This window comes from Dermacentor silvarum, chromosome 11, assembly GCF_013339745.2.
Source record: "Dermacentor silvarum isolate Dsil-2018 chromosome 11, BIME_Dsil_1.4, whole genome shotgun sequence".
In the NCBI taxonomy this organism is placed as follows: Eukaryota; Metazoa; Arthropoda; class Arachnida; order Ixodida; family Ixodidae; genus Dermacentor; species Dermacentor silvarum.
This window is the reverse complement of record NC_051164.1, coordinates 3,411,985-4,336,140: the sequence shown is the minus strand read 5'-3', so window position 1 is coordinate 4,336,140 and position 924,156 is coordinate 3,411,985. Positions and strand designations below refer to the sequence as shown.

The 924,156-nt window shown below is 48.9% G+C and overlaps 1 protein-coding gene and 5 long non-coding RNA genes across 11 annotated transcripts; 2 read left to right on the top strand and 4 right to left on the bottom strand.

The window, feature by feature from the left end:
- The first annotated feature begins 9,709 nt into the window (after window positions 1-9,709).
- LOC125941423 (uncharacterized) lies at window positions 9,710-14,254 on the top strand. Its single transcript, XR_007464261.1, has 3 exons — window positions 9,710-10,031; window positions 11,507-11,601; window positions 14,146-14,254. It is a non-coding gene; the product is annotated as an uncharacterized LOC125941423 (long non-coding RNA).
- A 68,778-nt stretch (window positions 14,255-83,032) lies between these two features.
- Window positions 83,033-87,316, bottom strand: LOC119433847 (uncharacterized). The gene is made up of 3 exons (XR_005188474.2): window positions 87,185-87,316; window positions 85,662-85,765; window positions 83,033-83,540 (listed from the first exon to the last, which is right to left on the bottom strand). It is a non-coding gene; the product is annotated as an uncharacterized LOC119433847 (long non-coding RNA).
- Window positions 87,317-104,622: 17,306 nt separating this feature from the next.
- Window positions 104,623-119,052, bottom strand: LOC119433086 (uncharacterized). Of its 2 annotated transcripts, none has more exons than XR_005188263.2 (5): window positions 118,643-119,052; window positions 116,255-116,354; window positions 112,956-113,160; window positions 109,620-109,833; window positions 104,623-104,814 (listed from the first exon to the last, which is right to left on the bottom strand). It is a non-coding gene; the product is annotated as an uncharacterized LOC119433086 (long non-coding RNA). The 2 variants fall into 2 exon arrangements; XR_005188264.2 differs by having other exon boundaries at window positions 116,255-116,335.
- Window positions 119,053-254,450: 135,398 nt separating this feature from the next.
- Window positions 254,451-262,102, bottom strand: LOC119433286 (uncharacterized). The gene is made up of 3 exons (XR_005188333.2): window positions 261,219-262,102; window positions 256,446-256,584; window positions 254,451-255,577 (listed from the first exon to the last, which is right to left on the bottom strand). It is a non-coding gene; the product is annotated as an uncharacterized LOC119433286 (long non-coding RNA).
- A 10,667-nt stretch (window positions 262,103-272,769) lies between these two features.
- LOC119432389 (WASH complex subunit 2) lies at window positions 272,770-818,506 on the top strand. 4 transcript variants are annotated; one of them, XM_049658604.1, is made up of 30 exons: window positions 272,770-272,899; window positions 273,312-273,413; window positions 275,285-275,377; window positions 320,724-320,795; window positions 320,862-320,906; window positions 373,725-374,010; window positions 378,250-378,317; window positions 388,859-389,054; window positions 440,817-440,974; window positions 451,836-451,881; window positions 487,968-488,039; window positions 492,029-492,064; window positions 492,611-492,700; window positions 511,015-511,158; window positions 511,930-512,012; window positions 532,876-532,932; window positions 550,058-550,155; window positions 561,969-562,121; window positions 604,768-604,846; window positions 644,108-644,248; window positions 647,188-647,244; window positions 657,142-657,237; window positions 704,773-704,922; window positions 713,185-713,274; window positions 729,072-729,212; window positions 760,080-760,274; window positions 791,861-791,990; window positions 792,797-792,855; window positions 811,346-811,511; window positions 818,202-818,506. In XM_049658604.1, the coding sequence occupies exons 1-30, from the start codon at window positions 272,891-272,893 to the stop codon at window positions 818,330-818,332; spliced, it is 3,243 nt and encodes a 1,080-aa protein (XP_049514561.1). In that variant the 5' UTR covers window positions 272,770-272,890; the 3' UTR covers window positions 818,333-818,506. The 4 variants fall into 4 exon arrangements, with proteins under 4 accessions (XP_049514561.1, XP_037555484.1, XP_049514562.1 ...); XM_037699556.2 differs by lacking the exon at window positions 492,029-492,064; XM_049658605.1 differs by lacking the exons at window positions 487,968-488,039; window positions 492,029-492,064.
- Window positions 484,054-484,823, bottom strand: LOC125941424 (uncharacterized). Of its 2 annotated transcripts, XR_007464263.1 has the most exons (4): window positions 484,747-484,823; window positions 484,642-484,700; window positions 484,368-484,595; window positions 484,054-484,205 (listed from the first exon to the last, which is right to left on the bottom strand). It is a non-coding gene; the product is annotated as an uncharacterized LOC125941424 (long non-coding RNA). The 2 variants fall into 2 exon arrangements; XR_007464262.1 differs by lacking the exon at window positions 484,747-484,823 and having other exon boundaries at window positions 484,642-484,725.
- Window positions 818,507-924,156: the final 105,650 nt, after the last annotated feature.

Sequence of the window (924,156 nt, the reverse complement as noted above, 5' to 3'; positions counted from 1 at the left end):
TTTAAACGGAAATGTCGACTTCTTCGCCTGTACGAGCAGAATACACTAGCTCGGTAATTCAATCTGAATCTGGCCATTAGTCGGGCAACGGTTCGCAGAACTTTAAATGGTTTATCAGAAACAATTAGGGATCTTTCTCTTTAATCTGTTAACGAAGAAATTCAGCTGATTGCCCATACGAGTTGATAGAACGTTCTTTGCTCCTACACGATGAATCTCTAACTTCCTTTCCTGAACGTGTCCGAGAATGGCACTAGCTTCCAGGTAATCAATCTAATCCGGCATATTTTCGGGTAACGAGTTTGCTGACTCCAAAGGTTTTATCAGAAAGAATATGATCTTTTCTATTTATCTGTTAACGAAGTAATACAGCTCAGTGCCAGTACGAGTTGAAATAGAACGTTCTTTGGCTCCTAAACGATGAAATCTCGGACTCTTCGCCTGTAACGAGCAGAATAGCACTAGCTCCAGGTAATTCAATCTGAAATCTGGCCATTTTCGGGTAACGAGTTCGCAGAACTTTAAATGGTTTATCAGAAACAATTATGGATCTTTTCTCTTTATCTGTTAACGAAGAAATTCAGCTGATTGCCAGTAACGAGTTGAATAGAACGTTCTTTGGCTCCTAAACGATGAAATCTCTAACTTCCTTGCCTGTAACGTCGAGAATTGCACTAGCTCCAGGTAATTCAATCTGAAATCTGGCTATTTTCGGGTAACGAGTTTGCTGAACTCCAAATGGTTTATCAGAAAGAATTATGGATCTTTTCTATTTATCTGTTAACGAAGAAATACAGCTCAGTGCCAGTAACGAGTTGAATAGAACGTTCTTTGGCTCCTAAACGATGAAATCTCGAACTTCTTTGCCTGTAACGAGTAGAATAGCGCTAGCTCCAGGTAATTCTGTCTGAAATCTGGCTATTTTCGGGTAACGAGTTCGCAGAACTACAAATGGTTTATCAGAAAGAATTATGGATCTTTTCTAGTTATGGGTTAACGAAGAAATGCAGCTCATTGCCAGTAACGAGTTGAATAGAACGTGCTTTGGCTCCTAAACGACGAAATCTCGAACTTCTTTGCCTGTAACGAGTAGAATAGCACTGGCCTCAGGTAATTCAGTCTGAAATCTGGCTATTTTCGGGTAACGAGTTCGCAGAACTACAAATGGTTTATCAGAAAGAATTGTGGATCTTTTCTAGGTATGTGTTAACGAAGAAATGCAGCTCATTGCCAGTAACGAGTTGAATAGAACGTGCTTTGGCTCCTAAACGACGAAATCTCGAACTTCTTGCCTGTAACGAGTAGAATAGCACTAGCTCCAGGTAATTCAATCTGAAATCTGGCTATTTTCGGGTAACGAGTTCGCAGAACTACAAATGGTTTATCAGAAAGAATTGTGGATCTTTTCTAGGTATGTGTTAACGAAGAAATGCAGCTCATTGCCAGTAACGAGTTGAATAGAACGTGCTTTGGCTCCTAAACGATGAAATCTCGAACTTCTTTGCCTGTAACGAGGAGAATAGCACTACTTCCAGGTAATTCATCTGAAATCTGGCTATTTTCGGGTAACGAGTTCGCAGAACTCCAATGGTTTATCAGAAGAATTATGGATCTTTTCTATTATCTGTTAACGAAGAAATGCAGCTCATTGCCAGTAACGAGTTGAATAGAACGTTCTTTGGCTCCTAAACGATGAAATTCGAACTTCTTTGCCTGTAACGAGTAGAATAGCCTAGCTCCAGGTAATTCAATCTGAAATCTGCCATTTTCGGGTAACGAGTTCGCAGAACTTACAATGGTTTATCAGAAAGAATTATGGATCTTTTCTAGTTATCTGTTAACGAAGAAATGCAGCTCATTGCCAGTAACGAGTTGAATAGAACGTGCTTTGGCTCCTAAACGATGAAATCTCGAACTTCTTGCCTGTAACGAGTAGAATAGCACTAGCTCCAGGTAATTCAATGTGAAATCTGGCCGATTTTCGGGTAACGAGTTCGCAGAACTACAAATGGTTATCAGAAAGAATTGTGGATCTTTCTAGGTATGTGTTAACGAAAGAAATGCAGCTCATTGCCAGTAACGAGTTGAATAGAACGTGCTTTGGCTCCTAAACGACGAAATCTCGAACTTCTTTGCCTGTAACGAGTAGAATAGCACTGGCTCCAGGTAATTCAAGTCTGAAATCTGGCTATTTTCGGGTACGAGTTCGCAGAACTACAAATGGTTTATCAGAAAGAATTGTGGATCTTTTCTAGGTATGTGTTAACGAAGAAATGCAGCTCATTGCCAGTAACGAGTTGAATAGAACGTGCTTTGGCTCCTAAACGACGAAATCTCGAACTTCTTTGCCTGTAACGAGTAGAATAGCACTGGCTCCAGGTAATTCAATCTGAAATCTGGCTATTTTCGGGTACGAGTTCGCAGAACTACAAATGGTTTATCAGAAAGAATTGTGGATCTTTCTAGGTATGTGTTAACGAAGAAATGCAGCTCATTGCCAGTAACGAGTTGAATAGAACGTGCTTTGGCTCCTAAACGACGAAATCTCGAACTTCTTTGCCTGTAACGAGTAGAATAGCACTAGGTCCAGGTAAATAAATCTGAAATCTGGCTATTTTCGGGTAACGAGTTCGCAGAACTACAAATGGTTATCAGAAAGAATTGTGGATCATTTCTAGGTATGTGTTAACGAAGAAATGCAGCTCATTGCCAGTAACGAGTTGAATAGAACGTGCTTTGGCTCCTAAACGACGAAATCTCGACTTCTTTGCCTGTAACGAGTAGAATAGCACTAGCTCCAGGTAATTCAATCTGAAATCTGGCTATTTCGGGTAACGAGTTCGCAGAACTACAAATGGTTTATCAGAAAGAATTATGGATCTTTTCTAGGTATGTGTTAACGAAGAAATGCAGCTCATTGCCAGTAACGAGTTGAATAGAACGTGCTTTGGCTCCTAAACGATGAAATCTCGAACTTCTTTGCCTGTAACGAAGTAGAATGCACTAGCTCCAGGTAATTCAATCTGAAATCTGGCTATTTTCGGGTAACGAGTTCGCTGAACTCCAAATGGTTTATCAGAAAGAATTATGGATCTTTTCTAATTATCTGTTAACGAAGAAATACAGCTCATTGCCAGTAACGAGTTGAATAGAACGTTCTTTGGCTCCTAAACGATGAAATCTCGAACTTCTTTGCCTGTAACGAGTAGAATAGCGCTAGCTCCAGGTAATTCTGTCTGAAATCTGGCTATTTTCGGGTAACGACTTCGCGGAACTACAAATGGTTTATCAGAAAGAATTATGGATCTTTTCTAGTTATGGGTTAACGAAGAAATGCAGCTCATTGCCAGTAACGAGTTGAATAGAACGTGCTTTGGCTCCTAAACGATGAAATCTCGAACTTCTTTGCCTGTAACGAGTAGAATAGCACTAGCTCCAGGTAATTCAATCTGAAATCTGGCCATTTTCAGGTAACGAGTTCGCAGAACTTCAAATGGTTTATCAGCAAGAATTATGGATCTTTTCTAGTTAAGTGTTAACGAAGAAATGCAGCTCATTGCCAGTAACGAGTTGAATAGAACGTGCTTTGGCTCCTAAACGATGAAATCTCGAACTTCTTTGCCTGTAACGAGTAGAATAGCACTAGCTCCAGGTAATTCAATCTGAAATCTGGCTATTTTCGGGTAACGAGTTCGCAGAACTACAAATGGTTTATCAGAAAGAATTGTGGATCTTTTCTAGGTATGTGTTAACGAAGAAATGCAGCTCATTGCCAGTAACGAGTTGAATAGAACGTGCTTTGGCTCCTAAACGACGAAATCTCGAACTTCTTTGCCTGTAACGAGTAGAATAGCACTGGCTCCAGGTAATTCAATCTGAAATCTGGCTATTTTCGGGTAACGAGTTCGCAGAACTACAAATGGTTTATCAGAAAGAATTGTGGATCTTTTCTAGGTATGTGTTAACGAAGAAATGCAGCTCATTGCCAGTAACGAGTTGAATAGAACGTGCTTTGGCTCCTAAACGACGAAATCTCGAACTTCTTTGCCTGTAACGAGTAGAATAGAACTAGCTCCAGGTAATTCAATCTGAAATCTGGCCATTTTCGGGTAACGAGTTCGCAGAACTTTAAATGGTTTATCAGAAACAATTATGGATCTTTTCTCTTTATCTGTTAACGAAGAAATTCAGCTGATTGCCAGTAACGAGTTGAATAGAACGTTCTTTGGCTCCTAAACGATGAAATCTCGAACTTCCTTGCCTGTAACGTCGAGAACTGCACTAGCTCCAGGTAATTCAATCTGGAAATCTGGCTATTTTCGGGTAACGAGTTCGCTGAACTTCAAATGGTTTATCAGAAAGAATTATGGATCTTTTCTATTTATCTGTTAACGAAGAAATACACCTCATTGCCAGTAACGAGTTGAATAGAACGTTCTTTGGCTCCTAAACGATGAAATCTCGGACTTCTTCGCCTGTAACGAGCAGAATAGCACTAGCTCCAGGTAATTCAATCCTGAAATCTGGCCATTTTCGGGTAACGAGTTCGCAGAACTTTAAATGGTTTATCAGAAACAATTATGGATCTTTCTCTTTATCTGTTAACGAAGAAATTCAGCTGATTGCCAGTAACGAGTTGAATAGAACGTTCTTTGGCTCCTAAACGATGAAATCTCGAACTTCCTTGCCTGTAACGTCGAGAACTGCACTAGCTCCAGGTAATTCAATCTGGAATCTGGCTATTTTCGGGTAACGAGTTCGCTGAACTTCAAATGGTTTATCAGAAAGAATTATGGATCTTTTCTATTTATCTGTTAACGAAGAAATACACCTCATTGCCAGTAACGAGTTGAATAGAACGTTCTTTGGCTCCTAAACGATGAAATCTCGGATTTCTTCGCCTGTAACGAGCAGAATAGCACTAGCTCCAGGTAATTCAACCTGAAATCTGGCCATTTTCGGGTAACGAGTTCGCAGAACTTTAAATGGTTTATCAGAAACAATTATGGATCTTTTCTCTTTATCTGTTAACGAAGAAATTCAGCTGATTGCCAGTAACGAGTTGAATAGAACGTGCTTTGGCTCCTAAACGACGAAATCTCGAACTTCTTTGCCTGTAACGAGTAGAATAGCACTGGCTCCAGGTAATTCAATCTGAAATCTGGCTATTTTCGGGTAACGAGTTCGCAGAACTACAAATGGTTTATCAGAAAGAATTGTGGATCTTTTCTAGGTATGTGTTAACGAAGAAATGCAGCTCATTGCCAGTAACGAGTTGAATAGAACGTGCTTTGGCTCCTAAACGACGAAATCTCGAACTTCTTTGCCTGTAACGAGTAGAATAGCACTGGCTCCAGGTAATTCAAGTCTGAAATCTGGCTATTTTCGGGTAACGAGTTCGCAGAACTACAAATGGTTTATCAGAAAGAATTGTGGATCTTTTCTAGGTATGTGTTAACGAAGAAATGCAGCTCATTGCCAGTAACGAGTTGAATAGAACGTGCTTTGGCTCCTAAACGATGAAATCTCGAACTTCTTTGCCTGTAACGAGTAGAATAGCACTGGCTCCAGGTAATTCAATCTGAAATCTGGCGATTTTCGGGTAACGAGTTCGCAGAACTACAAATGGTTTATCAGAAAGAATTATGGATCTTTTCTAGGTATGTGTTAACGAAGAAATGCAGCTCATTGCCAGTAACGAGTTGAATAGAACGTGCTTTGGCTCCTAAACGACGAAATCTCGAACTTCTTTGCCTGTAACGAGTAGAATAGCACTAGCTCCAGGTAAATAAATCTGAAATCTGGCTATTTTCGGGTAACGAGTTCGCAGAACTACAAATGGTTTATCAGAAAGAATTAGTGGATCTTTTCTAGGTATGTGTTAACGAAGAAATGCAGCTCATTGCCAGTAACGAGTTGAATAGAACGTGCTTTGGCTCCTAAACGACGAAATCTCGAACTTCTTTGCCTGTAACGAGTAGAATAGCACTGGCTCCAGGTAATTCAATCTGAAATCTGGCTATTTTCGGGTAACGAGTTCGCAGAACTACAAATGGTTTATCAGAAAGAATTGTGGATCTTTTCTAGGTATGTGTTAACGAAGAAATGCAGCTCATTGCCAGTAACGAGTTGAATAGAACGTGCTTTGGCTCCTAAAACGACGAAATCTCGAACTTCTTTGCCTGTAACGAGTAGAATAGCACTGGCTCCAGGTAATTCAGTCTGAAATCTGCTATTTTCGGGTAACGAGTTCGCAGAACTACAAGTGGTTTATCAGAAAGACTTGTGGATCTTTTCTAGGTATGTGTTAAGGAAGAAATGCAGCTCATTGCCAGTAACGAGTTGAATAGAACGTGCTTTGGCTCTAAACGATGAAATCTCGAACTTCTTTGCCTGTAACGAGTAGAATAGCACTGGCTCCAGGTAATTCAATCTGAAATCTGGCTATTTTCGGGTAACGAGTTCGCAGAACTACAAATGGTTTATCAGAAAGATTGTGGATCTTTCTAGGTATGTGTTAACGAAGAAATGCAGCTCATTGCCAGTAACGAGTTGAATAGAACGTGCTTTGGCTCCTAAACGACGAAATCTCGAACTTCTTTGCCTGTAACGAGTAGGCTAGCTCCAGGTAATTATGTCTGAAATCTGGCTATTTTCGGGTAACGAGTTCGCAGAACTACAAATGGTTTATCAGCAAGAATTATGGATTTTTTCTTGTTAATTGCTAACGAAGACTGCAGCTAATTGCCAGTAACGAGTTCAATAGAACGTGCTTTGGCTCCTAAACGACGAAATCTCGAACTTCTTTGCCTGTAACGAGTAGAATAGAACTAGCTCCAGGTAATTCAATCTGAAATCTGGCCATTTTCGGGTAACGAGTTCGCAGAACTTTAAATGGTTTATCAGAAACAATTATGGATCTTTTCTCTTTATCTGTTAACGAAGAAATTCAGCTGATTGCCAGTAACGAGTTGAATAGAACGTTCTTTGGCTCCTAAACGATGAAATGTCGGACTTCTTCGCCTGTAACGAGCAGAATAGCACTAGCTCCAGGTAATTCAATCTGAAATCTGGCTATTTTCGGGTAACGAGTTCGCAGAACTACAAATGGTTTATCAGAAAGAATTGTGGATCTTTTCTAGGTATGTGTTAACGAAGAAATGCAGCTCATTGCCAGTAACGAGTTGAATAGAACGTGCTTTGGCTCCTAAACGATGAAATCTCGAACTTCTTTGCCTGTAACGAGTAGAATAGCACTGGCTCCAGGTAATTCAATCTGAAATCTGGCGATTTTCGGGTAACGAGTTCGCAGAACTACAAATGGTTTATCAGAAAGAATTGTGGATCTTTTCTAGGTATGTGTTAACGAAGAAATGCAGCTCATTGCCAGTAACGAGTTGAATAGAACGTGCTTTGGCTCCTAAACGACTGAAATCTCGAACTTCTTTGCCTGTAACGAGTAGAATAGCACTGGCTCCAGGTAATTCAATCTGAAATCTGGCGATTTTCGGGTAACGAGTTCGCAGAACTACAAATGGTTTATCAGAAAGAATTGTGGATCTTTTCTAGGTATGTGTTAACGAAGAAATGCAGCTCATTGCCAGTAACGAGTTGAATAGAACGTGCTTTGGCTCCTAAACGATGAAATCTCGAACTTCTTTGCCTGTAACGAGTAGAATAGCACTGGCTCCAGGTAATTCAATCTGAAATCTGGCGATTTTCGGGTAACGAGTTCGCAGAACTACAAATGGTTTATCAGAAAGAATTGTGGATCTTTCTAGGTATGTGTTAACGAAGAAATGCAGCTCATTGCCAGTAACGAGTTGAATAGAACGTGCTTTGGCTCCTAAACGACGAAATCTCGAACTTCTTTGCCTGTAACGAGTAGAATAGCACTGGCTCCAGGTAATTCAATCTGAAATCTGGCGATTTTCGGTAACGAGTTCGCAGAACTACAAATGGTTTATCAGAAAGAATTGTGGATCTTTTCTAGGTATGTGTTAACGAAGAAATGCAGCTCATTGCCAGTAACGAGTTGAATAGAACGTGCTTTGGCTCCTAAACGACGAAATCTCGAACTTCTTTGCCTGTAACGAGTAGAATAGCACTGGCTCCAGGTAATTCAATCTGAAATCTGGCGATTTTCGGGTAACGAGTTCGCAGAACTACAAATGGTTTATCAGAAAGAATTGTGGATCTTTTCTAGGTATGTGTTAACGAAGAAATGCAGCTCATTGCCAGTAACGAGTTGAATAGAACGTGCTTTGGCTCCTAAACGACGAAATCTCGAACTTCTTTGCCTGTAACGAGTAGAATAGCACTGGCTCCAGGTAATTCAATCTGAAATCTGGCGATTTTCGGGTAACGAGTTCGCAGAACTACAAATGGTTTATCAGAAAGAATTGTGGATCTTTTCTAGGTATGTGTTAACGAAGAAATGCAGCTCATTGCCAGTAACGAGTTGAATAGAACGTGCTTTGGCTCCTAAACGACGAAATCTCGAACTTCTTTGCCTGTAACGAGTAGAATAGCACTGGCTCCAGGTAATTCAATCTGAAATCTGGCGATTTTCGGGTAACGAGTTCGCAGAACTACAAATGGTTTATCAGAAAGAATTGTGGATCTTTTCTAGGTATGTGTTAACGAAGAAATGCAGCTCATTGCCAGTAACGAGTTGAATAGAACGTGCTTTGGCTCCTAAACGACGAAATCTCGAACTTCTTTGCCTGTAACGAGTAGAATAGCACTGGCTCCAGGTAATTCAATCTGAAATCTGGCTATTTTCGGGTAACGAGTTCGCAGAACTACAAATGGTTTATCAGAAAGAATTGTGGATCTTTTCTAGGTATGTGTTAACGAAGAAATGCAGCTCATTGCCAGTAACGAGTTGAATAGAACGTGCTTTGGCTCCTAAACGACGAAATCTCGAACTTCTTTGCCTGTAACGAGTAGAATAGCACTGGCTCCAGGTAATTCAATCTGAAATCTGGCTATTTTCGGGTAACGAGTTCGCAGAACTACAAATGGTTTATCAGAAAGAATTGTGGATCTTTTCTAGGTATGTGTTAACGAAGAAATGCAGCTCATTGCCAGTAACGAGTTGAATAGAACGTGCTTTGGCTCCTAAACGACGAAATCTCGAACTTCTTTGCCTGTAACGAGTAGAATAGCACTAGCTCCAGGTAATTCAATCTGAAATCTGGCCATTTTCGGGTAACGAGTTCGCAGTTCTTTAAATGGTTTATCAGAAACAATTATGGATCTTTTCTCTTTATCTGTTAACGAAGAAATTCAGCTGATTGCCAGTAACGAGTTGAATAGAACGTTCTTTGGCTCCTAAACGATGAAATCTCGAACTTCCTTGCCTGTAACGTCGAGAATTGCACTAGCTCCAGGTAATTCAATCTGAAATCTGGCTATTTTCGGGTAACGAGTTCGCAGAACTACAAATGGTTTATCAGAAAGAATTATGGATCTTTTCTAGTCAAGTGTTAACGAAGATATGCAGCTCATTGCCAGTAACGAGTTGAATAGAACGTGCTTTCGCTTTTAAACGATGAAATCTCGGACTTCTTCGCCTGTAACGAGCAGAATAGCACTAGCTCCAGGTAATTCAATCCGAAATCTGGCCATTTTCGGGTAACGAGTTCGCAGAACTTTATATGGTTTATCAGAAACAATTATGGATCTTTTCTAGTTATGTGTTAACGAAGAAATGCAGCTCATTGCCAGTAACGAGTTGAATAGAACGTGCTTTGGCTCCTAAACGATGAAATCTCGAACTTTGCCTGTAACGAGTAGAATAGCACTAGCTCCAGGTAATTCAATCTGAAATCTGGCCATTTTCGGGTAACGAGTTCGCAGAACTACAAATGGTTTATCAGAAAGAATTATGGATCTTTTCTAGTTATGTGTTAACGAAGAAATGCAGCTCATTGCCAGTAACGAGTTGAATAGAACGTGCTTTGGCTCCTAAACGATGAAATCTCGAACTTCTTTGCCTGTAACGAGTAGAATAGCACTAGCTCCAGGTAATTCAATCTGAAATCTGGCCATTTTCGGGTAACGAGTTCGCAGAACTACAAATGGTTTATCAGAAAGAATTATGGATCTTTTCTAGGTAATGTTAACGAAATGCAGCTCATTGCCAGTAACGAGTTGAATAGAACGTGCTTTGGCTTCTAAACGATGAAATCTCGGACTTCTTCGCCTGTAACGAGTAGAATAGCGCTAGCTCCAGGTAATTCAGTCTGAAATCTGGCTATTTTCGGGTAACGTGTTGGCAGAACTACAAATGGTTTATTAGAAAGAATTATGTGTCTTTTCTCTTTATCTGTTTACGAAGAAATTCAGCTGATTGCCAGTAACGAGTTGAATAGAGCGTTCTTTGGCTCCTAAACGATGAAATCTCGAACTTCCTTGCCTGTAACGTCGAGAATTGCACTAGCTTCAGGTAATTCAATCTGAAATCTGGCTATTTTCGGGTAACGAGTTCGCAGAACTGTAAATGGTTTATCAGAAAGAATTATGGATCTTTTCTATTTATCTGTTAACGAAGAAATGCAGCTCATTGCCAGTAACGAGTTGAATAGAACGTGCTTTGGCTCCTAAACGATGAAATCTCGAACTTCTTTGCCTGTAACGAGTAGAATAGCACTAGCTCCAGGTAATTCAATCTGAAATCTGGCCATTTTCAGGTAACGAGTTCGCAGAACTTCAAATGGTTTATCAGCAAGAATTATGGATCTTTTCTAGTTAAGTGTTAACGAAGAATGCAGCTAATTGCCAGTAACGAGTTGAACAGAACGTGCTTTGGCTCCTAAACGAAGAAATCTCGAACTTCCTTGCCTGTAACAAGTAGAATTGCACTAGCTACAGGTAATTCCATCTGAAATCTGGCTATTTTCAGGTAACGAGTTCGCAGAACTTCAAATGGTTTATCAGCAAGAATTATGGATCTTTTCTAGTTAAGTGTTAACGAAGAATGCAGCTAATTGCCAGTAACGAGTTGAACAGAACGTGCTTTGGCTCCTAAACGAAGAAATCTCGAACTTCTTTGCCTGTAACGGGCTAGCTCCAGGTAATTATGTCCGAAATCTGGCTATTTTCGGGTAACGAGTTCGCAGAACTACAAATGGTTTATCAGAAAGAATTATGGATCTTTTCTAGTCAAATGTTAACGAAGAAATGCAGCTCATTGCCAGTAACGAGTTGAATAGAACGTTCTTTGGCTCCTAAACGATGAAATCTCGGACTTTTTCGCCTGTAACGAGCAGAATAGCACTAGCTCCAGGTAATTCAACCTGAAATCTGGCCATTTTCGGGTAACGAGTTCGCAGAACTTTAAATGGTTTATCAGAAACAATTATGGATCTTTTCTCTTTATCTGTTAACGAAGAAATTCAGCTGATTGCCAGTAACGAGTTGAATAGAACGTTCTTTGGCTCCTAAACGATGAAATCTCGAACTTCTTTGCCTGTAACGAGTAGAATAGCACTAGCTCCAGGTAATTCAATCTGAAATCTGGCCATTTTCGGGAAACGAGTTAGCAGAACTACAAATGGTTTATCAGAAAGAATTATGGATCTTTTCTAGTTAAGTGTTAACGAAGAATGCAGCTAATTGCCAGTAACGAGTTGAACAGAACGTGCTTTGGCTCCTAAACGAAGAAATCTCGAACTTCCTTGCCTGTAACAAGTAGAATTGCACTAGCTACAGGTAATTCCATCTGAAATCTGGCTATTTTCGGGTAACGAGTTCGCAGAGCTACAAATGGTTTATGAGCAAGAATTGTGGATCTTTTCTAGTTAAGTGTTAACGAAGGATGCAGCTAATTGCCAGTAACGAGTTGAACAGAACGTGCTTTGGCTCCTAAACGAAGAAATCTCGAACTTCTTTGCCTGTAACGGGCTAGCTCCAGGTAATTATGTCTGAAATCTGGCTATTTTCGGGTAACGAGTTCGCAGAACTACAAATGGTTTATCAGCAAGAATTATGGATTTTTTCTTGTTAATTGCTAACGAAGACTGCAGCTAATTGCCAGTAACGAGTTGAATAGAACGTGCTTTGGCTCCTAAACGACGAAATCTCGAACTTCTTTGCCTGTAACGAGTAGAATAGAACTAGCTCCAGGTAATTCAATCTGAAATCTGGCCATTTTCGGGTAACGAGTTCGCAGAACTTTAAATGGTTTATCAGAAACAATTATGGATCTTTTCTCTTTATCTGTTAACGAAGAAATTCAGCTGATTGCCAGTAACGAGTTGAACAGAACGTGCTTTGGCTCCTAAACGAAGAAATCTCGAACTTCCTTGCCTGTAACGTATAGAATTTCACTAGCTCAAGGTAATGCAACCTGAAATCTGGCCATTTTCGGGTAACGAGTTCGCAGAACTTTAAATGGTTTATCAGAAAGAATTATGGATCTTTTCTATTTATCTGTTAACGAAGAAATGCAGCTCATTGCCAGTAACGAGTTGAATAGAACGTTCTTTGGCTCCTAAATGATGAAATCTTTGCCTGTAACGAGCAGAATAGCACTAGCTCCAGGTAATTCAATCTGAAATCTGGCCATTTTCGGGTAACGAGTTCGCAGAACTACAAATGGTTTATCAGAAAGAATTATGGATCTTTTCTAGTTATGGGTTAACAAAGAAATGCAGCTCATGGCCAGTAACGAGTTGAATAGAACGTGCTTTGGCTCCTAAACGATGAAATCTCGAACTTCTTTGCCTGTAACCAGTAGAATAGCACTAGCTCCAGGTAATTCAATCTGAAATCTGGCCATTTTAAGGTAACGAGTTCGCAGAACTCCAAATGGTTTATCAGAAACAATTATGGATCTTTTCTATTTATCTGTTAACGAAGAAATACAGCTCATTGCCAGTATCGAGTTGAATAGAACGTTCTTTGGCTCATAAACGATGAAATCTTGAACTTCTTTGCCTGTAACGAGTAGAATAGCGCTAGCTCCAGGTAATTCTGTCTGAAATCTGGCTATTTTCGGGTAATGAGTTCGCAGAACTATAAATGGTTTATCAGAAAGAATTATGGATCTTTTCTAGTTATGGGTTAACGAAGAAATGCAGCTCATTGCCAGTAACGAGTTGAATAGAACGTGCTTTGGCTCCTAAACGATGAAATCTCGAACTTCTTTGCCTGTAACGAGCAGTATAGCACTAGCTCCAGGTAATTCAATCTGAAATCTGGCCATTTTCGGGAAACGAGTTCGCAGAACTACAAATGGTTTATCAGAAAGAATTATGGATCTTTTCTAGTCAAGTGTTAACGAAGATATGCAGCTCATTGCCAGTAACGAGTTGAATAGAACGTGCTTTGGCTTTTAAACGATGAAATCTCGGACTTCTTCGCCTGTAACGAGCAGAATAGCACTAGCTCCAGGTAATTCAATCTGAAATCTGGCCATTTTCGGGTAACGAGTTCGCAGAACTTTAAATGGTTTATCAGAAACAATTATGGATCTTTTCTCTTTATCTGTTAACGAAGAAATTCAGCTGATTGCCAGTAACGAGTTGAATAGAACGTTCTTTGGCTCCTAAACGATGAAATCTCGAACTTCCTTGCCTGTAACGTCGAGAATTGCACTAGCTCCAGGTAATTCAATCTGAAATCTGGCTATTTTCGGGTAACGAGTTCGCTGAACTCCAAATGGTTTATCAGAAAGAATTATGGATCTTTTCTATTTATCTGTTAACGAAGAAATACAGCTCATTGCCAGTAACGAGTTGAATAGAACGTTCTTTGGCTCCTAAACGATGAAATCTCGAACTTCTTTGCCTGTAACGAGTAGAATAGCGCTAGCTCCAGGTAATTCTGTCTGAAATCTGGCTATTTTCGGGTAACGAGTTCGCAGAACTACAAATGGTTTATCAGAAAGAATTATGGATCTTTTCTAGTTATGGGTTAACGAAGAAATCCAGCTCATTGCCAGTAACGAGTTGAATAGAACGTGTTTTGGCTCCTAAACGATGAAATCTCGAACTTCTTAGCCTGTAACGAGTAGAATAGCGCTAGCTCCAGGTAATTCTGTCTGAAATATGGCTATTTTCGGGTAACGTTTTCGCAGAACTACAAATGGTTTATCAGAAAGAATTATCGATCTTTTCTAGTTATGGGTTAACGAAGAAATGCAGCTCATTGCCTGTAACGAGTTGAATAGAACGTGCTTTGGCTCCTAAACGATGAAATCTCGAACTTCTTTGCCTGTAACGAGTAGAATAGCACTAGCTCCAGGTAATTCAATCTGAAATTTTGTTCGGGGGGGGGGGGGGGGGGGGCTCACCGTGCAGCGAGCCTCCTTATAGAAGTTGTCGAGGAATCAAATACATGAATAAGAACTGCACTGACAAGTCCATTGTACATTACATGCTGCAAACGAATTATTAAACGCAACGCACTGTTGCGTATTTATACGTAAAAAAATATTTATTAAAAATATTTACGTAAAAAAATATGTATTTTTTCATAACAGAATATATTCGTTTGTCCCAAAAATTGTGGCAGAAATAATTGATATCAATGCTTCCGATTTTTTTTTGTCTATTTAATAAGTAAAAAAAATATCACACGAACTTTAGAACTATATCAGTTCGAAACCAGCAAAGCAGTGCATGCAACTGATATGAAAAAGGTAAAGGCCATGAAAAGAAAATGTTCAGGACAATTATTTTGATGAATCTGTCATTCAAGAACCTTGTTTACATGTTTGTACACGTGCAACGGCCAGAGAAAAAAAAAACCTCAATGACGCTGTCCTTTGTTGCAATGGATTGCGCAGTAGCAGCTGTTACCGGTCGTGTATTGTGAGTAATTGCACCGAAATTATAGTCGCAACAGTGAGTACAAATAGAAAGCAGGATTTCTGCAAAATATACATTAGAAATGCGAAGATAGAATGGAATATACAAATGCGAAGATAAAACTTGATAAAGGGCAAAAAAGTGCCGCTGGTAACAAAGTTCACTGCTTGTATACCCAAAACCTCGCAACAATATGTTTAAATATACGTATAAGTCTCCAATAAATCTACGTATTTAAGCAAACGTCATGGTATATAATGCGTCAAACAAGACAAATAAACACGTTGCGCAGTCACAGATAGTAAACTTTACGCATGGAAAGACAGACGATCCAGGCAAGAACAAAACTACGATCGCAGAAATCGTGATATGTACTTGGGCCATGCGGCGGTCGCGACAGCACCATATGGGTAGAATAATAGAGAAATAAGGCAGAAATCAGTACGAAAATGTGTAATTTAGCTGCCTGCAGAGCGGCAACAAATATTCTGCACCCAAAATTAAAGGAGGGTATTGCTTCGGTTCAAAAAAGAAGTAAAAGCAGGTAGCTAAAAAGGAAAGAAAAGGCGAAACGAAAGCCACAGATGATGCGGCAAGTTGAACTACCCAATATCCGAGTGTGTTTGTTGGGAAACGCCGCGTGGGCCGGGCTTTCAATGAACAAGGTCGGTCAAAATTGGTTATCGGTATTCTCGTAATTTTGATCAAGATGCTAACTGTTAGAATAAACGGCAAAACTTTCCGCAGTTTTAAAAGCTAATGAACAGTCATCCGCTTTCATAATTACGAGTTTATGAACCTGCAGGAACAGAGCTTTTTACTTGCATTGATTTTTGCTGCTTCGCTATCTAAAGGACAATTACTTCACTCGGCGGGGAAGTTTAGCGAAGCGGTCAATGACTTCGGACACGTTGATGCCGACGTCACTGTGGGCGTATATAAGCGCCAGCCTAACGTACCATGCGTTCCTCAGAGATTGTAGAGCGCAAGTAGTTTTTTAGTAATCTCATGTTTGAAAATGTTCTCTCTGCGCCGGCAGTGGTCGCAGGAAGGGTGACTAGAATCTGCAGCAGTTTGTACACATTTACATAAAACCTGCCGTCGCAATGAGAGAGGGCATCTATTCCGGTGTTACTAAAAACACACCTCTTTGCACAAACAGTAAGCTGTTCGATTGCAGCAATATCCGTCGTTTCGTCAGCAAGTATGGCGAAGCAGCCTGCAGCATGTACTTTTGCATCTATAGGCTTTCTTTGATAATTTCATCACAAATTTCTATAATTTCGTTTTGTACATCTGGGCTTAAATACGAGGCATTACTGAGGCAACTTTCCAAATGGTTCTTCAGATAGGTATCTCCACAATCGGCTCACATGCGAAAAAGCGCTCTGAAGCGCTCTATTTTCAGCGGGGGATTTGTTTAAATCCGTAGGACCACTGTCCCCTGGTCACGGAGAGCCAGACCTTGTCGCCCGGAAAAAAGAACTGCCTCAATAATAGGCCGTTAACTTTCTTCCGTTTTCTTTTATTTTACTTTGCCTGCCTTGGTCCAGCTGATCGATCACATAGGGCGCGCTTACTGAAAATGTTTGGAGAAAATTATCAGCTGCCAGCTGACAGCCACGGTGGTATTTAGCATTTTCGTGTGTGTGGAAGATTGCGAGCGCGTGCTTCCATTTCTGGAACGGCTTGGACATGAGGGCTCCAGTGCGCGCATGTTGGCCCAAGTTTATAAGAACATTAAACCTATAAGTTCCAGAATTAAAAATCTAAAGCACGTCTTTGGAAATGCCAGTGCACTTTTTGCGTCAAAAGTTTGAGAACTTTATACCCATGAAGTTTCGGAATTGAAATCCACGCGCTCCGTAGATTCCGCGGCCGCTGCGAGTTGTTGCAACGCGCCCGCTCGCTATCGAAAAGCCCTTGAAAATTTGTGCTCGGATGGTGCTCCTTGCGTTATGTGACTCCAGGTGCTTGGGCGTTGCCATGAAATCCAGTCCGAGTTGGCAATGTGCGTGCCAAAATGTCTTCTCGAGTGTGAAAAAGACATTGTAGACAAAATCCAGAATGATTCCCGGCGCCGGTGGTTGTTTTGGTCGGCGGTGCATGCCAGGACGAAGAAATTTCGGGGAGGGGCTGAAGCCCCATCAACCCCCCCCCCCCTCCCCTGGCTACGCCCCTGCCGTCAGGGGTAACAAAAGCGGTCTTCTCACGGTCCATGTCATCAACGGCGATCTGCCAGTACCCTGACCGAAGGTCGATTGAAGAAAAATACTTGGCGCAGTGAAGCCAATCTAGGGCGTCGTCTATGCGTGGGAGCGGGTGCATGTCTTTTTTCGTGATCCTGTTGAGGTGCCGGTAGTCCACGCAAAATTGCCAAGTGTCATCTTTCTTTTTAACAAGAACCACAGCAGAAGCCCAAGGGCTGCAGGACGGCTCGATTATATCTTTGGCAAGCATCCTGTCGACCTTTTAAATGATGCGGCGCTCAGCTGGAGAGACGCGGTATGGCCGTCCGTGGATCGGATGGGCATCACCAGTGTTTATGCGGTGCTTGACAGCGCAGGTTTGACCCAGAGGACGGTCGCAAAGGTCAAAGACGTCCCTATAAGAGAAGAGGAGGCGAAGGAGATCGTCAGCGTGATGAGGCAAAAGGTGTGGAGTGATCATCTTGTTCAGGTCGGGAGGAAACATATCGGGCGAAGTAGACGGGATATCGGTGGTGCGCGAACGACCAGCATCAGGAGACAAGGTGGAGATAACGTAATCGTAGGAGGGCGTCAGCATAGCGAGTGAAATGCCTTATGGTAGTACTTGTGAACACGGTCCGAAATTGATCACAGGAAGACAAGTAAGATTGTCCCGTATAGTTAGAACAGTGTGAGGCAAACCGACATTGTGCGTCAACAGAATTGCGGCGATGGGAGCGAGCACATAGTCACCGTCGGGGACTGGTGGAGATGGCGCCACAGCAACACAAGTGACGGCTTGCGGCGGCAAACGGATGTGCTCAGTAGAACAGAGCCGACTCATGATTGGTCCGGGTTGATCAATTACACTTGGTAGGTCAGTACCAGCGGAACAATCGTTGAGGGCGGAGTGGGCGGACAAGAAGTCAAGACCGAGGATGACGTCATTTTAACAGCAGACGAGGACGGTGAACAAAACAGAAGTTTGACGGTCGGCAACACTGACACGTGCGGTACAAAGGCCAGCTACGGGAGAGGTACCACCATCGGCCACACGTACGACACGTGATGGGGCAGGGGTCATAACTTTCTTCAACTGCTGGCGGAGGTGAGAACTCATAACAGAAATATGGGCGCCGGTGTCAATCAAAGCAGTAACAGGTAGGCCATCCATTTCAACGTCGATCAGGTTCTGATTGGTAGGGAGCGTCAACAGAGGAATTGGAGAGCAGGTCGGAATAGCAGCGTCACCTCCAGGAGCTGCAGCCGTCTGTTTCCCGAAGGAGAACGCCGGGAGTAAGACGGGGAATGGCGTGGTGGAGGTGACCCAGAAGGTTGACGTCGTGGGGAGGGCGAGTAGCTGTAATGGGCGGTGGTGCTCTCGGCAGATGTTTCTTGGTCAGGTGGGCTTGCTGACTTCGGGGTGGATAGCGAAGGAGCTGGGTCGAGAAGACGAGGGCCAAGGACTTCGGCAATATCCTGAAATGTGTCCAACACGTCCACATCGAAAGCAAATTGGCTTGTCGTCAGGCGTCCGGCACGCATTCGGATTGCGATAATTCGGAGTGGGGTAACGACGTTGGAGAGGGTTGAATGTGGCCGGGGTGGTTCACTGAACAGATGGTTTGAAGGCCTTCGTTTGCCAGTTCTTGACAAACAACGGATTGTATAAGGGATATCGTAGGTGGGGCATCACAGGGCTCTCCTCGCATTAAATGTGCGGGCGATACGGTTTCGATTTCGCATCGAACGATTCGGGTGATGGTCTCCGATGTTGAAGGCTGAGTCGGCATACGAACACCCTCACAAGTTGATGTCGCTGCCGTGTTCGGAAGGCGGGCGAATTGGTGGGCAATACGTCGGCTTTTAGCATCTTCGAAGCATCGGCATTCAGTAATAATCTGGTTGACTGTCGAAGAGTTTTTATACACGATCAGGTTAAACGCATCGTCCGCGACCCCTTTCAGCACGTGCGCAACCTTATCGGCTTCTGTCATCTTGGCATCAAACTTCCGGCAAAGGGTCAGCACATCCTGAATGTACGTCAAGTACGACTCAGTAGGCGTCTGCACACGCGAAGCAAGTTCTTGCTTGGCAGCACGCTGGCAGCCGGCAGGTTAGCCAAACAACTCGCGAAGTTTAGTCTTACATACGCTCCAGCTTGTGAGCTCCTCTTCGTTGTTACCGAACCAGGCCTTCACCGTTCCCTTTAGATAAAATATGGCATTCGCCAACATCACGGTCGGGTCCCATCTGTAATGTGAGCTTACGCATTCATAGAGTCGAATCCAGTTGACGTCGTCGCCAGCAGTGCCGGAAAAGGTCCCAGGGTCACGGGGTGGAGCCAGGACGACGGTTGGCATGGCGGCCGCGGCTGACGCAGTTTCACCGCCGGTAGACATGCCTAGAGTGGCGACTTGGCGGCTGCTACGGAGCTCCGTCTTGCGTTATATCCCCAGCACTTCCACCAAGATAGGGAGGGAAACACAACAGGAAAACGAATTTACAATATATTTACATGGCGATCAAGTGTTCAACGGCCGAGAGCGCGCGCCAGATCATCAGCGTCTTCTTCATCGATGCTCCTCTAGGGCAATCATACCATGGCAATATTAATTCTAAAATTCTCAAAAACACCGTCATAGTGTCTAGTAAAATTATTTCTCACATCTTCATGCAATCATTAGAGACTGGCCCGCTGCCCTCGGACTGGAAGATAGCAAATGTTATGCCCATATTGCCACCAGGTTACGAGCTGCGGCGAGCGCGAGCCAATATATTCAGGCAAGGAGAGAAGAAGTTTTCGTTTTTGGGGTCAGCCATCTTCTTGGCTAGTGCTCGTTTCTGCCGGTGCAGTATTTCTTGCTATAAAGGCCTTCTGTTGCACGTGCCAAACTGGTGGAGGTGCGGGGTAGTCCCAGCAAATGTCCTACACGCCTCCTGGTAGCCCTGTCCCTGCAGTGACAACACCTGTTCTCCGGGCCAGCCGAAAAGTCCGAGGATAGCCCCCTGAGCTTGGACCTCTTCCCGAGACTACGTTAGCAACACACCAAAGCGGTATGGAAGGTACTACTACAGCTGCTCACTATACGCTACAGAAAGTGCCATAATCTTCCATGGTTCCGTCCTTGAGGACGTCGAAGACTGGTTGGCTCAGTTCGAACGCGTCGCTGATTTAAATGGGTGGACCGATGCGAACAAGCTGAAGAATGTGTACTTTAGCCTGGAGGATGGCGCTCGCACCTGGTACGAGAACCGCGAACCCTTCTCGTCGTCGAGCGACTTTTGTCGTCATTTGCGGGCAAGTTACGCCATCTGATCGCTGTGAGCGCGCCGAGCGGGCCATTCAGTTGCGCATCCAAATCCCCAACGAAAGTGTGATGATGTACGTGGAGGACATGACGCGCCTCTTTCGTCGAGCTGACCCGGACATGGCAGAAGGTAGGAAGCTCCGCCACTTAATGCGAGGGTTTAAGGAGCAGCTTTTCACTGGCCTGGTTGGAGGCCAGTGAAATCGATGGATCGTTGGAGGCCAGCGTGTCGTTGGAGGCCAGCGTCATCGATGGATCAGATCGGAGCTGCCGGAGGTAGCATCAACATCGACTCCCTCTGCGACCTCATCCGATCAGTGGTACACGACGAGCTGCAAAGAATTCACTGCCCGCCTCAACCTACTGCGGGATCCATATCCAGCCTCATCAGGAACTAGGTTGCATGCTCTGCAAGTCCCGCTTGCCAGTGAGGTCACACCACCTGTGCCGACGGAGCTTCGGCGCGCATCATACGCGGAAGCTGCGAGCCGGTATATTCATGCTTCTCCGCCCTTCGTGCGCCCCACGCCTCACGATACACTTCCATCAGTGCAACCGATCTAGCACTTGGAGAACCGCCAATCGCTTCAAAGAAAATCGGGAGTCTGGCGCACACCGGACAGGCGACCGCTGTGCTATCACTGGGGCGAAGCCGGACATGTATACCGTGAATGCCCGTATCGCCGCCTTGGACTTCAGGGTTTTGCCGTCGACTCTCCAAGGCCAAGATTCGGCGAAAGACCAAGAGCCATTGAAGAATACCTGTCTCAACAGCGCATGCCACTGCCCTTGCGATGGCAGTCACGGTCACCATCGCCGAGACGATTTTCCCCTAATTCCCGGAGCGCCCCAGTGGCGGCGCAGGGGCGTTCGCCAAACCCTAGACGGGAAAACTAAAGACAGCGACCTTCGGGGGTGAGCCCGCTGATAATCGACGCGAGCAAGGCCTCCCAGCGACGCGACCGGCAATGATTCCAATAAAACAACTGAACTCGGAAGCCGACTGTCTTTAGATATACCTGTGGTGATCGACGGTCACCGTCGAGCCCCATCGTCGGTCACCGTCGAAAACGGCGTTTTCCTCAAAAAGTTAACTGGAACGCCCATGCATTCCTTCGGACACTTTGAAAATTCGTTCCAAGTGGATACAAAAAAATTGAAACATGTGTCGTAAAATAATTAATAAAAACGTTGTCGCAGTTTCACCTGAAAGGCCAAGCATCAATTGCGATAGCAAATTTGTAGAGAGCTTTACGGAGTAATGATATTAGCTTTATCAGCTGTATAAACTTGGACATGCAGCAGCACCGGCAACACGCAGAACTGTTGTCGACGCCGTCGGCGTTTTGCCCGCGTTCGCTCAAAATGCGTGCGGCGTTGGTGACTGTGGCCGGAGCCTCTGATATAAATAGGCACTTGGTGCCGCAGCTAAACGTCGCCTCCCTTCCCTCCCCCTCCCTCCCCCACGGCCTCTCGCGCGTCGGAAGAAGGCGCGTTTGCTCTACATATATGGTGATTGTAAAGGAGGAAAGAGACGCCTACTTCTGCAGCCCTTAAGCGAGCACGGCGCAGAACGCGAGTTTGTTCTCCGCCGTGCGTTCACTCCCCGTGAAAGCGCGCTCTCCTCGCGCCCTTTCACTCGCACATACAGCGTCCGGCGGCGCGCGGCGACGATTTCATCTCCATTGACGTCATACGGAACCTGACGGCGACGGCAGAAATCTGCTTTTGAGTGTCCATATAATTGCTATCGCAATAAAAGTTAACTCGCGTAATTATGTTAAATATTCAATTAGGCGTTTTGGCCATCCATTAGGCCATCCATGTCAGAATTAGCTTGGAACTACATAAAACAATTAGCCTCCTTAGAGCGTTGTCGCATTAATGCGACCACAAGAAATCCAGAGATATGTTTAACTCCATCCTTCATAACACTCTGTAAGCATCAGTCGTTAATGCATTGCCTACCATTCACTTTGAACAGATACAAAAATGGCGGTTCTTTCAGTAAGAAAGAACTCAGCTGACACTTTGGTCGCTTGTAATGTATCTGATGTGATTATTTTTCTGCCTTTGTGTATGGTTCATAGTATATAATGTAAATCCTGTTTCGTTTTCTTAGCATATGTTGATCTTGTAAAATTCAATCTCATGCTATGTTGTATAGCTGGTGTTGCGTTGTTTTGTATAGATAGTATTGTTATTGTAGTGTTGTTTAAAATGCATTCTGTTAAACTTTTTCCAATTCTGTTAACTCGCCGTGACGCAAATATTCTTTGTCTTTACGTTCATAGGTATTTCGTCTATAAGGAATTCCAGCGACAGCTGGAAATATATGTGAATTATTGTGCATGTGTGCACACTGTTTGCTGTACTATTGCCTTGCCTGGTCTTATTGGTCACGTCAAGCTACATATGTAGCTTTTAGTCCAAAATGGCCGTCCAGCATGTGAACTGGACAATAAATTGATTTGATTTGATTGATTTCGTCGGACACTTTGAAAATTATTATCTCGAAACTGGTTTAGTCCTGAGAATTCGTTCCAAGTGGATAGGCCTTGCGAACTCGGCGACTATAATTAGTAGATTGAAAATGTGCCATAAAATAATTAATTAAAACGTTAATTAGCGTAATTATGGTAATTCCAATTAGGCGTTTTGATTTCTCGTGGAAGTAATGGCCACCTCATCGAGTAGTTTAGATCAAGGATTATAACTGTGTTATCTGCCACAGGCAATCTTTAAAATTTTGGTTCAGCTAAAATGAAACGCCCTGTATATTTGCATGCTAAATGACATCATAGAACCATATCCTACCTATCAAGGGAAGTGCATGCGCACCACCAGAAAAATAGTAGCACAGGCAATGGGCCGGATTACTGATGTTCCCGTGGGAGAAACAAAGATGTCGGCCTTTTATTGCTTATATACTGCAGCTGATTAAACCTCGAGAAGGTGAAGCTGACGGATACGGTACAATATGTAAGTAAAAAGAAGTTGCAGTGGCTTAGCTCGGCTATGTCAGGATATACGTAGCGTTAGCAAAGGTTCAGCTGATTATTCTTAGCTTTCCTGGTTGTCTCCTACGCTCAACCGCTAATTGCCAGGCAACTACTTCGGGATCCGATGAGTCAAGCTTCTCCGTTCTTCTGCGCTGTTGAGCAGCATTTGCGCTCTCCTTCTCCGTGGCTATACCACACCGGCAAACGCCAGTCAGAAGCGCAGCGGCTCCAGCGCAGTGTCAGACGGCGACTCCACAGCGAGCGCGCGCCGGCGCCAGTGCGTCTACCACGGCTACGACGTCACTCCTCTGGAATGCGCAGACCGGCGGCGGTGAGTCGCGCGCGGCGGCGGCGGAGGAGTGCGCGAGAGGTGCCGGCTCCGGTGGCTCCGGTGCGCAAGCCATGTGACATCACTGATCCTTGCGCATGCGCAGCACGGCTCTTGATGTGCCGCGCGAAACGGGCTTGGCTAGGCCAGTGTAGCTAACGCTATAAAAGAATTTTTTTTCATCCGGGCCTGGTCATGTACACGCGGGCCCTAGCTAAGCTTAGTAATGAACGCCTGGGCCAGGGCCGGGCTCAGTAACACGGGCCCGGGTCGGGCCCGGGCTTGGAACCACGGGCCCGGGCCGGGCCTGGGCTGGTCTCGGTCATGTACGCCCGGGCCCGGGCCGGGCTCGGGCCGAAAAATCAGGCCCGGGCCGGGCTCTAAGCCAGATACGCGGCCGTTCTTATTGCGGGTGACTTCAACGCTCAAAACACAGAGTGGGCATATGACTATAAGAGTGTATATAAGTGTATAAGAAGGCACAAACTTAGCCGGTTGTGCAGACGATTCTAGCCTCACACTGGTCACGGATTTCCCACCAGAAGGGCTAACTCGGTCAGTCGCGACACCCGACCTCCGCGGTATCGATGGTGCGTGGAATAATCTCCAGGGGGACTTGGGTAGGGACCACTACATTCTCGAAATCGCGGTGCAGGTCAAACCCAAATCACCAGTCAGATACGAATACGTTGACTGGGATCTTTTCAGAAAAATTCCAGGCGAAACGGCCCCTTCAAGTGAATCTTTCAAAGAACTAATCGCAAACCTTAAACAGGCTGTCAAGAGCGCAGCCCAGTAAATCACAACACAGCTCTTAGTCCCCAAAATGGACTCGTGGACACGTCCTCGCAGAGAGGTGGAAAACGCAGAAGCTAGATCGCCGACTTCGAGTTAAGCTAAAGTGAGTCAACAATGAATCGTTGGTTCGTACTTCAGGCAGATGGCCCTACAGCAGTGGAACGAGACGTGCAACGAAATGGACGGTCGCATGAGAAGAGACAGTAAATGGAACTTGCTTAAAAGCCTCCTCAATGACAAACAGTCCAAGAGCACCCAATCTTGCCCTCGATAGGCTCATTCATAAGCAGATCGCCACGGGCCTCACGGAAGCAGAAACTATCAACATCCTGGCTCGCACCTACCTCCCAGTTAAGGAAGGAGATTCGCACGGCGGAAAGGTGAGAGCAGGATACACGGGGCTAGACAGGCCAGAGCTAGACGAACCGTTCACTGAATTAGACACGTTCTCTTCAACCTAAACGAAGGTCAGACGGAGTTACCAACAAACTCCTCCGAAACCGGGACGACAAGGCCATAGAAATCATAACGGCGGAGATAAACGAAGTATGGAGTTTGCCGTCGACGCTGGCGGAACAGTTGAGATCGCTCTCGTCAAAACAGGGCGAAGTGACTTTGCCGCGAAGACCCTGTTGTGCGTGGAGCAGAAATTACTACTCTTAAGCCGCTCCACCAGCTTACGCTGTGACTGTGCTGTGTGTGCCGCGCAGGCCTGTGAATTTTTTTTTTTTAATTTTCCCCTTTTACTGCACCGCGGCAATAAACAAAGATCCCCACCGGCCAATGTTCTCGCTTGTCGCTTTTTTTTTTTTTTCTCGCTATCTCCTTGAAGGCTTGCTCTGCTGTTTGGAAGGTGGACTTTGCTGTGATATTATGGTGAAGCATTGTTGTGGCTGATTAGACTCACTGACCAATAGATGACACAACCAGTAGACTTGGTCGATCCCGGAGGTAGTTAGATTAAGACAGCATTCTGCGGTTTTACGTGCCGAAACCCCGATATCATTACGAGGCACGCCACAGGAGACTCCGAGTTAGCTTAGACCCCACCTGGGGTTTTGTAGCGTGCATTCAGTGCGCGGCACACGGTTTTTTTTTTTTTCTGTGTATTTTTTGGCGTTTCAACCCCACCAAGATGCGGCCACCGCGGCCAAGATTAGACACCGCAGCATTAGAAAAGCATTGTAACAATGTCTGGAAAGAACGCGATGGGTGGATGACGTCGCAGTGTACAGCGCCCGGTGCTACAAAGAGCTTTTAAAGCGAAGCTTTATAGGTCTAGGCGAAGAGGCGAAATCGCCTCTGTACAGAAAACTATCATCAGCATTGGCTCGAGCGTCCTCATCTTTCATCGTTTCGCCCTAAGGGCGAAGCAATGAATGCGATAGCAGCACAGCAATGTCATACGAAGTAAGGTGAGCGGCTTTGGTAGCAATATGAATTGTAGTAAACATGGGCTGATTAAGTAAGCAGGTGTGCTGCGGGGTAAGTAGACCGACATGAAGAGAGACTCGATGACCACGAGAAGGCGCGTGTGAAACCGTTGTGTTGATGAGAAGCGCTTCCCGTGGGCAGCGCGCGTGCGAAGGGACACCTGTAGCGCTGCACTGCCGATCCGGGCAGCATTACATGTGTAGCGTGCGTTGGAAAATGTGGCCCGACTATTACTAACTGAATGAACAAGCGTGGTGTGAGCGCGCACAAACAAACATGAATAGATCACACTGAATGACTGCAGACAACGACTGTCAAAACGCTGGCAGCAAGCCCATACGCTGCAGCGGGCGAAGGTACGTGCGGTCTGTCACTTCAACAGAAACTGAGCGGCGAATGCACAGTGCATAAAGGTCAGAGCCGTGTGGAGATAAGGGACGGTGCGGCGAACGACGAGCGCGGTTGTTGGCAGAGTAGAAGTGCGCCCCCCCCCCCCCCGCTCCTTCCGGCGCTGGCTTCCCGCTTCCTTGCTTGCGCATGGGAGAAATAAGAGACGGTGCGGTCGAGCGACGAGCGCGGTTGTTGGCAGAGTAGAAGTGCCCCCCCCCCCGCTCCCTCCGGCGCTGGCTTCCCGCTTCGTTGCTTGCGCGTGGGAGATTGAGTGCGTTCGCTCTCCGTGATAGCGCGCGTCTCCGCACGCTTCCGCTCGGGCATACGGCGCGCGGTGAAGATTTTATCTATACGGAACCTCACGGCGACGGCGACGCCAACGGCAGAAATCCGGTCGAAGTGTCCATATAATTGCTATCGCAATAAAACTTGATTATATAGACTGGGGAGTTTGGAGCACGCAGGCTCCAGGGCCCCCGCACGACCCCACGGCACTCAAGCGTTTATGTTAGTCCGGTCCATAATGGCAGCCCGGTCAGTAGCAATGGTCTGCACGACCGGGTCTCCGGAGCGGAGCAGGGTCTCCCAGTCCTCCCAAGTCTTCAGGTGCTCTAGGCCCCGCGGGGGAGGATCCGCGCCGGGCAATGTGAAAGGAGAGCAGAAGCGCGAGGTTCCGGACAGAGAGTACAGGCTGAAGTGAGGAAAAGTGAGAGGAGAGGGGAGAGAGTAATTGGCGCTAAAGAGTAGCTTGTCGATTGCTAAGGGATTCGTGCGGTGGAGGGTACAGCTGGCGCGCCGCCTTGCAGGCAAGCGTCAGCTCGTTGAAAGTGTGCGCGCGCTCCTTCGTGAATCCCGGATCGGAGGCCGCAAGAGCCCGGTTTAAAGAACATCGGGCTAAGAGGTCTGCGGCCTCGTTTCCAGGATTCCCGCAGTGCGCGGGCACCCAAATCAGCTCCACATGACGGGGCAGGGTCGCAGCGGGCGAGTCCAGTATGCAAAAAGCAGGAACGTGGACTCGGCCTCGTGCGAAATTTAGGATTGCAGTTTTGGAATTTGATAAAACATACCGGGCTTCTGTGTTGACGATGGCCAGGGCAATGGCAGCTTCCTCTGCAGCTTCAGGAGAGGTGTCTGGGGGGAGTGTGTGTGTTCCGAAGGGGAAGAGTGCGCAGCGACCGCTTCATCGCCCGTGCAGGCTGCGTCCACCCATACGGCGTCCCGCTCCGCGCCGTAATATCGGTGGAGGGCTGCAGCGCGAGCTCTGCGGCGCTTATCGTGGTGGTCGGGGTGCATGTTACGGGGAAGTGGCTTAATGAGAAGTTCGCGGTGTAAGGGTCTTGATATGTGGCGTAATGTCGGATCGTTGGCGGGTATCCGGATTCCAAGGGAATGCAGGATGCACCTGTCAGTGTCGGTTTGTGCGAGACGAAGGTATTGTGCTTGGCGGTGTGCGTCTACAAGTTCCCCGATTGTGTTGGGGAGGCCTAGTTGTAAGAGTCGGTCGGTAGGTGTATTTATGGGAAGGTGGAGGGAGACTTTGTATGCTCGACGAATGAGAGCATCCATGGCGTCAGTTTCACGGCGAGATGCTGGAGGTGGAGTATAGCACATGGCTGAACACAAAGGCGTGAACAAGGCGGTCACGCTCCCTCATGCCCCCGTGGTGGCCCGAGACCCGGCGGATGAGATGCGAGATCGCCCCCACCACCCGCTTGAGTCTCCGGAGTGTAGTAGTGTTTTTCCCATCACTCTGAATAAGCATTACCAATATCCGGAGAGTTTTCACCTCTGGTACCGGTCTGCCCTCCAGTTCGATGACGATGGCGGAGCAGGGTGAGTGGCGGTTCTTGGGACGGATGCAGAGCATCTCGTACTTCTCTGGGGAACAAGAAAGTTCTACGCTAACTTCATAGTTTTGGGTCAGATTGGCGGCTGCTTGGATAGTGTCCTGTATGGCGCCATCACTGCCATGGGTAGTCCATAGCATGATGTCAGCGTATAGAGTATGTTTCAGGTGAGGAACGGTTGCCAATTGTCGTGCTAGGGGGATCAGAGTGATATTAAATAAGAAAGGTGAGAGGACGGAGCCTTGCGGGGTGCCGATGCTTTTTAGAGAGTATGTGGGGTAGGTGAGCGGGCCGAAGCGAAGCTCAGCCGTGCGTGCTGTGAGAAAGACCTGGATGTACGTGCACCCACATTCAGTGGGGAGAGTGCAGTCATGATCGCGTGATGTTCAACACGATCAAAAGCTTTGGATAAATCCAAAGCCAAGACTGCCTTGGTGTGGCCTGGAATGAGCGGGTCGAAGATGTCATGGGTTTTTTGCAACATGGCGTCTTGTGCGGACAAATGGGGACGGAATCCCACCATGCTGTGAGGCTATAAGTCATGGTCTGCCAAGTGCTGTGCGAGTCTCGCTGATACCACGTGCTCGAAAAGCTTCACGAGGTTAGCGAGATTGGGCGAAGGTTTTGCAGTGTAAGTGGTTTGTTGGGCTTTGGAATGAAGATTACCTTCACGTGGCGCCAGGACTGGGGGAAGGTGCCCTCCTTCCAGCACTGATTGAAATACTCCGGGATATCGATCGTCCAGATTACGGTGCGCTGTGTTGGAGACGTGGTCGGCGCCGGGTGCAGATTTGGTGCGGAGAGTCAGGAGGGCTGCTCTGACCTCCGCCTCTGTTATGGCGGTATAGAGTTTGGGGTTCGTCTGTCCTGTATATGAGGGGAGAGGAGTTGATATGCCGGGTGAGGTGTATGTGTCGCGGAGTGTATCCAAGAGAGCATCGGGGTTGTCCACGTGTGCGTGTATGAGCCGGGTGACGTGGTGCTGGGTGGCGTTTTTTGTTTTCGACGGATCGATGAGGTGTCGGAGGAGCTGCCACGCCCGCTTTGCGGACAGTCTCGCGGCGATGCCGTCGCATACTTGTCCCCAATTGGAGCGGAAGAGCTCCTCCGAATGTGGTTGAATTTGGGATTGTAGAGTGGCTAAGCGTTTTTTGAGTGTTCTGTTATGTTTGCCCCGTTTCCACCTCTCTAGGTGGGAGGCCTACCACAGTCGTGTGGTAGGCCTCCCAGAGGTGAGCGAGTCGGGTGTCTAGGGTGGGGACGTCTGTGGTGGTTTCAATATGCTGCGTATGGTGTTGGATGTCAGTCTGAAGAGAGTCTACCCAGTCGTTGATGTCGGTGATGGGATTGTCAGGACTGGCAGTTCGCGTGGTGCGGAGAGCGTCCCAGTCAATGAGGTTGTGTGTCATGTAGGTGTGCCGGGGTGGCTTGAATGGGACCGTGACTTGTATCATGTAATGATCACTGCCCAGTGTGTGTTGTGTTCTCGTCGAAGTCGCATCACGGAAGGAGCAGCTGAGCACCAGATACGGACTAGTGTCCATGCTAACACTGTTGCCGATTCGCGTAGGAGTCTGAAAGTTGTTGTGGACGGAAAGCTGGAGGTTCTGCAGGAGCAGCCAGAGCCTGCGACCTCTGTGTGTGGTTGTTTTGTATCCCGAGTCAGTGTGTTGACTTGAAATCCCCACCGATTAGTAGGGGGTGCTTCCCTACCAGGCGGTGCAGCTGTCGGAGGAGGGACTCCAACGTGGCCATCGGTTTGGATGGGGGTGGTAGATATTGGCAATAAAGATGGATGGGAGTGTATGTGTGTGATGGATAATTTCGGTGATCACGCAGGGCGTCTCTGACGTGATGTAATGTGTCTTGTGTTAGAGTGCGGTGCACAAGTGTGGATGCCCTGGGTGTGTTTGTGGTGTCAGAGTGTGTGGAGTTGTAACCGGGGAGTGCGGCCTGAGTGGCAGTATTTTGGAGAAGAAGGACTTGGGGCGTTGGGGAAAGTGTAGGATGTAGAAGCTGCAAGGGCGCGCGCTTACGCCGGAAGCCGCGGCAGTTCCAGGTTAGGACGTGTAGATAATTACTGTTGCCCCGTCCCGCCATATTGGAGCATAGGGGGATGGATGAGAGGGGCTAGTCTGGTGTCCATTGAGATATGGGGTTCGATGGTGGTAGGCTGTGTTGTGGGGAGAAGAGGGGTAGAGAGCGGGGGGAGTTGTGTGAGGCGTGCTTCGAGAAGGCCGACCATCTTCTGGAGTATGGATTCCATGCAGCGTTCAATGTGCGTTTCCAATTTCGTAGTGATGTCAGAGAGAAGGGCGTTGAATTTACTTTCGAGGCGAATCTCAAGATTTTTTTTTGGCGAATTGGTCGGAGAGTTCTTTCAGTTTACAGTCCACATCGGTCGGTCCGGAGGCAGGCGGTGAAGAAGTGATACGATTTTTTTTTTTTATAGGGTGGTGATTGAGGGCGAGCGGTGTTGGTTTGTGTTAGAGTAGGAGGTGAAGTTGAGAGAGAAAGTAGGAGAGGCAAGTGAGGCTGTGAGGCGACATACCTCCTCCCGCAGGGCCCGGATCGTTGTGATCCGGAATTTTCTGGGGGGAGGCAGGCGGCGATTTCCTTACACAGTCGGCCCATGTGAGGCGGAGCTTGTTGCTGCGGTCGAGGGGCTGGCATCTGCTCCCGGGGCTGGGTAGTGCGTGGTAGCGGGCGGGCGTACTTACATTGTATGTTCCCAGTAAGATGCCCGTCCCCACAGACGATGCATTTGGATGGGCAGGTCTCGGTTGGCTTTTCAGCGCAATTGTGGCAGCATCCTCTGGCTGGTGCGGGACCCTGGCGGTGTCCGATGCGGCGGCAGTTGTAGCATGTCTCCATTTTGGGTCGATGGGGAAAACATGTGTGAACACCCGCCCAAAAGCGGATAGCTTTCGGCAGAGGTCCAGTGGCGAAAGTGATAATGATTGACCGCTTTTTCCAAAGGACCGCGCGTCAATGATTGGGAGCTCAGGTTTGAAGGGGACAAGTTCATTTATGATTTCCGCGTGTGACTCCCCACTGTGGGCCCTATAAATGACGCCCCGCACGGCGTCATCGGGCGGAGCGATGTAGGCGGTGGCATCAGTTGAGTTAGTGCCGATGGTAATTGATGTGATTTGGGCATAAGTCCGAGCTCGAGCCTCCACTGGTGTGCTGATGGTGAAGGTATTGTTGGCTGGGTGCAGCCGCACCTGGGCGAGCGCTTCCCGCAGGGGTATTTTAGTCGCTCCGCATTTCGCTGTGAAAAGCCTGCGGGGGGTCTTCCTTGGATACGTCGAAACCGCCGCGTGGTCGAACCTTGAGGTCTCCCCGCGGGAGTTGCGGGAGAGGCGCGCGTCGCAAACGCGTCGATTTCGTCGCATGTCGGGATTTCGGGCGGCCGTCGCCGTCGTTGGGTTCCGGTAACAGCCCTGGAGTGTTGGGGACATAGAGTTTCTAAATAAAAAACCAAACGATTGACTGGCGGTCGCCGGACGGTATCGGTTACGGAGACGCAGGATGGTCTCCCATTCTCCGTTTTGGACTTCGGCGGGGTCGATTTCGGTGCCAACTACTTGATAGTTCATGGCTGAGTGGGTTGCGGGGGGTCGCGGACGCTAGGCCAAAAGTATATAGGCCTAGCTCCGGCGAGCGCCGGAGAAACGGAAAAAAGGCCGAAAAATCCGACCCGGGCGGGCCAGCGATAGCCGGGTGGGTTCAAAATGTGCGGCTCGCCTTCCCGGATGCGATGATGCCAATATCGAGAGCGTCAGGTAAAAATGTCCGGTCGCTGTGGACTTTGAAGAAGGAGCCCATATGCGGCGCGTCCGCTCGCATGCAACGACCCTGAAACTCCTCGTCTTCTTTCGTAGCTGGCTCGTAGGTGCCCCTCGAGTGGCGCTCGTGCACGGCACGCGCTCGTGCCTCTGCAGTCTTCTTCCACAGCTGGCTGCGTTGCCACTCATCATTCAAGAGTAGAATTTCACTTCTCTTTTGTCGTAGTAATGGGGAGGCCGCGTTTACGGAGTCATTGTTTAAGGGGGGTAAATCTATTTCGAAGAATTGTAAGCTGCAATGGCGGGCGAATGCTGCTAACTACGCCGGTGAGCAAACTCGAGACATCGAACGCAAGCGACAACGGCGGACTGGGGGCATACCATTACTCCGTCGTAGCCGAACGTGTGTGTATACCTCATAATTGCGAAAAACTTTAATGAACCCTCGGGATTAACCCAGTATTAAACACCGGGGTCACAAGTTTCAGCTTCGCTGGTTAACCACCTTTACGGAGTGGAAGGGTTGGTCTTTTTTTCAACCAACCACGTTTTCATAAATTGCAGCACAAAATTTACTGTCACGCCCATGAATTTCGTCGCGCACTTTCTGAATGAATATCTGGAAACTGGTCAGCCAGAAAATTCCTTCCAAGCGGTAGGTCTTGCGAACTCGCCGGCTACAATTCGCAAGTTGAAACGTGTCAAAGTAATTAATTTAGACATAAATGAGTGTTTTTGCTCTATCAGTCGATTATGCATTTTGATTTCTCGTGCATATCGACCCCTTTGAATAATCCAGATGAATGACTAAAATAAGCTCCGTACCACAGACAATTTCTAATTTCTTGTATAGTTAAAAAAATGTCACAGTTTGGCCCTAAGGGCGAAGCAATGAATGCGATAGCAACACAGCAATGTCATACGAAGTAAGGTGAGCGGCTTTGGTAGCAATATGAATTGTAGTAAACATGAACTGATTAAGTAAGCAGGTGTGCTGCGGCGTATGTAGACCGACATGAAGAGAGACTCGACGACCACGAGAAGGCGCGTGTGAAACGGTGGTGTTGATGAGAAGCGCTTCCCGTGGGCAGTGCGTGCGAAGGGACACAGCTGTAGCGCTGCACTGCCGATCCGGGCAGCATTAGATGTGTAGCGTGCGTAGGAAAATGTGGCCCGACTATTACTAACTGAATGAACAAGCGTGGTGTGAGCGCGCTCAAACAAACATGAATAGATCACACTGAATGACTGCAGACAACGACTGTCAAAACGCTGGCAGCAAGCGCATACGCTGCAGCGGGCGAAGGTACGTGTGGTCTATCGCTTCAACAGAAACTGAGCGGCGAATGCACAGTGTATAAAGGTCAGAGCCGTGTGGAGATAAGAGACGGTGCGGGCGAGCGACGAGCGCGGTTGTTGGCAGAGTAGAAGTGCATCCCCCCCCCCTCCACGCTCCCTCCGGCGCTGGCTTCCCGCTTCCTTGCTTGCGCGTGGGAGATTGAGTGCGTTCGCTCTCCGTGATAGCGCGCGTCCCCGCACGCTTCCGCTCGGGCATACGGCGCGCGGCGAAGATTTTATCTATACGGAACCTCACGGCGACGATGACGACGGCAGAAATCCGGTTGAAGTGTCCATATAATTGCTATCGCAATAAAAAAAATCGGCAGAGACACTTAAGACTCCTTACGTGTGGGAGCGCGTAAGCATTATAGCGTGTGTCGACCTCGGAACGTCATGAACGCGCCATTTTATACTCTCATGACGTGGCGCCACCTCCTCCCCATTGGCCGCGGCATCACGTGTGCAAAGACGCATGCACTAGGCACACCTTTAGTCAACCAGAACCGAAATGTACCACATTTTCTTTTCAAAGCCACTATTTTACTTTGTTTGCAGGAACCTCACTGAGAAATTTTAGGTCAATCCGAGCATTTTTAATGTGTTTTCACTCTTTGCGCAGTCAGCCATTTCTGGTACCATCTTTCGATCACGCTGACATATTTTCCCCGTGAGGGGGCATATAATGTTGTCGCATAAAAAAAGCTCTCGGTGTACCCTTCGGCTACATCATGCAATCCAGCCAGCTGTTACAGAACGGGGACCAATCGGGTACCGTATTCTGAAACGTTCCACTTCGGCGACAGTAGTCACGTTCAGTAAATGAATCGGCTTACCCATGACGTCCGCATGCTCTACCAACACGCGCTCTCGAACGCTTTGCAACACACGAGGCGAGTGCTGAGCGGCTCCTGTAGAGTGTACTAGACAATGGTCGAGTGGGCCGAACGGCGCTCTGCCGCTGAGGCGCCGCGTGTGGAAAAATTGTGCGAGGGCGCTGCGAGCGAGCTGGATTGGGGCGGAGACGCGCTCGCGGCATATTCAACGTACTTTCGCTGCGGGCGCCGAGGCCGATTGTGCATAGTACGCTCTCAAAATAGCACTTTATTTCCACTGCAACTTTATATTTACACCATTTTGCCAAACATATATATTTGAGGCATAGATTATACAACGCGATGTCTTCAATTTTGCTGTCGTTGTCAAGCGCTTCGTCTGCTAGCGAGCGCGCGTTCGCTACGCGGACGCTGGCGCACGCCCAGTTTTTCTCGCAGAACCTCTGTGCAGTACATTTTTTTTAAATGTTTTAGTTGCTTTGATGCGCCCATGACTCTTGACGGCCGGTGCCAAATGTAGTTTAGCCCATTGTAGTGTGCGTGTGTGACGGTGCACAGATGGTCCGTGCGTGAAAGCAGAGGAAGATGACGAAAAAAGGCAGTGTTCGGGCGACCATGTTGTTCTACGTCCGCAACCTCCTACTCGCGTCACACAAGTCGACAGGATAAAGACCTGGCAGCCACCGCATCGAGCTCACATCATCATGCAAGAATTGAACACCACGCCGTGAACCCCAAGCGCAGAGATCCACCACCTACACAGACCAGCATCATGACCGCACCATCGGAAGCCTTGGACGTCCCCAAGTACACTGGATCAGCGGACGATGAACCCGTAGAAGACTGGTTGCGCTTCTTCGAGTTCCACGCAACCCCTGCATCATGGTCGGAATGGGAGATGGTCGCCAGCTTCGATGGATACCTGACCGGTGAGGCATTTCGCTTCTACCTGACCCACATATTTAAATATAAAGAATCATGGAAATAAATCAGAGAAGAGATGATCAGTTGATTTAAAGTATACGCTGCAGACTCCCTCATTATCCAACAGCTGGAGAAATCGCAACTGGGTGGCCGTAGTCACCCGCAGTCTCCACGTAGCTATCATAACACCAACCAAAGCCACGCATAACTCGATCATCGACAATTTCCTCAAGTAGTGGTCCTCCCGAAAAGACGAAAGAAAATCGCAAGCCTACCATGGTTTCACCACTCACAATGGACATAGTAAAGCCTCCGTTCGCTGAGCGATATCCAAGTCGCTTCGCTTCAAGACCAAACCTTCCACCAGGTTTCAGTGCCGTGCAGGAGTCACGAATATGTGCGTCTTCATCATGCTATCGTACTCCTGCCATCGCGAATCCATCAGATGCGTTCACTGCGTCTTATACGTGCGACCCGCCGCCTGGTTTCCAGTCACGCCAGTCCTCTATGACGCTCATTCCGCAGCCCGTGCTTCACACAGAATTGCTTCGTTCGCGCATGGCACATTGAATTTTCCAGAGTTGGACCTATCACTGGAAGCGCGTGGTGAAGTCATGTCTACATCCACATCATCCAATGATAGAGCATCTAGGATTCCAAGCTGCATCAATTCAGACTACGGTACCACACCAATCAAGCAAAGAACGCTGCTATTACTTCCAGCGGTGACGTGAAACAGACTGCCTTCCCGCCAAGAGTACAGAAGGAAACCACCACGAGCGTGTCCCCTTTTCACGAAGAAGACAATACTCTTTCAGTAGCAACGGATGAACCATGTACATTTGGACACCAAATCACTTCGCAACAAATAAACTTTCTTCCGCGTACAATACCCCAAGGAACCGCTGCCACTGCAGAAGCGTCGCAAACCCTAAGCGTCACACTCTGCCATAATACAACAGCACCCATTCATAATGTCGTCGCTGCAGCCTCAGAAGAGCCTTCTGTGGAGCCTGCCACAATGCTTCTGCCACCACACAAGTCCCCCACAAGCGAGCAATGCACCACCTACCCACAGAATACCACGTTGGTTTGCAAAACAAATCAAAGGACAAATGTGCAGGAAAGACTACCCCAGCAGCTCCCGCATAAACATCAAAAAGATCAACATCAACTCCATCAGCAGCTTCAGCGACCCCGACGACGGCTTCGACATAATCTACGACGAAGAGCATCACCGAAAAGCCAGATACAACAAGAAAGGCGTGAACGCGCAAGCCAGCTAAACCCAAGGCCAAACCAACTAGGTCGTGTCCCAAGAAACGAACATCACCAAGGACCTTTACAACATGACCAGTCAAGACTACGCCTATTTCGGGGACAATCGCGATGATTGTCCCTGAAATAGGCGTCGCATGCGGGGCCTATTTGGCGCCCAATAGACACCGCATGCGACGGCGAAAGTAGGCGACGGCGAAAGTTCGCGACGGCGAAAATAAGCACCCAATAGACACCGCATGCGACGGCGAAAAAGACGGGTGCCATTTTCTCGCCTCAGCCACCTCGAACAACGAGCAGTCATTTCAGAAAGCACGTATCTGCAACCATCAGAAACAAGGAAATTCACGAGCCAACGGTACCTCTCACGTGCGCGCAATATCCTCAAGAAAACTCGCAACGTGCATCCTTTCATCCGCACTAGTTTGAAAAGCAACCACCGTTCCTGGTACCTCAAGGCGCTTGAACTGTATGCACTTGCATCAGGAGGCGAACGTGAACTACGAGCAGTGTTCACGAGCTACGGCGCATGCAGACGTCGTCCGGAACACAACAGTCAGCCTCATCCACCAGAACGATGCGAAAAGTTACCGGACAGCTACACTTTTCTATGAAGTTGATGTGGTTGAACTATATTGGGACAATGGACTAACTGCGCATTTTTTGTTTTCATTTATCAGCGTCCTCTTGCTTCGGCATATGTTTGTTGCTCGCGCTCTCTTGGGGGGAGGGGGAACGTGTAACGGTGCACAGATGGTCCGTGCATGAAAGCAGAGGAAGATAAAAGGCAGTGTTCGGGCGACCATGTTGTTCTATGTCCGCAACCTCCTGCTCGCGTCACACACACACACACACACACACACACACACACACACACACACACATATATATATATATATATATGCGTGTGCAAGTGTTATTAGACTGTACGACACCGAATAGTCATTTCCGTTTGAATGTAACGCAAAACAACACTATTGAAATCTCAAAGGGGACTGCATGCAAGTGATGACTGTTATTCCGAATGCTTTTGCTGCCGGAGAGTCGTGCCTGTTGCGCAGAGGCGCAGTTCCTGAGAGAATTAACGGGTGGGTGTTAGTAAGTCCTGATTAACAAGTTCCTAGCTCTCATTCAATATAAACGCTCCGTTTTGGGGAAGCCTGTAAATCTGCTAACTTGACTCAGACAAGAATTTTTCACAGTCTCGCCATGTTTGCAACCCACTAAAACTGAGTGCCCCATGGGGTAACACACTTCTTCAACGAACGCAACAGATCTGCACGTATCTCTACGTGTATGTGAGACACGTCATTCCTTTGTTTCATTATAGTCGTGATTATAGTGCACCGGATAAAAAACGCAGCCGTTTATAATACACAAGCTGCAGAGTTGAGCGGTCATACATTTGGGAACGGCATTACATTTACGCATGAAATATAGGATAAGCGTAACATGTTTTTCTCTGAAAGCAGACTCGAGAATAATTTATGTTATTTAAACCCCCAGAAATAAGCCGAAGAACGCAGCCACCTGCTTTTTTCTTTCTTTTTTAATATAAACAAATTCTTGGGTTTTACGTGGCAAAACCACGATATGATTATGAAGCACCCGGTTTAGTTATTGCCACCTGAGGTTCTTTAACGCGCACCTAAATAGAAGTACACGAGTATTTTTCCATTTCGTTCCCATCGAATTCCGCGACCTGGCCTGAACCCGCGAGCTCCAGAATTAGCAGCGTAACGCCGTATCCACGATATAGGCACTAATTAGGCTATCGCGCAGGCTTCCTTTCTTTTTTTTCTTTTTTTTTTTTTTGAAGTATCGACTGGGAAAAAATTCGCCCCGGAAGGCCAAAGCGGCTGCCCCGGAAAGGCGGTGGTCCCGGGTTCGAGTCCCGGCCAGGACGAATTTTTCTTCAACTGCGAGGCTTTCTTTCGAGGAACCCGTATGGGTTTCCTTTGTATCAATTGCTGCATTTGGGTGGATGTCTCATTTTCCCTTTATTTACCTCTCTCCACCTAGCGGGTTTCCGCTGAACTATTACGTCAATAACATAGTAGAATGAAAGCAGACACTGCGGCCGCAATGCACGCGCAATCACCGAGCGGCATTAAAAATTAATAAAAAATAAATAAACAGAAAGGAATTTATTCTTAAGGCATAAATACATGTCATATGCAATTATGAACCCCATTTGATCGGTCTGAACGCAAATACCAGCGCGCGAAGTAGTACTGAATAGTAAAAACCAGTCAAAAGACGAAGGACAGAGAAGAGACGTGGCACACACGACCAGTCGTCGTGTGTGTCACGTCTCTTCTCTGTCCTTCGTCTTTTGACTGGTTTTTACTATTCAGTATGTACCAACTGACCCAGACTGCTACTCTACTGCAATGCGAAGTAGTACGAATGACCCTGCCGAGCAGTATCGCCAGCCGTTTCCCACGGCGCGACCTTGATGCGGCCCAATCCACTTCGACCGCAGCGCCGCCCTAGTATTTTTCCACGTCGGGCGCCTCACTGACCAGAGGCGTAGCCAGGGGGGGTGGGGGGGGGGGGTTCAACCCCCCCCCCCCCCACTTACCCACCCTTAGTTCTCGTCGCTTCGCGCTGACACAATTCATGAAACTGGTGCTACTATCACAATTTCATTCCTGTGCGCTTCCGTTTGGGTTGGTAAATTACAGCGAATCATGTCTGCATATGGAAAAACTGTCACGGTGTTTGTCAAGGCTTTGACACTCAAGTTTTGGGCGAAAATGTGGTGGCCGCATTCTGAAGCAACAAATGAGCAACAAATGAAGCAACAAATGCGGCAGCCGCATTTTAGATTATGGCGAAAACGCTCGAGGCCCGTTTACTTAGATTTAGGTGCACGTTAAAGACCCCAGGTGGTCGAAATATCCGGTATACATTTCCGCCTCTTCCCTTCAGGTGCCGGTTAGGCCGCGCTCGCGCAGGATCTTAGGCTATGTTCACACTTGGTCTCGAAGCTGTCGGAAGCGGCAAAATCTTGCAAAAATCCGCCCGCCTAGGCGGCAAAACAGGCAGAAAAACAGGGAGCGAGCGAAATCGGTCTCGGGCCGACTTTTTCGCCATGGCGAAGCGGAAACGCGGCGGAAAGTCGTTCTGCTTCACTGGAAGCTACACTAGCATGTAAACAACCGGTCGTAAAATTGAACATGGCACCAAAAGTGTAGGCTGTAATGCTGATCGACGCGATCAAGAACCAGCCCTTGCTCTACGACAAGAGTGGCACTAAAACGTACTGTCAGCAATACTCGCGATAGTATTCAACGTCGCGCGACCGGAGGTGCGGCAACGAAGCCTTGGCGTGACCCAACTTCTCGCGCTTTTGCAAAGCCAGGTGAACCCACCACCGCCGTTCCCGAGGTGTCCGCGTCTTCCGTTTATTCACTGTCCATTTCTAGAAAACAAGTAGGTAGAACTATAAAAGCCATTTCTTCTTCCACGGCAGACAATAGTTAGGTAGATTCCTCGTTGGCACTCCATAATTCTCCTCGCACGTGTACGGTATGTTGCAGAAGTCGCGGGGTGCTTTTCTCGTCGCGACGATAGATTGGGAGCGTAGGTCTCACGTAGGACGCGCAGGCTTTGGCGAGCCCCAACACAAGGGCCAGTCCGGGTTTTAGTTGTGGTGTTCCCGTTGCCCCTTTGGTGTCCTGGAGGCACCGACAATACGAAATGATGAAATGTTATTACAACTTGTAAATGAAAGCTATTAAAGAAATATTATCACACGCCTAGGCACCAACCTGTGACTCAGCGCTACCGCGCCCGTGTGAGGAGAATTACGGAACGCCAACGAGGAATTTACCGAAGGTCGCAGATGACACGCGAAGTTGCGTAAAATGATCACTTTTTATGACGGTATGTGGGTCAAAGAATGAACATACTGCTCGAAATAATGCGATAATGAGCGCCACCATGCCGACAAACGTACGCAGACGAGATGGATCTGGACGAAAACGGCAGCGGCGGCCGCGGCGGTAGCAAAACAAATGTGAACAACTTGGACAGGCGCGGAAAAAATTTTCGGGCCGCTTTGGCCTTTCCACCCGCTTTGGCCTTTCCACCCGCTTTGGCCTTTCCACCCGCTTTGGCCTTTCCACCCGCTTTGGCCTTTCCACCCGCTTTGGCCTTTCCACCCGCTTTGGCCTTTCCGCCCGCTTTGGCCTTTCCGCCCGCTTTGGCCTTTCCGCCCGCTTTGGCCTTTCCGCCCGCTCTGGCCTTTCCGCCCGCTTTGGCCTTTCCGCCCGCTTTGGCCTTTCCGCCCGCTTTGGCCTTTCCGCCCGCTTTGGCCTTTCCGCCCGCTTTGGCCTTTCCGCCCGCTTTGGCCTTTCCGCCCGCTTTGGCCTTTCCGCCCGCTTTGGCCTTTCCGCCCGCTTTGGCCTTTCCACCCGCTTTGGCCTTTCCACCCGCTTTGGCCTTTCCACCCGCTTTGGCCTTTCCACCCGCTTTGGCCTTTCCACCCGCTTTGGCCTTTCCACCCGCTTTGGCCTTTCCACCCGCTTTGGCCTTTCCGCCCGCTTTGGCATTTCCGCCCGCTTTGGCATTTCCGCCCGCTTTGGCCTTTCCACCCGCTTTGGCCTTTCCACCCGCTTTGGCCTTTCCACCCGCTTTGGCCTTTCCACCCGCTTTGGCATTTCCGCCCGCTTTGGCCTTTCCACCCGCTTTGGCCTTTCCACCCGCTTTGGCCTTTCCACCCGCTTTGGCCTTTCCACCCGCTTTGGCCTTTCCACCCGCTTTGGCCTTTCCACCCGCTTTGGCCTTTCCGCCCACTTTGGCATTTCCGCCCGCTTGCCGCTTCCCAAGTGCGAACGTAATCTGCGCGAGAAACGTCTCTTGTTTGCGATTGCGCCCCTACGGGAGGCTGGTAATTACTGTTGTGTTGTTGAATCCCAAACCAGAATTACGGAAGGCTGGTAGTTGCTGTTTTGTTGTGGAATCCCAAACCAGCAATGTACACACGAAGGGGTTGATGACAGCAGTGAAATTCCACCGACTCGCAACAGAATGCGCGAAACAGACAGCCGACAAGCATGCGTGAATTACTGCTGTGCCCAGTACAGCGTAAGGAAACTCTTGTTGCAGGCGCTGACAGTTCTCGTCGGAGTTCACGCGTCCTGAGAAATTTATTATGTGCACTATGCACTGAACAAGACCGGAGTTCATTCCTACATCACTAGTACACCAATCATTCGAGATTCTGTGAGGTACAAGGCCGCTTCCTGCTTGCACTGGCGTAAGTGAAGCAGAAATGAGTTGCACGCACTACTTAAATGCGTACACATGCCATATCTATGCTTTGCGGTGAAATAGTCTGTACAATTCTGAATCTGTTGACGTAAATGCAAATGACGGCTGCACCCTCGCACACAGCGGAAGACACAGCGGCCCATGCACTTGCCGCAGGAAATGCAACCCTCTCGTATGAGGGAGCAGGGCGACGAAAGCTTCGAAAAAAAAAGCCTTACGCGTTTTTGAGCGTATTTAAGTTTTATAGTGCAAAGACGCAGCGAACAAGCTATTGCTATGGGAGTAGGTATAGCCTGGATCACACGTGCAATTCCACGCGTATAGCCGTCCTTGCCTTGTGAAAACGCACTTCGCCCCGACGAGGACGACGCCAGCTACGCTTAACGGAAATTAACAATTCATGATGTCTTCTCCGATCGCACGGGTCGTCTCAATGATGCGTTTTCGAAGTCTGGTCCATTCAGTGGCGCGATGGGAGACCGTTGCTGCAAACGCCCACTGTACCTGTCGTCCTTACTGTATTTACTGAGCTTACTTTACTTTTATTGCGATAGCAATTATATGGACACTGAAAAGCAGATTTCTGCCGTCGGCGTCGCCGTCGTCGTCGCCGTCGCCGTGAGGTTCCGTATGACGTCAATGGAGATGAAATCGTCGCCGCGCGCCGAACGCTGTATGTGCGAGTGAAAGGGCACGAGGGGCGCGCGCTTTCACGGGGAGTGAACGCACGGCGGAGAACAAACGCGCGTTCTGCGCAGTGCTCGCTTAAGGGCTGCAGAAGTAGGCGTCTCTTTCCTTCTTTACAATCACCATATATGTAGAGCAAACGCGCCTTCTTCCGACGCGGGAGAGGCCGTGAGGGAGGGGGGGAGGGGGAGGGAAGGGAGGCGACGTTTAGCTGCGGCACCAAGTGCCTATTTATATGAGAGGCTCCGGCAATAGTAGTAGTAGATAACTTTATTTAAAAAAATAAAAATAAATAAATTAAATCCAGGTCCAGTGGGTGGGTCCCTCAGTCCAGGGCCCCACTGGCGATAGCGGCACGCCGGGCTTGGTCGAGAAGGGCCAGTTGGTCCTCCCGCACCGTGCTGGCTAGCCACACCTCCCACTGCCTACTTTTGGAGTTTTGCCCCAAAAGGGGTGATTGGATTTCTTGTGGCCGATTCTGGCACGACCATGTGATATGGTCAAGAGATGGCCGCCCCCCGCACCAAGGGCAAGTGTTGGGGTACCGGGTGGGGTGTATGTGGTGTAGTAGGATTAGGTGTGGGTATGTACGGGTTTGTAGTCGGCGCCAGTCCCGCATTTGCGCTGAGTCCAAGGATGGGTCTGGAAAGCTATACCGTTGCCTTCCTCGTCTCTGTGCCTCCAAGATATCTTTTATTGTGATCGGAGATTCTACGAGAGTGCGTTCCGTCGCTCGGATGCTATATTCTCGAGCGAGGCCGTCCGCCCTCTCGTTACCCGTCACTCCGGCGTGCGCCGGACACCACGTAATAGCGTGGTGTTCCGTGAGATTTCGTCCTAGGATTTTCATTGCGAGTTTGGGCAGGGTGCCTGTCATGAAAAGGCGACATGCCGACTGCGAGTCGGTTAGTATAAAGCAGAACGTGCTCTATTTTCAGCGTCACGTATAGCCAGAGCCACCGCGGTAGCCTCTGCTGTGGCCACTGACTCTGTCCTGACTGTTGCGGAAATAGTAGTTTGAGCGTTTGTGGCTACCACAGTGAAAGTTTTGCTATCTTGTTTACACGCGTCCGTGTAATAAACCTCCGGATTTCTACCGAACCTGCGTTCGAGTGTCCTGGCCCGTGCAAGGCGCCGTTGTCTGTGGTATTTCTCGCTCATGTTTTTAGGGATTGGGGACACCGAGATCTTAGCGCGTATGTCCGGTGGGAGGAGTTCTGTTTGGTCGTTGCAATGTGCCGGTCTGAGTGGATAACCTAATCGACGGAGAAGTGTTCGACCTTGCTCCGTGGCATTGAGCCTTTCTCGTTGTGCGATCAGTGTTGCTGCCACGAGTTCCTCAAAAGTGTTGCTAATACCCATTGCTTCAAAAAAGGTCGTGCTAGTGCTGATCGGTAGACCAAGCGCCGCCTTATAAGCTGTGCGTATCAGGGCGTTTATTTTAGTTTCCTCTGAGTTTGATACTTTTTGGAAAGGAAGGCCGAAGATTACACGGCTTATGATAAATGCCTGCACGAGCCTTATTGTCTCTTCTTCCTTAAAGCCTTTTCTGTTTCTTGCTACTCTGTTTATCATCCTAGACACACTGTTAACGGTTTTCCGGAGATTTGCGATAGTGTGCCCTACTGCTCCATTTTCCTGTATCCATAGTCCGAGTATACGAGCTTTAGATACCTCCTTTATTGTTTGACCTCCAAGAGCAAGCTTTATCGGAAGTCTATAGTGATTTCGTCTATAAGGCGCTCTTACTCGGATTAGTTCGGACTTCTCCGGGGCGCAACTCATACCAGCTTTTGCCACATGTTCCTCTACAATGCTAATTGCCTTCTGGAGGGTTTCCTGACGTTCCCCTAAAGATCCCTTTGCGGTCCAGAGAGTTACGTCGTCCGCGTAAATCGCATGTCCTAAGTTTGGGATCCGTTGTAGTTTCACTGCTAGCCCTTTCATCCCTATATTAAAGACAAGCGGCGAAAGAATTGAACCTTGCGGCGTTCCTCTTTTGGCGGTCTGTAGAACGCCTGAGCGGGTGGATCCTAGCCCTATCGTGGCTGTGCGTTGGTCTAGAAAGGATTTTATGTATTCATAAGTCCGCTGTCCGCAGTGCATGTTCGATAGTTCCGTTAAAATGCTCTCGTGCGAGATGGTATCGAAAGCTTTTTTTGATATCTAATGCCACTATGAATCTGTCTGCATTTCCTCCTCTCTGGGTTTAATACTTCTTTCAGCAGGAGAAACACGTCCTGTAGCGACATATGCTGTCTAAAGCCGAACATAGTTTCCGGGAAAAGGTTGCTGTTTTCTATGTACCTAGTGAGTCTCATCCGTATAACCTTTTCAAAAAGTTTACCCAGACATGAGGTAAGGGATATGGGTCGGAGATTTTTTATGTCCCTCGGTTTACCTGGCTTCGGTATTAGAATTATCTCTGCATGCCCCCATGCCTGTGGGATTTGACCTCCTTCAGTCCATACATGTTTGTTAAAGAGATCTGTTAGCCCTTTCAAAGCATTGAGGCTAAGATTGCGAATCATGGCGTTTGTTATTTTGTACGGTCCAGGCGCCGTATTTTTCTTGAAAGTTTGCGCTGCCGCGAAAACCTCTGCCACCGATATAGAGGCATCTAGCTCCTCATTGCTCCTTCCTGAATATGTGGGAGTATCATCATTTTGCGTGGATTTTGCTGCTATATATATATATATATATATATATATATGTCTTCTAGGGTGTCTAGGAGATGTGTGTCAGCGTCTCGAAATTCGCATTCAAGTAATCGAAGAGCTCGGTTCGTCGCTGTTTTTGTATTTGCAGGATCTATCATGCTTCTCAAAATGGCCCATGTCTTTTTTGTGTGTAGGGTTCCATGTAGAGATTCACAGAATTGGTGCCAATTATTGTTTTCTAGTGTTTGTGCGTAAGCATTAGCCTCCTGTGTTAGTTGTGCTATGCGTATTTTAAGCTTTCTATTCAATCTTTGTCTTTTCCATCGTCTCGTCAGGCTTCTGCGTGCTTCCCATAAATGTATGAGGCGGCTGTCTGCCGCTGTTATATCCGATGTTGTAGCGATCTCCCTCGTTGCTCTTCCGTGTGTTTCGCGTATTTGTTCCACCCAGGTTTCAATATCTTCTGTGAATATGAGCTGCTCTTGTTTATCTCGATATACAGTCCAGTCTGTAATGCAAGCCCTCCCTAGGGAGCGACGGATTTTTGGGGAATTGAGACCTATCGAGATAATGTTATGGTCACTGCGCAAATTTTCCTCCAAATTTGTCCACCAGGGTCTCCCCTGGATGGCTCGAGAAAGCTAGATCTGGGATTGTATCCGCCGCTACACTGTTGCCTAAACGTGTGTAACAACCTGGTATTGTGATGAGTTCTAGCCCGTATCGATCTGTTGTCTCGACTAGTGATTTTCCTTTCACTGAGTCTTTGTTGTAACCCCAGGCGGAGTGTGGTGCATTGAAGTCACCAACCACTAGCAGCTTGTCTTTTCGCTCCATGTCTGATATTGCATATATTATTAGGGTATCGAAGCATGGTGCTCGCTCTCGAGGAGCACTGTATATAGTTACGATTACCGTCTTTGCTTTATTTCTTTTGCATGGCCACACCGTTAGTATTTGATGCTGTGTGTCGTGCTGTGACATATACGTGACGCTGAGGGCCAGGTCTTTTCTCGCAAAGGTGGCGACCCTAGGATAATCAGGATTGGAATATGTCTCGTATCCCTTTAGTTTTTGTGTGATTTGCCCGATTTCTTGTAGGCATATAATGTCGGGTAGGACTGGCGCTGACTGTATATATTGTGCAAGGGCAGCATGTTTGTTACGTAACGTACGGCAATTCCACTGCCATACCTCAAGGTTTTCAGTGTTTCTATGTGTCGTGTTAGCCATGAATGGTACTATCGCTATCCGTCGTCTCTATCACTTTAGGGCGACGGCTAGGAGCTCCTGGGCTATCATTAATGCGTTTTCGTGTGGTTACTTTGATGGAACTTAGCGAGTCGTCTACGTGTCTCTTAAGAGCATGCAATTCTGCGAACATTATCTGTACTTGATGTGCGATTGTTTCCAGCTGCTTGCCCATGGGCTCTTCTGGTGTTGGTTTAATAACCTGTGTTGTAGACGCTTCTTTTGTTTTGTTTGCGAGGTCGTGTATTGTTTGCTTAAGGGCAGCCATCTCTTTCTTCAATTCTGCCAGACTGGCTTTTAGTGATCGATTTTCTTCTATGAGTTTCTGATCCGCTACCGATTTGTGATTGGTCTGATGTTGCGCAGTGGGAGCTGCAACTTGTGCCCAGCTTACCTTTGGTGCCGCCATTTGTGGTTGGCCAATGGTTTCCCTGGACTGAGGGTGTTGAGTTCTTCAGCTTGGACTTCACTGGTCCCCGCCCGGTTTCTTGACGGTGTACTTCCGGAAAATTTTCCTGGTCGAAGGGAATGGATCCTTCCGTAGTATACCCTTGCTCTTCTTCCTCCGACTCGAACCACCTGTGTTTACTCTTGAGTCTACGTTCCTTTGATGGCATCCGTGCTTAGCGTCCGGACGATGGTTCTGGTCGGCGAACCTGTTTTAGACGCTTTCTGCAGCTTCGGTCCCCCGTTATGTGGGCTTCACCACATGAGGCACACGTCGGGTTACATTCATGTCCGTCTTCAGGATCTTGCGTTCCACAAATCCTACACACACACAGTTCCGGTTGTGGGCACACATCAGTTCTGTGACCCACCCTTTTACATGTTTTGCAGACTTGCACTGTATTTCGAAACGGATAGCAGGCCATTTCGCCTACCTCGTAGTACACATATCTTGGTACTAGGTTTCCGAAAAATACAATGACGGCACTCTTAGTGTCCCCCAGCATTCGTGCGTGAGCGACTTCCACATTTAGCGTGTGCACTCTGATTTTCGATTTAAGGACGTCTGATGGCGTATGTGGGGTGTTATGATCGGCTTGGAACTGCACCTGTGAAATGTGGGAATCAAGCTCGAGCGCCTTTCCCGTGACGAGATAATCCTCTTTCATCCCCGGGAGAGCGTCTGACGTCTACGGAGCAGACGAAAACAGCGAGCTACCAAGAAGGAAGACCCGAGGGAGAGGAGGTCGCCAACTTGACCGCCCGACAGAGGTCTGACACTTCCACAAGTTCCCCGAAGAAGTCATCGGCAGGTTATGCCTGGAATCTGTATCTCTCCAATGTGGGAAGCAAGCCCCGGCGCTTTTCCCGTGACGAGATAATCCCCTTCAGCCCCGAGAGAGCTCTCACCTCTACGGAGCAGACGAAAACGGCGAGCTACCAAGAAGGAGGACCCGAGGGCGAGGAGGTCGTCAACTTGACCACCGGAGAGAGGACTTCCCCGAAGGAAATGCCGGCCGCCACGAGGGGATTTAAGGCCGTCCTGGCCCCCGTGTTAATCAGAACCGCTCGAGACTCGGATAGAGTCAAAACCATGTACCAATGAAGTGAATACAATCTTTTCTATTTTTCATCATCACGATGCCCGCCTTCATCGTCGTTTCCTGATTCCTGCGGTGACGACCCACCTCACCCGGTCGAGATTAAATCAGCTGGTTGGCAGCAATGGGATACTCCACCCTTCGTCCTGGCTTCAGCAGAATGGTGAGCGCTTGACTTTCTTTGAGAATTTGCCAGGTTTTAGCTTGTGTGTTTTCTAAAACGGCGAATTAGTTTCTGTACGTGCAGGCTCCTGTTGAAAGCTTCCTCACGTCACAGCAGAGTAAGAAAGTCCTCGTTCGGGATTGACCATGGATTTGGGCAAACGGAAAAAGCCAGAGTTGTTATTACTTTGTGAAGAGCTGGGAATTGAGGTCGGGAAAAGTCAGAGAAAGCCACAGCTTATTGAGGCGATTGAGAAGTGCGGGGCTCTTGAGGACGAAATTTCAGAAGCATGGGAAGAGATAGAGAAACGAGCTGAGAAAGCTGAGCAAAACGCTGCAGAAGAGAAGGAAAGGCAAAGAGCTGAGAAAGCTGAACAAAACGCTGCAGAGGAGAGGGAAAGGCAAAGAGCTGAGAAAGCTGAACAAAACGCTGCAGAAGAAAGAGAAAGGCAGAGAGCTGATCAAAAGGAAGCTGCAGAAAGAAAGGAACGCGAGGAACAGAGAGCTCACGAACTAAGGCTAAAAGAACTAGACGTGCAGCGGGATCTGGCCAGGCAATCAGCAAATAACCTCTCAATAGATGAAAGGCATTCAGGTGAAGCAAGAGTGAAAATAAGGGATCTCATGCCGTCGTACAAGGTTAACGATGACATGGGATTGTTTCTCGTTATTTTTGAACGAACCTGCGAGAGAAACGGGTTGGCACTAGAGAGTTGGCCGCAACAGATTCTGACCGTTCTTCCTGGCGAAGCAACCGAAATAATTGCAAGGCTAACGAAGGACGAGTCAGAAGATTATCAGAAAGTAAAAGCTGCGTTGCTAAGGAAATATCGGCTCTCAGCGGAGGCTTTCCGCCGCCGTTTTCGGGAGGCAGCTAGGACACCGGGCGAGTCTTTTCAAGATTTCACTTACAAACTGAAAGCCAATTTAATTGAGTGGCTAAAAGGGGAAGATGCGTTCGGTTGTCACGACAAGGTTGTTGAGCTAATCTGCATGGAGCAGTTCTATGGGTCCTTGAGCGAAGAGATGCGCCTGTGGATTCAAGATAGGTCGGGCGAGAAGGGCTTAGAACGTGCTGCAGTGCTAGCAGATGAATTCGCCGCACGTCGCGAATCCGAGAAAACGCGCGTCAGGCCGTTGACTAAATTCGGCAAAGAGGAAAACAGGCGCCCCTTTCACAAAGAGAAAGCTGGAAGTGAGACCAAAGACATGCCGACAGATAATTTAGGCCAGAATAACAGTGCAGCGAAAGACGAAAGAAAAACAGAAAAGGCATTCGAGGCTAGAAAACCGGTCGTCTGTTTCCGTTGCCAGGAGCCTGGACACCTTGCGATCGGCTGTCGGAAGCCTAGGATTGTTTTTTCTTTCGTGAATGACGACAACTTAGCGCTCCTAGAACCCTACCTTCGCGACCTCAGAGTGAACGGAACGCCATGTAGGGTACTTAGGGACTCGGCTGCGACAATGGACATCGTCCACCCTGCGTATGTGCAACCTGAGGATTTCACCGGGGAACATGCGTGGATCCGGCAGGTAGTTGAGGAGAATAGTGTTTGTTTGCCCATAGCTAGCGTAAAGATCGAGGGGCCATTCGGAATATTGCTGACTGAAGCCGCAGTATCACAAAATCTGTCCAAGCAATACCCATACTTATTTTCAAATCGCTCGGAGATGCTGTTAAAGAAGAAGGGTCTGAGTTTTGGCGACCATACTGCCCAAGCTCTCCCGCGTCCCCAGGCTCATGAGATCGCGGCGGAGATAAGGCAAGGCAATGAAGAAAGGAAAAGGCCTCATGACATAGGCACTCAGGAAGCGCAGCACATAGCTAATGAAAGCGGGGAAAAAGGTGCTAGCGAGGAGGCATTCGGCTCAGTGGGCATACCGCAGCAGAGGCTGGTAGAGGAATTAGAAAATAATTTGGAGCTGTCACATTCGGAGGGCTATTTAGACCATTTGAAGGTTGTTAAAGAAGGAATCGCGGCAGAAGAGAGCAATTACGTCGCGAAGGTAGAAGCAGTGGCTATTCCGGAGCACGTTCCTTGCGGAGACAAGGCTTCTTTTAGCAACCCTAAAAAGGTCAAGGAGGCGCCGAAAAACTCCCTTGTACCTCCGCATTTGAGCGGGGTTCCGGAAACGTCCAAAGGAGAGGAGACTGATATGGCGGCCAAACAGGGCAGGACCCGGACGATCGAGGATTGCACAGGCACATTCGGTGACCGCCTGGCGAGGCAAAAATTTTTCAGACAGCGCAAGCGAGCGAAGTATTTAGCACAGCGCAAATTCGAGACAGACACACCGCAGCCCGTAAGCGAAGGGAACAGGCCACCACGCAGAACTTCAAAGAGCTCGTTATGGTGGTTGAGAAAACGGAGACGTCGCCAAAGGCGGCTGACAACAGAACAGGGCGCGTCTCGGCGAGTAGGAATGCGGCTGAAAGGGGCAACCTGGATGAGGTACGCGCGCAAGCACAGGGCCAGTCAAACAGTCAATGAGGGGGAATGCGCCGCGAGAGGGAGAGCAAAGGAAGAATGGCGATTCTCCTCGCGTTTACGGCCTCCCTCCCTGAGACGCAAAAGAAAGCTGCGGCCACACGAATTGACAGGTGACGGGAGGGGGCAGTGTGTGTCTGGCACCCTTTATTGCCCATGGCGAGGCCCAATGACTTTCAGATTGCGACCTAGTCGAGTGCGCATTAGGAGGTAGTAATTGTCGAATTGGGCGCCTCCATAAGGTTCCCGTTTGTAAATTTGTAAATAGAGCACGTTGCATTTTTTTTTCGTTTGTTAGTTATTAAGACCTTATTTTCTTTTAATTTCAAAGGTTCCGCGTTAATCTCGGTGATTCGTTGTGATGATTGTTATGCGCGCCAATTACGCGAATAAAACTGCGAAGCAGGTTTTGCGACGGTGGTGGCTCGTGAACGCGCTGTTTTTGTAGATAGGCATTGACATTGGAGGTTTGTAGAAACAAACCATTTTGGGTAATTCAATGCTTACAGGGTAGGTGCGTTTATCGGCTACCATTGCAGATAGAGTATGGCTCTTGGTTTTCTGGCTTTAAATGCCACTTTATGAATCAGCTTAATTAGGAGTTCAAGCGGTCGTCAGAGCGCAGTACATTTTGCCTTAGAAGCGCTGGTACTGGCAGATACTATTGACCCAACGAGTAACTAACTCACTGCGCAGCATTTATCCGTCTGATAATTTTCAATGCACTCTCAGTCTCTCAATAAATGTGGCTTTCCCGGGCAGAAGAAACAAAAACGTTAGGTATTAGGTTAATTGAAATATGCACTTAAGTCTAGTTTCTTCCTTTTGTTAATTTTCAAGAAGCTCGAACGAGGGCTGCAGGTTTAATTCTGATAAGGTTTTGCGTGAAGAATATGTGAACCTGGCAGTTCTCATGGTTAGTTGGGTGCTCTCTGTTTGTTGTGCCTTGGGCTTGGCGTGGTCTATTTCCAGAGGGTGTCACCTGGCCTGCCTTGGAACGAACGGCGAAACAAAGCAGAGGCACGGGGTCTATGGTCTCTTCGAGGTGCTTGGATGCTGCAACCCCTTCGAGACCTCCTGTGGCGGTGGACGGGCTGTTATGATCGGCTTGGAACTGCACCTGTGAAATGTGGGAATCAAGCTCGAGCGCCTTTCCCGTGACGAGATAATCCTCTTTCATCCCCGGGAGAGCGTCTGACGTCTACGGAGCAGACGAAAACAGCGAGCTACCAAGAAGGAAGACCCGAGGGAGAGGAGGTCGCCAACTTGACCGCCCGACAGAGGTCTGACACTTCCACAAGTTCCCCGAAGAAGTCATCGGCAGGTTATGCCTGGAATCTGTATCTCTCCAATGTGGGAAGCAAGCCCCGGCGCTTTTCCCGTGACGAGATAATCCCCTTCAGCCCCGAGAGAGCTCTCACCTCTACGGAGCAGACGAAAACGGCGAGCTACCAAGAAGGAGGACCCGAGGGCGAGGAGGTCGTCAACTTGACCACCGGAGAGAGGACTTCCCCGAAGGAAATGCCGGCCGCCACGAGGGGATTTAAGGCCGTCCTGGCCCCCGTGTTAATCAGAACCGCTCGAGACTCGGATAGAGTCAAAACCATGTACCAATGAAGTGAATACAATCTTTTCTATTTTTCATCATCACGATGCCCGCCTTCATCGTCGTTTCCTGATTCCTGCGGTGACGACCCACCTCACCCGGTCGAGATTAAATCAGGGGTGAGTCCGTGGATTACCCCCCGAACTGCTCCGTCCCCCAGAGCTACATGCGCTTTCACCGCATGGGGTTTTCCATTTATCTTGAGTGATGTAATCTGGCGCAATGTGTTTGCGACTTCCTTTTCTGGGGTTGAGACAATTACAATGTTCGATCCAGGCTTAATACGTAGCAGAAACTGCTCACCTTGGATCTTTTCATCGCAAGCCTCTATAATCGCACGGCCCATCACGGGAGTTGTAATTGCTCGAAGCGGGAGTCCTTGATGCGGTCTCACAATCACCTTGAAATCGTCCTTTGGTAAGGGTTGTAGTTTCTTCCCGTTGCGTCTCGGGCGAAACTTTGGCTTGTCTGCGTTCTTCGGAGAGTCGTTCTTCTGGTGCTCCTGCGCACGTTCTCTCCGTTGCATTTTTCTTTCCCTGATGGACACAACCGTGTTCCATCCCTCTTGGGCGTCTTGAATGCGTTTGTCGGTCGTATTATCACCGTTGTTGATGGTGGACGGTGCTGGGCTTATCCCTGTTTAGGTGGTCATCGCCTGGTGCGGTCCGATGTCCGCAAAATCCATGCGCTCTTCTGTGTTGGAATCATGGCTGGTCGGGGCTCTCCCCACTGAGCCGCTTTTCGCACAACGCGCAGGAGTTTGAGACGCCATCTGCGTCGGCGTCGCGGCGGTGGCGGAGTCGCAGCCGGCGTCGCGGCTGCCGCCGCTCGCTACTCGTCGGTAGGCTTACACAGGCTCACTTGTGGAGGTAGCAATCCCTTGGTCGTATTTCCGTGAAGAATGGTCCAAGGGCCAAAAAACTGGCCTACCTGGCTGCCACTTGACTTCCCGGAACGGATGAGGTGCACTTTTCGTAGGTTAGAAGAACTGGACCACACGAAAAACATAGAAATTGCGGAGCGTGATGCGAGTGCGTCCGCACTCCTCAACGCCACCCCCGCGTTCCGGCTCCGGCAACAGTCACCAACGCCGCACGCATTTTGAGCGAACGCGGGCTAAACGCCGACGGCGTCGAGAACAGTTCTGCGTGTTGCCGGTGCTGCTGCATGTTCAAGTTTATACAGCTGATAAAGCTAATATCATTACTCCGTATAGCTCTCTACAAATTTGCTATCGCAATTGATGCTTCGCCTTGCAGGTGAAACTGCGCCAACTTTTTTTACTTAATTTCTCCACAAGCACACGCACACTCGAGGGGGGGGGGTGAAAACATTTATTTTAGGAAAATACAAGAGTGGACCCCCGAAGGGGGGACACCTAAGTGGACTCCCTAGTCCGGGATTCCATTGGAGATGGCCGCCGCTCGGGCACGCGCCACCAGGGAGCGCTGGGCGCACAAGGTAGAGCAGCTGAGCAGGGTCTCCTCCCAGGCCTCTCGTGTGGGAACGGGAAAAGGGGGGGAGAGAGGAAAAGAGAAAGAGGGGCATGCTGCAACCATGTGGTAGGTGTCGGCCAGGACCCCACAATGGCGACAGTGCCCACTTGTATTAGGCAAAAAATGGCGAGCCACGGCAGGACACAACAGGGTGTTGGTCTGTAAGCGGCGCAGGGTTCGCTCATCGGCCTTAGACAAACCCCGGACCGGGGCCGGAAAAAGCCGACGACCATCGCGGTAATAGGCCAAGATTTCTCGAAACGATGTGAGCAACTGGGTTGCAGGATCAGGCGAGGGGGGAGAAGGGGTAACGGCCCGGGGAAGAAGCGCGCGGGCGGCCGCATCGGCGGCCTCGTTACCAGGAAGACCCTCGTGTCCCGGGGACCAGACAAGTCGGACGGGGTGAGGTACGAAACGCCAGGAGGCGGCCCGGAGTAGGTGAGCCGCGAGGGGCGAGACAGAACCGGCAAGGTATCGGGAGCAGGCAGAGCGCGAGTCCGAGATGATGGCCCTTGCGTTGGTGTGGGAGGCCGCCAAGGCAATGGCCACCTCCTCCGCCTGAGTTGAAGTAGAGGCCCGAAAGGAGAGGCCATCAATCGTGTTTCCCTCGTGGATCACGGCAGCCGAAAAGTAGCCAGAGGGGGAAGGACCCGCGACATCCACATAGAAGACACCGGGGCGAGATCCGTGTTGGGATGTAAGGGCACGAACACGTGCGGCCCGACGACCAGGGTGGGAGACAGTATCCATATTACGAGGGAGAGGGGCAACCCAGAGTTTCTGGCGCCAAGAGTCGGGAATCCGATCGGGGGGCGCCGGAGGAAGAATAGGTTGAAGAGCAAGGCGCGCAAGCAGACGGCGCCCAGGAGACGTCTGAGAAAGGCGACCAAGTTGGTTAACGAGGTGAGCCTCCCGAAGCTCCGAGTAGGAGTTATGCACCCCCAAAGCCGCAAAACGACGGTTGGAAGTGGACACCGGGAGGTCCAGCGCACGCTTATGCACAGACCGGATGAGGGCATCCAGCTGGGCCTCGTGGTGGCGACCGAGACGGAGGTAGGGGGCTGCGTACATGATCCGACTGATGACGAACGCTTGGGCCAAACGAAGGGCATCCCGCCCTCGCCGACCGCCACGTTTCGTAGACACCCGACGAATCATGCGGCTCACCTGCTCCCCCATACGGCGGAGGCGGGTAAGGGTTGTGGAGATGGGTTTGCACAAGGCTTACCCTACGAGCGACGGTCAGGAAAGGGCACGACGCTCCTCCACTCCGCAACGCACAAAGGCGCTACGGCAGGGTTCGTCGACTCTCCGACACGGCGCAGAGAAGGCTCCGGAGTCAGATCGCCGACAAACACGGGTTTATTCACCCAAGGTACAGCTCAGTGCTACAGTCACGGCGCTTACGGGCCAAGGCTCGCCGCAAGACCGATCGAGTACGCTATGCTAGGGCTAACCGGGTAGCGGTCCGCCAAGCGCGATAACGAGGAGTCGCGAGAACAAAGGTCTCATGTAACCACCTCGTTGCGAGCCTCTGAGCCTCTCAGGCGGCGAGGAAGCGCTCAGCGGACGAGAGCTCGGGTGGAGAGGGTGCCCGGGGGCCGCCGCGCGGGAGGCCAATCAGGGCGCGTCCCGGTGACGCGTCTCGCGGGGCAAGTCCAATTCCGGGGGGGAGAAGCGCGATTTGCGCGGGAAAGTAAGTCCGGCGCGCTAGCCGTGTCCGCCGTGTTGCCGTTACGGCGGCGGTTCCCGGGGATCGAGCTAAGCGCCACGCGCGAGCTGGGGGACGAGGCGCGGGAAGGCACCTCGATCCCCACAGGGTAGAGCCCGGGTTGAGAGAGGACGAAATAAAAAGTCCCAGAACACGGAGCTCGGTGACCACGGGGATGGGACCCGTGGGCAAGGAGAGCCGGGGTGGGGGTAAAGAGGAAAGAGAAAGAAGTGCCGATTTCTGCGGGGCGCACTCCAGGCCACAAGAGGTGGCGTAAGTGTCCACTATAGAAGCAGCCTGTTGAAGACGCTGCTCGATTTGAGCGGGGTTGCCAGAATTAGTCCAGACGGTGATGTCATCGGCGTAAAGTGCGTGTTGGATACCCTCCACCTGGGCCAGAAGAGCAGGAAGGCGTAGCATGGCCAGATTAAAGAGGAGCGGAGAGAGAACCGCTCCCTGAGGTGTGCCCCGCGTGCCCATGGGGTACGGCCCGTGTTCAGAGTCATCGACGCGGATGAAGGCAGAGCGGTGAGAAAGGAAAGCGCGGATGTATGCGAACGCTTTTGAGCCGCAATGTGTCGTGTTGACATTGGCGAGGATACTACTATGTGTGACGTTGTCAAATGCGCCGCGCAGGTCGAGCGCAAGAATGGCTTTGTCGTTGTGGCGCATAGTAGTAGGATCAATAATGTCGCGGTGAAGCTGGAGGAGGACGTCTTGCGCGGACAGATGCGGGCGGAAGCCGCACACTGTGTCCGCGAAGGTCCCCTCCCGCTCCAGGTAGGCGGAAAGGCGATCCCTAACCATCGCTTCCATGAGTTTCCCTACACAAGAGGTGAGAGAAATGGGGCGGAGGGCCTCGATGTGAACGGGGTTGCCAGGTTTGGGTATAAATGTAACGAGAGAAGTGGTCCATTCTGTGGGGAGGGCGCACCCATCCCAGACAGAATTCATGAGGTGAAGAAGGGAGAGATAGGCCGAGTCGGGAAGGTTAGCCAGCAGGGTGACCGTGATGCCATCGCGACCCGGGGCCGTACCCCGTCTCATTTTGGCCAACGCAGCCCGAAGGTCAGGCAGCGTGAAGGGAGCATCAAGCTCAGGGTTGGGACGGCCCGAGTACTGATACTCCGGCCCAACCAGGTCCACCGTGCGACAGAGGTACCGATCGCGCAGCTTGTCCGCGAGCTGAGCCGAGGTGCCAGGGAACCCGTGCAGAGCGCGGCGCAGTTGTCGTTGTGTTTCCCCTCGCGTGGAAGAGGGATCCAGAATGCTCCGAAAGAGGCGCCACGTCCCCCTGGAACCCATCTGACCTGCGGCCTTCGTGCAGGTTTCGACCCAGTTTGTATCACTGAGGTGGGCAGCATAAGCAGCCGCTTCCTCTGTGAGGGCAGCAATGCGTGCTTTGAGCTTGCGATTCAACTTGTGGCGACGCCAGCGGCGCAAGAGGCCGCGGCGAGCGTCCCAAAGGTGGAGAAGGTGCGGGTCCACGGCGGGAGCAGCCTGAGTTGTCTGTATGACACGGGTGTGAGAGCGTTGAGTCGAGAGGGCATGGGCGGCCCAGGCGGAGTACCCGTCGGGGGAGGACAGGGGAAGGAAAGGCTGGGTTCGAAAAGCAGGCCAGTCCGTGAGGCGGGCCGTACCCCATGTTTTGCGCACTATCAGCGTGGAGAAGGCGATTCGCAGCAGACAGTGGTCGCTACCAAGAGACTCCTCGAGGTTCTCCCAAGTAGCGTCCCGGATATGTTTGGTGAGAGAGAGGTCCGGACACGTGTCACGAGTAACCGAGTTGCCCCCCCGCGTGGGACAAGCCGGGTCCGTGAGCAACGTGAGACCGAGCGTGGAGATAAGCTCCTTGAGCTTACGGCCCCGGGCCTTCTCATAGTGGTAGCCCCAGTGCAGACTGGGGGCATTGAAGTCCCCAACAATGACCAGGGGGTCACGAGCAGCGGTGTTAAGGGCGCGATAAAAGAGTTCCGAGAAGGTGACGCGCGGAAGATGAGGAGGGCAATAGACATTAAGAACATGAATTGGGGGGTCACGGCGCCGCGAGGGGAGCACCGTAACCATGGAGTAATCGTGTTGGAGTGGGAGATCGAGATCGACTTGCACCGCTGTATAAGATTTGTGGACGAGGATACTGGTCGTCGGGCCCCCTGAGTAAGAACAGTAGCTAGAAAGAGAAGGATTGAGACCAGCCTCCTGGAGAGCCAGGACGGCCGGCAGAGAGCCCCGGGATTGAAGGAAGAGGAGTAGGTGAGAGCGCTTCTGCCTATTCCCGAAACCGCGACAGTTCCACTGGATGAGCTCGAATTGTGACGAAGGCGAGGAGCTCGAGGAAGGCACCGCCATAGTGAAAGAGACGAGTTAGGGGTCGTCCTCCATCGCCTGGGCCGGCACCAGGACCGGGTCCGGTACTGGAGGAGCAGGAGAGGGAGGAATGAGTACCGGGTTGAAGGGGGTGTTAGCGGTCCCAGCGAGTTTGCGGCGGCGCGGGGTGGCGTCGGGAGACGCCGAGCGCGACTTTTTGAACCTGAATTGAGAGCACGCCCATATCTGGACGGCCTTGAGAACCTCAGCTGTAATTTTTGGCACGATGGTCTCTCCGATGCGTTGAATGAGCAGATCGGGTAGGGCTCGTAGTGCACGCTCCATGGTAAGGCTGCGTTGTTCGAGACCCGTGAGACGGTCTTGAATGGGAAGAGTAGTATCGATCGGAGGAAGATCATCCAGGGGGACCTGAATTGGGGGAAGGGCCGAGGAGGGATCTTGCGAGACCGCGGCGGCGACTGCCCGAGTTTGCGGGTGCTCCTGGGAGGGAGGCCCGGGGGGAGAAGAACTGGGGTTGGGATGGGGGGAAACGGCCACTGAGGCAAGTGGAAGGGCCGACTTGGGTTGGGGGGGAAGGAGTTGGGAGCAAAGGGACTCGAGTTGCTTGGCCAGAGCAGCGACCTGGCGCTGAAGCTCAGAGTTCTGCCGCTGGAGAGTAGGTTCAAGCGGGGTGGGGGCAGCGGAGGGAATGGAGGGGAGAGGCCTGGAGGCAACCCCTGCCCAGCTACTCACCTGAGGTGGAGCCGCGAGTGGCGGGAAGTGTTCCGGAGTAGCCGGTGGCGGGGCCTTGGACCGGGAGCCGGACTTGGGTTTAGTCAAGGGCGCGTGGCCTTGATGGGGAGTACGAGGTGGTGGCGAGGCCGGGTGTGAAGAGACCGGCTGGGAGGGCTTGATAGGCTTACGGTACTTGCCGGGGCAGCCCCGTGCCCCGGTTTCGTGCGGCCCGGTGCACAGGATGCAGCGGGGTTGGCAGTCATGTTGAGCAAGGCCCTCAGGCGTGGTAGGCACCTGGGAGCCGCAGCGGGAGCAGAAGCCCGGTTTGGGGCTGGGGCAAGCCGTGGCCCTGTGGACAATGGTGCTGCAGCAAGAACATACAGGAACCGTCTTCTTATAGAGGCGGACGTAGGCCACCTGGCAGCGGTAGAAGATGAAACGCGGGACCTTCGGGCCTTCGAAGGTCACAACCGCCACGTTGGAGTCCCCGAGTTTGCGGGCCGCCAGGATAGTGCCTTTCGGCCACTCCAGATTCGGCTTGATGCTCGAGGACGATGCAGCCGGGTCGATGTTGATGACGCCGCGGCAGATGTCCCCAGACGCCTTGGCGTGGCCCCGAAACGGGAGCTGCTGGTCCCCTACGGGTAGCATGATGTCACCAAGGAGTCGTTGAGCAATAGGGATCGAGGTGAGGCTGCACACTAGCACATTTTGGTCCCACACTGGCCACACGTGGAGGTCGGCAGCCGAGCAGTCCCCCAGAAAGGCACGCACCGCGTCACCAGCGCGTTCCGATGGGAGCACCGTCTTGAGGTCAAATGAGGCACGCGGTTTGAGCACAACGATGAGGTCATCACGTCCTATGCGGGGCGTGTATCGCGGCCGCCAAGCAGGCTTACGTGGCGCCTGAGGAGGAGACGAGTTGGGAGCACCTCCTGGGAGAAGGTGCGTCGACACTCCCGCAAACGCCGGTTGCGAGGCAGCCGGCGTCCCCTTGAGCTTGGGCGTCTTGGGAGGGGACTTGCGTTGCTTGAGTTGCCAAAGTTGGATCATATCTTCAAGATACTCATGTTCGGTAGGGACATCCTGGTCCGCCGGGGTGACATCCATGGTAACCACTCGATGTGAGGCGGGATCGTAGCCCGTAACCGGGGTTGAAGCCGCCATCGCCGGGGAAGAAGTCCGGCGAGGCCCGTCGGCGCGCCGCAGCTGTTAGGCTACGCGCCCCCGAACGCTGGGAGAATCTCCAAAGGGCCCGGAATTGGAGAAAAATGGTCCCACCGCGACGAAAGTGGGGTCCAAATGGAGCCCTGGGCTTGCAGAAGGCGATGGTACCAAGCTTACGGGGATCTGTAGTGATGGACTGCGGTAGCCAAGGGGCATCTGCGGAGCTGAGGCGAAGTGCATCCGTCGCCGCCGAACGCCCGCCTCCCTCTCTCCGGGGGGGGGGGGGGGGGGGGGGGGGCGGTCCCATGTCTTTGATATACATGTATAGAGTCTGCTTAAACTACCCATATTTATTATCGATCACGTGACGTAGAGGAAAGCAGAAGCTTGCCTCCCCCGGTTGGGCCGGTGACCCCCCCCCCCCCCGAAAAAAATTTCTGGCGACGCCCCTGCACTTGACCATATTCTAGGACACTCTACAAGTATGGCTTTTTGGGCTAGTTGGTTAGAAACATCAGAGGTGGTCGTAGCGCTAGAAGACACGGACGAGAACGAGAGAACAGGACGAGCGCTAACTTTCAACTGAGTGTTTATTTCGAGAAACAACCGTATTTGTAGGCCCGCATGCAGAAAAGGCCCAATCATCGCACATGAAAACAAGCCGCATCCAGGAACGCAAATTCATCTGTAGTTTCTGGGTGAAGTATCACGCCGGGCACAGCTTTCGACCTGCTCCAAGGTTTACTTCCATTTTCCTTTTCTTGTGATATCAATTTTTGTTCGTGCTTAAATTCGAGATTCATTTCAATAGTTTGAACTTATAAGATCGTATCTTCCTCAGAGAGGACAATCCAAACATGGGTAAGTAGGCCAAGTACGCGAGAAAGTATAAAAAAGAGTGGGAGTAAAACTCCGTGCTCAAAAATGGGTCCTGGTGCTTTTACTTATACATGGTTTACTATGTTCTTGACGTGCTAGAGTCCTAAGATGGCGGCCAGGTTTATGTAAATGGAAACTACATAGGGTGTGTCCCAGCTAACCAAGCTAACTGAAGAAAGGAGAGAAAAATCAAGATAGCACGATGAGACAAAGTGTGTCTTGTGTAAACTGGTAAATATTTCGGTCATCATTGCGCACGTAATTCGAGAAAATGGCAGTAATAATTATTTACGCAATTTTCCAAGATCTCATGTCAGGTTGTGCATCACATTCGGAAGCATCATGCCCAATTATTTCGAGTTCGCTACATCTTAAGTTTTTCCCCTTTCCAACGCAATAGCGCAGAGCGCGAACAAGGGTGCGAAGTGAGCGCGCGACAGCAGCGTTCTCGACAGGGTGAAAACTTTTTCTTCCGAGTGGTGGCTATGACAAATTGACAAGGCAACGATTTAAATGTTAGTTGCTGCTACGAATCCACACGACGCTGTATTGTCTGCCTGAGGGCGACCCGCGGCATCCGCGCCGTCGCGCCACGGTGGTGTCTTTGGTAGCGAATATTGCGAGTACTTCGGTCGTACTTCGTCATCGTACCTCTTCCGAAGTGTCTCTTTAAGCATGCGTCAGGTCTTTTGCACGAGTCGTCTCACACGCGTACTGTGTCAGTCTTCTCCGCGAGTCACTGCGTGACAAGCGTCGTCACGGTGTCCTCAGTGCATCGTATTATCACGCGCACATTGTTTTGCTTATTGATGGTGCCTGCTTTTCACCGGTTTATCACTGTTATCGCTGTGACGGGCCCTTCGTGCTGTCATGTTTCCTGACTCCTCAATGGCGGCCGCGATGATGTCTGTACAAACTATCTATAGAGAAACGCTTTTACTGCAGAATGTGTACAGCTCACACCCACGACCACGGTGTAAGATACATACTCTTTAGGTGGGGATGCTTCTCGGCATGCTTGCGAGGCGGCATCGACCAGATAAAGTAGCCAAGGCACGCGCCGATCGGCCCGGTGCCGGCAGCGGGTACGATGCAACTTCACGGCAGAAAAGGTTTTATCTAATGTTGCTATAGCAACCGGTGCTTCGCGGGAAATTTGATTTCAATAACGGGCGCTCTTACTGCTACAGATTACTCGTCTCTGTGTGGCATGCATGGCTCTGAGGCATGCGGCAGGCGCGGTCTCTCTGCTTCTTTAGGGAGACATTCTGGCATTAGAAGCTGGTTCTCGCGCTTCCTGCCAACTTACTATTTGTTCGCGTGTAACAGACACGTGCTTGATCTGAAGCTTTTTTCAAAATGTCCTGTTTTGCGGCTCTATTTCTTAAGGAGTTTGGTTCAACCGCGCTCGCTGACGGTACTCGGTGCTCTCGCATCGGCGATCTCGCTGCGGGCTCTCCGAGCGCACTAACAGGGAGGGGGACAAGCCTGCTTTTTATCGGCAGCAAAGCAGAACTTTTAACGAGAGCGCGTGACTGTTCGTAACCGCATTGCTCCTCTGTTGCGAAGCAACCACTTACGGTACCGGGACCAATTACTGTGCGTACATCAATTAGGCACCGTTTCGTGTTGTCCCGAATTCCATTTTTGTGGTTCAAATACATGGTGGAAAGTTCAGCACTGTGGGGAGAACAGCGGGGCGAACAACGTGCTGTGCAAGGTGGTCCAGCAAAGGTTGTGCGGGAGAATACGGAAAAACGCAAGAAATTGCTTCTTCCCAAAGAACGCTTTCTTTTGGCACGTCAAGCAGGAGCTCTACTCCTAGCTCTGATAAGTATATTTTCTTCAAAATCATATCGTCTGTGAAATGTTTGCTGCAAACTACATCATTTGTGCTCAGCGTAGGGTCCTTCCTAGGGATCGCTTGAGCCCAGGCTTTGAGGCGTTCTGGATCAGGAGCAACATCGAACAAAACTGATTTTTCTTTGCAGGTTTGGTAACCTGACTTGCAACCTCTCCTGCCCATCGTCGCTTGCTGTGTAGTCCTGTTGTATCGTGAGATTTTGCACGTGGCTGCTCCCCACTTTAAGTTCATTTTGCAGACGGCAATGTTCAAAATATGTTGATTTCCTGGTCAGCGAACGCGGCTCAGCACGCAAGCAACTAACAATGTGACGGAAGGCGAGCGAAGAACAGCTACAAAGATTTCAACAGCACAAAATCCGAGGGCCTCTAAGCACTTCTTAAGCCGGATTCACACGACAGGTTAGACCGCTTAATCAGAGACATGGCTGAGCTTCAACCAATCATACCGCGAGCATTTCGTCAGCGGCTTCCTTTTGTGCGACGTGATTCGGCTGCCCTGAGCCACGTCACGCTAGTCCGAAGACTAAACCGACGATCGATCCGTCCCGTGATGTGAATCGCGTCTTACGAGTTTGAACGCCGCTTGGCGCGTTTTGATTTGGCCTCGTCACGGTGGGCCTTACCGAGGCGCATTTAGAACGCAGGCAAAAGTTTGCGCGGACAAGGAGTGCGCGGATAACACAAGCAACCAGACGCCGTATCTGCTCCGTCGAGGTGATGCCCTCTTCCCTCGCGCCCCTCACCACGGTGACCTATTTTCGCGTGTCGCGCAACCATTTCGGATTTCCCGCGAATCGCCCGGTTGCTATACCAACGGTAGATAAAACCTTTTCTGTCTTGAAGTTGCGTCGTACTGCCGATAGGTATCCGCTGCTGGAACCGGGCCGATTGACGCGCGCTGGTGCTACTTTATCTGGTCGATCGCGCCTCGCGGGCATCCCTACCGAAGGAGCATATATCTTACACAGTGCCCCTGACACAGTCACCACTGCCTGCTTCTTATCTCGTTCTTCAAGCAGACGCTTAAAGGGCAACTCCGGCGATTTTTCGATGACAACGGATGTCGATGAAATTCGCTGGGTCTGTTCCTCTGAATACCTCCGTCATGTCCTAAAAAAAGCATGCTTGAGAGTTGCACAGATTTTTTACAAATTAATTTAATCTATTGCCTCGAGCACCCTACCTTACCCCCTCCTCAGTTATAGGCCACATTGTGTATGACGTCAGGAATGGTCCACGCAGAGCATGCCGGGATCATGCAGACGACAGCGACGAGAGCGTGCAGGAGTCGACGATCGTGAGCTAGCGCTTGGCGTGAGATGTTGCTGTCGCGAGAAGTTGCATTCCCTGTCGACGGGCAAGTTATGCGGGGTGGCAAGCGGTGTTGCGTTGTTGGCTGCACGAACTTCAGCCCTCGCCATCCGCAAACACAGTTTGAGCCGATCCCGATCGCGTTCAGCCGAGGTTAAGCCTATCACAGTGACCGAGTTCGTGCGTCTGCTGCTGGCGGACCAGACCCAGTGATATCAAGCTAATTAAGCTATTAGGACGAGGAAAGCTGCTTCTGTAGTTCAGTTTTGACCATATGGATTTGAAATAAACCATTCCTCATTTCGTACAGTGCACACGCAAAAAGCTAGAAGCGACAACACGACGCGCAATCAACATCCGTATACGTTGCCATTCTCGAATGCGGCCGGTCGCACTCGCCGGCGCTTCCCTAAATGAAATGTGACTACGCAGATCCATGGGTGTATTATTACCTATTGTTATGCTGACTCATTATTTAGCTTACGAGGTGCACTGTTTGCCTCGTATCCCAAATGGGCAGCAAGCAGAGGCCCCTTCTATACAGCATGTGTAAACAACCGTCTCGTTCAGCTGCCAACGATGTCATTCATGGCATCTGCGTTTTCGCGAGAAAACTATACATTCTCTAAATGAGCGTTCATACGCGCAATGTCCCAATCTATGTCTACTTTACGGAGCACTAATTGTGTGCATGAAGAGAATACGAAGAATGATAAGCAGGCTGCACAACGCTTCCCTACTACCGTCTCCCGCTCGCTGTTTCCGAAGGTGTGTGGTAGCACACCTGAGTGATGTAACGGTGCTTACATGCACAAAATCTACGTGTTTTGATATGTTCTGACATTAATTGATGTCACCGATGAGCGGCTATCTCAAGCGAACGACGTACGAGTGGTCGCTGTACCTGCCGATGTAAACAAATGCACCGGTCGGTGCTTTGGACTGTCAGGGGCGTTCTTGTGGGATACAAATGCGGAAAGTCGTGCTCCACATCTTATAGTGAGCATGCGAAGCGGTTCCTTGAGAGGGGTAAAACACCTAAAATAGCAAGCAGCACGTATATCAGTGGTTAGGGTTACCCTTGGTCTTAAAGGGAAACAGACATCCACCCAAATGTAGCAATTTGCTACAATGGAAACCCAACCGCGTTCCTCGAAAGAAAGCCTCGCAGTTGAAGAAAAATTCGTCCTGGTCCGGGACTTGGTCTTCATGTCGCAGCGCGATATGTTGCGCATGGGTGCTGGCTCTAGTGGTGGAGGACGGCGATTCGTGGCTATTGAATTCTTCCGAATCATAACTGTCACTGTTTGACAGATGCGAATAGGTGGTGCAGCTTACATACAATGTCACCCGAAGGTCCGGTGCGGTCACGAATAAGCTGAGCGTCTGCTCTTCGCCGGTTTCGTTCACCCCGCGGGCGCGACCGGCATGCGTTGCGCGCCTTCCCCGCCGGGGATACATTCGTGACGTCACACGCAGAGGTTCGCTCGGCTGCTTGCTCAGGTTTCCGTTTCGTTTTTGCGCTTTTTTGCTTATTTAAAATTATTTTCGACTTTGCGGAACAATTCTATCAGGTGCGTCACAGGAGGGTCTCGGGAACCTAAATATTTTATTAGCTCGACATGGTCAAAAAATCGCCGGAGTTGCCCTTTACGTCACGGCAACAGGCGACCGCTCGGCGACGGTCGCCGCTCGCAAGATTATACGCAGCATCATCGAAAAGCTAGGCCGCAGTAACCATGGTAGCACAGAACAAAGGGAATTCCAATGGGGAATTTCAAATATTATTGCTTTCATTTGTAGCACCAAAGAGTTTTATCAAGCTTTCAGCTGTCATGTTCCAGAGCTATACCATTTATTGTTTAAAAAAGCAGCCACGTAATATTTGCCATGATTACATCATTACAGATGTAGACAACCATTCAGAAGAAAATTTTTTGTGTGCTTTTCATTGCTTCATTTTCTGCCGGCTTCCCATTAATAACACGTGCAACGAGTGAATGCAACGTCTTGTGAACACCGAGAATGTCGGCGCCCTTAAAGAAATGTCAACAGTGAATGTTTGCTGCTGCGCGGCTTAAAACTGCTTTTGAGTCTTATAAGGCAGCTATACCTGCGAAAATTCAAACTTCAGGTAAAACAAGCCACGGTGATGTCTTTGGTAGCGAATTTTACGAGTACTTCGATCGTACTTAGTTATCGTACCTCTTCCGAAGTTTCTTTCTAAGCATGTGTACTGCGTCAGGTCTGACGCGTCACACATGACTCTATCGAACGCATTATGTCCGCGTATACGCATACTGATAATCACGTACACGAAATCTATCGACATAGGAGCTAAACTAAACGTACTATCGTGAGCAATATGAGCTCGAACATGGGAGCGCGTGGAAAATAGCCTCAAAACCTAGATAGCGTCATACGTGGATGGCGCTGCCGAAACCGGAGAGGAAAGAAGGGGCGCTCTTCCGCTAACTGTTGGCACTCCCGCTTCGCTAGCGTACAATATATATATATATATATATATATATATATATATATATATATATATATATATAGAAGTGGCGTATCCGAACGCTCAGCCAACACCGCCTAGATTTAATACAAGCATGACCTGTACATTATGGCAGTCTACGTCACAGCCGATATCTCAGCAGCTGCATAGCCTGATGGGTCATTTGATGTAGCTGTGCGCGTTGATGTGAATTGATATAACCGCTAGCGGCCAGTGACATGCAACAAGCTACCGTTTTGCAGCAATGATATCGAGGCGGGAGTGTGAACAGCCAGCGGAAGCGCGGCGCCCTTTCAAATTTGTTTCCAAAAACGGCCGCTGCAAATCGGCCTATGTAGGGTTCGAGGATATTTTCCACGCGCTCGCGTGTTCGAGCTCATATTGCTCACGATAGTACGTAACTTAGCAGTTACACTTCTAAGAAAATGTATCATACTTATAACATATCATAACGCAGCGGAAATAATTCAGCCTCGCCACCCAGCTCACAGCTGCCACTTACATTTGCGTCGCCGTTGCGTCGAAACCCCACGTCTTGGGGACAGTTTCTTTTTTCGTACTCTTCGGTCAACGTCAACCAGAAGTCATCACTAAGCGCCGAAGAGGACCAACAGTTCCAAACGAAGAACACGCACACTCGTAAAAGAACAGCGCTGCGCCACTGGGAGTTGAGGCTTCGCGAAGCAGAGAACGGCCAACACAACCCGGCGACCGGAGACCGCACGCTTTCAAAAAGCGATACTGGACTGCTCGTGACGCCACAGGTGGCCACAAACCGTCTGGTTTCGAAATAATCGACAGCAGCGTCGTCCCCGATGTCTGATATGGGCAGCGCGAGCATGCGGGCCGCCTTAAAATCCCTATATAAGAAAAGTACCGCCATCTACTCTTTCCTCCGCCGCCTCCTCTCCTAAAGCGCTTGCTTTTTTCTTTACTTTTTGCTTGCGAAAGCCAAGTCGACGGTGGCGCCACGTTGAAGCTTTCAGGCCGGGCGCGCGTCGCCGCGGCCGCCGGCGACTGCGGCTGCGCAGAAGACTTTCAACATGGCTCTGAGGCGGAAAAAAAGAAAATATAAAGAAGGTGAAAAGCGCGCGCTATCATCGTCCAATAGGAGATACGGGAGAGAGAGAAGCGGCGTTTATCAAAGGATGGCGGTACTTTTCTTATAAAGGGACTTTAGGCCGCCTGCGTGGCCGAAGAAGCGCTGAGTCACGGCGGGGGCTCGCCACTACGCGCAGCCCAAAGCCACTGCTGCTGATAGCGACCGAGATTTTTTTTGCGACGCACCGTGTTTCTTCAGCCGCTTTCGCGTAGGCGTTAGGAATCTGCAGTCGGCCCCGATCGAATGCTGGCGATGGAACAATGGCGAACATCAGCCCGAATCTGCGGCTCGACAACCTCCTTCTAAGCCATGTTGACGCTGTCGCAATAAAAGTGGAATTTTACACCTATATGAGGGAATATTGACCAAAATCGGTTGCACGTCTAACGAGCGACGGAGTCTTTGGAAGCGATTATTCCGAATATTTCGGGTGTGCCCACTTTTATAATACCTCTTCCGACAATTCTCTTGGATGCGCGCGTACCTGCCTTTTGCCCGAGTAGTTGCAAATTACATTAGCGAGTGTACATCAAGCGCATTCCGTTCGCGCGCACACAACTGATAATCACATCAGTAGCGCACCCAGGATCTCTGCCAGGGGGGGAGGGGGGGGGGGGGTTGACAGCTTGCCAATACCATCTAAACAGCACTAATTTCAATTTCTTCACGGGAAATTGTCAAAAAATGCGCTTTTTGCGAGTGTGCAGAAGATTACGCGTCTTACATCTTAGTTGCAGTACTCAAATGCCCAAGGAAAGAAAATGGGTTAAACAAAAGGTGGGGCTAGGTCGGCCTCACGGGGAGGGGGGGGTTACAACCCCCGAGACCCCCTCCCCCCTAAAGTCCCTATATAAGAAAAGTACCGCCATCCTTTGATAAACGTCGCTTCTCTCTCTCCCGTATCTCCTATTGGACGATGATAGCGCGCGCTTTTCACCTTCTTTATATTTTCTTTTTTTCCGCCTCAGAGCCATGTTGAAAGTCTTCTGCGCAGTCTTCTGCGACGCGCGCCCGGCCTGAAAGCTTCAACGTGGACTTTCTAGGTGCGCCACCGTCGACTTGGCTTTCGCAAGCAAAAAGTAAAGAAAAAAGCAAGCGCTTTAGGAGAGGAGGCGGCAGAGGAAAGAGTAGATGGCGGTACTTTTCTTATATAGGGATTTTACCCCCCCCCCCCCCCCCCCCGTCGGTGCGCCACTGAATCACGTGCACGCTATCTATAGGCCAAGCCTAACAAAGAAGCGTACGCAACTTGCCATTTATGCTTTTAAAGAAATGTGGGAAACGCTCACTTTGCTGATATTAAGTCCCGCACTACTAGGCACACCTTTATTAAGCCAGAACACTGGAGCTTCAGGGAATCGTGCTCGTCTCGCACCCACGTGGCCCGGGTTCGATTGTCACGCAGGGTGAAATGGTACGAAGAACTTTATTGAGTCCTGAAGGCCAACCCTCGGTTGACGCGGGCCGCTCCCCCGTTGGGACTGTCATTCACATCGCGGGCCTTCTTGTTCTTTGTCCCAGTCTGTGAAGACCGCGGGGCACTGCCATAGCACGTGGTCAAGAGTAAACGCACCCGCATTTAGCCAGAACACCGATCGAATATTTCACGGACAAAGCTACAACTTGCTACCGCTTTCAATCTAGGGCCATTCGAGCTCAACTGCAGCTCAACTGCGATTCTTTTTGTCTGTTTAAAGCTTCATTCATCATTTTTAAAAAAGAAAAATAAGGCAATGGACGAGCGTGAGTCACCAGTCCCGTTGTAGTGACGATGAAGTACACAGTAGCGGTAAAAACTGAATCCCGAACAAACCCTTTATTGGACGAACCTGTGCCGAGAAAGACAAGTTGCACTCAAGCACGACAGCTGCGAGCACAGTCAGCGATCGTGGGGTGCTATTTTGCCGCAATGACTTCCAAAGTCACAATGCCTTTTCACGCGACGTCACCGCTTTTGCAAATGGTGTATACGTATGACGACGTTTTTTTTTAATAGTCCAATCAACAGCTCCCTCCGTTGGGCGGATGTTTCTTTCGTGGTCTCTTCTCTTTTTCCGGGGCTGTATAGCAAATTTGTTTTGTGAAAAGACATTTAATAAAAGCGCACGTCCATTCTTCGTAAAGCAAATTTGTTTTATAACCATACAACGTGAAAGCGACTGTTGCATAAAGAAAATCAAACGCAAGTTCTCCTATTTTTGACGCCGTAGCCACATATTTGTCGAATGTACATCCAATCCATGCCGTTGAGCTCACGCAAAATGGCGGCTTCTGTTGGAGCAACGCGTCTTTATAGGAGGCGTTGGTTGGAGTCGGCTGTCGCATCACCGAGAGTTTACGCTAGTCCGTAATGTTACACAAGGGATTTCGGCCCACGACTGTGTACTTTCGTTTGAGAAGAAATTCAGACGCGGCTTCCGGGAAACGTGAGATAGAAGAAAGAGGTGAGTAAATATTCTCGTGTAGTGCTTGTATTGTTGTGTGGTTTTCGCTGCATGTATTGAGTGACGTGTGATCCTTTCTTTTTTTTAGAAAGAGCCAACAAGAATTATTCATAGCAGTGCAAGACATAGTGTATCGAGAACTGTCAAGACACTGCCACGACAGAACAATAGCATCGTCAAAGTGATCGCAGCGACGGCAACCCTTCCTCGGTCAGGCGGACCCTGCACTGACGGTGCACCGAGAAAGAAGCTGCTAGAACGGTAAATGTGAGTAGCGACGTTAAGTTCTTTTACATTAATGGGATAAAAAGGTAAAACGGAGTAATCAAATCGACGTGAGTGTTTTATGCAGGCGATAAGTTTAGACAAAATGTTTGCGTTACTGTGTTGCGGTCAGGCTGAAATTCTCGTTTTTAGAAAGGCTTCAAAATGTCGGCGAAAGGCCCACGCGTCTCGTAGGCACAGGCCGCTATTCTGTTTCACTTTATGGAGCAGCATCCATACCTGCTTCTACTAAGTTCTCGCCACGTATGAGTGCTGCTCGAAAAAACGAGCTGGGGGAGGAGGTTGTGGCCCTTCTAAATCAACAGCGGTAAAGACAAGCCGCTGGCGCAGTCACTGGGCCAGCATATGCTGACCTCTGTATTATTGCGATAGCAATTATATGGACACTTCAACCGGATTTCTGCCGTCGGCGTCACCGTCGCCGTCGCCGTGAGGTTCCGTATAGATAAAATCTTCGCCGCGCACCGTAGGCCCGAGCGGAAGCGTGCGGGGACGCGCGCTATCACGGAGAGCGAACGCACTCAATCTTCCACGCGCAAGCAAGGAAGCGGGAAGCCAGCGCCGGAGGGAGCGGGGGGGGGGGGGGGGGGGGCGCACTTCTACTCTTCCAACAACCGCGCTCGTCGCTAGCCCGCACCGTCTCTTACCTCCACACGGCTCTGACCTTTGTATGCGCTGTGCATTCGCCCCTCAGTTTCCGTTGAAGCGATAGACCGCACGTACCTTCGCCCGCTGCGGCGTATGCGCTTGCTGCCAGCGTTTTGACAGTCGTTGTCTGCAGTCATTCAGTGTGATCTATTTATGTTTGTGCGCGCTCACACCACACTTGTTCATTCAGTTAGTAATAGTCGGGCCACATTTTCCAACGCACGCTACACATGCAATGCTGCCCGGATCTGCAGTGAGCGCTACGGGTGTGTCCCTTCGCACGCGCTGCCCACGGGAAGCGCTTCTCATCAACGCCACCGTTTCACACGCGCCTTCTCGTGGTCATCGATTCTCTCTTCATGTGGGTCTATACTTACGCCGCAGCACACCTGCTTACTTAATCAGCTCATGTTGCTATCATATTCATATTGCTACCAAAGCCGCTCACCTTACTTCGTATGATATTGCTGTGTTGCTATCACATTCATTGCTTCGCCCTTAGGGCCAAACTGTGACACTTTTTAATTGTATCGATCAGTAAACAAGCGTAGTGCTGTGATGTACAGTCGCAATCTTTTTGAGGGTGAACACGGGAGCGCGTGGCTTTCTATATTACCAGCGCCGTCAGACGGCAGCCACATATCTGCGCGCATGCTCGGGGAGGGTAGGCTCCTTTCGTGCGCATTACGTCATCGTAGCGCGCATGTGTCTTCTGCTAGCAGTTTTTTCCCCTCAATAGAAACCAAATTATGACAGAAACCACGATTTTGATGCTTCTCATTCAGAACGGTGTGCTTCTTATGCTTGGCGTTATTGTAATTACTTCAACTTTTCACTTTGTTTAGTTTTCCTTCTGTTGTGTTCTTATCGTACAACGAACAGGCAAGGGAACACAAACATCCGAACTTTTATTTGGTGCAAGTTCAACAAAAGATTGAACCGTTTAGAGGTAGTATTAGTAAGCAGGAATAATTTTCTCTTTCATGATGTTAGTATTTTGTCATACAACCCTTTGCGGAAACGACTGCTGCCATCCTAGAGGGCAGTGAAGCGTACAGCGCTGGCACAAAGTCATGATGCGCTCGAAGGTCCTCCCATTCTTGTCGAACGGCTGCCCACAGGTCGTTCCTAGGGGTGCTATTTTGTAGCAATTCTATTACTTTCGCCGATGACTTTCGACGTCATCACCCGGCTGCGATTGGCCGAAAATGACCGGGCCGCCCCCATGTTGTCTGTCAATCACGCGACGTCCGGAGCCCGCAGAAGCCCGCTACGTCAAAATGACGTTGATGTACTCATTATGCGCAGCAAAAGTCATAGTTGTTTAGCACCGCCGGAGGTAGGGTCTAAAAGAGTTGACTGTTGGGCTAGTTGGCGTTTAGACATAGGAACCATTGTTAAAAGCGCAAAACCACCCAACACAAGATAAGACCAGACGAGCACAGGCGCATGATAAATTTAACATGACAACTGAAACTGAAAATAAACTGACAACTTTAATAAATCAGTTGTCAGTTTGCGCCTGTGCTCGTCTGGTCTTATCTTGTGTTGTGTGGTTTTGCGCTTTTAACAATGGTTCCTGGGAGGTAGGGTCGTTTCAGAACGCATAAAAAATGGCTGCGTCCTGCGGTGGCTCTTCGCCGTCGCCGACGCGAACACGGAGAGCCACACGACGCGTTTGACATGCCGGATGACCATTTTCGATGGCATTTTCCTCTCTCGAAGGAAACGGTGCGGTTGGTGGGTGGGTAAACTTTATTGATTCACGAGAGAATCATGTGAGGGGGGGAGGGGAGAAAGGGGAGCAGGACGACGATGGGCCCTCAGGCCGCTCTAGATGGCCGGGCACATTTGTGCTTCGGCGACCCGTCTGGCCCAGCCCACTGTCCGAAGCTGTAGCTGCGGTTGCGAGCTGCGCAGAGCAGCCTCCCATCGCTCCTGGTGTTCTGACCCTCTCCACGGGGGCTTGGGCTTGTTCGGGCAATTTAGAAAGATGTGGGCAAAGTCAGCTCTGGTGATATAGGACACAAGTGGCAGGGAGGAGAGGTTTCCCCGTGTGTAATAATCGACAGAAGGAAAGGGGTCGTAACTGTGGCCGTTTGAAGTCTTCGCCACAAAGCCTGGTCACTTCTGGGAAGAGATTTATGCGGTGGGGGTACATTAGGCGGGAATTTCTGTAGAACAGGGTGAGGTCATGGTAGCTGATGAGTCGATCTCTTGCACTGCGAGACGAAGGCGGGTCGCTCTCAGCCCGGTTGACGAGTGCTCGGGCCTGGATGTGAGCGGCCATGTTGCTTGGGTGTTCGCTGTGAGCAGGGACCCAAAGGAGGGTGATAAGGCAATTAGGAGGGGGATTTGATTCGAGTATTTTAGCAGCCGGGGAGTGGATTTTGCGATTGGCATAATTACTGATTGCGGTTTTTGAATCTGAGAAAATATACTTAGCGGAGGAGTGAGCAATTGCTAAGGCAATTGCTGCCTCTTCCGCTTCTAGGGATTCTGTCAAATTTGGAATCGACGCACAGACAATGGGGTTTTGGAATCCGTCTACAACGGCTAATGCGAAAGCTGGCCGGTCTGAATATTCAGCCGCGTCTACATAGACTGCCTGTGAATGAGGAGGGTAGCTCTTCTGCAGAGCCTTGGCTCTAGCTTCCCGTCTTGCTCGATTATGTTCCGGGTGGGTGTTTTTGGGAAGAGGCATAATGCAGAGGTTATTGCTAACAGCAGTGGGAGGAGAGCGCGTAGCCGTGGTATGACCGGTTAGGTTGATTCCGAGTCGGTGCAGAAGTATTTGACCAGTTTGTGTATGCGACAACCTTTGATATTGACCTTTGATATGAAGGTGCGCTTCTACGAGCTCTCCCAGGGTGTTGTGCACCCCCAGTTGAAGGAGTTTCTCTGTGGGCGTTGATTTAGGGAGATGAAGAGCAGTTTTATAGGCAGTGCGGATGAGTCTGTTGAGTTGCTCGGTCTCCGTGGGTGTGAGGTAGACGTAAGGGATGGAGTAGGTGATTCTGCAAAGGCAAAAGGCCTGAACGAGGCGACGTGTGTCTGCTTCTCGCATGCCGCGATGACGATTGGAGATGCGCTTAATTAGTGAAGCTGTATTGAGAATTGCAGTGCGGATTAATTTTATGGTTTCAGCGTTGGAGCCATTGTCTGAAATATTGAGACCCAAGATTTTGATTTTATTAACCCTGCGGATGGGAGTGTCATCTAGTGTGACTTGAATGTTAGAGATATCCTGTTTTTTTTAGGTTCATCACTAGGAGTTCTGATTTAGCCGCCGCGCAGCTTAGACCGATGCAATTGGCGTGCTTAACAACAGTGTCAACGGCCAACTGTAGTTTTGATTCGATTTCGCCAAGGTTGCCAGAATTGACCCAGATGGTGATGTCATCCGCGTACAAGGAGTGATTGACAGAAGGAATTTTGGCAAGTTCTCGCGCTAACGGAATAAGAGTAATGTTGAAAAGAAACGGAGAAAGAACTGCTCCCTGGGGCGTGCCTTTGCTTCCTAGCGTGAAAGAGTTGGTTTTGAATGTGCCTAATTGTAGGCAGACGGACCTGTTACTGATAAAGGCAGCAACATACCGGTGCGTGCCCACGTTAAGGTCACTCAGAGATTGTAAAATGGCGAAGTGAGCAACATTATCAAATGCCTTGGTCAGGTCCAGTGCAAGGATGGCTCTGGTAATGTGTGGGAAAACGGGATTGAGCACGTCTTCCTTAAGCTGTAACATGACATCTTGAGTTGAGAGTCCCGCTCGGAAGCCAAGCATGGTGGCGGGAAAGATTTGTTCTTTCTCCATGTAGCGGTTAAGGCGACTTAGGATCACATGCTCCATCAGTTTTCCGGTGCATGAGGTAAGAGAGATTGGTCGCATATTCTTAAGGTCTAAGGGCTTGTTATTTTTGGTGATGAAAGTAACCTTAGCTGATTTCCATTCCTGGGGTAGCGTGCCCTGCTCCCATTGCTGATTCATGTAACTGGTGAGAGCGGCCAATGATTTGTTGTCTAAATTTCGGAGTGCTTTGTTAGTGATTCCATCTAGTCCTGGTGCGGATGTGGTGCGAAGTTTGCTTAGTGCGGCCCATACCTCCGCCTCTGTGATGGGGGCGTCCAAGTCTGAATTGGGGGCTCCTGTATAGGTCTGTGTTGATTCCTGCTTTAGATCGGGGAAGTATGTGGCTTTAAGAGCAGCTTCAAGGTCTAGCCCTTGTTTCGCTACCTCGAACAGGAGTTTGGTGATTTGCTTATTATTTACCGAGCGCGAGGAGCATGGGTCTAACATATGGCGAAGGAGGGACCACGAGTTCTTCCTACACAGAGTGCCGTCAAGTCGGTTGCATATCTGAGTCCATTGCTGCGCCGAAAGCTCGGCCGCGTGTTCAGTGACGAGCGTTTGCGCCATTTTCCGTTTTAATTTGCGATTATGTTTTTGCCTGAGCCATCGTTTCTCCATATTCTGATGGGCCTCCCATAGGTGGAGTAGCCTACTGTCTACTGGATCGCGGATATGTTCTGCCGGGGCCACTTTTTCGCTAAGAGCTACGTCCCGTTGGAGCTTAGAAGCCCATTCTTCGTAATTCTGAATTTCTGCTGCCGGTTTTTTTAGTCGGATTTCGCGGAACTTGTCCCAGTCGACAATAGGTTTGAGGTGGAACTTTCGGCGTAAACTGGCACACGGTAACGTAATTGTTAGAATATAATGATCGCTGCCGAGGTTGACTCCTGTGTGCGTCCAGTTAGCTTGTCGAACGTTTTTAGTAAACGTAAGGTCTGGGGTGGTATTTCTGCTCACACTGTTGCCAATGCGTGTGGCTAACGTGCAATCAGTGACTAGGGTGCACCTATTTCGCTGAATGTATTGAAAGAGGCTGGTGCCCTTGCGAGTGTTTCTCCTGTATCCCCAGTCTACGTGCGGTGCATTAAAATCACCCGTTACCAATATAGGAGCGGAACTTGCTATTTGGATGGCCCTATCAATTGCTTGGAATACGGCAGTGAGGTCATCTCTAGGATGAGAATAGATATTTAAAATAAAATATGTGGCTTGTCCTGTACGACGCGGGAGGAGATCGAGCAGAATGCAATCGGAGTAAAGGTCGGAGAGGTCGTGAGCTATAAAAGAGATATTCCTCTGGATATATGTGGTGGCCCACGGGGAAGTAGGATGGGAGTGTACAGCCTGATAGCCGAGGAGTTTGCATGCTTTTAAAGGCTCCTGTACGGAGATGACATCAGCGGCGGGTGTAGACTGCTGTATGTAAAGTGAGAGATTGTCTCTCTTCTTTTTTATTCCGCGGCAGTTCCATTGCCATATGCAGAGCGAAGAGGGGGAGGATGCGGCAAGTGTGCAGGAGGGGGTTATGGTTGCGAAGGCGCTTGAGAGGGCGGGGATTGTGGCAGAGCTTCCAAGGGGGGGGGGGGGGGGGGGGGGGGGGGAGCCGAGCAACTAGCATATCGAGAATGTTCTCAATCTTATTAAAGCGTTCTGCGATTTGAGTGAAGCCTAGGTCAACCTTTTGTTTCAGTTCCCTGGGTTCTTTACGGATTTTTTGACTCGTGCATTTGGGGTTCTCATCCGAGGATTCGGGCGGTTGCGTTCTTTTCTTTTTTGCGGGTTGGGGAGTGGAATCTGTGGGATCGGTCTCTGATTGGGCTGCCATATCAGACTCCGAAGTGGAGGCGGAGATAGGTAAGGACGGACAGGGCGTTGGGGGGGGGGGGGGGGGGAGCTGTGAGTGTACTTAAACGTTCCAGCACCAGAGCCAACTGTTGCTTTAACTCCTGATTCTCTCTAGTTAGACGTTCGATAGTCTCCTGAGTTTTAGAATTTTCTCCAGATTCGGAGTGTGCTCTACTGGAGCGGAAGGCTTGCTCTGCCCAGCTCACCTTTCCGGATTGGCTCCCGGGGTCCAGGATTCACTTCGTCCAGGACTTTTGCTTCCGCTGCCACGGTTTCTGTCTTCGATTCTTGGGAAGGACTCCTTCTCGAGCTGAAACTCGTGCTGCTGCTGCTTCTGCTGTGTCTGTCGTGGACGAGAGGGACGACTGTTACCACGTTGGAAGCGTTTCTTACATGCCCTGTCGCCCGTCATGTGGGCGTCCCCACAGACGACGCACTCCGGAGTGCAGGGGTGGTCCGCCGGGTGCTTCAGACAACAGCCTGGGCAGGTGAGGCGATTCGGCAGAGGACATACATCGCGTCTGTGGCCGACTTGTCTGCAGTTTACGCAGGCCTCCACTTTCGGGCGGAAGTTGAAGACGGCGTAAAGGATGCCAAACATTTTCACCGAGGGTGGAAGCTCCTCGGCCATGAAGTGAATGAGCACACAGCGGGAGGTACGTCCCATGTCCCTGGCCTGCACAATTGGTAGGAGGGGATTCGCCCTACGTAATTCTCGGAGCAAGTCCTGCGGCGACTCGCCGCTCCAGGCACGGTAGATAATTCCTGGTCGTGCCCCGTCCGGCGGAGCTATGTATGCATGGAATGCCACTTTGTTGCCGCGTAGCGTGAGGTCTCTGCTTTTGGCGTAGTTGGCAACCCGGCCTGCGCAGGAAGTAGACACCATGAAGATATTCTTGGGCAGGTTGGTGCACATGAGGCAACCGCAGAGTGCAGCCCGCTATTGGCGAGTACAGCCGCCCGTAACTCTCCGTCGTTGTATTGGGCCAGATTGACGCCCGCACTTGGACGAAAGACGATCTTGAAGTCATCGACTGGCAACCGTGGCAGTGGTCTTATGCGAAGACGCGAAGCAGCAGTCCCGTCGACTTCTGAGGCAATGCCTCCTAAAAAAACTATGCCTGGGACGTCGCTTGCTTTGCCATTGGAGGTACGCTGCCGCGCGTTGCGAGCGGGCGCCGCGTGTTGGCGCTAGCAACTGTACTGCCGGAGTGACGCTGTCGGCAACGCTGTGTCGGCGCAGCTGACTACGCCACTTTAACTACGCGTTGTGCAGGCGGTTGCTTGCGCGCTCGTGGCGTGCATTGGAGGTACGGCGTAGAGCGCGCGCCTGCTGCGTGACAAAATTTTTCTTCGAAGGAAGACCAGCTCTGGGCCGTCCGGCAGAAGATGCCGCCCGGGTCAAGTCCTAGCTTTTTATAAGCGTTCGGCCGTCTTTCGACAATGCCGTGTAACGAGTTTTGAAGTTTTGAGCATTACAGTCACTTGGCGGATTTTCGAAGAGTTAAAATTTTGTCAGGATTAGTTCGTGGTAAAAAAAAAAAATGCGTGGCGAAGAGAGCTACGCTCAAAATTTAACTCGTCTTTAACTCGTGTACAGCGTCGCGTGGCTAGCGCGTTGGAGATGCGTTTGAAGAACGCTGGCATTCTTTCTGCCGACGGTCAACCGCGCATGCTGTGTTTGCCGCTGCCGAATAGTTTCGCCAGAAGCTCGCTTATGGGCACAAGTTCGTCCAAATAAAGGCTACTGCTTTCCCAAGTCACCTTCTCTCTTTACCTACTGACAAAGACAGTCACTTCAACGCCACAATACGTAGCATGAATGTCGTCTAGTGAAGCAAAGGTCACGGTAGGCAAGGGCGGGCGTGCGTCGTCTGCTCGAGTTACCATGGCATGGCGACGCGCCGCCGCCGCAGGTGTGTTGCAAGCGTTCGCCGCGAGAGGCTCTAGGGGTTGTACTAAGTGGAGAGGAGGAAAACGGAAAGGGTAGGGCGCCGCGTCTCCGGCTCACGTCCCATTTGGCGCTGAGCCGTGCTCCCTCAAGGGCAGCAGAAGATAGCGCCAACCTTTCCCTTTTCCTCAAGAACCACTTATCATCACGTCCCAGGCATCGTTTTTATTGCGATAGCAATTATATGGACACTCAAAAGCAGATTTCTGCCGTCGGCGTCGCCGTCGCCGTTGCCGTCGCCGTCGCCGTGAGGTTCCGTATGACGTCAATGGAGATGAAATCGTCGCCGCGCGCCGCCGCACGCTGTATGTGCGAGTGAAAGGGCACGAGGGACGCGCGCTTTCACGGGGAGTGAACGCACGGCGGAGAACAAACGCGCGTTCTGTGCTGTGCTCCTTTAAGGGCTGCAGAAGTAGGCGTCTCTTTCCTCCTTTACAATCACCATATATGTAGAGCAAACGCGCCTTCTGACGCACGAAAGGCCGTGGGGGGGAGGGGGAGGGAAGGGAGGCGACGTTTAGCTGCGGCACCAAGTGCCTATTTATATCAGAGGCTCCGGCGACAGTCACCAACGCCGCACGCATTTTGTGCGAACGCGGGCAAAACGCCGAGGGCGTCGACAACAGTTCTGCGTGTTGCCGGTGCTGCTGCATGTCCAAGTTTATACAGCTGATAAAGCTACTATCATTACTCCGTATAGTTCTCTACAAATTTGCTATCGCAATTGATGCTTCGCCTTTCAGGTGAAACTGCGACAACTTTTTTTTAGGAGGCATTGTCTGAGGGAACGCTTGGAGCTGACGCCGTTTTCCTTGCTTGCGTTCCGTCAGCGGACGCCGCTTTGCTTGACTGCGTTCGGTCGGTTTCCTTGGATTGCTGCCTAGGCGAACGTGTTCGGGCGTAGAGGAGTTGACTCCATTCTTCCGGGTTGAATTCGGCGGCGGGCAGATCCATGCCGCTCACCTGATATGCCATGTTGTTGCCGAAGAGACTCGTACGTGCGCGAGCCCTACGCCGGTGCCGGTGGCGTTAGGGCTAGCGAAGCGGCGTTCCGCCGCTCACCCGGAGTCGGAGTTTGTACAGTTCCACAAGAAAGATGAGGTTTGAGGCACTCACCGGCAACTTCGGCGAGATGTTAGCTTTCAATAGGACTGCTGTTCTGCTGCTCTTGGCACCAGAACAGCAGTCCTGATTCTGGAAAAGCTTTGTCGAATGCGGAGCCCATACGAGGCACGTCAGCCCTGCTCGGCCCCCGTAGCGACCTCCTCGGTGCGGTTGTTGCGCGAGGAACTGGCGGGGGAACTAGAAGCGGAGCGAGCGACGGGACTGTCAGTGGTGTTGTGCGCGCTGCGCTTCTTTGCCACCGGGAGCAAGCGTCCGTAGGGAGCGAGGAGACGATCCGGCGGGTGTCGCAGTCGACCGAGAGCGAGTGCGTGCGACGCGTGGCCGAGGCTGTCGCAAACGCAGGGGTCCGCAACAAGTGTGACCATTTTCCGAAGACGTCCGAAGGCAGCCGTGAAGGAGGGTTTCCTTCGGCGCGGCGCTATTCCCGGCGTTATCGGATGCCCGGACGGTGGCATCATTGCCATTATCGCACCCAAGGGTGAGCGCAATGCTGCGTTCATGTCTCGGAAGGGCTACTACGCTGAAAACTGCATGTTCGTAAGTATACGTCATGTTCTCTAGTGCTGCTCATTCTTTTGACAGTTGTGTTGCACTTGTCAACGCGGACTTTATCCGTTCACATTTTCCGCAGATCTGCGACGCGGACATGAGGATCCTGACCGTGTATCCCATGCGACCGGGGTCGGATCACGACTCATTCGTCTGCCGGACGACATGGCTGCGCCAGTGGTTCCAGGCGGGGCGCATTGCGAATCCCGGTGTATACCTTATCGGTAAGACAGAGCATTTTTTGTCGCAATCACGCTTCATTAGCGAATAGAACGCCATGTCCACCCCAACACAAACTTATAACTAAATAACATGCACACGAGTAAGTGCCTGCCCTAAGTAGAAAAAACCAAATCAATTAGTGCTAGCACTGACAATTTTAAAAGTGTTAAGTTACAAGCATGCTACCAAGTACCTGCCAGGAGCAGAAGAAAGCAACACATATTAGTGCTACTACTTTATCATTGGTAGCACCAGTAAGTGTTGATTTCATCATCTTCAGGGGGGCACCGTATATAACTTGGTTAACAGTTTGTGTTGGGGTGGACATGCCCAACTCGTGCTCTTACTTACGACTCACGACATTGTGAGGTCTGCTACGTCTGAACCCTACCTTTGTTGAATAATGCTGTAACTTTCCTCAGTTGTCAACTTGCCTCTCGTCAGAGCAGTACCAGTGGTGCAACAGCCAAAATAGGATTTGGAGCAATTTTTGGAGCAGGAAAATCTTGCAGTAGAGTAGCAGTGTGGGTCAGTTGGTACATACTGAATAGTAAAAACCAGTCAAAAGACGAAGGACAGAGAAGAGACGTGGCACACACGACGACTGGACTAACAACTGTGCTTTATTGAAGAACCCCGTCTCTCAGGAAAACCCGGCGAGCATGCGCAGCTCAAAAGCCGACACCCACACACGAACAAAGGTGATTGCAAAACGCCACGTAGCTAACGCCAGTGCGATAGGAAACTAAGTTCCTTCTGCATCAGTGAGAGAGAGGTAGAACTGATGCAATTATCCCCTTGCAAATTTATATGGTAAGCTTCGAGAATTTCACCCTCCGTCTTGCCCTTGCCCCTACCAAGGATTTTAACATTGGAAAAAAGCGGGACGCAGCCGCATTCCCGACAATGGCGAGGCAGATTTGCTCCATCAGAGGAATTCCAAGAATTGTAGTGTTCTCGCAGCCTCTCATTAATACACTGGCCTGTTTGACCGATGTAAACTTTTTCACAAATCAGCGAAAGCTCATACACCACACGTGTAGCACAAGGAATGTAACCGTTGTCATGACACGCGGGGGGTCTATTCCTGCCGCGCGCCACGCGTGAGCCAAGGCCTGAAAGTTTGCAGGGAGCAGAAAAAACAACGTTAACGCCCTGCCTCGCAGCAACTTTCTTGACGTTGTGGGAGACCCTATGTACATAGGGCTAAGTCTATTCCGTTCAGCCGCCGTTGGGTCAGCCCTTTTTCGCTCTCGCCTCTTAATCTTTTGCAGCAACGTTTCTGCCACTGCCTTCAAAAGCGCTTTTGGGAAACCAGCGGCCACCAAACGATCGAACTGGTTGTCAAAACTTTATTTTATGCTGTGGTAGCAACTCTTTTGCAAGGCATTTCGAAAACCATTCATAGCAATCCCTCTCTTAACGACTTTTGAGTGTGCGGACGCATACGGTAACAACGCCTTTTACACCTCGGCAAGAAGCACCAGCACACATGGCCATCGTCAAGAAAAGTTAGTTCAAGTTCTCAAAATCTAATCGAGTGGTTAGTAGGCAGTTCATGTGTAAAGCAAAGTGCACTCGAACAAGCCTTAAAAACCGTTAAGACCTGGTCTACCCCTATAAACCATAAACATTGCCTGGATGTCCATTAGATATTTCAGTTGGACATTCAATACCTCTATTAGAGGTTCAAATAGATCTAGTAAAATCTACGTAGGTGGTACTGTCAAAAGTCCTCTTTTTTTACGTTGAAAAGATGTTATATGGATGCAATTGCTGGACATTTGTTACATTGTTTGGATATTAGTTTTGAGCCGAAATACGTAATAAGTACGTTCCCAAGATGTAATTTTATACATTCCCCAGCATGTGCGGCAATCGTGTAGCGTCTTTTTCACGTGATAGAAAAATGATACCAGCCTTGAAACTTTGGTTCCACAGCAAAATTTTATTTTAGAACAAGCATTACACATAATAAAGTTACCTTTCATAGAAAAAATAGAACTAAAACAAACTCACGTGTACATCCTCAAAGAGTATCTCAAGCTTTTATTCAGGATATGTTTAACAAAATGAAAGCTATGTTGAACAGCAAAAATGAGACCCATATCATACAGAATCTTAGGATATCGTTGCTTAGAAAATATAGAACTAGCTAAACCAGAGAAATAAATCCCTAAATCATGCCCTTGCAAAGTATACCTCAAGCTCTCGCTGAGGAATCCCTGTTATACCATACATAAAATGCAGGTAAGACAATATAGCATAAAAAAATACTAAGATGAACAGCAAGACCTGAAATGTCGAAGCGATGAATAGCATGAACTTCAACAAGAGTTCTTTTGAACACGCAACTCTTACATCTGGCAGCATAAAGCTCAATATTTTCTCAGATATATTTGTGATCTTTTCAAAATGCAGACAATTCATGTGCAAGTAAAACAAAATCAATAGATGTGCAAGTAAAATCTGCGAAATGTGACTAGAAAGTTGGTCGAAGCAAAATCCACAAAACCTGACTAGAAATACACAAACTACAAACTTCCAGGAGTGATGCACACATCTTCTGTCAGCAGCACGCTGGCGTGACAAGTCTCGGCAGTTGCATAGCAAGCTGGGCACTTGATATAGGAAACGGCACAAAGGTGCCAAGAATGGTAGAAAAACATTTGAGCAGAGTAACCAAGCAGGGCTTGCTGCTTGAACATCGTAGAAGGCCATGGCGTGGAACCGATGAATATAGGAGAGGCACACAAAGAACAGACACAGCACTGACTTTCAGAAAGCTGATTCTTGTTGAAAGTCAGCACTGTGTCTGTGTTCCTTGTCTTTGTGGTTCCGCGCTGTAGCCTTCTATGAAGAAAGAACACGTTGACCCACATCTACTCTACAGGAACAGTAACACAACTCTACAATATGTGTATATACACATATGACATAGAAGTCTATGTGAAGACCAACTGAATGGATAAATTATGCAGTAGAGCTATTGGTTGAACTTAAGACATGTATATCATTTACAAAGTATACACTTGGCACAGCAGTGGAGCACATGGCACATTCCAGACCTGGTGAAGCATTTGACAATATTGGAGCACTTGGTAAAATGGAGATGTAATGGGGCACTTGGTATACGTATACTGTAGAAACGGAGAGCACTCGCCAAAGCAGCGGAGCACATAACACAGTACTGGAGCACTTGGTGACTTGGTAATGCACTTCCCAAATGGAGACGCGATGGGACACTTTATATACTGGAGATGTGGAAAGCGCATGGCAGAGTGGCGGAGCACATAACAGTACTAGAGCATTTGGCACATTGGTGACATCATAAAGCACTTGGCAGTATTGGACGACTCGGCACACTGGAGCTCGACGCCACGGGTGATCGGTGAAAGTACAGCAGGCCTAGGAGACCGTGTCACAGATTTCCGGGCTGTTCAGTGGCACAGCGCTGAAGAAAGCAAGGTCACTCTGGCAGCTAGATGCCGCGGGTGATAGGTAAAGCTGCAACAGGCCGAGGGAACCATGTCACACATATCCGGGCTGTTCAGTGGCACAGTCCTGCGGAAAGCATGGTCACACAAGGTCAAAGAATTCAACATAAAATGCCGAGAGCTAATAACTTTTAACACAGTCTTTGGTGAGAAAAAAATCATATACCATTTTTAAATATTATGGATTTGTTAAAAAAACATGATACTTTAGGCTAAGATTTGCTCTCAATAAATTTTCTATATTCTTTCTACGTAAACATGAAGCGTAGGGAAAAATTTTAAGGGGGCTAGGGATTGTGCAGTAAGCTGTGGAATAGAGGAGTTTAGTGTGATGGCATAGAAAGATCGCTTCAGTGTATACGCCAAGGTATGTTATATTTCAGTTTGCCAAGATGACTGCGGAAGATTACGTGAAGTGATAAGTTTGAATATTAGCAAGGTGTACGGTGTGGATTCATTTAGAGCAACAATGACGCTAAAGATCATTATGATAAATATTTGTCTAGCAGTGAACTTAGAGGTACGAGATTTCTGGCTTTATATTTTTTTATTTAAATGGCGGTTGTGGACATAACCCTAAAGGAACTCGTAAGTATCGTAGTGTCCTAAATAACATACTGCATAGCTTTTGTATCAACCAGCCTCCCAAAAACCAAAACTGGTTCTAGAAAACCTGTATAGTACATTATTCAGGGTGGTCTGTGGCTTGCCAGAATAGTTTTTTTTTTCAAAATCCGGTATCAAAGTGGTATCGTGTCAGTACTTACATATACAGAGTGTTTCAATTTAGCTGCACAAACTTTTTAAAAATTGCATGTGGCACATAGCACAATTATAATCCTTGATCTAAACTACACGATGAGGCGGCCACTACTTCTGCAAGAAATCAGTACGCCTAATTGAATAATTAACACAGTTATCCTAATAAACCTTTTAATTGTTTTACGGCACATCTTTCAATCTACGAATTACAGCCGACGAGTTCGCAAGGTATATGCACTTGCAACGAATTCTCAGGAGTGAACCAGTCTCGAAATATTAATTTTCAAAGTGTCCTGCGAAATGCATGGGCGTTCCAGTGAACTTTTAAAGGAAAATGCTGTTTTATGCATTAAAGCAAAGTTAACTGGAACGTCCATGCATTTCGTAGGACGCTGTAAAAATTAATATGGCACATTGCAGACGTGGTCAAGCATTTGACAATATTAGAGCACTTGGTAAAACGGAGACGCAAAGGGGCGCTTGGTATACTGCAGAAATGGAGAGCACTCGGCACAGCGGCGGAGCACGTAACACAGTACTGGAGCACTTGGTGACTTTGACCACAGACCACCCTGAATAACGCACTATACAGGTTATCTAGAACCAGTCTTGGTTTTTGGGAGGCTGGTTGACACAAAAGCTATGCAGTATATTATTTAGGACACCATGATGCGTACGAGCTCTTTTTGTAGGGTTTAAATGTCCACAACCTCCATCTAAAGCAGAAAATATAAAGCCAGAAATCTCGTACCTCTAAGTTCACTGCTAGACAAAGATTTATCCTAATGATCTTTAGCGTCTTTGTTGCTTTAAATGAATCCACACCGTACAGCTTGATAATATTTCAACTTATCACTTCACGTAATCTTCTGCAGTCATCTTGCCAAACTGAAATATAACGTACCTTGGCATATACAGTGAAGCGATCTTTCTATGTCATCACACTAAACTCGTCCATTCCCCAGCTTACTGCACGATACTTAGCCCCCTTTAAATTTTTCCTTACGCTTCAAGTTTACGATGAAAGAATATAGTAAATAGGTGCTCCAAATGCACGGCTACACTCGACAGTGCCTAGTGTAAATGATAATAAGTGTACGTTTTGCTAAGAAGCTTACACAGTTATTTTGTTATAACTGTAGAAAAAATTACTGTTACCCTATTGTATCAATGAAGTTTACTACCTACCTGCCTACCCAATTCTATGACAGTTGCTTCCTCTTCAATACCGGAGAGCTTGAGTGCAAGCCTCCCTCATGCTATCTTGCTCAGTTAGAAAAAATACGTCATTGCTGCTGCAGTTAACATGCAGAAAGGTTTTTTTTTTTTTTCAAATTGCTTTTGTATCCTAGGAGTGTATATTTCATAGCTGGTTTCACATTTGAAATATGTTTAAACCATTGCGACACATATGAAGACACATTACCTTGGCAATGGCAGTTCTGTGCCTGGCAGGAGCGTGACGCAGCCACTCCCAGATGGCTGTTTCTACAGCAAATTCGCTGGTCTCATGGCCAGTCTGGACGGCACCTATGTTAAATAAATATTTTGTCATTACATGAAAAAAAAGCATTCAAAATCAAACATACTTATTTATTGACACAGTAAGCAAATTACTACATCTCGAACTTCCTCACAGAAAAACTATTTTATCACCTCAACAACTCAGCCAATAAAAAAGATCACAAAAAAAAAAATTGGTGGTGCTCCAAATGCTCTGATGTATACAATGTGCAAAATACGCATGCTTCCACTCCAACCACGTTCCACCTGTTAAGGAATTCTTCGCAGACTCACATTTTGAACAAATAACTCTTTAATTGAGAAATAAGAGAAAAATAAGAGGAGTAACAACGTGTGTTACGACTGCTTCCATCGCGGGTCGCCCTCCTTCCTCCTCCATGTTGCCAGCCTAGCATTTCGATTCCGCTAACACACCTACATATGTTCTTGTCATTATCAAACAGCAGATCCAAAACACGTAGCAGGTGCATTTGAAGTGGAAGCGTGCTCTAATTTTCTTTAAATTTATCAACAAAATTTAAGCTAGGTTAAGGCAACACATACACATACCTAGACAGCCCCACGGGGGGGGGGGGGGGGGGGGTCTTCTAAAATATTCTAGCATCTTTCATACACATACCTAGACAGCCCCACGGGGGGGGGGGGGGGGGGGGGGTCTTCTAAAAAATTCTAGCATCTTTTGGAAGATTCCGGAAACACCCGTGTGCTCTTAGAAGTCGGAGAAGCGGTGTCAGGGACCTGTGGGTAATGTTACATTGTAGAGCCCACTTTGCAAGCGAAGCTGCGAAATTTTAGCTGCTAGTGCTTTGGCTTGCTGCCCGTTCTGCGGTTTCCTGTACGTCAGCGTTAAATACATCGGAAAACCGTTCTTCTGAATGCTCACCGGCTTCGGATAGACACCAGTCGCCGAAAACCTCAGCATTACGATCTGAACAATCTGAGCTGCTTTCTGTGCAATCCAGGCCGGTGTTTTGAAGCGATGCCTTGCGCTTTATTTACTGGTCTTATCATCCACCACTCACGGCCAGCTGATCCCGTTGATAACGTGAGCGGACCGTCACTCTGCCCACTGACCAAGCGCAAAAAGCGCGAAGAGGCATTAGCATCGGAAAGGCATCGCTACAAAATACCAGCCCTGAACAGTAGCGCGGCCTGTAGCCGCGCTACTGCTAACAGGCGTTGCGCTTACTGCACTGAAGCTAGGATACTCGCTTGCGGTTCACTTTTGGACACGCTACTGCTAGCCCGTCGCGAACGCTTACTGAGCTGCCGGTGCGCAAGGCTGTCGCCTGCCTCGACAAGCTGGCCAAGCGCTTTAAACATTTCGGCAACCTCGCGGCGTGCTCTGCTCTTGACATCTCTCAACATAGTGTTCATTATCAATGCACATAAGCATGCTGGCTACGCTAACAAACGTTTACTTACCGTTACGAGACAAAGGGCTGCTGTTCCCACGGGAGCTCACATCGCGCCTTCTGTCGATGGTGCGATAAACAGACGTTCAAAGCTTGCGTTTCGTACGGCTTTCTGATCGGTGGGCACTCTGGAGGACGCCAGTGACGATCACGCAGCCCCAGCCCCAACAGCACTTCAAATAAAATCACAGCATATCCACGGGGTGAATGATGATGAGTGGGCGAAGCTCCGGAGGGAATCATCGGATCTCCCGCTTAAGGGGACGCTAGCACAAACGCGTTAGAAACGTGCAGTACTCTCTAGTAAGGCGGAGCGGCCACAGCTTCTTACGCAGCCATTTAAACATGCCGGAACGTGCACCGCGTTTGCCGACGCCATCACATGACTGCTGAGAGAGTATACCCCCCGTATTCATAAACGCTCCTCGACTTGAACTTGACTTGCCACCGCCTTGGGCAGCGCGTTCGAAACGCGTTGAAGGTAAGGCGGAGAGGCCACAGCGTCTTACACCAGCTTCTTACACGGGCCGTAACGCGCTAGCACAAACGCGTTAGAAACGCGCTGGAAACGCGGCCTTTCGTTAATGTTGGGTATTTATTGCCATCGTGGTGCGTGTGTCTATGTGCGCTTCGTGGCGTAGTGGGCTAACGCCGCGCGCTCGGAAGCGAGGGGTCCCTGGTTCGATTCCGCGCTACAGACACAACTTCGGGATTTTTTTTTTTCTCATTTTTCTCAGTCTGGTTACACACTACTACTACGACGACGGGGACGGAACGGGTGCCGCTATAAGGAGCTTCGCTCCTAAAAACTAATGCAAACACGCGACTTCAAGCTCACTCCGGCTCCGAGAAGAATGATGCAATCGCAACGCAATTTTCGCAAATACGCCGCCAAAGCAGGCAGAAGGAAAACGCGAGACGTTGCGCCAAACTGCTTCTTGCCAATTCTTCTTTAAAATTGCTACTATATTTATGTTATTATTTTATAATATTAAATGTAATAATATGTAATAATAACTATACAATAACGCAACGTTAACAAGGTTTTGTCTTTAAAGTATAACTGAAAGGCTGTTGATTACTGTAGGCGCCATTTTGTTAAGGACAATTTTCAGGATTTAGGCGCGAAAATAGAAATTTTACGTTCATTTGCTAGAAAAAGTTATTTCGTAGGAACAAGCAATTAGCACAATACTAATACCGATTGCTATACGTGCACCAACCAAAAATTATCGAATTAGGGTAGGCAAGAGATAAAGGCGAACTTTGGACGCAATGATTTATAGCACGTCCAAACAAAAAGACCGCAATTATGTAATATTGTTTATAATTTATGGAACTGTCACTTCTTGAGATTATTTAAACTATACAAAAGCAACAAAATAAACAACACAATCATATTAAAATAGTGCATGAGATAAAAATAATAAAATAATATAGCACAGCAATTATATAATAAAGATTTAGACAGAATGCCGTGTGCAATATTACGAGGCTGTGCGGGGAATATACTTACATTGTGGAGTGAATTGCTGATAAGCCTTGAAGGTCAATCATATAAATTAACACGACAGCGTTAAGGGCCCCGTGTAGCAGAAAATGCGGCGTTGGCGTCGGCGTAAGCGCCGGCGTCCGTGGCGGAGAAAATCATCCCGAACCACCCCGACCGCGCAGGCCCTCCGTGTGGCGCGCGGTGTTAATGAACAAAAATTGAATTTCTCACAGTAAAATCCGTCAGAAAAACCATAACCTACAGCCATGGTGGCATCGGATTGTAATTTGAATGTCCGTGGCGGAGAAAATCATCCCGAACCACCCCGACCGCGCAGGCCCTCTGTGTGGCGCGCGGTGTTAATGAACAAAAATTGAATTTCTCACAGTAAAATCCGTCAGAAAAACCACAACCTACAGCCATGGTGGCATCGGATTGTAATTTGAATGTACGAGAAAACAATTCTGTTACGAGGAAACGCAAACACAAACCCCTTTTCCAGCATTTCTATCATACCAACAGTGGTGCGCACGGGTAGTTTACTTGCGAAAATCCTATCCAGATGTCGCTCGCATCCCCGACAAGGTCAAATTGGGACTAAGCCTGCCTAATGTGTTTTGGACATGCGCGCGCGTCGGGGCAATATCAAACAATTAATAAAATAAGTAAAAAGGTCCCAGGGCATTCACATTTTAATATAAGACGACTTATATTGCCCCTGTAAAAACGTCTTCCCAGCAATCCAATTCTGTTTAAAAGTGAAGCCCACTTTAAGGTGATTGGTGTAAGTTTGGTCTCTTAAGCTGGATTTCCCACATTCTGTGTTGCAGTGAAGCCTAGTCATAAAGAAAAATGCGATGCGAACGGGGCTCGATAACTCTATCGCGTTCCACTCTTAACGGCGAAACTTAAGCGTCCTCCATTTTTTTTTTTTTTTTTTTTTTTTTTTTTTTGCTGCCCGAGATTTCAATATAGTTCTTATTTACTCAAACATCTCAGGCATTAAAACGTATTATAGCACTTCCTAATGTCGGGGTAAATCTATCGGTAATTTCATATCCCTTACTTCGGGCGAATTAAATATTAATAATAATAATAATAACAATAAAAACCCAACAATAACCATAACAGTACACACCACGTAAGTGCATACATACATACATTCATACATACATCCTGCATGCCTTCGAAATGTAGGAGGTATGGTTCAAGTGCTATGTGTACCAATTAATTTTATGGGGCCTGAATGATATCCTATGTACATCCATAGTACGTTATCTGGTAGTCTAACATTCATGTAGATAGTACATCTTATAGACATCCATGCATTTCCTTATAAAAAAGGTACGTACTCGAGACGAAATATGTACGTCACCTCAAGACGTTGACGTTTGGATCAATTATAGACGTTGAAGAGAGGTTCGTGGTTCACAGGGACTATGACAGGCAAGGAGTCATTCGGTGAAAGATTTAAAATAATCAAGAAATCGTCAACATATCTGAAAACTTGGCACACACGTTTATCAAGAAGAGAGCCTTGAAGTATGTTGTCAAACTTCGCTAAAAATATTTGGCATAGGACTGGTGCGACGCTAGCCCCTATACAGATTCCTTTCTTCTGTATGAAGAGGGAGTCCTTGAAAACTACTACGGTGGAGGAAAGGTACAGTGTTAACAGTTCCAAGAACGCATCAACAAAGACTCCGCAAGCATTTTGGAAGGCGACTAGGCCATTCTGATCAATCAGTTCACGCACCGCAGCAAACAGTTCACCATGAGGTATGCTATAAAACAAGTCCTCTATGTCCACAGAAAAGGCACTGTTGGCACCAGGAATGCCATTGCTGAGCACTTCAACTACTGCCGAAGCATTCACGACACTGTAAGGGTCCGGAACGGAAAGGAACTGCAAGTGAACCTGCAAAAACTGACCCACCACCTTCTGCTACGTGCCTTGCTTGGAGCAGGAAAATCTAAATTTGGAGCAGGTTACGGCGGAAAAAAAAAAAAAAAACACTGTTTTGGAGCACTAAATCCCAAATTTGGAATAGTTTCACAAAGAATGCTTACTCATAAAATGCCATAAAATTTACCCCGCATAATAAACGCACCCTCCAACTTTGCATTGGATTTCTGGGGAAAAAGTGCGTTCATTACGCAAGTATATACGGTAATTCACATTATCAGCGTAGGTGAGGGCAGGGGCGCGATCGGAGATCGTTCACAGCGCGCGTTCAGTTTCGCCGTGCACGTTGACCTGTAGGCCGCGCCCAGCAAAACTGAACGCGCGCTCCGAACAACGACCTCCATTGCGCCCCAGCAGTGCACTGCACGCAACGTTTTCCGCCAAACACGTGGAAAGTACACATGCATTTCTTCTCGAGTGGTTCCCTTTCGGGTTTTTTTTTTTTTTTTTTCTGTCGATGCGTCGCGACGTTCCGGCGGTAGTCGAAACATGCAGCGACCGAACCCTTGCTATTTTTGTGCATTGCGTCGCCTACAAAGCTCACGCCGTCAGTGCTGGGTCGCTTGTTGTACCATACAAGCGAGTTTTCCGTGGAGCATGGGTTCTCAAAGTGGGTTCCGTAGGCCCCTGCTCGGTGTTCCGCGAGCCACTGATAAATTTTCCGTGGTCCCGCGCTCGCCAATTAAGTGGCTAAAACTGCGATCAAGAGGTGTGCTCGATCCACAGAACTTCCATTACCCATGCCCGTGTGTCAAAAAGCACATCACAGCGCGTAACGGCAGTGCGTGAACTGCGCAATAAATCCGCAAGCAGCTTGTAGCCACCCAACCTTCGAAAACGGGCAGCGCGCCTAAGCTTTCGCACTTGAATCTCGGAGGCCGTAACTTACCAACATGCGCATTTCTCCCGTTTGTAGATAGGGTAGGTGCCGATAGCGTGCGGACTGACGTATACCGCGGAGGAATAAAAAATGTTGCAGTGGCTTAGCTCGGCTATGCCAGGATATACGTAGCGTTAGCAAAGGTTCAGCTGATTATTCTTAGCTTTCCTGGTTGTCTAGATTGTTAAGGATTAGCTTGATTGTCATGCTTACTGCTGCTCCAATGACACACACAAATGCCAGTCAGAAGCGCAGCGGCTCCAGCGCAGTGTCAGACGGCGACTGCACAGCGAGCGCGCGCTGGCGCCAGTGCGTCTACCACGGCTACGACGTCACTCCTCTGGAATGCGCAGACCGGCGGCGGTGAGTCGCGCGCGGCGGCGGCGGAGTGCGCGAGAGGTGCCGGCTCCGGTGGCTCCGGTGCGCAAGCCGTGTGGCATCACTGATCCTTGCTCATGCGCAGCACGGCTCTTGATGTGCCGCGCGAAACGGGCTTGGCTAGGCCAGTGTAGCTAACGCTACAAAAATACATGCGCGGATCACCACAAATGTGCGCCGCGAAACAGCAAGAACGACGCTAGTGTCCAAAAACGAAGCGGCGCAGTCCGCATCGCCATGGTCCTCGGCGGCAATCGCACGCGATGCGTGACTGACAGCAACGCCGGAATGCTTTGTGCTTATTTGTGCCCTCAAAGTCCTTATTGTTGCGTTAATCGCCGCGCGTAACACCGCGTTGGCGGCTAGCCGCGTGCTTCCATAAGTGCGTAGTCGCCATCTGTGATCGCGTCGATAGCTACCACAGTTTCGTCCGCAGCGGTTGCGGCAAAAAATAGTTTCGTTTTGACTCAGTGCGCGCGTCGGCTGCGTGGCGTGCCTTCATAACTGCGTAGTCGCCACCCACGATCGCGTCGATAGCGACTGCGAATTCGTCCATACTTGTTGCAGCAAATGGTAGTTTCGTTTTGACTTCGTGCGTGCGTCGGCCGCCTGCCTCCTGAACCGCAAGGTCGCCGTCCATGATCGCGTCGATTGTGAGGTGCCTCCGAGACTCGCGCGCCCACTTCGCCAGCCGCCCGACAGATGGCAGCACCTGTCTGGCGTTCTCACCTGCTTTGCCGCCTTTAGCTTGGAGAGGAGAGCTGAGTGAGTGCCTGCCCCGCTGTGATGTAGGACTGTAGTCTTGAGTCGCGCTCGCGCGTTAGCCTTTGTATTGTTCAGTATGCCTTACCAACATTAAAGGGTCCCTGAAACGGTTCGGACATATTTTGTAGACGCGTAAGGTGCAGCTACAGTAAAACATTCGCGTCACAATTTAAGTGAAGCGTCTCATATTAAGAGAGCTACGAACGATTACAAGTTACCCTCCTCCCTAGCCATGCATTTCCTCCTCAACTCGCTCGCCGAGTGATCGGGGATAAGCTCCGCCTGCGCTGGGTCTACGTCATGTTGTGACGTACGTTGTCGTCTATTTCCGGTTGTCTTGGAGCCAGCGCGCGAAGGCTCGCCAACCTCTCCGCTGCGTAATTCATTTAGCAAGAGCTGGTGCATAGCCTCCTATATACTTTCTGTGCCCGCGCAATCACTCCGGGAGCGCCGTTCAACCTCCTCTCCTGACATCCTCGCAGGTCGCCCGCTAGGGGCGCTGCTACCCCAGAATGGAGGAAGAGGTCAAGGAAGTTGGCAACCAAGTACAGGATAATCGAAACTGTAAATAGACAACCAGGGGTCATCAGAAAGAAAGTGAGAGAAATAGAGATCGTGAATTGGATGCAAAGAATGGAAACGAAAAGGACAATGGAGATTTACAAGAATGAGAAGAAAGAAATTAGAAGGGAAAATCTGTACGATAACACAAAGGGCAGTGCCTTGCTATTTGAGGCTCGAGCCGGTTGCCTAAGGACGAAAACATATCGGAACAAATATTCGGAACTAGATGAGACATGTGTATGCTGCAGTAAAGATCCAGAGACCACTCAGCACATCCTAATGGAATGCGACGGGATCCACCCAGCGAGAACCGTAGGTAACGTGCAACTCCCAGAAGCGCTTGGGTTTAAAGTGGAAGGAAACATAAACAGATCAGCCGTAGAGATCAGCAAGAGACGATTAGAGTACTGGTGGAAAAAAAGCAGGGAAAAGATGGATACGACCTGATCTCTTAAAATCATAGGCAGCGGTACAAGCTAAATTTTTGAAAAAGGTATACAAAAATGAGAGATAAAGAACATGTGTAGTATACCTGATTAAATCAAGCAGGCTAGGGGACTATTTGTCGCCACCCCGTTTCAAAGGGGATGCCAATAAATCATCATCATCAGTTCGCTAGCCGCCGTGCATGGTTAAAGGCGGGAAAAATTGCGTGTGCGCGTCTCCATTAGTGTCAAATCGAGACAATATTAATTTGCCTCGCCTGCCGACGGTTCGCTGGTTTGTTGGGAGATCACCTTTCTGCAGCAGCCCACGGCTGGGAAAAAAACTTGCCTTCTGCCTTGGATTGACGCGGTGAGCTGCGGCATGGTATTGAACGACTGTGGCTATGGTGACACTGTCGGTTCCGTATTGAGGACGTCTAGCAGCAGCGCAAATGAAAGCCTTCTGGCCGAAAAGAAGACATTGTGGTCACGAGTGAGTTCTGCTACTTTAAGTGGTTTGATAGGGCGCTTTGCGAGTTGATACCCAGTAGTATGGCGTATTGTTGTAGGACCTGGATGCACCTCGTACAGTAAGAGAAAGGTCCCGGGCATCTCATTTCATGAAATCCCGAGCGATGAAGAACTTCCAGAGAATTGGCTCCAAGTTTGAATGTGTCAAACGTGGAATGCGTCAGATACTTGCTGAGAGAGATGCACTTTCGATTTGTTCTGACTAGAAAGCTCTCGTCTGACGCCAATGAATCTTTTTTTGGGTGGTTGAGGAGGTCAGCTGGAAGCAACGATCAGACAGACTCACGGGCAGTTTTGTGCGGAACAGAAAAGTCTCTGAAGACAGGCATTGCGTCAACATCGACAAACAACAACGTGATGGACACGGAAGATAGCACATGCCCATCGCTACGCCGGCAACTGAGCGTAAGCCGTAAGCACTACGCCAGAACTATCCAAAAAAATTCCCAAAGAGACGACAGCAGCGCTCTTCAACCACATTATCCGGCGCAAAGAAACGCTTCGTTCGCCAGAATGTGCAGCCTTAGCGATGGTTGGCGGATACCTATCGAGAGCTGTTAAGCTGTTAATCAGCGGGTGTCTTGCAAAGAATGCCTCAGTTTGTTGACAAAGCCCAAGCCCTCGGCGCCATCAGATTCTCTGATTAGGCTTCAAGACAGAAGCCGTCTGCTGTATCGGTCAGACGAATTCGTAGTTGTGCTGAGCTCTTCGCACAAGTAGGTTGAAGTAGTGCTCGCTAAGCTAAGAAATTTTAAGCAGCCGCTGAGGGAGACTGCCGTGAATGCTGCTCAAGTTCTGCGAGAGCGTGAACTATTGAATTGTTCAGTGCCTGAGCATCACGAGATGCTGTTTGAGATCATGGTGACAAAGTTCTTAGGCCCTCTATTCACTAATTTTGCACTGGAGATAACGAACAAGAACGACATCGCAAAAGTTTTTTCACAGAAGCCCCTGTCACGAAAGCTCCACAAACTTTAAATCCAAATGATGGCAATAAAAGTTTTTGTTGTGGAGTTATTACAGCCGACATTATTCTTTTTCCACACTGACATACAAAACATATGTAATAATAAGCAGAAGGAAAATGAAGCTTCATACTAGTACAGATAAGAGCTGTAGTTTTCCTTTTATTGTTCTTTTCTTTTGGTAGAAGCAATGCGCGGCGGCCTGTACGCTTCTGTGTCGGCGTTAAACGCCCGTAGATGTTGTAAAACAATAGAATCGGCACCGGTAAAAAAAATAGCGTGATATATAGTTATGCTAAGCGCACGCCGCCGTTGAGCGTCCTGTATTTCTATGATGATGATGATGATTTATTGGCATCCCCTTTGAAACGGGGCGGCGACAAATAGTCACCTAGCCTGCTTGATTTAATCAGGTATACTATACATGTTCTTTATCTTGCATTTTTGTATACCTATCATTATTTTTCTTTTTCAAAATTTACCTTGTACCGCTGCCTATGATTTTAAGAGATCAGGTCGCATCCATCTTTTCCCTACTTTTTTTCCACCAGTACTCCAATCGTCTCTTGCTGATCTCTACGGCTGATCTGTTTATGTTTCCCTCCACTTTAAACCCAAGCGCTTCTGGGAGTTGCACGTTACCTACGGTTCTCGCTGGGTGGATCCCGTCGCATTCCATTAGGATGTGCTGAGTGGTCTCTGGATCTCTACTGCAGCATACACATGTCTCATCTAATTCCGAATATTTGTTCCGATATGTTTTCGTCCTTAGGCAACCGGCTCGAGCCTCAAATAGCAAGGCACTGCCCTTTGTGTTATCGTACAGATTTTCCCTTCTAATTTCTTTCTTCTCATTCTTGTAAATCTCCATTGTCCTTTTCGTTTCCATTCTTTGCATCCAATTCACGGTCTCTATTTCTCTCACTTTCTTTCTGATGACCCCTGGTTGTCTATTTACAGTTTCGATTATCCTGTACTTGGTTGCCAACTTCCTTGACCTCTTCCTCCATTCTGTGTCCACGCTTTTCATGTAGAGATACTTGTGCACTTTAGCCGCCCATTTATTTTCATCCATGTTCCTGAGCCTTTCTTCAAAACTAATTTTGCTTTGTGCTTCTCTGACTTCAAAAGAGGCCCAACCCATGTCTCCATGCACTGCCTCATTTGTCGTATTACCGTGTGCTCCCAAAGCCAACCGGCCTACTGATCTTTGGTTAACTTCCAAACCCGCCAATATATCCGATTTTAAGCATATAATGGCATTTGCGAATGTTAGCGCTGGCACCATTACTCCTTTCCAGATTCCACGCACCACCTCATACTTATTGTGGCCCCACAGTGCTCTGTGTTTCATTAATGCTGCATTCCGCTTCCCCTTTATTTTCAGATTATCTTGGTGGTTGCTTGAGTAATTCTTTCCTTCGTTTATGTGTACGCCGAGGTACTTATATTGCTTCACTATGGGTATTACTTGCTGTTGAATTGACACCACGAAGTTACTCGTGTGCTCATTAAAGATCATAATCCCTGATTTCTCTGTGCTAAACTTAAGGCCTAGATTTGTCGCTGCGTTCCCACAGATATTCGCAAGTATCTGTAAATCTTTTTTATTGTCCGCTAGTAGCACAATGTCGTCTGCGTACATCAGTCCAGGGATCTTCTGTTGCACCATTTGTCCATTACGCATGTAGGATAAATCAAAACCTAATTCGCTGTTTTCCAGTCGTCTTTCTATGCCCTTGACGTAAAGCGTGAACAACAATGGTGACAGAGGGCATCCTTGCTTCAATCCTTGGTGAATTCCCACCATTTCATTTCCTTTTCGGCCTTCCCATGCCACTTGTACTTGGTTGTCTCGATATATCTCCCTCAGCAGCTCCACGAAATCGTCATCTATGCCTTCGTATTGAAGAATATCCCACAACAATTCCCTGTCTACGTTGTCATAAGCTCCTTTAATATCTAGAAATGCTATCCATAAAGGTCTTTTCTGAGCTACTGAAATCTCTATGCACTGAGTTAGTACAAACATATTGTCTTCTAAGCGTCTGCCTGGCCTGAACCCATTCTGTAGTTCCCCCAATACACCGTTTTCCTCCACCCACTTCGACAGTTCTAATTTTATGGCTTGCATTGCCATTCTATATATCACCGACGTTACTGTAACTGGCCTGTACGAGCTCGTCTTATCCTTATCTCCTTTGCCTTTGTAGATAAGATTCATCTTGCTTTCACGCCATCCAACGGGAATATTCTTTGTTCTAATCACTTGCTCTATGGCATTAGTCAGCAGTGCCTTGCTTTTTGGACCGAGGTTTTTGATTAGCTGTATTGGGATTTCATCGGGTCCTGCTGCCGTGTTGTTAGGGACATTTTCTGCTGCCTTTTTCCAATAAAAGCTTTCTATGCTGAATTTTGATCTCTCAGGCCTCTCTGTTGTTGCTGGATCTGTTGTCTGAACTACGCTTTTTCTCGTACCGAAGTTATGCCTGATAACGTCTGTGATGTACCGCAGCGCATCATCGCCTTCATAGATGTTACCGTCTTCATCCCTTATAGCCGTTTGCGAGTTTCTAGTTGGAGCTCCGAGTGCTTTTATATGGTTCCAGAATCTTTTTGGGGCGCCTTTGTCTCTTTTGTGAATGTTATGCACCCAACGTTCACTTGCGCATTTAATTTTCTCTTGCACGAGCTCACTCGCAACCCTTTTCTTTTCTCGGTATGTATTCCATCTAAGGAGCACCTCTTCTTCTTGTAATCCCAACTTTTTGGCTTCTCGATGAACCCTAGATGCCTCTTTACGCTCTTCTATAGCTTGTTTAATTTCCTTGTTCCACCACTTACGTGGTTTCCTCTTTCCAATCCAACAATTGTATTGCCGTGTCCGCCTTATTTCATGCTGCATAACCTCCACCAGTTCCTTATATTCCCAGACTGCTGTAGGAAAAGCCTCAATTTTCTTCTCTATGTTGTTTGCGATCTCTGTTATTTGCTCGTCATTCATTTTTAAAAACTCTGAGGCTATTGGTTCATGTTCTGCGCTGGTATCTCTCCCAAACTTTAATGCTAAACGTCTATGATCGCTTCCCAGGCTATTTTTTCCATTTTCGTCTATTATCATGTGGTCCAGTTGTTCGTAGACCATTTCTGAGACTAAGGCGTAGTCGATACATGACTGCCTGTTTCCGCATTGCCACGTTACCTGTCCATGACACTTATTCTCCCTGTTAACTACTATAAGGTTCTGTTCATCACACAAATCCAGCACTAGAGAGCCGTTGTAATCAGTATATCCGTCTAAATCGTCCATGTGCGCGTTCATATCTCCCACTAATATCACCTGGCCCGAGTTACTGAACTCATTAATATCGCTTCTAATGCAATCGACCAATTCCTTATTTTTTTCCCTGCTATCACTTCCTGTCCACAGGTAAGCTACTCCCAGCCACGTCTTTTTACCTTGCCATGTACCACTAATCCATAGATGCTCTTTACATGTCTCGTTTACCCTTCGCCACTTCAGACCTCGCCTAATTAGTACGCCTACGCCACCGCCTTTCCTTGACCCGGTCATTCTGTTGCACCCTTCCCATACAAAGTTGTCAATAACAGGCGGCTGCTCCAAATCTCGTAGATGCGTTTCGGTCAAGGCGTACACACTAATCGCTTCATCATTCAGTTGCGTTTGAATTTCCAGCCATTTTTCCTGCTTACGACCACCCTGCATGTTAATGTAGCAAATTTTACCTTCTCTATTCTTATCCTTTCTGCGTCTTTTCCTGACTCCTGGTCGCCTAATTCTGCCCTTTACTGGTGTTTCGCTATGTTCAATACTTAATCCTGCTTCCTGATTGCCTGGGGCCCGCCTAAAAAAGCTACAGCTCGTGCCGCGAATCGATTTCCGACCGGTGTTGCTACACTTTCACTAAAATGTATCCCGTCACGCACAAAAGCGCCTTCGCGGCCTGCTCGGTGCACTTCACGGTTGATGTCAATGACCGTAAAATTCATTGCTTTAGCTAGAGTCCAAATTTCCCTGTTTACTGCAAGAACTGCCCTTTCAATTTTATAACCCTGCCTTTCAACCTCTGGCACCGTGCACACCGCGATTTGTACTTCTTTTGAAACATTCCGCAGGTCGGTGACCCCTTTGGCTATTTGCTTTGTGATTCCTGCTCCTCGTCCGTTCAGTACGTCAATCACTCCGCCCATTATCACCACTAGGTGTCTCTCCTCCATTGTGTCCCACATGCGTTCCTTGGCCTTCGCGATCACCTCTCTAATCGGCTTTCCCGGAAGCGCGCTAACCTGGACTCGTTCGTCTGCCCCTACCCTCTCTGCTATCGCCGGTTCTACTTTACGCATGTTGGAATCCCCAACAAAGACAACTCGACGCTTTCCTTCCCCCTCACCGCCGAAAGCTGCCCCGGAAGTCACAATGCCCTCCCCTCCTTTCTTATTCTTGCCCTTGGCTTTGTTTTCTTCCCCGGCCGCGTCAGTGGTATCCCCTTCGTGACTATCACTGACGTTTGCGCCACTGCTGACCGGCGTGGCGGGTTCGGCTGTCTCTGCACTCGCATCGGAGCCAGCTCCGTTCGCGGTGCTCGCCTCGATGCGTTCATCATTGCTTTGCAGAATGGTGGCGCTCAGCTGGATTTCTGCGTTAGCTAGCTTTTCTTCTGCCTCCTTCCTCTGCTTCTGCTCGATTTGAAGTTCCTTTTCTAGCTTTCCAACCCGCTTAGCTAACTTATCCTTGTCTTGCTCTAGGCGGTCTAGCCGCGACCCTAGCACACACATCCTACAGATAAAATCTGCACCATTCGCTTCGCGTGCTGATTTAAACCGCGTTTCTTCCAGCGCGTAGGAACGCTCGCACTCAGAACAACGCACGCGTGGGTTCCCCCTAGTACCAACCATCATCTCGTACTAACAAGGCGTAGATGTGGAAAAGAAAAGAAAAGTTTCTTTACCTACTTTTATCTAAGCGAGAAGACCAAGAAAGTGAGAAAGCGTTAAAATAATTTATAAAGATTGTTTGGCTAAGCTAACCCTCCTAAAAAAAACCAAAAAGTGAAATATAAAATAACAAAACTTATCTCTTTGGCACGCTGCTCCTGCTGCGCTGAAATGGCACCTCGACTCGACACGTCCGCTCCCGTCGGCTTCACTCGTGAGAGTCCCTCACGAGTTCTGGGGTAGCACCGCCAACTGGTGGTGAGTGACGGCACTAGGCGCGACGACCGGTTCCCTGCGTTCTCGGCGCCGATGGGCAGGCATGAAGTATATAGGAGGCTATGGCTGGTGACACGTACGCGTGTGGCACCAGCGAAGTCCAAGTTACAGTGTACTAGAAGGGGGCAGTGGGCTTACTCAGCCGCTCCTCTGACGCAGTCAGCGTCGCATCCAAGAGGTGGCGCCACTGGCAACTTCAATGGAACCTTTGCTTGCAGAAGCTTTGATTTTCCTTGCGCTTCTGTCGGTTTCAGTTCGAAGCAGTTCACACTCTTATTGGTTTTTAATTTTGGCATACTTGACAGCCTTTACATATCTTTAGCAAGCACTATATTTGTTTAGGCCACATGATATTTGCCATAATAGTACCTTGTGGAAAAGGAAGACAGCAACTCTTGGGCAATTTGCTGCCTATCCTAACTCAGACCTTTTGTGCAAAGAGGTCGTCGCTGACGGATGTTGCTTATGCGGAAGGGGCCTTCGAATTTTCCGAATTATCGGGCAATCGTAAAAAAAATTTGAAAATGGTTTCATGGAGTGTCGACCTAATGTAAAATTTTGTCAGACAAAACAGTGCGTGCATACTTCCCAGCTGGGCTCAAAAAAAAAAAAAATCAGGCATGCTAACCAGGTTTGTGCCTTTGCTTAGCCAAAATGCATATGTATATATGGCTTAAATATTTCATTGTTCCACTTTAGTTGTTCCATGCTTCACAGTAGCCTTCTGCGTTTATTATTAACCATCATTACGCCGGCACACATTTGTTAAATCAAATCAGGTTTGTTTGTTTTTTTCATAAAGAAATGGAGGGAGGCCTGAACAAAAAGTGAAAACTAGTTCACTTGACAAAGGCTCCGGCCTATGCTTATGTACAGTTATATAAGGGTAAGCAAAGTGAACTTAACAGGGCTGTTGCTGACACAAAGCTTTTATTTGCAAGAAGTACAGCAAGCCATTGTTTCATGCACTTCAACTCATGTGCAACGGCTCAACTTCAGCTGCTTGGCCCTCTGCCGCTTTCCTGCCTTGTCACATGCAGTTAATTCCTTTCACATAAAAATGCAGACGTGTGACAATGTAAAAACTAATTATTTTAGCTGTGAGGCTAAGAGCGTGCACATTGCATGCAGCCAACTTCGAGGGAAAGCTTACTCTTAGCAACTTCCAGCATATCCATAACGCTGTCAGTGTGTAGCTCACTCTGAGAGAAGCATTCTGTGAAAAGATGCTCTGAAATTTTCACAAAGCCGTACAGCTGACTGGAGGGATAAAGGAGGCCTCCTCGGCCCAGAAGTTTTTTAGCCGGGCAAGTTGAAAACTTTCGCCTGGTGGCGTCATAGTGAGCAGCTTTATGCATTCTTGGCATTTTGTGTTGGAATTGACAATACACTTCCGCGCAACATAGCCCACAATGTGGTAAGTGAGCCTCGAGTCGCTTCTGGCCACGTGCTGGTTATGGTCGTTTGAAAACCGCAGGCCCGTGCAATGGTGGGGTACCACGTTTGTGTGGCCTCTGTGGCAGTAGCGCTAGCAGCAGTTTGACGGCACTCATTTCTGTCACCTGATGCTTCGAGAGAGTCAACTTCCAGTAAGGAGGCCAGTGTACATTCCTCGCAGTTTCCTTCGCTAACTGACCTAACTAGGCCATAAAAAGAAAAACAATTCACAGTGATCAGGAACTGCGTTCGAGTTGAGCACAAAACGTGGCTCGAGATGGAGCTCGCATACTGCGCTCGTGTCGTCCAGGGGAGGTTCTATGGAGGTTCTTTTCCCACTCTTTCCGTCTATTTTTATCCTTCGGGACGCCAAACAAGGAGAATTTCGGCCCATCCTTCACATAAACATAGCCTGTATGGCACCCAGGCGCCTAACAGTGGTTTTGTCGATGCCGCGGCAGGGCTCAGTTACTGCAAGGCATACTAATCTCTTGCAGACTATAAGGAAAAAAAAAACACTGAAGGAAAAAAAAAACCATGCGACGACGTCCACAGAAAAAACAACGCAGCTCAGCAACTCCAACTAATATGATCGGGCACTGGGCGGGCACTGGGCAGCTGCGCCGTCGCACCCACGTTCCATTGAAACCGACGCCAGCGCCGCCGCTCGGCCTATCGGAGAAGCTCATATTTGCGACATTCGTGGAGCCGCCGCATCGCATAGTCTCCGCCGGAGAGTAAGCCCACTGCCCCCTTCTAGTACACTGTATCCAAGTGGAGAGCGCTGCTGCCACGCAATGACGTCACCAAAAATAAAGCAGTTTAACAGAAGACATGAAATGCTAGTATTATCGTTTTGTTGTTAAATATACTTCGTCTAAATATATAGAGCATTTGATTTAATGCCGCGTTTTAAAATCGAAAATGACTGTGGGCGCCTACACATGCGTGCACGCAGCGGGGGAGGGGATCGCACGAGACGGTCTTTTCGTCGCTGTGGCTACTTGTGGCCGTGTGGTGTGTACTGCGTAGTATCAGTGAGTGCGACTAACGTTTCCCTTACGAAGATAAAAGTGAAGCTTCGAAGGAACTGCATTGCATCCACAAAACGGCACCACATGTCGCCTGCTATGGATTGGCGGTTTCGAAGAGTCGTGCGGTGACACTGCGCCGCCGACTGCATGGTGCCGACAGAGATAATTCGTGTGTTGTAGCATGTGTCGTAGACTGTTGCTAGTTTTAGTTGTGACTGCGTCTTCCAATATAGCCGGATGCCTGTTTAGCCTTCGACACCACGTTACGGTGGCTAGATGGGTAACCACGTCGAGACACTGCTCACGAGCTCGAAAACGCAGAATTGATGCGCGCCGCCGTTGGACGATCGATGTAGGGTGCATAGATATTTCCAATTATCACTTTGCAAAATAGGAGCGCCTTTTGTCGATAAACAAATTGCATTCACGCATTTCACATCCCTTTGCGCACGCAGAAGCCTAGTCAGTCTGGCTATAGTCATGTCTAATGACGTGAAGGTCTGAACGTGAAACGTGAATCTAACAGAAAGGCATGTCCCCGCCTGAAGGCAGTCAGCAAGTGTCTGTGACGAGTTTTAAGTGACTTACACGAGGCTGGGCATTGAACAGTGTGTGTAATGCCTCTGCTTCAGTCTGGCGAGTGCCCATCCCGCTTTCATGAACCAATTGAAATGTCCAATGTATTGGTTGCTGTAGTGATCGAGACAGCAATTCCATAGCAGTAGTGAAAATTACCTGTGGAAGTAATAGTAATGCGATATGGTTTTGTGGTGATTGTCATTATGTAGCGTATGCATGGGAATGCAATCATTTCCACCCTGTGCATGTGTGTAGAATGGTTTATCTTCCGAGATTATGGGACAGCAGCTAGCTGGTGTTGTAATTATCTTCAGTGGATCTCTTACTGTAAAGGCTATAACAAAACCTCTCTACCTTTATGTGCCTTCTTTTTGCAATTGTCTTCGCTCTGCAAGGAAAGCCAAGCTTCTCTATAACTAAGGTGTAGAAGGCTTGTGCGACTTCAGCTGAACTTGAAGCAATCAGGAGTCAAGCACATGTGTAGAGTTTTACTGGTGCATGCACCCTTAGGGGCTCATTTCTTATTGAAAACACTACCATAGCATTTTTTTCTTTCTGTTTTTAATGTTGTATGCCTTAATAAGATGGTTAGAATATAGAAGTACTTCTGCAAATTTAGGAAATGTTGTTCAATGAAGGCACATCTAAGAAATGTGGGGTCCCTGACGTAATTCCTAATGCATTTTCGTACATTATTCCCAGTGGGCTCCTCAGCATTGCTATTATTTTTCAGTGTTCTCTCACAACAAGTATTGTTCCTTCATTTTTGCCCGATGCTGGGCATGATGGAATCCATCATCCATCATCACGGTGGATTATGGTAATTGGCATGCTGGGCAGTGGGCATGCTGGGTGATGGGTAGAATGCTGGGTGATGGGTGGAATGCCGGGTGATGGGTAGAATGCCGGGTGATGGGTGGAATGCCGGGCGATGGGTGGAATGCCGGGCGATGGGTGGAATTCTGGGCGATGGGTGGAATTCTGGGCGATGGGTGGAATGCTGGGTATAACAGTGGGCACATCAGGTCAAATGCAGGTTGTGTAATGAATCAAAGGAGCAGCCATTGCACTTAGGAAGCTCATGATGGGCTATCTTCATGCGTTCTTGAGTCTTGCAAAGTGTGCAGTCTGTATCTACATGTGGCCAAGTATGCCGCTACATTTTCATGCCATAAGGAATCAATGTATAGCACCATAATATGTTCCATATCTTCACACTTTATTGAAAAAATGCAATAGGTTAAGGCGATTCACGTCTTCCATACTCGCTTGCCCTCGCGCCCGCTTCTGTGAAGAAGCTCCAAAGGTGCTACGTTACAGAAGCAAGGTGGTGCTCTGGAGGTGGTGCTGGTGGCCCCATCGGATGTTCCCCGATGTACTTCTCCAGGCAGTCTAAAGAGTGCAATAAATATAGAAATAAATTGTTACTGAAACCATTTGTAGTAATAAGTGAATGTAGGAAATCTGCTGCAAAAGATTCAACAAGTTTCAAATAATACAATGCAGCATATATTACACACAAATATGCTACCCAGCGCACATGGCAGAGCAGGGGCCGTATTCTGTAACGCTTCGGTTTTCGAAGGATTCGGTTTGCGTGCAGCGATTGGTCGCCGCCTGGGTGACGCCATCGCCTCAGGGCGCGAACGCATTTTTTGATGACGTCACCCACATGTCAATCACGCGGAAACCGAATTTGTCGTCTGCTACGAAGCGAAGCCGCGCGCGCTGCTTCGGTCTGATCCGAAGCGCCGTGTGCCGTGTGCAGAGCCTGTGCGTGCCGTGTGCACGGGCGAGACAGCGGCACTCGGAGCAAAATGACGGCGCGTGCGGTGCCTGTGGCGCCTGTTATCGTGCTTTTAGCGAGCCTCCGTGATAGACAGCGACAATCTCGACGTCGACAAGACGCCTTTGAGATGACAGACGAGGGATTCAGGCGACAATTCATATTCTCAAAAGAGACAGCGCTCCGACTGTGCGAGGAACTTGAGTGTGTATTTTGACCGCAACGCGAAGTTAGCGTACGACGTCCCACCTAGCGGCATAAATGGGTCAACCGAAGTAAACAAAATTCGTTAAGTCACTCACCGCCAGTACAACTCACACACGTTTCATGATGAAAAACGTAAACCTCATCAATACCATGAACAAATTATTTTTATTTACCAAAAAGCGCTCGTAAATTGCTATATTTTTAGTCGGTTTGTGACGTTCACTGCCACAAAATGAAACCTTCGCGCCGATTGGTCTCTGTCCTTTCACTTGTTTTCATTACGTCAACGGACCGCCCCAATGTGACGCCACCGCCAAACTGAATCCTTCGAAAACCGAAGCGTTACAGAATACGGCCCCAGATTTATTTTCAGCGAGAATGTATGCACATGCATCACACTGTTTTGCTGAGTCGCATGGGATTTCAGTAGGTGTTTGCCAAAGCTACACCTCTTCTCATCAGGAGTTTGGCTTTACTGCGAAGTTTAGTCAAACAGCAGCTGCATTCGAAGCACCGTCAGGCAGATTTATTGCTTCCGATTTCGCATAATTTGTCTGCTCTTCAACCACCCAAATTTCTCTCAGATTTCGAGAGCCACAACTTGGCTAGACTGTCTCTAACGCAAGGTTGGCTTAACGGGCACGTTGGTAAAGTTTTATCTTTGGTTAGCAGCGCGACGATCTACATGGAAGCGAGAGAAGGGATAGGAAAGAGCGCTGACTTACAATTTTATTGTGCACGTAATCAAGGTTTGAATACCACGCTAAGGCACAAAAGAAAAAAACAGAAAGGTAGCACGTATTCAGGACTCGGCTTCCAATATACAATATGCAAATCATGTGGTTAAATATTGCACTTCTTTATCGCACAGTGACAATGAAGGGGCACTGACACAGCGCTCCCCAGATTTGTGAATTTTGAGCGCTTCAATAATTTCTCTGGTATGTTTGTTTTTGTTGCGACTGATAATTTGTGCGCTATCAAATAGGGGTTTGCAACGGTGGTCTCTGCAATGAATATCCAGATGACCAGAAACGGAGTTGAAAACATGATTGTTATGCTCCTTTAATCGTTCATTGAGACAGCGTCCCATCTGACTAATGTATTCGCGGCCGCAGGAAAGAGGAATGTTGTAAACAACACGTACAGCGCACGTGACAAAGCGGTTATTATGGTTGGTTCTGCAGCAACTTTTTTTTCTTTCTTTAGGATTACAGTTGACCTGCCTGCATAAACATGACAGCTTATGTGGTGCCGAAAACACAACATCAACACCAGCCCACCGACCAACTTCTTGAGAGTATGGGACAACGTGTGGATGTAAGGGATGACGGTGACTCTCTTCCTAGAAGTGGCAGAATCTGGGTTGCTAGCTTTTCCTTGCTTTTGCAAGCTTGCGGCTACTGACGCAGCAGACTGCCCGGGTCGCCCGATTGCTCGTCTCCGGGCCTGTCTCCCGAACTGGTTTTCATTAAGTGGTGACAGGACTTTGAAAAGGAATTGGTGAAGCATAGGCAAACCATTTCTTGCTTGATGAGCATTGAATGGGCCGAGTTAAAAGGTAAAAGAGCTTTGCAAGCTCTGGGTTCATACATCCAGCACAGCTGGTTGTTCCTAAAAATGAGTCTGAGGTCTAAAAACCTAATCGAGTCGGCAACTCGCAGCTCATGGGTTAAGACAAATGGATGAAGACATTCTTTAAACAGCGATAAAGCATCACGGCAGCTAGTTTCGACAGTGTCGACGTGAGTATCTAAACGAACTAAAAAATTATCTACAAACCTAAAAACATGCCACGAAAGACAGAAGGAGTTTGGAAAGCGCACGGCGGGAAGACGTATCTACAAAGGGGCGGGGTTTGCATCGGTTCATGCATAGCGCCCATGCTGAGTGACATCTTGCTAGCCACTCACGGCTGTGCACGTTCCAAACTCCTTGCGTCTTTCCTGGGAAAAGTTTTTAGGTTTGTAGATGATTTTTTGGTTCTTTTAGATACTGACGCCGACACTGTCGAAACTAGCTGCTGTGATGCTTTATCGCTGTTTAAAGAATGTCTTCATACATTTGTGTTAACCCATGAGCTGCCAGTTGCCGACTCGATTAGGTTTTTAGACCTGACTCATTTTTAGGAACAACCAGCTGTGCTGGATGTATGAACCCAAAGCTTGCAAAGCTCTGTTACCATTTAACTCAGCCCATTCAAAGCTCAGCAAGGAATCGTTAGCCTATGCTTCACTAATTCCCCTTCAAAGTCCTGTCACCACTTAATGTAAACCAGTTTCGGGAAACAGACCCGGAGACTTGAGCAATCGGGCGATCCAGGCAGTCTGCTGACGTCAGTAACCGGAAGCTTGCAAAAGCAATAAAAAGCTAGCAACTCAGATTCTGCCACGTCCAGGAAGAAAGTCAGCGTCATCCCTTGCATCCACACGTCCCATAATATCAAGAAAGTTGGTCGGCGTGCTGGTGACGATGTTGTGTTTTTGGCACCACATAAGCTGTCACGCTTATGCAGGCAGGTCAACTGTAATCCTTAAGAAAGAAAAAAAAATTGCTGCAGAACCAACCATAATAACCACTTTGTCACGTGCGCTGTAGGTGTTGTTTACAACATTCCTCTTTCCTGCAGCCGCGAATACATTGGTCAGACGGGACACTGTCTCAATGAACGATTAAAGGAGCATAATAATCACGTTTTCAACTCTGTTTCTGGTCATCTTGGTATTCATTGCAGAGACCACCGTTGCAAACCCTTATTTGATAGCGCATAAATTATCAGTCGCAACAAAAACAAACATACTAGAGAAATTATTGAAGCGCTCGAAATTCACAAATCTGAGGAGCGTTTTTTTTTCAATTCTCCAGCGAATTGAAAAAAAAAAAAACGCTCCTCAGATTTGTGAATTTCGAGCGCTTCAATAATTTCTCTAGTATGTTTGTTTTTGTTGCGACTGATAATTTATGCGCTATCAAATAAGGGTTTGCAACGGTGGTCTCTGCAATGAATACCAAGATCGTTGTATCAGTGCCCCTTCATTGTCACTGTGCGATAAAGAAGTGCAATATTTAACCACATGATTTGCATATCGTATGTTGGAAGCCGAGTCCTGAATACATGCTACCTTTCTGTTTTTTCTTTTGTGCCTTAGCGTGGTATTTAAACCTTGGTTATGTGCGCAATAAAATTGTTGTAAGTCAGCACTCTTTCCTATCCCTTCTCTCGCTTCCATGTAGATCGTCGCGCTGCTAACCTAAGATGTCTCCAACGAATGCAGGAGACCTGCAAGGTGCTAGTTCTGTCATCTGCTACCGTTAGCCTGTTGCTCGCAGTCTGTATTTCATGCAGTGGGCGAGGAAGCGGGTCGTAACTTTAGCATTAGCCAAGTAGGCATAAAATTTTTTGAATGTACAAGCCGTAGTCACGGCTGGTTTCCATGCTTTATTTAGCTGCAATGATGGCAACCAATGTTTTAGTGTTCTTTTGAAACCCCATATAGCTTCCTTGCTAAGCTAGCCTACATCTTCAATGTAAAAAAGCCTAAGGAAGCATCTTAATATACAGAGCAATCTCTTATGCTCATTTGTTCCTAAAAACCCTTTTAGCAACAAACGGTATTTGCAGCAGACTGTTGATGGCAGTACAAGAGTTACTGGCACTTCATTCATAAAGCAATTGAAACTGCGCAGAAAAACTAGGCGTTACAGCCACACTATGTTGTCATCCGTTCTAATCCAGGCTGGCCGCGAGTTCTAGGACTATGCATGATGCCTAGCACCTTGATTTTTTTAGGGCACTGATGACAGGCATGAAAATTTATAGGAAGCTGCACAGAGGTCAAGCTCAACTATCCATGTCATAGCGTACATGTGAATAATGTGCGAGGTGTTTTTTTTGTGTAGTAATTCTTTCCTCATCTTTATGCTCAAATAAGGCACATGTTGCCAGCTGACTTTCTTGATTGCTTCTCATTGAAACCGATTATAGGGGAAACTGCACACAGTTTTCGCAAGAAACCAATATCTCAATATTATCCTATGCTGCTTTGACAGTGCATATATACGGCTTAAGAAAAAGACACATGTATAGGCACTCGCATCATTCTTGCTTTGGCATTTCTTTCCATTGTGTGTACATCAACGTTAACTTATCCAGATAACTTTCAGATATACAGTCAAGTTTCTTATGAGGTGAATGTTCACTTACTCTTCACAGCAGCCACTTTCTCTGGTGTTGCCAGAAGCTTCCCAGATGCATCAGAGATAGTCCGGCTGGCCGGCCCAGTCGGGCTTCTTTCCCCAGCTTGTGTTGGTGTCCACAGATGCTGTGCCAGACCTAATGCGCACTTGGCTTCGGAGGTACACTTTATTATGTAATGCCACTTGTTGAGTGGCATCACAAATCCCACACCAATCTGCACCTGCAACAGATAGAAAGTATATTTTTTTTACCAGTAATCGTAACCCTAAAACACACTTGCATAAAGCAATATTGTATAGGTTAGGTCCTTTGATTTCTGATAAAATCCCATAATTTACCATTTCTGCACCTCGAACAAGCGTTATAAAAATCAGGTTAAACCCACTCTTACCACGAAATTAACCTTTCTGTAAAGGATATTAAACTAATAAAATTTCCCCACCTTGTGGGCAGCAAGCAGTCATATGTTATACAGTTTCACCTTGCAATAAGGAAATTGATCGAGAAAGCAAAAAATTGGTTCAAATAGGCGCAGTACCACGCAGAGAACAGTGCAAAAACGGTGCCATTGTGGCCTCCGAGAGTGTAAGCAGTGTCACACTGAAAACAGAGCACACGTGACCTGAGGGAGCCATGTGCGCCAGTTTCCAAAGGCCACTGCACGGCCTCGTTCTGAAGAACACTGGAGAAATGCTTTGAAAGCATGATTACCCTTGCACGGTTGAAAAAGAGTGAATTTCCTTGTGATTTCTGAAATCCACGTGCAGCACTCACTCATCTTCGCAGTTAAATCATCGTCATGACTAAACTGGTGCAGAGGATGCGCCAAGTTCAGTCGCAATTGCAAACTTCAGAACTTGGTGTGCACCCTCCTTTTACTGCGATCGGATCTGACATGTTTGTTTTAACAGTACGGTGCTATTGAGTATGTTCATTATATGTGGACGCAGTTTGAACAGGCATGGTCAGAAAATAATAAATGCAATAAAATGCGGTCATTTTAAACCAATAATTCGTTATATCTGCGATTGTTATAAGCGAGAACTGTAGTGCACATGAACGTAAGCTGCAAGAATTTTTTGACATAGCGCTCCAGTAATAGCACAAGTAAAGGTATTTGATAAACCACTGATAAGCCATCACTGTTTCTCACTCCTTCGCTACACTCGTTACTCGTGCCCTCATACTACACTACAAAGTGCAGCTAAAGCTACGAATTGCATTGCACGGCAGAAGTAAGGTTCCTCTATTGTCAGCCCCTAATCACTCTCCCCATTAAGATAGCTTAATGAAACCTTCACAATCGCTTCAGTGTTGCACAATGGGCGACCCCCTCCGGCATTCTCAGAACACAAAATTGGCTCTAGTCATGTCGGTTCTGTCCTTCCTCGATGATTGACTGGTCGACAGCTTTTGCTCCTAACGCCGACGTCACCTGGAGCACCCTGTTGACATCGTGATGCACGGAGGCAGTGCCAGAAAGGCCAGGGGAGCAGTACACGAGTTTTTTTTTTTTTTTTTGATTTGTGGCTTCCCACAGCACATAGCACTGCCGCATTCACCAGACTATGGTCATGGCATTCTCTACATCATGCGCACATTTCTTTGAAATATCAACTGTCAGATGTTATGCTTAGTGGCCCTTTAAGAAATTTTCTTCATTTATATCAAGGCCATCATATTCACCAAGGCTTTCTAAATAAACCTTCAGTTTAGACAGCAACAATTTTGTGTTGTTTCCTTAGTCCTTGATTTTCTGTGCTGTCCACAATTCATCATTTCCGATCAATGTCTTTGTGTATCACTGTTCAAACACCATATTGTTTTTTTGATAAGCTGACCTGCAATACATCTTCAATGTAAAGTAGCCTAAGGAAGTGTCTCAAAATAAACAAAGCAATCTGTTATGCTCGTTTATTTCTAATAAACATATTCTTGCAGCAAATGGAAATAGTGAGAGACTGTTTGTGGGTGCTAAAGAAAGAGTTACTGGCAGTTAGATTTACAAAGAAATTGAAATTGCACAGAAAGAAAAAGGCTAGTTACAGTCACACTGTGTAGTCATCTGCTCTAATCCAAGCTGGAGGCGAGTGCTGAAACTTTGTATGATGCCTCAGTGCCTTGCTTTTATTGCGATAGCAATTATATGGACACTCAAAAGCAGATTTCTGCCGTCGGCGTCGCCGTTGCCGTGAGGTTCCGTATGACGTCAATGGAGATGAAATCGTCGCCGCGCGCCGCCGAACGCTGTATGTGCGAGTGAAAGGGCGCGAGGGACGCGCTCTTTCACGGGGAGTGAACTCACGGCGGAGAACAAACGCGCGTTCTGCGCCGTGCTTCCTTAAGGGCTGCAGAAGTAGGCGTCTCTTTCCTCCTTTACAATCACCATATATGTAGAGCAAACGCGCCTTCTTCTCACGCACGAAAGGCCGCGGGGGAGGGGGGGGGGAGAGGGAAGGGAGGCGACGTTTAGCTGCGGCACCAAGTGCCTATTTATATCAGAGGCTCCGGCAACAGTCACCAACGCCGCAGGCATTTTGAGCGAACGCGGGCAAAACGCCGACGGCGTCGACAACAGTTCAGCGCGTTGCCGGTGCTGCTGCATGTCCAAGTTTATACAGCTGATAAAGCTAATATCATTACTCCGTATAGCTCTCTACAAATTTGCTATCGAAATTGATGCTTCGCCTTTCAGGTGAAACTGCGACAACTTTTTTTTTGGCGTCGACAACAGGCATAATTTATCGCAGGCTTATCACGACAAATACAGATATCCATTTTATAATTAACATGCCACTAATGTGCAAGGTGCTTTCTTTGTGTAGTAATTCTTTCTTCATTTCTATTCTCAAATAAAATGAAATTGCTGCAAGTAAGCCAAAAGTACTGATAGGACACATGTCACAAATTTCAATAAGACAGGTGTGCTTAGAAATCGCATGGCTCTGAATGTTGCAGATTATAACAAATAGATCACCACCGGCACCACATTGGAAAGACAGTGGTTTAAATAGCTTCTTTTCAGACCACACAATTTGCCAAGCTGTGTCAGAACCAAATTAATTTTACTCAGAAACATTTTTTCAAGAGCATTAGGATGAATGCTGCAGCATGGAAAACTATGATCGAACATGTCAAGTCTGCATTACACTTTTCAAGGAACATAAGGTGCTGAAAATCTCACTTGTCTTTAAGACAATAAACAGTAGGCACTAGCATCAATCATTGTTTGGCATTTCTTTTTGCTGTGTCAACGCTACTCATCCAGATAACTTCGATATACAGTAGTGAATGTAAATCATTCAGGTAACTCAGGTAAAATTCAGGTAACTGTTCACTTACTCTTCACAGCAGCCACTTTCTCTGGTGTTGCCGCAAGCTTTCTGGTTGAATCCAAACTGTGCGGCAGGCCTGCCCAGTCAGGCGTCTTTCCCCAGCTTCTGCTGGTGTCCACAGGCCCACATCTATTGCACACTTGGCATCTGATGTACACTTTAAATATACTGCCACTGTTATAAGGCAGCACAAAGCCTACACCAATCTGCACCTGCAATAGATATGAAGTGTTATTTCTTTGACTGATACTCATAACACTAAAGCTCATTTGTATAAAAATATTTTGTAGGTTAGGTCCTTCGATTTCTGAAAAAAACCCCAAGCCCTTTTTTGTGCTGATGACAAGTTTCACAGTTCAAACTAACACATTCTCAAGATATAACTGTAACTGCAGAATTATTCACCCAACATACACATTCTCTTGTACAGCTCAATAGCCAACATACACATTCTCTTGTATAGCTCAATAGCTTCGGACATGGAAGCACTTGAAATGCTAGTATAGTGTATACAGGCGAGGTCAACATAAAGCGTATGAACACACCCAGACATATTGCTAACATTCAAGATGAACTTTTATTTCCCGGTACCCCATCTTGTACCTCGGCTTGTGCATCAGAGAATACATGTATAAGTGTAATCATTAGTACAACAGCAAACAATTGCAAAAATATGCTGACGCTTGCATGGTAATCTCAGCTCATATGCAGGAATTCCGATTTTTTTTTGACAACACAAAATATTTGCTAATACATACGTGACCAGCCCTGACAATCCACTCATTCTGTTTAGTCAACTCGCACCCATTTCTACCTAGAATACGGTACTTTCAAAACAGGAACGGCAGCCACATTTTAAGAATTGAAGGAACAACAAACCATTTGGTGCCGTTATCTTCACTTTGTTACTGTGCTCACGCAGCCTCATTCACACATCTGCCTGTTTAGCCTATGTAGCTCTTCCACAGAATAATCCAATGTGATATATAATGTAAGCTCTGCATTTGACAACACTTTACCGTTTTTTTTTACATTTTACACTTGTGGCATTCCTGGTAAATGCTACCTAGTTTGGTGCAGAATAGACAAAGTTGATGTCTGCTAGCTGTGCTTTTTAAGCTGTGTGAAAGGCTGTGATATACGGTCCTGCAGCATCCTTTATCTTGTTAATGGTGGCACCCCCTGCCATTCAGCACACATCTGCCTCTGTAGTGACTGTTTGAGCAGGCCATCTGCAACGAGCACCAGGAACTAACTTGGGTAGCCAACCTCGTGAAGGTTTGTCGCCTGCAACCTAAAGGTTCCATTCATTAGTTGCTAGCATGACTTTCTTTTGCACCAAAAATGTCGTCGATTGCAGTGCATGTGTTATATATTCTATTCCATTAAGCTGTAGAAGCTATATAGGCCAAAGGTGCTACATTATGTGAGCACAGTAAAAAAAAAAAGACGGACACCAGATAGTGCTTTTTGTGCCTTCATTGCTTCAATGTAGCTGCCATCCCCATTCTGAATGTGCTCTTATTCGATGCTGAAATGGGTCGAGTTGACTCTACAGATTACAGATAAGTGGAGTTTTAGGATTGGTGATCCGTGCATTGGTAAACACTTTAGTACATTGGCAAATAAAAAAAATGAATTCCTTCATATGTGGACAGATGGCACTACAGTTACAAGTTTTTATCGATATATACCATCGCTTCGTTTTGATCAGCTTATTGAAATCACACTGACACACTTGTCTATGACTTTTGCTATCCAGTGCACCTCTAAACTTCTTTTTTGGTTTTTGCATTTTTCAGAAACCTGGTGCTACTAAACAGTTGAGTGCATGTGCATTTATTACAAGAGCTGCTAAATGGCTAGCGAAACTAGGGAATGTTAATGACAGAGCGAGACAGCCCAAAAACAATGTAAAAATGGGTATGGTAGCCATTTAGCTGCCCTTTAATAAATGCGCTTGTCGTCCACTGTTTAATAGCACCAGGTTCCTGAAAAATCCCAAAGCGAAACAAATTAATTGTAACAATGTATAGCAACAGCCAAAGATGTGTGCCAGGACGGCATAACTTTGTCTACAAAAAAGATGTTATTTCAGGTTAAACACTTGTATCTGTAGTGCCTTCTGTGAGCATGCCAGACGATACGGTTGGTTTTCCTCATTGCTTTTGACATTATCATAAGCGGTCAGTGTTTGTTCTAAAAAAAGTTGTAATGCGAAAAACCACAATTTAGTTCTCTTCGCATGTGTCAAAGATTACATTAACAAAAACAAATAATATTTGGACTGGCTAGTATAAATTCATGGTACCATGGCACCAAGTTGAACACAATAAGAGGAATATCTTCTTCGTGTGTTCCACTTCTCATGCAAAAAAACAATGAAAGATTGCAGGTGTCGGTGCACAGACATTTTATGCCTCAGAAAGCATCAACTTTCTGTGTGCCTGCCAGTGAAACCTTCATTTATACTACACCTATCAATAGTCTAGCATTTATTTGAGATGCCACCGAATAGTTAAGAGACTGACAATGCCACGGGATAATGTACAGCCATATGTAACACTCAAAGCAACAACAGCGAAAAACAGTGTGAGCCACACCTACTTCTAGCTTTGCAATAAGTAGCAATTTCATTGACTCTTGGAAAAGCATACATAATATCTGCTGTACAGAACAATGAGGCACACATAACAGATGGAAGTTACTGACAAAAGCATAAACACACTATTTCTTGAGTTTACTCAGTTATAGCATAAATTGAAATGCAAACAGGAATATTTGTTACGCATAATTACATGGATGTGCAACATGTAATCACACTGTAGCTGGTTTCTAAGCATGCAGTAGTCTCAAGTGCATGTTTTGGAGTCTAAATTAGACCGCTGTTACAAGTGCAGCTAAACCTGGAAATGAACCACTTTCAAGTAGTTTCAGAATTGGTTGCATTTGAATTCTTATGGTAGATATATTTTGTACATTCAGTAAGTTTTTCATTCCAAATCAGTACTTGTGCCTGTTCCCCTGTTTCAAGAAAATTTTTAAACTGCATGACGACAAGACGTGAACAGAAACATTGAAGCTCACACATGTTTCTGTTCATGTTGTGTCTTCTTTGCGCAGTTTAAAAATTTTTGCTGAATCTATAAACTGACTAGCCCAACAACATGCCTTACTTCCCTTGTTTATGCATCACAGTTGCAATTCATTCAGCCCGACCACACGAGATGTCACACTGAAATTCCATAAATCTATTTTACAGCTACGATAATGACAAAATGATTTAACAACAAAGCCTAGACTTACCTACTTATATCTCTCTTCACTCAGGCATAGGTCACTGCTGCTCACAGATATTATCACCAACGTCATCTGCAGAGGAAGAGGCTGAAAAAAAACAGGTTTTCTGAAAGTACAGAAATACAGGACAGGCTCTAAAACTATGTCGAGTGACACAACAGATGCTAGTCAATTTAGAGGTTATTACATACAAAAGCATACAGTTTCACACAGACAACTGTTGCACTGAATAAGAGATGACACTGCGACAAACACAAGGACTATTTTAGCACTTGCGCATTATCTACCAATCAGCTGATAAGTTTATTATGAGAAAATAAAGACTGAAAGGACCCCAACTGATCCCACTAATGAGGTGCACCTACTGACACATTAAAGTAGCTATTCCACAGTCTGAGATTTCAGGAAGGAAATGTGTTTCTGAAGTTATTGAGGTGTTACCTGAAGTGTAAAAGTGTACAATAAATTCTTTCCATGTGATGTTCTATTCACAGTGACAGTTCAAAAAATCTGCTAAGCCACCTTTGGTATTATGCATGTTGAATTTCTGGAACTTTTCGGAAATTTGCAGTTTTTTTTTTTCAGTATTTATGCTTTCCACAGGTCTGTTTACGTCCGAAAAGTAGTACCAGCTACAGCATGCTTGCTCTGAGTGTGGCAGTAGTGATGTGTTATGCCAAGGCAATTCCAGCTGACCTGCCTTGGATTCAAAGCAGTTTAATTCAAAAAACAATTATGGGGGTTTTAAATGTCAAAACCACCACCTGATTATCAGGCACGCCATAGTGAGGGACTCAGGAATAATTTGGACCACCTGAGGTTCTTTTAACGGGCACCTAAATTTAAGTGCACTGGTGTTTTTTACATCTCCCCCCCACCGAAATGCGGCCGCCGTAGCCGGGATTTGATCCTGCGGCCTCGTGCTTAGCAGCCCAACACTATAGCCACTAAGCAACCACGTCAGGTGGCGGTTTAATTCTAAGCATGCTTGACCACATACATAATGCCTAGCCACATATATAATGTTCGACAAGTTCTAGATCACACAACTCTGCCCACTTGCTCCATGCAGGTGAAAATTTAAATTTACGACACCACTATCAGAGGAAGTAGAGCAGGTGCTTTATAATTCCTGACAGTAATATGCAGTCATTATTTCACTCTAAGAACAAGCGAAATACATGTAAATGGTTTCTTGATGAACCCATCGCCACATAAAGAAAGCAGCAGACGTCTTCCACAATCTACGTAGTGCACCAAATGGCAACTAATAATCTCAAGCTCAGGTGTACCTTCAAGGCATGGGCACACATACAGTGCAGGAAGCTTACTGCCCATTCGAAGCCAACATGTGCCGTATTTTACAAACAGCTTGATATAAAATATGCAATTGGAACATTATTGCCTCTTCCATATTGACAGTGTTATGAAATGTCTTTGGACCTGTTGCACAGAATCGAAATTTTCACATTCAAACAGTCTCTAATAAAAAAAATAAAGCTTGTACAAATCAGTGCATACATTTATTAAGAAAGAAATGGCAACTGTTCTACAGTGTTCCGCCGATAACCACTGCAAACCACCACTCAGGCTCGCAAGCCAACAATTTGCCATTGCATTTGTCCCACACTTGTAAAATGAACGGAAAACTACTACGCAAATAGAACGAGAACACAGCTGTGTATTTCAGGTACAGTTTTCTTGCAGTCCTGTACGAACTACCTCGGTTTAACAGCCCTTTTCAGTGCAAAATGAAATCTGGAAAAACGTAATTAAAGAGAAGCATTTTCTGTAACTGCGTAAATCCGCCAAGGATACGGTAATACGAAGTTGTCTCAATATGCATCAGCTATCAACTTCCGTGTCACGCTACACATATAAATGTTTAAATCTATTCCTTAAACGCCGATAATTTAAAGTGCAACCATGCACACTCATCACGGCTCCGTACAAACAAAATGCGCCGCAAAACAAACACTTCTAAATGCAACGTAATTTGTCTTACGGTATCGACTCTTGGTTCGCAGAACACCGCGGTGGCTGCAGATATTTTTTAGCGCTGTAGCTCAGACGTATTCATACCGACGTTTCGGCTTCGTTACGAGTCAATACAGCGTTTAATGCAAACCCCCAAATTTAAAATGCACGGTGATCATCTTGCCGACGGAATATCTTTGCGTCTAATACTGGGAAAATTTTACGAGTGGTAGTGCGCACGTCTTATCTCACTACCAGCGCGTATTAGTAGCGACTAATCTCTACAAACGTAGTGCGCAAGCAGATTCAACGCCACTGCAACCGCATTCGGTACCACGCTGTTCGATTTCCAGGGAAACAATGCATAGACCAATGATAACGCGCAACGTAAAAAGGATAGCATGCACGGCTACCTACTTTTGGCACGAAAAACACGCGTCCGTCCGTCTTGTGGCGATGTGCGGCGCTGCCGATTGCCGGGCGTCCGTTGGTCTCGGGGCAATGTGCCGACTTCCCGATGTGCCCGGACTTCAAAGCATTTCTCCTCGCCACAGAGCGCGTTGTCGAGACGGAACTTCGGCACTGCTTTTCACTGTTGTGCGGAAGCATTTGAAGACGGTATCCTCCAACACTACGAATCACGTCCGTCCGCAAATCAAACAAAGGGATCACCGAGGTTGTGTTGCAGTAGGTTGCTCTTGAATTAGTTCCTCCCGTATGACGCATCATATCCGGCCCAGAAGTTCTTCCTTCGTTAATGAGCGCAATATAAAAGCGACATCACGAGATAGTAAAAGAAAAAGTCACTCAACGACGACTGCATCACCACAGATACGCACGCTGCATAACACGACGCCATGTCTGTAAACAGCGATAGTGGCGACGCTACGGCCGCGGTGCCTGAACAGGTTTCAGTTTCGATTTCAAAATATCACCTCCTAATTCACTTTTGTGGATGGTGTCAGGAACAGCTCAGAATAATGCTCTAACGCTCAATGTAAAAGCAACGTGATATCTTAGTCTATCGGTGCACCATGCAATATTGATTGTACACTATGCAATCAGTATACATAACTTGCAACTACGTCACACCGCGGAACTCTGGGATACGATCTCGCAAGGCGCCGCCATTACCGAGCACATTGCGGCAGACGACACAGCGCCAAGCTACTAGCCACCGTTGCCAAGCTGTGCGGATTTCTCATTTCCCGTCGACGCCGTACGTCGCAATGGCGATTTGTGCATTATTTGGCTGCAGTACGAAAAGTAAGTGCAAATCGCATGAAAAGGGACCAGACTCGGGGATGTACTGTTTGCCTAAGGTAATAACAAATCAGTGCGACCGCACAAAGGCGCTGTCCGAGAAGCGGAGAGGTACTTGGCTTGCGCGCATCAACAGGAAGGACCTCAAGAATGGTTTACCTGCAGAGAAACAGTCAAAACAAAATTTCGGTCACAGCCTCCTTCATTTTCTCTCAGCAATCACACGAAATCGTTTTTGTTTTTTTCTATTCCTCACAACAGTTGTTCATTCTCGTGTTCGGCTGCAAAGCAAAGAAAAAAAAAATGTGGTGACTGAGCACCACAATTGCTGTTTGCAGTGTTGTTGGCTGACACAAAGCTGGTAATGATCATGCACAAGTTTTGAAAGCAGCTGTCGTGCTCCCGTTGCAGGTAATCCCAAGTAATTTAAGGAAAAGAACAGGGACTCAGGGGCAGTAAAATATACAGTTTGGCAGTAGACACACTAAAGCTGCTTTCCCTTAACGGAAAGCAGGAAAACAGGAGTGTGTGTCATTTTTTTTTTTTTTTTTTTTTTTTGCTTTCACTCTGCGTTGGCTCATTTCTGATCCAGATTGTGAAATTCGGTGTACGTTATCCCCGCTCGGCGACATCGCCGCGTGGCCGACGCGAGTTGAAGCTTCAATTTCACTTAGGCTGATGTATGTCGATCCTTTGTGTGGTTATTGCTGTTTTTTTTTATCGCAGCTATGAAATGAGTGCATTCAACTCACCTGGCTAAGCAAGACAACTCGCTTAGACGGCAACTTCTTGGCAATGAGGTTCCGGACCCATCCGCTCGTAAAGTAGTTGTGCGAGTCGAGCGACTTGTAAGCCTTCATCTGATCTAATGAAACATAACACGAGATAATTTATAATGTATTTTGTTGATAACACGAGATAATTTATAATGTCAACATGGGTAACCGGTGGTAGCAGGCTTGCATTAACAGCGGCTTGCGCACCAACTGGTAGCCGATATGGATCCACGCCGTCACGTACATAGGGCGATTTTTTCTTTGTACCTGGCCCGCGTTGGTCCCACAAGTTCATCAAAGTATGCAGGACAAAGTCCTGCACAATTCTCCTTCGCCATGCGCGCAAGGCAATTGATTAAAGCATACGCACAAAGCAAAACGATCCGCCGCACGAACGTAAACACAGCTCCGCCATAGAATAAAGCTCCGCTGCTCCGGCACCACGACGTATGTGCTCGGTAATGGCGGACGCAAAACCGGAAGGCAGGAACTGACGTCACGTGCAACTTATGTATTGGAGGGGTGGAGGGGCTATTTTGGTATAAAGGTTCCTTCCGAAAAGTAGGCTTTCGGTACTAAATTTTTGTTTATTTTGGCGTTTTCTAACGCCAGTTCTCATTCATTTTGCGTAAGTTTTGCTCGAACCTTTCGTCTGTAAAGTAAACGCTTACAGTGAGACTTAAAATCCTCTTTCAATGAGCAAGCGAGCCGCCAGCCTTTCTTGTAGGGTCCGGAATATTTCGCAGCGCCGGTTCGAAAAAGGATTGTGCGCTCACCGCTGCACTCTTCTCGCTCAAATTTTGCAGAATGATCGCATTTTGAGTCTGCTTCATTTAGTATAACACTTACCGCAGTGAACTGCCTGGTTTGTAAGAAAAAAAATTCAAATTTGCCTTCATTTATGGCGATGCGAGCTGATCCACCGACGAGCTAGCATAAACTTGTGTTGCCGCCTGTTGCCCGCTCTACAGTGTTCTAGAAGGTTTTCAAAACCTTCTAGAACACTGTACCCGCTCCTAGAACACGCGGCTAACCGGGCTGACCGGCTGCTTTCTGCAGCTGCCGGCAGGCGGCGACACAACTTTATGTTAGCGCCGTCGCTGGAGCAGCTCGCATTTCCATAAGTGAAGGCAAATTTGCATTTTTTTTCCTTAAAAACCAGGCAAATAACTCCGGTAAGTGTTATACTAAAGGAAGCAGACCCCAGAATACGATCGTTCTGCAAAATATGAGCAAGAAGAGTCCAACGATGAGCGCAAAACCTTTTTTTTTTCTTTTTTTTTTTCCGACAAGAAATATTCAGGACCGTCTATGTTGCAGTGGAGCGCGTCTTCTTGATTACCGCAGATCGGTGTCATTTGCCCAACCTTGTGCTTCTCGATCGAGCAGCCGTAGGTTTGCATGCCAATCGCCGCCGCATCTCGACACGATATACGAAGAAACACTATTGCTGTTTCCGTGGGTTGTATACACGCGGTGTATGATCAGGCGCGGTGTTCTGGCGGCGATCCGCTCGATCCCAGAAAACGCATCTCTTTAGCAATGGGGGTAAAGTTCGTGGCAAGACTGTCAGCAGTAGTGATTGCACTTACAGGCAAATTACAGTGCAAAGTACGAGTCCGCCGTAACAGTGACGGTGTTAACCGACGCATGCAAATTATCAACCAAGCTGCTTATCGCACTCCCTCCACGTCGCGTCGCTTGCAGCCGTCGCTCGCACGTATATGTGGTTTCACCTGTGGTGTCACCAGCAAAGCAACCGGCTTGAGCGTTATCGATCTCTTTGGCATTGCTTGTCGACGTCGCGTGCATATCGTGCGACAAGGGTGAATCGCGCCCATTTCCATGACAAGAATGCAGGGGACGCAAACAGCAGTTAGCGGCGTCACGAGTTCATTACTGAAGCTTTTAGCTTCGGCGCTTCGGCATAGTCAATTAGTTGACATTTTCGTTAACGGGAACAGGGCTTTTACACATCTTCCACCAGTTCAGAAGTCATTAAGTTTCTCACTGTCTGTCGTGTTTTTTGCGAGAAAGTACCCAGATGCATTAGTAATTAATTTAATGAGAATATCCCAGAGTCATGTAGTCGCAACAATTAGGTGATTTTCTCGAATACAGTATCACTGTATTCGAGAATCTCGTGCGTACGTTCCAGCAATCAATAGCTTAATTGGAATACGGAAACATATCTTGTTATTACATTCACCGTGATCACTAGAGCAAAAGCTCCCAAGCGCATACGTACATATATATACCGGGTGTTCAAAATTAAACTTTAAGGAATTTTTAAAAATGGCCTGTGGCAGGTAGCATAATTCTTATCGCTGAGCTGGGTTGTTCGAAGAGGCGGACATTAGCAGCACGAGAAATCGAAACACATATACAACTAATTAATAAAAATTGACGAATGAACTTCTTAGTTAATTACTTTACGGCACATATTGCAATTTACGAATTGTAACCAGTGAGTTTGGAAGACACGTCCACTTGAAATGAATTTCCAGGATGACACCAGTTTCAAGATATTTCCCAAACTGTGGGACGACATACATGGGCGTTCCAGTTACTTTTGTGCTTCCATGTATAAAACAGCATTTTGGTAAAAAATTAAGTAGAATAACAGTGCATTTTTACAGCGAGTTCGATGGCGCATCTCCAAACTGGTGTCATTCTGGAAATTAATTCCAAGTGGATACGCCTGACAAGCTCACCGGCTACAATTTGTAAATGGCAATATATGTCGTAAAGTAATTCACTAAGAAGTTCATTAGTGAAATTTCGTTAATGATAGTTAAATATGTGTTTCCATTTCTCGTGCTACTAATGTCTGCCTCATCGAATAACAAAGCTCAATGATAAGAATTATATGCTACCTGCCACAGCATATTTTCTAACAATTCCATAAAACATAAAAATGAACACGCTGTGTAGCATTTGGGAATATGTAAATATACTTAATCTTGCAAAAATGCAAGAACGTTCCCAGCTGTTTGGCAGAGAAGGCAGTCATGAAAGAAACTTTACTTTCCTGATACACACTCTTCTTAATCATACGCTAATCAGATTGAGTTTCAAGACCATTCCACAGGCGGTTTCCCTTGAGAAACAACCTAATATTTATGTAGTAAAGAAAGAGGATGCAAGCACCCTTCGAGTAAAAACCAGGCATCACCCTGAAAATTTGGATGCTGGCAAGAACATTGAGCTTAACATGATGAAGTTCCAAAGAAGGTGTGACTGAACAAGTTCAATCTAACTGATGGTAGAAAATAAACCACTTCCAATGTTGATTTAACTGCTTAAAGTGTAACACCGATACTTAAACAGAAGATTTGAATTTTTTGTGCAAGTATATGTCCGCCTCTTCGAGTAGACTAGATCATGAACTGGAATTGTTCGATTTGCCACAGGCAACCAAAACATTTATATCTTAATCATTATTATCTCCAAACTGGTGTGATCCTGATAATTCGTGGATCCGCCTTGCGAACTCAACGGCTAGAATTTGTAAATTGGAATATGGGACAATCGGCAATTAGTTAGAAACTTAATTAGTGATTTTTTCTTAATTGTATTGTTGATTATGCATTTATTTTTTTGCAAGTAATGTCCGCCTCTTCGAATGGACCAGCTCATTAACTAGAATTGTGCTATCTACCACAGGCAACGTTTAAACATTTTTGAAAGTGTTCGCTGAAACACCTTGTATATAGTCACCCATTGTCCTCCCACCATCCACCCAGTACACCCACCATTCACCCAGCACGCACACCATTCACCCACCATCCAACCAGTACACCCATCATTTGCACAGGTCGCCCAGTATGTATTCCACCGTCCACCCAGTACACCCACCATTGAGACGACTCACCCAGTAGGTATTCCACCGTCTACCCAGCATCTACCCAGCACCATCTATATCGCCCACCATCCACCCAGCATACCCACGATGAATTCCAGCATGCCCAGCAATTTATCCAGCATGCCCAGCACGTCTCCCGGCATGCCCAGCATAAAACTAATGATGGGCAATGCTGGAATTTTCAATAGGGTCCCCCTTTTTAAATCTGGTAAAAACATGCTTTTGTAACTATATATAGATTGATCTTCTTTACACCTTAGTCTAGTAAAATGTTAGAATACATAGTTTATAAGCATATTGTTGAATTTGTTGAATCACATAATGCCTATCTAAGTTTTAACAGGTACGTTCGATTCGCCTACACCATCTGAACCAGTTCACGAGGTGCTGCACCCTGCCATTCGTTTCAGCGGTGAAGCAATGGCGACCGCTGAACCACGCCATTCATTTCAAAATGTGCAGGGCTGGTTCACGATTTTGCTGCACCCACTCCATTGTCGGTGCCGCCTTGGTGCAGGCGCGCGGCAGCAGCGCAGCAGACCACACAGCACACGGGCATGAGCGCCATTAAAACCCCGCTTATGCACATCTGATGTATCTATGCAAGTGTGGTGTGTGTATTTATGCCCAAGAATTCGATCATATCTGCAATTCAGGACCTCTCAAACTTACGCACTCTGTGCACATTATTCGGACATAACATAACGCCTGCACCGCCTCTGTACCTTGGCATTTGTTTCGAGTGTCGCGCTGTGCCTGCACCACAATTTCTGAACTTTGCATGAACCGCTGTGAACTGGTTCACAGTGGTGCAGGCGAATCGAACAGACCTAACATGGCATTTTGCATGGATTTAGTACCATCTTGCCGTTTATGGAATTCACTCACGGCCTCACTTGTGCTTTTGACATTAGAATCCAGTTAGATGCCATTTTTGTTATTTTTGTTCTGTTATTTGTTCTAACTGCTGAACAAGCTGAGCATTATCCTTAAAACTCTATATTTCTTGACTGCATTTCTAACTTTCTCTTAAATTGTTTGCAGTTTGTTATTTTCTACTCGTTTGATTCTGCCATACTAGGCGCCATCAGGTGTTCTTTAGGCGTCTGTGCTTGCCAACTTACTATTTTTACTTTACATAAGTGACCTTCCCAGTAACACAGAAAGTAGCGTTCGATTGTATGCTGGCGATTGTTTTCTATATCACGAAATTAATTCTGCTTATGACTGTAAATGCCAGAATTATTCATTTTCCCAATTTTGTGCCTTGTGTGGCTTGGCAGGCAGTGAATGATTTCAACAAAATTGTGATATAGTCCTTCGTAAAACATACATCACCAATTATTTCTATCTATTCAAATAACAGGCTAACTTTAGACAGGGTTTTTCAATACAAGTGCTTAGGCTTCATCTTGCCTTATCATTTATCCTTGTCAAAGCATGTTGATATTATTTTTGTTAAAGCTTTTCATGAACTACTATAGCTGCAGCGAATGCTAAAATCATATACCAACAATGTTAAACTTCTCATATAAATTGGGCTAATATGACCTTTTCGAGAATATGGTGGAGTTGTATATGGAATGTGCACAAGCTACCAACATTAACAAACTGGAAGCCGTCCAGAAGAATGCCATTTGCCTTGTTTACAGACAGCTCGACCGTTACTTTCCCCATCCAGTCACATTTTCCTTGAATTATTAATGTCTGTTAAACTTGCACTATCGGGGTTTGAAAGCCGGTCTTGTTTGTTATGGGGCTTCACTAGCTTTGAAAGGTTAAATGAAAGCTACGTTTAGACCAATACAAGAAAAGAGATAAATGTTTAGGCTATGTTTATCAGCTTTTATTTGTTTGCTTTGCATGAAATATTTATAATTGCATTGCAAGGCCAACTAAGTTTGAAAGTGAGCGCTCAGATGCCATTGGGGGCTGCGAAGAAAGATTTAAAAAAATTATAGTACCATTCGACTGAGAATTTGTGCTGTCAAATCGAGAAAGACAAAAGAGAGTTTTATGTGTAAAACTGTCTTTCTCAACATAATTAAAAAATTGAATTCAGATTGCAAATTAATTGCATCATAATTATTGTATACAAGCAAGTCTTCATTGCAGACCTTCCTGCACATATTTACTGTTGTGACATAAGCTATCACAATTGGTCCGCTCGATTCACCTGCACCACTATGAACTAGTTCACAGCGGGGCACGAGAAGTTATAAAAATTGTGCAGCTCAATTAATTTCATCGGTACAGGCACAACGCGACACTCTAAACAAATGCCGAGGTGTAGACACAATGCAGGCATTATGTTTTGCCCACCTGAAGAGTGCCATTTATGTCATTTTGAGAGGTCCTAGACTGCAGGTATGGTCGGCTACTGAGGCGTAAGCACACCTCGCGTTGCTTAGGTACAGCAGACATGTGTAAGCATGGTTTCAGTGGTGCTTACGTCCGCGTGCTTCATTGTCTGCTGCTTTGCACCAGCACGCCTGCACTATGTTTTGCCACCGTCCGTAGGGAACATGCAGAAAAATTGTGAACCAGCCCTGCACATTTTGTGATTCTTTTGAAATTAATGGCATGGTTCATAAGGGCACCATTACTGCACCTCGTGAACTGGTTCAGATGGTGCGAATCGAACAGACCTAGTGTCATGACTACTTGGGACAATGCATGCACATTGGATACAAAGTTTGGGCTATTGCACAGCAGCAAACATGGATTGTGACCTGTGACACCATTATGTAACACATTTTAATTATACTTCAAGAATATGTAATCACTATTAAAGTACAAAAAGAAATGTATAAAATACACTTGGCCCTTCTAGTCATCTTAAATGGCCACTCAATTTGTTCCATGTTCAGCATTGTTTACCAGCGACCACAAGTGCAAATGCAAATACACAGTGCAAATGCAGCATTGTGTTTATACCAGATTAAGTGAGCATTAAGACGTTGCTTAGTGAAAATGTCCCTTTACACTTCTTGCCTGCAATGTGGTCAGTGTGGGTGCAGGCCTATCTTCGAAAAAACGGAGTCTGCACTGGGGGGGGAGTAAGCGTGTAGGCATGCATGGCACTCCATTGAAGCGTACCTTATAAAAAATAATGCAGACATGAGGATCAGTAGAATTTCAATCATGATTAATAGCCTTCACTTCATTTGCTTGATTTTTTTTCACATTGCTTGATGTGTGCGTATTGTTCTTGTATATATAATTGAATAAAAAAATTCAGTTGCAAGTCAATGCTCATTTTGTGTTTTCACTGGCCTTCATACTTTGTGCACTGTTTCTAGTCTTTTAAAATGCAACAACTTGCCCCGCTCTCAATTCTCCTAGCCTCAGTATGGAAGTTTAAAGTCACGCAATAGAGAAAAAACACAATGTAGTGTATCATTGGATACAGGGCCATTGCGCTATCTACGGAAATGACTGTGCAGATAAGGCCGCCCGATCTGCTCATGATGGTCTCCACTCTGCTATTATACTTCTATCCAGAACTGACGCAACTGCAAGGCTTCGTTCACACGCATGTGAACTTGCACTTGCACAGTGGAATTCGACGGAATTTACCAACGCTCGCCTCCACAGCTTGGATCAGAATCTACTGCTCCATCTTCTATCAGGAATATCTGGAGCTAAGGAGACGCTTCTGTGCCACTTGTGGCTTGGCAGCAGGGCCTTCACGAATGCTTACTCATTTCGGATCGGAATGGTCAACAGCACTACATGCGATAGCTGTAGCTGTGAGGAAGATATCGCCCACCTTCCCTGTGAGTGTCCTCGCTTCAGTGTGCCCAGGAAAGAACTTTCAGGAGCGTTAGATAGACCTGACAAATGCCCTTTGTCAGAGGAAAGGATCCTGGGACACTGGCCGAGACCGTCCTCAGCACAGAAGGCTTTGAAAGCATTGTTGTGCTTCTTACGGCCTTAGAGACAGACTTTAAGCAGTGCCATATTCTTTCATTTTTTTGTGCTTTTCTTCCCCCCCCCCCCCTTTATTTGTAACATCTCTTTTCGATTATCTTTTATTCTCCTTACCCCCTTTCCCCAGCACAGGGTAGCCAGCCGGTCAAAACTGGCTAACCTACCTGTCTTTCCACCTATTCTTCCTTCCTTCCTTTTTTAAAGTCATTTGTTAAAATGAGAATCCAATAAACATGAAAACTGTTTGTATTACAATAACAACGCTTTTACTGTTTGAAGCATGCAGTTTACACCTGTTGGCACAGGAAGATTTGAAAGAGATGCACAGAGTGTTACAGCGTACATTGCAACGGTCCTGTCTCAGCCATGAATACTGCAATATCATCATAGGCATGTAGGGGTCTTGCACTGCAAGTCAGAGACACCTTCTCCAGGGCTTTCTTATTCTATTAACTGTCAGCCTCTTGCATTCATAACATGGTTATAAATTTCTTACCTGATTTCCCATCTAAGTTCCTGCATTTCATTCTGCTGTTTATACCGAATTTTTAAGCTCCTTTCTTTGAATGAAAAGCGTTACATTCATTTTGTCTCAAGGTGTTTTCTAATGTGCCAAGATTAAAGATTCTGCCTTATCAAAGCTGATCCAATGGCAAAAATGTTCTCAGCCATAAAGGGTGCTCATTGAGACATGAGGCACCATGTCCCACGAAACATCAATCAGCTTTATTATTGCGATAGCAATTATATGGACACTTCAACCGGATTTCTGCCGTCGGCGTCGCCGTCGCCGTGAGGTTCCGTATAGATAAAATCTTCGCCGCGCGCCGTATGCCCCAGCGGAAGCGTGCGGGGACGCGCGCTATCACGGAGAGCGAACGCACTCAATCTCCCACGCGCAAGCAAGGAAGCGGAAAGCCAGCGCCGGAGGGAGCAGGGGGGGGGGGGGGGGGGCACTTCTCTGCCAACAACCGCGCTCGTCGCTCGTCCGCACAGTCTCTTATCTCTCCCACGCGCAAGCAAGGAAGCGGTAAGCCAGCGCCGGAGGGAGCGGGGGGGGGGGGGGGGGGGGCGCACTTCTACGCTGCCAACAACCGCGCTCGTCGCTCGCTCGCACCGTCTCTTATCTCCACACGGCTCTGACCTTTAGGCGCCATTCGCCGCTCAGTTTCCGTTGAAACGATAGACCGCACGTACCTTCGCCTATGCGGCGTATCCGCTTGCTGCCAGAGTTTTGACGGTCGTCTGCAGTCATTCAGTGTGATCTATTCATGTTTGTTTGTGCGCGCTCACAGCACGCTTGTTCATTCAGTTAGTAATAGTCGGGCCACATTTTCCAACGCACGCTACACATGCAATGCTGCCCGGATTGGCAGTGCAGCGCTACAGATGTGTCCCTTCGCACGCGCTGCCCACGGGAAGCGCTTCTCATCAACACCACCGTTTCACACGCGCCTTCTCGTGGTCATCGAGTCTCTCTTCATGTCGGTCTACTTACGCCGCAGCACACCTCCTTACTTAATCAGCTCATGTTTACTACAATTCATATTGCTACCAAAGCCGCTCACCTTACTTCGTATGACATTGCTGTGTTGCTATCGCATTCATTGCTTCGCCCTTAGGGCGAAACTGTGACATTTTTTTTAAATAAAAGCTCATCAGTTCTTGCTTGCCAAGCTACATCTTTACACCACTAAGTACCACATGGTCTTCCAGAAAAGAAGGTTCCACAACTATTTAAATACACACATTAAACATTTTTTTTCTCAAGATCTATGTTTCTGTTTTTTTCAGTTGCAAAATGCAAAGTAGGTAACGTGCAGCTTTAGTGCATCTGCTGTTGACAGAGCTGAGCTGACATGAAGGTGAAAAGACATACCTACACATATCAACACAATGTACAGATATGGCTTTTTAAAGACATGTTGCACTGGAAAGGTGAATTAAAGGTCGGCAGGATTCTCTGGTAATGTGGCACACACAATACAGCTGGGATACAATGCAGATTACTTTGCATTTACTCGTATGCTTTTTTGGTGTTTCGTGGCATAAAAGAAAGCTGCAGCATAAGTCTGCATGCCCTAGTGTCATTTTTATAATATTGTAACGAGCATACAAGAGGCAGTTGGAAAGAAGAGGAGGACGAAGTGCTTCTAGGCCTGGTTGCGCGCTCACCATCATCCATCTCCTGTAAATAAAGTCATTTCTGCCCAACTCTCCGTAACAGTTGTGGTGGAAGGTGCTGGGTAATCGACACCCGAAGACGGAGGTTATACCGCAAGTTCTTCGTCGAAGCCGCCGCCTTGCTGGACTTCCACCGAACCCAGCGGAGTTGGAGATGTCCCGCGACGCGGAAGAGCAACGGCCTGTCCCAGCCTCTGCCAGTTCTGTCCAGCAACTACGAGATGCACGTCCCTTCGCCGGAAAACCGGGCGAAGACGTCGATGAATGGCTCATCCATTACAAACGGGTGAGCGCCTACAACAAGTGGAATAGCACTTCCCAGCTTTCCAACGTTGCGTTCTTTCTTACGGATACCGCGTTGGTGTGGTTTGACAACAACGAGGAGACACTCACTACATGGGAAAGATTTGTTTCGCAATTCAAAGAGCGCTTCGGTGACTCCGTGACGAAAAAGAAAAGGGCAGAGCAGACGCTTTCACAACGCGCGCAAGTACCGGGCGAAACATGCATGACCTACATTGAGGAAGTGCTAAAACTCTGCAGGATGGTGGACTCTGGCATGTCCGAGGAAGACAAAGTCGGGCACATCCTAAAAGGAATCGCAGAGGACGTTTATAGCTTTCTGATTGCTAAAGACAACCTGGCCTCTGTCGCCGACGTCATCCGGCACTGCCGCACGTTCGAGCAGCTTAAGACGAGGCGCGTTACGCCGAAGTTTGGCAGATTAGCCAACGTTACGACCGTTGCAAGCATAGATAACGACCAGTCGCTCGATCTTGCTTCGACGATCCGTCAAATAGTTCGAGAAGAGCTCAGCCTGCACTCACAAGTGACTCACCGCGATACTTATCACCCATGCTCGTCCCCAGCTGTTGAGACAACCGTTTCATCCTTCTCCGAGTATCCAGCGGAATACAGACTCCCGCCTCGACAGCCACCACTTGTTTACGAAAGCGGCGCTCCCTCTGATGCTCGATCACGATGGGCAGAGCCACGGTATTATCGCCAAGGCCCCGTGACTTATGATGCCGGGACGCGACCAGAGCAACGTCGACCCTACTACCAGGACCCCAATTACGACCGATACAACCGATCCCAGCAAACACCGGAGGCGAGTTACCCAAGAGAGAACGAACTCGCTTACCGCCCACAGAGAGCAAGCATTGGTTTTGAAGAGTATACAGTGAACCGTGACCCTCCCGTGTGCTACAGCTGCGGTTCCACGGGACACATAGCTCGTTACTGTCGCCAACACCGTCAGTCACGAAGGACACCGCCGATGTTTTCGCCATCTGGAACCCGTACTTCGCACGACCCATGGACCAGTTCACTTCCCACGGACCGTTTCTCGCGCGAGATCAGACGCAGCGATTCGCCAGCGTCTGACCGCAGCCTGACACCACCAATTAACCGTCCTCGTCGTTCTCCGTCCCCTCAGCGCCGTGCATCTTCGCCCCCGCCGGGAAACTAGCATCCGCGGCCGATGGAGGTGAGGTCGCCGGACGGTCTTTGGATGAAATACCTCTGCCTGCTGTGATGATCAAAAACAAAGTGAATGTGCTAGTTAACGGATTGCCGACCACTGCTTTAGTTGATACTGGTGCGAATGTGTCTGTCATGAGCCTCGCTTTCAAGAACTGCCTAGGCCACAAAGTTATGTTTTCATGGGACGATGCCGTTACCTTTCGTGGAGTGGGCGGAGAGTGGCTCCACCCCCTCGGTGTTTGCGCTGTAAGTGTTACGTTGGCTGGGAAAGTGTTTGTGTCGGAGTTTTTAGTCCTTGCCCGCTGTTCGCACGATGTAATTCTCGGCATAGATTTCCTTCAACACTGCGGCGCTTCTGTGGACTGTGGAAATGGTGAAATCCATGTGAACGAGGTGCTTTTACCCGCGCTTTCGGAACAAAGCTCGTGTGACGAAGAAAGGAATACACTCAGTGTGCTTGATGCAGTGCTTGCCCCCTCATGGTGCCTAACGCCCGTTCGTGTTTGTGCAACTACTGTTGACGCTCCTTGCGTTGACCTCGTGATTAGGCCCATCAGCATTAACTGTGCTAAAAAATGTATACTCGTGCCTTGCTCTGTCGTGTGCTTGACGAGAGGAGTCGCAACGTTGTGGGCGCTGAATTGTTCCGCCACGCCAGTAGTTCTGCCTCGAGGCATGAAAATTGCCCTTTTCGATGAAGCTTCATGCAGCTCAATAGCAGTACTCACAGCAGAGCCCGCTCCTGCTTACTCTCCATGCGATTATCGCCCTTCTGAAGAGCTGATTCTCGGTATGATCAGCAAGGCTCTCTGCACACCTGAGCGTCAAGCACTGGTACAAGTCCTATCTCGACATGTTGCTGCATTTGATTTTACCCACGGAGATAAGCCACTTGATTTACCATCATCACGAGCTCGCCACAGAATAGATACCGGCTCAGCACACCCCATTCGCCAGAAGCCCTACCGCGTGTCATCCTCAGAGCGCAAGGTTATCGCAGAACAAGTTAAGGAAATGATGAAAAAAGGTGTTGTGCAAGAGTCGTCCAGCCCATGGGCAGCTCCAGTAATCCTCGTCCGGAAGAAAGATGGTTCCTGGAGATTCTGCGTAGATTACAGACGTCTAAACGCTGTGACGAAGAAGGATGTCTACCCACTACCGCGAATCGACGACGTCATCGATTGCTTACACGCTGCTTCTTATTTTTCGACGCTTGATCTACGATCGGGGTATTGGCAAATACCTATGGAATCTAAAGACAAGGAAAAGACCGCATTCGTGACCCCAGATGGCTTATTCGAATTTAATGTTATGCCTTTTGGCCTCTGTAATGCTCCCGCCACCTTTGAAAGATTCATGGATACAATATTACGTGGCCTAAAGTGGGAGATATGCATGTGTTACTTGGATGATGTTGTAATCTTCGGCCGCACGTTGGAAGAACATAACGCCCGCCTGAGTCTTGTTCTGAGTTGCATCGAGAAAGCTGGACTAGTTTTAAACTCAAAAAAGTGTCGGTTTGGCGAGCGTCAAACATTGGTTCTGGGACATCTAGTCGACAAGGATGGCGTCAGACCCGATCCCCGTAAGATTGAAGCAGTCAGCTCTTTCAAACCACCACAGACAGCACGAGAACTTCGCTCCTTCATTGGTCTATGTTCCTATTTTCGTCGTTTTGTACCCCGATTTGCCGATATTGTTCACCCGTTGACATCTATTCTGCGACAGGATGTATCCTTCACATGGACACCGGAGTGTGATGCATCATTCTCGCAACTGAAATTTATACTAACGTCAGCACCCCTCTTGCGTCACTTCGACCCATCTTGCCCGACTGAAGTGCACACCGATGCTAGTGGAATCGGAATAGGAGCGGTACTTGTACAACGTCACAACAACGCCGAACATGTCGTTGCATATGCCAGCCGTTGTCTGAGCAAGTCCGAGCGCAATTATACGGTTACGGAGCAGGAATGCCTGGCAGCTGTTTTCGCCGTGCAGAAATTTCGATGTTATCTTTACGGAAGACCATTTAAGATAGTCACCGATCATCACTCTTTATGCTGGCTGGTTGGCTTGCGTGATCCATCAGGTCGACTCGCGCGCTGGGCGCTGCGCCTACAGGAATATGACTTCGTGGTGTCATACAAGAGCGGACGTCGTCATGCCGACGCAGACTGCCTTTCTCGCATTCCTCTTGCGACTTCCGACTGCGAAGCTGAGAATTTTGATGACTATCTCGCTGCCATTACTCGTACGTTCCCCGACGCGGCAGACTTTCAGAGAGAGCAACGCAATGATCTCAACCTGGATCCGCTGTTTGCCGCCGCTCGTACTGCTCAAGGCAGCGGTCGCTTCACCATTCGTGATGAGTTGCTGTATAAGAACAATTACTCCGGGAATGGAGCACGTTTTCTTCTAGTTGTTCCCGAGAGTCTCCGCGCCGACGTCTTACGCGCCATGCATGACGATGCGACATCTGGTCATTTTGGTTTCGTGCGAACGCTACACCGCACGCAAGAGCGATTTTACTGGCCCAACATGTACCAGACAACCAAACACTATGTCGCTAGTTGTGAAACGTGTCAACGTCACAAGCGACCAACCACCGCTGTACCAGGTCCCCTGCAGCCATTGACACCGCCCAGTACACCTTTCGAGCAAGTAGGCATTGACCTTATGGGTCCATTCCCGTTATCGAACAATAAGAACCGTTGGATAATCGTTTGCGTGGACCATCTCACACGGTACGCAGAAACCGCAGCCATACCCTCTTCCACCGCTGCATGTGTGGCGCTTTTCCTGCTGCGTTCCGTCGTTCTTCGTCATGGTCCGCCGCGTGTTATCATCAGTGACCGTGGTCGCCAGTTCACTGCGGACGCCGTTGAGGAGCTACTTCGTCTGTGCACTTCTGAGTTCCGTCACTCCACACCGTATCATCCACAGACCAATGGCCTCGTTGAAAGGACGAACCGAACACTGACCAACATGCTTGCCATGTATGTGTCCTCCAACCATAAGAACTGGGACGACGTGCTGCCCTTCATAACCTACGCATACAACACAGCGAAACATGAAACCACGAACTACAGCCCATTTTATCTCCTCTATGCAAGGCTACCGCGCAGCCCTCTCGATACTTTCTTAAACTTTATTCTGCACGACGACGATTCTGTGTCAAAGACTGTGTGCCTCGCTGAAGAAGCCCGCCGAATAGCCCGCCTTCGTACTTTGGCCTCGCAACACCGTTCAAAGGACCGTTACGACGAGCGTCACGGGCCTGTCTCGTTCGCCAAAGGCGACTTGGTGCTTCTTTGGACACCACAACGCAAGCGGGCCTTGTGTCAAAAGTTCCTGTCCCACTATTCCGGCCCATACGTTGTCCTGGAACGTTTGAGTGAACTTTGTTATGTGGTAGCTCGCCTCCTGGGCAATGGCCGGCGATCAAGTAGAACGCAAGTGACTCATGTTGCTCGCCTGAAACGTTTTTACCCTACTGATGCCTCCTAACTCGCCCTACGGGCTTCGTCTGCTTGTGGGGGAATGTAACGAGCATACAAGAGGCAGTTGGAAAGAAGAGGAGGACGAAGTGCTTCTAGGCCTGGTTGCGCGCTCACCATCATCCATCTCCTGTAAATAAAGTCATTTCTGCCCAACTCTCCGTAACAATATCATCAAAACTGATCTAATTACAATTCAGTGTTCCACCAAAGGCACCATCAGCCAGCTAAGCCATTCTTGTGAGATAAGGCTTCTGTACATATGTTAGCTTTGGAAATGTACTTTCACACAAACTTGTTACAGGAACTGTGGTCAAGAAGGCAACAGAAATTTTTGGAAACTGATTTGTCCACCCCAGTATTTTTTTTTCATGGTGCTGGCTTTCTTGATGCTAGTTTGAGACTTAAGAAGTTACATCTCAGCATGCAAGCTGTCAAATTGCATGTATTTCAGAGGAGCTAGACAGAAACAGCCATTTCATTATTCCCCACATAAAGGTCCAAAAGGCTCTACATGAAAACTATGAGATAAAATTGTGTAAATCCCATGCAGTGTGGGAATTGATGTCTATGCAAGGTACTTTGCAGGCTATGCAGGCTACTCTGCAGGCTACTTTGCAGGCTACTTTGCAGGCTATGCAAAGGTGGAGCATTGCTGTCGGGTGTTTCGAAATCAACACTCGTGTGAAACTTGCTTTTGAGTCGCTGTTCATACGCAGGCGACCAACAACCGGTGGGTGTGCTGCTGTTGGGACACCCGGATCTTTTCATGTGAACCACCTGGTTTTATCGCAGATAGTGTGAGATTTGGATGACAATGCAACGACCACGATGGCATCACGAACACAACCACATGTCTAGTGGCATAAGCTAGGTAACATAAAACTTTGGCCACTGGTTTGGCATAAAAACATGACAAGAGTAACAATCCGCATTATTCAAATCTTTTAATACTAACTATAACAAAAAATTTAATGCTTTGTTGCACCTATAAAACGACGTAAAAAATCACGTACTAACATAAGCATGCAAATATACACAATAAAAAGCACATCGCAGCATAAGCAAAATTGTATTACTTATGCGATCATAATTTATTGTGGAAGCCATGAAAGCAGAAATGCCTGATAACACTTTGTTAAAGCTGAAGCAGATGTCTCGTTTAATCCATTTCCTTCTTGGTGGAGTTTAATTTGCTGGTCATTGACGCTTGTACATATTCACATATAATTCCTGCCAGTCACGGCAAAAGCTGATGTCATTATGATTATGACATGCAGTTTTTCAACTCCAACTCTTGCTGCTCTTTTTTTGGCATAGCTTCCTTCAGTTGCAGCAATAATATAAAGTTAATACGTGCTGGGCCAATGTGTAGACATTTCTGAACTCTTGCACATCATCTATATGTTTAGTTCTCCCCTTTCTGCAGTGGATGCAGTGGATTTGATTTCCAAGGTTGCTTTTACATTGCTTGGAATTAAGCTTGGAAGGCAGCATTCTTTGCTCTTTTTCTGTCCTTCCCTGATTAGGCAACAAGTCAGAATACTGCTTCAGGTGGCGCAATGTTTGCTTTATTTTGTTCTTCAAAGTAATAGCAGTTGATGGTGCTACGAACTTAGCAAGAACCTGGTCCAGATGCCAGCAGTCCTTTCTTCGCCCTTTCTTCACCTTGGTCACAGATGTTTGACAAAGCAAATAATTGGCAGAGAATTTGCAGCTCATGCACTTCCGCTTCCTCATGCACCAGCTTCAATGCATGCAGTTTTACAATGCTTGCAGCAGTTTGCCCAGGTAACATATTCCAGTGCCAACAAAACTTGTGTGTCCATATCAGCATCACTCCTTTCTCTGGCGTTTGGTTGGATGAAGTTCTGCAAGAGAATAATCTGCCTAATCATTGCTCGGATAGAAGACAGATGGTGTCTATAAGTGTCTTTTCATATTGATTAATTTTAGAGTCGTTAGAGCACGTATAGCTTTCTTGGTTGATATGGCCAAGCACCCAGGATCTTAGCCTCTGTAATAGGTCAACTTCTGGTACACTCCAGAAGGGCTGACACTGGACGTCAGAGTGGGTGCACTGCCAGAGGAGCTGCTGGATGGTCTTTTCGCGTTTACAGTGGTCACATTTAATAAAGAAGGACTGTGAATTTGTGAAGGCTACACCAAGTCGTAGGTGGCACAGCAGTGTATTGTAACACCAGGAGAGGTTTGGCATCGTAATCGCAGCTGCAGTGATAGATCAAGCCTGCACAAATGATGGCTGAATACTCTGGAGTCTTCCAAAGAGCCAGCATGATGTCATTAGAAATTCATTGAAGTTCTTTGACTGTGTCCATTCTAGAAAGCGGGATCGTGTGGGATGATATCGCAGCTTCATCAGTAAGATGCTTGCCAAAAACGCTGCAATGACCAGGCATCCACTGGATAATAACATCACATCCTTTTCTAATTATTGTGATCCTAGATTTCTGGTTTTATGAGATAAACTGTTCATAATTCCCATGGTGCAGTGTCACCTTGTAGGCTTTCAACAGCCGTTTTGGAATTACTGAACTCTGTCCATTTACATGGGGGTTTTCCGTTCAATATATGCAATAGTGGCATGGGCGGGATGTTCCGACCTTGTAGACGTGGTCACATGCAACATTTGGAATTTAGCTTTAATCGAGCCATAACAATGACAGTGACCGTTAAATCAGTGGACGCGACCAAACCATCCATGTAAATGTGAACGAGAGGTTTGCATACACTTTGTGTAAAAGGCGTAGAGTAAGTTCCATTAAAACTGTTGATGACAGCTGGGCCTGATGACATCTGAGGCTTTTGTGTACACCACGGAAGGGAGATGGTGATCTTGCAGCAGGTGTAAACATATCTTTTTGAAGGGACGGCTGGGGAGTAACAATGGTTCTTGAAAATGTAGCCTGAGAGCTCTTCACTTGCAAGCAAATGAGATGGTGGACAAGCGAGATGGTAGAATGTCGAATATGTCCTCTAAGCACTTTAGTATACATAGCTACGTAGGTCGCGATTATGTCTCTCTGAAGATGGCAATTGTGACGATTTATCTGTCAACAATTGTGACTGCGTTCAACACACAGTAGATTCAAGAAAAGGCTACCTCGACCTGGCTATATCGCCAATTTAACCAGTTCAGAGATAAAGCTTTGCTTGCAGCTGCCTCCGTGCACGTACATATATATGGTGTTTCCCCTCCCCCGGTACAGGGTAGCCAACCAGAGATAATGTCTGGTTAACCTCCGTGTCTTTCCTTTACCTTTTTTTCTCTTTTTTCTCTATGGTGTTTCAATTCTTGTGATTTCACTGAAAGCAAAACCACATTGATATTGCAGTAAAACACACTTTTCAAAATGCTAAATGTCTCGTTAATGGCCATGTGCTCAAGAGGGTGTTATTTAGAATTTTTTGTCCAGCATGCCATATATGTTGTATGTCCCCCTGTTGTATTGACCAGGACAAAGACCATTTATTTGCATTTGCAGATGCTTTGTATTAGGGAGGCCTGTCCTTGGAAATTTAGTAGCCACACCACACATGACTTGTGTTGCAATTAAAAAAGACGTGTTCTCGGACCAAATACCTGAGCTGTGCGCACCCCACGAAGAAATGAGAAAATAACTTTTGTGGTAGGGCATTTCGCACGCGTGTATGTGTATGTTTGTGTGCTGTTTCTTCGTTTTTTTTCACTTCCTTGCCATCTCACACTGAGCAGCAAATTTGCGAAGCCTGTGGCTGGGACTTCTCCAGATGCAATTAAACTTCCTTTCTCGAGAGAGAGGGAGTGGAGCTAAATGTCAAATATGTCACAGCCACGGACAATTCACTGTAGTCATAGCTCATATACATCCACACGTGGGCAAGGGTCTTGTACGCGTTTCATAATGGTCGACAAATTTTCTTTAATTAGCTTCACTGCAAAACAGACCTATTATGCGGTGAAACATATTTGCCGTGCAGTGAAGCATACCGATTCAGATTGAAAGGGCGCACTGTTCAACTATCACGGGGCCTATAGTAAGAGTTCCTTCATTACACACGCGTGTACACGTTGTCTCCGGTCATAGTACGCGCACTGAGCCATCTAATAAGTGTACCGGCAGCCATTGAGAGGTGTTTCTTGCGTGGTTGTGGTGTTTCAAGCCTTACATTGTTTCGGCGCCTCATGAACCCTCTTGTGTTCGCGCCCTCGATCTTTACACACTCAGGCCTTCTTTTTAACACACCCACGCGCGGACAACAATAAAACTGACTAATAAACCCAGCTATTTGCTGCAATGCATAATTGTTGTCTGCAATGTTGGCTTTACTGTGTTCAAAATGCACGATAAACATTTTGAATGTGGCTTCGGTTATATGTGAAAAAGGCAGGAACTGCTTTCTGGTTATGTTCTTGGTCGGAGCGAAGGCTGCATAAATATAGCCGATTTTGTAATAGCTTCACGATATCTCTGTGCCGCAGTTCTTTGATAGCGCAGTACAAAACATACAAAATGCACTATATAGGCGCGTCTTTTCCGAACTCGACATCTACCATTTTGACGGGGTGTTTACACCCGCGAAATTCAGCTGCGAGTTGTGTTTTGTGGCTGCTTATTTTACATGTCGACACAATTAAGGCATGTTCGCTAGTATAGGAAATAAAGGTGGCAGTCAAGAACTATTCTGCTTTCTTTTTCCGCGATCATGTCAGTGTTCTGATGGTCTAGCTATGCTTTAGGTATACTCAGAGTTGTCAGTTTATAGTTCTTTGCCTAGCTGTCATCGAAAGCTTCATAGTTCGCCTTTGTGGAATATGAAATCGACGATTTATTTAATTGCAGCGTGAAACAATGACTCAATACAAACGAGTGATTCATGCATATGGAACAAAAAATGTTAGGCCTAACGTTGAGACAGGAAGAGAGCGGTGCGGATCAGAGAACAAACGGGAATAGCCGATATTCTAGTTGTCATTTAAGCGGAAAAAAAGGAGCTGGGCAGGCCATGTAATGCGTAGGATGGATAACCGGTGGACCATTAGAGTTACAGACTGGATACCAAGAGAAGGGAAGCGCAGTCGAGGACGGCAGAAAACTAGGTGGGGTGATGAAGTTAGGAAATTTGCAGGCGCAAGTTGGAGTCAGCTAGCGCAAGATAGGGTTAATTGGAGTTCGCATGGAGAGGCCTTCATCTTGCAGTGGACATAAATATAGGCTGATGGTGATGATTCATGCATCTCCACTTTTCCAACCCAGCGAGCCCACAAAGGCAGCCCCGTCGGAATAAGTTATTCTTAGTTGAGAATGAACCAATGTAATTGGTGAAATGTTTTCTTTCATACTCATTTTAACGACTCTGAGATGCCCCTTCTAATTATGGCTTAACCAGTGATATAGCTATTCGGTCAGCACAATTGGTCAGCACAATTGGTCATGGCCATTTATAACGTATTACCACTTGGTTTTAAATTACACCTTACTGTACAAGATTTTGTGTAGAGCAAGTTATTACAAACCTAGAAAGACATGTAAATGCATCCCGTTAACAATTTTGTAATTTTTTAAATCAGTACGATATACTTTAACGAAATACAACACCGCACAATTAAGTGATCGACAGTGACTGAACAAGAGAAGCCTTTGCCTGGAGTCAATGTTTGGGCAAAGGGACTTGCATTCATTAGGCCAACAACTGATTTCCACATAGCTCATCACTCCCAAGGGTCGAGGAGGATAAGCTGATATGTAAGAGTAAAATGAAGGATATAGGTAGAGGAATAAGAAGTGCTTGAAGGCAAGGATTAGCTTGGGATAGTAAAAGGGGTGTGCTAAAGGTTCTCCCAAGTAGAGCCAAAAAAAAAAAAAACAGAACTGGAAATGAACCATTGCATGTAAGTAGGCATCAACCTATTGTGGCAGCCCTTTAGGAAAACCTTCTAAGGTAAGGCTTGCCCTCTCACCTCTGTGGATAGCTGAAAGTATGTCTTAATTGTTGCCCGTAATGTCCTGGCCATAAACAAATATAATCTGGAGGTTCTACTGTTCCACTTGCCTTTTGTATTTACTATGATATTGTCACGGCTCACTGGAGACAAGAGCGAAGAGCGGTATTTAATTGAGGCAATGAGGACAAAGCGCTCAGTTCAAAACTTCGTCTTCTCTAGCACCTCGCTTGCAAGCTCGAGGTCGTCGTCTTTGTCGTCAGCGTGGTTGGGCACAGATAGCGTCGCGGCATTTGCCCCCTCCATAAGGAGTATCGACCCGATGCTCGGCGGGTAGCACCCGGTGATCAGCAAACCAGAGAGTACCCATGTCATTCAGAAGCATAAGGTTTCATGCGCACCACGTGCACAGTCTCAGGCAGGTTCATACGGCGCCTCGAGCAGGATGGGCTGTCAGGAACAACTTCATAGTTGACGTCGCTAAGGCGTCGTAGAACCTTGTATGGTCCGAAGTATCGGCGTAGAAGTTTCTCCGCTAGGCCCCGGCGGCGTACTGGAGTCCAAACCCAGACTCTTTGGCCGGGATGGTAGACGACGCATCGATGGTGTTGATTGTAACGTCGAGCATCTCGCTCTTGCTGGCCAGTTATGCGAACGCGCGCGAGCTGTCTTGCTTCTTCGGCGCGCGCTGTAAAATCTGCGGCGTCAGTCTCGGAATCGCTGGAATCATGAGGCAGCATAGCATCCAGCATTGTAGTCACTTCTCGACCGTGGAGGAGACTGAATTGTGTCATTTTTGTTGTTTCTTGCCGAGCCGTGTTATAAGCGAACGTGACGTAGGGTAATATTTGGTCCCAGTTCTTGTGGTCCACATCGACATACATGCACAGCATGTCTGCGAGAGTCTTGTTGAGGCGCTCCGTAAGTCCAATGCTTTGCGGGTGATAGGCTGTCGTCCTTCTATGTGCCGTGCCACTGAGCGTTAGTACAGTTCGCAAAAGTTCAGCCGTGAACGTGGTTCCCCTGTCGGTTACGATGACCGCTGGAGCGCCGTGCCTCAGAACGACGTTTTCAATGAAGAACTTTGCGGCCTCGGCTGCTGTGCTGCTCGGAAGTGCCTTGGTTTCTGCATATCGCGTAAGGTAGTCTGTCGCAACTATGATCCACTTATTTCAGGCGGCAGATATTGGGAATGGGCCCAAAAGGTCCATCCCAATTTGTGCAAACGGCGTTTCCGGCACTGGAACAGGATGTAATAGTCCGGCAGGTTTCGCAGGTGGTACTTTTCGTCGCTGGCAGTCAAGGCACGTTCGAACGTAGTGCCTGTGCTGCAAGCCGTGGCCAGTAGTACTTCTCTTTGATCCGCGCTAATGTTCTTGTGTACCCGAGGTGGCCTGAGGTAGCTTCATCGTGACAGGCCTGCAATATTTCATTGCGGAGAGTTTTAGGGACGACTAGTAGATATATGTTCCCTGTTGAAGAGAAGTTCTTTCTAAAGAGAACACTGTTGCGTATGCAGAATGATGACAGGTCCCTTGAGAACAATCCAGGCTTGTTTGTGGTGCGGCCTTCTAAGAAATCAATTACAGAAGCGAGCTCCTGGTCCTCTTGTTGTTGTTGAGAGATGGTGGCCGCATCAACAACTCCTAAAAAGCCTATGGATTCTTCATCATCTCCGCCTGACGACTCGATCGGCGATCTGGAAAGGCAGTCAGCATCTAAGTGCTGCCGTCCCGATTTATAGACCACTGTCATGTCGTACTCTTGAAGCCGTAGGGCCCAGCGTGCCAAACGTGCAGATGGATCTTTCATGTTGGTCAACCAACAGAGAGAATGGTGGTCACTTATGACTTGAAATGGGCGGCCGTATATGTACGGGCGGAACTTGGTAACTGCCCATACTACAGCCAAGCATTCCTTCTCTGTGGTGGAGTAGTTCGATTCGGCACGTGACAGTGTTCTACACGCGTAAGCGATGACTCGCTCAGCGCCGTCTTGCCGCTGAACAAGGACGGCGCCTAGACCCACGTTGCTGGAGTCGGTGTGGATCATTGTGGGCGAATCCACGTCAAAGTGGGCAAGAACAGGTGGAGTTTGTAGACGGTGCTGCAACTCGTTAAATGCCGCCTCCTGCTCCTCGCCCCACACAAACGCGACATCTTCTCTGGTTAGGCAAGTCAGCGGTGAGGCGATGCGTGCAAAACCCGCAATAAATCGCCGGTAATATGCGCATAGGCCCAGGAAGCGTCTGACTGCCTTCTTGTCCGTAGGCCTTGAAAACTTTGCGACAGCTGCGATTTTCTCAGGATCAGGTCTGACACCTGTGTGGCTTACAACGTGACCCAAAAACTGCAGTTCTTCATAGCCAAAGTGACACTTTTCAGGTTTTAAAGTAAGCCCAGCGGACCGTATGGCTTGAAGAACTAACCGTAGCCGTCTGAGATGTTCATCAAATGTGGCAGAATAAACAATCACATCGTCGTCGTAATCACATGTTACCTGAAAACATATCTGCCTTGATGGACAGCTTTTACACTCACAAAGCCTTTGCTCACCTTAACATACTCAGGCTTTTTAAGCACTATGTCAATTTTATGAGCTTTTTGTCGATGAGTAACTGTTCTAAGATTTGTTATGTGCAAAATTCACTTCTCTTGATCGTGTTTACTTGTGCAACATCTCCCGATATTACACAGCATCTAATATTTAAGACAATAGCAGTTATAGTGGACTAAGGATGACTGTAGCGACTGACGAAACTAGCCACATGAAGATATTTCACTTTTTCCATTCATACTTTCATTTCAAATTTAAGTGCTCAACGAGAGAGTTCAACATTTCAATTGGTGAAACATTAAAATATGGTCAAATTAATACACTGGGTTACACTTATTATTGGATTGTGCCTGCATTGGAAAGAAAAGAATGAAACTGCTGCAGTATAGTAGATGGAACACCTGGCTCATAAACGAAGTCATGAACTCAAACCCTTCCTTTTTTTTCTACAACAAAGGTTCTTTTGTAAGATCATTTCTGATGACTTAACTCTGCCACGCTAGCACCTATGAGTGATATTGTTACAGTGCGTCAAAGGTAGTGGAGCGGCAGCATCAGCAGCAACAACATTAGGAGAGCAGCGAGGAAGAGAAGGACGACGTGTAGTATCGGCACCCACTTTAGACCTCGCAGAATAGTATCCATGAATCGTTCGAAGGTGGCGGGTGCGTTGCACAAGCCGAACGGCATGACATTGAATTCAAAAAGTCCATCGGGTGTTACGAACGCTGTTTTTTCCTTATCCTCGGCATGCATCGGGATTTGCCAGTAGCCGGATCTCAAGTCTACAGAAGAAAAGTAAGAAGCCGAATGAAGGCAGTCTAAGGCATCATCTATACGCGGAAGTGGGTAGACATCTTTCTTGGTAACATTGTTTAGCCGCCGATAATCAACACAGAATCGCCAACTGCCATCTTTCTTTTTAACGAGGATGACAGGTGCAGCCCAGGGACTCGCGGACTCCTGAATTATCCCTCTGTTCAGCATTTCCTGAACTTGCTCGCCAATTATCTTGCGCTCAGTCGGGGATACTCTGTACGGCTTCTGTCGTATAGGGTGCGCTGATCCGGTATTTATACGATGGCGTACTCGAGATGTCGGAATTTGGGACGTCGTGTCAGTCTGCGAAAAGTCAAACACTTGCGAGTGCTTGGATAGAACATCCAGTAACGTGTAGCGCTCACTCGTGCTGAGCGACTTGCTTACCATCTGAAGTAGTTTCGAGTCCGATGGGCAGGGATCGAGGGACTCGTCTACAGCTCCGAGTACAGCCAGTAACGCCGGTGTCTCTTCTTTGAAGAGAGCGAGCTTCATGCCAGAAGGGAGAAGTATGGGCTGGGCCGCATAGTTCATTGCCCATAATCCAGAGTGTCCTTCAACTACCGATACTAAACAATGCGGAACCAAAACGTTCTTCTTTACACAGGCCGAATGAAGCGGCTCCGTCGCGGCTTCAAATGTGGCGGGGTTGGCACCAAAGCAAATGACCGGAACGCATACAGCGCATAGTGGGGGAATGACGATGTCCTCCGAAACACAAAAGGCACCTTCTTCACGTGGCGAGTTCTCCATGAGTCCTGTTATAACCTCGCGCTGTACCGAAAGCTCCCCACTTCGACAGTCAACGGTTGCACCACACTCCTGCAAGAAATCGATGCCTAAAATAACATCATGCGTGGATCGAGGAATAACGGCGAATTCAGTGGTAAATACTTTGCCACACAAACACACATCCGCAGTACAAACACCAATCGGGCACAGCGTGTCACCACTAACACTACGAAACGTGGAAATATTGTCCCAAGAAAACATCACTTTTTGTCCCAGTAGGGCTTTAAAATTTAAGCTCATCACGGAAATTGTTGCCCCAGTATCCACAAGAGCCATTGTAGGTATATCGTCAACAAGCACGTGCACTTTGTTTTTCAGCATGAAAACTGGCGGAGGAATGTCGGTTGGCAGCGAACGGTATCCAGCGACCTCACCCCCATCGGCCGCACTGCCTAGTTTTCCGGTGGTGGGGTGTGTTACGGTGGTGGGGTGTGTCACTCTGTTACAGGGTGTGTAGAAGGCGTTTATTGCAGAAAGCCGTAGGGCAAGTGGGTGCCGATACTACACGTCGTCCTTCTCTTCCTCGCTGCTCTCCTAATGTTGTTGCTGCTGATGCTGCCACTCCACTACCTTTGACGCACTGTAACAATATATATGACGGCTAAATTAGTTTGTGGTACGTTTTGATATTTTAAGCTTGTGGTTTCTTAAATATATGCATTTGAACAGACTTAAAAACTTATGGTTGTGCAGCTTTGCTAATGTTCACTTTAAAAAGTTATTCCGTTTCAAGGGTTCATGGCAACTCTATTTTTAATAATCAGTATGTTGTGGCAAGATAAGTGTATCAACGACCATCATCTTGCACTCATTTCTCTCCTTCCAAGTTGAAAAAGACAAAAAAAGAAAGAACCATGCTCACTAATAAAAATGTGTTGCTTTTAGTCTATATTTATAACTAAACACGTCTTCTAAACATAATTATATGACTAAAGACATTACATCATGGAGCCCTTCTGGTTGCCTGAAATTTTCGAGAACTATATCAATATGAGTGCCCTTTCTTTTGTATATGTTCGAAATAGTACTTAATGAACAGAATTGTGGAAATTAATAGGCCAGTGCTGATGCTAGTAAGCTAATAAATTTATCAAGAAGACATTGTTACCTGATTTGTCTGAAGCCAGTCTGCAACTCCTTTTTATAAATTTAGATGTATAAAAAAAGGGTAACATTATGAACCTGATCATAAAGGAGTCATTCTAGAGAGACCCTGGTTCATATTTGTTCGATGGTCCGAACAGGAGCCAGAAATTTCAACGATGTCACTTGCCAATTCTTAATGATGTGTGGGCATGTCCTACATACATTATTCTTAATCTGCAACTGGCACCTTTAAATCTTTCTTCAAACATTAAAGATAAAACATGCAGGTGGCTGTGTTAAGACTTGTTCATTATTGCCTTTCATTGAAAGCTATGACCTAAACTCTTAACAGTATTTTGTCTAAGCATGTGACCTTGCGTTGAGTTGAATTATTAAATGAACTAGTCTACCAAAGGCTTTTTTTATTATATTCTACTAAATTATTCATTGTTTCTTTGCAAAAGCTACCCAAGATTTTTCACTGCATGCCTTGCATTCTTGGACTCTTGTCCTTGCTGTCTAGTTTTGGCATTGCTGGCATACATTATTTCAGGGGTGCTTTCTAGCAAGATTGGTAGACTTGGTTTTCCTTCCATTGTACAAACAATACTTACCAGACGTGCAGCTTGTGTTCTCCTACTTAATTCTGAAATGAAATCCTTGTACATTTGTGTGGGATGTTTAACCCTTTTCATGCCTTCAACGAGCTGAGTTCAACCATGGCTTTTTGGTAAAAATGGCCAAAGACGAGCTCAGCTTATAAGCAGTACTTTGCATTTTCTAGCAATGCCATGGATAAGCCAAGATTTGTCTCAGTGCTTAATCAGGCTTTTGATTGATGGCAACGCATAATCCATGGGACAGTGGAAGCAGAAGCAAATTCTTTCCGAGGAGGTAAAACATGTTGGCAACTGGGGTTCTAAAAATACTTTGGTCCCCCTTTTGGTCAGAATCAAAAAAAAATTCTGGTGTTTTATGTGCCAAAACCAGGTTACAATTATGAGGCCCACCAAAGTAGGGTACTCCGGGTTAATTTTGACCATCTGAGTTTCTTCAGTGTGCACCAAATGCACAGTACACTGGTGTTTTTGCATTTCACCCCCATTGAAGGTCAGAATTTGTGGTAATAGCGTGGCATGGAAGGGGTTAAAAAGGCGCTAGGTAGCACATACTGCACGAGTGTGCTGAACTGGGCTAGTTAGTGCATGTTTAAAAGGTAATCGAACAGCGCTGAAGATGGGTGGAGAGAAGACAGACAGCACTGTGTTTACTGCTTTGACTTCACCCCATTTTTAGAGGGGCAAAGCCTCAGAATGCCATAAATAAAGTAATATAATAGCTTTTCTAGAGCCAGTTTCGTCTTCCAGGAGGATACTATCTCCTGATGTCACGACACAGTATATGGTCACGTGGGAGCAGCACATTGCGATGTTACGACACTCATTCCAGCTCATTCGGTCATCCGCTATACTCTTAAATTGGCCTTCACGAGTAGCAGCACACGAGTCGACCGAGCTAGCTGGAGGCCCTGAGTACATGTCAAAACATTGGAATGTCCCGCTCCCATGTGACCACATACTGTGTTATGACATCACGACACAGTGTCCTTCTAGAAAACAAAACCGAAACCGGCTCCAGAAAAGCTATTATAATAAATTACTTACGGCACTCCGAGGCTTGTCATTTCTTCTAGAGCTTTCACACACACAAAAAAAGAATAGTTCAAAAAATCATGCCAGTACCTCGTTAATAGGAACTTTGCAGAAGATGTCCTACCTGAAATGTATTGGGTGCTTTGAATATGCATGTATAGTCTGAGGAAGTGTTGTAAATGCCAAAGAAAAGTGGAAGAGGGATAGCCCCGGGACACAGTTTTGTTGGTAAAGTACTTTATTTGAAAAATCTGAGGGAGCTAAGTAACATTTTCTCGGTGCAAATATTGTTACGGGGAGTATTTAATTACCAGTAAACGGCTAGCGCTTGTCTAGTCAAGACTGCACAGAGCGCACAGAGCGCACAGGTTCCAGCAGGTTTCAGTCTGACAGAAGAGCCTCTGACCCAGCCCCACTACAACGTCTTTGTCTTTGCCATGGCTCGTGACATTATCCCCGGCCGATGAAGCACCGTCCCGGTGCTTGTTGTGGTCAAAATGTGTTATCAGAATTGTAGTGTTTGAGGCGGGAAACATGTACGATGTCACTTCGTGGGGCGGCAGTCGATGAGGTGGATGCCATGGGAGATATCTCATAGGTGACAGGAGTCACCTGGCGCAGCACGCGGTAGGGCCCCACGTACCTCGACATTAACTTTTCACAAAGGCCGACACGACGAGATGGGAGCCAGAGGAGGACGAGAGAGCCCGGTGGAAAATCAGTATCCCGGTGTCGACGATCGTAAGTGGCCTTCTGTGCGGTCTGCGATGACGAGAGTCGAGCGCGGGCGACTGTGCGCGCGACGAGTGCACGCGTGATGGCATCTTGCGCATAGGAAGTCGTGGACGGGGAGGCTGGATCAGAAGGCAGCAAGGTGTCAAAGGGTAGTAAGGGATGACGTCCAAAGAGAAGATAGAAGGGTGAGTAGCCGGCAGTTTCATGACGCGATGAGTTGTATGCAAATGTGACGAACGGAAGCGCAACGTCCCAATCGTGGTGGTCATCGGAAACGTACATGGAAAGCATGTCGGTCAGTGTACGGTTTAGGCGTTCGGTGAGTCCATTGGTTTGAGGGTGATATGAGGTCGTGAAGTTGTGGTGAGTAGCACATGATCGAAGTAAATCGTCAACCACACGAGAGAGGAAGCAGCGACCGCGATCTGTGAGCAGGTGACGTGGAGCACCATGTTGGAGGATGACGTCATACAGTAGGAAGTCGGCTACGTCTGTGGCGCAGCTGGTTGGCAACGCTCGAGTAATTGCATATCGAGTGGTATACTCCGTAGCGACTGCAATCCATTTGTTGCCTTTCGTGGAAATTGGAAAGGGACCGAGCAAGCCCAGGCCCACTCGATAAAACGGCTCGGTTGGAACGTCAATTGGCTGAAGTAGACCAGCAAGTTGGGTCGCAGGTTTCTTGCGACGCTGACACAGGTCACGAGATGTTACGTAGCGGCGAACGGACCGATAAAGGCCCTTCCAGAAAAACCGTCGTCGTATGCGATCATAAGTTCTCGAGACGCCTAAGTGCCCGGAAGTGGGGGCGTCATGAAACTGGACGAGGACGTCCCTGCGCAGATGATGCGGGACAACGAGCAGGAGTTCTGCGCCATCTGGGTGCATGTTGCGGCGGTAAAGAACGTTATCCTGAAGCAAGAACATGTTGAGTGAAGGGTCGATGGTGCCGGATTGCAGACGGTCAATAATAGAGAGCAACGATGGATCTCTACGTTGTTCGTCGGCCACATGGATGAAGTCTGTTATCGCCAAGACACAGGTGTCGGAGTCTGTTTCAGTGGAGTCGGGTGGTTCAACGGGATGGCGGGAGAGGCAATCGGCGTCGTTGTGTAACTTGCCAGATTTGTACACTACCGAGAACGTGTACTCCTGTAACCGTAATGCCCAACGGCCGAGCCTTCCTGTGGGGTCTTTAAGTGTCGAGAGCCAGCAGAGCGCATGGTGGTCTGTTATGACCACGAACGGCCGTCCATATAGGTACGGACGGAATTTCGCGACAGCCCAGACGAGAGCTAGGCACTCCCGCTCAGTAATGGTGTAATTCCTCTCCGACGGTGACAAGACGACTAGCATACGCGATCACACGGTTGACTTCGTTCTGTGTTTGGGCGAGGATAGCACCAATGCCATGGCCGCTTGCGTCGGTGCTAAGTTCTGTTCTAGCAGCCGGGTCAAAATGAGCCAGCACAGGTGGTGAAGTGAGGGCAGAAATCAACGACACAAAGGTAGACGCTTGGTCCGCGCCCCAAGAAAAGGCCGCATCCTTTTTGAGTAGATCCATGAGGGGTCGAGCAATGTCCGAGAAGTTGAGAACAAAGCGGCGAAAGTAGGAGCAGAGCCCAAGAAAGCTGCGTACTCTTGCGTGGACCGTGGAACCGGGAACTCGCGGACGGCACGGACCTTGTCAGGGTCCGGTTGGACACCAGTAGCGTCGACTAGGTGTCCAAGTAATTTGATCTGGCGGCGCCCAAAGGTACACTTAGATGAATTGAGCTGGAGGCCAGAACGCCGAAATGTGTCGAGAATGGCCGACAGACGAGGGAGGTGGCTGTCAAAGCTGGGCGAGAAAACGATTACGTCATCCAGATAACAAAGACAGGTTGACCATTTCAGACCACGTAGAAGAGTGTCCATCATGCGTTCAAAAGTTGCAGGAGCATTACACAAACCAAAAGGCATAACCTTAAATTGGTAGAGGCCGTTGGGTGTGATGAATGCGGTCTTCTCGCGGTCGCGCTCATCGACGGCAATTTGCCAGTATCCCGAGCGGAGGTCTAGCGACGAGAAATATTTGGCACCATGGAGGCAGTCGAGCGCATCATCAATTCGGGGAAGAGGATACACATCCTTCTTCGTTACCCGATTGAGATGGCGATAATCGACGCAAAACCGCCAGCTGTTGTCCTTCTTTTTCACAAGCACTACAGGGGATGCCCAGGGGCTAGAAGAAGGCTCGATCACATCTTTATCTAGCATTTTATCAACCTCCTTTTGGATGACTTGGCGCTCAGAGTGAGACACTCGGTAAGGGTGCTTGTGAAGGGGGCTGGCGTCTCCAGTGTCGATGCGGTGGACCACGACTTGTGTACGGCCTAATGGAGTGTTCTCAACATCAAATACGTCAAGGTACGAAAATCGGACACCACGGAGTGCTTCACTTTGGGACGGTAAGAGGTCGGGGGATATCATTTTGTCCAGAAGTGCCTGGGTTGGCGCCGGTATGACAGGTTGGGTCATGGGCTCAGTGTCAGCAGTGAATGAAGAAACAGTACATTCTTCCAGAGGCAGGCGCGGATCCAGGGGGGATGTCCGGATGTCCTGACCCCCCACTCAGATTTCTGCATCGCCACCTTGCTGACAAGGGGATGACCCTGTCGCAAAAAAAAAATCTGGACACCAGCATTCTTCAAAAGTATTTTTCGCGAGTACCAGTGGTATCAGCCATGTAAAAGTAAAGCTAGCTTGTTCACAAGCTTAGTTGTATTCCGTAAGAGTGTGGTGTCGTGAAGTTGCCGTAGTTATTTTTTCTCATGAGCACCTTGGACCTCCTGGCGCCTGCCGTGCCTTACTCGTCCCGTCGGTGGCATCGAATGAACGAGGGGACGTCCCTTTTGCCAAACACGCCGAGGTCTGCTCGAGCGCCTTCGCGCCTGATTAACGTAGTTTCCCCTTGGGGTGTAAATGGTTGCCTCATTGGCTGTCATCGGTTCCGCGACCAACCTGCTTAATGAAAGAGATCTCTTGCTGAAGTGTTCATATATAAATAATAACAACTAACAGCTAAACTAAGAACTACGCATAGGCAACTTTTTTTTAACTGTAGCACTCATTGTGATCACAATTACACGTTGACAATATCCAGTACGAGCACAGTACCGTTCGTACGCTACAAGTTTTTCATTGTAACTTCGCAGTTTTATTGTCGTACATTAAGCATAGGAGGCTCAAGCCCGCCCGATCCGTTTATCTGAGTGGGCGTTCTCGCGGAGCGGGGCGAAGCCTCGAGCCGCGGCTGCGAAGTGGGGGAGCGTGACGTCAGCGGCCAACGCCAGCGCGCGGGCCTAGGATGGCGTCGCGTGGTTAGAGAAACGGAAGCAGATGCGCGCCTTGTGTAAAAAGATGACGTCGCGTGGGAAACAAAACATGAAGACGCTGGATCGCGCTCTCGCCTACTACGCCACATCGTTATTCTTGTAGGTGGCGTCGTGAGTCTTCATACGCGGTGATTCGCATATCGTAAACAACCAGCGTAGTGGTTGCTGCGTTGGAGCGGAGCGTTACGCCCGTATTCAAGAACGTTCCTCTAGTCAACACACCACCACGACTCAAGAGAGAAGATGGCACCGCCATCCCTCTACAGAAGTGGTCACTGAGCTTCATGATCATTCACGGGAATTCATGAGAATTGTCGCGTCTTTATTCTCGATTATTCGGCACAGTACAACAATTGAAATTTGGAGTCTGATTCTCGGAGCACGGACACCCTAGAATAATTCTTCCGACTGATACTGTGTAGAAACGCGACTGTCTCTAAGTTTTCAATACAAACATATTCACTTACTGCAGTCAACAAAAAATAATTGTTCAATTTTAGTTAATTGGGCTGCTCACAGCGATAATTATCATCTCACTTTGCGCCCCCTAAACACATAACTTATTTGCACAGGTGGTCTTCACGTGCCTCCCAGTGCCTAACTTTAAGAAAACCATAAAGCTTAGTTTTGAACACCCTGTATTATCAGGCGCAGCCGCCAAGCACATGGCTGTATTGGGTAACGTCCTTTTCCTACAAGCTCGGAGAAACCAATACCTGACTTCGCTACAGGTCTTCTTCCTCTTTCTGGGGTTTTACGTGCCAAAACCAGTTCTGATTATGAGGCACGCCGTAGTGGAAGGCTCCGGATTAATTTTGACCACCTGGGATTCTTTAACCTCCACTACAACGCAAGAACACGGGCGTTTTTGCATTTTGCCTCCATCGAAATGCGGCTGCCGCGGCCGGGATTTGATACCGCGATCTCGTGCTCAACGCCTGAGCTGACTGAGCCACCACGGAGGGCCACAGGTGTTGCTTTAGCCGTATAAAACGCGGGTTTATCGTGAGGAAAAACGGTAAATTTCGGTAAATAAGAAAGGCTACTATCATCATCATCATCATCATCATTGACAGAAGCTGACCCCCCCCTCAGAAAAAACCTGGATCCGCCCCTGTCCAGAGGTGACAGTTCGGCTAGTGAAATTCCTTGAGGAAGAACATGGGTCGAAGTAGAAAAGTTGAGGACTGGAAGCAGCGTTCTGTTGTTGGCAACAACCACTATGGTATGAGGAAGCGCGATGTTGCGTGAGAGGATCAGGTCTGTGAGGGGAGCGACCACATATTCACCATCAGGGACCGGTGGAAACGGTGACATAAGGACGTAGGTAGCAGCCTGCGCGGGTAGTCGTAGAAACTCCATGGAACGTAGGCGAGTGTGACTTGATGCGGCGTAATCAGGACACAATGGCAGTTCGAGCCGCAAACTGCCAGTAGAACAATCGATGAGGGCAGAGTGGGCGCTCAAGAAGTCAATACCAAGAATAACATCATGAGGGCAAGCGTCCAGAACAGCGAAAAGAACTGAAGTGTTTTAACCGGCAACAGTAACGCGGGCAGTGCACATACCAAGAACCGGTGTTCGGGTGCCGTCAGCTACTCGCACAGTAGGAGAGACGGCAGGTGTCAGCACTTTGCGTAGGCGGCGTCGGAGCGTAGAACTAAGAACAGATATGTGGGCGCCAGTATCAATGAGAGCAGTAACGGGCACACCGTCGACGAGAACACCGAGCAGACGTCCTTGCAGACGTCCCAACTCGTCAGTTCTTCTTCGTGCGTGTTATACCACACGCGAGCCGTGCCCCGTAGGTAAAAAATGACGTTGGCGAGCATTAGGGTCTCATCCCACCTGTGGTGCTTGCAGACGCGCTCGTACAATAAGAGCCAATCGTCGACGTCATTGTTGTCCGTGCCGCAAAACGTGCCGGGGTCGAGGGGTTGCGAAAGGACCACGGTTGCTGGAGCCGCGGGCGCGGGCTGCGATGACTGCGAACTGTCCTCAGCCATGGAGGCAGGAGAAACGTGGCGTCCGCTCCGAAGATCCAGGGCCGGGTGCAATAGAACCCGCAACCTCCACCAAAAAGATGTTACGGGGAGTATTTAATTACCAGTAAACGGCTAGCGCTTGTCTAGTCAAGACTGCACAGAGCGCACAGAGCGCACAGGTTCCAGCAGGTTTCAGTCTGACAGAAGAGCCTCTGACCCAGCCCCACTACAACGTCTTTGTCTTTGCCATGGCTCGTGACAATATTAGCTTACATAGCTGTAAATGGCAGAGGAGTTGTTGAAGCTTGAAGCAGCATCGACTCTATCATGGGCACTCAAGCAGTAGGCCTTCCTTCTCTGGACAAAGACCTAGAGGGGTAAATATTGTCGCTGTCCAGCATGAACGAAAGGACATACTATACATTATGCACAACATATGGCACCTGTAAACAATAAATTCGCACACCATCATGACATATAGGAATGCCTGCTGGTGCATAGACATGCATGGCTGCCTTATATATATGATACTTATCACATAAGCGCATGAAACCACCTGAAAATACACTCTGCAGCCATCTGGCCTTGCTGAGGTATGCACTATTGCAACAGCAATGCACATGTTAACAAACTGTATGACAAAATCTAAGCAAATAAAAGGGGAGGCTATTGCTTTCTGTCAAAATAACCTGACTCGGTGCAACGCCAGTGGAATTTATATCTTGGTGTTTCAACCTAAAATACACCCGTTCACACACTGCACTTCTGCCCACATTAACTATCACACTACTGCACTAAACATTTTTCCCCCCATTGTTGGGTCACCGCTATAGAAGTTTAACTAATTAACAAACTTTCTGCAAAGCCAAAACTGCACACGTTCAACTTATCCAAGCCACACATCCTGATTTGCTCACGAGGAACAAATTTTGTTCCACTTAATTCAGGCGTTAAGGTCGAGATTGCACAGTTACAAAATTTTGGAGCTGTTTATAATGGTTTGAGTAATGTGTGGTTAGGCAGTTTTATTTTAACCTTGTGTTAAGAAGAAATCCTTCTTTTTTGGCACAAAATATAATTTTCACTCTTTTCTTTCACTCAGGGGTGGGTGGGTGGGTAAACTTTACTGATTCATGAGAGAATCATGTGAGGGAGGGGAGGGGAGAAAAGGAAGCAGGACGACGATGGGCCCTCGGGCCACTTTAGATGGCTGGGCACATTTGCGCTTTGGCCCAGCCCAGTGTCCGAAGCTGTAACTCCGGTTGCGAGCTGCGCAGAGCAGGCTCCCATTGCTCCTGGTGTTCTGACCCTCGCCACAGGGGCTTGGGCTTGTTCGGGCAATTTAGAAAGATGTGGTCAAAGTGCTAGGACACAAGTGGCAGTGAGGAGAGGTTTCACCGTGGGTAATAATGGACAGAAGAAAAGGGGTCGTAACTGTGGCCGTTTGAAGTCTGCGCCACAAAGCCTGGTCACTTCTGGGAAGAGATTTATGCGGTGGGGGGTAGATTAGGCGGGAATTTCTGTAAAACAGGGTGAGGTCATGGTAGCTGAGGAGTCGATCTCTGGCACTGCGAGACGAAGGCGGGTCGCTCTCAGCCCGGTTGACGAGTGCTCGGGCCTGGGTGTGAGCAGCCATGTTGCCTGGGTGTTCGCTGTGTGCAGGGACCCCAAGGAGGGTGATAAGGCAATTAGGAGGGGGAGTTGATTCGAGTTGCATTCAGGGGGTTTGAGTTATTTACCGCAATATTTCTGCATTCGAGTGCATGATTCTGCCTTTCCAAGCTGCCAGGTGACTTCGCTTCATCCTTGTGCCCTTCTTGACCCATTCGGTATTATGTCTGTCCGTTTGATCGCACACTAAAATGCAAACTCTCATTTGACTTTATCATTCTGCTTCTGGTGGCTGATCCTGAATGCTGCACCTTATCTCAAACAATCCTTGTCTCGTTTTTCCGCGAAGTTCATTTTTTCCACCTTCGTTTCGCTTTTTTGTCTTCGTGACACATGTGTAACACCTCTTTAGCAGTGGTGTCCGATAGATGGATTATCAGTCCCAGTTAAAGGACAGCTGTGGGTGTCTTCAGGGCAGAGACATTACCCACTGATCGACACAGCACAGCAGACCAACTGACAGAGAACAAAATTCCACGTTGTAAAAGGGCTCTTGTAGCACAATTATTCAGATTTGTCTCTGGATTTCAGGGCTTTTGGAGCTAGGACTGTTGCCTCTGCCATGCATCTGTTTGCTGTGACAATATCACTACTCAAGTAAGAATTTCTTGCAGCGTTTTTTAGACTGAGTTTCTTAGCTTCGTCATTATCAATGGGCATCCACTCATCATGTGAATAAACCCAGTTCAGTAACCTACTTATTAAAGTCCCTGTTGGCATAGCACATATATACAGTGGTTTCTTGTCTAATTTGGCCAATCAAACCTCAAGCTTCGCTTAAGCGCAGCAGATCTCCAATTCAAGGTATTCACAAGCCTCTACGTCACTCTAGTTGACTAAATAAATAGTGTTATGAATCTGGTGGTCTAGCTCGTTCAACTCCTGTCGCATTACTTCCATATGTAAGCCAACTCATTTAAACTTACCAACAATTAGTGACATAGATGAAAGTTCTTTATCACTTTTCTTCGTGACTTCTTTTATGTCAGCATGCAAGAACATTCACATAACTCTCAGCTGCTCCATGTCCTGCATTTCAGTCTTTTCTGTCCCTAGGGCACCCGTGAGTCCACAGCCAAGGATGCTACATAGTTCATTTGCAAAAATCAGTAATCGTCATTGTTCCTCTCATCTGTAATACTGCTGTGACAGCACTGGCTGCTCAAAGGGCAAAGCTTCCGAAATTCAGATGGGAACACCTCAGCGCAGCGTTCCAGCCTCGCAAACCTTGGAGTGGCCGTCAGGCTGAAGGACTAGAATATCGGCAGGCACACAGACGGCGATTTCAAGGGCTAGGCCTACACGATCAGGCTTCGGACGAGACTCACTATCTCTGCCTTGCAAGCTATGAAGCAGTCATCATTGTGATGGCAAAATAAGTCTGCATTATATGTGCTGTTCACTTTGAGGGCTAGGCCAACAGGATGGATGTCAATGAAGGAATTCATCGTCCAAGCCTTGCAAGCTTCGAAGTGGTCATTGCAGTTGTCCTTCACATCGATAGGCAGGCCATCAGGGCTGGGCCGACAGGTTGTGTCATTCATCTCCGGGGGCATCCCAGCCTTGCGAGCTCGTCATGTTGAAGGGCAAGGTCAGACAGTAGCTGAAGCAAGCAGAATGTGCTCCCGCCTCCTCGAACCTGAGGATGACGCCTGCCGCTGTAGTAGGAGTCCTGGGTATTACGGCACCAAATGTAAGGAACCAAGACAGAAGCTATGGCTATCCCAATCTTCCTCCTTTAGTGGAACTCTAATGAGAACCATGATGATAGGCGAGAGATGTAACCTTCTTCTTTTGCAACAGGCATAAGGGCATGCAAGGCAAGAAAACAGGAAAATTAAGGAACCTAGCTATTATGTACCTTTTAAGTAAGGGACCTGTCACTGTGGACCATTGACCTCAGAAGAGACTGATCGCTGGGGACCACGAAGTCCCAGAAAAGATTAAGGGGACAGTTGGAACATGGAGGAAAGCCACGTAGGAAGGAGGTCGCCCAGCGACATGTGCTGAAGACATTTCGTCAGTTTTTGGAACCAAGCTGCCGAGACTTCACTGGACCATGGCAACCAGTCAAGGCCTGGCCAACACATAGCTACAAGAGTACACTTTGCAACTTCACCAGGCCACAGAGTTCTAACACAATGCCTGTAAGCACCTGTTTCTGTGGCCAGAACACAAGCTAGCTTAGGGTCTGAACTTACAGACAGCTGTCGGGCCAGGACACCTCCTCTGGGTGTTCCTGTTTAAGGTTCCAGATATGGCCCCCGTTTCTTTGTCCAAGTGTGGATATTACATTTGTGATGTCTTGGACCCTTCGGTCAAGCCTGTAGCTGCTGGGTTGAGCACATCGCTGCTTTCCTCATCTCACCTTGCCAGTCATGCAGCGGTGAACTACTTTCTTTGGCTGAACTATGTTTTTCTAATTTGCTTTGTCTTGTACTACCACTTTATTTGTTGTAGTCTGCTGTTAATTTACGTCAAGTCAAGATGCCATCTTACTCTCAGCTGCTTAAGTCTATACTATGTACTTTCCCTTCTATGTGTGCATTAAATGTTTTGTTGGACGTATGCAAATGACTTTATGTTGTTTTGGGTGCTCTGAGGTTTTGCTTAAGTAACCCATTCCAAATATAAAGAAGCTGCATCACAGCTACTGATTATGGGTAGCCATGTGCGTAAACTTCAGCTACTGATTATGGGTAGCCATGTGAAAAGCAGATAAAACCAGTGAACATGTGCTTGGTTAAAAAATCCCTCCACATGGTTAGATGGTCTGTTGAGATTTTTAGGCCTGCCAATCTTTAAATTAAGAAAACACGACAGTGGAAGCTAAAAAATACTTAAATTTAGTGAAAATACTATACATTATTCGATTACTCAATATGCTCACTGTTTGTTAAGTAAGACTTGCAGATTTTGTTTTGTAATGGTGCTGTGAACAGCCATGCAGCCCAATATTGTCGCAGCAATGGGTCTCTGCCGTAGACAGGCAGAACTGTTGAAGTTTATTAATGAAATATTTGTGTAACATTCGTCAAGGACTCAGTTGCCATATACATTTGTTCTATCAGCTGATGTCGCAGCAGTGCGGGAAGGTCCGCATAATCAATGGGTTAAAAAAATTGGGTTATAAAAAATCACTTAGCGACTCTTGTGCTCTTGTCTTGTTTAAAATGGATTCTGTCCGAACAACACACGAATGAAAAATCATCAAATATTTCTGTCAATATGACAAACATAAATGAAAGGCAAAGTGACAAGACGATGAGGAGATAACAAAGCAAGAAAGCGATTGCGCTTGGTTCAAAACCTGACAGCAGCTTCAAAGCATAACCAGAAGGTTGGCCCAGGAAGCTAGACAGTAGATGTATGTTGGAAAGAGTTTGAGGGCATTGTGGTCAGCTCCATGCTTGATGTATAATACTATCTGCAATGTGTGTGCCAACAATTGGCCTCCTGAAAGCCGTTTCCTGTGTAAGTATGGTTGTATATGTTGCAGCTCAAGAACTGAAGTTTTAGTTAACCGCTTCTGTGCCTGACTTGACAGATGAGCACGCTTATGTGCTCATCTGTACAAGTAAATCAGGATGTGTCGATAGTGTACTGAGTAGGTGTATGTTAACAGGCTAGGATTTTCTTTGTTTTCAGTTATTCAATTCTTTATTTTACTTGTTGCACAATGTAGACCAATAAAAGGACAAGCACAAAAGGTGAAAACGTAAATGCATACATGACTGTTTTTCATTACAAAATTAATGTTTTCTGCTTTGATGTCTAATACTGTTACGCGCTGTGCCAAGCATCGAAGAATGCGCCAGAAAGACGGTGAAGACGACGATCTGGGCAGTGCTCGTGTTGTTCTGGCATCTTGCCTGCAGCCGTCTCTCTCAGTATATATCTTGTAAATATAATTTCCCTATCCCTTTTTGCTACTCTCATCCCCGTGGCAATACATACCTGCCAAATTTTGCAATCTTATTACAAAATGTCAGATTTATAGCGGTTGCTTACAATTGTTGTATTGACACCAATAATTTTAGGATTTTTTCATTGCATCCTATTAAGTGCAAAACTGATCTATTGAGATCAGTTTTGCACTTAATAGGATGCAATATATCTGATCAGTATGCAAATATAGTCATTGGGCACTTTTTAGAGCTGGACTATCCAGACCTGCTCAGTTATTTGGACTTACTGGCAGCAGTGCAACGGCTGGGGAAATTTTGGCTGACGTTACATGAATATTTTGCGAATAAATACCACAAACATTTGTTTTTCTGTGACACAGCTTATGTTTGCTGCGAACATAGAGCCGCATGCCTTTTCATAGTGCCTCTAGACTGAATTCAGGTAAGCGTCCAAAAAGCATTGCATAATTCGGTTTCCTAAAGTCAGCTTCACTGCAATACAGTTGTGTTAAACTGTGAAGCATATTAAGAGTGGAAAGTGGCCACTGTCACACGACATATAATAGGTGTTCCTTAATTATACACGCGCACACCCACCGTCACCTGCCAGTAAAAGCACCAGGACACCTATTAAGTGTAGTAGCAGGCCTTCTGAGCTACTTCGGACGTGGCTGTGGTGATTTGAGCATTTGTTTCGACCACCTTGCAAGGATGTAACTAATATTCTAGAAATAATTAACACATCAAAAAACATGAACAGCATGAACTTCAGCTTGATAAACAAAACATTACTTTCTTATAGCTACGGCCGCACTTTTCACCCCCAGAACATGGACAGCTTTGTCCATGTTCTGGGGGTGAAATCGCCACAAAGACAGCTTTGAATGGCTGCCAGTACAGTTATTACATGTCTCGGTATTCGTAATGCGACAGGAGATGGCAGGTGCGCGCGTGTAAGGAACACACACGTCCTGTGACCAAAGGCCCCTTTTCACTTTTCAACACGACTGTAGCGTGGGGAAACTGACTTTAGTGAACAGAACTATGCAATACTTCTTAGAGCCTTGCCCAAAGCCAACCAATTGTTTTTAAATAAACAATGCAAGTCTTGCGCAAGAAACAATTTTCAGTATTTCTTCCCAAATTTTAGTGTTTTCTGTCTTCAACAGTAGTATTTTATTGCATTTTAAGGTTGAAAATCTGTAATACACATAGTTGTATGGATTTGTCTGTAAATGTGCACTGGGGTATCTTAAGTGCCAAGTAGAACAAAAAAGCAAGAAGACATACAACATTAAAAACTGAAATTTGGCCTAGTCAGCACTAACTAGCACGAACTTTACTTCTTGTGTAAATATATTTTGACCACGAGTTGAAAAACCCGGTGTACCTAATGTTGAAGATAAAACCTACAAGAAAAAAATATTGACGAAGCTTTATAGAATGAGAAATGGACAGGATAAGCTAATCAGAAAGTATGTGCTTTGTCTTTTTTATTTGAACATACTGCTAGCCTCACATTTGAGGCTGTTGCAGGAAAGGGGCAGAATACATATTTAAGAGAACAAAGTTCCAGTAGGCGCGGACATAGATAAGTTTAGGTGAACAAGGCAGTACATATGGACTGTATATTCCTTATACAAATGCTATAAAAGGAGGGCGGAAAAGTAGTAAACGCCATGTTGGAAGGTTTAGCACACAAAAGAAGAACGAAAGAAAATGTAAATGTATTGGATGTTCATTGAGCAAGCGACAAGAATCAGCAGGAACTGGGGAAGTCATAAGCAGCATTATATATATATATATATATATATATATATATATATATATATATATATATATTGAAAGACGGAAGACGACCAGGACAGGCAGCACTGGCAGACCCGTTTATTCCACCGGCACGGCCGAGGCTCAAACACGAAGAAGAGAAACAGGGATGATGATGGCTATATACAAATGAGAACGATGAAGTACGTGAAATGTGCTTACACTAATTTCCCCCCCTCGTGGAAGCGGCCAACCTGGCCGCAATCTAAAGATCGGCTGAACGGGGAATAAAGTGCTTCATGCGGGAGACGTGAACAATTTCTGCACTACGACGACGGCGGTCCTCGACGGAGTGAAGCGGAGTGACTAGATAGTTCACTGCGGAAGTTTGTTCTAGGACTGTGTAGGGCCCAATGTACCGGTGAAGGAATTTCTCGCAAAGTCCAGGGGTTCGAACCGGCGTCCATAGGAGGACTTGGTCTCCAGGATGGAAGGCGATGTCGCGGCGTTTACTGTCGCAGCGACGTTTTCTTTCTTCTTGGGTAGCGGCGGTGTTGCGACGAGCAATTTCACGGCAATGCGCGAGTCGAGCTGCAAACTCTTCTGGGAGGGAGGTGTTAGGCGAAGCAGGAGAGAAAAAGAATTCGGAGTCGAAGACGGAGGAGGCAGATCGTCCATACACCAGGAAGAAAGGGCTGTAACCGGTAGTTCGTTGTGTCGCAGTATTATAAGCGAATGTAACACAGGGAAGGATGTTGTCCCAGTTTGTGTGGTCAGGACGTAAGTACATAGAAATCATGTCAGAGAGCGTTCGGTGGAAGCGTTCAGTAAGGCCGTTGGTTTGCGGGTGATATGTAGAAGTGGTTTTATGCTTCGTATTAGTCTGCCGCAAGACTTCTTCGAGGACGTGGGACATGAAGGCTTTGCCATGATCGGACAAAAGAACGCGAGGAGCACCATGGCGCAAGACTATGGATTGCAGGAAAAAGTCAGCAACCTCAGAAGCAGCACCAGATCGAAGAGGCGCAGTCTCGGCGTATCTTGTTAAGTGGTCTACCGCTGTGACGATCCAGCGGTGACCGGAGGGCGTCAACGGCAAGGGACCGTATAAGTCAATTCCAACGCACTCGAAAGGTTCGGTCGGACATGGCAGAGGCTGAAGAAATCCGGCAGGCGGGAATGTGGAGCGTTTACGGTGCTGACACAACGCACATGAGGCAACGTATTTGGCTACCGTTGTGGACAATCCAGGCCAGAAGCAGCGGGTCTTGATGCGGTCGTAGGTCTTGAGGAAGCCTAAGTGGCCGGCGGCAACGTCATCATGAAATGCTTCTAAAACTCGAAGACGAAGGCAGCGAATTATGACTGGGACCCACTTGTTACCCGTAGGATGATAAATATAACGATGAAGCACCCCATCTTGAAGGCGAAATTGCTGAAGCTGGCGTCGCAAGCGGCTGTTGGGTGGTTTAGTTAGGCCGCGAAGGCGATCAATGAGAGTTCGACAGTAGGAGTCTGCGTGCTGAAGGGAAGCTAAATCGGAGCGTGAAGAAAGCTGAGCTTGATCCAGTGACATTAGCGTGAGCTGGTGGGCGGTAGGCGTAGCGTCAGAGTGACGTGGTAGAGACGGGGAGTGCGCACGATCGATAGAAGGTGAAAGCGGGCATCGAGACAGTGCGTCTGCATCATGATGACATTCGCCAGACCGGTACGTTATCGTGAAATCATATTCTTGTAAGCGCAATATCCAGCGTCCCAGGTGTCCTGACATGTTCTTCATAGATGACAGCCAACACAGAGCATGATGGTCGGTTACGATGGTGAAGTGGCGACCATAGAGATACGGGCGAAACTTCTGAATGGACCAAACAATAGCCAGGCATTCCTGCTCTGTGATCGTGTAGTTCCGTTCAGATGGCGAGAGGGTCCGGCTAGCATACGCCACAACCTGCTCTTTAGACGCGGGACCCCGTTGCAGGAGCACTGCTCCGATGGCTTGCGCACTTGCGTCAGTGTGGAGTATAGTGGGTGCCCTCTCATCAAAATGGCGAAGCACCGGTCCGGAAGTGAGATGTTTCTTAAGGGCTTGAAATGCCGACTCACAGTCTTCGGACCATGTGAAAGAGGCGCCGGTGACCAGGAGCTTATGTAGAGGAGCTGCTATTGCAGCAAAATTGCGTATAAAACGGCGAAAGTAAGACGCCAGGCCGAGAAAGCTGCGCAATGTTTTTTGATTTGATGGGCAAGGGAATTGAAGCACAGCAGCAATCTTCTCAGGGTCAGGTTGGACGCCGTCTTTTGAAACGACGTGACCCAGCACTTTGATGCTTCTGCTGGCGAATGTGCACTTTTTAGTATTAATCTGGAGACCAGCATCTGAAAGGCATTGGAGGACTTCGTCTAATCTCTGTAGGTGTTGGCTGAAGCTGGAAGAAAAAACAACGATGTCATCCAGATAACAGAGGCAGGTCTTCCACTTAAGGCCACGAAGAACAGTGTCGATCATACGCTCAAACGTGGCTGGAGCGTTGCACAGGCCAAATGGCATTACATTAAATTCATAAAGTCCGTCCGGCGTGGCGAAAGCGGTTTTCTCTTTGTCAGCCTCGTTCATGGGAATTTGCCAATATCCCGACCGCAGATCAAGGCTGGAAAAATATTCCGCTCCTTGTAGTGTATCTAAGGCGTCGTCAATTCGAGGCATGGGATACACATCCTTGCGTGTAATCTTATTGAGCGCTCGATAATCAACGCAAAAGCGAACGGAACCATCCTTTTTCTTCACCAGAACGACAGGAGACGCCCAGGAACTGGATGAAGGTCGTATAATATTTCGTGCTAGCATGTCATCAACTTGGTCTTCAATGATCTTCCGTTCCGACTGCGAAACTCGATATGGGCGACGGCGTATAATTGCAGAACCGTCGGTTTCGATGCGGTGTGCAGCTACGGAAGTCTGGCCCAATGCGGTGGCACAGCTATCAAAGCAGGATTTGTGCTTAGCCAAAAGGGCGAGTAACGCATCCGACTGGGCAGCGGTTAGGTCAGAACCAATTAGGGCTCGGAGAGAAGAAGAATCCAAACCTGAGGTTGGTACTGGTGACGAAGAAGGGGAAAGCGCTGCGACAGAGATCAGTGGCGGGTCGGTGAAGGTTGCCACGGTCATCCCTTTGGGCAACAGCACAGGATCTGGGGTTGTGTTGCAGGCGTACAGGAGAGCTCGGCCACATGAAAACCGGACGAGACAAGGGGCGACTAGAATTCCTCGTGAAGTGCAGCGTGAAGAGGGGGTAACCAGTGCGTCTCCATCGGTTAGCTGGCCGGATGTGACAGCTACAATGTGTTCGTGACCAGGGTGCAGGACGTAATCTGCAGCGACAGCCAAGTTCAAGGTGGAGGGTGACGACTCCAAAATAGGCGCATCCGTGGTATCTGTGATGTGGACGACTTTCTCCCTACATGATAAGACAGCGGAGGCAGAATGCAGAAAGTCCCAACCGAGAATAAGTTCATGGATGCACGCGGGTAGCACAATCATCTCAATGTGGTGACGAATGCCGTCGATCAAAACACGAGCCGTACATTGTCCGTCGGGGTGAATGGGTACGTTATTAGCGCCGAGTAAAACGGGTCCAAGATAAGGCGTTCTGACTTTACGGAGCCGTGAGCACAAATCACTACGCAGAACGGAAACAGCGGCACCAGTATCGACGAGAGCTTGCACAGGAACACCTTCGAGAGTTACAGATAGCATATTGGCCGGGCGACAAGGAGGTATTTCCGAAGTTCGACAGGACGCAGTTTTCCCTCCAAAAACTGCAATCCTTAGTTTTCCGAGTGTTGGTCAGCAAGGCGGGAGATGGGGCGAAGCGGTGATGCAGAGCGGCGGTAGGGAGAAGGAGAACGTCGTCTAGCCGAACGGGAGCCCTGAGGCAGACGTGGAGACGCTGGAGGAGATGGAGAACGACGCTGCGTAAAAGCGGACGGGCCTGGGTAGTAAGCGTCGTGTCGGCGGTTCTCGTCTCGCTCGAAATCGGCATAGCCTCGGGTTACATCCAGCTGGCGGCGACGGCAGTAACGCGATATGTGGCCCCGTATACCGCAGTAAAAGCAGACCGGACGAGGTGGACGCCACGGAGTATACGAAGGTGCAGCAGGTGCTCGGGCGCCCATAGAGGCCAAATGGCCGCAGGTGAGGTCAGGAGGCCCAGAAGGGACAGTAGCAGGTGGCATTGCAGCGACTTCCGCGTATGTGGGCATCGGAAACGCTGCTGGGGCAACAGACGTCGGTGTCGTCATGGCTGCCAACTCCTCCTTCACAAGGTTGCGCAAGTCGAACGTTGGCGATGGGGCGGGAACAACAGTGGATCGCCGCTGTTGCTGCTCCTGAAGTTCTTCGCGAATAATAGAGCGGATAAGAGTACGTAAATCAGAATGAGGTGGCATGGGAAGGTCGCTGTCACGGTGAAGACGGAGGGCCTGAAGCTCGTCCAAGCGCTGGCACGTCGATGTAATATCTTGAACCGAGGTAGGATTTTGGACAGCTAAGGCGTTGAATGCGATGGAACCAATGCCTTTAAGAATATGGCGAATGCGTTCGGCTTCCGTCATTCCAACGTTGGCGCGGCGGCATAGAGCCAGGACATCTTCGATGTACGATGTATATGACTCTTGCGGAAGTTGAACACGCGCAGCGAGCTTCTGTTTGGCGACTTCTGAACGGCCAGATGAAGACGCGAAAATTTGCCGCAAGCTGGTAGTAAACGCTGACGAGTCGGTGAAGTCAGTTTCGTGGTTAAAATACCACGTCTTCGCAACGTGGGTCAGATAGAACGCGACGGTAGTCAACTTCTGTCGATCGGTCCACCCATTGGCCGAACTCACGCGGTTGTAGTTGTCGAGCCAGTCGTCGACGTCTTCCCCGCGGAGACCCGCAAAGACTGGTGGATCACGATGAGGGGTGGTAATGGTGCACGATGTCAGTGCAGCCGATGTCGTAGGAGCAGGAGCGTCAGGGGTAGCGATAGTGCCGGCGGCCGACGCAGGGGTGGTCATAGCTGTGGGGGTGGCCGGGCGCAGGCGGCGACCGGAACGTAGCTCCAGGTAGGGCAGGAACGCAGGAGGACGTCGGGATCTTGACGCGCCTCCACCACTTTGAAAGACGGAAGACGACCAGGACAGGCAGCACTGGCAGACCCGTTTATTCCACCGGCACGGCCGAGGCTCAAACACGAAGAAGAAGAGAAACAGGGATGATGATGGCTATATACAAATGAGAACGATGAAGTACGTGAAATGTGCTTACAATATATATATATATATATATATATATATCAGGGCAGAAAACAAGACACTGCGAAGTGACTCACAATGCCATTGTACGACACAGCGCAACTACATGCAGATCGTCGCTACAAAGCATTGTTTGATAACTTGGCGATATAAGTTTCGAGTGATGTGCAGGTGACGTCATCAGGCAACATGTTCCATTCAAGGATTGCATGTGCAAAAAATGACTACCTGAATATGTCGTTGTGAAATCTGTATTCTCTTAAGTGCTTGGTGTGTTTTGTTCGAGAACTACGTGTATCTGTCTGTAGTAAGAAGTCACTCGCATTGATTTTCATACTGCCATTAAGAAGAAGGAAAAGAAACTTAAGACGAAGTAGTCGGGCTCGATTTTGTATAGGGGGAAGTTCAGCTTGCCTTATTAGTTCTGTAGGGGAGTCAAGACGTCGATACTTATTAAAAATAAATCTAATCGCTTTTCTTTGTACGCTCTTCAATTTTGCTATGTACTGTTTACTGAAGGGTTCGGGTTCCGCGCAAGAGTTTAAATGCGGTTTGTAATGAGAGCCAATCCTGAATGCTGATAATCATAACAATGCTATCACATTACAGGCACTCAATGTGGATCTAGCTTTACTTCTTCCTCTGAGTTTAACGTCGGTGTCTCATCAAGTAGACGCAGCGAGGGTTCTCTCATGCAGCTGTACAACGGACAGGGAAAACATGAGCATTTACAGGACAAAGGACTCCTGCCAGATAGACTTAGCGGAAGGTCTCTGCACTTGCGTGATGGGGGTATTTAATAGCTCAATCAATTCAGAGATGTTCAAGCATTAAACACGTTTAATACTTCTTTGTACATACGCCTCTGCTCATAATGCTTCCGTCACAAAACATTGCATTAGCCTGCAAGTCATTATTGCAGTCACGTAATTTACCATGAAGTCTTGTGAATGTGCATTTAAGCAGAAAGGTTAAACAATTATACAAGTTGGAAATCAAAATGAAGCAGCTCCCATGCATTGTTATGGTTAACGTGAAGCGTTACCAGGCGGACCAACATGTTTGTGTACAATGAACAACAATGTGTGTAACGACAGCGACAAGGCGGCCGTGACCACTATCGTGTGACACTGATGGCATGATTCGACGTGAGCTTACGACATGCTGATGGTTTGGTTCTACACATGTACTGGACGAGCATACGCAAGAGAAGCCTGGATTGTGAAGTCCTCAGTGACTGTGTGTTACACAATCGTACGTACCTATGGCTTCATGGGTTTCTCAGCTAAGAGCAGTTCTTTAGAAACCCATATGGGTTTCTCGGAAAGAAAGCTTCGTAGTAGAAAAAAAAATTTCTCCTGGTCTGGGGATCGAACCTGGGACATTGTGCTAAAGTCAGGTTGATGACAATATTCCTTTTGTGAACGCTCTTTCACCTTGCGGGCTTCCACAGAAATGATTTGCCAATACCTGAGCTTAGGAGCAGGCAAATGGTATACAACCCTGACTTTGACAGCCTCGATGCAGTGGGATAGCGTACAAGAGTTTATTAAGACGAAAGCCTTATATGTCTCATGATGAGGTCTCCGTTTCAAGGCAGTTTCAAAACCATGTCATAGACACGAAATGGTCCTCTTAGGATAAGAGGCGATAATGCGCACAAAACCGCGATTAAGGCTAGAAGAATTATTAAGCAAGTGAACAGAAGGGATAATGGGTATACATAGGGGTGAATTAAAGGGGTTTAGTCGGGTGATAGGAGTCAAAGGAAAGGTGATGATGAGATAAAGGGGGCTAAGATAATGAAGAGTAAATGAGAGTGAATTCAGAGTGAATGAAGGTGACTCAAGTGGTGATAGCGTGAATCATCATCATCAGCCTATATTTTATGTCCACTGCAGGACGAAGGCCTCTCCCTGCGATCTCCAATTACCCCTGTCTTGCGCTAGCGTATTCCAACTTGCGCCTGCAAATTTCCTAACTTCATCATCCCATCTGGTTTTCTGCCGACCTCGACTGCGCTTCCCTTCTCTTGGTATCCATTCTGTAACCCTAATGGTCCACCGGTTATCCATCCTACGCATTACATGGCCTGCCCATGTAATGCGTGAATCAAGGGTGATGAAAATTGGAAATTTGGAGTAATAGAGCAAACCAAGTGTGATGGAAGTAAAACTGAGATGGACAGAATGAATGAAAGTGAACCAAGCAGTGATAGGGTGAATCAAAAGAATGAATCAAGCGTGAGTTAAGAGTGAATCAAGGGGTTATGAAGTGGGGGAGTGACTTGCAAAAAAATATATGTGAGGTTTTAGGGTGCAAGTGAGAGTGACTCAGCAAGAAAAGTGCCGAGTCGCGGTTCGAGTTTGGCGAATCATAGGCAAGGGTGACTTGCAAAAAATATTACTTGCATGAATGATGGTAAATTGTGGTTTCAGAGTGATGATATCTCAGCGAAAAAAGTGCTGGGTCATGGTCTGAGTTTGCTGAATAAAGGATGACTTGCAAAAATGACTGCAAAATATAGGTTCAGAGTGACGATGACTCGGCAAAAAAAAAGAAGTGCCGAGTCACAGTTTCAGTTTGGTAAAATAAGGACTTCAGTTAGCGGCGCAAGGGCTTTTGCCTTCAAGTCGTCTTAGTTGTAGCAAAAGGGACCCCTAGTAATTTTGGGCAACTTGACTGCTTCTAAGGCCACATGCTATTAAAATGAAATAAAATCTGGGTTTTACATGCCAAAACCACAATCGGATTATGGGGCACGCAGTAGAGCATTTTAACACGAAAGTGTTTAATGCCGGGGTCCACCAAGACTTCACTGACGTATTTCCGTCACGGAAATACGTCACACGAACATGCACGAACATAATACGAAGAAAGAAACCAGAAGAAAAAGTTCCACAAACATGCAAAATTTGGGAATCGAACCCACGACCTCTCGGTCCGCGCCGATAGATCGCCGAGCGTTTAACCCATTGCGCCACAAACGCATTTGCAGAGAGCTACACAGACGCGCCTTATATATCTAACACTCCTCCGTGTACCCGCGCTCTTGCTCGGGGCGGTGCCGCCGCCTACGAGCAGAAAAGAGAAGTACTGCATTATGACACTAACGCGCACCGACAGTGAACGCTTCGGTGTTCTCAGCACTACGACGCCTCGATGCCAGCATTCGAAGGGACGCTGGCATCAAGAAGCACTACCAACGCCAGGTGGCGTTCACCGTACTCAGCACAGCGGAGCGTGGCCTCCGCAATTAGCTCTGAAAATGTTTCTGAAGTTGATCGCGGAGGCTGCAATTACGACGCGCTGTACGCGCTGATTTGACTCGGTGACGATTCAGTTACGTGCTTTGTCTTGCGCGTTGTATTAGTGTGTCAGTTACGTGCTTCGTCTTTCGCGTTGTGCTAGCGTGTGCAGCGTAGTGCAGCTTCCATATGCACGACGGTTGCTCATGGTCATCGACGTTGGTAGTCGTGATGGAGGAGACGTGCCACCAGGCGTCAGCGTGGGTGCATCAACGCCTAAGGGCGCTTTAGCCACAAAACACCAATAGACATTATATATCAATGTGCAATAAACATTACACTACTTCTGTGAAGACACGTTTCACTTTCGTGTTCTATACCGATTCCTATTTAAGAGGGATCAACCACATTTTTACATTTCACCCCCATCGAAATGCAGCTGGGATTATCCCTGCAGTTAACAGGATGTTTCACATTTGCCAACATGGCTGTAAGCAGTCCTGGTTAACACTTCCAGGGCTAATCTTGTACACATATGCAAATATACAAGAAAGTTGACAGGACGGTTGCTAAGGTAGTTTAATGGTAAAGCACATGCACGCACAATGTGGAAGATGTGGGTCCGACTCCAAGCTGTGGCACTTCAATTTTACTTATTATTTATACATTAAAATTAAACACAATTACTTTCTCCTATGCTCTCTGGTTTCATTGTCCATTTTCTTTTCGTGCGGTTGTTACTAATAAAGAATTGAGCTCGATGGATCCCCTTATTGTTCTCGCTTCTTTTGACTAGCATGGAAAGGGGCACAGTACCCTACTGCTCACAATATCAGAAATGTTACACATTGTTTTGGGGCACAACCACAAACATACAAAGGAAGGACACATACAAAGTGTCAACTACCAACTGATTTGTTGATTCAAAGGATGGAACATAGGGAGCAAATTTTGTGCACATGCAAGACACTGATATTGTGACAGTGATAGTTTGTCTCGTAATGCTACAAATTGGCCTTAAACAAGTGCGCCTCTGTGAAATATAAGGTAATTAAAGTATTACTAACATGTGTAGTATCTTTCTGATAAAATATGCCTCCGTGAGCTCATGCACTGCCCAAGATCATAACACACAAGAAGCACGGTTCACATTAGCAGGCCTTGCAAAGTGTGCTAAGACCTGCACCATCAAATTAATTTGATTTGTTTGAGGGCTCCCCTAATATGGCCTTTCGAACACTAGTCCCTCTGACACACATAGGACTTGCCACAGCTGAAAGGTATCACATAGGTAACCTCCACAGCACAACACACGAAGTGCTTGGCATGGTTCTTCGTGCATCCTTGTCTCTCAGTACTTGTGGTACAAAGACACAATGAGGCTAATCTGTTGGGTGTGGGAGAAATGACTTGAGCGTCATATCTAGCAGCCAAGTTCTTCAATTTGTGGCTAATTCTATGCACACATGGAAAAAACTCAGGTCTAGTGATGTATGTTCCTTTTACGTCTGAATGGCGAGTCCTAGTCAAGCTGCTCTTCACCTTTCAAAGAACAGATTTGGTCACAGCATGCATGAAAAATTGAGTGAAGCTGACTTTTAAATGCCTAATCATTTGATGAAATCACATCATTACCCCCAACAAGGAAAATGGCCAATAAACCATTGTATGCTATTTTAGGGCATCAAGGCAGCTGAATTTGGGGCCCTCGAGCAGTTTCCTGCTCATGTTTTACATGACACCTGCAGTTAAAAGAATCTTCTACGTCTACTGCCATGGCTGTGAGTGGTACTGGCTAACTCCCAGGGCTGCTATTCTACACACACACACAAATACTTAAAGTGGATGGGAAGGCGAGGGCCACAGTAGCTGAATTGGTAAAGCACCCCATGCCTAAAGATGTGGATTCAGCTCCCACCTACAGGAAGTTGTGTTTTCGTCCACTTTCATTTCCCTTTTTCATATTATTTATAAATTCCAAATAATCACGATTAATTTACCCTATGCTTTCTCCGAGTTAATTGTCCATTTTAATCATCTGGTCAAAAGAATGATGGCTCAGCTTGATACAGGCTACTTCAGCTTGGAAGATAAGAACGGCTGAGGAGGCCGAAGGAAGTGACCTGCTGGACAATTGTGCATACTGTTCAGAATCAGTTTTAAAAAAAATAGAAAGTTTTCAGCTAAATGCATAGCACAGACACTTGATTTGCTGTAAAGGTACCTAGGGTAAATACTCACTAGTGCACTAAACATGAACGTTATAGCTAAGTGTGCCCCAATTGCTGAAAATAATTGCAAGTATACATTCCTGACATGTCGCAGCAGAAGCGCAACTATGGGACAGATGGCAAATAGGCACCCTGTCGGACAGCGCAGCTCATGGCTTTGAAAACAGTCGGGGCACAGCATGGTATTGGCGTGTTCAATAAAAGAATTAATCTTTTTGAAAGATGGGCGCTGACGCTTATGCTTCCCATTCTGCGTTGTGGTTCTTGTTAAGTCGTCGGTCCTCAAATCAACGGCGAGTATGTTTATGGTGCCCGTATGTTCGCATTCCTAATGACATCGCTGGTCATTTGTGTTGTAGTCATTCGTGACATCCACGCGACGCTATAACTGGCACACGTTTAAATGGCTAGTTTATAGCGCCCCTCTTGGACACCATGTTATGCACCTGAAAGGCAAGTCTGTTGTCTCGTGAGAGAATAAAAAAGTTTAGTCTTTGTTTGGAACTCATTGCTCTTCACCCGCACTAGCAATCAACAGTGGTGACCCAACATGAAAACGCACAGCGACACAGACGCGCCTACCGTGTCTGCAGTCGAATTGAAGCTGCCCCCTTTTGGCCACTGACCCCGAGCTCTGGTTTAGTCAAGTCGAGGCGCAATTCGCCGCCCGGCGCATCACAGCCGATCTCATGCGCTACCATCACATCGTGAGTAGCTTGCCACCAGCTACAGCCAGCGAGGTCCATGATTTGCTTCTCGCCCCACCTGCGGAGAACACCTACCAAACTTTGAAGGCGACACTCATTCGACGCCTCACACTACCCAAACCCGAACGTTTACGGCAGCTCCTGAACGACACGATCCTTGGCGACCGCACACCATCTCAACTACTGCGCCACATACAGCGTCTTGTGGGAAGCGTTATAGATCTTAACAGCACGTCACTGTGCGAGATATTTCTTCAGAGTCTCCCCGGCAACGTGCGCGGTGCTTGCTACGGCGGCTGAAAAGGATCTCGGCAAGATGGCCACCATCGCTGACACCATCATGGCAGCGGCAAACCCCTCCGCCTCCGTCGCTAACGTGCAAGTGGCGAGTGCTTCCGCCCCCTCTTCCAACAAATTCCTCGAGCTTCGCGAAGAGATCGTGCGCCTCACCGAAACAGTGGCAGCTTTGCAGGCACGCACCTCGCGCCCTTTGGAGCAGCGCAGTGCACTGCCACAGCAGCTGCGACTCCGTTGGTGCTGGTACCAGAGGAAGCATAGCGATGCTGCACGCAAATGTGTTGCGCCCTGTGACTATCCGGGAAATGTCAGAGGCCAGCATTGAGAGCAACCAATGCGACAATATCGACGGAAAGTCGCCCCTCAGTGTTCTTCATCACCGAACGTAGTTGTGGTGTCTGTTTCCTTGTGGACACAGGCGCAGAGGTGAGCGTTATCCATACGTCTCCAGCTGACATTTACCTGGACGATCTGCTTATCGCTAGCGCCACTCCATCTGAACACGAGGAACACCTGCGAACCGTTTTTTGACGTCTCTCTGCACATGGCATCGTTGTCATTGCAACAAAATGCCAGCTTGGTGTGCCCGAGCTCACCTTCCTGGACCATACCTTATTGAGTGCCGGAATTCGCCCCCACCCGAAAAAGGCAAAAGCTGTGCGAGAATTCCCGAAACCTAACACTAAGCGGCAGCTCCGCAAGTTTCTAGGACTGGTGAACTTCTATCGCTATTTTGTGCCTCAGTGCGCGGCTATCTTGCACCCTCTACAGACTACTAGCAACTGCGGCGAGCACAGCGGGGACCCTCACTTGGACTGACGAAGCATGCAACGCTTTTCATCGAGTCAAGGAGGCTTTGGCAAATGCTGATTTGCTCGTGTATCCGCAACCAGGCATACCGCAGTGCATCATGGTCGATGCCTCAGACACAGCCATCAGCGCACTACTACAGCAGCTGAGCAACGGAATCTGGCGCCCGACATCTTTCTTCTCGAGAAAGCTGACCCCTGCAGAAGAGCACTACCGCACTTTCGGCTGAGAGCTGCTTGCCATCTATGCCGCAATCCGGCATTTTTGTCACTATCTGGAAGGCGTGGATTTCTTTGTGCTTACAGACTACAAGCCTATGACGTACGCCCCGAGTCTCCCGACATCGGACAGAGGAACGCACACAGCCCGTGAGCTACGTCAGATGTCTTACATATCCGAGTTCACTACAGACCAGGCACGTAAGCGGCGTCAACAATGTGGTCGCAGATGCCCTGTCACGAAGTCATGTCAACGCCCTTAGCCTTTCCAAGGAAACTGATTTGACTCAGCTGGTGGCAGCTCAGCAAGCAGATCAAGAACTCGGTCAGTTGCTGACAACAACCACGCTGAAGTTGAAATGGCTACATGTGTCCAGCTCAAAAGACCGAGTGTGCTGCGACTTATCAAGGGACAGCCCTTGTCCTTTTGTTCCTCCTGGCATTCGTCGTACCGTCTTCCAGTCGCTGCACAAGCTGGCGCATCCGGGTGTTCCGGTGACACAAAAGCTAGTGACGGCAAGGTACGTCTGGCCATATATAAATCGAGACGTCCGGCAGTGGACACGAGAGTACATCGCCTGCCAGCGCTCCAATGTCCAGTGCCACACCATGACGCCATTGGCGAGGTTCCCAGCGCCAGATGAAAAATTTGAGCATGTACACTGGGACATTGTCGTAACGCTACCACTTTTATTACTCACTTGCGTGGACAGATTTACACGCTGGGTTGAAGCTGTGCCTATCGCAGACATCACCGCTGACACAAATGCCCATGCTTTTTTTGTACTACTGGGTGGCTCACTTCGGCGCGCCGTCCACAGTTACGACTGACCGTGGCAGGCAGTTCGAGTCGGCGGCTCTTTTCGCCAGCATAACACGGCTGATCGGCACCTCTTGCATCAGAACTACTGCCTACCATCCTCAGAGCAACGGTATGGTAGAGCGCTTCCACCACCAGTTGAAAGCGGCTCTCATGGCGACGGAAGGGCACAGTTGGACCGAAGCACTGCCGCTCGTCCTTCTTAGTATCCGCACAACACTGAAAGCCAACATTGGCTTTCATTGGCGCCGAGCTGGTGTATGGAACAGCACTGCGGTTGCCTGGCGAATTTTTTACATGCTGTGGAGATGAAAGCCCTGTAGCTACTGGAAACTACGCCAGCCGGCTGTGCGAAATCATGGGCAAGCTTCGCGCCACACCACCGCGTCAGCCAGCGCTGCGACCCGTCCACATGCACCCAGAGCTGTGATCCTGCTCCCATGTGTTTGTGCAGCATGACGCAGTGCAGCGACCTCTTCAACCACCGTACGACGGCCCTTTCAAAGTCCTCCATCGTACAAACAAGCAATTTACTGTGGACATTCGTGGTCGACGTGAGGTAGTCTCGACTGACCGCGTGAAACCGGCTCATATGAAGAACTCTGAAGGTCCCGCGGCTGTCGCGACTCTTGTCAGAGCAACGAAAGAACCAACTGCAACTTCCTCCCTAACAAAAGTGCAGCACAAACGCAGTGGGACGCGAGCCACTGTTCCCGTTGTACTGGACCTGTAACGTTCGGCAGCTCACTGGGGAGGAAGTGATGTAGTGAACTCCATCTGCCGCGCCGCTATAATTGGCGCGCGTTTAAATGGCTAGTTTATAGCACCACTCTTGAACACCATGTTGTGCACCTGAAAGGCAAGTCTGTTGGTGCACGCGCCTCCCAGTGTCTCGTGAGAGAATAAAAAAGTTTAGTCTTTGTTTGGAACTCATCGCTCACGGTCTCATTGCTCTTCGCCCGCACTAGCAACCAACAGTGTCATTATTCTGCCTGTTCATATAGAGGCTTGGTTAAGATGTCCTCTTCGTCATGCTAGGGCGAAAGAAATGTGTAATAAATTGAGATTAACATGAAATACATGTCTTCTTCAGATAGTTGCTCCGTCCGATCTGATGCCTCGCTCGATTCCCCTGCCGATGCTTCATAGGCTTCATTGCCTCTCCGCTATCACACTGGTGGCCAGGGCAGGCTCCTTTTATTTCAGCATCCGGTGAAGGTATGCGCCTCGGCGGTGTCTGGATAATTAGACTCATTCACTCTGATTTGGAACTCGAGACGAGTTAATTCCATTTGTATTTTTCACTTACGTTTGGATAGCGTGATTCCTGTCATGAACTTGCGATAGTGCTGCAATGCATAATACTAATGCGCCAGAAGTCCACCGTGAGGCGGCCCTATCACAAAAATCTGGATTTATGTTTACCCTAACGCGCCCCTAAATCTTAGTTCTCGATTTCGCTTTTTTCAAACTGTGGCCGCAATAGCAGATCCAGCTTCATCTTTACCTGTGTGCATTAGCTCGAGAAGCGGCTAATCACTTTGAGCATGCTAATGTTAGCGAAAATTGAAGGCTCGCTAAAGCGTCAAAGCAGTGCCACGAATGAGCGGGCTACTCGAACACCAAGCTGAGTCATGCTAGCAGACTATTGAATTGCTATGTCAAAGCATAACTTCATGTGCGGTGTGGCAACATCCTAAAAAAAGACACTTTTTGAGTGTTTCCATTGCTTCGAATGTGGCATTGTTCAGCAAAAAAAGAAAAAAAGAGAGACCTCTTCTTTCATGCCGAGAACGTGTGCAGCGGCATACAACATTTGTCATACGTGAAAGCGAATAATTTTGCTATTGGCTTTTCGCTCCATTTCTGTTCCTATAAGCAAGAGCGCGCATGCAGGTTCAATGCTAGCACAATGCTGGCAGAACAGTCCATCCATGCCAGTGTTGACTCAACTTGCTGCGCGAGGCACTGATAGTTCTTGCTCCGACGCGCTGCCCTGGCAGTGTCAGGAATGTATATGCTATTATGAAGGCAAATTATTTTTGTGGGCTACTCTTAATGAATTGACACAGACTTATTTTGTACTATTTCAAAACTAAGAAAAGTGAAGACATTTGTTCCCTCGGCCTAGGAAAATCCAAATTTCTGCAGGTAAAGTAAGCAAAAAGGGAACTATCTGTAGTAAGTGTGTGCTACAGTAACAGCTGTCAATTTATCACTGATGAACAAAATGAGGCAGATCAGATGGACAGCCTTTTAAAAGCCGGTTTACCTTATAGATCATGCATGCCATGGCCGGATCCATTCTTTGAAAGCTGAAACTTGACAAGGACTTGCCAGTCAGATGTAACAGGAACAGACGTTGCCATATTGCCACCAGCAGTAGTGGGTACAGTGCTAAAAGGCAGGCAAGAAGAAAGAAGTGCCTCTCCGCCTACAGGCACCAAACCGAACCGCTCGATAGCCAGCACCCAGCGCCGTGTTTTACCCTCAATAAACGTCGCCCGTTCTCTCACAAGGCACGTGACAATATGTACACAAATTTAGCCACAGATTTCAGATCGTGCCTGCTAGGTACGATGTCCCAGTTGTTTTTTTATGCCCGTCAAATTAGCCTAAATGTGTTCTCATACCACGAGACAAGGGTGTATGAAAAATCATGCCAACCATTTCGTGCACTGTGCTGTGGTCTATGAGATACCTCTCAGCTGTGGCAAGTTCTATGTGGGCTAAACGGGCCAATGCTTAAATGACTATCTGAGGGAGCATTCATTCAAACAATTTATTTGAAATAAACTGGGTGGTGCCACGTACGTTGCAAGGCCTGCTCACGTGAGCCGTGCTTTCGCACATTATGATCCTGGGCACAAGCAGCACCAAACCAGCACATGAGCTCATGAAGGCATACGTTATCAGAAAGATCCTGCACATGCTAGTAACCACTTCAATTACCTTATATTCCCCAGAGATGCACTTGTTTAAGGCCAATTTGTAGCATTACAAGACAAACTAGCACTGTCACAACATTCATGTCTTGTGTGTGCACAAAATTTGCACTGTATGTTCCATCCTTTGAATCATTAAATCAGTTGGTAGTTTGCACTTTCGTGTGCATGTGTTCTTCCTGTGTAAATATATTTTTGCACACAAGAACATTGTTTAGCAGACTTCACCAACTTGCCCAAGAGGAAGTCCTATCGAGTCTCAAAATTTTTCTTCATGGGCTTTCCTTTTCCGAGAGAAATTCTGTCACTGCACGGCACTCTGAACAAAGTCACGAGTGGTTGACAACTTTACTGATAAAGATGGGAGAAAAGAAAGGTTATAGAGGCAAAAATTGTCACATTGTCACTCAGATAGATGTCCTAATGCAATGCCTAAAACGTTTTTGTTAGACAAGAGGATTAGGGTAAGGCTCAAGACTTATCAGTATTCTATTGTACAGATCAAGGGAATAACCAAACAAGCCCTGTGAAGTGCAGCAAAGTGCAGGAAGATTCATACAATGAAAACTTGCCATTTGCTTGAGAGTGACATGGGCCTGCAAACCTACACCGGTCATATTTGCAAGCATATTACATCTACAACATAGTGCAGGTTCCTGCAATAAACCTACGTCGTGTTTGCATACAAGATGCGAGGTATATTTCTACAAGCATAGGACCTCGCATAGCACCAAAAGAAGTAATGCTAGATAGCAGCTTAGCAAGCTAGCTGGAATAAATCTAAGAAAATTTCTTGGTCTTCAAGGCAGCTAAACTTTACAACCATCAGCGGCTGGGCCACGTTCCCCAACATTTGTCTTTATCGCTTACATTCGGGTTACTCAACATGTGCTTTTTGAACTGTGGCGAGACTTGCTCAAGCAAGTCGTGATTCGCTAGCAACCAAAATCCGAGATAAACAGGGAAACAGAACATGCAAGGCAAGCAACAGTAGAGGTAAACGCTACATCGAGTGCCATAAAGAAGTATGCAACAGCTCACTTACTCGCGCATTATCTGCAACGTACAAGTAAGTCTCACGAAGGAGAAAACGAAATTGTTTCCCGATCGATGCCAACCTAAGCGGCAACGGCAGCAACAAGCGTTTAAAACGAGTTTAAACCTTTACACCATCAGACAAAAAAAGTGTTGACTAGCTGGGAGCACACATGCGCCTAATTCACAACAGCAAATTCAACAAACAAGAGCAACAGTACTGAAAAACGGAATGCACAAGACCACGCGATACCAAACATAAACGCACTGCAAGGCCTAACGAAACGAGCTGCTCCAGGGGTGCGCCCTTGTGTCGCTCGTGATCGCAAGCTCGGACACGATCCAGCTCTTCCAACGCAACTAGATAGAAGAATATTCTAGCACACATTACACTAATAAACCATAAAATTGAAGCAGCTCCGGCAACATGCACTGCATCACGCGCAAAATTATAAACCGGAACACGCCATACTTAAGTAGAGCTCCAAGTCGGGCTAGTTGGTTGACATGCATGGTATAATTTTTTAACTGCGCTAACACACACTGACAAGGACGCCTGCGCACGTTTTCTCTGCCTCGTCTTTGTCAGTGTGTGTTAGCGCAGTTAAAAAATTATACCATGCACGCCATACTTGTTTAAACAACGTCACGATCACGTTGCCACAACTCTGACGTCACTTCCGTGCGTGGCAGCAGCGCTCTCCACTTGGACTTCGCTGGTGCCACGCGCGTGTCAGCAGCTATTGCCAATTCATTTTCCAGGGCAGCTGGGCCCTCGACTGTGGCACCGCCACTCGGGAGAACGTGAACCACGGCGGCGCCTCGGATCTGGGCACTTTTGCTCCCTAAGGATAGCCTTTGCCTAGGTACCACACCGGAAACCCCCCTAGGTCCATCCGCCCCTAACTAGGCTGCTTGCACGGCTGCTCAACTTGAAACACAGCCGCGATGGAGACGCGCCTGCTGCATTTGTTGCGCTGCCGTGCTCTCCAGTCGCAAAACGTGTTTTCTCTGTCGCGATGGGGGCATATGAAAAGTCTATAATAGCAAAGTGGTGAGTAAAACGTTTCAAATTAACGACGCGGTATCAGTATTTCTCTGGTTGACTTTGGTGCCGAAGCATATCGCTTATTTTCTCGCGGGAAATTTGCACGCTGTGAATCTACCACTGGGAATTTCGCGTATAAATGCATTTCGAGATTCTGCGTTTACGAAGTAACCTGGCAGTAACTATAGCATTTCTGCGCGACGCGCAGAATAGGATAAACACACACGCTCAGTGAAGCTACTGAGCTGTAGAAGTGACGAAGCGCTTAATTGTACATAAGCTGTCGAATTTGATTACGCACCTTTGTTTAGGCTAGATATGCCTAAAGCAACCTCGCTTTTCTAAAGAAATGACTAGTTACAAATTTATGAGCAAGAATTGTCACATATGATATACACCATGCAGTTACGGGTATATTTTTTGACCATACAAAAATACATTAGATTCATGACAAATAAGCAGCTGCGCACTGAAAGCGAAGATGAAGGAAGATGTGGACACCACACAAGTGCTGAGTTTCAACTGGAAAATTTATTGAATGAACGAGTTAATATAGACTTGAACTGCTCATGCGCCTGCAAGGCAGTGAACAATTCATGACAAGCTTTCGTGGTTAGATCAGGTGATACTAAAAATAGTAAATTAACAACAATCGAAAGCAGCGTGCTCCTCGGCTATCAACGATCGGTGTTCTGGTGCTGCACAATCTGGCTAACACAATCAGTTAGTTAGCCTTCAGTAGCCCTCCAAGAAAAGGGAGTTTCCTTTTTAGACCACGTTAATCATTGATAGCCGGGCAGCACGCTTGGTAAAAAATTGCTGAAAAATTTAAAAAAAAATATCAGAACCATTGAAATGACTTGACACATTGCTTTAAGCAATTGAGTGCATTTCTCACAGCTCCAGTCAGTATGAAAGTTTCACTAAAATTTTGTCATCCTTGAGTGGCTGTTTCATGTCTTCAATGTCTTTTAATCAATTATTGGTTTTTACAGACAATTTATAGACCTGGGTTTTATGTTTACTTTTGCTTTGCATAGTCTGAGTTTCGCGCACGCCCAAAGAACACCTTTTTTATTTGTTGCTTCTATTGTTATTAGCTTCTCGAACATGGCAGGCCCCAAGCTATTTTCATTCTTAACACTGCTGGCATTTTCATTTTCTTACCTATGCTGCACCAATAATGGTTCCAATAAAAAGTATAGTTGATGCAAACAAATAAATTTTGCCACGAAGCTTGTTCTTTCATGAGAAAACATCGTTTTGTCCTCCACAAAACAACTTGTAACTGCATGGTAACGGCCGGGCAGCACAAACAACAAGTACTAAAAAGAACCACACAGGACGAGTGCTGAAGTTCAACTACATTTTATCCACAGAAAACTTTTTGAAATACAAACAAGATTGTGTAAGCCCAGCTATCATACGACATGACAACAGAAAAAGGAAAAAACAATACAAACCGCAAATATAGCAAAGACTTAAAAGCATAAGAAAACTTACATGTTGATACCAGGTATGAATCGTGACACACTAGTTCGGAATCACTTGTAAAATCTTGCACATGTGCCTAGCTCTTTTCTAACACGGCTACTTCACTTTTTAAAAGTGATACCGACGCCTGGCTGATGCACGCACTTCTTCTTTTCTTTGTGTGGTATGCTTCAAGCAGCTGACGCGCCCTCTGATTTTTGTGCTGGAGAAGCACTTCAGCCTCACTAAGTGTCGGTGCACAATCTCAACTTTTGCAGTGCAAGGCCAAGTGGGAATGCACTACATCTATACATCTCCCAGTTTGGCCTATGTATATTGGACCGCGGGAAATTGGTAGACAGTATACCACCCTACTTTTACAAGGCACAATATGCATGTGGTGCTTGACTTTGCAAGTGCCTTGTTCGGTAGCACTGGTGCGGGCACGTGCTCTTACTGCTGAGCAAGTTGTTCCAAGTTTGCAGATTGACAAAAACACTGCTTCCATGTTATAATTGCTGGAAACATTCTCCAATCGATGTTACTCATTGCTGCTGCCCGTTACCATGAATCAACACAACTCTCCCAGTTTTCCATTCTTTCGAATTCATTTCTAGTACAAAGGGCACTTTTCCATGTGTCCGTGCGGCCCACTGCCATGAATCAACATCAATTCGCCCAATTTTCCATAACTGCATGCTGTATCATATATGATACAGCAATTAGTGCTTGCCTGAAAGAACCAGCCAAATGTATTTCTCGATTGAAACATCACAGTAGGCTAATAAAGAGTAAATAAATATGTTGATATATTTTGTGTGTCGATTTCAAGTGTACAGATAACCTGTGTATTTACAAACTTCTTGCACATTGTGTGACAAGATGCCAGTATACATTATATATTCAAGCAAAAATGCCTTATCTCCAATGCAAAAGTCGCTATGTACTATTTGATTGCTAAAGAGAACAGAGATTCATAACTCTCTGCTTTCTTTTAGTGAGTGAAATAAGTTAGTTACTGTATAACATTGTTTTCCGTCATACAGAGCATAACAAAATTAACTGGAACTGCCAATTACTTTGCTGTGGGTGAAAGTTTTGTTATATATGTATACCAAAACCATTCCTGAGTGTCTTGTGAACAGTTTATTTCTACATAAAATGATCATGTGAAGAAATATTGCTTGCCACGTCGTATTGCCTACACTTTTTGTGCTTTCTGTTGCAGTCTGGCTTCATCTGGAATGCGACTCTTCCTTTCGGGTGTGGCTTCATGGCAGTGCAACCTCTATTGCAGGGAAGCCACACTTAATCCTCTTTTGTGCATTTGAGTTAGAAAATATGGGGGGGGGGGGGGGGGGGGATTCTCACTGCACTTTTTGGCAGCACATCAAAGGCTTTTCTTTTGGAATTGTGCATATAATGAAATTTTCAAATATTTTCAAATTGAATACGAATATTCTGAAAAAAAAACTAGCTTCGAATGTCGAATTGAATATAGAATACTCAGGTATTGCCTTCTATTAAGCTTAGCGCTTTATTGTTGCTAGGGCAAGGACAGCAGATGTGGCAAATACATTGATATTAGGTGACAACAGGCATCTGCATTCGCCGCAGCGCTGAAATAATGTTTACGTTGTGCATTTTTTTGCTTGCATTTTTCACTATTGAAGACGTGTTGGTCTGGGCACTATATTTTTGCATCCGCTGCTCTGCTGCTGTAGTGTCTCATATGTTGCAGAGGAGTACCTTGACTGTAGATGTTGACAATCCAACGTCTTCCATGCATTCGTAGTCAGCAGGAATGGTAGCTATATCGGTTGATGAAAAGCATGCTCATGGAGCAGGGTCTTCGGCACTCTCCATCGTGGCATAATGCAGTCTCTCAAACGATGAAGTGAAGTGAAGCTCTCCACTATTCATAGGATATTCTATGGCTTCAGCGCTCGCTTCCTCTGGTTGGAATTTCGAGCTGTAGTTGTGATCTAAATCTGCACTATCAATTTCCATTTGTGCAGCTTCTGGTAGGAGCTGACATCCATAGCCTGGTCACAGCAAGCTAATGGGGGGTACAATGCCAGTGGGTTAGCCATTGAATCACAGTCGCAACTTGGTCAGTTTATACTAATAAAAGTAGTCTATCAAGCTTCTATTTTCAGAAGAGAAAATGCAGGTCAGAGTTCGAATTTTTGAATTTCGCGCCTGAACCTCACCGCCGCTACATCACGTACCTTGTCGTATTTGAGCCTTTGTGGCTCAGGAAAATATTTTAAAACTTGCTAAATGCATTCTTGGGCTCTTTTTTATTACAATGCAGTGAATCCTCACCGATAAAAAATGAGTGCTGACACCACAGCCACCCGAAGTGAACAGATGTGCCGTCGGCATGCTCCGAAGCACATACCGAATTGACACAGTGAAGTGCACCCATCACCCTCTGCCCAACCCTCCCAAATTGCAACGCGCTTGGAAGGCCAGCCGCCATGGTTCAACTTTTGAGAGCAACTCGCGGCACCTCTGAACCGCCGCGCCTCATCGCTGTGAAATGTACAGACTCCCGCAACCCCAACCAGTCATCTTCAATTGTGCAGGTGCGTGCATTGACTACCTGTGCAGTGATTGTGGTTCACAGTGGTCACTGGGTCGGCACAACAGCTTGAAGAACCGACAATAAAAAGCTCAACCAAGGCTTACGCTGGCGCAAGGTTTAGTTCGAGCATGGCCGATCGACACCTTTGTCACCACCGAGATGGCACCCCGATACCAAACTTACATTGATGGATGGACCTCCTGGGCGCCTCGAAAGCCTGTGAGTCTGCCCCAAGCAGTACAATTAATCCTCCGTCCTTATTGGCCTGATCCTATTCAATATCGCCCTGCACACACTTCATTGAGCGCTAAGCAATGTGGCCCGACTCACCATTACTGAAGCAAAGGCACTTCCCGGGGAGATTGACAACCTGAAGAACCTGGCATTCCTAACTTGCATAACATTCAAGGTATCCCAAAAAATTTAGCCCCACAGCAAGTATTCACCTTAACGACAACCACAGTACCGTGCAAATTTATGAAGCCTCGACGCACAAAGAACCTGACACCAAGACAGAAGAACTCATGCGAAAGCTCGAGGTGCCTAAGTTCAAGATCCTCAGTGCCCGCATAATGGGCCGAACAGCAGTCGCAATCCTCACCTTCCAAGGATCATCTTTGGTGGTGGAATATACCGCTGCTACCCGCACCACCCTCGCGAGCAGTTCTGCACTACATGCTCCAACACAGGCTATTACGCCGATGTCTGCCCAGACTTCAACAGGCCCTACTGCAGAAATTGCGTACAGATCACCCATCTGGCGCAAGAGCATGAGTGCATGTCATACTGTTCCAATTGCAATAGGGACCATCCAGCTGACGACCCGGATTGCAAAGTTTGTCGTACCGCGGACAAGGCAGTGTGGCAGGCCGTGCGCCTGAAGAAACTGCAGCTCAGGGAGGAGGAGGAGCGGAGCGCTGCCCAGGATAAACCCAAGAAGGTCACCATCGAGATCCCTTCCACTAGCCAGAGCAGAAGCAAGAGCCGAAGCAAGTCCCGAATAGAGCCCCGAATGAAAAACAGCACGTCAGCAAACCGCAGATCACGGTCGCAATGTAAAGAGAATTACCAGAAGGTCAGTCAGCCACTCTGCACTCCTTCCCACCCCTCCACACCATTTCCTATGCACGTGAAAAAAGCACTACAGATAGCTAAAATATTAAGGGCCACATTAATGAAATCCACGAGTGGGATTTCTTAAGCTTGTCAAAATCAACCGCACTCAGCACCGACAGAAGAGGACATGGTCCACACACGCATGACACCCCTCCGACAAACGACACAAAGCAAACAGAAATTGATACGTCCCCTCCCGACCACACGCCATTGGTATCGACGCAGATCCTTCTGAAAAAGCTCAAGTGGGATGCTCCATATAATGAGCCCACCACCTTGTTTGCAGAATCAATGCAAAACCTTTGCGAAGAGCTCAAAGCAGATCAGAAGTGGAAGTGCGAAATGAAAAGCCAAGCAGAAATTGAAGCAATTGTAAAATCGTTCTTCGAAGATCGGTCCACTCCTGTAGAGAGCTGTGCTCCCCGACCGCCAACCTCTCGTGCCTCACCTTGTCCCATTCCACGACCCGCTGCTTTCTAACCCTCTTGGCAAACAAGATCGTGTCGACCGTGATGCACAAGAGAGTATGGTCGCTCATGAGCATGTCACGCTTATCTGCCAGGTGATGGAAGTGATCATGCCCCAAATGCAGGCCCAACTGCAAGCCATTGTTGCACCGATCACTCAAGCTATGCACAATCTGTTAGCGCATCGGCACCGTAGAACAAAGCGTTGGATCCCCCATCCATCACCCAACCCACCGGTACAACACCACTCTAGTAAAATGGCTGCTGACAATATGGCAAAACACTTACATCTATGGCAGTGGAGCTGCCGGAGGTTCGCGAATAAATGCGGTCTCCTCGCACAGTACATTGTTATGCAAAATAATGTACCACACATTATACTTTAGCAAGAACCTGGACACAACTGCAAGCTATCTGGTACGCAACATACCAGCACAGAAACACACATGCCACGTTTATCCGCAAAGAGATCGCTGCAGAGATCATACACATTACGTCAGTCCACAAGCATCAGACTCCTTGCCGTGAACACCAAAAATAAGATAAATTCTCCCAAAATTTACCTCACTAACAGCTGCAATCATCCGCGAGAAGAAGTCAGCCATTTAAAGGAGGCATTAAAATGCACCCATGTAGGTACTTTTGGCACCTAGTAGGGGGAGACTTCAACACCACACATACCGCTTGGGGGTACACAAAGAACACACCGCGGGGAAACCGCCTCCTAGAACACATAAACGACGCAAAATTCACAAAATGTACTAAACACCCCCAATTCACCAACCATACACAGCAACTCGGTTGAGAGGGACACCACAACCGACCTCACCCTGAGCAAAGGGCCATTGTCAGCTTCATGGTACAATACACATGATATGCTCATGAGCAACCATACTCTCTTGTGCATCGCGGTCGACACGATTTTGTTTGCCAAGAGGGTTAGAAAGCAGCGGGTCGTGGAATGGGATAAGGCGAGGCACGAGAGGTTGGCGGTCGGGGAGCACAGCTCTCCACAGGAGTGGACCGATATCACACAACCAAAACATAACGTATTCAGGAAGCTATCGATCAGTGTAAGAGGGTCAGTGAGGACATTTTCAAGATTCTCCGAGAGACCTACATGGTTCCTCCGGACAGTCTCAAGTACACAGACTACCAAGGGGTGGAGTCGGCTGATCTCCTCCTCATGAGAGACAATGACGTGGCAGAGCTGAAACTCGCACTTGTGGAAATGCCACTGAACAAAGCATCCAAGCCAGATGAACTGACTGGGGCACAGCTCCACATCCTATTGGACGATGACTGGGAGTTCTCCCTCAGTCAACTTAACAAAGTGTTGAACATGGGTTTCCTCCTGAGAGAGTGGAAGGAAGCCATGGTTATCTTCATCCTAAAGCCAGGTAAATCAGCCGACATTGGCCACCTCCACTCCATCTTGCTGACGTCCATTGAGGCAAAGTGATGGAGCCCATAATTTTCCAACAGATTAATACCACATCTAGAAAGTATGCAATACCTGCTGCACACCTTGCTGAGATACAGACACCAGCTGTCTATGCAAGACACGCTCCTCCAGATACATGACGATATCATCAAACGTCCCAGCAACTCTAAACTTAAAGCAATCTTAGCCATAGATATGAAGAAAGCCTTCAACAACGTGGCCCACGACACCATGCTTGCGGAGCTCTCTTCCACCAATCATGGTGCCAAGATGTACAACTACGTGTGGGACTACTTAAGGCATCATACATACACCCTCAAGATTGGCAATATGACATCTAACCCCTACCCACATTCGCAAAAGGGCATCCTGCAAGGAGCAGTGCTCTCCTCAACACTGTTCAACTTGGCATTGTGTCGCATACACAGAGCTCTACTACCCATATATTACACACTACGCTGATAACATAACCATATGATCAACAAAGGCTCTCCAGTGCAAATACAGGACACCTTGCCACATGCACTTGGTGCAGCTCAAGCGGCAGCTGCGAGCATTGGCTTGGAGTGCGTCCTGGAGAAGTCCGAGCTGCTGCTTGTGCACGCCACACAATGGAGACCCCCACCCATCACCCCATACAACAAAGCAGAATACATTGCACAAAGACATACAACTACTATTAGGCCTGCACATGCGGCGAGGTGGAGGGGGTGTGGTGACTGCAGCACTTGCTAAAGCAGATTGAGCAGGTCTTGAACACGATCCGGCGCATTTGCAGTCGCCATCGAGGGCTTCATGAGACAGACATGCTGTGGCTGTGCGACGCCTTACTCATGTCTTGCCTCTGCTATCACGCACCATACATTAATCTCATAAAGGCACAGCACATCAAGCTTGATACTCTCATTAGCAAAGCCACAAAACTTGCAATGGGGGTGCTGACAAACACAAGTACGTAGATGATAGAGAAGGCAGGTAACCATAACATCCTAGAAGAGCTTATCACATAAATGCAGGCAGGAAATTAGACTCAGTAGTACCACATCGGGCAGAAGAATCATGCAGATGCTGGGTTTCGAACCCAATGACACCCACTGCCCGCTACAAGCATGCTCGGCAAAAATTCCCCAGCACTGCTCACAATAGCCCCCATACAAACGCACGTGGACCCCCCAATGAAACAAAGAATGCAGAGAACAACGCATCACATACTACAGCGAGTACATTCAACGAACCAACACCCACACATGCCTGTACACCGATGCTGCCATCAAAAGCAGCGCAGCAGCCATAGCCGCTACCGATCACTGCCTTATGATCACTCGCATGCAAACCATCAAGACGGAGCCACAGTGAACTGAGCTTGCCGCCATCGTTAAGACGATTGAAGTCTCCCCAATCACCGCGAGGAAATGTATCATATTTACAGATTCAACGAAAACCTGCCAGATACTCCAGAGCGGACAACTTCCCAAAGATTACTGTGAGGCAATTCACAAACACCTGCACCTGCCAACTGGAGTGATCTGGATACCGGGGCTCGTGGGAATGGAGGGCAATGAAAGGGCTAACCTGCTCGCCAGAGAAGCACCGTGCTGGGCCTCTTCCGTTGGGCCCCTGCTCAGGTCAATCCTCTCAAAAGGCTCCCGCAATTCTCACATTAGCACCAAACAGAGAAGACAGAAGACAATTTCCAACGCTCGGCCCACATCTCACCAGACTACAGGGCACACTAATTCGCCAAGCAGAAACATCCTACATACGCAAACTAGACGGCACCTTGTATGGGGATAAGCAAAAGAGCCTCTGCCACAGTGCGGGGTCTGTGGCGGTCACCCAAACGCTCCACACGTACTATGGCACTGCAGGCCTCCATTCCCAACTCTTCCCAATGGCTCCAACCTCACCCTACCCCCTACAGTCACCACACAAGATGACCAAGCGATCTTGGCTGACTATACATCGACTTTGCATTGGTGCAGGCGACCAGCGGGCTCCTGGACTGAGGGGTCCAGTTCATCGCACAATTTTTTTTCAATTTTTTTTTCTCTAAGTAATATTTACTACTACTACTACTACTACTATTACTGTTGCTGCTGCTGATACTACTACTACTAGACGTCACGGCGAGCTGGTGCTAGAATATGATCTCTGGCTAGTCAGCTGTCTCCGTGCGCTATCCTGGAGACTGCAAATGTAGCCGTGGCCGTGCCGTTCATGCCTGCGCAGGGAGCGCGGCGAGCTATTGGAGCGTCCATCGCCCCACGTAGTCCTCGCCGTTGGCGCTACAGCAGCTGCGCGCGGCCGAGGGCGGTTTTGCTTCGTACAAAGGCTCGACAGTGACATGTATGCGCACATGTACAGGTGCCCACAAAATAACTCGGAACGCCGGACCGGTGGCCTTTCGCCGGCGGAGCGCGCCAGTGATAAAGTAGTGCCAGAGTCTGCGCATGCGCGGTCTCCCTAGCAAGCTCGCCTCGCTCCCCAGTGCATCTAAATAGGCGTTGCCTTGCTCCAAAAGAATAGCGTTTGATGCGTTTCACGTTGTCACAGGGGGGCTGTCCGGATGCGGTCTCTGAAACGCTGTGTGGCGCGCGCTCGTGTGTACGCGATGGAGCATAAGCGCTCGTGCATTCGCGTTAATAGGCATCGGCGCCTTTTAAAGTGAAAGGCTTAACTGGCTATTAGTCGCGGAATGTGACCATCGTTGACAACACTTGCGGTAGCAAAAATCGGAAAGCGGTATACTACACCTCTACCATTAAATAAAGCATGTAAAAGGGAATTTAGCACCAAGCAGCTAAAAATAAAGAATATTTCAAGTGTCCCAAATAGTAATTAAAAGTAATTAGGGTAATTAACAAGACCAAAACATAGACATCATACGACCTTTATTAAAGCGTGCCAAAGTTAATTACTAAGTAACTAAGAATAATTACGACTAATTAAAGGTAATTAAGGGTTGCTAACAGTAATAGAGACTACTTAACATCAATTCGAGACTCCGTGATAAGACGGGTCACGTAAAATTAAGACTAATTAAGAGTTCCAAAGAGCAGCAGATACTAATTAGGATCAATTAATGACTTCGTAACAGCAAAAGAAAACAAATAACCCTAATTAGCACTTAATAGTTATTTCATTAATTGACCAACATAAGCAAGCTATCGCAAATGAAATGACGTCAACGCATTAACGTTTTCGCCATCAGTCACCTTATCAATCGATATGGGACCCCACCGAACTTTTTTTTTTCCTTCGCATTGAACTCACATAGCTGACGTGATTAGCAACGTATTAAAACATTGAACGAAAAATTGAATGTTAGAGTACTCCCTACTAAAACTGCAGCGAAGCGGCCAGATTTCGTAAATAAATAGAGCACTATGCCATGTTCATTGTGACTGCGAAGCATTGAAGAGATATTTATTATAGTGCCGCATGCATAAAATTAATTCCTGTGCATGAAATCGGCATGTTGTAATACGCTGTCTGATGTCATTTTGAAGACTTTTATTACTGCACGCAGTCATCCTTGCTAATTGAGCCGTTGTGTTGCAGTCAAAGTTCTTGTCTTATTCCCAAGTAGTAAATGTGGCTTGGAATATATTTGCACAAGTACTAAAATACTACAGAGTGTATCACGATAATCCGATTGAAAAGTGCGCTATACAGTGCATTTATAGGCGAGCCGTGGCGCTCGCCCACATGAAAGATAAGCTATGAATTCATAGTTTCTTTAGTCGAAATAATTGACTCAGATATGCAAGACATTAGGTATAATTAAAACCAGAGCATGGTGAACTCACTGGTCACCACTCCGTTATGAACACTCATGGATCCATCCAGGCAAGCTATCCAGAAACCATGACTATCTCTTAGAATGAATGCAGGCACACTGTAGCCTACAGGCCCCGATCCACCCCCCCCCCCCCCTCCAGATGTGTTGTGGCAGCGCTAAGAGCGACAAACCGCAAGATTCTTAACGCAAGGCAACGCCTATCTAGATGCACTAGGGAGCGAGGCTTGCTTGCTAGGGATGCCGCGCACGCGCAGACCAGGGCTGTAGTTTTCCGCGGGTGTGCTCCGCCGACGAGCGGCCACCGGTCTGGCGTTCCGAGTTATTTTGTGGGCACCTGTACATGTCTTTACTTTTTACTTTAAACCATCCCCGTCCCTCCACGAGCTCCGTCCCTCCCGGCATTTCACGTGGAGGCAGAATTCTTCACTCTTCTTGCATTTCCGCTCCTAGAACGTTCACCTTCACTGAGCCAACCGATGCCCTAATACCGCGTTCATACACTTCAGATCTTAGCTCTCGATCGCGGTCATCAGTGCTCCTTGTGATCGAGGTATTACTTCCATTAGGCGCCCGTATAAGTTAAAGGAATTAAGTGATGTGATATAACATGAACACTTAAGTTCTAGTGACTGTTTCGTCAGCTATGGGCAAATTGACAGATTATTGTCGTCCTGTAGAAATATTAGTAACAACTTGAAATATTGGATCGGACGAAGACGCCCTCGGATTTTCGATAAGCAACGAAATATTCTCACGCGCTTAAAAAAAAAAAAAAAGGCAGTTTCGGTTTTCTACTGCGTGAAGCGCTACACAGTGGTGCCACCTACTTCCTGAAACAAAAAGTTAAGGCAGTTTCGGTTTCGGTTTTCTAAAGCGTGAAGCGCCACAAGGTGGTGCCACCTACTTCCTGAAACAAGTGTCATGGCGGCTTCCTGTTTAGCTTTTTGAAGTTGAAACAGCTCAAGTACCAAGCTTTCTTGCGCTATTTTGCATGACATTGTGTTCTTGAATGCACGTCTTCGTTACAAGTACACTGAGTACCATCTAGAAAATCAAGCATCGATATTTAATTTGCGGCGCTTTGTGTACCCGTCATACCTGCAGGCAAGCAAATCGCCACTGCGTCCTGCACGAACTTGTGGCCTGCCTATTGAGGTGAATATGTATTTCTTTTAACTTTACATGCTTTATTGGTATAAAGCTGTGTACAGCCACCGTTTTTCTTGATTCTGGGCTTGATGAAAAGTGAAATTGAGACCGCTCTTAGGTATCGCAACCACGACCTGCTTCGTTATTTGCTGCAGTTTTGACGATGTCGGAACATGTCGCATTTGTTGCTCCGCATTATTAAATAACACAACACTTAGCATATTGCATTTGCCTGGTTCGCTAAGAAAAAAAATTACTACGTCATTGGAGAAGCCCGCGTTGGCGTGCGCTGGTTTCGCTGTTCGTTAGCAACACATGTTTCGGAGGAACGTCGCAGATGACAGCGCCAAGTGTTTTATTGAATAACGCGGAGCAGAGAAGTGCCATCTCGCTGCGAAATTTTACTAAAAACAGAAGGGCGGTACGCGTAAAATAGAACAGGTGCGCGGGTTGCGCGCAATGGCGATCTTGTAATTTTAGTGCACGTGTGCACTTGGTAACGTTCGTGCAGTTCCTACTGGTTTTGCATTCTGCAGCTACTACTCGCAAGATATTGTTGCTGCGCGCTGCAATCTGTCCCGCTGTTATACGTCCCAGTCATGTGTTTGGCTGCCTGTTGCAGTCAAGAAAAAGTCATCTCTCAGACTGAAAAAAATATTTGCGGATATTCACCTCTTATAAGATCAATCGCTACACAGTTTCAGAAAGCTGGCACTGACCTTCGTAACATTTCAACAGAGAGATGCAAGGTACTAGCCGACACATTGTTAACAGGGCTTCGAGGCATCACTGTGTTGAGCTCTATGGCTCTCTGTATAACTGCAGTAATCCAGAACAGATTTCTTTTTTTTTTTCGATTTAGTGTTCTTAAGGTGATCCATCCCTGCTGGTGCATGCACGTAGACTTTTGATATTACAATCAAGCCATCCTACTAAAATAAACATTTTGCATACCTAGTTGCTCATCATATTTTTTCTAGTGCTACAAAAATAATAGTCACACTGCCACATTTACTGTGAACACGGTAATGCTCAAAACAAATGTGCATGCGTAGCGTATCAAGGCAAATGTAAAATAAAATGTGGTTGATCCCTCTTATATAAGAATCGGTATAGAACACGAAAGTGAAACGTGTCTTCACAGAAGTAGTGTAATGTTTATTGCACATTGATATATAATGTCTATTGGTGTTTTGTGGCTAAAGCGCCCTTAGGCGTTGATGCACCCACGCTGACGCCTGGTGGCACGTCTCCTCCATCACGACTACCAACGTCGATGACCATGAGCAACCGTCGTGCATATGGAAGCTGCACTACGCTGCACACGCTAGCACAACGCGAAAGACGAAGCACGTAACTGACACACTAATACAACGCGCAAGACAAAGCACGTAACTGAATCGTCACCGAGTCAAATCAGCGCGTACAGCGCGTCGTAATTGCAGCCTCCGCGATCAACTTCAGAAACATTTTCAGAGCTAATTGCGGAGGCCACGCTCCGCTGTGCTGAGTACGATGAACACCACCTAGGTGGCGTTGGTAGTGCTTCTTGATGCCAGCGTCCCTTCGAATGCTGGCATCGAGGCGTCGTAGTGCTGAGACCACCGAAGCGTTCACTGTCGGTGCGCGTTAGTGTCATAATGCAGTACTTCTCTTTTCTGCTCGTAGGCGGCGGCACCGCCCCGAGCAAGAGCGCGGGTACACGGAGGAGTGTTAGATATATAAGGCGCGTCTGTGTAGCTCTCTGCAAATGCGTTTGTGGCGCAATGGGTTAAACGCTCGGCGATCTATCGTCGCGGACCGAGAGGTCGTGGGTTCGATTTCCAAGTTTTGCATGTTTGTGGAACTTTTTCTTCTGGTTTCTTTCTTTGTATTATGTTCTATGACGTATTTCCGTGACGGAAATACGTCATAACTTAACCTCACCTAACCTCACTGACGTATTTCCGTGACGGAAATACGTCAGTGAAGTCTTGGTGGACCCCGGCATAAAACACTTTCGTGTTAAAAAAGAAACATATCCAGATTATTGTTCTAAAACTAAAACGGGCTTGAAATGTCAGTCTCAGGAGAAAAGAAAGCTGCCGTTTTAAGACATTTAGAATATCTACCGGACTCCTAACTTTAATGTGGAAAAGAAGCTGTATTGTCACACTCGCCACACGTTGCAGTTATAACGGAAACCTGGCTTCATAGCGAAATCCTGCCTGCCCACAAAATAATTCGTAGAGATAGAACTAGTGGCAGTGGGGATGCTGTTATTGTAAAGTTGTCCGTGGAGGCCATTCTGTTATCAGTCAAGCGACACCGAAAGTCTGTTCATAAAAACTGAATATTTATGGCCATGTTTTTGTTTTATGTGCGATGTACAGGTCCCCGATTATTTATTAGGGATAAGTGACCAGATTGCCCAGTGCAATAGAAATAAGCTATTAGTAGTTGGCGATTTTAACTTGCCAGGCATTGACAGGGATTGTGTTATGTCACGTGCCGGTTCTGTTCTCGACGCAAATGTGCTTTTTGATATGATGCTCGACCACAAACTTGTACAAGTAGTTCGTGAACCTACCCGACTTGAAAACGGTCTTGTTTCGCTCCTTGACCTTGTCTTTCTTGAACGCTCCTTTTCCGATTATTCTGTATCTATGGGACCTTGGCTGTCTGAACATGAACTTATTGTTGCATCGCTCTCGCAGAATGGTACTCGTGCGCATGACACGCATGCGCCTACGATTGTGAAAAATTTTGCGCAGGCTGCTATGTGTGTATAATACCCGTGCCACACGGGCAAAGTAAAGTGCACTTTGAGCGAGTGCACATCGCGGCTAGTGTCATTCGCAGGCTGCCACACGGGAACGCTTAGTGACACTCATTGCAGAGCGCACTCGCCGGCGAGTGTGTTCGGCGAACTCACTTCGCGGCGGCGAAGTGTGTAGCCTCGTTAGCAACGCTTAGAAGATACATAAAGTGATATTGAAAGAAGGGTCAGGAGTAATATTTAATAACATTGTTTTAAATTGCTAACGTTACAAGATAATAAAATGTGCCACACCGCACAAAAACAAGAACAGCAAAAAAACTACTCTCGCTCTCGGGCTGTTGACGACCACGCCGGATAATGACTGCGCAGTTGTTTGGCGGATCGAGTCGTTTTGACTGTTGCTGGTCAAGTTGCCGTCGTTGCCGGCACTTATAAAGGTGGATTGTAAGTGTTGTTTCTAACAATAATAAACTGGTTTCGTGCACACATTTTTATATTAATAAATATATGCTTTCCCGTCTGACTCCCGGTCGCCATGGCCATCAATTTGAAAGAACACTTTTCTTTCCCGTGTAGCAGCGCACCGCCAAAGTGACACTCAGCGCGCTGAAGTGCACTCGCTCAAAGTGCACTTTACTTTGCCCGTGTGGCACGGGTATTACAGATCATCTTGATTCTTGTCTTTCTGAATTTTGCTAGAATGACGTTCTGCAGCTTTGGGAAAAGTTTAAAGTCATGTGTTTATTCCGCATTGATAAATTTATACCTAACAAACGTAAAAAGCCAGTTAACATAACTATGGATGAATAGGTGCACTATTCAATTAAAATGTAAAGCCAAATGCCTTAGAAAGAAAGGCCCAGCTACCGATAATTTAACCAATGTTCGTGTTGCCCTTTCTGTAGCCATTACAGAAGCAAAACATTTTTATTTCAGTAGCACTTTGCCAAATTTTATTAAGGAAGATCCCCAAAAATTCTGGAACTTTATCAAGGAACAGAATCAATCTATAACGAACATTATCCACGATAGCATTCCAATAACTGATCCCAATGCTGTTGCTAACCTTTTAAATGACCACTTCCACAGTGTCTTCTCCCCGCACACTGAACCCTCTTTCCAAACTTTACTGTCCTGCTCTTCTGACGTTAATATTTCTCATCAAGGTGTACTTAATATGCTACTTCGACTAAAAGTGAAATCATCTGTTGGTCCAGATTGCATTCCCAACACCTTCCTTCGGCGTTATGCGGAACCTTTAATTAAATGTCTTGTAGTAATCTTTCAGGCCTCTCTACATTCCGCGGTACTTCCATTTGATTGGAAAGTAGCACGTGTTGTCCCTATATTAAGAAAAGGTGACCCAAGTTCAGTCTTGAATTACCATCCGATTTCCATGTTGTCATCTTCTTGTAAATTAATTGAGCACATTGTTGCTGACTACATGAATGATTTCTTAAACGAGCATAACATTTTATCTCCTTTCCAAAATGGCTTCAGGAAGGCACTCTCGACAGTCACCCAATTAAGCACAATCACTCGTTTGCTTCTGTCCTAGACAAGGCTGGCCAAGTAGATGTGATAGTTTTGGATTTTCAAACGCTTTTGATGTAGTTCCTCATGACAAATTAATTTGTAAATTAGAATTCCTTGGTCTTCCTGGCTTTATCCTGTCCTGGGTTTCTGCTTACTTAACGCATCGAAAACAGTATGTAGTGGTTGATGGGCAGCAGTCCAATTCTCTTTCAGTAACCTCTGGCGTGCCTCAAGGCAGCGTGCTTGGCCCACTACTATTTCTTATTTATTGTAACGACATAGTTGACGTAATAGAGGCCCCTGTAAATATTCGTCTGTTCACAGACTATATCATTTTAATGATATTAATACAGTTAATGATCAACTATATCTTCATTTAGCCTTAAACATCATTCTTCAGTGGAGCAACAAGTGGGGAATGTAACTTAACTCTGATAAATATGTGCTTCTACGTATAACAAATAAAAAGCTGTCCCTGAAGTTTTCTTATTCTATTGGCCAAGACCCCTTGGCCGAAGTGAGCGAGTACAAATATCTTGGAATTACAATTACTAACAACCTAAATTGGAATAGCCACATTGCTGCTACCGCCTCATCTGCTTTTAGAAAGCTACGTCTACTTCGCCATAAGCTTAAACATGCATCCCATGAAATGAAATCATTAGCCTATGCCCCTTTTATTCGACCCAAATTATAATACTTGCGCATTATTTGGGACCCGTTTAACAAAATCAACATTAACGCCCTTGAAAAGATACAGAGAAGAGCCATACGTTTTTTTTTTTTTTCAAATATGGCCAAGAAGAGTCTATAACTGAAGCGCACTAATCGTTTTCACACCCTTCAAACAAGGTGAAAAATAATACGCCTGAAGTTCCTTTACTCCTTCAGAAACCGTAAATTCTCTTCAAATCCTAGTCCATACATAACTCTTCTGCATCCAGGAAAACCAGTCATTCCCACCCCCTCGCTCCCTCCCCTTACATTGCCAGGACAAGCTTGTTAAATTTTTTTTCCTTGAACCATAGAAAAATGGAACCTCGTCCCTTTCCAACATCTCAACTCCTCTGAATCAATTAAAACTCATATTATTAGTATTTCCGAAGTATCATTGTTGTTTTGTGCTATTTTATTTCCTTTTCTAAGTTTTATATTTTGCAATTCTGCCTTTTGTACGCATATTTTTTATGTGTTAACTTGCCCCTCCTGCTTGGGCCACACGGCCTGTAGTATGATGTAAATAAATTAAGTCTTTGATTTTCAAGTGTCAAGCTGTCAGTGTTGTGTGCAGTGAATTTGTGTTTGGTCAACATTGTTTAATTCATTGAATCTCTATATCTGGCCTTGTTTCTAACCAGGCTTTTAACCAAACCAAAGAATAAACCGTTATTTTCAGCTGAACCGAACCAAAATGTCAGAGGAATTGTTCCCAACTGGTTTGACCAACAGGGTGGGCCCAGGGTCATCGTTGCTGAAAGTATATGACTGTGCATGGTGCTAAAATTAAAGCAGAACGTGCCTCTTGCATCAATCTGGTGCTGTGCATGGAGTGCTGCCCTGGAAACAGTTATGTGGTTTGCCACAGTGATCTCATAGGCCCACTAAATCCTCAGCTTTCAGTTAGCCGAGCTCACACCATTTGATGGCGACTGTATGCTGCTTTAGTTGATGTACGGTTTCATTGCGGTTCCGTGTGCAGTCTTGTTGACTTCATTTGATTACGTGAAGCAATGCAAGTACCGTACTGTGTGTTCCACGGACTACTTAGTGTACGAAGCGAAAGGTCAAGTATGATTCGAATTATGCTGGACTACCGATTGCAGTTGCAGAAAATTAATCGACTAGCTCCATTTTGTGTGGCTTCCAACATGCAGATTAAGTACTCATGATGGTGAGACCATATTGAGGATGCAAACTCGACGTGCGGGCGGAGAAATATTAGGAATGCTAATTTGCGGGGTTACGCAAGTTACGATGAATGTAACGTAGTGATATTGAAGCATTCACACGTATGGCTGGGATACGAAAGGACCATATTGTAGCAGGCATTTCAAGACAAAGATGGCATACTGTGGGAGCACAGTATTCTATATTTGTATTTTGTGTGAAAACAGCAAATCAAGTAGTGTCATGGGACTTACTGGTAATCTTTGATATTGGTGCGTGAGCAGACGGGAGGATATATCACCATTTGTGAAAATTCTCGGTCTCTTGTTTTCCCATCGTTTGAATCCTTGTATGCTATTTCACTTGAGAAGATTGTCATATTGTCACGTAGTAGTGACGCTGAAGTAAACAGTCCTAAAACTGTGTATGACGAAACTAATTCTTTATTGGGCGAACCTGTGCCCACAAAAACAAGCTACACTCGAAGCACAACGAAAGCGGCGAACACAGTCGGCGGTCGTCGAAATCTGATCAGCGGCGAAACGCGTCGGCTTTTATACCTGAGTCACCGAAGGTTCCAGATTAATCCCTGATGCCCGTGTGTCTTCCAGAAAGTTCTGGACAATTCGCGTCGCTCATACGATCAGATTACATGAGTGTTGGTGACCACAGACGAAGGATAGAAGCATCGATAACGTTCGAGAAGCTTCCGATGCAGGCGCGTCCTGCGCCGAGCGATAACGTTTAACATTTGTTAGCCGGCGGAAAGCGGCCACCGGTGAAAGATAAACATGTATACGTGTCAATACCCTCCCCTTAAAAAGCATCGTCCCGATGCTAAAAACACGAAAGCGAAAACAAAAGCACGCGTAATAAACAAACAAAAAACAATAACAAAGTAACAAAGTACCTAACGTCGTCAGCGGGCATAGAAAGGCTTAAGACGCACCACATGGATGACTTCAGGTCGTGCCCGGCGCCGCTGTGATTGCGAAATGCCGTCTGGCATGACCTCATAGTCCAGTGCGCCAATACGTCGGATTATCTTATATGGTCCGAAATAGCGACGCAACAGTTTCTCGCTAAGTCCTCGTCGGCGAATCGGAGTCCAGACCCAAACACGGTCGCCGGAATGGTATTCGACGTAGCGTCGTCAAAGATTGTAGTGTCGGCTGTCGGTCCTCTGCTGGTTCTTGATGCGCAGGCGGGCGAGCTGTCGACCTTCTTCGGCACGCTGCAAATAAGTGGCAACGTCGAGATTTTCTTCGTCAGCGACGTCCGGTAGCATGGCGTCAAGCGTCGTTGCCGGTTTCCTTCCGTAGACCAGGTTGAACGGCGCCATGTGCGTCGTTTCTTGCATGGCCGTGTTGTATGCGAAGGTCACGTACGGAAGGATGGCATCCCACGTCTTGTGTTCGACGTCGACGTACATTTCCAGCATGTCGGCGATGGTCTTATTTAGGCGCTCGGTGAGGCCATTCGTCTGCGGGTGGTAGGCGGTGGTCCGGCGATGGCTTGTCTGGCTGTAGCGCAGGATGGCTTGAGTTAGTTCTGCCGTAAAGGCCGTGCCTCTGTCGGTGATGAGGACTTCTGGGGCACCGTGACGCAGGAGGATGTTCTCAACGAAGAAACGGGCTACCTCGGCGGCACTGCCTTTGGGCAAGGCTTTTGTTTCGGCGTAGCGGGTGAGGTAGTCCGTAGCGACGACGATCCATTTATTCCCGGACGTCGACGTCAGAAAAGGCCCCAGTAAGTCCATCCCGATCTGCTGGAACGGTCGGCGAGGTGGCTCTATTGGCTGTAGAAGTCCGGCTGGCCTTGTCGGCGGTGTTTTGCATCGCTGAGTCTCGGCATGTCCTTACGTAATGGGCGACGTCGGCAGAGAGGCGAGGCCAGTAGTATTTTTCTTGTATCCTCGCGAGAGTGCGGGAAAAACCGAGATGTCCAGCCGTTGGGTCGTCATGGAGAGCTTGCAGAACCTCTGGACGCAATGCTGAGGGTACCACGAGGAGGTAGTTGGCTCGGAGAGGCGAGAAGTTCTTCTTTAGGAGAATGTCGTTTTGCAAGAAAAACGACGCCAATCCTCGCCTGAACACCTTCGGCACAATGACGGTCTTGCCTTCTAGGTAGTCTACAAGGCTCCTTAGTTCCGGGTCGGCTCGCTGTTGTTCGGCGAATTCGTCGGCACTGATGGGTCCCAAGAAAGTGTCCTCATCCTGGTCGTCTTGTGGCGGCGGTTCGACGGGGGCGCGAGACAAACAATCGGCGTCAGAGTGCTTTCGCCCGGACTTGTAAACGACGGTGATGTCGAATGCTTGAAGTCTCAGGCTCCATCGTGCGAGGCGACCTGAAGGTTCCTTCAAGTTAGCTAGCCAACACAAGGCGTGGTGGTCGCTCACAACTTTAAAGGGCCTGCCATAGAGGTAGGGGCGAAACTTTGATGTAGCCCAGATGATGGCGAGGCACTCCTTTTCTGTTGTGGAATAATTTGCTTCCGCCATCGATAGCGACCGGCTAGCGTAACTTACAACCCTTTCTAGTCCGTCAGTCCTCTGCACAAGCGCGGCGCCGAGTCCTACGCTGCTTGCGTCGGTGTGGACTTCGGTATCGGCGTTTTCGTCGAAATGCGCAAGTATTGGCGGCGATTGCAGGCGTCGCTTCAGTTCTTCGAATGCTTCGACTTGCGGAGTCTCCCATTTGAACTTGACGTCGGCCTTCGTGAGATACGTCAGTGGCTCAGCGATCCGTGAAAAATTCTTGACGAAGCGCCTGAAATTCTTGATGAAGGCGCACAGTCCAAGAAATCTACGCACTGCCTTCTTGTCAGCGGGCGGAGGAAAGTTGGAGATGGCCGCAGTTTATTGAGGGTCGGGGCGCACTCCAGACTTGTTGATGACGTGGCCCAAAAACAAGAGCTCCTCATATGCGAAGCGGCACTTTTCGGGCTTCAACGTGAGTCCGGAGGTTTTGATTGCTTGAAGAACTTTTTCAAGGCGCCGCAGGTGTTCTTCGAAGCTTGATGCAAACACAACGACGTCGTCCAAATAGACGAGGCAAGTCTGCCACTTCAAGCCTGCCAGTACTGCATCCATGACGCGTTGGAAAGTCGCAGGTGCCGAGCAAAGACCAAACGGCATGACCTTGAACTCGAACAGTCCGTCTGGTGTTATAAAGGCAGTTTTCTCCCGGTCCTTCTCGTCGACTTCGATTTGCCAGTAGCCGGTTTTGAGGTCCATCGACGAAAAATACTTTGCGTTGTAGAGTCGATCCAAGGCGTCGTCAATCCGTGGGAGGGGGTATACGTCCTTCTTCGTGATCTTGTTGAGGCGACGATAATCAACGCAGAAACGTAGGGTTCCATCCTTCTTCTTCACTAACACCACGGGGGACGCCCACGGACTCTTGGACGGCTGGATGATGTCGTCGCGTAGCATTTCGTCGACTTGTTGCCTTATGGCCTCGCGTTCGCGCGCCGAAACTCGGTACGGGCTCTGACGCAGTGGGCGGACATTTTCGTCGGTTATGATGCGGTGCTTGGCGACAGGGGTTTGTCGAACTTTTGACGATGACGAGAAGCAATCCTTGTATTGCAGGAGCAGAGCTTTTAGTTGTTCTTTCTTATGCCTGGGAAGGTTCTGATTGACGTCGAAAGTTGGTTCAGGCACTATAGTCGTCGTTGTAGGTGCACTGGAATCCGAGAAGGCGAAAGCACTGCTGGCTTGTACTATTTCGTCGATGTAGGCGACCGTGGTGCCTTTGTTAATGTGCTTGTATTCGGGGCTGAAGTTCGTGAGCATCACCCTTGCTTTCCCTGCACGTAGCTCAGCTATGCCTCTAGCGACGCAAATTTCACGGTCGAGCAGTAAGTGGTGATCGCCCTCGATAACGCCCTCCATGTCTGCAGGCACTTCGGTACCGACGGAAATCATTACGCTGGAGCGAGGCGGAACGGTGACTTGTTCTTCAAGCACATTCAAGGCATGGTAACTTATGCTTGTATCCGGTGGTATCGCGTTGTGCGTTGAAAGCGTTATCAACTTGGATCTTAAGTCGATGACTGCACCGTGTTGATTTAGAAAGTCCATGCCTAGGATGACATCCCTGGAGCAGTGCTGCAGGATTACGAAGCTCGCCGGGTAAATGCGGTTGTTTACCATCACTCGCGCTGTGCAGATTCCAGTCGGCGTTATTAGGTGGCCTCCCGCTGTCCGGATATCGGGTCCTTGCCAGGCTGTTTTCACCTTCTTCAACTTGGCGGCAAACGGGCCACTGACGACGGAATAGTCGGCTCCAGTGTCGACGAGAGCGGTGACGTTATGACCATCGATTAGCACGTCTAAGTCGGTAGACCGTCGTCTGGCGTTGCGGTTAAGTCGTGGAGTCTGATCACGGCTGCGTCGGCTTGCTCCGCTGCTGCTACGTCGCGTCGGTAGGTCTTCTTTCGGCGGCGAAGTGTTGTCGTGAAGGCTCTTTCCAGGCGGCGTGCTGATATCTCGTCGTGAAGATTCGCGAATCTTCTTCGTCGGCGGCGGAGGATCTTCGGAATTGCGTCGTACAGCAACCGCACCTCCATCGGTTGCTGCCTTTAGTTTCCCGGATAGGGGCTCACGGACCGGCCCCGGGCTGGGCCAGTGTATGGTCGACGCTGCGGCGACAGGTAACGTCCTGGTGACGGCGAGCGTGAGGGTTGTCGTGGTTGCCACTGGGCTCCGGCAAGGTAGTCAGCGATGTCGCGTGGTCGCTCGCCAACCTGTGGACGTGGCGCGTTGACGGCGAACCCTCGTAGGCCCATCTCGCGGTATGGGCATCGGCGGTAGACATGGCCGGCTTCCCCGCAGTGATAGCAGAGCGGGCGGTGGTCGGGGGCCCGCCAAATGTCCGTCTTCCTCTGGTAGCCGTGCTGGGCGACGGGCGGGCGTGCTGGCGGCGGCGGCGGTAGACGACGGAACTGCGTCGTTACGGGGCCCTGGCGCGAGCGCGGAGGGCGGCCTTGACGACGGGCGACGGCGGCGTAGGTCAGCGCTTCCGGCTGGGGTTGCGGCGATTGTGGCTGCACATCGGGAACTCCAAGTGAGCACTGAACTTCGTCTTTGACGACGTCGGCGAAAGATGCCACGTGAGGCTGCGACCTGGGAAAGAGCTTATGCAGCTCCTCGCGAACGACCGCTCTGATGGTCTCGCGCAGGTCGTCGGCGCCTAGGGCTTGAGCGTCGGCGTAGTTGGTCAAGGAACGGCGGTTGTATTGCCTGGCGCGCATTTCAAGCGTCTTCTCGATCGTTGTGGCCTCGGAAAGAAATTCGGCGACAGTCTTGGGCGGGTTGCGCATCAATCCGGTGAATAGTTGCTCTTTGACACCCCGCATCAAGAACCGAACTTTCTTTTCTTCAGGCATGTCGGGGTCGGCGTGGCGGAAGAGGTGAGACATCTCCTCCGTGAAGATCGCGATGCTCTCGTTCGGCAATTGCACTCTGTTTTCTAAGAGAACCTCTGACCTTTCCTTTCGTACGACGTTCGTGAAGGTCCTCACGAAGTTCTCACGAAATAGGTCCCACGTCACCAGGGTGGTCTCTCTGTTCTCAAACCAGGTCCGAGCAGCATCATCCAATGAAAAATAAACATGGCGCAACTTGTCGTCGTCGCTCCATTTGTTGAACGTCGCGGTCCTCTCGTATGTCTCCAGCCAGGTTTCAGGGTCTTCAGCCGATGATCCACGAAAACTCGGTGGCTCCCGAGGTTGCAGCAGGATGGGGGACGCTGGTGCTGCCATTCTGGTCGTTGACTTGGCCTTGATTGCGGTGGTCTTTTCGGGAAGAAGTCCGAACTCCGGCACAAGTCCTTGCTGCCTACGGCTAGCTCGCTGGTCCTTGGCGACGTTGGTCTCGTCCTCCGGTTTCGGGCTTGGGTCGCGGCTTTGCGGGGCGTTCGGTGCATGAACGAACTAGCACCTCCACCAGATGTCACGTAGTAGTGACGCTGAAGTAAACAGTCCTAAAACTGTGTATGACGAAACTAATTCTTTATTGGGCGAACCTGTGCCCACAAAAACAAGCTACACTCGAAGCACAACGAAAGCGGCGAACACAGTCGGCGGTCGTCGAAATCTGATCAGCGGCGAAACGCGTCGGCTTTTATACCTGAGTCACCGAAGGTTCCAGATTAATCCCTGATGCCCGCGTGTCTTCCAGAAAGTTCTAGACAATTCGCGTCGCTCATACGATCAGATTACATGAGTGTCGGTGACCACAGACGAAGGATAGAAGCATCGATAACGTTCGAGAAGCTTCCGATGCAGGCGCGTCCTGCGCCGAGCGATAACGTTTAACATTTGTTAGCCGGCGGAAAGCGGCCACCGGTGAAAGATAAACATGTATACGTGTCAATATGCTTTATATTTATTAAGGCTTTCTTGGACATAATTGAAGGCTTAACAGTGGGTTTGAATATGTGCGGTACGCCAAACACGAAACAGCAATCTGGTCACTGTTTCGTTGAGGGGTGGTGCTTGTCTCGGGGAAGCTGAGCAAAGCACCGATATCTCTTTGCTATGATATGGCACTTTACATGTGGGGCCAGATGATGTGTGGCCCTTGTTTCTGTGGTTGTATAATAATGAAGCAAGAGTGCCCGATCCATCAGTCTGGTCCTCAGAATTCACCATTTATTTGACCTTTTCTTCACTTGACAGTTGTGCATTTGGGCCGCGATTTTGTAGCGATGCCTTCCGCTCGATTATATGCCACTCTTATCATCCACCGTTCACGGCCGCTTGATCGCTTTGATAACACGGGTGGGACGTCGCTCTGACCACTGACAACGCGCAAAAAGTGCGAAAAGGAATATTATCGGAGAAGGAATCGCTACAAAATCGCGGCCTTATGCATTCTTGTGACACTGCACAATCTTGGTTTGACCTCTGCAGCACCACAGTTACCTCTTTTTTACCTAGGTTTGGCAAACTTGTTTGCACGTTTTCTTACCAAGTTCATCGACTTTTCGTGATATGTACATTCGTGTTCATGCCTATGTATGCACCTTGACTGAATGCTGCAAATGTCTTTCAGGCCACTCCTCCCTGAACAAGGTTGTGTCAGTGTATGTATTTGACTCTTTTTACATGAATGCATGTTTTCCTTTGACGCATTGCTTTTGCATCTTGTAGATGTAGTGCACGGGTATTTAACAGCTGATGGTGCTGCAAGAATCTTAACTTATCGTGCTTCTGGTTGTACACATCGAAAATGTGTATGGCATGCTCACCATTTCACTCATTAAGCTGTACATTGCTTGTTCATTGCCTCCAAAATGCTAATAAAAGTTACCATGCAGGAAATTTGTCTGTTGCTTTATTTGAACATGACATGTTAATATAGTTATTGACCCAGCATATTTTTTGAAATAAAGGCTACATACTAGGTGCACAAGATGTCCGAGAACAAAATGGCAACTTCAAAATGAGCAGTGATATTTCAGACAAGAATAAAAATATTCTTTCCCAATGTTTTACATTCTTTTAAGACTGCTTTCAAAGTCTATTGAATAAGGCAATCTCCTGCATCAATTATTGACTGGTTTTAGGTTTGATACCGGCAGCATGCTCATATTGTCACGTAGTAGTGACGGTAAAGAAGACAGTCGCAAAACTGTGAATGACGAAACGGACTTTTTATTGAGCGAACCTGTGTCTCCACATAAGCAAGTTGCACTCAAAGCACAACGATAGTGGCGAACACAGTCGGCGATCGTCGAAATATGATCAGCGACGAAACGTGTCGGCTTTTATACACGAGTCATTGAAGGTTTCCAGAGTAATCCCTGGTGCCCGCGTGTCTTCCCGAAAGTACTAGACAATTTGCAGCGCTCACAGAATCGGATTACATAAGCTTCGGTGACAACAGACGGATAGAAGCATCGATAACGTTCGAGAAACTTCCGATACATGCAGGCACGTCCTGCGCCGAGCGATAACGTTTAACATTTGTTAGCCAGTGAAAAGAAGTCACCGGTGAAAGATAAACAAGCGCACATTTCAATATCACATAGTGCATGTTGATGTTGGGCAGTGTCTCCACAATAGCAGTTTCTAGCAAGTATTTAACCACGTTTGGCTTTTAATGGAAATGCCCATACATAGCAGCGTACAGGTTTTTATTAGGAACTAGGTATGGCCACATTGAGGTTGACAGCCACAAATGTTCAGAGCCAGCCCCTCTTGGATTGTGCAGGCACTGTTCGAGCAAGCAAGTGAATTACTTGGGAGTGGTGCATAATGACCTTTGAACACAAATTTGGCTGTTGATTCAGCCACTTGGGGCTGCTTGGCAAAGGCCATAATTTTTCTTTCATGGTTCTCACTCACCATAGTCTCCACCTGTTGGAGAAACTCAACTGGCTGAATGGCATCTTGACATCTGCCAGTGCTCATTTCTCTGACTGAGATGATAATTGGCCACCAGAGGTTGTCCCATGACAAAAAAGAAAGGCTTTGGACATATTAAAGAGAGCAATATCTAAGTCACTGTGGCTTACATGTAAGGCAGCTAGGACAGCGTATGTTGCATCTACAGTGTCGAACTGAAAGCTGATATTTTGAAGTGTGCTAGATAGGTGACAGAGGGGTGATTGATGATGAAAGTTAGCTGCCTAGATAGATATAATAATATTGATGTCTATGGAAACTTGAAGCTGAATTCTCAAATACCTCACGCTAGCAGTATACAGTACTGGTTATACTCCAACCTGCATGCCACTCTTGCATGTCCTCAGACCAATGTGATGTATTGGCAACAGGAGGGGCTGTGTGCAGCTGTCAAGTTATCCAGCCTTTGGTCTGGCCAGCTTGTATTAGTGATGCTTTAATGTATATCCTGAAAGCATAAACACTACTGTGATGTGATAGCCATTTTTTTATATGGATGTGCCATAAACTTCGTGCGTGTTATAGTTCAGGTGCACCATGAATGATGTTGAATGTCCCGAGAAGTACAGCCTATGCAAGCACAGTCGGAACACCTTCCTAGAAATAACCAGCAGGGGCAAAAAGAAAGACCTAAAGTTTTTGCAAAAATGTGGCTGTTTTCTCTTCACTCTTCCATAGTAATCTAGAATATGAAAAAAGTACACTGTTAAGCCACATACTAAGTTGCATTTGGTAGAGTGGAATGATGTTGACTTGTAGTGTTTGTGCAATTGTTGGTGCAGAGGGAGTGGCCTCATTGTGTAATCGGGAGAGACTAAAACACTGCATGCACATGCCAACTTCATTGCTCTAGCCTTCATATAATGAAAATTTGCCGTGTAAGCCATAGCTTCACAATAAAGAGGAAGCAATTGCATTCTCATTATTATTTTACAAGGACTAGTCTAACGTGCTCAGTGTCTGTGCCAAGTTAGATCACCAATTGTTCTGGAATTTGCCAGTATGTGGGACTATTTACCCATTTTGCAATTACAGGAACTGTGTCCGCCATAGCACCTATGCATTATGTGACCAGAATCCTCGAACGACAAAGCGGGACAAAAAGGGGAGGGGAGGGGGGGGGGGTACTTCAGAGATAGAAACAAGATTCTGCATTTATTCCAAGTTGTGTGTATGAAAGGAAACTTTTCAAGCTATTTAGGAAATTTTCACTTTGTGTTTTGGCATTATTCCATGTGCTTCCAACACCGCAAGACGGCATGAAGCACTTCGGCTTCTACCACTCGTTAGTCAGCGCATCAAGAAGTTTATTGCAGTGCAGTCATAAGTGGTAGTGCATTCTTGGAGGGGCGAATTCTTAACAGTTCAGAAGGCTCGCCCCCTTGTGTCTGCTACATGGAAGCAGTGTTACATAAGAGCTCGGCCTGTTGTGCTGAAGGCCAGTCAGTGCTGCGCGCAGGTGCAGAGTTTTGGAAGGCATGTGCTTTTTAATCACTTAGTTTTTAATAAAGAGATGTTACAAACTGCATGAAGTGTAAAAAAAAGGGAAATTTTGTTAAGGCCTGCTTAGCAGCTTAGTGCTGCATTCACCGGGACTTGGAGACAATTTTTATCAGATGCATAATACAAGAACACAATGGACATATTGACTTGGCTGCCACAAGTATGTTACATTTTAAATTCTGAGGTTTTACGTGTCAAAACAACAATCTGATCATGAGGCACGTCGTAGCGGGGAGCTTCGGATTAATTTTGCCTACCTGGGGTTTTTTGTGCACCCAGTGCAGGGAACATGAGCGTTTTCGCATTTTGCCCCCATTGAGATGCGGCCGCCGCAACCGGGATTCTATCTCACGCCGTCTGGCTTAGTAGCGCAATACCACAGCCACTACGCCACCACAGGGCGGGTTACAAGTATGTTAGCTTAAAAAGAATATGCACCCTCAGTTTTGGGTTATTGGCCAGTGTACAAAAGTACTTTGGTGAGTATTGACAAAATTTTTTTCGATATTAAAGCAACCACGATAAAAAACTATTTCTTAAAAAGCTGGAACTTTAATGCAATTTCTAAAGTGAAATTAGTGATTTCATTGCAAGAACTGTCACTGACACTCCTCATCATTGTGATGTTGTCACAGGAATCCAAAGTGTTTTATGAAAAGCATACAAGAAAATGATTAAAACCCACAGTGCCCAAGAAGATATGAACTCTGCACCAACAGATTGCCTATTCAATTTTTTTACTACCTGTTTGATGCTGCACAAGAACGTTTTCAAACTAAGAAAAGACTGAAAATAGACGAGTATCATTTTTTAAAATTCAGTCATCGCGTGTCTGGTTTCGCGACATCAAAATTCTTTGGAAGTTAGTTTCATTACGGTACAAACTATGTGCCAAGGCAGATGACAAGAAAGTAGATCTCAGATTCTCTGCTAATGCTACAGCAGAAAATACTTCATATGGAAGGCATGGTTGCATCTATTATTGACTAATACCATGTTTTTACATATGTAGAGCATTAGCAGAAGGGTGAAGTTGTGTAAGTTGTAAGGCACACTTCAGCGTTCGAGCGAGATCAAGGAGCGACTCAGTACGTAAAGGGGCATGGCAGCGAAACTGAGGGAGGATGCGGAGTAATGAGTCGTATGACCCTTGGGATGGTTGTGGAGCCTGGAGAAGAATGGTGTCAAGCACTCAAGGCAGATCAGTAGGCACGGTGCCACCGCTGTGGCATCGGGCACCAGAGCGAGGATCCTGCACGGCTGGAATCTTGTGTATTAGAGAACAAGAGCAAGGTTCAGAAAGTGGTCAGGAGAAGAGATTGAGCCTTTAGTTCTGAAGGGTAGACTGGCAGCGAGCACATTCAACAAGGTCACTGGAGTGTTGTATAGCAGCAGCAGGAGATTAAATGCATCAAACTTGCAGGATGGTTGCCCACAAGGCGTGTAATGGTCAATGTTAAAGCAGAAAGAGGAGGTGCAAATGTTTGTTAGCAGCATCTGCCACAGCACAAGTGCTTTAAGGGCTGCACAATAATGCCATTGAAGTAAACTCCTGATCAAAGGAATGACACCAGGGGATTTGTGAAAAATAACGAAATTTTCTTTATCTTCGACATTCAACCTGAAAACTGGAGAGTGCATTTGAGACTTGGCATTGCAGACATTGCAGCACATTCATCAATTTCATGTTAGAGTTGGAGTTGTCAAGAAATTTCTTTTCCCGCAGAATACTTGGTCTGCCTAATTTTGGTCACAGGTGTATGTTACAACCTCCAAGCTGTTCCAACAAGGTGTCAAGACTGCTAAGACAAAACCATGCAAGGTGAGGGCTGAAATATGGCCCAGCAAGCCCTCCAAAACATTGCTCCTGGGAGAGTGCCTGCCAAGTGCTTGTGGCAGGCAAAGTTCTTCAACTGCGCTTTTAGAATAAATCGCAGAGGGTCAGGGTCAACGCCACCTAGATAGCACATGGCCTGTTCACTTTGATCCATGACGTCAAGCTACCTGGCTTGACTGCCATAGAATCTAATGGGGATGCTCCCAAGTAAGCAACAGTGATTTTGACGTCATTGCTTTCGTCACGCCAGCCTTGGCAATGGAAATTTCGGGCCAGGTAGCGTGACGTCATGAATCAAAGTGAACAGGCCTTCTGCTATCTAGGTGGTGTTGTCAGGGTCCCCCAGCAATCATTGGCACTGCAAGTTGTATAAGATAACTGTGCACAACTATGCTGCAGAGAGAGGCCATTATGTGCAGGAGCCACAACCCATTTAAGAGAGCCATGTGACAACACAAGTGCCCCGTCTTATGCTGCCTTTTGTCTTGGCTAGAGCTGTGTTCCTAGTGCAGGGAATGCTCTTTGCATTCTATGCAAGGATATTTGTCTGCAGTGCCCAAGATTACACTGAATACTTGACCTCTGTAGATAATTTTAATGTGCTTGCCTTACTAATATAGATTGATGACGCAATTGAATTACAGCAAACATTTTGTGCAACAAATGTTACTGATGCCGTTCCTCTGCCTTGTCACTGTGAATGGTAGGTAGAAGAAACAAGTGCAGTAGCTGTTTACTGGTGCAGTTGTGGCAGGATTTAGCAGTACCCGACTGGCCACAGAATTGAAAGTAGCAACTTGTATAGCTGGAAGTGTAAGCTATACAAATTCAAATTAAGAGATGACCTGTACCATTAAATATTATGGAGACTGGCCTAAACACTTAGCATTCAGGCCAGCTTTTCCAGGTTGAGGAAAGAACGAATAACAGATAAAATGGTGTACAAATAGAAAACGGAAAGTTTACTTCATCAAAGTTTGCTTCCAATAAAGCATCGACATTGACCAGAAGCTGCAGTAACAATGATGATAAAGTTGCAGCCAGTCAGAAGAGCAAGGGCAGCAAAATCGTGGAAACAGTGAACACGACTCCACTAGAATCACGTTCTAGTCCTACCTCGACTGCATCCCCCCCCCCTCCCCCGTTTATTCCACATAAGTGTTGCTTATTGAGAGTGGGTTACTGTTTTGTGCAATGCCTCTGTCAACAGCCGAGCACACAAATAAATATGAACTTGTACAGTGGTCCGAATCTTCCTACAGACCTTTCACAGCACTCTGGCGCCATCGAATTATACAAAAATAGGTTGTTTTCAAGACTCGATACTTGATTTGCATTTGCAAGTGAAGGTGCAGGTCCTGCGCAAGAGCAAAATCCATGCAAACGAGAACGTGCCCGCACAACCAACCATCGATCTGCACTCAATATACGAGGAATACAGAAGGAAAAGATAGAGGGGGGCTCATATGCATACTTGTTCAGAATTTCACTATGTGCACACTCGTAAAAACGTTTGCATTAATTGGGGCTTATCTTGTCCCACAACCATCATCGTAGCACGTAACACCCACTTAATGCGTTTCAATACATCAAAACGGTAACCCATTAATCGCGAGCATGATGTTGCGGTATGCGAAATGGGTCTGAGCTAGAGGCGGTACACATTCACAAGGTGCTTTCCGGCTGAGAATCACAAGCGACGCTTTGGCACCATTGCCGACCAGGAATTCTGACAACACGTTTTAATTACCACTTTGCGATTATCGGGTTTTCATATGCCCCCATCGCGACAGAGAAAACACGTTTTACGACCGCAGAGCACGGCAGCGCAACAAATGCAGCAGGCGCGAGTTCATCGCGGCTGTGTTTCAACTTTCAAGTTGTGCAGCCAGCGTAGCTAGGGGCGAATGGACCTAGAGGCGTTTCCGCTGTGGTACCTAGGCAAAGGCTATCCTTAGAGAGCAAAAGTGCCCAGATCCGAGGCGCCGCCGTGTTTCAAGTTCTCCCGAGCGGCGGCGCCACAGTCGAGGGCCCAGCTGCCCTGGAAAATGAATTACGCCTCTCCGCTTGCCGCCCGGCCGTCGATCCCCAGCGAGAGCGATCAAGCAGCGTGCGTTGCGAGCGTTCTGTCGCAGCGCCGAGCGTGTCCGGTGTTCTGGTGACCACAGGCGGGCTGAGTGTTTTGACGGATATCCAGATGAGTAAACTAAAGCCCGGAATACCGCTGTGATGAAGGAGCTTCGTAGACGTACGTGAGCAGCCTGATCGGCATGCACGGTTCAGCCATCTGGTGGCGCAGAGCTCAAACAGCCAAATAGAGATCTAATATTCCTGTAACCAAGTGTAAAACATTTGAAACATATAAAAAGACAACGTGTTCAAGATTACGCTCGTGCTAAAAATTTGAGCCAGCAGCAAAGTAGAAAAAAACTTGGTTGCTGCTATATTGTGAGGGCGAAGCTGGGGCGAGATGCTTGAGGCTGGGCATGAAGGCAGTAACATCGACGCAGGTCGACGTCTTTATTAATGTTGGCAAGGCATACAGAACAATACAAGGACTAACGCGCGCTAGCGCGACTCAACACAACAGTCCTCCATGGCAGCGGGGCAGACACTCTCTCAGCTCTCCACTCCAAACTAAAGGCGGGAAAGCAGGGGAGAACGCCAGACAGGTGTTGCCCATCTGTCAGGCGGCTGGCAAAGTGGACGTGGGAGTCTCGGAGGCACCTCACAATATTAGCTGTGTGTTTGGTTGAGCTTTGTGCCGCCAGGTGGCTGCACCGTGCAAGCAGTTCACGTTTGCCCCTCCGTTCATCACGTAAAACGTGGTAAAACGGCCAGTACACTTACGCCAGCGTTCACCTGAATACCGGACGAGCGAAATTATATTTTGGCAATCCTTCGACGTGATGTGACGGCCGCAAACGCGTAGATGCTGGCGCCGTGTGGATACCGTCAGTCCGATGCGCTGCAGCCACTGCGCTCGTCTGCTGCCTTGCAGCGGGGCACGATGTCGCAGCTTGATGTCGCCGATCGCTACGTTTGCAGCCCACACCGCAATGCGAACCATGGTGCTTGCGAAAAGAAAGAACAAGACCAACACTGACCGCGCAGCTCTCGTCAACACGGAGCACGTTGTAACACACGCAGACGACACTTGCTGTGGGCCGGAAGTGCTTTTTGTGTAGTGCTACATGTCCTTGTGCATTCTCTTTCTGTTACTTTCTTTTTATAGAAACAAATTAACTAACATCTAAACTATTACGAACAACATTTGTTCACCATAATGTTAGAAAAATTATCGATGACGCGCCCTGGGCAGCCAATCGGACAGCTGGCCCAGTGACGTATTCTGGGCAAAACACGTCATCTGGGCAAAAAAATCAGCCGCTTGGCGTGCTGCAATCGGCAGCGATGTACATTTTTAAAACCTTATGATAAATTACACGCTTTACGTGTAGCGCTTAGATGCGTCAATTAATGATCAGAAGGACCTACTCTAACGACTCAGTACGTTTGTACACAATCGTAAAAATCGTTTCAGGGTCCCTTTAATAAGGCGTCGACCTGCATCGACGTTACTGCCTTCATGCCCAGCCTCGAGCATCTCGCCCCAGCCTTGCCCTCACATTTGACGCAGCTGTCGACCAAGAATCTCGCCTCGCCGTTCGCTCACGCCCTGCCGCCGCTCCCACCAAGCCCGACTAGTCGTCGCCATTGTCTACCTCCTTGCTCCCGCCAAGTAAGCACCGTGCCGGGATTGAATTGGGCCAAAGTCGACGCTGCCACCGTTGCATGCTTCAGCACCGAGTTTCTGCAAACCGAGCTCTTTCGCCGCGGAATCGACGCTACCGGGTCAAGAGACGACCTGATTCAACTTTTGACAGCGTGCCTGGAGGAAGCTCGTGCAGCGATTCCGAAACAAGCACCGAGACCGACCTCAGTGCTAGCTTCATCGATCAGAGTGCAGTTCCCTGCCTCGCGCCTTACTCCGACGGTTTGTCAAGCAATTCCAGGTGCAACCTCGCAAGTGTATGCGCCCGCCTCGTACGTCCCACCGCCACCGTGGTCCTACCCCACGCCGCCGCTCGTTTGCGACGCCGCAGCCGTGCCAACGCAAGTTTTTTCGCCGCCACAGGAACCGCAGTCTTTTGTAACAACACCCGGCTTTGTAACGGCTCCGCGGTACCCCCAGCCACCATTTGGAATGCCATTTTCACCAATGTCACCGCAGTACCAGGCCCCTTCCTTGCTACAGCTGCAAGTGACAACCATGCCCGACGTATCGTCTACACTGCCATTGTTCGAGGACTGCCACAAGCAAAGTGCGCGTTTGTGGATTCAGGAGATTCAACGAACGCAGCAGCTAACTTCGTGGTCGCCAGAAACAACCCGCCTCATCACAGCAAGCAAGTTGAGAGGCACTGCGAAAAACTGGCACCTGACTCCTGGCGAGCAGTTCCCCAATTTGGATACGTGGCGTAAAGCTTTCCTGGACGCATTCGCCGACGAGCTGACTCTACTGCAATGGCAGCAGCAAATTATGTCCCAAGCACAGTCCAGATCTCAGTCACTTCGCGACTATGCCTATGCAAAGCTTCGAGTAATCGAGAAATGTCCAGCGCCACTGACAGCGCCTCAGAAGGTGGAATATCTCCTGCACGGCATTCAGTGCGCGGGAACCACAAGCATAGCAGTGCAACGCCCATCGTCAGTATCCAACTTCATTGATATATGCACTCAGCTTGACAGGGCAATGCAACATGTGCAGATCGCAAGCAACCCGGCTGATCGTCCTGAGCAGACTCTTCGCAGTCAAATAACGGGACTACGCATTCCAGACAAGTCTCTTCAGCATCATTAATGCCTTCAGTGGCACCTCCAACAGTTGGCAGTTTCAAGAAAAGCCGTGTGCCCCCGTCCCACCCTGCCAGTCCTCCGCATAGCCGTCGCATAGCAGATCTACCGCCTGCTGAACAGGAAGCTCAGTACTCGGTTCTGTCACAGCGTTATGGTGTCCCTGCGTTTCGCCCAGGACAGTCATTGAGCGAAGCTGTTTGCTTCAATTGTCATGAAAAGGGCCACCTAGCATCAAAGTGCCCAACAAAGCAAGAGAATGTCACACAGCAGCCAGCCACAGCTTCAACATCACTTCATGCAGCAGCCCCTGCGTGGCACACAAGCCCTTTGGAAGACATTCATGGCTCCCATCTAGAGTGTTCCTTCTTTACAGCTGACATTGCACTCTTAGGCCCCTACGACGCCTTCCCAGACACAGGGTCCAAGATAACTATATTGACCAAGTCTGCGATCAAGAATCTTCCACTGATGCCCCGGACACGCGAGCCCTTAACGATTGTTGGTGGATCAAGTGTGCATCCCGAAGGCACAGTCTGGCTAAAGATTACAGTGGGCCCCATAACAGCTCTAGTGGAAGCCTCTGTGATCAGCAATAATGTCTTGCCAGTGATACTGGGTGAAGATTGGTTTCGTGCCAGCAATACAAGACTTGTATTCGAGCCTCCAAATGCAGCCGACATCCATCATCTGGCCTCTGGTACAGTTATACAGGCGCACCAGAAACTGTATCCAAGTGCCTCATGCACAGTAATTTTTCGGCAGTCTTTCCTAGCTCGAAGTACTGAAGTGCCATGTTCAGACGGTCTCCCAGAAGCACCTCTCCCAGGAATGGTGCCCCTTTGGAAGCCTCTGTGCAAAAGCCTGCCAGAACAAGCCACGGTTGCACCAGAAGGTACAGTAGCCATAACCATTCATCCTGACCTTCCTCCCGCTTTTGTTGCAAAGGACCTATCAGAGATAATACAAGCAGCTCTGGCTACGGCCCTTTCGGATCATCATCGCACATTTGTACACCCTTTGATCCATGCTGATGATATTGTTACGCGAAGAACGAGTCAGTATCTTAGAAGCGTGAATTGCTGGGCTAGTTGGTTCATGTTAACAAGGCGAAAGAAACCAGCGAAAAAAACCAAGACGCAGGACCAGAGGGAGGCAAACACGCACACAGTCGCCGGACTTACAACTGATTTATTCGAAGCATCCACGTACTTTTAAATACAGCTCTTCCTGTTCAAGCGCACGTGCAGAAGAAGCCAATCAGCCACATGAAAGAATTCAAACTAACCCGATAAAAATCGACACTCTTTCTCCGTGATAAAAACGGAAGGATCGCTTACGCAAACCCGCTCGTTCTTTTTTATAAATAATGCTTCCAGTAGTTCACGCTCATGCTTGGACTTGCCCCTGCCGATGACGCTAGTACTGTGAAACAAGGGCGAGCAGGGGTGACAAGCCCTCACATGCAATGCCAAGTTGCTTCCTGTACCCGATCGTAGCGAGCACGCCAACACGCTACGATCGGGTACAGGAAGCAACTTGGCATTGCATGTGAGGGCTTGTCACCCCTGCTCGCCCTTGTTTCACAGTACTAGCGTCATCGGCAGGGGCAAGTCCAAGCATGAGCGTGAACTACTGGAAGCATTCTTTATAAAAAAGAACGAGCGGGTTTGCGTAAGCGATCCTTCCGTTTTTATCACGGAGAAAGAGTGTCGATTTTTATCGGGTTAGTTTGAATTCTTTCATGTGGCTGATTGGCTTCTTCTGCACGTGCGCTTGAACAGGAAGAGCTGTATTTAAAAGTACGTGGATGCTTCGAATAAATCAGTTGTAAGTCCGGCGACTGTGTGCGTGTTTGCCTCCCTCTGGTCCTGCGTCTTGGTTTTTTTCGCTGGTTTCTTTCGCCTTGTGAACGAGTCAGTAAGACGGGCAACTATTTACAGGTTGTATTTACAACAGGGGTTGCAGCGCTGACCGGTTAGGTTCACAGCGCGAGCCCAGCTCGTTCTTCCTCTTCTTTTCTCGAGTGATGGCGCCCGCGCGCCTCGGTCAGACAATCAAATACCACACGCGTGTAGCATAATCCCCCGGCGGCAGAAGCGACGTCCCGGAGCGTCTAAATGTCATCACTGGGAGGGTGATACTGCTTCAGTCGTGTAACGTGCACGATATCGCTGAACTGGGAAGCAGATGGGGCGTCAGGGGCGATCTCGTATGTGACGGGAGTCACGGCACGAAGCACTCGGTAGGGGCCTGTGTAACGCGACAGCAGTTTTTCTGACAGGCCGACCTGACGCGACGGAGACCATAGAAGCACCAAAGAACCAGGCGGGAAATGCACGTCTCGGTGTCGCTGGTCGTACAAACGCCTTTGACTCTCTTGGAAGTTCAGAAGGCGGTCACGGGCAATTTCCCTTGCGTGAGCAGCGCGGGCGACGGCATCAAGTGCATATTCACTGGTGGGTGCCGCGTGAACAGGGAGAGTTGTGTCGAGGGGCAGTGCTGGTTCTCGGCCGAACAGGAGGGAAAATGGGGAATAGCCGGCTGTGTCGTGGCGCGAGGAATTATAGGCAAAGGTGACAAACGGCAGAGTGAGGTCCCAGTCTGTGTGGTCTGAAGAGACATACTTCGCGAGCATGTCTGTGAGAGTGCGATTAAGACGCTCCGTGAGGCCATTTGTTTGCGGATGGTATGACGTGGACAGCTTGTGCCTCGTGGCACAGGACTGCAGGATGTCCGCGATAACTTTTGACAGGAATGTTCGGCCACGGTCTGTAAGAAGTTGTCGCGGAGCTCCATGTAATAAAATCACGTCGCGTAAAAGAAAATCGGCAACATCTGTGGCGCAGCTTGTAGGGAGCGCTCGGGTGATGGCGTAGCGTGTGGCGTAATCTGTGGCCACAGAGATCCACCTGTTCCCAGAGGTAGAAAGAGGAAAGGGACCAAGTAAATCTAAACCAACCCGAAAGAATGGCTCCGCGGGAATGTCGATTGGTTGTAGGTACCCAGCAGGTAGCGTCGATGGTGTCTTGCGTCGCTGGCATTTATCACACGCAGCTACGTATCTTCGAACGGAGCGAGCAAGCCCAGGCCAAAAGAAGCGTCGGCGGATCCGGTCGTAGGTACGTGAAACACCGAGGTGACCGGCAGTGGGGAGGTCGTGAAGTTCGTGGAGAACAGCCGAGCGAAGGTGTTTAGGGATCACAAGGAGTAATGCTGGGCCGTCGGGGTGAACGTTGTGGCGGTAGAGTACGCCATCTTGAAGTGTGAATAAGCGAAGGGAACTTTCGGCAAGTGGAGATTCCAGGCGGTCAATGATGACACGCAAGGACGGGTCACGGCGCTGCTCGTCGGCGACATGGACCAGTGGAAAAACAGAGAGAACGCAGGCGTCGGTGTCAGGCTCAGACGTAGAGGTCGGGTCTTCGACTGGGTAGCGAGAGAGGCAATCTGCGTCCTGGTGTTGGCGTCCCGACTTGTACGTCACTGTGTAGGGATATTCTTGTAGTCGGAGAGCCCAACGACCGAGCCGGCCAGTAGGATCCTTGAGCGACGAAAGCCAACACAGCGCATGATGGTCTGTGATTACTGAGAAGGGCTTGCCATATAAATATGGGCGGAACTTTGAAACAGCCCAGACGAGAGTAAGACATTCGCGCTCGGTAATCGAACAGTTGCGCTCTGCAGTTGTCAGGAGTCGGCTAGCGTAGGCTATAACGCGGTCGTGTCCGTGTTGGCGTTGCGCTAAGACGGCGCCGATCCCATAACCACTGGCATCGGTTCGGACCTCTGTTGGTGCGGACGGGTCAAAGTGGGCCAAGATCGGTGGATTAGTCAGAATCGTGATAAGGCGTGAAAATGCAGCAGCCTGAGGGGAACCCCACGTAAAAGGCACGTCTTTCTTCATAAGTTCTGTGAGTGGTTGAGCGATTGCTGCGAAATCTTTCACGAACCGTCTGAAATAAGAAGAGCCCCGCAAAACTCGAGCCGGACGTCTTTGACAGACTGAGGTACAGGGAAAGCCGTTACTGCTCGAACCTTCTCCGGGTCGGGTTGTACTCCGGAAGCATCGACGAGATGGCCGAGCAGTGTAATCTGTCGGCGCCCGAAGTGGCACTTCCATGAGTTTAATTGGAGCCCAGCCTTGCAGAAGACGTCAAGGATGGCTGCAACGCGCTCAAGGTGCGTCTCAAATGTAGGAGAAAACACAAGGACGTCGTCGAGGTAACAAAGGCAAGTTGACCATTTGAAACCTTGAAGCAGAGAGTCCATCATCCGTTCGAACGTGGCGGGGACATTGCATAAACCGAACGGCATAACCTTAAATTGGTAGAGGCCATCTGGAGTGACGAAAGCGGTCTTTTCTTGGTCTTGCTCATCGACGGAAATCTGCCAATAACCTGATCGAAGGTCAATGGACGAAAAGTATTTGGCACCGTGAAGACAATCAAGAGCGTCGTCAATTCGTGGTAAAGGGTAAACGTCCTTCTTAGTGATTCGGTTTAGGTGGCGGTAATCAACGCAGAAATGCCACGTGCCATCTTTCTTTTTGACGAGCACGACCGGCGACGCCCAAGGACTCGACGAGGGCTCAACAATGCCTTTGGCGAGCATCTTGTTGACTTCCTGTTGAATAACTTGCCGCTCTGCCGTGGACACACGATACGGTCGGCGGTGAATGAGAACAGCATCACCAGTGTTTATCCGATGCTGAACAAGGGACGTCTGACCAAGTGGGCGATTTTCAGTGTCAAATATGTCGCGGTAGGACAACAAAAGGCGATATAGGGCGGATGCTTGGTCAGGGGCGAGGTCCGGAGCGACCATGGGACGTAATGGGCCGTCGAGGTTCAAGCCATCCTGTGGGTAAGCAGGAGGATCTGGAGACGCGTCGGCTGCAAAAGCAGTGGCGTGGTCGTCTGTCACAGACCGGAGCGTGGCGACCACTATGCCTTCAGGTAACACTTGCTTCGTCAAACCAAAATTGATGACGGGGAGACACATCCGATTAGCGGCAAGGGTAACCACGGAGTGTGGCACAGAGACGTCGCGCGCCAGGAGGACGTCACGAATAGGTGCAACGACATAGTCGCCATCAGCCACGGTTGCCGTTGAGGCCAACTCGACGAAGGTTAGGGCTTTGGGAGGTAACCGAACAAACGCTGTAGTGCAGAGGGTGTTCGGTTGTTCGGGGCGAACGTCGGAAACAAGAGGAAGCTCGAGGCACAGCGTACCGGTGGAACAGTCGATGAGGGCAGAATGCGTCGTCAGAAAGTCGAGCCCGAAGATGAGGTCGTGAGGGCAACTGGTCAGCACGGTGAACAGGACTGGAACGTGGCGGCCAGCAATTCCTACGCGCGCAGTGCACATACCACTGACGACAACAGTGGCGCCATTGGCGACGCGTACGGCCCGAGTGATGGCAGGCGTAAGAACTTTTTTGAGGCGACAACAAAGATTAGCGCTCATTATGGACACTTGGGCTCCAGTATCAACCAATGCCTGGAATGGAACACCATCCACGTCTACGTCAATTAGGTTCGCGTTCGTGAGGAGCGTCAGTGGAGGATTTGTACAGGACGGACGGGATGCAGCACTACCTCCAAGAGCTGCATGGCCTAGTTTTCCGTCCGGCGGTTTGGCGAGGAAAAGCGGCGAGGTTGGGGTGACGGGGAGCGACGGCGTTGAGGCGACGGCGATCGCCCGGAGGAGCGGCTGTCAGGGGCATAAGAAGGGAGAGTACGGACGGCGAGGTGAGTAACGGCGAGCGTCGGCGTATGGGCGAGGAGCAGGGAATGAGCTCCAGTACGGCGGCATCCAGGTGCTGCGGCAGTGGCGGGATACGTGACCAACTCGGTGGCAGCGGAAGCAGATCGGTTTGTCGTCGGGGGTACGCCATTCAGCAGGATTGCGTGGTCGGGGAGCAAAATACTGGTCGTGGAAGGATGTGGCCATGGGAATGGATGCCGAATCAGGTCGGGAGACAGAGCAGGCGGTAGGGATGCCAAGGTTGGCAATTTCGTGCCGCACAACTGCTTGTATGACGGAAATAGTAGGGGCCGCTGGGTCAAAGGTACCGTCGAGGGGTCGTGGAGGAAGGGGGGCCGGACTCGCCGCTTCAATCTCACGGCGAACGATACGAGTGACGTTCTCTTGAAAAGGTCGTGTGGCAGGAAGAGCGGAGCAAGAGGACGTGGCAGGGGTGTTTGGGAGCCGGGAAAACTGTGGGACGACGCGGCGGCTTTTGGCTACCTCGAAGCGGCGGCATTCCTTGACGATGGCGTCGACAGAAGAGACGTCGTTATAGACGAGCAAATTGAAGGCGTCGTCCGCGATGCCTTTTAGGATATGGCCCACCTTGTCAACCTCGGTCATGTGCTCGTCGACTTTCCGGCAAAGCGCGAGCACTTCCTGTATGTAGACTACATACGATTCTGTCGACGACTGGACACGGGTAGCAAGCTCCTTTCGCGCAGCCTGTTGGCGACCTGACGGGTTGCCAAAGAGGTCGCGAAGCCTCTCTTTGAAAGTGTCCCAGCTGGATATCTCAACCTCATGGGTGCGAAACCAGACAAGCGGTGTCCCGTCCAGATAATATATCACATTGGCAAGCATAATGGTAGGGTCCCAGTGGTGGCTTCGGCTAACACGCTCATACATGCTGAGCCAGTCGTCGACGTCAACGCCATTTTGGGCGGAGAATGTCCCAGGATCACGGAGACTAGGAACCGTAACGTAGGTTGTGGTAGGCGCCGCAGGTGTAGGTGGCGACGGGGTGTTTCCAGCGGAAGCCATGGCTGAGAAGACGACGGTGCGGCCGCTTCGGAGCTCCGTGGCGAGGACGGGGAACGTTCCACCTCCACCACGATGTTACGCGAAGAACGAGTCAGTAAGACGGGCAACTATTTACAGGTTGTATTTACAACAGCGGTTGCAGCGCTGACCGGTTAGGTTCACAGCGCGAGCCCAGCTCAGCTCGTTCTTCCTCTTCTTTTCTCGAGTGATGGCGCCCGCGCGCCTCGGTCAAACAATCAAATACCACATGCGTACGTGTAGCAATATTATGCAAGACGCCGCCGGAGCATCATATTTTGCATGTCTGGACCTGCAATCTGCCTACTGGAAAGTGAGCCTGCAACCTGCAGATTATGTCCAAACAGCGACACACACCACACACACACACACACACACACACACACACACACACACACACACACACACACACACACACACAGTGGGACATACATGTGCACACGTATGCCCTTTGAACTCAAGAATGCTCCTTCAACATTGCAACTCCCGCAGGGGCGTCTACGTCAGCAGACGTTTGGTGAGTTGCGGCAGCACGCACCCGAGCACATGGGGGTTGGACCTTCCCGCGTGAAGCCGTGCGCGGCTTAGCCGTGTCTGGGGAAAGGGGGATCCTGGGGGTTGAGCCGATGCCGGGTGTTCGGACCTGTAAGGCCCCCCGGAGGCAACACACCTCTTCGGCTTCTGCTTCACATAGACGGCACCCCTGGGCTGACCCACCCAGGGGAAATCGGCAGTTGCCTTTTCCTGTCCTCCTCTTAAATCTTCGTCTTTCTCTATCACTTTCAATCTATCCTGTCTTCTGTTCACTTCCTTTACTTCCAATTTCCCAGGCAGCTAGGGTTAACCTTGAGTGGGTAGCCAACCTTGGATACTCTATATTTTGGTTATAGTGGTTACGTATAGCTGGCGTCTGCAGGTCTTGTGTTTACAGGCCCTGGAGCGTCCCCTTGTTGGGCTCCACGGTGGGTGGGTGGCGTTGCTGCCAAAAAATCCATATGTACCTATGGCAAGTTCATTCCCTCCACTCCGTGATCGCCGTCTGAAACGAGGGCGCACCAATGAAGTCTTCCAGTTTTTTGGTCACCAAAGAGAAACTTTTCCCCGATTCCACGTAATTCACTCAGAAAAAACAGACAAATCAGTACGAACAATTTCACCCTTCCTTGTGTCAAAGACTTTGATTGATATTGTTACGGAGAGATGCGTTTATTAATGAAATGATGGATGCGAGAGGCCTAGGGACCGATGATGTCACAGTCCGAACTCACGTCGTCTTCCTTCACTTTCAATCGTCCTCCCGTATCGTAGCAATTCCCCCCTTTGCAGACGATGCCCACCGGCCGAGTCAGTTGGAGTTCCGGTGGTGAAAACGTTTAAGACGGGCGACATGGACGACGTTGGTCTTGCTTGAGCGGCGGCCAGTAGACAAGAGTCGACAAATCACGTACGTGACATCACTGAGACGTGCCATAACGACAAAGGGGCCGGTGTAACGGGCCAAGAACTTTTGGTATAGGCCGCGCTTCCGAAGTGGCGTCCATAGCCACACCAAATCACCTTTCTCGTACGATACGTGCTGATGGCGCTCGTCATAACGGGTTTTAGAGCGTTCTTGGGAGGCAAAAGTACGAAGGCGGGCGATGCGCCGGGCCTCTTCTGCGCGGCAAAGTGTTTCGGCCAGAGAAGTTTCGGCGGTTTCGGAGAACGGAAGGATAGAATCGAGAGCTGTACGCGGTTGGCGGACGTATAGGAGATAGAATGGGCTGTATCCGGTGGTTTCGTGTTTTGCGGTATTGTAGGCGAAAGTTATGAAAGGCAACACAGTGTCCCAAGATTTGTGAGCGGAATCAACATACATCGCAAGCATGTTGATGAGAGTTCTGTTGGTCCGTTCAGTTAAGCCGTTAGTCTGTGGGTGGTACGGCGTGGCGTGACGAAAATGAGACGTCGAAAGCCGGAGAAGCTCTTCAACCACATCGGCAACAAATTGCCGGCCACGATCACTGATAATAACACGAGGGGATCCATGGCGTAAAATGACGAATGAGAGCATGAAGTGTGAAACTTCAGCGGCCGTTGCTACACGAATCGCCGCACTTTCTGCATAGCGTGTCAGGTGATCGACGCATACTATAATCCATCGGTTGCCTGTCGTTGATCGCGGCAGAGGGCCGAGCAGGTCAACACCAACTACCTCAAACGGTGAAGCAGGGGGCGTGATGGGATGCAGAAGTCCGGGAGGGCCGCTAGTTGGGCGCTTGTAGCGTTGACACAGTTCACAGCTCGCAACGTACGCTGCTACACTTTGGCGCATCTTTGGCCAGAAGAAACGTTCTTGTGTGCGCTGAAACGTCCTGGAAAATCCCATATGTCCAGATGTAGGGTCATCGTGCATTACTTGTAGCACATCACGTCGCAAGCTTGTCGGCACGACTAGAAGCAAACGGGCACCCTTGCCAGAATAATTTTGCTTGTAAAGAATGCCATCCTTTACAACGTAACGGCGTTGACCGTTCGCTTCGGAGATAAATAGAGGAGCCAGACTGGTGTCGCTGCGTTGCTCCGTGCGAAAGGTGGTAAGGTCAGGAAATAGAGGGTCAGCAACTGCTAGGTATTCATCGAAATTGTCTGCGTCACACTCGGTCGTCGAAAGGGGAAGCCTTGATAAACAATCAGCGTCAGCGTGACGACGACCGCTCTTGTAACACACTTCAAAGTCATATTCTTGTAATCTTATGGCCCAACGAGCAAGACGGCCGGATGGGTCGCGTAGTCCGGTGAGCCAACATAACGAGTGATGGTCGGTGACAATTGAGAATCGGCGTCCGTAGATATACGGGCGAAACTTGTGGACAGCGAAGACGACCGCGAGACATTCTTGCTCCGTCACCGTATAGTTGCGCTCAGGTTTACTTAAACAACGACTGGCATAGGCAACCACATGTTCTATGGTGTCATGCCGTTGAACCAAGACGGCCCCGAGGCCTATACCACTGGCGTCGGTGTGAAGTTCGGTTGCAGCAGATGGGTCATAGTGGCGAAGTAAGGGCCCTGAGGTCAGTACGAACTTGAGCTGCTTAAATGATGACTCGCATTCTGCTGACCACTGAAAAGGCACGTCCTTGTTGAGTAGACATGTCAGGGGGTAAGCCAGGTCGGCAAATTTAGGCACGAAGCGACGGAAGTACGAGCACAAGCCCAAGAAACTTCGCAACTCTCGTAGTGACTGCGGTTGTTTGAAGCTGCTAACTGCAGCGACCTTTTGAGGGTCAGGCCGAACGCCGTGCTTGTCGACAAGATGACCAAGAACCAGAGTCTCACGGTTTCCGAAGTGACACTTCTTAGAATTCAAGGTGAGTGAAGCTCTCTCAAGAGATGTAAGAACGATGTCAAGACGGCGATTGTGCTCCTCAAATGTACGGCCAAAAATTACAACGTCATCAAGATAACATAGACAAATTTCCCACTTCAGTCCACGCAGAATAGTATCCATGAAGCGCTCAAACGTGGCTGGGGCGTTACACAAGCCAAACGGCATTACATTGAATTCAAACAGACCATCTGGGGTTACAAAGGCCGTTTTCTCCTTGTCATCCGAATGCATGGGAATTTGCCAATAACCGGACCTTAGATCCACGGAGGAGAAGTACGAGGCAGAATGCAAGCAGTCAATTACGTCATCAATCCTGGGAAGCGGGTATACATCCTTTTTGGTGATAGAGTTGAGACGTCGGTAATCCACACAGAATCTCCAAGAACCGTCTTTCTTCCTTACAAGGATCACAGGTGCAGCCCAAGGGCTGCATGACTCCTGAATGACCTTCTTCTTGAGCATTTCTTCCACCTGTTGAGCAATGATTTTGCGCTCTGCAGGTGAGACACGGTACGGTTTCTGCCGGATAGGATGAGCAGATCCCGTGTCAATCACGTGACGAGTACGTGACTCTGGCACATTAAATTGTTCCTCGCTCTGCGCAAAATCAAAGACTGCGGCATGCTTGGCCAGGACGTGGACCAAGGCTCGGCGCTTCTCTGACGGCAACGACTTGTTGACCATAGCCAGAAACTTGTCCTCTGTAGGGTGAGTGACAGCCACGTGGTCTACTGTTTCGTTGCTTAAAGCTGCGATACAACGACTGCTCGCATTTTGTTCGAAGAGGGCAAGCCGCATTCTACTGGGTAGCACGACAGGCTCACTAGAACAATTCAGCACCCATAATGAGGATCGCCCATCGGTAATAGAAATTGCGCAACGAGGCACGAGCACATTTTTCTTGACGCAGTTGAGGGGGACCGGCTCCACAAGGACATCAAACGTCCCAGCGTCTACGGCAGGGGTATCAACGGGCACTATCTTGATCGACTGGGGCGGCAAGCAAATATCGTCAGTGACGGCGAGGGTACCATGACAGCGCGGAGACCCCTCAGTAAAAGCGGATAACAAAATTTCACCAGCGCCGCAATCCACAGTGGCGCCGCACTCTCGTAGAAAGTCGATCCCCAAGATTACGTCGTGCGTGGAGCTAGCCAGAACAGCAAATTCCACCTTGAACACTCTGTGGCCTAAAGTTACACTCGCAACACACATCCCGACAGGGTACAGCGACTCCCCACTCACTGCACGGAATGTGGCACAGTTGTCCCAGCAAAACATCACTTTGGGTCCTAGCCGTGATTTAAAATTTAAACTCATAACCGAAACAGCTGCTCCAGTGTCTATCAAAGCCATCGTCGGAAGTCCGTCTACGAGGACGTGAACCTTGTTCTGCATCATCGAAACTGGTGGAGGCATGCGTGTGTGTTGTGACAAATGTTCGGCGACCTCACCTCCATCGGCCGCACCACCTAGTTTCCCGGCGGTGGGGAAGTGACACGGCGACCAGGCGATGGAGAACGGCGCCGGCGTGCAGTTGGGGGCGTCAAGCTTCGTACGGAGGCGGGCGAGTCGCTGCGGGTGTTCTGTCGGTAGTTGTTGCCCATGAACGTGTCACCACGGGAGTTCTGCTGGAAACTATTTCCGAAGTACGTGTCCCTTGTCCAGCGAGCACTACCGGGCCGATTGTTCCGTCGAGGAGACGCCGGCGGATTCTCGTAAAACCGTGGTTGTCCGCGACGGCGCTCAGGGCAGAATCGAGCCACGTGTCCACGGACACCGCACTGGAAGCACACAGGTGCCTCACGCAAATCACGAAACCTTCCACTAGGCTCTGTGTATTCGTGATGATCGTCCCACGATGACGCCATGGTACGTGGTTGGTTGAAGGCGTGCTGCGGGCCATCACGACGATGTAAGTCGTAGGTTGGTCGTTCCGGTGCTCGTGATCGAGGCGCATCGTCATGCCCCGTGGCATGAACGGACGCACACGTTGCGTCGTAAGGCAAATAGGCATCGCTGACGCGTGGTCTTGTCGCGGCGACAGCTTCACGTCGATCAAGTTCTTCGCGTACGATTTGTCGTATCGTTGACGCGAGATCGCAGGGTGGTATAGGACCGACGTCAACACTCGCAACGGTGGTGACGTTGGCGAGTCTACCAAACTTAGGTGTAATGCGCTTAGCCTTGAGAGTCTCAAACGTGCGACAATGTTTGATTACGTCGGCGACAGACTCCAAGGTGTCCTTTCCTATGAGGAAGTTGTAGACGTCCTCGGCAATCCCTTTCAGAAGATGTCCGACCTTGTCTTCTTCTTTCATGCGAGGGTCTACAGACTTGCACAATTTCAAGATTTCTTCAATGTAAATTGTGCAAGTCTCGCCTGGCACTTGAGCACGCTGCATCAAAGTCTGCTCAGAGCGCTTCTTCTTCAAAGATGGGTCCCCAAAGCAGCTCTTTACTTCATCCACGAAGTCTTCCCATGTGGCTAGAGTTTCTTCGTGGTTTTCAAACCACACGAGCGCCGTGCCTTCTAGAAACAATGGCACGTTGGTCAGCCGGGTGTCCGAATTCCAACGGTTGTATCGACTCACCCGACTGTAGTGGTTCAGCCACTCTTCAACGTCTTCTCCGACCTTTCCGGCGAAGGTCCGTGGCGCCATGTAATGTTGCCACGTTGCGCCAGACGAAGTCAGCGCGTTGTCACCGTTAGGAACCGTGTCCATTGGAAGCGGTGGTAGTCCGGCCAGGCGGCGGCTTCGGCGTATTTTCAGATGTTGCGCTTCCGTGGTCGTTCGTCCTGGACTTCTCTTCGTTACCCAGCACCTCGACCAATACTGTTACGGAGAGATGCGTTTATTAATGAAATGATGGATGCGAGAGGCCTAGGGACCGATGATGTCACCGTCCGAACTCACGTCGTCTTCCTTCACTTTCAATCGTCCTCCCGTATCGTAGCAATATTTTTGGACCAGGCTATAAAGTATCCAGGATGGCAAGCGGGTATCTCCTCTTGGAGCTCCGTGATCTGAGACAATATGAGAAACTGCCTAACCTAGTGTCATTTGGAGAAGCTCAAGTAACAGTAACCCCGCACCGTACCATGAATACCACCCGTGGCGTTGTATCAGATGATGATCTGTGGCAGCTGAGTGAGGCTGAACTCCTAGAGGGTTTCAGTGAGCAGAATGTAATCAATGTTAAGCGGATCAAGATGTGGCGCGACGGTAAGGAAATCCAGATACTTACTTTTAACTCAAGTGTTCTGCCAGAATCCATCGAGGCCGGATACATAAAACTTCGTGTTAGGCCATACACGCCAAATCCTCTCCGATGCTTCAAATGCCAGCGGTTTGGCCACAGTTCACAGAACTGCCGAGGCCGCCAAACTTGTGCGAAATGCAGTGCTCATGAGCACTCCTCCGAGTCTTGTGAAAGCTCTCTACATTGTGTTAACTGTGATGGGGAGCACGCCGCATACTCGCGGTCGTGCCCATCCTGGAAAAAAGAAAAGGAAATAGTAACTATTAAAGTAAAGGAAAACATAACTTTCAAGGAGGCACGCAGGCGGGTGTCGTACCTGCCGAAAACCAGCTTTGCCGAAGTGGCGCGTCAGGGGACAGCGCCACAACGGCTTCAGGCGGCTGTCCGGCCCACACACAGTGAGCCGGCAGTGACGCCATCCGCCCCCTCGGCGGCTGCAGCTAGCGCTGCTCTGCCAACTCACAAGAAGGGCCCATCGACCTCCGGGCTGGTGGCCTCGAGGGCCTCGTCTCTCGAGGCGAGGCCTTCTCGTCAAACCAACCGCTCGCAAGAGCATGTGTCCAGCGCCTCGCAAGAGGCTATGGACACAACAACCAGCCAGACGGCGCCACTTGCGCCTAAGGAGCCGCGAGAGTCTCGCGATCGCTCCAAACAAGAAAAACACCGCATCACGGCGCCCGGAAAGGGCTTTGTGAAGTAATTCCTCTTTCTTAACACAGAACCACGGAGTAAGATAAACAGGAGCGCCGACTCCGCCGCCGCGCAACGCATTCGCTCGGGACAAACCGTGCAACGCAAATTATACGTTGCGTAGCGCTATCTGTTGAGGTGCGTGGAAAACACTCAACAGCTTGCTTCCATGTGCGCATGTGCTGAGTGGCGGAGACCGGCGGAGACCGGCGACGGTAAATTGACCTAGAATATGGGAGAGTGTCCAAAGCGCCGGCTCCGGCGAGGGCCTTTTTTCTGTGAACTGCCGCGCCGCTACTGCTCCGGACCCGTTAGGGTGCCTCGATGCCAGCGCCGCCGTTGGCGCTGGGCATCGAGGCACCCTAGGACCCGTGGGCTTTTCGCGCTCGCGAAGCGCGCGGGAAGCGAGGGTCGTCTGCTACGCGCTGTAGTTTTTATTGCGATAGCAATTATATGGACACTCAAAAGCAGATTTCTGCCGTCTGCGTCGCCGTCGCCGTCGCCGTGAGGTTCCGTATGACGTCAATGGAGATGAAATCGTCGCCGCGCGCCGAACGCTGTATGTGCGAGTGAAAGGGGGCGAGGGGCGCGCGCTTTCACGGGGAGTGAACGCACGGCGGAGAACAAACGCGCGTTCTGCGCCGTGCTCGCTTAAGGGCTGCAGAAGTAGGCGTCTCTTTCCTCCTTTACAATCACCATATATGTAGAGCAAACGCGCCTTCTTCCGACGCGCGAGAGGCCGTGGGGGAGGGAGGGGGAGGGAAGGGAGGCGACGTTTAGCAGCGGCACCAAGTGCCTACCCAGTGAACCACAAATATCCATTGGATGTACCACAAAAGACCAAATATCCAAGACATTTAACGACGTCCAGTTTACATCTATCGTACGTTCGACTGGTACGTGGCAGTCAAAGGTCATCCAGAGGACGTCGAATGTCCTTATGATTTGGACATCTCTTGCACATTCAAAGCTCTCGTGCATTGATCGTACATAGTGCGTTATGAGTAGATGCACGCACTATGCCGCAGAAATACAAGCAAATTGTCTCTAATGCATAACAATGGGAAGCTAGGAGAGCAAAAGCATTTAATTAATTATTTTGAAATTTAGCACGACATTTGCTCGCACTGTTGGAGGTCTATAGTAACGTTGCTGCCGGACACCGCGCGCAAAAGCCAATACTTTCGCCATTTTTTCGCTATGCTTTCGGTCTCGGTTACATCATTTTCTTTCTCATAAAAAGATGCTTTATTTTTCAGTTATATCTATTAGTACACTGTTGAAAATACGTAACCTTTAACTTGCTGATGTAATACGACAATTTATAAAGAAAAAAAAAAAAGCTTGAACCAGCTTGAACTCGCAATAGCTCTGACTTCGCATCGCCACTGATATCAATTTAGCAACACGCGCCTCGATGCAAGTGCGCAGCAATGTTCCGGGCCTGAGCAGCGTGTGCTTTATTTGTGTCTTTTCGACTTTTGTGCGGTTGACCATGGCCCAAGTACGTGTATACTAGGCAGAACTGTACAGTTGCGTGCTGAAATTTCGAGCTGTGCTTCTGACTGCTATTTGTGGTACGTTTGTTCGCCTTGCGGAGCGCTTACGGGAATACTCGGGAGGCAATGTTTTGATGGTTAATTTTCGCACATGTTTGTATCGCTTGGTTTCCTGCGTTCCTCTTCAAGTGTCAGGGATATTTCTCAATTGCAATGCCTATCTCTAAGTCTCTGGCAGCATTATGTTATTGGCACTTTTGTGATCTGAGAAGCTGCCTGACCAAGTTGCCTATCAAGATGAACATTCCATCTCTGGATTCTGCTTGCGTGGAATTTATTTCACCATATATTTTTCAATGCAGCTAGAAAGTACTGGCTTTCTATCTTGAATCCGGTGGCCCCAGAAGCAAGTGCTGGCAAGCAGGCCATGCGCTTTTGGTCATTAATTAGTATGTTATACTACCTCTTACTAATCAGTTTTATTCTTTTTAATTATAATTGTGGCACTGTGCCTACTCGTTACTTGTGTTTTAATAAAGTTTAATTTTCAAGAATCTGTTTTTGATTACGTTTTTTTTTTTTTTTTTTTTTTTTTTTTTAGATCCGCGTTTAACCTGTTTGTATACAGCGAGAACATGTAACGAATAATTTCATACATGTGCGTGGCTGGGGGCCGATCATTTTTGTAATTAAGCTTTATCAGTTGTATAAATAAAAAAAGTAACATTGGTATGACATTGTGAGTTTCACTGGTGTGCTTTACCTAGTGCTTACTGAACTCACTATTTTTCATTTATCCATTGCAGGATTTGTAATGATGCATAATGATCAAAATGCGGATTTGCGGTTTTGTTAGCACAGTTTTCGCATTTTGATGAGCGCTAGAACTATATATAAAAGTTGACAGTCATTTTAGCGAACACTGAAGAGGATGAAGGCAGAAGCCTGCGCACTCACGAAGCATTAATTAAATTATTTGTCATTCTCATTCGCATGCATTGTTACTTCTATTGTTTTCTCCTACCAAAGTTGTGGGCTCGAGTGCCTTAATTAACTTCGTCATAATTAACACCAATGGTTGCGGGCTCTACTCCCACCAAAGGTCGAGGGTTTGAGTGCCTCAATTGTATCTTAATTAACTTTGCCTTAATTAACACCAAAAGTCGTGAGTTTGACTTCCACCAAAGGTCGAGTGTTCGAGTGCCTTAATTAACTCTGCCCTAATTAACTTGCCTTAAGTAACTTCGCTCTAATGAACACCCAAGGTAGTGGGTTCGACTCTACCTTCACCATGTCAATTGGAATCCAACTTGGAGATAATTTGGAGATGTGGCCGATTCGCCCATCTCTCCAAGTGGTTTTGACTCCCAACAAAGGCCGTGGGTTAGAGTGCCTCAATTAACTCTATCTTAATGAACTATGTCTTAATTTGCTTCGACCTAATTAACACCAAAGGTCGAAGGTTCAATCCCCAATTTTGGTGCCATTAAATTTTGGTGCTGCAACGCTGGACATCGGATTTTTCGACCATTGAGCCATCTAAGGATTTCACCTTAATAAGTGTTGCAATTTATATTTTCACATTCACACGTTTACACGTTAACAAAACATTTCAAGCAAAGTCACCAGCTACATGCCGACAATGGGGGTAACTGTGCCATTAGTGTGCCTCAGCAGATGTACCATCGAGGACAAATTAAATGCGAACAGCGGAGTGTGTGGCCGAAGCATAACTGAAGGTATACTGTGCATGTCGTCGGCCAGTCATTGTGCACGTGCGTGGGGATAAACGTCACCCGTATTTTGTCCGAAAGTTGTCTTCTCATCTCTCCTCGACAGTGCCATACCCACCTGGCAGTACAGTGTTATGGTGACTAGCACCATCGCTACATCTGTAGTGTGATATAGCTGGCATGCTACCCAGCTTGCTAACGTGCATTGCTTTGCTTTTGTTACCACCATCAAAGCTGACAGTGTCTAATCGTAATTTGAATAGCACGAAAAATGTATTGCATTGGATGCGCAACAACAGTGCTAGCCACCTTAAAAGTAATCACAGATAGGAATGGCACTGCAATAGTGGGGTGAGAATACAAGCTTCAAACAAAATAGAGGTGACGTAATACGCACTAGGACAAGCAGCCCCGCACTCCGCATCGAAACCACATGCATGTACATGTGGTACATGTGGTTGTACATGTAACCACATGCGTGTAAAATGATCGCTGGCCGACGCCGCAGACTGTGCTTTTAGTTACGTTTTGGCCACACACTCTGCTGTTCCCATTTCATTTGTATTCAATAGTACATCTGCTGTGGCACTCGCAGGTATGCAGCTCAGTATAGCGTCAGCAGGAAATATCCACTAGATGTTCTATGGACCTCCTGCATCCCCAAAAAGAACATCTATTAGAGGTTACTTATGTCCAGCTGCGACATCCTTTCAACGTTAGAGCAACGTGATCTGGATGGGACTTAGATTATCCATGGTACGTATTTGTAATGTTGTTTGGATAAATATAGATATCTATAGGATGTGTGCAATGTCTCAAACATGATGTTCTATGGACATCTATGGTACATTAATGGTTCACTGGGTATTTATATCAGAGGTTCCGGCAAAAGTCACCAACGCCGCACGCATTTTGAGCGAACGCGGGCTAAACGCCGACGGCGTCGACAACAGTTCTGCGTGTTGCCGGTGCTGCTGCATGTCCAAGTTTATACAGCTGATAAAGCTAATATCATTACTCGGTATAGCTGTCTACAAATTTGCTATCGCAATTGATGCTTCGCCTTTCAGGTGAAACTGCGACAACTTTTTTGCGTTCATTTTCCACGCAAAGCACTTAAACTCTATTTAACTTCAACAGTGTGGTGCTGCATGGAGCTTACCCATCTTTGAGCGTTTCTTTCTGCTTGGGCAGCAAGATAATGCAAAAACTAACGTATCAAACTCATCAGCGCGGCCTAGCTCCGGTGCTACAGTTCGGGAACGGTATCACGGTAACTGTGCGTGCGTAGAAACGCGCTAAATGAGCCCGCGCAAGGAAAGAACGTAAAAAAATAAACGTTATTCGCATGGGTACGCGGGAAGTAGCACCATGCCTGCAAGAATAAGAGTAACGAAAAAAAGTAAATTACTCGCGCAGTAAAGTGAAATACTTACGTGCGTGCAGTGACTGCTTCGCTCACCATTACGCGCTTTTCGCTCACGGTCAGTAGTGTTTACAGCTAGATGCGTATTTATTTATTTATTTATTTATTTATTTATTTATTTATTTATTTATTTATTTATTTATTTATTTATTTATTTATTCAAGGTCCTCACAGGCTCCGAAGTGGAGTATTGCGTGAGGGGGGTTACAAAAGCTTAAACAATAAAAAGGAGCAAAAATCCTGTTATACATGAATTCACCAAAATAGAACTTATACAATAGTTAGCGATAAAGATTATTTCCAATTTATACAATTCAGGCTGCAGTAAGAAATTTGTAAATATACAGGTAAATCAATTTAAAGCACGTTCACATGACATAATCGCAAAATGAATTCGAAATCAACAATTAAAATGGGCACTTAACTCTTGTCTAAAAATCACTGGATTAACAATATTAGCTATTGTATCAGGAAGGTCATTCCAATATTTAATAGCCTGTGGCAGGGCGGATGAATTAAACGCGTTAGTTTTGCCAAAGAGGCGTTGAAAGCTATGCTCATTATGCAGACGTCTTGATGAACGGAATGGACGAGTTAAGGTTAAGGAAAACGAATGTTCACTGTGAACTATTTTGTGCAATAAACAAAGTAGCGAAATAGTTCGGCGTTTTTCTAAAAGCGGGAGTGCCAGTGCTGTCTTGATGCTTGTTACGCTAGAATGTATGCTATAATCGCGGATGATGAAACGAGCGGCACGGTTCTGAATAGCTTCAAGGTCATTGATTAGATAAGTTTGGTAAGGTGACCAAATGGGCGCAGCATATTCAAGTTGAGGGCGAACAAATGTTTGATATGCTAGCTTGCGAGTAGTTTGAGGAGCATCGTAAAGATTACGCTTCAGATAGCCGAGTGTACGCGATGCTTTTGCTGTAATTGTGGTGATATGAGTTGACCATGAAAGGGTTGGTGTAAGATGGACGCCTAGATACTTATATGAGGATGTGCTGGAAAGAGAACGGTTGTTAAGCGTGTAGTTAAATGAAGAATTCATACGTTTACGACTAAAGGTAATCAACTTGCATTTTTCTGTATTTAAAGTCATTTGCCATGAGGAACACCAATGGGAGATTCGATCAAGGTCTTGCTGAAGAATGATGTGGTCATGATGCGCATGAATTTGTCTGTATACGACCTAGCACGCTACCCTGAGGTACACCGGACGTAACATTAGACGTATCAGAAGAGTAGTTGTCAATGACTGTGAACTGTTTACGAAATGACAAGAAGTTACGAAGCCATGAGACGGTAAGGGAGTCGAGGTTAATGCAAGACAGTTTGGAAAGCAGACGACCGTGCGCAACACTGTCAAAGGCCTTCGAAAAATCTATGAATATAGAGTCAGTCTGGGAATTATCACCCATGCTTACGTGAAGGTCATTAGTAAACTCAATTAATTGTGTTTCACACGAAAAACATTTTCTAAAGCCGTGCTGGTTAGGAAAGAAGAAACCGTTTTTTTCTAAGTGTTGTGCAATGTTAGATACAATTATGTGTTCAAGAAGCTTACCAGGGACACTAGTTAGAGATATAGGACGGTAGTTGTTAACAGAACTTTTCGATTATTTCGATTCGATTATTTTTTCGATTATTTCGATTCGATTATTTTTTAGCCACGACAATATTTTGTTATGAACAGAGCAGAGTGAGAAGGTGTAAGGGAAGCAAGAGAAAGAGCAAAGACGGCCCTAAGGCCGCAATATTGTTAGCTTATTTCGCTTCAAAGATTGCGTACACGAACAATTCTTGCTGTACGCTATCTATAAAATACAAACCTCGCGCACGATGTACCTTAAGGTTCACCGTGAGCGAAGCTTTTTCCAAATTCAGACATTCGAAAGAAAAGCCATTCGATCCAGCCAATATAGCTAAACAAATATATTTTTTCCTACATTGAAATGAATAGATAGCTACTACTGCCCTAGCCATTTACTAATTTGTTATGTAAAAGTTATTACTGCAATAGCCTTGTTTTAATAATCCGTGAATCCTCTCTGAAATTACCAACATGTAACTTCTCATTATACCATAGTTATTGCGTAACGTGTGATTTTTTTACGTAAACTAACAAGCATTCATTTCGCGTGACGATGTTTGTGCTTGCATTATATTGAGTGGGAAATCGTCTTGAAAATTACTGTCCTTGATGCACTACAAATATCGCTATTGATTCTACATATCCCTAAAATAGTTACCTTCAACAACAGCATAAAATGAAAAGTTTATGTTCTAGTGATTTGTTGCCTCTTTCATTACCTAACTACAATTACGTAGTTATTGATAAGTAAGAATGTTTGCTGTGTACGAACCAGCGAGCATACGCAATAAATATTCCTAAAGTTACTTTCATATTAAAATTCGCTTAGTGTTGGTGCTCTTGCAACACAAGAAGGTGAAAGAAGAGTTGCACATACGTAATCCATCATGTTCGTTTTCTGACGCTTGCTCGTAATTATGAAATGAGGCATACGTATACAATGTTGCACTGTTAGCATTTCATTTATTTGGTTGTCTTGTTTTTTGCCGCGTATATTTCTCGCGTACCATTTACCTATACACGCCGTAGTATAACTTAGTGGCTTTGGTAGGTTGTACTGCTAAGTTCGAGGACGCAGGTTCGATTCCCGGCCACGGCAGCTTACATTTCGATGGAGGCGAAATGCATAAAGCACCCGTGTACATAGATTTAGGTGCACGTTAAAGAACCCTATTTGAACGGACTATTTTGCTTTCACTGTCCCTAAACCACAATGCTTTGAAAAAATCAGCCCCGTTGCCTTGCAATGTAGGGTTAAGCCCTTTACAGAAATGTATAAGGTGTTCAGCCGTTTCCTCTTCTTCTCCACACGCACAGCACAACGTCTCTATACCTTGGTACTTGACTCGGTACATCTAGTCCGCAATACTCCCGTCCTGGCTTCAAACAACAAAGAGCTTCCCCGAGAATTATCGTAGATATTTTCTTTGGCAATTTCTTGCTTGAAAGTTCGGTATGTTCCTAGTGCTGATTTCGTCTGCATCCCTGTTTTCCACAGACCCCTCTCTGTTTCTTTAACCTTTTTCTTAACCGCTGTTTCCTGGTTTGCACCCCTCCTGCAGTCCAAATATTTATTTATTTATGATTTATTTATGAGTACCTTACAGCGCCCTCGTGGGACATTGTGTAAGGGGGGCAATACAGCATGTACATAAGAGAAATACACATAGGTGAAATATTGATTATTACAAATGTAAGTGAACACACGAACAGAGAAACGCAAAATATACTAAAACAGCAAAGTGTAGTGTCTGAAGGCGTTACACAAAAGATAATATAAAGCAACTATTTAAACACCAACAGTTTAACAAGATATTATAACTGCCGAAAAAGTATTACGCAAATAACTGTACACAGACGATAAAATAAAAACAGGTGAAAAAAGCATCGCCATAACTATAAAAGAAAAAAAAACATACCGGTAACAGCATTGTAGGCACGGGTGAACGCGAAAACGGCATACATCAAATTTCGGTGCATAAATATTTTTTTAGGTTGCTTAAGAACTTTGCGTGATCCCGCTCTGATGCGAGATCATCTGGTAGGTCATTCCACAAACGAATCGCTCGTGGAAGGGCCGAAAGGTTGAAAGCGTCGGTTTCACCGTACATGCGTGATAAGCTAAAGTTGTTATTTAGTCGGCGTGAAGTTCGATGAGCTAGATTAAGGTGAACAGATGGCATCATGCTGGTGTGGATGAGTTTGTGGAAAAGTGATAAAAGGGAAATGTCACGGCGAATTTTTAGTGGCTCGAGTGCAAGGCCTTGTTTAATCTGTGTTATGCTAGATGGGTAGCTGTAATTACGCGTAATGAATCGACTGGCTCTGTTCTGGATAGATTCTAACTTGTTAATTAGGTATTTTTGGTGCGGTGACCAAATGGAGGGGGCGAACTCGAGTTGCGGACGGATTAAAGCAAGATACGCGAGTTTACGTACATCGGAAGGAGAATTGTATAAATTACGGCGTAGAAAACCTAATGATTTTGATGCGTTAGCACAGATAGAAGTGATATGTGTGGACCAGGAAAGATTAGGAGTTAGGTTTATGCCTAGGTACTTATAATGCTGAGCGCGTTCCACAATGCTGTTACCAATTTTGTATAGGCCACTAAAGTTATGATGTTTTCGACTAAAAGTGATTAGTTTGCACTTGGAAACGTTTAATGTCATCTGCCAGGTATTGCACCACTCATCAATACGCTCTAGGTCTTGTTGAAGGGCAAGATGATCAGTACTGCTGCGGATGGGACGGTAAATAATGCTGTCATCAGCGAATATGCGCATACAAGATGATAAATTGTCCGGCAGGTCATTAATGTAGATGAGGAAAAGTAATGGGCCGAGAACACTTCCTTGCGGAACACCAGATGAAACGTAACAAAGTGATGAAGAGTAATTGTTTGCGATAGTAAATTGCTGCCGGTTCGTTAGGAAGTTACGGAGCCATGTTAGTGTAAGCGAATCTAGTTTTAGCGATGATAGTTTTAAAATCAAGCGGCCGTGAGCAACACGATCGAAGGCCTTTGCAAAGTCAAGGAATATGCAGTCTGTCTGTAGATTACTATTCATGTTAGAATGCAAGTCGGTAGTAAATTCGAAAAGTTGAGTCTCACAAGAAAGACCCTTTCGAAACCCATGCTGGTTAGAAAAGAAGAATTTGTTAGATTCTAAATGAGTGTAAATGTTAGAGGCTAAGATATGCTCAAGCATCTTACAAGAGATGCATGTTAAGGAAATGGGGCGATAATTCCCAGGTGAACTTTTATTCCCACTTTTATGGACTGGCACTACTTTCGCTATCTTCCAGTCAGTAGGCAACAAACCCGTATTTAGTGACTGCCGAAAAATGTGGAATAGGATTTTACTAGAGGAAGATATAGTGTTCTTTAAAATTTTAGAATTTATATCGTCAATACCAGAAGACGAAGACATTTTCAGATTTTGTATGATTTTAGAAATGCCTTCAATTGTGATATCGATGGGTGCCATGTATGAGTTCGGGAAGATGGTCGTTTTCACTAGTAAAGACAGATGAAAAGAATGAGTTAAAAACATATGGACAATCAGTGTCGGCAAAAGGAGTGTTATTTTCATCATGCAAGGAAATGAAGTTATCGTCGTAATCAGGGCTTATTACTTTCCAGAACTTCTTCGGATTAGATTTAAGGAGTGATGGTAAGTCCTGGGAATAGTATTTATTTTTGGCAGTTGCAATTTCGTGGCAATATGTTTTTAGGCATTCCTCATACGTTTCCCAAGAAGACTGTGAACATGAATTTTTCGCTGACCTATAGAGCCGCTTCTTTCTGTTTCTGAGTCTGCGCAGAGACTTGTTGAACCATGGGTTCGTTTTATCGTTAGTAATCGTTATCAAAGGCACGTGTTTTCCTATTAATGCCGAAATCTTATTTTTGAAAAGAACCCAGTTTTCTTCTACTGAGCGACTGTAAAAAGAAGGTAGTAACACGTTGTCAGAAAAGGAAGTAAGTTCCGTGTTAATGGCATGGCAGTTGGCTTTATTATAATCCCAAATTTTCTTAGATTCAGTTCCTGCAAATGGCGGCTGGATAGCAAGAGCTACTTGTAGCAATTTGTGGTCACTAAATCCATTCAAATAGTCTATGTGGTTAATTGTTTCAGGTGCAGTTGTCAGAATGAGGTCTAGCGTATTCGAACCGCGTGTTGGGTGAGTAATAGCCTGAGCAAAATTAAAGTCTAAAGTTAAGTTAATGAAGTCAGCTGAGTGTTTACAAGAGGACGACAGCTCCTCCCAGTCAATAAAGGGTACATTAAAATCGCCGAAGAGATACACAGTGCGAGCCTGGCAGACTTCAATGGCAGCACTAATGCTGCTGCGCAACTCATCTAAGAAGGAATGATGACAATCAGGAGCCCGATAACAGCTGCCGAGCAACACTTTTCTGGAATGAATTGTGCAACCTACCCAGACAATTTCAATCTTAGAATTTGAAGTGATGGCGTATGACGTGATGGATCTTTTAATGGCCAGAAGAACACCACCACCCCTTCTGTCTATACGATCACATCGATAGATGTTGTAGCTGTTGGCACAAGAAAAAATTTCGCTGTCATTGATGTCAGCGTTCAGCCACGTCTCGGTGAAGACAAGAATATCAGAAAGGCTATCATCGATGTAAGATGAGACCATGTCACGTTTGGAAAGGATACTTCTAATATTAGTGAATGATACTGTTAGTGATAGAGGAGTGCAAGGCTGATGCAGCTTTTGCTGGCTAGATGTTCGTGTGTTTACTTCTAGCTATCTGCGTGAACGTACAACGGTCTTAGTGATGGCATCGTAGACGTAGCTTACGTTTTCGATGCGCAGCTTGTCTACTAGAAGCTTAAATGGCTTATTTTGAGTTTTTGCGAATTCTATTAGCTTCCTGCGAATCTGTCGCGTTGCTAATGAAAAATCCTCGCGTATTGAAAACGCTGTTCCCTTCAGGTTACGTGCACGTGACAAGATTTGCTCCTTATCTTTAAAAAGGGTCAGTTTGGCAATGATCGGTCGACACTTTTCTTTATCATGTCTACCCAACCTGTGAACCCGTTCAAACTGTGTACCTGTTAGTGTAAGCTGTAACTTTTCAGAACAGAACTTAATAATTTTCTCTTCGGAAGCTGCCCAATCCTCATTAGCATGGTCTTCTAAACCGAAGAACAGGAGGTTGGATCGACGCATCCTGTTTTCCGCTTCATCACATCGCGAAGATATCGACATCAGCTGATCTGTCACTCCGCGCAGTGTGTCTGCAGGTGCGGCCGGAGCAGTGGCAGCTGCCGAAGCCCCTGCCTGCTCAAGTGACACCACCTTTGCATTTAAGCGCTTAATTTCATGTTCAGCAGATTTCAGTTGTTCAGACATATCGCGAAAAGCAGGTACTGCGCTGTCCCCGGCCGTAAGCCGGGCGGCATGATCCTTCTCCAACGCGTCGACCTTTAGCCTAAGTTGCTTCATTTCGTCGAGGACTGCATTATGCTGAGTTACTAAAGCAGCGTATCCATCTTTGAGCTCACGTACACTTTCCAGAGCCTGCGCAAATGTGTCAGCCTCAGACTTCGACATAGGCCCAGGGTTTAATTCAACGTCGCCAGCAAGCAATAACAAAAGGTCGAACAAAGTACAACATGCACTAGACAGGCAAGATGACAGTCGTTTCAATACATCGGTAAGCTCTGGTGGGCACGACACCGCGAAAAGGCAATAATTGCTACTTTTTATGGTAGCAGCATGGCTGAGGTAACTGACCTGCAAAAACATGGGCTGTAAGCGTGGCATTCTCGATGCGGTGTCGAGCCCGAAGTGGGAGTCACCAGACTGGCATTTATATCCCGCGGTGCGCGCTCCCAGCGTCGCTGTTGCCGACCTTGGTTGCCAGACGAGGTAGTTCGTGGCGTCTAGATCTGGCATTGATGGCACCCGAGGCGGCTCATTGATGGGCAGTGAATCGGCTGTGAGTCGACCGGAGCCGATCACGCCGGGACACAAAGCCCAGGAAGCCGCAGTAGGCACTGTCGCAGACATCGGCTTCCAGCTGACGCTAACGGTTCCGTTCACATCTGGTAGGAATGATGTCGGCAGCAGCTCGTCGAAAGGCGCTGAAACGGCTGCGAGTCGGAAAGAGCTGAGCAGACCAGAACAGAATACCCAGGTGACGGCAACCTGCAAAAACATGGGCTGTAAGCGTGGCATTCTCGATGCGGTGTCGAGCCCGAAGTGGGAGTCACCAGACTGGCATTTATATCCCGCGGTGCGCGCTCCCAGCGTCGCTGTTGCCGACCTTGGTTGCCAGACGAGGTAGTTCGTGGCGTCTAGATCTGGCATTGATGGCACCCGAGGCGGCTCATTGATGGGCAGTGAATCGGCTGTGAGTCGACCGGAGCCGATCACGCCGGGACACAAAGCCCAGGAAGCCGCAGTAGGCACTGTCGCAGACATCGGCTTCCAGCTGACGCTGACGGTTCCGTTCACATCTGGTAGGAATGATGTCGGCAGCAGCTCGTCGAAAGGCGCTGAAACGGCTGCGAGTCGGAAAGAGCTGAGCAGACCAGAACAGAATACCCAGGTGACGGCAACCTGCAAAAACATGGGCTGTAAGCGTGGCATTCTCGATGCGGTGTCGAGCCCCAGTTTTCTGGTCAGTTTGATTGACAGTTTTCTGGTCAGCTTCCTCCATTTTGTATCAACATTCCTCATGTACAAATAACTGAAAACTCTCCTTGCCCGCCGCTTTTCTGCCATTTCTCTCAATCGCTCCTCAAATTCTATCTTGCTGCTGGCTTCCCTGCCCTCGAATGACGTCCATCCCATGTCACCCTGTACCCCCTGATTTGGTGTATTTCAGTGTGCTCCCAGAGCCAGTCTACCTACCCCTCGCTACTTAACTTCCAACCTTGCTCGAACCTCTGATCTCATGCACAGGACCGCATTGCCGAAAGTCAAACTAGGGACCATCACCCCTTTCCAAATCCCTCTCACCACTTCGTACCTATTGTAATTCCACAGTGCCCTATTTTTCATCACAGCTGCATTTCTGCTACCTTTAGCCGTCACATATTTTTCATGTTCCGTTAGGTACTCAGCCCCATTGTTTATCCACACTCCAAGATATTTGTACTTATCCACCACCTCCAGCGTAACCTCCTGTATCCTATGCTCGCAGCCCTGATTATCATTAAAAGTCATGACTGCCGATTTTTCTTTACTAAACTTCAAACCTAGGCTATCTCGCTCTTTACCACAGATGTCCATTAATCTCTGCAAGTCTTCCTTGCTGTCAGCCATAAGTACAATGTCATCCGCATACATCAGTCCTGGTAATGACTGTTTAATCCATTCTCCTTGCTTGAAATAGGAAAGGTTGAAGCCGAGTCCGCTCCTCTCTAATTTTTTCTCTAATCCTTGTAAATACAGCATGAACAACAGAGGTGACAGAGGGCACCCTTTCCTAAGCCCCTGCTGCATCTCTATAGGCCCAGATACCTTGTTTTCCCATTTTATGAGCACCTTGTTAATTTAATAGATATCTTTTAAAAGATTTCTCACTCCATCTTCCACATCTAGAGTGCCCAGTATGTCCCACAAATCCTTTTGGATTACACTGTCATAGGCTCCCTTGATATCCAGAAATGCAAGCCATAGGGGCCTGTGTTCCTTTTCTGCTATATCAATACACTGTGTCAATGAGAACAGATTATCTTCTAACCTTCTTTGTTTTCGGAACCTATTTTGTAGTTCCCCCAGCACCTCCTCGCTCTCCACCCATGCCTGCAGTCTGTCCTTTATAATCTGCATCACCGCCCTGTAAACCACTGACGTCACTGTTATGGGACGGTAGTTGTTTATGTCGGCTTTGTCCCCCTTTCCCTTATATATCATGCTCATCCTGCTCAGTCTCCACCCGTCGGGGGCTTTACCGTCCATTATCATTTTGCTCACTGCCTCTCTTAATGCTTTCTTAGATTTTGGGCCCAATGTCTCTATCAACATAATTGGGATGCCATCAGGACCTGTCGACGTGCTACTAGGAACCCTCTTCTCTGCCCTTTCCCACTCGCTTTGTGCCAGTGGAGCCACTCCACAGACTAGTCCATCCTCACCTGATTGAGCACATCCTATGTTTCGTTCTTTAAATTTTTCTGTCATCATTGTTCTTATATGTTCCATTGCCTCATCTCCCTCATCTCCCTCTAGTCTAACACCTTGAGCTGTAACTATAAACCTCTGCTCTAGGCTAGTCTTATTACTCAAGGAGTTGAGATGTTTCCAAAATTTCTTCGCTGCTTTTCTATCCTTTTTGTTTACTTCTGACAACCATTGGCTCCCCTTTCTTCTGATCTTCTCATTGATCAAATGGGATGCTTCCCTTCTACAGTTTAAGAAGTTATTCCATTTTCTGCCTACATCAGCTTCTGGTTCACCCCTCCGCTTTGAATATCTGTGTTCCTTGGATGCTTCCTGACGTTTCTCTATGGCCTTCTTAACCTCCTCATCCCGCCAGCTCTTGCGTTTACGTCTTCTGTTCCCTTTAGGCCTGACTCGTACCTTAGCAAGCTCTAGCTCAAATAGCCCTGTTAAATTTGCATATGTCCATTCTGTTTTTGTATCCTCTGAAATTACTTCCTCAATTTGTTGGGTTGCTATTTCAAGCTGCTTTTCCGAGTAAAATATCCCACCTGGTTGTTCATCTTGCCTCCTACCTACTTTCATTTCCCTTCTAAAACTCACCTTAATACGTTTGTGATCACTACCTAGACTTCTGGAGCCATATTCATCTATGCTCATTACATTTAGCCTATCGTGCATCCTATGTGACATTAGTGCATAATCTATCGTCGACTGCAGGCTCCCTACCTCCCATGTTATGTGCCCTTCACACTTCTCAGTACTGTTGCATACAGCTAAGTCATACATTTCGCACATATCCAGCATCATGTTGCCTGTTGAGTCTGTGTACCCGTCCATGTCTTCTATGTGTGCGTTCATATCTCCTAGTATAATAATCTCGCACCTTTCTCCTAGCTCATTAATGTCACTTGATATGCATTCCAGCATTTTTTTGTTTTCCTCTTTGGCATTTGCTCCTGTCCACAGGTATACAAAGCCAAGGAGTGTCTGCTCTCCTGCAACTTTCCCTTTTAGCCATAAATGCTCCTTGCATTCCTGTTTGACCCTTTGCCAATTCATACTTTTATGAATGAATGCACCAATTCCACCCCCTTTTCGGCTGCCCTCTGTTCTATTGCAATATTCCCATGCATAGTCAGGATCACAGGGTGGTTGCTCCATGTCCTTAAGATGTGTCTCCACAAACCCGTATAGCATCAGCTTTTCCTGCCTTAATTGATCGTATATCTCCTCCCACTTCAGCCTATTCCTGCCACCTTGCATGTTAATGTACCCTATGTCCGAATGGCCTTGCCCCTGGTGCTTACGTCTATTTCTTCTCCTACCGATTCTACGTTTCTTGAATCTTGGGGCCTCTCTGGGTCCGTCTTCATCTACACTGGTGGTCTTAGGGCTCTGGGTCCCCCAAAAAAATGCGTAGCTTGGCGCCCTACTACCTACCCTCCCGCCCGTGGCACCACTGTAGTGAATGCCATCCTGTGCAAAAGGGTGGTAGCCAGACTCGTACACTTCCCGGTTTACCTCCATTATGCCGTACCCAAGTGGTCGGCTCAGACCCCTAATGACCCGGTTAGCCTCAAGCACACTCCGTTCCATCCCGCTAGCCTGGCCCCGGACCTGTGGGATTGTGCATATGGTCACATGCACATTCGCAGAGGTTTCTCTGAGTTTACGCAACCCAACCTCTAACTCCCTGTTTAGGTTCTGGCTCCTTCCCTTCAGCACATCGTTGAGACCAGCATGGATAACGACCAGATGTTCATGCTCCAGGTTGTCCCATACCACCTTCTGAGCTTTTGCCATTGCGTCAACCATGCACTAACCTGACTGGGCCTCCACCCTCACCCGCCCGTCTGCCTTCACTTTTGTAAGGACGCCCTCCTCAACCCTTGCTACGTTGTAGTCCCCCACCACTAGGACGCTTCGCTCTACACGTTTGCCTCCCGCCAGCGATTGTCGTCCTCCAGTTCGCGCTAGCTGCTTCTCCACCCGCCGTGCGCCACTGACACGTGACGATGTGCTCCCTGCCGTTCGTCCATTCCCACCCGAAGCCTGCCGCACTACCTCGCTGTAGAGTTGTGGAACCGCCGTGTTGCCGCCGGCTCTCGCCTGCTGTTCAACGGCCCCTAGGCGTCCCTCCCTGCTCTCATGGCCTGAGTCTCCGCGCTGTCCCCGCCGCCCGCCTGACGCAGCTCTGACCCGGGATTACGCGCCGCCTATGCCATTAGCACCTCCACCCGCTCTTCCAGCACGGTCCGCTTTCCCGTTCTTCTTGTAGCTCGCCAGCTATTCGCTTTACCGGGACGGCCTCGGCCCCCTCCCTGTGAAGCAACTCGCCGATCCGAGTTTCGAGCTCAATTCGCCGCTCTCGCTCCACCTTCAGCTCCCCTTTGAGCTCTTCCACACTGGCTGCCCATTCCCCTTCCATCCGCCGCACAGCCCCCTTAAATCATTCACACGACCTGCACGCGAAGCTAGCCTCCTCAGCGTCGGCTAAACTGGCGAAGTGCGTCTCGTCCAAATAACACCAACGTTTGCACTCCTCGCACTGCACCAGCTCGTCATCACCCCTGTCCTTCCTAGCCTGCCGCACCATTGTCCACCCGACCACCTAACGAAAAAGCCCACCAAAATACCTGAACAAAGCCCCACGGCAAAATCGCTATCCGGCTACCTCCGCTAGCTTCCCTAACGCGGTTTAAAACTGCCGCTTTACACTGCTTTCACCATGCAACACGTGCGCCACAACCCGCTTCCAAAAAAAAAAAAGAACTATTCGCTACCTACTAACGTCCTACCAAACTAACCAAGAAACTAAAAAAGCATGAAAAACATCTTTTTTCTTACAAGATACAAGAAAAACATTTTTCTTGTATCCTCGCTCGCTGTCGCTCGCGAGGATACAAGAAAAATACTACTGGCCTCGCCTCTCTGCCGACGTCGCCCATTACGTAAGGACATGCCGAGACTGTCAGCGACGCAAAACACCGCCGACAAGGCCAGCCGGACTTCTACAGCCGATCGAACCACCTCGCCGACCATTCCAGCAGATCGCGATGGACTTACTTGGGCCTTTTCCGACGTCGACGTCCGGGAATAAATGGATCGTCGTAGCTACGAAATACCTCACCCGCTACGCCGAAACAAAAGCCTTGCCCAAAGGCAGTGCCGCCGAGGTAGCCCGATTCTTCGTTGAGAACATTCTCCTGCGTCACGGTGCTCCAGAAGTCCTCATCACCGACAGAGGCACGGCCTTTACGGCAGAACTAACTCAAGCCATCCTGCGATACAGCCAGACAAGCCATCGCCGGACCACCGCCTACCACCCGCAGACGAATGGCCTCACCGAGCGCCTAAATAAGACCATCGCCGACATGCTGGCAATGTACGTCGACGTCGAACACAAGACGTGGGATGCCATCCTTCCGTACGTGACCTTCGCATACAACACGGCCGTGCAAGAAACGACGCACATGGCGCCGTTCAACCTGGTCTACGGAAGGAACCCGGCAACGACGCTTGACGCCATGCTACCGGACGTCACCGATGAGGAAAATCTAGACGTTGCCACCTATTTGCAGCGTGCCGAAGAAGGTCGACAGCTCGCCCGCCTGCGCATCAAGAACCAGCAGAGGACCGACAGCCGACACTACAATCTTCGACGACGCTACGTCGAGTACCAGCCCGGAGACCGTGTTTGGGTCTGGACTCCGATACGCCGACGAGGACTTAGCGAAAAACTCTTACGTCGCTATTTCGGACCATATAAGATCATCCGACGTATTGGCGCACTGGACTATGAGGTCGTGCCAGACGGCATTTCGCAATCACAGCGGCGCCGCGCACGACCCGAAGTCGTCCATGTGGTGCGTCTTAAGCCTTTCTACGCCCGCTGACGAACTTAGGTACTTTGTTACTTTATTTTTTTTTTCTTTATTACGCGTGGTTTTGTTTTCGCTTTCACATTTGTTTGTAGCATCGGGACGATGCTTTTTAAGGGGAGGGTATTGACACGTATAGATGTTTATCTTTCACCGGTGGCCGCTTTCCACCGGCTAACAAATCTTAAACGTTATCGCTCGGCGCAGGACGCGCCTGTATCGGAAGTTTCTAGAACGTTATCGATGCTTCTTTCCATTGCCTGTTTTCACCGACGCTTATGTTATCTGATTGCATGACTGACGCGAATTGTCTAGAACTTTCTGGAAGACACGCGGGCATCAGGGATTAATCTAGAACCTCCGATGACTCAGGTATAAAAGCCGACGCGTTTCGCCGCTGATCAGATTTTCGACGATCGCCGACTGTGTTCGCCGCTATCGTTGTGCTTTGAGTGTACCTTGCTTTTGTGGGCTCAGGTTCGCCCAATAAACAACCAGTTTCGTTGTACACAGTTTTACGACTGTTTTCTTCAGCGTCACTACTACGTGACAATATATATATAGATAGCTCGGCTACCCTAACACTTCTATGAACCAAATAAAAATAAACAAAAATTGAACTTATTCATTGGTATGCTGCTCCTGCTGCGTGACGTAATAGTTCAGCGGAAATCCGCTAGGTGGAGATAAGTAATTAAAGGCAAACTGAGACATCCACCAAAATGTAGCAATTTGCTACAATGGAAACCTAACCGTGTTCCTCGAAAGAAAGCCTCGCAGTTGAAGAAAAATTCGTCCTGGTCCGGGACTCGAACCCGGAACCACCGCCTTTCCGGGGCAGCGGCTCTACCATCTGAGCTAACCAGGCGGCTAGCAGATGGCAGGGCGAAGTCGAATTTGTCGACAACTCGAAGCAAAGGCAAGTGTATGAGGTAATAGTTCAGAGGAAATCCGCTAGGTGGAGATAAGTAATTAAAGGGAAACTGAGACATCCACCAAAATGTAGCAATATGCTACAATGAAAACCCAACCGGGTTCCTCGAAAGAAAACCTCGAGGTTGAAGAATAATTCGTCCTGGTCCGGGACTCGAACCCGGGACCACCGTCTTTCCGGGGCAGCCGCTCTACCATCTGAGCTAACCAGGCGGCTAGCAGATGGCAGGGCGAAGTCGAATTTGTCGACAACTCGAAGCAAAGGCAAGTGTATGACGTAATCAGCGGAAATCCGTTAGGTGGAGATAGGCAATTAAAGAGAAACTGAGACATCCACCCAAATGTAGCAATTTGCTACAATGGAAACCCAACCGTGTTCCTCGAAAGAAAGCCTCGCAGTTGAAGAAAAATTCGTCCTGGTCCGGGACTCGAACCCGGGACCACCGCCTTTCCGGGGCAGCCGCTCTACCATCTGAGCTAACCAGGCGGCTAGCAGATGGCAGGGCGAAGTCGAATTTGTCGACAACTCGAAGCAAATGCAAGTGTACCACCGCCCCGGAAAGGCGGTGGTCCCGGGTTCGAGTCCCGGACCAGGACGAATTTTTATTCAACTGCGAGGCTTTCTTTCGAGGAACCCGGTTCGGTTTCCATTGTAGCAAATTGCTACATTTGGGTGGAAGTCTCAGTTTCCCTTTAATTACTTATCTCCATCTAGCGGATATCCGCTGAACTATTACATCAAACACTTGCCTTTGCTTCGAGTTGTCGACAAATTCGACTTCGCCCTGCCATCTGCTAGCCGCCTTGGTTAGCTCAGATGGTAGAGCGGCTGCCCCGGAAAGGCGGTGGTCCCGGGTTCGAGTCCCGGCCCTGGACGAATTTTTCTTCAACTGCAAGGCTTTCTTTCGAGGAACCCGGTTGGGTTTCCATTGTAGCAAATTGCTACATTTGGGTAGAAGTCTCAGTTTCCCCTTAGCTTCCACAATGGTACGAAAATAAGAAGCGGCAGCGCATGGAACTTACTTAGGCATAAGACAGATGGCGCTGCTCAAACACTGGAAGCGGCTTTACTCTCTCGAGTGAAGCCGAACAGGACGGTCGTGGCCGAGTGGAGCTCAGCGCAGCAGGAGCAGTGAATAAGTTCAATTTTTGTTTATTCTTATTTGGTTGATGGAAGTGTTAGGGTACCCGAGCTATCTATATATATTGTTTTTCGTGCTTTTTTAGTTTCTTGGTTAGTTTGGTAGGACGTTAGTAGGTAGCGAATAGTTCAATTTTTAATTTTTTTGGAAGCGGGTTGTGGCGCACGTGTTGCATGGTGAATAGGGTGCCTCGATGCCAGCGCCGCCGTTCAGGGTGGTGCCATCCTTTGACGGCACCCGCGCCGCCGCTTTCTCGCTGCGACGCCATCTTGAGTCACAGCGAGCGGTTGCGAGTGCTTGGTGCCGGTGCTTAGTTCGAGACACAGTGCGCGCGGATGCTTCGCTGACGCTTCTACTTGCTGGACAGTGTTCAGCCGCATGAATGACAAGCTTGTCAAGTGCATAGAGTCGACATGACGGGCTGTTGTGTTCCCAAGTGCACCGGATCGACGCGTAAAGGGCTTCGTTGTTTACGCTTCCCCCGGGACCCAGAGCGAAGGAAGAGATGGGAAGCCCAAATAAAGCGGTATCACTGGAAGGCAACGGATAGCTCCTACATTTGCGAGGTAAGTGTCAAGAAAGTTTAGACTATCGCATCGTGTTTTTCATTAATAAGAAAGTATTCTCTGATCCTCGCTCACGTACCTACGTTCGCTCACGAACTAAGCACTGCACCGATGCTGAGTAGGATGGATGGATGGATGGAACCCTTTAAACCGGGCGGTGGCATACGCCACCTAGCCATGACTATTAACATATTTTGTACTTTGTGGTGGGTGAAATTTCACCCCTGCCTTGATTTTATCCACCAATCAGATAACCTCTGTTTGGTTATTTCTACCCGCTTAAAGTCTATTTTGCCTTCACTGTCCCTAAACCCCAATGCTTTGAAAAAATCAGCCCCGTTGCCTTGCACTGTAGGGTTAAGCCCTTTACAGAAAAGTATGAGGTGTTCAGCCGTTTCCTCTTCTTCTCCACATGCACAGCACAACGTGTCTATACCTTGGTACTTGACTCGGTACATCTTAGTCCGCAATACTCCCGTCCTGGCTTCAAACACCAAAGAGCTTCCCCTAGAATTATCGTAGATATTTTCTTTGGCAATTTCTTGCTTGAAAGTTCGGTATGTTCCCAGTGCTGATTTCGTCTGCATCCCTGTTTTCCACAGACCCCTCTCTGTTTCCTTAACCTTTTTCTTAACCGCTGTTTCCTGGTTTGGGTGTTCAGCCGTTTCCTCTTCTTCTCCACATGCACAGCACGTGTCTATCTATACCTTGGTACTTGACTCGGTACATCTTAGTCCGCAATACTCCCGTCCTGGCTTCAAACAACAAAGAGCTTCCCCTAGAATTATCGTAGATATTTTCTTTGGCAATTTCTTGCTTGAAAGTTCGGTATGTTCCCAGTGCTGATTTCGTCTGCATCCCTGTTTTCCACAGACCCCTCTCTGTTTCCTTAACCTTTTTCTTAACCGCTGTTTCCTGGTTTGCACCCCTCCTGCAGTCCAAATATTTGATTGACAGTTTTCTGGTCAGCTTTCTCCATTTTGTATCAACATTCCTCATGTACAAATAACTGAAAACTCTCCTTGCCCACCGCTTTTCTGCCATTTCTCTCAATCGCTCCTCAAATTCTATCTTGCTGCTGGCTTCCCTGCCCTCGAATGACGTCCATCCCATGTCACCATGTACCCCCTGATTTGGTACGTGTATTTCCGTGTGCTCCCAGAGCCAGTCTACCTACCCCTCGCTGCTTAACTTCCAACCTTGCTCGAACCTCTGATCTCATGCACAGGACCGCATTGCCGAAAGTCAAACTAGGGACCATCACCCCTTTCCAAATCCCTCTCACCACTTCGTAACTATTGTAATTCCACAGTGCCCTATTTTTCATCACAGCTGCATTTCTGCTACCTTTAGCCGTCACATATTTTTCATGTTCCGTTAGGTACTCAGCCCCATTGTTTATCCACACTCCAAGATATTTGTACTTATCCACCACCTCCAGCGTAACCTCCTGTAGCCTATGGTTTGCGAGCGCGCGTCGCATAGGCTTTTGCCGTTTTGATCAGCGCAGTGTATGCGAGTAGTACCCTTATTTTAAGAACTGACGAAAATGCTTCGCCGCGAAATAGCCTTACATTAGCTACAAATCGTCATGTAAACCACCTATTTTACTTTTTCACGGGAAGCACACATCGTGTGTCTCTTGTTTCTTTTTTTTTTTCCCTCAGTTTCTTTTTTCGCTACTGGTTATTTGGGACTAAAGAACGCAGTGCTTCTTCTGGGGAGAGCGGCTGTTGTGTACGTGGCAAGCGAAGCATTGTGATTTTCTCTATTCTCAGCAGATATCTTGCGGATCTCAGGTTGTTACGTTATATAGCTGATTTTTTAGACGAATATATTTGTAGCGTGGTGCTCGTAAGCCGATGGTCATTCGTGCTCATTCCCGATCGTAGTGGGTACTGTGACGGTCTTTAAATGCCTGTGCACGGTATGCCCAGGTGTAGTAGAGTTAAGGGGCATCATGGGACCAAAATGTTTCGGCGCTTTCTGGCATATGGTGTCTGTTGTAGCCTGTGCATTTCTTCGAAACGGGTGAAGCGAGGTAATACAGCATTACTTCTGCGAAAATTTATTTTTAAGCACTGTAATGTGTTCTCTGTATTTACAAGGCAACTTTTCATATCAATAATCACTTTTGTTGATTTACTTGTACTTAGAAACACTTTGAAGAGGACCAGTACGAGGGAAATCGACAGGATTGGCGCCGTCTGTTAAAGTCAACAGCCCTACATCATCATGGACTATATTTTCGAAGTGAAAAACATTGCTAATCTGTATTTGACTGTCTTAGTTTCATTTACGGTTTTTGTACGCTGTATACAGTGTCGTTTATTTTTTCAATGTAGTTATCAGTGTTCTAATGGTTATTTATAAAATGTTCTGTACTCGCCATCGATGTGTTTGGCTGATGCGACGTATTCGATGGTAGCTGATGTATTCTGGCTGGATATCTTGATTAATATTACCCGCAGTTGCGTTTTCTTGTTTGCATTCTTGTTTTCGATTTATATTGTGTGTAATAAGGTTGATGTACTCACTTGAACCCCCCCCCCCCCATGTAATGAATAAATTAAAAAAAAACTCACTATCCCGAATTGTGTGTCGAGCCTACCTTGCGAATTTCTTTTTTTATCTCGTCTTTCAACATGCATAACCTTCAGGCGCCACACAGTACATATAATTTTTCATGTACATATCTCTTTCATGATTGATTGTACTAGACATTATAAGTAAATGTATTTTGTGCATCGTTTGGTTTCTTGTGTGTACTACGCAAGATTGACACAGACAAGTTACGTTACATGTTTCTCTACAGCACTCACTAAACCTTATTTTCACATCGCAGTTATTTTTACACCAGCTTAATCCTGTCAGCACACAGTTTTGTGGGCAAAAAAAAAGCAAAATTGCGCGTAGATATCGTCAAATAATTGCAACGAACGCGAAGAGCACGCGCAACGCAAGGGAAACTAACCGCCGTGCGCGAGTGGCTGGCTACGGTAAAGGAGGCGTGACGTGTAAACCAAAATACAACAGCGAAAAAGAAAAAAACTTCCACACACAAACCCGCAAACCGCAAACCTTATATACCAAGCATCGAAGCGCAAAAAAAAAAAAAATAGTGCGTATTTCGAACATACACACGGCATGTTAAATGTAAATTGAATTAGGCAACTTGGGGCATGTTCCCGGCGCCATACATTTACGTCTTGGACCTTCGACGAGTTAACGGCTATTGGTTATAAAGATGTGCAGATGCGATAACGATAAAAAAATCCTCATCAAGGCAAAGCACTTGGAAGTGCGCCGTGAGTACACTATTTATGAACGCAAGCGTAGCTGAGTCTCAGCTCGTGTGACTCAATATGGCGGCGCCAGCGGGGTTGTCTCCACCCTGGACGGCGGCGCTGGGCATCGAGGCACCCTAATGGTGAAAGCAGTGTAAAGCGGCAGTTTTAAACCGCGTTAGGGAAGCTAGCGGAGGAAGCCGGATAGCGAGTTTGCCGTACGGCTTACCCCCATTGGACCACAGATCTCCAGCGAACGTTCAAAGGACATCCAACAACGGATATTTTGACGTCCGTCGGATATCCCCAGAAGTCCCAATGATGTACTACGGATGTCCGTAGGATCGTCCGACGCAAAGAAAATGCACATCCAAAAAACGTCCATCGTACATCAAAATCGGATATTCGGATGTCCACAGGATATTTGAAAATAAGCTTTTCCTATACGAAACGTCCAGTGGATGTCCTAAATAGTATACCTTTAGGACACTGAAGTGCAGGATGTCCACTGGATGTTTAGATGCGAACATTTGTAAAGCAAAATGACCAGTGGATGTCCGAAGGACTATATTTTCAATTGCAGGATGTCCACTGGACGTTTGGAGGCACATTCCTTTTAAATCCTTAGTGAAGCTTTGTGCAAGCTATACCTGTTGTTTATGAATATCCTCGACTAAAGTACAGAAAGAAGCCACACTAATGCGAGTAGTGGGGCTTTATTACCCTGTGTACGCAGAACTGAAAAGCAAGGCTCGTCATCAGCCTTCCGTGCTTCATCAGGAGGACCCACAGCATGAACTATACCACATGGCTTAGCAAAGGACCAAGTCTAGTGCACTGAACTGGAAAGAGAACTTTTACCAAAGGATACAAGGCAGTACAAAAGAAATAAACTAACCATATCTGGGTGCCTGTGTATTTCGGGAAAGCTGAAGCTTTACGTTATAGAACAACAGCCACTAAGCCAGCCATGCGAAAATACCATGCATATGCTAAAATCATAGTACTTCACAAACCACAGCAAGAGCTTTGTTAATATGTCCTGCACATTAAGAAAGCTCAATGCATAATCAACAAGACAAATCTTGTTAAAATATTTTATTGCAACACAACATCAAAATATTTGAGCACAGTAGACTAACAGTGCAAAATAGTTTGCCAATATTGTTACAAAACCCATATAAAATGACTAAAAATGCTGCTTCAAGCTGTCATTACATAAACGTGATGAAAAAAATAAACAGGTGCAGCTCAAACAACACAAGCGGCCATGCTTCTTATTAGTTCACCACGCCATTTTTTGTACATAAAACATGACGTTAACACGAAATTTGCAAACGACATTACTAAGAAAACTACTATACAGCACCGAACACTTTTCAGGCTGAGAATAATACAAGGCAAATGTAATTAAATGTGTACTTAATCAACTGAGACACATCACAATAGTGTTAGTACTCTGCAAAACACAACTGAAAATGTCCAACAGCAACACAAAAATTGCAATGCAAGTAACTAAAAAAGCAGATGGGATAACTAAGACTCAATTTTAGAAATGCTTAAAGGCAACCACCACTAAGCACACTAATCAACATGAGTAAAATGTGTGTTGAAAAACTGCTGAGGGAACTACTGAACATCAATAACAACAAAGACTAAAAGAGTAAGAATTAACCAGGCTGAACGACCCGAGGATTAAATCTATATGGAGAGAATGAATGTGCTTTTTGAATAATGAGCTCCCAAGTGAAAGACAAAGCTAAGAGTTCCCAGAAATGAACCTCTTATCAAGAAACAAAGTATTTCCTAAATAATGAGCACTGAGTGGACACATTGCTTCACTTAACACATAGAAAAAAGAGAAACAAACATACAAATTAGTATCTTAATTTGTCCATCAAAATCAGCTGTTGACAACAAAATCACCTGTTGACTAGAACTGCTACTGATCAGAACCTGCCATAATGAAAAATGAAGTGGAAAGCCCACACAAGTTAATCTCATACCGAACGTGAACATGCTTCCTGGATAGTGAGCATTGATCACACACATTGCTTAACACATATGCTAAAATAAGAAGAGAAAAAGTAACAATGCTGCTGTGAAGGTACTATTTAGCTACTTGGTAGCTGCTGTAATTGGGCACACGAATGCCATGGCACTGGCATGGGATTGGAGTGCAGCGGGCAAGGAGGGTACTCATTCAGCATCTGATGGGAAGGCAAGAAAGAAATCCATTTTTACTAGCTGCCAGCATACAACATTCAGGAAAACAACTGCACCTATCACATGTTATTTCGTTGCTCTTGGTCGTGTTGCATCTGCTCCTATGAGTTAGCACCTAAAAGCATAGACTCATTCATGGCCATTAAGAACTCCAAAAAATTCACAAGGCAATGAAAGCCTGTAAAGTGATACACATAATTATAGTGCAAGTCCCAGCTGCAAGGAGCATCAATGTACTATCGACCACGAAATTTACAGACCACGGGATCTCAGAAAACGCTAAATATCCGAGCAGCCCTTAAAAGCCAGTAAAACCGTACATCACAATGTTGTTCGCATATACAAGCGGAAGCTGGTAATAGGAATACCATGCTGCGTTTTGAGGCTGCCGAGATATCAGCCTTTTGTCAGATCTCTTGGTCCGTAAACATTTTTGGTTGAGAGTACACTGTATTCAAGGCTATGCTGCCAATGCTGCTGATTACTCGGCACACACCCCACCCAATCTTCCCGGTATACCCCCACCTTATTCGAAACCCTATATATGGTAGAAATTAAAATTCTCCCCAGCAAGGGCAACATACACTATCACATGACCAAGGCAAAGAAAATTGTGCGAACAAAGCTGCAGGCCGGGCAGGAGGTCCACACCAGCTATCACCTGTACTTTGAACTGTCCCCACTTCCCACAGAATAAAACATGTCCAAAGAACAACTAAGAGATTATTTTAAATTCAAGGCACCGAAGGACTTGAACCGTGGCACAAAATTCTCAGAGTTAAAGGTTGCTCTTTTACTCTTGTGAAAAGCAGATGAAGACAATTGCAATAATAGTTCCATTCAAAAACATACCTTCATTTGAGTCCTCAACAGACGTTGCAGGCTTCTTGTGTTTGAGGGTGCCTGATGCCCTTTCCGGTGCATGTCTGAGCCATGATTTGATGGCATCTTCAACATTTGTTGTGCTTCCTTGGGGAAACTGTTGCAGCAGCTGAAATCAACCCACATATATTGTTAGTGTAGTAACTAGATTTTCTTCAATAGCGACCACATTTTCTTCAATAGCAAGCATTGACAAACCCCAATGCATCTTGTAAAGACCACAGGACAAATTGTTTTCATCTGTACTCATGTAACAGTATGTACCAAATGTCACATAGCTAAGGAAATCTCAGATATCTCCATCAGCACTCAACATTTGCATAGATATTGAATTGATGGTACATTTTGTTTACCCTAATTTGTGTGCGGTATGTACCAAAGAAATTGACATAAATCGCTCCCTACTGCTGGACTGCTATTTCTCAAATACATATTTGGAGGCAATGCTGCTATGAAAAAGCAGATGCCAAGTCCAGGCGCGGATCCAGGGGGGATGTCCGGATGTCCTGACCCCCCCCCCCTCAGATTTCTGCATCGCCCCCTCACTGACAGGGGGATGGCCGTGTCGCAAAAAAATGACCACCAGCATTCTTCAAAAGTATTTTTCGCGAGTACCAGTGGTATCAGCTATGTAGAAGTAAAGCTAGCTCGCTCAAAAGCTTAGTTGTATTCCGTAGGAATGTGGTGACGGGAAGTTGCCGTAGTTATTTTTTCTCATGAACACCTTGGACCTCCTGGCGCCTGCCGTGCCTTACTCGTCCCGTCGGTGGCGTCGAATGAACAATGGGACGTCCCTTTTGCCAAGCACGCCAAGGTCCGCTCGAGCGCCTTCGCGCCTGATTAACTTAGTTTCCCCTTGGGGTGTCAACGGTTGCCTCATTGGCTGTCATCGGTTCCGCGACCAACCCGCCTAATGAAAGAGATCTCTCGCTGAAGTGTTCATATATAAATAATAACTAACAGCTAAACTAAGAACTACGCATATGCAACTTTTCTTTAACTGTAGCACTCATTGTGATCACAGTTACACGTTGACAATATCCAGTACGAGCACACTGCAGTTCGTACGCTACAAGTTTTTCATTGTAACTTCACAGTTATATTCCTACATTAAGCATAGGAGGCTCAAGCCCGCTGGATCCGTTTATCTGAGTGGGCGTTCTCGCGGAGCGGGGCGAAGCCTAGAGCCGCGGCTGCAAAGTGGGGGAGCGTGACGTCAGCGGCCAACGCCAGTGCGCGGGCCTAGGATGGCGTCGCGTGGTTAGAGAAACGGGAGCAGATGCGCGCCTTGTGTAAAAGGATGACGTAGCGTGGGAAACAATACATGAAGACGCTGGCTCGCGCTCTCGGCTACTACACCACATCGTTATTCTTGTAGGTGGCGTCGTGAGTCTTCAGACGCGGTGATTCGCATATCGTAAACAACCAGCGTAGTGGTTGCTGCGTTGGAGCGGAGCGTTACGCCCGTATTCAAGAACGTTCCTCTAGTCAACACACCACCACAACTCAAGAGAGAAGATGGCACCGCCATCTCTCCACAGAAGTGGTCACTGAGCTTCATGATCATTCACGGGAATTCTTGAGACTGGTCGCGTCTTTATCAGTAGAGAAGCGGCGCTGTGCTCAACAAGGTAGAGTGGAGTAAGAGCTTCGAGTCGAGGGCTGTTTGAGAATAAGGAAGTTAGTCCTCCAAAGCAAACGAAGGTGTCTCAGCCGAACACAAAGAATCTCCTTAAGGAAATCAAGGTGTCCCAACAGAACTCCAAAGACGGACCCGCGCTTACGCATTTATAACGAACCTGCAAAAGATCATCCCAAATTTTATTGCGATAGCAATTATATGGACACTTCTACCGGATTTCTGCCGTCGCCGTCGCCGTGAGGTTCCCTATAGATAAAATCTTCGCCGCGCGCCGTATGCCCGAGCGGAAGCGTGCGGAGGGACGCGCGCTATCACGGAGAGCGAACGCACTCAATCACCCACGCGCAAGCAAGGAAGCGGGAAGCCAGCGCCGGAGGAAGCGCGGGGGGGGGGGGGGGGGGGGGCACTTCTACGCTGCCAACAACCGCGCTCGTCGCTCGTCCGCACCGTCTCTTATCTCCACACGGCTCTGACCTTTATGCGCCGTGCATTCGCCGCTCAGTTTCCGTTGAAGCGATAGACCGCACGTACCTTCGCCCGCTGCGGCGTATATACGCTCACTGCCAGCGTTTTCACAGTCGTTGTCTGCAGTCGTTCAGTGTGATCTATTCCTGTTTGTTTGTGCGCGCTCACACCACGCTTGTTCATTCAGTTAGTAATAGTCGGGCCACATTTTCCAACGCACGCTACACATGCAATGCTGCCCGGATCGGCAGTGCAGCACTACAGGTGTGTCCCTTCGCACGCGCTGCCCACGGGAAGCGCTTCTCATCAACACCACGGTTTCACACGCACCTTCTCGTGGTCATCGAGTATCTCTTCATGTCGGTCTACTTACGCCGCAGCACACCTGCTTACTTAATCAGCTCATGTTTACTACAATTCATATTGCTACCAAAGCCGCTCACCTTACTTCATATGACATTGCTGTGTTGCTATCGCATTCATTGCTTCGCCCTTAGGGCGAAACTGTGACATTTTTTTTTATTTTAAGAAACAATACAGGCTAGATATAGCGGGTGTTCAAAATTAGGCTTTATGGCTTTCTTAAAATTATGCACTGGGAAGCACATGCAGACCACCTGCGCAAATCAGGTATGTGGCCAGGCGGACACAAAGTGAGATGATAATTATCGCTGTCAGCAGCCTAATTAACCAAAATTGAATAATTAACTTTTTATTGACTGCAGTAAGTGTGTATGTTTGTATTCAAAAGTTAGAGGCAGTCGTGTTTCTACACAGTTTCACTTGAAAGAATTCTTCTAGCGTGTCTTTGTTCCGAGATATCCAACTCCAAATTTTAATTGTCGTTCGCATGATTACGCATGCAAGAGAGTGAGGATCGTCGCAATAAGCTCCTCCCTGATGTGACGCGGCTGTTGCGTGCGGCGTTTAGTCTGACAACGGGGCGGAGGCATTGGCAAAGATAATAACTGTCCACCTTGCCCTCACGGCTGGCGAAATGAAAAAAAAATCTAAGAACCCGTAACCGCTGTCGTAACACGCGACCGCGCAGCCGGTAAAGATGGCGGCAGCTGCCATGCCGAGTTAATGGCGCGAGCGGAGAAGCCGGAGGGCAGTACGCGTGCGTAACGGTGACTAGACGACCGGGCATGGTCCTTGTCTGGCCTACGCAAATAAAGAGACTGCTGATTTCCAAGTATTGTAAGTTTTATTGAAATCAAGAGCAACAACTGCACCATCAACAGCAGAAACCTTTTTAGCTATGCTAACGAATATTTCATACTGCCCCTTTAAGTTTGGTGTTGTCATGCACAAATCTCATGACAACATTCCACCCATCAAGATGTCAATGCCCTAAAAATGTCCAAAATGCCTCCCTTCCACAGCAACGCAAGGCATAAACCGCTCTCGCGTCGACTCGATAACTCTGCGCAGTACAATTGAAATTTGGAGTCGGACATCTCGGAGCACGTGGACACGCTAGAATAATTCTTCCGACTGATACTGTTTAGAAACACTACTGTCTCTAAGTTTTCAATACAAACATACCCACTTACTGCAGTCAACCAAAAATAATTGTTCAATTTTAGTTAATTGGGCTTCTCACAGCGATAATTATCATCTCACTTTGTGCCCCCTTAGACACATAACAGTTTTGAACACCCTGTATTATCAGGTGCAGCCGCCAAGCACATGGCTGTATTGGGTAACGCCCTTTTCCTATAAGCTCGGAGAAACCGATACCTGGCTTCGCTACAGGTCTTCTTCCTCTTTCTGGGGTTTTACGTGCCAAAACCAATTCTGATTATGAGGCACGCCGTATTGGAAGGCTCCGGATTAATTTTGACCACCTGGGGTTCTTTAACGTGCACTACAACGCAAGAACACGGGCGTTTTTGCATTTCGCCTCCATCGAAATGCGGCCGCCGCGGCCGGGATTTGATCCCGCGATCGCTTGCTCAACGCCTGAGCTGACTGAGCCACCACGGAGGGCTACAGGTGTTGCTCTAGCCGTATAAAACGCGGGTTTATCGTCAGCAAAAACGGTTAATTTCGCTAAATAAGAAAGGCTACTATCATCATCATCATCATCATTGACAGAAGCTGACCCCCCCCTCAGAAAAAACCTGGATCCGCCCCTGGCCAAGTCGTGTTTACAGTTCCTGTAGCGTGGATCTCAGACATGGCATAGCAATTGAAGCAAACTCGCGGAATAATGCAAGCAATTAGCACAAATGCACTCAAGAGTAATAATAAAGATTCATTGCGAAAACGGCGCGCTGATGCTCACCGCAGTACACTGCCTCGCAAATGACAGCTTCATGCAGTTTCTCTCGGAACATCGCGGGAAACTCCGGCTACATGCTTTGGCGGTTGCTCTTCTGGACGTTCGTCCTCCAGCGGGTGCTCGCTTGCGCACTCAAGAAGTGACAAAGATTTCTTCGTCTCTCGAGACGTCTTTTCGGAGACGTACAGTCCTACAGGACTCGACACACTTCGCGTCGAAACGCGTAGCGCAGGCGGCGCGAGATAGCGCGAAACAAAGGCAAACGGAAACTACCAAGCGCTTCCTAACACGCCTAATGGCGGTACGTCCCGTTATCAAAGAAAATCGAAGGTGACAAATGAATACTCACATCTTTGCAGGAGAGCTCTTCGCACACCACCGAACGGCACCACAGAACACCTGTTACAACGCCAACGTACACAGCGGCAAAACTACAACCACAGCTACAAAACTGCACATAAAGGCGCCACGTGCCTTCTGTATGGCGGCGGGATCAACGCTAGGCTGTGAGCAGTGCGAGGCGCACAACGAGGGGAGAGGGGCACGCAGGTGGCGAGGCGCTAGTCGGCTAGTCACCCCCTCGCTGCTCGCCCTCTCAGTTCGCTCTTTGTAATCGCGGCGGTCCTCGCGGTGAGCAGCACCGCGAATGTCATGACGCCAGCGGAAGCACAAAGAGAAAAAAATCAAGAAAACAAATGACGACGCCGGCGCGCGCTCGAGGCGCGGATATAGTGAACTAGAAGATTCTAGTACACTGTAGCGCGGACATCCTCGCCGGCTGGCTGGCTCGGCAAAATATGGCTATCGTTTAGTTTTATTCAGGGGGCTTGGAGGCGGGCCGCTGTACGCCCTCCACAATTGTTCATTACGCAATATGGCCAAAGCATGATAAAACGGTATCCGCGTAATGTTCATTAGCTGGTGATTTGGGTTCATAATTCCTTTTCGCCCAGGACACATCGAGAGGAAACTTTAGTTATGGAAGAATTATTTGTACTTAATAATTTTGTTGTCTTCTTTGCCCATAGAAGTCCACTTAATAGTTAAGCACCATGCCCACGTACATGCGATGTTAGCAATATGTTCACAGCATATCATCGTTGTAAATCTAATGAAAAATAGTCGCACTAACGTACATTATTTGTAGAAAAGATTCCTACATTCAAAGGACGACCAAGGGATAACACGCACTGGACGTTTCCCGCATCCAAAGGGGAACATCCAGAGGACCTCCACAGGAACAAAATAAACGGAACTTTATTTAATGCCAAAAAAGGATGTCCCATGTACTTCCGCTGAATGACCATGCAGTGTGGGCCCAGGACGTTTGGATCTAAACTGGATATCCGACGGATATTTGTGGTCCAATGGGCCGTGGGGCTTTGTTCAGGTATTTTATTGGGCTTTCTCGTTAGGTGGACGGGTGGACAATGGTGCGGCAGGCTAGGAAGGACAGGGGTGATGACGAGCTGGTGCAGTGCGAGGAGTGCAAACGTTGGTGTTATTTGGACGAGACGCACTTCGCCAGTTTAGCCGACGTTGAGGAGGCTAGCTTCGCGTGCAGGTCGTGTGAAGGATTTAAGGGAGCTGTGCGGCGGATGGAAGGGGAATGGGCAGCCAGTGTGGAAGAGCTCAAAGGGGAGCTGAAGGTGGAGCGAGAGCGGCGAATTGAGCTCGAAACTCGGATCGGCGAGTTGCTTCACAGGGAGGGGGCCGAGGCCGTCCTGGTAAAGCGAATAGCTGGCGAGCTACAAGAAGAACGGGAAAAGCGGGCCGTGCTGGAAGAGCGGGTGGAGGCACTAATGGTACAGGCGGCGCGTAATCCCGGGTCAGCTCAGGCGGGCGGCGGGTACAGCATGGAGACTCAGGCAGAGGCATGCCATGAGGGCAGGGAGGGACGCCTAGGGGCCGTTGAACAGCAGGCGAGAGCCGGCGGCAACACGGCGGTTCCACAACTCTACAGCGAGGTCGTGCGGCAGGCTTCGGGTGGGAAGGGACGAACGGCAGGCAGCACATCGTCACGTGTCAGTACGTATATATAGTGGCGCACGGCGGGTGGAGAACCAGCTAGCGCGAACTGGAGGACGACAATCGCAGGCGGGAGGCAAACGTGTAGAGCGAAGGGTCCTAGTCGTGGGGGACTCCAACGTAGCTAGGGTTAAGAAGGGCGTCCTTACAACAGTGAAGGCAGACGGGCGGGTGAGGGTGGAGGCCCAGTCAGGGAAGTGCATGGTTGACGCAATGGCAAAAGCTCAGAAGGTGGTATCGGACAACCTCGAGCATGAACATCTGGTCGTTATCCATGCTGGTCTCAACGATGTGCTGAAGGGAAGGAGCCAGAACCTAAACGGACAGTTAGAGGTTGGGTTGCGTAAACTCAGAGAAACCTCTGCGAATGTGCATGTGACCATATGCACAATCCCACATGTCCGGGGCCAGGCTAGCGGGATGGAATGGAGGGTGCTTGAGGCTAACCGGGTCATTAGGAGTCTGAGCAGACCACTTGGGTACGGCATAATGGAGGTAAACCGGGAAGTGTACGAGTCTGGCTCCCACCCTTTTGCACAGGATGGCATTCACTACAGTGGTGCCACGGGCGGGAGGGCAGGTAGTAGGATAGGGTGCCAAGCTACGCCTTTTTTTGGGGGACCCAGAGCCCTAAGACCACCAGTGTAGACGAAGACGGACCCAGAGAGGCCCCAAGATTCAAGAAACGTAGAATCGGTAGGAGAAGAAATAGACGTAAGCACCAGGGGCAAGGTCATTCTGACATAGGGTACATTAACATGCAAGGTGTCAGGAATAGGCTGAAGTGGGAGGAGATAGACGAGCAACTGAGGCAGGAAAAGCTGATGGTATACGGGTTTGTGGAGACACATCTTAAGGACATGGAGCAACCACCCTGTGATCCTGACTATGCATGGGAATATTGCAATAGAACAGAGGGCAGCCGAAAAGGGGGTGGAATTGGTGCATTCATTCATAAAAGTATGAATTGGCAAAGGGTCAAACAGGAATGCAAGGAGCATTTATGGCTAAAAGGGAAAGTTGCAGGAGAGCAGACACTCCTTGGCTTTGTATACCTGTGGACAGGAGCAAATGCCAAAGAGGAAAACAAAAATATGCTGGAATGCATATCAAGTGACATTAATGAGCTAGGAGAAGGGTGCGAGATTATTATACTAGGAGATATGAATGCACACATAGAAGACATGGACGGGTACACAGACTCAACAGGCAACATGATGCTGGATATGTGTGAAATGCATGACTTAGTTGTATGCAACAGTACTGAGAAGTGTGAAGGGCACATAACATGGGAGGTAGGGAGCCTGCAGTCGACGATAGATTATGCACTAATGTCACATAGGATGCACGATAGGCTAAATGTAATGAGCATGCATAGATGAATATGGCTCCAGAAGTCTAGGTAGTGATCACAAACGTATTAAGGTGAGTTTTAGAAGGGAAATGAAAGTAGGTAGGAGGCAAGATGAACAACCAGGTGGGATATTTTACTCGGAAAAGCAGCTTGAAATAGCAACCCAGCAAATTGAGGAAGTAATTTCAGAGGATACAAAAACAGAATGGACATATGCAAATTTAACAGGACTATTTGAGCTAGAGCTTACTAAGGTACGAGTCAGGACAAAAGGGAACAGAAGACGTAAACCCAAGAGCTGGTGGGATGAGGAGGTTAAGAAGGCCATAGAGAAACGTCAGGAAGCATCCAGGGAACACAGATATTCAAAGCAGAGGGGTGAACCAGAAGCTAATGTAGGCAGAAAATGGAATAACTTCTTAAACTGTAGAAGGGAAGCATCCAATTTGATCAATGAGAAGATCAGAAGAAAGGGGAGCCAATGGTTGTCAGAAGTAAACAAAAAGGATAGAAAAGCAGCAAAGAAATTTTGGAAACATCTCAACTCCTTGAGTAATAAGACTAGCCTAGAGCAGAGGTTTATAGTTACAGCTCAAGGTGTTCGACTAGAGGGAGATGAGGCAATGGAACATATAAGAACAATGATGACAGAAAAATTTAAAGAACGAAACATAGCATGTGCTCAATCAGGTGAGGATGGACTAGTCAGTGTAGTGGCTCCACTGGCACAAAGCGAGTGGGAAAGGGCAGAGAAGAGGGTTCCTAGTAGCACGTCGACAGGTCCTGATGGCATCCCAATCTGGCGCTGAGCCGTGCTCCCTCAAGGGCTGCAGAAGATAGCGCCAACCTTTCCCTTTCCCTCAAGAACCACTTACCATCCCAATTATGTTGATAAAGACATTGGGCCCAAAATCTAAGAAAGCATTAAGAGAGGCAGTGAGCAAAATGATAATGGACGGTAAAGCGCCCGACGGGTGGAGACTGAGCAGGATGAGCATGATATATAAGGGAAAGAGGGACAAAGCCGACATAAACAACTACCGTCGCATAACAGTGACGTCAATGGTTTACAGGGTGGTGATGCAGATTATAAAGGACAGACTGCAGGCATGGGTGGAGAGCGAGGAGGTGCTGGGGGAACTACAAAATAGGTTCCGAAAACAAAGAAGGTTAGAAGATAATCTGTTCTCATTGACACAGTGTATTTAAATAGCAGAAAAGGAACAGAGGCCCCTATGGCTTGCCTTTCTGGATATCAAGGGAGCCTATGACAGTGTAATCCAAAAGGATTTGTGGGACATACTGGGCACTCTAGAGGTGGAAGATGGAGTAAGAAATCTTTTAAAAGATATCTATAAAAGTAACAAGGTGCTTATAAAATGGGAAAACAAGGTATCTGAGCCTATAGAGATACAGCAGGGGCTTAGGCAGGGGTGCCTTCTGTCACTTCTGTTGTTCATGCTGTATTTACAAGGATTAGAGAAAAAATTAGAGAGGAGCAGACTTGGCTTCAACCTTTCCTATTTCAAGCAAGGAGAATGGATTAAACAGTCATTACCAGGACTGATGTATGCGGATGACATTGTACTTATGGCTGACAGCAAGGAAGACTTGCAGAGATTAATGGACATCTGTGGTAAAGAGGGAGATAGCTTAGGTTTGAAGTTTAGTAAAGAAAAATCGGCAGTCATGACTTTTAATGATAATCAGGGCAGCGAGCGTAGGATGCAGGAGGTTACGCTGGAGGTGGTGGATAAGTACAAATATCTTGGAGTGTGGATAAACAATGGGGCTGAGTACCTAACGGAACATGAAAAATATGTGACGGCTAAAGGTAGCAGAAATGCAGCTGTGATGAAAAATAGGGCACTGTGGAATTACAATAGGTACGAAGTGGTGAGAGGGATTTGGAAAGGGGTGATGGTCCCTAGTTCAATTGACTTTCGGCAATGCGGTCCTGTGCATGAGATCAGAGGTTCGAGCAAGGTTGGAAGCTAAGCAGCGAGGGGTAGGTAGACTGGCTCTGGGAGCACACGGAAATACACCAAATCAGGGGGTACAGGGTGACATGGGATGGACGTCATTCGAGGGTAGGGAAGCCAGCAGCAAGATAGAATTTGAGGAGCGATTGAGAGAAATGGCAGAAAAGCGGTGGGCAAGGAAAGTTTTCAGTTATTTGTACATGAGGAATGCTGATACAAAATGGAGGAAGCTGACCAGAAAACTGTCAATCAAATATTTGGACTGCAGGAGGGGTGCAAACAAACAGCGGTTAAGAAAAAGGTTAAGGAAACAGAGAGGGGTCTGTGGAAAACAGGGATGCAGACGAAATCAGCACTGGGAACATACCGAACTTTCAATTGCAAGAAATTGCCAAAGAAAATATCTACGATAATTCTAGGGGAAGCTCTTTGTTGTTTGAAGCCAGGACGGGAGTATTGCGGACTAACATGTACCGAGTCAAGTACCAAGGTATAGACACGTTGTGCTGTGCGTGTGGAGAAGAAGAGGAAACGGCTGAACACCTCATACTTTTCTGTAAAGGGCTTAACCCTACAGTTCAAGGCAACGGGGCTGATTTTTTCAAAGCATTCACTGCCAGGGACAGTGAAGGCAAAATTAATAGACTTTAAGCGGGTAGAAATAACCAAACAGAGGTTATCTGATTGGTGGATAAAATCAAGGCAGGGGTGAAATTTCACCCACCACAAAGTACAAAATATGTTAATAGTCATGGCTAGGTGGCGTATGCCACCGCCCGGTTTAAAGGGTTCAGCCTCATCCATCCATCGTCTGCTACTCGGCGGGTGGCTGGGCGGCGTTCGAATGTGTGCACCTACTCTTCTGTAGCGGGCTGCTAGCATATGTGACAATTTCTTACGAAGACAACACCTAGTATGTCAAAATTGTTTAACTGTACTCATTGTAGTGGTATGTAATAACACATAAAATAGTACACGAATTCTTTATCGGTTTGCCATTATGCGGAAATTTCGCGCTCCTCCACACAAGAAAAAAAAAAAAAAAAAACTAACTGATCGAGCGATTGTTTACGTGTTTGTTCAGCCCGTAAAATATGCATCGCAAAGCTTTTATGAAACTGTGAAAACTGATGCTAGAGTCCTTGCTTTGTTCTGCTTTACATGATGGCACACAGCAGTATACCATAATGTGATCGTTTACGTTATCCCACCTGTAATTAACTCAGACAAGCTGCATGTAGCCAAGGCTGAAGTTACATGCCTTCTGCAGCATCTGCAGATTCACGCAGTTTGTGTGTGGTCTGCGTATACATATCGTCTGCGTGATTCTTTTAAATTTACTTGTTCATATCAATATATCAAGTCCTTTATTATTGTATTTCATTGTTACTCCATTGTACTGTATTTTATCCTATGAATCTTCTGGTAATCAGATTTTTCCCCTACTGCGAAGGCAACGGGAGGAAATGTTATCGTCTGCCGACTGTACTCGCTGTTTTCCTTTCTTGCACCGCTCTTCCTACTGTATCTCGTGATTGAAATGAGAAGCAATCATTTGCAAATTTTGTTTTCTTTTTATTTTCTTGAATTTATGCATTTACAAACAATGTAAACGATCTGTGGCTGCCGAAATAGCGGCACGAGCGCTGGAACAGATCGCAGAAGCAGACGACAGCGCACAGGTTATAACTAGCGCCACTCTGCTCGTACGTTCTATCCCTAGCGGCAAAAGGGGTGAACTAGACCAGGCGTGCTGGAGCAGGGAGATCTGTGCAGGTCTGTAGTTCCAACGCCTCCTATAAAGACAATGCCTAGAAAATGAGCCGCGAACTCGCTGCCCTACCCTCGGATTTTTCTCTCCCCCACCAGTAGGTAGGCGAGCGCCCCTGACGGGCGATCTTTGTAAACATGCCGGCGCGCGGCGGCCGGGAGCTGAGCAGCTGGCTTGTCGTGAGCAGACGACACCTTGCCAACCGCGCGTTGTTTCCGCTGCTATATGCAGACGACGACACTCAAGTTGTTTATGTATCGCTGTTGTGAGATAACAAATTCGTAAATGAAATAAAGTCCACTTTCTTGAAACTCATTTTTTACGGGAAACAAAGCTTCACGCGAATGGCGGTAATTTCGTCTGCTTAGCAGGAGCCGTTGGCTTAGCGCACCAGCTTTGCGTTGGTTTGCGTGATGTTTTTCGCCGTCTGTAATTGCAGAGCCAGTGTTTCATTTCATTTGAACAGTAATGCGGTGCTGTTGTGTGCCAGGCTGCTCTTCGAGTTGCCAACGGAAGCAACCGGGCGTGTCATTTCACGAAGTGCCAGCCGATATCTCCTTGCGTGAGAAGTGGTTGCAAGCAATATTAGGAGACGTCTTTCCCAGCACCGCAATCAAGGAGCGCTCTGTTGTATGCAGCCTGCACTTTCTTACCACTGACTTCAAGAAAGACTTCACGAGGCGGTTACTCAAGCCCGGTGCAGTGCCTAGTGTGTTCGGCGAACCGGCGCCGAGCCTTGCCCGAAACGTCGAGAGCACGACAGCGGCCAGTGTGTCCGCGAGCACGGCAGTGCCAACTGTACCCGGCGAACTAGTTTCGTGCCTTCCACAACCTGAAAACACGACAACGGCAAATGTGTCCGCAAGCACGCCAGTGGCAAGTGTGTTCACGACTCAAGGCACAACGCAAAAGCGTAAGCGTACTCCCTCAAGCGCTTCGTTGTCGTGTGGACAACTAGAACGCGCAAATGAAGGGCCAGCCAAGTCTCTAGCGCATAAACACAGTGACGACAGCAACACTGCAGGTTGCGAGCTGACAAACAATCTCGTCCAACCTCAGCAAGTGGCAATGGATGTAACAGCCGAGAGTCCGGGTACGTTCAATGCTACAAGAACAAGAATGGTGTATGCTAAACGTTCGATCAAGACACAGACACCATTAATGCTCTATCCCTCGACGTACTTCGTCCACCGCAAGCGATGGCGCGAGAGAGAGCGGGCACTGAAAGCAAAAAATGAGAGATTGAGTAAGACAGTGGATTCGTACAAACAAGAACTACTGAAGCTAAAAGAAACCGCGCACGTTAGTGCATTTATAGAAGTAACGTCCGACGCCGAGAAGGGGAATTTAAAGGCACGCCTAATCGTTGACCAGGTCAAGAATTACAAAAAGAAAAGGCCGCAGTGGTCAGAAACCACGCTGAGGCACAGCGTCATACTCCGAAATCTGTCAACGAAGGCGTATGAGTATTTGCGCTCGGAAGACCTGCTGAGGTTGCCTTGCAACAAGACCCTCCAAAAGTACATAGGCGCGGTTTCAGGAGAAGTTGGGTTTACTGAGCTAGTTCGTTGCCGCCTTGAAACAGAAGTGTTGGCCCTTGAAACGCCTCAAATCAAAAGTTTGTTCGCTTATCATAGATGAAATGAGAATACGCCAGAAGTTGCAGTATCACAAACAACGGGACGCATTCATTGGCGACGTTGACATGGGCGCTGAGCTGCAACACCTTGTCGAAAGCTCTCAGAATGAGCGCCTGGCAAACTCTGTCCTGTGCTTTTTGCTATGCGGCCTCCACGGCCGATACAAAATACCTGTAGGGTATTTTTTCACAAAAGGTTGCACAGGGGAGGAGTTAGCAGAAGTCACACGCCATGTGATAAAGAAAACGTCGGAGATCGGCTTCGATGTCGTCCGTGTTGTCACGGACAATCACAAGATTAACGTGACAGCCATGGAAGTTCTGTGTGATGGGGCGCTGCACATATGCGCTCCGCACCCCGCGGATGTCACGAAGAACATCTTTTTTGCTTTTGATCAGAGCCATATAATCAAAAATGTTAGATCTCAGTTTCTGACAAAAGAAATCGGTGGCAAAAAAGAAATATCATCAGTTTACCTAAAGAAGATCTACAAAATGCAGAAGAACTCAACAGTAAAGCCAATCAGATTCCTGACAAGAAAGCACCTCTACCCTTCAAACATTGAAAAGATGAGCGTTAAACTAGCCGTACAGTTGCTGTCAGCCGCAGTAATTGGAGCCTTAAAATATTTCAAAGAACAGGCAGGACACACTTCAGATGTAGAATTCGCATCGGCAGGTGCTACGATCCACTTCCTGGAAGTGATGCGAAGATGGTTTACCTTAATGGACGTCAGCAACTGTCAGCAGTACGTTCATTGCAACAATATTGATTGCCGCCCATTCACTGATGTAGACGACGCAAGGCTCGATTGGCTGGAACACGCTTTCATCGCTTATGTAGAAGATCTGAGGGATGCAAGCAAAGCAGAAAACTTCTTCAGCAAGGAAACGTGCCACGCCTTACTCTTCCCAACACAATCAAATGTTGCCTGCATACGACACCTGCTGACTGATAAGAAATTTAAATTTGTTCTGACTCGCAAAATGTCAAGTGACCCCATAGAAGCCATGTTCGGATTCTTGAGGCGGAGTGCAGGAGGCGACGATGCCTTGGACGTCAGGAGCGCAACGTGCGGTATCGAGAAAATGCTTAAAACAGGAATCATAGCCGCTTCCAGTGGCAGTAATGTACAGAGTTCGACGACATTCACATCAACACAGCTTCTCCCAATTCGGCAGGCGCGCTGTACTAGCACACCCACCGCAGACCGTATTTTGAAGACAGCAGCAATGCGTCTAAGGGAGCACTTGCTGTCAGACAGGCCAATTCTATCGAACCCCGACGTTGCCAGCCTGGCAATGATTGGAGGTTTTGTAGTTCGCGTTGTCAGCGAGCGCATTGCCTGTGCTGAGTGCATCGCATTGCTTCAGGCACCAAATAGCAGTGCTCCAAATCATGGCCTCATAACGCACCAAGACCGCGGCGGCCTTTACTATCCGACGCAGGAACTTGTCAAAGTTCTTGTAGGACTGCGGAGATTTGCTGACTGCGTACTCTCGCAACGGCGGTCAGTGAAGAAGCCTCTTGAACTATGCGTACAGAAGTCGGTACAAGAGCTCATGAGCCTGCCCGTGTTGTGCTGCGGCAACACCGATTCGGAGCACCGCAAGGTTCTGCTGGAGCTCATTGCTCGAAAGCTCATCAAGCCACTTTTTTCAAATTATGCGCGAGGGAAAACCGACACAAACGCTACCGTGAAATTCCTTCAGAAAAAGCCCCTGTCAAGAAAAATTTTGAAATTGTAGGTGTTCCTGGTCCCCGCAGTATTAGAGGCGTCGTGCCATATAGCACCGACTTATTCTGCACAAAAGTGCGTGCAATCCTCATCAGGTCTTGGGATGAACCACATGGCACGTGTTGTTGTTGTTATCAACAGCGTATGCGACACATGCGAAGCTAGCACTGAACCATTCCAAGAACTATTTGTGGACTGTCGAGTTCGATTCTCGCGGTCATCGTGTGTACCTAAGTATTTTGTTGTTTTTGTGTTTCGTTCACCGCATCCTCAATTAAAATACGCCGTTTATATGTGTTCACATCTGCGCCTTCCTTTCTTCTTCACCTCGAGCTGAGTCGTGCTAATAATCGAGTAATTATATTTTCTGGCGTGTTAGTAGGCGGAGCAGCACAAAACATGTGCACGCTTACACACAAACAGTTAAGTTTATTTCTACCAGAAATATATAACACTCCGCAATTTATATTGGCAATAGACGCACAGTGAGCTCACCTTCCTTGCTAATAGGCTAATCCTGCGTGTCAAAAATTCCAGCTTATGCCGTTGTGCGGGAAGATGCATATGCCGCATTCTTCCCGCTCAGGCTTTAAGATCCGGATTTTGGCGGTTGGACAAAGTCCATTTCAGGAGTAACCTCGCCAGCACAACTCAACATTAGCAAACCTATTGGTACGCTTGTATTTGACAGTTAGAAAACATATGTATGTCATACCACGCCAATTTTGGTGTGTACCAAATTAGGTAAACGAAACGTCTACAACAGCATCAAGACGTAGGGGCGTAGGCCGAGATAGGCACGGTCAAAGTGCCTTCGGTTCGCCGAGAGATGACCAATTTTTCACGATTGCTCATACAGGGGCTGTCGTGCGTTCGCACGCACGCACGCACGCATGCACGCACAAAATCCCACAGAAAAAAAAAAAAAAAACCGCTGTGCTTACGTGCCTGGATAACTACTTCGTGCGAGTCACCTTAGTGGGTTAATTGTCACTGGTCAGTTTGTTTTAGTACAAAATTTTGCTCCAGAGCTGCAGGAAGCTGCAGGAAGCTTTCAGCGCGGCATCGGCGACGTGAAAACCTACGCCGGGGAGAGCCGGCGGGAGCTCGCGCTCTCCGCCGGCGGACAGCGCGCAGGCCGGCTGCTCCCGGGCTACGCCATTGGCTACACGAATGGCGTCACGTGACCAGGCAGTAGGTAGGCGAGCGCCCTCGCACGGCGCCTGGTCACAACACGCGGCAGGGACCTCTCTATGGGAAAAAGAGCGACGTTCCAGGCATTGTCTTTATAGGAGGCGTTGGTAGTTCAGTAGGTCGTGGGATGTACATGTACTATGCGTACTATGCTTGTTTTGTTAGCAGCGATTTTTTCACCCTCTGTGGCCATTTGGTGAACTCGCGAGTTTCCGGGGCCTGACTTTTATGGGTGTTCTGTGGCCTGACTGTACTTCGGGAGTGAGTCGTTTGGCTATCGCCAGGACCAGCTGAGCCCGTCCGGTCCGCTGATCATGAACTCTGTAAGGTTCACGTTGTTTTTTGCACCAGATGGTCCATTTGTAAGCTATGTCTGCTTGAAAATTTGTTATGCCTGTTATCGCTTCACTTGGAAGATGGGGGCGTAGTTATTTCATAGCATAAGTGGCACAAGTCTTGTGAAGCGCCCGAAAATACGCTGGCGTTGTTCGACTTTAAATTTAGTACATTTCCGGCCTTGATCACTTGCAATGCGCATCATGAAAGTAACCTGGTTCGGTGGATCGAAGTACGTGTTCACGATATCGTCAGAAAACTTACGAATGAGCATACATGTGCCACAGTTGAGCCTGTTCGCAAACTCGTGCTCGCAGCCCGTGTTGCACAAGTTTGCACAAAATACGTCGATTCAAGACACGCTTGTCGTAGACTAGTTGGCCATTTCCCTTTGCACAGGTTCACGACGAGGCACTTGCTACAAAGCAGTGGGAGCAGCCGCTGACGACTGCCGACATGCGAGCCCGAGCTGCGGAGTGGTCGCTGGCCGATGACTCCAGGGTAACATCCAGCCATTACTGAGCAATAGTGTGAGGAAGTTACCGAGCAGAAACGAATGAGTCGGAGGGCGCACAGGTTTCACTACTAGGATACAGTTGCCTCCGTGTCCACATTATATGCACAAACTTGAAACGAGGTGCATTCGTCATTTTGAATGGTGCACTGAATTGTCAGGGATTTGCGGTCTGTTGACAATGCTGTCATGAACATTCCTCTGCATGCAGGAAGCACAACCTAGGACCCCTCTATTTTGCTGCTGTCACCATAGACTGCGCATAGATGCCAACCAGGGCCACAATTTACTCTCAAGTTAAATCTTCTGGTTGCTGATGCATCCAGCCCCTTGATCCTGTCACTACTTGCCTATTTCTGGCGTCTTAAGTTTAATTTGATGCCACTGCATGAAGAAACCTATTATGCTTCTTAAATATCCAAGAAACTTTCCAAAGATGCAACAAGCTCAGGTAAAAGTTCACTGCACACAAATTGAACCTTTATACAAATCTTCACAGCTGTGCAAGTCTTGACACACTCTAGTTTAATGGCTGCTCACGTCAACTTGTATGAGTGTGTCACACACATAGGACATATTCATTGTTAGGCATTGCTGCTGAGGGATGCTTAAACATATTTAACATTTATTTGTCGTTGACACTGAATCCACTATGCATTCCCAAGCAGTGCACCAACTTTCCTGCTTGTTAGAGAGGCACTGAAATATTTGTTCAACACGGTAAGCACACATTCCCAAGCAATGCTGCTGGTAACATAGGAGCCAAACATGATGCTACTGCATGCATAATAGATCGCATACTCTCTCATGCAGTATTCGATACCAGTGCTTAAGCAGTGTCACTGATTAAGTGCCAATAAATCCCAGCCATTGTGCACACACACCTTACCAAGAAAATGGAGAAACAGCCTGTCTTGTCACTGCTCCTTGATTGCCTCCTTTGTTATCCTTGAAGTGTTACCATAAGCGGAAAGCAGGGCATTGGTGCCACCCCAGCTCGGAGGAATCCGAGAAGGAATTTTGTCAGGAATAAATTCCTTGCACTCATTCCAGCGTTTTGCTCAGTTTTGAGAAAATCTGTTTCAGGGCCCCTTCCTTTTTTGCCTGTGAGTTTCCCTGCCCCTCATTACGTTTGTGGTTCACAGATGGTACATAGTTTCAAAATAAGGTTTGCTGTAAACAACTAGGTAAACTCGAATGCAGGCATAACTTTGGCATAAATGAAAGCCACAATTCTTGTGTGCCAGTGTGCACTATCCATTCTGTGTGATCCCACCTGCCTGGGCATCTCTTGAGCTGGTAAAAGCGTGTTTGGAGCAAATGTAAACTAACAGAGGGAAAGGCGAAAACCTGCTGCCTGGCACAAGAAACTGACTTTCAACGTAGCTGGGAAAAATTCTGTGCCATGTCTAAGTGATCTTCTTTTCAAGTGTTCCAAGTATTTCAACAGAAGTTTATCTAGTTTATACTGTATTAAAAACCATATACCAATATCAACGACAGGAAGGGAGTGTTGTCTGGTTGGAACACTACATACTGCTACATACTATTTCGTAGCCACTAAATTTAACTCTGAGCAATGGCAGGCGATGTGATTCCAGTAGGTTAATAGAGTTTTAGAATAGAATACCCAAACATTGGGGGACGTGAACTCCTTTGTGGGCCCTTTGCGCTCTTTTGTGCTTGCTGTGCTCTCTTTTGCATGCTCGGCAGTTTGCATCCCAAACGCTTTGGCACCCTAATCTAAAACTTTCTTGTGCTTGTAAAAACATGTTGTTGAACACAAATATAAAGTAGCAGTATATTTGTGAAAAAATGCTCTGGTCATAAGACGGAATGTTTTGCCGGTTGGTTTCAGTTGCTTGCGTACCTCGAGGTTTTCACTGAGAGCATAACATCAAGAACCTGTGGAATCCAGAAGCAGCTGGAAGGGCTCATTCATGAAACTCTGGTAAGAGTTGCCTTGGTCATTGCATTCATTACATAGCCCCTTTCCAGGGGCAATGTATCTATCTTTGTATTTCTCTATCTATGTTTGTCTGTGCTATGTACGTCTGTATCTAGGTGGTAGCTAAGTATGTTTTAGAACCATTAATATGTAGTTTAGAACCATTTCTAAGGCCTCATAAATGAATGAATTGCATTTTGAGCAGAACGAAAAACGGGGGAAAGAATAACCCCTCGATTTCTTGGGAGATGCGACAAACAAAAGAACCGAGGTAGTGTTTTCTGCTTCTGCACGTTACAACCAGAAAAGGGTAAGAAAAGGCTGACAATGTTGTGGTCCGATATCTCATGCTAAAAAATAGGGGTGTAATGAATAAAACTGCGTGGCATAAACAGCCCTGCACTCGAGTTGCTTTATTTCCGACTTTCATAAAGAATATCCACCTGGTTGCTTGGATACACCCTGGAATGTAGTCGTTCCCAGTCAATGCCTGTTATATTAAAATCGTCAACTAAACACATTTTACTGTTCGCATTATGATGCTTGTAATTTACTTAAATATTCAGATGACACATCTGATTGGTCTGCACACAAATATAAAGTACCAGTGTAGTTGTGAAAAAATGCTCTGCTCATAAGACCAGAGCATTCTATATGCAATGGCATATAGAATAAAAGAATCGCTCCATCAAGACATTTTTATGCATAGGCACTCTGGTAAATCATGCAGCAAAAAACCACCAAACTGCTTTTTAATAAGCACTGCTACTCCACCACCTCTAGTTGATGTACCTTTGTCGAAAATTATATGATGGTGGGAAAATGTAGCTGACGATTTCAGTGTGATATGGGGATTATGCTGCTATAGTATTTCCAATTCCCGAGTTTTATTCTTAATGCTACAGGGATTGAAATTGACTAAGTGGAGCACCTTTTGCACCACCGACGTATCACAACGTTTCCGTGATTGTTTGTTATGCTCGCTCCTTAAGTTTGACTCTTTCTCTGTCATCCCAGATGTACTATCGACCAAAAAGTTTACGGACCACGGGATCTTGGAAAACGCTAAATATCCAAGCAGCCTTTAAAAGTAGCCAGTAAAACAGTTCAACACAATGTTGTTCGCATTGTGGGGTCTCACACGGGCTCTTAGGACAAAGGAACGACAATACAGTAGTGCAAACAATCAAAAGGGCGTTTATTGCACCTTTCATACACTAATACATACTAGCCGAATTACAACCAATAGAACATACACATGGGCGCGTGACAAATCGAGGAAGTCCGACTCACCACGACCCGACAGCGAGCGAATATGTTCGCCCCATGCTGTGACACCATCGCCTAGTCGTTCACGTGTGCGGTCACGCGAACGGTGGCGCGTTCGAACGATCCGTGTTCGTCCATACCGGTGTCCTGCTCTTAGCCTCGCGGGACGGTCCTGCGAAGCGTTCGTGCGTGTTGGTCGTGGATCCCAAGCCAAAGAGGAAGCGCCCTCGACCTTTCTTTCCCAAGTCACCCCGCCGTTCGGCGGCGTTAGCATCGCGACGCTCGCGCCATCTCCCGCAATGCGTCGCAACCACCACGACCGCCCCCGGGCTTAGCCACGTGGAGAAGCCTGACTACAGGAGACATGCGGGGAAAACAACATCAGGCGACGCGTGAGAGTCGCACATCCCCACATCATATACCAGTAGAGGCTGGAAATGGGAATAGCAGGCTGGGGGGTGGGGGGGGGGGGCATTTTGAGGCTGCGGAGATACAGTAGAACCCCGCTGATACGTTTTTCACGGGACCGTAAAAAAACCCCCGTAAGAGCCGAGAAACGCAAGAGCCAGGAAACAGGAAAAATTGAGGAATGGGAATAGTGTTGAACTGCGCACAATATTATTTTAATTCTTACGTGGGAAAAAAAGTCGTAGTTTCGCCCCACAGCCGAAGTATCGATTGTGATGGCAAATTAGTAGACAGCTATAAAAGGTAAGAATAGTAGTTTTATCGTCCGTATAAACTTGTAAACATTCGCTTATTAACTATATTAACAAGAATGGTGTTAGCGCCCACAGTCAAACATGAACACATCACACTCGATGTGCGTGGACATGCGCTGTCAAACCTTGGGGTGAGGAATTTAGGCGCCGCTGCAGAAACGAGCGAAGTGACCTTCATGCTGTTGTTTATTGCTTCAACGCAAACTGAGCACCGAGAACACACAGCACGCACAAAACTACAAGCCGCCGACGCACCTACACTGCGTAGACTCTGCCCCCAACGCAGATCGCTTTCATGATACAGCCCGCACGCCGCCGCGCAGTACGCAGTTGATGACAGAGCACAACGCTGCCCTCTATCTCTCCCCCCTCGCTCCCTCGCCGGTGCCTCGAGCGCAATGGAAGACGCGCTTCCTCCCTGCTTTTCTTTCTTTCGCGCGCGAGATTTGACGCGGTCGTCGGCTCCCCTCGCACGTTTTCACTCGCACATACAGCATACAGCGCGCGGCGACTGCGTTATCGCCCTTGGTCTTTATACGGAATATCTATGAGCCAAAACCAATTTTAGGGCCACAACGTGTCATAGACACCATCTTTATATAGCAAATACGGATCTCAAGGGCCATACATTTGCTGGCGGAAACCGAAAACGCGTCAAAAGTTGTCGGCCAATGCCATCATCAAGCCACCAAGCCAAGCGAAATGAAAAGTCAAAATGGCCGCTCGGGCCGGCGCGGGGTGGCAGTTCGCAACATATGATGCGGGAACGGTCCCACAGTTGCAACTTAACAGCGGGGTTACCAATGCATTGGGTTCTATGGTAGCTGTGCCGGGACCAGCCGTAAACGACGTAACATCCGGGAAAACGCAGCACCCGGGAACGTAACAGCGGGGTTCTACTGTATTCAGCTTTTTGTCAGATCCCTTTATCCGTAAACCTTTTGACCGATGGTACATATCGTCGCGGTACAACGCGAACAGAAGACAGGGAGACGTTCTTCAAGAACAGCACAGGACGACCTGTTCCAACAAAACAGAACAGAGAAAATGTCTTCTTCCTCTAAGAATCCCACTGACCCACTGAATACGGAGTCCGTTAATGCCCCCATCGTCGTTGTCGTCTGCCTAGAGCACGCGTGTCTTTTGTCCCTCCCTAAAAGAGCATCGCCCCGATGCTAAACCAGAAGTGTCACTTGCGGAAGTGAGGGTCCCTCGCATAGTCATTCGCTCACATACGGCTTCATGCGTTCAGGGCGGTGTGGGCGGCGCCGCGTACAGTTGGGACTATCGGGGACGACCTCGTAGGTGACATCACTGGGTCGGCGCAATACTTGATACGGGCCGAAGTATCGCCTTTACAGCTTCTCGGAGAGGCCTCGTTTCCATATGGGTGTCCAAACCCCACACTAGGTCGCCGACTTCATAGGTTATGGTTCTACGGTGAGCATCATAGCGGCCTGCGTCGTAGTCTTGCTGCTGGCAGATCCGCAAGCACGCGAGCTGCTGAGTCTCTTCGGCGCGTTGCGTGAACACATCGGCGTCCGTGTCAGTGTTGTCAAATTCGTGTGGAAGCATTGAATCCAACATCGTTCGTACATCCCGGCCGTGAACAAGGCTGAACGGAGTCATGCGCGTCGTCTCTTGTTTCGCCGTGTTGTACGCAAACATGATATAAGGGAGGATGTCATCCCAATTTTTATGTTCGACATCCACGTACATTGAAAGCATGTCTTCAATTGTTTTGTTGAGGCGCTCCGTCAATCCGTTGGTTTGTGGATGGTAGGCGGTTGACTTCCGATGAGCCGTTCCACTTAGCAGCAAGACGTGATCTAAAAGCGCAGCTGTGAACGCGGTTCCTCGGTCGGTTATTACGACGCGCGGTGCGCCGTGTCGCAACACAACATTCTCGATGAAAAATCGCACCACCTCGGCTGCTGTGCCTCTCTGGATGGCCTTTGTTTCAGTGTAACGTGTCAGGTAGTCGGTTGCGACGAGAACAAAGTGATTTCCCGCAGTAGAAGTACGAAGTGGACCCCAAATATCCATTCCGATTTGATAAAATGGTGTTCGTGGAACCTGAACAGGTTGTAGGAGGCCGGCTGGTTTCGTCGGGGGCGACTTGCGCCTCTGGCAGTCGAAACAAGTGAGAACGTGGTGTTTCACGGCGGTGGTAAGTCTCGGCCAGTAGTAGCTTTGCCGCACTCTGCCCAATGTTCGTGTGTAGCCTAAGTGACCAGAAGTCACCTCGTTGTGACAGGCTTGAAGTACTTCCATACGAAGAGCTGCAGGAATGACGAGCAGATAGGGGGATCTGGTCGAAGAAAAGTTTTTGTAAAGGACGTTGGCCCGTAAACAAAACGATGACAATCCTCTTGCGAAAACTCTAGGTGCTTTCGCAGATCTTCCTTCTAAGTAATTGATTAGACCAAGCAACTCAGGGTCGTCCCGTTGTTGTTGAGAGATGGCGGAGGTGTCCAGAACACAAAGAAATGCTGTGTCATCTTCTTCGAGTGAAGCCGACTCTATCGGTGATCGAGACAGGCAGTCAGCATCCGTATGTCGCTTCCCCGACTTGTACATGACTGTCATGTCAAACTCCTGCAGCCTTAGGCTCCAACGCGCCAATCGTCCAGAAGGATCTTTAAGGTTCGTCAACCAGCACAGTGAATGGTGGTCGCTGACAACTTGGAATGGGCGGCCATACAAATATGGGCAAAATTTCGTAACCTCCCATACCACGGCGAGGCATTCTTTCTCAGTTGTGGAATAATTTGCCTCTGTGCGTGAGAGCGTTCTGCTTGCGTAGGCAATCACTCTTTCTGTGTCCTCCTGCCGCTGCACAAGAACAGCTCCCAAGCTAACATTGCTGGCATCAGTGTGGAGCAATGTAGGAGCGGTCTCATCAAAGTGGGCCAGCACTGGAGGTGTCTGGAGACGTTGCCGCAGGACGTTAAATGCACTTTGCTCTTCGTCGCCCCATACAAAAGCAACGTCGTCTCTCGTGAGGCGAGTTAACGGCGACGCAATGTGAGCAAAATTTGCAATAAATAATAATAATAATAATAATAATAATAATAATAATAATAATAATAATAATAATGTTTCCGTATGGGTGTCCAAATCCACACTAGGTCGCCGACTTCATAGGTTATGGTTCTACGGTGAGCATCATAGCGCGGCGTGCGTCGTAGTCTTGCTGCTGGCAGATCTGCAAGCGCGCGAGCTGCCAAGCCTCTTCGGCGCGTTGGGTAAACACATCGGCGTCCATGTCAGTGTTGTCAAATTCGTGTGGAAGCATTGCATCCAAACCACACTAGGTCGCCGACTTCATAGGTTATGGTTCTACGGTGACCATCATAGCGGCCTGCGTCGTAGTCTTGGTGCTGGCAGATCCGCAAGCGCGTGAGCTGCCGAGCCTAGACACAGATAGGCGCAGTGACCGAGGAAGTGCCTGACAGCCTTTTTATCGCATGGTACGGGAAACTGTGCGACGGCGGCAATTTTTTCAGTATCTGGGCAGACACAGGCATGGCTGACGACGTGACCAAGAAACTAGTTCCGCAAAGCCAAAGTGGCACTTCTCCGGCTTCAGGGTGAGGCCGGCGGATCGTATGGACTGCAAAACCGCTTCAAGCCGTGCAAGATGTTCCTCAAACGTTGCGGAGAACACGATGACGTTGTCGAGGTACACTAAGCAGGTTTTCCACTTCAGACCTGAAAGCACAGTATCCATGAGGCGTTGGAACGTAGCAGGGGCAGAGCGCAAGCCGAAAGGCAAAACCTTAAATTCGTATAGGCCATCTGGCGTCACAAAAGCAGTTTTTTCACGGTCCCTCGGGTCTACCTCAATTTGCCAATATCCGCTCTTTAAGTCCATGGAAGAGAAGTAACGTGCATGTCGAAGCCTGTCGAAGGAATCGTCAATACGGGGAAGCAGGTACACGTCTTTCTTCGTCACCTCATTTAGTTTTCGGTAGTCCACACAGAAACGCAAGCTGCCGTCTTTTTTCTTGACTAGAACTACAGGGGATGCCCAGGGACTCGTTGATGGGTGGATCACGTCGTCTTCAAGCATTTTCGTCACCTGTTGTTGTATGGCTTCACGTTCTCTGGGAGCCACATGATAAGGATTTTGGTGAATTGGTCTTGCCGTATCCTCTGTAATTATTCGGTGCTTTGTTAGAGGCGTCCGACCGACTCTTGACGTCGACGCAAAGCAGTTGGTGAACTTGGCTAGTAGCGTAAGAAGCCGTTCGCATTCGTGCTGCGGCAAAACAGTGCTGACGTCAAGTGCAGGAGCTGGGTCTTGTGTAGGCGCTTTTTTGAGTAGTGAACAGCAGCCGCGAACATCCGCAACACCGTCAAAATAAGCCACAGCTGTGCCTTTTGGAAGGTACCGTTGCTCTGTGCTAAAGTTTGTTAGCAATAGATTCGTGCGCCCGTCGGTGACATTTACAATTCCTCGTGCGCGACAGAGATACCGTGAGTAAACAACAAGATGGTTATTTGGTTGGCAACTCCTTCGCAATGAAACGGTACATCACATGCACCGGAAACAAGGATACATGACCGAGGTGGGATTAGGACGTCGTCTTCTGTTAGACGAAAGGAGTTGTGTTGCGGCGATAAGCAGTGGACTAAACCAGGGCTTTTATTAAACGTCACCATGCGGTCCGGGATGTTAATTACGGCACCATATTCTCTTAGAAAATCCATTCCAATAATCAAATATTTACAGCACACGGGAGAACAATGAAAGCGGCCACGAACGACGAATCTCCAATTTTAAGCCTAGCAGTACATCTTCCAGTAGGCATCAGCAATTTTCCACCTGCCGTCCTTATGTGAGGTCCCGTCCATGGCGTCTCTACTTCAGCTGGAGGGCGAGTTCCTGACTCATTATAGAGAAGTCGGCACCAGTGTCGACTAACGCTGTCACCGGCTGTCCATCCATAAAAATATCAAGGTCGGCGCTCACAATTTCTTTGGGGTCAGTGGTTATCGGCTTCTCTGCGTTCTGCAGCGGGAGAGTTGGGGGCCTTTTATGGTCTTGCGACGGGCCTGCAACCTTACCCCCAGAGGTCGCCGCCTTCAGTTTCCCCGGCGGGGGCTGGGCGACCTTCGTCTTTGAACTTCAGCAAAAGTGCGTCCAGCAGGCATCTGGCGTGGAGGGGTTGGAGAGGATGACCGACGGCCGAAATCAGTTCGATCATTGGGCGCAGATGCTTGATTCGGGTGCGCTATGGGAGGAAAAGCAGCGTCGTCGCGGCGTAGCATGGAGTCGTCATTTGCACGTCGAACATCAGACCACGGACGAAGAAGTTGAAATGATGAGTCGCCATGCCAGCAATGGTGCGAAATATGGCCGGCACCCCCGCAGTTAAAACAGAGAGGGCGGTTATTGGCGGTGCGCCACGCTTCGGATCTCCGAAATTGTGGCCGTCTCGTAGGGTCATTGTGCGGCGTGGCCCACGGCGCGGCAAATGACTGCTGCCGGTATGACTGCATCGGCATCACGGGTGCGCTCCTCAAAGCCTCCTCTTGTGGCGGCGACCAAGGAGAGACTGTCGGAGGCTGGTGGTACGGCGGTGTGGCTGTAACGGGTGGAGGACATTGGACGGCGGCGGCGTAACTCATGGGACGCTGTTGGTCTTGAAGATCGGCAGCCGGGAACGCCTGCCTGATTTCGTCGCGTACCACTTCGGTGATTGACGCGACGGGTCTATCCACTGTCGGTGTCATAATTCTGTGAAGTTCTTCTCTGACGAGCTCTCTGATCATTTCCCGCAAGGAGCTCTGATACGGTGGAGTCAATGCGGCGGCATTAGACAGTTTTAGTTTAGCGTGGTTACCGGAATAGCGGGCGTACCGGAATAGCGGGATCGAAGTGCGCATGCGCAGAACGCTAACCAACCCATACCGTTTACCGTGCGCACGCTATTTCTCAGAGTTAACGTTACCGTGTTAGCGTGGTGTACGTAGTGTACGTAAAACATGGCGGCGGTCCCGGTCGCCCGCTTCGAACTGAATTTGGCGTTGTTTTTGTAGAATTCACTTCGTTCGTAGCATATGACTGCGTAAACGGCTTTTGCTTAGTCTCATGCCGCTTCGCCGAGAGAGTGTTATGGCTAATCTTGAGGAATTTTCGAGATCGCTTCTCGTTTCGAACGCGCCTAAGCCTAACGAGAGAAATTTTTTCTGAGATGCGAGCGCCATCTATTGCTAAAGTCGGGAGATAGGCGCGACGACAGCATATGGCCTCTGAGATGGGAAGATTTCGGAGGCTATGGTAGACAGCTTGTACTGCTTGTCTGTTTCGTTGCAGATCGACGGACATGTGAAGTAAAAATACAACGCGCTCCTGGCTTCCATTGCGCTGCCTATCGCACTTTCCGGACGCACACACACATAGAATTAGGTGCCCTGTGTATGCGAAATTCAAAGCGTAATGGAATAGAGTCCCGCACGTAAACTACGCTATCACGCTATACTAAAACTCTCTTTCTGCAAAGTTCGTTTGCGGAACAGTAACGCTATTTCCCGTAACCCCGCTATTACGCTAACGCTAAACTAAAACTGTCTATTGATTGCGGTGCTGTTGGACAGTCGATCGTACTGCCTGCACCATTGATGAAGAGCCCGCTCAATAGCCGCAGCCTCTTTGATAAAATCAGCGATGGTGACTGGAGGATTTCATACAAGCCCCGCGAACAACTGCTCTTTTACACCTCGCATGAGGTAGCGCAGCTTTCTATCCTCGGTCATGTTCGGGTCGGCTCTACGAAAGAGATGGGCCATGTCTTCGGCAAACATTGTGACCGACTCGTTGGGTTGTTGCACTCGTAGCTCCATCAACTGCTGGGCACGGTCGCGTCGGTCGGCACTTTCAAAAGTATCTGTGATTTTCTGCCGAAAGTCATTCCATGTCGTTAGGCCAGCTTTGCGGTTCTCGTACCAAGTACGGCCACTGTCGTCAAGGGCGAAATTGACGTAAGAGAGTTTCTGCTGCTCTGTCCACTGGTTAATCTGTGCGACGCGGTCATACTTGTCAAGCCAGTCTTCAATGTCTTCGAAGGCTGCACCGCGATAGCGATCGGGAACCAGCGGATGAAGATGGTTACCTGTTGCGGGCTGGGAGACCGGCTGCTTTGGGGTGCTTGCGGTGGGCTGGTTTCGGCCATTGCCAGATGTGTGGAGCTCCTGGGAGGTGGTTGAAGAGGGGAGAACTCCGGGGCAAGGCCTAGCAGTCGACGACTGAAGCGATGCACGAGTGTCGTAACTGGTGACAATGCATCTGGGCTAGATGAACGACTCCCAGAAGGAGTCCAGGGCATCAGGCGCTGTCAATTCCCCGCACCTCCACCAGTGTCACAGGTACAACGCGAAAGACAGGGAGACGTTCTTCAAGAACAGCACAGGACGACCTGTTCCAACAAAACAGAACAGAGAAAACGTCTTCTTCCTCTAAGAATCCCACTGACACACGGAGTCCGTTAATGCCCCCATCGTCGTTGTCGTCTGCCTAGAGCACGCGTGTCAATATCTTTATCAATCTTCAGCTTGTCTTTCACCAAGCTAACTCTCTTCCCTTGCTGTTTGTCGCCTTTTGCACTATCCCAAAGCAGCTTGCCTTTTAGGGGCGAAGCACCTTAGGGCCGAGCCTTGTCCCTCGTCGCCCGTTGTCCGTCCGTAGCTCTGGTTTGCATGGAGACCGCTAGGGGCGCTGCGGTGCACAAGGGGGAGCACTGTATATATATATATATATATATATATATATATATATACACACACACACATACATACATATACGGTGGATTCACGGTTACCCGAATGATCCCCCGGTGCTTTGCCCACTCATCATCATTCACTTCGTGGGTATGCGGTGACCTTTTTTTTTAAATGTAGCTTGTGAATAGTGATTCTGGAGTCATGACTTGCAATTTAAGTGACCACTCGTCACTTTTTTGCATGATCCCAAAAGCATCTACCCATTCAACCAACTTATTAAATTTTGTTACAGCCATACGAGTTAGAACACAGGACAGCATTCAATACTTCTATGAGCTAGTATTTCCTGTGAATTAAAAAGAACTTTTGCAAGATACAGTTAAACCTGGATATAACGAAATTGACAAATTCCCGAAAAACTTCGTTATAAAAAAGATTTTATTATATGCAGGTTCGGCACGAAAATTCTAAAAATAAATGCTTACCGCATGTCGCTCAAGATTTACTCCCAATACACTAAAGTTGCGATGAACAAAAAAGTCCCAGTTTCGCGCGAAAGGCGAAGCATCGATTGCGACAGCAAATTAGCAGACAGCTATACGAAGTAAGGATAGTACAGTCAAACCGCGTTAATACGTACCCGCTTAATGCGTAATTGCGGTTTAAACGTAGTCGCAAAGAATCCCCCACCCAGCCCCCATTGAACCCCATATATTGGCTGACCGCTTAAGCCCACCAAACGGTTAGTGCGTACTAGTTTTCTTGTAGTACACGTATAGGCATAAAATCGGCAAAATCTCATGTGCGCAGACGTTCGATTCTCGAGTTGCGACGGCCAGACGACAGTCGCCAGCGATAGTGAACCTACAACATGGCCACCATGACATATTTCCTACTCGTACAGCTGTTGCCAATTGTCGCACACAAAAGCATGGCCTTCGAGATTATTTCCCGGTAACGCGGAAAAGCTGCCGGGTAGGGGGTGCGAATTCGTTTTCGCCGTCGGATTAGTAACAGCGCAGAAGCACATTTTATTGAGAAGCGCATTTGTGCCGTCACCGTGTACGTCGCTTTGATGTTCCGTGTAAAGCACTCGTCGTGAGTCGACACCAACATCGTCGCCGCACGCCGTACGCTGTGTGTGCGAGTGAAAGCTTGAGGGGGTCGGCCAACTCAATCTCGCGCACGCGAGGGAGAAGGGGGGGGGGGGGTCGGAAGCGCGCTTCCGCGCTAGGCCAGGCGGGGGAGGCGAGAAAAGGAGGCATTTACTTCGGCGGTGGCCGTCATATCTTGAAAGCGATCTGCGTTGTGGAAAAAGTGTGAAGGTCAATATCTCGCGTTTCTTCGTCGAAGCACTCATGCTTGGAATGTCACACCAGGTACTGGGTGCGTGGACACGTGTCGTTTCTCACGAGCGCGGGGCGTTGGAAACGAAGAGCGAGCGACACGATCGTAGCGTCGTATAGTGTCACCTAGTGTCAGGTTAGTGAAGTGAAGCGCAGAGACTTGCGCAGTAACCAAAAAGTCGCGCTGCCAGCACGTTGAAAAAAAAAAAAGTCTTTTTTCCTTTGGCACCATCAACAGGAAAAGGAGAGGGTCGGCTTGGCGGGCTAGGCCAGCTGCAGCAAGCGGCGGGATCAGGTTTGAATGAAGGGAGGGGGAAAAGTCACGCCCGCGGCGGCAAGATCGCCGGGTCGAGAAATGCAGGCCCTGCCTCGCGCACACTCGCGCGCACGCACACGTGCGCTCGCTCTCACCTTGCAGTCGCCGTGAATTCGAGAGCGCCAAGCGCGGACTCCAAGCGCGACTCCGTCACGGCGGAGAAGGTGCTTCCGGTTGCTGCTCGCGCAAAAATGACAAAATTTGGGGCGAAATCACTAGGTTGTCGGCGGTGAAAATTTGTTATTTTGAGGGGGTCTCCCGCTGCCGCTTAGTTACGTAGAGGTCTCAAATACCTGTGTTTCTATGGAGCAATGGCGGGGAATAGAAAAACTTTATATCCAGGAATTCGGTATATGGAGGTTCGTTATAAGCAGGTTTAACTGTATAACTATAACCCTAATGCAGTGTATGACACCTTTTTAAATTGAATTTTATGATTACGTGTTTCCAGTGACTATTAGATGTAAGCCCAAAAAATCCTGGTCTCCCCATTCTCTTTTACATCGCATTTCTAACTGTAATAAATGCTTCAATAAGTTTTTATTTAGTAGAGCCATTTCAACCCCCTGAAAACTTTCGTGTACTGTCACGGACATTCTGAAAAACACGGATACTAGCATGCCCACTTAAATCATACTAGGTGATAAGATTCTAACTGGTGAAGCCCTTGCTAAGGAATTTAACTGGCATTTTGTGACATCTGATGAATTTAATCCGCTAGCAAAAATAAAAATGGAAACCAATATATACATTTCAATGTGTACTTTGTTTGTTTATCCGACTTCTTCCGAAATCCGGAGCATCATATGCAAGCTGAAGACTGGTTGCTCGGCTGGTTCCGATAGTGTCAAGGCTCTACCAATTAAAGCAGTTTTTGATCTTATATGTGAGGTACTTCAGGACATAACTAATTCTGTATTGCCTACGGGAACATTTCCTGAAAACATGAAAATTTCATGAATTGCCTTGCGTAAAGGTGGTTTCATTCGTAATACGAGGGACGTTTCGAAAGTAAGTTGCATCATTTATTTTCCCACAGAAACTTTACTGCAAAAAAAAATACACCATGGCACTCTTTTCCACGTAGTCGCCACCGACATTGACACATTTGTTGTAGCGTGCAATCGGTTTGAAGAAACCATTCTGGTAAAACTCGGTGGCCGTGCGATGCAAGGAATTGTCGCACAGCCTGCTCCACCTCAGCATTGTTTTGGAAGTGACCTCCAGAAAGTGCGGCTCTCAATGCAGGGAACAGGGCAGGGGCAAGATCGGGGCTTTAGGCCAGGTGATTCAATCTCCCATCCGAAGCATCGAATCTGGTCTTGTGTGAGCCTTGGTCTTGTCTGGTTGTGGGTGGTCGTCCAAGAGCACAACACCTTCACTCAAGAGCCCTGGTCTCTTCGTCGAATGGTGGACCTGAATATATATTTGCTACAAGGTATTACAATGTGAAAAACAGCTACGTTTCAAGCCTTGTGCGCAGCAAGAACAAATCTATCGGAACTGAGCACACCCGCGAGCGATTAGGCAGAAAATAATCAGATAGTGGCCTCACCAAGGAGCTTCACTGAGTCAGAAACTGACAAGCCGCTGGTTGAAAATATTTGCCAAATAAATAACAGAGCAAAACACACTAATCCTGATTCAATTCATAAGCGGAATGTTTGGATAGCTTGGAATACACATTTAGCCCCGCTTTTAGAACAAGCACCATATACGCTGCTTGTGCCATTTGGACATAGCTTAATCAGCTCCGAAAGTGCTTTTGCATGTTCTCTGAAGCTGTGATCAAAGCTTCGTGTCGTCCACCTAGTCACCGTCTACGATATCTCCGAAAACAGAGGTTTTCTAAGACGCGCCGGCATCATACACTTTCATTGTAAACAAGGAGGCAACGGAGGCAGTTGAGGCAAGCAATGGACGCGTCACCACATGATCAAACATGGCAGCGCCCACGGGATCACCGCGAAAAGGGTCAATAGCAAAATTAAAAAAAATAAAAAGGTGTCGTTTGTTGATTACCAGTGCACCGCATTTCACGCGCAGTGAGATTGTTCACGAGGGATGGGTTGCATGTTTTGGTTGACGCGGCATTAGCGTAGATCGCGCACGAGATGAATATCTTTAATCGCAAAAAATGTCATTGTTGTTTGCCAATTAGCGGTGCTCCGGTATCGTGCACAGCGAGATAGTTCACAAGGAACGGCGTGCACGTTTGGCCGCTGCTCACGCGCGGCGAGCTCTGCACCGACACGGCATCTCCGCAGATTGCTCACGAGATGACCACGACACGACACGAGATCTCTAAGACCAGACCGCTGTCCCGTTCACCTTTGCCCACTGCGGCACCATAACCTGCGCTTTACGTAAGACAGCAGAGAATTTATATAATCGAGGCTTACGATAACGAAGTGAGTCTCCAGCTTGCGCATCCGAGCCAGCCGCGGCGGCATCAGCGTGGCGGCTTCAGCTGTGAGCGAGAAAATGCGATTTTCGCTTGGTAGCCGGTGTAGAAGCAGCCTTGCAGTTTTTTCTTTAGTCTTCTTCACCTGCCCCAAATCGTCAGGCTGCAGTAATTGTGCTGGAATGCCGCATGAACACAGGCCGCTGCCAGAACCGCTTTCATCTGCTAAGCCTGTTTTGCAGACACGGGGGGAGGCTTCGGCGGCGCTCCGCACGGCTGGCCGCCGTGCCGAGCGCATCTTTCAAACCTACTGCGCACTTTCGAAAGATTAACACCCCTCGTTTCTTCCATTCGCGGCATATAGCTAACCGAATTTGACATTGTTTCGTGCAGAGTTTGCATGCTTGAGCGGCCCGAGCAGACAACGGCGAAAATCCGCCAATAGCATCGCGTGCTTGCGGTCACGTGTCTCAGTCGACGAATGGAATTGCGCATCGGGACAACTTTTTTGTGGGCTTTTTTTTCGTAGCCATTCAGTGCGCAAAGTAGCGGTGGGGTGAAAACTAAACGAGAAGAGTGGCTGTTTCAAACAAGACCAAAATGGCTGCGATCGCAAACTTAGAAGCGTTCATCAGTAAAAATGCAGCTCGCTGACGTGATACAAATCGTCATTACGACCAAAATATTGGTCCTAGATGCGTGAAAATTTCTGGGATAATGCATCAGACACTGTAGAATCCATAAATAATGTTTTCAAAAAAGTGATTTTTCGGTCTCAAAGACCCGTGTCCCTTACGTGACGGACACATCATATGCAGATGCCATCGAAATTCAAACCAACCGCTTCGGCAACGTGAGGATCATCGAGCAGAAGTACTTGGAGAATCTTCGAATGCCAAGACCAGTGAGGTTTTCTACTGAGGTGACCGCTATGAGGAATTTCCTGGATACCGTCTCAAGGCTCTTGGACGATCGGAGCTTTCATACGCTGCGATGCTTGTCAAGATTCAAACGAAAGGGATCTCCAATGACATCGTGGTGGAACACTACAAGCGACAGAGCTTACTACAAAAGCCCGACGAGACCCAGTCGTCAGAGACGGAGCTGCGTCAGCTATTGGGTTATCTACGACTGGAGGTAGAAGCCCGTGAAAAAAGTGGTCACCAGGGGCGCGATCTTGTGAGCGAGAAAATGCGATGAGTTCCAAAGTGGAACGGAGGCGTTCCATTCCATCGAGCCGCACACGATTGGTCAATTTCAACCGCGACATTCAAATTGACCAATCGTGTGCGGCTCGATGGAATGGAACGCCTCTGTTCCATTTTGGAACGCGGACAAGATCGCGCCCCAGGAGTCCTGCGTTCGCGACATGCATGATGGAAGGCGTTTCAGGAAGTCTTGTGCCGCGCCTACTACCTCCGTTTTGCACAACGAATCCAGCAAGACGAAAGGTACTTGTTTTTCTGCCTTTCACCCACACACGTTACGGAAACGTGCACTTCTACACTAAGCCTGCGTGAGAAGAGTCTTCTGGCCAAGTCAGGCAGATGTTTCAAGTGCACAATATCTGGCCACCGCTCGAAAGATTGCTGACACATCTGTTGTGCTACCTGTAAAGGCAAGCATGCAACAGCTGTTTGTGACCCCAACTACTCTAGCACGAAGAAACCGAGTGAACGACTAACTCCGAGCTTGCATGCTGCCGCGCAGGCACCTACAAGCAATTTGTTTGAAAATGACGTATTACTGCAGACATTCTGAGTATGGGCTCTAAGTGACTGCAATTCTTGCTATATAAGAGGGGTCCTGGACAACGAGAGCCAGAGAAGGTTTATCAGAGAAGATATATCTAGAAAACCAAGACTGCCAACACTGAAGAAGGTAGATGTTGAAGTGAAAGCGTTCGGTGGTTCGAGCCGTGCGCCAAAAGAGCAGCTCAACTTGGTTAAGGTGACTTTGATGAGCCAATTTGACAGCTCCAAGCACGAAATCGAGGCTTCGGAGGTTCCCTTTATCTCCGATCACTTGTTTGAACCTCCACAGTAACAGTCATTTGTGCAGAAGCTGGCTACTGAAAAGAAGTTTATTGCTCACTTCGTATCGCTTCCTGGCCTAACAACAGAAGTCAGCATAAGCTTGCTCATTGGAGCCAACGAAATGTGGAAGCTCGTGCTAAACGATGTTTGGTCCCACGACGAAGTGACAGGACTAGCTGCGATCAACACTAAGCTTGGCTGGACATTTCAAGGACCTGTGCCATGTGACGGTTGCATTTTTAAAGAAGTCCGAATGCACGTTTGTGACCTTCGCACGAGTTGCACAGAGACTGACGTGTCTGAAACCTTACAGCACTTCTGGGATCTAGACAGCATAGGCATGACCCTTCTGCCAACGATGAGCATGGAAATGAAGTGGTCCGGCAATTCACAGAGAAAATAGCATTCAAGAACGGGAGGTACGAAGTAGCGCTACCGTGAAAGCCGGTCAACACATACCTAACAGACAATCAAAGTGTTGCCGTTAGACGCCGTCACGGTTTATTGCGGCAGTTTGCCAGTAACGAGGAGCTTCTTCAGCCGTACAAGGCAGTCGGTAAGTATGAACTGGTGATCATGCTGAACGAGTCAACGGAAAAGACGCGGCAGAAAGATGTTACTACATGCCGCACCATGCCGTTATCAGGGAATCATCCTCGACAACACGGCTGAGGGTGGTCTTCTATGCCTCGTCACACACATGGAGCAGGGTCTCTGAACGAATTATTAGAAAAAGGACCCAAGATCAACAGCAACATGGTTAATTAAAATGCTTGTGAATTTCAGGCTACACAAGATTGGAATCACTGCAGATGTACAAAAGGCATTTCTTCAAATCGGCATTCAAGAGCCTGATCACGACGCCTTGCGGTTTTTATGGTTTGACAGCACGCCAACATCAAGTGAACATGTGCCGAAAATAGTGGAGTATAGAATGGACACGAGTGCAATTTGGAACTACAGCAAGTCCATTCCTCTTAACAGCAACGTTCCAGTATCATTTCAAGCAGGTCGATCCTGCGCTGAGATCAACTGCCATGCAACTTGCCGAGAATTTCTACATGACGATCTTGTCACAAGAGTTCCTTCTTCAAAAGAAGCCTTTCTGTCTTTATAAAGAAGCGAATCTCATCCTGAGCAAAGCGGGCATGAAGCTGCAAAAATGGTCCACCAATGATGATGAGCTAAGACAGTACATCACTGGGCTTCTTTGATTTTCGGAGTTCTGGCAGCCCACTGGTAGCCAGACGGCAGCCAGCTAGTTCCGGTTCTGATAGGAAGTCACGTGAGCTGGGATCCCAAGACAACCCGGAGCTGCCCGAAGTTTGCAAAATCGGACGCCGGGACAGCGCTGGCCGCGGGGTAAATGTAAACATGGTACCAACATGGCAGCGACCGGCGTGGGCGGCGTGCGCGCGCCGTAGTCGGCCCATTTCTGCGTTGCCACTGTGAAAATATACAGCTGTATTCGAGAAAACCATCACTCTTGCGAGATTTCGCGCGACTGGGCATCTCACTTTGCACAGCGTAACAAACGGCCTGCAACGAGTCTGATGCCAAGACGCAAAATCGCACGTAAATAATTGCGAAAAAGCGATCGCTTGAGGATGCCTCGAGGACGTCGGCCACCGGCGACATTTGAAGTCATTTGACAAGACACGAAAAAGCGCGTACATCATTACGCATAAAATTTTGTGCCGATCGACATGCTTGAATTCGATTTCAGAAAGTTTGTTTCGGTTGATAGTGCTCCTATCAATTCTGCTCCTGTGCTGAAGGAGCTGGGGCTGCGGCTAGCGCATGAAAATGCACGCCACCTGTGACCAGCGAAAAGCTTTATCATGAGAGCAATAATTAACCTAATATACGTGTGGCCACTACTCATCTCAACGGGTGCATTCCTTTAACATCAACGGCGGTTTCGAGCCGCCCAAGCATACGACGGAGAGACGGAGCGAACATGGGCTAGTAGCTGCGACGCCTTCGCTATATATGTAACTGCAGAAAAAAGATATCGCCGCATATACGCGAGCGATGTGAAAAGGGATGCCACTAGAGAAAGATGAACCGAAAAGGCACCGCAATGTGTGGGAATTGAGCGTCTACAACTTCGCGAACAACTTGCATGGAACACGATGAAAAAAATACCATACAAGCATAATCGACAGCGTCCACGGTGACAGCGCTGCGCGCGCTGTTTACGGCGGCAAATAAGCATTCACGGCATACACACACACACACACAAAAGAAAGCTTCAAATGGTTCGCCGCCGCTAGTATGGCACCGCCTCGCAAGGTGGAACGGTGCGTTAGAACCCTAGTAAGATAACGCTAGAAGCAACGCAATCAGCGATCCACGCACCGCGCCGATGAGTACGCAAGACGAAGTCCAAAACCACAACAGCCGGGGTGGCGTCAACGCAAGCCAGTTGGCTGAGCCAGGTAAAGGTCCTTAAGCGCCCGCGCTGCAATCCGTCAAGTCCCCACAAAGATGGCGGTGAGCTCTCATCGCCTCTTTTTGTCGTCTGCTAGCCAGAGAACTTCCAGAGAGCAGCCAGAACAAAATTGTCCTGGCAGGTTCTGGCAGCCCGCGGGTAGCCAGAACCGTCCAGCCCGAGTAAAACGAACGCGCGGCGGAAGTGCGTCACGCGGTGGGTGGTGCAACCCGAGAAAAACGAAGGCGCTCTGGCTGGCTCTGGCAGCTCGCGGGTAGCCAGAAGTGGAAAATCGAAGAAGCCCACTGATGGATTGGACTCTGTCTCAGCAATGGCCTCTACGAAAGTTCTTGGTTTGTTTTGGGAGACAGCTGCTGACAAGCTTATTCTAAACATGGAATCTCTGTTGCAGCTTCTTGAAAAAAAGAACGGCACGAAGACGTGTGTCCTTCAAACGACCGCGCGGATTTTTGATACATTAGGGTGGCTATCACCGTTCATCGTTAGGATGAAAGTCCTCTTTCAAAGATTGTGGGAGCACAGCATAGCATGGGAAGAAGTTATGCCTGAGCAACTTAGACACTAATGGGGAACTTGGTTCGATGAGCTGAAATGCTCTCTGGTGTTTTCACTTCCGTGGTGTGAACTGAAGTTATTATTGGACCAGCCTACAAGCTCCCAGCTTCACCTATGTACTGATGCCAGTTCTATTGCTTATGGGGCCGTAGCTCATCTGAGAATTGAAGATCAATGCGGTAGCGTTGATATTCAGCTTCTATTTTCGAAGTGTAGAGTAGCTCCAATCAAACGAATCACGTTACCGTGTTTGGAATTGATAGCAGCGGTTCTGGCTTCGAGAGTCCCAAAGTTCTTGCGGGAAGCTCTAGAGTCGAGGCACTGGAAAATAGAAGAGCACCTGTGGACATACTCAACTGTAGCGCTTTGTTGGATACAAAGCTCGGCAACCAAGTGGGAGCAATTTGTTTATAACAGAGTTAACGAGATATGTCAAGTAACAGATGCATACCAGTGGCATCACTGTCCGGGAACACAAAACCCGGCTGATCTGCTGATGCGTGGGCTTTCGCTTACAAACCTTCGAAATAGCCAGGTGTGGTGGAAAGGACCTAATGTGCGGCAAACAGTTTGCCAACGAAATCTGATGTTCAAGATTCTAGACCGGAAGACAAAAAAGTTGCTTCCGAGTTACAAACAAACGTTCCTGTACTGGTGAGCATAAGAGATCCACTTTTCAGTGCTGAAAGATTTAGTTCTTGTTTACGAATGGCAAGAGTGACAGCATGGGTAAAACGCTTCATCGAGAACTGTCTATTGCCAACATCGCATACAGAAGGATCACTTACAGCTACTGAAATTCAAGAAGCTGAGAACATCTGGTTCAAGCAAATGCACAGATACCTATGCCAAAGAGAGAGCCCAACTTGAAGTGGGACAAGACCTCGACAAGACGTCGTCTATAAGAGACCTGCATCCCTTTATTGATGAAAAGGGCGTCATGAGGATTAGAACTCTCCTTCAGAACACCGATGTCACATACAACGAAAAGACGTCTGTGCTGCTGCCATGCAACCACCCGGTCATGCGACTCATCATTTTGCAAGCGCACAGAACTGTGCTCCATGGTGGTGTCGGTGACACCTTAAGTGAACTTCGCGCCCGGTTCTGGGTGCCAAGAGTGCGACAAGCAGTGAAGAGAGTGTTTTGAAAATGTGTGATTTGTGCTCAGTTCCGACTCAAGGCTGCGAGTGGACCGGCAGCCCCTCTTCCTAATGATCGTCTGTGCAATTAACGCCCTTTTGAGGTTACGGGAGTTGACTTTGCAAGGCCAGTTTTTGTGAAAGACTGCAGTGGCGTTAAGGTGTACATAGTTCTCTTCACCTGTGCAGCAGTTAGAGCAATTCACCTTGAGCATGTAGTTGGACTTACTACAAACACTTTCCTCATGGCCTTCAAAAGATTTTGTGCAAGATGTGGAACACCGCGAATAGTATACTCGGGCAGCGCTACTGCATTTAATAAAGCTGCACGCGAGCTAGCTTCCATGCACCAGTTTTTGAGGAAAGAGGAAGTCGGCCAGTATTGCTCTACCCACAGCATATCTTGGAAATTTATTGCAGAGAGAGCTCCTTGGTGGGGTGGTTTTTGGGAGCAGTTATTTAGGATTGTGAAGATGTGCCTTCGCAAGTCATTTGGAAGGGGGTCTGTTGACCTACAGAAACTGAGCACTTTGCTGACTGAAACAGAAGCCGTTTTGAATTCCGGACCCATAACTTTCATTTACTCTTCTCCTAAAGAGCCAGGAATTCTAACCTCGTCTCATTTTTTGTTAGGCAGCCGTCTGCTGACTAATGCTAAAACGTCGGATGAACGGGGAGAAATACTGAGCTGCTCAGTTTGTGGGTCCACAGGCAGCTAACAATGAAACGACTGTGGAAGCGATGGCTTTGTGACTATCTCCTGACACTTTGAAGCGTTCACTTGAGGAAAGCATTAAAAGCTTATAGTATAAGTAAAGGTGATGTTGTAATTATTCACGGAAGACAAAGCTCCCAGAATGTTCTGGAAGGCTGGTGTAGTGAGTGACTGCATCCAAAGTAAAGATGGCAACGTCTGTGCATGTAAAGTTAAAATACCCAGTGGCTCACTCATTATTCGACCTGTGCAGAAATTGTACGCTTTAGAACTCGCCACCTCAGGCCCCGAGTATGTTAAATATTAAAGGAAGAGGACGACTACGGTGACTAGCGTGCTCAGCGCAAGCGGCTCGCTCGGGATCTCGCGGCTGGACTGATGCGAATGGCCTGTATGGACGCGTTGCTACTGTCTTTCTGGCAATAAATTTCCCCTTTCCCGCCCTTCTACTGCGAAGACTCCTTTGTTTTACAGCTCCTTCTGTCGTTAAACCAGCAACGAGTGTGGATTCTTATGGCGATTGTTTCACCTGGTGTACCATGTTCTCTTTCAAAAAAAATTATGAAACTGTACTTCAGAAAGTCCCTCCTATTACCGTATAGACTCGTGTAAGGGCTGCACCTGTGTAAAAGCCGCATCCCCAACTTGGCTGCCCAAAATTTGGAGGAAAAAAATTAAAGGGCCCCTAAACCACCCAGAGGTCGAAATTTGGTGTTGCAGTTGTGCACGAGTCTACAACGAACACGTAGCTGCGAGAATTTTTCGAAATGGTGCCGTAATAGCGGAGTTACATGCGTTTGATGATCGAAACACGGCCCTCGCTCGTTTCGCTCTTTCCTTCGCTACTTTGCTCGCCGCCTGGTCTCTCCTCACCGAGTGCTCCTCCAAATGTCACATGGCATACGTCATCGTCAACGCGGCATTCAAAACATTGTCCACTTCCGGTTAAGGCACATCTACGCTAGCGGCGGACATACCGAAGGCAAACCGGCCTCCAGTGCCATTAAACATCTGCCATTCAAGAGGTGTCCAAAGTAGACGGCAGTTTGGCCGGCGCAACACTCACTGCACGACCAACGGGCCAATTGACCACCGCGAAGCTCGCGCCTACGCCACCGCCAATGCAAAGATCGGTTGCAGCTTCTGTTCCAAGCAAAATAATTTCCGCTAGATAAAGTGATTCATAAATTTTACATTTTATGAAAACGATAACCCCGGTCAAACGTTAAACACAAACGAGAGCTCTGATACTTGTCGAGCTTAGCTGCAAGGCACGGCTACCGACGGCAGACGACTGGCTCGGCTGTGCTCGCATCGCAGCTGATGGCGCCGCTAATATCAGCGTATTTTCTTCTTTGTGTACAACTATTGTGAAGAAAGGCAACAACAGTAAGAAAATACTGCACCTTGTGAGCGTCGGCGATTCATTCCAAGCTGCCGTCCGCTTTAGCTTAGAAGTGAACCGGAGTTGGCCAAGCGGCGATATCGGCGCCATTGAGCGATCAGTGACGGTGAGGCAGCCGCACAAATGGGTCCCGGTCTCATCCTCACTACGGTTAGGGAATCTCGCTGTTCGCGAGCAAAACTGCCTTCGAATGGCGGCCCGCTAATGGAAAACTGCGTGCAGCGAGTTACCGTAGCGTTAACGTTGACGAGTCTTTGCTGCAACTCAGCACTTCTCGGCTACCTGCTGTTGCTGCTCTGCCGGCCCGTGCTCATGTGAAGCGTGCCATTATGGACCCTGTGTTGCGCGCATGTCTAGAAAGGCCAACACTGTCGGACTCTGTTCGTGCAGCCAATCAGACCGCTAAGCACGACTGTGTTGGAACGTGAGCGATTTTGCACTTGCGTTGTGGGCTGTAATTACCAATTCGCAAGTGCGCACAAGCGAGCAACACGACGAGGAAAAGCAGGGAGCGCGCGTACCTGCTAGCAGACTAACTGGAAGTCGTAGGTTTTTGCTCGACCAATCGACATCGTCACCGCCGTTGACATCACCAGATGCACCCTGGTGACATCTCGATGACTGCTGGGAATACCAGAAAGGCTTGGAGAGAAGCACGGCATTGTTTTTCTTACTTTGTGGCGCGCCCGCTGCATGTAGCGCTGCAGCGTTTGGCATCGTTGATCGTGACAGCATTCTGAGTTCGATGCACGTGTTAACTTGAAATCTTTAAAAAATATCAGAAGTGGTGTAGGGGCCCTTTAAGTCAGTTCCTCGCATGTGAAATCTGATGAAACAGCAGAGCTCTGCAAGCGTGGGTGTATAGGGTAGTGGCTATGATGCTCGCCTTCGGACCGTGAGTACCCGGGTTCAAATCCCGCCTCTTTCTTTCTTTCTCTCTCTCTTCCTCTCCTTCCCATAGCAAGTTGTGTGACAATCGTCGGTGCAACGCAATCATATAGTTGCCTTAAATGCATGTTCTGCAAGCGTGGGTGTATAGCCTAGTGGTTTTGACGCTTGCCTTCGGACCCTGGGTACCCGGGTTCTAATCCTGCCTCGCCAAGAAAGTTTATTTTGTTTTATTTATTTATGTCTCTTGCTCTGGTCTGTCTTTCTTTCTCTCTGTGCACCTCCTCTCCTCATTTCACATTCTCTCCACATCGCTTGAAACTGCGAACACCATCACTCCGTAGGGATCAACTTCGACCTTAAGCAGCCCCGCTGTTAAAAAAAATTTCCAATGGAAAAGCACTCGCATTCGGTGCCCGAAGCTATGCGTATGCATTGGCGAATTTTTACACGCTGCTTACTTCCACAAGGCTTACTTCCACGTAGCGCTACTAAATCGTGAGAGCTGAGCATTGACCTCTGATGTAATGGTACCCCTGAAGATCCGGGATTTGCACAAGTCGAGGTTGCGCCAGCACTATTTTGACCAAAAGGTAAGGTCCTGTGTAGGGGCCGCACCTCCTCAAGATTGTGAGTGTGGCCATTACACAAGCCTGTACGTTAACAATTATCGACCCATATCTACTTCCATGCTTTTCAAAAATTGTAAGAAAGTTGATTAATTTTAAATAAATTACCTGCATAGCTTGTTATCACATCAATACAGGTTAAAAAAGGCAGATCGCCCTTTCTGTCCCTTCTTCGTTCCTCTTAGTTGTCTTTGTGCCAAAACCACATTTCAATATTAGGGAAAAGTTGTTCTCTAACATAGAAAACACATTATGTACAGCAAGGATTTTTTTCGAATCCCGGCCACGGCGGCCGCATTTCGGTGGAGGCGAAATGCAAAAACGCCCGTGTGCTTGCGTTGTAGTGCACGTTAAGGAACCCCAGGTGGTCAAAATTAGTCCGGAGCCCTCCACTACAGCGTGCCTCATAATCAGAACTGGTTTTGGCACGTAAAACCCCAGAAAGAAGAAGAAGATTTGAATTAAGAAAGCATTTGATTCTATCGAACATGAAATTCTCTTTGCAAGGTTACCAAAGTATGGAATAAGGAGTGCGACACTTAGCCTGAGTTAGTTGTAAGTCTTTGTTCTCATTAATGATGTGAAGTCCAATCTCCAGTTAATTAAATATGACATACCACAACTAGCAATTTTAGGGCCTATTTTGTTTTTTATTATATTAATGATTGTTTTTGTTTGCATTTCCTTGGAAATGTCCTCTATGCGAATGACACAACTGTTTTATTCTCCTAGTTTAACTTACCTCATAACTTCAGTAAACGCACGGCTGCAGTATTTACCAGAATGTATAAGTACCAACCATCATCATCATCATTATAAACCTGTATTTATGTCCACTGCAGGACGAAGGCCTCTCCCTGCCATCTCCAATTACCCCTGTCTTGCGCTAGCCTATTCCAACTTGTGCCTGCAAATTTCCCAACTCCATCACCCCACCTAGTTTTCTGCTGTCCTCGACTGCACTTCCCTTCTCTTGGTATCCATTCTGTAACTCTAATGGTCCACCGGTTATCCATCCTATGCATTACATGGCCTGCTTAGCTCCATTCTTTCCTCTTATGTCAACTAGAATATTGGCTATCCCCATTTGCTCTCTGATCCTTGCCGCTCTCTTCCTATCCCAGTGAACCATTAATGTACCATAGATGTCCATAGAACATCATGTTTGAGACATTGCACACGTCCTATAGATATCTATATTTCTCCAAACAACGTTACAAATACGTACCATGGATAATCTAAGTCCCATCCAGATCACGTTGCTCTAACGTTGAAAGGATGTCGCAGCTGGACATAAGTAACCTCTAATAGATGTTCTTTTTTGGGACGCAGGACGTCCATAGAACATCTAGTGGATCTTTCCTGCTGACGCTATAATGAGCTGTATACCTGCGAGTGCCACAGTAGATGTACTATTGAATACAAATGAAATACGAACAGCAGAGTGTGTGGCCAAAACCTAACTAAAAGCACAATGTGTGGCGTCGGCCAGCGATGATTGTACACATGCATGTGGTTTCGATGCAGAGTGCGGGGCTGCTTGTCCTAGTGCGTATTACGTCACCTGTATTTTGTTGGAAGCTTGTATTCTCACCCCGCCATTGCAGTGCCATTCCTATCTGTGATTACTTTTAAGGTGGCTAGCACTAGTGTTGCGCATCCAATGCAATACATTTTTCGTGCTATTCAAATTACGATTAGACACTGGCAGCTTTGATGGTGGTAACAAAAGCAAAGCAATCCACGTTAGCAAGCTGGGTGCATGCCAGCTATATCACGCTACAGATGTAGCGATGGTGCTAGTCACCATAACAGTGTACTGCCAGGTGGGTATGGCACTGCCCGAGGAGAGATGAGAAAACAACTTTCGGACAAAATACGGGTGACGTTTATCGCAATAGGGCGAGAAGCGCTGCACTACATCCCCACGCACGTGCACAACGACTGGCCGACGACATACACCGTATACCTTTAGTTATGCTTCGGCCACACGCTCTGCTGTTCGCATTTAATTTGTCTGCGATGGTACATCTGCTGAGGCACACTAATGGCACAGTTACCCACATTGTCGGCATGTAGCTGGTGACTTTGCTTGAAATGTTTTGTTAACGTGTAAACGTGTGAATGTGAAAATATAAACTGCAACACTTAAGGTGAAATCCTTAGATGGCTCAATGGTCAAAAAATCCGATGTCCAGCGTCGCAGCACCAAAATTCAATGGCACCAAAATTGGGGATTGAACCTTCGACCTTTGGTGTTTATTAGGTCGAAGCGAATTAAGGCACAGTTCATTAAGATAGAGTTAATTGAGGCACTCTAACCCACGGCCTTTGTTGGGAGTCGAAACCACTTGGAGATATGGGCGAACCGGCCACATCTCCAAATTATCTCCAAGTTGGATTCCAATTGACATGGTGAAGGTAGAGTTGAAGCCACTACCCTTGGGTGTTCATTAGAGCGAAGTTATTTAAGGCAAGTTAATTACGGCAGAGTTAATTAAGGCACTCGAACTCTCGAACGTTGGTGGAAGTCGAACCCACGACTTTTGGTGTTAATTAAGACAAAGTTAAGATACAATTCAGGCACTCAAACCCTCGACCTTTGGTGGGAGTAGAGCCCGCAACCATTGGTGTTAATTATGATGAACCTAATTAAGGCACTCGAGCCCACAACTTTGGTAGGAGAATAAAATAGAAGTAACAACGCATGCGAATGACAAATAATTTAATTAATGCTTCGTGAGTGTGCAGGCTCCTGCCTTCATCCTCTTGAGTGTTCGCTAAAGTGACTGTCAACTTTTATATATAGTTCTAGCGAAAAATGCAAAACTGTGCTAAGAAAACCGTAAATCCGCATTTTGATCATTATGCATTATTACAAATCCTGCAATGGATAAAGGAAAAATAGTGAGTTTAGTAAGCACTAGGCAAAGCACACCAGTGAAACTCACAATGTCATACCAATGTTACTTTTTTATTTATACAACTGATAAAGCTCTATTACAAAAATGATCGGCCCCCAGCCACGCACATGTATGAAATTATTCATTACATGTTCTCGCTGTATACAAAGAGGTTAAACGCGGATCTAAAAAACAAAAAAACACGTAATCAAGAACAGATTCTTGAAAATTAAACTTTAATAAAACACAAGTAACGAGTAGGTACAAAATGACTAACGAGTAGGCACAAAATGACTAGCAGGCACAGTGCCACAATTATAATTAAAAAGAATAAAACTGATTAGTAAGAAGTAGTATCACATACTAATTAATGACCAAAAGTGCATGGCCTGCTTGCCAGCAGCTGCTTCTGGGGCCATTCAAGATAAAAAGCCAGTACTTTCTAGCTGCATTGAAAAATATATAGTAAAATAAATTCCACGCAAGCAGAATCCAGAGATGGAATGTTCATCTTGATAGGCAACTTGGTCAGGCAGCTTCAAAGAATCACAAAAGTGCCAATAACATAATGCTGCCAGGGACTTAGATATAGGCATTGCAAATGAGAAATATCCCTGACACTTGAAGAGGAACGCCGGAAACCAAGCGATACAAACATGTGCGAAAATTAACCATCAAAACATTGCCTCCAGAACATTCCCGTAAGCGCTCCGCAAGGCGAACAAACGTACCACAAATAGCAGTCAGAAGCACAGCTCTAAATTTCAGCACGCAACTGTACAGTTCTGCCTAGTATATACGTACAGTACTTGGGCCATGGTCAACCGCACAAAAGTCGAAAAGACACAAATAAGGCACACGCTGCTCGCGCCCGTTTCGGAACATTGCTGCGCACTTGCATCGAGGCGTGTGTTGCTGAATTGATATCAGTGGCGATGCGAAGTCAAAGCTATTGCGAGTTCAAGCTTCTTTTTTTCTTTATAAACTGTCGTAATACATCAGCAAGTTAAAGGTTACGTATTTTCAACAGTGTACTAATGGATATAACTGAAAAATAAATCATCTTTGTATGAGAAAGAAAATGACGTAACCGAGACCGAAAGCATAGCGAAAAAAGTTGCACTGGCTTAGCTCGGCTATGCCAGGATATACGTAGCGTTAGCAAAGGTTCAGCTGATTATTCTTAGCTTATTCTTAACATTATTCTTAAGATAAGATTATTCTTATGAGTCAAGCTTCTCCGTTCTTCTGCGCTGTTGAGCAGCATTTGCGTTCTCCTTCTCCATGGCTATACCACACTGGCAAACGCCAGTCAGAAGCGCAGCGGCTCCAGCGCAGTGTCAGACGGCGACTGCACAGCGAGCGCTGTGCAGCGAACTGCACCACCGACTAGTCTCCCTTGGGAGTCAGCCAGCTTGTATACCAGAGGGGACATTTTGGTCTCCACTCAGTGTGGAGACCAGCCATTTCATTTCATTTCATTTCATTTTAATACCTTAAAGACCCCATTGAAGGGGCATTACATAAGGGGTGGGTACATACATAAAAAATTTGAAAGCCATATTTTATTACAATGCAAGGCAATTTGTTACGGTGTTCAAAAATGTGGACGGACAGGTTATGACTGTGATTTCATTAGAAAGGCCATTCCAGTCTGTTGCTGCACGAAAAAAGAATGAAGACGAAAAAGTGACGGTGCGCGTACGCGGGCGCGCAACTTGTTGCGGATGACCGGTGCGACTGGAGATGCGTGCCGGGGGGAGAATATATGGTGGCTTGCCGAGCGAGCTGTAAAAAAACTTGTGAAAAATACAGACTAGCAATACGGCGACGAGATGCAAGCAATGATAAACCGGATTCTGATTTCAGTGCCGATATGCTGACTTCGTAAGAGTACATAGAATGAATAAATCTTGCAGCTCGATTTTGAAGCGATTCAAGTTGATTGATGAGATATACTTGATGCGGGTTCCAAATGGGGATGCGTATTCTAGTTTTGTTCTGACGAGAGACTGATAGGCTAGTAATTTTACATTTTGAGGGGCGTGGCGCAAATGGCGTTTTAAAAAACCGAGCGTTTTATTAGCAGATGAAATGATGTTCGCAATGTGCGATGTCCAGGTTAAATCACTACAAAGGGTTACTCCGAGATATTTGTAGGAAGGAACTAGTTCAAGGTAGGCGCCAGAAATTTGGTACGAGAAAACAAGTGGATTTTTACGGCGGTGGAAGGAGACAGTTTTACATTTATTAGGGTTTAGTTCCATTAGCCAAATATTGCACCATTCTTGCACACTTCCCAGATCGTTCTGGAGAGACGTGTTATCGGAAACGCTGTTAATTCTACGATAAATTACGCAATCATCTGCAAACATACGGATTTTAGAAGATACATGCATTGGTAAGTCATTAATGTAAATTAGAAATAGAAGTGGACCAAGGACGGACCCTTGAGGGACGCCTGAGGTTACGGGGATAGAATTAGATATTTGATTGTTGACATAGACTGATTGTGAACGGTTACTTAAGAATTCTTTAATCCATGCTAAGATATCGGCATTAAGATGTAACGCGGCAAGTTTTAGTAGTAGACGCTCGTGAGGAACTTTGTCAAAAGCTTTTGCGAAATCTAGGAAGATGGCGTCAGTCTGGAAGTTTGAGTCAAGGTTAACATGTAGGTCGTGAACAAACATAGCTAGCTGCGTTTCGCAGGAAAAACCTTTCCTGAAGCCATGCTGCGCAGGGTGAAAAAAATTGTTAGCATCAAGGAAGTCCATGATATGTGTGTAGATGATGTGTTCAAGGATTTTGCAGGGCACACTGGTTAATGAGATGGGGCGATAATTTAATGGGGAGCGTTTGTTACCCGATTTGTGGACTGGAACGACCTTTCCATGTTTCCAGTCTGAAGGCAGCATGCCTGTTGAAATTGACTGTGAAAATAGTAGAGAGAGATATGCTGCACAAATGTGTTTAGTGTTTTTCAGAAGTTTTGACGTAATGTTGTCCACACCGGCTGATGATGAAAGTTTGATCTTGTCTATTAGGGATGAAATGCCGGATGGGAAAAATGTAATTGGTGGAATGGTACATTGAAATTTTGCTTCCATAATAGAAAATGACAGTTCAGTTTCTTGATTGAAAACTGATGCAAAGGCGGCGTTAAACACGTGGAGGCAGAGATGGAGGCAGAGATGCCTTTTTGGCGGCGTCATTAAAGACATGGTTGCATCTGAGGACGAGATCGCCGACACCGTAGTGCTCGTCCCGATGCGACCGGTCGTATTGGACCTTTTGTCCAGCTCGCGCTTTTGCCAGGTTGGAACGGGACAGGTCAAGGGCCGTGTCCATCCGTAAGCGCAGTTCCGACGCGTAACCGGAAAGGCCGGCTTTCGTGGCGCACTGTCACATGTAAGAGGTCGCCAGCGGTATACGAAAAAGAGGATGAAGTTCGCGGAGTGTTCTGAACGGCGCGAGCGCATCTACGTTGTAAGTAAGCATCTACGTTGAGTTATGTCTTTAGTTTTGCGTGCCTTTAGTTTTGAGTTACGGTTTTAGTGTTGTGTGCCGCGTGCTTCTACCGTTCTTGTAAATATTAAATCCTCATTTGATGTGCCGCCAGTCGTGTCTCTCCTCCATCGAGAGTAGCGCACGTACGCAACTCTCCGCCTCCCAAGCGAGTAAAGGTGACACGCATGCCCTGTTGCCGGGCTGCAGAACGCAGTCCATGGGGTTTGGCAGCTCTCTCCCAAAGTTAAGGAAAGTGAGCATTTACCTGGTCGAACGGTTCATCGTAGACCGCTAGAAGCAGCCTATCTAGTTAAGACAGACATCCCAATCCCTGTGTTGCTGGGCAAAGGCCGCGAGCAAGGGCTTGAGGTTCCATTTTATCCACTCTGTCGGGTTGACCTGTGGGTGATACGTGGTTGTCTTGCGGTGCTTAATGCCAAAGGCAGCATACGCATCCACGAACACCTTGGCCGTGATGTTGGACGCATTGTCCGTTATCAGCTCCGCCGGAAAGCCGAAGCTGTTAAAGACCTCGGTCAACTTGGCCCAGATTGCCCGTGCCGTTAACTTCCGAAGGGAAAAAAGTCAACCCATTTCGTGAAGTGATCTGTGACAGCCAGGAGAAAAACGTAGCCTCGCCGGCTTCTGGGAAAAGGTCCCATAATGTCACAGGCCGTGAGTTGCCAGGGTAGCTGGCTGTCGACAAGGCTGCATGAGCCCAGGGGGGCCGGCGTGAGGCTTCACACATTGGCACACGCGGCATGAGCAGGCGTAGTGAAGAGTGTCATGCTTCATGTCTGGCCAGGTAGCGGAGCGGCACAACTTTTGGAAAGTCTTGAGGCCACTCGCATGTCCGGCCACCTGCGAGTCGTGGAAATAGCTCAGGGTGGCTTTCCTTAGACTGCGGGGTATCACCACCTTGAAAGACTCCTGGGGAGCCTCCTCAGATGGGATATAGTGCAAGAGAACTCCATCGGCGTCAAGCATATACGTATCCAATGTGCCCGCAGCAATAGCCCCAGCCAATGTGCCCCAGCTGTGTCGCACTCTGCGCCAACAGCAATACAAGCTGTCTGGGTGAGAGAGGCTCTTTTGTTGGGCGGCACGCAGTGCATGTTCGGGCAATATGGCTGCGTTCATGACAATGGTAGGAGACAACGACGTGGCCCAATTGAGGGGGGCCTGGGTGCGTCTCGAGCACTAGGTGGTTTTTCTTCGCTAGCCGAAGGGGCACCACGATCGGATTTCCCGTTCTCGTTGGCTGTGCGGGGCAGAACAGCACGCCCGGGCGTATGAGTACAGGTCGAGAGTACAGTCAGAAAGGTCGCGCGCATCCCGGTACTCTATTGCAGCCGCGTATTTTGGGGAATTACGGGATGACGAGTCACCACCAGCCCACGCGTAATGAGGTTCGAGAGAGGCAGACGGCGGTGGTAGCGGGCAGGAGGCTTTCGCTGCCAGTATGTCGCCCTGAATCCGCTTCGCATTGGAGGCCAACTTGTTTAGGTCACGATAACGGGCACTCCGAAGGTTGGGTGGGCCTGACGAATGGCGCGGTCCACCTTCTCAGCGTCAGATGCCAAAGGGTCAGCAAGGAGATAGAGCTCCTGACATACTCGAGCAGAGATTCGTCGGGGTGTTGGGTCCGAAGCTCTAGCTCACGACGCATGCGGCACTCATAATCGGGAGGGAGGAATTCGTTGCAGAAAAGCGTCCTAAACTCCACCATTGAACGAGCTTGGTGGCCGACAAGCCTGTACCACTGTGCCGCGTGGGCTGTTAGCGAGACGGGCAATACAGTGCCTAGCATCGCGCTGTCATCCAGCCGCATTGCCTGTTGATAGCGGTGCAGTGCCTCGAGGTACTCCGTAGCATTCATGCGGTCTGAATAACCGCTGTACTCTAGGAGAGGTACCCATAGGCTGCTCGGCACGCCTGGCTGAGGGGACTGAAGGTCTGCCTTTAGAGCACTAGGCTGCGAGCGTGCCACTTCCATCAGGACTTGCAGAAGCTGCGGTGTGCAGTGACGTTTGCTCCATGCCAGGTGCGGCGGTCCGAGACCTGCGCCTGTTATCCGAAATGCACGCCTGACCCTAAGGCGCCAGTAAACGGCATGGAGGAGAACTGGGTTGCTGCTCCGACAGGTGCATGAGGCTTCACACGACCGGCGAACGGATCGACAGCTGAGTGGGGTGGCTCACACACGTCGCTAATGTCGCTCGGCTGCGCATGAGGCAAGCGGTAGTCGGAAAGCACGGCTACTTTGTTGGCTGAGTGGGGTGGCTTGCACTCGACATTGCCTCCGAGCTGCGCTCGGGACAAGGACAGCCCAGTGAGCGGTTTTGTGCCAACAGCGAGGCAGGGAGGCTGCACCGCGACGCATTCGTCCGAGAAAGGCGCTCGGGACAAAGGTAGGCCAGCGAGCGTATGCGCACCAGCATCTAAGCGGGATGGCTCCGATGTGGCACTTTGGGCACTAAACTGCGCTTGGGACAAAGCGAGGCCAGCGAGCGAGTTTGCGCCAGCGCCTAAGTAGGGTGGCGCCGGTGCGCACCAGCCTGTGCTCGGGGCAGGGAAAGGCCCGCAAACGCACCGGCAGAGCGGTGTGGCTCCGGCGCAGCACCTGGCGCAGTGAACGACGCTCGAGACAAAGGAAGGTCGGCGAGCGTATTCGTGCCGGCATCTAAGCAGGGTGGCTCCGAAGCGGCACACGGGATACTCTGCTGCGATCGGGACAAAAGAGCGCCAGCGAGCGTTTTCGTGCCGGCATCTAGGCAGGATGGCTCCGATGCGGCACATGGCGTAGTGAACGACGCTCGGGACAAAGGGAGGCCAGCGAGCATCTAAGCGGGGTGGCTCCGATGCGACACTTTGGGCACTAAACTGCGCTCGGGACAATGGAAGGCCAGCGAGCGTATTCGTGTCAGCATCTAAGCTGGGTGGCTCCGATGCGAAGCTGTCCGGTTTGCGTATGACAAGTTCTCTACATTTGACTCACCATCAGAACTAATGAACTCCCATAACATTCCCTCACTTGAAACAAGTAGGAAGAACTTGTGACCAACTTCTCCACCAATAAAAAGCTAGCCTTCTATCCTTCACCGTATGTAACGCCCCTTGGCATACTTGACACCTCCGCCAGCATACCCTAACTCTGTATTTTGCCAGAACTGAGTCATTCAGATACTCCTTTTTCCCATGCACCGTTAATGATATGGACTGTTTAGACTGTGCGTTATAACATGTCACTTTGTTGTTTTCTAACGTGTTAGCAGATAGTTTTTGTTATTGCATTTTGTATTTTCATATCTAGCCTGCTTGGACCTTGTGTCTGCAGTATGTGATGTGGGGATGCGTGACTCTCACGCGTCCCCTGATGTTGTTTTCCCCGCATAGCTCGCATCTCCCGTGATCCGGCTTCTTCGCGTGGCTAAGCGCCAGTGGTGGTCGTAGTGGTTGCGGCGCATTGCAAGAGATTGCGCGAGTGTCGCGATGCTAACGCCACCGAGCGGTGGGGTGACTTGGGAGAAAAAGGTCGAAGGCGCTTTTTTTTTGGCTTGGGATCGGTGACCAACATGCACGAACGCTGCGCGCGTGCGCTGGCCCGCTTTGCGGAACCGTCTCGTGAGCCTAAGAGCAGGACACCGGTATGGACGAACACGGATCGTTCGAACGCGCCACTGTTCGCGTGACCGTACACATGAACGACTAGGCGATGGTGTCATAGCATGGGGCGAACATATTCGCTCGCTATCCAGTCGCGGTGAGTCGGACTTCTTTGATTTGTCTAGGCGATGGTGTCATAGCATGAGGCGAACATATTCGCTCGCTATCCAGTCGCGGTGAGTCGGACTTCCTTGATTTGTCGCGCGCCCATGTGAGTGTTCTATTGGTATTAATTTGGCTAGTGTGTATTAGTGTATGAAAGGTGCAATAAATACCCTTTTGATTGTTTGCTCTACTGTGTTGTCGTTCCTTTGTCCCAAGAGCACGTGTGAGACCCCACAGTATTAAGGTGGCGGTCCCACTGCGGTGGCACACGCTCAACATTTTAGTCATTGCTTGCGGACGCACTGTGCTTCCTACGCTCATTGGACGAGTGTGAACTGTAATGCATTAGAAAGCTTACTTTCTACGCTTTCCAGTGATATCTAGTTTTATCGCCTAGCCTGAAGCGTTACCTGACGGCAATCAAAACAGTGTGAGCAAAAAACGGCATTTTTGCTGTACTAGCCTCAGTTGTACTGCGTTTCTGGCAAAAATGTTCAACATAACAAAATGAAATTTGCTGTCCCTTTAAATGAAATGTTATACTACAAGGTTTCTATTCAGAGAAATTGTGTGTAGAGAAATTATTTTGTGTTCTCATGAACAGTTCGAGTTATTATTACTTCAAATTGGCAATTTATGACCATACTTGGTCATGCATTACCAAATAAGGGACAAAACTATTCAAGCTCTAACTCTGAAAATTTCAATAATCAAGCAGCAGGCCCTTCTATAGGATTCTGTGAAGAGAAAATTGTCTTATGTTAATTAGGGAATTTACAGGGGAGCAGTGAATTTAGCAAATTTTTCTGCTGGCCAGGTCCGTGTAAATTGACGTTCTTTTTCATGTACATGCTAATTCACAATGATTGTTGCACATTACTAGAGCCATACAGTATCTTGTAATTACTAGCCCTCACGAGTTTTGCTAAGCAGTGCTTGAAACGGAAGATTTTCAATAAATAAATTGCACAAGTGATTTTTGATGGAGGTGCCATCTGTGCAAAAAGATATCAAGCTGTTTCACGTCAGTTCCAACATTTGTAAAATGTGGCGCCACTAAACATCACAAAGTGGGCAAAACGTGGAGGGAATTCTTTCTCCAGGTTTGAGTGTGTGGCTCAGTCTAGTCACCGGGCCTACCCCACATTCCTTCAAGCACACGTGTCTGCAACCACACCTTCAATGTAGTGTTACATGAGCTCACTTGTGGCTGCGGGGAGACAAATATGAAAGAAAGAAAGGAAGAAAAAAAAAAACAAGGAAAGCGCCGTGCACGGTACATCGCAAGTGCATGCCAGCTAGCCAGCAGGCTATTGTGCCATTGTGCCAAGGAGAATTACAAATTGCTTTTGCCGCCTCCTATTTTGCAGGCTCGTAGGACTAGGTATTGTCCTACGAGCCTGCAAAATAGGAGGCGGCAAAAGCAATTTGTAATTCTCCTTGGCACAATGGCACAATAGCCTACGAGCCTGCAAAATAGGAGGCGAAAATATCTGGAAACTTGCTTTCCCCACGGGGGTGAGGTGCGATGTGTGTGGCAGGGTACTATGTTTGACTATTCTATGCGACGCCGGTTGAACGATGGGGTTGCAGCAAACAATGAGCGAGCCTTGCAGTCTGCAGTGAAAAGTGCCGATGGCGGCGTGACCTGCAGCATTCCAAGCCGCGCGCTACTAACCAAATTTCACGTGTTCCGACGACCAGTGAAGTTTTGAAACATGAGATTTCCAGTAGGTGCTACCAGTATGAGTGGACAGTGCGCGTGCAGACTCGCAACTGAATTTTATTGGGTTAAAAAAGTTTGAGGCATATATTATTAAAAAAAAGCACGTGTATGTATTAATGATCCTTCCATGGTACTTGCTGATTGTGAGGCGCAATTTCTGTGCGCAAAAATGTGACCGCAGCGTTTGCATGGCCACTGAGCATGATGACGTCAGTTCTTTTTTTTTTCATTGCATATATGTCGTCTTGAAGAAAGGTGAACATTTGAACTATTCCACGACAGGCGGAGCTATCATCAGTCAGCGTTCCTGGAAGTGGTCTCTGATGTACTAAGCTCATATCAACGCTGCATAGCTTCGGCCGGTACTCTGGCATCAAAACATGGCTGACGGCCTAGGAACATTTGTTCGCCAGCCTAATCCTTATTCTTGTTCATGCAGTTTGCAAACAGTGCGAAAAAAAAGACATCTGTTTTGGGATAGATGAGGCCTTAGTTGGCTACACTCAAAGCCTTTCTGTCGTGCATGTATGTAAAAAGCACCCTTTTTGGCGCTCTGCAAGGCGTGCAGTAGGTGCTCTGTGTATTGTTAGCACAGAAGTAATGGAAACGAGTGTGCTGGGGGGCTTCTGAACGTCGGGAAATAGGCATCAGGTAACGTGGCACATGCGATCGAAACAAAACTGGTGTCAGCCGGGCCCACAACTCTAATTTCTATGCACGTGGACTAGGGTAGCTTACAAAAGCGCTGCTACTTCTTCAAACAGTCGGGCCTCAATACCCGGCTGTTTCACGTGACCTAACATTGGCGGTATGCGGGGCCGGTGACAGACTTTCTCATGGAAATCACTCTGCAAACGGTCTTTTTTCTTTTTACTTAGTCGCTCTCCTGTAAATAATTCGTTGTCACTCTATACTAACCTTTACCCCTACTCTTTTAACGCCACTTCTCCTCCACTGCTGACCGCTGTTCAGGTGTCAGCAGACTGTGCCAGACAGTTAGGCTACGTTCACACTCGGGAAGCGGCAAGCGGGCGGAAAGGCCAAAGTGGCCGGAAAATCTTCTGCGCATGCACAAGTTGTTCACACTTGTTTTGCTATTGCCGCGGCCACCGCTGCCGCTTTCGCCCACATCCATCTAGTCTGCGTACATTTGTCGGCATGGTGGCGCTCATTATTGCACCATTTCGAGCGGTATGTTCATTCATTGTCCCACCCGTCATCAAAAGTGTTCATTTCGCGCAACTTTGCGTGTCATCTGCGACCTTCGGTAAATTCCTCGTAGGCGTTCCGTAATTCTCCTCATACGGGCATGGTAGCGCTGAGTCAAAGGTTGGTGCCTAGGCGTGATTATATTTCTTTAATAGCTTTTATTTACAGGTTGTAATAACATTTCATCATTTCGTATTATTGGCGGTGCCTCCAGTACACCAAAGCTAAAACCCAGGCTGGCCCTTGTGTTGGGGCTCGCCGAAGCCTGCGCGTCCTACGTGAGACCTATGCTCCCAATCTATTGTCGCGACGAAAAAACCACCGCGCAACAAAAAAAGCGCCCTGCGACTTTTGCAACATACCGCGCCCGTGTGAGGAGAATTGCGGAGCGCCAACAAAGAATTTGCCCAACTTTTTTCTGCCACAGAAGTGGGCGAAGAAATTGTTTTTTATACTTCTACCTACTTGTTTCCTAGAAATGGACAATGAATAAACGGAAGGAGCGGACACCTCAGAAGCGGCTGTGGTGGGTTCGCTCAGCTTTGCAAACGCGCGAGAAGTTGGGTCACCCCAAGGCTTTGTTGCTGCACCTCCGGTCGCGCGACGTTGAATACTATCGCGAGTATTGCTGACAGTACGTTTTAGTACCACTCTTGTCATAGAGAAAGTGGTGGATCTAGATCGCGTCGAGCACCATCGCAGCCTACACTTTTGGTGCCATGTACAATTTTACGACCGGATGTTTACATGCTAGTGGAGCTTCCGGTCGAGCGGAATGGCTTTCCGCCCCGATTCTGCCTCGCCATGGCGAAAAAATCGGTCCGAGACCGATTTTGCTTTCCTCCGGGTTTTCCGCCCGCTTCGCCGCCTAGGCGGGCGGATTTTTAGAAGTTTTTGCCGCTTCCGCCTGCTTCGAGACCAAGTGTGAACGTAGCCTCACTGCGGTCCGTAGCAATTTATTTCTCTTTCTTTCTTTATGTATCTATCTGTTTATAGGCACAAAGGAGTAGTGACCATTTCAAGCCTAGAACCTTCGTTTAGTGGGCCCGTACTTTGCAGAATATTAAATAAAATACACTAGGAAAAGAAAGAAGCAGAACTATAGTTGACGATGAACATCACTCAAGGTTCTGCAGTGAGCACTGGTCTGCAGGCCATCTGCCGAGACGGCTTTCGAAGCAGGGGCCCGCACTCACATGACAGCCATGTCAAAATTGGCAGTGAGGAACCACTAATAGCCAACATCATCAGCACTGACCATTTTACATAGAGAAAGATGTGACCGAGCCATTGTTGAAAGTATCAGTGGGGAGAAGGCCACCACACGCAGCAACAAAACAACAATGGTGCCAGGCACAACTTGTCCTGAAAAGAAGGGGAGGGGATTTTCCTCAATTACAGTGGATTACCTGATTCAAGAGGGCCAACCGGGGCATGCTGTGACGGCAAAGAGCAGATTTTTTTCACTTTATTCATAACATGACTGAGTGAGAGAGTGGTGGGCGAATCTGAACTTCATGTAAGATGGCGGCCATGACCTGAAATAAAATTATCTAACGACGCAGGAAACATGTCCAATTCTTCTTCCTTACTTGTTAGACTGCACACTTTTAGACGAAAACACAAAAGAAAATTTGATGGATTCTTATCTTTGAAGGCAGTACTGCAAAATGAAGTCGAGATCAGGTGAGCCATAATTAATGGCAACTAGTGTGATTGCGCACTGGTAGTGCTTGTAACGATGACGTCACATCATTTTATCAAGTTTGCTCTCATTGCAGATCCGAATGACTCTCTCGCCTTCAGCTTTCCGCACAAAGACGAGCCCATTTTCTGCCACACATACTGATAGTTTTTTGCGGCTTCTGGATCGAGCGAGCCACGAAAGTCATTTGTTCATGGGCGTTCAGTTGTCCTAAATCTTTATGCTGGGTTCCAAAGGCGAGAGCGTGCAGAATTCATTTTTCCTTCAAGGAATAAGGGCAAAATCAGGCAGTCACAATGGGCACAAGGCTATGAATGGCATCTAAATCAGATTCTTCAAGGGCGGGCAGCTCAAGCTGCCAGGCGAGATTGTTCATTTCTGAGAGAAAATTTTCCTTTTCTTCTAGAACCAAACCATGTACTAATTGAGTTGGATCCCTCAACTTCATTGCCACCAGTTCATGAACCCGATTTGATGACCCCGACTCATTTCTTTAGGGCAAGCACATCACTATTTTGTAGGCTTGTGCGAATATTCGATATTCTCAAAGTTGAACGAATAATGCGCTATTCGATATTCACTTCGATTCGAATTTTGTTATTTGGAAATTTCAAAGTATTCGGCTCGAACGAATAGCCACACGCGGCAGGGAAAAGGCGTTTTCGGAAGTTTCGATTTTGGATTCAGTAATGCTTTTCCCGATCCAAACCAAGCCAAAAAAAATAGAACTATATTCAGGACAAAGGCGTACAAAAACGCATCTCGTCGGCGTGGTGGTGTGGTCAATTGCGTTTAGTGGGCGACTCTGTCTCTGCCGCGCCGGCATTTGATCAATCCCAGCCGCCTTGGACAACTCCAGAGAGCACCATGGGGGACTGGCATGTGGCCAGCAATCTGAGTTGGAACTTTTTTGTAAAGATTCCACCGGGAACCGAAGCTCGATGTCTGAAATGCAAGGCAGTCCTGAAGACCCCGACAAGTACAACAACCCTAGCAATGCATTTAAGGAGACACCCGGACTTGCACAAAGACTACCAAGAGAAGCGGGACGCACGCGAAAGGCCATCCAAGCTCAAGGGGGCAAGCAAGGCAAGTGGTCAACAGCCATCCATAGCCGACAGTTTCAAGCCGAAAATGAAAGCGTCGGCCCCAAAAACCCAACAGATGACAAAAATGACAGCTCGCTTCGTAGCTCGTGGTATGCACCCCTACAACACTGTCAAAGAACCAGGTTTCCTTGACTTGATGAAGTTCGCTATGTATGATTATGCCGTGCCGTCTCGGACAACGCTCTCGAGAGCCATTATTCCAGACCTCTACGCATCAAGCAAAGAGAAGGTGAAAAAGAAGCTCGGGGACATTTTTGCAAGCGGAGTGGAGTCGCTTTCAATCACAACTGATGGTTCCACATTGCGGGTAAATGACAGCTACATTTGTGTAAATTGTCACGTCATGGACAGTGACTTCGTGCAACACGTGCATGCATTGGCTTGCACGGAGATGACACTCTCACACTGCAGCAAACCTGGCGCTATTTATCGCCGGTGTTATCGAGGAGTGGGAACTTCCAGCCCACGATACTGTGCCGATCATTGTCGTTACAGATAATGGAAGGAACTTCTGCAGTAGCGCGGTCGTCCTGGAATGGTGTGCAGTGTTTCAGACACACCCTTCAGTTGTGTGTCAGTAATGCTAAAAGAGAAGTGTCAGGGTTTTTGCAGCTCTTTGCTAAAGCCAGAGCGATTGTGGCTAGATACAAGTGGAGTGCCAAGGCCTGAGGACGGCTTTAGGAAATTCAGAGAAACATGCAGCTGGACCCTCTCGAGGTTATACAAGATGTCCCGACGCGATGGAACAGTGATCATGCCATGATGGCCAGGCTCGTGAAGCTCCGTACTGTCATCACTTTAGAACTTTCAGAATCTGACGCAGTTCCAAACTTGAACGCAAGTGAGTGGAAGCTTATGAATGCAGCAGTGCAAGCCTTGAAGCCACTTGACCATGCCACAACTGAACTGTCTGGGGACAGATATCCCACGCTGTCACAAGTCATTCCCCTGTTACAGTGTACCGAGGTGGTTCTAGCTGAACATGTTTCCGAAGGTGGTGAGGCAGCATTGCTTGCCTCAACCCTTTTGCGTAGCATCAAGATGAGGTTCTCTGATATCAAGATGTCACGCATTGTCAATGTTGGTCGATCCTTGATACAATTATGTCTGTTATGCTGAACTACCTACAAAGCAATGGGTACTGTATTGTACAACGGCAGCAGAAGAGACTGTGCCAGTTGATCAACACGGTACAGCAACAAGTGCAGCACCTGCTCTGCAGACCCATCAGGGGACTCTGTGTGGAGTGCTTTTACACGCTTCAGTGCGCGTGCACATCGTCAGTCAAGCATCAGACAATCTCGGATGAGGTTGCTGGGTACTTGAAGGCCCCCCTTCTTTCCCGGTCCGAAGACCCCCTTGTGTGATGGAAAAGCAAGGGCAGCCACCTGTACCAAGTTCTTTGACAAGTTCGTGTTGCTTCTCCCACACGTATCTCATTGAAGGAATGAAAAATGTGAATGGAATGGATAAGTCAATTCAGGCAGCTGCAACCCTGGTTGCAGCTGCCCATAGGTATCTTTCGATACCAGCCACCCAGACAAGAAGTGAAAGGCTTTTTTCCATTGCAGGAGCCGTTGTAAGCTGCAGAAGGGAGCACCTCAAACCCCAGCATGTGGAACAGCTAGTGTTTCTGCACGAAAATTCGTAGGTTTTTGTAAATAATCAAGTTGTTTACTTTCCTTGAATAAATCCCAGACCTTAGCCCTTTGCCGTTTTTTTTCTTTACTTGCTACTATTCGAAGTATTTGCTTCGAAATTATTCGAGAAAAATTACTATTTGCTTCGAATTCGCTTCGAACCAAAAAAGCACTATTTGCACTATTTTGCTTTTTCAGCTTATTTAGTGTAATGTAATACTACTCAGAGAGAAGTTCAATTGACTTATCAATTCCATTCACAGTTTTCATTCCTTAAATGAGATACTTGTGGGAGAAGCAACACGAACTTGTCATTCAGCTCCCTTAGCTTACGATCATTGTCTAACATTTTGGTGTTACTTGACTTCAAAGTGCCCATTATCATTGCTGGGTCGCAAGTTGGGCAATTCCAAGTGGTTTTAATGGAGTCACCCTTATTGTGGAAAATGGAAGCTGTGATGCCACAGCACTTCGGGAAATGGTAATGATATTCATACGAAACACATTCCAAGAACATTGAGGTATTTGTTACAGGCTTATGACAAGACACACACTCGAAAGTAGATGTCACTTGTGGGGATTGAGGGATGCGCTGGCACCATTGCTCGGCCTCCACCTGTTCAGCCGTCCCCCGCCTATCCCCGCCCGCTCCCAACCGGTTCCAGCGGTGGCGCTCCACTCGCGGTGGTTTGCAGTGTGGGCGGGGCGCTGACTTCACTACGTGGCCGTGATCGGCTACTAGTTGCTGAGCATGGCCATGGCGTGGCTCTCTTATCTTGGGGACCAGCGCAAGGTACATACATGCCTTCCTCTCGTCCACCGACACCTTTGTGACTAGGACTTGAGCTTGCGCACGGTGCCTTTGCCCGTGCGGGGAACACGTACTTGTGCTGATCCTTTCCTGACGCTAAGCCGAAGAGTGGTGCCTAGTGCTTGCGCGAGGTCGAACCACGCCGAGCCGCACTTGTCGAAAGCCCAAGCCGAAGGAGATTGCCCAAGCTCTCGTGAGTTGACCCATCGGTTATCGCCAGAGCAAGTAGCATAGCCGCCGGGACTTTTGCTAGCGACGTGTCCCAGCTTGAGCCTGTGCTCTCCCAGTGACGTGCTATAGGCGCCCATGCCTGTATTTTTGCCCTTGGTGTGGGACCCCTTTGGTTCCCCGCCGCCCAGACGTTTGTGCAGTGCTGGTGCTGCTGGAGTAAATGAATGGTTTCCATTACTCAGGGCAATATTGTGTTCTTGCGTGTGTTGCTCGGTAGCCCTATGCGGCCTGAGCTCGTGCGCAGTGGTGCTGGAGGCGACGGCTTACGCGGCCCTTTGGCTCGCTAAGCTCAAACACGCGGTGGTCGGTCTCCTGTTAGACACCAATACCCTACGCACTACATCAGCAACACGGGACATGGGCAAAACAAACTATGAGCTAACTTGAAGCGAGACTAACCTGCGGGGATCAGTGTGGTATGATCAGTTCAGCTGCTGCATGCTGTCCACTGCTGCTGCTGTGCGATAATGTTGTGAACCTTGCAGGCGCCGTGTTTTATACTTGTCCAACGGCGGTGACAGCACCAAAAATAGCCATGTGATGTCCCAGGCTGTCGCACCTTATCATCCACACGGGGAGACGCAGCATGAATGAAGGCAGGAACATATCTGCGAAAAGCAGTGTGGTATGATCAGTTGAGCTGCTGCGTGCTGTCCGCTGCCGCTGCTGTGTGAGAATGTTCGGGGATCCTCGATCCTTGCAGGCGCTGTCTTTTATACTTGTCCAACGGCAGTCAAAGCGCCAGTTCATGAGTTGTTTCTACACCAACAATGCATTCGTTAAGTACGGATAACAGACATTACGTTGGGATTGAACATTGTATCGCAACAGTCAATAAATACTAAGCAAAACCGAAAATCTTTCACACAACATTCATATTTTGGAATTCATTCTGAAGGCTTTGTCACGCATTGCTAAATATGTAACTAATCACGGGCACAGTGCAGGAACTTGCACAAATCGTTGCTGCACGAGTTCTTCAACTACCACTGCAGCTATCACATGGTTGTTGCTGGCCACCGTGGTCATGCTGATAGTGGCCTTTCATTTAGAGGAGGGCCTGTCCACGTTGATATTATGCTGATGAAATAAAAATAGGGGACTTTGCGGGCTTTATGCTTTGCCACGCTGTCCACTGTACAGGTAATGAGCTTGCATGTGAACAAGGTGCAAATGCATTTTGAAAAGCTTGGTGCCTGCAAAAATTGTCAATAATTCAAGTTGTCTATAATAATAAGGGTCATAGTGACACGTATACAGTGTAGACCGCTTATAACGTATGTCGCCGGAGTCGCGAATATCTACACTATAAGCGGTACCGCACTATAACCAAAACAACAATTTTCAAGCCCTGCACGTATGCAAAACATGTAGACCAAGCATGTACTAGCGTGATGTAGCTGGAGCTCTTCAAGCTGGACAGCTTTGCACCGAGTCAAAACGAAACATCTGTTTGCCGCAATCGCTGTGGAAAAAACCGTGACCGCTATCGATGCGATTATGAACGGCGACTTTGCGGTGCTGAAGGCACGCGCCCAACGCACGCACCGAGTCTGGACGAATTAACTACCATTCATTGCAACAACTGGGGGGCAGTCAAAACCACGGTCGCTATGCGATCGATGGCGACTATGCAGTTTTTAGGCACGCGGCCGATGCACGTACTGAGTAAAAATGAAACTACAGTTCGCTGCAACCGCTGCGGAGAAAACCGAGGCCGCTATCGACGTGATCGTGGATGACGACTACGCAGTTACGAAAGCCCGCGGCCAACGCGGTGTTATGCGCGGCTGTAAACGCAAGAATACAGGCTTTAACGACACAAATAGGCTCGAAACGTTCAGGCGTTGCTGCGATTCACGTACGATTTCAACTGATGGCTGTGGCGATGCGGACTCCGCCGCTTCGTTTCGGTTGGACACTAGCATCGTTCTTGCTCTTTTGCGTTGCACATTTGCGGCGCTCCTCGCTAACCGAGCTTGAAAGTAGTCCGAATTAACTGATGTGCGGCCAAATAAGTCCAAATTAACAAGAGTTTGATTGCATTGAATAATGCATACGCTGGCCGGGAGCACGCACTTGTTGAGAAGCGTACTCCCTGCCGCCCTTGTCGGCGAGATTTTTCTGTGGAAGCAGCATTATAACCAGTATTTCGTCTCGCGCGGCTGCACTGTAAGCGGTATGCGTATACGTGGAGTTCTATGGCAGGTTGAACGGGAGTCGGAAAAGGCCGCATTGTAGCCAGTTCTGCACTATAAACGGTTACGTTATGAGTGGTCTATACTGTACATGTTAATCTTTCACTGGTCACCGCTTTTTACCAGCTAACAAATGATAAACGTTATCGCTAGGCACAGGACGCGCCTGCGTGTAATGGAAGTTTCTCTATGCTTGTTATCGATGCTTCTATCCGTTGTCTCTTGTCACCGACGCTCATGTAATCTGATTGTATGAGCGACGCGAATTGTCCAGAACTTTCTGGAAGACACGCGGGTACCAGGGATTAATCTCGAACCTTCGATGACTCATGTATAAAAGCCGACTCATTTCACCGCTGATAAGATTTCGCCGATCGCCGACTGTGTTCGCGTCTTATCGTTGTGCTTCAAGTGCAACTTACTTTTGTGCGCACAGGTTCGCCCAATAAAGTTTGTTTTGTCATTCACAGTTTTGAGACTGTTTTCTTCAGCATCACTACTACGTGACAATAGTAACTTGGCACAACTATTTGTGTATTGCATGTGTTTAAACAGAAAACTTGTAGTTCTCAGAGCTTAATCTTTTTCTTAAGTAGTCGCGTAACTCTGCCAAGGCAGCAGCTGCCTGTATGCAAGAAACGTGCCATCTGCGTACCTCTGTAGGGAAATTTGTATGCTCGAACGGTTTGCTACATGAAGGTTGAAATGACTATGTTGTTTGCCTGGCTGCTGAAAAAAAACAGGTGTGAGCATTGAAAAAGCTCCTTAAATGGTTGAAGAAAATGTAGCAGCATTAGGGACCCAATCTTGCCTTGCCTGCATGAGGCTTGGATTTAAGAGCTGTGAAGCAAAATGCGTGACATGCATTTGGAGCATGCATATCCGTACTGTCTCCACATAGCAGTTGTATCAAAACTTCCATGCAGATTTCGGGTGTCAAGGTGCAGAATGTCATCAACGACTTCGGTCACCTGAGCAGCCTGCAGTTTGTTGAAAACGTGAGTTGGTTGTATTCGAGACCTCCAGTGCTGCCCACTTGATGCGAGCTGATTTTTCTTATGCAGCGTGTCTACGATGAGGAGGTCAAGGCTGAGCCAAGGGATGCACAGGTAGGCTCTTTTCCTCCCTGCAATTTCTTTGGTGCAACTTCTAGCTCCCCTGGAGCCCAGGGAAAATGCATCAACTATTATAACACGCATGAATGCTGGCGCATTCCACCAGTGTCTTCAAATTCACTTCCTGGCAAAGAGTTGAGCTGCCATCTAGGTTCTGTATTGTATGCCACAAGGCTGAAATCCTGCAGGCAGAGTTTATCATGAGGCCATTAATCAGCAGGCTACTTGAGATAACTTGTTGATTTGTGGAATTTTTAGAAGCCTCACAACACAAATGTGACATAGTTATGCTTTCTGAAAGAGTAGAATAAAATGTGTCAGATTTCGTTATTGTCAATAAAAATGTGAAGGGATCAGGGAAGTACACACACGCTATTGACTCATAGCTTGCCCTAGCTCATGCTCTCTTCTTTGTGCATTTTATTGCGATAGCAATTATATGGACACTTGAAGCGAATTTTTGTCATGGCTGTCAGCCTGAGGTTCCGTATATGTGGGCTATATGCCATGCCATGTTATATGACATGCGGTATATGTGGGTTATATTGACACGGAACAGCCACCATAGTGTGGCTGCACTGAAGAGGAGGAAGACATGTTCCCGCTTAATATAGCGTCGCCATCTTAGCCTCCATTGGCTTCCATGTAAATAAATTGTAAATAGCCTTGGGCATCAGCTACATGTAACATTCTTTGGTGGACATTGCATGACAGTGTTAGTACAACGCCAATGTGGACATGATTGCGTTATATTCTATGCCAGCCGACTTCTATCACCCGCCGAGCGCAATTATTCAATCACAGAGCCCGAGTGCCTTGCTCTTGTGTGGGCAGTTGCCAAGTGTGGGCATCAGTTACATGTGAGAATATTGCCGCACCATTCTATCAATAAAGTTGCACAGACCAGGTCTTACATTCTTGACAAAGTTATTCCTCAGAATTTCGAGAATGGCAGCCCACAAAAAAGTTTTAAGGCGAAAGTTATACTAACCTAGTCGAGCCGAGTTTCGCCGTCGCCAGCAATTTGACTGCAGCTGTGCCGAAGCCTTGGCAACGCATCACATGACTTGCCGGGCCAAGCTCTGCCACCGCCGCCGGCTTGGCGCATGTGCTCTCCGCAGCTGTGTCGCCACCTGACCACGTGACTCGCCGCGCGCCTGGCTAAGAGGAGCGTCGCGCTCGCTCTCATCCTGCTCCTGCATTCATCATCGTCGTTTGCTGGCTGCATTGCTGTTAATAATTCCAGCGTAGAATTTCGCTTCTTTTCTGTCGTCGTAATAGGGACGCAGCGTTTACGGGGGTATGAGCCCTTGCTTAAGGGGGTATGCGCCATTCATGAGCAACTGACGTGTCCTAATGCGTTCGAGCAACGCCGCCGTGAACGCGCTCGGGAAAGGGCTCGCCGTAGACGTGCCGATTCTAGTGTGAGGGCTTTCGAGGCCCTCACGCTATATTGAACGCGAGAGCAGGATGAAAGCGAGGCCAGGCCTTCTTCTCTGAGCATTGCGTGGGAGCGGGAGGCTTTGAGCTGTCGTCGGCAGGCGGCGTCTGACCACCCCGCGAATATCGCCCAGCGAGCTGCTTCACTGGAGAGGGTTCGGAATTCCAAGCGCACGAAGCTAGCATCTGAGACTGAGGAAGAGCGAGCCGAACAATACACTTGGACTTGTCGGCTTGTAATTTATACCTGGCTTAACAATGAGTGTATACCCAAGTATAATTACACCTAAATCAAAGGTTAACCAAGTGAAACTAAGACTTGCGTTACCAGGCCAAACCAAGCTTTTGCTTTGCATATCCAGGGTTAGCTGAGCTAATCTGCAGCCATTTTTAACATGAAGGTGTTTTATCTCGGGCTTCACAACTAATTTCTAGCAACGGATGTAACAGATGTGATAGTCACCATCTAGGAGCGGTGAAGCGAAGCACTGCATTGTGACACTAACGAGTGCCGACAGGGAGTGCTTCAGTAGTCACAGCACAGCGGAGGGTCCAATGTGGTGTAGCCATAAAATGAAGAACCAAGTGTAGGCGGCTTTGCGACTTTGTAAACTCGTCATTTTTAACGAAGTAGTTTAATAAATAATAAAATAAACATCAATAAAAGTGTCGGACAGTAGGATTTGAACCCACAACCTCTAGTGCAGAAGCCCGACATTGAAACCATTACGCCACGGCTGCATGCACTGGCACGTGGCTTAGAATACCATTATCTGTTTCCCGCGGGCAAGTCGGCACGTTTCGACGCCTGGCATGTTTCGACTCCGTTCGCCAACAGGACGCCGCGCGCGAAGCAAACATGCAACACGGTCGCCGTCAACGTTACTAGATTACCTCTTTCAGTTTGCAAACTCCGGCGCTGCGGATGTCACCATTCCTTGTACTGCCGAGCGGGGGCGCGCTTGTCGCCGTTTGACCGGTTTGACGGCGGTAATGGAGGTGTCAGCCGGTGTCGGCGGTGCCTATAGCTTCTTGGCCGCCATGGTGGCGAAGTCAACGCAGATGTGGTCTTGTGCCGGGTGTTTTTTTTTTTTTTGTTGTTGCCTTCAACAAATCTAGCAGCCTGCTGGCAACGTCTGTGGGACAGAGAAACGAGCAACAAATTACACACTATCAAGCCTCATCTCACTCATTGACCACCAGAATCGATGACACGCTGCACACAGGTTACACTTCGCAGACTCAGAAGAGGACACACATACAGTACGCACGCATACTTATTGTCCGGTGGCGATCCGCCTGTCTGTGATGAATGTGGCGAGCCACTCAGTGTACTTCACGTCCTCCTGCAATGCCCTGAACTGGAGCCTCAGAGGAAAAGACATTTTCCATTACCATCATGGCAGAATCTACCATTGCATCCCTGTATTTTTTTGGGCAATGAACCTCTATTTAAATACCAATCCCTTATCACATTTTTAAAGGATATACCTAACTTTTGTGTTATATATCCAGGTGACTTGTAGCATGGCCTCTCTGGAGAAGGTGCTGCTGCGGTATTTTATTAAAGAAAGCACGTGCGTCCTGGTCTTTCTCTACAAAAGCCTCCGGTAGGCGTCGTGCTACTTTTATACTCCGCGACCATTTCTCATCCATTCACTACCCATTAATCATTCCACACGTCACTGCCATAATTCTATCCGATATATGTTTTACGCTTCTATACCGCGATTTGTTCTTAGGCCCCTTGACAGCCGCATTGCATCCTGTCATCGGAACTCACTGATCATAGCAAACATACCATTCATTGTCTTGGCGCTCTTTGGCTACACTTGGCGCTTGTGCCACAAAACACGAAATATCATCATCATCATCAACAAATCTAGTAACATTGCGTTCAACTTTGTTGCGTAGTGATCGCAATCCCTGCGAGTCCTAGCGAGATCTATCGACGCAGCTCGTGCGGCGTGTGCTCCCGCTGCAATTTGTGACAAGAATGCACTTTTTCTCCCGAGATTTTAACCATGGATTAGAAAGCAAGGAAAGGATGGCTGTAGCAAACAAAAAAGCGCGTCTTTTGTAACTTTGGCTTTTGAAATGTGATTCCCAGCTGATGTTTGTTGCCTTGTTCAAAAAGTTGACAGTCACTTTAGCTTACGCTAAAAAGAATGAAAGCGAAAGTGTGCGTGCTCACGAGAAATTCATTATATTACTTGACATTCTCATTCGAATGCGTTGCGAGTTTAAAAAATCAAATTCCATTCTGCTGTTTTATGTTCCAAAATCACAATATTGCTACGGAACAGTATTTTCCTTGACGAAGAGTTGAGCAGAGACGATGGCGAAGATTAGAGGCTAGCGCGGGCTGTTGCCTCTTGGCCAAGTGCGGCGCATTTCCTTGTAAATGTAGTTGTACTATATAGCTTTTCGTCTGCGTCTTCCTATGTCACATATCTATTGGAGGTGGACGTTCCCTGTACCTCGTCACGGAGCTTCGCAGTGGACGGTACGTCGAGCCTTCTGTCATGGCTCCCGGCGACGACAGCTCGACTCAGCCGGCTCCGATACCTGCTGCCTTTTCGATGACCTACATCGCTCTCCCCGCTCCCCGCGATCCTGGTGTATTCTCCGGCAAAGATGGGGAAGACGTCGAGGAATGGATCAGCCTGTACGAACACGTCAGCCGCAATAACCAGTGGGACTTTACTTTCATGCTCGCCAATGCACTCTTTTACCTCGGTGGCATGCCTCGAGTTTGGTTTCGGACACACGAAGATGAAGTCACCAGTTGGGATTCGCTTAAGCAAAAGCTCCGAGACTTGTTCGGCAACCCCTACGGTCACCAACTTGCCGCGCAGAGGGCGTTATCCGGCCGTGTGCAGACGTCAATAGAGCCCTACGTCACGTACATTCAGGATGTCTTGGCTCTGTGCCGCAAAGTTGATGCACACATGACGGGGCCAGACAAAGTTTTACACATCCTCAAAGGCATTGCCGATGACGCCTTCAACTTGCTCGTATTCAACAACGTGGCGACGGTGGATGCAGTTATAAAAGAGTGTCGCCGCCTGGAACTCGCTAAAAGCCGACGTATCGACCAGCAGTTTGCCCGTGTGCCCAACACCCCAGCGACATCTTCCTGTGCTGACGCTCCTCGTCCCAACACCACTGGTGATGTTACCAGGATCGTCCGGCGTGAGATTAAGGCTGCCTATCCCGCTGCCTTCGACTCCTGCTCCTCCAACGCCCCTGCAGTCACGGTTTCCCTGATCCAGGAAGTTGTCTGCCAGGAGTTCGCGAACATGGGACTTCACACCGTCTGCTCGGCGTATCGCCCTGATACCCACCCGGCTTCTTCGATTCCGCCCCGTCCCACATCTTATTACCCACCACGTTTCCGCAACCCATCTGAATGGCGCACTGTTGACGACAAGCCCATTTGTTTTCACTGCCGTCGAATCGGCCACATTTCTCGCCACTGTCGCAGTCGCTGGCGTTCCCCAACCCGGTCTACTTATACTGCCTACTCTCGCCCAGGTGGCCCTTCTCGACCCTATGCCGCACGCTCCGATAATAACGCCAATGATTCTCCTGCCCCGACACGCCCCTATTCTCGTTCGCCTTCGCCCCAACGACGACAATATCGCTCTCCTCAGCCCCGTCGCTCCTATTCGCCGACTCCCTTCGGCCGCCGCTCCCAGCCGGAAAACTAGACGATGCAGCGCCTTGAGGTGACGCTGCATTGCTCCCTACGCCGCCAAATCCTCTACTGACGTTGCCCACTCATCTGAACCTTCTTGACGTGCAAGTCGACGGTGTTTCTGTGTCTGCTCTTATAGACACTGGGGCGCATTTATTCGTAATGAGCGCTGACCTTCGTAACCGGCTGAAGAAAATACTCACACCCGCCACGACGCCTGTTGTCCGTGTCGCCGATGGCAGAACAGCCCACGTAATTGGTATGTGTGCCACCCGCGTCTCCTTCGCCGATCGCTCCACTATCGTGCTATTCAGTCATCGCGCACTGTCCCCACGACATCATCCTTGGCTTGGACTTCCTCTCTGCACATTCTGCTCTCATCGACTGTTCCGCCAGTACTCTCCACCTTGACCTGCCTGTTCTGGATCCCTCTGAACCACACCCTAGTCACCTCAGTTTCGTCGACTTCGTTCGCTTGCCTCCTTCGGCACTGACTTACGTTGACTTAGTGTCATCCCCACCAGTGCCCGACGGTCACTACATCGCGGCTCCCATGCAAGACGGTCTCCTTACACGCAGGATCACAGTGCCTCATACAGTTTTATCTGTTACGGCGAATTGCGTCTGCCTGCCAGTGGTCAATTTTGGCTTGACGACACAAGTGCTGCCACGCAGGATGTCTCTGGCCCAGCATTGCTCATTCGAAGATCACTCAGTAGCATGTATTGCAGTAGACGACAATTCAGCCGATCCTCCTCTACCATCGCAGTCGGCAACTTGTACCTTCCCCGAGTTACAGAAAATGATTGCGCCCGACATGCCGTCCGAGCACGCTCGTGAGCTCTACCGCGTTCTGTTTTCCTACCACGATATTTTTTACTTTAACGATCATCCCTCTGCCCAAACTACAGCTGTTAAACATCGGATTAATACCGGCGATGCCCCTCCTATTCATCGTCGCCCGTATCGAGTGTCCCCTGCTGAGCGTCAAGTTATTCATGCAGAAGTTCGCAAAATGCTTGCCAAGAACATTATTGAACCGTCGTGCAGTGCATGGGCATCACCTGTTGTACTGGTAAAAAAGAAGGATGGCTCATGGCGCTTTTGCGTAGATTATCGGCACCTGAACAGGGTTACCAAAAAGGACGTGTATCCCCTACCTCGGATTGATGACGCCCTTGACTGCCTCCACGTTGCTTGCTATTTCTCCTCTATTGACCTTCGCTCCGGCTACTGGCAGATTGCCGTGGACAATCTAGACCCCGAGAAGACTGCTTTTGTAGCACCCGACGGTCTTTATCAATTCAAAGTGATGCCGTTCGGTCTATGTAACGCTCCTGCCACTTTTGAACGCATGGTGGACTCCCTTCTTCATGGTTTCAAGTGGTCCACATGCCTGTGGTACTTAGATGACGTTATAGTATTCTCTCCAATGTTCGCTACGCACCTCGAGCGCCTCTCAGCAGTCCTGGACGTTTTTCGTTGAGCCGGTCTACAACTCAACGCATCGAAGTGCCAATTTGACTGTCGCCAGATTACTGTCCTTGGACATCTCGTTGACGCGCACGGAGTGCAACCGGACCCAGGCAAGATCCATGCTGTTACGCACTTCCCTGTTCCGAAATGTGTCAAAGATGTGCGCAGCTTCGTCGGCCTTTGTTCGTACTTCCGCCGTTTCGTGAAAAATTTCGTGGCCATAGCACTACCACTAACCGAGCTTTTGAAAAAAGACACCCCTTTCCAGTGGGGCGATAACGAGGCCTCTGCGTTCTCGCATCTAATCGACCTCTTCACAACGCCTCCCGTTCTGACCCATTTCGATCCTTCTGCGCCTACTGAAGTCCGTACTGATGCCAGCGGCCACGGAATTGGCGCAGTACTAGCACAACGCCAGCGCGGCAACGACCGTGTTATCGCTTATGCCAGCAGGCTCCTTTCACCCTCTGAGCGCAACTATTCCATCACTGAGCGTGAGTGTCTGGCCCTAGTTTGGGCGGTTGTGAAGTTCGCCCATACTTATATGGCCGGCCCTTTTCCGTTGTCACAGACCATCACGCGCTTTGCTGGTTATGCTCACTGAAAGATCCTACAGGAAGACTTGGTCGCTGTGCTTTACGCCTCCAAGAATATTCGTATACTGTTACCTACAAATCCGGCCGACTACACAAGGACGCTGACTGCCTGTCTCGCTACCCGGTAGACGAGCCTGACGCCGCCGACAGTAGTACCGCCAGCGGTATTTTCTCTGTGGCTGCCTTCGCTAACATCGCCGATGAGCAGTACCGGGATCTATTGCTGCGAGCACTCGTCGAGCGTCTGCGCTCTACACCTACCGACGCCTCCGTTCGGCAATATGTTCTCCAAGGCGGCATTCTGTACCGTAGGAACTTCCTCCCTGATGGATCTGATGGATCTGATCTTCTTCTTGTCGTGCCAAAACATCTACAACGGACTGTGCTCTTTGAGATGCATGACGCACCCACTGCAGGACATCTTGGGGTAACCCGCTTGTACGACCGCGTCCGGCGCCGCTTCTATTGGCCTGGTCTCGCTCGCTCCGTCCGACGCTATGTTGCTGCCTGTGATCCCTGCCAGTGTCGGAAAACACCTCAGGTGCTACCTGCCGGTCATCTCCAGCCGATCACCGTCCCTGTGGAACCGTTCTTTCATGTTGGATTAGACCTCCTTGGCCCCTTTCCCATGTCATCTTTGGGGAACAAATGGGTAGCCGTCGCAACTGATTAACGCCACCCGATATGCTATCATGCGGGCTCTCCCTACCAGTTGTGCCACTGACGTCGCGGACTTTCTCTTGCGTGACATTATCTTGGTTTGTGGCACCCCGTGACAGCTGCTTACTGACCGTGGTCGCAACTTCGTGTCGAAAGTTATCGCCGACACTCTGCGTTCCTGCTCCAATCAACACAAGCTGACTACCTCATACCATTCTCAAACCAATGGCCTGACGGAGCGGTTAAACCGTACCCTTACTGATATGCTGTCCAAGTACGTTTCCAAGGACCACCACGACTGGGACATTGCCCTTCCTTATGTCACATTTGCGCATAATTCTTCCCGGCACGACACCGCCGGATTTTCTCCATTTTATTTACTGTACGGTCGCGAACCGACCTTGCCCCTTGATACGGCACTTCCTCCTGCTGCGATCTCAACAAGCAAGTATGCACGCGACGCCATCGCCCTCGCCGACCATGCACGCCAGCTTGCCCGTACTCGACTGACGGCCTCTCAAACCACTCAGCAGCGTCAGTACAACGCCCGCCACCGTGACGTACAGTTTTCGCCTGGTGCGCTCGTGCTCCTGTGGTCGCCCTCTTGTCACGTCGGACTTTCAGAGAAGCTCCTATCGCGATACACAGGGCCCTACCGCGTGCTGCGCCAGGTGACACCTGTGACGTACGAAATTGAACCTGTCAGTTCAACCTTGCCCTCTACTCTGGCATCTAGTGATGTCGTGCACGTCAGTAGGCTCAAGGCCTACTACACTGCTTTCGAGTCCGGCCTTTCATCGCTCTGGGACGGTGCTTTTGCCACCGGGGGTAGTGCTACGGAACAGTATTTGCCTTGACGCAGAGGTGAGCAGTGTGAAGACGACGACGAAGATTAGAGACTAGTGCGGGCTGTTGCCTCTTGGCCAAGTGCGGCGCATTTCCTTGTAAATATACTTGTATATAGCTTTTCGTCTGCGTCTTCCTACGTAACAATATGATTATGAGGCATGCCCTAGTGGGGGACTCCGGGTTAATTTTGACCACCTTTAACGTGCAATTACTTCCTATTACTTGTTCTTTTCCACCAAAGGTCGTGGGTATGAGTACCTTAGTTAAGTGTGCCTTAATGAACTTCTCCTTAAGTAACGCAAAGGTCGTGGGTTCGAGTGCCTTAATGAACTCTATGTTATCTATAAGTTATCTATAAGTCACTCAGAAACCACAACCTTTGTTGGTGGCACCATGAATTTAGGTGCCATAACATCGGACGTCGGATTTTTCGGCCCATGAGCCATCTACAGTTTTCACATTAATAAATTGTTTTCAATTTGACTTGTGTTGTCCTCGTCATCTTTCGCGTTTTATAGCCTTAAATGCGGCAAGCTTTCACTGAAGTACTTCATTATCTTGTTTTTAAAAAACCCATCTCCTGGCATTTAGTGTTCTCAAACAAACGAGTGATTCTAGGCTTTAGGTTTCAATATTTTTGGCGGCATCAGATACTTATGTTCCGTGACCCATTGTAAACAAGTGATCTTATATAGAACTGAATTAAAAAGAACAGGAATTCAATTAATCTGCACAGCTGAATGAATAAGAGTCCCGCATAGCACTAGCTAGATTGAGGCATCTCGGTCGTATCTCTGCCGTGTGGAATCGCTCTAGTGGCTGAAACGATACTCTAGTTGCACAATCGAAATAATGATGCCCTTACACAGAATTAACTGTGTAAATTGTGTTTAAAGTAGCGCGCAGGCTCCGTAACGATCATGCGACCGGGCCAATGGCGTCGGAAGCGCCACTTCGCGAGCGGGAGCCGAACAGGGCCACGTTTTGCCGCTGCATCCCGGCGGAGTTTGCAAACTGACAAAGTAATCTAGTAAAGGTGGTCGCCGTCTCGCAAATCGTGCGCTTTTCGCTGGAGCAGACTGGAGTTCATGAAGTAAAGATGCAACAGCTTCTGTATTTCACTTTTGTGTTCTACTAATTCCTTTGAAAGAGGGATCAACCATATTTTTTGATGTTAGATGTTCTCAGATGTAAATATTAAAAGTGCGAATCATCATCAGCCTAAATTTATGCCCACTGCAGGACGAAGGCCTCTCCCTGCCATCTCCAGTTGCCCCTGTCTTGCGCTAGCCGATTCCAACATGTGCCTGCAAATTTCCTAACTTCATCACCCCACCTAGTTTTCTGCCGTCCTCGACTGCGCTTCCCTTCTCTTGGTATCCTTTCTGTAAGTCTTATGGTCCACCGGTTATCTATCCTTCACATTACATGGCCTGCCCAGCTCCATTTCTTTCTCTTAATGTCAGCTAGAATATCGGCTGTCCCTGTTTGCTCTCTGATGCACACCGCTCTCTTCCTGTCTCTTAACGTTAGGTGTAACATTTTTCGTTCCATCGCTCTTTGTGCGGTCCTTAATTTGTTCTCGAGCTTCTTTGTTAACCTCCAAGTTTCTGCCCCATATGTTAGCACCGGTACAATGCAATGATTGTACACTTTTCTTTTCAATGACAGTGGTAAGCTCCCAGTCAAGATTTGGCAATGTCTGCTGTATGCACTCCAATCCAGTTTTATTCTGTAAAATTCCTTCTCATGATCAGGGTCCCCTGTGATTAATTGACCTAAATAAACATACTCCTTTACAGACTCCAGAGGCTGATTGGTGCTACTGAATTCTTGTTCTCTTGCCAAGCTATTGAGCATTATCTTTGTCTTATGCATAATAATCTTCAACCCCACTTTTACACTTTCTCGGTTTAGGCCCTCAATAATTTGTTGTAATTTGTCCTTATTGTTGCTGAATAGGACAGTGACATCTGTAAACCGAAGGTTGCTGAGATTTTCGCCGTTGATCCTCACTCCTAAGCCTCCCCAGTCTAGCTTGAATGTTCTAAGCATGCAGTGAATAGCGTTGGAGAGATTGTGTCTCCTTGCCTGAGCCCTTTCTTGATAGGTAACTTTCTACTTTTCTTGTGGAGAACGAAGGTAGCTGTGAAATCTTTGTAAATATTTGCCGAGATATTCACGTATGCCTCCTGTACTCCCTGATTATGCAATGCCTTTATGACTCCTGGTATCTCTACGGAAGCAAATGCCTTTTCACTTGATGCCTTTCAAAAATGTATAACAATAACAGAGCTCAAACCTGTAAACGATGTATTTTTATTTGAGCAACTGTGTGCTACCTGCGGTATCGGCCCAGGAAAGATATTTGTTTTTATCTAGGCACATTGATGGTGCACGAGGCTAGACTGACAAGAAACCTTTGGCGTTCGGAAAATGCGGCAAGCGTCATCACGGCTTGCATGTAGGAAATTCTTAAAGATGTTCTATTCTGCCTCTTGAGGCATGCATGAAATTGTTTGTGGTACAATTTTCATTTTGTCTGCAATTTTGAGGCACTTTTTCATACGTATCTGGCCTCTAACACAGAATGCGTCTAACACAGTGCTATGGCTGTCAAAAGCAGGGCGAAATTAGTCGAGGAGACGGAGGAGGTCATGGCGCTGCTTGGGGTTTAAGGCGTTGTCGATGAAGTGGCTGAAAACGTCTTCAGGCGATGTGGCAGGTACGGGACTACCGGAGAGGGTGTTGACCTCGGACGATCCATTAGGAAGTTCCAACGCGGTAATGGTGTCGTAAGGCTCCACAGTGCCGAGAGATTCACCGCGAAGCAACGTAATCGGGAACGGGAAGTGGTTGTAGACAGGAAGGTGAGTAGCACCTGCTTAAAGGCCAAGCAGTGCGGTTGGGAGTGGTGAGATGTGGCGACGAACGAAAGCAGTGGAAGGTGTGAAGAGTACGGTACAGTCGGAGGCAATGGAACAGGATACAGGTGCCAGAACGGATGTGTGCGGAGGTATCTGGATGTCGTCAGTGAGGGATAACTTGGTAATAGAGCTCAAACCTGTAAACGATGTATTTTTATTTGAGCAACTGTGTGCTACCTGGGGGATCGGCCCAGGAAAGATATTTCTTTTTATCTAGGCACATTGATGGTGCACGAGGCTAGACTGACAAGAAACCTTTGGCGTTCGGAAAATGCGGCAAGCGTCATCACGGCTTGCATGTAGGAAATTCTTAAAGATGTTCTATTCTGCCTCTTGAGGCATGCATGAAATTGTTTGCGGTACAATTTTCATTTTGTCTGCAAGTTTGAGGCACTTTTTCATACGTATCTGGCCTCTAACACAGAATGCGTTTAATGGGATGCTGGTGCCACCTATGAACGGTACAATGAAGTAGTAGTTTACAAGTTTACCGTTTCAGTACAATAATTACCATATTTACTCACTGCACTTTCTTTCACGAAAAATATGCGCAAAGTTGGGGGGCGCATTCATTATGTGGGGTAAAATTTTTAGTGACTTCTTTTCTGCCGCCACCTCTAAAGACGTAGTTTCGCCCGAAACGCGAACCATTGATTGTGATAGAAAATGTGTAAAGGATAGTAGTTTTATTGGCCGTATCAACTTGTAAACATTCTCTTACTAACGAAATGAACAAGTATGGTGTCTGGCACACACAGGCAAACATGAACACATCACACTTGACGGCAGACGCTCGCCGGCAAAACGCTGGCGTGAGGAAGTGCGGCAGCAACAGCGAGCGAAGTGACCTTCGTGCTGTGTATCGCTTCAGCGCAAACTTCAGAGCACTGTAGTCGGGGAGCATCAAGGCCGACTGCTGCACAAACTACTCATGGCGCCATATCATCAGTTGCAATCAGCCGAAGTCTGTTGCACGAACTACTCATGACGCCATAACATTAGTTGCAATGAGCCGAAGTCTGTCGCCAGCCCAGAAAGAAATGATGGAAAACCTCATAAATGACTTCGCAGAATGTTTCTCCACCTCGTCAAAGGTACGGCACACACCGATTGTTAACTCTTTCCCTACCATGGGGAAAATAAGTGTTTTTTGTAGGTTACGCCAGATTTCTTTTTTAAAGGGACTGTTGCACTCAATGTCTTATTTAATACATAAACAAAAAGCAGAATGAATACACTTTTCACGCATAAACATTTTATTGACGAGATATGCCATAAGAAAGATATAAATTGCCAAAATCAAGATTGTGGCATAAAATTGAACAAAGTTTGTAAAGACTTGTTTGTATCTACTAAGAAAAAATTGTGATGAAAATTATGAGATATACAAAATGTATTGCCGTCTAATAGGCACTACAGTAAAACCTCATTAATTCAATCCTCGTTAAATCAGATAATTCGGACTTGCCCTCTTGTCCTAGCCGGCGTATGCATTATTCAATGCAATCAAACTCTCATAATTCAGACAATTTTTGGAGTTCATCGAGCGAGAAGTGCCGCAAATGTGCGGCGCAAAAGAGCAAAAACGGCACTAGCGTCCAACCGAAACGAAGCGATGGAGTCTGCATCGCCATAGTCATCAGCAGAAATCATACGTTACTGACAACTAGAGTGTACCAGAATATGGTCGAGTGGGACGAGCGGCTTGGGCGGCGCATGCTTTGCAGTGAGGCGCCCGACGTGGAAAAATATTGGGGCGGCGCTGCGGTCGAAGTGGATTGGGCCGCATCAAGGTCGCGCCGTTGGAAACTGCTGGCGATACTGCTCGGCAGGGTCATTCGTACTACTTCGCGCGCTGGTATTTGCGTTCAGACCGATCAAATGGGGTTCATAAATGCATATGACATGTATTTATGCCTTAAGAATAAATTCCTTTCCTTTCTCTTCTTTATTTATTTTTCATTATTTTCTAATGCCGCTCGGTGATTGCGCGTGCATTGCGGCCGCAGTGTCGGCTTTCATTCTACTATATTATTGTATAGTATTGTATTTTTTCTCCCTTTGGAGAAAAAATACTTTTCTCGTTCTTCAAGCAGCATGTATCTCTCGTGCGTATTGTTGCGCATATAGTGTTCTATTAGTAGGCCTTGTGAAACGCAGACGAAGCAATTGTAACATATGTAGCCTTCCTGCTTGCCGCTTCAAACAAGTAAAGCATATCTGCCCCATCCCGCGCCTTGTACTTAGATTTACGGGACTCATTGGTATAGATTAAAAAAAAAAGTAAACTGCAGTGCAACATTCCAATCAAGTTTCCGCCTTTCTCGCGTAACAGAATGAGGATCATAAATTTATTGCAGTCGGACCTCGTGCGCCGAAAACGGTTTTAGTTAGCCATTCTATATGCTAATCTTTGGCCGTAAGCCATACGTGGAATTTTTTTTCCAGTTGATAATTCAAAAAATAAAAAAGAAAGAAAGCCTGCGCGGTAGGCTAATTAGTGCCTATATCGTGGATACGGCGTTGCGCTGCTAATTCGGGAGCTCAAAACCCAAGAATTTGCTTATATTAAAGAAAAAGAAAGAAGCAGGTGGCTGCGTTCTTCGACTTATTTCTGGGGGTGTAAGCAACATAAATTATTCTCGAGCCTGATTTCACAGAAAAACATGTTACGCTCACCCTATATTTCATGCGTAAATGTAATGCCATTCCCAAATGTATGACCGCTCAACTCTGCAGCTTGTATATTATAAACGGCTGCATTCAGTTATCCCGTGCACTATCATAACGACCATAATGAAACAAAGGAACGGCATGTCTCACATATATGTAGAGATATGTGCAGATCTGTTGCGTTCGTTGAAGAAGATAAGTGTGGTACCACATGGGGCACTCAGTTTTAATGGGCTGCAAACATTGTGAGACTGGACCTCCTGTCCGTTAATTTTCTCAGGAACTGCGCATCTGCGCAACAGCCACGACTCTCCGGCAGCAAAATCATTCGGAATAACAGTCCTCACTTGCATGCAGTCACTCACCTTTGAGATTTCAATAGTGCTGGCATGCGCTACATTCGAACGGAAATGACTATTCGGCGTCGTACAGTATATCAATAACACACACACACACACACGCATGCACGCACACACGCGCACACACACACACACACACACACGGCTACCCGCCGTGGTTGCTCAGTGGCTATGGTGTTGGGCTGCTGAGCATGAGGTCGCGGGATCGAATCCCGGCCACGGTGGCCGCATTTCTGTGGGTTCGAAATGCGAAAACACCCGTGTACTTAGATTTAGGTGCACGTCGTTAAAGAACCCCTGGTGGGCCAAATTTCCGGAGTCCCCCACCACGGCGTACCTCATAATCAGATCGTGGTTTTGGCACATAAAACCCCATAATTTTTTTTATTGGCCACTCTGAGGGCCACACTTTAATGAACCTCTTTGATGCCAGTTTGGTTCACTGGGTAGGTGCAACTTGTGCGGCAATGAACCTCTTTAACTTGGGATACTAGCTATGTCTAACTGGGCATCTACTGCTCTTCAATGACTAAATCATTTTAATTTCTCTGTTGGTGGGCGTTGTCGAACACCCGGTATTTAAACTCGGCACTCTTGTCTGAACTGACATTCACAAATGCGCCACCACCGCGTGGTGAACTTGTAAATCTCGAAGGGAAGCACTGGAGCGTATAGCCGGGGGCAATTTACGCTTCGTACTCGTACCTGACGCATTTGAGCCGTTGCAATACGGCGCGTCGATACGTTTATTCAATACTTGATCGCATTAATATCGACGCATTTATCATGCGATAGCTTTTGCAGGATTTTCCTTTTTTCTTTGTTTCAGTCTGTATGTAATAATGTCTACTTTTGCGAGCCCTTATTGACGCTTCCACTCTAATTTCGAGCGTAAAATTATGCTCGAACAAACACGCACGCACGCACGCACGCACACACACACACACACACACACACACACACACACACACAAGATGGTTTTGCCTGCTATGAATATTGTTTCTACGAATGAGAGTTTTCTTTCTAGTATTCACTAATAAGTGTGTTTGTTACTGCAAACACGTTCGCTTATTCCGGCCGGGAGTTCTCACTTTTTCAATTATTGCATTTATAATATTTGTTATTTTTCCACTACATATATATATCGTAAATATATATGTCTATGTACCCTTTGATTTAATTACCTAGAAATACATTGATCATTCTTCGCGCCACGTAGTTAATAAACCTGGTTTATTTCACTCCAATATTGTTTTCTTCGATTATTGTCCCAGATTAATATCCACCAACAAGAAGCGCATGTAAAATGACACGATATCAATAATAAAATTTTCTTACGTAGCTTCATGTTGCACAGATACCAGTTACTTTTGGAAGACAGTGGTAAAAACAGCAGTTCACCTCGCTAAAACTACACTTGGTACATGCCGTAAGGGGTCATGGGTGCACCGAAGCAACTAAGACATAAAAAAAATGTACTGCGCAGAGGTTCTGCGAAAAAAACTGGGCGTCCGCCAGCGTCCGCGTAGCGAACGCGCGCTCGCTAGCAGACGACGCGCTTGACAACGACAGCAAAATTGAAGACGTCGCGTTGTATAATCCATGCCTCAAGTATATATGTTTGGCAAAATGATGTAAACATACATTTACAGTTGAAATAAAGCACTATTTTAAGAGCGCACTATGCGCAATCGACCTCGCCGCTCGCAATGAAAGTACGTTGAATATGTCGCGGAGCGCGTCTCCGCCCCAATCCAGTTCGCTCGCAGCGCCCTCGCACTATTTTTCCACACGCGGCGCCTCGGCGCCAGAGCGCCGTTCGGCCCACTCGACCATTGTCTAGTACACTCTACTGACAACAATGCTGGAACACTTCGTACATATTTGTGTCTTTAAAGCCCTTATTCTTGCATTTACCGTCGTGCATAACACCAATTGGCAGCAGGCTTTCATAATTGCATAGTTGCCATTCATGACCGCATCGATTACGACCGTGGTTTCGTCCGCAGTTGTTGCAGTGAACGGTGTAGCGCTGGATGGCAGCACAGCATCCACGGTTATATAAAGGCTGAATAAACCCTATTGGGTGCTTGCGTGCCTGGACAACGCCTCCTCTAGAAAGATGCCTGCCGCATGCACCAAAAACCTGCTGCCCTTACCTTTCCACATTTTCTCCTTTCCACTTGAGGCGGTAGCTAGCGATATTTGTAGTGGTCGCTTGCAACATAAATGCATGCATGCGCACACCACCGGATGACCGCCAACGCCGCTACCGCCGCGACACCACACCCCAACCCCCTTGACGGAGATAGGGAAGTGGCTGGCACCATCTCTTGACAACCGATCGCAACTCAAGGCACGACGGTTACAATGGGCAAGCGACGCCACAGGCATCTTTCTAGAGGAGGCGTTGGCCTGGAGTACCCGGAGAGTCGGCTGCTGTGTCATTCGCTCGCTCGACATGGTGTCTGAAGTGGGCGGGATCTGTCTTGGCTGATCCCGTGCTTGCGGCTTCGACACGCGGCCTGGCCCCGCCGCCGCTGCTCGCCACCGAAGAAGTCACCTTCCCTCCACCATGGCCACCGGTGAAGGCTCTGCTGGGATGTCCACTGCTTGGTCGGCCACTCCGTTTCTACATGGGCCCAGCTGTGTCCACCACCGGCGTTTCACTTTGACAACCCCAGCTCCTGGCCCACATGGCTGCTGCAGAACGAGGATTACTCGTTTGCCATCGGACTCTACGCTGCTCCGTTGGAGGCCCAGGTGCACTTTATGCTCTACTGCATGGGCCCGCATGCCAGGGTTGTCCTCGCGTCCATGGGAGAGGCAGATCTGATAGATTTCGCCACCGGGGAGAAGGAATTCACCGACCACTTCGTCCACCCGCCGAATGAGCTGTAGGAGTCAGCGCGCTTTCGCCGTCGTACGCAGCAACTGGGTGAGACGGCCGACGCATTTTTCACTGCGCTCCGGACGATGGTCAAGCAGTGCAACTACTCCTCACCCGACGTCAAAGAGCGGCTCGTCCGAAACAGTTTTCTGACTGCAAGCTCTCGGACCAGCTTTGTCAGAACCAGAGAAGGACATTACACGAAGCGCTCACGCACGTTCACCAACATGAAGACGCTGATGTGACTCAGCTGATTCATCGCTGCTCGCCGTCGACGCCGCTCTCCTTTGCAAGGAAAAGCCAGCGCCAGCTGATAAGACAACACAGCAGCTGTGCCTAATCTGCGGGCGCGCATCGCACCCTTGTGCCGACTGTCTGGCTCGCAGAGCGTCCTGCAACTTTTGCTGCAATAGTGGCCACTTCGAGAATGTGTGCCCATAGCCTCCTATATACTTTCTGTGCCCGCGCAATCACTCCGGGAGCGCCGTTCAACCTCCTTGCCTGACCTCCTCGCAGGTCGCCCGCTAGGGGCGCTGCTACCCCAGAATAGTTCGCTAGCCGCCGTGCATGGTTAAAGGCGGGAAAAATTGCGTGTGCGCTTCTCCATTAGTGTCAAATCGAGACAATATTAATTTGCCTCGCCTGCCGACAGTTCGCTGGTTTGCTGAGAGATCGCCTTTCTGCACCAGTCCATGGCTGGGAAAAAAACTTGCCTTCTGCCTTCGATTGACGCGGTGAGCTGCAGCAGGGTATTGAAGGACTGTGGTTGTGGTGACAATACTGGTGCCACATTGAGGACGTCTAGCAGCAACGCAAATGAAAGCCTACTGGCCGAAAAGAAGACATCGGGGGGTCACGAGTGAGTTGTGCTACTTTAAGTGATTTGATAGGGCGCTTTGCGAGTTGATACCCAGTGGTATGGCATATTGATGTGGACCTGGACGCATCTTGTACAGGAAAAGAAAGGTCCCGGGCATCTCATTTCATGAAATTTCGAGCGATGAACTTCGAGAGAAGTGCTTTAAAGTTGGAATGCGTCAAACGTGGAATGCGTCGGATACTTGCTGGGAGAGATGCACTTTCGATTTGTTCTGACTAGACAGCTCTCGTCTGATGCCATTTAATTTTTTTTTCTTTTTGGTGGTTGAGGAGGTCATCTGGAAGAAATTACCAGACAGACGCATGAGCAGTTTTGTGCGGAATAGAAAAGTCTTTCAAGACACATTGCGTCAACATCCAAAAACAGCAATGTGATGGACACGGAAGATAGCACATGCTCGTCGCTACGCCGGCAACTGAGTATAAGCACTACACCAGAACCATCCGAAGAATTTCCCAAAGAGGCGATCGCAGCACTGGTCAACCACATTACGCAGCGCAAGGAAACACTTCGTTCGCCAGAATGTGCAGCACTCACGATGGTTGGCGGATACCTGTCGACCTGTTAATGAGCGGGTGTCTTGCAAAATGCCTCAGTTTGACAGAGCCCAAGCCCTCGGCGCCGTCAGATTGTCTGATTAGGATACAAGACAGAAACCATCTGTTGTATCGGTCATACGAACTCGTAGTTGTGCTGAACTGTTTGCGCAAGTAGGTTGAAGTAGTGCTCGCTAAGTGAAGAAATGTTAAGCAGCCTTTTACTCTTTAGCGCACGAAAAGGGCTCATGAGACACAGAGGTACGATGCGGACACTGCGCTGTGTCCGTGTCATACCTCTGTGTCTTGTCCCTTTTCGTGCGCTAAAAAGTAAGTCATGGAATACCAACATGCCCAAACTTACGCTGAGGGAGACTGCCGTGAAAGCTGCTCAAGTGCTTCGAGAGCGTAAACTATTGAATTGTTCAGTGCCTGAGCACCACGAAAAGCTGTTTGAGATCATGGTGACAAGGTTCTTCCACCCTCTATTCACTAATTTTGTGCTGAAGATAACGAACAAGAACGACATAGCAAAAATTTTTTCACAGAAGCCCCTGTCACGAAGACTCCATAAACTTTAAATCCAAATGATGGTAATAAAAGTATTTGTTGTGCAGTTATTAGAGCCGACATTGTTTTTTTCCACACTGACATACAAAACATATGTATGACAAGGAAGTCTAGCACGGCTGTGGACGACACGAAGGACGCCGACAGGAAGACACAACAGCGTAGGTTTTGCCAGGCGCACCAGGAACAGCGTCGAGCCCGAGCCCCACTTCAGTAGCGCTGGCGATCCAGCTGCGGAGCTCTGCACGATGCACTTCTTCCTCCTTACATCTTCCCCCCTCGCTGAAGACGGAGCCGCACAGGAGGCCTAAGGCGTCGTGAGGACGAAGGGCTCGTGATACGGCTTGAGCCGATCGACGTGGACAGTTTCGTGGCCTCGGCGACGCAGGTCCGTAGGGGGCGTCAGAGGTTCGATGACATAGTTGACCGGAGAAGTTTGCTGCAGAACCCGGTAGGGTCCATAGTATCGGGATACAAACTTGGAGGAGACATCTGGTGTCGAAGTAGGAAGCACCCACAACCAAATGAGAGCGTCAGGCGAAAACTGGGTGTGGGGGCTCCCGTCGTCATGACGAAATTTCTGTAGCGCTTGTTCTTGCGTTGTAAAGGAGCGAGCTAGTTGCCGACATTCTTCTTCGTACCAGGCGGCTTCGGAAACCGGTGTACCCTCTGATAAGTCGGGACGGTAAGGAAGAATGGTGTCAATGGGGGAAATAACGGTTCTCGGCCATATAGAAGAAAGAAGGGAGAAAAGCCCGTCGTTGCCTGGGGTGCCGTATTGTAGGCGTACATGACATAGGGAAGGATGAGGTCCCAGTTGGTGTTGTTGGAGGCGACATACATCGAAAGCATGTCGCCAAGAGTTCGGTGAAAGCGTTCTGTCAATCCATTTGTCTGCGGGTGATATGCGGTGGTAAAGCGATGAATAATGCGGCATTCAGTGAGAAGTTCTTGAAGGACATCGGCAAGAAAGACGCAGCCTCGGTCGCTCAGTAGTTCGCGGGGAGCGCCGTGACGTAGAATGAAGCGTTGAAGCAGGAAGGAGGCAACATCACGAGCCATCGCGGCTGGTAGAGCGGCCGTTTCGGCATACCTCGTGAGGTAGTCTATAGCTACAATGACCAATGATTGCCAGCAGCTGTGTATGGCAGAGGCCCGTATAGGTCTATTCCAACCCGGTCAAAGGGTCGTGAAGGGCGCGGCAAAGGTTGCATTGGTCCAGAAGAGTGGCAAGGATTGGGCTTGCAGCATTGACATTCTGTGCAAGAGCGAATGTACTTTTGCCCAAATGTGTACATACCATGCCAATAAAACCTATGACGTAGTCTGGTGTAGGTCTTAAAGAGACCAGCGTGTGCACACTGAGGGTCGGCGTGGAAAGCGGCGCATACATCAGTGCGGAGCTGCCGGGGTATTACAAGCAGCCATTTGCGGCCGTCGGAACTGTAGTTACGGTGATAGACGATGCCGTCGCAGATGGCGAAGTGCGAAGCTTGCCGGCGTAGCGCTCGGGGTGGTGGGCGTTCAGGTGAATCTGAGATGTAATCTATCAAAGATGAAATCCAGGAGTCCTTGCGCTGCTCCAAAGCCATGTCGACAGAAGCGAATGGGGGAAGTGGGTCGTCTAGGACGGAGACACTGACAATGTCGGTGTGGACAGGCGAGCGCGAAAGAGCATCGGCATCGGCGTGCTTCTTGCCTGAGCGGTAGACAACCTGGATGTCGTACTCTTGGAGCCTCAGCGCCCACCGGGCTAGGCAGCCGCAGGGATCCTTGAGGGACGACAACCAGCAAAGTGCGTGGTGATCGGTGACAACATCGAAGGACCGGCCGTGGAGGTATGGACGAAATTTTGTAATGACCCAGATGATCGCTAGACATTCTTTTTCGGTGACTGAATAATTCGCTTCAGCTTTCGTAAGAGTGCGGCTCGCGTCAGCAACATATTCTTGGTAGCCGGGCTTTCGCTGGGTGAGCACAGCGCCAAGAGCAACGCCGCTAGCATCCGTATGGATTTCCGTGGGAGCAGTTGGATCGAAATGGCGCAGTATCGGTGGTGTTGTAAGCAGGTGGCGTAGCGTAGCGAAGGCCTCGTCGCAAGGCGGGGATCACGCGGAAAGATTGGGGTCTCCCTTAAGTAACTCTGTTAGCGGTGCCATAATCGAAGTGAAATTTCGAATGAAGCGGCGGAAGTACGAGCAGAGGCCAATGAAACTACGCAAGTCTTTTAGAGACGTTGGCTTTGGGAATTCTTTAACAGCACGGAGCTTTGCGGCATCGGGGAGAACGCCGTCCTTCGACACAACATGCCCGAGAATTGTCACGTTGCGTGCCCCAAAGTGACATTTTTTCAGGTTGAGTTGGAGGCCAGCGTCATTGAGACAGCGTAAAACCTGCTCCAAGTGATCAAGGTGAGTAGGAAAATCTGATGCAAACACTACTACATCATCCAAATAACACAACCACCTGTTCCATTTGAGGCCTCGAAGAATAGTATCCATCATCCGCTCAAAAGTCGCGGGCGTGTTGCAAAGGCCGAATGGCATCACACGAAATTCGTATAAGCCATCTGGTGTGATGAAAGCTGTTTTAGGCGTATGTTCTGCAGCCATAGGCACCTGCCAATAACCAGAGCATAGATCGAGGGAGGAAAAGAACTCTGCACCTTGTAAGCAGTCTAAGGCGTCATCGATCCGTGGCAATGGATAAACATCCTTTCGGGTTATTTTGTTTAGGCGACGGTAGTCCACGCAAAAGCGGATCGAGCCATCCTTCTTTTTAACTAAAACAACTGGCGATGCCCATGGACTGTCAGATGGTTCAATGACACCACGCATGAGCATTTCACCTACTTGCTCATCAATGATGTGTTGTTCTGTCGAAGATACGCGGTATGGTCGCTGCCGTAGCGGTGAGTGAGCACCGGTGTCAATCCGGTGGCATACAGTCGTTCGACCCAGAGAAGTGCTATGCCTGTCAAAAGCAGGGCGAAATTAGTCGAGGGGACGGAGGAGGTCATGGCGCTGCTTGGGGTTTAAGGCGTTGTCGATGAAGTGGCTGAAAACGTCTTCAGGCGATGTAGCAGGTACGGGACTACCGGAGAGGGTGTTGACCTCGGACGATCCATTAGGAAGTTCCAACGCGGTAATGGTGTCGTAAGGCTCCACAGTGCCGAGAGATTCACCGCGAAGCAACGTAATCGGGAACGGGAAGTGGTTGTAGACAGGAAGGTGAGTAGCACCTGCTTAAAGGCCAAGCAGTGCGGTTGGGAGTGGTGAGATGTGGCGACGAACGAAAGCAGTGGAAGGTGTGAAGAGTACGGTAGAGTCGGAGGCAATGGAACAGGATACAGGTGCCAGAACGGATGTGTGCGGAGGTATCTGGATGTCGTCAGTGAGGGATAACTTGGTGCAGGAAAGAGAAACGTCGTCAGATATGGCATTGCCAAGCGAAGAGAAGGCGACTTCTGCACAGGAGCAATCAATGACAGCTTGGTGACGAGAGAGAAAATCCCAACCTAAAATAATATCGTGGGAACAGTGGGGAAGAACGACAAACTCGACGAAGTAGAGCACTCCTTGAATTTGACGTCTGGCGTTGCACGCAGCCACCGGCTGGATGTGCTGTGCTGTGGCCGTGCACAGCACAGCACGTCCAGTCGGTGGCTGCGTGCATCGCCGTCCCGTACCTGCCACATCGCCTGAAGATGAAGGGTACAAAGGAGAGTTGGCGTGCTACTTCCTCCCGAATGAATGCTTTCATTTCCGCAAGCAGTGTGGTCTGGTCGAAGGTGGTAGCCAGAACAGCGATGTGGTTGTCGCGTGATGAAGACCGACGAGTCAACGAGCACTGCCTGCGTAGCTCCTCGTAACTTTGGCATAACGTTACTGATCTCTGTGACGGATCGTGGATTGAGAATAAGGAATAAATTCCTTATTCTTAGGAATTTCCGTCTCATGGTTGTACCAGAGGCTTGCCACGCCGACGAGGTAAAAGAGCACGTTGCGTAGTTTCGCGGCATCGTCCCATTTATTGATGATGCTTACTCGCTCGTACGTAGACAGCCAGTCGTCCACGTCCTTGTCGTCTGTACCGCTGAAAACAGAAGGATCCTTGTGGCGAGGTAGACCAGAGTACACGACGCAGGGTGCAGGAGGCGTTTGCTGAGTCGTCGGCTGAGATGCGTCCTGAGACATGGTTGAAGAGCGGGTACGGGATAGAAGCTCCAGGATGCGTTCGAACGTAGCACTCTCCACCACTTGTAAAGGCGTTTATTGCACGCAAGCGTTAGGGCTGACCGTTAGATCAGTTCAGGGAACCGTGAGCACGAGCGGCGTAGTCCGAGCGATGCGCTGGAGAGCGTGACCCACTAGACAGCACTGGTAAGGATGCCGCACTGCATCGTCCCTCTTCTTCACTACAACCTTAATAGAAGGTCAACGCTAGACATACAATGATAACACGTTGCTCGCATCTTACGTGTCGACAATTTCATACTTGACTCGCCTCCTATTTCAATCACGGGCATGAGCTGTGGCAGCTCCTACGAGCCCGTCGCCGTTTGATATTGTGGCTATATTGAAGCTCATATCTTAGTAACGACACGCTAAGAACTTTCCCAGTCACAAAAACTTGTTGAGATGAGACCTTTCAGGAAAACGAGAAAACTTGCAACTCGTCAACAGCACGTCATCATCATCATCATTTATTTTCCCTTAAGGACCCCTGTCGGGGTATTACATAAGGGGGGGTTACAGGAGGTAAGAATAGGAATATAGACGTGGTTACAATTTCCTACAGCCTGTGGATTACATTTGAGAGCACAACTAAAAAGAAAAAAGGAACACACACAAAAAAAAGGAAAAACTTCGCGGCACACCGAATACAATGCAAAAGCAAGAAAAAAAGAAAAAGCGAAAGAAGGAAAACACAGTACGGTCATTATAAGGTTAGAGTTTGAGGTAATCAGTAAGCAGCCGTTTAAAGATAATGTGGTTACGCTCGCTGACAACTCTATCTGGTAATCTGTTCCACTCTGCGATAGTGCTAGGCAAAAACGATTGATTAAAGGAAGGTGTTGAACCATGCAAGCGCTGGATGCTGCAAGAGTTAAAAAGGCGACGAGATGTACGGGTTGGTGGAATAAGAAGCTTTCCATGCAGATGTGGGAAGTTATAATATATTCGATGGAAAAGGCACAGCTTTGCAATTTTCCGACGCAACAACAATGGTTCGAGTCCTAAGGTTGATTTAATCTTACTGATACTTTCTTGGCGGCTGTACCTGGAAGTGATGAATCTAGCGGCACGATTTTGTATTGATTCTAAAGTGTTGATCAAGTAAGCTTGGTGCGGGCTCCAAATAGCTGAGGCGTATTCAAGTTTACTTCGAATGAAAGTTTCATAGGCTAGTTTTCGTGTCGATGGGGGGCACAGGGCCAGGTTGCTTCTGACGTAACCAAGTGATTTAGTAGTGTCGGTAGCCAATTTTGTGATGTGGTCCGTCCAGGTCAACTTGCTGTTAATGGTGACACCGAGATAACGATATGATTGAACGGTGGATAGGGTTGTCGAATTTAGAGAATACTGGTATTCCTTGTTAGAGTGCTTACGGGAGATCCGCATAACTTTACATTTGGAGATGTTAAGTTTCATAAGAGAATTGGAACACCAGGTTCTATTAAATGTAAGTCTTGTTGAAGTATTGCATGGTCGGTTTGGTCCTTGATGCGACGATAAAGTACGCAGTCGTCTGCGAAAAGTCTCATAGAGGATGAAATGCCGTTAGGAAGGTCGTTTATGAAGATGAGAAAGAGAAGGGGACCGAGGACAGACCCTTGTGGTACGCCGGAGATCACGCTAGAAGTGCCAGAGCAATGATTTCCGACAGCTGTGTACTGGAGGCGATTTGTTAGGAAGCAATGAATCCATGACGTCTTCTATATACCCTCCGGCGCGATCCCACATACCAGCATGGCGACTTAATGCATTGGACGATAGACGGTGCTGTGATCGCAAAATAACGGCGCCCTCGATGAAATGGTCTATACATGACTCATCGTAGGTGCCAGCATAATTGCTAGCGCCCCCGTGCCTTTCAGAAAGTACTACACAATTTGTGTCACGCATACAATACAAGGTTCAGTGACAACAAGCAATAGATAGAACTATCGATAACATTTGAGAAACTTCCGTTACATGCAGGCATGTCCTGCACCAAGCAATTATGTTTAACATTAGTTACCTGGTCACTGAAGACCATGTTTAACATTGTTAAAGTGGTCACTGAAGAAAGATATACATATGGCAATACGTATAATTCTCTCCAAACTATATTTGCATGCTACGTATTTATCATCATCTTGGATAACTCTTTCCTTACCAATATACATACTATGCTAATTTTTGGAGCTTTAAAGTTTTAAATTTTGATTTCAAACGTATTTGTTGTATCTATATCGTGAAGCACAAAATTATATACTGATAATTGTTGTTTTATATGAAAGTAAAAATGAAATTTCACATGATAACCGGGGCTTCCGCCCTGGGTTATCATGTGAAACACAATTATTCGAATTCACTACAGACCTTTTCAGGCCGATGTCATTTACATTGATTTTTCAAAGGCATTTGTTCGCGTAGCTCATCGTTGTCTCATGGCCAAACTCAGTTGTCTTAACCTTGAGCCGCTTACCTTGTCAGTGGATCAAAAGCTTTCTAACAGCACGATCTCAGTTCACACTCATTGGCGGTAAGCTATCAACAGCCGCACAAGTAGTATCCGGCGTCCCTCAGGAATCAGTTCTTGGCCCGCTTCTCTTTCTTATGAGGAAGAAGATGCGGTCACTGACCAAGTCAAAGTAATACACAGAGGCGTTTCGGGACCCGTACGGGTTCCTTGTTCACACTAAGCAGGCAAGAGCCGTAAGTCACTTTTTATACTAAAATGTGACGTAATGAGCGGGTGTAGCTGGCAGGGAGATTGCCATCTGTCCTGTTGATAGTGTCCTCCGTGGTCTGAATAAACACTGATTCTAATAGTAGTCTTGTGGCCGGATTCTTCTCCTTGGCTATTATAGTGGCGTTATCCCAATTGATGCAGTGACCGTGATTATCGGCGTGCTCTGCCAGTGCGTTCGACGCTTTCTTGTTGTTGCAGACGTCCCTCCGATGTTCCTTTAATCTTCTGGTGAAGTTGCCAGTTTCGCCGATGTAACTGCAGCTGCAGTCTGCGCATGGTATCTTGTAGACAACACCAGGGTAGCTCTTGCTGTCTAATCGGTCTTTCACGTTAACAAGCTGATTTCTCAGTTTGTTGGAGGGCATGTGCGCAACGCGAAGGTCATGCCTTGAAAAGATACGGCTTAGAGCTTCGCTGACCCCAGGAACATATGGAACGCCGGCGCGTCTTCGGAACGACTTGCCCTGGGATGGCCTGGGATGGAGGACACGATCTTCATTAGTCTTAATAAATTTCATTGGGTACCCGTTCGACGGGTCCCGAAACGTCTCTGTGTATTACTTTGACTTGGTCAGTGACCGCATCTTCTTCCTCATCATGTTACCTGACCAGACAAACTTTCGTCGAATTCTTGACTACTTCTCTTTCTTATCTTCATAAATGACTTGCCATCTGGAATAACGTCATCTATTCGCCTCTTTGCGGATGATTGCGTTGTATATCGTCGAATCTCAAACAGTAGTGATCAATCATTATTACAACGCGACCTGAACCTAATCGAAACATGGTGCTTGCGCTGGTTGATGAAGCCTAATACCTCGAAGTGCAAATGCATGGTTGTTTCACGCAAAAAAACTAATCTGATCTTTCAGTACTCCCTTAATTCTACAGCTCTATCACATGCTAGCTCGTACCGATACCTAGGCGTCCTCATTAACACTAAACTGACATGGTCGGAGCACATCTCGAGTGTTGTAACTGATACCTCAAAGTCACTGGGCTACTTAAAAAGAACACTACGTCTGTCCCCCCCGGAAACTAGAAAAATAGCCTATGAAACCTTCGTTAGGAGCGCACTCGAGTATGCTTCTCCCATTTGGAGCCCCTACCAAGATTATTTAATTACCTCTCTTGAGTCGGTCCAAAATTGTGCTGCCCGATTTATTTCATCAAACTATAATACACACGCCAGCGTAACCCACATCAAATCATCTCTTGAACTACCCTCTTTAGCAGTACGACGCAGAATCTCACGACTCAGTCTGTTCCATAAACTATATCACAACTTTTCTCACCTGCAAGGTACACTGTTACTGCCACCCGCTCGAACTTCTCGCCGCCTGTTCAACTCCAACAGCGTCCAACACCTTCATGGTTCGACTGTTGCATTCAACAAATCATTTCTTCCCGCAGCCATTGAAGACTGGAATTTCCTTCCCGAAGCAGTTGCTCTTGAGAGAAATCCAGAAAAATTCAGGCAGTCCTTAACTACACTCTTTGTTAAATAACTTGAACTATGCATTCTTTGTTTTCTCGCACCATTTATGTTACAGACGTTGTCCAATAGAAGATATTGATTTCCATTTTGCTTTGCACACTGTGACTTGTATTTAAATGTCCGGTTTTGTGTCACCCACTTATTATAAAGTATCTATTCATTTGTTGGCTTATTCCTAATTACTTGCTCCATCCCATCCTTGTGTTTGATCGTTTTTTTCTTGCCTTGGTGTTTTTCACTGCTTATTACTGTACTTCATTATAAGTGAACAAAATGACAAAAAAATTTGTGTGTGTGCGCTCTGTATTTGTAACGTAGTTGGCTCTTTGTTAAATAGCATTCGCTCCATTATTTGTCATTTCAATACTGTCCCCCCCCCCTTATATAATGCCCTGTTAAGGGTCCTTAAGGGTTAATAAATGATGATGATGGTGATGAAATAATTGTTCAAGAAGTTTTTAAGGATTCTAAGGTTAAGCTTCAAAGAAGCACCCCAAGCATGAATGAAAGTAATAATTTGGTATTTTTAGTATAAGTACTGAGTAAAAAAATCTGAGATATGAAAAATATGTGCCTTGCTCCTAGTTCTGCACATTTGCAAGTTGGACCACGCAAGAAAATTTATTATGTACATTTGATAGCGTGAATATTAGCCATAGTGATGCCCATGCTATGTGGAAAAGCCTAGCAAATGTGGCAACGGATAAGCGCCTATTGTGCAGGGAACATTTGTTTTTACTCATTGCAGCAGGCGCCTGGTGGCTGCATTTTTTAGTATCTCGAAGCAATGGTTGTCAGTTTGTCCGCAAGCCTCCTCATGCTTGGTGTTAGATCAGTTCTGTGCTAGCAATTGGTCTAGTCATGTGTCTTAAACTGGGGCTGGAGCCTTCACGTGCTTTATACAGTACTGTACAGTAATGAATCAGGGTATTTGCATAGGTGGTGTTGAGAAAGTAGGATATTAGACTGCAAGTCAATCGTTTGCTGACGGTCAGCCTGAAATCAACTGCGTGCTCTTGTGTAAGGGAAGCATTGACACACATGACAGGAAGCATTGCTCATAGTAATTTTGTAATGGAGCACATCGGCACCAGCTCTGTGCCAGTGTGAAAGCAGATGTGTGGTTTGCGCTCAGTCGGGTTTTCCACTGAGCCAGCTTGTTTAACTGCTTCATCAAGTGCTCTACCAAGTCTACCTGAAGAATACATTTGTTGCATTTGGTGGAGGTGCTTAGTCGTCGCCTTCAGTGTCCTGGAACTCCGCAGCCGTATATCTGCCTTCGCAATGACCGAGGACGCCGGCCCCTCGCGAGCTGCTCCCGTTTCCACATTTTGACTCCTGACGGATTATACAAATTTAATGTAATTCCCTCTGGCCTGTGTAACGCGCCTGCGACTTTGGAGAGAATGATGGACACGATCCTCTGGGGACTTAAGTGGCGTACCTGTCTTTGCTACTTAGACAACATACACTAAAACCTCGATAATTCAAAGGTCGCCGGACCGCGAAAATTCTTCGAATTAAGCGGATTTTCGAATTAACCGAAATGACTAATAAAAAAAAAAAACAAGCAAGAACTTGCCGCAAAAAGAAATCACCTTTATTTTCCATGTCCGAGAAAAATTACTTAAAGTAATCACCAATGCGGGATTACTTGGCGCGCTGGTTCGCCGCCCCTTGTGCCATGCTCTCCAGCTGGCTCAAAAAACGTAGCATACAGATATCACCCGCACTGCACTCAACAAAGTTGCGGACGATGTTCACGGAATCGATAACTGCCGCGAAAGCGTGCGTGGTGGTGCTTGACTCCAAAAATTTGGACTTGCTGGATATTTCGGACTTCAAAAATACACTGTCAGGGTTCCCATTGAGTTCATGCATTTTCGCACCCAATTTTTCGGACGAATTGAGACCCCAAAGTTCGATTTTGCGGACTAAATCGCTCTTTCCGAGCCGCGCTACCCGATCTTGGAGGCCGCCATGTTGGATTTTGCACTGGCTTGGATTCCAGTGGCTCGCTGTATAGCCTCCAAGATTGGAACGCGCGCTATCAATAGAGAGCTCGCGCAATCCTCTAGTCTCGGAGGCCATGCCCGCTCTTCCTTGGCTGACAAAACGCTCCAGAGTACTGCTCTTTTTCTTTTTTCTTAGTATATGCGCTTAGCACTATCGTTGTAACCATTTATTGTGGGATGTTTTTTTTATTGCGACAGCAATTATGTGGACACTTCAAGCGGATTTTCGCCGTCGGCGTCGCCGCCCTGAGGTTCCAGCAAGGAATCGCGAGGTTTACTCGCCTGTTTCCTGGACGTAGCCAAAACCTACGACAGCGTGCCGCATAACCTCCTCCTATCTCGCATGGATGACCTCGGCATGCCGCCCGTGTGGATCGACCTACTTCGCCGACTTTACACTGGCAACACCATTGAAACCCGCTTTGGGGAGACACGTGCCCGACCAGTGGAGGTAAAGAGAGGCCTGAAGCAGGGCTGTCCCCTCTCCCCATTGCTGTATATGCTATATACAGCGACTCTTGAGCACGCCCTCCTAAATTTGGATGTGGGGTTCACACTCAACTTCTCGTTTGACAGCACCCCAACAACTTGGACGATTCCTGGCCTTGTTTTTGCGGACGACCTTGTGCTACTGGCCGAAAATGAAGCCCAAATGTAGCAGCTGGTTGAAACATCAGCCAAACACCTTGGCACCTTGGGCCTAGCCTTCAATTCGAGGAAGTCGGCGGTAGTACAGTTCTCTGGGGACCGGGAAAATCCGACTATGGTGCTCCCAGATGGCGAGAGGCTCCCGGCAGCGGAAGAGTACCGCTATCTTGGTGTAGTGCTTAGTGCCTCAGATGGTGTCAACGCGGAACACGAGGCGCACCTGAGACAATCGGCACAGCGGGCCAGTCGCATACTGCGCCGACAATGCCTGTGGGGCTGTAGCCGATATCTCATGGTGCGCGAGCTGTGGATGTCAGTGCATGTGCCTGGACTGACATTCGCGAACTCAACCATATGCCTGACGGCACCAACCCGTGATTGGCTAGAACGTGGGCAGCGAGAGGTAGGCCGCCTGGCCCTGGGCTGCCATGGCCGAGTTGCCGTAGAGGCCATCCAGGGCGATGTCGGCTGGTCCTCCTTCGAGGCTCGAGAGGCCAAGAGCAAAATTGCGTTTGAGTGCCGTCTGCGCAAGATGGACGACGGTAGGTGGGCGCGCCGGGTGTTTCGGTACGTCTACCTTAAAGGCATCCAGACACAATGGAGGGCGCGTGTCCAGTTCCTGAGGCGAAAATATGGCCTCTTGAACTATTCGGAAACCGGAGGAGCCAGGTGTGAGACGGCTAAAGGAGTTCAAGACCATGTGCGTGAGACAGAGCGAGAGCTGTGGAAATCGGCTATGGCCTCGAAGACGACGCTCCGCCTGTACTGCGACAACAAGGGGACCATCACACCGGAGCCGATCTACGACAACAGTGGTGGCAGCGCCTTCCTATTCGAGGCGCGTGCGGGCGCACTCCGAACTCTTGACTACCGCAGCCGGTTTGACTGCGCCCCCGAGGTGCAGGCCGCTGTGTGCAGGGTATGCGGTAGCGAGCGGGAGACGGCGGAGCATCTGGTCCTTAACTGTGCGAAGTTGTCTCCCACCCCAAAAGAGGGCACCACCATGCCGCAGGCCCTCGGATTTCTCGACGCTGAAGGTGGCCGCTGCTTCGAGGTCGTAGCCACAACTAAAGCTCGCCTAGAGCGGTGGTGGAGAGCGGTAAAACAATCGCGAACGGTGCCAGGTGTGATATAGCTCCTGACTATGTGGTATAGATTGTGTTTTTTTTTCTTCTTTCTTTTTTTTTTCTTTTGGCTAGGACACTAATATATTGAGTCCACCCGTTACAAAGGGTTCATTAGCCACAAATCATCATCATCATCATACAAAGTCCAAGGGCGATAAAATCATCGTCGCGCGCCCGCCGTACGTGCGAGTGACAGCGCGCGGGGGACGCGCGCTTTCATGGAGAGCGAACGCATGGCGGAGCGTAAACGCGACGTCCTCCCTCGTGCGAAAGGCCGTGGGGGTATGGGAGGGAAGGGGGAGGGGGCGACTTCTACTCATCTAGCAACTGCGTACTTATCGCCGGAGCGGTTTCTCGTGCTCTACTCGCGCGCACCGGATCTTGAAAGCGATCTCCAGACAGCTCTGACCTTTTCTATGTGCTGTGCTCTCGCCGCTCGGTTTCCGTTGAAGCGATAGACCGCACGAACTTTTGCTCGCTGCGGCGGCCGCGCTCGCTCGTGCACGCTGACACCACGCTTGTTAATTCAGTGAGTTCTTTTTTTTTATCTCTCAAGTTTCGGTTGCTATTTTGAACGTGGCGTGTACACTGAGCAGGTGTCTCGGGAGACCCATGTCTCAGTGATCGGCGCTACCTCCTGTCCCTTCGCGAGAGCTAGGCGGTGCGAAGCTCGTCTCTTGGATCTCCATGGCGAACTCCGTTGGCGGAGATCGCCAACGCGGTGACGTTCGTGTCGACTGTACACGGAGACGACGTCATTGCTGCGCAAATCCAAGCAAGTCGATCCCCTCCAAGCGTAGTATGAGGCAGGGCATTAGTAGAGATTTTTTTTTAAGTCGCACTAATAACTTATTTTTCAGCCGAACGAGTTTTCCGGACTATTTTTCAGTCCCCACGAGCTCGGAAAATCGGTTGGCGACTGTACGGAGCGCCCTAACCTAACCGCCGCACGTTGCTACTAGCCGGAAACTTCGAATTATCCGAATAGAGCCGCGCAGGCCATTCAAATTATCCGGTAGAATTTGCATTGAGAATGACGGGACTGCTCAAATTCTTCGAATTAACCAAAATTTCGAATTAACCGAGTTCGAATTATCGAGGTTTTACTGTAGTTGTCTTTTCTGCCAATTTTTAATCTCATCTCGCTCGCTTCGAGCAAGTTCTTAAGTGTCTCACAGGCGCTGGCTTGCGAATAAACTTGAAAAAATGCCATTTTGGTGCCAGCAAGCTTCCGCTTTTAGGCCACGTCGTTTCAAAAGGGGGAATCCTAGCAGACCCTGCCAAACTACGGGCTGTTGCACAGTTCCCCAAGCCAACCACTCTTTAAAGAGCTCCGTAGCCTCATTGTCTTGTGGTATTATTTTCGATGTTTCATCCGTAATTTCGCCTCTATTATCGCCCCCTTGACTCAGCTACTTGCCAGCAGCACTGACCTCAGCATGGAATCCCGATTGCGACGAGTCATTTATGATGCTCCGCCGGCTCCTTACATCCTGTCCAGTACTGCGCCACTTCGACCGCAATGCGCCTACTGAAATTCATGTGGATGCTAGTGGTGTCGGTCTTGGTGCCATTCTCGCCCAACGCAAGGAAGGCTGTGACGAGTATGTCGTTGTATATGCTAGCCATACCCTAACAAAGGCAGAGTAAAACTATCTTTTAAGGGAAAAGGAATGTTTGGCAATTATTTGGGCAATCGACAAATTCCGTACTTACCTTTACGGATGCCAGTTTGGCGATGTGACTGACCACCATGCCTTATGCTGGTTGCCATCTATGAAAGACCCCACTGGCCACCTCGCTCATTGAGCTTTGCGCCGTCAAGAATAAGACATGCATTTATCGCTCGGGATGCAGACATTCAGACGCCGATGCCCTATCCCGTTTTCCATTACCTTCTGATCCACTTTGCTTTTAAACTTCCACCTACGATTCGTCGTCCCTCAGCATCACTGACATGCCAGCCGAGCAACGCAAGGATCCCTGGATCGCTTATCTGCTTAACATTCTCTCTCACTGTTCGCTTGAATCTCCCTCACGCACCATTCGTCATCAAGCACAACACTTTGCTGTTCGTGAAGGCTTGTTGTACTGCCGCAATTACCAAACCGATGGCCGCAGGTGGCTGCTTGTTATCCCCCGTCATCTGTGCTTGGACATGTGCACCGTCTTCCACGACGATCCTCAATGCGGCCACGCTGGCATATACAAGACCTACTCCTGCCTACTCCTGAGGTGTTACTGGCGCAGCATGTATTGATACATTTGCCAGCACTTGGCACGGTCATGCCCTTTGGTACAGTCATGCCCTTTGGTACGGTCATGCCCTTTGGTACGGTCATGCCCTTGGCACGGTCATGCCCATTGGCACGGTCATGCCCTTCGTGCCAATGCTGCAAGACATACCCTCATAGCACCACTGGTCTTCTACAACCTTTACCGTTCCCTGCACGACCATTTGCCTGCGGTGGAATTGATCTTTACGGTCCCCTCCCGAGCACTCCTGCAGGCAACCGGTGGATCATTTTCGCCGTAGACTATCTCACACGGTACGCTGAAACATCTGCGCTACCAGCTGCCACTGCGATAGACCTCGCCCGCTGCCTTCTTCGCCACCTCATCTTGCCACACGGTACGCCACGTGAATTATTAAGCGATCGTGGCCGCATCTTTCTCTCGAACGCCATCGAGGCACTGCTTCAAGAATGTCGCATTGTTCACCACACCACCTCTGCGTACCATACCCTTGGAGATATGCATGCGACGTACGTGTCCGACGATCACTCCAACTGGGACCGGGTGCTCCCCATCGCCACGTATGCCTATAACTCTGTGCCACAAACTACCACCGGCTTCTTTCCTTTCTTTCTTTCTATATGGACGTGAACCATCATGTTCCATGGACGCCATTCTCCCCTACCGACCCGATGTTTCTGAAGCCTTGCCTGTTCCAAAGCGGCTGCTTATGCTGAAGAGTGTTGTCAACTTCCTCGCTCGTTTACCGCGCAAGACCAATGTCACCAAAAATCTCGCCATGACGAATTCGGGAATGCTAGTTTGGCTCTATGTCCCGTCCACTACTCCCGGCCTTTCCACCAAGCTTCTCTCAAATTACCACGGTCTCTACCAAGTAGTAAAGCAAACATCTCCCATCAACTAGTCACGTAGTAGTGACGCTGAAGTAAACAGTCGTAAAACTGTGTATGACGAAACTAATTCTTTATTGGGCGAACCTGTGCCCACAAAAGCAAGCTACACTCGCAGCACAACGAAAGTGGCGAACACAGTCGGCGGTCGGCGAAATCTGATCAGCGGCGAAACGCGTCGGCTTTTATACCCGAGTCATCGAAGGTTCCAGATTAATCCCTGATGCCCGCGGGTCTTCCAGAAAGTTCTAGACAATTCGCGTCGGTCACACAATCAGGTAACATAAGCATCGGTGAAAACAGGCAATGGAAAGAAGCATCGATAACGTTCTAGAAACTTCCGATACAGGCACGTCCTGTGCCGAGCGATAACGTTTAACATTTGTTAGCCGGTGGAAAGCGGCCACCGGTGAAAGATAAACATGTATACGCGTCAATACCCTCCCCTTAAAAAGCACCGTCCCGATGCTACAAACACGAAAGCGAAAATAAAACCACGCGTACAGAAAGGGACAAAAATAACAAAGCAACAAAGGACCTAAGTTCGTCAGCGGACGTAGAAAGGCTTAAGACGCACCACGTGGATGACTTCAGGTCGTGCGCGGCGCTGCTGGGAATGCGAAATACCGTCTGGCACGACCTCATAGTCCAGTGTGCGAATACGTCGGATGATCTTATATGGTCCGAAATAGCGACGTAAGAGTTTCTCGCTAAGTCCTCGTCGGCGTATCGGAGTCCAGACCCAAACACGGTCTCCGGGCTGGTACTCGACGTAGCGTTGTCGAAGATTGTAGTGTCGGCTGTCGGTCCTCTGCTGGTTCTTGATGCGCAGGCGGGCGAGCTGTCGACCTTCTTCGGCACGCTGCAAATAAGTGGCAACATCGAGATTTTCTTCGTCAGCGACGTCCGGTAGCATGGCGTCAAGCGTCGTTGCCGGGTTCCTTCCGTAGACCAGGTTGAACGGCGCCATGTGCGTCGTTTCTTGCACGGCCGTGTTGTATGCGAAGGTCACGTACGGAAGGATGGCATCCCACGTCTTGTGTTCGACGTCGACGTACATTGCCAGCATGTCGGCGATGGTCTTATTTAGGCGCTTGGTGAGGCCATTCGTCTGCGGGTGGTAGGCGGTGGTGCGACGATAGCTTGTCTGGCTGTACCGCAGGATGGCTTGAGTTAGTTCTACCGTAAAGGCCGTGCCTCTGTCGGTAATGAGGACTTCTGGGGCACCGTGACGCAGGAGGATGTTCTCAACGAAGAATCGGGCTACCTCGGCGGCACTGCCTTTGGGCAAGGCTTTTGTTTCGGCGTAGCGGGTGAGGTAGTCCGTAGCAACGACGATCCATTTATTCCCGGACGGCGACGTCGGAAAAGGCCCCAGTAAGTCCATCCCGCTCTGCTGGATCGGTCGGCGAGGTGGCTCGATTGGCTGTAGAAGTCCGGCTGGCCTTGTCGGCGGTGTTTTGCGTCGCTGACAGTCTCGACATGTCCTTACGTAATGGGCGACGTCGGCAGAGAGGCGAGGCCAGTAGTATTTTTCTTGTATCCTCGCGAGAGTGTGTGAAAAACCGAGATGTCCAGCCGTTGGGTCATCATGGAGAGCTTGCAGAACCTCTGGACGCAATGCTGAGGATACCACGAGGAGGTAGTTGGCTCGGAGAGGCGAGAAGTTCTTCTTTAGGAGAATGTCGTTTTGCAAGAAAAACGACGCCAATCCTCGCCTGAACACCTTCGGCACAATGACGGTCTTGCCTTCCAGGTAGTCTACAAGGCTCCTTAGTTCCGGGTCGGCTCGCTGTTGTTCGGCGAATTCGTCGGCACTGTTGGGTCCCAAGAAAGTGTCGTCATCCTGGTCGTCTTGTGGCGGCGGTTCGACGGGGGCGCGAGACAAACAATCGGCGTCAGAGTGCTTTCGCCCGGACTTGTAAACGACGGTGATGTCGAATGCTTGAAGTCTCAGGCTCCAGCGTGCGAGGCGACCTGAAGGATCCTTCAAGTTAGCTAGCCAACACAAGGCGTCGTGGTCGCTCACAACTTTAAAGGGCCTGCCATAGAGGTGATGATGTAGCCCAGATGATGGCGAGGCACTCCTCTTCTGTTGTGGAATAATTTGCTTCCGCCTTCGATAGCGACCGGCTAGCGTAACTTACAACCCTTTCTAGTCCGTGAGTCCTCTGCACAAGCACGGCGCCGAGTCCTACGCTGCTTGCGTCGGTGTGGACTTCGGTATTGGCGTTTTCGTCGAAATGCGCAAGTATTGGTAGCGATTACAGGCGTCGCTTCAGTTCTTCGAATGCTTCGACTTGCGGCGTCTCCCACTTGAACTCGACGTCGGCCTTCGTGAGATAGGTCAGTGGCTCAGCGATCCGTGAAAAATTCTTGACGAAGCGCCTGTATAGGCGCACAGTCCAAGAAATCTACGCACTGCCTTCTTGTCAGCGGGCGGAGGAAAGTTGGAGATGGCCGCAGTTTTCTGAGGGTCGCCCGCACTCCTGACTTGTTGATGACGTGGCCCAAAAACAAGAGCTCCTCATATGCGAAGCGGCACTTTTCGGGCTTTAACGTGAGTCCGGAGGTTTTGATTGCTTGAAGAACTGTTTCAAGGCGCCGCAGGTGTTCTTCGAAGCTTGAGGCAAACACAACGACGTCGTCCAAATAGACGAGGCAAGTCTGCCACTTCAAGCGTGCCAGTACTGTATCCATGACGCGTTGGAAAGTCGCAGGTGCCGAGCAAAGACTAAATGGCATGATCTTGAACTCGAACAGTCCGTCTGGTGTTATAAAGGCAGTCTTCTCCCGGTACCTCTCGTCGACTTCGATTTGCCAGTAGCCGGTTTTGAGGTCCATCGACGAAAAATACTTTGCATTGTAGAGTTGATCCAAGGCGTCGTCAATTCGTGGGAGGGGGTATATGTCCTTCTTCGTGATCTTGTTGAGGCGACGATAATCGACGCAGAAACGTAGGGTTCCATCCTTCTTCTTCACTAACACCACGGGGGACGCCCATGGACTCGTGGACGGCTGGATGATGTCGTCGCCTAGCATTTCGTCGACTTGTTACCTTATGGCCTCGCGTTCGTGCGCCGAAACTCGGTACGCGCTCTGACGGAGTGGGCTGACATATTCGTCGGTTATAATGCGGTGCTTGGCGACAGGGGTTTGTCGAACTTTTGACGACGACGAGAAGCAGTCCTTGTATTGCAGGAGCAGAGCTTTGAGCTGTTATTTCTTATGATTGGGAAGGTTCTGATTGACGTCAAAAGTTGGTTCAGGTACTACAGTCATCGTTGAAGGTGCACTAGAATCCGTGAAGGCGAAAGCACTGCTGGCTTGTACCATTTCGTCGATGTAGGCGACCGTGGTGCCTTTGTTAATGTGCTTGTATTCGTGGCTGAAGTTCGTGAGCATCACTCTTGCTTTCCCTTCAAGTAGTTCACCTATGCCTCTAGCGACGCAAATTTCACGGTCAAGCAGTAAGTGATGATCGCCCTCGATGACGCCCTCCATGTCTGCAGACACTTTGGTACCGACGGAAATCATTACGCTTGAGCGAGGCGGAACAGTGACTTGTTCTTTAAGCACATTCAAGGCATGGTAACTGATGCTTGTATCCGGCGGTATCGCTTTGTGCGTTGAAAGCGTTATTGACTTGGACCTTAAGTCGATGACTGCACCATGCTGGTTTAGAAAGTCCATGCCTAGGATGACGTCCCTGGAGCAGTGCTGCAGGATTACGAAGCTCGCCGGGTAAGTGCGGTTGTTTACCGGGACTCGTGCTGTGCTGATTCCAGCTGGCGTTATTAGGTGGCCTCCCGCTGTCCGTATATTGGGTCCTTGCCAGGCCGTCTTCACCTTCTTCAACTTGGCGGCGAACGCGCCACTGAAAACTGAATAGTCAGCGCCAGTGTCGACGAGAGCGGTGACGTTATGACCATCGATGAGCACGTCAAGATCGGTAGACCGGCGTCTGGCGTTGCGGTTAATTCGTGGCGTCGGATCACGGCTGCGTCGGCTTGCTCTGCTGCTGCTACGTCGCGTCAGAAGGTCTTCGTTCGGCGTGGAAGGTCGCGTGGAAGGTCTTCGTTCGGCGGCGATGTGTTGTCAAGGCTGTTGCTAGGCGGCGTGCTGATATCTCGTCGTGATGATACGCGAATCGGCGGCGGCGGCGGAGGATCTTCGGCATTGCGTCGTACAGCAACCGCAGCTCCATCGGTTGCTGCTTTTAGTTTCCCGGGTAAGGGCTGGGAGATCGGCCCCGGGTTGGGCCGGCATACAGGCGGCGATGCGGCGAGATGTAGCGGCCTGGTGACGGCGAGCGTGAGGGTCGTCGTGGTTGCCACTGGGCTCCGGCAAGGTAGTCGGCGATGTCACGTGGTCGCTCGCCAAGCTGTGGACGCGGCGCGTTGACGGCGAACCCTCGTAGGCCCATCTCGCGGTATGGGCATCGGTGGTAGACATGGCCAGCTTCCCCGCAGTGATAGCAGAGCGGGCGGTGGTCGGGGGCGCGCCAAATGTCCGTCTTCCTTTGGTAGCTGCGCTGGGCGACGGGCGGGCATGCTGGCGGCGGCGGACGACGGAACTGAGGCGTTACGGGGCCCTGGCGTGAGCGCGGAGGGGGGCCTTGACGACAGGCGACGGCGGCGTAGGTAATCGCTTCCGGCTTGGGTTGCGGCGATTCGGGAAGTCCTAGCAATTGCTGGATTTCCTCCCTCACGATATCGGCGGTAGAAGCAACTTGAGGCTGCGACGACGGTAGCAGCTTCTGCAGCTCTTCGCGTACTATCGCCCTGATGGTGTCTCACAGGTCGTGGGAGAGTCCTTGGACTTCGCCGTACTGTGGCTTCGAATGGCGATTGTATTGCCGGTTGCGCATGTCCAGTGCTTTCTCGATCGTCGTAGCCTCCGAGAAACAGTCTTGGACTGTCGTTGGTAGATTCCGCACAAGTCCGGCGAATAGCTGCTGCTTAACTCCCCCGCATGAGCATGCGAACTTTCTTGTCTTCTGGCATAGCAGGGTCGGCGTGCCGGAATAATCGAGTCATTTCTTCAGTGTACATACCGATGCTCTCATTCGGGAGCTGTACACGGTTTTCCAGCAAGGCTGCAGCTTTTTCTTTACGGACGACGCTAGTGAAGGTGTCCAGGAATGCGGCTCGGAAGAGGTCCCAGGTTGTTAGTGCACGCTCCCTATTCTCGAATCAGGTTCTGGCGCCGTCTTCAAGCGAGAAGTAAACATGGCGCAGCTTGTCGTCGCAGTCCCACTTGTTGAACGTAGCGACCCGGTCGTATGCCTCCAGCCAGCTTTCGGGGTCTTCACATGGCGAACCGTGGAAAGTCGGCGGCTCCCTGGGTTGTTGCATCACGATTGCAGATGTTGGCGCAGGGGCTGTCATGGTAGCTGCTGCGGAGGTCGGGACTTTTTTCCTCTTGGTCTTCTCGGGAAGAAGTCCGTACTCCGGCGGTTGGTTTTGTAGCCTGAGGCTAGCTCGATGATCCGGGACAACGTTGGTACTCTCTTCGGGGTTCGGGCTTGGATCGCGGCTTTTCGGGGGCGTCCGCTGCATGGACACAAAAGCACCTCCACCAGATGTCACTTAGTAGTGACGCTGAGGTAAACAGTCATAAAACTGTGTATGACGAAACTAATTCTTTATTGGGCGAACCTGTGCCCACAAAAGCAAGCTACACTCGCAGCACAACGAAAGCGGCGAACACAGTCTGCGGTCGTCGAAATCTGATCAGCGGCGAAACGCGTCGGCTTTTATACCTGAATCATCGAAGGTTCCAGATTAATCCCTGATGCCCGCGGGTCTTCCGGAAAGTTCTAGACAATTCGCGTCGGTCACACAATCAGATAACATAAGCGTCGGTGAAAACAGGCAACGGAAAGAAGCATCGATAACGTTCTAGAAACTTCTGATACAGGCGCGTCCTGCGCCGAGCGATAATGTTTAACAGTTGTTAGCCGGTGGAAAGCGGCCACCGGTGAAAGATAAACATGTATACGCGTCAATATCATCGAGCCGCTCGAGCCATCTTGTGACCACCGCTGCCGAGGGTGTGAAACAGTTCACGTCGCACGGCTGAAACCGTGCTACAACCCTCCTGTGCCCCTAGGTCGCCAGGTTGGCTCCTTTCTGCGTGGGGACTGATTGTACCGGAGCACATCGGGGGGGCACCAGCTCGGCACCAGTGTGGAAGAAGACGTTGACGATCGTGCGGTTTGCGCTCTGTCAGGTTTTCAACTGAGCCAGCTTGTTTAACCACTTCAAGTGCTCTACCAAGTCTAGCTGAAGAATACGCTTGTTGTAATTTGTACATACGCTGGCAGAACACAGATGGATAAAAACTACCCCCCCCACCCGGAAGGAAGTAAAGTTTATTTAATTGTTCAAAATACCCCCAAAGGCCCTCATTATGAGGGTATTACATGCGTGGGTCACAGGCGCACAGGCACTGGTCATAGATTATACATCATATTAAAAGCGAGAATATAACAAAAGTAATAATAGAGTGAAACATAGGTAATATACAAAATAACTCACAATTAGTTCAGAGAAAACTTTAGTACATATTAGGAGAGCATAAGGCAACTGCAATGAAAAGCAAAACAGCAACAAACATCGAAAACGCTGTAAAAGTCCCAAAATAATAATAGTAAGATTAGTTAAGTCGTGAGTGAATTAAATCTTGAAACTTAGTCAAGTCAGGTTCCGTGGCAATGTCTGATGGTAAGGCGTTCCACTCATAGAAGAGTCTGTTTGCTGGGCCAGTTGGTACATACAGTGTAGATCGCTTATAACGTAAGTCGCTGGAGTCGCGAATATCTGCACTATAAGCGGTACCGCACTATAACCAAAGCAACAATTTTCAAGGCCCGCACATATGCAAAACATGTGCACCGAGCCGCCATGCGTATACAACAGTCGAGGAATGCGGCTGGAACGTTTGCATTCAATTTACAGTCTAATCTCGTTAATTCGAAATAATTCACGCGGCGGCGCCTCCGACCGGCATTGCTCCGGCACCGCCATTGAGTAAAAGCTTAGGAGAGACCCCTCAATGTCGCTCACGAACTAAACAAAAAAAAGAAAGAAAGAAAAAGAAAACGCAGCGGAAATTTCACCCTCTCTCAAATGGCAAGGTTGCCAATTCTGTGTTGCTCTGGAACATGCGTGCACGTACCAACGTCTCACCCACGCTACCATAGCCACGCGTAGAAAATAGCAGTGAACCCTTCTTTCTCCTCCTCTACTTTCTAGTCACGTGTTGACCTTGCACGCTGCAGCTATGGCACAGAGGGAAGCATTGGCGCTGTCCCAGGCCGGCAAACGCCCGCTTCCTGATAACGGCAGAAAACGGAACTTCGGGGAGCTGACGCTGGGCGGTGGGCATGGCGGTGGGCGCGCACGGTGAAAGTCGAAAGTCAGGGAGTTACGAGGGAGGGCGAGGGGAGCCACTGAAGCGGCGGAGTTGACGAGGAGAAATCCGCTTCCCTGCCGCCCTCCTCCCTCACATTCCACGGTCTCCACGTGCGCCCTTCGCCGTGCCGTGCCGGCGCCGCCCGTTCCCAGAAGTTTCGTTTACTGCCGTTATCATGAAGCGAGCGTTGGCCAGCGTTGGCAGTTTCGTGGCCCTCGCTTGCTATGCGCGCCGTGATATTTCACGATTCGCACCCAAGATTCTGGTTTCAGCCTCACTGGCTGTTCGTTTGCACCACGTGCCCTTCTCCTCCACTTCATCTCTTTCTTCCTCGAGCACTCGTTGGGGCGCCCGTTTGAGGGGAGCTTTGGCCGTCTCTGCCGACTTCCGTACTCTCAGGCAGCCACACTGTAACCGGTACTTAATTTCCCACAACTGCACTATAAGTGTTTACATGGAGTGCTATGGGAAAATTATCGGGAGTCTGAAAAGACCGCACTATATCCAGTCCTGCACTATAAGCGGTTACGTTAAGTGGTCTATACTTGTATAAATGATGGAACCCAGCCTTCAGTCTGTCACGTCAGGAGGAGGAGCAAACCTGCCTTCTCATTGCCGAGTGTGCGGCTGCTCGCCTCTTTTGGAAGACACACAAATTATAGGCAAGGGAACCACACGTTACGAACGTGAACTGATTGAAGCGTACCAGATCCGAAAACATCACAATCAATGTGTTAGTGTGCCCTCGTTATCGCTGTCAAAGAAAGGGATAGCTTATCTAGAAAAATGTGGCTACTAAGTGTCATTTAGTGTTTTTTTCTTTGATTGTCATGTGATATGTACGACACATGCGCGCTCTGGCTTCCCTGCAAACTTCTGTGTGGTTGTTTTCATTAAGCTTGTTGCTAGTCCCAGCGTGCGTCCGTCTACTTCTCTCCTGGTGTTTGCGTCCTGAAGCCTGGGTTCCATTATTCCACTCAGTTATTGTGTGCGGTAAGAACGAATATGCATAATGGGATGACTGGCAGTTAATGCGTTTGACTTTGTATGGATGGTCACGACATGGAAAGATAACTGGTGGTCACTGAAAGAAATCACCATGAAGTGATGGATGGTGATAAAGCTTATGAAAAAGTGATGGGCGAGAAAATTTACGGCAAAGTGCTAAGGTGTTCAACTCAGCTTTATTCTTTAACGAGGTGACACTGGTGTAACGTGAATATTCTGAAAAAATGAATCGCACAGCATGGTTTTGCAAGGCTTCTACGTTACTGATGATATAAGTTTGTTTGGGATCCCAAATGGTAGACGCGTATTCTAGTTTAGGACGGATTGATGTTGTGTACGCTGGTTTTTTAACATGCATTGGGGCTTCTTTTAAGTTATGTTTAATAAGTCCGAGAGTGCGGTTTGAAGAGGCAAGGGTAAGATTAATATGATTATTCCATGATAAGTTTGACTGAAGATTGATGCCAAGTTACTTGTAAGTTGTGGCGAGTTCCACAGCGTTGTTATCAAGAGAGTAGGTGGTCGGAATTCTTCACCCTATTGGTGAAAGACAAGAGTTTAGTTTTGGAAATATTTAATGGCATTAACCAAATGCACCATGCATTTATTGCCTCCAGGTCAGTTTGTAATAAGTGATTACCAGTGTTACTTTTTACACATCGATAAAGTACACAATCTACAAATAGTCTGATTTTGGATAACACGCAACTGGGCAAATCATTAATATAGATTAGAAAGGGTAAAGGTCCAAGTACGCTGCTTTGTGGAACTCCAGACGTAACATCAGGATAAGATGAGTTAGAATTGTTAACTGATGTAAACTGAATTCTAGATGCAATTATAGTAGGGTGAATGTTAAGCTGTGAAAGTTTAAGTAACAACCTATGGTGCGAACACGATCAAGTGCCTTAGAAAAATCTAAAAATATTGCGTCAACTTGAAACCCAGCGTTGCATGTATGTGCATGTATGTCGTTAATAAATTTGGCAAGTTGGGTATCGCATGAGTAGCCCTAGCAAAAAGCGTGCTGATACTTCAAAATAATGTTATGGTCTTCAAGGAAGTTGATGACTTGAGTGTGTATGGTATGTTCGAGTAATTTACAAATACTACTGGCTAAGGAGATGGGACGATAATTAAGCGGAGAAGCACGATCACCTGATTTGAAAATGGGTATTATTTTAGCAATGCGCCAGTCATTAGGAATGCAACCAGTTGATAGTGACTTGGAAAATAGAGCAGTTAACATAGAACAAATACTATGCGATGTAATTTTTTTAAATTTATTATTGAAGCCTAGATGGTCGGCGCTAGATGACGTTTTAAGATTGCTTAGTAGAGCTAAAACACCAGACTCACTGATGACGACCTCGTGCATTGCGATTCCCACTAATGCCTTTATAGTTGGCAATGAGTTAACGTTTTCGTGAGTCAAAATTGTTACAAACGTATCATTAAGAAGTTGAGCACAATCTGAATCCGGGATAGGAATGCCATAAGAATCAGTAAGACTGATGTCAGCGCGAATTACAGGATTCACAACATGCCAAAACCGACGAGTATTATTTTTCAGCATGGGTGGTAAATCATGAGAAAAAAAGTTATGGCAAGTAGATTTAGCAATGCCTTATAAGCCTTTTCGCACGCTTTGTGTTTATTATGGGCACTCGCGAGACCAGTCAGTTTTGCCTGCCTGTACAGTCTCTTCTTTTTGTTATTAGGCCGCCAAAGCTTGTTGGTAAAGCAAGGGGAACTGTTTTTGCTGGAAATGGATAACATAGGAATGAACGTGTCAATGAAAGAACTGAGGTTGGCTTTAAAGAGGGCCCAGTTCTGTTCAATGGAGCGTGAATGAAAATCATGTAGAAATTGATCTGAAAATGTTAATTCATTGTTAATTGTGTCGAAATTGGCTTTACCGTAACATCTTATTTTCTTTTTGATAATTGTTCTTTTGCTCACGCAAAAGTTAATGCATCCAGTTATAACATCATGGTCTGCGATGCCTTCTTCATGAGTTATGTCAGAAAATATATCAGGATTGTTAGTTAAAACTAAGTCAATATATTGGCAGAAGTTTCAGTGGATCGTGTTGGCTGACTAATAAGTTGGGTTAATGAAAAGTGAAGACAAGTGCTGAGAAAAGAATGTGCGGTCGCATCCGTGGCCTATAAGGAGAGTGACGACCACTTGATATTTGGAAAATTGAAATCGCCAAATATGATAATTACCGACCTCGGAAAAAGCGTGCACACCTCGCTCAGCCCACGATGTACTCTTCGGAAAACACGCCAGACATATCGGGTGGACAGTAAAAAACGCCAATGATCACACTAAATGCAGTACCCTTCAAGGAAATCCAAGTACATTCAAGAAAAGAATCGATAATGATGGGTGCGGCAATGAATTCTTCCTTTATTGCGATGAGCACACCGCCACCCCTCTACGCTGTTGTCTATCACATCGAAAAAACTTGAAAGTGGATTCACTCGTAAAGATGCTGTTATCGTGAATGGTGTCGTTAAGCCAGGTCTCGGTAAGTAACACTAAAGAAGCCTGGAATGAATCGATGAGCAATGAGAGTGCGATACTATTAGTGACAACACTTCTAGCATTGGTGTATAAAAAGGGAAATTTATTATCAGTGTGACAATGCAGTTTTACGGGTAAGCTGGTAGATGAACCTGAGCCTAAGGAAACGAAGGAGGAACATCATTCATCCCTGCGTCGTGTGGGGATTGAGGGAGGCGCTGGCGCCATTGTGCGGGCTTCACCTGTTCTGCCATCTCTCGCCTTCATTTCCCGCCCGCGCTAACCGGTTCCCGCGGTGGCGCTGCATACGGTGAGGGCGGGGCGCTGACGTCACTATGCAGCTGCGTCGGCTGCTAGCAGTGGAGCGGGGCTCTCTTATCTCCGGGACCCGCGCACGGTACGTACATTCTTTCCTCTCGTCCGCCGACACCTTTGTGACTAGGACTGGAGCTCGCGCACGGTGCCTTTGCCCGTGCGGGGAGCGCGTACTTTGTGCTGATCCCTTTTCCCGACGCTAAGCCGACGAGCAGTGCCTAGCGCTCGCGCGAGGTCGTACCACGGCGAGCCGCACTTGCCAAAAGCCTAAGCCGAAGGAGATTGCCCGTGCTTCCGCGAGTTGACCCATCGGTTATCGCAGAGCAAGTGGGCGGGACTTTTCCTAGCAGCGTGTGCCTGCTTGAGCCTGCGCTCTCGCAGCGACGTGCTATAGGCGCCTTTTATGGTATTTTCGCCCTGGTGCGGGACCCCTCTGGTTCCCCGCCGCGTGGGCGTTTGTGCAGTGCTGGTGCCGACGGATTCAATAAACGGTTTCCGTCAACTCAGGGCTTTACTGTGTTTTTGCATGCGTCGCTCGATAGCCCCTTGCGGCCTCTAAGCTCGCGCGCGAGCGGTGCTGGAGGCGACGGGTGACGTGGCCCTGTGGCTCGCTAAGCTCGAACCCGCGGTGGTTGGTCTCCTGTGAGACACCAAGAAGCCACAGCCGGGAAACAAGAACAGCCTGGCCTTCATTGGTGTTCCACTCGTAAACGTCATTGTTCAAATGTATTGTTGAAAAGAAGACGTACTCGATCCCCGTCTTTCTTCACAGTTCGCAAGAACTGTGAAGATGCGCTGATATTAGTCGAACACAATCATCAAAACAACACATGCACCTCAGCATGTTCCGATGTTTGAGATGTCGGATCTGAAAATGAGACAACTTGACGGGAGCTTTTTTGTTTTCATTGCTGCTGTCATTTAAAAATTATGTAGCAGAATCGAGCAAAGTGAAAATTTCATGTTGTCCAATTGGGAAAGTGCTACGACTGGAGGCTATTTTCGGCAATACCTCAGGTCGAAGTTTTGTTTTTCCAGACTGTGCCGACAATTGTAAAATTTGACCTATAGTTGAGGTACAGTTGTCCTTCCATACAGTGTGTCTCATTTTGCTTTAAAAAATGCCAACAGTCATTTCTAACATGTCGAAAAGCCGTCAATCAACTTAATGATTAATTTCTATGGGCATTGTAAGGAAGGAGATAAACCTTCTTTTATATATTTGTGTCCTTAGACAGCCTGCCTGAGCCTCGAAAAAAGAAAATTTCCTTCTTGATCTCTTTTCTGCCTGTTTTATAGTTTTCCATTGTCTTATTTTCAATCCTTTATACAACTACTGCTTGCACTCCACCTTTTAAACTTTGTTCTCTTCTTCATCTTACGGCCTGCACACGTACTGGCCAGTTTACTTGGGCATTTCGACCATCGGGAATCCACATCTGCTGTCCCTTCTCACAAGATATTTTACTTGACAACCGCAAACCGACGAAGGACAAGAAGGGGAACACGCACCACCCCTCCTTGTCCTTTGTCGGTTTGCACTGTTCCCCTGTCGAGTATGTAGTGACTAGCCCAAGCCTCTCCGGTGTTACTATAATTTATTTGTGCTTTTCTAACCTTGAGAGATGCCCATCCTATGTCTCCTTGTATCGTTTCATTTGTAGTTTTGTTGTGGGTCCCTAGTGATAATCTACCTACTGCCCTTCTGTCTACTTCGAGCCCCAACTGTATTTCTTACATTAAACATACAGCACAGCATTTCCAAATTTAAGCCCTAGGACCATTACCCCTTGTCGCAGTCCTCTGACTACTTTGTACTTGTTATGATGCTCTTTGCTTCTGGACTTTTGATTTGAGTGCACCTGTGCAGGTTCTTAAATACATTGTTCCCTCGTATATTCACACTCACGGATATTTGTACCCATTTACTGCAGGATCAAGAGACACATTAGTCTGCATTGCCATTAAGAAACTATGGGACCAAACTTTTGTGCACTAAATGTAAATCCAGAGTTTCTCACTCTCCTGTTGAGAGATATTAAGCAGTTGAATATCTACATTTGAGACAATGTCATTTGCATACACTATGCCCGGTAGCTTTAACACTGCTCTATTCTGTCTATGTGAGATGCTAAACCCTATTTTTGCTGCCTTTCATTCTCCTTCATGAATAACAAAATGCTTCCTTTGAACCATCTTGAAATAGCGCGCAACGGGACGGCACAACAGAAAGGAGGTTTCTTTGTTGAGGGGATTCCTCGCTAGGGTTGCCAGCTGTCCTGAATTTAGCGGGACAGTCCTTACTTGACTCAGTCGGGATGGCCAAATGTCTTGACTTTTGCTTTTTTATTCTACAGTATACCAATAAATCGACCAGATTTCCTTTTTTTAATGCCCGACAGCTTGTTTGCACATTCTTCTTTCTTTTGTTCTGCTGCATTTATTTTTATTTATACAGGTACCTCAGGGGTTCCATGTGGGAACATTGTGTGAGGGGGGGAGTACGTATTTTTGTTTCTACAAAGAGCGATCAAGACAATATAAAATAGAAGAAAAGCATGGCAAACTCTTGGTTGTAAGAAAAATGCAAACGGAAATCAAACATTTATACAATGCTAAGGATGACGCATAGGGTTATGAATCTGTATAAACAGCTGTACCTAGCCAAGAATACACTTCTAGTACTGAAGAAACAGCGCCTCCAGCAGTTTCTTAAAGTACTTGTAAGATGAAGTTGGAAGGACAGGATTACTATCAAGGAAGTATTCAAATGCAGAGACTGATTGCTTTTGAGTGAAAGTCATTTTGTTACACTTATCAACATTTAAGTTCATCAGCCAAGCTGAGCACCAGGTTGTTAGGTCATTGATATCTTGCTGCAGAGCGATATGATCTGATGGTGACTGGATTTTGCGATAGATTATGCAGCCGTCTGCAAAAAGGCGAATGGATGACATATCTGACGGAAGGTCGTTTATAAACATTAAAAATAGCAAAGGCCCAATGACACCCCCCTGTGGAACACCTCAGTGAGAGGGGAAGACAAGTGTTTAATCACGGTGAACTGCTTACGGAAACACAGAAAGTTTCTAATCCAAGACGCTGTAAGGGAATCTATCTATGTCTATGGGCTACGTGATCAAACGCCTTGGAAAAATCAATGAATATGCAATCTGTTGGAAAATTTTCATCCATGTTGTTGAAAAGCACGTTTGTGAACTCAATAAGCTGTGTATCGCAAGAAAGCCCTTTACGGGAGCCATTCTGGTTACGAAAAAAGTAATTTCTTAGCTCTAAGTGAGATGCAACATGTGATGAAATAATGTGTTCAAGTAGCTTACATGGGATGCTCGTAAGAGATATGGGACGATAGTTATCACCAGACTTGAAGGTAGGGATGACTTTAGCGATTTTCTAGTCATATGGAATCTCGCCAGTTTGTAGCGATTGCTGAAAAATATGGCAGAGAATGGTGCTAGACGGGAACAGTAGTCTCCTTTAAAATTTTAGAGTTGATATCGTTGACACTGAGCATGTTGAAGTCTCAAGTCAATTATTAAGGTTGAAATACCGGCAGGGGTTAATGTCTACATAGTTCATAAACTGATAATCAACTGTAGCTGGTATGGGCATGGTGGCATAGTCTTCCTTTGTGAAAACTGAAGGGAAGTAAATATTGAACGCGGCAGAACAATCTTAGGAGCGACTGCAACACCAGCATCATCCAAGATCATGATGCGGTCAGTAGAGCGTGAGTGAGTGATTATTTTGCAAAATTTCTTGGGGTCATTTATTAAAAGGGACTGGAGGTCTTGCAAAAAGAATTTGTGTTTAGCTTGACGCATCGCATGACATGTATTGCATCGCATGACATGTATTGGGCGCCAAAACATCAAATATGTTGTTTTGTGTGTTTTTTCAGTTGGCGAGTGTAGATTTGTTCAGCCATGTTCTTCTCTCGCCAGACGAGTTTTCGTCAATCCCTAGACTTCATTGCATGACAGTAAGCCTTCTTCTGAGACGTGCCCATGCAACCGAAGATGGCAATACCTTAGCCGTTCTGAATAGATGCCTTTATTTCGAAGGGTGTTCGACTATGCCACGGTTTAAAAATATTCACCCAAATAGGTAAGCGAGGAATTTGGAGGCGCACGAGCTTTTTTCTTGAAAGAGGCACGAATTTTCATTAACTGACCGGTTGGAGAAAGAGGCCAAAAATGAGTAGGAAAAATTTTCTAAGTTCGATTTATGGCTGCAAAATCAGCTTTTTTATAGTTGAGTATGGGCCTAGGAGTCACCTGATGCATGGATACAGGCCACGGAGAAAGAATAATTTAGGAGGTGCAACTTGGCTCCTTCCCGCGTCGTCATAATGTCACACGGGAGCACGGCGGCGGATGTCGTGACAGCACCCCCTGCAGAACGCCGGACGCCTGACGTATGGTCACATCACGGTTTGTCGAAGCGATGCAGAGGATTCGTGACGCGGCGAGCGCGCTCTTGTCTGCTCGCGCGCGGCTGCTTGAAGGCTACTATCGCAGATCGTCTCTTCTTTCAAGTGCGCTAGTTCCTTGGTCTTATTGCCACACAAAAAGCATGTGATCCTAATTATTAATCTGGAAAAAATATGTATACTTTTTGAGCGGTATCCGACAACCCAGCGCAAGCTGTCAGTAGCAGACGACGCCGTCGGAGACCGCGGCCATCATGGCGGCCATGTAGGAAGTTTTGTTTTTTTCCTCCGTGGCCGTGCGCGCGCCTCTCCGACTGCAAGGGGCGTTGCGCCAACGTTTGCCACCCGCGGTAGCACGTCTGAAGCTACGCGTTTCCTCCTCAGCCAATGTGACATTATCGGCCCAGAGTTTCGCCTCCTGTTATTCTTTCTCTGTGATACAGGCATACGAATTTTTAACTCAACGAGACAATGATCACTGAAGCCATCAAGATATACTGTGGAGCTAACGTTTTCAGGTGCCGATGATAAAAGAAGGTTCAGGGTATTTTAGTAGCGAGTGGGTTCATCTATTAACTGAACAAAAGAGAAATCAAGTGCTAGGTCAAGAAATTCTCTGGAGCTGCGTGAGTGAGAAGTTAGAGTTGACCAGGGTAGTTAAGTCTCACAAAAGAAAGACGTCGGCTTTAGAGAACTTGGAGCGCAGTTTCATTAGATTCTCATGCGAATCGTCAACAAAGCTATTTAGGCTGTCCTGCGGCCTGTAACAGACCTCGAATATGACTTTAAATGCATGTGATCAAGTGCATACCCAAAGGATTTCTGTGATGGAATGTTGACCATAAAAAGTGATATAATTTTTTGTAGAAATGAGCACACCCCCACTTGTTCTTCCTATCCTATCTTTTCTGTAAATGTGGAAGTCAGGTGAATCAGGCAGGACTTAACTGTCTGGGATACTGGAGTGAAGCCAAGTTTCCGTAAGCAGCAAAATGTCACAGTTGCAGTTTTCAAGATACGAGCATAGTTCAATACGTTTTCCAAGGATGCTACGTATGTTGGTGCAAGATAAAATGAAGTTCTTATATTGAACAGGATCAGCACGTGATAGTGAATGATTTGCAACTGTGCACGTAGCTGCCTTGCGTGCTAGCTATCGCGGAGCTTGTGTTACTCTGTCAGTGCTAGCAACATACACATAAAATTATCAATACATAGTTTATCAACAGAAAGATTGAAAAACATGTTTTTAGATTTTCCAAATTCTTTTACTTATACTTTACTTATACACAAAAAAAAACCCTTGTGCACAGCGATATCAAAGGTGATATCGCTGTCGCAGTGCACGTGGTTTTTTTTGTGTAGTATAAGTACAACCGATCCTGGACATAAATTTCGTTGTTGATAGCGCTTGTCTTCGTCTTTGTTTCTTCTCATGTACAGTTGATATCGCTGTGCTCGTGATTTTTTTTTGTGTGTGTGTTTAAGTACCTATACTGGAAATAAATTTCGTTGTTGATAGTAAGCGCTTGTCTTCGTCTTCGTTTCTTCTCGTGTCCGTGTTTTGCTGCGCTATCCATATGCTTTGAGATATTTGGTGGAACAAGCTGCACTATATTAGTTCATGACCCGCCGGGGTGGCTCAGTCAGCTAAGGTGTTGCGCTGCTGAACACGAGGTCGCGGGATCAAATCCCGGCCCCGGCGGCCGCTTTTCAATGGAGGTGAAATGCAAAAACGCCCGTGTGTTTGCGTTGTAGTGCACGTTAAAGAACCCCAGGTGGTCAAAATTAATCCGGAGCCCTCCACTACGGCGTGCCTCATAATCAGAACTGGTTTTGGCACGTAAAACCCCAGAAAGAAGTATATTAGTTTATGTTTTGGCTGCAGCATCCTGCTTGTTAGAAGATAGGAGAAACCACACAACCCTCAATGGGCATGTTTGGTTAGTTGGCATTCCAAGTGGCAGATGAGAAGAATGGGACTACTTTTCAGATTAACAGTGACTCAGTCAGTGGTAGTAACAGAGCACCATAATAGATTGCTAAAAAAAGTGAAAAAATTATGTATGCATTTGCAAGAAAGAAGCCAGATGGTTCCTTGTAAGGAGGTAAACATGGTTGCTGGCACTGTGCAGTCACCCTCGTGCAAGGCAGAGGAAGAGGGGGCCCTGCTGCTGGGACAAGTGTCCGAAGCCTTTCGCCTTGGTGTGGACGTACTGCGCTCATCGCTGGAAGTGGTTGACCTGCGCCAGGACTCTGAAGATGACGACGACTCGGATGAGGACGCCCACTTCCGCCATGCAGAAGAGACCCTGCTGAGGCCTCTGGACCCATATCTGTCACGGCCCCTGCCCCCACTCATAGGCTCTGACCAGTTCCTCAGGGACGACCATGTTGGCCTTGGGGAGCTACTCAGTGAAGGTATCCTTTCTACTTTTCTTCACTGTCACTTGTGCTTATGGTTAACAGCATTCACTGCCAATATGAGTAGTGGCGCATGTACAAACATGTAGAATGTTTGTCGCAATAATTATGTGCAAGTACATGGAGTGGTGTTGAGTAGGGGTAGACTGTCTCCCGTGCCGATATATTTCTAAGGCTCTGAAACTGGTAGAAGGCAATAAATGCAGCCGCAAGTCAGTGGAGCTGTATTAGTCTAGGTGCAACCAAATTAGGAAGGCCCATTGAGCTTCAAAAGGACGCTCCCTTGCCAGAGCAGTAATTGGCCTTCCTAGTACAGTATTTGGCCACTACCTCCCTCATGAATCTTGCAAATGACCTTCAGTCCCCAGCAGCTACTGAGCACTTGACCAAGGCAGTGGTCAGACAGGTGATGCAGCTGAGGGTCCTTAGAATCTCTGGATCTGAACAGGCCACTACTGGAAACTTAGCCTGGCAATATTCAACATGGGAACCCTCTTGAGTGAAACTATCTTAGCAGGGCTCTTTGGGAGATTAGGCAGTGTTTCATGGGCTATCCTTGGGCTTAGTGAGCTTAGAATGGGTGAGGCATATATTGCTGACTAATGAGCATGTCTTCTGCTACAGAGGTCTTTCAGACGAGAGAGAATACAGGGTACAATCTTTAATTTATAAAAGTATAGCGGGCACCATTGATGAGTTCTACAGCATTAATGAAAGAGTAGCAGTTGTCGTAAAATAAAGCGGAATATGATACATAAATTACAGGTAGTAAAATCTAATGCCGCAACGTCCAGTCATGATCGTGAAGTAGAACAGCTATGAGGACGTTGAATTGGCAATGAGAAAGATGAACATGCACTCGGTGTACTGTAGTCATGGGCAACTTCAATGCAATGTGATTTCATGCTCTATAACTGATGTAGCCACTTGTACCCACAGGCCACTGTGGGGCAGGGTTCCTGCCACCCACTAGGCCTAACCAGCACCGCTTTGCCAGGAATTTTTGACTGCAGTTGCGGTTTAGTGCTGAGCCAACGAAGCAAAGCAGCCATACAGCACTTGCAATGTTGAGGAATCCCTGCAACAAAGAAAATGAAGCCACAGACAACAGCCCGAATGGCAAGTATGGAAAGAAAAAAGATATTAACAAACCGCTGTGACAGGGCTGTTTACTGCGATTGCCACTTTTCTTTTTATTTGTCATCTATATGGGAGAATGGAAAGGAAGAGCAGTCAAAATAGGTTTTAAGGATGAACCACATGGGGCTAATCCTGCGCACCTGCCTACATGTCAGACCACGTCAGTGAGGCCATGTCCGTCCTTCGTGTCTAGCAAGAGGACACGTGTGCGTCAGGCAGTGCTTCATTTTGAGCATGTACGTGAGGGAATTGCCCGCTTTTGCTACATGGATGGCATGTCAACTTCCGGCGAGGGTTTTCATACAGGTTGTTGGATGGGAAAACTTTATTGGTTTTGTATGTGTCACATACAAATGACATGCGAGCAACATGTTGTCATTGTATGTCTAGCCTTGACCTTCTAATAAGGTCAGCGCTAGACTTACAGGTGACAGATTTATCAGGTTTATCAGGTGACAACAATCAGAGGTGTCTTCGTGTGCCATGCTGTGTGCCGCATCAGCGTGAACTGCAGGTAACTAGCGAAGCACCGAGGAAACAAGTGGTAGCTTTCCTGCTCCTAAATGTTTCGCAGTACTATGTGGTAAATGTTATTTACCGGGCACCCCGGCACGCGAAATAAAAAGCTGTAAAATAACTCTACCAGGAGGGCCGTTAACACGAAGTACTCGATAAAACGACCTGGTGACAGTGGCCGGGAATATGCCCCGATCAACCAGACGCACGTGACATGTTGAAAGAATGTGTGCACTCTTAGGTCTTGAGTGGGGCCCGTGCAAGGGCACCTTGCTGACTCATCAGAGGTTAAAAACGAACAAACAACACTCTGCAACAGCAGTTTTATTCTCTGAAGGTATACAAGTAATACAGCGCACGACGTCGGCCAGACAGCTTGCCGGCGAGATTCGGAAGCACCCCGGGAAGCGATGAGAACTAGGCGCTGCCCGCACGTGGTAGGAATGGTTTAAAACAAAAAAAATATGGCTTTATTTTCTTCGTTGGTACGTATTGTTTCATGTACATGCCCGGCCAACTTCCAACAGAACTTTGGTTGCCAAGCATGATAATCTTTCAACACAATCGAACAGAGAAATTTTAACGTGCCTGCGCGAAAAAAATAGCTGACTTGGTCCATTCGACTGTAATACACACCTTCCGTTCTTATCCGAGTTTGATCATATGTGTCGAGTTCGTCGCCATGCGCTCACTGGAAACAAAATCTCCACAACGTACATGCAACAAAGCTGATGGCGTGAAGTCCTTTCTGTTTATGCTGGCAATCCAAAGCAGACACTTGGCTTCAACCACAGTCTGCGAGGTCACCCTTCACGTTCGCTCTGAATACAGCGCAGTAGTAGCCCGTTAGTCATCTGACATCGCAACTATCACAGACGGAACACGTTAAAATTGCACTAATTGACACCGCAGGTGCGAGGAGGGGAGTGGCGCGGCTACGTTCCTCCTCGCCGTTAAAGCTTTCTGCGTGCCACAGAAAAGCTCGCCATATTCAACCAGACTTGCTATGCGGTTCATGGATTGGCGTATCGCAGCTGCGGCTGCTGCTCCCCTAAGTCTCTGCTGTTAGGCATTTTATGTTCATCATCTTCTGAAGGAATAAACCAGCATATGTTGGTAATCTGTGTTGAGATCTGTCACTTCGCAATCCCACAGTCATATCCGCTGTGGTGGACATGGTATTGCACTACTAAGTCCAAGGGCGCGGGATTGAATCCCAGCCGTGGCGGCCGCATTTCGATGGTCGTGGAATGCAAGAACACCCGTGTACCGTGCAGTGGGTGCACGTTAAAGAACCCCAGGTGGTGTCCCTCACCACGGCGTGCCTTATAATCAAATCGGGGTTTTGGCACGTAAAACCCCAGAATATAATTTTCTTTGTTTTACCCCACGGTCATGGCTTGAAGTAAACCGAAGAGCAGTAGGTATATTAACACTAGGATCTTGTGGAAAAGCTACAACAAATCAAGCGGTATAAAGATAAATGGGATGGGCACCTTTCAAGGTTAGAAAAGCACAAAGTAAAATAGTATCTTACGAGAGGACACTGGGGCATATGGGGATTCCCCATGGTGGAAAAGTCTTAGGAAACTGGCTAGTAGGCGTGCAGGCCACAGTACAGGAAGCAAGATAAAAAAGAGCCTAAAGCTTAGTTGGTAAATGGTAGCGCTGCTGCTTATGGGCCTCTTTGATTTGTCAAGTTCTGGCAGCCGATTTGAGACTTGTTTCTGCCATTGTACATGTAATTACCCTCAAAGGGTAATTAAAGCGAAAATTTCCAAGACATGGATATACTAAACACAGTAAAAAGTTGGAAGGTTTGATGATTTGCTGTGGATTTATATTTAAAATAACCAACTGTGAAAGATGACAGTGAAATAGACAATCGTGGCTGGTTGTTTTATGTATGAAAAGGTGAATTTTAATTTCAAAGAAAGGTTTACGTACAGTTTTGCACTGATTAGGCGAAAATCTGGGGGCATGTGACACGGCTAGGAAACTCTCATTGGCTACTTGACAGTGCACCAGACCCTGAACACCTTGATGGAAGGTTGCACGTGCTTCCCCTTCTGAGTTAATTAGTAGTGGCTCTTCCACCATGCTTCATCAGTGGTGACTGAAGATGATGCTGATATAGATGCACGGTGGGAGTGGTGGAGGAGCTGACAGATGATGGGGGTTGCATACTTTGACTTTGCTGTCGTTGAAGGGAAAGTAAATAATTTTGGCACTGCCTTCGGGGGACTCTGCTATAGTGTTGCTTTTATTGTAAAACAAGTTGAGTTGAGGAAGATTCCTTCTATCTACCCAGTTATCAAGTTTAGACGGAGAACCCAGTAAGTATGGATACCAGTGGAGAAAAAGATGTTCCATAAAAAATTCTTTTCTCTGGAATGTGGTTCTTCAAGTCCAGCCACAGAGGATGTTTTTTTTTGTGACTTGTGGCTGCACATCGCTTTTGGATTGCAAAAGCTGCTTTGACGCATCTTTTCACTTGCAGCTGTTCTTTCCAGATGGTGTGTCTGGCAAAGTCCCCCCCAATTGACTCACGTTTTAAGCCAACACTTTTCTATTGTGCAGAAGAAGGGGATGAAAAGAGCAGCCTGGGAGAGTACGACAGCGGCAAGTCCGAGACAGACAGCAGTTCGGTGAGAGCCCTGTCTTTCAGTTGGCTGGCCACCTGTGACTCACAGGTGGCCAGCCAACTTCACCTGAGCATCAGTGACTCTTGAAGCTTGTTCATATTGATTTTATGCGTGAGATTGGTCCAGTGGGCTAATGTAGCCTGGACCCATCAGGGCCTTTTGCAATGGCAGGTGGGCAGGCCAGACTGCATGAGGCGACGGAATTATTGTTTCACAAAAAATTTGCTTTCTGGGCTTGATTTTGCTCTTTCTGCTGCTGGCTCTGCAGCTGAGCCGAAGGATTTGTCCCTAAACAAGCAAGCTCCATGGAAAGGAGCTATGTGTGCATAGTTGATTACAATGTGTTCCTGCTATACAATATCGACATGTGTGCACAGCACAAAAGACGAGGATTGTAGGAAGAGCACAACACAGGTGCTGACTTCAACTAATCTTTATTTGCGAAACCGCCAGAACTATATACATGAGCAAAATTGATGAAAAACAACTTTTGCATAATGTCACACAGGAACCCCTATTGCATCACAGCCAGATACTTGATTTCGTTTTTGGTGAGGGCAATGGACGGCATGCTGATGCAAAGGTCACCCAGCTGCTGTATCATGTCAGCCTTTATGATTTCACGTGCAAGCTGTTCCTGGTGTTTGGAGATTCCATAGAGTTTTGAAATTCAGGGTGACAAGAGCAGTCTCTGCAGTGAATGCCAAGATGACCTTGCATGGCGGTGTAAACGTTGTAAAAATGCTCTTTCAATCACTCATTTAAACATCTGCCTGCTTGGCCAACGTATTTCTTTCCGTAAGTCAGGGGAATCATCTAAATCACACCTAGGGCGCATGCACCAAACCGTTTCCTATGGTTAGTAGTGCAAATATTTTGTCATGTGTCATGAGCACTCACACGCCTACAGAGCACTGATAATTTTTCCAGGGCAGGAAAAACAACTTTAAGATCTACGTTATTGCCTATCTTCTTCAAGCTGTGCGATATCTTGCACTGGTAAGGGAGCACCGCGACTGGCTTGTTGTCTCTGCTAGTGCTTTGTCTCCTAGCTTGATTTTCTTTAATATCTTTTCTGCTTTTGAAACTAACAAAAGCTTGGGCTACCCAGCTCATGTTATGCGGGAGGCCTGTGCAAGGAGACTGCGTGTTAAAGAGTGGAAGCAAGACTTGTTTAGGGCATTTGTGAAGCATAGATTTGCAATGCCCCATTTAACCTGCTTGGAATGGGCCAACAGATAAGACAAAAGTGGCTTTTTCCCTCTGGGCTCGTACATCCAGCACAGGTGATCTCTAGAGATACTAAGTCGCAAATCTAAAAACCTTAACGAGTCATCTACCGGTAGTTCATGCGTCAGGGCAAGTGGCGACAAACACTCGTTGAATTGGCACAGTACCTCTGAAACAGCAGGCTCAAAACCTTGACCTTCACAAGCAAAAAGTAACAAGAAGTCATCCACAAAACAGAAAACTTTTACAACCACTGTGTTATCAAGGCAGCTAGCAAGAAGTCGGTCATGGTAAGCAAGAAAAATGTCACTTAAAATTGGTGCTATGCATGAACCAATGCACACACCGCTTTTTTAATGTAAATATTGTTACGATGGGGTGCGTTTATTTAAAGATGAATCGATGAAAAAGGGCAAAGGGTTGCCGCGCCGACACCGAGCCGCTCTAAAGACAAGTGCACTTCGTTCTCCTCTTCTGTCCTTCCGTAGCTTTTGCGTAACATTCCTCCCTTCACAGACGAAGCCCGCTGGGCGAGTAACTGTTACGTCCACTCTCAGTCACGTGGATGACAGCGTTTCAGGCGAGCGACGTGAGCAAGCTGCGTCTTCTTAGACCGGTAGCCATTGGACACGAGGCGAGCAATCAAGTAGGTTACATCACTGAGCCGATCGGTGATGACGAAAGGCCCGGTATAACGAGCCAGAAACTTCTGGCACAGGCCGCGCTTGCGAAGTGGTGTCCAAAGCCATACAATGTCCCCTTTGTCGTATGACACATTCTTATGTCGTGCATCATAGCGGATCTTGGAGTGGTCCTGGGATGCCAACGTACGGAGCTGAGCTATGCGACGTGCTTCCTCAGCGCGGCAGAGAGTCTGGGCAAGAGAAGAGTCCGCATGAGGAGTAAAAGGTAGAATGGTGTCAAGGAAGTTGCGGGGTGGTCTAACATAAAGAAGATAGAAAGGGCTGTAGCCTGTAGTTTCATGCTTTGCGGTGTTGTAGGCGTATGTGATAAAAGGCAAGATGTCATCCCAATTTTTGTGCCTGGAATCCACGTACATCGAAAGCATGTTGGTCAAAGTTCTGTTAGTGCGCTCGACGAGACCATTTGTCTGCGGATGATACGGGGTCGCGTGGCGAAACTGGCAAGCACAGAGACGCAACAGCTCTTCGACTACGTCGGCCACGAACTGGCGACCGCGATCGCTCACAATAACACGAGGGGGTCCATGACGGAGTATAACGGAGGACAGGAGGAAGCTCGAAACATCAAGAGCAGTGGCCGTTGGCATCGCTGCGGTTTCAGCATAACGCGTCAGGCGGTCGACGCAGACTATAATCCAGCGGTTGTCATTGGATGAGCGCGGGAATGGGCCGAGAAGATCAACTCCAACCATTTCGAAAGGAGATTATGGTGGCGCCACAGGGTGAAGGAGTCCGACCGGCGCAGTATTAGGGCGCTTGAATTGCTGGCACTTGTTACAACTGGCCACATACTTTTCTGTATCGCGTCGCATACCAATCCAATAGAATCGACCCTGAATGCGGTGGTATGTTCTGGTGAAACCCAGGTGTCCAGCGGTGGAGTCGTCGTGCATAGCACGGAGTACGTGGTTTCTCAAATTCTTAGGGACCACTAAGAGGAGGCGGGCACCCTCAGCCGCGTAGTTCTTCTTGTAGAGCAGGTCATCTTGGATGACAAAGCCATTGTTACCTTTTGGCTGAGCAGCTGAGGCAAAGAGGCCATCCAGGCTGCGGTCGTTACGCTGCTCTTCCCGGAAGGTGGCCAGATCGGGAAAAAGAAAGTCGTCGATGGCGGCCAGAAACTCATCGAAATTGTCGGCGTCACATTCACTTGTCGGTAGAGGGAGCCTCGAAAGACAGTCGGCGTCCGCATGATGCCGGCCACTCTTGAAACGGACTGCAAAGTCAAATTCCTGCAAACGTAGCGCCCATCGAGCAAGGCGGCCAGACGGGTCGCGGAGACCAACCAACCAACATAGTGAATGGTGATCAGTAACGATCGTAAAGCGGCGCCCGTAGAGATATGGCCGGAACTTCTGGACTGCAAAGACGACAGCGAGGCACTCTAGCTCAGTGACGGTGTAATTCTGTTCGGCCTTGCTCAACGAACGGCTGGCGTAGGCAATGGCATGCTCGGCGTCACCAAAACGCTGGACGAGGACGGCGCCGAGGCCGATTCCACTCGCGTCGGTGTGCAGTTCTGTTGAGGCAGAGGGGTCAAAATGGCGAAGGATTGGTCCGGAAGAGAGCAGGAACTTCAGTTGACGAAACGAGGAATCGCAATCTGCTGTCCAGGTGAAAGGGTTATCCTTGCGCAGCAATGAAGTCAGAGGGTAGGCAGTATCGGCAAAGTTGAGCACAAAACGTCGAAAGTACGAGCAAAGATCCAAGAAGCTCCTCAGCTCGCGTTGTGACTGCGGTTGTTTAAAGCCGGTAACTGCAGCGACCTTCTGTGGATCTGGTCGCACCCCCTGCTTGTCCACTAGATGTCCAAGTACTAGCGCCTCTCGTTGGCCAAAGTGACATTTCTTTGAGTTGAGGGTAAGGGCAGCTTGTTCAAGGCACGTCAGAACAACGTCCAGTCGATGGTTGTGCTCTGCAAAGGTGCGGCCAAAAATGACGACGTCGTCAAGATAACATAAACAAATCTCCCATTTCAGGCCGCGCAGTACCGTGTCCATAAACCGTTCAAATGTTGCAGGTGCGTTGCACAAACCAAACGGCATGACGTTGAATTCAAACAAGCCGTCTGGGGTCACAAAAGCGGTTTTCTCTTTGTCAGTTGAATGCATGGGTATCTGCCAGTAGCCCGATCTGAGGTCTACAGATGAAAAGTAGGATGCGGAATGAAGACAGTCGATAACGTCATCGATCCGGGGAAGTGGGTACACATCCTTTTTCGTCACAGAAGTGAGACGCCGGTAGTCGACACAAAACCTCCAGGACCCATCTTTCTTTTTCACGAGGATGACCGGCGCAGCCCAAGGGCTAGAGGAATCTTGTATGACTCCCTTGGCTAGCATGTCGTCGACCTGTTGAGCGATGATCTTGCGCTCCGATGCGGACACGCGGTAAGGCTTCTGCCTTATGGGATGCGCGGGCCCCGTGTCGATCCTGTGGCGAGCCCGCGTAGTTGGAAGGTGAACTTTGTTAGCGTTCTTCACGAAATCAAACAATGACGCATGCTTTCGAAGGACGCTGACCAGGGCTTGACGCTTCTCTGACGACAATGACTTGTTGATCATTTTTAGAAACGGCAACGAGTCTTCAGCACCGTGCTCTTGGGATTCATGGGACGTGTCATCAGTTAAAGCGCCTATGCTGAGACTGGTATCCACTTCAAAAGAGGCAAGTCGGATACCGCTGGGTAGCACAACAGACTGGGAGGCTAAATTTGACACCCATAGTGTAGTTGTTCCGCAGGCCACAGAGAGGACGCATCGAGGTACGAGCACACTTTTCTTCACAACCATCGAAGGCACAGGCTCAACAATTGCATCAAATGTATCGGCGTCGACACCGCAAGCAGCAACTCGTACTCTTGATAAGGAACATGCCGGTAAGACAGTATCTTCAATGACGGCGAGAGTGCGTGAACATGTAGCAGGTTCGTCAGCAAGAGGAGAGAGGAAAAGCTCGCCGGTACCGCAGTCAACAGTGGCACCGCACTGTTGTAGGAAGTTGAGGCCAAGAATTACGTCGTGAGTGGATTTAGCAAGCACTGCGAATTCGGCTTGATACACGTTATCGGAGAAGTAAACGTTCGCGGTGCACACACCAATAGGTCGGAGCAACTCGCCACTCACAGCACGAAATGTATTAGAGGTGTCCCAGCGAAACATCACTTTACGGCCTAGTCGGGTTTTGAAATGTTGGCTGATAACAGAGACACTCGCTCCTGTGTCCACTAAGGCCAAAGTAGTAACATTGTCCACTAAAACACGAATCTTATTATGACACATGGCGACTGGCGGAGGCATAGGGGCATGTAGCTGAAGATGACTAGCGACCGCACCTCCATTGGTCGCGCTGCCTAGTTTCCCGGCGGCGGTGACGTGACACGCCGTCGCGGAGATGGAGACCTGCGCTGGCGTGAAGGCGGCGGCGTCAAGCTCCGCACAGAAGCTGGTGAGTCGCTACGGTAATTGGCCTGGTAGAGCGTCCTGCTATCAGAATCAGAGGACCAACGTGTCTCGTCACCTTGTCGGTTGCCCCGCCGATAAAAAGTACGCGGTCGTTCATAGGACGGTGGTGACGTGCGACGGCGGTGAGGACAAAATCGGGCGACGTGACCGCGAATGCCGCATTGGAAGCAGATGGGGCGTTCACGGGATGCACTGAAATTGTCAGTAGGAGGATAACTGGCACGGCCGTCCCACTCTTGAGGAACTGCAGGCGGTCTGCGTGAGTAACCGTTGTGAAACTGGTAACTCGGATGCGCGATCGTAGTATGGTTTGACACTCCTGGACGAGGCGCGAAGTTGTAGGCATCTACGGAGGCGGCGGTAATGGACGTCTCACCAAAGTCGCCAGAAGAGAAAGGCTCTCGAACCCGAGGAGTCGAGAGGGAAACCGCCTGGCGTCGGTCAAGCTCTTCGCGCACCACTTGCCGAATCATTGAGGCGAGGTCGGATGGAGCTGGGACCACGTCAACACTGGCGACGTTAGTCACGTTGGCCAGGCGACCGAACTTCGGTGTGATACGCCGAGCTCTGAGCGCTTCAAATGTGCGGCAGTGCAGAACGACGTCTGTTACGGATTCCAGACGGTCTTTTCCTATGAGGAACTGGTACACGTCCTCAGCGATCCCTTTCAGCAGATGGCCAACTTTATCCTCTTCTGACATCTGAGGGTCCAGGGCCTTGCACAACTTAAGCACTTCCTCGATGTACGTAGTGCAAGTTTCGCCGGGGACTTGAGCTCGCTGCATTAGCGTTTGCTCTGCACGCTTCTTTTTAGCTGTCGGATCTCCGAAACACTTCTTAATTTCGTCTACGAACTTCCCCCAAGTTGTCAAGCTTTCTTCATGGTTTTCAAGCCACACAGACGCTGTTCCCTTGAGGAAGAAGGCGACGTTGTTAAGCTGGGCGGTGGCATTCCAGCCGTTGAACCGACTTGCTCGTTGGTAGAAGCTGAGCCATCCGTCCACGTCTTCTCCGTCTTTTCCAGCGAAGGTGCGTGGCTCGATGTAGGGCTGACGCTGGTAGAAGGTGGCGGATTGTTGCCGTCAGAAGCCATCTCTGGTGGCAGACCGGCAATTCGGCGACTTCGTCGAAGCTCCACGGATTGCGCCTCAGCGGTCGGTTCGTTGTCGTTCTTCGGGGGCGCCGTTGTTTTACCCAGCACCATCCACCAAAACTGTTACGATGGGGTGCGTTTATTTAAAGATGAATCGATGAAAAAGGGCAAAGGGTTGCCGCGCCGACACCGAGCCGCTCCAAAGACAAGCGCACTTCGTTCTCCTCTTCTGTCCTTCCGTAGCTTTTGCGTAACAATATGTTCATTCCATGAAGCAGACGTTGACCTTAATCCAAGCAGCCCAAGGAAGCCGCTTACCGAGACAGCAGAAGCATTCTGGAACGCAACAGAGCCGTAGTTGTCAATAAAGTCCTCTACGCACTATAGCAGCGTATCATGCGGTAGTACAGGTCTTTGATGTCAGTGGAGCAGGCATTGAGGCCCTTGTCATTACTTGCAGTATACGCTATGATATCATTAGTCTTTTACCAAAAAAGGGTCGTCAATTGTTAGCAGGTTAAGTTTCTCCTGTAAAAACAAAGCAACCACCTTCTGCCAGGTCCCCTTTTCAGAGGTAATGACTTGTAGCAGCCAGTCAACCTTGTTGGTTTTGACAGTGAAAAACAAATCCGAGCTAGGCTTTTTACTTTTGTCAATTGAACTAGCTAACCGATTTAGACTCAGTGCGTTACGAAGTGTATTTGCTTCCGCCCTTACTTTTAAGAGCGATGTGTCGTCACGGCATTTGAACACAGAATTTACTACCTCGTGGGCTTTTGAGCCAAACACATCATTTGGTAAAGCAGCAAAACCTCCTTCCTTGTCAGCAGTTAGCGAGGAAAGGGAATGCTCTCTAAAGAACGGCACGACGCTGTTGACAGGCAAGTTTTTGCGGAGTGCATTAGACTGCAACAAAACATGTACGCCTTCAGAAACACAATGTTCAGTCTCAGGGGCTCGCATGGCTACTTGCCGAACAAGAGTGAGTAGTTCCGGTGGTGACATCTGAGGTTCCACTGCAAACATGGGACCCAAGCTTAACACCCGTTGCACTCCTTCCGAATTAGGCACATCACATGCTGTGTGGACTGGGTTGCTTGGCCTAGGAGACTTCTTGGGGGTGATGGCACAAAGCTGGATGAGTGCGTGCTGCTAGATGAATTGAGTTGTTCGGCCAGTGATGACACGAAGTTCAAGCCACTTCTTCTTTGCCCTGGAAGGGGTCTCAGCGCTGTCAAGTTGCAAGAATAGAACGTCCCGGTGCAACCGTGCCTGGCGTTTCCACTCTGAAATGTCGGGAGCAGACACTTGCCTATTGCAAGATACCCGAGATTAAACACTTATTTGGATCCTTCGGCAGGACACGGGATGAGAATCTACTGCAAAAAACAAGTTCTGTGGAAATTCACTAGGTAAAAAAGGAGGTTTCATAAAAGGTTATATGCACCACACAAAGCTACAAAGAAAAATAACCCATTTGGATTTCTCATAAAGCAAGCTTCACATTCAAAGAAAAATTTGTCCTGGCTTTGTAATTGAGCAGGGAAGAAGTTAATAATTTTGTAATTGAACCTGGCACCAACGTCTTTCCTGTGAAGTCGCTCTACCATCTATGTGATGCTTTAAAAGCAAGTTCTTGTAAATGAAAAGTTGGAAGTGTTGCACTGAAGCTAGCATGGTGTACAACTTGCCCATACTACTTGTCACCTAAGAATCAGAGTTGTGCACTGTCTGTCAACTTTGAAGCCTCAAAAAACGCCTTTAAATCTCTCGGGAATGTATTACTGAAAAGATGAAGCCCTAGTACCAGTGTAGATGCTTGAGCATGGTATTTACCTCACTTCTCATGTTGCGCATGAAATAAACCTTTACCATTGGCCCTCAGTGTGCTTCGCACCACTGTTAGTGCCGGTGGCGATAGAGGGGCGATACCCCACCTACGGTGTTATTGCGAGCGAACTCGTCGTGGTGAGTGCTGCGGTGCAGATTGCCTTTGTCCTGCACGGATAGTACGCAATTCCAGATTGCGCACTTTGCTCCATTTAATACAAAGCTCGAAGCTGAATACGAAGCACAGCTAGCCAGGAGCGACCATTGTAGATACTAACCGCTATTCATCACGAGGTACAGCAGGCATAGCGAACATGTGGTCTGGGCTAATGTTTCGCATAGTTCGAGGCTAGCTGAGTGTCTCAGACTAATCAAAATTAGCGAGAGCCGGACCTATGACATCCCTCTAAGCAGCATGGCCAAAGTTTGATTCCTACATGGCTGAGCATGATAGTCGGCTCGTGCTTGGTTGATGTCAGCTATTGGCCAACACGTGTGGGAAGCTGCTACAGTAAAAACCCGGTAATACGATCACGGCTGGTACGAATTTCGGTGTGATAGGAATTCGTAACATTTCCCGGCTGAAATATATTGCTCACAATACAAAAAAAATCGGCTGTTCCGAATGCGTCGCCGCGCCGCTGCGGATCATACGAAGGCGTGAGCAACAGCGGCGGCGGCCAAGCAAGCAGAACGACCGGCACATACAAGCTGGCACAGCGGGATCTGGGCGGGATCCCGCCAAGCAACTGGCTACGTCGTGCAGCTGCGCAATCTCTCATTGGACCGGACCCCATCACAGCCTAGCCGATGCTTAGCGAGAAGGTAGACGTGGACCGGGCAGCAGCCACAAAAGCCAAAGTGCTCCCTGCACTCGAGGTGACGTGCACGCACTTTTACGCCTTCCAGAAGGTGATAGTTGACGATTTGGGCAAGAAGAAAACGTACACGGTTAGTAGAACCCCGTTGATACGTTTTTCAAGGGACCACGCATAAATGAAAATGTCGCAGTTTCGCCTAAAAGGTGAAGCAACGATTGCGATAGCAAATTAGTAGACAGCAGTACGAAGTCAGGATAGTAGTTGTGCTGCCGTATAAACTTGTAAGCATTCGCTTACTAACTAGTAAATTCAAAAGCACGATGTCAGCACAGGTAAACATGAACACATCTTGCTCGATGACCGTGGACACTCGCTGTCGAAATGCTGGCGTGAGGAAGCGCAGCAGCAGCAGCGAGCGAATTGACCTTCGTGCTGTCTCTCGCTTAAACGCGAACTAAATGTCAAAAGAAAAGCGCATACCAAGCTACCGGCACCAGGCGCACTTTGTCAACATCGCAGATTGTTTTACGATGAGGCCCGCGTGGGCGTGCACATTGCGCAGGTAGCAGATCGCTTTCAAGATACGATGCCTGCGCGGCTGTGCTGTATCTGCAACGTGCCTGTCGCTTGTTGCAACGCATCGGTCACTTGCTGCAACGTACAGTCGGCGTCACCCTTGTCTAGAGCGCGGGAACGGCGGCTGCCGGGGGGGGGCCAGCTGACGACGTCTGACAGTAGTTTCAGGATGTGCCCCCCACCATTAGATGTCGCACTCAGTAGCTAGTGTGAGACGTCGCTGTTCCCGCGCTCTAGACAAGAGTGACGCCGACTGTGCAAGCTGGCCGCACCGCTACATTCAAATGTGACGTAAGATGCAGGAACATTACAGATTGGCGATGTATCACGGGGAACTTAATATGTGGAAGTCAATGGGATTTAGGTCGGGACCGGGAAAACGCAGCAGTGAGGAACATATCAACGGTGTTACACTATTAAAATTTTTTCTGGTAAAAATAAATTCATTTTTTCTTGATTTTGTGTATGTTTTGATGATACAAATTTTAAGTGATATTTCTCATGACCCCGCGAGATTCGTATCACCGAGATTTTACTGTATATGACAAAATATGGCAGCCCCGAAAAGGGTGAGCAGAAGAGTTCTGTTCAAAAGAGTGTCTGAGAAAAAGGTGACTTTGCATTTCGCTTGTGAGCCTTACACGTCGCACACGAGTGCAAAATTTGGCTCAAGTGTTGCACCTCGCTTAAGGGATGGTTCTAGACCCCTTTAAGAAACAACGAGGGTTTCCTTGGGCCTCTGGTAAACGAAGACGGGGTGTGTGGGTTCATACAGAGGCCACCTTGCCACGATTTGATTCGTGCCCTTTCTTGACCTCTCATGCAGGATGGAACGAAGGAGCCAGTCATCGATAACAAGATGGGAAACTATATGAAGCAGGAATTTGGGGACTCCCCAGCAAACAGCGATGAGCCGGACATCTTTACTGCCGACACAGAGGAGCTGCATTCGGATGGCAGTGATGAGGACAGCGTGACAAGGAGGGACTCATTCAAGAGGAGCTCCTCTGTAAAAGAAAATGGTGAGCTCCTTAGCTTCTGGTCTAAAGGCACCTGTGTGGGACCGTCAGGTTGGGTGCAAACTGCAACAATGTCGGTTGGATATCCTAAATGCAGAGCTTGTCACCCTCAGCAGGATGGTAAGTAGGCAATCACTTTGCCATAAAAATATATGGAGTGAAATAACTGTGCTAGATTTAACTCTCATAGCACAAACAAGAACCTAAATTGTGAGAAAATTTCAGAATCCCAACTTTACCGATCCTTGAGAAATCAAGGTGCCATCATTTTATATATTGAACACCTCACCATGCCCCTGCCTGTGCACTTCTTCTAACGGAGCAGCTATCACTTCTCGCATCGTCCGAAGCACAGTTAAACCTCGGTATAACAAAGTCGGTAAAATCGGCAATTTGCTTTGTTATATTCAAATTTCGTTGCATTGAAATTTGACCGTTTATGCAAATAGTAGGGGCGTGTGGGTACTTGTGCATTTGGTTTCGAATCAAATAGAAAAAGATTCAAATAATTCAATTCCCAAATCAAATATTCGATTTTTTAAAATCTGTACCTTCGTTGAATGACCTGGATGTGATCGATGCCTTGACACGCGCAGTGTTCCAACGGGGCCTGTTCTCTATCAGCAGAAGGTTCATCCAGGTCGACAATACCGATCGAAACGATTAACGCGACGCAGACAGAGGCAACTATAACAGCAGCACATATGAAAAGCACGAGAGCATGTGTGAAGATCGACCACCGAAAGGCACGCTGATCGCGTTGATTACATAAGTTCAGTGTTCACGCAGGCAGATTCGGGCAGTTGGGAGCTCTCGACCTATGTGCGAGGACACAGATGAGCTTGGCATGCGTGCTCGCCATAGTTGTCGGCTGGTTGACCACACACCCGAACGGCCATCAATCTAACCCGTACACACGACTCGCAACCCGGTCAATGATGTTGTTCCTACCCCCTGTAACTGAGCCATGGAATTGTTTGCCTGATGTCATTGTCAATAAACGAAATCCAAAAATTCCATGTAAATGACATTGCTAATGACTTGCACCCTAACATTGAACTACGTCTATTTGCGGATGATTGCCTTATTAACTGTCACATTAAGAATGTCCGGGATCAAGTTTTGTTAAACGAATGCCTGCAATAAATTTGTTTGGTGTGTTACATGGGACAGGAAAATTAATTTCGATAAATCAGCTTACATGACTTTATCTAACAAGAAAACCCCATTGCTTTTTACTTACAGAATAAATAATAGCCCACTTGAACATGTTAGTAAGCTTAAGTGTCTCGGTGTCACAATCATGCGCAATTTGAATTGGAACGAACACATTGAAAACATTTGTGGTTCTGCACAGAGCAAACTCGGTCTGTTAAGGTGAAAGTTGAAAGATGCTACACCCGAGGTAAAGCTCAAGGCGTACAAAACAGTTGTACGGCCCACACAGACGCACCAAGTGGGCTTGATAAATAAACTGGAACAGATTCAAAGACTAGCCGCACGGTTTATGCTTGCCGCACGGTAACGAATGCAGTCCGCATTATTATCCCGTGCCAGTTTGCCCGAACTTGCAACGCGCAGAAAAATAGCCAGGTTGAAATTGTTGTACCAACTGTATAAAAATAAATTCAATACCCTGGACCCCACGTCACACTATGTGCGACGCGTTGATGCCTTCAAAATTTTCTTTCTTGTGAAAATTATAGTCGATTGGAGCAGCCTTCACGCTCAAGTGATTCAGTTGTGTGCGTTTATTGAAACGCACACAACTGAATCACTTGAGCGTAAACTGTCATTATGTGTTTGCTGGATGCATTGTTTGTTTATTGTGCAACTGACGTTACGTGTTTGTTGAAAATTCTTTTTCCCCACCTCTGTAACAAGGGCTAACAGTATTGGAAATAAATAAATAAAAAAATTTGGAGAGATGTTAACACTGTATCCTTTTCACCATTCATTTAATTCCCTAGCAAAAATTCTAATACAAAAACCAGTAGCCTATGAGGTTATTGACACTAATACACTCTATTAGGTCTATTAGTGTATTAGTCTAATAGATATTGGTGTATTAGTCGAATAGGTCTCTTAGTGTTAGTTTAATAGGTCTATTGGTGTGAAAGAAAATGTTGCAATGCACTAGAGACAGAACGAAAAACGGGTATATAATTGCTAAAATTGCTAGAAGCATTTATTCGCAGAGCGTGTATTTTTACAGATTCCTGTTTCGAGATCGTCAGGCCATCTATCTTGATTGCCATAGCTTTTCGTCAACTTCGACCAGAGGACGCCTTTTGAGGAAGTGGTTTAAAAAACCTGGGCACAAAAATACATACATATAAAAACATTTAAAAGCAGGGGTGCTAGTTCTACCACTGAACATTTAAGCTGGCAATATTTGCTTCCAAATTAGAATAATGTGACTCTGCAATTACAGTGTAGACCGTTTATAACGCAAGTCGCCGGAGTCGCGAATATCCGCACTACAGTTAAACCTGCTTATAACGAACCTCCATATAACGAATTTCTGGATATAACGAAGTTTTTCTATTCCCCTCCGTTACTCCATAGAAGCACATGTATTTGAGACCTCTATGTAACGAAGTGGCAGTGGGAGACCCCCTCGATATAACGAATTTTCCCCTCCGACAACCTAGAGATTTCGCCCCAAATTTTGTCATTTTTGCACGAGCAGCAACCGGAAGCACCTTCTCCGCCGCGACAGAATGCGAAGCGATCGCATGTGTGCGTGCGTGCGTGCGTGTGCGAGGCGGGCCTGCATCTCTCGACCCGGCGATCTTGCCGCCGCGGGCGTGACCTTTCCCCCTCCCTTCATTCAAACCTGATCCTGCCGCTTGCTGCAGCTGTAGGCCTAGCCCGCCAAGCCGGCACTCTCTCCTTTTCCAGTTGATGTTGCCGAAGCCCTAGCTGGTACACGCTGTGACACATCACACTCGATGAGCGCAGACACGCATTGTCAAACGCTGGCGGCGTGTGGAACCGCCGCTGGAGAAGCGAGCGAAGTGACCTTCGTGCTGTTGTCTATCACTTCAATGCAAACTGAGTGCCGAGAACACACAGCACGCATAAAGCTACAAGCCGCCGACGCACCTACACTGCTAGGCTCTGCCCCAACGCAGATGCTTTCAAGATACGGCCCGCACGACCACGCGCCGCCGCGCAGTACGCAGTTGATGCCAGAGTACAGTACAACGCCGCCTCGCTATCCCTCTCCCCTCGCTTCCTCGCCGGTGCCTCGAGCGCAACGGAAGAAGGCGCGCTTCCTCCCTGCTTTTCTTGCGCGCGCGAGATTTAGACGCGGTCGTCGGCTCCCCTCGCATGTTTTCACTCGCACATACTGCATACGGCCCGCAGCGACTGCGTTATCGCCCTTGGACTTTATACGGAATATCTATGAGCCAAAACCAATTTTAGGGCCACAACGCGTCATGGACACCATCTTTACATAGCAATTACGGACCTCAAGGGCCATACTTTTGCTGGCGGAAACCGAAAATACGTCATAGTTGTCGCCCCCGGCACTTTGGGCGGCCAATGCCATCGTCAAGCCACCAAGCCAAGCGACATGAAAAGTCAAAATGGCCGCTCGGGCCGCCGCGGGGTGGCAGTTCGCAACGTATATGCGGGAACGGTCCCACAGTTGCGACACAACAGCGGGGTTACCAATGCATTGGGTTCTATGGGAGCTATGCTGGGACCGGCCGAAAACAATGTAACAGCCGGGAAAACGCAGCCCCTCGGAACATAACAGCGGGGTTCTACTGTAACACTATACGACGCTACGACGCCATCGTGACGCTCGCTCTTCGTTTACGATGCCTCGCGCTTGTGTGAAACGACACGCGTCCACGCTTCCGGTACCTGGTGTGACATTCCAAGGATGAGTGCTTCGACGAAAACGGAAAATGGGTGCGCGTTACAACTGAGGGTGCGTTGGAACGGAGTAAATACAGTAAGAGTTTCTTTTTCGAATTTTCGTGCCGAACCTGCATATAGCGAAATCCTCTTTATAACGATGTTTTTCGGGAATTTGTCAATTTCGTTATATCCATGTATAAGCGGTACCGCACTATAACCAAAGCAACAATTTTCAAGGCCCGCACATATGCAAAACGTGTGCACCGAGCCACCACGCGTATGCGACAGGCGAGGAATGCGGCTAGAACGTTTGCATTCAATTTAGTCGACTCTCATTAATTCAAAATAATTCACGCGGCGGCGCCTCCGACCGGCATTGCTCCGGCACCACCATAGAGTAAAAGCTTAGGAGAGACCCCTCAATGTCCCGCGCGAACGAAACGGAAAAAAAGTTATGAAAAAAACGCGGCGGAAATTTCACCCTCTCAAATGGCAAGGTCGCCGATTCTGCGTTGCGCTGGAACATGCGTGTACGTGCTGACGTCTCAGTCATGCTACCGTAGCCACGCGTAGAAAATGGCAGTGAACCCTTCTTTCTCCATTATGCTTCCTCTACTTTCTAGTCGCGTGTTGACCTTGCACGCTGCGGCTATGGCGCAGAGGGAAGCAGCGGCGCTGTCCCAGGCCGGCCAACGAAGCTGCCCGTGCTGGCAAACGCCCGCTTCCCGATAACGGCAGAAAACGAAACTTCGGGGAGCTGGCGCCATGCCGTCTGTAGCCGCTGCGCCTGCACGGCGGCGGGCGTGCACGGTGACAGTCGAAAGTGAGGGAGCTACGAGGAAGGGCGAGGGGAGCCACCAAAGCGGCGGAGTGTCCGAGGCGAAATCCGCTTCCCTGCCGCCCTCCTCCCTCACATTCCACGGTCTCCGCGTGCGGCCTTCGCCGTGCTGTGCCAGCGCCGCCCGCTCCCTGAAGTTTCGTTTACTGCCGTTATCGTGAAGCGAGCGTTGGGCGGCGTTGGCAGTTTTTGTGGCCCACGCTCGCTATGCGCGCCGAGATATTTCACGACTCGCACTCAAGATTCTGGTTTCAGCCTCACTGGCTGTTCGTTCGCACGACGTGCCCTTCTCCTCTTCGTCTGTCTTTCTTCCTCGAGCACTCCTTGGGGCGCCCGTTTGAAGGGAGCGTTCGCCGTCTCCGCTGACTTCCGTACTCCCAGGCAGCCGCACTGTAACCGGTATTTCGTTTCCCGCAACTGCACTATAAGCAATACGTGTATACATGGAGTGCTATGGGAAAATTAACGTGAGTCTGAAAAGACCGCACTATATCCGATCCTGCACTATATGCGGTTACATTATAAGTGGTCTATACTGTACCAAACTAATTTTAGGACAGAGCGTGATATGCTAGCTCAAAATGTTTATCATACTGAAAAATGATGCCACCTGACACGACAAGACACACAAAATCAACATAAGATGTGTGTTACATCAAAGCTGTAGGCACTCTAGGCAGAAATCGTGCACAGTGTTTTCCGAAACAGGCATGTCATTGCTGCAACGCAGTCGGCCCGATGTCAATGTACAGAAGTGCGTCCACCGTTGGGATAAAAAAAAAAGAAAGAAAGCAACTTCATACTGTACTTTAGAAGCATAAATAAGAAGTATAATTACCTCGAAATGGTAAATCATCTGCGCCGGGGAAAACGCTGCATATTGATGCATGCTAATAGATCGACAAAGCCGCGAAGGACAGGGGTAAAAGCAGTTGCCTTGCGTTGTTTCGAAGCCACAACAGCATCCACAGATGAAAGTATCCAAATATACTACTGCACGAAAAAGATTGCACATGCGCTAACACCACGGGTTCCTTAAAAACACATTGTTCATTCCACGCATGCCTCTGCTTGACATGGCAGCCACCATTGCGCATGTGCTGTACGCAACTACGGCTGACTACGGTTGCAGTTTTATTGCGATAGCAATTATGTGGACACTTCAACCGGATTTCTGCCGTCGCCGTGAGGTTCCGTATAGATAAAATCTTCGCCGCGCGCCGTATGCCCGAGCGGAAACGTGCGGGGACGCGCGCTATCACGGAGAGCGAACGCACTCAATCTCCCACGCGCAAGCAAGGAAGCGGGAAGCCAGTGCCGGAGGGAGGGGGGGGGGGGCGCACTTCTTCTCTGCCAACAACCGTGCTCGTCGCTCGCCTGCACCGTCTCTTATCTCCACACGGCTCTGACCTTTATGCGCTGTGCATTCGCCGCTCAGTTTCCGTTGAAGCGATAGACCGCACGTACCTTTGCCCGCTGCGGCGTATGCGCTTGCTACCAGCGTTTTGACAGTCGTTGTCTGCAGTCATTCAGTGTGATCTATTCATGTTTGTTTGTGCGCGCTCACACCACGCTTGTTCATTCAGTAAGTAATAGTCGGGCCACATTTTCCAACGCACGCTACACATGCAATGCTGCCCGGATCGGCAGTGCAGCGCTACAGGTGTGTCCCTTCGCACGCGCTGCCCACGGGAAGCGCTTCTCATTAACACCACCGTTTCACGCAACACCACGCGCCTTCTCGTGGTCATCGAGTCTCTCTTCATGTCGGTCTACTTACGCCGCAGCACACCTGCTTACTTAATCAGCTCATGTTTACTACAATTCATATTGCTACCAAAGCCGCTCACCTTCCTTAGTATGACATTGCTGTGTTGCCATCACATTCATTGCTTCGCCCTTAATGCGAAACTGTGACATTTTTTATGTCCTTCCCGCCCGCCGTGTTCCCTTCTCTGCGATACTGTTCTTTGATGTCAGTAAATATTACGGGCTTTTTTATGCGGTATCAAGTTAGCAATTTAGGTTACAAGTTTAACATTTACTTTATGCGCATTTCAACAGAAAGTACGGCACTAACTAAACTTGAGCGGAAATCAAATATTGTCACCCAGCTAGTACAGCTAGAATAGATGACCGGCTAGGCAAAAAACACGTCAGCCTTTAGCAATGGCTGGACCTTGGAGAGCGTGCGCGCAACCACGAACTTCGTCGGTCTCTCCTCAAGGGGCCAGTGTCACCACGTGCCAACTTATTGCGCGTCAGTATGGTGGTTGCTATTGCACCATTGTTCAAAAGCTGACCGGGTACCGCGATTCTGCCTTTGCGGATTACGGCTGGTTGTGCATTCTTTTTTTCTTTTTATTTCGGGGGAAAGTATTCGCTGTGCTGTAAACACTAGCTGTTTTCTCAACAACTCATCGCGACGAGGCTCAGTAAAGCAAAATTGGCAAGAGCATGTAGGTGCGCGTCGCTTTTGTGTATGTCACTGAGAGATGGCCAGTTTCACTACAAGTATGGCTTTTTGGGCTAGTTTGTTAGATACATCAGAGGTGGTCATAGCGCTAGAAGACACGGACAAGAACGAGAGAACAAGACGAGCGCTAACTTTCAGTTGAAAGTTAGCGCTCGTCTTGTTCTCTCGTTCTTGTTCGTGTCTTCTAGCGCTATGACCACCTCTGATGCAGTTTCACTAGGTTAGTGCGCTAAAACTAATGCAAATGCAGTCTGCTGCACAATTGTACAGAAGAATTTTTAATGATTCAGCGATTAATTAGAAACACTTCTCCACGCAAGCAAGCAGTCCGCTAGTCTAATTTTTCATCAAATTTCACCAGCAAACATGAGCTGCGGAATCCAGCAATATATGTTGTACATTATACCTGTGTCGCACGACCACATTTGATCGTGATCAGGATCGAAATTCTCGACTGCAATTGGCTCCCTCATGGAGCCAATTGGCTCCCACAGGAGCCAATCACGACCGAGAAATTCGATCTGGATCGCGCTTGATGGCCATCAAAAGTGTGCCCTGTGACATCCTTATAACAGACCAGCAACAACCTGTACAAGGCCAATAGGACCTATTAGTCTAATAGAGAAACTAGTAGACACGCAACACTGTTTATATAAGATACACTAGGCCTATTGGTCTTATAGGTAAATCAGTACGACTAATAGAAATTTCTATTGGTCTAATAAAAAACTTATACAACTAATACAAAACTGTATTAGACATCGAGGTAACGATGACAGTGGGCACCTTAGGGTGCCTCGATGCCAGCGCCGCCGTTCAGGGTGGTGCCATCCTTTGACCGCCCCTGCGCCGCCGCTTTCTCGCTGCGCCGCCATCTTGAGTCACAGCGAGCGGTTGCGATTGCTTGGTGCCGGTGCTTAGTTCGAGACACAGTGCGCGGGGATGCTTCGCTGACGCTTCTACTTGCTGGACAGTGTTCAGCCGCATGAATGACAAGCTTGTCAAATGCATCGAGTCGACATGACGGGCTATTGTGTTCCCAAGTGCACCGGATCGACGCGTAAAGGGCTTCGTTGTTTACGCTTCCCCCGGGACCCAGAGCGAAGGAAGAGATGGGAAGCCCAAGTAAAGCAGTATCACTGGAAGGTAACGGATAGCTCCTACATTTGCGAGGTAAGTGTCAAGAAAGTTTAGACTATCGCATCGTGTTTTTCATTTAAATAAGAAAGTATTCTCTGATCCTCGCTCACGTGCCTACGTTCGCTCACGAACTAAGCACTGCACCGATGCTGTCTGAGTAGCCTATGGTTTGCAAGCGCGCGTTGCATAGGCTTTTGCCGGTTTGATCGGCGCAGTCTATGCCATTAGTACCCTTATTTTAAGGAATGACGAAAATGCTTCGCTGCAAAATAGTCTTACAATAGCTACAAATCGTCATGTAAACCACCTGTTTTACTTTTGCACGGGAAGCACACATCGTGTGTGTCTGTTTCTTTTTTTTTCTGTTTCTTTTTTCGCTACTGGTTATTTGGGACTATAGAACACAGTGCTTCTTTTGGGGAGAGCGGCTGTTGTGTACGTGGCAAGCGAAGCATTGTGATTTTCTCTGATTTCTCAGCAGATATCTTGTGCATCTCGGGTTGTTACGTTATATAGCTGATTTTTTAGACGAATATATTTGTAGCGTGGTGCTCGTAAGTCGATGGTCATTCGTGCTCATTCCCGATCGTAGTGGGTACTGTGATGGTCTTTAAATGCCTGTGCACAGTATGCCCAGGTGTAGTAGAGTTAAGGGGCATCATGGGACCAAAATGTTTCGGCGCTTTCTGGCATAGTGTCTGTTGTAGCCTTTGCATTTCTTCGAAACGTGTGAAGCGAAATAATACAGCATTACTTCCGCGAAAATTTATTTTTAAGCACTGTAATGGGTTCTCTGTATTTACAAGGTAACTTTTCATATTAATAATAACTTTTGTTGTTTTACTTGTACTTAGAAACACTTTGAAGAGGGCCAGTACGAGGGAAATCGACAGGATGGGCGCCGTCTGTTAAATTCAGCAGCCCTACATCATCATGGACTATATTTTCGAAGTGAAAAACATTGCTAATCTGTATTTGACTGTCTTAGTTTCATTTACGGTTTTCGTACGCGATATGTATGCAGTGTTGTTTATTTTTTCAATGTAGTTATCAGTGTTCTAATGGCTATTTATAAAATGTTCTGTACTCGCCATCGATGTGTTTGGCTGATGCGACGTATTCGATGGTAGCTGATGTATTCTGGCTGGATATCTTGATTAATATTACCCGCGGTTGTGTTTGCTTGTTTGTATTCTTGTTCTCGATTTATATTGTGTGTAATAAGGTTGATGTACTCACTTGAAATCCCCCCTCCCCATGTAATGAATAAATTAAAAAAAACTCTCACTATCCCTAATTGTGTGTCGAGCCTGCCTTGCGAATTTTTTTTTATCTTGTCTTTCAACATTACCTTCAGGCGCCACACAGTACATATAATTTTTCATGTACATATCTCTTTCATGATTGACTGTACTAGACATTACTAAGTAAATGTATTTTGTGCGTCGTTTGGTTTCTTGTGTGTACTACGCAAGATTGACACAGACAAGTTATGTTACATTTTTCTCTACAGCACTAATTAAACCTTATTTTCACATCGCAGTTATTTTTACACCAGCTTAATCCTGTCAGCACACAGTTTTGTAGGCAAAAAAAGCAAGATTGTGCGTAGATATCGTCAAATAATTGCAACGAACGCGAAGAGCACGCGCAACGCAAGGGAAACTAACCACCGTGCGCGAGTGGCTGGCTACGGTTAAAGTCCCTATATAAGAAAAGTACCGCCATCCTTTGATGAATGCCGCTTCTCTCTGTCCCGTATCTCCGATTGGACGATGATAACGCGCGCTTTTTACTTCTTTATATTTTCTTTTTTCCGCCTCAGAGCCATGTTGAAAGTCCTCTGCGCAGCCGCAGTCGGCGGCGCGCGCCCGGCCTGAAAACTTTAACGTGGACTTTCTAGGTGCGCCACCGTCGACTTTGTTTTCGCAAGCAAAAAGTAAAGAAAAAAGCAAGCGCTTTAGGAGAGGAGGCGGCGGAGGAAAGAGTAGATGGCGGTACTTTTCTTATATAGGGACTTTAGCTACGGTAAAGGAGGCGTGACGTGTAAGCCAAAATACAAAAGCGAAAAAGAAAAACTTCCACACACAGGGGGTCGCAAACCTTATATACCAAGCTTCGAAGCGCAAAAAAAAAAAAAAATAGTGCGTATTTCAAACATACACACGGCATGTTAAATGTAAATTGAATTAGGCAACTTGGGGCATGTTCCTGGCGCCATACATTTACATCTTGAACCTTCGACGAGTTAACGGCTATTGGTTATAAAGATGTGCAGATGCGATACTGATAAAAAAATCCTCAACAAGGCAAAGCACTTGGAAGCGTGCCGCGAGTAACACTATTTATGAACGCAAGCATAGCTGAGTCTGAGCTCGTGTGATTCAATATGGCGTCGCCAGCAGGGTTGTCTCCACTAGAGTGTACTAGACAATGGTCGAGTGGGCCGAATGGGGCTCTGCCGCTGAGGCACCGCGTGTGGAAAAATAGTGCGAGGGCGCTGCGAGCGAACTGGATTGGGGCGGAGACGCGCTCCGCGGCATATTCAACGTACTTTCGCAGCGGGCGCCGAGGCCGATTGCGCATAGTACGCTCTTAAAATAGCGCTGTATTTCAACTGCAACTTTGTGTTTACATCATTTTGCCAAACATATATATCTGAGGCATAGATTATACAACGCGACATCTTCAATTTTGCTGTCGTTGTCAAGCGTGTCGTCTGCTAGAGAGCGCGAGCGCTACGTGGACGCTGGCAGACGCCCAATTTTTCTCGCAGAACCTCTGTGCAGTACATTTTTTTAATGGTTTAGTTGCTTTGGTGCGTCCATGACTCTTGACGGCCGGTTCCAAATGTAGTTTTAGCCAGGTGAACTGCTGTTTTTACCACTGTCCTCTAAAAGTAACTGGTATCTCCGGAGTCCGCACCATGAAGGTTACGTAAGAAAATTTTATTATTAATATCGTGTCATTTTACCTGCGCTTCTTGTTGGTGGATATTGATCAGGGACAATGATAGAAGAAAACAATATTAGAGTGAAATCAACCAGGTTTATTAACTGTGTGTCGTGAAGAATGACCAATGTATTTCTAGGTAATTAAATCAAAGGGTACATAGACAAACTTATTTACGATATATATATGCAGGGGGAAAAATAACAAATATTCTGCTGCAAATAACAAATATATAGTGCTGTTATGTAACGCATAACAGCACTATAGAAATCTCAAAGGTGAGTGACTGCATGCAAGTGAGGACTGTTATTCCGAATGATTTTGCTGCCGGAGAGTCGTGGCTGTTGCGCCTCTGCGCAACAGCCACGAGAATTAACGGACGGGTGTTAATAAGTCCTGCTTAATATTACTTAATAATGCTTAATGAGTCCTGCGTTTTGGGGCAGCCTGTAAATTTGCTAACTTGATTCAGGCGAAAATTTTTGACAGTCTCACCATGTTTGCAACCCATTAAAACTGAGTGCCCCATGTAGTACCACACTTATCTTCAATGAACGCAACAGATCTGCACATATCTCTACGTGTATGTGAGAAATGCCGTTCCTTTAATTGTTTCATTATGGTTGTTATGATAGTGCACCGGATAACTGAACGCAGCCGTTTATAATATACAAGCTCCAGAGTTGAGCGGTCATACATTTGGGAACGACATTACATTTACGCATGAAATATAGGATAAGCATAAGATGTTTTTCTCGGAAATCAGACTCGGGAATAACTTATGTTGTTTACACCCCCAGAAATAAGCCGAAGAACGCAGCCACCTGCTCTTTTCTTGTTATTGTTTAAATAGAAGCAAATGCTTGGGTTTTACGTGGTATAACCACGATATGATTATGAGGCACCCGGTTTAGTTTTTGCCACCTGGGGTTCTTTAACGCGCACCTAATAGAAGTACACGAGTCTTTTTCCATTTCGTTCCCATCGAATTCCGCGACCTGGATTGAACGAGCGAGCTCCAGAATTAGCAGCGCAACGCCGTATCCACGATATAGGCACTAATTAGGCTATCGCGCAGGCTTCCTTTCTTTTTTTTTTCTTTTTTGAACTATCGACTGGAAAAAAATTCCACGTACGGCTTACGGCCAAAGATTAGCCTATAGAATGGCTAACTAAAACCGTTTTCGGCGCTAGTGGTCCGACTGCAATAAATTTATGATCCCGTACCAATTACTCCGCATTCTGTTACGCGAGAAAGGCGGAAACTTGATTGGAATGTTGCACTGCAGTTTACTCTTTTTTTTAAATCTATACCAATGCTTCCCGTAAATCTAAATACAAGGCGCTGGATGGGGCAGATATGCTTTACTTGTTTGAAGCGGCAAGCAGGAAGGTTACATATATGTTACAATTGCTTCGTCTGCGTTTCACAAGGCCTACTAATAGAACACTATATGCGCAACAATACGCACGAGAGATACATGCTGCTTGAAGAATGAGAAAAATATTCTTTCTCCAAAGGGAACCGTACAATAACATAGTATAATGAAAGTCGACACTGCGGCCGCAATGCACGCGCAATCACCGAGCGGCATTAGAAAATAATAAAAAATAAATAAAGAAGAGAAAGGAAAGGAATTTATTCTTAAGGCATAAATACATGTCATATGCAATTATGAACCCCATTTGATCGGTCTGAACGCAAATACCAGTGCGCGAAATAGTACGAATGACCCCGTCGAGCAGTATCGCCAGCAGTTTCCAACGGCGCGACCTTGATGCGGCCCAATGAATGGATGGATGAGGCTAAACCCTTTAATCCGGGCAGTGGCATACGCCACCTAGCCATGAATATTAACATATTTTGTACTTTGTGGTGGGTGAAATTTCACCCCTGCCTTGATTTTATCCACCAATCAGATAACCTTTGTTTGGTTATTTCTACCCGCTTAAAGTCTATTTTGCCTTCAGTGTCCCTAAACCCCAATGCTTTGAAAAAATCAGCCCTGTTGCTTTGCACTGTAGGGTTAAGCCCTTTACAGAAAAGTACGAGATGTTCAGCCGTTTCCTCTTCTTCTCCACACGCACAGCACAACGTGTCTATACCTTGGTACTTGACTCGGTACATCTTAGTCCGCAATACTCCCGTCCTGGCTTCAAACAACAAAGAGCTTCCCCTAGAATTATCGTAGATATTTTCTTTGGCAATTTCTTGCTTGAAAGTTCGGTATGTTCCCAGTGCTGATTTCGTCTGCATCCCTGTTTTCCACAGACCCCTCTCTGTTTCCTTAACCTTTTTCTTAACCGCTGTTTCCTGGTTTGCACCCCTCCTGCAGTCCAAATATTTGATTGACAGTTTTCTGGTCAGCTTCCTCCATTTTGTATCAACATTTCTCATGTAAAAATAACTGAAAACTCTCCTTGCCCACCGCTTTTCTGCCATTTCTCTCCATCGCTCCTCAAATTCTATCTTGCTGCTGGCTTCCCTGCCCTCGAATGACGTCCATCCCATGTCACCCTGTACCCCCTGATTTGGTGTATTTCCGTGTGCTCCCAGAGCCAGCCTACCTATCCCTCGCTGCTTAACTTCCAACCTTCCTCAAACCTCTGATCTCATGCACAGGACCGCGTTGCCGAAAGTCAAACTAGGGACCATCACCCCTTTCCAAATCCCTCTCACCACTTCGTACCTATTGTAATTCCACAGTGCCCTATTTGTCATCACAGCTGCATTTCTGCTACCTTTAGCCGTCACGTATTTTTCATGTTCCGTTAAGTACTCAGCCCCATTGTTTATCCACACTCCAAGATATTTGTACTTATCCACCACCTCCAGCGTAACCTCCTGGATCCTATGCTCGCTGCCCTGATTATCATTAAAAGTCATGACTGCCGATTTTTCTTTACTAAACTTCAAACCTAAGCTATCTCCCTCTTTACCATAGATGTCCATTAATCTCTGCAAGTCTTCCTTGCTGTCAGCCATAAGTACAATGTCATCTGCATACATCAGTCCTGGTAATGACTGTTTAATCCATTCTCCTTGCTTGAAATAGAAAAGGTTGAAGCCAAGTCCGCTCCTCTCTAATTTTTTCTCTAATCCTTGTAAATACAGCATGAACGACAGAGGTGACAGAGGGCACCCCTGCCTAAGCCCCTGCTGTATCTCTATAGGCCCAGATACCTTGTTTTCCCATTTTATAAGCACCTTGTTACTTTTATAGATATCTTTTAAAAGATTTCTTACTCCATCTTCCACATCTAGAGTGCCCAGTATGTCCCACAAATCCTTTTGGATTACACTGTCATAGGCTCCTTTGATATCCAGAAATGCAAGCCATAGGGGCTTGTGTTCCTTTTCTGCTATTTCAATACACTGTGTCAATGAGAACAGATTATCTTCTAACCTTCTTTGTTTCCGGAACCCATTTTGTAGTTCCCCCAGCACCTCCTCGCTCTCCACCCATGCCTGCAGTCTGTCCTTTATAATCTGTATCACCACCCTGTAAACCACTGACGTCACTGTTATGCGACGGTAGTTGTTTATGTCGGCTTTGTCCCTCTTTCCCTTATATATCATGCTCATCCTGCTCAGTCTCCACCCGTCGGGGGCTTTACCGTCCATTATCATTTTGCTCACTGCCTCTCTTAATGCTTTCTTAGATTTTGGGCCCAATGTCTTTATCAACATAATTGGGATGGTAAGTGGTTCTTGAGGGAAAGGGAAAGGTTGGCGCTATCTTCTGCAGCCCTTGAGGGAGCACGGCTCAGCGCCAGATTGGGATGCCATCAGGACCTGTCGACGTGCTACTAGGAACCCTCTTCTCTGCCCTTTCCCACTCGCTTTGTGCCAGTGGAGCCACTGCACTGACTAGTCCATCCTCACCTGATTGAGCACATGCTATGTTTCGTTCTTTAAATTTTTCCGCCATCATTGTTCTTATATGTTCCATTGCCTCATCTCCCTCTAGTCGGAACACCTTGAGCTGTAACTATAAACCTCTGCTCTAGGCTAGTCTTATTACTCAAGGAGTTGAGATGTTTCCAAAATTTCTTGGCTGCTTTTCTATCCTTTTTGTTTACTTCTGACAACCATTGGCTCCCCTTTCTTCTGATCTTCTCATAGATCAAATGGGATGCTTCCCTTCTACAGTTTAAGAAGTTATTCCATTTTCTGCCTACATCAGCTTCTGGTTCACCCCTCCTCTTTGAATATCTGTGTTCCTTGGATGCTTCCTGACGTTTCTTTATGGCCTTCTTAACCTCCTCATCCCACCAGCTCTTGGGTTTACGTCTTCTGTTCCCTTTAGGCCTGACTCCTACTTTAGCAAGCTCTAGCTCAAATAGCCCTGTTAAATTTGCATATGTCCATTCTGTTTTTGTATCCTCTGAAATTACTTCCTCAATTTGTTGGGTTGCTATTTCAAGCTGCTTTTCCGAGTAAAATATCCCACCTGGTTGTTCATCTTGCCTCCTACCTACTTTCATTTCCCTTCTAAAACTCACCTTAATACGTTTGTGATCACTACCTAGACTTCTGGAGCCATATTCATCTATGCTCATTACATTTAGCCTATCGTGCATCCTATGTGACATTAGTGCATAATCTATCGTCGACTGCAGGCTTCCTACCTCCCATGTTATGTGCCCTTCACACTTCTCAGTACTATTGCGTACAACTAAGTCATGCATTTCACACATATCCAGCATCATGTTGCCTGTTGAGTCTGTGTACCCGTCCAAGTCTTCTATGTGTGCGTTCATATCCCCTAGTATAATAATCTCGCACCCTTCTAGCTCATTAATGTCACTTGATATGCATTCCAGCATTTTTTTGTTTTCCTCTTTGGCATTTGCTCCTTTCCACAGGTATACAAAGCCAAGGAGTGTCTGCTCTCCTGCAACTTTCCCTTTTAGCCATAAATGCTCCTTGCATTCCTGTTTGACCCTTTGCCAATTCATACTTTTATGAATGAATTCACCAATTCCACCCCCTTTTCTGCTGCCCTCTGTTCTATTGCAATATTCCCATGCATAGTCAGGATTAAAGGGAGGTTGCTCCATGTCCCTAAGATGTGTCTCCAAAAACCCGTAAGCCATCAGCTTTTCCTGCCTTAGTTGCTCGTCTATCTCCTCCCACTTCAGCCTATTCCTGCCACCTTGCATGTTGATGTACCCTATGTCAGAATGACCTTGTCCCTGGTGCTTACGTCTATTTCTTCTCCTACCAATCCTACGTTTCTTGAATCTTGGGGCCTCTCTGCGTCCGTCTTCGTCTACACTGGTGGTCTTAGGGCTCTGGGTCCCCCCCAAAATGCCGTAGCTTGGCGCCCTATCCTACTACTTACGCTCCCGCCCGTGGCACCACTGTAGTGAATGCCATCCTGTGCAAAAGGGTGGGAGCCAGACTCGTACACTTCCCGGTTTACCTTCATTGTGCCGTACCCAAGTGGTCGGCTCAGACCCCTAATGACCCGGTTAGCCTCAAGCACACTCCGTTCCATCCCACTAGCCTGGCCCCGGACGTGTGGGATTGTGCATATGGTCACATGCACATTCGCAGAGTTTTCTCTGAGTTTACGCAACCCAACCTCTGTCTGTTTAGGTCCTGGCTCCTTCTCTTCAGCACATCGTTGAGACCAGCATGGATAACGACCAGATGTTCATGCTCCAGGTTGTCCACTTCGACCGCAGTGCCGCCCCAGTATTTTTCCACGTCGGGCGCCTCACTGCAAAGCATGCGCCACCCCAGCCGCTCGTCCCACTCGACCATATTCTAGTACACTCTATCTCCACCCTGAACGGCGGCGCTGGCATCGAGGCACCCTTAAAGTCCCTATATAAGTACCGCCATCCTTTGATAAACGCCGCTTGTCTCTCTCCTGTATCTCCGATTGGACGATGATAGCGCGCGCTTTTCACTTCTTAATATTTTCTTTTTTTCCGAGTCAGAGCCATGTTGAAAGTCCTCTGCGCAGCCGCAGTCGCCGGCGGTGGCGCGCGCCCAGCCTGAAAGCTTCAACGTGGACTTTCTAGGTGCGCCACCGTCGACTTGGGTTTCGCAAGCAAAAAGTAAAGAAAAAAAAAGCAAGCACTTTAGGAGAGGAGGCGGCGGAGGAAAGAGTAGATGGCGGTACTTTTCTTATATAGGGACTCTAGGCACCCTAACGAGATGTCCGCCCAGCCGCCGCGTGTGCTCCGTGCGCAAGCGACAGGCGAGCGCCCGCGGGAGAAGGTGGCAGCGTGTGCTCCCCACATCCTTAAAAAGGCCCCCGTACGTTGAGGCTGGCACCTAGGGACGTCCGTTTGCCCGAGTACCCGCCGAGGTTGGCGACCGAGGAAGTGTCGGGCTGGTGGTGAAGTAGCCCTCAGCTGGCGGACACTTGATGCCGACTCGGAGGCGGCTGGTAAGCTGCACTGCTCGGGCTTGCGAGGCGGGCTTGCGAGGCGGGATCGTTGTCGGGGCTCGAAGGTGGCTCTCAGTGCTGCGCCCTAGGTGTTGGCTGCGCTGGAGGGGGTGGTCGTCTGCCGGCCGCCGGCTTGCGGTTCGTGCGGCGCCGGCGTAGCGCCGTCAGTACTGCAAGGGCGTCAGTTGTTCCAGCGCGCACGGCCGTGTCTCGTCTTGCTCTGCTCCTGGAAATTATTAGCAAACTGCACGAAGCGGCACTGTGATCAGCAGCAAAGTTGGCCGTATCTGGGAACCCCGTCGACGTCTGTTACGAAGGGAATATTCGCAAAATCATCACCAATTCGAGTCGCAGCACAAGATAATCGCCGCACTGTCCCTCACAGCTGTCTTTGGTGAAACCGCACCCCGCACACCCACGCGTGAGAACGTTCACGCCACATTCCTGTCGTGGCCTCGACGACTCGTTGACCATACTCGGCGCTCCATGGTCACTAGACGTTCGCTTCCCCGGCAGGAACTACCAAGGTGCTAGCCCGGCGCGGCTGTATGCTCACGCGGTACGCAACGCCACCCGGACTTACGAATTTTCCTCGCAGTCGTCGGGTTACGCAACTAGCAGTCAGATTACTTTCGCCTGCTACGCAAATTGTAGTGTGGCTGCGGGCTCGCCGTTCGATTCTGACTGCTCTCTCTCACCGATCGCGGTTGAGGGAGGGCCTGATCGTCATCCCACTGCTCATCACGCGGCATGTAGCGTTTCAGGTCTCATACGTGTACTGGTCCACCGATCGGCGTTCCTTTCTTGTTCTCGAGCCGGTAAACAAGCGAGGAAACCTTCTCTCTCACTTGATACGGCCCGGTCCACTTCGGCGCCAGCGAGGCAGCGAACTGTTTGGTAGCATCGCTGAGGACGTGCTGGCGTCGAAGCACCAGATCACCCACTTCGTAGTGGACGTTCCGATGCGAGCGGTTGTACTGCGCCTTCTGCTGTGCCCTTGCAGTGCGAAGATTACAGCGTGCTTTATGTAAAGCGTCCGTCATCTTGGCACGTAGATGCGTCGCGTATTCAGCTCGTGCTGACGGCGTGACTGGCATTCCGCTGCGATCCGCGAGAACTCTATCCATCGGATTCGGCAGCTCTCTCCCCAGGTTGAGAGAAGGCGCATACCCAGTCGAGCGGTGCACTGTCAATCGCAATGCAAACCCGATCTCTGGAAGGTAGGTATCTGTGATGAGCAGGTTCTTTTTTTGTTAATGTTTTCTGGCGGTTCTCTGATGCGGAGCCTCCCAGAACCTAATCGAGGACAAAGCCGTTTGTTGTGAAAAATAGACACAAACTTTTAATGAAACTAGAAACGAAAATTAACCCATAAAAACAAACACACAAAGATAACATGAAAACATGTAGCTAGAACGCTCATGATATGAGGCAAGTTCGGGCAGGCTGCGGGTGTGCGTATGCACTACAGTCTTGATGCGGCGAAGCGGAGACGAGACGACGAGATAAGCGTTGTTGATCTCACCAAAAGACGTTGTGTCGGAACGTCGTACAGGCTGCCAGAGCGTGGCAGCTCTGGCTCGGTGGAAGAGGACAGGCGGCTCGGTAGCACGGGTCGACGGTGGTGGCGTTCTGGTCGGGCAGCTGATCGTGGCACTCGGGCTTGTAGTCCGACAGCTCACGTTCTGCCCACGGATGCAGACGCTCACCGGCCTCGGGCAGCAGCAGTTGATTACCGGGCAGGGTGGCGATGCCCGGGAAGGCAGGCGGCATGGCAGCAGGGGTTGACGGCGGCGGCGTTCTGACCGGGCAGCTGGTCGTAGAGCTTGGGCCCGTAGCCCGACAGCTCTCGTCCTGCCCACGGGCGCAGACGCTTACCGGCCTCGGGCAGCAGTTCTCGAACGGATGGAGTGGCGGCGCCCAGGAATGGGTTGGCTGGAGGCCCCGGCCGGGTGAAGTCCTGGTGGCTCGGGTCCGGAACCCGACGGCCGTCTTCAACTCCCGATCCGGTGGCCGACCTTCTCCTGGTGCCGCTTCTGGAACTCCTCCCCCTAGTGCCAGCGCGGCTCCTTTTTCTGCTGCTCTGGTCGACTCGTCGATTTCTCATTGGCTGCTCGAGGCTCCGTGTTCTTTTGTGATTGGATTGGCTTTCTTTCTTTTGATTTCTTTTCTTGTGCCACGTGTTCACGCGCTGGCCGCTCTTCGGCGGCGGCGTTTTCAGTGCGGCGCTGTAGAGCGGCGCGCGCTCTCCTTGTCGTCTGCTTGTTTGAAATGCACCGCACCTTGTCGCACACCACAAATATCACCGTCGCGCACCACACATCACAGTATCCCAGTCCTTATGCCTTTCGGAGAACACGGCAAGTATGTGCTTGATGTTGCGATTGACTCGTTCAGTGGGCTTCGATTGAGCTTGGTAGGTTGTCGTTTTCTTATGCTTAATGCCCAGTGCGGTGCATGAGTCAACGAACACCGTTGCAGTGAAGTAGGACGCATTGTCCGTTATCAACTGCTCCGGAAAACCAAACCTGGTGAAAACCTCCATCAACTTATCCATGATCACCCGTGCCGTCAGTTTTCGTAGGGGGAAAAGTTCTACCCATTTACTGAAGTGATCCGTGACTACCAGGAAGAATTTGTTTCTGCTCGGTGTTGTTGGATACGGTCCCATGACGTCACATGCCGCGATTTGCCAGGGAGTCTGGCTGTCGATAGGCTGCATGAAGCCGGGCGGTCGTCCGCCTCCGGGCTTCACGCTTTGGGACACATGACACGAGCGGGCGTAGCGAATCACGTCCCCTTTCATGCCTGGCCAGGTAGCGAAGCGACACAACTTAACGTAAGTCTTGGGGCAGTTCGCATGCCCAGCGATGCACGAGTCATGAAAGTAGCGTAGCAGTGCTCCTCTCAACGCGCGCGGTATCACCACCTTAAGCGGCTCACTTGTGTCGTTCTCGGTGGGAATATACCTCAGCAGGACGCCGTCGGAATTCAGCAGATAGGAATCCAGCGCGCTCACAGCATTACCGGCTGTTCCTGAGCGCTTCGCACCGACAGCAATGCTAGCTGCCTCCATCTGGGCGGCGGGAGCCCATCGAGCACTTTTCGACATAACGGATCCTTCTGCTGAGCCTCGAACAGCTCCTTTCTGCTGAAGACAACTCCTGCGGATCCGACAACATCTACGTGGTTCACGCTCTCGCCCAGGATCGACGGTTGTTCCGCGTCCCTTACTCGGGCTACGGCCAGGGTTTCTCCCTCGCCTCGGACTGGCGCTCGCGAAAGTGCTTCCGCTGCGGCATTGTTTTTTCCTTTGCGGTAGCGCACGGTGAAGTCGTAACGCTGCAGCAGCAGTGCCCAACGCGCCAGGCGGCCACTCGGCTCGCTCAAACGGCTCAGCCAAGTGAGAGCCATGTGGTCCGTCTCAATCGTGAATGCCACTCCGTCAACATAATACTCGAACTTTCGCAGAGCGAAAACTGTCGCGAGACACTCTTTCTCTGCCACCGAGTAGTTCCTTTCCGCCGGGGTCAACGGACGGCTCGCGAACGCAACCGATCGGAGAATGCCTCCGTGCTCCTGAAGCAAAATTGCACCTATACCCAGGTCGCTTGCGTCTGTTTGAATCACAAACTCCCTATTCAAGTCGGGCAGCTGCAACTCTGCGGTGTCAGCGGGCACCTTTGTGAGGCCGCGCAGTGCCGCCTCCTGCTCTTGACCCCAAGTCCAACGCTCGTCTTTCCTCAAGAGCTTCGTTAAAGGCGCTTGCACTGCCGCGCAGTCTGGAATGAATTGGCGATAAAAGTTCACCAATCCCAGAAAGCGTCTCAGTTCGCTGATATCTTTCGGCGACGGGTAGCTCAGTATAGCCTCGAGCTTATCCTCACTCGGCAGAATGCGGCCGTTGTCCAACGTGAATCCCAACAGCGCTATTGTGATCGCAGCTATCTGAGCTTTACTCGGGTTCAACGTGATACCCGCGGACCTCAGCCTGTCTAGGACGTCTCTCAAGTGGCGCAAGTGCTCGTCGAATGTTTTCGAATAAACCACTATGTCGTCGAGATATGCGAGAGCATGTTGCCACTTCGCATCTCCTAGAACTCCGTCCATCAACCTCTGATAAGTAGCGGGAGCTCCGACTAAGCCAAAAGACATTCTTTTGAACTGAAAGAGCCCGCGGTGACAAGTGAAAGCCGTTTTCTCTTTGTCACGCTCGTCCATTTCGACCTAAATATCCACGACTAGCATCGAGCGTCGTAAAGTACTTCGCCCCGCCTAGGATAGATACTAAAGAGGAAATGGAGGGTAAAGGGTAAGCATCATTCTTCGTAACCTCATTCAGCCTGCGGTAGTCTACACAAAGGCGACAAGTATCGTCCTTCTTCGGGACTAGAACTACCGGGAAGCCCCATGGGCTGTTCGACCTTTCCACAACGCCTGTGTCGATGAGTTCGTCTAAGGCACTATCAAGTGCTTTCTGTTTAGTCAAGCTTATCGGCCGGGGATTACATTTCCACGGCGCCACCCGTGTCTATCCTGTGCCTGACTAACGTAGTGCGACCCGGACAGTCCGTGAAAATCGCGTCGTATTCGTACAACAGCGACGACATCTGTGCCCTTTCTCTCTCCGACAGGCTGTTGACCTCTGATAAAAGTGGGTGTACTGCCCCTTGCAACGTCGCGGCACAATGTTGTGCCACCGTCTCTCCGTTACTTTGATCGTCTTTAGCGATTACGGTTTGCTCGCTCGGCTCCGCAGGCACGGGCGCTTTTGCGAAACGCTTCAAAACACCCGTTCCGTTCTCTCGGTAACCTCCGCTGGCGATGTCTATCAAAATACCCGACTTGCAGAGAAAGTCTCGACCTAAAATAATAGGCACTGACAGACCGAGAAGATGTACGAGGCGTTGTTACCTGACGCGTCTCTCCCAACGAATAACTAGCCTAGCTGCACCACTCGATTGTACTGTGCCGGAAGCAAGGCGGAAAGTTGTGTCACTATCTCTTAAGCGGATATTGTTCTCGCGGAGATGATGCAACCCCTCGGCACCAAATAAAGAAGCGCTTGCCCCAGTATCCAATAATGCGGCAAACTTCTTTCGGGCTAACGATAGCCCGAAAGAACGGCACCTGTGAGTCCGCGACATCTCCTACCTGACAAGCCAAAGGCGCAAGTAAATCGAAATCGCCGAATGTGTTAGAGATCGCCGCCCGGGACCCAAGGTGGATCACCGGCAACCTCGCCCGTTTCCCGAACCACGTGCTCGACCTCGGCCCGGCGTGCTTGCGCAGTCACGGGCGTTGTGCCCCAGTCCGCTGCACAGTGGTAGCAAAATTAACGGCCACCGAAGCCTCGGTGGCGCGGGCGCCCGTCGCTCCAATGCAGCTGTGATCAAAAATTGGGCACTGTGGAATTACAATAGGTACGAAGTGGTGAGAGGGATTTGAAAAGGGGTGATGGTTCCTAGTTTGACTTTCGGCAATGCGGTCCTGTGCATGAGATCAGAGCTTCGAGCAAGGTTGGAGGTTAAGGAGCGAGGGGTAGGTAGACTGGCTCTGGGAGGACACGGAAATACACCAAATCAGGGGCTACATGGGATGGACGTCATTCGAGGGCAGGGAAGCCAGCAGCAAGATAGAATTTGAGGAGCGATTGAGAGAAATGGCAGAAAAGCGGTGGGCAAAGAGAGTTTTCAGTTATTTGTACATGGGGAATGTTGATACAAAATGGAGGAAGCTGACCAGAAAACTGTCAATCAAATATTTGGACTGCAGGAGGGGTGCAAACCAGGAAACAGCGGTTAAGAAAAAGATTAAGGAAACAGAGAGGGGTCTGTGGAAAACGGGGATGCAGACGAAATCAGCACTGGGAACATACCGAACTTTCAAGCAAGAAACTGCCAAAGAAAATATCTACGATATTTCTAGGGGAAGCTCTTTGTTGTTTGAAGCCAGGATGGGAGTATTGCGGACTAAGATGTACCGAGTCAAGTACCAAGGTATAGACATGTTGTGCTGTGCGTGTGGAGAAGAAGAGGAAATGGCTGAACACCTCATACTTTTCTGTAAAGGGCCTAACCCTACAGTGCAAGGCAACGGGGCTGATTTTTTCAAAGCATTGGGGTTTAGGGACAGTGAAGGCAAAATATACTTTAAGCAGGTAGAAATAACCAAACAGAGGTCATCTGATTGGTGGATAAAATCAAGGCAGGGGTGAAATTTCACCCACCGCAAAGTACAAAATAGGTTAATAGTCATGGCTAGGTGGCGTATGCCACTGCCCGGCGCCCGGTTTAAAGGGTTCAGCCTCATCCATCCATCCATCGAATCCGGCGGGCCGTAGCTTCCACGCTCGGCATGTGCCGCTCCTCCGTTCTCGCATTAGTCGCAAGTTCCTGCCGCGGCGCACTGCGTGCCGCGTTGTGCTGTGCTGTTTTCAGCGCGTAGGCGTACGGGTCCAAGGCGCGGTCTGATAATTCCCAACCACGCTGGACTTGCTCGTCGGCGAACTGATGCCGACGCGTCGACCTTCGGGGAATGTGAAGCGATCCCGCTGCCGTTCCACGCGCAGCGAGGCTCGAGTGACAGCGCGGCACTTGGAGGCGGACGGTATGCTCGCGCCGCGAGGATGTCCCCTTGGATGCGCTTTGCTTCGGCGGCGAGCTCGTCTAGGTCTGTGAACCTACATCCCCTGAAGTAGGCCGTGAAAGTCGGGTGCGCTTGCCGTGTGACGCGCTCGACTTTCTCGGCATCGGTGGCGAGAGGGCTGGAGAGACGATAAAGTTCGTCCATCGCTCGAACATACTCCAGCAGGGACTCGTCCGGATGCTGGGTACGCAACTCCAACTCTCTCCTCAAACGCCACTTGTAGTTGGCTGGAAGAAATTCCTCGCGGAAATTCGCGTGGAACTCTTCTACTGTACGGGCTCTGTGTCCGGCCAGTCGGAACCAACGAGCCGCCTGTTCAGTCAGTGAAGCAGGGACCACGCGCGCGAGAAGTTCGGCGTCTGAAAGACCTGTTGCTTGCTGATAATATTGTAGACGGTCGAGGTACTCGTTTGCACTAGTGCGATTGTGGTACCCACTATAGGTAGGGATGTCTACCTTAATTCGTGGTCGCTCGCTCTGCGACGGGGCCTGCATTGTGTTCTGCAGGGCGCCGGCTAAGCTCTGCATGACTTGCAGCGCATTCTGCTGCATTATTTCGCTTGACGGAATACTACCGCCCGAAGGTTCGGACGCATCCGCAGCTTGCGTCGAACTATTTAGAGGCATTGGTGGCTCTGAGGCCGTGGAACGAAGCGGCAAGGTGTTAGGCGTGTTAGGCCTACTTTCAGGCCTAAACCCTGCCAACGTGGCATTTCCACGATCCCGACTGTTCCGCGTGAAACACTCAAAATCAAAGCTACCGGTTTGTTCGGAAGCTGCCGCCGCGTTAGCACTAGGTCTCTGATTATCTGCCGCTACATCCGACAACATGAACAAATCTGGAAAGTCAGACAAGCCCGTCGCCATTGTTTGCTGTAACTTGAGTAGTCCCAGCTCCAAAAAACAGAAAAAGACTCGCCGTGTTGCCGAATTTAAACCACGTTGGTAGCGCCAAATGTGGGGTCTTCCCCAACCCGTAGCGCGTATAATCGCAGCTACGTAGGGTTCGGGTGAATAAGGCAACGAACGAGTTAACTCAACAACGTTTATTGCTGTGGGCAATAAAACACACTTGCAGAGGGAAGTCTGCTCTGTATAATAAGTAATAAAATAGGCTTGCCTCGTCGCGTGTAGTAGTCACGCAAACGAGGTCACTCACGGGTTTCAGCGAGTAAATCCGTGTGGGCAGGTAGGTGAAGCGAGGTCAGCGAGCCCCGGGGGTCTCTCGGTCGCGCTCTTTTATCCTTTTTACCTTTCCACGAGGGGAGTGTCCTCCTCGCCCGCCGGATACTTTCCCTCTTCTCGCGCGGCACGCGCGTCGCAAGAGGCGAGCAAGAACCGGGAGAGGGCAAAGTGCATTTCTCCCAACAAGGCGCGAGGATGCACAGTGCGCGCACGAGTTGTCTGCCCGGCTACCGCCGCGTGTGCTCCGTGCGCAATCGACGGGCGAGCGCCCACGGGAGAAGGTGGCAGCGTGTGCTCCCCACAGCGTGTGCTCCCCACAGCGTGTGCTCCCCACAGCGTGTGCTCCCCACAGCGTGTGCTCCCCACAGCGTGTGCTCCCCACAGCGTGCAGCAGATTAACCTAAAACAGGGTGCGCTAGAAAAGCAAACATGCTCCAACCTGCTCCCCACCCCCTTCGCATTAACATTTGCGATCGAGAACACAAAAATTGACCGTATAGAGTTATGCTTACTTTTTGCCAGTTTATACGTTCCCGGAAAACACACTCTTTCACCACCAACTTTCAGTACATCGCCAAACTGTGATCGTATGATACATTTTCCGGCCGCTAGATCCCACGTAAACAAGAAAAGGCGCTCACAACAGCAGCTTCCCCGCGATACTCACCTGCCCATCTCATGTGAAAACGCCAGTGCGCACTCAGTTTCTTATTCCGGTACCTGATAATGAGTTGTCGCAAGCCACATTCACAGCTCTGTCCGCTCACTCTGTTGTGTAATAAGCACCTTCACCTGTCTGTTTCACACCACATGGGGCGCCGCTGGAAGTGTACTGCATGCTTTTATGGCGAATTCCATTGGGAGAACAGGAGCGGGGCGCGGCGCAGTGAGGAGTCGGGTGACAGCGCAGTGAGAGCAGGGACACTCGACCCGCCACTGGAATACGGCGTGCATTCGGAGAGCAGGTGGGAGGGGGACGTGTGAGGAGAAATGCACCATGTGACTAAAGCAGTCGACGTCCCACCATTCTCTGCATGAGAACGGCAAAACACGCCTGATCGTCTTGTAATCTGTCGGGCGTAACGCTGTCACCATTTGCGGCCACGTACTACATACTTTTGTGCAGCGCCGACGCATCCCACAACGTTTCCGCCTGCGAAGATCACCTGAAGTCGAGCTCTAGCAGCTTTCGCTACTATCACCGTCGAGCGTCTCAAGCACTTCACTGAAGCAAGGCGAAGACGCTTTGCTGCCGCAGTCTCCCGCGCATCCGACGAGAAACAAGGCGGACTAGAAATGCCAGGACCTGTCGCTAAATCGCAGCGAAGCTCGCACGTATCACCGGCGTCAAAATCAGCGGTGCCAAAACACGAACCACGCTAGGCTGCCGCCATTGCCGCCGCGCGCGCCGGCTGAAGCAAAATAAAAAGAAATGAGGAGGATATGACGGTTTAAGCCACGTGACTTCCTCCGTACTCCGGTTTTCAGGCGAGAGCAGTCCGGACTGCTCCCCGCTGCTCTCGGCGCAGCGAAACTGCTCTTGGTCTCCCACTGGATGACGGCGCTCCCACTCCTGTTCGACCACTGAAACACGTCGCCTCTGGAACGAGCACTTTCAGCGTGCTTTTGAGTGCTCCTGTTCTCCCAATGGAATTCGCCATTAGTAAGCGATCATCATACTCATCCCTGTAATCATACTGTACTGTACGGCGCAATGTGACGTTTCGCTTCATCCGGCATTACCCACCATCGTTTGTTTTCCGTCTCTGTCTTAAACGACTACGCAATAGGACAGTTACAAAATGCGTCTTATTTTTCATTGTCAGCTGTAGTTGAGTATCAAATTTTTATTGCGATTATATGGACACTCCAGGCACATTTCTGCTGTCATCATCGCTGTCGCCATTACAGAATTTCAAGGGCGATAACACCGTCGCCGCGCACCCTACACTGTATGTGCGAGTGAAAACGTGCGAGGGGAGCCGACGATCACGGCTCAGTCTCTCGCGTGCGAAAGGGAGAAAAGCGAGCGTGAGGCACTCAACATTGCGAGGCATGGGGGGAAGGGGAGCGAGGGGGAGGCGGCATTCTACACCAGTTGCAACTGCGTTGTTGGGGGCAGAGTCTACGTGCGTTGGCAGCTTTTTGTGTGCTGTGTGTTCTCGGCGCTCAGCTTGTGTTGTAGTGATAAACTGCAGGAAGGTCACTTCGGTCGCTGCCGCTTTTCCTCATGCCAGCGTTGTGACAGCGAGTGTCCGTGGTCATCGAGTGTGAGGTGTTCATGTTTGCCTGTGCACTTTGCCATCATGCTTGTTAATTTAGTTAGTAAGCCAATGCTTACAAGTTGATACGGCTGATAAAGTACTATCCTTACTTCGTATGGCTTTCTGATAATTTGCTATCGCAATCGATGCTTCGCTTTTCATGAAACTGTCACTTTTTTTAGTTACTTTGATCTTATGTTTTCCCAATTCGTATGTTTTTCTTCCATATTTTTCCAAAACGTATGAATGAGTTTCTATTGTATTTGCCATGAAGGAAAAATTAGCAAAGTGCATGTTTTAATTTTGCTCGCTTCAATTACACCATTGACTTAGGCAGCACGAAATAACATAGATGGAGGGAAAGAAAACACAGACACTGTGTTTTCTTTCACTCCGTCTATGTTATTTCACGCTGCCTAAGTCAATGATGCATTACCAACTTGCCTGGCAAATGACCCTTTTCAAATACACAAGGCTCATGCAAACTGTGGCCGTTCGTTATCAGCATGAGCAGATCGTCGCACTGTTTTAATTATTTATTTATTACAAATACCTACAGCGCCCGAGTTGGGCATTATCGTAGGGGGGTTAATTACAAACATAAAGGTCATATATTGAACTTCAAGAAAAACAGCATCATATCATTTATGGTATTACAAATACAATAGTAATTACAGAGAAAGACAACACATCGAAAAAAAACAAAAACATTCGATTATAAAATTTGCTACACAATGCATGAAACGGTACACTAGAAAATATTGTCTACAACAGATTCATGTAAAGTTCTCTATGGCAGATGAAAAATTGGGTGCAGACACTATCTCATCCGGGAGCAAATTCCATTCCGCAATTGTTCGCGGAAAGACTGAAAATTTAAATACATTAATACGACTTTGGTAGGCCCTTATTTTCTTGGAATTGTCGCGTCTCTTAGACTGATAATGAGGTGGTTTTAAATATATGTTCTTATCGATTCCTGTGTTACCGCTGTTAATGTTGTGTAAAAGCTTTAACCTGATCATTTTTCTGCGCGTGGACAGTAACTTCCACCCCAGATTTTCCCTGATTTGCGAACCTCTAATTTTGTAGTCGTAGATGCCCGTGACGAATCTTGCAGCCCTTTTCTGAACACGCTCTAACTTATCTTCGAGAACTTTTGTGAAGGGGTCCCATGCTGCGCAAGCGTATTCTAACATCGGCCTAATATTTGTAAGATATAAAGTTTCCTTCAAAGGTTTGGGCGCATACTTGAAGTTCCTCTGGAAAAGGTGCAAAAGGCGGCACGCTTTAGCGCTTGTTATGTCAATGTGGGATGTCCAGTCCAATACCGCCGTTAAAGTGACGCCTAGGTATTTGACTTCATCAACGCATTGCACTAAAACATTATTTAGAGAGTATGAACTAGGCACTTTTTTTCCTTTTGTTCGTAAATTGAACATGATAACACTTTGCTACGTTCAAATCCATCTTCCATTTAGCACACCAGGAACATATTTTTTCGAGATCAAACTGCAACACACTCGTATGTTCGGCACATGACACAGGATAGTATACAACGCAATCATCCGCATACAGTCTGATATTCGAAACAACGCCTTCACTTAAATCATTGATAAAAATAAGGAACAGCAACGGCCCAAGGACCGACCCTTGAGGCACACCTGATAAAACATCAACCGTTCTCGACGTTGCACTGTTCGGAACCACTTTTTGCTGCCGTTTATGCAAATAATCTTTAAGCCAACCGTAAAGTGAATCGGGGAGGCCAAGAAATGACAGTTTGTACAAAAGTAAGTCATGCGGGACTACGTCAAACGCCTTTCGGAAATCAATGAAAACAGCATCTATCTGCGTACTATTGTTAAAGCCGAGTGCAACGTCATGTATGAATTCAGTAAGTTGAGTGGTACAGGATAATCCCATGCGAAATCCATGCTGGGTCGGGATGAAGAAATCATGGTTATGAAGATGCTTAATAAGACCAGAGTAAATAACATGTTCTAGTGTTTTACAACAAACAGATGTCAAAGACAAACAGATGTCAGATGTCTGTAATTGCTTGCCAAAGCCCGACAACCACTTTTAAATATAGGAGTTACATTGGCCATTTTCCAGTCACTAGGTAATTTTTGACAATTTATTGACTTGGTAAATAATTCAACCAAGATAGGAGCAATACTGTGTGAACAGCGCTTCAAGACGTGATTTGATATTCCATCTGGACCGTGAGGAGAATGAGGATTAATGTTGCACAACAGAGCCCTTATTCCAGCCTCATTTAAAACTATGTCATTCATTTGAGGTAATTGTTCGTGTAATTCAGGTACCGGAATATGACGACATGCTGTGAAGACGGAGTGGAAATATTCGTTAAAGCAATCAGCTTTTTTTGTGTCATCAGTTAACATATCACTTTCATGCCGGAGAGCCGGAACGCCAACACTGTCTTTTCGATTACTTTTGACATATTGTTACGGGGAAAAGAAGCAAGAAATATATTTACACTGTATTTACAAGTATGGCAGCGGCTGACAAGATCATAGCTCGCGAAGTCCAGAGCGTCGTCTTCTTCAAGTCATGACCAAACGTCTTCTTCGTCGCTCTGTAACATGACCCCCGGCGGCTGAAGCACCGACCCGGTGCTGGTTAGGAGGCGGTCGAATGATACGGCTTAAGACGCGCCACGTGGACTACATCGGAACGAGGCTGAGCCACGGTGGGGTCAAGAGGGGCGATTTCGTAGGTGACGTCGGTTACTTGACGCAAGACGCGGTAAGGGCCAGAGTAGCGTGAAAGCAACTTCTCCGAGAGGCCAACGCGTCGCGACGGAGACCAAAGCAGAACCAGGGCGCCCGGCGTGTAGTGGGCGTCACGATGGCGGGTGTCATATAAGCGCCGCTGATTTTCCTGCGATTCCGCAAGTCGACGTCGGGCAATATGGCGTGCCTCTTGTGCCTGGAGTATGGCGTCCCGGGCGTACTCTGATGTGAAATGCAGGCTATCAGGCAGAAGGGTGTCGAAAGGTAGCGTAGGGTCGCGGCCGAACAAGAGGAAGAATGGAGAGAAGCCTGCGGTATCGTGGCGAGAAGAATTATAGGCAAAGGTAACGAATGGTAATACAACGTCCCAGTCGCGATGGTCAGCGGAGACATACATGGACAGCATGTCAGTAAGGGTCCGGTTGAGACGCTCGGTGAGACCATTCGTTTGTGGATGGTAAGCAGTAGCAAGTTTGTGTTTAGTCGCGCACGAGTGTAGAATGTCATTAACAACTTTAGAAAGAAAGCAGCGGCCTCGGTCGGTAAGGAGCTGTCGAGGGGCACCGTGGTGAAGGATGACGGTTTCTAGCAGGAAATCGGCGACATCGGTTGCACAGCTTGTCGGAAGAGCCCGTGTGATTGCGTATCGGGTGGCGTAGTCTGTTGCGACAGCAATCCACTTATTTCCCGAAACAGACGTAGGAAAGGGGCCTAAAAGATCAATGCCTACACGAAAGAATGGTTCTGATGGCACGTCAAGTGGTTGAAGGCGGCCAGCAGGGAGTGTGGTCGGCTTTTTCCGTCGTTGACAAAGGTCACACGCAGCGATGTAACGGCAGACGTCACGGTAAAGACCAGGCCAAAAAAAGCGCTGACGAACGCGGTCGTAAGTCCGTGACACGCCAAGGTGACCGGAAGTCGGCACATCATGAAGCTGGGCGAGAACAGTCCGGCGCAGATGCGAAGGGACAACTAAGAGTCGGTCAGGGCCGTCAGGGCGCATGTTACAACGGTACAATATGCCATCGTGGAGTTCAAACATTCGAAGGGAAGGATCGGGCGTCGTTGAAGTCAGCCGGTGAATAAGGTCTTTTAAGAAGTCGTCCCGCCGTTGTTCTGCTCCGATATTGTCAAAAGCACTCAAAGAGAGAACGGTGACAGGAATTTCGGCCATAGAAACGTCAGGTAGGTCGACAGGATGGCGCGACAAGCAGTCCGCATCTTGGTGTAACCGGCCGGTCTTGTATACAACTGAGTAGTTGTATTCTTGAAGGCGCAGAGCCCAGCGGCCAAGGCGCCCAGAAGGATCTTTCAGGGAAGAAAGCCAACACAGAGCGTGGTGGTCAGTGATGACTGTGAATTGCCGGCCATACAAATAGGGGCGGAATTTTCCCACTGCCCAAACGAGAGCCAGACACTCGCGCTCAGTGATAGAATATTTGCGCTCAGCAGGGGAAAGAAGACGGCTGGCGTAAGCAATAACACGTTCTTGTCCTTGTTGTTTCTGGGCCAGGATAGCTCCAATACCATGGCCGCTGGCATCAGTACGGACTTCTGTTGGAGCTGATGCATCAAAGTGAGCGAGAATGGGAGGGGAAGTAAGCAGCCGGATCAGCTCAGTGAAAGCAGCAGCTTGCTCACGGCCCCAAATGAAGGCAGCGTCTTTCTTGAGGAGCTCAGTAAGAGGGCGTGCAACGTCCGCAAAATTGCGGACAAACCGACGAAAGTAGGAGCAGAGGCCCAAGAAGCTGCGAACGTCCTTGGAGCACGTTGGCACGGGAAATTCTTTCACTGCCCGGATTTTATCTTGATCAGGACGTACACCAGAGGAATCGACGAGATGTCCGAGCACAGAAATTTCACGACGACCGAAGTGGCATTTGGACGAATTGAGTTGTAGCCCCGCCCGACGAAAAACAGATAGGACCGTCGATAGGCGTTCGAGGTGCGTCGCAAAAGTCGGGGAAAAAACGATCACATCGTCCAAGTAACAGAGGCAGATGGACCACTTGAAGCCGTGTAGGAGGGCGTCCATCATTCGTTCAAATGTGGCCGGGGCATTACATAACCCGAAAGGCATCACTTTGAACTGATAAAGGCCGTCGGGAGTAATAAAAGCTGTTTTCTCACGGTCCATGTCATCGACGGCAATTTGCCAGTACCCGGAGCGAAGGTCTATGGACGAAAAATATTGTGCTCCATGGAGGCAATCCAGGGCATCGTCAATGCGTGGTAGCAGATAGACGTCCTTCTTGGTTACCTTGTTTAGGTGCCGATAATCTACGCAAAATCACCAACTGTTGTCCTTTTTCTTAACTAGTACAACAGGGGATGCCCATGGGCTGCAAGAAGGTTCAATGATGTTACGAGAAAGCATCTTATCAACTTCGTGTTGGATGATGTCTCGCTCAGTAGGAGAGACGCGGTAGGGTCGCCGATGGATTGGACTCGCATCCCCGGTGTTAATGCGATGTTTGACAACAGATGTTTGCCCGAGAGGACGGTCTCCAAGGTCGAATAAGTCCCAGTACGAGGCAAGGAGGCAACGTAGTTCATTGGCACACTGGGGCGGAAGGTCGGGCGCAATCATTTTCGTTAGGGCATTCAAGTCTGAAGGGGCAGGAGGCACAGCAAGAGGTGCACACGAGGAGCCGTCAGCAGTTAAACTCGAAATGTGGTAGTCTCGGGCCGGCGTGATTTGCGCAAGTGATATGCCGCGCGGGAGAACTTGTGCACAAAGTCCAAAGTTCACTAGCGGAAGACAGGACGTGTTCTCCGTAATGGTAATGACGGTGTGAGGAAATGCGACGTTATGCGAGAGCAGGACATCCGGATTAGGGGTTACGATGTAGTCACCGTCTGGAACGGGCGGAACGGGTGAAACACGTATGTAGGAAACGGCAAGGTGAGGGAGGCGAATATGCTCTGTGGAACATAGCCGGATCGGAGCACTATCGAGGGGATCAATAGCAACAGGTAGAGCGAGTTGCACAACACCAGCAGAACAGTCTATCAAGGCGGAATGGGCTGAGAGAAAGTCAAGTCCCAGGATTAGGTCGTGAGGGCAGTGTTCGAGGACATAGAATAAAACAGAAGTATGATGATCGGCGACACTCACACGAGCTGGACACATGCCAATAACGGCCGGCGTTCCCCCGTCGGCGACTCGGAGCACAGGCGACGGGGCAGGAGTGAGGACTTTCTTGAGACGATGGCGAAGCTGAGCACTCATCACAGACACATGCGCGCCAGTGTCAATCAGAGCCGTAACAGGTACACCATCCACGTTCACTTTGATGAGGTTCCGATGTGTGGGCAGGGTCAGAAGAGGATTTTGGCGTCGGGTCGGTATAGCAGCATCACCTCTAGGTGCTGCACCCGTTAGTTTTCCGAAAGCGTGCGCCGGAAGGAGCTTGGGGACGGTGACCGACGCGATGGGGGCGAGCGGGAGAAGCGGCGATGTGGCGAAGGAGAGCGGCTAGAACGGGTGGGCCGAGAAGTGTCGCCAGGAGTTACTGGTTGCGCGTGCGGTGGGAAGCGAGAAGTAGCACGAGGAGGACGGTCGGATGGGAGATATGGCCAAGGGGTCGAATTCCATGAAGAGCGGCAGTGACGTGAAATATGACCGATACGGCCACAAGTGAAGCATATTGGCCTGTCGTCTGGAGTGCGCCAGTCAGCCGGGTTGCGATACCGCGGAGGGGCATTCACGTTTCGAGGGCGCATGGCAGAGGTGGACGAAACGTAGTCAGGCCGATTAATGGAGCAGACGTTGGTCAAGCCAACGTTGGCCAATTCCTGGCGTACGACGGTCTGGATCAGGGAAACGGTGGCCGGGCAATTGTCGGAGCCAAGGGTTGGGGTTGGCATAGGAGATGCGGCTTCGATTTCACGCCGGATGATGTGGACGATGTCATCAGAGCGATTGGGCGTAGGCAGACTGCGGAGGTCTTCGCAGGTGGACGTAGCAGCCGTGTTGGGGAGGCGGGGAAATGGGTGGGCAATGCGACGGCTCTTGGCCTCTTCAAATCGCCGGCATTCGGTAAGGATGGCTTGTACAGTAGAGCAATCCTTAAACACAAGGAGGTGAAAGGCATCATCTGCTATGCCCTTAATGACATGTGCCACTTTATCAGCTTCGGACATCCTCGGATCCACCTTGCGGCACAGAGCGAGCACATCTTGAATGTATGTGAGGTAGGACTCGGTGCACGTCTGGACACGCGAAGCGAGGTCTTTTTGAGCGGCGCGCTGACGTCCAACAGGCCTGCCAAACAAATCCGTGAGCTTCTGTTTACAAATGTCCCAGGTGGTAAGTTCTTCCTCATGGGTCTGAAACCAGACGCGTGCCGTCCCCGCGAGATAGAATATCAAATTAGCCAGCATGGCGGTCTGGTTCCAGTGGTTGCTCTTGCTCACCCGCTCATAAAGTTGAAGCCAATCTTCAACATCCGTGTTGTCAGTGCGGGAAAAGGAGCCGGGGTCACGCGGTTGTGCCAGAATGACGGTTGGCGTGGGGGCCGACGAGCCCGAAGCATCCTCGCCTTGAGCTGGCATGGTAGATGCAGCCAAGGAGCGCCCGCTGCGTAAATCCGTCTTGTCCTTGAGCCCGCAAACTCCACCAAAAATGTTACGGGGAAAAGAAGCAAGAAATATATTTACACTGTATTTACAAGTATGGCAGCGGCTGACAAGATCATAGCTCGCGAAGTCCAGAGCGTCGTCTTCTTCAAGTCATGACCAAACGTCTTCTTCGTCGCTCTGTAACAATATCGCCATAACTCCTTAGGATTAGATATTATTTTATCAGCTAGCGACAATAAGTATGTTCTTTTTGCTGTCTTTAATTCTCGTTTCAAGTTTTTAGTTAGAGTTCTAAGCTTGTCATATAAGTTCTGACTTGGTGCTGTCTTGAATGCCTTGTACACTCCGGCCTTCTTTCTTATTGACAGACGCAGTTCTTTGTTAATCCAAGGTTTATCCATTCTACGTCTAGATGATACCACTCTTGAGGGAATGTATTTAGCGACCAAAAACAGGAGTTTGTCTCTGAACAGAGCCCATAAACTTTCTATGCTGCACTGACTGCAGTATTCCAGCAATACTGGCAGGAATAAGTTTAACTCTTCATCTATGGCATTATAATTCCCCTGTTCATACACAAAAACCTTTCTCGGGCAATTCTTGCTAACCTGTAACTTTTTGCACACTATTGTTGCATTTACTACCTCATGATCACTTATTCCTGGTGCTGCCGTAACTGCTTCAACTAAATCATCGTTGTTGCTAAACAACAAGTCCAACGTACTGTCCCTAGCTGAACCGTAACGCGTTGGGAAATTCACAAACTGAGCAAGTTCATTGTTCCGTGCTAGTTCAATGAAGGCCGCGTGAAGTGCCGAGCCGCTCGTCGCTATAGGATAGCGGTCACGCCATACAACTTCAGGCATGTTAAAATCACCCCCAAGTAGAATAATTTCCGATGACAACATCGACAGTGATCGTGCAAGGCCGCGAAATGGTTCTATGCTTGTTGAAGATGGTGACCTGTAGAAAGATCCCACCATAAGGCTGTTACCACCAGAGACCAATATTCTGCACCAAATACATTCTGAAGAAACATCATCGCAGTATAACGGTGCACTTCTGATTCTGTCATGTACAAGAATGAACACACCTCCTCCCTGGTGATTACGGTCTTTTCGATAAGCTATGTATTCGGATGGAAACACTTCACAATCCGATATGCCAGGGTCGAGCCACGATTCTGTCCCGATGACAATATCAGGTTGTGAAATGCGCAATAGGCTAGAGAATTCGTCTGTTTTATTCTTCAGGCTCCTACAATTGATAACGATGACGGATAGGCGATCCGCCGTGTCTTTTCTGAGCCGCGGCGGCTCACGCTTTGTTTGCTACTGAATGTACTCTCGTACGGAATCTGTTGTACCATCGTAAATATAAGTCTTGCCTTCATAAGTCATCTTGTTGTACTTTAGCTTATATCTAGCTCCAGAGTTCTGTTCCCGCGCATAAGCAATCAGTTTGCTTCTACATCGCCGAACCTGCTGGGAGTAGTCTTCACTTAGCGATATTCTGCTGCCCTTCAGTTTCGAAGCCGCAGAAAGAAGACGCTGTTTGTCCTTGAATAGTCCAAACTTCACAATAATGGGCCTTGGTTTATCGTTATTATGCTTCCCCATCCTGTGAGCTCTCTCAATCGTTGATGGTTGAACAGTAATACCCAGTTTGTCGGAGCAGACAGATATAACCTTCCGTTCTGATTCATCCCATGTTTCCTTCTCGTTCTCATCGTCTATGCCGAAAAACAGTAAATTATTCCTACGTGAACGATTTTCGAGCTCGTCCTGATTAATCAATACGTTTCGCATAGCTTTTGAGAGCTGGTTATTTTGCGCCTGCACTTCTGCTCTGTCCTCAAGCGCAGACAAAACGGATAAATCCTCAGCTAATTTGGCAACTTTGACGTTAGATTCCCAATTTTGTCTTCGATTTGTTTGTGCTCAGTTCGCAGTGTTTCTAACTGTTTAATTATCTTGTCTTGACCTGCCAATATCTTTGGTAACGAACGTATTGCTTCCATTAGTTCACGCTCTTGCTTTTCCGACAGAGGACCAGGGTTCTCTTCGACGTCACCAGCTAATAGTAATCTTATTCTAAAGAAAATATCTATTGCACCAGCACAGAGACAGACACCGGCACGAACAAGCACAAACCGCTGTAACGACCAGGTGGGCTCCGGTACCGAGTATTCATGCGTGCGAGTTGGCTTATAACGGTAAAAGAGACCAACCTGAAGAAAAAGCAGATGTGAGCGTTTCGACCGCATCTCGGCACCGGAACCCAAAGGCCTTGTCTGGAGCAGTCGTTGAAATAGTCTTTCCTCTGACAGCGAGCGCCCTCGGTGACCGGTAGTGACAACTGCTATCACGCTGGGTACTGAAGATGCATCCAGATATGGCCATAACCACCAGTCAGTGATTACAGCCGGGCACTGTCTTCCGGGCAAGTCGCTGTTTTCGGTAGTTGTGCACATGTGTGCAACCACCTGTTGCTGCTGTTGACGCTCCGTCAATTCATTAAGACGAGGCCACGCAGTCACTATGTTTCCATTTGGGCATGCGTTGTAGACCTCGCCACATCCTCCTAGCTGTCTTGAAACAAAACCAGTGCCGGACGCTGCTACAACGATCTGAAACAACTGAAGAAAGAGCAGATGTGAGCGTTTCGACCGCATCTCGGCACCGGAACTGTTTCAAAAGCGAAAAATGCCTCGCTTTCCAATACAGTCGCCGACTGATATTTCGGACTTGTTGGAAATTCTGGAGTTCATAAATGCATCGCCAGGGTTCTCATAGAGCTAATGCATTCTGCAACCGATTTTTCGGACGAATTTAGGCCCCAAAGTTCTGTTCTATGGACTGAGGTGATGCTCCGTTCGTAGCCTTCTTCATATACTATACACTCGTGTGTGCTTCTAGAAAAATGGAGCCACCATCTACGAAACTCTGCACGGTCGAGGAATTTTGCTGCATTTTGCAGTTTTGCGGCGCCGAAGAGCCACATGGATTGCGAATCGCCGCATAGCAAAGCTGTGATGACGGCAATGGTTGTGTTCTCAACATCTTTCTCGAGAAAGTTTTTTTTTTCTTTTTTTCCAGACGAGGATTGGTTTGTTCTTTGTGTGAAGAGAATGCGAACCTGTTGTTTGTACTATGTTTGTAGTAAAGTGCTGCAGCGAACTTCAGGGAGTTTGTGTTTTGGTTGTTACTGCCATCTTGATAATGTTCAGCGTATGCATGTTGCACCATGCAGTTTCACGTGATATTACAGTTTATGATGCGAATGTCGTCATGGTACTCAATGTTTCCTTTATTGAAGCTTTTATATCGGATACATGCGGCGCACAACATGGAACTACCGCTTATGGTACATTGGAGTCTCAGGTGCTCCCGGGTAACGTCAGTAAATCGTTGTGTAAACACAACATATAAGCACCAACGTGCAACATAACTAAGGGATAGCATAGCAGTATGCTTCTTTGCAGCCTGGACACGCTACCCGTATAATTAGTGCAAATTAGTAGGCACTCATTTGAAAATGCATAATTAGCAAAAAAGTTGTGTCTGAAGGAAATTGGCAGTTCAGAGGCGAACACAGTTTTGGCCAGTTAAAACGCAGTATACGTTAACTACAGAATAACATGGAAAATTGGATTTACGCAGTAGGTGAGTTAACATTAACTTTCACTGAAACATACTTTTTTCTATCGTTAGTTTACACAGCAGCCATAAGTGATTGTACAAAAAGAGCAAGGAGGACAGTACGTTCCTCAGTGCTGTGTTTTACCGGCTGCTACGTCGCGTTTTCGCGGTCCCGACCTAACTCGCATTTTTTTTTTCTTTATGGGGCTTTACGTGCCAAAACCCCAATCTGGTTATGAGGCACACCGTAGTGGGGGACTCCGGAAATTTGGACCACCTGAGGTTCTTTAACGTGCACCTAAATCTAAGTACACGGGTGTTTTCGCATTTCGCATCCATCGAAATGCGGCCGCCGTGGCCGGGATTCGATCCCGCGACCTCGTACTCAGCAGCCCAACACCATAGCCACTGAGCAACCACGGCGGGTGACCTAACTCCCATTGACTTCCCCCTTGATATGTCGCCAATCTATAATGTTCCTGCATCTTACGTTGCATTTTAACGTAGCGGTCACTTAAATGTAGCGGCGCAGCCAGCTTGTACGTTGCAACAAGTGACCAGTGCGTTTCAACAAACGACCGGCACGTTGCAACAATCGACCGAAGTTTGCAATAATCAACCGAAGTTTGCAATAAGCGACCAAAGTTTGCATTAAGCTACGAAAATTTGCAGTAAGTGACCAAAGTTTGCAGTAAGTGACCACAGTTTGCAATAAGCGGCCAAAGTTGCACAAGCCAGGCGCTGCACATGCCAGGCGAAGCACCCGAAGCGAAGTGTGCATCAGTTAAAGCGTACCGGGAACTACGCACACTGGGGCAGATCCACGGAGGGTAGCGTCACATTTATTTTGAAACCGGTAAGGGGCTTATATAAAGCTGGTTCTCTCAAGTCAGCTTCACCGCAATGGATAGGTGTCTTGCGGTGAAGCATAAGTAAAATGTTGTGGTCAAGCATATTGCGAGTTTAAAGGGGCCACTGTCGCGAAACTTTGTACATGTTCCCTTAATTATACACGCACACACACCGAGGACAATGCTTGGTCGCTCGGTCACGGTACGAGCATCGAGACGTCTGATAACCGTACTGGCAGTCATTCACAACTGTTTCTGACATAGCTGTGGCGATTTGTGGCCTTTCTCACAGTTACGTTTTCCCGGCTGTTACATTTTTTTTTTTTTCGCGGTCCCTTGAAAAACGTATCAACGGGGTTCTACTGTAATCAATCATGGTCAGGCCATGCATCACAAGCCATACCTGCACATGGTGTGCACATGTGTTTTTATTGTAGTAAGCCGATCCTTCGGTTTTGTATTTATCGTTTCTGTTGTCTACGAGAGAAACAATGGGCAAACTACTGCAATAACCACGGCAAAGCAAAGCAGCAGTCACCTTGTGCAAATCTTGAATGCAAAATCGGTAACAGGAACGCAAAATTAGCGGGAAAGCTTCGCCACAGACTCGTAGTGCATGCTCGCATTAAAGTTCAAAGCTTGATTTTAGTTTTGCTTGCTCTTTAGACTGAATATAGCGTGCAGAGTTCGCGCCTTCGCCAAACGAAAGAAAAGTTACTTTAGAGCTTGCTTGTGTGGTTTCGTTTACTGAGAAAGTTGCGAAAATTTTTCTTACAACTACCGAGAGTTTTTTGTATTATCTAAATACAAAACCAAACAATTTGGAGGTTGTTGCTATGTTTAAATGGCAATTCAATTTAAGTAATTTTTATTTACCCCGATTCTAGTGTATATAGTCTTCTGATTTTCTCCGCCCTGAGTTACCGTTTTTCTTTTACGCAAGTGTTTATACACCCAAGCAGCCCATCTGCTTCTGTCAGTATGCCTTACGCATTTTTTGCAACAGAAGCTATTTTTTTAAGGTTTCACATGTCGATTGGTATCCACCCCATTTTTCTCTTTGCTGCTGAATTCGCAATATGTATTTGAGCATATAAACCAAGGCATCCTACAGCCGTTTTAAAAACTTTTATATCATTAAAATTTGCTGTGGTTGAACGTGGTTAAACCAAGTTTGCCGAGTGATAGCACAGTTTTGCTTGCTTTGGAAAAGGACACAGACACTGCTCGGCACGGCAGCAGCAGCGAGCGAATTGACCTTCATGCTGCGTCTCACTTCAATGGGAACAAAGCGGCGAAACTACAGCGCATACAAAGCTACCAGCATTTATACACATCGTAGATCGCTTTCAGGATATGTACGCCCATATCCTGCTGCGTATGCGGCAGCGGCCGGTAGTGGCAGGCTAAGTCCGGTTTCACCTTCGCTGAGCTTGAAGGTCAGACTTACGGAACCATGTGTTTTCTGGGTTTGTACCTGGAGTGTTAGAGCTATTGGTCTAAAAGTTTTGAGGCAACAACAACAAAAATGTGCTCACTGGCTGAGCTCTTACGCACATGCACAGCGGCAACAGCTGATCAAGCAAGTCGGTGCGCTGCTGCAGGCCATGCTAAACATGCCAAACTGAGCAGGTAGTAAATTTTCAGCAATACTGTAACGTAGCAGACCGGCCGCTGCCTCACACGCTCGAAACACCGGGCTATATGTCTGTGCCTTAACAGTGAATCAAAGCAGCAGAAACTTGCTTGTGCTTTTCCAACAATCCAGCAGGGCACGAGTACCTCGATTACAGGACCAATGGGTTCAAGAATACATCGGTGATTTTCATTAGAATCTTGTGTAGGTCCGTTGTCACGCCACAGTTTTGTGCACACAGTGTGACCACTTCAGCCTGATTATCCACTGTGCCTCTTAGATTGACTAAAATGATGTGCTCGGCGTCAACTACCCGCTTTTCTTCCACAAAACAGCACAAACTGGCATCACACTGCACGAAAATCATCAAACACAGCGGTTGCGGGGATAGGGGGACCTCGGTGCATCCGCCATGTTGCACAGAATAGCCAGACGTGGCCAGAATTGGCAGCGCACCCAATGTTAATTTTAGTTACGAATAGAGAGTGCGCGCCATCCGCCGGCCTCGGAGGCCATGCCCGCTGTTCTTTAGCTGACAAAATGCTCCAGGGGACAGCACTTTTTATTATTTTTTTATTTTTCGGTCAGCACTATAATCATAATCACTTTGGGGGATCCGTTTTATTTCCTTTTTTCTTTCTTTTTTTTAAGTTTTGGTTTTGCACATGATGTGTGTGCCTTGGAGACGTTGCATTTTTGTGTGTGTTTGTGCAGCTTCGCATTTGTGTGATCGGCGCCACATCCTGTGCCTTCGCGAGAGCCAAGTGATGTGAAGTAATGGGGCTCGTTTCTTCTATCTCCATGGCGATCTCTGCTAACGGAGATCCGACTATTTTTCAGTCCCCGCGAGATCCGGAACATCGGTTGCCGACTGTACATGCATTCCACATAAAAAATGTGGATGACACAATCTTTCACTCAGTAGCTCCAGGCATGGGATGCTGAAGTAGAGATGTCGGCACTACTGGGTTTGTCTTATGCAGTCAAACCTTGTTAATACGTACCCGCTTAATGTGTAATTGCTGTTTAAACGTAGTCGCGAAGATTCCCCCACCCAGCCTCCGTTGAACCCCATGTCTTGCCTTACCGCTTAAGCCGTATTCACTCATTTGCCACCAAATGGTTAGTGCGTACTATTTTCTTTCTAGTTCTACACGAACAGGCACAAAATCGGTAAAATCTCATGTGCGGAAACGTTCAATTCTCGAGTTACGACGCCCGGATGACAGCCGCCAGCGAGAGAAACCTTAAAACATGGCTACCATGACGCATTTCCTGCTCATACAGCTGTTGCCGAATGCAGCGCACAAGAGCATGGCGTTCGAGATTGGCTTGCGGTAAAGCGTAGAAGCTGCCAGTAGGAGGTGCGAATTCGCTGTCGCCGTTGATTCCAATCCAATTCAAGTAGTAACCGCGCAAAAGCACATTTTATGGACGCTCCAGGTGCATTTCTGCCATAGTTGTGGTCATCACTTTGAGGCTCCGTGTAAAGTCCAAACATGGTAACACCGTCGCCGTACGCTGTATGTGTGAGTGAAAGCTTGCAAGGGTCAGCCGACGATTGCGACTCAATCCAATCTCGGGCGCGCGAGGAAGAAAGGCGGGGCAGAAGCGGTGCTTCTGTTGCGCGTGAGCGCGCGAGGCACGGCGGGTGAGGCGAGAAAGTGGGGGGCGTTTGGCGCTGAAAAGATAACGCTTACATTTGCGTTGTTGCCAACCTTCTTCAGCCTGTGTGAGATATCGGGGATGTACGGTATTTCAGCGCCAAACAAGCTGTCCAACTTGTGCAAGGCCAGCTATTGTGGGTCTGAGAAGCCCAGTTGCCAGACAAAGCACAAGGAATGCCACGTTCATTGTGAGAATAACATTGTGCATGAACTACCCTTGTCGTGTGGCAAAAAATACATCGGCCAAACGGGAAGATGCATAAATGATTGGCTGCGTGAACACGCAAATAACGTGCGAACTGGAGGAGTGGGCCATCTGGCTTTTCATTGCAGAAAGCATGGGTGCAGTCCCATTCCTATCGCAGTGCACTGCGATAGGAAGAAGCCCAATGCAAACAACACGTGAGATTATTGAAGTGGCGAAGATCGCTAGTTTGGGGAATGCTTGTGTTAGCGCGCCTTCAATTGATCTTTCAAAAAAAGAATTAGATTTTTTAAACAAGGTACAGAGGGTGGCGTGGTGAAGATAGCATCCTAATCTTGCAGCTACAACAAAAATTTTTTTTCACCTTTTTCATCTTCGATCTCATCTTTTCCATTACACATGTCACGTTGCCGTCATGTGTTCAATAAACCAGTACATGTGCGCCTGCGTGCGCTGCTGTCCGTTGACTGATATATGTGTGTAGTTCATAGAATAAAAAATTGTTGGAAGTTAACGCTGTGTCCACGTTGTCCATCTGTGCCTCGTCCCTTTTCGTGCGCTAAAAAGTATAAGACATGGAATACCAACTCGTCCAAACTTACGCTCTTTCAAGTTACATTGTGGACAGATTCCAGGAATTTGTGGGGGCCTCGTCTTTTTTCGCGGGCCAGTGTGGAGGTGTGTTTGAAGTAGACACGCCACTTGCCCACCTCAAGTGCATGTGCCGGTGCACAGCTTGTACAGAATTCATTGTTTACTGTTCTCCGGGTTGGCAAGCAAGGAAGGGACACTGGCGACTATAAAAAATAGGATTTGCAGAGTATATCCTCTACACAGTGCAGGACAACCCCTCCTTTTTTGGAAAGTGCAATGACCTCAGTGGCCATGCCTCTCGGATTTTGCACTTAAACTGTTTTCCTTTCCCGTATCTAGCGTCAAGGCAGAGTAGTTTTTTTCTAATGAGAATGATGAACAGAAAATAGTGCGGCCAGCTCTCTGATGAGAATTGTTGCATGTAGATATGTGCATGTATTTTACCACATTCATAGTGTAATTTATTTGATTCGCTGCTTTTATGACAATATCATTTTACTGTTTCGTTCCTAATATAAATATAGTGAGCAATTTTTCAAAGAGCGGAAAATGCCGAAAGACAGTACTGTAAAAAAGTAGGTGCTGTTAAGTGGTGAATTTTCTAAGCAAAACAAATGCTTATAAATGGCGATAAATGCCTTCCCAATTTCATAAAACTAGATGCCAAAAAATTGATTCCCACAAACCATTCCTCACCAGTGCAGTACTCTTCATTTTAAGACCCTGAAGCCACATCAGCATAGGCAGTATGCATCAAGGACCATATATACTTTTTCCCCAAACTTCACTCCATTTGCTTTCTCTTAGTGTATGCAGGCCTCTCCCTGGGTCATAAGGTACTTGGTAGATTAAAAGGTGACACATTCATAACTATCACAATTTGGTCTATATCCTCAATCATTTTGTCATAAAGTGTCCTTGTATGACTTGCCACATTCGAAAGAAAGCTCCTTAGAAAAGTACCAAAAATAAGGTCATGCCTCGATCCTCACTCGCATCCGCATTGCTGCATAACATCCCCACTTGCTGCAACATGTCCAGATCTACTTCTTTTGCAGTGCAAAAATTTGTCTTTGTATCCATTTCCTGTGCTTGCAGGGGTAATCTGCACAGTACTCTAGGTCATAACTATACTTTTCCATTTCGTGCCTGATAGTAGCAAATGCTCAAAATCTCAGTTGAATGTCACAGCATGAAGCTTGAGTCTCCTCTGCAAACAGTTATAAAACAAAGTGAATGCATGCATATTGGTGCAGCTCCATTGACACTCCAGTAAATGGTAGAAATGTGCAAATACTGAATTTTGAATCGAATATTGAATTTAATGAAATAAAAATGCTCAGTATTGAATATCAGAAAGTCTTTCACAAAATTTAATGCTTACAAATTGAGTGCAAGAAAATACGGTGCTGCACATGCTCCTAGCATTGCATGACAAAAGTGTAGCAAGCAACTTGCATGCATACGTGGGCTAACTTTTTTTTGAAGTTCCGTTCAGTCGCGAGATGAAAACCACAGTGAAAATCAAAACTATTTTATTTGGAACATTTAGATGCACTTCGCAGCTACTTCTCTACATAGACTCTGCCGCTCCGATTGAGACTGTCAAACCGTGGCACCAACTTTTCGATACCCTCGTCATAGAAGGTTTCAGCCAATTCTCGTTGTCCGAGTCAAAACTCCTCCAAGCTAGTGAGCAAAGAGATGGTAATTGGAGGGAGGCAAGTCCATGCTGTACGGTGGGTGATCAAACACTGCAGGAGCTTCTTTTTTGCATGCATTGTGTGGCGGCACATTCCTCTTAGCTTGGTCTGCATTGCCTTTTGTGGGCGTTCGAGAGTTGCGCCGTACGAGGCTGCAGTAATGGTCGTGCCACGTTCCACGAATTCTACCAGGAAAACACCACTGCTATCCCAGAACACAGTAGCCATACACTTTCTGCTGGAGAAGGTTCGCTTGAACTTTGCTTTCGGGGGAATCGGAATGCATCCGCTGTTTGGATTGCTCTTTTGTTTCACCAGTTTCAAAACGGACCCATTTCTCGTCCCCTGTGATGATTTCCTTCAAAAAATCTTCATCACGGTAGCGCTGGAGAAACGTTAAGGCTGCATCCATTTGCTGTGTTTTGTGATGGCCGGTCAGCATCTTGGGAACCCACCTCACACAGAGTTTGCGGTACTGGAGTCTCTCGCTCACGACGGTACAGAGCTGACTGTGAAATTTTGGGAAACGAATCACTCAACAGGGAAATTGTGAATGGCAATTTGATAAGATTGCCTGATCCACTCGCCGAACAAGATAATCGGTTGACACTCGCTTCCTTCCCTGCATCACGAACGTCTGTGCGTTCCTACACCATTGCCGCACTTTGCTGTCACTCGTGAAAGTTGTACCGTACACATTACTCAATCGTCGATGAATTTTGGCTGCATCGCACTTTACCCTTGGCGGGAGACTATTGTTCGAGGCATGCTCACTGCGTGCTCAGAATTGACAACTACGCAACACGTCTGCCCACAGCATCATCGAATTTTCGCTGTGGTTTTCATTTCGTAAAAATCAAGATTAAAACTCAATGATTAAAGGGCACACCAAATTAGTATGCCAGCACTGATTACAGCTCAGTTCTAGTGTACAAAGATATTCTTTTGTATCAATAGAATTTCTGTTGTATAGAATCAAGTGCTTTTTTCTTTTCCTCTGAAGCTAATGAATTTGTGACGTTCTGTTGTACTGAATGAGGCTGCCGGTTTAGTAGTGGAGCTGTTTTTTGTGTTAATCTTTTATTTATTATAAAAGAAAGTTTTTCCATCTTTCCATGCGGACATCTTCTAGCCGCCTCGCTACAAGAGGCGGTAATTCCTTGAACACTTCACCGACAAACAACTCCAGGGTGCCTACCATGTGAGTAGCTGGCAAATCAGAGGGAGCTCGTGACAAAGTGTCCGCTGTAGCTAAGTGCTTTCCAGGCACATATTTCACCACGTACTGATATCGCATCAGTTTTATTCGCATTCGTTGTATGCGAGGCGGCACGAGTTCTAGGTCCTTGTTACCCAAAAGGGGGACCAGAGGAAGGTGATCTGTCTCTACCTCGAAGCTTAGGCCGCAAAGGAACTGGTCGTACCGTGAAATGGCCCAAGTCACCGCGAGGCTTTCCTTTTCTGTTTGACTATAACGTGCTTCCATCGGAGTAAGCACCCTTGAAGCATACGCTACAGCCTGTCGAGTACTTTCAGGCTGGTCCTGTAGCAGTACAGCTTCCAGACCGTAGGAGCTGGCATCCGCGGATACTACAGTGTGGTAGCAAGGATCGTATTTTGCCATGCACGTGTCGGAGCTCAACAGCAACTTGAGGCGTGAGAAGGCTTTTTCTTGACTGGGACCCCAAGTCCAGGTGCTGTTCTTGTTTAGGAGGGAACGAATGGGCTCCGTAACGTCGGATAGGTGAGGTATAAACCGTGCGACGTGATTGGTCATTTTCAGTAATCGTCGTACTCCGCTGACGTCGGTCGGTGGCGGCAGATCCCTGACAGCCTTCACCTTGTCCGGGTCTGGCGAGATCCCGTCTGCCCCAATCACTACTCCAAGGAACTTGACCGAGCTGACCCGAAACGCGCACTTCTTTTCGTTAAGGGTGACACCCTCCTCCTCAAGGCGAGCAAGGACTGCAGCCAGGCGGTCGTCGTGCAGCCAGACGGTCTTTCCCAAAGATTAGAATGTCATCAATCAGGTTCACGACCCCAGGTAAGCGCTCAAGAACCCTCGACATTAACTGCTGGAAATACTCTGGTGCCGTGGCAATACCAAAAGGGAGTCTCTTGTAACAGTAGCGACCGAACGGCGTTATAAATATCGTGAGTTCCTGGCTGTCGGCTCTCAGCTTCACCTGATGGAAACTAGACCGCGCATCCAACATGGATAATACTCGCGCTCCACCCAACTGGCCGAGGATCTGTTCCACCGTCGGCAAGGTAAAGCGCTCCCTTTCGATGACTTCGTTCAGCTTCGTCAGATCGACGCAGATTCTGTAGCCGCCCGATGATTTGGGCACGACTACAAGCCCGAAGCACCACTCAGTTGGCGTCTCTACCTTCCTTATGACATCCTGCTACTCCAGGTCGTCCAGCTCTTTCTTGACAACGTCGTATAAAGGAATTGGAATGCGCCTTGGGGCGCTCAAGGAACATGGACGAGCGCCGGGTTTAATGCGAATGCGATATTCGGCTTGCCGAAATTTTCCCAACCCTTGGAAAATCTTGGCTGTGGGGGTATGAACGCACTCAGCAGAAACCAGGAAGTGAACAACACCAAGGGCTTCAATTGCAGGGAGCCCAAGCAGGTGAGTGCGCTGACATTCTACCACGTACAAGGTCTGCACTGTGGACTTATCACCCCACTGTAAGGTTGCTTTAAAGGTACCAAAAACGTGCAGACTCTGTTCGCCAGGGCCCAAGACTTCCCCTTCAACATCATCCAGCACCCGCGGCCGGCCTGGAAAAGACGGCGCGACTACAGAGACTTCCGTGCCAGAGTCTATCTTAAACTCGGCCGGGTGCCCGTTCACTACTATGTCTATGTACCTTGCACGTCGTGAATCCACGTTGTGAAGTTCGACAGAATTCAGTAGCTCATTTCTATTCTTCATGCACAATTCGGCAAAATGGCCTAGATTTCTACAGTAGTGGCAAACTGATTTTCTGGCTGGGCAGTCTTTTCGAGAGTGACGCTGTCGTCCACAAAAGCCACACGCTAACCTAGCCGGTTGCTCAGACTGGTCGCGAAATCGTGGCGAAGGGGTGGGCGTATCGTTTCGCCGAGCCGAGTCAATGTTTAGCGTTTCGGCAAGAGCGTTATCCATAGTCAATCTAGCGCGTGATAACCGCTCTTTTTCTGCGTCCTCGTGTATGCGGGCTTGGCACAGTGCTTCCTCAGCGGTAAGTTTTGTGCACCGGCACAATTGATCAGACAGTTTCTCGTCACGTACGCCTACGACGAATCTGTCGCGAACAAGGTGGTCCTCGACGAGCGTGCTGTTATAGCTACAGCGCTTTGCCAGGTTGCGTAATGCCGTAAAAAAGTCATCCACAGATTCGCCTGGTTGCTGAGTGCGGCGGTGGAAACGACGACTCTTGTATATCTCATTTACTGGATGCACGAAATGCGAATCCAACTTTTCTTTGACGGCAGTGAAAGAAAGCGCTTCCGGTGTTGACACCCCCAAGGACGATAGAATGGTCCTGGCTTGCGGTCCCATACAGTAAAGAAGTGTCCGTACCTGGGCCTCATCGCTGGCACTGTGGAGGCCGGCCACGAAAGCGTAATCCTTGAACGTCGAAATCCACGTTGGCCATTCTCCCGGGTTTGAAAACGTGAAGTTCTCAGGTGGGCGCAGACCAGATGCGCCAGCGTGAATGATGTGCACTTTTGGTTCGGTGGTCTCGGCAGAGGTGGATTCTGCGTCAGGCATGTCAGCGTTAACGGCGGGACCCGACTCATGACACCATGTTCAGCATAGGACCCGAGGGACGAGGCGGACTACTGGCAAGCGGAAACCAAAACAAAAAACTTTATTACCACTCTCCCAAAGCCCCTTATATATATCAGGTCTTTGTAGCGCCGCCTTATGGCCACTTGCTCAAGGCACACAGGTGGCGACCTCTACATCGAGAATGAAAGGCTCCGCCGCACACGCAACATAGGGCACTGCACGGGTTTCTACACCAAATATATTGAATATCGAAAAAATCGAATAGTAGATACTTGATTTGCAAATCGAATTATTCTAACATTCACTATTATATTCAATTCAGTGATATTCGAGTATTCGCATACCTAGTAAATAGGATGTTTGCAGTATTGGCAGTGTTGAGACTGCAGTGGGAAGCACTGTGTTCGATGGAGACGGTTACGGCATGGATTTCATGCCATAAAAAACATGCAGGAGCCATAAGGATCCTTCTTCATAGTCTCTTTTCTACTCCATGGCTCAAGGATATCCCCATTGAGGCTGCTGCATCCTCGGGTATCTTTCTGGGCAGCAAACACTCTGAAAGAAAGGGTGGTTGCTCCAACAAACCCCATCTGTGAACACTAAGAACATTCAAATATTCCTTTCAGGACCTCTGACAAAAGGATCTACCTCTAATACCAACAAGACTGTGCCACATAATGCTAGCAACTGAAGGACAGTTGCAAACAAGTCTTTGTACTCAGCATTATGAGATGTGTTACTCACTTTGACCGTGTCCACGTTTCCTTTCAGCTTCGCACCCGTTGCCACAACCTATACAACAATTACTATAGCAATATGAGTAAAGGTGCCATTATCGAAATTCTTGGAACAATGCCATGACAAGCACTGGACTGAATGCATAGGTAACAAGCATAAGTCTCAGAAGCACAGCAGTAGTCATTGGTGAAGCAACCAAGAGAGTAATGGTCGCACAACTTGGGAGCAGGACGGAAACCGAATGTTTACTTTTTATTCCTGCGGCAAAGGCCTGGGAGCATGTGCAGCTGTACAAAAGCTCAGCTCGTGTTGACTGCAAAGTAATGCTCAGCCGTTCGCTTGATGTGATAGCGGCTCAGGTGACACCATGATTGTATATGGTGCATCATTCTCTTCGTACAATATTAACAGATCAGGGGGCTTCTGGATTCACCTCGAATGTCTTGGGTCTGGGAACATGGTATTGAGGACCAGAACCTCAAGCCTAGTCTTACCATTTGCTTGCGACATTCGCCGGAGACTTAAGCAACATTGCTATGATTTCATGAAGGGAAAATTATTATCAAATTCTATCACTGAGCAAGCTGAAGCCATTGGCCAGAATATTGACTGGAGTTAATGCATGCATTGTCGGCACCGAGTCCAATTGGATGGCACCTAGAATTATTGCACGTTCAAACCACTGCGAGAACACTGAATCGCTATGGCAGCATCCTATTGACTACTTTTGTGTGCTGTCTGCACCAGCATATTTAGATTTATTTTACTTGTAAACGGTCACCTGTCACTATTATGAAAAAGGCTCCCATATGGGAGCCGAGGTGTCTTTTGTTTCTTTTAAACATTTATTTCCATGGTCAGTGTCTGGCTTTCTTTCACATTTGTGCCAAGTCCTTTCTTCCATAAAAATACAACATAGCACATTTCCCGAGGCAGCAAGAAGCATTGTTGTACGATGTACGAAGTTGGCATTGAATCTGGATAATCTGGGTTCAGTGCACTACATTACTGCAAGTATTTTGTGGCTTCATGGTTGCTATTTATTGTCTGAGCTATTTACTTTATTAACTATCTATGTGCATGGCAGTTATGCTTCAAATGCCCGGAAGTCAGATCATCGGCACTAGGGTTGTGCCCCAAAGTTCTATCTATGACTTATTTGAAAGACAAGGTATCGATGCGAAAGCGTCAAATGGCCCATTGAGCGAAAAAGGCAGCGTCTGTTGTCTGTAGGAGCGAAACGGCAGGTATATTCCCTTTGGCTGCGACGCCACGTCAAGAGCGCGCCTAGACGGTGCAGAGGAGGTGAAAGGGGACACCTGCTGCGGCAGTAGCGCGCCAGGTGTGGGGAGAAGGCATCGCTGCGACACCACTTTCCTTTCAGAAGCTGGCGCGGAGTCTCTCTCTCACTGGGCTTATCTGCAGCCTGCCGGCTTTGGTGCTGCTTCCTCTCGTTGGTGGCATGTGGCATTGGCGCCGCAGGCTGCTGCTACTTTCTGGCTTTGGCAGCACGTACTGCTATGGTACATTACTCGCAGCACAAAGGACCGCACAGCGGCGTTCAATTGGACATTAATGCTTTCACAACTCAGTAGAAGATATCTTTTATCAGGAAATTACTGCTGAGGAGCGATCCACATTCCATCCAGTGCACCGTGTAATGTGAAGTACTGCTGTGGGGGTCCTTTGTTGGGTGGTTGCTAATGTAATTGGTGAAACCACCTAGTGGCCACCCTTTCCATCTGCAACTTGCTCACTTTTCCATAGGCTACCTGATTTACTGAATTGTGCGTTGTCTTTTTTGCAGCTGAGCTCGCAGAGGACGGGGCCAAGATTCAGAATGTAGTGGACAGGCAGCAGACGAACAATCAGCAGAGTGCAGAAGAGGAGAGCGAGTCACCATTTGCACGGAAAAGTGGCCTCTTCTCTGGCAATGGGAAGCTCTTTGACGACGACGATGAAGAGGTATGTATGTACTCAGGCACATTTTCTTTGGGACATTTGTATGTTGGGCATGTCCGTCATGTTCGCAGAAGCCAGAATGCCAGGTTTTTCCAAAGTCAGCAGGGCTTCATTCACTACCACTATTGTTTGGTCCCTGTGTAGGTGCTGCAGAGTGGGCATAGCTGTCTGGATGGAGTCTGCAAGTCTACTAATCAAGGAAGAAAAATCGTAATACATAATACGATAATTCGGATGGCTTTGTGCAATTTATAAACTCTGTGGGCACCGCCATGTTTGATTACGTGGTGAAGCGGCCATTGCTTGCCTCAGCTGCCTCGGTTGTCTCCGTGTTTACAATGCATGTGCATGATGCTGATGCGGCTCATCAAACCTGTGTGTGACAATTGATTTAGACGTGCTATGGCAAGGGATCCCATGCTGTCACAAGTGGCTGAGGCTGTCCCGACCAGGAGTCTTTTTCTGGAAGGTGGGAGACTGGGACCCCTTATACTACGAGGACCAATGACCTTAGTCTGCATGAAGGATGCCTCTTGTAGGGAGCCCGTGTCATCGTTCCCAAGTCCCTGCAATCCCAAGTACTTAAGCTTTTGCACGCTGGCCACGATTTAATTGAGAAATCAAAGATTATTGCTAGGTCCCATGTGCGGTGGCCTGGAATCGACAATGACATGACAAACCAGGTGCAGAGCTGCCCTGTTTGCCAAGCGTACTAGAAGTCTGCCCGGAGGATACCAGTTATGCCATGGCCATTTCCTGACAAACCCTGGTCCAGGATCCATGTTGATTTTGGAGGTCCATTCATGGGACACTACTTCCTCGTGATGGTGGATGCTTTTTCCAAGTGGGTAGAAGTTCACTTTGCTCCGGCAACCTCTACAGAGGCCACGATCTCTGTGTTCAAGACTGTCTTTTCTCAGCGTGGTCTGCCAGACATCATTGTTTCCGACAATGGGCCAGCATTCACCAGCAGCCAGTACGCTGACTTCCTGAACAGGAATGGCATCCGTCATATGCTGGTGCCTCCATATCGCCCTGCTTCCAACGGGGTTGCAGAGCGGGTAGTACAGACTATCAAAGATAAACTGAAGAAAAGCACACCAGGTAAATTCAGGACACAAGTGGCCAGGGTGCTCTTCCGCTACCGCTCAACGCCTCATGAAGTAACAGGCCGTGCGCCATGCGAGCTGCTCATGGGAAGAAGAATCAAGACAGTTTAGTTGAAGCAGACAAAGCAAAAACTGCATGCGGACAAGGGCTATTGCATTGCGCCAATAATAGACCTGGGTGCCCCAGTGTTCACCAGGAACTTCCGATCAGGTCCACCATGGGTACCTGCTTCTGTTAGCGGTCCTACGAGCTGTGCCTCATCTGAGGTTGTAGTATGGAACTGTGTGGCACAGACATGGGGACCACATTTGCCCCAACCTCGTACAGCCACCACCACCTGCAAACACTGTGCCTCTAGATCAACCAGCTGAGCAACAAGCAACAGAGCCTGTGGAGCCTGCAGGAGCTGCTACTGAGCCAGAACAGCCACAAAGTCAGCCCCACAACAGAACTGGGCTGCCAGCAGCAGTCGTCCCATCGAGAGAAAGCCCTATCGCACAGTGAAAAAGTGCCCGGACAAGATGCCCTGTGAACCGGTATTCTCCATGACAAGAACTAAAGGGGGAGGAGTGTGACAATTGATAGTGTTGTGCTGCACAAGAAGCTGTAACGCCACCGGCTGCTAGCGCCACCTACTGCTGCGAGCAAAGGGGGGAGTGACGAGAGCAGCGCTGGGGCGGTCTGGATGAAGCAATAAAGCAATCGTTATGTGTTCTCTGTGAGCTCGGCTCCACTTCCTCCTGCTATACATGTGACAGTTTGTTTTGGACCGCCTTTAATAAATCGGCGATAGTAGGCGCACAAACCCAGGAAGCGCCGGACGGCGTTCTTATCGGCAGGAGCTGGAAACGCGGCCACAGCGGCAAGCTTGTCGGGATCGGGTCGGACTCCTTTGGCGCTTACTACATGCCCGAGGAACTTGAGCTCTTCGTAACCAAAGTGGCACTTTTCGGGCTTAAGTGTGAGGTCTGCCGATCGGATGGCTTCTAGCACACTCTGTAGACGGTGAAGATGCTGCTCGAACGTTTCAGAGAAGATGACCACATCATCAAGGTACAGAAGGCAGGCCTGCCACTTCAGTCCAGTAAGGACAGTGTCCATCATTCACTGGAAAGTAGCCGGGGCTGAACACAAGCCAAAAGGAAGCACTCGAAATTCATAGAGCCCATCTGGAGTCACAAAGGCTGTTTTCTCGCGGTTGCGTTCCTCTACCTCGATTTGCCAGTACCCGCTTTTTAAATCGAGAGAAGAAAAATAGTGGGCACGCCGTAGTCTATCTAACGAGTCGTCGATACGCGGCAGCGGGTACACGTCCTTTTTAGTCACGTTGTTGAGCTTGCGGTAGTCGACACAGAAGCGTAGCGTTCCGTCTTTCTTTTTGACAAGAACGACCAGAGACGACCGCGGGCTGTTGGAAGGTTCGATGACGCCATCGTCAAGCATCTCCCGGACTTGCATACGTATGGCTTCGCGTTCTTTTTCCGACACGCGGTAAGGCTGCTGGTGTATCGGGCGTGCGTCTTCGTACGTGATGATCCTGTGTTTAGTGATGGAAGTCTGGCGTACCTTGGAAGAATGTGCGAAGCAGGTCCTGAATTCAAGCAAGAACTTGCGCAATGCTGTCTGGCTATCGGTGGACAGTTCAGAATTGATGTCGAGATGGCCCAGAGACGTGTCTGCTGTCTCCACTACTTCTGACGTGAAGCAGTTTTTAACATTTGCTACTGCGTCAGCAAACGCTAACGAAGTGCCGCGGAACAGGTGTTGGTGCTCGTAGCTAAAGTTGGTAACAAGCAATTGCGAATGACCAGCACGAATCTGTATAACACTTCGAGGCACACAAACACCTTGCTTCAGTAGGTGTTCCAAGTTACTTTCGGCCACCGCTTCGCCATCGCGTAAGCCACAGCATGTAACGTCGACGAGGACACTGGTTCGTGGAGGAAGCGTTACACTGTCTGCCGAAACACGAAGTACGTCGTCGCGCCGTTGGCCGTCTTGCACGTCGAGTGCTCGTGCGGCAGAGAAAGTGATACGACGCTCTTGCAGATCGATAATCGCGCCGTACTCCTGCAGGAAGTCAACCCCAAGAATAACGTCGCGGGAGCATTCGCGTAAGACAAGGCAGCTCGCAACGAATGTAGATCCTTGAATCTCAACTCTAGTCGTGCAGGCGCCCAGCGGAGTAACGACGTGGCCGCCAGCCGTCCAAATCTGCGAGTTATGCCTGGGCGTGATCACTTTCTTCAGCTGCGTTGCTATTTTCCTGCTTAGTATCGTGTAGTCTGCGCCGGTGTCCACTAAAGCACTCACGGCATAACCGTTAATAGTCACTGGTATATCGAGCGAAAGCCGGTTGTCTCGTTCAGCTGCAGGTGATGGCGGATCGGTATGTGTCCGTAACTGCGTCCCTCGGAGGTCTTCAGCGCTTCGACCGTCAGCGACCTCGCCCCCAAAGATCGCCTCAGTTAGTTTTCCCGGCGGGGACTGGTTGACCGCTCGGGAGAATAGCGCTGGGGCGGAGGTGAAAATCGTCTGGGAGACTGCGATCGCGAATGCCGCCTGGCAGGCGGTGGCAAGCGCTGCTGAGAGAGGTAGTCCTCAATGTCCCGGGGTCGCTGGCCGTATCGGGGTGGCGGCGAGTATGCGGAAAAGCCGCGAATCCCAAGGCGCCGGTATGGGCACTGGCGGTACAGGTGGTCAGCTTCACCGCAGTGGAAGCACAGAGGCCGATGATCAGGTGTGCGCCAAACATCCGACTTCCGAGGGGGCGGGCGTCTGTCGTCGACGTAGTGAACCGCTTGCTCCGAATGGTGGGCAACTGGAGTGGCATGAACAACCGGCGGCGGTGTATACCCAGCGTCATAGTACGACATCGGCTGCGCCGACTGAATTGACACCGTAGGAGGAGCACGAACGAACAGTGGCGGAGAGGGAGCAGGGCGCTTCAGGGCTTCCATGTAGGTCGCACGCAGATATTCAGGAGGTACTGCCGCAGCGTTAGCAGGAGGCAAGGTGTCACGGAGTGCCTGGTGCACTTCGTCCTTGATAATGCTTGCTATGGAGCTTACCGTAGGGTGCGGTGTTACGGCGACCTTTTGCAACTCTTCACGCACGACAGAGCGGATGAGTTCTCGCAGACAGTCACCGCTGCTTCCTATGGCCGTGAAAATGTCAGCAGCAGACATGCTGTTCGCTTGCCGCTCATACATGTTCGAGCGATGCAGAAGCATCTTTTCCATAGTCACGGCCTCGGACAAGAACTCCGCGACCGTCTTCGGAGGGCGAGGCCAGCGAAGAGTTGCTCCTTGACCCCGCGCATCAGATGACCGTAACTTGTTCTCCTCCGTCATTCTTGGATCCGCTCGTCGGAACAGGCGCGTCATGTCTTCGACGTAAGTGGTCACAGTTTCGTTTGGCAACTGGACGCGGGCCTGAATCGCACGTTCCGCTCATTTGTGGCGATCAGCACTGGTGTATGTCTCCAAAAGCTGATGATAAAACTCGTGCCACGACGTCAGTTGCCCCTCGCGGTTCTGAAACCACGTTCGCGCGCCATCCTCCAGGTAGAAGTAGACGTGTCGGAGTTTTTCCGTGTCGTTCCATTCGTTCACGGAGGCCACGCGCTCGTATTCTACCATCCAGTCTTCGACGTCTTCGAACACTGTGCCATGAAACGTCTTTGGGATCCGTGGGCTCTCAAGTGTGTAACGGCTCGACATCGTGCTTCCCGTACCGGTTGGGGCGGTTTGAAGAGAAGCGCTGGTCATACTGGTTGATGTAGTGGGAACTGTAGCGTTGACGACTTCTGGAGACAGTCCCCTGATCCTGCGGCTGGCCCGGTGCACGGGAGTGTCGACAGGCACTGGATTCGTAGCGCGGATCCTTGAAGGGGTCTGCAACATCCGTGAAGACGCTTACCCAGCACCTCCACCAGTTTGTCATGAGCCTCTAGAAGTAGTCCTGAAGGTTTAATAAACGTAGAGCAGCTAGCTCTTGGAAGACGCGACCGTCGGGGCTGGCTCGAGCAGAGAAGGAGCGCGCGGTCTTCTTTCTTCTCTTGGGCTCGACCCACTCTTGCCCTCGACCCACTACCTACAGGTGGCAATATCATGGATGGTGACTGGTTGGACAACACAAAGCTTTGGCGTTAAAATACATGTAAGCGCTTTCAGAGCTCATTATGCCTCTAAACGGTGCGAGCAGCGTATACGGTTCTTGTACTAGAAACGGGGCTAGAAATACACTTAAACCTGGATATAACGAAATTCACAAATTCCCGAAAAACTTCGTTATAAAGAGGATTTTGTTATATGCAGGTTCAGCTCGAAAATTCGAAAAAGAAACGCTTACCGTATTTACTCGATTCTAACGCGCCCTCAATCCGCCTTTTTCATTTTCCTGTGCTGCCCTCTGCCGCACGCCACCCGAAACGTTTTGGTAGGGTGCCGGGGCTTTCGCCGGTTGATTTGTGAACCTGCGCCCTTGTTGAGTGCGCATCGGTTGTGCATTTCGTGGATCGCGAATAATTATTAATGGCTTCTGCGGGGCAGCATGTCGTTCCAGGAAGCCATGTAGCACTCACCAACTATATATATAGGGTAAGCAGGCGTGATAGCGCTGTTTTGTTTATAGTGTGGCCTATAAAGGTGCGCTGAGTACCCTCTGCCAGCGCGGCTGCTTTGGAGTTTGTTGTTGCCGACTCCTGCACTTGCACCTCGCTTTTCTTTCATTTCTTTTTGCATATTCTTTAGACATTTCGCATAAATAAGAAGTTTTCGACCGCGCAGCCTTCCGCGTCGGATTTAGCAAAGCGGTGCCCTTGTTTACATCGACATCTACAGCCACAGATCGTTGTTAGCGTCAAACATTGGGAAAAGGTGCATCGCTGATATGAAAAAAAAAAAAAGTCAAATAAAACACACATACCTGCTCATATGAGCCGCGTTATTCCACCGTGAGACGAGTCAGTATGAGCGCCTGGTCTACTCAACGGCCACTGTGATCCAGTTACAAATATCGGGCTGTTAATTTATTACTGATTCTCGCTTTTAACTTCATCATACTTAGTTTGCGCGTGTCATAAAGCATTATTAGAGAAAAATGGGCTCACATAAGTGCTCATTTAAAGGCCGTGTTGTTTTCCCGCAATAAGGCGGATGCCATCGTTGGTATATAACTGAGCGAGGCGGCTGTTTATGCTGCTGTACCGAATGTACCGTACGTCTCTTGTTTCGCGTTTGACGCAGAGATAAACAGTATATCTCAGGAATTAAGAAATGCGTGAGCATACCAACACGTACAAACCAACCCATCTACGTTGCGAATACGAGCGGCAGCCTACGGGAACGGTGACCTACAGATGTTGGCACAGCCGTTGGCACAGCCGTTGGCACAGCCGTTGGCACAGCCGTTGGCACAGCCATTGGCACAGCCGTTGGCACAGCCGTTGGCACAGCCGTTGGGCACAGCGCTGTGTCGCCGCTTGCAGATTATTGTGTGCGCGCCGTGCGAAGAGAAGAGTAGTTTATTTCAAATCGCTAAGGCCAGAACTGAACTATAAAAGCAGTTTCCTTCGTCCTAACTTGCTTACTTTTCAGTACAGGTCCGCCGGTAGCGGGTGCACGAACTCGACGAAGCCAGGCCTAAGCTTCGCTGAAATCAACATTGGCTCAAACTTCATGTGCACGGCTTGAGAGGGTCGAAGCCTTGCGCATTTCAACCTTTCAACTTCGTAGGCATGTTTTGACTCACTTTAAGCGCGATTATTTATATATACCAACGCAAAACGCAGGCATTGCGGCTATCGCGTTATCGGTTCGACGGCCTATCGCGCGGGTTTCGGTCGAACGATGGTATAGGCACGGTGATTTTCTCGGTGCCGTCGACAAGAAAGCCCGTCGCAGTACCAAAGCCAGTCTTACGCTACGCACACTTTCAGTACTGCACTGACGTCGAGCTACCAGTGGAGTTTCAACGCGGTACACGGCACACAGTAGCGCACGTCCGAGCGCATTTTTTTTTTTTTTTTCGGGGGACGTTTCCCCCAGATGGGGCCGCACGGCCGCGCGCGCGACCCTTCCAAAACGTTTCGCGACTAATCCGCCAGGGCAGGGCGCATGCGCCGTCGGGCCGTGAAAAAGGCGGATTGTAACGCGCACCCGTTTTCTGTTTTCGTCGAAGCACTCATCCTTGGAATGTCACACCAGGTACCGGATGCGTGGACGCGTGTCTTTTCGCACAAGCGCGAGGCATCGGAAACGAAGAGCGAGTGTCACGATGGCGTTGTAGCGTCGTATAATGTTACAGTAGAACCCCGCTGTTACGTTCCCTGGGGCTGTGTTTTCCCGGCTGTTACGTCGTTTTCGGTCGGTTCCAGCACAGCTCCCATAGAACCCAATGCATTGGTAAGCCCGCTGTTGCATCGTATCTGTGGGACCGTTCCCGCAGCATACGTGGCGAACTGGCACCCCGTGCCGGCCCGAGCAGCCATTTTGACTTTTCATGTCGCTTGGCTTGGTGGCCACCCAAAGTGCCGGGGGCGACAACTATGATGTATTTTCGGTTTCCGCCAGCAAAAGTATGGCCCTTGAAATCAGTATTTGCTATATTAAGATGGCGTCTATGACGTGTTGTGGCCCTAAAATTGGTTTTGGCTCCTAGATATGCTGTATAAAGTCCAAGGGCAATAACACAGTCGCCGCGCGCCGTATGCTTATGTGCGAGTGAAAACGTGCGAGGGCAGCCGACGTCCCCGCGTCTAAATCTCGCGCGCGCAAGAAAAGCAGGGAGGAAGCGCCGGCGAGGGAGCGAGGGGGGAGGGATAGCGGGGCGGCGTTGTACTGTACTCTGTCATCAACTGCGTACTGCGCGGCGACGCGCGGTCCTTATTTTAAGAGAGATCTGCGTTAGGGCAGAGTCTAGCAGTGTAGTTGCGTCAGGGGCTCATAGCTTTGTACGTGCTGTGTGTTCTCGGCACTCAGTTTGTGTTGAAGTGATAGACAACAGCACGAAGGTCACTTCGCTCGCTTCTCCAGCGGCGCTTCCACACGCCGCCAGTGTTTGACAGCGCGTGTCTGCGCTCATCGAGTGTGATGTGTCACAGCGTGTACCAGCGCGTCGGCAACATCAACTGGAAAAGGAAAGAATGCCGGGTGACGGGCTAGGCCAGCTGCAGCAAGCGGCATGATCAGGTTTGAATGAAGGGAGGGGGGAAAGGTCACACCCGCGGCAGCAAGATCGCCGGGTCGAGGGTTGCAGGCCCGCCTCGCACAAGCTCGCATGCACGCACACGTGCGCGCTCGCTTCGCCTTCTGTAGCGGCGGAGAAGGTGCTTCCGGTTGCTGCTCGGGAAAAAATGACAAAATTTGGGGCGAAATCTCTAGGTTGTTGGCGGGGAAAATTAGTTATTTTGAGGGGGTCTCCAGCTGCCACTTCGTTAAATAGAAGTCTCAAATACATGTGCTTCTATGGAGTAACGGTGGGGAATACAAAAACTTCGTTATATCCAGGAATTCGTTATATGGAGGTCCGTTATAAGCAGGTTTAACTATATAATTTTTATTACTGATTTAGAGTTGTCAACTTGCTACACAAGTTGCCTTTTTTTTTCACTTTTCTATTTTCAGCAACTATTGTAAAAAAAGTGACAGGTTAAATCGATAACATTCTTCCCACAGGCACATAGAACCTTTTCTTTTAGTGCAACGAACCTCATAAAAATCGTTGCAGTGGGCCCCAGAGCTCTTGAGCCCCAGAGCTCAAGCTTCCTTTTAGCAGCTTCGCTGTGAAGTGGGAGTATGTCTTTTCCTTATGCTGCCTGATGCTAGAGCTGATAAAGACGTGTGAAATGCTAATCAGTGCCACAGAATAATGAGTATGTTTATCAGGACCAGATGGCAGGTCTAAACAATCTGATTTTCCAAATTAGGTTGTACTAATAAGCTTGATATACACTCGTCCACAAAATATTGCAGGGTACGTGGCGCGTGGCAAAGCGGCCCTCCTCTCTCTCTGGCCGCTCACCCCTGCTGTCGAGACACGCTCGTGCGCATGCGCGTCCCTCCGCGACTGCAAGCGTGCATGTTTCCGCACTTCCTCCCTGCGTGCGAGCGATATCCGAGTCTAGCCACGAGGTGCCCCTCTTGCGATTGGCACCGTGGCGAGTTCGACAGGCAAAACAATGTGAAGCGTGAGATGGCACGCGCCGCAGTGGCTGTTTTTGGCGAGTCACGAGTGTGGATGCATATCGCCCGGTCACGAACGCAACATGTCATTTTTTTTCTGCGCTACGCCTTTTCGTGGCCAATGTTTGTTATTTCTTTATTTTTACGAACGGGGCGTTCTCCCACAGAGGAGCCTGGCAGAAAAGGCGCTCTATAGAAAGAGACAGGCAAGATGAAAATAAACTTATTTCCGTTATATCAGCCAAGTTTTGCCCGTCCAAGCTGCCACAGTGCCAATCTCAAGAGGGACACCTCGCGGCTACACTGGGATATCATGGGCGCGCCAGGAGGAAGCGCGGAAAGATGCACACTTGCAGTCGCGGAGTGACGCGCATGCGCGCAAGTGGCGGTCGCGACACCAGGGGTATCTAGATCACTATAACCAGGGGTGAGCAGCCAGAGGGAGAAGAGGGCAGTTTCACCACGCGCTCGCGTACGCCGCAATATTTTGTGGCCGAGTGTACATCCATTCTTTATACAGTATGGGTTTTATACATAATGAAAGGCACTCGACTCCATGGAAATGTGAGAAGTTATCCTCTTCTGGATGAGCTCAACTCGGCAACAGCAGTAATCCCGTTTTCAAAGTGGTCTGGATCAACTTCACGTGCCCCTTTTGGTTTTCTTCTACTACACAAATGGTTGTAGTGGCAGCGTTTGAAATCCACACTTATATTTTGCTCTACTTCAGTGTGTCGAAGGCCACATTGATTCTCTGGGAAATAAGCTGCAAGGACTGCTCAGGGATCATTGACCTTTGGAGTAGAACACACTTTTAAAACTGGGTTATTAGATATTTATTAGATATAGATAATGGTTTCTTTAAATCCTTAACTATTTCTTTATATGTGAACTGCATTGTGTCCTTTTTTTTTTGTCTCCTCTGTTTGAAATTTTTCTTCTCTTGCAAACCATGTACTAGACCTCTTCTCAGCTTCTAGCTCCAGCTTATTACAGCTGTGCAGCTTATAGAACTGCTGCTTCTGTTACACTTGTTATGTTCGGTATTGTATACATTCTCCGACAGGCAGTCTCCTTTCAGCTGTGGGGCTTCTGCCTGTAAATTCATCTGTTCATGTACGTTTCTTCTGAATAAACTGAAGAGGAAAATCGTAAGCCTTGAAAGGTTTGTGAGGCAGCAAGATGCACTTTTTGTTGTAGCTGTGACAAATGTCCGAAATGCTAGATTGGGTAAATTCACATTGCCCTTTTGAGCAACTTGAGTGTTTATTAACAATGAATCATTTAAGACTCGATTGAGCGAAGTTTTAGCAGAATGACTTATGATTCGTAGCACATCTTGTTGCCTAACTGAAGCAGTCTAATTGGCATGCTATGCATTCTTTTTAAAAACGCATCCTACAGCAAAGTGAGACAAGCACTGTGTACTTTTCAAGACCTCCAGCCACTGTCCATGCTCACTTGTTGTAGCTAAGCTGTCAGTGCAGGCTGTAAATGTTTGTTTGTATTTTTGCCCGTTCACGTGGGATTCTTGAATTTGTGGTCATAAAGATTCTTGTATGTTTCAGGGAGACCTCTTCAGGGATGTTTCGAATTCAACACCTCCAAGCACATGTGAGTTAAGATTTCAAAATGAATGAACATATCTTCGTAGTGCTAAGCCAAAAAGCGATACACGACATGACTTAGAGGCCGAATTATTAGGCACTTTAAATCCTGGTCTTCACCTAAAAACAGGCACATAAAGCCTCATTTTAACCACTATAAACCGTGCGCAAACCACGGCCTCTTTTATGCAATGAATGTGTGTGTCCTACTTGATTGCCAAGAAACTGATGTCGCATTCACTTGCGTGCCAGCCAGCCACCGCTTCATGGAACTTTGCTAGGCACACGAGAGGCTGCTTTTTTTGTCAATCTGCACACTGGAGCCAACACGCATAGGATGTTATTTCTGAAACTATGTGCAGGTAGTGTATATTTAATAGCCAAACTTTCCTGCTGCAATGGTGCATCAAAGGGAGCAAGCATGAAAAACACAAACTACCACAGGAAAGCTGCTGAACATGAAAGAAGGTGTAATGCGTGCCTAATGAATTGAACTCGACAAAGAAAAGATGCGTTGAATAATGTATGCTTGTAAATCCTTGTAAGCTAGAACCAGAGTAACACGTGATTATCATATCTAGGTTACTGACTTCAAGATTGGGCCTTTTATCACTCAGAATAAGCTTCGTAGGCTGAAAACGAGCGCTCAACATCGACAGAGGTGAATCAAGTGTTTTGGATTTTTGTTTCTTTGATGGATTCACGCACTGTGGAATTCTTGAGTCATTGCCTGTAAGAACTTGTGAAAGTTTTTGAGCAGAAAAAAAAATTCTGCCTCTTGTTTAAGACTGGCTGCATTTTTCCCAAACTCTTTCGACAGCTGCTGCCACACACGTGGGATTCATTAAAGTTGTGTTATAGTCACAACTTGTCAAGTGTTCACAATTCCTTAAGAGCTTTTTGTGTATTGCTGTGACTTTATTGTTCGCAAAGTGTTTCTCTTTTTGCTGCACGTTGAAGCACAGGAGTAAGCGCCTCCTTACAAACACTTATTTAAATAAAAATAGTGGGGGAGGGCGCATTTAGAGGCACAGCTCACTTGTTGTGAAGTTCAGATAAGCTGCCACCGGCTGCTGTGTTTGTTCAACCACAGAAGGAGAGGACGAGAAAGGGGGCCATGTAGATGGACAGTCAACAATATTTGCAAGCTACAGTATCTCAAATCCTTGCCTGTAGTGCACTAGCGTGTACACTGCCGACAAAGAATACTTTTGGATGGAGAGGTTTAAGCACGAAGGAACACGGACGAAGGCAGAAGAAGACAAGCTCTTCTCCTGCCTTCGTCTGTGTTATTTTGTGCTTAAACCAAGAATATGTTACCTTACCAACTGTCCATCCTTTTGGATATCTTTTTCTCTGCCATTGCTGTCAGGAAGATGGTGAGAGGTCCTCAAAGCTCAATTGAGGTTGACAGGGCAAGCGCTAATTGCAGGGGTGTAGTTGAGCAAGGAGGGGGGGGCTACACAAATTTCTGTGACCAGGATGCTGCCTGCCAAACTTCCCCTCCCAATCCCGTTCCCGGTCAAGTCAGTCAAGTTTGTGCCCTCTTTCCCACCCCCTTGAGAAAAAGAAAAGAAAAAGAAATTCTTGTTAAGCCACTGCTTATTTACTATGTCGCATTGTCACATACTTTTCCCTAGCAACAGAATCTGCCAATGGGGCCAGGTCCTCTGAAAAGAAATAACCAATTGTGCTTTCGAAACACAATGAGTGCCCCCCCCCCCGAATTTTTAGGTGTGAAATGCAAGAATGGGCACGCAGAACAGAAACAGGCATTTACAGGCAATAGAAAATCAGGGCTAAACCACTTAACCCATAATTCGTGCTCATACGTTAAAGGGTCCCTAAACCACCCAGCGGTCTAAATTTAGTTGTGGTGTTGCAGTTGTGCACGAGTATACAACGAACACGTAGCCGCGAGAACTTTTCGAAATGGTGCCATAATAGCGGAGTTACACGTGTTTGATGATCGAAAAAGGGCCCTACCTCGTTTCACTCTTTCCTTCGCTACGCTCCTCGTCGGCTGGTCTCTCCTCCTCGCCGAGTGCTGCTCCAAATGTCACGTGACATACATCATCACCAACGCGCTTCTGAAAACACCTCCTACTTCCGGTTAAGGCACGTCCACGCTAGCGGCAAATATACCGACGGCGAACCGGCCTCCCGTGCCCTAGAACATCTGCCGCGCACGAGAGGTGTCCAAAGTAGACGGCAGTTCGGCCGGCGCACCGCCCGCAGCACGATCAATGGGCCAATCGAGGACAGCGAAGCTGCGCGCCTCCGCCACCGGCGACGAAAACATCGGCTGCAGCTTCTGTTCCAAGAAAATTATTTTCCCCTCGATAAAGTGATGCGTAAATCGTACATTTTATGAAGAACGATATCCACTGTCAAATGTTAAACATGAACGAGAGCTCCGATACTTGTCGAGCTCAGCTGCAGTGTACGGCTACCGACGGGAGATGACCGGTTCGGCTGTGCTCGCATTGCAGCCGACGGCGCTGCTAATATAAGCGTGTTTTCTTCTTTGTGTACAATTATTACGAAGAAAAATAACAACAGTACGAAAATATTGCGGCTTGTAAGCGTCCGTAATTCATTCCGAAGCGCCGCCCATTTTAGCTTTGAAGTAAACCTAAAAAAGCTTAGCGACAATATCGGCGCCGTAGAGCGATCGGCGGCTCCGGCAATGAGGCTGCCACACAAATGGGTCCCGATCTCATCCTCTCTACTGCAAGGAAGTTTCGCTGTTCTCTGACTCTTTGAGAATTCTCTGACTTCAAACGAGGCGCAACCCATGTCACCCTGGACTGCCTTATTTGTGGTTTTGCGGTGGGCTCTCAAAGCCAACGAGCCCACGGATCTTTGGTTAACGTCCAGCCCCGACAAGATATCTGATTTGAAGCATAAAACGGCATTTGCAAACGTTAGCACTGGTACCATTATTCCTTTCCCGATTCCACGCATCACCTCATACTTATTGTGGCACCAGAGTGCACTGTGTCTCATTATTGCTGCATTCCGTTCCCCCTTTATTTTCAGATTATCATGCTTGAGGAAGTATTTCCTTCATTTATGTATACGCCAAGGTATTTATATAGTACTTGACTATGGGGATGACTTGCTGTTTGTCACCTTTTTTACTTGGGAGCCGGAGAGTTGCGTACATGCGCTACTCTCGATGGAGGAGAGACACGACTGGCAGCACAGCAAACCAGGATTTAGTATGGATAAGAACGGTAAAAGCGCAAGGCATACAAAACTCAAACCATAATTGAATAAAAATCTCCACTCGAACTTAAACACCAAACTCAGAATAAATACAAACTACTGAAGAAGAACTATCTCATTTCCGGAGCCTAGCTCTGCCTTATAAGTCTCTAGGTCAGCCCTTGCCTTGACTCGCTAAAGTCTGGCCACCCTACATTCGGCCTAACTGCGTCGCAATCATGGAGGAAGAAAGTGCGGGCTCTTACGGACCGTCGGTTTGGAGTTCTTGTTGTTGAGTCCCCGACGTGTTCGTCCGGCGCGTTGCGGGTGCCGTAAGTGCCTTACGTCGATCGGCATGGCGGCCCGGTGTCACAGTGATTATCGGTTGAACGGGCTTGGCCGAGAAAGAGGGATTCTTGAGAAGAAGACCGGAACCACCGTGAGCTGCAGCAGCCGGTCCCAGGAGCTTCGCCCGGAAGTCTCCGAGGACTACAGCTACGCCTGGGCCTTGCCAGCGTCACGAGCTTCGTGGCCGGGTCCTTCGCTCTCCCGTCGTCAGAGCATGGCTGACGAAGCGACCTTCCAGCTCAAGAGCCACGTCAATAATGCTGCTTCGCCTCGCTTCTGCCTCGACCACACCTCGGTTCGCGTGCCTCGAGCGCTCGCGCCGTTCGCAACGCTCCGCGATCTTCGTCGTCATCTTTTTCGTATTCCGCCGACGTCCGACTCGTGACACTGTTGAATTGACGCCACGTAATTACTCGTTTCTTCATCAGAGATAATTCCCAATTTCTCTGTGCTAAACTTAGGGCCTAGTTTTATTGTTCCATTGCCACATATATTTGCAAGTATCTGTAAAGCTCTTGCATTGTCTGCTAGTAGCACTGTGTCGTCCGCATAATCAGTCCGGGGACCTTCTGTTGCACCATTTGCCCATTATGCATTTAGGATAAATCAAACTCTAATGTTTTCCAGTCATCTTTCTTATGCTCTTAAATAAGCGTGAACAACATTTGAGACAGCATTTTTGGTTAGCAGTGCGACGATCTACATGGAAACGAGAGAGAAGTGATAGGAAAGAGCGCTGACTTACAACAATTTTATTGCGCACATAACCAAGGTTTAAATACCACGGTAAAGGTTAAAGGTTAGCCAAGGTTAAATACCACAAAAGGTGTCCTGAACATGTGCCACCTTTCTGTTCTTTCTATTGTGCCTTAGCGTGTTATTTAAACCTTGGTTATGTGCGCAATAATATTGTTGTAAGTCAGCGCTCTTTCCTATCCCTTCTCTCTCGTTTCCATGTAAATCGTCGCGCTGCTAACCAAAAATGCAACTTTACCAACACGCCCGTTCAGCCACCCTTGCGAATTTGAGACAGAGGATGTCCTTGCTTCAGTCCTTGGTGAATTTCCACTTTGGCCTCCCCATACAACTTGTACTCTGTTATCTCTTTATATCTCCTTTAGCAGCTCCCTGAAATCATCATCTATATCTTCGTGCTTGAGAATAGCTCATAACAATTCCCTGTATACAGTTAAACCTGCTTATAACGAACCTCCATATAACGAATTCCTGGATATAACGAAGTTTTTATATTCCCCGCCATTACTCCATAGAAGCACATGTATTTGAGACCTCTACGTAACGAAGTGGCAGCATGAGACCCCCTCGATATAACGAATTTCCCCCTCCGACAACCTAGAGATTTCGCCTCAAATATTGTCATTTTTGCGTGAGCGGCAACCGGAAGCACCTTGTCCGCCGCGACGGAATGCAAAGCGAGCGCATGTGTGCGAGGCAGGCCTGCATCCCTCGACCCGGCGATCTTGCTGCCGCGGGCGTGACCTTTCCCCCTCCCTTCATTCAAACCTGATCCTGCCGCTTGCTGCAGCTGGCCTAGCCCGCCAAGCCGGCACTCTCTCCTTTTCCAGTGGATGTTGCTGACATGCTGGTACACGCTGTGACACATCACACTGGATGAGTGCGGACACGCGCTGGCAAATGCTGGCGGCGTGTAGAAGCGCCGCTGGAGAAGCGAGCGAAGTGACCTTCGTGCTGTTGTCTATCACTTCAACGCAAACTGAGCGCCGAGAACACACAGCATGCACAAAGCTACGAGCCGCCGACGCACTTACACTGCTAGACTCTGCCCCAACGCAGATCGCTTTCAAGATACGGCTCGCGCGACCGCGCGCCGCTGCGCAGTACGCAGTTGATGCCAGAGTACAGTACAACGCCGCCCCGCTATCCCTCCCCCCTCGCTCGCTCGCTGGTGCCTCGAGCGCAATGGAAGAGGGTGCGCTTCCTCCCTGCTTTTCTTGCGCGCGCGAGATTTGACGCGGTCGTCGGCTCCCCTCGCACGTTTCCACTCGCACATACAGCATACGGCGCGGCGACTGCGTTATCGCCCTTGGAGTTTATACGGGATATCTATAAACCTTCATGTAATGTCCCTAACGGGACCCTTAAGGTATAATAAAATAAAATAAATAAATAAATAAATAAAACCAATTTTAGGACCACCACGTGTCATAGACACCATCTTTATGTAGCAAATACGGATCTCAAGGGCCATACTTTTTTCTGGTGGAAACCGAAAAGACGTCATAGTTGTTGCCCCCGGCACTTTGGGCGGCCAATGCCATCGTCAAGCCACCAAGCCAAGCGACACGAAAAGTCAAAATGGCCGCTCGGGCCGGCGCGGGGTGGCAGTTCGCAACGTAAGATGCGGGAACGGCCCGCAGTTGCGACGCAACAGCGGGGTTACCAATGTATTGGGTTCTATGGGAGCTGTGCCGGGACCGGCCGAAAACAAACAGCCGGGAAAACGCAGCCCCCGGGAACGTAACAGCGGGGTTCTACTGTTACACTATACGACGCTACGCCATCGTGACGCTCGCTCTTCGTTTCCGATGCCTCGCGCTTGTGCGAAACGACACGCGTCCACGCATCCGGTACCTGGTGTGACATTCCAAGGATGAGTGCTTCAACGAAAACGGAAAACGGGTGCGCGTTACATTTGAGGGCGCGCTAGAATCGAGTAAATACGGTAAGCGCTTCTTTTTCGAATTTTCGTGCCGAACCTGCATATAACGAAATCCTCTTTATAACGAAGTTTTTCGGGAATTTGTCAATTTCGTTATATCCAGGTTTACCTGTATATGTCATAGGCTCCCTTCATATCTATAGAAATGAAGTTCTATTCTGAGTCTGTCCATACACGCTGCGCCACCAGTGCCTGCAAATGCTTAGAATTATTCCCTCGCCTGCTGCACAATCAGTGGTACATACTTAGAGACCCAAGTAATTTAGGTCATAGCGCTGAATTGACACGGACAAGAAAGGTGACAGGATGTGTGCTAACTTCCAGTGGATATCCGATTTAGATCCAAACGTCCACGTCCGGGAAACAATATACATGGTACGAACAGGGGTCTTTGTTCTTGGGTCGTAACAGAACGTCCGCACAGTTTGATATGGTGGACATCCAGTGGATGTTTGCTTATGGATTTACCAGCGGCGTACGTCCCGCAGATGTCTGCCCTGGGATGTCTTGTAACGTCCATTGATTTATGCCCTGGACGCGCCCCTACATAAGGAAGGACACGGAGTTGTAGGTGATGGTGACATCACAGTTGAGGTGTTAATGTCGTCATTTTATCGTCATTTTATTTTCCTTCATAAAAACATGTTTACAACACCGTAATTAAGTTACAAGTAAATGAATAGAGAAGGCTAGATTGCATTACTCAATGTAGGTACATTAGAATTTATTTCTTTGTGTTAAGGTCACTTCGAGACGCATTTATAATTTCTCTTCTTGTTAAAGTTAACATATACTCTTGCTGGCTTGTTCTGTGATTAATTTTTACTGGTTCTTATGGGCTTGTGTTTAACGTGTTCAGGCTCAGGTTATCTTTTGCTGTGCCAAATGTTTTTATGCACACAAATGATGTGTTCTTACAGTATGCTTTTTAATAAATATCTGGTGTTTCTGCTGTTTATTTAGCAAGATTTGTTAAAAGGCTTATATGCATCATTTGGTTTCACATTGATGCAGCTTAATATCTACATTATTATGACCATTTGAGCTAATACACAGTGCCATTTATTATCCATATTTTGGCTTATTCGGTGTATTTGGTAGCTTTATATTGTGACACAAGGATGAAAGTAACAGTAAAATCTATTTATAGGTGATATTACAAGAGACAGGCAGCGCAGGCAAGTCGCTAACGTTGTTGTCTTCCGACACCAGCTTGTGCCCTTCTTCTTCCACCTTCTTCCCAGCGTTGTAACATAAGCCCTCCGGCGTAGAAGCACCGTCCCGGTGCGTCTTATGTAGACGAAGACTGGTAGCGTTTGAGGCGGGCAACATGCACGACGTCACGGGGAGGTTGCGCAGAGCAAGCGGGAGTCGTGACCGGGGAGATTTCGTATGTTACAGCTGCCACCTGGCGGAGGACCCGGTAAGGACCAGCGTAGCGCGACATTAGCTTTTCTGATAGGCCAACACAACCATAGAAGGACAAGGTCCCTGGGAAGGAAATTAGCGTCACGGTGGCGACCGTCATATGTGCTCTTCTGCTTGCTCTGGGAAATAGAAAGGCGACGATGAGCAATTTGACGTGCCTGTTCGGCTGTGGCAATGACGTCTCGGGCGTATTCCGACGTAGAATCCTGAGCGATGGGCAATACGGGGTCGCGGCCGTACAATAGATAAAACGGTGAGTAACCGGCTGTGTCGTGACGCGACGAATTGTACGCGAATGTGACGAAGGGGAGAGCATTGTCCCAGTCACGGTGGTCATCGGAAACATACATTGATAGCATGTCGGTGATGGTGCGATTAAGGCGCTCAGTCAAGCCGTTCATCTGTGGATGGTAGGCAGTAGTGAGCTTGTGCTTGATGGCGCAGGAATGCAGTGGGTCGTCCACAACTCGGGAGAGGAAATACCGGCCGCGGTCTGTAAGGAGTTGACGAGGAGCGCCGTGACGAAGGATGATGTTGTGCAAAAGAAACTCAGCGACGTCAGTCGCGCAGAATGTCGGGAAGAGTTTGGTGATCGCGTACCGAGTGGCATAGTCGGTAGCGACAGCAATCCACTTGTTGCCGGAAGCAGATATAGGGAAAGGTCCAAGCAGATCTAACCCAACGCGGAAGAACGGTTCGGATGGCACGTCGATAGGTTGAAGGCGACTAGCAGGGAGTAGAGGTGGCTTTTTCCGGCGCTGACATAGCTCGCAAGAAGCGACGTAGCGGTTCACGGAGCGGTATAGACCGGGCCAAAAGAATCGGCGTCGTACACGATCGTACGTGCGAGAGACGCCAAGGTGACCAGCCGTGGGTACATGGTGTAACTGAGAGAGAATGGTGGCACGCAGATGGTGGGGAACGACAAACAGCAGCTTGGGACCACTAGGGTGCATGCTGCGCTGATACAACATGCCGTCCTGGATGAGAAACAGTCGAAGGGAGGGGTCGGATGGCGCAGATGCGAGCTTGTCTATTACGTCACGTATGTGGCGAGGTCAGCGAATGCAGAGAGCGAGGGAACAGGAGCAGGAGCGTCGGTCGCACAAATATCCGGAGGATCGACAGGATGACGTGACAGACAGTCGGCATCTTGGTGTAAACGACCCGACTTAGGCCACGGTGTACGGGTACTCCTGAAGTCGCAATGCCCAGCGACCAAGGCGGCCTGTAGGGTCCTTCAGGGAAGAGAGCCAGCACAGCGCGTGGTGGTCTGTAGTGACTGTAAATGGCCGACCGTATAAGTATGGACGAAATTTCGCGACGGCCCAGACAAGTGCAAGGCACTCTCGCTCGGTGATAGAATAGTTGCATTCAGCAGCAGAAAGCAAACCACTTGCTTATGCAATCACACGGTCATTCCCTCGCTGACGCTGAGACAAAATGGCACCGATTCCATGACCACTGGCGTCAGTGCGGACTTCTGTAGGCGCAGACGGGTCGAAGTGCGCCAAAATAGGTGGAGATGTCAACGGGGAGATGAGCTTCGAGAAGGCGGTCGCTTGCTCAGGGCCCCAGGAAAAGGAAGCATCAGCTTTCAGAAGCGAAGTAAGAGGTCGGGCGACTTCCGCAAAGTTTTGAACAAAGCTGCGGAAGTAAGATCGCAGGCCCACAAAGCTCCGTACATCCTTGGCGCTGGTCGGTACGGGAAAATTCTGTACAGCCCGCACTTTATCTGGGTCTGGGCGCACACCAGATGAGTCAACAAGATGGCCAAGGATAGTGATTTGGCGGTGACCAAAGTGACACTAAAGTGCGAGACACACGGTGCGATTTTGCGTGCGATCCGTCGTACGACGCGTCGGAGTCCGACTTGCCGCATACGACGATTCGGGACACATGGTACGAATGACGTGCGATGCGTAGCTCCGCCCACAACCGGCGGCCCTGCATGGACGCTCGGAATACTGCGGAACTTCGCAAAGTGAAAACAAACGTATTTGCACAGTTCTCTAGTTTCGCACAAACGATCACAATAAAAAGGCGTCTGTGCGAGCAGCGTAGACGTGTTTCCGCAAGGCCGCGTCCGCAGTGTGGGCTCCGTCGACAGCCGCCGATGGCTAGGAGCTGCCAGGCCTAGCTCGCTGGGCCGTCGAATCCGAGACCGGTGTCGCTTGCGACACGACCGCTTGTAGCTCGTAATAAACCTCCTATGTCGGTCAGCACAACGTGCACACAGTTATGTCGCGCTTAAATTGCGATACATTTGATTTTATCGGCGCGGACGAAAGCGAACGATCAATTTAGGCGAGCTTGCGATCGCTGGGAGACAGTATATAGGCCTAGCTCGCTGGCCGTCGGATCCGGGGTCGACAGCCCTTGCGATCCGTCCGCAGCTTGTTATAAAGCGCCCATATTCGTCAACACAATCAACGTCTGAACATTTATGTCGCTCATAAGTGGCAATACAATTAGTTTTCCCGACGCCGTTGGTAGTGATGAGAAAACATGCCAGTCAGCTGAGCCGCTTCGCATAGACGACTGTTGCGGTGTCTGCGCTGACTGCTTCCGAATCGATACCACGTCAAAGATTTACTACTTAGCGCAACGTTTTATAACATGCACAACTTTTAGTTCACTTAATTCTATATGTTATTTCGTGTCAGAAACAAAGTGTACCCGATTTTTGTGATGTCTTTAGCGGCAAAGAGGCCAGCGCCTCGACCAGGGAGAAAAAAAAAACAGCACCGGGACGATCGGAGCGCTTGCTCGCCGGCGCTGCCCGCCGGCTTTACCACGTCACCATGACGTACACGCTGGCGGCGCTGTCATTGGCCGCGGCCGTCCGACCGATCGCACAGTCGTACGACTATATCCAGCAGATTGGTCGCATGCGGCGGCGGCGGTCCGCCGCCGCCTGCAGGACAATTTGTTGAAAACTTGAGTGCGGCGGCCGATGCGCCGCGTCGTACGACGAATTGCACGCAAAATCGCATCGTGTGTCTCTCCCTTTAGACGAATTAAGCTGGAGGCCAGCATTTCGAAATACAGAAAGAACTAATGAAAGGCGCTCGAGGTGTGTGGCAAACGTAGGAGCGAAAACGATGACGTCATCTAGGTAACAAAGACAGATGGACCACTTGAGTCCATGCAGAAGTGCGTCCATCATACGTTCGAACGTGGCTGGGGCGTTACACAAGCCGAAAGGCATGACTGTGAACTGGTATAGGCTATCCGGTGTTACAAACGCTGTCTTCTCGCGGTCCATGTCGTCTACAGCAACTCGCCAGTAGCCGGACCGAAGGTCGATGGAAGAAAAATATTTCGCACCGTGAAGGCAGTCCAGCGCGTCATCGATGCGAGGGAGAGGATAAACATCTTTTTTTGTGATATTGTTCAAGTGCCGGTAGTCCATGCAGAAGCGCCAGGTGTTGTCCTTCTTTTTAACTAGGACTACAGGGGACGTCCACGGGCTTGAAGACGGTTCAATTATTCCCCGAGAAAGCATCTTTTCGACTTCCGTTTGAATAACTTGTCGCTCATGCAAGGACACCCGATATGGTCTCCGGTGAATCGGATGGGCGTCGCCAGTGTCAATGATGTGTTTCGCAATGGATGTCTGACCTAAAGGGCGACCATCCAAGTCAAAAATGTCGCTGAATGAGGCGAGCAAACGACGTAACTGGTCGGCGTGCTGAGGCGCGAGATCAGGAGAAATCATGTTGGAGACGTCGGGTAAGGTAGTTGGTGAAGAAGGCGATGAAGCACCTTGAGACGACGTTTCAGTCGTCAAGGCCGAGAGGTGGTAGTCTTCGCAAGATGACAGCGTGCCTAAAGCAATGTCTTGCGGTAGAACTTGGCTGTATGGTCCGAAGTTCAGAATAGGCAGGCACGTAGAATTGTTCGTAACATTGACGACAGTGTGAGGAAGCGCAATGTTATGGGCCAGGGGGACGTCCGAAATAGGAGAGACGATGTAATCGCCGTCAGGCACTGGTGGGTGGGGAGGGTGGGGACGGCATTCGCTCGTCCACCTTGCGGCAAAGCGCAAGAACGTCCTGAATATACGTCACGTATGACTCAGTTGACGTCTGGGCGCGAGTTCCAAGTTCCCTCTTCGCGGCTCGTTGTCGCCCAACTGTCCTCCCGAAAAGGTCGCAGAGCTTTTTCTTACATTGCTCCCAACTCGTTAGCTCCTCTTCGTGTGTCTGAAACCAGACCCTTGCCGTGCCGTTCAAGTAGTAGATCAGATTGGCTAACATAACGGTCTGGTCCCACCTGTTACTTTCGCTGACACGCTCGTACAGCCGGAGCCAATCTTCAACATCCAGGTTGTCGGTCCCCATAAACGTGCCAGGGTCGCGGGGCTGAGCCAAGATGACGGTTGGCATGGTGGGCGCCGTTGTGGTCGCCGTTGTAGCCGCTTCGTCAGTCGGCATGGTGGTAACGGCCAGGCTACGTCCGCTTCGGAGCTCCGTCTCGCATGAGATGTACCCAGCACCTCCACCAAAATGTGACACAAGGATGAAAGTAACAGTAAAATCTATTTACAGGTGATATTACAAGAGACAGGCAGCGCAGGCAAGTCTCTAACGTTGTTGTCTTCCGACACCAGCTCGTGCCCTTCTTCTTCCACCTTGTTCCCAGCGTTGTAACAATATGTATAAATTTCTGATGCCTGTGTAGCAATGCATTTAATACGTCGAACGTACATGTTGCAACATACGCTTCTGCTGTGGATGTTGTCACCTATGCAACCTGTACCAGTAATACGGTCCCAAGTTGCATTTGGGGCACTCACTTGAGGACGCAATTGCACAGTAAAGCAAGTTCAGCATGGTGCAAATGGATGGTACATTGGTTATCAAGTAAAATACAGCTTCCAAAGCATTGAAAAAGCCAAAGTATAAGCAAGGTGACGCACCAACAAAATCTAACAAGTAAATACCGGATCTATCACGAATGTCCTTTGGATATGTTATGGACGTTTCTGTAATCAATGTCTACATTTAAAATCTCACATATGTTCCCTAGATGTGCATGTACAGATTGTTTCATCCACCGGACATTGTTCGGATATTTTGTTAAAAAAACTTCCTTTTTTTAACGTCGTACGGATGTCTGAATGTCCAAATAAGGTGTATCCAGGATGTCCAGTGGCCTTTTATTTTGCACGGGACAGCCCCTCGTACATCAGCCATATGTCGTCTGTATTTGGAGGGATATCTGGTGGAAGTCCAAATGTCCGGCACTAAATATTCATCGGATGTATTGTGGATTATTTGTGGTCTATTGGGTATCAATTGATTTTATTGGAAAAGGCCATGGTACTTATTTTGAGAAAATGAATACAAAGTAGAAATCATCGCGCATGCAAGCCAGGAAAATGCGCTGAAAAAGCTAAGGGCATGTGCAAGTGCATTCGTGAAAGTAGAAAGAAGGTGGCTGTGCTTTACATGCAAATGCGTGTCACATGGTTTAAAGAAAATGGCCCATAAGTGGATGTTGTATTTTCAACTCCACAAAAACTATCAAGGCTACTGATCCATTTGGAAAGACTCGCCAAGGATGTGTGAAGAAACACCAGTGGCTTTTTGTGCCCTGCGCCGCAAGGTGCCATTTATCGCTTCCCATTCTCGTGCGGCAAAGTGTACATCGGGCAGACCGGTAGATGCCTCAATGACAGTAAGAGAGCAAAGGCAAAATTTGAACTGCTATCGAGAAGGGCAGTGCATTGTGACAATTGTGGGTGTGAGCCACTAAGGATTGCTCTGTCATGTATAGACCTTTTCATCGGGCGAGGAGGAAAGGGTGCGTGACGAGCCTTTCCTCCTCTCTAGCTTGTGCGAGCCGGCGCGGCTTGAATGTGTTGCCGGTCGCGCGCGGTGTATTAGCTAGTTCTGTTTTAGTGGAGGTGTTTTAGCTTGTTCTGAGTGCAATTTACAGGATGTCAGCTCTTACGAGGTTGTGGAACTGTGTAGCGTTTAGGTGCAACAGTAGCTACAGTATCTGGAAATTTCTCTTGGATGTGCAAAAATGTGACGTGCGTTAACCGTGGTGTGTGTATGTGTTGTGAACTATGTTGGATGTATCGGTTTTCACTCGATGAAGAGTTGTCGTAAAACATTTCCATCAGCCACCGGCATCGTTCTCACACATTTTAAGTCTAGTAGACTTCAAATCACTACGTCTACGTTAGCCTCCGTCAAGAGGCCGAAGGCTTTGCTCAACACAGTGAGCACTGCGGTTGGCAAGCCAACATGATGCACACAATTGCTTCGTGCTTAGATCGGCATTGCCTTTTTTGACCTGTAAGGCACAATATACCCAGGGGATTGCATAAAGAGAATCCACCAGCTATTTGTAAGGACACAATTTCCACAAGGCGGGTGAATGTGCCGTAGATGACTGAACTTATGAGACTGAAAAAAAAAACAAACAGAGTTCATATGTCCTCCTTTTGTGGCAAAATAAAAGAACACAGAACGCGCATGGTCGTGCCTAGCGCACTGCACGGGCCTGGGCCGGCCCGAAAGCCCGGGCCCGGCCCGGCCCGCGGGCCGCGCCGGGCCATCCGAAGCGTTTGTCGGCGGGCTTGGGCCGGGCCCGGGCTTAAAGCCGCGTTAAAGCCCGGGCCCGGGCCGAGCTCGGGCTTGAGGCCGCGGGCTCGGGCCGGGCTCGGGCTTGAAGCCACGGGCCCGGGCCAGACTCGGGCCCGCTCATTGAAGGGCCTAATTAGGCCTTCGAACACACGCGACCGTTATGCATTGCATGTTTCAATGCATTCTGTGCCAAGCTGAAGTGACACGTGCAAGATGACTGTCATCATCATCATCAGCCTATATTTATGTCCACTGCAGGACGAAGGCCTCTCCCTGCGATCTCCAATTAACCCTGTCTTGCGCTAGCTGATTCCAATTTGCGCCTGCGAATTTCCTAACTTCATCACCCCACCTAGTTTTCTGCCGTCCTGGACTGCGTTTCCCTTCTCTTGGTATCCATTCTGTAGCTCTAATGGTCCATCGGTTATCCATCCTACGCATTACATGGCCTGCCCAGCTCCATTTTTCCGCTTAATGTCAACTAGAATATCGGTTATCCCCGTTTGTTCTCAGATCCACACCGCTCTCTTGACTGTATATCTTATCAGATGACTATATCTTATCAAAGAAAATAGTAAGACAGATGGAGTTCTCATTGTTAACAGCGGAGGTGTTTCAGCCGGGTCTAATAGGGAGTTTTACAATAGGGGCCCCAAACGTTTTGGTGCCCCAAAGAAATAGCGTCGACACCAATGCGCATGCGCGAGACGCTAACTGCGTTTGGGTTTTGCGTTGGGCACGCTATTTCACCGATTTAGCGGGAGCCCCAAAAGCTTTGCGTCAACAAACAAGGTGGCGCCAACATGGCGTCAACAAACATGGCTGCACCTATCGAAGCGACGGCTCTCCAAGTACCAAACTCGGCTTGATTCTTGGTAACGCGTGAAGTTCGTAAGCTAGGAGAAGTGACTGCGGTTATCCCTTTCTCTCAACTAACGTGTGTAACGAAGATTGATTCATTAGACGCCGTTGATTCCTAATTCGATTGTCGATTTCATCGCTCGTAGGCCTAACGTGGATTAGCTTGGCTGGTGAAGGCACGTCAAGTTGGTTAATCAAAATTAGGCGCAACAAATCACTTGCTGCTAATAGAATAACCTCTCAATTGTAATTAAACGCAAAACCACGAAAGTCAAAATTACTCTTCCTATCATAAAATGCTATAGTTTATTTTAATATTTATAATAGTTTTTCTTTGACACCGTAGTGGCGCTGCAAGCGCAAGACACTATTCGCAAACGCAAAGCCCTATTCTAAAACTCTTCACTCTTGCATGCCCCAACGCTAACACCCGCAAAGCTCTTTGGGGCCCCAAACTTTTGGGGCTCCTATTCTAAAACTCTGTAATGTGTCTGCTGAATCCAAAAATGTCGGCCGATCCTGGCAGCAGTGCAGAAAGGGTCCAAGCGCAATAGCACATACACCTGTGAACTAGCGAAGCTGAGCCTGGTTAAGTCTAGCTAAGAACGGTGGGGACTAATTGCATATCGATAGGAAATTGATAGCCAATCAATAGCTAGTCGATAATCGATCAATAATCAATAAATTCCCGAAAATGCCAGGGATGACTTTAGCCTAGCCCAAATACGTGGCCAATACCTTACGATAGCCAATCGACAGCCAATCAATAGCTAATCGATAATTGATCAATAATCAATAAATTCAGATAAGTTGGTAGTGCTTAACGTATCCCAAATATGTGGCCAATGTCTTGCAATAGACAATGGATAGCCAATCAATAGCTAATCGATAATCAATCAATAATAAATCAACTCCGGGAAATGCTGGGGATGACTTGGTAGTGCTTAGCCTAGCCCAGAAGCCAGGACTAGCTAGGTGCCCATCATCTCTGCTGTCTCTTTAGCATTGCGCCGCCAGTGCAAGCTACGCTAATTTTTTTTTCTTTTCCGCAAAAACGAACATTGTTTCCGCGTAAGGAAAAATAAATTATACAAAGAACCACTCCTGAAACCTTTTCCATGTTACCGCTTTTGCGATCGCACTATTACCAGTTTTAATACTATGGCATTATTTTAGCGCTAAGGCCAGTTACTTTTGTGCTTCAATGCATAAAACAGCGTTTTCCTCAAAAGGTTAACTGGAACGCCCATGCATTTCGTCGGACACTTTGAAAGTTAGTATATCGAAACTGGTTCAGTCCTGAGAATTCGTTCGAAGTGGATACGCCTTTGCGAACTCAGCGGCTATAATATGTAGATTGAAAGATGTGCCGTAAAATAATTAATTAAAAAGTTAATTCGCGTAATTATGTTAAATATTCAATTAGGCCATCAATGTCAGAATTAGCTTGGAACTATATAAAACAATTAGCATCCTTAGAGCGTCGTCGCATTAATGCGAACACAAGAAATCCTGAGATATGGTCCATTCCATACTTCAGAACACTATATAAGCTTCAGTCGTTAATACATTACCTACCATTCGCTTTGAACAGATACAAAAATGGCGGTAATTTCAGTAAGAAAGAACTCAGCTGACATTTTGGTCGCTTGTAGTGTATCTGATGTGATTATTATTCTGCCTTTGTGTATGGTTCTGAGTGTATAATGTAAATCCTGTTTCGTTTTCTTAGCAAATGTTGGTCTTGTAAAATTCAGTCTCATGCTATGTTGTATAGGTGGTGTTGCTTTGTTTTGTATAGTTAGTATTGTTATTGTAGTGTTGTTTAAAATGCATTCTGTTAAAAGTTTTTCCAATTCTGTTAACTCGCCGTGACGCAAATATTCTTTGTCTTTCCGTTCATAGCTATTTCGTCTATGAGGAATTCCAGCGATAGCTGGAAATATATGTGAATTATTGTGCATGTGTGCACACTGTTTGCTGTACTATTGCCTTGCCTGGTCTTATGGGTCACGTCAAGCTACATCATCATCATCAGCCTATTCATGTCCACTGCAGGACGAAGGCCTCTCCCTGTGATCTCCACTTACACCTGTCTTCCGCTAGCTGTTTGCAACTTGCGCCTGCAAATTTCCTAACTTCATCATCCCATCTGGTTTTCTGCCGACCTCGACTGCGCTTTCCTTCTCTAGGTATCCATTCTGTAACCCTAATGGTCCACCGGTTATCCATCCTACACATTACATGGCGTGCCCAGCTACATATGTAGCTTTTAGTCCAAAATGACTGTCCAGCATGTAAACTGGACAATAAATTGATTTGATTCGATTGATTTCGTCGGACACTTTGAAAATTATTATCTCGAAAGTGGTTTAGTCCTGAGAATTCGTTCCAGGTGGATATGCCTTGCGAACTCGGCGGCTATAATTCGTAGATTGAAAGATGTGCCATAAAATAAATAATTAAAACGTTAATTAGCATAATAATGTGAATTCTTCAATTAGGCATTTTGATTTCTCGTGGAAATAATGGCCACCTCATCGAGTAGTTTAGATCAAGGATTATAATTGCGCTATCTGCCACAGGCAATCTTTAAAAATTTTGTTCAGCTAAAATGAAACGCCCTGTATATTTGCATGCTAAATGACATCATAGAACTATATCGTACAAATCAAGGTAAGTGCATGCGCACCACCAGAAAAATAGTAGCACAGGCAATGGGCCGGATTACTGATGTTCCCGTGGGAGAAACAAAGATTTCGGCCTTTTATTGCTTATATACTGTAGCTTATTAAACCTCTAGAAGGTGAGGCTGACAGATACAGCACAATCTGTAAGTAAAAAAAAGATTTTTTTTTTATTACAGGTCGGGCCTGGTCATGCACACGCGGGCCCTAGCTAAGCTTAGTAATGAACGCCCGGGCCTGGGCCGGGCCCGGGCTCAGTTACAAGGACCCGGGTTGGGCCCGGGCTTGGAACCACGGGCCCAGGCCGGGCCCGGGCTGGTCTCGGTCATGTACGCCCGGGCCCGGGCTGGGCTCGGGCTTTGTATTACGGGCCCGGGCTGGGCTCGAGCCTCGTAAAGCGGGCCCGGGCCGGGCTCGGGCCTAAAAATCAGGCCCGTGCAGTGCTCTAGTCGTGCCGCATGTTTGGACCACTTGGACCATACGCTATATAGAACAAACAGATCTATAACACAGCATTTAGTACTGCCGCGGACTCTCGCACAGTCTGCAGCTGGTCGTTCGACCACATGAAAAGTATAATTCACACTGTATGGTATGCGGTTATTATTAACCAAACTATTTTATTTGTGGGTGGAAACCTTGCCCAGCAAACAAGGCAGTCGCCCAGTGTATCTACCCATAACAGCTTGAACGCTTGTCAAAGTATAAACAGGACGACTTATTCTCCAGCAGAACGATACCCACTTTGTTAGGATCGTCAAATGTTTCCTAACTACTCGTTGCAGGTAAACCAGAGGTTAGAATTACAGTGCTGAGAATGATGCTGTAAGGTAACATTCGTGAAAGGAATTTTCAGAAATACTTAACTGATATCCGAGGCTGATTGTAAGCTCAAACAAACGCGCACATCCCACGCTGGGTGCTCCATCCGCCATAACGCCAGCAGTTACTAGAGCAGCATAATTACTTGAGACTTGAATTCCTTCACTACGCCTCACAGCACCATTGTCTTTCTTGTCTGTGTTATTTCAACGCTATGACCTCAGTTATGACTGCACGGCTGATCGATGGTGGACGATGGCTCCCTCGATGCCGTGACTGGTTCCTCGACTTCTTCGATCAACACTGGTAGATGTGCAGACGCGCTGTCTGGAAGTTGAACTTCTACAACTCACCATTTTTGGAAGTTCCACTGTTCCATTCATTTCATTCCGGGCCACCACATGTAGCTGCGAGCAGGTGCCTTCATCCTGACGATGCCTGGGTGTCCTGTGTGCTGGGTTTCAAGTACATGGAAACGTAACTTTTTGGGCACCACCATCTTGTCGCCCCACAGCAAACAACCCTTGTGAATGGAGAGTTCGTGTTGCCATGAAATTAATGGTGCGATTCAGTGCTCACACGGTCCCTTGGCTAGCCCTTCCACGCCCAGTTCAGCACACGGGAAAGGATGCGATCTTTCGCAGCACAGGCAGCTATGTCTGTAGCATGGACTGGGGGCTCGCATATTCAACAACATAACGACCTCTGGCGGCTCGGGGTCATTCTCGTGTGGTTGCGGCAGAGGCAGCCTGCTGAGGCCATCCGCCTGGACCATTTGCCATCCATGTTGGTGGAGTAGAGAGTACTGGTAGCCATTTAAGAAAATGGACCAACACAGAGAGACAACATTCGTGACATCTGGCGGTCGGGAACGAACAACTCAAGCAATGGCTTACGAGGTGGTACCCAAAAGTTACAGAAACTTGAAAAGCGCAGGTAAACTGAGTGTGCTACACATATCCGCCGCTAGATGTGGCTAGCAGTGGCTAGCAGTATGCCTTGCCGATCAGTGTGCGAAACGACTTGCATCTAAGAAGTATTGTTTTGTGAAGTGTTGTTTTGCAACGCAGTGTTTCAATGCTTTGGCACCTTTCTTAGCAGCCAATATGGCAGACTTAAAGGAGCAAAGGATTTGATTCAAGTTTTGTTTTAAACTTGGCAAAACTGCAGCAGAAACTCAGCAAATGCTAGAGCTCGCTTTTGGAGTCGACGCCATGAGCCAAAGTAGGACGTTTTTGTGGCATAAATGCTTCAAAGAGGGTCGAAGGTGTGTTGATGACGATGCACGTTCTGAACACCTGTCAACCATCATAACCCCAGAAACGATAGCGGAAGTTCGTAATGCTTTCCTTGGAAATCGCAGACTAACTATAAAGGATGTCTGTGACATTATAGGACAATCGTACGGCACAGTTCAGCGAATTTTGCCGGATGTTTTGAAAATGAGGTGCATTTCCGCTGAATTGTGCTAAGACTGCTCAGTGAGGAAAAGAAGCTGCGACAACACACCCGCTCACACATCACTAGTTGTTTGACAATTCCTGACTTGCAAACAAATCACAGTACTTCCGCACCCATTCTATTCACCTGACCTCTCCCCTTATGACTTTTTTTGTCCAGTTCAGGTTGAAAGGACGTCGGTTTCACACTGTCCAATCGGAATCACGAGCAGTCCTCAACACACTGTCGCCTGTAGAGTTCCGCGAATGCATGAAATCGTTGCATGAAGAAGACAGTGACGATTAGGTATAATTGTCAACGCTTTTTTTTTTTACGGCTGAATTCCCTAAACTTCTGGATTATCACAAATCATCATATGATTTGTGATAATCTGAAATGGGCGGCCGTACACGTAATCGTGGAACTTTTTCCCACTTGCCACAATAGCGTGTGCCTCCTTGTCGATCTGATCGTGGTTTCGGCGGCAGACAAGGTTCGCGAATAAAGGTGATTGAAGCTTCGGTGCCGTCTGGCAATGGGTGGCTTAGCACGGGCTCCAGTACCGTGCTGATATTCATCGCATGCAAGGATCACTGGTTTCTTTTCGTCAAAATGTGTCTGAACTTGGTTGGATGCCAAGAGTATTTCACACTGACAAAGGCACTCTATTGCGCTTGACACCAGACCCAGGTTGCATGCTTGTCCAGCAGGCAATGTAACAGCTCGGCAATTGTTGCCTTGTGGTGTAGGAAGGCGTGGGTAGAAGTTGACAAGCCCCAGAAGAGCCCGCAGTTTGGCTTTGTTCGTGAGGCAAGGCGTGTTTATGATTGCCTGTGTCTAGACCCTTTCAGTATCGATAAGGAATCCCAGAAATTCCGCGCTATCTCCACCAAAATTACACTTGTCCTTTTTGACCCTCAGCCCGACTTCTTGAAATCGACTGAGGACGTCGCGGAGGAGGCGAGAAAAGCTCTTCGTGCGAGGCACTAGCAATGATGATGTCATCAAAATACTGAACGACACCTGGTATGCCGCGCCACAGGGTTTCCATCAGATTTTGAAAAATGCCGGGCGTGACATTGACCCCAAGCTGTAGTCTTCGGAGGCAGAAAGCGAGGCAGACGGTGCATCACTATAGTTTGTGCCTCTGCAGCTTCCACAGTCACTGGCAGCTGCTGGTATGCCTGGGCCAAGTCTAGTTTACAAATACCTTTCCAGCTGATAGGGATGGAAGCAGATGGCTGATCACCGGCACAGGATACGCGCAGGACTGCAGGGCCTAGTTAATAGTGCACTTGTAGTTAGCGCAAATGCGGATATCTGCGTTTGCCTTTAAAGGAGTTGAAATAGGTGTTTTCCATTGGGCTCCAAGCCTGACTATCTTATCAAGTTAGATTAAGTTCAAAACCATTACGCTTGTTTTCATTCTAAGCAATTATCGTCGTACATCCAGTTATGAAGTTAACTTTAGGTCTCCCATTACTTTCAGTTAGTCAAAAAGTAGCACGTTTGTGTTTTCCTCATAATTTACTATCATAATGAGTATCTCGAAGGTAGCCTATTCTCAGAGCCATCCTGCTTATCGTTGCTTACAGATCATCGCCATAAAGTACATGTTTCTTTTTGCAGAACAAATAACTTCTTTCATTTCTTCATTCCACTAGCCAGCAAGGAATGGAACGTCATACTCACTTCCATTGTCACAAATTCATTACCAGCTTTGTTTAGAAGTGCAGTTTAAAATTATATTGCATGATTTATATTTTCTAATTATTTACTTATAAATGTACTGCCTTTTGTTTGGCTTAGTAGATGTTGTTACTTTTCGCACGGTTAATCCAGTTCTTTTTTTTGTCAATTTTGTTTTGTTTGACGTATTTAGTTAAGGCGTCTGAGCTTATGTTAGCCGCTTTTTTTTTCAATTTTGTTTTGTTTGACGTATTTAGTTAAGGCATCTGAGCCTATGTTAGCTGCTCTTTTCTGTAATGCCCCGTGAATGTATATAAATAATGCAGGTTTCCTGAAGTCAACTTTGCTGCGATGTTTTATGCAGCTAAGCGTATGAATGCTGTATAGGCGGCTTGGCTTTTATATCCGATTGCACCGCACAAATAATTTTCTCGCCAATTTTATTGAAAAAGGAAGTTATATGTTAAAATCTGGTAAATACCGAAATCAGACATTATAATGTACGGCCATTGCTTGAAAATGTGCCTAGGACAGGCTGAAAATACCATATTTTTGTGTCTACAACTCGCACCTTTGTATAAGTCACACCCCCCCCCCCCCTTCAAAACGGCAGTTTTTCCGGAAAAAACATATATTAGTATATTAGTCGCACCGGTGTAAAGATGCACCTGTTCATTCGGGAAATGGTTAAAAAGAATAGTGGCACTTCATTTCATGAATGCAAGTCACGCGCAAGGGTATAGGTACCATTCCTATATCATTGGGATAGCAATGATATGGACACTCCAGGTGCATTTCTGCCGTGGTAGTCGCCGCAATGTTACGTATAAAGTCCAAGGGCGATGACATCATCCCCACGCGCCGTATGCTGTATGTACGAATGAAAGCGTGCGACAGTGAGCCGAATCGCACACAGGTAAAGGCAGCGCGGGAGGGAGAGGGGTGACTTGTACTCTGGTAGTAACTGTGTAGTTTGTGCAGCGGCGCGCGTCGTATCTTGAAAGGGATCTTCAGATGTGACGCGGGTCGGTCGACTCGCGGTCGGCCTGCCGCCGCTTGCGTTGCTGCTCCGTCCTTCTCCCATGGCTCTCGGCAGCTCGATCACGAGAAGAACCCGGTACCTCCATAGCGAGCACACAACCCGTAGCAACTGGCAGAGGAGGCCAACCCAGTGCGTTTTGCGTGGCCATGGCATGCAATTTGATTTTGACGGCAGTTTTTCAGAGGAAAAAAAAACGGTATATAAGTCTATAAGTATTGTGACGTCACAGTAAGGGCGGACCTTTATTGAGCCCGAGAGATGACACGGCGAAGAAGGGCGGCATCCACAACCAGCCTGAACAGCCTTTGACACAGTCCACGCTGATGATAATGCGCCCACACGCCTGATGAAGATGAGGGGCATGATGATGATAATGTACAGATGATGAAGTGCACAATAAATGCCCACACTAATTTCCCTCACGCGAAAGCGGCCATCCTGGCCGCTGCCTAAAGGTACGGGGAACGCCGCATGAAGAGCTTCATACGAGAAACGTGGACCACTTCGGTAGAGCGGCAACGGCGGTCATTTGAGGAAACAACAGGGGTCACTCGATAATTAACTGGAGAAGTCATTTCCAGGACCGTGTAGGGGCCAATAAACTGACACTGAAACTTCTCGCACAACCCAGGAGTGCAAACTGGTGTCCAGAGCAGCACTTCATCGCCAGGCTGGTAGAATACTACGCGATGATATGCGTCAGAATGATCCTTGCGTTCCCGCTGTCTGGCTGCGGTGTTGACGCGGGCATGCTGGCGACAATGGACGAGGCGGGAAACATATTCTTCTCAGGAAGATTGAGATGGACTGACAGGGGCAGAGAAGAAGGAAACATTGAGAAAGGAACTGGGTGAACGGCCATAAACAAGGTATAATGGCGAGTAACCGGTTGTGCGTTGAACGGCGGTGTTATACGCGAAGGTGACGAATGGCAAAATTGTGTCCCAGTTTCTGTGATCGGGTTGAATATAGGCGGCTATCACGTCAGAGAGCGTACGATGAAACCGCTCAGTCAGGCCGTTTCTCTGAGGATGATAACTTGATGTAGTCTTGTGAGTGGTGCCAGAGGCTTTGAGCACTTCACCTACTAGTTGGGAAAGGAATGTCTTTCCGTGATCGCTTAGAAGGACACGAGGGGCGCCATGGCGCAGGATGATGGATTGAAGAATGAAGGCTGTGGGGGTCTTCCCCAACCCGTAGCGCGTATAATCGCAGCTACGTAGGGTTCGGGCGAATAAGGCAACAAGCGAGTCAACTGAACGTTTATTGCTGTGGGCAATAAAACACACTTGCAGAGGGAAGTCTGCTCTGTATAATAAGTAATAAAATAGGCTTGCCTCGTCGCGTGTGGTAGTCACGCAAACAAGGTCACTCACGGGTTGCAGCGGGTATATCCGTATGGGCAGGTAGGTGTAGCGAGGTCAGAGAGAGCCCCGGGGGTCTCTCGGTCGCGCTCTTTTATACCGTTTTACCTTTTCGCGAGGGGGATGTTCTCCTTGGCCGTCGGATACTTTCCCTCTTCCCGCGCGGGTGCGCGCGTCGCGAGAGGCGAGCGAGGACCGGGAGAGGGCAAAGTGCCTCTCTCTCGTGTCCGCCTGGCTCCCGCTGCGCGCGCTTGTGACGACGCGCGTACGCGGGAGAAGGTGTCCACCCGGCTCCCGCCGCGTTCGCTACGTGCGCAAGCGATGGTGAGCGACCGCGGGAGAAGGTGGCGGCGTGTGCCCCCCACAAGGCAGTGACTTCGGAAGCTGATGTTGAACTTACACAGGCTGTTTCGGCATAACGCGTCAGGTGGTCGACGGCTGTCACTATCCATCGACTACCGGTGGGAGTCATGGGAAGTGGCCCATAGAGGTCGATGCCAACAACCTCAAATGGTTCCGCAGGACATGAAACTGGTAGTAGTTGTCCGGCAGTAGCTGATGTTGGACGTTTGCGACGCTGACAAATGGCGCAGGAAGCGACGTATCTAGCAACACTGGTAGACAGGCCAGGCCAGTAGAAGCGACTTCTTATGCGGTCGTAAGTTTTCTGAATGCCAGGGTGGCCAGCAGTCAAATCGTCATGAAAGGCCTGAAGGACACGCGCACGAACACGACGAGATAGCACGGGCAACCAGCGTCGTCCATCAGGATGGTGGATATGGCAGTACAGCATGGAGTTTTCAAGCTTAAATTGTGTCAGCTGTCGACGAAGCCGGGCGTTAGGCAGGCGCGAAGCTCCACGAAGGTGGTCTATAATACGGCGACAGTACGAGTCAGCGAGTTGTTGAGATGAAAATGATTCATGGTCGTGCGAAGTGAGATGAGTGGCGAAGGACAAAACCGCCGTAAAAGAGACGTCGGTGAGTGCGTCACTGGAGGCGGTGGCGGAACCATTGATGAGTGCGGCTGTAGGAAGTGGGCAGCGAGAAAGAGCGTCTTCGTCTTGGTGCTTCTTACCAGACTTGTGGATGATTTCAAAGTCACATTCTTGCAGACGAAGAATCCAGCCGGCCAAGATGCCCTGACAAATTCTTGAGTGTGGAAAGCCAGCATAAGACGTGGTGATCTGTCACGATGGTAAAATGGCGACCGTGGAGATAAGGGTGAAATTTATGGACGGACCAAACGACAGCGAGGTACTCCTGCTCGGTGATGGTATAGTTCTTCTCGGCAGGTGTGAGCACGCGGCTGGCATACGCAACGACTCTCTCACACGAAGAGTTGTCTCGCTGGAGGAGCACAGCACCGATTCCATGGCCGCTAGCATCCGTGTGCAAGAGTGTGGGAGCAGTCTCATCAAAATGACACAGGACAGGTTCGGATGTGAAGGCGCCCTTTAGCTGGTCAAAGGCAGATTCACATTCAGGTGACCACACGAAGGGAGCACTGGAACGAAGTAAGTGGTGTAAAGGCGAAATCGCGAATAAATCGGCGAAAATAGGAAGCGATGCCGAGGAAACTGCCTAGGTCCTTGGTCTTTTCTGAACAAGGAAAGTGAAGCACCGCCGAAATCTTGTCAGGATCAGGTCGAATACCATCCTTGCTTACAATATGACCTAAGACCTTGATCATCTTGCTTGCAAAATGACACTTTTTGGTGTTGAGCTGAAGACCAGCGTTGGCTATGCACGTGAGAACCTCGTCGAGACGTTGCAGGTGCTGTGCAAATGTCGACGAGAAAATAATGATATCATCCAGATAGCGCAAGCAGGTCTTCCACTTCAGGCCACGCAGAACGGTGTCGATCATGCGCTCAAAAGTTGCGGGAGCATTGCAGAAGCCGAAGGGCATGACGTTGAACTCGTAAAGACCATCTGGGGTTGCAAACGCTGTTTTTTCTTTGTTGGCTTCGTGCATCAGAATTTGCCAGTAACCTGAATGCAGATCAAGACTGGAGAAGTACTCGGCACCTTGCAGGGAATCGAGGGCATCATCAATGCGAGGCATGGGGTACACATCCTTGCACGTGATCTTGTTGAGCGCTCGGTAATATACACAGAAACGCACGGAGCCATCTTTTTTTCGGGCAAAAACTATGGGAGACGACCAAGGGCTAGCAGAGGGGCGAATTATCTCACGTTGCAGCATGTCGGTGACGTTTTGCTCAATAATTTTGCGCACAGCTAGAGACACGCGATACGGCCGGCGACGCACGATGGATCTGCCGTCTGTCTGAATCCGATGCGCTGTGATGGTCGTCTGTCCCAATGTTGAAGAATGGGCGTCAAATGAACCTTCATGCTTCTTCAACAAGGCAAGGAGCTGTTGCGTCTGTGAAGAGGTCAAGTCTGAGCTGACTATAGCAGCAAAAGCGGAGGTAGAGGCAGAATATCCAGCAGGAGGGATTTCAGAGGGAGCTGCCTTGAGGGGAACGACAGAGAGAGGATCTGAATCAGTGTTCCTTGCTGCGAGAAGCGCAGAACTATTATTAAATCTAACTAGGTTTGAAACAATGGCTATCCCTTTTGTGAGCCAACGCGCACAAGGTAACACTAACACATCGCCATGGTTGATAACGTCGGACGTGATGGTCAGAATTTTCTGACAGCCTGGAGGTAGCTCGGTATCTTTTGCAGCGAGTAGACGAAGTGGCTGGTACGGTTCATCGCCAAGCGAATAGTCGGTGTCGGTCATATGTACGACACCTTGCCCACAACATATAGCAGCAGAAGCAGAGGCAAGGAAATCCCATCCTAAAATGAGCTGGTGGGAGCAGGGCGACAGCACAGCAAATTGTATGTAGTGGACGATACCATTGATGGATACACGCACTGTACAAAACGCGGAAGGGCGGATTGTTTTCCCTTGAGCTGCAACAAGCACGGGTCCATCATAAGGCGTCGTAACTTTCCTGAGACGCCTACACAAATCGGAATGCATAACAGATAAAGTCGCACCGGTGTCCACCAAAGCTTCAACGTGCACACCTTCAACAAACACGGACATCATATTACAAGGGCACGCTGGAGGAATTTTAGTCCTGTCTGTGAATGCAGTTTTTCCTCCGAAAACTGCATTACTTAGTTTTCCGGGCGGCGGTCAGAGGTGAATGAGGCAGGCCGAAGCGGTGACGAGGAGTGGCGGAAGGTGATCGGCGTCTGGTGGTACGGTAACCATTCCGCGTCTCGGTCGTTGCGGGCGGAGATGGGGAACGGCGCGGAGGGGAAGCGTAACAACGGCTTTGGTAAGAGGCCCCACCAGAATACGCATCGCGTTCACACAGGTCGTACCCGCGACGCTCATCTTGCTGGCACTTGCGGCAAAAACTTGATATATGGCCGCGATAACGACAGTAATAACAGGTAGGACGAGACGGTCGCCAAGGCGGGTAGTAAGGGGCACTCGGTGCGCTGTGAGATAGTGCGGTCAGATGGGGCGATGACGGCTCAAGTGGTAATGAGGGGACATTGGCCGGAGGAGCGACACCAACCTGCGTGTATGTGGGTAGAGGGAATGTTGGACGTACACTAGTTGGAGGTGCGGCAGCAACCTGTGCGTATGTTGGTACAGTGAACGGGGCCGGAGGGTCCACATTCGCAGAGCAGGTCATTGAGGCAAGTTCCTCTCTGATGACATCGCGCAATGCTGCACCAGAAGGCTGAGCAGGAATCAACGGAGATAACAAGCCAAGTGATTGCAGTTCGCGTATGATCGCCCGGATCATCATGCGCAAGTCAGGGTCTGCCGCAGAACGGTGTTCGCTGAAGTCCGGCTGCAAGCGTACGGACTCGAGCTCGTCGAGGCGCTGGCATGTCAAGACGATGTCAGCGATGGTAGCCGGGTTCTTGGCGGCGAGCGCGTTGAAGGCCACAGTCCCAATACCTTTAAGAATGTGGCGTATCCTGTCTGACTCAGCCATGGCAACATTGACACGGTGACAGAGTGCAAGCACATCCTCGATGTACGATGTGTAGGACTCGCCAGAGTGTTGTTTGCGAGCATCCAGAGTTTTCTTCGCAAGGGCAGAGCGAACCGCCGGCGTGCCAAAAACTTGCCGAAACTGCTGCTTGAAGTTCGTCCAATCGGTGAAATCAATCTCGTGGTTGAAAAACCAGGTCTTCGCTACACCGGTCAAGTAGAACAAGACATGGCGGAGCTTGTGGGGATCATCCCACCGATTAGCAGAGCTTACTGCGCTCGTAATCATCCAGCCAGTCCTCAGCATCTTCACCGCGAAGACCAGCGCACAGATGGGGATCACGCTGGTGGCCGCTGATGATCACAGAAGGTGTGGCTTGTGGAGGCAGGATGGTTAGGGTAGAAGCGCCAGGCTGCTCGTCCTGCGACCTGCTGACGGACAGTGGGAACAAGCGGCGACCCGAACGAAGCTCCAGGGAGTAGGCCAGGGGCGTAGAGGATGGGGAACCAAGAAGCACCTCCACCACTTGTGACGTCACAGTAAGGACGGACCTTTATTTAGCCCGAGAGACGACACGGTGAAGAAAGGCGGCGTCCACAACCAGCCTGAAGAGCCTTCGACACAGTCCACGCTGATGATGATGCGCCCGCACGCGCGATGAAGGTGAGGGGCACACGCATGATGATGATAATGTACAGATGATGAAGAAGTGCACAATAAATGCCCACAGTATATAGTTCTATAAGACGCACCGACAAAAAATTTCTGAAAGAACTGCGACTTACACACCGGGGAATGCGGTAGGAGTTTTCGGTGGGAGTTTTTCTTTTTTTTTTTTGACGTGTGGTCAACACATTCACTGTCACCTAAGCTCCGTGGAGACAGGCGCTGCTACTAAGGGGGCCAGTATTGGGGTTTACGTAGGGGTAAGCTGCGTGCATACTGATTGGTCAAATTTGAATTAACCAGCGAAGGACAATTTTAGATCGAAATAACGAATGTTTGGTGCATAGAAATGCATGGGCACTGGTCAGGACCTTTGATCGGTATCAAATTATCCAGGGTTGAATTCACGGAAGTCAACTGTACATGCAGGCTTAAATTTAGGAAACTAAGCATCAGTCAGCATTGTGAAGCAAAGGTCAGCTGGAAAGCTAACGCACATGACCCACTAGGGAAGGATTTGTATGGTGAATTAATTATTGTGTGTAACATCTTGAGCATTTCAGGTGTGCCGATCTTGCTTTAAAAGAGTTGTAACCAAATGGGAGCGTAGTGTGAGACTGTTATGGGGCTGATTAGCTCCTAGGAACAAAGAACACAACACAGTAGTGCAAGCATCCAACAAACCCCTGATTCCATGAGGTTTATTGGCCACTTGTCTGCTCCTAAAGTGGCGGCCCTGGAACACTTTTTGAACATAGTAAGAAAATGTTGCCAATCTGTCGCAGAGGCTGCTGTGAACATGTGCGCCAAATATTGCTTCACTGCATGCAGCAGGGAATTTAAAATCTCGAGTCAAAAACGGCAAAAAATTGCTTGCTCTCACTTATGCTTGAAATGTGGTTCTAGCGAGCAAAACGTAGTGGAAATAAGGGATAGAAAGATCACATTCTGCTCTCACACTTGCATTGTTGTCACGCAACACCATCAAAAGTGGCTGGACCCACCAGCGCTATTGGCTGATTTCATAATTTTAATTAAATAAATGAAATACATATGGAACTTCACGGTGATGCCAATGGCGATGACGGCAAAAATTCGCTTGGAATGTCCATTTAATTGCTATCACAATAAAATATACATTTAGACCTACAGTATTGGTAAATTTTAAAAAATGTCTGCGATCTCAAAGACGGACAAATGATTTCATCTTTGCACCGTGCGAAGCTGTGTCAGCTGGGTGTGTCCTCCGAGCTGGCCGCAGTGTGCTGCATTGTCTACAACGTCCACCACGGGGTGTTGCAATGAGCCCTTTCGCCGCCGCGAAATCTTTGGCCGGGGCTTTGCCCTCTTGCTTCCTCGCTGTGTAGCTTCCAGCGCTCTAACAGAGGCGAAAAAAGAGTATCAGTGTGGTAACTCAACTTATACTTGAAGGATCCGAAAAATGTTTCCGGCATGACATTTGTGAGACATCGTTTCACAGGGATAATTAGTTAAAGAGGTGTTTCAGGGCCCCCTTAATGAAGCTTTAGCTCAGGTCGAACTGCGATGCCGCCTTTTCAAATAGATGTAATAATAATAGTAATAATAATAATCATCTTTATTAGCAGAACATGGCACTCCAGATAAGCCGCAAGGCTAAACAGAAAGGCTGAGGCCCGTATGCTAAAGCTTCTGATAGCCCGGTATCTAGAGCAGAAATATGCAAAGTGCAGAGCACCCACACACACATGCACAGAGCGAGAGAGTCTCGAGCCAGTTTTCTGGGTCTTCAGTCGATGATCCGCAGAACGAGAGAGAGAGAGAGTCTCGAGCCAGTTTACCGGGTCTTCAGTCAATGGTCCACAGCACAACACAGAGGAAGAGTCTCGAGCCAATTTTCTGGGTCTTCAGTCGATGGTCCGCAGCATCACACAGAGAGAATCTCGAGCCAGTTTACCGGGTCTTCAGTCAGTGGTCCACAGCACGACACAGAGGAAGAGTCTCAAGCCAATTTTCCGAGTCTTCAGTCGATGGTCCGCAGCACGACACAGAGGGAGAATCTTGAGCCACTTTTCCGAGTCTTCAGTCAATGGTCCACAGCACGACAGAGGGAGAATATCAAGCCACTTTTCTGAGTCTTCAGTCGATGATCCGTAGAACGAGAGAGAGAGAGTCTCGAGCCAGTTTACCGGGTCTTCAGTCAATGGTCCACAGCACAACACAGAGGAAGAGTCTCGAGCCAGTTTACCGGGTCTTCAGTCAGTGGTCCACAGCACGACACAGAGGAAGAGTCTCGAGCCAATTTTCCGGGCCTTCAGTCAATGGTCCACAGCCCGATACAGAGGAAGAGTCTCGAGCCAGTTTTCCAAGTCTTCAGTCAATGGTTCACTGCACGACACAGAAGGAGAATCTCGAGCCAGTTTTCCAGGTCTTCAGTCAATGATCCACTGAACGAGAGAGAGTCTCGAGCCAGTTTACCGGGTCTTCAATCGATGGTGTGCAGTATGACACAGAGTGAGAGTCTCGAGGCAGTTTTCCAAGTCTTCAGTTGATGGTCTGCAGCATGACACAAAGCCAGTTTTCTGTGCCTTCAGTCGATGATCCATAGAACGAGAGAGAGTCTCGAGCTAGTTCACCGAGTGTTCAGTTAATGGTCCACAGCACGACACAGAGGAAGAGTCTCGAGCCAGTTTGTCCGGGTCTTCAATCAATGATCCACAGAACAAGAGAGAGAGAGAGTCTCGAGCCAGTTTTCTTGGTCTTCAGTTGATGGTCTGCAGCATGACACAGAGGGAGAATCTCGAGCCAGTTTACCGGGTCTTCAGTCAGTGGTCCACAGCACGACACAGAGGAAGAGTCTCGAGCCAGTTTTCTGGGTCTTCAGTCGATGGTCCACCGCACGACACACAGGGAGAATCTCGAGCCAGTTTGCAAGTCTTCAGTCGATGATCCACAGAACGAGAAAGAGAGTCTCGAGCCAGTTTACCGGGTCTTCAGTCAGTGGTCCGCAGAACGAGAGAGAGAGAGTTTCGAGCCAGTTTTCTGGGTCATCAGTCAATGATCCACAGAACGAGAGAGAGAGTCTCGAGCCAGTTTACCGGGTCTTCAGTCAGTGGTCCGCAGCACGACACAGAGGGAGAATCTCGAGCCAGTTTTCCAGGTCTTCAGTCAATGATACACAGAACGAGGAGAGAGAGAGTCTCGAGCCCGTTTACCGGGTCTTCAGTCGATGGTCCGCAGCGTTACACAGAGGGAGAGTCTCGAGGCAGTTTTCCGGGCCTTCAGTCGATGGTCTGCAGCACGACACAGAGCCAGTTGTTTGTGTCTTCAATCGATGGTCTGCAGCACAACACAGAGCCAGTTTTCTGTGTCTTCAGTCGATGGTCTGCAGCACAAAACAGAGACAGTTTTCTGTGTCTTCAGTCGATGGTCTGCAGCACGACACAGAGAGAGTCTCGAGCCAGTTTTCTGGGTCTTCAGTCGATGGTCCGCAGCATGACACAGAGGGAGAATCTCGAGCCACTTTTCCGAGTCTTCAGTCGATGATCCACAGAACGAGAGAGAGAGTCTCGAGCCAATTTTCTGGGTCTTCAGTCGATGGTCCGCAGCATGACGCAGAGGGGGAGTCTCAAGCCAGTTTTCTGGGTCTTCAGTTGATGGTCTGCAGCACGACACAGAGCCAGTTTTCTGGGTCTTCAGTCGATGGTCCGCAGCATGACACAGAGGGAGAATCTCGAGCGACTTTTCCGAGTCTTCAGTCGATGATCCGCAGAACGAGAGAGAGAATCTCGAGGCAGTTTTCTGGGTCTTCAGTTGATGGTCTGCAGCACGACACAGAGAGAGTCTCGAGCCAGTTTTCTGGGTCTTCAGTCGATGGTCCGCCGCATGACACAGAGGGAGAGTCTCGAGGCAGTTTTCGAGGTCTTCAGTCGATGGTCTGCAGCATGACACAGAGCCAGTTTTCTGGGTCTTCAGTCGATGGTCCGCAGCATGACACAGAGGGAGAGTCTCGAGGCATTTTTCGAGGTCTTCAGTCGATGGTCTGCAGCATGACACAGAGCCAGTTTTCTGTGTCTTCAGTCGATGGTCTGCAGCACGACACAGAGAGAGTCTCGAGCCAGTTTTCTGGGTCTTCAGTCAATCCGCAGAATGACAGAGAGCGAGTCTCGAGCCAGGTTTCCGGGTCTTCAGTCGTTGATCTGCGGAACATCGGTAGTTTCCTTGGTTGCTGTAGCATAACCGGTGCAGTCTACACTGGGACTGTCATTGTGGCTGTTGATTTGGCCGTGAGTTTCCGGGTATCAGGTAAAGACCGTACTCCAGTGGCAATTGTTTATAGCCTGCGGCTAGCTTGCTGGTCCATGGAGATGTGGACGATGTCTTCGCAGTTCTCGCTTGGATTACGACGAGAAAAATTATTTTTCTCATTTGGTTGAGAAAAATTAATTTTCCTTTCCCATGTATTTAGATAAGAGCCCCCAAGCTAAAGCTTCCTCTTAAGAGGAATCTTTTTTTCTCGGCAACCGCTGCACCGATATTTATGAGGTTTGTTATATTTAAAATAAGTTAACATCTAGTGACTGTAGGAAGTTTATTTTTCATTTAGGCCAGTAATTCTTTACTAAAGATTGTTAAAATATTGCTAATTTTCGTTAAATCAAACTGTCAAGATTAGAACCCTGTAACTCAGCAATGAAAAATGATACCACAATTGTGTAAATTGCATGTAATAGCACATCTAATTGTATTATACATTGCTCTCAGATACACCATTCATATGTGAATAGAAGTTTAGCAGAATCCTTGTAAACACTATAACTAATTCACATACGGTGCAAATTCATACATCAAATTTGTCCGCTTTAGATGCTTTACCTCTTTCCCTACCATGATGAAAATATGTGTTTCTTGTAGGTTATGCGAGATTTATTTTTTCTTTAACAAGAAAATACTGCACTCAATATTTTATGTGATACGTAACAAAAAGTAGAATGAATGCACTTTTCACGCATAAAAGCTTTGTTAACGAGATGTGTGTCATAAAAATATATAAATTGTCAAAATAAATATTGTGGGATAAAATTGAACAAAGTTTGCAAGGACACGCTTGTATCTACTAAGAAAAATGTAACGAAAATTATCAGACATGCTAAATGTAATTGCATGTAAGACAAAATGTAATTATGTAATGTATGTAAGACTAAATGTAATTAGCATGTAAGACATGCTAAATGTAATTGCCGTCTAATAGGCACTATCTCCGAAAAAATCAAAATTTTTCATTGAACGGGTATTCCGCTAAAAAAATTAAACTGCAAGCACTACAGTTGGGTGTGCCAGGCTGCGGCCACCGATGTTACGAGCGGCCTTGCGTCATCTCTCTCAGACGGAAAAGCGGCACCCTAAGATCCATCGATAAAATCAGCCGCAGACGCAGCGGAATAACAAGATGTGTGATCTTTCAAAGCACGCACGCCACTCTGGGAGGCGGCCATCTTTGCTTTCTACTTTAAACTTCAGAACGCTTTCAAAAATTACCACCTGGCAGGAAAAAAGCAAACTGCTTAGACAACTGAAATATAGTTCCTCCTTCACGTCCGATAGCGCAGTCCCTTAATCTTTTGTGCCGTTCTTGTGCTGCTTGCTGTATTATGTAGGCCTTTGATTCGTTAGTAGACGCACCTGATGGCAGCAGCTGGCGACTGTGGCATCTGAATCAGCTGAAAGTCGTGGATGGAAGGGTGCGGTGCATCGCCACCACGCACAGGCGTCGACGTCCGTTGCATGCCTCCCAGCGGGCACACGTGGGGCTGGTTCAGAAACTGCACAATCGCAGGCCGAGCAGGCATTAACATTGCCCTTCGTCTCGGGCACGCTCGACACACTCTGCAAAAGATCTTGTTGAGCGAGTTAGTGTTTCCTGCAAGACATGAGTGTTGTAGAGCAAGAATTCAGAAAAGGAAAAACCAGTGAAAGGAAAGAGTACTGTATAGGTGCAGCATGTTTTGCATTCGAATAAACAGTTGTGGGTTTAGGCTCTTTCCTTTCACTGGCTTTTCTTTTTCTGAATTTTTTGGCTACAAAAATCATGTCTTGACTGTGCAGATGTTGCAGGACTGGGCCATTCAAACCAAGTGCCTGATTACCATATTTGTTTGAATAAGGCTACTACAGTGAAACAAACGTCATATTAATGAAAATTTCAAAAATCCCCTGGGAAAAGCATATTCTTTTAATGCAAACATATTTAATTCCTACAAATTTTAATAACGCAATTGTAACCCAAATTTAGCGCATATTTGCAGCTTACAAAGCTGTGAAAGATTAGGCTTGTCACCTTGAACAGCAAATATTTCTGGAGGGCGGCGATTACAAAACGCTAGCCCTATCGCTCATGACCGCTTAATGGCAGCCCGTAGACCTAGAAACTACACAAAACAGCAACATTGGCATAACACTACAAACTGCAAGGTTGCGCGCGCGTTGCTGGTACGGCCGCAGGAAGCAGCGTGAAAGAAAGAAGAGGCGAGTGCAGAAAGAAGGGCAAAAGAAGGAAGAGGCTGTTGCTAGGCAACACTTGTCTGGGCAGAGCAGGCACTCGCAAAACCTGACGCGTCATCGCCTACTGTTCCGGCTGCCATGAAGGAGACACAGAAGTGTGAGAATCCCCAGATTTCAGAATAGTAATTCGTAGTCTTGAGGCATTGTTAAGATTCATCATGAAATTTTGTGCCAAACAAAAGGGGACAGAGATACACGAGGACACGTACTCGTAGGAAAAGCATTCGTCCTTGTGTATCTCTCTTTGTCCTCTTTTGTTTGGCGCAAAATCCCCCGATGAATCTTAACAATGCCTCAAGACTGGGTATACACTACAGTCAAGTTCCGTTATTTCTACCCTGAGGGAACCCACGAAATTGATCGAGTTAAAAAGCATGTTGTTATGCGTGTTGGTACATGTTCACGAGTAGGGAAAGACAACCACGAAAAATTGTGAAAAAAGGAATCTCATCTTTTTTTTCTTTGTACTTGTTTTTTTTTTTTCTTTTTTTCCATTCATGAGCATTTTTCCAAGTCTGTAGCATTTTTGCAGCCATTGTACAAAGGCTTCAAAAGGTATAAAGGGTCACAGGCATGTATCAGCAGTAGGAAATATGCCAAGGGGAGAAGGAGCACTTGCAAGCGCCTTACATGTGTATTTTCAAAAATAAACTGTATGCTCCTAGACTGTGTGCTGCAGTCTGGCCTTCAGTTGTCGCTAACAATGCCTTGCAGCCAACCTGCCTGCACCAACGCTGACCCAGAATGGCAAGAAAGTTCCCGTTGGAGGCGTGTCCATCCTAGGAGGTATACTTTGCTTCCTTTCATGTGGAATTTATATACTGCATATTATTTAGGGTATGATACCATAAAGATAAATTTAGCAAAATCCATTGTTACCATTAGGATTACCATTGTTAGCTCCATTGAGCACCATGTATTTCAGACATTTTTTTTTATTTACATGTACTGCAGTCTCATTGTGAGGCATTGCAGGGGAGGGGTTTATTTCTGCAGTGGTGATTTTAAAAAGTCCGTATGCATTAGTCTTTTTTGCCTTGTAAATCATTATTATTTATTTATTTGTGCCATACCCACAGCACAAAAATGCAATGTCGTTTAGGGGGTGGGGGGGGATTGCAATTTATGAAGCAATCATGATACTATTAGCAGAACTTTGAGAATACTCTTAAACAATGTTTGACAACGTGGCCTCAAAAACAACACTGGCTGAAGCATGGGCTTCAAGGTGGTCCAAATAAAATCAAGAGTGTAGAATTACTTCAATAGAGCAAAGATAATATTCCAAAGTTCAAAGTGACATTGGAAGACAATCTGTTCCAGTCATGAATAGTGCAGCCACAGTTCTTGGACCTTGAGTGAACATTCAACACATTGCGGCTCAATTTGGTTGCAACATATATTTCTCCTTTTGTATACCAACTGCATCATTATATAGATTCTATAGAAAATTTTAAACATAGCCTTTTTGACTTTCTAACATTTCCCACTTTAGTTCTTACGTTTGTCGCCCTGAAATTGATACCCTACTTTCTTGAAACACACTGAGAGTTATATTCGGTCTCTGGAGCTTTTTGGTAAGGCACACTGTGAGAGGGTCCAATGCATGTTTGAGGACTGCTCTCGCATATGTTTCATAAAGTGACTTTCGTAGACTTTAGTGTTGCATAAACACTAGGACAGCCATGTATGCAGGACTCTCTGAGCTAAGCAGTTATACTACTGATTTTATCGCACTCAAGTTTTAGAGAGAGGTAGCATTATATTCGTCTGATTTATCCTCAATAAATCCAATGTGTACCAATGTAACACACCCCATGAACGCTAATGCTGGGCCAAATTCTAAAGCCGACTTACCAGCTTCTGAAAATAACCCCACGAGAGCAAGGACAATTAATAAGGGGCCCTCTGGTGCGCCGGCGAATGCCGGTTGTGGTCCAAAGACCGAGTTAGAGCCCAGAGTTGTCAAAACACAACAAAATATATTCTTCAACCAAGGCAGTTACATACACACGAGCACACTTCGGCTAGACAATTGAGATGGGTATTAACAAAACACTGTAAAATAATTACCAGCAAGTCCAACACGTAAAGTACAAAATGAATGGGAACACAAAATGTCCAATCGTATTCACCCGTGCTGCTCTTAAGCCGGACGATCTCGGCGTAGCTCGAGGCAACTCTTGAAGAAGGAACTTCTTCCAGAAATGCAGACACTCGATGAACTCATCGGTTAGCTTGCCAAGGAATCCCCACGGCGCTTTTATTGCCTTCACCGGTGTTTCTCGAACCTTCCGTTGGATTCGTGATCCCGTACCATTACCAAAACCTGGAAATCTTTCAACCGCGGCCGTTGGAGCGTCATCAAGGAGGGTGGTGACTCATCCGTAGGCGCACGCTCGTGCTGTAGTACTCCCTCTTTCTTTCGACTCACCGGGTGAGAGGGTGTTCCGGCGCGTGTGCTCTCTCTCTCTCCTTACCGTCGCCTTCGCGTAGATGCTTCTAGACTCCATTGATCGCGTCGGCTGTTTGAGGCGTATGCGCTCTCCCCCTCTGTCGAAGCTGCCGCGGGGCCGTCTTGTTTTCTTGCTGGTTAGAGTGATGCGAGGCGCGCGCTTATATTATGCGCTCTTTTGTGACAGCCAAGTGTAGACCAATGCCACTGCTGCTGCGAAACAGTAGCATCGTCAGTCACTGCTACACTCAAATACAGCACACACAATGTGTTGCTGGATGGCAATGGGGAAGACAGTTCTGTTAAAGGGACACTAAGAAACAGGAAGTTCAGCTGGAATAAAAGAGGGACCTTCAGGAATGCATGTAGTTTTTGTTGGGTGCAAAAATATGAGTTATTAGCGGAGAAATTCGTAAACAAAGACCAAATATCTCTTCCTTAATTTCTCTCACCCCAGATTTGGCGCTGAAGCAATGTCGTCAGATTTCATTGCTCTCAGCAAATCAGAATGCGCCATGATACGTCACCGCTTGCGTAAACGGCCGAGGTGCTGGCTGCATCATGGCTGCATGGCTGCTACGTTTGCGTTCGCCGCGATGGATACCGTTGCTGTCGCTGCACCTTGCAACGAAGAGCTCGTCAGGGAAGCAGGACTGCATTTCAGCGATATTCAGTGAAACGGAGCGCGAAATGATCCTGCGTGCTCGAGCGGTAGGTGTTTCCGCGTGCGATGGCGGTGAGCCGCCGGCCGCGCCGGCGGAAAGCAGAGCTTCGTTTTCGTCGACGGAAGGCGTGTGTCCGGTCTGCCAGGCGACGATGTTCCGGACAGAACAAGCGTAGACAGTTGCGCACGTACTCGGTATGGTTATTTCGTGGCTTTATTTAATGACATTCAGCACTCACCGAGCCGCCAGTTTGCTGCTGCAGGGGCACCGGTAGGGGGTTTAATGAAGGCTGCATTGAGGGAACAGATGCTCTAGAAAGGACTGGCCTCTGCGGCACGCCAAGATACTTTCCGAGGGCAGGATTATATACATAATCCGAGGGCGAGAAATGCAGAGAGCACACCATTGGTTTCTCTGGCTCTTTTGCCGTTTTATCATCGGCAGAGCACTGAGCCATTGCGAACGCCGAGGAGCCGGGGCTCACCGCGCGGCACCACATGAAAGGACACAATCGCCCGCAACACTACCCACACGAGGTATTTTCTGGCTGTTTCCCGTGAAGTCAACGTTTTTCGAGCCACGCAACACGCAACCAAACACTGTTGAGCGGAACAGGCGCGCGCGATGATGCACTGAGAAAAACGAAACTACGAAACTATCACGACCGGATGTATCGCCCTGCCATTTTTCGCCATGCCAATTTTAAGCTAAACTTGTACTTCCTCGCTTGAAACGGTTTGAAATGTTGGCAAATGCTGTTTGTGTACGTTTAAGGTGTATTTCATTTGCGTTTCATTAACAGCGATAAATCACTCTCGACCAATCGCGACTGGCCTACGTTTGTGATCTCCGACATCACGAACATGTAGTGTGGGAAATTTGAAGGGGCGTCAGCACCTATCCTTCAGTTTTTCGCTATTTTCTCGCTTATTAAACATCTGTTCGCCGTAAGAATGGTATGACTGTGATTGTGATAGGATAATCTACCATTAAAGCTCAACTTCCGGTTTCTCTTTAGTGTCCCTTTAAAATGTTTTCTTTGTGCAGTTTAATAACTTTGCTGACAGAAACCACTTCTTTGCTATACTTCATATGCAACTTCAGTTAGCATCTAGTTTTCTTACTTAATGTACTTCTATATGTTGCCTGCTCAGCTGGTTGTGCCACAGATGGCAGTGTCCTAAGACGGCGGGCGAGAGTCCTCGCTTTTGCACTTCTTCCTGTGAGTACTTGACAAGAATGTATGAGGCAGAATTGCTGTGTTTTGTCTGATGGAGTCAAAATCGACATGCTTTCTGTGTGCACTTCAGGGTAAATGCACCAGCACCTTATTTTTGGGTCGCAATATGGAAGAAGGGGTTTCAAAAGGTTGGCAGTGTGACCCGAGCAAAAAGCCGCAATGCAGGGGAGTTAGCGGGATGGCCTCACCTCACTTATTGAAGGTGCCTTTTTAAAGTAACCTGAGGCTGTCATGCTGTACTGATGTTCGGCATCTCCGCATCAAGTGTAAGCTGAGCATTGAAGAAAAACTCAGTCCATGCATGCTGCATGAATTGAGTGCCCAGGGCAAGTACTGGCGTAATCAGTTTTGTGTGGCTGAGCAGTAACTAAGTACTCCTGAGCCTGGCCACCTCCAATTCATTTTTTTTTTTTAGCGATGAGGCCACCTTCCACATCAGTGGCACTTACCGGTAAACTCTAAGTGTACATGTCTCCGATCGGAGGAAAACCCTAGGTTATTACATGGCCTTCGTGCTCGGAGAGTGTGGCCTTGTGATGTGAAATCTCGTGAGAGCTCTCGTCTGGCCATTCTTCTTTGAGGCGACAGTAATGGGAGATGGAGCATCCTGCCTCTACCAGAGCTCGCAGAAAGGCATATGCAGAAAAAAGTTTGCATTTTATTGCGATATGGACACTTGAGGTGCATTCTCATTGAAGAAATGAATTAAAAACAAAAGGAGTTGGAAAAAAAAATAATAATGCTATCCAGGGCCTGATGACATGTGGCTGCTAATTTCAAGCTATTGACTCTCTGCCACTGCCTATAGGCCTCGATCAAGTGATGCAATAGCCGTGGCTTTTTGTGCTGAGTGCCTTCTATATTATCATATGTGCCACCTACTTCTCCGACTTGCCTCCCGCCTGTACCACTCCAGATATAATAACACCTGTTGACTCTGCACAGTCACAGTGAGCATGGTTGCTTCCTTCCTTAGCGCGCATATATGATGTTGCAGGGGTCCCTCCTCTTTCTGCACCCTGGAGGCAAGGGAAACGGGCAGCGCTGCATGGTCCTGTTGCGAGTGACAACTTGTCCACACACTCAGGTGATGAATTGGTGCTTTTGACACGTTGGTAATTTGGAACAGGATGTCGTCCTGCCCATAGGATTGCAGTTATCAACGCCATGGACACGCATTTGTTATCAGTGAAAATCTCCTTCTCACCAGAGTGTGAATTTGGGCTGGCTGGCTCTCGAGATGTAAGATGCTACACAAGATTTTAATCATGAGAGCTGTTTATAGAAGCAAAGAATGTACAAGAAGTACATAAAAGAATGCAACCGAAACTTATGCACACACTATTTAACTAAAGAAAGGTAAGTTAACAGCAGTTGACATTGAAGAAAGACAAGGTCTGCTTGGACACAGTAGTGGTTTGTTGTTTAGGCTGCACTGCGTTCAGGATCGGCCCACATATACAGTATAGACCACTTATAACGTAACCGCTTATAGTGCAGGACAGGATATAGTGCGGTCTTTTCAGACTCCCGTTGATTTTCCCATAGCACTTCATGTATACACGTGTCGCTTATAGTGCAGTTGCAGGAAACGAAATACCGGTTACAGTGCGGCTGCCTGGGAGTACGTAAGTCAGCGGAGACGGCGAACGCTCCCCTCGAACGGGCGCCCCAAGGAGTGCTCGACGAAGAAAGACAGACGAAGTGGAGGAGAAGGGCACGTGGTGCGAACGAACAACCAGTGAGGCTGAAACCAGAATCTTGAGTGCGAGTCGTGAAATATCACGGCGCGCATAGCGAGCGAGGGCCGCGAAACAAGTTTGTATGGGTGTTCCGTCGCGTTCGCTTCACGATAACGGCAGTAAACGAAACTTCAGGGAGCGGGCGGCGCCGGCACAGCACGGCGAAGGGTGCACGCGCAGACCGTGGAATGTGAGGGAGGAGGGCGGCAGGGAAGCGGATTTTGCCTCGGCAACTCCGCCGCTTCGGTGGCTCCTCTCGCCTTCCCTCGTAGCTCCCTCACTTTCGACTGTCACCGTGCACGCCCGCCACCGCTGGGCCGCTCCCCGAAGTTTCGTTTTCTGCCATTATCGGGAAGCGGGCGTTTGCCGGCGTGGGGCAGTTACGTTGGCCGGCCTGGGACAGCGCCGCTGCTTCCCTCTGCGCAGTAGCCACATCGTGCAAGGTCAACTCGTGACTAGAAAGTAGAGGAAGCATAAAGGAGAAAGAAGGGTTCACTGCCATTTTCTACGCGTGGCTACGGTAGCGTGGCTGAGACGTCGGCACGTACATGCATGTTCCGGCGCAACGCAGAATCAGCGACCTTGCCAATTGAGAGAGGGTGAAATTGCCACTGCATTTTTTTTTTTTTTTTGTTCGTGCGCAACATTGAGGGGGGTCTCTAAAACTCTATGGCGGTGCCGGAGCAATGCCGGTCGGAGGCGCCTCCGCGTGATTTGGTTCGAATTAACGAGATTCGACTGTAAATTGAATGCAAACGTTCTAGTCGCATTCCTCGACTGTCGCATACGTGTGGCAGCTCGGTGCACATGTTTTGCATATGTGCGGGCCTTGAAAATTGTTGCTTTGGTTATAGTGCGGTACCGCTTATAGTGCGGATATTCGCGACTCTGGCGACTTACGTTATAAGCGGTCTACGCTGTATTTTACTGAGTGAAGTGGCACTTTTTCGGTTTTAGGTGTGCACAGTTTCAGAGAGCACATCTGGGTTTAATTTCAGTCTTTTTTGTGCTAAATAAGATTATTACTTACTGCTCCATACATTAGCTCTATACTAACTTTGTGTGTCTCTTTTGTTCAGAGCTTCATTTTTGACACCTTCAAAAACAACCCTTGACTCGGAGCTCGTCCTTGACTCTCCACTAGGGGGAAGCCACCCCTCGACTTCTAAAATGCTACATTATAATGCGGAGGAGTTTCTCTTCACTTCAGCATGTAATTACTGTGAGCTCAAGAAGTGCCAGAATTGTCAAGAATTGTTTTTTTTAATGAGAAGCATTCCTTGGGAACGTCACATGCTTTGAGTCTGTCCATCTATCTATCTAAGTATCTATCTATCTATCTATCTATCTATCTATCTATCTATCTATCTATCTGTCTATCTATCTATCTATCTATCTATCTATCTATCTACATACCTGACAAGTCTCCCGCGGGAGACTCCCGGATTTGGTCCATTTCTTCCGGTTGTACAGTTGACAGGAAACTCTCCCAGAAATTGTGGTTGTGTCCCGTTTCTATCCACGTCCAGCGCTTTGTCAGGCCATATTGGCAAATACCATTTGTCATGGCATGTATGTCATGACGTAAATGGTATGAATGACATGCCACCGTGATGGTCGTTTCTATAACTATATATATCAGGATATTAATGGCATGCATGTGTGACCTGAAATAGATCATCATCATCATCAGCCTATATTTATGTCCACTGCAGGACGAAGGCCTCTCCCTGTGATCTCCAATTACCCCGGTCTTGGGCTAGCTGATTCCAACTTGCGCCTGCAAATTTCCTAACTTCATCACCCCACCTAGTTTTCATATATAACATGGCATAAATGTCACAACATTAATGCAGGGGTTCCCAAGCATGTTCGTCCCAGGGAACTTTGCTAAGCTCCATGAAATGCCAAGGAACCCCCCCACCCACCCCCTGCTAGTAGGCTGAGAGGCTAGGCTTAGCACGCAACATGTTTGGGGCCAACGGTGGCGTTCGACAGGCTGCTTTGACGGTGACATGCAACACATGTGGTCCAAAGTGGGTGCAATAGTTATGAGCCAAGACAAGACAGCATTGCAACCAAGACATGTGCTGAGAAAGAATGAGAGTTTTCAGTGCTTATCGCACGGGGACGCTTAATGATGACATTTCATCACCAGAGGTCTTATAATTAGTGCCGACTCTACCTTGAGTAGTAAAACCTCGTTGATTTGGATTTCACGGTACCGAAAAAAAATGTCCGAATTAACAGAATGTCGAATTATCGAGTTTATCACGAAAACAATAAACAAATGGTTACTACGTCAACACGCTTTTATTCACTGAATGAATTAGCAAATCATGTTTCTATTTTGCACAAGAGCATTGCAGAAGCTGTAATTCTCGATATCTTGTGACTGGTTATATAGCACTCGCAGCAAGGCTGCGGCACGCGTCCTTATCTTCATCAATACTTCTTTTTGGGTGAGTTGGTACGTCTTGAAACTTTGGGTAACAGCGCAAACAGACGACCACAAGAAGGGATACACGTACACACAAGCGCTGACTCCTAGAATTGTCGTCTCTTTTAACCGGGCCTCACAATCAGTACACTTGCTAACGTGCGTAATGGGCGTAGGGGAACACGCTCTAAAACTGAAAAAACGAGATGATAAATACGCACATATAGTTGCGCACGTTAGCAAGTGTACTGATTGTGAGGCCCGGTTAAAAGAGACGACAATTCTAGGAAAGAGTAGTGACAAGACCGCGCGCATCAGTTTGGAAGCCTATCGCATTAGCAAGTTTGGTAGCAAGTGCTTCAGCACACCTTCCCTTGCTCTCTTTGATGCTGAATTTTATCTTCTGGAGGTGGCTATCGGGGGTTCAGACTAGAAAGAAAAATAATTGTTTGCGTCTTGTTGCGCTTAGTTGGCTGCATGGCGCTTGCATTGTTGGCACGAGTTTACCCTTGTTACGTTTTCCCCTTTCCCTTGCTTCACTCTGGCATATATAAGGTGTGCTATCCTTGCCAAAAAAAACCAGTTGTTAGTCAGCGCTTGTGTGTACGTGTCTCCCTTCTTGTGGTCGTCTGTTTGCGCTGTTACCCAAAGCGTCTTTATCTGAAACCCGGTTTTCACTACCACGCGCACATCCCGATCTCATCCCATATACATCAGATACATCAGTGCACACGCTATCGGCCCCGACCTACAAACTAAAGTAATGCACATGGTTGTAAGTTACAGCATCTGAGATTTAAGTGCAAAAGCTTAGGTGTGCTGCTGTTTTCAGAGGCTGGGTGGCTACAAGCTGCTAGCGGATTTATTGCACAGTTCGTGTGTTTCTGTTACGCACTGTGATGGTACTTTTTGACTCTCGAGAATGGGTAATAGAGGTTCTTTGGATTGAGCGCACCTCGCTTTTGCCGTCTTAGCCACTTCGCGAGCGCGGAACCAGGGAAAATTTATCAATGGCTCGCGGAACCCTGAGGAGGGGCCTGCGGAACCCACTTTGATAACCCATGCATTAATGACATAGGTGGCATGATATGTCATGTGCATCATGTCATGAATGACAAGACATGCATGTGCATCCCATGTCATAACGTAAATAACATCACATACTGGTCATGGCATAAATGGTAGGAAAGACATGATGTCGCCGTGGTTGTTTCTTTCAGGACATGAATGTCATGTGTGTCATGACATGAATGACACGGCATCCATGCGCATGTCAATCATGACATCATATGCGTGTCATGACATGCATGTGTTATCTTCCCGTTGGTGATTCAGGCACAAGTCGTAGAAGAGGGTGGTTTAATAGAAGAATAAAAGGTTACATAGCCACGCAGGCAGTCTATGCCACACAGGCAAACACTATGCCACACTACGCCACACAGGCAAACTCGCACGAGCATCGACACATCTTCTTCCTTCACCGACCAGTCGACGACTGCTGCGTGTGTCCCAAGCTTCAGTTAGGCCCACTACCACACTACATAAAGAGCGCTTCCCGAGGGAGGGCACTAGCGATATGAAAACATTCGGCCATCCTGAATTCGTTAATGCCCTCGTTAAGGCAATCCCACATAAGGTTTTTTGAATTATCTTAAATATGCTTAGCTATCCTCCAATTTACATTTACTGAAATTCAAATGATAAGAAGAGAGAAAGATAATAATACGAGCTTTTAATGCAGAAAGTTACAGAAAATAAATATTAAAAAACACAAACAAGCACTATGTCCAAGAACAGACGCTTATTCACCACAGCACAGAGTAATTCAGTAGTTTTTAATGTACATTTCTGAAAAAATTAATTTCTTCCGGCAGTCTTGACTGGTTTGACATTGCGGAAAGCCACAACACATAAAGAAAAGGGGGAAAAAGTTTTCTACACTACACAAGAACTTGGCACAATAGAATTCTCGTTGCACACAAAGAGAAAATTTTTTAAAGATCACAACGCACAGCCTCGTAGTTTGCCAGTAAAGTGCATTTATGTTGTGGATGTTGCTTCATTGAGGTTTTTTCCCTCGTCCTCGGCTTCTTGCGTTGGTTCCTGTTGTAGCAGTCCATGGTGCGCAAGGTCTTCTCCTACCTGTGGCCTTGCTCCTTCAGGGTGCGCGACTCTCGCGTGTCCCCTGATGTTGTTTTCTCCGCATAGCTCGCGTCTCCTGTAGTCCGGCTTCTCCGCGTGGCTAAGCACCGGAGGCGGTCGTAGTGGTTGCGACAGATGGCGCGAGTGTCGCGATGCTAACGCCACCGAACGGCGGGGTGACTTGGGAGAAAAAGGTCGAAGGCGCTTCCTCTTTGGCTGGGGATCGGCGACCAACATGCACGAATGCTTCGCAGGACCATCTCGCGACGCTAAGAGCAGGACACCGGTATGGACGAACACGGATCGTTCGAACGCGCCACCGTTCGTGTGACCGTACACGTGAATGACTAGGCGATGGTGTCACAGCATGGGGCGAACATATTCGCTCGCTATCGGATCGCGGTGAGTCGGACTTCCTTGATTTGTCGCGTGCCCATGTGAATGTTCTATTGGTAGTAATTCGGCTAGCGTGCATTAGTGTATGAAAGGCGCAATAAATGCCCTTTTGATTGTTTGCACCACTGTGTTGTCGTTCCTTTGTCCCAAGAGCGCGTGCGTGACGCCACATCTGGCGCCCAACGTGGGGCCTCTTGGGGCATCGGACGATAATTTTAACAGTTTGCTCGCTTCGAGACAACCTTTGTTTCAACCGAAGCGTAGTCCTAGCGTGGATTTTGATCGCTAGTGTCGGCGGTGTGCTTTCTTGAGCGAGGCGACGGTTGCTGTAGCGTGTTTGAACTTTTCAACATGCTAAGCTTTTTCGCGAGTGTTTTGTTGAAGTACACTCGTTGGTACGAAAGCCACGTGGTCTGCATCCTGGGAGAGCGAGGCCTAGCACCCGGGGAGCATTGGCAAGCCTGAAGCGAGTGAGTACAGAAGCCTCGTGGGTGGTCCGAATTTCTTATGTAAATAGTTTCTTCTATCTCTCTGACTTCGGAAGTCGCGGCTCAGGGAGCCAGGTGGCCGAGGGCTACGGGTGCCGCTACAGGCTGACTGGTATTGCGGCCTGGCACCGGGCGCTCCGACACCGTCTGGGACGGTGGGCGCCGTCAACTCGGATGCTGTGTGCACCGAGCGGGGTGGGACCACCTCACAGAGCTAACGTCTCCTCGCGGCTGCCTGTTGTGCCCAATTTGGGTGATGTTTTTTTTTTTCTTTGGATGCCGGTTGTTGTCAAGGTAGCGACGCATTAGGCCTAAGGCTTTACAAAGCCGCCTGTCGCACGTTGAGGGACACAACCGTGGTGTTGAGGTGTCGCACATTGCTTCCCTCATTAGTTCGCCTCGCACTAATTGAAATTACTCGTTTGACTCAAGAAAGTAAGCTTTGTTCACGTGAATTTAGCATCTGAAATGCGGCCCGAAATTTTGCTAGCCGAATCGAACATCGTACCACGTGGGCGATGCGTATGCCAAATTCCTCTCCCTTGCACTACTTTAGTGTTTGTTGAGTGTACGCAGCGTGAGCGGAGTCACCCTGCTTTGCTGTCACCTGCACATCGTCAGCGCTGCTGCCCCGGACTACAATCAAGCTACCCCAGGCGATGCAGATGCCTGTGGCCAGTTTGGCGCAGCAATTTCGGCGGCCGCCTGTGTCCGGCTCGCTACCCTCGGCAGCTGGGAAAAGAGCAGGCAATCACCAGCGGCTCTCGCCGGCAGGGCGCGTCGGCGCAAGCGCCGCTTGCTCGTGCCGACTTCTGCGTTGCCGTTTTCGGAGTCCTGGGCTGGAGTCGTGCCATCGAATCTGCAAAGGTGGTGCTGTGACCAACGGACGCCAGCGGTGAACCCCAGAGACAATGTCGGCTGTCATGTTGTGGATAACGTGTGGACATTTGCTCGGCGCGGCCACTGTCGCATGTACTAACTTTTGTTCGCGACATGCGCGTTGATAGACCATGTAACATGTTTCGCCGGAGTATGTGTAGTGATTTAAGGTTGGGGGGATGTGGGGATGCGCGACTCTTACGTGTCCCCTGATGTTGTTTTTTCCGCATAGCTCGCGTCTCCCGTAATCCGGCTTCTCCGCGGGGCTAAGCGCTGGCGGTGGTCGTAGTGGTTGCGGCGCATTGCAAGAGATGGCGCGAGTGTCGCGATGCTAACGCCACCGAACGGCGGGGTGACTTGGGAGAAAAAGGTCGAAGGCGCTTTCTCTTTGGCTTGCAATTGGTGACGAACACGCACAAACGCTTTACACGTGCGCCGGGCGGCTTTGCGGGACCGTCTTGCGAGGCTAAGAGCAGGACACCGGTATGGATGAACACGGATTGTTCGAACGCACCACCGTTCGCGTGACCGTACACGTGAACGGCTAGGCGATGGTTTCACAGCATGGGGCGAACATATTCACTCGCTATCTGGTCGCAGTGAGTCGGACTTCCTTGATTTGTCGCGCGCCCATGTGAATGTTCTATGGGTACTACTTCGGCTAGCGTGCATAGTGTATGAAAGGCACAATAAAAGCCCTTTTGATTGTTTACACTACTGTGTTGTCGTTCCTTTGTCCCAAGAGCCCGTGTGAGACCCCACATCAAGGCGCAATAAATGCCCTTTTGATTGTTTGCACCACTGTGTTATCGTTCCTTTGTCCCAAGAGCGTGTGCGAGACCCCACAAGGGTGGCCTCCATGCAGGCCCACACCATCTTCTGTGCTGTGGTGAGCAACCTTGGCCTGCTCCTGCTTCAGCTTCTCCTCTCGTAACCTTTCAGCTTCCTCCTCGGCTTTCATCTTCTTCCCCAATTCTGAGTGCTAGGCTGCTTCTTCCTTGACTGCTGTAGTAACGGGTACTTCGTCTGCCTTTACGATTTCTTCCTTGGACACTGCCGCTTTGTCTTTGGTTAGTTCTTGAACTCTCCTGCGGTTCAACTGTGGCGTGCTTTCTTCCTGAGTAGCCGGTTCTGGAGTGCCGGACACTTCAGAGTAGTCACCCGGTGGCTCCTTCAACGGCTCTTCTGCAGATTCACCTTCCTTTTCTCTTGCTCTGCAATTTAGGCACCCCAGTTTCTTTGTTTTAATTTCACCTGTCTTTTCTGGTTCTTGAGAATGCGCTCAAACACGACGACATCGTGAAGCAAATCGTCATCATCATGTGTTCTTCCCAAGAGCATGGTGCAGAGCTAGCGAGATCTCGGACTCGTGAGAACTTGCTCTCACATATCGTGAAAGTCAAGGTTCACTTCATGGCAAAGCCACACTTTAGAGTGAAAATAAGCAGTTGTGCTTTCATTTTGCTGTTGCACGCACTCTTGCATCCTCCTACATCGTTCTGTTACTCGGGCCCAACTCACGAACGTGCAACAAAAATGTTCCTTGAACTATTCTCACGACGTAATTCGAGAACTTCTGGAATGATACCAGTCCTTGGCAAGTCCAACCAAAAGGTATTTTGCGGTTCCAATCATTGTGGTGGTACTACGCAACCTCGGCTTTCCACATCATTCACCAACATACGTAGCATTTTTCCAAAGCGTACCGAACTGTGCTCATATCTACAAGATAGTAACTCGGACATCATAATGTTGACTGAAACGTGGCTGCACCCAGATATAAGAGATGATGAAATCTTACTGATTCCTGCGATTGTGTTGTTTATCGGAATGACAGACCTAACAAAATGTGTGGTGGGGTAATGATAGCCATAAAAAATATTGCCTCCTTTCGTGTTAACATTTCATCACCCTTAGAAATTTTATGGATTTGCATCACCTTTTCATCATTTAAATCGCTTATTGGAATTTGTTACTGACCACCCGATAGTTCATACACTTTCTGCATGCCAACCTCAGAGATATCAGGATAAACTTCCTAAAAGCCGAAATCTTTTTATTTGGTAATTTCAATTACCCAAATATCAACTGGAATACCTTAACTGCATAACTGCACCGGCTCATGACTGGGTTAATTTTGTTGAACTAGCCTTAGACTTTTCCTTAAAAGTCAACTAGTTTACGAACCTACGCGTGGTCTTAAATATTAGATCTTGTTCTCACATCGGCTCCTGGTAATATAAGCCCGATCACCCTGATAGACGGTTTCAATGATTATAAACTATACTTCACTTCACCATAAAAATGCCCTCTTGCAAATGCAGCGTAACGTCCAAAAGCATCTTCGATTATAACAGGGCAAACTACGATGCCATTGACCTTGGGTTGCGGAACTTTTGTGATTCTTTTCTGCAATCCTTTTCCCAGCGATCTCTTCATGAAAACTGGCGGCAGTTTTAAGAGGAATTAACTCAGCTGATTAACACTTATATACCTCACATATGTTTTTGTGCTAACTTATCTAAACCATGGTACCACAGGAACCTTCATACTATGATTAACAAAAAAAAGCATCTTTTTAAAACAGCTAATCGGCTCGGATCACCAGCATCATGGAAAAAAACACAGAAACGCTGACAAAGAATATTGTGCGGCCCTCTGAAAAGCAAGGCACAAGTTCATGTCACAAGATCTTCAGTCCCTCCTTAAACACAATTCCAAAACATTTCGGAAAACAACTTCGCCTGCTCAAACTTCTGCTTATTTTTTGCTGGTTGATGAGGCCGGTGACCCTATCGCTAAAGATGAATGCCCTCAGACTTTTAACAACTTTTTCACCAATATGTTCACGAACGAAGACTATTCCAATATTCCATTGGCGCGTGAATATGATTTTGCTTACATGAGCCCCATACATGTTGCTGTTGAAGGCATTGCATCATTGATTAATAATTTTAAAATAAGTACTTCATGTGGTGTCGATGGCATTAACTCAAAAATTCTGAAGCATACCGTGGTTCATTATACACTGGTGGGTCCAACTGCGCCATTTGCGTCATTTTGTTACAATTCTACTTGTCTGCGCCCACCGAAGTGCAACTTGCGCCAAGTGCGCCAAAGCGCCACCTTTGCCTTGGGCGCTATGCGGACATCGCAGTAGCGGGGCCGATCCCTCCGTTTGTGGACAGACCCACGGCTAAGCATTCCGAGCATAGGCGACGCGGACTTCGAGACTAAGCTTCGCGCACGCAATCTTCGATCGGACACGCAGTGAAGCCTTTCAGCTCATGATGTTTCTGAATTCTCGAGTAAGGGCACGTTGTGGTGACTCCTCAAGCCTGTGGCTAGGCATTTCGTGTATCGGCACTTGGGACTGCGCGACTAAGCACATTGAGCGTCGACTCCTCGGGCCCGTGGCTAGGCACTGTTGTTGCACAACGTTGTCCTTCTGCATTTCTAGTCACTTTTGTAGTATGTCTGATGGCATAAAACTATTCTCAGTAGTCCAGAAATGCTATTTACATAGGCAAATAAAGTCTGTTTGCAACGTTTTCTGCTCTGGGAACGCGAGCTAAATGGCTGCGTCAGTCTGTCTTGCTTGTGTCCATTTGCTCTAAAGAAGTACAGTGGAATCTCGATGATACGATCACGGCTAAAACGAATTTCCGGATGATGTGAATTTGTCTGTGGTCCCGGCCGAGCCCCGTTAGCTTGCAATGTGCTAGAGAACGGTTGCTACGAATCGATTTTCGACCCGCATCGGTTGTTACGAATAAACGCCGCCCCACCGACGGCCGCGAAAGAGAACAGCGTGCAGGCACGCTTTCTCTTTTGGTGCAGAGGCGCGGACGCGGCGCCGGACAGCGCGGAGGCCGTGACTGGGCGCGAAGAGTTTGAAGCAGTGGCGCTTTTGTGGCTTTTGTGCTGTTCCTCCTTTTCCGCGTGCCATCGGCCGGACAGAGTGGCTGCTGTGCTTCGGGCCGCGTTCTTTGTGTTTGCGCCATTTTGCCTAGTCGCAGCGAGCTATGTCTACCGAGATACGATCTCGGCTGATTCGCGCAGCTGTACGTCGAGGCGCGGGAGCCTCCGTTGGCGCGTCTTCCGTCGATTGCGTTATCGGTGCCGATGGCACAGGGCGATTGTCTGTATCGCTGCCGGAATCACACGGTGCAAGATAGCGCAGCACGTAATCCACAGTGCAAGATAGCGCGGCACGTTCAGTTGGGTGCTCCTCCGCTTCTCCCGCTAATCGCCGTATTTTTCTTGCTGTAGGAGGCTTGCGCTTCCGTATTCCGAAGAGTGCTTCGTCCAAAATTTCTTCTCCAACGAGCGACGATCCATCACTAACCTGAGAGCTCTCAGTAATCCAAATTCTGCGTGTCAGGTGAAGACGCCGGCGTGGTTTACGAAGCAGACAACTGCCATTGCCATCTTGCCCCTGTCACAGCAGCAACCAATGGAGAGACGCCTTTCAGCACGGCAGCCAATCGGAGGCCCGCTTTCATCAGAAAGCCCGTGTGACTACCTATCGCAGACCCGCGCTTCTTTTGTGTTTGTGCGTTTGTTACAAGATGGCGACGACGGACGAATTGAGAAGCGTAATGGCGAAACTTTGAGCTTTCGAACGATACCAAGATGGCGGCGCTCGGTGGCGGGAAATACGAGATATGTCTCTATGAACTGCGGTGATATTGCGGGATTTAAAGCTGTTTTCTCACCCTGCGCACTGACGAATTAATATTTTTCGGGCACTTTTAGTGCGTTTTCAGCCAAACCATTTTTATACAGTGTAGATTAGGCGTTGCAGATACCGAAACGCGTGGTTTTCAAAAATCGTGATTTTTCTCGCGATTTTCGCGATCTGATCCCCGTGTCCCCCCTTAATTTGGCTAGTTTTAATTGCATTTCGATGATACGAATTTAGGCTAACACGAATATTTTTCGTGACCCCGTGAGATTTGTATCATCGAGACTCCACTGTACTTAACAACTGTGTAGTAGTAATAAGCTGCACCAAATGTCATGCACTTGCTTTTCTTCTGCTCCAACTGATCCAAAACGCAAAATTTTGTGCAATAGGACTGCTAAAAAATGCTAATGTGGCTGCTCCTAAATTGCTACAGAACAGCTTCTTTCCTGCTCCAGAAATTGCTCCAATTCTTAAACTGGCTGGACCACCACTCATTATAGCATTATATCGAGGCATATTATATGCATCTCTCATATACTAGGTGCTATTTTGGTATGTGAATCTCTACAATTATAGTAGAATATTGGTGATACAATCACACCGATACTAATTTCGGGATGATCCAAATTTCTCAAAAGTCCTGGCCCATGTCCATTGCCTTAGAACTTGCTGAATTTCAGATGTTGCGAACAGCTTTTCACAACATGGGGTATAATACAAACAACCGATACGCCACACGTGCAGTGTGCAGCCTACTGCTGCTAAAATGTGCGCCGAACAAGCGTGCCTGTGATTCAAATCTGCACCAGCCAATTCAGCGATTCAGCAATTCAGAGTCAGCCAATAGGCTGACCAGACGACGTGTCTCCAATTAGGCCGAATAGGCTAGGTGGGTACCACATGACAAATTTTATTTTACATGAATGGCAAAAAAATTGGGAGAGAAAATCGGTATTGTAGCACAAAGGGCAGTGCCTTGCTATTGGAGGCCTAAGCCTGGGGACAAAAACATGCGTCGCAGGATGAGGCCTGTGCATGCTCCAACAAAAAGCCCAAAAACGACCCGTGATGAAATGCTGCAATATTCGTCCAGCAAAACCCATAGGGAATGTCCACTGTCCACTTTCCAGAAGCGTTGGGATTCGAAGAAGATGGAAGACTTAACTGGTCAGCAGTCGAGACAAGAGACGACTGGAGTATTGGTGGATGAAAAGCACGGAAAAGATTTATGGAACTGGAGTCATTGCAAGTGTAGGTAACAGTACAGTATATATTGATACAGGTTTTAAATATGAAAGTTAAGATCGAGATCAGATAGGCAAAAGTCTTGGTGGAAATAGATGCCTGATTAAATCGAGCAGACTAGGTGACGATTTGTCTCCACCTTATTTCGAAGGGGATGCCAATGAAGATGAATCGTCATCATCGTCATTGTGACTACTGTAGTAAAGTTCAAAGGTTCTTCTTGTACCACTCCTCCACTTGGGCGTCCGAGACGCACCGCCGGAGACGGTGTACGCAAGTGAGGAGTTCTGCCGCTACGAATAGCGGCGACGGGTTCGCTGGGTGCTTCCTCCGAGATTGAATTAGACACCGATGACGAGAAAAAAAAACACTTTCTATTTACAATTATTTACATGAAGTGACAAATACAAGTACACATACAAGACGGAACTGGTACGCATAGGGCGACCCTATACCGGCAGAGCTGATGGTGCATAACACCGTAGTTTGTCCAGAACGCTTGGTCGGGGCAATGGGGCCACGTTTTCAACCCTTTGGTGCCCCGCCCCAAGCATTTACCACCCAATCGCCACCGAGTGGCTATGAGTGGTCTGCCGAAGCACCAATCACGAATCCTGTATAGGATCGTCTTGTTCGCCGGCACTTCCAGTATTGCGCTTCTCCCAAGCGCCCTTTTCTCTGTCACCTTTTACGGTGTTTTTCTCCCTCTCCCTCAAAACAACATACAAATAGAAACACCGCTCCAAGAAAGCGGGGGGGGGGGGTGACAGATACATAGCATGCGTGCTCCCGCGCAAAGCCGCAGCACCAGCTCAATGGGTTCAATAAAATCCTAATAAGCAGGCAACACCTGCCAGCCAAAATGGTGTGACCCCTTTCCCGCTCGCACTTATTAGAAAAACCGATAGCGTAGTAGCTGCGGGTCATACGTCAATGCAAGCTGTCAAACGACACTTTGGGCTCACGTACCCCTATTCAGTAAATGCTTGCTCAGAGAAGCTTTTCACGATGCTCTCCGAAACGGGTTGTCAAAGCAGTTATATGTGAAAGGTGCATGTGGTGAATAATGAGTACTGCGTTCATGCTTTCTGTGCCCAATACCCGCCCGGCACGCGCACATCAGGAGCCAGCGACAGTCACGGACATCTAAGCTTTTGCTGTCAGGGCTACTGCAGGCGATGTACGTGATGAAGCACTGATATTCCCTCTTCTTTAGGGCAGCTTTGTGTACTTTTGGGTGCTAATGGCGTCGTCACGCACCCTCTATGTTTGCTCAGTGCCAGCCGGCTCTACTCGCCCCACCACGTGTCAGGTATAATTGGCATGTCATGAGCTGCGCCTCTGCCTAATTTCGGCACCGTCGCCGCGACGGCCGCCCACCACTGGCACTTAATCCTCCCATTGCATTTCGCTTGTCAAGCAACGATCATTGACAAAATGCGCTAGCCGTCTCTTAAGCTTTCCTCTGCAGCCGTTCCCTTCAACAAGATGAAAAGGGTGGAAAATGCCGGTTTGAAGCTTGCCGAGCTAGAATTAAAGACATAACTCGGTCTTTTCGAGGAGCAGGCTTACACCCCCCCACCCAAGACAAGGCAACAACTTGTCTACAGTGTTGCCGAAGCGGAAATCAGAAAAAGCCGGCTGCATGTAACATAGCAATTATGCAGCAGCAAAAAAAAAAAAAAAACGACGAAAGAAAAACTACAAGACTGCCGTGAACATTCCAGTATTACGACTAGCTCCTACCTACCGAACTAACCATGTGACAGGTGCTACACCTGGGGTGTAAGGGAACCAAAAAGTACCTTTTGCACTAGCTAACTTACAAAAAAAGAAGAAAGAAATATGCGCTGAAATATAACACTGCCGCAACACTTCAAACACGCAACATGTCATGCAGAACATGAAAATTCAACGATATAAGCCATGACAAAATAGTGTATAGCAAGAACACAACTGACGTAAGCATCCGCTGCCTGCACTAATAACGTTCACATGCTACTTGTGCCATATTGTAAGAACAAACGACACTCCCAATTAAAAGCAAAAGAAAAATAAACAAGAACGAAGCACAACCGAACCTTTTCGCTGTGGCAGCAGGACTCCCCTCATTCTAAATAACATGTAGCATACAGATAGCCTAAACTGGTTTGTCAAACAAACAAAATACAACGAGACGCATGAAAAGTTGTCTCGAGGAACACTGCGAAACTCCGCTACCCCACGGAAACAAAATAAAATCGCGTGCTTAAAATGCACTGCAAAGCAACGCGTGTAAGCACGGGCACTTGCTCAACAACGGATTGTAATTTAAATATACGAGAAAACCTAATTCTGCTACGAGGAAACTCAAACATTTCTACCAGACCTGCACGCATCGGGGCAATAGCAAAGGATTAATAAAATAATAAAAAAGGTGCTAGGGCCTTCAAATTTTAATATTAGACCACTTATATTAAAAAACGTCTTTCCAGCAATGCATTTCAGTTTAAAAGTGAAGCCGACTTTAGGGGGATCGGTGTAAGCTTGGTCTTTATAAGCTCAATTTCCCACGTTCAGTGTTGCAGTGAATGAAGCCTACTTGCCATATGCGAACGATGCAATGCGAACGGATCCCGATAACGCTATCACGTTCTACTCTTAAAGGCGAAGCTTAAGGGTCCTCCAATTTTGTTGTTCCCTCCGTTCCATATCGTTAATTGTTTCTATCGGTCCGTGCGACCTTGTACCGATAGATATCGCCCACTATGGGAACGCTGCTGGCGTCAAGGCACCGAGCATGGCCGGGTCATTCACTGTGGGTACTGATTATTCTAAAAAATCTAATACTAGATATTCAATTCATGAGTCGATTAGAACGTTCGCTATTCAATTTGAAATCAAATATTTGAGTATTCATCATCATCATCATCAACCTATATCTATGTCCACTGCAGGACGAAGGCCTCTCCCTGTGATCTCCAATTACCGCGGTTATGTGCTAGCCTCCGAGTTAGCCTATAATTCGCTATTATATTGAAGATGAATATGCAGAAGACAAAGATACTGTTCAATAGCCTGGCAAGGGAACAAGAATTCAGGATCGCCAGTCAGCCTCTAGAGTCTGTAAAGGAGTACGTTTATCTAGGTCAGTTATTCACAGGGGACCCTGATCATGAGAAAGAAATTCATAGAAGCATAAAATTGGGCTGGACTGTATACGGCAGGCATTGCCAAATCCTAACTGGGAGCTTACCACTGTCGCTGAAAAGAAAAATGTACGATCATTGCATTCTACCGGTGCTAACATATGGGTCAGAAACTTGGAGGTTAACAAAGAAGCTCGAGAACAAGGTTAGGACCGCACAAAGAGCGATGGAACAAAAAATCTTAGGACTAACGTTAAAAGACAGGAAGAGAGCGGTGTGGATCAGAGAACAAACGGGGATAGCCGATATTCTAGTTGACATTAAGCGGAAGAAATGGAGCTGGGCAGGCCATGTAATGTGTAGGATGGATAACTAGTAGACCATTAGGCTTACAGAATGGATACCAAGAGAAGGGAAGCGCAGTCGAGGACGGCAGAAAACCAGGTGGGATGATGAAGTTAGGAAATTTGCAGGTGCAAGTTGGATTTGAGTATTCGCACACCCCTAAATTTTATTTAAAAAACAAAAATTTATACAGCAAAGCCTTTTCACGATGCGACTTTCCTGTGGTTTCGTCAAGTTGACAGCTGAAAATTTTGCTAAACGGCGGCAACTCGTCGCACATGCTGAGCTTGTTTCTCTTCCTTGCACTGCTGCCATTTTGCTGTTTTTTGCTGGTGTAGCTTAGCAAGCGAGCATTGCATACTCCAAAGCTCTTCCATAGTCGAGTTCCCCAAATTCTCATCTCCATGTGCACTTCTACAGCTACTGTCATTTTATCGCTCAGCCTCCTGCAAACTGGAAACCTAAAGCAGAGATTAGAGTGGTTTGTGGTCATACTATCATCGTGATAGTATGACCACAAACAGTGATTGTATTATAGCCATCCCAGCTTCATCATCTAATTTTCGTCACACCATCGTCTTCATACAGTTGTAATTCCATTGCCATGATGCCATTGTCATCACACTGCCATCGTCATTACTTCGTCATCATGCATGGAATTGGCATGTTTTAGTGCCACAACTTTATGTTGAGCTAAAAAATTCTAGGTAAAAATGTGCTTGTTTTCCATTAAATTGGACTTCCTCCTTCTGTAAGCTCTCTTGCTTCTCTCAAAGGCAATTTTTCCATTTGGAATAAGCATTGAGGTGCTGCAAAAGGTTGCTTTTCTGCTCCGAAGCACACTTTTGGTTGCTCCAAGAAGCTGCTCCAAAATGGCCTCGGCCAATCACATCACTGCATGTGGTATTTGTGGAATAAAAGTTAGTTGCAATTCTGCGCCTGTCCTGTTTCCTGCTCCCTTTGTGGTCATTAGTTCATGCAGATGTCTCCTTTGCCTGTTTTATTGCGATAGCAATTATATGGACACTCAAAAGCAGATTTCTGCCGTCGGCGTCGCCGTCGCCGTCGCCGTCGCCGTCGCCGTGAGGTTCCCTATGACGTCAATGGAGATGAAATCGTCGCCGCGGGCCGAACGCTGTATGTGCGAGTGAAAGGGAGCGAGGGACGCGTGCTTTCACGGGGAGTGAATGCACGGCGGAGAACAAACGCGCGTTCTGCGCTGATGATAAGTGGTTCTTGAGGGAAAGGGAAAGGTTGGCGCTATCTTCTGCAGCCCTTGAGGGAGCACGGCTCAGCGCCAGTCTGCGCTGTTCTGCGCGTTAAGGGCTGCAGAAGTAGGCGTCTCTTTCCTCCTCTACAATCACCATATATGTAGAGCAAACGTGCCTTCTTCCGACGCGCGACAGGCTGTGGGGGAGGTGGGGGGGAGGGATGAGAGGCGACGTTTAGCTGCAGCACCCAGTGCTCATTTATATCAGAGGCTCCGGCAACAGTCACCAACGCCGCACGCATTTTGAGCGAACGCGGGCAAAACGCCGACGGCGTCGACAACAGTTCTGCGTGTTGCCGGTGCTGCTGCATGTCCAAGTTTATACAGCTGATAAAGCTGCTATCATTACTCCGTATAGCTCTCTTCAAATTTGCTATCGCAATTGATGCTTCGCCTTTCAGGTGAAACTGCGACAACTTTTTCTTTGTGCATAAATGTCGGGTACCTATTCTGTTGCGAGTAAAGCACTTGACCTGTCTGTTCCTTCCTTCCTTTTTTTTTGCCAAATTAGCTCTGAATCTGAGAACTCAGATTTGGTAGACACACTGTTTAGGACAAAAAATGTCTCATTTGTAACTTGTTCTCTACATTGGAGTGCCTGATTTTGAACTGTGAAAAATTGTTTGGTGTCTTCAGATGAAGTTAGAAGTGTACATTTTGGAAGTCTGACTCAAGGAGGACAGGCGACCAGCATGGAGGGAGTGATGGACCCCAAGGCATCAGTTGACAAGGGTGTCTTTGGAAATGAGGACGACAAGAGTGCCAGCTTGCCCCCAAATAGTGAGTCTGCCCCGTTGTCAACCTGGTGTGGTCACCTAGCCGTGGACAGAAGGGAATGCACGTAAACACAAGCTGTACAACTTGCCAGCAAGTGCCACTTTGGAAGCATCAAGATACGAATAGAGCCTTGCTTGAGCTTTTCAAGACATGCAGTCAGCATGGGCATAAGAAGCACACAAAATGAGATTGATGCAAAGCACTGCAGCAGGCCCAAAGCCTAGACCTTCAAGGCCCGCAGCATACAGTGTATTTATTTCTTCCTTCTTCTAACTGCACTTGATGCATGTTCACTGATTCCAATATTATCTGGGCATTGAAAAGAGATTGTTTGCAGCACTCTCAGCGTGTTCGACAAAGCAGTTGTGGTCGTGATCCCGTACATATCGCAATGTGCTGTTCTTTTATTTCATTGAGCAGTATTGTGAAAATGTAGTGCTATAAAGGACAGGCATGGAGATACACTCGGTTTGTTTGTGTCCTGTGTTTTAGTGTTTGCTTCCACACCAAGCAATCAGCTTAATGACATATTCTAGCGTGAAGGAACAATTCGAAGAAGAGACACAGACACATCTCACAGGCGCTACTAACAATTTTTGTGAGAATCAAAAGTTGTTAGTAGTGCCTGTGACGTGTTTCTGTGTGTCTTCTTTGTAATTGTGCCTTCATGCCACAATATGTCGTTAAGGAAACAATAACTAGCCCAACAACAAGCCTTTCTACACAAGCAATCGATGATTCTATGATAGGACAGTGCATGCATCTTGTTTGCAGCCTCAGCCACTCAAAAACCACTCGATAGTGCCCTTTTTGAAGAAGAGGACTACAGTGATTTGTGGACATCGACACCAACAAGAGTGAGTCACAGCTGTTTTTTTAAAGATTGGCACTGAAAGATATGTTCGGAAACTATCACTTCGTGGTGCTATAAACGATTTCTGCAAGCTCTTTTTTTTTTAATGTTGTTAGATGCTGAAGTTCCTGTATAATATACGAATGCTGAACTTTGTGTGATGTTCTCACTCTGTCAAAATAATGCATATAATTGTAACTGTGGGATATTTGGCAAAAATTGCAAACATCACCTGTGACAGCAGTGTGAAAGAATAGAAACATGAAGAGCACAATTGATGCTTGCTGGATTCCAGTGGCACATGCATTTAGAACACCTCCAGAGCAACATTTTCTGCCCTTGCTGTGACAGAGCGCAGGCCGTGAGTGGTAACTCGAGAGTAAATTTCGAGCCTAGATTGCTCTGCCAAGCTGATGGAAGTCTGTGTGACATACTTTCTTTAATGAGCAACATTATTTGCTCGACTGAGGCGCTGCAGGAAACTACGTACATTTGGCATTTGATATACACGTCTTGCCAAGGTGCGAGCAACGCAACATCAGTTTGGCTGCTAGACGAACCCAAGTAGACGCATTCTCACGCTCCACTCTTCGTTCTGCTGCCAGCATGAGTGCGCTCCAGCATTCCTGCTAGGCGGTTGTCTGGAAATTGCTAGCATAAGCCGGGTCCGAGTGGAGCGGAACGTAGACGTTCTGCTGAAACACTCTTATTAGACAGTTATAGTACAGTAGAACCCCGCTGTTACGTTTTTCACGGGACCGTAAAAAAAAAAAAACGTAAGAGCCGGGAAACGCAAGAGCGAGGAAACAGGAAAAATTGAGAAATGGGCGTAGTGTTGAACTGCCCACAATATTATTTTAATTCTTACGTGCGACAAAAAGTAGTTTCGCCCGACAGCCGAAGTATCGATTGCGATGAGCTATACAAAGTAAGAATAGTAGTTTTATCGTCTGTATAAACTTGTAAACATTCGGTTATTAACTAATTAACAAACATGGTGTCAGCGCCCACAGGCAAACATGAACACATCACACTCGATGAGCGCGGACACGCGCAGTTAAGCGCCGCTGCAGAAGCGAGCGAAGTGACCTTCGTGCTGTTGTCTATTGCTTCAACCCAAACTGAGCGCCGAGAACACGCAGCACGCACAAAGCCACGAGCCGCCGACGCACCTACACCAAGGTATATATACCTAGTAGCGAAGCTTCCATAGAAGCCCGTACGTTCAAAACATGGCAGTTCATCGGCGGTTCATGGAGCTTAGCGCCATCTGTGTGAGGAGGGAACACTTCCGGCGGAAGAAAAAATAATGTGACGTCATATCCGTTAAAAACAGGAGTGACGTCATTTTGTTCTTAAAGGTGCGAAATTTGTTTTCGGAGGCCTGCCATTACAGCTGTATATTCAAGTGCCCCGCCATACGACTTGATGGGCGTTCCAAGCTGTCAGCGCGGAAAGCGATGCAGGAAAATGTCAGCCGTACGGGTGTCGAAATCGCATCCCTGCGCAGAACATACTTTCTTTGGAGGCCGACGAACGCTTTGGGCGTAGAGTGCTTGTCCTTTCGTCGGACGCCAAGTCTGTCGGCCAGCGCTGTCGCACGAAAACAAATAAATTAAACATTTATCTGGTAGTCGCAACTTACTGCTTTTGACTGAATAGGTTAAGAAACAATGAGACTACCCGCGTCACCAAATTTAGGCAAATGTCGGCAAGCAAAACAACACAACATGTGAGGGGGGTGTATTGTAACAGGTGAACTTTACGAGCGCGCCTTTCAGCACACTTCAAGAGCTGCATTGCATTGCAAGTGATAGAGGCTTCAACGGCCGCCGCTATCGGTGGGCGCTCTTACGGTGGGCGCTGAAATAAGGTATTTATTGATAATGATCAAGTAAAACAGAATTAATTGTCTCTTCTTTTCTCGCCATGCGTATATAAAATTGATTAGGAACTTTATTTTCGTTGAATGAATCTAACTGTGCCTCTCTTTATTTATAAAACGCTTTTTTCTTTTCCAGTGTTTGTTCCCTCCAAACATAGTCGCGCTTCAATCGCTGCTCCCATAACCACCCTTGCTGATGTCGGTGACAATTCGTTCTGAACCGCTTTTCGCCAAGGTATATATACCTAGTAGCGAAGCTTCGCAATAGTATATAGTAGTATATAGTAGCTTATAGTATATATATAGTAGTATATAGTAGTATATAGTAGCTTCGCAACCTATGTGAATCGACCTTGCCTACACTGTGTAGAATCTGCCTTCACGCAGATCGCTTTCACGATACAGCCCGCGGGACCGCGCGCCGCCGTGCAGTATGATGCCAGAGCACAACGCTGCTCGCTATCCCCCCCCTCGCTCCCTCGCTGGTGCCTCGAGCGCAACGGAAGGAGGCGCGCTTCCTCCCTGCTTTTATTTCGCGCGCGAGACGCGGTCGTCGGCTCCCCTCGCAAGCTTTCACTCGCACATTCAGCATACGGCCGCGCGGCTTCCCTCGCAACGCTTTCACTCGCACATACAGCATACGGCGCGCGGCGACGTATGCTGTATGTGCGAGTGAAAGCGTGCGCCGTATGCTGTATGTGAGAGTGAAAGCGTGCGAGGGGAGCCGACGACTGCGTCTCGCGCGCGAAAGAAAGCCTACGGCGCGCGGCGACGGCGTTATCGCCCTTGGACTTTATACGGAACATCTATGAGCCAAAACCAATTTTAGGGCCGCAACGCGTCATAGACATCATCTTTAGATAGCAAAAGCGGATATCAAAGGCCATACTTTTGCTGGCGGAAACCGAAAATACGTAATAAATGTCGCCCTCAGCACTTTGGGCGGCCAATGCCATCGTCAAGCAACCAAGCCAAGCGACATGAAAAGTCAAAATGGCCGCTCGGGCCGGCGCGGTGTGGCAGTTCGCAACGTATGATGCGGGAACGGTCCCACAGTTGCGACGTAACAGCGGGGTTACCAATGCATTGGGTTCTATGGGAGCTGTGCCGGGACCGGCCGAAAACGACGTAACAGCCGGGAAAACGCAGCACCCGGGAACGTAACAGCGGGGTTCAACTGTATAGCGTACGCAACTATTTATTTATTTATTTATTTATTTATTTTACATACTTTCAAGGCCCGTAGGCGCTACAGAAAGGAGTGGTACATACAGAGAAAAAGAATGCAGAACAATGAGTAAAATAATTGTTAGATGGCATGAAAAACAGCAGTCTTGAACCTCGATGCGTCTGTAATAGTGGCGACCGATGCGGGAATGTGGTTCCAGTCATTGCAGGTGCGAGGTAAAAAAGAGTAATAGTACGCATTCGTACGACAAGATGGCACGAAAACTTTATAAATGTGATCGCTGCGGGATGAAACGTAAGAAGGAGGAGTTAAAAGTTTATCTTTTAATACCGGGTTGTGGTAAATCTTGTGGAAAAGGCAGAGGCGACTGTATGCACGACGTACTGAAAGATCTGGTAGGTTAAGGGTTTGCTTCATGAGTGTAACGCTAGCATGACGAGAGTGATTAGATAGAATAAAGCGGGACGCGCGGTTCTGAATGGCTTCGAGGGAGAGGGTTAGCGATACTTGAGGGGGATCCCAGATGGCCGAGGCATATTCTAATTTTGATTGAACAAGTGTTTTGTAGAGCGTCAATTTTAAAGATGCAGGAACGGCATAGAAGTTTCTGCGCAGATAGCCTAGCGTGCGATTAGCGTTAGAAGTTATATATTCAACATGCTTGTGCCATGATAGATCGTGAGTGATATAAAGGCCGAGATACTTATAAAAATTAAGTTGACAGAGAGGAGCGCTATTGAGAAAATACATGCGTGTATCAGTATTGTTAGTGCGGCGTGATATGCGCATATATTTACATTTATTTCCATTTAGTTTCATGTTCCATGCATTGTACCACATGGATAAATTGTTAAGGCCTTCTTGTAGTTTAGTGGAATCGGCGGGGTCACCATTCTTATGGTATATTAGGCAGTCATCAGCAAATAGGTTAATTGAAGATGATTTGACGCAGTCAGGGAGGTCGTTAATATAAATTAGAAAGAGCAGAGGCCTGAGGACAGATCCCTGCGGGACCCCTGATGTAACCGATAAAAGAACAGAGGAAGCGTTCTGGCAGTTACGTGCTGGGTTCGATTGGAAAGAAAGTCTTTAATCCAAGCTAATACTAAAGGATCAATGTTAAGCTGGTCGAGTTTAAGGTTTAGTAGATCGTGCGTTACGGTATCAAAGGCCTTAGCATAGTCCAAGAAAATGCAGTCAACATCAAAGTTATTGTCAGATGCAGCAAAAAGATCATTAGTAAAGCAAGCTAATTGGGTTTCGCACGAGTACATTTTTCTGAAGCCATGTTGACAGGAATGAAAGAATGAATTGGTCTCTAAAAATTCAATAAGGTGAGAGTAAATGACGTGTTCCAAAAGTTTGCATGGGATGCTTGTCAATGAAATGGGACGGTAGTTCTCGGGAACATGCGCATTGCCTGACTTTGGGACTGGAACCACCTTACCTTTCTTCCAGTCACGCGGGAGCGAAGAATACTGCAATGACTGAGCAACGATTTTAGAAAGAATAACAGATGAAAACACTTCAGTGCATTTTAATATTTTTGAATTAATACTATCCGGCCCACTGGAAGACGAAATCTGCAGATTATTGATTAGCCGGTTAATACCAACCCAGTCAATTATTAGGGGATCCATTACAGGAAAGTTCGAACTCGGTGCACTCGGTAGAATGGTGATGATATTAGTACTGAGGAAAGAGATAAACGCCTCATTCAAAGTGCTGCAACATTGATTAGGTGGAATACTGGAGCCATCAGAGTAAGTTAAATGTACAATGTTTGTTTTAGTGCCATTAACAGCACTCCAAAACTTGCGTGGACTCGTTTGAAGAAACGAGGGCAGTGTAACATTCAAGAAGGTAGCTTTAGCGTTGCTAGTCATTTGGATGTACTCAGTTTCCACTTGACGATACGTTGACCAATGCGCGGGGAGATTTGTTTGCTTGGCCCGACGGAATAGCCGTTTCTTTTTGTTGCGCAGGCATTTAAGAGAGTTGTTGAACCATGGCGATCGAGTGTTTGAGGGTATTCTTCTTTGAGGTACATAGCTGTCAATTAAAGATAATAGTTTATTTTTGAAAAGTTGCCAGTTATCCTCAACTGAGCGTTCGTCGAAACCGGGGATGTAAGCAGCTGTGAATGATTCCATTTCTGCCGTGATAGAAGCAGTATCTGCGTGTTTGTAATCGCGAACCTTATAGCTCTTTTTAGTAGAAACATGGGCACGCAAAGTGAAATGAATAAGCAAGTGGTCACTTAAACCAGGGATATAAGTAAGTTTGGAAACCAAGTCAGGAGTAGTAGTAAAAATGAGGTCAAGAATATTAGCGGAAACTGCAGTAGTATGAGTGGATTTATCAACAAGTTGTCCGAGGTTGAAATCGGAACAAACACCAAGAAACTGTGCGCATTCCGAAGAATGTTTTGTGATAGTGACGGAACCATTGATCCATGTGATGTTTGGAAAGTTGAAATCTCCCAATAGAAAAAAAGGCAATGTGGGGTATCGCAATATCTATGGTATTCAAGACGTCATGAAGTTCATCACTGAAAGAACGGGGTGCAGTTGGGGGTCTGTAGCATGCGCAAAAAATACAGTCCCTATTGTCAATGGTAATACGCACACACACCACTTCTAAAGCTGATATGACTGGAACACTTGAGGAAGGAAACTCTTCATTAACAGCGATCAAAACACCCCCACTGACACGAACATCGTGGTCATATCGATAAATAGCGTATTTCTTTTCACAGTCAAAGATTTCACTGCTTTGAACTTTTGCAGAAAGCCAAGTTTCGGATAGAATAACAATGTCAGCAGAACATGAATCAATATGAGCTGAGAGTGCCGCTCGCTTGTTGAGCACACTGCGTGCATTGCTAAAAAGAAGAGACACATCATTTGCGTGGCGGGAAGATAGCCACGCTGACGAATTACCAGTATTGCTTAAAGCCACGTTGCAATTACCAGGTAGGTGTGGCTCACGAGGGGAGTCAACTTCACAAACGTTATCAGTGGATGCGCAGTAGATGTAGCGCTTTTTGTTGATAAGTTTGTTAAAGCGTAGTGAAAAGGGTTGGCTGCTAGATTTTCCGTATTCAATTAGTTTTTTGAGTGACAACCGTCTTGATCTACAGAAGTCTTCGCCCACACAGATGCCAGCTGTTTTCAGCTTAGCTTTCTGAGAAAGAACTATTTCTTTGGTTTTAAAAGACGAAAACTTGACGATAACTGGGCGTGTCTTTAGTGGCTCAAAGGAACCCAGCCAGTGCGCTCTGTCGATCATATTGACACGTATACATGTTTATCTTTCGCCAATGGCTGCTTTCCACCGGCTAACAAATGTTAAACGTTATCGCTCGGCGCAGGACGCGCGTGTATCGGAAGTTTCTAGAACGTTAATCGATGCTTCTTTTCGTTGCCTGTTTTCAGCGACGCTTATGTTATCGGATTGTGTGACCGACGCGAATTGTCTAGAACTTTCTGAAAGACACGCGGGCATCAGGGATTAATCTGGAACCTTCGATGACTCGGGTATAAAAGCCGACGCGTCGCGCCGCTGATCAGATTTTCGACGATCGCCGACTGTGTTCGCCGCCATCGTTGTGCTTTGAGTGTAGCTTGCTTTTGTGGGCACAGGTTCGCCCAATAAAGAATCAGTTTCGTTATACACAGTTTTACGGCTGTTTTCTTGAGCGTCACTACTACGTGACATCTGGTGGAGGTGCTGGTTCGTTCATGCACCGAACGCCCCCGCAAAGCCGCGAACCAAGCCCGAAACCGGAGGACGAGACCAACGTCGCCAAGGAACAGCGAGCTAGCTAGCCGTAGGCAGTATGACAAAGAAGTCTGGCACAGCTGTGGACGACACGAAGGACGCCGACAGGAAGACACAACTGCGTAGGCTTAGCCAGGCGCACCAGGAACAGCGTCGAGCCCGAGCCCCACTTCAGTAGCGCTGGCAATCCAGCTGCGGAGCTCTGCACGGCGTACTTCTTCTTCCTTACATCTTCCCCCCTCGCTGAAAACGGAGCCGCACAGGAGGCCTAAGGCGTCGTAAGGACGAAGGGCTCGTGATACGGCTTGAGCCGATCGACATGGACAGTTTCGCGGCTTCGGCGACGCAGGTCCGTAGGGGGCGTCAGAGGTTCGATGACGTAGTTCACCGGAGAAGTTTGCTGTAGAACCCGGTAGGGTCCATGGTATCGGGATACAAACTTGGAGGAGACACCTGGTGTCGAAGTAGGAGGCACCCACAACCAAACGAGAGCGTCAGGCGAAAACTGGTTGTGGGGGCGCCCGTCGTCATGACGAAATTTCTGTAGCGCTTGTTCTTGCGTTGTTAGAGAGCGAGCTAGTTGCCAACATTCTTCTGCATACCGGGCGGCTTCGGAAACCGGTGTACCCTCTGACAAGTCGGGACGGTAAGGAAGAATAGTGTCAATCGAAAATGACGGTTCTCGGCCGTATAGAAGAAAGAAGGGAGAAAAGCCCGTCGTTGCCTGGGGTGCCGTATTGTAGGCGTACGTGACATAGGGAAGGATGAGGTCCCAGTTTGTGTGGTTGGAGGTGACATACATCGAAAGCATGTCGCCAAGAGTTCGGTTAAACCGCTCTGTCAATCCATTTGTTTGCGGGTGATATGCGGTGGTACAGCGATGAATAATGCGGCATTCAGTGAGAAGTTCTTGAATGACATCGGCGAGAAAGACGCGACCTCGGTCGCTCAGGAGTTCGCGGGGGGCGCCGTGACGGAGAACGAAGCGTTGAAGCAGGAAGGAGGCAACGTCACGAGCTGTCGCGGCTGGTAGAGCGGCCGTTTCTGCATACCTCGTGAGGTGGTCTATGGCTACAATGACCCAGCGATTGCCAGCAGCTGTGTATGGCAGAGGCCCGTATAGGTCTATTCCAACGCGGTCAAAGGGTCGCGAAGGGCACGGTAAAGGTTGCATTGGTCCAGAAGAGCGGCAAGGATCAGGCTTGCGGCGTTGACATTCTGTGCAAGAGCGAATGTACTTTTGCACAAATGTGTACATACCGCGCCAATAAAACCTATGACGTAGTCTGGTGTAGGTCTTGAAGAGACCAGCGTGTGCACACTGAGGGTCGGCGTGGAAAGCGGCGCATACATCAGTGCGGAGCTGCCGGGGTATGACAAGCAGCCATTTGCGGCCGTCGGAACTGTAGTTACGGCGATAGACGATTCCGTCGCGGATGGCGAAGTGCGAAGCTTGTCGTCGGTGCGCTCGGGATGGTGGGCGTGCAGGTGAATCGGAGATGTAATCTATCAAAGATGAAATCCAGGAGTCCTTGCGCTGCTCCAAAGCCATGTCAACAGAAGCGAATGGGGGAACTGGGTCATCTAGAACGGAGACACTGCCAATTTCGGCGTGGACAGGCGAGCGCGAAAGAGCATCGGCATCGGCGTGCTTCTTGCCGGAACGGTAGACAACACGGATGTCGTACTCTTGGAGCCTCAGTGCCCACCGGGCAAGGCGGCCGCAGGGATCCTTGAGGGACGACAACCAGCAAAGTGCGTGGTGATCGGTAACGACATCGAAGGACCGGCCGTACAGGTATGGGCGAAACTTTGTAATGGCCCAGATGATCGCTAGGCATTCTTTTTCAGTGACTGAATAATTCGCCTCAGCTTTGGTGAGAGTGCGGCTCGCGTAAGCAACAACATATTCCTGGTAGCCGGGCTTTCGCTGGGCGAGCACAGCGCCAAGACCAACGCCGCTAGCATCCGTATGGATTTCCGTGGGAGCAGTGGGATCGAAATGACGCAGTATCGGTGGTGTTGTAAGCAGGCGCCGTAGCGTCGCGAAGGCCTCGTCGCAAGGCGGTGACCATGCGGAAAGATTGGGGTCTCCCCGAAGAAGCTCTGTCAGCGGTGCCATAATCGAAGCGAAATTTCGAATGAAGCGGCGGAAGTACGAGCAGAGGCCAATGAAACTACGCAAGTCTTTTAGAGTCGTCGGCCTTGGGAATTCTTTAACAGCACGGAGCTTTGTGGCATCGGGGAGAACGCCATCCTTCGATACGACATGTCCGAGAATTGTCAGCTTTCGTGCCCCAAAGTAACATTTTTTCAGGTTGAGTTGGAGGCCAACGTCACTGAGACAGCGTAAAACCTGCTCCAAGCGATGAAGGTGAGTAGGAAAATCTGGTGCAAACACTACTACATCATCCAAATAACACAAGCACGTGTTCCATTTGAGGCCTCGAAGAATAGTATCCATCATCCGCTCAAAAGTGGCGGGCGCGTTGCAAAGGCCGAATGGCATCACACGAAATTCGTATAAGCCATCTGGTGTGATGAAAGCAGTTTTAGGCTTATCGTCTGCAGCCATAGGCACTTGCCAATAACCAGAGCGTAGATCGAGGGAGGAAAAGAACTCTGCGCCTTGTAAGCAGTCTAAGGCGTCATCGATCCGCGGCAATGGATAAACATCCTTTCGAGTTATTTTGTTTAGGCGACGGTAATCCACGCAAAAGCGGATCGAGCCATCCTTCTTTTTAACCAAAACAACTGGCGATGCCCATGGACTGTCGGACGGTTCAATGACACCACGCTGCAGCATTTCACCTACTTGCTCATCAATGACGCGTCGTTCTGTCGACGATACGCGGTATGGTCGCTGCCGTAGCGGTGAGTGAGCACCAGTGTCAATCCGGTGACATACAGTCGTCGTTCGACCCAAAGAAGTGCTATGGCTGTCAAAAGCAGGGCGAAATTTCTCGAGGAGACGGAGAAGGTCATGGCGTTGCTTGGAGTTTAAGGCGCTGTCGATGACGTGGCTGAAAACGTCTTCAGGCGATGTGGCAGGTGCAGGACTACCGGAGAGGGTGTTGACCTCGGACGATCCAAAAAGTTCCAACGTGGTAATGGTGTCGTAAGGCTCCACAGTGCCGAGAGATTCACCGCGAAGCAACGTAATCGGGAATGGGAAGTGGTTGTATACAGGAAGGTGAGTCGCGCCTGCTTGAAGGCCAAGCAGCGCGGTTGGCAGTGGTGAGATGTGGCGACGAACGAAAGCAGTGGAAGGTGTGAAGAGTACGGTAGAGTCGCAGGCAACGGAACAGGACACAGGTGCCAGAACGGATGCGTGTGGAGGTATCTGGAGGTCGTCAGTGAGGGACAACTTGGTGCGGGAAAGCGAAACGTCGTCAGATATGGCATTTCCAAGCGAAGAGAAGGCGACTTCTGCACAGGAGCAATCAATAACAGCTTGGTGACGGGAGAGAAAATCCCAACCTAAAATAATATCGTGGGAACAGTGGGGAAGAACGACGAACTCGACGAAGTAGAGCACTCCTTGAATTTCAAGTCTGGCGGTGCACGCAGCCACTGGCTGGACGTGCTGTGCTGTGGCCGTGCGGAGTAATGGACCGAAGAAAGGCGTCGTGACTTTTCGTATTGAGCGGCATAGTTTTTCGGCAATCACAGATATGGCGGCACCTGTGTCAATGAGGGCAAGCACAGAGACACCTTCAACAGCGACATCAATAACGTTGGGCGGCGAAAGAAGAGGGCTTGAGCGTTGCGACGATGACGCAGTTCTTGCCTCGGGAACTGCGCCACTTAGTTTTCCGTGTCAGCGGTAGAGGGACGTCGACGCATCGGGGAGAGCGAGCGACGACGAGGAGAAGGAGAACGGCGGTCAGAAACTGGGCGATGGCTTGGGCGGGGAAGGGGTAAATCGCGGTCTGGAGCGTAAGACAATGGATGGTCGTACGCTACTGTGCGTGGGTCGTCACGTGGATGAAGTGGACGGCGGCGGCACAGGCGTGTAACGTGTCCGGCAATACCACACGAATAGCAGATGGGCCGATTGTCCGCTGTGCGCCAAGGATTTACTCGATGCACCGGAGGTCGTGAGGGCGTGGAGGTAAAAGCAGGGCTAGGCATCGGAGGCGGAGCCCGGAACGTCGGTGGGCGTGGTCGTGCGACGGCATCGGCGTAAGTCAACGGGGTGGTGAGTTGAGGCGCCCGCTCCAGAGGAAGAACTTCGGACACTTGTTCTTCTATAACGTGTCGTAGGGTCGGACTAATGGACGAACTTGACTCCGGCGGGTTGTTGGAGATAAGGGAGAGCGGGCGAGCAACTTCTTCCCGGACGAATGCCTCGATCTGCGAGAGGAGGGTGGAATCTGGAAAAGGGGAGGTCAAGCCGGACAACGATTCCTGATGGGGATTAGGGCGGCGGGTGAGGAGGCGTTGACGGCGTAGCTCGTCATAGCTTTGGCATAGTTCAATGACTTGGGCAACAGTAGAGGGGCTCTTTGAAATGAGCATCTGAAACGCGTCCTCGTCGATGCCCTTCAGTATTTGTTTGATTTTATTGCCCTCAGGCATGGATGCATCGACGCGTTTGCAGAGATCGATGACATCTTCAATGTAGCTGGTAAAGGTCTCACCAGGCTGCTGAGCGCGCGACTGCAGACGCTGTTCGGCACGAAGCTTTTGAACAGCAGGACGGCCGAAGACCTCGCTGAACTTCGTCTTGAACACGGTCCAGCTTGAGACTTCGCTTTCGTGGTTTCGAAACCACAAGTGGGCAATTCCGGTGAGGTAAAATGGGACGCTGGTCAATTTCGTGATGTCATCCCATTTGTTGTTGCGACTCACGCGTTCGTATGATGACAGCCAGTCATCAACGTCGTGGTCATCACTGCCGCTAAAGAAGGGAGGGTCCCGCTGACGGAGTGTGCCGGGGCATACGGAGGACTGGGGAGCAGCTGGTGGTAAGCCCGTGGCGCTTGCGGAGGTCATGGTAGCAGGGAGAATCCGGCTGCGCAATTCCAGGATGACAGAAGACCCAGCAAACCTCCACCAAATATCACAAAGAAGTCTGGCACAGCTGTGGACGACACGAAGGACGCCGACAGGAAGACACAACTGCGTAGGCTTAGCCAGGCGCACCAGGAACAGCGTCGAGCCCGAGCCCCACTTCAGTAGCGCTGGCAATCCGGCTGCGGAGCTCTGCACGGCGTACTTCTTCTTCCTTACAGCAGCAAGGACTTCTGCCGGAGTACGGACTTCTTCCCGAAAAGACCACTGCAATCAAGGCCAAGTCAACAACCAGAATGGCAGCACCAGCATCCCCCATCCTGCTGCAACAACCTCGGGAGCCACCGACCTTTCGTGGATCATCGGCTGAAGACCCTGAAACCTGGCTGGAGACGTATGAGAGGACCGCGACATTCAACAAATGGAGCGACGACGACAAGCTGCGCCATGTTTACTTCTCGCTTGAAGACGGCGCCAGAACCTGGTTCGAGAATAGGGAGCGTGCACTACCAACCTGGGACCTCTTCCGAGCCGCATTCCTGGACACCTTCACGAGCGTCGTCCGTAAAGAAAGAGCTGCAGCCTTGTTGGAAGACCGTGTACAGCTCCCGAATGAGAGCATCGGTATGTACACTGAAGAAATGACTCGATTATTCCGGCAAGCCGACCCCACTATGCCAGAAGACAAGAAAGTTCGCTTGCTCATGCGGGGAGTTAAGCAGGAGCTATTCGCCGGACTGGTGCAGAATCCACCAACGACAGTCCAAGACTTTCTCTCGGAGGCTACGACGATCGAGAAAGCACTGGACATGCGCAACCGGCAATACAATCGCCGTTCGACGCCACAGTACGCCGAAGTCCAAGGACTCTCCGACGGCCTACGAGACACCATCAGGGCGATAGTACGCGAAGAGCTGCAGAAGTTGCTACCGTCGTCGCAGCCTCAAGTTGCTTCCATCGCCGATATCGTGCGGGAGGAAATCCAGCAATCGCTAGGACTTCCCGAATCGCCGCAACCCGAGCCAGAAGCGCTGACCTACGCCGCCGTCGCCCGTCGTCAAGGCCCCCCCTCCGCGCTCGCACCAGGGCCCCGTAACGCCGCAGTTCCGACGTCCACCACCGCCACCGCCAGCACGCCCGCCCGTCGCCCAGCGCAGCTACCAGAGGAAGACGGACATTTGACGCGCCCCCGACCACCGCCCACTCTGCTATCACTGCGGGGAAGCTGGCCATGTCTACCGCCGATGCCCATACCGCGAGATGGGCCTACGAGGGATCGCCGTCAACGTGCCGCGTCCAGTGCGGGGTGAACGACCGCGCGACATTGCCGACTACCTCGCCGGAGCCCTGTGGCAACCCCGACGACCCTCACGCTTGCCGTCACCAGGCCGCTACATCTCGCCGCATCGCCGTCAGTGTACCGGTCCCACCCGGGGCCGATCTCCCAGCCCTTACCCGGGAAACTAAAGGCAGCAACTCCCAGCCCTTACCCGGGAAACTAGAGGCAGCAACCGATGGAGGTGCGGTTGCTGTACGACGCAATGCCGAAGATCCTCCGCCGACGACGACGACGATTCGCGAATCATCACGACGAGATATCAGCACGCCGCCTAGCAACAGCCTTGACAGCACTTCGCCGCCGCAAGAAGACCGGCCTGACGCGACGTAGCAGCAACGGAGCAAGCCGACGCAGCCGTGATCCGACGCCATGACTTAACCATAATGCTAGACGACGGTGTACCGACTTAGACGTGCTCATCGATGGTCATAACGTCACCGCTCTCGTCAACACTGTCTTCAGTGGCGCGTTCGCCGCCAAGTTAAAGAAGGTGAAGACGGCCTGGCAAGGACCCGATATCCGGACAGCGAGAGGCCACCTAATAACGCCGGCTGGAATCTGCACAGCCCGAGTCACGGTAAACAACCGCACTTACCCGGCGAGCTTCGTAATCCTGCAGCACTGCTCCAGGGATGTCATCCTAGGCATGGACTTTCTAAACCAATACGGTGCGTTCATCGACTTAAGATCCAAGTCGATAACGCTTTCAACGCAGAACGCGCTACCACCAGATACAAGCATAAGTTACCATGCCTTGAATGTGTTTGAAGAACAAGTCACCGTTCCGCCTCGCTCCAGCGTAATGATTTCCGTCGGTACCGAAGTGCCTGCAGACATGGAGGGCATCATCGAGGGCGATCATCACCTACTGCTCGACCGTGAAATTTGCGTCGCTGGAGGCATAGCTGAGCTACGTGCAGGGAAAGTAAGGGTGATGCTCACGAACTTCAGCCCTGAATACAAGCACATTAACAAAGGCACCACGGTCGCCTACATCGACGAAATAGTACAAGCCAGCAGTGCTTTCGCCTTCATGGATTCCAGTGCACCTGCAACGACGACTATAATACCTGAGCCAACTTTCGACGTCAATCAGAACCTTCCCAGGCATAAGAAAGAACAACTAAAAGCTCTGCTCCTGCAATACAAGGACTGCTTCTCGTCGTCGTCAAAAGTTCGACAAACCCCTGTCGCCAAGCACCGCATCATCACCGACGAAAATGTCCGCCCACTCCGTCAGAGCCCGTACCGAGTTTCGGCGCGCGAACGTGAAGCCATAAGGCACCAAGTCGACGAAATGCTACGCGACGACATCATCCAGCCGTCCAAGAGTCCGTGGGCGTCCCCCGTGGTGTTAGTGAAGAAAAAGGATGGAACCCTACGTTTCTGCGTCGATTACCGTCGCCTCAACAAGATCACGAAGAAGGACGTATACCCCCTCTCACGGATTGACGACGCCTTGGATCGACTCTACAACGCACAGTATTTTTCGTCAATGGACCTCAAAACCGGCTACTGGCAAATCAAAGTCAACGAGAGGGACCGGGAGAAGACTGCGTTTATAACACTAGACGGACTGTTCGAGTTCAAGGTCATGCCATTTGGTCTTTGCTCGGCACCTGCGACTTTCCAACGCGTCATGGATACAGTACTGGCAGGCTTGAAGTGGCAGACTTGCCTCGGTCTATTTGGACGACGTCGTTGTGTTTGCCTCAAGCTTCGAAGAACACCTGCGGCGCCTTGAAACAGTTCAAGCAATCAAAACCTCCGGACTCACGTTAAAGCCCGAAAAGTGCCGCTTCGCATATGAGGAGCTCTTGTTCTTAGGCCACGTCATCAACAAGTCTGGAGTGCTCCCCGACCCTCAGAAAACTGCAGCCATCTCCAACTTTCCTCCGCCCGCCGACAAGAAGGCAGTGCGTAGATTTCTTGGACTGTGCGCCTATTACAGGCGCTTCGTCAAGGACTTTTCGCGGATCGCTTAGCGACTGATGTACCTCACGAAGGCCGACGTCGAGTTCAAGTGGGAGACGCTGCAAGTTGAAGCATTTGAAGAACTGAAGCGACGCCTGCAATCGCCGCCAATACTTGCGCATTTCGACGAAGACGCGGATATCGAAGTCCACACCGACGCAAGCAGCGTAGGACTCGGCGCCGTTCTTGTGCAGAGGACTGACGGACTAGAAAGGGTTGTAAGTTACGCTAGCCGGTCGCTATCGAAGGCGGAAGCAAATTATTCCACAACAGAAAAGGAGTGCCTCGCCATCATCTGGGCTACATCAAAATTTCGTCCCTACCTCTATGGCAGGCCCTTTAAAGTTGTGAGCGACCACCACGCCTTGTGTTGGCTAGCTAACTTGAAGGATCCTTCAGGTCGCCTCGCACGATGGAGTCTAAGACTTCAAGCATTCGACATCACCGTCGTTTAAAAGTCCGGGCGAAAGCACTCTGACGCCGACTGCTTGTCTCGCGCCCCCGTCGAACCGCCGCCACAAGGCGACCAGGATGACGACACTTTCTTGGGACCCATCAGTGCCGACAAATTCGCCGAACAACAGCGAGCCGACCCGGAACTAAGGAGCCTTGTGGACTACCTGGAAGGCAAGACCGTCATTGTGCCGAAGGTGTTCAGGCGAGGATTGGCGTCGTTTTTCTTGCAAAACGACATTCTCCTGAAGAAGAACTTCTCGCCTCTCCGAGCCAACTACCTCCTCGTGGTACCCTCAGCATTGCGTCCAGAGGTTCTGCAAGCTCTCCATGACGACCCAACGGCTGGACATCTCGGTTTTTCCCGCACTCTCGCGAGGATACCAGAAAAATACTACTGGCCTCGCCTCTCTGCCGACGTCGCCCATTACGTAAGGACATGCCGAGACTGTCAGCGACGCAAAACACCGCCGACAAGGCCAGCCGGACTTCTACAGCCAATCGAGCCACCTCACCGACCGTTCCAGCAGATCGGGATGGACTTACTGGGGCCTTTTCCGACGTCGCCGTCCGGGAATAAATGGATCGTCGTTGCTACGGACTACCTCACCCGCTACGCCGAAACAAAAGCCTTGCCCAAAGGCAGTGCCGCCCAGGTAGCCCGATTCTTCGTTGAGAACATCCTCCTGCGTCACGGTGCCCCAGAAGTCCTCATCACCGACAGAGGCACGGCCTTTACGGCAGAACTAACTCAAGCCATCCTGCGGTACAGCCAGACAAGCCATTGCTGGACCAGCGCCTACCACCCGCAGACGAATGGCCTCACCGAGCGCCTAAATAAGACCATCGCCGACATGCTGGCAATGTACGTCAACGTCGAACACAAGATGTGGGATGCCATCCTTCCGTACGTGACCTTCGCATACAACACGGCCATGCAAGAAACGACGCACATGGCGCCGTTCAACCTGGTCTACGGAAGGAAACCGGCAACGACGCTTGACGCCATGCTACCGGATGTCTCCGACGAAGAAAATCTCGACGTTGCCACCTATTTGCAGCGTGCCGAAGAAGGTCGACAGCTCGCCGGCCTGCGCATCAAGAACCAGCAGAGAACCGACAGCCGACACTACAATCTTCGACGACGCTACGTCGAGTACCAGCCCGGAGACCGTGTTTAGGTCTGGACTCCGATACGCCGACGAGGACTTAGCGAGAAACACTTACGTCGCTATTTCGGACCATATAAGATCATCCGACGTAATAGCGCACTGGACTATGAGGTCGTGCCGGACGGTATTTTGCAATCACAGCGGCGCCGCGCACGACCTGAAGTCATCCACGTGGTGTGTCTTAAGCCTTTCTACGCCCGCTGAGGAACTTAGGTCCTTTGTTGCTTTGTTATTTTTGTCCCTTTCTGTACGCGTGGTTTTGTTTTCGCTTTCGTGTTTGTAGCATCGGGACGATGCTTTTTAAGGGGAGGGTATTGACACGTATACATGTTTATCTTTCGCCGATGGCCGCTTTCCACCGGCTAACAAATGTTAAACGTTATCGCTCGGCGCAGGATGCTCGTGTATCGGAAGTTTCTAGAACGTTAATCGATGCTTCTTTTCGTTGCCTGTTTTCAGCGACGCTTATGTTATCTGATTGTGTGACCGACGCGAATTGTCTAGAACTTTCTGGAAGACACGCGGGCATCAGGGATTAATCTGGGACCTTCGATGACTCAGGTATAAAAGCCGACGCGTCGCGCCGCTGATCAGATTTTTCGACGATCGCCGACTGTGTTCGCCGCCATCGTTGTGCTTTGAGTGTAGCTTGCTTTTGTGGGCACAGGTTCGCCCAATAAAGAATCAGTTTCGTTATACACAGTTTTACGGCTGTTTTCTTGAGCGTCACTACTACGTGACAATATTGTTGGTAACATTCAAGCTTAGATGACACTACAGCAGATCTTTGATACAGTCTTTGGACTGTGCCCACGTCTCGTTAGCACTGTCAGATATGCCATAAAATAATAAATTATCCCTTCGAGACCGATCTTCCAACTCGTCAAGCCTTGAGTTGAGTGCGGCACCTTCAGTTCTAACAGTTTCATGAACAAGGCGGTTAATTTTAGCTGGCGCCGACGTATTTTCAATAGATTCAACAGTAGACTTTAAAGTTACCAATCTTTCTGTAAGATCTGCGACTTTTTGCGTAAGTGCTTCTTGGTTTTCCTTTAACTCGGCCAAGAATTCCATTACTTCCACGTGACGCTTGTCAAATTCTGTTGACAATGCAGTAATGGCATCAAGCAGTTCCTTGTGCAATTTGCTAGGGTCAGGCTGAGGCGGACCGGGGTTTTGTTCTACGTCACCGCTTAGCATCAGGAGTTTAACGGCAAATATACAGTCGTAAAAGGTATCGCAAACAACACTTGGGCACGGGAAGAGCAAGAGACATCTGTTGCTTGAACGTTTACAAGAAAGAGACGGGGCTGCGCCAACCTGCATATGAAAGCAGAAGGGGATTTTGAGCAACAACATCGTCGCTGCTCTCCCGTGCCCACTGAAGGTGGAAAGCGGATGGAAGTCCTTTAAATCCCTGCGGCAAGATGCTGTCGATGGCAGTGCTGATGCCGTGCTTGACCATGATGGGAAGGTGGCACCAGGGCAAAGCTCGTACCCGACATAATCGATCGCTGTCGCCGAAGGTATCAAGGGCGGTGATGATAACGGCAACGGCGTCGATGCAGGAGGAGCTGGTCCGACCGCTTGCGCAGGCGTGGGTAGCCATCCAAAGAATAAGGCGATGAACTGCATATGAAAGCAGAAGGGGATTTTGAGCAACAACATCGTCGCTGCTCTCCTATGCCCACTGTGTATAGCTTATGCTATACGCTATAGTACTAAGTATGCCAAGCTGTGCACATTTATTACAGTTTTAGTTGACCTGCGAGATCTTGTGATCTCAGAGGCCATATGCCATCGTCGTACCTATCTCCCCACTTCACCGCTAGGGGGTGCTGACATCTCGAAGTGTTCTCATGTTAGGCTTCGACTCGTTCGAAACAAGAAGTGATCTCGAAAACTTCGCGAGGTTATCCGTAATACACTGTCGTCGAAACGACCTGAGACCAAGTAAAAGCCATTTACGCAATCATTTGCTATGAACAAAGAGAATTCTACAAAAGCTACACCAAATTCAATTCAAAGCGGGCAGCAGAGACCGCCACCATGTTTTACGTAAACTATTTAAACCACGCAAAGCCAGTAACGCGAAATCTGAGAAATAGCGTGCATACGCTACACGCTACGGGTCCCTTGGCGTTCTGCGCATGCGCAGTGACACGCTATTTTATAGCGTACGATAAACTAAGCCTCTCTATTCTGAAAGTGCATGCTTCATTGTGCTGCTGCCGCCATGGATAACGACTGCTGCTTAAGAAAGTATGTTCCAGCCGTAATATTATGATAGTGAACGCTTGTGTATGAGCCTTTGACTAGATGCTCTGTTTGCATGTAGTGGTTCTTAACGTAGGAGGCCATTTGTTACTGCTCAGAACAAAAATGATGAGAGAGCCTATTTATCAAATTAGTCTTTCTCAGAAGTTGCATTTGAGGTTTTATTCACCGAAAAGTGCTGCTTGCCACTCACATGCCACGAGAGTGTGGCCATTCGGGAACCAAGTTATACAGTATAGACCACTTATAACGTAACCTCCTATAGTGCAGGACCGGATATAGTAGGGTCTTTTCAGACTCCCGTTAGCACTCATAGCACTCCATGTTTCCCATAGCACTCCATGTATACGCATACCGCTTACAGTGCAGCCGTGTGAGACGAAATACCGGTTATAATGCGGCTTCCGCGGGAAAATCTCGCCGACAAGAGCGGTAGCGACCAAGCTTCTTAACGTGGTGCTTCCACCGATGGGAGAGGAGATCAACGAGGGTGATGCGGAGGAGGAGCATGAGACGTGGAGCACGAGTCCAAGGGCGATAAAATCGTCGCCGTGCGCCGTATGTGCGAGTGAAAGCACAGCGGAGAGCAAATGCGACTTTTATTGCGCGAAAGGCCAGGGGGGTATGGGAGGGAGGGAGGGCGACACTGTGTTGCATCACTGAATGCGTATCTTGCAACCGGGTGCAAGGGGATCTGGCGATGCAATCTCCCACGCAAAAGGAACTAAGCGGGAAGGCAGCACGGGAGGGTTGGGGGGGGGGGGGGGGGCGGGCGCGGATTCTACTCTGGCAACAAATGCGTTCTTGTACTTTGCACCTGTGTCGGCTGTCGGTGTTGTCGCGCGCACCGTATCTTGAAAGCGATCTCCACACGGCTCTGACCTTTGTTTGCGCTGTGCTTACGCCGCTCAGTTTCCGTTGAAGCGATAGACCGCACAAACCTTCGCTCGCTGTGGAGGCCGCGTTTCCCTACGCCAGCGTTTTGACAGTGGTTGTCTGCGGTCATCGAGTCTATTCATGTTTGCTTGTGTGCGTTGACGCCACGCTTGTTAATTCAGTTAGTAAGCGAATGTGTCAAGTTTATGCAGCCGATAAAGCTACTATCCCTACTCCTTATAGCTCTCTACTAATTTGTTATCGCAACTGATGCTTCACCTTTTGGGCAAAACTGAGACATTTTTTTTAATTATTACTTTGTCTGCTTCATGCGAAGATGGTATGTACTTGGACATTAACCTTGCAACGTTCATAAATTTAAATGGATGCAAACCTCTCTAGTGCACGTTTCGATTCTCGGAGAAGAGCGGCTGCTTGGTCTACATGTTTTTTTTTGCATACGTGCAGGGCTTGAAAATAGTTGTTTTGGTTATAGTGCGGTACCGCTTATAGTGCAGATATTCACAACTCCGGTGACTTACATTATAAGCGGTTTACACTGTAGCTAGGTTTCTTCTGAAACTATCAACATCTCAGAAAGCAGGATACAGGTGCTGCTTCAGCATTAGGAATGCTTGTACCCGCTATGGCTGAGTGGTACAAATGCAGATTTCAAGTGAGTGCTCTCTGCGGCAGGATGGCATTCTGTGGCAGAGCTTGTGAACTGCTTTAAATCTGTCATTTTTGTCTGTCAGTTCTTGTCTCGTGCAGATTGTCCTTATCGACATGTTTAACCTTGCCTTCTGTTTCATGATTACTGAGCAGCATCTTTGTGGTAGCAGTTTGTTTAACTTTGACCTTTTGTGAGCTTGCTTGTTTCTGGACTCTAACCTGTGCACGTAGGTGACCTCGCAGCCGACGGTGCCTACCAGCCATCTCACAGACCCTGGTTTCGAGGAGGCAAGTTTTTTTATTCATTGAGTAGCCCTTGAGTACGCCTTGCATTCAGTCCAACTAGGTCTGCTCTACTTTTCATTATGTGAGTGCACATTACATTTCCCGTGATATCTTCATCTGAACCATAACGAGCGTCAAGGTTCTTAGATGTTCTGTGCTTGCAAGTGAACTTAGATGTTCTGTGCTGCCATTGAGAGTGTGAGCTTTCAGCCTTTACTAATGACACAACAATAAACTTACTTTTAATGCGATTGGGAACCTTACCTAGTTTGTGGTATGTCTTTCTGTACGTAACCTTTCCCACGCCAACTTGGGTCAATGTGTAAAGCATCGGGCTGCTGTGCTGAGGTTCATAAACCAAACATCGGGCATGTTTTATTGCATTTCTTTGTGAACTCCACTCAATTTACGGTATGTATGTTTGTCTCTGTCTAATCATGCCAACTTGGGTCACTGTGCATGTGCCATTGGGTGTTTGCTGCTCTTCAATTTAAAAATATCTTTCGAAATTTCTCCAGTACTGCTGTACTGGCTGTACTGCTGTACTGTACTAGCTGTACTAGCTGTACAGCTAGTACTAGCAGCTAGTACTAGCTGTACTAGCTGTACAGCTAGTACTAGCAGCTAGTACAGCTAGTAGTGTAGCAGCTGTACTAGCTGGGTGTACTGTCACCCAGCTAGTACAGCAAGAATAGTTGACCAGCAACAGATAGACAAAAACACGCCAGCCTTTAGCAATGGCTGGGCCTCGGAGAGCGCGCGCGCAATCACGAACTTTGTCATTCTCACCTCGAGGGGCCAGTGTCACCACGTGCCAACTTATTTCGCGTCATTGCACCCCTCAAAAAAGCGACTGACCCAGTCACTTCAAGGGCAGCGGGCGAGCACTATGGGCAAGAGTGCCAACATTTAAAGGAAAAAAAATATACAGGAATGTACACAATGCTGAAGCGGTTTGTGAGGGTTGCTTATCCCTCGCGTGCTTAGTACGGCTTCATCCGTACTACGTGGACGACTTCAGCACGGGGACGGCATCGGTTCGAACCAGGATCAGAGCTTTGAGGCACCACCTCGTAGTTCCCATCACTGAGGTGGCGTACAATTTCGTAGGGGCCGAAATAGCGGCACAACAATTTCTCCGAGAGCCCACTGTGTCGGATAGGTGTCCACACCCACACGCGGTCACCTGGTGAGTACTGGATGTTCCGTCGGGTCCGGTTGTAACGGCAGGCGTCGGTATTCTGCTGGGTGCGGATGCGATTCCGGGCAAGCTGGTGAGCTTCCTCTGCTTTCTCGACGGATTCTTCAGTGGTGTCATTCCTTGTGGTTCCGCGGTCTACCGGGAGCATGGCGTCTAAGGGGTTTGTAACACGACGTCCGTAAACGAGCTCAAATGGTGTGAACTCGGTGGTCTCCTGCACAGCGGTATTGTAAGCAAACGTCACGTATGGCAAAATTTCATCCCATGTTTTGTGTTCCACATCAATCTACATGGATAGCATGTCGGCCAATGTTCTGTTCAGGCGCTCTGTTAAGCCGTTAGTCTGGGGATGATAGGCTGTGGTCCTTCGGTGGTCGGTGTGCGTCAGCATGACGAGTTGTTGCAACAACTCTGCTGTAAATGCTGCACCGCGGTCAGTAATGAGCACAGCGGGTGCACCGTGCCGAAGCACGATGTTGTGGACGAAGAAGCTGGCGACTTCAGCAGCAATACCCCGCGGCACAGCTTTTGTCTCCGCATAGCGAGTTAAATAATCAGTTGCCATGATTATCCACTTGTTTTGCAAGGAAGATGTGGGGAACGGACCAAGAAGGTCCATTTCCACTTGCTGGAACGGCGCCGGAGGCGGATCCAAACGCTGAAGGAGGCAGGCCGGCTTGACGGGTGGGACTTTATGCCTCTGAAAGTCGTGGCACGTTCGCACATAGCGCTGAACCAAGGAAAATAGATGTGGCCAATAGTATTTCTGCCGTATGAGCGCTATTGTCCTCGCGAAGCCTAAGTGGCCAGCACAGGGATCGCCTCGACACACCTGTAAAACTTCCTCGCGCAGCGCCGTCGGAACGACACACGTTCGCACATAGCGCTGAACCGAGGAAAATAGATGTGGCCAATAGTATTTCTGCCGTATGAGCGCTAATGTCCTCGCGAAGCCTAAGTGGCCGGCACAGGGATCGCCTCGACACACCTGTAAAACTTCCTCGCGCAGCGCCGTCGGAACGACGAGAAGGAACGTTTCTTGGCTGTTCTCGAAATTTTTCTTGTACAGGACATCGTTCCGCAGGCAGTACGATGTCAGTCCTCGTGAAAGTGGGCGTGGGACAACGTCAGCTCCCTCGAGATATCGGATGACTGGAAGCAGTTTAGAGTCTGTACGTTAATAGTCAGCCATGCGTACTACATCGACGACACCAAGAAATGGCAAATCTAGCTCCAAGTCGAAGGGTGTCAAGGGAATAGGCGAACGTGACAAGCAGTCAGCGTCGCTATGCTTATCGCCCGATCTGTAGACGATTATGTCGTATTCCTGGAGGCGGAGGCTCCAACGAGCGAGGCGACCTGATGCATCTCGTAGATTGGCAAGCCAGCAGTGTGAATGGTGGTCACTGATCGCTCGAAATGGCCGGCCGTATAAGTAAGGTCGGAACTTGCTGATGGCCCACACGATTGCTAAACATTCTTTTTCGGTGGTTGAATAATTAGCTTCTGCTTTTGTAAGACCATGGCTTGCATACGCAATTACGCGTTCTGCACTGTCTTGCCATTCAACCAGAAAGGCCCCGAGTCCTACATTGCTTGCGTCTGTGCGAATTTCAGTTGCCGCGGTGTCATCAAAATGCGTTAGCACTGGAGCGGATTGAAGGCGTTTACGCAATTCGGTGAAGGCCTGCCCTTGGTCTTCCGTCCACGCAAAGGGCACATCTTGTCGCATCAGTCTCGGGAGAGGTTCAGCAATCCTTGAGAAGCCTTCAATGAAACGACGGTAGTAAACGCAGAGGCCCAGGAACCGCTGAACAGCCTTCTTGTCTTTAGGGTGAGGAAACTCGGCAGCGGCAGTGAGCTTTTCTGGATCTGGTCGTACTCCTTGGGAGCTGACCACATGGCCTAAAGACTTGAGTTCCTGGAAGCCAAAGTGACATTTTTCAGGCTTGATGGTGAGGTTTGCCTTGCGTGTTGCGGTAAGGACACTTCGTATCTGGGTGAGATGTTCATTGAACGTGCTGGAAAACACGTCGTCTAGGTACACTAGACACGTCTGCCACTTTAGTCGGACGAGTACAGTGTCCATCATTCATTGAAATGTAGCAGGAGCGGAACAGAGACCGAAAGGCAAGACTTTAAATTCGTATAGCCCGTCGGGAGTCACGAAGGCGGTTTTTTCACGGTCACGCTCGTCCACTTCGATTTGCTAGTACCGTGACTTTAGGTCTAACGAAGTAAAGAACTCAACATGACGCAGACAGTCCAAAGCGTTATCGATCCATGGCAGGGGGTAAACGTCGCGTTTGGTGACTCGGTTAAGCCGTCTGTAGTCAATGCAGAAGTGGAGTGTGTTGACTTTCTTTTTTACTAGTACAACAGGCGATGCCCACGGACTTGTCGACGGCTGGATGACGTCATCATTTAGCATTTCTTGAACATGACGCTTAATCGCCTCCCGCTCTATAGGTGACACACGGTATGGATGCTGACGAACAGGCCACGCCGACTCCTCTGTAACTATCCGGTGTTGCGTAATGAAGGTGTGCTGGACTTTAGATTCTGTGGAAAAACTGCCAGAGAATTCTGTCACTAGGCCCAGCAGCTGATCCTTCTGTACATCTGCTAAGTCAGCATTAATGTGGACGCAGGTACTCAGGCTGGCATGAGTTGTTGCACCCGGTGAAGTCACTTGTAACGTGCCGACGTTGGAGAAGTCAGCAACGTCGTTCAGGAAGGTACAGCTGTACCTTGAGGGACGTGCTGATATTCATGGCTGAAGTTTGTCAACAAAACTTGCGAGCACTTATTCTGTATTCTAACAAGGCCCCGGGCGATGCAGATGTGTCTTTCGAGCAACAGCGGGATATTTGCCTCGGCAGTACCCTCATAGTCGTCGAATGCGTCGCAGGTTACTAGGATCAATACGCTGCTTCTTGGCGGCACCGTGATGTTCTCGTCGACAATCCTCAAATCGTTGACATATGTGTCATCACTGCTGCTCCCTGCTAAGGCCTGCGCCGTCGAAAACGTTACCAGCGACTTTTGTAAGTTAATCTTGGCTCCATTAGCCTGCAGAAAGTCCATTCCCAGAATTAGGTCCCTCGAACAGCTTGGGAGGCTAACGAAATCTCCAAGGTACGTAAACCCACGAATGCTCACTCGCGCTGTGCATCTTCCTACCGGGGTTAGCAGATGGCCTCCTGCAGTGCGAATCTGTGACCCCAGTTCACTCGGTAGAAACTTTCTTCACCTTGCAGGCAAGGTCCATGCTCATAACTGAGGTGTTTGCTCCAGTGTCGATTAACGCCGTTATTTCTTCGTCGTCTACGGTGACGTAATGTTCGACGTTACTACCTCTCGTACGGTGTTTGACTGCACCTATATGTCTGCGTCGTTCTGTTTTCGTCGTTGTCGTAGTAGTATAGGATCTTGCGCACAGTCAACGTCGGTGACCTCACCTCCGAAGGTCGCTGAACTTAGTTTTCCCGACCTGCCGGGCTAGGCGAGCGGCGTCTGAGAGCACCGCGGGAGAAGGCTTGGCTTGGTGACGGTGACCTGTAACGAGCAGGAGACGATGAACGGGGCTCATGCCATCGTTGATCGCCATTGTGACGATTCGTGACGAAACTATTTCCTGCGGCCGCTCACCAGGTCGTGGACGAGGTGCATTTGGCAAGAATCCACGCAGCCCCACATGACGTAAGGACACATTCTCTAGATGTGCCTGGCTTCGCCACAATTATAACAAAGGGGCTTGTAGTCTTTGGTGTGCCAGACGTCGCTCTTCCCAGTTCTTGCTTCGGCGATGTGCGGTGGGCTGCGAGGTCTGAAGCTTGCGTCCATTTGCTGAGCGGGGTGTATCACGCTGTATGCACTTGAGGTTGGTGGACGGCATACTCCTTCAGCGTAACTCATTTCAGCATGCAGTCCCTGCTGTGGTGCCTCATACTGTCCAGGAACATGGACGGCCTGTCGGACCTCGGTGCGCACCATTTCCACAATAGAAAGTTGTCCCACAGAGGCAGCGGTCGTCTGCATCTTCTGCAGGTCCTCCTTGATGACAGCCCTGATGAGTTCGCGCAATGCATCGATGTCGTTGCCGAGGGTAACGGCAGAGAGCTCCCTTGAAATCACGGCGTCGCGGTTGTGTTGCGTGGCCCGCTGTTGAAGGGCCTTTTCCATGGTAGTGGCTTCGTCGTGGAACTCTGAAAGTGTCATCGGCGGATTTCGGATGAGGCCAGCAAAGATTTCCTCTTTGACTCCACGCATTAGATGGCGCACCTTCTTTGCTTCAGTCATAGAAGGGTCCGCACGTCTGAAGAGTCGATTCATGTCTTCTACGTGCGCAGTCACTCACTCATTCGGGCCTTGAATTCTCGTCTCTATTGCTAACTCCGCCCTCTCCTTCCTGTCCGCCCTGGCGAAGGCATTGAAGAACTGCCGATGAAATTCTTCCCTTGACGTCAGTGTCGCCTCATGGTTCTCAAGCCATGTTTTCGCAGAATCTTCAAGAGCAAAGTACACGTAGCGTAGCTTACGCTTGTGGGTCCAGTCGTTGAGGTTGGTGACCCGGTCAAAATGGTCAAGCCAGTTGTCGGCGTCCTCTGAAGCACTCCCGTGGAACGGATTCGGCGTCCACGTCTGATTGACGACCACGTGTGATGCTGCAGTAGCGGCAAGGAGGTGGTTGGTTCGTCATTCTACTTTGTTCGGGTAGCAGACCGTGTTGTGGCTGGAGTCCCTGGAGACGTCGGCTGGTACGAACGTGCACAGGGGTAAGCTCGGCCGAACTACTCGCCGGGCTTAGGTCTGGGGTACCATCTGAAGATCTTAACATCGACCGTACCTAGCACTTCCACCAGAAATGTCACCCAGCTAGTACAGCAAGAATAGTTGACCAGTAACAGATAGGCAAAAAACACATCAGCCTTTAGCAATGGCTGGACCCCGGAGAGCGCGTGCGCAACCACGAACTTCGTCGTTCTCACCTCAAGGGGCCAGTGTCACCACGTGCCAACTTATTTCACGTCAATATTCAGACATGTGCAGACTTCATGGCGCCGCCACTGGGTGGTGCAGCGTGTTCAAAGGCTTGACATGTTTTGGCAATGGAAGTTCTGTGTGTTGCTACAGTGCTAATTGCATGAATGTCGACAGTCATCCCGAGATGGTCTATTTTTTCTTATGGCTGAATGGAGACGAGAAGCAGCACTGATTCAGCCCACCTTTTTCATGATCCGACCATACTTGCTATTGCCAGTGCAGGAGCAACCTTTCCTGTGACAACAACATGCATTGTCGGAGTACTGCGCTCTCAAAAGCTGTAGCATGATGCCTACCTTGATAACATTATGGGAATGAATGGGTGGATGATTATGCAACATGATGCTTGTTTTTAAATGCTGGCACTCTCCCAATGGCACACGAAAGCCTAAGCACTAGTTCATTCTCGTAGAGGATGCAGCTAAGTTATGAAATGCACAAGTGCTGCACCTAAAATGAAAAGCACATATGAAGTGCATGTCCTGTGGCACTATGTACCTTACTTTAAGGGAGATGCTCCTCAGAGGTTAATATTTAGCTAACTGGATGAAATTTATGCAGAATATAGAGTTTGGTTTTCTATTTTCTAGTGGTTTCACTTTCTCGAAATCTTACTTTCTCGGTCTCTTGTGCAAGGTTTGGGCTTCATACCAGGCCTAGGGGGGTGTTATAAAAAAAGTGTACCATACAGTCGAGCCCAGATGAACAGCTTCATTGCACAAAATGTGTTTGCTATAGTATCAGAAATTTGTTATATTTGGGCTTACCCTCAAAACTACCCACAATGAACTGAGCAAGAAGACACACTTTATTTTAACAATGACATGCACTACTCTGATTAGCAGAAATAAATGATTAAATTTGGTTAAGCACTGTTAATCTGATAATGGTAATCCAGATTTGCCAAGCTGTCAATGTGGTTGTGAATCAAATCCCTGGCACGAGCTTGAAGCTTAAGGTAGGTGATGTCGAGACCACCGAGGTCATAGTTGGAGGCTGGCTGGCTTCCTAGATGCCATTGCAGGACGCACCCATGTTCGGTAGTTGTCGCACCTCTAAAATAAGCGCATGATCAGAGATCGAGACATCTTCTTCCAGTGTTCACCCGCAGTTGGCAAGGGAGGACGTGCTGCACTGCAATAGTTGGCTGCCTCGTGTGGCATATGGAGACGTCCTCCCCATGCTCGTCAAGAGGCTGCGGTTCATTCTGTTTGTTGGAACTGGGCACTGGGTCGTTATAACGGGACCTCTCCTTCATAAACTCCGTGTGAAACATTTTGATTGTTAAGAAGTTCACTCTAAGTGAAATCATTATATGGGGCTCCACTGTAGAGAACAGATTGCAAATAAGCCCACGAATTATTTTCGATTAGATTTATTGTGTAAACAAAAAAATGTCGCAGTTTCGCCCGAAAGGCGATAGCAAATTAGCAGAGAGCTATTCAGAGTAGGGATAGTAGTTTTATCGGCTGCATAAACTTGGACACATTTGCTTTCTAACTGAATTGACAAGCGTGGTGGCATCGCGTACAAGCAAACATGGATAGATCACACTGAATGACTGCAGACAACGACTGTCAAAATGCTGGCAGCAAGCGCAGCCGCCGTAGCGTGCGAAGAATCGTGCGGTCTATCGCTTCACTGGAAACTGAGTGGCGAATGCACAGCACATACAAAGGTCAGAGCCGTGTGGAGATAAGAGACGGTACGGGCGACCTCCACCACAGCCAGTGCAAGCGTATTTGTTGGCAGAGTAGAAGCTGCTCCCCCCCCCCCCCCTCCCTCCCGCACTGCCTTCCCGCTTTTTTGCTGTCGCCTGGGAGATTGCGTTGCCAGTTCCCCTTGCGCACGGTTGCAAGATACGCATTTGGTGCTGTAGCACAGCGTCACCCCGCCTCCCTCTCCCCATACCCCCATGGCCTTTCGCGCGACGGTCGTGTTTGCTTTCCGCCGTGCGTTCGCTATCCGTGATAGCGCGCGTCTCCCGCGCGCTATCGGGGGACTCGTGCACACGGCGTGTGGCGACAATTTTATCGCCCTTGGAATCTATACGAAACCTGACGGCGACGGCAGAAATCCGGTTGAAGTGTCCATATAATTGCTATCGCAATAAAAAAAATGTTTGTGTCTATTGTTACTGAGAACATTGATGAGTGGTTTGCTAAAATGTACAGTGTTCAGCAAATGAAAAGCGATACTCGAAGCACGTGGCTGGTGGCGCTTGTTGCGCCACCAGTGAGCGCTTGTGAAGGAGGGCTGGTGCATTGTGGGCGAGAGCGTTGGTGACACATGGGGGCTGCATCTGGCTGACAGTCATTCGATCTGTGCAAGCTGTGGTTTCTCCATCGCGCTCACGTTTTGGCAGGAACCCACAGTGCGCATTTTGCGACACTTGAATGAGTATTCTTTCATGATGTGCTTGCATGGCTCATGGTTTCGGAGTAGGGCCAAGGTGTTGGAGGCATACTGCACGCTCACTTAAACAGAGAGATGAATGAGCAGAGAAGGAATAAATGTTAACTTTTATTCTTAAAAAAAAAAGTAGCCCGAAAAGAAGACTCCCTCGCTCATGGCCTTATGCATGCTAAATCTGCCCACTTGGCTTTGGCCTCCTATTATACTAGTACTTCGTCATGTCACCTTGAGCAGCCACGACGGCCGCCATCCGGTGGGGCAGGCTGTTGAACAGGCAGACGGCGAGGTCGGTATGCGCCAGAAAATTCCGCTCGGCCTCCATGGCCGCCCGCAGTTCGTCGGCCGAGGCTCCGTGAAGCGGGCGACGAGACGTGGGCCACTTTATGGCACTCCAGACATTTTCCATTATATTCTTGTCGGCTCCTTGCGGTGGCCACTCAAGCGCCATAATGCCTCTTTGCTCCAGAAAACGAGTCACCGACCCTGCCATATCGACGGGTCTTGCTGCCAGTAAAGGAAGCCATCGGGAAAGGGCCCGTCCAAGACGTGGGGGAGCAGGGTGCTGTCTAGGAGATCATTATATGCGGCAGCATTGAACCGGCCTTCGAGACGCACCAAGGGCCCGAATCCTCCGTCCTTTGATATGGCTCCCCAGACGCTGACAGAGCAGCGTCTGCCACTGGTCACTCGCTGAAGACTTCCTCCTTCGAAACTATGAAAATGAACGAATGTTTGTCACCGATCCATTCTTATTTGGGCGTGATATGCGAACACGAATTCCGAATACAGTGGGGCACAATGAAAGCGTTGGCTGTGTATTGCAGAGCATTCGAATGACGCAAATGAGCACCAGTGTAATTCAGGAGAGTGTGATGTTGGGCTAGTTGGTTCATGCTTGAAATGTGGTGCAGCAAAACGAAACGGAAAGAAGGGACAGAAAAAGCCCCGCTTTTTTTATCCCTTCTTCTTTCCGCGTAGTTTTGCTGTGCCAGAACCACATCTCGAGCATCATCGATAAGGTGCTCGAGCAGCCGCTCGGCGAAGCCCTGCCGAATGATATGTTTCACAACGGAGAACCAGGAAATGTTAACCGATACGTAGTTTACTGCATCTGCTCAAATTCCTCCCTCTGTAAAGGTGGCAAGGTAAATTCTCCAAGGAAAGCAATGCATATGTTGAGTGACTATACGTATGCATAGGTAGTGACTATATCATAGCTTAGAGATTACTGACTACTTTGAGACACTTGGTGTCTCATTCTCGAGTTTAAGTGCTAGTAAAATATGAGGCCAGTGATCGTACCTTGTGTTACTAGTCCTCCTAATATGCTGGTGCAGTGGTGCCGGTCCCATCGGGTCGTGAAACTGTACACTCGTCCGAGAACAAATTACTCCAGTCCTGTGCAGTCCATGTCTGGTGCTCCTGGGCAAATACCGGCCGCATGGCTTCGTTCATGCCAGAGAGCAGTGGCTTCCTAGCCGGCACGCGGCTACGGAGGCCACCTTCGTGACGACCCGTCTGACCGAGCTTGTGCTAGCGCTAAGGCCGAAGTGATTTCTGATCTCCTTCGCGATCAAAAGTGGGTCATACTTTACAGCATTTGGGAGGCGTTCGTCTTCGTCGGACATCATTGCTCTCGGTCGGCATCCTTGGGGCAGGTTTTCTAGGCGGCCTTCATGGTGGTGCGCATTAACAATCCTGCCAATTGAGGAATACGTGTGCTCTGTAACTGTCGCAATCAGTGACTGCAACATGCCTCTGTCATACGTAGTAACTATTCGAATACACTCTGTCAAAAGATATACCTGGCATGGCTAATCCAGTATGAAATTCCACCTAAATAGTGTAAATATGAGGTGTTCCTCGGGTGTGAGTTGTTAAACTGAGGCCGAGCCTCAGTTCAGGAAAGACGAAGCCATTTTTTTCCCCAAAACAAAATAATTTTCATTACAAGAAAAAGAAAAGAGAACACTAAAGAGCACACAGAAACTACATAAAAAACAAACAAAAGTACAGCTAGCCACGTTATAGTCCACGCGATAAGTTCAAACAATTCTCAGTTTAGAAGAAATAAACAAAAATCGAGTCTTATTTACTCGGGCACTTGCATTGACGGCTTGCACTGGAACTTGCATTGACGGAGGTAGGAACTTGCATTGACGGAGGTAGTGGTGCGGCAGGCAGTGGCATACGAGGGACGCGAACGCACGGTAAAGCCAACCCGGACGTCTGAGTCCAAGGTTGTTGAAGTCGAAGGCCGACCAAGTGCGACCGCTAGAGCTGAGCGGCGCACGTACTGGTTCGCTGGCTCGCGGCTTCCCGCTTTTTTGCTGTCACGTGGGAGATTGCGCTGCCAGTTCCCCTTGCGCACAGTTGCAAGGGGAATCGGCTGAGGCCTGGTGCCTCTCACCAGCGTCGCTCCAGGCCTCATGATCACCCCCAGGTGACCTCTGCTCTCCGCACAGCGGCTCAGGAACAGAAGCAGGAATAACCGAGCCCTACGCTCGGCGGATCTCTTCAGGGACAACCGGGGTGGTCCTGGTTCTGTCGAGGTTCTCGGGTTCGGGTCTGGACCCCGACGACACCGACCTCGACACCAGCGACCTTCGAACCCCCGTCTCCGAGTGATCTTCCTCCAGCATTCCAGTCTCTTCTTCTTCTCTCTGCTCGTTCCTCGTACCCGTGGTTTCGTGCCCACTACTGATTGGTTCATCCGCTTTCTCCCTTGTCCGGCCGCTCGTGCCACCACCCGCCAACATTGTCTTCCTTGTCGGCGACTCGATGGTGTTTGGAGCAGACGCTCCTACACAGTGTTTCGTCGCTGTCTACTCACTCATGACAAAGGCCATAAGCGAGGGAAGCCTTTTTTTTTGGGGGGGGGGCAACATTTTTTTATTTTTTAAGAATAAACGTTAATATTTATTCCTTCTGCACTCATTCATCTCTCTGTTTTAGTGAGCTCGCAGTATGCCTCCAAGACAGTAACGCGATTGATAAGGCTGGGTGTCTTTCATGTCCAAACTATTAGATAAGACGGGGAAGCGTCGGTCGTTGTCAGAATGTTTCGACGCAGAGGCTCGAAGCATAATATTGCTACACGCGTGCTGTGTTAGGTCATTTGAATGAGGCGCATGGGAGCCATCACTCAAGCCAAGAGGAGTAAGAATGAACTGGGTTCGCACTGTGAATCCAACCGGTCAGCGCTGCAACCGTTGCTGTAAATATAACCTTTAAATAGCTTCTCGTTTGATTGACTCGTCCATCGCGTAACAATATTGTCTATTTGCAAGCAGCAACGCGCATGGGGTTGGGGGCATATCTAGGAGCGTCTTGTGCTGCTTGGTAAGCCTATAGGTCGATTTTACGCCGGCAAAGACTGTGACCTCATGGACACAGGAGGCCTTTCTCCTCTGTGTTGGTCACTGGCCTTTCGCTGATGACTTCTTATCGTAACGTAGACCGGTGACGGTTCATATGACGGTGTCAATTAGCCAGCTTCGGTTGCGCAGAGACTTTTGTTGAATGGATGAACGTATCACGAGGCTTTACGTGCAAGAGAATGCTCTACTTGTGAGGCTGTATGGCATGTGTTACGCACACACAGACATTAACGCGAGTACAAGAAACGAACGGAAATCTTGCACACTAAGCACTGTTTACTGAATCGCTCACACTTATCAGGCATATTTCATTTCGCAGAGTAAAAGATTGCAAGTATACAATTAAAAATTAGATAGAACGGTGAAACCATAAAACCATAAAAATACGCGTGCCTCGAAGACTTGGTGTGAATTAATATGCTGTGCAATATTTCTCTTTCAATAATTTTATAGTGTCCACAAGGAAGAATACAGAAGGTAAACTGAAATACAGTGTGCATCTAAAATGCTCAGTCATGATATAATTTCTCGCTCTATCTTTTCTATAAACTTGTGAGGCGCAGCATTATTTGGAGAAGGGGAGTTCAGCAGTGCAACGCTGCAGACTTGAGCAGCCTGCCTCCTGCCCCTGTTGATGTTGACCATCGTGGCCGCTCAAGTTGATATTGACACGTACACATGTTAATCTTTCACCGGTGGCCGCTTTCAACATTGGCTGACAAATGTTAAACGTTATCGCTCGGCGCAGGACGCGCCTGCATTGGAAGCTTCTCGGACGTTATCAATGCTTCTATCCGTCGTCTGTGGTCACCGACGCCCATGTAATCTGATTGTATGAGCGACGCGAATTGTCTAGAACTTTCTGGAAGACACGCGGGCATCAGGGATTAATCTGGAACCTTCGATGACTCAGGTATAAAAGCCGACGCGTTTCGCCGCTGATCAGATTTCGACGATCGCCGACTGTGTTCGCCGCTATCGTTGTGCTTCAAGTGTAACTTGCTTTTGTGAGCACAGGTTCGCCCAATAAAGAATCAGTTTCGTCATTCCCAGTTTTACGACTGTTTGCTTCATCGTCACTACTACGTGACAATATAATTCGGCTACCTATAGATTCCCAAGCTACAGAACCATATACAAAAAGGTCATTGCTGAAAGCGTTCACAGTCTTTTGTTCCTTTCTTGCTTTTTGCTTTTCTCCTGCGTTTTCTTTTCCTCACTTTTTTTGTACTAAGTCTCTTAGATTTAGTGGTTCTCTGCGCCTATTCTTGTCGTTTTCCTGAGCACGCAATATGCTGTGAGCACCTTAACTCTGCTCCGAAACATTACGCCACACTAGCATGTTGCGAAAACACGAATTAAAATCTTTTCTCAGGCACACACAACCAGTCTCCCGAGAAAGTACAACCGTGGCACGTCCACTTCGAGCGGTGTGGCAGGCAAGCGCGGGGTAGAAACTACACTTTGCAGTGCTCCGCTAGCGTCCCCACGAATCACAAACCGACCGACTGTCAGCCTGATGCAGCCTTCATGTGTCACCAACCCTTTCGCCCTCAGCATATACGACAATGCACCAGCTTACCTTCACGAGCGCTCACCGGTGGTGCAACAAGCAATGTAACACCAACCCTATCGCCCTCAGCGTATACGACAATGCACCAGCCACCCTTCACGAGCGCTCACTTGGTGGCGCAACAAGCAATGTAACACCAACCCTATCGCCCTCAGCGTATACGACAATGCACCAGCCACCCTTCACGAGCGCTCACCGGTGGTGCAACAAGCAATGCATCACCAACCCTATCACCCTCAGCATATATGACAATGCACAAGCTCACCTTCACGAGCGCTCACCGGTGGTGCTACAAGCAATGTAACACCAACCCTATCGCCCTCAGCGTATACGACAATGCACCAGCCACCCTTCACGAGCGCTCACCGGTGGTGCAACAAGCAATGTAACACCAACCCTATCGCCCTCAGCGTATATGACAATGCACCAGCCACCCTTCACGAGTGCTCACCGGTGGCGCAACAAGCAATGTAACACCAACCCTATCGCCCTCAGCGTATACGACAATGCACCAGCCACCCTTCACGAGCGCTCACCGGTGGCGCAACAAGCAATGTAACACCAACCCTATCGCCCTCAGCGTATACGACAATGCACCAGCCACCCTTCACGAGCGCTCACCGGTGGTGCTACAAGCAATGTATCACCAACCCTATCGCCCTCAGCGTATACGACAATGCACCAGCCACCCTTCACGAGCGCTCACCGGTGGTGCAACAAGCAATGTAACACCAACCCTATCGCCCTCAGCGTATACGACAATGCACCAGCCACCCTTCACGAGCACTCACCGGTGGCGCAACAAGCACTGTAACACCAACCCTATCGCCCTCAGCGTATACGACAATGCACCAGCCACCCTTCACGAGCGCTCACCGGTTGTGCAACAAGCAATGTAACACCAACCATATCACCCTCAGCGTATACGACAATGCACCAGCCACCCTTCACGAGCGCTCACCGGTGGCGCAACAAGCAATGTAACACCAACCCTATCGCCCTCAGCGTATACGACAATGCACCAGCCACCCTTCACGAGCGCCCACCGGTGGCGCAACAAGCAATGTAACACCAACCCTATCGCCCTCAGCGTATACGACAATGTACCAGCCACCCTTCACGAGCGCTCACTGGTGGCGCAACAAGCAATGTAACACCAACCCTATCGCCCTCAGCGTATACGACAATGCACCAGCCACCCTTCACGAGCGCTCACCGGTGGCGCAACAAGCAATGTAACAGCAACCCTATCGCCTTCAGCGTATACGACAATGCACCAGCCACCCTTCACGAGCGCTCACCGGTGGCGCAACAAGCAATGTAACACCAACCTTATCGCCCTCAGCGTATATGACAATGCACCAGCCACCCTTCACGAGCACTCACCGGTGGCGCAACAAGCAATGTAACACTAACCCTATCGCCCTCAGCGTATACGACAAGTGCACGAGCCACCCTTCACGAGCGCTCACCGGTGGTGCTACAAGCAATGTATCACCATCCCTATCGCCCTCAGCGTATACGACAATGCACCAGCCACCCTTCACGAGCGCTCACCGGTGGTGCAACAAGCAATGTAACACCAACCCTATCGCCCTTAGCGTATACGATAATGCACCAGCCACCCTTCACGAGCGCTCACCTGTGGTGCAACAAGCAATGTAACACCAACCCTATCGCCCTCAGCGTATACGACAATGCACCAGCCACCCTTCACGAGCGCTCACCAGTGGTGCAACAAGCAATGTATCACCAACCCTATCGCCCTCAGCATATATGACAATGCACAAGCTCACCTTCACGAGCGCTCACCGGTGGTGCTACAAGCGCCGGCGGCCACGCGCTCCGAGTATCGGGTTTCATTTGCTGAGCACTGTACATGACCAATATTGCTGCAGATTATAATAATAGCTACATATCTGTATTTTATGCATCCTTGTGCATGTGCTTGCAACATTTGGCTGAGAATGTCACATTAGATACAAGAAATTTTATGCACAATCAGTGAGACCAGCCTAGTACGTGGAACATCCTTTCTGCAGCAGAGAGGATTTTCCACATTCGCCCCTAAGGTGTGTGAGTGGTGGCGCTGACTAGCACTACCAGAATTAGTTCTTGTATTAAGAACATCATCATCATCATCAGCCTATATTTATGTGCACCGCAGGACGAAGTCCTCTCCCTGCGATCTCCAATTACCCCTGTCTTGCGCTAGCTGATTCCAACTTGCATCTACAAATTTCCTAACTTCATCACCCCACCACGCCAAACTTAAGGTCAGACCACGTGCACGCTTGCCAGCTCACTCCTGGCCGCTCCTGGTTAGACGCCTTGGCAGACTTGACGCTTCAAAATGTGCAAATTGGATGTGGCTACTACGTGTCGGTCAAGCTGGTGCAGGACAAAGCTTGTCCGTAACATGGCCAGACTGGAGCATATGAGCGCGAGCAAACCCTGTCGTGACCAAAGCAAATGCTGCGCATGTGTGCTACAGTTGCATGTAGCTACGGTTTGCTACGTAGCGTAGGTACTGCAGCCGGCGTGAAGTGCCTCGATGAGTTCGCTGGCTGAGCGCACTGCAGCTCGCAGAGGACAACTGCGTTTGGCTTATGTTTGGCGCGTTGTAGGCGCCAAAATTGGAAGTAGTGGCGTCTACGTGAACATCTAAAACAAAATTTGAACTGCGCACCACGGTGACGTTCTGCAGGCAGAGTGTTGTGCGCACAGCCCGCTCCGCCTTAGCCTCTGTTATGCAACGTATCGGAGAAGAAGCGGAAACACCGCAAGAGGTGTGTTTGAGTGCCAATAACTCTGCTTCTGCTGAGTGCATTGAAGTACCTTTTGCGGCAAAGTATTTCTGAAATAATCTAGTTTAACTTGAAATGCACTTGGATAAAGGGCCCCCTTGACTGACATGTCTTCACATCTGTGCAGCTCCATGCTTGGCGCTCCGTGCATGCCCACTTGATTTGTCACGCTGTTGCCGACGCTTTATACCCACTGGCCATTATTGGGCACAAATGTGCTCATGCCCAGTGGCTGCTGTTTACTCGACTAGGCGGCAAAGGAAGCTTCGCTTTAATAAATGTTTCGTTTCAGTGTGGAGAAATAAATATCATTCATCAGTGAACCAGTTTGTAGGCCGGTTCAGTGCAGCACATTCTCTGCCTTCCAGGTTGCTTGCAGGCAGCCCGTTTCACACGGGATTTCTTGTCTGTATGCACAAGTCTTGTCAGGAGATGGCAGAGATTGATGTGTGAACACAACAGTTGGCATTCCTGCATGAATATCAATTAGAGAGAGTTAATTTTATGTAGGGGCATCACTAGGGTATGTGGCACCTGGTGTGGCACCTTGACTCATCATCTGACTCGCCTCAAAGTTTTGTGCTGGGGAGACTCTCAACTTCGTAAAATGTGCTTTGCATGTCAGTCCAGTTTGAATCTCAAGTTTCGTGCTAAACCCATATAGCAGCATATCCTAAGCAGCAACTCTGTGCCATGTTGGTTGCAGGAGTGTCCTGTTTTCTTGCCATCTGAGGAACAGAGTGACAAGTCCAAGTATGTCCTGTTTGACGACGATGAGGATGACTTGTTGTTCTCTTCTACCAGGTGAGTTGAGCTTCTCATGGAATGTAGTACTACTCATAGCTGGAGGCACTTGAAAATCTTTATTGTAGGAAACTTTGTCTTAGCGGAGTAAAAACTGCCCCTGTCATGAGTTGGCGAAAGAAAAATGGTGGCCCGATCAATAACCGAGCATGGGAGCAAGAACTTTCAATTAAAAAAAAGGTACTGTGCATTGGCTTGCACACTACATTGCTTGCAAGTGTGAACCTCCGTTCCGCAAGATTAAGCTTCCGGGATAAAGCAAGTAAATTACTGCATGTGAAGTTTTGGAGACCTTTCTTACAGGGAAAGAGACATGGATTGCGTCGGCGAAAATCCTGTGTGTCTATTTGGAAATGAGATGCATTTTTGTAGCGTTAGCTACACTGGCCTAGCCAAGCCCGTTTCCCGCGGCACATCAAGAGCCGTGCTGCGCATGCGCAAGGATCAGTGATGTCACACGGCTCGCGCACCGGAGCCACCGCAGCCGGCACCTCTCGCGCACTCCGCCGCCGCCGCCGCGACTCACCGCCGCCGGTCTGCGCATTCCAGAGGAGTGACGTCGCAGCCGTGGTAGACGCACTGGAGCCGCTGTGCTTCTGACTGGCGTTTGCCAGTGTGGTATAGCCATGGAGAAGGAGAGCGCAAATGCTGCTCAACAGCGCAGAATAACGGAGAAGCTTGACTCATCCGATCCCGAAGTAGTTGCCTGGCAATTAGCGGTTGAGCGTAGGAGGAATGAACAGAAGAAGGCTAAACGTGCTGCGGAGACACTGGAGCAAAGGGACGAACGTCTAGCAAAGCGGCGTCGCCAGGAGGCTGAGCGACGTGCCCGACCACCCCTGCAGCAACAACAAAACGCCGTCGATGCCGTCAAGGCTCGCCGATCGACCGAATATACTGTGAAACTCAGCGAAAGCGCCAGTGCGACTCGGACCTTCAGCTGAACCTTTGCTAACGCTACGTATATCCTGGCATAGCCGAGCTAAGCCACACACAATTTTTTTTTTTCATTCTTTTTCTTTGCTAGGGTGAACCTCGTCGCATGCACTTTTTTATGGTCTTCTAGTGAACTGTAATAAATCAATTGTGAGTGTAGCACCCATAGTGTCCTGTGTTCTTTGTGTCTGTTTTATTTGCACTACCAGGACTTCACCAAGTCTAAGAAAATAAATTATTGTGGAATCTTTCAAACTCCCAACAACCCAGCAACCTTTGTACGCTTCTGATTACGACCAGAAACTAGTTTTCCTGCAACACTTTGTTGCCCTTGTGGTTGAGCTTTTTACAAAATTAAGCAGTCGTGCTGGAAAACACTGAAGGGAACACTGCACATTGAACTAACGAAATTTTTATTGATGCTCTTGACAAATGTGAAATTGAGAATGGAAGAAACATTCAATCCTAATGTTTTCTGTCTTTGTCTATATAATCAATGGAGCACCCGCACACTTTTAATTGTTTTCTGTGATTGATTTTGATATCTAACATGCTGTTTTATCATAGCTCATATGACAACATACATTGCACTAAATTTTGGCCTGGGTTCACACTTTTTACAGTGATTGGAATGACTAGGGTGCATACTGTGTTGCTGTGCTGTGGGGTCTGTCTGACCACTTGCTGCATAAAAATGTAAGAGTGGGGGGAGACGTGGGGCTGCCAGCTTTTCCAAGATGTAGAAGTGACCAAAATGGCAAAGAATTTTCACCTCTAAGCAGGCATTGTCGTTCCAGTGGGCTTCCCAGAAAATATGCTTTGAGCAGTTGAACGAGCCATAAAAAAAAAAGAATATAAAAAAGAGGTTAAAGAACTATCAAGAGTTGTCCAATGAAGTGCGCAAATGTGAGATGAAAGCAATGAGTACGAAGTAGGAAATTAGTAGTGGTCTGTGTTGCCAGTTCTGCAACATATTCTACTTGGACCTTGGAATGAAATGCATGAAAGGGAATTTCGTAAACCACTCCAGACAATCGACGGTAATTATTCTTATGGTTTACAATGCAGGCCAGGGCTCTGCGGAGACAAGGATTAGTCATCCTGCAGAGCCTGGAAAGCTTCAACGGGGCAGAGAAGACTACCTTTACATCAGCACGCTTTGCAATCTTTTTCAAATTGTGGGACACACAATATACATACATGAATCACGGCTATCTTTTCTTTTTCCGGAGGTTGCTTTTTGTTGAGTTGACGAACTCGCAACTTCTTCAACATCCTTTCACTATCGATATAAGAACAGCCTGCGGGTAGCCGGCCTCCTTTAGATAGTCATAAGAACCATCTTGAAACGGCGCGCAACAGGACAGCACAACAGAGAGTAAGACGAACACAGGCGCAAACTAACTGATTTATTGAAGCCAGACCTACAGGTATCCACAAGCTGTGCAGGCGCACCATTACAAGTGTGATATGATGATTTATTAGACAATAACGTCTCACGCAATCGAGGCAGTCCACAAATGCTGATGGTGCGCACAACGACAGACGCAAGAGCACTTCTTCCTCTTCTTCATTACAATGGTCTCCGGGAGAGAAGATGAGCCATTCTGGCGACCTACGGCGTAGGTAGGATCAGGGGGTCATAGTATGGCTTAAGTCGGCTGACATGATCCGTGTCACGTCCGCGATGTCTAAGGTCGTGTGATGAGGTCACAGGCTCGGCAACGTAGTTAGCAGCCGAGGTACGGTCGATGACGCGGTAGGGGCCATTATAGCGTGCAAGAAGTTTGGTTGAAAGGCCAGGGCTGTGAGGTGGGATCCACAGCCAAACATGGGAACCAGTTGGAAAATGTACTGTAGGCACGTTACTGTCATGGCACGTTACTGGCTTTTGGCGACCTTGGGCAGCGGTCGTAAGGGTAAGGGCGAGCTGCCTACAGTCCTCTGCGTATTTGGCGGCTTCAGACACTGGCGTACATTCAGAAGCGTCGGGTTGGTATGGGAGCAGTGTGTCCATTGTACACGAGGGCTCGCGGCCATATAACAGAAAGAATGGCGAAAATCCAGTGGTAGCTTGTGTGGCCGTATTATAGGCATACGTTACGAACGGCAAAACAGTGTCCCAACTACTGTGGTCCGAGGCAACGTACATAGTCAACATGTCACCGAGTGTGCGGTTGAACCTCTCTGTCAAGCCGTTTGTTTGCGGGTGGTAGGCGGTAGACTTACAGTGAACGATGCTGCATGCAGCGAGAAGGGCTTGTATTACTTCGGACAGGAACACACTGCCCCAGTCGCGGAGCAGTTCGCGTGGTGCTCCATGTCGAAGAACGAAGTTCCGCAAGATGAAGAAGGCAACGTCACGCGCAGAAGCCGCCGGAAGTGCGGCAGTCTCGGCGTAGCGGGTCAATTGGTTGACACCTACAATTATCCATCGGTTACCCGAGCAACTGCAGGGAAGTGGCCTGTATAGGTCTATGCCGACGCAATCAAATGGCCGGGCCGGGCAGGAGAGCGGCTGTAACTCGCCAGGAGGGCGCTGTTGAATTTTACGCCTTTGGCACGCCGTGCAAGCGCGCACGTACTGGCACACGAAGTGATACATGCCGTGCCAGTAGAAACGTTGCCTCAGCCGAGTGTACGTTTTCAGAACGCTGGCGTAACCATTATGAGGAGTGGCATGGAAATAAGCGCATATGTCAGTGCGCATGTGTCGTGGGATCACAAGCAGCCATTTGCAACCATCAGGCAAATAATTTCTGCAGTAAAGGACGTTATCGCGGACAGCAAAGTGAGCGGCTTGGCGACGAAGTGTTCGAGAAGAGGGTGTGACGGATGGATCGTGGAGGAAATTCAGCATAGTAGAAAGCAGGGGATCCTTACGCTGCTTGGCCGGCATATCAGCGACGTTGACGATCGACATGGATGCGAAGGGCGTTGACACTGAAGCCACATCGGAAGGTATCGGTCATCGGGCTTTCTGCCCGATCGGTAGACAACGCGCATGTCATATTCTCTTAAGTGAAGTGCCCAGCGGCCGAGGCGACCTGACGGATCTTTCAACGAGGACAGCCAGCAAAGGGCGTGGTGGTCGGTAACAATGTCAAAAGGGCGACCATATAGGTATGGACGAAATTTGACGAGAGCCCAAATGATGGCCAAGCACTCTTTCTCTGTGACAGAGTAGTTGGCTTCGGCCTTCTTTAAAGTGCGGCTCGCATATGCGACGAAGTACTCGTCGTAACCGTCTTTCCGTTGTGCTAGGACTACACCAAGTCTGATGCCACTGGCGTCCGTGTGTAGCTCTGTGGGCGCTGTGGGATCGTAGTGTCTAAGAATCGGCGACGAAGTAAGTAAAAAAAGTAGTTGCTTGAAGGCTTCGTCACACGAAGTTGACCACGCGGAGATGCCACTGCTAGCCGCAAGCAAATTGGTCAGTGGTACGATTATAGTGGCGAAATTGCGTACAAAACGCCGAAAATAAGAGCAGAGCCCTATAAAGCTGCGGAGTGCCTTAAGAGTAGTGGGCATCGGAAACTCTGCGACCGTGCGAAGCTTGGCTGGATCAGGAAGTACACCATCCTTCGAAACAACGTGTCCCAATATTGTTAACTTGTGGGCAGCAAAACGGCACTTCTTGATGTTGAGTTGAGGCAGAGGTGAGATACGTCAGGATCTCACGCAAGCGAACGAGGTGCGTCGGAAAATCGGGCGAAAACACGACAATATCATCAAGGTAGCATAGACATGTTTACCACTTGTAGTTACGACGGGTAGTGTCCATCATACACTTGAAAGTAGCGGGCGCCTTGTAGAGCTCGAAGTGTATTACGGTAAATTCATACAAGCTGTCGGGCGTGACAAGAGTGGTCTTCTCTGAGTTGTCTTCAGCCGTCGGCACTTGCCAATAGCCGGAGCGAAGATCCAAAGATGAGAAGTACTCCGCGCCTTGTAGGGAGTCGAGGGCGTCAACTATCCAAGGCAGCGGATAGACGTCTTTACGCGTTACCTTATTGAGCCGACGGTAATTCACACAGAAGCGTATTGAGCCGTCATTCTTGCGTACTAATACTACAGGAGACGCCCAAGGACTGTGGGAAGGCCGAATGACACCACGATAAGCATATCGTCAACTTGCTCGGTAATTATCTGTCGCTCGGCTGCCGACACACGGTATGGTCGCTGGCGTAATGGTGGATGGGAACCAGTGTGGATGCTGTGAGTGACGGTCACTGTACGTCCCAGGGATGGTTGGTCGCAATCAAACAACGAGCGAAAATTCTGAAGAAGCGCGCAGACTTGCTGGCGGTACGGTGGTGGCAGATCGGCGTCCAAGGCAGATTCAAGAACGTCTGACGACGACGACAATGATGATGATGATGATGCGCACAGCAATGGAGAAGTGAGGGCATCGAGCTCATAACAGGCCGTGTCGTCGTAAGTATCGAGAATGTGAAGCGGGTCAAGGGTCAAGTGATTCTCCACGCAGTAAGGTCACAGGGGATTGAAGCGGGTTACACACAAACATAGTGGATAATCCAGATACAGTATATGCCACTTATAACGTAACCGCTTATAGTGCAGGACCGGATATAGTGCCGTCTTTTTCAGACTCCCGTTAATTTTCCCATAGCACTCCATGTATACACGTATCGCTTATAGTGCAGTTGCGGTAAACGAAATACCAGTTACTGTGCGGCTGCCTGGGAGTACGGAAGTCAGCGCCCCAAGGAGTGCTCGAGGAAGAGAGACGAAGTGGAGGAGAAGAGCACACGGTGCGAATGAACAGCCAGTGAGGCTGAAACCAGAATCTTGAGTGCGAGTCGTGAAATATCACGGCGCGCATAGCGAGTGAGCGCAACGAAACTGCCAACGCCGGCCAACGCTCGCTTCACGATAGCGGCAGTAAACGAAACTTCAGGGAGCGGGCGGCGCCGGCACATCACGGCGAAGGGCGCACGCGGAGACCGTGGAATGTGAGGGAGGAGGGCGGCAGGGAAGTGGATTTCGCCTCGGCAACTCCGCCGTTTCGGTGGCTCCCCTCGCCCTCCCTCGTAGCTCCCTCAATTTCCACTGTCACCTTGCATGCCCACCGCCTTGCAGGCGCCGCCGCTCCAGCCGGCCCTGCGCCAGCTCACCGAAGTTTCATTTTCTGCCGTTATCGGGAAGCGGGCGTTTGCCGGCGTGGGCAGTTTCGTTGGCCAGACTGGGACAGCGCTGCTGCTTCCCTCTGCGCCGTAGCCGCACCGTGCAAGGTCAACACGTAACTAGAAAGTCGAGGAAGCATAAAGGAGAAAGAAGGGTTCACTGCCATTTTCTACACGTGGCTACGATAGCGTGGCTGAGACGTCGGCACGTACATGCATTTTCCGGTGCAACGCTGAATCGGCGACCTTGCCATTTTGAGAGAGGGTGAAATTTCTGCCGCGTTTTTTTTTTTTTTTTTCGCGTGCGACATTGAGGGGTCTCTCCTAAGCTTTTACTCTATAGCGGTGCCGGAACAGTGCTGGTCGGAGGCGCCGCCGCGTGATTTGGTTCGAATTAACGAGATTCGACTGTACATTGAATGCAAACGTTCTAACTGCATTCCTCGACTGTCGCATACACGTGGCTGCTCGGTGCACATATTTTGCATATGTGCGGGCCTTGAAAATTGGTGCTTTGGTTATAGTGCGGATATTCGCGACTCCGGCGACTTAAGTTATAAGTAGAGACCGGATTTTAGGCAAATGCCTTTTTTGTTCCTTGCGCTCCTATCGCCCCACTTTGATATATGAGCATGAATGAGAGGTTAAGAAAGGCTCTTATAGTGTTTTTATAGTGCCTATAAATGCCTATTTTGGCGTTTGGGCCTAAATGCCTATAAATGCGTATAAATGCTTATTTTCAAAATTTGCGCCTATATGAACACTATTTACCCCGAAGTTTTGCTTTCGAGTGCAGTTAGAGACCGTTATTCATGTCACCGGGCAACATTGACTGTTCGGAACTCTATGGGGTTTAACCTAGTCCTCTAGTTCAACTAACTCCTGGAAAACAACCACTAGCAGCAGTCTAATGGGAGGCGCCGGGCAGCATACGCCGCCGCGCTGACATGGCGCCAGCGGTTGGCGAATGCGAAACCGCGGAGAGCCGTCAGGGGAAAGGAGAGTGAAGAGCAAAAGAAGGAAGAAAAATGTGATGTGCATGCGGCTTTTGTTTTGCTTGTAATTTATATTTTAAGGTGTTCACCACCGTCAGGCGTTCCCTATCAGCGTACAAGATCATTCTCAGTGATAAGAGGCCTAATTTTGAATCTTAAAATCTGGAGATGGTGGTAGTTTGCTATTGTTTCCACATTCTTCACAGTGATTCTTAGACTACGTTCCGCGTGCCCTCTAAGCATATTTCTTCAAACATGTGCACTTCAAATGGGCGGAAGTGTATTTGGCAGTGTTGGAACGTTTTGCCTGAACAATTCGGATAATGTCGCTGTATATAAGAAAATTGCCAGGGTTGCACCTAACAGTCCACAAGTGAGAACATGTTAATTTTTAATAAATCGTAGTCTCTCTTGCATTTATTATTTATCTGTTTTTGTTGTGTCTTAATTGCGTCAGGCAGACATAAAGTAGCGCTTTTTTAATCAGTATTCCCAATTTTAAAGTATTCTTTTTCATGCCTGTTTCACTATATGCAACGCTCGAGTGCAGTGGCCGTTGAACATGAATATGAATGCAACGCTCGAGTACAGTGGCCATTGAACATGAATATGCGCAGTGTGGTTGTTGAATAAGCGAATTGATCATCATTAGTACAGCAGTGTTATGGGGCAATTGCATGGCTATGTTCAACTGTTGGCACCTTTGTATTATTGTACACAATAACATTTCTTGTTTTTTTTTTTTCGTAGATACAGGTCGCGCACGTCTTTGTTTGAAATAGTTTGCTTTTTTGTAAAAATTTATTGTGCCTATATTGGCCTAAAACGTTGTTTTGCCTGCCTAATGACGCGAGACAGAAGAAGAAGACCCGCACCGAAGCAGAGGTCAGCATTAGACCGGCACCGAAGAAGAGGAAGTAGAGGTTGCTCCTCGCCATCTTGGATGGTTGCTGCTACGCCTGTGCTACTCGCCTATTTTGTAAATATTTGTAAATATACGTTTTTGCGCAACATTTTGTGGTGGAGGTGCTGGGTACGCTGCCTGTTCATCCCCATCACCCAAGCACGGAACTCCGAAGTGGTCGCCGCGTTGTTCCCTCGGTGATGGCCACTGAAGCACACACCGCGCCGGAACCTACCGTGCAGCAGCCGTCCCCGCCATCTGTCATCTTATCGCTTCCGCAAGATCCGGGCACCTTCTCTGGCACAGATAACGTGGACGTCGAGGACTGGATTGCATGGTATGAGCGTGTCAGCAAACAGAACAGATGGGACGATACGCTTATGCTGGCGAATGTGATATTTTACCTCAAAGGAATCGCGCGCATCTGGTAAGAGACGCACGAACACGATCTGACCAGCTGGGACGTTTGCAAAGAAAAACTGAATTACTTGTTCGGCAAGCCCTTGGGTCGTCAACTAGCCGCTAAAAAAGAACTTGGCTCCCGTGCGCAGTCATCTACTGAATCATACATTTCGTATATTCAGGATATTCTAGCGCTTTGCCGTAAAGTTGACGGTAACGTGTCCGAAGCAGACAAGATCGGACAAATACTCAAAGGAATCGCCGATGACGCATTCAACCTCTTAGTATTCAGGAACTGTGCCACCGTGGATGCTATTGTGACAGAGTGTCGGCGATTCGAACAAGCTAAATCCCGCCGTATCGCCCAGCAATTCACCAGGCTCCCCAATACTGCCGCATCGTCATCATGTGAGGAACCACTACCTACATCACAATCGCCGGTTTCGAACACTTTGACACGGATCGTTCGACGGGAACTAGAAGCAATGTCACCAGCCCATCTCGTGCCCGATGTCTCGACTGCCAACCAGCCTATGGTTTCATTGATTCAAGCCGTGGTTCGACAGGAGGTCGTGAATTTGGGACTCTCCTCTGTGTGCGCTGTTCGCGTGCCACCAGTCGCACAAGTCACACCACCAGTTCCACCAGTCGCGCCGCGGAACCAGCCCTTTTACTCGCGATACCGCAATCCCGCTGAGTGGAGGACGCCGGATGATCGCCCAATATGTTTCGCATGCTCTCGAGTTGGGCATATTGCGCGGCACTGCTGGAGCCGTCAGACGTCACCGACTGGCTGGAGCACCCGGAACCCTCGTCCTGAAGGCTACTCCCGTACAACATCGTCGCGCTCTCCACCGACTAACACGCCTGACGTCGATACGCGCACCAACGTGTACAGCAGGTCACCATCGCCGCGCGATCGCCGATCTTGCTCACCGCAAGCCCGCCGTTTCCCGTCGCCTGCCAACTCTGGACGCTACGCATCGGAAAACTAACCAGTGCAGCGCCCGGAGGTGACGCTGCATTCTCGACCCGGCCTCGAAATCCTCGTCTGACAGTTCCTACCCGCTCTAGTTTTCTCGAAGTCCAACTCGACGGTGTTAGTGTTATGGCCCTTATCGACACTGGTGCACAGATCTCGGTGATGAGCTCTAGTCTTCGTGAGAAGCTGAAGAAAGTCCTGACACCTGCCGTGCTACGTACAGTGAGAGTTGCCGATGGAAGCACACCTACTGTTGTTGGAACGTGTACTGCCCGCGTTACTATATCTGGCCATACAACGAGCGCTCAGTTTCTTGTGCTTGAGCAGTGGCCATACGACGTGATCTTGGGCATTGACTTTTTGTCGACACATTCAACCCTTGTCGACTGCGGCACCGGTGTCCTGCAACTTGAACTCCCTTCTGCCCCAGAGACTCTTCCTGCTAAACCTACGCAACTGTGTTCTTCAGAGTACGTGCGATTACCGCCCCAATCCACTACTTATGTTCTTTTGACGCCCTCTCCTGCTGTCGCTGACGGGGATTACGTTGCATCCCCTATGACTGACGTCTTGGCACATAATGTGACGCTACCCCACACGGTTGTCGAAATTGTCGACAACGAAGCTTATCTGCCTGTGCTGAACTTTGGCTTATCCGCCCGTGTTCTACCATCCGGAATTGCGCTCGCAACACATCCCTCAGTGACTGTCAAATATCCACGCTAACATCTGAGGCGACTTTTAGTCAGACGTGCTCAGCAGGATCCACCAGCTTGCCTACCAGTGAATTCAACAAAATGATAGCCGCGGACCTTTCACCTGCGCAGGCTGATGAGCTCTGTCGTGTGTTAGCGTCGTACCGGGACGTTTTTGACTTCGACAACCACCCACTTGGCCAGACAACGGCTGTCATGCACCAAATCGACACAGGCGACGCAAACCCTATTCATCACCGTCCTTATCGTGTTCTGCTGCTGAACGGGCGATTATACAAACAGAAGTCGACAAGATGGCGAGGAGCAACCTCTACTTCTTCTTCTTCGGTGCCGGTCTAATGCTGACCTCTGCTTCGGTGCCGGGCTTCTTCGTCTGTCTCGCGTCATTACGCCCCGGGCGTAATGACGCGCCTAAAACGTGCTTTTTTAATGCCTAGAGATCCGGCCTCTAGTTAAAAGCGGTCTACACTGTACAGTCTTGAGGACAGTAAACGGGAGAGGTAGAGCCTTGCAACGTAGAAAAATAATCGACGGTGTAGAAAGCACCGTAGCATCTGGCGTGGCAGAGCAAGATATGGGCATTTCGGGTGGTATGTTCGTATCGGAGACAACGGTGAGCTTGGCGGCTTTACTTGCAGAAGGGTCAGGCAGCGGGGCTTCGGAAAGCGGGAAAAGCGCCACTTCGGCCCGAGCACAGTCGATGATGGCACGATGGTGAGGCAAGAAGTCCCAGCCAAGAATGATGTCATGTGAACATGAAGGAAGCACGAAAAATTCAACAACATTTACAACGCCGGCAATGAACACTCTTACGGTACATTGAGCAAGCGGTGCTATATGCTGCGCAATCGCGGTACGCAGTAGCAAACCAGACAATGGCGAGGTGACCTTGCGGTGCTTACGACAAAGCTTTTCGTCCATAACAGAAACAGCAGCCCCAGTATCAATAAGCGCAATTGTGGTGGTTCCTTCGACCAAAACGTCCAGTAAATTGCGTGGTGACTGTGCAGGCCTTGTAGAAGTCGCGAAGCTGGCAGTTCGTATTTGCAGAACTGCAGCAACCAGTTTCCCTCGCTAGGTGACTGGCGACGACGTGAGGGGGAAAGCGAGTGACGACGCGGTGACGTAGAGTGATGGTTGCCGAAAGGACGTAGGGAAGACAACGAATACTCTGGGTTGGGATGCATGGAATGGCCGTGGGAATATCCATACCCAGGCGTTGAGACAGCAGGGTTAGCAGGTGGCATGCGACGATGGCTGGTCTACAGAGTGCCGGGAGGGAATAGGAAAGGGTTCAGCAGAGTAGCTACCGCATTGAGGGAACTTATAAATGTAGCACAGGCGCTTTACCATGCATTTCATGGCAGTTCTCCTCGAACACCCCCAGCCACAGTCAAATCACACCTATGACCCCCAGGACTGCAACTGGTGCCCCAGTAGTTTCACATTCAACCTTTCACTTTCATCCATGTCTTTTTAATGCCTTTCCACAATTAACAGCCCTTGTTCTGAAATTTGTTTTGTGGGGAGGGGTGTTCGAACACCCCAAGCCTTCCTCCACCACTGAAGGAGGGGCTAACACAGCATAGCTTGTGTTCAAATAGGTTCATTGGAAATCTGCATAGTGGAGGACCATCGTAATTTTTTCTTACTTGTTTTGTGTTTCTTCTACTTTTGTCTTCCTTTAAAAGGGCCCATTCATTCTCGCTGTTCTCATGCTCTTTATTTCAGTGCTGCTGCAAAGACTGAGAGCAAGCCACCAAAGTCCTTGTTCAGTGATGATGAGGAGGACATTTTTGCAAGTGCAAAAACTGCCCTAACAGCTGCGAATAGCCAGCAAACAAAACCACACTTCTTTGGAAACAACACAGCTTCAAGCAAAAGGTGAGTGGCCAGTTCTGGCTTTTGTGCTGCTGTAAATAACATCACTTTTCCTCAGCTAGTGCAGTGGAAGTCTAAGTGGAATAACTTAGCCTGCTGTGCTTCGTAAAAGTTGAACCTAGTTACTTGCCACTTTTAAGGTTGACAAACTATGCAACAGGGTCAGGTGGCTGGACACCGAGACATTGACACAGAAAAACCATGGTGGTGCTGCTTGACAATGCCCAGCAACCTAGGGTACACAGTTTGGTACGCACCTGAGGACACCTTATGTACACCTAAAGATACTATCAAGATGTGCTATGTGTAGTAAACTGCTGCCTGTGCCCGGCCTATTTAGCAATTTGGTACGAGTCACATGTATTGTGTTTCAGCACAGCAGTTGCCACAGTCCCACCAATTCAGGCACAGTGTATTTCTTTAATACAGTGTAGTGTAGACTTTGTGTGGACTTAGCCAGCACTCACAAACCTAGGTGGCGGATATCCTTTCTGCCGCAGGCGTCACGATTACATCATCTTTTTGGGCTGAAGACAACTGGTCAATGAACCCACATATGCTACCTGAAGGCATCGATGCACCTGAATGCTACCTCAATTAATGCCTTCAGGTAGCATGGGTGGGTTTATTGACCAGTTGCCATCACCCAAAAATATCACGTACTCGTGACGCCTGCGGCAGAAAGGATGTTCCACATCTGCCGCCTAGGATTGTTGGCGCTGGCTAGAACTCGCAGGGTTAGTTCTAGTTGTAAAACATAAATACCCCAGAAAGTGGATGGTAAAACTGGCTCCGCGGTAGCTCAATGGTAAGAGCATCGCATGCGTAATGCGAAGATGTGGGATCGTTCCCCACCTGCGGACAGCTGCTTTTTCATCCATTTCCATTAATTTATCATTTCTTTAATTCGCTTAGGAAATGCAATTATTTGACCCCGTGTTGTCCTTGGTGTCTGTGTTTGTTCGCTTCCTATGATATGGTGTATATATATATTGTGAGACGGCGCCCGGGATGATGGCAGAGCTCTTCTATTGTCACACAGCGCGAGACAGCCCACGAACACCAACCCGACAAAATGATGATGATTGTGAGGACGGGTATATACACATGAAGACGATGATGAGCTGCACAGTTAGAGCTCACACTAACTTCCCCCCCTCACGAAAGCGGCCGGTAAGGCAGCATGTCAGAAACGGGGGGGGGGGTCGGAACGCGAAGATAGAAGATACGGCTTCAGGCGAGAGACGTTGTCGGGATATGGGGCGATTGCCCACGGCCCTCTGCCTCGGCACACCGAGCCCCGCGGTTGGCGCATGCCTCCGCATCAACCGCGGTCAGGTACAAGCTCGAGGAAACAATAGATGACAACCACGTGTACACTCGGAAAGCATTTATTACGACTGCAACTAACACTTCGAGCAGGCCAGCTAGCTATAGTTGACATCGCTGAGGGTTCCCTCGAAGAGAATAATATACTAGGTAAAGAAGGGCTTCCGACTTACCAACTGGGGAAATACGGGCGGCTGTGGCGTTTGCCGCGGCAAGAACGCAGTTGACTAACCACGTGTGAGAATACGGGAGCGGCAGCGGAGACTTCTGCTATCGCCGCTTCCTGGAGACCAAAGAGACTCGGGCGATGTCAGTGGGATCTCACGTGACCCACCCGGTGTCGCTGCTAGCGCTTGCGATTCCCGTGCGCCACCCGCGGAAGGAAAGTTTCCCCTCTCCCAACTCTCCCTAGCGCGCATGCGTCTGACACGACGTTCGCTGCGTGTGCGGCGGTCATGGGACCCGACGATTTCCACATCCCTCCACCCTTAAATGTTGCCCTACGGCGGAGAAATCGCTGGAACGATGGCATTGACAAAGTATCTAGGCAGATGCGATGGTAAACTCCGGCAGGAAATGTCCGAATCCACGTTGATAGGCAGCACAGTCCTGTGTGGCGGCCGCCCACATGTGGCAGCCGTCACAGTGGTTGACAATGACGGGGGCTGAAGATGGCTTGCCCTCAAGATGCGCGCCGCAATGTCCACCGGGGAACAGCGGGTCAGGACTTTCTCGAAGCGGCGCGCGCGCCGGCACAGTGAACCTCGCACCGACGCATCCTCGTGGGCAGGGGCGTAATGAATGAATGAATGTTAACTTTATTTATAATCCGGCGAGTTATTCGGGGATTTGGGCGAATACCCCTGCCTAGGTGTCGGCCAGGAGTCCTTGAGCTCTGGCGGCTTCCTCGGCCCGCTGGACGGCCCAGAGTTGGTCTTCGAGGGCGGAGCTGAGCAGCGCAGTCTCCCAGCGCGTTCGGCTCGAGGCTGCGTCCCCGTCTGGAACCCCCCCTTGTTTGCACTCCCATAACATGTGTTCCAGGGTTGCCCTGGCCTCACAAAACTTGCATTGGTTGGACGAATAAAGCTCTGGGTAACAGAGATTCAAGATCACCGGGTTTACAAACGTTCTTGTCTGCAGCTGTCGCATTGCGACCGCCTGTCTCTTGTTCAGTTTCTGGTGTGGTGGCGGAAATTTGCACCTCGTCAGTCTCTAGTGTTGCGTTATATCTCTAAAACTCGTCAGGCGAGCCAGAAATTTTTTTCGGGGGGGGGGGGGGTTCACCATCCCGACCGGTGGGGGGGGCAAGCGTCTGCTTTCCTCTACGTGACGTGATCGATAATACATATCGGTAGTTTAAGCAGACTCTATACATGTATATGAAAGACAAGGGAGTCCCCCCCCTCCCTCGCGTGTTCTTGTGAAGGCATTAAGTAAAAAGTTAAGTAAGCTCAGTAAAATACAGTAACTACGACAGGTACAGTGGGCGTTTGGAGCAACGATCTCTGATCGCGCCACTGAATGGACCACTCTTCGAAAACGCATCATTGAGACGACCCGCCCGATCGGAAAAGACATCATTAATTGTTAATCTTCGTTAAGCGTAGATGGCGTCGTCCTCGTCGGGGCGAAATGCGTTTCACAAGTCAAGGACGGCTACACACGTGAAAATGCACGTGTGACCAGGCTATACCTACTCCCATAGCAATAGCTTGTTCGCTGCGTCTTTGCGCTAGAAAACTTAAATACGCACAAAAACGCGTAAGGATTTTTTTTTTTCGAAGCTTTCGTCGCCCTGCTCCCTCATACGAGAGGGTTGCATTTCCTGCGGCAAGTGCACGGGCCGCGGTGTCTTCCGCTTTGTGCGAGCGTACAGCCGTCATTGCCTTTACGTCAACACATTCAGAATTGTACAGAATATTTCACCGCACAGCGTAGATATGGCATGTGTACGCATTTTAAGTAGTGCGTGTAACTCATTTCTGCTTCACTTACGCCGGTGCAAACAGGAAGCGGCCTCGTACCTCACAGAATCTCAAATGGTTGGTGTACTAGTGATGCAGGAATGAACTTCGGTCTTGTTCAGTGCATAGTGCACACAATCAATTTCTCAGGACGCCTGAACTCCGACGAGAGCTGTCAGCGCCTGCAACAAGAGTTTACTTACGCTGTACTGCACACAGCAGTAATCAATGCTTGTCGGCTGTCTGTTTCGTGCATTCTGTTGCGAGTCGGTGGAATTTCACTGCTGGCATCAACCCCTTCGTGTGTACATTGCTGGTTTGGTATTCCACAACACAACAGCAACTACTAGCATTGTGTAATTGCTGGTTTGGGATTCAACACAACAGTAACTACCAGCCTTCCGTAGGGGCACAATCGCAAACAAGAGACGTTTCGCGCGCAGACTAAGGCTACGTTCACACGTGGGAAGCGGCAAGCGGGCAGAAAGGTCAAAGCGGCCGGAAAATCTTTTCCGCGCATGTCCAAGTTGTTCACATTTGTTTTTCTACCGCCGCTGCCGCTTTCGTCCACATCCATCTAGTCTGCGTACGTTTGTCGGCGTGGTGGCGCTCATTATCGCATTATTTTGAGCGGTATGTTCATTCATTGACCCACCCGTCATCAAAAGTGATCATTTTGCGCAACTTCGCGTGTCATCTGCAACCTTCGGTAAATTCCTCGTTGGCGCTCCGTGATTCTCCACACGGGCGCGGTAGCGCTGAGTCACAGGTTGGTGCCTAGGCGTGATTATATTTCTTTAATAGCTTTTATTTACAAGTTGCAATAACATTTTATAATTTCGTATTTGTCACCTTTGCTTGGGAGTGCGGAGAGTTGCGTACATGCGCTACTCTCGATGGAGGAGAGACACGACTGGCGGCACAGCAAACGAGGATTTAATATTTACAAGAACGGTAGAAGCACGCAGCACACAACACTAAAACCGAAACTCAAAACTAAAGGCACGCAAAACTAAAGACAAAACTCAACGTAGATGCTTAATAGAAAATCCAAAACTCTAACTAAATACAACACTACTAAAAAGAAACTATCTCATTTCCGGAGCCTAGCTCCACCTTATAAATCTCTAGGCCAGTGCTAGTCTTCGCTCGCCAAAGTCTGGCCACCCTGGCCCCGGCCTAACTGCGTTGCAAATCAGAAACGTAGGCTCTTACGGACCGACGACTTGAAGTTCCTCTCGTCTGGTCCAAGTCGTATTCGTTCGGGGCGTCGTTACTGCCATAGAGGCCGACGACTTACGTTGCCTCTTTTGTCGGTGGTGAGCTAGTCGGTATTTCGTCGGTGATGAGCTCATCAGCGATGGCGCTCGGCGCTGCTTAGGCCCACCTGGATAGGCCTAGCGTCGGGATGCGTCGCAACCTCTTCGGGAGTGCCGACGTGGCGTCCCGTGGAGAATCGAACATGCCGGTCTGCCGCAGAAGGGGGATCCTCTCTGGGGTGCCCGGTCCTGCCGTGAGAGGCTGCAGCCAGTCCAGGAGCCTCACTCGAACTTGCCGAGGTCGACGGCCACACCTTGGACGGCCAACGTCACGGACTCGGCCAGACCTCCAAGTCTCCCGTCGCCAGAGCGTAGCTGGCGATGCGACCTTCCTGGCCCGGAGCCACGTCGATAATCCTCGGATCGTGCTGTTTCTTCCACGATCACAGCTCGGTTCATGCGCCTCGCGCGCTCGCGCCGTTCGGAGCGCTCCGCGAACTTCGTCCTCTTTTTTGTATACCGCTAGCGACCTCCTACATGTGACAATATTATTGTCGGCACCTCCAGGACACCAAAGCAGCAACGGGAACACCAAAGCTAAAACCCGAGCTGGCCCTTGTATTGGGGCTCGCCAAAGCCTGCGCGTCCTACGTGAGACCTACGCTCCCAATCTGTTGTCGCGACGAGAAAAGCACCCCGCGACTTCTGCAACATACCGTGCACGTGCGAGGAGAATTATGGAGCGCCAACGAGGAATCTGCCTAACTATTGTCTGCCATGGAAGTGGAAGAAGAAATGGATTTGATACTTCTACCTACTTGTTTTCTAGAAATGGACAATGAATAAACGGAAGATGCGGACACCTCGGAAACGATGGTGGTGGGTTCGCCTGGCTTTGCAAAAGCGCGAGAAGTTGGGTCACGCCAAGGCTTCGTTGCCACACCTCCGGTCGCGCGACATTGAATACTATCGCGAGTATTGCTGACAGTACGTTTTAGTACCACTCTTGTCGTAGAGCAAGGGGTGGTTCTTGATCGCGTCGATCAGCATTGCACCCTACACTTTTGGTGCCATGTTCAATTTTACGACCGGTTGTTTACATGCTAGTGTAGCTTCCGGTCGAGCAGAACGACTTTCCGCCACGTTTCCGCTTTGCCATAGCGAAAAAAACGGTCCAAGACCGATTTGGCTCGCCGCTTCTTTTTCGGCCTGTTTTGCCACCTAGACGGGTGGATTTTTGCAAGATTTTGCCGCTTCCGCCAGCTTCGAGACCAAGTGTGAACGTAGCCTAAAATCCTGCGCGAGCGCGGCCTAACCGGCACCTGAAGGGAAGCGGCGGAAATGTATACCGGAAATTTCGACCACCTGGGGTCTTCAACGTGCACCTAAATCTAAGTATACGGGCCTCGAGCATTTTCGCCTTCATCTAAACTGCGGCTGCCGCTTTTGTTGCTTCAGAATGCGGCCGCCACATTCTCGCCCAAAACCTCGGAGAGTGTCAAAGCCTTGACAAACACCGTGACAGTTTTTTTCCATATGCAGAAATGATTCGCTGTAAATTACCAACCCAAACGGAAGCACCCAGGAATGAAATTGTTATTATAGTACAGTTTCCTTGAATTATGTCAGTGCGAAGCGACGAGAACAAAGGGTGGGCAAGTAAGGCGGGGGGGGGGGGGGGGTGCGGAAAAAATTTTTTGGGGGGGGGGTTGAACCCCCCAACCCCCCACTGGCTATGCCCCTGCTCGTGGGAGTGTATGATGTGGGCCTCCCTCATTGTGTCTGCCATGTGTTACTGCATCGAGCCGCGAACAGGGAGGGGCCTCCGCTGCAATTTGAGGCCGAGACAGCAGGCAGGGACGTGGACGATGGCAGCAATAACAAGTCCAGGCGGCTTCACTCGTTCTGCAAAGTCGCTCAAATGCACTCCACAAACACTTGGAATTAAGGCAGTAGAGGCCGCCGCAGCGTCGGCCGTCTGACACAATGCTGAACTACCCGTCTACCACATAGCTTTATGCGGCAACGAAAAAAAACACAATCCAGTTCGTTTGAATGAAGTTATACGCTTCAACCAAATTTTTCCAGTCCGATCCAGCGTGAAAGTGGGCGATGCTTGCAGGAACAAAGCGCTCTATGGTCCCCTGAGATTTCCGTTCTTCCGCCCGCAAAATATTGAGTTCATCTGAACAAAGTAAGCTTTCTGTTTCGAACGAGGTTTCTCCGCTCGGGCAAGTATAGTAAAACTAGCGAATCCGGTTGCACTCGCTAAATGTCACGGCATGGTCGTCTTCGAACATGCGACCAGCAGCTCCACAAAGCCTTAGGCCTAATCGCGTCCATGACTGATACCAATGCCACAAAAGATACCAATGCCATAAAGCGTTCCAATGAGCCGCCGTGAGGAGATGCAGGCCTAGCTAAGTGCTCCCCGCTCGCTGCTCAACACGCAGCTTTCGAGCCGACTCCTGGGACTGCGCCCCGCTCACGTCCTGGCCAGCATTTCCGACGCCCGCTCCCAGGGCCAAAGTTACAGAAAGGATGCTATTTACATATGTATTTATTTATTTATTTATTTATGTACAGTGAAAATTGACCACCACGTCGGCTGCTGCACTCACTCGCTTCGGGCGTACTCTTAGAAGAAAACTTGCCGCAAATCTCAGCGTCTACATGAGTTCGGTGACACTGCGTACAGCGTTAACTCACACCCAAGAAAGCACACGCTTGATCTAGCTAGCAATCGCGCCTTTGGTTGAGGCCTAACGCTGGTCCGGACAAAGCCTTCCTCGCACCGAACCGATCGTCGTCCCATTTTCCAAGAGCTTGCCCCACGTTGGGAACGCCAAATGTCGTGATATGGGGGGATGCCAACGGCTCTGCCTCAACACACCAAGCCCCACGGTTGGCGCACGCCGGCGCATCAACCGCGGTCCTGTACAAGCTCGAGGCAACAATAGACGACAACCACGTGTACACTCGGAAAGCATTTATTACGACTGCAACACTTCGAGCAGGCCAGCTAGCTATAGTTGACATCGCTGAGGGTTCCCTCGAAGAGAATAATACACTAGGTAAAGAAGGGCTTCCGACTTACCAACTGGGGAATACGGGCAGCCGCGGCATTTGCCACGGCAAGAACGCGGTTGACTAACCACGTGCGGGAATACGAGAGCGGCGGCGGAGACTTCCACCGTCGCTGCTTGCTGGGCACCAAAGAGACTCGGGCGAAGTCAGCGGGATCTCACGTGACCCACCCGGTGGCACTGCTAGCGCTTGCGATTCCCGTGCGCCGCCCGCGAAAGGAAAGTTTCCCTTCTCCGAACTCTTCCTAGCGCGCATGCGTCTGACGCGACGTTCGCTGCGCGTGCGGCGGTCATGGGACCCGACGATTTCCACGTGAACAATTTCAGTGCTGCGGCAACGGCGGTAAGTGGGCCGGTATAGGGCCGCGATACCTGTGAAGAAATTTTTCATAGAGCCCTGGCACTCGAACAGGTGTCCACAGGAGCACTTCATCTCCTGGTCAGTACGAAATGACACGACGGGTCGCATCACAACGGACTTTCCTCTTGTCCTGAATGGTTGCGGTGTGGGCGCGCGCAATTTCACAGCAGTGGGCGATGCGGGCGGCGAACTCCTGTGGTAGAGATGGGGATGGAACAGAAGGCATAGAGAGAAAGGTGGTGTCCAAAACAAAAGACGGTGCATGGCCGTACACGAGGAAAAGGGGGCTGTAGTTTGTTGTGCGTTGAACGGCAGTATTATATGCAAACGTGACGAAAGGCAGTATAGTGTCCCAGTTTGTGTGGTCGGGTTTCACATACATGGAGATCATGTCGGACAGAGCTCGATGGAAACGCTCGGTAAGACCATTGGTCTGGGGATGGTATGCAGAGGTGGTCTTATGAATGGTGTTTGAGGCTTGCAGGACTTCAGCAAGAACATGGGAAAGAAATGTCTTGCCACGGTCACTTAGAACAACATGGCGCAAGATAATGGCTTGCAGGACAAACTCGGCGACCTCAGAGGCCGCACCAGAAGGAAGAGCTGCCGTCTCAGCGTAGCGAGTGAGATGGTCCACGGCGGTGACAATCCAGCGGTGACCCGCGGGTGTAAGCGGAAGGGGTCTGTATAAATCAATTCCCACGAATTCAAAGGGAACGGACGGGCACGGCAATGGTTGTAAAGGGGCGGCGGGAAGAGAGGTCAAACGCTTTCGATGTTGGCATGACGCACACGAACTGACTTACTTGGCAACACTAGTAGACGGGCCAGACCAGAAACAGCGAGTCTTAATGCGGTCGTAAGTTTTATGAAATCCTAAGTGGCCAGCCGTTGCGTCGTCGTGAAAAACGTGTAAAATTTGTAGTCGAAGTGAGCGAGGGACGACTGGGACCCATCGGTGATCGGTAGGGTGGTAAACTTGCCGCAATAGTGAGCCATCATGAAGTTTAAACCGTGCTAGTTGTCGTCTTAAGTGGCTGTTGTGGGGACGGGATAAGCCAGTGAGCCGGTTGATAATTGTGCAGCAGTACGTATCTGCACGTTGGAGGGTGGCGAGGTCTTCTGGGGACAGAATGTCGACCGAGGTAACGAACCGTACCGGGGCCATGGTTGTGGTCGGTTGGCTGGGCGGTGCCGAACGGAGGGAAGGTTAGACAGGGGCATTTGACGACAGCGGGCAACGCGATAAAGCGTCAGCATCTTGATGTTGCCTGCCAGACCTATGTGTGACAGTGTAGTCGTACTCCTGCAAACGCAGAACCCAACGGCTGAGGTGTGCGGACAGATTCTTCAGGGAGGACAACCAACACAGAGCATGGTGGTCAGTCACAATTGTGAATTGGCGGCCATATAAATAGGGGCGAAACTTTTGTACAGACCATACGATGGCGAGGCATCCTTGTTCAGTGATAGTATAGTTTCGAAAGAGTACGACTCGCGTAGGCCACGACTTGCTCTTCAGACGCGTGGTTCCGCTGCAGCAGGACAGCGCCTATTGCATGCCCACTTGCGTCAGTGTGGAGGATAGTAGAGGCTGTGGGATCAAAGTGACAAAGCACAAGTCCTCATGTGAGGCATCGCTTGAGGGTCTGAAAGGCAGCTTCACATTCATCCGTCCAGGTAAAGGGTATGGTTGTGGTCAGGAGTTTATGAAGAGGAGCTGCGATAGTCGCGAAGCCACGGGCAAAGCGGCGGAAGTACGACGCTAATCCGAGAAAGCTGCGAAGGTCTCTAGGTGTGGTTGGTGTTGGGAAATTCTGTACAGCAGCGACCTTGTCGAGATCTGGCTCAATGTCGTGCTTGCTGACCACGTGACCTAATACTTTGATGCTGCCCTGGCAAATCGACACTTCTTAGTATTGAGCTGGGGACCGGCCTTGGCTAGACACGTGAGAACGTCGTCTAAACGTTCTAGGTGCAGGGAGAAGCTGGACGAAAAGATGACAATGTCGTCCAGGTAACATAGGCAGGTTTTCTATTTGAGGCCGCGTAGTACAGTGTCGATCATTCGTTCAAATGTGGCTGGCGCATTGCACAGACCAAAAGGCATTACGTTGAATTCAAAAAGACCATCAGGTGTTGGAAACGCCGTCTTCTCTTTGTCGGGCTCATGCATCAGGATCTGCCAATATCCAGAACGCAAGTCAAGGCTCGAAAAGTATTCGGCACCTTGTAAGGTATCCAAAGCATCGTCAATACGGGGCATAGGATGTACATCCTTACGGGCAATTTTAATTTTGTTTAGTGCCCTATAATCGACGCAAAAGCGTACTGAACCGTCCTTTTTTTTTTAACTAGGACAACAGGAAACGACCAAGGGCTTGTTGAAGGCCGTATAACGTTCCGTGCGAGCATGTCGTTGGCTTGGTCTTCTATAACTTTCCTTTCAGCAGACGATACACGGTAAGGGCGGCAACGAATGACGCGGGATCCATCGGTTTCGATGTGATGAGCGGCCACGGTTGTTTTACCCAAGCCATCCGAACACACGTCAAAGCAAGGTTGGTGTTTCCTTAAGATGGTCAGCAAGGCATCAGTCTGAGTTGGGCTCAGATCTGAACTCACAGTGGCCCTGAGAGCACTGGGTGAACCGTCCGTGGGCGTACATTCGGCGAAGGAGGAAACAGGCGAAGAAGTAACGACACATACTGGTGCTGCGTTGATAAGCATGGCAACTGTGGACCCCTCTGGCAGCAGAAGTGGTTCTGACGTTGTGTTGTAGGCGGTCAGACTGGTGCAGCCACATGAGAAACGCACTAGGCAAGAAGCGATGGCGATTGCCCGAAAAATGCAGCGCTGAGAAGGGGAAACCACTGCGTCGCCGTCGATATTTTTGCTAGATCTAATGGTGAGCATGCAGGCTTGGCCGGGTGGAAGAACAAAATCTGCCACTGTGACAAGGTGGGGCGGCGAGAAATCGGCAGCATCACCTAGCTCGGTGTCCGTAATATGTATAAGTGGTTGTCCGCACGAAATGACAGCAGATGCAGCTGACAAGAAATCCCAGCCTAAGATGATCGGACGAGCGCATGACGAAAGCACAGTAAACTGTATATGATGGCGAATTCCGTCAATGAGGACACGAGCAGTACACTGTCCGGTAGGGTAAATCGGACTGTCATTGGCGCCACATAAGACCGGACCAACATACGGAGTTTGCACTTTTCGTAGACGGAAGCATATTGCGCGATGAATAACAGAAATGGCGATGCCAGTGTCAATAAGAGCGTCGACAGAAACACCTTCCACACAAACAGCGAGTAAATTAGTCGGGCGAGCAGGAGGAATTGGGACAGTTCGCAAATAAGCAGTTTCTCCTCCAAAAACTGCAGCGTCTAGTTTTCCGGATGGTTGTCGAAAGAAGTGGAGGCAGGACGCAAGGGCGATGAAGTACGGCGGAACGGAGACGGGGAACGACGACGGGGTGAGCGAGAAGACCGGGACATGTTTTGGGACAACGGAGGTGAGGGCGAGCGACGTGACGAGGATATATAGGGTCCTGGAACGTAGGCGTCCAATCTGGGCACATAGTCTCTCTCATAGGTTGAATAGCCATGTTGTTCATCATGCTGGTGCCGGCGGCAGAAACGAGAGATATGACCACGTAATGCCACAGTAGAAACATACTGGGCGGGAAGGGCGCCACGTAGTGTCGTATGGTTGCACGGGGGCCTTCGCTGCCATCGAAGCCAGGTGGTCGCAGACAACAGGGGCAGGTGCAGATGGAACTGGGACTACAGGCCGCGAAGAAATCTCGGCGTAAGAAGGTGCACAGACAGGTGCAGGGGACCGGGCATGTGTGACACTTGGCATGGATGCCAGTTCTTCTTTGATGATCTCGCGCAGTTTGGGAGGAGGAGCGCGCAGAGACGCAATGGCGGTGTTGGCTGGACCATGGCCGTGAAGCTCCTCTCGCACAATGATGCGGATGAGCGCTCGCAACTTGTCGTTGTCGGCAAGGTGAGCGTCGCAGGAGGTGAGTGGAAGACGAAAGGCGCAGATCGTGGCAAGTCGTTGGCATGTCGTGATGATGTCAATAACTGAAGTGGGGCTCTGGACTACAAGAATATTAAAGGCAATGGAGTTGATGCCCTTCAGGATATGGCGGATACGTTCCCCCTTCGGGCATGTCACTCTGAGCGCGACGGCAGAGAGCCAGAACATCTTCAATGTATGATGTATAGGATTCCTCGGCTCCCTGGATGCGGGTAGCGAGCTTCTGTTTCGCTACTTCGGAGCGCCCAGCAGATGTGCCAAATATCTGTCGCAGCTGCGCAGTTAATGCTGGCCAATCAGGGAAGTCGCGCTCATGGTTGAAAAACCAAGTTTGGGCGACCTGTCTCAGGTAGAAGGCAACGTTGCAGAGCTTGTTTGACTCATCCCAATGGTTGCAAGCGCTCACCCTGTCATACTGGTCAGGCCAGTCTTCCATATCTTCACCGCAAAGGCCAGAAAAAACCTGAGGGTCGCGTTGCGGTGCGGTGACGGACCAAATAGACCCAGCTGGCGGAGCTGAGGTGGTAGCAGCAGTGGATGCAGTGGTTTGTGCCATGACTGGTGTTGGCGAGCACAACCGTCGACCAGTGCGGAGCTCCAGGGGTGACCGGTAGAGCAAGAGGACTGGGATATCAACACACACTCCACCACTTGTGAGACGACGCCCAGGACAAAGGCAGAGCTCTTCTATTGTCACTCAGCACGAGACAGCCCACGAACACCAACCCGACAAAATGATGATGGTTATGAGGATGGGTATATACACATGAAGACGATGATGAACTGCACAGTTAGCGCTCACAATATATATATATATATACACACACACACACACACTGTATTTGCCAGTCTATAAGTCACACCTTGGTATAAGACGGACCCCCTCAAAACGGCAGTTATTTCAATAAAAATATGTGTAAGTCGCACCGGTGCATAAGACGCACCTGTTCATTCGCTAAGCGATTTAAAAAAAATTACAGTGGCATTTCACTCCATGAACGGGTTACATGCAAGCGTATGGGTGCCATACATTTTCTATGTAATTGCAATGATCCGGACACTCCAGGCGCATTTCTGGTGTCGTGGTTGCCGTGATGTTCCGTATAAAGCTCAAGGGCGATAAAATCGTCCTCATCAACCTAATGCTGTATGTGCGAGTGAAAGCGTGCGACGGTGAGCCAAATCGCGCACTAGGGAGGAAAGCGGGAAGGCAACGTGGGAAGGGGGGTGGTGGGGGTGGATTGTGCTCTGGTAGCAACTGCGTAGTTTGCGCAGCAGCACGCGCCGTATCTTGACAGCGATACACAGATGCGACGACCTTGGGGTCGGTTGACTTGCGGTAGGCTTGACGCCACTTGCGTTGCTGCTTTGTCCTTCTTTCTCAGCACTCGAGAACTCGATCACGACAAGAACCCGGTACTTCGATAGTGCTGAAAGTCAACCGGGGCACTTCACGTGGCCATAAAATCGAATCCGATTTTGACGATAGTTTTTTCAAAAATTCATCGTTCTATACCCTAAGTCGCATCATTCTATAAGACGCACCAACGAAAAATTCAGAAATTAATGGATCTTATACACCGAACAATACGCTACATATATATTGTAATGAATGAGAGACAGAGACAGCACCCGTTCCTGGGCCAGCTGTTCTATATTCTGCTTCCTCCTCCTCGTCTTATCCTCGTTCGCCCCCCTAGCACCCGGTGTCCGAGCGCCCGAGCCCAAGTGCATGTCTTCATCTTTACACAAGCAGAATGTAGAATAGCTGGCCCAGGAACGGGTGCTTTCTCTGTCTCTCATTCATTACAATGGCGCAGTCGACGAAAACCCCGTCTTAAGGTGCTCCAGCCTTCAGCACCGTGCTGCAAAGGCCTTTCGTCCTCGGGCATCTCGCCGTCCAGGGTCCGTCTGGCGAGGAAACGCCATCAACGCTTCCCTTGTCATGGATGCCACACCTGGGGCTACCTCGATCTCCAAGCCCCCAAGGCATGCCGTTCACGCTGCCTTGGACATGGATCCTCGCCGTCGTGGATACCTCCTGCGGCCAGGGAATGAAGTCCACGCTTTGGATCACTGCCCCACGACATCATCGACAACTCAGCCAACAAGGGATGCCGTTCACGCTCGCTTGGCCACTGGTCCGGCTAGCCCGAGTACTGCGGCCGCTGCCGCCGCCTCAGGGGGCACGGATTTCGCCCCTGGCTCGACGGGCGGCTCAACCGGCAGCTTAACTGACGTCATGCGAGCCATCTCGCTGCTGTCACAGCAGCTGGACGACATCGTTTCAGACACTTACGGTTTTCCTCTAGCAGCCTTTCCATCACCGGCTGCCTCGGAACTACCGGAGTTCCATAGATTTGAGAATGACCCCATTCTGTGGCTGCAAGCAGCCAATGCGCACGGCACGCGCCATGCCTGGCCCAACAACACAACATGGCTGGTTGCGGCGGGGCGACTTCGAGGTGCCGCCAAGGCGTGGGAAAACTACGAAGGTATCAAACAGCAGTCCTGGCCTGAATGGAGCGCAGCGCTGATAGCTGCTTTCGGCCAGCTACCTTCGGCCTGCAGTGAGTGCAACCAGCGAAGTTCTGCGCACGACGCACCGGCGAGCCACTGTTTCGATGCTGCTGCAGGTGTGCCCAGCAACGCGTCGACAGAGCTGTCCGCAGGCTGCCTCGTCGCAGACGCCAGCTCACCGGTGGTCGCCATCTGCTTCACCCAAGACGATGGGAAGCGCATGGTGACCACCGCTTCCTCTAGTATCCCGCTTCTGATAGAACCACGTAGTAACCGCGGACTCCTTTATGCCTGCGCTGCCCCTACATTCCCGAGCATCAGCTGCGGCTCGTCATCCTCGAAGATTGCGGCTGAGAACCAATGGTTCAGCAACAGAGGCAGCGAGTTGAGCCCTCAGCTGCCACCGCATCAGTCACAGGCCTCCGGTTCGAACTCCGTGTCGGCATCCTCCGCCATCCATAGCGAACCCAGCAGCAAGGCCTCCAAGGCAATGGATGAAGGTGCATCAGCAGCAGCGTCGGCAACAGAGGCATGCGGTGACGACGCGGGCGATGTACAGTACTGCGACCCTTGGGACAGCAGCCCAGCCGCCGTGGCTCTGCAGCTGCTAAGGGCCGAACAGCAGCGCAACAAGAGCCCCACGCCGGCACACGCCAGCCCTGCTGCAGGAAGGGCGCCATCCGCCGACGAGATGGCCCGCCAGCAGCACATCTACGAGACGGCATTCGACTTGCGTGTCAAGCAGCGAGTTCCGGACCAGGGCTTGGGCCGAATGGCCCAAAGCCCTGTCCTACTCCTCCCTGGGCTGCAGCATCAGCCGCGTGCAGGCTCCCTCCACCCGGTACCGCCGTCTTCCTCGTCTTCGGGAGTGTCAGTTGTGACAGGTCGCAGAGGGGAAGCATTACAGGACAGCCTTCACTGCAGCATCCCTGTTGCCCGGGGCCACCACCGCACCAGGGGAGTGGTGGCGGCACTTCGGCATTTTCTGGTGTTCAGCAGCGTCCAGCACCGGTACCTCGTGGTTTCAGCAGCCGTAGCGGTGGTATCAGTGGGTTCCAGCCTACGTTCTCGGACAATGTGTCGTCGTCCTCTATTGTGGACAAAAGTCCCGGCAGACCTGACCAGAAGCGAGGCCGGCATGGTCCGCTACAGCCAGTTTCTGCTGATTCCAGCCATGTGGCAAGCACGACAACGCCGCTTCGGAGTGGCTCTGATTGTACCCTCCAGTCATTCAGGGCATCGCCATCCACGGACAACCTCTCCAGCTGTTCCTGTGATGGTCCTCGAAGGCCTGAGAAGGGGCAGGGAGGACTGGTGGCGGTCGCAACACCCATAGTTATCAACGAAGCACCCTTTGAGGGAATATCCTCGGCTTCGGCTGAGACGGACAGTGCTGAGCGGCGGCATGGTCGTCGCCGAGACCTGTGACCAGCGCGCAACAGTCAGTGCCACCCACTAGAGAAGCTGGTTGTGCGCTGGACGGCTCACAGATGACCACTTCAATGCTTGGACAGGTTGTGTGATTCCAGGCGCACGGTAAACTTGCAGCGTGGCCGAGTGTAAAGAGAAGACATGCACTTGGGCTCGGGCGCTCAGACACCGGGCGCTAGGGGGGCGAACGAGTAGAATACGAGGAGGAGGAAGCAGAATATCGAACAACTGGCCCAGGAACGGGTGCTTTCTCTGTCTCTCATTCATTACAATATATATAAATTGCGATGAAGAAGATGTACAACATGTTCTGAATATGATGCCACCACCAACAGTAGCGACATCATGATCGCTACGCAAAAGCCGACGCCGAAGTTACGGCTAAGAGCGCTGCCCAACGTAACTGTTTAGCCGCCCGTTCCATGCCAGTATATTCGAAGGATCTACATCTACGCCTGTATCAATAAACCTCATTTCAATTGGTGGAGGCGCGGGGTAAAGTCTGCGCGTTGAGTGGTTGACGCGGTGTGAAAGCAGGGTGCATTCGAGGCCGTGCGACGACGTCGGCGTACGTGAGACGAGCAGCTACCGGATGCGACTGAGGGGACACTGGCACAGCGTCGGAAATTTCTGCTTCAATCGCCTGCCGAATATCGCGTGACAGATAAGGAGCAGGATGCAGCTGGGGCTGTTGCTGAGCAAACTGCACCAGTGAGAGCTGCCGAGCTACTTCCTCGCGTATGAACGCCTGGAGCTGTGGCAGCAGTGTTGACTGGTCCGAGTGGACGGCCAGGCCTGCGAGGCTGTCGTCGTTGGTAACTAGGCAACGAGTCAAGGCCCGCTGTTTCCGGAGTTCGTCGTAGCTCTGACACAGTTTGATGAGTTCCGCTACGCTGGTCGGGTTTTTGGCAAGCAGCATCTGAAAGACGTCATCGTCAATGCCTTTCATGATGTGCTTGATTCTGTCAGATTCGGGCATCGAGGCATTGACGCGCTTCGAGAGGTCGAGAACGTCCTAAATATAGCTTGTGAACGACTCGCCCGGCTGCTGAGTGCACTTTCACAAACGCTGTTCAGCACGCAACTGGCGCACGGCGGGGCGTCTGAACACATCTATGAGGGCGGCCTTGAATGCAGACCAGGTGGAAAAATATGTCTCGTGGTTTTTAAACCACAGATGAGCCACATTTGAAAGGTAGAAGAGGGCATTGTTCAGTTAAGCGGCGTCATCCCATCGGTTGTAGACGCTTACCATATCGTAAGTCGATAGCCTATAGCTTGTAAACGTCTCGCCCGGCTGCTGAGCGCGCTGGCACAAATGCTGTTGAGCGCACTCAACACAAACTGGCGCACGGCGGGGCATCCGAACACATCTATGAGGGCGGCCTTGAATGCAGACCAGGTGGAAAAGTCTGTCTCGTGGTTTTTACACCACAGATGAGCCACATTTGAAAGGTAGAAGAGGGCATTTTTCAGTTTAGCGGCGTCATCCCATCACTTGTGGACGCTTACCATATCGTAAGTCGATAGCCAATCCTCCACATCACTGTCGTCGGTGCCGCTGAAGACCACCGGATCCCTCAGGTAAAGCACCCTGGTGCAGATGACGGGTGGCAGGGGCGGGGACGGCGGGGCCGTAGATGGCGGGGCCGTGGACGGTGGGGACGTGGTTGCATCTTCGGGCATAGCGGGACGAAGCGTACTGGTGCGGAGTTCCAGGATGGAAGCTTGGCCGGTCGTACCCAGCACTTCCACCATCTACGCCTGTATCAATAAACCTCATTTCAATAAATACATACATACATACCGTAAAATTCCGAGCAAGCGCCCCTACTCATGCAAGAGCCCCCCTCCCTTGATTTTGCCGGTAATTACAACTTGTTTGAGGGGGGTGATTCCTCGGAATTTTGCGGTATATATATATTTAGATAAAGTTTGCTACTCCAGGTTGAGTTTCTCTATTTATTTATTTATTTACAGTCGATTCTCGTTAATTCGAACACGCTTAATTCGAACTGCCGGTTTATTTGAACTGACGCTCTGGTCCCGTCAAAGTTATGTGTATTTCAATGGGCGAAAACGTTAGGTAATTCAGACGCGAAAGCATTTGCGACGGTTAATTCGAACATACCGCGGACCGACAATGCTCTCAGCAGCGCGCCGAATAACGCGGCGGCGCCTCCGACCGGCATTGCACCGACACCGCCATAGAGCAAAAGCTTAGGAGAGACCCCTTCATGCAGCGGCGGAGGCCCAGTCCGGCCAACGAACTGCCCACGCCGGCAAACGCTCGCTTCCCGATAACAGCAGAAAACGAAACTTCAGAGAGCGGCCTAAGGGTACGGCCACGCTAGCGGCAAAAACGCGCAGCAACACGTCATGCCGCGGGCTGCAAAAGCGGCAGGAATCGGGGTTTTGCGGCGTGCCGCGCGAAATGGGTTCTAGACCCATTTCTGCGGCGAGATGAAGAGCCAATCAAGAGCGACGAGGGTGACGTCACGGAGCCATCACAACCACACCGCCGCCGGTCCGCGCCGGGTTTTCAATCGACGATCGTCGTCTCTCGCGCGTTCGGAGAGCGCGGGAGATCTTATCGCGCTGCCGCGCGGCGAGATGTGCGTGCCACGGTGTCCGCAGTCATCGAGTGTCCGCGGTCATCGAGTGTAAAAAAATTATTAGGTTGATTAAAATTGTTGAACCAGGGCAGTCTAGAAGCAGAGATGACACGCAGAGAAAACGCATTGCTGTTGTGCCCTATGTCCATCGCTTTTCCCACGGACTAAAAAACGTTGCCAGCAGGTTTGGTGTTGACGTTGTTTTCAGCGCCCCTGACAAGCTGCAACGAATATGTCAAGCGGTGTCTAAAAAGATAGATCAAACTAACAAGAATAAGTGTGTCTACTCCTTAAAAGAAAATTCCAAGCTAGTAAAATGCAAAGTTGGTGTAGTATACATGTTGCCACTAACTTGCGGTAATGTTTACTTAGGCCAGACCGGCCGGTGTGTTAATACTCGTCTAAAAGAGCATCAAAATTCCCTCGACCACTTACACCTAGCCAACCATTGCAAAAGCTGTCATTGTAAAGCTGTCTATTCTGATGCCATGATTTTGTTTACTCATAGAGACAAACTACTACGCGAAATAACCGAGGCCTTCCATATCAAAAAGCGTGCCGATATGTGCATAAGCGAGCTATCTATAACCATAACTGACAAAGAACTTGCCTTTTTGAGCGCCACCTGATGTTGTTAAGATAAGTAAAAGTTCTGTGTATGTTTTTTTTTCTCAAAATGTCTTTATTATTTTTATTTCTATTCCGCATGCTCTTGCACATGCTCACTTTAGTCAGACTGGGTATATATATATATATACAGTTAAACCTGCTTATAATGAACCTCCATATAACGAATTCCTGGATATAACGAAGTTTTTCTATTCCCCACCATTACTCCATAGAAGCACATGTATTTGAGACTTCTACGTAACGAAGTGGCAGCAGGAGACCCCCTCGATATAACGAATTTCCCCCTCCGACAGCCTATATATTTCGCCCCAAATATTGTCATTTTTGCGCGAGTGGCAACCGGAAGCACCGCCGCGACGGAATGCGAAGCGAGCGCACGTGTGCGTGCGTGTGCGAGGCGGGCCTGCATCCCTCGACCCGGCGATCTTGCCACCGCGGGCGTGACCTCTCCCCCTCCCTTCATTCAAACCTGATCCTGCCGCTTGCTGCAGCTGGCCTAGCCCGCCAAGCCGGCACTCTCTCCTTTTCCAGTTGATGTTGCCGACGCGCTGGTACACGCTGTGACACATCACACTCGATGAGCGCGGACACACGCTTTCAAATGCTGGCGGCGTGTGTAAGCACCGCTGGAGAAGCGAGCGAAGTGACCTTCGAGCTGTTGTCTATTGCTTCAATGCAAACTGAGCGCCGAGAACACACAGCACGCACAAAGATACGAGCCGCCGACGCACCTACAATGCTAGACTCTGCCCCAACGCAGATCGCTTTCAAGATACGGCCCGCGCTACCGCGCGCCGCCCTGCAGTACGCAGTTGATGCCAGAGTACAGTACAACGCCGCCCTGCTATCCCTGCCCCCTCGCTTGCTCGCCGGTGCCTCGAACGCAACGGAAGAGGGCGCGCTTCCTCTCTGCTTTTCTTGCGCGTGCGAGATTAGACGCGGTCGTCGGCTCCCCTCGCACGTTTTCACTCGCACATACAGCATACGGCGCGCGGCGACTGCGTTATCGCCCTTGGAGTTTATACGGGATATCTATAAGCCAAAACCAATTTTAGGGCCACAACGCGTCCTAGACAACATCTTTATGTAGCAAATACGGATCTCAAGGGCCATACTTTTTCTGGCGGAAACCGAAAATACGTCATAGTTGTCGCCCCCGGCACTTTGGGCGGCCAATGCCATCGTCAAGCCAATAAGCCAAGCGACATGAAAAGTCAAAATGGCCGCTCGGGCCGGCGCGGGGTGGCAGTTCGCAACGTATGATGCGGGAACGGTCCCACAGTTGCGACGCAACAGCGGGGTTACCAATGGGAGCTGTGCCGGGACCGGCCGAAAACGAACAGCCGGGAAAACGCAGCCCCCGGGAACGTAACAGCGGGGTTCTACTGTAACACTATACGACGCTACAACGCCATCGTGACGCTCGCTCTTCGTTTCCGATGCCTCGCGCTTGTGCGAAACGACACGCGTCCACGCATCCGGTACCTGGTGTGACATTCCAAGGATGAGTGCTGCGACGAAAACGGAAAACGGGTGCGCGTTACAATTGAGGGTGCGTTAGAATCGAGTAAATACGGTAAGCGTTTCTTTTTCGAATTTTCGTGCCGAACCTGCATGTAACGAAATCCTCTTTATAACAAAGTCTTTCCAGAATTTGTCAATTTCGTTATGTCCAGGTTTAACTGTATATGTGTGTAATTTCCCTCCAAAAATAAACTGAGTTGTGAGTCAGCGCCTGTCTGTCACCTTCGCCTTATTGTCCTCATTTCTTGTGTGCGTGCTGCTGTTTCAAGATGAATAGCTACCAACTCGCCCAACTTTCAGTACTTTTACTATAAATTATCTGCTCGAAAATTTTACAAGTAGATGCTGATCAAAAGGGTCGATAATTTTTACAGCGAAGCTGTTAAGGGCTCACTCTTCGATGGTCGCGTCAGGCAATAGAAAAAAACTCTCATTGGCCGTATGCTGTACGTGCGAGTGAAAGCACATTAGGGCGAGGGACGTGCGCTTTCACGGGGAGCGAACGCACGGTGGAGAGCAAACGCGACTTCCCAGTGGAAGGGGAGCGGTGGGCAAGGAGGGTATCGAGGCACCCTAGGCTGCGATTTTGTAGAGATGCCTTATGACTTAGTCTTGTGATCCACCGCTCACAGCTGGCTGATCCCGTTCATAACGCGAGCGGACCGTCGCTCTGACCATTGACAAAGCGCGATAAGCATGAAAAGGAATTATTACCGGAAAGGCATCGCTACAAAATACCGGCCCTAGACTGTGCGTGTGCGTGCCCGCTCTCCCACTGCGGCACATGCGCGCAGCCCTGCCGGCCTCTGCCGCCTGTGCCTATCTCTGGGCTCTCGCCCAACTCTCCCCTAACAGTGGGCCTCTTCGATTATCCTTCCCTGACAGTCCTGGACTGCCCGAGGCAGTGCTTTCAGCCAATAAGCGTTGCGTTTGCAGCTTCTCGGACAGTCCGAGACTGTCGGAGATGAATAATCAAGAGGCCCAGTGTCGACAACGGCGTTTAGCCAGTCCGTCTCGTAGCCAGCGTTTTGACAGCGGTTGTGTGCGGTCCCACAAACAGTGCGCACAACTGTTGTCGACGGCGGCGGTGTTTTGCCCGCGTTCGCACCGAGGTGACATGTTTATGAAGAACATGCCAACCTTTGCCGTACACCCTATGGCGGTGTACCGTAGCGACCATAAGGCCATGGCCCCTGTGGTCACCAATAGCTTAGCCAAGCCAAACCTCACTGTGTTCGTTCACGTGTTTTGTCAGCTCTGCCAGCTCTGCGGTCGTGTCTGCGGTTGATCGTTTGCTGCTGCGCGCTATCTTCAGTGATCACGTTTCCCGACCTTCAGCATCCACCGAGTTCCTAGCTGTTTCGTGCTGCGCTTTTCGTCGAGCGGATTCGCCGTTTACAGCGATGGCACTGACTGCTCCTTCGTCTTCGTCCGCGCCTTTGAACGAACTGCCATCCGCGAACTGCCCTCCGGACGAACTGACGAAGTGACGAACTGCCATCCGCGGACGTTGCCTTCGACGATCTGCGCGCTGCCGGCGTGTCGATTCCAGCCGGGATAACCTTTGAGGGCTTCGCCGACGCTGACAAAGACCTCGAGCTATGTGCGGAGTTGACCGATGACGAAATCATTCGTCAAGTTACGGAGGATTCCGACACCGAGAACGAAGAGCCAGCTCCTACACAGCCAACGAGCTCGGAGTTGACGCGAGCACAAATGAAAACCAGCAGATCATGTATATTTCTGATTCTTTAATAGTTCAAATAACCAACTACACCATCACATCTGAATTATAATTGGAAAAACATAATTTCCACCATAGTACAGCTTTGCTCGTCGTCCATCTCCACCCCAGTGGGAGGGCTGACAGTTTTTATATTTGATTTGTCTCCGGATTTGTGTAGTGTTTTGATTCTGGCTGTCCTCCAGTCGTCAGGCAGTACACCATCTTTCATAGACTTATTAAACAATACAAACAAGTACTTTGCATACCATTCTGCATACATCTTTAAAGAAGCAATTGTTTTTTAACATCTAGTTTCAGCAAAAGGTTGAAAATGCCGTGCTCACAAATTTTCACATCCGGCATAGGTGGTAAAGACATTGTGAACATTGGAAGGCAATTATTATCTGTCGTAAATACAGATTTGAAATGGTCATTGAAAGCTGTATAAACAGCACAGATTTTAGCTGGAAAGTGGCCATTAAATGAAACGAAGTGTTAGGGCATGAACTCGGCTTAATATACCTCCAGAACTTTTGGGGGATGTCTTGATCAAAGGATGCAATATTATTTAGCCTTATGGCTGTTCTGTTGTTTCAATTGTGTTGATATTTTACAAATGGCTTCTTCTAGCAAAGAGCAACCCGCATGTTTAGCTTTTTTCTTTTTCAGTCGTATAAGCTTGTATTGTAGCTGTAGTGTTCGTCGTGTTCAACCTAAGCATTGGTACCTGTAGATCTTTAGGGGCGAAGCTCCTTAGGGTCTAGCCTTGTCCGTCTGCCGTCGTCCGTGCTCACATCGACTGCCATGCCATCTGTCTGTCATGGATGAAACGTTACATGCAGCGGCTTAACGTCTATACATGAGATGGCACTGCTGTGTATGGCGCGCCGTCGTCTGTGCTTACATCGACTGCCATGCCATCTGTCTGTCATGGATGAAACGTTGCATGCAGCAGCTTAACGTCTCTACACGAGATGGCGCTGCTGTGTATGGTGCGCCATCGTCCATGCTTACATCGACTACCATGCCATCTGTCTGTCATGGATGAAACGTTGCATGCAGCCGCTCAACATCTATACAGAAGATGGCGCTGCTGTGTATAGCGCATTCCAGACCACACAATCTCTTTCTGCAATGCACGAACGTAAGGCGCGGGAGGCTGCGGCTCAAGCGTTTACGCAGAAGCATCGGCAAAGCAGCAAAAACACCAAGTGAACCCGGATTTGAGGGCGCCGGAAGCGGCGGCTCGCCGGCAATGCAGAGCTGAGGAGCTACCTACGCTCGCATGCTCTTTTGATTAAAGTTTATTCTCTCTCTCTCTCTCTCGCCGGCAATGCCGACAGCAAGCTACCCCGGAGGCGAGAGCGTGGGAAGCGGCAGCAAAGCGACAACGCCGACAACAAGCTGCTCTCTTACGGTGCATCTCTTACGACTACAAGCAACCCACGACCATGAGGGGAACTTGCATAGACCTTGTCTTTGTAAACTTTAGGATGTATCCGCTAGAACAACCGCTGGCTCTGCATTTCACGAACTATAAAGCAGTAATAATGAAATTGAAACGCAACCCGGAACTCAACACAATATACGCGTTATGAGCAATAAAACACATTGTATATACTGTACACCGCGTGGTCACGCATTTACATGCGCGAGTAGGGCAATGTCACGGGTGATTGTACGGTATAACGACCCCCAGTGCTTCGCCCCACTCTTCATGATTCACTTCGTGGATATGCGGTGATTTTGTTGTTATTATTATTGGCACAACGCGTTCCTGAATAATGTTTTTGAAAGTTAGCAATACATCATTTATATTACACGTGCTTTCTATAAAATCATTATAATAAAAATTAGCAAGTCAATGTTGACCCATCATCGGTGCAAATAAAGTTTGGGAACTGGCAATTTTCAATGCGCTGATCAAAAGAAATATCAGTCAAGGTCAACACCACAGCTTCGTGATCAGATATACCAGGTGTGACGTCACACAAGCCATAATTTTTCACAGTACCACTAACAAGAAATAGATCTAAGATTAGAATGGTGTTCTGTATTGTGGTGGGCTCAGATAAAACCTGTACCAAATCGAAATTAAAAGCAATGTCTAGCATTTTAATGTCATTCAAATCTGAAAACTGCGTAGAGAAAGTCTTCCAATTTATATTTAGAAAATTAAAATCACCGGTTTAAATTAATCTATCTTCTGGTTTTATATGAGAGCACATGTAATTCTCAAGATTTTCTAGAACGGAGACAGAGGAGCTTGGGGGCCTATAAATGGCTCCTAGGATGTATCACACTTTGTTAATGTATATACAGTATAGACCACTTATAACGTAACCGCTGATAGTGCAGAACCAGATATAATACGGTCTTTTCAGACTTCCGTTTATTATTCCATAGCAATCGATGTATACGCGTATCGCTTATAGTGCATTTGCAGGACAAGAAATACCGGTTACAGTGTGGCTGCTTGGAAGTTAGGCTGTCAACCTAGACGGCAACCGCTCCCCTCAAGCCACAAATACCGTATTTACTCCAATCTACAGCGCACTTTTTTTCCGATAAAACAGGTCCAAAAATTGCGTGCACGTTAAAATCGAGTACGACCCTAAATCTGCGTTACCATATAGCCGTCACCATTTCAATATGGCCACCTCGCACGCGCGTTAAGCCTAGCTACCATAGCTTCCTCATGTGCTGCAGTACACGTGCTTAGGCAATAGTCTATTGTCTGTCTTCACGTTCTCTGCGTCTGCTCTATCAGCATGAAGTACTGAGTTCATCATGATGCGTTCGGGACTGGCGCAAACAGAAGGAGAGGATTTTCGCCAGCAAAGCAATGCGGGGAACGGTTTCAGTGGACCGAAGCAGGGCGTAATCTGCAACAATCCACTTCGGCGATATGATCGCCTTGGCCCTATCTTGAAAGCAATCTGCGATGGGGAAAGTCCACCGCGCGCTGTGTTTTCGCCGCTTATAGGTCACGTTGAAGCAAGAGACATAATAGCAGGAAGGTCAATTCGCTCGCCGCGCTTCGTCACTCGAGCGTTTTGGCAGTTCGTTTCCGCGGTCAACGAGCGAGATGTGTTCATGTTTGCTTCTGTGCGCCTGACACCGTGCTTGTTAATTTATTTACTAAGCGAATACAGAACCTAGAGCACGGTGCCAGCGACGGCAGAAATGTGCCTCTAGTGTCCATTATCGCAATAAAATAGTTGTTTTGGTTATAGTGCGGATATTCGCGACTCCTGCGACTTACGTTATAAGTGGTCTACGCTGTAGTACAAAAAATGCTTTCAACCTTTGAAGTGTCAGGCATTCTGATGAGCTGTAGCATCATAACGCCTTAATTAAAATGGCAACCCTGCCACCCCTTCTGTCTCAAACTTTGCAGAAGCACATGTAATTTTAACGTGAAAGCGTTTCTTGGCAAGGTTGGTGAGAGCGCCCACCCAGCTGGCGTCCACAAAAGGCATCCGCAGAAGCTGTGTCCGAAAAGCACGTGACCTCTCCCACCGGAACAGACTCCAGTGCCAACACTTGCCACTGCAACACTCAGTGCGCGCCCCACTCCGCCACACACGACCCGCCGCAGTGGCTCAGTTAGCTAAGGTGTTGTGCTGCTGAGCACGAGGTCGCGGGAACGAATCCCCGCCGCGGCGGCCACATTTCGATGTAGGCGAAATGCAAAAACGCCCTTGTGCTTGCGTTGTAGTGCATGTTAAAAAAACCCCAGGGGGTCAAAATTATTCAGGAGCCCTCCACTACGGCATGCCTCATAATCAGAACTGGCTTTGGCATTTAAAACCCCAGAAAGAAGAAAAAAGAACACTCCGCCACAGCAACCACCTGCATCTTTGGTTAGCAGCATGACGATCTACATGGAAGCGCGAGAAGCGACAGGAAAGAGCGCTGCCACTTCTCTCGCTTCCATGTAGATCGTCGCACTGCTAACCAAATATGTTACTTTACCAACACGCCCACTCAGCCATCCTTGCAAACTACCTGCAGCCGCGGCCGCATCTCTTGGCTACCTAGACATCCACGGAAACGTGAATGTCGCCCAATGACAAGCACGAGATCCAAGGAATACACGTTCGTGTGCGCTGCGCAACGAGAAGGCAACGTGGCAGCCAGGGTGGCAATTTACGCCAGGAAAGATTTGCAGTTCAAGCCGGTCGAATATGGGGACTGCTTCAAAGCTGTAGGGTCTCACACATGCTCTTGGGACAAAGGAACGACAACACAGTAGTGCAAATAATCAAAATGGCAATTATTGCACCTTTCATACACTAGTACACACTAGCCGAAATACAACCAATAGAACATTCACACGGGCGCGCGACAAATCAAGGAAGTCCGATTTACCGCGACCCAATAGCGAGCGAATACGTTCGCCCCATGCTATGACACCATCGCCTAGTCATTCATGTGTGCGGTCACGCGAACAGTGGCGCGTTCGAACGATCCGTGTTCGTCCATGCCGATGCCCCGCTCCGAGCCACGCGAGATGTCTCGCAAAGCGTGGATCGGCACACGCGCAGGACGTCTGCGTCGCTCACCGATCCCAATCCAAAGAGAGAGCGCCTTCGACCTTTTTCTCCTAAGTCACCCCACCGTTCGGTGGCATTAGCATCGCGACACTCGCGCCATCTCTCGCAACGCGCCGTAACCACTACGACCACCTTCGGCGCCCAGCCGCGCGGTGAAGTCGGACCACAGGAGACGCGTGAGAGTTGTGCATCCCCACATCCCCCCAACCTTAAATCACTACACATGCTCCGGCGAAACATGTCACAAGGTCTATCAACGCGCGCGTCACGAACAAAAGTTAGTACATGCGACAGTGGCGCCGCCGAGGAAATGTCCACACGTTATCCACAACATGCGAGCCGACATTGTCTCTGGGGTTCACCGCTGGCGTCCGTTGGTCACAGCACCAGCTCTGCAGATTCGATGGCACGACTCCAGCACAGGACTCCGGAAACGGCGACGCAGAAGTCGGCCCGAGCAAGCGTCGCTCGCGCCGACGCGCCCTGCTTGCGAGAGCCACGGTAGCTGTTGGTGACTGCCGGCTCTTTTCCCAGCCGCCGAGGGTAGCGAGCCGGACGAACTGGCCACAGGCATCTGCATCGCCTGGGGTAGCTCGATTGTAGTCCGGGGCAGCAGTGCTGACGATGTGCAGGTGACAGCAAACCAGGGGTGACTCCGCTCACGCTGCGTACACTCAACGCACTCGACAAACACTAAAGTAGTGCAAGGGAGAGGAATTCGGAACATGCATCGCCCACGTGGTACATGTTCAATTCGGCTAGCATTTCAGATGCTACGTTCACGTGAACAAAGCTTGCTTTCTTGAGTCGAACGAGTAATTTCAATTCGTGCGAGGCGGACTAATGAGGGAAGCAATGTGCGACACCTCAACACCACGGTCCACCAGGTTGTGTCCCTCAACGTGCGACAGGCGGCTTTGTAAAGCCTTAGGCCTAATGCGTCGCTACTTTGACAACAACCGGCATCCAAAAAAAAACAACACCCAAAATGGGCACAAGAACAGGCAGCCGCGAGGAGACGTTAGCTCTGTGAGATGGTCCTACTCCGCTCGGTGCACACAGCATCCGAGTTGACGGCGCCCACCGTCCCAGACGGTGTCGGAGCGCCCGGTGCCAGGCCGCAATACCAGTCAGCCCATAGCGGCACCCGTGGCCCGCGGCCACCCGGCTCCCTGAGAGAGAGAGAGAGAGAGACAAAACTTTATTTTGACGAGGCACGGAGAAGCGTCGATCTCCGTGGTGGGTGGAGCCTTCAGTCCAGGGCCCCAGCGGCGGTGGCAGCACTTTCGGCTCTGGCGATAAGCTTTCGCTGATCCTCCAGTGCCGAGCTGGTCAGCACCATCTCCCACTGCTCGTACGTTGCGTTTCGATTTGGGGAGTTATTGGGGATATTTTGGCATGCCCATGTGGTGTGGTAGAGGGTAGCTCGCTCTGTACAAAAAGGACAAAGGGGCTGATAAAGGGTGGGGTACATCGCGTGAAGGAGCGTGAGGTGAGGATAGGTGTTGGTCTGAAGTTGCCTCCAGGTCGTGGCTTCAGCTCTGGTGAGGGATGGGTGGGGTGGCGGCATCGTTCTTCTCGAAAGGCGGTAGTGCTGCAGTATATCGTAGTAAGTTTGTAGTGTGTCTGGACTTGGGAGCCTCGACTTCCGAAGTCAAAGATATAGAAGAAGCTATTTACATAAGAAATTTGGACCACCCACGCGGCTTCCGTACTCACTCGCTTCAGGCTTGCCAATGCTCCGCGGGCGCTAGGCCTCGCTCTCCCAGGATGCAGACCACGTGGCTCTCGTACCGACGAGTGTACTTCAACAAAACACTCGCAAAAAGGCTTAGCATGTTGAAAAGTTCAAACACGCTACAGCAACCGTCGCCTCGCTCAAGAAAGCACGCCGCCGACACTAGCGATCAAAATCTACGCTAGGACTACGCTTCGGTTGAAACGTCTCGAACCGAGCAAAACTGTTAAAATTATCGTCCGATGCCCCAAGAGCCCCACGTTGGGCGCCAGATGTGGGGTCTCACACATGTGCTCTTGGGACAAAGGAACGACAACGCAGTAGAGCAGACAATCAAAAGGGCATTTATTGCACCTTTCATACACTAATACATACTAGCCGAATTACAACCAATAGAACATTCACACGGGCGCGCGACAAATCAAGGAAGTCCGACTCACCGCGACCCGATAGCGAGCGAATACGTTCGCCCCATGCTATGACACCATCGCCTAGTCGTTCACATGTACAGTCACGCGAACGGTGGAGCGCTCGAACGATCCGTGTTCGTCCATACCGGTGTCCTGCTCTTGGCCTCGCGCGACGGTCGCGCGAAGCGGGCCGGCGCACGCGCAAAGCGTCCGTGCGTGTTGGCCGCCGATCCCAAGCCAAAGAGCGAGCGCCTGCGACCTTTTTTTCCCAAGTGACCCCGCCGTTCGGTGACGTTAGCATCGCGACACTAGCGCCATCTCTCGCAACGCGCCGCAACCACTGCCGGGCTTAGCCACGCAGAGAAGCCGGACTACAGGTGACATGCGGGGAAAACATCAGGGGACGCGTGAGAGTCGCGCATCCACACAACTTGGAACGAATTCTCAGGACTAAACCAGTTTCGAGATATTTTTCAAAGTGTCCGGCGAAATCAATCAAATCAAATCAATTTATTGTCCAGTTTACATGCTGGACGGTCATTTTGGACTAAAAGCTACATGTGTAGCTTGACGTGACCCATAAGACCAGGCAAGGCAATAGTACAGCAAACAGTGTGCACACATGCACAATAATTCACATATATTTCCAGCTATCGCTGGAATTCCTCATAGACGAAATAGCTATGAACGAAAAGACAAAGAATATTTGTGTCACGGCAAGTTAACAGAATGTGAAAAAGTTTTAACAGAATGCATGTTAAACAACACTGCAATAACACTACTCGCTATGCAAAACAACGGAACGCCAGCTATACAACATAGCATGCGACTGAATTTTACAAGAGTAACATATGCTAAGAAAACGAAACAGGATTTACATTATATACTCAGAACCATACACGAAGGCAGAATAATAATCACATCAGATACATTACAAGCGACCAAAGTGTCAGCTGAGTTCTTTCTTACTGAAATTACCGCCATTTTTGTATCTGTTCAAAGTGAATGGTAGGTAATGTATTAACGACTGATGTTTATAGAGTGTTCTGAAGTATGGAATTGACCATATCTCAGGATTTCTTGTGTTCGCATTAATGCGACGATGCTCTAAGGAGGCTAATTGTTTTATGTAGTTTCAAGCTAATTCTAACATGGATTGCCTAATGGATGGTCAAAACGCCTAATTGAATATTTAACATAATTACGCGAATTAACTTTTTAATTATTTTGCGGCACGTCTTTCAATCTACGAATTATAGCCGCTGCATGAGTTCGCAAGGCGTATCCACTTGGAACGAATTCTCAGGACTGAACCAGTTTCGAGATATTAATTTTCAAGGTGTCCGACGAAATGCATGGGCGTTCCAGTTAACTTTTTGAGGAAAACGCTGTTTTGTGCATTGAAGCACAAAAGTAACTGGCCTTAGCGCTAAAATATTGCCATAGTATCGACACTGGTAATGGTGCGATCGCAAAAGCGGTAACATGAAAATGGTTTGAGGAGTGGTTCTTTGTATAATTTATTTTTCCTGACGCGGAAACAATGTTCGACTTTGCTGGAAAAAAAATTTGCGTAGCTTGCACTGGCGGTGCAATGCTAAAGAGACAGCGGAGATGATGGGCACCTAGCTAGTCCTGGCTTTTGGGCTAGACTAAGCACTACCAAGTCATCCCCAACATTTTCCGGAATTTATTTATTATTGATTGATTATCAATTAGCTATTGATTGGCTATGAATTGTCTATTGCAAGATATTGGCCACGTATTTGGGATAGGCTAAGCACTACCAAGTTATCCAAATTTATTGTTTATTGATCTATTATCAATTAGTTATTGATTGGCTGTCGATTGGCTATCATAAGGTATTGGCCATGTATTTGGGCTAGGCTAAGCACTACCATGTCATCCCCAGCATTTTTGGGAATTTATTGATTAATGATCAATTACCGACTAGCTATTGATTGGCTATCATTTGCCTATCGATAGGCAATTAGTCCCCACCATTCTTAGCTAGACTTATCCAGGCTCAGCTTTGCTAGTTCACAGGTGTATGTGCCATTGCGCTTGGACCCTTTTTGCACTGCTGTCAGGACCGGCCCACATTTTTGGATTCAGCGGACACATTAGGCCCGGCTGAAACAGCTCCTCTGTTAAAAATGAGAACATCTGTTTTACTATTTTCTTTGATAAGATATAGTCATGTGATAAGATATACAGTGAAGAGAGCGGTGTGGATCTGAGAACAAACGGGGATAACCGATATTCTAGTTGACATTAAGAGGAAAAAATGGAGCTGGGCCGGCCATGTAATGCGTAGGATGGATAACCGATGGACCATTAGAGCTACAGAATGGATACCAAGAGACAGGAAGCGCAGTCCAGGACGGCAGAAAACTAGGTGGGGTGATGAAGTTAGGAAATTCGCAGGTGCAAGTTGGAATCAGCTAGCGCAAGACAGGGTTAATTGGAGATCGCAGGGAGAGGCCTTCGTCCTGCAGTGGACATAAATATAGGCTGATGATGATGATGACAGTCATCTTGAACGTGTCACTTCAGCTTGGCACAGAATACACTGAACCATGCAATGCATAACGGTCGCGTGTGCTCGAAGGCCTACTTAGGCCCTTCAATGAGCGGGCCCGAGGCTTCAAGCCCGAGTCCGGCCCAGGCCTGCGGCCTCAAGCCCGAGCCCGGCCCGGGCCCGCGGGTTTAAGCCCGGGCCCGGCCCGAGCCCGCCGACAAACGCTTCGGATGGCCCGGCCCGTGCCCGTGCAGTGCTCTAGTAGAGAGTCCCTCATTCACTCGAATGGGGCTTGGGCATTATACAGACCAAAAGGCATAACCTTAAACTGGTAAAGACCATCAGGAGAGCCGTTGTCTCTCGGTCTATTGGGTCCACAGCAATCTGCCACTAGCCAGATCTAAGGTCGGTAGAAGAGAAGTAAGCGGCACCATACAGACAGTCGAGAGCATTATCAATTCGCGGCAACGGGTAAGTGTCTTTCTTCATAATGTTGTTGAGGTGGCGATAGTACACACAAAAGTGCCAAGATCCATCCTTCTTTTTAACTTGAACTACAGGGGAAGCCCAGAGGCTGGAGGATGGCTCGATAATGGCTTGTGCAAGCATCTTGATGACCTCCTGCTGGTTGACGTTTCGCTCAGACGCAGGCACACGTCAGGGGCATCGCTGAACAGCACTGGCATCGCCTGTGTGTATCCGATGCACAACTATGCACATCTGGCCCAAAGGCCAATGAGGGGAAATGCAAAAACGCCCATGTGCTTGCGTTGTAGCTCATGTTAAAGAACCTCAGGTTGTCAAAATTAATCCGGAGCCCTCCACTACGGCAGGCCTCATAATCAGAACTGGTTTTGGCACATAAAGCCCCAGAAAGAAGAATAAGGCCCAGAGGCCGATTACCGAAGTCGAAAATATCTCGATACGACTTGAGAATACATACATCTAAGGGCTTCAGTGTGCTCAGGCAGAAGTTCATTGGTGATCATGCGGCGAATTTCGTGGTTCGCCACAAATTGTCGGCGGTGGAGGGCCCTTCTCAATACATGTAGCATCCAGTGAACAAGCTTTAAGCTGGATGTCTTGCAGGGGGCAAAGGTGGGCTACGGAAAGCCCCCTGGGAAGTACTTGCTTGATGAAGCCAAAATTCACAATTGGAAGGCAAGTTCTGTTTGCGGTAATGCTCAAGACCATGTAAGGTGCAGCGACACCATGCGTAAGCAGGACATCAGTAAAAGGTGCCACATAGTAGGCACCATGTGGCACAGCTGGCGAACATGGCAATTTGACACACGTTGCGGCTTTAGATGGTAGGCGAACGAAGTCTCTGCAGTGTAAGCGAGACGGAGGATGTTGGTCACTGGGCTCACAGAGGCGAGGAAATTCAAGGCATCGGACACTGGCGGAGCAAACAATCAAATCGGAATTGGCAGAAAAAAAATCCAGTCCAAGTATGAGGTCTTGAGGGCACTGGTACAAGGACCGTAAGAATAACAACCACCTGGTGACCAGCAACGATAACCTGAGCTCTGAACATCCCAACAACAGCTGCTGTCGCACAATCCGTGACACGTATGACTCGGTTCATGGGAGGTGTCAGGATCTTCTTTATGCGACGACGAAAAATGGCACTTATGACAGAGACGTGCGCCCCAGTATCAACCAAAGCTCTGGCAAGGACGCCGTCATCGTGGACTTCAAGCATGTTCCAATGGGCACATAAGGGCAAGAGAGGATTTTGGGTCAAGGGCGACAGTGCAGCTTTGCCTCCAGAAGCTGCACAGTCTAGTTTTCCGACGAGAAGCGACTGCTAAAGGATGGCGAAGGAAAGCGGCGGCTAGTCGGTGAACGAAATTGACGGCAATGTGGCGGGTGCGATTGGGTGTAGCGAGTACCTTCCTCAAAGACATTGGATGCAGAGGATTTGGTGGGGGCGGATAGCGGCTGGCAGTACGGAAGGGATCAGAGTAAGCGGAAAATGGGCTAGAGTGGGCCACTGGCTGCGGCATTAGCGAGCAATGTGTCCAGCTCGGCTGCAGGGGAAACAGCTAGGTTTGTCCTACGGTCCTACGGAGCTGGGGCCGTCTGACAGGTTCCCGTTGGGCTCAGGCTGCGACAGGAGGCCGTTGACGGTATTGTGGCGCCGGCAGGGAAGACAAGGGATGGTAAACAGCGTCTGTATGGCTGTATGTGTTCGGCTGGTATGGCGGCTCAGACGGCGACGGACAGCGGACCGCGTCTGCGTAGCTGTATGGATTCAGCTGGTATGACAGCTCGGTACGAGGCTCGGAAGGGGCAAGCACCTGTCGGAGTTCTTGTCGTACCACTTCAGCGACGGAGGCAACCGTGAACTCGTGCGGCGGTGCGAGCCTAGCGTTCTCCTTCGCAATTTCCTCGCGCACAATCTGGCGTATCAACTGGCGCAAGCAGAATTCATCGTCCGTAACCAGTGCTGCGGCTCCTGTCGGTGCCTCGGCAATCAGACGATCGTACTGTTGGTACTGCTGCAGCGCCCTCTCGATTGCTGTGGCCTCTTTAATGAACTCGTCCACTGTTGTCGGTGGATTGCGCACAAGGCCAGCGAACAACTGCTCCTTGACACCACGCATGAGATGGCTGAGCTTTTTAGCCTCCGGCATGTTGGGATCTGCGCGGCGAAACAAACGCGCCATGTCTTCGGCAAACATGGCGACACCTTCATTTGGCTTTTGGATGCGCATATCGAGAAGGCGCAGTGCGTTTTCACGTCGATTTGTGTCCCCGAATGTGTCGAGAAACCGACGCGAAAAGTCCTCCCACGTTGTCAGACTTCCCTCGCGGTTTTCAAACCACGTCTTTGCACTTCTTTCGAGTGCGAAATAGACGTTGAAAAGCTTCTGGTCGGGGCGCCTGTGATTCGATCTCGCTACCCGTTCATATTTCTCCAGCCAGTCCAACGCATCTTCATGCGCGTCACCGTGAAATGGTTCACGAATCCGAAGGTTTTGAACTGTTACCTGAGTTGGGCTGCTTGGAAGTGCCATTGCTGGAGCTGGGGTGGCGGCCGTTGATGAAGACGATGTTTGCAAGACGCCAAATTCGGGGCTCAAACCTTGCAGGCGGCGGCTCGTGCGGTGAACAGGCGTCTCGACGCGTGGGTGTCTTGTGGGGCTAGATGCAGGGCTGCTCGTAGGAGTGCTGATCGTGAGGCGACGGTACCCAGCACCTCCACCAGTGTCGCGATGCACAAAGCTCAGGAGCTTTATTATAGAAGCACCGCGCCGTACTCGGGAGAAGGAACCAGGGAGGCGCCAACAACAAGAATCTCTTCTTCTCTAGATGCCTTCCGGAATCTCGAGCAGCCCGGTCGTCGTCTTTGTCGGCGCCAGGGTGCACTTGTGCACGAATACCGACGCAGCAATATGTGCTGTTCATCTTAAACGTGAGGTTGTTGGTCTGACCTGTGAAGGTGTGTTCTTCGGAATCCCACAAGGTGGAGGAAGTTGTCATCCACCCGAATGTAGCACGAAGCTACAAAGGAAACCCCTATTGGGAAGAAAACTTCGCCATTGAAGAAAAAAAACTCGTCATGGTCTTTCTGAAATGCCTTTCTGGGGCGGTTGCTCTACCATCTGAGCTAATCAGGAGGCTAGCAGATTTCAGCGCTAAGGCGAGCTAGTCGACATCTCAAAGCACATGATATCCTGCAAGGTGGAGGAAACGGAAAAATGTCATCCACCCAAATGAAACTGCATCATGCTACATTCGGGTGGATGGTAATTTTCCCTCTCGTTGTGGTAGGATGTGCTGTTTCGTGACCTTCCGTGCTCCCTTCGCCACTTAGGGGAAACAAAAGCAATGTAAAAACAGCGCTGTTCCAGAGTTGGGGAGAAGCCATAGCCAAGAAAAAATTAAAGACTGCTTACATTTGGGAATGCAAAAGCATTATACTGTTTGCACACCTCGGAACGTCATGAACACACTCAATTTATACACACATGTCATGACACCACCTACTCCCCAATTGGCTGCACCGTCACATGCCCAATGACACACGCACTAGACCACAGCTTTAGTGATTTATTTTATTTATAGATACTGCGATCTGAAATCAATTCATAGCAGGGTGGGTATACATAGAAATGTGCAAGCATGTAAACACATACAAAATTCATCAAATATGCAGGCATTTTTCAAACATTGATAAGGAATTCTGGGTAACAATCTCAGAATTAAGATTATTCCAGTCTGTTGTTGTCCTAGGAAAAAAAGAATATTTGAAACAGTTATTCCGTGCCTTCAAGAGGGTTATTGATAAAGCTTGCCTTCGTCTCGTGTTATAGCCTGATAAGTAAGTAAAGAACTTGGAAGTGTTAACGTTATAATGGCCGTGTACAAGTTAAAAGAGGAACTTTAATCGGCAGATACGGTTGCACACAGTCACCGGGGGTAATCCACTGCGTCTTACGAGCTCACCAACAGACGCATGGCCGCATGAATTAAAAACAAAGCTAACTACCTAATGCTGTACACGTTCCAGTTTTTAATATTGGTTAAAGTGAATGGGTCCGAAATAATTACGGCATATTTCAACAACGGACGAATGTAGGAATTGTACGCCAATAAACGAACACTAGACGTAGATCATTGTAGTGGCCGCCTCAAGAAGAACAGTTTACGCAAAGAATTTGCCATAACAGTATCTATGTGCTTCGTCCAGGAAAGCTCATTGGTTATCCATAGGCCCAAATATTTGTACTCTGTTACCTCTAATAGAGATATGTTGTCAACACTATATGCAAATTGAAGAGGTTTTTCTTATCTATGATTCTCATGAAAACAGTTTTTTCAAAATTAATACACATTTGCCATTGTTCGCACCAAGCAATGACCTTTGCCAGGTCATTATTTAGATGCACCTGATCATCAACAGAAGGTATCTTTTCAAACAAAATACAGTCATCTGCATAAAGTTTCATGGAAACTGAAAGTTCTGTGACAATGTCATTAATAAATAATAGAAAAAAAAAGTGGTCCCAAAACAGATCCCTGGGGGACGCCAGACGCAACCTCCGCATTGTTAGAAGAAGTATTGTTAAAGGTGACGAATTGGTGTCTGTTAATAAGGTGGGCTCTGATCCAAGTAACTGGTCATTTTTTTATATAATACCCTAATTTATGCATTAATTTGGTATGTGGCACCTTGTCAAATGCTTTGCGAAAATCCATGAACACAATATCTGTCTGCTTCCCTTCATTAATCGCCTGTGCGAGATCGTTCACAGTCTCAACTAATTGAGTACACGTAGAAAACGTATGTCTGAAACCATGTTGGACATCTGTAAGTACCTTGTGTTCTTCTAAGAAACCAATTACAGTATAGACCGCTTATAACGTAACTGCTTATAGTGCAGGACCGGATATAGTGCGGTCTTTTCAGACTCCCGTTAATTTTCCCATAGCACTCGATGTATACGCGTATCGCTTATAGTGCAGTTGCGGGAAACGAAATACCGGTTACAGTGCTGCGGCTGCCTGGGAGTACGGCAGTCAGCGGAGACGGCGAACGCTCCCCTCAAACGGGCGCCCCAAGAAAGAGAGACGAAGTGGAGGAGAAGGGCACGTGGTGCGAACGAACAGCCAGTGAGACTGAAACTAGAATCTTGAGTGTGAGTCGTGAAATGTCACGGCGCGCATAGCGAGTGAGGGCCACGAAACTGCCAATGCCGGCCAATGCTCGCTTCACGATAACGGCAGTAAACGAAACTTCAGGGAGCGGGCGGGGCCGGCACGACACGGCGAAGGGCGCACGCGGAGACCGTGGAATGTGAGGGAGGAGGGCGGCAGGGAAACAGTTTTCGCCTTGGCAACTCCGCCGCTTCGGTGGCTCCCCTCGCCCTCCCTCGTAGGTCCCTCACTTTCGACTGTCACGGTGCGTGCCCGCCTCCGTGCAGGCGCTGTCGCTCCAGCCAGCCTGGCACCAGCTCTCCGAAGTTTCGTTTTCTGCCGTTATCAGGAAGCGGGCGTTTGCTGGCGTGGGCAGTTTCGTTGGCCGGCCTGGGCCGCTGCTTCTCTCTGCGCCGTAGCTGCAGCGTGCAAGGTCAACACGTGGCTAGAAAGTAGAGGAAACATAAGGAGAAAGAAGGGTTCACTGCCATTTTCTACGCGTGGCTACGGTAGCGTGGCTTAGACGTCGGCATGTACACGCATGTTCCGGCGCAATGCAGAATCGGCGACCTTGCCATTTGAGAGAGGGTAAAATTTCCGCCGCGTTTCTTGTTCGCGCGCGACATTGAGGGGTCTCTCCTAAGCTTTTACTCTATGGCGATGCCGGAGCAATGCCGGTCGGAGGCGCCGCCGCGTGATTTGGTTCGAATTAACGAGATTCGACTGTAAATTGAATGCAGACATTCTAGCCGCATTCCTCGACTGTCACATATGCGTGGCGGCTCGGTGCACTTGTTTTGCATGTGTGCGGGCCTTGAAAATTGTTGCTTTGGTTATAGTGCGGACATTCGTGACTCCAGCGACTCACGTTATAAGCGGTCTACACTGTATATGTTTATGAATTATATTCATAATTATATATGAATTATATAATGAATTATATATTCATTTGCCACGCGCCTTCAAAGGGGGCTAACGACGTTTATTTATGAGCAGCATGCTATGGAGAAAATGGCGGCGAGAGCTAACCATCGAGCGGGGCGGTTAGCACGCGCACTTCGTTCTTCTTGCTCCTCTGCGCTTGCCCTATTCCCTCTACTACAGGTGACAATATGCTCTCAAATTTTGCATGATGTAGATGTAAGAGATACTGGTTGGTAATTCTCTATGTGTGTTTTTTTCCCGGATTTATGCGAAGGTTTGATTTAATAGTCATCCGGTAGGGAACCATCGCTTAAAGATCTGATGAATATGACATACAGGTACTTAGCACGCCATTCTGCATAACGCTTTAAAAACGCGTTTGGTGCAGGGAGTGAGGAGCGATATAGAAAAATTGGGAAGGCAACCATTATCTTTGGTAAACACAGACTGAAAGAATTTGTTAAAAGCAGAACAAACGACAGTCTCATCACTTCCACATTTGCCGTCTATCATGAAACCACTGGTGGAAGAAGCTTTAGGTGTAATTTGGCGCCAAAATCTCTCGGGAGATGTTTTAATAAATGAAGGGGCAGAATCGTTCCGTAATATTTTTCTTTGTCACAAATTATTTTCTATTTTAGCTGTTCTGAAGTGTCTTCCACAATAGATTTTAAAGTTACATTTTTTCTTGATTTCGTTTTTAACCTTTTAAGCCTTCACTGTAAGCGTAACGTCTTACGAGAAATCCATGGGTTACGGTGCACCAAAGGTTTTGCCATTTTGGGAACAAAACGGTGAATACATTGAGAGACAATTCCCCTAAAGGAAAGCCATAACTAATTTATATTACAAGTGCTGTTTCTGAAGTCATCAAAGTAGAATGCAAGCATATCGAGAATATATTCATGATCAGCATGAGAAAAAATGGGAAACAAGTGAACACTGTTTTGGCGATCAGGGTAGACATTTGACAAGCTCAACAGGACAGCTTTGTGATCAGAAATCCCATTTGTGACTTCACAGGTTATCGCATTTTGGATGGTGCCACTTACAAAAATTAAGTCTACAATTGAGCCTGTGGCTCCTTGTATTCTCGTGAAATTATTTACCATTTGCAGTAAGTAAAACAATATCAAAGATTGTGTTATCTGTGGGCAGCAACACTGTGGGCACAACACTGTGGGCAGCATACAATGAAAAGGTGTGCCAATCGATGTTTAGTTAATTAAAGTCCCCTGCAAGTAGTATTCTGTCATCCGATTTTACATGGCAGTGCATATATTCCCTTAAGTTTTCAAGTTGTAGTCTCCGGGTTCTCTCAAGCCGCCTTTGTCGTAAGGCTTAGGCTTGACGGCCTCCCTTGTGCTTTCCCTGTACTACTGGGGTTCGGCGATACCAGGACAGGCAGAAACACACGTTAGCGTAACAAGCACAAAAAGGGGGAATCGCGTGGAAGCAGGCTGTAGAGTCGACGTTTGTCGGGGTCGATAGTGGTTGAACGAAGTAGGGCACGACAAAGGAGGGGAACGAGATGGTTACCTGAGCTCCGTCCTTCGTCGCGGCTCGCAGTCTGAAACCTATGTCCTTTCTCCCCGATCGCGACCGCCCCGCCTCGTTCTTGGCTCGGTCCAGTGAGCGCGGGGCTCCACGTACACATCACCGCTGTGTTTGCAACCGGTTTCCGAGAGGGTCGCGCCACCGCACGAAAAGCCGTTTGGCTCCCCGAACGGGAAGAGGGAAAAAGGCATCTGCTCTCCTCGCTTCCGTGGCGCGTGCGCGAGAAAATATGAACCTTCATAATTCCCACAAAGTACCGCAACAGAAGAGTTTGGAGGCCTATAAAAAACGCCAAGGATGAAGCGGACCTTGTTGATGTATGCTTTGCAAAAGACAGCTTCAATATCTTGCGCATCGGGCATTCTAAAATGTTGTATTGCGAATTTATACAAAATGGCCACTCCTCCACCTCTTCTGTTGCGGTCACCCCGAAAGACCTTATAGCCCTTAGGAACAAATTCACTTTCAAATATTTCACTGCTAAACCACGTCTCCGTAAGCATGGCAACGTCTGCGTCATGCGAGAACAGCATGCCCTCAAGTTTTGCAGCTTTATTGACGACTCTTCAACAGTTTATGTTGAGGATTTTGAATGCCGGACTGGTCTCATTCTGGTGTCATTTATGGTTCTTCGGGATTTTGTTTCGGGGTATCATTTGTTTTTTGCATTATCCCATCCAAACATATCACCGTTAATGCTTAACTTATCAAAAACCAGCTTAATTTTATCACCATTATTCTTTTCCTGTGATGCGCTTTCCCATCCCGAATTCTTTTTGAGTAGTCCTCGATGACTGAATATTATGAACCTTTCAGTTTCGGGCATACCTTCATTATTAAAGTCTTCTCTCGATAGTCATGTAGATTTATGATGACAGGATAATTCCTGTTTGATTTCCTACCTATTCAGTGGCATCTTTGCATGCTCTTTATCGTAACTCCAAGTTTTTCGCTAAGAATATCTTTTGTTATTTTCTCTGTAAGTTCAGCCTCTGTTTCCCTTTCTTCTTCTTTTATGCCGTAAATAAGTAAGTTAATCCTACGGCTTCTATTTTCCAAGTCTTCGGTTTTATTTAAAAGGTGTGATACGGTGGCTTCAAGTTTATTAACTGTTGACCTCATATGCTCTACTTCTGTTTTTACGGTGTTGATAGTTGCCACCTCGTCTTCCAAACTTTTAATTCTCTCGGTCAAGCCATCTATTTTTTCCTCAATATAGTCCTGTTTTGCAAGAATGTCACTGACAGACGACGTCAGGGAATTTTGACCCGATAGGATCTGCTGGACCATTTCCCTTTCAGTCATGTCTTGGCCTGGGTTTGCTTCAATATCACCCATTTTAAAAGATCATCTTGGGAAGAAAAACGGTATGCACAAACACTCTTTATACGTAGTGGGCTGGGCAGCAGCAACAGAAAGCGGTTGTCGCTATGATAGCAGTAGTCAGATAAGTAGTTACTAACCTGCGCAATGAAGCAAAATGGGTTCTTGAGCATTGAGCCTGAGGTGCTGCTGCCAAGCCCATTGATGCGCACGCACTAGTCAACCAAAACCGTGGAGCCGCCACGGCGTTAGGGAACTCGTCTCGCACCCAGGTTCGATTCCCACCCAGGCCGAAATTTACGAAATTTTCTTTTCAGTGCCACTAAGTTACCTTGTTTACAGGAACCTCCCTGAGAAACTTGACATCAATTCGAACATCTTTTGATGGGTTTCTACTCTTTGTGCCGTCAGCCATTCTTGGTACCACTTGTGAATGACAATGCCAGCTTTTCTGCCTCGTGGGACGTATAATGCTTTCGCATTAAAACATTTCCAGTGATGTGGTGACGAGCAATGAGTTGCGGTGTGCTGGGGGGCGCGCGAAGGAGGGCATTGCGTTTACTTCAATTTACTCCATAAGTGTAATTCTGAGCAACAACAACGACACAGACCAGATCCCTATGATTGTCCCCCGAGAACTTTAACATCGATCATACCCTTAAACACATGGATCCGCGATTTGCCCCGACACCTACGGTGTTCTCTTAACAAGACTCCACATAAGTTTGTTACTGCGTCTCGCAGTGGGGCTGTAGTCGACTACATCTTTGGCTCGCTTGTTAGGTGCCGTAAGTGGGCGCAAGTAAGTGCCGCACCAGCCTGTCTTCAGATTGCAGGCATCCTCACCCGCTTCTTCTTTGTGGGAGGACGATGCAGGTGCTATGCAAGTGGGTACAGTGGTTGTATATTGCCCTCGTCACTGCATCTGCCTTTTTGAATGTGCACCTTTATTCAGTTGCCTCCCCGGCCCCTCGCCCCTGAAAACCAAGTGTATACTCATTACAGGGTGTTTTATTTCATTCTGATAGCAGTTACGTGGACGCTGCACACTTTTGCCGTCGGCGTGGTGTTTCGTGTAATGTCCAAATGCAATAACACCATGGCCGCACGCTGTATGCTGCAGCTGTGAGTGAAAGCATGTGATGATCAGCCGAGGATGGTGGCTTGATCTTCCACCCCGTGCAAGGCACCGAGGGAGGGAAGGGACGTTTACTTTGGCGGCATATGGCTCGGCAGGGGGCCTTATTTAAAAGTGATCTGCGATGAGTACTAGGTGCGCCGAGCTTCGCGGTCATAAATTGAGGTGTGCTTGTGTTTGCCTGTGCTGCCATGGCAATGTGCTTGTTAATTTCATTCATAAGTTTAGAGCAGCTGATAAAACAACTAACCTTACTTCATATAGCTGTCTAATAATGTGCTATTGCAATCAGTGCGCTAGTGAAACTTCTATTTGTTTTTGTTTTCTTCTAGCCGGACATCCTCTCGGGGGATCTTTCTGTTTGAAGATGAGGATGGATTGTTGTGCCCCGCTGCACCTGTTCTTGAGAAGGTAATGTTAATTGTTCCCTGTACTGTTTGTTTTTTGGAAGGCCAATGTGGATAAGCACGCATGCCTGAGCACCTCGAAGACTTCTGGAACCACTATTTTCTATGTCAATTGGCTGAGAAAAGAGTGCCCGTATGTAATAATGTAATAATTAAAAGGATCGTTTTGTAGGCATTATGCACTCAGCTTTTGTGTTGAGACTTGTTGTTAGCATACTGTGTTCTGCTATCGTGAGCGTGTGCGCGGTCTCTACCCTGCTGTACGGCTGCTGGCTATTTATTTACTGCATAGACCGCTTATAACATAAGCCACTAGATTTGCAAATATCTGGGCCAAAACATTTTTTAAAAGGCTGCACACGTCCAAAACATATAGACCAGCCAGCCGTGTGTATCCGAAAATCGAAGCATGCGTCCGGGATATCCGATTAAATTTACGAACGTTGACAGGCTAACGTCCGAGGACCTGCGGTGTTTGCATGAAACAGACCAGCCAATCGGACCACAGATCTCCATTGAACGTTCAAAGAATATCCTACAGTGGATATTTTGACGTTCGTGAGATACAGCCAGAAGTCCCACTGATGTACTATGGATGTTCGTAGGATCATCCGACACATAAAAAAGCGCATCCATCAGACAATAAAATTGATTATTCAGATGTCCACAGGACATTTGAAAATAAATGTTTTCTATGCAAAATGTCCAGTGGATGTCCTAAAAAGTATACCTTTTATTATTTATTTATTTATTGATACCTGAAATGCCCCTGGTATGGAGTATTACTGTGGGGTGGGTTACATTTGTACGAGATCTTCGATGAATGACTTGAAGTGGCAAGAATTGGAGTGGTGCTCAGTGTTGGTGGGCAGATTCCAGTCGTTCGCTGTTCGACTGAAAAATGAGTTAAGATGCGCAGTAGTGCACGCAGGCGGAGGGTATACAGCTTTAGAATGACTGTTCCGGAGCGAAAGGCGATGAGCAGGTATGATAATCAAGTGAGCAAGAGACGAGTGATAAAACTTGTGGTAGAGGGATAGGCGCGCTATTTTTCTGCGTGGCACAAGACTGGGAAGATTAGCCGTATGTTTTAGATCTGTGACGCTAGAATAGCATGAATAATCTGAGAAGACAAATCTAATAGCACGGTTTTGAATGGACTCCAGAGATTTTTGTAGGTTAATCTGGTGCGGGTCCCAAACTGCGCATGCGTATTGCAGTTTGGGACGAATAAACGTTTTGTACGTTAGCAATTTTACCGGAGGAGGGGTAAACTTAAGGTTACGCCGGACATAGCCAAGGACACGGTTAACTTCGTTTGTTACACTTGCTATATGATGTGACCAGCTGAGATCATTAGTCACTGTGATACCCAGGTACTTATATAATGAAGCTAAAGATAATTCGGAGCCAAAAATGACGTACCTATGTGCTTGGTAGGAAGCTCGGTGGTGGAATGAGATCTGCGAAGTCTTCCTGATATTTAAACACATTAACTAAGTTCTACACTAGTTTTCTACAGTTAGTAAATCGTTTTGAAGGGAAATGTTATCATGGAAGCTATGGATAGGACGGTAAAGGACACAATCCTCTGCGAAAAGGCGAATAAGGAGGAGATGTTTGTCGGTATGTCATTGATGAAGATTAAAAAAAGTGATGGTCCGAGGACGGTGCCTTGAGAAACTCCGGATATAACAGGTGCTAACGAGGAAGTATGCCCATTAATACAGACAAACTGTTGCCTGTTTTTTAGGAAGTCACACAGCCAGTCGAACACAAAGGAGTTAAGATTTAGGTGTGAGACTTTAAGGAAAAGGCATTTGTGTGGTACCTATATGCTGGAGGAGAACAGGGACCGATTACTTACATATAATGAAGTCACGAAGCATTATTACATGAACAGAAGGGAATTCCCAGTGCCACATGCTAAGCTCAATAGAGCTCAAGCGGTGACTCTGAGATTGTTACAGACAAGAACTTACCCTAGTCCAAACTTTATTAACAAGCTATATCCAGAAAGAGAGGTACCAATCAATTGCGAGAAGTGTAATGGCATCATTACTCTGGATCATATGCTTTGGCAATGTCCTGTGGCTTTCACAGACTGCGACAAGGAAAGAGACTGGTGGCGGCGAGTGCTTCATAGTAGAGTGCTTTTAGATCAAGTACAGGCCGTCCAGAAGGCCCACGACATGGCGGTAAGGTTAAACCTTACTGTCCTGACGTGGGAGCCGCCTGCGTCATCCTAAGGGTTGATCTTCAGGACCTGAATGAAGTTTATCATACCATACCATACCTTGTCAAAGGCTTTCTTGAAGTCGAGGAACAGGGCGTTTATGGGAATATTGCGATCAAGGCTTAAGCTGATGTCATGAGTAAATAATGCAAGCTGGGTCTCACAAGATAAACCTTTTTGAAAACCATGTTGCTGTGGGTGAAACAAGTCAACAGAGATTAGACACTTGGTTACATGTGAATAAATGATGTGCTCCAATAATTTTGAGACCACACTCGTTAATGAAATGGGTCGATGACTATTATGTGATGACGAAGTACCTCTTTGGAACTAGGATAATCTTGCCCACCTTCCAGTCCTGTGGCACCACTCCTAATGACAGGGACTGTTAGAAAATGTGAGACAGGATGACACTTGTACTATGTTTGGTATTTTTTAACACCTTAGAGTTAATTCCGTCGATGCCTGCAGAAGATGACAATTTAAGATTGTCAATTTGTTTGCTGATGCTGTGAGGGCTGACTTGTATATCGGGCATAGTAGGGTAACTAAATTCAGGAAAATCGGGCAGTTCATCATTGGGTTCGAGAGTGAATACAGAAGAAAAAGTTTCATTGAGTACATCAGGAACCTCTGCTTCAGGAAGAAGGTTGTTGTGATTGTCGCATAAAGAAAGTTTTATGGTGGGCTGGTGTAATTGTTTTCCAGAATTGCTTTGGATTATTACGCAATCCTCTTCGTGCACTACTGTACAAACAACTGAAAAGCAAGAAGGTTTGTCCTCAGCCTGCCGTGCTTTATCAGCAAGGCACTCCACTGAAGCTGAACCACACAACTTATCAATGGACCAGGTCTAGTGTACGCACTGCACTTGTGAGATAACTTTTGCCAAAGGATACAAGGCAGTACAAAACTAAATTAAGCATATTTGGTACCTGTGTATTTTGGAAAAGCTACAATTTACCGTGAGAGAATAACAGCCTACTGAGGCAGCCATGCAAAAAATACCATGTGTAGAATAAAATCAAAGTACCTCAGAAATCACAGCAAGTGGTTTGTTTGCACCCTAGGCAGGAACAAAGCTCAATGCATTATCAACTAGACAGGTCTAGTTAAGAACTTGAGTTTGGCCTAGTGGGTGTTTACCGCATTACATGTTGACCGCTCGAGAACAAGTTAAGGACTGCACAAAGAGCGATGGAACGAAAAGTGCTAGGCCTAACGTTAAGAGACGGGAAGAGAGCGGTGTGGATCAGAGAACAAACTGGGATAGCCGATATTATAGTTGACATTAAGCAGAAAAAAATGGAGCTGGGCAGGCCATGTAATGCGTAGGATGGATAACCGGTGGACCATTAGAGTTACAGAATGAATTACCAAGAGAAATTAAGCACAGTCGAGGACGGCAGAAAACTGGATGGAGTCATGAAGTTAAAAAATGACGACACGGGCTGCCCGTGTCATCATTTCATCGTTCTCTGTCTTTGTCATTGATTACTTTCAAAAGATGAAGCGCCAACAGTGACAGCACATCAGGAAGGAACAAAGACAGGACAGGCGCTTCCTATGTCCTGTCTTAATTTGTTCCTTCCTAATGTGCTGTCACTGTTGGTGCTTCATCTTTTGAAAGCTATGCACCAACTAGCCCCACAACGTGTTTTACTGGTCCTTGATTAGCGGTCAACATGTCATGCAGGTCTTGTTAAATTATGTTATAGCAACAAAATATCAAAATATTTGATCAGAGTAGACTAACAGTAGTAAAAAATAGTTTGGAAACATTGTTACAAATACTATATAAATAACTACAGTTAAACCTGCTTATAACGAACCTCCATATAACAAATTCCTGGATATAACGAAGTTTTTCGATTCCCCGCCATTACTTCATAGAAGCACATGTATTTGAGACCTCTACGTAACGAAGTGACAGCGGGCGACCCCCTCAATATAGCGAATTTTCCCCTCCGACCACCTAGAGATTTCGCCCCAAATTTTGTCATTTTTGCGCGAGCAGCAACCGGAAGCACCTTCTCCGCCGCGATGGAATGCCAAGCGAGCGCACGTGTGCATGCGTGCGTGTTCGAGGCGGCCCTGCATCCCTCGACCCTGCGATCTTGCCGCTGCGGGCATGACCTTTCCCCTTCCCTTCATTCAAATCTGATCCTGCCGCTTGCTGCAGCTGGCCTAGCCCGCCAAGCCGGCACTCTCTCCTTTTCCAGCTGATGTTGCCGACGTGCTGGTACACGCTGTGGCACATCAGACTTGATGAGCGCGGACACGCGCTGTAAACGCTGGCGGCGTGTGGAAGCGCCACTGGAGAAGCCAGCAAAGTGACCTTCGTGCTGTTGTCTATCGCTTCAGCGCAAACTGAGCGCCGAGAACACACAGCATGCAGAAAGCTACGAGCCGCCGATGCACCTACACTGCTAGACTCTGCCCCAACGCAGATCGCTTTCAAGATACGGCCTGCGCGACCGCGCGCCGCCTCGCTATCCCTCCCCCCTCGCTCCCTCGCTGGTGCCTCGAGCGCAACGGAAGAAGGCGCGCTTCCTCCCTGCTTTTCTTGCGCGAGCGAGATTTAGACGCGGTCGTCGGCTCCCTTCGCACATTTTTACTCGCACATACAGCATACGGCGCTCGGCGACTGCGTTATCGCCCTTGGACTTTAGGGTACGGCCACGCTAGCGGCAAAAAGACGCAGCAAAAACGCGCGTCAGAAACGCGCTGCAACGCGTCATGCCGCGCGCGGCAAAAGTGGCAGGAATCGGGGGTCTTGCGGCGTGCCGCGCGAAATGGGTTCTGCGGCAAATGCCGCGTGCCCCATGCAGGCATGGGTGGAGAGCGAGGAGGTGCTGGGGGAACTACAAAATGGGTTCTGGAAACAAAGAAGGTTAGAAGATAATCTGTTCTCATTGACGCAGTGTATTGAAATAGCAGAAAAGGAACACAGGCCATATATGGCTCGCATTTCTGGATATCAAGGGTGCCTATGACAGTGTAATCCAAAAGGATTTGTGGGACATACTGGGCACTCTAGATGTGGAAGATGGAGTAAGTAATCTTTTAAAAGATATCTATAAAAGTAACAAGGTGCTTATAAAATGGGAAAACAAGGTATCTGGGCCTATAGAGATACAGCAGGGGCTTAGGCAGGGGTGCCCTCTGTCACCTCTGTTGTTCATGCTGTATTTACAAGGATTAGAGAAAAAATCAGAGAGGAGCGGACTTGGCTTCAACCTTTCCTTTGTCAAGCAAGGAGAATGGATTAAACAGTCATTACCAGGACTGATGTACGCGAATGACATTGTACTTATGGCTGACAGCAAGGAAGACTAGCAGAGATTAATGGACATCTGTGGTAAAGAGGGAGATAGCTTAGGTTTGAAGTTTAGTAAAGAAAAATCGGCAGTCATGACTTTTAATGATAATCAGGGCAGCAAGCATAGGATCCAGGAGGTTACGCTGGAGGTGGTGGATAAGTACAAATATCTTGGAGTGTGGATAAACAATGGGGCTGAGTACCTAATGAAACATGAAAAATATGTAATGGCTAAAGGTAGCAGAAATGCAGCTGTGATGAAAAATAGGGCACTGTGGAAATACAATAGGTACGAAGTGGTGAGAGGGATTTGGAAAGGGGTGATGGTCCCTAGTTTGACTTTCGGCAACGCGGTCCTGTGCATGAGATCAGAGGTTTGAGCAAGGTTGGGAGTTCAGCAGCGAGGGGTAGGTAGACTGGCTCTCGGAGCACACGGAAATACACCAAATCAGGGGGTACAGGGTGACATGGGTTGGATGTCATTCGAGGGCAGGGAAGCCAGCAGCAAGATAGAATTTGAGGAGCGATTGAGAGAAATGGCAGAAAAGCAGTGGGCAAGGAGAGTTTTCAGTTATTTGTACATTAGGAATGTTGACACAAAATGGAGGAAGCTGACCAGAAAACTGTCAATCAAATATTTGGACTGCAGGAGGGGTGCAAACCAGGAAACAGCAGTTAAGAAAAAGGTTAAGGAAACAGAGAGGGGTCTGTGGAAAACAGGGATGCAGACGAAATCAGCACTGGGAACATACCGAACTTTCAAGCAAGAAATTGCCAAAGAAAATATCTACGATAATTCTAGGGGAAGCTCTTTGTTGTTTGAAGCCAGGACAGGAGTATTGCGGACTAAGATGTACCGAGTCAAGTACCAAGGTATAGACATGTTGTGCTGTGCGTGTGGAGAAGAAGAGGAAACGGCTGAACACCTTATACTTTTCTGTAAAGGCCTTAACCATACAGTGCAAAATAACGGGGCTGACTTTTTCATAGCATTGGGATTTAGGGACAGTGAATGCAAAATAGACTTTAAGTGGGTAGAAATAACCAAACGGAGGTTATCTGATTGGTGGATAAAATCAAGGCAGGGGTGAAATTTCACCCACCACCAAGTACAAAATATGTTAATAGTCATGGCTAGGTGGCGTATGCCACCGCCTGATTTAAAGGGTTCAGCCTCATCCATCCATCCATCCATCCATCCAACCGTGAGATAAAGAACCAATCAAGAGCGACGAGGGTGACGTCACGGGGCCATCACAACTGGAACGCCGCCGGTCCGCGCCAGGTTTTCAATCGGCGATCGTCGTCTCTCGCATGAAATAACGAGCGCTCGCAGTGTTGCTCACCCGTTCGGAGAGCGTGGGAGATCTTGTCGCGCTGCCGCGCGGCGAGACGCGCGTGCCACGGTGGCCTCGCGGCAAGGCGCTGACATGCGGCATCTTGCCGCTCGCTGCATGACGCGCACATTTTTTGCTGCTAGCGTGGCCGTACCCTTATATACGGAATATCTATGAGCCAAAACCAATTTTAGGGCCACAACGCGTCATGGACACCATCTTTAATAGCAAATACAGATCTCAAGGGCCATACTTTTGCTGGCGGAAACTGAAAATACGTCATAGGGTTGTCGCCCCCGGCACTTTGGGCGGCCAATGCCATCGTCAAGCCACCAAGCCAAGTAACATGAAAAGTCAAAATGGCCGCTCGGGCCGGCGCGGGGTGGCAGTTCGCAACATATGATGCGGGAATGGTCTCACAGTTGCGACGCAACAGCGGGGTTACCAGTGTATTGAGTTCTATGGGAGCTGTGCCGGGACCGGTCGAAAATGACGTAACAGCCGGGAAAATCAGCCCCCGGGAACGTAACAACGAGGTTCTACTGTAACACTATACGACGCTACGACGCCATCGTGACACTCGCTCTTCGTTTCCGATGCCTCGCACTTATGCGAAACAACACGCGTCCACACATCCGGTACCTGGTGTGACATTCCGAGGATGAGTGCTTCACCGAAAACGGAAAACGGGTGCGCGTTACAACTGAGGGTGCGTTATAATCGAGTAAATACGGTAAAAGTTTATTTTTCGACTTTTCGTGCCGAACCTGCATATAACGAAATCCTCTTTATAACGAAGTTTTTCGGGAATTTGTCAATTTCGTTATATCCAGGTTTAACTGTAAAATTGCTCGTTTGAGTTTTTTATTTTCCTAATTTATTCTACATATCTTGCAACAACCAAAATATATCCCTAAAGACACTTTATTTGTAAGATACACGCAAAATATTTTTTTGAAGATATGGAGAGAGGGTTGGCTTCACTGCACTGCACAGCAGAGATTGTCCGATTTTCTGTAGTAATACCGTGCAGTGTCCATCCTCTGTCGTGGGTACCTTTATGCCAGGCGCGGCCGTGAAAACAAACCTAGGAGGCGGTGAGGGGGGGTTCTTTACATCTATCGGCGTCCACTGCCAACACATCGAGCCGCTGTTGCCATCAGACTCCGATGATTCCGAGAAGATAGGCTGCTCAGTATCCTTGCTGCCCCTCTCGGAGAAGAACCAAACTTCTTCTTCACTGTCCAAATCCGACAAAACATCTGCAAAACATCTGCAAACAAGTTTTTTTTTTCTTTTTTTTCTGGAGTGTAGCCGTTGCAGGCATGCACACCCACAGAGGAAGACGCCATTTTTAAATCCCAGTTGCCAGCATCGAAATGTTTTTCGGCCGAGATGCAATCTTTGAGCACATTTTTATTTTTTTACTGCGCCATCTGGTGAAGCCAAAGAGAACTAAGCAAAATTCATCAGGGTAGCTTGAAGGCAGTAGTGTGCAAGCGCTTGTTTCAGCCCAGCTCGTCTTCGGTGGGAGCGGTACAAACCGTGTGGACTAGCTCAGCTCATCTACGGTAGGGAAAGGGTTAAACAGACCGAATAGCTGTTCTCTAAGAGGTCTCGGCTGCATGTGGGTTTTGGTGGCAAAGTGCTTACTTCCTGGCGGATGCATAATTCAAGTGTGGGTTTTTGAGCTAGCAGCAAAGGACGATTTCTGCTTGCCATGCCAGATGTGACATGTTAGTGACGATGGTCTTACATTTAGGTGTGCTCGCTACAAGGGTATTTTTGGCTTACATTAGCACGTGGCTACTCTTCGTTCCACCATACTGACACGTATACATGTTTATCTTTCGCCGATGGCCGCTTTCCACCGGCTAACAAATGTTAAACGTTATCGCTCGGCGCAGGACGCGCCTGTATCGGAAGTTTCTAGAACGTTATCGATGCTTCTTTCCGTTGCCTGTTTTCACCGACGCTTATATTATCTGATTGTATGAGCGACGCGAATTGTCTAAAACTTTCTGGAAGACACGCGCGTACCAGGGATTATTCTGGAACCTTCGATGACTCAGGTATAAAAGCCAACGCGTTTTGCCGCTGATCAGTTTTTCGACGATCGCCGACTGTGTTCGCCGCTATCGTTGTGCTTTGAGTGTAGCTTGCTTTTGTGGGCACAGGTTCGCCCAATAAACAACCAGTTTCGTCATACACAGTTTTGCGACTGTTTTATTTACCGTCACTACTACGTGACATCTGGTGGAGGTGCTAGTTCGTTCATGCACTGAACGCCCCCGCAAAGCCGCGACCCAAGCCCGAAACCGGAGGACGAGACCAACGTCGCCAAGGACCAGCGAGCTAGCCATAGGCAGCAAGGACTTGTGCCGGAGTTCGGACTTCTTCCCGAAAAGACCACCGCAATCAAGGCCAAGTCAACGACCAGAATGGCAGCACCAGCGTCCCCCATCCTGCTGCAGCAACCTCGGGAGCCACCGACTTTTCGTGGATCATCGGCTGAAGACCCTGAAACCTGGCTGGAGACATACGGGAGGACCGCGACGTTCAACAAATGGAGCGACGACGACAAGCTGCGCCATGTTTATTTTTCATTGGATGATGCTGCTCGGACCTGGTTTGAGAACAGAGAGACCACCCTGGTGATGTGGGACCTATTTCGTGAGAACTTCGTGAGGACCTTGTGGGAATGCGCGACTCTCACGCGTCCCCTGATGTTGTTTTCCCCGCATGTCTCCTGTAGTCCGGCTTCTCTGCGTGGCTACCGGCGGTGGTTGCGGCGCGTTGCGAGAGATGGCGCTAGTGTCGCGATGCTAACGCCACCGAAACGCCGGGGTCAATTGGGAGAAAAAGGTCGAGGGCTCTCTCTTTGGCTGGGGATCGGCGACCAACACGCACGAACGCTTCGCGCGTGCGCCGGCCCGCTTCGCGCGACCGTCGCGCGAGGCTTAGAGCGGGACACCGGTATGGACGAACACGGATCGTTCGAGCGCGCCACCGTTCGCGTGACCGTACACGTGAACGACTAGGCGATGGTGTCATAGCATGGGGCGAACGTATTCGCTCGCTATCGGGTCGCGGTGAGTCGGACTTCCTTGATTTGTCGCACGCCCGTGTGAATCTTCTATTGGTTGTAATTCGGCTAGTATGTATTAGTGTATGAAAGGTGCAATAAATGCCCTTTTGATTGTTTGCACTACTATGTGTCGTTCCTTTGTCCCAAGAGCACATGTGAGACCCCACAACCTTCACGAATGTCGTGCGAAAAGAAAGGGCCGAAGTTTTATTAGAAACCAGAGTGCAATTGCCGAACGAGAACATCGCGATCTTCACGGAGGAGATGACTTGCCTCTTCCGCCACGCCGACCCCGATATGTCTGAGGAAAAGAAAGTTCGGTTCTTGATGCCGGGTGTCAAAGAGCAAATATTCGCCGGATTGATGCGCAACCCGCCCAAGAGTGTCGCCGAATTTCTTTCCGAGGCCACAACGATCGAGAAGACACTTGAAATGCGCGCCAGGCAATACAACCGCCGTGCCCTGACCACCTACGCCGATGCTCAAGCAGTAGGCGCCGACGACCTGCGCGAGACCATCAGAGCAGTCGTTCGCAAGGAGCTGCAGAAGCTCTTTCCCGGGTCGCAGGCTCAAGTGGCATCTATCGCCGAGGTCGTCAAAGAAGAAGTTCAGCGCTCAATTGGAGTTCCCGATGTGCAGCCACAATCGCCACAACCCCAGCTGGAAGCGATGACCTACGCCGCCGTTGCCCATCGTCAAGGCCCCCCCTTCACGCTCGCGCCAGGGCGCTGTAACGGCGCAGTTCCGTCGTCCACCGCCGCCGCCAGCACGCCTGCCCGTCGCCCAGCGTAGCTACCCAAGAAAGACAGACATTTGGCGCGCCCCCGACCATCGCCCGCTCTGCTATCACTGCGGGGAAGCCGGCCATGTCTACCGCCGATGCCCATACCGCGAGATGGGCCTACGAGGGTTCGCCGTCAACACGCCGCGTTCCCAGCTTGGCGAGCGACCACGTGACATTGCCGACTACCTCGCCGGAGCCCAGTGGCAACCACGACGACCCTCACGCTCGCCGTCACCGGGCCGCTACATCTCGCCGCATCGCCGTCGGTACACCGGTCCCACCCGGGGCCGATCTCCGAGCCCTTACCCGGGAAACTAAAGGCAGCAACCGATGGAGGTGCGGTTGCTGTACGACGCAATGCCGAAGATCCTCCGCCGCCGCCGACGACGACGATTCGCGAATCATCACGACGAGATATCAGCACGCCGCCTAGCAACAGCTTTGACAGCACTTCGCCGCAGAAAGAAGACCTTCCGACGCAACGTAGCAGCAGCAGAGCAAGCCGACGCAGCCGTGATCCGACGCTACGAATTAACCGCAACGCCGGACGCAGGTCTACCGATTGAGACGTGCTCATCGATGGTCATAATGTCACCGCTCTCGTCGACACTGGCGCCGACTATTCCGTCTTCAGTGGCGCGTTTGCTGCCAAGTTGAAGAAGGTGAAAACAGCCTGGCAAGGACCCGATATCCGGACAGCGGGAGGCCACCTAATAACGCCGACTGGAATCTGCACAGCACGAGTCACGGTAAACAACCGCACTTACCCGGCGAGCTTCGTAATCCTGCAGCACTGCTCCAGGGATGTCATCCTAGGCATGTACTTTCTAAATCAACACGGTGCAGTCATCGACTTAAGGTCCAAGTCAATAACGCTTTCAACGCACAACGCGATACCACCGGCTACAAGCATAAGTTACCATGCCTTGAATGTGCTTGAAGAACAAGTCACCGTTCTGCCTCGCTCCAGCGTAATGATTTCCGTCGGTACCGAAGTGCCTGCAGACATGGAGGGCGTCATCTAGGGCGATCATCACTTACTGCTCTACCGTCAAATTTGCGTCGCTAGAGGCATAGCTGAGCTACGTGCAGGGAAAGCAACGGTGATGCTCACGAACTTCAGCCTCGAATACAAGCACATTAACAAAGGCACCACGGTCGCCTACATCGACGAAATAGTACAAGCCAACAGTGCTTTCGCCTTCACAGATTCCAGTGCACCCGCAACGACGACTATAATACCTGAACCAACTTTCGACGTCAATCAGAACCTTCCCAGGCATAAGAAAGATTAACTAAAAGCTCTGCTCCTGCAATACAAGGATTGCTTCTCGTCGTCGTCAAAAGTTCGACAAACCCCTGTCGCCAAGCACCGCATCATAACCGACGAAAAGGTCCGCCCACTGCGTCAGAGCCCGTACCGAGTTTCGGCGCGCGAACGCGAGGCCATAAGGCAACAAGTCGACGACATGCTACGCGACGACATCATCCAGCCGTCCAAAAGTCCTTGGGCGTCCCCCGTGGTGTTAGTCAAGAAGGATGGAACCCTGCGTTTCTGCGTCGATTATCGTCGCCTTAACAAGATCACGAAGAAGGACGTATACCCCCTCCCACGGATTGACGACGCCTTGGATGAGTATACAGCGCAAAGTATTTTTCGTCGATGGACCTCAAAACCGGCTACTGGCAAATCGAAGTCGACGAGAGGGACCGGGAGAAGACGGCCTTTATAACACCAGACGGACTGTTCGAGTTCAAGGTCATGCCGTTTGGTCTTTGCTCGGCACCTGCGACTTTCCAACGCGTCATGGATACAGTACTGGCAGGCTTGAAGTGGCAGATTTGCCTCGTCTATTTGGACGACGTCGTTGTGTTTGCCTGAAGCTTCGAAGAACACCTGCGGCGCCTTGAAGCAGTTCTTCAAGCAATCAAAACTTCCAAACTCACGTTAAAGCAAGAAAAGTGCCGCTTCGCATATGAGGAGCTCTTGTTTTTGGGCCACGTCATCAACAAGTATGGAGTGCGCCCCGACCCTCAGAAAACTGCGGCCATCTCCAACTTTCCTCTGCCCGCTGACAAGAAGGCAGTGCGTAGATTTCTTGGACTGTGCGCCTATTACAGGCGCTTCGTCAAGGATTTTTCACGGATCGCAGAGCCACTGACGTATCTCCCGAAGGCCGACGTCAAGTTCAAGTGGGAGATGCCGCAACTCGAAGCATTTGAATTTGAAGAACTGAAGCAACACCTGCAATCGCCGCCAATACTTGCGCATTTCGACGAAAACGCCGATACCGAAGTCCGCACCAACGCAAGCAGCGTAGGACTCGGCGCCGTGCTTGTGCAGAGGACTGACGGACTAGAAAGGGTTGTAAGTTACGCTAGCCGGTCGCTATCGAAGGCGGAAGCAAACTATTCCACAACAGAAAAGGAGTGCCTCGCCATCATCTGGGCCACATCAAAGTTTCGCCCTTACCTCTATGGCAGGCCCTTTAAAGTTGTGAGCGACCATCACGCCTTGTGTTGGCTAGGTAACTTGAAGGATCCTTCAGGTCGCCTCGCACGATGGAGTCTTAGACTTCAAGCATTCGGCATCACCGTCGTTTACAAGTCCGGGCGAAAGCACTCTGACGCCGACTGCTTGTCTCGCGCCCCCGTCGAACCGCCGCCACAGGACGACCAGGACGACGACACTTTCTTGGGACCTATCAGTGCCAACGAATTCGCCGAACAACAGCGAGCCTTGTAGACTACCTGGAAGGCAAGACCGTCATTGTGCCCAAGGTGTTCAGGCGAGGATTGGTGTCGTTTTTCTTTCAAAACGGCATTCTCCTAAAGAAGAACTTCTCGCCTCTCCGAGCCAACTACCTCCTCGTGGTACCCTCAGCATTGCGTCCAGAGGTTCTGCAAGCTCTCCATGACGACCCAACGGCTGGACAGCTCGGTTTTTCACGCACTCTCGCGAGGATACAAGAAAAATACTACTGGCCTCGCCTCTCTGCCGAAGTCGCCCATTACGTAAGGACATGCCGAGACTGTCAGCGACGCAAAACACCGCCGACAAGGCCAGCCGGACTTCTACAGCCAATCGAGCCACCTCGCCGACCGTTCCAGCAGATCGGGATGGACTTACTGGGGCCTTTTCTGACGTCGACGTCCGGAAATAAATGTATCGTCGTCGCTACGGACTACCTCACCCGCTACGCCGAAACAAAAGCCTTGCCCAAAGGCAGTGCCGCCGAGGTAGCCCGATTCTTCGTTGAGAACATCCTCCTGCGTCACGGTGCCCCAGAAGTCCTCATCACCAACAGAGGCACGGCCTTTACGGTAGAACTAACTCAAGCCATCCTGCGGTACAGCCAGACAAGCCATTGCTGGACCACCGCCTACCACCCGCAGACGAATGGCCTCACCGAGCGCCTAAATAAGACCATCGCCGACATGCTGGCAATGTACGTCGACGTCGAGCACAAGACGTGGGATGCCATCCTTCTGTACGTGACCTTCGCATACAACACGGCCATGCAAGAAACGACGCACATGGCACCGTTCAACCTGGTCTACGGAAGGAACCCGGCAACGACGCTTGATGCTATGCTACCAGACGTCGCTGACGAAGAAAATCTCGATGTTGCCACTTATTTGCAGCGTGCCGAAGAAGGTCGACAGCTCGCCCGCCTGCGCATCAAGAACCAGCAGAGGACCGACAGCCGACACTACAATCTACGACGACGCTACGTCGAGTACCAGCCCGGCGACCGTGTTTGGGTCTGGACTCCGATACGCCGACGAGGACTTAGCGAGAAACTGTTGCGTCGCTATTTCGGACCATATAAGATAATCCGACGTATTGGCGCACTGGACTATGAGGTCGTGCCAGACGGCATTTCGCAATCACAGCGGCGCCGGGCACGACCTGAAGTCATCCACGTGGTGCGTCTTAAGCCTTTCTACGCCCGCTGATGAGCTTATAGGTTTTTTGTTACTTTGTTATTTTCTTTCTTTATTACGCGTCGTTTTGTTTTCGCTTTCGCGTTTGTTTGTAGCATCGGGACGATGCTTTTTAAGGGGAGGGTATTGACACGTATACATGTTTATCTTTCGCCGATGGCCGCTTTCCACCGGCTAACAAATGTTAAACGTTATCGCTCGGCGCAGGACGCGCCTGTATCGGAAGTTTCTAGAACGTTATCGATGCTTCTTTCCGTTGCCTGTTTTCACCGACGCTTATGTTATCTGATTGTATGAGCGACGCGAATTGTCTAGAACTTTCTGGAAGACACGCGCGTACCAGGGATTATTCTGGAACCTTCGATGACTCAGGTATAAAAGCCGACGCATTTTGCCGCTGATCAGATTTTCGACGATCGCCAACTGTGTTCGCCGCTATCGTTGTGCTTTGAGTGTAGCTTGCTTTTGTGGGCGCAGGTTCGCCCAATAAACAACCAGTTTCGTCATACGCAGTTTTGCGACTGTTCTATTTACCGTCACTACTACGTGACAGTATCAACCGACGCGGGTCGAAAATCAATTCGTAACAACCGTTCTCTAACACGTTGCAAAGTAATGGGGCTCGGCCGGGACCTCAGAAAAATTCTTATCATCCGGAAATTCGTATTAGCCGTGATCGTATCATCGAGATTCCACTGTATATTAAAACAGCATTTGGGGCTGTGCCAACAGTTGTGGTCGGTGAGCTAAGCGAGCTATTCGTTGGTGCAAATGAACATGCCACAGTGAGTTTTACAAGTGCCCATTCTACACAAAGAACTTTTTGTAGTAGAAGCAGCTCACATTGTCTTCAAGGTCCTGCTGAAAAACCACAAAGAGTAGGTTACTGGTGTAGTGTTTGTGAATGGAGGCACCGAGCACCGTTGGTGGCTCCGAAGCAACAACACACACACTAGTTCTACACCACGCCCAACTTGCCCCTTGCTGCAGCGAGGGTGTTTTATATATATATAGTGGGACGCCGCCCCTGGGGCCATCCAACAGAACAAAATAATAAAATATAATATTCACACGAGATAGACTGGCACCTGCGGCCGCTGGCCACTAGAACAAGAATGACAAAGTGCGTTGTGGGACGCCTGCTCTTCGAGTGCCAGCCATTATTATTGCTAGCAATTATATGGATACTCCAAAGCGCATTTCTGCCGTCGCTGTGAGGTTCCGTATGACGTCAACGGCGATGAAATCGTCGCCGCACTCTGGACACTGTATGTGCGAGTGAAAGGGCGCGAGGGACTCGCACTTTCACGGGGAGCGAACGCATGTCGGGGAGCAAACGCGCGTTCTGCGCCGTGCTCCCTGAAGGGCTGCAGAATTAAGTGTCTCCTTTCTCCTTTACAATCACCATATATAGAGAGCAAACGCAACATCTTCAGTCGCGCGAAAGGCCGTGGGGGGACGGGAGGGAGGGGAGGCGATGTTTAGCTGCGGCACCAAATGCGTATTTATATTGCCACATGCTATATCGTCTCCACGGGTATGTGCCTGGCTATGGAAACGACGCTGAAGTAGCGCGCGGGTAGAAAAACAGAGACGACAACGACGTTGCGTTTGCTGCTCATATAAAGTGCTTGTATACGTGCTGTACGCCGGCTTCCACGTCTCCTGCGAGGTCGTGACACTGGTGGAGGTGCGGGGTAGGATTGCTGCATGCTTAGCACCCCTTCGCGGAGCCATCCATCGAACGCGGAATCGCCTTCGCTCGTCGAAACTCCTGTTCACCGGTACAGCCGCCGTCTGCTAGGCCTGACGCCCGAGTTCAATCCCTTGCAGGATCCTGCCGGACCGCGTCTAAGTACTACCACCATGGCCACTGCAACTCCATCGCAGGTGACGCTACAGCGTCCTATGGTCCCAGAAAGTTTCCATGGGGACGCCATTGAAGATGTCCAAGATTGGCTGGACCAGTTCGAGCGTGTCGCCAGTCATAATGAATGGAGCTCCCGGCAAAAGCTGTCTTATGTCTATTTTGCTCTTCGAGACGGTGCGCGGACATGGTTTGTGAACCGGGAGAGGAGCCTGACCACATGGGATGCCTTCCGCACCCAGCTACTAGACACATTCACTAGCAGCGACAGAAAAGACAATGCGCAGCGCCTTCTCGAATCTCGTGTTCAGAAGCCAAATGAGAACGTTGCCATGTTTGCAGAAGATATGGCCCGCCTTTTCCACAGAGCAGATCCTGAGATGGCTGAAGAAAAGAAGTTGCGCTATCTCTTGCGGGGGTGAAGGAGCAGCTGTTTGGCGAACTCGTGAGGAATCCACCGACGACAGAGGCCGAATTTACCAAGGAGGCTACCGCTATTGAACGGGCACTACAGCAGCGGTACCGCCAATACGATCGCACGAACTTGCCAACAAATGCTTCACTGCTACCTGAGGGCGGCGGCACATCTCTGCGTGAACTTATCCGAGAGATTGTGCGAGAGGAGATCCGGCAGCTCGGAATAGCTCCCATGGCACCAGCGGTGGCTTCTGTCGCTGATGTCGTCCGGGAAGAAGTTCGACGGGCCTTTTCTTCGCCCGACTGGCAAGCGGTGCCGTGACGATGCACATACGCGTTAGCTCTTTGTCGTCCACCTCCCGCCACTTCGATGCTGGTGACACCGTCGACCACTCCGACGCAGCCACCGCCGCCATCCCCGACGCCCTATCTTCGACAGTCACAGACGCCGCCAGCAATGCCTTATCGCCAACAGCCGATCGCTGCGCCGCGGTCTTACGGAGAATTCCCTGCTGGCTATCCGCTACGAAAAAACGATTTGTGGCGCACCGCTGACCGCCGGCTGCTATGCTTTCATTGCGGTGAAGCAGGACATGTTTATCGAGCTTGCCACTACCACGCAGCTGGGTTTCCCAGATTTCCCACCAACTATGGTTACCCTCGGTTTGACGCTCCACGTACATGCGACGACAATCCTTTAAACTTTCGACCGGAAGGTTCAACGACGCCTCGATCGCGCTCCCCATCACCGGCTCGTTACACCCAACCAACCCGCCGCAATTTTCCTGACGCCTCTAGGGGCAGGTCTCCTAGCCCGCGCCGGGGAAACTAGAGGCAGCAACCTTTGGGGGTGAGGTTGCAAACCGTCCAGCTTCTCAAGAACCCCCATCACCGACGATCGACGACTCTACGACTCCGACGATTCCAACCACACCACATGTAACAGACGCTGTCAGCGCCGATCTTGTCATTAGCATTGACGGCCACCAAGTGGCCGCTCTTGTTGACACTGGTTCGCATTTTTCGATAATGAGTCTAAAGCTAGCCGACAGACTAAGAAAAGTGAAGACGCCCTGGACCGGGCCCAACATCAGAACTGCCGGGGGCCAGTTGATGACGCCGATTGGAAAATGCACAGCCAGAATCATAATCGCCGGTTCAGCCTTCGTTGCCACCCTCGTCATTCTCTTTGAGTGCTGTAAAGAACTTATTTTGGGAATGGATTTCTTGAGGGAGTACGGTGCAGTTATTAATGTCCGCGACCTCATGGTGACATTTGCTACGAGCTCCGAAGACGTCGACCCCGTGGATGACCAGCGACCGCGTTTACGTATCGCCGACGACGACGTCATGCTTGCGCCATGAAGTTGTTCCCTCGTGCCTGTCATCTGCGATAACTTGCACACCGGGCCTGGCGTCGCTGAACACATCAACGCACTAGTACTGAGTCAGGGCGTTTCCGTCGCCAGGGCCGTAATTAATGTACTCGACGGACATGCTGAACTCCTGCTGACGAATTTTAGCAGGGAACGTCAACAGATTGTTAAAGGCACTGCTGTTGCTTACTTCGACGAAATTGCCCCAATACAAGACTGCCTCTCAGTGCAGCACACGGCGTCCACCGCGCCTATGCCTGCACCTGTGGTTGATGTCAGTCGAACTTTATCGCCCATCGAACGCAACAGCCTTCTTGAGCTCATCAATGAGTTTAACAGCTGCTTCTCATCTACGTCAAGAGTTAGCCAGACGCCGCTCACTAAGCACCGTATTATCACCGAAGACGACGCCAGACCCATCCGGCAGAATCCTTATCGTGTAGCACCGAAAGAGCGTGAGGCAATCCAAAAACAAGTGAAGACGATTCTTGAGGATGGAGTTATTCGGCCATCTAAGAGTCAGTGGGCATCGCCTGTCGTATTGGTGAAAAAGAAGGACGGTAGTCTGCGCTTCTGCGTCGACTATCGAAAACTCAACCAGATCACAAAGAAAGACGTTTATCCGCTACCGCGTATCGATCATTCACTGGGCCGGCTACGAAACGCACTTTACTTTTCGTCGATGGACTTGAAAAGCGGCTACTGGCAAATCGAAGTTGATGAGAGAGACCGTGAAAAGACTGCTTTTGTGACACCCGATGGACTTTATGAATTTCAGGTGCTTCCCTTCGGTTTGTGTTCTGCGCCAGCAACGTTTCAATGACTCATGGACACGGACACGCGCTCAGGCCTCAAATGGAAAGCCTGCCTAGTGTACCTCGACGACGTGATTGTTTTCTCCGCCACGTTCGACGAACACTTACGGAGACTGAAGACGGTCTTTGAGGCAATACGCTCAGCAGGCCTAACTTTGAAACCGGAAAAGTGCCATTTTGGTTTTGAGGAACTTCAATTCCTCAGTCACGTGGTTAGTCATGAAGGTGTTCGACCTGACCCTGATAAAATCGCTGCCGTCGCTAATTTTCCGACGCCATCTGATAAAAAGGCCGTGCGACGTTTTCTGGGCCTTTGTGCCTACTACCGGCGGTTTATTGCGGACTTTTCGCGCATCGCGTGTCCATTAACACATCTCACCCGCGAAGATGTCCCCTTCGTGTGGAGCGAAGAGCAGCAACGGGCATTTGACGAGCTACGGCAGCGGCTGCAGACGCCTCCTGTGCTCGCACACTTTGACGAAGACGCCCCGACGATTCTTCATACCGATGCTAGCAATGTCGGCCTTGGCGCAGTGCTTCTTCAGCGGCAGGACGGCACCGAAAGAGTGCTTGCTTACGCCAGTAGGACCCTATCCAGAACGTAGAATAACTACTCCACTACAGAAAAAGAGTGCCTCACGGTAGTCTGGGCCATCCTGAAATTTCGTCCATATCTATACGGTCGCTGTTTCACCGTCGTCAGTGCACTTTGCTGGCTGACTAATTTAAAAGATCCAGTTGGTCGGCTAGCACGCTGGAGCCTTCGGCTCCAGGAGTTCGACTTCACTATTGTCTACAAATCGGGGAAGCAGCACGCCGACGCCGACTGCCTGTCTCGGTCTCCTGTTGAGACTGCATTGCATGACGATGAAGACGCGGCTTTTCTAGGCATGGTAGATGCTGTCGCCGTTTCACGCCTGCAACGCAAGGACGCAGAACTGGTTCCTCTTATTGATTACTTAGAGGGAAAAACAAGCTGCGTGCCGAGGTTATTCACCAGAGCGCTGCCTTCATTTTGCTTGCGTCACGACGTTCTCTACAAAAAGAACTTTTCACCCAGTGGCAGCAGCTACCTACTTGTCGTTCCCGCATCTCTACGGAACGAAGTCCTACACGCCTGTCACAACGAGCCGACCGCTGGTCACGGGCTACTCCCGCACATTATCCAGAATTAGCCTAAAGTATTACTGGCCAAGACTTGTGCCGGTCGTCAAACGTTATGTCCAGACATGCCTGGATTGCCAGCGCCGCAAAACCCCACCCATCAAGCCTGCTGGACTGCTGCATTCTGTTCAGATACCACAAGCGCTGTTCGCACAAGTTGGCATGGACCTTTTAGGTCCATTTCCAGTCTCTTCTGCCAGCAATAGATGGATAATCATCGTCACAGATTATCTTACCCGATACGCTGAAACAGGTGCTCTCCAGCAGGGAACAGCAGTCGAAGCAGCACGATTTTTCATCGAAGCCGTCGTCCTAAGGCATGGCGCTCCCGCAGTGGTCATTACCAACAGAGGTTCTGCTTTCACGGCCGCGCTTCTGGATACCGTGTTGCGATTAAGTGGTACAACTCACCGAAAGACAACCGCTCATCACCCCCAAACCAATGGGCTGACAGAACGTTTGAATAAGACTTTGGCAGACATGATGAGTATGTAATCGACGTCGACCACAAGAACTGGGACGATATTTTACCATACGTTACATTTGCATACAACACGGCTCGCCAGGAGACAACACGCGTGACACCTTTCAGCCTCGTCTATGGCCGGGAAGTAACAACACTGTTGGACGCGATGCTGCCACACGAGTGTGGTGATCACGAGACTGGTGCCGAGAAGTTTACGCAACGCGCCGAGAAAGCAAGACAGCTTGCACGCTTACGCATCCAAGAGCAACAGAACTACGATGCCAGACACTACAATCTTCGACACAGACCCGTCACGTACAACGTCGGTGACCAGGTGTGGGTTCGGACTCCTATTCATCGGCGGGGGCTATCTGAGAAGCTCCTGCGACGATACTTCGGGCCGTATACAGTTCTACGCCGCATCAGTGACGTGAATTATGAAGTTGTGCCCGACAGTCCTTACTGCTCCAAACGCCGGCAGCATCTGCCCGAGGTTGTGCATGTGCTTCGTATGAAGCCATATTTTGCATCATGACCTCACTTTTGCACCATCACTGCACTTTCTTGGGCGCTTGGCGCATCGGGACAATGCTTTTTTCAAAGGAGGGGCAAATGCCACATGCTATGTCGTCGCCGCGGGTATGTGCCTGGCCATGGAAATGACGCTGAAGTAGCGCGCGGGTAGAAAAACAGAGACGACAACGACGTTGCGTTTGCTGCTCATATAAAGTGCTTGTACAGTAAAAGCTCGTTAATTCGAATTTCACGGGGACACTTAACGAGTTCGAATTAACCGAAATTCGAACTAACGAAAGTGATTAAAGAAAGCCACATCTGATGACAAAAAAAAAGGTAGAGCACCTCTAGGTACATTTATTTGCAAAATAAGTCCGTAATGGTTTTCAGATTTTTGCCTCTGAAAGCGATTGCTGCCGCTTTATCTTCCAGAGCTCGAATGAGCCGGAAAGCATCGTCTTCGCCTTCTTCGAAACTGAAGAAAAGCCGGGCGGGATTTAGTCCGTCCATCACCTGTTCCAACGAAGGTCGTACCGGTGTTTCACCAACATCATCATCATCATCTTCATCATTCGCGTCGTCATCGTCCACGGCTGGGTTTTCGTCTTCGCCGATGACTTGGGCGATGATTTCATCATCGGTCACGGCACCGCACACTGCCGCGCAGCTGTCGACATTCACGTAGTCGCCGAAGTCCACATCGCCGAGCACCTCCCGTACACGAACCGGAGCGTGGACGTCCTCTTCAACTTCATTTGCGTCTGCGTTAAGGGCTCCGAAACCACAGTGCCGGAAACAATTCGCAATTGTTTCTGTGGTTACCTGATTCCAGGCACGCACAAGCATGTGCAGGGCTGTGAGCAGAGTGACGGTGTAGCTCTTCTCATTATCGGAGCACAGGAGCAACTTGTTGAGAACGTGGCGTCTATAAAAGCTTTTCAAAACTTTTATAACGTCCTGATCCATAGGCTGAAGAGCCGCAGTGGTGTTAGCCAGAAGAAAAACCAGCTCAGTGGCTCTCAACTCGACTTCCACCTTGTGCACCGAGCAGTTGTCGACGAGGAGGAGAATCTGCCTCTTGCCGAGCTCAAATTTTCGGTCGAGTTTCCTCAGCCACTGCTTGAAAAGCTCGCCCATCATCCAGGCCTTCTTATTTGCTGCATAGTCGGCCGGTAGCGTGCGGATGTTCTTAAAACATCGAGGCTTTTGCGACTTCCCTATCACAAATAGGGGGAGCTTCTCGGTTCCAGTCATATTGGCCCCGAGCAACACCGTCACCCGCTCTTTGCAACGTTTGCCGCCTGCGCACACAGCCCCCTTGTAGGTGATCGTTTTGTCTGGCAAGAGTTTAAAAAACAAGGCAGTCTCGTCGGCATTAAAAATATCGGATGGTGCGTACCTGTTCAGGTGGTCTAGTAGCGCACCATTCTGCCACACGGTGCAGGTTTCCGCGTCTACGGCTTTGGCTTCGCCGCACACACTGCGGAAAACGAGGTCGTGTCTGTGGTGAAACCACCCGTCCGAAGCGGCGAAGTCGGAGACGTTCAGACGTAGCGCAAAATCAGCCGCCTTCGCTACAATGATGGGGCCACTCAATGGGATATCCTGGCTCCGTTTTTCCTTAATCCATGCGAGCAACGCTGCCTCCAGGTCCGGGTGCTTTGCTGTACGAATTCTCTTCCAATCCTTGGCGAAAGTTTCAGCCGCGTATAAGTCCTCAATAGTCTTCTTATTGCGGATGTAGGTCGACAGCGTGCTTCTCGGTATATCGTGCTTTTTGGCAATTTCATTCTTACTCTGCTTCCCTGCATCCACTTCCCGCAGAATTTCCACTTTTTCCTTCAACGTTTTGGCACGGTATTTTCCACGCGACGACATAGCGGCACGCGAGCAGTGTCGGTCTGCGATGGACGCTTACAGAACAAATAAGAGGCTTAGAAGTTAGACGTTGCGATTGCACTGGCGACGGAGAGAATGGCCGATTTCGGGGTTGCCACCGAACGCACTGCGTATCCCGCTGTCCATGACGATGCGGCAGAGCATTTGCGAATAAACGCAAGTGCTGCCCCCTAAAAACACGCGATGATGATAGCGTATGTCGCGCCATCTGTCGCTTAACAGCAGAGACTGCGAGCTGGCTACGGCGGCACGCAGTTCGAATTATCCGTGGCAGGCCGGATTAGCATTCGAAATAACGAGCTTTTCAATACATGGGGCTCTATGGAGCATGGCCGGACTGTGCCACTTAGTTCGAATTATTCGAAAATTCGAATTAACGAGGTGCGAATTAACCAGCTTTTACTGTATACGTGCTGTACGCCGGCTTCCACGTCTCCTGCGAGGTCGTGACAATATAAAAATGTTGCAAGGTGAGAAGGTGGGTAAGATTTCCGACACTGCTGGACGAGTGTCCCATTCTGATCTCGTCAAAAAACTCTGAGCCGCCCCTAGAGGCACTGGCAACAGTCACCAACGCCGCGCGCGGTCGGTGCGAATGCAGGCAAAACGCCGACGGCGTCGACAACAGTTCTGCGCGTTGCTGGTGCTGCTGCATGTCCAAGTTTATACAGCTGGTAAAACTACTGTTCTTACTCCATATAGCTCTCTACTAATTTTCTATCGCAATTGATGCTTCGCCTTTCAGGTGAAACTGCGACAAATGTTTTAAATAAATGTACACAGTTTTGCTAAGGCCTCGCTTGCTAACTTCCTGATATTTTATTGGTGGATCTGCTGAGTAAATGATGCTGTGGCGACGAGTGACCACGTAGACCGGTAAAGTCTCAGGACTCTCGCGGGAGAGGAAAAAACAACACCTGATCTCTTAGCATAGCATTTTTAATCTCATTCGGAACGCTAGCCTGTGCCGGAGCGTGCCAGCCGCTCGAGCCTCGTGTAGATGTGAGCGTCTCGTAATTCTCATGCGACGCCGAGGCTGCTGCCGTTACGATACAATCACCCGAGACGCAGTGTGCTCCTGACTCGACGCCAGAGAGAGAAGTCCGACAGAGCTCACCCCTGTGCATGTACGTACCAGCCGTCATCTTCAGGGATTCTAATCACAGCGCGGTCTGCTACCTGATCCTACCAGGACCAACGTCTACAGCTGCGACTGCCACGCCGACGCAGATCCTTTTGCATCAGCCACAGACACCCAATGTGTTCCACGGAAGTGCTCTGGAAGACATCGAAGACTGTCTTGACCACTTCGAAAGGGTCGCCGAATTCAATGGTCAGTCTAAAGAGCGCAAGTTCCATAATGTGTATTTCGCTCTCAGAGATTCTGAAAAGACGGGGTTCTTGAACCACGATGCAGCAGTGACATCGTGGGACGAATTTCGTCGGCAGCTAGTCGCTGCACACACCAGTGCTAATAGAAAGGAGGGAGCGGAGATAGCGACCCAGGCAAGAATTCAAGCTCCTAATAAGAGCATCACCACGTATACTGAAGACATGGCTCAGCTCTTTAGGCGTGCAGACGCTTCAATGGCTGAAGAGAGAAAAGTCCGACACCTAATACGACCTGTAAAGCAGGAAATCTTTGCCTGCCTTATTTGTAACTCACCGACTACGCTTGCGGACTTTCTTGCTGAAGCCACTGCAATGAAAAGGGCACTACAACAGCGCGCCAGGCAGTACAGTCGTAACATGACTGCAACTTCGAGTGTCATCCTTAACGGGACGCTGGGAAGCGACGTCAGTGACCTCAGAGAATTGATAAGAACGGTCATTAGAGAAGAGCTTCAGAGCTCCAGACTTACTGTGGTGGAGATGGTGCGAGACGATACCAGGCAAGCCATGCAAGTCCCTGAGCGCTACGGGGCACCACAGCAGCAGGAACAAGTTCAGATGACTTATGCAGAAGCCGCACGATGTCCAGCTCTATACAACGCCTCAGATGTTGTGCGCACCATAGAACAGACAGAAGTAGGGTTCAAGCATCATAATCCACTGTTTATCAGCGAGTCCAGGCCAAGAAAGAGTGATGTCTGACGTGCTCCTGACCACACCCCCTTTGTTTTTATTGCGGTGAAGCCAGCCATATCTACAAGATGTATCCCTACTGACGCGTTGTTCCCCACGGGTTCTCCCTGAATACGCCTTGTCCATGATCTTGCGAGTGCCCGCTGGTAATGGAGAATTTCCTTGCCAGTCATCACAATTTCTTCGAACAGCAAAGGCATGAGCCTCGCTAGTCGTCACCTGCTCCGTCTTGATACCGGGAAAACTGAGTTCAGCGACCTCCAAAAGGTGAGGCTACTGACGCCAAGTGTACCGAATATCCTTCATTGTGATGAAAGCAATGACAGCACGAGCCAGACCGACGTTCAAACAAACTCGGGTGTTCCAAAGCACGTAGTAACATCGGATATACCAGTAAACATAGACGACGAAAAAGTCGCAGCTTTAGTCGACAGTGGCGCGGACACCTCTGTTATGAGCAGAGAACTTGCCGCTAAGCTGGAAAAAGTTTATACGTAATTTACTAGGTCGCAGGTCCTTATTGCCGCAGGTCACCTCTTAAATCCCGTGGGGAGGTGTACAGCACGCATGAATATTCGCGGCTTTACGTGCGTCCTGCCGAGTTGTTCGAGAAACTTGAATCTTGGAATGGACTTCCTGCAGGCTAATGGTGCCATCATAAATTTGCAAGAGGCGCGGGTAACGTTTTCGACGGTGCACGCCATAGCCAGCAACAAGTAGCACAGTCATGACAATGCCTTATGCATCGGCGATGACAACGTCCCGTTACTGCCAAGGAGTGACAGCCCTTGTGACCTGCGACGCATTCAACAACTATGAGGGCATTGCCGAGGCAAATATTCTGCTGCTGTTCGAATGGTATATCTGCATAGCTCGAGGTCTTGTTCAGTTACAGAGCAAACGTTCGCTAGTTCTTCTGACGAGCTTCAGCAACGAGTTTCAGCACATCCCTAAAGGCACGGCTGTTGCCTTCCTCAACGAAATTGTGGACTTCTCCGACGTCGGCAGATAAGAGATCACTTCACCGAACGTGAAAAATGCTATTACTGTTAGACCTTGTGAGCAAATTATCTGGCTGCTTCTCCACAGAATCTAAAGTTCAGTGCACCTCTGTTTCGAAACACAGTATTTTAACAGAGGAGTTGGCGTGGCCAATTCGGCAGCATCCATACCGCATATCGCCAATAAAAAGAGAGGCGAATTAACGCCAGATTAAAGAAATGCTGAATGATGATGTGATTCACCCTTCGACAAGCCCATGGGCGTCTCCCATCGTTTTGGTAAAAAAGAAAGACTCAGCCCATACGAGGTTGTGCACCGCTTTAGCGATGTGAATTACGAGGTCATGCCCCAAAGCGTGGATCCTCGCTTGAGCCTACGACGTCCTTGTTCAGAAGTTATGCACGTAGTACAGATGAAGCCATACTACACCTGCGAGTGAAGTGCACCATTCAAATCCTTCGCCGACCTGCGCAGTGGTGTGGTTATCTATTGCTTTCTGTGACCAGATTTGCCATGAAAGTTGTTCTACCACCTTATGCACTGCATTGTAACCAGCCAACCGGGACAGTCGCAATTGAGAGGGGAGAATATACAACATTATAACATTACATCAGTAACAACTTGGTGAGGGCTAGTTGGTTCATAGTTGAGCGAAGGTATGAAGTAACAGCGCGTAATGAACAAGGACGAGAAAGGAACGAAGACCACAGGACAAGCGCTGACTGCCAACTGAATGTTTATTGCAAGAAAACCAGCCTTTTTTATACATACTCAAAATACATGTGCACATCAAACACTCGCTAATCACAATGGCAATCTTTCTTTCAAGAAGTTTATTTCTTTCTCCGATAGTAGAAGAGAAGGCGAACTGACACAATTGTCACCTTCGATGCTGATGAAAAAGGCCTCTAAAATTTCTCTTTCCTTCTTAGATTTTCCTTTTCCTATAAATTTCGTTTGATTAAACATCGGAGTGCATGCATGTTTTTTACAATGGTCAGCTAAATGGCTACCATATCCGTTCTTTACATTGTTGCAGTGTTGTCGAGCACGATCATTGAAACATTGTCCGGTTTGACCTATGTAAACTTTTCCACAATTCAAGGGAATCTGATACACTACGTTACTTGTGCAATCAGACAAAAATCGGGTTTTGTGATTGACAGTGCAAGTGGGGGGCCTGTATCTTGGTTTCATGCGTGCACAAATCGAAGACAGCTTGCAAGGGGCGTTGAAAAGCAAGTTGACATTATGCCTGTTTGAAACTTTCTTAAGGTTGTGTGATAGCTTGTGCACGTACGGAACAACGTGCACTGGTCTCCTGTCTTGATTGTTGTCTTTATTGCCTGGTTCTGTTTTTGCTCTCTGGAAGATTGTCTCGCACACAGATGTGATGACATGTTGGGGAAAGCCTGCATCTCTTAACCTTGCCAGCTGACTCATCAGGCTACGCTCACATTCGTGCACGCACGACTTATTTAATGCTGCCTTGATACACGTGGTGGCTATGCCCCTCTTAATTAGTTTTGTCTGTGCGCTGTCATATGGCAACAAGGTTTTCTTGGATCTAGGCTGATAGGTCCAGCATATATGCTTACTTGATGAAAAGTATAGGTTAATGTCAAGGAATTGAATTCTGTTATTGATCGGCAACTCGTGCGTGAACTTGAGTCCTCCCGAAGATTTGATGAAAATGTCTAGAATGTTATTAACTTGGTGCAGTGAACGGGTGCAATCGCTGTTCTTCATAACAACTAGGTAATCGTCAACGTACCTGAACACTTGTGTTACAGGCGTGTCTACTAACTTATCGGCGATAGCATTGTCAAGAGATGATAAAAATATGTCACATAAAATCGGAGCTATGGCTGAACCTATACAGATTCCGGTTCGCTGTATGAAAAAATGGCTTTCAAATTCGATGACCGTCGAATTAAGATAAAATTCTAAAAGCGCTAAAAAGTTGTTGCTGCTAAGGCCCACAGAATTCTGAAATTTCACTTCCCCAAAATCCTCCATTCTTTCACGCACAGCTGACATAAGACCATCATGCGGCACTGAATAATACAAGTCCTCGACATCTATTGAAAATGCAGTTTGATCAGTCCCTTGAGATTCTTTGATTGCCAAAATAACTTCATCAGAACTTCTTACCAGGAATGGGTCCTTTAGCGGCAGCTTTTTGAGATGAGTTTGTAGAAACTTCCCCAGATGGCACTGCCAAGATGCCTTCTCGGATACAATTACCCTAAGAGGGTGATCAGACTTATGCGTTTTGCATGTGAAGAACACTTCCAAGAATTCTGCATCTGCTGTGTTGACAAGCTGCCTCAACGAGTTCAGGTGCATATCCTTGAGTAGCTTCAGGGCGACTTTCTTCTGTTTCTTCGGTTCGAATGAAATTTCTTTAAAGTTCTTCACAACAGCGTGTCTAGATTTCTCTTTCAATAACGTTTCGGGCAGAACGACAAAACCACCTTCTTTGTCTGCCTGTATTACTTGAAGTGCATCTTTCTTTAGGCAGGCGACAACTTTCTTCAAGGGCGCTGTTCCTGAATTTTTCCTGGGGGCATGCTTGAGAACACAGTCCACTGCCTCGCCGATGACTCGCTCGCGGTCTTGGTCGTCCGCTTTGTCTCCAATGCTCCTACCCATGGCAAGAAGCTGCGGTGCGTTCAACCGTGGCTGAAAACTGTACTTCGGTCCTTTCTTCAGAATTTTCTCGACATGGTCTGGAATTTTTGCGCCCCCAAGCGTGGTTACCTCATTTGTGCTAGTGGTGTTTGCTGGCGGCTTCGTTAAAAAGAGCCTGGTGTGTTGCCAAAGGAATTCCGTAGCGTAATTTTCATAGCGTAATTTCCGTAGCGTAATTTTCATACAGCGAACCGGAATCTGTATAGGTTCAGCCATAGCTCCGATTTTATGTGACATATTTTTATCATCTCTTGACAATGCTATCGCCGATAAGTTAGTAGACACGCCTGTAACACAAGTGTTCAGGTACGTTGACGATTACCTAGTTGTTATGAAGAACAGCGATTGCACCCGTTCACTGCACCAAGTTAATAACATTCTAGACATCTTCATCAAATCTTCGGGAGGACTCAAGTTCACACACGAGTTGCCGATCAATAACAGAATTCAATTCCTTGACATTAACCTATACTTTTCATCAAGTAAGCATATATGCTGGACCTATCAGCCTAGATCCAAGAAAACCTTGTTGCCATATGACAGCGCACAGACAAAACTAATTAAGAGGGGCATAGCCACCACGTGTATCAAGGCAGCATTAAATAAGTCGTGCGTGCACGAATGTGAGCGTAGCCTGATGAGTCAGCTGGCAAGGTTAAGAGATGCAGGCTTTCCCCAACATGTCATCACATCTATGTGTGAGACAATCTTGCAGACATCAAAAACAGAACCAGGCAATAAAGACAACAATCAAGACAGGAGACCAGTGCATGTTGTTCCGTACGTGCACAAGCTATCACACAACCTTAAGAAAGTTTAAAACAGGCCTAATGTCAACTTGCTTTTCAACGCCCCTTGCAAGCTGTCTTCGATTTGTGCACGCATGAAACCAAGATACAGGCCCCCACTTGCACTGTCAATCACAAAACCCGATTTTTGTCTGATTGCACAAGTAACGGAGTGTATCAGATTCCCTTGAATTGTGGAAAAGTTTACATAGGTCAAACCGGACAATGTTTCAATGATCGTGCTCGACAACACTGCAACAATGTAAAGAACGGATATGGTAGCCATTTAGCTGACCATTGTAAAAAACATGCATGCGCTCCGATGTTTAATCAAACAAAATTTATAGGAAAAGGAAAATCTAAGAAGGAAAGAGAAATTTTAGAGGCCTTTTTCATCAGCATCGAAGGTGACAATTGTGTCAGTTCGCCTTCTCTTGTACTATCGGAGAAAGAAATAAACTGCTTGAAAGAAAGATTGGCATTGTGATTAGCGAGTGTTTGATGTGCGCATGTATTTTGAGTATGTATTAAAAAGGGTGGTTTTCTTGCAATAAACATTCAGTTGGCAGTCAGCGCTTGTCCTGTGGTCTTCGTTCCTTTCTCGTCCTTGTTCATTACGCGCTGTTACTTCATACCTTCGCTCAACTATGAACCAACTAGCCCTCATCAAGTTGTTACTAATGCAGATTTCTCATACAATGGACTCCTTCCTTACATCACCGGCCTGTGCAGACCCAGCGTACGTTTGCATCAACCTCATCGCAGTCACTACGTGTCAGTCGCGATCTTTAGGCTACTACCTGAGAAGACGGATAGTTCCACCCGAGATCAACGCCCTATTTGGTTTTGTGGAACCTTCATGGGGACATGCCAAAAGGGTATGCAAGGTTTTGAAATCTGAAAAATGGCGCCAGATTCGACTTTACAAGGACTGGCTCAAAGTTCTTGTTGAAGAAGGAAAGGACCCCTGCCAAAAGGACCAAACGCTGCGAGCCTACAGGAGACTAGCAGGACAGACTACGGAATTCCTTTGGCAACGCACCAGGCTCTTTTTAACGAAGCCGCCAGCAAACACCACTAGCACAAATGAGGTAACCACGCTTGGGGGCGCAAAAATTCCAGACCATGTCGAGAAAATTCTGAAGAAAGGACCGAAGTACAGTTTTCAGCCACGGTTGAACGCACCGCTGCTTCTTGCCATGGGTAGGAGCATTGGAGACAAAGCGGACGACCAAGACCGCGAGCGAGTCATCGGCGAGGCAGTGGACTGTGTTCTCAAGCATGCCCCCAGGAAGAATTCAGGAACAGCGCCCTTGAAGAAAGTTGTCACCTGCCTAAAGAAAGATGCACTTCAAGTAATACAGGCAGACAAAGAAGGTGGTTTTGTCGTTCTGCCCGAAACGTTATTGAAAGAGAAATCTAGACACGCTGTTGTGAAGAACTTTAAAGAAATTTCATTCGAACCGAAGAAACAGAAGAAAGTCGCCCTGAAGCTACTCAAGGATATGCACCTGAACTCGTTGAGGCAGCTTGTCAACACAGCAGATGCAGAATTCTTGGAAGTGTTCTTCACATGCAAAACGCATAAGTCTGATCACCCTCTTAGGGTAATTGTATCCGAGAAGGCATCTTGGCAGTGCCATCTGGGGAAGTTTCTACAAACTCATCTCAAAAAGCTGCCGCTAAAGGACCCATTCCTGGTAAGAAGTTCTGATGAAGTTATTTTGGCAATCAAAGAATCTCAAGGGACTGATCAAACTGCATTTTCAATAGATGTCGAGGACTTGTATTATTCAGTGCCGCATGATGGTCTTATGTCAGCTGTGCGTGAAAGAATGGAGGATTTTGGGGAAGTGAAATTTCAGAATTCTGTGGGCCTTAGCAGCAACAACTTTTTAGCGCTTTTAGAATTTTATCTTAATTCGACGGTCATCGAATTTGAAAGCCATTTTTTCATACAGCGAACCGGAATCTGTATAGGTTCAGCCATAGCTCCGATTTTATGTGACATATTTTTATCATCTCTTGACAATGCTATCGCCGATAAGTTAGTAGACACGCCTGTAACACAAGTGTTCAGGTACGTTGACGATTACCTAGTTGTTATGAAGAACAGCGATTGCACCCGTTCACTGCACCAAGTTAATAACATTCTAGACATTTTCATCAAATCTTCGGGAGGACTCAAGTTCACGCACGAGTTGCCGATCAATAACAGAATTCAATTCCTTGACATTAACCTATACTTTTCATCAAGTAAGCATATATGCTGGACCTATCAGCCTAGATCCAAGAAAACCTTGTTGCCATATGACAGCGCACAAACAAAACTAATTAAGAGGGGCATAGCCACCACGTGTATCAAGGCAGCATTAAATAAGTCGTGCGTGCACGAATGGGAGCGTAGCCTGATGAGTCAGCTGGCAAGTTTAAGAGATGCAGGCTTTCCCCAACATGTCATCACATCTGTGTGTGAGACAATCTTGCAGAGAGCAAAAACAGAACCAGGCAATAAAGACAACAATCAAGACAGGAGACCAGTGCACGTTGTTCCATACGTGCACAAGCTATCACACAACCTTAAGAAAGTTTCAAACAGGCATAATGTCAACTTGCTTTTCAACGCCCCTTGCAAGCTGTCTTCGATTTGTGCACGCATGAAACCAAGATACAGGCCCCCCACTTGCACTGTCAATCACAAAACCCGATTTTTGTCTGATTGCACAAGTAACGTAGTGTATCAGATTCCCTTGAATTGTGGAAAAGTTTACATAGGTCAAACCGGACAATGTTTCAATGATCGTGCTCGACAACACTGCAACAATGTAAAGAACGGATATGGTAGCCATTTAGCTGACCATTGTAAAAAACATGCATGCGCTCCGATGTTTAATCAAACGAAATTTATAGCTTTTAGAAGTTTATAAACTGCGCAAGAAAACGAAGACACAAGGAAAACACACACGACACCACGAGCGCTCGTGGTGTCGTGTGTGTTTTCTTTGTGTCTTCGTTTTCTTGCGCAGTTTATAAACTTCTAAAAGCTATGAACCAACTAGCCCACCAGAACGTCCTACTGAAATTTATAGGAAAAGGAAAATCTAAGAAGGAAAGAGAAATTTTAGAGGCCTTTTTCATCAGCATCGAAGGTGACAATTGTGTCAGTTCGCCTTCTCTTCTACTATCGGAGAAAGAAATAAACTTCTTGAAAGAAAGATTGGCATTGTGATAAGCGAGTGTTTGATGTGCGCATGTATTTTGAGTATGTATAAAAAAGGCTGGTTTTCTTGCAATAAACATTCAGTTGGCAGTCAGCGCTTGTCCTGTGGTCTTCGTTCCTTTCTCGTCCTTGTTCATTACGCGCTGTTACTTCATACCTTCGCTCAACATTACATCATTACAACAACGTACTAAAATATAACATATGACATTTCTCCTTCCCTTAACAAAAGTACGTAATATATTAAGCTACACGTAGTCGTCCAGGTACCCGTAAACGCCGGCGCTCTCGTTGAGGCCGTGCTGATTGCTGTGGCAGTTGAGGTTGTGATGTGAGGGACGACAACCGTTGGTGTAACTCCACTTGTTGCTGAGGCTGTGCATCTTGGGTGGATGGAGATGATTCCGACAAACTTGAATGCCATGGCATGGGTGGTGCATTGTCTGTTTGGGGTAGCCGAATAGGGTATGAATAATCACACCGCTGTAGTGACTGTTTTTTGGGGCCCTTCAGTGTGTTCTTGGAAAGCTTTCATGCATGTCAGGTAGTGCTGTCGTTCAGATAAGTGTTACGGGCTACCTTGGAATGAATGACCCTGGGGCATTAATACTGGAGGACATTTTCTTTGTCCTTTCTGATGCGCACGGACATGGTCTTCAGGTTGAAAGGAACTGTGGTAGGCAGGACGTCTTCGATTGGCGTCCTCTTGCATTTTACGCTGATAGCGTTCAACACATTGTCGCAGTTCCTGGTCCTCGTGGTATTGGTTCTTCTGAAAACTGTGTGTTACTGTAATAACAGGACAAGCAACACCTGGCCACGCAGCAGAACAGCTCCAATCAAGCAGCACGTCTTCTTTGTTGTCGTCTGCCTTCACCGAATTCTCCACAGCGCGCAAAATGAACCTCAAGCGAACTGTAACCGCACAACGCACGGAAATGCACTGAATTGCTGTGTCATTATTTCCCCCCCCCCCCCCCCTTCAAAAGCATCGGCTCGACACTTTCAAAGTAGGGAGAGAGAGAGACAAAACTTTATTTTGATGGGGCACGGAGAATGCAAGGTAGGAGCGTAATATCGGCGTACGTAATATGGCTTCATCCTAGCCACGTGGACAATGTCTGGATGTGGTGTACGACGGGAGCATCGCGTGGTTCTCTCTGGAACAACTTTGTAGTTGATGTTGTTGAGAGAACCCGGCAGGGCCCGAAATAACGACGGAGAAGTTTCTCCAATCTCCGGCGTTGGCGGACGGGACTCCAGACCCATGCTCTGTCTCCGGGGCGGTAGGTAACTTCTTTGTGGCGGAGGGTGTACCTGTGAGCATCGTAGTGTTGCTGAGAGCGAATGCGCAGGCGAGCTAGCTGACGAGCTTCCTCTGCACGCTGAGCATATCAGGCAGCATTCACTGTAGTAGATTCGAAGCCGTCGGGCAGAAGCACAACATCTAACATTCTGGTAACCTCGCGGCCGTGAAGCAAGTGGAAAGGAGTAAATCCTGTGGTTTCTTTGAACGGCAGTATTATAGGTGAAAACCTTCACCTATAATACCGCTGTAAGGAAGAACGCTGTCCCAGTTCTTGTGATCCATGTCGACATACATTGAAAGCATGTCAGCGATGGTCTTGTTGAGCCGTTCAGTTAAGCCACTGAGGTTCATCACTTCTTCCAGGAGTTGGGCTGCGAAAGTGGTCCCTTTGTCGGTAATAACCACTGCTGGTGCACCATGGCGGAGGACGATAGCATGAAGAAGTTGGCGACTTCGTTAGCAGTAGCTCGTTGAAGTGGTCTTGTTTCACGGTAACGAGTGAGATAATATGTCACAACTATTATCCATCGGTTGCCACCCGAAGATTTAGGAAATGGTCCAAGCAAGTCCATTGTTGAAAGGGCACCCAGGTGAGTTCGACAGGTTGTAACAAACCAGCTGGTTTTATGGGCAGTGTCTTGTGCCGCTGGCAGTCTCGGCATGTCTTCACCTAGTGCTTGACGGTTACGGTAATATCGGCGGAAAGTCCTGCGTCGTCATCGGAAGATGACGTGGCAGATAAAACGTCGTCGTTAACTTGTCGTCTCAGGGGTTGTTTGTCGGGACGACCAGCAGCGGCACCACCCCCGGAGGTCGCTGCCCTCAATTTTCCTGATGTGGGCGTAGACTTGGGGATCTGTTGCAAACATCAGAAAACATGGAGTAATGGCTAGGCGAGATGATGTGCCTAGGAGATCGTGAACGTGATTGGCATCTTTGTGCGGGAGAACACGGCTGTTGAGAGGCCAGGTACTGCTCAATTTCACGTGGGCGCTCACTATTGCTTGGTCGACGCGCGTTAGGGTGAAATCCCTGAGGGCCCATCCTCTGATAAGGGCACTGACGATACAGATGGTCCACTTCGCCTCAGTGGTAGCAAAGTGGCCGATTATCCGAGGTGTGCTACAGGTTTTATTTCCGTGTGATCTCTCGCGGGCCTATGTACTCATACGTGTTTATATTTGTAGCGGGAAATTGACGTGGTAGAGCTGAAACAGGGGATGGCGAACGTCGTCCCGTAGATGGTTGAGAACTCCGTAAGGCTTCGGCATATTTCAGGACTGGGGCTTCAGCTCGCGTTGATGCCCATGGTTGGGTCACGGTTCTGATTTCCTCACGAATGATGTCACCAAGCACAGTAACAGTTGGCTGACAAGCAGTTTTAGGAATTTCCTCAGGCTCTTCACGCACATCACTTCGCACAAGAACTCTGAGTGTCGCGAAATCATGTCCGCAGGTGAAACGTGACACGGCAGCGACGGTGCTTTGGCGGTCGTACTGTTGGTCATGCTGGCGGTCGTATTGTTGCTTCGCTCGCTCCACTGTCGTTGCTTCAGTTATGAACTCGGCGACGGTAGCTGGAGGGTTGCGCTTGAGGCTTTTAAAACCGACTCTACAGAGCCTGTTCGGCCTTTCTTTTTTCTTTTGGGGCTGCTGTGCCTTGCAGAGCTGTCGTCGGAATTCTTGCCAGATTGTAATGGAACCCTCATGCTTCTCAAGCCACGTGCGAGCGTTGTCTTCGAGGGCAAAGTACACATAGTGCAGTTTCTTAGAGTTATCCCACTTCGACTGCTGCAACTCAATCGAAGTGTTCAAGCCAATCCTCCACGTCCTCGAACACTCACCATGAAATGACTTCGGAACTACACGCTGCGTAGATGACACTCGGGGGGAAAAGTGGATCGGACTGTGTCGCTCTCCTGCATCTACCTTGCCCTTGTGGTGGACATTCTTATGGGGCTGAATGGGCCATATTCAGGAGGTAGTTCTTGCAAGCGGCAGCTGTGGCAAAATGCTCTTGATTCGTGGGAATGGTGGTAGGGACTTGAAGCGTCTGGAGGTCAAATTAGTGCAAAGGATGGAACCCAGCACATCTACCTATTTGTCACGGTACTAACAGGGCAAGCAACAGCTGGCCACACAGCAGAGCAGCTTCGATCGAGCAGCACGTCTTCTTCGTCTCCCTTCACCGTATCCTTCGCGGCGCTCAAAATAAAGCTCAAGCAAACTGTAACCACACAACCTACCAAAATGCACTGAATTGACGTGTCAATATGCAAACATGTTCGAGGTTTACGACCACATAACAAGTAAACTGGAGATAACTTAGTTGCGGTATGAGGAATGGTTTGGTATGTTGCGACGTAGTCGAGAACTGTCTTATTTAGAGGACTCCGTTCTTGAAAGGGCACACTGAATGAATGACTTGAGAACTCGGTCAAACCGCTCAGCCTGTCCATTAGAATGGGGGAAATTGGGGACCGGATGTGCTTGATTTCCTCTGTAGTGAGGTATGTTTCAAATTCAACGGAGGTGAACTGGTGGCCATTGTCAATTACGATTTCCTCAGGCAGTCCCTTTCTAGAAAACACTGAGGCCAGGAAATCGATTGCAGATTGACTAGTCACACATGGTGTGAACATCACCTGAGGCCACTTAGAGTAGCATGGTGTGAACATCACCTGAGGCCACTTAGAGTAGTAGTCCACCATGACTATGGCATACCGACAGTCTTGAGGAGCTGAATGAAACGGACCCATGATGTCTACAGCCACCTTCACCCAGGGTCGGGGAGGATATTCGGTCAGCTTTTGGGTCCCTGTTGAATCTTGGCCGACTTGTCAGCACTGTTGCAAGTTTGACAGTTGCTTACATGTTGCTCGACATGTTTGTGAAAAGCTGACCACCAGTAGGTGCTGCAAACTAGGTCTTGGATTCTTGGATGGGTGCCCCGCATGCACAAGTGCAAGAACTTGTTTCTGTTGTTGGCTGTGAAGGACAACTTGGTCCCCTCTTAGTAGGATAGTATCCACCACAGATACTTCGTTCCTTTCCTCGTAGTATGGATGCACCTCTTTAGGAAGTTGGTTCTTTGGAGGCCAGCTATTCATAGTATGGTCCATAACTTGTGTCAACAGTTGGTTACAGGCCGTGGTCTGTTGTACTTCAGATTTAGATACCATGGCCTCAACCTGGGCGACTACTTCCTCAAACTCTCATCCTGTCACCATTGTAGTGTTTGCGAAGGGAGGCACCGAGAACCGTCGGCGGCTCCGAAGGAATGACACACACACACACACTAGTTTCACACCACGCCCAACTTAGCCCTCAGCTGCAGCGAGGGTGCTTATATATATGTGTAGTGGGGCAGCGCCCCTGGGGCCATCTAACAGAGCAAAGTACTGAAATATAATGCACTACATTATATGATTACATTATATCATTACAACATTAAAACAAAGTACTAAAATATAACTAGTAGCAAGCACCTTCGTATTATTTGAAAACAACCTATCTTTATTGAAGTTCTTTTTCATGCGCTTGCAATAGAAATTTAGAAGCCTAAAGAAAGTTTGTTTTCCCCAAAGGCAGAACATGAACCTCACGTGGTGTTCCAACAATGCCCATGGCGTGAGGCAGCAGGCTCTTGTGCAGCAGCAGGATGGCACTCGGGTCACAATGCCGGCGCAATCTGGAACAATGGTATTGCAGGCACAAAATGAGACCGACGTAATAATGTTCGCCATTTGTCGGCACCAAATGAAAAGATTCGATCAGTTTATCTCGACTTGTGCTATCTATTTTGCTTAGTCTAGTGTATGCACCACAGTGTGGTACATCTTGGCAAGAGTACCAGAAGCGAGAATTGAGTGGAGCGTGACTGTGCGTGCTTTGTGGTTTTTGCAGTCAAAGGCAGTGCATGTCGGAAGAACCCTCCATGCACGGGTCGTGCACGCACTGTTCATGCAAACAGCGATGATTACGCAAATACACCTCGATTGTCCCTTTAATTGCTGTTGTAATAAAGAAAATAGAACTTACGTAATTTAATACATAGACACTGATTATAGGAACATTGGTCACATGCTCTGGGCTTGTGCCACCTCGGATAGAATAAAACAATCAATACTTTAATGTTGGTGCTCCCACAAGGTGTATCCACAGCTACATAGTGACACACATAATGGAATGTGCACTACCTACCCACTATTGTTGTCATTGAAAATAAGTCTTCCATTTTCATTACGTTATGTAGTGTGTAATTGGCTTTTTGTTCTAGCTTTCCGATTGAAAAATGGAATGTAGGCTGCCTTGATATTTGACTCTGAGTATGTATTGCTTATTAGTGTATATATGTATTGCTGAGTATGTATTGCCTTTAATTGCTGTTGTAATAAAGAAAATAGAACTTACGTAATTTAATACATAGACACTGATTATAGGAACATTGGTCACATATTTGACTCTGAGTATGTATTGCTTATTAGTGTATATATGTATTGCTGAGTATGTATTGCCTTTAATTGCTGTTGTAATAAAGAAAATAGAACTTACGTAATTTAATACATAGACACTGATTATAGGAACATTGGTCACATGCTCTGGGCTTGTGCCACCTCGGATAGAATAAAACAATCAATACTTTAATGTTGGTGCTCCCACAAGGTGTATCCACAGCTACATAGTGACACACATAATGGAATGTGCACTACCTACCCACTATTGTTGTCATTGAAAATAAGTCTTCCATTTTCATTACGTTATGTAGTGTGTAATTGGCTTTTTGTTCTAGCTTTCCGATTGAAAAATGGAATGTAGGCTGCCTTGATATTTGACTCTGAGTATGTATTGCTTATTAGTTCAGTTGCCCTCTCATTAAATATTTGTCTCGCAAGTTTGTGCACTAAAGAAAGCAAAGTAATTTTGTTGCAGCCACCAGATCCAGCAGACAGCAAGCATCCAACAAGTGCACCCATCTCGCTGTTCACCACTGAGGAGGACGACGACCTGTTTGCAGTGCCTGCGCATCCGGCCGATAGCCAGAGCAGTCACAGTGCGTCATGGAGCATGGGGGTGAGGCCACTTTGCCTAGCGACAGTGTCGGTGTTCAGTTCGGTCCGAGGGCGTTGGGGAATGCAGCACGCAAGCCATAATACCGTGGCCGCAAGGGACTCGGTGCAAAAAGTAGGCGCTGCTACACGGGCAGATTCAATGGCCATCAAGTTGACAGAGCCTTCAAGCAGTGAATGCAGGCACCCTCGTCAAAGGCTTGTTTAAACTAGTGCACTGTATTCGAAACGTTTGAAAAAAAGGAGAATAGCAAGAAACCTTGTAAGGATAACATATTTTCCTGTAGGGGCCACTCTTGCGCCATGACAAATAACACCTCAATGTTGCTACAATCAACCAAAACTGACAATTTGCACTAAGTACACAAACACAACAGTAGCACAAGTAAAAATAAAACATTCCAGCATAGCGTAAAAAAAGCCTACAGCATTTAAGATGTGGTTTTTTATATTTAGAATGTAATGGGGTTCAAAGCTGGCCATTTTTGGGGATGTGGAATTATTTCTTCTAGCAGTGTCAGATTACTGAAACTTGGATGACTTTCAAGAACACTAATACAACTCGTCTGAGCCTAAATTTGAGTTTGAGAATTTCGAAAGCCATTGGCTCAATGGTCACTGTTGCCGATATCTCCGACCAGCCATTGTCCTTCAAGCAGGGGCTCGTACACGTGGTTGGGTAGCGGCTCTGAAAATGTTTAATATAGCATAGTGACTCATGTGCAGCATGCAACGTTACGGTAATGGAGCAAGCTGTGGAGCACACTGCAAACAAATCTTTCAGAGTAATGGTACAAAACGCAAACTGACGTTGTGCCATCTGCATAGGCTAATACAGAGTGCAAACACCAAATGTAGTCTGTTAACATGGGTCTTGGAGGCAGAAAAGTCATTAAAAAAACATTTTTCCTTTCCGTTATTTTTCAAATCTACATATTAAGGCGTCCCTGTTTGCAAAAAAACTAGCTCAAAACGACCTGCGTTGAGGAACAAAGCACTGTATTTATCCTAAGAAATGCTCAGTTCTGCCCATGAAAATGCTGAAAAGATGCATTTTGGGCTGTTCACCATTCCAAAACAACTTGTCAGAGCGAGGCCATCTTGGTCTCATTTGGAAGACTGGCTTGCTTTTAGCGAGCCTTCAATCCAGAAGAAGGCCACCTGGTTTTGCATCGTGGAGTAGATATTCTTGCACTCATTTTAGTTTCTTGCATCTTTCTCAAATAATTATTTTTGCAAAACAATTATGATAAATTAGTGCAATTTAATAACGGACACAAAGAACAAAATGCACAAGGACGGGCACTTTTCTTGCAAGTCCTAGTTTTGCAAGAAATCCAGTTTTGCAATTTGTGCAAGTTGAAAATTTTGGGAGCGGCACTGGTCTCTCTGCTGCTCATTCAAATCTATTAATTACTTTTTCCTGAATGGCTGGAGAGTCACGAGTGCAGGTCCACAATGATGTAGTCTTTCAGGACATGGCAACATTTTAAAATCTTGTAGAAATAAAAAAAGACATTTGCATTTGCAATGCAGCAATTTAAAATTTCGATAACTACGTCTAAAATATACATGCAATACAAACAATCCATACAATACACACATTAAAATGCCAAGTTACACTCTTGGGACATTGAGAAACATACCTGCTTAATTTTAGTGCTCTTCTGTAGTGAATTTTTTGCAAATTGACTCTGAAATTTATGGTGAAAAAAAGGTTTTTTCGGTTGACTCAGAAAGAAGTTAATTGCATATTTTCAATCAGCACAGACGATTAAATATTTGATGAAAATTTCATGTGTCTGGAGTCAATAGCAAAAATTTTATTTCCCTGTGCCCATGTCCCCTAAGCATGTACTGCCAAAAATTTCGAAAGCAGCACCAAGTTGTTGAAATTACTTTGTTGGTGACACACAATGAGAAGTATGAAGCAAACACAGGAATTTAATGAGAGCAATAGATCCACACAAAGCAGAGTACTGTTCAGAGCAGCTTCGCTTGGAGCAGGGTTCCCTACACAAGGTTTACCTGTGTTAGCATTTAACACTAAACTCAGAAGAGTGCATGCATGCATGCATGCACTGCAATAAGGCTTGGTGTTCCATTAGAGGCAGTGGTGGCTGACCACCAGCGGCTGCAGGTATGTTGTGGATTACCATATGAGAATTGCTTTCCAGCAGCAACGTGCGTGTTCAGGTGACATCTGCGCTTTGCCACATTTTGGACATGTGCCTAGCGCATAACTTTAAAAAAATGTTGTAATGCAGCACTATGCAAAAGTATGTTAAAGACTCCTTGTTGTGCTGATAAAGTGAAATGGTAGCAGAATTCCCCCCCTCCTTTTTTTTCTGAACTAGATTTTTCTTGCCAAGTGGTTTTTCAGGTGCACTTGTGTCACATGGGCATTTTTCAGCCACTGTCAAGTCAGTAAGTCTGTCGACTCGAAGAGTTTGTATTGCTGCTATACGGCTACCTCGTTGGCTGTGCAAATGTTTCAGTCATGTGGCACCATCATCACCTGTCTATCCCCAAATGTGGCTAAGTCCTGAAAAACATTGTAAATACTTCGTAGGGTTTTAAATGTCATGCTGTCATGGTTGGCTTGATACAGCAGATGACAAGAAGAATGGAAAATAAAATTAGTCTCATGAAATACGGATCCAGTTTAGTTGCATAGCTGCCACTAGAGCTGTCGTAAACATGAACTCTCGATTGTTGCGCACCATGTTTTGGATATGTGTTGGCACAATTTTGTGGTTTCGGTGGCGCAGTGAGTCGCAAATGTAGCATTTTGGCACCATTGGTGCGGTTGTCCTACCCTGCTGAGCATACAAGCGGAGTACTCCCACCAGGAAGTGCAGTGCAAGCCATTAGATGTGTTGTGTGCGCAACGGTCGTCAGTATGCACCTATGTTTGTGTCAAGATGCCAATATCTTGTGCAGTCCAAGGGGGATGCTGAGTCTGCGTCAGTGGTGGTCCCTGAGGAGCCTGTTGCCAAGGTGAGCCTCTTGTTTGGGTTCTTTCAGCATTTTGTACAGCCTTGTACTATTTCTGTCAGTATGCAGTTGTGGTTGGGCCATACAGTGAGTGGGGCACATTGTGTGTTGTATTCACACTTTTTGCTTTAGGGAGTGTGTTTTCTTTGCGACTTCATTTCCATAGGTGCGTAGGCAGTGCTATGGGCAGTCAGCATGCTGGCATGGGCGAGTACTCCTCGTTGTGTGCCAGGTATACACTCGGTGGCAGTTCTTGCACTTGTGTGGTCTATTTAGTATGATGTGGCACCTTCTAAATGGGAAAGAGTCCGGGGAGGCATACTGAAGGACTTAAAGTCGGCATGGCCAGGGTTTCTGCTGGCATTGAGGTGGACAGAGCAACCAGCTCAATGTTTGTGTGTGTGTTTGAGCGTACAAGCAGCCTCTGAGATCAGTGATGTATTTCTGAATCAACACAGCAAGTTGGGTGAGTTCGTAGGTTAACATTTTTATGTATATGCGCAGCTGGATGCAGACGAGGGACAAGGAATGGAGCGCTCATGTCGACCATGTCGCGTCCCTCGTCTGTGTCACGATGCACATATACATAAAAATGTATTTCTGAAAATTTCTTTCATGAATGTGACATTACTGCAGCATTCTCACTGTATTCTAAGCTGTGTTTTAGCAGCCATGAGTAGTTATGAAACGTAAGCCGATGCTAACAGTGTGGGTGCCATTCTACTGCAGAACAAGTTACTTTGACAAAAGTTCAAATTGTTATCTGTAGGTACATTTTACGACTACCTCGTTTGTTGGACAACATTCCCACCCATGAATAAACTAATTTTGGCTTGGTTTACCAACTAGCCCGATCTCTCACTTTACTAATATCGGCATACAGTGTGAATCATCACACTTGTCTTCTGGTTGAGCTGAGCACTGCACGAACGTCTGAAGCAGTGTGGGGTCTGTGTGTGCTTGGTGTAAGCATGGCCATGCGACTGCGGTGTTAGCATGGTTTTCTCTTTCTTCTTTTTCTTTGGTTTTGTTCGTCTCATCATCTACGACACATCCGTTTTGTGGAAATTGTGTCCTCACAAATAGCTGTTGGGCTCCTTTAATGTGGCCTTCTTTGGATATTACCGCTTTACAGAGCCAAAAGGCAATGCCGAAGCACAGAGCTTATAAGTATCATGCTGGTTTAAAAAACCACAGTGATCGCTGTGTTGAGCATCGGCATCATACAGGAGGTTTATGGAGACGTAGCATAGTGATTTTAGGTCTTCTAGACTTGAAATGCATGAGAACGATGCTGGTGGCTAATGCAAACATTTTGTAACAATTGGCGCTTAGATGTTTCGAGGTTGGTCGTACACAAGCACTCCTATTGACACGTATACATGTTTATCGGGAAAATAAAGGCAGCAACCGATGGAGGTGCGGTTGCTGTACGACGCAATACCGTTGCCTGTTTTCACCGACGCTTATGTTATCTGATTGTGTGACCGACGCGAATTGTCTAGAACTTTCTGGAAGACCCACAGGCATCAGGGATTAATCTGGAACCTTCGATGACTTGGGTATAAAAGCCGACGCGTTTCGCCGCTTTCGTTGTGCTTCGAGTGTAGCTTGCTTTTGTGGGCACAGGTTCGCCCAATAAAGAATTAGTTTCGTCATACACAGTTTTACGACTGTTTACTTCAGCATCACTACTACGTGACATCCGGTGGAGGTGCTAGTGCGTTCATGCAGCGAACGCCCCCGCAAAGCCGCGATCAAAGCCCGAAACCGGAGGACAATGTCAATGTCGCCAAGGACCAGCGAGCTAGCCGTAGGCAGCAAGGACTTCCGCCGGAGTACGGACTTCTTCCCGAGGAGACCACAGCGATCAAGGCCAAGTCCTCCAGTGGCAGTCCCAGCGTCCCCCATCCTGCTGCAACAACCTCGGGAGCCACCGACCTTCCGTGGATCATCGGCTGAAGACCCTGAAACCTGGCTGGAGACATACGAGCGGACCGTGACAGTTCAACGAATGGAGCAACGAAGACAAGCTGCGCCATGTCTATTTTTCGTTGGATGACGCTCCTCGGACTTCTTTGAGAACAGAGAGACCACCCTGGTGACGTGGGATCTTTTTCGTGAGAACTTCGTGAGGACCTTCACGAGCGTCGTACGAAAGGAAAGGGCAGAGGTTCTCTTAGAAACCAGAGTGCAATTGCCGAACGAGAGCATCGCGATCTTCACGGAGGAGATGTCTCGCCTCTTTCGCCACGCCGACCCCGAAATGTCTGAAGAAAAGAAAGTTCGGTTCTTGATGCGGGGTGTCAAAGAGCAACTATTCACCGGATTGATACGCAACCCGCCCAAGACTGTCGTCGAATTTCTTTCCGAGGCCACAACGATCGAGAAGACGCTTGAAATGCGCGCCAGGCAATACAACCGCCGTGCCCTGACCAACTACGCCGATGCTCAAGCACTAGGCGCCGACGACCTGCGCGAAACCATCAGAGCAGTCGTTCGCAAGGAGCTGCAGAAGCTCTTTCCCAGGTCGCAGCCTCAAGTGGCATCTATCGCCGACGTCGTCAAAGAAGTTCAGCGCTCACTTGGAGTTCCTGATGTGCAGCCGCAATCGCCGCAACCTCAGCCGCAAGCGCTGACTTACGCCGCCGTTGCCCATTGTCAAGGCCCTCCTTCACGCTCGCACCAGGGCCCCGTAACGCCGCAGTTCCATCGCCCACAGCCGCTGCCGCATCCAGCACTCCCGCCTGTCACCCAGCGCAGCTACCCGAGAAAGACGGACATTTGGCGTGCCCCCGACCACCGCCCGCTCTGCTATCACTGTGGGGAAGCTGGTCATGTCTACCGCCGATGCCCATACCGCGAGATGGGCCTACGAGGGTTCGCCGTCAACGCGCCACGTCCACAGCTTGGCAAGCGGCCACGTGACATCACCGACTACCTCGCCGGAGCCCAGTGGCAACCATGACGACCCTCACGCTCGCCGTCACCGGGCCGCTACATCTCGCTGCATCGCCGTCAGTACACCGGTCCCACCCGGGGCCGATCTCTGAGCCCTTACCCGGGAAACTAATGCAGCAACCGATGGAGGTGCATTTGCTGTACAACGCAATACCGAAGAACCTTCGCCGCCGCCGCCGACAACGATTCGCGCATCATCACGACGAATTATCAGCACGCCGCCTGGCAAGAGCCTTGACGACAACACTTCGCCGCCGAAAGAAGACCTGCCGACGCGACGTAGTAGCAGCGGAGCAAGCCGACGCAGCCATGATCCGACGCCACGACTTTACCGCAACGCCAGAAGACGGTCTACCGAATGAGATGTGCTAATCGATGGTCATAGCGTCACCGCTCTCGTCAACACTGGAGCCGACTATTCCGTTTTCAGTGGCCCGTTCGTCGCCAAGTTGAAGAAGGTGAAAACGGCCTGGCAAGGACCCAATGTCTGGACAGCGGGCGGCCACCTAATATCGCCGACTGGAATCTGCACAGCGCGAGTCACGGTAAACAACCGCACTTACCTGGTGAGCTTCGTAATCCTGCAGCACTGCTCCAGGGATCTCATCCTAGGCATGGACTTTCTAAATCAACACGGTGCAGTCATCGACTTCAGGTCCAAGTCGATAACGCTTTCAACGCACAACGCGATACCACCGGATACAAGCATAAGTTACCATGCCTTGAATGTGCTTAAAGAACAAGTCACTGTTCCGCCGCGCTCCAGCATAATGATTTCCGTCGGTACCGAAGTGCCTGCAGACATGGAAGGCGTCATCGAGGGTGATCATCACTTACTGCTCGATCGTGAAATTTGCGTCGCTAGAGGCATAGCTGAACTTCGTGCAGGGAAAGCAAGGGTGATGCTCACGAACTTCAGCCCCGAATATAAGCAAATTAACAAAGGCACCGCGGTCGCCTACATCAACAAAATAGTACAAGCCAGGAGTGTTTTCGCCTTCACGGATTCCAGTGCACCTGCAACGACGACTATAGTACCTGAACCAACTTTCGACGTCAATCAGAACCTTCCCAGGCATAAGAAAGAACAACTAAAAGCTCTGCTCCTGCAATACAAGGACTGCTTCTCGTCGTCGTCAAAAGTTCGACAAACCCCTGTCGCCAAGCACCGCATCATAATCAACGAAAATGTCCACCCACTCCGTCAGAGCCGGTACCGAGTTTCGGCGCGCGAACGCGAGACCATAAGGCAACAAGTCGACGACATGCTACGCGACGACATCATCCAGCCGTCCAAGAGTCCGTGGGCGTCCCCCGTGGTGTTAGTGAAGAAGAAGGATGGAACCCTACGTTTCTGCGTCGATTATTGTCGCCTCAACAAGATCACGAAGGACGTATACCCCTTCCCACGAATTGACGACGCCTTGGATCGACTCTACAGCGCAAAGTATTTTTCGTCGATGGACCTCAAAACCGGCTACTGGCAAATCGAAGTCAACGAGAGGGACCGGGAGAAGACTGCCTTTATAACACCAGACGGACTGTTCGAGTTCAAGGTCATGCCGTTTGGTCTTTGCTCGGCACCTGCGACTTTCCAACGCGTCATGGATACAGTACTGGCAGGCTTGAAGTGGCAGACTTGCCTCGCCTATTTGGACGACGTCGTCGTGTTTGCCTGAAGCTTCGAAGAACACCTGCGGCGCTTTGAAACAGTTCTTCAAGCAATCAAAACCTCCGGACTCACGTTAAAGCCAGAAAAGTGCCGCTTCGCATATGAGGAGCTCTTGTTCTTGGGCCATGTCATCAACAAGTCTGGAGTGCGCCCCGACCCTCAGAAAACTGCGGCCATCCCCAACTTTCCTCCACCCGCTGACAAGAAGGCAGTGCGTAGATTTCTTGGACTGTGCGCCTATTACAGGCGCTTCGTCAAGAATTTTTCACGGATCGCTGAGCCACTGACGTATCTCACGAAGGCCGACGTCGAGTTCAAGTGGGAGACGCCGCAAGTCGAAGCATTTGATGAACTGAAGCGACGCCTGCAATCGCCGCCAATACTTGCGCATTTCGACGAAAACGCCGACACCGAAGTCCGCACCGACGCAAGCAGCATAGGACTCGGCGCCGTGCTTGTGCAGAGGACTGACGGACTAGAAAGGGTTGTAAGTTACGCTAGCCGGTCGCTATCGAAGGCGGAAGCAAACTATTCCACAACAGAAAAGGAGTGCCTCGCCATCATCTGGGCCACATCAAAGTTTCGCCCCTACCTCTATGGCAGGCCCTTTAAAGTTGTGAGCGACCATCACGCCTTGTGTTGGCTAGCTAACTTGAAGGATCCTTCAGGTCGCCTCGCACGATGGAGTCTGAGACTTCAAGCATTCGACATCACCGTCGTTTACAAGTCCGGGCGAAAGCACTCTGACGCCGACTGCTTGTCTCGCGCCCCCGTCGAACCGCCGCCACAGGACGACCAGGACGACGACACTTTCTTAGGACCTATCAGTGCCAACGAATTCGCCGAACAACAGCGAGCCGACCCGGAACTAAGGAGCCTTGTAGACTACCTGGAAGGCAAGACCGTCATTGTGCCCAAGGTGTTCAGGCGAGGATTGGTGTCGTTTTTCTTGCAAAACGGCATTCTCCTAAAGAAGAACTTCTCGCCTCACCGAGCCAACTACCTCCTCGTGGTACCCTCAGCATTGCGTCCAGAGGTTCTGCAAGCTCTCCATGACGACCCAACGGCTGGACTCCTCGGTTTTTCCCGCACCCTCGCGAGGATACAAGAAAAATACTACTGGCCTCGCCTCTCTGCCGACGTCGCCCATTACGTAAGGACATGCCAAGACTGTCAGCGACGCAAAACACCGCCGACAAGGCCAGCCGGACTTCTACAGCCGATCGAGCCACCTTGCTGACCGTTCCAGCAGATCGGGATGGACTTACTGGGGCCTTTTCCGACGTCGACGTCCGGGAATAAATGGATCGTCGTAGCTACGGACTACCTCACCCGCTACGCTGAAACAAAAGCCTTGCCCAAAGGCAGTGCTGCCGAGGTAGCCCGATTCTTTGTTGAGAACATCCTCCTGCGTCACGGTGCCCGAGAAGTCCTCATCACCGACAGAGGTACGGCCTTCACGGCTGAACTAACTCAAGCCATCCTGCGCTACAGCCACACAAGCCATCGCCGGACCACCGCCTACCACCCGCAGACGAACGGCCTCACCGAGCGCCTAAATAAGACAATCGCCGACATGCTGGCTATGTACGTCGACGTTAAACACAAGACATGGGATGCCATCCTTCCGTACGTGACCTTCGCATACAACACGGCCATGCAAGAAACGATGCACATGGCGCCGTTCAACCTGGTCTACGGAAGGAAACCGGCAACGATGCTTGACGCCATGCTACCGGATGTCTCCGACGAAGAAAATCTCGACGTTGCCACCTATTTGCAGTGTGCCGAAGAAAGTCGACAGCTCTCCCGCCTGCACATCAAGAACCAGCAGAGAACCGACAGCTGACACTACAATCTTCGACGATGCTACGTCGAGTACCAGCCCGGAGACCGTGTTTGGGTCTGGACTCCGATACGCTGACGAGGACTTAGCGAGAAACTCTTACGTCGCTATTTCGGACCATATAAGATCATCCGACGTAGTGGCGCACTGGACTATGAGGTCGTGCCAGACAGTATTTCCCAATCACAGCGGCGCCGTGCACGACCTGAAGTCATCCACGTGGTGCGCCTTAAGCCTTTCTACGCCCGCTGACGAACTTAGGTCCTTTGTTGCTTTTTTATTTTTGTCCCTTTCTGTACACGTGGTTTTGTTTTCGCTTTCGTGTTTGTAGCATCGGGACGATGCTTTTTAAGGGGAGGGTATTGACACGTATACATGTTTATCTTTCACCGGTGGCCGCTTTCCACCGGCTAACAAATGTTAAACGTTATCACTCGGTGCAGGACGCGCCTGTATCGGCAGTTTCTAGAACATTATCGAAGCTGCTTTCCGTTGCCTGTTTTCACCGACGCTTATGTTATCTGATTGTGTGACCGACGCGAATTGTCTAGAACTTTCTGGAAGACCCGCGGGCATCAGGGATTAATCTGGAACCTTCGATGACTCGGGTATAAAAGCCGACGCGTTTCGCCGCTGATCAGATTTCGACGACCGCCGACTGTGTTCGCCGCTTTCATTGTGCTTCGAGTGTAGCTTGCTTTTGTGGGCACAGGTTCACCCAATAAAGAATTAGTTTCGTCATACACAGTTTTACGACTGTTTACTTCAGCGTCACTACTACGTGACACTATGTTTTAGTTCTTAGGCCAAGCGATCAGATAGTCAGAAATTTTCCAATTCACGATGGCAATTCATAAATGCCATTGTAGTTCATTGAATAAAAACCAATATATTGGCTTTTTTGCCCAATACAGTGGAACCTCGTTGATGTGATTCTGCATAACACGTTTTTCTGGGTAATACATTTCTTTTTTTTTTCCCGATAATACAATTTGGTTGGATAATACGTTGGATGATGTGATTTTTGGATGATACGCTTTATTTTCTGGTTCCCGTGAAGATTGTATCAACGAGATTCTACTGTATATGTATTTATATATTGGGTAAATGGTAGATGACTAAATCCGAGGCTCGCCGAGCATAATTATTACTGCACAACAAAAGTTTCGGGACATCTGGCCTTTCACTGCAGAGATTGGATTGTGGGTGGTTACCCACACTAACAAGAACAGAGCAAGTGCGCAGGGAACAAAACAAAAGTAAAATAAAGAAATAAGAAATTTAGAAGTTGTGGAAATCAACAAGTAGGACACATCTATCAGCTGCTCCTCAATTGGATTTTCAAAAAAATGATGCCACTACATCGGCATTTGATTACATTTTGAGCACACAGTGATGGTCTATATGTTGTTTTTTTTTCCACGCCATGCAGCCATCACAGCACATGTGCTTACCGAAAGGGTGTCTTTGAGTAATACTTGCAGTCAAGTGCTTCGTGTGTATCTGCATTTTTTTCTGTGTCCGTCTAGTATAACTCATTCATGAATTACCAACTAGCCCATCAGTACCGGATAAGCAACAATATTTCAAGATGAGTTCTGAACAACCGAACTAAAATACAAAGAGCTAAGGAAGACAGACAAGGACATTGCTGTACTAACAACTGAATTTATTTTTACGCTTGTGGCTACATGTATTTTAGTGCCACGCAAAATAGAAAAGACGGGTACACATTGCCCACGCCTCGTATCAGCCACGTGAAGGTCATTGCATGTCACCTGCTGGCAAGATCTTCAGGGGTCAGAACTGCTGAGGGCATGCTTGCGCTCCCTTCCTGAGATATCTCGGCAGGCCTCCAGGATCTCCTGTTTTTTTTTTCTTGTTATCACTTTGCATTACGACGCCAATGTGATCAAAATGAGCATGGCATGCACATTTACTACAATGGGCCACCAGGTGTCCGCAGGTTGCCGTCGTCTTGAGTGAGGCTGCATGTTCTTTTATCCACTCATTGAGGCATCATCCAGTTTGCCCAATATAGGCACGGCTGCATGATAGGGGGATGCGATACACGACAGCTTGCTGGCACTGCAGTTATCTTGTTTTGTGGTTCTTTGTGCATATTTCTTGTTCCTTGTCATTTTTAACGTGTCTGCACATGGTCAGTACCTTGTTTGGAGCTCAAAATACAGTTTTCAAGCTCTGTCTGTAGTGATCTTAAGCCCGTTACTCACGGCGTGAAAATGTGGAATGACCGCAGGCAGCCTTCTTACTTCATCGCCATCTGTAAAAGTCATGATGGGGTTCTCGTGTTTCAGCTTCTGAAGCATCGTCTCACAGATGGCAGCTAAAATCTCTTAAGGAGTCACTCGGCCTTGCAGCTTGTCACTTTAAGACTTTTGGTAGGCAACATTAAAACTGCAAAAGCAACTGCTCGCTTCATGCTTCTTGAGTGGCTGGAGTTTTAAGGAAGCAGACCTACTTTGGAACAAGGCTCCAGCAAACGTGCCGGTGTCTAAATTGCCACAATAAATCGAGGGTGCTGTGGTTCCCCGGCATCTCTAAGACAGGGCAGCATTGCTCTTCCAAACAGCATGCTGATTCACTGACATCAGTGCTGCATAAAACCAGGCAGTTGTTGATGCACCTGTATATTGCAATGACTTGCTGGTATCGCAGCAATCTTTCTATAGCTTGCCCACAGGCTGCTAGGAATATCCAAAAGCTACAGAGCCACGCGAGAGCCTATGCAGATACCACTTCATTGAACATACAGCTTCGCATCACGCGATGCAATTGTGGACTTCAAGTACGCTTCAAGCAGCTTAAGAAAGGTCTCAATTGAGATCCCGGCTCCATTTTGGAAAGGCCCATCTTCCAAACGTTCACGCAAAACTGGCGTCAGGCTAGTGTGCGGAATCGAATAATACATGTCTTTGATGTCAGTGCCCCTTGTCAATCAACTGCTCAGTTATTGCCTCAGAATATTTAACCTTGAAAGGGTCGCAAACCTGAACACGAGAGAGGTGCTTCGCGAGGAAGGCTGAAAGGTGAGCTTGCCAGGCATTTGCTTCAGAAATTTAAAGAAAGCTTGCACTGTATATCTAGAAAGTCAGTTGGCTGGCCTGTTGAGAGAACATTCTGAGAAGTTGCTGCATTTTGCAGGTTGTTTATTGCACTGTTGAATAAGAAATAGTGAACTGTTCAGCACATCTATGATACCTGTCTGTGTAAAAAAAATAAATGTTTGAAGTTCAGACTTTCTTGAGCAGAAACAATTCCTTGTGTATAGAAATGTATGCATCCTGCATGGCATTGTTGCTTTATTACTATGCAGGAAATGGCTCAAAACCGTGTTCTTTTAACTGCACCCTAAAACTGAAAACTAAGTACAGTTGTTACTGTTCATATTGTTCTACAGTCACGCAGAGGAAGTTGCTTTATCTTTGACCAAGAAGAGGAGATCTTCAAATCCTCTGAGGACAACCTGGATGTTGACTTATTTGCTCCAGCTAAGGCAAGTAGACGTGATTTTGGTATCTGCGGTGTGAATGTGAATCTAGGCTTTCCAATTTCTCATAGCTGCTTTTGCCTTCACACATTTAAATGGCCCTGGCAAACACATTGGACAGAAAAAGTATGTTGGCATGATGCTTTCAGCCTAGTGGCACAATGCCTAATGCCACTGTGTGACCATACCTGTATTTTAGCTAACAGTGCCACCAGAGAGCATGTGATGCAGATACAGGGTATATGCTCTCTGTTTCACAATAGCTTGGCAGCGAATAGGAGGCTACAGCAGGTATCGGCCAGTAAGGAGTGCGATCGTGAGAGAGCACTGTCTTCCTTCGTCGTGTCACTTCGCCTGCTCCTAAAAGCACGCAAAGTGACACGAAGCTGTAAACTTCGCAGTCGTCTCAACCGATTCAATGCAAAGTAGCCAAGGAGGCACATTTGCGTCCTGTCAATGCTTCTTGGCAAATTTCCGATTTGTCGGTCATGTCAGTGCTATGCAAATCTATGCCGCTTCAGTCAGCGATGGTCTATTTCTTTTATTTACGTACCCTACACCTAACATCCCTAAACGATCTGGCTTGTGATTTTCTTACCTTGTAACATTAAGCAAGTGAGTAGCAAGCCTTATGGAGTTCATGCGGAACTTATTGCGGCAGCTAGCCTTTTATTGAAGCTAAACTTGACTGCAATGTCGGCGTTTACAAGACATGTTGGCTTACTGCTTCCACCCGAAGAGGAGATGACTGGTGTTTCGCATGCTTGTTTTGGCATTTATTTCAAAGTACGACACCATGCTACTATACAGTTGATTCTACAGTTGATTCCCACTACAACGAAATTCACGGGACACGTGAAAAATTTCTTTGTGGCGGAACTTTATTGACGCGTAATTAGTATGTGTATACGTACGCCAAACGGCAAAGCCGCGAACAAAACCGAAACCATCGTCCGGGAAATCTTCGCGATGGCGTGGGGGCAAAGGTTAAGACGCACCGAAGGCAGTCAATAAAGTGTCAACTTCGCGAGAGAATGCATTTCGCGCTGCTGTTACAGCATTTTTCGTTTATTGCGGCCGATGCCTAACTCAATGCGCATGCCCAACCTATTGCGAAACACTCATTTTGCGACACATGCACCGTCACAATGAAGCGGTTTGAATTATTCCAATTTTATTGCATGTTTATGACAAAGTCGGCAAGCTTGCAGTTACCGGAAGTTTTATTTGCCAAGTCAGTCAGCCTGGATTTCTTACACTTCACAGCAAGCAAAAGCGTTACGCGAGTCTCACAGTCTGTTAAAAGAGCCATCGCAATGTCATTGTCGTGGGCTCTGATAACATTTAAGATGAGGTCAAATGGATCCATTACTTTCAAAGCAGTCGCCGGAGTCAGTGTGTCTAGCGGGTTGTCATTTTCCCCAGACGACTAGACGTTGGCATCATGTTGATGACTGCGGCGCGGCCGCCGTATCTTGAAAGCTATCTGCGACATGCACAAAGTGCACGCTCGTGCGGGCCTCATCTTCAAAGCTATCTGTGATGTGGGCATAGTGCAACTACTGCCGGTAGAGTCGTGTGTGCTGTTGTTTCGACATTGAAGCAAGAGATGGCACAGAGGTCAATTCGCTCGCTGCTATTGCCGCGCCTGCTCACTCCAGCGTGTTGACACGAGAGTTCCCGCGGTCATCGAGTAAAATGTGTTCATGGTTACCTTGGCGCACGTGACACTGTGCTTGGTAATTTAGTTAGTAAACGAATGTTTACAAGTTTATACTGCTGATAAAACTACTATCCTTAGTTCGTAAAGCTGTCTACTAATCTGCTATCGCAATCTATGCTTCGCCTTTCGGGCGAAACTGCTAAATTTTTTCCTTCCACTTTCTGCCTCGGTGATTATATGTGCCTTATCCTCGAGAGAGAGAAATTTACGCTTTTTCATTGGCATAGCCATTTCGACCGGACATACACCACAGAAAACAGCAGCGATTGTAGTGATCCCGTGCAGTCTCGTGCAGGGACCACGCGTGGCTGTGAATACATAGCCACGCGTGGTCCCTGCACTGCAATAGCAGTGGCGTAGATCAGTACTTTTAATGTGATTTCGTTCATGAAAACCTCATTGAAGCACGCATATGATCCTTACAGCTGTGGAAGGGCCATCTAAATTTGACTGCTCGGCAGTTCCAATTTCAATTCAGTCCCAGTTTCGTTCTCGAAAAGTTGTTTGAAACGGAAATACAGAATAAAATGCCTACGTTATAGAGAGACTTTTTTTGTGTCACTTTCTATGGGCAGCTGACGGAGAATCGGAAAATCTTAGTTGCAATGGAAATTTCGTTGTAGTGGTGTTTTTTGTAGGGGGATTCGACTGTACACACAAATACGTTTGTAGCCTGCACTGCAAATGACCGCGGCTAAAAGTCAAAATTCTCATTTTCTGAGGCTTTGGTGCCATGATTCTTTGCTGTCATCAATATTGCCGCGACAACTTGGCCACATTTAAGTTGCACGCCCTTCGTATTGGACACTGTGCACGCTGTACCGTGGTGTTGTTCAGCACCAACAGGCAGCGGTGTTCGTGGCATGAGCACCGGTTGGACCCGGCTCGCATGCGCCACGTGCACGAGGCAGCACTTGAGAAGAAGACGGTGTGGGTGCCTTCCCCAACCCATAGCGCGTGTAATCGCAGCTACGTAGGGTTCGGGCGAATAAGGCAACAAGCGAGTCAACAACGTTTATTGCTGTGGGCAATAAAACACACTTGCAGAGGGAAGTCTGCTCTGTATAATAAGTAATACCTCGTCGCGTGTGGTAGTCACGCAAACGAGGTCACTCACGGGTTTCAGCGGGTAAATCCCTACAGGCAGGTAGGTGTAGCGAGCTCAGAGAGGCCCAGGGGTCTCTCGGTCGCGCTCTTTTATACCTTTTTACTTTTTCGCGAGGGGAATGTCCTCCTCGCCCGCCGGATACTTTCCCTCTTCCCGCGCAGGCGCGCGCGTCGCGAGAGGCGAGCGAGAACCGGGAGAGGCAAAGTGCATCTCTCCCGTGTCCGCCCGGCTCCCGCTGTGCGTGCATGAGATCTCTGCCCGGCTCCCGCCGAGTGCGCTTCGTTTGCAAGCGATGGTGAGCGCCCGCGGGAGAAGGTGGCAGCGTGTGCTCCCCACATCCTCCCCCCCTTAAGAAGGCCCTCGGACGCGAGAGATGTGGACGCCTTTTATTCGTCAAGCATGGCCCACAATTCGGCCTCCACCTCCATGGTCAGCAGTGCCCCGTCGTCGCTCGGAGCCTCCGATGCCACCACCTCCACCTCCAGCTCCCCTCCGGCGTCGGCTGCCGCCGCTGTGGCCGCCTCCGCATCCTCGGCCGTTGTGCCCGGCGGGTGGCTGCTCCTGTTCTTTTTGAGGCGCCGCCCCAGCAGCGGCCCTTGGTTGGCCGGTCGCCACCTGGAGCAGCCACTCCTCAAACTCGGTCTCCCGGACCGCTCGGGTCAGCATGGCTTGGGCTGCCCCGCTAGGCGGCCGCTGCTGCCGTGGCGGTGGGTTTCGCGAACCCCGCGTTCGGACCCGGTGCAGGGCCCCCCAGTCGTGGCTCTGGTGGACCCGCACGGCCCCACAGCCGCACAGCCTTGTACCCACCGGCAGCGGCAGGCAGGCGCCCTTCGCCCTCCGGTCTACGTCACGGACTGCCCGGCCTTGGAACAACCGGAACAGCCGCTCCGGGGGCATGCCGGTGCAAGCCGTTTCCTGCCGCCGCCAAGGCCTGTCGGATACGTAGGCCGCCGGCGGGTCCATGCCGTCTTGGGACATCCATGTCGCCACGTCCCGGGTGTTGCGGCCTTGTTGGTTGGGGGTCCTCTCACCGGGCTCCTGTGGTGCCGGCGACTGAGCCCCGGCGGACGCAGAGGTCGGGCGGCGAGGCGATGGGCCGTTGGGGAAGCGGCGTCGTGGTGTATGGGGGGGGGGGCCGATTTTGCTGGCATCCGGGGTGAGGCCTGACGCTGTCTCTGGTGGTGGGTCGAGGGCCCTTGTGGGGACTCCCCGAAGGGAGGGGAACCCCCCCGCCGAGTCGTCTCGGCGGCGCATGGATTGCTCGTATTTCTCCATCTGTGCAGTAAAGTCGGCACAGATAAGGTTAACACTCGCATTGCGCGTTGTACGTGATACCTTGCTATTTGCCAGAAACATCAAACGATACCGGGAGCGCCCGGTGGTCTCGCCTGCTGCGCAAGTTGTAGCGCGGCTGCGGGCTTGCCGTTCAGTGCTGGCTGCTCTCTCTCACCGATCACGGTTGAGGGAAGGCCTGATCGTCATCCCACTGCTCATCACGTGGCACGTAGCGTTTCAGGTCGCATACGTGTACTGGTCCGCCGATCGGCTTTCCTTTCTTGTTCTCGAGCCGGTAAACAAGCGATCAATAAACACAGTCGTACACCCGTAAGAAGTCTCGAGTATGCCACAAGGCCAGCATTTTAAACAGAAGTACTAGATCTAGTTTTATCATGTCGTCATCTCAAGTGAAAATGTATTCAGTGCCACCAGTGGTAAATCCTGTGGTGCCATTCTGATACCTAGAAATCAAAACACTTTCGTGACTCTATGGCCTCCAAGATTTCCTGCACGCGCGATCTCAGATACTTCGTACTCAGTGTGAGATGAGGTGCAGGCTCATTTTACCATTTATTTATTGCTGTCACGAAGGAGAGCAAGTACCAAAAGCGAATTCAAATCGAAGTGGGTTGTTCTCATGTTGTTAAGCAATCACACCGCAACGGGTGGACTGCCACGCGGACTTCCGCGTGACAAGTGAAATTTCTACAAACAGCAGAAAATGCAGTGTCCATGTGATGCCTTGATATGCTGTGGGCTGTGTCTTCGTTTGATTTCTGGCCCTCCTGTCATGGCCAGAAATCAAACGAAGAATGCAAAGAACTTCAGTGCAAGCTGTTTGGCATCGTTTTACTCACCAATAACAGGAAAGGATGGCGTGTGCAGTGTCGCACCTCCTCGCTCCTGGTGGGTGGTTGTAATTGTGCTAAAGGACCCTTCAGACGTGATTTTATCATAAACTAAGCGTTCTCTATGCTCAAAACATGTGCTGCAGGATTTCTGGAATGGTATTTTAACAGTCCACGGTTGGCATAATAGTTGCCTTTAGTGTCCCTTTAAACAAGGTATGCAACATGTACTCTCTTGAAGGTGGTGTTATGTTAGCTCAATTGAAGTCGACTGAAAATGTAACACGGTGTATGCCTAGTGGAAAAGCAGCGTAGCACATACAGTTAAATCTCTATATAACAAAGTCAGTGTAATGAAGAAGAGTAGCCTGCGCCTCAGCAGCATCGCCACCGGCATGAGCTCGTGGTTGCTGTTCTTGGCCGAACGCTTGTGGCTGCTGCCCGTTCTCTTGCATCCGTTGCTAATAAATCTCTTGGCAAGTGGTGGAGGCTGCTGGGTTTTGACCACCTTGGAGCTTCGGAATCGCACTCTACCCCCCCATCATGCCCGTCGACGCTAGCGGCACTCCTCCAACAGCGCCGGCCACCCTGGTTTGTGCCGGCGCCTTGCGTCAACGATATCCCCCTATCTTTTCCGGCACAGATGACCAAGACGTTTAAGATTGGATCTCCTCATACGAGCAAGGGACCAGTGGGATGATGCTACCAAGTTGAGAAACGGCCATTGCGAAACTATGGTTTCTAAACCATGAAGGCGACCTAACTGCGTGGTTGGTCTTCAAGACCAGCTTTACCCAAGTTTTCGGTCGGCCAGCAGTAAGAAAGCTCCGTGCAACGTTTGCGTACATGATCCCAAGAGATTGGAGAGAATTTCACGAGCTACATTGAGGACATTGTTGACCTTTGCAAATGGGTGAACGCGTCAATGTCAGAGAAGGAGAAGATCAAGCCTATAATAAAGGGTATTGAGGACGACGCATTCCAAATGTTATTATCGAAGAGTCCGTGCACTGTCGTTGAAGTAATCGAATTGTGTCAGAGTTACGAAGAGTTGCGCAGGCAACGGCTTCACACCAGACGTCCCCTTGCGCCCACTGACTCTTTGTTCAGCCTTGGTGTCGGCGACGACCACGCTACTCTTTCTGAAGATTCAGGAATTAGCTCGCGCAGAGGTCACTCGCCAGCTACCTTTGATGTCTTGCGTCTCAGAACCACCATCCGCTTTGGCACCTACGATCCGCGACTTCATCCAGGAGCAAGTTTCACAAGCCACTCCTCCAGCACGTGATTCGACGCCAGTCACTGCACCTCTCACGTACGCAGAAGCAGTTGCCCGACCTCGCCCACAAATGCTCTCGCAGCCCGCTATGCATCGACCACTGACCTTGTCGCCGCCTCTTATGCCATTACCAGATCGACAGCATTTTCCGACTTCTCAGCCAAGAGTCGGGGCTGTGGGGTCTCACACATGCTCTTGGGACAAAGGAACGACAACACAGTAGTGCAAGCAATCAAAAGGGCATTTATTGCACCTTTCATACACTAATGCAGTACAAAAGTGAGCGCATTCCGACGCCACCCTGGGCCACGGCACCATCACTGTGATCCTACGCTCACCCCTGATGTTTGTACAGGTTAGCTACTACGATGCTTATTTCTATCGTGACGATGATGTCTGTCTTTTAGCGGTGTCGTGGCCACCTCATGTTTTGAAAAGTGTTCGCGCTTCTGTATTGCATCTGATGTGCCTGCTTGTTCTGGGAGGCGATGTTGAGCTTAACCCGGGACCCATGACCAAGGCTCAAGAGGAAAAGTTAGACCTTGTGGCTGGCTCTATCTTGCGTGTTGAAGCTAGCAATACAGTACTTCAAGAATCTGTTAACAAGGTGCTTCAAATTCACTTAGAGTTAAAGAATGATTTAGAAAAACTGACAAAGCGTGTCCTTGATCTAGAGCAGAAATTTGCTGCAGCCCCAAGTGCTCAGTCCATCGCATGCAGTGGCAACGGTCTCGTAGGTGTACAAGAAAAAATTTACGACCTGGAAAATCGCTCTAGGCGGTTTAACATTCTCTTTTATGGTGTAACAGATTCAGCGAAGTCTGAAACTTAGGAAGAGTCAGAACGACTCGTAAATAATTTCTGTACCGAAAAACTTGGGCTTACCGTGACGTCAATCTCGAGAGCACATCGTGTGGGCCACTTTTCGTCGGAGAAGAAGCGGCCTATCATAGCCAAATTCTTCAATGAGAAGGAAGTCGAACTGCTTCTTAGCCGCGGCTTTAAGTTGAAAAACACCAATTTGAGCATCTCGCGAGATTACTCGTAAACAGTTCGCAAAAAGTGACGGAAGCTTCTCCACTTCTCGCGAACTATGAAGAAAGACGGGGATCGAGTACGGCTTGTTTTCAACAAACTGCATTTGAACAATGACGTTTACGATTGGAACACCAATGATGGCCAGGCTGTTCTTGTTTCCCGGCGCAGGGATGGATGATGTTCCTCCTTCGTTTACTTAGGCTCAGGTTCATCTACCAGCTTACCCGAAAAATTGCATTGTTGCATTGATAAAAAATTTCCATTTTTATACACCAACACTAGAAGTGTTGTCGCTAGTAGTAATGCACTCTTATTGCTCATCGATTCATTCCAGGCTTCTTTAGTGTTACTTACCGAGACCTGGCTTAACGACACCATTCACGATAACAGCATCTTTACGAGTGAATACACTTTCAAGTTTTTTCGATGTGATAGACAACAGCGTAGAGGGGTGGCGGTGTGCTCATCGCGATAAAGGAAGAATTCATTGCCGCACCCATCATTATCGATTCTTTTCTTGAATGTACTTCAATTTCCTTGAAGGGTACTGCATTTAGTGTGATCATTGGCGTTTTTACCGCCCATCTGACATGTCTGGCGCGTTTTCTGATAAGTATCATCGGGTGCTGTGCGAGGTGTTCGCGCTTTTTCCGAGGTTAATAATTATCATATTTGGCGATTTCAATTTTCCAAATATCAATTGGCCATCACTCTCCGTATCAGCCACGGATACGACCACACATTCTTTTCTGAGCACTTGTCTTGACTTTTCATTAACCCAACTTATTAGTCAGCCAACACGATCCACTGAAACTTCTGCCAATATACTAGACCTAGTTTTAACTAACAATCCTGATATATTTAACAATTCGACACAATTAACAATGAATTAACATTTTCAGATCAATTTCTGCATGATTTTTATTCACGCTCCATTGAACAGAACTGGGCCCTCTTTAAAGCCAACCTCAGTTCTCTCATTGACACGTTCATTCCTATGTTACCCATTTCCTGCAATAACAGTTCTCCTTGGTTTACCAACAAGCTTCGGCGGCTTAATAACAAAAAGGAGAGACTGTACAGGCAGGCAAAACTGACTGGTCTCACGAGTGCCCATGATAAACACAAAGCGTGCAAAAAGGCTTATAAGGCATTACTAAAATCTACTCGCCATAACTTTTTTTCTCATGATTTACCATCCATGCTAAAAAATAATACTCGTCGCTTCTGGCGTGTTGTGAATCCTGTAACTCGCGCTGACATCAGTCCTACTGATTCTCATGGAGTTCCTATCCCTGATTCAGATTGTGCTCAACTTCTTAATGATACGTTTGTAACAATTTTCACTCACGAAAACGTTAACTCATTGCCAACTTTAAAGGCATTAATAGGAATCGCAATGCACGAGGTAGTCATCAGTGAGTCTGGTGGCTCTACTAAGCAATCTTAAAACGTCATCTAGCGCCAACCATCTGGGCTTCAATAATAAATTTTTAAAGAATACATCGCATGGTATTTGTTCTATGTTAACCGCTCTATTTTCCCAGTCACTATGAACTGGCTGTATTCCTAATGACTGGTGCATTGCTAAAATAATACCCATTTTCAAATCAGGTGATCGTGCTTGTCCGCTCAATTATCGTCCCATCTCATTAACCACTACAATTTGTAAACTACTCGAACATATCATACACACTCAAGTTATCAACTTCCTTGAAGACCATAACATTATTTTCAAGAATCAGCACGGTTTTCGCAAGGGCTACTCGCGATACCCAACTAGCCGGATTTATTAACGATATACATGCACTGATAGATGCTGGGTTTCAAGTTGACGCAATGTTTTTAGATTTATCCAAGGCATTTGATCATGTTCCACACCATAGGTTGTTACTTAAACTTTCACAACTTAACATTCACCCTACAATAATTGCAGGAATCACGGATTTTCTCTTATCTAGAATTCAGTTTACATCAGTTAACAATTCTAACTCATCTTATGCTGATGTTACGTCTGGAGTTCCACAAGGCAGCGTACTTGGACCTTTACTCTTTCTAATCTATATTAATGATTTACCCAGTTGCGTGTTATCCAAAATCAGACTACAGTTAAACCTGGATATAACGAAATTGACAAATTCCCGAAAAACTTCGTTATAAAGAGGATTTCGTTATATGCTTATAAAGAGGATTTCGTTATATGCAGGTTCCGCACGAAAATGCAAAAAAGAAACGCTTACCGTATTTACTCGATTCTAACGCGCCCTCAATTGTAACGCGCACCCGTTTTCCGTTTTCGTCGAAGCACTCATCCTTGGAATGTCACACCAGGTACCAGATGCGTGGATGCGTGTCGTTTCGCACAAGCGCGAGGCATCGGAAACAAAGAGCGAGTGTCACGATGGCGTTGTAGCGTCGTATATTGTTACAGTAGAACCCCGCTGTTATGTTCCCGGGGGCTGCGTTTTCCCGGCTGTTCGTTTCGGGCGGTCCCGGCACAGCTCCCATAGAACCCAATGCATTGGCAACCCCGCTGTTGCGTCGCAACTGTGGGACCGTTCCCGCATCATACGTTGCGAACTGCCGGCCCGAGCGGCCATTTTGTCTTTTCATGTCACTTGGCTTAGTGGCTTGACGATGGCATTGGCCGCCCAAAGTGCCGGGGGCGACAACTATGACGTATTTTCGGTTTCCGCCAGAAAAAGTATGGCCCTTGAGATCCGTATTTCTACATAAAGATGGTGTCTATGACGCGTTGTGGCCCTAAAATTGGTTTTGGCTCGTGGCGAGTGAAAATGTGCGAGGGGAGCCGACGACCGCGTCTAATCTCGCACGCGCAAGAAAAGCAGGGAGGAAGAGCGCCTTCTTCCGTTGCGCTCGAGGCACCAGCGAGCTACCGAGGGGGGAGGGATAGCGGGGCGGTGTTGTACTGTACTCTGGCATCAACTGCGTACTGCGCGGCGGCGCGCGGTTGCGCAGGCCGTATCTTGAAAGCGATCTACGTTGGGGCAGAGTCTAGCAGTGTAGGTGTGTCAGCGGCTCGTAGATTTGTGCGTGCTGTGTGTTCTCGGCGCTCAGTTTGCATTGAAGCGATAGACAACAGCACGAAGGTCACTTCGCTCGCTTCTCCAACGGCGCTTTCACACGCCGCCAGCGTTTCACAGCGCGCGTCCGCGCTCATCGAGTGTGATGTGTCAGAGCGTGTACCAGAGCGTCAGCAACATCAACTGGAAAAGGAGAGAGTGCCGGCTTGGCGGGCTAGGCCAGCTGCAGCAAGCGGCAGGATCAGGTTTGAATGAAGGGAGGGGGAGAGGTCACGCCCGCGGCGGCAAGATCGCCAGGTCGAGGGATGCATGCCTGCCTCGCACACGCACGCACGCATACGTGCGCTCGCTTCGCATTCCGTCGAGGCGGACAAGGTGCTTCCGGTTGCCGCTCGCGCAAAAATGACAATAGTATTTGGGGCAAAATTTCTAGGCTGTCGGAGGGGGAAATTAGTTATATCGAGGGGGTCTCCTTCTGCCACTTCGTTACGTAGAGGTCTCAAATACATGTGCTTCTATGGAGTTATGGCGGGGAATAGAAAAACTTCGTTATATCCAGTAATTCGTTATATGGAGGTTCGTTATAAGCAGTGTAAGGAAGTACACCGTGCAGAGCTCCGCAGCCCGATTGCCAGTGCTACTGAAGTGGGGCTCGGGCTCGACGCTGTTCCTGGTTCAACGCTTCGTTCTCCGTCACGGCGCCCCCCGCGAACTCCTGAGCGACCGAGGTCGCGTCTTTCCCGCCGATGTCATTCAAGAACTTCTCACTGAATGCCGCATTATTCATCGCTGTACCACCGCATATCACGCGCAAACAAATGGATTGACAGAGCGGTTTAACCGAACTCTTGGCGACATGCTTTCGATGTATGTCGCCTCCAACCACACCAACTGGGACCTCATCCTTCCCTATGTCACGTACGCCTACAATACGGCACCCCAGGCAATGACGGGCTTTTCTCCCTTCTTTCTTCTATACGGCCGAGAACCGTCATTTCCGATTGACACTATTCTTCCTTACCGTCCCGACTTATCAGAGGGTACACCGGTTTCCGAAGCCGCCCGGTATGCAGAAGAATGTCGGCAACTAGCTCGCTCTCTAACAACGCAAGAACAAGCGCTACAGTAATTTCGTCATGACGACGGGCGCCCCCACAACCAGTTTTCGCCTGACGCTCTCGTTTGGTTGTGGGTGCGTCCTACTTCGACACCAGGTGTCTCCTCCAAGTTTGTATCCCGATACCATGGACCCTACCGGGTTCTACAGCAAACTTCTCCGGTGAACTACGTCATCGAACCTCTGACGCCCCCTACGGACCTGCGTCGCCGAAGCCGCGAAACTGTCCCTGTCGATCGGCTCAAGCCGTATCACGAGCCCTTCGTCCTTACGACGCCTTAGGCCTCCTGTGCAGCTCCGTCTTCAGCGAGGGGGGAAGATGTAAGGAAGAAGAAGTACGCCGTGCAGAGCTCCGCAGCCGGATTGCCAGCGCTACTGAAGTGGGGCTCAGGCTCGACGCTGTTCCTGGTGCGCCTGGCTAAGCCTACGCAGTTGTGTCTTCCTGTCGGCGTTCTTCGTGTCGTCCACAGCCGTGCCAGACTTCTTTGTCATAGCAGGTTTATCTGTATTTGCAGAGGATTGTGTACTTTATCGATGTGTAACAAGTAACACTGATAATCACTTACTACAAACTGACCTGGACGCAATAAGTGCATGGTGTTCTAATTGGTTAATGCCATTAAATATTTCCAAAACTAAACTCTTGTCTTTCACCAATAGGCCACGAATTGCAACCACCCACTTCCTTGATAACAACGCTGTGGAACTAGCCACAACTTACTAGTACCTTGGCATCAATCTTCAGTCAAACTTATGGAATAATCATATTAATCTTATCCTTGCCTCTTCAAACCGTACTCTCGGTCTTATCAAACATAACTTAAAAGAAGCCCCATTGCATGTTAAAAAACTACCGTACTGTCACATGTAAGAGGCCGCCGGTGGCGCGAAAAAGAAGAGGAGCACGCGATGCCTGGTGTCCGGAACGGCACGAGCGCACGAGGCGCACGAACCGAGGCATAGTCGAGAGATGAACGGCGCTGTCCGGTGAGTTTCAACGTGGCACCGGGCCAGGAAGGTCGCATCTCCAGCTCCGCTCTGGCGACGGGAGACTTGGGGGTCTGGTTGAGTCCGCGACGCTGGCCGTCCAAGGTGTGGCTGTCGACCTCGGCAAGTTCGGGCGAGGCTCCTGGACGGGCTGCAGCTTCTCACGGCAGGACCAGGCACCCCAGAGAGGATCCCCCTTCTGTGGCAGACCGGCACATTCTAATCTCCTCGGGACGCCACGTCGGCACTCCTGAAGAAGTTGCGACGCATCCCGACGCTAGGCCTAGGCAGGTGGGCCTAAGTAACGCCGAGCACCATCGCTGACGAGCGCATCACCAACGAGATACCGACGAGCTCACCACTGACAAAGGAGGCAACGCGAGTCGTTGGCATCTACTGCAGTAACGACGCCCCGAATGAATGCGACTCGGACCCGACGAGAAGAGCTTCAAGCCGGCGGTCCGTAAGAGCCCACGTTTTGTTTACGACGCAGTTAGGCCGGGGCCAAGGTGGCCAGACTTTGGCGAGCTAAGACTGACTGAGAGACATTAAGGCGGAGCGAGGCTCCAGAAATGAGATAGTTGTTTGGTAGTAGTGTTGTATTAAGTTAGAGATTTGGTTTATCTATTAAGTAAGCTTTTTCGTGGAGTTATGTCTGGTTTCGCGTGCCTTTAGTTTTGACTTTCGGCTTTAGTGTTGTGTGTCGCGTGTGTTCACCGTCTCTGTACGTATTAAATCCTCGTTTGCTGTGCCGCCAGTCGTGTCTCTCCTCCATCGAGAGTAGCGCATGCACGCAACTCTCCACACTCCCAAGAAAAGGTGACCAAATATTGGCGAGCCTGCCAGGATAGATACGGCCCAGTCACCGATACTCGGGAGTGGCAAAGATGGAGTGGGAACGTTTGGCGGCGGTAGCGAAGGATTTAAATATGTCGAAGGAGGAGACGATGGCGTTTTTTGAATACACGCAACAAGAGAAGGAAAAAGAACAGAAAAGCGAAAAAGAAATTTTGGAACTTAAGGTAAAACTAGCGGAGATGAACGCCAGGTCTCGCAAGGGGTCGATTTCCCGCAGGTCGGCGTCATCCGACTCTACTTCGCCCAGACCAAAGCAGATTTGCCCCAGGAAGTTAATGGCTCCATTTGACGAGCGTAGAGACGATTTAGTTGCGTACTTGCATCGCTTCGAAAGAATAGCGGTCGGGCAAGGCTGGGCAAGGAACGAGTGGGCTAGCGCCTTAAGCCTGTGTCTAGTTGGTGAGGCTTCGAGTGTGTTCGGACGGATGCCCGCCGAAGAGAGCCTAGACTACGATAAAGTAAAAAACACTTTATTGCAAAGATTCCGGCTAACCGCTGAGGGTTTCCGCGAAAAGTTCAGGTCATGCAAGCCGGAAGACGCGGAAACTGGAAAACAGTTTGCATGTAGATTAACAAACTACTTTGGGAGATGGATGGAGTTGTCAGAGGCCAACAAGACATATGAAGGGGTGCGAGACAAGGTCGTAGGAGAACAATTCCTCGCCAGGTGCAGCGACAGTCTGGCGATATTCCTCAAGGAGAGGAAATTAAAAACAGTAGAGGAGATGGCGGCGCACTCAGATCAGTTTGTAGAGGCGCAGGGTCTAAGAAATTTAGGAAAGAGTGGCAAGGATGCGCCGATGGCAGCTGCAGGTGAGACGAGGAATCGGGGTCCAATGAACAGGCAAGGGACGCCCCAAAGATGTTTTCTTTGTAACCGGCTGGGACATATAGCAATGAACTGTCGGGTGAAGGATAGTCGACGTGGTCCACCAGTGGTTTGCCAGCTATGTCGAAAGAGAGGTCATGGGGCGCACGAATGCAGATCAGGATACGTGGACAAAGCTGCATGTATGATGAAAGGTAAAGAGGATGTGCCGAGAGAAAAGAACATGCCCGTGGTAGAGGGAGAAGTTCAAGGACGCAGGGCCACGGTATTGAGAGACACGGGAGCGAACACAGTTTTGGTCAGGGACAGTCTGGTACCATCCGAGAACATGACCGGCTATTTCAAACCAGTCATGTTGGCGGACAGGTCTGTTAAGTATTTACCAGAGGCGCGAGTTCAAGTATCAACACCATATTTCACAGGAGTGGTCACAGCTATGTGTGTAGAAGATCCTCTGTTTGACTTGATTTTGGGGAATGTATCAGGCGTGAGAAGGGCGGATGACCCAGACCCTAACTGGAGGAGGACAGAGGATTTAGAGGAGAGGAATAAGCCAGAAGCGCCAGAAGAGGAGACACCTGAAGTAGAGGTAGCAGCGGAAGTACAAACGCGAGCTATGAGTAAGAGTACTAAACCCTTAACACCATTACCGGTCACGAACATTAAGGGGTTGAGCATAACAGCGGCCGAATTAAAGGAATTACAGGAGAAAGACGAGTCGTTGCAGAAGTGCGTACAGAAGATAGAAGTAGTACGAAGGAAAAGAAGTCGAAACGTGGTGGAGTTTTTCAAGAAAAACGACTTATTATACCGGAGGTGTGTGTTCAATTCGGGAAGAGAGGTTCAGCAGTTGATGGTCCCAAAGGAACTGAGAGAGAAAGTACTGAAGTTAGGGCACGATAATGCAATGGCAGGCCACCAGGGAATAAAAGACTCTTTGGAAAAAATAACAGAAGATTTCTTTTGGATCGGGGTACAGAGCGACGTGAGGAGATACGTCAGGGCATGCGTTGTATGTCAAAAGACAATGGCTAAGGGGAAAAACGAGAAGAAGACTAGTGTTTGCATGATGATTGCTGAAGGGAAGGACACAGACATACTAGATAATGCCCGTGACACCATAAAGAAGCTCACGACTAGAGAGCCCTTGATTCAGGTTAACCGGGATAAGAGGATGGACAACATCCCGATCGAGGTCCATATACCCGAAGAGCAGAAGAGAGTAAAGAAAGAAGTAGTTCCACCTCAGAAAGATAGGAAGTTGATGGGTGACGTGGAGTCCAGGGAGTACCAAACACTAGGCATGATGGGACAGTGTGACTCCGAGAAAAAGGGCGAAGGAAGTAGATACCCAAATGGCCCCAGACGTGTAACGCGTAAGCGTAGAAAGAAGTTTCGCAAGAGGTGGAAAAAATAGGGCAGATGCAATGGTCAGAATCAAAAGGAAAAACATTTAGGAATGGCATGCGGAAGACTGCAGGATTTAGAAAAGTGTATAGAGAGAAAAACACTGAAACAGTACCTACGCATATATAGGGCATGCTGAGTGTTACAAAATATGTTTAGGCCCAAAGTTCATTCATGTAGAGTGTTTCAAAACATTGAACTGGTGAGCATTGTGGACAATTGAGTGAAATGCATTAGGTGGTGAAAAGTGCATAAAGTGAACTCTTAAATGCGGTGAACAGTGCGTCTGGTGAATTGTGCGCAACAGTGTGGTGTTGTGTAGTGCATCGAGTCTTCAATGAACCAGCACCAATGTCACTACGAGGAGTCACAGTCATCACCTGAACGCCAAGAGTGAGCAGTTTTTTGAGAAAAAACTCTTGAAGAGGGGGCCTATGTCACATGTAAGAGGCCGCCGGTGGCGCGAAAAAGAAGAGGAGCACGCGATGCCTGGTGTTCGGAACGGCGCGAGCGCGCGAGGCGCACGAACCGAGGCATAGTCGAGAGATGAACGGCGCTGTCCGGGGAGTTTCAACGTGGCACCGGGCCTGGAAGGTCGCATCTCCAGCTCCGCGACGCTGGCCGTCCAAGGTGTGGCCGTCGACCTCGGCAAGTTCGGGCGAGGCTCCTGGACGGGCTGCAGCTTCTCACGGCAGGACCAGGCACCCCAGAGAGGATCCCCCTTCTGTGGCAGACCGGCACATTCTAATCTCCTCGGGACGCCACGTCGGCACTCCTGAAGAAGTTACGACGCATCCCGACGCTAGGCCTAGGCAGGTGGGCCTAAGTAACGCCGAGCGCCATCGCTGACAAGCGCATCACCGACGAGATACCGACGAGCTCACCACCGACAAAGGAGGCAACGCGAGTCATCGGCATCTACTGCAGCAACGACGCCCCGAATGAATGCGACTCGGATCCGACGAGAGGAGCTTCAAGCCGGCGGTCCGTAAGAGCCCACGTTTTGTTTACGACGCAGTTAGGCCGGGGCCAAGGTGGCCAGACTTTGGCGAGCTGAGACTGACTGAGAGACATTAAGGCGGAGCGAGGCTCCAGAAATGAGATAGTTGTTTAGTAGTAGTGTTGTATTAAGTTAGAGATTTGGTTTATCTATTAAGTAAGCTTTTTCGTGGAGTTATGTCTGGTTTCGCGTGCCTTTAGTTTTGACTTTCGGCTTTAGTGTTGTGTGTCGCGTGTGTTCACCGTCTCTGTACGTATTAAATCCTCGTTTGCTGTGCCGCCAGTCGTGTCTCTCCTCCATCGAGAGTAGCGCATGCACGCAACTCTCCACACTCCCAAGTAAAGGTGACACGTACACAACATTAATCCGTCCTAAACTAGAATACGCGTCTGCCATTTGGGATCCCGAACAAACTTATATCATCAGTAACATCGAAGCCTTGCAAAACCGTGCTGCGCGATTCATTTTTTAGATTATTCACGTCACACCAGCGTCACCTCGTTAAAGAAAGTGCTAAGTTGGACACCTTAGCACTTCGCCGTAAAATTTCTTGCCTATCACTTTTCCATAAGCTTTATCACCATCTTTATCACCTTGGACATAGAAACGCATGGGAGCGATCATATACCAACATATGTGCAGATGAAGTGGTTTGTGCAAGCAACTGCATCTACTGTACGCTGCACTGATTGGTCCACATTCTCTACATGTGTCGAAGAGTATTGCAGAGACATCACTTCACCATCTGATATAGAAGACGTTATTGTATCATCAGTGCAGAAGACAACAAAGTTTATCAGTGCACCTACATCCAGAACAGCGATTGATATTGAATATGAACGGCTCCGCGCAATCCGTCGTAGAGCGGAAAGGAAGGTTAGGCGAACTCAATCGTCATTAGACCTTGTCTCATGTCGGCGAGCTCAACGAAAAATACGGTGCTACCTTCAAAAAAATGTCAGTTTCGCCCTAAGGGCGAAGCAATGAATGCGATAGCAACACAGCAATGTCATACGAAGTAAGGTGAGCGGCTTTGGTAGCAATATGAATTGTAGTAAACATGAGCTGATTAAGTAAGGAGGTGTGCTGCGGCGTAAGTAGACCGACATGACGAGAGACTCGATGACCACGAGAAGGCTTGTGAAACGGTGGTGTTGATGAGAAGCGCTTCCCGTGGGCAGCGCGTGCGAAGGGACACATCTGTAGCGCTGCACTGCCGATCCGGGCAGCATTGCATGTGTAGCGTGCGTTGGAAAATGTGGCCCGACTATTACTAACTGAATGAACAAGCGTGGTGTGAGCGCGCACAAACAAACATGAATAGCTCACACCGAATGACTGCAGACAACGACCGTCAAAACTCTGGCAGCAAGCGGATACGCCGCAGCGGCGAACGTACGTGCGGTCTATCGCTTCAACGGAAACAGAGCGCATAAAGGTCAGAGCCGTGTGGAGATAAGAGACGGTGCGAGCGAGCGACGATCGCGGTTGTTGGCAGCGTAGAAGTGCGGCCCCCCCCCTCCCCCCTCCGCTCCCTCCGGCGCTGGCTTACCGCTTCCTTGCTTGCGCGTGGGAGAGATAAGAGACTGTGCGGACGAGCGACGAGCGCGGTTGTTGGCAGCGTAGAAGTGCCCCCCCCCCCCCCCCCCCACTGCTCCCTCCGGCGCTGGCTTTCCGCTTCCTTGCTTGCGCGTGGGAGATTGAGTGCGTTCGCTCTCCGTGATAGCGCGCGTCCCCGCACGCTTCCGCTGGGGCATACAGCGCGCGGCGAAGATTTTATCTATACGGAACCTCACGGCGACGGCGACGGCGACGCCGACGGCAGAAATCCGGTTGAAGTGTCCATATAATTGCTATCGCAATAAAAATGGGAAAACAATGGTGGAGGACCTTCTGTTCGTCTCTGGATCCTCGAAAGCCACTTTCTAGGATCTGGCAGATAGTACGAAGCCTTCGTGCCCCTCCTCAGCAAAAACATCCTTTCCGTGCTCTAGCACTTCACCAATCTCTGACGGAAGTGCAGGTTGCCGAAGACTTCTGTAAGAGAGTCACCCGTACCGATATTTTAACATGTCCAACATTGCATCGACCCGCGCCACCTCCTAAAGATGCTCGTCTTGACCTTCCTTTCACGATGCCGGAATTGGAAGCTGCACTTGCTGCTTCGAGACGATCTTCTGCACCTGGACTTGACGGTATTTCATATACTGCTCTGTGCCACCTTGGTGTGGAAGGTCAGAAAGTCCTGCTGTCGTACTATAACGCCACGTGGTCATCCAGTACAGTCCCGAAGCAGTGGAAAACCAGCCGTTTGGTGGCCCTCCTAAAACCAGGAAAATCGCCTTACGAAATGTCATCTTACCAGCCAGTAGCTTTAGCTAGCTGTGTTGGTAAGGTGATGGAACGAATGGTGCTCACTAGATTAGAATGGTTCATGGAAGGGAATGAGCTTTATCCTGAAATGATGACCGGATTTAGACGTGGACGTTCTGCAATAGATGGGGTCATTGATCTCGTGTCCACGATCGAACACGAAAAAAGGCGACACCGACTTGTAGGAGCAGTTTTCTTGGACATAAAAGGAGCCTATGACAATGTACTGCACGAAGCCATTCTTGATGCCCTCGGTAATTTGGGCATCGGCGGCCGTCTCTACATGTGGATTGAAAGTTACCTAGATGGTCGCACAGTCTTCATGTCCACGACTGATGGTGAAACGAGAAGACACGTTGTGGTCCGTGGAGTGCCTCAAGAAGGAGTGCTCAGCCCGACTCTTTTCAATATTGCCCTTATTGGCCTTGCGGAAATAATTCCTGATACAGTACGCATCAGTACCTACGCAGATTGCATGCATATGGGCGTCCGCAGTCACGCGACCGCAAATTCGTGCAAGATTACAGCGAGCTGTTTCTTTAACGTCTCAGTACCTGCATTGCCAAGGACTGCAACTGGCTCCAGAAAAGTGTGCTGCGATAGCGTTCACACGGAAGCTTATGTGTTGGTATCCAATAATGATCAATGGCAATACCATCCCATATGTGACCCACCACAGATACCTCGGCGTTGTCATTGACCGCGGTGTTTCATGGTCAAAGCATGTGGCAATGTTAAAGAAAAAATTAACTGGCCTTGCTCAAGTTTTTCGCTTTCTGGCCGGTATGAAGTGGGGTCCATCTGAGCATTCGCTACTCTGGCTGTACCAGGCTCTCTACGTCGGCTACATTCGGTATAGCCTGCCAGTTTTATCAGGTATGAGCCGGTCATGTTTGCGTACGCTGGAAAGTGCCCAGGCACAGATGCTGAAAACACGTCTTGGTGTTCCACGTTGCACCTCAACCTACGGAACAATTGAGGAGGCTCGCGTCACCCCTTTACCTGTCTATCTACGATGCAAACCTCTTCGAGCATTCCTGCGACTGCTGTGCCGTCATGGATGCCACCCCTTATCGACACTTCCCGACATACGGCCAGACTCCACCTTTTCAAGAGCCATTAAATGCCAAGAATCTACCATACCATCAGACTTTGCCCCTGCTGACCTTCCACGTATGCCCCCATGGATGATGTCCAAAATACGGGTGCATCTATCTATTCCCCGAATTTCTAAAAAATCACGAATACCTACCGTCGGCCTCAGACATTTAACACTTGAATATATGTCGAAAGAATATAACTCCTCGGTGAATGTGTATACAGACGGATCGGTCTCGTCGTATGCGTCTGGTGCGGCTTTCGTCGTGCCTGCGCATCAAGTCATTCGACGGTTTCGTCTGTGCAACAAGACGACTACAACATCTACAGAACTAGTGGCAATCAGAGAGGCCGTTCAATATATTTTGCAACAGCCTCCTCAAGTATGGACAGTCTTCAGTGACGCAAAATCGGCTCTGCAACTACTTAGACTGGTGTTAAAAGAAAGCGCTTACAGAGTGTTGGCTCTTCAAACTGCCGAGCTATACACTTTAGCGCTAGAAAACGGCCACCACATCACATTTCAGTGGATTCCCAGTCACTGTGGTATACACGGCAACGAATTGGCTGATGCCGAAGCGAAGAAAGCACTCGAAGAACCAGAGTCAAGAGCGGACGCCAACTGCCTTCTCTCCAGTGTCATCCAAAAATCTACAGAAAAGCACTGGGACAATCCGGATAATCGACACAGATGACTGCAGAGATTGGACCCTACCATGAAATTTAGGCTACCACCAAAAATTCAACGCAGCTATGCCAGTCTTCTGCACAGACTAAGGCTGGGGGTGGCGTCTACGCACGGATACGTGCCCCTCATGCGACGCACCGAGTCTCCAGACTGTGAGTTGTGCCATGTAAATGAGACTATAGGTCATGTACTTTGTTACTGCCCTAAGTACGTGGAAGAGCGTCAAAGGTTGAAGAATGACCTTACGCGTCTCGACAGCCCACCGTTGTCGGAGGACGTTATTTTAGGCCCTTGGCCAGACGCTCAATCGAGTTTCAAGGCCATCCAGGCGCTACTGAACTTTTTAAAAAGTACGGGCCTGGACTGTAGGCTTTGAGCATGCCAAAGTGCTTGCCATATGTTTTACATCCTCCTTCTCTCATCATCGTCACCCATCATGCGCCTCTTCCCTCTTTCTTACCCTCTTCCCCTTCCCCCAACGCCGAGTAGCTGGCTAGAGGAATTTACCTCAGGCCGACCTCTCTGCATTTTGCATCATTAAACTTCTCTCTCTCTTATCACCATCACTTCATGATGATTTCTTTCAGTCACCACCAGTTATCTTTCCGTGTCATGACCATCCATACAAAGTCAAACGCATTAACTGCCAGTCATCCCATTATGCATATTCGTTCTTACCGCACACAATAACCGAGTGGAACGCCTTACCATCAGACATTGCCACGGAACCTGACTTGACTAAGTTTCAACATTTAATTCGCTCATGACTTGTCAACTAATCTTATTATTATTATCTTGGGACTTTTACAGTGTTTTCGATGTTTGTTGCTGTTTTACTTTTCATTGCAGTTGCCTTATGTTCTCCTAATATGTACTAATATTTTCTCTGAAATAATTGTCATCCATTTTGTATATTACCTATGTTTCACTCTTTTATTACTTTTGTTATATTGTCTTGTTTTTAATATGATGGTAGAATCTATGACCAGTGCCTGTACGCCTGTGACCCCCCCATGTAATACCCTCATAATGAGGGCCTTTGGGGGTATTTTGAATAAATAAATAAATAAATACACACTAGTCGAATTACTACTAATAGAACATTCACATGGGCGCGCCACAAATCAAGGAAGTCCGACTCGATAGCAAGCGAATATGCTCGCCCCATGCTGTGACACCATCGCCTAGTCGTTCGCGTGTACAGTCACGTGAACGGTGGCCCGCAGGGGCGTCTGTGTCAGCAGGCGTTTGGTGTGTTGCGCCACCACGGACCCGAGCACATGGGGGTTGGACCCTCCTGCGTCTAACCATGCGCGGCTTAGCCGTGTCCGGGGAAAAGGGGATCCTGGGGGTTGAGCCGATGCCGGGTGTTTGGACCTTTACGGCCCCTCGGTGGAGGCAACACACCTCTTTGGCCTCCGCTTCGCGTAGACGGCACCCCCGGACTGACCCACCCGGGGGAAATCGGTAGTCGCCTTTTCCTGTCCCCCTCTCCAATCTTTTGTCTTTGTCTCTCACTTTTCCAACTGTCCTGTCTTCTAGTTACTTCTTCTCACTTCCAAATTTCCAGGCGGCAAGGGTTAACCTGGTGTAGCTATCCAACCTTGGGTATTTTATATTAGGTTATAGCGGCAATGCATGGCTGGCGTCTGCAAGTATTCTAAACTTGTAGCGTCCCCTTGTTGGGCTCGGTGGTGGGTGGCTACCATCGCCGCCGAATTTTCCATTTTTACATGGCAAATGCTTTTCCCGCACTACCTGATCGCTCCCTGAAAAGGGGGCGCACCGATGAAAGTTTTAATTTCTTTTTGAAACCACAGCAGTCTTTCCCGAAGTATCACGTCATACACAGCCAGCATGAAACTAGGACAGTCCGAATGATCTCGCCATTTGTTGTAGCCAAATGTCTCACTGAAGCAATAGGCCCAGGTTATAAAGTAACGAAGATGGGAAGCGGAGATCTTCTTCTAGAAGTTCGCGACAAGCCACAGTACGACAAGCTTTCGAAACTTGTGGCATTTGGAGACATCCCCGTGTCTGTGGGTGTCGTCTTGGAGGACGATCTCCTTGAACTAAGTGAGAGCGAACTACTTGAAGGATGGCAAGACCAGAACGTAGTCAAGGTGCAGATGATAACACTAAGGCGAGATGACAAGCAAATACCTACCAAGCATATTATCATTACTTTTGGAACCAGCAATCTACCATAATCAATTGAAACCGGCTACTGCAAGCTTCGTGTCAGGCCATACATCCCAAATCCGCGTCGATGCTTCAAGTGTCAGCGTTTTGGGCATGGGTCGCAAAACTGCCGAGGGCGCGCTACTTGTGCTAAGTGTGGTTCAAATGAACACGCTTCTGACATCTGCACTTCAGCAACCCGCTGTGCCAACTGTGAAGGAGATCACCCTGCCTACTCGCGATCGTGCCCCTCGTGGAAAAAAGAGAAACAAATTATAGAACTGAAAGTCAAACTGAACCTATCTTTCCCAGAGGCACGTAGGCGTTTCTATCTCCATAACCAGTCCAGTCCTTCATACTCCTATGTGGCGCGCCGGGGGGCAGCGCCACATCTTTCGGCAGCTGCCCAAGTCACACGGAGTGTGACGGCGGTCACGCCATCAGGCCCCCCGGCTGGAGCAGCCAGCGCTGTTCTGCCCCCTGCCAAGGAGGGCCAGCAGACCCGCGGGCCTGCTAGACCCAGGGCCACTGCCCGTGCAGTTTGGCCTGAAACCCCCGCGAACATCCCCGCTGAGCGGGCACTGTCCACCGCCTCAGACGAGGTGATGGACACAAGCAGACCACCGGTGCCTCAGACGCCCAAAGAACGGTGCAGCTCCCTGGAGCGCACCGGGAAGAAAGGAAAACCACGCATCACGGGGCCTGGAAAGGTCTCGTGAACTAACTTCTTTCTTTCTGTACACACATCACTAACTTCTTTTCTATTATGGATACCCAAGTATTACAATGGAACGTGAGAGGACTTCTACGTAATCTTGATGATGTTAAAGAACTCCTCCGCAAATTCAGTCCAAAGGTGATGTGTGTACAAGAAACACACCTAAAATTAACACAGACGAACTTTTTAAGGCAATATGTCACTTTCCGCAAAGACTGCGACGACGCTCTCGCCTCGTCAGGGGGTGTGGCCGTAATGGTCGATAAGGGCGTTGCATGTCAGCAATTAAGCCTCCGAACGTCCCTTGAGGCAGTTGCTGTCCGAGCAGTGTTGTTTGGTAAACTAGTCACAATTAGCTCCATCTACATTCCCCCTTCCCATCAGCTTTCCAGAACAGAATTTCAGAGCTTCATCGATGAACTTCCTCTGCCATACATAGTCGCTGGTGACCTTAACGCTCATAGCCCCCTGTGGGGCGACTCTCGTTGCGATGCGCGAGGACGCCTTATAGAAAATTTTCTGTTTTCTTCAGGTGAATGTTTATTGAACAAGAAAGAACCTACGTACTACAGTATTACACATAACACATACTCGTCCATAGACTTAAGCATAGTGTCGAGCACACTAATGCCATACCTGGAGTGGTCCGTCCTCAAGAACCCCTATGGAAGCGACCACTTCCAAATTATGTTGAACTCAACGAAACGAGATGGATGCTTGTCAACACCTCCTCGATGGAACGTGGACTCGGCGAACTGGGAACTGTTCCGAGAGCTAACACACTTAGGCCGTGATGACATTGTTGCTTTTAACGTGGACCACGCCGTCGCATATCTAACTGGTTTTATTATTGACGCTGCTACAAAATGTATTAAACAAACTAGTGGACTGGCTCAGAAGCGCCGTATTCCTTGGTGGAACGAAGAATGTCGTAAAGCGCGCAAAAATCAAAACAAAGCTTGGGGATTGCTTCGCGATTCTCCTACTGCCGAAGATCTTATTAATTTCAAACAGGTTACATCGCAAGGCAGAAGGACACGTCGACGTGCCAAGAGAGAGAGTTGGGAAAGGTACATTTCTGGAATAAATTCCTACACAGACGAGGCAAAAGTATGGAACAGGGTGAATAAATTAAAGGGCCGTGAGACGAACCCGCTGCCCTTAGTGAGTACCCAAGGAGATGGCCTGGAGAATCAGGCAAACTGTCTGGGCGAACACTTTGAATATGTCTCCAGTGCATCTCATTATACACAAACATTCCTGAGGTTCAAAGAGCGCGTAGAGCGACAGCCCCTCGATCGGAAATGTGCCCAAAATGAACATTACAACTGCCCGTTTAGTTTAGCTGAACTTAAAGCTTCTCTCGCTTGTTGCAACGGCTCGGCACCAGGTGCTGACCGTATCATGTATGAAATGATCAAGCACCTACACCCTGAAACACAAAAGACACTCCTCTCTCTTTTTAATGTCATGTTGGCTGCTGGTTCCATTCCATCTTCTTGGAAAGAAGCTATAGTAATCGCCATACTTAAACAGGGCAAGGACCCGTCCTTACCTAGTAGCTACAGACCCATTGCTTTGACAAGCTGTCTGTGCAAGCTCTTCGAAAAGATGATTAACCGGCTCCTAATCTGTGTCCTAGAAAGCAACGGAATACTAGATCCTTACCAATGTGGCTTCCGAGAAGGTAGGTCGACTACAGACCACCTTGTCCGCATCGAGGCAATCATAAGGGATGCCTTTATACACAAACAGTTTTTTCTCTCCGTATTTCTTGATTTAGAGAAAGCATATGACACCACATGGCGCTTCGGTATTATCCGAGACCTTTTCGCTATGGGTATCCGCGGCAACATGTTGAGTACTATCCAAAGTTACCTTTCTAACCGTACCTTTCGTGTAAGGGTGGGCCAGGCCTTGTCTAGGTCTTTCACCCAGGAAACTGGTGTCCCGCAAGGCGGTGTGCTTAGCTGTACACTGTTTATTGTGAAAATGAATTGTCTACGCACGGCTATTCCACTAACGATGTTCTACTCTGTATATGTAGATGATGTCCAGATTGGTTTTAAATCGTGCAACTTTGCTGTCTGCGAACGACATGTCCAGCATGGCTTAAATAAAGTGGCTAAATGGGCTGATGAAAACAGTTTTAGGTTGAGCCCACAGAAAAGCACATGCATCCTTTTCACTAATAAGAGAAGAATAGTACCAGACCCTGCTATTGAGCTGTCTGGTACCACATTACCTGTAAGCAAAGAGCACAAGTTTCTAGGCATCATATTGGACTTGAAACTCACATTTGTTCTGCACATCAAATACTTGAAGGTTAAGTGCCTGAAAACAATGAACTTATTGAAGCTGCTGTCGCGTACAACATGGGGCAGTGACAGGAAATGCATTTTAAACTTATATAGGTGCCTTGTCGGCTCACGACTTGACTACGGCGCGATAGTCTATCAGTCTGCTGCACCCAGTGCTTTAAAAATGTTGGATCCTGTTCACCATTTAGGAATCCGCCTCGCGACTGGGGCCTTCAGGACAAGCCCTGTACAAAGCCTTTATGTGGAAGCAAACGTGTGGTCGCTCCACCTTCAGAGGACTTAGGCCAGCTTTACATATTTCCTTAAAATAAATTCAAACCGTACACATCCTAACTATTTTACCATAAACGATACCACATCTGCCACACTATTTAATAATCGACCAACAGCGAAGCAGCCCTTCTCGCTACGCGTGAGAAAGCTCAGTGAAGAAATGGGTGCTGCACTACTTGAACATTGCCTAATGCCTCCAGCGAAGCTGCTACCGCAGTGGCAGTGGCAGCTGGTTGAATGTGACACATCGTTTATTGAAGTCACAAAACATGCGCCAGATGCATACATTCAAATGCAGTTTTTAGAACTAAAGTCAAAATACTCTTGCCCTGAATTTTACACAGACGCATCAAAGTCACATGCTGGCATTTACTATGCGGCAGTCGGTCCGTCCTTCTCGGAATCCGATGTACTTTATCCCCACAGAAGCATCTTTACGGCAGAGGCCTATGCAGTACTATCAGCGGTGAAACACATTGATAGATTGAAACTCCAAAAGGCTGTAATATTTACCGACTCTTTAAGCGTTGTTAAAGTGTTAATGATGCCGCAAAAACATAAACACCCTGTAATTATCAACCTCTACTCACTGATCTGCTCTGTTTATGCATCTAAACAACAAATCATAATATGCTGGGTGCCTGGGCATAGAGACATCGAGGGTAATGTTCTTGCCGACCAAATGGCCACATCAATAACATCGCACGCTATTAATCCTACCGCTGCTGTCCCTGTAACAGATTTGAAACCTTTCTTGCGCAAGAAACTGCGAAGCCACTGACAACGCTTGTGGGATGCGCAAACAAATAATAAGCTTCACTTGATTAAGCCACAGTTAGGTTTCTGGCCCTCTGCATCAAAAACACGGCGAACTGATGTCCTATTCTGTCGCCTCAAAATAGGACACACATGTGGTACCCACAATTTTCTATTGAATGGTAATGATCCTCCAACCTGTGGTAGATGTGGCGAGAGGCTCACCGTTCTTCACGTCCTCCTGGAGTGTAGGGAAGCCGAGAGAGAGAGAAAGAAACATTTTCCTCTGGCATACCGCTGTTCTATCCCTCTCCATCCCGCTATGTTTCTTGGCAAAGAACCGCTTTTCATTACCAAAGCAGTCCTCGCTTTTTTTAATTATGTTGTCTTGCATGTTATCAGCCCAAGAAATACGTAGCGCATCCTCTCTCCAGAGGATGCCACTGTGATAATAGCTCAGTATAGCACATGCCTCCAGGCCCTTACTCGCTGTCTCTGAGCGAGCTGGACGCAATGAATAGAATAAAAAGAAGACCATGTAGATTTACAAAAATGGGAAGGAAAAAACTAGAAGGGAAAATTTGTACGATAATACAAGGGGCCTTCCTATTTGAGGCTCAAGCTGGTCGTCTAAGGACAAAAACATACCTAATTACTAATTACCTAATACTAAAAACATATCTAATTTTCAGTTTTATAAGTGTATTCAAGCTCTATAGTGCTGCTTTTACCTGATCCTGTACTTGTTTTGTTTTATACGGGTACCATACCTAGATACTAGCGATCTGTTGCCTTTGTTAACCTGCTTATCGAGCCTTGTTTCGCTTGTGTGACACTGTGTTTTGTGTTTGCATCCACAAATGTGATATTGTGAGCGCTAACTGTGCAGTTCATCATCGTCTTCATGTGTATATACCCATCCTCATAATCATCATCATTTTGTCGGGTTGGTGTTCGTGGGCTGTCTCGCGCTGTGTGACAATACAAGAGCTCTGCTTTCGTCTCGGGCGTCGTCTCACAAGTGGTGGAGCGTGCGTTAATATCCCCGTCCTCTTGCTGTACCGGTGACCCCTGGAGCTCCGCTCTGGTCGACAGTTGTGCTCGCCAACACAAGTCATGGCACAAACCACCACATCCACTGCTGCTACCACCTCAGCTCCACCAGCTGGGCCTATTTGGTCCGTCACCGCACCGAAACGCGACCCTCAGGTTTTTTCTGGCCTTCGCGGCGAAGACGTGGAAGACTGGCTTGCCAGTACGACAGGGTGCAACCATTGGGACGAGTCACACAAGGTCCGCTATGTTGCCTTCTACCTGGGGCAGGTCGCCCAAACTTGGTTTTTCAACCATGAGCGCGACTTCCCTGATTGGCCAGCATTTACTGCGCGTCTGCGACAGATATTTGGCACATCTGCTGGGCGCTCCGAAGTAGCGAAACAGAAGCTCGCTACCCGCATCCAGGGAGCCGAGGAATCTTATACCTCTTACATTGAAGACGTTCTGGCCCTCTGCCGTCGCGCTCAGAGTGACATGCCTCAAGCGGAACGTATCCGCCATATCCTGAAGGGCATCAACTCCATTGCTTTTCACGCCCTTGTTATTGAGAACCCACTTCCGTTAGTGACATCATCACGACTTGCCAACGACTTGCCACGATCTGCTCCTTTCGTCTTCCACGCGCCTCCTGCGACGCTCACCTTAACGAATTGCGAGCGCTCATCTGCATCATTGTGCGAGAGGAGCTTCACGGCCATGGTCCAGCCAACACCGCCATTGCGTCTCTGCGCGCTCCTCCTCCCAATTTGCGCGAGATCATTAAAGAAGAACTGGCATCCATGCCAAGTGTCACACATGCCCGGTCCCCTGCACCTGTTTGTGCACCTTCTTACGCCGAGATTTCTTCGCGGCCTGTAGTCCCAGTTCCGTCTGCACCTGCCACCGTTGTCTGCGACCACCTGGCCTCGATGGCAGCGAAGGCCCCCGTGCAATCATACGACTCTACCTGGCGCCCTTCCCGCCCAGTATGTTTCTACTGTGGCATACGTGGTCATATCTCTCGTTTCTGCCGCCGGCGCCAGCATGATGAACTACGTGGCTATTCCACCTATGAGAGAGACTATGTGCCCAGATCGGACGCCTACATTCCAGGACCCTATATATCCTCGTCACGTCGCTCGCCCTCACCTCCGTTGTCCCAAAACATGTCCTGGTCTTCTCGCTCACCCCGTCGTCGTTCCCCGTCTCCGTTCCACCGTACTTCATCGCCCTTGCGTCCTGCCTCCACTTCTTTCGACAACCATCCGGAAAACTAGACGCTGCAGTTTTTGGAGGAGAAACTGCTTGTTTGCGAACTGTCCCAATTCCTCCTGCTCACCCGACTAATTTACTCGCTGTTTGTGTGGAAGGTGTTTCTGTCGACGCTCTTATTGACACTGGCGCCGCCATCCCTGTTATTCATCGCGAACTATGCTTTCATCTACGAAAAGTGCAAACTCCGTATGTTGGTCCGGTCTTATGTGGCGCCAATGACAGTCCGATTTACCCTACCAGACAGTGTACTGCTCATGTCCTCATCGACGGAATTCGCCATCATATACAGTTTACTGTGCTTTCGTCGTGCGCTCATCCGATCATCTTAGGCTGGGATTTCTTGTCAGCTGCATCTGCTGTCATTTCGTGCGGACAACCACTGATACTTATTACGGACACCGAGCTCTCTGACGCTGCCGATTCCTCGCTGCCACACCTTGTCGCAGCGGCAGATTTTGTTCTTCCACTAGGCCAAGCCCGCATTCTCACCATTAGATCAAGCGAAAATATCGACGGCGACGCAGTGGTTTCCTCTTCTCAGCGCTGCATTTTTCGGGGGATCGCCATCGCTTCTTGTCTAGTGCGTTTCTCACGCGGCTGCGCCAGTCTGACCGCCTACAACACGACATCGGAGCCACTTCTGCTGCCGGAGGGGTCCACTGTTGCCACGCTTATCGACGCAGTACCAGTATGTGTAGTCACTGCTTCGCCTCTTTCCTCCTTTGCCGAGTGTACGCCCACGGACGGTTCACCCAGTGCTCTCAGGGCCACTGTGAGTTCAGATCTGAGCCCAACTCAGACTGATGCCTTGCTGACCGTCTTAAGGAAACACCAACCTTGCTTTGACGTGTGTTCGGATGGCTTGGGTAAAACAACCGTGGCCACTCATCACATCGAAACCGACGTATCCCGCGTCATTCGTCGCCGCCCTTACCGTGTATCGTCTGCTGAACGGAAAGTTATAGAAGACCAAGTCAACAACATGCTTGCACGGAACGTTATAAGGCCTTCAGCAAGCCCTTGGTCGTCTCCTGTGGTCCTAGTTAAAAAAAAGGACGGTTCGGTATACTTTTGCGTCGATTATAGGGCACTAAACAAAATTACCCGTAAGGATGTATATTCTATGCCCCGTATTGACGATGCTTTGGATATCTTACAAGGTGCCGAATACTTTTCGAGCCCCGACTTGCGTTCTGGATATTGGCAGATCCCGATGCATGAGCCCGACAAAGAAAAGACGGCGTTTGCAACACCTGATGGCCTTTTCGAATTCAACGTAATGCCTTTTGGTCTGTGCAATGCGCCAGCCACATTTGAACGAATGATCGATACCGTACTACGCGGCCTCAAATGGAAAACCTGCCTATGTTACCTGAACAACATTGTCATCTTCTTGTCCAGCTTCTCCCAGCACCTAGAACGTTTAGACGACGTTCTCACGTGTCTAGCCAAGGCCAGTCTCCGGCTCAATACTAAGAAGTGTCGATTTGCGAGCCGCAGCATCAAAGTATTAGGTCACGTGGTCAGCAAGCACGGCATTGAGCCAGATCCTGACAAGGTCGCTGCTGTACAGCATTTCCCAACACCAACCACACCTAAAGACCTTCGCAGCTTTCTCGGATTAGCGTCGTACTTCAGCCGCTTTGTCCATGGCTTCGCGACTATCGCAGCTCCTCTTCATAAACTCCTGACCACGACCACACCCTTTACCTGGACGGATGAATGCGAAGCCGCCTTTCAGACCCTCAAGTGATGCCTCACATCAGGACCAGTGCTTCGTCACTTTGATCCCACAGCCTCAACCAGCCTCCACACTGACGCCAGTGGGCATGGAATAGGCGCTGTCCTACTGCAGCGGAACCATGCGTCTGAAGAGCAAGTCGTGGCCTACGCGAGTCGTACTCTTTCTCCTGCTCAGCGAAACTATACTATCACCGAACAAGAATGCCTCGCCATCGTATGGTTAATACAAGAGTTTCGCCCCTATTTATATGGCCGCCAATTCACAATTGTCACTGACCACCATGCTCTGTGTTGGTTGTCCTCCCTGAAGAACTTGTTCGGGCGCCTCGACCGTTGGGTTCTGCGTTTGCATGAGTACGACTACACTGTCACACATAGGTCTGGCAGGCAACATCAAGATGCTGACGCTTTATCTCGTTGCCCGCTGTCACCAAATGCCCATGTATCACCTTCCCTCCGTCGGCACCGCCCAGCCAACCGACCACAACCATGGCCCCGGTACGGTTCGTGACCTCGGTCGACATTCTGTCCTCAGAAGTCCTCGCCTCCCTCCAACGTGCAGATACGTACTGCCGCACAATTATCAACCGGCTCACTGGCTTATCCCGTCCTCCCAACAGCCGCTTAAGACGACAACTGGCACGGTTTAAACTTCATGATGGCTCATTATTTCGGCAAGTTTACCACCCTACCGGTCACCGATGGGTCCCAGTCGTCCCTCGCTCACTTCGACTGCAAATTTTACAAGCTTTTCACGACGACGCAACGGCTGGCCACTTAGGATTTTATAAAACCTACGACCGGATTAAGACTCGCTGTTTCTTGCCTGGCCTGTCTACTAGTGTTGCCAAGTACGTCAGTTCGTGTGCGTCATGCCAACATCGAAAACGTTCGACCTCTCTTCTCGCCGGCCCTTTACAACCACTGCCGTGCCCGTCTGTTCCCTTTGAATTCGTGGGCATCGACTTATACGGACCCCTTCTGCTTACACCCGCGGGTCACCGCTGGATTGTCACTGCCGTGGACCAGTTCACTCGCTACGCTGAGACGGCAGCTCTTCCTTCTTGTGCGGCCTCTGAGGTCGCCAAATTTGTCCTGCAAGCCATTATCTTGCGCCATGGTGCCCCTCGTGTTCTTCTAAGTGACCGTGGCAAGACATTTCTTTCCCATGTTCTTGCTGAAGTCCTGCAAGCCTCAAACACCATCCATAAGACCACCTCTGCGTACCATCCCTAGACCAATGGTCTTTCCGAGTGTTTCCATCGAACTCTGTCTGACATGATCTCCACGTATGTGAAACCCGACCACACAAACTGGGACACTATACTTCCTTTCGTCACGTTTGCATATAATACTGCCGTTCAACGCACAACAAACTACAGCCCCTTTTTCCTCCTGTACGGCCGTGCACCGTCTTTTGTTTTGGACACCACTTTTCTCTCTATGCCTTCTGTTCCATCCACATCTCTCACCTGAGGAGTTCGTCGCCCGCGTCGCCCACACCGCGACCATTCAGGACAAGAGGAAAGTCCATTGTGATGCGACCCGTCGTGTCATTTCGCTCCGCCCAGGCGACGAAGTGCTCCTGTGGACACCTGTTCGAGTGCCAGGGCTCTGTGAAAAATTTCTTCACAGGTATCGCGGCCCATATACCGTGCTTGAAAGAACATCTGCCGTGAACTATCGCGTAGCTCCTGTTACCTCGGTTACTGACCGCCGTTGCCGCAGCACTGAAATTGTTCACGTCTCTTGCCTGAAGCCGTATCTTCGGCATTCCGACCGTTTCTGACTCGCTGCCTTACCGGCCGCTTTCGTGAGGGGGGGCGGGGGGGGGGGGGGGAGTAAGTTTGAGCGCTAATTCATCATCGTCTTCATGTGTATATACCCATCCTCATAATCATCACCATTTTGTCGGGTTGGTGTTCGTGGGCTGTCTCGCGCTGTGTGACAATACAAGAGCTCTGCCTTCGTCTCGAGCGTCGTCTCACAATATGTCTATATGCAGGTTTTGCAGGTTTTTGTAATCAATAAATAAATAAATAAATAGATACTCGCAACACGATGAGGCATGTGTATGCTGTATCCAGAGACCACTCAATACATCCTAATGGAATGTGAAGGGATTCACCCAGTGCTGCCTGTAGTTATATGTACACCTTCCAGAAGCACTAGAATTTAAACGGAAGCGTCAAGCAGTCAAGATAAGCAAGAGGTGTTTAGAGTATTGGTGGGAAAAAATTCCCCGACAATTACAATTACTCCCTTATGTGAAATTTGAGTGAAGCTTGTGGGGATCGAGGTGCCTTCCTGCGCCTCGTCCCCCAGCTCGCGCGCGGCGCTTAGCTCGATCCCCGGGAACCGCCGCCGTAACGGCAACATGGTGGACACGGCTAGCGCGCCGGACTTACTTTCCCGCGCAAACCGTGCTTCTCCCCCCCGGAATTGGGCTTGCCCCGCGAGAACACGTCACCGGGACGCGCCCTGATTGGCCTCCCACGCGGCGGCCCCCGGGCACCCTCTCCACCCGAGCTCTCATCCGCTGAGCGCTTCCTCGCCGCGGGAGATGCTGACAGGCTCGCAACGAGGTGGTTACATGAGACCTTTGTTCTCGCGACTCCTCGTTATCGCGCTTGGCGGACCGCTACCCGGTTAGCCCTAGCGCAGCGGGCGCGCGTACTCGGTCGGTCTTGCGGTGAGCCTTGGCCCGTAAGCGCCGTGACTGTAGCACTGAGCTGTACCTTGGGTGAATAAACCCGTGTTTGTTGGCGATCTGACTCCGGAGCCTTCTCTGCGCCGTTTCGGAGAGTCGACGAACCCTGCCGTAGTGCCTTTGTGCGTTGCGGAGTGGAGGAGCGTCGTGCCCTTTCCTGACCGTCGCTCGTAGGGTAAGCCTTGTGCAAACCCATCTCCACATAACTGGCGCCCAACGTGGTTTCGGCATGGCATCAGAGCAGGCCCCTTCACGGCCCTCGTTCCTGCCTGTGGCTGCGGACTTATCGTCCTTCGGAGCGAACGACACCGATAGCACGAGGTAGGTTCGCCTTCGCGACCCTATGCTTTCGGCCACCGGGAACGATCCCTTCCTTGGAGCGCCCTAGGTGATATCGACAGCTCGAATGTGTACGCTAGTCCTATATAGCCACGCCAGTTACGGGTTTTATCAACTGTTTGAGACGCGCGGGGAGCAGGTGCCTACTAGCCCCTCCGGCGTGCTGTCTCCGCTCGCTGGCCTTTGTCCCGAGCTCAGTTGTGCCCAACGTGCCGCATCGGAGCCACCCCGCTTAGATGCTCGCTCGAATACGCTCGCCGGCCTCGCTTTGTCCCGAGCGTCGTTTGCTGCGCCATGTGCCGCATCGGAGCCACCCTGCTTAGATGCCGGTACGAATACGCTCGCCGGCCTCCCTTTGTCCCGAGCGTCGTTCACTGCGCCATGTGCCGCATCGGAGCCACCCTGCTTAGATGCTCGCACGAATACGCTCGCCGGCCTCCCTTTGTCCTGGGCGTCGTTCACTGCGCCATGTGCCGCATCGGGGCCACCCTGCTTAGATGCTCGCACGCATACGCTCGCTGGCCCACCTTTGTCCCGAGCACCTTTCTCGGACGAATACGCCGCGGTGCAGCCTTCCCGCTACGCCGTAGGCGCGAGCTCGCTCGCTGGCCTTCCTTTGTCCCGAGCGCAGTTCGGTGTCCCGTGCGCCGCAACTGAGCCTCCCTGCCTCGCTGTTAGTGCAAATTGCTCGCTGGCCTCTCCTTGTCCCGAGCGCAGCTGGGAAGCAATGTCGAGCGCGAGCCTCCCCGCTCAGCCGACAAAGTCGCCGCGTTTTCCACCTACCGCTTGTCTCACGCGCATCCGAGCGACATTTTCGACGTGCGCGAGTCACTCCGCTCCGCTGTCGATCCGTCTGCCGGTCATGTGAGGCCTCATGCGCCTGTCGGAGCGGCAGCCCAGCTCTTCTCTTTGCCGTTTACTGGCCCCATTCGGTCGGTCGTGCATTGAGCGGACCACCTGTCCGTTGGTCCTTTTTGCTCTCCGGAAGTTGGCGTTAGCGTACGTGCTGTTTGCCGTGGAGACGTACAATCCGGCTTAAGCGCTTGTGCGAGCCATCGGGCCGCCTCGCGCGCTGGGCGTTGACATGGCAGTGGTACCTTGTTCTGCACTACCGGAAAGGGAGTTCAAACGTGGTGGCGGACGCCTTGTCGCGAGCCCCCGTTTCGGCGTTTGATCCTTTGGTGCGCCACTCCCGTGAGCATTCGCACCAAGTAGAAGTCGGAGCCTCAGTCTCCAATGGCTCAAAAGGCGTGAACCTCATGCACTTAGTAGAGGCCGGAGCCTGTGTCTCCAATGGCTCGAAAGGCGCGACCCCCGACGGCGAAGAGATCCTCGGATTGCCAGCCCCGGGAGAGGACGTTTACCTGGTGGATCCCGTTATCTCATCGGGTATCGTCTTCAGCAGGCAAGAGCTGCTAAAGGCTCAGCAGAGCGATCCATTTTGTAAATAGCAATCGATGACAGGCTCAAAGAGCCGAGCTCCCAAGAGCAGCGGGGCGGCAAAGCCGTCGGGCGCACCCAAGCAGCTGGTATTGCTGTTGGCGCCGAGTGCCACACAGCTTGTATTGTTGCGGGCACGTGGGATCCGCATCTGCTAAAGAAGAACGACCCGTTTTGTAAATAGAAATCATTGACAGGCTCAAAGAGGCGAGATCCCAAGAGGAGTGGGGCGGCAAAGCCGCCGGGCGTACCCGGACAGCTAGTATTGCTGCGGGTACATTGGATACGTATCTGCTTGACGCCGATAAAGCTCTCCTGCGCTATATCCCATCTGAGGAGGCTCCCCAGGAGTCTTTCAAGGTGGTGATAACCCGCAGTCTAAGGAAAGCCACCCTGAGCTATTTCCACGACTCGCGGGTGGCCGGACATGCGAGTGGCCTTAAGACTTTCCAAAAGTTGTGCCGCTCCGCTACCTGGCCAGGCATGAAGCGTGACGCTCTTCACTACGCCTGCTCATGCCGCGTGTGCCAATGTATGAAGCCTCGCGCGGGCAAACCCCACGGGCTCATGCAGCCAATCGACAGCCAGCTACCCTGGCAAGTCGCGGTCTGTGACATTATGGGACCTTTTCCCAGAAGCCGGCGAGGCTACGTTTTTCTCCTGGCTGTCACAGATCACTTCACGAAATGGGTTGAACTTTTTCCCCTTCGGAAGTTAACGGCACGCGCAATCTGGGACAAGTTGACCGAGGTCTTTAATCGCTTTGGCTTTCCGGCGGAGCTGATAACGGACAACGCGTCCTACTTCACGGCCAAGATGTTCGTGGATGCGTGTGCTGCCTTTGGCATTAAGCACCGCAAGACAACCACGTATCACCCACAGGCCAACCCGACAGAACGGATTAACCGGAACCTCAAGCCCTTGCTCGCGGCCTTTGCCCAGCAACATAGGGATTGGGATGTCTGTCTTAACGAGATAGGCTTCTCCTTGCGGTCCACGGTGAACCGTTCGACTGGGTACACGCCCGCTTTCCTCAACTTCGGGAGAGAGCTGCCAAACCCCATGGACCGCGTTCTGCGGACCGGCAGCAGGGCGTGCGCCACGAAAGCCGGCCTTTCCGGCTACGCGGCGGAACTGCGCTCACGGATGGACGCGGCCCTTGACCTGGCCCGTTCCAACCTGGAAAAAGCGCGAGCTGGACAAAAAGCCCAGTACGACCGGTCACATAGGGACGTGCACTATGGTGTCGGCGATCTCGTCCTCAGACGCAACCATGTCTTGAATGACGCCGCCAAAGGCATCTCTGCCTCCCTGTCGGCCAAATGGTTGGGCCCTACCAAGTGGAGACCAAAATGTCCCCTCTGGTATACAAGCTGGCTGACTCCCAAGGGAGACCAGTCGGCGGTCCAGTTCACGTCTCGGACCTCAAACCTTTCGTTGCCCGTAGCAACGACTGGGGAGAGGGGGAGGCGGTCAACGAACCGCAGGCAACCGTGATACACCTGGTCCCAGGCCACGCCACCGGTACAACCTACGGAAACGCACCTAGGCAGGTTTTCTCCCACCAGCTGGTAGCCGGACTTTATTCCCTACCACGCCGATGAACGGAGAGACATAGCTACGGTGCGAAGGCGCACGTTGAAGTGGTGACAGACCCTTTTGGGCCTAATATACCCTCTCGTGCTCACCCGCCTTCTGACGCGCCTAGTCAGCTTTCTCCCCCTAGCAGGTAGCTGGACTTGATTCCCTACCATGCCGATGAATGGAGAAATGTAGCTACGGTGCAACGGCGCACATCGAAGCGGTGACAGGCCCATGTGGCCTAATATACCCTCTTATGTATGGCCCAAGCCTCAGCCTGGCAAACGCCCCTTTTTGGGCTGTCAGCCAGGCGGGCAACTTCCTTGGCACGCCGGCTATGCCGGGGGGCGTTCCTGTCCTTCACCTTGCGTCGTCCAGTCTGCTCCCTGCGCCTGGCTCCACTGTGCCACCAGTCTTGCTGACCACGATGCCGGCTGTCCCTGGCCCTACCATGTCAGCCTGTTGCCGATCTCAAGGCCTGCGGCTCCTGGTCCTTCCGCCATGAATGACTCCTGCCTCTGGGGGCCACGAACCCGTGCCAGCCTTGCCTCCGGCTGCCTAGGCTGCCGCTAATTGTGGCTGGTCCCCAATCAGGCGCTGACCTCTGGCCGAGGAGGGTCACTCCGTCTGCCGCTGCTGACCTGGCTGCCGATTATCCCGGCCTGCTGTTCCTGTGCACCCCGCAGGGGCGTCTGCGTAAGCAGGCGTTTGGTGTGTTGCGACACCACGGACCCGAGCACATGAGGGTTGGACCCTCCCGCGTGTAGCCGTGCGCGGCTTAGCCATGTCTGGGGAAAGGGGGATCCTGGGGGCTGAGCCGATGCTGGGTGTTCGGACCTTTATGGCCCCCCGGCGGAGGCAACACACCTCTTCGGCCTCTGCTTCACATAGACGGCACCCCCGGACTGACCCACCCGGGGGAAATCGGCACTCACCTTTTCCTGTCTTCCTCTCCAATCTTCGTCTTTTTCTCCCGCTTTTCATCTTTCCTGTCTTCTCATCTTTTCTATTCACTTCCACTTTTCCTGGCAGCAAGGGTTAACCTGGTGTGGCTGTCCTACCTTGGGTATACCATATTGGGTTATAGTAACGGCATACTGCTGGCGCTGTGCAGACTTGTTTATATGTTCTGCCACGTCCCCTTGTTGGGCTCCGTGGTGGGTGGCAGACGCCGTTGCCGAATAAATCACTTATTTCCATGGGATCCTCAAACCCCTTTTCTACCGATCGTGCCTCGAAAAGGGTACGCACCGACGCAACCTCGCTATTCTGGCCCAAAAACAAAGAAACTTTCCCCAAATTCCACGTCCTTCACTGTGAGCAGTCATCTACGAAAGCTAGAGCAATTTCCCCATTTCTTGTGGCCAAGTGCCTAAAAGAGACCATTGGAGCTGGTTATAAGGTAACAAAGATGTCAAGTGGAGATTTGCTCCTCGAACTCAAAGACAAGGAACAACACAACAAACTCGCACACCTCGTAGCTTTTGGTAACATACCTGTTTCTGTGAGCGCACATCGAACTATGAACACAGTGAAAGGCGTGGTATCAGATGAAGACTTAATGACATTGAATGAAGAAGAACTCCTGGATGGATGGAAGGACCAAGGCGTAATCCACGTGCAGCGCATCAAAATCAGGCGGAATGACATCGAAATCCCAACGAAGCACTTAATACTCACTTTCAACTCAACTACTTTACCTGAGACTCTCGAAACCGGCTATGTAAAACTTCATGTTCGACCTTATATCCCCAACCCACGACGATGCTTCAAATGTCAGAGATTTGGTCACGCATCCCAGAGCTGCAGAGGGCAGCTTATTTGCGCAAAGTGCGGCACAACCGCTCACTCTGCTGACGACTGCAATAATGATGAGCTACATTGTGCGAACTGCGACGGCAGTCACCCTGCATACTCCAGAGCTTGTCCAGCCTGGAAGAAAGAAAAGGAAATAATTACAGTAAAAGTTAAGGAGAATATAACATTCCGTGAAGCTCGACAACGGATCTCATCATTATTGTCACTGAAAACATCCTTCGCCGAAGTGGTGCAACGGGGGGCGGCACCACAACGGCCTCTGGCGGTAGCCCGGACCACGCCTAGCGTGCCAAGGCTAACGCCACCCGCCCCTAAGGTGGGAGCAGCCAACGCTGCCCTGCCATCTCTCAAAGTGTCCACACCAGTGGCCTCTACAAGCTCCGGCAGCAGCCAGGCCACTGCAGAGGCCACAGGGGTCCTGTCGACCTCCGGTACGGTGGGGACGAAGACTTCGTCGCTCGAGACGAAGTCTACGCGACGCACACATCGCTCTTTGGAGCGGGTGTCCAGTGCCTCGCAAGAGGCTATGGACACCAGTCCAAGCCAAACGGCGCAGGTAGCGTCGAAGGAGCGGCGAGGTTCTCTTGACCGCTCCAGAAAAGACAAAACACCAATTACAGGGCCTGACAAAGGCCTTGTAAAGTAAAGTCACTCTCCTCCCTTTTCAGACACACAGCGCCTTTTATTTTCATCCAACATGAACACAATAATGCAGTGGAATGTTAGAGGACTAATCCACAACCTAGACGACATCCAAGAACTTATCAATAAATGTAATCCAAAGGTGCTGTGTGTTCAAGAAACGCACCTAAACTCCAGAAACACCAACTTCCTACGTCAGAATATTGTTTTCCGAAGAGATCGCGAGGATTCTGCCACATCATCTGGTGGTGTGGCCATCATACTCGACAGAAGTGTAGCCTGTCAGCCACTTCCACTCAAAACGGCACTTGAGGCGGTAGCCGTTCGCGCTGTACTTCTGGGTAAACTCGTCACCATTTGCTCGCTCTACATACCCCCACATTATCCTTTACACAAGCATGAATTTCAGTCATTTATAGATGAATTACCAGAACCTTACCTCGTTCTTGGCGATTTGAATGCACACAGCAGCTTGTGGGGCGACACGCGTATCGATGCGCGAGGACGCCTAATCGAACGATTTCTTTTCTCCTCTGGTGCGTGTCTCCTGAATAAAAAGGAACCCACCTACTACAATCTCGCAAACAAAACTTTTTCTTCCATTGATCTCAGTGTAGTTTCCCCGTCTATATTTCCTGAACTCAAATGGGAAGTGATAAAAAATCCTTACGGGAGTGACCACTTCCCCATACTGCTGAGATCACCACTACAAAACGAACCTCCACCACAAGCTCCCCGGTGGAACTTGGATACGGCAGATTGGGAGAAATTCAAGAGTCTTACAAGTGGTATCTCGTGGCCTGACATATCTTTGCTGGGAATTGATGCTGCCGTTGAGTATCTTGCATCTTTCATAATCAATGCTGCTTCTGAATGTATACCAGAAATGAGTGGTGCGACCTGCAAACGCCGTGTCCCATGGTGGAACGAGGAATGTCGGAACGCTCGTAGGAAACAAAACAAAGCGTGGGGGTTGCTACGCGATTCCCCAACTGCGGAGAATCTTGTCAATTTTAAGAAAATAAAATCGGAGGGCAGGAGAACGCGCCGACAGGCCAGGAGAGAGAGTTGGGAGAAGTTTTTATCAGGTATCAACTCATATACAGAAGAGGGCAGAGTCTGGAAAAAAGTTAACAAGATAAAAGTGCTACAAACTTTTTCAATCCCGTTGGTAAACACACAAGGCCACAGTCTGGAAGACCAAGCTAACTGTCTGGGAGCACATTTTGAACATGTGGCCAGCTCATCCCATTATTCACAAACATTTAAAAGGCACAAGGCTACAATAGAAAAACAGAAACTAGAAAGAAAAGGTACCGGAAACGAGGCATACAACCAGCCATTCTGCATTGCTGAGCTGTATGCATCACTTAGTTGCTGCAACAAGTCTGCGCCAGGCTCTGACCGCATAGCTTATCAAATGCTGAAGCACCTTCCTCATGAAACAAAGAAAACTCTCCTCTCCCTATACAATGCTATATGGACCTCCGGCAAGATCCCCTCTGCCTGGAAAGAGGCCATTGTCATTCCTATACTGAAGGAGGGCAAGGACCCATCGTCTGCTTCGAGTTACCGCCCTATAGCACTAACAAGCTGCCTGTGCAAACTATTCGAAAAAATGATTAACCGCTGACTGATACATTTTCTTGAATCAAACAAATTGCTTGACCCGTACCAATGCGGGTTTCGAGAAGGTCGATCCACCGCCGACCATTTGATACGTATTGAGACGCAAATTCGTGAAGCTTTCGTCCATAAACAGTTCTTTCTCTCTGTATTCCTTGATATAGAAAAAGCCTACGATACCACGTGGCGGTTTGGAATACTTAGAGACCTCTCGCACGTTGGTATACGTGGTAACATGTTAAATGTCATAGAAAGTTATTTATCTAATCGCACTTTCCGTGTTCGTGTGGGAAATGCTGTATCAAGACCTTTTGTGCAGGAAACTGGAGTGCCACAGGGTGGGGTGCTCAGTTGCACTCTCTTTATCGTAAAAATGAGTTCTTTGCGTTTGTATATCCCAAGAAACATGTTTTATTCTGCATACGTCGATAATGTGCAGATAGGTTTCGCCTCGTGCAATCTCGCAGTCTGTGAGCGGCAGATTCAGCTTGGTCTGAACAAGGTGTCTAAGTGGGCAGACGAGAATGGATTTAGCCTTAACCCACAAAAGACTACCTGCGTCCTGTTCTCCAGAAAGAGGTGTCTGCACCCCGATCCTGACATTGAGTTGCAGGGAGAACGCGTGCACGTAAAAACAGAACATAAATTTTTAGGTATGATTCTAGATACGAAGCTTACATTTGTGGCACACATACGGTATCTAAGAAACAAGTGTATGAAAACAATGAATATTCTAAAAGTGTTGTCACGCACCGCTTGGGGTAGTGACACACAGTGTCTTTTAAATTTGTACAAGAGCCTCATACTTACAAGATTAGATTACGGCGCCATAGTGTACCATTCCGCTACACCAAGCGCCCTAAGGATGCTGGATCCTGTACACCATCTAGGCATCCGCCTAGCCACTGGTGCCTTCAGGACAAGTCCTGTGGCAAGCCTGTATGTAGAGGCGGACATGTGGTCGCTTGATATGCAACGTTCATCCTTAAGCCTCACCTATTTCCTGAAAGTAAATTCAAACCCGGAACATCCGTCCTTCTCAACCGTAAATAATATGACCAGTTCCACACTCTTTAATAACCGGCCGACAGCAAGAGAACCCTTTTCACTACGTGTAAGAAAAATTAGTGAAGAAATGGACATCCCACTACTTGAAAATACTCTGATGGCCCCAGCAAAGCCAATGCCACCGTGGCAGTGGCAACTCATAGAGTGTGATACTTCGTTTGTAAAGGTCACAAAAGATGCTCCAGAGGCACATATCCGGATGCATTTTCTGGAAATCCAGTTCAAGTACTCGTCCTGCACTCAGTTTTACACCGACGCTTCCAAGTCACATGCAGGGGTATCTTATGCAGTAGTCGGCCCATCGTTCTCCGAGTCCGATGTACTGCACCCGGAAACAAGCATTTTTACGGCTGAGGCCTATGCACTTTTATCGGCTGTGAAGAGTATAGGCGAATCAAAACTCAAAAGATCAATAATATTTACAGACTCCCTAAGCGTCGTAAAAGCCGTCATGACTCTACATAGACACAAAAACCCTGTACTTATTGAACTGTATTCTGCTCTGTGCAAGGCATACCTGTCTAACCAGCATATTATTATATGCTGGGTGCCTGGCCATAGAGGCATCGAGGGCAATGTTCTGGCTGATCAAATGGCCACATCAACTACATCGCGAGCCCTTAACCCTACCGCTTCTATCGCTGCCACAGATCTCAAGCCCTACTTGAGAAAGAAACTTCGAAGCCACTGGCAGCGCTTGTGGGATGCCGAAACGAACAATAAGCTCCACTTAGTTAAGCCACAAATTGGCCCGTGGCATCCTGTTACAAAAATACGAAGAACTAATGTCCTATTCTCTCGTCTGAGAATAGGACATACATATGGCACCCACAATTTTCTCTTAACTGGAAATGACCCGCCAACCTGTGGTAGATGTGGAGAGAGGCTTACCGTGCTACACGTGCTCGTGGAGTGCAGGGAAGCCGAAAGAGAGAGAAAACGACACTTCCCTTTAGCGTACCAGTACCGTCTCCCTCTCCACCCTGCTATGTTTCTTGGCGACGAACCTCTGTTTAGCACTAAAGCTGTTCTGGATTTTCTGAGCGATGTTGTACTGCATGTTATTTGCCCAATAGTTTCGTAGCGTGTCCTCTGTTCAGAGGAAGTCGCCGCGACAGTAGTTTTGCATAGCACGCGCCTCCAGGCCCTTACGTTTTCAAAGGGTCTGTCAAGGCAGTAGTGCTTTTTAAAAAAATTTATCTGTGATATGTTTTCGCCTATCGTCATTATCTTGCAATCTGTTCTTTCGTGATCATAGTGCACCTCATTAGCCATTGCCATAATTTTATTACATATACATTTTAGGTATTTTACAGCGATTGTTTTTAGGCCCTTTTACAGCCACTACACATCTACCTTTCGCAATTCATTGCTCCATTGTCAACTCATGAACACTGGCCTGGCGCTCTTTGGCCATATCTGGCCCTTGCGCCATTAAACACCATACATCATCATGCTGTTCCTGTGCAATCCGGGGAGCCCAGTGACTTCTGTGGTGGCTGCTGCGCCAAAATGGCAGCCACGCCTCGCGCATTCCTGGCTGCTCCAGTCCGGCGGACCTCGTGTGTTGCTGGCTGAACCATGGTGCTGCCCTGCCCTGTCTTTCCTGGGCTGCTGACTCTTCCACCTGGCAGGGGGTCCTTCCAGCGTGCGGAACTTTGGTGGCCAAGGCAAACCCCTGGCTTTGTGTCAAGAGAAGCGACGTCTTCGCTTTTCGGACTGCTGGGGCCCCTTTCTCCCTGTCGTGGTCCTGAGGAAGACGACGACACCCTCTTGGACTTTGCCCCTTTGCCCCGGCAAGGTTGACTCAGCCCTCTTTGGCTGAGTCAACCTTGCCACTCGGCCTCGGTCAGCCACTTAGGAGGCTGGCCTCGGTCTTTAGGAAGGGGGAATGTGGGGATCGAGATGCCTTCCTGCGGCTCGTCCCCCAGCTCGCGCGCGGCGCTTAGCTCGATCCCCGGGAACCGCCGCCGTAACGGCAACATGGCGGACACGGCTAGCGCGCCGGACTTACTTTCCCGCGCAAACCGTGCTTCTCCCCCCCGGAATTGGGCTTTCCCCGCGAGAACACGTCACCGGGACGCGCCCTGATTGGCCTCCCGCGCGGCGGCCCCCGGGCACCCTCTCCACCCGAGCTCTCGTCCGCTGAGCGCTTCCTCGCCGCGGGAGAGGCTCACAGGCTCGCAACGAGGTGGTTACATGAGACCTTTGTTCTCGCGACTCCTCGTTATCGCGCTTGGCGGACCGCTACCCGGTTAGCCCTAGCGCAGCGGGCGCGCGTACTCGATCGGTCTTGCGGTGAGCCTTGGCCCGTAAGCGCCGTGACTGTAGCACTGAGCTGTACCTTGGGTGAATAAACCCGTGTTTGCTGGCGATCTGACTCCAGAGCCTTCTCTGCGCCGTGTCGGAGAGTTGACGAACCCTGCCGTAGCGCCTTTGTGCGTTGCGGAGTGGAGGAGCGTCGTGCCCTTTCCTGACCGTCGCTCGTAGGGTAAGCCTTGTGCAAACCCATCTCCACAAGCTCTGTACGTGTTTGCATTTCCCAATAGATTGGCTGGCGCAGACAATCTATCTCCTGCAGCACATTGCAAACGGAGCAAAGCATGGCGTGACTGCCTCGCAAATCTGAAGATCGCAAAAGCCACGTGCTGGCTTTTGCGGTATTCAGCACACAGCAGCTGCCGACGACAAACCTCCCAGAGAACGCACTGGTGCCATGTTGTAGCTATCGTCGCCGCACTACGCGCTTTTCTTCTCACACTTTCGCAAAACCCTCCTCTCTGCTTTCCTGCTCGTGCCTCTTCGCTCGTGCTGCTTTTTCCATGCCCCACTGCATGCCACATTCCCTCAGTGACACCACGCTTGCCACAGGAACAGGCACCTAAGAGCTGTGTTCTTATATGACCGGACCTGCTACAGACATAGGGAGTGGTACAAGGTAGATAGAGAACATATTAAGGAGATGTATGCAAAAAGTTAGAATGTTAAACATTCACTCAAGGAGGCTGGGTTGCTATTTGTCACTGCCCTGTTTCAAATGGTATGCCAATAAATCATCATCATCATCGTAGAGCTGGGGTAGGTGTTCGTGTCCCCATCGTCTGCTACAGTTCAGTTCGGCCATCCAAATATCGACGCCGGGAATATGTACGTTATCGCTTCTTTATCTTTTCTTACATTTTCTCATCAGTGAGTGCTGCATGCTTGATGCAAGCAGCATTGAATGCAACTGTTGCCGTATAATATATAGCCAATGTTACTGTTTGCACACAAACATTTTCTTCATGCATTACGCGCCGCACTTCCAGATAGCTTCATGTATGCAAGACTTTGGCTGTTGTGCCATCTATAGGGAATACAAAGTACAAGCAAGCATTCGTAATCTCTTGCCTCTAAGATCTGGCAGCACATGTGGCTCTAGATTCCTGCTAGTCCCTAGATTTTCTGCTCTTTTTTAAGTAGCGACATCTACCTCCGTCGGCCGCCATGTTCTGCCTAACCTCCTGAAGCGGTGTATCTGCTTAGATAGCATTCGTCTGTCAACGGCCGCTGCTGCACCACACAAGTGAAATATATGCTTCAGGCATGGGGCCAGACAACCAGGGGCCGTATTCTGAAACGTTCCACTTCGTTAAAATTTCTTTTTTGCTTTCAGGCACGTGATGATTGGCTGTTTTAGCAAAATTGGATGAGCTGATTGGCTGGTTGAGCCCAACGCCATTCAATTTTGCTAAACCAGCCAATCAGCGCGCGCCTGAAAGCGAAAAAAGAAATTTCGCCGAAGTGGAACGTTTCAGAAAACGGCCCCAAATACAAACCCAAAAGCAGCTTAGTACTGCGTTGTTGAGGCCGAAAGCAAAATTTGTCTTTACGGCAACGCCTGCCACAAACTTGTATTGCGGTCGGTATTGCGCGACCGCAATACAAGTTTGCTCGCAGCAGCATGCAAGTGACTGCGAAGAACAGTGTTAGGAAGAACATGGTCGCCGAAATGACCGCCGACCAATGAGATTTGTCGGCGGTGCTTCAAAGCTTGTCGCTACTTAAAGAAAGCAAAAAAATATCTAGGGACTTTACCTGTGGCTTGCCACGCGTGCTGCCAAATCTCTGAGGCCTTGTACAGCGAGTACAGAGTCTCTCGTTAAGCCTAAGCGGCAAAAATAAAAAACTGCTCTCGGAAACAGTGCCGAATGGTCAGAAGTACTTTGCTCTCAAAGTGTTATGGCAGAAATTTAAAGCAAATGCAAGCATCAGTTTGGAACTAATGGGCCAAACAGTGCATCACAACACTACCTTTTAGCACACAGCCCTGAACGCTGTGCTTAGACTCGTAGCCTAGGCTGTGCTGCCAAGAAATTTAGGTCAGTGAACCGGGCTTGTTGGCATTCATCAGCCTATTTTTATGTCCACTGGGCAGGCCTGCAATTACCCCTGTCTTGTGCTAGCTGATTCCCACTTGCAAGTTTCGTCACCCTGCCTCGTTTTCTGCCGTCCTCCCTTCCCTTTGCTCCCATTCTGTAATGGTTATCTACCCTAAGCATTACATGGCACTGCCCAGCTCCATTTCTTTTCTCTTAATGTCAACTAGAATATCGGCCATTCCTGTGTGCCCTCTGATCCACACTTCCCCTCTCTTTACATTGTGCCTAACACGTTTCGTTTCATCGCTCTTTGTGCGGTCCTTAGTTAACCATGTTCTCGCACTTCTTTGTTTGATTCATAATTACTACAGCACAAACAATGAAGACAAACAACAGAGTATAGAGCTGCATGAAGGTTTGCCATCTAGTGTGCAAAATAAACCACTGTGAGGGAAAGCCACATGTCACATGTTACGAGTATTATATCAACAAACAAGAACATGAGATGTATTGCATCAAATTACCACTAAGAGGAAGACAGCGAATAATACTGTGAATTAACTACCTATAGCTGCCACTGACTGCATATTCTACAGTACCGCTGCATTTGGTCATTGCGTGATCATTCTGTGTGTTGGAGCTCCCTTCCCCCTTACTTCATAGTCACCATTTCGCGTTCTAGTTTTAGTAATTCAGTATTTCGGGCAATCTCCACAGAGTATGAATTGGCTAGTCTATATGGCCTTATAATAGTGTGCATAGTTCCTTCTCTTAGTTTCCCCAACTGGGGGCATCCTTTCCTTAGAGCAATCGTGACCGCCATATAATCGAATAAATACGGTCAGAATTCAAAGCAAATGGCTTAACATTTCTGCTTGAAACTTTGCACATGTGTGTGCTTAACTCGACAGTAGAGAGAATCCAAGAGGTGTCAACTGTTCAGTGCCACAGCTTGTGACAAAGGAGTCCTTTGCTGCAGCCCACTGAACTGGAGAAGCCACCTGCTGGTGGTGTCCCACTGTTTGGGGGCTCCAGCCTCTTTGGAGGTGAACTTAGGAGCCGCCTTGGAAAAGCCAGCATGCCAAAAGGAGGTGAACCTGATGCTTCCTTGGCTGCTGCCATTGCAGATGTAAGTAAGGAGTGATTTTGTGCCTACCATATTGTGTTGGTTTCTTATGGAAGTTGTTATACCAAAGTGCCCAGCTGTAGTTTTCAAACAGTCATCGAAACCCCTTGCTCAGCTATAAATCAGTGTATTCAAAGCTCATAAAATGAGGTATTTCTCAGTGTTGTCACCCTGACCAAGTCATGCTGTCACTTCATGGACAGCAGCTCCCAAGGAGCAGGCATCTCGGCAAACCTTCTGAGAAATTGGTCCATGGAAAAAGAGGCACAAACCCCCAAAAAAAGTGGTAGTACTAATTGGTACTAGTAGTACTCTTGCTTGACTATGTTTTGTCATGATCTAAAACAAGTAGTTGCGGTTCCAGCTCACATTACAGAAATGAAGCAGTCAGTCCTTGATCTCAATTTTTGTCAAAAGCTTTTTCAACAATACTTCTGTCAGCACCACAGATGGGATCTCCGATCACAAATTTATTCATGTAGATATATTTACACGTAGCTTGCACCAAAATACTTGTCCGTCATCCAACAATTTTCTTGATTTTTTGGGTACGGATGACGTTTCAATTATTGACACGCTGCATTTTTCTGTAACAATATTGATGTTGATAGATCTACAAGACAGGTTGAAGACTACGGTTTTGTATTGTGTAAAGCTGTTTGTTCCTTTGCAACAAAAAAAAGGTAAAACGCCTTAACCTCTGGATAAGCTGCAGGATCATGCGAGAGACCCGTGCCGCGCTTCGGTGCTGGCTGGGTTGGCAGTGTTTACGCTGCTTTCCTCACCCTATTGTTCGTTTCACTCCTCGCCCGTCAGCCTGCCTTGTCCCACTTTCACTCTTGCGCTCAAGGTGAAGCTAGTGAAGATAAAGAGAACTATAGAGGAGCAACTTTGCCACTGATGCTCAGTGCCTTTGGGTGGAGGTTTGTTATAATATTATTTACGATAACATAAGTGCAATAACATTACCATATTTTCCGTTCTATAAGTCGCACCTTTGTATAAGACGCACCTCCCTCAAAACGGCAGTTTTTCCAAAAAAACAAGAACAAAATGTGTATAAGTCACACGGGTGTATAAGACGCACTTGTTCTTTCGATAAGCGATTAAAAAAAGTTCCAGTGACGTTTCGCTCCATGAACGCGGGTCATGCGCAAGCGTATGGGTTTCCACTCCAGGCGCATTTCTGCCGTCGTGGTAGTCACGATGTTCCGTATAAAGTCCAAGGGTGATAACATCGTCCCCGTGTGCTGTACGCTCTATGTGCAAGTGAAAGCGTGCGTCGGTGAGCGAAATCGCGCACAAGGGAGGAAAGTGGGAAGGCAGCCCGGGAGGGAGGGGTGGGGGCTGCCTGTACTCTGGAGAAACTGCGTAGTTTGCGCAGCGGCGCATGCCGTATCTTCATAGCAAACTGCGGATGCGACGACTTCGTGGTCGATCGACTCGCGGTCGGCCTACCGCTGCTTGCGTTGCTGCACCATCCTTTTCACACGGCGCTCGGGAACTTGATCACGAGAACCCGGCACCTCGATAGCACGCACAGAACCCATAGCAATTAAGTCAACCAGCGCGCTTCACTTGGCCATAAAATCGGATGCGGTTTTGATGGATGTTTTTCCTGAAAAAACGTACATAGGTCGCACCGTTCTATAAGGCGCACCGACGAAAAATTAAGAAAAACCACGTCTTATACACCGGAAAATATGGTATGCTGAATGTTTTAGAAATGTTTGATGAACCAACCCAGCTAATGCTGCAGAAGCCTGAGCAGCTGTTGTGAGTATTCGTTGTGTTAACTTTTAATATTGCGGACTTGAGAAATGATTAAGACAAAGCATGTTTTACAAAATTGCAATATACATCTATTTGTTATAATACAATGGATGTGTAGCAAGGCTACACCGAATGGTTTCGGAATGTTCAGTAAACTTGCCCAATTAATACTGGAGAAATCAGAGTAGCTGTTGGGAGCATTCATTGTGTTTTGGGAACTTCTTTTTTTTTTGTGAACTTGCAAAGTGATCAAGGCTAGACATTATTAACAACATTGGGATATACATTTATTTCTTTGTATTTTAGTGCAATAACCCTATGCTAAATGTTCTGAATATTTTTGGTGAACTTTACCCAGCCTATACCGGAGAAATCTCAGCCGCTGTTGTAAGCGTTCATTTTGTGTTGTGATATTGAGAAGTTATCAAGGCTAGACATGTTATGATAATTGTGATGTACATTTATTTATTATAAGTGCAATAAAACTAGTCATTTTTGGAAATGTTAGAGTAAAGAAATCCTACTTTGGATGCCGCTTTGAGTCCTTGAAAAACCTGTGACAGGTCCTGGAATATCCTTAAATCTTTGCCTTAGAAACCTGTACGAACCCTGACTCCTGCCGGGGTGTCTTAGCCAATGGACACCGCCACTCCTGACATGGCGTCACAGCCAGTGGGAATTTACCTGCCGTTTTGCTGCTACAGATGCCGGCTTTTTTGCTCAATGAGCCATTTGACACTTTCACATACATTGTCTCAAAGATGAGTTGCTTTCTAAATTGCATCACGCACATACCAGGTTTTTTGGCCAATCACTCACACGGGTTTAAATGAATTGCCACAAAAGTTTTCCCGCTTTCTTTCTGATTGGAAACGATTCGTAGACCAGCTACGAATATCTGGAACTGTAAATAGAAACGTCAGCTATTGCAAGAGTTTTCCTAATCATTTGCTAATCCTGGTTTTGTGCACACATTAAACATGACGGCCAATTTGCTGTGCACACACCCTGTAATATCTTATCTCGAAATAAGCTGAGAAGGCATTCTTTCATTGCTACTAAACCTAAATGAAAAGAAATCATGTGGCATAGATGATTTTCCCAGTGGCTTTCTTTATCGGTATTCTGAACTAGTCTCCGTGAATTTGTACGTACTGTTTAATGTCTCTATTAATCAGTGCTTGTTGCCCCATGATTGGCTGACTCCTAGAGTTGTACCAGTGTTTAAAACTGGTGATAAGCTGTGTGCCAGAAATAAGCACATGCTGCAAATTATTAGAGCATATTATAGCTAGCCACATATAGACTTTTCTAGGAGGCAACCCATGTTTTGTTCACTCTCAGCATGAGTTTCATTGGAAGGTATCAACAACTACATAATTATTAGTTGTTTGTGACATTGTCTATGTAGTAGACGTTTTTCAAACCTACGCTATTTTTAAGAGTTATCTAAAGCTTTCGACTGAGTACCATGCTATTTGCTGATTGAAAGGTTGAGACGTGGTCAGCCAGACAGTTGTTTGCTAGATTGAAAAATATTTAAAGAACTGCACGTAGTTTGATGTAGACGGACATTTGTAGATAGCACAATTTACAGGTATTATCTGAGGTTCCGCAGGGTTCGGTCCGCGGAACGGTGATATTTCTTAATGATGTAAACGGTATTGCCAATGACATTCTATTTCTTATTTTCTGGCATTTTAAGTGCCAGAATCAGTTCTGATTATGAGGCACGCCATAGTGGAGGGCTCCTGAATAATTTTAACCACCTGGGGTTCTTGATGACTGTCTTAAAGTGAAGTTGTTTACTGACGACTGTGTGTTATATTCTGTTGTGAAATCGATATGCATCCTGTCAATCAATCCTAAACAAGAACTTGGTGTGAACTTGCAGACTGGTGCGGGAAATAAAAAGAATAAGGAACATTGCTTTCCTAAGACTGTACGCGTTTCTTGTATGGTCAACAACAACAGCTGCAAACATTAGCAAACTTACCGTCCTGCAAAAAAGTGCTTTACACCTAGCCTGTAAAGTCCCATATCGCTACCACACTGCAGACTTGTTTAAGAAGCACCACATCATTCAGGTGACATCAATGTATGATTACAAGCTATGCCATTTATATGAACTCGGCTTGCTGAAAAATAATGATGCCATGACAAGCCTAGCTAAGCTAGAGAAAAACTTTCTTGCCTATAGTATACGCCATCCTGAAGTGTGGTATGTTGCCAAATGTAGAACCAATTACGGAAATCAAATGTTAAAATTTCAATTGCCTACACTTCTAAACCACATAATAAAAGAAAATAACATTGACATATCTAGTACATCACCAAAACAACTGCGTTTAATGTTTGTATAATGATGTGATACGGTGATTTCCTTTTTCTTTATGACTGCTTTGTAATCCCCTTTTCAAGTGACGTTTTCTATCTCGTGTAAGTGTTTCCTCTTGGACTGAAGGTTTCACCCACCACGGAGATCGTGGCTTCTCCGTGCCCCATGAAAATAAAGTTTTGACTCTCTCTCTCTCTCTTAGTAGGTTGTACTTCCTTAGCCACACGCTTTTATGCTTCCCCGTGTGCTAGAGGGTCAGGGCTCCCCAAGCTGTTCTTACAGCTTTTACCTGTTCTGCTCGTAACTTTTTCTTGTTGCGGAATGAATTCAATTCAATTCAATCTATCTCCATTACAGCTCAAGAGATGCCTGTGGTTCATACTTATAGCATCCGCAGTCAGCCCCTTGAAAGTGTAAATGCAAAATATTTGGGTGTCATAATTACCAGTAAACTTTTCTGAAGTATCCACGTCGATTATATCGGCATTAAAGCATTGAATAAACCTGGTTTTCTTTAAAGAAAGTTGTGGGGATTGAGGGAGGCGCCGGTGCCATTGCACGGGCTTCACCTGTTCTGCCATCCCTCGCCAACCCCGCCCGCTCCCAACCGGTTCCAGTGGTGGCGCTCCGCACATGGTGGTTTGCGGTTAGGGTGGGGCGCTGACATTACTACGCGGCCGCGTTGGCTGCTAGTTGCTGAGCGTGGCTCTCTTATCTCCGGGACCGGCACAAGGCAAGTACACGTCCGCTTTGTGACTAGGACGTGAGCATGGTGCCTTTGCCCGTGCGGGGAGCGCGTACTCGTGCTGATCCTTTCCTGACGCCAAGCCGAAGAGTGGTGCCTAGTGCTCGCGCGAGGTCGAACCACGCCGAGCCGCACTTGTTGAAAGCCCAAGCCGAAGGAGATTGCCCGAGCTCTCGTGAGTTGACCCATTGGTTATCGCCAGAGCAAGTAGAATAGCCGCCGGACTTTTCCTAGCGACACGTCCCAGCTTAAGCCTGTGCGCTCGCAGCAACGTGCTATAGGCGCCCATGTCTGTATTTTTGCCCTTGGTGCGGGACCCCTTTGGTTCCCCGCCGCCCAGACGTTTGTGCAGTGCTGGTGTCGACGGATTCTATAAAAGGTTTCCGTTATCTCAAGGCATTACTGTGTTTTTGCGTGCGTCGCTCGGTAGCCCCTTGCGGCCTGAGCTCGCGCGCAGTGGTGCTGGAGGCGACGGCTGACATGGCCCTGTGATTCGCTAAGCTCGAACCCGCGCTGGTTGGTCTCCTGTGAGACACCAAGAACCCACGAAGTTAAATGTGTCTCCTAATATCAAGTTCGAAGCATATAATTTCTTGGTTTGCCCAGTGCTTGAGTACGCTGCAATAGCTTCGGATCCTTTTCATGTTATCAATATTGCAAAGTTGCACCGCATAGAGCTTTTGGCTGCTTGCTTTATTTTATCAGATTATAAATCTACGTCATTGGTAGCCAGCATATTTAAGTGACTCCACCTGCTACAACTTCACCGTAAAATTGCCAGATTAAGGTTTTTTTTGTGGGCTATATCACAACAATGTCGCCTTAAATTGTGAAACTTGTTTGCTGCCTGCGCACATGAGTTCTTCGAGAACTAATCACGCCTATGCTTGGCACGAACGAAGCCGTCCAAGCACTTTTTTTTTCTCGTTCGGTCAGTGCCCAGTGCTGCTGCAGTGTGTACGGCTGTTCATGCTTTTGAACATTGTCTACTAACATCCTAACCCTCTCCTGCTTGGACAGCTCTTGCTGCGTGCAGTACATGTAAATAAAGAATGTGGCAGCAATGTGTGATGTCACCGTTCCTCATACTTCAGAGCTTCATAGAAGCTTGGCGTCCACAGGTGTTTGTCATATACCTTTGTACGTGCTCCATTCTCGCCGCTTAGTTTGCGTTGAAGTAATACACGGCACGAAGGTTGTGGGTTCATGGTGTCTCACAGGAGACCAACCACCGCGGGTTCGAGCTTAGCGAGCCACAGGGCCACGCGTGCGCGACCGCTCGCGCGCGAGCTCGGAGGCCGCAAGGGGCTACCGAGCGACGCACACAAAAACACAGTAAAGCCCTGAGTTCACGGAAACCATTTATTGATTGCGTCGGCACCAGCACTGCACAAACGCCCGTGGGGCGGGGAACCAAAGGGGTCCCACACCAAGGGCGACACACACCAATCCCACACCAAGGTCCCACACCAATAACAGGCGCATATAGCACTCACGGCGAGAGCACAGGCTCAAGCTGGGACACGCCGCTAGGAAAAGTCCCGGCGGCTATGCTTCTAGCTCTGGCCAATGGGTCGACTCGCGATAGCTCGTGCAATCTCCTTCGGCTTGGGTTTTCAGCTAGTGCGGCTCGGCGTGGTACAACCTCACACGAGCACTAGGCACCGCTCGTCGGCTTAGCGTTGGGAAAAGGATCAGCACAAAGTACATTATGTGGAGTAAAATCTTTAGCGATTTGTTTTCCCGTAGTCACCTCTAAAACAGTTGCAGTTCTGCCTGAAAGGCGAACCATCGATCGCAATAGCAAATGCGTAGACAGCTACACGAAGTAAGGACAATAGTTGTATCAGCTGTATAAACTTGCAAACATTTGCCCTGCACGGGCAAAGGCACCGTGCGGGAGCTCCGGTCCTAGTCACAAAGGTGTCGGCGGACGAGAGGAAAGCATGTACGTACCGTGTGCTGGTCCCTGAGATAAGAGAGCCATGCTCCGCCGCTAGCAGCCGACGCGGCTGCGTAGTGACGTCAGCACCTCACCCTCACCGCAAACCACCGCGTGCGCAGTGCCACCGTGGGAACCGGTTAGGAACGGGACGAGGAAAAGGCAGGGGATGGCAGAACAGGTGAAGCCCGCGCATTGGCGCCGACGCCTCCTTCAATCCCCACAAGGTCACTTCGCTCGCTGTTACATCCGCGCTTGCTTCCGTCAGCATTTTGTCAGAGTGTGTTCGTGGTCGTCCAACTGTGATTATTTCATGTTTGCCTGTGCGTGCTGACACCATGCTTGATAATCTACATAGTTGGCAAATGTTTGCAAGTTTATACAGCTGATACAACTATTGTCCTTACTTCGTGTAGCTGTCTACGCATTTGCTATTGCGATCGATGGTTCGCCTTTCAGGCAGAACTGCAACTGTTTTAGAGGTGACTACGGGAAAACAAATCGCTAAAGATTTTACTCCACATAATGAACGCACCTCCTAACTTAGCGCATATCTTTTGCGGAAGAAAGTGCGTTCATTATGTGAGTAAATACGGTATTTAAAACGAGCTCAATGTTTTTTTTTTTTTCCATTATTGAGAAGGAAAAAAATGACACAGATAATGGCCAGTGCGCTCTTAGTATGATGCTCTATTCCTATCTTCATTTTCTGTCTCTTAACTGGTTTCGTTCTGACGCTTACAATTCTGCAATAACAGCTGCATCAAGGTAAAAAAATAAATAATAAAGCCTGCTATAGCATTCGGTAGTGTACGGCAGATGGCAGAAACGCGCAAGAGTGGTCCTTCCACTAAGGTGCAAATATTTGAACGGATAATCATCACGGTATCGGTGAACTAAGTCCAGGAGCCAGCCCTCCAATTGGCAGATGCGCACGCCGCACAGCGCTACCACTCCCACAAAGGGGCATGTTCCGCAGCGAGCTAACAAAAACCTGGACCGAGCAAACCCAGAGAGATAAAAAAATATGCTTCTGGAAACTTCATATTACTGCGCACGTCCGACTGGAGAACACACTGGTACGCCAGTGACACTGAAGTACCCCTAGTGGTCAAAATTAATCCGCATAATGATATTGTGGTTTTGCCACATAAAACCCCAGATTTTTTTTATTTTTAAGATTCCAAGTAAAGTTTGCCTGCGTAATAGAAGTAATCATAAAGTAATAAGTAGCAAGCTAGTTACCTTTTTTTCCACTGTTCAAGACATCATTGTGACTATCCTGTTTTCCCTTTAGACATTTCTAGGATTGGTGTCCTAATAAGGATCACTACACATAAACACATTTGTGTTTTTTCTTCTTTTGGCATTGCAATCTAAAATTTCTATGTTAAATAAAAAGAATTGCTTCATGTGTGTTGTTATACTATGCGAGCACATTTTGGTTTTCCTTGCTTGCACGAACAGCCGCCAAGTCGACTTCGGGACACAAAGGTCGTATCAGCGAGCTTCGACGAACCTGCTGACAAGAACAAGACTCTCATAAGTGCAACCAAGGTGAGAGTTTGTTTCATGAGCGTGCGTGAGGATTCAGTTGAATTACAGTAAACTTCCTTTAATTCGACTCCCATTTATTAGATTTTTTATTTAGTTCGATCCATACTGAATGTCCCAGCTGGCACCCATACATTTTGATGGGCCAAGACTTTCATTATTTCAACATTAAAATTGGCTCTGACCCAAGCTTGATTGGTCAGTGCACACATTATTTACCCCACGAGTGATCCATGTCGTGAGCACAAGGGCTTCACTTGCTTAAAATGCCAATTTTTGGCTTGCCCTTATTTAGAAGTGAAAATTGCAGGTCACAATGAATGATTGACCATATTTACCTTATTCTAGTGCATATCTTTTTATTTGTTTTTTTTTTAAGGAAAATGGGTCTGAAAATGATTGCCCGCACGTCCCCTTTCTGGGCTCTGTGGTGGGCGGTTACCATTGCCACCGAATATACCAAGGTTTCTATGGCAAATGCTCCCCCCCCCCCTTCTAACCCCTTCAAGATTGTCCCCTTTCCAGCAGCCTTCCAGTATATTCTGAAAGAAAATGAGGACATTTTCCCAAGTACCCTGTTGTTCACAGTGAAGGAAACACAACTGTACGAAAACTGTCGCCCTTCCTAGTCACTAAATGCCTAGCGAAGCACGATTGCACCTGGCTACAAAGCCTCAAAGATGGCAAGGGGAGACCTCCTCCTCAAACTGACAAAGAAAGAAGTTGAAAAGCTCGCCGAACTCTGCAGTATCGGTGACATTAAAATGACAATCTGTGCGCATCAATCGCTCAACACAAGCAGGGGAGTAATATCAGAAGATTTCCTAAGCCTTAGTGGCGAAGAGCTTCTTGAAGAACTACAAGAGCAAAATGTCATTAAGATACAGAGAATGCTCTGGCAAAATGACGAGCAGATTCGCATGAAACACATGATACTCGCATTTGGTACCTGTACTGTGCCCAGTTCACTTGACACAGGATATGTGAAAATCAATATCAGACCCTGCATACTGTACCCGAGGCCGTGCTTCAAGTGCCAGAGGTTCGGGCATGCGTCGCAATCATGTAGAGGCAAAGAACCATGTGCGAAGTGTAGTGCCAACGACCATCCCTCTGACAACTGCAATGCTCCTGTGCCAATTGCAAGCGAGACCATCCAGCTTACTCACGGAGCTGCCCTTGCTAGAACAGAGAAAAAGAAATCATTGCAATCACCATGAAGTAAAAAAAGTATATTTCTATGAAGCAAGGAAGAGGCTAGGGCACTTACCTCAAGTAAGCTATGCCACTGTAACGTGGCAGGGGGCATAGTGAAAGGAAACAGTAAAGCGCCGACCAAAAATGAAAAGATTTCGGCTTCCATATGAAAGCCTTGTTCACACACACAAAAAAAGTGGCTCGACGAGGCGAGCTTATGTCCGTTTTAGTACATCACCAAGGCACTTAGCGTATGCCTGTGGAAGATTGCCATCGTTCCTGTTTAGCATTTTTTTTCATAGTCCAGATAAGAAGTGATTCCAGATACTGACGAGAACACCAGTTTTTTTCTTTTGCGATGATGTTGGCCTTGGCCTAGTCAACCTCATGATTAGAGATTGCCATGTGTTCCGTAAGTTAGTTGGAGACAACGCTCTTCTTTCTGACGCCATTATGTGGTTTTTCAGTCTTTCCAAATTTCCACTCTCGCCGATATAAACATAGTCACAGTGTACGCAGGGAATTCTATAAACAATGCCTGGAAACTTTTCATATTTCAGCCGGTCTTTCACGTGCACCAGATCATGCTTCAGCTTATGGGTGGGAACATGCACAATGTGTACATCAAATGTCCGCAGAACCTGTGCCAACGCCTCACTGATCCCTGGCACATAGGGGACGGCGGTGTGGGCTGCGCCGTGCTTGATGAAGCACTGTTGCATATGCGCCATTCTACAAAGTAAATAACAGGGTACCCTCAGCTTGAAAGTTCGCGGTGCACCTTGAACAGTTCAGAGGCATCTTAGTTGATGACCGTGCCTTCGCAGAATGAAAAGTTTTCAGGTGTTGTTTACAGAATTTCCTGCACAGGCTGTGACTATGTTTATATCGGAATTTTGAAAGACGACTGAATGACCACATGAATGGCGTCAGAAAGCAGAATGTTGTCTCCAACGCACCATCAGGGCAGGCCATGATCATTTTTGGGGGGGGTGCCCGCCCGCGGTGCGATTTCGCTTTAGAGCTGGTACCAGCTAGTATACTCCCGTAGAGCTGCACAGATGCAGCCAGGCCAAACCACTTTTCCTGAGGGGGTGTTGGCAGTTCGCCTGGCTGCTTGTAACTGCTACTCGGGAGCAGAAGGGTTGCACGCAGGTGTTATGCCCGATGGAGAAGAGATAAGACTGACAGCACGGCAAACAAGGATTTAATATGAACAAAAGCGGGAAAAGCATAAGGCGCACAAAACTAAAGGCAGAGCTCAACAAACATGCTCACTCAACAACTAAACTATGACTCAGACTAAATACACAACTCAACTAAAATATTCACTTAACCATTATAACCTCCAATCGCATACAAAACTACCAAAAAATGCTCATATAAACAAGGAACGGCTATACACTCTATCTCGTAAAGTGGACTGTCTCAGAGCCTAGCTCCGTCTTAAAGTCTCTAAGTCAGTCTTAGCCCTGACTCATATCAAAGTCTGGCCACCCTAGACTCGGCCTGACTGCACCTCAATGCAGAAATGATGGTTCTTACAGACCGTCGGTTTGAAGCTCTTCTCGTCGAGTCCACGTCGTATTCGTTCGAAGTGTCACTGATGCCGTAAGTGCCGACGACTCGTGGTTTCGTCGACCTGACCGAGTACGGGGCTGGTGCCCCGGTAGCAGCCGCTGACGGGGCAACTCCCCGGTTAGGCTTAACGAAGCGTTCTTCACCCTCCGTCTATCTGCATGGTGGCCCGGTGTCCCGGCGATTATCGGTTGATCTGGCTCGGCCGAGGAGGTGGGATTCTTGCGAAGAATACCGGAACGACCGTGAGCAGCAGCAGCCGGTCCCAGGAGCCTACAGCCACAGCTGGGCCTTGCCAGCGTCACGAGCTTCGTGGCCGTGCTCCCCGTACTCCCATCGTCAGAGTGTAGCCGAGGAAGCGACCTTACAGTCTGAGAGTTTTCAAGAACCATGATTTGCGCAAAGCTGCTGAACATGTAAGGGAAATATGGTCTGACCAAGATAATCTGTTAGTGAATGTGACACCTAAGTATTTGTATTTAATATTTGTATTTGTATCGGTAGTGGCTGCTATTTTTGTGCGATAGAACCATATTTCTTTCTATATATTGTGGGCATTTATTGTGCACTTCTTCATCATCTGTACATTATCATCATCATGCGTGTGCCCCTAACCTTCTGTGATCATCAGCGGCCACCAGCGCGATCCCCATCTGTTCGCTGGTCTTCATGGTGAAGATGCTGAGGACTGGCTGGATGATTACGAGCGCGTAAGCTCTGCTAATCGGTGGGATGCTCCCCACAAGCTCTGCCATATCTCGTTCTACCTGACCGGTGTGGTGAAGACCTGGTTTTTCAACCATGAGGTTGATTTCACCGATTGGACGAACTTCAAGCAGCAACTACGGCAAGTTTTTGGCACGCCGGCAGTTCGCTCCGCCCTTGCGAAGAAAACTCTGGATGCTCGCAAACAACACTCCGGCGAGTCCTACACATCGTACATCGAGGATGTGCTTGCACTCTGTCACCGTGTCTATGTTGCCATGGCTGAGTCAGACAGGATACGCCACGTTCTTAAAGGTATTGGGACTGTGGCCTTCAACGCGCTCGCCGTCAAGAACCCAGCTACCGTCGCTGACATCGTCTTGACATGCCAGCGCCTCGACGAGCTCGAGTCCGTACGCTTGCAGCCGGACTTCAGCGAACACCGTTCTGCGGCAGACCCCGACTTGCTCTTGATGATCCGGGCGATCATACGCGAAGAACTTCAGTCACTTGGCTTGTCATCTTCGTTGATGATTCCTGCTCAGCCTTCTGGTGCAGCATTGCGCGACGTCATCAGAGAGGAACTTGCGTCAATGACCTGCTCTGTGAATGTGGACTCTCTGGCCCCTCGCACCGTACCAACATACGCGCAGGTTGCTGCCGCGCCTCCGACTAGTGTACGTCCAACGTTGCCTCTACCCACATACACGCAGGTTGGTGTCGCTCCTCCGGCCAATGTCCCCTCAATACCAATTGAGCCGTCATCGCCCCATCTGACCGCACTATCTCACAGCGCACCGAGCGCCCCTTACTACCCGCCTTGGCGACCGTCTCGTCCTACCTGTTATTACTGTGGTTATCGCGGCCATATATCACGTTTTTGCCGCAAGCGCCAACAAGATGAGCGTCGCGGGTACGACCTGTGTGAACGCGATGCGTATTCTGGTGGGGCCTCTTACCAAAGCTGTCGTTACGCTTCCCCTCCGTACCGTTCCCCATCTCCGCCCACAACGACCGATACGCCGAATGGTTACCGTACCACCAGACGCCGATCACCATCGCCCTTCCGCCACTCCTCGTCACCACTTCGGCCTGCCTCTTTCACCTCTGACCGCCACCCGGAAAACTAAGTAATGCAGTTTTCGGAGGAAAAACTGCATTCACCGACAGGACTACAATTCCTCCAGCGCGCCCGTGATGATGTCCGTGTTTGTTGAAGGTGTGCACGTTGAAGCTTTGGTGGACACCGGTGCGACTTTATCTGTTATGCATCCCGATTTGTGTAGGCGTCTCAGGAAAGTTACAACGCCTTATGATGGACCCGCGCTTGTTGCAGCTCAAGGGAAAACAATCCGCCCTTCCGCGTTTTCTACAGTGCGTGTATTCATCGATGGCGTCGTCCACTACATACAATTTGCTGTGCTGTCGCCCTGCTCCCACCAGCTCATTCTAGGATGGGATTTCCTTGCCTCTGCTTCTGCTGCTATATGTTGTGGGCAAGGTGTCGTACATATGACCGACACCGACTTCGCTAGGTGATGAACCGCACCAGCCACTTCGTCTACTCACTGCAAAAGATACCGAGCAACCCCCAGGCTGGCAGCAAATTCTGACCATCACGTCCGACGCCATCGACCATGGCGATGTGTTAATGTTACCTTGTGCGCGTTGGCTCACAAAAGGGATAGCCATTGTTTCAGGCCTAGTTAGGTTTGATAATGGTTCTGCGCTTCGAGAAGCAAGGAACACAACACCTGAGAAAATTCTACTTCCTAAAGGCACCACTTTGGCATGCGTTGCTGATTCCGAGCCTCTCTCCGTCGTTCCCCTCAAGGCTGCTCCCTCTGAAATCCCTCCTGCTGGACATTCTGCCTCTACCTTCGCTCTTGCTGCTGTAATCAGCTCGGACTTGACCCCTTCACAGACGCAACAGCTCCTTGCCTTGTTGAAGAAGCATGAAGGTTCATTTGACGCCCATTCTTCGACATTGGGACAGACGACCGCCACAGCTCATCGGATTCAGACAGACGGCAGATCCATCGTGTGTCGCCGGCCGTATCGTCTCTAGCTGAGCGCAAAATTATTGAGCAAAACGTCGCCGACATGCTGCAATGTGAGATAATTCGCCCCTCTGCTAGCCCTTGGTCGTCTCCCATTGTTTTGGTCCGAAAAAAAGATGGCTCCGTGCGTTTCTGTGTAGATTACCGAGCGCTCAACAAGATCACGCGCAAGGACGTGTACCCCATGCCTCGCATTGACGATGCCCTCGATTCCCTGCAAGGTGCCGAGTACTTCTCCAGTCTTGATCTGCGTTCAGGTTACTGGCAAATACCGATGCGCGAAGCCGACAAAGAAAAAACAGCGTTTGCAACCCCAGATGGTCTTTACGAGTTCAACGTCATGCCCTTCGGCCTCTGCAATCCTCCCGCAACTTTTGAGCGCATGATCGACACCGTTCTGCGTGGCCTGAAGTGGAAGACCTGCTTGTGCTATCTGGATGATATCGTTATTTTCTCATCGACATTTGCACAGCACCTGCAACGTCTCGACGAGGTTCTCACGTGCATAGCCAGTGCTGGTCTTCAGCTCAACACCAAAAAGTGTCATTTTGCAAGCAAGATGATCAAGGTCTTAGGTCATATTGTAAGCAAGGATGGTATTCGACCTGATCCTGACAAGATTTTGGCGGTGCTTCACTTTCCTCGTCCAGAAAAGACCAAGGACCTACGCAGTTTCCTCGGCATCGCTTCCTATTTTCGCCGATTTATTCGCGATTTCGCCTCTATAGCTGCACCTTTACACCACTTACTTCGTTCTAGTGCTCCCTTCGTGTGGTCACCTGAATGTGAATCTGCCTTTGACCAGCTAAAGGGCGCCCTCACATCCGAACCTGTCCTGTGTCATTTTGATGAGACTGCTCCCACACTCTTGCATACGGATGCTAGCGGCCATGGCATCAGTGCTGTGCTCCTCCAGCGAGACAACTCTTCGCGTGAGAGAGTCGTTGCGTATGCCAGCCGCGTGCTCACACCTGCCGAGAAGAACTATACCATCACCGACCAGGAGTGCCTCGCTGTCGTTTGGTCCGTCCAGAAATTTCGCCCTTATCTCCACGGTCGCCATTTTACCATCGTGACGGATCACCACGCCTTATGCTGGCTTTCCACACTCAAGAACTTGTCAGGGCGTCTTGGCCGCTGGATTCTTCGTCTCCAAGAATATGACTTTGAAATCATCTACAAGTCTGGTAAGAAGCACCAAGACGCAGACGCTCTTTCTCGCTGCCCGCTTCCTCCAGCCGCACTCATCAATGGTTCCGCCACCGCCTCCAGTGACGCACTCACTGACGTCTCTTCTACGGCGGTTTTGTCCTTCGCCACTCTTGATCATCTCCCTTCGCAAGACCATGCATAATTTTCGTCTCAACAACTCGCTGACTCGTACTGTCGCCGTATTATAGACCACCTTCGTGGAGCTTCGTGCCCGCCTAACGCCCGGATTCGTCGACAGCTGACACAATTTAAGCTGGAAAACTCTGTGCTGTACCGCCGCATCCACCATCCTGATGGACGACGCTGGTTGCCCGTGCTACCTCGTTGCCTTCGTGCACGTGTCCTTCAGGCCTTTCATGACGATTTGACTGCTGGCCACCTTGGCATCCAGAAAACTTACGACCGCATAAGAAGTCGCTTCTACTGGCCTGGCCTGTCTACCAGCGTGGCGAGATACGTCACTTCCTGCGCCATTTGTCAGCGTCGCAAACGTCCAACATCAGCTCCTGCCGGACAACTACTACCAGTCTGATGTCCTGCGCAACCATTTGAGGTTGTTGGCATCGATCTATATGGGCCACTTCCCATGACTCCCGCCGGTAGTCGATGGATAGTGACCGCCGTCGACCACCTGATGCGCTATGCCGAAACAGCCTGTGTAAGTTCAACATCGGCTTCCGAAGTCGCTGCCTTCATTCTTCAATACATCATCCTGCGCCATGGCGCCCCTCGTGTTCTTCTGAGCGACCGCGGAAAGACATTCCTTTCCCAACTAGTAGGCGAAGTGCTCAAAGCCTCTGGCACCACTCACAAGACTACATCAAGTTATCATCCTCAGACCAACGGCCTGACTGAGGGGTTTCATCGTACGCTCTCTGACATGATAGCCGCCTATATTCAACCCGATCACAGAAACTGGGACACAATTTTGCCATTCGTCACCTTCGCGTATAACACCGCCGTTCAACGCACAACCGGTTACTCGCCATTCTACCTTGTTTATGGCCGTTCACCCAGTTCCTTTCTTGATGTTTCTTTCTTCTCTGCCCCTGTCAGTTCATCTCGATCTTCCTGCAAAGAATATGTTTCCCGCCTCGTCCATTGTCACCAGCATGCCCGCGTCAACACCGCAGCCATGCAGCGGGACCACAAGGATCATTATGACGCATATCATCACGTAGTATTCTACCAGCCTGGCGATGAAGTGCTGCTCTGGACACCAGTTCGCACTCCTGGGTTGTTGGAGAAGTTTCAGTGTCAGTTTATTGGCCCCTACAGGGTTCTGGAAATGACTTCTCCAGTTAATTATCGCGTGACCCCTGTTGTTTCCTCAACTGACCGCCGTTGCCGCTCTACCGAAGTGGTCCACGTTTCTCGTATGAAGCCCTTCACGCGGCGTTCCCCGTACCTTTAGGCAGCGGCCAGGATGGCCGCTTTCGCGCGAGGGAAATTAGTGTGGGCATTTATTGTGCACTTCTTCATCATCTGTACATTATCATCATCATGCGTGTGCCCCTCATCTTCATCGCGTGTGTGGGCGCATCATCATCAGCGTGGACTGTCGAAGGCTGTTCAGGCTGGTTGTGGACGCCGCCCTTCTTCGCCGTGTCGTCTCCCGGGCTCAATAAAGGTCCGACCTTACTGTGACGTCACAATATTCTTATTGTTACATTGCAGTGTGCGAAATTGTTCGATATCAGAGATAATTTGGTGTAAACAGGTTCAATATACAGTTAAACCTGGATATAACGAAAGTCACAAATTCCCGAAAAACTTCTTTATAAAGAGGATTTCGTTATATGCAGGTTCAACGTGAAAATTCGAAAAAAGAAACGCTTATCGTATTTACTCGATTCTAACGCGCCCTTGATTGTAACGCCCACCCGTTTTCCATTTTCGTAGAAGCACTCATCCTTGGAATGTCACACCAGGTACTGGATGCGTGGACGCGTGTCATTTTGCACAAGCGCGAGGCATCGTAAACGAAGAGCAAGCGTCATGATGGTGTCGCAGCGTCGTATAGTGTTACAGTAGAACCCCGCTGTTACGTTCCCGGGTGCTGCGTTTTCCCAGCTGTTACGTCGTTTTTGGTCGGTCCCGGCACAGCTCCCATAGAACCCAATACATTGGTAACCCCGCTGTTGCGTCGCAACTGTGGGACAGTTCCCGCATCATATGTTGCAAACTGCCACCCCGTGCTGGCATGAGCGGCCATTTTGACTTTTCGTGTCGCTTGGCTTGGTAGCTTGACGATGGCATTGGCCGCCCAAAGTGCCGGGGGTGCAACTGTGACGTATTTTCGGTTTCCGCCAGCAAAAGTATGGCCCTTGAGATCCGTATTTGCTATCTAAAGATGGTGTCTATGACGCGTTATGGCCCTAAAATTGGTTTTGGCTCATAGATGTTCCATATAAAGTCCAAGGGCGATAAAGCAGTCGCCGCGCGCTGTATGCTGTATGTGCGAGTGAAAACGTGCGAGGGGAGCCGACGACCGCTTCTAAATCTCGCGTGCGCAAGAAAGAAAAGCTAAACATTTCGACAGAATTGCCTGTCTGGTTGGAAAAATTGATTAAGACTTAGAGATTGACTCCAACCAAATAAGGAAATTTACTAGCCCGACGTTTCGGAACCAATTCGGCTCCTTCTTCAGGGGGTATTCTTCGGAGGTGGCGGTGTGCCACTTTTAAAAGGTCCGTCGTAACAAAGGAGAGGAAGGGGGAGAGAGCGTAAGGTACGGAGACACTTGGCAGGGCACCTGCTCTAGACAGACAAAATAGGTGGTGGGGGTGGGGGGGGGGGGGGGGCTTCGGCGTCGCTGGTCGGCTGGGTTGACCGATGCTGGGCGCCCTTTAGTCGCGGGAATGCGTTGACGAGAGACAGGGGGGGGGGGGGGGTGGACGAGTTGTTTTGGTGTTGCTGACCTAGAGCGGGGGGGTCCTTCTTCCCTTCGTCGCGTCTGCAAGGCCATGAACATACAAAGAAGGAAGAATGCCCTTCACGCGGTTTATATTATCCGCCGTGTTGTGAATGTGCCAAGACTCGAGTAGTAGCCTTTTTCGCCAGTTTATCTCTGTTTGAAGGATTTGGGTTTCTTGGAAAGAAATCTTGTGGTCGGCGTCTTGGGAATGTTCAGCGACGGCGCTGCGTATTCGGTTGAATGTTCTGACGTCGTTTTCATGTTGTCTGATTCTTTCTTTTAGATTTTTGGTCTCCCTGATGTACGACGCGGGACAGTCGGCACAGCTGATTTTATAGACGACGCCTTGAGCTTTTTCTTTTGGTGGACGGTCTTTTGGTTTAGGAATGAGGATATTCAAAGTGTTCATCGGTTTATGCGCGACTTTGAGGCCTTCTTTTTTCAATATTCGGCTGAGAGCTTCGCTGGTACCTTTGACGTATGGGATGGACACTCGTTTCTGTGGTCGAGGGGGAGTTAACGGTTGGAGGTCTCGTAGTTTGTTTTTTCTTTTTTTGTTGTCGGGTTGTTTTTCTAATGAATTCCGTTGTATAGCCGTTCCTTTTGAGTTCGTTGAGAACCATTCTCCTTTCTTTCTTTTGATCTGATTCCAATGTGCAATGAGTTTCGACTCTTTTCAATAAAGAATTTACGACCGATGCCTTGTGGTTTGCCGGATGGTTGGATGCGAAGTGTAGGTAGCGGCCTGTGTGGGTTGGTTTTCGGTAGGCTGTGAATTTTAGATTGCCAAAAGTTTTCCTCAGGTACACGGATGATTGCTTCTGTATCGTGAAGGAGTCGCAAGTCGAAAACCTGCAGACCCATTTAAATTCCATAGACCCGGATATACAGTTCACGTCGGAGCGCGAACAAAACGGATCGTTACCATTCCTAGATGTACAAGTTACACGAACCAACGGCAATCTAAAATTCTCAGTCTACCGAAAACCAACCCACACAGGCCGCTACCTACACTTCGCATCCAACCATCCGGCAAACCACAAGACATCGGTCGTAAATTCTTTATTGAAAAGAGTGGAAACTCATTGCACATTGGAATCAGATCAAAAGAAAGAAAGGAGAACGGTTCTCAACGAACTCAAAAGGAACGGCTATACAACGGAATTCATTCGAAAAACAACCCGACAACAAAAAAAGAAAAAACAAACTACGAGACCTCCAACAGTTAACTCCCCCTCGACCACAGAAACGAGTGTCCATCCCATACGTCAAAGGTACCAGCGAAGCTCTCAGCCGAATATTGAAAAAAGAAGGCCTCAAAGTCGCCCATGAACCGATGAACACTTTGAATATCCTCATTCCTAAACCAAAAGACCGTCCACCAAAAGAAAAAGCTCAAGGCGTCGTCTATAAAATCAGCTGTGCTGACTGTCCGGCGTCGTACATCGGGGAAACCAAAAATCTAAAAGAAAGAATCAGACAACATGAAATTGACGTTGGAACATTCAACCGAATATGCAGTGGCGTCGCCAAACATTCTGAAGACGCCGACCACAAGATTTCTTTCCAAGAAACCCAAATCCTTCAAACAGAGACAAACTGGCGAAAAAGGCTACTACTCGAGTCTTGGCACATTCAGAACACGGCGGGTAATATAAACCGCGTGAAGGGCATTCTTCCTTCTTTGTATGTTCATGGCCTTGCAGACGCGACGAAGGGAAGAAAGGACCCCCTGTCTTTCGTCAACGCATTCCCGCGACTAAAGGGCGCCCAGCATCGGTCAACCCAGCCGACCAGCGACGCCGAAGCCCCCCCACCCCACCCCCACCACCTATTTTGTCTGTCTAGAGCAGGTGCCCCGCCAAGTGTCTCCGCACCTTACGCTCTCTCCCCCTTCTTCTCCTTTGTTACGACGGACCTTTTAAAAGCGGCACACCGCCACCTCCGAAGAATACCCCCTGAAGAAGGAGCCGAATTGGTTCCGAAACGTCGGGCTAGTAAATTTCCTTATTTGGTTGGAGTCAATCTCTAAGTCTTAAGCAAGAAAGAAAAGCATGGACGAAGCGTGCCTTCTTCCGTTGCGCTCGAGGCGCCGGCGAGGGAGCGAGAGGGGGAGGGATAGCGGGCTGCATTGTACTGTACTCTGACATCAACTGCGTACTGCGCGGCAGCGCGCAGGCCGTATCTTGACAGCGATCTGCGTAGGGGCAGAGTCTAGGCAGTGTAGGTGCGTCGGAGGCTCGTAGCTTTGTGTGTGCTGTGTGTTCTCCGCGCTCAGTTTGCGTTGAAGCAATAGACAACAGCACGAAGGTCACTTCGCTCGCTTCTGCAGCGGCGCTTGCACAGGCTGCCAGCATTTGACAGCGCGTGTCTGCGCTCACACCGTCTGCCAGCGCGTCGGTAACATTAACTGGAAAAGGATAGTGCCGGCTTGGCGGGCAAAGCCAGTTGCAGCAAACGGCAGGATCAGGTTTGAATAAAGGGAGGGGGAAAGGTCACGCCCGCGGCGGCACGATTGCTGGGTCGAGGGATGCAGGCACGCCTCGCACACACTCGCACGCACGCACGCACACATGCGCTTGCTTCACATTCTGTCGCGGCGGCGAAGGTGCTTCCGGTTGCTGCTCACGCCAAAATGACAAAATTTGGGGCGAAATGTCTAGGTTGTCGGCGGGGAAAATTCGTTATTTCGAGTGGGTCTCCTGCTGCCACTTAGTTACGTAGAGGTCTCAAATACATGTGCTTCTATGGAGTAACGGCGGGGAATAGAAAAACATTGTTATATCCAGGAATTCGTTATATGGAGGTTCATTATAAGCAGGTTTAACTGTAGTCGGGTTCGACAGTAGTTCCCTTTGTACTTGATACTCTTAACTATGGATTATTTCTTGTTCTTGGTGTTTCATGTTCCTGTGTTGTGACTGCATGATCAAAGGTATCATTAAACACTCTGAAACCTGATTTGTTTCCACTGAGCTTATATCATAGAGATTCACGCTTTTCTCCACAAATGTCTGCCAAAATCTGAACACAGTCGACTCACGTTACAACGGACCCTCATTATCCGACAAAAAATGTCCGTTTTTTCCGAAGTCCGTAATATCCGAAACGCCTCGCTTCTGAAACTTTGATCGCTATGTCTAACAACATTACTGCTAAGAGTGAGTGACGAACTTGAGAAACGTTTTGCCCGAAAAGCAAAGCATCAGTTGTGATAGCAAATTAGTAGACAGCTATACGAAGTAAGGATAGTAGTTTTATCGGCCGTATAAAGTTGTAAACATTCGCTTGCTAACTAAATTAACAAACAAGGTGTCATGCGCGCACAGGTAAACATGAAGACATCTCGCTCGATGACCGCGGGAACTCGCTGTCAAAACGCTGCCGTCAGGAAGCGCAGCGGCAGCAGCGAGCGAATTGACCTTTATGCTATCTCTCGCTTCAACGCGAGCTAAACGTTGAAAGCACAGCACATACGAAGCTACCGTCACTGAGTGCACTTTGTCCTTTCAAGATAAGATCGCTTTCAAGATACAGTGGCTGCACTGTATCTCTTGCGGCCGCGACCCCATGTGCTTCATGCACGAAAGAGACGGCGCGCTTCCACCCCGCCTTCCTCCCTCGTGCATGCGCGTGCTAGATATTGAGACCGCAATTGTCCGCTGACCCTTGCAAGTCTGTTGGCAGCCCGTGTCAACCCGGTAGAAGTATGTTTTGTACGCCAGATTTTGAAAAACAATTGCCGCTAATTTCGTCCACTGTAGCCAATAGTCCGTTCTAGTCCAATAGTGCGGTCTGTTAAAAGTGAACTTCGTTGCATTAATAAAATAGGTAGAGCAAACTGAGGTAGAAATATGGTCCGTTATATCAGAAAATCTGTTGTACAATCTTCTAGTAGATCTGGGCTTGTTGTTATGGGTTCATAGTTACTACCATTGTGCAAAACACCAAGAGTATTTTTGGTCATACAGTAAAAGCTCGTTAATTCGAATTTCACGGGGACACTTAACGAGTTCAAATTAACCGAAATTCGAACTAACGAAAGTGATTAAAGAAAGCCACATCTGATGTCAAAAAAAAGGTAGAGCACCTCTAGGTACATTTATTTGCAAAAAAAGTCCGTAATGGTTTTCTGCTTTTTGCCTCTGAAAGCGATTGCTGCCGCTTTATCTTCCAGAGCTCGAATGAGCCGGAAAGCATCGTCTTCGCCTTCTTCGAAACTGAAGAAAAGCCAGGCGTGATTTAGTCCGTCCATCAACACGTGCCAACGAAGGTCGTACCGGTGTTTCACCAACATCATCATCATCATCTTCATCATTCGCGTCGTCATCGTCCACGGCTGGGTTTTCGTCTTCGCCGACGACTTGGGCGATGATTTCATCATCGGTCACGGCACCGCACACCGCCGCGCAGCTGTCGACATTCACGTAGTCGCCGAAGTCCACATCGCCGAGCACATGAACCGCCGAGTACATGAACCGGAGCGCGGACGTCCTCTTCAACTTCATTTGCGTCTGCGTTAAGGGCTCCGAAACCACAGTGCCGGAAACAATTCGCAATTGTTTCTGTGGTTACCTGATTCCAGGCACGCACAAGCATGTGCAGGGCTGTGAGCAGAGTGACGGTGTAGCTCTTCTCATTATCGGAGCACAGGAGCAACTTGTTGAGAACGTGGCGTCTATAAAAGCTTTTCAAAACTTTTATAACGTCCTGATCCATAGGCTGAAGAGCCGCAGTGGTGTTAGCCAAAAGAAAAACCAGCTCAGTGGCTCTCAACTCGACTTCCACCTTGTGCGCCGAGCAGTTGTCGACGAGGAGGAGAATCTGCCTCTTGCCGAGCTCAAATTTTCGGTCGAGTTTCCTCAGCCACTGCTTGAAAAGCTCGCCCGTCATCCAGGCCTTCTTATTTGCTGCATAGTCGGCCGGTAGCGTGCGGATGTTCTTAAAACATCGAGGCTTTTGCGACTTCCCTATCACAAATAGGGGGAGCTTCTCGGTTCCAGTCATATTGGCCCCGAGCAACACCGTCACCCGCTCTTTGCAATGTTTGCCGCCTGCGCACACATCCCCCTTGTAGGTGATCGTTTTGTCCGGCAAGAGTTTAAAAAACAAGGCGGTCTCGTCGGCATTAAAAATATCGGATGGTGCATACCTGTTCAGGTGGTCTAGTAGCGCACCATTCCGCCACACGGTGCAGGTTTCCGCGTCTACGGCTTTGGCTTCGCCGCACACACTGCGGAAAACGAGGTCGTGTCCACCCGTCCGAAGCGGCGAAGTCGGAGACGTTCAGACGTAGCGCAAAATCAGCCGCCTTCGCTACAATGATGGGGCCACTCAATGGGATATCCTGGCTCCGTTTTTCCTTAATCCATGCGAGCAACGCTGCCTCCAGGTCCGGGTGCTTTGCTGTACGAATTCTCTTCCAATCCTTGGCGAAAGTTTCAGCCGCGTATAAGTCCTCAATAGTCTTCTTATTGCGGATGTAGGTCGACAGCGTGCTTCTCGGTATATTGTGCTTTTTGGCAATTTCATTCTTACTCTGCTTCCCTGCATCCACTTCCCGCAGAATTTCCACTTTTTCCTTCAACGTTTTGGCACGGTATTTTCCACGCGACGACATAGCGGCACGCGAGCAGTGTCGGTCTGCGACGGACGCTTACAGAACAAATGAGAGGCTTAGAAGTTAGACGTTGCGATTGCACTGGCGACGGAGAGAATGGCCGATTTCGGGGTTGCCACCGAACGCACTGCGTATCCCGCTGTCCATGACGATGCGGCAGAGCATTTGCGAATAAACGCAAGTGCTGCCCCCTAAAAACACGCGATGATGATAGCGTATGTCGCGCCATCTGTCGCTTAACAGCAGAGACTGCGAGCTGGCTACGGCGGCGCGCAGTTCGAATTATCCGTGGCGGCCCGGATTAGCATTCGAAATAACGAGCTTTTCAATACATGGGGCTCTATGGAGCATGGCCGGACTGTGCCACTTAGTTCGAATTATTCAAAAATTCGAATTAACGAGGTGCAAATTAACGAGCTTTTACTGTATTTATGAACCACGGATGTTGCACGGCAGGCATACTTGTAGAGCTCAGATCTTGATCAACACAAGACTCATTGTTTCATTGCAGAGCCGAGCAAAAGTGAAGGCCAAGCGACGGCTGCCATCACGGAGGAAGTTGCAGGCAGATTCAAGATCTTCAGATGGCGACAGTAAAAGTCCCCCTGCTGATGGCAGGATGTTTCCATCGTCACATGCTCCTGCTGCTCTGGTAAGACCCTGTTAATGCTGGGTTATGACTGGTGAATAGAGGCCAGATTGTTAGTGTCACAAATTCTGCAAAACTAAAAGCAGACAGGGACAAGTCGCACGTATAAGATGAACATGTATAGTTGAAAAAAAAAACAAATATCAAACAAAACAACTCTGAAAAAATAAGGCACACGTGTTAGATCACTCAAACTATAGGATATGTACAGTCCTACTCGTAAATTAAGTCCTGACCGTTTATGTTGTAGCTCACTTCCGATGGTGTCTGGGCAGGGACACAAAATGGGTCCGGTAGTCAGGTGGCTGCCGTTGCACAGGACGGGGCTCGCGAGTGGTGACATGGTTAAGCCTGGGCTGGCGTCCATGGCACAGGACGGGGCCAGAACTGCAGTGCGAGCGTGTCCGGGTACTGTGATCCACTCTAGAGGGACAGTGGACTGGTGTTGGTCTTGTGAGCTGCCATCTCGGCTGGAGACTCGCTAGCCCACGTCACCGACTGACCTGCCACCTCGTTCTTCCTCTTTTCCCCACGCGCTGCCTGCTTCCAGTCCCACTTTTCCATGTCTCGAGGGCCACTTCTTCTTTGTCTCGCTCTTCTTTATCCTAAATCCAAGCCCACACTCATGACAATGGCCCCCTTTTTAAGAGCTTTCTGTAATATAAAACTGCTCATCACTTGTCTTTCGACACTGTATGAAATATCCTCACAAATATGTCCATATTGCATGTCCACTGTCCACTGTTTCACACCAACACTTAGGCCATTTCAGATCCATCTACTGTCGAGTCCCGCTACAAATAAATTCCCGGGACACTCGAAAAATTTCGTTGTGGTGGAACTTCGTTGACACAAAATTAGTATTGTACGGACTATAAACGTACTTCGTCGTTTTCATTTGTACATAGCCATCATCATTGCTGTTCTTCTACTTCTTCGCGCATGAGCTGGAGCGTTTCCTTTTTGGAATAAAAAGCGCTTGACAGCTTGGTCAGTCTCAGTCTTATAAAGAGGTGGAGGTACATCGAGACCCTGACGTCCTCTCGCGTTCCCGTCCTCCCTGGAGCTACGTTCCAGTCGCCGCCTGCACCCGGCTACCCCTACAACGATGGGCACTTCCAACCCCAGCTCTTCCAGCAGCTCTAACCCTACCACACAGAAGGCTCCGCCTGCGGTGCCCTCTTGGACTGTGATGAGCCCTCAATGCGATCCCCCTGTCCTTGCGGCACTCCGCGGTGGTGACATCGACAAATGGCTCGACAACTACGACTGCCTGAGTTCGTGCAATCGGTGAACCGACACCCAGAAATTGAAGCACGTCGCATTTTATCTGACCGGCATGGCCAAGACGGGGTATTTCAACCACGAAGCTGACATCGCGGATTGGTCAGCGTTTACCACCAAGCTGCGGCAAATCTTCGCTTCCTCGTCTGGCCATGCAGAAGTCGCCAAACAGAAGCTGCGCATGCGCCTCCAACTTCCGCAAGAGTCTTACACCTCGTACATAGAGGATGTCTTGGCTCTATGCTGCCGTGCGAACCCTAGCATGACGGAAGCCGAACGTGTTCGACACATATTAAAAGGCATTGGCTCTGTCTCATTCAACGCCTCAATCAGGCGCGGATCCAGGGGGGATGTCCGGATGTCCTGACCCCCCCCTCAGATTTTTGCATCGCCCCCTCGCTGACAGGGGGATGGCCCTGTCGCAAAAAAAAGAATATGGCCACCAGCATTCTTCAAAAGTATTTTTCGCGAGTACCAGTGGTATCAGCCATGTAGAAGTAAAGCTAGCTCGCTCACAAGCTTAGTTGTATTCCGTAGGAGTGTGGTGTCGCGAAGTTGCCGTAGTTATTTTTTCTCATAAACACCTTGGACCTCCTTACGCCTGCCGTGCCTTACTCGTCCCGTCGGTGGCGTCGAATGAACGAGGGGACGTCCCTTTTGCCAAGCACGCCGAGGTCCGCTCGAGCGCCTTCGTGCCTGATTAACTTAGTTTCCCCTTGGGGTGTCAACGGTTGCCTCATTGGCTGTCATCGGTTCTGCGACCAACCTGCTTAATGAAAGAGATCTCTTGCTGAAGTGTTCATATATAAATAATAACTAACAGCTAAACTAAGAACTACGCATAGGCAACATTTTTAACTGTAGCACTCATTGTGATCGCAGTTACACGTTGACAATATCCAGTACGAGCACAGTACCGTTCGTACGCTACAAGTTTTTCATTGTAACTTCGCAGTTTTATTGTCATACATTAAGCATAGGAGGCTCAAGCCCACCGGATCCGTTTATCTGAGTGGGCGTTCTCGCGGAGCGGGGCGAAGCCTCAAGCTGCGGCTGCGAAGGGGGGGAGCGTGACGTCAGCGGCCAACGCCAGCGCGCGGGCCTAGGATGGCGTCGCGTGGTTAGAGAAACGGGAGCAGATGCGAGCCTTGTGTAAAAGGATGACGTCGCGTGGGAAACAAAACATGAAGACGCTGGCTCGCGCTCTCGCCTACTACGCCACATCGTTATTCTTGTAGGTGGCGTCGTGAGTCTTCATACGCGGTGATTCGCATATCGTAAACAACCAGCGTAGTGGTTGCTGCGTTGGAGCGGACCGTTACGCCCTTATTCAAGAACGTTCCTCTAGTCAACACACCACCACGACTCAAGAGAGAAGATGGCACCGCCATCCCTCCACAGAAGTGGTCACTGAGCTTCATGATCATTCACGGGAATTCATGAGAATTGTCGCGTCTTTATTCTCGATTATTCTGCGCAGTACGACAATTGAAATTTGAAGTCTGATATCTCGGAGCACGGACACGCTAGAATAATTCTTCCGACTGATACTGTGTAGAAACTCGACTGTCTCTAAGTTTTCAATACAAACATACCCACTTACTGCAGTCAACAAAAAATAATTGTTCAATTTTAGTTAATTGGGCTGCTCACACCGATAATTATCATCCCCTTAGCCACATAACTTATTTGCACTTGCACAGGTGGTCTTCGCATGCCTCCCAGTGCCTAACTTTAAGAAAACCATAAAGCTTAGTTTTGAACACCCTGTATTATAAGGCGCAGCCGCCAAGCACATGGCTGTATTGGGTAACGTCCTTTTCCTATAAGCTCGGAGAAACCGATACCTGGCTTCGCTACAGGTCTTCTTCCTCTTTCTGGGGTTTTACGTGCCAAAACCAGTTCTGATTATGAGGCACGCCGTAGTGGAAGGCTCCGGATTAATTTTGACCACCTGCGGTTCTTTAACCTGCACTACAACGCAAGAACACAGGTGTTTTTGCATTTCGCCTCCATCGAAATGCGGCCGCCGCGGCCGGTATTTGATCCCGCGATCTCGTGTTCAACTCCTGAGCTGACTTGAGCCACCACGGAGGGCTACAGGTGTTGCTTTAGCCGTATAAAACGCGGGTTTATCGTGAGGAAAAACGGTAAATTTTGGTAAATAAGAAATGCTACTATCATCATCATCACCATCATCATCATGGACAGAAGCTGACCCCCCCCTCAGAAAAAACCTGGATCCGCCCCTGGCCTCAATCGTGCAAAATTCCAGCTTCCGTCGAAGACATCACTTCCACTTGTCAGCGCCTAGACGAACTGCTGTCTCTTGGTCTTCAAAAGGACAACAGCGATCCTCTGGTTCCCGATCATTCTGATCTGCATGCTCTCATCAGCATCATAATCCGCAAAGAGCTTCAAGGACTAGACTTGCGGCGTTCTCCTGCTACCTGCGTCCCAACCCCAACCTTGCGCGAGGTCGTGAAGAAAGAGTTCACAGCCATGACTACCCCCACGACGCCTCTTACTCCGGTAGCGTGCCCAACACCCACGTACGCGGATGTTGCTTCGCTACCAACCCCTACCGTGACCTATGGCCATTTGGCTTCGATGGGCACTGGGGCGCTTTCTGCGCCATCCTACCCGCAGTGGCGTCCACCTCGTCCGGTTTGTTCTTACTGCGGTATACGCGGCCATATATCTCGCTTCTGCCACCGTCGCCAGCAGGAGTGAACGACAAGGCTATGCTGAGTACGAGAGAGACCGTGCCCGCCGTACTGACTTCTACTATTCCAGGATGTACTGTTTTCCTCAGCAGCGTTCTCCGTCTCCTCCCGCTGCCCTCAATCAACCTCATAGGGGTCCCGTTCGACCAGACGTCATTCTCCTTCGCCCTACTGGCGTTCTACGTCACCACTTCGCCCCACTTCCCATCTTGCGGCCCAGCCCCCAGAAAAGTAACTGTTCCAGTTTTTGGAGGGAAAATTTCTTCCTATTGGTCTTCACAAATTCCTCCTGTTCGCCCAGCGAACATGTTTTCTGTAACAGTTGAAGGTGTGCCTGTGTCAGTTCTTCTTATTTATTTATTGACACGATACCACAGACCTCATTGGTCCAAGCTGGATGGGCAAAAATAAAACAGAATATTCGGTACTGCAAGTCAATAAAATACAGGGTTGGTCACTAACAGACAGGCAGAATATGGAAAACATGAATAGGACACAATTTATACAGTGTTGGCAATGGCATTTACAAAATTTTCATTTTGAAACACATCTTCTGGTAATGAATTCCATTCCGTGATTGTTCGCGGGAAATATGAATATTTATATTGGTTTGCCCGAGCAAAGTAGGTGGCTAAGGTGAAATTTCGTTTGTGGCGGGTTTTCCGTGTAACTGAAGGCGTGATGTAAGGGTCTGGAGAAATTCCAAATTTCCTATGAAGAAGTGAATAAAGAAAGCTTAATCGAGAAATTTTTCGCCTTATGTAGAGGGGCTGAATTTGGTTAGCTACCATTAGAGCAGATGGAAAGTCAATACTTTGAAATTTTTTGTAGATGAAACGCACTGCACGTCTCTGCACTTTTTCCAGTTCTGTAATGTCTTTTTTGGTATGTGGATCCCAGACTATTTCTGCATATTCGAGTTTCGGCCTGATGAGAGATATGCCAATTTCTTAACGTTGCTTGGTTCTTAACGTGCTTGGAATTCGAGCGCGTTGCTGCGAGCGTGCATCCCTCTACCCGGCGATCTTGCCGCCGTGGGCGTGACCTTTCCCCCTGCCTTCATTCAAACCTGATCCCGCCGCTTGCTGCAGCTGGCCTAGCCCAAGCCGACATTCTCCTTTTCCAGAAGATGTTGCCGAAGAAAAAAAAATGTGGCATGCGCGCGTGACGTCACGTTGGCAAAAACGACCCCCTCTATAGTCGAGCGCACCGGCGCAGCCAACGTAACCGACGGCTTCCGACACGCCCGACAGGCCCGGCGCCAAATTGGGGTATTGACCCAGTCGCGCATTGGTCGTGCCGACTACGCCGACCCATAATGCCATTTCGCACGAAGAAGTAAAGGCTTCGCGACGGTCGCAGACAGCCGTTCAAAACAGCGCGCCGGCTTGGGATCGTTCTGCGCATGCTCTGAAGGTAACAGCCGACGGCGTGCGCATTGGAGTATAGAGGAGATGGTGTTACGGCTGGCGCAGTGCAACTGGCGTAGCGTGACTGGCCGCAAACGACGCTGGCCTGCGCGCCGATAACGTCGGACCTTTTACGACACTATGACGCCATCGGTAAGTGGTAAGAATCGAGTAAATACATTTCTGTTTCGAATTTTTGTGCCGAACCTGCTTATAACGAAATCCTCTTTATCACGAAGTTTTTCGAGAATTTGTCAATTTCGTAACTGTATTAAAATGTTTAGTAATAGATTTGTTCTTCTCGATACCGGCGCCGCCGTGTCTGTTCTTCGTAGTGATCTGTGTTCGCAGCTCCGGAAAGTCAAAACGCCTATCTTGGACCTATTTTGCGCGACGCTAATAATGCATTAATTCATTCTGACGGACAGTGTACTGCTCGTGCTTTCATCAATGGCATTCGCCATGACATTGAGTTGCTTGTCCTTCCTCCTTGTATCCATGAACTTATCCTGGGCTCAGATTTCCTACATTCTGCTTCACCCGTCATTTCATGTAGAGAGAAAATTGTACAGCGCTTGCACCTCTTACGGACTCCTCATCTTTGTGCTTGAATTTGGCTGTCGCTGTAGACCACGTCCTATGTCTTAGTCACGAAGATGTCGCCGTCACAACCAGTCAGATTGCTGACGGCGACGCTCTAGTCGCCCCTTCTCCCTGCTGTATTTCTCGTGGAATTCTCATCGCCACTTGCCTCGTCTGGTTTTCACATGTCTGCGCTCTTCTGTCTGCCTGCAACACAACCCCAGATCCTGTGATGTTGCCCAAAGAGATGACTGTGGCAACCCTTGCCAACCCTCAACCCATCCCTATCGTCACACTTTGCCCTGCTTCATCGCCAGCACCAACCTCAAGGTTGGATGATTCTTTCCCTCCTCCAGCCGTGTTTGGTTCTGACCTAACAGCCGCTCAATCTGAAGCCTTACTGGCTGTCTTGACGAAGCACAAAGCCTATTTCGATAGCTGTTCCCCTGTGTTGAGCCAGACTTCTGTGGCCACACACCGCATCGAAACCGATGGTCCTGCTATTATACACCGCCGCCCCTATCGTGTATCGCCGTCTGAACGAAAGGTCATTGAAGAAGAGGTTGCTGGTATGCTTGCGTGAAAGAAAATACGGCCTTCATCTAGCTCCTGGGCTTCTCCTGTGGTTCTAGTAAAGAAAAAATATGGCTACGTTCACTTTTGTGTCGATTATCGAGTGTTAAATAAGATCACACGTAAACACGTATATCCCATGCCTCGAATTGACAACGCTTTGGACACACTACAGGGGGCTTAGTATTTCTCCAGCCTTGATCTTCGATCAGGATATTGGCAAATTCCGATGAGTGAGACTGACAAGGAAAAGACCGCATTCGCTGCACCAGATGGACTTTATGAATTTAACGTCATGCCTTTTGGCCTTTGTAACGCTCCCGCCACATTTGAGCGCATGATAGATAACGTACTTCGTGAACTAAAATGGAAAACCTGCCTCTATTATTTGGACGATATTGTCATCTTTTCGTCTAACTTCAGTCAACATCTTCATCGATTAGACGAAGTTCTCAAGTGCCTTGCCAATGCTGATCTCCAGATCAATACAAAAAAATGCAAATTTACAAGCAGAACGATAAAAGTATTAGGCCATGTCGTCTCAAAAGATGGCATCCAGCCAGACCTTGAAAAGATTAGTGCTGTTCTCCAGTTTCCTCGCCCCCAGCAGCAAAAAGATCTACGTAGTTTCCTCGGCTTAATAGGCGACATATTTTCGTCGATTTATAAGCAACTTCACTGCAATAGCAGCTCCTCTACATAAGCTACTGGTTACCGGTGCCTCTTTCACATGGACTAACGACTGTGAGTCAGCTTTTCAAGCTCTTACTTCCGGTCCAGTGCTTCGTCACTTTGATGATCGAGCCCCCACTATACTCTATACTGACGCAAGCGCACAAGGTATTGGCGCAGTACTTCTGCAACGTAATGCAGCCTCGAAAGAGCAAGTCATTGCATATGCCAGCCGAATACTTTCTCCAGCTGAGCGGAACTACACCATTACAGAGCAAGAGTGCCTGGCTATCGTTTGGTCGATTGAGAAATTTCGCCCATACCTTTATGGCCGCCACTTCACCATCGTCACCGACCATCGTGCTGTTGGCTGTCATCAATGAAAAACATGTCAGGACGCTTAGGACGCTAGATACTACGCTTGCAGGAATATGACTTTACAATAACATACAAGTCTGGAAAAAGTCATCATGATGCAGATGCATTGTCTCGCTGCCCACTCTCGCTCTCTCCCAGTAACACGCCGTCGTCTTCCCCACCACATCGTTCCGATGCTACGCCTGCCTCACACCAGCTCTCGATATCGCCCCTGGACCAAGTTACGCTTTCATCACGCTCTGATTTGGTCTTGCTTCAGTGGGCCGACTCCTGTTGTCGAACTCTCATGGATGGCCCTAGTGGGTTCGCCGAATCACCCAACAGCCGCTTGCGACGCCAGCTTCGACAATTCTGCCTGCAGTGTGGCATGCTACACCGCTACATTTACCACCCAACAGGTCACCGGTGGGTTCCAGTTGTACCTAGCTGCCTTCGCCTCCGAGTATTAGAGGCACTTCACGACGATGTATCGGCTGGCCACTTAGGCTTCCACAACACTTATGACCGCATCAAGACACACTGCTTCTGGCCTGACCTATCCAGAACGGTGGCCAAGTACGTTGCCTCTTATACGTCGTGTCAGCACTGCGAATGCTCAACATACCCTCCTGCCGATTTACTACAACCTCTCCTTGGCCCGGACCACAGAGAAAGAACAATTCAGGAGGCGCAACTCGGCTCCTTCCCGCATTGTCATAATGTCACGCAGGAGCGCAGCAGCGGACATCGTGACAGCGCCCCCTACCAAACACCGGATGCCTAACGTATGGTGGTGTGGTAAAGTGACCGTTGTGGAGATGGGTTTGCACAAAGCTTACCCTACGAGCGATGGTCAGGAAAGGGCACGACACTCCTCCACTCCGCAACACACAAAGGCGCTACGGCAGGGTTCATCGACTCTCCGACACGGCGCAGAGAAGGCTCCAGAGTCAGATCGCCAACAAACACGGGTTTATTCACCCAAGATGCAGCACAGTGCGACAGTCATGGCACTTACGGGCCTAGGCTCACTGCAAGACTGATCGAGTACGCACGCCCGCTTTGCTAGGGCTAACCGGGTAGCAGTCCGCCAAGCGCGAGAACGAGGAGTCGCGAGAACAAAGGTCTCATGTAACCACCTCTTCGCGGGCCTGTGAGCATCTGCCGTGGCGAGGAAGCACTCAGCGGACGAGAGCTCGGGTGGAGAGGGTGCCCGGGGGCCGCCGCGTGGGAAGCGAATCAGGGCGCGTCCCGGTGACGTGTTCTCGTGGGGCAAGTCCAATTTCGGGGGGGAGAAGCATGGTTTGCACGGAAAAGTAGGTCCGGCGCGTTCGCCATGTCGTCCATGTTGCCGTTATGGCGGCGGTTCCCGGAGATCAAGCTAAGCGCCACACACGAGCTGACGGTCGAGGCGCGGGAAGGCACCTCGATCCCCACATTCCCCCCTCCTAAAGACCAGGCCAGCCTCCAAAGTGGCTGACCGAGGCTAAGTGGCAAGGCTGACTCAGCCAAAGAGGGCTAAGCCAACGGTGCAAAGTCCAAGAGGGTGTGGTCATCTTCATCAGGACCAGGGCAGGGAGAAGGGGCCCCAGTAGTCCGAAAAGGTGAAGACGTCGCTTCGCTTGACACAAAGTCAGGGCCTTGGCCACGAAAGTTCCGCGCACTGGAAGGACCCACTGCCAGGAGGAAGAGTCGGCAGCCCAGGAAGGACGATGCGGGGCAGCACCATGGGACAGCCAGCAACGCTTGAGGTCCACCGGCCAGGAGCTGCCAGGAACGCGTGCGGTGTGGCTGCCCTTTTGGCGCTGCAGCCACCACAGAAGTCACTGGGCTGCCCGGATTGCGCGTCGACAGGAACAGTAGGCCGGGATGACTTGCAGCCAGAGTGACCATCCTCGTCCAGGAGTCAGCATCAGACTGGGCGGACCAGCCGCAGTTAGCGGCAGCCAAGGCAGCAGGAGGCAAGGCTGCTCGACTTCGGGGTCCCCAAGGCAGAAGTAAGTCGAGGCGGAAGGACCAGGAGCAGCAGCCCTTGAGGTCAGCAAGACTGGTGGCACAGGGGAGCCAGGCACAGGGAGAAGACTTGACGACATAAAGTAAAGGACAGGAAAGCCCCCCTGCATAGCCGGCGTGCCAAGGAAGTTGGCCGCTTCGCTGACTGCCCATGCAGGGCCGTTTGCCAGGATGAGGCTTGGGCAACACATAAGAGGGTATACTAGGCCACATGAGCCTGTCACCACTTCGATGTGCGCCCTTGCACCGTAGCCACATTTCTCCATTCACCGGCATGGTAGGGAATGAAGTCCGGCTACCTGCTAGTGGGAGAAAGCTGACTAGGCGCGTCAGACGGCGGGTGAGCACGAGAGGGTATATTAGGCCAAAAGGGCCTGTCACAGCTTCAATGTGCGCCCTCGCACCGTAGCGGTGTCTCTCCGTTCACCCGCGTGGTAGGGAATAAAGTCCGGCTACCAGCTTGATGGAGAAAGCCTGCCTAGGTGCTTTTCTGCAGGTTGTACTGGTGGCGTGGCCTGGGGCCAGCCGTGTCACGGTTTGCCTTCAGTTCATTGACCGCCTCCCCCTCTCCCCAGTCGTTGCTACGGGCAACAAAAGTTTTGAGGTCCGATACGTGAACTGGACCGCCGATTGGTCTCTCTTGGGAGTCAGCCAGCTTGTATACCAGAGGGGACATTTTGGTCTCCACTCAGTACGTGCCCAGCCATTTGGCCGACAGGGAGGCAGAGATGCCTTTGGCGGCGTCGCTCAAGGCATGGTTGCATCTGAGAACGAGATCGCCGACATCGTAGTGCACATCCCTATGTGACCGGTCGTACTGGGCTTTTTGTCCAGCTCGCGCTTTTGCCAGGTTGGAACGGGCCAAGTCAAGGGTCATAGGTTTAGTAAAGATAGTAAAGAAAAATTATGCCAAGGTGCCATGTTTTTTTCTTTCCTTTACTTTCTTTACTTTTTTCTCGTCCATCCGTGAGCGAAGTTCCGCCGCGTAGCCGGAAAGGCTGGCTTTCGTGGCGCACGCCCTGCTGCCGGGCCGCAGAACACTGTCCATGGGGTTTGGCAGCTCTCTCCCGAAGTTAAGGAAAGCGGGCGTGTACACGGTCGAACGGTTCACCGTGGACCGCAAGGAGAAGCCTATCTCGTTAAGACAGACATCCCAATCCCTGTGTTGCTGGGCAAAGTCCGCAAGCAAGGGCTTGAGGTTCCGGTTAATCTGCTCTGTCGGGTTGGCCTGTGGGTGATACATGGTTGTCTTGCGGTGCTTAATGCCAAAGGCAGCACACGCATCCACGAACACCTTGGCCGTGAAGTAGGACGCGTTCTGTTATCAGCTCCGCCGGAAAGCTGAAGCGGTTAAAGACCTCGGTCAACTTCTCCCAGATTGTCCGTACCGTTAACTTCCGAAGGAGAAAAAGTTCAACCTATTTCGTGAAGTGATCTGTGACAGCCAGGAAAAAAAACGTAGCCTCCCCGGCTTTTGGGAAAGGGTCCCATAATGTCACAGGCCGCGACTTGCCAGGGTAGCTGGCTGTCGATTGGCTGCATGAGCCCGGGGGTTCTGCCCGCGCGAGGCTTCACACATTGACACACGCGGCATGAGCGGGCATAGTGAAGAGCATCACGCCTCATGTCTGGCCAGGTAGCGGAGCGGCACAACTTTTGTAAAGTCTTAAGGCCACTCGCATGTCCGGCCACCCGCGAGTCGTGGAAATAGCTCAGGGTGGCTTTCCTTAGACTGCGGGGTATCACCACCTTGAAAGACTCCTGCGGAGCCTCCGCAGATGGGATATAGCGAGCGCAAGAGAACTCCATCGGCGTCAAGCAGATACGTATCCAATGTGCCCGCAGCAATAGCCCCAGCCAATGTGCCCCAGCTGTGTCGCACTCGATGCCAACAGCAATACAAGCTGTCTGGGTGTGCCCGACGGCATTGCCGCCCCGCTCCTCTTGGGAGCTCGCCTCTTTGAGCCTGTCAATGATTTCTATTTACAAAACGGGTCGTTCTTCTTTAGCAGATGCGGATCCCACGTGCCCGCAACAATACAAGCTGTGTGGCACTCGGCGCCAACAGCAATACCAGCTGCTTGGGTGCGCCCGACGGCTTTGCCGCCCCGCTGCTCTTGGGAGCTCGGCTCTTTGAGCCTGTCATCGATTGCTATTTACAAAATGGATCGCTCTGCTGAGCCTTTAGCAGCTCTTGCCTGCTGAAGACGATACCAGCGGGAGTAATGGGGTCCACCGGGTATATACGTCCTCTCCCGAGGCTGGCGATCCGAGGATCTCTTCGCCGTCGGGGGTCGCGCCTTTCGAGCCATTGGAGACACAGGCTCCGGTCTCTACTAAGTGCATGAGGTTCACGCCTTTTGAGCCATTGGAGACTGAGCTTGATGCGAATGCTCATGGGAGTGCCGGACCAAAGGATCAGACGCCGAAACGGGGGCTTGCGACAAGGCGTCCGCCACCACGTTTCAACTCCCTTTTCGGTAGCGCATAACAAGGTACCACTGCCATGTCAAAGCCCAGCGTGCGAGGCGGCCCGATGGCTCGCACAAGCGCTTAAGTGGGATTGTACGTCTCCACGGCAAACGGCACGCTAACGCCAACTTCCGGAGAGCAAAAAGGACCAACGGTCAGGTGGTCCGCTCAATGCGGGACCGACCCAATGGGGCCAGTAAACAGCAAAGAGAAGAGCTGGGTTGCCACTTCGACAGGCGCATGAGGCCTCGCATGACCGGCGGACGGATCGACGGCGGAGCGGGGTGGCTCACGCACATCGAAAATGTCGCTCGGATGCGCATGAGGCAAGCGGTAGTCGGAAAATGCGGCGACATTGTCGGCTGAGCGGGTTGGCTCACACTCGACATTGCTTCCCAGCTGCGCTCGGGACAAGGAGAGGCCAGCGAGCAGTTTTGCACCAACAGCGAGGCAAGGAGGCTCAGCCGCGGCGCACGGGACACCGAACTGTGCTCGGGACAAAGCAAGGCCCGCGAGCGAGCTCGTGCCTACGGCGGAGCAGGAAGTCTGCACCGCGGCGTATTCGTCCGAGAAAGGCGCTTGGGACAAAGGTAGGCCAGCAAGCGTATGCGTGCGAGCATCTAAGGGGGGTGGCTCCGATGCGGCACTTTGGGCACTAATCTAGCTGCGCTCGGGACAAAGACTAGCGAGCGAGTTTTTGCCAGCACCTAAGTAGAGCAGCTCCGGTGCGACAACAGCCTGTGCTCGGGGTAAGAAAAGGCCCGCGAACCAACCGGTAGAGCGGTGTGGCTCCGGCGCAGCACATGGCGCGGCGAACGACACTCGGGACAAAGGGAGACCGGCGAGCGTGTTCGTGCCTGCATCTAAGCAGGGTGGCTCCAATGCGGCAGATGTCGCAGTGAACGACGCTCGGGACAAAGGGAGGCTGGCAAGCGTATTCGTGCCGGCATCTAAGCAGGGCGGCTCCGATGCGACACGTTAAGCACAACTGCGCTCGGGACAAAGACCAGCGAGCGGAGACAGCACGCTGGAGGGGCTAGTAGGCACCTGCTCCATGGGCGGCTCAAAGAGTTGAGAAAACCCGTAACTGGCGTGGCAATATAGGACCAGCGTACACAACCGAGCACTCGACATCACCTAGGGCGCTCCAAGGAAGGGATCGCTCCCGGTGGCCGAAAGCAGAGGGTCGCAAAGGCGAACCTACCTCATGCTATCGGTGTCGTTCGTTTCGAAGGACCATAAGTCCGCAGCCAGGAGGTCAAGCAGGAACGAGGGCAGTGAAGGGGCCTGCTCTGATGCCATGCCGAAACCACGTTGGGCGCCAGTTATGTGGAGATGGGTTTGCACAAGGCTTACCCTACGAGCGACGGTTAGTAAAGGGCACGACGCTCCTCCACTCCGCAACGCACAAAGGCGCTAAGGCAGGGTTTGTCGACTCTCCGACACAGCGCAGAGAAGGCTCCAAAGTCAGATCACCAACAAACACGGGTTTATTCACCCAAGATACAGCACAGTGCGACAGTCACGGCGCTTACGGGCCAAGGCTCACCGCAAGACTGATCGAGTACGCACGCCCGCTTTGCTAGGGCTAACCGGGTAGCAGTCCGCCAAGCGCAAGAACGAGAAGTCGCGAGAACAAAGGTCTCATGTAACCACCTTGTCGCGGGCCTGTGAGCATCTGCCGCGGCGAGGAAGCGCTCAGCGTACGAGAGCTCGGATGGAGAGGGTGCCCGGGGGCCGCCGCGCGGGAGGCCAATCAATGCGCGTCCCGGTGACGTGTTCTCGCGGGGCAAGTCCAATCCCGGGAGGGAGAAGCACGGTTTGCACGGGAAAGTGGGTCTGGCGCGCTCGCCATGTCCGCCATGTTGCCATCACGGCGGCGGTTCCCGGAGATCGAGCTAAGCGCCACAGGCGAGCTGGGGGACGAGACGCGGGAAGGCACCTCGATCCCCACACGGTTTGTCGAAGCGATGTAGCGGATCCGTCTGACGCGGGGAGCGTGGGACTCGGTCTTGTCATCTGCTCGCGCACGGATGCTTGATGCCAGTGCACCACCCTTGCATTAGGTAGCTATATCTCGAGTATGCTAGCTGAACACGATGCCTGTCGCTAAACGAGACGGCAGCTATTACAACGTGTTCTCGCTAAGCTGGCCGGAGCGCCATGAGACAGGGACCGACCAGTACTGCCCCAAGGAGCAACAATGACTTTTTCGGCTGGTCAGGGAAGACTGCGCCTCCAAGGTCAGCGTAGTATTTATGCCTGCTGAGCGTTCCGCTGGGGAAATATTTTTAGCAGACGTCGTTTCTCGTCAGTTCTCGATCCTCGTTTCTATAGCTCTTGCCCATTCTTGCAGGCGTTCAATGTGATTTGGAACTTTGAAAGTTGGAGCGTTTTCCGCACAGTACTTATATCCGCTTTTACAGTTTGGGACGAAGCATCGGTGCCCCATTTTCAATAATCAGTGAACGCATACACAGAGAACACTTACATCGTATAGGAGCAGTGGAGGAACTGCAGAACTTGCAAAGGAATGATTCTGACTGCTCGAAGCGAGCGGCAGACTCTGCTCTACTCTGCTGTTCCGTCTGGCCACGTCTCCCCAAATGTGCCACAGAAATATAATTAAATATTGTTTCCCCGCACGGTAGCTATGTATCGCATACTCTGATCGGCACTTTTTATGGTGCATTATAATAAAGATAAACAAATTCTCATTTTTTGTTACACCAAAAAATAAGAAAAAGCACCAAGTGCAGTTTTCTATACGCGCATGGGTATGGTTGCAAATTGTCTGCTTTTTCTTTACGCGCCTGGCTACGATCGCAGATCGTCTGATCTTTCAAGTGTGCTAGTTTCTTGCTCTTATTGCCGCATAAGAAGCATGTGATCCTAAATTTAAATCTTGAAAAATGCTTTTATACCAAGACAGTCTACAGAGTTTTTATTCCTTGAGTGCAAACTGCGCTGGGCACAAATCTTTTTGCGGCATCCGACAACCCAGCGCAAAAGGTCAGTAGCAGACGACGACGTGCGCCATCGGAGAACAAATGTTTTTCTTCCGTGCCCGTGGTCACGCACGCGCCGCTCCGACCGCGAGGGTAGTAGTTCCTTGTGTCGCCACCAGGGGCACTGTGCCAGCGTTCACCACCAGCGATAGCATGTCTGAAGCTGTGTGTCTCCTCTTCTCCCAGTGTGACATTATCACGACAAGTGCTCACGCTGGCGCCGGCCCATTACCTCCTGTTATTCTTTCTCCGTGGCCCGAATGCACCTTTTTAATTTGTTTGCATTGGTTTATATGGTCCCTTGCCTTTGACACCCTCCGGTCACCGTTGGATTGTCACTTCGGTCGACCATTTAACAAGATATGCCGAGACTGCCTCTCTGCGATCCGGTACCGCTTCTGAGGTCACCGACTTTTTCTTGCGCTCCATCGTCTTGCGCCACGGAGCTCCTCGCGTTCTTCTGAGTGACTGCGACAAGGCGTTTATTTCTCAAGTTCTCGAGGAAGTTCTTTGAGCCACTGATACTGTGCACAAATCTTCTTCTACCTATCATCCGCAAACCAACAACCTTACTGAGCGCTTCCACCGTACGCTGTCTGAAATGATTTCCATGTACGTCTGTCCTGACCTCTTGAGGCTTATAGCGCATAAAAAAGACAAGGACGAAGGAAGAGGTGACACACACAGGTGCCTGTGTGTGTCACCTCTTCCTTCGTCCTTGTCTTTTTCATGCGCTATAAGCCTCACGATGTCATACCAACAAGCCCAAATCACTGCATTACTGTCCTGACCACACTGACTGGGATAAAATTCTTCCTGTTGTGGCATTCACATATAATACTGCCATTCAATGAATTATCAGCTACAGCCCTTTTTTCCTTGTCTATGGATGATCTCCTTTCACCATATTCAACAGATAATTCTTTTTAGCTTTCGTTTAGCTTTTTAGCTAAAAGAAATTCTTTGCAGACTTAGCTAAAAAGCTTCCCAAAGCTGTCGCCGATCATTTCAACCAACCAGGTCATAACTAGAGGCCGGATCTTTAGGCATTAAAAAAGCGCCTTTTAGGCGCCAAAAATAGGCAGGTGTCACCTTTACTTGGGAGTGTGGAGAGTTGCGTGCATGCGCTACTCTCGATGGAGGAGAGACACGACATGGGGCACAGCAAACGAGGATTTAATATGTACAGGGACGGTGAACACACGCGACACACAACACTAAAACCACAACTAAACAACTAAAGGCACGCAAAACTAGACATAACTCCGGCTGCCGTAAATGCCGACGACTCGCGTTGCCTCCTTTGTCGGTGGTGAGCTCATCGGTATCTCGTCGGTGATGCGCTCGTCAGCGATGGCGCTCGGCGTTACTTAGGCCCACCTGCCTAGGCCTAGCGTCAGGATGCGTCGCAACTTCTTCAGGAGTGCCGACGTGGCGTCCCGAGGAGAATCAAACGTGCCGGTCTGCCGCAGAAGGGGGATCCTCTCTGGGGTGCCTGGTCCTGCCGTGAGAAGCTGCAGCCCGTCCAGGAGCCTCGCCCGAACTTGCCGAGGTCGACGGCCACACCTTGGACGGCCAACGTCACGGACTCGGCCAGACCCCCAAGTCTCCCGTCGCCAGAGCGGAGCTGGCGATGCGACCTTCCTGACCCGGTGCCGCGTTGAAACTCCACGGACAGCGCCGTTCATCTCTCGACTATGCCTCGGTTCGTGCGCCTCGCGCTCTCGCGCCGTTCCGAACACCAGGCATCGCGTTCTCCTCTTCTTTTTCGCGCCACCGGCGGCCTCTTACATGTGACAGCAGGCAAAGCAACTTTTTAGGCCTCCAACGTCGTATATATAGGCACAATAAATTTTTACATAAATGCAAATAATTTCAAACAAAGACGTGCGCAACCTGTATCTACGACGGGAAAACAAGAAATGTTATTGTCTACGATGGCACAAAGGCGCCAACTGTTGAACATAGCCGTGCAATTGTCCCATAAAACTGCTGGACTAATGACTATCATTTGGCGTAATTCAACAAGCACACTGCTCATATTCATATTCAATGGCCACTGTACTCGAGCGTTGCATGAAGTGAAGCAAGCATTAAAAAGAATACTTGAAAGCTGGGAATACTGATTAAAAAAAGTGCTACTTTATGTCTGCCTGCCGCAATTAAATTAAGACACAACAAAAACAGACAAATAATAAATGCAAGAGACTACAATTTATTAAGAAATTAACATGTTCTTACCTGAGGACTGTTAGGTACAACTCTGGCAATTTTCTCATATACAATGACATTATCGGAATTGTACAGGCAAAACGCCCCAGCACTGCCAAATACACTTCCGCCCATTTGAAGTGCACGTGTTTGAAGAAATCTGTTTGGAGAGCACGCAGAACGTAGTCTAAGAATCACTATGAAGACTGTGGAAACAATAGCAAACTGCCACCATCTCCAGATTTTTGGATTCAGAATTGTTCCTTTTGTCACTGAGAATGATCTTGTACGCTGACAAGGAACGCTCAACGGCAGTGAACACCTTAAAAACTAAATTACGAACAAAACAAAAGCCGCTTGCACATCATATTTTTCTTTCTTCTTTTGCTCTTTACTCTCCCCTGACGGCTCTCCATGGTTTCGCATTCGCCAACCGCGGCGCGTCCCATTTCACTGCTGCTAGCGGTTGTTTTCTGAAAGTTGGTTGAACTAGATGACTAGGTTGAACCGCATAGAGTTCCGAACAGTCAATGTTGCCCGGTAACATGAATAACGGTCTCTAACTGCACCCGAAAGTGAAACTTGAGGCTAAATAGTGTTCTTATAGGCGCTGATATTGAAACCGTGCATCATTGCACGCAAACAACATGGACAAAAGAGGGAACACGTATAACACACACGAAGCGCAAACTATCAACAGTTTATTGCGAGAAGACCGTGACCTTATTTATACGTTGCCACAGGCAGTACAGCGCATGACACCAAGAGCGGAACCACTTCGACACACAAGAAATCAACACACGCGTGGTGTGCTATTCAAATACGCTATTTCCTTAGCTGATAAGGTGATAGATGCCATGCTAATACACTTATCTTTTAAAGTTGTGATGCAGTGGGCCTCAATAATGAGGCATGTCATATCATTGTTCGACTTTTCAATGATATGCACTCTTCGAACCTTGGTCTACAGCCGCATTCATCACAATGAAGTGCCGGCCACCCTCCCGTCCTGTTATTTACGCTGTTTGCATGCTCTCAGAGCTGGTCGTTGATGCAACGGCCTGTTTGTCCGACATAAAAACGCTTGCATGATAAAGGTATCGTATATACTACGCCGACACTGCATTTCACCAATTTGTTTTGGTTATTCTTGCCACATGCTTTCTTTTCTTTCTTGTTCGGGTTAGTAATTCGGTTAGAAGATCGGCCAAAAAGCTAACGTTCGAGTCGTGTTTTCCGCTCCGAATAAGCTTGGAAGAATTTGCAAAATTCTTCCAAGCAAATTCGCCCTAAATTTTGTCATTTTTGCACGAGCAGCAACCGGAAGCACCTTCTCTGCCGCGATGGAATGCGAAGCGAGCGCACGTGTGCGTGCGTGCGTGTGCGAGGCGGCCCTGCATCCCTCGACCCGGCGATCTGGCCGCCGCGGGCGTGACCTTTACCCCCCCCCCCCCCCCCCCTTCATTCAAATCTGATCCCGCCGCTTGCTGCAGCTGGCCTAGCCCGCCAAGCCGGCACTCTCTCCTTTTCCAACTGATGTTGCCGACGCGCTGGTACACGCTGTGGCACATCAGACTCGATGAGCGCAGACACGCGCTGTCAAATGCTGGCGGCGTGTGGAAGCGCCGCTGGAGAAGCGAGCGAAGTGACCTTCGTGCCATTGTCTATCGCTTCAACGCAAACTGAGCGCCGAGAACACACAGCACGCAGAAAGCTACGAGCCGCCAACGCACCTACACTGCTAGACTCTGCCCCAACGCAGATCGCTTTCACGATACGGCCCGCGCGACCGCACGCAGCCCCGCTATCCCGCCCCCCTCGCTCCCTCGCCGGTGCCTCGAGCGCAACGGAAGAAGGCGCGCTTCCTCCCTGCTTTTCTTGTGCGCGCGAGATTTAGACGCGGTCGTCGGCTCTCCTCGCATGTTTTCACTCGCACATACAGCATACGGCGCGCGGTGACTGCGTTATCACCCTTGGACTTTAGGTTACGGCCACGCTAGCGGCAAAAACACGCAGAAAAACGCGCATCAGAAACGCGCGGCAAAAGTGGCAGGAATCGGGGATCTTGCGGCGTGCCGCGCGAAATGGGTTCTGCGGCAAATGCCGCGTGCCGCGAGATGAAGAACCAATCAAGAGCGACGAGGGTGACGTCACAGAGCCATCACAACCGGAACGCCGCCGGTCGGCGCCAGGTTTTTAATCGACAATCGTCGTCTCTCGCATGAAACAACGAGCGCTCATGGTGTTGCTCGCCTGTTCGGAGAGCGCGGGAGATCCTATCGCGCTGCTGCGCGGCACCTTGCCGCTCGCTGCATGACGCGCATGTTTTTTACCGCTAGCGTGGCCGTACCCGGAATATCTATGAGCCAAAACCAATTTTAGAGCCAGAACGCGTCATGGACACCATCTTTATATGGCAAATACGGATCTCAAGGGCCATACTTTTGCTGGCGGAAACCGAAAATACGTCATAGTTGTCGCCCCCGGCACTTTGGGCGGCCAATGCCATCGTCAAGCCACCAAGCCAAGCGACATGAAAAGTCAAAATGGCCGCTCGGGCCAGCGCGGGGTGGCAGTTCGCAACGTATGATGCAGGAACGGTCCCACAGTTGCGACGCAACAGCGGGGTTACCAACGCATTGGGTTCTATGGGAGCTGTGCCGGGCCGGCCGAAAACGACGTAACAGCCGGAAAACGCAGCACCCGGTAACGTAACAGTGGGGTTCTACTATAACACTATACGACGCTACGACGCCATCCTGACGCTCGCTCTTCGTTTCCGATGCCTCGCGCTTGAACGAAACGACAGGCGTCCACGCATCCAGTACGTACCTGGTGTGACATTCCAAGGATGAGTGCTTCGACGAAAACGGAAAACGGGTGCGCGTTACAATCGAGGGCGCGTTAGAAGCGAGTAAATACGGTAAGCTTTTCATTTTCGAATTTTCGTGCCGAACCTGCATATAACGAAATCCTCTTTATAACAAAGTTTTTCGGGAATTTGTCAATTTCGTTATATCCAGGTTTAACTGTATAAAAACACTATAAAAGCCTTTCTTAACCTCTAATTCATGCTTATATATCAAAGTGGGGCGATAGGAGTGTAAAGTGACAAAAAAGGCATTTGCCTAAAATCCGGTCTCTAGTAATAACTTTGATGAATTTAAACTCTACATACTACAGTCAAATTTTTGTTCTGCGCAAGACAGGAAATATAGAAAATCATACCTCATCTATAAGTTCAGGACATTGCAACCAATAGGCATAAACATTTGAAAGGGAGCTTTAGAATCTATTCACTATGCTGAACTTCACGCTATAGGCAACAGCACTGAGTTATTTTTCATTGAGTTGCTTAGTTTTGTTTTTTTTTTTCCTTTTTCTTGCTCTCTTTCTTTGTTCTTTTTTTTCTGTTATTGGGTTATTTTTTTCTGGGATTGGGTTGTCAATAATATTCCAACCTCCCTGTTCTTTCATTCATTCCTTTCGTTCTTTTATTTATATATTTATCCCTTCTTTTTCCACCCATTTTCTGCCGCTACTTTTATTCTCTTTGTCAGAGAGATGATAGTTCACTGACCTCCACGGAGCAGATATCCCCCATCCACAAAAAGAGGAACCAATAATGTCACGTCAACCGGCTGACACACGGGACTGCTTCACATTCCTCCACCAACGTTCAGTAGCATATTATTTTTCCTTTCGAAACATTCTACACCCTCGCTGCTAATACGCCCACGCCCGTTACCCCACCTTACCCTCTCCCCTTTAGAAGAACCATACCTATATATACCGTGCTGAGGAGAGCATGTGTCACCTTGAAAAAGACAAATCCACTTGTCAAAACGTTGGCTCCTGCTTTCACCTTGTTCTCGTGTCTCGTACATGGGTGTATTTTTAAGCACTGCTACGCTGACTCATTATTTAGCTTCCAAGGTGCACTGTTTTTCTCGTATCCGAAACGGGCAGCAAGTAAGCCTTCGATACTGCAGCGTATAAGCAACTGCCTCGTTCAGCTGCCATACCGGCAACAGCGTTTCCTTGAGAAAACTGCGTGTTCTCTAAACCATACGCGCAATGTCCTAATCTATGTCTGCTTCATGGAACACACTAATCGGGTGCATGAAGAGAACACGAGGAATGATAAGTTAGTATTCAGCATAAGATCGCTCCCGTACTACGGTCTCCCGCTCGCTGTTTTCGAAAGTACATGGTCACTCATATCAGCGTGACTCAGAGTGATGCAGAAGTGCTTTCATGCAAGAAATCTGCGTGTTTTGCTACGTTTTGACATTGGTTGATGCCACTGTTGAGCGGCTAGCTTTGTAACATCTCAAGCGAACGACAAGCGGTCGCTGCACAGGTCGGTGCTTCGGACTGCTAGCGGCGTTCTTGCAGGATGTGCTCCACATCTTACAGTGAGTATGCGAAGCGCTTCCCCGAGAAGGGGTAAAACACCTAAAATAGCAAGCAGCACATGTAAAATCAGTGGTCTTCATGTTGCAGCGAGATATGTTGCACATGGGCGCTGGCTCTTGTGGTGGCGGGTCAGATGCGAACGGCGATTCGTGGCTATTGAATTCATCGGAATCGTAGCTGTCGCTGTTTGACAGGCCCGAACAGCTGCTGCAGCTGACATTGTCACCCAAAGGTCCAGTGCGGTCACAAATCAGCTGCGCTTCTGCTGTTCATTTCACTTTCCGCACGGGCGAGGCTGGAATGCCTTGTTTGCCTTCACCGCTGGTGTGCCATTTGGGGCGTCGCACAGAGGTTTGCTTGGCTGTTGGTCAGGATTTAGTTTTGTTTTTACACTTCATATAGGCACCGGGCGGCCGTCGTAAGGTGCCACCGGTGCGCCGGCAATATGCTGGCGAAGTGTGCCGCGAACGGCAACACTCAGAGCACTGGCATGTGAAGCAAACGAAGTGATTTGGCGCTACGGTTAAGGGCTGACGCACCGGAAAATGCATTTTCGTGTGTCTTCTTTCGAGAAAGGTCGTCACTTGTACGAGGCAGATCACATTCGTGGCATCAGGTAGTATATAAAGCAGAAAACGAGCGCAAATTGCAGTGCAAATGCACCACGCGAACAGAGCTCACCGCGGCAAGCTACGACGTGGAACTCCAGCAGTTGTATTCCAGATGTTATTTTGCTGTGCACGTTAACATTCTCGCGCATTTAATCTTGTAAATAGGCGAAAAACACAAAAATTATGGACAGAAAAAAAGGAGATATACTTCTTCCTTATTCTGTTTCTTGAGCTGCTTCGGCGATTGCACATGTGTCAGTAAGTTCCCATTCTCTGTCCGTTGTGGTTGTTTTATCTTTGCAATCATTCCCCATTCTTAATTGCTTAAAACTAGCCCTATCTCCAGTCATGGCCCATTTTATATAGCTTAGCGTGGCGGGAGCTATCGGTGGCGGCTAGTGTGAACACGTCACGGCATTGGCGTTCGCCGTCGATGCACAGCACAGTCATGTGCTGGACGCAACCAGAGTTGGGAATTGCTAGGAAAGCAAATGTACATTAAAAGGAAGACTGATACACTGATAAGACGGCAAAATAACTTCAAATCTGAGTGTTCGCCTTCGGTGCCCAAGCTCCGGGGCCGTTACACTGCGGAGGCAAAGACAGGCAAGTGGGACACGAAGCTTTTGCGTATGAACGGCTCTTTTATTAACTTTAGAACAACTAGACCATAGCAAATTAGCGACGGAAATGTACAGTGCCCAGAGATTGAAGCGCTGGCAGCGCGTGGCTGCCGCCGTTTTTTTTTTTTTTTTTTTTCGTGCCACAGGTGAGCGCTGTCACGAGCAAAAGCAGACGACGCTTGGTGCGTACGTGTCTTGCGCCTTGGCGCCGAGAAAACAACAAAGAACGACGCCTAGCTCGCACTCGCGAGGGGGGCTCGAGCAATAAAGAAGAAGGGTCGGGCAGTCCCTTCCTGGTCTCCACGGTGTCTGGATGCGTCTTACGCTGCCCCGGAACCCATAGAAACCGACGGCCACAACGGCACAACAGAATTGCTAGGAAGGAAAATGTACATTAAAAGGATGGCTGATACACTGATAAGACGGCAAAATGACTACAAATCTGAGTGTTCGCCTTCCGTGCCCAAGCTCCGGAGCCATTACACTGCGGAGGCGAAGACAGGCAAGTAGGACACGAAGCTCTTGCATATGAACGGCTCTTTTATTAATGTTAGAACAACTAGACCATAGCAAATCAGCGACGGAAATGTACAGTGCCCAGCGATTGAAGCGCGGGCAGCGCGCGGCTGCCGACGTTTCTTTATTTTTTTTTTTTATTTTCGTGCCACAGGTGAGCGCCATGGGACCAAATGCAGTGATAATGTGTTACGCAGGTTCTCGCTTTCACTCTACACCACAATGCATCAATTTGGTGTCCCCAGCACTTACAGTCAGTGCGAAAAGCGCTGGCGACCATGCGTTTCGAGTATCGCATTTCAATTGCTGAGCACTGTACGCGCTGTTGCCTACAGACGCACATATACCAACTTTACGCCTGAAAAATGCAATGCCGCAATGAACAACGATTGAATTGAATGGCCTAGCCAGCTTCAGTCATGTTTCAGTAACTGTTGGTGCACCCAAAAACGCAACATGTTTCATCAGACTTGGTTTCACCGCAGCACCTGCTGCGCGCGGCCTGGCCGCCACATGCCATTACATTCGCGGCGGCGCCGCATGAAGGCGCCACCGGTCCAAATTCATCCCGTGCCCGGTGCCTATTATATATAACATTGTTTTCAAATTTGCAGAACCATTCTAATATTAGATGCGTGACAGGGGGTCTCGGGAACCTAAAAATTTAATTATCTTGACACGATAAAAAAATTTCCGGAGTTGGCCTTTAATAGTGAGGCCGTTGTATGATTAGTTATAAAAGTGTTTCAGGGGTTGCTTTGCAGTTGCATTTTAATGCTGTAGCTGTGTCACAACTCGCAAACTGTTCACAAAAACTGTTCCTTAAGAACTTTTTGTATATCGCAGTGACATTATCTTTTGCGAAGTGTTTCTCTCTTTACCGCATGTTGGAGCAGAGAAGTACCTCCTTCATACCCTTACTTAAATAAAAATAGCAGAGGGATTTAGGGTTTATTGCTCACCTGTTGCAGAGTTTAGATAAGCCATGTCACATTGCTAGGTGCGTTTCCATTAGCCACAGCATCTGCCAATAGCACGAGGTCCTGCGAAAAGAAGTTTGCGATTGTGCTTTGGAAACACAATGGGCACACCAAAAATGAATTTTCAGGTTTTAAAAGCAAAAATAGGCGTTTATAGGCAAAAAGGCAAGAAATAAACAATTATGAGGACGCAATAAATTGAGTGCTAAACCAATCTTAAGCAATAATTTGTGCTCATACAACCAAAGGGTAGAGTGCGGTGTGTGGGAACAAATAGGAAATTGCCTATAATCTGATCTCTACTGATGAACATAACTCACGAGGCTTTTAATTGTCAGGCCATCCATCTTGTCAAACAAATATCTGCACTTGCCCCCAAAAAAAGACTTGAGCAGAAACTGAAGTCCACTCCATTCAAGTGTGGTTTCATTTCACTTTATTACCTTAAGGGCCCTTTCTAGATGGTGTTACATAGGGGGTGGATATACAAAAGAAATATTTGTTTGACAAAGGTGAAATCCGCGTTACATTTTGAAGAAATAGTGTCGGGCTGGGGATAGCAGCAATGCCGTGGGAAAGGTAATTCCAATCAGATGCTGCGCATGCGAAGAAGGCGTATGTTAGTATGTTCTTTGTCCCTTCCTTTATCTGTGGTTTGCAGGAGACAATTTAAAACAACTTAACCCCTTAACTGGGGAATTGTTTACTCAAGAAGAGATACACCCTGGGGAGCTGTTTCTCGAAATTTTCTTTTACACAAGAAAAGATAATTTTTTCAGAACTGATGCCCAACAAATAATTGTAAAACTTCATTTAACATCGTGTTGTGCTCTTTTTCACTTTGAGCTCAGTGCAGCACTCGGGGCCACGTCACAGTTGTGGGGATGCGCGACTCTCACGTCTCCTGTGGTCCGGCTTCACCGCGCGGCTGGGCGCCAGAGGCGGTCGTAGCGGTTGCGGCGCGTTGCGAGAGATGGCGCAAGTGTCGTGATGCTAACGTCACCGAACGGCGGGGTGACTTGGCAGAAAAAGGTCGAAGGCGCTCTCTCTTTTGGTTGGAATCGGTGAGCGACGCGGACGTCCCGCGCGTGCGCCGATCCACGCTTCGCCAGACATCTCGCGAGGCTCGGAGCGGGGCACCGGTATGGACGAACACGGATCGTTCGAACGCGCCACCGTTCGCGTGACTGTACACATGAACGACTAGGCGATGGTGTCATAGCATGGGGCGAACGTATTCGCTCGCTATCGGGTCACGGTGAGTCGGACTTACCTGATTTGTCGCGCGCCCATGTGAATGTTCTATTGCTTGTAATTCGGCTAGTGTGTATTAGTGTATGAAAGGTGCAATAAATGCCCTTGTGATTGTTTGCACTACTGTATTGTCGTTCCTTTGTCCCAAGAGCATGTGTGAGACCCCACATCTGGCGCCCAACGTGGACCTCTTGGGGCATCGGACGATAATTTTACCAGTTTTGCTCGGTTCGAGACAACCTTTGTTTCAACCGAAGCGTAGTCCTAGCGTGGATTTTGATCGCCAGTGTCGGCGGCGGGCTTTCTTGAGTGAGGCGACGGTTGCTGTAGCGTGTTTGAACTTTTCAGCATGCTAAGCTTTTTCGCGAGTGTCTTGAAGTACACTCGTCGGTACGAGATCCACGTGGTCTGCACCCTGGGAGAGCGAGGCCTAGTGCTCGCAGAGCATTGGCAAGCCTGAAGCGAGTGAGTACAGAAGCCTCGTGGGTGGTCCGAATTTCTTATGTAAATAGCTTCTTCTATCTCTTTGACTTCGGAAGTCGCGGCAGCCGGGTGGCCGCGGGCCACGGGTGCCGCTACGGGCTGACTGTTATTGCGGCCTGGCAGCTGGCGCTCCGACACCGTCTGGGACGGTGGGCGCCGTCAACTCGGATGCTGTGTGCACCAAGCGGGGTAGGACCACCTCACAGAGCTAACGTCTCCTCGCGGCTGCCAGTTGTGCCCATTTTGGCTGATGTTTTTTTTTTGGATGCCGGTTGTTGTCAAAGTAGCGACGCATTAGGCCTAAGGCTTTACAAAGCCGCCTGTCGCACGTTGAGGGACACAACCTGGTGGACCGTGGTGTTGAGGTGTCGCACATTGCTTCCCTCATTAGTCCGCCTCGCACGAATTGAAATTACTCGTTCGACTCAAGAAAGCAAGCTTTGTTCACGTGAACGTAGCATCTGAAATGCTAGCCGAATTGAACATGTACCACGTGGGCGATGCATGTGCCGAATTCCTCTCCCTTGCACTACTTTAGTATTTGTCGAGTGCGTTGAGTGTACGCAGCGTGAGCGGAGTCACCCCTGGTTTGCTGTCACCTGCACATCATCTGCGCTGCTGCCCCGGCCTACGAACGAGCTACCCCAGGCGATGCAGATGCCTGTGGCCAGTTCGGCGCAGCGATTTCGGCGGCCGCCTGTGTCCGGCTCGTTACCCTCTGCGTCTGGGAAAAGAGCTGGCAGTTACCAACGGCTACAGCGGCTCTCGCCGGCAGGGCGCGTCGGCGCAAGCGATGCTTGCTCGTGCCGACTTCTGCGTCGCCGTTTCAGGAGTCCTGTGCTGGAGTCGTGCCATCGAATCTGCAGAGCTGATGCTGTGACCAACGGACGCCAGCGGTGAACCCCAGAGACAATGTCGGCTCCCATGTTGTGGATAACGTGTGGACATTTTCTCGGCAGCGCCACTGTCGCATGTACTAACATTTGTTCGCGACGTGCGCGGTAATAGACCTTGTGACATGTTTCGCCGGAGTATGTGTAGTGATTTAAGGTTGGGGGGATGTGGGGACGCACGACTCTCACGCGCCTCCTGTGGTCCGGCTTCACTGCGCGGCTGGGCGCCGGAGGCGGTCGTAGTGGTTGCGAGAGATGGCGCGAGTGTCGCGATGCTAACGTCACCGAACGGCGGGGTGACTTGGGAGAAAAAGGTCGAAGGCGCTCTCTCTTTGAGTTGGGATCGGTGAGCGACGCGGACGTCCCGCGCATGCGCCGATCCACGCTTCGCCAGACGTCTCGCGAGGCTCGGAGTGGGGCACCGGTATGGACGAACATGGATCGTTCGAACGCGCCGAACGCGCCACCGTTCGCGTGACCGTACACGTGAACGACTAGGTGATGGTGTCATAGCATGGGGCGAACGTATTCGCTCGCTATCGGGTCGCGGTGAGTCGGACTTACTTGATTTGTCGTGCGCCCATGTGAATGTTCTATTCGTTGTTATTCAGCTAGTGTGTATTAGTGTATGAAAGGTGCAATAAATACCCTTGTGATTGTTTGCACTACTGTATTGTCGTTCCTTTGTCCCAAGAGCATGTGTGAGACCCCACACAGTCCACCTGTGGACTTCCACTTTCTTCAAAAACAAACCAAGTTCTTACCAGCTCCACTGCCACGTCATTCATTGGAATATGCAGCTGTCGTGATTGATTCTTCCAAGTGATTCTCAGTTGCTGTTTTTGCTGTCTGGGTCACTGACAAGCTCCAACACGTATTTATTATCAGTCATCACTATCCTCCGGTAACGCCGCAGTTTCACTGTTGGTAAAAGCACTTTGTGGATTCCATATTTCAAGTTCTGGCACAATTCACGCCAAAATCTATAGTTTCCGTGCCGAGAAAGTTGCACATCTGTGGACGGGCCATGAAGCGCTCCCCAACCCGTGCTCCCCACTTTGCTGTTACAAAAGCAAAGTGGTGCTATCTCGAAAACAAACATCTCACCACCACTCGCTATTTTTTCTGAGACATAGCAGAACATATTCTCCTTGAAGAAAATATAGAAGAAAACTTATTATTTATTACAAGAAAAAGAAAACAAGAGAATACTAAACAGCACACAGAAAGTACAGAAAAAACAAAAGTACAGTTAGCCAAGTTAGTCCACGCGAGAAATTCAAACCACTATCAGTCTAGAACAAACAAAGAAAAACTCAATCATTGAAAGTCTTAGTTACTCGGGCAGTGCCTTAACAGCATGCACTGGCACTTGCATTGACTGCCATAGTAGCATGGCGGGCAGTGGCATACAATGGACGCGGATGTGGGAGTCGAAGAACCAAGTCTAAGTGCAAGGCTGTCGGAGTCAAAGACCGTCCAAGTGCGACTGCTGAGTGACGTCTGTACTGATTCCTTGGCTCGCGGTTCCGCCCTGGTGCCTGTCACCAGCGTCGCTCCAGGCCTCCCCAGGTGACCTCTGCTCTCCACATGGCGGCCCAGGAGCAGGAACTCCATCAGCAGCAGGTGCAGCAGGAATAGACGAGCCCTATGCTCGGCGGATCTTTCCGGAGAAAGCTGGGGTCATCCTGGTTCTGTCGAGGCTCTCGGGTTAAGGTCTGAACCCCGACACCTACTTCGACACCAGCGACCTTCAAGCCCCGCGTCTCCGAGCGATCCCCTCTCTCCACATTCGAGTCTGTCTACTCCTCCCTGCTCATACTTCACAGCTGTGGTTTCGTGCCCACCACTGATTGGTTGGCCTTCTTTCCCCTTGGTCCGGCCGCTCGTGGCACTGCCCGCCAACATCGTCTTCTTTGTCGGCGACTCGATGGTGTTTGGAGCTGCTGCTCCTTCACGGTGTTTTGTCGCCGCATTTTCAACCCCAATACTCTCTACTCACTCATTACAGACGCAGCTAGAGCCCATATTTTAAAACGTTTCATTTTATTTTCCACTTTTATTGCGATAGCAATTATATGGACACTTCAACCGGATTTCTGCCGTCGCCGTCGCCGTCGGCGTCGCCATGAGGTTCCGTATAGATAAAATCTTCGCCGCGCGCCGTATGCCCCAGAGGCAGCGTGCGGGGACGCGCGCTATCACGGAGAGCGAACGCACTCAATCTCCCACGCGCAAGCAAGAAAGCGGAAAGCCAGCGCCGGAGTGAGCAGGGGGGGGGGGCACTTCTCTGCCAACAACCGTGCTCGTCGCTCGTCCGCACAGTCTCTTATCTCTCCCACGCGCAAGCAAGGAAGCGGGAAGCCAGCGCCGGAAGGAGCGCGGGGGGGGGGGGGCGCACTTCTACGCTGCCAACAACCGCGCTCGTCGTTCGTTCGACCGCACTGTCTCTTATCTCCACACGGCTCTGACCTTTATGCGCATTCGCCGCTCAGTTTCCGTTGAAGCGATAGACCGCGCGTACCTTCGCCCCCTGCTGCGGCGTATATATCCGCTCGCTGCCAGCGTTTTGACGGTCGTTGTCTGCAGTCATTCAGTGTGATCTATTCATGTTTGTTTGTGCGCGCTCACACCACGCTTCTTCAATCAGTTAGTAATAGTCGGGCCACATTTTCCAACGCACGCTACACATGCAATGCTGCCCGGGTCGGCAGTGGAGCGCTACAGGTGTGTCCCTTCGCACGCGCTGCCCACGGGAAGCGCTTCTCATCAACACCACCGTTTCACACGCGCCTTCTCGTGGTCATCGAGTCTCTCTTCATGTCGGTCTACTTACGCCGCAGCACACCTGCTTACTTAATCAGCTCATGTTTACTACAATTCATATTGCTACCAAAGCCGCTCACCTTACTTCGTATGACATTGCTGTGTTGCTATCGCATTCATCGCTTCGCCCTTAGGGCGAAACTGTGACATTTTTATTATCCCAGCAAGGACGGCTGTGTGGCGGCTTCCAAACCAGAAGAATCAAAAATGCCATTGATTGTTAGATAACACGTCCCCAGGCTCGTACTGAAGGTGAGGCATGCGACGGGAGCACCCGTAAAATCTTAGTGGCTCCCACCCATCAAAAAAATTAAGCGAATGAGGAATTTGCAGTAATTGATTATTAGTTCGCTGGACGAGTTTCTTTCAGTACTCACTTGTCTCGCAAAAAGAGATGCACGTGTGGCAGTACCGTTCGTTTGCGAGCACCTGCCTGTAAACAAAGTAATTTACGAGACAACCATGCTGGCTAGTATCTCAGGGTAATGGTTAGAGTGATAAGAAACGAGATGCAAATCACGTTTCCTGACATCCGTAACTCGAAAGGCGCAAGAATGCCGATTGTAAAGTGCACAAGTGCGGGTGTGAGCACGAGGCAGTACACGAGGCGAAGCAGGCCCATACTACCGCAGCTGCAGCCACTATTAAGGGAAGCAAGAAATCTGTTTTGTTGGAAGCTCATGGACGGCAGCACAATAAAATTTCTTTATGAAAGTCATGGAAGGTTGCAGCACCTCCAGTGGCAACACTAGGCAGAGCTTTGTTATGACAAGGCACGATTGTCCAAACATTTGATCGCCACCTCACATGTACAGCCGTGACCACTTAGGATCACTTGTTTCCACCACTGTACCTGTATGGCAGTGACGTTCAAAGGGAACGTAGAGCTGTAGGAAAGAGAGCTGACTGCGTGCTTTAAAGATGTATCTTTGCAGTTACTTTTGCAACAAACATGCAGGTGACACATTCCAGGTCGAATGCAGAGGCGGCTATCGACCCAGCTTCATCGAAGCCAGCCTTGATGGTTGTCAAATCGCCGTCCACAGAAGAAGAAGACCTTTTTGCTGTAAACAGCCTTCAGCCTGTGCCAGCAGAAGCCAGGCACAAGCCATGCCAAGCAGTGCCATCTGTGGCCACTGCAGCTGGGTCACAGGTAAACTACGTTCTCCGTTATGAGGGAGGCAAAGGACGTGGCGCATCACAAGCAGAAGCACACACATTTGTGTGTGCGTCTGCTTGTGTCCTGTTTCTGATGCCTTTTGCCTCCACCATCAAACCCAATGTGCAGCGTTACACCCACCGAATGCACCAGCATTTCTCTTCGCTCTCATTGGCTAGACTAGTCATTGTCTTGTTAAGCCTAATTTGGAAAATTTAGGCTGACAGATACCATGTGGAATGCAACACGTTGCATTAAAAACGTAGCTTCATTCGTGGGGGCTTCAATGGGAAGGTTGCTCAGAAGCAAAAAATGGGTGAGCTGGTATGGAAGCGTGGCTAATTCAGAATGCTAAAACTACAGTTAAACCTGCTTATAACGAACCTCCATATAACGAATTCCTGGATATAATGAAGTTTTTCTATTCCCCGCCGTTGCTCCATAGAAGCACATGTATGCGAGACCTCTACATAACGAAGTGGCAGCGGGAGACCCCCTCGAAATAACGAATTTTCCCTGCCAACAGTCTAGAGATTTCGCCCCAAATTTTGTCATTATTGCGCGAGCAACAACCGGAAGCACCGTCTCCGCCGCGACGGAATGCGAAGTGGCGGTGTCGCGCTTGGCGCGCTCGGATACACGGCGACTGCGAGGCGAGAGCGAGCGCACGTGTGTGTGCGTGCGAGCGTGCACGAGGCGGGCCTGCACCCCTTTTGCTGCAGCTGGCCTAGCCTGCCAAGCCGGCATTCTCCTTTTCCAGTTGATGTTGCCAAAGGGAAAAAATTTTTTTTTGCTTTTTTCAACGCGCTAGCAGCGCGACTCTTTGGTTACTGCACAAGTCTCTGCGCTTCACTTCACTAACCTGACACTATATAGGTGACACTATACGACGCCATCGGGTCACTCGCTCTTCATTTCCGACACCTCGCGCTTGGGCAAAACGACACGCGTCCACCCATCCAGTACCTGGTGTGACATTCCAAGGATGAGTGCTTCGACGAAGAAACGCAAGATATTGACTCTTGAGGACAAAATGGCCAACTTGGACGCCATTTCTGAAGGCCAAGAAACGAAGGATGTAGCTGTCAAACGAAAAACGGGTGTGCGTTACAATCGAGTAAATACGGTAAGTGTTTCTTTTTCGAATTTTCTTGCCGAACCTTCATATAACGAAATCCTCTTTATAACAAAGTTTTTCGGGGATTTGTCTATTTCGTTATATCCAGGTTTATCTGTACGCCCCTCTGCTACCCCTTGGTCATTCCCCGTTGTTTTGATTCGCAAAAAAGATGGCTCTGTGCAATTTTGTGTCGACTACCAAGCACTCAACAAGATCACACGCAAGGATGTATACCCTATGCCTTAGATTCCCTGCAGGGTGCTGAGTACTTCTCGAGTTTCGATCTGCGTTCCGGCTACTGGAAGATACCTATGCATGAGGACGATAAAGAGAAAACAGCGTTTTCTACACCAGATGGGCTCTACGAGTTTAATGTCATGCCATTCGGCCTCTGCAATGCGCCCGCAACGTTCGAGCGCATGATTGACACCGTTCTTCGTGGCCTGAAGTGGAAGACTTGCTTGTGCTATCTGGACGATATTATTGTTTTCTCGTCAACCTTCTCAGCACCTGAGACGTTTGCACCAAGTTCTCATGTGCCTTGCCAACGCTGGACTTCAGCTAAACTCCAAGGAATGCCATTTTGCACGCAAGACAATCAAGGTGTTAGGTCACATTGTGAGCAAAGATGGCATTCTTCCTGATCCTGACAAGGTTTCGTCAGTTCTGCACTTCCCTCGTCCTGAAAAGACTAATGATTTGGGTAGTTTCTTAGGCCTCGCTTCTTATTTTCGCCAATTCATACGAGACTTCGCCTCAATAGCGTCACCTCTGCACAAATTACTGGGTTCTAATGTTCCCTTTGTGAGGTCTCCCGAATGTGAATCTGTGTTTGCTCATCGGAAGCGCGTTCTTACATCTGAACCAGTACTTCGCCATTTTGATGAAGCTGCTCCTACCCTCCTGCATACGGATGCTAGTGGTCACGGCATTGGTGGCATTCTCCTACAGCGAGACGACTCTTTAGGTGAGAGGGTCGTCGCGTACGCAAGTCGCGTTCTGACAAACGCCGAGAAGAATTGCACCATTACGGAGCAGGAATGCCTAGCTATCGTTTGGTCTGTGCAGAAGTTCCGACCGTATCTTCACAGCCGCCATTTTGTCATCGTTACAGACCATCATGCATTATGCTGGCTTTCGACGCTGAAGAACTTGTCTGGACGACTTGGTCTGTGGATTCTTCGTCTGCAAGAATACGACTTTACTATTACCTACAACTGCGGTAAAAAACACCAGGATGCAGATGCGTTTTCTCGCTGTCCGCTTCCTGCGACACCATGCAATAATCCTCCAGCTACCTTCCGTGACAAGCTTCGGCACGATCTTTATCGTTGGTCCCTGTAGACGAGATGCCTCCACACGACAACAGATTCTTCCAATCTCACCAATTTGCTGACTCTTACTGTCGGTGCATCATAGACCACCTTCAAGGAGCTTCACGCCCGCCTTTGTCGACAGCTGACGCAATTCAAGATTGACAACGGTGTTCTGTACCGCCATGGCTATCACCCTGGCGGTCAATGCTGGGTTCCTGTCCTGCCACGCTCTCTACGTGCTGATGTCCTGCAGGCTTCTCACGACAACATGACTGCTGGTCACCTTGGTTTCCAGAAAACCTATGACCGCATCAAACAGACACTGTTTGATGCTTCTACTGGCCCGGCTTCCACTGGCCCGGCTTGTCCGCCAGTGTAGCAAGATATGTCGCTTCCTGCGCCCTTTGTCAGCATTGAAAGCTCCCTACATCAGCCCCAAGTGGACAACTGCAACCGGTTCCATGTCTGTCGCAACCATTTGAAGTCGTTGGCATTGACCTGTATGGTCCTCTTCCTCTAACTCTCACCGGTAAACGATGGATTGTGACAGCCGTTGACCACTTGACACGCTACGCCGAAACAGCTTGGGTAAGTTCTGCCTCTGAAGTTGCCGAATTCATACTTCAAGCCTTAGTACTGCGTCACGGTACTCCTCACGTCATCCTGAGCGACCGTGGAAAAGCATTCCTCTCGCAACTTGTATACGAAGTACTCAGAGCCTCCAGAACCACCCACAAAACTACCTCCAGTTACCATCCACAAACCAATGGCCGATCAGAGCGATTTCATCGCATGCTATCAGACACGATAGCCATGTACTTCGAACTGGATCACAGAAACTGGGACACAATTTTACCATTCGTGACTTTTGCCCCCTCCGGAATTCTCCTGGGGATCCGTAGCCCAGCCCCCCCGCCGCCCCTAAACTGTCATTACTGGAGTTCTGGTACCCACATAATTTGATGATTCTCTTGCGTCACCTCTACATTTTCACTTTTGTTGTGGCTAAAAGCTTACGGCACCATTGTTGGCGCGGACATGCACCGCCTTTTAATTAATACTTTCGCTTTATTATTGCGATAGCAATTATACGGATACTCCAAAGCAGATTTCTGCTGTCGCCGTCGCCGTGACGCCGTCGTCGTCGTCGTCGTCTATTGACGTATGACGTCAATAGAGATGAAATCGTCGCCGCGCGCCGCCGAACGCTGTATGTGCGAGTGAAAGGGCGCGAGGGACGCGCGCTTTCACGGGGACTGAACACACGGCGGAGAACAAACGCGCGTTCTGCGCCGTGCTCCCTTAAGGGCTGCAGAAGTAGGCGTCTCTTTCCTCCTTTACAATCACCTATATGTAGAGCAAACGCGCCTTCTTCCGACGCGTGAAAGGCCGTGGGGGCGAAGGGAGGCGACGTTTAGCTGCGGCACCAAGTGCTTATTTAAATCAGAGGCTCCAGCAACAGTCACCAAGGCCGCACGCATTTTGTGCGAACGCGCGCAAAACGCCGACGGCGTCGACAACAGATCTGCGGGTTTCCGGTGCTGCTGCATGTCCAAGTTTATACAGCTGATAAAGCTACTATCATTACTCCGTATAGCTGTCTACAAATTTGCTATCGCAATTGATGCTTCGCCTTTCAGGTGAAAATGCGACAACATTTTTAGGCAAATCCTGATTATAAGAGGACAAGCGCATTATAAGCACCAGCGGCGGCTACCTCATCTGCGTTTCCTCACTTTAACATTTTTTTTTTATTTCCGCTGAGAACACCACGCACAGACACAATATATTTGAATATATACAAAGGACAAGTTTATTATATTTTTTAAAGACAAGGAGGTAGTCAACTAAATGGATAGCCTATACCTAGAGAATGAATATTGCCACCTGTAGGTAGTGGGTTGAGGGAAAGAGTGGGTCGAGCCGAAGAGAACAAAGAAGACCGCGCGTCTCTTTCCCTGCTCGAGCCAGCCCCGTCGATCGCGGCTTCCAAGAGCCAGCTGCTCTACGGTTATTAAACCTTCAGGACTACTTCTCGAGGCTCGTGACAAACTGGTGGAGGTGCTGGGTAAGCGTCCTCACGGATGTTGCAGACCCCTCCAAGGATCCGCGCTACGAATCCAGTGCCTGTCGACACTCCCGTGCATCGGGCCAGCTGCAGGATCAGGGGACTGTCCCCAGAAGTCGTCGACACTACAGTTCCCACCACATCAACCGGTATGACCAGCGCTTCCCTTCAAACCGCCCCAACCGGTACGGGAAGCACAATGTTGAACCGGTACACACTTGAGAGCCCACGGATCCCGAAGACGTTTCATGGCACAGTGTTCGAAGACGTCGAAGACTGGATGGTCGACTTCGAGCGCGTAGCCTCCGTGAACGAATGGAATGACATGAAAAAACTCAGACACGTCTACTTCTACCTGGAGGATGGCACGCATACGTGGTTTCAGAATCGCAAGGAGCAACTGACGTTGTGGCGCGAGTTTTGTCGTCAGCTCTTGGAGACCTACACCAGTGCTCATCGCCACGAACGAGCCGAACGAGCGATTCAGGCCCACGCCCAGTTGCCAAACGAAACTGTGACCACGTACGGCGAAGACATGACGCGCCTCTTCCGACGAGCGGATCCAAGAATGACGGAGGAGAACAAGTTACGTCATCTGATGCGCGGGGTCGAGGAGCAACTCTTCGCTGGCCTCGCCCTCCGAAGACGGTCGCGGAGTTCTTGTCCGAGGCCGTGACCATGGAAAAGATGCTTCTGCATCGCTCGAGCTTGTATGAGCGGCAAGCGAACAGCATGTCTGCTGCTGACATTTTCACGGCCATAGGAAGCAACAGTGATTGTCTGCGAGAACTCATCCGCTCTGTCGTGCGTGAAGAGTTGCAAAAGGCCGCCATAACACCGCAACCTACGGTAAGCTCCATAGCGAGCATTATCAAAGACGAACTGCACTAGGCGCTCCGTGACACCTTGCCTCCTGCTAACGCTGCAGCAGTACCTCCTGAATACCCCCGTGCGACCTACGCGGAAGCCCTGAAGCGCCCTGCTTCCTCTCCGCCGCTATTCATTCGTGCTCCTCCTACGGTGTCAGTTCAGTCGGTGCAGCCGATACCGTACTACGACGCTGGGTACACGCTGCCGTCCGTTGTTCATGCCGCTCCATTTGCCCATCGTTCGGAGCAAGCGGTTCACTATGTCGACGATAGACGCCCGCTCCCTCGGAAGTCGGATGTTTGGCGCACACCTGATCATCGGCCTCAGTGCTTCCACTGCAGTGAAGCTGACCACTTTTGCCGCCGGTGCCCATACCGGCGCCTTGGGATTCGCAGCGTTTCCGCATACTCGCCGCCGCCCTGATACGGCCAGTGACCCCGGGACATTCAGGAATACCTGTCCCAGCAGCGCTTGCCACCGCCTGCCAGGCGGCAGTCGCGTTCGCCGTCTCCGAGACGATTTTCACCTCCGCCCCAGCGGTATTCTCCCGAGCGGTCGACCACTCCCCGCCGGGAAAACTAACTGAGGTGATCTTTAGGGGCGAGGTCGCTGACGGTCGAAGCACTGAAGACCTCCAACGGACGCAGTTACAAAGAGATACCGATCCGACATCACCTGCAGCTGAACGGGACGACCGACTTTCGCTCGATATACCAGTTAGTGTTGACGGTTATGCCATTAGTGCTTTAGTGGACACCGGTGCAGACTACACGATACTAAGCAGGAAAATAGCAACACAGCTGAAGAAAGTGATCACGCCCTGGAATAACTCGCAGATTCAGACGACTGGCGGCCACGTCGTTACTCCACTGGGCGCCTGCACAACTAGAGTTGAGATTCAAGGATATACATTCGTAGCGAGCTGCCTTGTCTTACGCGAATGCTCCCGCGACATTATTTTTGGGGTTGACTTCCTGCTGGAGTACGGCGCGATTATCGATCTGCAAGAGCGTCGTATCACGTTCTCTGCCGAACGAGCAATCGACGTGCAAGACGGCCAACGGCGCGACGACGTACTTCGTGTTTCTGCAGACAGTGTAACGCTTCCTCCACGAGCCAGTGTCCTCGTCGACATCACATGCTGTGGCTTACGCGATGGCGAAGCGGTGGCCAAAAGTAACTTGGAACACCTACTGAAGCAAGGTGTTTGTGTGGCTCAAAGTGTTATACAGATTTGTGCTAGTTATACACAATTGCTTGTTACCAACTTTAGCTACGCGCACCGACACCTGTTCTGCGGCACTTCGTTAGCGTTTGCAGACGCAGTAGCAAACGTTAACAACTGTTTCACGTCGGAAGTAGTGGAGACAGCAGACACGTCTCTGGGCCATCTCGATATCAATTCTGAACTGTCCACCGATAGCCAGACAGCACTGCACAATTCAGGACCTGCTTCGCACATTCTTCCAAGGTACACCAGACTTCCGTCACTAAACACAGGATCATCACGTACGAAGACGCACGCCCGATACACCAGCAGCCTTACCGCGTGTCGGCAAAAGAACGCGAAGCCATACGTACGCAAGTCCGGGAGATGCTTGACGATGATGTCATCGAACCTTCCAACAGCCCGTGGTCGTCTCCGGTCGTTCTTGTCAAAAAGAAAGACTGAACGCTACGCTTCTGTGTCGACTACCGCAAGCTCAACAACGTGGCTAAAAAGGACGTGTACCCGCTGCCACGTATCGACGACTCGCTAGATAGACTACGGCGCGCCCAGTACTTTTTTCTTCTCTCGATTTAAAAAGCGGGTACTGGCATATCGAGGTTGTGGGAACCCTCGGGTCCCCTAACCGCCGCACGGGCAGCGAACGTCGCGTCAAGCGCATGCGTGCCAGGGAGAGTTGGGAGAGGGGAAACTTTCCTTCCGCGGGCGGCGCGCGGGAATCGCAAGCGCTATCAGCGCCACCGGGTGGGTCACGTGAGATCCCGCTGATATCGCCCAGGTCTCTTTGGTCTCCAGCAAGCGGCGATGGCGGAAGTCTCCGCCGCCGCTCCCGTATTCCCGCACGTGGTTAGTCAACCACGTTCTTGCCGCGGCAAACGCCGCGGCCCCCCCGTATTCCCCAGTTGGTAAGTCGGATGCCCTTCTTTACCTAGTGTATTATTCTCTTCGAGGGAACCCTCAGCGATGTCAACTATAGCTAGCTGGCCTGCTCGAAGTGTTAGTTGCAGTCGTAATAAATGCTTTCCGAGTGTACACGTGGTTGTCGTCTTTTGTTTCCTCGAGCTTGTACCGGACCGCGGTTGATGCGCAGGCATGCGCCAACCGCGGGGCTCGGTGTGTCGAGGCAGAGGGCCGTTGGCATTCCCCCCATATCCCGACATTTTTGGCGTTCCCAACGTGGGGCAAGCTCTTGGAAAACGGGACGACGATCGGTTCGGATGCGCGGAAGCCTGAAGGCTTTGTCCGGACCAGCGTTAGGCCTCAGCCGAAGGCGTGATTGCTAGCTAGATCTGTGTGTGCTTTCTTGAGGGCGAGTTAACGCTGCGCCAGTGTCGCCGAACTCGTGTAGACGCTGAGATTTGCAGCAAGTTTTCTTTTAAGAGTACGCCCGAAGCGAGTGAGTGCAGCAGCCGACGCGGTGGTCGATTTTCCCTGTACATATGTAAATAGCCTCTTTTCTGTATCTTTGGCTCTGGGAGCTGGGCGCCGGAAACGCTGGCTAGGACGTCAGCGGGGCGCAGTCCCAGGAGTCTGCTCGGAAGCTGCGTGTTGAGCAGCGAGCGGGGACCACTTAGCTAGGCCTGCATATCCTCGCGGCGGCTCATTGGATCCCTTTATGGGTCTTTTGTGGCATTGGTATCCGTCATGGACGCGATTAGGCCTAAGGCTCTGTGGAGCTGCCGGTCGCATGTTCGAAGACGACCATGCCGTGACATTTAGCGGGTGCAACCGGATTCGCTAGTTCTACTATACTCGCCCGAGCGGAGAAACCTCGTTCGAAATAGACAGCTTATTTTGTTCAGATGAACTCAATATTTTGCTGGCGGAATAACAGAAATCTCGGGGGACCAGAGAGCGCTTTGTTCATACGAGCATCGCCCACGCTGCGCTGTATCGGACCGGAAAAATTCGGTCGAAGCGAATAACTTCATTCAAACGAACTGGATTGTTTTTTTTTCTCGTTGCCGCATAAAGCTATGCGGTAGACGGGTGGTTCAGCATCGTGTCAGACGGCCGACGGTGCGGCGGCCTCTACTGCCTTAATTCTAAGTGTTTGTGTAGTGCATTTGAGCGACTTTGCAGAACGAGTGAAGCCGTCATGACTTGGTATTGCTGCCATGGTCCACGTCTCTGCCTGCTGTCTCGGCCCCTCCCTGTTCGCGGCCCGATGCAGCAGCCACGAGGAGGGAGGCCTACCATCATACTCCCACGAGGGTGCGTCGGTGCGAGGTTCATAGTGCCGGCGCGCGCGCCGCTTCGAGAAAGTCCTGACCCGCTGTTCCCGGGTGGACATTGCGGCGCGCATCTTGAGGGCAAGCCATCTTCAGCCCCCGTCATCGTCAACCACTGTGACGGCTGCCACATGTGGGCGGCCGCCACACAGGACTGTGCTGCCTATCAACGTGGATTCGGACATTTCCTGCCGGAGTTTACCATCGCATCTGCCCGGATACTTGGTCAATGCCGTCGTTCCAGCGATTTCTCCGCCGTAGGGCAATATTTAAGGGTGGAGGGATGTGGGAACCATCGGGTCCCCTAACCGCCGCACGGGCAGCGAACGTCGCGTCAAGCGCATGCGTGCCAGGGAGAGTTGGGAGAGGGGAAACTTTCCTTCCGCGGGCGGCGCGCGGGAATCGCAAGCGCTATCAGCGCCACCGGGTGGGTCACGTGAGATCCCGCTGATATCGCCCAGGTCTCTTTGGTCTCCAGCAAGCGGCGATGGCGGAAGTCTCCGCCGCCGCTCCCGTATTCCCGCACGTGGTTAGTCAACCACGTTCTTGCCGCGGCAAACGCCGCGGCCCCCCCGTATTCCCCAGTTGGTAAGTCGGATGCCCTTCTTTACCTAGTGTATTATTCTCTTCGAGGGAACCCTCAGCGATGTCAACTATAGCTAGCTGGCCTGCTCGAAGTGTTAGTTGCAGTCGTAATAAATGCTTTCCGAGTGTACACGTGGTTGTCGTCTATTGTTTCCTCGAGCTTGTACCGGACCGCGGTTGATGCGCAGGCATGCGCCAACCGCGGGACTCGGTGTGTCGAGGCAAAGGGCCGCTGGCATCCCCCCATATCCCGACAAGGTAGACAAACGCGACCGCGAGAAAACAGCCTTTGTGACTCCAGATGGGCTCTATAAATTTCGAGTGCTTCCTTTTGGCTTGTGTTCAGCCCCGGCTACTTTCCAGCGAATGATGGACACTGTCCTTACTGGACTGAAGTGGCAGGCCTGTCTTGTGTACCTGGATGATGTGGTCATCTTCTCTGAAACGTTCGAGCAGCATCTTCACCGCCTACGGAGTGTGCTCGAAGCCATCCGATCAGCAGACCTCACACTTAAGCCCGAAAAGTGCCACTTTGGTTATGAAGAGCTCAAGTTCCTCGGGCATGTAGTAGGCACCAAAGGGGTCCGACCCGATCCAGACAAGCTTGCCGCTGTGGCCGCGTTTCCAGCTCCTGCCGATAAGAAGGCCGTCCGGCGCTTCCTGGGTTTGTGCGCCTACGATCGCCAGTTTATTAAACCCTTTTGAAGATAGCGGAACCCCGGACTCACCTTACAAGGGACGATACGCCATTTGTGTGGCATAATGAGCAACAGGCGGCTTTTGCTGAATTACAACAGCGCCTGCAGTCAGCACCTGTTCTTGCACATTTTGATGATGACGCTGATACTGAGGTGCATACCGACGCCAGTAGCATTGGCCTTGGCGCAGTGCTCGTCCAGCTCCAAGATGGAGTGGAAAGAGTTATAGCGTATGCCAGCCGCTCCCTGTCCCATGCCGAGGGGAATTATTCGACTACGGAGAAAGAGTGCCTCACGGTCGTGTGAGCGATCATCAAGTTTCGACCCTATCTCTATGGTCGTCCCTTCAAAGTAGTGACGGACCACCATGCCCTCTGTTAGTTGGCAAGCATGCGTGACCCTTCAGGACAACTGGCACGGTGGAGCTTGCAGCTACAGGAATTTGACATCACCATGGTTTATAAGTCTGGCCGTAAGCATGAAGACGCTGACACGCTGTCCCGCGCACCCATTGATCCTGCCAGTCAGGAAACAGAGGATGATGACGGCTTCCTGGGCGCCATTAGTTCGTCCGACTTGAGCAGACGGCAGCGTGACGATGCTGAGATTCGACCGATCATCAATCATTTAGAGGGCCGCGACACAACCATACCACGCCATCTGTCCCACTCGCTGACGTCCTTCTGTCTGCGAGACAACGTGCTGTATAAGAAGAATGCTCGTTCAGCCAGCCGTGCTTACCTCCTGGTGGTTCCAAGGGACATGCGTGACGACGTCCTCTTCGCTTGCCATGACGAACTGACATCTGGTCATTTAGGCTTTTCGCGAATACTCGCTAGAGTAAGCGAAATGTACTATTGGCCCAGGCTTTCGGCAAGCGTGAAACAGTACGTTAAAGGCTGTCGTGAATGCCAGCACCGCAAGACACCATTCGTTAAACCGGCTGGCTTACTCCAGCCAATTGAAGCCCTCACACGCCTTTTAACCAAGTCGGCATGGACATTCTCGGACCGTTTCCTCTGACTGCCGATGGCAACAAATGGGTGATCGTCGCGACGGATTATTTAACACGCTATGCTGAAACGCAGGCGATGCCACGAGCGACGGCCTCAGAGGTAGCGCAATTCTTCATGCGCCACATCGTCTTGCGTCACGCTGCTCCCTCCACTGTAATAACTGACAGAGGGACAGCATTCACAGCGCAGCTTATGGACGAAGTTTTTGAATTAAGCAACACCAGGCATCGCAAGACGACCGCGTACCATCCGCAGGCCAACGGACTTACCAAGCGACTGAATAAGACGGTCACAGACATGCTCGCAATGTACATCGACGTCCAACACAAAACATGGGATCGGATCTTGCCTTACGTGACCTTCGCGTATAACACCGCCGTGCAAGAGACTACGTGCTTCACGCCCTTTCGCCTTCTCCACGGTTGCGAAGTCCAGACGATGCTGGACGCTATGCTGCCATGTCAAGACGCTGAGCTATTGACAACTGACATCGAGGAATTTGCAGAACGTGCCGAGGAAGCTCGACAGCTTGCACGGCTGCATATCGGCCGGCAGCAGCAGGCAGACGCACGACGCTACAACATCCGCCACAGGGACGTGTCCTACAACCCCGGGGACCAAGTTTGGGTGTGGACCCCCGTTCGCCGTCGTGGCCTCAGTGAAAAGCTGCTCAGCCGGTATTTCGGTCCGTTGAGAGTGCTCCGCCGCGTCAGTGACGTAAACTACGAAGTTGTTCCGGACACAACATCGCAGACAAGGAGTGGGGCACAAAGACAACCGAGCAGAGACATAGTTCATGTTGTGCGCATGAAGCCGTACATTGCGCGTCTGTAACTTTTGTTTTGTTTTCGTTTTTTTTCTCTCATTCCCTTCTTTGTTTCTACTTTTCATTTATCTTCGGGAGCTTGTTTCTTCGTTCGTTGACTGTGTCGGCATGACGTTTACTTTTTTTGTGTACTTTCACTTTGCCTGCCTTCTACGCCTATTTTATTTTTTTAGCATCGAGGCGATGCTTTTGTTCGGAAGGGGTGATATGGCCACTTGTAGGTAGTGGGTCGAGCCCAAGAGAACAAAGAAGACCGCGCGTCTCTTTCCCTGCTCGAGCCAGCCCCGACGGTCGCGGCTTCCAAGAGCCAGCTGCTCTACGGTTATTAAACCTTCAGGACACTTCTCGAGGCTCGTGACAATATGTTGATGTATGTTCACCTCACTTCAAATAATTTTGCGTGCTTTTTTGACCCTGAAGAAACCTGCAGACTTCAGTACCCCTTCGGCAGAGCCTTCTATCAATGGCGTGTGAAAAGCACGTTTTTGATATGTGTCTCAATATTGATTCTCTTTGCAGTAGGCATTGCTTACGACTGCCAACAAAAAAAGAAAGAAAATCTCTTCTAATTATTTACAACATTTACGCATTAGCGATGGAAACATCGCCTATTGCATGCAGAGGCATACGGGGTGTTAAACACTTTCAAAAACATTTAAAGGTTGCCTGTGGCAGATAGCACAGTGCTAGTTCATGAGCTGGTCTACTCGAAGAGGTGGACATTACTTGCACAAAAAATTGAAATGCATAATCGACTAATTAAAAAAATCACCAATTAGGTTTTTAACATATTAACTTATGGCCCGTGTTGCAATTTACAAATTCTAGCCGCGGGATTCGCAAGGCAGATGCACTAGGAACTAATTCTCAGGATGGCACCAGTTTCGAGATATTAATTCCCGAACATTGTGGAGAAATGCATTGGCGTTCCAGTTTTGGCGCTTACCCACCGTGGTTGTTTAGTGGCTATGGTGTTGGACTGCTAAGCATGAGGTCACGGGATCAAATCACGGCCACGGCGGCTGTGTTTCGATGGGGTGAAATGCTAGTACACCCGTATACTTACATTTAGGTGCACGTTAAAGAACCCCAGGTGGTCGAAATTATTCCAGAGTCCTCCACTACCGCATGTCTCATAATCAGATCGTGGTCTTGGCACGTAAAATCCCATAATTTGTTCTTTTCATACTTTTGTGCTTTCATGCATAAAACGCCGTTTTGTTGGGAAAGTGACTGGCACGCCAACGTATTTCTCCGAAAAGTTAGAGAATTAATATCTCGACACTGGTGTCAGCCTGAGATTTAGTTCAAAGTGGATCCGCACTGCACGGCTAGAATTTGTAAATTGCAACATGGGCCATTAGGTAATTAGCTAAAAACTTCCTTGGTTAATTTTGTTAATTCGTCGATTATGCATTTCAATTTTTTGTGCAAGTAATGACCTCCTCTAGAATGAACTAGAATTGTACTATCTGCCACAGGCCACATTTAAAAATTTTGGAAACTGTTCGTTGAAACACCTTGTATGTAGAATTCACTCAGTAACCGAAATGATGCCAAGCCGGATTCACTCAAAATCAGAATAACTAGAAGTCTAGAAGTCATGCGCAGCAGCGCTTATACTCGGACTCAAAGTACTAAAAAAATAAAAAAGAGTGCACTTTGGCCGGGAAGGCGAAGCAGTATTAGTGATAGCGAAGTAGAAGACAATTACACGAAGGAAAATTTTTACCGTGTAAGGATCGCACCCGCGTAAGGGCCACCCGCACCCATAACTTGACAGCCAATATTAAAGAAAAGGGGCATCCAACCGAGAAGCAATCGCGTTCCGTGCGCTGATTCTGATCGGGCTCAACAGCGAATTTTCGCGCGCAGAGTACTTTCGTGCGTCACTACTGTCGAGAAGAGGCGATCGCGGAGGTTTACGGCTGATTTCATACTCATAGTTGGAAAAATGAGGTCAAATGGCCCGGTCCCATGACAGGCTCGTCAAAATCACAACCGAAAAGTGTGGCCCTTACACGAGTCTATATGTTAGTTATAATGGCCATATAAATTGTAGTAAACATTCACCTAAAATTAAAATAGTAAGCATACTGGACATAGTGGACATAGTAAGCTCGGATCATGTAAACCTGTAAATACCTCATTGGATGACCTCGAGCACTCGCTTTCACAACGCAAGCATTGTGAAGAACGCCGGCAGCGGAGGCGAACGGTTCGTACAGCTGCGCAATTCACCGCAACTCTGAAAATTATATTCATCATCAGTATCTGCCTATTTTTATGTCCACTACTGACGGCCTCTGTGAGTGATCTGCGATGACCTCTGTCTCTTAACTCTGCAACACTAGGGGTGCAGAAAGACAGCCCGGCAAGGAAGACAGTGCGCATGAAGTTAGCAGCCATCCCTGGTCGCTTTTTATCATTACACCCACCAATGATTACCAACAATTACATATGGCACGCGGGCCCCATAAGTGTCAGCCGCGCACAGTCATTCACAGTTACGGCAGGGCTAGAGGAGAAGACGCGTTCTCTCCCTCCCATTCGCGTTTGATTACGTGACCTACAACTAACCCGAATATTGAGCACGGGGGAAATAATGCCCATCAAGCCGCCATCCTTTTTGGCTCACTGTTACGTGCTTTTTCCCGCACCCACAGGGTATGGGCCGCTCATGTATATGGCTTTTGAATTTGAATCACCGCGACGACAACCACAACAATTTGCCTGAAGTGTCGATATAATTGAAAACTTTCCGCCTATGGAGAGCAGTGTAGATAAGATAGCAAACGGGGATAGCCGATATTCTAATAGACATTAAATAGGCCCTGAACCACCCTTCGAGCTTGGTGAAATAACATAGTCCAAGGGTAGCATACGCTGTTGTGAACATCTCAGCCAAGTTCTGCTGTTGTATGCGGTCCGTGGAACTAGCAAGCGGTGCGCGAAGTCACCTTCTCTCAAATGCTCTCGTTTCAAAAGGCCCCATGATCCTCGCTTTTTTCTAAATGCTTTATTTCGTAATAAAGCACACTCCAGTACGCGTCTGCTATTGGTCACTGCAGTCAGTTACACCGCCGTGCGGCCGCCGTGAGGTGCCCCCACGAGTCCACTGGCTAAGCGCACTGCGGCTCACTGAGGACAACCGCGTTTGGCTTACGTTTAGCGCTTCGCAGGCACCAAAATTGGAAGTTCAAAATGAAATTTTAACTGCGTGCCACGGTGACGTCTCGGAGGCGGAGCATTGTGGCCCCGCCCCACTCCGCCGTAGCCTTCGCAGTGCAAGGCATTGAAGGAGGTAGGGGAGCGAGCGCAACAGAGGCCGTGTTTGATTGCCGATAACTCCACTTCTGCTGAATGCATTGAAGTACTTTTTGCGGGAAAGTGATTCTGAAATAGCCTATTTTCATTTCAAATGTTTTTCTCCACTTCCGTAAAAAGTGGTTCAGGGCGCCTTTAAGAGAAAAACGAGGGAGCTGGGCAGGCCATGTAATGTGTAAGATGGATAAGCAGTCGACCACTAGAGTGTGGGGGTCTTCCCCAACCCGTAGCGCGTGTAATCGCAGCTACGTAGGGTTCGGGCGAATAAGGCAACAAGCGAGTCAACTCAACAACGTTTTTTGCTGTTGGCAATAAAACACTCTTGCAGAGGGAAGTCCGCTCTGTATAATAAGTAATAAAATAGGCTTGCCTCGTCGCATGTAGTAGTCACGCAAACGAGGTCACTCACGGGTTTCAGCGGGTAAAATCCGTATCAGCAGGTAGGTCAAGCGAGGTCAGAGAGACCCGGTGGTCTCTCGGTCGCGCTCTTTTATATCTTTTTACCTTTCCCCCGAGGGGAGTGTCCTCCTCGCCCGCCGGATACTTTCCCTCTTCCCGCGCGGGCGCGCGCGTCGCGAGAGGCGAGCGAGAACCAGGAGAGGGCAAAGTGCATTTCTCCCGTGTCCGCCCGGCTCCCGCGGCGCGCGTTGTGCGCGCACGAGTTGTCCACCCGGCTACCGCCGCGTGCGCTCCGTTCGCAAGCGACGGGTGAGCGCCCGTGGGAGAAGGTGGCAGCGTGTGCTCCCCACAAGAGTTACAGAATGGGTACCAAGAGAAGGGAAGCACAATCAAGGGCGGCAGAAAACGAGGTGGCTGATGAAATTAGTAAATTTGCTGCCGCAAGTTGGGAATCAGCTAGCGCAAGACAGGGGTAGTTGGAGATCGCAGGGAGTGGCATTCGTCCTGCAGTAGACATAAATATAGGCTGATCATGATGATGATGCATCAAGCTATATCTAAATGTGTTAAATACTATGCGATTATATTCATATTTTCTTTTTTTCAACTTAAAGCTATGCGTTTCTGCATATAAACAATTCATCATGTATGCACGTGCAAGTGTCATGATATAACGCTTTGTTGCACTTGTGTATTTCGATCGTGCTACATTGTTATTGAAGTATGGTCAGGTTCATCGGTGCATTGCAACATACAACGCACATCTTCATTCACAGGTTGTGGTACAGCACTTATCACAGGTACCAATGTGATTGCTGCTGTGCGATGGAGGGCCGAAAGAGTCCGCATGCTTTTTTTTTGCTTTTTTTTTCCCCCACTGCCTGACTGATATACATTGTCACTGCCAGACTTTCTTGAAATGGTTGGTGTTACTCTCACCTGTTTCCAGTTGATCTGCATGATGTACATCACGGCTTCGATATCTGATCTCTTTTGGCTGTCTGTGGTCGCACGCAAAGTCGTCATATTTTGATATAAACGCCAGCAGTAAGGTGCGAAGTATAACCAGGGTCCTTCAATGCTTTCTTCTGGTCATGAAACTCCCGCCGAAGTTTCATATAGGGACAAAAGCTGCCACCAGAGGCGCCGCCGTGAGTAGAAGGGCACCGATCTGCCGCGCTTGGAAGGGCAGTCGCATGTTCGTGTGGATGTTTACAATGAAAGCACCTCGCCCACATTTTTATTTCACTGTGTTTGCTAACTGAACGTAGCAATGCTTACTATTGACCAAATAAGATAGCATGCGAGTTGTTTATTACTTCAAGTCATTGATTGTTAGCAATGGTTCACCCAAGGCTGCCAGTCAAGTGTTGCAAGTTTGCTTGTGCTCGTACCTATACCTACGTTTCTTGATTCCAGGGTAGGTGATTAAAATCGTGCTTAAATTATGCAGTGCGCCATGACTAAGCCTAGCTGACCCACAAATTAACGTTGCCTGCCCAAGAAGTTATGGTGCGCCCTACTGCGCGCTGGCGGTTTGCAGCTCTGATTCTCCTGTTAATTGCCTGTTTATTCTGGGGCATTGCGAAGCTGCCAATGGGAATTTCACGCGCAGCACAGGCACGCTTGAATAAAGTCATCTTGGCACTAATTGCAGCAGCAGATGTGAACTGCGCATGCTAGATATAGGTGATATGTGTGGTTACTAAGCGAAAGTTCTTGCATTTACGCATACAAATTTAAACGTGATCTGTTGAAACCTGCGTGAGTGTATTTTTTTAATCCATTCACATTTAATGTCGCAGTGACCATCAGTTCAAGGTTGGCGTTTCACTTAGTCACCCGAAAACACCACCCGAGTTTTTTTTATAAAAATACCAGCGCAGATTGAAACCAGCTCGGAGCTTCCATCGTCAGTAGGTCATTCAAGACAACATTTACCGCTCAAACTGAATAACTGTAGTATTTTTTTACATGTTTCGCTTGTTTGTCTTTATACTCAGTTTTCTTCATCCAACTAGAGCCAATTTTTTGTATTATTTTTTCTGCCTAACAGAAAACAAGTTTGCGTAGGTCTTGTGGATAGCATTTTGACTTATGCTAACCACGCTACTCTTGCAGGACAGTGTCTACTTTGCAAAAGGACGGAATGGAGGGCATAGTATACGATTATTAGGGAGTAATTACTAGCAAGCGTCAAGAATGCAAAAGTGTCGCAAGCACTAGTGCACGTATGATTGCAATTAAGATTGCGTTTGATAGACTGGAAGAAAAGTTGGTGGATCTCTATCCACCAACTTTTGAGACAAAGCACCTGGAAAAATTATTTGTCACTGCTTTCCTCTCTCCTGTGGCTGGACAGGATGAACGAGCACCAGCACGAAATAGCCTGTTCCTTTCGCATGTAAAAAATGCAAACGGCACTTAATAAAAAAAAGTGCACACCTTCAGCCGTAGTGCTGACAAAACATGCTGCGCAGCCAACACTGGCCAAGGAAGTACGGTCGTTCAACAGGATGTCTTCAACAATGTTCATGTAGACATTGGCACAGGCTATATTGTCCACGGTGCACACTTCTAGGTGCTCGTCCACAATTTCCAGAAGGCAAAGCAGCTGGTCTGATGGCACTTGAAAAATCCCCTAGTCTTTATTTCGGTCAGTGCACTTGGCTCTCGGGAGGTGCTCCTCAGTGTTTAGATGCAGTCCTTGCAGCTTATTTTAGCAAACTTTCATGCAATCTAGCCACCAAGGTAGTCCAAAATGCAGTCCTTCGTTGACTCCGGACGATAGATATCTTGCATGCACTCAGCCGGCTCCGGTAGTATATCGTCTAAAAGAAGGAGTTTCGTAATGAGAGTGATGCCAGTTTGCCTGCGTAGTGACCAAGAAGCATACTCGAAAGGCGTGTACCAGACTAACCGTGAATTTCTTCGGCTGCATTGGTGACGTCGGCAGATGCGACAGCCGCCTCTTCGGCTTCAGCGCAGTTTGATGATACCGCTCGCCGCCTTTTTGCAGGTGGGCGCCGTGTCGTTGTATGCGAACGTTCTTTGGGCTTAGACAATATACACAGGTACGCCTTAGAAAATCTTCGGAATGGCATCTCCTACCCGTTTGGGTCGATCACGTGGCAGTGACACAACGTTTCCATTCACTGCACACACGTCTGCACGAATAATGTCTCCGGCATCAAAATGTTTCTCGCACACGCGAAAATACTCCGATTCAAACGAGAACCCGGCACTCTCTTGTCGCAGGATTGCTCGCTTCCACTTGTCACGTAGTTCCGGGTTCGCTGGTAAACAGAATAATGATACTTTTTCGTCGACGCCCTTGTATCCGGAGCGGCAGCCTGGCGCACAGCAAGTGTTAGGCATCACTGCTATGGTGAATTACGAAGTGTCGATGTCACTACATGGACAGACAGGTTCAGACGAAAAAAAAACAACCACTCACAACAGCACGCCGCACCAACACTCCGATTTCCGGCGGCAGCGGCCGCCTTCCCCGTCGCCCTTCTAGCGACGCCAGCGCCGCGGCGCCGCAACTGCGGGCGCTATATGAAGCTCTCCCTTAGCGTTACGCGGGAGTTTCATGACCAGGAGAAAAGTATTGAAGGACTCTGGTATAACTGAAAGTACTAGTACATGCTGGTCTTTACCGACTGTTGACTCAAGCTTACTTGTTTAACTCTCAAGCGGCAGACGGAGTACCATCAGTCCATACGTATGCTGGGTTTGTGGCATCGTCTCGGAATTAAGGCATAACGGAATGCTGCACAGCACTTGCGCCGTAGCAGCAGTTGGAAGGATATGCGAGTTTCAAGTATACAGAATAACATAATCTAATGTATTATTTTGAGAGTAGTACTACTAGCCTCTGATGAGAGGCCTTAAGCAGCAGTGGTTACAGACATGAGGAACAATACATTGAGTACAAGGTGTGAAGCTTGAGCAGAATGAAGTAGCACTCAATTGAAGAAAATATGAACAGCGTGTCATTTGTGAAAACGTAGCATTTAGCACTAACATTGTGAAACCATTTCAAAAAAAGAAAAAAATGCAAACTGCTCTTGGTTGACGAACATTAAGAGACAGAAAAATAGAAAGCCAAAAGAATCTATGTATATGACGCGTGGCAAATGGGTTTCACAACATACATCCTATCAGACAAACATAATTAAATGAGGTGTGTAAAATGCTTAGCAGTGGCAGACGCAACAAAAAACACGTGCGTGCAATCGCGTTGTAGGGCAGGCTGAAAAAAAAATGTTGCAGTTTCGGCCGAAAGGCAAAGTATCAATTGCGATACAAAATAGTAGAGAACTATACGGAGTGAGGATCCGGCCCCACTTTACCCACGACCACTTGACGGTACCTTTGAACAAGCACCCCCAACTATTTCCGTTATTCAGGCAGTTGTGCAGCAAGAAATTGCAAACCTTGCTACCCCCAGCACCTGCTCTGTCTCCAGACCTGATTCGGGACCCATTCTCCTGGGCACAACCTGCAATGACCAGTATTTCGCTCCCAGACCACGCAATCCTGCTGAATGACGAACCCCAGACGACAAACCGATATGCTTCTGCTGCCACCGAGTTGGTCATGTATCCCGCCACTGCCGCACCTCCTGGATTCCGCCATACTGGAGCTCAATCCCTGCTCCTCGCCCATACGCCGACCCTCACTGTTATTCACCTCGCCATCTGTTCCCTACTTCTGATGCCCCTGACAGCCACTCCTCCGTGCGATCGCCATCGCCTCAACACCGTCGCTTATCTTCGCCAACCCACCGGACCGAAAACTAGGCCATGCAGCTCTTGGAGGTAGTGCTGCATCACATTCGTCCTGTCCAAATCCTCCGTTGACGTCCTCAGGAACACAAACCTAATTGAAATAGATGTAGATGGTGTTCCCTTGACGGCATTGGTTGATACTGGAGCCCAAGTGTTCATAATGAGCGCTAACCTATGTTGTCGCCTCAAAAAAGTTCTTACACCTGCCACTACTCGACCCGTACGCGTCGCCAACGGCGCCACTGTTGCCGTCAGTGCACTGCTCAAATGGGAATTGCTGGCCGCCAAGTTCCAATCCTGTTCACCGTGCTGACCAGTTGCCCTCATGACCTAATCTTCGGGCTCGACTTTCTGACGACGCATTCTGCCTTCATCGACTGTTCCGCTGGTACGCGGTGCCTCGAGCTTCCTCTTCTTTCAGACATTCGCCCCGAACAACCAAACACCCTCTTCACTACACGATTTATTCGCTTACCTCCAAAAGCCTTAACCTTTGTCGAATTGGCCTCAACGGCAACCGTTCCTGATGGCGACTATGTCGTCGCATTTTTCTCTTGATGTCCTTCTGGCGTGCGGCATCGCTTTGCCACACTCCGTCGTAACCCTTGCGGCTAATCGGATGTGCCTCCCCGTTATCAATTTTGGATTGATGAAGCAAGTGTTACCTGAAGAAATAGCGGTGGCCACGCTCCGGTCAGTTACAGACGACCACGTCACTGCTATTGCAGCCGATGCATCTCCAGATCATCCATATTACCCACAGGATGCCATGAAGTTCGACGGCACATTATGTCCCATGGTCGCTCCGGACCTCACACCTGCCCAAGCCCTATACAGTTAAACCTGCTTATAACGAACCTCCATATAACGAATTCCTGGATATAACGAAGTTTTTCGATTCCCCGCCGTTACTCCATAGAAGCACATGTATTTGAGACCTCTACATAACGAAGTGGCAGCGGGAGACCCCCTCGATATAACGAATTTTTTCCTCCGACCACCTAGAGATTTCGCCCCAAATTTTGTCATTTTTGCGCGAGCAGCAACCGGAAGCACCTTCTCCGCCGTGATAGAATGCGAAGCGAGCGCACGTGTGCGTGCGTGCGTGTGTGAGGCGGCCCTGCATCCCTCGACCCGGCGATCTTGATGCCGCGGGCGTGACCTTTCCCCCTCCCTTCATTCAAATCTGATCCTGCTGCTTGCTGCAGCTGGCCTAGCCCGCCAAGCCACCACTCTCTCCTTTTCCAGCTGTTGCCGACGCGCTGGTACACGCTGTGGCACATCAGACTCGATGAGCGCGGACACGCGCTGTCAAACGCTGGCGGCGTGTGGAAGCGCCGCTGGAGAAGCGAGGGAAGTGACCTTCGGTGCTGTTGTCTATCGCTTCAACGCAAACTGAGCGCCGAGAAAACACAGCACGCAGAAAGCTACGAGCCACCGACGCACCTACTGCTAGACTCTGCCCCAACACAGATCGCCTTCAAGATAAGGCCTGCGCGACCGCACGCCGCCCCGCTATCCCTCCCCCCTCGCTCCCTCGCCGGTACCTCGAGCGCAACGGAAGAAGGCGCGCTTCCTCCCTGCTTTTCTTGCACGCGTGAGATTTAGACGCGGTCGTCAGCTCCCCTCGCACGTTTTCACTCGCACATACAGCATACGGCGCGCGGCGACTGCGTTATCGCCCTCGGACTTTAGGGTAAGGCCACGCTAGCGGCAAAAACACGCAGCAAAAACGCGCCTCAGAAAAAAAACGCGTGTCATGCCGCGCGCGGCAAAAGCGGCAGGAATCGGGGTTCTTGCGGCGTGGCGCGCGAAATGGGTTCTGCGGCAAATGCCACGTGCCGCGAGATGAAGAACCAATCAAGAGCGACGAGGTTGACGTCACGGAGCCATCACGCTACCGGAACGCCGCCGGTCCGCGCCGGGTTTTCAATCGACGATCGTCGTCTCTGACATGAACAGCGAGCGCTCGCGGTGTTGCTCGCCCGCTCGGAGAGCGCGGGAGATCTTATCGCGCTGCCGCGCAGCGAGACGCGCGTGCCACGGTGGTCTCGTGGCAAGGCGTTGACGCTCGCTGCATGACGCGCGCGTTTTTTGCCGCTAGCGCGGCCGTACCCATCTATGAGCCAAAACCAATTTTAGGGCCACAACGCGTCATGGACACCATCTTTATATAGCAAATACGGATCTCAAGGGCCATAGTTTTGCTGGCGGAAACCGAAAATACGTCATAGTTGTCGCCCCCGGCACTTTGGGCGGCCAATGCCATCGTCAAGCCACCAAGCCAAGCAACATGAAAAGTCAAAATGGCCGCTCGGGCCGGCGCGGGGTGGCAGTTCGCAACGTATGATGCGGGAACGGTCCCACAGTTGCGACGCAACAGCGGGGTTACCAATGCATTGAGTTCTAAGGGAGCTGTGCCGGGACCGGTCGAAAACGACGTAACAGCCGGGAAAACGCAGCCCCCAGGAACGTAATATCGAGGTTCTACTGTAACACTATACGACGCTACAACGCCATCGTGACGCTCGCTCTTCTTTTCCGATGCCTCGCGCTTGTGCGAAACGACACGCGTCCACGCATCCGGTACCTGGTGTGACATTCCGAGGATGAGTGCGTTACAATTGAGGGCGCGTTAGAATCGAGTAAATACGGTAAACGTTTATTTTTCGAATTTTCGTGCCGAACCTGTATATAACGAAATCCTATTTATAACGAAGTTTTTCGGGAATTTGTCAATTTCGTTATATCCAGGTATAACTGTATCGCCTTTTGCTTTCCTACCGCGACACATTTGACACTGACAATCGACCACTGGGTCAGACGTCCCTTGTTAAGCATCGGATAAACCATTCATCACCGACCATATCGCGTGTCCACGGCAGAGCAGCAAGCTATTCAGCAGGAAGTAAACAAGATGCTCGCCAAAGGCATTCTTGAGCCCTCGTCGAGCCCTTGGGGGTCGCCGGTTGTGCTCGTTAAGAAGAAAGATGGCACGTGGCGTTTCTGTGTTGATTACCACCACCTAAACCGTATCACTAAAAAGGACATTTACCCTTTACCACGAAGCGACGACGCTCTTGATTGTCTTCACAGTGCCAAATACTTTTCGTCCCTAGACCTTCAATCTGGTTTTTGGCAGGTTTCTGTAGAGGAGCAAGACCAAGAAAAGACCGCTTTCGTCACTCCAGATGGCCTCTACCAATAGACCTTTCCTTGTTTGCAAACAGCGTGACGTCACTGCCGGGGCCCCCTCCCCTCTGCCGTGCCTCCGAAACGGGCGCTGGTTGGCAAAAAAATTTTCGTGCGACCTCTTCTCTCTGCAGCATAGCGCTGCTTGTATATCAACTTCCGCGATCGTAAGTCCAGCATATTGTGATTTTTTGAAGTGACAGCATTTCTGAACCGTGCTTAGGAAGTACAATCGTCCCCGTTTTACCGGTACAACAACGTAGCGTTGTTGCCGAGTGCATGGTTCCCGTAAGTCGGCGTGTGGTGATTTCGTAAAAGTGCGCCTCTTCCATTGATCAAACCTCCAGAAAAAATGTATTACCTCTCGAAAACGAACATTTTATCACAGATTGAGCATATTTTCGCGGTGGCAAAGTGCTACTTCACTAAATTATGCTCTTCGAACACAGATTTGCATTGCATTGTCGTGAATGCACTAATTTGCACCCCATTTACACTGCACCAAACGATATACAAGATGAAGTTTGTCTACAACTGCACGACGGCTCAGTGGAGCCATACCAAGTAGCAGCGCCTAAATTCAGATGAGGGAGAAATGTATAAAAACTTATTAGCCTGCTTTAGGAGCATGGTAAGATACCCTTGGTGGACAAAATTAATCCGGAGCCTTTCGTTACACTGTCCCCCATAAGCCACTGTGCAGCTTATGGATGTTAAACACCATAATTTAATTTTAATTATTAGTCTCGGTCATGTGAATGTACAAAGCAAAATCTTACATAAGTACATAATCCGTTGCGCGCTAACTTCACTGTGTCTGCTGCACACTTTGCTGCTCTCAACTTTACAAGACCCAAGTTTTGCATGTTTATGTGCATCATCATGGCATAAAATCTGTACCATGAAGGTGAATGCTCCAATAACGAAAAAAAAAGAAAGAAAGTTCAATTTTACTTAAGACCCGTTAAATCACGATAATTTCAGTGGCTTGCCTTTAGGGCATTCCCGGCTGTTAAATGTATACACGCAGCTCGGCAGCGGTCAAAACATCGTAGAAGTTCATTCGTAGCTGTACCTCACTCGATAATTTTTTTTTTTGCATACAGCGCGAATGGCCCCGAAATACATGCGCTCACTAATCATCGCGTCTCATTCAATCTCACCTGTTCAATAATTACGGTCCCTGAAGTTCTATCGGAGCCTGATCACTACGACTGGTTTTATTACACGCAACACGCGTCCACAGTCTCGCTAGCGTATTGCTTATCGCGTAGTACACCACGCGTGCCCACACACATAATGTGGTCCCTACGCTAAGATGAGCCGATATCGTTCTCGCCGCTCACTTTCCCACAACAAATGTGGCACACTTCCATGAAAAAGCCGATATTCTTTATTGCACAGTCCATCGCAGACCACCACCAAGTGGTTCATGTTTGCAAGTAAAAAAAGGCCAGCGTCGCCACATTTTCATCATGCAGTTTACCACACGCCGATGTTCTCATACACCCATTTATGCTAATCTGGCTAGCAAGAGAATTGTGGAGGTTCACGTAAAAATTTTTAAAAAGACACAAAAACATGCGTCCACGTGGCGCCGACCTACACCAACTAAAGCCCGACTGCACCACGCAGAAAGCCGGCGGCGACTGTTTTTTGCCAACTAGAGTCACCGCACGTGCGCCGGTGACGTCGCCGGTGTGGTGTGACATACCCCAGGAGAGGTCTATTTAAGGTTATGCCGTTGGGTCTATGCAATGCCCCGCCACGTTCAAATGGTCAACTTGCCTTTGTTATCTCAAAGACGTCCTTGTGTTTTCTCCTACATTTGAGATGCACCTTGAGCGCGTCGCAGCTATCCTTGGCATCTTCCGCAAGGCTGGGCTCCATTTAAACTCGTCAGAGTGCTACTTCGGGCGCCGACAGATTACAGTGCTAGGCCATCTCGTCGATGCTTCCGGCATACAACCCGACCCGCAGAAGGTTCGAGCAGTAACGGCTTTTCCTGTACCTCAGTTTGTCAAAGACGTCCGGAGTTTTGTGGGGCTCTGCTTTTATTTCAGACGATTCGTGAAAGATTTCGCAGCAATTGCTCAACCGCTCGCTGAACTTCTGAAGGAAGACGTGCCTTTTACGTGGGGTTCCCCTCAGGCTGCCGCGTTTTTACGCCTTATCATGATTCTCACCAATCCTGCTGTCTTGGCCCACTTTGACCCCTCCGCACCTACAGAGGTTCGAACCGATGCCAGTGGTTATGGGATCAGAGCCGTCTTAGCGCAATGCCAACATGGACACGACTGTGTTATAGCCTATGCCAACCGGCTCCTGACAACCACAGAGTGCAACTATTCGATTACCGAGCACGAATGTCTTGCTCTCGTCTGGGCTGTTTCAAAGTTCCGCCGCCCATATTTATATGGCAAGCCCTTCTCAGTAATCACAGACCATCATGCGCTCTGTTGGCTTTCGTCGCTCAAGGATCCTACTGGCCGGCTCGGTCGTTGGGCCCTCCGACTACAAGAATATCCTACACAGTGACTTACAAGTTGGGACGCCAACACCACGATGCAGACTGCCTCTCTCGTTACCCAGGTGAAGACCCGACCTCTACGTCTGATACTGCTACCGACGCCTGTGTTCTCTCTGTTTTGACCACCTGGAAGCGTCATTGACCGCCTGGAAGCGTCACTTGCCGACAGTTCTCTTCGCTTATTCATACTTCAAGATGGCGTACTCTACGGCCACAACGTTCACCCCGACGGCTTAGCATTACTCTTTGTGATTGCTAAACACCTTCGCTCGGCTGTTCTCCACGAACTTAACAACTTCTCCACTGCCGGCCACCTCGGTGTGTCGTGTACCTACGACCGGATCCGCCGACGCTTCTTTTGGCCAGGGCTTGCTCGCTCCGTTCGAAGATACGTAGCAGCATGTGAGATATGCCAGCAACGCAAGACACCATCGACGCTCCCTGACGGGTTCCTTCAACCACTCGACAATCCCACAGAACCATTCTTTCGGGTTGGTTTGGACTTACTTGGCTCTTTTCTTCTATCTACCTCTGGGAACAGGTGGATCGCTGTGGCCACGGATTATGCCATGTGCTACGCCATCACCCGAGGCTTCCTAGAAGCTGCGTCAAAGATGTCGCCAATTTTCTTCTTCGCAACGTGATTTTATTACATGGAGCTCCACAACAACTTGTTACAGACCGTGGCCGGACATTCCTATCAAAAATCGCAGACATGCTGCAGTCCTGTGCAACAAGGCACAAGCTATCCACATCATCCATCCGCAAACAAACGGCCTCACGGAGTGTCTCAATCGCACTCTCACAGACATGCTCGCGAAGTATGTCTCTTCAGACCGCACTGACTGAGACCTCGCTCTACTGTTTGTCACATTTGCGTTTAATTCCTCGCGCCACGACACAGCTGGTTATTCCCCATTTTTCCTTCTGTTCGGCCGAGAACCAGCACTGCCCCTCGACACAACCCCCCCTGTTCCTGCGGGACCAACCAGTGAATATGCACTTGACGCCATCGCCCACGCTGCCCACGCAACGGAAATTGACCGTGACCTCCTTCTGAACTCCCAAGAGAGTCGAAGGCATTTGTACGACCGGCTACACAGGCCCATAGTGAGTGCTTTGTGCTGTGACTCCCATCACCTACGAAATCGCCCCTGATGCCCCATCTGCTTCCCAGTGCAGTGATATTGTGCACGTTACACGACTGAAGAAGTATTACCCTCCCAGTGATGACATTTAGACGCTCTAAGACGTCGCTACTGCCGCCGGCGGATTATGCTGCTACACGCGTGTTGTATTTGGTCGTTTAAATGAGGCACTTGGGCGCCACCACTTCAGCAAAGAGGAGGAAGAACGAACTTGGCTCGCGCTGTGAATCCAACCGGTCAGCGCTGCAACCGCAGCTCTAAATATAATCTGTAAATAGTGTCTAGTTTAATTAACTCGTCCTTCACGTAACATTATCGTGGTTGCTTTGACACGCTTGAAAATTTATGTCTGAAGACACAATGCAAGAGGACATCCTACACGCAGGACTAAATTAGGTAAGCTCCTCTCTTTGGGAGGTGGGCCTCAAAGCTGCTCCAGCGAAGACCGTATATGGCGTAGTGGGTAATAACAGGCTGCGCAAGAAGAATTGGGAAGACAAGGTGCATCTGAACTTGGACAGCAAACTAATAAGCCGCCAGACATTCGCAGGTGTTTTAGCTTGCTTGTGAACGAGGACGTTGGATCAACAGCATGACTTATCAGCAAGTTTTGGAAATAGACAATGTACCTCATTCGACGCACCACAAACAAACATCGAGGTGCCAACGAATGCGTTAACCGGCACTCTTGTCGGCAGTCTACTGGTGTCTAAACAGTTGTAAGCTGTGAATTGTTTGTGCCTGACGAAGACACGATGGCTATGCCTTCAGCCAAGGATGGCAAAAATTGAGCGCCTCCACCAATATTCGTGACTCAACGCTATAGAGCACCGTGCAGAGCTTCAGCGTGAAGCGCAAGTCACTCTGCAGTTTACACGAGCAGGCAGATTCATCTTCCAGTACATTGGCCACAGTGCGACAAGTTTACTGCCCCTCCCTGAACCACTTTGAGAGGACATTGCAGTTGTCAACCGATGCCCCGCAACATGGGTTCTAGTCACCCATCGCAGAGGAGCAAGGTGACTTGCGCTCACAAAGATGCATTGGAGACCCTGCTGGTGACTTGACTACCCTTCGTGTGTACGGCCTTTGATGAAGACCATTGCTCAGTGGCCTGGCACAACACCACGTGGTATAAAAGCGAAGGCAAGGTACCTGAAGCGTCAAGGGTGCAGTACTAATGGGCCACTTGAGGCTGCTCGCTATGTAGCTACATTGTCGGAACTACAGGGGAATGTTGTTGGTACGATTCTGCATTATATGTTTTCGGGATGATACATTTCTTTTTCTTTTCCCCATAATACGATTTGGTTAGATCATATGTTGGATAATATGATTTTCGAATGATACGCTTTATTTTCCGGTTCCCGTGAAGATTTTATCAACGAGATTCCACTGTACTTCCTCCCCATGAGTCGCATATTTATGGCCAGAACGCCATGAACAGCTGTTTTGTTTGGCAGGTGAAGAGAATATCCTCCAAATTGCACAGGCGTGGAAGTCATGTCTGCATCAGCTGGATATCTGGTCATGAAGAAATAGCCGGCAATGAAGAGGCCCACCGAGCAGCAGGGATATGTCAAAGGTTTTCCCCAGAACAGTACTCAATGAACCTCATATCCTCATATTCGTGAGGAAGCCGCTGGCACATTGTCGTCCTGGGCCAGATGGCCAAATTGTTGCACTTCAAAAACATTCGCATCCAACGTTAGCATATCGGTCAACAGAGCATAGCCATTGACCTGCATCTCCGAGACGTAGCTCATGAATTTGATTTTAAGGTCTGGGAATTTGCAAGTTTCATCGCAGAAAGCCATCTCGTGCCACTCATGCTTACCAAGGAATCTTTCTGGTCACCCCAGTGCCTTAACCATTTTTCGTCAATGGCAACGCTGCATGCTTGCAGTGTTTCAGGGCATAGCCAACGTCTCTCAGCTTAAGCGCTCCTGTGTTCAGGTACTTCCCCATTCCTGCTGGGTAGCAAGGCAGCGCACACACAAGTCAATTGGCCCAGGCCTGCGTCTGTGTGAACCACCAGGCAACCACCAAAACAGCAAAACAAGCTGGCAGGGGCCGATGCCTAACAAAGAGAGGAAGAGTGGATTGCACCGCGCACCATGCGCCCGCTGCATTGCAGGCTGCAATGGGCTCTTTGAAAAAAGGGGTGCTGTGCTCTCACACAAATACGTTTTCTCGCTCTTATTTGGTCCAAAACAACCGAGTGTGGCCCTTCCACAAGATTAAACAGTATGCCTTACTGCAAATACTTCAAATATAGAGAAGTTTGGCTTCTTGTGAAACCAATGGTATCTTCGACTGGTCGTTTTGGAAAGCTCTCGCTAGTGGCGTTGTCTTCGGCTGGTTGAAAGAGGGTCACACCTTGCGTTCGGCTGGTTCTTTTTGATCGTTCTCCTCCCGCGTCGAGCGCTCTGAGGCGCTCCGAGCCCTGTCGTCGGAGCAGTCACTGAGATTGAGAGCGTTTCCGGTCTTACTAGTCGTACTTTGCAGTCCAACCACTTTGCAGCAGTTCAAGTACAGTGTAGACCGCTTATAACATAAGTCGCCAGAGTCTCGAATATCCGCACTTTAAGCGGTACCACACTATAACCAAAGCAACAATTTTCAAGGCCCGCACATGTGCAAAACATGTGCACCGAGCCGCCACGCATATGCGACAGTCGAGGAATGCAGCTAGAATGTTTGCATTCAATTTACAGTCGAATCTCGTTAATTCGAACCAAATCACGCGGCAGTGCCTCCGACCGGCATTGCTCTGGCACTGCCATAGAGTAAAAGCTTAGGAGAGACCCCTCAATGTCGCGCGTGAACAAAACAAAAAAGAAAGGAAGAAAAGAAAACGCAGTGGAAATTTCACCCTTTCTCAAATGGCAAGGTCGCCGATTCTGCGTTGCGCCGGAACATGCGTGTACATGCCGACGTCTCAGCCACGCTATCGTAGCCACGTGTAGAAAATGGCAGTGAACCCTTCTTCCCCCTTTATGCTTTATCGACTTTCTAGTCACGTGCTGACCTTGCACACTGCGGCTACGGCGCAGAGGGAAGCAGCGGCGCTGTCCCAGGTCGGCCAACGAAACTGCCCACGCCGGCAAACGCCCGCTTCCTAATAACGGCAGAAAATGAAACTTCGGGGAGCTGGCGCTGGGCCAGCTGGAGCGGCGGCGCCTGCACGGCGGCGGGCACGCACTTTGGCAGTCGAAAGTGAGGGAGCTACGAGGTAGGGCGAGGGGAGCCACCGAAGCGGCGGAGTTGCCGAGGTGAAATCCGCTTCCCTGCCGCCCTCCTCCCTCGCATTCCACGGTCTCCGCATGCGCCCTTCGCCGTGCCGTGCAGGCACCACGCGCTCCCTGAAGTTTCATTTACTGCCATTATCGTGAAGCGAGCGTTGGCTGGCGATGGCAGTTTTGTGGCCCTCGCTTGCTATGCGCGCCGTGATATTTCACGACTCGCACTCAAGATTCCGGTTTCAGCCTCACTGGCTGTTCGTTCGCACCACGTGCCCTTCTCCTCCACTTAGTCTCTTTCTTCCTTGAGCACTCCTTGGGGCGCCAGTTTGAGGGGAGCGTTCGCCGTCTCTGCTGACTTCCGTACTCCCAGGCAGCCGCACTGTAACCGGTATTTTGTTTCCCGCAACTGCACTACAAGCGATACATGTATACATGGAGTGCTATGGGAAAATTAACGGGAGTCTGAAAAGACCGCACTATATCCGGTCCTGCACTATAAGCGGTTACGTTATAAGTGGTCTATACTGTATTCACACGGTGGTTTGGTGTAGTAGTTAACAAAAACTTACCGTCCGCAATCATTGTCACAAAAAGAATCTGTGGAGTTAATTGTTGGAAACGGTGATCTGGATTCCGGGGTCACACCAAACGGTCGCATCCGCGCGTCTGCCATTTGGAAGCGTCGGGGGTGCTGGCTAGGCTTCAACACGGCTGCAACTCTAAACTGTGTTTTTTCTGTAGTCACGTGACTTCGCAGTGCCATTTACTCCTTCGAGTGCGAGTCGCACATTCGACTTGCACGCTTGTCCTCTGCCTCCGAGATTGAGACACGCCGTATCTGCCCCGACTCTGATTCGGAGGATGGAGGCGACCAGTCGAATATAGCATTAGACAGTGTAATTTGTAGCTAAGAATACTTAAAGATACTGTTCTCGTTGGCATGATGCTTTAGTGTGGAAAACAAATGAATGTATTTTGAATGCAGGCACCATTTAGCGAGAGCATCCTTGATGATGACAGGGTAGATGACCTCTTTGCCGTGAGTGCTGAGAGCTCCCACCGGCGTGTCACCTCTCGTCACGAGCAGAGCTCATCGGATGCAATCTTTGGAGCAGGTTTGTTTATTGTTTGCAGTAAAATAAGTTATGAGTAGCAATGGCATCAACATATATATTAATTTTTGTGGGATTAGCCCAGTGACCTATCCTTTTTACATACAGTTAAGTGGAAAACTTGAGGACGTCCAGGGGAGGCATTCTCCGGCGATCACTTTCAGCGATAGTATTGCTTCGAGGACAGTATCGCCATCAGGCACGTTGTGATTGCCTGGTTGAGCAAAAGCAGATTAGCTGATTGGCTGATTAAGCCTTACTTCACGTGAAGGCGATAGTATCGCTGAGGTGATCGTCGCAGAATACGCCCCAGATTTCGTACTACTTCAGGGCAGTTCATTGTGTGAAGTATTGACATAGTGTTCATTACAAGCGGTGTCACTTTTGCCATAATATTCAGTGCGTGCTAATACGTACAACTAGTGGTGACGTGCGTGGAATCTCTGATATTTTTTTAATATCTTTGGAGCCAGTGTGACATGACGTCACGGAAGTGTTGGCACATGTGAAAAACCTATTTTAATGCATTGGTATATAGCGCACTGAGCTGTCAATTTCTAAAGCATATAAGCACTTACAGCATTAACATTTGTAGTTTAATTTGGCAAATGAAGGAACTGCACATTTAAGTTTTTTTCGTCATTTTCATTTAACTAACGAGATGAATAGACCAATTCTAGAGTCCCATCTGGGTCAGATTAGTTGAAGCTGACTGATCTGAACCTAGCTTTGTTCAACGCTGGTGACAGGCCATCTGAGCATGTAGAGCATACACAGCAACAAGTCACTGGCTTCTGTTTCATTTCTAGGTGACACTGTGCCTCACTGGAGCGAAAATTGTATGTCATCAAACACTGCAGCAAATTGGGTGAGGAGTGTTTTTTGTTTTTTTGATAGGCTGGTATTGTCCACACAGTTGAATTTGTGCGTATGTGTGTGTACATGTGTGTGTCTGTGTTTGATAGGCTCACAATTGAATTTGTGTGTGTGTCCGCGTGTGTGTGTGTGTGTGTTTGATAGGCTGGCATTGTCCACACAGTTGAATTTGTGCGTGTTTTTTTATAGGCTGGCATTGTCCACACAGTTGAATTTGTGCGTGTGTGTGTATGTGGCCTACCAAAATCGTATTAATAAGGGCCTACCAAAGTTGTATTAATGTATTTAAATTTTCATTCTTTCCGCAAACAATTGCGGAATGGAATTTGCTCCCGGATGAGATAGTGTCTGCACCCAATTTTTCATCTGCCATACAGAACTTTACATGAATCTGTTGTAGACAATATTTCCAGTGTACCGTTTCATGCATTGTGTAACAAATTTTATAATCGGATGTTTTTTTTTTTTTTATTCGATGTGTTGTCTTTCTCTGTAATTACGATTATTGTATTTGTAATGCCATAAATGGTATGATGCTGTTTTTCTTGAAGTTCAATATATGACCTTTATGTTTGTAATTAACCCCCCTACGATAATGCCCTACTCGGGCGCTTTAGGTGTTTGTAATAAATAAATAAAAATAAATAAATGTGTTTGATAGGCTGGCATTGTCCACACAGTTGAATTTGTGTGTGTGTCTGTGCACGTATGTGTGTTTTTGATAGGCTGGCATTGTCCACGTACACAGTTGAATTTGTGTGTGTGTGTGTTTGATGGGCTGGCATTGTCCACAGTTAAATTTGCGTGCTTGTGTGTGTGTGTGATTCAAAAAAATTTATGGGGTCGTAACATTCAAATGGGGCAACACCGTAGATGGGGATGGAGCAACATTTTTTTTTTTAACACCACAAATGGGGACGGATTCCCAGCTAAGCTGTTTAGGCTCTACGCTAGTCAGGCACAGGATAGACACGGGTGATGCTGCGCCGTGGAAATGTAATCCTCGGCCTTGTCTAGGACTTTGTTGTCCTAGACAGGCCGAGGTCCGTGGGTATCACGTTGAACCCGAGTAAAGCTCAGGTAGCTGCAAACAGAATAACGCTGTTGGGATTCACGTTGGACAATGGTCGCATTCTGCCGAGTGAGGATAAGCTCAAGGCTATACTGAGGTACCCATCGCCGAAAGATATCGGCGAACTGAGACGATTTCTGCGATTGGTGAACTTTTATCGCCAATTCATTCCATACTGCACGGCCGTGCAAGCGCCTTTAACAAAGCTCTTGAGGAAAGACGAGTGTTGGACTTAGGGTCAAGAGCAGAAGGCGGCACTGCGTGGCCTCACAAAGGTGCTCGCTGACACGGCAGAGTTGCAGCTGCCCGACTTGAATAGGGAGTTTGTGATTCAAACAGACGCAAGTGACCTGGGTCTAGCTGCAGTTTTGCTTCAGGAGCATGGAGGCATTCTCCGACCTGTTGCGTTCGTGAGCCGTTCGTTGATGCCGGCAGAAACAAACTACTCGGTGACAGAGAAGGAGTGTCTCGCGATAGTTTTCGCTCTGCGAAAGTTTGACTATTATGTCGACGGAGTGGCATTCACGATTGAGACTGACCACTTAGTTGAGGTGCTTGAGCGAGTCGAGTGGCCGCCTGGCGTGTTGGGCACTGCTGCTGCAGCGTTACAACTTCACCGTGTGCTACCGCAAAGGAAAAAGCAATGCTGCAGCGGACGCGCTTTCGCGAGCGCCAGTCTGAGGCGAGGGAAAAACCCTGGCCGTAGCCCGAGTAAGGGACGCGGAACAACCGTCGATCCTGGGCAAGAGCGTGAACCACGTACAGTAAAAGCTCGATGATACGAATCTCACGGGGTCACGAAAAATATTCGTATTAGCCGAAATTCGTATCATCGAAACACAATTAAAAATACTGTCGAATCTCGATAATTCGAACTCGAAGGGGCCCGAAAATTTGTTCGAATTAAAAGGACGTATTTTTGAAGTATTCGTGCACCATAGCACGATGCACGAACGGTGCGAGTCGTGAAATATTGCGGCGCGCAAGCGCATAGCAAGCGCGGGCCATGAAACTGCCCACGCCGGCTAACGGTCGCTTCCCGATAACGACAGAAAACGAAGCTTCAGGGAGCGAGCGGGTGGCGCCGGCACACGGGTGCGCGCGGAGACCGTCGAAGGTGAGGGAGGAGGGCGGCAGGGAAGCGGATTTGGCCGCGTCAACTCCGCCGCTTCGGTGGCTCCCCTCGCCCTCCCTCTCAACTCCCTCGTAGCTCTCTCACCTTCGACTCCGTGCGCACATCTCTGTGCGCGCCCGCCGCCGTGCTGGCGCTAGCTTATTTTAGCCGCCTCCTGAAGTTTCGTTTTCTGCCGTGATCGGGAAGCGAGCGTTTGCGGGCGTGGCAGTTTCGTTGGCCCGACTGTGCCTCCGCCGCTGCTTCCCTCTGCGCTGCTGCCGCAGCGTGCAAGGTCAACATGTGACTAGAAAATAGAGGAGAAGGGTTCACTGCCATTTTATCCGCGTGGCTGACACGTCAGCACTATTGTGTGCTAGAATACGGTTGTCTAGAACACTCTAGTTGGCACGTACACGCTTGTTCCGGCGCGATGCAGAAACAGCGACCTTGCAATTTGAGAGAGGGGGAAATTTCCGCCGCTGGTTCTTTTTTTTTTCCCGTTCCTTCGCGCGCGGCATTGAGGGGTCTCTCCTGAGCTTTTGCTCTACGGCGGTGTCGGAGCAATGCCGGTCAGAGGCGCCGCCGCGTTATTTGGCGCGCTGCTAAGAGCATTGTCGGTGCGCAATATGTTCGAAATAAGCTTGTTCGAATTAACGAGATTCGACTGTAGCTAAATTAAAGAGTCAGAGGTGAACTCACTCAGGCACATGTACGTAAAAAGCATTTATTTCTTGAATCGCCACCGCTTCAAACTCTTCGCGCCCAGTCGCGGAGTCCGCGCTGTCCGGCGCCGCGCCTCCGCACCAAAAGAGAAGGAGAGAAAGCGCGTGACTGCGCGCTGTTCTCTTTCACGGCCGTCGGTGGGGCGGCGTTTATTCGTATCGACCGACGCAGGCTGAAAATCGATTCGTAACAACCGTTCTCTAGCACGTTGCAAAGTAATGGGGCTCGGCTGGGACCACAGCCGTGATCGTATCATCGAGCTTTTACTGTAGATGTTATCGGTTCCGCAGTAGTTGTCTTCAGCAGAAAGGATCTGTTCGAGGCTCAGCAGAAGGATCCGTTTTGTCGAAAAGTGCTCGACGGGCTCCAGGAGCCGGGCGGCGCGGCCGCCGCGCACATGGAGGCAGCTGGTATTGCTATCGGTGCGGAGCGCTCAGGAACAGCTGGTAATGCTGTGAGCGCGCTTGATTCCTATCTGCTGAATTCCGACGGCATCCTGCTGAGGTATATTCCCACCGAGAACGACACAAGTGAGCCGCTTAAGGTGGTGATACCGCGCGCGTTGAGAGGAGCACTGCTACGCTACTTTCATGACTCGTGCATCGCTGGGCATGCGAACTGCCCCAAGACTTACGTTAAGTTGTGTCGCTTCGCTACCTGGCCAGGCATGAAAGGGGACGTGATTCGCTACGCCCGCTCGTGTCATGTGTCCCAAAGCGTGAAGCCCGGAGGCGGACGACCGCCCGGCTTCATGCAGCCTATCGACAGCCAGACTCCCTGGCAAATCGCGGCATGTGACATCATGGGACCGTATCCCACAACACCGAGCAGGAACAAATTCTTGCTGGTGGTCAGGGATCACTTCAGTAAATGGGTAGAACTTTTCCCCCTACGAAAACTGACGGCACGGGTGATCATGGATAAGTTGATGGAGGTTTCACCAGGTTTGGTTTTCCGGAGCAGTTGATAACGGACACTGCGTCCTACTTCGCTGCAAAGGTCTTCGTTGACTCATGTGTTGCACTTGCCATTAAGCACAAGAAAATGACAACATACCATGCTCAGTCGAACCCCACTGAACGAGTCAATCACAACATCAAGCACATGCTTGTCGCATTCTGTGAAAGACATAAGGACTGGGATACCTACCTTCCAGAGATCGGGTTTGCATTGCGATTGACAGTGAACGGCTCGACTGGGTATGCGCCTTCTTCTCTCAACCCTGGGGAGAGAGCTGCCGAATCCGATGGATAGGGTTCTCGCGGATCGCAGCGGAATGCCAGTCGCACCGTCAGCACGAGCTGAACACGCAGCCCATCTACGTGCCAAGATGACGGAAGCTTTACATAAAGCACGCTGTAATCTTCGCTCTGCTAGGGCACAGCAGAAGGCGCAGTACGACCGCACGCATCGGAACGTCCACTACGAAGTGGGCGATCTGGTGCTTCGACGCCAGCATGTTCTCAGCGATGCTAGCAAACACTTCGCTGCCTCGCTGGCACCGAAGTGGACTGGGCCGTATCAAGTGCGAGAGAAGGTTTCCTCGCTTGTTTACCGGCTCGAGAACAAGAAAGGAAAGCCGTGCGGCGGACTGGTACACGTATGCGACCTGAAACGGTATCTGCCGCGTGATGAGCAGTGGGATGACGATCAGGCCCTCCCTTAACCGCGATCGGTGAGAGAGAGCAGTCAGAACCGAACGGCAAGCCCGCAGCCGCGCTACAATTTGCGTAGCAGGCGAAAGTAATCTGACTGCTAGTTGTGTAACCTGACGACTGCGAGAAACATTCGTAAGTCCAGGTGACATTGCATACCGCGTGAGCATACAGCCGCGCCGGGCTGGCACCTTGGTAGTTCCTGCCGGGGAAGCGAATATCTAGTGACCACGGAGCACCGGGTATGGACGACGAGTCGTCGCTCCAGCAAGTACCCTCATGGGCCACGATGGGAATGTGGTGTGAACGTTCGACGCATGTGTATGCGGGGTACGGTTTGACCAAAGACTGCTGTGAGGGCCAGTGCGGTGATTATCTTGTGCTGCAACTCGAGTTGGTGATGGTGCTTGCGAACATTCCCTTCGTAACAGATGTCGACGGTGTTCCCGGATGCGGCCAACTAGGCTGCTGATCACAGTGCCGCTCCGTGCAGTTTGCTAATAATAATTTCCCGGAGCAGAGCAAGACGAGATACGGCCGTGCGAATTGCCTGCAGTACGCGCTGGAACAACTGATGCCCTTGCAGCACTGACGGCACCATGCCGGCCTTGCAGCCGCATGAACCGCTAACCGGCGACCAGCAGGCGACCGCCCCCCCCTCCAGCGCAGCCGACACCTGGGGCGCGGAATTGAGAGCCACCTTCGAGCCCCGACAACGATCCCGCCCGCATCGCAAGCACGAGCAGTGCAGCTGACCAGCCGCCTCCAAGTCGGCATCAAGTGTCCGCCAGCTGAGGGCTACATCACCACCAGCCCGACTCTTCCTCGGTCGCCAACCTCGGCGGGTACTCAAGCAAATGGACGTCCCTAGGTGCCAGCCTCAACGTACGGGGGCCTTCTTAAGGGGAGGAGGATGTGGGGAGCACACGCCGCCTCCTTCTCCCACGGGCGCTCGCCGTCTCTTGCGCACGTAGCGCACGCGGCGGGAGCCGCGTGGACACGAGAGAGAGGCACGTTGCCCTCTCTCGGTTCTCGCTCGCCTCTCGCGACGCGCGCACCCGCGCGGGAAGAGGGAAAGTATCTGACGGGCGAGGAAAACATTCCCCTCGCGAAAAGGTAAAAAGGTATAAAAGAGCGCGACCGAGAGACCCCCGGGCCTCTCTGACCTCGCTACTCCTATTTGTGATATATTTTGTGAAAAGTTTTTCAGCAATAGGGAGCTTGCATTGCACCATTTGCTTGCATATGGTAGCCCGATGCAATGTGGGGCTCGACTTCTGCCACAGAGAGATAGGTCTGGAGCTCGCGGCTTCAGAAAGTGGTTGCCCTATCCGAGATTAGCTTCTTTGGTAGACCGTGCCTCCATTCGAATCGGTGCTGCAGTTAACTGATGATGAAGCTGGTGGCAAGAGAAGGCACGGCAGTGACCTCCATGAATTTCGACAAGTAGCCTATGGCAACTAGGTTGTACCGGTTGCCAGCTGCTGTGGTAGGGAGTGGGCCAATGTGGTCAATACCAACAGTGTCGAAAATGGCCTCTGGCAGTGGAATTGGCATGAGGAGACCAGGCTGGCACCCTGTTATTCGTTTGTGCTGCTGGCACATCTCACAGCTCGCCACGTATGAGTGAACACTCTTTTCCATTCTTGGCCACAAGAAGCATTCTTGACCCTTCCTCAGCGTGGCTCTTTGGCCAGCATGTCCTCCTTCCGGTGTGTCATCGATAGCACGTAATATCTGGGGTGGGAAGGAACAGGAGGTGGCGTTTGTCTCGCCAATGCTTTTGCCAGTAGTGATGGTATAGAGTGCCCTCCCGCATCACACACTTGGAGTTAGTGGGTGTGACCATCAGCGAAGTGGTGATTTCATTCAGGTCTCTCTTCACGTTGGGTCTGGAGTTGTCTTGTTGGGAAAATAATGTTCAGCTATCTTCCTTTCTATTCACCGTCACGTAGTAGTGACAGTGAATAATACAGCAGCAAAACTTTGAATGACAAAACTAACTTTTTATTGGGTGAATGTGTGCCCGCAAACACAAGTTACACTCAGAGCACAGCGATAGCAGCGAACACGGTCAGTGATCGTTGACATCTGATCAGCAGGTCAAGCATGTCGGCTTTTATAGGTCACTCGTCGAAGGTTTCAGTGCAATTGCTACTACACAATTCGTGTTGCCCATGCAGTCTGATTATAAAAGGCCTGGCAAAGACATGCAGAACAGAGACAATCAACGATAACATTTGTGTAAGTTCTAAGTCATGTTTATCTTTTGTTAGGTGAGAGCAGTCACCGAAGAAAGATAAACAAGTACACGTGTCAATGCCTAGCTCCCTCTTAAAAAGCATCGTCCTTATGCTACAAACATAACAGCAGAGTGAAAAGCAAAAGCACACTTAGTAAAGAAAAAGTAACAAAGCAACAAAGAGACATAGTCCCTCACATCACATCAGACTTGTATTGGACATACTTACATTTAAATGGCATACACGCAACAGTTCCCCAAAATACATTCTAGAGGGCAGACAGCTATATATGGACTAGTCAAACGTAATCAGCCTACAGTTAAAGCCGAAGCAGGTGTCGCCATGTCAGAGACGTCGTGGAATCGGTGTCGGACAGCAGGCGTTGTCTGGCCACATGGAGCTCAGGTGGCCCTGCACCACGTTCGATTAACCCGGAGCCTCCGTGTGCCCGGTTTTCCGATGACAGGGTTGTGCTCGGAAGCACACAGGCAGCAGCCCACCGGGTCACATCTACAGCCGGCGAGGTAGCCCTGTGGCCGCTCACCCGAACGCTCGTTCAGCAAGGCTCCGGACCGCCAGCCCTCCTGGACCAGTTGTCCAGCAAGAGAACCGGACGAGGTGTCTCCCACACGTCAGAGGGTCAGTGACCCCGTCCACCTTCAGTGTCCACTCCGATCCGATGCAGCAGTTAGTGCGACTTCTGGTTGCTTCAAAGAGCAACAGCCACCACGCACGCACGCGCACACACACACACACTCCTTGCTGTTTTCTCCATGGCTGCGCAACACTCCCAAACACCAAAATGCTCATCGCTGTCCACAACGCGCCATGCCATAGAAGGCGCAAACGTCCTTCGCCCCCTCGCACCAATGAGTCAAAGGGACCATTGTCCCCCCCCCCCGCGCCTGACGACCGCGCAGTTACTATCCCCCTTCGCCGCAAAGAAAAAAAGAGGAAAAAGAAAAGAACAAGGAAAACAAAAATGTTCACCGTTATGTACAAGTTAAAAAAAAAACACAAAATGAATTAAACTATCCAAGCTCTATACGCAAAAATTAAACACACTTTCAAATAAAAAACAATATAATTACACTCAGCATGCATACTTGAGAAAAAAAAAGGAAAAGAAAAAAATTCAAACTGTTAAAACGCTACATAAACATCCCTTGCAATAATCTGGGCTGGGACCAGCTTCTATTCGTGCGCTAGCCGTAAAGAAGCTAGCCCACTGAGGCTACGCATTTTACTGAGGGCCTTCGGTTGTGGAAAAGTCCGTTGTCCGGTGCAAGATCACACAGGTGACCGATTCCTCACATTGTACCGGTGCATGGTCCGAATGCGGTCCGTTGCCCCGGGTGTGCCCCGTTGCTTGCGCGCAATGCCACTGGGCACTGGCGCGAGCTCGTCAGACCGTGACGCAAAGGCCTTCAGGTCGGCAATATGGACATGGCTGAGTTTTCCCGAAGGGGAATCCTTCAGCAAGTACGCGAGCGGCGACCAAACTTTCTCTGCTCGGTACGGACCAAGCCACTTAGGAGCGAACGAGGCTGATAACCCCTTGGTCGCGTCGCTAAGACCGTGGTTGCGCTTCAGGTTGAGATCACCTACCTTAAATAAAAGATTGCGATGCTTCCGGTCGTACTGAGCCTCCTGCTGGGCCCTGGCCGATGCCAAACTCTGCCTTGCTCTACAGAGAGCCCGACAAAGCCTGTCCCGAAGTGCTGAAGCGTAAGCAGAACAGTCTGCCAGCACTTCCTCGTCCCCGAACTGGCATTGCATGACACTGGTCACCGGATTTGCCAACTCCCTTCCAAAATTGAGGAAGGTGAAGAGAAACCAGTCGAGCGATTCTCGGAGGTTCAGATTGCGAACGCGAGCTCACTCAAGTGGTCTGCCCAATCCTTTTGACGTTCGGCTAAGGCCACTAACATTGCTTTGAGAGTTCTATTGAGTCTCTCCGTCAAATTGGACTGGGGGTGGTAGGGCAAAGTGGTGCAGTAATTAATTCCCTGGGAACGGCACGTAGCACCAAACACCTGAGCGGTGAAATAGGATGCATTGTCTGTAATCAGTCTTTTCGGAAAGCCGAACCGACAAAACACTTCCTGTAGCCTTTCCAGCACCGCTCGCGCTGTCACTTTACGAAGCGGAAACAGTTCTACCCATTTAGAAAAATGATCAACGACTACCATCAGGTGTGTGAACCTCTGCTTACTCCTTGGGGAAAGGCCCCATAAGATCGCAGGCGGCCACTTGCCACTGACGCTCACTGTCGATTGGTTTCATCAGCCCGGGCGGCTTGCCACCCCTTGATTTCACCATTTGACAGACGTGGCAGGAGCGGCAACAGCGAAAAATGTCACGCTTTATGCCAGGCCAGGTCACAGTTTGGCTTAGTTTCGTAAAAACTTGAGAGCCACTGAAATGATCGGCCAAGGGTTCGTCATGAGAAAATCGCAACAGTGTACTTCTCAGACTTTTGGGGATAACCACCTTAAACGGGTCCACAGTGTCATCATCGGTGGCTATGTATTTCAGTGGCTATGCCCATCATCATCCAGCAAATATAAATCCGCAGGGGACTCAGCGACACACACTGTTTCCGGCCCCCCTGCGCCCGCCGCACTACCAGCAGCGTCTCGGCGCTCCGTCTCCCTGAGACCGTCGCTCACTCCGCGACAAAACGGATCAATTTGCTGGGCCTTCAGTAGCTCTTTCCTGCTAAAAGCGATTCCAGCTCTCCCAAAGGGGAGGCTGATCTCGTCCCCTCTCAGGACTACAGCCATCGGCGTCATGGGTTTGCTTTCAAGAAGCTCCCCCGCTCACATGCTTTGTGGCGCGCTGCTTGCCTGGAGTGCAGAGGAACAGGTTTGCCCACTTGTGGACTCGCCTCTCTCTCCGCTCGTTTCGCTCCAGATGCTAGCTGGCGCAAAGGCACCGGCAGCTGCTGTCGCACCTGGAGAACAGTTCTGGGTGGACAATGGGGCACGAGATAGCGCGTCAGCTACCACATTAGTGCTCCCCTTTCGATACTGCACAGAAAAGTCCTAATGCTGTATCAGGAGAGCCCAGCGTGCCAGCCGGCCCGCAGGCTCACGGAGCCGCATCAGCCAGCTTAGTGCACTGTGGTCTGTTTGCACTACGAATTTTGTACCATCAAGGTAGACATCGAATTTACGTAGTGCAAACACAATAGCGAGGCACTCCTTCTCCGTCACGGAATAATTCCTCTCTGCCGGTATCAAGGAGTGGCTGGCAAAGGCCAATGGCTGCAACATGCCATCGTATTCCTGCAGGAGGACTGCTCCTAAACCCAGATCGCTCACGTCAGTCTGGACAACAAATGGTCTGGTCAGGTCGGGAAGTCTGAGCTGCGCTGTCTCTGCAATGGCACTAGACAGTTGGCGGAAAGCCTGCTGCTGCTCAGGTCCCCACTGCCACTCGGCCGACTTACCCAAGAGCTTGCTCAAGGGCGCCTGCACTCGGGCACAGGACGGGATGAACGACCGGTAAAAGTTGACCATTCCCAAAAAAGTGGCAGAGGCCATGTACGTCCTTGGGCGTGGGGAAATCGAGGATTGCCTGAAGTTTCTCCCGGTCCAGCTCAATGGAGCCCCTGCCCAGCGTAAACCCCAGTAACTGAACTCGGGTTTGTGCTAGTTGGGCTTTCGCAGGATTCAGTCATCCCAGCGGCCCGCACGCTCTCGAGCACATTGGCAACATGGGCCAAGTGTTCTTCTAAGGTTCGTGAATAAATCACAATGTCGTCGAGGTAGCACATGCAGTATGACCACTTTGCTTCCCCGAGGACGTGGTCCATCAGTCTCTGAAAGGTTGTAGGACCATTGCAAAGACCAAAGGACATACGAGTAAACTCAAACAACCCTCTGTGGGATGTGAACGCGGTCTTGGACCGGTCACGCGCATCCATCCGGACCTGTAGGTAATCTTTTGAGGCATCCAACGTAGTAAAGTATCTTGTACTGCCCAGGGTTCCTACAATAAAGCTAATCGTCGGAAGCGGATAGGCATCCTTACGAGTCACTCCGTTCAGACAGCGGTACTCTACGCACAGGCGATGACTGCCATCTTTCTTAGCCACCAACACAATTGGAGATGCCCAGGCGTTGTATGAGCGGCGGATAATGTCGGCCGATAGCATCTCGTCCAGAAAACCATCAATCACCTGCCTCTTGACAAGGCTGACGGGCCGGGGTTACACTTCATAGGAAGCGCGTCACCAGTTCGATCGCGTGGCTCGCTAAATCAGTACAGCCCGGTTGACCGGTGAAAAGGTCTTCGTTGTCGCGTAACAGTGCCGACAAACGAGCCTTCTGTGTATCATCCAAATGAGCCGCACAGGCGGACAGAGGATGTGGTGCCTCTTCGTGCCGTGTCGCTCTATCCCACTGGGGATTGTGAGTCGACAAGCACAGAGCGCAGGGGCTTGCTCCCGAATTTTGCGCGCGACACGGTTCGTGCCGTGCCTCTCGATTCCAAAGGAGACCATGAGCGAGCGATGAACGGCTTTAGCAACGTGAACTGTTCGTCGCAATGTCCACAACGATCCCAGTTTTAAGTGCCTGCCGAGAATCACAGGAACACTAAGCCCTGGGAGATGAACGAAACGTGTGCGTCTCATTCGCTCTCCCCACCTGACCGTCAACCTTGTGGTGCCAGCCGAATGGGCCACGCCTTTTGCAAGATTGAATGTCGTTCAGCAGTCCCGCAAGCGGACTGCGTGCTTTTGCAAGTAGGACAAAACCTGTTCGCAGAACAACGAAGCGCTTGCGCCCGTGTCCAGCAGCGCCAAAAATTCGCAGCCGGCAATGGTACCGGAATAAGCGGCGCATGCGCACCTGCAATACAACCTGCTCGGTACGCCTAGGGAACAAGCAAAGGTTCGGTCACTCCTGCTTTCATGAGTGACTTGCGCTCCCGTTTCCCAGCCTCACAGGAGACCAGAATGCGGTGTAATCCCTTGCTATGTGCCCTCGTTGTTGGCAGCGAAAACAGCGTACTCTGCCGTGGTATCTTTCCCAAGGCGGAGCCAGCTCTTTCCCAAGCCAGGGTCAGCTCGCCGCTTCGCCAAAGGGCCTGTTATCACGAGCGTCCCCCTCCGCGATGTGCTGGATCAAAAAGCGTCCCTGCGCATGCATTTCGGGTGGTGGTGCAGCACAGGGCCCGCCTCCCATGCGTGTAGGGATCGAGAGCGCGTGCGCTAAGCTCCCAAGCACACCCGCTTGCAGCCACAAAGGCAGCTTGGCCGGGTTGTTGCCGTTAGGGAAAGAGCACAGGCCCTCTCCACGCGCAGCTTGGCTCAAGGGCCTTGCTGGCGGGCGCAATGGGGGATAGGCGCGCGTGGCGGTGGGCGATAGGCGCGCGCGGCGATAATGTCACCTTGCATGCGCTTTGCCTCGGTTGCCAATTCCTACAGATTTCGGAAGTGGCCGCCGTGCAGGTACACCGAAAAGGTCGGATGTGCCTGCCTGATCACCCATTCGACGCGTTCCTCGTTTGAGGCATTGGGCTCGGCGACTAAGAAAAGGTCTTCCATAGCCAGTACGTACTCCTGAAGCGACTCATCAGGAGCCTGTGTACGTATCCCAATCTCTCGCTGCATCCTACTCTCATAGTCAGCGTGTAGGAATTCACGCAGGAATGGCGCGCGGAACTCCTCGAGGGTTGTTGCATGGTGCCCGGAAAGCCGGTACCACCTAGCCGCCGTATCAGTGAGTGCACCAGGGACAACGCGTCCGAGTACCTCCTTTTCGTTCAAACCCAGAGCTCTCTGGTAGCCTGCGCGGGAGTAACAGCAATCCCTGGCACTGAGCAGATCACCGTATCTGCTGTAGGTCCGGACTGCTAACCGTACAGCGGGGTGAGCACATTTCGGAACAGCCGACAGCTTTTTAACTGCCCCAGAGAGCGCCTGGATCATTTCGGGGGTGTTATGCAACAGCGTCTGTGTGCCTGCTCTAAAGGGAGCAGGCGCGTTAGCGGCGCGGTTGAGCAAGGATAAACCATCGTTCAGCTCCATCAGTGGTACAATTTCCACAGAAATACCGGTCGGCACGCCGCCATCCCCAGAGCAAAAAGGGCTCCTAGCGGGATTCGCCTGCTGTCGTTCAAAGCCGCCACTTGAGGCAGCTATACGTAAATTGCTTAGGCCACTTGCAGCCAGCGTTGACGGAACAGGCGCGTGCTTGATCGGTGTGCCACTGGGCGCCACCGAATGTACTCTAAAGGGAGGCGGATGAGGGAAATTCGTGGTCGCCGTGTTGTAATCCCCACAGGTGGCCGCAGCATTCCACTGGTTTTGGCTGTTCAATTGAGAAGCAGCCAAAGGGCAAAAGTCGGAGAGGGCTAAGGCCCCGGGGCGTTCCCGCGCTGCGCTCCGTTTACTCTCGAGGGAGCCGATGATCGGGAGCACTGCGACATCGCACTGCTTGGCATACCAAAGGGAGTCGTGGCAGACGAATGTGCCAGTGTGCATGTTCGGAGAGGGCTCTGGCTCCGTTCTCAAACAACACTTCTGCTCCAAAGGGAGCTGGTACGTAGCGCCTCGCGTTGCCGTCCCCACAGGGGGTCGTTACACACGAGGATGCAGGAGTGCGCTGCTCAAGGGAGGCACTGGCCCCGTTATCGAGCAACGCGGCGTCTACTAGCACTAAAAAAGGCTCGGCACTGACTCGGCTAAGCACAGACAAAGGCTTAACGAGCCTTTGAATCCACGTTGGGCACCAGTGTGGGTTCTTGGTGTCTCACAGAAGACCAACCACCACTTACCCGTCGGGGTGGCTCAGTCAGCTAAGGCGTTGCGCTGCTGAGCACGAGGTCGCGGGATCGAATCCCAGCCCCGGCGGCCGCATTTCGATGGAGGCGAAATGTAAAAATGCCCGTGTGCTTGCGTTGTAGTGCACGTTAAAGAACCCCAGGTGGTCGAAATTAATCCGGAGCCCTCCACTACGGCGTGCCTCATAATCAGAACTGGTTTTGGCACGTAAAACCCCAGAAAGAAGAAGAAGAGACCAACCACCATGGGTTCGAGCTTAGTGAGCCACAGGGCCGCGTCAGCTGTCGCCTCCAGCACCACTCGCGCGAGCTCAGGCTGTAGGGGGCTACCGAGCTACGCACGTAAAAACACGGTAATGCCCTGAGATAACGGAAACCTTTTATTGAATCTGTCGGCACCAGCACTGCACGAACGCCCGCGCGGCGGGGATCCAAAGGGATCCTGCACCAAGGGCGAAAATACAATAATGGGTGCCTACAGCACGTCGCAGCGAGAGCACAGGCTCAAGCTGGGACACGTCGCTAGGAAAAGTCTGGCGGCTATTCTACTTGCTCTGGCAATAAGCAATGGGTCAACTCGCGAGAGCTCAGGCAATCTCCTTTGGCTTGGGCTTTCGGCAAGTGCGGCTCGGCATGGTAGGACCTCATGCGAGCACTAGGCACCGCTCGTCGGCTTAGCGTCGGGAAAGGATCAGCACAAAGTACGTGCTCCCCACACGGGCAAAGGCACCGTGCGCGAGCTCCAGTCCTAGTCACAAAGGTGTCGGCGGACGAGAGGAAAGCATGTACGTACCTTGCACCGGTCCCAGAGATAAGAGAGCCACGCTCAGTAACTAACAGCTTACGTGGCTGCATAGTGACGTCAGCACCCCGCCCTCACCGCAAACCACCGCATGTGGAGCGCCACCGCTGGAACCGGTTGGGAGTGGGTGGGCATAGGCGGAGGGACGGTAGAACAGGTGAAGCCCGCGCAATGGCGCCGGCGCCTCCCTCAATCCCCACAACGTGCACTGTGGCCAAAACAGCCACACCGCTGACACGTGATACTGTGACTTGGCGGCTCGAATCGCTGGATACCCTGCGTCGCTTGAAACCCGAACTTCTGAGCCGCTCTCCCAAGTTGTTGCGGTGCCGAAGTGTAGCTGCCCCGTTTGTTTGCTGCGCGAGCGAACGGCACAGTTGAGGGGTTCCACTCAGGGGCTCCAGCGCGAAGCGTCGTTGACCGCAGACACTCAGAAGCCAAAACTGCTGCAGAATGCAGCTGCCTCTCTCGTTGCTGTGCTGGGAAGGTTTGGCACTGCCTGTTGCAGTGGTGTGCGGAGATGAATCGACGAAGGCCAAATCAGCTGCTGCTTGTGCAATACGCAGTACGCATTTGATGTGATACGCAGAAACAGCCGCTCTGCCTGCTGCCACGGCTCGTGATATAGCATCCTTCCTCCTGAAAAACTTCATTCTCCGTCACGGTGCACCTCGCAAACTTTTGAGCGATAGAAGACGCGTCTTCCTCTCCGAAGTCGTAAATGCACTCCTTGCCTAATGTCTCACCGTTCATCGCACCACTACTGCCTGCCATCCTGAAATTAATGATCTGAAGGAAAGATTTAACCGCACCCTTGCCGACACGCTCTCCAAATACGTCGCCTCTGATCACACTGATTGGGACCTCATTTTGACATTCATCATGTTCGCCTACAACACTGCACCACAGGCGACCACAAACTTCTCCCCATTCTTCCTCTTGTATGGCCGCGAACCTTCGACTACCCTCGACACCATTCTTATGTACAGACCCGACTCATCCGAATGTACGACCATCTCTGAAGCTGCCCGCCGTGCCGAGGAATGCCGTCAGCTCGCCCGTTCCTTTACAGCCGTCGACCAATGGCAACATAAATCTCGACGTGACGATGGTCACCCGCATTGTCACTTTCTTCCGGACTCCCTTGTGTGACTTTGGGTTCCTGCTGTTCCTGCTGGCCTCCATTCCAAGCTTATCTCCAAATATCAAGGACCCTAGCGTGTTGCAGCACAGACATCGCCTGTGAACTATATTGTCGAGCCTGTCATGCCACCTACAGACCAACGCTGTCTTGGTCGTGAAACCGTCCACGTACAACGCCTGAAGCCGTATTACGACCCAATGATTCTATGTTCACCATGAGCCAGATGGCTCCTTTTCTGATGGGGGGTGATTGTAGTGAAGAGGAACCCGGCGCTGCAGACACATCGCCAGTCGTCCGGGAGGCGCGAGCTCGAGATTGCCTGAGCTGCTCTGGTTGAGACACGCTGCCAACGCTGCCTGCTGCTCTCTTGCCTTGTATTCACATTAGACAAGTTACACTCAAAGCACAACGATAGCAGCGAATACAGTCGGCGATCGTCAAAATCTGATCAGCGGCGAAATGTGTCATCGAAGGTTCCAGAGTAATCCCTGGTGCCCGCGTGTCTTCCAGAAAGTACAGTCGAACCCAAGTATATCGAACTCGCCAAAAAACGTTTATTAGTTCGATATATGGCATAATTCGATATAGGCCCGCTATAGGATTTGATGACGCAAAGGCACATACCTATAAGGAAAGTACTTTATTAATATGGTGGCTTACTTGCATGCCCTACTTTGGAACAAAATAGTCCTGGATTTTCTTCTGTTTCAACGACTTCGCTGCCTGCGACAGCACGCACGCCTCCACGCTGTCCAACGAGTTGGAGCAGCTGAGACCGCAACCTTCTATATTCACGCAATAGCGCCTGACCAACGCAAGTGCACTAATCACTTCAGAGGATGTAGGCAACGGACTATCATGGCTTGTGCAAAGAGGCAAATTCTGCCTCGTTGCACAAGCCATGACGACAGCGCGCCAAGAAAGTTCACAGAGCGCCAACAGGCAACACCACCAGCATGGACCACGCTGAATGAGGACTCGAGGAAAAGAGGCAGCAGCAGGCACACAAGCATAAAGAAAGAAAAAATGGCGCTCACTTGTACCGCCTCCGCGCCTCGGAGAAAGCCTGACGGCCTCTGATTGGCTGTAAGCGCTGCGAGCAGGCCAGGATCATTTTTTGCAGGGGGGTGTTCGCCCGTGCAGAGCCGGGTCTAAACCACTTTTTTTAGGGTGGCGCTGCCAGTTTTCCCTACCACCGCGAGGGAAAGCCAACTTGCTGGGGCACTTTTGAGGCACATGGAGTTTGATATATCGGTTGTCGTTGCTATTTTCGTTTGATGTAACAGTAACTTTTGCTATATATTCTCAATGTAAATTTACCGTGTTTAGAAATTGTTCGATATACGGGATAATTTGATATAAACGGGTTCGATATAGTCGGGCTCGACTGTACTAGACAATTCGTGTCGCTCATACAATCAGATTACATAAGCGTCGGCGACAACAGATAACGGATACAAGCATTAATAATGTTCAAGAAACTTCCGATACATGCAGGCACGTCCTGCGCCTAGCGATAACGTTTAGCATTTGTTAGCCGATGAAAAGCGGTCACTGGTGAAAGATAAACAAGTACACGTGTCAATATAAGGAAATCAACACTTCAAAAAAGTTATATTTACAGACTCCCAAAGCATCGTAAAAGCCTTGAAGTCACTCTGTAAACACAAAGATCCTGTACTCATTGAGCTCTATTCTGTTCTATGTAGAGCGTATATATCTAACCATCATGTCATTATATGCTGGGTGCCTGGCCATAGAGTCATTGAGGGGAATGTGCTAGCAGACCAAATGGCCACATCAGCTACATCTATTAACCTTACAGTTGCTGTTCCTGCAACAGATTTGAAGCCATTCTTGCGAAAGAAACTGTGAAGCCACGGCAACGCTGTGGGATGCTAAAAGAAATAATAAGCTTCACTTGGTTAAGCCACAGTTAGGCTTCTGGCCCTCTGCAACAAAGCACGACGAACTGATGTCCTATTCTTCGTCTCAGAATAAGACACACCACAGTTTTTTGCTGACTGGCGATGAACCACCAACCTGTGGTAGATCTGGTGAGAGGCTGACCGTCCTGGAGTGTCAGGAAGCCGAAACAGAAACATTTTCCTATAGCATACCGCTATCATGTCCCTCTCCATCCCATTATGTTTTTTTTTTTTTTGTGTGAACAACCGCTTTAACACCAAAGCAGTCCTAGGTTTCTTTAATGACGTTGTATTACATGTAATGAGTCCGATAAATTCGTGGCACATCCTCTCACCAGAGGATGCTGCTGATAGTGCTTAGTATAGCACATGCCTCCAGGCACTTGTGTTTCAAGGGCTCTGGTTAGGCAGTAGTGCTTCTAGCCATTTTTTCCATCTGACATGTTTTGTATATCGCATCATTCTTTCGCAATGTTTTTTCTTGTTAACAGTACATTACCATAATCTTATTACGTGTAGATTTTACGCACTTTACAGTGACTTTCTTTTAGGCCCCTTTACAGCCACGTCACATCTACTTCTCGGAGTTCATCACTCCACTGCGAACTCACTAACACTGGCATGACGCTCTTTGGCCGTACTTGGCCCTTGCGGCACTAAAAAACACACATTCATTCATTCATTGAGGCAGAGCAAGGTCGGATGAAAATGTTTGCATAACATGTTCATTGTGTCCTGTATTACTGTTTCATACATTATTACTACGGTCTTTACTATTTGCTTCGTGCGATTAAGTGCAAATAACATTGCGGACAATTCCTTGTGTATCGACTCATTTTTCTTGTGATACGTTTGTCTCTGCCCTTCCTGCCATTGAGCTTTGGCAACGTGTATAAAATAATTTATATTCTCTATAGGTAAACTGGTCCAAATACGCATTTTGTCGTCGTCCTTGTGTAGCCGTGCCAGTTTTATTTCAGCATAATAAATAGCTGAATGAATGCAGGATGCCCAGGCTCCACCACAGGAGACACCAAAAAAGGCTTCCAATAGCATCTTTGACGACAATGATGATGATGATGATGACATTTTTGCCTCTAAGCCTGGAAAATCTGGCACCTCTGCATTGTCTTCTCAAGCAAAGCGGAATACATTGTTCAGCGATGACACTGGTTTGTATTTTTCACGTTATAATTATCAGAGATACTGTAACCTTGGCATGACTAATTTCTGTGTTGCAGTTACTGCACAGGGTGTCTACCAACCGGGAAAACAGGGAATTCTCAGGGATTTTGAATATTCTGGAAAAACTCAGGGAAAACTCAGGGAATTTGTGCCTCTATCAGGGAAAATTACTGTAGGGATGGGCGAATATACCGTATTGTCGAATATTCGATCGAATAATTCTATATTCGTTATTCGCTTCGATTCTAATTCAGGTATTCGATATTTTCGAATTATTCGGCGCTCCCGAATAGGCAGCCAGAAGCCATGAACGGCCGGTACACATCTTGGAACATCTTGGAGGCTATGCTTTACGTCACGGCTGCCATACATCAACCATAAATCTTGAAGGCTATTCGATTTTGCATTAAAGAGCCTGAAATGTGCGGCGCAGAAGAGCAGAAACGGCGCTAGTGCACAGCCGAAATGAAGCGGCGGAGTCCGCATGGCCATAGTCAGCAGCGGAAATCGTACGTGAATGACAGCAACGACGGAACGCTTCGTGCCTATTTGTGCATAGAGTTTCACACTAGAAAGTGTTATAGTGAGAAACTCTATGTATTTGTGCCTTTATTGCGTTTATCGCCGCACATAACAACGCGTTGGGCGCGGGATTTCATAGTCGCCGCCCATCATCGCGTTGATAGCTGTTTAGTTTCGTTTTGACTCAATACGCACGTAGGCCGCGTGCCTAAAGAGCTACGTAGTGGTCATCCATGATCGCATAGAGAGCGACCGCGATTTCATCTGAAGTTGTTGCAGCGAACGGTAGTTTAGTTCTGACTCGGTGCGTGCGTCGGCCGGGTACGGCCACGCTAGCGGCAAGTTACCGCGCGTCAGCGCCTTGCCGCGAAGTCCACCGGGGCAATCGCGTCTCGCCGCGCGGCAGCGCGATATGATCTCGCGCGCTCTCGGAACGCGGAATCACCGTGAGCGAAAAGGGTGCGATCGGACAGCGTCCAGAAATCCCTCTATAGAACCGCGAGAGATAACCGCGACGAGAGACGACGATTATATATTTATATAATCGTCGAATGATAACCCGGCGCGGAGCGGCGGAGGTCCGGTTGCCATTGGCTCCGTGACATCACCCTCGTCGCTCTCGGCACCCTCGGCAAGCCGTAAAACCCCCCGATTCTTGCCGCTTTTGCCGCGCGCGTCATGATGCGTTGCCGCTCACAGCATGACGCGGGCGTTCTTGCCGCTAGCGTGGCCGTACCCTTAAGCCCTGCAAAGTTGCCGTTCATAATCGCGTCGATAGCGGCCGCGGTTGCGACAAACAGTTGTTTCGGTTTGACCCGGTGCAAAGCTGTCAAGGATGAAGCGCACCGGCTGCATCGCGATGGACGTGTAATCCATTGGCGTTCAGCTTACTGGCGAAAAAATAATCGGGATGTGCGCGCGGTAGTGCAAAGCGTGTCGAAAATGATGGCGCGCACCGCGGCTGGGCTGTGAAGGAAGTCGCGAGGCCTCGATCGCCGCTGCGAGAGCCAATCAGTCACGAGATAACGAGAATTGCAGCTTCCGCACTGCCTTTGTGCTAAATAGCGAAAGGATTTGCTCATCCATTACACTAATAAAATCGTGCTGACGTAGTATGCATTTGCTTATTGTTTTCTGGACACCCTGATAATTCGGACATTCTTTTTTTCAATCCCGTGAAATTCGAAATTATTTGACCAAATCACTGTTCGCTTAAATTTGAATTCACTTCGAACCTCAAATCCACTATTCGCCCATCCCTAAAAAATAGCTGTAATTTTATTGAAAGGGAACGAAAGTTGCGGTAATAGAGGGAGGGAGGGAGGGGAGGCGACATTTAGCTGCGGCACCAAATGCGTATTTATATAAAAATGTGGTGAGGCGTGAAGGTGGTAAAGACTTCGGACGGACGCTGCTCGACGAGTGTCCCGTTCTGATCTCGTCGAAAACTTCCGAGCCGCCCCCAGAGGCACAGGCAACAGTCACCAACGCCGTGTGCGTTCGGTGCGAATGCGGGCAAAACGCCGACGGCGTCGACAACAGTCGGGTGCATTGCTGGGGCTGCTGCATGTCCAAGTTTATACAGCTGATAAAACTACTATCCTTACTCCGTATAGCTCTCTACTAATGTGCTCTCGCAATTGATGCTTCGCCTTTCGGGTGAAACTGCAACATTTTTTTTAACATGCTTACTAAAGAGTGAAACCATCAGGCAACATGGTGTCAGCCCATCTTGATGTAAAACAAAGTTCCGTTTAACTCAGGGAATTTAGCAAGATCACTCAGGGAAAACCTGGAAAACTCAGGGAATCTGAAAATGTCAACTTAGTAGACACCCTGCTGCAACGTAGAAACAGTTGTCACTCCACTTTTAGGTGCTTTATTCCTGCAAAGTGCATTTAGTTTGCTTAATTAGTATTTATGAATTGTCATGTCAAGATGACATTGCAATGTTTCTTTGGGTCAGCGAAAATTGGTAACTGTGCATATATATAGCATATATATGCTCTGTAACTCTAATGGTTCACCGGTTATCCATCCTACGCATTACATGGCCTGCCCAGCTCCATTTCTTCCTATTATCCCTGTTTGCTCTCTGATGTGGATCAGATATATAGGCTGATGATGCTCTATATAAATGTATATGTAAAGGAAGTAGAGGAGGTGCTCCAGGGGTCAGGAGGCATTGCTTCTCTCTCTTATAATACATGTCTATATTGTTTTACTTCTGCCTCCTCCTCCCTGCCCAGTTCAGACCTTCTGCTTCTTTACACTTGGCCGCACTGCATGGTAGACTGGTGCGAATCGCATCACCATCCTCTCATTCTGACGTGTGACGAATTCTCTTCTTAAGTCGCGATGGTTGAACAGTGAAATGGTTCTTTCGTCCTCTGTCATGGTCCCCTTTGTCGTCTGGGACCATGACAGAGGCCATGACCATTCTTCGACCGGTTGTAACGTGGCTTGCTGACCGATGTGTCCGCCCTCTGGTGTATTCTGTACAGGATGCAAAATTTGCGAACACAGTGAGAGGGGAATGTGTATTAAATGCTGCTCCTCTTGCTGGTTTTTCTGCCATTGAAACGGCGGTATAACACTCCTTCATGCTTGAAAAATTTAGGATTGTGTCCTATGACCACAAGCCAAATCAATATGTGTCCTATGACCACAAGTAATATTTGCCAAATCATAGACCTCCTGTTGTGCCTTGGATGCGTCCTGCTGAGAAAACGGTATCCAGCCCTCGCTGTTTCTATGGAGGTCATCGCCTCTAGGATTTCACGACAAAGCGTCAGCAACTTGATTAAGAACCCTAGGGTAGTGTCACACGCTGTAGTTATATTCTTGTACCCTTATAATCCACCAGGTGAACTTGTCTTTTAGGTGTTGCTTTGAAAACATCCAAGTGATAGCTGCGTCATCTGTCATGACCCTAAACTTTCAGCCAAACAGGTAGTGTGAACTTGTCATCGACACTCCAAACTAAGCCAAGCACTCCGCTCGTTTGAGTGGTAATGCATCTCTGCATCCGACAGTTTGCGGCTGGCATACTATTGCCTAAATGTCGTAGCCACTACACTCAGCAGCTATTAGTCCTTGGAGAAGGATTTGTTGCTAACAGCCGCTCCGCGGACTGATTCGTTGCAACCGGCTGCTGCGCCGGCACCATCGACTGCATCATGGGCCGGTCTTTCCTTGCGCCAGCCTGATCGGTTTGACTTCGAAAATGGCGGTTCCTGGTCGACCTAGTTAAACCTATGTGGGGACTACGCGTTCGCTTCAGGCCTTCACCATGCGCTGTGGTTCGGGCTCTGCTGTATTGCATGGACCCAGAAGCTCGGCCACTTCTTGCGACTTTCGGTCCAGACACATCTCTGAACGACTCGGTCATATTCAATAAGTTCTTGGCACATTTCGCCCATCCCGTCAAGGAAATTTATGAGTCAGCGCAGTTTCATAGATGAGTCCAGCAACCGGGTGAAACCGAGGGCAGCTACTATGCGGAACTCTGTGAACTGTGTAAAAGGTGCAACTACGCTTCTGCTCAAGTCGAAAAACAACTTGTCCACGACTGCAGGATCCCTCGCTAACCAATAAGCTCTGCAGGAACCCTCAGCTGAGCCTCAAGGAGGCATACATTGAAGCAAGGCAGTGAAAGGCGCCGAAAAACGTGAAGCTTGGGGCACGTTCAAGGTGCACTGAATCTCTACGTGGCCAAGCACTATCGGTTCCAGCCGAGGCGTGACAGACACGCCGAGGTGACGCCAGCCCTTCATTAGCCAGAAATCGTGCGATTTCTGTGGTCGCAGGTGCCCCACATACCCACTCTGAGTGCCCAGCGCGCAACTCGCAGTGCAACTACTGCAAGAAAAAAGGCCATTTTGCGCATGTTTGTCGTGCTCAGAAAGCAAGACAGGCGAAGGTGTCCACAATCTAGCTGGATACCATTCACAGCTCAGGCAACACCAAGGATGTTGAAATCACCGTTGACAACTACACGGAAGTCTTCAAAGTCGATTTTTGTGCAGAGGTTTCTGCCGTTCCGGATACCTTCCCATACCTCCCACAAGCCCTCGACAGAGTTTACGGCATCCTCTTGGGACCAGGCAAGCTGCCACTCAATGTCCTGCGATCCTTCACAGCGACATTGCTATGGAAAGGCAAGTCCATTTCTCAACGCTTGTATGTCGTCAAGGCCCTCTCGGTGCTGTTATTGGGCTTTCCGACACTGGAAGCTCTGGGAGTTGTCAAGTTTGTAGACAAGGTCTCTGCCAAGCCGTCCAATACTCTGTTCAAAGGACTCGGCACTCTTTCACAAGAGTACGTACAAGATACGCCTTCAACCGGATACAGTTCTGTATTCCCTGAGCGTGCCACGGCGCATTGCTATTCCACTCAGAGAAGTTGTTAAGGCAAAGCTTCAGAAGCTTGAACAAGAGGGAGTGATATGCAAGGTAGACAAGCCAACGTGCACAGGTCTTTCCTTCCTTGCCGATCACTCCTGGTGTGCGGCCTTACGCAACATGACCCGGGGAAGGAAAAGATGGATAACAGTCGATTTAATCTAAGATGGAGGAGATATCGACCTGCATACTTCTTTATCTTTCTTCAGTCCCACTTTTCACCGGCTAACTAATGTTAAAGGTTATCGCTCAGCACAGGACATGCATGCCTGCATGTATCACAAGTTTCTCGAATGTTATTGATTGTTCTATCCATTGGTTGTTGTTACCGAACCTTGTGTAATTTGATTGTGTGTGCGATGAAAATTGTGTAGTACTTTCTGGAAGACACGCGGGCACCAGCGATTACGCTGGAACCTGCGACGAGCCATGACGCTCTTGACCTGCAGATCAAACTTTCGACGATCACCGACTGCTGTCGTTGTGCTTTGAATGTCACTTACCTTTAGGGGGGCGCAAGTTCACTCAGTAAAGAGTTTCGTCATGCACAGTTTTGCTACCGTGTTCTTGCCCGTCACTGCAACGTGACAATATCATGCTTGAAAAGCTTGCGGTTCTTTATATGAAATGCCTCACGACTTCAAGTGTAACAGAGAGATGGAAGAATGCCATAGTATACTAATCCATTAGAAGGGAGAGATTAAAGAATTGAAGAACTGTAGGCCCATCAGCTTGCTTTCAGTGTTGTATAAACTATTTATCAACATAATTTCCAATAGAATCAGGGCAACACGACTTGAGTAAATCAAGAGACCAGGCTGGCTTTAGGAAGGGATATTCTACAATGGATTACATTCATGTCATCAATCGGTTAATTGAGAAATCTGCAGAGTACAATCAACCTCTCTATGTGGCGTTCATAGATTACGAAAATTAGGGCATTTGATTCACTAGAGATACCAGCAATCATAGAGGCATTGTGTAATCAAGGAGTACAGGTGGCATATGTGAATATCTTTAGAGATATCCACCAAGATTTCACAGCTACCTTGGTTCTCCACAAGAAAAGCAGAAAGTTACTGATCAAGAAAGGGGTCAGAAAAGGAGATCTAGATCAGTTACTCACAGGGCACTCTGATCATGACAAGGAAATTTACAGAAGAATAAAAATGGGTTGGAGTGCATTGGGCTGGCATCACCAAATCCTGACTGGGAGCTTACCACTATCATTGAAAAGAAAAATGTACAAGCACTGCATTCTACCGGTGCTAACATTTGGGGCAGAAACTTGGAGGTTAACAAAGACACCCGAGAACAAGTCAAGGACCACGCCGTGAGCGATGGAATGAAAAATCTTAGGCGTAACATTAAGAGACAGGAAGAGAGCAGCAGTGTGGATCGGGGAGGAAACGGGGATATTCTAGTTGACATTAAGCGGAAAAAATGGAGCTGGGCAGGCCATGTAATGAGTTGCAGAATGGGTGCCAGAGGAAGGGGTGATGAAATAAGGAAATTTGCAAGACGGGGGTAATTGGAGATCGCAGGGAGACGCCTTCGTTCTGCCCAGTGGACATAAGACTGATGGTGATGTTACCATTGGGCTGTACAGGCATTCCTTCACTTTTATTTTTGCTATCCAACCGAGGGAACAACAATACCCACTGCAGTGGTGTTCTGTTGCACTCACAGGTGGTTGATGGGGGAGAAATGCATGTGGTCAGGTGTCAACTATTGATGTGTTGCTCTTTTCAGATGACATTTTCAGCTCCAAGCCAGCAACTGTCAGTACGATGGAGAAGAAAGGTAGCCAGCCTGCCACAAGAAAGAGTTTGCCTAGGACTACCAACTTCAAGGATCCGCTGCTTGGAGACATCAGTGATTAATATGCTTCGTTGTTGTTCATTGACGTTGGCTGCAATTTTCTAATATTCTGTAGTATTGGTGCATTTTCTTTTCATCTGCGAGCCTACCTCCTGTGTCGCAAATAGGCTATTAACATGGTATCCTGTAAACTGATCTTCAGAAGTTGGAACAATACACCTCAAAATATCTCGTCATACTGGCAGCCTTTTCAGTGTCACAGGTTTTGTACTGAGTTCATACGGAGGGCAACTGATACAGTGAATTTATGACAGCTTTTCTTATTGGTAGTATACACTGTGATACTGCAACTTACAGTTTCAGTCCCAGGCATCATATTGGAACCCAATCTTCCACTGTTGTGCTGGATTAGGGCATAGTTCCCCATCCTCCTGATGTGCTTTTCAAGTTCTTTAGGCTAAGCTTGAAACTCGAAACTCTATATCTAAACAGTACTTAAAATGGAGAATTCTTTTGTTTGGCACCTACCAAACCAATTTCAATGACCTGTTTACAGAGAAATTTAGTTCACTATGGCTATCTACAAAGTTTGTCTGTAAAGCAATGAGACTGGGTCTGGTAAAAAGAATGTATTGATCCAATCGGTACAAATTATTAAAATTCGTAAACATTCTTCAACATCACCGTTTCTGCGTGACGCAGAAACGGCGACCATTCCATGTGAGAGAGGGTGAAATTTCCACTGCTTTCTTTTCTTTTTTTTTAGCGTGCGGCGTTGAGGGGTCTCTCCTGTGCTTCTGATCTATGGAGGGGTCACAACAATGCTGGTCGGAGACGCCGACGCGCGTGATTTGGCACGCTGCTGAGAGCATTGTCGGAGCGCGGTATGTTCGAATTACCGGGCGTTTTCGCCTATTGGAATATACATAACTTTGGGACCACACTGAAATCGACACTGAAATTTTGAATCGACAGTGCAGACGCTGAAGCTAAAATAGCTGTAAATAATGCGCCAGAAGTAAACATCACGTTCTCACGAACAGACACGAATGCCCTGCTTCGGTGCGTTATGCGGAACTCTACACTTGAGTACTGGACCAATCCTGATCGACGACACAAGAGACTGCACAAATGGGACCCAGAAATGAAGTTCCGCATGCCTCATAAACTGAAGAGGAGCATAACAAGTCTGCTGCACCGGATTCGTTTTGGTGTTGCACTCACGAGGCGTTATACACATATCATCGGCTGCAGTGACACTGGTCCCAACTGCGATCACTGCCCAGTGCCAGAAACACTTGGAGCACATATTTTGCTCATGCCCAGCGTACGCACGAGAACGGCAGAGCCTCATTTCTACTATTCAGCGAGTGACTAAAAGACCAATGTCTGACGAGATTGTCTTAGGTCCTTGGCCTGACGACAACAGCGCAGCTGTGGTCATCGAAGCAACTATAGCCTTCCTTCAAGCCACTGGACTCCATGCACGACTCTAGTATGACCTCAACGTGATGGACATACGCACCTCCTAATCTTATCATTCATCGCTCTTTTTATCCCCTCCCCCCTTCCCCAGTGTAGAGTAGCAGGCCAGAGCAAACTAACGCTCAAGCCGACCTCTCTGCCTTTCTTCAAATAAACCTCTCTCTCTCTTGGGACCACAGCGTCGGTTTGTATAAACTGGAAGTTCGAATTAGGTGTGTTTGAAATAACGAGATTCGACTGTACTATTATCGGAGCTGAAACTAAAAAAAAAAACTTGTACTGCCAGATACCAAAAGCACCAGTCCTAATTACGGCATTTGATGCATAAGAATTGCCTCCTACACAGTATTTTTATTGATAATTTTTCGCACAAACATTAACGCTACATGGATAGCAGATTCTCGTTGAGCTGCGGGCCACATTGGCAGGAGTTCATTCGGTATTCTGTTGTGTATACTTTAACATATTCAAATTCAATGCATTGTGTTTTGTATGTGGTATCTAGTGTGTGATGCACGTGTGTTGTGTTGTGATGGACACCTGTGCAGAACGGGAGTTTCAAAGCGAACCACCGTCTTTGGAAAAAATCTTACTTTGGATGCCACTTTGAGTCCTTGAAAAACCTGTGACAGGTCCTGGAAAGTCCTTGAATATCCTTGAATTTTTGCCTTGGAAACCTGTACGAACCCTGTTGAACTCACCGAACCGTCGGAGAACCTGGGACCTCGAAAGGGTGTCATCTTTGTAAGCCTCCTTAACCATGGCAAGCATCTCGGAAGTGTTTTTGCCCAGGTGAAAGCAAAATTTAATTGTGTACCGCTGCTGCTGCAAACGCTCCATTTTTTACATTTTCTGCAGTGACAAAAACTCGAAAACAGCTTTTGTGCCACTTGAAATCCTCACTGCGTCGGAGGTCGGACACCGTCCAGTGCATTACTTCACTTAGAACCCCCCACACAAATCCCGAGAGCACGCTACTGCAGTGGCAGGCATTACTTTACGGACAAACACTGCATGTGTGTATGTTTGCATCTAACCATTTCCGTGCCTACTGGGTAGTCAGTGGTGGAATGGGCTGAGGTAACCGACCATCAGACCAACTTTGGTCACCGATTATGTGGTAGCGTGTACATACGTGCCGCTTTTCAACTAATCTCTTTCACGCCGACATGGTTCACTGTAGACGATGGACTGGGTAGGTGCTGCTTTTGAATCGACGGCTTTCACACCAACTGTGTCACGAATGCACCAGGTATGTGCCTCTCTTCAATGAACCTCTGGCCAACTTTGGTTACGAATTATGTGCCACTGATTGTGCGGCAAGCGAGGAAACAATACTCGGCATTCGCAGGCACCAGCATGCCACGCTTCTGATCTCGGAGGCCGTGCCACTAGATGGTGCCGTATGTCCAGAACGAGAGAGGAGCCCGGTTGCCGTGCGTGTTTTTCGGCGTTCCCACACACCGGCGTGCCATGAATTTCGGAGGCCACGTGCAGACTTCACAGCGGCGGTGTCCGAGTGCAAGTACAAAAAAGGAGTTGCGCTCGGGGGCTCCGGAAGTTGTGGGTTCTTGGTGTCTCACAGGAGACCAACCACCGCGGGTTCGAGCTTAGCGAGCCACAGGGCTGCGTCAGCCGTCGCCTCCAGCACTGCTCGCGCACAAGCTCAGAGGCCGCAAGGGGCTACCGAGCGACGCACGCAATAACACAGTAAAGCCCTGAGTTAACGGAAACCGTTTACTGAAACCGTCGGCACCAGCACTGCACAAACGCCCGCGCGGCGGGGAGCCAAAGGGGTCCCGCACCAGGGCGAAAATACAATAACAGGCGCCTATAGAACGTCGCGGCGAGAGCACAGGCTCAAGCTGGGACACGCCGCTAGGAAAAGTCCCGGCGGCTATGCTACTTGCTCTGGCGATAACCAATGGGTCAACTCGCGAGAGCACGGGCAATATCCTTCGGCTTAGGCTTTCGGCAAGTGCGGCTCGGCGGGGTACGACCTCGCGCGAGCACTAATGGCACCGCTCGTCGGCTTAGCGTCGGGAAAAGGATCAGCACAAAGTACGCGCTCCCCGCACGGGCAAAGGCACCGTGCGCGAGCTCCAGTCCTAGTCACAAAGGTGTCGGCGGACGAGAGGAAAGCATGAACGTACCGTGCGCTGGTCCCGGAGAGAAGTCAGAGCCACGCTCGTCGTCGGAGCTCCGCCGCCAGCAGCTGAAACGCGCGGCCGCGTGACGTCAGCGCCCCGCCCTCACTGCCAATGATGATGATGATGATGATTTATTGGCATCCCCTTTGAAACGGGGCGGCGACAAATAGTCACCTAGCCTGCTTGATTTAATCAGGTATACTATACATGTTCTTTATCTAGCATTTTTGTATACCTCTCATTATTTTTCTTTTTCAAAAATTTACCTTGTACCGCTGCATATGATTTTAAGAGATCATGTCGTATCCATCTTTTCCCTGCTTTTTTTCCACCAGTACTCTAATCGTCTCTTGCTGATCTCTACGGCTGATCTGTTTGTTTCCTTCCACTTTAAACCCAAGCGCTTCTGGGAGTTGCATGTTACCTACGGTTCTCGCTGGGTGGATCCCGTCGCATTCCATTAGGATGTGCTGAGTGGTATCTGGATCTTTACTGCAGCATACACATGTCTCATCTAGTTCCGAATATTTGTTCCGATATGTTTTCGTCCTTAGGCAACCGGCTCGAGCCTCAAATAGCAAGGCACTGCCCTTTGTGTTATCGTACAGATTTTCCCTTCTAATTTCTTTCTTCTCATTCTTGTAAATCTCCATTGTCTTTTTCGTTTCCATTCTTTGCATTCAATTCACGGTCTCTATTTCTCTCACTTTCTTTCTGATGACCCCTAGTTGTCTATTTACAGTTTCGATTATCCTGTACTTGGTTGCCAACTTCCTTGACCTCTTCCTCCATCCTGTGTCCACGCTTTTCATGTAGAGATACTTGTGCACTTTAGCCACCCATTTATTTTCATCCATGTTCCTGAGCCTTTCTTCAAAACTAATTTTGCTTTGTGCTTCTCTGACTTCAAAAGAGGCCCAACCCATGTCTCTATGCACTGCCTCATTTGTCGTATTACCGTGTGCTCCCAAAGCCAACCGGCCTACTGATCTTTGGTTAACTTCCAAACCCGCCAATATACCCGATTTTAAGCATATAATGCCATTTGCGAATGTTAGCGCTGGCACCATTAACTCCTTTCCAGATTCCACGCACCACCTCATACTTATTGTGGCCCCACAGTGCTCTGTTTCATTATTGCTGCATTCCGCTTCCCCTTTATTTTCAGATTATCTTGGTGGTTGCTTGAGTAATTCTTTCCTTCGTTTATGTGTACGCCGAGGTACTTATATTGCTTCACTATGGGTATTACTTGCTGTTGAATTGACACCACGAAGTTACTCGTGTGTTCATTAAAGATCATAATTCCTGATTTCTCTGTGCTAAACTTAAGGCCTAGATTTGTCGCTGCGTTCCCACAGATATTCGCAAGTATCTGTAAATCTTTTTTATTGTCCGCTAGTAGCACAATGTCGTCTGCGTACATCAGTCCAGGGACCTTCTGTTGCACCATTTGTCTATTACGCATGTAGGATAAATCAAAACCGAATTCGCTGTTTTCCAGTCGTCTTTCTATGCCCTTGACGTAAAGCGTGAACAACAATGGTGACAGAGGGCATCCTTGCTTCAATCCTTGGTGAATTCCCACCATTTCATTTCCTTTTCGGCCTTCCCATGCCACTTGTACTTGGTTGTCTCGATATATCTCCCTCAGCAGCTCCACGAAATCGTCATCTATGCCTTCGTATTGAAGAATATCCCACAACAATTCCCTGTCTACGTTGTCATAAGCTCCTTTAATATCTAGAAATGCTATCCATAAAGGTCTTTTCTGAGCTGCTGAAATCTCTATGCACTGAGTTAGTACAAACATATTGTCTTCTAAGCGTCTGCCTAGCCTGCACCCATTCTGTAATTCCCCCAATACACCGTTTTCCTCCACCCACTTCGACAGTTCTAATTTTATGGCTTGCATTGCCATTCTATATATCACCGACGTTACTGTATATATATATATATATATATATATATATATATGTATAATGTCTCAAAGTGTGGGACAAAATACATGCGCATTCCAGTCACTTTTGTGCTTCATTGTATAAAACAGCACTTTGGTAAAAAAGTAAGTAGAACAACAGTGCATTTTTACGGCGAGTTTGAAGGCCCATATCTCCAAACTGGTGTCATTCTGGGAATTAATTTTTAGTGGATACGCCTGGCAAGCTCACTGGCTACAAAAACGTAAATTGCAATATGAGTCGTAAAGTAATTAACTACCAAGTTAATTAATTTTTGTTCATTAGTTGAATATGTGTTTCGATTTCTCGTTCTACTAATGTCCGCCTCATCGAATAACCCAGCTCAATAATAGGAATTATGCTACCTGCCACAGGAGATTTCTACAAATTCCGTAAGACTTAAAAATGAACACCCTGTATATCTAGTTTAGAAGAACTTGTTCTTGGGCGAGTTGGTACATATCAGCGAACATTGTTCTGCGCAAACAAACGGACCATAGAGACAGCATGGAACAAGAACGGGCACAGACAAGGACTGCACCCGTCCTTGTTCCATGCTGTCTCTGTGGTATGTTTGTTCGCGCAGTTAATGTACCCTGTATATCAAGGACCACTGACGAAGCGCAGCGCAGAGAATGGAAGGCTGAGTCTGATTTAAATCGTGCTTTTCTAGGAAATAGCTTACACTGACCTTCATTATCTTCTCTCTCTCTCTCCCTTCTTTGTCTTCCCTTTCTCTCTTCCCCTAGCGTAGGGTAGCCAACCGGACTCTTGACTGGTTAACATCCCTGCCTTCCTCATATCCCCCCCTCTTGCTTTTTGGAGCTTCCAAAAACAAAATATCTTGCAGCGAAGAGTCAAACAAAACTTCGCACAAGCCTGCATAACTGTCTGGTATCAAAATTAGTATTTTAGTGGGGAATATTCTTTGCTGGGAGGTGTTTTTACTATTGAAATGTGTAGCATGACTTCATCAAGTAACGGGGACGGACTTTAGTGTTGCTTTCAGAGGTGCACGTGATGAAAATATACTATTGATGCAGATCTAGACGTGATATTTGAGAGAGAATGCAGGCGTTCAATAAAACATTCAACGTTTGGTTTAGTGGTACAGTGTAGACCACTTATAACATAACCGCTTATAGTGCAGAACCGGATATAGTGCGGTTTTTTGATACTCCCGTTAATTTTCCCCTTAGCACTCCATGTATACACATATCGCTTATAGTGCAGTTGCGGGAAACGAAATACCGGTTACAGTGCGGCTGCCTGGGAGTACGGAAGTTAGCGGAGACGGCGAACGCTCCCCTCATACGGGCGCCCCAAGGAGTGCTCGAGGAAGAAAGAGAGACGAAGTGGAGGAGAAGGGCACGTGGTGCGAACGAACAGCCAGTGAGGCTGAAACCAGAATCTTGAGTGCGAGTCATGAAATATCACGGCGCGCATAGCGAGCGAAGGCCACCAAACTGCTAGCGCCGGCCAACGCTCGCTTCACGATAACGGCAGGAAAGAGTAAACGAAACTTCAAGGAGCGGGTGGCGCCGGCACAGCGCGGCGAAGTGCGTACGCGGAGACCGTGGAATGTGAGGGAGGAGGGCAGCAGGGAAGTGGATTTCGCCTCGGCAACACCGCCGCTTCGGTGGCTCCCTTCGCCCTCCCTAGTAGCTCCCTCACTGGGCCTCTTCGATTATCAGTCCCTGACAGTCCCGGACTGCTTGGGACTGCTGTGCCGCATTCGATTTTGCTCGGACAGCTTCCGAAGCTCCGCCCACTAGTCCGAATGTTGTCAGAAGCGCGTTCGTTTTTTCACGGACCGGAAGTTCCGGACTGCCCGCGGACTGTTGGAGCTGTCAGCAGATGTTTGCGCGGACAAGCGCAAGTAGCTAGCAGACGACGGCAGCGCGCGTGGTGTTTGACGCCATGTTGTGAAAGATTCCGTGTGCTTCTGCGTACTTTGCGCGCTCCAGACGGCAACTATACTGTGCATTGAGTTATCGCTTCTGTTACATCGGTGCTTTGTGTGCCATCATGCAAGTTTTTTACGAGCCGTCTAATTGCTGTAGCTTTAGTCTTCGCGGTTTTTTTTTTTTTTTTTAAGAAAGAAGCACAGCGATCAGCGCGCACATGCTTGCTTTTCTTACTGTGTTTCACGAAATCTGTCATGCTCATTGCAGGTAAATTTTGCTTTTCAGGTAAGTGAAACTAGCGTACGTGCAAGGAATCATATATTACATGTGGCTATTTCATGCCGGTAGCTGGGGTGATATTTGCGGATTGCTGTTGACATATATGTTGATCCCTTCTGCTACCAAGTTCGAGCGTTTGATTTTTGACGTGCAGGATTAGTAGACGGCGTACACGCGCTCTCTCACGCGTCGGGCCTTTATTTAGCAGACGGTCTCGCGAGCTTTGAGGATGTAGGCGGGTGCTTTCTGTATGAACAGTGACGTGGCACGACCATGATTTCGGAGTCTCTCCACAGCAATTTTGGGGCCAATAAATATGTTTCACCACCACCACCATTTTTCTTACGTCCGTGTGGGAATTCCACTTAAATTTCTCAGGCAATGAGCTGGCTAGCGCGATCGACGTAATAAACTGCGCTTTGCGAAAACGTTCTACGCGCCCAGGCTACGATTACACTGTGCTAGCTTCATGGTTGCGTCGGCGACGCGTACGCCTCTGAGACTGCACCATTGCGGAGGCCACGCTAATAAAAACGCTGGGTAGAGGGCTATCTACGAGTAGCAAAGAGCAGACGACAGCAGCCAGGAGAGTGACTTCCGGTCGCGATGCTTCGACCGAAATCTCGGACAGTCCCCGACAGCTGGATCACGTGACTGTGACGCGCTCTTTTGTCAGGACTAGTCAGACCGGAAGCCGCGGACGGTTTGCGGACAGTCCGGGATTGCATAATCGAAGAGGCCCACTTTCGACTGTCACCGTGCGCGCCCGAAGTTTCGTTTTCTGCCGTTATCGGGAAGCGGGCGTTTGCCGGCGTGGGCAGTTTCATTGGCCGGCCTGGGACACCGCCGCTGCTTCCCTCTGCGCCGTAGCCGCAGCGTGCAAGGTCAACACGTGACTATAGAAAGCAAAGGAAGCATAAAGGAGAAAGCAGGGTTCACTGCCATTTTCTACGCGTGGCTACGGTAACGTGGCTGAGACGTCGGCACGTACACGCATGTTCCGGTGCAACGCAGAACCAGCGACCTTGCCATTTGAGAGAGGGTAAAATTTCCGCCGCGTTTTTTTTTTTTCGTTCGCGTGCGACATTGAGGGGTCTCTCCTAAGCTTTTACTCTATGGCGGTGCCGGAGCAATGCCGATCGGAGGCGCCGCCGCGTGATTTGGTTCGAATTAACGAGATTCGACTGTAAATTGAATGCAAACATTCTAGCCGCATTCCTCGACTGTCGCATACGCGTGGCGGCTCGGTGCACATGTTTTGCGTATGTGCGGGCCTTGAAAATTGTTGCTTTGGTTATAGTGCGGATATTCGCGACTCCGGCGACTTACGTTATAGGCGGTCTACACTGTAGTTGAAACATTAAAAAAACTAGTGGCATTTCCTCCAATGACAGTCAGTTCTTACATTACAATCCTGTCATACGTATGTTTTACTCGGCGATATTTTCGTTACCTAAGTACCTAAGTTACTTTCGTTCCAAGGAGATTAAAAACTTACCTGAGGCAATGTGTAGCTGAAAAGGGGCACGCTAAGTGATAGAGAAGTTGGCCTTCGCTCTCGTCTTGTGTGCCCCGTTTGCGCTCGCTACACGAACATCACGTAATGTCTCAGTTTAAATCATCGTAAGAATAATCAGGCAGCTTTCCTTTATTTATTTATTATTTATTTAACAATACTGCCGATATCACAGGAGATCATAGCAGGGAGGGCATACATATGAATTCGAAAGAAGTACAATCAAGTCATTGATTGTACTTGTAGTCATTGATTGTATGTAGTCGCTTATAGTTGTAAGTATGCGCAACGTTAGACTCTCCCCGCATAGCATACACCAAATTCCGAATCTTGTCTGTATTGCCACACCTATGCCCATACCATTGCGAGGCACTCTTTTTCAGTGGTGGAGTAGTTAGCCTCCACTCGGGACAGTGACCTACTGGCGTAAGCGATCACCTTTCCGCTGTTGTCTTGCCATTGTACGAGCACCGCCCCTAGACCGACATTACTAGCGTCTGTATGCAATATCGTCAGGGCGTCTTCATCGAAGTGTGCAAGCATGGGAAGCGCTTGCATACGTTGCCAGAGCTCATGAAATGCCCACTGCTGGTCTTCGCCCCAAGTGAAAGGGATATCTTCTCTGGTGAACTGTGTTAACGGCCACGCGATGCGCGAGAAATTCGCAATAAATTGCCAGTAATACGCACATAGTCCCAGAAAACGTCGAGGGCCTTTTTGTTTGATTGGGTCGGGAAATCAGCGACGGCAGCAATTTTATCCGGATCAGGTCGGACTCCTTGGTTCAGCGACGGCAGCAATTTTATCCGGATCAGGTCGGACTCCTTGGTTACTGACGACGTGACCGAGGAACTGGAGCTCTTGAAAACCAAAATGGCACTTTTCAGGCTTCAACGTGAGACCGGTAGATCGTATTGCTTCAAAAACAGTTTTCAGCCTTCGTAAGTGTTCTTCGAACGTTGCGGAAAAGACAATCACGTCATCCAGGTACACCAGGCATCTTTGTCATTTGAGTCCAGAGAGCACAGTGTCCATTAGACGCTGAAATGTTGCTGGCACTGAACACAAACCGAAGGGAAGGACCTGAAATTCATAAAGTCCGTCAGGCGTCACAAAGGCGGTTTTCTCACGGTCTCTCTCATCCACTTCGATCTGCCAATAACCGCTTTTCAAGTCCATTGAGGAAAAGTAGCACGCGTTTCGCAACCTGTCCAAGGAATCGTCAATACGTGGCAGTGGATAAACGTCCTTCTTTGTGACCTGATTGAGCTTCCGATAGTCGACGCAAAAGTGCAGGCTAACGTCCTTCTTTTTCACTAAAACTACAGGTGACGCCAAGGACTATTAGATGGTCGAATAACGCCATCTTCCAGCATCGTCTTCACTTGTCTTTGGATTGCCTCGCGTTCCTTTGGGGCCACGCGATAAGGGTTTTGTCGAATAGGTCGGGCGTCGACATCAGTAATGATGCGATGCATGTAAGTGGCGTTTGGCCAACTCTTGACGCAGATGAGAAACAGCCCTGGTACTGGTTGATGAGCTCAAGAAGACGGTCTTGCTCAACAGCCGTTAACGTCGAACCAGGGTCCAAACTAACGTCCACAATAGGCGCAGCTGTGCACATGGGGATCGTAGATGTCGTCTTCTGCGCTAAGTGGCAGTCTTCTATCGGTATTACTTCGTCGAAATAAGCGACAGCAGTGCCTCTCACGATGTGTCGACGCTCCTTACTAAAATTCGTCAGCAAGAGTTCAGCACTTCCGTCGATTACATTGATAAGTGCTCTGGCAATGGAGATGCCGCAATTCAGTGCTAGCGCCTTGTTGTGTTCAGTGACTCCAGTCCCATTCTGCAGGCTGTCACAGTGCACGGGTACGAGAGAGCAACTCCGCGGCAAAACTATCACGTCGTCTGCAGCTATACGTAAGCGACGTTGTGGATGCTCCTCATGGGTGACATTGTATCTGCGTTCGTGGCAAACGAGACGCTTCTGTCGCGGATGTTAATCACGGCACCGTACTCACGCAGGAAATCCATCCCCAATATAAGTTCCTTGCAACACTCAGAAAGAATGACGAGGGTGGCGATGAAGGTTGAACCGGCGATTAAGAGTCGGGCTGTGCATTTCCCGACAGGTGTCATCAACTGACCTCCAGCGGTTTTTATGTTGGGTCCGTGCCACGGCGTCTTCACCTTCCTTAGTTTGTCGGCGAGTTGTAAGCTTATGATTGAAAAATGGGAGCCAGTGTCTACAAGAGCGGCTACTTGGTGGCCGTCAATGCGAACGATGAAGTCGGCGCTGACGACTTCAGTTACATCTTTCGTAGTTCAGTCCGTCGTATTCGTTGTTGCATTCGCCGTATTCGTCGTTGCATTCGTCGGAGTCTTTACATCGTCGTACGTCGATAATGGGGGATATGAACAACTTCGAGTACTGGCAACCTCACCCCGGAGGTCGCTGCGTCTAGTTTCCCCGTCGCAGGCTAGGGGACCTGCCCCTAGTGACGTCGGCAAAACTGCTACGAGTCGGTGAATTGTAGCGCGCAGGAGATGGCGAAGGAGAACGTGATCGGGGAGTCGTATTTTGCGGCTGGATGTTCACAGGAGCGTCGTAGGCGCGTCGACCGTCATACGGAGAATAGGCGTAGTTTGGCAGGAAAGCTTGGAAATTGGGCGGTGCGGTAGTTATTCCATTTGTGGCAAACTCGATAGACGTGTCCAGCTTCGCCACAATGGTAGCACACTGGTCGGCGGTCGACGGTGCGCCACAAATCGGTTTTCCGACGCTGATAGTTCGGTGGCAACTCTCCATGGATCCAAGGATTGGCGTGCGTGTGTCGAAGATACGGCATTGTTTGTGGTGAAGTGATCGGCGAGGTCGGTAGAGTCCAGGGGCGTAGCCAGAAATTTTTTTCGGGGGGGGGGGGGGTTCACCGGCCCGACCGGGGGGGGGGGGCAAGCTTCTGCTTTCCTCTACGTCACGTGATCGATAATAAATATTGGTAGTTTAAGCAGACTCTATACATGTATATCAAAGACATGGGACCGCCCCCAGATTCAGAATTGTACAGATTCAGAATTGTACAGAATATTTCACCGCACACCATAGATATGGCACGTGTACGCATTTTAAGTAGTGCGTGCAACTCATTTCTGCTTCACTTACGCCGGTGCAAACAGGAAGCGGCCTTGTACCTCACAGAATCTCGACTGATTGGTGTACTAGTGATGCAGGAATGAACTCCGGTCCTGTTCAGTGCATAGTGCACATAATCAATTTCTCAGGACGCGTGAACTCCGACGAGAACTGTCAGCGCCTGCAACAAGAGTTCACTTACGTTGTACTGCGCACAACAGTAATTCATGCTTGTCGGCTGTCTGTTTCGTGCATTCTGTTGCGAGTCGGTGGAATTTCACTGCTGTCATCAACCCCTTCGTGTGTACCAGTAAAACTTTCTGCTGGGCGAGTTTGTTCATACTTGCAAAGGAAATGGTTATGCGCAAAAAAAAAAAAAAAAAAAACACGGACACAGAAGTAGACGGGGACGAGCGCAAACTTTCAACTGACTTTATTTTTTCCTGCGTTGTCAATATATACTCTGAATGACGTAGGTACAACAACGGTGATCACATGACACACTTACAACGTGCCGCGCAAGAACATCATCTCAGTTTCTTTTAAAGAAATTGAAGTATCACTTATACAGCCATCTCCTTTTGACGAAATCTGAAAGGCTTCCAACAGTTCACGGGCAGTAGTATCACGGCTTTTGCCCAAAATTTTGATGCCTCGGAAATTTGGTGCACACATGCAATGCCGGACGTGCGCAGGCAAATGCGCATTCTCATTATTTTTAATCGACAGCTCATGTTCCCTTGCACGAACGTTGACACACCGCCCAGTTTGCCCTACGTACGTCTTTCCACATGATAGCGGAATTTCGTACACAACGCCAACCGCGCATTTTACGTAGGGCGGCTCGTGCTTTTTGCCGCATCCTCCAGGATTCTTCTTGTTAATCGCACAAATCCTCGGGCAGAGCCCAGCGAGCTTACGCGGGGCTGAAAAAACAATTGGCACAGCGTGCCTACTCGCAACCTTCTTCAAATTATGAGAGGTGCGATGTATGTAGGGCAACACTTCAGGACGGCTCCAGCACTGCAGCCCAGTTTCTGCACCAGCGCGGGCTGCTTTCGACTCTCGCAGAAGAACCTCTGCAACTGCCGTAACTATCGTGCAAGGGTAACCGGCATCCAACACACGCCGAACCTGGACATTAAAACTATCCTGCATAGCATGTGGGCACGATTTCCTGAGTGTGTACATTGCAGGTTTGGGATTCCACAACAAAACAGCAACTACCAGCCTTCCGTAATTGCTGGTTTGGGATTCAACAACACAACAGTAATTGCCAGCCTTCCGTAGGGGCGCAATCGCAAACAAGAGACGTTTCTCGCGCAGACTAAGCCTACGTTCACACTTGGGAAGCGGCAAGCGGGCGGAAAGGCCAAAGCGGCCGGAAAATTTTTTCCACGCCTGTCCAAGTTGTTTACATTTGTTTTGCTACCGCCGCGGCCGCCCCTGCCGTTTTCGTCCAGATCCATCTAGTCTGCGTACGTTTGTCGGCGTGGTGGCGCTCATTATCGCATTATTTCGAGCGGTAGGTTCATTCTTTGACCCACGTACCGTCATCAAAAGTGATCATTTTACGCAACTTCGCGTGTCATTTGCGACCTTCGGTAAATTCCTCGTTGGCGTTCCGTAATTCTCCGCACACGGGCGCGGTAGCGCTGAGTCACAGGTTGGTGCCTATGCGTGATAATATTTCTTTAATAGCTTTTATTTACAAGTTGCAATAACATTTCATCATTTCGTATTGTTGGCGCCTCCAGGACACCAAAGGGGCAACGGGAACACCAGAGCTAAAACCCGGGCTGGCCCTTGTGTTGGGGCTCGCCAAAGCCTGCGCGTCCTACGTGAGACCTACGCTCCCAATCTATCGTCGCGACGAGAAAAGCACCCCGCGACTTCTGCAACATACCGTACACGTGCGAGGAGAATTATGGAGCGCCAACGAGGAATCTGCCTAACTATTGTCTGCCATGGAAGTGGAAGAAGAAATGGCTTTTATACTTCTACCTACTTGTTTTCTAGAAATGGACAATGAATAACGCAAGACGCGGACACCTCGGAAACGACGGTGGTGGGTTCGCCTGGCTTTGCAAAAGCGCGAGAAGTCACGCCAAGGCTTCGTTGCCGCACCTCTGGTCGCGCGACGTTGAATACTATCGCGAGTATTGCTGACAGTACGTTTTAGTGCCACTCTTGTCGTAGAGCAAGGGCTGGTTCTTGATCACGTCGATCAGCATTACAGCCTACACTTTTGGTGCCATGTTCAATTTTACGACCGGTTGTTTACATGCTAGTGTAGCTTCCAGTGAAGCAGAACGACTTTCCGCCGCGTTTCCGCTTCGCCATGACGAAAAAATCGTCCCGAGACCGATTTGGCTCGCAGCCTGTTTTTCTGCCTGAATTGCCGCCTAGGCGGGCGGATTTTTGCAAGATTTTGCCGCTTCCGACAGCTTCGAGACCAAGTGTGAACGTAGCCTAAGATCCTGCGCGAGCGCGGCCTAACCGGCACCTGAAGGGAAGTGGCGGAAATGTATACCGGAGATTTCGACCACCTGGGGTCTTTAACGTGCACCTAAATCTAAGTAAACGGGCCTCGAGCGTTTTCGCCATCATCTAAAATGCGGCGGCCGCATTTGTTGCGCATTTGTTGCTTCAGAATGCGGCCGCCACATTCTCGCCCAAAACTTCACACAGTGTCAAAGCCTTGACAAACACCGTGACAAGTTTTGCCATATGCAGACATAATTCGATGTAAACTACCAACCCAAACGGAAGCGCCCAGGAATGAAATTGTGATAGTAGCACTGGTTTTATGAATTATGTCAGCGCGAAGCGACGAAAACAAAGGGTGGGTAAGTGGGGGGGGGGGGGACTTCGGGGGGGGGGTTGCACCCCCCCCAACCCCCCCCCCCCTGGCTACGCCCCTGGTAGAGTCGACGGGGGTGACGATATCGACTCTGTTTGTAGCGTAGGTGATGGTCTCGTTGTGGTTGTCAACGGTGGCGAAGTTACGTTGACTGGACGGCGAACATCCTCCGCATAAAGGCTGTTTCACATGGTGCGATTTTGCACTGCGATTTTCGCAGCTGCGATTTTCGCAGATGCGAAATTCGCAACGGCCATTTCACATGGTGCGATGTCAACAATGCGATTATGCGACGCCCAGAGTTGCTTGCTGCCAGATTTTGTCGCACACGCCGCATAAATTCGTTTAATGTAATGAAAAAGGCGTGCGCGTTATAATATAATTGACCTCTCTTTATTAGGACCAAATAATACGCGCGTTTTGTAATTTAAAAACGCTTCAAAGTTTAGTTTGTTTTGGAGTGCGCAACAGCGGTTTGTGAAGTTCAATACGAGGAGAAATGGCGGACGTAAACAGCTGTTCGCAGGTGGTCGTTCAGCGTTGTGTGCTGTCTCGTGTGTGTTTTATGCCTGTGTCGTTCTACCTGCGGTTAAACAAGTTACAAGAGGACCTATCAACAAGCCCCTATAGCTGTTGTCATCGCATATGCAGTATTCGGACTTCGGCTGCAGCGGAGTCGTCATGTCAACGCAGAGACCCTCGCGCTACCCGTGATTAACGTCAGCTTCTGAAAAACGGATGTGTGTGTATTGCTCGTGATTGCGCATTAGCGGTTCCTGCTCCTAGCAATATTCTTGCACCAAACTTAGCAAGCACCAACCCAAAAGCTCACGTCTGCCCCTGAACAAAGCCGCAAATGATCTGTGTGTAATTACTGAACGTGCAATGGAATTTGTGTTGTGAACGTTTATCTTAGCGCCAGCCTGGCTCGTCCGTCTCGGCGCCTGTGCTGTAATTATTCATACAAGTGCTCTCTGAATATTTCGAAAGGCGTAAAAGCCGACACCACATTTTTTTTAGGAGCTGCAGTCACTAGTGTACGTAGTATCGTATCATTCTGGCAGACAGGGGCGTCGTCTATTTTCTCGTCCTGTTTCTTGCGCTGTTGGTGTGCTGTGAATCTGTATCAAGAAGCTTAAGTTAATATGCTGCAGTACGTAGCGCAGCCGCGTAGCCACACGGCTAACATTAAAATACCTTGTTAGGAGTACGTTTGTTTGTTTAATAACAAAATCGAACGCTAAAATTTTGTATTCATGGTGGCAAGTGTAAGATAAGAAGCTATCGAAACTATCCGCTAATGGCATGCGTGTGCTTCTACCTGCTTCAGCACGTTATCCTTACAGTGAGGTTGAATACCCCTGATAACAAAAAACATATGCAACTGGAGCAGGTGCTATGATTCCTTTCCTGGAAATGAAAGCCAGCATCCCAGTCTGTTAAGCTAGTCATGTACTTAACCTATATTAGACCAATGTTAGAGCATGCTAACTGGAGCCATTTCAAACTGGGTTACTTGACCAAAATAAGAAAGTGCAAGGAAAGTGTCAAGGTACAGTCTAATCTGGTATTCCCGAACCGATTGTATTAGCAAAACTTTATGCCTCCCTGAATTGCCTGCATTAACCCAATGCTGAAAACAGGGGAAGCTGATTCCCTTTTTGCTGCTGAAAAGCTGCTAGAATCTCAATAACAGACCACTTATGTTCTGAGAGAAAGTGAGGGGCACTGACAATATCTCTAATCTTTTGTATGAGCCTTCACCTTGAACGAAAATGGAATAAAAATATTTACCTTTGCAAGCCTCAGAATCCAAATATTCTCAAAATTTTGAGGAGCCACATTAAATTTTTGAGATACAGACAATAAAAAGTGCGCCTAAGTACAAGTGCACACTGAACACACTTGAGTGGTTGAGTGGCCAGCTGCGAATGCAAGTGTCCATAGCTGCTACCTCGAGGTAACTGCTAGGTTGCACGTGTGTTTCTCCTATAGCCCATGTACCTGGCAAGGGGAATGGTTATACGTAGTCCTGTGCTTTTTCTTTTTTTCAATAGGTGGTGGCTAGCTGATTCCATCTGTTTATGTATTTATCATTTGTGTCCATCTTATGTGCATGTGTTTGTGTCATGTTCTGATTGTTATACGTGCAGTGATGCAAGCATCTTTTTTTTTATATATTGCACTACAGTCATTTATTAAACTTTGTGTTGAAATGTACAAAATGTGGCCACCCAGTAATGACTAGGACAGCCAGCAGGATTGGCAAAAAATATGATGCAGATCCAATGCACTTGCTTGAATCGACATGAGGCGAAGCTTTCACGCAACGGTCAGTTGAACTCTAGAAAACTAACTGCAGTGTTTACAGTTGTCCTTATTTCACCCGATGCAACACGTACTCATAGACAATGTTTGCTTATTCACCGCACAGGTCACATAATGTAATGTATACATAGCACGGTGAACTCACTCAAACGTCGGCTCACTAAGACTTCGAACTAACCGTGAGTCTGAGTTCGTTTGAGCCTGACTGAGTAGAATTTTGGTGAATACGAGTAAGAGCAAGCTCAGTTGAGTAAACTTTTAGTAAATATTGTCATGTGGTAGTCAGGGAAAGCTGATCCAAGTATAATTTTAGTGAATATGAGTCAAAGCAAGCTCGGCAAGTAGATTTTTGGTGAATATGACTCAGTGCAAGCTCATCTGAGTAGAATTTTGATGAATATAAGTCGGAGCAAGCTTGGGTAAGTACATATTTGGTGAGGTGCAAGCTTGCCTGAGTAGAATCTTTGTGAATATTAGTCAGATCAAGCTTGGCCAAGTACAATTTTTGTGAATATGAGTCAGAGCAAGCTCGGATAAGTAGAATTTTGATGAATATGACTGAGCAAGCTCGATTGAGTAATGATGGGATATGGTTATACGAGTTTATGCAGTAATACATGTAAGTGCAGACTCATTAGCAACAATGCCTCCATCTTGATGGGCTATACCTACGCCTCGTGATGAGTCTGCACACTTTATGAGCTGTGGACATGCAAGACCCACCCACACTTGAAAAGATCCTATCATTCACACGAAGGAATGCAACCGGCTGACTTCACTGCACAATTTTGATCTGCTTTTGTTTAATGTGTTATCTACTACTTATAAAAACCAGATGTCTGCCTGCTTTTCAGCATTATTGCATGTGTTTTACAAGAAGTAGAGACAGAGAAGCAAGAAAAGGCAAGGATGTTTATGGCTAAGTAGTTTCTTAGAGTACTGCGATATGTTACAACCAGCATAAACAAAAGTAATTCGATGCACTGAAGTAATACAAAGTCTGAAACACACTGAAGGTTTATTGGTTTTTTTTATTCAGGAGAAAAATGATGCATCAGAGAAATGAGAAAAAAACTTTAAATATTGCTTCGAAAATAAATTGGCAATACTGCTTATTCCCAGTCAAAGCGTGAAATATGCTATTGTAGAAAATTCATTACGATATCCAGTTTGCACGTTCGCTTTGCGTCTCGTAGCGGAAGTAACAGAACCTTGAAATGAGATAATTCATTGGGGAAAATACGCATGAAAGCCCTAACCAACCGACTGCAACTAAATGGTCGCGCGTATAGCGTGACCTATTGACCACAGCATTTGTCCGTAGTTGCATATTCTTTAAATTGTTCCGTCCGTAAAAGCATACCGCGATAAAACTGTGGCGTTTTCGTATATCGCGAGTTGTCTCCAGAACCAGAAAATTGGGACGACATCCGAAGGCCATGCCTTCCCGTGAGGGACACCTCGTAGTATTTACCAACTCGCAGCGCGTGTGAATAACGGAAAATCACGCAAAAGTACGTACTATCAGCACCCGAAGCCAACCTAAAAAACAGCGTCGCCAGATTAGCAACGTAGCATGTCAACAAACTCAGAACCGAATCTGACCTACGAGTTTTTATCTGCACTGTTCGCGTGTCGGTGCTGATGTTACGTACCGATTGCGCAATCCAAGGCTCCTCTCAATTAGTTGCACTGTTCGAGGCTTGTTGATCCAATATTTATAGACAAAAAAGTATCCGTTGCGTTGAGCGACCGCCGCCATTTTCCAAAACAGACCGCGAAATACCTCTCGGCGCAATTTCGACGGAAAAATCGCAGCGATTGCTGCGACGTTGCGACGCTGCGACCAACCGGTTGGTCGCAGCCGAAAATCGCAGAATCGGCCCTGCGACTGCGATTTTCGTCGCATGCGACGGAAATCGCACTTCCGGTGCGATAATCGCAGTGCAAAATCGCACCATGTGAAACGGCCTTAAGTAAGGCGCCGCGGCGCGTTACCACAGTCTGGCGATGAAAAAGCTTGCCGGACTTCTTCCCGGACCACATCAGCTATAAAAGATACCGCTGGCGCCGGTTCCGTACCCGTAGTAAGAAATCCGAGCTGCCGAAGCTCTTCTCGCACAACCTCTCGGATAACTTCACGCAGATGCTTGTCGTTACTCGCAGCCAATACAGAAGTGTTCGCCGCCGAGTTACTCGTGTCATGCTGGCGGTATCGTTGCTGTAGGGCCCGTTCAATGGCTGTGGCCTCTTTTGTGAACTCCGCCACTGTTTGCGGTGGATTTCTCACAAGGCCGGCAAACAGTTGTTCTTTCACTCCCCGCAAGAGATACCGCAGCTTTCGCTCCTCTGGCATGTCAGGGTCTGCCCTACGGAAAGGACGGGCCATCTCTTCTGAGAACATAGCAACGCTCTCATTGGGTTTTTGAATGCGGATTTCAAGGAGCCGCTGTGCATTTTCTCTCCTGTCGATGCTTGTAAATGTATCCAGCAGCTGTGTGCAGAAGTCGTCCCTGGTGGCAAAGCTTCTCTCCCGGTTGACGTACGTACCACGTACGTGCATTGTCCTTCAGATAAAAATAGGCGCTCGAGAGCTTGTCCGCCGAGCTGGTCGTATGGTTGTACTTGGCGACGCGCTCGAACTGGTCTAGCTTATCTTGGACGTCTTCAAATGCATCACCATGAAAGCTCTCCGGGACCATTGGGTTCTGCAGGGTTACTTGCGTTGGAGCCGCGGTGGCCATGGTAGTTGCAGGAGGCAAACAATTTCTCGAGGTTTCTTGCAGGGGACCGGACTCGGGCGCTAGGCCTAGCAGGCGGCGACTGAACCGGTGGACTGGTGTTTCCATGCGCAATGGCGATTCCGGGCTCCATCGTTGGCTCCGCGAAGGGGTGCCAAGCATGAAGGATGGAGACAACCCAGCACCTCCACCAGTGTAACGACGTGAGATCGACGAGGACGCGGAGCAGCACCAACAAGGCCACGTTATCAATTGTCAACAAAACCAACAACGTCTTCTTCGTCTCTACGCTTAACATAAAAGTCCTGCGCTACTTAATTCAGCCTCGTCCCCACTGGCACATACCCGCGGCAATAGAGTTGTTCCAATATGAGTATGTGGGCCCTCGGGGGTCCTGCTGTTGTGCATAGGTATTATTGATCTCTGAGTTTGTATGCCAATTTTGACGTGTCTCCATCGAAACTGTGAATCGCTCGTTGGAGATGCTTTTGTGTCTCTGTTCGAGTTTGGGTCGGATCGATCAAGGCACGGAAGAGGCGCCAGGTACTCCGGCTGGACATCTGTCTCGCAGCCGTGTTGCATTGGGGGTGCGCACCCACTTAGAGTCGGCGAGCTGGGCCCCATACTCTGCCGCTCACTGGGTGAGCTCAGCGATACGAATTTTGAGCTTCCGATTGTTTTTTGGCGGCGCCATCGGCGGACAAGGCTGTGCTGGGCCGCCCAGAGGTGGAGGAGGTGGTTATCCACCTCCGTAGCCGCCTTCGAGAGTTGATTGTGGGTTTCTGTTGAGCAAAGGGTGGAAATCAGTTGCTGGGACTAAGCGACCCCCTTGGTCCTCAATGGGGGTCAAATTGGTGTATGTTTTTTCGAAATTTAGTCCAATCCTTGGGTCATTTTGCCTCTGCATAGGGTATTGCCAATAGATGGGTGCGAATGTTGGTGTTGAGTATGCAGTGGTCGCTGCCGAGGGTCTCCTCGGTGTTAACCCAATCTTCATACTGGATGTTTTTGGTGAGGGTAAGGTCCAGACAAGTGTCCCAGATCACGGAGTTACCTATTTTGGTAGGCAGGGTCGGTGTGCACGAAGAGTTAGGCCCAACGTGGACATAAGTTCCGCCAGCTTTCGACCACGTTTCTCTTCACGCACATACTCCGAAGTGTGCTGGGAGCGTTAAAAAATCGCCCATGATCACCAGGGGGTCCCTGCCCCAGCCCCAGCCTCAGCCCCAGCCCCAGCCTTTAAGGCACGGCTAAAAAGGTGTGTGAATGTTATGTTGGCTAGTCTCGGGCATGTGTAGTGGCGAATCTCGTTTGCATAGCACAAGGAGTGTCACCATCACGTACGGGAATTCTGGCTTAAAACTAGGTTGGCTGTATAATTTTTGTGTACGCAGATGCACAAAAATTATACGGTCAACCCAGTTGACCGTATAAGGTCAACCGTATAAGGTGTATAAGGTGTCCTGCTGAAACGTTGTATACTTTGTGAGTGTCGCACTGTTTCCTGGAGGGCTACCACAGCACGAAGGTTTTCAAATGTTATGAGGGAAAGTCGGAGGTCGGCCCGCTTGGTGCGGGCCTTAAAGCCCCGACAATTCCACTGGGTGATTTGGATGGGGGTGGCCGAATTGGATCACGGGGATTTCCAAAATTCTAGGGGTGCCCACCATGGTCGGTGAAGTTAACGAGTGATTGTGGTGGCGGCGTTCCCTAGCCAGCACTTGCGGGGTGTCCTCAACTCCGGGGAGGGAGCAGCTGTCATCAAGACGTTTTAGCGTGCTGACTGGACACATCCTTAATTGGACCGGCTCGTTTGGTGGAGCGTGTGACATGTTGAGCTATGAGGGAGGGGGATGGCCTCTGTCATTTTTGCAATCGCGGCATTTACGGCCGCTGAGATTTGGGTTTTGAGTACAGTTATCCGGCTGTCCATACGGACCTCAAGGGCGTTCATACGAGCCTTGAGGGCGGCTACCGCGTCCGTCACCGCTGCCTCGGTCTCACTTACACCGTGGTCTCACTCCCCATTATCTCTACTGCGGGGAGAGGGTAGGGGAGATTGGTTGGGTCTGTTTTGCCTCGGCTGCTGCTAGTCTTTTCTGAAGCACTTCAATTTGTACCTGGAGGTTGGCAGTTATATTGACACAGTGGTGGGGTTTCCGCACCGCGGGACAGCACGCGCAAAGGACAGCGCCATGAAAGACGATGAAGCGCGTAACCTGCTCGTTCTGTTTTCTGGCCCGCCATTAAAGGGACGCGTCTATTTTTTCAAGCCTCTGTCTTCAGCCTCCATTACATTTTTCTGGTGGGGGTGCTGGGTACATGCTACCGCTTCTAGATCGAACCCCGTCTACAAGCCCAGAACGAAGTCCGGTCGAGCTGACTCCAGTTCACGTACGGACAAGCCGTCGACTTCAAGGACTACCACCTGAGCACGAGCCTCTACCCCACCGTGTCAGAAGGATGAGTACATCAGTTCCTTCTTCCTCAGCTGCACCGACCGAGGTCGGGCTTAACCAGCCGCGAATCCCCAAATCCTTCCATGGGGACACCTTCGAGGATGTTGCAGACTGGCTCGATCACTTTGAGCGCGTAGCCGAATACAACGGATGGACTCTGGAGCGCAAGCTACGCAACGCCTACTTTGCCCTCGAGGACTATGCGCGGACGTGGTTTGAGAACCGTGAAGCGGCCCTATCGACTTGGGACGAATTCCGACGGCAGCTAATCAGCACATATGCAAGCCTCGATCGCAAGGAGCGAGCTGAATCTGCCATTCAGGCGTGAGTACAGTGGCCGAACGAAAGCGTCGCTATATTTGTCGAAGATATGTGCCGACTCTTCCGACGCGCGGATCCGTCCATGCCGGAAGAAAAGAAGCTCAGGAAATTAATGCGTGATGTCAAGCAAGAGTTATTCGGAGCCCTGATACGCAACCCACCAAGACCGTTGCAGAGTTTCTCGCTGAAGCGATATCAATGGGAAAGGCGCTGCAGAAGCGAACAAGGCAGTACAACCGCGACGTGTCTACCTTATTGCGTGACCCTCTCGCTGTACCCTTTGACAATACCGACGCCTTGCGGGAGCTCATTAGGCTTGTTGTTCGAGAAGAGCTCCAAAAGCTTCAGGTGGCTCTGACATCGGTACCGCGTCTCGCTTTGGCTGAGGTCGTCCGGGAGGAAATCAGGCAGGCAGTCCAAGTCCCCGAGCGAAGCGAGACACCACAGCACGAGGTACGGCAGCCAAAGCCTCGCATGTCTTATGCGGAAGCTGCGCGAAGTTCTTTGTCCCCAATTTTTCATGGTGGAGTGACGTCCCGGACTTTCATGGTCTGCGCGCCGTTGAACAAGCAACTGGTGACTTCAGGCCTCACCGCACGCCGTTCATGGCTGAAGCACAACCACCCCGCAAGAGCGACGTATGGCGCACTGCAGATCGGCGGCCCTTGTGTTTTCATTGCGGTGAAGCCGACCACCTCTACAGGGCATGTCCTTACCGCCGAGCTGGGCTCCGTGGATTTTCACTTAATGCACCGTGCCCGCGCAATGGCGAACGCCCCATGGATATTGAAGCTTACCTTGCGGACGCCAGGACATCGTTCGCCCCAAGATTCCGTGAGCCCTGGTCACTGTCACCAGCCCGAAACAGGTCTTCCAGCCCCCTCTTCACGCCGAGTGCTACAAGGCATCGCCCACCCAGCCCTGCTTCCCGGGAAAACTGAGTCCAGCAACCTGCGGAGGTGAGGTCGCTGATGTTGCGAACGCTGAAGATCCTCCACTACGACGACAGCGATAATTACGAAATTGAGACGCAGAGAAAGCAGTGCAGATCGGTGTCAGTTTCTTGCGACGTACCAGTTACCATAGATTACCACGAAGTCACGGCGTTAATTGACACGGGTGCAGACACGTCTGTTATGAGCCAGAATCTCGCGCGTATACTGAACAAAGTTTCAACGCAATAGGCCGGAACCCAGATTCGTACCGCAGAAGGGCACCTCATAACTCCAGTGGGCCGGTGCACGGCACGAGTCAACATTCGGGGCTTCACGTACGTCGGCGACTTCGTCATTCTTCCTGAATGTTCAAAGGACCTGATACTCGGCATGGATTTCCTTCAGGCGAATGGTGCCATCATCGACCTGCAACAGTCGAGTCAGCTTCGCTACTACGCAAGCCATAGCGAACAGTAATGACGACCGTGACATTGCGCTTCATGTAGCCGATGATCACGTCACGTTGCCACCCAAGAGCAGCCAGGGGCGGATCCAGGTTTTTTCTGAGGGGGGGGGGGGGGGGGGGGGGGTCAGCTTCTGTCAATGATGATGATGATGATGATAGTAGCCTTTCTCATTTACCGAAATGCACCGTTTCTGCTCACGATAAACCCGCGTTTTATACGGCTAGAGCAACACCTGTAGCCCGCCGTGGTGGCTCAGTCAGCTCAGGTGTTGCGCTGCTGAGCACGAGATCGCGGGATCGAATCCCGGCCGCGGCGGCGGCATTTCGATGGAGGCGAAATGCAAAAACGTCCGTGTGCTTGCGTTGTAGTGCACGTTTAAGAACATCAGGTTGGCAGAATTAATCCGGAGCCTTCCACTACGGCGTGCCTCATAATCAGAACTGGTTTTGGCACGTAAAACCCCAGAAAGAGGAAGAAGCCCTATAGCGAAGCCAGGTATCGGTTTCTCCGAGCATAAAGGAAAAGGACGTTACCCAATACAGCCATGTGCTTGGCGGCTGTGCCTGATAATACAGGGTGTTCAAAACTAAGATTTATGGTTTTCTTAAAATTAGGCACTGGGAGGCACGCAAAGACCACCTGTGCTAATAACTTATGTGGCCAGGTGGGCACAAAGTGAGAGGATAATTATCGCTGTGAGCAGCCGAATTCACTTAAGTTGAACAATTATTTTTTGTCGACTGCAGTAAGTGGGTATGTTTGTATTGAAAACTTAGAGACAGTAGTGTTTCTACACAGTATCGGTCGGAAGAATTATTCTAGAGTGTTCGTGCTCCGAGATATCCGACTATCGTACTGCGAAGAGTTATGGAATCGACGCGGGAGTAGTTTATGCTTTGCGTTGCTGTGGAAGGGAGGCATTTTGAACGTTTTTAGGGCATTGACATCCTGATGGGTGAAATTTCATGAGATTCGTGCATGACAACATCAAACTTAAAACGGCAGTATATATGAAATATTCGTTAGCATAGCTAAAAAATGTCACAGTTTCGCCCTAAGGGCGAAGCAATGAATGCGATAGCAACACAGCAATGTCATACGAAGTAAGGTAAGCGGCTTTGGTAGCAATATGAATTGTAGTAAACATGAGCTGATTAAGTAAGCAGGTGTGCTGCGGCGTAAGTAGACCGACATGAAGAGAGACTCGATGACCACGAGAAGGCGCGTGTGAAACGGTGGTGTTGATGAGAAGCGCTTTTCGTGGGCAGCGCGTGCGAAGGGACACACCTGTAGCGCTGCACTGCCGATCCGGGCAGCATTGCATGTGTAGCGTGCGTTGGAAAATGTGGTCCGACTATTACTAACTGAATGAACAAGCGTGGTGCGTGCACAAACAAACATGAATAGATCACACTGAATGACTGCAGACAACGACTGTCAAAACGCTGGCAGCAAGCCCATACGCTGCAGCGGGCGAAGGTACGTGCGGTCTATCGCTTCAACGGAAACTGAGCGGCGAATGCACGGCGCATAGAAAGGTCAGAGCCGTGTGGAGATAAGAGACGGTGCGGCGAGCGACGAGCGCGGTTGTTGGCATAGTAGAAGTGACCCCCCCCCCCCCCCCCCGCTCCTTCCGGCGCTGGCTTCCCGCTTCCTTGCTTGCGCGTGGGAGAGATAAGAGACGGTGCGGTCGAGCGACGAGCGCGGTTGTTCCCCCCCCCCCCCCCCCTCGCTCCCTCCGGCGCTGGCTTCCCGCTTCGTTGCTTGCGCGTGGGAGATTGAGTGCGTTCGCTCTCCGTGACAGCGCGCGTCCCCGCACGCTTCCGCTCGAGCATACAGCGCGCGGTGAAGATTTTATCTATACGGAACCTCACCGCGACGGCGATGGCGACGGCTACGGCGACGGCGACGCCGACGGCAGAAATCCGGTTGAAGTGTCCATATAATTGCTATCGCAATAAAAGGTTTCTGTTATTGATGGTGTAGTTGTTGCTTTCGATTTCAATAAAACTTACAATACTTGGAAATCAGCAGTAACTTTATTTGCGTAGCCCAGGAAATGACCATGCCCGGTCGTCTAGTCACCATTACGCACGCGCATTGCCCTCCGGCTTCTCCGCTCGCGCCATTATCTCGGCATGGCAGCTGCCGCCAGCTTTACAGGCTGCGCGGTCGCGTGTTATGACAGCGGTTACGGGTTCTTCGATTTCTTTTATTTCGCCAGCCGTCAGGGGAAGAGGGACAGTTATCTTTGCCAATGCCTACGCCGCGTTGTCAGACTAAACGCCGCACCCAACAGCCACGTCACATCATGGAGGAGCTTTGCGCCAATCCTCACTCTCTTGCATGCGTAATCATGCGAACGACAATTAAAATTGGAGTTGGATATCTCGGAGAACAGACATGCAAGAAGAATTCTATTAAGTGAAACTGTGTAGAAACACGGCTGCCTCTAACTTTTCAATACAAACATACACACTTACTGCAGTCGATAAATAGTTAATTATTCAATTTTAGGTAATATTCGGCTGCTGACAACAATAATTATTATCTCACTTTGTGTCTCCCTGGCCACATAACTTATTTTCCCAGGTGGTCTTTACGTGCCTCCCACTGCCTAATTTCAAGAACACCATAAAGCTTAATTTTGAACACCCGGTATATCTAGCCTGTATTGTTTCTTAAAATAAAATTTGGGATGATCTGTCGCAGGTTTGTTATAAATGCGTAAGCACGGGTCCATCTTTGGAGTTCTGTTGGGACATCTTGATTTCCTTAAGAAGATTCTTTGTATTCGGCTGAGACACCTTCGTTTGCTTTGGAGCTCCAACGCGGCAACCACTACCCTGGTTGTTTACGATATGCGAATCACCGCGGATGAAGAAGACTCATGACGCCACCTACAAGAACGATGTGGCCTAGTAGCCAAGAGCGCGAGCCAGCGTGTACATGTTTTGCTTCCCACGCGACATCATCCTTTTACACAAGGCGCGCATCTGCTCCCGTTTCTCTAACCACGCGTGGTTAGCGGCCAACGCCCGCGCGCTGGCGTTGGCCGCTGACGTCACGCTCCCCCACTTCGCAGCCGCTGCTCGAGGCTTCGCCCCGCTCCGCGAGAACGGCCACTCAGATAAACGGATCCGACGGCTTTGAGCCTCCTATGCTTAATGTACGACAATAAAACTGCGAAGTTACAATGAAAAACTTGTAGCGTACGAACCGTACTGTGCTCGTACTGGATATTGTCAACGTGTAACTGTGATCACACTTCTTTCTGGGGTTTTACGTTCCAAAACCAGTGATCACACTGAGTGCTACAGTTTAAAAAAAAGTTGCCTATGCGAAGTTCTTAGTTTAGCTGTTAGTTGTTATTATTTATATATGAACACTTCAGCGAGAGATCTATTTCATTAAGCAGGTTGGTCGCGGAACCGATGACAGCCAATGAGGCAACCGATGACACCCCAATCGGGAACTGAGTTGATCAGTTGCGAAGGCGCTCGCGCGGACATCTGCGTGCTTGGGAAAAGGCACGTCCCCTCGTTCATTCGACGCCACCGATGGGAAGAGTAAGGCACGGCCGGCGCCAGGAGGCCCAAGGTGTTCATGAGAAAAATAACTACGGCAACTACGGAATACAACTAAGCTTGTGAGCGAGCTAGCTTTACTTCTACATGGCTCATACCACTGGTACTCGCGAAAAATAACTTTGAAGAATGCTGGCGGCCATATTTTTTTTTGCGACAGGGCCATTCCCCTGTCAGCGAGGGGGCCATGCAGAAATCTGAGGGGGGGGGGGGGGTCAGGACATCCGGACATCCCCCCTGGATCCGCGCCTGAGAGCAACGTGCTTACCGTTGTCCGATGCGAAATGGAGGACGACACCGAAGGAATTGCTGAGGCGAATATTCACCTGCTTCTTGAACGCAACATTTGCATAGCCAGAGGAATTCTGCAGGTGTGCAACAAATGTTCAGTCGTTTTGCTAACAAACTTTAGCAACGAGTATCGGCATGTGCCACGAGGAACGACAATCGCCTTTCTTCGCGAAATCATTGACATTACTGACATTGACACATTGGAAATCGCATCACCTCAGCAATCGGAGTTATCGAGCCTAAAAGAACGGATTCACATTAACGCTGTTCTGCCAGACCATCAGTCTACTGAGTCTTGTGAATGAATTTGCGGACTGTTTTTCAACGTCGTCCAAAGTACGGCGCACTTCCATCACAAAGCACCGCATTATTACGGACGAGTCAGCACGTCCTGTTCGTCAGTATCCCTACAGAGTGTCTCCAGTGGAACGGGAAGCGATCAAGCAGCAGGTGAAAGAGATACTCCAAGATGATGTGATCCAGCCGTCCACAAGCCCGTGGGCCTCCCCTGTAGTGCTAGTCTGAGTGAAAGAAAACACACCAGCGGCGTAGCCAGGGGGGGGGGGGGGGTGCAACCCCCCCCCCCCGAAATTTTTTCCGCAACCCCCCCCCCCCCCCACTTACCCGCCCTTTGTTTTCGTCGCTTCGCGCTGACATAATTCATGAAACCGGTGCTACTATCACAATTTCATTCCTGGGCGCTTCCGTTTGGTTGCTAATTTACAGCGAATCATGTCTGCATATGGAAAAAACTGTCACGGTGTTTGTCAAGGCTTTGACACTCTGTGAAGTTTTGGGCGAGAATGTGGCGGCCGCATTCTGAAGCAACAAATGTGCAACAAATGAAACAACAAATGCGGCAGCCGCATTTTAGATGATGGCGAAAACGCTCGAGGCCCGTTTACATAGATTTATGTGCACGTTAAAGACCCCAGGTGGTCGAAATCTCCGGTATACATTTCCGCCGCTTCCCTTCAGGTGCCGGTTAGGCCGCGCTCGCGCAGTATCTTAGGCTACGTTCACACTTGGTCTCGAAGCTGTAGGAAGCGGCGAAATCTTGCAAAAATCCGCCCGCCTAGGCGGCAAAACAGGCAGAAAAACAGGCTGCGAGCCAAATCAGTCTCGGGTCGATTTTTTCGCCATGGCGAAGCGGAAACGCGGCGGAAAGTCGTTCTGCTTCACTGCAAGCTACACTAGCATGTAAACAACCGCTCGTAAAATTGAACATGGCACCAGAAGTGTAGGCTGTAATGCTGATCGACGCGATCAAGAACCAGCCCTTGCTCTACGACAAGAGTGGCACTAAAACGTACTGTCGGCAATACTCGCTTGTCCGACGTGAACAGAGATGCACTCACGCATTGTCACCGGTTAGAGGGGATGTAGGGCCCAAAAAACGTTTACTTCGACGCCAGCAAGGAACGTCCGTAAACCAATGGGCAATATTCAACGTCGCGCGACCGGAGGTGCGGCAACTAAGCCTTGGCGTGACCCAACTTCTCGCGCTTTTGCAAAGCCAGGCGAACCCACCACCGCCGTTTCCGAGGTGTCCGCGTCTTCCGTTTATTCATTGTCCATTTCTAGAAAACAAGTAGGTAGAAGTATAAAAGCCATTTCTTCTTCCACTTCCACGGCAGACACTAGTTAGGCAGATTCCTCGTTGGCGCTCCATAATTCTCCTCGCACGTGTACGGTATGTTGCAGAAGTGGCGGGGTGCTTTCTCGTCACGTTACATGGGCTTGCCAAAAACCAAAGTAGCGCCAGTATACAAACACCAACACCGGAGCAGTGGGAGGCTGCGCTATCCTGCTCGAAGCCTGAAGAACAGCTCAAGCTGATCGACAGAGCTCGCAAGATGGCAAAGGCCACAGGGGCCCTGGACTGAGGGCCCCTGTGGCCTTCAGTCCACGCCGGGAAAGCTCCTTTGTAAAAATAAAGTGTTTCATTCATTTCATTCATTCTCGTCGCGACGATAGATTGGGAGCGTAGGTCTCACGTAGGACGCGCAGGCTTTGGCGAGCCCCAACACAAGAACCAGCCCGGGTTTTAGCTGTGGTGTTCCCGTTGCCCCTTTGGTGTCCTGGAGGCGCCGACAATACGAAATGATGAAATGTTATTACAAATTGTAAATAAAAGCTATTAAAGAAATATTCTCACGCCTAGGCACCAACCTGTGACTCAGCGCTATACCGCGCCCGTCTGCGGAGAATTACGGAACGCCAACGAGGAACTTACGAAGGTCGCAGATGACACGCGAAGTTGTGTAAAATGATCACTTTTGATGACGGTACGTGGGTCAAAGAATGAACATACCGCTCGACATAATGCGATAATGAGCGCCACCACGCCGACAAACGTACGCAGACTAGATGGATTTGGACGAAAACGGCAGCGGCGGCCGCGGCGGTAGCAAAACAAATGTAAACAACTTGGACAGGCGCAGAAAAAATTTTCCGGCCGCTTTGGCCTTTCCGCCCGCTTGCCGCTTCCCAAGTGTGAACGTAGGCTTAGTCTGCGCGAGAAACGTCTCTTGTTTGCGATTGCGCCCCTATACGGAAGGCTGGTAATTACTGTTGTGTGGTTGAATCCCAAACCAGCAATTACGGAAGGCTGGTAGTTGCTGTTTTGTTGTGGAATCCCAAACCAGCAATGTACACACGAAGGGGTTGATGACAGCAGTGGAATTCCACCGACTCGCAACAGAATGCACGAAACAGACAGCCGACAAGCATGAATTACTGCTATGCGCAGTACAGCGTAAGTGAACTCTTGTTGCAGGTGCTGACAGTTCTCGTCGGAGTTCACGCGTCCTGAGAAATTGATTATGTGCACTATGCACTGAACAAGACCGGAGTTCATTCCTGCATCACTAGTACACCAATCAGTCGAGAGTCTGTGAGTTACAAGGCCGCTTCCTGTTTGCACCGGCGTAAGTGAAGCAGAAATGAGTTGCCCGCACTACTTAAAATGCGTACACATGCCATATCTACGCTGTGCGGTGAAATATTCTTTACAATTCTGAATCTGTTGACGTAAAGGCCAATGACGGCTGCACGCTCGCACACAGCGGAAGACAGAGCGGCCCATGCACTTGCCGCAGGAAATGCAACCCTGTCGTATGAGGGAGCAGGGCGACGAAAGCTTCGAAAGAAAAAAGAGCCTTACGCGTTTTTGCGCGTATTAAGTTTTCTAGCGCAAAGACGCAGCGAACAAGCTATTTCTATGGGAGTAGGTATAGCCTGGTCACACGTGCATTTTCACGCGTATAGCCGTCCTTGACTTGTGAAATGCACTTCGCCCCGACGAGGACGACGCCATCTACGCTTAACGGAGATCAACGATTAACGATGTCTGCTCCGATCGGGCGGGTCGTCTCAATGATGCGTTTTCGAGACTCGTCTACTGAATGTCTTTGATATACATGTATAGAGTGTGCTGAAACTACCGACATTTGTTATCGATCCCGTGACCTAGACGGAACCAGAAACTTGCCCCCCCCCCCCCCCCCCCCCCCCGGTCGGGCCGGTGAACCCCTCCCGAAAAAAATGTCTGGCTACGCCCCTGCAACACACTACGCTTCTGTGTCGATTACAAAAAGTTAAACCGTGTCACCAAACGCAATGTCTATCCATTGCCACGCATCGACGACGCATTGGTCGTGCAAAGTTTTTTTTTCTTCGTTGGATCTTAAACCCGGGTATTGGCAAATCGAGGTTGATGAACAAGATCGGGAAAAACAGCGTTTGTGACACCTGACGGGCTTTATTAGTTCAAAGTTCTCCCCTTCGGTCTCTGTTCCGCACCTGCCACCTTTCAGCGGATGATGGATACCGACCGTGCTTGCTGAACTGAAATAGCAAACCTGCCTCGTATACTTGGACGACGTCGTCGTGTTCTCGAGCGCGTTCGACGAGCACCTCGCACGACTCGAGAGCGTCCTCGCTGCGATCCGTACTGCCGACCTCACCATCAAGCCTGAGAAATGCTACTTCGGGTTCCAAGAGCTTAAATTTCTTGGCCATGTCGTTGGTCATAAAGGCGTCCGACCAGACCCCGACAAGTTAGCTGCCGTCGCCGAGTTTTCACCACCCACAGACAAGAAGGCTGTCCAACGCTTCCTTGGTTTGTGCGCATATTATAGGCGCTTCGTCGAGGGATTCTCTAGAATTGCTGAGCCTCTGACACGGCTTACACGCGATGATGTGCCTTTCATTTGGGCGGACAAGCAACAGCAGTCGTTCAGTGAATTGCGCCAGCGTTTGCGAGCTGCCCCAATACTTTCTCATTTCGACGAAGACACTGACACAGAAATTCACACTGACGCCAGCAATGCGGGTCTCGGCGCAGTTCTTGTGCAGTGGCAAGGTGGTGCGGAACGTACTATTGCTTATGCAAGCCGTACTCTCACCAAGGCTGAGAAAAACTACTCAACCATTGAAAAAGAATGCTTAGCGGTTGTGTGGGCAATTAGTAAATTCCTACCCTACTTGTACGGTAGACCCTTTAAGGCTGTCAGCGATCACCACGTCCTCTGCTGGCTTGCCAACCTCAAAGATCCTTCAGGCAGACTAGCCCGTTGGAGCCTACGCTTACAAGAGTACGACATTACCGTTGTCTACCGATCTGGAAGGAATCACAGCGATGCTGACTGTCGCGCGCACCACTCTCAACGACATCATCGGACCCTGACCATGACTTGCCATTTGTCGGCGTTGTCGACGCCGTAAAGATGGCTGATCACCAGTGCGCTGACCCTGAGCTGCTGCTGCTGATCGAGCACCTTAAAGGAGTTGAAACTGTTTTACCTCGCTCGCTCTTTCGCGGCTTATCATCGTACTGTTTGCACGACAACGTCCTTTACAGGAAAAACTGTGGAAGCGGTCCAAATACGTACCTCCTTGTCGTGCCGTCGGCATTGCGCCAAGACATTTTGCAAGCCTGCCATGATGAGCCATGCGCGGGACACCTGGGATTCGCTAAGACGTTATCAAGGATACGACAGAAGTATTACTGGCCCCGGCTATTTTCTTCTGTGCACCGGTACGTGAAGACCTGCCGCGATTGTCAGCGCCGCAAGAAACCTCCTGTTAAACCGGCCGGCTTTCTACACCCTGTGGACCCTCCTCAAGCACCGTTCCAACAAATATGAATGGATCTACTTGGGCCATTCCCAGTGACCTCTTTGCGCAACAGATGGATAGTCGTCGCTACCGACTACTTAACCCGGTACGCCGAAACCGAAGCTATTCCACAAGCAAACTCATATGCAGTGGCCAAGTTCTTCGTCCGCCACATCGTCCTATGACACGGTGCACCGTCTGTTCTCATCACCGATCGCGGAACAGCATTTACAGCCGAACTTATGCAGGACGTTCTCAAACTGACGCATAGCTCTCACCGCGAGAGCACTGCGTACCATCCTCAAACAAATGGATTAACGGAACGACTGAACAGAACGCTGGCTGATATGCTTTCCATGTATATTGACCTGCAGCAAAAGACGCGGGACGAAATTTTGTCATATGTCACATTTGCCTGTAACACTGTTGTACAGGAGACCACACAGTTTACACCGTTTAAACTTTTATACGGGTGCCGCGTCACGTCAGCACTTGATGCCTTGCTACCTGTGGCTGATAATAGCCCGACCAGCAAACACGTGGAAGAGTTCATTCAAAATGCCGAAGCAGCACGCCAGCTTGTTCGGCATCGTATCCAGAGCCAACAGCATACCGACGCTCTTCAATACAACCAGGGTCGACGCGACGTCCATTACAATACCGGCGACTGCGTGTGGGTCTGGACGCCCATCCGTCACCGTGGACTTTCGGAAAAGTTGCTCCGCCGGTATTTTGGTCCCTACAAGGTTACACGCCGCCTCAGTGACGTAACCTACGAAGTCGTCCCCTGCAGTTCTGACCCCGGTTCACTCCGTCGTCGTCCCCGCGCTGAAGTTGTTCGTGTAGTGCGCATGAAACCACACCATGCACGTACGTGAACGTCCCGATGCACCTCAGAAGCTCCATTTCTTGCCGTCGACTTCGGTGACAGGAATTTTTGACGCGACCGAGATGGTCGCTTTTCGCATGGGGGGCAGTTGACATAGTGGTGGGGCTTCCGCACTGCGGGACGGAACGCGCAAAGGACGGCGCCATGAAAGACGATGAAGCACATAACCTGCTCGTTCTGTTTTCTGGCCCGCCCTTAAAGGGACGCGTCTATTTTTCAAGCCTCCGTCTTCAGCCTCCGTTACAATATTCTGCTCGGCGCTGCACACCACAGGGGTTGGATAGGGGGGGACGAGAAGGCAGCACTGCCCGTACTACAGTGGCTAGAATAGGGGAAGTGTGATTACCGCCCGGCGGCTCCTATGGCAACCGCCGTCGCCGCTTGTGATGCATCCGCCGGGGGGCGCTCGCACTCGTTTATACGTCGAGCTGAGCGCCCGATACGCGAGTTTCTCTCGCTGTTTGTTGGAAATTCTTGTGCGGCGTGATGTTTCGTGTGGTGCTGACAAGTGCTCAGGGATGAGCCGCCGTCAAAGTCACTGTTTTGTGCTTGGCTGCATGACCGCATGGTTACAAATCGTGCAAAACGAAGAGCGAACATCCACAAGAGAGAAAAAATAAAAGCACTTCAAACTTCCCAGGACGATCATGAGAACCATGAAAGGAAATGTGCATTGTGTTCAGTTACACCCCTTCATGTTAAATATTAAGTACAGTGGCTATAGTAGTTTTAAGTGTGTTAATCGACTTATTGTGTATGATTTTCTTGCTTTACAAGAATGTTGCTTAAAATATTTTATTATTGGTTCTTCACTCATGTTTTCTCTCGGTTGTGCACAGTTATTGGTTCTCTTTTGTGTATGCGCTGCGTCGAAACCGGTATTTCTACCTTTGCTTCATGCGCAATACCATTACATGAGGGCTGCAGTAATTTTGTCTGTATACTGTTGATGCCCCATGCTGCGGCTTTGCAATGTACCTCACAGAATCTCGACTGATTGGTGTACTAGTGATGCAGGAATGAACTCCGGTATTGTTCAGTGCATAGTGCACATAATCAATTTCTCAGGACGCCTGAACTCCGACGAGAACTGTCAGCGCCTGCAACAAGAATTTACTCACGCTGTACTGCGCACAGCAGTAATTCATGCTTGTCGGCTGTCTGTTTCGTGCATTCTGTTGCGAGTCGGTGGAACTTCACTGCTGTCATCAACCCCTTCGTGTGTACATTGCTGGTTTGGGATTCCACAACAAAACAGCAACTACCAGCCTTCCGTAATAGCTGGTTTGGGATTCAACAACACAACAGTAATTACCAGCCTTCCGTATAGGGGCGCAATCGCAAACAAGAGACGTTTCTCGCGCAGACTAAGCCTACGTTCACACTTGGGAAGCGGCAAGCGGGCGGAAAGGCGAAAGCGGGCGGAAAGGCCAAAGTGGCCGGAAAATTTTTTTCCGTGCCTGTCCAAGTTGTTCACATTTGTTTTGCTACCGCCGCGGCCGCCGCTGCCGTTTTCGTCCAGATCCATATAGTCTGCGTACGTTTGTCGGCGTGGTGGCGCTCATTATCGCATTATTTTTAGCGGTATGTTCATTCATTAATCCACGTACCGTCATCAAAAGTGATCATTTTGCGCAACTTCGCGTGTCATCTGCGACCTTCGGTAAATTCCTCGTTGGCGTTCCGTAATTCTCCTCACACGGGCGCGGTAGCGCTGAGTCACAGGTTGGTGTCTAGGCGTGATAATATTTCTTTAATAGCTTTTATTTACAAGTTGTAATAACATTTCATCATTTCGTATTGTCGGCGCCTCCAGGACCCCAAAGGAGCAACGGGAACACCACACATAAAACCCGGGCTGGCCTTTGTGTTGGGGCTCGCCAAAGCCTGCGCGTCCTACGTGGGACCTACGCTCTCAATCTATCGTCGCGACGAGAAAAGCACCCCGCGACTTCTGCAACATACCGTACACGTGCGTGGAGAATTATGGAGCACCAACGAGGAATCTGCCTAACTATTGTCGGCCATGGAAGTGGAAGAAGAAATGGCTTTTATACTTCTATACCTACTTGTTTTCTAGAAATTGACAATGAATAAACGGAAGACGCGGACACCTCGGAAACGGCGGTGGTGGGTTCGCCTGGCTTTACAAAAGCGCGAGAAGTTGGGTCACGCCAAGGCTTCGTTGCCGCACCTCCAGTCGCGCGACGTTGAATACTATCGCGAGTACTGCTGACAGTACGTTTTAGTGCCACTCTTGTCGTAGAGCAAGGGCTGGTTCTTGATCGCGTCGATCAGCATTACAGCCTACACTTTTGGTGCCATGTTCAATTTTACGACCGGTTGTTTACATGCTAGTGTAGCTTCCAGTGAAGCAGAACGACTTTCCGCCACGTTTCCGCTTCGCCATGGCCAAAAAATCGGCCCGAGACCAATTTGGCTCGCAGCCTGTTTTTCTGCCTGTTTTGCCGCCTAGGCGGGCGGATTTTTGCAAGATTTTGCCGCTTCCGACAGCTTCGAGACCAAGTGTGAACGTAGCCTAAGATCCTGCGCGAGCGCGGCCTAACCGGCACCTGAAAGGAAGCGGTGGAAATGTATACCGGAGATTTTGACCACCTGGGGTCTTTAACGTGCACCTAAATCTAAGTAAACGGGCCTCGAGCGTTCTCGCCATCATCTAAAATGCGGCTGCCGCATTTGTTGCGCATTTGTTGCTTCAGAATGCGGCCGCCACATTCTCGCCCAAAACTTCACAGAGTGTCAAAGCCTTAACAAACACTGTGACAGTTTTTTCCATATTCAGACATGATTCTCTGTAAATTACCAACCCAAACGGTAGCGCCCAGGAATGAAATTGTGATAGTAGCACCGGTTTCATTAATTATGTCAGCGCGAAGCGACGAGAAAAAAGGGTGGGTAATTGAGGGGGGGGGGGGTGCGGTAAAAATTCGGGGGGGGGGGTTTGAACCCCCCCCCCCCCTGGCTATGCCCCTGGTGGCAACCACGACGACCCTCACGCTCGCCGTCACCAGGCCGCTACATCTCGCCCCATCGCCGTCAGTACACTGGTCCTACTCGGGGCCGATCTCAAAGCCCTTACCCGGGAAACTAAAAGCAGCAACCATGCAATGGAGGCAGGGGGGTGAATCTTCCTATACCTCCCATTGGTTGTTTTATAGCAGACGCTCAGTCGACGCTAGCTCCAAGGCGCACTTCAGTTAGGCCCTAGCGGATGGATGACGGTACAACGGTGGCGAAAAAAAGAAAAAAAGAAAGAAAAGCGGCGCGATTTTTTTTACCCTCCCCCTCTCGCTATAGAACTTTTTTTCTTCCTTTTTTTTATGATAAGGTTGTTCCGCTCTTTTCTCCTTTCCCTCTTGACTTTCCTATTCCTCCTCGCAAGCCTCGCCTCGCCCTCCCCTCATGCCACGCGCAATGCTCTTTTTTTTATTTCTTTAGCTGTCAGCGGCGCTTTTTTTTTTTTTTTTTTTTTTTTTTTTTTTTGTCGCGGGCGTTATCAGACGCACCACCGGACCGAAGCGCGTGCTCCGCGCTCCTCCTCTCCTGTCCGGCCGTGCCATTCGTGCTGCGTGCTTGCGCGCAGTGGATTCTTTTTGCGTTTTCATGCACGCAATCCCGTTCATTATTACGATCAAGCAAGCATGTGCCCAAATTATATTAAAAATGATTGCACTTACAACACATCAGTTCTTTGGACTCACTTTATTGTGTTCGTTTGCGAAAACCAGAATTGGAGCAGACAGTGCAACACACTATAGAATGCAACAAAACGAGGATGGTGTTCCATGTCAGCACATGTAAAACAACATTTATTTTAATTGATCTAATGGCCAATGCGCAGAATAGCTTCTCACGGCCTGCTTCTCGCTCGGTCCATAAAATCCACCTCCGTGAAGGGCACCGAGCATATTCTGCGGTTGTTGACCTTGTCTCTGGGCAAACCCACTAGGTCCATCCTTGCGTGTTCCTTGCGATACGCACAGGTGGTACTATATTTATCAGGAGCTTTTTGTTCGCTGCTTGTTGGCACAACGAGTTACAGCATCGTTGTGGTGTTTTCAAATCAGCCAAATGTTGCCTCACCACCGGACAGCCATGTACGACTGCGCACCATTACTATCACAAATAAAAACCGGGAAGTAAATAGCACGGTGCTCACCTGTTGTCTTTAGGGATGCGGTAGAATTTCACGTCGCATGGCTGACTTCGTCTTGATGTGTTCGTACACCACTGAACCACACACGAACAGCGACAGCTGCGAGACATGGCGAAAAAAAAAGCCGACAAACGTGCAACGGTAGGTTACCACAGGGTTACCACTGCTAGCACGGAAGGCGAAAAACTGAGCGTATAATCATAGAGAAAGAAATTCAACAAGAGGGGACACTTGGCAAAAACTGGCAACAGGAAACACGTCACCATACGTCACGCTAAACTTTTTACACCGAACGTTAGCTGCCGCGAGCATCGAAAAAAAAGAAAGTGAACTTAAGTTAACAGGTATTGATTTATTTTTTAAATTCTTTGCCGCGAAAACTAAAACGTTTTGCGTATAAATGAACTTAGGCTTTGCGACTTATTTTCCTTGCCTTACCTAGCCACAGTTCAATGACGCGCCAGATGCATGCGTCATCCGCCAGACACTCTCCCGAAGCCAGCGAGGACGGCTGCGCGCGCGCTTGAGCGCTCGCGTGCGGCGACCCGTCTGTCTCTATTTTTTTTTTTTTATTGCGATAGCAATTATATGGACACTTGAACCGGATTTCTGCCGTCGGCGTCGTCGTCGCCGTCGTCGTCGCCGTCGCCGTCGTCGTCGCCGTCGCCGTGACGTTCCCTATAGATAAAATCTTCGCCGCGCGCCGTATGCCCGAGAGGAAGCGTGCGGAGACGCGCGCTATCACGGAGAGCGAACGCACTCAATCTCCCACGCGCAAGCAAGGAAGCAGGAAGCCAGCGCCGGAGGGAGCAAGGGGGGGGGGGCGCACTTCTCTGCCAACAACCGCGCTCGTCGCTCGCTCGCACCGTCTCTTATCTCCACACGGCTCTGACCTTTAAGTGCATTCGCCGCTCAGTTTGCGTTGAAGCGATAGACCGCACGTACCTTCGCCCGCTGCGGCTATGCTTGCTGCCAGCGTTTTGACAGTCGTTGTCTGCTGTCATTCAGTGTGATCTCTTCGTGTTTGTGCGCGCTCACACCACGCTTGTTCATTCAGTTCGTAATAGTCGGGCCACATTTTCCAACGCACGCTACACACGCAATGCTGCCCGGATCGGCAGTGCAGCGCTACAGGTGTGTCCCTTCGCACGCGCTGCCCACGGGAAGCGCTTCTCATCAACACCACCGTTTCACACGCGCCTTCTCGTGGTCATCGAATCTCTCTTCATGTCGGTCTACTTACGCCGCAGCACACCTGCTTACTTAATCAGCTCATGTTTACTACAATTCATATTGCTACCAAAGCCGCTCACCTTACTTCGTATGACATTGCTGTGTTGCTATCGCATTCATTGCTTCGCCCTTAGGGCGAAACTGTGACATTTTTTTAGTGTAACGTGGTTTATTGGGCTTTCGGCGTATTCTTGCATTCCTTCTGCACTGGGACAAGACACCACTGCACTATTGGACTACGGCAAGGTGAGAAATCTTGTTTCACAGTCTACGACGCAATTACGCTTACGGCACGGGACCGAAACTTAAGACGTAGTTAGCGAAAAACAGCTCGGCCATCCTGGTGCAGTTAATTTGAGTTAATGAATCGTGCTGGGACATGTTTCCGACGCTTCCTAGGGGATTATTGACACTTATTTCGGTTTTCGAGGCACACTGGGCCGCACAGGGCGCCGTGTCGCAGTTAGCGAGAACTAACTGGGCCGTGGTGCGTAGTCTAGTGCATCTTGCTAGGAGAAGTTTGTGCCACTTTCTCTGACGCCAGACTTTACTGAAAAGTAATTTCGTTACTTTCAGGGGTACTTTTGAGGCACGCTGGCCGCTGTTGTGTCTGGCAGTCCTTCGGGACAAAGGAGGCCGGCGCCGACTCAGACGCGCCAACCTGGCGCCCTTTCTCGCGGCCGAGAATTGTCACCTGGAACTGAGGGATTAGCAGTTGGTCTCCGGGCTACCTCATGCGTGGCTAAACGGCAGCGTCGCCCCTTGGTGCGCTCCCGTGAATTACCAGCGCCGCCCGAACCACGACGACGCTACGCCGACTGCTGCCTTTCGAGACAGCCACCGCCCTACCTGGTTCCGCGAACTGACCGCTGTGGAGAGGCGAATCTTGAAAGGGGCCCGTGTCTGGCAATCCCGGGGGAACGACATCAACGTTCGGTTCCCAAGGTGTCAACCGCTGCCTGTGTTCGGGGGCGACCTAACAAGATTGGAGGCGGAGCCCGGCGGGAAACGACGACACATCACGTGCGGGATATGGCCACCTGATCCAAGATGCTGATTGGCTAAAAGAACTACAGTGTATTCCCTCGTCGAGTGAAAGAGGGAAACGAAAGGGATAAAACAGGGGACTTGAGTGTTGGGCGAGACGCTTCACCATGTAGAGACGCTTGAGGCTTGACCATGTAGAGCACGCTTGACGATGTAGAGCACGCTCGACCATGTAGAACGCTCGGAGATGTAAACGCTACCACATGCAAAGATGTTAGCACGTAGACGGCTCCAATATCATGGAGCCCATCCTGTAATATACCATGTACAGTGTATATAAAACAGTTTTGTAATCTCCCTGGATAACTCCTCCTCTTGGCACCTGGCACGGCACCACACATGACACCTTCGTGGCCGCTCGGACCGTCACCATTCGCAACAGTGGCTGGCAGCTTATGGGATCGGCCTGCGTTGGCTACATTGGTGTGGTGAGTGCTACGTGTTTGCTTCTCTTTTCGCCAGACGCATTAGCGCAGGTGACTAAGTCGTTAATGGTGTTTGATGTTGTTAGTGATTTTGTCTCACAGACCAAGAATACAGTGTCTCGTGGGCTGAATTACTAGTGGGGAAGAAACACAGGGTGCACTGTAAATACGGATAAGTTTGAAATCCAGGAACTCCTCAAAAGTTGTGAGCCGATGGGCATTTTGGTTGTCCCTGCGGTAGGCAAAAGTCAACAATTGGAGCTTTTACAGAATGAGGAAGTGAGTGGGGAGAAGGCCGGAGAGGCCAGGAAAATTGTTTCGTAAGCGAAGAGAGAAATTCTGCAATCTCCCTATGTGGTAGCGATAAGGACGGGCTTAGTGCCGGTGTTTGCTCTTCATGTCGCCAGAACTCTCTAGTACAAGTAGGTAGTTGCTAGGAGAGTAACTGTGTGTTTTCTGGCGGGCACCGTTCTGGAAATTCACCTTCTTTAAATAGCGAATTTTAGGAAGGGTGAATTTTGAAGGCAAACAAGATCGCTATGGAGAAATTCAGAGTGCAGGACCTCCTTCTAATATGCGAGGAGTTAGGCATTTCGGTCGACTCCGCCAAAACGAAAGAAGCGGTTCTCGACGTCATGAAGGTAGAAGAGGTGACGGTCGAGGAAGCTGATGAGGCTTGGGAGACAATTCAGGAAAGAAACCAAAAGGCAGAGGAGTGCAAGAGGCACCAGCTTGAAGCTGTAGAGAAGCGCGAGAGGCGCGAGCGTGAAGAAGCAGAAAGGCTCAGGCACGATGCCGAAATTCGCGAGAGGCGCGAGCAGGAGGCAGCGCAACGGCACGCTCTTAGGATGAAAGAGCTTGAACGGGAAAATCAGATGCTCAGATGGCGGACAGCGCGACGCCAGCTCCACACTTTCGAGACAGACGAGGGTATTGTTAATTTCCTCGCCGGTTTTGAACGAGTGTGTGAGAAAGAGGGTGTCAGCCGGGACTGGTGGGCTGAGCGACTAGGGGCACTTCTCCCGTTTAGTGTCGGCGCGTGTTTTATGCATTGCTTGTCCGAGGAGAAAGCGCGCGACTACGACAGGGCTAAGAGGGCTTTGTTCAGGCGCTTTGGTGTAGCATGGCAGGCCGACTTCGAAGGCCCAAAAGACAGTGAAAAAGCCGAGCCTGTCGAAGGTAACATTAGCACTGAGAGAACTAGTGTAGAAAGCTTTCGAAAAGGTGTGATGCAAGTGGCACACACACAAAACGAAGAGAGCGGCGGTTTTCCCGCACCAGAAACGGAAGGCCCTTTAGGCCAAGTGTGTACGGCGGCGGCAATTTCGGCCAGCCAGCCAGACAAGGTCACGCATTGCTTCTCGAATAGGTCGGAGCAAATGCTGAGGGAACCGGGAAAATCCATCTCCAGCAAGGGAGCTTTCAGGGCAAAAGCACGTGAGGAGACTCAGAGACTGATAGGCTTATTCCCTATTGAGCAGTGGTCACAGGACCATGGAACGATTCCAGAGGCAGCTGTAAGCAGTGATGAGTTAGACGTGTTGGTAGCCGGAAGCGAGGTGAATGCGGTCACCGAAGAGAGCGGTGGTTTTCCCGCCCTAGAACCAGGGGCCGACTTCGAAGGCCAAGATGGCAGTGACAAAGATTGTTCAGACAGCGCTGAGAGGGCTGTGGTGCCCGTCGTTAACGGAAATAGTGACAAGCGCGAAGAAGCACTTGTTTCGCCGTTTAGCGAGGCTGTTTCGGAAGCAAAGGCCGACTTCGAAGGCCAGCGAGAAGTTTTGCATGCTATCGAAGGCAGTGATGGAGCTAGGCCAGCTGAAGATAGACTTGATGACGAGCTAACATGCTCAAAGATCAAATCGGGTTATGCTCTATTAGAACGGCAGTCGCACTGTGAAACCCAAAAGGGTAACGAAATTTCAAGTGCGTGCGCCGATGCCGCAGGCTCTGCGAAGCATGCCAAACGAAAAAGGCGTAAGCGCAGGACGAGAAAGGCGAACGCGGTCGAGGCGCTTAGAGTCAAACTTGCGAAGCGCCAAGGCGACATTAGTAGATGCGCTAAGGTCACGATCCAGCCAGAGACGGCGAAAAAGCGACGGAGGGTAAACCCCAAGCTTAGGCGTTTGCTAAGATCGGGGATCGGCGTGACACACGTCGCGAAACGGAGAGTTTCCCAAAGACTCAGGCGTAGTGCCCGTCGCCTGACCGCAACGCGTAAAGCGCACTGTAGACAGAGGGATGGTAACTGTCGCCTAACCGCCACGCGTACAGCGCATTGTAAGCATAGGGACAAAGGGAAGCGTCCTGCAGTAGGCTGTTACAATGGCCGATCACTGGCGGGGGAAAAGAAGAGGGTCTGCCTCGCAGATAATGGGACAGTGCGCGCACGGGTCGGTCAATGCATCCCCCTCCCAGCACTTGGAAGCGGCTGTTCGAAAGTCGCAGCTACAAGGTGTGTCAGGCAAATTAGTGGGTTTTGCCTTATTCGCGACGACACCTTGCGAAATCCCCGGAACGCGCGACCCCCTCGAGTGCGTTTGAAAGTAAGGGGTGCGTTTGGGGGCCCGAGAATAAAGTGAACAAGGAAGACGGGTGGCAAATTTTTCTTCTTTTGTATTCTGTCTGCCGGAGATTAGTTGAGTTTTGAAAGCTTGACAGGCGTAAGGCTGCCGCAGTTTTTTGTTGTTGACCTTTCCGGCTCAGGTTAGACCGACTATTTAAATGGGAGTGTGTACGCGGGGACAGATGAAGAATTGAATTGCAAACAGTGTCAGGGTTGCAAATAGTTTAGAAGGTCACGCGCAGGTTGCGCAAGTCGATGACCGGAGCTTTTGCACGAGTTTGTAGTAAGTCGTAAATAGTTTGCCCATCTGTTTATTTGGCAATTTCGGAATTAGATAAGGAATATGTAGCTCTCTTGTGCTAAGTGTTACGGAATGTGAATTAGTGAAGGCCAGTTCTCCCTTCGCCTTCCTGATCTGTGGAAGCTCTAATTCATAATTACTTAGCTTTATTACATAACCCCAGTTGGTGTCTGTTTGCGAAGACACATCATCGCAAGTTCCTTGGTACTTGTCCGGATCGACGCGCACCTTGTGTTTTAGGGTTTTCTTTAGATAGGGGGTTGTCAGATTTTTGGAATTGGTAAAGTCTGGCGATGAGAGTGGCTTGATGTGGCGCTTGCAGCATTGTGTGTGGCTGACAAAGGTCGCTCCTTGGAGCTTGTCATCTTGCATTTCTGCAGCCCAGTCAGAGCCCACCTATGAAGAGGCCTTTGGCGGGAAGATCATCATTCCTGGAAGCAGCGGCCCCATGGCTTTGAGCGAAGCAGGCATCAAACCGGCCGAGCTGCATGGAACAACTCGACCTCCCGATGCATCATCTGGCGGCGGGGGTGCTGTTGTGTCTGGCAGTCCTTCGGGACAAAGGAGGCCGGCGCCGACTCAGACGCGCCAACCTGGCGCCCTTTCTCGCGGCCGAGAATTGTCACCTGGGACTGAGGGATTAGCAGTTGGTCTCCGGGCTACCTCATGCGTGGCTAAACGGCAGCGTCGCCCCTTGGTGCGCTCCCGTGAATTACCAGCGCCGCCCGAACCACGACGACGCTACGCCGACTGCTGCCTTTCGAGACAGCCACCGCCCTACCTGGTTCCGCGAACTGACCGCTATGGAGAGGCGAATCTTGAAAGGGGCCCGTGTCTGGCAATCCCGGGGGAACGACATCAACGTTCGGTTCCCAAGGTGTCAACCGCTGCCTGTGTTCGGGGGCGACCTAACAAGATTGGAGGCGGAGCCCGGCGGGAAACGACGACACATCACGTGCGGGATATGGCCACCTGATCCAAGATGCTGATTGGCTAAAAGAACTACAGTGTATTCCCTCGTCGAGTGAAAGAGGGAAACGAAAGGGATAAAACAGGGGACTTGAGTGTTGGGCGAGACGCTTCACCATGTAGAGACGCTTGAGGCTTGACCATGTAGAGCACGCTTGACGATGTAGAGCACGCTCGACCATGTAAAACGCTCGGAGATGTAAACGCTACCACATGCAAAGATGTTAGCACGTAGACGGCTCCAATATCATGGAGCCCATCCTGTAATATACCATGTACAGTGTATATAAAACAGTTTTGTAATCTCCCTGGATAACTCCTCCTCTTGGCACCTGGCACGGCACCACACATGACACCTTCGTGGCCGCTCGGACCGTCGACAATCGCAACACCGCACAGCGCGCTGTGACGCAGTTAACGATAGGCAGCTCGGCCGTGGTGATAAGGTTAGTTTGGCGTGTAATGAATCTTGGAGCGACAAGTTTGTGACGTTTTTTGTGGCCCCGCAACAACATATAATACCTTCTTTCGGTACTCACGTCTCTTGAAAACACGATGGGCGATTGCCAAGAGTGATAACATGGGGTGTGCTGCTGGCGCCGGCAGAACGCGCGAAAGATAACGCCGACGAACATATCAGGAACTTGTAATTCGAAAATTCCGTCTTCTAAAGGACTGAAAAAGGGCATTGCACCCACGCATTTGTCTTGAGTGCCTGTTGCGTCCGTCTCTATGTGTGTAGCGTACCGTCGCGTCGCCCGAGGCCAAGTTTTGGAAACGCGAAGTCGCCCGTGTATTTGTGCTGCCAAAGTGCAGGTAATGCCCGGAAATGGGGGAACGCTTGGAAATAAGATGTTTTCATATTTTATGGTATTGTTTGGGATGAGTCGGGTATTTTCTACGCCATGTATGTAAAAAAGAATTGCTTTTGTTTGTAATGCCGCCCATTCACCGCTTTCGCACGTTTCGCCTCTATGTCGCACGTTTCGCCTATGTCTAAATACCAAAATGACACATGCTTGTAACATGCTGTTACGTGCTTGTAAATGTAACATGCTTGCAATTTACTTTTTTTTCAGCTGGTGCCGTCCGGTGGAGCTTCATACAGGAACTACTGCCTTACCTACTGGGGTCACAACGTTGGATGAACGCTCAAAAAGCGCGGAACAAGCTTTTATATAGAGCAAAATTAATATTTCCTCATTGCACAAAAGGTCTTGCGTCTACTTTGTGAAATTGCACGTGGCACAGATTCGATGGGACTTTACGACATCGTTCGCAATCATTTTAACTAAATAATAAACCGATTCTGCACGAAGAGCAAAAAAAAAGAAGGGGGGGGGGGGGGGCGCAGCCGGCGCTAGATTGCATGCGTTCAAAATACGCGCGCCAAAAGCCGAAACCGGAAGTGATTGACACCGACCGCTTGGCACGCTGCAGTCAATTCGGCCGCTGGGCCCTATGGGAGTGTCCCCTCTTGTTGAATTCCTTTCTCTATGCTTCGTCGCCGAAAGAAGACCTTCTGACGCGACGTAGCAGCAGCAGAGCAAGCCGACGCAGCCGTGATCCGACGCCACGGATTAACCGCAACTCCAGACGCCGGTCTACCGATCTAGACGTGCTCATCGATGGTCATAACGTCACCGCTCTCGTCGACACTGGCGCCGATTATTCCGTCTTCAGTGGTGCGTCTTAAGCCTTTCTACGCCCGCTGACGAACTTAGGTACTTCGTTGCTTTGTTATTCTTATTGTCTTTATTACGCGTGGTTTATGTTTTCGGATTCGTGTTCGTTAGTAGCATCGGGACGATGTTTTTTTAAGGGGGGGGGGGGTATTGCCACGTGTACTTGTTTATCTTTCACCGGTAACAGCTCTTCACCGGCTCACAAATGTTAACCGTTATCGCACGGCGCAGGACGCGCCTTCATGTATTGGAAGTTTCTCGAACGTTATCGATGCTTCTTTCCGTTGTCTGTATTCACCGACGCTTATGTTATCAGATTGTATGACCGACGCGAATTGTCTAGAACTTTCTGGAAGACACGCGGGCACCAGGGAATAACCTGGAACATTCGATGACTCATGTATAAAAGCCAACGCGTTTCACCGCTGATCAGATTTCGACGATCGCCGACTGTGTTCGCCGCTTTCGTTGTGCTTCGAGCGCAGCTTGCTTTTGTGGGCACAGGTTCGCCCAATAAAGAATAAGTTTTGTCATACACAGTTTTACGACTGTTTACTTCAGCGTCACTACTACGTGACAATATATATATATAACCCTCCTTATAGAAATTCTATGCTGTACACGTAGTTACTCTGCGCTAGAATGCGAACGCTTAAGGCACACCGCATTGACATGTTTGACGTCTGCTATGCTCAAGCACCGCATTGACATGGTTGACGTCTGCTATGCTCAAGCGATGTAGGCGGCGCCACGGTCGAGGAGGGAGCGCAAAAGAGAGGAGAAACGAGGTTCAGTGATGGTGGAGGAGGAGAGTGTTGCTACTTTACGAAGTTTCAGGGGTTTTAACATCGAGTTTCTCACTATCACAGAGGGTGTATCGTTCGGCGCCGTTGGGCCATTCTGATAGTTCGAGCGTAACGGGAAGAATCATGTCATGTTTATTGAGCAAGGCTTTATGCCGCAATTCAGTGCTAGCGCATTGATGTGTTCAGCGACTCCAGTCCCATTCTGCAGGCTGTCACAGTGCATGGGCTGTCACAGCAACTCCGCGGCAAAAGTCACGTCGTCTGCAGCTATACGTAAGCGATGTTGTGGATGCTCCTCATGGGTGACCTTATCCGAGTTCGTGGCAAACGTGACGCTTCTGTCGCGGATGTTAATCACGGCACCGTACTCACGCAGGAAATCCATCCCCAATATAAGTTCCTTGCAACACTCTGAAAGAAACAAGGGTGGCGACGAAGGTTGAACCGGCGATTAAGAGTCGGGCTGTACATTTCCAGACAGGTGTCATCAACTGACCTCCGGCGGTTTTTATGTTGGGTCCGTGCCACGGCGTCTTCACCTTCCTTAGTTTGTCGGCGAGCTGTAAGCTAATGATTGAAAAATGGGAGCCAGTGTCAACAAGAGCGGCTACTTGGTGGCCGTCAATGCGAACGATGAGGTCGGCGCTGACGACGTCGGTTACGTCTTTCGTAGTTGAGTCCGTCGTATTCGCCGTTGCATTCGCCGTCTTCACCGTATTCGTCGTTGCATTCGTCGGAGTCTTTACATCGTCGTACGTCGATAATGGAGGATATGGAGAACTTCGAGTACTGGCAACCTCACCCACGGAGGTCGCTGGGTCTAGTTTCCCCGTCGCGGGCTAGGGGACCTGCCCCTAGTGACGTCGGCAAAACTGCGACGAGTCGGTGAATTGTAGCGCGCAGGAGATGGCGAAGGAGAACGTGATCGGGGAGTCGTCGTATTTTGCGGCTGGACGTTCACAAGAGCGTCGTAGGCGCGTCGACCGTCATACGGAGAATAGGCGTAGTTGACAGAAAAGCTTGGATATTGGGCGGCGCGATAGTTCCATTTGTGGCAAACTCGATAGACATGTCCAGCTTCGCCACAATGGTAGCACACTGGTCGGCGGTCGACGGTGCGCCACAAATCGGTTTTCCGACGCTGATAGTTCGGTGGCAACTCTCCATGGAGCCAAGGATTGGCGTACATGTGTCGAAGATACGACATTGTTTGTGGTGGCGTGATCGGAGAGGTCGGTAGAGTCAACGGGGGTGACGATATCGACTCGGTTTGTAGCGTAGGTGATGGTCTAGTTGTGGGTGTTAACGGCGTCGAAGTTGCGTTGACTGGACGGCGAACAGCCTCCGCATAAGTAAGGCGCCGCGGCACGTTGGCGATGAAAAAGCTTGCCGAACTTCTTCCCGGACCACATCAGATATAAAAGATACCGTTGGCGCCGGTTCCGTACCCGTACTCACAAATCCAAGCTGCTGAAGCTCTTCTTGCACAACCTCTCGGATAACTTCACGCAGATGCTTGTCGTTACTTGCAGCCAGAACGGAAGTGTTCGCCGCCTAGTTATTCATGTCATGGTGGCGGTATCGTTGCTGCAGGGCCCGTTCAATGGCTGTGGCCTCTTTTGTGAACTCCACCACTGTTGTCGGTGGATTTCTCACAAGGCCGGCAAACAGTTGTTCTTTCACTCCCCGCAAGAGATACCGCAGCTTTCACTCCTCTGGCATGTCAGGGTCTGCTTTACGGAAAAGACGGGTCATATCTTCTGAGAACATAGCAACACTCTCATTGGGTTTTTGAATTCGGATTTCGAGGAGACGCTGCGCATTTGCCCTCCTGTCGATGCTTGTAAAAGTATCCAGCAGCTGTGTGCAGAAGTCGTCCCAGGTGGCAAAGCTTCTCTCCCGGTTGACGTACCACGTACGAGCATTGTCCTTGAGATAGAAATAGACGCTCGAAAGTTTGTCTGCCGAGCTGGTCATATGGTTGTACTTGGCGACGCGCTCGAACTGATCAAGCCAATCTTGGGCGTCTTCAAAGGCATCACCATGAAAGCTCTCCGGAACCATAGGGTTCTGCAGGGTTACTTGAGTTGGAGCCGTGGTGGCCATGGTAGTTGCAGGAGGCGAACAATTTCTTGGGGTTTCTGGCAGGGGACCGGACTCGGGCGCTAGGCCTAGTAGGCGGCGACTTAACCGGTGGACCGGTGTTTCGATGCGCAATGGCGATTCCGGGATCGATCGTTGGCTTCGCGAAGGGGTGCCAAGCATGAAGGATGGAGAATACCCAGCACCTCCACCAGTGTAACGACGTGGGATCGACGAGGACGCGGAGCAGCACCAACGAAGACACTTTATCAGTCGCCAAGAAAAACCAACGTCTTCTTCGTCTCCACGCTCAACCTAAAAGCCCACGCTACTTCAACCTTGTCCCCACTGGCACATACCCGCGGCTATATAGTTGTTCCAATATACATGCCTGGATCGGGAGAGGGCAACACCGATATAACTTGTACTTATCGGCACGTGTAGTACATGCCGATATCACCCGATACATCCTCTTTCGTTTGAGAAAACAAAAACAGAACAGTTAAAAGTTTCCATCAGAAGGTTAACAAATAGAACAGTGTACTGAAGTGGCAACGTTCATTGCACACCGCTTGGAGGCTGATCACGACACCTGGGGTGCTATGCAGGATGCCCCGAGTTTGGCGAAACTCGGGATCTTCACGAGCTTTGGCGACGCCCCAAGATGAAAGAACTAATGATAACAAGACAAAGTTTGTCCGTCGGCACACCTCCAGTTTCATTGGTTTATCTAGATTCACTCTGGGTGGCCATCATCCCTTGGGCGTTGCCATATGGGCGGTCGACAAACTGGGGCTCACGTGATCATACGGTCGGTGCATGGTCGTGCATTCTTTCACTTGTTCGTCGTTCCACCGAGTGCATTAGAGGCACAAGCAATTTATCAAATAAATGCATTTGCTACAATGATATTAGTCACATTACCGTAGGGTATAGGTGTTTTAATGTTTACAAATTGTACACTGAAGGTGTATTAGACTAATTTGTAGTTTAATCGTTTCGCGTTATACCACGAGGGCACGCTTGCCCTCCTCTTTCTTCCTCTGGATTGGATTGGAGCGGCTCGCTACGTGCTTGCGCTAGCATTTCCGAGCACAGATTTGTGTGCGCCTGATTTTTACACTGGGCTTTCAACAGATCGCTCGTTGCTCACGCTAAAGTAAGGCTTCGAGACGAAGGGAGCGTCGGCTAGCGCAGAAGTGGTTTGCCGCGCGCTTACCGTGTAAGCACTCAGGAATGTCGGAAAACACTCATGCAAGGATAAAAAAACTACGCTTTATTTTCTTCTACATTGTGACGCACCTTCATACTGGCTAGCGCCGAGCGATGGCTTCTAACAGCCGCAGGAAAGAGTCTTGATACTGGGTAGCCCCAGCGATCCGTGGCTTCTAACAAACGCAAGAAAGGGTCTTTGCAGCGCACGTGGCCGTTGAGTGCCACCACATTCATCCCAGGTGGGACTCCAGCATCAGTGCAGTTACTCTGTACCCACTGCTGACGAGGTGGCGCTTCACTTTTTGACAATAACTTTCTATTTTTTGCGTGTGAACGCCCGTGTTGGTTTCCACAAAGTGCACACTGTGGTTAACTGTCTCCCAATGCAGATTGAGGCATAGCCCCGTTAGCATCCACTGAATTCGGGATACAATTCTATGCGGCCAATTCATCACTATGAATAATGGTCCCCGGTTGAACATTGGCTGCAATAATGGCGCCTAGAGTCGCCGCCTGTCGTAGGTCGACCTTGAAAAGTAGCAGCACCCCTCAGGTCACGCAGACCATGCCGAACACCCACGGTCCACCATCTTTAACACCACCGTAGTTTTGGCGGCTCGGCGGAACGTTGTCGCCCGTCATTAGGCGGCCTCGATTGCACTTTTGCTCGCCGCGAAGAAGGCACTCGTCAATTTGCGCTGTCTTCCCGGGGCCACCGAGTGGAGCTCGCGCCAGCAGCTCGTCCCTCGCGACCTTACGGGGGTAGCTCCTCCAGTCGGCGATGGCGTGCTCCGATAGAGGAAACAAGTCTACGGTCTCTTTCAACATCCACATGTCTACGCTTTTGCTCACGCAGTACGTGAGCCAAATCATTTGCCGCCTGGAGAGGTGGTCGTTCGGACGGCCGAGGCGGTCCGTGTTGGCGCAGTAACTTCCTTCGCCTCTCCGCTCGTGCCGTGCAGTGGTACCGTGTACCTGCCAAAACTGATTTCGGCACCTGTTGCACCGGAAGGCAACCCGGCGTCCATCCTGAGCCTTCCAATATAATGTGACTACTTCGCCTGCGCAGGTTGGTTGGTCCGGGTTGAACCCCAGGTGCTCGCAGGTGCTCCAGTACTCCGATGACGACGCCGGACCTGGCCTGGGGCTGGGGCGCGGTGGACGAGCTTGCTTGAAACAGGAGAGAGCCGAAGCGATCGCACGAACTATTCCTCCGCAGCCTAGTCACAGCAGTCTACGCTGGGAAAGCATAATTTGCCCGCCACCCTATCTCCGCAGACGACGGCCTTCGCCTAACTCGTCACACAGCCAGCGCACTCACGTTTTGGAAAGGCAAAAATGACGCTGAAACTCTACGTCGGACATGTAGGTGAACGGGTCCAGATGGTCATATTGACGCTTGCTGCCGCTGGATGCGATTACACAGGCTGCTGCTGCCGCCACCATGTTCCCGAGTTCAACTCGAGGGGGGTTTCGCGATGTACGAGTTTGGCCCGAGTTCGCGTGTCAATCAAAACCATACGTCACGCCCCACACGAGGCATGTAACTCTTGTGCGCGCGCCCGCCACCGTTGGGCCACGCCCAACTTATTTTCCGGCAACAGCGACGTGCTGCGGAACTGAGAGGCATCGACAATCTTGACCGCCGACAGAAAATACGCACAGCACACTGTCATCGGTGATGCACTGTAACTGAGAACCACTATCAAAAACAAAGCGGCGACTTTCGCTGGCTCATGCATCTATCTTCTTAGGCTGTGATGGCCCCACAACATGGTTCATTGTCTGCATTGTAGCGACGTAGCGCACTGCAAATAATTATCGGAACGACACTGTAGCTGCTTGCAAGGCGTCGATGCGCCGTGGTGGATGACGATGCTGAGCAGTGTGTAGTGTTTTCCAACGTAAAGGTATCGCAGCTGTTGTTTGAGATGGCTGCTCTGTCATCGCTGGTGTATCGGATTTGCAGTGTCGCAAACACGGTCAGCGCCGAGAAACGCTCGCTTTTTTAAACCCAGTGCGATGGCATTTCTTCATCACAAGCACGGCACACTAAATAGTTGCAACCCGTTCCTGCGTTCGAAGTTTAATTTCCTAACTGCACACAGGAGCCATCACCCGCCAAAATGCGATTGCTGCGCTGTTGTTACTATATCTATCTGCGATCGCTGTTAGCTCAGCAGCAGAGGCAATTGGCAAGCACATTGGAGAGAACACACTTAAACTCTGCGTATACATGCGAACGGAGGCACCTTCACTGGGCAAGCGATGACAAGCGATGAATTGTGTCACTGGGCAGCGCGCTCTTCTTTGCAATGCATCGCGGAGGCTTCCCGCTCACGGATAAACGGGCGCATTTTCACTGTGCTGCGTCACTACGGACCCTTGAATACTGCACAGCCATTTAGCAGTGACAACCGTTGCTCCCGTCGTTTCAGTTGGTAAAGCGGTGGCCTTAATAGCCGCCTAAGTGAAGCACCTGCGGTGTACAACCATGCCGTAGCGCTGCGTTGCCATTTCCCTAATAGTCAGGAAAGGGAAAGATCATTGTCATGACTGACTTTATCAAAGATTAGAGTGCCTCGATGCGCGCGGGCATCAAGGCACCCTATCAAGGATAGCACTGCAGTGCCCCTGGCGACTGCTCACCGTATGAACTCCCTCGTGCGTGCGACCCTCCAAAATGTATCCGCTTGTAAGCTTTCGCCTTACTGTCGCCACTCGCGGCAAAAAAAGAGCAAAATTTAATAATTCCCTCGACCTCCGTTTCTCATCACAAATTTATTGCATTCAAAACGAAAAGCTGATACCTTAAGAAATAAAATGTTTATTATTTTATTTGTTGTATTTGAACGTAATCGATTGAGGGAAAGTGTAGGCGCAACAATGCACCGCATGTGCCCTGTTCGCATTCGACGCAGGATAGAAAGATAATGCTCGAAAGAGGAGGCACGCCCTTTACGCGCCCTAGAAAGGCGTGGCAAGTGGCTCACGGCAAGTGTGCAGATAGACAGCGGTATAGTCACGGTATTGCTAAATGGTGATAATACGTGGATAACAATACACGGCGCTGGCGCGTTTTGCTGCGCAGTCTTCTGAGCTTGAAGCACGGAATCACTGTGCCGCGCAGGGTGCGCTCATGTTGTCATACGCGGCTTTATCTCGACATTTCTTTTTGCCTGCTGTTCTTGCACGTTCCTTGCTATCTCCGTTCACTGACTGCCATCGAGCAAACTCGGGTGAAACTCGTGCTAACAAGAAACTCGGCGCATCCTGCATAGCACCCCTGCACAAAGTTTCTGTCATAGGTTGTGGGGCTCTTCCCCAACCCGTAGCGCGTGTAATCGCAGCTACGCAGGGTTCGGGCGAATAAGGCAACAAGCGAGTCAACTCAACAACGTTTATTGCTGTCAGCAATAAAACACACTTGCAGAGGGAAGTCCGCTCTGTATAACAACTAATAAAATAGGCTTGCCTCGTCGCGTGTGGTAGTCACGCAAACGAGGTCACTCACGGCTTTCAGCAGGTAAAATCCGTCCGGGCAGATAGGTCAAGCGAGGTCAGAGAGACCCGGGGGTCTCTCGGTCGCGCTCTTTTATTGACCCTTTTCGCGGAGCAGTTTGCTCTAGAGGAACGAGATGGCGCTTTCGACGGCGCGCCATACGTTGCCTCAGCGAATGCGCACGAATACGAAACCATTACTGCGTCTATCCTCCTACTGTGCGATCAGCTGTCGAAAATGCAACTGGGTGTGCGCTAATGCACTGTGCCCAATTCATACTGCAATATGTGTAACGATAAAGGGAAGACGTGTGCGGTAGTTCGCTGCAAAAATAGTGATTCACATATTAGAGATTTAGCTGAGCGCTTGCTGTCCGCTCCGCTCAGACCGGCATATGCTAGCAAATGCCACACAACCGCTTAGTGGGAACGCTAATGCGCTTGCGCACAAGGCTCATACCGTCAGCAGAACGAAGACCGCATCCCTCGCTCCGCTACAAAGCCGATTGAGCGGAGCGTGACAGCGTGTCTACTTGGCCTCTTCGTTATTTTGCAGCCGAGTTGATAGCACATCGCTCGCGTCACGGCAAGACGCGCTTATCAAATGAGAAATCTATGCAGTTCCCTGCAGTTGCAGAGCGCGAAATCTGAGCGGAGCGTGAGCGGCGCTCTGCTAAAACTGTCTATTAATGAATGGAATCAACCTGTGTCTCAGCTGCTGCATAAGGACTGCCTGTGTTGGCGCCCTTCGCGATGCACGGCTTTCCTCAAGGATAAAGAAATATAACTTATCCACCTGCGCTGTATAGCTAACCTCCAAAGAAAGGACTTAATTCCGGAACGTCGGCACTTGGGAGTGAGTACCGCTCGTTACAAAACGAAGTAGTGCCACTTACTGCCATTGTAAGTTTCCCGCACGTTATCTACATTCTACACACATCCACCCTTACTCGCACGAAAACTTAAGCCCACCCTATGGCCAACGTGTGAGTGAATAGGCGCACACTTGAATCAATGTGCCAGAGCATGAGGGGCGGCGACTACACCGACAAGACACGAATGTTGGAAGCTGAATGTTTCGTGACGGTCCACAGAGTAAGCGAGGGACTAGCGATAATCCGTCTTTGCTACGGGCTACCACCAAGTACAGAACATTTAAATTCCAAGCTTTGTGCGCAGCAAGAACAAATTTATCGCAGCAGAGCATACGCGCGAGTGATTACGCTAAAAATAAACAATCAGATAGTGGCCGCACCGAGGAACTTTACTGAGTCAGAAATATGACAAGCCGCTGGTTCAAAATGTTTGCCAAATAAAGAACGCAGAGCACACTAATCCGATTTAATTCATAAGCGGAAAGTTTGGACAGCTTGGAATACATTTCTAGCCCCGCTTTTATAAAAGTACAAGCACCGTATACGTTGCTCACGCCGTTTGGACAAGGCGTAATGAGCTCTGAAAGCACTTACATGTCCTTAAAAGCTGTGGCCAAAGCTTCGTGTCGTGCACGCAGTCACCGTCTACGATACGCGTCGAAACAGAGGTTTGCTGCGCCGCGCCAGCGTCACGCGCTTGAACTGTAAACGCGGAGGCAACGGAGGCGGCTGAGGCAAGCAATGGACGCGTCACCACGTCATCAAAAATGGCAGCGCCCACGGGAGCGTCGCGAAAAGGGTCAAAGGGGAGTATCCTCCTCGCCCGCCGGATACTTTCCCTCTTCCCGCGCGGGCGCGCGCGTCGCGAGAGGCGAGCGAGAACCGGGAGAGGGCAAAGTGCAAGTCTTTCTCCAGTGTCCGCCCGGCTCACGCGGCGCGCGTTGTGCGCGCACGAGATGTCCGCCCGGCTACCGCTGCGTGCGCTCCGTTCGCAAGCGACGGGCGAGCGCCCGCGGGAGAAGGTGGCAGCGTGTGTTCCCCACATCCTCCTCCCCCCCCCCCCCCCCCCCCCCATTAAGAAGGCCCCCGTACGTTGAGGCTGGTACCTAGGGACGTCCGTTTGCCTGAGCACCCGCCGAGGTTGGCGACCGAGGAAGCGTTGTGGTGATGTGGCCCTCAGCTGGCGGACACTTGATGCCGACTCGGAGGCGGCTGGTCAGCTGCACTGCTCGGGCTTGCGAGGCGGGCTTGCGAGGCGGGATCGTTGTCGGGGCTCGAAGGTGGCTCTCAGTGCTGCGCCCTAGGTGTCGGCTGCGCTGGTCGTCTGCCGGCCGCCGGCTTGCGGTTCGTGCGGCTCCAAGGCCGGCGTAGCGCCGTCAGTACTGCAAGGGCGTCAGTTGTTCGAGCGCGTACTGCAGGCAATTCGCACGGCCGTATCTCGTCTTGCTCGGCTCCTGGAAATTATTAGCAAACTGCACGAAGCGGCACTGTGATCAGCAGCAAAGTTGGCCGTATCCGGGAACCCCGTCGACGTCTGTTACGAAGGGAATGTTCGCTAGAATCATCACCAATTCGAGTCGCAGCACAAGATAATCACCGCACTGTCCCTCACAGCAGTCTTTGGTGAAACCGCACACCCACGCGTCGAACGTTCACGCCACATTCCCGTCGTGGCCTCGACGACTCGTCGTGCATACTCGGCGCTCCGTGGTCACTAGACGTTCGCTTCCCCGGCAGGAACTACCAAGGTGCCAGCCCGGCGCGGCTGTATGCTCACGCGGTACGCAACGCCACCCGGACTTACGAATGTTCCTCGCAGTCGTCGGGTTACGCAACTAGCAGTCAGATTACCTTCGCCTGCTACGCAAATTGTAGCGCGGCTGCGGGCTCGCCGTTCGGTTCTGACTGCTCTCTCTCACCGATCGCGGTTGAGGGAGGGCCTGATCGTCATCCCACTGCTCATCACGCGGCACGTAGCGTTTCAGGTCGCATACGTGTACCCAGGGGCGGATCCAGGTTTTTTCTGAGGGGGGGGGGGGGGGGGGGTCAGCTTCTGTCAATGATGATGATGATGATGATAGTAGCCTTTCTTATTTACCGAAATTCACCGTTTCTGCTCCCGATGAACCCGCGTTTTATACGGTTAGAGCAACACCTGTAGCCCGCCGTGGTGGCTCAGTCAGTTCAGGCGTTGCGCTGCTGAGCACGAGATCGCGGGATCGAATCCCGGCCACGGCGGCCGCATTTCGATGGAGGCGAAATGCAAAAACGCCCGTGTGCTTGCGTTGTAGTGCACGTTAAAGAAACCCAGGTGGTCAAAATTAATCCGGAGCCTTCCACTATGGTGTGTCTCATAATCAGAACTGGTTTGTGCACGTGAAACCCCAGAAAGAGGAAGAAGACCTGTAGCGAAGCCAGGTATTGGTTTCTCCGAGCTTATAGGAAAGGGACGTTACCCAATACAGCCATGTGCTTGGCGGCTGTGCCTGATATTACAGGGTGTTCAAAACTAAGCTTTATGGTTTTTTTTAAAATTAGGCACTGGTAGGCATGCGAAGACCACTTGTGCAAATAAGTTATGTGGCCAGGCGGGCACAAAGTGAGGTGATAATTATCGCTGTGAGCAGCCCAATCAACTAAAATTGAACAATTATTTTTTGTCGACTGCAGTAAGTGGGTATGTTTGAATTGAAAAATTAGAGGCAGTTGTGTTTCTACACAGTATCAGCCGTAAGAATTATTCTAGCGTGTCCGTGCTCCGAGATATCCGACTCCAAATTTCAATTGTCGTACTGCGCAGAGTTATCGAGTCGACGCGAGAGCGGTTTATGCTTTGTGTTGCTGTGGAAGGGAGGCATTTTGAACACTTTTTAGAGCATTGACATCTTGATGGGTGAAGTGTTGTCATAAGATTTGTGCATGACAACACCAAACTTAAAGCGGCAGTATGAAATATTCGTTAGCATAGCTAAAAAGGTTTCTGCTGTTGATGGTGCAGTTGTTGCTCTTGATTTCAATAAAACTTACAATACTTGGAAATCAGCAGTCACTTTATTTGCATAGCCCAGACAAAGACCATGCCCGGTCATCTAGTCACCGTTATGCACACGCACTGCCCTCCGGCTTCTCCGCTCGCGCCATTATCTCGGCATGGCAGCTGCCGCCATCTTTACAGGCTGTGCGGTTGCGTGTTACGACAACCGCTTACGGGCTCTTCGATTTTTTTCATTTTACCAGCCGTGAGGGGAAGGGGGACAGTTATCTTTGCCAATGCCTCCACCCTGTTGTCAGACTAAACGCCGCACGCAACAGCCGCGTCACATCAGGGACGAGCTTTGCACCGATCCTCACTCTCTTGCAAATTGCATGCGTAATCATGCGAACGACAATTAAAATTTGGAGTTGGATATCTCGGAGCACAGACAAGCCAGAAAAATTCTTCCAAGTAAAACTGTGTAGAAACACGACGGCCTCTAACTTTTGAATAAAAACACACACACTTACTGCGGTCAATAAAAAGTTAATTATTCAATTTTAGTTAATTCGGCTGCTAACAGCGATAATTATCATCTCCTTTTGTGTCCCCCTGGCCACATAACTTATTTGCGCAGATGGTCTACACGTGCCTCCCAGTGCCTAATTTTAAGAAAACCATAAAGCTTAATTTTGAACAGCCAGTATATCTAGCCTGCATTCTTTCTTAAAATAAAATTTAGGATGATCTGTTGCAGGTTCGTTATAAATGCGTAAGCACGCGTCCGTTTTTGGAGTTCTGTTGGGACACCTTGATTTCCTTAAGAAGATTGTTTGTGTTCGGCTGATACACCTTCGTTTGATTTGGAGGACTATAACTCCCCTATTCTCAAACAGCCCTCGACTCGAAGCTCTTCCTCCACTCCTCCTTGTTAAGCACAGCGCCGCCTCTCGACTGATAAAGACGCGACAATTCTAAAGAATTCCCGTGCATGATCATGAAGCTCAGTGACCACTTCTTTGGAGGGATGGCGGCGCTATCTTTCCTCTTGAGTCGAGGTGTTATGTTGACTAGAGGAGCGTTCTTGAATACGGGCGTAACGCCCCGCTCCAACGCGGCAACCACTACGCTGGGTGTTTACGATATGCGAATCACCGCGTATGAAGACTCACGAAGCCACCTACAAGAACAACGATGTGGCGTGTTAGCCGAGAGCGCGAGCCAGCGTCTTCATGTTTTGTTTCCCACTCGACGTCATCCTTTTACACAAGGAGCGCATCTGCTCCCGTTTCTCTAACCACGCGACGCCATCCTAGGCCCGCGCGCTGGCGTTGGCCGCTGACGTCACGCTCCCCCACTTCGCAGACGCGGCTCGAGGCTTCACCCCGCTCCGCGAGAACGCCCACTCAGCCAAACGGATCCGGCGGGTTTGAGCCTCCTATGCTTAATGTACGACGATAAAACTGCAAAGTTTCAATGAAAAACTTGTAGCATACGAACGGTACTGTGCTCGTGCTGGATATTGACAACGTGTAACTGTGATCACAATGAGTGCTACAGTTTAAAAAAATTGCCTATGCGTAGTTCTTAGTTTAGCTGTTATTATTTATATGTGAACACTTCAGCGAGAGACCTCTTTCATTAAGTAGGTTGCTCGCAGAACCGATGACAGCCAATGAGGCAACCGATGACACCCCGAGGGGGAACTATGTTAATCAGGCGCGAAGGCGCTAGCGCGCACATCGGCGTGCTTGGCAAAAGGGACGTCCTCTCGTTCATTCGACGCCACCGACGGGACGAGTGGGGCACGGCCGGTCCCAGGAGGTCCAAGGTGTGCATGAGAAAAAATAACTACGGCAACTGCGGGACACCACACCCCTACGGAATATAACTAAGCTTGTGAGCGAGCTAGCTTCACTTCTACATGGCTGCTACCACTGGTACTCGCGCAAAATACTTTTGAAGAATGCTGGCGGCCATATGTTTTGCGACAGGGCCATCCCCCTGTCAGCGAGGGGGCGATGCAGAAATCTGAGGGGGGGGGGGGGGGTCAGGACATCCCCCCTGGATCCGCGCCTGCGTGTACCGGTCCGCCGATCGGCTTTCCTTTCTTGTTCTCGAGCCGGTAAACAAGCGAGGAAACCTTCTCTCTCACTGGATACGGCCCGGTCCACTTCGGCACCAGCGAGGCAGCGAACTGTTTGGTAGCATCGCTGAGAACGTGCTGGCGTCGAAGCACCAGATCGCCCACTTCGTAGTGGACGTTCCGATGCGAGCGGTCGTACTGCGCCTTCTGCTGTGCTCTTGCAGTGCGAAGATTACAGCGTGCTTTATGTAAAGCTTCCGTCATCTTGGCACGTAGATGCGTCGCGTATTCAGCTCGTGCTGACGGCGCGACTGGAATTCCGCTGCGATCCGCGAGAACCCTATCCATCGGATTCGGCAGCTCTCTCCCCAGGGTTGAGAGAAGAAGGCGCATACCCAGTCGAGCCGTTCACTGTCGATCGCAATGCAAACCCGATCTCTGGAAGGTAGGTATCCCAGTCCTTATGCCTTTCAGAGATAGCGACAAGCATGTGCTTGATGTTGCGATTGACTCGTTCAGTGGGGTTCGACTGAGCATGGTAGGTTGTCGTTTTCTTATGCTTAATGCCCAGTGCGGCGCATGAGTCAACGAACACCTTTGCAGTGAAGTAGGACGCATTGTCCGTTATCAACTGCTCCGGAAAACCAAACCTGGTGAAAACCTCCATCAACTTATCCATGATCACCCGTGCCGTCAGTTTTCGTAGGGGGAAAAGTTCTACCCATTTACTGAAGTGATCCGTGACCACCAGCAAGAATTTGTTCCTGCTCGGTGTTGTGGGATACGGTCCCATGACGTCACATGCCGCGATTTGCCAGGGAGTCTGGCTGTCGATAGGCTGCATGACGCCGGGCGGTCGTCCGCCTCGGGGCTTCACGCTTTGGCACACATGACACGATCGGGCGTAGCGAATCACGTCCCGTTTCATGCCTGGCCAGGTAGCGAAGCGACACAACTTAACGTAAGTCTTGGGGCCGCTCGCATGCCCAGCGATGCACGAGTCATGAAAGTAGCGTAGCAGTGCTCCTCTCAACGCGCGCGGTATCACCACCTTAAACGCCTCACTTGTGTCGTTCTCGGAGGGAATATACCTCAGCAAGACGCCGTCGGAATTCAGCAGATAGGAATCCAGCGCGCTCACAGCATTACCAGCTGTTCCTGAGCGCTCCGCACCGACAGCAATACCAGCTGCCTCCATGTGCGCGGCGGCCGCGCCGCCCGGCTCCCGGAGCCCGTCGAGCACTTTTCGACAAAACGGATCCTTCTGCTGAGCCTCGAACAGCTCCTTTCTGCTGAAGACAACTCCTGCGGAACCGACAACATCTACGTGGTTCACGCTCTCGCCCAGGATCGACGGTTGTTCCGCGTCCCTTACTCGGGCTACGGCTAGGGTTTCTCCCTCGCCTCGGACTGGCGCTATCGAAAGTGCGTCCGCTGCGGCATTGCTTTTTCCTTTGCGGTAGCGCACGGTGAAGTCGTAACGCTGCAGCAGCAGTGCCCAACGCGCCAGGCGGCCACTCGGCTCGCTCAAACGCCTCAACCAAGTGAGAACCATGTGGTCCGTCTCAATCGTGAATGCCACTCCGTCAACATAATAGTCGAACTTTCGCAGAGCGAAAACTATCGCGAGACACTCCTTCTCTGTCACCGAGTAGTTCCTTTCCGCCGGCGTCAACGAACGGCTCGCGAACGCAACCGGTCGGAGAATGCCTCTGTGTTCCTGAAGCAAAATTGCACCTAGACCCAGGTCGCTTGCGTCTGTTTGAATCACAAACTCCCTGTTCAAGTCAGGCAGCTGCAACTCTGCTGTGTCAGCGAGCCCCTTTGTGAGGCCGCGCAGTGCCGCCTCCTGCTCTTGACCCCAAGTCCAACGCTCGTCTTTCCTCAAGAGCTTCGTTAAAGGCGCTTGCACTGCCGCGCAGTCTGGAATGAATTGGCGATAAAAGTTCACCAATCCCAGAAAGCGTCTCAGTTCGCTGATATCTTTCGGCGACGGGTAGCTCAGTATAGCCTCGAGCTTATCCTCACTCGGCAGAATGCGGCCGTTGTCCAACGTGAATCCCAACAGCGTTATTCTGTTCGCAGCTATCTGTGCTTTACTCGGGTTCAACGTGATACCCGCGGACCTCAGCCTGTCTAGGACGTCTCTCAAGTGGCGCAAGTGCTCGTCGAATGTTTTCGAATAAACCACTATGTCGTCGAGAAATGCGAGAGCATGTTGCCACTTCGCATCTCCTACACGCTAAAAAAAAAAAAAAAAAAGGGAGTGACCCTTGCTCCTTTAAAGGAGGAACGGCGATGTCCCCTATGTTCGTCTTTAAATGGAGGACCTTTCCTCCCTCATGGCTGGGAGCAACTGTTACTCCCTCTCCAAAACCGACATGGCCGACTCCAGGCAAGTGAAGCCAGCAACACGACTATAGGCTTAACAACTAGGATTGAAGCTGCTAGGGGCGCCAATACAAGGCTTCGAGATTCGCACGCACTGTGCAATGGTCTCGGAGGCTACAGGCAATAAAAGATTTTAAAAAATTATATGTACAAAAAGATTTTTCCCACACGCGAAACATGTGGGAACGTATTATTATAATATTATGACACGCATTTTCTATATATAACATTCTGTTATTTCTCTTAATTCTCACAACACTTAATAACACCTAATATATAGAGCTCACACAATGGTCATATACATTTGGAGCAGTATTCAAATGTACACATACGCATTCAATTAATAGAGCACTTAAGAATCAACAACACACGCGCACATAGTCACACTGTCCGGTTTATATAATACACATGGTCACATTAACAAGCATACATAGACATTTTACACACAGACGTAATCATGAACAGATTCATTGACACAACAATTCATAGAGCACTGACAGAACCAACACGCACACATTCGCGTATAACGACACAGTTCACCTTTTTCCTTCTTTTTTTACATGCTTTGTGTACTTGCGTACAATTTTATATAGGCACCAAATGCGACCCCCCAATTGTGCCGGAATGCAAATCAGTTTTCTGCCAAGTTAAACAATTGCTGGTAAGACAAACCTAAACGTATTAGGTGGTATGACAGGTACAGGCAATGCACACAGACCTTTTAATATAAAGAGGCAGAATTTTGAACGGTTTAATTACAGGGTTTTAGCGTAGTCCCGTGGCTACGGCGTTGCGACGCTAGCCACCCTACCGCTGGGCTCGAGGACGTGACGGCCGCTTTTAGGCAGAAAGTAAAAGCGCTCGTACAGTGCATTGAATGCACGTTTAAGAACCTCGAAAATACATTACAGAATTTATTTCTACGCTAAACCGTTTTGTCTCGCGACATAGTTGGGCGCAACACGGCTAGTTAATATTCATGTATCACGAGACCACCACAGCCTCACTAGTGTGCAGGTGGCGCCGTTGTCATTCCTCCGGTGGTAAGTGGTTCTTGAGGGAAAGGGAAAGGTTGGCGCTATCTTCTGCAGCCCTTGAGGGAGCACGGCTCAGCGCCAAATTCCTCCGTCTACAACGTGGTGGTAAGTGGTTCTTGAGGGAAAGGGAAAGGTTGGCGCTATCTTCTGCAGCGATCTACAACGTGCTTGTTGATGATAAGTGGTTCTTGAGGGAAAGGGAAAGGTTGACGCTATCTTCTGCAGCCCTTGAGGGAGCACGGCTCAGCGCCCTTGTTGGATGTGCGAGCGTTTGATCGTGTGTTTTTGTGTTTGCGGTAATGAAATGTGACGTAGTTAGCTTCAATAATAGTGCGAGAAGATAGCTTGTGTCTTGCTGCAAACTCGCCTTATGCGTGGCGCGCCAGGCAAATGTGGACCAACGATTTTCGTGCCGGGTAGTGCGTTGCCTTTGTGTCATGGTTGTGGAAAGTTGGGTGCATGTCGCAAAGAAAGCATGCGAATTATTAGCGTGCCTGAGCTCGTCCACTACGCAGCGGCATGTATTAGGGTGCCTCGATGTCCTCCTCGCCCGCTGCTCGGCGGGCGAGGAGGACATCGAGGCACCCTAGCATGTATGCTGCGACAGCGCCTCCTTTATTTTTAGAAAAATAGAGGAGGCGCTGGCTGGGACTAACATCGTCGATGCAGCACCGGCAACTTGGAGAGCGCTTTTCGACCGCGTCGTACCGTTTGAAAGGTAAGTAATCGTGCTTGCTAACTACACGCGTATTGTGCGTGCTCCCCATGTGTGCACAGAATGCGTGAACGTAGGAAATGGTACTCCTACGACAACAGTAATACCTGTGCTGATGCTTGCTGAGCGCCGGTTGGCAGAATTTAGTTATGCGAGCTTATTGCCTCAATGCGAAATTGAAAATCTTGATAAGCGTCTTCTTCCGATGAGAAATATTACGTTCGGAAATAATCATGATCATCATGTGCTTTTCTGCTTAAGTTGCATAATAGCGACCCATGTGCTTCACCGATTCTTACTGCAATCCCGTTTCCTCGCTTGATGTAAGCCAGATCCGTTATCAATGCAAGAAAAAGCAACCTTTCTTGATGACAAGTGAACAAAATTAGTCTGTGCTTATCCACCTTTTTTAATGCAAATACTGTTTATCGTGATTTTATGCCTTTGTATTACAACTTCTGCCTTCCCTCTGATAGGACTTGCGCAAGATATAAGCACACATCCAGTTTTATTGTTATTTTAAATCCTTCCATCAAAATAAAAAGTCCCTTTTTAACAGCATTCATGTTGTACAGTTGTGGGGAAAGGACACAATATTTTTTTTATATATATATTTTTTACGTGTACTCCGAGACATGTGGACTCAGTAGAAGTGCCTACCGAAGTGAAGAAGACGAGCTGAGGGCAGGTGGCACGGGAGCTGGAAGAAAAAAGAACAAAAAACGACGAAAAAGAAGTGCTACGTGGCGAACGTGCGGAGGAGCTCGAGCGGCGAAGCCACGGTGGCAGCAGATCGGGTGCGACGCTCGGGAAGAAGAGCTCGGGCCGTGGTTCCTGCTGCGTCCGAGTGACCAAGGCGTGCCTACCCGGGCCAGATGCGGAGGCCTGTTCCGGGACCAAGGACGAGGCCTGCTGAGCGGCTCCTGCCAGGGCGCAGTTGCTGAGGGCTGTTCTTGGTCGAGGCCTACCGAGGTGCTGTCCGCGTGGGCCGACCCTGGGTCGCGGTCCTCGTGAGTTGCGGACGGACAACGCAGTGGTGTCCTCAACATAGCCAGGCGCCGCACACGGTAGCGCAGCCGTGTGCCGGCGGCGGTTCCAGCAGCAGCAACCGTGCCACCTCTGCCTCGGCTCGCCTCGGCGACCGTACCGCGGCAACAAGCGAGTCGATCGTCACGACCGAAACCGTGAGATGGTTTTTTCGGAACTCTTGACGCGCCGAACGGTGGTGTAGGACTGAGCGTCGCGTACATCCGTGTGCGCGTGAAACTCCTCTGTGACATTATTTTGTTTTCATTTCCTTTCCTTGCCATCGTGTGTTTGAAAGAAAAACATTTTTTTTTTTTGCCAACTGGCGTCTCTTGTGCGTTTTTCTCGTCTTAAGACACAAACAAGTGACGAACGTCCATAATCATCACAATTTCTGGCGTCCACGACAGGACGAAGCTCTCATTCTATCTTAGAGCCTCACGTTGTTTGTGTGCAGTAGACGAGAATGGACGAGAAGAGAACGCTAGTGGAGCTAGGGAAGGAGATGGGGCTGAGTGGAGAGGCGTTAGTGGCATGGGTAAGCGCTGAGCAGAAGGAAATGAGGGACCAAAGAGCCAAAGAACGAGAAGAGGCGCGCATAGCAGCACAGGCAGGTCATGAGCGGGAGCTAGCTCGCATGGAGGCTGAACGAGCCCTCCTTGAGGAGCGACGTCGAGCTGCAGAGGCGCAGCGTCCGAATACGAGTTCGGTAGGCGATGGCACAGGTGGTGGTCCGAGTTTTCGCAGCCCGCACAAGATGATTCCGCCGTATAATGAGGGTAGAGATGAATTGGATGCCTACATACAGAGGTTTGAGAGGGTGGCCACAAGCCAAGGCTGGCCAACAGACAAGTGGGCCTTGTCGCTAAGTTTGTGTCTCACGGGAGACGCATTAACGGTGGTAGGACGCATGTCTGCTGAAGACTCTACGGACTACGCAAAGCTGAAGCAGACGCTGTTACAGCGGTTCCGTTACACAGAAGAGGGATACCGCATGAAGTTTCGGGATGCCCGGCCCGAAAATGCTGAGACAGGACGACAGTTCGCAGGGCGCCTCTTGGGATACTTCGACCATTGGCAAGAGCTAGCGAAGACGTCGAAGAGTTATGAAGCTCTACGAGACAAGATGGTGTCGGAACAGTTTATAAGACGGTGCGACGAGAAGTTGGCTATCTTTCTGAAGGAAAGAGGATGTCGTAATCTGGACATGCTGGCAACGACGGCAGACCAGTACTTGGAAGCCCAGGGAATCGTGAATCTCGCTAAGGGTAAAGAAGAAAAAGGGAAGTCTATGGTCACTGGTAAAGTGGGCACTACAAACGAAAGCAAAGGAAAACTGCTTTGCTTTCTGTGCAACAGGCAGGGCCACAGAGCTGCGGATTGCTGGACAAAATCCCGAGCACCGAAGTCGCCACAGTGCTGGACGTGCAAGAAGACAGGACACAGATCTGATAGTTGCCCCTCTGACTCTGGAAAACGAGGGGAAGCATCATGCTCTCTCTTAGGATCCGAGAAAGCGCAGCATGAAGAGTTAGTGGAACCGGGACATGATAAGAAAAGGGTAACCCAGGGTCATGACATTTGCGACTGTACACAAAGCAATGCGACTTGTGATGGCGGATCGAAGCAAATGCCGACAGCAAAGGGCTACCTGGAAGGAAAATTAGTCACCATATTACGGGATACCGGATGCAATACAGTTGTGGTGAAACGGTCGTTGGTTCCCGACTCCAAGCTAACTGGTAGCATCCGCACTATCCGCTTATTGGATCAGTCTACGAAGAGTTTACCAGAAGCAGAAGTGTGTATTGATTCTCCGTTTTTCAAGGGACAAGTTCTTGCTGTTTGCATGGAGAACCCTTTATATGAAGTTGTGCTAGGCAACGTTACCGGAGTACTTTCAGATACACCCCATATCCCGAAGCCGGAAGAGCGACCTCGGTCCGCACTGGTCCGCACGGATCAGGTTACCCATCAGGACACAAGTGAACGCCTAATTTCCCCGAATAGAGGACGGAAAGAGAATGTGTCAGCAGCTGTAGGAAAGGAAGACAAGCAACACAGAGAACTGTCAGTTCCATGGATTAACCCATTGGACATCAGCCCGAAAGAGCTGCGGAAATTACAGAGCACCGATCCCACGCTAGAAACTTGTTTCGCAGCGTTGGGGAAGAAAACCACATCCAAGAAATCAGCAGTCATAGAGTTTGTGCTGATACGTGATGTTCTCTTCCGGCGATACCACACTGTAGAACGGCGAGACTTGGAGCAACTTGTGGTCCCCAAGGATCTCCGGAACACAGTGATGAAAATGGCCCATGAAGGTCTTCTGTCTGGTCATCAGGGGCAAAGGAGGACTACAGACCGTGTCCTTGAAGAATTTTATTGGCCTGGTGTACAGGCGGATGTCACACGTTTTGTAAAGTCGTGTGACATATGTCAAAGGACAGTACCAAAACACCTCGTTGGTCGAATCCCTTTGGGGAATATGCCCATCATCGACACACCATTTCAACGGGTCGCCGTCGACATTATTGGCCCCCTGTCCCCAACTTCAGCTAAGGGAAACAGATACGTGCTAACGATGGTGGACTTTGCTACGCGTTATCCGGACGCGGTAGCACTGCCGAGCATTGAGACCGAGCGGATAGCAGAAGCACTGTTAGAAATGTTTTCCCGGGTTGGAGTCCCACGAGAAATAGTGAGCGACCGTGGAAAGTCGTTCACATCCAACCTTATGCAAGAACTCGGGCGACTACTGTCATTTCGGCAACTTCCTACAACTCCCTATCATCCCATGGCAAACGGACTGGTGGAAAGGTTCAATGGAACTCTCAAACAAATGGTCCGCCGCATGTGCCAAGAATGCCCTAAACAATGGGATAGATACCTGGCTCCCTTGCTTTTCGCATACCGTGAAGTTCCCCAAGCAAGCCTTGGATTCTCGCCATTCGACCTACTTTACGGTCGATTCGTCCGGGGACCGATGTCCATTCTGAAAGAACTGTGGACAGGCGATAACGTTGATGCGGAAACGAAGACAACTTATGGATACGTTGTAGAGCTCCAGGAGCGCCTGCAAAACACCTGCAAGGTAGCCCATGAAGAACTACAGAAGGCCAAAGTCATACAAAAGAAGTATTACGATAAAAAAACGAGAGTTCGACAGCTATCGCCAGGTGACAAGGTATTGCTGCTCCTACCATCAGATAGGAACAAGCTGATTCTGACATGGAAGGGGCCTTTCACAGTCGTCGAAAAACGTAATGAATATGACTATTTGGTAGACCTCGGAGGTCGAATGAGCCTATTTCATATCAACCTCCTAAAGAAATACGAGGAAAGGGAGTCCACGGCTGACGTCCTGCAACACGCCGCAGTTACTGTGCAGACGGACAACACAGAAGAGCAAGAAATGCCTTTTGTTGCACTACACCAACGGGAAACATACAAGAATGTGTTAGTAGCAACTGACTTGAGTAACGAGCAGACAGTCCAGATTGATGATCTCCTGAAAGAGTTTCTCAAGATGTGTTTTCAGATGTGCCGGGCAAGACAAACGTTGTCGAGTGCAAGTTGCGCCTCACAGCAGAAACGCCGGTAAATGTACGTCCGTACCCTATACCATTTGCCATCCAAGAAGCTGTAGAACAGGAAGTCCAGGACATGCTAAAGCAAGGTATAATTGAACCCTCCGACTCTCCTTATCAAGCACCTATCGTCGTGGTGAAGAAAAAAGACGGGAGCATGCGGCTTTGCATTGACTTCAGACAGCTGAATCGAGTTGTGGTTACGGACAACGAACCCATACCTCGGGTGGACATGATGTTTGCCAAACTGGGTCAAAGCCAATACTTTTCGAAGTTCGATTTCACAAAAGGGTATTGGCAGGTGCCTATGCACGAAGCATCGAAGCCCCTCACTGCGTTTCGAGCTTCTTCTGGGCTGTACCAATTCAGATTTATGCCTTTCGGCATCAAGACCGCACCTGCGGTGTTCACTCGACTCATGAGACGAGTGGTAGAAGGAATACCGAACATATATCACTATTTTGACGATGTGCTAATAGCCACACAAACCTGGGACGAGCACATTACCACTCTCACCAAGTTCCTGAAACGTGTTCGTGCAGCTCATTTGACCATAAAGCCCTCAAAAAGTGAGGTTGCCTTTGCTTCGGTAAAGTTCTTAGGACATATCGTCGGGAACAATCTTCTCCGGCCACAGATTGAGACATTAGAGAAGATTCAGGCTGCAAAGCGACCGCAGACGAAGAAAGAAGTTCGCTCCTTTCTTGGCTTAACGGGTTATTACAGAGATTTCATCCCAAACTATTCTGCTGTGGCAGCACCTCTAACAGAACTCACCAAGAAGCGAGGTCCGAATAAGGTCATCTGGGAAGAATGCCATCAACAAGCTTTTGAAACGTTGCGACGCGTGCTATCGTCTAGTCCGGTTTTACGATCACCGGAGTTACAAGAGCCCTTCATATTGCGCACGGACGCATCTTCGTCCAGTGTTGGCGCCGTCTTACTGCAGCGTCACGACGGGGTGCTACATCCAGTAGCCTATGCCAGCCGTAAACTCCTCGCACGAGAAACCCGCTACTCAACCATCGAGAGAGAAGCCCTGGCACTTGTGTGGGCTATTCAAAAGTTTCATGTGTACCTCTTCGGCAAACGTTTCGTGCTGCAAACGGACCACCAGCCTCTCGCTTACATAAACTCTGCCAAACATATGAATAGCCGAGTGCTCCGCTGGAGTCTCTTGCTAACGGAATACGACTTCGTGGTTGAATACATTAAGGGCGCCGAAAACATAGGTGCCGACTACCTCAGCCGCGTTTGACTTCTGGACGTCTCATCCTTTTCGATTCATCATTTATAAATGAACTCATTTGTGTATTTTTTTTTCTAAAAGTTGTTTTTTTTTTAACAACTTTCTTGAGCGGGGGGATATTGTGGGGAAAGGACACAATATTTTTTTTATATATATATTTTTTACGTGTACTCCGAGACATGTGGACTCAGTAGAAGTGCCTACCGAAGTGAAGAAGACGAGCTGAGGGCAGGTGGCACGGGAGCTGGAAGAAAAAAGAACAAAAAACGACGAAAAAGAAGTGCTACGTGGCGAACGTGCGGAGGAGCTCGAGCGGCGAAGCCACGGTGGCAGCAGATCGGGTGCGACGCTCGGGAAGAAGAGCTCGGGCCGTGGTTCCTGCTGCGTCCGAGTGACCAAGGCGTGCCTACCCGGGCCAGATGCGGAGGCCTGTTCCGGGACCAAGGACGAGGCCTGCTGAGCGGCTCCTGCCAGGGCGCAGTTGCTGAGGGCTGTTCTTGGTCGAGGCCTACCGAGGTGCTGTCCGCGTGGGCCGACCCTGGGCCGCGGTCCTCGTGAGTTGCGGACGGACAACGCAGTGGTGTCCTCAACATAGCCAGGCGCCGCACACGGTAGCGCAGCCGTGTGCCGGCGGCGGTTCCAGCAGCAGCAACCGTGCCACCTCTGCCTCGGCTCGCCTCGGCGACCGTACCGCGGCAACAAGCGAGTCGATCGTCACGACCGAAACCGTGAGATGGTTTTTTCGGAACTCTTGACGCGCCGAACGGTGGTGTAGGACTGAGCGTCGCGTACATCCGTGTGCGCGTGAAACTCCTCTGTGACATTATTTTGTTTTCATTTCCTTTCCTTGCCATCGTGTGTTTGAAAGAAAAACATTTTTTTTTTTTGCCAACTGGCGTCTCTTGTGCGTTTTTCTCGTCTTAAGACACAAACAAGTGACGAACGTCCATAATCATCACAACAGTTTCCCTTCCCTCTCTGTAAATTATGTCATCAAAAGTTACGTGAACTGACCGGCAAACTCATAAGGATACTACAAAATGCACAAATATGGTGATAGGTATCTGTTGGCATACTGTAGCAATAGTAGGTGCAAGCTAGCTTACACATTGGTGCAATACTTCAGTTGTCACATGGCTACAATGCTTAAGACACCACAGCAGTAAGTGCACAACAAAAACAGGCAGGCACATCAATCATAAATTTGACTTCAGCAGTCACAACATATGCTCTTTCATGTAGCTAAAATACTAGCTAATATGTAGAAAGTGTATGTGCAAGTATTCTTAGCATAGATACTTGCCTACCCAACTTAACACTATAAGAATTGCAGTGCATATGGTGCTTGTTCTAGACACCGGTATTTTTGTCAAAAATACTTTTACAATTACATATAGCACTTTGTATTCATCCACCCAGTAATAGAAGTCTTACTGATAGCATTATAATTTGGACTTGCTGGTTAACATTTTCTACCTGAACAGTGCCAAGTAGAAGGAATAATTTTAAAGGACTGCCCACTGTGCTAATGAAACACAGGATGAAACAGAACACATGGAAAGGAACCCAAAGTATTCGAAATAATTCTTGAGAGCTGTAGAATTAAGCCTTGGTTGGTTGATTATCACTATTAAAATTACACTAGTGTCAATCAGAATGTTTTGTGTGGTCATGTTGAAATCAAATGCATTTGATGAGCAACATTGGCAATAACCAGCAAATGCCATAAGAGCAAGCAGACATTTAAGCACTATGTGCGAAGTAGTGTGTTTCTTTAATGAGACAGTATGAATACACTGAACTATCTACCAGCTAACTCTGTGGTCTATGCTGTATTGACGTAATGTGAAAAACAATGTAACTAGACAGACTCGCAACTGCTACAATGCCACTTGCATGCATCGGAATAGCTTGCCATGAATATAAAATAAAATAGCAAGCTTACTAGAAAACACCTCACTGGTGTAGTAGCTGCAGCACAGTGAATACTGGCTTTCATGTATCATTTCAAGAAGTTCCAAGCTCGTCAAATGTGCATTTGCCAGTGGTATTTATTCTGGGAACAAGACAAATAATTGTAAATATGTTAAACAATGCTAAGCACTCCGTGTGCTTAGACCTGTGACAAATTTGGCCCACTACACTTTGAATTCTTACATACGCAGATACTGCACAAACATAGTAGCATAAACATCTGTAGCATAAACAGATGAAAATCGGAAATAAAAGCTACAGCATGAAAAACAGTTTCAGATCAATGAAACCAAAATAAAAAGTAATGAACACACCGTGTACTTAGCAAAAATGAAATGTTAATCGCAGCCAAGTGATTGTTGAAAGAAAAAATACTCATCACAACATGTTGGGTCTAGTTTTCTTATAGAACGTGATAACGTGTGCAAAACAGCTATGAACACAAATAAGCAGCAAGTTGCATAAATATTTAGTCAATTTAGTAAGCTGTGTTGAGTAATACGTCGACTAACTTATCGACGAATGATACTGAGATCCTACTATTTGGAACACGTACACTTCATATTGTGGGAATCCTCGGGTCCCCTAACCGCCGCACGGGCGAACGTCGCGTCAAGCGCATGCGTGCCCGGGAGAGTTGGGAGAGGGGAAACTTTCCTTCCGCGGGCGGCGCGCGGGAATCGCAAGCGCTATCAGCGCCACCGGGTGGGTCACGTGAGATCCCGCTGATATCGCCCGGGTCTCTTTGGTCTCCAGTATAGTGTTCTAGAATAGGGGTAGTGGGCTCAGATGACGGCGACTCTTGAGGCCCTTGATGTCGCCTCCGAGAGATGGCGATACAAACATTCTCACCTGAAACGTTTTGCAGTCTGGCGCGTACGCTATGCGGGTTATTTCACTGCATAGCGTAAATCTAAATAAGTTCTTGCTGTCTGTATTACCGGAAAGGCGTCAATTCGCATTTTGTGCTATATATATAACTTTGCCATTGTGACTGCGACGGCTCGGGAGGTGTTATCGATGACCTCGCGAGTGCATGAATTTGGGCGCTCGTTCGCCACTAAAGTGGGCAGCTTGCGGTAGTTTGTAGCAGTTACTGTGACGATAATGTGAGCGCGATGATTCGTTTACAGTACTAGTTATCACCGTGTAATCGTCCACTGCGGTCCACTAAGGCCAGCGTCGAGCTAGCGCCGCTCTCATTAGCAGTGGACCGTTGCCCAAGCTGACCGCACTTGGTCAAGTTGCGGACAGTTTTCTTGCATCATAAATGCATATACACGACGTGTGGGTACAGATCGCCGGAAAGAAAAACACGGCGCATCTATTTATGAAAAATTGTTTTCCTTAAACTATCAAACAAGCTTATTTCTAATTGCAGACAATAATTCGAGCAATGATTTCAGCGAGCAGGCGGCAGTGCTCATTGAGCGCATAAAATTGCTTTTATTTTCGAATGCACTTTCAAATTCATACATTTTATTAGGAACAGCATCGAAACAAAAACGATGTAAAATATTGTTGCAGCAGTGAAAAATAGGCAAAAAGGAGCCCAACCGAAGAATACTCGAAGAACTGCACAGATTCCAAAAATATTACAAAGCTCCCTGTTAGTGCATGCAGGAAATATTTCTGTTTACAACAATAACAATGTATACAAAAAAAACTTTTTTTTTTCACAGAGCACACACTAGATCACTTTAAGAGCAAGCTTAAGAATATGCAGTACGGCGAAATGAAAAAAAAAAAAAAAAGCTCTTTGCCGTGAACGACGTCCCTGATTATGTAACGCGGTTCAAAGTGCAATTCGCACACGGCACATGTTTGGTCAAGCTTCTTTTCTTCACAGTGTAAGTTCCTTTCCCACTGTTGTCTCCTTGTGGGACGCTGAAAAGAGACGCCTTCGGCGAGCCTGCCCGGCACCCTGGTGCAAAACAATAATTGCGCCGGCAACTAGGCATAGTTTCTTAGCGCACCGTAGAACGAGCACAAAGGATGTCCGAGGACGTTGCAGAGACAAGTCGACGAACGTTGCACTTTACAAAAACAATCAAAATCAAGTCGATTCGCGTCCTCGTGTGCAGACTGCAGCAAGCAAATGGCAGTGACAGGAGCGCACGCGCTGGCACGGGTCTTCAGGTGGAACTAGCTCCAGCGCCCCTAGCGGCCTCCGGCTCCGGCGACATACGCGGCTTCAGCTGGAAGCGTGCGCCGCATAGGGCAGAGAGCACACTACCCAATATTCTAGTACACTGTAGTCTCCAGCAAGCGGCGACGGCGGAAGTCTCCGCCGTCGCTCCCGTATTCCCACACGTGGTTAGTCAACCGCGTTCTTGCCGCGGCAAACGCCGCGGCCTCCCCGTATTCCCCCAGTTGGTAAGTCGGAAGCCCTTCTTTACCTAGTGTATTATTCTCTTCGAGGGAACCCTCAGCGATGTCAACTATAGCTAGCTGGCCTGCTCGAAGTGTTAGTTGCAGTCGTAATAAATGCTTTCCGAGTGTACACGTGGTGGTCTATTGTTTCCTCGAGCTTGTACCGGACCGCGGTTGATGCGCAGGCATGCGCCAACCGCGGGGTTCGGTGTGTCGAGGCAGAGGGCCGTTGGCATCCCCCCCATATCCCGACAATATATACCTGACTCGACCATCCAGATTACACGTTGCACCACGGCGACCATAGCCAAGGAGTCCCTCCGTTATGTGGTCACAGCCTCGCCACTACAAAATAAATTATGTGTTGACTTATAGCAGTAGCCCATTAAAGCTGTCACATGGTAAACACATGCGAGGAGCACCTAAAAATAGTCACAAAAACAATGTTTGCACTAGTGCAGGGTGGCAACAGTGCACATAGGGCCCCTTCATCTCAGTAAAATTTTCAACACACGCAGGAGCAGCACATCACAAACAAATGTTTCTTTACATAACAATTCCTTTCTTTTTTCTTTCATAAGCAACTTTCCCATCATGTTTAGTTGCGTATAAGTTATGTCAACACACCTTGTCTTAAAAAGTAAGCTGTACTAGTAGCAAGCTGTGATTTTTTTCTCATAAACTGCTCGTAAACCGAAAACCTCATAAGCAGAGATTATTTACGACGTCGAAGCATTTATAAGCGAGGAAACGGGATTGCAGTAAGAATCGGTGAAGCACATGGGTCGCTATTATGCAACTTAAGCAGAAAAGCACATGATGATCATGATTATTTCCGAACGTAATATTTCTCATCGGAAGAAGACGCTTATCAAGATTTTCAATTTTGCATTGAGGCAACAAACTTGCATAACTAAATTCTGCCAACCGGCACTCAGCAAGCATCAGCACAGGTATTACTGTGGTCGTGGGAGTGCCATTTTCTACGCTCACGCACTCTGTGCACACACGAGGAGCACGCACAATGCGAGTGTAGTTAGCAAGCACGATTACTTACCTTTCGAATGGTACGACCCGGTTAAAAAGCGCTCTCCTAGTTGCCTGTGCTGCGTCGACGATGTCACTCCCAGCCAGCGCCTTCTCTATTTTTCTAAAAATAAAGGAGGCACTGTCCCAGCATACATGCATATAGATGTTGAGACAAAAAGAACCATTGAACAATCTATATTGTACATTATAGTTTAGCATAGAAAGAAATTCTATAATGTAGTTTCGAGGTTCTTAAACGTGCATCCAATGCACTATACCAGCGTTTTTACTTTCCGCCTAAATGCGGCCGTCACGTCCTCAGTGCCTGAAGGCGAGAAGCGAAATATCACTGAAGTGGAACGTTTCAGAAGACATCCCCAGTTGTTAGCCGTATTTCTGCGTATTATGTTGAATAGAGAATTGCGCGGCATCATTTCGCCGTTACTTCGCCTACAAGAAGCACGTGTATCGCTTTCACACAAAGGCCGTTGGCATTAGCGCCGATGAGCATACACCTGACTTAGGCTGTGGTGAAGCAACTGGAGAAAATGCATCGTAACTGATGCCTCAACTTCATCAGATACAAACAATGATGACACTGCTTCGAACTTTGACTTCATTGCGACAATCAGGGAAGCAGATAGCGATGTTCTACGTCAGAATCATGGAAAAGTTGCAGCTACCGTTGAGTGTCACAAATGAAATTTTCACCCTTGTGAAAGCCCTCATTTATGATGTCATAGAAGGGATGTTCAAAAAACTGCAAAGCTCCTAGAGGAAAAAGTGTGGCACCGTGCACAATAGAAAACCTGGCATGCCAACTGAATGCTGCGGATATTGTTGTAAATACATTTTCCAACTTGACAAGTACTCACATGAGAAAAAAAAACATTTCGGAGCACTTTATTTACACTGAAGCTACTCAGATGCCACTGCAGACTGGCAATTACAAAGACTTTACATGTTATATTTCTATCTCTAAACTGTTAACAAATTTCCTGAAATGCGAGGACTTGCTAGAATGCATTTCACAGTCCGTGTAAAAATCGCAAGACGTGCTCTATGACTTTGCTGATGGCAATGCATTCAGTCAGTACCGTCAGCTTGCACAGGATGCCAGTCATGGCACTATATTTCTGCTTTTGTACACTGATGAGCTGGAGCTTGTAAACCCTCTTGGTGGTGCTGCTGGACGGCACAAAATTTTACCAGTTAACTTTTCTATTTTGAATCTGCATCCTCGGCATCGGTCAAAACTCAGTGCCATTCACTTGCTTGTAGTTGTGGAGTACCGTGTCATGCTACGACATGGCCTGGCCTAAGTGCTACTGCACTCGTGCAGGACCTAAATTTAATATAAAAGAATGGGGGGGGGGGGGGGGCACTGGCAGTCTGCACTTTAATGTTGTGACTGTGGCATTCTCGGGAGATAACCTCTCAATGCACCTCTTGGCAGGTCTCCAGTGCTGCTTTAGCAGCGGCACAGTCTGCCATTACTGCTTAGCTCAGCACAGACAATTGCGGATGCTGCATAATTTGGATGACTGTATTGAGAGGACAAGTGCAGCACACAAGAGCCACCTTAAAGCATTCACACTTGACCCAGCTATAAATGGGCCCTGTAATTACAAATGTATCGCCATTGCAAGGCCTTGAAGAGTTTGATGTCACTGAACAATTACCTCCTGATGCCATGCATGACATACTTGAAGGGGGTATTGACTGTGTTCTTCCCCACGTTTTGGAAGGTTTAGTTGCTGACGGAGTGATCCGCAAGCAGGACCTTGGAAAAACATTGTCCTTCAAGTATATCTTTCATGACAAAAAGGCCATACCTCCTGCCATTAGGGATGCATTTCGTAGTGGCAAAGCCAGCCTTGGGGATCAGCAAGCCAAAAATGGTGCCTCTTTCGGCTGCTTCCCCAAATATATGCAGAGTACATTCCTGAAGGCAACCCTCATTGCATGGTGTACTTGGCATTCAGGCATCCCAAAGCCACTGAGAAACCAGTACTCTTCAAAGTTCACTTTCATGTAGGCACAAAAAGGCACTTAAAAGCGGATCCTAACGGCATATACTTCTGTTGGCATTTATGTCACAGGCACCTTCCCTTCAGGATGCTCAATGGCTGGCTTTCGCATCGTTTCTGCACATTGAAAAAATGGCTATTTCGCCCCTGTTTTGCTTATTTGTCAAGATATAACTTCTGAACAATGCTTTGATGCACACATGCCGAAACCCATCTTTTCTTATGGCTGCTGGTGACATTGAACCCGGGTTGACGAGGTGGAACGCATAGAATGCATGTGGTGCGCTGTTGAAGGCTGTGGTTTGTCATGGCCCCTTTAGGTGCTGCATGCTTTCTATTTATGTGCCATATTGCCTGCATCTTCGAGTGTTACAGATGGATAATAGTCACCACGGTCGATTTTATTTGTAAGGCAAGTTACAATAAAGAATTGCTATGTATTGATTTGCAGACATCAACTGTGCCACTGTACGTATTACTAGTTGGCTTTGCATACAATGTTGTAGAAGTGTACTTTTTTTGTTTTTTTGCTTCTGGAAGAACCATAATGTATTTGATCAGACTATTGTGATGCCTTATTGAAACTGTGGCAGACACCTGCTTATTTCTTCCACAGAGTCTTAAAACAGTTTCTTGCTCAGGTAGTGTGCTTTTGTTCATCATAGTATATTTGTTTGTACTTTTGTTATATGTTAATTACATTACTTTCGTTTTTAATCATTGTAGTGCGATTCTTTAAAAATCATTAGATGGCAGTACTTTTGAATTGTGCAGATTTATTATGTTATTAGCTAGTAAAAGGTGACACTCTTAAATGGCAATTTGGGCTTGTTGATAATTTATTACAAGCAGTAGATGTATAACACAACTATGTATAGGCTTTTAAGGACTGGCACGGCAAAGTAAGGCTGATAATTATGTGGACTAGTGGGAAATGGGGATTTCATGAAGGAGTAGCTAAAAACTAATTCAGGACAACAATGATTCGAAAGCATTTTTGATGCATAACACCTAATGCTCGTGACATCTGAACATGCAACATCTCACTTGTAAAGCTTAACAGTTTGGCTGACAACAAGTTAAGTTTGCTTTCGTTTGAAAGCAATTTTAAATTAAGATAGTGACGGAGGCAAGAGTAAATAAATGCACACTTTATTACAGCATGGCAAGTCTGCTTTATTATCACACACATTTGCCAGCAATTTCGGTAATTTTTAAGCAGTCAAGATTGGTGGCATTCAACAACATTGATGGAAATTCATGAAACAATTAATTATTGCAAGACATCACAACAAAGCAGCAAACACAACAAAATCGGCGATTGTGTCATTTATGGTTGGCTCTGGCGTCTGTATTTTTTTCAGAAGCCATGCAGGTTATAGAAGCAATTACGTCGCGTCTTTTGATGTGCTAAATTTCCACTTCGATGATGTACATATTGACACGTACACATGTTTATCTTTCACTGGTGGTCGCTTTCAACATTGGCTGACAAATGTTAAACGTTATCGCTCGGCGCAGGACGCGCCTGCATTGGAAGCTTCTCGGACGTTATCGATGCTTCTATCCGTCGTCTGTGGTCACCGACGCCCATGTAATCTGATTGTATGAGCGACGCGAATTGTCTAGAACTTTCTGGAAGACACGCGGGCATCAGGGATTAATCTGGAGCCTTCGATGACTCAGGTATAAAAGCCGACGCGTTTTGCCACTGATCAGATTTCGACGATCGCCGACTGTGTTCGCCGCTATCGTTGTGCTTCAAGTGTAACTTGCTTTTGTGGGCACAGGTTCGCCCAATAAAGAATCAGTTTCGTCATTCCCAGTTTTACGACTGTTTGCTTCATCGTCACTACTACGTGACATCTGCAACGACATCTGCAGTGCACTTGCAACGACGACTATAGTACCTGAACCAACTTTCGACGTCAATCAGAACCTTCCCAGGCATAGGAAAGAACAACTAAAAGCTCTGCTCCTGCAATACAAGGACTGCTTCTCGTCGTCGTCAAAAGTTCGACAAACCCCTGTCGCCAAGCACCGCATCATAACCGACGAAAATGTCCGCCCACTCCGTCAGAGCCCGTACCGAGTTTCGGCGCGCGAACGCGAGGCCATAAGGCAACAAGTCGACGAAATGCTACGCGACGACATCATCCAGCCGTCCAAGAGTCCGTGGGCGTCCCCCGTGGTGTTAGTGAAGAAGAAGGATGGAACCCTACGTTTCTGCGTCGATTATCGTCGCCTCAACAAGATCACGAAGAAGGACGTATACCCCCTCCCACGCATTGACGACGCCTTGGATCGACTCTACAACGCAAAGTATTTTTCGTCGATGGACCTCAAAACCGGCTACTGGCAAATCGAAGTCGACGAGAGGGACCGGGAGAAGACTGCCTTTATAACACCAGACGGACTGTTCGAGTTCAAGGTCATGCCGTTTGGTCTTTGCTCGGCACCTGCGACTTTCCAACGCGTCATGGATACAGTACTGGCAGGCTTGAAGTGGCAGACTTGCCTCGTGTATTTGGACGACGTCGTTGTGTTTGCCTCAAGCTTCGAAGAACACCTGCGGCGCCTTGAAACAGTTCTTCAAGCTATCAAGACCTCCGGACTCACGTTGAAGCCAGAAAAGTGCCGCTTCGCATACGAGGAGCTCTTGTTTTTGGGCCATGTCATCAACAAGTCTGGAGTGTGCCCTGACCCACAGAAAACGGCGGCCATCACTGACTTTCCTCCGCCCGCCGACAAGAAGGCAGTGCGTAGATTTCTTGGCCTGTGCGCCTATTACAGGCGCTTCGTCAAGGATTTTTCACGGATCGCCGAGCCACTGACGTACCTCACGAAGGCCGAAGTCGAGTTCAAGTGGGAGACGCCGCAAATCGAAGCATTTGAAGAACTGAAGCGACGCCTACAATCGCCGCCCATCCTTGCGCATTTCGACGAAAACGCCGATACCGAAGTCCACACCGACGCAAGCAGCGTAGGACTCGGCGCCGTGCTTGTGCAGAGGACTGACGGACTAGAAAGGGTTGTAAGTTACGCTAGCCGGTCGCTATCGAAGGCGGAATCAAATTATTCCACAACAGAGAAGGAGTGCCTCGCCATCATCTGGGCTACATCAAAGTTTCGCCCCTACCTCTATGGCAGGCCCTTCAAAGTTGTGAGCGACCACCACGTCTTGTGTTGGCTAGCTAACTTGAAGGATCCTTCAGGTCGCCTCGCACGATGGAGTCTGAGACTTCAAGCATTCGACATCACCGTCGTTTACAAGTCCGGGCGAAAGCACTCTGACGCCGACTGCTTGTCTCGCGCCCCCGTCGAACCGCCGCCACAGGATGACCAGGATGACGACACTTTCTTGGGACCCATCAGTGCCGACGAATTCGCCGAACAACAGCGAGCCGACCCGGAACTAAGGAACCTTGTAGATTACCTGGAAGGCAAGACCGTCACTGTGCCGAAGGTGTTCAGGCGAGGATTGGCGTCGTTTTTCTTGCAAAACGACATTCTCCTAAAGAAGAACTTCTCGCATCTCCGAGCCAACTACCTCCTCGTGGTACCTTCAGCATTGCGTCCAGAGGTTCTGCAAGCTCTCCATGACGACCCAACGGCTGGACACCTCGGTTTTTTCCCGCACGCTCGCGAGGATACAAGAAAAATACTACTGGCCTCGCCTCTCTGCCGACGTCGCCCATTACGTAAGGACATGCCGAGACTGTCAGCGACGCAAAACACCGCCGACAAGGCCAGCCGGACTTCTACAGCCGATCGAGCCACCTCGCCGACCGTTCCAGCAGATTGGGATGGACTTACTGGGGCCTTTTCCGACGTCGACGTCCGGGAATAAATGGATCGTCGTAGCTACGGACTACCTCACCCGCTACGCCGAAACAAAAGCCTTGCCCAAAGGCAGTGCTGCCGAGGTAGCCCGATTCTTCGTTGAGAACATCCTCCTGCGTCACGGTGCCCCAGAAGTCCTCATCACCGACAGAGGTACTGCCTTTACGGCAGAACTAACTCAAGCCATCCTGCGATACAGCCACACAAGCCATCGCCGGACCACCGCCTACCACCCGCAGACGAATGGCCTCACCGAGCGCCTAAATAAGACCATCGCCGACATGCTGGCAATGTACGTCGACGTCGAACACAAGACGTGGGATGCCATCCTTCCGTACGTGACCTTCGCATACAACACGGCCGTGCAAGAAACGACGCACATGGCGCCGTTCAACCTGGTCTACGGAAGGAACCCGGCAACGACGCTTGACGCCATGCTACCGGACGTCACCGACGAAGAAAATCTCGACGTTGCCACCTATTTGCAGCGTGCCGAAGAAGGTCGACAGCTCGCCCGACTGCGCATCAAGAACCAGCAGAGGACCGACAGCCGACACTACAACCTTCGACGACGCTACGTCGAGTACCAGCCCGGTGACCGTGTTTGGGTCTGGACTCCGATACGCCGACGAGGACTTAGCGAGAAGCTGTTACGTCGCTATTTCGGACCATATAAGATCACCCGACGTATTGGCGCACTGGACTATGAGGTCGTGCCAGACGGCATTTCGCAATCACAGCGGCGCCGGGCACTACCTGAAGTCATCCACGTGGTGCGTCTTAAGCCTTTCTACGCCCGCTGACAAACTTAGGTACTTTGTTGTTTTGTTATTGTTTTTTGTTATTTTGTTTATTACGCATGGTTTTATTTTCGCTTTCGTGTTTGTTTGTAGCATCGGGACGATGCTTTTTAAGGGGAGCGTATTGACACGTACACATGTTTATCTTTCACTGGTGGTCGCTTTCAACATTGGCTGACAAATGTTAAACGTTATCGCTCGGCGCAGGACGCGCCTGCATTGGAAGCTTCTCGGACGTTATCGATGCTTCTATCCGTCGTCTGTGGTCACCGACGCCCATGTAATCTGATTGTATGAGCGACGCGAATTGTCTAGAACTTTCTGGAAGACACGCGGGCATCAGGGATTAATCTGGAGCCTTCGATGACTCAGGTATAAAAGCCGACGCGTTTCGCCGCTGATCAGATTTCGACGATCGCCGGACTGTGTTCGCCGCTATCGTTGTGCTAACTTGCTTTTGTGGGCACAGGTTCGCCCAATAAAGAATCAGTTTCGTCATTCCCAGTTTTACGACTGTTTGCTTCATCGTCACTACTACGTGACAATATAAAGGTCCAGTGCTTGTTCCAGTTAGCCATGTATTCTAAAAGGAATAAAAAATTGAATTGTGAAAATGTCATTCTCAAATGCAGTAACGCATGACACTGAAAAAAGTGGACAAAGTTTTTTTCAAACCGAATATGATGTAGCATGGTGCATGAAAAACAAATAAGATCACTTGGCCTTCTTTGTTTTGAACCACGTAAACAACATAGTTAAATAGCTGTGGAATAATATGTTACAATTTGCATAAAAACTTGACAAGAGACTACAGTTGCTTTCAAATTCCGCCCCCACCGCAATCGGCCACAGGAACCGGAGTCGAAGCCGCGACCATAAGGAAATAAAGCAGCATAGCCACTGCGGCCATAAATTTCAGTGGCGATCGATTTCGGGATACTATCGGTCACTTTCTGCACCGCTTTCATTACACGTACGCGTTTCCACATATTTGTTTTTTGTTAACGCAACTTAATAGGCACTTTCGCACTAATAATAATCGCACAACAGCCGCATGTACCGCGAGAATAAAGAAAAGAAATATCCTTAAGCATTATCCCCTACATGAGCAAGAAGATCTAGATTACCAATACATTTTAAGGTCTTGCTTGCATCTCGATGCAGTAAATACTGTCTAACAGGACTGCGTCTAAAATGTATAGCCTATTGCTGAGAGCAATTCGTATGCGCATACCAATGATCGAGAATGAAATAACTTGCCTGTTTTGCGATCAACCTTCCTCCACCGACGTTCATGATATCGCATGCGCATCGTTGCGCGATGAAGTATCCATGCAACACATTGAAGGCACTTAAACACAGTCAGTGGGTGAAGTGATCGCCTATGGTGCTCGTAGAGATGGAACCGATCGGTCGCAGCCGATGAAATCGCAATGCGCTACACGGGATCACGGCGCAACTCATTTTCAGGTCCCGGGGCACGGTGGCTAGATGGGTAGGTGTGCCGACCGGCGCGTCTGGAGCGTAGTTCACCACTTCTCCGCGTCATGACGCAAAATTGGCGCTGCGGTCAGTAGAACGGTTCCGCAGCGCGCGTCGTCTGCTACAGGGGGCTGGCGGCGAGCAAAAAAATAAAGCCCGTATTTGAATAGTTGTATGTCGTCTGTTCGTGTCAGTTTCAAAGGTGAAGAGCTCCGCATCTCTCGTACTGTTTGTAAGTTCCTAAGCGATGTGGAATGTTCCAGGTCGGAAAAATGACCAGCGAGATTAGTGGCGGCATTGCTCCACCAAAGAAGACCACCAAGGAGACTTACTGCTTCGCTCCGAACTGCAAGTAGGGCTCTAAATTTGTGAGAAAGACAGCGAAAATGTTCCGCTGTCTGACAGCGGAAATGTTCGCCCCGGGCTGCTCAGTAGCTTGCTCAGTATCGGCGACGTTAATGAGCAAGCCGTACACCGAAAAGCGTCCGTCGATGAGCTCCTCGGCATTGGAAATTTGCAAGCCGCACATGAAGTGCTCAGCGCCTGCGACATCGAGCACCGCTGCGCTGCTACAGGGAAAAGAAAAGTGATTCTAGGCTTATATTCTATATAGCAGGCTATGTAGCAAGGAAGTTCCTGCAAAGAACCAAGTGCTCCGATTGCTCAGGGACATTACTGAATTCAACAGAATGAGTAGGTCAGGGCTGTTGCTCCCCTTTGAAGCAAAAAAAAAAAAAAAAAAAAAAAAAACTGGTAGCATCGCTCGAAGACGCCTTCAATCTGTGCTTCAGTTTAAATGAGTTACGAAGGAACAGTATCGCCAACTTTACATTTTCTGCAGCTGAATCTTCCGAATTTGATCGGCTGTGAGCGGCACAAGAAAGAGCTCACAAACGATGTTGTCAAGTTCTATTCAATTACACTCATTTACTTTCTTGTCAAGAGCAGGAACATGGCACGCGAAAGCAACAGGGAGAAGAGGAATCATCTGAAGCGGAGGCGTGTGCTGTGAATAATGTTGTGATGTGGTGGACCAACGTTGCGACCTTGCTGGGGCTAGGCTATTTATGTTGGTGCGTCAAGTTATGAGAGCGTTTATTGTATTTTAAATATATTCATGCATCTAGCCCAAGACGTATTGCTTTATTTTATTGCAACCAAACAGTGAACCGTATGCACTTACCAACACAATTCGTCTAGTAACAATTTAAATACCGCAACTGAGGCAGCAATAAACACCAATAGCTGGATTTCTCGAAATTGAAACATTAGAACTAAATATCACGTAAACACGTTTCCATATACCGTATAAAACCACTGCAGTATTGTTTTATGCATGGAAAAAAATGCATCTACGTATTTAATGCAATGGGCTGGAGCGCCGCATTTGTACCAATAAATATATGTGACCAATCGCCAAGCTAGAAAATTAACTTCAGCATATCGTGTCTTCTGAGTAGACGACAGTAACAAATTTTCCATTCTGGCTTTGCTTACTCTGCTCGAAACGGCATTGTATAACGCGTACTTCAAAGCTAGAGCAGAGGCAGCGATATATATCAAACACGATGCTCGTCTACACAGCGCAGCCGACGTTGCGCGCAGCTCAGCCGTTCTACTGTCCGCAGCGCCACTTCTGCGTCATGATGCGGAGAAGTGGGGAACTACGCTCGGTCGGCACACCTACCCATCTAGCCATCGACGTAAATGCATTTTTTCCATGCATAAAACAATACTTCAATGGTTTTATACGGTATGTGGAACCGTGCTTACATGATATTTAGCGAGTTCTAATGTTTCAATTTCGAGAAATCCAGCTATTGTTTTATTGCTGCATCAGTTACGGTATCTAAATTGGTGCGAGAAGAATTGTGTTGGTAAGTGCATATGGTTCACTGTTTCATTGTAATAAAATAAAGCAATATGTCTTGGACTAGATTCATGAATATATTTAAAATACAAGAAAAGCTCTCGTAACTTGAGTCAGCAGACACACCAACATAAATTAGCTAGCGCCAGCAAGGCCGCAACGTTGGTCCACCACATCATATATAGCATTGTTCACAGCACACGCCTCATCTTCAGGTGCTTCCTCTTCTCCCTGTTGCTTTCGCGCGCCATGTTCTTGCCCTTTACAAGAAAGTAAAGGCGTGTAATTGTATAGAATTTCACAACATCGTTTGTGAGCTCTTTCTTGTGCCGCTTACAGCCGATCAAATTCGGGGGATTCAGCTGCAGAAAGGATGCAAAGTTGGCGATACTGTTCCTTCGTAACTCATTTAAACAAGCACAGCTTGAAGGCGTCTTCGAGCGATGCTACCAGTTTTTTTAGTGCTTCAGAAGGGAGTAACAGCCCTGACCTACTCATTCTGTTGAATTTAGTAATGTCCCTGAGCAATCGGAGCACTTGGCTCTTTGCAGGAACTTCCTTGCTACATAGCCTGCTATATAGAATATCAGTCTAGAATCACTTTTCTTTTCCCTGTAGCAGCGCAGCGGTGCTCGATGTCGCAGGCGCTGAGCACCTCATGTGCGGCTTGCAAATTTCCAATGTCGAGGAGCTCATGGACGTACGCTTTTCGGTGTACCGCTTGCTCATTAACGTCGCCGATACAATCTAGCCACCGTACCGATACTGAGCAAGCTACTGAGCAGCTCGGGGCGAACATTTCCGCTGTCAGACAGCGGAACAATTCCGCTGTCTTTCTCACACACCTACCCATCTAGCCACCGTACCCGGGGTGCTCGCGCTAACGGAGGAAAGTTCCTCCATTTACGATTGCCGCAAGAGGGCGCAGCGCGTGAACCTTGCTCGAAGGAGGAACTCGCTGGCCTGAAGGAGGAACAGAGCCCGTTGCTCCATTCTCACTCCCCTTTTTTTTTTTTTTTAGAGTGTAGAACTCGGTCCATCAACCTCTGGTAAGTAGCAGGAGCTCCGACTAAGCCAAAAGACATTCTTTTGAACTGAAAGAGCCCGCGGTGACAAGTGAAAGACGTTTTCTCTTTGTCACGCTCGTCCATTTCGACCTGAAAATATCCACGACTAGCATCGAGCGTCGTAAAGTACTTCGCCCCGCCTAGGTTAGATACTAAAGAGGAAATGGAGGGTAGAGGGTACGCATCCTTCTTCGTAACCTCATTCAGCCTGCGGTAGTCTACACAAAGGCGATAAGTATCATCCTTCTTCGGGACTAGAACTACCGGGAAGCCCCATGGGCTGTTCACAGACCTTTCCACAACGCCTGTGTCGATGAGTTCGTCTAAGGCGCTGTCAAGTACTTTCCGTTTAGTCAAGCTTATCGGCCGAGGATTACATTTCCACGGCGCAGCGTCACCCGTGTCTATCCTGTGCCTGACTAAGGTAGTGAGGCCCGGCCGGGCCGTGAAAATCGCGTCGTATTCGTACAACAGCGATGACAGTCGTGCCCTTTCTCTCTCCGGCAGGCTGTTGACCTCTGACAAAAGTGGGTGCGCTTGCAACGTCGCGGCACAATGTTGTGCCACCGTCTCTCCGTTGCTTTGATCGTCTTTACCGATTACGGTTTGCTCGCTCGGCTGCGGCTGGGTGTGGCCCGCTCGCGCCGCCTCCGGAGACTGGCGTGTCGCCGCAGGCACGGGCGCTTTTGCGAAACGCTTCAAAACACCCGTTCCGTTCTCTCGGTAACCTCCGCTGGCGATGTCTATCAAAATACCCGACTTGGCGAGAAAGTCTCGACCTAAAATAACAGGCACTGACAGACCGGGAAGATGTACGAGGCGTTGTCGCCTGACGCGTCTCTCCCAACGAATAACTAGTCTAGCTGCACCGCTCGATTGTGCTGTGCCGGAAGCAAGGCGGAAAGTGATGTCACTATCTCTTAAGCGGATATTGTTCTCGCAGAGATGCTGCAACACCTCGTCACCAAATAAAGAAGCGCTTGCCCCAGTATCCAATAATGCGGCAAACTTCTTTCGGGCTATCGTTAGCTCGATGAACGGCGCCTGCGAGTCCGCGACATCTCCTACGCGACAAGCCAAATGCGCAAGTAAATAGAAATCACCAGTTGTGTTCCAGATCGCCGCCCGGGACCCAAGGTGGATCACCGGCGGCCTCGCCCGTTTCCCGAACCACGTGCTCGACCTCGGCCCGGCGTGCTTGCGCAGTCACGGGCGATGTGCCCCAGTCCGCCGCATTGGTAGCAACGGCCACCGAAGCCTCGGTGGCGTGGGCGCCCGTCGCTCCAATCCGGCGGGCCGTATACTATAGCTTCCACGCTCGGCGGTCGGCAGGTGCCGCTCTTCCGTTCTCGCAAGTTCCTGCCGCGGCGCGTTATACTGTGCTGTTTTCAGCGCATAGGCGTACGGGTCCAAGGCGCGGTCTGATAATTCCCAACCACGCTGGACCTGCTCGTCGACGAACGATGCCGACGCGTCGACCCTATAGGGGAATGTGAAGCGATCCCGCCGCCGTTCCACGCGCAGCGAGGCTCCAGTGACAGCGCGGCGGGTGGAGGCGGACGGTATGCTCGCGCCGCGAGGATGTCCCCTTGGATGCGCTTTGCTTCGGTGGCGAGCTCGTCTAAGTCTCGGTACCTACATCCCCTGAAGTAGGCCGCGAAAGTCGGGTGCGCTTGCCGTGTGACGCGCTCGACTTTATCGGCGTCGGTGGCGAGAGGGCTTGCGAGACGATAAAGTTCGTCCATCGCTCGAACATACTCCAGCAGGCACTCGTCCGGATGCTGGGTACGCAACTCCAACTCTCTCCTCAAACGCCACTCGTAGTTGGCCGGAAGAAATTCCTCGCGGAAGTTCGCGCGGAATTATTCTACTGTGCGGGCTCTGTGTCCGGCCAGTCGGAACCAACGAGCCGCCTGTTCAGTCAGTGAAGCAGGGACCACGCGCGCGAGAAGTTCGGCGTCTGAAAGCCCTGTTGCTTGCTGATAATACTGCAGACGGTCGAGGTACTCGTTTGCACTAGTGCGATCGTGGTACCCACTATAGGTAGGCATGTCTACCTTAATTCGTGGTCGCTCGCTCTGCGACGGGGCCCGCATTGTGTTCTGCAGGGCGCCGGCTAAGCTCTGCATGACTTGCAGCGCATTCTGCAGCATTATTTCGCTTGACGGAATACTACCGCCCGAAGGTTCGGACGCATCCGCAGCTTGCGTCGAACTATTTAGAGGCATAGGTGGCTCTGAGTCCGCGGGACGAAGCGGCGAGGTGTTAGGCCTACTTTCAGGCCTAAACCCTGCCAACGTGGCGTTTCCGCGATCCCGACTGTTCCGCGTGAAACACTCGAAATCAAAGCTACCGGTTTGTTCGGAAGCTGCCGCCGCGTTAGCACTAGGCCTCTGATTATCTGCCGCGACATCCGACAACATGAACAAATCTGGAAAGTCAGACAAGCCCGTCGCCATTGTTTGCTGCAACTTCAGTAGTCCCAGCTCCAAAAAACAGAAAAAAACTCGCCGTGTTGCCGAATTCGAACCACGTTGGTAGCGCCAAATGTGGGGTCTTCCCCAACCCGTAGCACGTGTAATCGCAGCTACGCAGGGTTCGGGCGAATAAGGCAACAAGCGAGTCAACTCAACAACGTTTATTGCTGTCAGCAATAATTTAAAACACACTTGCAGACTGTATCTGTTGTACAGAGCGGACACACTTGTCCGCTCTGTATAACAACTAATAAAATAGGCTTGCCTCGTCGCGTGTGGTAGTCACGCAAACGAGGTCACTCACGGCTTTCAGCAGGTAAAATCCGTCCGGGCAGATAGGTCAAGCGAGGTCAGAGAGACCCGGGGGTCTCTCGGTCGCGCTTTTTTATATCTTTTTACCTTTCCGCGAGGGGAGTATCCTCCTCGCTCGCCGGATACTTTCCCTCTTCCCGCGCGGGCGCGCGCGTCGCGAGAGGCGAGCGAGAACCGGGAGAGGGCAAAGTGCATTTCTCCCGTGTCCGCCCGGCTACTAGTACACTGTAGTACAGTGTTCTAGATGTTCTAGTTCACTGTAACTGTAGCCCGGCTCACGCGGCGCGCGTTGTGCGCGCACGAGATGTCCGCCCGGCTACCGCCGCGTGCGCTCCGTTCGCAAGCGACGGGCGAGCGCCCGCAGGAGAAGGTGGCAGCGTGTGCTCCCCACAAGGTCAACCGTTGTGGTAACCGCCGTCGTCTTGTCGAGCATCTCGGTGCTGCTGTGGTGCTTGCCGTATTGGGTGCATGTGGATAGGCGGGTTCACCACTGCAATTAGCATAATTAGCATTTTGTTTGCCAAAGTCCTCATCGATGTCGGAACGTGTACGCCTTCGAAAGGTTTCGCCGGTGGGCAGTAGGTGCTGGCGGTTGCGGTGGAGCACCCTTCCTTCCTCTGTGACCACGTGATATGACCTGGGAGTGTTGCACGGCTCGAGGACTTGGGCTTTGGTTGCCCATGACCTTGTTTTAACCCGAACGCTGTCGCCTGTTCCCAGCGGCACTCTTCCAAGTGTTGCTTTGGCGATGTTTTCGGAGCTGTAGTTCAGGAACGGCCCGGAAATCTGGCAGCGTCATTCGCAGTCGCCTTCCTTGTAACACCTCGGCAGGTGAAGGGGCGCCCTCCATTGGTGTCGTCCTGTAAGCTAGCAGTCCAAGCCAGAAGTCTTGTTTCGCGTCAGTAGTTTTTTTTTTTTTTTTTTGGCCCCCAGTTAACAAGTCATGACTTGTTAACTGGGGGCCATTATCGGTACAAAGTTCAACTGGTACGCCGTACCTGGCGAAGATTGCACTTGCTGCTTCTATAACGGTTCTCGAAGATGTGTCTTTCAGCAACTCCACCTCGGGAAAGCGCGCCGTAAACGCACAAGTATGCTCTACCGCCGTATTCGAAAAGGTCCGCCCCTACACGGTACCATAGCTGGGGTGGTGCCGGGCACATCATAAGGGGCTCCGTCGGCTGTTTATAGGCGTACTTTCGGCATGCTGCACATTTATAGTTGAACAATTCTATATCTTGATTCATTCCAGGCCAAAAAACAAGCTGTCTGGCCCTCGCTTTGCATTTGTTGACACTTAGGTGGCCTTGGTGAATGCGTTCTAGCATTTCACGCCTCATAGTAGCGGGTATTATCACCTTACAGCCTTTCAAAAGTACTCCTTTAACTTGGGATAGTTTTACTTGAAATGGCTTCCATTGGCCCTTGATATCCTCTCCGGACTCTAGGTTCCTCAGTACTTCCTTAAGCTGTTCGTCCCTCTCTGTTTCTGCGGCCAATCGCTTCCAAGTCTGGTCGCTCTCTAAAAATGACACTTACTGCGTGGACTTCTACGTCGTCGATGTCGGTGTCACCCGCTTGCCTGCTTGTGGCTCTCGAAAGCATGTCGGCGAGGACAAGCTGCTTCCCTGGAATGAATTACAAGTCAAGGTCATAACACAGCAGACGCAGAAAAAAACGCCTTGGCGGCATATCGCCTATTGGTTTTCGAGCGATGGCAATCAAGGGCCGATGATCGGTCTCTGCAGTTACTTTGCGGCCATACAGCAAAGTGATGGAATCTTTTGCAGCCATACAGCAAAGCTAATGTTTCTTTTTCGATTTGTGAATATCGTTGCTCTGTTTCGCTGAGCGCTCGTGATGCGTACGCGACGGGTTTCCACGTGTTATTGTGGCATTGCAACAAAGCAGATCCAAGCCCGTTTCGCGACGCGTCGGACGACACTTTAGTTTTCCGCTGAGGATCAAAGATAGATAGAAAAGGTGCTTTGCTCAAATTGTCACATAACTGCTTCCATTCTTGATCGTGGTTGGCTGTCCATTCGAAAATGCGGTCTTTTTTGATCAGACCCCCCAGTAGCGTTTTTCTTTCAGCGAGCGACGGCAAGAGCTTGTCGAAGTAATTGGCGACGCCCAACATTCTTTGCGCTGCAAGCTTGTCCGCCGGTGTTGGCATTTGCAACATGCAATTTATCAAGGGTGGGCTTGGCCTGATGCCATTTTTGTCAATTACGTCCCCGAGAAATTCTATCTTTTCGAAAGCTATCGTGCACTTCTCTGGGTTGAATGGTAGACCGGCACGTTCAGCTGCTCACAGCACCGACCTTAGGCGTTCATTATGCTCTTCTATGGATGCACCCCAGATAAGCACTTCATCAACGTACACTCTGACTCCGGGAATTTCTTGAAAAATTTCATTCAACGTTCTCTGGAAAACTGATGGGGCTGATGGGGCTTTAGCCCCGCCCGAAATTTTTTCGTGCCGGCATGCACCGCCGACCAAAACTACCACCGACGCCGGGAATAATAATAATAATAATAATAATAATAATAATAATAATAATAATAATAATAATAATAATAATAATAATAATAATAATAATAATAATAATAATAATAATAATAATTTACTTCCCACGAAAAGAATGACATGGTGGGGTTCTGGATAAAAAGTTGCACGCAGGCAACTTGACCAGCCCAAAAACCCATCAAAGGCAACAGAGGGCGTCGGGCGCTCACATGTGAGTAAACATATGGGAAGGTGTCAATTAAAAAAAATGTGTATACGAGACAGGCAGTAATACACTTTAACAATTAGAAAAACACGTAGTCTGCATTAACAAGGAAATATTGAATTTATACATGAGCATTATAGATTACATAAAGAAATTCTTATACGAAAACAGGAAAAAAAAGGAAAAAAAAACATAACATAGCACTATATTCAGTGAAGCATAAACTAAAGCAAATAAGGGGGGAAAAGTCATACAGTATTGCATATGAACAAACTCATTAAACAACAAGGATTAGTTTGACTGAAAGTAGTTGTGCAGGCTGCATAAGGACAGAAGGTCTATTTCTCGCAAGGCGAGGTTACGGAGGTGAAGTCGGAAGTGTATGTCGAAGCATTTGTTGACAATAATTCGTTCTTGAGTGCAGAATTCTCCATTGTTCAGGTGTCCTAGTGTATCAAGCTGCGACATGTTCGTGTAGGCGAGCTATGTTCAATCATTCTGCATTCTGTCTACAATGTCTTTTTCACGCTCGAAAGACATTTCGGCACGAACATTGCGAACTCGGGCTGGATTTCGTGGCACCTGTGGTGGATTTCGTGGCACCTGGGGTCACGTAACGCAAGGAGCCCCATCCGAGCACAAATTTTCAAGGGCTTTTCGATAGCGAGCGGGCGCGTTGCGGCATCTCGCAGCGGCCGCGGAATCTACGGAGCGCATGGATTTCAATTCCAAATTTTATGGGTGTAAAGTTCTCAAACTTTTGACGCGAAAGGTGCACTGACATTTTTAAAGGCGTGCTTCAAAAGATTTTCAATTCTGGAACTTTATGGGGTTAATGCTGTTATAAACTTGGACCAACATGCGTACACTGGAGCCCTCGGGTCCAAGCCGTTCCAGAAATGAAAGCACGCGCTCGCAATCTTCCACACACACGAAAATACTAAATATTACCGTGACTGTGAGCTAGCAGCTGATAATTTTCTCCAAACATTTTCAGGACGCGTGCCCAATGTGATCGATCAGCTGGACCAGGGCAGGCAAAGTAAAATTTGAGAAAACAGGAGAAAGGAAATGGCCTATTATTGAGGAAATTCTTTTTGCGGGCTACAAGGTCTGGCTCTCGTTAGCCACAGGGACAGTAGCCCTATGGATTCAAGCATAGGCCTCCCTGAAAATACAGGTATTTTCAGAGCGCTTCTTCGCATGCGAGCTGATTGTGGAGATACATATCTGAAGAACCATTTGGAAAGTTGCCCCAGTAATGCGTCGTATTTAAGCCCAGATGCACAAAACCAAATTATAGAAATTTGTGGCGAAATTATCAAAGAAAGCCTAGTTGCATAAGCAGGCTGCTTCTCCGTACTTGCTGACGAAACAACGGACATCGCCGGAATCGAACAGCCTACTCTTTGTGCAAAGTACCTAAACAAGGATGCCAATGACATCGAGGGAGTGTTTTAGGTTTTAGCACCGGAATAGATGCCCATCTCTCATTGCGACTGCAGGTTCTATGTAAATGTGTACAAACTGTTCCAGATTCTAGTCACCCTTCCAGTGACCACTGCCAGCGCAGAGAGAATATTTTTCTTACAAGAGTTTACTAAAAAAAAAAAACTACTTGCGCTCCACAATGTCTGTGAAACGCATGGTTAGACTGGTGCTTCTATACACCCACAAAGACGTCGGCATCAACGTGTCCGAAGTCATTGACCGCTTCGCTCAACTTCCCCGCCGAGAGAAGTTTGTCCTTTAGATAGCGACGCAGTAAAAATCAATGCAACTAAAAAACTCTATTCCTTCAGGTCCATAAGCTCGTAATTACGAAAACGTATGACTGTTCGTTAGCTTTTAAAACCGCAGAAATTTTAGCCGTTTATTCTAGCAGTTAGCATCATGATCAAAATTATCATGCGAATACGAAAATTACGAGGACATCAATAACCAATTTTGACCGACCTTGCTCATTGAAAGCCCGGCCCACGATGCGTTTGCCAAAAATACACTCGGATATTGGGTAGTAACTTGTCGCATCATCTGTGTCTTTCGCTTGTCCTTTTCTTTCCTTTTTAGCTGCCTGCTTTTATTTCTTATTTGAAACGAAGCAAAACCCTCCTTTAATTTTGGGTGCAGAATAATTGTTGCCGCTGTGCAGGCAGTTAAATTACACATTTTCGTACAGATTTCTGCATTATTCCTCTATTATTCTACCTGTATGGTGCTGTCGCGACCGCTGCATGGCCCGAGTACATATCATGATGTCTGCGATCATAGTTTTGTTCTTGCCTAGATCATCTGTCTTTCTGTGCGCAAAGTTTACTATCTCTGACTCCGCAACGTGTTTATTTGTCTTGTTTGACGCATAATATACAGTGACGTTTGCTTAAATACGTAGATTTATTGGAGACTTAGACGTACATTTAAATATCTTGTTGCGAGGTGTTGTGTATACAAGCAGTGAACTTTGTTCCTAGCGACTCTTTTTTGCCCTTAGCGAGTTGTATCTTCGCATTTGTATATTCCATTCTATCTTCGCATTTCTAATGTATATTTTGCAGAACTCCTACTTTTATGTGACTGCCACAGATACGAAGAAGAGAGGATTGCCCTTCGGATATATGGCTTTGGGGCACTTAGACGACAGGTTTTTTATGGAGGAAAATATCTTGGGCGCGTGGCCTCGTGCGTCTGCTATGTGCAGGGCTATAAAGGCGCTGCTGTGTTTTTTGAAGTGCACAAGTCTGTATGACCGCCTGTGACGAAACTCAGCGATGAACGCTTAACTGTAAATATGAAACGTGTGAACTGTGAACTTCTCTCTTCCTTCTCTTTAAATCCCTTCTACCCCTTCCCCAGTGCAGGGTAGCCTACCGGGCTCAGCATGTTTAACCTCCCTGCCTTTCCCTTATGACTTCTCTCTCTCTCTCTCTCCTACTTTTTATTTGTACTCACTGTTGCGAGTATAATCTCGGTGTAATTACAATACGCGACCGATAACAGCTGCTCCTGCGCAATCTATTGCAACGAGGGACAGCGTCATTGAGGTTTTTTCCTGGCCGTTGCATATGTGCAAAAATGTAAACAAGGTTCTTGAATGACGAAGATTCATCAAAATATTTGTCCTTAACTTATTCATTAGATGGCCTTTACGTTCTTCATATCAGCTGTATACATTGCTTTGCTGATTTCGAACTCATATAGTTCTAATGTCCGTAATAGACGAAAAAAAAACGCAGCCGCATTGACATCAGTTATTTCTGCCAGAATTTTTAAGACATACGAATATATTCTTTTATGAAAAAATACATATTTTACTTGACAGTGCGTAGCGTTCAATAATTCGTTTGCAGCATCTAATATACAATGGCATTGGCAATGCAGTTATTATTCATGTATTTGATCCCTCGACAAATTCTATAAGGAGGAGGCCGCGCTACAACCTCAGCCCCCCCCCCCCCCCGAACAAAATTTCTGGCTACGCCACTGCCGCTGAAACTCGTGAGTGACCTCGTTTGCGTGACTACTACACGCGACGAGGCAAGCCTATTTTATTACTTATTATACAGAGCGGACTTCCCTCTGCAAGTGTGTTTTAATGCCAACAGCAATAAACGTTACGTTGACTCACTTGTTGCCTTATTCGCCCGAACCCTGCGTAGCTGCGATTACACGCGCTACGGGTTGGGGAAGACCCCCACATCTGGCTGCCCAACGTGGGGCTCTTGGGGCATCGGACGATAATTTTACAGTTTTGCTCGGTTCGAGATGTTTCAACCGAAGCGTAGTCCTAGCGTGGATTTTGATCGCTAGTGTCGGCGGTGTGCTTTCTTGAGCGAGGCGACGGTTGCTGTAGCGTGTTTGAACTTTTCAACATGCTAAGCCTTTTCGCAAATGTTTGGAGTACACTCGTTGGTACGAGAGCCACGTGGTCTGCATCCTGGGAGAGCGAGGCCTAGCGCCCGCGGAGCATTGGCAAGCCTGAAGCGAGTGAGTACGGAAGCCGCGTGGGTGGTCTGAATTTCTTGTGTAAATAGCTTCTTCTATCTCTTTGACTTCGAAAGTCGCGGCTCAGGGAGCCGGGTGGCCGCGGGCCACGGGTGCCGCTACGGGCTGACTGGTATTGCGGCCTGGCACCGGGCGCTCCGACACCGTCTGGGACGGTGGGCGCCGTCAACTCGGATGCTGTGTGCACCGAGCGGGGTAGGACCACCCCACAGAGCTAACGTCTCCTCGCGGCTGCCAGTTGTGCCCATTTTGGGTGATGTTTTTTTTTAATGCCGGTTGTTGTCAAAGTAGCGACGCATTAGGCCTAAGGCTTTACAAAGCCGCCTGTCGCACGTTGAGGGACACAACCTGGTGGACCGTGGTGTTGAGGTGTCGCACATTGCTTCCCTCATTAGTCCGCCTCGCACGAATTGAAATTACTCGTTCGACTCAAGAAAGCAAGCTTTGTTCACGTGAACGTAGCATCTGAAATGCTAGCCGAATTGAACATGTACCACGTGGGCGATGCATGTGCCGAATTCCTCTCCCTTGCACTACTTTAGTGTTTGTCGAGTGCGTTGAGTGTACGCAGTGTGAGCGGAGTCACCCCTGGTTTGTTGTCACCTGCACATCGTCTGCGCTGCTGCCCCGGCCTACGAACGAGCTACCCCAGGCGATGCAGATGCCTGTGGCCAGTTCGGCGCAGCGATTTCGGCGGCCGCCTGTGTCCGGCTCGTTACCCTCGGCGGCTGGGAAAAGAGCCGGCAGTTACCAACGGCTACAGCGGCTCTCGCCGGCAGGGCGCGTCGGCGCGAGCGACGCTTGCTCGGGCCGACTTCTGCGTCGCCGTTTCCGGAGTCCTGTGCTGGAGTCGTGCCATAGAATCTGCAGAGCTGATGCTGTGACCAACGGACGCCAGCGGTGAACCCCAGAGACAATGTCGGCTCGCATGTTGTGGATAACGTGTGGACATTTCTTCGGCGGCGCCACTGTCGCATGTACTAACTTTGTTCGCGACGCGCGCGTTGATAGGCCTTGTGACATGTTTCGCCGGCGTATGTGTAGTGATTTAAGGTTGGGGGGATGTGGGGATGCGCGACTCTCACGCGTCTCCTGTGGTCCGGCTTCGCCGCGTGTCTAAGTGCTGGCGGTGGTCGTGGTGGTTGCGAGAGATGGCGCGAGTGTCGCGATGCTAACGCCACCGAACGGCGGGGTGACTTGGGAGAGAAAGTTCGAGGGCGCTTCCTCTTTGGCTTGGAATCGGCGACCAACACGCACGAACGCTTCGCTCGTGCGCCGGCCCGCTTTGCGCGACCGTCGCGCGAGGCTAAGAGCAGGACACCGGATCGTTCGAGCGCGCCACCGTTCGCGTGACTGTACACGTGAACGACTAGGCGATGGTGTCATAGCATGGGGCGAACGTATTCGCTCGCTATCGGGTCGCGGTGAGTCGGACTTCCTTGATTTGTCGCGCGCCCATGTGAATGTTCTATTGGTAGTAATTCGGCTAGTGTGTATTAGTGTATGAAAGGTGCAATAAATGCCCTTTTCATTGTTTGCACTACTGTGTTGTCGTTCCTTTGTCCCAAGAGCACATGTGAGACCCCACAGCTTCTATATGTTCTCTGCGAGGCATTATGTAATGCTCTCGTTTTAGGCACTCATTTATGTTTCGTGGATCGATGCACACTTGGATTTTCCCGTTCTTCTTTCGAACAATAACGACAGGACTCACCCAGTCTGTTGGCTCAGTCACTTTCGTGATAATGTCTGCACGTTGCATGCGGTCCAGTTCTATCTTCAGGAGTTCCTCTGAGGCCTCTGGAACACGCTTTGCGGCTTGGATGACGGGAACGGTGCCATCACGCAACACCATCTTGTATACTCATTGCACGCACCCGGTTCCGGTAAACAGATGGCAAAATTCGTTGAAGGTGCCTTCAGGGCTGCTCTTGGATACACTGTGTATATGCGGCACAAGTCCCATGAGTTGGCATGCTTGAAGTCCGAGAATCGCTTGACGCCCCTTTCGGACGACGAAAAAATCGAGTACTGAGGTTGATTCATTCAGTGTGACTTCGGTACGTATGACCCCGATGTGTTGAATTGTACTTCCCCCATATGAACGCAACACCGCGCTACTTGGATTCAGCGGCGGTTTAGGGCACATCTTGAGGTAGCAGCCCAAAGGCAGCAAATTTGCTTGTGCTCGAGTGTCGACTTTAGGTCTGCTGGCACGTTCTTAACTTGAACTCGCACCGTCCAGTCGCATCGACCATTTCCTAGATTTGACACGTCCAGAATGTCAAAATTGTCTTCGCGGAGCCTAGGAACTCGTGAACTTCCATGGAGGCTTTGCAGCATATGGCGAAATGGTTACGCCTATGGCACTTCCTGCACATCTGCCCGAAGGCTGGACATCTTCGTGGTGCATGCCTGCTTCCACACTTCAGACACTTGGAAAAGGCGGGTTCTTCTTTTGGTGGAAAAGTTTTGCGATTGGGGAGCCACGCCTACCAGATCTACTTGCTTATGTTCGCTTGCCCAGATTTCTTCATGCGCTGCTGCTGCTTCTGCGGCTTTGCATGCCTGCTCTGCCTTTTGCAGGGTTAAGTTGTTATCCCTTAACGGCTTTTCTCGAAGGTTGCTGTCTATGGTCCCAAACACGATCTGGTCCCTGATCATCGACTCTTTAAGGCTGCCAAAGTTGCACGCTCCTGCCTGAGTCCTCAGATCCCTTACAAAATGTTCAAAGGGTTCTCCTGGCGTCTGAATCCTCGAACGAAATACATAGTGTTCCTGCACTTCGTTACTCTGTCCTGCGAAATATGCGTCGAACTTCTGCACGACTGCTTTGTAGTCACTGCTATCCTCATTTTGCTGGTAGTCGAACGTATTAAAGATCTCTATAGCTTCCTCACCTGCGACGCTTAAGAGGAGTGCTGTCTTTGTTGCTTCCATTCGAGGTTTCGCACTGGGCTCTGACGCCGTCAAGAACAACTCGAAGCGCTGCTTGAATAGCTGCCAGTTCTTGCTGATATCCCCATTAATACGTAGTGGGGGCGGTGGTTTCAAAAAATCCATGCTGTACTTGTTTAGGCGCTAGCTTTGGTTAACTTCTAACACCATGTATCGTTCGGCGCCGTTGGGCCATCCTGACAGTCCGAGCGTAACGGGAAGAATCATGTCATGTTTATTGAGTAGTAGTAAGTGGTTCGTGAGGAAAGGGAAAGGTTGACGCTATCTTCTGCAGCCCTTGAGGGAGCACGGCTCAGCGCCAAGTTTTATTGAGTAAGGCTTTATATATATGCCTGGATCGGGAGAGGGCGACACCGATATAACTTGTACTTATCGGCACGTGTAGTACATGCCGATATCACCCGATACAGAGGGTAATTTGGCGTCACCATCTATGCAAGTTTCTTAAAGGGCACCGTACCCTCATGGGAACGACGGGATGTGTCTGCGAGGCTTGTGTCGGCTGGTGTTGAATGAGGCTTCGTCTGAAACGTGGATATGGCTACAAAAATACTGCATTCTTAAAATAAAATCTACATGAACGGCTTTCATTCACTCATATTACATCCCTCAATAAAGTTTACTCACCTACAATGCAGGATCAAGCGAAGAAAAGCAAGAACAGACGACAAGTTGTTCCAAAGCAAGCGATAATCTTGTCGTCTGCCCTCCAACTTTAGTGGCCAGCTGATACTTTTTACGTTTCATATAATTGTGCATCCAATAGTAAGTCCTCAAAATTAAACAAAACATGTTTTTGTTTATTAATAAAGCTAAAGCAGTTTTTACGTGCTGTTTTAGCAGGAAATGAATCATTGTGACAGACGGAACGGTGCTAGCCAAGCGCGTCTTCAAGGCTTTCTTGGCTCTCCGAGAACGATGCGAATCCGAAGTCACAATATATTGGCATTCCCATAAATACCACAGCTCAGCAGCGCCAGGTTTTCCTCTAGGTAATATAGTGAGAAACTCTATGGGTTTTAAGAACAACCAGCACCGCGAATAGCAGCCGCGCACGTAAACACATCGCGACTTGTTCCAGGCGCTCTCCCCGGCGTCCCCGCTTCTGCCACGTGCAACACCAGCGTGCCGTGCGAAACCAGCAGCGCGTTTTATTTTGCGGATTTCACAGAATTGAAAACGCAGAACAGTATTTCAAATGAAGCAGTTTGGTCCGCGGCAATGATCTTTAATTCCAGCAAACATGTTTACGGCATTAGAGAAGAAACTATTGAGTGCAGCGGACCCCTCCGATGTTGTTGGTAGATGTGTCGCGCAAATTAAAAGTGTAGACTATGACGTGTGCCTTCAGGTAAGCAAAGCGATCATTATTTCGTTCGCTCTCTCTCTTTCTTTCGTTTTTTTTTATTGCGATAGCAATTATATGGACACTCAAAAGCAGATTTCTGCCGTCGCCGTCGCCGTGAGGTTCCGTATGACGTCAATAGAGATGAAATCGTCGCCGCGCGCCGAACGCTGTATGTGCGAGTGAAAGGGCGCGAGGGACGCGCGCTTTCACGGGGAGTGAACGCACGGCGGAGAACAAACGCGCGTTCTGCGCTGTGCTCCCTTAAGGGCTGCAGAAGTAGGCGTCTCTTTCCTCTACAATCACCATATATGTAGAGCAAAGGTGCCTTCTTCCGACGCGCGAAAGGACGTGGGGGAGGGGAGGGAAGGGAGGCGACGTTTAGCTGCGGCACCAAGTGCCTATTTATATGAGAGGCTCCGGCAACAGTCACCAACGCCGCACGCATTTTGAGCGAACGCGGGCAAAACGCCGACGGCGTCGACAACAGTTCTGCGTGTTGCCGGTGCTGCTGCATGTCCAAGTTTATACAGCTGATAAAGCTGCTATCATTACTCCGTATAGCTCTCTTCAAATTTGCTATCGCAATTGATGCTTCGCCTTTCAGGTGAAACTGCGACTTTTTTATTACCCAGTTATCTTTACACCCAAGGCACATTGTCGGAGCGAGCTGCACATGTAAGGTTGAATGCTGAGGATGGTGTAAACACGCCGCGGCCCTGGCTGTGTTTGGTTTTCACAGGCTGCCAAAGGCCAGCTTCGGGGCTAAAAAGACAACGTTCATGACCGTGATGAGCAAATTTCCAATGATCGCACAAAAAAAAGGCACTCAAAAATGAACAGCGCCTTTGTTTACCTTGCCCGTCGCACGGCCCGGATCTACGCTCCTTCTCGTAAAACTTCCAAGGAAATCCGTAAAATTTTATCTTTGGGAGCTTACTGGCGGTGTTCCTGTAGCTGTTGTGGCAGCCGTACACGCAACAGTACACAGTTCCACTATTTTTTGAGCGCGATTCTGCATCGTTCTTTCGAGGTACCATGTTTTCGCCCGCACACACTCGCGCTCAGCAACGACTGATTAGTAGCGCTTCGCGGTGCAGGCGGCGCCACTTGTTCAGTGTTAAGGCGTTGTGCGATACAAGGAGGGAGCGAGGACGCTGGTAATGTCTATCTGTGCCGAAGTTGTCTGCGCGGCCGCAGGGGTGAAAGCGGCAATCTGTGTCGGTCCATCCTGCAGATGTCTCTCGGCTTGCTAATGAGTTAAAGCAGAAATGCGAGTACGAGCGCGCAAAGTGGCAGGCTGAAAACGAGGTGAAGAACGGGGACTTCGGCGTGCTAAGCATCGGGAGAGGATGCAAAGACGGCAGTAACGAGCTTTAGAGGCGACAATGGACGCCTTGCCTTCGACTTCAACGACGGCTTCGGAAACTGACGAAACAACAGTAGTGAGTGCTCGCAGTACGAATGTTCGACTAGCCAATCATCTGTTGGCAAACAGTGCTTCGGCTACGAAGTTGTTCGAGACTGACTTTGGCGTACAAACCATGAGCTAACCCAGCTTAGCAACGCAGCAATAACCAAGTATAACAAGCTTTCGCTTGCATAACCAGGCCTAGCCGAGCTAAGCCCAGCCATCTTTGACTCGGTGCGTGCGTCGGCCGCGTGCCTTCATACCGCAAGGTTGCCATCCATGATCGCATCGACAGCGGCCATGGTTGCGGCAAACAATAGTTTCGTTTTGACTCGGTGCAAGCTGTTGAGGATAAGAGCACCGTCTACATCGCGATGGGCGGTGACCCTGGCGACACAGGCGAAAGAATAATCGGGATGTGCGCGTGGCAAGCATGTCTCAGATTACGCGCGCCGTGGCCCTTCGGTGACAGAAGTTGCGAGGCCTTCGCCGCAGCGAGCCTAATCAATTGCGAGATAATGAGAATTGCAGCTCACGCACTGCTTTTTGTGCAATATAGAAACAGGATTCTGCTGATTCAGTAAATAAAGTGTGTTGATGTAGAAAGCATTTGTTTATTGTTTTCTTGATACCCTCGATAATTCGACATTCAGTTAATTCGAACATTTTTCCGGTGCCATGAAATCCGAATGAACAATGTTTTACTATAGCAGTGCCATTCTTGAACGCCGACAGCCGCAACTTGCATGATCAGGGCGCGCAGGAAGCAGAGTTCAACGTGGCAACACAATCAGCAGCTGGAGGGTGGTGGGGAGGGCCATTGGAGTTTTCCCCACAACAGCTCTGCCATATTTGTTTTTCGTTTTCATGCAACCCGGTTATAACAATAGAATTTCGTGGCACTTATAAGTGGGTTAAAACTACATAGGTTTATGTGCAGTTGTAAACTGGTTGCCTAATTTCCGTTTTTTAATCAACTTTCTGCATGTACTATTCTTACAATTTAGAACCCAACCAAAATTTCATGCAGTTTGGTTCGGTGGTTGCCTTGCAAAGCATGCTTTTCTGCATTCACATGCTTTTGAACGAGAAAATTGAGTCACGAGTTTAAAATGTCTCGTTGTGTTATGCTCTAAATGCGAGCTGGAAGGTTATTCCAGAGACAGTGTTGGCGCTTCACTGTCTCTTCTCTTCTGTCCTCTTTTCACAAAATGCATTTCGCGCCACAGACAAGTTCACCTAGGAGTTATTCCAGTAGTTGACAATGTACACTACTGATATTTGTTTATAGAAATGCGCGAGCACGTGACAAATCTGCTGATGACCGCTGGTAGTGTAAGTGGAGGTAAATGGGTCACAGTGCTCGTTGTTGGATTACATTTATATTACGAAGGAGATATACATGTGGTAATATCGAGAAAAAGGGGGCATTTGCAATGGTGCAGGGACTAACCGGTACAGCGAACAGCCTACCAGTGATGTGTCATCTGTGAGTGGACATGTACCGTAATTTAGCCCGAGCAACCATCCATGTCCTTGCCGAGATATATGCGGCCCAAGAATGAGCACTTGACATACTTTAATGCCCTCACCCACTGTGTCACTCAGTAGATTGTACCGTCAGCTTCACACTCGCATGTTTCTGTTATCACGACATGATAATTATGAGGTCGGTCCCATTACGGCCGGCCTCATAATCAGATCGTGGTTTTGGCGCGTAAAACCCCAAAATTCAATTCCGCTTCTGACAGATAAGCGAGAAACTTGAGTTGTTGAAATGTACGCTAGAAGCCAATTTGCAATGGAGAACTGTGTGCACAGTTACCTTATCTGCCAGTGTTAGATCTCGCTGAACGAAGCAAGAGCAGTAAGTATAAGAATACTTTGCATGTGCCACCTGTATGGTCAGCATGGGAAACCTATATGATGTCTGAAAACTGAGTACTTCTGACTTACAGTTTGACATTCCAGATCCGTCTTACTACACCAAGCGCAACCCTCTGTGATTTATTTTGTTTAAATTGTGGGACTTTATTAGGTCTCGAGAAATGCATTCCCAAAATGTCTTTGTGAAAAAAAGTCTGCCTGAGCACCATTCGAATTGTACATCAAAACATGATGTGTACCTTAATTCAATGAAAACAGAAATTTCGTCTCCATACCTTGGAAACGTTTGCATTACTATGCAGTCTTTTTGTAGACCCATTGCACTAGTTTTCAACCTTCCGCAAAATATCAAATATCATCGCTAGCTATTAGGACATCACATGCAAGTAATGCACTAATCACAGATACGAATAAAGAGGAGGACGGCGCAAAGAATTGCGAACCTACCTTGGAGACGGTTTTATCTAGCGACCTTATTCCAATTGACACGGTTGCGCTGCTTCATGCTACTTTGCGCTCGTGGCATGGTCTCCGCAGGACCCTCCTTCGTGTATATGTAAGTCCAGGAATCCGGGACATCAACTACTGCGGCGTAGCCGACCCTGGGGCGATGCGGTCGGGGTAACTCTGTGGGAAGCATTTTTTAGAAATCGATTGCACTTTAGGCACTTAATCCTGACAACGGTCTCATGTGGCGTCTAGTTCCTGGAACACTTTTGTAGACCCATTTAAAATGCATGGGGTGATTTTTTAAACGCTGATTGCAGCGCAGCAAGAACTCATCCGCGAATTGCACTCTGGTGACATATACTCTAGGTCTCCCTCTATATGTAGGTCAAGTTTGGTTTTATTCCCCTAGCTGAAATTTTTTCCTGGGCGCTTTTGTTCAGCTACTATGCGGCGAAGCAGCACTACAGGGGCAAAAGTTTCGTCCGTCGTTATATTGAAGGAAAAGGACTCGTTGATTATGTTAAAACTCATAGACTCGAATGTGCAGCACATCTGGGCACATTGTACAAGCAAAGATGACACTGCCCAATTCTGCAACAAGTAGAGGACCGAATGGTTTTATGGAATGACATCCGAGGATTAAGCCCAGCTAGGCGCGCTATAATTTATCAATTTTCAGCGCAGGTTAAAATGTTTTCTTTGGTATTTACAAAGATAAACATTACGTTCTAGCTTAGCCTATACACATCAGTAAAACACTGAATTATTGAAGTTAACTAAGTAATTACACAATACAGCTAATTAATAGAACTATAGCAACTAGTGAGCACTAGTTACTGACATACTATGCTTAGTTCTCTCGGTTTTACACACCTGCAATATCATGCATTCAAATTAAATATCACAAAACGAGTAAGTCAACAATGAGGCCTACTGAGAACATGTATGATGAAGTTAAGAATATAGTGATAATGAATCATTTATTTTACTGGTACAACAGTTGTTTGATTCATGCACGTCGTCATTGTGGTCATTCGCATTTTAAGATAATAAGCATTTTGCTTAATATTGCTAACTGATAAAGCTGAGTACGTTTCATACAGCAGTGCGTCATGGATATCAAATGAAAAGTCATTCAAACAGTGACTCAATTATGATAACTAGGAGTGGCAGGACTGAATTACTAGTGATCACGAATCACTTTACTTAATGTGACAGCGGTGGCCTTTATTCATGCATATATGTCGTCATTGATATCAATCCAAAAGTCATTAAATTAATATTTATATGGTCGATTTTTTATTTATTTTTATTCATTTGTTTATTGCAATACCCTCAGGGCCCAAGTGGCATTACAGAGGGGGGGGTACATTCTGTTTATACAAGCACAATAATGTGAACAACACCAAAGCTATGTATGGAAAAGCCAAAACAAAAACAAGAAAAAGACCAAAA

Coding starts and splice junctions, on each gene's coding strand:
- LOC119432389 (XM_049658604.1), top strand. Junction 273,414..275,284: donor CGCTGGCCGATGACTCCAGG/GTAACATCCAGC, acceptor GGTTGGTTTCAG/TTGCTTGCGTACCTCGAGGT. Junction 511,159..511,929: donor TGCCAGCTTGCCCCCAAATA/GTGAGTCTGCCC, acceptor TCTTGTTTGCAG/CCTCAGCCACTCAAAAACCA.